This window comes from Heterodontus francisci, chromosome 1, assembly GCF_036365525.1.
Source record: "Heterodontus francisci isolate sHetFra1 chromosome 1, sHetFra1.hap1, whole genome shotgun sequence".
NCBI classification, from domain to species: Eukaryota; Metazoa; Chordata; class Chondrichthyes; order Heterodontiformes; family Heterodontidae; genus Heterodontus; species Heterodontus francisci.
The window spans coordinates 64,263,373-65,416,805 of NC_090371.1; the positions used below are offsets into that span (position 1 = coordinate 64,263,373).

The 1,153,433-nt window shown below is 45.3% G+C and overlaps 4 protein-coding genes across 9 annotated transcripts; 2 read left to right on the top strand and 2 right to left on the bottom strand.

Moving 5' to 3' along the window:
* Nucleotides 1–72,496: 72,496 nt before the first annotated feature.
* LOC137378647 (ciliary neurotrophic factor receptor subunit alpha-like) lies at nt 72,497–651,410 on the bottom strand. Of its 3 annotated transcripts, XM_068049135.1 has the most exons (10): nt 651,329–651,407; nt 602,712–602,803; nt 512,380–512,458; nt 484,226–484,465; nt 390,713–390,830; nt 361,269–361,435; nt 329,039–329,202; nt 97,338–97,521; nt 91,160–91,280; nt 72,497–74,942 (listed from the first exon to the last, which is right to left on the bottom strand). In XM_068049135.1, coding segments are annotated over exons 3-10 (1,074 nt in total). In that variant the 5' UTR covers nt 602,712–602,803; nt 651,329–651,407; the 3' UTR covers nt 72,497–74,941. The 3 variants fall into 3 exon arrangements, with proteins under 3 accessions (XP_067905236.1, XP_067905160.1, XP_067905075.1); XM_068049059.1 differs by lacking the exon at nt 602,712–602,803 and having other exon boundaries at nt 651,329–651,410; XM_068048974.1 differs by lacking the exons at nt 602,712–602,803; nt 651,329–651,407 and adding an exon at nt 650,425–650,557.
* A 337,967-nt stretch (nt 651,411–989,377) lies between these two features.
* On the bottom strand, nt 989,378–1,083,020 carry galt (galactose-1-phosphate uridylyltransferase). Of its 3 annotated transcripts, XM_068031355.1 has the most exons (12): nt 1,078,304–1,078,562; nt 1,075,169–1,075,449; nt 1,068,254–1,068,423; nt 1,065,343–1,065,418; nt 1,058,106–1,058,154; nt 1,052,504–1,052,633; nt 1,038,642–1,038,698; nt 1,022,193–1,022,315; nt 1,006,267–1,006,399; nt 998,777–998,860; nt 991,358–991,512; nt 989,378–989,563 (listed from the first exon to the last, which is right to left on the bottom strand). In XM_068031355.1, exons 2-12 carry the CDS (start codon nt 1,075,239–1,075,241, stop codon nt 989,498–989,500), a joined length of 1,116 nt encoding a protein of 371 aa, XP_067887456.1. In that variant the 5' UTR covers nt 1,075,242–1,075,449; nt 1,078,304–1,078,562; the 3' UTR covers nt 989,378–989,497. The 3 variants fall into 3 exon arrangements, with proteins under 3 accessions (XP_067887456.1, XP_067887474.1, XP_067887467.1); XM_068031373.1 differs by lacking the exons at nt 1,075,169–1,075,449; nt 1,078,304–1,078,562 and adding an exon at nt 1,082,552–1,083,020; XM_068031366.1 differs by lacking the exon at nt 1,075,169–1,075,449.
* On the top strand, nt 1,082,792–1,106,767 carry sigmar1 (sigma non-opioid intracellular receptor 1). Its single transcript, XM_068031386.1, has 4 exons — nt 1,082,792–1,083,146; nt 1,092,714–1,092,914; nt 1,099,286–1,099,378; nt 1,102,737–1,106,767. Exons 1-4 carry the CDS (start codon nt 1,083,011–1,083,013, stop codon nt 1,102,964–1,102,966), a joined length of 660 nt encoding a protein of 219 aa, XP_067887487.1. The 5' UTR covers nt 1,082,792–1,083,010; the 3' UTR covers nt 1,102,967–1,106,767.
* A 13,291-nt stretch (nt 1,106,768–1,120,058) lies between these two features.
* Nucleotides 1,120,059–1,128,458, top strand: LOC137378804 (E3 ubiquitin-protein ligase TRIM62-like). 2 transcript variants are annotated; one of them, XM_068049246.1, is made up of 6 exons: nt 1,120,059–1,120,334; nt 1,123,138–1,123,233; nt 1,125,750–1,125,983; nt 1,126,832–1,126,854; nt 1,127,180–1,127,295; nt 1,127,785–1,128,458. In XM_068049246.1, exons 1-6 carry the CDS (start codon nt 1,120,161–1,120,163, stop codon nt 1,128,330–1,128,332), a joined length of 1,191 nt encoding a protein of 396 aa, XP_067905347.1. In that variant the 5' UTR covers nt 1,120,059–1,120,160; the 3' UTR covers nt 1,128,333–1,128,458. The 2 variants fall into 2 exon arrangements, with proteins under 2 accessions (XP_067905347.1, XP_067905427.1); XM_068049326.1 differs by having other exon boundaries at nt 1,120,059–1,120,298.
* The last annotated feature ends 24,975 nt before the right edge of the window (nt 1,128,459–1,153,433 follow it).

Consider the following 1,153,433-nt stretch of genomic DNA (forward strand, 5'->3'; position numbering starts at 1 on the left):
CACTGAATCTGCCTCTGTTTGATTAGTGCCAACACACTTGCGAGCTCTGCCTTTGAGAGGACTGCTGCATTTGTGATGTACCGGGATATACCCATAATGTGCCGCAGACAGCGAAGATGGAAATTATTGAGCTTCTTTTCCTGAGAGCTGTAAGTCACCCATGTTTCACAGCCATACAGAAAGGTGCTGAGAACACAGGCCTTATAAAGCATCATCTTGGTTCTAAGGGTCAGCTTGTTGTTATTCCATGCGTGTTTCACAAGTTGGCCAAAGGTGGTAGCTGCTTTCCCTATGTGTGTATCGAGCTCTGCATCAAGGGACAGATTGTCTATCACCATGGACCCAAGGTAGCAGAATTTGCTAACCACTTCTAGTGGGGTGTTATTTAGTGTGATCAGGGGCAGAGATGCATACCAGGTGTATATTGCAATAAAATTAACACTTTGCTCTGAGTTTCACATCATCCACATATTCTTCACCCATTAATAACAAGACCTGGTTCAGAAAGGAGCAGCACAAAGTCAATCTCAAGCCTATTTCCTAGGTTTGGTTTTGTTTCTGAATCTGGCTGTACCTCAGTTAGATAGTAAGAAAAAAAAGATGAAATAGGAATGAACTAGAGATCTCTTTGGCCTCTGACTGAATGGATGCCAATTTTGTGCTCCTGCAAGACGAGCAATAAGTTGTAAAGTTACTATAAAATGAAAACCTGCCTGACCTGTTATTTTAAAAACAAAAGCACAGTTCTAGACAATATAACATAACACATTTTAATCATCATAGCATAAAGCTTTTTAGGCTTTGATTCTGTTTTTCTTGATTACATCATGTTCCAGAATATGGAGAAGATCTCATCTCTCTGTGCATTTTTATATGTTTTCTAAATTGACTTTATTATTCTTAGACATTGTATTTCCTGTAGTTCTTTCTCCAAATGCTTGCCTGTTCTGAGACTGGTAGTAATTTTTCCCAAAACATCAGCTCTCCTGAAGATGCTTGTTCTTACCGGCATAGAACATAGAACATTAAAGTCGAGTGTTGACAATGTGGGCATCACAATCTTACTCTTAGCTCAATATGTACATGCATCTATGTTTCAGCGTGGATCACTGGACAACAGACATAGAAACATAGAAAATATGAGCAGGAGTAGGCCATTCGGCCCTTCGAGCCTGCTCCGCCATTCAGAATGATCATGGCTGATCATCCAACTCAGTAGCCTGTTCCCGCTTTTACCCCATACCCTTTGATCCCTTTAGACCCAACAGCTATATCTAACTCCTTCTTGAAAACATACAATGTTTTGGCCTTTACTGCTTTCTGTGGTAGAATATTCCACAGGCTCACCACTCTCTGGGTGAAGAAATTTCTCCTCATCTCAGTCCTGAAAGGTTTACCCCATATCCTTAGACTATGACCACTGGTTCTGGACTCCTCCACGATCAGGAACATCCTTCCTGCATCTACCCTGTCAAGTCCTGTTAGAATTTTATAGGTTTTTATGAGATCCCCCCTCACTCTTCTGAACTCCAGCGAATATAATCCTAACGGACTCAATCTCTCCTCATACGTCAGTCCCACCATCCCAGGAATCAGTCTGGTAAACCTTCGCTGCACTGCCTCTATTGCAAGAACATCCTTCCTCAGATAAGGAGACCAAAACTGCGCAATATTCCGGGTGTGGCCTCACTAAGACCCTGCAAAATTGCAGCAAGACATCCCTGCTCCTGTACTCGAATCCTCTCGCTGTGAAGGCCAACATACCATTTGCCTTTTTTACCGCCTGTTGGATCTGCATGCTTACCTTCAGCGACTGGTATACGAGAACACCCAGGTTTCGCTGCATTTTCCCTCTCTCAGTTTATAGCCGTTCAGATAATAATCTGCCTTCCTGTTTTTGCTACCAAAGTGGATAACCTCACATTTATCCACATTATACTGCATCTGCCATGTATTAGCCCACTCACTCAACTTGTCCAAATCACCCTGAAGCCTCTCTGCATCCTCCTCACAACTCAGCCTCCCACCCAGTTTTGTGTCGTCTGCAAATTTGTAGATATTACATTTAGTTCCCTCATCTAAATCATGAATATATATTGTGAATAGCTGGGGTCCTAGCACCGATCCCTGCGGTATCCCACTAGTCACTGCCTGCCATTCAGAAAAAGACCCATTTATCCCTACTCTTTGTTTCCTGTCTGTCAACCAATTTTCTATCCATCGCAATGTACTACCCCCAATCCCATGCACTTTAATTTTACAGGCTAATCTCTTATGTGGGACTTTGTCGAAAGCCTTCTGAAAGTCCAAATAAACCACAGCCACTGGCTCCCCCTCAGCAACTCTACTAGTTACATCCTCAAAGAATTCTAGTAGATTTGTCAAGCATGATTTCCCTTTTCGTAAATACAAGCTGACTCTGCCCGATTCTACCACTGTTCTCTAAGTGCTCTGCTATAAAATCTTTGATAATGGACTCTAGAATTTTCCCACTACCGACATCAGGCTGACTGGTCTATAATTCCCTGCTTTCTCTCTACCTCCCATTTTAAATTGTGGGGTTACATTAGCTACCCTCCAATCTGTAGGAACTGTTCATGTGATGGACTGGGAACCTTGACTAATTTTGCCCTGCTTAAAACCTGTGTGCCGAGACAAATTAGCATTCACCTTCTGCGCCAGCTGAAATCAGGTAACTTAGCACAGACCAGTTATTGAACTTGGAACCTTGCTGGCCGGCATGGCTCAGTAAAATGCCAAACGGTGTATTGGCACATTAAGCCATCGGTAATTTCTTGGATTCTGCCTAAGGAAGGAATATGCCCCCGGTAGGTTTGCTGTAATTTTACAACATTTGAGTTCACAGCTTCATAAGTGAAAGGATCTTTCACTTCTCTGAAGCCTGACACTTTAATGCTTTCACATAAAAACGGAAGAACAAATAGTGCCAATAATTCCATCATTTTCATGAATTAAAGTAGTTTCTGTTTCATCTGTTTATTACAAATTGGGTGTACATAATAATGTTACATGCCAGGCCATGCGGTTACAGATTGTGGTTGAGTACAATTCTGCTGCGGCTGACGGCCCACAGCGCCTCATGGATACCCAGTTTTGCATTGCTAGATCTGTTCGAAATCTATCCCATTTAGCACGGTGGTAGTGCCACACAACACGAAACAGGGTATCCTCAATGTGAAGGCGGAATTTCATCTCCACAACGACTGTGTGGTGGTCACTCCTACCAGTACTGTCATGGACTGAAGCATCTGCGGCAGGCAGATTGGTGAGGACGAGGTCAAGTATGTTTTCCCCTCTTGTTCGTTCCCTCACCACCTGCCGCATACCCAGTCTAGCAGCTATGTCCTTTAGGACTCGCCAGCTCGGTCAGTAGTGGTGCTACTGAGCAACTCTTGATGATGGACACTGAAGTCCCCCACCCAGAGTACATTCAGTGCCCTTGCCACCCTCAGTGCTTCATCCAAGTGCTGTTCAACACAGAGGAGTACTGACTCATCAGCTGAGGGAGGGTGGTAGGTGGTAATCAGCAGGAGGTTTCCTTGTCCATGTTTGACCTGTTGCTGTGAGAATTCATGGGGTCAATAGTGGATGTTGAGGACCCCCAGGGCAACTCCCTCCCTACTGTATACCACTGTAATGCCACCTCTGCTGGGTCTGTCCTGCCGGTGGGACAGGACATACCCGGGGATGGTGATGGCAGAGTCTGGGACATTGTCTGTTAGGTATGATTCCGTGAGTATGACTATGTCAGGCTGTTGCTTGACTAGTCTGTGGGACAGCTCTCCCAACTTCGGTACAATCCCCCAGATGTTAGTAAGGAGGACTTTGCAGGGTCGACAGGGCTGGGTTTGCCGTTGTCATTTCCGGTGCCGAGGTCGATGCCGGGTGGTCCGTCAGGTTTCATTCCTTTTTATTGACTTTCTAGTGGTTAGATACAACTGAGTGGCTTGCTAGGCCATTTCTGAGGGCATGTAAGAGTCAACCACATTGCTGTGGGTCTGGAGTTATATGTAGGCCAGAGCAGGTAGGGACAGCAGATTTCCTTCCATAAAGGACATTAGTGAACCAGATGGATTTTTATAACAATCGACAATGGTTTCATGGCCATCATTAGACTATCTTTTAATTCCAGATTTATTAATTGAATTCAAATTCCACCTTCTGCTGTTGTGGGATTTGAACCCATGTCCCCAGAGCAATACACTGGGTCTCTGGGTTACTAGTCCAGTGACAATACCACTACGCCACCGCCTCCCCTCAGTGGCGCAGCCTACATCAGCACCTGGCTTGCCAGGACTCTAAAACGTCATCACATGCTGGAACAGGGCTGCTTGCTCCCGCAACCTTCCATCAGCACTCGCTCTCACTCTCGCCACTTCCCCCCTCGCCACTTTGCCCCACCCACCCCCTCCTCAGCCGCTCTTTGCAGGCCTCACTGCTTCACCCCTCGGCTACTCACTCCCCAACTTGCTACTTCGGTGACTCGTTCCCCGCCCCTGTCGCTTCTTTGGGCAACGCAGCAGGGAGCGAGTGGCCGAGGGGTGATGGGGCGACACGGGAGCCAGTGGCAAAGAAGAGGGAAGTGGCAAGGCCTGGAGCGAGTGGCCGTTGGGGTGGAGATTGGGGGGGAGGGGGGTTGCAGGAACGAGCGGCCGATGTGGGGAAGCAGCGAGGGCGGGTGCGGGTGGCTGATGGAAGGTGGCGTGGAGCGAGTGGCTGAGGGGGGGGGAGAAGTGTCGAGCAGACGCGTGAGGGAGGGAGCGGCGAAGGGAAGCGCGATGACTTCTATCTGAATTATAGCCCCAGAATACATTTGCACTGCTGTAATTGTGCAAGAGGATAAGCCACATGAATCTATTTCCAAAACCAAGTAGTAAGAATAAGAAGCATCATACAAAGAACGAATTGCAAGATGCCTTATAATGAGATTATTCAGTTTTGTATTAGTACAGGTAGCATAGAGGCAGCGAACGCAGCTACTGTGGGGATTTGGTTTTAAGGCTGTGTTTACTTTTTGTGACAAATTGAGCAGCACCATTTTTATTATTGGCAGCTGCCTGAGACGTTGCAGGCAGTGACGTTTCAGTGGATGAGGCTGCATTTGCACATATGCCTGTACTGCATCACCCAGTGGTTGCATTGTCAGAAAACGCAGCCTAACTTTTTATGCTTCACAGTACACAGAGCTTCTATTGCCTGCAAAGTGGGAGTGATTGCAGAGCTGGCAGGCTTTGAAAGATGGTACCAGCTCCTGATCCAATGGCAGCCAACGCCATAATCGGTATCTTGGCTCCCGATCCCGCCATGTAATTGGGGTGATCGAAACCTCCATTGTGCTAAATGGCCACCCAACGCATAACTGCTGTGGTGCGGCCGCACATGTGACCGGAGGTGGGATCATTAAATTCAGCCCAAAGAGTGATAGAAGTATGAAACTAACTTCCACGACATGTGAGATTGATAGATTTTTGTTAACCAAGGTAGAATCATAGAATGCTTACAGCACAGAAGGAGGCCATTCGGCCCATTGTGTCTGTGCCAGCTCTCTGCAAGAGCAATTTAGCTAGTCTCATTCCCCCGCCCTTATCCATAACCTGGCTTTTTTTCTATTCAGATGCTTATCTGATTCCCTTTTGAAAGCCACAATTAAATCTGAATCCACCACCCTTTCAGACAGTGCTGGCTGCATCTCTGGTATTGGCAGGGCGGTAAGGTTATGACCTCATTTGAGACTGTTACTGTCCAACTAGTGCCAGGCAAAGGCAGTGAAAATTGATCCGCTTCAGTTTCATGAGCAAACATGCAAAACAAAATTTACCAAAAATGTAAAATATTAAATAGTGGCTTACCGGAAATTTTACCAAGCAGATTCATTCATTAACATTGGCACTTTAGACATTAGCCTTTAAATTCATAGAAAATATTGCTCAATAATAGCTATCAGCCTTCATCTGGAATTTTGACCAACATGTGCAAACATCTGGCAAAGAAATTTGAGAACACAGTACTATGAAGTGAATAATCAGGAAACCTCTAATTATAATGTTTCCATTACAAATAAGCAAAGATTCATTTGGTTATTTGGGCAAGCATTTAATGCACAGAAAGTGGAAGAAATGCTTGCTATTTATTTACAAAATCTGTGGTCATTTTTAATTCCAACTGCCCTCTTTTCCTGCATTTGACAGGCCAAGTTTAAACTTCATATATAATTTACAAAACACATTTGAAATACAGGGATTTATAGAAACAGAACATTATAAATTAACTGGAAGAATCGCGAAAAAATAGTTGGTAATCACATCAATGATTTTATCATATTTGTTGATCTCCTATTATCAGTTTTAAAATAGTTAGAATATGTATTTAAAAAATTGTGTTGCCCTTGCATTATCTGTATTTTATTTACTCTCCATGTCAATTGAATTTCTTCACTTTTTTTACTGTGTCAGTCATGGCTCAGTGGTAGCACTCTCACCCCTGAGCCAGAGATAGTGGATGCAAGCCCTACTCCAGAGACTTGAGCACCTAATCTAGGCTGACATTTCAGTGCAGTACTGAGAGAGTATTGCGCTGTTGGTGATGCTGGCTGTTGGATTAGATATTAAACTCTTAGGGTTACCCTCTGAGGTAGATGGAAAAGATCTCGTGGCTTTATTTGAAGGAAGGTCTGCTTGTGCTCTGGCTACCATCATCCAACTACTAAAACAGGTGATCTGATCATTTATCTCATTGCTGTTTATGGAATCTAGCTGTGTGCAAATTGACTGCTTTAGTTCGCTACATTACAACAACGTCAATATTTCAAAACTACTTGATTGGCTGTGTAACATGGTGGGACATCCTGAGGATATGAACTGTACTATCTAAATGCAAGTCTTTTTCTTTCTAATATTTGACTTTGCTAATATTTATGCTTGTACTCAATATTTAAACCAAAAGTATGAAACAACAATAACAACAACTTGCATTTATATAGCACCTTTAACGTAATAAAATTGTCCCAAGGCATTTCAAGAATCTTATACTTTTATTTTAATTTACAACATATTTCTTTGTGCAAAATTACCTTTATGTATACTTTTTATTGTTGCTCAATTACTCCTTAACAACATTAACTTTCTTTGAAAAAGGGAGGGAAAGAAACAAGTGTTGAAGGGCAAGACAGGAGCAGTGATTAGGCAGGAATAGTAAGTGGCCAAACGTGTGCATAAACTAATACAATAGATCTGCTAATTTGTGTGGTAACACCAGAAAAATAATCATGAAAGCTGCAAGATTGTCATATAAACCCAATTAGTTCACTATCAGATCTGGCTCACATGTGACTCCAGTGCCATTCTTAAAACCACTCAGTTAGGAACACAGGAACAGGAGTAGGCCATTCAGCTTCTCAAGCCTGTCCCACCACTCAGTGATATAATGGCTGATCTGTACCCTAATTCCATCCACCCACCTTGGCTCCATATCCCTTAATACCAGTGGTTATCGATCGATCTATCAATCTATCAATCTCAGATTTAAAATTATTAATCGAGATGGCATCTACTGCTTTTTATGAAACAAATACAGCAAAATAGGCCAATGGCAGAGATAACTGATGGACCAATGGATAATGACCCAGTCATTGAACCAGGAGAAGATTGAAGCGATCGCAGCCAATTTGTCCCTGCAAAAGTCCTCCTCACCAACATCAGGGGATTGGTGCCCAAGTTGGGAGAGCTGTCCCACAGACTAATCAACCAACAGCTAACATAGTTGTAATCATAGGATCATATCTCACTTTCTGGTTAGACTGAAAAGTTAAAAATCAACTCTTTAACATTGGTTTGTAGCCCATAATGTCTCATCTCTCATTAGGTCAGACAAGGCCAAGGAAATCACTTGCTGATTTCCACCTACCATTCTTCCTTCAATGAATTAATCAGTATTGCTCCATGTTTACACTACTTGGAGGAAGAACTGAAGGAAACAAGAATACAAAATGTACTTCATTGTCCACTACCAAGAGTTCTCAATACCACCACTGGCTGAGTCCTGAAAGACATAGCTCTCAGACTGGGCCTGCATCAGGTAATGAGTAACCTACCTTTCCCTGTCCTCACCAACCTACCTACACATCTGTGACAGCATGATAAAAGTGACCAGTACACAGTTCTTGTCTTCACAGATAGGATGATTTCCATCATGTACAGTGGGGCTGACAAAGGATAGATCTAGCAGCCAAGACAGAGTATCCATGAGGATTGATAGGCTATTAGCAACAGAATTACATACCACCACAATCTGTAACCTCGATCACCTCCAATCAAGTAATTAACCCTGGTTGAATAGGAAGCATAGAATGGTATGACAGAAGCAATGCCAGGTATAACTTAGAATGACTTAGTGAAGCTACTATACAGGTTGTTTGCATGCCGAATGCCAAAAGCAGTAGGCTATAGACAGAGCTAAGAGGTCCTACAATCAACAGATTAGAGAAAAGCTGTACAGCCATAACACACCTTGTCAAGAAATTTAAGTCTTAAGAATACTGGTGGACAACCATGCAACTAATGTGAGAAGGCTTGATGAACATCCTCATTCTCAACCATAGTGGAGCCCAGCACATCAGTGCAAAAGATATAGGCATCTTCAGCCAGAAGTGCCCAGGGGATGATTATATTTGACCTCTTCTTAAAGTTCCCATCATCGTCATTGATGCACATTAATGACTTAGGATTGGGGGTATAGGGAACAATTCTCAGATGATACAAAACTTGGAAGTGTAGAAAACAGTAAGGAATATAGTAATAGACTTCAAGAGGGCATAGATAGACTGGTGGAATGGGTGGAGTGATTGCGGATGAAATTCAACGCAGACAAGTATGATACATTTTGGTAGGAAGAATGAGGAGAAACAATACTTGCTAAATGGTACAATTTTAACCTCACATGTCAAGGGGAATAAAGTTAAAAGTAAATTAAGAGTGATGGGAACACTAAAGGGTTCCTAATATTTCAGTAAGATAACATTTGAGATACATAATAATGAGTTAAGTAAAACATTTAATTTAACCTCCCTATAAAATAAAGTGATGTCAGCCCAAAGGAAGGAGCTGATTGGTGAGCAGCTGGTGAGTGTTCATGTAAGCCTTAAGTTTATTTCTCTTAATTTAGTTAACAGTTAATAGAGGCATGGCAGAGCATCTCAGTCCCATTGAATGTACATCATGCTCCATGTGGGAACTCCAGGACCAAAAGGGAGCTGTATGCATTGAGGCAGAAGGCACAGCTGAGGTATTAAATGAGATGTTCTGATGAAAAGATACAGATCTTAAAGGTTAATTCTGTTTCTCTCTCCACAGATGCTGCCAGACCTGCTGTGTATTTCCAGCACTTTCTGTTTTCATTTCAGATTTCCAGCATCCGCAGTATTTTGCTTTTATTTTAAGGCTGAGGAGATTTGATAGAGGTGTTTAAAATCATGAAAGGCTTAGAGTAAATAAAGAGAAACTGTATCCAATGGCTGAAGGGTCGATAACAAGAGGGTACAGATTTCAGATGATTGTCAAAAGAACCAGAGGTGACATGAGGAAAAACATTTCAATGCAACAACTGATTAGGATTTGAAATGTGTTGCTTGATAGCATAGTGGACACAAATTTAAAAGCCTTCTAAAGGAACTGGATCAATATTTGAAGAAGAAAAAATTGCAGTGACATAGAGAAAGAGCAGGGAAGGAGCACTAACTCTTTGAGCACTGCTCTTTGAAAGAGCTGATGCAGACTCGATGGGCTAAGTGGCCTCCTCTTGTACTGTACTATGATTATATGATCAAAGAAGCCAATATTTAACCATTTTGGTTAACCAATGTGGCATTAAGAAGCAGCTGATCAGCCTAGCCACAGTAATGCTATGGGCACTGATTACAACCTCTGAAGGCCTGTGGATCAGAACTAACTGTTCCCCACCACTTTGGTACACCAATGCAATACGGCTATGTTTTTTAAAATTGATTCGCAGAATGTATGAATCACTGGCAAGGCATTTATTGCCCTAATTACTCTAAGAAAATCCTGCTGGGCTTGGTTCTTGAGCCGTTGCATTTAGCAGTTTTATTCCAGGCCCAGATTATTAATCCTTCACCTACAAACATTGGAGTCATGTGGCTGATTGTTTTGGCTGCATGCAAGATGAATGTATAAAATGAAGCTTAATCCAGACGTCACTGTTAAACCATGTATTTAGATGTATACCCCCGAGCAATGTGTGCTGAAAAAAATAAATGGATGGAGATAATGCATGTAATCAAAAAGTAATGGAGCCCGAAACCATGGGTGGGATTGTGATCAGATTTTTGGATGCAACAGTCCCAAAGACATCAATAAAGCAATAAAGGAACACTTCAGGTTATCAATAATTGAAGACATAGGGCTAAAAATTTGATAGAGTCATTTATAACATAGAAGAAGGCCATTCAGTCCATTGAGTTCATGCCGGCTCTCCGCAAAGCAATCGAGTCAGTCCCACTCCCTCGTTCAACCCCATAGTCCTGCAAGTTTATTTCCTTCAAGTGCCCATCCAATTTCCTTTTGAAATCATTGATTGTCTCTTCTTCCTCCAGTCCCTTGGGCAGCAAGATCCATGTCATTACCACTCGCTGCGTAAAAAATTTCTTCCTCACAGTCCCCGTGTATCTCTTGTCCAAAAATTTCAATCTGTGTCCCCCATGCCCTGTACCATCAGTTAATGGGAATGGTTTTTCCTTGTCTAACTTACCTAAGCCTGTCATAATCTTGTACACCTCTATCAAATCTCCCTTTAATCTCCTTTGCTCCAGGGAGAACAACCCCAGTTTTTCCAGCCTAACCTTGTAACTAAAATCCCTCATCCCCAGAACCATTCTAGTAAATCTCCTCTGCACCCTCACAAGGACCTCACATCCTTCCTAAAGTGTGGTCACCAGAACTGGATGCAATACTCCAGTTGGGGCCGAACCAGAGCTTTATATTGGTTCAGCACAAATTCCCTGCTTTTGTACTCAATGCTTCTATTTATGAATCCCAGGATCCCATATGTTTTGCTACCGATTCTCTCAATATGTCCTGCCACCTTCAAAGTTCGATGCACATGCACCCCCGGGTCTCTCTGTTCCTGCACACACTTTAGAACTGTGCCATTAAGTCTATATTAGGGAAGGCGGTGGCATAGTGTTAATGTCACTGGACTAGTCACCCAGAGCCCCAGGCTAATGCTCTGGGGGACATGGGTTCGAATTCCACCATGGTAGATGGTGCAATTTGAATTCAGTTGATAAATCTGGAATTAAAAGCTAGTCTAGTGGTGACCATGAAACCATTGACGATTGTTGTAAAAACCCATCTGGTTCGTTAATGTCCTTTAAAGAAGGAAATCCACTGTCCTTACCTGGTCCGGCCTACATGTGGCTCTTAAATGCCCTCTGAAATGGCCTAGCAAGCCACTCTGTTGTATCAAACCACTACAAAGTCTAATACAAGGAATGAAACTGGACGGACCACCCCGCATCGACCTAGGCACTGGAAACGTCGACCCTGCAAAGTCCTCCTTACTAACATCTGGGGGCTTGTACCAAAGTTGGGAGAGCTGTCCCACGACTAATCAAGCAACAGCCTGACATAGTCATACTTATGGAATCATACCTTGCAGATAGTGTCCCAGACACCACTATCATTATCCCGGGGTATATCCTGTCCCACCAGAGGTGGTGGCACAGTGGTATACAGTTGGGAGGGAGTTGCCCTGGCACAAAGCCTGGCTCGGGTATAAAATTAAAAGCTGACCAGGGCCCAACCTGACCACAGCCAACCCGAACCTGACCTGAGCCCTAGCCCTTTAAGTTTTTTTTCACGCCCAACCCGACACGAATCTCCTTCATCTGTTTCGGCAGCAGGCTATTCCTGCTGCTGGAGTTGTGGGAAATCATATGTAAGCCTGATCCCGTGACTTTCCAGAAGCCCAATGCTGGACTTGGAATTTCGACCCGACCCGACTGAACCTGACACATGTAGGAGGGTCGTGTCAGGTTCAGGTCGGGTAGCCAGGGTTTACCCTGGCAGTCCTCAACATAGTCTCTGGACCCCATGAAATCTCATGGCATCAGGTCAAACACGAGCAAGGAAGCCTCCTGCTGATTACGATCTACCGCACCCCCTTGGCTGATGAATCAGTGCTTTTCTATGTTGATTGCCAAGTGGAAGAAGCACTAAGGGTAGCAAGGACAAAAAATGTATTCTGGGTGGGGGAACTTCAATGTCCATCACCAAGAGTGGCTCGGTGGCACCACTACTGACAGAACTGTCCCAGTCCTAAAGGACATAACTGCTAGACTGGGTCTGTGGCAGTTGGTGAGGGAACCAACAAGAGGGAAAAACCTACTTGACCTCGTCCTCACCAATCTACCTGTTGCAAATGCATCTGTCCATGGCAGTACTGGTAGGAGTGACCACCGCACAGTCCTGTGGAAAAAAAGTCCCTTCTTCATATTGAGGGTACCCACCATCATGATGTGTGGCACCACCACTGCCTGGTGAAGATACAGCACAGGACTACTTGAATGCCAAACACGGAAGCAGCATATGATAGACAGGGATAAGCGATCCCACAACTGTGTCGACGATGGCGTAGTGGTATTATCACTGGACTAGTAACTCAGAGACCCAGGGTATTTTTCTGGGGACATGGGTTCGAATCCCAGCACAGCAGAAGGTGGAATTTGAATTTAATTAATAAATCTGGAATTAAAAGCGAGTCTAATGATGGCCATGAAACCATTGTCGATTGTTGTAAAATCCCATCTGGTTCACTAATGTCCTTTAGGGAAGGAAATCTGCTGTCCTTACCTGGTCTGGCCTCCATGTGACTCCAGACCCACAGCAATGTGGTTAACTCATACATGCCCTCTGAAGTGGCCTAGCAAGCCAGTCAGTTGTACCTAACTGCTACAAAGTCAATAAAAAGGAATGAAACCGGACGGACCATCCGGCATCGACCTAGGCAACGGAAATGACAATGGCAAACCCAGCCCTGTCGACCCTGCAAAGTTCTCCTTACTAACATCTGGGGGCTTGTGCCAAAGTTGGGAGAGCTGTCCCACAGACTAGTAAAGCAACAGCCTGACATAGTCATACTCACGGAATCATACCTCACAGACAATGTCCCAGACACTGCCATCACCATCCCCGGGTATGTCCTCTCCCACCGGTGGACAGACCCACCAGAGGTGGTGGCACAGTGGTATACAGTAGGGAGGGAGTTTCCCTGGGAGTCCTCAACATCGACTCCGGACCCCATGAAGTCTCATGGCATCAGGTCAAACATGGGCAAGGTAACCTCCTACTGATTACCACCTACCGCCCTCCCTCAGCTGATGACTCAGTACTCCTCCATGTTGAACACCACTTGGAGGAAGCACTGAGGGTAGCAAGGGCACAAAATGTCCTCTGAGTGGGGGACTTCAGTGTCCATCACCAAGAGTGGCTCGGTAGCACCACTACTGACCGAGCTGGCCGAGTCCTAAAGGACATAGCTGCTAGACTGGGTCTGCGGCAGGTGGTGAGGGAACCAACACGAGGGAAAAACATACTTGACCTTATCCTCACCAATCTGCCTGCCGCAGATGCTTCTGTCCATGACAGTATTGGCAGGAGTGACCAACGCATAGTCCTTGTGGAGACGAAGTCCCGCCTTCACATTGAGGATACCCTGTTTCGTGTTGTGTGGCACTACCACCGTGCTAAATGGGAAAGATTCCAAACAGATCTAGCAATGTAAAACTGGGCATCCATGAGGCGCTGTGGGCCATCAGCAGCAGCAGAATTGTACTCAACCACAATCTGTAACCTCATGACCCGGCATATCCCCCACTCTACCATTACCATCAAGCCAGGAGACCAACCCTATTTCAGTGAAGAGTGCAGGAGGGCATGCCAGGAGCAGCACTAGGCATACCTCAAAATGAGGTGTCAACCTGGTGAAGCTACAACCCAGGACTACTTGCATGCCAAACTGCATTAGCAGCATGCGATAGAGAGAGCTAAGCAATCCCATAACCAATGGATCAGATCTAAGCTCTGCAGTCCTGCCACATGCAGCCATGAATGGTGGTGGACAATTAAACAACTAACTGGAGGAGGTGACTCCACAAATATCCCCATCCTCTACGATGGGGGAGCCCAGCACATCAGTGCGAAAAATAAGGCTGAAGCATTTGCAACAAACTTCAGCCAGTAGTGCCGAGTTGATCCATCTCGGCCTCCTCCTGAAGTCCCCAACATCACAGATGCCAGACCTCAGCCAATTCGATTCACTGCGCGTGATATTAAGAAACGACTGAAGGCACTGGATACTGCAAAAGCTATGGGCCCTGACAATATTCCGGCAATAGTACTGAAGACCTGTGCTCCAGAACTTGCCGCGCCCCTAGCCAAGCTGTTCCAGTACAGCTACCACACTGGCATCTACCTGGCAATGTGGAAAATTGCCCAGGTATGTCCTGTACACAAAAAGCAGGACAAGTCCAAACCGGCCAATTACTGCCCCATCAGCCTACTCTCAATCATCAGTAAAGTGATGGAAGGTGTCATCGACAGTGCCATCAAGCAGCACTTGCTAAGCAATAACCTGCTCAGTGACGCTCAGCTTGGGTTCCGCCAGGGCCACTCAGCTCCTGACCTCATTACAGCCTTGGTTCAAACATGGACAAAAGAGCTAAACTGAAGAGGTGAGGTGAGAGTGACTGCCCTTGACATCAAGGCAGCATTTGACCGAGTATGGCATCAAGGAGCCCTAGCAAAACTGAGGTCAATAAGAATCAGGGGGAAAACCCTCCGCTGGCCAGAGTCATACCTAGCGCAAAGAAAGATGGCTGTGGTTGTTGGAGGTCAATCATCTGAGCTCCAGGACAACACTGCAGAAGTTCCTTAGGGTAGTGGCCTAGGCCCAACCATCTTCAGCTGCTTCATCAATGACCTTCCTTCAATCATAAGGTCAGAAGTGGGGATGTTCGCTGATGATTGCACAATGTTCAGCACCATTCGTGACTCCTCAGATACTGAAGCAGTCCGTGTAGAAATGCAGCAAGACCTGGACAATATCCAGGCTTGGGCTGATAAGTGGCAAGTAACATTTGCGCCACACAAGTGCCAGGCAATGACCATCTCCAATAAGACAGAATCTAACCATCTCGCCTTGACATTCAACAGTATTACCATTGCTGAATCCCCCACTATCAACATCCTTGGGGTTACTATTGACCAGAAAACTGAACTGGAGTTGCCATATAAATAACATGGCTACAAGAGCACTTCAGAGGCTTGGAATCCTGAGGCGAGTAACTCACCTCCTGACTCCCCAAAGCCTGTCCACCATCTACAAGGCACAAGTCAGGAGTGTGATGGAATACTCTCCACTTGCCTGGAATGGTGCAGCTCCAACAACACTCAAGAAGCTCGACACCATCCAGGACAAAGCAGCCCGCTTGATTGGCACCCCATCTACAAACATTCACTCCCTTCATCACCGATGCACAGTAGCAGCAGTATATACCATCTACAAGATGCACTGCAACAATGCACCAGGGCTCCTTAGACAGCACCTTCCAAACCCACGACCTCTACCAACTAGAAGGACAAGGGCAGCAAATACAAGGGAACACCACCACCTGCAAGTTCCCCTCCAAGTCACACACCATCCTGAATTGGAACTATATCGCCGTTCCTTCACTGTTGCTGGGTCAAAATCCTGGAACTCCCTTCCTAACAGCACTGTGGGTATACCTACCCCAAATGGACTGCAGCGGTTCAAGAAGGCAGCTCATCACCACCTTCTCAAGGGCAATTAGGGATGGGCAATAAATGCTGGCCTGGCCAGTGACGCCCACATCCCATGAATGAATTAAAAAAAACCAACGGATCAGATCTAAGCTCTGCAGTCCAGCCACATCCAGTCATGAATGGTGGTGGACAATTAAACAACTGACAGGAGAAGGATCTCCACAAATATCCCCATCATCAATGATGGGGGAGCCCAGCACATCATTGCAAAAGACAAGGCTGAAGCATTTGCATCCATCTTCAGCCAGAAGTGCCGAGTGGATGATCCATCCCGGCCTCCTCCTGAGCTCCCCAGCATCACAGATGTCAGTCTTCAGCCAATCCGATTCACTCCACGTGATATCAAGAAATGACTGAAGGCACTGGATACTGCAAAGTCTCTGGGGCTTGACAACATTCTTGCATAAGTACTGAAGACTTGTGCTCTAGCCGTGCCCCTTGCCAAGCCGTTCCAGTACAGCTACAACATTGGCATCTACCCGGCAATGTGGAAAATTGCCCAGGTATGTCCTGTATGCAAAATGTAGGACAAATCCAACCTATTACCGCCCCATCATCAGCAAAATTATGGAAGGGGTCGTCGACAGTGCTATCAAGTGGCACTTGTTCAACAATGACCTGCTCACTGATGCTCAGTTTGGGTTCAGCCGAGGCCACTCAGCTCCAGACCTTATTACAGGCTTTGTCCAAATATGGACAAAAGAGCTGAACTCCAGAGGTGAGGCGACAGTGACTGCCCTTGACATGAAGGAAGCATTAAACCGAGTATGGCATCAAGGAGCCCTCGCAAAACTGGAGTCAATGGGAATCAGGGGGAAAATTCTCCTCTGGTTAGAGTCATACCTAGCACAAAGGAAGATGGTTGTGGCTGTTGGAGATCAGTCATCGTAGACCCAGGACATCACTGCAGGAATTCCTCAGGGTAATGCCCTAGGCCCAACCATCTTCAGCTGCTTCATTAATGACCTTCCCTCCATTATAAGGTCAGAAGTGGGGATGTTCGCTGATGACTGCACAATGTTCAGCACCATTCATGACTCCTCAGATACTGAAGCAGCCCATGTGCATATGCAACAAAACCTGGACAACATCCAGGCTTGGGCTGATAAGTGGCTAGCAACATTCATGCCACACAAGTACCAGGTAATGACTATCTCAAGCAAGAGAGAATCTAACCATCTCCCCTTGATGTTCAATGGCATTGCCATAGCTGAATCCCTCTCTGTCAACATCCTGGGGGATACCATTAGCCAGGAACTGAACTGGACTGGACCATCCACATAAATGCTGTAGCTACAAGAGCAGATCAGAGGCTGGAAATTCTGTGGCTGGTAACTCACCTCCTGTCTTGCCAATGACTGTCCACCATTTACAATGCACATGTCAACAGTGTGATGGAATACTCTCCACTTGCCTAGATGGGTGCAGCTCCAACAACACTCAAGAAGCTTGACACCATCCAGGACAAAGCAGCCTGCTTGATTGGCACTCCATTTACCACCTTCAACATTCACTCCCTCCACCACAGTGGCAGTACTGTGGACTAGATGTAAGATGCACTGCAGCAACTCACCAAGGTTCCTTCAACAGCACCTTCCAAACCTGTGACGTCTACCATCTCGAAGGACAAGGGCAGCAGATGCATGGGAACACCATCACCTGCAAGTTCCCCTCCAAGTCACACGCCATCCTGATTTGGAACTAGATCATCATTCCTTCACTGTCATTGAGTAAAAATTCTGGAACTCCCTTCCTAACAGCACTGTTGGTGTACCTACACCCTGAGGTCTGCAGCGGTTTAAGAAGGCCATTCACCACCACCAATTGGGCAATTAGGGATGGGCAATAAATGCTGGCCTAGCCAGCGATGCCCACATCCCATGAACGAATGAAAAAAAATTGCCTCGCTCTATCCCTTCTGCCAAAACACATCACCTCACACTTGTCTGTATTAAATTCCATCTGCAACTTGTCTGCCCATTGTGCTCGCCTATGTCCTGTTGCAGGCTCTTCATATCATCCTATCATCGGCAAATTTTGAAATTCTTCCTGTATTCCAAGATCCAAGTCATTTATATATAGCAAAAAAAGCAGTGGTCCCAGCACTGACCCTTGGGGAACACCACTGTTTACCATCCTCCAGTCTGAAAAACAACCATTTACCACGACATGCTTTTTTTGTCCTTGAGCCAATTTTTTTTATTCAATTGGACACTGTCCCTCCTATTCCATGAGCCTCAATTTTGTTAACCAGCCTTTTATTTGGTACTTTGTCAAATGCTTTCTTAAAATCCATATCGACAACATCCACCACATTCCCTTCATCAACCTTCTCTGTTACTTCACCAAAATATTCAATTAGATTAGTCAAGCATGATCTGCCTTTTACAAATCCATGCTGGCTATCCTTAATTAACTCAAACCTCTCAAGTGCCTGTTGATTTTTTTCCCTGATTATTACTTCTAAACCCTACCCACCACTGATGTTAAACTAACTGGCCTGTAGTTGCTTGGACTGTCCTTGCATCCTTTCTTGAATAGCGTGTCACATTTGCCACTCTCCAATCCTCTGGCACCTCTCCCATATCTAGCCAAGATTGGAAGATTATGGCAAGCCCTTCCATTATCTCCACCCCCATTTGCTTCAGCAACCTGGACTGCAAGCCATCTGGACAAGGTGACATACCGACCCTAAGCATAATCAGCCTTTCAAGTAGCTCCTCAGTCTCAGTTTTTAACTTATCCATTGCCTCTTTCTGCGCTTCTACCGTTATTTTGTTAGATTCCTCTTCCTTTGTAAACGCGACATGAAGTTCTGTGACATTGATCACAAGTCATGGGAGTCAGTTGCCAGTGATCACCAGAGCTGGCGGGCAGCCATAAAGACGGGGCTAAAGTGTGGTGAGTCGAAGAGACTTAGCAGTTGGCAGGAAAAAAGACAGAAGCGCATGGGGAGAGCCAACTGTGTAACAGCCCTGACAACCAATTTTATCTGTAGCACCTGTGGAAGAGTCTGTCACTCTAGAATTGGCCTTTATAGCCACTCCAGGCGCTGCTTCACAAACCACTGACCCCCTCCAGGCGCTTACCCATTGTCTCTCGAGACAAGGAGGCCAAAGAACAGTAAACACCAATACAAAGTAGTCAAGTATTCTAGCCTTTCCCTGTGCCTCTAAGCATATATTGCCCTCTTTATTGCAAATAGTTCCCACTCCACCTCTTATTCAATGCACTCCACCCCATCACTCAGCCAACAAAAATCTCTATCAATCAGAACTCATGCCCAATCTTCATGTGCTCCACCTTACCCTCATACCCTTACCACTTCTGCCAGCCGCACAACCACATCTTGCAGCTTCCACAAGCCTCCAGCTATTCAGTTATGACAGACACGTTACCCAAACACATTGCAACACACTCACTGACACTCTTTCTTCAATTGCAGGACAAGGTGTCACATAGCAGGAGGCAGCAATAAAGAACCAGGAGGGAACATGCACTGATTCATGTCTTCAGCCCCCTTGGAGGAGATCGTGCTTGGCATTATTGGTGAGACCGTCACTGAGGCTGTGGCACCCAGTGTCGCCGAAGCCATCTAGGATGAGGGTATGTTCTTGCTTTCTGCACCTTTCCAAATCTCACTTCACCCTCTTTCTGTAATCTGATATGATGTACAAGCTGCAGATGGTGTAACCAAGCACCTCTAGTTTTCCACTCACCCACAACTTCCCTCACCCCAACCATACCCTTGTGCATTTATGCTTTTAGATACCCAAGAACTTGGCCAGCCAGTAGTGTCTGAGGATGAAGGCCCAGATGAAGAGTACACCTCTAAGGAAGAAGCATCGTCACTTGATCTGACACTTGCAGTCTTCAGCTCAGATACTGACACCGTGTGTACTTTAGAGGATAGTCTTGAGTTCGGATCAACATGTAGTAAGTCATCAGGCATGAGTGGGCTGCAGCCAGGCCAAGGAAATTATAGCGCGTGTGTCAGCTCCTCAGAGGCGAGGTCATGCACGAGTTCTGCTGCAGAGGATTCAGATGAGGACTTCAATGGGACGGAGTACAGAAAAAGGCTGATGGGCATGCACACAGAAATGCTTGGTGCCTCCATGATGCATGAACCTGGTAGCCTCTCTCAGGATGGTAGCATTTGAGCTCCCACCACTGCCACTCCGCCAGTGCCGCTGCTGTTGCCTGTCCGCCAGCCAGCCCAAACTGCTGCCGCCCATTCCAAGGTGGTACAGTTTGAAGCTGGGCCCTCAAGGCCCAGAGATACTTGAGGCATCTTCCAAGACCAACTGCAGTGTCCCCTACTGAAAGTCAGTAGCCTTCTAATAGCCATGCTGCAGCCACTGGGGTAGTACTGCATAGGAACACCAGGCTGGATAAAGGTCCCTGTAAGACAGGCACTAAAGGAATGTAAAAGGGTGATTCGTTGAGTATTGTATGTTTCATTGGAAATGTTGTTGGATAAACTTGGTATGGAATGATTGCATTGTGGTATCTTTTATTTTAGAATTGTGGCCAAGAGGATGCTGTGATCGTCCATGGCAAAGGGATGATAAGGTGGAGAAGTGTTGAGCAACGGGGATCTGGAGTTCAATCAGGAGAACTGCAATCTGATGAGACACTTTCAGACAGCCTGCCCAGATCGTGAATGTACTGGCTGACTTCCCCCTCCCTCCTCCTCCTCCTTCTCCAGCTGAGTTGATCATCAAAACCTTGGTGGCAAGGGCTGTGCCCTCAGGATGTCCAGATTGTGGAGGATGCAGCAGATCACCACAAATCAGGAGACACGTTCTGGTGAGTACAGGAGGGGTCTTGCCGAGCAGTCCAGGCAGTGGAGTCATTGCTTCAGGATGTTGATGATCTGTTCCATGACGTTCCTATTTGCAGCTTGGCTCTCATTGCAGGAGCGGTGGCCATGTGTGGTCAAGTGGCAGAGGAGAGTCACTAGCCATGTATACAGTGAGTAGCCCTTGTTGTCGAGTAGCCACCTTTTGGTTTGATGTGATGACTGGAAGATGGCTGGAAATGCGGACTAGCACAGAATGAAAGCATCATGAGTGCTGTCAGGATACCAGGCATTTAGCAGCATGATGCTCAGTGCGTGGCGCTCCAACTGCACTTTGAGTAAGTGGTGCTCCTTGCGTTTTTAGTACATTTCCCCACTGAGATGCAGCACCTGCAAGACCACATGTATGTCGTCAATACCTCCCTGCACCATGGGGAAGCCCACCATCTCAGCAAAGCCATGAGACTATTCCTCCTGCTTCACTCTACTTAGTGAGAAGACAATGAATTTCCCTTTCCCAGCATGCAGGGCCTCTGTGACCTCCTGGATGCACTGTGGTCAGTGAAAGGCAACATGTTGGTGATGTCACCTGCTCCAGCCTGGAAGGATCATCTGGTGTGGAAATAGAGGGCTATGGTCACTTTGAAGGCCACTATCAATGCCACCCATACCCTGCTTTGAAGCTGCAGGCCCGAGAAGAGGAGGTTGTACAGTTCTGTAATCACCTGCTCGGTGATTCACGGCCATCGAATGCATTGCTTCTGGTTGAAGTGCAGGTAGGAGAAGTGCTCTCAGAAGATCCTAGGTGAGTAGGGCTTCCTGCTGAGAGACCTCCTTCCCCCCTGTGAGCAACTTGTCTTCCTTTCTGCCTCTGCACCGTTTCCCTGTGATGCTGCAGCCCAAGAAAGACTCCAACCATAGCCCCATGTCTGGGAGCAACTGGTGTGCTCAGATGCCTTTCAAAAGCAAGCAACTCCTTCCAAAGATCCTGTACCACTCCCTTCTGTCTTATGGAACCTCTGTCAACTCTTCCAACATCATAGCACTTCCACTAACTCTGCAGCAACAAATAAGTAGATAACAGCACCTCGTATGCAAGTTGAATGGTGATGCCTGTAAATAGCATTGGTGGGATGGCCCTTGTGCAGCTGAACTTGCAACATTCTTGCCTTGCCAGTATTTATTCATGTCTTTTATCTCCAACAGGGCTTCACACATGTAGTCAGTTGTTGGATGTTGCAAATGACAGTGCCTCCGAGGAGCTGAATCCTTCTGAGGAAGCATTGTCACAGGACTCATGCATACCATGCACCAGCTCACTAACTTGAATATGGAGCAAGCCTTCTTCTAGGCGGCTGCTGATGTCTACCATCACTCACGCGAAAGCTTGAGCCCCTTGAGACAGTCATACATGTGAAGGAAACTGAACATCTGCCTGTAGGCCCTGTTTTGTGGGTAATGTCATTGGGTTGGAGCCAATTTTCTGATGCATTGGCATTTTACTTAGCTGTAACCCCACCACCATCTGTACCCAAACCCATGTGATCCTCCATGATAACATTCCTTCCCCTAAGAATCCAGAGAAATGCTTAATGCCAACCTGTAGTTATTGCAGGAAGATGTTACTGCATCTGAACCAGTGATGGAATATCAACCATCGTATCTAAAAGTTTCTCCACATATTTGAACATCAAAGTTCACCTATTGAGGCACCTCCACCAATGTTACCAATAGGTGCAGCCCATATTCTGAGAGAGGAATCAGAAAGCAGAAGTCTCACAACTGAGAGCTGTTTCAATGGAACATGAAATAATGGGGATAAGATACCAGCAGCAGTGATACAGATACCCAAAGCAACCCAGGTGATAAAACTGGATCTAGGCAGTTTAGACAAAGCAATATAATACAAATATGGATATATGTAAAAGGGCAAATGTTTGAGTGAATAAGTTACAAAATAACTCTGTATGGGAAAATGAGATTTTCAATGAATTTAAAATGGAAGGAAAATTGGGTGGGTTCCTTTACTGGCATGCACTCTGACCAGCTCGATTTTCTGATAATTCATTGTGACTGGCCACAGATCCTGGAATACATTCCCTGAACTGTTTGAATAAATTGAATGTTGAAAAGAGTGCTGAATCAGAATACCTAACAGGAATGCAGTGACTAGATGTGTTTCAATGGTATCAGTTTATTTAAATTTCAGTAACAGAGGAAGATGCACTATATCTATCTGTATTCTCTGTGATTCATTACTTTTACCAGTCTCTGTGATTGATTAATAAATTCAGAGCCATCTCTCCTGGTGCTTTCTGGTTGAAATCTGCATTTCTATGTCATGTAGATCTTTAATTTTCTAATTTCAATGTGTGAAGAGTTCAATATTATTCATTTGTATCCACACAAAGTGAGATAAGATAATTGCTCTTGAAATTCAATCAGCACATGGAATAAAAATAGCATTAAACACTCCAATAAAATATTATCTTCATCTTTTCACACTCTGGCATAAGATTCAGGGCAAACCTTTTGGCTAAATGAACATTCTCTTTCCTATTGAAAGCTTTTCTGTGTTGCTTCATTTTATCAATATTACTTTTGACCATTACCTGTCTGTGCTTTCCTGTTCCTCCGAAGCTCCAACTATGTCAAGCTACATACTATTCCTCCTTCATTGTGCCTTCTTTCCTAAACTGAAATTAAGACCCATTGCATTATCCCTGTTGTAACTTATTCTTTCTCTGGACTACAAAACCATGAAAACTCTTCTTCTTTCTTTGCTCCTACAATATACAGGTTATCAAAGTCTGAGATTAACTTTGCCTAGCAATTACTTCTTAATTTACTTTGTCTCTTCTCCAAGCTCGATGATATCATGCACTGTCAGCCTCAATTTAATCTCAATATCCCAGTCTTATGATTAATTGCAATTTATCCTATATCTATGTTATGATAATAATTGAGTAGAGGTACTTAAATAAATTATTCTCAAATCACCCATTATTTCCACACCAATTATATACTGAAGGTTGGCATATTTTAAAATGGCTGTAATGATAGAATAATACAATGACACAGCACAGAAGGAGACCATTCACCCATCCTGCCTGTGCTGTCTCTTTTGTAGAACTATCCAATTAGACCCACTCTTTCCCCAGAGCATTGCTTTTTTTTCCCCTTTGAATATTTTTCTTTTTTGCGTGTTATTTTGAATCTGCATCCATCATGTTTCCAGGCAGCACATTCCAGATCACAACAACTGCGTAGAAATGTGCTTCCTCATGTTATCTTCAGTTTCTTTTGCCAATCATATTAAATCTGTGTCCTCTGGTTACTGCCCCTTCTGTCACTGGAAACAGTTTCTCCCTATTTGAAACTTTTCATGATTTGAACACCTCTATCAAATCTCCTCTTAACCTTAGCCAGGCCAATGAGAACAATTGCAGCTTCTCCAGTCTCTCCGCATAACTGAAGTCTCTCATCCCTGGTATCATTCTAGTAAATCTCTTTTGCACCCCATCCAAGGGCTTGATATTCTTCCTCAAGTGTGGTGCCCAGAACTGAACACAATACTCCAGCTGAGGCTTAACCAGTGTTTTATAAAGGTTTAGCATAACTTCCTTGCTATTGTATGAAACCAAATAGTGCTATCAATACTCAGCAGGTTTGGCATCATCTGTGGAGAGAGAAGCAAAGTTAATATTTCAGGTCTGTGACCTTTCATCAGACTGGCAAAGGTTAGCAAAGAATTAGGTTTTAAGCAAGTGAAGGGGAGGAGGGTGGGGGAGAGAACAAAGGGTAGGTGTTTGATAGGGTAGGAGAGATTAAATAACAAAGCTGTCCTGGGACAAAGGCAAAGCATGTGTTAATGCTTGTGGTGAAAGACAAAGCATTAGTCCAGTTAATAGTGGAATAATGAGCAGCTCTGAATACATGAAAAGCAGACACGTGGTTAAAAAATAAAATATTAAAAAAAGGCCAGTCATGCTCTGATGTTATTGAACTCAATGCTCAGTCTGCAAGGCTGTAGAGTGCCTAATCGAAAAATCAGGTGCTGCTCCTCGAGCTTGCGTTGATATTCACTGGAACACTGCAGCAGGCCAAAGACAGAAATGTTGGCATGAGAGCAGGGAGGAGTGTTGAAATGGCAAGCAGCCAGAAGCTCAGGGTCATACTTTCGGACTGAGCGGAGGTGTTCAGCAAAGCGGGGGTCACCCAATCTGCATTTGATCTCCCCAGTGTAAAGGAGACCACATTGTGAGCAGTGAATACCATATACTAAATTGAAAGAAGTACAAGTAAATTGCTGCTTCACCTGAAAGGAGTCTTTGGGGCCTTAGATAGTGAGGAGAGAGGAGGTAAAAGGGCAGGTACTACATCTCCTACAATTGCATGGGAAGGTGCTGTGGGAAGGTGACGAGGTGTCAGGGGTAATGGAGGAATGGACCAGGGTGTTCGGAGGGAACAATCCCTTTGGAATGCTGATGGGGAGGGGAGGGGAAGATGTGTTTGGTGGTGGCATCACGCTGGATATGGCGGAAATGGCGGAGGATGATCCTCTGGATGTGAAGGCTGGTGGGGTGGAAAGTGAGGACAAGGGGAACCCCGTCGGGGTTCTGGGAGGGAGGGGAAGGCATGAGGGCAGAAGTGCGGGAAATGGGCCGGACACGATTGAAGACCCTGTTAACCATAGTGGGGGGGACTCCTCGGTTGAGGAAAAAGGAGGACATATCAGAGGTGCTGTTGTAGAAAGTTGCATCATCAGAGCAGATACGTTGGAGACGGAGAAACTGGGAGAATGGAATGGAGTCCTTACAGGAGGCAGGGCATGAAGAAATGTAGTTGAGGTAGCCGTGGCAGTTGGTGGGCTTATAATGAATATTAGCAGACAGCCGATCCCCAGACATGGAGACAGAGAAGTCGAGGAAGAGAAGGGAACTGTTGGAGATAGATCATGTAAAAGTGAGAGAACAGTGGAAATTGGAAGCAAAGTTGATATAGTTTTCCAGTTCGGGGTGGGAGCAGGAAACGGCACTGATACAGTCATCAATGTACTGGAAAAATCATTGGAGGAGGGGGCCTGAGTAGGACTGGAACAAGGAATGTTCAACATATCCCACAAAAAGACAGGCATAATTGGGACCCATGCGGGTACCCATAGATAAAGGCCTGCTACCCGACCTGAACCCGACCCGACCCGATGACATGGTCTTCTGGGTCTGGCCTTCGGGCTTGGGTCAGGTCGGGCCGGGTCCAAGTTGGGCTGGGTCCAGGTCGGACACACACAGCAAGGTAAGTGTTAAAAGTTAAAAACTTACCTGAGCTGCGAATCCAAGACATCAAGCAGGGAAACTGAGTCTGTGCAGTGAATGTGTGAGCGTCATCATGCTCCCTCTGCAGCTTCTGGCAGATTGGGAGTTGGAAGGTAAGTAAAGGGAACATTGCGGTGAACATTGGGTCAGGTCGGGTGGGTCGGGTTCGGGTCAGGTCAGGCTTGGGGGAAAAATGGAGGGGGACTGGTTGGGTCTCTGTTCGAGGAAGAAGTGGAGAGCCCTCAAACCATCCTGGTAGGGGATGGAGGTGTAGAGTGATTGGATGTCCATATTGAAGAGGAGGCAGTTAGGGCCACGATACTGGAAATTGCCAAAATGACATAGGGCGTCAGAAGAATCACAGATGTAGGTGGGAAGAGACTGGACCAGTGGAGAAAAGTTAGTGTCAAGATAGGAAGAAATAAGTTCAGTGGGGCAGGAATAGGCTGAAATGATGGGTCTGCCAGGACAGTCCTGTTTGTGGATTTTAGGAAGGAGGCAGAAGCGGGCTGTTCAGCATTGCGGGACTATGAGGTTCCTTGCTATTGTACTCTATTCCTCTATTAAAAAGTCATGGATTCCACATGCTTTTTTAACAACTTTCTCAACTTGTCCTACCACCTTTAAAGATTTGTGAACATATACCCCCCAGGCCTCTCTGTTCCAGTACCCCCTTTAAAATTGTATCATTGAGTTTATATTGCCTCTTCTCATTCTTCCTACCAAAATGTATCACTTCACACTTCTCTGGTTAAATTTCATCTGCAATCTGTCTGCCCATTTTACCAGTCTGCCTATGTACTCCTCAGGTCTGTTGTTTACTCATTGTTATACTGGATTTCTGACTTCCATGTCATCTGCAAACTGAAATTATGCCCTGCATACCCAAGTCCAGGCCATTAGAATATATAAAAAAGAGCAATATACATAATTTTCTGTGTCAGAGCGGCAACGATGAATACATTGTTCTCGTAGCCGGAAAATATGTTATCAAAGTAACAATGAATAAATTATGTACATTAATTATGAACATCCTTAAGTACACTATTGTGCACAGGATACACAAGTGCCATGGCCTGCCTTCATGCTTCTAAAGCTATTTAAGTTGTTTATCTTTTCTTGTGTCTTATTATGAGCAAAGAGCGACGATTAAAGCAATTGCCATTAAAAAGGTAGGTACGTGAGTCACCCTACTGTGCAAATCAGTACATAATTTTATGACTCCACCAAGTCTGAAAAATTAGTTTCAGAAGGACTGTTGGGTTTTGGGTGTCCAAACTAATATGATGCATTTTCTCTTTGCTACTTTGCAAGATTGGTAATGCTAGCTACAATGACATGGGCAGCTGAGAATCTGAGAATCACAGTATGTATCCAATTCCTTTTTGAAAGTAATTATTGAATCTGCTTCCATCACCCTTTCAGGCAGTACATTCCAGATTATAACAACTTTCGGCTTAAACTGCTTCTTATGTCAATTACCTTAAATTTGTGGCTTTTAGTTACTGATCCTTCTACCATTGGTCCTTTGGTGCCTTTGTTTATAAAGACAAGGACCCTGAATGCTTTATAACAGCCTTCTCTATTTGCCTGTCACCTTAAATTATTTGTGTATGTACACCCCTGGCTCTTGCTGTTCCAGCAGCCTCTTTAAAATTGTACTATTTAGCGTATGCTGTCCGTCAGATGTGGCTCAGTTGGTAGCAATCTTGCCTCTGAGTCAAGAGATTGTGGGTTTAAGTCCTAATTCAGAGACTTGAGCACAAAAATTGAGGTTGGCACTCCAGTGCAGTATAGAGGGAGTGCTGTGCTGTCTTTCAGATGAAAAGTTAAAGTGCCTGCTCTCTCAGATGGATATAAAAGATCCCAGGGCACTACTTCAAAGAAGCAGGAAAGTTATCCCTGGTGTCTTGGCCAATATTTATCTTTCAATCAAAATAAAAACAAATCCGGCCATTATCATATTGCTGTCTGTGGGAGCTTGCTGTTTGCAAATTGGCTGCCACATTTCCTGCATTACAACAATGATTACACTTCAAAAATACTTTATTGGCTGTAAAGTGCTTTGGGACATCCTGAGGTTGTTAAAGGTGCTATATAAGTGCAAATATTTCTTTATATTGGCTCTCCTTGTTTTCCTACCAAAATACATCACTTCACTTATCTATGTTCAGTATTTTTTGAACACAGTCAATACTGTCCTTTGTGATGCCATATACCTGCCAGGAGCAGGCCTGTGGGAAGGTCACCAAGTGAGAGAACAGAAAAAATTGAGCCCAAGGATCGAGGCCCAGTCACTTACCTTCCGGGAGCGGAGAGCAGTCCAGGCGTGCTGCAGTTTGAAAACAAAAATTCAACAGTGACATCACAGGAAAGCTGCAAAGTGATTGGTTGGTGTAACAACTGTTAGTGCCTGGAAATAACTTAAAAAAAATCAGGGGAAAGTTCTTTTTTTAAACCTACCGTATAAGTGATAAGGTTAGTACTACTAAAGTGTGTTTTTTAAATTAGTGTAATTTATTAAGGACTTTAGATTGTAGTGGGTAGTGGGAGTAGAACAAGGCCCCGAGAGTAATTAGTATTTTTTAATTAAAGGCAGTAACTAAGTAATCTAAAGGTAAGTCATGGCAGGAGAGCTCAGCCCCGTGATATGCTCCTCCTGCGCTATGTGGGAAATCAGGGATGCTTCCAGTGTCCCTGACGACCATGTTTGCAGGAACTGTATCCATCTGCAGAATCACAGAATAATACAGTGCAGAAGAGTCTGCACCAATGCATTAAAGACACCTGATCTGGCTACCTAATCCCATTTGCCAGCACTTGGCCCATAGCCTTGAATGTTATGACGTGCCAAGTGCTCATCCAGGTACTTCTTAAAGGATGTGAGGCAACCCGCCTCTACCACCCTCCAAGGCAGTGCATACCAGACTGTCACCACCCTCTGGGTAAAAGAAGTTCTTCTTCAAATCCCCCTTAAACCTCCTGCCCCTCACCTTAAACTTGTGTTCCCTTATAACTGACTCTTCAACTAAGGGGAACAGCTGCTCCCTATCCACCCTGTCCATCCCCCTCAAAATCTTGTACACCTTGATCAGGTCACCCCTCAGTCTTCTCTGCTCCAGCGTAAACAACCCAAGCCTATCCAACCTCTCTTCATAGCTTAAATGTTTCATCCCAGGCAACATCCTGGTGAATCGCCTCTGCACCCCCTCCAATGCAATCACATCCTTCCTATAATGTGGTGACCAGAATTGCACACAGTACTCCAGCTGTGGCCTTACCAAAGTTCTGTACAACTCCAACATGACCTCCCTGCTTTTGTAATCTATGCTTCGATTGATAAAGGCAAGTGTCCCATATGCCTTTTTCACCACCCTATTAACCTGCCCTTCTGCCTTCAAAGATCTATTGACAAACATGCCAAGGTCCCTTTGTTCCTCGGAACTTCCCAGTGTCAGGCCATTCATTGAATACTTCCGTGTCATATTACTCCTTCCAAAGTATATCACTTCACACTTTTCAGCGTTAAATTCCATCTGCCACTTTTCTGCCCATTTGACCATCCCGTCTATATCTTCCTGTAACCCAAGACACTTAACCTCACTGTTAACCACTCAGCCAATCTTTGTGTCATCCGCGAACTTACTGATCCTACCCCCCACATAGTCATCTATGTCGTTTATATAAATGACAAACAATAGGGGACCCAGCACAGACCCCTGTGGTACGCCACTGGACACTGGCTTCCAGTCACTAAAACAGCCGTCTGTCATCACTCTCTGTCTCCTACAGCTGAGCCAATTTTGAATCCACCTTATCAAGTTACCCTGTATCCCATGTGCATTTGCTTTCTTGATAAGTCTCCCATGTGGGAATTTGCTGAAATCCATGTAAACTACATCAACTGCACTACCCTCATCTACACACCTGGTCACATGCTCAAAAAATTCAATCAAATTTGTTAGGCATGTCCCTCTGACAAAGCCATACTGACTATTCCTAATCAAATTTTGCCTCTCCAAGTGGAGATAGATTCTCTCCTTCAGAATTTTCTCCAATAGATTCCTTACCACTGATGTGAGACTCACTGGTCTGTAGTTTCCTGGCTTATCTCAACAACCTTTCTTAAATAGTGGGACCACATTAGCTGTTCTTCAGTCCTCTGGCGCCTCTCCCGTGGCCAGAGGGGAATTAAAAATTTGGGTCAGAGCCCCTGCAATCGCCACCCTCGCCTCCCACAGCATCCTGGGACACAAATCATTTGGACCTGGAGATTTGTCCACTTTTAAGCCTGCCAAAAGCTCCAATACCTTGTCACTCCCTATGACAATTTGCTCAAGAACCTCACAGTCTCTCTCTCTGAGTTCCATATCTGCATCCTCATTCTCTTGGGTGAAGACAGATGTGAAGTATTCGTTCAACACCCTACCAATGCTCCACAGTGAATCCACCTGCAGCTACTGGCTACCCGCATTATGGAGCTGGAGCTGCAGGTGGATTCACTGTGGAGCATCCAGAATGCTGAGGATATCATGGATGCACGTTTAGCGAGGTGGTCACACCGCAGGTAATGGTTGCACAGGCAGAAAAGGGATGGGTGACTACCAGGTGGAGTAGTAGGCACAGGCAGGTAGTGCAAGAGTCCCTTGTGGCCATCCCCTTCGCATAGTGATAGGAGATTCAATTGCAAGGGGCCGCAAACAAGACTCCAGAATGGTATGTTGCCTCCCTGGTGCTAGGGTCAAGGATGTCTTGGAACGGCTGCAGGACATTCTGAAGTGGGAGGGTGAACAGCCAGTGGTCGTGGTACATGTTAGTACCATTGACATAGGTAGAAAAGGGATGAGGTGCTGCAAAATGAATTTAAGGAGTTAGGAGCTAAATTAAAAAGCAGGACCTCAAAGGTAGTAATCTCAGGATTACTTCCTGTGCCACATGTTAGTGAGTCTAGGAACAGGAGAATAGACCAGATGAATGTGTGGCTAGACAAATGGTGCAGGAGGGAGGGATTTAGATTCCTGGGGCATCGGGACCGGTTCTGGGGAACGTGGGACCTGTACAATTGGGCGGGTTACACCCAGGCAGGACCGGACCGATGTCCTTGCGGGGGCGTTTGCTAGTGCAGTTGGGGAGGATTTAAACTAGAATGGCAGGGGAATGGGAACCTGAGCGGGGAGACTGAGGAGGAGGAAACAAGGATAGAAACAACAAACAGGAAACAAAAAGGCAAAAGTGGAAGGCATAGAAATCAAGGGCAAGAAACAAATAGGGCCATAGTGCGAAATAATGCTAAGATGACTAAGAATGTTCAAAAGACACGCCTAAAGGCATTGTGTCTCAATGCATGGAGTATTCACAATAACCGCGCAAATTAACTGCGCAAATAGATGTAAATGGATACGATGCGATTACGGAGACATGGCTGCAGGGTGAGCAAGGATGGGAACTGAACATCAAAAGGTATTCAATATTTAGGAAGGACAGGCAAAAAGTGAAAGGAGGTGGAGTAGCGTTGTTAGTAAAAGAGGAAATCAATAAAACAGTGAGGAAGGATATTAGCTCAGAGAATCCTGATGTGGAATCTGTATGGGTGGAGCTAAGAATCACCAAGGGGCAGAAAACATTGGTGGGGGTTGTATATAGACCCCCAAACAGCAGTGGTGATGTAGACGATGGCATTAAACAGGAAATTAGAGATGCATGCAATAAGGATGCAACTGTGATTATAGGTGACTTTCATCTCCATATAGATTGGGAAAACTAAATTAGCAATAATACTACTGTAGAGGAGGAATTCCTGGAGTGCGTACATGATGGTTTTTTGGACCAATATGTTGAGGAACCAACTAGAGTACAGGCCATCCGAGACTGGGTATTGTGCAATGAGAAAGGATTAGTTAACAATCTTGTTGTGCGGGGTCCCCTGGGGAAGAATGACCATAACATGATAGAATTCTTCATTAAGATGGAGAGTGAGGGAGTTGATTCCGAGACTAGGGTCCTGAATCTAAATAAAGGAAACTATGAAGGTATGAGGTGTGAGTTGGCTATGATAAATTGGGGATCATTACTTAAAGAGTTGACAGTGGATAGGCAATGGCAAGCATTTAAAGAGCACATGGATGAATTACAACAATTGTTCATTCCTGTCTGGCGCAAAAATAAAACAGGAAGTGTGGCTCAACCATGGCTTACAAAAGAATTTAGGGATAGTATTAGATCCAAGGAGGAGAAATATAAAATGGCTAGAACAAGCAGCCAACCTGAGGATTGGGAGCAGTTTAGAATTCAGCAAAGGAGGACAACGGGATTGATTAAGAAGGGGAAAACAGAGTATGAGAGTAAGCTTGCAGAGAACATAAAAACTGACTGGAAAAGCTTCTATAGATATGTGAAGAGAAAAAGATTAGTGAAGTCAAATGTGGGTCACTTACAGTCAGAAACGGGAGAATTTATAATGGGGAACAAAGAAGTGGCAGACCAATTAAATACGTACTTTGGTTCTGTCTCCACAAAGGAGGACACAAATTACCTCCCAGAAATGTTGGGGAACATAGGGTCTAGTGAGAAGGAGGAACTGTATGAAATCAGTATTAGTAGGGAAATAGTGTTAGGGAAATTGATGGGATTGAAGGCTGATAATTCCCCAAGGCTTGGTGATCTACATCCCAGAGTACTTAAGGAAGTGGCTCTAGAAATAGTAGATGCATTGGTGGTCATTTTTCAAAATTCTATAGAATGGATTGGAGGGTAACTAATATAACCCCACTATTTAAAAAAGGAGGTAGAGAGAAAACAGGGAGTTATAGACCGGTTAGCCTGACATTAGTAGTGGGGAAAATGCTAGAGTCCATTGTAAAAAATGTAATAGCAGAGCACTTGGAAAACGACGACAGAATCGGACAAAGTCAACATGGATTTACAAAAGGGAAATCATGCTTGACAAATCTACTAGAATTTTTTGAGGATGTAACTAGTAGAATAGCAAAGGGAAAAACAGTTGATGTGGTGTATTTGGACTTTGAGGAGGCTTTCGATAAGGTCCCATATAAGAGACTAGCATGCAAAATTAAAGCACATGGGATTGGGGGTAAGGTACTGACATGGATAGAGAACTGGTTGGCAGACAGGAAACAAAGAGTAAGAATAAACATGTCTTTTTCTGAGTGGCAGGCAGTGACTAGTGGGGTACAGCAGGGATCAGTGCTAGGACCAGCTATTCACAATATATATTAATGATATAGATGAGGGAATTAAATGTAATATATCCAAGTTTGCAGACGACACAACACTGGGTGGGAGTGTGAGCTGTGAGGAGGATGCAGAGAAGCTCCAGTGTGATTTGGGTAGGTTGAGTGAGTGGACAAATACATGGCAGATGTAGTATATTGTGAATAAATGTGAGGTTATCCACTTTGGTAGCAAAAACCAAAAGGCCGATTATTATCTGAATGGCGATAGATTGGAAAAGGTGGAGGCGCAGCGAGACCTGGGTGTCCTTGTGCACCAGTCGCTGAAAGTAAGCTTGCAGGTGCAGCAGGCAGTTAGAAGGCAAATGGTATGTTGGCCTTCATAGCGAGAGGATTTGAGTACAGGAGCAAGGATGCCTTATTGCAATTAAACAGGGCCTTGGTGAGACCACATCAGGAGTATTGTGTGTAGTTTTGATCTCCTTATCTGAGGAAGGATGTTCTTGCTATGGAGGGAGTGCAGCTAAGGTTCACCAGACTGATTTCTGGGATGGCGGGACTGACGTATGAAGAGAGATTGGGTCGATTAAGCTTGTATTCGCTAGAGTTTAGAGGAATGAGAGGGGATCTCATAGAAACCTACAAAATTCTAACCGGACTGGACAGACTAGATGCAGGAAGGATGTTCCTAATGTCGAGGGAGTCCAGGACCAGGGGTCACAGTCTAAGGATAAGTGGTAAGCTATTTAGGACTGAGATTTCTTCACCCAGAGAGTGGTGAACCTGTGGAATTCTCTACCACGGAAAGCAGTTGAGGCCAAATCATTAAATATATTCAAGAAAGAGTTACATCTAGTTCTTAGGGCTAATGGGATCAAGGGATATGGGGAGAAAGCGGGAACAGGTTACTGAGTTTGGATGATCAGCCATGATCGTATTAGAACAAAGAACAAGAACAAAGAAAATTACAGCACAGGAACAGGCCCTTCGGCCCTCCAAGCCTGCGCCGATCCAAATCCTCTATCTAAACCTGTCGCCTATTTTCTAAGGGTCTGTATCTCTTTACTTCCTGCCCATTCATGTATCTGTCTAGATACATCTTAAAAGACGCTATCGTGCCCACTGGCACTGGTACCACCTCCACTGGCAATGCGTTCCAGGCACCCACCACCCTCTGCGTAAAGAACTTTCCACGCATATCCCCCCTAAACTTTTCCCCTTTCACTTTGAACTCGTGTCCCCTTGTAATTGAATCCCCCACTCTGGGAAAAAGCTTCTTGCTATCCACCCTGTCTATACCTCTCATGATTTTGTACACCTCAATCAGGTCCCCCCTCAACCTCCGTCTTTCTAATGAAAATAATCCTAATCTACTCAACCTCTCTTCATAGCTAGCGCCCTCCATACCAGGCAACATCCTGGTGAACCTCCTCCGCACCCTCTCCAAAGCATCCACATCCTTTTGGTAATGTGGCGACCAGAACTGCACGCAGTATTCCAAATGTGGCCGAACCAAAGTCTTATACAACTGTAACATGACCTGCCAACTCTAGTACTCAATACCCCGTCAGATGAAGGAAAGCATGCCGTATGCCTTCTTGACCACTCTATTGACCTGCGTTGCCACCTTCAGGGAACAATGGACCTGAACATCCAAATCTCTCTGTACATCAATTTTCCCCAGGACTTTTCCATTTACTGTAAAGTTCAATCTTGAATTGGATCTTCCAAAATGCATCACCTCGCATTTGCCCTGATTGAACTCCATCTGCCATTTCTCTGCCCAACTCTCCAGTCTATCTATATTCTGCTGTATTCTCTGACAGTCCCCTTCAGTATCTGCTACTCCACCAATCTTAGTGTCGTCTGCAAACTTGCTAATCAGACCACCTATACTTTCCTCCAAATCATTTATGTATATCACAAACAACAGTGGTCCCAGCACGGATCCCTGTGGAACACCACTGGTCACACATCTCCATTTTGAGAAACTCCCTTCCACTGCTACTCTCTGTCTCCTGTTGCCCAGCCAGTTCTTTATCCATCTAGCTAGTACACCTTGGACCCCATGTGCCTTCACTTTCTCCATCAGCCTACCATGGGGAACCTTATCAAACGCCTTATTGAAGTCCATGTATACGACATCTACAGCCCTTCCCTCATCAATCAACTTTGTCACTTCCTCAAAGAATTCTATTAAGTTGGTAAGACATGACCTTCCCTGCACAAAACCATGTTGCCTATCACTGATAAGCCCATTTTCTTCCAAATGGGAATAGATCCTATCCCTCAGTATCTTCTCCAGCAGCTTCCCTGCCACTGACGTCAGGCTCACCGATCTTTAATTACCTGGATTATCCCTGCTACCCTTCTTAAACAAGGGGACAACATTAGCAATTCTCCAGTCCTCCGGGACCTCACCCGTGTTTAAGGATGTTGCAAAGCTATCTGTTAAGGCCCCAGCTATTTCCTCTCTCCCTTCCCACAGTATCCTGGGATAGATCCCATCCGGACCTGGGGACTTGTCCACCTTAATGCCTTTTAGAATACCCAAAACTTCCTCCCTCCTTATGCCGACTTGACCTAGAGTAATCAAACATCTGTCCCTAACCTCAACATCCGTCATGTCCCTCTCCTCGGTGAATACCGATGCAAAGTACTCGTTTAGAATCTCGCCCATTTTCTCTGACTCCACGCATAACTTTCCTCCTTTGTCCTTGAGTGGGCCAATCCTTTCTCTAGTTGCCCTCTTGCTCCTTATATATGAATAAAAGGCTTTGGGATTTTCCTTAACCCTGTTTGCTAAAGATATTTCATGACCCCTTTTAGCCCTCTTAATTCCTCGTTTCAGATTGCGCCTACAATCCCGATATTCTTTCAAAGCTTCGTCTTTCTTCAGCCTCGACCTTATGTATGCTTCCTTTTTCCTCTTAACTAGTCTCACAATTTCACCTGTCATCCATGGTTCCCTAATCTTGCCATTTCTACCCCTCATTTTCACAGGAACATGTCTCTCCTGCACGTTAATCAACCTCTCTTTAAAAGCCTCCCACATATCAAATGTGGATTTACCTTCAAACAGCTGCTCCCAATCTACATTCCCCAGCTCCTGCCGAATTTTGATATAGTTGGCCTTCCCCCAATTTAGCACTCTTCCTTTCGGACCACTCTCGTCTTTGCCCATGAGTATTCTAAAACTTACGGAATTGTGATCACTATTCCCAAAGTAGTCCCCTACTGAAACTTCAACCACCTGGCCGGGCTTATTCCCCAACACCAGGTCCAGTATGGCCCCTTCCCGAGTAGAACTATTTACATACTGCTCGAGAAAACCCTCCTGGATGCTCCTTACAAATTCTGCTCCATCGAGACCTCTAACACTAAGTGAATCCCAGTCAATGTTGGGAAAATTAAAATCTCCTATCACCACCACCCTGTTGCTCCTACATCTTTCCATAATCTGTTCACATATTTGTACCTCTATCGCACGCTCGCTGTTGGGAGGCCTGTAGTACAGCCCCAACATTGTTACCGCACCCTTCCTATTTCTGAGTTCTGCCCATATTGCCTCACAGCTCGAGTCCTCCATAGTGCCTTCCTTCAGCACAGCTGTGATATCCTCTTTGACCAGTAATGCAACTCCTCCACCCCTTTTACCTCCCTCTCTATCCCGCCTGAAGCATCGGTATCCTGGGATATTTAGTTGCCAATCATGCCCTTCCCTCAACCAAGTCTCAGTAATAGCAATAACATCATACTCCCAGGTACTAATCCAAGCCCTAAGTTCATCTGCCTTACCTACTACACTTCTTGCATTAAAACAAATACACCTCAGACCACCATTCCCTTTGCTTTCATCATCTGCTCCCTGCCTACTCTTTCCCTTAGTCACGCTGACTTCATTATCTAGTTCCTTACAGGCTTTAGTTACTACCTCCTTACTCTCCACTGACCTCATTTGGTTCCCATCCCCCTACCACATTAGTTTAAACCCTCCCCAACAGCGTTAGCAAAAGCACCCCCAAGGACATTGGTTCCAGTCCGGCCCAGATGTAGACCGTCCAATTTGTAATAGTCCCACCTCCCCCAGAACCGGTCCCAATGTCCCAAAAATCTGAACCCCTCCCTCCTGCACCATCTCTCAAGCCACGCATTCATCCTGAGTATTCTTTCATTTCTACTCTGACTATCACGTGGCACTGGTAGCAATCCTGAGATTACTACCTCTGAGGTCCTACTTTTTAACTTGGCTCCTAACTCCCTAAATTCTGCTTGTAGGACCTCATCCCGTTTTTTACCTACATCATTGGTGCCTATGTGCACAACAACAACTGGCTGTTCACCCTCCCCCTTCAGAATGTTCTGCAGCCGATCTGAGACATCCCTGACCCGTGCACCTGGGAGGCAACATACCATTCGGGAGTCTCGTTTTCGACCACAGAACCGCCTATCTACTCCCCTTACAATCGCATCCCCTATGACTATAGCCCTTCCACTCTTTTCCCCGCCCTTCTGAACAGCAGAGCCAGCCACGGTGCCATGAACCTGGCTACTGCTGCCTTCCCCTGGTGAGCCATCTCCCTCAACAGTATCCAAAACGGTATACCTGTTGTGGAGGGAGATGACCGCAGGGGACACCTGCGCTGCCTTCCTGCTCTTTCTCTGCCTTTTGGTCACCCATTCCCTTTCTCCTTCAGCAATCCTAATCTGCGGTGTGACCAATTCGCTAAACGTGCTATCCACTACCTCCTCAGCATCGCGGATGCTCCAAAGTGAGTCCATCCGCAGCTCCAGAGCCGTCATGCGGTCTAACAAGAGCTGCAGCTGGACACACTTCCTGCACGTGAAGGAGTCAGGGACATCAGCCATGTCCCTGAGCTCCCACATTGAGCAAGAGGAGCATGTCACGGGTCTGAGATCTCCTGCCATTTTAAATCTTAAGTTTAAACTTAGTTAAATGAAAAAGGAACGAAAAGTTTTTAACCAACTAATAAAAAAATAAAGAGAAATAGAAAAAGCCTTACCTTATCTACACACCACCGAGTCCTTTTTTTTTGGTTAGAGGAGGAGGGCGGGTGGGAGACACTACATTGAATGGTGGAGCAGGCTCAAAGGGCCGAATAGCCCTCTCCTGCTCCTATTTTTATATGTTTCTTTATTTATGTAGATGATGTGTCCTTGAGCCCATAAGATATGACATGAATCCATACGGTATCATAGGCTTGGACATGCCTCCTGAAAAGAGAAAGCAATGTTAAAGTGTTAAATCACAGTGAGCTGAACAATATAACTGGCTAAGAGTTGAAGATGTGGAACTCCTTTCCTTCCCTTCCCTAATCTTTTCTTTCCTCTACAATCTGCTGTCTTTATACTCCTGAGCTTTATGTCAACAACAGTGGTGCCCTAGCCTCGCTGCCTGAGTGTCTCAATAAAAAACGGAATTACATTGTAACAGGCACAAGATGCACCTGCTTCTGGACAACCAGTTTCTGGGTGTTTCACCGTAGCTGATGCAAGCAACGTATGGATGGCACAAACTTTGGCATAATATATACTCAGTTGTGGATTTACAAAGATTGTGAAGCCTCTCCAATACTGCGAGTCTCTTGTAACAGGGGTACCTGTTACATTATAACTTGTGGCAAAACCTCCTACTGCTTCAAAGCTGCTGTACATCTTTTTAGATTAGATTAGAGATACAGCACTGAAACAGGCCCTTCGGCCCACCGAGTCTGTGCCGAACATCAACCACCCATTTATACTAATCCTACACTAATCCCATATTCCTACCAAACATCGCCACCTGTCCCTATATTTCCCTACCACCTACCTATACTAGTGACAACTTATAATGGCCAATTTACCTACCAACCTTGGTTGGTATAGGACATAGTGGTATAGTGCTTGTTCTAGGACATGTGCATAACGTTGAATAAAAGTATAGTCAGAACTGGCATGTGATTAGTACATTGAACTTGATCTGCCTTTGGTCTAACTAAGCAAACTGCTTAAACTTAGTCTACGTAAAGGAGATAAAACACAGAACTTGGAAGAAGAATATGCAACCTGAAAATCAGAAATAAAAGCAGGATATGCTGGAAATCGACGGTGAATTATTCAGCCATTCAAATTCAACTAAATTAGTATTTTTGTGAGTTCCAATGAAAGGTTAGACCTGAAATATTGACCTGTTCTTTCATGTAGATTTACAGATTTTTTTGATTTTATTACATTACAGAAGTTCTTGCTTGTAGTGGCCAGCAGGTGGCGCACTGTATTCAGATGGAGTAGTGTTATTGCCTAGATTCATCAGCCATAAATGTTTCTCGCAAAATACAATTAATGCTCACAGATATTGGAAAGAATTAATTCTGACATCTAATTGTATGATAGTTTGAGGAACATACTAATGATACAACTGGAAATGAATGATTATTAATTTTATAATTGCAGTGACCTTTTATGCAAAACTTTCTCCTTTTTCTCCCTTCCTCACGTGAAGGTGTTGATTCACACCAGGCTGTAGAGGCACCATTCGTCCTGCGATACCTCAATTGAGTAGTCAGTCTTTGTTGCTGAGTCTCAATAAAGCTTTGGTAGGGAGCTGTCCAGTCACAGTTAAAGACAGATCCTATCCTCATCCAATGTTTGCAGCAAGAATCACTGGATAGCAATCAGGAGAAGAATCCTAACTGATTTCCTTCACCATCAGTAGTCCCCACAGTAGCCAGGGGAGATTGTTAGTAATTGTAGGATTCTAACTATTATCACCATGCCTGAGATCAGGTAATGCAGCTCAAAACTAGGAGCTGCGAATCTGCAATTTTGTGTGGTATATTTATCGACTGGACTTTCAGGTGAGTTCTACAATTACCCTTTTAAATGTAAAGTGTTAGCTACAGTTCTCTATAAAGTCACCTCTATTTGATTTTGAAAACTCTTGGATATGGAATTATTTTGAATACAATAGCCATTTAGCTTAGTGTTGTCCAATGGAACTTTCTGACTTTCTACAAGCATGTCTACAGCAACACTACTAAACCAAACACACTAATCTATGCAGAAAATGCCTTCGATACATTCACACGTTGAAGGTGTATGTCACATGTATATATTTATTTGCCAAATGTCTGCCATCATCCAGTGATTGAGGAAGTAAAGCACTAACAATGAGCAAAAAATATTTGCACACTTTACTTTTCATCTTACCATTTTTCCAGCAAATGAGCAAATGGTTTAAAGTACACACATATACACTGCGTGCATATGAGTATTAAGATCACATGACAAATGACAGTATCCATTACTCATTTTTTATTTACTAATCAAAAATGCAATTTGTCACATCTGGATTCCTAATTCATCACATGTGGCTAACATATTGAAAAACATTGGTATAATTCACATAAAAGCAAAAATGGGGTTTTCAAGCATTTAAAAATGAATAAATTTGCTCAGAAGCATTTACACCAAATGTTTTAAAAGTTCAGAGACAGGGAAATGAATTCCTTGGGCTAAAAATCGGATTGGGCTATTAATCGGGAATGGGGCTCACTGGTTCTGCTGGATGTGGACAGCATGCAAATTTGGTGCTGCAACTTCATTTCCAGGATTGCAATATAGGGCCAAGTGACTCCTGAGCTGCTGGCTGCCTCTGTGCTCAGCAGGGGACTAGACAACAGTGCATTCTTAAAGTCAGTCTGTCCCTCTTAAAAGGATGCTGCACCGAATGATGAGGTTGCTGCTGAACACTATTGCTGCAATACTAAACAAGGAAAATAGAACTCCAGGTCAGGGAGGGGGCTCCAGGGTCATAGAAGTGGTGCTGGAGGCCTTTGTGGTGGAGGTGGACAGGAGCAGAGATGCCATCGTTCCGCGGGGTGCCAAGAGGCCCTCAAGGCCAACTCTCACAAGGCAATGGGAGGTCAATTACTGGCATCTGGACCTGAGGACCTGGCAGCAGTGCCACAAGATGTTTAATCACTTCACGTGGGTGGTCAAGGTCATTGAAAGCATCATCACATGACATCTTCTACCCACCGTTCCACAAACCTCTCACGCTGCTCAATGCACTACACCCCCATCACTCCCCAGCAGCATTCCCTGGCACTCAGGACACACACCTAACATTCAAGACACTCCACCTCACCCTCACACAGTGCTGCCAGCCTCACATCCACTTGTCGCTGCCTCCGTTGGAGGGACACCACCTAAACACAGTGCAACACATTCTTGCAGGACAAGTTGGCACATAATAAGAGGGAGCAGAGCAGAGCCAGGTGACAAGGCCGCCTGCATCTCCAATGCTATACCGATGAGATGATTCTCAGCATCATGGGGCTGACTGCGACTGAGCTCGTGGTATCTGGTGTCGCCAGGAACATCAACGATGAAGGTATGTTCCTGCCTTATGTCCCTTCTCAACTCATAGCTCACCCTCATCCTGTTATCTGGCATGTTGAGCAAGCTGCAGATGGTGTGACCATGGCCTTCTTGCTTCCCAACCCACCCCACATCCATCACCCCAACCTTCCCATTCTGATTTTCTGCTTTCAGACACCCAAGAGCCTCTGCTTACCCAGCTACAGCGCACCCCAGAGGAGGAGAGAGAGCAACAGCACAAGACTGATGACGAGGCACCATCACTTGATTTGGCACTCGCAGCCATTGGCTCTGATACTGATATTGCACGTACCTTTGAGGCTAGTATAAAATTCGGGGACATTAAACCTGGGACATTAAAAACAAATGATAGGTAGAAATAGCATGAGAGATTAAGCAACTTGCAGGCACCAAAGACATACGTGGTTTCTTCAGCGCTGTCAAGGTGATCTGTGCTCCAAGACTCAAGGACCCACTCTGCTGAGAGCCAAGCATGGAGGAGAACTCAACAAGGATAGGGAGGCAGTCAGTAGTCACTGGAGGGAACATTTTGAAGAACTCCTCAAATGAAACTCTGTCCTTGACTTGAATGTTCTCAACTCCATCCCTCAACATCCCGTTCAGCTCAGTCTCGGTGCTACCCCATTCCGGAGTGAGGTCGAAAAAGCCATTCAACAACTGAAGAACAACAAGGCCTCTGGAGCAGACAGAATCCCTGCCAAAATCTTGAAACATGCCGGAGATGCACTCCTGGCACAACTGCACAACCTCATATCCCTCATCTGGGATGTGGAATGCTTGATCTTCACTGTGTGGCAAATCCAAGAAAAATGCAGGGAACAATGCCAACTGCTGTACATTGTCTAGTTCAAACTCACAAAAGCCTTTGACTCTGTCAACCACGAAGACTTGTGGAACATCCTGCTCAAATTTGGCTGCCCTCAGAAGTTTGTCACTATCCTCTGTCTACTCCAAGGTGACATGCAGGCCGTGATCCTCACCAACGGAACCACCACAGACCCTAATCTCAGTCAAGACCGGGGTCAAGCATGGCTGTGTCATCACATCAACTTTCTTCTCCATTTTCCTCACTGAAATGCTACACCTCACATCTAGCAAACTACCCTCAGGTGTGGCGATAATCTACAGAACAGAGGGAAATCTGTTCGACCTACGCGACTTCGATCCAAAACCAAAATCATTCAAATCTCAGTCATTGCACTTCAGTATGCAGATGACGCTTGCATCTGTGCTCACTCTGAAACTGAGCTTCAGATCATTGTCGACTCCTCCGAAGTATATGAAAAAATGGGTCTTTCACTAAACACTCAGAAAATGAGGGCCCTCTTCCAACCAGCTCCCACAACACAACACCTCCTCCCATCAATCAAGACCAATGGTGAGATCCTGGAAAATATGAACCATTTTCCATAACTGGGAGCCTCCTCGTTGAAGGTAGATATAGACAAGGAGTTTCATCGTTGCCTCCAATGTGCCAGCTCAACTTTCGGCCGACTGAGGAAGAGAGCGTTTGAGGATCAGGATCTCAAACCAGAGACTTAGATCATGGTTTTCTGGGCAGCAGTGATCCCTGCGCTCCTATATGCTTCGGAGACTTGGACAACATACAGTGGGCACCACAAAGCACTGGAGAAGTACCACCAGAGGTGCCTCCGCAAGATCCTCCAAAGTAATTTTGAGGTGTAGTCACTGTTGTAATGTAGGAAACACGACAACCAATTTTCACACAGCAAGATCCCACGCACAGCAATGAGATAGATAGTGACCAGATAATCTATTTTTAGTGATTTTAATTGAGTGATAAATATTGGCCAGAACACCAGGGAGAACTCCCCTTCTCTTCTTCAAAATAGTGACTGTTATGTCCACCTGAGAGGGCAGACAGAGCCACAGTTTAACATTCCATCAGAAAGACATTGCCTCTGACAGTGCAGCACTCCCTCAGTACTACACGAGGCATGTTCGCCTAGAGAGAAGTTGGAAAGAAAGGCAGTCCAACAGCCACGTCCTATTCCAAGCCACACTGCCCAGCATTGGGGTGCTAATCACCCAAAACCAGCTCCGCTGGGTGGGGCATGTCATTCGCATGTCTGACACCAGACTCCTGAAGCAGCCGTTCTACTCAGGAATTGGTTGCGGCAGGAGACTCCCAGGAGGACAGCAAAAATGTTTTGGAGATGTCTTCAAAGCATCCCTGAAAAGATGAAATATCCCTGTAGACTTGTGGGTCATGGCCGTCCTGGATGGCGAAAGCTCATTCAGGAAGGCATTTGTACACCTTGAGGGACTTCCTCGACGACATGCGGAGATAAAGTTGAGGCATCGGAGGGAGTGCACAAATCTCCAAACTACTCATCTTCCTGATCCTTCGAGCACCACCTACCCCTTATGTGGCAGAGTCTGCAGATCATGCATTATCAGCCATCTCAGAACCAACCAAACCGGTGTGCAAGAAGTCATCCTCAACCTTGGGGACTACCTTAGAGAAGAGAGCATAGAATTGGAATCAGAACATTGTGAGTCACTGGGCAAGAGTGGACTGCAGGCAGGCCAGGGGTAAAGGATTGTTCATTTGCCAGCTCACCAGGGGGTTAGGTCGCAGACCAGTCCTGCTACAGGGGACTCAGAAAAGGACCTCGGAGGGGCAACATACAGGACAACACAGATGGGGATGTTGGATGCATTGGTCAGCCTGCCAGACAGCCTCTTGCCACTGTCAAGGAGCATGGAGGGTTACATTTTTGACTTGGCAAAGGGCATCATGCAGAGCTTGCCATCTCCACAGCCTCTGCTCCATCCTCCTGTCGTGCTGCAGACCCAGAGGCACTGCAACTGCAGCACCCCTATCTGTTGCAGCCTTTGTGTGAACAAGTCATTGACTCCTCTGCCCTCCCTACCAAATTCAGGAACTCTCCACAGCACATCCAACAACACGCCGGAGTACTCCCAGACACTTTGCAGCAGCAGAAGTTCTTAAAAGTCACCTTAGATGCAAGTTTGGTGCCTGGTCCTTTAACTAACACTCATGCTGGGCCCCTCTTGCAGATGAATGCCTGATCTTTGGTGAGTGATGTACAAGTTGGTCAGAGTCTTACCTAGTACAAAGGAAGATGGTTGTGTTTGTTGGAGGACAATCATCTCAGACCCAGGACATCACTGCAGGAGTTCCTCGGGGTAGTGTCTCAGGCCCAAACATCTTCAGCTGCTTCATCAATGACCTTCACTCCATCATAAAGTCAGAAGTGGGGATGTTTGCTGATGATTGCACAATGTTCAACATATTGGTGACTCCTCAGGTATTGAAGCAGTCCATGTCCATCTGCAACAAGACCTGGACAATATCCAGGCATGGGCTGATAAGTGGCAAGTAACATTTGAGCCACACAAGTGCCAGGCAATGACCATCTCCAACAAGAGAGAATCTAACCATCTCCCCTTGACATTCAATGGCTTTATCATCGCTGAATCCTCCACTTAAACATCCTGGGATTACCACTGATCAGAACCTGAACTGGAGTAGTCATATAAATATTGTGGCGACAACAGCAAGTCAGAGGCTGCTAATCCTGCAGTGAGTCACTCCCCTCCTGCCTCGCCAATGCCTGTCCACCATCTACAAGGCAAGAGTGTGATGGAATATTCTCCACTTGCCTGGATGAGTGCAGCTCCATCAACACTCAAGAAGCTCGACACCATCCAGGACAAAGCAGCCCGTTTGATTGGCACCCCATCCACTACCTTCAACATTCACTCCCTCCACCACCGATGCACATTGGCAGCAGTGTGTACCATAGTCAAGATGCACTGCAGCAACTCACCAAGGCTCCTTCGACAGCACCTTCCAAACCAGTGACTTCTACCACCTAGAAGGACAAGGGCAGCAGACATATGGTAACACCACCACCTGCAAGTTCCCCTCCATGCCACACACCATCCTGAATTGGAACTATATTGCCGTTCCTTCACTGTCGCTGGTTCAAAATCCTGGAACTCCCTTCCTAACAGCACTGTGAGCTTATCAACACCCCAAGAACTGCAGCGGTTCAAAATGCAGCTCACCACCACCTTCTCAAGGGCAATTGAGGATGGGCAATAAATGCTGGTCTAGCCAGCGATGCCCACAAACAAATATAAAAAAAATTTGTACAATGGACTTGCATGGTCCAACTTTGGGCAATGGGCATAGTACTAGCCAGTAGGGCTGTGTGACATCAGGATAGCATAGTTCCAGCAGCTTCTGGTACACTTAGGGGTCACCTGCACAGGCGCACTTCCCAAGATGGCATGCAGTGCAGGCTGTCCCAGAAGTGGCTGGTGGTGAAGTGCACAAACCCCCCGCCCCTACACCAAGGGTATCAGCTTCTGCAGTACCACAGGAGGCAGCATTTTGGAAATGGAATTTAACCCACAACATGTTTTCTCACAGGGTGAATGATCACTACTCCATGGAAAGGTACATTTCAGTTGGGATCATACTGATCTGAACAAAATGTAATTCCATGCCAGGAGTCACATGAAATCTTTGCACCAAATAAGGACATGCTATCAAAGTGCTGTTTAACCTCTCTGATATTGATTTCCACCAGGCTTCAGGACCTCGACGTCAGGACTGGCTTAGCAATTTTCCAGAGTCAGCCTCCTATTTGACCACCTCCAGGCTCGCAGTCCAATTAAGGACAGCAGGTGGGATGTAGATGCTTCTGGCCCAATCGGAGGACTGGCAGCTCTGAAACCTCGGCAGCCCCACAGGGAGGTCAATTCCTGGATGGCTATTTGAGGCCGTGGGGGCAACCTTCCCTGCCCATGACCCCCTTTTTGGGGCATGGAGACTCCAACTCCAATGGCCCCCTGCACAGTTGCAGGGAGGCAGCCTCCATGAAGTTGGTGGCCTCCCAACCAGGTGGGCAGCTACTCCGCCGCTGCTGTCCCAGGAGAATTTGCCCTTGAGGGCCTTTAATTATTTAAATTTTCGTCCGCATCCTGTCCTGCCACTGGAAAACGTGGCCTGTGGCGAGATTGTGTTGGGGACCCATCCCGACACAGCTCCCTGCTATTTTCCCATCCTCCGGAATGCCAGCCCACCAGCCCGGGGTCAGGAAAATCCTGCCCAATAATTCAGAAAACCTGACAAGTTCTGACATCCATTCAACCTGATCACAGAATAATACAGTGCAGAAGAGGCCCTTCGGCCCATCGAGTCTGCACTGATGCATTAAAACACCTGACCTGTCTACCTAATCCCATTTTCCAGCACTTGGCCGATAACCTTGAATGTTATGACGTGCCAAGTGCTCATCCAGGTACTTTTTAAAGGTTGCGAGGCAACCTGCCTCTACCACCCTCCCAGACAGGGCATTCCAGACCATCACCACCCTCTGGGTAAAAAAATTCTTCCTCAAATCCCCCTTAAATCTCCCACCCGTCACCTTAAACTTGTGACCCCTCGTATCTGACCCTTCAACTAAGGGGAACAGCTGCTCCCTATCCACCCTGTGAGGTGATGCATTTTGGAAGATCCAATTCAAGAGTGAACTATACAGTAAATGGAAAAGTCCTGGGGAAAATTGATGTACAGAGAGATTTGGGTGTTCAGGTCCATTGTTCCCTGAAGGTGGCAACGCAGGTCAATAGAGTGGTCAAGAAGGCATACAGCATGCTTTCCTTCATCAGACGGGGTATTGAGTACAAGAGTTGGCAGGTCATGTTACAGTTGTATAAGACTTTGGTTCGGCCACATTTGGAATACTGCGTGCAGTTCTGGTCGCCACATTACCAAAAGGATGTAGATGCTTTGGAGAGGGTGCAGAGGAGGTTCACCAGGATGTTGCCTGGTATGGAGGGCGCTAGCTATGAAGAGAGGTTGAGTAGATTAGGATTATTTTCAGTAGAAAGACGGAGGTTGAGGGGGGACCTGATTGAGGTGTACAAAATCATGAGAGGTATAGACAGGGTGGATAGCAAGAAGCTTTTTCCCAGAGTGGGGTATTCAATTACTAGGGGTCACGAGTTCAAAGTGAGAGGGGAAAAGTTTAGGGGGGATATGCGTGGAAAGTTCTTTACGCAGAGGGTGGTGGGTGCCTGGAACGCGTTGCCAGCGGAGGTGGTAGACGCGGGCACGATAGCGTCTTTTAAGATGTATCTAGACAGATACATGAATGTGCAGGAAGTAAAGAGATACAGACCCTTAGAAAATAGGCAACATGTTTAGATAGAGGATCTGGATTGGCGCAGGCTTGGAGGGCCAAAGGGCCTGTTCCTGTGCTGTAATTTTCTTTGTTCTTTGTTCTTTGTCCATGCCCCTCATAATCTTGTACACCTCGATCAGGTCACCTCTCGTTCTTCTCTGCTCCAGCGAAAACAACCCAAGCCTATCCAACCTCTCGTCATCGCTGAAATGTTCCATCCCAGGCAACATCCTGGTGAATCGCCTCTGCACCCCCTCCAATGCAATCACATCCTTCCTATAATGTGGCGACCAGAATTGCACACAGTACTCCACCTGTAGCCTTACCAAAGTTCTGTACAACTCCAACATGACCTCCCTGCTTTTGTAATCTATGCCTCGATTGATAAAGGCAAGTGTCCCATATGCCTTTTTCACCACCCTATTAACCTGCCCTTCTGCCTTCAGAGATCTATGGACAAACACGCCAAGGTCCCTTTGTTCCTCGGAACTTCCCAGTGTCAGGCCATTCATTGAATACTTCCGTGTCACATTACTCCTTCCAAAGTGTATCACCTCACTTTTCAGGGTTAAATTCCATCTGCCACTTTTCTGCCCATTTGACCAACCCATCTATATCTTCTTGTAACCCAAGACACTCCACCTCACTGTTAACCACTCAGCCAATCTTTGTGTTATCTGCGAACTTACTGATCATACCCCCCACATAGTCATCTATGTCGTTTATATAAATGACAAACAATAGGGGACCCAGCACACATCCCTGTGGTATGCCACTGGACACTGGCTTCCAGTCACTAAAACAGCTGTCTGTCATCACTCTCTGTCTCCGACAGAGAAGCCAATTTTGAATCCGCCTTATCAAGTTACCTTGTGTCCCATGTGCATTTGCTTTCTTGATAAGTCTCCCATGTGGGACCTTGTCAAAGGCTTTGCTAAAATCCATGTAAACTACATCAACTGCACTACCTTCATCTACACACTTGGTCACATGCTCCAACAATTCAATCAAATTTGTTCGGCATGACCTCCCTCTGACAAAGCCATACTGACTCTTCCTAATCAAATGTTGCCTCTCCAAGTGGTGATAGATTCTCTCCTTCAGAATTTTCTCCAATAGTTTCCCTACCACTGACGTGAGACTCACTGGTCTGTAGTTCCCTGGTTTATCTCTACAACCTTTCTTAAATAGTGGGTCCACATTAGCTGTTCTCCAGTCCTCTGGCACCTCCCCCATGGCCAGAGAGGAATTAAAAATTTGGGTCAGAGCCCCTGCAATCTCCACCCTCGCCTCCCACAGCATCCTGGGACACAAATCGTCCTGACCTGGAGATTTGTCCACTTTTAAGCCTTCCAAAAGCTCCAATACCTTGTCACTCCCTATGACAATTTGCTCAAGGACGTCACAGTCTCCTCTAATTTCCATTTCTACATCCTCGTTCTCTTATGTGAAGACAGATGTGAAGTATTCATTCAACACCTTCTGGCTCCACCCACAAATTTCCCCCTTGGTCCCTAATGGGTCCTTCTCGTTCCCTGGTTGTCCTCTTCCCATTGATATACTTTCAGAATATCTTGGGATTTTCCCTACTTTTACCAGCCAGAGCTTTCTCATATCCCCTCTTTGCTCTCCTAATTGCTTTCTTAAGCTCCATCCTACACTTTCTGTACTCCACTAAAGCTTCCATTGATTTGCTCTCCTTGTATTTGCTAAAAGCCTCTCTTTTCCTTCTCATCATATCCTGAATGTTTCTGGTCATCCATGGTTCTCTGGGCTTGTTGCTCCTACCTATTACTCTAGCTGGAACATGTTGGGCCTGTACCCTCCCCATTTCCTTTTTGAATGCCCCCCACTGCTCTTCTGTAGATTTCCCAACAAGTAACCCTTTCCAGTCTCCCTTGGCCAGATCCTGCCTTATTTTACTAAAATTCGCTCTCCCCCAATCCAAAACCTTTGTTTCCAACTTGTCTATTTCTTTCTCCATAACAAGCTTAAATTGTACCATGTTATGGTCGCTATCACCAAAATGCACCCCCACCAACACATCAACCACCTGTCCGGCTTCATTCCCCAGAATTAGGTCCAGCAATGCACCCTCCCGTGTTAATCCTCTACATATTGAGCTAAAAAGTTCTCCTGTATACATTTTAAGAACTCCATTCCATTAACACGATGACTATCCCAATTAATGTTGGGAAAGTTGAAATCACCTAATATAATTACCCTATTATTTTTACACACCTCTGCAAATTGCGCACATATTTGCTCCTCAATTTCCCGCTGACTATCTGGGGGTCTATAATAAACACCTAGCAATGTGGCTGTCCCTTTTTTATTCCTAAACTCTACCCATAAAGCTTCATTTGATGCCACCTCCAAGATATCATCTCTCCTTACTGCAGTAACTGACTCCTTAACTAATATTGCAATGCCCCCTCCTCTTTTACCCCCTCCTCTGTCTCGCCTGAAGATTCTATATCCCGGGATATTGAGCTGCCAAACCTGCCCCTCCCTCAACCATGTCTCCGTGATGGCTACTATATCACAATTCCACGTGTCAATCATTGCCCTTAACTCTCCGTTTTACCTGCAATACTCCTGGCATTAAAGTAGAGGCCTTCCATCCTGGTCTTACTCCCTTGAAACTTACTTCTGCTGTATTCCCTCTGACTTGTTTGCTTTCCTGTGTTTAGCTGTGTCCCTATTCTGCGAGGAGTCTGCATCCCCTCCCCCTGCCAAATTAGTTTAAACTCCTCCCAACAGCACTAGCAAACCCACCAGCAAGGATGTTAGTCCCCCTCTGGTTCAGATGTAGACCGTCCCGCTTGTACAGGTCCCACCTTCCCCAGAAACGGTCCCAGTGGTCCAGGAATCTAAAACCCTCCCTCCTGCACCAACTCTTCAGCCACGCATTCATCTGTGCTATTCTCCAATTTCTATACTCACTAGCACGTGGCACTGGGAGTAATCCAGAGATTACAACCCGAGAGGTCCTGCTTTTTAGTCTGCTGCCTAACTCCCTGAATTCTTGATGCAAGACCTCATCCCTCTTTCTACCTATGTCATTGGTACCAACATGTACCATGACCTCTGCCTTATCACCCTCCCTCTTCAGGATGCCCTGCAGCCGTTCAGTGACAATCCGGACCCTGGCACCAGGGAGGCAACACACCATCCTGGAGTCATGTTGACGGCCACAGTAGAGCCTATCTGTTCCCCTGACTATAGAATCCCCTATTACTGTTGCTCTTCCTCTCTTTCCCCCTTCCTGTGCAGACAGGCTGCTTGCGGTGCCAGAAGCTTGGCTCTGTCCGCACTCTCTGGAGGAATCAGCCTCATCAGCCTCCAAAATGGAATACCGATTTGCAAGCGGGACCCCAGGGGGCTCCTGAACTACCTGCCTGTTTCTCTTGGACTGCCTGGTGGTCCCCCATTCCCTTCCTTCCTCAAGTCCCTTCAGCTGCGGTGTGACCACCTCACTATACATGCTATCTACAATGCTCTCAGACTCGCGGATGCTCCACAGTGTTTCCAGCCGCCGTTCCAGCTCTGAACCCCAAGCTTCCAGGAGCTGCAGCTGGACACACTTCCTGCACACATGCTGGTCCCGGGAACTGGAAATGTTCCCGGATTCCCACATGCAGCAAGAGGAGCAAGCCACGGCTTCAAGCTCTCCTGCCATGACTAAACCCTTTAAAGTTAAAACTATAGAATATTATAATTAAAAAACAATTAAGTCTTGCTAAAACAATGACTTACAATTCAATCCACTGTGAAAAATACCCACCAGGACTTGCTCACCAGTCAGCTGTGTTCTTTGGAAGCTCTCGGCTCCCCTCACTCTGAAGACAGGGAGGAAATGAAAGGAGCTCCTTGCTCCCTCCTCACCGAACTTCCTCAGTCGCCAAAATTCCACTATAACACTCTAATACAACACAAGTCAGCACTCGAATGCAAACAAAGTCAGCACTGTAAGATGGCCCACTTTTTACTGACTGACTCTTGTCCCTGAAAACTGGTTTAAGCCAATTCTCTAATTCACAAGGTGCAGCTGCAAGCAGAGCCTGAGTGAACCCTGTTTAAAGCTGGTCTAAAACTCACCTTCTCCAACCCAAACAGCAACTGTAAAATTAATCTGCTAAATAAAAGACAGATTAGACTTAAGATAAAATTAACCCTTAATTATCCTCAGTCACCAAACTTCCACTATAGCACTCTAATACAACCCAAGTAGAAATCCCAAGTCAGCACTCCAGTTTGAACAAAAAAAAATGTACATATACGAAAAGAAAGGAGTGAGGAGTCCAGTGTCTTTCTCCAAACATTCATCAGACTGATGTTTTAATATTGATCCAATCCAGATCTACCTTCTTAGAAATCAAACTCCATCAAATAGCACTTTTGGCATTTTTGGTGTCCAGCAAGTCATCAATATCCCCACCCCCCCCCACTCCCCCCACACCCCACCACCCTTCACCATTTCCCCGATAACTTACTTCAAATACAGAATAATGTTTAAAAGATTGTTGCAACAAAATCCATTGTGTTGGATTTGGAAGCATATACATTCAAGGAATAGACTCATCACAGGACTCAGAGGATCAAATTGATGCCATGAAGTATGATTGAATGTAACAGTGTTTTCTTTTTCATGTAGCTCTGCTTTAAAAAAAAAAATGTTTTGTTAAAGCATCAGTGGGCGTACTGGTTGATGAGATATTGTCCCTGATTGTGTGGGGCAGCTAAATTAACAAGTACGATTGATGTTGAAGTTCATGATTGTATCTCTACTGATGTTAATTCAATTCCGTCACAGTCAGCTTCAATAACTCATTCAAAGTACTTGCCTCTAATTTCCGTGGGCATTCACTCAATCATATGCCATAGATTTGACAGAAGTTGACAAAGCCCTGGAGAAACAGCAAAGGTCCATTTATGCCACTTCTCTAGGATTTCTACTGATATTATGATGGAACTTTGGGGACTCTCCAATGGATGGAACAAGTTAATCTTCAGGTGAACTAAAAGATCTCCTGTCGCTATTTGAAGAACAACAGGGAAGTTGTCCTAGTCAACATTTTTTGTATTCTTCATTTTGTGGGATGTGGGCATCGCTGACTCGAGCCAGCACTTATTGCCATCCCTAATTGCCCTCGAATTGAGTGGCTTGTTAGGCCATTTCAGAGCGCATTTAAGAGTCAACCACATTGCTGTGGGTTGGGAGTCACATGTAGGCTAGACCAAGTAAGGACAGTAGATTTCCTTCTCTAATGGATATTAGTGAACCAGATGGGTTTTTAACAACAATTGACAATAGTTTCATGGTCACAATTAGACTAGCTTTTAATTCCAATTTATTACTCAAATTTAATTTTCACCAGCTGCCTTGGTGGGGGTGAACTCTTGCCCCCAAAGCATTAGCCTGGGCTCTAGATTACTAATCCAGTGATGTTACCACTATGCCACTGCCTCCCCTTAGTTGGGTTGCTGCCTGTCACTACTTTACATCAATGGTTGTGCTTCAAAAGTACTTCTCTGGCTGTGAAGCACTCTGGAATGTCCTAAAGTTATGAAAAGTGTTCGGTCCAAAGAAACACTCATATTTATGGTAATATTTAACTGCTTTATTTCCAGACCCTTTAGAGCATTCCTATCAAAGAATAACAAAGTAATACAAGTAGCACAGTGGTTAGCACCATAGCTTCAGTGACCTGGGTTCAGTTCTGGGTACTGCCTGTGCAGAGTTTGCAAGTTCTCCCTGTGACCGTGTGGGTTTCTGCTGGGTGCTCCAGTTTTCTCCCACAGCCAAAGACTTGCAGGTTGTTAGGTAAATTGGCCATTGTAAATTGCCTCTAGTGTAGGTAAGTGGTAGGAAAATTGAGGGAAGGTGGAGATATGGTAGGGAATATGTGATTAATATTATTATAAATGGGTGGTTGATGGTCAGCACAAACTTGGTGGGCCAAAGGGCCTGTTTCAGTGCTGTATGACTCTATGACTAAGAGCATGCATTGAACTGTAGCACTGGGCCAGCTGTAATAGGAAAACATGATCTACCTGAAGGCTACCATCAAAATACTTACCTGAATGTGGAGCTGGGAGGTGCAGAAGTGCTCAACTCTCCAATTTTCTCCAGTTATTTTGCATTACTCAGATTCTTGACATTGGGGATCAGCCTCATGGCTCTTCTCTGCATGGTCTCCAGTGCTTTAACATCTCTCATTATTGCTGAAAATAGAGACATGTTGTCAAAGCTTTCGTCTTGCACTCATCAGGACAATCTGAAAGAATACCACAGTAAGGGAGAATAACAACTTGATAAGAGAGTGCTGATTGGTTGGCAAGTGAGCTCTGATTGGTAGAGACGTTGCCATGGAGAATGCACCAGTTTATGGTGACTGACAGTTAACTGCCAAGCTCAAATTACCCTGGAAGGGTACTATGCAGTAGCAACACGTGTGGTGTTTGTCACTAACAGGATGCTGCCGTCTAGCCAAAAAGACATCCTGCATATCACACAAAATGAGTAATGTGATATATGAATTTCAATGCCGGCGTGATGCTAGGTATATAGACCATACGTCCCAAAGACTGGCAGATCATATCAAACAACATATCCCTTCCACTGTTTGCAACGGGCCGTACCCAACCGGCCCATGCTTGCAAAACGCAAAACACAGTGTCCAACATTAGATGTGATTCCGCGATTGGGCAACATTTGCTAGATAATCATCAGTGTGCTAAGAATTATGCTGAAAACCAATTTAAGATTGTCAGTAGGGCTCACAGTGTGGCGCGTTTGCACGTACTGGAAGCTACATATATTAATACATAGGGTCCTGTTCTTTGCAGACAGAAAGAACATGTACAATCATTGTGCCTGTTTCAGCTGAACAAAATAAGTGACAGCCATTCGCTGGTTCATTCCTCAGGGCAATGCCTTGACCAATCAGAGTCAAGCTGTCTGATTTAAATTTCAATAAGCTTGTCAGTTAACTGTCAGTCACCGCAAACTGGTGCATTCTCCATGGAAACACCTCTACCAATCAGAATTCACTTGCCAACTAATCAGCACTCTCTTCTCATACAGTATAAAGTTGTTGTTTTCCCTTACATTGGTATTCTTCCAGATTGTCCTGATGAGTGCAAGATGAAAAGCTTCGAAACCATGTCTCTATTTTCAGCAATACTCAAGTTCTGTACTAATAAACGACTATCCTATTGATGGATGATCAGAACTGAATACAATATTTGCAGTTGTTCTGACTAGTCAATACGTTCTCTGACTTATTCTACAGTTTTGGCTGTATAGTTCAATAGTTTATTAACTGCGGTGATTGCTGCTCTACATTGGTTAGACATGTTCAGTGTTGAGTCTACTATGATTCCTAGGTCACATTCAGTTTCATCCTTAGCTATTTGAACACCATTCATAAAGTATGTATGTGATCTCTTTCTTTTTCTTATATGTAGCACTTTAGATTAGATTAGATTAGAGATACAGCACTGAAACAGGCCCTTCGGCCCACCGAGTCTGTGCCGACCATCAACCACCCATTTATACTAATCCTACACTCATCCCATATTCCTACCAAACATCCCCACCTGTCCCTATATTTCCCTACCACCTACCTATACTAGTGACAATTTATAATGGCCAATTTACCTATCAACCTGCAAGTCTTTTGGCTTGTGGGAGGAAACCGGAGCACCCGGAGAAAACCCACACAGACACAGGGAGAACTTGCAAACTCCACACAGGCAGTACCCAGAATCGAACCCGGGACCCTGGAGCTGTGAGGCTGTAGTGCTAACCACTGCGCCACTTTACAATTGTCATCTGCCATTGGGCTGTGCACTTACATATTTTGTCCAATTCATTTTCTAATTTCTGACCTTCCTCCTAAGCTTTGAATTTTGAATCCAGGTCATTTATGTAAATTAGAAGTAGCCATGTTCCAAGCACTGACTCCTGAGATACCCCACTCAGTACTTCCCTCTGCTTTGACATAACTCTTTCCCTCTGCTCTGAAATAACTCTTCTAATGAATGCTCATTTTTTTCTCACCCTTGAACCAGCTTCTTATCTATTCACAGGCTGTACCCGGAAACTCCACAGCTTTGAGTTTAATTAATATCCTTTTCTTGAAACGTTATCAAAAGCCTTTTGGAAGTTGAAGTACACCATGTCATTGGGCTTGTCACAGTCCACTTGGGTTGTCACTGCCTCAAAGAAGGCAAGGAGATTGGTCAATCAGGATTTTCTCCTTCTGAAGACATGCTGACTGCTGTTAACTAGGTATTGTTGTAAGATTATTCTCAAATTTACATCTGATAATTGATTCTATTATTTTACAGAGAATGAAAGTGAGACTGATAGGTCTGTAGTTGCCTGTGTCTGTTTTGTCACACTTCTTGAATAGGGGTAGCACATTGGCCTGTTTGCAATCTGCTAGTACCTCTCCAGTGTCCATTGACTCCCTCATAATGATTGTCAGTGCCACACAAATCTCCCTGCTAGACTCTCTCAGAAGTTTGGGATAAATACCATCTATCCCTGGGGATTTATTTGTTTTGAGCCCATTTAGCCTGTCTAGGATTTCAATCTCATTTATAATGAAGACAATTGATTTATCTTGTGATTTATTTGTCTGGAGAGAGCATGATATTTAAGTCTTTCAATGTGACTACTTGAAGGAAATAAACTTTCAGAATATTTATTCCTTGTACTTATCTCCAGTTTGAAGTGTGTCTTGTGTCTTTTATGGTTTTCACCACTTGTCTGACTGCCTTTTTGCTCTTGTGGTATTGAACATTTCTTTTGTTGTTATGTTTAGCCTCAGGTACTTAGCCTTTTTCTAGGTTTCTCTTTGCCCCTCCAGTTACCTTATAAATGTGCTTCAACTCTTTCTTACATTCAACCTGGAAAACCCCTTCTCCTTTCTCCCTGTATAGGATAGTTTCCCCATTTGTCGCAATTTTAATTTATTTGTGAATTCATTTAGGGCTATTTCAATATCTTCAACTCGTCTACAAACCCCTCTACACTTTCAAAACTCTACCTCTGCAATCACCTTCATCCACTTCTAAGTATGAACTGCTGTGTTCTTCCTCACTGTGCTTGACCATCTGTGACAAAAGTGCTATCTTGGCTTCTGTTTTCTGTAATTTATTTCTCTTTGCCTTCTGATGCCTTGTCAAAATCTATCTCTTCATCCATGTCCTCAGTCGCCACATCAAACTCATCCTCTAAATTATTGCTTGGTGTTGTATTTGTTGCCTAACCACTCTTTGAAGCACCTTAGAATGTTCTGGTGCATTAAGCTGTTATAGAAGGATTCCTTGGTGTGTATGTACTGTGTGGTGTCTTGTGAGATTTACAGTTCGAGAAAGTCCATTATTTGGGCTGACCTAGCTAATCTCAACTGGGGCAGCAATGCGGAGGCCTCCAGTTAGTACCAATGTCACTGGTTTAGAGAAGAAAAGAATTCACGGTATTTGCTCTAGATCAATATCCAGCACCATTCCAGTGATGTCTTTGAATCACCCATGAGAACAGGGTCAAGCTTTTCTGTGATGGCCTCAGCTGTTGAATATTGGCAATGCATTGTCTAAGCCCATATGTGAAGAATGGCTACTTGAGCAAACTATTGAGGACCATCACTAACTGTGATACTGTGCAAAAGAAAAGGCTGAAGCATTTGCATCCATTTTCAGCCAGAAATGTCGAGTGGATAATCCATCTCGGCCTCCTCCTGAGGTCCCCAGCATCATAGATGCCAGTCTTCAGCCAATCCGATTCACTCCATGTGATATCAAGAAATGGCTGAAGGCACTGGATACTGCAAAGTCTATGGATCCTGACGACATCCCAACTGTCGTACTGAAGACTTCTGTTGTAGAACTAGCCGCACCCCTAGCCAAGCTGCTCCAGTATAGCTTCAACACTGGCATTTACCTGACAATGTGCAAAATTGCCCAGGCATGTCCTATCCACAAAAAGCAGGACAAATCGAACCCGGCCAATTACCGCCGATCAGTCAACTCTCGATCACCAGCAAAGTTTTGTAAGGTGTCGTCGACAGTGCTATCAAGCTCTACTTAAACAGCAATAACCTGCTCACTGATGCTCAGTTTGTATTCCGCCAGGGCCACTCGGTTCCTGATCTCATTGAGCCTCCTTTGACAGCACCTTCTAAACCTGCAACCTCTTCCACCTGGAAGGACAAGGACAGCAGACACTTGGGAACACCACCACCTGCAAATTCCCCTCCAAGTCACACACCATCCTGACTTGGAAACATATTGCTATTCCTTCACTGTCACTGGATCAAAATTCTGGAATTCACTCCCTAACAACACTGTGGGTATACTGGCACCAGATGGACTGCAGTGGCTCAAGAAGGCAGCTCACCACTAATTTCTCAAGGGCAATTAGAGATGGGCAACAAATGCTGGCCTAGCCAGGGCCATCCACATCCCATGAAAGAATGAAAAAAACTATAGCAACATTTAAGCTGCTGCATTCAGGAGAGGAAGGGAAGAAGCTTTTAAAAATTTGATTAAAGAAAATGTTTTGGAACTTGAGTTTTAAAAAAGAGTCATGCTAAGGAACAACCACTTTTAAAAGCAATTGTCCCTTCATGTGTAGGATTTCCTCCCACTGCAATACTAATAATATGTAATTCCTTGGAGTCTGATATATAATCAATAATGAATTGGCATTCCTTGGAAAGTTTGGAAAAGTGATAGGGAAAAATCCCTTATCTACCCATCTTCACAAGTTTTCAGTCAGTTGTGTTTCCTTGAGGAAGGTGACATGTTTATCTTTCGTTTTTAGAAAGTTCAAAATATTTTTCTCTTATTTGGGTGATTCAAGCCTTTCATAACTAATTATTTTAATGGAAATAGAACACAAAAAGAAAATATGCCTGAATATATAAACAGAGACATATTCATAGGCCCACACTGCAGGGGGCACAGACCAAGATAAAAGGGTAAGGGGTTCATAAGGTTGTACTTTGTTATTTTATACCTCTGAGTTATGACTGCCAGTATAAATGAGTTATGGGAAATTTTTGGTCAAAGTGCATTTCTTTGTAGTAGTGGTAACTGGAACCCCTAACCAATGACGTATGGCTGAAGCTCCTGGGGTGAACTACACAATATGAAAAACGATGCGTTCACTTGAACTTCTCTCAATCTGGTACCTACTTCTTGACTGCTGAGATGCTGGGTTGAATTAGTGTTTTGATCATGTTGTGAGGTTCATTGTCCGACTTTCTGGGAAGAGGAAGCTTACTGGTTGAGGAGAAGTATCACAGGGGAATAGTTGAAAACAGAAATGCGCACACATTGATGAATAAGATATCCTATAACTTTTCAAAAAGTATAGATTTTTAAGCTTTAAAGTTTAGCTGAAATTGCATCTAGTCATTGTGCACTGATGTATGGGAGGGACAATGGGATGCTTAGTTTTCTAATAATGAATAATTAAGGGCTGAATTTTATAGAGCCCTCGACGTCGGGAATGTTGGCAGCAGGGAGCGGTGGGGGCATGAGTCCTGCCACCAATCCCAACGCCATGAGGGCCCGACCCGATCGCAACAGAGGTGGAGTGGCCTCATGGCAGCCCACCACCACCTCCCCCCCGCTGCTTGGTGACGGGACCACAATTTCTATATATAAATAAGTTAACCTACCTGAATTAATGAAGGTCCCATCGCCTCCTGATTTGCCGCACTGATTTTCATTTTGGCGGCTGGCACTGCCACGCCTTCAAATTTCTGTTCGGGGGAATGAGACGCGACACCTGTGGGGAGGGAGGAGGAGGTAATTTTCTCAGTGTGGGAGGGGGGAGCGTGGTTAAACTTACCTGATTGGTCGAGTGTGTGATGGGAAGGGGTAAAGTACAAAGGTTCTGAACGTGGTGGATGGCGGTGGGGGGTGGGGGGGAAGGTCATATATTCACAGTAAGTATTCCGGGGTGGGATGGGGTGGGGGGGTTGCAAAAGGGCAGGAATGATGTGTAATGCCATTGGGGAGGTGGGAGAGGGCATGGAAAGATGTTTTTAGCTGTAAAATAATGGCCCCAGCCATGCTAATGAATTGCTGCGTTTGGAATCGCGGCGGCACCACGACATGCACCCCACATATTCGGGCCGCCATTTTTATCACCTGCTGCTTATTTCGGCAGTGGGTCTATAGAATCCAGACCTAAGTGTCATATTTTCGCACACAAGTGAACAAAGGTTTCATGGAATTGGATATTTGTTAATATTATATTAATGTGTTAACTTATGACTATGCTCCTCAACCTCTCTGTATCCTTTAACATGGTCAACCAAATCATCCTTCTCCAACACCCCTTCTCTGTTGCCCAGCTCAGTGAGACTCAACTCTTTTTAGGTCTTCTCTCACCTATCCAATTGTAGCCAGTGCATATCTAGTAATTACTTCTCCTCCTCCACATACACACAGTTCGGTGTCGAATCCCCCAAGGATCTATCAATGGTCTTTTGATCCCCTCAACTACATGAGGCCCTTGGAAGCATCATCTAAACACATAGGGTCACCTTCCACCTGTACACTGATAACACCAGATCTTACTTTCCACCACCTGTCTCAAACCCCAATGCTTTATTTTCAGGCTGCTTATCCAACATCCTATAAGAATATAAGAAATAGAAGCAGGCATAGGCCATTCAGCTCTTTGAGCCTGCCATAGAGTGAGGCACGGAAGAAGGCATTTTGCCTATCAAGTCCATGCCGGCTCTCCATGGAGCTATGTAGTCAGTCCCACTCCCCAGCTCGATCCCCATTGCCCGGTAAGTCTATTTCTCTCAGGTGGGCCATCCAACTTTCTCTTGAAGTCATTGATCATCTCCACTTCCACCACACTTATAGAGTCATAGAGTCGTACAGCATAGAAACAGGCCCTTCAGCCCACCCCGTCTATGCCGACCATAATGCCTATCTATACTAATCCCACCTGCCTGCATTAATTCCATATCCCTCTATAACTTGCTCATTCAAGTAGCTGTCCAGATGCCTCTTAAATGTTGCTACTGTTCCTCCCTCCACCACCTCCTCAGGCAGCTCATTGCAGATACCCACTATTCTTTGTGTGAAAAATTTACCCCTTTGATCCCCTTTAAACCTTTTCCCTCTCACCTTAAATTTATGCCCTCTAGTTTTAGTCACCCCTACCATGGGAAACAGACTCTTGCTATCTACCCTATCTATGCCTCTCATAATTTTATGTACCTCTATCATGTCCCCTCTCAGCCTCCTTCGCTCCAGGGAAAACAGCCCCAGCCTATCCAATCTCTCTTTATAACTCAAGCCCTCCAAACCAGGCAACATCCTTGTGAATCTTTTCTGCACCCTCTCTAGCTTAATCACATCTTTCCTGTAGTGCGGTGACCAGAACTGCACACAGTACTCCAAATGCGGCCTAACCAACGTTATGTACAACTGTAACATGACATCCCAACTCTTGTACTCAATGCCTCAATCGATGAAGGCAAGCATGCCATACGCCTTCTTCACCACCCTGTCTACCTGTGTTGCCACTTTCAGGGAACTATGCATTTGCACCCCAAGGTCTCCCTGCTCAAGAACACTCCCCAGGGCCCTGCCATTCACTGTATACGTCCTGCCCTGGTTTAACTTCCCAAAATGCATCACTTCACACTTGTCTGCCTTAAATTCCATTTGGCAATCCCTTGCCCACTTTCCCAGTTGAACTATATCCTGTTACAACCTTAGACAACCTTCTTCACTGTCCACTATACCATCAATTTTGGTGTCATCTGTAAACTTACTAATCATGCCCCCTACGTTCACATCCAAGTCATTAATATATATGACAAACAACAGAGGGCCCAGCACCGATCCCTGTGGCACACCACTGGTCACCGGCCTCCACTCTGAAAAACAACCCTCCACTACCACCCTCTGCCTCATATCACCAAGCCAATTTTAGAACATAGAACATAGAACAGTACAGCACAGTACAGGCCCTTCGGCCCACGATGTTGTGCCGAACCTTTAACCTACTCTAAGATCAAACTAACTACCTTCCCTTCATTCTACTATCATCCATGTACCTATCCAAGAGTCACTTAAATGTCCCTAATGTATCTGTTTCTACTACCACCGCTGGCAGCGCATTCCACGCACCCACCACTCTCTGTGTAAAGAACCTACCTCTGATATCTCCCCGAAACCTTCCTCCAATCACCTTAAAATTATGCCCCCTGGTGATAGCCCTTTCCACCCTGGGAAAAAGTCTCTGGCTATCCACTCTATCTATGCCTCTCATCATCTTGTAACCCTCTATCAAGTCACCTCTCATCCTCTTCGCTCCAATGAGAAAAGCCCTAGCTCCCTCAATCTTTCTTCGTAGGACATGCCCTCCAGTCCAGGCAGCATCAAGTTTCACTGGGCGGCCTTTCACGTCTCCCGGACACCCGCTTGACACAGATATAATTCCCGTGGAGGTGGGCGAATGCCCTTAAGTGGCCACTTAAGGGCCTTGATTGGCCTGGGGTGGGAGGCCCGTTTCTCTACCCCCCGCCCCCCGCCGACGTAAAGTGGGGCGGAGGCGGGAGCAGGTCGGGAAAGCTTCTTGCAGGCTCCCGCTCAATTTTACTCCCCCCGCCACCATCTGGCTCACTGGGGTGACGTTAAATTCCGGCCAAGGTCTCTACAGTGAGCTTGAAGACCTCTAACAAAAACTCATCAGATATTGCCTCAAACTTTTCCACCTTATTTCTTCTGCTCTTTTCCGTCTCTATTTGCACGTGTGTATCGCGTGGACGCGTCGTGTATCAGTAGGCGTTAACCGAATTAGAGGTTAAGTTTAAGTCTAATAAAATTTCACTTTTCTTCTTTAAATCTGAGGAAACCTGTTGTGCTGATATCTTTGCCTTATAATTGGAAAGCGGTGAAAAATAATTCACCAAGGAGGAGCTAAAAACACAGTGTGTTTAAAAATAAAAAAGACCAGGTGAAGGCTGAGAAGGAACCCTAGATCTCTTTCTCACCTGGTCGTAACAGAAATTTGGGTGCTAGCATCTGGAATTTTACCCACAGACAAACGAGAGAAATTGGAAGTGGGAAGCCAAATTGTTCCCAATCAAAAAAAGAGCAAGATTTCAATCCAGGTTTTGTTGTCTGCAACTGAAGCGAGTAGCTCTCCAAGCCAGGGTGAAGTAACTTGCGATAAGTTAAAAGCACTGCTTATGGAGGAGTTGAGAAAAGTGGCTGAGCAGTGTGGGATTACTGTACGTGGCAAGGCTAGGAATACTGAACTCCTAAGAGTAGTGGCCAACCACTTTTCCCTTGAATCTGAAGAAGAGAAACAGGGATAGAAGCAGCTTCCGACAGGGTATTGTTAGCAAAGATACAATTGGAACAGAGGAAACTTGAATTTGAGGAGAGTGAGAGAGAAAAACAGGAGAGGGAGAGAGAAAGAATATTCCGGAAGGAATGCAAAGAGAGAGAGTTGAAGAGGCTTGAGTTAACTAGGGAGTGACAGAGTAACCTCAGTGAAAGCATGGCCAATATGGAGGAGCGTAATTCAGGGTTGGATACAAAATTGTTAAAACTAGCTCAACTAATTCCAAAATTCAATGAGGAGGATGTAAACTTTTTTTGTGTCCTTTGAGAAACTGGCAAGGCAGCTAAAATGACCAGCTGAGACCTGACCTCTTTTATTACAAAGCAAGCTAACCGAAAAAGCCCATGAGGCTTATTCTCTGTTGCCAGATGAGATTTCATCAAATTATGAACTGACTAAAAATGCTATCCTCAGGACATATGAATTAGTACCCGAAGCCAAAACCAAAAGTTTAAAACCCTCAAGAAACAGGCTAATCAAACTTATCTCGAGTTTGAAAGAAGTAAGCAGCTGGCTTTTGACCAGTGGTTGAGGGCTCATAAAGTACAGCTCAGCTATGAGACTCTCAGAGAAGTAATCCTGTTAGAGGAATTTAAACACTCACTCCCACACTCCATAAAGACCCATGTAGAGGAGCAGCAGGTTTAGAGAGGCCAGCAAGCGGCCATTCTGGACGGTATGTTTGCAAAAATTTATAAGTTGGTTTCCCAGGGGAGAACCTTCCCTCGTCATTCCCCACAAATCCAAAAGGGACAAAGGGTGGGGATGGTGATAGGAGCTCAAGCAGTCCTGGGAGAGAAAGGAAAGCAGGAGACACATTGTGGGGGGGGCTTCTCTAGCCAAAAAGGAAGGTGCTATAAGCAGGAATGAGACCTGGAGACCTGTGTGATTCCATTGTAATAAAGCAGGGCATTTAAAAGCAGACTGCTGGAAACTAAAGGGAAAACTGGTAGGGTTAATCAGGGCAAACCCACTCAGTAAAGAAGCAAACCTGATGGAAAGCACAGCAGAATAAGCTGTGGCTTTAACTGTAGTAAGAGTGAGACCCAGGAAGCTTACTACTGCAAGTGCAGGAAAAGTTAATAGGATTCCTGAAGGTTATCAGGGTTTTGTGTCTGAAGGAAAAGTAACCCCATATCCCTCAAGTGGGGCAAGCAAGCCCATAGTAATTCTCAGGGACACAGGGGCCACTGGATCCCTTTTAATGGGAAAACGCCTGACCTTTCCCCCAGAGACTGCAGTGAGCACCAATATGTTGGTGAATGGTTTTGGAGGGCAGTGTATGCCTGTACCTGTACACCGGGTGCACCTGGAGTGTGACCTAGTTTCGGGACCAGTGACCGTAGGGATTGTTCCTAATTTGCCTGTGGACGGGGTTGACCTGTTCTTAGGTAATGATCTGCTGGGGGTGAAGGGGGTAGCTCGCCCAGTAGTGAGAGAAAGGCCATAGGAGGTCAGAGAGACAGGGCAGTGGCAGGAGACGGTCCCCTGCAGAGTCCCTGAATGTGTAGTAGATCAGGCCATGATCAAACCAGCTCCCCCAGAGGAGACTGAATTAGCACTGCAGGCAGATGACCAAGTCTATCTGTCCGAGACTTTCTTTGGAATATTAGGAGACCCAGGGAATGAATTAAATGGATTTTCCCTAGGTGAGGTTCAGCGAGCCGACCCAGTATTGCAAGCGTTAGCACAGGCTGCCCAGTCTGAAAGTGAAGCAGAGGGAGACCTTGATTGCTACTATTTAAAGAATGGAGTACTGATGAGGAAATGGACTTCTCCTCAAAGCCCTGAGAGCAAGGAGTGGGCAGTAGTTTGCCAGTTTTAGTGCCGCAGAGGTACCAGAGAGAAATTTTAAAAAGGGCACACGAGACTACAGTGGCTGTACATGCTGGTATATGAAAAACCAAAGCTTGCATAAGACAACAGTTTGACTGGCCAAAACTCCACAAAGATGTGGTGGAGTACTGCAGGAGTTGCCACATGTGCCAGGTTGAGGGGAAACCACAACCTACAGTGAAACTTGCACCCCTAAGTCTTGTATCGGTGTTAGGAGGACCCTCCAGAAGAGGGCAGGTAAACTGTAAGGCACCCCTGCCGAGAACAAAAGGGGACAGGCAGGCACAAGGCTGGCAAAAGTTTAGAAAGAGAACAGGGAAAAAGTCAAAAAATGTTTTTTCACCCAGAGGGTGGTTGGAATCTGGAAAGCACTGCCTGAAGGGGTGGTAGAGGCAGGAACCCTCAGAACATTTAAGAAGTATTTAGATGAGCACTTGAAACGCCATAGCATACAAGGCTACATGCCAAGTGCTGGAAAATGGGATTAGAATAGTTAAGTGCTTGATGGTCGGCACAGACACGATAGGCCGAAGGGCCTGTTTCTGTGCTGTATAACTCTATTACTCTATGACTAAGAGGGCAGGTTAAAGGAAGTCCGAGAGGAATCCCGGTTGAAAACCCCTACACTACGGTCAGCCAATCCCGAAAAATGTGAAAAGTCAGACCCCATGTCCTCCTATGTAAATGCAGACAATAGAAGCACCCCACTAGAGTCACTAACAGCATTTACAGGAACCTGCAGAGACAAAGAAAGACCTCTAAGGGGTACAGAACCTGTGAGGGTGATGCCTCACCTAGTCAAGGTCCCAGTAGAGTCTGCACAAATACCTGCAGGCAGGAATGTCCTCTGGGACAAAGGGGAGATTAGCAAAGAAACCTCCCCCACAGTCAGAAAAAAGAAAACCACCCATCCCCCTAAACTCAAAAGCTTTTGCGTGACTCATCAAAGCACTAAAAGAGTGCTCAGGATAGACCCGTCCACCACTGACTCTCCTGAAAAAAAAAATAGGTTTTAGGATTTGTGAATGAATGAGAGAAATGTATGTTTTTTTTTGTAACTTATATTTTTCTCTCAACCCTTTTAATGAATGCACCTTTTGTCAAATGGCATTTCATTCCGCTGGGTGTCATGCTAGGCCCCCATCTCCCAAGAATGAGGTACATGAATTTTGACATGAACATTGATTTTAAACTGTTACTGGAGTGGAGGGGGCACAGATTTAAGGTAAGGTGCAGGAGGTTTAGAGGGGATTTGAGAAAACAAATTTTCACCCAGAGGGTGGTTGGATTCTGGAACGCACTGCCTGAAGAGGTGGTAGAGACAGGAACCTTCACACCATTTAAGAAGTATTTAGATAAATACTTGAAAGGCCATAGCATACAAGGCTACGGGCCGTGCTTGAAAATGGGATTAGAATGGTTAGGTGCTTGATGGCCAGCACAGTCATGAAGGGCCGAAGGGCCTATTTCTGTGCTGGACAACTCTATGACTCACCAAGGCCCTGTATAATTCCAGCAAGACATCCCTGCTCCTGTACTCAAATCCTCTCGCTATGAAGGCCAACATACCATTTGCCTTTTCTACCGCCTGTTGCACCTGCCTGCTTACCTTCAGCAACTGGTGTACGAGAACACCCAGGTCTTGCTACATATTCCCCTCTCTCAGTTTATAGCCTTTCAGATAATATTCGGCCTTCCTGTTTTTGCTACCAAAGTGGATAACCTCACATTTATCCGCATTACACTGCATCTGCCATGCATTAGCCCACTCACTCAACCTGTCCAAATCACCCTGAAGCCTCTCTGCATCCTCCTCACAACTCACCCTCCCACCCAGTTTTCTGTCATCTGCAAATTTCGAGATATTACATTTAGTTCCCTCATCTAGATCAATATATATAGTGAATAGCTGGGGTCCTAGCACTGATCCCTGCGGTACCCCACTAGTCACTGCCTACCATTCAGAAAATGACCCATTTATCCCTACTCTTTGTTTCCTGTCTGTCAACCAATTTTCTATCCATTGCAAATCACTACCCCCCAATCTCATGTGCTTTAATTTTACACGCTAATATCTAATGTGAGACTTTGTCGAAAGCCTTCTGAAAGTCCAAATAAATCACATCTACTGGCTCCCCCTCATCAACTCTACTCGTTACATCCTTGAAGAATTCTAGTAGATTTGTCAAGCATGATTTCCCTTTCGTAAATCCACGCTGACTCTGCCCGATTCTACCATTGTTCTCGAAGTGCTCTGCTATAAAATCTTTGATAATGGACTCTAGAGACGACCTTAGTTCTGAAGATCAAGATGTTGGATGGAACTAAGAAACCGCAACAGGCAGAAAACATTGGTCATTGGTCATTATAGGCCACCAAATAGCAGTGGCAATGTAAATCACAGTATAAATCAGGAAATTAGAGGTGCATTAACAAGGGTAATACAAGAATTATGGGGGATTTCAATCTACATATAGACTGGGTAAACTTTATTAGTACTAACGTTGTGTGGAGGACAAATTCTTGGAATGGATAGAAGATTGGCTAACTAACAGGAAACAGAGAGTAGGCATAAATGGGTCATTTTCTGGTTGGCAAGATGTAATGAGTGGTGTGCTGCAGGGATCAGTGGATCAGTGCTGGGGCCTCACCTTTTACAATTTTTATTGACTTGGATGAAGGGACCGATGGTATGGTTGTTAAATTTGCTGATAACACAAAGATAGATAGGAAAATAAGAAGACATAAGGAGGCTACAAAGGGATATAGATAGATTAAGTGAGTGGGCAAAGATCTGGCAAATGGAGTATAATGTGGGTAAATGTGAAATTGTCCATTTTGGCAAGAAGTATAAAAAAGAAGCACATTATCTACATGGTGAGAGATTGCAGAGCTCTGAGATGCAGAGGGATCTGGGTGTCCTAGTGCATGAATCGCAAAAGTTTAGAATGCAGGTACAGCACATAATTAGGAAAGCTAATAGAATGTTATTGTTTATTGCAAGGGGAATTGAATACAGAAGTAGGGAGGTTATGCTTCTGTTATACAGGGCATTGGTGAGACTACAGCTGGAGTACTCTGTACAGTATTAGTCTCCTTATTTAAGGAATGATGTAAACGTGTTGGAAGCAGTTCAGAGAAGGTTTACTGGACTAATACCTAGAACGGGAGAGTTGTCTTATGAGGAACGGTTGGACAGGCTAGGCTTGTATCCACTGGAGTTTAGAAGAGTAAGAGGCGACTTGATTGAAATATATAAAATCTTGACAGGGTGGATGTGATAAGCATGTTTCCTCTTGTGGCAGAATCTAAAACTAGGGGTCACCCATTTAAGACAGAGTTGAGGAGACATTTTTTTCCTCTCAGATGGTCATGAGTCTTTGGAACTCTCTTCCTCAAAAAGCGGTGGAAGTAGAATCTTAGAATATTTTTAAGGAAGAGGTAGTTAAATTCTTGATAAGCAAGGGGATGAAAGGTTATCGGGGGTAGGTAGGAATCTGGAGTTGAGGTTACAACCAGATCAGCTATGATCTTATTGAATGGCGGAGCAGGCTCGAGGGGCTGAGTGGCCTACTCCTGGTCCTAATTCGTATGTTCATAAGGTTAACGGACAGAAAGAAGAGAGTAGGAATAAATGGGTCATTTTCGGGTTGGCAGGCTATGACTAGTGGGGTATTGCAAGGATCAGTGCTTGGGCCCCAGCTATTAAAAATCTATATCAATGATTTGGATGTGGAGATTAAATGTATTATTGCTAAGTTTGCGGATGACACAAAACTAGGTAGAAGTGTGAATTGTGAGGAGGATGCAAAGATGCTTCAAGGGGATTTGGAGAGGCTAAGCAAGTGGGCAAAAATTTACCAAACGGAATACAATGTGGAGAAATGTGAAGTTATCCACTATGGTAGGAAAAACAGCAATACAGAGTATTTCTTAAATGGTGAGAGGCTAGGAAGTGTTGAATTTCTAAGGGACTTGGGTGTCCTTGTTCATGGAAAGCGAACATGCAGGTTCAGCAAGCAATTAAGAAAGCAAATAGTATGTTGGCCTTCATTACAAGAGGATTTGAGCAGAGGAGTAATGATGTCTTACTGGAATTATATAGAGCCTTGGTGAGACCGCACCTGGAGTATTATGTGCAGTTTTGGTCTCCTTACTTAAGGAAAGATATACTTACCATAGAGGAAATGCAACGAAGGTTCACCAAACTAAGTTCTGGAATGGTGGGATTGTCCTATGAGAAAAGATTAAATAGACTGGGCCTTTATTCTCTGGAGTTTGGAAGAATTAGAGGTGATCTCATTCAAACATACAAAATTCTGACAGGGCTCAACAGGGTTGATGCAGGAAGGGTGTTTCCCTTGACTGGGGAGTCCAAAACCAGGGGGCACAGTCTCAGAATAAGGAGTAGGACTGTGGGGCTGGTGGAGATTACAGAGATAGGGATATCCGAGGTCATGGAGGGATTTGAAAACAAGGATGAGAATTTTAAAATAAAAACATTGCTTGATCGGGAGCCAGTGTAGATCAGCAAGCATAGGGGGCGATAGAGGAAGGAGTTGGTGCGAGCTAAGAAATGGGCAGCAGAGTTTTGGATGACCTCAAGTTTATGGAGAGGAGAATGTGGGAGACCAGCCAGGAGTGCACTGGAATAGTCAAGTCCAGAGAAAATGAAGGCATCAATGAGGGTTTCAGCAGCAGATGAGCTGAGACAGGGCTGAAGTCTGGTGCTGTTATGGAGGTGGAAATAAGTGGTCTTAGTGATAGCACAAATACGAGGTCGGAAGCTTATTTCGAGGACAAATGTGGCACCAAGGTTGTAAACTAACTGGCTTAATCTCAGACTGTTGCCAGGGAGAGGGATGGAGTCTGTAGCTAGGGAACGGATTATGAAGTGGCAACTGAAAACAATGGCTTCAGTCTTTCAAATATTTAATTGGAGGAAATTCCTGCTCATCCAATACTGGATGTCAGATAAGCAGTCTGATAATTTAATAACAGTGGAAAGAGGTGTTGGTGGGGTAGAGCTAAGTCTCGTCAGCAGACATGTGAAAACTAATGCTGTGCAGATACCCAAAATTTGCCACCAGGTTAGCCAGTGCAGCCTCACCCTGAAGGGTGTGAGCAATTGCAGACTTCTGATGAAGAAACATTGTGACTTGATCTTGACAATCATGGCCCTAGCTCAGATACGGGCCCTGCGCATACGTTAGAGGGTAGTATAGATGCGGGACCAATCTGTGGTGAGTCATCGGTCACAGGTGGGCTGCAGCCATGACAGAGGACAAGGGTAGTGGGTATGCCAGAAGGCAAGGTCGCAGACAAGTTTTGCTGCAGGGGGCTGAAATGAGGACTTTGATGGGGCAGCTTACAGGAGAATGCTGATGGACATGTGCACAGAGATTCTTGGTGCATTGACAGGTCAGCCACAGAGCCTGTTGTCATGATCAAGGAGCATTAAGGAGTGCAGCTCTAACTTGGCACAGGATTCATGCAGAACTTGGAGCCGATCCTTTCCAGGGTGGAAGTGGTGGCAAATCCATGACAGCTCTTGTGGATCCAGCTGTGATGTAGCATCTGGTGGCTGATGTCTCAGCTTCCATCCCAGCACCGTAGTACCTACCGAACATTCAGCGCTGTAGTAGAGGCTCAGATTGATGTCATGAGATCCATGCTTGTTGCCATGCAAGCCCAGCTTTGTGCTATGGTACCTGAGACTGCTGCCATCATGGCTGAAGATACCAATGCTCAAAGAGGCAAGCAAGCTCTCTCAACACTTCAGTAATCTGTGCTCTATCAGATTACAAGGATTGCTAAGGCATCACCCTGGGGAAGTGACAGTGGCACTGTGGAGCACGAACCTGCTGTGCTCTCTCAGGATGACAGCATTGGTGTTCCCACCACTGCCACTCCACCAGTGCCCTTGCTTTTGCCTTTCAGCCAGCCCAGACTGCTGCTGCCCATGCTGAGGTTGTGCAGTCTGAAACTGGGTCCTCAAGGCCCAGAGCTGCTCAAGGGTGTCCTGCCAGACCATCTGCCATCTCCTCCATTGACACTCAGCAGCCTTCCACCAGGCATGTTGCAGTCACTGGAGTAGCACTGTGTAGGAGCACTAAGACAGGCAAAGGCACCCACTAGAAAGGCACAAGGGTGAATGGTTCAGTTTTCTATGTATTATCGGGAATGTTCTTGGATAAAGTTATGATGGAATTTTTTTTGTGCTGTGTTTTATTTCAGGATTTTGGCCAAGAGGATGCCTTGATGGTCTACAGCAAAGGGATGAAAAGGTGGGGAAGTGTGGAGCAACAGTGATGTGGAGATGTGATTTGGAATTATATCACCGTTCCTTCACTGTTGCTGGGTCAAAATCATGGAACTCCCTCCCTAACAGCACTGTGGGAGTACATAGACTTCAGCAGTTCAAGAAGGCAGCTCACCACCACCTTATCAAGGGCAATTAGAGATGGACAATACATGCCTTGACAGAGATTCCCAAATCGCATGAATGAATAAATAAATAAAATAAAGCTACAAATCTATCCCACCAAATAATATGGTGTAAGTTGGGACACAGTCATTTTGAGTGTCCATTAAAGGGATCCTTCACTGCAGTCAGGGAAAGTTTGAAGCAGATATGGCACTCATTTTTACTGCAGTCATTGTGGATTATGAGCCTTAAAATATTCCCTGTTAATTGCATTTGCTGCTGTAGGTGCTGTAATAAAAGCTGCTTCTGTTAGAAACTGCTGCTCAATTTCATTCCTGTTGCTTTCATACTTCCCCTTTAACATGCATCTGCAGGTCCTTCATAATCAGCCATCCTGCCAGATTTCCTGCCCCCCGCTTGGGAGCTGCCTGTAACAAGTGCATCAGACTAATGCAAACAAGGCCCAACTACAAAAATGGCTCAGACTCCAGTGGACTCTTTTGGGCAGGTGAAACAAATGCCTGCCTTATTAACATGGTATGCAAAAATATACCCACACGCCCCCATTGTATCCTAAGAGTGTGAGTGCATAAAAAATGACTAAACAATTTCATCTGTAGAGATTAATGCTAATTTGTCTTCGCCCTTTTCCTGCATATGGTATCTCGCACTGTGGTATACTTTTATCGTCATCAGCTAGCTTCCACTACTTCACTCAAGTGGTCATTATTCACATAAGCCTTGACAACACGAGTCACTGGTTAGAGAACTGAATTAGGAGGTCTAGGTATTTTTTTCACCACTATAGCTCCCAGGTGAGGTAAGACCAATTGTCATACCCAGATCCTGCACTGGTTGTGGAAAAACAAATCAACAGAGGTCAAGAGTTGAAACTGGAGTCTTGCTGTTTTAAATGGTTTAGCCGTACTTCCCCAAAAAACCATACAGAGAGCTTGTTTAATATCTCCTAAGTTAGATCAGCCATGGCTCATTGGTTTGAGGTAACATAACAATTTCTATTTAGACAGTGAAAAACAAGTGACACTACATAGGTCCAAAAAACTCAACTTTACTGTTCAAAATTGATACATGGAATACAATAGAAGCTGGATTATATTGACACTGGTAAGAAGTTTTCTCACAGAAAAATGTTAGGCACAAATATTGTGTTTTGGATTATTCACATACGATGCAGTTACTCACAAAATAAAGAGGGAGGAAGTACACACTGTAGCATCTCTTCTATAAGTTTGTTTTCCGAATTACACAAATATGTGTGATACGATGAACATGTTATCTATGACTGAGGGAGTCTAAGTGTGTTGCATCAGAACTGGTAATTTATCAGTGAATGTTACAAGAAAAGGCTACTGTAATTGGAACAATGTAGATATGAGGGTGAGTAACTTGAATTGCAATCATTGTTCTTTTTAATACAATATTTGGATGAGACTTTTTTCATCATTACACAAGGGGGTAGCTTCCACCAGGAATATATGCGTTATATTTAACCACATGCAACAGAGTACAACCATAACACAATTCATGGGAAACAAGAAGAGTTGGCTAAGCTTTAATAAATATAATGGCAATCGTCTTTGATCAGAATAAATCCCTGTTAAGAGTGATTTTCCCTTTGGTATAATAGAATTAGCCTTATCAGGACTCCACAGAATGTAGGAACTGTGGGAGATGGAGATGTACGATCCACTATGTAACACACCTGGAGAGCATGCTACAATGGATTGCACGCAGAGGTAGCCAGGCAGAATTTTGACCCACATCAACTTTAAAAAGTCTTCAGGTAGATAGTTGTGGTTTGCTTTTGAACACTTGTTACAATACAGACATGTGAAGGAATCTAATGGTTTTAATGCATGTTTGTAGATAGCCAGAGACTAAATTTAAAAATATTTCTAATCCAGTGCAAAAAACAATGGGATCCTTTAAATTAACCTCCAATGGGGTTGACTGGAGCTGAAATTGTCCTTGTTTGGATGACAACGATAAAGTTTAGCATGTATCACTGAATCTTAAAAGCAGGGAGCCTACATCTGTCACTAAGTTCTCAAGCCCTTAGAAGAATAATTGTAACAGATATTACAAAGTATTTGAAGTTACTCATGTTTGATGGACACAGTCTCAGAAAACATTGTGTACATTTTGGAATTAAACACAGCTCAAAAATTACAATAATGACATACGAAGTTGGATTTTATTCAACTGTAAAATTATAAAATATTAAATAAAAATATGGTTTGTTGGTCAACTTGATTTTGACTAGACAGAAAATGAAATTTGGCAAATGCATTATCATAGAATAATACATAAGCTTCAAATAAGTTTGGTGAATATGGTAATTGCTTCTATCTAGAAAAAGAGCCTTGGAAGTAAAACAAATTCCTATATATTCAATGAGGCATCATTGTTAGATGACCAGTTTCTAATAAGTGAGCTCTTATTTTTGTTTTTTTATTAAAAAAAGATCAAGTTTCTAATTCTTACAATACTCTAATTCTAACACAATCACTATATGTTAAATAAGTCATTTTTGCATGTTTAAGATTAATTGTTAAATTCTTTACAGAAGAAATTTGTGGACTGAGCTACTGACTTCTGTAAAACTAATTCTATACTGATTATTATTTCATAGACAGATACAGGACTCCTGATATTTTCCCTGCACAACTAAATTTAAGTTGGACCTGTGTGCTGTCAAGTTTATATAGGTGGCATTTTGGAAATTATGTGAGAAGTTAAAATGCTCCCTATATGTTTTTATTTTTTTATAAAGAAAGCTAACAAGCAATGATAATGTGAATTTTTTTTTACACAACATAACCTACTACTGTTATAACTGACAAGCATACAAATACGTTTTCCAGTAAAAAAAATCAATGCAGTCCATCACAGGCATATTAAGGTATAATGTTCATAGTGGAGCATTACAGTCCCATCATTTCATATCAGCCATAAGTACAAAACATTGTTTTAAAACAACTGTGATAAAATTACAGGCCACAATCCGTACGATCAAAAATTCACAGTACTGTTACCAACAGTATCCCGTCATCTATTAGCGTCCGCTCTCACTACACAGATGCAGGTATTTGAGGAAGCAGAGCATTGTGGTTAAAAGTTCATGGAGATCACGGTGTCTTTGGCATGATGATTTAGCTGTATGTGGTTGGTTTCTTTCACATTAATTCTTGAAAATATTTTCCTCACCAGATGCAAGATTAAATGGTATTCATTTGCCCTTCAAAAAAATATATCTGCAGGATGATGTGTCCAGTTGAGATCCATGCTTTTGCTTTCCTTCAGTTTATGTGTCTGTGTCCAGTGAATTTTCACAGGGATCTGAGCTTCACATTCCTAGAAGTTTTTTTTTAGGAATCATATTGAAAGGGAGATGCATTGGATCCACATCCACATGTGCAAAATAAAAAGCATGGATTCTCATAATTGCGTTTGCCTTTTACTCAAGGAAAGCAAAGTAATAATCTGTTGAACAAAAGGAAAAATGTTGTGAGAAATATTTTCCAAATAAAAGTAATTTTAACCTACATTTCAAAATACATTTCTACTATATGTACAGTCTGGTGAAAGGTCTCTACTCTTTTATGTAAGATATTCCTAGTAGTCATGACAAGTGACATGTTAGGCCCCCAGCTGCCAAGAATGAGGCACATTAATTTTGTCATGACCATTGGTTTTAAGCTGTTATTGGGGTGAGGGGAGGACTTGTTGAACAGATCGGCCGTGGCTGGAAAAGACATTTGCATATTTAACAGACGGTGTTTGGAAGGACAAAGCTGCCATTCCCTGACATTCAACCCATGATCGACCAGACATTGAAGATGGGGGAGCTCGCATTCTAGGTTGACTGCTAAGATGGCCAAATGCACAAACGGACATGGTCAAACCAGCTAGTCACATGACTAACCTGCTGGGCAACCTGAGTTTTTGAATTTGTACAAACAGTTTGGGCAGAAAGCTGTTTGCTCCTGGACTGAGAAGATCTCTCTCCTGTTTGCTCCCATCTCTTTCTCACAAACCTCTGAATCCACTGAAGACACATGAATCCCAAGAGAGAAAAGTCTCCTGCAGTGAACAAGGTTTAAGAAGAATACTGGGCCCCAATGGAAAGCAAGATCGACCTACAATCAAGGACTTTACAGTGAGCTTGAAGAACAGTAACAACAACTCTTCAAATATTACCTCAAACCTTTCCACTTTATTTTTCTTCTGCTCTTTTCTGTCTCTATTTACATCAGTGTATTGCGTATGAATGCTGGCGTGGGGTGTGCGTGTATCCCGCAGGCGTTAACCGAATTAGAGTTTAAGTTTAATAAATTTAAACTTTTCTTTTTTAAAGCTAAGAAAGCCTGTTTGTGCTGGTTTATTTGCCTTATAATTGGAAAACGGTAAACAAGGATTCACCAAGGGGAAGCTAAAAACATGGTGTGTTTAAAATTAAAACCCTGTTACAGTACGACCAGGTGAAGACTGAAAGGGAGCCCAAGACCTCTTTCTCACCTGGTCATTGAAGCAAGCATTATTCTTCAATAATAAGGGCATGCAAACTATGTTTGATAAGACATTAATAATTCATTGACAGTAAAGAGAACACTATAGGAAGTTGCTGCATATATTTATTTCATCCATAATTTATAAGCAGCAAAGCTGAGAGTTAATTATATAGGTTCACTTTACGAGTGGGCTGACACTATATTTAACAAATTTTCTGTACATTATTCTACTTAGCAACACGTTTCCTTTTTAGTGTACCTGGCTGAGTCTGAAAACTGATTCATTTTCCTATTTACTTTATCATGAAACAAAAATCAAAAAAAGCCCAGTTCCAGTCAAACAACAACAATTTTCTCTTTCTTATCCTGACTGACCTGTTATGCATTTCCATATTTTTAAACATAATTGTAAAGGTTTGTTGTCATCTTTTTGTGCGAAGAGTACTGGATATTCATAGATCATAAGAGAGACAGTGAGAGATTGTGAGATTGATCAATTGTTTAGAACAATATACTTTTTGGTGGCATTGATTCAATAACAAATTCACTGCTGCGTGTTTTTCAACTTCCTGCTGCTGAGATTTTCACCTCTGGTGTCTCACAGAAAGTAGTTCTGGGTGGGTCTTTATCTCACATACATGGCATACATTACATGCAAGAGATAACAATTGTTTATCATAAAGTTTTATTTTCACAACACTTATTTTCATTACCAATTGTTTATTCTTTCATTTTTTCTTTTGCCTTTTTGGTTCATCTCATGAGAGGATGAGAAGGCAATCAATGCCCTAGGTTTTGAAAATCCTGCTCAGTAACCTTTGCTGCATGCTCTTCTCCAAAAAGCATGACCACTATCTTTAAGTCATTTTTTGCCTTTTACGTTTAACCGTGGAGAACATTTTATTTATTATGGAAAACTTGGACACCAGTACTTGAAATGAGAAATGATGAGTACAGTCACTGCAGGCTATCCCCATCTATTTGCCATCAAGTTAACAAACTATTCAATTTCTGCAGTTAGGTTATACAAGATAAATTCTCTTGGGTTGGCAAGTTCTTGCCTATATGGGTGTGCAGCCAATGGGTCTAATATTGTAGAGCTATAATGGAAATAAAAATCATAAGAGTTGTAAAATGGAATGCTGATTCTTGATTACTCAATTTACACGATCAGACAAAATCAAAATCTATCCCATTATATTTGCAGAGAGACCTAACTTCTAAAACTTTCTTACAGAATGGCACATATTCTTCAAAATTACTTCACTTTATTGAAGAGATGCAAATGTCCATTTACTTCCCTTTTATGTCCCTGAACCATTCCCTGCCCAATGAACAGTCAGGTAGCCTGCTTCCAGCTTTTGACCAATATTATTCTGTGCACAACTAAAGCATCCTAACTTGATGCACCCTAAGCAATTATCCTTCACTTTTTTTCTTCCAGCCATTAACGTGCTTCTATGTTGACAAACCTGAGGTCAGGAGCTTAATGAGTGACTATCTCACTCTGACTCGAACTCATTCTTTCCCAGGATCTCAAATTATGAGATTTCTCAGTCTTTCTCTGACTATTGAACACTTTTGAAATCCTATCACTACTTATTGATTTACCCATTTTTTCCTACTCTTTTTCAAGCTGAGGGCCCTGCTCTTTCACATAGGTTTCTCAATTAAACTGAACTGTGGCTAGGAACTGTGGTCAGAAGCCCACTTCCTACATCCCACCATGCCACCATGCTGTCTTTGGTTTTCATTAATGCTGTTAGAATACAGACACTTACACATTGCTCAATAATCATGGGAATTACTAAAATCCTATCAACCACAGAGTGCTTTCCTGCATGTCAGACTATGGCAGAGCATCAAATTAAGAGGAAGCACAAACTGTTCTTCCTGCTATCCATCATGAATTAGCTTGAGGTTTGCAAAACATTCCTTTCACTGCTGACAGTTTTGAGCAATTGAAGAAGTAGCAAAGACTTTCATCCACCTTTACTGTGATATATGCAGCTCTACTAGGGTCTAGAAGTGAAAAAGGCAGAGCTCAAGGACTGCTTTAAATTCTTAATTGATAATTTGTACATTGGCTGTTTGTTGTGATTTTTTAGTGAAACTCTTCTATAATCCTAGAAAGTAATATTCAACGAAAGAAAATACTAATTCTGAGCTAACACGCAGACAAATGATCAATATGTATTTTAGTGCACAAATGAAAAACTATTAAGCAAAGGATACTTGCAAATATCTAATAAAATATGCCTAAGATATGGAATATCAATTCTTCCTTATAATTTGTATAGCCTTTCTTATCATGAGAAGATTTTCTCTGTTAGCTATTTGTTGTGACATTGTAATCTTGAGTATAAAAGAAAGAAATTTCACTACAAACAGCAAACATTGGAAGCTCTTCCTCCATTTTAAGCCCCTGCAGTAATACTTATAGCAAGTGCTGTTTTATTTTACCCAGAATCTTCCTTTTAATCTTGGTGGTGGTGCAGTGCCCTCCACATAGAGCAAGACTTGTGAGCAAGTGGAAACAAGATCAGGATGCATTGTGCCAGCAGTGCACTGGCTCAGAAACCTGACCTCAAGCCTACTGAATACCTCTGGGATGAATTAAAAACAAAGCTGAGGAAAAAAGCAGCTCCAGCATGAAATAAGATCTTTTTGTCCAGGGTTTTCAGAGGGAGTGGGCTAAGATGGAAATACATAGGAAACCGTGTTTCTCCATGAGATATAGAAAGCGGACAGTCATCAAAAGCATCTGATACCCATGGATATATAGGTCTTTGTATACTTACACAAACTATAAATTTTCTGCACTTTGTTAGTAGTCAAAGACTTACTGTAGTAGTTTAAGATATTTGGCTAGACATTGTAAGCTACATAAAAGAGATATTTCATGTTTAACCCTTCAAGTGCTGAAAGCCCTTTGCACCACTTGAAAGAAGCAAAACGTAAATATTCTGTGTTTGCACTCCCTGTGCAGAGAATTGCATGCCAGAAGTTCATATTGGAAAAATAGTCAGGGAGGATAACACACCTATTACACAGCCCGTCAATTTTTCATCCATTGTATGTACTAAATGTACTAAAATGCTGTGGGTGCACCTGGCCACATTACCTCCATTTCCACAATTCTGATACGTGCTTCTGAGTGAATGATGGAAAATTATCCCTTAGATTCTTTTGGTCACCATTTTATGTCCCTTTTCTATCCTCAAGCGACTGACTCTCGATAGGTGATGGCTTCAATGTTGCTGATAGCCTTTAATTGCCTCATCCAAATACACATTCATCATATAGGAACATAGGAAACATAGGAGCAGGAGTAGGCCAGTCAGCCCGTTGTGCCTGCTCCGCCATTCAAAATAATCATGGTTGATCATCTACCTCAACGCCACTTTCCCACACTAACCCCATATCCCTTGATGTCATTGTATCCAGATATCTATTGATTTTTGTCTTGAACATGCTCAATGATTGAGCTTCCACAGCCCTCTGGGGTAGAGAATACCAAAGATTCACCACCTTCTGAATGAAGAAATTCCTCCTCAACTCAGTGTTTAATGGCCTCCCCTTTTTCTGAGACTATATCCCCTGGTTCTAGTCACCAGCCAGAGGAAACATCCTATCTACATCCACCCTGTCACGGCCTGTAAAAATGTTGTAAGCGTCAATGAGATCACCTCCCATTCTTCAAAACTCTAGAGAATACAGGCCCAGTTTCCTCAATCTCTCCTCATAAATCCCACCATCCCAGGAATTAGTCTGGTGAACCTCTGTTGCACTCCCTCTATGGCAAGTATATCCTTCCTTAGATGAGGAGATCAAAGCTGTACACAATACTTCAGGTGCGGTCTCACCAAAACTATATACAATTGCAGCAAACCTTCTTTACTCCTGTACTCAAAACCCCTTGCAACGAAGGCCAACATACCATTTTCCTTCCTAATTGCTTGCTGAACCTGCATGCTAGCTTTTAGTGACTCATGAACAAGGACACCAGATCCCTTTGGACATCAACTCTTCTGTAAGATTATTAGGTTACTAATAGTTACTAACCAGCCTACTAATTGTTAAAATCCAGCTATCAACTAACAACTAACTTATTATCATAAACTAACATTTAGCTTTATTCTAACCCTTCTTTGTAGTATAGTAAAGTGGAAAAACCTAGGAAATAGGGCACAGTATGAACAGGATGTCAAGACAGAGGAATTCTGGGAAATTATGTCAAGTTTTAAAATGTTTACTTGCAGCAAAAGGATGAGACCTTGAGAGCAGATTGTGAAAACAGCTTCTGCATAGATTTGTCTCATAGTGAGAAAGGCAACCTCAAAATGTAAAAGCATTGACATAAAGTAGTCAACACAAAGTGTAACTACTTGCGCAAATCCAAAAGGGTGGCAACCATCACAAAACTATACTTGGTTGGTTAAGAAAGGCATCCTTTAATACAAGACTAATCACTGATAGGGAGAGGGGAAGGTTAACTGGAAAGCTGCCAGGATAAAAGGAGTCCTGTCTTTGACACTGTATGGCAGAGAATTTTGGACAAGAGACAAGAGAGAGAGAAAGAGAGAGACCGACCGAAAAACTTGAAGACAAAAAGCTACAAGAGAAAGAGTCGTGCGTTCTGCCGTCCAGTCTCTAATATGGGCAGTATCTATGTTAGACACTTTCCAATCTCTCACCATTTAAGAAATACTCTGCATTTCTGTTTTTCCTACCAAAGTGGATAATATCACATTTTTCCACATTATATTCTATCTGCCATGTTCTTGCTAATTCAGTTAGTCTGTCTAAATCCCCTTGGAGCATCTTTGCATCCTCCTCACAACTCACACTCCCATCTAGTTTTGTCTCATCAGCAAACTTGGAAATATTACATTTGGTCCCCACATCCAAATCATTGATATAGATTGTGAATAGCCTTGTGAGGCGCCCCTTGATCTGGATGAGGAATAGGAGGAGACCACGAAGCTAGGTAGAGAAGCACGAGTTGCTGCAGGAAAGAGGGGCAGAAGGGCCCTCATCCAGATGGCCACCCTTGTGTACGGCTGTAGCAAGCTGTGCACAGACCCTCAGTACATAAACACCAAGGACCGGATTTTTAAAGCCCACTGATGTGGGTGCAAGCATGGTTTAAAGATCATGTTTTGGAAGTCAGCACTGGGACTCGTTGTCTCCTAAACGTGATGCCATTTTTAAAGGGAGGGAGGGAATGGGTTGGGCATATGCCTAAAATTAAGTGCCTGTTGAGTTCATTGAAGAGCTCATTATCAGGCTTGTCAGCGGCAGTTTTTAATTTTCAAAGGTTGGGAAGGGGGGAACACAGCAGGGTGTTCAATTCGTGAACACAATGGGGGGGCCATGAGGACTCTGGGAAGGGCACAAGGTAAAGCTCAGCTGCTTCAAAAGTGCGACAGAGTATTTATTGCTGGAGCTGTAAGACTTGTTTTTCTCAGTGGGGAGTGGCAGGAAACCGGAGAGGGACATGAGGCCACTGACATCACAGCGGCACCTTGGGTTGGCAGAGAAAGGCCTGGTGAATGTACAAAGCCCAGCTAAGGGAGTTCAGATGGGAACAGACTACTCTGACATTGGACAGAACAGCCAGGATGAACTTCAGCAGATGCAACCTCCTGAATAGCAGGACACCAGAGGAGCACAATGAGGGGGCTGCAAGGGAGGAAGGCACTACACACGACATCAGGTGCACAGCCGAAGAATCAGCTACCTGCAAATGACAGAGCGCCAGTGTTTGCGCCTATCCAGGCAGATGGTCTCGGACCTGCATGCTCTGATCCAAATGACCTGAGCCTTGTAGATCCCTGACAGTCCCCTTATCTGCAGAATGAAGGTCTCTGTCACCCTAAACTTCGAGGCAACCCGGTCTTTCCAGGCATCAGTTGTGGACGTAGGTGTCATCTCGCAATCGGCAGCTCATCAGGCAGGTCCCAGATGCCATTTTCAGGAGGACAGTAACTACACCTACTTTGATGCAGATGGGTCTGCACAGGCACAAAGGGTTTCACCTCCATCACTGGATTCCTCCAGTGCAGGGCATCATCGCTTGTGTGCATGTGACCATCAAGGCACCAAGCAACTGGCCAGTGAGATCCATCAACAGGAAGGGCTTCCAACCCCTTAAAATTCAACTGGTCTGTGACCACAACAAGAGCTTCCTCTATGTGTGAACTCACTTTCTTGGCAGCTGCCATGACTTCTTCATCCTCCGCCAGTCCAGGCTGCCTCAGTACTTTACTCCATCCCTCAAAATGCGTTTCATACTATTTCATACTATTTCATGGGAGCTCTGTAGGGTTATCATAGAATCAAATAATCATAGAACAATACAGCACAGAAGGCAGCCATTCGACCCACCGGGCCAGTGCTGACTCTCTGAAAGAGCTACCAATTATCACATACTCTTTCCCCATAGCCTTTTCCTTTTCTAGTATTTATCCAATTTCTCTTTGAAAGTTACTGCTGAAGCTGCCTGAATGCAACGGATTCCAGATCATTCCTATTTAATCCTGTTAGGGGAACTGAGAGGTCATATTTATAAACTGGGCTAGAATAGTACTAAGTTAGATGCTGAGAGGTTTTTCTGTACTGTAGGGTTGCAGAGGCCTGGAACAAATTGTCAGCTCAAGTGTTGAGTGAGATTTCTCTGTGACAGTTCAAAAAATGAACTGGATAGTTCTGTGCTGTAACTAATGTTACTGTGTAGAGAACTGTTTGTGCCCCATATCCATGGTGATCTCCCGGAACTTGTTTTTGCTCACCTTGGCGAGTGTAGAGGAATTGCCCAGAATTTTGATCTCTGAATTGGCCTACAGTTTTAACAGTGCCTTTTTGCATCATGACTGTTCGGGACAAGCGCGATACACCAGCCTGTATTTTGCCGTCTGTTCATAAGCTCATCAATCCATGCGGGTGCACTCTGATGTAAGGACTGTCCTTCACCCACCTTGTTTTACATGGCAATGGCAGGCATTTATGTCACTAGTGTTGCAGCTAGGACACTTGCCATTAGAACCAGGCCACAAAACTATAAGGAAGCTTTCAGGCCAGGGAGTGTCAGGAACTTCTCAGGAAACAAAACAAAACTGACACCAATGCTCTAATATATAAGGGAGTGGCATTTAAATAGAACCATAGAACCATAGAAAAATTACGGCACAGAGGAGGCCATTCAGCCCATCATGTCTGCGCCGGCTGAAAAAACTAGCCGCCCAATCTAATCCCACCTTCCAGCACCTGGTCTGTAGCCTTGCAGGTTACAGCACTTCAAGTGCAGGTCCAGGTACCTTTTAAATGAGTTGAGGGTTTCTGCCTCCACCATTGAACCAGGCAGCGAATTCCAGACACCCACCATGCTCTGGGTGAAAAAGTTTTTCCTCATGTCCTCCTCTAATCCTTCTACCAATCACCTTATATCTGTGCCCCCTGGTAATTGACCTCTCCGCTAGGTGAAACAGGTCCTTCCTGTCTACTCTGTCTCGGCCCCTCATAATTTTGTACACCTCAATTAAGTCACCTCTCAGACTCCTCCGTTCTAAGGAAAACAACCCTAGCCAATCCATTCTTTCCTTATAGCTGTAGACTCCAGAATGATATCAATGGTTTGGTTGAGTGGGCGGAAAAGTGGCAAATGGAATTCAATCCAGAGAAGTGTGAGGTAATGCATTTGGGGAGAGCAAACAAAGCAAGGGAATACACAGCACAGGGAAAGCACTGCCAACATTCTTGTAAATCTCCTCTGTACTCTCTCCAGAGCAATTTTGTCCTTCCTGTAATGTGGTGACCAGAACTGTACGCAATATCCCAGCTGTGACCTAACCAGCGTTGTATCCAGTTCCAGCATCACAGCCCTGCTTTTGTATTCTGTACCTCAGCCAATAAAGGAAAGCATTCCATATGCCTTCATCACCACTCTATCTTCCTGTTCTGCCACCTTCAGGGACCTGTGGACATGCACTCCAAGGTCTCTCACTTCTTTTATCCCTCTCAATATCTTCCTGTTTACTGTGCATTCCCTTGCTTTGTTTGCTCTCCCCAAATGCATTACCTCACACTTCTCTGGATTGAATTCCATTTGCCACTTTTCCGCCCACTCAACCAAACCATTGATATCATTCTGGAGTCTACAGCTATCCTCTTCACTATCAACTACACCGCCAATTTTTGTGTCATCTGCAAATTTCCCAATCATGCCTCCCCACAGTTACTTCCAAACAGCAAGGGACCCAACACTGAGCCCTGTGGAACGCCACTGGATACTGCTTTCCATCTGCAAAAACATTTGTCGATATTACCTTTTGTTTCTTGTCATTGAGCCAATTTTGGATCCAACCTAGCGCATTCCTCTGTATCATTTTTCATACCAGTCTGCCATGTGGGACCTCGTCAAATGCCTTACTAAAGTCCATGCAGACCACAACCATTGCGCTACCCTCATCAATCCTCCTTGTTACTTCCTCAAAAAACTCAATCAAGTTAGTAAGACATGACCTTCCCTTAGCAAATCCATGCTGACTATCCCTGAATAATCCTAAGTGGCAGTTTATCCTGTCCCTCAGAATTAATTCTAACAATTTACCCACCCAAGGTCAAACTGACCGGCCTATAGTTATTTGACCTATACCTTGCACCCTTTTTAAACAATGGTATAACGTTTGCAGACCTCCAATCCTCTGGCATCTCACCTGTATCTAGTGAGGATTTGAAGATGATCCTCAGCGCATCCGCTATTTCCTCCCTGGCTTCTTTTAACAACCTGGGATGCAATCCATCTGGCCCTGGTGATTTATCCACTTTCAAGTATGTCAGACCCTCACGTACTTCCTCTTTCATTATGCTTATTGTATGTACTATTTCACACTCCTCCTCTTTTACTACAATGTCTGCATCATCCCTCTCCTTTGTGAAGACAGAGACAAAATACCTGCCCACATCTTCTGCATCCATGCATAAGTTCCCTTGTACATCTTTGATAGGCCCTACCCTTTCCTTAGTTAACCACTTGTTCTTAATGCACTGATAAAAATCTTTAGGTTTTCCTTGATTTTACCTGCCAATAATTTTTCATGTCCTCACTTTGCTTTCCTAATTTCTTTTTTTACTTCACCCCTGCACTTTCTATACTCCTCTAGGCTTTCTAAAGTATTAAGTTTTTGTGATCGTCATAAGCTTTCTTTTTCTGCTTTAACTTACCCTGTGTGCTTCTAGATAACCGGGCGTTCGAGATTTGGCCATATCACCCTTTATCTTTGTGGGGACATGCCTACACTGTGTCTGTAGAATCTCTCTTTTGAATGCCTCCCACTGGTTTGCCACTGATTTTCCTTCAAGTAGCTATATCCAGTCCACTTTCTCCAGATCACCTCTCAGTTTCTTAAAATTTGCCTTCCCCCAATTTAGAACTTTTACTCCTGTTTTATCTTTGTCCTTTTCCATGATTATGGTAAAACTAACTGTATTATGGTCACTACCTCCAAAATGGTCACCCACTGCTACTTCATCCACTTGCCAGCTTCATTACAGAAAACTAAATCTAGAATTGCACCACTTCTTGTTGGGCTTATTACATGCTGGCTAAAAAGGTTCTCTTGACTGCAGTTCAAGAATTTTGTGCCCTTTGTGTCCTTCACACTATTTGTATCCCAGTTGATATTAGGGCAGTTGAAATCCCCAACTATTATTGCCCTATTGTTTTTGCACTCAGAAATTTGCCTACATATTTGTTCTTCTATCTCCCTCTCACTATTTGGGGGTCTATAGTGCACTCCTGGTAGTGTGGCTGCCCCTTTTTTATTTCTGAGCTCAACCCATATGGCCTCATTTGATGATTCATTTAGCATATCATCCCTCCTCACAGCTGTTATTGATTTCTTAACCAATAGTGCTACACCTCCTCCTTTTTTATCCCCCTCTCTATGCCACCTGAAAATTCTATATCCAGGGATGTTCAGCTGACATTCTTGCCCCTCTTTAAGCCAAGTTTCCGTTATAGCAATGATATCGTGTTGCCATATCGTATTGTCTATCTGTGCTCTCAGCTCAGCGGCTTTATTTACTATACTCCTTGCATTTAAATAAATACATACTCAAATAAATAACTAAATAAATAAAATTTAAATAAGTAAATGATTAATTGTAAGAAAAATATGGCTCCTCTTTGGAGGGTGTAAGCCACAATCCTGGCCTAAATCACTGGTGGGACCTACTTCTGCCCTTTGGTAGACCATTATGTCGTAGGGTTCCGAAGAAGAGTCACTGACCCGAAACGTTAACTCTGCTTCTCTTTTCACAGATGCTGCCAGACCTGCTGAGTGGTTCCAGCATTTCTTGTTTTTATTTCAGATTTCCAGCATCTGCAGTATTTTGCTTTTATATCATAGTTGTACTCCTGCCATTGAAATGCTGGAGCTCCTGATGCAGAGAGTCCAAAATCCAGGCCTCCATCCATCCTCCCACCTTCTGCTTCAATGGGTTTGGGAGAAATGGCTCCGCCCTAATTGGGCATCCAGGTTAGGGTCCGGCATAACTGAGTCTCAGACTTTTTAAGATATATTTCTTCTTGAGATGTGGGTGATGTTTGCAAGGCTGCATTTCTTGCTCATTCCTAATTGCCCTGAAAAGGTGGTGATGGGTTATCTTTGTGAGCTGCCGCAGTCTTTTTGGGGATGATGCTCTCCTAATGTCATTGGGTAGAGAATTTCAAGATACTGATTCAATGATGATGAAATGTATGTCTGACTCAGGATGGTGGCCCTTGCAGTGCACGAGGGGTTCTTTGACTCCATAGGGTAAATTGATCCCAAGAGTTAACTCAGAATAAATGACTGGAATGTACTTTTGACAATGGGCCATTGTAACATTTTCTGCTATTGAGTCCTCTCCAAACAGATCTCACCATCTGCCCCAGCTGTGTTTTGCACAGTACACATAAAAAATACTTCACTGGAATGTAGTCAGCTGCAGTATGGCATAGCAACATTGTCAACAACTGCTTGCATAACCATTTTCTCACAAGTATAACATACAGTTTCCAGTGATGCTTTTAATCCACTGGGCGTTTTCACAGTGTTGTACTGAGACGTCGGCACAAAAATAATCCCTTTGAGTACTAAAAGGAATTCGTGGCTTTCAGCACACAAACATATATGCATTTTCCATCATGTCAAATTTGTGAAGATAACTTTCTGAACATTTTTATGTCGAATATTTAAAGAATTTTGTTGAACAAAGTTAGAGCAACGTAATATTCAAGTGGTGATTTAGCTACATCATTACCACAACCTCTGCCTAGAATGAATTGGAATGTCCCAATCAACAATTACCACAAATAACCTTGTTAAATTTTACTTTAGCAACCTGTTTCCCTGCTTTTTATTTTCATTCTCTCTAGCTCCTCTAGTGGTCCACTGTCCAGCTGCTTTACTATCTCGCTCTCCAGTTTCTTTAATAACCCTTTTTTCAGCTTCTTTAATGTGTCACCACTCCCTCTCACTGCTTGCCATCAGATTGAAATTGTCTGGTTCCCTTGCTTTCTCCATGATGCTCACCATTGTCTCTTAATGCAATAGCTATAAGGCTGTGTGAAGTAGAGGGAAAAGAAAATTGCTGTGCAGGCAAAACAGAGAAAGAAAAATAAGAAAGGTAAGAGAAAACTAGGTGAAAGAGAAAAATGAGGCAAGTAAGAAATAAAAATGGATAGACAAAAATGGCAGACAACAGAAATTACAGTACAGGAGACCATTCAGCCCATTGTCTCTGCGCTAGCTTTTTGCTATGGAAATCCAAAAATAAACCCACTATCCTACTATCTCCCAGTAGCCCTGTATCTTCCTCTGTTTCAGAAGAGAGAGAGATAAAAACAGAAGTGGAAGAGGAGAAAATTTGAGCTAAGCAGAAGTGGAGGAAGACAGGGAGACTCTTATCAATTTAACACTATCAGTATTCTTAGTTATAGGGGCATAAGAGCCTGAGAATTTCTTGGTTGGACCTGGTCCAACAAAAGTTTGAGAACCACTAAATGAAATGTTTTGACTCAAATTAATTGCCAAGAATGATATGTGGCTTGAGTGAGCCTTGTGTGAAAGCATGCAGATGAACACGGTTTACATGTGTGCTTACTATAATTTTAACATGGTCTACAGTGAGCAGTTATATCATTGGACCAATTATGACACTGGCATCTACCTGACAATTTGGAAAATTGCTTAGGCATATTCTATCCACAAGAAACAGGTTAAACCTGACCCAGTGAATCACTGCGCTATCAGCTTCCTCTCAATTATCAGTAAAATGATGGAAGTAGTGCTGTCAAGCAGCTCGTACTCACCAATAATCTATTCACCAATGCTCTGTTCAAGTTCTGCCAGAACCACTTAGCTCATCACAGCGTTGATCCAGACATGAACTGAATGCTGGAGGAAAGGTCAGAATAGCTGCCTTTGATATCAAGGGATTTTGACAGAGTATGTTACCAAGGAGCCCGAGCTAAACCGGTGCCAATGGATGTCAAGAGGAAACTGTCCATTAGGTGGGAGTCATATCTAACACAAAGCATGGTGTTGTGGGTATCAGAAGTCAATCATCACAGGGCCAGGCAATATTCCAAGAGAAGGGCTCTTCACTTATGATTCGATAATGTTCAGTTCCAATTACAACTCCTCCAAAATAAAGCCATCCGAAAGAAGGGCCTGAACAAGTTGCAGGCAGAGGCTGCTAAGTGACAAGTAACATTTGTGCCATATAGGTAAAATGCAAAGACCATTTCCAACAAAAATGACCCAGCTAGCTCCCCGACCTTTACCACATTACCATAGCCAAGTCTCCATCAATGTCCTATGCATCTCATTAAATATAGGTTTAAATGGATCAGCCAGATCAACAATGTGGCTAGGATTAGAGACTGGTTACAATGCAGTAAATGGCTCACTCCTGATCCAACTGCAACAACACTCAAGATGCTTGAAGCTCTCCAGATCAAAGCAGTACAGTTGATTGTCATCCCTGCCACTAGACTGAATGTCCACCCAATCTACCACCAGAATATTGTGGCCACAGTATGTAGTATCTGCAATGTAGCAATTCACAAATCTTACTTCAACGGCATCTGCCAGCCCTGGCTATCATCAAGGAGATCAATAGCAGTGATATTGTGGGAACACCATTACCTCCAAGTCACACACAAGCCCGATTTGTACATAAATCACCATTCCTTCACTGTCGTTTGATCAATATCCTGGAATTCCAAACCTAACACCAGTGTATGAACACCAGAAGCACAGTGTCTACAAAAGTTCAGGGAGCAGGCTGACCATGACTTTATCAAGGCAACTGGGGATGGGCAACAAATGAGGCCTTGCCAGTATTACCCACAAACCAAACAAAAAATAAATACATTTCATGGGTTTAATAGTTATTTGATATAGGGTCTATTTATACTGTAAGAGAAACAAACAGCATTTCAGCGTTTCTAGCATTTTTTTAAAAGTACGTTGTTAGGATGGATTATGTTGAGCAAGAGTGGTAGCTGGTACATCCAGTGATTTGATTAAGCATCTGCATTTATGGGTAACCTCAACATTCATGGTATTCAACAAGTGGTTTTCAATGCATTGTGGCAATCATAAACCTACAGAGTCCTACAGTGTTTAAAAACCGATGTCTTGGTCATAGCACAATGGTTCACCACCACCTTCTCAAGGACAATTAGGGACGGGCAATAAATGCTTGCCTTGCCAGTGTTGCACACATCCCGTGAATGAATAATTAAAAAAACAAATCACTATTACTTGCTTCAATAACAGCTGTTTCTACAGCAGCTGGAGCAATAAAAAATAACTACAAATTCAGAAGCTGGCAGGCCCAAAGGCACATAGGTGCAATTTTCTACTGTGGCACTCTGCAGGTACTTTTCATTAATTAGCCTGTATAGTGTGGTAAGGTGCTCAGCCTGACTGTGGCAATTTACCTCTGCCTTTAAAAGTGACGTTTGCATTGACAGTGGGAGTGACCCTGCCTCTGGATACATGTCCAGAAACCTTGGGCTGGATTTTCCATTTGGTGTCAGGACCCAAACGTTGGGATCAAATGCGGGCCCTGACTCCACACTGTGTTGGGAATAGTCACCTGACACAATTTTTGGTGAGCTAACCAATTAGTGGCCAGAAGGTGCGCTCGCAGTCAGTTAAGGATGGCGGGAAGGCTCTCGAGGCTGGAGAGCCAATAGGAGACCCTCCAGTGATGACACACTGGGAGCCCCACCATCAGAGGTGGGAGCTGACAATGCCTGCACAGAGAGAGAGAGAGAGAGGTGTCCTCTGAAGATCAGGTAAAAAAAATGATTTAAAAATGACCACAGCTGCCAGGCTGTGATCATGGAAGGGCAACTCCTCAACTGGATGGCCAGCAGCTGCTGCTGTGGCCCAACGGCCATGGTGGGTGCGGAGGAGAGAGTCTTTAACTGGATGAAGTGCTGCCACCACCCACCATAATATCCCACGGAGGCTGCCTCCTCTCACTGGCCATGTTGTGGCCACAGTGTGGGGCCCCCCTGCCGACTGGAAAATTCCAATCGGTGCAGGAGAGCCGCTTAATTACCTCAATTGCAGGTGAGAAGTCATTCCATCCTTGACCTGGCATTCTCAAAAATGGGGCGGGATCATGCCAGCAAACTGGCATGCCAGCCGGCGGTGCGCAATTCCAGGCCAGCCCACCTCCAGATCTGCTCCCATTGGCAATCGAAAATCCTGCCCCATATTTACTTTAGTAACCTGCTGCTGAATCAGCTCTGCTGTAGGCAGCACTTCAATAAAGTAAGGGCCAAATCATTGAAATTAGTACTCCTGGTGCAGACCTTTGTATGACAGGGATATATAATGAGAACTGAGGCACAGATGTTGGCATTCTGGATTTGCGGCCATCTGGATATTCTGTCCATTCTAAGTAATGGATGAAAAATGCTGGCTGCCCTGAAATGTAAGCTTTATGTCAGAGGCACTATTAAATTTACCCCTAAATGCAACAATAGTTGTACTAGTTTCATAAATCGCAACCCAACTCGCAATCATGACATTTGCTCAAAAGGTTAAAAAATGGCTTCACTATAGAGTCATTTCCCATATAAAAATATAATTCAGAAAATAAAGGAATGTTGCATCTTACCAGATAAATAAAATGATGATCATGCCAATGAAAAGTGTCATCGATGATTCCACTCTCAGAGAACTGTTATTTTGTCGGTTGGCACTAACGCTTGGAGTTGTACTGGTTAAAGGTTCTGAAACTGTTACAGCAAGAAAAGAATTGTTAAATTGATGGTATTCATTTTATAGTATCCTAATATTTAATAGTTGTAAGCTTGGCTCTGTTGGTATTGCATCTCAGTCAAAAGTTCATGAGGTTCAAGTCCCATTCCAGGGTTAGGCCATATAAATTTAGGCTGACAGCAGAAAAAGTGCTGCACCACAGGAGGTGTCTTACTTTACATGTGGCCCTGTCTGCCTTTCTTGTGATTTAAGCAAATACTAAAAATCCCATGGCACCGTTTAAAGGAAAGCAGAGAGTTTTCTTCGTGTTCCAATCAACATTTCTCTTTCAACCAATACCAGCAATAATAGATTAAATGGCGATTTATTTTGGGGATTTTGTGGTGCATGAAATGGTTACTACTATAGCTTACATAACACTCATTACATTTTTAAGTATTTCACTGTAGGTGAAAAACTTTAGGATGTTCCTGAGATGTAATAAGATACTACATAAATGCAAGTCTTCCTTTTTGCTTTTGACATGGAGGTTTGCTTGACAGAGGTCGGCGACAGAGAAAAATCTATGACATTATAGGACCGATTCTGCTCCTGTCCAGTGAGGCTCCATACTGGAAACGAATCTTGAAAATTACCCTTTACAATTTTATCAAACTTTACGTTTGATTTGGTTTGTTGCCTTTCTCTTTAGATATGTAATTGTTTTTGCTGAATTTAATAATTATGCAGATGATGCCAAGCAGGCTCAAGAGGCCGAATGGCCTGCTTCTGCTCCTAATTTGTATGTTCGTATGAAGGATCTTGACGTTGGCATTTGGCATTCAAGCACAGGTGAGATGTCAGATAAAGCTCCCTCTACACTGTCTCATCGATGTGTTGGACTCTCAGTAACTGAAAAACACACAGCTCTGTAGCAACATTTTACCATTTCCCACAATGGTCAGCCCTATGACCTTTGTGAATGAGACAGTCTGATTTTGATGAATTATGACTTGTTTTGTGCTATGGAGCCACATTCATCAAGGAAATGCCATTAAGCTGTCTGAACTTTCTTTTCACTTCTAAGAGGGCATTGTCATGACAGTTCTTGGAACTGGTAGGAATGATCTTCCCTGATAGTAGGCCGAGGACCCTGGACTGGCCACTGGGGAATAGGTGGTGCTCCAGTAGCTGTGATATCTGGTAGAGTGTGACTACAGCAGTACAATTTTCATTTTTAAACAAATCTGAATTGTACACACAATAGGAGGCAATGGGGTGGGGGAGGGAGGATTTTAACTCCTGTGTCCCCCGGGGAGCTGCAGTGGTGGTTCAGTCCATTTTAATGGCTGGGCCTCAGTCACACTCTGGCAACCAGCTGCTCGCCTGAAACAGACATCCGGAGGCATCTTGCCAGGTTGCGGCCAATGAAGATTGAGCAGCCCAGAGACCACCAGGCCAGCAGCTGAGTAAATCACTGAGACTGGGAGGATTTTGCAGGGTGGAAGGGCGGGGGATGCTCAATGCTGTAAACTTTCTTTGTGAGGTTCGGAATAGCACCAGGGTAGGTGGTGGCGTTGTGGTATTATCACTGGACTAGTAACCCAGAGACCCAGGGTATTTCTCTGGGGACATGGGTTCGAATCCCACCACGGCAGAAGGTGGAATTTGAATTTAATTAATAAATCTGGAATTAAAAGCTAGTCTAATGATGGCCATGAAACCATTGTCGATTGTTGTAAAAACCCATCTGGTTCACTAATGTCCTTTAGGGAAGGAAATCTGCTGTCCTTGCCTGGTCTGGCCAACATGTGACTCCAGACCCACAGCAATGTGGTTAACTCTTACATGCCCTCTGAAATGGCCTAGCAAGCCACTCAGTTGTACCTAACCGCTACAAAGTCAATAAAAAGGAATGAAACCGGACGGACCACCCGGCATCGACCTCGGCACCGGAAACGACAACAGCAAACACAGCCCTGTCGACCCTGAAAAGTCCTCCTTACTAACATCTGGGGGCTTGTGCCAAAGTTGGGAGAGCTGTCCCACAGACTAGTTAAGCAACAGCCTGACATAGTCATACTCAAGGAATCATACCTCACAGACAATGTCCCAGACACTGTCATCACCATCCTCGGGTATGTCCTGTCCCACACGCAGGACAGACCCACCAGAGGTGGTGGCACAGTGGTCTACAGTAGGGAGGGGGTTGCCCTGGGAGTCCTCAACATCGACTCCGGACCCCATGAAGTCTCAGGGCATCAGGTCAAACATGGGCAAGGTAACCTCCTACTGATTACCACCTACCGCCCTCCATCAGCTGATGACTCAGTACTCCTCCATGTTGAACACCACTTGGAGGAAGCACTGAGGGTGGAAAGGGCACAAAATGCCCTCTGGGTGGGGGACTTCAATGTCCATCACCAAGAGTGGCTCGGTAGCACCACTACTGACCGAGCTGGCCGAGTCCTAAAGGATATAGCTGCTAGACTGGGTCTGCGGCAGGTGGTGGGGAAACCAACACGAGGGAAAAACATACTTGACCTCATCCTCACCAATCTGCCTGCCGCAGATGCTTCTGTCCATGACAGTATTGGTAGGTGACCATTGCACAGTCCTTGTGGAGACGAAGCCCGCCTTCACAGTGAGGATACCGTCCATCGTGTTGGATGGCACTATCACCATGCTAAATGGGATAGATTTCGAACAGATCTAGCAATGCAAAACTGGGCATCCATGAGGCGCTGTGGGCTATCAGCAGCAGCAGAATTGTACTCAACCACAATCTGTAACCTCATGGCCCAGCATATCCCCCACTCTACCATTACCATCAAGCCAGGAGACCAACCCTGGGTTCAATGAAGAGTGCAGGAGGGCATGCCAGGAGCAGCACCAGGCATACCTCAAAATGAGGTGTCAACCTGGTGAAGCTACAACCCAGGATTACTTGCATGCCAAACTGCGTAAGCAGCATGTGATTGACAGAGCTAAGCGATCCCATAACCAACGGTTCAGATCTAAGCTCTGCAGTCCTGCCACATCCAGCCGTGAATGGTGGTGGACAATTAAACAACTAACTGGAGGAGGTGGCTCCACAAATATCCCCATCCTCAATGATGGGGGAGCCCAGCACATCAGTGCGAAAGATAAGGCAGAAGCATTTGCAACAATCTTCAGCCAGAAGTGCCGAGTTGATGATCCATCTCGGCCTCCTCCTGAAGTCCCCAACATCACAGATGCCAGACTTCAGCCAATTCGATTCACTCCGCGTGATATCAAGAAATGACTGAAGGCACTGGATACTGCAAAAGCTATGGGCCCTGACAATATTCCGGCAATAGTACTGAAGACCTGTGCTCCAGAACTTGCCGCGCCCCTAGCCAATCTGTTCCAGTACAGCTACAACACTGGCATCTACCCTGCAATGTGGAAAATGGCACAGGTCTGTCCTGTACACAAAAAGCAGGACAAGTCCAACCCCGCCAAGTACCGCCCCATCAGCCTACTCTCAATCATCAGTAAAGTGTTGGAAGGTGTCATCAACAGTGCCATCAAGCGGCACTTGCTGAGCAATAACCTGCTCAGTGACGCTCTGTTTGGGTTCCGCCAGGGCCACTCAGCTCCTGACCTCATTACAGCCTTGGTTCAAAAATGGACAAAAGAGCTGAACTCAAGAGGTGAGGTGAGAGTGATTGCCCTTGACATCAAGGCAGCATTTGACCGAGTATGGCATCAAGGAGCCCTCGCAAAACTGAGGTCAATGGGAATCAGGGGGAAAACCCTCCGCTGGTTGGAGTCATACCTAGCGCAAAGGAAGATGGCTGTGGTTGTTGGAGGTCAATTATCTGAGCTCCAGGGCTTCACTGCAGGAGTTCCTCAGGGTAGTATCCTCGGCCCAACCATCTTCAGCTGCTTCATCAATGACCTTCCTTCAATCATAAGGTCAGAAGTGGGGATGTTCGCTGATGATTGCACGATGTTCAGCACCATTTGTGACTCCTCAGATACTGAAGCAGTCCATGTAGAAATGCAGCAAGACCTGGACAATATCCAGGCTTGGGCTGATAAGTGGCAAGTAACATTCGCGCCACACAAGTGCCAGGCAATGACCATCTCCAACAAGAGAGAATCTAACCATCTCCCCTTGCCATTCAATGGCATTACTATTGCCGAATCCCCCACTATCAACATTCTAGGGGCTACCATTGACCAGAAACTGAACTGGAGTAGCCATATAAATACCGTGGCTACAAGAGCAGGTCAGAGGCTAGGAATCCTGAGGCGAGTAACTCACCTCCTGACTCCCCAAAGCCTGTCCACCATCTACGAGGCACAAGTCAGGAGTGTGATGGAATACTCTCCACTTGCCTGGATGGGTGCAGCTCCAACAATACTCAAGAAGCTCGACACCATCCAGGACAAAGCAGCCTGCTTGATTGGCACCCCATCTACAAACATTCACTCCCACCACCACCGATGCACAGTGGCAGCAGTGTGTCCCATCAACAAGATGCACTGCAGCAATGCACCAAGGCTCCTTCGACAGCACCTTCCAAACCCGCGACCTCTACCAACTAGAAGGACAAGGGCAGCAAATACATGGGAACACCACCACCTGCAAGTTCCCCTCCAAGTCACACACCATCCTGACTTTGAACTATATCGCCGTTCCTTCACTGTCGCTGGGTCAAAAGCCTGGAACTCTCTTCCGAACAGCACTGTTGGTGTACCTACCCCACATGGACTGCAGCGGTTCAAGAAGGCAGCTCATCACCACCTTCTCAAGGGCAATTAGGGATGGGCAATAAATGCTGGCCTAGCCAGCGACGCCCACATCCCATGAATGAATAAAAAAAAACTCCCGCTCCTGGAACCACAAATATAAATTTTAAATTTACCTGACAGGTCCACGGCTGCTTGTCTGTCAGGTTTTACTGAGTCTTCAAGTGGATGCTCCGCTAAATAGGCAGCCAAAATTACATTGGGGTTCTGGTGAGACCAAATTTACACTTATTTATGTGTCTCCTGCCTGAATCAGACAGGCTGCTCATGCCCTCAAGAAAACAGTGTTGTTGCAATGGCCGCAGGGTGGGAAATGAGCAGTCAGTATACTGCTTTGGAATTTACTTCCCTTTCTGCTCAGTTTACGCTGGGCAAAAGAAGTTAAAATTCCTCCTAATAAGTGTGTCATTTTACTGCCAATCATGTCACAGTATGCTCCAGTTACAAACCCTTAATGGTGTAGAACCATCATCTGGTCCAGCACTAAAGCACATAAGTTAGGAAAATCTCTGGTTCTATTCCAAATAAGTGCCGATAGTTGGGGCAGCAGCCTGAGTACTACAATTAGCCTCCATCCTCCTCCTCTCCCCTCATGCCAGGCTAAGGAAAGAAAAATACCCAGGATTCTTTCACCTGACTGCTATTCAGTGGGAAGCATATGCATGGAGATATTGGGTGAAAACAGTATCTACTGTGATGCCTCACAGTTGAATAGCCTCGCAATGCTCACTGCCAAGGCTTACATTGAACAAAGATAGAAACATAGAAGCATAGAAAATAGGAGCTGGAGTAGGCCATTCGGCCCTTCGAGCCTGCTCCGCCATTCATTATGATCATGGCTGATCATCCAACTCAGTAACTTGCACATGGCACTGAAGGAGCCAAATCATGCAATATCAAGGATCAACACCTTCACAGGAGAAAGGGAGATAAAAAGACAGAAAATGATTTTTTAAAAACTGTTAATTTGTCATTTTAGCGAAATGATACTGTTCCCTTTGCATCTGTTAAAAAATTAGGATGTTCACCTGCTCAGTGTAAATTCAAGATCAGGTCTCAAAATAAATTATATATATTGATACACATGCATGTGCACCTGCACATTCATGTACACAATGCAGCATGTCAATGCATCCACCTACATGCACACGACTGTCAGACACCAGCACAGAAAGTAGGGAAAGAACTCTTCCCTTCTTAAAGGCACAATTTTCATGATGCTGTCAGTTGCTCCTCATGTTTTAGCTTCAATAAATTATCATACATTACGTGAGGTATAATACAGAGAACCTGACAGCTCAGTTAGGACATACCATTGCTAGTTTTTTCTTCAGGCTCATAATCTGGTTCCAATGGTGTCCATGGTGTAGCATGTACAGCCTTACTCCACTCACTCCAGGTGCCAACCTCACTGTCCTTAGCAGCAACTTGTATAATGTGCTCTTTCCCTATGTATGCATCAGTGATTGTATGAAATGGAACATCTGTTACTTCAACCTAGGAGCAACAAGAAATACGTCATCAGCCAACATTCAACAGAACATATCTTATCTTTCAACTATTTTAATTTTTTCACCCTTTTTAAATGCCATTTACCCTTACCCCTGTAATGATCCTAAATTCATTATGCGGAAATAGACACACACCAATTTGTTTCTTCATGTCAAAATGTGGCCACTACTAGCAACAGAGGAAGACCATAAATATCTCATCACTTTAATCTCTTCAACCTTAGTGGTGTCCAACACTTAAATTTTTGCTCCTTCAATTGGCTTTCTCAATGAATGATGAATACATTAAAAGATAGAGGCAACTAAGCATTTAAAGGAACTCAGCAATTCTCGTACACCACTTCAAAAATCTTCCAATAAAATTAATAAACTGTAACACAGCAGATTAAAGGTGAAAATCATTCTGACCTTGATGGCAAAAACCAAAACAGAAATTTAAAAAGTAGGAATGAGAGAGCTGGCCTTGTTTTGGACACTCGCTTAAATCCAAACTGACATAAGGCAACTGATCTCCTGGCCACATTCAAAATACTAAAATAACCATCATAATCAATAGTAACAATGGAAACCTGGCTCAACTCCAAGTTTGTCTTCAGCTTAGATATTGGAAGATGTACAATTCGGCAGGAAATCAGTATTCCCAAGCTAGCAAAGCTTGATTTTGACTTGGCTCAGCTGAACAAGAGAAATTCAGATAAGCTTGGATTTCCAGTTTAGATTTAGACTCATTCTTTGTGGATGAATCAATCTATAGAATATTTGGAAATAAAAGCAGAAAATGCTAGAAACACAGATTATGTTAGTTGGCATCTGAATAAAAATAAAAGGTATATTAAAACTTCTGTTGAAAGATCACTTTTAATCCCTGAATCTGGGTGACAGTTAGTTGAGCTGCACAATTGAGTGCCTTGAAAGGGCACTGAGAGTCTCCCACCTATGGTCGACAAGAGTCACATACATGGCAGATAAGGTAGGGGTAGCAGTTTTCTGGCCTTAAAGGATATTATTAACCAATTGAAGACAATCCTGCACCTTAGATGCTTTGTTGGTGCTTGTTCACGGATTTGAGGGGAAATTTTAATTCCCTCCGTTCAGCAGAAACAGGGTGCCAGCAAAGTTAAAATTGATGGGGTTGATATAACTGCCCCGTTGTCACTCTGCCAAAATTTTCCCTCAGGCCCTCCACTGGCAGACCAGCTGAATTAGGCAGGAGCCACATTGTCCCAAGAAATCTATTATGTACATAGGACACCAATGTAATTTTAACATGATGGATGCAGTTGATCCGCCAGTTAATCTGGATGCTGAATAAAGGAGCAAAGGGGCCGGAGATGGATATCCATTCCCTTGGGGATCTTCCAGCATTCAATTAGATCACAGATGATCCATGGATCAACTTAATTTACCCATCTTTCATCCATCTACCTTGATGCCCTTACCCAACAAAAATCTTCCAATCTTGAAAATTTCAATTGATCCAGCATTGTAACAGTGAGTTCTAGGTTGCATCATCCTTTGTGTGAAAAAGTGCTTGAGGATTTCACTCCTAAATGACCTGGCCCTAATTTTATGATTATATACTCTTGTTCTGGATTCCTCCAGAGGAAACAGTTATATACCCTATCAAGTCCTTTGAACATTTTAAACATCTTGATAAGTTCACCCCTCAACTGTCTAAACTCAAGGGAATAAAAGCCAAGTTTTTACAGCCTGGCCTCATAATATAATCCTTTAATCCCTGATATAATTCTGGTGAATCTGCACTGTACAACCTCCAAGGCCAGTATATCTTTGCTGCCACAGTCCTAAAACTTTTACTCTACTTCTGTCTCCACAGATGCTGCCAGACCTGCTGAGTATTTCCACCACTTTCTGTTTTTATATCTTTGCTGTGATTCAGTGCCTAAAATTGAACATAATACTCCAGATGGGGTCTGACTAAGGCTCTGTACAATTGAAGCATTAGTTCCTCACTTTTGAATTTCAACATCCTTGTGAAAAAGGCCAGCATTTCATTAGCCTTTCTGATTAATGCCACTGTTGCCTTGGGCTCCTGTTCCATTGACACGATCGCCGATTGCCCTCCCATCCTGGACCTACTTGTCTGCTGGCCTGGAACGTACAGCTATCTGGTGGCATATTAATAAGGTACTAGGCCTTCTGATAGTTAAAATCTACCCAAAACTCTTAATCTTTGGTATCATACCCACTATACAGCCATAACCTTGTTACATATAAAACGTTAACCCATTTGTCTCTCTTAGATGCTGATTGATCTGCCATGTTTTAAACATTTTCTGTTCTTTTTAGAATTAGAATTAGAACATTACAGCGCAGTACAGGCCCTTCGGCCCTCGATGTTGCGCCGACCTGTGAAACCATCTGACCTGCACTATTCCATTTTCATCCATATGTCTATCCAATGCCCACTTAAATGCCCTTAAAGTTGGCGAGTCTACGACTGTTGCAGGCAGGGCATTCCACGCCCCTACTACTCTCTGAGTAAAGAAACTACCTCTGACATCTGTCCTATATCTATCACCCCTCAACTTAAAGCTATGTCCCCTCGTGTTTGCCATCATCATCCGAGGAAAAAGACTCTCACTATCCACCCTATCTAACCCTCTGATTATCTTGTATGTCTCTATTAAGTCACCTTTTCTCCTCCTTCTCTCTAACGAAAACAACCTCAAGTCCCTCAGCCTTTCCTCGTAAGACCTTCCCTCCATACCAGGCAACAGCCTAGTAAATCTCCTCTGCACCCTTTCCATAGCTTCCACATCCTTCCTATAATGCGGTGACCAGAACTGCACGCAATACTCCAGGTGCGGTCTCACCAGAGTTTTGTACAGCTGCAGCATGACATCGTGGCTCCGAAACTCGATCCCCCTACTAATAAAAGCTAACACACCATATGCCTTCTTAACAGCCCTATTAACCTGGGTAGCAACCTTCAGGGATTTATGCACCTGGACACCAAGATCTCTCTGTTCATCTACACTACCAAGAATCTTCCCATTAGCCCAGTACTCTGCATTCCTGTTACTCCTTCCAAAGTGAATCACCTCGCACTTTTCTGCATTAAGCTCCATTTGCCATTTCTCAGCCCAGCTCTGCAGCCTATCTATGTCCCTCTGGACCCTACAACATCCTTCGGCACTATCCACAACTCCACCGACCTTAGTGTCATCCGCAAATTTACTAACCCACCCTTCTACACCCTCATCCAGGTCATTTATAAAAATGACAAACAGCAGTGGCCCCAAAACAGATCCTTGTGGTACACCACTAGTAACTAAACTCCAGGATGAACATTTGCCATCAACCACCACCCTCTGTCTTCTTTCAGCTAGCCAATTTCTGATCCAAAGCTCTAAATCACCTTCATCCCCATACTTCCGTATTTTCTGCAATAGCCTACCATGGGGAAGCTTATCAAACGCCTTACTGAAATCCATATACACCACATCCACTGCTTTACCCTCATCCACCTGTTTGGTCACCTTCTCGAAAAACTCAATAAGGTTTGTGAGGCACGACCTACCCGTCACAAAACCGTGCTGACTATCGCTAATGAACTTATTCTTTTCAAGATGATTATAAATCCTGTCTCTTATAACCTTTTCCAACATTTTACCCACAACCGAAGTAAGGCTCACAGGTCTATAATTACCAGGGCTGTCTCTACTCCCCTTCTTGAACAAGGGGACAACATTTGCTATCCTCCAGTCTTCCGGCACTATTCCTGTCGACAATGACGACATAAAGATCAAGGACAAAGGCTCTGCAATCTCCTCCCTAGCTTCCCAGAGAATCCTAGGATAAATCCCATCTGGCCCAGGGGACTTATCTATTTTCACACTTTCCAAAATTGATAACACCTCCTCCTTGTGAACCTCAATCCCATCTAGCCTAGTAGCCTGAATCTCAGTATTCTCCTCAACAACATTTTCTTTCTCTACTGTAAATACTGACGCAAAATATTCATTTAACACTTCCCCTACCTCCTCTGATTCCACACACAACTTCCCACTACTATCCTTGATTGGCCCTAATCTAACTCTAGTCATTCTTTTATTCCTGATATACCTATAGAAAGCCTTAGGGTTTTCCCTGATCCTATCCGCCAATGACTTCTCGTGTCCTCTCCTTGCTCTTCTTAGCTCTCCCTCTTCTTTCAGTTTTATAGAGTGGAGAAATTTGTTCATATATCACTGCTTCTAGAGGCACTATGCAGACTTACCTCGCTTCCCTGGGGCAGGAAGTGCCACAGGGAAAACAAAGTTTAGAGAAAACACGGAGTGGGTTGGGTTGATGTATAATAATTTCTTGGATGATCACATAAGGTGGTGAACTCACCCCCTCATTACAATAAAAGGGACTGAGTTTAAGTAATTTTTTTGCCATGCAAATGAATGTTTTCATGAATGCATTCTGTTACTTGTGTTGAGAAATCTCTAGGTTCCTGCTTAGTGCAGTGTATCCCAGACAGCTAACATTGTTTCATTTAAAATTAAGCATTGAAAGCCCAGATGTGGATGTATGCACAATTTAGCAAGCTGTTGTAAAAAAAAAACTAATTTGATTCACTGAAATCACGATGGATGTCGCCTAGCATAACACTCTAAAATTGGGTTCATCATAAAAATAAATTCACCATCATTGTGACAAATGGAAAATAATTTCAATTCCTAATCCACTGATGTATCCAGACAGATTAATCTTATAGTAAAATACATTCCTGACAGGATTGCTGAAATTTGTTTGCCCTAATTTGGTTTAGGTTTTAAAAAGTACAATACCTCGTCTGAGCAAAATTGGAAACAAATGCTTCAGGCCTTTTGGTGCAGTTATATGTTTAAAATATTGTACATCTTTATTTTGGTAAAATAGCAATTTCAAATATGTAAATTTTTTAATGCCGATGACTCACTGCATTAAGATATCTCACCCAATAGTTTAATCAATAAATGTATTCTCTGTTTTCATTTCCCTCAGAACCAAATCGTTACTTGTGAATGGATGGAAGCTCCTAATGGCTTAGTAAATGGACTAAGCCACACAAACTAATAAGGTCCTATTTACAATCTCTGGTTTCTGCAGAACAGTTAATCTCCGCTGCTGCAGCAATTGTTGGACGACAACTCCCTAGGTTTGGAAGAAGAAAAAGAAATCATCTAATGGTTTTGCCCTTGATCACTTTCCAGTGATTCCTTGTGTGGAAGTAAGATGAGGATCTGATAAGAATCGGCAGTGATAGCCACCGTGAATAAATAGTATTCCAAAACATTCCTGATTTTCTTCATTCTCAGGATGTGGATATTGCTGGCAAGGCTGATATTATTGCTGATCCTTAGTTGCCCTGGGAAGGTGGCTCTTCATCTTGAAATGCTGCTGTGTGCTGAATGTACTCCCACAATGCTGTGAGACGGGGAGTTTTGTTTTATTAGCTCATGGGATGTGGGCATCACTGGCTAGGTCAGAATTTATTGCCCATCCCTAATTACCCTTGAGAAGGTGGTGGTGAGCTGCCTTCTTGAACTGGTGCAGTCCTTGGGGTGTAGGTGCGCCCACAGTGCTATTAGGAAGGGAGTTCCAGGATTTTGACCCAGTGACCGTGAAGGAACGGTGATATAGTTCCAAGACAGGATTGTGTGTGACTTGGAGGGGAACTTACAGGGGGTAGTGGTGTTCCCATGCGACTGATGCCCTTGTCCTTCTAGGTGGTAGAGGTTGCAGGTTTGGAAGGTGGTGAGTTGCTGCAGTGCATCTTGTATATGGTACACACTGCTGTCACTGTGCGCCAGTGGTGAAGGGAGTGAATGTTGAAGGTGGTGGATGGGATGCCAATCAAGTGGGCTGCATTGTCTTAGATGGTGTTGAGCTTCTTGAGTGTTGTTGAGCTGCACCCATCCAGGCAAGTGGAGAGTATTCCATCACACTCCTGACTTGTGCCTTGTAGATGGTGGACAGCCATTGGGGAGACAGGAGGAGAGTTACTCGCCACAGAAATCTTAGCCTCTGACCTGCTCTTTCAGGACTTTGACCCAATGACCAAGAAGGAGCAAAGATATATGTCCAAATCAGGATAGTGTGTGGCTTGGACAGCAACTTGTGGGTGATGGTGATCCCATGCATCTGCTGCCCTTATCCATCTAAGTAATGGAGGTCGTGGGTTTTTGAAATGTTGTTGAAGAACCCTTGGCATGTTTCTGCAGTGCATCCTGTGGATAGCACAGACTGTAGCAGTATGTAGTGTGAAGGCAGTGAATGTTTAGGCTGGAGGATGAAATGCCAGTTGAACAGACTGCAATGTCCTGGATGATGTCGAGTTTATTGTAGCTGCATCCATGCAAGTGGAAAGTATTCCACCCTTACGGAACTTCTACTTTGTAGGTTATGGAGATGCTTTAAGAGTCAGCAGGTGAGCCACTCACCACAGACTATCCAGCTTCTGACCTGCTCTTGTAGCCATGACATTTATGCAGCCGGTCCAATTGAATGTTTGGTGAATAGTAACCTCTAGGATGTTGATAGTGGAGGATTCAACAATGGTTATGCCAGTGAATATCAAAAGGAGATGGTTAGGTTCTTTCTTGTTAGAAATGGTCATTGACGCTTGTGTAGCATGAATGTTACTTGCCACTTGTCAGCCTAGGTTGGATGTTGTAAGTTTGCAAAACGCAAAACACAGTGTCCAACATTAGATGTGATTTCGCTAAATAATCCTCAGAATTGTGCTAAGAACTGTGCTGACAATCAGTGTCAGATTGTCAGTGTAGCGCATTTGCGCATACTGGAAGCTACATATATTAATACACAGGGCTCTGCTCTTTGCAGAACATTGCGCCTGTTCCAGCTAAACAAGATAAGTGACAGCCATTCATTGGTTCATTCCTCAGGGCAATGCCTTGACCAATCAGAGTCAAGCTGCCTGGTTTAAATTACAAACAAGGCTTGGCAGTTAACTGTCAGTCACACGTAAACTGGTGCATTCTCCATGGGAATGCCTCTACCAATCAGAGTTCACTCGCCAACCAATCAACACTCTCTTTTCATACAGTATAAAGTCGTTGTTTTTCCTTACATTGGTATTCTTATGGATTGTTCCAATGATTGCAAGACAAAAAGCTTCGACAACATGTCTCTAGTTTCAGCAATATTGTGATGCCGTTAAACAGGTGTATTTATAAAAAAACTGGAAATATTTTGGCTTGTTTTGTATGGGGCGATAGGTTATGTTTTCACATACCTAATCTACTGAAAGCCTATGGCCCATGCCTAACACCAGAATAAGGTTAACAAATAAATAACTGTTCAGTTGTGCTTATTAAACAAGGTGGTTATTTGTTAACCTTATTCTCTTTACTGCTGTGATATTGTGCATGTGTGCATGTTGGGATAAGGCCACGTGCCTCTTGTGTCATAGGGAAGATTTTTTCATGGGAGGGGATGGTGGTGTTTGCGTACGACATGGCCAGACTAAACAAAACTACTTCAAAACTTCTATTTTTCAAATAGGAATTTTACATGAAGGTTCAAATAGAAACATAATTACTTCCACTAATCCAACAATTTAATGAAGCAAACACAACGGTTTTGTTGTGAAGAACTCTAAAGCATGAAGCTCAAACAAAGTTACATGTCCCTAGTACAGCAATAACTTTGCTACCATTCAGTGAAATATCCTGATTAAAATTTACAAGTGCAAGCCCACATAACTTTTTTTGCTGGCCTAACTAGCTAGCTCTGAACAAAGAACAAAGAACAAAGAAAATTACAGCACAGGAACAGGCCCTTCGGCCCTCCAAGCCTGCGCCAATCCAGATCCTCTATCTAAACATGTCGACTATTTTCTAAGGGTCTGTATCTCTTTGCTTCCTGCCCATTCATGTATCTGTCTAGATACATCTTAAAAGACGCTATCATGCCCGCGTCTACCACCTCCGCTGGCAACGCGTTCCAGGCACCCACCACCCTCTGCGTAAAGAACTTTCCACGCATATCCCCCCTAAACTTTTCCCCTTTCACTTTGAACTCGTGTCCCCTAGTAATTGAATCCCCCACTCTGGGAAAAAGCTTCTTGCTATCTACCCTGTCTATACCTCTCATGATTTTGTACACCTCAATCAGGTCCCCCCTCAACCTCCGTCTTTCTAATGAAAATAATCCTAATCTGCTCAACCTCTCTTCATAGCTAGCGCCCTCCATACCAGGCAACATCCTGGTGAACCTCCTCTGCACCCTCTCCAAAGCATCTACATCCTTTTGGTAATGTGGCGACCAGAACTGCACGCAGTATTCCAAATGTGGCCGAACCAAAGTCTTATACAACTGTAACATGACCTGCCAACCCTTGTACTCAATACCCCGTCCGATGAAGGAAAGCATGCCGTATGCCTTCTTGACCACTCTATTGACCTGCGTTGCCACCTTCAGGGAACAATGGACCTGAACACCCAAATCTCTCTGTACATCAATTTTCCCCAGGACTTTTCCATTTACTGTATAGTTCACTCTTGAATTGGATCTTCCAAAATGCATCACCTCGCATTTGCCCTGATTGAACTCCATCTGCCATTTCTCTGCCCAACTCTCCAATCTATTTATATTCTGCTGTATTCTCTGACAGTCCCCTTCACTATCTGCTACTCCACCAATCTTAGTGTCGTCTGCAAACTTGCTAATCAGTCCACCTATACTTTCCTCCAAATCATTTATGTATATCACAAACAACAGTGGTCCCAGCACGGATCCCTGTGGAACACCACTGGTCACACGTCTCCATTTTGAGAAACACCCTTCCACTGCTACTCTCTGTCTCCTGCTGCCCAGCCAGTTCTTTATCCATCTAGCTAGTACACCCTGGACCCCATGCGACTTCACTTTCTCCATCAGCCTACCATGGGGAACCTTATCAAACGCCTTACTGAAGTCCATGTATATGACATCTACAGCCCTTCCCTCATCAATCAACTTTGTCACTTCCTCAAAGAATTCTATTCAGTTGGCAAGACATGACCTTCCCTGCACAAAACCATGTTGCCTATCACTGATAAGCCCATTTTCTTCCAAATGGGAATAGATCCTATCCCTCAGGAAGAACATTCGTTGTTTCTGTGTTGTAATTGGAATGAGTTTCCTTTCTTTCTTCAATTTTGCTCTCTTCCCTTTATCTGATTTAGATTGGGGTGCATAGAATCAAAGAATGATGCAGTATAGAAGGATGCCATTTGCCCCATCATGTCTATGCCAGCTCTTTGGAAGAGCTATCCAATTAATCCCAGTCCCCTGCTCTTTCCCCACAGCCCTTTTTTCCACTTCAAGTATTGCCCCAACTCCATTCAGAATGTTACTATTGAATATTCTTCCACCACTCTTTCAGGCAGTGCATTCCAGATCATAACAACTTGTTGCATAAAAGAAACAATTTTCCTCATCTCTTCTCTGGTTATTTTGTCAATTAACTTAAATCTGTGTCCTCTGGTTACCAGAGGTGAGGTGAGAGTGACTGCCCTTGACATCAAGGCAGCATTTGACCGAGTATGGCATCAAGGAGCCCTCACAAAACTGAGGTCAATGGGAATCAGGGGGAAAACCCTCCGCTGGCTGGAGTCATACCTAGCGCAAAGGAAGATGGCTGCGGTTGTTGGAGGTCAATCATCTCAGCCTCAAGACATCACTGCAGGAGTTCCTCAGGGTAGTGTCCTAGGCCCAACCATCTTCAGCTGTTTCATCAATGACCTTCCTTCAATCATAAGGTCAGAAGTGGGGATGTTCGCTGATGATTGCACAATGTTCAGCACCATTCGTGACTCCTTAGATACTGAAGCAGTCCGTGTAGAAATGCAGCAGGATTTGGACAATATCCAGGATTGGGCTGATAAGTGGCAAGTAACATTTGCGCCACACAAGTGCCAGGCAATGACCATCTCCAACAAGAGAGAATCTAACCATCCCCCCTTGACATTCAATGGCATTACCATCACTGAATCCCCCACTATCAACATCCTAGGGGCTACCATTGACCAGAAACTGAACTGGAGTAGCCCTATAAATACCGTGGCTGCAAGAGAAGGTCAGAGGCTCGGAATCCTGAGGCGAGTAACTCACCTCCTGACTCCCCAAAGCCTGTCCACCATCTACAAGGCACAAGTCAGGTGTGTGATGGAATACTCCCCACTTGCCTGTATGGGTGCAGCTCCAACAACACTCAAGAAGCTCGACGCCATCCAGGACAAAGTAATTTCTAGAAGTATTAATGATTGATAGGAAGGCTGGCCATTTACAGGGGGCGCTGGTTGCCAGCTCCATCCCGTCCCACCCACTTTGCCCAGTGTTGCAAAAATTGTTGAGCATTGCTAATTGAAAATAAAAATGTTACTAATGCAGCTATGCATTCACTCACCATTCCAGAGAGATAGAGATGGACAATGGAATCTATTCTTATGTATGCAGCTGTGATATTTATTTATCTAAGGAAAAGAATGGCTTTTTCCCCCAAGATCCAATCACAAAATAATTAATTCAATGTTTGCAAAAGGTCCATTAGAATCTCATAAGGCAGTGCTGCCAGATCCAGGACCTCCAACCCTGCCTGCAGTGCTGTCTGATTGTTGTCTTTTCCCCACCCCCACATAACAGATCACAGGAATCAAGCAGCGAGCCAAACTCTGCATTCTACTCCCCTAGCTCTGTTATCGCCCAGGCTCCCAGTCCACAGTGCTCTTAAACCACAGAACATTTTCCTTCCTGCTGATAAACACCAGTAGCATAGTGATAATGTTTCTGGACTAATAATCCAAAGGCCCAGAATAACATTCTGGAGGTGAGTTCAAATCCCACCACAGCAGCTGGTGGAATTTAAATTCAATCAATTAATAAATCTGGAATAAAAAGCTAGTATCATGATGATCATGAAAATTACAGACTGTCAGAAAAACACATTTGGTTCACCATTGTCCTTCGGGGAAGGAAATCTGCCCTCCTTACCTGGTCTGGCTTGCGAGTTATTCCAGACCCACAGAAATGTGCTTGACTCTTAAATCGCTAGGCCCTCTGAAATAGCGTGGCAAGCCACTCAATTGTATCAAGCTGCTATAGAAAAGTCAAATAAGAATAAAACCGCACAGAACACCCGGCATCAACCTAGGCACAGGAAACGACAAAGGCACCACCCTGCCCAGTTGACCCTGCAAAGTCTTTCTCACTAACATGTGGGGACCTATGCCAAAATTGGGAGAGCTGTCGCACAGACTAGTCAAGAAACTGCCTGACATAGTCATAATCACAGAATCATAACTTACAGCCAGTGTCATAAACTCCTCTATCACCATCCCTGGGTCTGTCCTGTCCCACTGACAGGACAGAACCACCAGAGGTGGTGGCACATGGGTATAAAGTTGGGAGGGCATGGCCCTGGAAGTCCTCAACATTGACTCAGTCTGCATGAAGTCTCATGGCATCAGGTCAAACATGGGCAAGGAAACTTCCTGCTGATTACAACCTACCACCCTCCCTGATGGATCAATACTGCTTCATGTTGAACACTATTTGGAAGAAGCATTGAGGGTAGCTGGGGCACAGGATATACTCTGGGTGGGGGACTTCAATGTCAATGCAGTTATACAGGGCCTTGGTGAGACCGCATCTGGAATATTGTGTGCAGATTTGGTCTCCTTATCTGAGGAAGGATGTTCTTGCTATGGAGGGAGTGCAAAGAAGATTTACTAGGCTGATTCCTGGGATGGCAGGATTGACGTATGAGGAGGGATTGGGTCAACTAGGCCTATATTCACTAGAGTTTAGAAGAATGAGAGGGGATCTCATAGAAACCTATAAAATTCTGACAGGACTATACAGGCTAGATGCAGGGAGGATGTTCCCGCTGGCTGGGGAGTCCAGAACCAGGGGTCAACGTCTCAGGATATGGGGTATGCCATTTAGAACCGAGATGAGGAGAAATTTCTTCACTCAGAGGATGGTGAACCTGTGGAATTCTCTACCGCAGAAGGCAGTGGAGGTCAAGTCTTTAAATATATTCAAGAAAGAGATAGATATATTTCTTAATGCCAAAGGGATCAAGGGATATGGGGAGAAAGTGGGAACAGGGTACTGAATTTGACAATCAGCCATGATCTTTTTTGAATGGCGGAGCAGGCCCGAAGGGCCGAATAGCCTACTCCTGCTTCTATTTTCTATGTCCAAAAGTGGCTTGGTAACACTACTACTGACCGAGTCCTGAAGGACATAGCTGCTAGACTGGGCCTGCAGCAGGTGGTGAGTGAACCAACAAGAGGGAAAAACCTACTTGACCCCGCCCTCACCAATCTATCTGTCGAGGATGCATCTGCCCGTGACAGTATTGGTGGCAGTGACCACTGTACAGTCCTTGTGAAGATGAAGTACCTGCCATCGTGTTGTGTGGCACTACCACCGTGTTACATGCGATAGCTTCAAAACCGATTTAGCAGCTCAAAAGTAGGCATCTATGAGTTGCTGTCGGCCATCAGCCATAATCTGTAACCTCATTGCCCGGCATATCCCCCACTCTATCATTACCATCAAGCCATGGGATCAACACTAGTTCAATGAAGAGTGCAGGAGAGCATGCCAGGAGCAGCACCAGGCACACCAAAAATGAGGTGCTAACCTGGTAAAGCGACAAGCCAGTATTACATGCATGCTAAGCAACAGAAACAGCATGCGATAGACAGAGCTGAGCAATCCCACAACCAAAGGATCAGATCAAAGCTCTGCAGTCTTGCCATATCCTGTTGCAAATGCCGCTGGACAATTAAACAACTAACCGGATAAGGAGGCTCCACAAATATCCCCATCCTCAATGATGGGTGAGTCCAGCACATCAGTGCAAAAGACAAGGCTGAAGCATTTGCAACTATCTTCAGCTGGAAATGCCAAGTGGATGATCTATCTCGGCCTCCTCCTGAGGTCCCCTGATCACAGGTGCCAATCTTCAGCTAATTCGATTCAATCCAAGTGATCTCAAGAAATCACTGAAGGCATTGGATACTGCAAAGGCTATGGGCCCTGACAACATCCCAACTGTAATACTGAAGACTTGAGATCCAGAACTAGCTGCACACCTAGACAAGCTGTTCCAGTACAGCTACAATACTGACATTTACCCAACAATGTGGAAACCTGCCCAGGTATGTACTGTCCACAAAAAGCAGGACAAATCCAATCTGACTACTTACTGCTTCATCAGTCTTTTTTTTATTTGTTCATTCGTGGGATATGGGCATTGCTGGCTAGGCCAGCATTTATTGCCCATCCCTAATTGCCCTTGAGAAGGTGGTGGTGAGCTGCCTTCTCAAACTGCTGCAGTCCTTGGGGTGCAGGTTCACAGATAGTGCTGTTAGGATGCGAATTCCAGGATTTTGACTCAGCAACAGTGAAGGAACGGCAATATAGTTCCAAGTCAGGATGGCGTGTGGCTTGGAGGGAAGTTTGCAAGCGGTGGTGTTCCCATGCATCTGCTGCCCTTGTCCTTCTAGGCGGTAGAGGTTGCGGGTTTGGAAGGTGCTGTTGAAGGAGTCTTGGTGAGTTGCTGCAGTGCATCTTGTAGATGGTACACACACTGCTGCCACTGTGTGTCAGTGGTGCAAGGAGTGATTGTTTAAAACGGTGGATAGGGTGATGATCAAATGGGCTGCTTTGTCCTGTTTAGTGGTGTTTTGATAAAAGATAATGGGGGGAAATTCAATAAGGCCCGTTACCGGTGCAGGGATTGCGTGATAACCCTGATCCTGATGGAATTGATGTAGGCACCATGCAAACTTTGTGCTGCTTGCTCATCTCCATGACAGTGGCGTACGGCACAGTGTTAAATGTGCTACTGAGTGGCTGCACGCTCAGCAGGGGGCCAACTTCATGTGAGGCGAGCACCAATTAAAGCTATCCTGCACTATTTAAAGCCACCATGCACCTCTTAAACGGAATGTGCTTTCTGGCTGCAGCAGGTGCTGGAAATTGCTGGAAAAGTCATTTGAACCAGGAAGAAATTGGAATAATGGAGCAGCAGGTCAGAGAGAGGGCTTCTAGGTTCTCAGAAGCAGCACAATGCAGGGACTGAAAGGAGAAGAGAGGTCATCTCTGCACAGAGGCCCAGGAGGCCTTCCAGACATGCATTGTGAAAGCAATGGGAGCAGATAGCTTTGGAGATCAATGCCAGGAGTCTGACCCCGAGAACTTGGATACAGTACTGGAAAAAGGTCAATGTCTTTACGTAAGTGGTCACAGAATCACAGAATCACAGAATAATACAGTGCAGAAGAGGCCCTTCGGCCCATCGAGTCTGCACCGATGCATTAAAGACACCTGACCTGTCTACCTAATCCCATTTGCCAGCACTGGGCCCATAGTCTTGAATGTTATGACGTGCTAAGTGCTCATCCAGGTACTTTTTAAAGGATGTGAGGCAACCCGCCTCGACCACCCTCCCAGGCAGTGCATTCCAGACCGTCACCACCCTCTGGGTAAAAAAGTTCTTCCTCAAATCCCCCTTAAACCTCCTGACCTTCACCTTAAACTTGTGTCCCCTCGTAACTGACCCTTCAACTAAGGAGAACAGCTGCTCCCTATCCACCCTGTCCATGCCCCTCATAATCTTGTACACCTCGATCAGGTCACCCCTCAGTCTTCTCTGCTCCAGCGAAAACAACCCAAGCCTATCCAACCTCTCTTCATAGCTAAAATGTTCTATCCCAGGCAACATCCTGGTGAATCGTCTCTGCACCCCCTCCAATGCAATCACATCCTTCCTATAATGTGGCAACCAGAATTGCACACAGTACTCCAGCTGTGGCCTTACCAAAGTTCTGTACAACTCCAACATGACCTCCCTGCTTTTGTAATCTATGCCTCGATTGATAAAGGCAAGTATCCCATATGCCTTTTTCACCACCCTATTAACCTGCCCTTCTGCCTTCAGAGATCTATGGACAAACACGCCAAGGTCCCTTTGTTCCTCGGAACTTTCCAGTGTCAGGCCATTCACTGAATACTTCCATGTCACATTACTCCTTCCAAAGTGTATCACCTCACACCTTTCAGCGTTAAATTCCATCTGCCACTTTTCTGCCCATTTGACCATCCCGTCTATATCTTCCTGCAACCCAAGACACTCAACCTCACTGTTAACCACTCGACCAATCTTTGTGTCATCCACGAACTTACTGATCCTACCCCCCACATAGTTATCTATGTCGTTTATATAAATGACAAACAATAGGGGACCCAGCACAGATCCCTGTGGTACGCCACTGGATACTGGCTTCCAGTCACTAAAACAGCCGTCTGTCATCACTCTCTGTCTCCTACAGCTAAGCCAATTTTGAATCCACCTTATCAAGTTACCCTGTATCCCATGTGCATTTGCTTTCTTGATAAGTCTCCCATGTGGGACCTTGTCACGGGCTTTGCTGAAATCCATGTGAACTACCCTCATCTACACACCTGGTCACGTGCTCAAAAAATTCAATCAAATTTGTTAGGCATGACCTCCCTCTGACAGAGCCATGCTGACTACTCCTAATCAAATTTTGCCTCTCCAAGTGGAGATAGATTCTCTCCTTCAGAATTTTCTCCAATAGTTTCCCTACCACTGACGTGAGACTCACTGGTCTGTAGTTCCCTGGCTTATCTCTACAACATTTCCTAAATAGTGGGACCACATTAGCTGTTCTCCAGTCCTCTGGCACCTCCCCTGTGGCCAGAGAGGAATTAAAAATTTGGGTCAGAGCCCCTGCAATCTCCATCCTCGCCTCCCACAGCATCCTGGGACACAAATTGTCCGGACCTGGAGATTTGTCCACTTTTAAGCCTTCCAAAACCTCCAATACCTTGTCACTCCCCATGACAATTTGCTCAAGAACCTCACAGTCTCTCTCTCTAAGTTCCATATCTACATCCTCTTTCTCTTGGGTGAAGACAGATGTGAAGTATTCGTTCAAAACCCTACCAATGTCCTCTGGCTCCACCCACAGATTTCCCCCTAATGGGTCCTACTCTTTCCCTGGTTATCCTCTTCCCATTGATATACTTATAGAATATCTTGGGATTTTCCCTACTTTTATCAGCCAGAGCTTTCTCATATCCCCTCTTTGCTCTCCTAATTGCTTTCTTAAGCTCCATCCTACACTTTCTGTACTCCACTAATGCTTCCATTGATTTGCTCTCCTTGTATTTGCTAAAAGCCTCTCTTTTCCTTCTCATCGTACCCTGAATGTTTCTGGTCATCCATGGTTCTCTGGGCTTGTTGCTCCTACCTATTACCCTTGAGGGAACATGTTCGGCCTGTACCCTCCCCATTTCCTTATTGAATGCCCCCCACTGCTCTTCTGTAGATTTCCCGACAAGTAACTCTTTCCAGTCTACCTTGGCAAGATCCTGCCTTATTTTACTAAAATTCGCTCTCCCCCAATCCAAAGCCTTTTTTTTGCAACTTGTCTATTTCTTTCTCCATAACAAGCTTAAATTGTACCATGTTGAGGTCACTATCACCAAAATGCATCCCCCACCAATACATCAACCACCTGTCCGGCTTCATTCCCCAGAATTAGGACCAGCACTGCACCCTCCCTTGTTGGATCCTCTACATATTGAGCTAAAATGTTCTCCTGTATACATTTTAAGAACTCCACTCCATCTAAGCCCTTAACATGATGACTATCCCAATTAATGTTGGGAAAGTTGAAATCACCTAATATAATTACCCTATTATTATTTTTACACACCTCTGCAAATTGCGCACATATTTGCTCCTCAATTTCCCGCTGACTATCTGGGGGTCTATAATAAACATCTAGCAATGTGGCTGTCCCTTTTTTATTCCTAAACTCTACCCATAAAGCTTCATTTGATGCCACCTCCAAGATATCATCTCTCCTTACTGCAGTAACTGACTCCTTAACTAATATTGCAATGCCCCCTGCTCTTTTACCCCCTCCTCTGTCTCGCCTGAAGATTCTATATCCCGGGATATTGAGCTGCCAATTCTGTCTCTCCCTCAACAATGTCTCCGTGATGGCACAGTGGGAAAAGAGTAGACCTTCCACAGTATTTTCCAGAAAAAGCAAGGAGTGATATCAGAGGATAGATGATTGGTTAATGAAGTTTTAAGGGTTTTTTTTCTTCCTAAACTAGCACTGGGAAACTATAAAGTACCGTATTAAAGTTACAGCTTAGAATTCCAATCAGAGTAAGTATAACAGTAACTGAATTAATGAGTGTTAACACACATCAGATCTAGAGGCATTTTAATTAAAATGAATAGTTGTACAAATTATAAAAGAGGGAAGAGAGCTATTTTTCTGCAATCATGAATGGGCAGCTGAGACCTGTTGCTTGTAATTCCTGCAACATGTGGCAACTTCAGCACACTTCATGTGTCTTGGGCGACCACATGTGCAGGAAGTGTCTCCAGCTGCTTGTGCTCAGATTTCTGAGCTTGAGGGGTAGCTGTAGTCTCTGCGGAGCATCAGGGAGTAGGAGAGCTTCCAGGATTGTATGCTGCAGTAGGTGGAAACCCCACAGGCAATGAGACTTCAAGATGGTAGATAGGTTGCCATCTGGAAGAGCAGGAAGAGGCAGGACGTGCAGGAGGCTTCAGAGTATGTGCCACTCTCAAACCGGTACTCAGCTTTGGAGACTGCTGGGAATAATGATACCTTGACAGAGTGCGGTCCAGACCATGGCACGGGACTGCACAGGAGGGAGCAGCAAAGAGCAGCAATGTAGTCAGTATAGGAGATTCTATAGTTAGGGGGACAGACATGCATTTCTGTAACCGTCATCGTGAGCCCCACATGGTGTGTTGCCTCCCTGGTGCCGGGTAAAGGACATCATGGGAGAATGCATAATATTCGGCAAGGGGAAGGGAGTGAGCCAGAAGTTATGACACACGTCGGTACCAACGACATAGAGAGAGCAAGTATTGAGGTCCTACGGTCAGATTTTCTGGAGCGAGGGAGGAAGTTAAAGAGTAGGACCTTGAAGGTTGTAATCTCTGGTTTACTTCCGGTGTCACGCGCTAGCAAGAGTAGAAATAGGAAGTTATGAAGTTATTGTGGTGCAGAAGGGAGGGCTTCAGATTCTTGGGGCATAGGGACCAATTCTGGGGCATGAGGCACCTATTCAAAAGGAATGGGTTGCATCTCAACAGGACTGGGACCAATGCCCTCGCAGGGAGGTTTTTTATTAGTTTTTTAGTTTTAGAGATACAGCACTGAAACAGGCCCTTCGGCCCACCGAGTCTGTGCCGACCATCAACCACCCATTTATACTAATCCTACACTCATTCCATATTCCTACCACATCTCCACCTGTCCCTATATTTTCCCTACCACCTACCTATACTGGGGGCAATTTCTAATGGCTAATTGACCGAGCAACCTGCAAGTCTTTGGCATGTGGGAGGAAACCAGAGCACCCGGAGAAAACCCACACAGACACAGGGAGAACTTGCAAACTCCACACAGGCAGTACCCAGAATTGAACCCGTGTCACTGGAGCTGTGAGGCTGCGGTGCTAACCACTGCGCCACTGTGCCACCCTATTCACTAGTGTGGTTGAGGAGGGTTTAAAGTAAATTGGCAGAGGGATGGGCACTGGCATATAGAAGTAGAAAAGAGGAATAAGGTGCATAATGGGAGAGTTTTGGATAGTAATAGAGAAAGAAGTAGTACCATATTGGATAGGAGTGGACTAAGAAGGATTATGAGGAATACAAAGACAGGTTTACAATGCAATTTAACAATCTGGAGACAGAGAGAGAGAAAGAGGAGCACGGTGGGAGTGGAGGTTTAAAAAGCACGCCAAAAGCCCAGAGTCGGAGACCAGAGACGGAGCAAGAGAGAGGGGAGCACGGCAGGAGCAGCAGGGGCGGAGCAGGGAAAAATCGAAAAGTGACATCAGAGTGATGTCACAATCAACAGTGAGAGCAGGGAAACAGAGAGCCACCAGGGTGCGGACACAGGTAAGCTTTTAATTTAATTTAATTCCTTTCAAACAGAGCATCAAACATCTCAGGCAAGCAGGTAGGTGATTGGTTTGGGAAGAAGCTACCTGTTTGGGAAGTATCTGGTAAGTGATTAAGGTCCATTCTAATCCTAATGTTTAAAATAGTAAAGGAACTAGTGGTAAGCTTAATAAAATATATATATAAAAAAGGAAAATAAAATAAATAATTGCATAAAATAATTAAGTAGTTAATTAAAGCACATTAAGGCTGGCAGGAGAGGTGATGTGTCACGGCTGCAGCATGTGGGAGCTCCTGAATGCCGATGTGATTCAGGGCAAACACATCTGCAGTAAGTGTTTGCGGCTCAAAGAGCTTCGGCTCAGAGCCATTGAACTGGAGACTGAGCTGCAGATACTGCGACACATCAGGGAGGGGGAAAGTTACCTGAACATCTTGTACCAGGAGGCGATCACACCCCTTCTGATTTGGTCAGTGGTTAGGGACAGGAGAGTCTGGCTGCAGCTGAGGCAGATAAGGGGACCCAGAGGACAGGAGTGCAAGATCCTCAGCCTTTGCGATTGTTTAACAGGTTTGAGTTTCTTTCAGCTTGTTTTAATGAGAGTGGCTGCTGCAGGGGTGGGTGAGCAACCTGACCATGGCACCATGGTGCAGGAACATAGGGACACAAGAAGTAGGAGCAGGAGTAGGCCATTCAGCCCCTCAAGCCTGCCCCGCCATTCAATAAGATCATGGCTGATCTATCTCAGGCCTCAACTTCTCTTTCGGGCCTGCTCCACATAACCCTCTACTCCCCGAGATTTCAAAAATCTATCTACCTCCTCCTTAAATACAATTAGTGACCTGGCCTCCACATCTCTCTGAGGTAGAGAATTCCAGAGATTCATCACCCTCTGAGAAGAAATTCCTTCACATCTCAGTTTTAAATGTGTGCCCCCTTATTCTGTAACTATGCCCCCTAGTTTGAGATTCCCCCACCAGTGGAAACATATTCTCAACATCTACCCTGTCAAGCCCCCTTAGAATCTTATATGTTTCAATAAGATCACCTCTCATTCTTCTAAACACCAATGAATAGAGGTCTAACCTGTTTAGCTGTTCTTGATAAGACAACCCCTTCATCCCAGGAATCAGCCGAGTGAACCTTTTCAGAACTGCCCCCAATGCTAGTATATCCTTCCTTAAATACAGGGACCAAAACTGTAAGCAGTACTCCAGGTGTGGCCTCACCAACATCCTGTAACCCCATAGCAATGAAGGCCAAAATTCCATTTGCCTTACTAATTACCTGCTGCACCTGCATGTTAACTTTTTGTGTTTCCTGAACAAGAACACCCAGATCCCTCTATACTGCAGTATTTTATAGTCTTTTCCCATCTAAATAATAATCTGCCTTTTTATTCTTCCAACCAAAGTGGATTACCTCACACTTTCCCACATTGAACAACATCTGCCAAGTTCTTTCCCACTCACTTAACCTATCTATATCCCTTTGCAGATTCTTTGTGTCCTCATCACAACATGCCTTCCTACCTATTTTTGTATCGTCAGCAAATTTGGATACTCTACACTCTGTCCCTTCCTCCAAGTCATTAATAAAGATAGTAAATAGTTGAGGATCGAGGACCGATCCTTGTGGCACCCCACTAGTTACGGCTTTCCAACCTGAAAAAGACCCATCGATCCCGACTCTCTGCCTTCTGTGTGTTAACCAATCCTCAATCCATGCCAACACGTTACCCCCAATACCCTGAGCTCCTACTTTGTGTAATAACCTTTTATGTGGCACCTTATTGAATGCCTTCTGAAAATCCAAATACACTACATCTACCAGTTCCCCTTTATCCACTCTGTTTGTTATATCCTCATAGAACTCTAACAAATTTGTCAAACATCACTACCCTTTCATAAAACCATGTTAGAACAAAGAAAATTACAGCACAGGAACAGGCCCTTCGGCCCTCCAAGCCTGCGCCGATCCAGATCCTCTATTTAAACATGTCGCCTATTTTCTAAGGGTCTGTATCTCTTTGCTTCCTGCCCATTCATGTATCTGTCTAGATACATCTTAAAAGACGCTATCATGCCCGCGTCTACCACCTCCGCTGGCAACGCGTTCCAGGCACCCAACACCCTCTGCGTAAAGAACTTTCCACGCATATCCCCCCTAAACTTTTCCCCTCTCACTTTGAACTCGTGACCCCTCGTAATTGAATCTCCCACTCTGGGAAAAAGCTTCTTGCTATCCACCCTGTCTATACCTCTCATGATTTTGTACACCTCAATCAGGTCCCCCCTCAACCTCCGTCTTTCTAATGAAAATAATCCTAATCTACTCAACCTCTCTTCATAGCTAGCGCCCTCCATACCAGGCAACATCCTGGTGAACCTCCTCTGCACCCTCTCCAAAGCATCTACATCTTTTTGGTAATGTGGCGACCAGAACTGCACGCAGTATTCCAAATGTGGCCGAACCAAAGTCTTATACAACTGTAACATGACCTGCCAACCCTTGTACTCAACCCTTGTACTCAATACCCCGTCCGATGAAGGAAAGCATGCCGTATGCCTTCTTGACCACTCTATTGACCTGCGTTGCCACCTTCAGGGAACAATGGACCTGAACACCCAAATCTCTCTGCACATCAATTTTCCCCAGGACTTTTCCATTTACTGTATTGTAAATGAATTGGATCTTCCAAAATGCATCACCTCGCATTTGCCCTGATTGAACTCCATCTGCCATTTCTCTGCCCAACTCTCCAATCTATTTATATTCTGCTGTATTCTCTGACAGTCCCCTTCACTATCTGCTACTCCACCAATCTTAGTGTCGTCTGCAAACTTGCTAATCAGACCACCTATACTTTCCTCCAAATCATTTATGTATATCACAAACAACAGTGGTCCCAGCACGGATCCCTGTGGAACACCACTGGTCACACGTCTCCATTTTGAGAAACTCCCTTCCACTGCTACTCTCTGTCTCCTGTTGCCCAGCCAGTTCTTTATCCATCTAGCTAGTACACCCTGGACCCCATGCGACTTCATTTTCTCCATCGGCCTACCATGGGGAACCTTATCAAACGCCTTACTGAAGTCCATGTATATGACATCTACAACCCTTCCCTCATCAATCAACTTTGTCACTTCCTCAAAGAATTCTATTAAGTTGGTAAGACATGACCTTCCCTGCACAAAACCATGTTGCCTATCACTGATAAGCCCATTTTCTTCCAAATGGGAATAGATCCTATCCCTCAGTATCTTCTCCAGCAGCTTCCCTGCCACTGACGTCAGGCTCACCGGTCTTTAATTACCTGGATTATCCCTGCTACCCTTCTTAAACAAGGGGACAACATCAGCAATTCTCCAGTCCTCCGGGACCTCACCTGTGTTTAAGGATGCTGCAAAGATATCTGTTAAGGCCCCAGCTATTTCCTCTCTCGCTTCCCTCATTAACCTGGGATAGATCCCATCCGGACCTGGGCACTTGTCCACCTTAATGCCTTTTAGAATACCCAACACTTCCTCCCTCCTTATGCCGACTTGACCTAGAGTAATCAAACATCTGTCCCTAACCTCAACATCCGTCATGTCCCTCTCCTCGGTGAATACCGATGCAAAGTACTCGTTTAGAATCTCACCCATTTTCTCTGACTCCACGCATAACTTTCCTCCTTTGTTCTTGAGTGGGCCAATCCTTTCTCTAGTTACCCTCTTGCTCCTTATATATGAATAAAAGGCTTTAGGATTTTCCTTAACCCTGTTTGCTAAAGATATTTCATGACCCCTTTTAGCCCTCTTAATTCCTCGTTTCAGATTGGTCCTACATTCCCGATATTCTTTCAAAGCTTCGTCTTTCTTCAGCCTCCTAGACCTTATGTATGCTTCCTTTTTCCTCTTAGCTAGTCTCACAATTTCACCTGTCATCCATGGTTCCCTAATCTTGCCATTTCTATCCCTCATTTTCACAGGAACATGTCTCTCCTGCACGCTAATCAACCTCTCTTTAAAAGCCTGCCACATATCAAATGTGGATTTACCTTCAAACAGCTGCTCCCAATCTACATTCCCCAGCTTCTGCCAAATTTTGGTATAGTTGGCCTTCCCCCAATTTCGCACTCTTCCTTTGGGACCACTCTCGTCTTTGTCCATGAGTATTCTAAAACTTACGGAATTGTGATCACTATTCCCAAAGTAGTCCCCTACTGAAACTTCAACCACCTGGCCGGGCTCATTCCCCAACACCAGGTCCAGTATGGCCCCTTCCCGAGTTGGACTATTTACAGACTGCTCTGGAAAACCCTCCTGGATGCTCCTTACAAATTCTGCTCCATCTGGACCTCTAACACTAAGTGAATCCCAGTCAATGTTGGGAAAATTAAAATCTCCTATCACCACCACCCTGTTGCTCCTACATCTTTCCATAATCTGTTTACATATTTGTACCTCTATCTCACGCTCGCTGTTGGGAGGCCTGTAGTGCAACCCCAACATTGTTACCGCACCCTTCCTATTTCTGAGTTCTGCCCATATTGCCTCACTGCTCGAGTCCTCCATAGTGCCCTCCTTCAGCACAGCTGTGATATCCTCTTTGACCAGTACTGCAACTCCTCCACCCCTTTTACCTCCCTCTCTATCCCGCCGGAAGCATCGATATCCTGGGATATTTAGTTGCCAATCATGCCCTTCCCTCAACCAAGTCTCAGTAATAGCAATAACATCATACTCCCAGGTACTAATCCAGGCCCTAAGTTCATCTGCCTTACCTACTACACTTCTTGCATTCAAACAAATGCACCTCAGACCACCAGTCCCTTTGCGTTCATCATCTGCTCCCTGTCTACTCTTTTCCTTAGTCACGCTGACTTCATTATCTAGTTCCTTACAGGCTTTAGTTACTACCTCCTTACTCTCCACTGACCTCCTCATTTGGTTCCCATTCCCCTGCCACATTCGTTTAAACCCTCCCCAACAGCGTTAGCAAATGCACCCCCAAGGACATTGGTTCCAGTCCGGCCCAGGTGTAGACCGTCCAATTTGTAATAGTCCCACCTCCCCCAGAACCGGTCCCAATGTCCCAAAAATCTGAACCCCTCCCTCCTGCACCATCTCTCAAGCCACGCAATCATCCTGAGTATTCTTTCATTTCTACTCTGACTATCACGTGGCACTGGTAGCAATCCTGAGATTACTACCTCTGAGGTCCTACTTTTTAACTTGGCTCCTAACTCACTAAATTCTGCTTGTAGGACCTCATCCCGTTTTTTACCTATATCATTGGTGCCTATATTGACTCTATTTAATTACATTATATTTTTCTATATGTCCTGCTATTTCTTCCTTAATAATGGACTCTAGCATTTTCCCAATGACAGATGTTAAGCTAACTGGTCTATAGTTTCCTGCTTTCTTTCTCCCTCCTTTCTTGAATAGGGGCGTCACATTAGCAGTTTTCCAATCCGCTGGTACCCTACCGGAATCCAGTAAGTTTTGGTATATTATGACCAATGCCTCCAGTATCTCTGCAGCAACTTCTTTTAAAACCCTTGGATGCAGGCCATCAGGTCCTGGCGACTTGTCTGCCTTTTGTCCCATCAGTTTGTCCAGCACCTTTTCCCTCGTGATAGAGATTGTTCCAAGTTCCTCCCTCCCATTTACACCTTGCTCATCTATTATTGTTTGGATATTTATAGTGTCCTCCACCATGAAGACCGATGCAAAATATTGGTTTAAATTATCTGCCATTTCCCTGTTCCCTGTTATTAATTCCCCAGTCTCATCCTCTAAGGGTCCCACACTTACTTTAGCTACTCTCTTCCTTTTTATATACCCGTAAAAGCTCTCACTGTTTGTTTTTATATTTCTTGCCAATTTACTCTCATAATCAATTTTCTCTCTCTATTAGTTTTTTAGTCTCTTCGTTGCTGGTTTCTAAAAAATTCCCAATCCTCTGGCCTACCACTAGCTTTCGCCACTTTGTATGCCTTTGTTTTTGATTTGATACTCTCTTTAACTTACTTTGTTATCCACGGGCTCATCGTTTTCTTTGAGTCCTTCCTTCTGACCGGAATGAATATTTGCTGAGTGTTATGAAATATCTGCTTAAAAGTCTGCCACTGCTCATCTACTGACTTCCCCTGTAGTCTATTTTCCCAGCCCGCTTTAGACAATTCTTTCTTCATACCTCTGTAATTGCCGTTGTTTAAGTTGAAGATACTGGTTTGAGACCCGAGTTGCTCACCCTCAAACTGAATTTGAAATTCTATCATGTTATGATTGCTTCCCCCTAGAGGATTCTTAATTACGAGATCTCTTATTAATCCTCCCTCATTACACATTACCAAGTCTAAAATAGCCTGTTCCCAGGTAGGTTCTGCAACGTATTGTTCTGAGTAACAATCCCTGATGCACTCTACAAATTTGTCTTTCATGCTACCCTTGCCAATTTAATTTGTCCACTCTATATGCAGATTAAAATCAGCCATGATAATTGCAGTGCCCTTCTTACATGCCTCCATTATTTCCTGCTATACAAGTGGAGGGAGAAAAAAGGAACGTAGTGGTATTAGGGGAGATTATATTTAGGGGAATTGTTCTCTGCAGCAAACAGCGAGAGTCCAGATGGCTGTGTTGCCAGCCATGGTACGGGACATCTGCTCAGGGCTGGAGAGGAACTTACTCTGGAGGGGGAGGATCCATTGATCGTGGTCCATGTAGTTACTAACGACATAGGCAGGACAAGGAAAGAGGTTCTGCATCGTCAGTATGAGGAACTAGGCGCCAAATTAAGAAGCAGAACCTCAAAGGTAATAATCTCTGGATTATTACCTGAGCCACGTGCAAATTGGCATAGGGAAAATAAGATTAGAGAAATTAATGCATGACTCAAAGACTGGTGTGGTAGAAGTGGATTCCGGTTCGTGCGGCACTGCCACCAGTACTGGGGAAAGTGGTGGCTGTACCATTGGAATGGTCTACATCTGAATCGTGCTAGGGCTGGTGTTCTGGTTAACTGCTATCTAGGTAAGTAGAAAGGGTTTTAAACTGAATAGTGGGGGCAAGGGATCAAATTTGGGAAGATATGGTAAATCAAGGAGTAGAGACATGGCAAGAGAGAAAGGTATTAATATGGGAAATGATAAGCAAACTGTGACAGGAAGGGACAGAGCATACAAATCTAAGAGTAAATCAACAGATTAGGCTAAAGGTTACAAAAATAATAAAAGGACAAAACTAAAGGCTCTGTATCTGAATGCATGTAGCATTTGAAACAAAACAGATAAACTGAGAGCACAAATAGGAATAAATAAGTACGATCTGATAGTCATTACAGAGACATGGCTGCAGGACGACGTAGATTCAGACCTGAATATTGAAGGGTACATGACATTTAGGAAGGACAGGACGCTAGGAAAAGGTGGATGAGTAGCTCTGTTAATTAATGATGGTATTGGCATAATAGAGAGGGATGACCTAAGTTCAGGAGACCAGAATGCAGAAGCAGTTTGGGTAGAGATGAGAAATCATAAAGGCAAGAAGTCACTTGTGGGAATGGTGTACAGGCCACCTAACATTAACCACACTGTAGGATGGGGTATAAAGGAAGAAATAACGGCAGCTTGTCAGAAATGAACAGTGATAACTATGGGGAATTTTAATCCACATATAGATTGGAAAAATCAGATGGGCAGAGGTAGACTAGATGAGGAGTACATAGAATGTTTTCAGGATACTTTCTTGGAACAATAAGTTCTGGAGCCAACCAGAGAGCAGGCTATACTAGACCTGGTATTGTGCAATGAGATAGGATTAATTAATGGCCTCATAATCCGGTGCCCCTAGGTAGCAGTGATCATAATCTGATTGAATTTTACATTCAGTTTGAGGGAGAGAAGAATGGGGCCAAGACTAGTATTTTAAACTTAAATAAGGGCAATTATGAGGGCATGAAAGCAGAGCTAGCTAAAGTGAACTGGCAAATCAGGTTAAGGGATAGGTCAATAGAGATGCAGTGGCAGACATTTAAGGGGATATTTCAGAATACACAGAATAGATACATTTCAGTGAGAAAGAAAAATTCCAAGGGTAGGTCCTGCCATCTGTGGTTAACTAAAATAGTTAAAGATAGTATCAAACTTAAAGAAAAAGCTTATAATTGCGCAAAGATGGGAAGCAGGTCAGAAGATGGGACAGAATATAAAAAACAGTAAAGAAGGACTAAAAAATTGATAAGGAAGGTAAAATTAGAATAGGAGAGAAAGTGAGCTCGAAATATAAAGACAGATAGTGACAAAGTGAGCTTTGGTCCTATAGAAAGTGAGTCCGGGGAATTAATAATGGATAATAAGGAGATCGTAGATAAATTGAACAGATATTTTGCATCGGTCTTCACTATTGAGGATATAGGTCACATTCCAGTATTAGCTGTAAGTCAGGAAATGGAAGGGAGGGAGGAACTCAAGAAAATTACAATCACCAGGGAAGTGGTCCTGAACAAATTGTTGGAGCTGCGGGCTGACAAGTGCTCGGGTCCTGATGGACTTCATCCTCGGGTGTTAAAAGAAGAGGCTAGTGAGATAGTTGATACGTTAGTTTAGTTTAGTTTAGAGATAAAGCACTGAAACAGGCCCTTTGGCCCACCGAGTCTGTGCCAACCATCAACCACCCACTTACACTAACTGTCCACTAATTCCATATTCCTACCACATCCCCACCTGTCCCTGTATTTCCCTACCACCTACCTATACTCGGGGCAATTTATAATGGCCAATTAACCTATCAACCTGCAAGTCTTTGGCATGTGGGAGGAAACCGGAGCACCCGGAAACCACGCAGACACAGGGAGAACTTGCAAACTCCACACAGGCAGTACCCAGAATTGAACCCGGGTCGCTGGAGCTGTGAGGCTGCGGTGCTAACCACTGCGCCACTGTGCCGCCCTGTGCCACCCTAAATTCCCTAGATTCGGGGAAGGTTCCGTTAGATTGGAAAATAGCGAATATAACTCCTTTATTCAAAAAGGAAGGGAGACAGAAAGCAGGAAATTACAAGCCAGTTAGCTTAATATCTGTCTGACGGAAAATGTTAGAATCTATTGTTAAATACATTATAGAAGGGCATTTAGAAAAATTCAAGGTAATCAGTCAGAGTTAACATGGTTTTGTGAAAGGGAAATCATGTTTAACCAATTTCTTGGAGTTCTTTGAGGGAGCTACATGTGCTGTGGATAAAGGGGAATAGGTGAATGTATTGTACTTAGATTTTCCAGAAGGCATTTGATAAGGTGCCAAATCAAAGGTTATTACAGAAAATAAAAGTTCATGTTGTGGGGCAGGGTCGGGGGGTGGGGGGGGGGGTGGGTAACATATTGGCATGGATAGAAGATTGGCGAGTTAACAGGAAACAGAGAGTAGGCATAAATGGGTCATTTTCTGGTTGGCAAGATGTAACGAGTGGTGTGCCACAGGGATCTGTGCTGGGGCCTCAACTTTTTACAATTTATATAAATGACTTCGATGGAGGGTCCGAAGGTATGGTTGCAAAATTTGCTGATGACGCAAAGATAAGTAGGAATGTAACTTGTGAAGAGGATGTAAGGGGCTACAATGGGCTATAGATAGGTTAAGTGAGTGGGAAAAGACCCGGCAAATGGAGTATAATGTGGGAAAGTGTGAAATTGTCCACTTTGGCAGGAAGAATAAAAAAGAAGCATATTATCTAAATGGTGAGAGATTGCAGAGCTCTGAGATGCAGAGGGATCTGGGTGTCCTAGTGCATGAATTGCAAAAGTTTAGTATGCAGGTACAGCACGTAATTAGGAAAGCTAACAGAATGTTATCATTTATCGCAAGCGGAACTTAAAACAAAAGTAGGGAGGTTATGCTTCAGCTATACAGGGCATTGGCGAGACCATATCTGCAGTACTGTGTACAGCACTGGTCTCCTTATTTAAGGAAGGATGTAAATGCGTTGGAGGCAGTACAGAAAACGTTTACTAGACTAATACCTGGAATGGGTGGGCTGTCCAACAAGGAAAGATTGGACAGGCTAGGCTTGTATCCGCTGGAATTTAGAAGTGTAAGAGGCGACTTGATTGAAACATATAAGATCCTGAGGGGGCTTGGCAGGGTGGATGTGGAAAGGATATTTCCCCTTGTGGGAGAATCTCGAACTAGGGGGTCACTGTTTAAAAATAAAGGGTCACCCATTTAAGACAGAGATGAGGAGAAATGTTTTTCTCTTAGAGGGTTGTGAGTCTTTGGACTTCTCTTTCTTAAAAGGTGGAAGTAGATTCTTTGAATATTTTTAAGGCGAGGTAGATAGATTCTTGATAAGCAAGGGGGTAGAAGGTTATTGGGGGTGGGTGGAAATATGGAGTAATCAGTTCAGCCATGAACTTATTGAATGGCGAGCAGGCTCGAAGGGCCAAGTGGCCTACTCCTGCTCCTAATTCGTATGTTCATATGTATGTAAACACAAAAAGTGCGATGAATAAGTTTGGTGAGCTACAAGCACAAATAGCCATGTGGAAATATGATGTAGTGGCAATAACAGAAACATGACTTAAAAATCGTGAGGACTGGGCGCTTAATATCCTAGGATACAAAGTGTTCAGAAAAGATAGGGAAGGATGAAAGAGAGGTGGGGTGGCAGTACTGATTAGGGAAGGCATTGAGTGTTGGAAAAGGAGGATGTCCTTGAGGGGGAAAAGACAGACTCCATTTTGTTTGAGTTGAGATGTAAAAAGGGAATGATCTCACTATTGGGGGTATTCTATAGGCCTCCAAATAGTAAGAGAGAGAGATAGAGAAGCAAATTTGTAGGGAAATGACAGAGATGTGCAAGAACTATATTGAGGAATGTTAATTAACCAAATATCATTTGGGATAATGTTAGAGTAAAGGGAAAAGAGGGTGAGGAATTTCTGAAATGTGTTCAGGAGAACTTCCTTGACCAGCATGTTCTTGATTCAATTAGGAAGGAGGCATTGCTGGGAATGAGGCAGGCCAAGTGGACAAAGTGTCTGTGGGGGAACATTTGGGTAATGTACTATCTTGTCAGTATGCTATTAGTATTGAATGAGGAGACTAGACTGTGGGTCAAAGTAATAGGAGTTGCTAAGATACCTACATAAACACTGTACTGAGGTACAGACTCGTGACATCACATACTGTGTTGACGCTTAAGGTCTGTATACATAATCTACCCAGAAACTGGTTATGTGTATTATACTAAATCTCCCCCCAAGTCTCTGACTTCATTCATCAGGCCTGTAATGCTGTGCGGTTCCCATGACTCTGCCATAGCATGTTCTTTCACTTGTTTGGGTATTGAGTCTTTCAGTTCTTTTTCCTCACTTTACTGTGACTGAGTGGAAATACTGGATGACTCAGGTTCTCTGCTTTCACTGTCATCTGGGTTATCAGTTGTTGGTTGTATCACCAGCTCATCAGCTCGCTCTGGTAGCTGGTTCTCTTGATCGTTCATCAATTGTTTTTTTGGAGATGTCTGAACCAAAGATCTTCTATTTCTCCTTATCCATCCCTGATCTGTCTGGAATATGTAGGATCGAGGATATGGAGATTTCTCCATCACTTCCCCATATGGACCCTGATCTTTAATCTAAACCAGATCTCCAGGTCGTAGTTCTGTTTGTTTTTTTGCTCCGTAACGTTGAGCATGATTCTCCTTTGAGTTGACCTTTCTTACTCTTTCCTTTCCCTCACCCTTTCTCGTCCTCTGCACCAATTCATGGCTGAGTTGTGCTTGGGAGTGTGGGCCATTGTGTCCTCAGCCTCCTACCCATTAGCAACTCACATGGAGCCAGCCCATTCTGGAGTGGCATTGAGCAGTAGTTTAACAGTGATAGCTGAAAATCCTCATTCCTTTTCAGTCATATTTTCATGGGTTGAACACCTCCCTCTGCTTCTCCATTGCCCTGGGAGTACCTCGGTGAACTTGTAACATGAGCAAACCCATAAGTTTCTACTGAAAGGCCTCATTTGTGAACTGTGGACCATTATCAGAGATCACCAGGCCTGGAATGCCATGAGTGGCGAAAATCTCTTTTAGTGATTTGATTACAACTTCAGAACTCTGGCCATCTATTGGTTTGACTTCAACTCATCTAGAGTAATAATCAACAACAATGAGGTAAATCTTTCTTCTATACTCAAACAGCTCCATTCCCAGGCGCCTGGATAGAAACAAAGATGCCATCAGTGGCTCTCTCAAGTCCTGTCTGGTTGTAGTACATGGAAGACAATTGGAAACCATGTCTTCAATCTCCTTGGAAACCCCTAACCACCATATTGATTTCCTTGCTCTTGCTTTACACTTGGTGATTCTGAAGTGCTCTTGGTATATTTTCTGTAGGATGTCTAATGTTAAAGCCCTTGGAATAACTAGTCTTTTGTCGTAGTCTAGTAAGTCATCGACAATAGTAAGATGGCTTCGTTGATCATAATACTTTCTCAGGATTGAGCTATTCAGTATATATTCTGGCCAACCTCCTTGGCAAAAACTGTCTTACTGTTTTGCAGATTTCATCCTGTTTCTGTAGGTTTCTAATTTGGCGTAACCTTTGAGCAGTTGCTGGCAAATCTTCGGTTATAGTTAAAGCAAAGACTTCCACTTCCTCCACACTGCCTGTGTGGAGTTTGCAAGTTCTCCCTGTGTCTGCGTGGGTTTTCGCTGGGTGCTCCGGTTTCCTCCCACATCCAAAGACTTGCAGGTGATAGGTAAATTGGCTGTTGTAAATTGCCCCTAGTGTAGGTAGGTGATAGGGAATATGGGATTACTGTAGGGTTAGTATAAATGGGTGGTTGTTGGTCGGCACAGACTCGGTGGGCCGAAGGGCCTGTTTCAGTGCTGTATCTCTAAATAAAAATAAAAAAATAAATAAAGAATGAGACATCTCCCAGTTCAGGTAGATTGTTTGATGCTTTCAATAATGCATCAGCTGTCACCTGATGCTTCCCTGGGACATATTCAGTTGTTGTGTCATATCTCATTAGCCGTAGTCGAAATCTCTGTGGCTTGTGGTCAGTCTCAATCTTGACCTTGTGGCCCAGTAAGTAGTCTGAAAATTTTTTGCATGCCCATGTTGCTGCTAATGCTTCCTTTTCAATCATTGTGTACTGTCCAACCTGCATTGTCCATTTTTTAAAAATTTGAACAGGACTGCAGCTAATCCTGTTGACAATGCATCTGCTGCAATAATGGTCACTAGTTCTGGATCATAATGTGCCAAAACCTCTGGTGAGGTCAAGTTCTTTGATCATCTCGAAAGAATCTTTCAGGCTGTCTCCCCTGCACAAGGCATTGCTGTTCTTGAGTAGTTGTCGTAGAGGCTCGTTAATAGCTGCTAGATTTGATAGAAATTTTCCTACCTGGTTAATCATACTCATGAATTGCTGTAGCTCTGTTATATTCCTAGGCTCTGGGAAATCTTTTATTGTCTTTGTCTTCTGTGGATCTAGCGTCATTCCAGATCCATCAATTATGTGGCTAAGGAACCTCAATGTCAACTGTGAGAATATGCACTTGTCATTTAATATGAGCCCTGCCTCTTGTAAACTGTGTAATACTGCTGTTACCCTTGCATTATGTTCTTCTTGGTTTGCTCTATGAATCCGAACATCATCCATGTGGCAGATGATTCCCTCCAAGCCTTCTATGCTTGTTGACATCGTCCACTGGAATATCTTTGGTGCTGATACAATACGGAATGGCAATCTGCTGAAGCAGAATCTGCCGAAGGGTGTGATAAAGGTGGTTTACAATTTAGATTTCTCATCTAAAAGCAACTGCCAGAACCTGCTGCTTGTCTCCAACTTTGTGAATATGAAGCTTTTTCCCAATTTTGGAAGGCTGTCGTCGTCTGACGCCATAGGGTGAATCTCTCTCCCTACCGCTGCTGGAGGAGGCTGTTGGCTTTCCCTTCTTCACCCTTCTGCATCATCTGGAGGCCAATGCTGACCCTCCAACTGAGCTCTGATCGAGCCTGTGAGTGGGACTGACAGCATAGCTCCATGGAGAGCCAGAATGGACTCGATAGGCCAAATGGCCTCATCTGCACCTTAAATGACTCTATGAATCTTGTGGGCTCACAGATCACTGCTGTGCTGCAGCTGGTGCCTTTATCTCCCTCCTGCTCTGCCACATCTCCTCTTTAAAAGGGTTCCTGAAGCCTTGATGAATGAGGCCTATGATAGGTTGCCTCCCACTAAGTGCAAGGCCTTCATTGTCAGTGGTCCTCCCCCATCTTTCCCCCACTTGTCACCTCTGGTGAAGTGGGACTTGCCTGTTGGCCACCACCCCAGCATAAGACCCTGCAGTGCTGGCACTTTTTCTCCCACTCTTCAGTTGATTCCTGATGCCCTCCTTTCTTCACCTTGCCTGGTAATTGATGCTGCCTCTCCTGATGGCCTCCCTTTGTAGCCAGTAATGAGCTCCCACTTCCATGTCACCTCCGTCAACCAGCTGAGGCTCTGAAGCCCCATGATTCACAAGTACCATCAGTAAAATTGAAAACTAAGAGTAAGATCTCTGTTAATAGGCCTTTTAACCACCTTAATTGCTTGCTCACTGCATTGATATCAGCTCTCTATCCTCCATGTTCGCCACCATTGATAAAATTGGGATGGGATGTCACAACATCGGACTTCCAGTCTGATGTCTACTGTCCAGATTTTATGCACCCACCCCCAGCCATCATTCCCATCTCCAAGGGCTGAATTTTATTCAGCCCTCTGTTTCCTGTCACTCAGCCAACTGTGTATTCATGCTGCCACTTTCCCTTTTATTCCATGGGCTTCAATTTTGCTAACTACCCTATTATGTGGCACTTTATCAAACACTTTTGGAAATCCATGTACACCACATCAACTGCATTAACCTCATCAACCCTCTCAATCAAATTAGTTGAACACAATTTGCCTTTAAGAAATCCTTGCTGGGTTTTCTTAATTAATCCAAACTGACTGTTAATTTTGTCCTGGCTTATGTGTCTAAAATCTTTCTCACCACTGAGGTTAAACTGACAGGCCTGTAGTTGCTGGGTTTATCCTACACCCTTTTTTGAACAAGGGTGTAACATTTGCAACTCTCCAGTCCTCTGGCACCACCCACTTATCTGAGGATTGGAAGATTGTGGCCAGTACCTTTGCAATTTCCACCTTTAGTCCCCTGAGCATCCTTGGATGCATGCCATCCAGCCCTGGTGACTTATCAATTTTAAGCACAGCCAGCCTTTCAAATGCCTCCTATTTATCAATTTTTAGCCCATCTAGTATCTTAACTATCTCTTTCACCATGGCTTTGGTAGCATCCTCTTCCTTGGTAAGACAGATACAAAGTACCCATTTGGTACCTCAGCCATGCTATCTGCTTCCACATGTAGGTCTTGTTTTTGGTCCCGAATTGGCCCCACCCCTCCTCTTACTACCCTTTTACTACTTATATCCCTATAGATTGAAATCCTTTTTATCTCAGCTACATTTCTCCTCATACTCTCTCTTTGCCCCGCTTCCTTTTTCACTTGTGCTCTGAACTTCCTATATTCAGCCTGGTTCTCACTTGTATTAACAACCTGACATCTGTCATACAGCCTCTTTTTTTTTCATCATCCAGGGAGCTCTGGATTTGTTTGTCCTATTTTTCCCTCTCGTGGGAATGTACCTCGACTTGTACCTGAACCATCTCCACTTTAAAGGCAGTCCATTGTTCTGTTGCAGTTTTGGCTGCCAATCTTTGGTTCCAATTTACCTGGGACAGATCTGTTCTCACTCCAATGAAATTGAGCCTTCTCTAATTTAATAATTTTACTCCAGTTCACTCCTTGTCCTTTTCTATAGTTAATCTAAACCTTATGATACAACGATCACTGTTCCTACCTTTTCCCCAACTAACATTTGATCCACTTGACCCATTCATTCCCTAGAACCAGAGCCAGCTGTGCCTCTTTCCTCATTGGGTCAGAAATGTACTCCAGAAAATTCTCCTGAGCATACTTCAGATAATCTTCCCCTTCTCTTCCCTTTACATTATTGCTATCCCCGTCTATATCAGGATAATTGAAAGCCACCATGATCACTACTCTATAGTTCTTGCACCTCTTTGTAAGTTCCCTGCAACTTTGCCACTCTAAATCTTTTCCACTACTTGGTAGCCTATAGAATATACCCATTAGTGTAATGCTACCTCTACTGTTTCTTCACACTAACCAAAAAACTCCTTGACCCCTCGAGGACATTCTTTCTCTCCAGCACTGCAATATTATCCTTAATCAATACAGCCATTCCCTCCTCCTTCATTTCTTTCCCTATCTTTCCAGAACACCTTGTATCCAGGAATATTCAGCATCCAGTTTGCCCTTTTTAGAGCTATTATTACCAGAACATCATATGTGGCTTTCTGCGCCTGCAGCTCACCAACCTTATTTACCATGCTTCATGCATTTACATTCATGTTCTGTAAACCTGAATTGGATCTTATTGTATTTCCTCATTGTCTGACCCCACACATACCTTACTATGTCTTACTCTAGTGTTATCTGTCTCTCCCAATCCTTTGTGCACTTTGTTTCTCCTTTCTAATGCTGTATCCTGGTTCCCATCTCCCTGCCAAGTTTGCTTAAACCCTCTCCTACAGCATTAGCCCAGCGAGGACATTGCGCCCGGCTCTGTTGAGGTGAAACCAGTCCATCCTGTACAGGCCCCACCTCCCCTAGACTGGTTCCAATGTCCCAAGAATCTTGAGCCCTCTCTCTTGCACCATCTCTCCAGCCATGCATCCATTTTCTGTATCCTACTATTTCTACACTCACTACAGCATGGCACCGGGAGTCATCAGGAGATGACTACCTTTGAGATCTTGCTTATTAATTTCTTTCCTCTCTCCCTAAACTCTGCCTGCAGGAGTTCTTCCCTTTTTCTACCTATGTCGTTGGTACCGATATGGAACACAATCTTTGGCAGCTCATCCTCCTCCCTCAGAATGTTCTGTAGCAGCTCAGTGGCATCCTGTACCTTGGCACCAGGGAGGTAGCATTCTATCCTGGAATCCTGTCTGCAGCCGCAGAAACGCCTGTCTATTTCCTGAACTATAGAATCCCCAAAGACTATTTCTTTCCCAATCTTCCTCCTGCACCCTTGCACAGCTGAGCCGCATGTGGCTGCACACCCCAGAGGAACCATCACTCCCACCAGTATTTGGAACCAAATACTGGTTTGAGAGCAAGATGCATTCAGGAGACTCATGCACTACCTGCCTAGACTTCCTTGACTGTCTGGCAGCCACCAATTCATTCTCTGCCTGCTTACTCTTAAGCTGTGGGGTGGCCACCTCTAGAAACATGCCATCTACATAATTCTCAGCCTCGCAGATGCACCGCAGTGATGCCAGCTTCTGCTCAGGCTCCATAACCTGGGGCTCGAGTTCCTCCGGCTGAAGACACTTCTTGCACATGTAGTTGCCCAGCATAGCCAGAGCAGATTTTAATTTAACGAAAAAATGGGATCCCTTTAGTCGATCACTATTTAATTTTAACTTTGTCCACCTAGATCTGATTAATTAATTAAGCACTGATTGTAATTATATGATAAATTATACAATACACAATGTATAAAACATGATAAATTAAAGTTTATGTATTTTATCAAATTGGCTTTTTTTTTTACTTTTTACACTAATTAATTTATATAGCTTACAAAGTGTGAAGAAGGCAGTTTGGTGAGTGATGGGATTTTCAGGCTTAATCACTCTCTAAAGTCTAGTTTTTGTTTACATTTAGCAATTAAGTAAAATTACTGCTTAAGTTAAGAGGCAATTTAAGGTTCTTCCAGTTTTAAACAGGGATATACAAGCTCTCTGAGAGTAGCTGCAGCTAGTTAATGAGGTAGCTAGCTTAAACTGGTTGTTGAGGTGACTTATCATTGTTTTTCAGAGAGTATAAATTCAGGGGTTTCTGAGTGCTGCTTGAGTACACAAAGTGTGAATAAGGGAGTTTGGTGAGTTTGGGAGTTCAGTGACAAGGGGAACGATGAATTAATTTAGAAAAATAAATTTAATTTAATTAACACAATAAAGATGGCAGGACAGGTGGTGTGTCATGGCTGCAGTATGTGGGAGCTCCTGGATGCCACGGCAATCCATAGCAACCACATCTGTAATAAATGCCTGTGGCTTGAGGAGCTTTGGCTTAAAGTAGATTGGCTGGAGGCCAGGCTGCAGAGATTGCATCAGGGAGGGGAAAGTTACCTGGACATTTTGTTCCAGAAGGCAGTCACACACCTTAGGATAGGGTCATCTGATTCGGCCAGTGGTCAGGGACAGAAGGGTGTGACTGTGAGTCAGGCAGTTAAGGACATCATGAAGGTAGGAGTGGAGCAGCTTCAGCCCTTGTAATTGAGCAACAAATTTGAGGTTCTTGCAGCTTTTATGGACAAGAGTGAGGGATGGAGTGTGGATGAGCAGACTGACCATGGCATCATGGTACAGGAAGCCATTCAAGTGAAGGGAGTTAAAAGGAATGTAGTGGTCGTAGGGCCAGTATAGTAAGGAGGATAGACACTGTTCTCTGCAGCCAAGAGTGAGAGTCCAGAAGGCTGTGTTTCCTGCCCGGTGCCAGGGTTTGGGACATCTGCTTAGGGCTGGAGAGGAACTTGCAGTGGGAAGGGGAGGATCCAGTGGTTGTGATCTATGTAGGTACCAACAACATAGATAGGACTAAGAAAGAGGTTCTGTTTCAGGAGTATGAGGAGTTAGGCACCAAATTAGAAAGCAGAACTGCAAAGGTAATAATCTCTGGATTATTACCTGAGCCACGTGCAAATTGGCATAGCGTAAATAAGATTAGAGAGATGAATGCATGACTCAAGATTGGTGTGGGAGAAGTGGGTTCCAGTTCATGGGGCACTGGCACCAGTACTGGGGAAAGTGGAGGCTGTACTGTTGGGATGGACATCACCTAAATTGTGCTGGGATCAGTGTTCTAGAGAGTCATATAACTAGGGAGGTAGAGAGGGATTTAAACAAAATAGGGAAGAAGGGATCATGTCGGGGAAAATTGAGTAAATTAAAGGGAAATGACAAGGCAATAGACCAAGGTAGCAAGAAAGGTAATGGTGATCAGAATATGGCAGGAAGGGGCAGTGATTGCAAATTTAAGAGTGTGCCAGCAGATAGGGCCAGAGTTTACAAAAACAGTAAAAAAAAAATGAATTAAGGGCTCTGTATATGAATGTCCACAGCATTTGTAATAAAACAGATGAATTGTCAGCTCAAATAGAAATTCATATGTATGACCTGACAGCCATTACAGAGACATGGCTACAAGGAAACCAAAGCTGGGACCTAAATATTCAAGGGTACATGACATTCAACAAGGACAGGAAGCTGGGAAAAGGTGGCGGGGTAGCTCTGTTAATTAAAGAGGGCATTAGTACTGTAGTGAGAGATGACCCTAGTTCTAAAGATCAGGACGCTGAATCAGTTTGGGTGGAACTAAGAAACAGTAAGAGCCAGGAAACATCGGTTGGAGTTTCTTATAGGCCACCAAACAGCAGTGGTAATGTAAATCACAGTATAAATCAGGAACTTAGAGGCGCATGTAACAAGGGTAATACAGTAATCATGGGGGATTTCAATCTGCATATAGACTGGGTAAATTTTATTAGTACTAATGCTATTGATGAGGAATTCTTGGAATGTATGCAAGATGGTTTTCTAGAGCAATACATTGAGAAACCAACCAGGGAACAGGCTATTTTAGATCTAGTATTGTGCAATGAAAAAGGGTTAATTCATAATCTTGTTGTAAAGGTGCCTTTGGGAAAGAGTGACCATAATATGATAGAACTTTACATTAGGTTTGAAAGTGATGTAGTTCAATCAGAAACTAGGGTCTTAAATCTAGCAAAGGAAACTGTCATGCTAGGCCCCCACCTGCCAAGAATGAGGAACATCAATTTTGTCATGAACATTGATTTTTAACTGTTGTTGGAGTGACAAAATGACTTGTTAAACAGATTAGCTGTGGCTAAAAAAAAATTTATATACTAACAGACTTCGAAGGTGAGGAAGTGCATTCTAGGGCCTGGTAAGGAGGATACAAGGGACTGGTTAGACCAGCTGGTCACATGACTACCTGGCTGTTCCAGGCATTTTTGTTTGAACTGGCCACAGAGAGTTTGAAGGCAGAAAGTCTGTTTGTTCCTGAACTGGGAAGATCTCTTCTGTCTGCTCCCATCTCTTTCTCACAAGCCTCTGAATCCACTGAAGACACATTAACCCCAAGAGAGCAAAGTCTCCTACAGGGAACAAGGTTTAAGAAGAATACTGGGCCCTAACGAAAAGCAAGAGCTACCTACAATCAAGGACTCTACAATGAGCTCGAAGAACCGTAACAACAACTCTTCAGATATTGCCTCAAACTTTTCCACTTTATTTTTCTTCTGCTCTTTTCTGTCTCTATTTGCATGTGTGTATCACGTATGCATGCTAGCGTGGGGTGCGGCATGTATCCGTAATCGTTAACTGAATTAGAGCTTAAGTTTAAGTTTAAGAAATTTAAAATTTTCTTCTTTAAAGCTCAGAAAGCCTGTTTGTGCTGGTTTCTTTGCCTTATAATTGGAAAGCAGTGAACAAGGATTCTCCAAGGGGGAGCTAAAAACACGGTATGTTTAAAATTAAACCCTGTTACAATAAGACCAGGTGAAGGCTGAAAGGGAACCCTAGACCTCTTTCTCACCTGGTCAAACAAACACTTTGTGTCTTCCTTCACAGAGGAAAATAGTAAAAACCTCCCAGAAATAATGGAGAATCAAGGAACTAGTGTAAATTAGGAACTGCAAGATATTAATATTAGTAAAAAAAAAGTACTGGAGAAATTAATGGGACTTAAAGTAAATAAATCTCCTGGATCTGATGATCTACATCCCAGAGTGTTGGAACAGGTGGCTCTGGAGATAGTAGATGTACTGGTGGTCATCTTTCAAAATTCTGTAGATTTTGGAATGGTTCCTGCAGATTGGAAGGTGCAAATGTAACCCCACTATTTAGGAAAGGAGGGAGAGAGTAAAAAGGGAACTGCAGACCTGTTAGTTTAACATCAGTCTTATGGGAAAACGCTAGAATCTATAATGAAGGATGTGACAACAGGATACTCAGAAAACAAAAGTAGGATTGGGCAGAGTCAACATGGGTTTATGAAAGGGAAATCATGTTTAACAAACCTTTTGGAGTTTTTTGAGGATGTAACCAGCAGAATAGATAAGGGGGAACCGGTGGATGTGATATATTTAGATTTTCAGAAAGCTTTTGAAAAGGTCACACAAAAGAGGTTAGTAAACAAAATTAGAGTACATGGGATTGGGGAGAATATACTAGCATGGATTGAGAACTAGTTAACAGACAGAAAACGGAGTTAGGGTAAATGCGTCATTTTCGGATTGGCAGTCTGTGACTAGTGGGAGTACCACAAGGATCAGTGCTTGGGCCCCAGCTAGTCACAATTTATATCAATGATTTGGATGTGGAGATTAAATGTAATATTTCCAAGTTTTCAGATGACACAAAACTAGGTGGAAGCGTGAGTTGTGAGGAGGATGCAAAGATGCTTTGAGAGGATTTGGCAAATCAAAGTAAGTAGGCAAAAATTTGGCAGATGGAATACAATGTGGAGAAATGTGAGGTTAACCACTTTGGAAGGAAAAACAGAAATGCAGAGTATTTCTTAAATGTTGAGAGGCTAGGAAGTGTTGAATTTCAAAGGGACTGGGTGTCCTTGTTCATGAGTCACTGAAAGCTAACATGCAGGTATAGCAAGAAATTAAGAAAGCAAATGGTTTTGGCCTTCATTACAAGAGGATTTGAGTATAGGAGTAAAGATGTCTGACTGCAATATATAGAGCCTTGGTGAGACCAAACTTGGAGTATTGTGTGCAGTTTTGGTCTCCTTACCTAAGGAAAGATGTACTTGCCATAGAAGGAGGGCAATGAAGGTTCACCAGACTAATTCCTGGGATGGAGAGTTTGTCCTATGAGGAAAGATTAAATAGACTGGGCCTGTATTCTCTGGCGTTTCGAAGAATGAGAGGTAATCTCATTCAACCATACAAAATTCTTTCAGGGTTCGGCAGGGTTGATGCAGGAAGGATGTTTCCCCTGGCTGGGGAGTCCAGAACCTCGGGACACAGTCTCAGAATAAAAGGCAGGCCATTTAAGACTGAAATGAGGAGGAATTTATTCACTCAGAAGGTGGTGAATCTTTGGAATTCTGTACCCCAAAGGGCTGTGGAGGCTCATTTGTTGAGTATGTTCAAGACTGAGATTGATAGATTTCTGCAGATTAAAAACATCAAGAGATATGAGGATAATGGGGATAGTGCAGAAAAATGGTGTTGAAGCAGAAGATCAGCCATGATCTCATTGAATAGCAGTGCGGGCTCAAAGGGCTGAATGGCCTACTCCTGCTCCTATTTCTTGTGTTCTTGAGTTATAGGTAGATTAAGTTAAATTCTTACCTGTCAATTTACCCCAGCATGCCTCTTTATGCTGTGACGTCATTAATAGATTTTTTTTCTCCCGCCTGTGCCATTCCCTGACTCACTTCCCCTCGTGGCCTTGCTCTTTATACCACTCCTCCTCGTGGCCTCGCTCTTTATACTGCTCCCCCTTATGGCCTCACTCTTTATACCGCTCCCCCCTCACAACTTCGCTCTTTAAACTGCCCCCCTCGCAGCCTTGTCTTTATACCGCAATTTGATAGAATTTTACATTAAGTTTGAAAGTGAATTGGTTCATTCTGAAACTAGGGTCTTAAATCTGAACAAAGGAAACTATGAAGGTATGAGGGGCAAGTTAGCTATGGTGGGTTGGGAAAATATATTAAAAGATTTGACGAAAGATAGGCAATGGCTAGTATTTAAAGAAGTATTACACAGTCTACAATAAATATACATTCCTCAAAGATACAAAAACCCAACAGCAAAGGTGAATCAACCGTGCCTAACAAAAGAAGTTAAAGATTGCATTAGATCAAAGGAAGTGGCTTATAAGGTTGCCAGAAAAAGTGGCCTGAGGATTGGAAGCAATTTAGAATCCAGCAAAGGAGGACCAAGAAACTGAGAAAAAGAAAATATGAATGCAAGCTGGCGAGAAACATAAAGGTGGAGTGAAAAAGCTTCTTTGAGCATGTGAAAAGGAAAAGATTAGCAAGGACAAATGTGGATCCATTACAGGCGCAGACAGGAGAATTTGTGGTGCAGAACGGGGAAATGGCAGAGAGAGTGAACAATTACTTTGTGTCTGTCTTCGTGGAGGAAGATACAGAAAATCTTCCAGAAATACCGGGGAACCAAGGACTTGAAAAAATGAGGAACTGAAAGAAATTAGTATCAATAAAGAGGTAGTACTCGAAAAAGTAATTGGATTGACAGTTGATCAATCCCCTCGGCCAGATGAGCTACATCCCAGAGTATTGAAGGAGGTGGCTATAGAGATAGTGGATGCATTGGTGGTTATCTTTCAAAATTCTATAGATTCTGGAAGAGTTCCTGCAGACTAGAAAGTAGCAAATGTAACCCTGCTATTTAAGATGGGAGCAAGGGAGAAAATGAAGAACTACAGATCTGTTAGTTTGACTTCAGTAGTAGGGAAAATGTTAGAATCTATTATAAAGGATGAGACAACTGGACACTTGGAAAATAATGATATGTTTGGGCAGAGTCAACATGGATTTGTGAATGGGAAATCATGTTTGACAAACCGGTTGGAGTTTTTTTTGAGGATGTCACTTGTAGCATAGATAAAGGAGAACCAGTGGATGTGGTGTATTTGGCTTCTGATAAGGTCCCACGCAGGAGGTTAGTAAACAAAATTAGAGCACATGGGATTGGGGGTAATATACTTCGATAGGTTGAGAATTGGTTAACAGAGAGAAAGCACAGAGTAGGAATAAATGGGTCATTCTCAGGATGGCAGGCTGTTACTTGTGGGGTACCGCAAGGATCAGTGCTTGAGTCCCAGCTGTTCACAATCTATATCAATTACTTGGATGTTGGGACCAAATGTAATATTTCCAAATTTGCTGATGACACAAAACTAAGTGGGAACATAAATTGTGAGGAGGATGCAAAGAGCCTTCAAGGGGATTTGGACAGGCTAAGTTAATGGGCAACTAAATGGCAGATGGAATATAATGTGTGAAGTGATCCATTTTGGTCAAAAGAACAGAAAGGCAGAATATTTCTTAAATGGTGAGAGGTTGGGAAGTGTTGATATCTAAAGGGACCTGGGTGTCTTTGTTCATGAGTCATCAAAAGCTAACATGCAGGTGCAGCAAGCAATTAGGAAGACAAATGGTTTGTTGACCTTCATTGCAAGGGGATTTGAGTACAGCAGTAAAGATGTCTTGCTGCAATTGTAGAGAGTCTTGGTGAGACCGCACCTGCAGTATTGTGTACAGTTTTAGTCTCCTTATCTGAGGAAAGATATACTTGCCAGAGAGGGAGTGCAACAGAGGTTCACCAGACTAATCCCTGGGATTGCAGGATTGTCTTATGTGGAAAGATTGCAGAAACCGGGCCAATATTCTCTAGAGTTTTGAAGAATAAGAGGTGATCTCATCGAAACATAAAATTCTTACAGGGCATGACAGGGTAGATGTGAAAAGGACATTTCCTCTGGCTGGTGATTCTAGAACCAGGGGATATAGTCTCAGAATCAGGGGCAGACCATAAAAGACTGAAATGAGCAGGATGTTCTTTACTCAGAGGGTGGTGAATCTTTGGAATTCACTACCCCAGAGGGCTGTGGAAGCGCACTCATTGAGCATGTTCAAGATAGAAATCAATAGATTTCTGGATACGAATGACATCAAGGGATATGGGGATAGTCGGAAAAAATGGTGTGGCGGTAGATAATCAGCCATGATTAGATGATCAGCCATGATCTCTTAGAATGGCAGAGCAGGCTCGACAGGCTGAACAGCCTACTCCTCCTCCTATTTCCTATGTTCCTATACCACTCCCCTCCCAGCCTCGCTCCTATACTCCTCTGCTCCCCTCCCGGCCTCACACTTTAGACCCCTCTGCTCCTCTTCCCGCCTTGCTCTTTATACAGCTCTGCTCCCTTTCCGGCCTTGCTCCTTATACAGCTCTGTCCCCCTCTCGGCTTCGCACATTATACAGCTCGGCCCCCCTCCCGGCCTCACTCTTTATACCCCGCTGCTCCCCTCCTGGCCTCACTCTTTATACCCCTCTGCTCACCTCCCGGCCTCAATCTTTATACCCCTCTGCCTCACTCTTTATACCCCTCGGCAACCCTCCCGGCCTCACTCTTTATACTCCTCTGCTCCCCTCCTGGCCTCAATCTTTATACCCCTTTGCTCCCCTCCTGGCCTCATTCTTTATACCCCTTTGCTCCCCTCCCGGCCTCAATCTTTATATAGCTCTGCTCCCCGCCCTGCATCACTCTTTATACAGCTCTGCTCCCCGCCTGGGCTCACTCTTTATACCCCTCTGCTCCCCTCCTGGCCTCACTCTTTATACCCCTGTGCTCACCTCCCGGCCTCAATCTTTATACAGCTCTGCTCCCCTCCTGGCCTCACTCTTTATACAGCTCTGCTCCCCTCCTGGCCTCACTCTTTATACCCCTCTGCTCCCCTCCAGGCCTCACTCTTTATACCCCTCTGCTCCCCTCCCGGCCTCACTCTTTATACCCCTCTGCTCCCCTCCCGGCCTCACTCTTTATACCCCTCTGCTCCCCTCCCGGCCTCACTCTTTATACAGCTTTGCTCCCCTTCCGGCCTCACGCTTTATACAGCCCTGCTCCCCTCCCGGCCTCACTCTTTATACAGCTCAGGTCCCCTCCCGGCCTCAGTCCTTATACCACTCTGCTCCCCTACCGGCCTCACTCTTTATACAGCTCTGCTCCCCTCCTGGCCTCACTTTTTATACAGCTCTGCTCCCCTCCTGGCCTCACTCTTTATACAGCTCTGCTCCCCTCCCGGCCTCTCTCTTTATACAGCTCTGCTCCCCATCCGGCCTCACTCTTTATACCCCTCTGCTCCCCATCCGGCCTCACTCTTTATACAGCTCTGCTCCCCATCCGGCCTCACTCTTTATACAGCTCTGCTCCCCTCCCAGCCTCACTCTTTATACAGTTCTGCTCCCCTCCCGGCCTCGCTCTTTATATAGCTCTGCTCCCCTCCCGGCCTCTCTCTTTATACAGCTCTGCTCCCCATCCGGCCTCACTCTTTATACCCCTCTGCTCCCCATCCGGCCTCACTCTTTATACAGCTCTGCTCCCCTCCCAGCCTCACTCTTTATACAGTTCTGCTCCCCTCTCGGCATCACTCTTTATACCCCTCTGCTCCCCTCCTGGCCTCACTCTTTATGCCCCTCTGCTCCCCTCCCGGCCTCACTCTTTCTACAGCTCTGCTCCCTTCCCGGCCTCGTTCTTTATACAGCTCTGCTCCCCTCCCGGCCTTGCTCTTTTTACAGCTCTGCTCTACTTCCGGCCTTGCTCTTTATACAGCTCTGCTCCCCTTCCGGCCTAACTCTTTATACAGCTCTGCTCCCCTCCCGGCCTCACTCTTTATACAGCTCTGCTCCCCTCCCGGCCTCACTCTTTCTACAGCTCTGCTCCCCTCACGGCCTCGCTCATTATACAGCTCTGCTCCCCTTCCCAGCCTCGTTCTTTATACAGCTCTGCTCCCCTTCCGGCCTTGCTCTTTTTACAGCTCTGCTCCCCTTCCGGCCTCACTCTTTATACAGCTCTGCTCGCCATCCGGCCTCACTCTTTATACCCCTCTGCTCCCCTCCTGGCCTCACTCTTTATGCCCCTCTGCACCTCTCCCTGCCTCACTCTTTATACAGCTCTGCCCCCCTCACGGCCTCACTCTTTATACCCCTCCGCTCCCCTCCTGGCCTCACTCTTTATTCCCCTCTGCTCACCTCCCTGCCTCACTCTTTATACAGCTCTGCCCCCCTCCCGGCCTCACTCTTTATACCCCTCCGCTCCGCTCATGGCCTTACTCTTTATACTCCTTTGCTCCCCTCCTGGCCTCACTCTTTATACAGTTTTGCTCCCCTCCTGGCCTCACTCTTTATTCCCATCTGCTCCCCTCCCGGCCTCACTCTTTATACAGCTCTGCTCCTCCTGGCCTCACTCTTTATATAGCTCTGCTCCTCCTGGCCTCACTCTTTATACGGCTCTGCTCCCCTCCCGGCCTCACGCTTTATACAGTTCTGCTCCCCTCCCAGCATCACTCTTCATACAGTTCTGCTCCCCTCCTGGCCTCACTCTTTATAACCCTCTGCTCCCCTCTCGGCCTCACTCTATATACACCTCTGCTCCCCTCCTGGCCTCACTCTTTATGCCTTTCTGCTCCCTTCCTGGCCTCACTCTTTATGCCCCTCTGCTCCCCTCCCTGCCTCACTCTTTATACAGCTCCGCTCCCCTTCCGGCCTCACTCTTTATCCAGCTCTGCTCACCTCCCGGCCTCACTCTTTATACACCTCTGCTCCCCTCCCGGCCTCACTCTTTATACAGCTTTGCTCCCCTCCTGGCCTCACTCTTGATAACCCTCTGCACCCCTCTCGGCCTCACTCCATATACACTTCTGCTCCCCTCCTGGCCTCACTCTTTATGCCCCTCTGCTCCTCTCCCTGCCTCACACTTTATACAGCTCTGCCCCCCTCCCGGCCTCACTTTTTATACCCCTCTGCTCCCCTTTTGGCCTCACTCTTTATGCCGCTCTGCTCCCCTTCCGGCCTCACTCTTTATACAGCTCTGATCACCTCCCGGCCTCACTCTTTATACACCTCTGCTCCCCTCCCGGCCTCACTCTTTATACAGCTTTGCTCCCCTTCCGGCCTCACGCTTTATACAGCCCTGCTCCCCTCCCGGCCTCACTCTTTATACAGCTCAGGTCCCCTCCCGGCCTCAGTCCATATAGCACTCTGCTCCCCTTCCGGCCTCACTCTTTATACAGCTCTGCTCCCCTCCGGGGCTCACTTTTCTATACAGCTCTGCTCCCCTCCTGGCCTCACTCTTTATACCCCTCTGATCCTCTTCCTGCCTCACTCTTGAGACAGCTCTGCTCCCCTCCCGGCCTAACTTTTATGCAGCTCTGCTCCCCTCCCGGCCTCACTTTTATACAGCTCTGCTCCCCTCCCGGCCTCACTCTTTAGACAGCTCTGCTCCCCTCCTGGCCTCACTCTTGATACCCCTCTGCTCCCCTCCTGGCCTCAATCTTTATGCCCCTCTGCTCCCCTCCCTGCCTCACTCTTTATTAAGCTCTGCCCCACTCCCGGCCTCACTTTTTATACCCCTCTGCTCCCCTCCTGGCCTCACTCTTTATGCCCCTCTGCTCCCCTCCCTGCCTCACTCTTTATACAGCTCTGCCCCACTCCCGGCCTCACTCTTTATATAGCTCTGCTCCCCATCCGGCCTCACTCTTTATACAGCTCTGCTCCCCTCCCAGCTTCACTCTTTATACAGTTCTGCTCCCCTCCCGGCCTCGCTCTTTATACAGCTCTGCTCCCCTCCCGGCCTCTCTCTTTATACAGCTCTGCTCACCATCCGGCCTCACTCTTTATACCCCTCTGATCCCCATCCGGCCTTACTCTTTATACAGCTCTGCTCCCCTCCCAGCCTCACTCTTTATACAGTTCTGCTCCCCTTGCGGCCTCACTCTTTATACTCCTCTGCTCCCCTCTCGGCATCACTCTTTATACCCCTCTGCTCCACTCCTGGCCTCACTCTTTATGCCCCTCGGCTCCCCTCCCGTCCTCACTCTTTATACAGCTCTGCTCCCCTTCCCGGCCTCGTTCTTTATACAGCTCTGCTCCCCTCCCGGCCTTGCTCTTGATACAGCTCTGCTCCCCTTCCGGCCTTGCTCTTTATACAGCTCTGCTCCCCTTCCGGCCTAACTCTTACTACAGCTCTGCTCCCCTCCCGGCCTCACTCTTTATACAGCTCTGCTCCCCTCCCGGCCTCACTCTTTCTACAGCTCTGCTCCCCTCACGGCCTCGCTCATTATACAGCTCTGCTCCCCTTCCGGCCTTGCTCTTTATACAGCTCTGCTCCCCTTCCCGGCCTCGTTCTTTATACAGCTCTGCTCCCCTCCCGGCCTTGCTCTTTATACAGCTCTGCTCCCCTTCCGGCCTTGCTCTTTATACAGCTTTGCTCCCCTTCCGGCCTCACTCTTTATACAGCTCTGCTCGCCATCCGGCCTCACTCTTTATACCCCTCTGCTCCCCTCCTGGCCTCACTCTTTATGCCCCTCTGCACCTCTCCCTGCCTCACTCTTTATACAGCTCTGCCCCCCTCCCGGCCTCACTCTTTATACCCCTCCGCTCCCCTCCTGGCCTCACTCTTTATGCCCCTCTGCACCTCTCCCTGCCTCACTCTTTATACAGCTTCGCTCCCCTTCCGGCCTCACTCTTTATACAGCTCTGCTCGCCCTCCGGCCTCACTCTTTATACCCCTCTGCTCCCCTCCTGGCCTCACTCTTTATGCCCCTCTGCACCTCTTCCTGCCTCACTCTTTATACAGCTCTGCCCCACTCCCGGCCTCACTCTTTATATAGCTCTGCTCCCCATCCGGCCTCACTCTTTATACAGCTCTGCTCCCCTCCCAGCTTCACTCTTTATACAGTTCTGCTCCCCTCCCGGCCTCGCTCTTTATACAGCTCTGCTCCCCTCCCGGCCTCTCTCTTTATACAGCTCTGCTCACCATCCGGCCTCACTCTTTATACCCCTCTGATCCCCATCCGGCCTTACTCTTTATACAGCTCTGCTCCCCTCCCAGCCTCACTCTTTATACAGTTCTGCTCCCCTTGCGGCCTCACTCTTTATACTCCTCTGCTCCCCTCTCGGCATCACTCTTTATACCCCTCTGCTCCACTCCTGGCCTCACTCTTTATGCCCCTCGGCTCCCCTCCCGTCCTCACTCTTTATACAGCTCTGCTCCCCTTCCCGGCCTCGTTCTTTATACAGCTCTGCTCCCCTCCCGGCCTTGCTCTTGATACAGCTCTGCTCCCCTTCCGGCCTTGCTCTTTATACAGCTCTGCTCCCCTTCCGGCCTAACTCTTACTACAGCTCTGCTCCCCTCCCGGCCTCACTCTTTATACAGCTCTGCTCCCCTCCCGGCCTCACTCTTTCTACAGCTCTGCTCCCCTCACGGCCTCGCTCATTATACAGCTCTGCTCCCCTTCCGGCCTTGCTCTTTATACAGCTCTGCTCCCCTTCCCGGCCTCGTTCTTTATACAGCTCTGCTCCCCTCCCGGCCTTGCTCTTTATACAGCTCTGCTCCCCTTCCGGCCTTGCTCTTTATACAGCTTTGCTCCCCTTCCGGCCTCACTCTTTATACAGCTCTGCTCGCCATCCGGCCTCACTCTTTATACCCCTCTGCTCCCCTCCTGGCCTCACTCTTTATGCCCCTCTGCACCTCTCCCTGCCTCACTCTTTATACAGCTCTGCCCCCCTCCCGGCCTCACTCTTTATACCCCTCCGCTCCCCTCCTGGCCTCACTCTTTATTCCCCTCTGCTCCCCTCCCTGCCTCACTCTTTGTACAGCTCTGCCCCCCTCCCGGCCTCACTCTTTATACAGCTCTGCTCACCTCCCGACCTCACTCTTTATACCCCTCTGCTCCCCTCCCGGCATCACTCTTTACACCCCTCTGCTCCCCTTCCGGCCTCACTCTTTATACAGCTCTGCTCCCCTCCAGGCCTCACTCTTTAGACAGCTCTGCTCCCCTCCTGGCCTCACTCTTTATACCTCTTTGCACCCCTCCAGGCCTCACTCTTTATACAGCTCTTTCCCCTCCTGGCCTTACTCTTTATACCCCTTTGCTCCCCTCCCGGCCTCACTCTTAATCCTGCTCTGCTCCGCTCCTGGCCTTACTCTTTATACCCCTTTGCTCCCCTCCTGGCCTCACTCTTTATACAGTTTTGCTCCCCTCCTGGCCTCACTCTTTATTCCCATCTGCTCCCCTCCCGGCCTCACTCTTTATACAGCTCTGCTCCTCCTGGCCTCACTCTTCATACAGCTCTGCTCCTCCTGGCCTCACTCTTTATACGGCTCTGCTCCCCTCCCGGCCTCACGCTTTATACAGTTCTGCTCCCCTCCCAGCCTCACTCATCATACAGTTCTGCTCCCCTCCTGGCCTCACTCTTTATAACCCTCTGCTCCCCTCTCGGCCTCACTCTATATACACCTCTGCTCCCCTCCTGGCCTCACTCTTTATGCCCCTCTGCTCCCCTCCTGGTCTCACTCTTTATGCCCCTCTGCTCCCCTCCCTGCCTCACTCTTTATACAGCTCCGCTCCCCTTCCGGCCTCACTCTTTGTACAGCTCTGCTCACCTCCCGGCCTCACTCTTTATACACCTCTGCTCCCCTCCCGGCCTCACTCTTTATACAGCTTTGCTCCCCTCCTGGCCTCACTCTTTATAACTCTCTGCTCCCCTCTCGGCCTCACTCTATATACACCTCTGCTCCCCTCCTGGCCTAACTCTTTATGCCCCTCTGCTCCCCTCCCTGCCTCACTCTTTATACAGCTCTGCCCCCCTCCCGGCCTCACTCTTTATACCCCTCTGCTCCCCTTTTGGCCTCACTCTTTATGCCGCTCTGCTCCCCTCCCTGCCTCACTCTTTATACAGCTCCGCTCCCATTCCGGACTTGCTCTTTATACAGCTCTGCTCCCCCCCGGCCTCACTCTTTACACCCCTCTGCTCCCCTTCCGGCCTCACTCTTTATACAGCTCTGTCACCTCCCGGCCTCACTCTTTATACACCTCTGCACCTCTCCCTGCCTCACTCTTTATACAGCTCTGCCCCCCTCCCGGCCTCACTCTTTATACCCCTCCGCTCCGCTCCTGGCCTTACTCTTTATACCCCTTTGCTCCCCTCCTGGCCTCACGCTTTATACACCTCTGCTCCCCTCCGGGGCTCACTCTTTATACAGCTCTGCTCCCCTCCTGGCCTCACTCTTTATACCCCTCTGATCCTCTTCCTGCCTCACTCTTTATACAGCTCTGCTCCCCTCACGGCCTAACTTTTATGCAGCTCTGCTCCCCTCCCGGCCTCACTTTTATACAGCTCTGCTCCCCTCCCGGCCTCACTCTTTAGACAGCTCTGCTCCCCTCCTGGCCTCACTCTTTATACCCCTCTGTTCCCCTCTCGGCCTCACTCTTCATACCCCTCTGCTCCCCTCCTGGCCTCAATCTTTATGCCCCTCAGCTCCCCTCCCTGCCTCACTCTTTATTAAGCTCTGCCCCACTCCCGGCCTCACTTTTTATATCCCTCTGCTCCCCTCCTGGCCTCACTCTTTATGCCCCTCTGCTCCCCTCCCTGCCTCACTCTTTATACAGCTCTGCCCCACTCCCGGCCTCACTCTTTATTTAGCTCTGCTCCCCATCCGGCCTCACTCTTTATACAGCTCTGCTCCCCTCCCAGCTTCACTCTTTATACAGTTCTGCTCCCCTCCCGGCCTCGCTCTTTATACAGCTCTGCTCCCCTCCCGGCCTGTCTCTTTATACAGCTCTGCTCACCATCCGGCCTCACTCTTTATACCCCTCTGATCCCCATCCGGCCTCACTCTTTATACAGCTCTGCTCCCCTCCCAGCCTCACTCTTTATACAGTTCTGCTCCCCTTGCGGCCTCACTCTTTATACCCCTCTGCTCCCCTCTCGGCATCACTCTTTATACACCTCTGCTCCACTCCTGGCCTCACTCTTTATGCCCCTCTGCTCCCCTCCCGTCCTCACTCTTTCTACAGCTCTGCTCCCTTCCCGGCCTCGTTATTTATACAGCTCTGCTCCCCTCTCGGCCTTGCTCTTTATACAGCTCTGCTCCCATTCCGGCCTAACTCTTTCAACAGCTCTGCTCCCCTCCCGGCCTCACTCTTTATACAGCTCTGCTCCCCTCCCGGCCTCACTCTTTCGACAGCTCTGCTCCCCTCACGGCCTCGCTCATTATACAGCTCTGCTCCCCTTCCGGCCTTGCTCTTTATGCAGCTCTGCTCCCCTCCCGGCCTCGTTCTTTATACAGCTCTGCTCCCCTCCCGGCCTTGCTCTTTATACAGCTCTGCTCCCCTTCCGGCCTTGCTCTGTATACAGCTCTGCTCCCCTTCCGGCCTCACTCTTTATACCCCTCTGCTCCCCTCCTGGCCTCACTCTTTATACAGCTCTGCTCCCCTCCCAGCCTCACTCTTTATACAGTTCTGCTCCCCTTGCGGCCTCACTCTTTATACCCCTCTGCTCCCCTCTCGGCATCACTCTTTATACCCCTCTGCTCCACTCCTGGCCTCACTCTTTATGCCCCTCGGCTCCCCTCCCGTCCTCACTCTTTATACAGCTCTGCTCCCCTTCCCGGCCTCGTTCTTTATACAGCTCTGCTCCCCTCCCGGCCTTGCTCTTTATACAGCTCTGCTCCCCTTCCGGCCTTGCTCTTTATACAGCTCTGCTCCCCTTCCGGCCTAACTCTTACTACAGCTCTGCTCCCCTCCCGGCCTCACTCTTTATACAGCTCTGCTCCCCTCCCGGCCTCACTCTTTCTACAGCTCTGCTCCCCTCACGGCCTCGCTCATTATACAGCTCTGCTCCCCTTCCGGCCTTGCTCTTTATACAGCTCTGCTCCCCTTCCCGGCCTCGTTCTTTATACAGCTCTGCTCCCCTCCCGGCCTTGCTCTTTATACAGCTCTGCTCCCTTTCCGGCCTTGCTCTTTATACAGCTTTGCTCCCCTTCCGGCCTCACTCTTTATACAGCTCTGCTCGCCATCCGGCCTCACTCTTTATACCCCTCTGCTCCCCTCCTGGCCTCACTCTTTATGCCCCTCTGCACCTCTCCCTGCCTCACTCTTTATACAGCTCTGCCCCCCTCCCGGCCTCACTCTTTATACCCCTCCGCTCCCCTCCTGGCCTCACTCTTTATTCCCCTCTGCTCCCCTCCCTGCCTCACTCTTTGTACAGCTCTGCCCCCCTCCCGGCCTCGCTCTTTATACAGCTCTGCTCACCTCCCGACCTCACTCTTTATACCCCTCTGCTCCCCTCCCGGCATCACTCTTTACACCCCTCTGCTCCCCTTCCGGCCTCACTCTTTATACAGCTCTGCTCCCCTCCAGGCCTCACTCTTTAGACAGCTCTGCTCCCCTCCTGGCCTCACTCTTTATACCTCTTTGCACCCCTCCAGGCCTCACTCTTTATACAGCTCTTTCCCCTCCTGGCCTTACTCTTTATACCCCTTTGCTCCCCTCCCGGCCTCACTCTTAATCCTGCTCTGCTCCGCTCCTGGCCTTACTCTTTATACCCCTTTGCTCCCCTCCTGGCCTCACTCTTTATACAGTTTTGCTCCCCTCCTGGCCTCACTCTTTATTCCCATCTGCTCCCCTCCCGGCCTCACTCTTTATACAGCTCTGCTCCTCCTGGCCTCACTCTTCATACAGCTCTGCTCCTCCTGGCCTCACTCTTTATACGGCTCTGCTCCCCTCCCGGCCTCACGCTTTATACAGTTCTGCTCCCCTCCCAGCCTCACTCATCATACAGTTCTGCTCCCCTCCTGGCCTCACTCTTTATAACCCTCTGCTCCCCTCTCGGCCTCACTCTATATACACCTCTGCTCCCCTCCTGGCCTCACTCTTTATGCCCCTCTGCTCCCCTCCTGGTCTCACTCTTTATGCCCCTCTGCTCCCCTCCCTGCCTCACTCTTTATACAGCTCCGCTCCCCTTCCGGCCTCACTCTTTGTACAGCTCTGCTCACCTCCCGGCCTCACTCTTTATACACCTCTGCTCCCCTCCCGGCCTCACTCTTTATACAGCTTTGCTCCCCTCCTGGCCTCACTCTTTATAACTCTCTGCTCCCCTCTCGGCCTCACTCTATATACACCTCTGCTCCCCTCCTGGCCTAACTCTTTATGCCCCTCTGCTCCCCTCCCTGCCTCACTCTTTATACAGCTCTGCCCCCCTCCCGGCCTCACTCTTTATACCCCTCTGCTCCCCTTTTGGCCTCACTCTTTATGCCGCTCTGCTCCCCTCCCTGCCTCACTCTTTATACAGCTCCGCTCCCATTCCGGACTTGCTCTTTATACAGCTCTGCTCCCCACCGGCCTCACTCTTTACACCCCTCTGCTCCCCTTCCGGCCTCACTCTTTATACAGCTCTGTCACCTCCCGGCCTCACTCTTTATACACCTCTGCACCTCTCCCTGCCTCACTCTTTATACAGCTCTGCCCCCCTCCCGGCCTCACTCTTTATACCCCTCCGCTCCGCTCCTGGCCTTACTCTTTATACCCCTTTGCTCCCCTCCTGGCCTCACGCTTTATACAGCTCTGCTCCCCTCCGGGGCTCACTCTTTATACAGCTCTGCTCCCCTCCTGGCCTCACTCTTTATACCCCTCTGATCCTCTTCCTGCCTCACTCTTTATACAGCTCTGCTCCCCTCACGGCCTAACTTTTATGCAGCTCTGCTCCCCTCCCGGCCTCACTTTTATACAGCTCTGCTCCCCTCCCGGCCTCACTCTTTAGACAGCTCTGCTCCCCTCCTGGCCTCACTCTTTATACCCCTCTGTTCCCCTCTCGGCCTCACTCTTCATACCCCTCTGCTCCCCTCCTGGCCTCAATCTTTATGCCCCTCAGCTCCCCTCCCTGCCTCACTCTTTATTAAGCTCTGCCCCACTCCCGGCCTCACTTTTTATATCCCTCTGCTCCCCTCCTGGCCTCACTCTTTATGCCCCTCTGCTCCCCTCCCTGCCTCACTCTTTATACAGCTCTGCCCCACTCCCGGCCTCACTCTTTATTTAGCTCTGCTCCCCATCCGGCCTCACTCTTTATACAGCTGTGCTCCCCTCCCAGCTTCACTCTTTATACAGTTCTGCTCCCCTCCCGGCCTCGCTCTTTATACAGCTCTGCTCCCCTCCCGGCCTGTCTCTTTATACAGCTCTGCTCACCATCCGGCCTCACTCTTTATACCCCTCTGATCCCCATCCGGCCTCACTCTTTATACAGCTCTGCTCCCCTCCCAGCCTCACGCTTTATACAGTTCTGCTCCCCTCCCAGCCTCACTCTTCATACAGTTCTGCTCCCCTCCTGGCCTCACTCTTTATAACCCTCTGCTCCCCTCTCGGCCTCACTCTTTATGCCCCTCTGCTCCCCTCCTGGCCTCACTCTTTATGCCCCTCTGCTCCCCTCCCTGCCTCACTCTTTATGCAGCTCCGCTCCCCTTCCGGCCTCACTCTTTATACAGCTCTGCTCACCTCCCGGCCTCACTCTTTATAGACCTCTGCTCCCCTCCCGGCCTCACTCTTTATACAGCTTTGCTCACCTCCCGGCCTCACTCTTTATAGACCTCTGCTCCCCTCCCGGCCTCACTCTTTCGACAGCTCTGCTCCCCTCACGGCCTCGCTCATTATACAGCTCTGCTCCCCTTCCGGCCTTGCTCTTTATGCAGCTCTGCTCCCCTTCCCGGCCTCGTTCTTTATACAGCTCTGCTCCCCTCCCGGCCTTGCTCTTTATACAGCTCTGCTCCCCTTCCGGCCTTGCTCTTTATACAGCTCTGCTCCCCTTCCGGCCTCACTCTTTATACCCCTCTGCTCCCCTCCTGGCCTCACTCTTTATGCCTCTCTGCACCTCTCCCTGCCTCACTCTTTATACAGCTCTGCCCCCCTCCCGGCCTCACTCTTTATACCCCTCCGCTCCCCTCCTGGCCTCACTCTTTATTCCCCTCTGCTCCCCTCCCTGCCTCACTCCTTATACAGCTCTGCCCCCCTCCCGGCCTCACTCTTTATATAGCTCTGCTCACCTCCCGGCCTCACTCTTTATACCCCTCTGCTCCCCTCCCGGCATCACTCTTTGCACCCCTCTGCTCCCCTTCCGGCCTCACTCTTTATACAGCTCTGCTCCCCTCCAGGCCTCACTCTTTATACAGCTCTGCTCCCCTCCTGGCCTTACTCTTGATACCCCTTTGCTCCCCTCCCGGCCTCACTCTTAATCCTGCTCTGCTCCGCTCCTGGCCTTACTCTTTATACCCCTTTGCTCCCCTCCTGGCCTCACTCTTTATTCCCATCTGCTCCCCTCCCGGCCTCACTCTTTATACAGCTCTGCTCCTCCTGGCCTCACTCTTCATACAGCTCTGCTCCTCCTGGCCTCACTCTTTATACGGCTCTGCTCCCCTCCCGGCCTCACGCTTTATACAGTTCTGCTCCCCTCCCAGCCTCACTCTTCATACAGTTCTGCTCCCCTCCTGGCCTCACTCTTTATAACCCTCTGCTCCCCTCTCGGCCTCACTCTATATACACCTCTGCTCCCCTCCTGGCCTCACTCTTTATGCCCCTCTGCTCCCCTCCTGGCCTCACTCTTTATGCCCCTCTGCTCCCCTCCCTGCCTCACTCTTTATGCAGCTCCGCTCCCCTTCCGGCCTCACTCTTTATACAGCTCTGCTCACCTCCCGGCCTCACTCTTTATAGACCTCTGCTCCCCTCCCGGCCTCACTCTTTATACAGCTTTGCTCCCCTCCTGGCCTCACTCTTTATAACCCTCTGCTCCCCTCTCGGCCTCACTCTATATACACCTCTGCTCCCCTCCTGGCCTCACTCTTTATGCCCCTCTGCTCCCCTCCCTGCCTCACTCTTTATACAGCTCTGCCCCCCTCCCGGCCTCACTCTTTATACCCCTCTGCTCCCCGTTTGGCCTCACTCTTTATGCCCCTCTGCTCCCCTCCCTGCCTCACTCTTTATACAGCTCCGCTCCCATTCCGGACTTGCTCTTGATACAGCTCTGCTCCCCCCCGGCCTCACTCTTTACACCCCTCTGCTCCCCTTACGGCCTCACTCTTTATACAGCTCTGCTCACCTCCCGGCCTCACTCTTTATACACCTCTGCTCCCCTCCCGGCCTCACTCTTTATACAGCTTTGCTCCCCTTCCGGCCTCACGCTTTATACAGCCCTGCTCCCCTCCCGGCCTCACTCTTTATACAGCTCAGGTCCCCTCATGGCCTCAGTCCTTATAGCACTCTGCTCCCCTTCCGGCCTCACTCTTTATACAGCTCTGCTCCCCTCCGGGGCTCACTTTTTATACAGCTCTGCTCCCCTCCTGGCCTCACTCTTTATACCCCTCTGATCCTCTTCCTGCCTCACTCTTTATACAGCTCTGCTCCCCTCCCGGCCTAACTTTTATGCAGCTCTGCTCCCCTCCCGGCCTCACTTTTATACAGCTCTGCTCCCCTCCCGGCCTCACTCTTTAGACAGCTCTGCTCCCCTCCTGGCCTCACTCTTTGTACCCCTCTGCTCCCCTCTCGGCCTCACTCTTTATACCCCTCTGCTCCCCTCCTGGCCTCAATCTTTATGCCCCTCTGCTCCCCTCTCTGCCTCACTCTTTATAAAGCTCTGCCCCACTCCCGGCCTCACTTTTTATACCCCTCTGCTCCCCTCCTGGCCTCACTCTTTATGCCCCTCTGCTCCCCTCCCTGCCTCACTCTTTATACAGCTCTGCCCCACTCGCGGCCTCACTCTTTATATAGCTCTGCTCCCCATCCGGCCTCACTCTTTATACAGCTCTGCTCCCCTCCCAGCTTCACTCTTTATACAGTTCTGCTCCCCTCCCGGCCTCGCTCTTTATACAGCTCTGCTCCCCTCCCGGCCTCTCTCTTTATACAGCTCTGCTCACCATCCGGCCTCACTCTTTATACCCCTCTGATCCCCATCCGGCCTCACTCTTTATACAGCTCTGCTCCCCTCCCAGCCTCACTCTTTATCCAGTTCTGCTCCCCTTCCGGCCTCACTCTTTATACCCCTCTGCTCCCCTCTCGGCATCACTCTTTATACCCCTCTGCTCCACTCCTGGCCTCACTCTTTATGCCCCTCTGCTCCCCTCCCGTCCTCACTCTTTCTACAGCTCTGCTCCCTTCCCGGCCTCGTTATTTATACAGCTCTGCTCCCCTCTCGGCCTTGCTCTTTATACAGCTCTGCTCCCCTTCCGGCCTTGCTCTTTATACAGCTCTGCTCCCCTTCCGGCCTCACTCTTTTACAGCTCTGCTTCCCTCCCGGCCTCACACTTTATCCAGCTCTGCTCCCCTCCCGGCCTCTCTCTTTATACAGCTCTGCTCCCCATCTGGCCTCACTCTTTATACCCCTCTGCTCCCCATCCGGCCTCACTCTTTATACAGCTCTGCTCCCCTCCCAGCCTCACTCTTTATACAGTTCTGCTCCCCTCTCGGCATCACTCTTTATACCCCTCTGCTCCCCTCCTGGCCTCACTCTTTATGCCCCTCTGCTCCCCTCCCAGCCTCACTCTTTCTACAGCTCTGCTCCCTTCCCGGCCTTGTTCTTTATACAGCTCTGCTCCCCTCCCGGCCTTGCTCTTTATACAGCTCTGCTCCACTTCCGGCCTTGCTCTTTATACTACTCTGCTCCCCTTCCGGCCTCACTCTTTATACAGCTCTGCTCCCCTCCCGGCCTCACTCTTTATACAGCTCTGCTCCCCTCCCGGCCTCACTCTTTCTACAGCTCTGCTCCCCTCAAGGCCTCGCTCATTATACAGCTCTGCTCCCCTTCCGGCCTTGCTCTTTATACAGCTCTGCTCCCCTTCCCGGCCTTGCTCTTTAGACAGCTCTGCTCCCCTTCCGGCCTTGCTCTTTATACCCCTCTGCTCCCCTCCTGGCCTCACTCTTTATGCCCTCTGCACCTCTCCCTGCCTCACTCTTTATACAGCTCTGCCCCCCTCCCGGCCTCACTCTTTATACCCCTCCGCTCCCCTCCTGGCCTCACTCTTTATTCCCCTCTGCTCCCATCCCTGCCTCACTCTTTATACAGCTCTGCCCCCCCTCCCGGCCTCACTCTTTATACCCCTTTGCTCCCCTCCCGGCCTCACTCTTAATACTGCTCTGCTCCCCTCCTGGCCTCACTCTTTATACACTTTTGCTCCCCTCCTGGCCTCACTCTTTATTCCCATCTGCTCCCCTCCCGGCCTCACTCTTTATACAGCTCTGCTCCTCCTGGCCTCACTCTTTGTACAGCTCTGCTCCTCCTGGCGTCACTCTTTATACGGCTCTGCTCCCCTCCCGGCCTCACGCTTTATACAGTTCTGCTCCCCTCCCAGCCTCACTCTTCATACAGTTCTGCTCCCCTCCTGGCCTCACTCTTTATAACCCTCTGCTCCCCTCTCGGCCTCACTCTATATATACCTCTGCTCCCCTCCTGGCCTCACTCTTTATGCCCCTCTGCTCCCCTCCTGGCCTCACTCTTTATGCCCCTCTGCTCCCCTCCCTGCCTCACTCTTTATACAGCTCCGCTCCCCTTCCGGCCTCACTCTTTATACAGCTCTGCTCACCTCCTGGCCTCACTCTTTATACACCTCTGCTCCCCTCCCGGCCTCACTCTTTATACAGCTTTGCTCCCCTCCTGGCCTCACTCTTTATAACCCTCTTCTCCCCTCTCGGCCTCACTCTATATACACCTCTGCTCCCCTCCTGGCCTCACTCTTTATGCCCCTCTGCTCCCCTCCCTGCCTCACTCTTTATACAGCTCTGCTCCACCCCGGCCTCACTCTTTACACCCCTCTGCTCCCCTTCCGGCCTCACTCTTTATACAGCTCTGCTTACCTCCCGGCCTCACTCTTTATACAGCTCTGCTCCCCTCCCGGCCTCACTCTTTATACAGCTTTGCTCCCCTTCCGGCCTCACGCTTTATACAGCCCTGCTCCCCTCCCGGCCTCACTCTTTATACAGCTCAGGTCCCCTCCCGGCCTCAGTCCATATAGCACTCTGCTCCCCTTCCGGCCTCAGTCTTTATACAGCTCTGCTCCCCTCCCGGCCTCACTCTTTAGACAGCTCTGCTCCCCTCCTGGCCTCACTCTTTATACCCCTCTGCTCCCCTCTCGGCCTCACTCTTTATACCCCTCTGCTCCCCTCCCTGCCTCACTCTTTATAAAGCTCTGCCCCACTCCCGGCCTCACTTTTTATACCCCTCTGCACCCTCCTGGCCTCACTCTTTATGCCCCTCTGCTCCCCTCCCTGCCTCACTCTTTATACAGCTCTGCCCCACTCCCGGCCTCTCTCTTTATATAGCTCTGCTCCCCATCCGGCCTCGCTCTTTATACAGTTCTGCTCCCCTCCCGGCCTCGCTCTTTATACAGCTCTGCTCCCCTCCCGGCCTCTCTCTTTATACAGCTCTGCTCACCATCCGGCCTCACTCTTTATACCCCTCTGATCCCCATCCGGCCTCACTCTTTATACAGTTCTGCTCCCCTCCCAGCCTCACTCTTTATACAGTTCTGCTCCCCTTCCGGCCTCACTCTTTATACCCCTCTGCTCCCCTCTCGGCAACACTCTTTATACCCCTCTGCTCCACTCCTGGCCTCACTCTTTATGCCCCTCTGCTCCCCTCCCGTCCTCACTCTTTCTACAGCTCTGCTCCCTTCCCGGCCTCGTTATTTATACAGCTCTGCTCCCCTCTCGGCCTTGCTCTTTATACAGCTCTGCTCCCCTTCCGGCCTTGCTCTTTATACAGCTCTGCTCCCCTTCCGGCCTCACTCTTTATACAGCTCTGCTCCCCTTCCCGGCCTCGTTCTTTATACAGCTCTGCTCCCCTCCCGGCCTTGCTCTTTATACAGCTCTGCTCCCCTTCCGGCCTTGCTCTTTATACAGCTCTGCTCCCCGTCCGGCCTCACTCTTTATACAGCTCCGCTCCCCTTCCGGCCTCACTCTTTATACAGCTCTGCTCACCTCCCGGCCTCACTCTTTATACACCTCTGCTTCCCTCCCGGCCTCACTCTTTATACAGCTTTGCTCCCCTCCTGGCCTCACTCTTTATAACCCTCTGCTCCCCTCTCGGCCTCACTCTATATACACCTCTGCTCCCTTCCTGGCCTCACTCTTTATGCCCCTCTGCTCCCCTCCCTGCCTCACTCTTTACACCCCTCTGCTTCCCTTCCGGCCTCACTCTTTATACAGCTCTGCTCACCTCGCGGCCTCACTCTTTATACACCTCTGCTCCCCTCCCGGCCTCACTCTTTATACAGCTTTGCTCCCCTTCCGGCCTCACGCTTTATACAGCCCTGCTCTCCTCCCGGCCTCACTCTTTATACAGCTCAGGTCGCCTCCCGGCCTCAGTCCATATAGCACTCTGCTCCCCTTCCGGCCTCACTCTTTATACAGCTCTGCTCCCCTCCCGGCCTCACTCTTTAGACAGCTCTGCTCCCCTCCTGGCCTCACTCTTTATACCCCTCTGCTCCCCTCTCGGCCTCACTCTTTATACCCCTCTGCTCCCCTCCTGGCCTCCATCTTTATGCCCCTCTGCTCCCCTCCCTGCCTCACTCTTTATAAAGCTCTGCCCCACTCCCGGCCTCACTTTTTATACCCCTCTGCTCCCCTCCTGGCCTCACTCTTTATGCCCCTCTGCTCCCCTCCCTGCCTCACTCTTTATACAGCTCTGCCCCACTCCCGGCCTCACTCTTTATATAGCTCTGCTCCCCATCCGGCCTCACTCTTTATACAGCTCTGCTCCCCTCCCAGCTTCACTCTTTATACAGTTCTGCTCCCCTCCCGGCCTCGCTCTTTGTACAGCTCTGCTCCCCTCCCGGCCTCTCTCTTTATACAGCTCTGCTCACCATCCGGCCTCACTCTTTATACCCCTCTGATCCCCATCCGGCCTCACTCTTTATACAGCTCTGCTCCCCTCCCAGCCTCACTCTTTATACAGTTCTGCACCCCTTCCGGCCTCACTCTTTATACCCCTCTGCTCCCCTCTCGGCAACACTCTTTATACCCCTCTGCTCCACTCCTGGCCTCACTCCTTATGCCCCTCTGCTCCCCTCCCGTCCTCACTCTTTCTACAGCTCTGCTCCCTTCCCGGCCTCGTTATTTATACAGCTCTGCTCCCCTCTCGGCCTTGCTCTTTATACCCCTCTGCTCCCCTTCCGGCCTTGCTCTTTATACAGCTCTGCTCCCCTTCCGGCCTCACTCTTTATACAGCTCTGCTCCCCTCCCGGCCTCACACTTTATCCAGCTCTGCTCCCCTCCCGGCCTCTCTCTTTATACAGCTCTGCTCCCCATCCGGCCTCACTCTTTATACCCCTCTGCTCCCCATCCGGCCTCACTCTTTATACAGCTCTGCTCCCCTCCCAGCCTCACTCTTTATACAGTTCTGCTCCCCTCTCGGCATCACTCTTTATACCCCTCTGCTCCCCTCCTGGCCTCACTCTTTATGCCCCTCTGCTCCCCTCCCGGCCTCACTCTTTCTACAGCTCTGCTCCCTTCCCGGCCTCGTTCTTTATACAGCTCTGCTCCCCTCCCGGCCTTGCTCTTTGTACAGCTCTGCTCCACTTCCGGCCTTGCTCTTTATACAGCTCTGCTCCCCTTCCGGCCTAACTCTTTATACAGCTCTGCTCCCCACCCGGCCTCACTCTTTATACAGCTCTGCTCCCCTCCCGGCCTCACTCTTTCTACAGCTCTGCTCCCCTCACGGCCTCGCTCATTATACAGCTCTGCTCCCCTTCCGGCCTTGCTCTTTATACAGCTCTGCTCCCCTTCCCGGCCTCGTTCTTTATACAGCTCTGCTCCCCTCCCGGCCTTGCTCTTTATACAGCTCTGCTCCCCTTCCGGCCTTGCTCTTTATACAGCTCTGCTCCCCGTCCGGCCTCACTCTTTATACAGCTCTGCTCGCCTTCCGGCCTCACTCTTTATACCCCTCTGCTCCCCTCCTGGCCTCACTCTTTATGCCCTCTGCACCTCTCCCTGCCTCACTCTTTATACAGCTCTGACTCCCTCCCGGCCTCACTCTTTATACCCCTCCGCTCCCCTCCTGGCCTCACTCTTTATTCCCCTCTGCTCCCCTCCCTGCCTCACTCTTTATACAGCTCTGCCCCCCTCCCGGCCTCACTCTTTATACAGCTCTGCTCACCTCCCGGCCTCACTCTTTAGACAGCTCTGCTCGCCTTCCGGCCTCACTCTTTATACCCCTCTGCTCCCCTCCTGGCCTCACTCTTTATGCCCTCTGCACCTCTCCCTGCCTCACTCTTTATACAGCTCTGCCTCCCTCCCGGCCTCACTCTTTATACCCCTCCGCTCCCCTCCTGGCCTCACTCTTTATTCCCCTCTGCTCCCCTCCCTGCCTCACTCTTTATACAGCTCTGCCCCCCTCCCGGCCTCACTCTTTATACAGCTCTGCTCACCTCCCGGCCTCACTCTTTATACCCCTCTGCTCCCCTCCCGGCATCAGTCTTTACACCCCTCTGCTCCCCTTCCGGCCTCACTCTTTATACAGCTCTGCTCCCCTCCTGGCCTCACTCTTTAGACAGCTCTGCTCCCCTCCTGGCCTCACTCTTTATACCTCTTTGCACCCCTCCTGGCCACACTCTTTATACAGCTCTGCTCCCCTCCTGGCCTTACTCTTTATACCCCTTTGCTCCCCTCCCGGCCTCACTCTTAATACTGCTCTGCTCCGCTCCTGGCCTTACTCTTTATACCCCTTTGCTCCCCTCCTGGCCTCACTCTTTATTCCCATCTGCTCCCCTCCCGGCCTCACTCTTTATACAGCTCTGCTCCTCCTGGCCTCACTCTTTAAACAGCTCTGCTCCTCCTGGCCTCACTCTTTATACGGCTCTGCTCCCCTCCCGGCCTCACGCTTTATACAGTTCTGCTCCCCTCCTGGCCTCACTCTTTATAACCCTCTGCTCCCCTCTCGGCCTCACTCTATATACACCTCTGCTCCCCTCCTGGCCTCACTCTTTATGCGCCTCTGCTCCCCTCCCTGCCTCACTCTTTATACAGCTCTGCCCCCCTCCCGGCCTCACTCTTTATACCCCTCTGCTCCCCTCCTGGCCTCACTCTTTATGACCCTCTGCTCCCCTCCCTGCCTCACTCTTTATACAGCTCCGCTCCCATTCCGGACTTGCTCTTTATACAGCTCTGCTCACCTCCCGGCCTCACTCTTTATACCCCACTGCTCCCCCCCGGCCTCACTCTTTACACCCCTCTGCTCCCCTTCCGGCCTCACTCTTTATACAGCTCTGCTCACCTCCCGGCCTCACTCTTTATACACCTCTGCTCCCCTCCCGGCCTCACACTTTATACAGCTTTGCACCCCTTCCGCCCTCACGCTTTATACAGCCCTGTTCCCCTCCCGGCCTCACTCTTTATACAGCTCAGGTCCCCTCCCGGCCTCAGTCCATATAGCACTCTGCTCCCCTTCCGGCCTCACTCTTTATACAGCTCTGCTCCCCTCCGGGGCTCACTTTTTATACAGCTCTGCTCCCCTCCTGGCCTCACTCTTTATACCCCTCTGATCCTCTTCCTGCCTCACTCTTTATACAGCTCTGCTCCCCTCCCGGCCTAACTTTTATGCAGCTCTGCTCCCCTCCCGGCCTCACTTTTATACAGCTCTGCTCCCCTCCCGGCCTCACTCTTTATACCCCTCTGCTCCCCTCTCGGCCTCACTCTTTATACCCCTCTGCTCCCCTCCTGGCCTCAATCGTTATGCCCCTCTGCTCCCCTCCCTGCCTCACTCTTTATACAGCTCTGCCCCACTCCCGGCCTCACTCTTTATATAGCTCTGCTCCCCATCCGGCCTCACTCTTTATACAGCTCTGCTCCCCTCCCAGCTTCACTCTTTATACAGTTCTGCTCCCCTCCCGGCCTCGCTCTTTATGCAGCTCTGCTCCCCTCCCGGCCTCTCTCTTTATACAGCTCTGCTCACCATCCGGCCTCACTCTTTATACCCCTCTGATCCCCATCCGGCCTCACTCTTTATCCAGCTCTGCTCCCCTCCCAGCCTCACTCTTTATACAGTTCTGCTCCCCTTCCGGCCTCACTCTTTATACCCCTCTGCTCCCCTCTCGGCATCACTCTTTATACCCCTCTGCTCCACTCCTGGCCTCACTCTTTATGCCCCTCTGCTCCCCTCCCGTCCTCACTCTTTCTACAGCTCTGCTCCCTTCCCGGCCTCGTTATTTATACAGCTCTGCTCCCCTCTCAGCCTTGCTCTTTATACAGCTCTGCTCCCCTTCCGGCCTTGCTCTTTATACAGCTCTGCTCCCCTTCCGGCCTCACTCTTTATACAGCTCTGCTCCCCTCCCGGCCTCACACTTTATCCAGCTCTGCTCCCCTCCCGGCCTCAGTCTTTCTACAGCTCTGCTCCCCTCACGGCCTCGCTCTTTATACAGCTCTGCTCCCCTTCCGGCCTTGCTCTTTATACAGCTCTGCTCCCCTTCCTGGCCTCATTCTTTATACAGTTCCACTCCCCTCCCGGCCTTGCTCTTTATACAGCTCTGCTCCCCTTCCGCCCTTGCTCTTCATACAGCTCTGCTCCCCTTCCGGCCTCACTCTTTATACAGCTCTGCTCGCCTTCCGGCCTCACTCTTTATACCCCTCTGCTCCCCTCCTGGCCTCACTCTTTATGCCCCTCTGCTCCCCTCCCTGCTTCACTCTTTATACAGCTCTGCCCCCCTCCCGGCCTCACACCTTATACCCCTCCGCTCCCCTCTTGGCCTCACTCTTTATGCCCCTCTGCTCCCCTCCCAGCCTCACTCTTTATACAGCTCTGCCCCACTCCCGGCCTCACTCTTTATACAGCTCTGCTCACCTCCCGGCATAATTCTTTATACCCCTCTGCTCCCCTCCCGGCATCACTCTTTACACCCCTCTGCTCCCCTTCCGGCCTTACTCTTTATACAGCTCTGCTCCCCTCCCGGCCTCACTCTTTAAACAGTTCTGCTCCCCTCCTGGCCTCACTCTTTATACCCCTCTGCTCCCCTCTCGGCCTCACTCTTTGTACCCCTCTGCTCCCCTCCTGGCCTCACTATTTATGCCCCTCTGCTCCCCTCCCTGCCTCACTCTTTATACCCCTCTGCCCCCCTCCCGGCCTCACTTTTTATACCCCTCTGCTCCCCTCCTGGCCTCACACTTTATGCCCCTCTGCTCCCCTCCCTGCCTCACTCTTTATACAGCTCTGACCCCCTCCCGGCCTCACTCTTTATACAGCTCTGCTCACCTCCCGGCCTCACTCTTTATACCCCTCTGCTCCCCTCCCTGCCTCACTCTTTATACAGCTCTGCCCCCCTCCCGGCCTCACTCTTTATACAGCTCTGCTCCCCATCCGGCCTCACTCTTTATACAGCTCTGCTCCCCTCCCAGCCTCACTCTTTATACAGTTCTGCTCCCCTCCCGGCCTCGCTCTTTATACAGCTCTGCTCCCCTCCCGGCCTCTCTCTTTATACAGCTCTGCTCCCCATCCGGCCTCACTCTTTATACCCCTCTGCTCCCCATCCGGCCTCACTCTTTATACAGCTCTGCTCCCCTCCCAGCCTCACTCTTTATACAGTTCTGCTCCCCTTCCGGCCTCACTCTTTATACCCCTCTGCTCCCCTCCTGGCCTCACTCTTTATGCCCTTTCTGCTCCCCTCCCGGCCTCACTCTTTCTACAGCTCTGCTCCCTTCCCGGCCTCGTTCTTTATACAGCTCTGCTCCCCTCCCGGCCTTGCTCTTTATACAGCTCTGCTCCCCTTCCGGCCTTGCTCTTTATACAGCTCTGCTCCCCTTCCGGCCTAACTCTTTATACAGCTCTGCTCCCCTCCCGGCCTCACTCTTTATACAGCTCTGCTCCCCTCCCGGCCTCACTCTTTCTACAGCTCTGCTCCCCTCACGGCCTCGCTCATTATACAGCTCTGCTCCCTTTCCGGCCTTGCTCTTTATACAGCTCTGCTCCCCTTCCCGGCCTCGTTCTTTTTCAGCTCTGCTCCCCTCCCGGCCTTGCTCTTTATACAGCTCTGCTCCCCTTCCGGCCTTGCTCTTTATACAGCTCTGCTCCCCTCCTGGCCTCACTCTTTATACCCCTCTGATCCTCTTCCTGCCTCACTCTTTATACAACTCTGCTCCCCTCCCGGCCTAACTTTTATGCAGCTCTGCTCCCCTCCCGGCCTCACTTTTATACAGCTCTGCTCCCCTCCCGGCCTCACTCTTTAGACAGCTCTGCTGCCCTCCTGGCCTCACTCTTTATACCCCTCTGCTCCCCTCTCGGCATCACTCTTTATACCCCTCTGCTCCCCTCCTGGCCTCAATCTTTATGCCCCTCTGCTCCCCTCCCTGCCTCACTCTTTATAAAGCTCTGCCCCACTCCCGGCCTCACTTTTTATACCCCTCTGCTCCCCTCCTGGCCTCACTCTTTATGCCCCTCTGCTCCCCTCCCTGCCTCACTCTTTATACAGCTCTGCCCCACTCCCGGCCTCACTCTTTATACAGCTCTGTTCCCCTCCCAGCTTCACTCTTTATACAGTTCTGCTCCCCTCCCGGCCTCGCTCTTTATACAGCTCTGCTCCCCTCCCGGCCTCTCTCTTTATCCAGCTCTGCTCACCATCCGGCCTCACACTTTATACCCCTCTGATCCCCATCCGGCCTCACTCTTTATACAGCTCTGCTCCCCTCCCAGCCTCACTCTTTATACAGTTCTGCTCCCCTTCCGGCCTCACTCTTTGTACCCCTCTGCTCCCCTCTCGGTATCACTCTTTATACCCCTCTGCTCCACTCCTGGCCTCACTCTTTATGCCCCTCTGCTCCCCTCGCGTCCTCACTCTTTCTACAGCTCTGCTCCCTTCCCGGCCTCACACTTTATCCAGCTCTGCTCCCCTCCCGGCCTCAGTCTTTCTACAGCTCTGCTCCCCTCACGGCCTCGCTCTTTATACAGCTCTGCTCCCCTTCCGGCCTCACTCTTTATACCCCTCTGATCCTCTTCCTGCCTCACTCTTTATACAGCTCTGCTCCCCTCCCGGCCTAACTTTTATGCAGCTCTGCTTCCGTCCCGGCCTCACTTTTATACAGCTCTGCTCCCCTCCCGGCCTCACTCTTTAGACAGCTCTGCTCCCCTCCTGGCCTCACTCTTTATACCCCTCTGCTCCCCTCTCGGCCTCACTCTTTATACTCCTCTGCTCCCCTCCTGGCCTCAATCTTTATGCCCCTCTGCTCCCCTCCTGGCCTCACTATTTATGCCCCTCTGCTCCCCTCCCTGCCTCACTCTTTATACCCCTCTGCCCCCCTCCCGGCCTCACTCTTTCTACAGCTCTGCTCCCCTCCCGGCCTTGCTCTTTATACAGCTCTGCTCCCCTTCCGGCCTTGCTCTTTATACAGCTCTGCTCCCCTTCCGGCCTCACTCTTTATACAGCTCTGCTCGCCTTCCGGCCTCACTCTTTATACCCCTCTGCTCCCCTCCTGGCCTCACTCTTTATGCCCCTCTGCACCTCTCCCTGCCTCACTCTTTATACAGCTCTGCCCCCCTCCCGGCCTCACTCTTTATACCCCTCTGCTCCCCTCCTGTCCTCACTCTTTATGCCCCTCTGCACCTCTCCCTGCCTCACTCTTTATACAGCTCTGCCCCCCTCCCGGCCTCACTCTTTATACCCCTCCGCTTCCCTCCTGGCCTCACTCTTTATACCCCTCTGCTCCCCTCCCGGCATCACTCTTTACACCCCTCTGCTCCCCTCCTGGCCTCACTCTTTATACCTCTTTGCACCCCTCCCGGCCTCACTCTTTATACAGCTCTGCTCCCCTCCTGGCCTTACTCTTTATACCCCTTTGCTCCCCTCCCGGCCTCACTCTTAATACTGCTCTGCTCCGCTCCTGGCCTTACTCTTTATACCCCTTTGCTCCCCTCCTGGCCTCACTCTTCATACACTTTTGCTCCCCTCCTGGCCTCACACTTTATTTCCATCTGCTCCCCTCCCGGCCTCACTCTTTATACAGCTCTGCTCCTCCTGGCCTCACTCTTTATACAGCTCTGCTCCTCCTGGCCTCACTCTTTATACGGCTCTGCTCCCCTCCCGGCCTCACGCTTTATACAGTTCTGCTCCCCTCCCAGCCTCACTCTTCATACAGTTCTGCTCCCCTCCTGGCCTCACTCTTTATAACCCTCTGTTCCCCTCTCGGCCTCACTCTATATACCCCTCTGCTCCCCTCCTGGCCTCACTCTTTATGCCCCTCTGCTCCCCTCCGTGCCTCACTCTTAAGACAGCTCTGCCCCCCTCCCGGCTTCACTCTTTATACAGCTCTGCTCCCCTTCCGGCCTCACTCTTTATACAGCTGTGCTCCCCTCCCGGCCTCACACTTTAACCTGCTCTGCTCCCCTCCCGGCCTCAGTCTTTCTACAGCTCTGCTCCCCTCACTGCCTCGCTCTTTATACAGTTCCGCTCCCCTCCCGGCCTTGCTCTTTATACAGCTCTGCTCCCCTTCCGGCCTTGCTCTTCATACAGCTCTGCTCCTCTTCCGGCCTCACTCTTTATACAGCTCTGCTCGCCTTCCGGCCTCACTCTTTATACCCCTCTGCTCCCCTCCTGGCCTCACTCTTTATGCCCCTCTGCTCCCCTCCCTGCCTCACACTTTATACAGCTCTGCCCCCCTCCCGGCCTCACTCCTTATACCCCTCCGCTCCCCTCCTGGCCTCACTCTTTATACAGCTCTGCTCACCTCCCGGCATCATTCTTTATACCCCTCTGCTCCCTTCCCGGCATCACTCTTTACACCCCTCTGCTCCCCTCCTGGCCTCAATCTGTATGCCCCTCTGCTCCCCTCCTGGCCTCACTATTTATGCCCCTCTGCTCCCCTCCCGGCCTTGCTCTTTATACAGCTCTGCTCCCCTTCCGGCCTTGCTCTTTATACAGCTCTGCTCCCCTTCCGGCCTCACTCTTTATACAGCTCTGCTCGCCTTCCGGCCTCACTCTTTATACCCCTCTGCTCCCCTCCTGGCCTCACTCTTTATGCCCCACTGCACCTCTCCCTGCCTCACTCTTTATACAGCTCTGCCCCCCTCCCGGCCTCACTCTTTATACCCCTCTGCTCCCCTCCTGTCCTCACTCTTTATGCCCCTCTGCACCTCTCCCTGCCTCACTCTTTATACAGCTCTGCCCCCCTCCCGGCCTCACTCTTTATACCCCTCCGCTTCCCTCCTGGCCTCACTCTTTATACCCCTCTGCTCCCCTCCCGGCATCACTCTTTACACCCCTCTGCTCCCCTCCTGGCCTCACTCTTTATACCTCTTTGCACCCCTCCCGGCCTCACTCTTTATACAGCTCTGCTCCCCTCCTGGCCTTACTCTTTATACCCCTTTGCTCCCCTCCCGGCCTCACTCTTAATACTGCTCTGCTCCGCTCCTGGCCTTACTCTTTATACCCCTTTGCTCCCCTCCTGGCCTCACTCTTCATACAGTTTTGCTCCCCTCCTGGCCTCACACTTTATTTCCATCTGCTCCCCTCCCGGCCTCACTCTTTATACAGCTCTGCTCCTCCTGGCCTCACTCTTTATACAGCTCTGCTCCTCCTGGCCTCACTCTTTATACGGCTCTGCTCCCCTCCCGGCCTCACGCTTTATACAGTTCTGCTCCCCTCCCAGCCTCACTCTTCATACAGTTCTGCTCCCCTCCTGGCCTCACTCTTTATAACCCTCTGCTCCCCTCTCGGCCTCACTCTATATACCCCTCTGCTCCCCTCCTGGCCTCACTCTTTATGCCCCTCTGCTCCCCTCCGTGCCTCACTCTTAAGACAGCTCTGCCCCCCTCCCGGCTCTACTCTTTATACAGCTCTGCTCCCCTTCCGGCCTCACTCTTTATACAGCTGTGCTCCCCTCCCGGCCTCACACTTTAACCTGCTCTGCTCCCCTCCCGGCCTCAGTCTTTCTACAGCTCTGCTCCCCTCACTGCCTCGCTCTTTATACAGCTCTGCTCCCCTTCCGGCCTTGCTCTTTATACAGCTCTGCTCCCCTTCCCGGCCTCGTTCTTTATACAGTTCCGCTCCCCTCCCGGCCTTGCTCTTTATACAGCTCTGCTCCCCTTCCGGCCTTGCTCTTCATACAGCTCTGCTCCTCTTCCGGCCTCACTCTTTATACAGCTCTGCTCGCCTTCCGGCCTCACTCTTTATACCCCTCTGCTCCCCTCCTGGCCTCACTCTTTATGCCCCTCTGCTCCCCTCCGTGCCTCACACTTTATACAGCTCTGCCCCCCTCCCGGCCTCACTCCTTATACCCCTCCGCTCCCCTCCTGGCCTCACTCTTTATACAGCTCTGCTCACCTCCCGGCATCATTCTTTATACCCCTCTGCTCCCTTCCCGGCATCACTCTTTACACCCCTCTGCTCCCCTCCTGGCCTCAATCTTTATGCCCCTCTGCTCCCCTCCTGGCCTCACTATTTATGCCCCTCTGCTCCCCTCCCTGCCTCACTCATTATACCCCTCTGCCCCCCTCCCGGCCTCACTCTTTCTACAGCTCTGCTCCCCTCCCGGCCTTGCTCTTTATACAGCTCTGCTCCCCTTCCGGCCTTGCTCTTTATACAGCTCTGCTCCCCTTCCGGCCTCACTCTTTTATACAGCTCTGCTCGCCTTCCGGCCTCACTCTTTATACCCCTCTGCTCCCCTCCTGGCCTCACTCTTTATGCCCCACTGCACCTCTCCCTGCCTCACTCTTTATACAGCTCTGCCCCCCTCCCGGCCTCACTCTTTATACCCCTCTGCTCCCCTCCTGTCCTCACTCTTTATGCCCCTCTGCACCTCTCTCTGCCTCACTCTTTATACAGCTCTGCCCCCCTCCCGGCCTCACTCTTTATACCCCTCCGCTCCCCTCCTGGCCTCACTCTTTATACCCCTCTGCTCCCCTCCCGGCATCACTTTTTACACCCCTCTGCTCCCCTCCTGGCCTCACTCTTTATACCTCTTTGCACCCCTCCCGGCCTCACTCTTTATACAGCTCTGCTCCCCTCCTGGCCTTACTCTTTATACCCCTTTGCTCCCCTCCCGGCCTCACTCTTAATACTGCTCTGCTCCGCTCCTGGCCTTACTCTTTATACCCCTTTGCTCCCCTCCTGACCTCACTCTTCATACAGTTTTGCTCCCCTCCTGGCCTCACACTTTATTTCCATCTGCTCCCCTCCCGGCCTCACTCTTTATACAGCTCTGCTCCTCCTGGCCTCACTCTTTATACAGCTCTGCTCCTCCTGGCCTCACTCTTTATACGGCTCTGCTCCCCTCCCGGCCTCACGCTTTATACAGTTCTGCTCCCCTCCCAGCCTCACTCTTCATACAGTTCTGCTCCCCTCCTGGCCTCACTCTTTATAACCCTCTGCTCCCCTCTCGGCCTCACTCTATATACCCCTCTGCTCCCCTCCTGGCCTCACTCTTTATGCCCCTCTGCTCCCCTCCCTGCCTCACTCTTAAGACAGCTCTGCCCCCCTCCCGGCTTCACTCTTAATACAGCTCTGCTCCCCTTCCGGACTCACTCTTTATACAGCTGTGCTCCCCTCCCGGCCTCACACTTTAACCTGCTCTGCTCCCCTCCCGGCCTCAGTCTTTCTACAGCTCTGCTCCCCTCACTGCCTCGCTCTTTATACAGCTCTGCTCCCCTTCCGGCCTTGCTCTTTATACAGCTCTGCTCCCCTTCCCGGCCTCGTTCTTTATACAGTTCCGCTCCCCTCCCGGCCTTGCTCTTTATACAGCTCTGCTCCCCTTCCGGCCTTGCTCTTCATACAGCTCTGCTCCTCTTCGGGCCTCACTCTTTATACAGCTCTGCTCGCCTTCCGGCCTCACTCTTTATACCCCTCTGCTCCCCTCCTGGCCTCACTCTTTATGCCCCTCTGCTCCCCTCCCTGCCTCACACTTTATACAGCTCTGCCCCCCTCCCGGCCTCACTCCTTATACCCCTCCGCTCCCCTCCTGGCCTCACTCTTTATGCCCCTCTGCGCCCCTCCCGGCCTCACTCTTTATACAGCTCTGCTCACCTCCCGGCATCATTCTTTATACCCCTCTGCTCCCTTCCCGGCATCACTCTTTACACCCCTCTGCTCCCCTTCCTGCCACACTCTTTATACCTCTTTGCTCCCCTCCCGGCCTCACTCTTTATACCCCTCTGCTCCCCTCCTGGCCTCAATCTTTATGCCCCTCTGCTCCCCTCCCTGCCTCACTCTTTATGCCCCTCTGCTCCCCTCCTGGCCTCACTCTTTATACCCCTCTGCTCCCCTCTCGGCATCACTCTTTATACCCCTCTGCTCCCCTCCTGGCCTCAATCTTTATGCCCCTCTGCTCCCCTCCCTGCCTCACTCTTTATAAAGCTCTGCCCCACTCCCGGCCTCACTTTTTATACCCCTCTGCTCCCCTCCTGGCCTCACTCTTTATGCCCCTCTGCTCCCCTCCCTGCCTCACTCTTTATACAGCTCTGCCCCACTCCCGGCCTCACTCTTTATACAGCTCTGTTCCCCTCCCAGCTTCACTCTTTATACAGTTCTGCTCCCCTCCCGGCCTCGCTCTTTATACAGCTCTGCTCCCCTCCCGGCCTCTCTCTTTATCCAGCTCTGCTCACCATCCGGCCTCACACTTTATACCCCTCTGATCCCCATCCGGCCTCACTCTTTATACAGCTCTGCTCCCCTCCCAGCCTCACTCTTTATACAGTTCTGCTCCCCTTCCGGCCTCACTCTTTGTACCCCTCTGCTCCCCTCTCGGTATCACTCTTTATACCCCTCTGCTCCACTCCTGGCCTCACTCTTTATGCCCCTCTGCTCCCCTCGCGTCCTCACTCTTTCTACAGCTCTGCTCCCTTCCCGGCCTCACACTTTATCCAGCTCTGCTCCCCTCCCGGCCTCAGTCTTTCTACAGCTCTGCTCCCCTCACGGCCTCGCTCTTTATACAGCTCTGCTCCCCTTCCGGCCTCACTCTTTATACCCCTCTGATCCTCTTCCTGCCTCACTCTTTATACAGCTCTGCTCCCCTCCCGGCCTAACTTTTATGCAGCTCTGCTTCCGTCCCGGCCTCACTTTTATACAGCTCTGCTCCCCTCCCGGCCTCACTCTTTAGACAGCTCTGCTCCCCTCCTGGCCTCACTCTTTATACCCCTCTGCTCCCCTCTCGGCCTCACTCTTTATACTCCTCTGCTCCCCTCCTGGCCTCAATCTTTATGCCCCTCTGCTCCCCTCCTGGCCTCACTATTTATGCCCCTCTGCTCCCCTCCCTGCCTCACTCTTTATACCCCTCTGCCCCCCTCCCGGCCTCACTCTTTCTACAGCTCTGCTCCCCTCCCGGCCTTGCTCTTTATACAGCTCTGCTCCCCTTCCGGCCTTGCTCTTTATACAGCTCTGCTCCCCTTCCGGCCTCACTCTTTATACAGCTCTGCTCGCCTTCCGGCCTCACTCTTTATACCCCTCTGCTCCCCTCCTGGCCTCACTCTTTATGCCCCTCTGCACCTCTCCCTGCCTCACTCTTTATACAGCTCTGCCCCCCTCCCGGCCTCACTCTTTATACCCCTCTGCTCCCCTCCTGTCCTCACTCTTTATGCCCCTCTGCACCTCTCCCTGCCTCACTCTTTATACAGCTCTGCCCCCCTCCCGGCCTCACTCTTTATACCCCTCCGCTTCCCTCCTGGCCTCACTCTTTATACCCCTCTGCTCCCCTCCCGGCATCACTCTTTACACCCCTCTGCTCCCCTCCTGGCCTCACTCTTTATACCTCTTTGCACCCCTCCCGGCCTCACTCTTTATACAGCTCTGCTCCCCTCCTGGCCTTACTCTTTATACCCCTTTGCTCCCCTCCCGGCCTCACTCTTAATACTGCTCTGCTCCGCTCCTGGCCTTACTCTTTATACCCCTTTGCTCCCCTCCTGGCCTCACTCTTCATACACTTTTGCTCCCCTCCTGGCCTCACACTTTATTTCCATCTGCTCCCCTCCCGGCCTCACTCTTTATACAGCTCTGCTCCTCCTGGCCTCACTCTTTATACAGCTCTGCTCCTCCTGGCCTCACTCTTTATACGGCTCTGCTCCCCTCCCGGCCTCACGCTTTATACAGTTCTGCTCCCCTCCCAGCCTCACTCTTCATACAGTTCTGCTCCCCTCCTGGCCTCACTCTTTATAACCCTCTGTTCCCCTCTCGGCCTCACTCTATATACCCCTCTGCTCCCCTCCTGGCCTCACTCTTTATGCCCCTCTGCTCCCCTCCGTGCCTCACTCTTAAGACAGCTCTGCCCCCCTCCCGGCTTCACTCTTTATACAGCTCTGCTCCCCTTCCGGCCTCACTCTTTATACAGCTGTGCTCCCCTCCCGGCCTCACACTTTAACCTGCTCTGCTCCCCTCCCGGCCTCAGTCTTTCTACAGCTCTGCTCCCCTCACTGCCTCGCTCTTTATACAGTTCCGCTCCCCTCCCGGCCTTGCTCTTTATACAGCTCTGCTCCCCTTCCGGCCTTGCTCTTCATACAGCTCTGCTCCTCTTCCGGCCTCACTCTTTATACAGCTCTGCTCGCCTTCCGGCCTCACTCTTTATACCCCTCTGCTCCCCTCCTGGCCTCACTCTTTATGCCCCTCTGCTCCCCTCCCTGCCTCACACTTTATACAGCTCTGCCCCCCTCCCGGCCTCACTCCTTATACCCCTCCGCTCCCCTCCTGGCCTCACTCTTTATACAGCTCTGCTCACCTCCCGGCATCATTCTTTATACCCCTCTGCTCCCTTCCCGGCATCACTCTTTACACCCCTCTGCTCCCCTCCTGGCCTCAATCTGTATGCCCCTCTGCTCCCCTCCTGGCCTCACTATTTATGCCCCTCTGCTCCCCTCCCGGCCTTGCTCTTTATACAGCTCTGCTCCCCTTCCGGCCTTGCTCTTTATACAGCTCTGCTCCCCTTCCGGCCTCACTCTTTATACAGCTCTGCTCGCCTTCCGGCCTCACTCTTTATACCCCTCTGCTCCCCTCCTGGCCTCACTCTTTATGCCCCACTGCACCTCTCCCTGCCTCACTCTTTATACAGCTCTGCCCCCCTCCCGGCCTCACTCTTTATACCCCTCTGCTCCCCTCCTGTCCTCACTCTTTATGCCCCTCTGCACCTCTCCCTGCCTCACTCTTTATACAGCTCTGCCCCCCTCCCGGCCTCACTCTTTATACCCCTCCGCTTCCCTCCTGGCCTCACTCTTTATACCCCTCTGCTCCCCTCCCGGCATCACTCTTTACACCCCTCTGCTCCCCTCCTGGCCTCACTCTTTATACCTCTTTGCACCCCTCCCGGCCTCACTCTTTATACAGCTCTGCTCCCCTCCTGGCCTTACTCTTTATACCCCTTTGCTCCCCTCCCGGCCTCACTCTTAATACTGCTCTGCTCCGCTCCTGGCCTTACTCTTTATACCCCTTTGCTCCCCTCCTGGCCTCACTCTTCATACAGTTTTGCTCCCCTCCTGGCCTCACACTTTATTTCCATCTGCTCCCCTCCCGGCCTCACTCTTTATACAGCTCTGCTCCTCCTGGCCTCACTCTTTATACAGCTCTGCTCCTCCTGGCCTCACTCTTTATACGGCTCTGCTCCCCTCCCGGCCTCACGCTTTATACAGTTCTGCTCCCCTCCCAGCCTCACTCTTCATACAGTTCTGCTCCCCTCCTGGCCTCACTCTTTATAACCCTCTGCTCCCCTCTCGGCCTCACTCTATATACCCCTCTGCTCCCCTCCTGGCCTCACTCTTTATGCCCCTCTGCTCCCCTCCGTGCCTCACTCTTAAGACAGCTCTGCCCCCCTCCCGGCTCTACTCTTTATACAGCTCTGCTCCCCTTCCGGCCTCACTCTTTATACAGCTGTGCTCCCCTCCCGGCCTCACACTTTAACCTGCTCTGCTCCCCTCCCGGCCTCAGTCTTTCTACAGCTCTGCTCCCCTCACTGCCTCGCTCTTTATACAGCTCTGCTCCCCTTCCGGCCTTGCTCTTTATACAGCTCTGCTCCCCTTCCCGGCCTCGTTCTTTATACAGTTCCGCTCCCCTCCCGGCCTTGCTCTTTATACAGCTCTGCTCCCCTTCCGGCCTTGCTCTTCATACAGCTCTGCTCCTCTTCCGGCCTCACTCTTTATACAGCTCTGCTCGCCTTCCGGCCTCACTCTTTATACCCCTCTGCTCCCCTCCTGGCCTCACTCTTTATGCCCCTCTGCTCCCCTCCCTGCCTCACACTTTATACAGCTCTGCCCCCCTCCCGGCCTCACTCCTTATACCCCTCCGCTCCCCTCCTGGCCTCACTCTTTATACAGCTCTGCTCACCTCCCGGCATCATTCTTTATACCCCTCTGCTCCCTTCCCGGCATCACTCTTTACACCCCTCTGCTCCCCTCCTGGCCTCAATCTTTATGCCCCTCTGCTCCCCTCCTGGCCTCACTATTTATGCCCCTCTGCTCCCCTCCCTGCCTCACTCATTATACCCCTCTGCCCCCCTCCCGGCCTCACTCTTTCTACAGCTCTGCTCCCCTCCCGGCCTTGCTCTTTATACAGCTCTGCTCCCCTTCCGGCCTTGCTCTTTATACAGCTCTGCTCCCCTTCCGGCCTCACTCTTTTATACAGCTCTGCTCGCCTTCCGGCCTCACTCTTTATACCCCTCTGCTCCCCTCCTGGCCTCACTCTTTATGCCCCACTGCACCTCTCCCTGCCTCACTCTTTATACAGCTCTGCCCCCCTCCCGGCCTCACTCTTTATACCCCTCTGCTCCCCTCCTGTCCTCACTCTTTATGCCCCTCTGCACCTCTCTCTGCCTCACTCTTTATACAGCTCTGCCCCCCTCCCGGCCTCACTCTTTATACCCCTCCGCTCCCCTCCTGGCCTCACTCTTTATACCCCTCTGCTCCCCTCCCGGCGTCACTTTTTACACCCCTCTGCTCCCCTCCTGGCCTCACTCTTTATACCTCTTTGCACCCCTCCCGGCCTCACTCTTTATACAGCTCTGCTCCCCTCCTGGCCTTACTCTTTATACCCCTTTGCTCCCCTCCCGGCCTCACTCTTAATACTGCTCTGCTCCGCTCCTGGCCTTACTCTTTATACCCCTTTGCTCCCCTCCTGACCTCACTCTTCATACAGTTTTGCTCCCCTCCTGGCCTCACACTTTATTTCCATCTGCTCCCCTCCCGGCCTCACTCTTTATACAGCTCTGCTCCTCCTGGCCTCACTCTTTATACAGCTCTGCTCCTCCTGGCCTCACTCTTTATACGGCTCTGCTCCCCTCCCGGCCTCACGCTTTATACAGTTCTGCTCCCCTCCCAGCCTCACTCTTCATACAGTTCTGCTCCCCTCCTGGCCTCACTCTTTATAACCCTCTGCTCCCCTCTCGGCCTCACTCTATATACCCCTCTGCTCCCCTCCTGGCCTCACTCTTTATGCCCCTCTGCTCCCCTCCCTGCCTCACTCTTAAGACAGCTCTGCCCCCCTCCCGGCTTCACTCTTAATACAGCTCTGCTCCCCTTCCGGACTCACTCTTTATACAGCTGTGCTCCCCTCCCGGCCTCACACTTTAACCTGCTCTGCTCCCCTCCCGGCCTCAGTCTTTCTACAGCTCTGCTCCCCTCACTGCCTCGCTCTTTATACAGCTCTGCTCCCCTTCCGGCCTTGCTCTTTATACAGCTCTGCTCCCCTTCCCGGCCTCGTTCTTTATACAGTTCCGCTCCCCTCCCGGCCTTGCTCTTTATACAGCTCTGCTCCCCTTCCGGCCTTGCTCTTCATACAGCTCTGCTCCTCTTCGGGCCTCACTCTTTATACAGCTCTGCTCGCCTTCCGGCCTCACTCTTTATACCCCTCTGCTCCCCTCCTGGCCTCACTCTTTATGCCCCTCTGCTCCCCTCCCTGCCTCACACTTTATACAGCTCTGCCCCCCTCCCGGCCTCACTCCTTATACCCCTCCGCTCCCCTCCTGGCCTCACTCTTTATGCCCCTCTGCGCCCCTCCCGGCCTCACTCTTTATACAGCTCTGCTCACCTCCCGGCATCATTCTTTATACCCCTCTGCTCCCTTCCCGGCATCACTCTTTACACCCCTCTGCTCCCCTTCCTGCCACACTCTTTATACCTCTTTGCTCCCCTCCCGGCCTCACTCTTTATACCCCTCTGCTCCCCTCCTGGCCTCAATCTTTATGCCCCTCTGCTCCCCTCCCTGCCTCACTCTTTATGCCCCTCTGCTCCCCTCCCTGCCTCACTCTTTATACAGCTCTGCCCCACTCCCGGCCTCACTCTTTATATAGTTCTGCTCCCCATCCGGCCTCACTCTTTATCCAGCTCTGCTCTCCTCCCAGCTTCACTCTTTATACAGTTCTGCTCCCCTCCCGGCCTCGCTCTTTATACAGCTCTGCTCCCCTCCCGGCCTCTCTCTTTATACAGCTCTGCTCACAATCCGGCCTCACTCTTTATACCCCTCTGATCCCCATCCGGCCTCACTCTTTATACAGCTCTGCTCCCCTCCCAGCCTCACTCTTTATACAGTTCTGCTCCCCTTCCGGCCTCACTCTTTATACCCCTCTGCTCCCCTCTCGGCATCACTCTTTATACCCCTCTGCTCCACTCCTGGCCTCACTCTTTATGCCCCTCTGCTCCCCTCCCGTCCTCACTCTTTCTACAGCTCTGCTCCCTTCCCGGCCTCGTTATTTATACAGCTCTGCTCCCCTCTCGGCCTTGCTCTTTATACAGCTCTGCTCCCCTTCCGGCCTTGCTCTTTATACAGCTCTGCTCCCCTTCCGGCCTCACTCTTTATACAGCTCTGCTCCCCTCCCGGCCTCACACTTTATCCAGCTCTGCTCCCCTCCCGGCCTCAGTCTTTCTACAGCTCTGCTCCCCTCACGGCCTCGCTCTTTATACAGCTCTGCTCTCCTTCCGGCCTTGCTCTTTATACAGCTCTGCTCCCCTTCCTGGCCTCGTTCTTGATACAGTTCCACTCCCCTCCCGGCCTTGCTCTTTATACAGCTCTGCTCCCCTTCCACCCTTGCTCTTCATACAGCTCTGCTCCCCTTCCGGCCTCACTCTTTATACAGCTCTGCTCGCCTTCCGGCCTCACTCTTTATACCCCTCTGCTCCCCTCCTGGCCTCACTCTTTATGCCCCTCTGCTCCCCTCCCTGCTTCACTCTTTATACAGCTCTGCCCCCCTCCCGGCCTCACTCCTTATACCCCTCCGCTCCCCTCCTGGCCTCACTCTTTATGCCCCTCTGCTCCCCTCCCAGCCTCACTCTTTATACAGCTCTGCCCCCCTCCCGGCCTCACTCTTTATACAGCTCTGCTCAACTCCCGGCATCATTCTTTATACCCCTCTGCTCCCCTCCCGGCATCACTCTTTACACCCCTCTGCTCCCCTTCCGGCCTCACTCTTTATACAGCTCTGCTCCCCTCCCGGCCTCACTCTTTAAACAGTTCTGCTCCCCTCCTGGCCTCACTCTTTATACCCCTCTGCTCCCCTCTCGGCCTCACTCTTTATACCCCTCTGCTCCCCTCCTGGCCTCACTATTTATGCCCCTCTGCTCCCCTCCCTGCCTCACTCTTTATACCCCTCTGCCCCCCTCCCGGCCTCACTTTTTATACCCCTCTGCTCCCCTCCTGGCCTCACTCTTTATGCCCCTCTGCTCCCCTCCCTGCCTCACTCTTTATACAGCTCTGCCCCCCTCCCGGCCTCACTCTTTATACAGCTCTGCTCCCCATCCGGCCTCACTCTTTATACAGCTCTGCTCCCCTCCCAGCCTCACTCTTTATACAGTTCTGCTCCCCTCCCGGCCTCGCTCTTTATACAGCTCTGCTCCCCTCCCGGCCTCTCTCTTTATACAGCTCTGCTCCCCATCCGGCCTCACTCTTTATACCCCTCTGCTCCCCATCCGGCCTCACTCTTTATACAGCTCTGCTCCCCTCCCAGCCTCACTCTTTATACAGTTCTGCTCCCCTTCCGGCCTCACTCTTTATACCCCTCTGCTCCCCTCCTGGCCTCACTCTTTATGCCCCTCTGCTACCCTCCCGGCCTCACTCTTTCTACAGCTCTGCTCCCTTCCCGGCCTCGTTCTTTATCCAGCTCTGCTCCACTCCCGGCCTTGCTCTTTATACAGCTCTGCTCCCCTTCCGGCCTTGCTCTTTACACAGCTCTGCTCCCCTTCCGGCCTAACTCTTTGTACAGCTCTGCTCCCCACCCGGCCTCACTCTTTATACAGCTCTGTTCCCCTCCCGGCCTCACTCCTACTACAGCTCTGCTCCCCTCACGGCCTCGCTCATTATACAGCTCTGCTCCCCTTCCGGCCTTGCTCTTTATACAGCTCTGCTCCCCTGCCCGGCCTCGTTCTTTATACAGCTCTGCTCCCCTCCCGGCATTGCTCTTTATACAGCTCTGCTCCCCTTCCGGCCTTGCTCTTTATACAGCTCTGCTCCCCTCCTGGCCTCACTCTTTATACCCCTCTGATCCTCTTCCTGCCTCACTCTTTATACAGCTCTGCTCCCCTCCCGGCCTAACTTTTATGCAGCTCTGCTCCCCTCCCCGCCTCACTTTTATACAGATCTGCTCCCCTCCCGGCCTCACTCTTTAGACAGCTCTGCTCCCCTCCTGGCCTCACTCTTTATACCCCTCTGCTCCCCTCTCGGCCTCACTCTTTATACCCCTCTGCTCCCCTCCTGGCCTCAATCTTTATGCCCCTCTGCTCCCCTCCCTGCCTCACTCTTTATAAAGCTCTGCCCCACTCCCGGCCTCACTTTTTATACCCCTCTGCTCCCCTCCTGGCCTCACTCTTTATGCCCCTCTGCTCCCCTCCCTGCCTCACTCTTTATACAGCTCTGCCCCACTCCCGGCCTCACTCTTTATATAGCTCTGCTCCCCATCCGGCCTCACTCTTTATACAGCTCTGTTCCCCTCCCAGCTTCACTCTTTATACAGTTCTGCTCCCCTCCCGGCCTTGCTCTTTATACAGCTCTGCTCCCCTTCCGGCCTTGCTCTTCATACAGCTCTGCTCCTCTTCCGGCCTCACTCTTTATACAGCTCTGCTCGCCTTCCGGCCTCACTCTTTATACCCCTCTGCTCCCCTCCTGGCCTCACTCTTTATGCCCCTCTGCTCCCCTTCCTGCCTCACACTTTATACAGCTCTGCCCCCCTCCCGGCCTCACTCCTTATACCCCTCCGCTCCCCTCCTGGCCTCACTCTTTATGCCCCTCTGCCCCCCTCCCGGCCTCACTCTTTATACAGCTCTGCTCCCCTCCCGGCCTCACTCTTTAGACAGCTCTGCTCAACTCCCGGCATCATTCTTTATACCCCTCTGCTCCCCTCCCGGCATCACTCTTTACACCCCTCTGCTCCCCTTCCGGCCTCACTCTTGATACAGCTCTGCTCCCCTCCCGGCCTCACTCTTTAAACAGTTCTGCTCCCCTCCTGGCCTCACTCTTTATACCCCTCTGCTCCCCTCTCGGCCTCACTCTTTATACCCCTCTGCTCCCCTCCTGGCCTCACTATTTATGCCCCTCTGCTCCCCTCCCTGCCTCACTCTTTATACCCCTCTGCCCCCCTCCCGGCCTCACTTTTTATACCCCTCTGCTCACCTCCTGGCCTCACTCTTTATGCCCCTCTGCTCCCCTCCCTGCCTCACTCTTGAGACAGCTCTGCCCCCCTCCCGGCCTCACTCTTTATACAGCTCTGCTCCCCATCCGGCCTCACTGTTTATACAGCTCTGCTCCCCTCCCAGCCTCACTCTTTATACAGTTCTGCTCCCCTCCCGGCCTCGCTCTTTATACAGCTCTGCTCCCCTCCCGGCCTCTCTCTTTATACAGCTCTGCTCCCCATCCGGCCTCACTCTTTATACCCCTCTGCTCCCCATCCGGCCTCACTCTTTATACAGCTCTGCTCCCCTCCCAGCCTCACTCTTTATACAGTTCTGCTCCCCTTCCGGCCTCACTCTTTATACCCCTCTGCTCCCCTCCTGGCCTCACTCTTTATGCCCCTCTGCTCCCCTCCCGGCCTCACTCTTTCTACAGCTCTGCTCCCTTCCCGGCCTCGTTCTTTATCCAGCTCTGCTCCACTCCCGGCCTTGCTCTTTGTACAGCTCTGCTCCCCTTCCGGCCTTGCTCTTGACACAGCTCTGCTCCCCTTCCGGCCTAACTCTTTGGACAGCTCTGCTCCCCTCCCGGCCTCACTCTTTATACAGCTCTGCTCCCCTCCCGGCCTCACTCTTTCTACAGCTCTGCTCCCCTCACGGCCTCGCTCATTATACAGCTCTGCTCCCCTTCCAGCCTTGCTCTTTATACAGCTCTGCTCCCCTGCCCGGCCTCGTTCTTTATACAGCTCTGCTCCCCTCCCAGCATTGCTCTTTATACAGCTCTGCTCCCCTTCCGGCCTTGCTCTTTATACAGCTCTGCTCCCCTCCTGGCCTCACTCTTTATACCCCTCTGATCCTCTTCCTGCCTCACTCTTTATACAGCTCTGCTCCCCTCCCGGCCTAACTTTTATGCAGCTCTGCTCCCCTCCCGGCCTCACTTTTATACAGCTCTGCTCCCCTCCCGGCCTCACTCTTTAGACAGCTCTGCTCCCCTCCTGGCCTCACTCTTTATACCCCTCTGCTCCCCTCTCGGCCTCACTCTTTATACCCCTCTGCTCCCCTCCTGGCCTCAATCTTTATGCCCCTCTGCTCCCCTCCCTGCCTCACTCTTTATAAAGCTCTGCCCCACTCCCGGCCTCACTTTTTATACCCCTCTGCTCCCCTCCTGGCCTCACTCTTTATGCCCCTCTGCTCCCCTCCCTGCCTCACTCTTTATACAGCTCTGCCCCACTCCCGGCCTCACTCTTTATATAGCTCTGCTCCCCATCCGGCCTCACTCTTTATACAGCTCTGTTCCCCTCCCAGCTTCACTCTTTATACAGTTCTGCTCCCCTTCCGGCCTCGCTCTTTATACAGCTCTGCTCCCCTTCCCGGCCTCGTTCTTTATACAGTTCCGCTCCCCTCCCGGCCTTGCTCTTTATACAGCTCTGCTCCCCTTCCGGCCTTGCTCTTCATACAGCTCTGCTCCTCTTCCGGCCTCACTCTTTATACAGCTCTGCTCGCCTTCCGGCCTCACTCTTTATACCCCTCTGCTCCCCTCCTGGCCTCACTCTTTATGCCCCTCTGCTCCCCTCCCTGCCTCACACTTTATACAGCTCTGCCCCCCTCCCGGCCTCACTCCTTATACCCCTCCGCTCCCCTCCTGGCCTCACTCTTTATGCCCCTCTGCCCCCCTCCCGGCCTCACTCTTTATACAGCTCTGCTCACCTCCCGGCATCATTTTTTATACCCCTCTGCTCCCTTCCCGGCATCACTCTTTACACCCCTCTGCTCCCCTTCCTGCCACACTCTTCATACCTCTTTGCTCCCCTCCCGGCCTCACTCTTTATACCCCTCTGCTCCCCTCCTGGCCTCAATCTTTATGCCCCTCTGCTCCCCTCCCTGCCTCACTCTTTATGGCCCTCTGCTCCCCTCCCTGCCTCACTCTTTATACCGCTCTGCCCCACTCCCGGCCTCACTCTTCATATAGCTCTGCTCCCCATCCGGCCTCAATCTTTATCCAGCTCTGCTCCCCTCCCAGCTTCACTCTTTATACAGTTCTGCTCCCCTCCCGGCCTCGCTCTTTATACAGCTCTGCTCCCCTCCCGGCCTCTCTCTTTATACAGCTCTGCTCACCATCCGGCCTCACTCTTTATACAGCTCTGCTCCCCTCCCAGCCTCACTCTTTATACAGTTCTGCTCCCCTTCCGGCCTCACTCTTTATACCCCTCTGCTCCCCTCTCGGCATCACTCTTTATACCCCTCTGCTCCACTCCTGGCCTCACTCTTTATGCCCCTCTGCTCCCCTCCCGTCCTCACTCTTTCTACAGCTCTGCTCCCTTCCCGGCCTCGTTATTTATACAGCTCTGCTCCCCTCTCGGCCTTGCTCTTTATACAGCTCTGCTCCCCTTCCGGCCTTGCTCTTTATACAGCTCTGCTCCCCTTCCGGCCTCACTCTTTATACAGCTCTGCTCCCCTCCCGGCCTCACACTTTATCCAGCTCTGCTCCCCTCCCGGCCTCAGTCTTTCTACAGCTCTGCTCCCCTTCCGGCCTTGCTCTTTATACAGCTCTGCTCCCCTTCCCGGCCTCGTTCTTTATACAGTTCCGCTCCCCTCCCGGCCTTGCTCTTCATACAGCTCTGCTCCCCTTCCGGCCTTGCTCTTCATACAGCTCTGCTCCTCTTCCAGCCTCACTCTTTATACAGCTCTGCTCGCCTTCCGGCCTCACTCTTTATACCCCTCTGCTCCCCTCCTGGCCTCACTCTTTATGCCCCTCTTCTCCCCTCCCTGCCTCACACTTTATACAGCTCTGCCCCCCTCTCGGCCTCACTCCTTATACCCCTCCGCTCCCCTCCTGGCCTCACTCTTTATGCCCCTCTGCCCCCCTCCCGGCCTCACTCTTTATACAGCTCTGCTCACCTCCCGGCATCATTCTTTATACCCCTCTGCTCCCTTCCCGGCATCACTCTTTACACCCCTCTGCTCCCCTTCCTGCCACACTCTTTTTCCAGCTCTGCTCCCCTCCTGGCATCACTCTTTATTCCCCTCGGCTCCCCTCCCGGCCTCACTCTTTATACAGCTCTGCTCCTCCTGGCCTCACTCTTTATACAGCTCTGCTCCCCTCCTGGCCTTACTCTTTATACCTCTTTGCTCCCCTCCCGGCCTCACTCTTGATACAGCTCTGCCCCCTACTGGCCTTACTCTTTCTACCCCTTTGCTCCCCTCCCGGCCTCACTCTTTGTACAGTTCTGCTCCCCTCCTGGCCTCACTCTTTATTCCCCTCGGCTCCCCTCCCGGCCTCACTCTTTATACAGCTCTGCTCCTCCTGGCCTCACTCTTTATACAGCTCTGCTCCTCCTGGCCTCACTCTTTATACGGCTCTGCTCCCCTCCCGGCCTCACGCTTTATACAGTTCTGCTCCCCTCCTGGCCTCACTCTTTATAACCCTCTGCTCCCCTCTCGGCCTCACTCTATATACCCCTCTGCTCCCCTCCTGGCCTCACTCTTTAGCCCCTCTGCTCCCCTCCCTGCGTCACTCTTTATACAGCTCTGCCCCCCTCCCGGCCTCACTCTTTATGCCCCTCTGCTCCCCTCCCTGCCTCACTCTTTATACAGCTCTGTTCCCCTCCTGGCCTTACTCTTTATACCCCTTTGCTCCACATCCGGCCTCACTCTTAATACAGCTCTGCTCCGCTCCCGGCCTCTCTCTGAATACAGCTCTGCTCCCCATCCGGCCTCACTCTTTATACAGCTGGGCTCCCCTTCTGGCCTCACTCTTTATACAGCTCTGCTCCCCTCCCAGCCTCACTCTTTATACCGCTCTGCTCCCCTCCTGGCCTCACTCTTCATGCCCCACTGCTCCCCTCCCGGCCTCACTCTTTATACAGCTCTGTTCCCCTCCCGGCCTCACTCTTTCTACAGCTCTGCTCCCTTCCCGGCCTCGATCTTTATACAGCTCTGCTCCCCTCCCGGCCTCACTCTTTATACAGCTCTGCACCCCTTCCGGCCTCACTCTTTATACAGCTCTGCTCCCCTCCCGGCCTCACTCTTTATGCAGCTCTGCTCCCCTCCCGGCCTCACTCTTTCTACAGCTCTGCTCCCCTCCCGGCCTCGCTCTTTACACAGCTATGCTCCCCATCCGGCCTTGCTCTTTATACAGCTCTTCTCCCCTCCCGGCCTCACTCTTTATACAGCTCTGCTCCCCTTCCGGCCTTGCTCTTTATACAGCTCTGCTCCCCTCCTGGCCTCCATCTTTGCCCCTCAGCTCCCCTCCTGGCCTGACTCTTTATACCCCTCTGCTCCCCTTCCGGCCTTGCTCTTTATACCCCTCTGCTCCCCTCCTTGCGTCAATCTTTGCCCCTCAGCTCCCCTCCTGGCGTCACTCTTTATACGCCTCTGCTCTCCTCCCGGCCTCACTCTTTACACCCCTCTGCTCCCTTCCCGGCCTTACTCTTTATACCTCTTTTCTGCCCTCCCGGCCTCACTCTTTATACAGCTCTGCTCCCCTCCTGGCCTTACTCTTTATACCCCTTTGCTCCACATCCGGCCTCACTCTTAATACTGCTCTGCTCACCTCCCGGCCTCACTCTTTATACCCCACTGCTCCCCTCCCGGCCTCACTCTTTACACCCCTCTGCTCCCCTTCCGGCCTCACTCTTTATACAGCTCTGCTCCCCATCCGGCCTCACTCTTTATACAGCTGGGCTCCCCATCCGGCCTCACTCTTTATACAGCTCTGCTCCCCTCCCAGCCTCACTCTTTATACAGCTCTGCTCCCCTCCCGGCCTCTCTCTGAATACAGCTCTGCTCCCCATCCGGCCTCACTCTTTATACAGCTGGGCTCCCCATCCGGCCTCACTCTTTATACAGCTCTGCTCCCCTCCCAGCCTCACTCTTTATACCCCTCTGCTCCCCTCCTGGCCTCACTCTTAATGCCCCTCTGCTCCCCTCCCGGCCTCACTCTTTATACAGCTCTGTTCCCCTCCCGGCCTCACTCTTTCTACAGCTCTGCTCCCTTCCCGGCCTCGTTCTTTATACAGCTCTGCTCCCCTCCCGGCCTCACACTTTATACAGCTCTGCAACCCTTCCGGCCTCACTCTTTATACAGCTCTGCTCCCCTCCCGGCTTCACTCTTTATACAGCTCTGCTCCCCTCCTGCACTTACTCTTTATACCCCTTTGCTCCACATCCGGCCTCACTGTTAATACTGCTCTGCTCCCCTCCTGGCCTTACTCTTTATACCCCTTTGCTCCCCTCCTGGCCTCACTCTTTATACAGTTCTGCTCCCCTCCTGGCCTCACTCTTTATTCCCCTCTGCTCCCCTCCCGGCCTCACTCTTTATACAGCTATGCTCCTCCTGGCCTCACTCTTTATACAGCTCTGCTCCCCTCCCTGCCTCACTCTTTATACAGCTCTGCCCCCCTCCCGGCCTCTCTCTTTATACCCCTCCGCTTCCCTCCTGGCCTCACTCTTTATGCCCCACTGCGCCCCTCCCTGCCTCACTCTTCATACATCTCTGCTCCCATTCCAGCCTTGCTCTTTTACAGCTCTGCCCCCCTCCCGGCCTCACTCTTTATACCCCTCCGCTCCCCTCCTGGCCTCACTCTTTATGCCCCACTGCGCCCCTCTCTGCCTCACTCTTTATACAGCTCTGCTCCCATTCCAGCCTTGCTCTTTTACAGCTCTGCTCACCTCCCGGCCTCACTCTTTATACCCCTCTGCTCCCCTCCCTGCCTCACTCTTTATGCAGCACTGCTCCCCATTCGGCCTCAATCTTTATTCAGATCTGCTCCCATTCCAGCCTTGCTCTTTATACAGCTCTGCATACCTCCCGGCCTCACTCTTTATAGCCCTCTGCTCCCCTCCCGGCCTCACTCTTTACACCCCTCTGCTCCCCTTCAGGCCTCACACTTTATGCAGCTCTGCTCCACTCCCGGCCTCACTCTGTATACAGCTCTGCTCCCCATCCGGCCTCACTCTTTCTACAGCTGGGCTCCCCATCCGGCCTCACTCTTTCTACAGCACTGCTCCCCTCCCAGCCTCACTCTTTATACAGTTCTGCTCCCCTTCCGGCCTTGCTCTTTATACCCCTCTGCTCCCCTTCCGGCCTTGCTCTTTATGCCCCTCAGCGCCCCTCCCGGCCTCGATCTTTATAAAGCTCTGTTCCCCTCTCGGCCTCACTCTTTCTACAGCTCTGCTCCCCTCCCGGCCTTGCTCTTTATACCCCTCTGCTTCCCTTCCGGCCTTGCTCTTTATACAGCTCTGCTCCCCTCCCGGCCTCACTCTTTATACAGCTCTGCTCCCCTCCCGGCCTCACTCTTTATACAGCTCTGCTCCCCTCCCGGCCTCACTCTTTTTTCCCCTCTGCTCCCCTTCCGGCCTTGCTCTTTCTACAGCTCTGATCCCCTCCCGGCCTCACTCTTTATACAGCTCTGCTCCCCTTCCGGCCTCACTTTTCATACAGCTCTGCTCCCCTTCCGGCCTCACTCTTTATACAGCTCTGCTCCCCTTCCGGCCTCACTCTTTATACAGCTCTGCTCCCCTTCCGGCCTCACTCTTTATACAGCTCTGCTCCCCTCCCGGCCTCACTCTTTATACAGCTCTGCTCCCCTTCCGGCCTTGCTCTTTATACAGCTCTGCTCCCCTTCCGGCCTCACTCTTTATACAGCTCTGCTCCCCTCCTGGCCTCACACTTTACACCGCTCTGCACCCCTCCGGCCTTGCTCTTTATACAGCTCTGCTCCTCTCCCGGCCTCACACTTTATACAGCTCTGCTCCCCTCCTGGCCTCACACTTTCTACAGCTCTGCTCCCCTCCCTGCCTCACTATTTATACCCCTGTGCCCCCCTCCGGCCTTGCTCTTTATACAGCCCTGCTCCCCTCCCGGCCTCACTCTTTCTACAGCTCTGCTCCCCTTCCGGCCTCACTCTTTCTACAGCTCTGGTCCCCTCTCGGCCTCACTCTTTATAACCCTCTGCTCCCCTCCTGGCCTCAATCTTTCTGCCCCTCAGCTCCCCTCCCGGCCTCACTCTTTATACAGTTCTGCTCCCCTTCCGGCCTCACTCTTTATACCCCTCTGCTACCCTCTCGGCCTCACACTTTACACCCCTCTGCTCCCCATCCGGCCTCACTCTTTCTTCAGCTCTGCTCCCCTCCCGGCCTCACTCTTGAAACAGCTCTTCTCCCCTCCCGGCCTCACTCTTTATAACCCTCTGTCCCCATCCGGCCTCACTCTTTATACAGCTCTGCTCCCCTCCCGGCCTCACTCTTTATACCCCTCTGCACACTTCCTGGCCTCACTCTTTAAACCCCTCTGCTCCCCTCCAGGCCTTACTCTTTACACCCCTCTGCTCCCCTTCCGGCCTCACTCTTTATACAGCTCTGCTCCCCTCCCGGCCTCACTCTTCAGACAGCTCTGTTCCCCATCCGGCCTCACTCTTTACACAGCTCTGCTCCCTTCCCGGCCTCACTCTTTATACAGCTGTGCTCCCCTTCCGGCCTCACTCCTTGTACAGCTCTGCTTCCCTCCCGGTCTCACTCTTTATACAGCTCTGGTCCCCTCACGGCCTCAGTCCTTATACCACTCTGCTCCCCTTCCGGCCTCACTCTTTATACTGCTCTGCCCCCCTCCTGGCCTCACTCTTTATACTCCTCTGATCCGCTTCTGGCCTCACTCTTTATCCAGCTCTGCTCCCCTCCCGACCTCACTTTTATACAGCTCTGCTCCCCTCCTGGCCTCACTCTTTATACCTCTTTGCACCCCTCCCGGCCTCACTCTTTATACAGATCTGCTCCCCTCCTGGCCTTACTCTTTATACCCCTTTGCTCCCCTCCCGGCCTCACTCTTAATACTGCTCTGCTCCGCTCCTGGCCTTACTCTTTATACCCCTTTGCTCCCCTCCTGGCCTCACTCTTCATACAGTTTTGCTCCCCTCCTGGCCTCACACTTTATTTCCATCTGCTCCCCTCCCGGCCTCACTCTTTATACAGCTCAGCTCCTCCTGGCCTCACTCTTTATACGGCTCTGCTCCCCTCCCGGCCTCACGCTTTATACAGTTCTGCTCCCCTCCCAGCCTCACTCTTCATACAGTTCTGCTCCCCTCCTGGCCTCACTCTTTATAACCCTCTGCTCCCCTCTCGGCCTCACTCTATATACCCCTCTGCTCCCCTCCTGGCCTCACTCTTTATGCCCCTCTGCTCCCCTCCCTGCCTCACTCTTGAGACAGCTCTGCCCCCCTCCCGGCTTCACTCTTTATACAGCTCTGCTCCCCTTCCGGCCTCACTCTTTATACAGCTCTGCTCCCCTCCCGGCCTCACACTTTATCCTGCTCTGCTCCCCTCCCGGCCTCAGTCTTTCTACAGCTCTGCTCCCCTCACTGCCTCGCTCTTTATACAGCTCTGCTCCCCTTCCGGCCTTGCTCTTTATACAGCTCTGCTCCCCTTCCCGGCCTCGTTCTTTATACAGTTCCGCTCCCCTCCCGGCCTTGCTCTTCATACAGCTCTGCTCCCCTTCCGGCCTTGCTCTTCATACAGCTCTGCTCCTCTTCCGGCCTCACTCTTTATACAGCTCTGCTCGCCTTCCGGCCTCACTCTTTATACCCCTCTGCTCCCCTCCTGGCCTCACTCTTTATGCCCCTCTTCTCCCCTCCCTGCCTCACACTTTATACAGCTCTGCCCCCCTCTCGGCCTCACTCCTTATACCCCTCCGCTCCCCTCCTGGCCTCACTCTTTATGCCCCTCTGCCCCCCTCCCGGCCTCACTCTTTATACAGCTCTGCTCACCTCCCGGCATCATTCTTTATACCCCTCTGCTCCCTTCCCGGCATCACTCTTTACACCCCTCTGCTCCCCTTCCTGCCACACTCTTTTTCCAGCTCTGCTCCCCTCCCGGCCTCACTCTTTATACAGTTCTGCTCCCCTCCTGGCATCACTCTTTATTCCCCTCGGCTCCCCTCCCGGCCTCACTCTTTATACAGCTCTGCTCCTCCTGGCCTCACTCTTTATACAGCTCTGCTCCCCTCCTGGCCTTACTCTTTATACCTCTTTGCTCCCCTCCCGGCCTCACTCTTTGTACAGCTCTGCCCCCTCCTGGCCTTACTCCTTCTACCCCTTTGCTCCCCTCCCGGCCTCACTCTTTGTACAGTTCTGCTCCCCTCCTGGCCTCACTCTTTATTCCCCTCGGCTCCCCTCCCGGCCTCACTCTTTATACAGCTCTGCTCCTCCTGGCCTCACTCTTTATACAGCTCTGCTCCTCCTGGCCTCACTCTTTATACGGCTCTGCTCCCCTCCCGGCCTCACGCTTTATACAGTTCTGCTCCCCTCCTGGCCTCACTCTTTATAACCCTCTGCTCCCCTCTCGGCCTCACTCTATATACCCCTCTGCTCCCCTCCTGGCCTCACTCTTTAGCCCCTCTGCTCCCCTCCCTGCGTCACTCTTTATACAGCTCTGCCCCCCTCCCGGCCTCACTCTTTATGCCCCTCTGCTCCCCTCCCTGCCTCACTCTTTATACAGCTCTGTTCCCCTCCTGGCCTTACTCTTTATACCCCTTTGCTCCACATCCGGCCTCACTCTTAATACAGCTCTGCTCCCCTCCCGGCCTATCTCTGAATACAGCTCTGCTCCCCATCCGGCCTCACTCTTTATACAGCTGGGCTCCCCTTCTGGCCTCACTCTTTATACAGCTCTGCTCCCCTCCCAGCCTCACTCTTTATACAGCTCTGTTCCCCTCCCGGCCTCACTCTTTCTACAGCTCTGCTCCCTTCCCGGCCTCGATCTTTATACAGCTCTGCTCCCCTCCCGGCCTCACTCTTTATACAGCTCTGCACCCCTTCCGGCCTCACTCTTTATACAGCTCTGCTCCTCTCCCGGCCTCACTCTTTATGCAGCTCTGCTCCCCTCCCGGCCTCACTCTTTCTACAGCTCTGCTCCCCTCCCGGCCTCGCTCTTTACACAGCTATGCTCCCCATCCGGCCTTGCTCTTTATACAGCTCTTCTCCCCTCCCGGCCTCACTCTTTATACAGCTCTGCTCCCCTTCCGGCCTTGCTCTTTATACAGCTCTGCTCCCCTCCTGGCCTCCATCTTTGCCCCTCAGCTCCCCTCCTGGCCTGACTCTTTATACCCCTCTGCTCCCCTTCTGGCCTTGCTCTTTATACCCCTCTGCTCCCCTCCTTGCCTCAATCTTTGCCCCTCAGCTCCCCTCCTGGCGTCACTCTTTATATGCCTCTGCTCTCCTCCCGGCCTCACTCTTTACACCCCTCTGCTCCCTTCCCGGCCTTACTCTTTATACCTCTTTTCTGCCCTCCCGGCCTCACTCTTTATACAGCTCTGCTCCCCTCCTGGCCTTACTCTTTATACCCCTTTGCTCCACATCCGGCCTCACTCTTAATACTGCTCTGCTCACCTCCCGGCCTCACTCTTTATACCCCACTGCTCCCATCCCGGCCTCACTCTTTACACCCCTCTGCTCCCCTTCCGGCCTCACTCTTTATACAGCTCTGCTCCCCATTCGGCCTCACTCTTTATACAGCTGGGCTCCCCATCCGGCCTCACTCTTTATACAGCTCTGCTCCCCTCCCAGCCTCACTCTTTATACAGCTCTGCTCCCCTCCCGGCCTCTCTCTGAATACAGCTCTGCTCCCCATCCGGCCTCACTCTTTATACAGCTGGGCTCCCCATCCGGCCTCACTCTTTATACAGCTCTGCTCCCCTCCCAGCCTCACTCTTTATACCCCTCTGCTCCCCTCCTGGCCTCACTCTTAATGCCCCTCTGCTCCCCTCCCGGCCTCACTCTTTATACAGCTCTGTTCCCCTCCCGGCCTCACTCTTTCTACAGCTCTGCTCCCTTCCCGGCCTCGTTCTTTATACAGCTCTGCTCCCCTCCCGGCCTCACACTTTATACAGCTCTGCACCCCTTCCGGCCTCACTCTTTATACAGCTCTGCTCCCCTCCCGGCTTCACTCTTTATACAGCTCTGCTCCCCTCCTGCACTTACTCTTTATACCCCTTTGCTCCACATCCGGCCTCACTGTTAATACTGCTCTGCTCCCCTCCTGGCCTTACTCTTTATACCCCTTTGCTCCCCTCCTGGCCTCACTCTTTATACAGTTCTGCTCCCCTCCTGGCCTCACTCTTTATACAGCTCTGCCCCCCTCCCGGCCTCTCTCTTTATACCCCTCCGCTCCCCTCCTGGCCTCACTCTTTATGCCCCACTGCGCCCCTCCCTGCCTCACTCTTTATACATCTCTGCTCCCATTCCAGCCTTGCTCTTTTACAGCTCTGCCCCCCTCCCGGCCTCACTCTTTATACCCCTCCGCTCCCCTCCTGGCCTCACTCTTTATGCCCCACTGCGCCCCTCCCTGCCTCACTCTTTATACAGCTCTGCTCCCATTCCAGCCTTGCTCTTTTACAGCTCTGCTCACCTCCCGGCCTCACTCTTTATACCCCTCTGCTCCCCTCCCTGCCTCACTCTTTATGCAGCACTGCTCCCCATTCGGCCTCAATCTTTATTCAGATCTGCTCCCATTCCAGCCTTGCTCTTTATACAGCTCTGCATACCTCCCGGCCTCACTCTTTATAGCCCTCTGCTCCCCTCCCGGCCTCACTCTTTACACCCCTCTGCTCCCCTTCAGGCCTCACACTTTATGCAGCTCTGCTCCATTCCCGGCCTCACTCTGTATACAGCTCTGCTCCCCATCCGGCCTCACTCTTTCTACAGCTGGGCTCCCCATCCGGCCTCACTCCTTCTACAGCACTGCTCCCCCCCCCAGCCTCACTCTTTATACAGTTCTGCTCCCCTTCCGGCCTTGCTCTTTATACCCCTCTGCTCCCCTTCCGGCCTTGCTCTTTATGCCCCTCAGCGCCCCTCCCGGCCTCGATCTTTATAAAGCTCTGTTCCCCTCTCGGCCTCACTCTTTCTACAGCTCTGCTCCCCTCCCGGCCTTGCTCTTTATACCCCTCTGCTTCCCTTCCGGCCTTGCTCTTTATACAGCTCTGCTCCCCTCCCGGCCTCACTCTTTATACAGCTCTGCTCCCCTTCCGGCCTCACTCTTTATACAGCTCTGCTCCCCTCCCGGCCTCACTCTTTTTTCCCCTCTGCTCCCCTTCCGGCCTTGCTCTTTCTACAGCTCTGATCCCCTCCCGGCCTCACTCTTTATACAGCTATGCTCCTCCTGGCCTCACTCTTTATACAGCTCTGCTCCCCTCCCTGCCTCACTCTTTATACAGCTCTGCCCCCCTCCCGGCCTCTCTCTTTATACCCCTCCGCTTCCCTCCTGGCCTCACTCTTTATGCCCCACTGCGCCCCTCCCTGCCTCACTCTTCATACATCTCTGCTCCCATTCCAGCCTTGCTCTTTTACAGCTCTGCCCCCCTCCCGGCCTCACTCTTTATACCCCTCCGCTCCCCTCCTGGCCTCACTCTTTATGCCCCACTGCGCCCCTCTCTGCCTCACTCTTTATACAGCTCTGCTCCCATTCCAGCCTTGCTCTTTTACAGCTCTGCTCACCTCCCGGCCTCACTCTTTATACCCCTCTGCTCCCCTCCCTGCCTCACTCTTTATGCAGCACTGCTCCCCATTCGGCCTCAATCTTTATTCAGATCTGCTCCCATTCCAGCCTTGCTCTTCATACAGCTCTGCATACCTCCCGGCCTCACTCTTTATAGCCCTCTGCTCCCCTCCCGGCCTCACTCTTTACACCCCTCTGCTCCCCTTCAGGCCTCACACTTTATGCAGCTCTGCTCCACTCCCGGCCTCACTCTGTATACAGCTCTGCTCCCCATCCGGCCTCACTCTTTCTACAGCTGGGCTCCCCATCCGGCCTCACTCTTTCTACAGCACTGCTCCCCTCCCAGCCTCACTCTTTATACAGTTCTGCTCCCCTTCCGGCCTTGCTCTTTATACCCCTCTGCTCCCCTTCCGGCCTTGCTCTTTATGCCCCTCAGCGCCCCTCCCGGCCTCGATCTTTATAAAGCTCTGTTCCCCTCTCGGCCTCACTCTTTCTACAGCTCTGCTCCCCTCCCGGCCTTGCTCTTTATACCCCTCTGCTTCCCTTCCGGCCTTGCTCTTTATACAGCTCTGCTCCCCTCCCGGCCTCACTCTTTATACAGCTCTGCTCCCCTCCCGGCCTCACTCTTTATACAGCTCTGCTCCCCTCCCGGCCTCACTCTTTTTTCCCCTCTGCTCCCCTTCCGGCCTTGCTCTTTCTACAGCTCTGATCCCCTCCCGGCCTCACTCTTTATACAGCTCTGCTCCCCTTCCGGCCTCACTTTTTATACAGCTCTGCTCCCCTTCCGGCCTCACTCTTTATACAGCTCTGCTCCCCTTCCGGCCTCACTCTTTATACAGCTCTGCTCCCCTTCCGGCCTCACTCTTTATACAGCTCTGCTCCCCTCCCGGCCTCACTCTTTATACAGCTCTGCTCCCCTTCCGGCCTTGCTCTTTATACAGCTCTGCTCCCCTTCCGGCCTCACTCTTTATACAGCTCTGCTCCCCTCCTGGCCTCACACTTTACACCGCTCTGCACCCCTCCGGCCTTGCTCTTTATACAGCTCTGCTCCTCTCCCGGCCTCACACTTTATACAGCTCTGCTCCCCTCCTGGCCTCACACTTTCTACAGCTCTGCTCCCCTCCCTGCCTCACTATTTATACCCCTGTGCCCCCCTCCGGCCTTGCTCTTTATACAGCCCTGCTCCCCTCCCGGCCTCACTCTTTCTACAGCTCTGCTCCCCTTCCGGCCTCACTCTTTCTACAGCTCTGGTCCCCTCTCGGCCTCACTCTTTATAACCCTCTGCTCCCCTCCTGGCCTCAATCTTTCTGCCCCTCAGCTCCCCTCCCGGCCTCACTCTTTATACAGTTCTGCTCCCCTTCCGGCCTCACTCTTTATACCCCTCTGCTACCCTCTCGGCCTCACACTTTACACCCCTCTGCTCCCCATCCGGCCTCACTCTTTCTTCAGCTCTGCTCCCCTCCCGGCCTCACTCTTGAAACAGCTCTTCTCCCCTCCCGGCCTCACTCTTTATAACCCTCTGTCCCCATCCGGCCTCACTCTTTATACAGCTCTGCTCCCCTCCCGGCCTCACTCTTTATACCCCTCTGCACACTTCCTGGCCTCACTCTTTAAACCCCTCTGCTCCCCTCCAGGCCTTACTCTTTACACCCCTCTGCTCCCCTTCCGGCCTCACTCTTTATACAGCTCTGCTCCCCTCCCGGCCTCACTCTTCAGACAGCTCTGTTCCCCATCCGGCCTCACTCTTTACACAGCTCTGCTCCCTTCCCGGCCTCACTCTTTATACAGCTGTGCTCCCCTTCCGGCCTCACTCCTTGTACAGCTCTGCTTCCCTCCCGGTCTCACTCTTTATACAGCTCTGGTCCCCTCACGGCCTCAGTCCTTATACCACTCTGCTCCCCTTCCGGCCTCACTCTTTATACTGCTCTGCCCCCCTCCTGGCCTCACTCTTTATACTCCTCTGATCCGCTTCTGGCCTCACTCTTTATCCAGCTCTGCTCCCCTCCCGACCTCACTTTTATACAGCTCTGCTCCCCTCCTGGCCTCACTCTTTATACCTCTTTGCACCCCTCCCGGCCTCACTCTTTATACAGATCTGCTCCCCTCCTGGCCTTACTCTTTATACCCCTTTGCTCCCCTCCCGGCCTCACTCTTAATACTGCTCTGCTCCGCTCCTGGCCTTACTCTTTATACCCCTTTGCTCCCCTCCTGGCCTCACTCTTCATACAGTTTTGCTCCCCTCCTGGCCTCACACTTTATTTCCATCTGCTCCCCTCCCGGCCTCACTCTTTATACAGCTCAGCTCCTCCTGGCCTCACTCTTTATACGGCTCTGCTCCCCTCCCGGCCTCACGCTTTATACAGTTCTGCTCCCCTCCCAGCCTCACTCTTCATACAGTTCTGCTCCCCTCCTGGCCTCACTCTTTATAACCCTCTGCTCCCCTCTCGGCCTCACTCTATATACCCCTCTGCTCCCCTCCTGGCCTCACTCTTTATGCCCCTCTGCTCCCCTCCCTGCCTCACTCTTGAGACAGCTCTGCCCCCCTCCCGGCTTCACTCTTTATACAGCTCTGCTCCCCTTCCGGCCTCACTCTTTATACAGCTCTGCTCCCCTCCCGGCCTCACACTTTATCCTGCTCTGCTCCCCTCCCGGCCTCAGTCTTTCTACAGCTCTGCTCCCCTCACTGCCTCGCTCTTTATACAGCTCTGCTCCCCTTCCGGCCTTGCTCTTTATACAGCTCTGCTCCCCTTCCCGGCCTCGTTCTTTATACAGTTCCGCTCCCCTCCCGGCCTTGCTCTTCATACAGCTCTGCTCCCCTTCCGGCCTTGCTCTTCATACAGCTCTGCTCCTCTTCCGGCCTCACTCTTTATACAGCTCTGCTCGCCTTCCGGCCTCACTCTTTATACCCCTCTGCTCCCCTCCTGGCCTCACTCTTTATGCCCCTCTTCTCTCCTCCCTGCCTCACACTTTATACAGCTCTGCCCCCCTCTCGGCCTCACTCCTTATACCCCTCCGCTCCCCTCCTGGCCTCACTCTTTATGCCCCTCTGCCCCCCTCCCGGCCTCACTCTTTATACAGCTCTGCTCACCTCCCGGCATCATTCTTTATACCCCTCTGCTCCCTTCCCGGCATCACTCTTTACACCCCTCTGCTCCCCTTCCTGCCACACTCTTTTTCCAGCTCTGCTCCCCTCCCGGCCTCACTCTTTATACAGTTCTGCTCCCCTCCTGGCATCACTCTTTATTCCCCTCGGCTCCCCTCCCGGCCTCACTCTTTATACAGCTCTGCTCCTCCTGGCCTCACTCTTTATACAGCTCTGCTCCCCTCCTGGCCTTACTCTTTATACCTCTTTGCTCCCCTCCCGGCCTCACTCTTTGTACAGCTCTGCCCCCTCCTGGCCTTACTCCTTCTACCCCTTTGCTCCCCTCCCGGCCTCACTCTTTGTACAGTTCTGCTCCCCTCCTGGCCTCACTCTTTATTCCCCTCGGCTCCCCTCCCGGCCTCACTCTTTATACAGCTCTGCTCCTCCTGGCCTCACTCTTTATACAGCTCTGCTCCTCCTGGCCTCACTCTTTATACGGCTCTGCTCCCCTCCCGGCCTCACGCTTTATACAGTTCTGCTCCCCTCCTGGCCTCACTCTTTATAACCCTCTGCTCCCCTCTCGGCCTCACTCTATATACCCCTCTGCTCCCCTCCTGGCCTCACTCTTTAGCCCCTCTGCTCCCCTCCCTGCGTCACTCTTTATACAGCTCTGCCCCCCTCCCGGCCTCACTCTTTATGCCCCTCTGCTCCCCTCCCTGCCTCACTCTTTATACAGCTCTGTTCCCCTCCTGGCCTTACTCTTTATACCCCTTTGCTCCACATCCGGCCTCACTCTTAATACAGCTCTGCTCCCCTCCCGGCCTATCTCTGAATACAGCTCTGCTCCCCATCCGGCCTCACACTTTATACAGCTGGGCTCCCCTTCTGGCCTCACTCTTTATACAGCTCTGCTCCCCTCCCAGCCTCACTCTTTATACAGCTCTGTTCCCCTCCCGGCCTCACTCTTTCTACAGCTCTGCTCCCTTCCCGGCCTCGATCTTTATACAGCTCTGCTCCCCTCCCGGCCTCACTCTTTATACAGCTCTGCACCCCTTCCGGCCTCACTCTTTATACAGCTCTGCTCCTCTCCCGGCCTCACTCTTTATGCAGCTCTGCTCCCCTCCCGGCCTCACTCTTTCTACAGCTCTGCTCCCCTCCCGGCCTCGCTCTTTACACAGCTATGCTCCCCATCCGGCCTTGCTCTTTATACAGCTCTTCTCCCCTCCCGGCCTCACTCTTTATACAGCTCTGCTCCCCTTCCGGCCTTGCTCTTTATACAGCTCTGCTCCCCTCCTGGCCTCCATCTTTGCCCCTCAGCTCCCCTCCTGGCCTGACTCTTTATACCCCTCTGCTCCCCTTCTGGCCTTGCTCTTTATACCCCTCTGCTCCCCTCCTTGCCTCAATCTTTGCCCCTCAGCTCCCCTCCTGGCGTCACTCTTTATACGCCTCTGCTCTCCTCCCGGCCTCACTCTTTACACCCCTCTGCTCCCTTCCCGGCCTTACTCTTTATACCTCTTTTCTGCCCTCCCGGCCTCACTCTTTATACAGCTCTGCTCCCCTCCTGGCCTTACTCTTTATACCCCTTTGCTCCACATCCGGCCTCACTCTTAATACTGCTCTGCTCACCTCCCGGCCTCACTCTTTATACCCCACTGCTCCCATCCCGGCCTCACTCTTTACACCCCTCTGCTCCCCTTCCGGCCTCACTCTTTATACAGCTCTGCTCCCCATTCGGCCTCACTCTTTATACAGCTGGGCTCCCCATCCGGCCTCACTCTTTATACAGCTCTGCTCCCCTCCCAGCCTCACTCTTTATACAGCTCTGCTCCCCTCCCGGCCTCTCTCTGAATACAGCTCTGCTCCCCATCCGGCCTCACTCTTTATACAGCTGGGCTCCCCATCCGGCCTCACTCTTTATACAGCTCTGCTCCCCTCCCAGCCTCACTCTTTATACCCCTCTGCTCCCCTCCTGGCCTCACTCTTAATGCCCCTCTGCTCCCCTCCCGGCCTCACTCTTTATACAGCTCTGTTCCCCTCCCGGCCTCACTCTTTCTACAGCTCTGCTCCCTTCCCGGCCTCGTTCTTTATACAGCTCTGCTCCCCTCCCGGCCTCACACTTTATACAGCTCTGCACCCCTTCCGGCCTCACTCTTTATACAGCTCTGCTCCCCTCCCGGCTTCACTCTTTATACAGCTCTGCTCCCCTCCTGCACTTACTCTTTATACCCCTTTGCTCCACATCCGGCCTCACTGTTAATACTGCTCTGCTCCCCTCCTGGCCTTACTCTTTATACCCCTTTGCTCCCCTCCTGGCCTCACTCTTTATACAGTTCTGCTCCCCTCCTGGCCTCACTCTTTATTCCCCTCTGCTTCCCTCCCGGCCTCACTCTTTATACAGCTATGCTCCTCCTGGCCTCACTCTTTATACAGCTCTGCTCCCCTCCCTGCCTCACTCTTTATACAGCTCTGCCCCCCTCCCGGCCTCTCTCTTTATACCCCTCCGCTCCCCTCCTGGCCTCACTCTTTATGCCCCACTGCGCCCCTCCCTGCCTCACTCTTTATACATCTCTGCTCCCATTCCAGCCTTGCTCTTTTACAGCTCTGCCCCCCTCCCGGCCTCACTCTTTATACCCCTCCGCTCCCCTCCTGGCCTCACTCTTTATGCCCCACTGCGCCCCTCCCTGCCTCACTCTTTATACAGCTCTGCTCCCATTCCAGCCTTGCTCTTTTACAGCTCTGCTCACCTCCCGGCCTCACTCTTTATACCCCTCTGCTCCCCTCCCTGCCTCACTCTTTCTACAGCACTGCTCCCCATTCGGCCTCAATCTTTATTCAGATCTGCTCCCATTCCAGCCTTGCTCTTTATACAGCTCTGCATACCTCCCGGCCTCACTCTTTATAGCCCTCTGCTCCCCTCCCGGCCTCACTCTTTACACCCCTCTGCTCCCCTTCAGGCCTCACACTTTATGCAGCTCTGCTCCATTCCCGGCCTCACTCTGTATACAGCTCTGCTCCCCATCCGGCCTCACTCTTTCTACAGCTGGGCTCCCCATCCGGCCTCACTCCTTCTACAGCACTGCTCCCCCCCCAGCCTCACTCTTTATACAGTTCTGCTCCCCTTCCGGCCTTGCTCTTTATACCCCTCTGCTCCCCTTCCGGCCTTGCTCTTTATGCCCCTCAGCGCCCCTCCCGGCCTCGATCTTTATAAAGCTCTGTTCCCCTCTCGGCCTCACTCTTTCTACAGCTCTGCTCCCCTCCCGGCCTTGCTCTTTATACCCCTCTGCTTCCCTTCCGGCCTTGCTCTTTATACAGCTCTGCTCCCCTCCCGGCCTCACTCTTTATACAGCTCTGCTCCCCTTCCGGCCTCACTCTTTATACAGCTCTGCTCCCCTCCCGGCCTCACTCTTTTTTCCCCTCTGCTCCCCTTCCGGCCTTGCTCTTTCTACAGCTCTGATCCCCTCCCGGCCTCACTCTTTATACAGCTCTGCTCCCCTTCCGGCCTCACTTTTCATACAGCTCTGCTCCCCTTCCGGCCTCACTCTTTATACAGCTCTGCTCCCCTTCCGGCCTCACTCTTTATACAGCTCTGATCCCCTTCCGGCCTCACTCTTTATACAGCTCTGCTCCCCTCCCGGCCTCACTTTTTATACAGCTCTGCTCCCCTCCCGGCCTCACTCTTTATACAGCTCTGCTCCCCTTCCGGCCTTGCTCTTTATACAGCTCTGCTCCCCTTCCGGCCTCACTCTTTATACAGCTCTGCTCCCCTCCTGGCCTCACACTTTACACCGCTCTGCACCCCTCCGGCCTTGCTCTTTATACAGCTCTGCTCCTCTCCCGGCCTCACACTTTATACAGCTCTGCTCCCCTCCTGGCCTCACACTTTCTACAGCTCTGCTCCCCTCCCTGCCTCACTATTTATACCCCTCTGCCCCCCTCCGGCCTTGCTCTTTATACAGCCCTGCTCCCCTCCCGGCCTCACTCTTTCTACAGCTCTGCTCCCCTTCCGGCCTCACTCTTTCTACAGCTCTGGTCCCCTCTCGGCCTCACTCTTTATAACCCTCTGCTCCCCTCCTGGCCTCAATCTTTCTGCCCCTCAGCTCCCCTCCCGGCCTCACTCTTTATACAGTTCTGCTCCCCTTCCGGCCTCACTCTTTATACCCCTCTGCTACCCTCTCGGCCTCACACTTTACACCCCTCTGCTCCCCATCCGGCCTCACTCTTTCTTCAGCTCTGCTCCCCTCCCGGCCTCACTCTTGAAACAGCTCTTCTCCCCTCCCGGCCTCACTCTTTATAACCCTCTGTCCCCATCCGGCCTCACTCTTTATACAGCTCTGCTCCCCTCCCGGCCTCACTCTTTATAACCCTCTGCACACTTCCTGGCCTCACTCTTTAAACCCCTCTGCTCCCCTCCAGGCCTTACTCTTTACACCCCTCTGCTCCCCTTCCGGCCTCACTCTTTATACAGCTCTGCTCCCCTCCCGGCCTCACTCTTCATACAGCTCTGTTCCCCATCCGGCCTCACTCTTTACACAGCTCTGCTCCCTTCCCGGCCTCACTCTTTATACAGCTGAGCTCCCCTTCCGGCCTCACTCCTTGTACAGCTCTGCTTCCCTCCCGGTCTCACTCTTTATACAGCTCTGGTCCCCTCACGGCCTCAGTCCTTATACCACTCTGCTCCCCTTCCGGCCTCACTCTTTATACTGCTCTGCCCCCCTCCTGGCCTCACTCTTTATACTCCTCTGATCCGCTTCTGGCCTCACTCTTTATCCAGCTCTGCTCCCCTCCCGACCTCACTTTTATACAGCTCTGCTCCCCTCCTGGCCTCACTGTTTATACAGCTCTGCGCCCCATCCGGCCTCACTCTTTATACAGCTCTGCTCCCCATCCGACCTCACTCTTTATACAGCTCTGCTCCCCTCCCGGCCTCACTCTTTATACAGCTCTGCTCCCCATCCGGCCTCACTCTTTATACAGCTCTGCTCCCCTCCCGGCCTCTCTCTTTATACAGCACTGCTCCCCATCCGGCCTCAATCTTTATGCAGCTCTGCTCCCCTCCCGGCCTTGCTCTTTATACCCCTCTGCTTCCCTTCCGGCCTTGCTCTTTATACAGCTCTGCTCCCCTCCCGGCCTCACTCTTTATACAGCTCTGCTCCCCTTCCGGCCTCACTCTTTATACAGCTCTGCTCCCCTCCCGGCCTCACTCTTTTTTCCCCTCTGCTCCCCTTCCGGCCTTGCTCTTTCTACAGCTCTGATCCCCTCCCGGCCTCACTCTTTATACAGCTCTGCTCCCCTTCCGGCCTCACTTTTCATACAGCTCTGCTCCCCTTCCGGCCTCACTCTTTATACAGCTCTGCTCCCCTTCCGGCCTCACTCTTTATACAGCTCTGATCCCCTTCCGGCCTCACTCTTTATACAGCTCTGCTCCCCTCCCGGCCTCACTTTTTATACAGCTCTGCTCCCCTCCCGGCCTCACTCTTTATACAGCTCTGCTCCCCTTCCGGCCTTGCTCTTTATACAGCTCTGCTCCCCTTCCGGCCTCACTCTTTATACAGCTCTGCTCCCCTCCTGGCCTCACACTTTACACCGCTCTGCACCCCTCCGGCCTTGCTCTTTATACAGCTCTGCTCCTCTCCCGGCCTCACACTTTATACAGCTCTGCTCCCCTCCTGGCCTCACACTTTCTACAGCTCTGCTCCCCTCCCTGCCTCACTATTTATACCCCTCTGCCCCCCTCCGGCCTTGCTCTTTATACAGCCCTGCTCCCCTCCCGGCCTCACTCTTTCTACAGCTCTGCTCCCCTTCCGGCCTCACTCTTTCTACAGCTCTGGTCCCCTCTCGGCCTCACTCTTTATAACCCTCTGCTCCCCTCCTGGCCTCAATCTTTCTGCCCCTCAGCTCCCCTCCCGGCCTCACTCTTTATACAGTTCTGCTCCCCTTCCGGCCTCACTCTTTATACCCCTCTGCTACCCTCTCGGCCTCACACTTTACACCCCTCTGCTCCCCATCCGGCCTCACTCTTTCTTCAGCTCTGCTCCCCTCCCGGCCTCACTCTTGAAACAGCTCTTCTCCCCTCCCGGCCTCACTCTTTATAACCCTCTGTCCCCATCCGGCCTCACTCTTTATACAGCTCTGCTCCCCTCCCGGCCTCACTCTTTATAACCCTCTGCACACTTCCTGGCCTCACTCTTTAAACCCCTCTGCTCCCCTCCAGGCCTTACTCTTTACACCCCTCTGCTCCCCTTCCGGCCTCACTCTTTATACAGCTCTGCTCCCCTCCCGGCCTCACTCTTCATACAGCTCTGTTCCCCATCCGGCCTCACTCTTTACACAGCTCTGCTCCCTTCCCGGCCTCACTCTTTATACAGCTGAGCTCCCCTTCCGGCCTCACTCCTTGTACAGCTCTGCTTCCCTCCCGGTCTCACTCTTTATACAGCTCTGGTCCCCTCACGGCCTCAGTCCTTATACCACTCTGCTCCCCTTCCGGCCTCACTCTTTATACTGCTCTGCCCCCCTCCTGGCCTCACTCTTTATACTCCTCTGATCCGCTTCTGGCCTCACTCTTTATCCAGCTCTGCTCCCCTCCCGACCTCACTTTTATACAGCTCTGCTCCCCTCCTGGCCTCACTGTTTATACAGCTCTGCGCCCCATCCGGCCTCACTCTTTATACAGCTCTGCTCCCCATCCGACCTCACTCTTTATACAGCTCTGCTCCCCTCCCGGCCTCACTCTTTATACAGCTCTGCTCCCCATCCGGCCTCACTCTTTATACAGCTCTGCTCCCCTCCCGGCCTCTCTCTTTATACAGCACTGCTCCCCATCCGGCCTCAATCTTTATGCAGCTCTGCTCCCCTCCCGGCCTCTCTCTTTATAGTGCTCTACTCCCCATCCGGCCTCAGACTTTACACAGCTATGCTCCGCTCTCAGCCTCACTCTTTATACAGTTCTGCTCCCCTTCCGGCATCACGCTTTATACCCCTCTGCACCCCTCTCGGCCTCACTCTTTATACCCCTCTGCTCCCCTCTCGGCCTCACTCTTTATACCCCTCTGCACCCCTGCCGGCCTCACACTTTCTGCAGCTCTGCTCCCCTTCCGGCCTTGCTCTTTATACAGCTCTGCTCCCCTCCCGGCCTCACTCTTTATACCCCTCTGCTCCCCTCCTGGCCTCACTCTTTCACCCCCTCTGCTGCCCTCCCGGTCTCACTCTTTACACCCCTCTGCTCCTCTTCCGGCCTCACTCTTTATACAACTCTGCTCCCCTTCCGGCCTCACTCTTTCTGCAGCTCTGCTCCCCTCCCGGCCTCACTCTTTATACAGCTCTGCTCCCCTCCCGGCCTCACTCTTTATACAGAAATGCTCCCCATCCGGCCTCACTCTTCATACGGCTCTGCTCCCCTCCCGGCCTCACTCTTTATACAGCTCTGCTCCCCATCCGGCCTCAATCATTATACAGCTCTGCTCCCCTCCCGGCGTCACTCTTTATACAGCTCTGCTCCCCTCCCGGCCTCACTCTTTATACCCCTCTGATCCCCTTCCGGCCTCACTCTTTATACAGCTCTGCTCCCCTCCTGGCCTCATACTTTATACCGCTCAGCTCCCCTCCCGGCCTCACTCTTTATACCCCTCTGCTCCCCTCCGGCCTTGCTCTTTATACAGCTATGCTCCCCTCCCGGCCTCACTCTTTCTATAGCTCTGCTCCCCTCCCGGCCTCACACTTTATACAGCTCTGCTCCCCTCCCGGCCTCACTCTTTATACCCCTCTGCTCCCCTCCGGCCTTGCTCTTTATACAGCTCTGCTCCTCTCCCGGCCTCGCTCTTTATACAGCTCTGCTCCCCTCCCGGCCTCACACTTTATACAGCTCTGCTCCCCTCCTGGCCTCACTCTTTATGCCCCTCTGCTCCCCTCCCTGCCTCACTCTTTATACAGCTCTGCCCCACTCCCGGCCTCACACTTTCTACAGCTCTGCTCCCCTTCTGGCCTTGCTCATTTTACAGCTCTGCTCCCCTCCCGGCCTCACTCTTAATACGGCTCTGCTCCCCTTCCGGCCTTGCTCTTTATACAGCTCTGCTCCCCTCCCGGCCTCACTCTTTATACCCCTCTGCTCCCCTCCTGGCCTCACTCTTTCTCCCCCTGTGCTGCCCTCCCGGCCTCACACTTTACACAGCTCTGCTCCGCTCCCAGCCTCACTCTTTATACAGTTCTGCTCCACTTCCGGCATCACGCTTTATACCCCTATGCACCCCTCCCGGCCTCACACTTTCTACAGCTCTGCTCCCCTTCTGGCCTTGCTCTTTTTACAGCTCTGCTCCCCTCCCGGCCTCACTCTTAATACGGCTCTGCTCCCCTTCCGGCCTTGCTCTTTATACAGCTCTGCTCCCCTCCCGACCTCACTCTTTATACCCTTCTGCTCCCCTCCTGGCCTCACTCTTTCTCCCCCTCTGCTGCCCTCCCGGCCTCACTCTTTACACCCCTCTGCTCCCCTCCCGGCCTCACTCTTTATACAGCTCTGCTCCCCTCCCGGCCTCACTCTTTCTGCTGCTCTGCTCCCCTCCCGGCCTCACTGTTTATAGAGCTCTGCTCCCCTCCCGGCCTCACTCTTGAGACAGAAATGCTCCCCATCCGGCCTCACTCTTTATACGGCTCTGCTCCCCTCCCGGCCTCACTCTTTATACAGCTCTGCTCCCCATCTGGCCTCAATCATTATACAGCTCTGCTCCCCTCCCGACCTCACTCTTTATACAGCTCTGCTCCCCTCCCGGCCTCACTCTTTATACCCCTCTGCTCCCCTTCCGGCCTCACTCTTTATACCCCTCTGCTCCCCTCCCGGCCTCACTCTTTATACCCCTCTGCTCCCCTCCGGCCTTGCTCTTTATACAGCTATGCTCCCCTCCCGGCCTCACTCTTTCTACAGCTCTGCTCCCCTCCGGCCTCACACTTTATACAGCTCTGCTCCCCTCCCGGCCTCACTCTTTATACCCTCTGCTCCCCTCCGGCCTTGCTCTTTATACAGCTCTGCTCCTCTCCCCGCCTCGCTCTTTATACAGCTCTGCTCCCCTCCCTGCCTCACTCTTTATACAGCTCTGCCCCCCTCCCGGCCTTGCTCTTTGTACAGCACTGCTCCCCATCCGGCCTCAATCTTTATACAGCTCTGCTCCCCTCCGGCCTCACTCTTTATGCAGCACTGCTCCCCATACGGCCTCAATCTTTATACAGCTCTGCTCCCCTCCCAGCCTCTCTCTTTCTACAGCTCTGCTCCCCATCCGGCCTCACTCTTTGCACAGCTGTGCTCCCCATCCGGCCTCACACTTTATAAAGCTCTGCTCCGCTCCCAGCCTCACTCTTTATACAGTTCTGCTCCCCTTCCGGCATCACACTTTACACCCCTCTGCTCCCCTTCCGGCCTCACTCTTTATACAGCAATGCTCCCCATCCGGCCTCAATCTTTATACAGCTCTGCTCCCCTCCCGGCCTCTCTCTTTATACAGCTCTGCTCCCCATCCGGCCTCACTCTTTTTACAGCTCTGCTCCCCTCCTGGCCTTGCTCTTTATACAGCTCTGCTCACCTCCCGGCCTCACTCGTTCTACAGCTCTGCTCCCCTCCCGGCCTCACTCGTTCTACAGCTCTGTTCCCCAACCGGCCTCACTCTTTGTACAGCTCTGCTCCCCTCCCGGCCTCACTCTTTATACAGCTCTGCTCCCCTTCCGGCCTCACTCCTTATACCCCTCTGCTCCCGTTCCAGCCACACTCTTTATACAGCTCTGCTCGCCATCCGGCCTCACTATTTCTACAGCTCTGTTCCCCTCCCGGACTCACTCTTTAGACAGCTCTGCTCCCCTCCCGGCCTCACTCTTTATACAGCTGTGCTCCCCTCCTTGCCTCGCTCTTAATACAGCTCTGCTCCCCTCCCGGCCTCACTCTTTATACAGCTCTGCTCCCCTCCCGGCCTCACTCTTTATACAGCTCTGCTCCCCTCCCGGCCTCACTCTTTCTGCAGCTCTGCTCCCCTCCCGGCCTCACTCTTTATACAGCTCTGCTCCCCTCCCGGCCTCACTCTTTATACAGCTCTGCTCCCCTCCCGGCCTCACTCTTTATACCCCTCTTACCCCCTTCCGGCCTCACTATTTATACAGCTCTGCTCCCCTCACGGCCTCACTCTTTTTGCAGCTCTGCTCCCCTCCCGGCCTCACACTTTATACAGCTCTGCTCCCCTCCTGGCCTCACTCTTTATGCCCCTCTGCTCCCCTCCCTGCCTCACTCTTTATACAGCTCTGCCCCCCTCCCGGCCTTGCTCTTTATACAGCTCTGCTCCCCTCCCGGCCTCACTCTTTACACCCCTCTGCTCCCCTTCCGGCCTAACTCTTTATACAGCTCTGCTCCCCTCCCGGCCTCTCTCATTATACAGCTCTGCTCCCCATCCGGCCTGAGTCTTTATACAGCTCTGCTCCCCTTCCGGCCTTGCTCTCTATACAGCTCTGCTCCCCTCCCGGCCTCACTCATAATACAGCTCTGCTCGCCTTCCGGCCTTGCTCTTTATACAGCTCTGCTCCCCTCCCGGCCTCATTCTTTTTACAGCTCTGCTCCCCTCCCGGCCTCACTCTTTATACAGCTCTGCTCCCCATCCGGCCTCACTCTTTATACAGCTCTGCTCCCCTCCCGGCCTCACTCTTTATGCAGCTCTGCTCCCCTCCCGACCTCACTCTTTATACCCCTCTGCTCCCCTCCTGGCCTCACTCTTTCTCCCCCTCTGCTGCCCTCCCGGCCTCACTCTTTACACCCCTCTGCTCCCCTCCCGGCCTCACTCTTTATACAGCTCTGCTCCCCTCCCGGCCTCACTCTTTCTGCTGCTCTGCTCCCCTCCCGGCCTCACTGTTTATAGAGCTCTGCTCCCCTCCCGGCCTCACTCTTGAGACAGAAATGCTCCCCATCCGGCCTCACTCTTTATACGGCTCTGCTCCCCTCCCGGCCTCACTCTTTATACAGCTCTGCTCCCCATCTGGCCTCAATCATTATACAGCTCTGCTCCCCTCCCGACCTCACTCTTTATACAGCTCTGCTCCCCTCCCGGCCTCACTCTTTATACCCCTCTGCTCCCCTTCCGGCCTCACTCTTTATACCCCTCTGCTCCCCTCCCGGCCTCACTCTTTATACCCCTCTGCTCCCCTCCGGCCTTGCTCTTTATACAGCTATGCTCCCCTCCCGGCCTCACTCTTTATACAGCTCTGCCCCCCTCCCGGCCTTGCTCTTTGTACAGCACTGCTCCCCATCCGGCCTCAATCTTTATACAGCTCTGCTCCCCTCCCGGCCTCACTCTTTATACCCTCTGCTCCCCTCCGGCCTTGCTCTTTATACAGCTCTGCTCCTCTCCCCGCCTCGCTCTTTATACAGCTCTGCTCCCCTCCCTGCCTCACTCTTTATACAGCTCTGCCCCCCTCCCGGCCTTGCTCTTTGTACAGCACTGCTCCCCATCCGGCCTCAATCTTTATACAGCTCTGCTCCCCTCCCTGCCTCACTCTTTATACAGCTCTGCCCCCCTCCCGGCCTTGCTCTTTGTACAGCACTGCTCCCCATACGGCCTCAATCTTTATACAGCTCTGCTCCCCTCCCAGCCTCTCTCTTTCTACAGCTCTGCTCCCCATCCGGCCTCACACTTTATAAAGCTCTGCTCCGCTCCCAGCCTCACTCTTTATACAGTTCTGCTCCCCTTCCGGCATCACACTTTACACCCCTCTGCTCCCCTTCCGGCCTCACTCTTTATACAGCAATGCTCCCCATCCGGCCTCAATCTTTATACAGCTCTGCTCCCCTCCCGGCCTCTCTCTTTATACAGCTCTGCTCCCCATCCGGCCTCACTCTTTTTACAGCTCTGCTCCCCTCCTGGCCTTGCTCTTTATACAGCTCTGCTCACCTCCCGGCCTCACTCGTTCTACAGCTCTGCTCCCCTCCCGGCCTCACTCGTTCTACAGCTCTGTTCCCCAACCGGCCTCACTCTTTGTACAGCTCTGCTCCCCTCCCGGCCTCACTCTTTATACAGCTCTGCTCCCCTCCCGGCCTCACTCCTTATACCCCTCTGCTCCCGTTCCAGCCACACTCTTTATACAGCTCTGCTCGCCATCCGGCCTCACTATTTCTACAGCTCTGTTCCCCTCCCGGACTCACTCTTTAGACAGCTCTGCTCCCCTCCCGGCCTCACTCTTTATACAGCTGTGCTCCCCTCCTTGCCTCGCTCTTAATACAGCTCTGCTCCCCTCCCGGCCTCACTCTTTATACAGCTCTGCTCCCCTCCCGGCCTCACTCTTTATACAGCTCTGCTCCCCTCCCGGCCTCACTCTTTCTGCAGCTCTGCTCCCCTCCCGGCCTCACTCTTTATACAGCTCTGCTCCCCTCCCGGCCTCACTCTTTATACAGCTCTGCTCCCCTCCCGGCCTCACTCTTTATACCCCTCTTACCCCCTTCCGGCCTCACTATTTATACAGCTCTGCTCCCCTCACGGCCTCACTCTTTTTGCAGCTCTGCTCCCCTCCCGGCCTCACACTTTATACAGCTCTGCTCCCCTCCTGGCCTCACTCTTTATGCCCCTCTGCTCCCCTCCCTGCCTCACTCTTTATACAGCTCTGCCCCCCTCCCGGCCTTGCTCTTTATACAGCTCTGCTCCCCTCCCGGCCTCACTCTTTACACCCCTCTGCTCCCCTTCCGGCCTAACTCTTTATACAGCTCTGCTCCCCTCCCGGCCTCTCTCATTATACAGCTCTGCTCCCCATCCGGCCTGAGTCTTTATACAGCTCTGCTCCCCTTCCGGCCTTGCTCTTTATACAGCTCTGCTCCCCTCCCGGCCTCACTCATAATACAGCTCTGCTCGCCTTCCGGCCTTGCTCTTTATACAGCTCTGCTCCCCTCCCGGCCTCACTCTTTTTACAGCTCTGCTCCCCTCCCGGCCTCACTCTTTATACAGCTCTGCTCCCCATCCGGCCTCACTCTTTATACAGCTCTGCTCCCCTCCCGGCCTCACTCTTTATGCAGCTCTGCTCCCCTCCTGGCCTCACTCTTTATACAGCTCTGCTCCCCTCCCGGCCTCACTTTTTATACAGATATGCTCCCCATCCGGCCTCACTCTTTATACAGCTCTGCTCCCCTCCCGGCCTCACTCTTTATACAGCTCTGCTCCCCTCCCGGCCTCACTCTTGATACAGCTCTGCTCGCCTCCCGGCCGCTCTCTTTATACAGCTCTGCTCCCCTCCCGCCTCACACTTTATAAAGCTCTGTTCCCCTCCCGGTCTCGCTCTTTATAAAGCTCTGCTCCTTTCCCGGCCTCAGTCTTTATACAGCTCTGCTCCTTTCCCGTCCTCACTCTTTATAAAGCTCTACTCCCCTCCCGGCCTCACTCTTTATACCGCTCTGCTCCCCTCCCGGCCTCACTCTTTATAAAGCTCTACTCCTTTCCTGGCCTCACTCTTTATGCAGCTCTGCTCCATTCCCGGCCTCACTCTTTATAAAGCTCAACTCCCCTCCCGGCCTCACTTTTTATACAGCTCTGCCCCCCTCCCGGCCTAACTCTTTATACAGCTCTGCTCCCCTCCCGGCCTCACTCTTTACACCCCTCTGCTCCCCTTCCGGCCTAACTCTTTATACAGCTCTGCTCCCCTCCTGGCCTCACTCTTTATACAGCTCTGCTCCCCTCCCGGCCTCTCTCATTATCCAGCTCTGCTCCCCATCCAGCCTGACTCTTTATACAGCTCTGCTCCCCTTCCGGCCTTGCTCTTTATACAGCTCTGCTCCCCACCCGGCCTCACTCTTTATACAGCTCTGCTCCCCTCCCGGCCTCTCTCTTTATACAGCACTGCTCCCCATCCGGCCTCAATCTTTCTCCAGCTCTGCTCCCCTCCCGGCCTCTCTCTTTACACAGCACTGCTCCACATCCGGCCTCAATCTTTATACAGCTCTGCTCCCCTCCCGGCCTCTCTCTTTATACAGCTCTGCTCCCCATCCGGTCTCACACTTTACACAGCTCTGCTCCGCTCCCAGCCTCACTCTTTATACAGTTCAGCTCCACTTCCGGCATCACGCTTTATACCCCTCTGCTCCCCTCTCGGCCTCACTCTTTATACCCCTCTGCTCCCCTCTCGGCCTCACTCTTTATACCCCTCTGCTCCCCTCCCGGCCTCACACTTTCTACAGCTCTGCTCCCCATCCGGCCTAGCTCTTTTTACAGCTCTGCTCCCCTCCCGGCCTCACTCTTAATACGGCTCAGCTCCCATTCCGGCCTTGCTCTTTATACAGCTCTGCTCCCCTCCCGGCCTCACTCTTTATACCCCTCTGCTCCCCTCCTGGCCTCACTCTTTCTCCCCCTCTGCTGCCCTCCCGGCCTCACTCTTTACAGCCCTCTGCTCCCCTTCCGGCCTCACTCTTCATACAGCTCTGTTCCCCATCCGGCCTCACTCTTTATACAGCTCTGCTCCCCATCCGGCCTCACTCTTTATACTGCTCTGCTCCCCTCCCGACCTCACTCTTTATACCCCTCTGCTTCCCTCCTGGCCTCACACTTTATACCGCTCTGCTCCTCTCCCGGCCTCACTCTTTATACCCCTCTGCTCCCCTCCGGCCTAGCTCCTTATACAGCTCTGCTCCCCTCTCGGCCTCACTCTTTATACCCCTCTGCTCCCCTTCCGGCCTCACTCTTTATTCCCCTCTGCTCCCCTCCGGCCTCACTCTTCATACAGCTCTGCTCCGCTCCCGGCCTCACTCTTTCTACAGCTCTGCTCCCATCCCGGCCTTGCTCTTGATACAGCTCTGCTCCCCTTCTGGCCTAGCTCTTTATACCGCTCTGCTCCCCTCCCGGCCTCACACTTAATACCGCTCTGCTCCCCTTCTGGCCTTGCTCTTTATACAGCTCTGCTCCCCTTCCGGCCTTGCACTTTATACAGCTCTGCTCCCCTCCCGGCCTCACTCTTGATACAGCTCTGCTCCCCTCCCGGCCTCACTCTTTATACAGCTCTGCTCCCCTTCCGGACTTGCTCTTTATACCCCTCTGCTCCCCTCCTGGCCTCACTCTTTCCACAGCTCTGCTCCCCTCCCGGCCTCGCTCTTTGTACCCCTCTGCTCCCATTCCGGCCATGCTCTTGAAACAGCTCTGCTCCCCTCCCGGCCTCGCTCTTTATACAGCTCTGCTCCCTTCCCGGCCTCACTCTTTATACAGCTCTGCTCCCCTTCCGGCCTTGCTCTTTATACAGCTCTGCTCCCCTCCCGGCCTCACTCTTTATACAGCACTGCTCCTCTCCCGGCCTCTCTCTTCATACCGCTCTGCTCCCCTCCCGGCCTCACTCTTCATAAAGCTCTGTTCCCCTCCCGGCCTCACTCTTTCTACAGCTCTGCTCCCCTCCCGGCCTCTCTCTTCATACCGCTCTGTTCCCCTCCTGGCCTCACTCTTTATACAGCTCTGCTCCCCTCCCGGCCTCACTCTTTATACAGCTCTGCTCAACTCCCGGCCTCACTCTTTATACGGCTCAGCTCCCCTCCCCGCCTCACTCTTTATACAGCTCTGCTCCCCTCCCGGCCTCACTCTTTATACAGCTCTGCTCACCTCCCGGCCTCATTCTTTATACGGCTCAGCTCCTCTCCTGGCCTCACTCTTTATACAGCTCTGCTCCCCTCCCGGCCTCACTCTTTATACCGCTCTGCTCCCCATCCGGCCTCACTCTTTATACAGCTCTGTTCCTCTCCTGGCCTCACTCTTTATACCGCTCTGCTCCCCTCCCCGCCTCACCCTTTATACCCCTCTGCTCCCCTCCGGCATTGCTCTTTATACAGCTCAGCTCCTCTCGCGGCCTCACTCTTTATACAGCTCTGCTCCCCTCCCGGCCTCACTCTTTATGCAGCTCTGCTCCCCTCAAGGCCTCACTCTTTATACAGCTCTGCTCCCCTCCTGGCCTCACACTTTATACCGCTCTGCTCCCCTCCAGGCCTCACTCTTTATACAGCTCTGCTCCCCTCCTGGCCTCACTCTTTATACAGCTCTGCTCCCCTCCCGGCCTCACTCTTTATGCAGCTCTGCTCCCCTCCAGGCCTCACTCTTTATACAGCTCTGCTCCCCTCCCGGACTCACTCTTTCTACATCTCTGCCCCTCTCCCGGCCTCGCTCTTTATACAGCTCTGCTCCCCATCCGGCCTCACTCTTTATACCCCTCTGCTCCCCTCTCGGCCTCACTCTTTATACCCCTCTGCTCCTCTCCTGGCCTCACTCTTTATGCCCCTCTGCTCCGCTCCCGGCCTCAATCTTTATACAGCTCTGTTCCTCTCCCGGCCTCTCTCTTTATACAGCTCTGCTCCCCTCCCGGCCTTGCTCTTTATACAGCTCTGCTCACCTCCCGGCCTCACTCTTTATACAGCTCTGCTCCCCTTCCGGCCCCACTCTTTCTACAGCTCTGCTCCCCTTCCGGCCTTGCTCCTTATACAGCTATGCTCCCCTCCTGGCCTCACACTTTATACCCCTCTGCTCCCCTCTCGGCCTCACGCTTTACACCCCTCTGCTCCCCTTCCGGCCTCACTCTTTATACAGCTCTGCTCCCCTCCCGGCCTCACTCTTTATACCCTTCTGCTCCCCTTCCGGCCTCACTCTTTATTCCCCTCTGCTCCCCTCCGGCCTCACTCTTCATACATCTCTGCTCCGCTCCCGGCCTCACTCTTTCTACAGCTCTGCTCCCACCCCGGCCTTGCTCTTGATACAGCTCTGCTCCCCTTCTGGCCTTGCTCTTTATACCGCTCTGCTCCCCTCCCGGCCTCACACTTAATACCGCTCTGCTCCCCTTCCGGCCTTGCTCTTTATACAGCTCTGCTCCCCTTCCGGCCTTGCACTTTACACAGCTCTGCTCCCCTCCCGGCCTCACTCTTGATACAGCTCTGCTCCCCTCCCGGCCTCACTCTTTATACAGCTCTGCTCCCCTTCCGGACTTGCTCTTTATACCCCTCTGCTCCCCTCCTGGCCTCACTCTTTCCACAGCTCTGCTCCCCTCCCGGCCTCGCTCTTTGTACCCCTCTGCTCCCCTTCCGGCCATGCTCTTGAAACAGCTCTGCTCCCCTCCCGGCCTCGCTCTTTATACAGCTCTGCTCCCTTCCCGGCCTCACTCTTTATACAGCTCTGCTCCCCTTCCGGCCTTGCTCTTTATTCAGCTCTGCTCCCCTCCCGGCCTCACTCTTGATACAGCTCTGCTCCCCTCCCGGCCTCACTCTTTATACAGCTCTGCTCCCCTTCCGGACTTGCTCTTTATACCCCTCTGCTCCCCTCCTGGCCTCACTCTTTCCAGAGCTCTGCTCCCCTCCCGGCCTCGCTCTTTGTACCCCTCTGCTCCCCTTCCGGCCATGCTCTTTATACAGCTCTGCTCCCCTCCCGGCCTCGCTCTTTATACAGCTCTGCTCCCCTCCCGGCCTCACTCTTTATACAGCTCTGCTCCCCTTCCGGCCTCACTCTTTATACAGCTCTGCTCCCCTCCGGGCCTCACTCTTTATACAGCTCTGCTCCCCTCCCGGCTTCACTCTTGATACAGCTCTGCTCCCCTACCGGCCTCACTCTTTATACAGCTCTGCTCCCCTTCCGGCCTCACTCTTTATACAGCTCTGGTCCCCTCTCGGCCTCACTCTTTATAAGCCTCTGCTCCCCTCTCGGCCTCACTCTTTATAAGCCTCTGCTCCCCTCTCGGCCTCAATCTTTATGCCCCTCAGCTCCCCTCCTGGCCTCTCTCTTTATACCCATCTGCTCCCCTCCCGGCCTCACTCTTTATAAACCTCTGCCCCCGTCCCGGCCTCGCTCTTTATATCCCTCTGCTCCCCTCTCGGCCCCACTCTTTACACCCCTCTGCTCCCCTTCCGGCCTCACTCTTTATACAGCTCTGCTCCCCTCCCGGCCTCACTCTTCATTCAGCTCTGCACCCCATCCGGCCTCACACTTTATACCCTTCTGCTCCCCTTCCGGCCTTGCTCTTGATACAGCTCTGCTCCCCTCCCGGCCTCACTCTTCATACAGCTCTGCACCCCATCCGGCCTCACTCTTTATACTCCTCTGCTCCCCTCCCGGTCTCACTCTTCATACAGTTCAGCTCCCCTCCTGGCCACACTCTTTATACAGCTCTGCTCCCCTCCCGGCCTCACTCTTTCTCCCCCTCTGCTCCCCTCTCGGCCTCACTCTTTACACCCCTCTGCTCGCCTTCCGGCCTTGCTCTTTATACAGCTCTGCTCCCCTCCCGGCCTCACTCTTTATACAGCTCTGCTCCCCTCCTGGCCTCACTCTTTCTCTCCCTTTGCTCCCCTCCCGGCCTCACTCTTTACACCCCTCTGCTCCCCTTCCGGCCTCACTCTTTATACAGCTCTGCTCCCCTCCCGGCCTCACTCTTCATACAGCTCTGTTCCCCATCCGGCCTCACTCTTCATACAGCTCTGATCCCCATCCGGCCTAACTCTTTATACAGCTCTGCACCCCTCCCGGCCTCACTCTTTATACCCCTCTGCTCCCCTCCTGGCCTCACACTTCATACCGCTCTGCTCCCCTCCCGGCCACACTCTTTATATCCCTCTGCTCCCCTCCGGACTAGCTCCTTATACAGCTCTGCTCCCCTCCCGGCCTCACACTTGATACCCATCTGCACAGCTCTGCTCCCCTCCCGGCCTCACTCCTTCTACAGCTCTGCTCCCCTCCCGGCCTCGCTCTTTATCCAGCTCTGCTCCCCTTCCGGCCTTGCTCTTTACACAGCTCTGCTCCTCTCCCGGCCTCACTCTTTACATAGCTCTGCTCCCCTCCCGGCCTCACACTTTAAACCCCTCTGCTCCCCTTCCGGCCTTGCTCTTTATCCAGCTCTGCTCCCCTTCCAGCCTCGCTCTTTTTACAGCTCTGCTCCCCTCCCGGCCTCACTCTTTATACAGCTCTGCTCCCCTCCCGGCCTCACTCTTAATACAGCTCTGCTCCCCTTCCGGCCTTGCTCTTTATTCAGCTCTGCTCCCCTCCCGGCCTCACTCTTTTTACAGCTCTGCTCCCCTCCCGGCCTCACTTTTTATACAGCTCTGCTCCCCATCCGGCCTCACTCTTTATACAGCTCTGCTCCCCTCCCGGCCTCACTCTTTATGCAGCTCTGCTCCCCTCCCAGCCTCACTCTTTATACAGCTCTGCTCCCCTCCCGGCCTCACTTTTTATACAGATATGCTCCCCATCCGGCCTCACTCTTTGTACAGCTCTGCTCCCCTCCCGGCCTCACTCTTTATACAGCTCTGCTCCCCTCCCGGCCTCACTTTTTATACAGCTCTGCTCTCCTCCCGGCCTCAATCTTTATACAGCTCTGCTCCCCTCCCGGCCTCACTCTTTATACAGCTCTGCGCCCCTCCCGCATCACTCTTTATAAAGCTCTGTTCCCCTCCCGGCCTCGCTCTTTATAAAGCTCTGCTCCTTTCCCGGCCTCAGTCTTTATACAGCTCTGCTCCTTTCCCGGCCTCACTCTTTATAAAGCTCTGCTCCCCTCCCGGCCTCACTCTTTATACCGCTCTGTCCCCTCCCGGCCTCACTCTTTATGGAGCTCTGCTCCTTTCCTGGCCTCACTCTTTATACAGCTCTGCTCCTTTCCCGGCCTCACTCTTTATAAAGCTCTGCTCCCCTCCCGGCCTCACTCTTTATCCAGCTCTGCTCCTCTCCCGGCCTCACTCTTTATACAGCTCTGCTCCCCTCCCGGCCTCGCCCTTTATAAAGCTCTGTTCCCCTCCCGGCCTCGCTCTTTATACAGCTCGGCTCCCCTCCCGGCCTCTCTCTTTATACAGCTCTGCTCCCCATCCGGCCTCACTCTTTATACAGCTCTGCCCCCCTCCCGGCCTCACACTTTCTACAGCTCTGCTCCCCTTCTGGCCTTGCTCTTTTTGCAGCTCTGCTCCCCTCCCGGCCTCACTCTTAATACGGCTCTGCTTCCCTTCCGGCCTTGCTCTTTATACAGCTCTGCTCCCCTCCCGGCCTCACTCTTTATACCCCTCTGCTCCCCTCCTGGCCTCACTCTTTCTCCCCCTGTGCTGCCCTCCCGGCCTCACAATTTACACAGCTCTCCTCCGCTCCCAGCCTCACTCTTTATACAGTTCTGCTCCCCTTCCGGCATCACGCTTTATACCCCTCTGCTCCCCTCTCGGCCTCACTCTTTATACCCCTATGCACCCCTCCCGGCCTCACACTTTCTACAGCTCTGCTCCCCTTCTGGCCTTGCTCTTTTTACAGCTCTGCTCCCCTCCCGGCCTCACTCTTAATACGGCTCTGCTCCCCTTCCGGCCTTGCTCTTTATACAGCTCTGCTCCCCTCTCCGCCTCACTCTTTATACCCCTCTGCTCCCCTCCTGGCCTCACTCTTTCTCCCCCTCTGCTGCCCTCCCGGCCTCACTCTTTACACCCCTCTGCTCCCCTCCCGGCCTCACTCTTTATACAGCTCTGCTCCCCTCCCGGCCTCACTCTTTCTGCAGCTCTGCTCCCCTCCCGGCCTCACTCTTTATAGAGCTCTGCTCCCCTCCTGGCCTCACTCTTTATACAGAAGTGCTCCCCATCCGGCCTCACTCTTTATACGGCTCTGCTCCCCTCCCGGCCTCACTCTTTATACAGCTCTGCTCCCCATCCGGCCTCAATCATTATACAGCTCTGCTCCCCTCCCGGCCTCACTCTTTATACAGCTCTGCTCCCCTCCCGGCCTCACTCTTTATACCCCTCTGCTCCCCTTCCGGCCTCACTCTTTATACAGCTCTGCTCCCCTCCTGGCCTCATACTTTATACTGCTCAGCTCCCCTCCCGGCCTCACTCTTTATACCCCTCTGCTCCCCTCCGGCCTTGCTCTTTATTCAGCTCTGCTCCCCTCCCGGCCTCACTCTTTTTACAGCTCTGCTCCCCTCCCGGCCTCACTCTTTATACAGCTCTGCTCCCCTCCCGGCCTCACTCTTTATGCAGCTCTGCTCCCGTCCCAGCCTCACTCTTTATACAGCTCTGCTCCCCTCCCGGCCTCACTTTTTATACAGATATGCTCCCCATCCGGCCTCACTCTTTGTACAGCTCTGCTCCTTTCCCGGCCTCACTCTTTATAAAGCTCTGCTCCCCTCCCGGCCTCACTCTTTATACAGCTCTGCTCCCCTCCCACCTCACTCTTTATAAAGCTCTGTTCCCCTCCCGTCCTCGCTCTTTATACAGCTCTGCTCCCCTCCCGGCCTCACTCTTTATGCAGCTCTGCTCCCGTCCTAGCCTCACTCTTTATACAGCTCTGCTCCCCTCCCGGCCTCACTTTTTATACAGATATGCTCCCCTTCCGGCCTCACTCTTTGTACAGCTCTGCTCCCCTCCCGGCCTCACTCTTTATACAGCTCTGCTCCCCTCCCGGCCTCACTTTTTATACAGCTCTGCTCCCCTCCCGGCCTCAATCTTTATACAGCTCTGCTCCCCTCCCGGCCTCAATCTTTATACAGCTCTGCTCCCCTCCCGGCCTCACTCTTTATACAGCTCTGCGCCCCTCCCGCATCACTCTTTATAAAGCACTGTTCCCCTCCCGGCCTCGCTCTTTATAAAGCTCTGCTACTTTCCCGGCCTCAGTCTTTATACAGCTCTGATCCTTTCCCGGCCTCACTCTTTATAAAGCTCTGCTCCCCTCCCGGCCTCACTCTTTATACCGCTCTGTCCCCTGCCGGCCTCACTCTTTATGGAGCTCTGCTCCTTTCCTGGCCTCACTCTTTATACAGCTCTGCTCCTTTCCCGATCTCACTCTTTATAAAGCTCTGCTCCCCTCCCGGCCTCACTCTTTATACAGCTCTGCTCCCCTCCCACCTCACTCTTTATAAAGCTCTGTTCCCCTCCCGGCCTCGCTCTTTATAAAGCTCTGTTCCCCTCCCGGCCTCGCTCTTTATAAAGCTCTGTTCCCCTCCCGGCCTCGCTCTTTATACAGCTCGGCTCCCCTCCCGGCCTCTCTCTTTACACAGCTCTGCTCCCCATCCGGCCTCACTCTTTATACAGCTCTGCCCCCCTCCCGGCCTTACACTTTCTACAGCTCTGCTCCCCTTCTGGCCTTGCTCTTTTTACAGCTCTGCTCCCCTCCCGGCCTCACTCTTAATACGGCTCTGCTTCCCTTCCGGCCTTGCTCTTTATACAGCTCTGCTCCCCTCCCGGCCTCACTCTTTATACCCCTCTGCTCCCCTCCTGGCCTCACTCTTTCTCCCCCTGTGCTGCCCTCCCGGCCTCACACTTTACACAGCTCTGCTCCGCTCCTAGCCTCACTCTTTATACAGTTCTGCTCCCCTTCCGGCATCACGCTTTATACCCCTCTGCTCCCCTCTCGGCCTCACTCTTTATACCCCTCTGCTCCCCTCTCGGCCTCACTCTTTATACCCCTCTGCTCCCCTCCTGGCCTCACTCTTTCTCCCCCTCTGCTGCCCTCCCGGCCTCACTCTTTACACCCCTCTGCTCCCCTCCCGGCCTCACTCTTTATACAGCTCTGCTCCCCTCCCGGCCTCACTCTTTCTGCAGCTCTGCTCCCCTCCCGGCCTCACTCTTTATAGAGCTCTGCTCCCCTCCTGGCCTCACTCTTTATACAGAAATGCTCCCCATCCGGCCTCACTCTTTATACGGCTCTGCTCCCCTCCCGGCCTCACTCTTTATACAGCTCTGCTCCCCATCCGGCCTCAATCATTATACAGCTCTGCTCCCCTCCCGGCCTCACTCTTTATACAGCTCTGCTCCCCTCCCGGCCTCACTCTTTATACCCCTCTGCTCCCCTGCCGGCCTCACTCTTTAAACAGCTCTGCTCCCCTCCTGGCCTCATACTTTATACTGCTCAGCTCCCCTCCCGGCCTCACTCTTTATACCCCTCTGCTCCCCTCCGGCCTTGCTCTTTAGACAGCTATGCTCCCCTCCCGGCCTCACTCTTTCTACAGCTCTGCTCCCCTCCCGGCCTCACACTTTATACAGCTCTGCTCCCCTCCCGGCCTCACTCTTTATACCCCTCTGCTCCCCTCCGGCCTTGCTCTTTATACAGCTCTGCTCCTCTCCCGGCCTCGCTCTTTATACACCTCTGCTCCCATCCCGGCCTCACACTTTATACAGCTCTGCTCCACTCCTGGCCTCACTCTTTATGCCCCTCTGCTCCCCTCCCTGCCTCACTCTTTATACAGCTCTGCCCCCCTCCCGGCCTTGCTCTTTGTACAGCACTGCTCCCCATCCGGCCTCAATCTTTATACAGCTCTGCGCCCCTCCCGGCCTCACTGTTTATACAGCACTGCTCCCCATACGGCCTCAATCTTTATACAGCTCTGCTCCCCTCCCGGCCTCTCTCTTTCTACAGCTCTGCTCCCCATCCGGCGTCACTCTTTGCACAGCTGTGCTCCCCATCCGGCCTCACTCTTTATAAAGCTCTGCTCCGCTCCCAGCCTCAATCTTTATACAGTTCTGCTCCCCTTCCGGCATCACTCTTTACACCCCTCTGCTCCCTTTCCGGCCTCACTCTTTATACAGCACTGCTGCCCATCCGGCCTCAATCTTTATACAGCTCTGCTCCCCTCCCGGCCTCTCTCTTTATACAGCTCTGCTCCCCATCCGGCCTCACTCTTTATACAGCTGTGCTCCCCATCCGGCCTCACTCTTTATACAGCTCTGCTCCGCTCCCAGCCTCACTCTTTATACAGTTCTGCTCCCCTTCCGGCATCACTCTTTATACCCCTCTGCTCCTCTCCTGGCCTCACTCTTTATGCCCCTCTGCTCCCCTCCCGGCCTCAATCTTTATACAGCTCTGCTCCCCTTCCGGCCTTGCTCTTTTTACAGCTCTGCTCACCTCCCGGCCTCACTCGTTCTCCAGCTCTGCTCCCCTCCCGGCCTCAGTCGTTCTACAGCTCTGCTCCCCTCCCGGCCTCACTCTTTATACAGCTCTGCTCCCCTTCCGGCTTTACTCTTTATACAGCTCTGATCCACTCTCGGCCTCACTCTGTATAACCCTCTGCTCCCCTCCTGGCCTCAATCTTTATGCCCCTCAGCTCCCCTCCCGGCCTCACTCTTTATGAAGCTCCGCTCCCCTCCTGGCCTCACTCTTTATACAGCTCTGGTCCCCTCTCGGCCTCACTCTTTATACCCCTCTGCTCCTCACCTGGCCTCAACCTTTATGCCCCTCTGCTCCCCTCCCGGCCTCAATCTTTATACAGCTCTGCTCCCCTTCCGGCCTTGCTCTTTTTACAGCTCTGCTCCCCTCCTGGCCTTGCCCTTTATACAGCTCTGCTCACCTCCCGGCCTCACTCGTTCTACAGCTCTGCTCCCCTCCCGGCCTCACTCGTTCTACAGCTCTGTTCCCCAACCGGCCTCACTCTTTGTACTGCTCTGCTCCCCTCCCGGCCTCACTCTTTATACAGCTCTGCTCCCCTCCCGGCCTCACTCCTTATAACCCTGTGCTCCCCTTCCGGCCACACTCTTTATACAGCTCTGCTCCCCATCCGGCCTCACTCTTTATACAGCTCTGCACCCCTCCTTGCCTCACTCTTAATACATCTCTGCTCCCCTTCCGGCCTTGCTCTTTATACAGCTCTGCTCCCCTCCCGGCCTCACTCTTTATACAGCTCTGCTCCGCTCCTTGCCTCACTCTTAATACATCACTGCTCCCCTTCCGGCCTTGCTCTTTATACAGCTCTGCTCCCCTCCCGGCCTCACTCTTTATACAGCTCTGCTCCCCTCCCGGCCTCACTCATTATACAGCTCTGCTCCCCTCCCGGCCTCACTCTTTATACCCCTCTTACCCCCTCCCGGCCTGACACTTTATACAGCTCTGCTCCTCTCCTGGCCTCACTCTTTATGCCCCTCTGCTCCCCTCCCTGCCTCACTCTTTATACAGCTCTGCCCCCCTCCCGGCCTTGCTCTTTATACAGCTCTGCTCCCCTCCCGGCCTCACTCTTTACACCCCTCTGCTCCCCTTCCGGCCTAACTCTTTATACAGCTCTGCTCCCCTCCTGGCCTCAACCTTATACAGCTCTGCTCCCCTCCCGGCCTCTCTCATTATACAGCTCTGCTCCCCATCTGGCCTGACTCTTTATACAGCTCTGTTCCCCTTCCGGCCTTGCTCTTTATACAGCTCTGCTCCCCTCTCAGCCTCACTCTTTATACAGCTCTGCTCCCCTCCCGGCCTCTCTCTTTTTACAGCACTGCTCCCCATCCAGCCTCAATCTTTCTACAGCTCTGCTGCCCTCCCGGCCTCTCTCTTTATACAGCACTGCTCCCCATCCGGCCTCAATCTTTATACAGCTCTTCTCCCCTCCCGGCCTCTCTCTTCATGCAGCTCTGCTCCCCATCCGGTCTCACACTTTACACAGCTCTGCTCCGCTCCCAGCCTCACTCTTTATACAGCACTGCTCCCCATCCGGCCTCAATCTTTATACAGCTCTTCTCCCCTCCCGGCCTCTCTCTTCATGCAGCTCTGCTCCCCATCCGGTCTCACACTTTACACAGCTCCGCTCCGCTCCCAGCCTCACTCTTTATACAGTTCTGCTCCACTTCCGGCATCACTCTTTATACCCCTCTGCTCCCCTCTCGGCCTCACTCTTTATACCCATCTGCTCCCCTCCCGGCCTCACACTTTCTGCAGCTCTGCTCCCCTCCCGGCCTTGCTCTTTTTACAGCTCTGCTCCCCTCCCGGCCTCACTCTTAATACCCCTCTGCTCCCCTCCTGGCCTCACTCTTTCTTCCCCTCTGCTGCCCTCCCGTCCTCACTCTTTACACCCCTCTGCTCCCCTTCCGGCCTCACTCTTTATACAGCATTGCTCCCCTCCCGGCCTCACTCTTCATACAGCTCTGTTCCCCATCCGGCCTCACTCTTTATACAGCTCTGCACCCCATCCGGCCTCACTCTTTATACCGCTCTACTCCCCTCCCGGCCTCACTCTTTATACCCCTCTGCTTCCCTCCTGGCCTCACACTTTATACCGCTCTGCTCCCCTCCCGGCCTCACTCTTTATACCCCTCTGCTCCCCTCCGGCCTAGCTTCTTATACAGCTCTGCTCCCCTCTCGGCCTCACTCTTTATACCCCTCTGCTTCCCTCCGGCCTAGCCCCTTATACAGCTCTGCTCCCCTACCGCCCTCACTCTTTCTACAGCTCTGCTCCCCTCCCGGCCTCACACTTTATACAGCTCTGCTCCCCTCCCGGCCTCGCTCTTTATCCAGCTCTGCTCCCCTTCCGGCCTTGCTCTTTACACAGCTCTGCTCCCCTCCCGGCCTCACACTTCATACCCCTCTGCTCCCCTTCCGGCCTTGCTCTTTATACAGCTCCGCTCCCCTTCCGGCCTCGCTCTTTTTACAGCTCTGCTCCCCTCCCGGCCTCACTCTTTATACAGCTCTGCTGCCCTCCCGGCCTCACTCATAATACAGCTCTGCTCCCCTTCCGGCCTTGCTCTTTATACAGCTCTGCTCCCCTCCTGGCCTCACTCTTTATACAGCTCTGCCCCCCTCCTTGCCTCACTCTTAATACATCTCTGCTCCTCTTCCGGCCTTGCTCTTTATACAGCTCTGCTCCCCTCCCGGCCTCACTCTTTATACAGCTCTGCTCCCCTCCCGGCCTCACTCTTTATACAGCTCTGCTCCCCTCCCGGCCTCACTCTTTATACCCGTCTTACCCCCTTCCGGCCTCACTCTTTATACAGCTCTGCTCCCCTCCGGCCTTGCTCTTTATACAGCTCTGCTCCTCTCCCGGCCTCACTATTTATATAGCTCTGCTCCCCTCACGGCCTCACTCTTTTTGCAGCTCTGCTCCCCTCCCGGCCTCACACTTTATACAGCTCTGCTCCTCTCCTGGCCTCACTCTTTATGCCCCTCTGCTCCCCTCCCTGCCTCACTCTTTATACAGCTCTGCCCCCCTCCCGGCCTTGCTCTTTATACAGCTCTGCTCCCCTCCCGGCCTCACTCTTTACACCCCTCTGCTCCCCTTCCGGCCTAACTCTTTATACAGCTCTGCTCCCCTCCTGGCCTCAACCTTATACAGCTCTGCTCCCCTCCCGGCCTCTCTCATTATACAGCTCTGCTCCCCATCCGGCCTGACTCTTTATACAGCACTGCTCCCCTTCCGGCCTTGCTCTTTATACAGCTCTGCTCCCCTTCCGGCCTCACTCTTTATACAGCTCTGCTCCCCTCCCGGCCTCTCTCTTTTTACAGCACTGCTCCCCATCCGGCCTCAATCTTTCTACAGCTCTGCTCCCCTCCCGGCCTCTCTCTTTATACAGCACTGCTCCCCATCCGGCCTCAATCTTTATACAGCTCTGCTCCCCTCCCGGCCTCTCTCTTCATACAGCTCTGCTCCCCATCCGGTCTCACACTTTACACAGCTCTGCTCCGCTCCCAGCCTCACTCTTTATACAGTTCTGCTCCACTTCCGGCATCACGCTTTATACCCCTCTGCTCCCCTCTCGGCCTCACTCTTTATACCCCTCTGCTCGCCTCTCGGCCTCACTCTTTATACCCCTCTGCTCCCCTCCCGGCCTCACACTTTCTACAGCTCTGCTCCCCTTCCGGCCTTGCTCTTTTTACAGCTCTGCTCCCCTCCCGGCCTCACTCTTAATACGGCTCAGCTCCCCTTCCGGCCTTGCTCTTTATACAGCTCTGCTCCCCTCCCGGCCTCACTCTTTATACCCCTCTGCTCCCCTCCTGGCCTCACTCTTTCTTCCCCTCTGCTGCCCTCCCGTCCTCACTCATTACACCCCTCTGCTCCCCTTCCGGCCTCACTCTTTATACAGCATTGCTCCCCTCCCGGCCTCACTCTTCATACAGCTCTGTTCCCCATCCGGCCTCACTCTTTATACAGCTCTGCTCCCCATCGGGCCTCACTCTTTATACCGCTCTACTCCCCTCCCGGCCTCACTCTTTATACCCCTCTGCTTCCCTCCTGGCCTCACACTTTATACCGCTCTGCTCCCCTCCCGGCCTCACTCTTTATACCCCTCTGCTCCCCTCCGGCCTAGCTCCTGATACAGCTGTGCTCCCCTCTCGGCCTCACTCTTAATACCGCTCTGCTTCCCTCCGGCCTAGCTCCTTCTCCAGCTCTGCTCCCCTCCCGGCCTCACTCTTTCTACAGCTCTGCTTCCCTCCCGGCCTCACTCTTTATACAGCTCTGCCCCCCTCCCGGCCTTGCTCTTTATACAGCTCTGCTCCCCTCCCGGCCTCACTTTTTACACCCCTCTGCTCCCCTTCCGGCCTAACTCTTTATACAGCTCTGCTCCCCTCCTGGCCTCAACCTTATACAGCTCTGCTCCCCTCCCGGCCTCTCTCATTATACAGCTCTGCTCCCCATCCGGCCTGACTCTTTATACAGCACTGCTCCCCTTCCGGCCTTGCTCTTTATACAGCTCTGCTCCCCTCCCGGCCTCACTCTTTATACAGCTCTGCTCCCCTCCCGGCCTCTCTCTTTTTACAGCACTGCTCCCCATCCGGCCTCAATCTTTCTACAGCTCTGCTCCCCTCCCGGCCTCTCTCTTTATACAGCACTGCTCCCCATCCGGCCTCAATCTTTATACAGCTCTGCTCCCCTCCCGGCCTCTCTCTTCATACAGCTCTGCTCCCCATCCGGTCTCACACTTTACACAGCTCTGCTCCGCTCCCAGCCTCACTCTTTATACAGTTCTGCTCCACTTCCGGCATCACGCTTTATACCCCTCTGCTCCCCTCTCGGCCTCACTCTTTATACCCCTCTGCTCGCCTCTCGGCCTCACTCTTTATACCCCTCTGCTCCCCTCCCGGCCTCACACTTTCTACAGCTCTGCTCCCCTTCCGGCCTTGCTCTTTTTACAGCTCTGCTCCCCTCCCGGCCTCACTCTTAATACGGCTCAGCTCCCCTTCCGGCCTTGCTCTTTATACAGCTCTGCTCCCCTCCCGGCTTCACTCTTTATACCCCTCTGCTCCCCTCCTGGCCTCACTCTTTCTTCCCCTCTGCTGCCCTCCCGTCCTCACTCATTACACCCCTCTGCTCCCCTTCCGGCCTCACTCTTTATACAGCATTGCTCCCCTCCCGGCCTCACTCTTCATACAGCTCTGTTCCCCATCCGGCCTCACTCTTTATACAGCTCTGCTCCCCATCGGGCCTCACTCTTTATACCGCTCTACTCCCCTCTCGGCCTCACTCTTAATACCGCTCTGCTTCCCTCCGGCCTAGCTCCTTCTCCAGCTCTGCTCCCCTCCCGGCCTCACTCTTTCTACAGCTCTGCTTCCCTCCCGGCCTCACACTTTATACCGCTCTGCTCCCCTCCCGGCCTCGCTCTTTATCCAGCTCTGCTCCCCTTCCGGCCTTGCTCTTTACACAGCTCTGCTCCCCTCCCGGCCTCACACTTCATACCCCTCTGCTCCCCTTCCGGCCTTGCTCTTTATACAGCTCCGCTCCCCTTCCGGCCTCGCTCTTTTTACAGCTCTGCTCCCCTCCCGGCCTCACTCTTTATACAGCATTGCTCCCCTCCCGGCCTCACTCTTCATACAGCTCTGTTCCCCATCCGGCCTCACTCTTTATACAGCTCTGCTCCCCATCGGGCCTCACTCTTTATACCGCTCTACTCCCCTCCCGGCCTCACTCTTTATACCCCTCTGCTCCCCTCCGGCCTAGCTCCTGATACAGCTGTGCTCCCCTCTCGGCCTCACTCTTAATACCGCTCTGCTTCCCTCCGGCCTAGCTCCTTCTCCGGCTCTGCTCCCCTCCCGGCCTCACTCTTTCTACAGCTCTGCTTCCCTCCCGGCCTCACACTTTATACCGCTCTGCTCCCCTCCCGGCCTCGCTCTTTATCCAGCTCTGCTCCCCTTCCGGCCTTGCTCTTTACACAGCTCTGCTCCCCTCCCGGCCTCACACTTCATACCCCTCTGCTCCCCTTCCGGCCTTGCTCTTTATACAGCTCCGCTCCCCTTCCGGCCTCGCTCTTTTTACAGCTCTGCTCCCCTCCCGGCCTCACTCTTTATACAGCTCTGCTCCCCTCCCGGCCTCACTCATAATACAGCTCTGCTCCCCTTCCGGCCTTGCTCTTTATACAACTCTGCTCCCCTCCCGGCCTCACTCTTTTTACAGCTCTGCTCCCCTCCCGGCCTCACTCTTTATGCAGCTCTGCTCCCCATCCGGCCTCACTCTTTATACAGCTCTGCTCCCCTCCCGGCCTCACTCTTCATGCAGCTCTGCTCCCCTCCTGGCCTCACTCTTTATACAGCTCTGCTCCCCTCCCGGCCTCACTTTTTATACAGATATGCTCCCCATCCGGCCTCACTCTATATACAGCTCTGCTCCCCTCCCGGCCTCACTCTTTATACAGCTCTGCTCCACTCCCGGCCTCACTCTTGATACAGCTCTGCTCGCCTCCCGGCCGCACTCTTTATACAGCTCTGCTCCCCTCCCGCCTCACACTTTATAAAGCTCTGTTCCCCTCCCAGTCTCGATCTTTATAAAGCTCTGCTCCTTTCCCGGCCTCAGTCTTTATACAGCCCTGCTCCTTTCCCGTCCTCACTCTTTACAAAGCTCTGCTCCCCTCCCGGCCTCACTCTTTATACCGCTCTGCTCCCCACCCTGCCTCACTCTTTATAAAGCTCTGCTCCTTTCCTGGCCTCACTCTTTATACAGCTCTGCTCCATTCCCGGCCTCACTCTTTATAAAGCTCTGCTCCCCTCCCGGCCTCACTTTTTATACAGCTCTGCTCCCCTCCGGCCTCACTCTTTATACAGCTCTGCTCCCCTCACGGCCTCACTCTTTTCTCCAGCTCTGCTCCCCTCCCGCCTCACTCTTTATAAAGCTCTGCTCCCCTCCCGGCCTCTCTCTTTTTACAGCACTGCTCCCCATCCGGCCTCAATCTTTCTACAGCTCTGCTCCCCTCCCGGCCTCACTTTTTATACAGCTCTGCTCCCCTCCCGGCCTCACTCTTTATACAGCTCTGCTCCCCTCCCGGCCTCACTCTTTATACCCCTCTTACCCCCTTCCGGCCTCACTCTTTATACATCTCTGCTCCCCTCCGGCCTTGCTCTTTACACAGCTCTGCTCCTCTCCTGGCCTCACTATTTATACAGCTCTGCTCCCCTCACGGCCTCACTCTTTTTGCAGCTCTGCTCTCCTCCCGGCCTCACACTTTATACAGCTCTGCTCCTCTCCTGGCCTCACTCTTTATGCCCCTCTGCTCCCCTCCCTGCCTCACTCTTTATACAGCTCTGCCCCCCTCCCGGCCTTGCTCTTTATACAGCTCTGCTCCCCTCCCGGCCTCACTCTTTACACCCCTCTGCTCCCCTTCTGGCCTAACTCTTTATACAGCTCTGCTCCCCTCCTGGCCTCAACCTTATGCAGCTCTGCTCCCCTCCCGGCCTCTCTCATTATACAGCTCTACTCCCCTTCCGGCCTTGCTCTTTATACAGCTCTGCTCCCCTCTCGGCCTCACTCTTTATACAGCTCTGCTCCCCTCCCGGCCTCTCTCTTTTTACAGCACTGCTCCCCATCCGGCCTCAATCTTTCTACAGCTCTGCTCCCCTCCCGGCCTCTCTCTTTATACAGCACTGCTCCCCATCCGGCCTCAATTTTTATACAGCTCTTCTCCCCTCCCGGCCTCTCTCTTCATGCAGCTCTGCTCCCCATCCGGTCTCACACTTTACACAGCTCTGCTCCGCTCCCAGCCTCACTCTTTATACAGTTCTGCTCCACTTCCGGCATCACGCTTTATACCCCTCTGCTCCCCTCTCGGCCTCACTCTTTATACCCCTCTGCTCCCCTCTCGGCCTCACTCTTTATACCCATCTGCTCCCCTCCCGGCCTCACACTTTCTGCAGCTCTGCTCCCCTTCCGGCCTTGCTCTTTTTACAGCTCTGCTCCCCTCCCGGCCTCACTCTTAATACCCCTCTGCTCCCCTCCTGGCCTCACCCTTTCTTCCCCTCTGCTGCCCTCCCGTCCTCACTCTTTACACCCCTCTGCTCCCCTTCCGGCCTCACTCTTTATACAGCATTGCTCCCCTCCCGGCCTCACTCTTCATACAGCTCTGTTCCCCATCCGGCCTCACTCTTTATACAGCTCTGCACCCCATCCGGCCTCACTCTTTATACCCCTCTGCTCCCCTCCGGCCTAGCTCCTGATACAGCTCTGCTCCCCTCTCGGCCTCACTCTTAATACCCCTCTGCTTCCCTCCGGCCTAGCTCCTTCTCCAGCTCTGCTCCCCTCCCGGCCTCACTCTTTCTACAGCTCTGCTCCCCTCCCGGCCTCACACTTTATACCGCTCTGCTCCCCTCCCGGCCTCGCTCTTTATCCAGCTCTGCTCCCCTTCCGGCCTTGCTCTTTACACAGCTCTGCTCCCCTCCCGGCCTCACACTTCATACCCCTCTGCTCCCCTTCCGGCCTTGCTCTTTATACAGCTCCGCTCCCCTTCCGGCCTCGCTCTTTTTACAGCTCTGCTCCCCTCCCGGCCTCACTCTTTATACAGCTCTGCTCCCCTCCCGGCCTCTCTCTTTTTACAGCACTGCTCCCCATCCGGCCTCAATCTTTCTACAGCTCTGCTCCCCTCCCGGCCTCTCTCTTTATACAGCACTGCTCCCCATCCGGCCTCAATCTTTATACAGCTCTGCTCCCCTGCCGGCCTCTCTCTTCATACAGCTCTGCTCCCCATCCGGTCTCACACTTTACACAGCTCTGCTCCGCTCCCAGCCTCACTCTTTATACAGTTCTGCTCCCCTTCCGGCCTAACTCTTTATACAGCTCTGCTCCCCTCCTGGCCTCAACCTTATACAGCTCTGCTCCCCTCCCGGCCTCTCTCATTCTACAGCTCTGCTCCCCATCCGGCCTGACTCTTTATACAGCACTGCTCCCCTTCCGGCCTTGCTCTTTATACAGCTCTGCTCCCCTCCCGGCCTCACTCTTTATACAGCTCTGCTCCCCTCCCGGCCTCTCTCTTTTTACAGCACTGCTCCCCATCCGGCCTCAATCTTTCTACAGCTCTGCTCCCCTCCCGGCCTCTCTCTTTATACAGCACTGCTCCCCATCCGGCCTCAATCTTTATACAGCTCTGCTCCCCTCCCGGCCTCTCTCTTCATACAGCTCTGCTCCCCATCCGGTCTCACACTTTACACAGCTCTGCTCCGCTCCCAGCCTCACTCTTTATACAGTTCTGCTCCACTTCCGGCATCACGCTTTATACCCCTCTGCTCCCCTCTCAGCCTCACTCTTTATACCCCTCTGCTCGCCTCTCGGCCTCACTCTTTATACCCCTCTGCTCCCCTCCCGGCCTCACACTTTCTACAGCTCTGCTCCCCTTCCGGCCTTGCTCTTTTTACAGCTCTGCTCCCCTCCCGGCCTCAGTCTTAATACGGCTCAGCTCCCCTTCCGGCCTTGCTCTTTATACAGCTCTGCTCCCCTCCCGGCCTCACTGTTTATACCCCTCTGCTCCCCTCCTGGCCTCACTCTTTCTTCCCCTCTGCTGCCCTCCCGTCCTCACTCATTACACCCCTCTGCTCCCCTTCCGGCCTCACTCTTTATACAGCATTGCTCCCCTCCTGGCCTCACTCTTCATACAGCTCTGTTCCCCATCCGGCCTCACTCTTTATACAGCTCTGCTCCCCATCCGGCCTCACTCTTTATACCGCTCTACTCCCCTCCCGGCCTCACTCTTTATACCCCTCTGCTTCCCTCCTGGCCTCACACTTTATACCGCTCTGCTCCCCTCCCGGCCTCACTCTTTATACCCCTCTGCTCCCCTCCGGCCTAGCTCCTGATACAGCTCTGCTCCCCTCTCGGCCTCACTCTTTATACCCCTCTGCTTCCCTCCGGCCTAGCTCCTTCTCCAGCTCTGCTCCCCTCCCGGCCTCACTCTTTCTACAGCTCTGCTTCCCTCCCGGCCTCACACTTTATACCGCTCTGCTCCCCTCCCGGCCTCGCTCTTTATCCAGCTCTGCTCCCCTTCCGGCCTTGCTCTTTACACAGCTCTGCTCCCCTCCCGGCCTCACACTTCATACCCCTCTGCTCCCCTTCCGGCCTTGCTCTTTATACAGCTCCGCTCCCCTTCCGGCCTCGCTCTTTTTACAGCTCTGCTCCCCTCCCGGCCTCACTCTTTATACAGCTCTGCTCCCCTCCCGGCCTCTCTCTTTTTACAGCACTGCTCCCCATCCGGCCTCAATCTTTCTACAGCTCTGCTCCCCTCCCGGCCTCTCTCTTTATACAGCACTGCTCCCCATCCGGCCTCAATCTTTATACAGCTCTGCTCCCCTCCCGGCCTCTCTCTTCATACAGCTCTGCTCCCCATCCGGTCTCACACTTTACACAGCTCTGCTCCGCTCCCAGCCTCACTCTTTATACAGTTCTGCTCCCCTTCCGGCCTAACTCTTTATACAGCTCTGCTCCCCTCCTGGCCTCAACCTTATACAGCTCTGCTCCCCTCCCGGCCTCTCTCATTCTACAGCTCTGCTCCCCATCCGGCCTGACTCTTTATACAGCACTGCTCCCCTTCCGGCCTTGCTCTTTATACAGCTCTGCTCCCCTCCCGGCCTCACTCTTTATACAGCTCTGCTCCCCTCCCGGCCTCTCTCTTTTTACAGCACTGCTCCCCATCCGGCCTCAATCTTTCTACAGCTCTGCTCCCCTCCCGGCCTCTCTCTTTATACAGCACTGCTCCCCATCCGGCCTCAATCTTTATACAGCTCTGCTCCCCTCCCGGCCTCTCTCTTCATACAGCTCTGCTCCCCATCCGGTCTCACACTTTACACAGCTCTGCTCCGCTCCCAGCCTCACTCTTTATACAGTTCTGCTCCACTTCCGGCATCACGCTTTATACCCCTCTGCTCCCCTCTCGGCCTCACTCTTTATACCCCTCTGCTCGCCTCTCGGCCTCACTCTTTATACCCCTCTGCTCCCCTCCCGGCCTCACACTTTCTACAGCTCTGCTCCCCTTCCGGCCTTGCTCTTTTTACAGCTCTGCTCCCCTCCCGGCCTCTCTCTTAATACGGCTCAGCTCCCCTTCCGGCCTTGCTCTTTATACAGCTCTGCTCCCCTCCCGGCCTCACTCTTTATACCCCTCTGCTCCCCTCCTGGCCTCACTCTTTCTTCCCCTCTGCTGCCCTCCCGTCCTCACTCTTTACACCCCTCTGCTCCCCTTCCGGCCTCACTCTTTATACAGCATTGCTCCCCTCCCGGCCTCACTCTTCATACAGCTCTGTTCCCCATCCGGCCTCACTCTTTATACAGCTCTGCTCCCCATCGGGCCTCACTCTTTATACCGCTCTACTCCCCTCCCGGCCTCACTCTTTATACCCCTCTGCTTCCCTCCTGGCCTCACACTTTATACCGCTCTGCTCCCCTCCCGGCCTCACTCTTTATACCCCTCTGCTCCCCTCCGGCCCAGCTCCTGATACAGCTCTGCTCCCCTCTCGGCCTCACTCTTAATACCCCTCTGCTTCCCTCCGGCCTAGCTCCTTCTCCAGCTCTGCTCCCCTCCCGGCCTCACTCTTTCTACAGCTCTGCTCCCCTCCCGGCCTCACACTTTATACCGCTCTGCTCCCCTCCCGGCCTCGCTCTTTATCCAGCTCTGCTCCCCTTCCGGCCTTGCTCTTTACACAGCTCTGCTCCCCTCCTGGCCTCACACTTCATACCCCTCTGCTCCCCTTCCGGCCTTGCTCTTTATACAGCTCCGCTCCCCTTCAGGCCTCGCTATTTTTACAGCTCTGCTCCGCTCCCAGCCTCACTCTTTATACAGTTCTGCTCCCCTTCCGGCCTAACTCTTTATACAGCTCTGCTCCCCTCCTGGCCTCAACCTTATACAGCTCTGCTCCCCTCCCGGCCTCTCTCATTCTACAGCTCTGCTCCCCATCCGGCCTGACTCTTTTTACAGCACTGCTCCCCTTCCGGCCTTGCTCTTTATACAGCTCTGCTCCCCTCCCGGCCTCACTCTTTATACAGCTCTGCTCCCCTCCCGGCCTCTCTCTTTTTACAGCACTGCTCCCCATCCGGCCTCAATCTTTCTACAGCTCTGCTCCCCTCCCGGCCTCTCTCTTTATACAGCACTGCTCCCCATCCGGCCTCAATCTTTATACAGCTCTGCTCCCCTCCCGGCCTCTCTCTTCATACAGCTCTGCTCCCCATCCGGTCTCACACTTTACACAGCTCTGCTCCGCTCCCAGCCTCACTCTTTATACAGTTCTGCTCCACTTCCGGCATCACGCTTTATACCCCTCTGCTCCCCTCTCGGCCTCACTCTTTATACCCCTCTGCTCGCCTCTCGGCCTCACTCTTTATACCCCTCTGCTTCCCTCCGGCCTAGCTCCTTCTCCAGCTCTGCTCCCCTCCCGGCCTCACTCTTTCTACAGCTCTGCTCCCCTCCCGGCCTCACACTTTATACCGCTCTGCTCCCCTCCCGGCCTCGCTCTTTATCCAGCTCTGCTCCCCTTCCGGCCTTGCTCTTTACACAGCTCTGCTCCCCTCCCGGCCTCACACTTCATACCCCTCTGCTCCCCTTCCGGCCTTGCTCTTTATACAGCTCCGCTCCCCTTCAGGCCTCGCTATTTTTACAGCTCTGCTCCCCTCCCGGCCTCACTCTTTATACAGCTCTGCTCCCCTCCCGGCCTCTCTCTTTTTACAGCACTGCTCCCCATCCGGCCTCAATCTTTCTACAGCTCTGCTCCCCTCCCGGCCTCTCTCTTTATACAGCACTGCTCCCCATCCGGCCTCAATCTTTATACAGCTCTGCTCCCCTGCCGGCCTCTCTCTTCATACAGCTCTGCTCCCCATCCGGTCTCACACTTTACACAGCTCTGCTCCGCTCCCAGCCTCACTCTTTATACAGTTCTGCTCCACTTCCGGCATCACGCTTTATACCCCTCTGCTCCCCTCTCGGCCTCACTCTTTATACCCCTCTGCTCGCCTCTCGGCCTCACTCTTTATACCCCTCTGCTCCCCTCCCGGCCTCACACTTTCTACAGCTCTGCTCCCCTTCCGGCCTTGCTCTTTTTACAGCTCTGCTCCCCTCCCGGCCTCACTCTTAATACGGCTCAGCTCCCCTTCCGGCCTTGCTCTTTATACAGCTCTGCTCCCCTCCCGGCCTCACTGTTTATACCCCTCTGCTCCCCTCCTGGCCTCACTCTTTCTTCCCCTCTGCTGCCCTCCCGTCCTCACTCATTACACCCCTCTGCTCCCCTTCCGGCCTCACTCTTTATACAGCATTGCTCCCCTCCTGGCCTCACTCTTCATACAGCTCTGTTCCCCATCCGGCCTCACTCTTTATACAGCTCTGCTCCCCATCCGGCCTCACTCTTTATACCGCTCTACTCCCCTCCCGGCCTCACTCTTTATACCCCTCTGCTTCCCTCCTGGCCTCACACTTTATACCGCTCTGCTCCCCTCCCGGCCTCACTCTTTATACCCCTCTGCTCCCCTCCGGCCTAGCTCCTGATACAGCTCTGCTCCCCTCTCGGCCTCACTCTTTATACCCCTCTGCTTCCCTCCGGCCTAGCTCCTTCTCCAGCTCTGCTCCCCTCCCGGCCTCACTCTTTATACAGCTCTGCTCCCCTCCCGGCCTCACACTTTATACCGCACTGCTCCCCTCCCGGCCTCGCTCTTTATCCAGCTCTGCTCCCCTTCCGGCCTTGCTCTTTACACAGCTCTGCTCCCCTCCCGGCCTCACACTTCATACCCCTCTGCTCCCCTTCCGGCCTTGCTCTTTATACAGCTCCGCTCCCCTTCCGGCCTCGCTCTTTTTACAGCTCTGCTCCCCTCCCGGCCTCACTCTTTATACAGCTCTGCTCCCCTCCCGGCCTCACTCATAATACAGCTCTGCTCCCCTTCCGGCCTTGCTCTTTATACAACTCTGCTCCCCTCCCGGCCTCACTCTTTTTACAGCTCTGCTCCCCTCCCGGCCTAACTCTTTATGCAGCTCTGCTCCCCATCCGGCCTCACTCTTTATACAGCTCTGCTCCCCTCCCGGCCTCACTCTTCATGCAGCTCTGCTCCCCTCCTGGCCTCACTCTTTATACAGCTCTGCTCCCCTCCCGGCCTCACTTTTTATACAGATATGCTCCCCATCCGGCCTCACTCTTGATACAGCTCTGCTCGCCTCCCGGCCGCACTCTTTATACAGCTCTGCTCCCCTCCCGCCTCACACTTTATAAAGCTCTGTTCCCCTCCCAGTCTCGATCTTTATAAAGCTCTGCTCCTTTCCCGGCCTCAGTCTTTATACAGCCCTGCTCCTTTCCCGTCCTCACTCTTTACAAAGCTCTGCTCCCCTCCCGGCCTCACTCTTTATACCGCTCTGCTCCCCACCCTGCCTCACTCTTTATAAAGCTCTGCTCCTTTCCTGGCCTCACTCTTTATAAAGCTCTGCTCCCCTCCCGGCCTCACTTTTTATACAGCTCTGCTCCCCTCCGGCCTCACTCTTTATACAGCTCTGCTCCCCTCACGGCCTCACTCTTTTCTCCAGCTCTGCTCCCTCCCGCCTCACTCTTTATAAAGCTCTGCTCCCCTCCCGGCCTCTCTCTTTTTACAGCACTGCTCCCCATCCGGCCTCAATCTTTCTACAGCTCTGCTCCCCTCCCGGCCTCACTTTTTATACAGCTCTGCTCCCCTCCCGGCCTCACTCTTTATACAGCTCTGCTCCCCTCCCGGCCTCACTCTTTATACCCCTCTTACCCCCTTCCGGCCTCACTCTTTATACAGCTCTGCTCCCCTCCGGCCTTGCTCTTTACACAGCTCTGCTCCTCTCCCGGCCTCACTATTTATACAGCTCTGCTCCCCTCACGGCCTCACTCTTTTTGCAGCTCTGCTCCCCTCCCGGCCTCACACTTTATACAGCTCTGCTCCTCTCCTGGCCTCACTCTTTATGCCCCTCTGCTCCCCTCCCTGCCTCACTCTTTATACAGCTCTGCCCCCCTCCTGGCCTTGCTCTTTATACAGCTCTGCTCCCCTCCCGGCCTCACTCTTTACACCCCTCTGCTCCCCTTCTGGCCTAACTCTTTATACAGCTCTGCTCCCCTCCTGGCCTCAACCTTATGCAGCTCTGCTCCCCTCCCGGCCTCTCTCATTATACAGCTCTGCTCCCCATCCGGCCTGACTCTTTATACAGCTCTACTCCCCTTCCGGCCTTGCTCTTTATACAGCTCTGCTCCCCTCTCGGCCTCACTCTTTATACAGCTCTGCTCCCCTCCCGGCCTCTCTCTTTTTACAGCACTGCTCCCCATCCGGCCTCAATCTTTCTACAGCTCTGCTCCCCTCCCGGCCTCTCTCTTTATACAGCACTGCTCCCCATCCGGCCTCAATTTTTATACAGCTCTTTTCCCCTCCCGGCCTCTCTCTTCATGCAGCTCTGCTCCCCATCCGGTCTCACACTTTACACAGCTCTGCTCCGCTCCCAGCCTCACTCTTTATACAGTTCTGCTCCACTTCCGGCATCACGCTTTATACCCCTCTGCTCCCCTCTCGGCCTCACTCTTTATACCCCTCTGCTCCCCTCTCGGCCTCACTCTTTATACCCATCTGCTCCCCTCCCGGCCTCACACATTCTGCAGCTCTGCTCCCCTTCCGGCCTTGCTCTTTTTACAGCTCTGCTCCCCTCCCGGCCTCACTCTTAATACCCCTCTGCTCCCCTCCTGGCCTCACTCTTTCTTCCCCTCTGCTGCCCTCCCGTCCTCACTCTTTACACCCCTCTGCTCCCCTTCCGGCCTCACTCTTTATACAGCATTGCTCCCCTCCCGGCCTCACTCTTCATACAGCTCTGTTCCCCATCCGGCCTCACTCTTTATACAGCTCTGCTCCCCATCCGGCCTCACTCTTTATACCGCTCTACTCCCCTCCCGGCCTCACTCTTTATACCCCTCTGCTTCCCTCCTGGCCTCACACTTTATACCGCTCTGCTCCCCTCCCGGCCTCACTCTTTATACCCCTCTGCTCCCCTCCGGCCTAGCTCCTTATACAGCTCTGCTCCCCTCTCGGCCTCACTCTTTATACCCCTCTGCTTCCCTCCGGCCTAGCTCCTTCTCCAGCTCTGCTCCCCTACCGCCCTCACTCTTTCTACAGCTCTGCTCCCCTCCCGGCCTCACACTTTATACCGCTCTGCTCCCCTCCCGGCCTCGCTCTTTATCCAGCTCTGCTCCCCTTCCGGCCTTGCTCTTGACACAGCTCTGCTCCCCTCCCGGCCTCACACTTCATACCCCTCTGCTCCCCTTCCGGCCTTGCTCTTTATACAGCTCCGCTCCCCTTCCGGCCTCCCTCTTTTTACAGCTCTGCTCCCCTCCCGGCCTCACTCTTTATACAGCTCTGCTGCCCTCCCGGCCTCACTCATAATACAGCTCTGCTCCCCTTCCGGCCTTGCTCTTTATACAGCTCTGCTCCCCTCCTGGCCTCACTCTTTATACAGCTCTGCTCCCCTCCTTGCCTCACTCTTAATACATCTCTGCTCCCCTTCCGGCCTTGCTCTTTATACAGCTCTGCTCCCCTCCCGGCCTCACTCTTTATACAGCTCTGCTCCCCTCCCGGCCTCACTCTTTATACCCGTCTTACCCCCTTCCGGCCTCACTCTTTATACATCTCTGCTCCCCTCCGGCCTTGCTCTTTATACAGCTCTGCTCCTCTCCCGGCCTCACTATTTATATAGCTCTGCTCCCCTCACGGCCTCACTCTTTTTGCAGCTCTGCTCCCCTCCCGGCCTCACACTTTATACAGCTGTGCTCCTCTCCCGGCCTCACTCATAATACAGCTGTGCTCCCCTTCCGGCCTTGCTCTTTATACAGCTCTGCTCCCCTCCCGGCCTCACTTTTTATACAGCTCTGCTCCCCTCCGGCCTCACTCTTTATACAGCTCTGCTCCCCTCACGGCCTCACTCTTTTCTCCAGCTCTGCTACCCTCCCGCCTCACTCTTTATAAAGCTCTGCTCCTCTCCCGGCCTCTCTCTTTTTACAGCACTGCTCCCCATCCGGCCTCAATCTTTCTACAGCTCTGCTCCCCTCCCGGCCTCACTTTTTATACAGCTCTGCTCCCCTCCCGGCCTCACGCTTTATACAGCTCTGCTCCCCTCCCGGCCTCACTCTTTATACCCCTCTTACCCACTTCCGGCCTCACTCTTTATACAGCTCTGCTCCCCTCCCGGCCTCACTCTTTATACAGCTCTGCTCCCTTCCCGGCCTCACTCTTTATACAGATACGCTCCCCATCCGGCCTCACTCTTTATACAGCTCTGCTCCCCTCCCGGCCTCTCTCTTTATACAGCTGTGCTCCCCATCCGGCCTCACTCTTTATACAGCTCTGCTCCCCTTTTGGCCTCACTCTTTATGCAGCTCTGCTCCCCTTCCGGCCTCACTCTTTATACAGCTCTGCCCCCCTCCCGGCCTCACTCTTTATACCCCTCGTCTCCCCTTTCGGCCTCACTCTTTATACAGCTCTGCTCCCCTTCCGGCCTCACTCTTTATACCCCTCTGCTCCCCTTTCGGCCTCAGTCTATACACAGCTCTGCTCCCCTTCCGGCCTTGCTCTTTATACAGCTCTGCTCCTTTCCCGGCCTCACTCTTTATGAAGCTCTGCTCCTTTCCCGGCCTCACTCTTTATAAAGCTCTGCTCCCCTCCCGGCCTCACTCTTTATACAGCTCTGCTCCCCTCCCGCCTCACTCTTTATAAAGCTCTGTTCCCCTCCCGGTCTCGCTCTTTATAAAGCTCTGTTCCCCTCCCGGCCTCTCTCTTGAAACAGCTCTGCTCCCCTCCTGCCCTCACTCTTTATACAGCTCTGCTCCTCTCCCGGCCTCACTCTTTATACAGCTCTGCTCCTCTCCCCGCCTCACTCTTTATACAGCTCTGCTCCTCTCCCGGCCTCACTCTTTATACAGCTCTGCTCCTCTCCTGGCCTCACTCTTCATACAGCTCTGCTCCTCTCCCGGCCTCACTCTTTATACAGCTCTGCTCCTCTGCCCGCCTCACTCTTTATACAGCTCTGCTCCTCTCCCGGCCTCACTCTTTATACAGCTCTGCTCCTCTCCCCGCCTCACTCTTTATACAGCTCTGCTCCCATCCCGGCCTCACTCTTTATACAGATATGCTCCCCATCCGGCCTCACTCTTTATACAGCTCTGCTCCCTTCCCGGCCTCACTCTTTATACAGATACGCTCCCCATCCGGCCTCACTCTTTATACAGCTCTGCTCCCCTCCCGGCCTCACTCTTTATACAGCTCTGCTCCTCTCCCGGCCTCACTCTTTCTACAGCTCTGCTCCCCTCCCGGCCTCAGTCTTTCTGCAGCTCTGCTCCCCTCACGGCCTCTCTCTTCATACCGCTCTGCTCCCCTCCAGCCTCACTCTTTCTACAGCTCTGCTCCCCTCCCGGCCTCGCTCTTTCTAGAGCTCTGCTCCCCTCCCGGCCTCGCTCTTTCTAGAGCTCTGCTCCTCTCCCGGCCTCGCTCTTTCTAGAGCTCTGCTCCTCTCCCGGCCTCACTGTTTATACAGCTCTGCTCCTTTCCCTGCCTCACTCTTTCTACAGCTCTGCTCCTTTCCCGGCCTCACTTTTTCTACAGCTCTGCTCCCCTCCTGTCCTCAGTCTTTATACAGCTCTACTCCTTTCCCGGCCTCACTCTTTATACAGCTGTGCTCCTTTCCCGGCCTCACTCTTTATACAGCTCTGCTCCCCTCCGGCCTTGCTCTTTATACAGCTCTGCTCCTCTTCGGGCCTCACTCTTTATACAGCTCTGCTCCCCTCCCGGCCTCACTCTTTATACAGCTCTGCTCCCCTCCGCCATGCTCTTTTCCAGCTCTGCTCCTCTCCCGGCCTCACTCTTTATACAGCTCTGCTCCCCTCCTGGCCTCACACTTTATACAGCTCTGCTCCTCTCCCTGCCTCACTCTTTATACAGCTCTGCTCCCCTCCCGGCCTCACACTTTATACAGCTCTGCTCCCCTCCCAGCCTCGCTCTTTATACAGCTCTGCTCCCCTCCCAGCCTTACTCTTTATACAGCTGTTCTCCTCCCGGCCTCACTCTTTATACCCCTTTGCTTCCCTCCCGGCCTTGCTCTTTATACAGCTCTGCTCCCCTCCCGGCCTCACTCTTTATACAGCTCTGCTCCCCACCTGGCCTCACTCTTTATACCCCTCTGCTCCCCTCCCGGCCTCACTCTTTATACAGCTCTGCTCCCCTCCTGGCCTTGCTCTTTATACAGCTCTGCTCCCCACCTGGCCTCACTCTTTATACCCCTCTGCTCCCCTCCCGGCCTCACTCTTTATACCCCTCTGCTCCCCTCCCGGCCTCACTCTTTATACAGCTCTGCTCCCCTCCTGGCCTCACTCTTTATACAGCTCTGCTCCCCACCCGGCCTCACTCTTTATACCCCACTGCTCCCCTCCAGGCCTCACTCTTTATACAGCTCTGCTCCCCTCCTGGCCTTGCTCTTTATGCAGCTCTACTCCTTTCCCGGCCTCACTCTTTATACAGCTGTGCTCCTTCCCCGGCCTCACTCTTTATACAGCTCTGCTCCCCTCCGGCCTTGCTCTTTATACAGCTCTGCTCCTCTTCGGGCCTCACTCTTTATACAGCTCTGCTCCCCTCCCGGCCTCACTCTTTATACAGCTCTGCTCCCCTCCGCCATGCTCTTTTCCAGCTCTGCTCCTCTCCCGACCTCACTCTTTATACCCCACTGCTCCCCTCCAGGCCTCACTCTTTATACAGCTCTGCTCCCCTCCTGGCCTTGCTCTTTATGCAGCTCTGCTCCTCCTGGCCTCACTCTTTATACCCCTCTGCTCCCCTCCTGGCCTCACTCTTTATACCCCTCTGCTCCCCTCCCGGCCTCACTCTTTATAACCCTCTGCTCCCCTCCCGGCCTCACTCTTTATGCAGCTCTGCTCCCCTAGCGGCCTCACTCTTTATACAGCTCTGCTCCCCATCCGGCCTCACTCTTTTTACAGCTCTGTTCCCCTCCTGGCCTCACACTTTATACCGCTCTGCTCCCCTCCCCGCCTCACTCTTTATACCCCTCTGCTCCCCTCCGGCATTGCTCTTTATACAGCTCTGCTCCTCTCCCGGCCTCTCTCTTTATACAGCTGTGTTCCCCATCCGGCCTCACTCTTTATACAGCTCTGCTCTCCTTCCGGCCTCACTCTTTATACAGCTCTGCTCCCATCCCGGCTTCACTCTTTATACCCCTCTGCTCCCCTCCTGGCCTCACTCTTTATACAGCTCTGCTCCTCTCCCGGCCTCACTCTTTATACAGCTCTGCTCCTCTCCCGGCTTCACTCTTTATACAGCTCTGCTCCTCTCCCCGCCTCACTCTTTATACAGCTCTGCTCCTCTCCCCGCCACACTCTTTATACAGCTCTGCTCCTCACCCGGCCTCACTCTTTATACAGCTCTGCTCTTCTCTCCGCCTCACTCTTTATACAGCTCTGCTCCTCTCCCGGCCTCACTCTTTATACTGCTCTAGTCCTCTCCCCGCCTCACTCTTTATAGAGCTCTGCTCCTCTCCCGGCCTCACTCTTTATACAGCTCTGCTCCTCTCCCCGCCTCACTCTTTATACAGCTCTGCTCCCATCCCGGCCTCACTCTTTATACAGATATGCTCCCCATCCGGCCTCACTCTTCATACAGCTCTGCTCCCCTTCCGGCCTCACTCTTTATACAGATATGCTCCCCATCCAGCCTCACTCTTTCTACAGCTCTGCTCCCCTCCCGGCCTCGCTCTTTCTAGAGCTCTGCTCCCCTCCCGGCCTCGCTCTTTCTAGAGCTCTGCTCCTCTCCCGGCCTCGCTCTTTCTAGAGCTCTGCTCCTCTCCCGGCCTCACTCTTTATACAGCTCTGCTCCTCTCCCGGCCTCACTGTTTATACAGCTCTGCTCCTTTCCCTGCCTCACTCTTTCTACAGCTCTGCTCCTTTCCCGGCCTCACTTTTTCTACAGCTCTGCTCCCCTCCTGTCCTCAGTCTTTATACAGCTCTACTCCTTTCCCGGCCTCACTCTTTATACAGCTCTGCTCCCCTCCGGCCTTGCTCTTTATACAGCTCTGCTCCTCTTCGGGCCTCACTCTTTATACAGCTCTGCTCCCCTCCCGGCCTCACTCTTTATACAGCTCTGCTCCCCTCCGCCATGCTCTTTTCCAGCTCTGCTCCTCTCCCGACCTCACTCTTTATACAGCTCTGCTCCCCTCCTGGCCTCACACTTTATACAGCTCTGCTCCTCTCCCTGCCTCACTCTTTATACAGCTCTGCTCCCCTCCCGGCCTCACACTTTATACAGCTCTGCTCCCCTCCCAGCCTCGCTCTTTATACAGCTCTGCTCCCCTCCCAGCCTTACTCTTTATACAGCTGTTCTCCTCCCGGCCTCACTCTTTATACCCCTTTGCTTCCCTCCCGGCCTTGCTCTTTATACAGCTCTGCTCCCCTCCCGGCCTCACTCTTTATACAGCTCTGCTCCCCACCTGGCCTCACTCTTTATACCCCTCTGCTCCCCTCCCGGCCTCACTCTTTATACAGCTCTGCTCCCCTCCTGGCCTTGCTCTTTATACAGCTCTGCTCCTCCTGGCCTCACTCTTTATACAGCTCTGCTCCCCACCCGGCCTCACTCTTTATACCCCACTGCTCCCCTCCAGGCCTCACTCTTTATACAGCTCTGCTCCCCTCCTGGCCTTGCTCTTTATGCAGCTCTGCTCCTCCTGGCCTCACTCTTTATACCCCTCTGCTCCCCTCCTGGCCTCACTCTTTATACCCCTCTGCTCCCCTCCCGGCCTCACTCTTTATAACCCTCTGCTCCCCTCCCGGCCTCACTCTTTATGCAGCTCTGCTCCCCTAGCGGCCTCACTCTTTATACAGCTCTGCTCCCCATCCGGCCTCACTCTTTTTACAGCTCTGTTCCCCTCCTGGCCTCACACTTTATACCGCTCTGCTCCCCTCCCCGCCTCACTCTTTATACCCCTCTGCTCCCCTCCGGCATTGCTCTTTATACAGCTCTGCTCCTCTCCCGGCCTCTCTCTTTATACAGCTGTGTTCCCCATCCGGCCTCACTCTTTATACAGCTCTGCTCTCCTTCCGGCCTCACTCTTTATACAGCTCTGCTCCCATCCCGGCTTCACTCTTTATACCCCTCTGCTCCCCTCCTGGCCTCACTCTTTATACAGCTCTGCTCCTCTCCCGGCCTCACTCTTTATACAGCTCTGCTCCTCTCCCGGCTTCACTCTTTATACAGCTCTGCTCCTCTCCCCGCCTCACTCTTTATACAGCTCTGCTCCTCTCCCCGCCACACTCTTTATACAGCTCTGCTCCTCTCCCGGCCTCACTCTTTATACAGCTCTGCTCTTCTCTCCGCCTCACTCTTTATACAGCTCTGCTCCTCTCCCGGCCTCACTCTTTATACTGCTCTAGTCCTCTCCCCGCCTCACTCTTTATAGAGCTCTGCTCCTCTCCCGGCCTCACTCTTTATACAGCTCTGCTCCTCTCCCCGCCTCACTCTTTATACAGCTCTGCTCCCATCCCGGCCTCACTCTTTATACAGATATGCTCCCCATTCGGCCTCACTCTTCATACAGCTCTGCTCCCCTTCCGGCCTCACTCTTTATACAGATATGCTCCCCATCCGGCCTCACTCTTTATACAGCTCTGCTCCCCTCCCGGCCTCACGCTTTATACAGCTCTGCTCCTCTCCCGGCCTCTCTCTTCATACAGCTCTGCTCCCCTCCTGGCCTAACTCTTTATACAGCTCTGCTCCCCGCCCGGCCTCACTCTTTATACAGCTCTGATCCGCTCCCGGCCTCACGCTTTATACGGCTCAGCTCCCCTCCCGGCCTCACTCTTTATAGAGCTCTGCTCCCCTCCCGGCCTCACTCTTTATAACCCTCTGCTCCCCTCCCGGCCTCACTCTTTATGCAGCTCTGCTCCCCTCCCGGCCTCACTCTTTATACAGCTCTGCTCCCCATCCGGCCTCACTCTTTATACAGCTCTGTTCCCCTCCTGGCCTCACACTTTATACCGCTCTGCTCCCCTCCCCGCCTCACTCTTTCGACCCCTCTGCTCCCCTCCGGCATTGCTCTTTATACAGCTCTGCTCCTCTCGCGGCCTCACTCTTTATACAGGTCTGCTCCCCTCCCGGCCTCACTCTTTATGCAGCTCTGCTCCCCTCCAGGCCTCACTCTTTATACAGCTCTGCTCCTTTCCCGGCCTCACTCTTAATACAGCTCTGCTCCTTTCCCGGCCTCACTCTTTGTCCAGCTCTGCTCCCCTCCGGCCTTGCTCTTTATACAGCTCTGCTCCTCTTCGGGCCTCACTCTTTATACAGCTCTGCTCCCGTCCGCCATGCTCTTTTCCAGCTCTGCTCCTCTCCCGGCCTCACTCTTTATACAGCTCTGCTCCCCTCCTGGCCTCACACTTTATACAGCTCTGCTCCTCTCCCTGCCTCACTCTTTATACAGCTCTGCTCCCCTCCCGGCCTCACACTTTATACAGCTCTGCTCCCCTCCCAGCCTCGCTCTTTATACAGCTCTGCTCCACTCCCAGCCTTACTCTTTATACAGCTGTTCTCCTCCCGGCCTCACTCTTTATACCCCTTTGCTTCCCTCCCGGCCTTGCTCTTTATACAGCTCTGCTCCCCTCCCGGCCTCACTCTTTATACAGCTCTGCTCCTCTCCCCGCCTCACTCTTTATACAGCTCTGCTCCTCTCCCCGCCACACTCTTTATACAGCTCTGCTCCTCACCCGGCCTCACTCTTTATACAGCTCTGCTCTTCTCTCCGCCTCACTCTTTATACAGCTCTGCTCCTCTCCCGGCCTCACTCTTTATACTGCTCTAGTCCTCTCCCCGCCTCACTCTTTATAGAGCTCTGCTCCTCTCCCGGCCTCACTCTTTATACAGCTCTGCTCCTCTCCCCGCCTCACTCTTTATACAGCTCTGCTCCCATCCCGGCCTCACTCTTTATACAGATATGCTCCCCATCCGGCCTCACTCTTCATACAGCTCTGCTCCCCTTCCGGCCTCACTCTTTATACAGATATGCTCCCCATCCAGCCTCACTCTTTCTACAGCTCTGCTCCCCTCCCGGCCTCGCTCTTTCTAGAGCTCTGCTCCCCTCCCGGCCTCGCTCTTTCTAGAGCTCTGCTCCTCTCCCGGCCTCGCTCTTTCTAGAGCTCTGCTCCTCTCCCGGCCTCACTCTTTATACAGCTCTGCTCCTCTCCCGGCCTCACTGTTTATACAGCTCTGCTCCTTTCCCTGCCTCACTCTTTCTACAGCTCTGCTCCTTTCCCGGCCTCACTTTTTCTACAGCTCTGCTCCCCTCCTGTCCTCAGTCTTTATACAGCTCTACTCCTTTCCCGGCCTCACTCTTTATACAGCTCTGCTCCCCTCCGGCCTTGCTCTTTATACAGCTCTGCTCCTCTTCGGGCCTCACTCTTTATACAGCTCTGCTCCCCTCCCGGCCTCACTCTTTATACAGCTCTGCTCCCCTCCGCCATGCTCTTTTCCAGCTCTGCTCCTCTCCCGACCTCACTCTTTATACAGCTCTGCTCCCCTCCTGGCCTCACACTTTATACAGCTCTGCTCCTCTCCCTGCCTCACTCTTTATACAGCTCTGCTCCCCTCCCGGCCTCACACTTTATACAGCTCTGCTCCCCTCCCAGCCTCGCTCTTTATACAGCTCTGCTCCCCTCCCAGCCTTACTCTTTATACAGCTGTTCTCCTCCCGGCCTCACTCTTTATACCCCTTTGCTTCCCTCCCGGCCTTGCTCTTTATACAGCTCTGCTCCCCTCCCGGCCTCACTCTTTATACAGCTCTGCTCCCCACCTGGCCTCACTCTTTATACCCCTCTGCTCCCCTCCCGGCCTCACTCTTTATACAGCTCTGCTCCCCTCCTGGCCTTGCTCTTTATACAGCTCTGCTCCTCCTGGCCTCACTCTTTATACAGCTCTGCTCCCCACCCGGCCTCACTCTTTATACCCCACTGCTCCCCTCCAGGCCTCACTCTTTATACAGCTCTGCTCCCCTCCTGGCCTTGCTCTTTATGCAGCTCTGCTCCTCCTGGCCTCACTCTTTATACCCCTCTGCTCCCCTCCTGGCCTCACTCTTTATACCCCTCTGCTCCCCTCCCGGCCTCACTCTTTATAACCCTCTGCTCCCCTCCCGGCCTCACTCTTTATGCAGCTCTGCTCCCCTAGCGGCCTCACTCTTTATACAGCTCTGCTCCCCATCCGGCCTCACTCTTTTTACAGCTCTGTTCCCCTCCTGGCCTCACACTTTATACCGCTCTGCTCCCCTCCCCGCCTCACTCTTTATACCCCTCTGCTCCCCTCCGGCATTGCTCTTTATACAGCTCTGCTCCTCTCCCGGCCTCTCTCTTTATACAGCTGTGTTCCCCATCCGGCCTCACTCTTTATACAGCTCTGCTCTCCTTCCGGCCTCACTCTTTATACAGCTCTGCTCCCATCCCGGCTTCACTCTTTATACCCCTCTGCTCCCCTCCTGGCCTCACTCTTTATACAGCTCTGCTCCTCTCCCGGCCTCACTCTTTATACAGCTCTGCTCCTCTCCCGGCTTCACTCTTTATACAGCTCTGCTCCTCTCCCCGCCTCACTCTTTATACAGCTCTGCTCCTCTCCCCGCCACACTCTTTATACAGCTCTGCTCCTCTCCCGGCCTCACTCTTTATACAGCTCTGCTCTTCTCTCCGCCTCACTCTTTATACAGCTCTGCTCCTCTCCCGGCCTCACTCTTTATACTGCTCTAGTCCTCTCCCCGCCTCACTCTTTATAGAGCTCTGCTCCTCTCCCGGCCTCACTCTTTATACAGCTCTGCTCCTCTCCCCGCCTCACTCTTTATACAGCTCTGCTCCCATCCCGGCCTCACTCTTTATACAGATATGCTCCCCATTCGGCCTCACTCTTCATACAGCTCTGCTCCCCTTCCGGCCTCACTCTTTATACAGATATGCTCCCCATCCGGCCTCACTCTTTATACAGCTCTGCTCCCCTCCCGGCCTCACGCTTTATACAGCTCTGCTCCTCTCCCGGCCTCTCTCTTCATACAGCTCTGCTCCCCTCCTGGCCTCACTCTTTATACAGCTCTGCTCCCCGCCCGGCCTCACTCTTTATACAGCTCTGATCCGCTCCCGGCCTCACGCTTTATACGGCTCAGCTCCCCTCCCGGCCTCACTCTTTATAGAGCTCTGCTCCCCTCCCGGCCTCACTCTTTATAACCCTCTGCTCCCCTCCCGGCCTCACTCTTTATGCAGCTCTGCTCCCCTCCCGGCCTCACTCTTTATACAGCTCTGCTCCCCATCCGGCCTCACTCTTTATACAGCTCTGTTCCCCTCCTGGCCTCACACTTTATACCGCTCTGCTCCCCTCCCCGCCTCACTCTTTCGACCCCTCTGCTCCCCTCCGGCATTGCTCTTTATACAGCTCTGCTCCTCTCGCGGCCTCACTCTTTATACAGGTCTGCTCCCCTCCCGGCCTCACTCTTTATGCAGCTCTGCTCCCCTCCAGGCCTCACTCTTTATACAGCTCTGCTCCTTTCCCGGCCTCACTCTTAATACAGCTCTGCTCCTTTCCCGGCCTCACTCTTTGTCCAGCTCTGCTCCCCTCCGGCCTTGCTCTTTATACAGCTCTGCTCCTCTTCGGGCCTCACTCTTTATACAGCTCTGCTCCCGTCCGCCATGCTCTTTTCCAGCTCTGCTCCTCTCCCGGCCTCACTCTTTATACAGCTCTGCTCCCCTCCTGGCCTCACACTTTATACAGCTCTGCTCCTCTCCCTGCCTCACTCTTTATACAGCTCTGCTCCCCTCCCGGCCTCACACTTTATACAGCTCTGCTCCCCTCCCAGCCTCGCTCTTTATACAGCTCTGCTCCACTCCCAGCCTTACTCTTGATACAGCTGTTCTCCTCCCGGCCTCACTCTTTATACCCCTTTGCTTCCCTCCCGGCCTTGCTCTTTATACAGCTCTGCTCCCCTCCCGGCCTCACTCTTTATACAGCTCTGCTCCCCACCTGGCCTCACTCTTTATACCCCTCTGCTCCCCTCCCGGCCTCACTCTTTATACAGCTCTGCTCCCCTCCTGGCCTTGCTCTTTATACAGCTCTGCTCCTCCTGGCCTCACTCTTTATACAGCTCTGCTCCCCACCCGGCCTCACTCTTTATACCCCACTGCTCCCCTCCAGGCCTCACTCTTTATACAGCTCTGCTCCCCTCCTGGCCTTGCTCTTTATGCAGCTCTGCTCCTCCTGGCCTCACTCTTTATACCCCTCTGCTCCCCTCCTGGCCTCACTCTTTATACCCCTCTGCTCCCCTCCCGGCCTCACTCTTTATAACCCTCTGCTCCCCTCCCGGCCTCACTCTTTATGCAGCTCTGCTCCCCTAGCGGCCTCACTCTTTATACAGCTCTGCTCCCCATCCGGCCTCACTCTTTTTACAGCTCTGTTCCCCTCCTGGCCTCACACTTTATACCGCTCTGCTCCCCTCCCCGCCTCACTCTTTATACCCCTCTGCTCCCCTCCGGCATTGCTCTTTATACAGCTCTGCTCCTCTCCCGGCCTCTCTCTTTATACAGCTGTGTTCCCCATCCGGCCTCACTCTTTATACAGCTCTGCTCTCCTTCCGGCCTCACTCTTTATACAGCTCTGCTCCCATCCCGGCTTCACTCTTTATACCCCTCTGCTCCCCTCCTGGCCTCACTCTTTATACAGCTCTGCTCCTCTCCCGGCCTCACTCTTTATACAGCTCTGCTCCTCTCCCGGCTTCACTCTTTATACAGCTCTGCTCCTCTCCCCGCCACACTCTTTATACAGCTCTGCTCCTCTCCCGGCCTCACTCTTTATACAGCTCTGCTCCTCTCTCCGCCTCACTCTTTATACAGCTCTGCTCCTCTCCCGGCCTCACTCTTTATACTGCTCTAGTCCTCTCCCCGCCTCACTCTTTATCGAGCTCTGCTCCTCTCCCGGCCTCACTCTTTATACAGCTCTGCTCCTCTCCCCGCCTCACTCTTTATACAGCTCTGCTCCCATCCCGGCCTCACTCTTTATACAGATATGCTCCCCATCTGGCCTCACTCTTCATACAGCTCTGCTCCCCTCCCGGCCTCACTCTTTATACAGATATGCTCCCCATCCGGCCTCACTCTTTCTACAGCTCTGCTCCCCTCCCGGCCTCACGCTTTATACAGCTCTGCTCCTCTCCCGGCCTCTCTCTTCATACCGCTCTGCTCCCCTCCTGGCCTCACTCTTTATACAGCTCTGCTCCGCTCCCGGCCTCAGTCTTTATACAGCTCTGCTCCTTTCCCGGCCTCACTCTTTATAAAGCTCTGCTCCCCTCCAGGCCTCACTCTTTATACCGCTCTGTCCCCTCCCGGCCTCACTCTTTATGGAGCTCTGCTCCTTTCCTGGCCTCACTCTTTATACAGCTCTGCTCCTTTCCCGGCCTCACTCTTTAAACAGCTCTGCTCCTTTCCCAGCCTCACTCTTTATAAAGCTCTGCTCCCCTCCAGGCCTCACTCTTTATACAGCTCTGCTCCTCTCCCGGCCTCACACTTTATACAGCTCTGCTCCCCTCCCGCCTCACTCTTTATAAAGCTCTGTTCCCCTCCCGGCCTCGCTCTTTATAAAGCTCTGTTCCCCTCCCGGCCTCGCTCTTTATACAGCTCTGCTCCCCTCCCGGCCTCACTCTTTATACAGCTCTGCTCCCCTCCCGGCCTCACTCTTTATACAGCTCTGCGCCCCTCCCGCCTCACTCTTTATAAAGCTCTGTTCCCCTCCCGGCCTCGCTCTTTATAAAGCTCTGCTCCTTTCCCGGCCTCAGTCTTTATACAGCTCTGCTCCTTTCCCGGCCTCACTCTTTATAAAGCTCTGCTCCCCTCCAGGCCTCACTCTTTATACCGCTCTGTCCCCTCCCGGCCTCACTCTTTATGGAGCTCTGATCCTTTCCTGGCCTCACTCTTTATACAGCTCTGCTCCTTTCCCGGCCTCACTCTTTAAACAGCTCTGCTCCTTTCCCAGCCTCACTCTTTATAAAGCTCTGCTCCCCTCCAGGCCTCACTCTTTATACAGCTCTGCTCCTCTCCCGGCCTCACACTTTATACAGCTCTGCTCCCCTCCCGCCTCACTCTTTATAAAGCTCTGTTCCCCTCCCGGCCTCGCTCTTTATAAAGCTCTGTTCCCCTCCCGGCCTCGCTCTTTATACAGCTCGGCTCCCCTCCTGGCCTCTCTCTTTATACAGCTCTGCTCCCCAATGGCCTCACTCTTTATACAGCTCTGCTCCCCTTTTGGCCTCACTCTTTATGCAGCTCTGCTCCCCTTCCGGCCTCACTCTTTATACAGCTCTGCCCCCCTCCCGGCCTCACTCTTTATACCCCTCGTCTCCCCTTTCGGCCTCACTCTTTATACAGCTCTGCTCCCCTTCCGGCCTCACTCTTTATACCCCTCTGCTCCCCTTTCGGCCTCAGTCTATACACAGCTCTGCTCCCCTTCCGGCCTTGCTCTTTATACAGCTCTGCTCCTTTCCCGGCCTCACTCTTTATACAGCTCTGCTCCTTTCCCGGCCTCACTCTTTATAAAGCTCTGCTCCCCTCCCGGCCTCACTCTTTATACAGCTCTGCTCCCCTCCCGCCTCACTCTTTATAAAGCTCTGTTCCCCTCCCGGCCTCGCTCTTTATAAAGCTCTGTTCCCCTCCCGGCCTCTCTCTTGAAACAGCTCTTCTCCCCTCCTGCCCTCACTCTTTATACAGCTCTGCTCCTCTCCCAGCCTCACTCTTTATACAGCTCTGCTCCTCTCCCCGCCTCACTCTTTATACAGCTCTGCTCCTCTCCCGGCCTCACTCTTTATACAGCTCTGCTCCTCTCCTGGCCTCACTCTTCATACAGCTCTGCTCCTCTCCCGGCCTCACTCTTTATACAGCTCTGCTCCTCTCCCCGCCTCACTCTTTATACAGCTCTGCTCCTCTCCCGGCCTCACTCTTTATACAGCTCTGCTCCTCTCCCCGCCTCGCTCTTTATACAGCTCTGCTCCCATCCCGGCCTCACTCTTTTACAGATATGCTCCCAATCCGGCCTCACTCTTTATACAGCTCTGCTCCCTTCCCGGCCTCACTCTTTATACAGATATGCTCCCCATCCGGCCTCACTCTTTATACAGCTCTGCTCCCCTCCCGGCCTCTCTCTTTATACAGCTGTGCTCCCCATCCGGCCTCACTCTTTATACAGCTCTGCTCCCCTTTTGGCCTCACTCTTTATGCAGCTCTGCTCCCCTTCCGGCCTCACTCTTTATACAGCTCTGCCCCCCTCCCGGCCTCACTCTTTATACCCCTCGTCTCCCCTTTCGGCCTCACTCTTTATACAGCTCTGCTCCCCTTCCGGCCTCACTCTTTATACCCCTCTGCTCCCCTTTCGGCCTCAGTCTATACACAGCTCTGCTCCCCTTCCGGCCTTGCTCTTTATACAGCTCTGCTCCTTTCCCGGCCTCACTCTTTATAAAGCTCTGCTCCTTTCCCGGCCTCACTCTTTATAAAGCTCTGCTCCCCTCCCGGCCTCACTCTTTATACAGCTCTGCTCCCCTCCCGCCTCACTCTTTATAAAGCTCTGTTCCCCTCCCGGCCTCGCTCTTTATAAAGCTCTGTTCCCCTCCCGGCCTCTCTCTTGAAACAGCTCTGCTCCCCTCCTGCCCTCACTCTTTATACAGCTCTGCTCCTCTCCCGGCCTCACTCTTTATACAGCTCTGCTCCTCTCCCCGCCTCACTCTTTATACAGCTCTGCTCCTCTCCCGGCCTCACTCTTTATACAGCTCTGCTCCTCTCCTGGCCTCACTCTTCATACAGCTCTGCTCCTCTCCCGGCCTCACTCTTTATACAGCTCTGCTCCTCTCCCCGCCTCACTCTTTATACAGCTCTGCTCCTCTCCCGGCCTCACTCTTTATACAGCTCTGCTCCTCTCCCCGCCTCACTCTTTATACAGCTCTGCTCCCATCCCGGCCTCACTCTTTATACAGATATGCTCCCCATCCGGCCTCACTCTTTATACAGCTCTGCTCCCTTCCCGGCCTCACTCTTTATACAGATACGCTCCCCATCCGGCCTCACTCTTTATACAGCTCTGCTCCCCTCCCGGCCTCACTCTTTATACAGCTCTGCTCCTCTCCCGGCCTCACTGTTTCTACAGCTCTGCTCCCCTCCCGGCCTCAGTCTTTCTGCAGCTCTGCTCCCCTCTCGGCCTCTCTCTTCATACCGCTCTGCTCCCCTCCAGCCTCACTCTTTCTACAGCTCTGCTCCCCTCCCGGCCTCGCTCTTTCTAGAGCTCTGCTCCCCTCCCGGCCTCGCTCTTTCTAGAGCTCTGCTCCTCTCCCGGCCTCGCTCTTTCTAGAGCTCTGCTCCTCTCCCGGCCTCACTCTTTATACAGCTCTGCTCCTCTCCCGGCCTCACTGTTTATACAGCTCTGCTCCTTTCCCTGCCTCACTCTTTCTACAGCTCTGCTCCTTTCCCGGCCTCACTTTTTCTACAGCTCTGCTCCCCTCCTGTCCTCAGTCTTTATACAGCTCTACTCCTTTCCCGGCCTCACTCTTTATACAGCTGTGCTCCTTTCCCGGCCTCACTCTTTATACAGCTCTGCTCCCCTCCGGCCTTGCTCTTTATACAGCTCTGCTCCTCTTCGGGCCTCACTCTTTATACAGCTCTGCTCCCCTCCCGGCCTCACTCTTTATACAGCTCTGCTCCCCTCCGCCATGCTCTTTTCCAGCTCTGCTCCTCTCCCGGCCTCACTCTTTATACAGCTCTGCTCCCCTCCTGGCCTCACACTTTATACAGCTCTGCTCCTCTCCCTGCCTCACTCTTTATACAGCTCTGATCCCCTCCCGGCCTCACACTTTATACAGCTCTGCTCCCCTCCCAGCCTCGCTCTTTATACAGCTCTGCTCCCCTCCCAGCCTTACTCTTTATACAGCTGTTCTCCTCCCGGCCTCACTCTTTATACCCCTTTGCTTCCCTCCCGGCCTTGCTCTTTATACAGCTCTGCTCCCCTCCCGGCCTCACTCTTTATACAGCTCTGCTCCCCACCTGGCCTCACTCTTTATACCCCTCTGCTCCCCTCCCGGCCTCACTCTTTATACAGCTCTGCTCCCCTCCTGGCCTTGCTCTTTATACAGCTCTGCTCCTCCTGGCCTCACTCTTTATACAGCTCTGCTCCCCACCCGGCCTCACTCTTTATACCCCACTGCTCCCCTCCAGGCCTCACTCTTTATACAGCTCTGCTCCCCTCCTGGCCTTGCTCTTTATGCAGCTCTGCTCCTCCTGGCCTCACTCTTTATACCCCTCTGCTCCCCTCCTGGCCTCACTCTTTATACCCCTCTGCTCCCCTCCCGGCCTCACTCTTTATAACCCTCTGCTCCCCTCCCGGCCTCACTCTTTATGCAGCTCTGCTCCCATAGCGGCCTCACTCTTTATACAGCTCTGCTCCCCATCCGGCCTCACTCTTTTTACAGCTCTGTTCCCCTCCTGGCCTCACACTTTATACCGCTCTGCTCCCCTCCCCGCCTCACTCTTTATACCCCTCTGCTCCCCTCCGGCATTGCTCTTTATACAGCTCTGCTCCTCTCCCGGCCTCTCTCTTTATACAGCTGTGTTCCCCATCCGGCCTCACTCTTTATACAGCTCTGCTCTCCTTCCGGCCTCACTCTTTATACAGCTCTGCTCCCATCCCGGCTTCACTCTTTATACCCCTCTGCTCCCCTCCTGGCCTCACTCTTTATACAGCTCTGCTCCTCTCCCGGCCTCACTCTTTATACAGCTCTGCTCCTCTCCCGGCTTCACTCTTTATACAGCTCTGCTCCTCTCCCCGCCTCACTCTTTATACAGCTCTGCTCCTCTCCCCGCCACACTCTTTATACAGCTCTGCTCCTCTCCCGGCCTCACTCTTTATACAGCTCTGCTCTTCTCTCCGCCTCACTCTTTATACAGCTCTGCTCCTCTCCCGGCCTCACTCTTTATACTGCTCTAGTCCTCTCCCCGCCTCACTCTTTATAGAGCTCTGCTCCTCTCCCGGCCTCACTCTTTATACAGCTCTGCTCCTCTCCCCGCCTCACTCTTTATACAGCTCTGCTCCCATCCCGGCCTCACTCTTTATACAGATATGCTCCCCATCCGGCCTCACTCTTCATACAGCTCTGCTCCCCTTCCGGCCTCACTCTTTATACAGATATGCTCCCCATCCGGCCTCACGCTTTATACAGCTCTGCTCCTCTCCCGGCCTCTCTCTTCATACCGCTCTGCTCCCCTCCTGGCCTCACTCTTTATACAGCTCTGCTCCCCGCCCGGCCTCACTCTTTATACGGCTCTGCTCCGCTCCCGGCCTCACGCTTTATACGGCTCAGCTCCCCTCCCGGCCTCACTCTTTATAGAGCTCTGCTCCCCTCCCGGCCTCACTCTTTATAACCCTCTGCTCCCCTCCCGGCCTCACTCTTTATGCAGCTCTGCTCCCCTCCCGGCCTCACTCTTTATACAGCTCTGCTCCCCATCCGGCCTCACTCTTTATACAGCTCTGTTCCCCTCCTGGCCTCACACTTTATACCGCTCTGCTCCCCTCCCCGCCTCACTCTTTCGACCTCTCTGCTCCCCTCCGGCATTGCTCTTTATACAGCTCTGCTCCTCTCGCGGCCTCACTCTTTATACAGGTCTGCTCCCCTCCCGGCCTCACTCTTTATGCAGCTCTGCTCCCCTCCAGGCCTCACTCTTTATACAGCTCTGCTCCTTTCCCGGCCTCACTCTTAATACAGCTCTGCTCCTTTCCCGGCCTCACTCTTTGTCCAGCTCTGCTCCCCTCCGGCCTTGCTCTTTATACAGCTCTGCTCCTCTTCGGGCCTCACTCTTTATACAGCTCTGCTCCCCTCCCGGCCTCACTCTTTATACAGCTCTGCTCCCCTCCGCCATGCTCTTTTCCAGCTCTGCTCCTCTCCCGGCCTCACTCTTTATACAGCTCTGCTCCCCTCCTGGCCTCACACTTTATACAGCTCTGCTCCTCTCCCTGCCTCACTCTTTATACAGCTCTGCTCCCCTCCCGGCCTCACACTTTATACAGCTCTGCTCCCCTCCCAGCCTCGCTCTTTATACAGCTCTGCTCCGCTCCCAGCCTTACTCGTTATACAGCTGTTCTCCTCCCGGCCTCACTCTTTATACCCCTCTGCTCCCCTCCTGGCCTCACTCTTTATACCCCTCTGCTCCCCTCCCGGCCTCACTCTTTATAACCCTCTGCTCCCCTCCCGGCCTCACTCTTTATGCAGCTCTGCTCCCCTAGCGGCCTCACTCTTTATACAGCTCTGCTCCCCATCCGGCCTCACTCTTTTTACAGCTCTGTTCCCCCCCTGGCCTCACACTTTATACCGCTCTGCTCCCCTCCCCGCCTCACTCTTTATACCCCTCTGCTCCCCTCCGGCATTGCTCTTTATACAGCTCTGCTCCTCTCCCGGCCTCTCTCTTTATACAGCTGTGTTCCCCATCCGGCCTCACTCTTTATACAGCTCTGCTCTCCTTCCGGCCTCACTCTTTATACAGCTCTGCTCCCATCCCGGCTTCACTCTTTATACAGCTCTGCTCCTCTCCCGGCCTCACTCTTTATACAGCTCTGCTCCTCTCCCGGCTTCACTCTTTATACAGCTCTGCTCCTCTCCCCGCCTCACTCTTTATACAGCTCTGCTCCTCTCCCCGCCACACTCTTTATACAGCTCTGCTCCTCTCCCGGCCTCACTCTTTATACAGCTCTGCTCCTCTCTCCGCCTCACTCTTTATACAGCTCTGCTCCTCTCCCGGCCTCACTCTTTATACTGCTCTAGTCCTCTCCCCGCCTCACTCTTTATAGAGCTCTGCTCCTCTCCCGGCCTCACTCTTTATACAGCTCTGCTCCTCTCCCCGCCTCACTCTTTATACAGCTCTGCTCCCATCCCGGCCTCACTCTTTATACAGATATGCTCCCCATCCGGCCTCACTCTTCATACAGCTCTGCTCCCCTCCCGGCCTCACTCTTTATACAGATATGCTCCCCATCCGGCCTCACTCTTTATACAGCTCTGCTCCCCTCCCGGCCTCATGCTTTATACAGCTCTGCTCCTCTCCCGGCCTCTCTCTTCATACCGCTCTGCTCCCCTCCTGGCCTCACTCTTTATACAGCTCTGCTCCCCGCCCGGCCTCACTCTTTATACAGCTCTGCTCCGCTCTCGGCCTCATGCTTTATACGGCTCAGCTCCCCTCCCGGCCTCACTCTTTATAGAGCTCTGCTCCCCTCCCGGCCTCACTCTTTATAACCCTCTGCTCCCCTCCCGGCCTCACTCTTTATGCAGCTCTGCTCCCCTCCCGGCCTCACTCTTTATACAGCTCTGCTCCCCATCCGGCCTCACTCTTTATACAGCTCTGTTCCCCTCCTGGCCTCACACTTTATACCGCTCTGCTCCCCTCCCCGCCTCACTCTTTCAACCCCTCTGCTCCCCTCCGGCATTGCTCTTTATACAGCTCTGCTCCTCTCGCGGCCTCACTCTTTATACAGGTCTGCTCCCCTCCCGGCCTCACTCTTTATGCAGCTCTGCTCCCCTCCAGGCCTCACTCTTTATACAGCTCTGCTCCGCTCCTGGCCTCACACTTTATACCGCTCTGCTCCCCTCCCGGCCTCACAGTTTGTACAGCTCTGTTCCCCTCCCGGCCTCACTCTTTATACAGCTCTGCTCCCCTCCCGGCCTTGCTCTTTATACAGCTCTGCTCACCTCCCGCCCTCACTCTTTATACAGCTCTGCTCCCCTCCCGGCCTCACTCTTGCTACAGCTCTGCTCCCCTCCCGGCCTCACTCTTTCTACAGCTCTGCCCCCCTCCCGGCCTCGCTCTTTATACAGCTCTGCTCCCCATCCGGCCTCACTCTTTATACAGCTCTGCTCCCCTCCCGGCCTTGCTCTTTATACAGCTCTGCTCACCTCCCGCCCTCACTCTTTATACAGCTCTGCTCCCCTCCCGGCCCCACTCTTTCTACAGCTCTGCTCCCCTTCCGGCCTTGCTCCTTATACAGCTATGCTCCCCTCCTGGCCTCACACTTTATACCCCTCTGCTCCCCTCTCGGCCTCACGCTTTACACCCCTCTGCTCCCCTTCCGGCCTCACTCTTTATACAGCTCTGCTCCCCTCCCGGCCCCACTCTTTCTACAGCTCTGCTCCCCTTCCGGCCTTGCTCCTTATACAGCTATGCTCCCCTCCTGGCCTCACACTTTATACCCCTCTGCTCCCCTCTCGGCCTCACGCTTTACACCCCTCTGCTCCCCTTCCGGCCTCACTCTTTATACAGCTCTGCTCCCCTCCCGGCCTCACTCTTTATACCCCTCTGCTCCCCTCCGGCCTTGCTCCTTATACAGCTCTGCTCCTCTCCCGGCCTCACTCTTTATACAGCTCTGCTCCGCTCCCGGCCTCACTCTTTCTCCATCTCTGCTCCCCTCCCGGCCTTGCTCCTTATACAGCTCTGCTCCCCTTCCGCCCTTGCTCTTTATACCGCTCTGCTCCCCTTCCGGCCTCACACTTAATAACGCTCTGCTCCCCTTCCGGCCTTGCTCGTTATGCAGCTCTGCTCCCCTTCCGGCCTTGCTCTTTATACAGCTCTGCTCCCCTCCCGGCCTCACTCTTGATACAGCTCTGCTCCCCTCCCGGCCTCACTCTTTATACAGATATGCTCCCCATCCGGCCTCACTCTTTATACAGCTCTGCTCCCCTCCCGGCCTCACGCTTTATACAGCTCTGCTCCTCTCCCGGCCTCTCTCTTCATACCGCTCTGCTCCCCTCCTGGCCTCACTCTTTATACAGCTCTGCTCCCCGCCCGGCCTCACTCTTTATACAGCTCTGCTCCGCTCCCGGCCTCACGCTTTATACGGCTCAGCTCCCCTCCCGGCCTCACTCTTTATAGAGCTCTGCTCCCCTCCCGGCCTCACTCTTTATAACCCTCTGCTCCCCTCCCGGCCTCACTCTTTATGCAGCTCTGCTCCCCTCCCGGCCTCACTCATTATACAGCTCTGCTCCCCATCCGGCCTCACTCTTTATACAGCTCTGTTCCCCTCCTGGCCTCACACTTTATACCGCTCTGCTCCCCTCCCCGCCTCACTCTTTCTACCCCTCTGCTCCCCTCCGGCATTGCTCTTTATACAGCTCTGCTCCTCTCGCGGCCTCACTCTTTATACAGGTCTGCTCCCCTCCCGGCCTCACTCTTTATGCAGCTCTGCTCCCCTCCAGGCCTCACTCTTTATACAGCTCTGCTCCGCTCCTGGCCTCACACTTTATACCGCTCTGCTCCCCTCCCGGCCTCACAGTTTGTACAGCTCTGTTCCCCTCCCGGCCTCACTCTTTATACAGCTCTGCTCCTCTCCCGGCCTTGCTCTTTATACAGCTCTGCTCACCTCCCGCCCTCACTCTTTATACAGCTCTGCTCCCCTCCCGGCCCCACTCTTTCTACAGCTCTGCTCCCCTCCCGGCCTCACTCTTTCTACAGCTCTGCCCCCCTCCCGGCCTCGCTCTTTATACAGCTCTGCTCCCCATCCGGCCTCACTCTTTATACAGCTCTGCTCCCCTCCCGGCCTTGCTCTTTATACAGCTCTGCTCACCTCCCGCCCTCACTCTTTATACAGCTCTGCTCCCCTCCCGGCCCCACTCTTTCTACAGCTCTGCTCCCCTTCCGGCCTTGCTCCTTATACAGCTATGCTCCCCTCCTGGCCTCACACTTTATACCCCTCTGCTCCCCTCTCGGCCTCACGCTTTACACCCCTCTGCTCCCCTTCCGGCCTCACTCTTTATACAGCTCTGCTCCCCTCCCGGCCTCACTCTTTATACCTCTCTGCTCCCCTTCCGGCCTCACTCTTTATACCCCTCTGCTCCCCTCCGGCCTTGCTCCTTATACAGCTCTGCTCCCCTCCCGGCCTCACTCTTTATACAGATATGCTCCCCATCCGGCCTCACTCTTTATACAGCTCTGCTCCCCTCCCGGCCTCACGCTTTATACAGCTCTGCTCCTCTCCCGGCCTCTCTCTTCATACCGCTCTGCTCCCCTCCTGGCCTCACTCTTTATACAGCTCTGCTCCCCGCCCGGCCTCACTCTTTATACAGCTCTGCTCCGCTCCCGGCCTCACGCTTTATACGGCTCAGCTCCCCTCCCGGCCTCACTCTTTATAGAGCTCTGCTCCCCTCCCGGCCTCACTCTTTATAACCCTCTGCTCCCCTCCCGGCCTCACTCTTTATGCAGCTCTGCTCCCCTCCCGGCCTCACTCATTATACAGCTCTGCTCCCCATCCGGCCTCACTCTTTATACAGCTCTGTTCCCCTCCTGGCCTCACACTTTATACCGCTCTGCTCCCCTCCCCGCCTCACTCTTTCTACCCCTCTGCTCCCCTCCGGCATTGCTCTTTATACAGCTCTGCTCCTCTCGCGGCCTCACTCTTTATACAGGTCTGCTCCCCTCCCGGCCTCACTCTTTATGCAGCTCTGCTCCCCTCCAGGCCTCACTCTTTATACAGCTCTGCTCCGCTCCTGGCCTCACACTTTATACCGCTCTGCTCCCCTCCCGGCCTCACAGTTTGTACAGCTCTGTTCCCCTCCCGGCCTCACTCTTTATACAGCTCTGCTCCTCTCCCGGCCTTGCTCTTTATACAGCTCTGCTCACCTCCCGCCCTCACTCTTTATACAGCTCTGCTCCCCTCCCGGCCCCACTCTTTCTACAGCTCTGCTCCCCTCCCGGCCTCACTCTTTCTACAGCTCTGCCCCCCTCCCGGCCTCGCTCTTTATACAGCTCTGCTCCCCATCCGGCCTCACTCTTTATACAGCTCTGCTCCCCTCCCGGCCTTGCTCTTTATACAGCTCTGCTCACCTCCCGCCCTCACTCTTTATACAGCTCTGCTCCCCTCCCGGCCCCACTCTTTCTTCAGCTCTGCTCCCCTTCCGGCCTTGCTCCTTATACAGCTATGCTCCCCTCCTGGCCTCACACTTTATACCCCTCTGCTCCCCTCTCGGCCTCACGCTTTACACCCCTCTGCTCCCCTTCCGGCCTCACTCTTTATACAGCTCTGCTCCCCTCCCGGCCTCACTCTTTATACCTCTCTGCTCCCCTTCCGGCCTCACTCTTTATACCCCTCTGCTCCCCTCCGGCCTTGCTCCTTATACAGCTCTGCTCCTCTCCCGGCCTCACTCTTTATACAGCTCTGCTCCGCTCCCGGCCTCACTCTTTCTCCATCTCTGCTCCCCTCCCGGCCTTGCTCCTTATACAGCTCTGCTCCCCTTCCGCCCTTGCTCTTGATACAGCTCTGCTCCCCTTCCGGCCTTGCTCTTTATACCGCTCTGCTCCCCTCCCGGCCTCACACTTAATAACGCTCTGCTCCCCTTCCGGCCTTGCTCGTTATGCAGCTCTGCTCCCCTTCCGGCCTTGCTCTTTATACAGCTCTGCTCCCCTCCCGGCCTCACTCTTGATACAGCTCTGCTCCCCTCCCGGCCTCACTCTTTATACAGCTTTGCTCCCCTTCCGGAGTTGCTCTTTATACCCCTCTGCTCCCCTCCTGGCCTCAGTCTTTCCACAGCTCTGCTCCCCTCCTGGCCTCAGTCTTTCCACAGCTCTGCTCCCCTCCCGGCCTCGCTCTTTGTACCCCTCTGCTCCCCTTCCGGCCTTGCTCTTTATACAGCTCTGCTCCCCTCCCGGCCTCGCTCTTTATACAGCTCTGCTCCCCTCCCGGCCTCGCTCTTTATACAGCTCTGCTCCCCTTCCAGCCTCACTCTTTATACCCCTCTGCTCCCCTCCGGGCCTCACTCTTTATCCAGCTCTGCTCCCCTCCCGGCCTCGCTCTTGATACAGCTCTGCTCCCTTCCCGGCCTCACTCTTTATACAGCTCTGCTCCCCTTCCGGCCTGACTCTTTATACAGCTCTGGTCCCCTCTCGGCCTCACTCTTTATAAGCCTCTGCTCCCCTCTCGGCCTCAATCTTTATGCCCCTCAGCTCCCCTCTTGGCCTCTCTCTTTATACCCCTCTGCTCCCCTCCCAGCCTCACTCTTTACACCCCTCTGCTCCCCTTCCGGCCTCACTCTTTATACAGCTCTGCTCCCCTCCCGGCCTCACTCTTCATTCAGCTCTGCACCCCATCCGGCCTCACTCTTTAAACCCTTCTGCTCCCCTTCCGGTCATGCTCTTGATACAGCTCTGCCCCCATCCCGGCCTCGCTCTTTATATCCCTCTGCTCCCCTCTCGGCCCCACTCTTTACACCCCTCTGCTCCCCTTCCGGCCTCACTCTTTATACAGCTCTGCTCCCCTCCCGGCCTCACTCTTCATTCAGCTCTGCACCCCATCCGGCCTCACTCTTTAAACCCTTCTGCTCCCCTTCCGGTCTTGCTCTTGATACAGCTCTGCTCCCCTCCCGGCCTCACTCTTCATACAGCTCTGCACCCCATCCGGCCTCACTCTTTATACCCCTCTGCTCCCCTCCCGGCCTCACTCTTCATACAGCTCAGCTCCCCTCCTGGCCTCACTCTTTATACAGCTCTGCTCCCCTCCCGGCCTCACTCTTTCTCCCCCTCTGCTCCCCTCTCGGCCTCACTCTTTACACCCCTCTGCTCGCCTTCCGGCCTTGCTCTTTCTGCAGCTCTGCTCCCCTCCCGGCCTCACTCTTTATACAGCTCTGCTCCCCTCCCGGCCTCACTCTTTATACCCCTCTGCTCCCCTCCTGGCCTCACTCTTTCTCTCCCTCTGCTCCCCTCCCGGCCTCACTCTTTACACCCCTCTGCTCCCCTTCCGGCCTCACTCTTTATACAGCTCTGCTCCCCTCCCGGCCTCACTCTTCATACAGCTCTGTTCCCCATCCGGCCTCACTCTTCATACAGCTCTGCTCCCCATTCGGCCTAACTCTTTATACATCTCTGCACCCCTCCCGGCCTCACTCTTTAAACCCCTCTGCTCCCCTCCTGGCCTCACACTTCATACCGCTCTGCTCCCCTCCCGGCCTCACTCTTTATATCCCTCTGCTCCCCTCCGGACTAGCTCCTTATGCAGCTCTGCTCCCCTCCCGGCCTCACTCTTTATACCCCTCTGCTACCCTCCGGCCTAGCTCCTTGTACAGCTCTGCTCCCCTCCCGGCCTCACTCTTTCTACAGCTCTGCTCCCCTCCCGGCCTCACACTTTAAACCCCTCTGCTCCCCTCCCGGCCTCGCTCTTTATCCAGCTCTGCTCCCCTTCCGGCCTTGCTCTTTACACAGCTCTGCTCCTCTCCCGGCCTCACTCTTAATACAGCTCTGCTCCCCTTCCGGCCTTGCTCTTAATACAGCTCTGCTCCCCTTCCGGCCTTGCTCTATATTCAGCTCTGCTCCCCTCCCGGCCTCACTCTTTTTACAGCTCTGCTCCCCTCCCGGCCTCACTCATTAAACAGCTCTGCTCCCCATCCGGCCTCACTCTTTAAACAGCTCTGCTCCCCTCCCGGCCTCACTCTTAATACAGCTCTGCTCCCCTTCCGGCCTTGCTCTATATTCAGCTCTGCTCCCCTCCCGGCCTCACTCTTTTTACAGCTCTGCTCCCCTCCCGGCCTCACTCATTAAACAGCTCTGCTCCCCATCCGGCCTCACTCTTTATACAGCTCTGCTCCCCTCCCGGCCTCACTCTTTATGCAGTTCTGCTCCCCTCCCGGCCTTACTCTTTATACAGCTCTGCTCCCCTCCCGGCCTCACTTTTTATACAGATATGCTCCCCATCCGGCCTCACTCTTTATACAGCTCTGCTCCCCTCCCGGCCTCACTCTTTATACAGCTCTGCTCCCCTCACGGCCTCGCTCTTTATACAGCTCTGCTCCCCTCCCTGCCTCACTCTTTATACAGCTCTGCGCCCCTCCCGCCTCACTCTTTATAAAGCTCTGTTCCCCTCCCGGCCTCGCTCTTTATATAGCTCTGCTCCTTTCCCGGCCTCAGTCTTTATGCAGCTCTGCTCCTTTCCCGGCCTCACTCTTTATAAAGCTCTGCTCCCCTCCCGGCCTCACTCTTTATACCGCTCTGTCCCCTCCCGGCCTCACTCTTTATACAGCTCTGGTCCCCTCCCGGCCTCACTCTTAAAACCCTTCTGCTCCCCTTCCGGCCTTGCTCTTGATACAGCTCTGCTCCCCTCCCGGCCTCACTCTTCATACAGCTCTGCACCCCATCCGGCCTCACTCTTTATACCCCTCTGCTCCCCTCCCGGCCTCACTCTTCATACAGCTCAGCTCCCCTCCTGGCCTCACTCTTTATACAGCTCTGCACCCCTCCCGGCCTCACTCTTTCTCCCCCTCTGCTCCCCTCTCGGCCTCACTCTTTACACCCCTCTGCTCGCCTTCCGGCCTTGCTCTTTATACAGCTCTGCTCCCCTCCCGGCCTCACTCTTTGTACAGCTCTGCTCCCCTCCCGGCCTCACTCTTTATACCCCTCTGCTCCCCTCCTGGCCTCACTCTTTCTCTCCCTCTGCTCCCCTCCCGGCCTCACTCTTTACACCCCTCTGCTCCCCTTCCGGCCTCACTCTTTATACAGCTCTGATCCCTTCCCGGCCTCACTCTTCATACAGCTCTGTTCCCCATCCGGCCTCACTCTTCATACAGCTCTGCTCCCCATCCGGCCTAACTCTTTATACATCTCTGCACCCCTCCCGGCCTCACTCTTTATACCCCTCTGCTCCCCTCCTGGCCTCACACTTCATACCGCTCTGCTCCCCTCCCGGCCTCACTCTTTATATCCCTCTGCTCCCCTCCGGACTAGCTCCTTATACAGCTCTGCTCCCCTCCCGGCCTCACTCTTTATACCCCTCTGCTCCCCTCCGGCCTAGCTCCTTATACAGCTCTGCTCCCCTCCCGGCCTCACTCTTTCTACAGCTCTGCTCCCCTCCCGGCCTCACACTTTATACCGCTCTGCTCCCCTCCCGGCCTCGCTCTTTATCCAGCTCTGCTGCCCTTCCGGCCTTGCTCTTTACACAACTCTGCTCCTCTCCCGGCCTCACTCTTTATATAGCTCTGCTCCCCTCCCGGCCTCACACTTTAAACCCCTCTGCTCCCCTTCCGGCCTTGCTCTTTATCCAGCTCTGCTCCCCTTCCGGCCTCGCTCTTTTTACAGCTCTGCTCCCCTCCCGGCCTCACTCTTGAAACAGCTCTGCTCCCCTCCCGGCCTCACTCTTAATACAGCTCTGCTCCCCTTCCGGCCTTGCTCTTTATTCAGCTCTGCTCCCCTCCCGGCCTCACTCTTTTTACAGCTCTGCACCCCTCCCAGCCTCACTCTTTAAACAGCTCTGCTCCCCATCCGGCCTCACTCTTTATACAGCTCTGCTCCCCTCCCGGCCTCACTCTTTATGCAGCTCTGCTCCCCTCCCGGCCTCACTCTTTATACAGCTCTGCTCCCCTCCCGGCCTCACTTTTTATACAGATATGCTCCCCATCCGGCCTCACTCTTTATACAGCTCTGCTCCCCTCCCGGCCTCACTCTTTATACAGCTCTGCTCCCCTCACGGCCTCACTCTTTATACAGCTCTGCTCCCCTCCCGCCCTCACTCTTTATACAGCTCTGCGCCCCTCCCGCCTCACTCTTTATAAAGCTCTGTTCCCCTCCCGGCCTCGCTCTTTATAAAGCTCTGCTCCTTTCCCGGCCTCAGTCTTTATGCCGCTCTGCTCCTTTCCCGGCCTCACTCTTTATAAAGCTCTGCTCCCCTCCCGGCCTCACTCTTTATACCGCTCTGTCCCCTCCCGGCCTCGCTCTTTATGGAGCTCTGCTCCTTTCCTGGCCTCACTCTTTATACAGCTCTGCTCCTTTCCCGGCCTCACTCTTTATAAAGCTCTGCTCCCCTCCCGGCCTCACTCTTTATACAGCTCTGCTCCTGTCCCGGCCTCACTCTTTATACAGCTCTGCTCCCCTCCCGCCTCACTCTTTATAAAGCTCTGCTCCCCTCCCGGCCTCACTCTTTATACAGCTCTGCTCCCCTCCCGCCTCACTCTTTATAAAGCTCTGTTCCCCTCCCGGCCTCGCTCTTTATAACGCTCTGTTCCCCTCCTGGCCTCTCTCTTTATACAGCTCTGCTCCCCATCCGGCCTCACTCTTTATACAGCTCTGCACCCCATCCGGCCTCACTCTTTTATACAGGTCTGCTCCCCTCCCGGCCTCTCTCTTTATACAGCTGTGCTCCCCATCCGGCCACACTCTTTACACAGCTCTGCTCCCCTTTCGGCCTCACTCTTTATACAGCTCTGCTCCCCTTCCGGCCTCACTCTTTATACAGCTCTGCCCCCCTCCCGGCCTCACTCTTGATACCCCTCTGCTCCCCTTTCGGCCTCACTCTTTATACAGCTCTGCTCCCCATCCGGCCTCACTCTTTTTCCCCCTCTGCTCCCCTTTCGGCCTCACTCTATACACAGCTCTGCTCCCCTTCCGGCCTTGCTCTTTATACAGCTCTGCTCCCCTTCCGGCCTCACTCTTTATACAGCTCTGCTCCCCTTCCGGCCTCACTCTTGAAACAGCTCTGCTCCCCTCCTGCCCTCACTCTTTATACAGCTCTGCTCCTCTCCCGGCCTCACTCTTTATACAGCTCTGCTCCTCTCTCCGCCTCACTCTTTATCCAGCTCTGCTCCTCTCCCGGCCTCACTCTTTATACAGCTCTGCTCCTCTCCCGGCCTCACTCTTTATACAGCTCTGCTCCTCTCCCCGCCTCACTCTTTATACAGCTCTGCTCCTCTCCCGGCCTCACTCTTTATACAGCTCTGCTCCTCTCCCGGCCTCACTCTTTACACAGCTCTGCTCCTCTCTCCGCCTCACTCTTTATACAGCTCTGCTCCTCTCCCGGCCTCACTCTTTATACAGCTCTGCTCCTCTCCCGGCCTCACTCTTTATACAGCTCTGCTCCTCTCCCCGCCTCAGTCTTTATACAGCTGTACTCCTTTCCCGGCCTCACTCTTTATACAGCTGTGCTCCTTTCCCGGCGTCACTCTTTATACAGCTCTGCTCCTTTCCCGGCCTCACTCTTTATACAGCTCTGCTCCTTTCCCGGCCTCACTCTTTATACAGCTCTGCTCCTTTCCCGGCCTCACTCAATACAGCTCTGCTCCTTTCCCGGCCTCACTCTTTATACAGCTCTGCTCCCCTCCGGCCTTGCTCTTTATACAGCTCTGCTCCTCTTCGGGCCTCACTCTTTATACAGCTCTGCTCCCCTCCCGGCCTCACTCTTTATACAGCTCTGCTCCCCTCCGGCCATGATCTTTTCCAGCTCTGCTCCTCTCCCAGCCTCACTCTTTATACAGCTCTGCTCCCCTCCTGGCCTCACACTTTATGCAGCTCTGCTCCTCTCCCTGCCTCACTCTTTATACAGCTCTGCTCCCCTCCCGGCCTCACACTTTATACAGCTCTACTCCCCTCCCAGCCTTACTCTTTATACAGCTGTGCTCCTCCCGGCCTCACTCTTTATACCCCTTTGCTTCCCTCCCGGCCTTGCTCTTTATACAGCTCTGCTCCCCTCCCGGCCTCACTCTTTATACAGCTCTGCTCCCCACCTGGCCTCACTCTTTCTCCCCCTCTGCTCCCCTCCCGGCCTCACTCTTTATACAGCTCTGCTCCCCTCCTGGCCTTGCTCTTTATACAGCTCTGCTCCTCCTGGCCTCACTCTTTATACAGCTCTGCTCCCCACCCGGCCTCACTCTTTGTACCCCTCTGCTCCCCTCCCGGCCTCACTCTTTATACAGCTCTGCTCCCCTCCTGGCCTTGCTCTTTATGCAGCTCTGCTCCTCCTGGCCTCACTCTTTATACCCTTCTGCTCCCCTCCCGGCCTCACTTTTCATACAGATATGCTCCCCATCCGGCCTCACTCTTAAAACAGCTCTGCTCCCCTCCCGGCCTCTCTCTTTGTACAGCTCTGCTCCCCTCACGGCCTCACTCTTAATACAGCTCTGCTCCCCTCCCGCCCTCACTCTTTATACAGCTCTGCGCCCCTCCCGCCTCACTCTTTATAAAGCTCTGTTCCCCTCCCGGCCTCGCTCTTTATAAAGCTCTGCTCCTTTCCCGGCCTCAGTCTTTATGCCGCTCTGCTCCTTTCCCGGCCTCACTCTTTATAAAGCTCTGCTCCCCTCCCGGCCTCACTCTTTATACCGCTCTGTCCCCTCCCGGCCTCGCTCTTTATGGAGCTCTGCTCCTTTCCTGGCCTCACTCTTTATACAGCTCTGCTCCTTTCCCGGCCTCACTCTTTAAACAGCTCTGCTCCTTTCCCGGCCTCACTCTTTATAAAGCTCTGCTCCCCTCCCGGCCTCACTCTTTATACAGCTCTGCTCCTGTCCCGGCCTCACTCTTTATAAAGCTCTGTTCCCCTCCCGGCCTCGCTCTTTAAAGAGCTCTGTTCCCCTCCCGGCCTCGCTCTTTATACAGCTCGGCTCCCCTCCTGACCTCTCTCTTTATACAGCTCTGCTCCCCAATGGCCTCACTCTTTATACAGCTCTGCTCCGCTCCCGGCCTCACTCTTTCTCCATCTCTGCTCCCCTCCCGGCCTTGCTCCTTATACAGCTCTGCTCCCCTTCCGCCCTTGCTCTTGATACAGCTCTGCTCCCCTTCCGGCCTTGCTCTTTATACCGCTCTGCTCCCCTCCCGGCCTCACACTTAATAACGCTCTGCTCCCCTTCCGGCCTTGCTCGTTATGCAGCTCTGCTCCCCTTCCGGCCTTGCTCTTTATACAGCTCTGCTCCCCTCCCGGCCTCACTCTTGATACAGCTCTGCTCCCCTCCCGGCCTGACTCTTTATACAGCTTTGCTCCCCTTCCGGAGTTGCTCTTTATACCCCTCTGCTCCCCTCCTGGCCTCAGTCTTTCCACAGCTCTGCTCCCCTCCTGGCCTCAGTCTTTCCACAGCTCTGCTCCCCTCCCGGCCTCGCTCTTTGTACCCCTCTGCTCCCCTTCCGGCCTTGCTCTTTATACAGCTCTGCTCCCCTCCCGGCCTCGCTCTTTATACAGCTCTGCTCCCCTCCCGGCCTCGCTCTTTATACAGCTCTGCTCCCCTTCCGGCCTCACTCTTTATACCCCTCTGCTCCCCTCCGGGCCTCACTCTTTATCCAGCTCTGCTCCCCTCCCGGCCTCGCTCTTGATACAGCTCTGCTCCCTTCCCGGCCTCACTCTTTATACAGCTCTGCTCCCCTTCCGGCCTGACTCTTTATACAGCTCTGGTCCCCTCTCGGCCTCACTCTTTATAAGCCTCTGCTCCCCTCTTGGCCTCAATCTTTATGCCCCTCAGCTCCCCTCCTGGCCTCTCTCTTTATACCCCTCTGCTCCCCTCCCAGCCTCACTCTTTATAAAGCTCTGCCCCCATCCCGGCCTCGCTCTTTATATCCCTCTGCTCCCCTCTTGGCCCCACTCTTTACACCCCTCTGCTCCCCTTCCGGCCTCACTCTTTATACAGCTCTGCTCCCCTCCCGGCCTCACTCTTCATTCAGCTCTGCACCCCATCCGGCCTCACTCTTTAAACCCTTCTGCTCCCCTTCCGGTCTTTATCTTGATACAGCTCTGCTCCCCTCCCGGCCTCACTCTTCATACAGCTCTGCACCCCATCCGGCCTCACTCTTTATACCCCTCTGCTCCCCTCCCGGCCTCACTCTTCATACAGCTCAGCTCCCCTCCTGGCCTCACTCTTTATACAGCTCTGCTCCCCTCCCGGCCTCACTCTTTCTCCCCCTCTGCTCCCCTCTCGGCCTCACTCTTTACACCCCTCTGCTCGCCTTCCGGCCTTGCTCTTTCTGCAGCTCTGCTCCCCTCCCGGCCTCACTCTTTATACAGCTCTGCTCCCCTCCCGGCCTCACTCTTTATACCCCTCTGCTCCCCTCCTGGCCTCACTCTTTCTCTCCCTCTGCTCCCCTCCCGGCCTCACTCTTTACACCCCTCTGCTCCCCTTCCGGCCTCACTCTTTATACAGCTCTGCTCCCCTCCCGGCCTCACTCTTCATACAGCTCTGTTCCCCATCCGGCCTCACTCTTCATACAGCTCTGCTCCCCATTCGGCCTAACTCTTTATACATCTCTGCACCCCTCCCGGCCTCACTCTTTAAACCCCTCTGCTCCCCTCCTGGCCTCACACTTCATACCGCTCTGCTCCCCTCCCGGCCTCACTCTTTATATCCCTCTGCTCCCCTCCGGACTAGCTCCTTATGCAGCTCTGCTCCCCTCCCGGCCTCACTCTTTATACCCCTCTGCTACCCTCCGGCCTAGCTCCTTGTACAGCTCTGCTCCCCTCCCGGCCTCACTCTTTCTACAGCTCTGCTCCCCTCCCGGCCTCACACTTTAAACCCCTCTGCTCCCCTCCCGGCCTCGCTCTTTATCCAGCTCTGCTCCCCTTCCGGCCTTGCTCTTTACACAGCTCTGCTCCTCTCCCGGCCTCGCTCTTTAAACAGCTCTGCTCCCCTCCCGGCCTCACTCTTAATACAGCTCTGCTCCCCTTCCGGCCTTGCTCTATATTCAGCTCTGCTCCCCTCCCGGCCTCACTCTTTTTACAGCTCTGCTCCCCTCCCGGCCTCACTCATTAAACAGCTCTGCTCCCCATCCGGCCTCACTCTTTATACAGCTCTGCTCCCCTCCCGGCCTCACTCTTTATGCAGTTCTGCTCCCCTCCCGGCCTTACTCTTTATACAGCTCTGCTCCCCTCCCGGCCTCACTTTTTATACAGATATGCTCCCCATCCGGCCTCACTCTTTATACAGCTCTGCTCCCCTCCCGGCCTCACTCTTTATACAGCTCTGCTCCCCTCACGGCCTCGCTCTTTATACAGCTCTGCTCCCCTCCCTGCCTCACTCTTTATACAGCTCTGCGCCCCTCCCGCCTCACTCTTTATAAAGCTCTGTTCCCCTCCCGGCCTCGCTCTTTATATAGCTCTGCTCCTTTCCCGGCCTCAGTCTTTATGCAGCTCTGCTCCTTTCCCGGCCTCACTCTTTATAAAGCTCTGCTCCCCTCCCGGCCTCACTCTTTATACCGCTCTGTCCCCTCCCGGCCTCACTCTTTATACAGCTCTGGTCCCCTCCCGGCCTCACTCTTAAAACCCTTCTGCTCCCCTTCCGGCCTTGCTCTTGATACAGCTCTGCTCCCCTCCCAGCCTCACTCTTCATACAGCTCTGCACCCCATCCGGCCTCACTCTTTATACCCCTCTGCTCCCCTCCCGGCCTCACTCTTCATACAGCTCAGCTCCCCTCCTGGCCTCACTCTTTATACAGCTCTGCACCCCTCCCGGCCTCACTCTTTCTCCCCCTCTGCTCCCCTCTCGGCCTCACTCTTTACACCCCTCTGCTCGCCTTCCGGCCTTGCTCTTTATACAGCTCTGCTCCCCTCCCGGCCTCACTCTTTGTACAGCTCTGCTCCCCTCCCGGCCTCACTCTTTATACCCCTCTGCTCCCCTCCTGGCCTCACTCTTTCTCTCCCTCTGCTCCCCTCCCGGCCTCACTCTTTACACCCCTCTGCTCCCCTTCCGGCCTCACTCTTTATACAGCTCTGATCCCTTCCCGGCCTCACTCTTCAGACAGCTCTGTTCCCCATCCGGCCTCACTCTTCATACAGCTCTGCTCCCCATCCGGCCTAACTCTTTATACATCTCTGCACCCCTCCCGGCCTCACTCTTTATACCCCTCTGCTCCCCTCCTGGCCTCACACTTCATACCGCTCTGCTCCCCTCCCGGCCTCACTCTTTATATCCCTCTGCTCCCCTCCGGACTAGCTCCTTATACAGCTCTGCTCCCCTCCCGGCCTCACTCTTTATACCCCTCTGCTCCCCTCCGGCCTAGCTCCTTATACAGCTCTGCTCCCCTCCCGGCCTCACTCTTTCTACAGCTCTGCTCCCCTCCCGGCCTCACACTTTATACCGCTCTGCTCCCCTCCCGGCCTCGCTCTTTATCCAGCTCTGCTGCCCTTCCGGCCTTGCTCTTTACACAGCTCTGCTCCTCTCCCGGCCTCACTCTTTATATAGCTCTGCTCCCCTCCCGGCCTCACACTTTAAACCCCTCTGCTCCCCTTCCGGCCTTGCTCTTTATCCAGCTCTGCTCCCCTCCCGGCCTCACACTTTAAACCCCTCTGCTCCCCTCCCGGCCTCGCTCTTTATCCAGCTCTGCTCCCCTTCCGGCCTTGCTCTTTACACAGCTCTGCTCCTCTCCCGGCCTCGCTCTTTAAACAGCTCTGCTCCCCTCCCGGCCTCACTCTTAATACAGCTCTGCTCCCCTTCCGGCCTTGCTCTATATTCAGCTCTGCTCCCCTCCCGGCCTCACTCTTTTTACAGCTCTGCTCCCCTCCCGGCCTCACTCATTAAACAGCTCTGCTCCCCATCCGGCCTCACTCTTTATACAGCTCTGCTCCCCTCCCGGCCTCACTCTTTATGCAGTTCTGCTCCCCTCCCGGCCTTACTCTTTATACAGCTCTGCTCCCCTCCCGGCCTCACTTTTTATACAGATATGCTCCCCATCCGGCCTCACTCTTTATACAGCTCTGCTCCCCTCCCGGCCTCACTCTTTATACAGCTCTGCTCCCCTCACGGCCTCGCTCTTTATACAGCTCTGCTCCCCTCCCTGCCTCACTCTTTATACAGCTCTGCGCCCCTCCCGCCTCACTCTTTATAAAGCTCTGTTCCCCTCCCGGCCTCGCTCTTTATATAGCTCTGCTCCTTTCCCGGCCTCAGTCTTTATGCAGCTCTGCTCCTTTCCCGGCCTCACTCTTTATAAAGCTCTGCTCCCCTCCCGGCCTCACTCTTTATACCGCTCTGTCCCCTCCCGGCCTCACTCTTTATACAGCTCTGGTCCCCTCCCGGCCTCACTCTTAAAACCCTTCTGCTCCCCTTCCGGCCTTGCTCTTGATACAGCTCTGCTCCCCTCCCGGCCTCACTCTTCATACAGCTCTGCACCCCATCCGGCCTCACTCTTTATACCCCTCTGCTCCCCTCCCGGCCTCGCTCTTTATACAGCTCTGCTCCCCTCCCGGCCTCGCTCTTTATACAGCTCTGCTCCCCTTCCGGCCTCACTCTTTATACCCCTCTGCTCCCCTCCGGGCCTCACTCTTTATCCAGCTCTGCTCCCCTCCCGGCCTCGCTCTTGATACAGCTCTGCTCCCTTCCCGGCCTCACTCTTTATACAGCTCTGCTCCCCTTCCGGCCTGACTCTTTATACAGCTCTGGTCCCCTCTCGGCCTCACTCTTTATAAGCCTCTGCTCCCCTCTTGGCCTCAATCTTTATGCCCCTCAGCTCCCCTCCTGGCCTCTCTCTTTATACCCCTCTGCTCCCCTCCCAGCCTCACTCTTTATAAAGCTCTGCCCCCATCCCGGCCTCGCTCTTTATATCCCTCTGCTCCCCTCTTGGCCCCACTCTTTACACCCCTCTGCTCCCCTTCCGGCCTCACTCTTTATACAGCTCTGCTCCCCTCCCGGCCTCACTCTTCATTCAGCTCTGCACCCCATCCGGCCTCACTCTTTAAACCCTTCTGCTCCCCTTCCGGTCTTTATCTTGATACAGCTCTGCTCCCCTCCCGGCCTCACTCTTCATACAGCTCTGCACCCCATCCGGCCTCACTCTTTATACCCCTCTGCTCCCCTCCCGGCCTCACTCTTCATACAGCTCAGCTCCCCTCCTGGCCTCACTCTTTATACAGCTCTGCTCCCCTCCCGGCCTCACTCTTTCTCCCCCTCTGCTCCCCTCTCGGCCTCACTCTTTACACCCCTCTGCTCGCCTTCCGGCCTTGCTCTTTCTGCAGCTCTGCTCCCCTCCCGGCCTCACTCTTTATACAGCTCTGCTCCCCTCCCGGCCTCACTCTTTATACCCCTCTGCTCCCCTCCTGGCCTCACTCTTTCTCTCCCTCTGCTCCCCTCCCGGCCTCACTCTTTACACCCCTCTGCTCCCCTTCCGGCCTCACTCTTTATACAGCTCTGCTCCCCTCCCGGCCTCACTCTTCATACAGCTCTGTTCCCCATCCGGCCTCACTCTTCATACAGCTCTGCTCCCCATTCGGCCTAACTCTTTATACATCTCTGCACCCCTCCCGGCCTCACTCTTTAAACCCCTCTGCTCCCCTCCTGGCCTCACACTTCATACCGCTCTGCTCCCCTCCCGGCCTCACTCTTTATATCCCTCTGCTCCCCTCCGGACTAGCTCCTTATGCAGCTCTGCTCCCCTCCCGGCCTCACTCTTTATACCCCTCTGCTACCCTCCGGCCTAGCTCCTTGTACAGCTCTGCTCCCCTCCCGGCCTCACTCTTTCTACAGCTCTGCTCCCCTCCCGGCCTCACACTTTAAACCCCTCTGCTCCCCTCCCGGCCTCGCTCTTTATCCAGCTCTGCTCCCCTTCCGGCCTTGCTCTTTACACAGCTCTGCTCCTCTCCCGGCCTCGCTCTTTAAACAGCTCTGCTCCCCTCCCGGCCTCACTCTTAATACAGCTCTGCTCCCCTTCCGGCCTTGCTCTATATTCAGCTCTGCTCCCCTCCCGGCCTCACTCTTTTTACAGCTCTGCTCCCCTCCCGGCCTCACTCATTAAACAGCTCTGCTCCCCATCCGGCCTCACTCTTTATACAGCTCTGCTCCCCTCCCGGCCTCACTCTTTATGCAGTTCTGCTCCCCTCCCGGCCTTACTCTTTATACAGCTCTGCTCCCCTCCCGGCCTCACTTTTTATACAGATATGCTCCCCATCCGGCCTCACTCTTTATACAGCTCTGCTCCCCTCCCGGCCTCACTCTTTATACAGCTCTGCTCCCCTCACGGCCTCGCTCTTTATACAGCTCTGCTCCCCTCCCTGCCTCACTCTTTATACAGCTCTGCGCCCCTCCCGCCTCACTCTTTATAAAGCTCTGTTCCCCTCCCGGCCTCGCTCTTTATATAGCTCTGCTCCTTTCCCGGCCTCAGTCTTTATGCAGCTCTGCTCCTTTCCCGGCCTCACTCTTTATAAAGCTCTGCTCCCCTCCCGGCCTCACTCTTTATACCGCTCTGTCCCCTCCCGGCCTCACTCTTTATACAGCTCTGGTCCCCTCCCGGCCTCACTCTTAAAACCCTTCTGCTCCCCTTCCGGCCTTGCTCTTGATACAGCTCTGCTCCCCTCCCAGCCTCACTCTTCATACAGCTCTGCACCCCATCCGGCCTCACTCTTTATACCCCTCTGCTCCCCTCCCGGCCTCACTCTTCATACAGCTCAGCTCCCCTCCTGGCCTCACTCTTTATACAGCTCTGCACCCCTCCCGGCCTCACTCTTTCTCCCCCTCTGCTCCCCTCTCGGCCTCACTCTTTACACCCCTCTGCTCGCCTTCCGGCCTTGCTCTTTATACAGCTCTGCTCCCCTCCCGGCCTCACTCTTTGTACAGCTCTGCTCCCCTCCCGGCCTCACTCTTTATACCCCTCTGCTCCCCTCCTGGCCTCACTCTTTCTCTCCCTCTGCTCCCCTCCCGGCCTCACTCTTTACACCCCTCTGCTCCCCTTCCGGCCTCACTCTTTATACAGCTCTGATCCCTTCCCGGCCTCACTCTTCAGACAGCTCTGTTCCCCATCCGGCCTCACTCTTCATACAGCTCTGCTCCCCATCCGGCCTAACTCTTTATACATCTCTGCACCCCTCCCGGCCTCACTCTTTATACCCCTCTGCTCCCCTCCTGGCCTCACACTTCATACCGCTCTGCTCCCCTCCCGGCCTCACTCTTTATATCCCTCTGCTCCCCTCCGGACTAGCTCCTTATACAGCTCTGCTCCCCTCCCGGCCTCACTCTTTATACCCCTCTGCTCCCCTCCGGCCTAGCTCCTTATACAGCTCTGCTCCCCTCCCGGCCTCACTCTTTCTACAGCTCTGCTCCCCTCCCGGCCTCACACTTTATACCGCTCTGCTCCCCTCCCGGCCTCGCTCTTTATCCAGCTCTGCTGCCCTTCCGGCCTTGCTCTTTACACAGCTCTGCTCCTCTCCCGGCCTCACTCTTTATATAGCTCTGCTCCCCTCCCGGCCTCACACTTTAAACCCCTCTGCTCCCCTTCCGGCCTTGCTCTTTATCCAGCTCTGCTCCCCTCCCGGCCTCACACTTTAAACCCCTCTGCTCCCCTCCCGGCCTCGCTCTTTATCCAGCTCTGCTCCCCTTCCGGCCTTGCTCTTTACACAGCTCTGCTCCTCTCCCGGCCTCGCTCTTTAAACAGCTCTGCTCCCCTCCCGGCCTCACTCTTAATACAGCTCTGCTCCCCTTCCGGCCTTGCTCTATATTCAGCTCTGCTCCCCTCCCGGCCTCACTCTTTTTACAGCTCTGCTCCCCTCCCGGCCTCACTCATTAAACAGCTCTGCTCCCCATCCGGCCTCACTCTTTATACAGCTCTGCTCCCCTCCCGGCCTCACTCTTTATGCAGTTCTGCTCCCCTCCCGGCCTTACTCTTTATACAGCTCTGCTCCCCTCCCGGCCTCACTTTTTATACAGATATGCTCCCCATCCGGCCTCACTCTTTATACAGCTCTGCTCCCCTCCCGGCCTCACTCTTTATACAGCTCTGCTCCCCTCACGGCCTCGCTCTTTATACAGCTCTGCTCCCCTCCCTGCCTCACTCTTTATACAGCTCTGCGCCCCTCCCGCCTCACTCTTTATAAAGCTCTGTTCCCCTCCCGGCCTCGCTCTTTATATAGCTCTGCTCCTTTCCCGGCCTCAGTCTTTATGCAGCTCTGCTCCTTTCCCGGCCTCACTCTTTATAAAGCTCTGCTCCCCTCCCGGCCTCACTCTTTATACCGCTCTGTCCCCTCCCGGCCTCACTCTTTATACAGCTCTGGTCCCCTCCCGGCCTCACTCTTAAAACCCTTCTGCTCCCCTTCCGGCCTTGCTCTTGATACAGCTCTGCTCCCCTCCCGGCCTCACTCTTCATACAGCTCTGCACCCCATCCGGCCTCACTCTTTATACCCCTCTGCTCCCCTCCCGGCCTCACTCTTCATACAGCTCAGCTCCCCTCCTGGCCTCACTCTTTATACAGCTCTGCACCCCTCCCGGCCTCACTCTTTCTCCCCCTCTGCTCCCCTCTCGGCCTCACTCTACACCCCTCTGCTCGCCTTCCGGCCTTGCTCTTTATACAGCTCTGCTCCCCTCCCGGCCTCACTCTTTGTACAGCTCTGCTCCCCTCCCGGCCTCACTCTTTATACCCCTCTGCTCCCCTCCTGGCCTCACTCTTTCTCTCCCTCTGCTCCCCTCCCGGCCTCACTCTTTACACCCCTCTGCTCCCCTTCCGGCCTCACTCTTTATACAGCTCTGATCCCTTCCCGGCCTCACTCTTCATACAGCTCTGTTCCCCATCCGGCCTCACTCTTCATACAGCTCTGCTCCCCATCCGGCCTAACTCTTTATACATCTCTGCACCCCTCCCGGCCTCACTCTTTATACCCCTCTGCTCCCCTCCTGGCCTCACACTTCATACCGCTCTGCTCCCCTCCCGGCCTCACTCTTTATATCCCTCTGCTCCCCTCCGGACTAGCTCCTTATACAGCTCTGCTCCCCTCCCGGCCTCACTCTTTATACCCCTCTGCTCCCCTCCGGCCTAGCTCCTTATACAGCTCTGCTCCCCTCCCGGCCTCACTCTTTCTACAGCTCTGCTCCCCTCCCGGCCTCACACTTTATACCGCTCTGCTCCCCTCCCGGCCTCGCTCTTTATCCAGCTCTGCTGCCCTTCCGGCCTTGCTCTTTACACAGCTCTGCTCCTCTCCCGGCCTCACTCTTTATATAGCTCTGCTCCCCTCCCGGCCTCACACTTTAAACCCCTCTGCTCCCCTTCCGGCCTTGCTCTTTATCCAGCTCTGCTCCCCTTCCGGCCTCGCTCTTTTTACAGCTCTGCTCCCCTCCCGGCCTCACTCTTGAAACAGCTCTGCTCCCCTCCCGGCCTCACTCTTAATACAGCTCTGCTCCCCTTCCGGCCTTGCTCTTTATTCAGCTCTGCTCCCCTCCCGGCCTCACTCTTTTTACAGCTCTGCTCCCCTCCCAGCCTCACTCTTTAAACAGCTCTGCTCCCCATCCGGCCTCACTCTTTATACAGCTCTGCTCCCCTCCCGGCCTCACTCTTTATGCAGCTCTGCTCCCCTCCCGGCCTCACTCTTTATACAGCTCTGCTCCCCATCCGGCCTCACTCTTTATACAGCTCTGCTCCCCTCCCGGCCTCACTCTTTATACAGCTCTGCTCCCCTCACGGCCTCACTCTTTATACAGCTCTGCTCCCCTCCCGCCCTCACTCTTTATACAGCTCTGCGCCCCTCCCGCCTCACTCTTTATAAAGCTCTGTTCCCCTCCCGGCCTCGCTCTTTATAAAGCTCTGCTCCTTTCCCGGCCTCAGTCTTTATGCCGCTCTGCTCCTTTCCCGGCCTCACTCTTTATAAAGCTCTGCTCCCCTCCCGGCCTCACTCTTTATACCGCTCTGTCCCCTCCCGGCCTCGCTCTTTATGGAGCTCTGCTCCTTTCCTGGCCTCACTCTTTATACAGCTCTGCTCCTTTCCCGGCCTCACTCTTTAAACAGCTCTGCTCCTTTCCCGGCCTCACTCTTTATAAAGCTCTGCTCCCCTCCCGGCCTCACTCTTTATACAGCTCTGCTCCTGTCCCGGCCTCACTCTTTATACAGCTCTGCTCCCCTCCCGCCTCACTCTTTATAAAGCTCTGCTCCCCTCCCGGCCTCACTCTTTATACAGCTCTGCTCCCCTCCCGCCTCACTCTTTATAAAGCTCTGTTCCCCTCCCGGCCTCGCTCTTTATAAAGCTCTGTTCCCCTCCTGGCCTCTCTCTTTATACAGCTCTGCTCCCCATCCGGCCTCACTCTTTATACAGCTCTGCACCCCATCCGGCCTCACTCTTTATACAGGTCTGCTCCCCTCCCGGCCTCTCTCTTTATACAGCTGTGCTCCCCATCCGGCCTCACTCTTTACACAGCTCTGCTCCCCTTTCGGCCTCACTCTTTATACAGCTCTGCTCCCCTTCCGGCCTCACTCTTTATACAGCTCTGCCCCCCTCCCGGCCTCACTCTTGATACCCCTCTGCTCCCCTTTCGGCCTCACTCTTTATACAGCTCTGCTCCCCTTCCGGCCTCACTCTTTATCCCCCTCTGCTCCCCTTTCGGCCTCACTCTATACACAGCTCTGCTCCCCTTCCGGCCTTGCTCTTTATACAGCTCTGCTCCCCTTCCGGCCTCACTCTTTATACAGCTCTGCTCCCCTTCCGGCCTCACTCTTGAAACAGCTCTGCTCCCCTCCTGCCCTCACTCTTTATACAGCTCTGCTCCTCTCCCGGCCTCACTCTTTATACAGCTCTGCTCCTCTCTCCGCCTCACTCTTTATCCAGCTCTGCTCCTCTCCCGGCCTCACTCTTTATACAGCTCTGCTCCTCTCCCGGCCTCACTCTTTATACAGCTCTGCTCCTCTCCCGGCCTCACTCTTTATACAGCTCTGCTCCTCTCCCGGCCTCACTCTTTACACAGCTCTGCTCCTCTCTCCGCCTCACTCTTTATACAGCTCTGCTCCTCTCCCGGCCTCACTCTTTATACAGCTCTGCTCCTCTCCCGGCCTCACTCTTTATACAGCTCTGCTCCTCTCCCCGCCTCAGTCTTTATACAGCTCTACTCCTTTCCCGGCCTCACTCTTTATACAGCTGTGCTCCTTTCCCGGCCTCACTCTTTATACAGCTCTGCTCCTTTCCCGGCCTCACTCTTTATACAGCTCTGCTCCTTTCCCGGCCTCACTCTTTATACAGCTCTGCTCCTTTCCCGGCCTCACTCAATACAGCTCTGCTCCTTTCCCGGCCTCACTCTTTATACAGCTCTGCTCCCCTCCGGCCTTGCTCTTTATACAGCTCTGCTCCTCTTCGGGCCTCACTCTTTATACAGCTCTGCTCCCCTCCCGGCCTCACTCTTTATACAGCTCTGCTCCCCTCCGGCCATGCTCTTTTCCAGCTCTGCTCCTCTCCCAGCCTCACTCTTTATACAGCTCTGCTCCCCTCCTGGCCTCACACTTTATGCAGCTCTGCTCCTCTCCCTGCCTCACTCTTTATACAGCTCTGCTCCCCTCCCGGCCTCACACTTTATACAGCTCTACTCCCCTCCCAGCCTTACTCTTTATACAGCTGTGCTCCTCCCGGCCTCACTCTTTATACCCCTTTGCTTCCCTCCCGGCCTTGCTCTTTATACAGCTCTGCTCCCCTCCCGGCCTCACTCTTTATACAGCTCTGCTCCCCACCTGGCCTCACTCTTTCTCCCCCTCTGCTCCCCTCCCGGCCTCACTCTTTATACAGCTCTGCTCCCCTCCTGGCCTTGCTCTTTATACAGCTCTGCTCCTCCTGGCCTCACTCTTTATACAGCTCTGCTCCCCACCCGGCCTCACTCTTTGTACCCCTCTGCTCCCCTCCCGGCCTCACTCTTTATACAGCTCTGCTCCCCTCCTGGCCTTGCTCTTTATGCAGCTCTGCTCCTCCTGGCCTCACTCTTTATACCCCTCTGCTCCCCTCCCGGCCTCACTTTTCATACAGATATGCTCCCCATCCGGCCTCACTCTTAAAACAGCTCTGCTCCCCTCCCGGCCTCTCTCTTTATACAGCTCTGCTCCCCTCACGGCCTCACTCTTTATACAGCTCTGCTCCCCTCCCGCCCTCACTCTTTATACAGCTCTGCGCCCCTCCCGCCTCACTCTTTATAAAGCTCTGTTCCCCTCCCGGCCTCGCTCTTTATAAAGCTCTGCTCCTTTCCCGGCCTCAGTCTTTATGCCGCTCTGCTCCTTTCCCGGCCTCACTCTTTATAAAGCTCTGCTCCCCTCCCGGCCTCACTCTTTATACCGCTCTGTCCCCTCCCGGCCTCGCTCTTTATGGAGCTCTGCTCCTTTCCTGGCCTCACTCTTTATACAGCTCTGCTCCTTTCCCGGCCTCACTCTTTAAACAGCTCTGCTCCTTTCCCGGCCTCACTCTTTATAAAGCTCTGCTCCCCTCCCGGCCTCACTCTTTATACAGCTCTGCTCCTGTCCCGGCCTCACTCTTTATACAGCTCTGCTCCCCTCCCGCCTCACTCTTTATAAAGCTCTGTTCCCCTCCCGGCCTCGCTCTTTAAAGAGCTCTGTTCCCCTCCCGGCCTCGCTCTTTATACAGCTCGGCTCCCCTCCTGACCTCTCTCTTTATACAGCTCTGCTCCCCAATGGCCTCACTCTTTATACAGCTCTGCTCCCCATCCGGCCTCACTCTTTATACAGGTCTGCTCCCCTCCCGGCCTCTCTCTTTATACAGCTGTGCTCCCCATCCGGCCTCACTCTTTATACAGCTCTGCTCCCCTTTTGGCCTCACTCTTTATGCAGCTCTGCTCCCCTTCCGGCCTCACTCTTTATACAGCTCTACCCCCCTCCCGGCCTCACTCTTTATACCCCTCTGCTCCCCTTCCGGCCTCACTCTTTATACCCCTCTGCACCTCTTTCGGCCTCACTCTATACACAGCTCTGCTCCCCTTCCGGCCTTGCTCTTTATACAGCTCTGCTCCTTTCCCGGCCTCACTCTTTATACAGCTCTGCTCCTTTCCCGGCCTCACTCTTAATGAAGCTCTGCTCCCCTCCCGGCCTCACTCTTTATACAGCTCTGCTCCCCTCCCGCCTCACTCTTTATAAAGCTCTGTTCCCCTCCCGGCCTCGCTCTTTATAAAGCTCTGTTCCCCTCCTGGCCTCTCTCTTTATACAGCTCTGCTCCCCATCCGGCCTCACTCTTTATACAGCTCTGCACCCCATCCGGCCTCACTCTTTATACAGCTCTGCTCCCCTTCCGGCCTCACTCTTTATCCCCCTCTGCTCCCCTTTCGGCCTCACTCTATACACAGCTCTGCTCCCCTTCCGGCCTTGCACTTTATACAGCTCTGCTCCCCTTCCGGCCTCACTCTTTATACAGCTCTGCTCCCCTTCCGGCCTCACTCTTGAAACAGCTCTGCTCCCCTCCTGTCCTCACTCTTTATACAGCTCTGCTCCTCTCCCGGCCTCACTCTTTATACAGCTCTGCTCCTCTCTCCGCCTCACTCTTTTTCCAGCTCTGCTCCTCTCCCGGCCTCACTCTTTATACAGCTCTGCTCCTCTCCCGGCCTCACTCTTTATACAGCTCTGCTCCTCTCCCGGCCTCACTCTTTACACAGCTCTGCTCCTCTCTCCGCCTCACTCTTTATACAGCTCTGCTCCTCTCCCGGCCTCACTCTTTATACTGCTCTGCTCCTCTCCCCGCCTCAGTCTTTATACAGCTCTACTCCTTTCCCGGCCTCACTCTTTATACAGCTCTGCTCCTTTCCCGGCCTCACTCAATACAGCTCTGCTCCTTTCCCGGCCTCACTCTTTATACAGCTCTGCTCCCCTCCGGCCTTGCTCTTTATACAGCTCTGCTCCTCTTCGGGCCTCACTCTTTATATAGCTCTGCTCCCCTCCCGGCCTCACTCTTTATACAGCTCTGCTCCCCTCCGGCCATGCTCTTTTCCAGCTCTGCTCCTCTCCCAGCCTCACTCTTTATACAGCTCTGCTCCCCTCCTGGCCTCACACTTTATGCAGCTCTGCTCCTCTCCCTGCCTCACTCTTTATACAGCTCTGCTCCCCTCCCGGCCTCACACTTTATACAGCTCTACTCCCCTCCCAGCCTTACTCTTTATACAGCTGTGCTCCTCCCGGCCTCACTCTTTATACCCCTTTGCTTCCCTCCCGGCCTTGCTCTTTATACAGCTCTGCTCCCCTCCCGGCCTCACTCTTTATACAGCTCTGCTCCCCACCTGGCCTCACTCTTTCTCCCCCTCTGCTCCCCTCCCGGCCTCACTCTTTATACAGCTCTGCTCCCCTCCTGGCCTTGCTCTTTATACAGCTCTGCTCCTCCTGGCCTCACTCTTTATACAGCTCTGCTCCCCACCCGGCCTCACTCTTTGTACCCCGCTGCTCCCCTCCCGGCCTCACTCTTTATACAGCTCTGCTCCCCTCCTGGCCTCGCTCTTTATGCAGCTCTGCTCCTCCTGGCCTCACTCTTTATACCCCTCTGCTCCCCTCCCGGCCTCACTTTTTATACAGATATGCTCCCCATCCGGCCTCACTCTTTATACAGCTCTGCTCCCTTCCCGGCCTCACTCTTTATACAGCTCTGCTCCCCTCCCGCCCTCACTCTTTATACAGCTCTGCGCCCCTCCCGCCTCACTCTTTATAAAGCTCTGTTCCCCTCCCGGCCTCGCTCTTTATAAAGCTATGCTCCTTTCCCGGCCTCAGTCTTTATGCCGCTCTGCTCCTTTCCCGGCCTCACTCTTTATAAAGCTCTGCTCCCCTCCCGGCCTCACTCTTTATACCGCTCTGTCCCCTCCCGGCCTCGCTCTTTATGGAGCTCTGCTCCTTTCCTGGCCTCACTCTTTATACAGCTCTGCTCCTTTCCCGGCCTCACTCTTTAAACAGCTCTGCTCCTTTCCCGGCCTCACTCTTTATAAAGCTCTGCTCCCCTCCCGGCCTCACTCTTTATACAGCTCTGCTCCTGTCCCGGCCTCACTCTTTATACAGCTCTGCTCCCCTCCCGCCTCACTCTTTATAAAGCTCTGTTCCCCTCCCGGCCTCGCTCTTTAAAGAGCTCTGTTCCCCTCCCGGCCTCGCTCTTTATACAGCTCGGCTCCCCTCCTGGCCTCTCTCTTCTCCAGCTCTGCTCCCCAATGGCCTCACTCTTTATACAGCTCTGCTCCCCATCCGGCCTCACTCTTTATACAGGTCTGCTCCCCTCCCGGCCTCTCTCTTTATACAGCTGTGCTCCCCATCCGGCCTCACTCTTTATACAGCTCTGCTCCCCTTTTGGCCTCACTCTTTATGCAGCTCTGCTCCCCTTCCGGCCTCACTCTTTATACAGCTCTACCCCCCTCCCGGCCTCACTGTTTATACCCCTCTGCTCCCCTTCCGGCCTCACTCTTTATACCCCTCTGCACCCCTTTCGGCCTCACTCTATACACAGCTCTGCTCCCCTTCCGGCCTTGCTCTTTATACAGCTCTGCTCCTTTCCATGCCTCACTCTTTATACAGCTCTGCTCCTTTCCCGGCCTCACTCTTAATGAAGCTCTGCTCCCCTCCCGGCCTCACTCTTTATACAGCTCTGCTCCCCTCCCGCCTCACTCTTTATAAAGCTCTGTTCCCCTCCCGGCCTCGCTCTTTATAAAGCTCTGTTCCCCTCCTGGCCTCTCTCTTTATACAGCTCTGCTCCCCATCCGGCCTCACTCTTGATACAGCTCTGCACCCCATCCGGCCTCACTCTTTATACAGGTCTGCTCCCCTCCCGGCCTCTCTCTTTATACAGCTGTGCTCCCCATCCGGCCTCACTCTTTATACAGCTCTGCTCCCCTTTCGGCCTCACTCTTTATACAGCTCTGCTCCCCTTCCGGCCTCACTTTTTATACAGCTCTGCCCCCCTCCCGGCCTCACTCTTGATACCCCTCTGCTCCCCTTTCGGCCTCACTCTTTATACAGCTCTGCTCCCCTTCCGGCCTCACTCTTTATCCCCCTCTGCTCCCCTTTCGGCCTCACTCTATAGACAGCTCTGCTCCCCTTCCGGCCTTGCTCTTTATACAGCTCTGCTCCCCTTCCGGCCTCACTCTTTATACAGCTCTGCTCCCCTTCCGGCCTCACTCTTGAAACAGCTCTGCTCCCCTCCTGTCCTCACTCTTTATACAGCTCTGCTCCTCTCCCGGCCTCACTCTTTATACAGCTCTGCTCCTCTCTCCGCCTCACTCTTTTTCCAGCTCTGCTCCTCTCCCGGCCTCACTCTTTATACAGCTCTGCTCCTCTCCCGGCCTCACTCTTTATACAGCTCTGCTCCTCTCCCGGCCTCACTCTTTACACAGCTCTGCTCCTCTCTCCGCCTCACTCTTTATACAGCTCTGCTCCTCTCCCGGCCTCACTCTTTATACTGCTCTGCTCCTCTCCCCGCCTCAGTCTTTATACAGCTCTACTCCTTTCCCGGCCTCACTCTTTATACAGCTCTGCTCCTTTCCCGGCCTCACTCAATACAGCTCTGCTCCTTTCCCGGCCTCACTCTTTATACAGCTCTGCTCCCCTCCGGCCTTGCTCTTTATACAGCTCTGCTCCTCTTCGGGCCTCACTCTTTATATAGCTCTGCTCCCCTCCCGGCCTCACTCTTTATACAGCTCTGCTCCCCTCCGGCCATGCTCTTTTCCAGCTCTGCTCCTCTCCCAGCCTCACTCTTTATACAGCTCTGCTCCCCTCCTGGCCTCACACTTTATGCAGCTCTGCTCCTCTCCCTGCCTCACTCTTTATACAGCTCTGCTCCCCTCCCGGCCTCACACTTTATACAGCTCTACTCCCCTCCCAGCCTTACTCTTTATACAGCTGTGCTCCTCCCGGCCTCACTCTTTATACCCCTTTGCTTCCCTCCCGGCCTTGCTCTTTATACAGCTCTGCTCCCCTCCCGGCCTCACTCTTTATACAGCTCTGCTCCCCACCTGGCCTCACTCTTTCTCCCCCTCTGCTCCCCTCCCGGCCTCACTCTTTATACAGCTCTGCTCCCCTCCTGGCCTTGCTCTTTATACAGCTCTGCTCCTCCTGGCCTCACTCTTTATACAGCTCTGCTCCCCACCCGGCCTCACTCTTTGTACCCCGCTGCTCCCCTCCCGGCCTCACTCTTTATACAGCTCTGCTCCCCTCCTGGCCTCGCTCTTTATGCAGCTCTGCTCCTCCTGGCCTCACTCTTTATACCCCTCTGCTCCCCTCCCGGCCTCACTTTTTATACAGATATGCTCCCCATCCGGCCTCACTCTTTATACAGCTCTGCTCCCTTCCCGGCCTCACTCTTTATACAGCTCTGCTCCCCTCCCGCCCTCACTCTTTATACAGCTCTGCGCCCCTCCCGCCTCACTCTTTATAAAGCTCTGTTCCCCTCCCGGCCTCGCTCTTTATAAAGCTATGCTCCTTTCCCGGCCTCAGTCTTTATGCCGCTCTGCTCCTTTCCCGGCCTCACTCTTTATAAAGCTCTGCTCCCCTCCCGGCCTCACTCTTTATACCGCTCTGTCCCCTCCCGGCCTCGCTCTTTATGGAGCTCTGCTCCTTTCCTGGCCTCACTCTTTATACAGCTCTGCTCCTTTCCCGGCCTCACTCTTTAAACAGCTCTGCTCCTTTCCCGGCCTCACTCTTTATAAAGCTCTGCTCCCCTCCCGGCCTCACTCTTTATACAGCTCTGCTCCTGTCCCGGCCTCACTCTTTATACAGCTCTGCTCCCCTCCCGCCTCACTCTTTATAAAGCTCTGTTCCCCTCCCGGCCTCGCTCTTTAAAGAGCTCTGTTCCCCTCCCGGCCTCGCTCTTTATACAGCTCGGCTCCCCTCCTGGCCTCTCTCTTCTCCAGCTCTGCTCCCCAATGGCCTCACTCTTTATACAGCTCTGCTCCCCATCCGGCCTCACTCTTTATACAGGTCTGCTCCCCTCCCGGCCTCTCTCTTTATACAGCTGTGCTCCCCATCCGGCCTCACTCTTTATACAGCTCTGCTCCCCTTTTGGCCTCACTCTTTATGCAGCTCTGCTCCCCTTCCGGCCTCACTCTTTATACAGCTCTACCCCCCTCCCGGCCTCACTGTTTATACCCCTCTGCTCCCCTTCCGGCCTCACTCTTTATACCCCTCTGCACCCCTTTCGGCCTCACTCTATACACAGCTCTGCTCCCCTTCCGGCCTTGCTCTTTATACAGCTCTGCTCCTTTCCATGCCTCACTCTTTATACAGCTCTGCTCCTTTCCCGGCCTCACTCTTAATGAAGCTCTGCTCCCCTCCCGGCCTCACTCTTTATACAGCTCTGCTCCCCTCCCGCCTCACTCTTTATAAAGCTCTGTTCCCCTCCCGGCCTCGCTCTTTATAAAGCTCTGTTCCCCTCCTGGCCTCTCTCTTTATACAGCTCTGCTCCCCATCCGGCCTCACTCTTGATACAGCTCTGCACCCCATCCGGCCTCACTCTTTATACAGGTCTGCTCCCCTCCCGGCCTCTCTCTTTATACAGCTGTGCTCCCCATCCGGCCTCACTCTTTATACAGCTCTGCTCCCCTTTCGGCCTCACTCTTTATACAGCTCTGCTCCCCTTCCGGCCTCACTTTTTATACAGCTCTGCCCCCCTCCCGGCCTCACTCTTGATACCCCTCTGCTCCCCTTTCGGCCTCACTCTTTATACAGCTCTGCTCCCCTTCCGGCCTCACTCTTTATCCCCCTCTGCTCCCCTTTCGGCCTCACTCTATAGACAGCTCTGCTCCCCTTCCGGCCTTGCTCTTTATACAGCTCTGCTCCCCGTTCCGGCCTCACTCTTTATACAGCTCTGCTCCCCTTCCGGCCTCACTCTTGAAACAGCTCTGCTCCCCTCCTGCCCTCACTCTTTATACAGCTCTGCTCCTCTCCCGGCCTCACTCTTTATACAGCTCTGCTCCTCTCTCCGCCTCACTCTTTATCCAGCTCTGCTCCTCTCCCGGCCTCACTCTTTATACAGCTCTGCTCCTCTCCCGGCCTCACTCTTTATACAGCTCTGCTCCTCTCCCCGCCTCACTCTTTATACAGCTCTGCTCCTCTCCCGGCCTCACTCTTTATACAGCTCTGCTGCTCTCCCGGCCTCACTCTTTACACAGCTCTGCTCCTCTCTCCGCCTCACTCTTTATACAGCTCTGCTCCTCTCCCGGCCTCACTCTTTATACAGCTCTACTCCTTTCCCGGCCTCACTCTTTATACAGCTGTGCTCCTTTCCCGGCCTCACTCTTTATACAGCTCTGCTCCTTTCCCGGCCTCACTCTTTATACAGCTCTGCTCCTTTCCCGGCCTCACTCTTTATACAGCTCTGCTCCTTTCCCGGCCTCACTCAATACAGCTCTGCTCCTTTCCCGGCCTCACTCTTTATACAGCTCTGCTCCCCTCCGGCCTTGCTCTTTATACAGCTCTGCTCCTCTTCGGGCCTCACTCTTTATACAGCTCTGCTCCCCTCCCGGCTTCACTCTTTATACAGCTCTGCTCCCCTCCGGCCATGCTCTTTTCCAGCTCTGCTCCTCTCCCAGCCTCACTCTTTATACAGCTCTGCTCCCCTCCTGGCCTCACACTTTATACAGCTCTGCTCCCCTCCCGGCCTCACACTTTATACAGCTCTGCTCCCCTCCCAGCCTTACTCTTTATACAGCTGTGCTCCTCCCGGCCTCACTCTTTATACCCCTTTGCTTCCCTCCCGGCCTTGCTCTTTATACAGCTCTGCTCCCCTCCCGGCCTCACTCTTTATACAGCTCTGCTCCCCACCTGGCCTCACTCTTTCTCCCCCTCTGCTCCCCTCCCGGCCTCACTCTTTATACAGCTCTGCTCCCCTCCTGGCCTTGCTCTTTATACAGCTCTGCTCCCCTCCTGGCCTTGCTCTTTATACAGCTCTGCTCCTCCTGGCCTCACTCTTTATACAGCTCTGCTCCCCACCCGGCCTCACTCTTTGTACCCCTCTGCTCCCCTCCCGGCCTCACTCTTTATACAGCTCTGCTCCCCTCCTGGCCTTGCTCTTTATGCAGCTCTGCTCCTCCTGGCCTCACTCTTTATACCCCTCTGCTCCCCTCTCGGCCTCACTCTTTATATCCCTCTGCTCCCCTCCCGGCCTCGCTCTTTATACACCTCTGCTCCCCTCCCGGCCTCGCTTTTTATACAGCTGTGCTTCCCTCCTGGCCTCGCTCTTTATTTGAGTTCGCCAAATATTCAGCATGATATCTTTCCTATCATTCATGAGATACATTTTTGTTCCTAAAAGCTGTTTCTGTGATACTTTATGAAATGCATTTTGGAAATTAAGCGAAACAACATCAATTAGACTATCTCGATTCCACCACTTTGGTCACCTTCTCAAATAACTCAATTAGGTTAATGAAACAGAGCTCATATTTTCTCATAACTGCTGACCTCCAAAAGCTAATACTTAAGTCAAATTCACTGGCATATAATTTCAAGGATCTAATTTCTCCCTTTTTCTGAATAATAGGACCATATGAACCACACTCCAAACCATAGGAAACAACCTCGAACTCTGTGTTATTGAATAAATAAGAGCCAATGACTAATATGCAACCTCCCCTACTTCCCTGAGCACTCTGGGGTTAATGGCATCAGGTCTGAGGCTCTATTACTTTTAAGTGCCTTAATCCTAGCTCAAACTATTTCTGCAGTTACTTCTAATGAAGCAGTTTTAGCTCCAAACATATTCTGTAATCTTGGGGCCAAGGCAGAAGTGAAATCTGATGCCAATTATCTGTTTAAGTCGTCAGCCATATCTTTATATTTATACATAACGTGCCCTGACAAATGCCTATAAGGGAGCAATGCAGTCCTTGATGGTTCTCTTAAATTCTAGTGTAAGTAAAAAAATAAGCTTGCCATCGCACTGTAATTGTCAATTATCTTTTCTCAAATGCTATCTTAGCATTTCTAATGTTGGCTTAATTATGTTCAGATTTCTTTTGCTGCACTCTTGATAACAGAACCAGAGTGAATTACTCTTGTATTTGTTAATTTCTCTACAAACATTCCAATTTTGCTAATTAGGCTTCACTTTCCCTTGAACCTTCCCATTTTCCCAAGAGATACGTAAGGCTTCCTTGTCTTTCATTATTAATTTACAAATAATCCACTTTTCTTTCAACGCAATGTATCTCCTGCAAATATTTCCTCATAAATTCGTCTCTTCCAAAATCAGACGCTGATATTAATTTACCCCAGTAACTGAAAATTAACAATACAATAATCACTTTTGTCCAGATGCTCCCCCAAAGACAGACTGGATAACACCACTAAGTACTAAATGTAATAGACTGTCCTTTCTGGTACTCTTCCTCCCACATTGAAGAAGGAAACAATCATTAACAAAAATGGCAACAATAAACTAATTATTTTGTCGCTCCATGTGTTTAGTCGGTTTCTTCATGGAAGGATAGTTAAAATTTCCCAAAATAACATTACATTATTTTGCTGATTTTCTAATATGTTCGAAATTCCCTGCCCTGCTATATCTATTTCTCTGGAGGCCGATAACACATGACAAGATCAATCTTGGACCAGCAGTCTGTGCAGCTACCCTCTTAATTGCAGTCATGTCTTCTTTAACAAATACAGCTACAGCTCCTCCTTTGTAACCCAACCTTTCTTTACAGAATCCCATTTCAACTGCACTTTCAATCCATCCCTGTTATCTAGCCAGGTTTCAGAGGTACATATTGTATCTGCATTCTCTATGGAACCAAATGCCCGTAATCTAAGCAGTTTTTGTAATATACTTCTAGCATTCATTTAAAGACATTGCAACAAATTTTCTATAAACCTTTTGTTTGCCCTATGTAAACTAGCTTGATCCCCATAATTAAAATTCATGATATTGTTCTTACTAGTACTGGGTGTCCTACTTCCCCAGTATTAGTGGAATGGAATACAGGGAGCAATGGTATTCTGTAGCTCAGAACAATAATAATTAAATGAAAATATGTACAATATACAAATTATCGTCAGCATAAATTAGCGCTAAATAACTTCTAATATTCAATTACAGACCAGTCAGTCTTACGTCGGTGGTGGGCAAATTATTGGAGAGGATTCTGAGAGACAGGATTTATGATTATTTGGAAAAGCATAGTTTGATTAGAGATAGTCAGTGTGGCTTTGGGAGGGGCAGGTCATGCCTCACAAGCCTTATTGAATTCTTTGAGGATGTGACAAAACACATTGATGAAGGAAGAGCAGTGGATGTGGTGTATATGGACTTTAGCAAGGTGTTTAATAAGGTTCCCCGTGGTAGGCTCATTCAGAAAGTAAGGAGGCATGGGATACAGGGAAATTTGGCTGTCTGGATACAGAATTGGCTGGCCCATAGAAGACAGAGGGTGGTAGTAGATGGAAAGTATTCAGCCTGGAGCTCGGTGACCAGTGGTGTTCCGCAGGGATCTGTTCTGGGACCTCTGCTCTTTGTGATTTTTATAAATGACTTGGATGAGGAAGTGGAAGGCTGGGTTAGTAAGTTTGCCGATGACACAAAGGTTGCTGGAGTTGTGGATAGTGTGGAGGGCTGTTGTAGGTTGCAACGGACATTGACAGGATGCAGAGCTGGGCTGAGAAGTGGCAGATGGAGTTCAACCTGGAAAAGTGTGAGGTGATTCATTTTGGAAGGTCGAATTTGAATGCAGAATACAGGCTTAAAGACAGGATTCTTGGCAGTGTGGAAGAACAGAGGGATCTTGGGGTCCACGTCCATAGATCCCTCAAAGTTGCCACCCAAGTTGATAGGGTTGTTAAGAAGGCGTATGGGGTGTTGGCTTTCATTAACAGGGGGATTGAGTTTAAGAGCTGCGAGATTATGCTGCAGCTCTATAAAGCCCTGGTTAGACCACACTTGGAATATTGTGTTCAGTTCTGGTCGCCTCATTGTAGGAAGGATGTGGAAGCTTTACAGAGGGTGCAGAGGAGATTTACCAGGATGCTTCCTGGACTGGAGGGCATGTCTTATGAAGAAAGGTTGAGGGAGCTAGGTCTTTTCTCATTGGAGCGAAGAAGGATGAGAGGTGACTTGATAGAGGTGTACAAGATGATGAGAGGCATAGATAGAGTGGATAGCCAGAGACTTTTTCCCAGGGTGGAAAGGGCTATCACCAGGGGGCATAATTTTAAGGTGATTGGTGGAAGGTTTAGGGGAGATGTCAGAGGTAGATTCTTTACACAGAGAGTGGTGGGTGCGTGGAATGCACTGCCAGCGGTGGTAGTAGAAGCAGATACATTAGGGACATTTAAGCGACTCGTGGATAGGTACATGGATGATAATAGAATGAAGGGTATGTAGGTCGTTTGATCTAAGAGTAGGTTAAAGGTTCGGCACAACATAGTCGGCCGAAAGGCCTGTACTGTGCTGTTCTATGTTCTATGTTCTATGTTCTAATTTAATTTAATTTACTTTACATTAATTTATTTGAACAAACATTCCCTTCACTTCGAAAACTCAATCTTTTTAGATATAATTTTATCCAATTTTTAAATTAAATTAAATTAATTTTTCTCTATGTATAATTTAAATAATTTAAATTGTTTTTATTTTATTCATTTTTAAGCAACAATTACTTTATTTCAAACACTGCCAAAATATGGCACTGCTAAAATACATTTTTAAATACATTGTGTAATACTCTTGTAAAGCATACATTCTTTATCTTACCACGAACAAAGCCACAGGAGGTCCAAAAGAAAAGACTTGCACGTATATAGTCCCTTTCACAAACTCAGAATGTCTCAAATTGCTTCACAGCCAATGAAGTACTTTTGAATTGTAGTCACTGTTGTAATGTAGGAAAGACAGCAGCTAATTTCCACACAGCAAGGTCCCACAAATGGCAATGTAATAATGACCAAATAATTTGTTTTAACTGATGTTAATTGAGGGATAAATATTGACCATGACAACAGAAATCACTCCTCTGCTCTTCTTTGAAATTGTGCCATGAGATGTTTTACATCCACATAAGAGAGTGGACAGGACCTCAGCTGAACATCTCAATTAAAAGACAGCATCTCCAATGATGCAGTGCTCCATCAGTACTGCACTAGACTGTCACCCTTGATTTTTGTGCTCAAGACTTTGGAGTGGAATTTGAGCCCACAATGTTGGCTTTCGGAAGTAAGAACACTACCACTGAGCCACAGCTAACACCAGAAAATGAATAAATTAAAATAGTAATAGTGTTTAGATAAAGTAATCTATATTTCAGACTCTAGACATTGTGCTTTTGTATATATGCAAAATAATATTCTAAATTTGGGTGCTTCTGAGCAACACTTCTGTTCTTAAAAAAATAACATATATACGACTAACCACCAGAAGTGGAACAAAAGAGTTGCTAGTTATTATTATTTAAATACCAAAACAATGATTCACCCTCTTTATTAGCATGAGAGCATATTAGCTCAGATTGTTCATTAAGCATAATGGAGAGGCTAACAGTGCTCACTATTATTATGGAGTAAATTGAACAGGAACTTCTGGGGTCTGCATATATGCAGCAAAATGCAGAAACTGCAAGTTGCTATCCAATTTATCCTGCTCATCAATAGGGATCATAACAGCAGTACCTCACTGATAGACTCTACAGGGAAATCCATTTAAGGGTGTGAAGTTGTTGTACTTACCCACTAGTTATCCATTAAACATGCCAGAAACAGTTAGGGCTGGTGCATTTTAAACAACTTGATAAGCCTTAATTACGCTATACAACCTCTCTGACACTGAAAATGTATCTTTACAAGTGTGGAGTCTCATTCCATCAGAATTTAATGATTGCTGGAGATTTAAAAAAAAACTATTTTTTCTTTTTCTTTCGTCGCTCTCTCTTTATCCCATCTTTCTTTCCCTCTCTTTATTTTGATTTCTGTACATAATTTTATATTAAATTAGATATTTTAATTTATACTTTTATTATGACCAGATGAGGAAGGGATCTCAGGCTCGCCTTTTGCCCCTTCTCTGTTTTGACTGCAACAGGGTTTATCTTTTTAATGCAGTGATTTAACCTACCATCTCAGTGAGCACATGCTCCTGTCACTGTAATATATTTGCAAATGAAATAATCAGACAGGTTTCCTTGAGGTTAAACAAGAATTAACCTCATCACTCTAAACCAATTAAAAATTACTAAAATACGTGATGCATCCATGCTCACATTCACACGAGAGGCACACAGACATACAAATAGATTACAGAGGGAAAAACAGAGTTGAGAGGTTGAAGTAAAGTCCGTAGTAAATGGAATTTATATACTGAGTCTTAGGGTCTTTAGTTGAACTCAAAGTTCTGAAGTCCTCGCTGGGCCACGTGCACAATTTGGGCTTGCTTCTCTAGTTCCAGAAGGCAGAAGAGGTGCTTTTATCTGTGTTCTCTTTGTTGTTGACTGTGAGGATATGTAGATTTGATGTTTAGGTGCAGCTGAGGCTTCCCTGGGACTTTGCTGGGGAGAAAGAGAGAAAGGAGAGATGTTCCTTCCTTGGAGTTCAGTTACTGTTGTTTTGAGGCACAATTCACAAACTCTGAGTTACACAGGTTGTCATGTCATGTGACCACCTCTTTGTTTGAAACAGCATCTTCTGGAAGGATCTCTGAAATTCAAGGCTGTTCAGCCATACTTGGTGGGGGGGTTTAGGGGTGGGGGGCAGGGGGTTTGCTCTTTCAAAGTCCAGCTGACCAGGGATAGGAAATGAACATCCAGAGGTATTCAGTATTTAGGAAGGACAGACAAAAAGCAAAAGGCGGTGGAGTTGTATTTCTGGTTAAAGAGGAAATTAACGCAATAGTGAGGAAGGATATTAGCTCTGACAATGTGGAATCTGTATGGATAGAGCTGAGAAACACTAAGGGACAAAAAACGTGAGTGGGGGGTTGTATATAGACCCCCAAACTGCAGTGGTGATGTTGGGAATGGCATTAAACAGGAAATTAGAGACGCATGTGATAAAGGAACATCTGTAATTATGGGTGAATTTAATCTGCAGATAGATTGGGCAAATCAAATTAGTCACAATACCGTCGAGGAGGAATTCATGGAGTGTATATGAGATGGTTTTCTGGACCAATACGTTGAGGAACCAACTAGAGAACAGTCCATCCTAGACTGGATATTATGTAATGAGAGAGGAATAATTGACACTCTAGCTATGCGAGACCCCTTGGGAATGAGCGACCATAATATGATAGAATTCTTCATCAAGATGGAGAGTGACGTAGTTGATTCTGAGACTAGGGTCCGGAATCTTAATAAAGGAAACTACAAAGGTATGAGGCGCGAGTAGGCTATGATGGATTGGGAAACGTTACTGAAAGGGATGACGGTGGATAGGCAATGGCAAATATTCAAAGAGCGCATGGATGAACTGCAACAATTGTTTATCCCTGTCTGGCGCAAAAGTAAAATGGGAAAGGTGGCCAAAACATGGCTTACAAAAGAAATTAGAGATAGCATTAGATCCATGGAAGAGGCATATAAATTTGCCAGGAAGAACAACAGACATGAGGATTGGGAGCAGTTTAGAATTCAGCAAAGGAGGACCAAGGGATTGATTAAGAAGAGGAAAGTAGAGTATAAGAGCAAGCTTGTGGGGAACATAAAAACTGACTGTAAAAGTTTCTCTAGGTCTGTGAAGAGAAAAAGATTGGTGAAGACAAATGTAGGTCCCGTACAGTCAGAAACAGGGAAATTTATTACGGGGAACAAAGAAATGGCTGACCAACTAAATGCATACGTTGGTTCTGTCTTCACAAAGGAGGACACAAATATCAGACCAGAAATGTTGGGGAACACAGGGTTTAGTGAGAGAGAAGAACTGAAGGAAATCAGTATTAGTAGAGAAATGGTGTTGGGGAAATTGATGGGATTGAAGGCCGATCACTCCCCAGGGCCTGAAAATCTACATCCCAGAGTACTTAAGGAAGTAGCCCTAGTAATAGAACCTTCCGAGATTCTATAGACTCTGGAACAGTTCCTACAGATTGGAGGGTAACGAATGTAACCCCACTATTTATAAAGGGAGGTAGAGAGAAAATAGGGAATTATAGACCAGTCAGCCTGATGTCAGTTGTGGGGAAAATTCTAGAGTCCATTATCAAAGATTTTACAGCAGAGTACTTGGAGAACAGTGGTCGAATCGGGCAGAGTCAGCATGGATTTACGAAAGGGAAATCATGCTTGACAAATCTATTGGAATTCTTCAAGGATGTAACTAGTACAGTTGATGAGGGGCAGCCAGTGGATGTGGTTTATTTGAACTTTCAGAAGGCTTTCGACAAAGTCCCACATAAGAGATTAGCATGTAAAATTAGAGCGCATGGGATTGGGGGTAGTGTATTGCAATGGATAGAAAATTGGTTGGCAGACAGGAAACCAAAGAATAGGAATAAACGGGTCCTTTTCCAAATGGCAGGCAGTGACTAGTGGGGTACTGTAGGGATCGGTGCTGGGACCCCAGCTATTCACAATATATATTAATGATTTAGATGAGGGAACTGATTGTAATATCTCCAAATTTGCAGATGACACAAAACTGGGTGGGAGGTGAGTTGTGAGGAGGATGCAGAGAGGCTTCAGAGTGATTTGGACAAGTTGAGTGAGTGGGCTAATGTATGGCAGATGCAGTATAATGTGGATAAATGTGAGGTTATCCACTTTGGTAGCAAAAACAGGAAGGCAGATTATTATCTGAACGGCTATAAACTGAGAGAGGGGAATATGCAGTGAGACCTGGGTGTTCTCATACACCAGTCACTGAAGGTAAGCAGGCAGGTGCAACAGGCGGTAAAAAAGACAAATGGTATGTTGGCCTTCACAGCGAGAGTACAGGAGCAGGGATGTCTTGCTGCAGTTATACAGGGCCTTGGTGAGGCTACACCTGGAATATTGTGTCCAGTTTTGGTCTCCTTATCTGAGGAAGGATGTTCTTGCTATAGAGGGAGTGCAGCAAAGATTTACCAGACTGATTCCTGGGAAGGCGAGACTGACGTATGAGATTGAGTCAGTTAGGATTATATTCGCTGGAGTTCAGAAGAGTGAGGGGGGATCTCATAGAAACCTATAAAATTCTAACAGGACTTGACAGGGTAGCTGCAGGAAGGATGTTCCTGATGGTGGGGGAGTCCAGAACAAGGGCTCATAATCTAAGGATACGGGGTAAACCTTTCAGGACTGAGATGAGGAAAAATTACTTCACCCAGAGAGTGGTGAACCTGTGGAATTCGCTACCACAGAAAGCAGTTGAGGCCTAAACATTGTATGTTTTCAAGAAGGAGTTAGATATAGCTCTTGGGGCAAAAGGGATCAAAGGATATGGGGCGAAAGCGGGAACAGGTTATTGAGTTGGATGATCAGCCATGATCATAATGAATGACGGAGCAGGCTCGAAGGGCTGAATGGCCTGCTCCTGCTCCTATCTTCTAATCTGTAAGTCAATGGGTGTCGATGGCTTTTGATGATCAACATTGACAAAACCATTGTAAGTAATTTAATCAGAGAGCACTCCCATTGTTCTGGTTTGACTGGGTAACCTCCTCTGTCACCAGTCAGCCTTTGGCTTTTCATGGGCAAATTCGTGTGTGGCCATCTTTAACTGCTCTGTCCTGCTTTTTAAAAGTTATTTGCAATAATGTCCAGTAAAGTCTCAGGTTAAGGTCCAGATGGCAAAATTAATATTTCCACGTGGCATGTGGAGTTTCCATTACACTTTCTGGCATAGATTCTGCAGGCTGGATTTTAACCCTGAAAAGTGGATGGGTTTGTATCGTGTGTAATGTAAAAATTGAAAAAATCTCAAACCCAACCCAACCTGCCCAAACCCACCCACTTCTGGTTTTAACAAAGGCGGAATGGGTTGAGGGCAATGAACCCACTCCTTGGAGGCAGGTTTCTAATTTAAATCTTTTAATAAGGTTGCGTGCCTGAGATTTCATCTCCATTTTAAATTTAAGACTTTCAAGTGGGTTTTGCAGGCTGCAAGAAGCTCGGTAGCTAAAGGGATGTAAGGACTGATACGTGGAAGAGGTAAGCACCTTTGCAGAACTGCTTGTGGGCCAGGAGGAGCAGGAGTGCTTCATCCCAGCCTCCCAAGCTAAACTGATTTCCTCCCCATAACTGTATTACTCCCAATGATCAGTGACCACCCTCTCACACCTTCCACCATGCCCATGATCAGAACCCCCCCACCTCGCGTGATCACTAAAACCCCCAACCTGCCCATATCTGTCTCTGACTCCTCTGTCATCACCTCTCAACCCTACAACCCACTCTGTGCTCCTCCCCTCCACAATCTCCATGTAGCACCTGCTCCTGAGCTGCGACCACTCCGGCTGCAGCATTTCCCACCAAACAGGGAGCCAAGCCTGTCAATCAGGCTGGATTCCGTGCAGGGATCTTGTTTAAAAAAAACACATGCTGTGAAGTTAAATCTCCACAGTGTCGCAACCAGAACTCCATCCCACTGCTTGGAAATCCTGACCCAGTAAATATCAGGGCCTGCATGCTCAGTGAGGATTCTTCAACCTGATTCATTGAAGTGCCATGTTGCTGCTTGCTCTGCTCACACATGCCACAGATCTCCTATAGAGAGATGTGCATTGAAAATGATCTCTCCAAGCACTGTAAGTTACTCTTCCAAAGTCTGCAAAAAGTCTGTGGGCAGCTCTAAGTGAAATGAACAGCAAATGTCCTTCTTTCGCCACTCATTGTAACATGTGGACCAAGGTTTTTTAAGATGAGCAAAAAGCCATCATTCACAATAAGTTGATCCCATTTTAACAGATCATCACCTGCCATTGTGCTATATTCCTCAACTTTTTCTTTCTCCAGAAATGCATTGGACTGGACTTTGCAGTAGAAGTAACAGTGAGGCTAAGGGTGCTCATCGTTTCTAAAGCATATATTGTTCAGTGCCGTTTTTAAAGAGCTTACAGCCCTCAATGTACATTTAAAATTTAAAGGATCAACAAAGTTAAAGTTTCGGATAAAAGAATTAAATGACCTTTCCATTTTCCCACACCCACTCCTCCCACCCAAATGACATTTCAAAATATTCCTGCCTTTCCCCAACCCCCCCACCTCCGGATTTTCTTATTGAGAATTTGACCTTTCCCTTCCCCCCGCACCCCCCATCAAAGTTCGGCACCTTTGTCCTTTACCCCTTCCCATCATCCCTCCTGACCAATCCACAGCATTGTCACCCTGCTCCTCCCCCTCTCCGCCACAGTGAAATAACCTCCTCCCCCCTCCCCACAGGTTTCTCACCACGTTTCCCTGAATGGGGATTCGAAAGTGCAGCAATGTCGGCCGTCCGAATGAAGATCAGTATGGCGATTAAGGAGGCGACGGGACCTTCATTAAATCAGGTATGTAAATTAATTTGCATATTGAAATGGGGGTCCCATCACCGAGCGGTGGGACGGCTGCCACGAAGCCTTGCTGCTGCCGCTGAGGTCGGTACGGAGCCTTCTGCTGTCGGGGTTGGTGGCGGGCCTCCACCGTACTGATCTTCATTGCCCCCTGCCACCGTTCCCAATGGCAGAGGGGCTTTAAAATACAGCCCATGGAAGGGCATGAAGTTTCTGATCCTATGTGATAGATGCACACTAAACATGCCAGTAAATCTCAGGGCTTCTCCATTCAAATGTAGGTGAATTTTTAACGGCATGATAAGTCTTAATTATTGCTAAACAACCCATCTGGCACTGAAAACTAACTCTTACAAGTGTCGATTATCCTTCCTTGAGATTTAAATTATTGAGTATTGCTGAAAAGAGAGACATGTTGTTGAAGCTTTTCATCCTGCACTCTTCAGGACAATCTGCAAGAAGACCAATGTAAGGGAAAGCAACAACTTTATATTGTATGAGAAGAGAGTGCTGATTGGTTGGCAAGTGAACTCTGTTTGGTCGAGGTGTTACCATGGAGAATGCACCAGCTAATGGTGACTGACAGTTAATCAGAGTCAAGCTGGCTAGTTTAAAATTTAAACAAAGCTTGACAGTTAACTGCCAGTCCCTGGTACATTCTCTATGGCAACACCTCCACCAATCAGAGTTCATCTGCCAACCAATCAGCATTCTGTTCTCATACAGTATAAAGTTGTTGCTTTCCCTTGGATTGGTATTCTTGCAGATTGCCCTGATGAGTGCCAGACAAAAAGCTTCAACAGCATGTCTCTATTTTCAGCAATACTCAAGTTCTGTACTACCAAACGACTATTTAAATTATTGTTGGAGGCTTAAAAAAATAAGGCTTTTTTTCTTTGTCTTTTTTTATCAATCTCTCTCTCTCTCAATCCCACCTTCCTTTTCCTCTTTTATTTTGCTTTCTGTACCTGATTTGGCGTTGAAGTTAATATTCCAGCTTACACTTGTTTGTTCAGACTCTGCACTGCTCATTAACAATTCTTCCATCTGATTGGTTAAGTAGCCACTTGCTTGCCTTGTTCACACAGGTCTCAGACCCTGTTGAGGGTGCTGCATCAAAACACCTCTCCAATACAAAGTTACAGTGCAAAATCACATTAAAAAGTCTGTGGGCAGGGTTTTAAACAGCTGTATATTAAAGTTATTAATCAGCTTGTGCCATTTGTTCACTGCTAAGAGCAAAATCCAGCCCAATGAACTAGATTTTCCTAGCCCAACAGAGGTGGAACTGGGAAAATAGGGGTAGCCACATTGGGATGAGGGGTGGGCTGAAAACTGGGTTAGCTGCTCGTTCCACGGAGGTGGGCAGCCAATTAAGGCCCCACTTAGGAGCTACTTTGCACTGGCGCCAGTATTTTACTGACTTCAGAGTGACCCCCCCATCGTGTGCGGAGGCTGTCAGCTCAATCAAGGCGGCCTCTCAGGGCAAGCCAGGGGGCCATGAGAGCCAGAGGCTGCATGCTCCATGACAGGGGCCGCCGGGATGAAAGATCACAGCCCCCTCCGTGAACAGCCCTATGGAGGGTTTTCCCTTCAACCCGATGGTCTTATTGGCTTCAGGGCTCTTTACTTCATAACTTCAATGCAGGCAGCCGAGGGCACCTCCCTGTTGAGGCGCCCTTATTGGTCATAAAACATAAGAAATAGGAGAAGTAGTAAGCCATTCGGCCCCTCGAGTCTGCTCCATCATTCAATAACATCATGGTTGATCTGATTGTGGCTTTAACTCCACTTATTGCCTGTCTCCCATAACCCTTGATTCCCTTGTCAATCAAAAATCTGTCTAACTCAGCCTTAAATATATCCAATGACCCAGCCTCCACTGTTCACTGGGGAAGAGAATTCCAAACACCAATGACACTCTGAGAGATGAAATTCCTCCTCATCTCTGTCTTAAATGGGAGATCCCTTAATTTGAACTGTGCTCTCTAGTTCTAGACTTCCCCACGAGGGAAACATTCTCTCAGCATCTACTATGTCAAGCCCCCTCAGAATCTTACATGTTGAATAAGATCAGTTCTCAATCTTCTAAACTCCAATGAGTATAGGCCAAACCTGCCCAACTTTCCTCGTAAAACAAATCTCTAATCCCAGGAATCAGCCTAGTGAACCTTCTCTGAACTGCTTCCAATGCAAGTATTTCCCTCCTTAAAATGGTGACCAAAACTGCACGTAGCACTCTAGGTGCTGTCTCACCAATGCCCTGTACAGTTGCAGCAAGACTTTTCTACTTTTATACTCCACCTCCCTTGCAATAAAGGTCAACATTCCATTTGCCTTCCTAATTACTTGCTGTACCTGCATGCTAATGTGTAGTGATTCATGTACGAGGCCATCCAGATCCCTCCACACCGCAGCATTCTGCAGACTCTCTCCATTGAAGTAATGTTCTGCTTTTCTATTCTTCCTGCTGAAGTGGACCACCTCACATTTTCCCACATTGTACTCCATCTGCCAAATTTTTGCCCACTCACTTAACCTATCTATATCCCTTTGCAGACTCTTTGAATCCTCCTCACAACTTGCTTTCTATCTTTGTATTGGCAGCAAAGTTGGCTACAATACAGTCAGTCCCTTCATCCAAGCCATTGATATAGATCATAAATAGTTGAGGCCCCAGCACTGATCCCTGTGGCACTCCACGAGTTACAGCTTGCCATCCTGAAAATGACACATTTATCCTGACTTTGTTTCCTGTTAGCCATCCCTCTATCCGTGTTAATATATCACTCCCAGCATCATGAGCTCTTATCTTGTGTAGTAACCTTTTAAGTGGCACCTTATTTAATGCCTTTTGGAAATCCAAACACATTACATCTACTAGTTCCCCTTTATCCATCCTGCTTGTTAAATCCTCAAAGAACTCTAATAAATTTGTCAAACGCGATTTCCTTTTCATAAAACCATGTTGACTCTGCCTGATTGTATTGTGATTTTCTAGATGTCCTGCTACTACCTTTTTAATAATGGATTCCAGCATTTTCCTAACGACAGACATTAGGCTGACTGGCCCATATTTTCCTGCTTTCTGCTTCCACAGAGGTGTTACATTTGCAGTTTTCCAATCTGCTGGGACCTTTCCAGAATCCAGAGAATCTTGGAAGATTACAACTAATGTATCCATTATGTCTGCAGCCACTTCCTTTAAGACTCTTGGATGGAGGCCATCAAGTCCAGGGGACTGGTTAGCCTTTAGTCCCATTAGCATTCCCATTATTTTTTCTCTAGTAATAGTGATTGTTTTATGTTCCTCCCTCTCTTTTACCTCCTGATTTTCTACTATTCTTGGGATGCTTTTTGTGTCTTCTACTGTGAAGATGGATACAAAATACAAACCTCTGCCATTTCCTCATTTCCCATTATTAATTCCCCAGTCTCACCCCCCAAGGGACTAATGCTCACTTTAGCTACTCGTTTCCTTTTTATATATTTGTAGAAGCTTTTACTGCTCTGTTTTTATATTTCTTGCTAGTTTTCTCTCATACGACAATTGCTCCCACTTTATTTTTTTTAGTCATCCTTTGCTGGTTTCTAAAATTTTCCAAATATTCTGGCCTACCACCAATCTTTGCAGCATTGTACACCTTTCCTTTCAATTTCATACCATCCTTAACTTCCTTAGTAAGCCACAGATAGTGCATTCTTCTGGTAGAGTCTTTCTTCCTCAATGAAATATATTGTTGTTGAGAGTTATGAAATATCTCCTTAAATATCTGCCACTGCTTCTCTACTGTCTTACCTTTTAACCTATTTTCTCAGTCCACTTTAGCCAACTTTGTCTTCATACCCTTTTAATTGCCCACATTTAAGTTTAAGACACGAGATAAGGACCAACATTATCACCCTCAAACTGAATGTGAAATTCTATCATGTTCTGATCACTCTTGCTGAGTGGATTCTTTACTAAAAGGTCTTTAATTAATGCTGTCTCATTACACGTTAACAGGTCCAAAAAGTTGATGCCTGGTATGTTCTAGAATGTATTGCTCTAACAAACTGTCCTGAATACACCCTATGAACTCATCCTTCAGTCTACTTTTGACAATTTGATTTGTCCAATTGATATGAAAATTAAAATCACCCACAATTATTGCCATACCTTTGTTGCAAGCCCCCAACATTTCTTGATATACATTCTGTCCTACTTTGTAGTTACTGTTTGGGGACCTATAAACTATTCCCATCAGTGACTTCTTACCAATGCTGTTTCTTTTCTCCACCCAGACTGATTCTTCAGCTTGATCTTCTGAACCAAGATCATTTCTCACTATTCTACTGATCTCATCCTTTTTTAACAGACCTACCCCACCTCCTTTTCCTTTCTTCCTGTCCTTACGAAATGTCAAATATCCTTGAATATTCAGGTCCCAGCCTTGGTCACCTTGCAATCATGTCTCTGTAATGGCTATCATATCATACACATTTATTTTTATTTGCACTATCAATTCATCCATCTTGGGGTGAGCATTCAGACAAAGACCCTTTAATTTTGTCTTCTTACCATTTTGCCGACTCTCACCTTATTTGCTGGTGCACTCTTATGTTTGTATGCTCTGTCCTCTCCTGTCAAACTCTGGTTCTTATTACCCATATAATTACCCTGCACTATTTCCTTGTCCATTCTCTTTAACTTTCCACACCTCCCCTCATGTGAACCCTCCCCCTACTATTTAGTTTAAAGCCCTCTCTACCACCCTAGTTATATGATTCACCAGGACACAGATCCCATCACAGTTCAAATGAAGGCTGTCCCAATGGTACAGCTCCCTCTTTCCCCAGTGCTGGTGCCAGTGCCCCATGAATCGAAACCCACTTCTCCTATACCAATCTTTAAACCACATGTTCAACTCTAATCTTATTTACCCTATACCAATTTGCTCGTAGTAATCCAGAGATGATTCCCTCTGTGATTCTGCTTTTTAATTTAGCCCCCAGCTGCTCATACTCCCTCAGCAGAACCTCTTTCTTCATCCTACCTATGTCGTTTTCACACACATGGACCACAACAACTGGATCCTTCCCCACCCACTCCAAGTTCCTCTCCAACCCCAAGGAGTTGTCTTTAACCACGGCACCAGGCAGGCAACATAGCCTTCGGAACTCATGCTCTGGGCTGCAGAGGACCGTATCTAATCCTCTAACTATACTGTCTCCTACTATAACTACATTCCTTTATTACCTCCCCACTAGAATGCTCTCCTGCACCATGGTGCTGTGGTCAATTTGCTCATCTTCCCTGCAGTCCCTCCTCTCATGCACACAAGCTGCAAGAACATCAAAACCTGTTGGACAATTGCAAGGGCTGAGGCTTCTCCAGTGCTACCTTCTGTATCTCCATACCTGCCTCTCTTGCAGTCACACCCTCCCATCCATGAGCACTAAATCTGAAGTATCGAGCCTAAGGGTTGTGACGGCCTCCTGGAAAAAGTGTCCAGGTAACATTCCCCCTCCCTGATGTGTTGCAGTGACCGAAGCTCGGACTCCAGCTCAGCAGCTCTGAGCCAACGTTCCTCGAGCTGTGGACACTTACTGCAGATCTGGTTGCAGTGGATCACACTGGTGTCCACCAGCTCCCACATGCTACAGCTGCTACACATCACCTTACCCTGCCATCTTTACTGTGTTTTATTTAACAAATTAGATTTAGAAATATTACTCAGTAATTATCTGTGGTTATATCAATTGGTTTAACTAGTTCAGCTATAAATTTAATGCAATACTTATATCTCCCCAGTACAGTTTAAACTGGTGACCCCATTTAGAGAGAAAAAAAAACTTGAAACTCACCAACCATTCACCTGCCTGCTCACATAAATACTGCTTCTTGGGCTTGGGCAGCACAGTGGTGCAGTGGTTAGCACCACAGCCTCACAGCTCCAGCGACCTGGGTTCAATTCTGGGTACTGCCTGTGTGGAGTTTGCAAGTTCTCCCTGTGTCTGTGTGGGTTTTTGCTGGGTACTCCGGTTTCCTCCCACCACCAAAAGACTTGCAGGTTGATAGGTAAATTGGCCATTATAAATTGCTCCTGGTATAGGTAGGGGAATATAGAGACAGGTGGGGATGTGGTAGGAATGTAGGATTAGTATAAATGGGAGGTTGATGGTCGGCACAGACTCGGTGGGCCGAAGGGCCTGTTTCAGTGCTGAATCTCTAAATAAAAAATAAATAAAGCTCTCTTGTCTCGCTGCTGGTCTCCAGTTCCCTTTCTCAAACCACTGTTTTTTTGCAAGAGGTCAGAAGAACACCTCCTCCCTCACTCTACTGAATTCCTCACTTCCCAGTTTACAGGAAAATTCTGACATTAAATTGAGAAAAATAACAAGGGATTAAGTAGACAGCACATTATAAATGTGCTCCCTATAGATTTTTGTAAGCTTTTCATTTCTAGAAGTCGGATGAGGCAGGTGCCCTGTGGAGATCCTGACCATATTTCCGATCAGCCCAATCCTGTCCAACACTAAAAGAGATACTGCAGAACTAGTGATTCTTTCATTTTCATGCCTTCCGATCTCTAGGTTTCCCTGAGCTTGGTACTTCCTCCAGCCAAAGTAAAGAGTTCCTACAGATCAGTCAAGAAAGAATCACTTGGACAGTGGCTTTTCCTTGGATTTTCCTTTCCTCTTGGACCTCCATTTGGCCCGTCACTAGAATAACTTAACATATGTCAATAAAATGTCTAGCATTGATAGCAGTGAATTCGTGGCACAAACCCATTTTCAGTTACTCTGTGGCTTTCTAAGTTACAGCGACTAGAGTTGAGGCACTATCTGACCTCACAAATTTGGGAGAGTATATAATGATGGTGATTCAGTGGCATTGCCTGATATTGCTATGTCATAGCTGCAGCACAAAATATTTTGATTCTGACATGATTAGACAAGCTCTCAGGGAATTCACTGGATTTTAAAATTCTCTTTCTTGTTTTTGAAATCCCCATCCCTCCCTATCTCTGTACTCTCTTCCAGCCCTACAACCCACCAGGATATCCTCCAATTCTGCCCTCTTGAGAATCCTTCATATTAATCACTCCACCATTGGTGGCCATGTCTTCAGCTGCCTAGGCCCTAAGCTCTGGAATTCCCTCCCGAAACCTCTGTGTTTCTCTACTCTCTTTCCTCCTTTAAGACACTCCTCAAGACTTACCTTTGTGACCAGGCTTTTGGCCATCTGCCCTAATATCGTCTTATGTGGCTTGGTGTCCCGTTTTATTCAATAATGCTTTTCTGAAGCACCTCGGTGCATTTTATCATGCTAAAAGTGCTATAAAATACAGGCTGTTGTTGTTCTTGTTGGAGGAAGGCATACAGCAGAGGAAGGAAAAGAAAGTTGGAAAGAAAGTGAACAATTCCCACTGCCCTGAGCTTCCCTAACAACCAGCTGAAGAATAACGCAATCAAAATGGAGATCATTGACCCGCATATGTACCGGGAGCAGGGAGGGTGCGGGTAGCCAAAAGCAGCCAGGGTCACGGAGGTCCTGCCAAATTTAACAGTTAGACCTCATTAATATTTTTTATTTCTGTTTCCCACCCGGCAACCATACTGGCCAGCTGCCGGACAGGAAAAGCACTGCAAGCAGTCGAAGGCTGCAGCTGGGAATATTAGGGGGCGGTCCCTGGCAATTGAGAGGTGGGCAGGCTGCAGGTCAGAACTTGGAGAGGGGGGAGGGGATGGGGGAGGGGGTGGTTGTCCGTGATGGCAGAGGGTGGGGGAGGTGGGGGGGGGGGGGAGAGAGAGAGAGAGACAGACCATTGGAGATTGGGAGAGATGGTTGGCTGTCGTGGCAGAGGTTGGGGAGAGGCTGGAATTGGCAGTACAGAAGCCGAAGGCTTCCTTGAGGGGGCCAGTGTCGGGAGAGAAAGCACTATCCTCCTCCTCGTGGTGCACAAAGAGTGCTGTAAAGGGCACTTATTTTCTGGAGCCAGCAGCTCCCGCCTCTATGATGCTACTGGGTTTCCTGAGGTTTGGGAAACCCATGCAGTATCTGTTAAATTTAAACCAAGCTGATAGTTGGAGTGTTAATGAAGTGTTCCACCTCTTCAAGACAGGACATTCAAACTTGCCACAAACCGTGGTGCTGTAAAAACAGTGGAATGTGTGTATACGTTGGGTTAGGGTCATACTCCATCCTCTCCCCTAAAATCAAAGCAAAATACTGCAAATGCTGGAAATCTGAAATAAAAACAAAAAGTGCTGGAAATACTCAGCAGGTGTGGCAGCATTTGTGGAGCGAGAAGCAAAGCTAACGTTTCAGCTCAGTGACCTTTCATCAGAACTGGCAAAGGTGAAAAATGTAATAGATTTTAAGCAAATAAAGTGGGGGTGGGGCTAAAGACAACAAAAGGGAAGGTGTTGATAGGACAGAGGGTCAGAGAGAATAACTGTCAAGAAGGTCATAGGGCAAAGGCAAAGAGTGTGTTAATAGTGTGGTGAAAGACAAAGCGCTAGTGCAGAGACGGTGTTTAAAATTATTGGGATTTTTAAAAAAAATTAACATCAATATGCACCTCTCAGATTTCTACATACTTTAATACTTCAGTGTGGCACTACCACCATGTTAAGTGGGGCAGGGTAAATAAAGATCTCGCAGTCCAAAAGTGGACATCCATGAGTTGCTGTGGGGCATCAGCAGCATTAACTTGTATATAATCGCAATCTATATGCATAAGGTCTGAAAAATCCCATATGCCTTTTTTTTTACCATTTAGCCTGCAAACCAACCCTGGTGTTTAGAAGAGTGTGTCAGGAGTAACATCAGGAATACCTTGGAATGAGGTGCCAACTAATTGAAGCTACTACACAGTCTGACAAACATCAAAAGGGCCAGCAAGCTTTAGGTAGAGCCAACGTAAGGAATCCCAGCAGCCAGTTTGCACACAGCAAGTCCCAGAAACTGCAATGAGATAAATGACTGGATAATTAGGTTTCGTGATGTTGGTTAAGGGATAAATATTGGCCAGGTCACTGGAGAGTGCTGACACCTAGGGCTGGATTTTATGTTGCCTCCGCCGAATATGGCGGTGGTTGTAAAAGATGGCAGCTCGCACGCGCGGATTTTACTCCGCAGAGCCCCTGGATCTTATATGTGGCGGCTCATTAATATGGCCAGGGTGGACTACCCCCACTATCCGTCCCCTCCTGCACCCCCCCCCCCCCCGATGATGTGGAGGGGGTGGGTGAGCCGTCCCCGGCAACGGTGTCCAGCACCACTACACAGGTGCCGCCGCCATTTTTAAAGGGCTTTTTAAAGGGACCGAAGTGTTAAAATTTAATTTACACATTACAATACATCTGCACTCCCCTCACCCACACCCCCAAGGCATAATCGTATCATTAATAGCCCATCCCCCTCCCCAAAAAAACTTTGATTCAGATCGCTACCTTCCCCCTGACCTTTAATAACTTTAACCCTCAACCCCTTCCCACCATCCCCCCCACCAATCCAAAGAGTTTCACCCCGCTCCCCCACCCCCCGCACTGAGAAACTTATCTCCACCCCCCTCCTCACAGGTGTTGCGCCTTGTTTCCCCGGGCGGGGCTTCGAAGACGCGGCAGAGCTGGCTGCGGGATGAAGATTGCGGGCGGCACTTCAGGAGGCAATGGGAACGTCATTAATGCAGGTGAGTTAATTTATTTGAATATTCAAATCTGGGTCCTGTTGCCAAGCGGCGAGGGGGCTGCCACGAGGCCTCGCCACTGCCGGCAGGATCGGGACGGGCCCTGCTGGCATTGAGGTCAGTGGCGGGCCTCATCCGGGGCAATCTTCATGCCTCCTCCACCACGGATCCCGATGTCGAGGCCCCGATAAAATCCAGCTCCTAATAATCTGTCATTAAAAGGGCAGTACGGTATAAAACACAACCACTATTCCACATAATTGTTCCATTCTGCTAGATCCCATACCCTTATTACAGCAATATAAAGAATAAATAATAATAAATAAATATAAATAAAAATAACAATATAAACAATAAAAATGCCAGATCTATGCAATGGACAAGATTGGACTAAAATTGGTTAAAATGACAAACTACGTGTATCAAAAAATTCCCTGGCACAATTGAAGGAATAACAAGGAAGTTCTCACCGTGTCCTGGCCAATATTTATTCCTCAACTAACATGACTAAAAACAATTTATTTGGTCATTTTACATATTGCTGCTTGTGAAACTTTGCTATGTGCAAAGTGGCTGCTGATTCTTCCATATAACAATTGTGACTGTGAAGTGCTTTAAGGATGGGAAGGCCACTGTATAAGTGCATGTTTTTTAAAATTTCTATGATTCATTGATTAGCCTAAACAAGTTTATTAGTTTGGACAAACAGTACTTCATGCACATTTATAGTTAATTTAGAGCTCAGCTGATAAACCAAAGAGGGAGTTCAAGAAATTCAATAGGGAATTCGGAAAAAACATCTCTATGTAAAGAGTGGTGAGAATGTGGAACTCGCTACCGCAGGGAGTGGTTGAGGTGAATAGTATAGATACATTTAAGGGAAGGGAAGATAAGCATATGAGGGAGAAGGGAATAGATAGTTCTGCTGGTAGAGTTAGATGAGGAAAGACGGGTGGGGGCTCGATTGGAGCATAAATGCCAGCATGGACTGTTTGGGCTAAAGTTTGTTTCATTTGTTTGTTTCGAATCGACATTAATATGTTTGTTCTAAGCAGCTAACACTGTGGGTATCTTAAACACATATATTTTAATGTCAGGAGGCATCCCTGGATCCACCATATAATCTGATTTTGTCACTATTATTTAGAGAAGTTAGTGTAAATCTTTCCTGCTTAGCATGCCAACATCCTAATAATTAGGTGCTGAAGTTCTAAAAATTGATCTTAGCATGTTAAGGCAGGGAAGCTTAATTCTCAGTCTCAGCCAAGCTATCAGGATGAGATGCCCAGCAGGGCTTGGACTCTTCTTGCAAAGGAAAAATACCAGTGCGATTCAACACTGTGATAAAGAAAATAGATGGAGATTATAAGAGCCAAAGAGGAAATCTTCTAGCTGGGGGTGTGCCAATGGCAATATAAGAGGCGGAAGACATTAAAAGAACAGAAGTATCATAAAGCATTGAAGGAAAATATCTGAGACTTTCAGTCCTCATTAAAGGAAAGCTACGAGGCATTATCCCTTTGTCACTTTTTACTGATTTTTAAATCTTGATTTTTTTTTTGCTGTTTTGACACAAGTATTGCTATAATGCATTAAAAAGAAACAGCTTCAATATTTAGGAAAATTAGCACCAGATCAACCTGACATTTAGCTTGAAATTTCATTTAATCACAAGAACATTTTTGGAAGCGGACAACTTTGCAGTATAATTAATCAGAATAAGAAAATATGAGAGCTTCAAGATCTGTCATTATCATTTCTCCATATTTAACAGAAAAAAAATGACAATGTAGATCATGTTTCAGTTTTTTACAAAAAAATCAATTTAAGCCACACAGACAAGAAGGTCTCAGGTTTTTTCCCCGGCGTGTCCTAAGATAGCTAACATTAGCTGGGGTGATGGTGCAGGAGAGAGGGCAGATATCAGAATTAGCCTCAATGTCACTGGGTTAGGGTGGGTAAAAGATCAGCTAGCGTTTATGCGTCTCAGTGCTATTTTGTGACCTCTAATGGAAAGTGAACATGTGTTCATTTCAGATGAGCGCAGGATCCAGTTTGTTTGTGAAACCTCCTCCCCCTCATCCCGACCATAAAGCCAAAAAGCCTATAGGCTCACAAATGAAGATTGACCACTTTAATTGAGTTCCTCGAGGGCTGAGTTTCCCATGGACATCTGATAGGCAGGATTGAGCTTAACTGTGATCCTTCCACAGTTGAATAGCTTATCAACATTTATTGAGCAGGCTCACAAATGAACAATTCACTGAAATGTGACCGCCCATACAGAGTTGTTTCTCAACATGAATTAATCTCTTTACAAAAGGAGAGAGCAAAATACAACATTAAGCTAAGTGAAATAAGGAATTTAAAACATTGTAAATACAGTGGGATCCTGCTATGTAGTGTAGACTAGAATGGCAATATAACAGAGTCTACATACCAAGAACTGTCCAGAGCATTTTGATTCAGCTATCCTCTCTTTAGTAGCCCGTTTCTATACAATTGGAGTTTTTCTACAAAAGCTTTTTTTTGGTTTTAGTGCTTAAGCATTTCAGAATGTTTCCTCTATGCTTCCATAATGCAAGTGACTGAGTTCACAGTCAGTTGAGTTGTACTAAAATATTACCAGAATCACATCCGGCATTACAGCTTCTGGTGGTTTTGCACTATGCTTGCGATTCTTTTGAAAAATTGATGTGTGGGAACATATTGCTTTCATATGAGGGATCCCATACGATTTGTCAGCCTATTCTTTTGTGCCCCACAAAGCTTACAGGAACAAGTACAATCATTCTCTTTTGCAAGGTTTACAGAGCTATTTTCATGAATAGATGAATATTCCCATTTTAAATATAGATGGAACATTCTACTACTTCAGCTTTGTGGTCGTGCTTCTGCGTCAATATTTTTTAAAATACTATTTATTTGAGAACAGTATGATTTAAATCTGTTTTTTTGTTTTATACATTTCTTTAATTCTACATTATAACTTTCCTCCCTCAAAAAGTGCAGAACATCAGTCTGGCAGATGTTTTATGACGTAACAGGTGAGTGTATCTTCAAAGCTGAAAAAGATGTTCTGTGCTGAAAGGGGTAATTATGGCAATTTATAAGTTCTCCCTTTGGCTCAGTTGGTTAGTGAAATAGCCAGCATGGAACTGAGCCATTCAAACAAGGAAGGACCCAGGTTTAATTTTCCAGTCTGCATTGAATTAGCCGGTAAGAGCCAATGAGCATGCCACAATTGCTTGTCAGAATCATTGGGCTGGGGAGTGAAAGTATCAGGCAATTTTTTTTGTATCCATTCATAGGATGTGGGTGTCGCTGGCTAGGCCAGCATTTATTACCCATCTCTAATTGCCCTTGAACTGAGTGGCTTGCCAGGACATTTCAGAGGACACTTAAGAGTCAACCACATTGTTGTGGGTCTGGAGTCACAAGTAGGCCAGACCAGGTAAGGACGGCAGATTTTCTTCCCTAAAAGACATTAGTGAACCTGATGGATTTTTACAACAATCGACAATGTAGCTCGTAGATCATTACTGAGTCAAAAACAGGCATGTGTGGGGAGGCGGTGGCGTAGTAGTTTTATCACTGGACTAGTAACCCAGAGACCCAGGCTATTGATCTGGAGACATGGGTTCGAATCCCACCACAGCAGAAGGTGGAATTTGAATTTAATTAATAAAAATCTGGAATTAAAAGCTAGTCTAATGATGGCCATGAAACCATTGTCAATTGTTGTAAAAACCCATCTCGTTCACGAATGTCCTTTAGGGAAGGAAATCTGCTGTCCTTACCTGGTCTGGCCTACATGTGACTCCAGACCCACAGCAATGTGGTTAACTCTTACATGCCCTCTGAAATGGCCTAGCAAGCCACTCAGTTGTACCTAACCGCTACGAAGTCAATAAAAAGGAATGAAGTCGGACGGACCACTCGGCATCAACCTAGGCACCGGAAACGACAACATCAAACCGAGCCCTGTCGACCCTGCAAAGTCCTCCTTACTAACATCTGGGTGCTTGTGCCAAAGTTGGGAGAGCTGTCCCATAGACTAGTCAAGCAACAGCCTGACATAGTCATACTCATGGAATCAAACCTTAACGACAATGCCCCAGACACTGCAATCACTATCCCTGGGTATGTTCTGTCCCACCGGCAGGACAGACCCACAAGAGGTGGCAGGACAGTGGTCTACAGTAGGGAGGGAGTTGCCCTGGGAGTCCTCAACATCGACTCTGGACCCCATGAAGTCTCATGGCATCAGGTCAAAAATGGGCAAGGTAACCTCTTACGGATTACCACCTACCGCCCTCCCTCAGCTGATGAGCCAGTACTCAAAGAACAAAGAACAGTACAGCAAAGTAACAGGCCATTTGGCCCTCCAAGCCGGCGCCGATCTTGATGCCTGCCTAAACTAAAATCTTCTGCACTTCCGGGGACCTATCCTATTCATGTATTTGTCAAGATGCCTCTTAAACGTCGCTATCGTACCTGATTCCACCACCTCCCCCGGCAGCAAGTTTGTCCATGCCGCTCATAACTTTGTAAACCTCTATCAAGTCGCCCCTCCACCTCCGTCGTTCCAGTGAAAACAATCCGAGTTTATCCAACCTCTCCTCATAGCTAATGCCCTCCAGACCAGGAAACATCCTGGTAAACCTCTTCTGTACCCTCGCCAAAGCCTCCACGTCCTTCTGGTAGTTGAACACCACTTGGAGGAAGCACTGAGGGTGGCAAAAGCACAAAATGTACTCTGGGTGGGGGACTTCAATGTCCATCACCAAGAGTGACTCGGTAGCACTATTACTGACCAAGCTGGCCGAGTACTAAAGGACATAGCTGCTAGACTGGGTCTGCAGCAGGTGGTGGGGGAACTACCACGAGGGAAAAACATACTTGACCTTGTCCTCACCCATCTGCCTGTCACAGATGCTTCTGTCCATGACAGTATTGGTAGGAGTGACCACCGCACAGTCCTTGTGGAGACGAAGTCCCGCCTTCACATTCAGGATACCGTCCATTGTGTTGTGTGGCACTATCACTGTGCTAAATGGGATAGATTTCGAACAGATCTCGCAATGTAAAACCTGGCATCCATGAGGTGCTGTGGGCCATCAGCAGGAGCAGAATTGTACTCAACCACAATCTGTAACCTCATGGCCCAGCATATCCCCCACTCTACCATTATCATCGAGCCAATGACCAACCCTGGTTCAATGAAGAGTGCAGGAGGGCATGCCAGGAGCAGCACCAGGCATACCTCAAAATGAGGTATCAACCTGGTGAAGCTACAACCCAGGACTACTTGCATGCCAAACTGCATAAGCAGCATGCAATAGACAGAGCTAAGCAATCCCATAACCAACGGATTAGATCTAAGCTCTGCAGTCCTGCCCCATCCAGTCATTAATGGTGGTGGACAATTAAACAACTAACTGGAGGAGGTGGCTCCACAAATATCCCCATCCTCAATGATGGGGGAGCCCAGCACATCAGTGCGAAAGATAAGGCAGATGCATTTGCAACAATCTTCAGCCAGAAGTGCCGAGTTGTTGATCCATCTCGGCCCCCTCCTGAAGTCCCCAGCATTACAGATGCCAGACTTCAGCCAATTCGATTCACACCGCGTGATAACAAGAAATGACTGACGGCACTAGATACTGCAAAGGCTATGGGTCCTGACAATATTCCAGCAATAGTACAGAAGACCTGTGCTCTAGAACTTGACGCACCCCTAGCCAAGCTATTCCAGAATAGCTACAACACTGGCATCTACCCGGCAATGTGGAAAATTGCCCAGGTATGTCCTGTGCACAAAAGGCAGGACAAGTCCAACCCGGCCAATTACCGTCCCATCAGTCTACTCTCAATCATCAGTAAAGTGATGGAAGGTGTCATTAACAGTGCCATCAAGCAACGCTTGCTAAGCAATACCTGCTCAGTGATGCTCAGTTTGGGTTCCACCAGGGCCACTCAGCTCCTAATCTCATTACAGCCTTGGTTCAAAAATGGACAAAAAAGCTGAACTCAAGAGGTGAGGTGAGAGTGACTGCCCTTGACATCAAGGCAGCATTTGACCGAGTATGGCATCAAGGAGCCCTGGCAAAACTGAAAATGGGAATCAGTGGAAAACTCTCTGCTGGTTGGAGTCATACCGAGTGCAAAGAAGATGGCTGTGGTTGTTGGAGGTCAATCATCTGAGCTCCAGGACATCACTGCAGGAGTTCCTCAGGGTAGTGTTCTAGGCCCAACCATCTTCAGCTGCTTCATCAATGACCTTCCTTCTATCATAATGTCAGAAGTGGGGATGTTCGCTGATGATTGCACAATGTTCAGCACCATTTGCGACTCCTCAAATACTGATGCAGTCCGTGTAGAAATGCAGCAAGACCTGGACAATATCCAGGCTTGGGCTGATAAGTGGCAAGTAACATTCGCGCAACACAAGTGCCAGACAATGACCATCTCCAACAAGAGAGAATCTATCCATCTCCCCTTGACATTCAATGGCATTATCATCGCTGAATCCCCCACTATCAACATCTTAGGGGCTACCATTGACCAGAAACTGAACTGGAGTAGCCATATAAATACCGTGGCTACAAGAGCAGATCGGAGGCTAGGAATCCTGCGGCGAGTAACTCACCTCCTGACTCCCCAAAGCCTGTCCACCAACTACAAGGCACAAGTCAGGAGTGTGATGGAATACTCTCCACTTGCCTGGATGGGTGCAGCTCCAACAATACTCAAGAAGCTCGACACCATCCAGGACAAAGCAGCCCGCTTGATTGGCACACAATCTACAAACATTCAGTCCCTCCACCACCGACGCACAGTGGCAGCAGTGTGTACCATCTACAAGATGCACTGCAGCAATGCACCAAGGCTCCTGAGACAGCACCTTCCAAAACCGCGACCTCTTCCAACTAGAAGGACCAAAGCAGCAAATGTATGGGAATGCCACTCCCTGCAAATTCCCCTCCAAGTCACAGACCATCCTGACTTGGAACTATGTCGCCGTTCCTTCACTGTCACTGGGTCAAAATCCTGGAACTCCCTTCCTAACAGCACTGTGGTTGTACCAACCTCACATGGACTGCAGCGGTTCAAGAAGGCAGCTCACTACCACCTTCTCAAGGGCAATTAGGGATAGGCAATAAATGCTGGCATGGCCAGTGACGCCCACATCCCATGAATGAATTTTTTAAAAATTAGGCAAGAACAAGATAGGGCTCAGCTGTGATTTTCCCCTCTCTCCAGATTATGTTTCCTGTTAAGACTTGGAACTACAATTGGGAGAGATGTAAAACGGGCTGCTGACTCACTGTCACAAATTATTACTATCACACAAATCGCACAAAGTCAAGATCAACCCCTTAGAGTCTAGGCTAAAGTATTGGAGACAGTTAATATCTATAAAACTGTGCTCTATTCTGAGATCAGTAGCTACAGGTGAATGGAAGAAAGAACTAGAAAGGGCAAGAAGACGTTGCTGCAAGTTACACATTTTTGAAGGGCCTGTAACTACTTAAACTCACTGCATAATAATGTGATTATTTAAAATGGTTGTTGATATTACCTTCTAACAATTCATGGCTGCAATTAGTCAGTGTCACCACATTTTGTAAATATTTATTTCGCCTAACTTAACATTTCAATGAGATATCACGAGTTTTCCTCTGCTAAAATATTTAGCTTTTCTGATTCTGCCCTTGTATGTGTATAATATCAGTGGAACAGGTATGTGCCAAGGTTAGAAATGACAAAATTCAGGAAATACTTTTATTTGAGTTTCCTCCTTTTCTCCTAATTTTGTGCCTCTTCTATGAAGGTGTTGAGCTGCTTTAAGACATGGTTGCATGAGCTGTTAATTGTCCTCCCCTATCTTGTAAAATGGTCACATCCATTGACTTGGACAAGGGCTGGAGATTCAGGCATCACATCAAAACCTGATTTTGCCCTCAACCAACACACACACACACACACACACACACACACACACACACACACACACACACACACACACACACACACACACACACACACACACACACACACACACACACACACAGTTGAATTTAGTGCAGTCCAGAAAATGGCGTTGGAAGCGTGAGCCCGGAATTCCATATTTAGTCAGCGGCGGGAAAGCACTTGGGCGTGCTTGCCGCCTCATGCGACAGGAATGCAATTTAAATCGCTGAGCACTTACTTTTAATACATTAGCATCTAATTTACTGCAATTCAATGGGGGGCTTGGAATTAGGTGGATGACAGGAGGCCCTCACATGCTTTTGGAATCCCGGTTGTTGAAAGCTGGCGGCACCGGGTTGAGGCTTCAGTGCTGCGACGGGTAGGCAGCCATGACCAGCATTGCATAGGGGAAGAGGAAGGAGCGGAGGGCATTGTCAGCCGACAGAGCTGTTCGCTCTGCAAGGGAGGACGTGGTCTCGGGTGGGAGTGCCGGCTGAGCAAGGTGTCAGGTAGGGGTGCCAGGAGATCAGGATCTCGGGTGGGAATGCCGGTTGAGCAGATTCTCGGTTGGTCTAAAAGGGGGTTATGGTTTTGGGTGGCTGTATCAGGTGGCCAAACTGTTGGATGAGATGTTTGGGTGCCCATACTGATGGATGAGAGGGTCAGCCTTCAGCAAAGTCGGACACTGAGGGCCATCAGGGAGTCAGCTGGGTGATGTAGCAAAGGCACAGCTGCCAAGGCAGGGTCACCTCTGCACTGACAACGCTCTAGAGGCCCACTGCTCACCTGGCATGGGTCTCATAGATCCTGTCTTTTTGGAACCCTGTGGCATGATGTGGTGCATCCGATGGATGGATGGAGGGACAACAGGCAGCTGTGCCTGTCTGTGAAGTTCCATGATGCAACCAGCAGCAGCCGGCCATGCCAAGAAGGGCCCACCTGTGCCAGAGATTGTCCCGGATTCCAGTCAGCTTCTTTTAAATGTCTGAGCGGCATTGTCAGCAAAGACTATGCGGGACTTTGTCGAAAGCCTTCTGAAAGTTCAAATAAACCACACCCACTGGCTCCCCCTCATCAACTCTACTAGTTACATCCTTGAAGAATTCGAGTAGATTTGTCAAGCAAGATTTCCCTTTCCTAAATCCATGCTGACTCTGCCCGATTCTACCACTGTTCTCTAAGTGCTCTGCTATAAAATCTTTGACAATGGACTCTAGAATTTTCCCCACCACTGACGTCAGGCTAACTGGTCTGTAATTCCCTGCTTTCTCTCTACCTCCCTTTTTAAATAGTGGGGTTACATTAGCTACCCTCCAATCTGTAGGAACTGTTCCAGAGTCTATAGAATCTTGGAAGATTCACTATTTCTAGGGCCACTTCCTTAAGTACTCTGGGATGCATACCATCAGGCCCTGGGGATTTATCAGTCTTCAATTCCATCAATTTCCCCAACACCATTTCTCTACTAATACTGATTTCCTTCAGTTCCTCTCTCTCACTAAGCCCTGTGTTCCCCAACATTTCTGGTGTGATATTTGTGTCCTCCTTTGTGAAGACAGAACCAAAGTATGCATTTAGTTGGTCAGCCATTTCTTTGTTCCCCATAATAAATTCCCCTGTTTCTGACTGTAAGGGACCTACATTTGTCTTCACCAATCTTTTTCTCTTCACGTACCTATAGAAACTTTTACAGTCAGTTTTTATGTGCCCCGCAAGTTTGCTCTCGTACTCTATTTTCCCCTTCTTAATCAATCCCTTGGTCCTCCTTTGCTCAATTCTAAACTGCTCCCAATCCTCAGGTCTGTTGCTTTTTCTGGCAAATTTATATGCCTCTTCTGTGGATCTAATGCTATCTCTAATTTCCCTTGTAAGCCATGGTTTGGCTACCTTTCTCGTTTTACTTTTGCGCCAGACAGAGATAAACAATTGTTGCAGTTCATCCATGCGCTCTTTAAATGTTTGCCATTGCCTATCCACTGTCATCCCTTTAAGTAACCTTTCCCAATCCATCATAGCCAACTCGCGCCTCATACCTTCGTAGTTTCCTTTATTACGATTCAGGACCCTAGTCTCAGAATCAACTACGTCACTCTCCATCTTGATGAAGAATTCGATCATATTATGGTCGCTTATCCCCAAGGGGTCTCGCACCACTAGATTGTTAATTATTCCTCTCCCATTACACATTACCCAGTCTAGGATGGCCTGTTCTCTAGTTGGTTCCTCAGCGTATTGGTCCAGAAAACCATCCCGTATACACTCCAAGAATTCCTCCTCTACGGTATTATGACTAATTTGATTTGCCCAATCTATATGCAGATTAAAATCACCCATAATTACAGATATTCCTTTATTGCCCGCATCTTTAATTTCCTGTTTAATGCCATTCCCAACATCACTACTACAGTTTGGGGGTCTATATACAACCCACATTAATGTTTTTTGCCCATTAGTGTTTCTCAGCTCTACCCATACAGATTCCACATTGTCAGAGCTAATTTCTTTCCTCACTATTGCGTTAATTTCCTCTTCAACCAGCAATGCAACTCCACCACCTCTTGCTTTTTGTCTGTCCTTCCTAAATATGAATACCCCTGGATGTTCATTTCCCATCCCTGGTGACCTTGCAGCCATGTCTCCGTAATCCAGACTATATCATACCTGTTTACATCTATTTGCACGATTAATTCATCCACTTTATTACGAATGCCCCGCGCGTTAAGGCACAAAGCCTTAAGGCTTGTCTTTTTAACATTTCTTGTCCCTTTCCCACTATTTTTCACTGTGGCCATTTGATTCTGGCCCTTGATCTCTCAGTCTATCACTTTTCTTATTCCCCTTACTGTCTTTTGTTCTTGTCTTTGATCCCTCCTCCTCTGACTCCTTGCAAAGGTTCCCATCCCCCTGCCATTTTAGTTTAAACCCTCCCCAACCACTCTAGCAAATACTCCCCCTAGGACATCAGTCCCGGTCCAGCCCAGGTGTAACCCATCCAGTCAGGCCGAGAGGGCCATCACTGTATTCTCCCGGGTGCAAGGTCTGATAGTTTGCATGCATGTGGCCATCAAGGTTCTGATGGACCAACCAGCTGCCTTCATCAACAGGGAGAACTTTCATTCTATCAACATTCAACTGGTCTGCAACACTGAAATTGTTTCCTGCAGGTGTGTGTCGCTTCCCGGGAAGCAGCCACCATGCCTACATACTTCAACAGTCCCAGGTGCCATAGCTTTTCAGGCCCCCCGGCTTACCATCAGGGATGAATTCTCGGGGACAAGGGCTATAGACGCCTGTGAGGAACCCTCACACTGTAGTGGAGGAGAGGTACAACGCTTGCCATGACTCCACCCGAGTGACCATCAAGCAGGTTGAAGACAAGATTCTGCTGCCTTGATTGATCCGCGAGCTCTGCAGTAAGCCCCAGCAAGGGTTTCACATATCATTGTGGTCTGCTGTGCTCTGCACAATCTAGCACTGCAGAGGGGGGAGGCCTTGCATGATGAGAACATGATTGTCCTCCACCCGACAAGGAAGACCTGGAGGAAGGAGATGAGCAAGCAGCACTGGATGTTGAAGCCCTTGCATCGGAGGCCAGGCAGATTGAGCGACGGGCAAGGAAGCAAGAGACAATCTCATACTTACCTGCTTCCAAGCACCATAATGGCCACTCAGAGTAAAGCAATAAAGACTCATCTCAATGCATGCAGTCTGTTGCCTCCTTTCTATTTGTGTTCCATGCCTAGCGTCCAGTTTAACCACGTACTTATGGCCCATGGGAGAGACTATCCAATTGAGGGCTGTGCTAAAATTGACATCCACTAAGGGTGAAGTCAGCAGCTCACAATTAATGTATGATAGAAGAATCACATTTACACATTGAAGGTTAATTGCAAGAACAAAAGAATTTTAAATGATGACGCACGTCAAATTTCAAATTCCTGTAAACCCCCAAGTGTCTTTAGGTTTTCTTTATATGAGTTGAACAGTGCTTCTATGAGGTGTGACCCAAGTGCTCGCAGCTGGGCTGGAGGCAGGCTGCTGATCATGCTGCCTCTTGGCCTGTGATGACTTCGGCAGCCATCCTCCAGCTGTCTGAAGTCTGGAGGGTCCTGGCTGCCTGAGGGTTACCTGCACAGGTCATGGCTGCTGGAGCTAGACTCTGGTGGAGGGGCTGAGGAGCCGATGTCCACACTCAGAATGCCCTGATGGGAACCCCTGCTTTGGAAGTCAGCCTCTCCCCCCTCCCTTTCAAGGCTACTTGAACCTGCCTGCTCACCAGAGAAGGACGAGGAACTGAAGAAGACTCCAGGTGCCTTGTCCTTCTCTCACCTTGCCACTGCTGCATTGAGCTCATAGTCAAGGCAATGGTGTGCATTTGTGGGATCTGGCCTCCATGAGGGTCACAAACCTCTCGATGAAGGAAGACACATGGCAGCAGTCATGGCATGGATGGACTCCTTCATCGTTCACTCACAGCTGTGCATGCCCTCAGGGATCTCCGCCAGATGTTGCTTTACCCCTCTCTGCAACTTCAGCATGCCCTGTGCTGTCGACACCAGAGGCTCATCATCAGCCTGGGGCTCAGCATGGGCCTGGCCACCCACAGTCCTCTAACTGTCAGAGGCCTCGGCTATTTCAGCCTCAGCCAGCTGCTCGGGCACATTTGCGGTGCTCTCACCAGCTTGTGACGCTGTTTCTACAGCCGAGCGGAAATCCACCAAGGTGAAAGTATCTGCACTGTTGGAAGGCGCAGGAGATTCATTTGACAGTGTTTTCTCTGACTGCTGTTCCTCCTCCAAGGTTGACAGCTGTCCCCTTTCTGCTTGAGCCTTCTGTGGATGCCGCCCAGCATGAGAGAACACAAACATGTGTGGATTAGGCTGTGCAGATCTCGTCATGCTAACCATGCGTGATGTGGGTCTCCAGAATTATGCTGATGGAAAACACTCTCTTGCATGGAGACTCCAGTCTCTCCATCTGATATGCAGCGGCTACCCTGGATCCAGGCTAATTCTAGTGCTGTGAAGACAGGCCGAAGATCTGGGATGCCTCCACCAGTCAGGGCTGTCTCTCTCCTGTTATGGGCTCTCTGATCCTGCAAGTGGAAAGAGAGAGATAGTCATACTTTGCTACTGGCAGCCCTTTGTACCCTGCTGGGGTTTCCTATATAGCTCATGCTCCTGTCTGCTCACAGGGGAATTAATAGGGGTGAGCTGTGAAAGCCTGTGGCCGACATGCAGCCATGCACCTGCCAGGATGAGGTGATGCCTAACCCTGACTTCCAGCGTAATTGTCGTGCCTCCCTCTCATGTCCTGCTTCCTCCTGCATAGACACTTGCAGTCCCTAAAAAGGAGAGCGTTATGGAGCAGTCACCTTGGCAGAATGAAGGAGGTCATTGACCCTCTTGCGGCACTGGACCCATGTCTGATGGGCGACCTCCTCAGCGATCTCCATCCAGACTGGCTTGGTCAGGGAAGATTACCTCTTCTTGCCATTACTGGGAAAGAGAATCTTCGTCTTTCCCTTGCAGTCTGGAGGAGAATCCCATGGGGTCCATCTCTGGAGGGGTGGGGGGGGGGTCCAGGAATCACTTCAACACCAGTCTCAGTAGTGAAGAGCAGGCGGCAAATCTGTCCAAGGCAGAAATGCAAGCAGAGCTGGCAGGGCTTTAAATATGGCGCCAGCATATTCCAGAGTCATCCAGCACTGTATTCGGCATCTTGCATCCCACCGTGCTGCATGATTGGCTGGGCTTTGAGCCATTATGTAAAGTAGGGATCACTGCATGGGGCGGAAACCATGGCCCAGGAGCAATGTAGCACACATGTCATGATCTTGGCTAAGATCAGGAAATTTTCCTAACATTTTCTTAAAAGAAAATACACATTATAAATGGATAAGAATTGCATGTATTTTGTTTAGCTGCAAACTGCAATCCTGCAACTATTTTAAGGACTGGAGCAATTTGATAACATAAAGTGTGCTTTTTAATAGAAAAAGGTTTTGTTTCTTGAGTAAATAACATTTGTAAATATTTAGCAATTTAATTCAGAATGGCAATTCTCAAAAGCCTGTGAGTTAAACTATATCATCTGGACTACAATAGCTCCAATCGTCTAAGGGTCATTTTAAAAATGGAAAAGGCCAATGTGGAGGTTATATCAAAGAACTGCACATTTCTTTAATCTGGCTGTAGCCACATACTTACAAAGTCACATGGCTCAGATGTATTTTTTTCTCTCTCTCTTCCTGGGTCTGTTTCTTAAAGGCTTTGTGCTGCTGCCAAAAGTCACTTTGCCCAACCATCAGCAGTCAGATTAATGGGCAATCAATACCCATTGCATTGCGGAACCATTAGCATTGCAAAAATCAGTTATTCAGCTGTCTCCTGTGACAGCTATCTCATGAAAGTCTTTCCTTCCCCTTCCCCCCTTCTAGGAGACAATTTCTGCATCAAGCAGCACTCCACAAGGGATAAAAACCATGCTAATGTCATTTTGCCAAGTGTGCATTAATAATACAGTTTTGGCAGGTAGCCATTATTCCTACCAGGAGATGTATGATCGTTATCACTGCAGACTGACATCCAGATGGTCCTGAAAGAGCCCAAATCCCTTCGCAACTTGGGCAAGGTATCTGATGTCACCCAGTCCCAGACTAAAATATGTTGCCTTAATGCTCAACTGTCACATTTCCCTTTTTGTTCTTGTTCTTTAACCTTTATTTTACTCCTTTGTTCTTGTGCACATTGTCCTAGGCTTCAGTTTGAAACTGTTTCCATGGAAATCATTCACTTATCTTCCAGGATGCATTGGCTTTAAAAAAAAACTGGATAAAGCAAGGGATATGAAAACGCATCAATTTGATAGCAGATGACATTTTTGCAGTATTCTTTTAATGAAAAACATTAAATCAAAGTCATGCCTGGTGCAGTGTCTCTTGCCATTGCGTCTTGTGTTTCAGTTAATTCATTACAGAACTGATGACTAGATATAGCTCATTCATCCTGTGTGCATGATCAATTTGTTATACATGCCAAACATTTAAAAGTAGTTAGCGGTTAATAAATTGCACCTAACTATGAGGCTCATTTTGCCCTTTTTAAAGGTTTACTTAAGTAAAAATCAGTATTTCTTCATATTTAAATATTTATGCTTTTTTCTTAAAGGAGATGTGATCCCACTTATAATCTGGGCCTGCCACGTAAGCTGTTATGGCCATTTTAGGCTGCGTTCTTTTGTAAAATGCTGCTGGCTCTAAAACAATTATATGTAGACTGTTACATGTTTTTTGTCCAACCACCTCCACTCATCTTGTGAAGGAGCTTACTCTTGCTGTTAAGTGATTCTATGTGGATTGATAGCCCTCCAGTACTCCACCCATGTGGCCATTGTTTTGTGGGAGCGTAGACAGTGATGTTGGAAAAACTATTCAACAATACAGGGTGTCAACACTGAACACAATCTTCTGCTTTAGAGTACACTTCCTAATATGGATCGCTGGATAGTGACCAGGAGCTAAAACCATTGCTGATCCTTTCCCTCTTTACTTAAGGGAGCTGAATCAAATTGTAGCTCTCCAACTGCTGCTCTGACTAAGATGTGCTAACTTAGCTCAGACCACAGATCAGCTGGTCTGGTCAGTTCAATACCGCACTGGATGATACTGAACTAGCGGCTCCATAATGCAGGACTCTGTGCTCTACGGGCTGTTCCCAGGGACGCACACCAAGATAAACATCAATTGCTGCTGGAGGATCATCAACTTGGTGAAAGACGCTTTTTGGTCTGCCCAAAACTTGCCGGTCTTCCAGTACAAAGAGCTGTCCATGACTGATTGTTGCAGACTAGCACATTCCAAGGTCCAGGACTATGTGCTGAGGGATGCACTAAAGCTTGGGGCAGCCGTCGCAAAGGCTCAATGTGTAAAGGCCACTGTGTAAGGTCCTCCCGCCATAGTATACCGAGGCGCTGAAACTTGTGTAAAACCTGAAAAGATTTTTGTGCTACGTAATGCAAATGTAAATTGTATCTAAGATGGAATGGCAAGAGTTGTGAGGCACCTTACGTTCGGTATCATAGAATCATAAAAAGCTTACGGCACAGAACGAGGCCACTTGTGAAAGAAACTGATTTTTTTTGCACTTTCTGAAATGTCCATATGAATTGTTTTATAATGTACTTTCTTTTTACAAATTTTATGAATAAAGGATATTTTTGGAAAAAGAAATTACCATATTTATCCACAAAGCCATTAGAGGAACCTTTTTTTTGTTTAATCAGTCTCGGGATGTGGGCATCGCTGGCAAGGCCAGCACTTGTTGCCCATCCCTATTTACCCTTGAGAAGGTGGTGGTGAGCCACTTTCTTAAATCACGACTGTCCAAGTGGTGGAGGTACACCCACAATGCTGTTAGGGAGGGAGCTCCAGGATCTTGACGCAGCAATGAGGAAGGTAATGTATTTCAAAGTTAGAATGTCGTGGGACTTGGAAGGGAACTTGAAAGTCATGTTGTTCCCATGTGCTTGCTGCTCTTGGCTTTCTAGGTGGCGATTATAGGTTTGGAAGATGCTGCCAAACCTTGGCAAGTTGCATCTTCTAGACAGAGTCATAGGGCTGAGTTTAGTCCCGCTGGTAGGGTCCCGCTGATGGGCCAGAAAGTGGAGGGCTGACCTTGCTGTGGCAGTAAGCCGGACCTGGGGCTGCATCTTGCCAGTGACAACTACCCCTATTAAGGATGGCTGTCCGCCATCAAGAGCTGCCCGCGAATCGGAGGGCTGACAACTCAGCAGCCTCTGCAGCGCCACCAGGAGTAGTGGCTACTGCTGGGGCTGCACCTGGAGGAGGAGGACGCAGTGATGAACGGCGCTCTGAAAACCAGGTAAGTGGGGTCTGGAGGGGCAGAGCAGTCAGGTAGGCCCCATAGACGGGGCCGGAGGGTGGTTGGTGAGGACAGGTGGTGCCATTACTACAGGGATGGCCATTGCCAGTGGGAGGCCCCCTCCGTGGGCCAAAGAGTGTCCAAAAAGGAAGGTCCCCTCATGGAGCTTGCTGAGAGTCTGCCAGGGTTTGCCTGGCAGTCTTCCCACATGGCGGTGTATCAGGAGAGGCTGAAAAAGGCCCTTAAGTGGCTCAACTGGCCTCTGGGCGGAAGGGCCCTCTGCCACCTTCGCCGTCACTGGCAAGATGGTAAGGCGGCGGGAAGACGATGGAAATGTGGCACCCCCCCACGCCCCACCTTACTGCACCATTTTATGGGTCCTCCGCCAAAAAGCCTGCCCCAGAGGGCTGGCAAAATCCAGCCCATAGAGTAATTACAGAACAGAAGGAGGCTATTTGGTCCATCACGTCCATGGTGGCTCTCTGTAAAGCAATCCAGTCAGTCCAATTCCCCTGCTCTATCCCAAAAGCCCTGCACATTTATTTCCATCAAGTTTCCATCCAATTTCCTTTTGAAATCATTTATCATCTCTGCTTCCACCACCCTCGTGGGCAGTGAGTTCCAGGTCATTACCACTTGCTGCTTAAAGAAGTTCTTCCTCACAACCCCCCTGCATCTCTTGCCCAAACCCTTAGATCTGTATCCCCTAGTCCTTGTACCAGCAGCTAATGGGAACAGCTTTTCTTTGTCTAACTTATCCAAACCTATCATAATCTTGTACACTTCTATCAGATCTCCCCCTCAATCTCCTTTGCTCCAAGAAGAACAACCCCAGCTTCTCCAACCTAATCTTGTAGCTAAAATCCCCCATCCCTGGAACCATTCTGGTAAATCTCCTCTGCATCCTCTCAAGGACCATCACATCCTTCCTAAAGTGTGTTGACCAGAAGTGGATGCAATACTCTAGTTGTGGTGTAACCAGGGATTTATAGAGGTTCAGCTTCTGTACTCAATATCTCTGTTCATGAAGCCCAAGATCCCATATGCTTTACTAACCACTCTTTCAATGTGTCCTGCCACCTTCCAAGATCTTTGCACATGAATCCCCAGATCCCTCTGTTTCTCCACACTCTTTAGAACTGTGCCATTAAGTCCATATTGCATCTCCCTATTAATTCTGCCAAAATGGATCACCTCACACTTATCTATATTAAATTTCATCTGTCACTTGCCTGCCCATTCTACTTGTCCTGTTGCAGTTGATTGGTATCATCCTTACTGTCTGCCAAACTTCCAAGTTTAGTATCATCAGCAAACTTTATATATATATAAATATATATACACACACATCATAAAAACAGTGGTCCAAGCACTGAACCTTGGGGAACACTACTGTCTAACATCCTCTGGTTTGAAAAAAAAACATTTACCTCACTGTTTTCTAGACAATTTTTTATCCAAGCTGGTGCACACTGCAGCCACGTTATGCCATTGGTGGAGGGAATGAGTGTTTAAGAGGTGGATGATAATCCTTTCAAATGGACTACTATGTCTTGAATAGTGTCAAGCTCCTTGAATTTTACTGCAGCTGCACTCATCCAGACAAGTGGAGAGTATTCCCTCACACCCATAACTTGTGCCTTGCAGATGTTAGAATGGTTCTGGGGAATCAGTAGGTGAGTCATTTGTTGCAAAATATCCAGCCTTTGACTGGGTCTTGGAACCACAGTATTTATGCGTCTTGTCAGCTTTTATGTCAATTGTGATTTCCATAATGCTGATGGTAATGCCATTGAATGTCAAGGGGAAGTGGTTAGCCTCTCTCTTGGTGGAGATGATCATTGCTTGCTACTTGTGTAGTGCAAATGATACTTGCCAATTATCAGTCCAAGCCTGGACTTGCATGCGGGTATGGACTTCTTCGGAATTGCAAAATAACTGAACACTTTGCAATCATCAGTAAATGTCCCAATTCTAACCTTATGATGGAGAGAAGGTCATTGATAAAGCAACTGAAGATCGTTGGGCCTCGGGCACAATCCTGAGGAACTCCTGCAGTGATGTCCTGGGACTTAAATGATTGGCCTCCAACAATCACAACCATCTTCCTTTGTGCTAGCTATGACTCCAACCTGTGAAGAGTTTTCCCCCTGATTCCCATTGACTTCAATATCACTAGGATTTTCAGTTTCACATTCAGTCAAATGCTCCCTGATATCAAGGGCAGTCACTCTCACCTCACCACTGTAATTCAGCACTTTTGTCCAGGTTTGAAGCAGGGCTATAATGAGGTCTGGAGCCAAGTGACTCTGGCAGAACCCAAACTGAGCATCAGTGAGCAGGCCAGATAAATTGGAATCAAAGGTTGGCAGGCAAAATTGCAACTGAAAAGATAGTTCTGGCACAGACAAGGTATGTTCCCTCAAAAGTGAAAGGTTGGGCAAACAAATCCAGAGCTTCCTGCATGACAAAAGAGATAGAGATTAAGATGAAGAAGAAAAAGTGTCAGGTGGATAACACTATGGAGAGCCAGACTATATACAGATGGCTCAGAGGGAAAATGAAAAAGCAAATAAGAGAAGCAAAGAGAGAGTATGAAAAAAGACTGACTGCTGACATAAAAGGGAATTCAAAAGTCTTCTAAAGGCATATAAATAGTAAAATGATGGTAAAAGGAGGAGTGGAACTGATTAGGGACCAAAAGGGGTTTTACACATAGAAGCAGGAGGCATAGCTGAGGTATTAAATGAGTACTTTGCATCTGTCTTTACCAAGGAAAAAGATGCTGCACTGCTGGTCATTGTGAAAGAGGAGGTAATTGAAGGGTTTGAAATTGATAAGGAGGATGTACTGGATGGGCTGTCTGTACTTAAAGTGGATAAAGCACCAGGACCAGATGAGATGCATCCAAGGATACCGAGGGAAGTGATAGTGGAAATCACGGAGGCACTGGCCATAATTTTCCAGTCTTGCTGAGACTCAGGAGTGCTGCCAGAGGACTGGAGAATTGCAAATGTTACATCTTTGTTCAAAAAGGGTATAAAGATAAGCCCAGCAACTACAGGACAGTCAGTTTCACCTTGGTGGTGGGGAAGCTTGTTGAAACAATAATTTGGGACAAAATTAATAGTCACTTGGACAAATATGGATTAATTAAGGAAAGCCAGCATGGTTTTGTGAAGGGCAAATTGTGTTTAATTAACTTACTGAGTTTTTTGATGCGATAACAGAGAGGGTTGATGAAGTCCATGTGGTGTACATGGATTTCCAAAAGGCATTTGATAAAGTGCCACACAACAGACTTGTGAGCAAAGTTATAGCTCATGGAATAAAAGGAACAGTAGCAACACAGATATATACTTGGCTAAGTGACAGGAAACATAGAGTAGTGGTAATGGATGTTTTTCTGGCTGGAGGAAGGTTTGTAGTGGAGTTCAAGGGTCAGTGTTAGGACCCTTGCTCTCTCTGATATATATTAATGATTTAGACCTTGGTGTACAGGGCACAATTTCAAAATCTGCGGATGACATGAAACTTGGAAGCATTGTGAACAGTGAGGAGGATAGTGTAGAACTCCAAAAGGACATACACAGGGTGGTGGAATGGGTGGACAAGTGACAGATGAAATTTAATGCAGAGAAGTGTGAAGTGATTAATTTTGGTAGGAAGAACATGGAGAGACAATATAAAATAAAGGGTACAATTCTAAAGGGGGTGCAGGAGCAGAGGGACCTGGGGGGTATATGTGCATAAGTTATTGAAGGTAGCAGGACAGGTTGAGAGGGTGGTTAATAAAGCATACAGCATTCTAGGCTTTATTAATAGGGGCATAGAGTACAAAAATGAGGATGTTATGCTAAACTTGTATAAAAAATTGTTTCAGCCTCAGCTGGAGTATTTTGTCCAGTTCTGGAAAATGTGAAGGCATTGGAGTGTGGAAAAGATTCACAAGAATGGTTCCAGGGATGGCAAACTTCAGTTACGTGGATAGATTGGCGAAGTTGGGACTGTTTTCCTTGGAGAAGAGAAGGCTGAGAGGAGATTTGATCGAGGCATTCAAAATCATGAGAGGTCTGGACGGAGTAGACAGGGAAAAACTGTTCCCACTGGTGGAAGGATTGAGAGCAAGAGGGCACAGATGTAAGGTAATTGGCAAAAGAAGCAATGGAGACCAGGGATAGGCACCAACATGTTACACCACAGACATTTAACAAAATTATTGACTCAGCCATGGACATGGGGCAATTAATCTGTATTTAAAGTGTATAATCAATCTCATGCCATCAAAACACAGACTGATTTAAAATACATTTCTCTCTATAAATAAATTAGCTAAGTATGTAAACATCAATGGAGAGCAGCACAATTGTATTAGCTAGCTAGCAAAAAAAATAGTATGCAATGCCAATGCTAATTACTTTTGTTGACAGAATAGAGCTTATCTGGCGGGCTTTTAAAAAAAGAGTCAAAACCCTCCAGAAAACCACAAAGCTGTCCAAAGCTCGAAAACTGTTGTTCTGCTCTCTGTGCCTGTCAGCTGTGAAACTGACAGTTGTGATTTGTTTTTTAATCCCATCTGGTCAGAAAGAAGAAGCCAATGTGAAATTTCTCATCCCTGAAATTACCAGTTATGGATCTCAAAATCCGTGTATGGACATGTTGCCGACCCCTGATGGAGACACGAGGAAAGACGTTTTCACGCAGCGAGTGGTTAGGATCTGCAATATCTGCCTGAAAGTGTGGTGGAGGCAGGTTCAGTCGAGGCATTCACAAAGGAATTGGATTATTATCTGAGAAGGAAGAATGTGCAGGGCTAAGGGGAGAAGGTGGGGGAGTGGCACTGGATAAATTGCTCCTTTGGAGAGTCAGTGCAGACATGATGGGCCCAATGGCCTTCTTCTGTGCTGTAAGAATTCTGTGATTCTGTAATTGGTGAATAAGTGTCACTTGATAGCACAGTCGATGATACCTTCCATCACTTTACTGATGATCGAGAGTGGACTGATGGGGTGGTATTTGCCCGGATTGGAATTGTCCTACCCTTTTTTTGCAGACAGGATATACCTGGGCAATTTTCCATTTTGTTGGGTAGATTCCAGTGTTGTAGCTATACCAGAACAGCTTGGCTACGGGCACAGCTAATTTTGGAGCACAAGTTTTTAGCACTACAGATAGGATGTTGTCACAGCCCATAACCTTTGCTGTATTCAATACATTCAGCTGTTTCTTGATATTCTATTTTAACCACTACAGAACATCTATTTAGGCTCCATCTTTGGCCTTAAGTAAACACTTATTGGAGACAACTATTCATGACTGCACCACCATTTTTGTATAATTGTTTTCTTGTCATTTCTTTAGATCTTTGCTTCCCACTTTGCCTCCTCTAACACCAGATTCGTGGGAGAATCCACCTCTACTTCAAAGGTGGGATCATCAATCTACTGGATATTTTTATAGATATCATCAGTGTCATTTTTAAGTTTTGGCGACCCTATTACCTTGCCCCTCACTTCAGCTACTTTCCTCTCCTTCCCACAGATAACCCAGTCAGGCCAAGACTGATTTAACCCAGTCTCCAGGGTAGGCTTCAATGGAAATATCAGAAAAACTGGTTTTCAAAATTGCATCTCACTGTTGAGTTTCTAGTCATTCAACGCTGCAGCTTTCCAGCAATTGTAATGCGACTTTAAGAGAAATTTCTTCAGGGATTCAGTGTACCTTACAAAATCATACCTTCATGACTTAAATATAATCCTGTTAAGACAAATGCTTTGATCATCTATCTTAAATATCTATGTGTAACATATTAAAAATGGTATGCCAGTGTGCATAAAGATCACACTCCAGATATCACACAGCAGATATCACATTGTTACGGACAGAAAACCATTTTTTTTAAATGAGAAAGAAAACCAAGTGAGCAATATTCTATGCAATTGGAAATTCTGAAGAATCACAATTTTTTTTGATGTATCTTCCACTGTGTATGCCCCTTTATGGTAAATTCCACCTTCAAGGCCCAGAATACAAGGAAGTGTTCTCTTTTCTTTATTTCTGTAGCCAATTGTAGACTACGTGCATCCATTTTCACCCAGAGTATACCTGCAGAGTTCAGATGCAGCCCCAGAGGAAGTGCGGGGGCTTAATACTTGACGCACACAGGTATACTCACTGTGCACTCTGCATAAATTGCTCCTGGACAGCCCCAGGAGAGGAAGATCAACCATCATTAGTGACCCATATGAATAATGTCCTTGTTTACTTTAAAATCTATCTTAGGTGCACTAAAAACATTAATTTTTTATCTAAGAAAAATCATTAAATAAAACTACTGTAAATGAATCTACTGTAAAAGAAATACAATTCACAGTTTACAAGGTGCAGCTGAAATAAGAGACAAAAGCACTCACATGTTGCCAGTCATCCAGAATGACTGGCTTGTACCTCAGGAAGTACTTGAGAGGGATAGAATCTGGCTCAGGCCAGGTCAATGGATTCCTCCATTTAACTTCCAGTCTGCGAGGGGAGTCAGGAATTGTATTTACTTCAGTTATCTCTGGAGGGTCTGGCTTCACTAGAGAGAACAAAAAAATCAGTCCAATAAGAATTTGCTTTCTGCATGTGGTTCTATGATGTTTGAAGAAAGGTTCAATTCAATAGCAGTCCCTGTGAACTGCAGGAGCAATTTTACACCATAGTCAAAAATGACACAAGAGGATAATTTTCATTCTCTTTAGCTTCAACTACTTTGTTGTAATCATGGATGACATGATCCCCTCTCTGTTGCTGCTTTTAGCTCCACATAAGCTCAAAATTCTCCTCCTCTCCTACATGTTTCAAAGGGATTATTTGGTTGGGAGGTGAGTCATTATTTTCTAGACGCTTTTATATTTAGTGCTTCTGTAACTCAGAGCATGAAGGACCAATGTTCGAGTGACAGTTCGCTAGACTTACATCGCTGAAAATCAGATTTCTTTTGTGAGTTTATGACTCTGCTGTCTTAGGAACAGGAGTAGGCTATTCAACTCCTCGAGTCTGTTTACCATTCAATTAGATCATAGCTGATCTGTATCTTATCTGCATTTACCCAGCTTGGTCCCGTAACCCTTAATACCCTTGTCTAACAAAAATCTATCAATCTTGGTTTAGACAATTTCAATAGACCTAGTCTCAACAGCTTTTTGAAGGAGAGTTTCAGATTTCCACCACCGATTTGTACGAAGATAAATTAAGCCAAATGGAGATGGGCTGGACATGTTGCTCAAAGATAACAGGCGAACAAAAAGGCTAGTGGAGTGGCAGCCAAGAACAGGAAAAAGAACGGGGAGACTGAGAAGAAGATGGAGAGATAACATAATATCATACCTAGGAACCACATGAGCAAGAACAGCAAGCGATAGAAATAACGGAAAAGGCACGAGGAGGGTTACATCCTACAATGGATGAAGGCAGCCAAAATAATTGCATGAAAATGTGCTTGCTGACATCAGCCCTGAACTGCCTAGCTCGAATTTTAAGGCTATGCCCCCTTGTCAGATTAAGGGAGCTGATTTTAGTATTATGGATACATAGAAGCAGTTGATGAATATTGCTCTCCTGTCATCTAAACTAAATGAACATCAAAATAAAGGTAACTTAAATAAATAAAACCTCAGAAAAGCACCAAAGCTCATAGCACAGAACAAAAATTAGAAGAGAAGATAAAATAAATCAAGAAGATGGAGGTTTCTTTGATCTCCAGGAAGATTCTGGATTCATGCACAGTTTTAGCAGAAGACAAGGAGGCCCGAAAGAGCTTGATGTGTTCCAGCCAGATCTCTTGATGATAGTTAAACCAATGGCGTGTCAGATACTCTCACATCTGAGTCCTTGAGCTTGAGGGAGTGAAGATGGCAGAGATAACAGGTGAATAGTCAAGATAGGAGAAAGTAAAGGTTTTGCCAGCAGCAAGGGATCAAAGGCACAGGTAACCAGTGGTTGAACAAGTTAACAGCTGTAGAAGTGTTATAGTGAATAGAAGTTCCAAAAGCTAGGAATTTGGAATTTTGAAAGTGCAGTTATAAAAGTGGTTTTTTTTCTAGGGGGAGTGCATGCAGAAGGAAAAAAGTTGAAAGAGGGTAGGGAGATGTGGGGTATACAAGGAAGTGGTCAGAGTTTTCTTGACAATGATTGAGACCATCAGAGTACAGAGGCCACAAGAGATGGAAAGGTTAAAGGGGTGTCTGTGAATATGGGCAGGCGAATTTAAATGGAAGGAGTGATTCTTCAAAATACTGAGTGCGACAAATTGTGGGCTGGTAGAGGTTTAAAAATCAGAGAGATCCCTTAGAAACTAACCATTGTACTCTGAAAGGCCCATGAAATAGCCAGATTGTGCATTCGGAACCAGACTACTATTTTTTATGTCACATGACATAGCAAGGCTGAGTGTTCTCATTCACTAATGGGGAGGGTGAGCGGAACACAGTCGCTCTACTATGTGTGCATGGATGTCCTTCCTGGACAAAAGAAAAAGTGGCTGCAAGGGATGTTCAGCACCCATAGGAGCCGTAAATCCAGTACAGTAAGATCCCTCCCAGATTAATTACCTTTGATAAGGTTCCCCACGGTAGGCTATTGCAGAAAATATGGAAGTATGGGGTTGAAGGTGATTTAGAGCTTTGGATCAGAAATTGGCTAGCTGAAAGAAGACAGAGGGTGGTGGTTGATGGCAAATGTTCATCCTGGAGTTTAGTTACTAGTGGTGTACCACAAGGATCTGTTTTGGGGCCACTGCTGTTTGTCATATTTATAAATGACCTGGAAGAGGGTGTAGAAGGGTGGGTTAGTAAATTTGCGGATGACACTAAGGTCGGTGGAGTTGTGGATAGTGCCGAAGGATGTTGTAGGGTACAGAGGGACATAGATAGGCTGCAGAGCTGGGCTGAGAGATGGCAAATGGAGTTTAATGCGGAAAAGTGCGAGGTGATTCACTTTGGAACGAGTAACAGGAATGCAGAGTACTGGGCTAATGGGAAGATTCTTGGTAGTGTAGATGAACAGAGAGATCTTGGTGTCCAGGTGCATAAATCCCTGAAGGTTGCTACCCAGGTTAATAGGGCTGTTAAGAAGGCATATGGTGTGTTAGCTTTTATTAGTAGGGGGATCGAGTTTCGGAGCCACGAGGTCATGCTGCAGCTGTACAAAACTCTGGTGAGACCGCACCTGGAGTATTGCGTGCAGTTCTGGTCACCGCATTATAGGAAGGATGTGGAAGCTATGGAAAGGGTGCAGAGGAGATTTACTAGGATGTTGCGGTATGGAGGGAAGGTCTTACGGGGAAAGGCTGAGGGACTTGAGGTTGTTTTCGTTGGAGAGAAGGAGGAGGAGAGGTGACTTAATAGAGACATATAAGATAATCAGAGGGTTAGATAGGGTGGATAGTGAGAGTCTTTTTCCTCGGATGGTGATGGCAAACACGAGGGGACATAGCTTTAAGTTGAGGGGTGATAGATATAGGACATTTAAGTGGTCATTGGATAGACATATGGATGAAAATGGAATAGTGTAGGTCAGATGGTTTCACAGGTCGGCGCAACATTGAGGGCCGAAGGGCCTGTACTGCGCTGTAATGTTCTAATTCTAATTCTAACTTCTGGCAAGATGCTTGGCCGGTTCTAGGGCCCCATAAGAACACATGCCAGCTGTTTTAAAAAGTAAAAGGAAGAATTGCCAGGGTATCCCAGGAACTTATCCTGAAAACACCTGCCTGACACAGGACTATGGGCAGAAGATCTACCCAGGGCACACCCCACAGGAGTGTGGCCAGCATCAAAGAATGGGGGAGGTTTCAGGCAGAATCTGGTTCTGCTTCATTTTCCAGTCCCTCGACCGTTCATCCATTCCATTTACCCTGGGTCTGGGCCAAAGTTTCAGGCTCTATGATCTTAGTCTTTGCAACAAGTTTCTTATATAGAATGCTAACTGTTTTTCAAAGTTAAGATATACTGGGCAATTCCCTTGAAGAATGCCATTAAATAATAAGTGCCACCTGTCCATTACAAATCCAGTTGAATGTGGATTTTATAGCTATCCACATTGAGTTGTACACTTGAAGGAATAAAACACTTCTCTATCTTCAATGCCTTTTTAATTTCAGATCCTCTTCTCTGCCCCCAACGATGTTCATGCATGCAAAGAACACCTGACTACTTTAGTGTGAATTTTTCTAATTTCTACACAGCATCCTGAGTGAAACAGCCAAATGGGTACTAATTTTTGCTGAACCATGGCCAGTTTAGTTCTGTAGGTTCATAATAATTGGGATCAAGGTTGAGAATGCCCACACTTGGGGACTGTCAGTACTTTGAGTTAATACTCTGTCCTTCCATTTCTGTTGCTTAGCTTGGAAGTCCATCTTAAATTGGTAAGACTACCCTTCTTCTCTCCGCTGGCTCTAAGTTCCAGATGAAATAACTTCTGAATAGTTAGAAATGAGAAAGATACAAAGGGGAAAGATAGAAAGAACAGCGAAGGGTGACAAATCCTCAGGACCAGGTGGTTTCCATCCCAAGTTTTAAAGGAAGTAGGTGAGGACATTGTAAATGGCTGACTGTAAGCTTCCAATGTTCTCTTGATTTGGGAACCATTCCATTAGATTGGAAAATTGTGCATGCCACTCTATTATGTAAGAATAGTGAGAGAAGAAAACCAAGGAACTATAGACCAGTTAGCCTAACATAGAGTCTATAATTGAGGATAGAGTGACTGAACACTATAAGGAAGGTGGTGGTGTATTGGTATTGCCACTGGTATTGCTCTGGGGTACATGGGCTCAAATCCCACCACAGCAGAAGCTGGAATTTGAATTTAATTAATAAATCTGGAAATAAAAGCTAGTCTAATGATGGCCATGAAATCATTGTCAATTGTTATAAAATCCCATCTGGTTCACTAATGCCCTTGAGGGAAGGAAATCTGCTGTCCTTACCTACATGTGACTCCAGATCCACAGCAATGTGGTTGACTCTGAAATGGCCTAGCAAGCCACTCAATTGTATCAAACCGCTCCAAAGTCAATAAGGAATGAAACAGGACAGACCACCCAACATTGACCTAGGCACCGGAAACAACAATGGCAAACCCAGCCCTGTCGACCCTGCAAAGACTTCCTTACCAACATCTGGGGGCTTGTGCCAAAGTTGGGAGAGCTGTCCCACAGACTAGTCAAGCAGCAGCCTGACATCATCATACTAATGGAATCATATCTTACAGACAATGTCCCAGACACTGCCATCACCATCCCAGGGTATGTCCTGTCCCGTCGCACCAGCAGGACAGACCGAGCAGCGGTGGCAGCACAGTCAGGAGGCAGTTGTCCTGGGAGTCCTCAACATCGACTCCGGACCCCATGAAGTCTCATGGCATCAGGTCAAACACTGGCAAGGAAACCTCCTGCTGATTACCACCTACTGCCAGCACCCCCGCCCCCCCACCCCCCACTCTGCTGATGAAGCAGTACTCCTCCATGTTGAACATCACTTGGAGGAAGCACTGAAGGTGGCAATGGCACAGAATGTACTGTGGGTGGGGGACTTCAATGTCCATCACTAAGAGTGGCTTGGTAGCACCATTGCCGGCCGAGTCCTAAAGGACATAACTGCGCAACTGGGCCTGCGGCGGGTGGTGAGGGAACCAACAAGAGGGAAAAACATACTTGACCTCGTCCTCACCAATCTGCCTGTCGCAGATACATCTGTCCAAGTCAGTACTAGTAGGAATGACCAGCACACAGTCCTTGTGGAGACAAAGTCCTGTCTTCTCATTGTGGATATCATCCATCGTGTTGTGTGGCACTACCACTGTGTTAAATGGGATAGAGTTTGAACTGATCTAGCAATGCAAAACTGGGAAGCCATGAGGCGCTGTGGGCCATCAGCAGCAGCCGAATTGTACTCAACTACATTCCCCCACTCTACCATTACCATCAAGCCAGGAGACCAACCCTGGTTCAATGAAGAGTGCAGGAGGGCATGCCAGGAGCACCAGGCATGAGGCACCAAAACTGAGACATCAACCTGGTGAAGTTACAAAACAGGATACTTGCATGTCAAACAGCATGTGATAGACAGAGTGAAGGAATCCCACAATCAACAGATCAGATCTAAGCTCTACAGTCCTGCCACATCCATTCGTGAATGGTGGTGGACAATTAAACAACTAACTGGAGGAGGTGATACCTGTGCTGGAGCACAGAACCCTTAACTGCAGAATAGTTGGAATTAAATTGGGAAAAAACAGAGGCGTTATAAGAAGGCCGGCAAAGAAGGCAAAGGGAAAAGTTGCGGCTAAGACACATTGTTAGAATAAAGTAGAAGAGTATTTGGTAGTACACAACTTGAGTATTGCTGAAAATAGAAACATGTTTTCAAAGCTTTTTTTCTTGCACTCATCAGGACAATCTGTAAGCATCCCAATATAAGGGAAAACAACAACTTTATACTGTATGAAAAAAGAGTGCTGATTGGTTTGCAAGCAAACTCTGATTGGTAGAAGCATTGCCATGGATAATGCACCAGTGTACAATGACTGATAGTTAACTGCCAAGCTTTGTTTGAAATTTAAACCAGACAGCTTGATTCTGATTGGTCAAGGCATTGCCCTGGGGAATGAACCAGCGAATGAGTGTCACTTATTTTGTTTAGCTGAAATAGGTACAATGTGTGTACATTGAGGGAGCAGAATTCTTGAGGTGCATTCAGGAGAACTTTTTTGCTCAGTATGTAGCAAGTCCAACAAGAGAGGGTGCAGTTTTAGACTTAGTTTTGGGAAATGAAGATTAGCAGGTGGAAGGGGTGGCAGTGGGAGAGCATTTTGGTGGTAGTGATAATAATTAAGTCAGTTTTAATATAATTATGGAAAAGGACAGGGATAGAACAGGAGTTAAAGTTCTCAATTGGGTCAAGGCCGATTTTACTAAAATGAGGAGTGATTTAGCAAAAGTAGACTGGAAATAGCTACTTGAAGGTAAATCAGTGACAAAGCAGTGGGAGGCATTCAAAGGGGAGATTCAGGAGGTTCAGAGTAAATATGTTCCCACAAAGAAAAAGGGCGAGACAGCCAAATCTAGAGCCCCATGGATGTCAAGGAGCCTACAGGGTAAAATAAGGCAGAAAAGGAAAGCTTATGTCCGACACCGAGAACTCGATACTACAGAAAGCCGAGAGGAGTATAGAAAGTGGAGGGGTGAAATCAAAAAGGAAATTAGGAAAGCAAAGAGAGGGCATGAAAGCATATTGACAAGCAAAACAAAGATGTTTTATCAATACATTAAGAGTAAGAGGACAACTAAGGAGAGAGTAGGGCCCATAAAAGACCAAAAAGTTAACCGATGTGTAAGGGCGGAAGATGTCGGTATGGTTCTTAATGAATACTTAGCATCTGTCTTCACAAAAGAGGGGGCGATGCAGATTTTGTAATTAAGAAGAAGTGTGAAGTACTGGATGTGATAAAGATGAGAAAGTATTAATGGGATTAGCATCCTTGAAAATTGATAAATCACCAGGGCCAAATGAAATGTACCCTCAGTTGTTAAAAGAAGCAAGAGAGGAAGTAGCAGAGGGTCTGACCATCATTTTCCAGTCCGTACTGGATACAGAGTGTGGTGCTGGAGGAATGAAGAACTGCTACCATTGTACCTCTGTTTAAAAAGGGAGCGAAGGATAAACCGAATAATTACATGCCAGTCAGTTTAATCTCAGTAGTGGGCAAATTATTGGATCTTGTTTGACCAACTTGATCAAATTTTTTGAAGTAACAAGGGAGATTGATGAAGGTAGTGCAGTTGATGTGGTCTACATGGATTTTAGCAAGGCTTTTGACAAGGTCCCACATGACAGACTGGTTAAAAAAATAAAATCCCATGGGATCCAGGGAAATACAGCAAGGTGGATACAAAATTGGCTCAGTGGCAGGAAACAAAGGGTAATTGTTGACGGGTGTCTTAGCAACTGGAGTGCTGTTTCCAGTGGCGTTCTGCAGGGCTCAGTACTGCGTCCCCTGCTATTTGTGGTATATATTAACGATTTGGATGTAAATGTAGGGGGCAGGAAGTTTGCGGACAACACAAAGATTGGCCTTGAGGTAGATAGAGAGGAGGATAGCTGTAGACTGCAGGAAGATATTGATGGTCTGGTCAGATGGGCAGAAAAGTGGAAAATGGAATTCAACTTGGAGAAGTGTGAGGTGATGCATTTGGGGAGGTCAAACAAGGCAAAGGAATACATGATTAATGGGAAAATACTGAGAAGTGTGGAGGAAGTGAGGGACCTTGGAGTGAATGTCCACAGATCCTTGAAGGTAGCAGAACAGGTCAATAAGGTGGGTAAGAAGGCATAAGGAATCCTTTCCTTTATTAGCCGAGGTATAGAATACAAGAGCAGAGAGGTTATGCTAGAACTGTATAACTCATTGGTTACAGCACAAGTTGAGTACTGTGTGCAATTCTGGTCACCTCATTACAGAAAGGATGTAATTGCACTGGAGAGGGTACAGAGGAGATTTATGAGGATGTTGCTAGGACTGGAAAAATGCAGCTATGAGAAAAGATTGGATAGGCTGGGGTTGTTCTCCTTGGAACAGAGAAGGCTGAGGGGAGACCTGATTGAAGTGTTGAAGTGTACAAAATTTTGAGGGGCCTGGATAGAATGGAGGTGAAGGGTCTATTCACCTTAGCAGAGAGATCAGTGACGAGGGGGCATAGATTTAACGTGATTGGTAGAAAAATTAGAGGGGAGATGAGGAAAACCCTTTTCACCCAGAGGGTGGTGGGGGTCTGGAACTCACGGCCTGAAAAGGTAGTTGAGGCAGAAACCCTTAACTCATTCAAAGGGAGTCTGGATATGCACCTCAAGTGCCGTAAGCTGCAGGGCTATGGACCAAATGCTGGAAGGTGGGATTAGAATAGGTGGATCATATTTTGGCCGGCACAGACATGATGGGCCAACTAACACTGCCTTTGTCTTGAGTGGAGCACAAACACCAGCATGGACTGGTTGGGGAAAATTTAATGTTTATATGCCGTATATTCTATGTAATTCCATGTTACACAAAATCTTCAGATTTATCTAGCACTCATTTTGAATTCTGTAAGCTATTTTTCAGTTTCCAAAGAAATATTTGGACTAACTGCATACTTTTTAAATTTTGTGAACGAATTAGTTTCTTACTGAAGTACTGTTCAGAAGTTCAAAATCACATGATGAAACATATCACCTTCAATTTTATTACTAAATGTATGTTGAACCCTTCCTGTTAGGTGATCTCTTGCAGTGCATGATGTCATAATTTGGACAGATAAAGCAAGGGTCATGGCTAAGATTCAGCACAAGATAATGAGTGGAATAGTCAGTTACGAGCTGGGGTAGTAACATGAAACTAAAAACATTTATGGTATGTGTTCAAGATTTTAATATCTTGAATACTATAGTCTTACAAGGGCACCATGAATTTTGCTAATGCTGTCAAGCTCTAGAGGCCATTAATGCCCTCTTCCAAAGATTGACAGTCAGATCATGCACTTTCAATTGCCTGAAAAAGATAATCTTTGAAGGCTTTGTGACTTCATTTATTAGATCAGACAAGTTTGGTTAAAAAAAATGAGGGCTATGGTAACATCGTGGTTATGTTTCAGGATTAATAATCCAGAGGACTGGACTAAAGATCTGTAGATATGAGTTCAAATTCAGTTAATTAAAACAATCTGGAATTAAAAAGCTCGTGTAAGTAATGTTGACCAGGAAACTTTTGGATTGTTGCAAAATCCCATCTTGTTCAGTAATGTCCTTTAGAGAAGGAAATCTGCTGTCCATACCTGGTGTGGTCTCTGTGACTTCATGTTCACAGCAACGTGCTTGACTCTTAACTACCGTAGCAAATCATTCAGTTGTAAAGGGATGGGCAATAAATGCTGGCCACATCCCCAGGATGAATTTTAAAAAAGATATTGGGTGGAATCTGCTTCTGCTACAATGTAAGCTGAGGCATTGGCCATCAGATGCTGCTGAGTCCACAAGTGAGCTAATGGAATTGAGCATCACTTCCATGCTGGAAAGAATGAGCTCCATGTTCCGTGCTAACCCATCTGGTTCACTGATGCCCTTTTGGGAAGGAAATCTGCCCATCCATACTAGCTCTGGACAATATATGACTCCAGATTCACAGCAATGTGGTTGGCACTTAACTGCCCTTCGAAACAGCGTAGAAAGCCACTCAGTTGTATCAAACCACTATGAAAAAGTCTAATAAGAATAAAATTGGACGGATCACCCAGCATCGACCTAGGCGCAGGATACAACAAAGGTGCCCCAGCCCAGACGACCCTGTAAATTCCTCCTCACTAACAACTGGGGATTTGTGCCAAATTGGGAGAGTTCTCAACATTGAGTCCAGACCCTGCAAGCCTCATGGTATCAAGTCAAACATGGATCAGAAAACCTCCTGCTGATTACCATCTACCGTCCTCCCTCAGTTGATGAATCATTACTCCTCCATGTTGAACACTGCTTGGAAGAAAAACTTAAGGTAGCAAGGTCACTTAAAATACTCTGGATGGGGGACTTCAATGCCCACGATCAAGAGTGACTCAATAGTGGCACTACAGACTGAGCTGGCTGAGTCCTAAAGGACATATCTGCCATACTGGGATTATGATAGGTGGTGAGAGAACCAACATAAGGGAAAAACATACTTGGCCTTGTCCTCACAAGTCTACCATCCATATATGCATCTGTCCATGACAGAATTGGTAGGAATGACCACCAGACAGTCTTTTTGGAGATGAAGTCCCAACTTCATATTGAGGAAATACTGGATTAAATGGGATAGATTTAGAAGAGATTTAGCAGCTCAAAACTGGTTTTCCATGAGGTGCTGTGGGCCATCATCAGCAGCAGCAGATTTGTATTCCACCACAATTTGTAACCTCATGGCCTGGCATTGCCCTCACCTTACCATTACCATTAAGCCGGGGGGAACAACCCTGGTTCAATAAGAAGTGTTAGAAAGCATGCCCAAAGCACCCCCAGGAATACCTAAAAATAAGGTGCCAACCTGAAGAACCTACAATACATGACTACATGCATGCTAAACAGTGGAATCAGCATACGATAGACTGAGCTAAGCAATCCCACAAGCAATGGATCAGATCAAAGCTCTGCAGTCTTGCCACATTTAGTCATGAATAATGGTGAGCAATGAAATAACTAACTGGAGAAAGAGGCTCCATGAACATCCCCATCCTCAATGACGGCAGAGTCCAGCACAAGTACAAAAGGCATGGCAAAAGAGTTTGCCACAATCTTCAGCCAGAAGTGCTGAGTGGATGATTTATCTTGGCCTCCTCTTGAGGTCCCGGTCTTCAGTCAATTCAATTCCCTCTATGGGACATTAAAAAATGGCTGAGAAAACTTCATACAGCAAAGGTTATAGGCCTCACCAATATCTTGGCTGTAGTACTGAAGACTTGTGCTCCAGAATTAGCCGTGCCCCTAGCCAAGTTGTTTCAGTACAGCTACAACACTGGCATCTACTCGACAAAGTGAAAAAATTGCCTGGTTATGCCCTGTCCAAAAAAGCAGGACAAATACAATCCGGCCAGTTACCACCCCCTCAATCTACTCTCAATCATTAGCAATGTGATGGAAAGTGCCGTCGATACTGCTGTCAAGTGGTACTTACTCACCAATAACCTGGCCACCAATGTTCAGTTTGTGCTTCGCCAGGACCAACTGGTTTCAGCTCTCATTACAAACTTGATATAAACATGGACAAAAGAGCTGAATTGCAGAGGTGAGGTAAAAATGACTGCCCTTGACATCAAGGCAGCATTTGACCAAGTGTGACATCAAGGAGCCCAGTAAAATTGAAGTCAATAGGAATCAGGGGGAAATCTCGCCACTGGCTTGAGTCATACCTAACACAAAAGCAGATGGTTGTGGTTGTTGGTGGCCAATTATCTCAGCCTCAGGACATCTCTGCAGGAGTTCCTTAGGGTAGTATCCTAGGCCCAACCATCTTCAGCTGCTTCATCAATGACCTTTTCTCTATCATAAAGTCGGAAATAGGGATGTTCGCAGATGAGTGCACAGTGTTTAGTTTGATTCGCAACTCCCTAGATAATGAAACAGTCCATGCCCGCATGCAGCAGGACCTGGACAACATTCAGACTTGGGCTGATGAGTGGCTAGTAATATTTGCACCACACAAGTGCAGGAAAGGACCATCTCCTACAAGAGAGTGTCTAACCATCTCTCTCTGACATTCAATGGCATTATCATCACTGAATCCCCCAATATCAACAACCATTGACCAAAAACTCAGCTGGACCAGCCACATAAATACTGTGGCTACAACAGCAGCTCGGAAGCTGGGAATCATGTGGCTAGTAACTCACCTCCTGACTTCCCAAAGCTTGTCCTCTATCTACAAAGACACAAGTCAGTGCTGTGATGGAATTCTCCCCACTTGCCTGGGTGAGTGTAACTCCATTAAAACTCATGAAGCTTGACACCATCCAGGACAAAGCAGCCCACTTGATTGACACCTCATCCATCACCTTAAACATTCTCTCCCTCCACGACCAATATACTTTGGCTACAGTGTGTACCTTTTACAAGATGCACTGCAGCAAGCTATCAAGTTTTATTTGACCACACCTTCCAAACCCAGGACCTTTACTGTTAATAGTATATGAATTGTGTTTAATTTTATGAAGGTGGTGGGCATAAACTGGGGATTCACTTATGCCCAGACACAGACTGAAACTGTGGTTGTTTGGTTAGGAGGTGCATGCTTGTAATGTGTAATTCTGTAAATAAATGCTTCTAAAAGTTTGTAAAGCTTGGCTCCATGTCTATCCTTCATGAACTGGTTTTCTGGAGTATAACATGTCAGCAGAGGACAGTTCATACATATGAACATATGAATTCGGTGCAGGAGTAGGCCACTCGGCCCCATGAACCTGCTCCGCCATTCAATAAGACCTTTTTCATGGGATGTGGGCATCACTGACCAGGCCAGCATTTATTGCCCATCCCTAATTGCCCTTGAGAAGGTGTTGGTGAGCTGCCTTCTTGAACTGCTGCAGTCCATGTGGGGTAGGTACACCCACAGTGCTGTTAGGAAGGGAGTGGCTAATCTGACTGTAACCTCAACTCCACATTCTCGCCTACCCCAATAACCTTTCACCCTCTTGCTTATCAAGAATCTGTCAATATCTGCCTTAAAAATATTCAAAGACTCTGCTTCCACTGTCTTTTGAGGAAGAGAGTTCCAAAGACTCATGAGCTTCTGAGAGAAAAAAAATCTCCTCATCTCTGTCTTAAATGGGCGACCCCTTATTTTTAAATAGTGACCCCTACTTCTAAATTCTCCCACAAGGGGAAACATCCTTTCCACATCCACCCTGTCAAGCACCCTGAGCATCTTAGATGTTTCAATCAAGTCGTCTCTTACTCTCCTCAACTCCAGTGGATACAAGCCTAGCCTGTCCAACCTTTCCTCATGAGACAACCCACCCATTCCAGTTCCCTAATGGTGAAAGTTGGAAACGACGAAAACATTTTTCAGACAGTAAACTGCAATCCTGGCGGCCATTGTGGAAGATGGCAGAAAGCAAGTATAAAATGTCAGGGTATGATTACTCTCTGATGCTCTCAGACTTTGAACCATATGATCAGTGGAAAAATGAAGTGGATATGTGGACACCAGTTGTGGCCCTACCAAAGAAGAAACAAGGTATGGTCTTGGCAATGTTGCTTCTTGCAAGAAGTAAAATAAGAAGCAAAGTATTTTGTGAGTTGGATGCCTGTCAGTTGGATACTGATGAATGCTTGGACCTTCTATTAGAGTTCTTGGATGAAATCTACAAGAAAGATGATCTGTTAAATGCCTATGAGACTTGGTCACACCTTGATAGTTTTCAGAAAACAGGTGGTTATTCCGTGGAAGAATGTATCATGGACTTTAACATATGGAAAAGTAATTTTGAAAATCTTTTTAGCTCTTTTGACCACATATGCATGGAGTGTCGATCAATCAACATAAAAGCTGAGTTTCTGCAGGGCAATACTTTTCAGAGAAGTGTTTCTGAAACAGCCCAAAGAGGCAGCAGATACAGAAGGAAAACTATGCAAACTAAACAAATGTGTCTATGGCCTGGATGATGCTTTCAAGGTGTGGCATTTTTCGGTGAGATCTGTTATGTTAAAAATAGGTTGTGTTCAACTAAAAGCAGATCTGCAATGCTTTATTGGTATCATAAAGGAAACTGTCAAGCATCTTCATGATACATGTTAATCATTTTTTATGAGGTGGTACTGTAGAATTGGTGAAAGCATTATTAATAAGATTAGAGTAGAATTTAAAATTGGGAGTCAGGCTTGGGGCTGTTTAATATATTGGTTTATATATTAAGCAGAATAAGTCCTGAATAACTTTAAATCAATGATCCTATTCAGAGAGTGTGACTCCGATTTTGATTAATTATACTACTTTGTCACAAAAAGACAATATTATATCTAAAGAAGAGACAGAGCAATTAAGAAGCTTGATTGGTCAGTTGAACTGGTTGGGCATTCAGACTAGACCAGATGCTAGTTTTGTTGTATTGGAGTTAAGTGCTATGATGCAATACCCTAAAGTCGAGAATGTTTTAAGGGCAAATAAAACATAAAAACAAAATTAAATCTGGAAAAAAGCATACTTATCCTTCAGTGACCCAAAGAACATGAAATTAGTTATTTTTAGTGATCCTTCACATGCTATTCTACCTGATGGATATTCCAGTGCAGCTGGTTTCATAATATCGCTTACGGGTAAGATTAGGAAATGTCCTTTAGCTTGGGAAGCTAAGAAATAAAAAGGATTGTCAAAAGTACTTGGACAGCTGAAACACTGGCAAAATGCCGACAGCCAGGAAAATCACCCTTAATTGGGCCATCATTCATTTCAAATAGGCTACCCACCTACGTCCGGCAGGCAGCTGAGACACTGCCCTTCCTGCCGCAGGAAAATATCCCCAGCGGCGGGACAGCATTGGGAGCAGTCCCGACATGGCTCTCCAGCACTTTAGCAGCCATACTCCTCCCTCGCCTCCATTCCCGCCACCCAGGAATGGTGAAATTCTGGCCACTGGCTCTTGTGGAGGCAGTGGCTGTCGGATTCTATTTGACAAATATTTTAAGTGAAATTCTGTACAATGGGAATACTGAAAATAGTATACCCATTGAACGTTATACTGTTAATCATTCATTGTGAGATAATGTACACTTTACAAAAAGTTTGAGTAAGAAAAGATTACAGCTTGACCTTGCTGGCTTGAAACAAATACTGGAGAGAAAGGAAATCTCTAAAATTAAATGGATCAATGTAAGTAATCAACTGTCTGATTGTTTTACAAAAAGAAATGCATGTACAAAGTAATTGTTAGGGGTCCTAGAGGAGGGGTGTCTCACAAGGTAAAACTTTGTATAAACATGTAAATTTTTGATTTAATTTGTTTTGAAATTTTGGTTGTGCATATAAACTCTATTTTTTATTTAAACAGAAAAGGAAAATGTTAATAATATATTAATTGTGCTTAATTGTACATAGATGGTGGGCATTCACTGAGGATTCACTTGTGCCCCTATAAGTAGGCATAGACTGAATTGTGGTTGTTGGGATAGGAGCTGCATGCTTGTAATGTGTAACTCTGTAAATAAATGCTTATAAAAGCATGTAAAGATTGGCTCCAGTTCTACCCTTCAGCATCTGGCTTTCTGGAGTATAACATTTATTGTCTAGAAGATCAAGAGCATCAGGCACATGGGGACATGACCGCCTGCAAGTTTCACTCTAAGTCACACACCATGCTGACTTGGAAATATGTCGCCGTTCCTCCATTGTCCCTGGGTCAAAATTCTGGAACTCCCTACCTACAGCTCACGGACTGCAGGTTCAAGAAGGTGGCTCAGCACCACTTTCTCAAGGGCATTTAGGGATGAGCAATAAATGCTGGCCTTGCCAAGGACATCCACATCCCATGAACAAATACAAATAAAACTATGCGGAAAAAGATGAAATTTATCTGAGCGCCGACCTGTTTACATGTAAAGGATGTCAGTATTCAAAGAGCAGCGAGTTCTTCTGTTATTCTGGCCAATGTTTCTCTCCCAACAAACACCATCAACAAAATAACTGGTCAGTCAAATCATTTGTTGCTAGTGGGGCCTTGTGGTGCACACTTAGTTGTCACATTCACCTACAAAGCAACAGTGACTGCATCTCAGAAGTGATTGGTTGTGCTTTGAGTTGCTTAAGCACTTTATAAAGGTATGTTCATTTATTAAAAATTAGAAAATTAATGAGACAGAGAAAGGAAAAGAAAATTTGCCAGACCTGCCAAAGTTGTGGTTAAATGTATATTTTAGCTGTAAAGGGTTAATATTAAAGTAACCATATATAGCTAGTCTATTCCTAGTTTTTGAGTAGCTTTACTGCTGTGACATTAGTATTTATTTTGGGATTACAGTTCCAGTTGAAAAGAACTGATCAGGCCACGGAGGAAAACATTTCCTGGACCTGTCAGCAATCTAAAGGTTAATAAGAGGCTTTTTCCAACGGTTATTTGGTGCGGGATATCAATTTAAACAGGACAATCTCACCTAGAGCAAAAGAGACAGAGGCCCCAATATTCCTATGATCATAATCTCAATTGTTTTACCAGGATTGCAGCTAATGCTTACCCCAGCACTGACCCTGCCAGGATACCTCATTCACATGGGTGCAAAAACCACTACAGGTACATCTCTGGATCTACATGTCCACAGAAACCCACTGTTCTGGAGAGAGGAGGAGGAAGGTTGCTCTGGCCCCACAACCTCATCAATGGTTATATCAGACCACTGAATAAAAGGGTCAATTTGCAGTATTTAACAAAGTCTTCAGGGGTCTAACTGCTTGCCTGGCCTGCAACCTATCAGTGGGGTCCAAACAAATCCATTTGGAGGCTATTAGTCCACAATCACTTAGTATATCCCTCACCACTGGTATATTAACTTTTGAACTGCTTTTGGGCGTTGTGTTACATTAAAGGTGCTATAGAAATAGAAGGTGCTGTTGTTGTTGTTTAGCTTGTCCTTAACCTTACTTTTAAGCAGGCAATACAAATGATTTGAAAGAGTGAAGTTGTTTAAAAGAAACGAGTTGTGTTTCGAAGTGCAAACATCCTACAAAAAAATCTCCACTGGAATACCTTCTGAAGCAAAACCATCAATGCAGAGAAACTCTTGCTGATAAACCAAATTCTGCAACTGATATTGTCATTTACCACCAACCCTCCCAAAGATGTGTGCCTTGCTGGAATCGCATGTGCTACAAGTGCCAGAAAAAAGGGAATTTCCAACAGTATGGCAGCAACAAAATACAATCGATTCCATTCAAGCGGAGAAACAAAAATATATATTCGTGAGTAAACAGTAAAACAGAAACTCTGGATAGAAATGTTTGTTTGTTAATAATATCCCTATAGAGTACAAGATCAACATGGGAAAGATGATGACATTCATTCCAGAATCTTGGTACCTGGAAGACGTAACAACTATAGAAATCATCACCACTGTTATTGACCAAAATTCTTAGTATAGGGTGCAGGGGAAAGTTGCAGGGCAGGTTGAGAAAGAGGTTAATAAAACATACGAGATCCTGGCATTATAAATAGGGGCATAGAGTACAAGAGCATCTAATTTCATTTCAAAATCATTGATTGTCTTGTCAGGCAAGGCCCCCACCTGCCAAGACTGAGGCATACATTATTTCGCCACATGAACATTAAAACTTAAAATTGTAAGCCCCTGACTGGGAAGATATTTGCATAGTAACAGACAGTGCTGGATCAAGGGGACCCAGTCGTTGCTTCCCCAATACACAGAAGAAGTGGTCAGACCAGTTTTAGTCACATGACTGACTGACTGACGGAGTTTTTTTGAATTTGAACTTCCAACAGGAAAAGAAATCAGAATAATAATAAAAGCAAAATACTGCAGATGCTGGAAATCTGAAATAAAGACAAGAAATGCTGGAAATACTCAGCAGGTCTGGCAGCATCTGTGGAGAGAGAAGCAGAGTTAAGGTTCTGATGAAGGGTCATTGACCTGAAATGTTAACTCTGCTTCTCTCTCCACAGATGCTGCCAGACCTGCTGAGTATTTCCAGCATTTCTTGCTTATGAAAGAAATCAGAAGGCTGTTTTTCTCCTGGACGGAGAACACATCTATCCTGTCTGCTCTCATCTCGCTCTCACCAGCTTTGGAAACCATTGAATACATAGAACCCTAATAGAGAAAAGTCTCCTACTGTGAACAAGGTTTAAGAAGAATACTGGGCCCCAACAAAAAGTGAGAGCTGTCTACAATCAAGGACTCTACAGCGAGCTGGAAACACAGGAACAAGAAACACCCTTTAGAGACTGCCTCAAACCTCTCCATTTTATTTTTCTTCTGCTCTCTTCTGTCCCTATTTGCATGTGTGTATCGCATGTGCATGCTAGTGCAGGCGCGTCATATATCCATAGGCATTAACCGTGTTAGAGTTTAAGTTTAAGGTTTAATAAATTTCACTTTTCTTCTTTAAACCAAAGAAAGCCAGTTTATGCTCCTTTCTTTGCCTTATAGTTGGAACGCTGTGAACAAGGATTCACAAAGGGGGAGCTCAAAACACAGTGTGTTTAAAATTAAACCATGTTACAATAAGACCAGGTGACGATAGTAAAAGACCTCTGCACACCTTTCTCACCTGGTCGTAACAGTCTCCACTTCCAGTACCCTTGTGGGCAGTGAGTTCCAGATTATTGCCACTTGCTGCGTAAAAAAGTTTTCCCCAACATTCCCCCTGCATCTCTTGCTCAAAACCTTAAATCTGTGTCCCCTAGTCCTTGTAGTTAATGGGAACAGTTTTTCCTTGTCTAACTTATCTAAGCCTTTCATAATCTTGTAGGCTTCTATTAAATCTCCCCACAATCTCCTTTGTTCTAAGGACAACAAACCCAGATTTGCCAACCTAACCTTGTAAGTAAAATCCTCCATCCCTGGAACCATTCTGGTAAATCTCCTCTGCACCCTATCAAGGACACTCACATTCTTCCTAAAGTGTGGTGACCAGAACTAGATGCAATACTCTAGTTGGGGCCTAACCAAAGCTTTATAAAGGTCCAGCAAAACTTCCCTGCTTTTGTACTCAATCCCTCTAATTATGAAGCCCAAGATCCCATATGCTTTGCTAACTGCTCTCTCAATGTGTCCCACCACCTTCAAAGATCGATGCAAATCCACTCCCAGTCCCTCTGTTCCTGCACACTCTTTAAAACTGTGCCATTAAGTATATATTGCCTCCCCCTATTCCTTCTGCCAAAATGCATTGCCTCACACTTGTCTGTATTAAATTCCATCTGCCACTTGTCTGCCCATTCTGCTAGCCTATCTATGTCCCGTTGCAAGCAGTTCATATCATCTTCAATGTTTGCCACTCCTCCAAATTTGGTATCATCGGCAAATTTTGAAATTCTACTCTGTATTCCAAGATCCAAGTCATTTATACATAGCAAAAAAAAAGCAGTGGTCTTAGCACTGAACCTTGGGGAACACCACTGTCTACCATCCGGCAGTCTGATTGACAACCATTTACCACAATAATATAAAAGCAAAATACTGCAGATGCTGGAAATATGAAATAAAAACAAGAAATGCTGGAAATTCTCAGCAGGTCTCGCAGCATCTGTGGAGAGTTATTTCAGGTCAGTGACTCTTCATCTGAACTGGCAAAGGTTAGAAATGTAATAGGTTTTAAGCAAATAAAGCAGGGGTGGGGCAAGCGATAACAAAAGGCAAGGTGTTGATAGGACAGGGTCACAGAGAATAACTGACCAGAAGACAAACCATTAGTGCAGAGAGGGTGTTAATGGGCAGTAAAATGAACAGCCCTGGCCCAAAGTACAAACATGAATAAAACAGTGGGCAGGCACATGGTAAGAAAAATGAATGATGAAACAAACTTAAATAAAATAAAATAAGAATAAAAAATAAAAAAAAATAATAAAAAACTGAAAAAAAAGGGAGGCCTGTCATGCTCTGAAATTATCGAACTCAATGTTCAGTCGGCAGGCTGTAGTGTGCCTAATCGGTAAATGAGATGCTGTTCCTCGAGCTTGCGTTGATGTTCAATGGAACATTGCAGCAAGTCCAGGACAGATATGTGGGCATGAGAGCGGGGGGGTCTGTTGAAATGGCAAGCACCCGGAAGCTTGGGGTCATGCTTTCGGACTGAGAGCAACTCACTGTTTTCTGTCTTTAAGCCAATTTTTTTATCCAATTGGACACTGACCCTCCTATTCCTTGAGCATCAATTTTGTTAACCAGCCTTTTATATGGTACATTATCAAGCGCTTTCTTAAAATCCATATGCACAACATCCACTGCATTCTCCTCATCAACCTTCTCTGTTACTTCATCAAAAAATTAAATTAGATTAGTCAAGCCTGATCTGCCAGCTATCCTTAATTAACTCAAACCTCTCCAAATGCCTGTTGATTTTTTCCCTGATTATTGTTTCTAAAACCTTACTCACCACAGATGTTAAACTGACCAGCCTGTAATTGCTGGAACTATAAATTAATATGATTTGATAGCTATTACATAAACGTGGTTGCAGGATGACCAGGACTGAAAACTCAATGTTCAAGGATATTTGACGTTCCGGAAGAATAGGCAGAAAGGAAAAGGAGGTGGGATAGCTTTGTTATTAAAGGAAGGGATCAGTGCAGTCGTGAGTAATGATATAGATGTAATAGATCGTGATGTAGAATCAGTTTGGGTGGAAATAAGGAACAGCAAGGGAAAGAAATCACAGGTGGGAGTGGTCTATAGGCCCCCGAGGAGTTGCCTCTCTGTAGGACAAAGTATTAATCAGGAAATAATGGAAGTGTGTAAGAAGGGCACTGCAATTATCATTGGTGATTTTAATCTGCATTTAGGCTGGACAAGTCAAATTGGCAAGGGTAGCATGGAAGACAAATTTGGAGAGTGCATCAGGGATTGTTTCTTAGAACAATACATTGCAGAACCTACCCGGGAACAGGCTATTTTAGATTTGGTAATTAACAGAGCTACTCATCCGCCTTTTCCTAGCGTCCTGTCCTTCCTAAATGTCATGTACCCTTCAATATTTGGGTCTTAATCTATGTTGTCCTGCAGCCATGTCTCTGTAATGGCTATCAGATCGTACTTATTTATTCCTATTTGTACTTTCAGTTCATCTGTTTTGTTTCGAATGCTACGTGCATTCAGATACAGAGCCTTTAGTTTTGTCCTTTTAATATTTTTGTAACGCCTAGCCTTATCTGTTGATTTACTCTTAGATTTGTACGTTCTGTCCCTTCCTGTCACAGTCTGTTTATAATTTCCCAAATTAATACCTTTCTCTCTTGCCATATCTCTACTCCTTGATTTACCATATCTTCCCAAATTTGATCCCTTGCCCCCACTATGTAGTTTAAAACCCTTTCTACTTCCCTAGATAGGCAGCTCTCTAGAACACCAGCCCTAGCACGATTCAGATGTAGACCGTCCCAACAGTACAGCCACCACTTTCCCCAGTACTGGTGGCAGTGCCCCACGAACCGGAACCCACTTCTACCACACCAGTCTTTGAGTCATGCATTAATTTCTCTAATCTTATTTTCCCTATGCCAATTTACACGTGGCTCAGGTAATAATCCAGAGATTATTACCTTTGAGGTTCTGCTTCTTAATTTGGCACCTAGTTCCTCATACTGACTATGCAGAACCTCTTTCCTTGTCCTGCCTATGTTGTTGGTACCTACATGGACCACGACGACTGGTTCCTCCCCCTCCGATTGTAAGTTCCTCTCCAGCCCTGAGCAGATGTCCCGTACCATGGCACCGGGCAGGCAACACAGCCATCTGGACTCATTCTTTGCTGCAGAGAACAGTGTCAATTCCCTTAACTATACTGTCCCCTAATACCACTACATTCCTTTTTTCTCCCTCCACTTGTATCGCAGGAAATAATGGAGGCATGTAAGAAGGGCACTGCAATTATCATGGGTGATTTTAATCTGAATATATACTGGACAGATCAAATTGGCAAGGGTAGCAATGGAAGACGAATTTGTAGAGTGCATCAGGGATTGTTACTTAGAACAATACGTTGCAGAACCTACCCGGGAACAGGCTATTTTAGACTTGGTAATGTGTAATGAGATAGGATCAATAAGAGATCTCGTAGTTAAGAATCCTCTAGAGGGAAGCAATCATAACATGGTAGAATTTCTAATTCAGTTTGAGGGTGAGCAACTCAGGTCTCAACTTAAACAAGGGCAATTACAGAGGTATGAAGAGAATAATATGGGGACATTTAAGGTGAAATAATTAATCAATCATGTACTACTAACAAACTAACCTTGGAGCTGCAGAGACAGCTTATCAGAATTGACTTCATAGTTTCAGGGCTGCACAGACAGCTTATCAGTAGAAGTAGACTAACAAGCAGAAACTAACAGGACAGCTGCAGGCTGTTTAATAGTAGCCTATTGTATAGCAATCAGCCTAACAGTCCAAGGAGATAGGGGGGATGAGAAACTGCTGGAGGAGAAGGTGACAAGGCCAATCAGGCCATGACACCAAGAAACTGCAAAGTTTGTAAACCAATTGGGAACATAAAGGGGGTGTCACTGATTTGTATGAAGAACTATAAGAAAGGCTTGATTTCCCTGCTCAGGCAGGTGGAAGGTGGAGGTGGAGGTGGAGGTGGAGGTGGAGGTGGAGGTGGAGGTGGAGGTGGAGGTGGAGGTGGAGGTGGAGGTGTCTGTATGCTCGCTTTGCTGATGATGTAACCATTTCACACTGCAATAAAGTTTCTTAAAGCTACAGTCAGACTTCGTCTCACTTTGTGTAACTAATGGGATCCAACAACTTGGCGTAGTCGGCAGGATTGCTGGAGGATAAAGACTGAAGCCACAGACATCGGACCAATATCGGTGCCCTGGAGGTAAGGACTCATCTTTATATTAAAAGTCCTTGGTCATTGTCTAAATTTCGGTTCCCTGCCACGCGATCCCGAACTTGGCGGTATTTGACGGAAATACCCTTTCTTGTGCGGCTCGAGACCCCCTTTATAGACGTCTAACTTGGCGGTATTTGACGAAATACCTACTTGGCAGAAAAGCCTGATTGCTCGAGACCTACTTCCCTACCTGAATTGATAAAATGACAGACGAAGGCAACCGACAGTTACCAACTACCGTCAAAGGTGGGCTGGCCCCACTTGACGTTCCCGAAGATGAAATACTTCGGCAGTTGAAAGAATATGTAGAAAAACAGTTTAATCTGGCTAAAGCGTACACCGAAATTGGGCAAAAATATGGCACCTCCACGGGACAGTGGTCCCTAGAAGATATAAAGAGAGTCTGGGGAAAAACAACCCATTTAAAGGATAAAGAACGGACACAATGGTCTCTAGCCGTAATGGGCCAGATTCGGCAGCGCAATGAGATTATGCGACAAGCCCAATGTGATCGCGACCTAACGAGTGCAAAGGATCAATTGAAGGTGGTCTGCGAACAACTGAAAAAGGAAAAGCTTAAATCGGAACAGTTAGAAATTGAAAAGCTTGCGAAGGAAAAGCTACAGATTGAAATTAAAGAGCTTAAAAAACAACTACAAGACCAGCAGACGACCCAACCGAAGGAACCGGGACAGCTCTGCGAACCCCGCCGACCACCTCCAACTAACTTGTATCCAAGTTTGAAGTCGTTACAAACGGGAAGCAGGCCTAGCCGAGTCTTCCAGTGAAGAAAGTGACAATGATGATGGGTTGCCGTTTCCGCGACTAGCTCCCCATAAACAGAAACGCGTTAAGGTCAAGACAGAAAAGAAGACTGCGGACGGTAACAAGGTCACCACGGCCGAGCACAACACGTACTGGACACACGTCCCGGCTTCCCCTGAGAAAATCGACAAGTGGTCCACAAGACTGCCCGACCCGAAGAAAGGGGGTCTGAAAACGTGGGAGCAGCTGGAACGATTGAAGGGAATTTACGATCTCCGCCCATGGGATGGGGTACAGATTCTGACCGTAATGGTGCCCGGACGAGCGAGCCGAAAGCTAAGGAGAGAGGTCCAAATTGCTTTGGGTGAAGATGGTCAACTACCAGACACCGGATGGACTGTGATTAACAAGTGGTTGCGAGAGTTTTGTCCTGCTAAAACGGACTGGGGAAAAGTTGCAGCCTGTCAGCAGAAGAACTCCGAGGAAGTGCGGGAGTATGAAGAGAGGTTTAGGTCCACCTGGGTGGAATACTCAGGGATAGTAGACCCTGCTCCAGAGGAGCTGGACGACACCAGTTTTGGACCCTTAAAAAATGCTTTTGTTGCTGGACTAAAGCCAGAATTGTCTAAAATACTGAAGGCCACTCTACCGGATTGGGATGCAGTAAGAGTAAAATACTCAGAGTTAATTGACAGATGCGCTCAGCTGGACAGGGATATGGGAGTCAAGCTTCGAGCCATGCAGACGGATCCAGTACCGAAAGAGCCTGACAAAGAGCAAGTTAGGCGACCCGGCCCCTGTTACTACTGCGGGAAGGAAGGCCATTGGGCTAAGGCGTGTAGAGCGACAGGACGAGGCAGAGGACGCCAAGGACACAACCCGGCACCCAAACCAGCTCCCTCCCCTGATGCCAACGATCTCTTTGAGAAGTTCAAACGGTTGACGCCCCAGCAACAGAAGGAGATGTCCTCCTTAATCGATGTGACAAAAAACTAGAGGAGCCCTCCCTCGCCTTTTCGGCGCCTCTCCTAGCGCAAGTAGAAAATAGAAAAGTTGGATTGTATGTAACTGTGAGGGTGGGCGATCAAGACATTGACTTCTTATTGGATACCGCAGCCGAATTAACGTGTCTACCTCAACAATACGGAAACTCCCTACCAATGGACTGTAAGACTAAAAGAGCTTACGCAGCTGGGGGCAATGGGTTGGTAATTAAGAGGACCCAGCCCGTACGCATCGGTCTTGGTCTGCACGAATTGATAACACCGGTCTGGGTAGGTCCGGTGGACCAAGCACTCCTCGGTATGGACGTTCTCACTCAGCTGAACTCCTCGTTGCATTTCGAAGGCGGCCAAGTAACTTGGTCTATCAGAAGTTTGAAGAATGAGGAGCTGAGGGAGCACCCAATATGGGCCCAAGATAAGAACGATTGTGGGCTACTTCAGATGGAACCGGCAACGTTTACGGGATCCGCTCCTCCCTGTACTAAACAATACCCCATCAGTCAAACATCTATTGCAGGAATCCTACCCGTAATTAGACAGCTAGAGGAGCGAGGTGTGCTGGTTAAAACACACAGTACCTCAAACAGCCCTGTGTGGCCAGTACGGAAGCCAAACGGGACTTGCCGGCTTACTGTCGACTATAGAAAGGCTAACCAGTGTATTGATCAAAAGGCCCCTCTGGCAGCTGACCCCTCTATGGTATTTAATGCCCTGAAGCCGGAACACGAATGGTTCTCTGTTATCGATATGGCCAACGGATTTTGGTCGGTGTCACTGGCACCCGAGGTTCAACCGTGGTTCGCCTTTATCGTTCAACAACAACAGTACACCTGGACCCGGCTGCCGCAGGGTTTCCACAACAGCCCCATAGTATTTCATATGGCCCTACAAAACCATTTTGAGGGAGTTACCTTCCATGTACTCCACAGTCAGCCAGTACATGGACGACATCCTGTTAGCCTCAGAGACAGAAGAACAGCACGAACAAGATCTGCATACCCTGCTGGACCACCTTCATCAGAGAGGACATAAGGCCAGTATCGACAAAGCGCAGATAGCAGAAGGAGAGGTCGTGTACCTGGGACAAAAGATTTCGAAAGGAAAGAGGGAACTCACCCAGGACAGGACCGCCGCCATTCGAGCTGCGAAACAGCCCACCACTATCCAGGAGCTTAGGTCATTTTTGGGTTTGTGTAACTTCAACAGAAACTGGATCGACTCCTATACACAGCTGGCTCAACCATTAACTGACCTCTTGAAGGGAAAGTGGGCCTCTAAAGAATCAGTTACCCTAACCAAAGAACAACAAGAAGCTTTCGAAAACTTAAAGAGGGCTTTGTGCTCAGCGCCAGCCCTGGGAATCCCCAACAACGGGAAACCGTTTACCCTGTTCGTACACGAAAAAGAAGGTTACATGACTGCCATACTGACACAGCAGCACGGGGACAAACAGAGACCTATTGGATACTATTCGAAAAGACTGGACACCGTCGCCCTTGGATGGGGCAGTTGTTTAAGAGCTATGGAAGCTACATGCCAAGCGGTGATGGCTACTGCAGGTCTGGTATTAGATCAAAAGTTAACCATTAAGTGTCCGCACACCGTCCACACATTGCTATCTATGAACCGAGTATCCCAAGTGACAGCAGCTAGATGGACCCGATGGACAACCATCCTAGAGGCTCCCAATCTCCACATCACCCGGGCCAGTCTGGTAAATCCAGTGACTATGCTCCCATGGCCTGAAGAGAGGGAGGAAGAAGAACATGATTGCGTGGAGATTATGGAAGAAACAGAGGAGGTAACCCTAACGGCAGAGGAAGCATTGCTCAACCCAGATTTAATCCTTTTCACAGACGGTTCATCCTTTGTTGACAACGGTATATGGAAAGCAGGATGGGCAGTTACAACCCTACATGAAGTTGTGGAAGTGGGATGCCTGCCTTCAGGGACATCGGCCCAACAAGCCGAACTGCGAGCCCTGTTGGAAGCATGTCGAATAGCAGAGGGGAAGACAGCTAATATTTACACAGACTCACGGTATGCTTTTGGAGTCGCTCACGACTTTGGTCAGCTGTGGCGCAAAAGAGGATTTCTCACTGCTGCTGGTACACCTATTCGAAATGGGAAAGAGGTCCGAGACTTACTAGAGGCCATGCAATTGCCACAAAAGGTATCTATCTTGAAATGTAAAGCCCATACGAAAGACAACACCATGGAGGCAAAGGGGAATGCCCTAGCCGACAAGGCAGCCAATGAAGCCGCCTCGCAGGATGATCGCGCACGGACACAAATATGTAAACTGAATGCATCCCATCTGACACAAGACCTACAAGTAATGCAGAGTGAATGTTCCAAAGAGGAAAAATGGACCTGGATAGAAGCAGGGATGAAGGTATGTGACGACGGCATATGGAGGCAAAGGGACACCGAGAAACCTGTCGCACCACAGGCGCTGATGCCCTTCTTAGCCCAACAAATTCACTCCTGGGGACACCTGGCCCCGCAACAGATGACGGCACGGTTCCAGAAAAGCTGGTGGGGTCGAGGGTTTAAAAAACACGCATAGCTGGTGGCTGACCGCTGTGTGGTCTGTCAGAAAAACAATCCAGGACCCACTACAGTAATGCCTCAACTAAAAGCCCCTGCTCCAGCCGGCCCATTCCAGTGCTTACAAGTTGACTATCTCACTCTCCCACCTTGTCAGGGATACACCGGCATTTTAGTCATCGTCGAGAAATTTTCTAGATGGGCAGAGGCCGTCCCAGGTAGAAAAGCCACGGCCAATCACACCGCTAAGGTCCTGTGTAAGGACCAGATGGGGAGTACCAGTCAGCATTGACTCTGACCAAGGAACTCATTTCACAGGCGCGGTTTGTCGGGAAGTCAGTCGACTGCTAAACATTACGTGGGATTTACACTGTCCTCATCATCCCCAGTCATCAGGCCAAGTGGAATGAATGAATCAGATGCTAAAGCAGCGACTATCCAAGTATCACCAGGAAGGAATAAATTGGCCTCAGGCATTGCCGATAGTTCTGTGTAGTATCAGAGCGACCCCGAACAGAACTACAGGCTTCAGCACGTTTGAAGTAATAACAGGGAGACCCATGTCTTTACCGGAACAATTGATCTGCGTAAAGCTGATTGTCACTTGATGAGTGACGCTTTACTAGAATATTGCCAGAACTTAACAAATGCTGTCAGTTCTGCTTCCTCACAGGTATCGACAGCTTGGGGTGACCCACCAGAAGGAGGGTACGACATCGTCCCGGGAGTCTGGGTCTACGTGAAGAAAATACACAAGGAACCTTTGGGTGCCAAGTGGGAGGGACCTTTCCAAGTGCTACTGACCACCCAGTCAGCAGTTAAAGTCGAAGGAAAGAAAGCCTGGATACACGCATCTCACGTAAAACGAGCGACCCGTGATTGAACGCCGAATTGCGGATATGTTTAGAATTTGTATGATCTTCTTTGCATGTATTTTAAGTAGTTGCTCACTTTTGATGTTTTTGCTTATTAAGTGTTGTTGTAAACAAGTAACTGAAGCCCCTGCAATGCCTTTACAGAGTTCCCGCGGGCCCCTCTTGTGGCACAAGCAGGCAACGTATTGAGTGTGACCCCTCCGGGTGTTGAAGGCTGTTTGTAGACAAGTAGAGACCATTAAAGGCACCCAGGTGGGATCAAGGGAATGATTCTTAAAAGTGTTTGAAGAATCAAAGGGGGGACTGTGGGGACAGAATAATATGGGGACATTTAAGGTGAAATAATTAATCAATTATGTACTACTAACAAAATAACCTCAGAGCTGCAGAGACAGCTTATCAGTAGAAGTAGACTAACAAGCAGAAACTAACAGGACAGCTGCAGGCTGTTTAATAGTAGCCTATTGTATAGCAATCAGCCTAACAGTCCAAGGAGATAGGGGGGATGAGAAACTGCTGGAGGAGAAGGTGACAAGGCAGTACCCCAATCAGGCCATGACACCAAGAAACTGCAAAGTTTGTAAACCAATTGGGAACATAAAGGGGGTGTCACTGATTTGTATGAAGAACTATAAGAAAGGCTTGATTTCCCTACAGAAGCAGGTGTAGGTGGAAGGTGGTGGTAGAGGTGTGTGTATGCTCGCTTTGCTGATGATGTAACCATTTCGTACTGCAATAAAGTTTCTTAAAGCTACAGTCGGACTTCGTCTCACTTTGTGAAACTAATGGGATCCAACAAGCGGGTTGGGAAAATAGACAAAAGGGAAAGTCAGTAGATGAGCAGTGGCAGACTTTTAAGCAGATATTTCATAGCACTCAGCATACATTTATTCCGAAGGAAGGACTCGATGAGAACGATGAGCCATCTGTGGATAACAAAGGAAGTTAAGGACAGTATCAAATCAAAAACAAAGGCGTACAAAGCAGTGAAAGCTAGTGGTAGGCCAGAGGATTGGGAATTTTTTTAGAAACCAGCAGCAGATGACTAAAAAACTAATAAAGAGGGGGAAAATTGATTATGAGAGTAAATTGGCAAGAAATATACAAACAAGCAGTTAGAGTTTCTACAGGTATATAAAAAGGAAGAGAGTAGCTCAGGTAAGTGTGGGACCATTAGAGAATGAGACTGGGGAATTAATAACAGGGAACAGGGAAATGGCAGATAATTTAAACCAATATTTTGCATCGGTCTTCACGGTGGAGGACACTATAAACATCCTAACAATAATAGATGAACAAGGTGTAAATGGGAGGGAGGAACTTGGAACAATCTCTATCACGAGGGAAAAGGTGCTTGACAAACTGATGGGACAAAAGGCAGACAAGTCACCATGGACCTGCTGGCCTGCATCCAAGGGTTTTAAAAGAAGTGGCTGCAGAAATAGTGGAGGCATTGGTCATAATATACCAAAACTCACTGGATTCCGGTAGGGTACCAGCGGATTGGAAAACCACTAATGTGATGCCTCTATTGAAGAAAGGAGGGAGCCAGAAAGCAGGAAACTATAGACCAATTAGCTTAACATCTGTCATTGGGAAAATGCTAGAGCCCATTATTAAGGAAGAAATATCAGGACATTTAGAAAAACATAATGCAATCAAACAGAGTCAACATGGTTTTATGAAAGGGAAATCATGTTTGACAAATTTGTCAGAGTTCTTTGAGGATATAGCAAGCAGAGTGAATAAAGGAGAACCAGTAGATGTAGTGTATTTGGATTTTCAGAAGGCGTTCTATAAGGTGCCACATAAAAGGTTATTGCACAAAATAAGAGCTCAGGGTATTGGGGGTAATGTGTTGGCATGGATTGAGGATTGGCTAACACACAGAAAGTAGAGAGTCAGGATTAATAGGTCTTTTTCAGGTTGGAAAGCCGTAACTAGTAGGGTGCCACAAGGATCGGTCCTAGGCTTCAACTATTCACTATCTATATTAATGACGTGGAGGAAGGGACAGAGTGTAATGTATCCAAATTTGCTGATGATACAAAAATAGGTGGGAAGGCATGCTGTGATGAGGACACAAAGAATCTGCAAAGGGATATAGATAGGTTAAGTGAGTGGGCAAAAACTTGGCAGATGGAGTTCAATGTGGAAAAGTGTGAGGTCATCCACGTTGGCAGGAAGAATAAAAAGGCAAATTATTATTTAGATGGAGAAAGACTGCAAAATACTGCAGTACAAAGGGATCTGGGTGTTCTTGTACATGAAACACAAAATGTTAGCATGCAGGTACAGCAAGTAGTTAGCAAGCCAAATGGAATTTTGGTCTTTATTGCTAGGGGGTTAGAGTTTAAAAATAGGGAAGTCTTGTTACAACTGTACAGGGTGTTGGTGAGGCCACACCTGGAGTACTGCATACAATTTTGGTCCCCATATTTAAGGAAGGATATACTAGCATTGGAGGCAGTTCAGAAAAGGTTCACTAGGCTGATTCCTGGGAGGAAGGGGCTGTCTATCAAGAACGGCTAAACAGGTTAGGCCTTTATTCATTGGAGTTTAGAAGAATGAGAGGTGATCTTATTGAAACATATAAGATTCAGGGGGCTTGACAAGGTAGATGTTGAGAATATGTTTCCACTGGTGGGGGAATCTCGAACTAGGGGATATAGTTACAGAACAACATTTAAAACTGAGATGCAAAGGAATTTCTTCTCTCAGAGGGTGGTGAATCTCTGGAATTCTCTACCTCAGAGAGTTGTGGCGGCTAGGTCACTCAATGCATTTAAGCAGGAGGTAGATATATTTTTGAAATCTTGGGGAGTCGAGGGTTATGTGGAGCAGGCCCAAAAGAGGAGTTGAGGCCTGGGACAGATCAGCCATGATCTTATTGAATGGTGGGGCAGACTTGAGGGGCTGAATGGCCTACTGCTGCTCCTATTTCTTATGTTCTTAACTGTCCTTACACCCTTTCTTGAATAAGGATGTTATATTTGCCACTCGCCAATCCTTTGTCACCTCCCCCATATCTAAGGTAAGATTGGAAGATAATGGCAAGCCCTTCCATTATCTCTACTCTCACTTCCTTGAGCAAACAGGATGCAAGCTATCCTGACGTGGTGACGTATCTAAGCATAGCTAGCCTTTACAGTACTAGAATATTTTGAATGTCACAGTTGTAGGCATTATATGCCAAAGTGGTTGTTAACACACTGTGTGGGGGGAACCAAAACAGAACATGATTATTAATTCAAGGCAGTCCTTGAGAAACTCCAAGACAAAGGAGTAACAGTCAACTTCTCTTAGTTCAAAGTAACTGAAATCAGTGTATCTGATAATTACTGGATAATTCAATCTTTTTAGTGCAGAAATTTACGAAATAATAAGGAGTACTCTGTACACTGAATGGAAAGTATGAATTCTCAAAGGCTAATGTGCTAATCTCAGGATGTGGTACGTTCATCAGGAGTATGATTCTAGTCATAACATTGCTCAATCAATGAACATCTCTTAACTCTGCTTATTCAGATGCACAGTGAACTAGCTAAATTCACAGCATGCTTAATGCAGCAAAGCACGCAGAGATCTGCAGGGTTAAATCAATTCCATTTGAAGGGATCATATCCCTGGATTCTGGTAGAAATGCACAATCAATTTTGTGCCTTTTGGAATTGCTCATCAGCCTTTCAAATGCTTATATTCTTTATTCTTCCAAACACAAGTAGATTTAATATTCTTATGTTGGGATATTCAGGTTGTAGGACTATCCAACGTCTGGGACCCAAAGAATAGAGGGGCTGTCCTCTCAAGACATCAGGGAGTTATGGATAAGGAGCTGCATGTTCAAGTGTGGCGAGTAGATGTTCTCTTCATCCTTTTAATTCAAATTCACTTATTTTTACTCTGTGCATCTGAGATTAAATTAAGAACCCACCATACTGCAAGTAAGAGCTCTTACAATAGCCCCAGCCCTCCATCAAGGTACTTTTATGTGGTCATTTGTTGAGTTCAGATTGTGGGACAGCAGTGTATGTGTACCATCTACTCTTCTTCTGAAGTGTTGTGATCAGAACTGGATGGAATACTCCTGCTGGGGCCTAACCAGAGCTTTATAGAGGTTCAGCATAACTTCCCTGCTTTTGTACTCAATGCCTCTATTAATGAAGCCTAAGATCCCATGTGCTGATGATTATATCGTCAAGAGAAGGAAGCTGGTTTTATCATTGTAAATACAGGCAGCAAGCACATGGACACAGGTTTTGCTGTGAGCCAAACTAAACTAGTGCCAGTGTAAAAGTGCCATCACATTAACTTTAAAGCCATGCCCTGCTTTTTGAGTTGCCAAACATTACCTATAGCATTCTCATTAAATGAGATGGACGAAGAGCTGGTTCCCAATGCATTCCTTGCCGTTACAGTCACTGTGTACTTGCTTGTAGAAAACATTTCCAGAAATTTTATGTTGCACCTGTTCTTGTGGTTGGGATCCTTAACGGTCTCAATTTCCTTCTCTCCATGCCTGCAAAAACAGTTGCAATCTTGTCAGAAAAAAACAATCTTGTGCAGGACATAATCATTTTTCTAGGAGAGAAATTTCCAATAATTTCACTTTACTAGGTGTTGAAATCTAGCTGTGCAATATTCTTATGGGGGAGATGGTGGTGTAGTGGTAATGTCACTGAACTAGTAATCCAGAGGCCCAGACCAATGCCCTGGGGACATGGGTTCAAATCCCACCACGGCAGCTGGTGAATTTAAATTCAATTGCTAAATAAAGAAAAATCTGGAATTGAAAACTAGTCTCAATAATAGTACCATGAAACGATCATCGATTGTCGTAAAGGAAATCTGCTATCCTTAGCTGGTCCAGCCTACATGTGACTCCAGACCCACAGAATGTGGTTGACTCTTAACTACCCTCTGAAATGGCCTAGCAAGCCACTCAGTTGTCGATGGCAACAAATGCTGTCCTTGCCAACGATGTCCACATTCCATGAAAGAATAAAAATTATGATGCATTCGCATAGTTAATAGCATAGTACTATAACATTTCACCACATAAAACAAAATCTATTCTTCAAATGTTAGAAGAGAGTTGGAAATGCAACACTTGGTGGCTCTGTAAGTGCACTGCTCAGTGTGGTACTAAGCATTTCAGATCAATAAAGTTCTAGGTCCAAGCAGAGGAAGCTGATGTCAGCTGGAGCAGTAGAATTGGCCTGAACATCAGTTGTACTAATCTGGATTATGTATTCAAGTCCTGGACGGGGACTTGAAACCTCCACCTTTTGCCTAAGTAGCAGCATTATCAAGTGAGCCAAGCTGATAATACCGACTAATTTTCTGGCACTTTAGACTTAAGCCCAAATAATTCTTCTTCATTGTTCAGAACTTCTAGGTATGCAACAGAACAGCTGTGACAGATAGACGTTTGGTGACAACTCAAATTATCGGCAAATCAATATCAATATTTTACGCTGAACGTTCTGCACTCAGCAAAGGACTCAGTTTTATCCCCTTACGCCCCACCTCGATGAATTTCACACTCGACATGACGTTGAGCTCTTCTTCCGTCGCCTTCACCACCGGGCTCACTTCTTTGACCAGGAGTCCACCCCCCGACCAGCAGACCCATTCACCCGCCTCCAGCATTCTCCCTTCACCTGGACCCCTCCCTCTAGCCTCTTACCCACTCTTGATCTTTTCATTGAAAATTGTCGGCGAGACATTGGCCATCTCAATTTCTCTGCTCCCCTCACTCACTCCAACCTGTTTCCCTCTGAACTTGCTGCACTCCATTCGCTCAGATCTAACCCCGACATTGTGATCAAACCTGCAGACAAGGGTGGTGCTGTTGTTGTCTGGCGTACCGTCATCTATCTTGCAGAGGCTGAGCACCAACCCTCAGACACTTCTTCCTACCTCCCCCGGACCATGACCCTACCACCGAACATCAAACTACTGTCCACAGGACTGTCACTGACCTCATCGCCTCCGGAGATCTTCCCTCTACAGCTTCCAACCTCATAGTCACGCAACCCCAGAAAGCCCGCTTCTACCTCCTTCCCAAAATCCACAAACAGGACTGTCCTTGCAGGCCCATTGTTTCAGCCTGTTCCTGCCCCACTGAACTTATTTCTTCCTTTCTTGACTCTATCTTTTCTCCCCTGGTCCAGTCTCTTCCCACCTACATCCGTGACTCTTCTGACGCCATATGTCATTTTGATAATTTCCAGTTTCCTGGCCCTAACCGCCTCCTCTTCACTATGGACGTCAAATCTCTCGACACCTCCATCCCCCACCAAGACGGTTTGAGGGCCCTCCGCTTCTTCCTTGAACAGAGGCCCAACCAGTCCCCATTCACCACCACTCTCCTCCGCCCGACTGAACTTGTTCTTACATTGAACAACTTCTCCTTCAACTCCACTCACTTCTCTTCAAGTAAAAGGTGTTGCTATGGGTATCCGCATGCGTCCTAGGTATTCCTGTCTTTTTGTGGGATATGTCGAACATTCCTTGTTTCAGTCCTACTTAGGCCCCCTTTTTCTGGTACATTGATGATTGTATCGGTGCCGTTTCCTGCTCCCGCTCCAAACTGGAAAACATTATCAACTTTGCTTCTGATTTCCACCCTTCTCTCACCTTTACATGGTCCATCTCCGACACTTCCCTTCCCTTTCTCGACTTCTCTATCTCCATCTCTGGGGATAGGCTATCTACTAATATCCATTATAAGCCCACTGACTCCCACAGCTACCTCGACTACACTTCTGCACACCCTGCCTCCTGTAAGGACTCCATTCCATTCTCCCAGTTTCTCCATCTCCGACGCATCCGCTCTGTTGATGCAACCTTCCACAACAGTGCTTCTAATATGTCTTCCTTTGTCTCAACCGAGGATTCCCCTCAACTATGGTTGACAGGACCCTCAACCGTGTCTGTCCCATTTCCCGCACCTCTACCCTCACCCCTTACCCTCCCCTCTCAGAACCGCGGCAGAGTTCCCCTTGTCCTCACTTTCCACCCCACCAGCCTCCACATCCAAAGGATCATCCTCCACCATTTCTGCCACGTCCAGCGTGATGCCACTACCAAATGCATCTTCCCCTCCCTTCCCCTGTCAGCATTCCGAAGGGATCGTTCCCTCCCCGACACCCCGGTCCATTCCTCCATTACCCCCAACACCTCATCCCCTTCCCATGGAACCTTCCCATGCAATCGCAGGAGGTGCAATACCTGCCCCTTTACCTCCTCTCTTCCTCACTATCCAAGGCCTCAAACACTCCTTTGAGATGAAGCAGCGATTTACTTGTCCTTCTTTCAATGTAGTATATTGCATTCGCTGCTCACAATGCGGTCTCCTCCACATTGGGGGGACCAAACGCAGATTGGGTGACCGCTTTGCAGAATACCTTCGCTCAGTCTGAAAACATGACCCTGAGCTTCCTGTCGCTTGCCATTTCAACACACCTCCCTGCTCTCATGCCCATATCTCTGTACTGGGCTTGCTGCAGTGTTCCAGTGAACATCAACACAAGCTCGAGGAACAGTATCTCGTTTACCAAATTGGCACAGTGCAGCCTACCGGACTGAACATTGAGTTCAATAATTTCAGAGCCTGACTGGCGCCCCTTTTTTATATTTAGCTTTATTTTTTATTCCTATTTTATTTTAGTTTGTTTCATCATTCATTTTTTACCATGTGCCTGCCCACATTTTTTTACATGTTTTTGCTTTTGGCCAGGGCTGTTCATTATTCTGTCATTTAATACCCTCTCTGTACTAACACTTTGTCTTTCACCACACCATTAACACACCCTTTGTCTTTGCTCCATGACCGTCTGGTCAGTTATTCTCTCTGAACCTCTGTCCTATCAACACCTTTTGTTATCTTTTGCCCTACCCCCGCTTTATTTGCTTCAAATCTATTACATTTCTAACCTTTGCCAGTTCGGATGAAAGGTCACTGACCTGAAACATTAACTTTGCTTCTCTCTCCACAGATGCTGCCAGACCTGCTGAGTATTTCCAGCATTTTTTGTTTTGATTTCAGTATTTTAATACCTGTTTATACAAGATGGCATCTTACTGGAAGCCCATGGTTGAATTAGATAATATCCATATCATTTACATATGACTGGAAATGGCATTATACCTTTGAACCATGAATGGCAGCTGTATTTGCTTTTGTAAATGCTATTTAGATTTCCTTTGTCCTGGGAATAGCTGAAATATGTGAACAGATTTTGCCAGTGGGGCAGTGTCTCTGTGGCAGACGATTGATTAACAACTCTATTGCCAATTAGAAACATACATTGGGCTGACTTTCTTGCCTCACCAGTTCTTCTTGCATTACTGTAGTGCAGTTTATGTGACGATGGTCTTGAGGAACTTCATGGATCATGAGAAATCCCCACACATAAGAGTTAAAATGTGATTGTGAGTCTATAGTATTATTAGTGGTGTTAATAAAATGATGCATTATTCTGTTATTTATGTAACAAAGGAGGAAATGCGTGTTAAAAGTTCCGTAAAACTAGTGTAAGTTTCTGTATTATCTCTTCCTATAGCTTATCTGTTACTTCTCATAACCCCATACTGCAGTTAACAGTCTAAATCATGGTTCTATAATGTTTATTCTTCAATGATAGGAAGTTGAGGAGGTCAGAAGATGGACAATGCCACATAGAATCATAGAATAATAGAAGGTCTAATGCACAGAAAGAGGCCACTTGGCCCATCATGTCTGTGCTGGCCGAAAAACGATCCACCTATTCTAATCCCACCTTCCAGCATTTGGTCCCTGGCCCTGCAGTTTACAGCACTTAAAGTGCATATCCAGACTCCTTTTGACTGAGTTGAGGGTTTCTGCCTCAACTCCCCTTTCAAGCAGTGAGTTCCAGACCTCCACCCTCTGGGTGAAAAAGTTTTTCCTCATCTCCCCTCTAATTTTTCTACCAATCACTTTAAATCTATGCCCCCTCATCACTGACCTCTCTGCTAAGGTGAATAGATCCTTCACCTCCACTCTGTCCAGGCCCCTCAAAATTTTGTACATATCCTGGAAATAAAATACAGTAACAAAGATTTTTTGTTCAACTCTTGGGCAACCTACATGGTTGGCATCCTTCCATCTATGAAAGATGATGGACATGCAGCAAACAGTCCATTTAATTGGGGTGTCTTCTCTTGGTGCACCTTTGTTGATGGCTGTGATGGCCAATCCTTGAGAGGCAGGTTCTGCCACAAGTGCTGCACATGAAGCCAAAGCCGCCTCTGTTTGATTAGTGCCAACACACTTGGGAGCTCTCCGTTTGAGAGGACCCACACATTTGTGATTTTGTCATGCTAGGGTATACCCATAATGTGCTGCAGACAGTGAAGATGGAAATTATTGAGCTTCTTTTCCTGGTAACTGTAAGTCGCCCATGTTTCACAGCCATACAGCAAGGTGCTGAGAACACAGGCCTTATAAACCATGAGTTTGGTTCTAAGGGTCAGCTTGGTGTTATCCCATGTGCGTTTTGCAAGTCGGCCAAAGGTGGTAGCTGCTTTCCCTACGTGTGTATCGAGCTCTGCATCAAGGGACAGATTGTCTGTCACCGTGGACCCAAGGTAGCAGATTTTGCTAACCACTTCCAGTGGGGTGTTATTTAGTGTGATCAAGGGTGGAGATGCAACACCTTGTCCCATGACTAGCATTTTCTTGATACTTTTGGTCAAGATGAACAAGTTACAGGCATGGGAGAGACAATACCAGATATTATACTGTAAGGTCATATTTTGGTTGTAGGGATGGCGGGCATGCTTAAGGAATGGCCCTTACATGAATAAAACCTAAGAATATAAGAGGTCTACTTTAGGTCATGTGCAAGATCAAAAGAATTTGCAGCAAAAAACTGAACTGGTTGAAGGGAAAGAAGGATCTAGTCTATAGCAACTCATTGCTCAGCATCTTGGAGGGCAAGTCAAACTAATAGCAGTGCATCTTGAGGGGTCTTGACAGGGTGGATGTGGAAAGGATGTTTTCCTTTGTGGGAACAGTGTGTACAGGATGGGCTGAATGGCCTTCTTCTGCACTGTAACAATTCTGTGATTCTGTGATTCTGAGAATCTAGAACGAGGGGCCACTATTTAAAAATATGGGATCACCCATTTAAGACAGAGATGAGCAGAAATGTTTTCTCTCAGAGGGTCGTGAGTCTTTGGAATTCTCTTCCTCAAAAGGCACTGGAAGCAAAGTCTTTAAAAATTTTTAAGGCAGAGGTAGATAGAGGTAGATAAGCAAGGAGATGAAAGGTTATTGAGGGTCGGCGGGAATGTGGAGTCAAGGGTATAATCAGATTAGCCATGATCTTATTGAATAGCGCAGCAGGCTCGAGGGGCCAAGTGGCCTACTCCTGCTCCTAATTCGTATGTTTGTATGTATCTCTTTGCCGAAGCCTTGGAACAATGACCTGGATTTAAACAACAGGTGGAGAGAAAACAATGTATGTAGTATTGGATGAGGGCATCTAGAACATCAAGGCAGTTGGAAGCTGTCCTGCATGCGGGCATGGACTGCTTCAGTATCTGAGGAGTTTCAAATGGAACTGAACACTGTGCAATCATCAGCGAACATCCCCACTTCTGACCTTATGATGGAGGGAAGGTCATTGATGAAGCAGCTGAAGATGATTGGACCGAGGACACTACCCTGAGGAAATCCTGCAGTAATGTCCTTGGCCTGAGGTGATTGGCCTCCAACAACCGCAGCCATCTTCCTTGGTGCTTGTTATGGCTCCAAGCAGTGGAGAGTTGTTCTCCTGATTCCCATTGACTTCAATTTTGCTAGGGGTCCTTGATGCCACCCTCGGTCAAATGCTGCCTTCATGTCCAGTGCAGTAACTCTCACCTCACCTTTGGAATTCAGCTCATTTGTCCATATTTTGATCAAAGCTGTAATGAGGTCAGGAGCTAAGTGCCCCTGGTGGAATCTAAACTGAGCATCAGTGAGCAGGTTATTGCTGAGTAAGTGCTGTTTGCTTGCACTGTCAATAACACCTTCCAAGAATTTGCTGATAACTGAGAGTAGACTGATGGGGTCATAATTGTCTGGACTGGATTCATCTTGCTTTTATTGGACAGGACATACCTGGGCAACTTTCCACATTATCGGATAATTACCAGTGTTGTAGCTGTACTCTAACAGCTTGGCTAGGGCTGCGATTAGTTCTGGAGCTTCAGTACTACGGCTAGTGTTACGACCAGGTCAGAAAAGGGTCTAGGGTTCCCTCTCAGCCTTCACCTGGTCTTACTGTAGCAGAGTTTAATTTTTAAACACACCGTTTTTAGCCCCCCCCTTTGTGAATCCTTGTTCACTATCTTCCAATTATAAGGCAAAGAAACTAGCCAAACAGGTTGTCTTAGGTTTAAAAAAAAAAGGTTGAGCTTTATTAAACTTAAACTCTAATTCAGTTAACGCCTACGGATACGCGACATGCCCACGCTAGAGTGCATATGCAATACACATGCAGATGGAGACAGAAAAGAGCAGAAGAAATAAAGTGGAAAAGTTTGAGGCAATATTTGAAGATGGTTTTGGCTACTGTTCTTCGAGCTCGCTGTAGACTCCTTGATTGTAGGTAGGTCTTGCTTTTTGTTGGAGCCCAGTGTTCTTCTAAAACTTTGTTCGATATTGGAGACATTTCTCTCTTGATTTTCATGTGTCCTCCAGAGGCCGAGAAAGAGATGGGAGCAGACAGGAGAGGTCTTCTCACTCTAGGAACAAACAGTCTTTTCTCTGAGCTCAAAAAACCCTGGACCAGCCAGTTAGACATGTGACTGGCTGGTTTAACCATTCCTGGCTTTTGTGGATTGTATCATTTTAGCAGTCTCTGGAATGCTCTTCCTTACACCTTCAATGTCTGGTGATCAAAATCCATTGTGGGTTGAATGTGTCAGGGAATGGTCCTTTTGTCTCCACAAGCACTGTCTGTTACTATGCAAATGTTTTTCAGCTAAGTGTCTGGCTAAGTGTAATAGGCCTTCTCATCTTCCCAGCAAGTTTAAAATCAATGTTCATATGACAAAATTAATATGCCTCATTCTTGGCAGGTGGGGGCCTGCATGACACCTCCACACCCAGCGGAATGAAATGCGATTTGAGAAAAGCACATTTCATTAAAAAGGGTCGAGAGAGAAAATATAAGATACAGGAAAAAGCATGCGTCTCTGTCTCTCTCAGTCATTCACATTCATTCATAAATCATAAGACTTATTACAGCCTGTCTTTTCTTGGTAGCAATGTTGCTTTACACTGCCCTTTTTTGGCATCCCAATAAACATGTGGTTCTTTGGGGAGGTTTTTCTTCAGTTTTCCCATTTCCATGACTGACGAGGGTGTTTTGAGATGGTTAGGTTTAATTAGCCCTGAGTTGGAATTTTTTTTCCAGGTGAGTCAGTAGTGGGCGGATCTATCCTGAACTCTCTTTTAGTGCTTTGCTGAGTCATGCAAAGGCTTTTGACATCAGGGGATGGGTGGTGTGCTATTTTTCTGACTGTGGGGGAGGATTCTTTGCTAATCTCCCCTTTGTCCCAGAGGACAGTCCTGCTTGCAGGTATTTGTGCAGATTCTACTGCATTCTCCTGTGACACTTCAACTAGGCATCACCCTCACAGTTTCTCTGCCCCCGGGGTCTTTCTTTGTCTCTGCAGGTCCCTGTAAATGCTTTTAGCAAATCTGGTGGGGTGCTTCTAGTGTCTGCATTTACAAAGGAGGATGTGGGGTCTAACTTTTCAAATTTTTCAGGGTTGGGTCACTGGACAGTAGGGGTTTTCATCCAGGATTCCTCCCGGACTTCCTTTAACCTGCCTTCTTGTTGCTTTTTCCTCTTCCCTTTCTAACCTTTTGCCAGCCTTGTGCCTGTCTGTCCCCTTTTGTTCTCTGCAGGGGTCCCTTACAGTTCACCAGCCCTCTACTGGAGGGTCCTCTTAACACCGGTACAGGACTTAGGTGTGCAGGTTTCACTGTAGGTTGGGATTTCCTCTCAACCTGGCACATGTAGCAACTCCTGCAGTACTCCACCACATCTTTGTGGAGTTTTGGCCAGTCAAACTGCTGTCTTATGCAGGCTTTGATCTTTCATATACCAGTATGTACAGCCACTGTAGTCTCGTGGGCCCTTCTTAATATTTCTCTCCGGTACCTCTGCTAACTAGTGAACTACTGTCTACTCCTTGCCTCCTTGCTCTCAGGTCTGTGAGGAGAACTCCATTTCCTCAACAGTACCTCATTCTTTAAATAGTAACAGTCAGGGACTCCCTCTGCTTCACTTTCAGACTGTGCAGCCTGTGCTAACTATCGCAACATTGGGTCAGCTCGCTGAGCCTCAGCTAGGGAAAATCCATTTAATTCACTCCCTGGGTCTTCTAACTTCCCAAAGAAAGTCTCAGACAGACAGACCTGATGGTCATTTGCCTGCAGTGATAATGCAGTCTCATCTGGGGGAGCTGGTGTGATCATGGCCTGATTCATTACACATTCAGGGACACTGCAAGGGACCGTCTCCTGTCACTGCCTTGTCTCTCTGATCTCCTGTGGTTTTTCTTTTACTACTGGGGGCGCTACCACCTTCACCAACCCCCCTGCCCCCAGATCATTACCTAGGAGCAGGTCAACCCCGTCCACAGGCAAACTAGGGACATTCCCTACGGTCACCGGTCCCGAAACTAGGTTGCACTCCAGGTGCCCCCGGTGTACAGGTACAGGTATACGCTGCCCTCCAGTACCATTCACCACCATTCTGGTATTCACTGCACTCTCTGGGGGAAAGGTCAGGCCTTTTCCCCTGTGACCCTGAGAATTACTATGCGCTTGTTTGCCCCACTTGAGGGGTATGGGGTTACTTTCCCTTCAAACACAAAACCCTGATAGCTTTCAGGAATCCTGTAACTTTTCCTGCACTTGCAGGAGTAAACTTCCTGGGTTGCACTCTTACTGCAGTTAAAGCTACAACTTGCTCTGCTGTGCTTTCCACCAGGTTCACTTCTTCACTGAGCGGATGTGCCCTGATTATACCCCTACATGTTTTCCCTTTAGTTTCCAGCAGTCAGCCTTTAGATGATGTGCCTTATTACAATAGAAGCACACAGGTCTCCGGGTCTCATTCCTGCTCACATCACCTTGCTTTTTGTCTAGAGGAGGGCCCCCTGTTTCTCCTGCTTTTCTTTCTCTCCCAGAACTGCTTGGGCTCCTATCGCCTTCCCACCCTTTGTCCTTTTTGGATTTGTGAGGCTGACGAGGAAAGGTTCTCCCCTGGGAAACCGACTTATAAATTAAAGCAAACTCATCAGACAGAACGGCTGCTTGCAGGCCTCTCTGAACCCGCTGCTCCTCTATGTGGGTCTTTATGGACAGTGGGAGAGAGTGTTTAAATTCCTCCAACAGAATGACCTCTCTGAGAGTCTCATAGATGAACTGTACTTTAAGAGTCCTCAGCCACTGGTCAAAAAACATCTGCTTACTTCTTTCAAACTCCAGATAAGTTTGATTAGCTTTCTTCTTGAGGGTTCTAAACATTTGGCGATAGGCTTCGGGTAGTAATTCATATGCCCCGAGGATAGAATTTTTTGACAGTTCATAATTTGATGAACTCTTGTCTGGCAAAAGGAAATAAACCTCATGGGCTTTTCCGTTTAGCTTGCTTTGTAATAAAAGAGGCCAGGTCTCAGCTGGCCATTTTAGCTGCCTTGCCAGTTTCTTAAAGGACACAAAAACCCTTCCACATCTTCCTCATTGAATTTTGGGATTAGTTGAGATAGTTCTAACAATTCTGGACCCAACCCTGAATTACACTCCTCCATATTGGCCATGCTTTCTCTGGGGTTACTCTATCGCCCCCTAGTTAACACAAGCCACTTCAGCTCTCTCTCTTCACATTCTTTCTGGAAGGTTCTCTCTCTCTCCTGCCTCTCTTTGTCTTCATATTCCTTCTGGAAGGCTCTTTCTTTCTCTCTCTCCTGTCTCTCTTTCTCTTTCTCTTTCCCTGTCTTCTAATTCAAGTTTCCTCTGTTCCAATCGTATCTTTGCTAGCAATACCCTGCTGAAATCTACTTCTAACCCTGTTTCTGCTTCCTCCAATTCAAGGGAAAAATGGTAGGCCACTAGCCTTAAGAGTTCAGACTTCCTAACCTTGCCATGTACAGTGATTCCACACTGTTTAGCCATTTTCCTCAACTCCTCCATAGACAGTGCTTTTAACTTATCCCAAGTTACCTTGACCTGGCTTGGGGAGCTACTAACTTCAGTTGCAGACATGTTAGTATTCAAGCAAACACAACCACAAGAAAACCTGCATTTTGCTCTTTTTGATTGGGAACAATTTGGCTTCCCACTTCCAATTTCTCTCATTTATCTGTGGGTAAGATCCAGGATGGTAGCCCCCAAATGCCTGTTGCAACCAGGTGAGAAAGGGGTCTATAGGTTTCCCTCTCAGCCTTCACCTGGTCTTACCGTAACAGGGTTGAATTTTTAAACACACTGTTTTTTTTAGCACCCCCCCACCCCCACCCCCACCCCTTGGTGAATCCTTGTTCGCTAACTTCCAATTATAAGGCAAAGAAACTAGCCAAACAGGTTTTCTTAGGTTTAAAGAAAAAAGGTTGAACTTTATTAAACTTAAACTCTAATTCGGTTAACGCCTACGGATACGTGATGTGTCCACGCTAGCATGCATACACGATACACACATGCAGATGGAGACAGAAAACAGTAGAAGAAATAAAGTGGAAAAGTTTGAGGCAATATCTGAAGATGGCTTTGGTTACTGTTCTTTGAGCTCACTGTAGAGTCCTTGATTGTAGGTAGGTCTTGTTTTTCATTGAGGCCCAGTATTCTTCTTAAACCTTGTTCAATGTAGGAGACTTTTCTCTCTTGAACTTCATGTGTCCTCAGTGGGTCCAGAGGCTTGTGTGAAAGAGATGGGAGCAGACAGGAGAGGTCTTCTCACTCCAGGAGCAAACAGTCTTTTCTCTGAGTTCGAAAACTCTATGGTTAGTTCAAAAAACCCTGAACCACCAGTTAGTCATGTGACCAGCTGGTTTAACCAGTGCTGGCTTTTGTGGATTGTATTACCTTAGTGATCTCTGGAATTCTCTTCCTTACACCTTCAATGCCTGGTGATCAAAATCCATTGGGGTTGAATGTGCCAGGGAATTGTCCTTTTGTCTCCACAAGCACTGTCTGTTAGTATGCAAATGTTTTTCAGCTAAGTGACTGGCAGCCCTTGTAATAGGCCTTCTCTTCTTCCCAGCAAGTTTAAAAATCAATTTTCATATGACAAAATTAATATGCCTCATTCTTGGCAGTTGGGGGCCTGCATGACACTGGAATGTTGTCGGGACCATAACCTTTGCTGTATCCAGTGCCTTCAGCTGTTCCACATTTAAGGAAGGATATACTTGCCTTGTAGGTGGTACAGCGAAGGTTCACTTGATTAGTTCCTGGAATTAGAGCGTCATCCTATGATGAGAGGCTGAGTAAATTGGTTCTATATTCTCTGGCGTTTGGAAGATGAGAGGTGATCTCATTGAAACATACAAAATTCTGAAGGGGCGAGATAGGGTAGACATTGGGAGGTTGTTTTCCCTGGCTGGGGAATCTAGAACATGGGGGCATAGTCTCAGGATAAGGGGCCAATTATTTAAGACTGAGATGAGGAGAAATTCCGGGCTGAATTTTACTAGGCACCCGACGTTGGGGGTTGTGGCGGTGGGGCCCAGAAAATACCTCTGGGAGAGGCCTGCAATGGGCCTCAATGCCGGGAAGGCCCCACTCCATATTACCAGCGGCGGCAAGGCCTGTGGGCCCCCCCCACCCCCGCCCAGTTGCTCAGCGACAGGAACATCATTAAAATACGTTATTGTATTGAAATTAATGCATAAATACGTACCTCGTTGACCGGCCGTCCCTCTGCGATATTCTGGACGGTTGCTGGAACTCCCGCGCCTTTGGAACTGCGTTCGGAGATCCAAGGTGGAACACTGGTTGGGAGGGGGGAGCGAGTAGGTTTTCAGGGTGGGGGGGCGAGAAGCAGGGTAAACCATTGTGATTGGTGGAGGGGATGTGGGATGAGGTTGAATGTAAAAGGTTCCAAACTTTGGGGGAGGGAAGGTTGGGATCACGAGATAAGATTTTTTGGGGGGAGAGGGTAATTAATAAAGTGTTGTGGGGTGGTGGGAGATGGGATTGAAACTTTTAATAAATTTTTCCTTTCAATTTCATACGTCCTGTATCTTTAAACATTTAAATTAAAATGAAGGGTTGCAAGCCCTTTAAAAATGTCCTTGGTGCTGGTTCAGTGCCCGGACGCCATTGCCAAAGACGGAGTGTCCGCCCCCTCTATGTCACTGGGGGCTGGCTGTTCGCCCCGGACATGTAAATGCGCTATCTGCGGAGAAAATCCCGCGTGGTCACACTGCCATCTTTGAAGCTCACAGCCGAGATCAGCGGCGAGCTGGAAAAATTCAGCCCTTCTTCACTCAAAGGTTTGTGAATCGATAGAATTATCTACCCAGAGGTTTGCGGATGCTCCATCGTTGAATATATTTAAGGCTGAGATAGACAGATTTTTGGTCTGTCAGTGAATCAAGGGATATGGGGAGCGAGCAGGAAAAATGGAGCTGAGGCTGAAGATCAGCCATGTTCATATTGAATGATGGAGCCATATGGTCTACTCCTGCTTCTATTTCTTATGTTCTTATGTTTCTTGATAAACCGTGGAATGAATCGAATTGGCTGAAGACTTGCATCTGTGATTCAGGGGGCGTCAGGAGGTCTCCCAGCTGGAGGTGCTTAACTACACTCTGGTAGGTGTTTGGTTTTAGGCAGTTAAGCTGCAGGAGCTCTCTTCTGCACTACTAGGGAGTACTCAATTGTTACCTAGAAATGTGAACATATGCTCACATATCCAGAATCCTGCTGTTCCTAAAGCTGTTAAACTACTGTTTAATGGGTATGATATGGTTCAAGAGGCCGTTGATATATTCTACTCACCATACCTCTTATGTATCTGCTATCTGACTAGTGAGGGCTCAAACATATGCTTGCCAGTTGTTTAAAGACCAAAGACTAACCATCTAACCTGTCGGAGTGGAAAAGGGGCAGATGTAGTCTTCAAATTAGTTCCAGGATAACATGCCTGGCAATGGGACATCAGAACAGATTGACCCTCCAGATCAGATTTGGTCATCAAATACCTGAACCAGGCAAGCAGTACTTCGGGGAACTGTTGATAACTGTCAAGGAAGCCTGGCTTGTTCACAGACCAAAATGGTTAAACGCGCCATGGGGAGCTGGGATTCTTTCTACTCAGCTCCAGATATTTCTGTAAATCAATGCCCAAATGGGCAGTGCGATCCCAGCTAGAAGGTGCTTAGGAAGCTCTGGTAGATGTTTGGCTTGAGGTAGTTAAGCTGTAGTAGCTCTCTTTTGGACTACTAGGGAGTACTTGATTGTTGGCTCTTGTCGTACCAGATGTAAGTCCTCTAAATACAAAGGGAAGGACTGTGCATTTCATACAAGGCAAATAGAAATGTTCCTTTTGTGCATTTATCAGTAGTATGGTTTGAAAGATCTTATACATGATTAGGAGTTTCCATGAGTGTTAAAAGAAAATAATTAAACAATCCGATTGCAAAGCTTTTCCATTTTTATTATAAATTTCCAATGTGTAGTTTTGCCTTCTTATCCATATCTGATGTATATCATTGAAACACAAACCTATTTTTTTTAAATTGATAGACTCCTTCAGCTCTCAAAAACATGAGAAACAAAAGAAAGGCAGGAGCTACAGTTACATTTAGCTTTCTGTGGTCTCTTTTAAATGCAATATGGATATCAGTATTGCCAAAGAATGACCTTGATACAGTAATTTGCATTGAAATGCATTTAGATTCTTGGCACCAGATTGGCTTCCAATGGAAATTAACATTTTATATGTATAATTCAAACTCAGGAACCCACAGGCTAATGATCATCTAGCAGACAGCACACTCAGAATGTCTCAGCAGACAGCAGTTGTCCTACATATGGGGATACTGGGCTGCATTACTTTCCATTAGCATAGGAGCTGACAGCATCATTAAGCAGACTTACATTTGAGAAATATTAATGAAGCAAAGCCTGTGAGTGCCAGCGAGGCAGGAAGGTGAATATCACTGTGGCAAAAGAACTGCAAAAATATTAACCTTTTAGGTACCACAAATTTTCCATATACAGATGAACAAAAAAGCGTTTGACATGAACTTTCTATTTTATGGAAAGCTGCAGCTCTTTGAGACCTGCTCCCATGCAGGGTTGTGTACTTCCAAGCAACAGTACTGTAGATCATGTTCTCTGGGCAAGCTATTTATGTGCATATAGCTTAGTCAAATTAGGGGGAGGGAGCCCTATAGCAAAAATTCAGTGCAGGCTGTACCCTGAGCTGCCAGTACAGGTACACCTGTGCCAACGACCTACATAACGCAACTTTCAGCTGTTTGGAGAAACTGTGCGTATATTGTAAAAATGAAAGGAGGAGCCTCAGGGTGCATGATTAAACTATTGTCTGTTTTTGTACCTCACCCACCTGATCATTCTTTGTATATTATGCAGTGTGATTGCAGACTTCTGGTGGCATTACCCGAAGACTAATCCATTCCTCATCCAACATCCACATACATGTACTTTCCAGTAGGAATCACTGAATTGCAATCCAGACCAAATATCTTTGCTAATATTCTCCTTGCACCGGGGAACTGAGGTAAACCATACGCCCTGCCCTGTGATCCTAGTTGAGATTAGATTAGCAGAGACCAATTCTGTGACCAATAGGCTGTGTGTTTAAAAACAGCCATCAGGTGACCTGTAGTTTCAAGTTCGTTGTGTTTTAGCCCCATCCCTTCCATTACCCAAGAGTTATTCTTTATACTTTCAAAAGAACTTCTTTCCAGCATTTGTGCGGACTTATATTTCAAGAACCATCCATAAAAAAAATCAGTATTACAGATCCTGCCCTAAGATAAAACCCATCTGGTTCACTAATGTCCTTTAGGGAAGGGAATCTGCTGTGCTCACCTGGTCTGGCCTACATGTGACTCCAGACCCATAGCAATGTGGTTGACTCTTAAATGCCCTCTGAAATGGCCTAGCAAACCACTCAGTTGTATCAAACTGCTACAAAATCAATAAGGAATGAAAACGGATGGACCACCCGGCATTGACCGAGGCACTGGAGATGACAATGGCAAACCCGGCCCTGTTGACCCTACAAAGTCCACCTTACCAACATCTGGGGGCTTGTGCCAAAGTTGGGAGAGCTGTCCCACAGATTGGTCAAGCAGCAGCCTGACATAGTCATACTCACGGAATCATACTTCACAGACAATGTTTCAGACACTGCCATTACCATTCCTAGGCATGTCCTGTCCCACCGGCAAGACAGAACCAGCAGAGGTGGCGGCACAGTGGTATATAGTCGGGAGGGAGTTGCCCTGGGACTCCTCAACATCGACTCCGAACCCCATGAAGTCTCATAGCATCAGGTCAAACACGGGAAAGGAAACCTCCTGCTGATTACCACCTACCACAGCCCCCACCCCCCACCTCAGCTGATGAATCAGTTCTTCTCCATGTTGAACACCACTTGGAGGAAGCACTGAGAGTGGCAAGGGCGCTGGGTGGGGGACCTCAATGTCCATCATCAAGATTGGCTCGGTAGGACCATTACTGACTGAGCTGGCCGGGTCCTAAAGAACATAGCTGCTAGATTGGGTCTGCAGCAGGTGGTGAGGGAACCAACAAAAGGGAAAAACATACTTGACCTCATCCTCACCAATCTGCCTGTCGCAGATGTATCTGTCCCTGAAAGTATTGATAGGCGTGATCACTGTACAGTCCTTGTGGAGATGAAGTCCCGTCTTCACATTGAGGATATCCTCCGTTGTGTTGTGTGGCACTACCACCATGCTAAATGGGATAGATTTTGAACAGATCTAGCAATGCAAAACTGGGCATCCATCAGGCGCTGTGGACCATCAGCTGCAGCAGAATTGTACTCAACCACAATCTGTAACCTCATGGCCCAGCATATCCCCCACTCTACCATTACCATCAAGCCGGGGGATCAACCCTGGTTCAATTAAGAGTGCAGGAGGGTATGCCAGGAGTAGCACCAGGCATATTTCAAAATGAGGTGTCAACCTGGTGAAGCTACAACCCAGGACTACTTGCATGCCAAACTGCGTAAACAGCAGCTAAGCAATCCCACAATCAACAGATCAGATCTAAGCTCTGCAGTCCTGCCACATCCAGTCATTAATGGTGGTGGAGAATTAAACAACTGACTGGAGGAAGTGGCTCCACAAATATCCCCATCCTCAATGATGGGGGAGCCCAGCACATCAGTGCGAAAGATAAGGCTGAAGCATTTGCAACAATCTTCAGACAGAAGTGTCAAGTTGATGATCCATCTCGACCTCCTCCTGAAGTCCTAGCATCACAGATGCCAATCTTCAGCCAATCCGATTCACTCCACGTGATATCAAGAAACGACTGAAGGCACTGGATAGTGCAAAGGCTATGCGCCCTGACAACATTCCAGCAATAGCACTGAAGATCTGTGCTCCAGAACTTGACGCACCCCGAGCCAAGCTGTTCTGGTACAGCTACAACATCTACCCGGCAATGTGGAAAATTGCCCAGGTATGTCCTGTAAACAAAAAGCAGGACAAATCCAATCCGGCCAATTATAGCCCCATCAGTCTACTCTCAATCATCAGTAAACTGCTGGAAGGTGTCAGCGACAGTGCTATCAAGTGGCAGTTGCTTAGCAATAACCTGCTCATGACACTCAGTTTGGGTTCCACTAGGGCCACTCACATCCTGACCTCATTACAGCCTTGGTTCAAACAGGGACAAAAGAGCTGAACTCAAGAGGTGAGGTAAGAGTGACTGCCCTTGACACCAAAGCAGCATTTAACCGAGTATGGCATCAAAGTACCCTAGAAAAACTGGAGTCAATGGGAATCGGGGGAAAACTCTCCGCTGGTTGGAGTCATACCTGGCACAAAGGAAGATGGTTGTGGTTGTTGGAGGTTAATCATCTAGCTCCAGGACATCACTGCAGGAGTTCTTCAGGGTAGTGTTCATGTTCAGCTCTTCATCAATGACCTTCCTTCAATCATAAGGTCAGAAGTGGGGATGTTCACTGATGTTTGCATAATGTTTAGCACCATTCACAACTCCTCAGATACTGAAGCAGTCCATATAGAAATGCAGCAAGATATGGACAATATCCAGGCTTGGACTGATAAGTGGCAAGTAACATTTGTGGCACACAAGTGCCAGGCAATGACTATCTCCAACAAGAGAGTATCTAACCATCTCCCCTTGACATTCAATGCATTATGATCGCTGAATCCCCCACTATCAACATCCTGGGGGTTACCATTGACCAGAAACTGAACTGAAGTAGCCACATAAATACCATGACTACAAAAGCAGGTCAGAGGCTAGGAATCCTGTGGTGAGTAACTCACGTCCTGACTCCCCAAAGCCTGTCCACCATCTACAAGGCACAAGTCAGGTATGTGATGGAATACTCTCCACTTGCCTGGATGGGTGCAACTCCAACAACACTCAAGACGTTCGACACCATCCAGGACAAAGCGGCCCGCTTGATTGGCACCCCATCCACAAACTTTCACTCCCTCCACCACCGACGCACATTGGCAACAGTGTGTACCATCTACAAGATGCACTGCAGCAATGCACCAAGGCCCCTTAGACAGCACCTTCCAAACCTGCGACCTCTACCACCTAGAGGGACAAGGGCAGAAGATGCATGGGTACACCTGAAAGTTCCCCTCCAAGTCTCACACCATCCTGACTTGGAACTATATCGCCATTGCTTCACTGTCGCTGGGCCAAAATCCTGGAATTGCCTTCCTCACAGCACTGTGGGTGTATCTATCCCATATGGACTGCAGCGGTTCAAGAAGGCGGCTCACCACCACCTTCTCAAGGGCAAATAGGGATGGGCAATAAATGTTGTCCTTGCCAGCAACGGCACATCCCATGAATGAATAAAAAAAAAGATAATCTGTGTAATTTAAATACATTGGTGGAGTTTCTGCTCGATTCTGTAGATTTTTTTCAGCGTAATTTTCCTGAAAGTGGCCAAATTAGCAGAAAAGATTGCGGATTTATAAGCACAAATTACATTCAGTTTATATCGAGTTTCTGCGATCTTTTATGTTTAAAAAACATCGCGCTCGAAGCAAGCCCAGCTCACAAAACTGAGCACATCCCCAGATCAAATTAATCATTCTTGGGAGTTTCCACTAATCACGCCCATTTTCCAGCCTTTGAAGAGGATCTTTTGGGTACAATGCTAATAGGCCTGCTTTAAAATCTTATGAATGTAATTTGTTTTGGTCAAGTGAGAAGGGGTTGAAAGGCTTCCCTCTTTTCCCTCTCCTTGTTAGACCACATCAGGTTTAATTCTTTCTTAAAGTGGATGTTCTAGCCTGTTCAGTAGGTGTTTGAATACTTGCTTGCCATGATCATAATAAACATCAATCGAACAGGTTTTCTTGAGCTAACAAAGAAAGAGGTTAACTTTATTGCACCTAAACCGAACTAATAAAATAATTAACAACGCGCCAACATTCACACTTACACGCACACTAGAGGTTTACACACATGCAAATAGGTTACAAAGTGGGGACAGGTACATTGGTTGAGTTAGAGTTCATAAGAAAATGTATACAGTCTGTGAGGTCTGGTGATTCAGCTGGCTTCGAGCTGAATTCAGTGATCCTGAGGCTTTTAGTTTGAAGAGGTAGATAACTGGTTTGGTGAGTCTCTTGAAGATAGTGATGCAAAAGATTTCCCCCAATGGAGTTTCTGATTGTAGCCAGAGTATGCAAAGGTGGTCAGTCAACAAGCATGATTTGAACGCTTTCAAGCTGAATGGAGAGAGGGAGAGCAAAGGACTGCCCCCCACACCACCCCCCCCACCCCCAACCCACTTAGGATCTGCTCATGTCAGATTCCAGTTGCTTCTTCTCTGCTGCAGAGGAAACATCAGCTTAAAACCACAGATGGGGTGGGGCTTGTCACATGACAGTCACTCAGTCATTCAAACATAGCAGTTAGCAGTATTTCTCTGCTTGCTGAGAGAACAGATATTTCCTTTAAACTTCCTGGGTCTTGGCTCTTGCTGGGAAATGTAGACATTTTGGCTCCCTGCTCACAGTCCTTTGCAATGTAGGATATAGTGTTGCAAACTAGGTGATCATCTTAAGCTGAAAAGATGACTTTGCTGGAAGCTTGTCTTTTAAAAATTTCTTTAAAAAAAATAAATTCAGATCTCCAGTCAGTGGATTAAAGAAAATTATCATTTAACAAAACACATTGGTTTAACACCTCGCCAACACTTGAAATGAAATGTGACAACAGGAGCATTTCATTGAGGCCACAAATTAAAAAGAAACTGTACACACACACTCATCAGTCTCATTGTCATAGCCATACTCTATTTTTTTTCATCTGGAATTGTGCACGAGCACAACTGGGGAACTCCAAGTGCTTTGACTGAGATCATTCAGCTTGTGATCCAGCATACATTGAATTTCTTTGTGTATTTCTATAATATCTTCCTTTTCCAGTTTCTCTATATCAGTGAACTCAACCTTGGATTCAAAGTTGTTCATAACTTTGTGAAAATCATCCAGTGCTTTTTGCGCATGATTTCTCCTGTGCTCACCCAGCCTGGCCCACAATTCCTCATCAGTTTAGGATACTTGACTTGCCATACTTACCATTACCATCCTCCAAATCTGCCACAAAAACCTTTCTTGTGCTGAGGGCTTTTGTTTGGCTGATGAGCCTTTCTGTGTCTCCCTTCAGAATTCAAATCTTAAATTTCTCGGTCTTCATTCTGAATTTCCTCCAAAACCTGGGTCAGTTTTCTGGGACCTAGGCAATAGGGATTTTATTTCATGGGAGGGGTCTCTCCTACATCTACATGGTGTAGGGTTAGGGTTGTGCACCCTGGTTTGTCCCTGCAGATCCCTTTAAACGCTGTGAGCAGCCTTGTTAGGTCTCCTCCCTATTCTGCGTTTAAACAGGAGAGTACGGTGTCTAATTTCCCTAAGATTTCAGTGTTAGCTAACTGGATGGTAGGGGGTTCGATTTGAGACTCCTCCCGGCCTTCCTCTAACTTGTCCTCACTGTCCATTTCACCCTCCTCTTTCCTGACTGCCTGACAGACCTGTCCTTGTTTATCCCCTTCCCGGCTGTGATACCGTTTTAACATATTGATGTGGTTCAGCCTTGATGTGAGGTGTCAATTATATAATTCACCTTACTAATTCTCTTTACTACTCTGTAAGGGTCACTGAACCGTGCTTTTAACGGTTCTCCCCGTATTGGTAATAGGACTAACACAGGGTCTCCGGGCTGAAATATTCTGGCTTTGGCATGTTTATCCACCTGCCTTTTCATAGCTATCTGGGAAGTTTTTAGGTGTTCCTGAGCCACCACACAGGCTCTTGTGAGCCATTCTTGGAACATGGAGATGTAGTCTAACAGGGAAGATTTATCCCTGTGTCCCAAAAACCTCTCGTTGATTAGTTTTAGAGGACTTCTCACCTCATGTCCATAAACTAATTCAAAGGGACTAAAGTCAGTGGATTCATTAGGTGAGTCTCTGGTAGTAAACAGAATCCCAGCCCTTTGTCCCAGTCATCTTGAGACATCTTGACAAATACATGAATAGGATGGGAATAGAGGGATACGGTCCCCGGAAGTGCAGAAGGTTTTAGTTTAGATAGGCATCAAGATCGGCGCAGGCTTGGAGGGCCGAATGGTCTGTTTCTGTGCTGTACTGTTCTTTGTTCTTTGTTCATGGGGGCACTCATAGCAGTATGCCCTGATCATTGTCTTTAGGGTCTGGTTGTACTGCTTCAAAGCCCCTTGTGACTGTGGGTGGTAGGCTGAGGACTTTAGCTGGGTTATGCCCAGATTACCCACGACCTTTTGAAAAATACTGTCATAAAATTTGTGCCCTGATCCGACAGGATCTCAGCAGGCAGCCCATATCTGGTGAAGAATTGTGTTAGTCCCGCCAACACTACCTTGGCAGAGATAGTTCTTAGAGAGATAGCCTCTCGAAATCAGGTAGCCACATCCATAATGGTGAGAAGATACTGATAGCCCTATTTTGTTTTCATCAGGGGTCACACTCTGCTAAATGGTTCCCCAAAAGCCAGTATGGGGATTAGGGCTGCAGGTTTTATTGCAGGTTGAGACTTCCCCACAACCTGGCACATGTGTCGAGTCTTACAGAACTCCATCACAGCCTTGTGTAGCTGTCGCCAGTGAAAATTCTGTCTGATATGAGCTTGGGTTTTTCAGACACTGACATGTCCAGCCATTGGAATCTCATGGGCTATTCTCAATATTTACCTACGGTACCTCGGCGGCACCACTACCTGGTGAACCATTGTCCACTCTTCGTCTGCAGGTCTGTGAGGAGGTCTCCATTTCCTCATCAGCACCTCATCCTTTAAATAGTAGCACTCTGGAACTCCCTCTGTTTCAGTTTGGACAGTGCTAACTTTTTAACCCTGGGTCGGCTTGCTGAGCCTCGACCAAGGAAGACCTTTTGTCACATCTTCTGGGTCCTCTAACTTTCCAAAGAAGGTTTCAGATAACCAGACAATAGGGTCATCTGTCTTCAGTGCCAGTTCATCCTCCTCTGATGGAGCTTGTTTAGCCATGGACCTGGTCACCACACAGTCAGGAAAAATGCCAGGGACCTTTTCCAGTAACTGCTCTGTCTCCCTGATCTGTTTTGGTCTCTCTAAAACCACTGGGGAAGCTACCACCTTTGCCCCCGCCAGATCATTACCCAGAAGCAGGTCGATCCCATCCACAGGCAAATTAGGGACAATCCCCATGGTTACTGGTCCTGAAACAAGATCGCACTCCAGATGCACCTGGTATAAATCTATGGGCATATACTTTCCTCTGATACCATTTACTAGCACTGCAACATTCAATGCTGTGGGAAAGGTCATGACTTATCCCAGCAGAAGGGATTGGGTGGCCCCTGTATCCCTAAGTATGACTATGGGCTTACCCACCTCACTCAAGGGGTATGGGGTCACTTTTCCTCTGGACACAAAATCCTGATAACTCTCAGGGATTTTGTTTTAATTTTCCTGCACTCTCAGCAGTTGGTTTACTGGGTTTTACTGCCGCAGTTAAAACCCACAGCCTGTTCCACTGTGCTTTCCATCAGGGCCCCTTTTCCTGCACTGGTCTGGTATACACTGACTAAACTTATGGGTTTTCCCCATAACTTCCAGCAGTCAGCTCGAAGGTGACCTGCCTTGTTACAAAGGAAACATACAGGCTTCCAAGCATCACTCCTGTTCTCAGCACCTTCCTTTTTGGCCTGAGTGAGGCCCCCTGTGTTTCCAGCTCTCCCTTCTCGCCCATGGCTGTTCATCCTCCTATCACTCTCCCACCTTCTATCCTTTCCAGGTTTTTTGGAGGTGACTAGGAAAGGGTTTCCCTTGGGGCAAGGGCTTGTGAGTAAGTGTATAATCATCAGCCAGGATTGCTGCCTACCTGGCTCTTGGAACCATTTGTTCCTCCACATGGTTTCATATGGAAAGGGGAGGCTAGATTTTGAACCCCTCGAGGAGGATCACCTTGCTAAGGTTCCCACAGGTTTTTTTGTTCTTTCATGGATGTGGGCATCACTGGCAAGGCCAGCATTTGTTGACCATCCCTAATTGCCCTTGACAACTGAGTGGCTTGCTAGGCTATTTCAGGGGGCAGTCAAGAGCCAGCCTCATTGCTGTGGGTCTGGAGTCACATGTAGGCTAAACCAGGTAAGGATGACAGATTTCCTTCCTTAAAGGGCATTAGTGAACCAGATTGGTTTTTATAACAATCGATTATAGTTTCATGGCACCATTACCGAGACTAGCTTTCAATTCCAGATTTTAATTAATTGAATTTAAATTCCACCAGCTGCCAAGGTGGGATTTGAACCTGTGTCCCCAGGGCATTAGCAAAGGCCTCTGGATTGCTAGTCCGGTGACATTACCACTACACCACTATCTCCGCCAGAGGTGGCTCTATCTTGTGCCCTTATTCATCAGTCGCAAGCGAATTGCTTAACTCTTTCGAACTCGATGTAAGTTTGTTCTGCTGCTTTCGGAGAGTTTGGAACATTTGGTGGCACACCTCTGGTACTAGCTCGTATGCACTCAGGATAGCATTTTTAGTCAACTCATAATCTGATGAACTCTAATCAAACAACAGTGAATAAAGCTCATGAGCTTTTCCTGTTAGTTTGCTTTGCAATAACAGTGTCCAGCTGTCCATTAGCCACTTCAACTGTTTTGCAAGCTTTTCAAAACAGATGAAAAATACTTCCACATCTCCTTCATTGAATTTTGATAACAACTGGGAGAACTTTGAGTTCAGCACCCAGTCCTGAGCTCGGGGTAGTTCCCTCGCTAATGATGCCTTCACTGGGTACACTGGGTCTTCCGCTATTCAGTTCAAGCTGCCTTAACTACCTTTGGAAAGTTCTTCCTTTTCCCTTTCCTTCATTTCTTTTTCTCTTTCCTCCCTTTCTTTCTCCATTTCCTGAAAAAGTCTTCCTTGTTCTTGAAATTCTCCTCTGTTCTATCTCTATTGTTACGATCAAGGTGGGAGGAGTGCACTATCTTTTCTTTTTTTTATTCATTTGTGGGATGTGGGTGTCACTGGCTAGGCCAGCATTTATTGCCTGTCTCTAATTGCCCTTGAACTGAGTGGCTTGCTAAGCCATTTCAGAGGGCATTTTAAGAGTCAACCACATTGCTGTGGCTCTGGAGTCACATGTAGGCCAGACCAAGAAAGGAAAGCAGATTTCCTTCCTTAAAGGACATGAGTGAACCAGATGGGTTTTTACAACAAGAAACAATGGTTTCATAATCACCATTAGAGTAACTTTTTAATTCCCAGATTAATTGAATTCAAATTTCACCATCTACTGTGGTGGGATTCGAACCCATGTCCCCAGAGCAGTAGTCTTGGTCTCTGAATTACTAGTCTAGTGACATTACCACTATGCCACTGCCTCCCCATATCCCCCTCTTTGAATTTTGGTATCAAATGGGAGAACATTAAGAGCTCAGCACCCGGTTCTGAGCTAGGGATAGTTCCCTCACTAATGGTGCCTTCACTGCGTACATTGAATTCAGTTCAAGCTGCCTTAACTACCTTTCTAGTTCCGCTTCTCCACAGGTCACAACATATATTTAAATGTTTACTCACTTACTGATATGGTCAATTATAGACTCTACTTTTTATCCCAGGATTAAATACACCAAGCAGGTTTCTTTAATAAACAACACAATTATCAGTTTAGCATAAAACAAGACATGAGTTATGAAGTACATTAGAGATAGTCAGCACGGTTTTGTGACGGGTAGGTCGTGCCTCACAAACCTTATTGAGTTTTTCGAGAAGGTGACCAAACAGGTGGATGAGGGTAAAGCAGTGGATGTGGTGTATATGGATTTCAGTAAGGTGTTTGATAAGGTTCCCCACGGTAGGCTATTGCAGAAAATACGGAAGTATGGGGTTGAAGGCGATTTAGAGCTTTGGATCAGAAATTGGCTAGCTGAAAGAAGACAGAGGGTGGTGGTTGATGGCAAATGTTCATCCTGGAGTTTAGTTACTAGTGGTGTACCGCAAGGATCTGTTTTGGGGCCACTGCTGTTTGTCATTTTTATAAATGACCTGGAAGAGGGTGTAGAAGGGTGGGTTAGTAAATTTGCAGATGACACTAAGGTCGGTGGAGTTGTGGATAGTGCCGAAGGATGTTGTAGGGTACAGAGAGACATAGATAGGCTGCAGAGCTGGGCTGAGAGATGGCAAATGGAGTTTAATGCGGAAAAGTGTGAGGTGATTCACTTTGGAAGGAGTAACAGGAATGCAGAGTACTGGGCTAATGGGAAGATTCTTGGTAGTGTAGATGAACAGAGAGATCTTGGTGTCCAGGTGCATAAATCCCTGAAGGTTGCTAACCAGGTTAATAGGGCTGTTAAGAAGGCATATGGTGTGTTAGCTTTTATTAGTAGGGGGGTCGAGTTTCGGAGCCACGAGGTCATGCTGCAGCTGTACAAAACTCTGGTGAGACCGCACCTGGAGTATTGCGTGCAGTTCTGGTCACCGCATTATAGGAAGGATGTGGAAGCTATGGAAAGGGTGCAGAGGAGATTTACTAGGATGTTGCCTGGTATGGAGGGAAGGTCTTACGAGGAAAGGCTGAGGGACTTGAGGTTGTTTTCGTTGGAGAGAAGGAGGAGGAGAGGTGACTTAATAGAGACATATAAGATAATCAGAGGGTTAGATAGGGTGGATAGTGAGCGTCTTTTTCCTCGGATGGTGATGGCAAACACGAGGGGACATAGCTTCAAGTTGAGGGGTGATAGATATAGGACAGATGTGAGAGGTAGTTTCTTTACTCAGAGAGTAGTAAGGGCGTGGAACGCCCTGCCTGCAGCAGTAGTAGATTCGCCAACTTTAAGGGCATTTAAGTGGACATTGGATAGACACATGGATGAAAATGGAATAGTGTAGGTCAGATGGTTTCACAGGTCGGCGCAACATCGAGGGCCGAAGGGCCTGTACTGCGCTGTAATGTTCTAAAAAAAGCAAAGCAATAACACATAGAGTGAAACATAAAAGTTCCCTTTTACCTTAGCCCACCCCCCCCCCCCCCCACACACACACACATACACACGCACACTGATTAACTGAAAAAATAGAGATTTTCTTTTTAGAGCTCTGTTACAAAAAAAAAGACAAAAGAGAATACTTTGGCCAAATATTTGCCAATTTCTGAAGAAAAAAGGAGGGTATGGAAAGATGTCAGTTGTCCCTTTTTTGGTTTGGCATCCCAAATACGCATAGACGCTGTCACTGGGATCTTTCTAGAACAGCTTTCCAGGTGAAATGCGGCATCCAAAGTTTCTGGTAGGCCTTTCAGGAGGAATGCAGCATCAATTTCTCTATTTCTTACACTCGCTTCAAAGAGCTTCTCAAAGAGGTGGAAAAGATGGCAGGCTTTTAGGCAGAGCTGGGGTGACTGCTCTCTTGGCTGGTTTTTAAAACTCTTTTCAAAACACTCCACACCCCAACTCACTGTCCAAAGTGAAGCTAAATACAATATCTCAAGAGTCAATCCTTCTGACTCCTATAAATCTTGACCTGTCATTTCGCTGTAAACATCATCCCCAGGTCAAAAAATCCCCCTGCTGGGTATTTATCTGAAGACAGGTGACTTCCAGCAAATGTTGTTTTCAAACAAGACCTCTCAGTGTCCCTTTAATGATGCCAGTGAAAAAACATCCATGGAATCCTTTTCATTTTTCCCAAATAAAACAATATCCATAATTCTAAAGTACACGAGTTCTCAAAAAATACTTCACAAAAAATATAGAAGTACTGTCATAACACTTTCAGATTCTATGCCTGTCTCTGGTTCTTCAGTGTCAATTTTAAAATGATTGGGCAAAGCTTTAGGATTTCAGGCTTCCTAGCATTTGGATGGATAGTAATCTCTAACCGCCCAGCTACATTCCTCAACTCTTCAACAGATAGGGCTTTTAAGCTGGCCCAATTTACTTCACTCTGTTCTAGGAAGGTTCTGGCCTCAAAAGTTGACATTTTACTACTCTAGCATAAAAACCACAAGAAAATCTATATTGAAGTTTTTAAATTATGGCTAGGGATCAATTTGATTTCCTGCTTCCTATTTCCCATTTGCCTTTGGGTTTGATCACAGACATAAACCTCTAGATTTCTGTTATGGTCAAATGAGCTTTCCTCTTTTTCCTCTCCTTGTTAGACAACAAAAAGTTTAATTCTTTCTTAAAGTAGACGTACTGGCCAATTAATAGGTGTTTGATTACTTACTTGCTATGATCATAAAAAGAACCAAATGAACAGGTTTTCTTGAGTTAACAAAGAAAGAGATTAACTTTTTTGTACCAAAATCAAGCTAAGAAAATAATAAATAACTCATCAACATTCACTCTCACATGCACACTATAGGTTTACACACACACAAATAGGTTACAGAATGGGGAAAGGTAGATTGGTTGAGTTCGAGTCTATAAGGAAAGGTATACTGTCTGTCAAGTTTGGTGATTTGGTTGGTTTCTAGCTGAATTCAATGGTCCTGAGGTTTTTAGTTTGAAGAGGTAGATGACTGATTCAGTGTGTCTTGGAGATAGTGATGTGGATGATTTGCTCCAATGGGGTTTCTGATTGTAGCCAGAGTATGCAAAGTTAGTCAGTCAACAAGCAGGATTTGAAAGATTTCAAGCTGAAATGGAGAGAGGAGAGAAAGAGGGAGAGAGAGAGAGGGGGACCCCCACTTAGGGTCTGTACATGTCAGATTCCAGTTGCTTCTCTTCTGCTGCAGAGAAAACATCAGATTAAAACCACAGATGGGGAGGGGCTTGTCACATGACAGGCACTCAGTGAGTCAAACATAGCAGTTAGCAGTATTTTTTCTTCTTGCTAAAAAGGACAGGTAGTTCCCTTAAACTTCCTGGGTCCTGGTTCTTGCTGGGAAATGAGCAGACATTTCATTTCCCTTCTCACAGTCCTTGCAGTGTCGGATACAGTGTTGCAAACTAGCTGATCATCTTTAGCTGAAAGGATAACTTTGCTGGTAGCTTGTCTTTTAAAAAGACTACTTTGTCTTTAAAAAGATATATAAATTCAGATCTCCAGTCAGTGGATCAGAGAAAATTATCATTCAACAAAACACATTGGTGTAACAAATTCTTTTAATTTAATTTTAATTTACGAAAAAAAGATTGACTTCTGTACACCAATATAATAGGCAACTGGTTCTGTGAGGTTTTTTTTTTAAAGCAATCTTCAGTTACTTAAAATTGGGTTACTCTCTGGTGGTGGACTACACACTGATTAAAATGCTTATTTTCATAATTAAACCCATTTTCAACTGTATTAATTAAACTGCACCATATTAGCTGTCTTAAATATTTCAATTAATATTTTTCCAAAATTGTTACATTTTAAAACACTGCACAATTGTATTGGGTCATAGCAGATTTAGTGTTTGAGCAGAAACTTGAGGAGGAATAAAAAACTTCTCAAGACTAGTGCAATTTTGGACACAATTTGTGCCCAGACCGGCTATTGAGTCCAAAGTGGAACTCTACCTGCTTCATACTAGTCATATTAGAAAAATCATTAGGCTTTTGAAAGGGAAAAAACAGCCTAGCTGTACTCAAATTGTACTTGTTGTTTTTCATGGAATCAACCCATAAGAGATGCAAGGTTTTCTAAGAACACAAGGACACACAGAATGAGAAAAAGACTATTCAACCCATTAAGTTCACTCATTTCAAATACAAGATACAATTTCCATATGATGGACACTACCAATCCCACCGAATCTTCCAAGAGGTTCAAATAAATATTCTCAGATTCCCCAAAATATTCATCTATCCTCCTCCAGACAACATTCTCCCCACCACTGCTGCAGCACTGTGTACCCTGAGGTATTTAAACATCTCAGCCTGTACGTATACCTTCAATCCAGTTCCTAACGATATCTTTATATCAGTTCCTTTTTGAAGGAGCTAATCAACTTAGTCTAAAATTTAACAAAGTTAAGAAAAATATAACACAAGCAAACAGAGCAGCTAAGCCAGTACAGACCTTACAGAGATGTCAAATTCTGTTGGGATGTAGGTCGGGCTTGACAGTTGCCACGTGCAGTAGAATGTCTCTGGGTAAGCATTTGATCTGCATAGCACATTTGGTGCCACTGGAGGATCTGGTTTGGAAAAAAGAGTAAATGCAAAATGAATGCAACGTTTAGTTAGTATTGGCACAGATCATAAAAAAAATCTCACTTTAGAAGTTTAAAATATTCCTCCATTTATGTGAGTTCTTTGTAAATTAAGATTCAGGCATACATAATAAGGTTTTCCTAGCATATTGGTATTACTACACAGTAAAAAAAAATGAATTTAAGGAATGGAATTTAATGTCTTGCCAATGTACTTGTTTACTATTCTTAATTCATCACCTTAAATTGCTCCCATTATCATCATACCAGTGACTTATCTGATCTTTACCCTGGAACACTCTCACTGTAAAGGTGATGAAAGCTGATTCCCTAAATATAACTAAAAGTGAGTGTGACAGGTATTTGAGAATGAGGAGCTTACAGGGTTATGGACAAAAAGCGGGACTAAACAGAACAGGGGGAACTTTACTCTGGTGGCGGGGGTCTCGACATCTGGAAAAAGTGGCGCTGAGATCCCCAGGTTGCCTCTTCTCTGGAAAGCCCGCTGAATCTAATGCCAATCAAGCACTTAAGTGGACAGCAGCGGGCCTGTCACCAGAAGTCCCACCCTGTAGCACCACCATGGAGGCAGTGACTGCTGCTGGTGGAGAAACTACCAGAGGCTGAGAAGCATCACTGGGCCCAGGCCTCAGGCAGGTCAGGGAGGGAGGAGTCTCGCCGGGTCGGCAGCAAGGGTGATGGTTCTCAGCCACATGGCTAATTCTGGCTGCGGCAGGAAGAGGCCCTTAATTAGGCCTTCCCACCCCAGACTAAATTTTGGCAAAGGCTGGATGGTGGCGGCAGCCCCCCCACGGCCACCATCCCACCCGATTTCGTGCTCTTCCTGCCTCCAAATCCACCACAGGACAGAGCATATAATTCCTCCCAATATCTTTTTCAAAGAGTCAGCAGAGAGACGATGAACTAAATGGCCTCCTTCTGTGCTGTAAATATCTATGATTCTCTGATTATATATAACCTCAAAATGCATTCAAACCACATGCCAATTTGGGAAGAGAAAGAAACTTTAATTGCATACTGGGTGTTTTTCACAGTTCAAAGGGGCGATTTTATCTTACTCTGCCCAAGAGCTCAAAAGTGCCACCAGGTCACTTGCTGCCTCATTTATACTGGCACTCTGGTCACCACCATCTTGGGTAGGGTCTGAGATGGGAAGCCGGAGGGCCCAACTGGTTCAAATGGAAGGTCACTTGTAATATGCAAATCAGGGCTCTGTGAAGTACATAGGGCACTGACTGCAATTTTAAAATACAAAAGGGCCGAGTGCACACAGTGTGACACTTGTACCCGGTGTTGAGCGACCTAACCAATATTATAGCCCTAACCAGTTCATTATCAATCCCCATGCCCAGATTTATGATGAATACTGCCTTTGGTAACTTGTCATTCTGTAATTAAACCCTCTCACCCGTGGTGACAATATAGGAAGGAATAATGTCAGTAACTTGAGAAGATATTGATGAGGCATAGTGGCACTGCTATTCATTAGAGTAGTGGAATTCATGGCCAAGAACTAGGGATGAATGCAAGTTTGATCTCAGCTTCCAATGTGAGGTGTGCCAGGTAGAGACCCACCAAGCAGAAGTTATATTGTCTACCTGAATGACAGTGGGAAAAGAAAAGTAATTTTTCAGTGTGCTTGGAACTATGAAGGATTGGCAATGGTTTGACAATGGGTAATCCATTGGTCCTCTTGGCTTCTGAGTTGCCATACCAAAACGAGATGTAGATGAGAGGTCATGACAGGGTTTTTCACTGGTGCATGCAACAGCCGATGATTTCTCCTCCCATTCATTTTAATACACAGGAAAATTCAAGATTGCCAAGTGCCAAAGTGGAAACCTATATTTACAAAAGTTATATAAAATAAGATTACAGAAGAGAAACCTCTGACTATATAGGTTTAATTGTATTTATTTCTGTGGCTCATGGTAGCACTCTTGCCTCTGAATCATAAGGTTCTCAAGTCCCACTCCAGAGACTTGAGCACTAAAATCAAGAGTGTTCCTCCAATGCAATACTGAGGGAGTGCTGCACTGCTGGCGGTGCTGTCTATCAGATGAGACATTAAACCAAGGCCCCATCTGCACTAGCAGATAAAAGTAAAAGATCCCATGGCACTATTTCAAAGAAGAGCAGGGGAGTTATTCCCAGTATTTTAGCCAATACTTACCAACATCACAAAAACAGATTATCTGGTCAGTTTCACATTTCTGTTTGTGGGAGCTTGTGTGTAAATTGGCTGTCACATTTCTGATATCACAACAGTAACAACACTTCAAAAGTACTTCATTGGCTGTAAAGTGCTTTGAGATGTCCAGTAGTCGTGAAAAGCGCTATATTAATGCAAGTCTTTCTTTCTTTAATCCTTCTTTTAATTAGATTCAGTACACAATAAAATCTAATTGTTCTTAAGAGAATTAGGTTGCTCACTGAAGCCCAAGATGATTTGCCTTTTGCTGGTTTTTAGTGTCACCTAAATAGCATGAGAACTATTTCACCAATTTTCATCTAAATTAAGAACTTCTATGAGAACTTATAATGTGCGAGGGGAATAAGAAGTTCGACATTTTTGAGGCTCTCGTAGATTATTGAGTTACAGCATGAAACAGAGTGATGAGCTTTGATTTCAACACAGGGATCTCAAGAGGAGAAAATCTTGGAATGACATATTTGCAGCTTTGGATAAATGAGAGGAATGTTCAAAGTAGCACTGTCTACAGTAGAATTGATTTAAAAAATTATATATGCTCTCACTGAACAGTGCTCAGGCACATATATATGTGTGCACTGTGGGGAAAAGTCATAGAGTCATTTATGTCACAGAAGCAGGCCATTTGGCCCATCAAGTCCATGCTGGCTCTCCACAGAGCTATGCTATCAGTCCCACTCCCCGCTCGATCCCCGTAGATAGTGTAATGTAATACATTTTGCCAACATTCTGCAATAATATCAAGAGAAAACTCATAACTTCATTGAACAATTAAAGTGACAGTTTATTTTAACATGCTACTACTGTTCTTTGTTTTGCATGAGTAAAACTAATTGAATAAAAGAAAGTACCAAAAAATGAAAGCCACGCTCGGAAAGCTGCTTTTAGCTTGGATTTCATATTACAACATATGCATCTTAAAATTAAGCAAAAAAAGGTTTGAAAATTATTCTCCCAAGACTTAAAGGTTTTTATCCGAGAACAGTTAAGTGCATGACCTGACATACCATTGCATACAGAACATGTTCACTAAGCTCACTGCACCGCGGGGGGTTAATTCCCTTATAGAGCCTAACCCATTGAATCCTAACAATGATAATGAATGTGTGAATATATAAATTAAGGTACCATATTCTGAAATTTAAAAAATCTCAGCAACTATTCAGTTCCCTGCTGGAATTATTGAGCCTGATCCCACTTCGGGCTCAGACGTACGTTTTATCATTAACTAAACATCATTGTACTAAACAATGTCTTGCACAAGATTTTCAACCATTCAAGTAATGATACACAGCATTTAGAGTCCTGCACAACAGTCTTATAATACATTCTAAATTCCCAAGCCTTACTCAAACATGATTAACATTTAATTTGCTGTTAATTATTACTATGGGAAGTTTGAAGCAAAACTTGAATTTTTTCTTTGGTTTTCAACCATCTGAAGACTGAAAAGTATTTAGAAATAAATACGTGAAGAAAAATGTTTGCTTTATCCATTTTTATTCACTGTTCTCCTAAATGTGCAGGGATACAATTCCAGACACTAGCAATCCTCAAGTACCACAACTAATCCATTCTCATTGTGGATCCAATCAATTGCTCTTTGCTCCACCATTGGCGACTGTGCCTTCAGCTGTCTACATGCTAAGCTGGAATCCCTCCTTAAACTTCTTCAGTTCTATATCCTCTTTTAAGATCCACCTTATAATTTATCACTTTGACCAAACTTTTAGACATTTATCCTAATAACTCCTTCTTTGGGTCAGTGTCAATTTTTCTCTAGTTATATTCCCATGAAATGTCTTGGACCATTTACCAACCTAAAAGGTGCTATATAAATGCAGGTGACTGTTGTTTTCTGATCTCAGTGAGCGAATGGGCAGAATTTGCCAACAGGCTACAGACTCCAATGTCAGGACCAAATGGGAGTCCCGAGTCCGCACTTGTCAGGAGGGAGACTGACCAAGTAATCTTCCTGGAGGTGGCCTCCTCCGTGCTCGTCATCCTTCGGCAGGCTCCTGATGCTGCTAGCCCTCTTAGAGCCTCGGCAGCCCCACTGGGAGAGGTAGACATTGCTGAGGCAGGTTGGAGTCCATGAGGATGTCTCAACATGGAGGTGGACTTGGAGGTGAAAATTTAAATCAAAATTTCAGAGGGGCCAAGCCATTAGACCCATTGGATCAGAAGGGAAACCCCTTCAGGGGCAGCGTTTGGGCCGCTGGTGTGGCCTTTCCCACCGGTGGCTCCCTCTTTGAGGCATGGAGCCTCTGGCTCTGGTGGCTCCCCAGCTTGCCGCAAGGAAGCCGCCTCCATGAAGCTGGCAGCCCCCACACGCAGCCAAGGGTAAGTCCGCTGGTGGCAAAATGCTGTTGATGCCACAAGATCACCCCTAATTGGGGCCTCAAGTATTTAAATTGGCTGTCCACCTCCTTTCAGCGGGCAACTGATCTGTTTGCCAGACCACCCCGGGTGAAACTTCCCTAGCAGCAGGAATAAGTTAGGGAGCCATCCCAATGCGCCTCCCTTCCTTTTCTGGCATCCCCGCCTACAAGGCCGCCACCACGGGGCCCAGAAAATTCAGCCCTATGAGGGTCAGCAGGCTGTTTGAATGGAGGGAGTGCATCACAACTGAATGCAATCCTGTATTTACCGAATGTTAATACTTACACGTACAACAAGATTCTCCCCCTTGCCTGGAGAGAGACTCTGAGGCCATAAATAAAACCTCAATTACTGCTCTGACTGAGATCAACTAACTTAGCATGGTGCAGCATTTGAATCTGAACCTTTAGATTTGAATAGCTCAGTACTTGGTGTTAGTGTCTTCATCTACAGGGGGCATCAGAAGAGCAGAAAAGATTGTTTTACGCCCCACCACTTTCAATTCACCCAGATTTATGTAGTTACTATACGTATTTATATGTTAATATCAGGTCTCAGCTCCCTCATTTTTGTGGCTAATGCCACTCTGCAACTGGACTGCTTTCCTATTACAACTGAAGAAACAATAAAATGCAAGCTGCTATTTGTGAGGAAGAAATAGCAACTGGAATAAAGAGGATCAACCAATCAGCTTACTTTCATCAGAATACAAACGACAGCCCTAATACCTACCATTTATTTCCATGGTGCTGCCAATTGCCCCAGTGGAATGGAAGCCAAGCTACTCCAGGCCTAGCTGACTAGAGATATACAATTGAAATATAAAAAAAAGTGAGGGGGGGTACAAAATAATGATTCAAGGCAAAGTGACATTATACAGGCCTTGAGGGTCTTCTAAGCTAGGCTAAAAGAAAAAAAAAACTGATCTTCTGTTTTGTTGTTATGGCTGCAACTTCAAGAATAGCATCAATTGGTTAAGTTAGATTTTCATTTCTTTGCCATCAGTCTGGTTGTTAGGGGAACGCAAAAATGTTTAGTGCAAAAATTTCTATTGCACACTGATTTAAGGACACTGGTTACTAGCATTTAAACCATTTTCCGCTCTGTCTCTACAAGGAGAGAAAAAAGTCCAGTTAAAGCAGTACCTGATGAGTAAACAATGTAGTCCACAGTATAAGCAACACTGTTTTGCCCAATAATTCGTAAAGGCCTGCAGATGCATCTAAACAGCTGGAGATGCTTGTCCAATGAAGACTGAGTGAACAAAATTTGCATCAATTAAAGCAGGGATTTTAAATGAGTAGCCCTCTTGTACTGGGAATTGAGTGCTTGACCAAGAATACAGAAAATGAAAAAATGAAAAAATATAATAGTTTGAGTGGCTCATCTTTTAAAAAATGGACACTGTTAGCTCTCTTGAACTGAACATCTCAAGCATAATGTAGCAAACATTCAGCTCGCAAAAAAGTTCAGACAGCAATCTTTTCTTGCTAAAAGAAATTCTGTTCTTGAAGCATGCTGTAAAACACAGACAATACAAAGAATCGTGCTCCCTGTGAAAAAAAAATCTTTATTTAAAACAGTGACCTAGCTCCAGGTTGTGCCTGGGTGGTCCATGAATACTGTTGGACTATACTATGAAAGAACGGATTCTCTGGATTTCCCTGTTTTGTAAGTCACTAAAGAAATTCAAGCAATATTTATAGAAACTATCCCTAAATACACACTCTCCCTCCATTGCTATTGAGGTCAAGCCATTGTCATGCGTGGTGGATGTTTTGAATCGAATGTGGGAAAACTCCATTCAGATGTACAGTGAGCCTTTGCTTTTAGACCAAGGGGTTGACCTGAAAAGTAAAAAAGTTGGGCATAAAAATGGAAGTTTCCCTCAAGCCCTGGGAGTGTTAACATGTCGGCATCCAGCTGTGTCAAATGTTGCTGAAAGTTCCCTCAGACTGACATCACTTTCTTCAAAGCACAGCCTAAGAGGTATCACTTTTTATGGCCCTGTGACACAAGATTCAGGAACCATGCAAGTAACGTTCTGATCAAAAAAAAATTAAATGTTTTTCCCACAATATTCTTGCTTTAAGTTCCCAACGTGACGGTTCTCAGGCAGCTCTAGCTGTCACTTGATGTCTCTCCTGACAGTGAAAGCATAAATAGCATCAATAACATTTGTTTTCAATTTTCTCTGCACTGAAGTGAAGACAGGAACATTTTAAAAGTGCTTTTTTTAAGCTGCTGAACGCTGTCATTGCCTCGTGCAATATGTCACAGCAATATTATTCTAATAACATCTCTACTTCATGTCCTCCATGACTGAATTACTTCTGTTGTTATTCTGTTTGTGTTTTGTTGCATATTAATGATCACAGGTAACACAAAAGATACCTAAGGACTGATTATTTTGAGACTGAGGGCTCTGCACTCAAATCTATAGATTACCTTTCACCATAGGTTAAACCATCAGTTGCATTTCAAAAACAATTCCAAAGTCATGAGTACTGGTGGATTTATAGCAGTCCCTTTTACACCCACCCGATTTCCTTTTCCAGTGACTTCTTGTAATGCTTTGCACAGATGGCAGGTATATTCCCATCTTCCCACTCACTTTCGTCTGTGTATCATTCCATAAAGACATTTAGCAGCTGTTTTGTGCTGTGGCACCTGTCCATGGATTGAGATGAAATTCATTTCAGACAGGACCCTCACAACAGTAGACAGGCTGGATTTGTACCTCAGTCACAAAAATAAATGGTCAGTGTCAAACTCACTGCACTACCCAGTTCCCTTAAAATCCACATATTAACACAGCAGAATTGTTTCACAGGGAACTTTTGTTGGAATGGTAATTGGGGAGTTTCTCCAATTCAGGCATTGGCTGATTGAACATTCATTATCAGCTACAGAGATGAGGAGAATTTTTTTCTCTCAGAGGGTTGTACGACTTTGGAACTCTCTACCTCAGAAGGTGGTGGAGGTGGGGTCATTGAAAATTTTTAAGGCAGGGGTAGATAGATTCTTGTTAGGCAAGGGAATTAAAGGATATCGGAGTTACATGGGAGTGTGGAATTCGAGACACAAACAGATCAGCCATGATCTTACTGAATGGCCAAAAGACCTACTTCTGCACCTAATTTGTATGTTCGTATATAACTGACAGCTTGAAAAATACAACACATTTTAGATCTGTTACAGTAAACAATCAGCTCAATCTAACATTGATTTAAAGATTCAACAGTCTACTTTTCCAATGGCTCAATTAGTAAATGCATTGCCCAGCGTAGAACTTAACCATGCAGCTCAGGAAGGTACTCAATCTGTACTGGGTTAGCAGGTCTTAACCAGGGCAGCAAGTGGGGTTGTCACACTCAAGCAAGGACCAATTATGAACTCAAGTGAACTGGAGCAATTATGAACTGTAAAGATGAACTAAATTCCAAAAAGAGGTTGTACTTTTGCTGCAGAAAAGATGGAGTAAGAGGACAGGTGACCTCTCATGTACTGCAAATATACATTTTTTTTTAATTCATTTCATGGGATGTGGGTGTTGCTGGCCAGGCCAGCATTTATTGCCCATCCCTAAATGCCCTTGAGAAGATAGTGGTGAGCTGCCTTCTTGAACCGCTGCAGTCCATGTGGGGTAGGTACACCCACAGTGCAATTAGGAAGGGAGTTGCAGGATTTTGACCCAGAGACAGTGAAGGAACAACGATATAGTTACAAGCCAGGATGGTGTGTGGCTTGGAGGGGAGCTTGCAGGTAATGGTGTTCCCATGCATCTGCTGCCCTTGTCCTTCTAGGTGGTAGAGGTCGCTGGTTTGGAAGGTAGCCTTGATGCGTTGCTGAAGTGCATCTTGTAGATGGTACACACTGCTGCCACTGTGCGTCAGTGGTGGAGGGAGTGAATGTTTGTGGGCGGGTTGCCAATCAAATGGGCTGCTTTGTCCTGGATGGTTTCGAGCTTCTTGAGTGTTGTTAGAGTTCCACCCATCCAGGCAAGTGGAGAGTATTCCATCAGACTTCTGACTTGTGCCTTGTAGATGGTGGACAGGCTTTGGGGAGTCAGGAGGTGCATTACTCGCCACAGGATTCCTAGCCTCTGACTTGTTCTTGTAGCCACGGTATTTAAATGGCGACTCCAGTTCAGTTTCTGGTCAATGGTAACCCCTAGGATGTTGATAGTGGGGGATTCAGTATCTGTAATGCCGTTGAATGTCAAGGGGAGATGGTTAATTTCATGGCAAAGATTATATGAAACTATATGGTGGTTGACAGCTGAATGAGGAAGTAATTATCATATCAAGGACCCATCACCATGCAGAGTTTCACTGCGAAGTGGTTGGATGTATTTTTCATCTGTGCTTTCAGGTTATGTGATGTGCACCATTGAGGATGGAGATATTTGTGGAGCCACTTCCTCCAGTTAGTTGTTTAATCGTCCACCACCATTCATGACTGGATGTGGCAGGACTGCAGAGTTTAGATCTGATCCGTTGATTGTGGGATCACTTATCTCTGTCTATCGCATGCTAAAGGCCAGCTCAGGTTTGCAAATGAAAAGTGACCCGAGACCAATAGAACCACATCCAACCTGAGCCCGACCCCGCACCCTACCTGACCTGACCTCCAGAATGTTCAGTTAACCTACCTTCTGTTTTTCACTCTTTAAGCTTGTGCAGATAAGCAACAAAAACTTTAACTCGACTTGAAAGGTTGTTTAAGAAGTACATTAAGAGTGGAGCCATGTACCAGAGGTGGTGATAGAGTGTGTCCAACCGAACCTGAGCCCGAATGCCAGAACAGCGACCAGACCCCAACACCTGTCATCGGGTCCCCGTTGGGTAGCCATGCTCTATGGTATGAAAGTAGTACTGGCTTGTAGCTTCACCAGGCTGACATCTCACTTTGAGGTATGCCTGGTGCTGCTCCTGGCATGCCCTCCTGCACTTTTCAATGAACCAAGATTGATCCTCCGGCTTGACGAATGGTAGATTGGGGGATATGCCAGGCCATGAGATTACAGATTGTAGTTGAGTATAATTCTGCTGCTGCTCCATAGCACCTCATGGATACCCAGTTTTGCATTGCTAGATCTGTTTGAAATCTATCCTATTTTGTATTGCGGTAGTGCCACACAACACAATGGAGGGTATCCTCACTGTGAAGACAGGACTTTGTCTCCACAAGGACTGTGCAGTGGTCACTCCTACCAAAGACAGCTGCATCTGCAGCTAGGTGAGGATGAGGTCAAGTACATTTTTCCCTCTTCTTGGCTCGCTCACCACCTGCCACAGACCCAGTCTAGGAGCTATGTCCTTTAGGACTCAGCCAGTAGTGGTGCTACCGAGCCACTTTTGGTGATAGACATTGAAGTCTCCACCCAGAGTACATTCTGCACCTTAAGTGCTTTCTCCAAGTGGCGTTTAACATGGAGGAGTACTGACTCATCAGCTGAGGGGCAGGGTTGTAGGTAGTAATCAGCAGTAGGTTTCCTTGCCTATGTTTGACATGATGCCATGAGACTTCATGGGGTCTGGAATCAATGTTGAGGACAACTGAGTAGCTTGAGAGGCCATTTTAATAGTCAACCACATTGCTCTGGGTCTGGAGTCACGTGCAGGCCAAACCAAGTAAGCACAGCAGACCTGAAGGACATTAGTGATGGGTTTGTGTGACAATCGACAATGGTTTCAAGGCTATCATGAGATTAACTTTTAATCCAGGTTTTTATTAATTGAATTCAAATATCACCTTCTGCCATGGTGGGATTTGAACCCATGTCCTCAGGGGAATACCCTGGCTCTCTGGGTTACTAGTCCAGTGACAACACCACTACACCACTGCCTTCCCTGTAGTCACTACGGAGACCAAACCCGTCATCATATCTGGACTAGCCCCGGGGAAGGCACATTAAAATGCTAAACAGTCCACTGACTATCAAATGGCTGCTATCATTAAGAATTGGGTTGACAAAGGCCTTCGGAGACAAGGAGACTCCGGACTCAAGGCCAAGATAATAGGTGGGATATAACCCCACTTTATCAAGATAAGCCACATTCAAACCCCATTGCATAACAATGACCACACGTTCAAAGACATTGAACTGAATTTTGTTGAGTTCCAGATGTTGGGCTCCGTGGCGGAAGGTCGGAAGATCGCAATGGCAGAGGCCCGCTATGGAGCCCGACACCTGGATTGCCAGGCCCGATCTTCCTGGCAGCGGCGAGGTTCTGTGGCGGCACCCCCGCCACTTGGCGACAGGACTCAACTTAATTTATTCATGTCCTTTATTTAAATATTTAGACATAGCATTCGCTGCAATCTTACCAGCTGCCCTCGATCCTCTGTGCAATGGCCGGCACTCACATTCATTCACTTTCCTGTCCAGAGAAAGCTGGCATCACTGAGGTGGGGAAGCGGGGAGCTTAGGATTTTTAGAGTAGTTGGGGTGGGGGGGGGGGTTAACTTTGCATTTCTAGTCTGGGTGGGGGGCCGGGGTAAGGGTGACCTCTGCACTTTGTGCAGTTGGTGGGGGAGAGGTCAACAATTCCATTTAAGTGTTTTTGGTGGGGAATGGGGCTACCATTTATTTTCTGTGTACTGGGGAGGCAGATCACACATTTATGTACAGTGTAGTGGGGTGGGGGGAGTTCCGGGGTTGAACTTTATTCTCACTGTGCAGGTCTGGCAGCCCTTTAAAAATGGTGCCATTGCCTGCGCAGAAGCATCTGACACTGTTGGCGGCGTCGCAGAGCCTGCCCCAATCACATGATTGGGGGTGGACCACCCTACGCATGTTAATGAGCCGCCGCACACTAGATCATGGTGGCATGGCAGCGTGTAGCCCGCATGTACGAAATGCCACTTTTTTTGCCCGCTGCCACTCCCAGTGGCATGAGAATAAAATTCACCCCACTGTATGTACACACCAGAGGAGAGCATCTATGGTAGCCTGACCGGAACCAAGCCTGATAAGCTTTTTTCTTTAAAAAAAACTCTCTCTGAAAGACAGAGACAAAAAAAAAAACAGCCAGCCAGTCAGGAAGCTGAAAGATCCATTCTAGCCTAGAAGAAGACCCTGACTGTAATATCTTTAAACCACAGAAGCAGAGACTCCAAGGTAACCTTGAAAACTTCCCACCTGAGATATCATAACAGGATTCTCACCACCAACTTTGACTGAATCTTAACCAAAGGAGTCTGCAATATTTCAGTGAACAAAGAAAAGGAACACCAAGTCTGCACCACTGTTAAAAAATTCCTCCCGGAAAACCAAGAAGGTTTCAAAGTGAACTCTATTTACAACAATTGGACTTAAATGCACGCTATCCTCTAATCTTTATCTCTTCTTTTGTGTGTGCATGTGTGAGTGGATGAGTTTGCAAATATTTTTCAGGTTTGTTTAATAAATAATTTATCTTTCTTTTAATCCTACAAGAAAACCTGTTGTTTATCTGTTCATTTGGCCACGAAAACACTCAGGGATGAAGACAATATTTTTAAAAACACCACCTACGGTCAGTTGAGAGGCCAAAAGTTGAAGTCATCCACACCATCTCCCCACTGTCCCTAACAGGGTTTAACAACTGGCCTCAGCACCTTGGAAGTAGGCAGGTCAAAGAAAATCAATTCTGGTTGCTGCTTCTAATTGCTTTCCAGGGACATCTGGATAAAATGTGTGGCCTTGGCTACTGATTGAGGGCGAGATTGGACAGGCCCGAGTTAGTCCTTCTGCATAGGAAGGATTACTTGAACAATTCAACCTGCGTTTTATTCATTGCAACCTGCCTATTCTTTTTCTAAGACCTCTTCCTATTTCCGTCATTTTCCAAGAATTGTGAAAGGCAATGAATGTTCAGGCTGTGTGTTGTCTTAGTGAAGACCCACCAAAATTGGTTATCCAACTGCTTTAAAGTTAGGCAACTCCCTCCCAATCATTTTTATAAAATTCCGAGCATACTGGGACACACATAGCCCTCTGATGTGTCGGAAATATAATATGAACATACGAACATACGAATTAGCAGCTGGAATAGGCCACTCGGCCATTCGAGCCTGCTCCGCCACTCAATAAGTTCATGGCTGAACTGATTACTCCACATTTCCAGCTACCCCCGATAACCTTCCACCCCCTTGCTTATCAAGAATCTATCTACCTCTGCCTTAAAAATATTCAAAGACTCTGCTTCCACCACCTTTTGAGGAAGAGCATTCCAAAGACTCACGACCCTCAGAGAGAAAATTTTTTTCCTCATCTCTGTCTCAAATGGGTGACCCCTTATTTTTAAACAGTGACCCATAGCTCTAGATTCTCCCACAAGGGGAAACATCCACCCTGTCAAGACCCCTCAGGATCTTATGTGTTTCAATCAATACTGTTCATGATCTTGTTTTTGCCAAAGATGTTGTAAACTAGGGCCTTTGAACTGCCGTGCATTACTTAAGCTGCATGCTAAAATTTATAGGAAAATTGTTCAGCAAGTGCTCCACGTGCATTTTATTTCTTAGTTCCTCCTCGGCCCCATATCTAAACAGTCGTCATTTTTCACTTGGTCAATCTTGTGTTCTCTGGCATGAATTCTAGCAAATACCTCTATTTTTATTACTATTTCATGGCTCTTCTCTGCAATGATCTCCAGCTTTTCCTTTTTCTGCTTGTTTATCCATATTGTACAGCTCTTATAGGATCATAGGAAACATAGGATCAGGAGGAAGCCATTCGGTCCAACGAGCCTGCTCCGCCATTCAAACAGATCATGGCTGATCATCTACCTTTATGCCATTTTTCCCCACTATCCCCATATCCCTTGATGTCATTAGTATTCAAGAGACTGGCCAAGAGAGTGTGGGAAAATGGCGCACTGACACGGAACACAAAAGTCCGAGTGTATCAGGCCTGTGTCCTCAGTACCTTGCTCTACGGCAGCGAGGCCTGGACAACGTATGCCAGCCAAGAGCGACGTCTCAATTCATTCCATCTTCGCTGCCTTCGGAGAATACTTGGCATCAGGTGGCAGGACTATATCTCCAACACAGAAGTCCTTAAAGCGGCCAACACCCCCAGCTTATACACACTACTGAGTCAGCGGCGCTTGAGATGGCTTGGCCATGTGAGCCGCATGGAAGATGGCAGGATCCCCAAAGACACATTGTACAGCGAGCTCGCCACTGGTATCAGACCCACCGGCCGTCCATGTTTCCGCTATAAAGACATCTGCAAACGCGACATGAAATCGTGTGACATTGATCACAAGTCGTGGGAGTCAGTTGCCAGCATTCGCCAGAGCTGGCGGGCAGCCATAAAGACAGGGCTAAATTGTGGCGAGTCGAAGAGACTTAGTAGTTGGCAGGAAAAAAGACAGAGGCGCAAGGGGAGAGCCAACTGTGCAACAGCCCCGACAAACAAATTTCTCTGCAGCACCTGTGGAAGAGCCTGTCACTCCAGAATTGGCCTTTATAGCCACTCCAGGCGCTGCTTCACAAACCACTGACCACCTCCAGGCGCATATCCATTGTCTCTCGAGATAAGGAGGCCCAAAGAAGAAGAAGAAGAAGATTAGTATTCAGAAATCTATCAATTTCTATCTTGAACATGCTGAATGATAGAGCTTCCACAGCCCCCTGGGGTAGCGAATTCCACAGATTCACCACCCTCTGAGTAAAGAAATTCCTCCTCATCTCAGTCTTAAATGGCCTTCCCCTTATTCTGAGACTGTGTCCCTTTGTTCTAGACTCACCAGCCAAGGAAACATTCTATCCACATCTACCCTGTCTCGCCCTGTAAGAATTTTGTAAATTTCAATGAGATCACCTCTCATTCTTGGAAATTCTAGAGAATATAGGCCCAGTTTCCTCAATCTCTCCTCATAAGACAATCCCGCCATCCCAGAGATTAGTCTGGTGTACCTCCGTTGCACTCCCTCTATGGCAAGTATATGTATCCTTAGATAAGGTGACCTAAACTGTACACAATACTCCAGGTGCGGTTTCACCAAAACTTTATACAACTGCAGCAATACATCTTTATTCCTGTGCTCAAATCCCCCTGCAATGAAGGCCAACATACCATTTGCCTTCTTCATTGCTTGCACCTGCATGCTAGCTTTTAGGTTTCTTTGGACATCAATACTTCCTAGCCTCTCACCATTTAAAAAATACTCTGCCTTTCTGCTTTTTCCACCAAAGTGGATCACTTCACATTTATTCATATTATTTTCCATCTGCCATGCCCATTCACTTAGCCTGTCCAAAAAACCTTGAAGCCTCCTTGCATCTTCCTCACAATTTACATTCCCTCCTAGTTTTGTGTCATCCGTAAATTTGGAAATATTACAATTGGTCCCCATATCATTTATATAGATTGCAAACAGTTGAAGTCCAAGCACTGATCCTTGTAGTACCCACTAGTAACAGCCTGCCATCCTGAGAATGACCCATTTGTTCCTACTCTGTGCTTTCTGTCTGTTAACCAATTCTCAATCCATAGCAGTATATTACCTCCAATCCCATGTGCTCTAATATTGTTTACTAACCTCCTGTGTGGGACCTTATCTAAAGTCTTCTGAAAATCCAAATACACCATATCCACTGGTTCTCCTTTATCTATGCTACAAGTAACATCCTCAAAAAACTCCAACAGGTTTGTCAAGCATGATTTTCCTTTCATAAATCCATGTTGACTCTGCCCAATCATATCATTATTTTCCAAGTGTCCGGTTATCTCATCCTTTATAATAGATTCTAACATTTTCCCTACTACTGACGTCAAACTTCAGTTCTCCATTTTCTCTCTCGTTCCCTTCTTAAATAGTGGGGTTACATTTGCTACTTTCCAGTCTACAGGAACCCTTGCAGAATCTACAGAGTTTTGAAAGATAACCACCAATGCATCCATTATCTCTATAGCCTCCTTCAATACTCTGGGATGTAGCTCATCTGGTCCAGGGGATTTATCAACTTTCAATCCAATTAATTTTTCAAGTACTACCTCTTTATTGATACTATTTATTTTCAATTCCTCATTTTTACAAATCCCTTGGTTCCCTAGTATTTCTGGGAGATTTTCTGTGTCTTCCTCCATGAAGACAGACACAAATTAATTGTTTACTCTCACCGTCATTTCCTCATTCTCCACCACAAACTCTCCTGTCTCCACCTGCAATGGTACCACATTCGTCCTTGCTAATCGTTTCCTTTTCACATATCCAAAGAAGCTTTTACAGTCTGCCTTTATGTTACTTGCTAGCTTACATTCATAATCTCTTTTCCCTTTCTTAATCAGTTTTTTGGTCCTCCTTAGTTGGACTCTAAATTGCTCCCAATCCTCGGGCCTACCACTTTTTCTGGCAACTTTATAAGCCACTTCCTTTGACCTAATGCAATCTTTAACGTCTTTTGTTAGGCACAGTTGATTCACCTTTCCTGTTGGGTTTTTGTGTCTAAGAGGAATGTATATTTGTTGTAAACCATGTAATACTTCTTTAAATACTAGCCATTGCCTGTCTACCATTTAATCTTTTAATGTATTTCCCCAATCCACCATAGTCAACTTGTCCCTCATACTTTCATAGTTTCCTTTGTTCAGATTTAAGACCCTAGTTTCAGAATGAACTACATTTTTTTCAAACTTAATGTAGAATTATATCATATTGTGGTCACTATTTCTTAATGGTTCCTTTACAGCAAAATTATTAATTAGCCCTTTCTCATTGTATAATACTAAATCTAAGATAGCCTGATCCCTAGTTGGTTCTTCAACTTACTGCTCCAGAAACCCATCTTGTACACACTCCAGGAATTCATCCTCCACAGCATTAGTGCTAATTTAGATTTACCCAATCCATATGTAATCATCTTGCAGCCTGATTTGCATAGGATTTGGCCTGCTGTGAAATAATTTGCAGGTTCATCAAGTGATTGTTGAAATATACAGGTTCTAAGTCATTTGCTGATTCTAAATCTAACTGTAGCCTTATTTACAGTTCTTTTCAGCAGACCAAGATAGTAACTTTACTCTTTTGTTTCTGATTATGCAGGAATGGCCATAACCATGGCAAATTACAATGAATCACTGGGATTTTCTCCAAATTAATCATCCGAATTTTATGCTTCACTGTGTCAAATCCTTTTTTTTTTGCATATTTATGAACAGGCGCTGATGTCACTTAATTTAATACATTCTGCCAAGTCTGGTCTATACTTGTCAAGACGGAGAGGTTTACCTAACAGACAAGCGGAATGGAGCCACAAATCTATTTATTGATGTTGACATAGGCTAATGTATTATCTACTCCAGTTCTTTTGCAGGAACTTGTTTGTTAAGTAAATGAATTTGCCAGCTACATATCTTGGGGATATAGCTTTTGCTAAAGATGTAGCACTCATGAACTTTCAGATTACCATGTACTAATTCTGTTTTTCTTTCTTCCTTTTCCATTTTTTGTTTATCTGTGCCACCACAATTCTCAGGTGAAGTGAAAGCTTAGTACTCTGCTTCTTGATCTTGGCTAGTGACACTCTGAATGCATCCACAGATTGTCATAGAGATAACACTTTATTTTTAATTGTGTGAAAATGGCCCTGGAATAATTCTCCCTATGATTAAATCCTAAGATTTTGAGTATTTTTTTAGGCAGGAAAAGATCAAGTCCATCCCTTTTTGATCGAACAACTCCACCGACCTGTCTTCACATTATATCTGGCAGATCCTTCTTTCTTCAGAAAAACATCTACTTGTCTCTTGATGTCTCCTGATATGCTGTCTGCTTTGATTTTCTCCCTTTGTAGTTTATACTACAGATCAATGCTTTGTTATAAAAAGCCCAATCTGACTTCCTTTTTCACCCACATCTTTTTCATTTTTAATTCTGACATTTGAACACACAGGCCAGCTATTTTCCCAGAGCTGCTCCTGCTCCAATGCCAGAACCTCACAATCAATGTGGCAGAAATCTCATTTACATGCAAAAACATTTCCACTGCACTTTTGACAAAGTTATGGCAGCTGAGTGGGAGCAACTCAGGAAATTCCTCGCCATAGCAAGCCAGTTGCCTAGATCAACTTTGACAAACCCCTTATATTCCTTCAATTAGATGATCTCATTTCTGGAAAAAGCAATAAACTTCCTTAATGATTCCTCATAACTTGAATTCTTGACTCCTTAAGTCATCATTGTTAATCACCTCTGCATCCTTCAAAAGGATACATCCTAAAAATTAGATAGTCAAAATTGCATACAGTATTCCAGAAAGTGTCTGACTTCATAGCAAGAGTACTACCTCTTTTAATTTCTACTCTTTGATACAATATTTTCCTTTTGTAATGGTTTTCCTTCTGAGTTGGTCTCTTCTCCATTTTAATGCTAATTTATACTTTCAAAAGAACTAATTCAAGTAATTGCAGGTGTTCCTTTTCTTCCAATTATATACCTCAATGAAGAATTTACTGTAAACATTAAATCAATAGGGATAAATTTGACTTTGTGCAATAATGTAAGACAGTGAAGGCAGCCTGTTTTACATCTCCTAATTTTTATTTCCATTGACTTATTGCATTTCTTGAAGTCCGACAGTATTATAAAATAACTAGATGTACTTTAGTGATCAGACTTTAAATTATTATCCTGTACTTGACTAGAAATGTTGGTTGCAATGTAAAATATCTATCAGTAAATTTTGTTGCTATTTGTAATACTCCATCAGTTTTGCTCATGGTATTAAGATGTCTTTTCCTCAAGCAGTTTTTACTATTTCTGCAGCAGTCAATAGTCTATCACTCTGGAATCAGATATATAATGCAATGACAGTACTATCCTGTGCCACCAACCTCATTACTTGAATAAATATCAAATTGGTAAGTTGAAGAGAGGTTGAGTAGATTAGGATTATTTTCATTAGAAAGACGGAGGTTGAGGGGGGACCTGATTGAGGTGTACAAAATCATGAGAGGTATAGACAGGGTGGATAGCAAGAAGCTTTTTCCCAGAGTGGGGGATTCAATTACAAGGGGACACGAGTTCAAAGTGAAAGGGGAAAAGTTTAGGGGGGATATGCGTGGAAAGTTCTTTACGCAGAGGGTGGTGGGTGCATGGAACGCATTGCCAGCGGAGATGGTAGACGCGGGCACGATAGCGTCTTTTAAGATGTATCTAGACAGATACATGAATGGGCAGGAAGTAAAGAGATACAGACCCTTCGAAAATAGGCGACAGGTTTAGATAGAGGATTTGGGGCGGCGTAGGCTTGGAGGGCCGAAGGGCCTGTTCCTGTGCTGTAATTTTCTTTGTTCTTTGTTCTTTGTTCTTTGTCCAATGTAATCATAAGATATAATTGGAAGGTTAGTTAAGCCTCACAGCTCCAGTGACCCGGGTTCAATTCTGGGTACTGCCTGTGCGGAGTTTGCAAGTTCTCCCTGTGTCTGTGTGGGTTTTCGTCGGGTGCTCCAGTTTCCTCCCACAGCCAAAGACTTGCAGGTTGATAGGTAAATTGGCCATTATAAATTGCCCCTAGTATAGGTAGGTGGTAGGGGAATATAGGGACAGATGAGGATGTGGTAGGAATATGGGATTAGTGTAGGATTAGTATAAATGGGTGGTTAATGGTCGCCACAGACTCGGTGGGCCGAAGGGCCTGTTTCAGTGCTGTATCTCTAAATCAAAAATCAAGAGTGGACAGAAAGTGAATAGTGCAAGAAAATGATTTATTTCTTCCTCAATTGATATCCTGGTATATTTTTACTTATCTTAAAAACAATTAATTAGTACACACCTTCAACCAGAGAATATTTACTAAAATTTAGTGTGTTATATATCAAATTGTTATATACACTGACACCTCGAAGTTTGATTCTTAGCCAGTTAAAATGCATAAAATATGTTACAAGATTTCTGAGCAGGCTATTAACACAGCTCCCTGAGGGAATTGTGGAACTTAATGAGTTCAGCAAAACCAGAGCCAGGCTCTTAATTGCCCAGTGCCAACATTTACTAGCTGGTCTGTTCTGGTCTTCTATCATATCCTCTTGTACAAGTCTGGTGCTAAAACTATCAAGTGCTGCAATAAATTTGAAAATGAAAAATAGTACAGATGAAGCTTTTAGTTTTAGGAGCTGCCAACTTTTGCTAGAATTCAAAGCAAGGCATGTAAGGTTTGAATTCTATGCTACTGATGAAAATTTATTGAAAACCATAATAACATTGAATAATCAATAGTATTGTATTATAAAAAATAAGTTAGATGGAAAAATTTACTTTTAAAAACTAGTTTTTGGTGTTCAGTTTTATTCCAAAAAACAGCCCACTCAGCAGCTGACTACTGTGTTTTAGTCAGCTACAGAAATTGTGCAGTGCACTTATAGCTGTCTCCCCTGAACTACATGATTAGGTTCCAAACTGATGCACCCTACGTCAGTGCTTGTCCAATGTCCCTATCAATCCGCAACTGCTTAATATTCGGTTGCTGGTCCTTTCGGATATCTATAGTGGTTGATGTTGGCAATAAGTACATACATTGTATTATTATGACTGCAAACTTGAGTGTTAGCTGACTAAAGCTCGAACACAACAACAATGGATTAGTCATAGAGTTATACAGCACAGAAACAGGCCCTTCGGCCCATCTTGTCCACGCTGGCCATCAAGCCTATCTATTCTAATCCCATTTTCCAGCACTTGGCATGTAGCCTTGTATGCTATGGCATTTCAAGTGCTCATCTAAATACTTCTTAAATGTTGTGAGGGTTCCTGCCTCTACCACCCCTTCAAACAGTGTATTCCAGATTCCAACCACCCTCTGGGAGAAAAAGATTTTCCTCAAATCCCCTCTAAACCTCCTGCCCAATACCTTAAATCTATGCCACCTGGTTATTGATCCCTCCGCTAAGGGAAACATTTTCTTCTTTCTACCCTATCTATGCCCCTCATAATTTTGTCTACCTCAATCAGGCCCCGCCTCAGCCTTCTCAGCTCTAAGGAAAACAACCCTAGCCTATCCAGTCTCTCTTCATAGCTGAAATGCTCCAGCCCAGGCAACATCCTGGTGAATCTCCTCTGCACCCTCTCCAGTGCAATCACATCCTTCCTATAGTGTGACAACCAGAACTGTACACAGTACTCCAGCTGTGGCCTAACTAGCATTTTATACAGCTCCATCATAATCTCCCTGCTCTTATATTCTATGTCTCAGCTAATAAAGACAAGTATCCCATATGCCTTCCTAACCACCATATCTGCCTGTGCTGCTGTCTTCAGTGATCTATGGACAAGTACACCAAGGTCCCTCAACACTCTGTACGTCCTAGGGTCCTACCATTCATTGTATATTCCCTTGCCTTGTTAGTCCTCCCAAAATGCATCACCTCACACTTCTCAGGATTAAATCCCATTTGCCACTGCTCTGCCCATCTTACCAGCCTATCTATATTGTCCTGTAATCTAAGGCTTTCCTCCTCACTATTTACGACACCACCAATTTTCTTGTCATCTGCAAACTTACTGATCATACCTCCTATATTCATGTCTAAATCATTAATGTACACTACAAACAGCAAGGGTCCCAGCAGCGATCCCTGTGGTACACCACTGGCCACAGGCTTCCAATCACAAAAACAACCCTTGACCATCACCCTCTGTCTTCTGCCACTAAGCCAATTTACGATCCAATTTGCCATGTTGCCCTTGATCCCATGGGCTCTTACCTTCTTGACCAATCTCCCAAGCGGGATGTTATCAAAAGCCTTACTGAAGTCCATGTAGACTACATCAACGTGGGTTTCCTCCGGGTGCTCCGGTTTCCTCCCACATGCCAAAGACTTGCAGGTTGATAGGTAAATTGGCCATTAGAAATTGCCCCTAGTATAGGTCGGTGGTAGGGAAAATATAGGGACAGATGGGGATGTGGTAGGAATATGGGATTAGTATAAATGGGTGGTTGATGGTCGGCACAGACTCGGTGGGCCGAAGGGCCTGTTTCAGTGCTGTATCTCTAAACTAAACTGTTTTACCCTCATCTACACACCTAGTCACCTCCTCGAAAAATTCAATCAAGGTTGTCAGACAAGATCTCCCCCTGACAAAGCCATGCTGACTATCCCTGATTAATCCCTGCCTCTCCAAGTGGAGATTAATCCTGTCCCTCAGAATTTTTCCAATAGTTTCCCTACCACTGATGTTAGACTCAACGGCCTGGTTTATCCCTACTACCCTTCTTGAATAATGGTACCACATTCTCTGTCCTCCAGTCCTCTGGCACTTCTCCTGTGGCCAGACAAGATTTGAAAATTTGTGTCAGAGCCCCTGCAATCTCCTCCCTTCCCTCACATAGCAGCCTGGGATACATCTCATCTGGGCCTGGGGATTTATCCACTTTTAAGCCCACTAAAACCACTAATACCTCCTCCCTTTCAAGCTAATTTGATCAAGCATATCACAATCCCCCTCCCTGATCTCTACACCGACATCATCCTTCTCCATAGTGAACACAGATGAAAAGTAATCATTTAAAACCTCCCTATGTCCTCCGGCTCCACATACAGATGACCACTTTGGTCCTTATTGGGCCCTACTCTTTTCCTGGTTATCCTCTTGTCCTTAATATCTTTTATCTTGCCCACCAGTGTTTTTTCATGCACCATTTTCGCTCTCCTAATTACTTTTTTAAGTACCCCCCTACACTTTCTATACTCCTCTTGAGCATCCGCTGTTTTCAGCCCCCTGAATCTGCCATAAGCCTCCTTTTATTTCCTTATCCAATCCTCTATATCCCTTGACATCCAGCATTCCCTGGACTTATTGGTCCTACCCTTCACCTTTATGGCAACATGTTGGCCCCGAACTCTCACTATTTCCTTTTTGAATGACTCCCACTGGTCTGATGTAGACTTTTCTACAAGTAGCTGCTCCCAGTCCACTTTGGCCAGATCCTGTTTTATGATATTGATATTTATCATATGGATTCTGTTACTTTGGAAATATTTAAGCGAAAGCAACCCAATGAAGCAAGACTCACATTGCCGAGAGTGAAAGTGGAGTTTGCGTGCAGAGAAATCAAGGAAATCACACACACACACAGCAAGTGGGCTCACATGAGCACCAAATGTTTCCGTAAGCTTCACCGAGTGTAGTGGACATGGGCCAGAACCCCAACATCTGGAGCATTTTAAAGCAGACAAGCGATTATAACCAGGTCAGCTTTTCACCAACATCAATTCTTTATTCATAGTTAAAACCTGCCAGAGTTCAATACTGGGGATGGACGGATGCCAAAAAAACAGCTTCAAGCAGAAAGAGGTTCTTAATTATCCACCTGATGTTGTGCACCACATTTTCAGTATGCTGCAGAGACTGAAGAACAGCATTTTGAGAATAGTTCATTGATCTGAGGAACTGTTGTCAGAAAAGTTTATTGATGTGAGGAACTGGCGCCTATTCATTTTTTGGCAGAGCTGAGAGAATGTAGCACCATTATCACCTGCATCTCTTTAAAAGGGGGTATGAGGTTAATTACTTCCAGAAATCAGGGAAAAATTTCCATACTTACTTAAGCATTTTTTTAAATTTATTTCTCAATTTCCCCTCTTCCCTTTGTTTTGTTCTTTCACCCAGCTGCTCACCTCCCTGCAGTCTTCTGCAGCTGGGACTGTGGTCGAGCAGGCCAAGCTCTTCTTGTACGCGAGGGGTCTTTTGCTCAGTTTAATTATTTCAGGGTAGCAAGATTCCTTCAAGTTGGGAAGTCTAGCGGATAGCCGGGATGAGAGTGCATAGACCATGCGCATGTCTGGTGAATAAATATGCCAGTCTCAGCCACAATTCAGAGTTGGGTTGCCATCTTCTGACAATTCAAATTGAGGCAGGATAAGAGCAGGGAAGGGACTGGAATTATGGCTTCACTTCTGATATCTCTTTGCTGATTTAAAAAGTTAATTATTCAATTTGAATACATCAGAGTCTTGATGTGAGGATTTTATTAACTAAAACTAAAATGATTGTGAATGAAACAATGATGTTTCATTAACTAAAACTGGAAGTAAAACTCAGGAAAAAAACAAACAAAACAAAAAGTAGCCATGTTGCATGATTTAAATATTAAAAGTAAAATTCTAACTAAATTATAACCTGTTTAGTCCTAGCAGGAAGTGACGTTGAGCTGAGTGGCAGCAAAATTGGTCTATAATAGTAGTGTGAAATGATCTTATAGGGAAATAGCAGCCTGTTTTACACTGCAGTTACACCTGATTCAATATGAACATCTTCTGCACTACTGACATAGATCAGTTTTGTCCCCAACATGTGCACTGGGCTCAGAAGTTAGAGTGGCATAGTTTGCATTGTTGGATGGAGACTGGCTGTTTGCTGTGATGGGGCAGTCTTGTGTCTGCAGTTTGATTAATGCTAATTGTTATAAAAATTATACATTCAGCTTTATTGTGCATTTTCTTATTGTGACTTCTGTTTGAACTTATTTTTTCATAGAAATTAAATTGAATTTAATAGATTTTTTAAAAATTTGATCGCAAAACTCATAGTAATGTTACATAGAATTTATAGCACAGAAACTGGCCATTCAGCCCAACTGGTCTATGCCAGCATTTATGCTCCACACAAACTTCCTCCCACCTTACTTCATCTAATCCTATCAGCACATCTTTTTATTCTTTTCTCGCTCATGTACTTATCTAGCTTCCCTTTACATGACTGTGGAAGAAAGTTCCACATTCCCACCGCTCTCTGGGTAAGGATGTTTCTTCTAAATTCCTTATTGGATTTATTAGTGACACTCTGTGAACTAATATTGTATCATCATGGCAAAAGGCAACCATGCTGTTTGAAATTGAACATGAACTTGTAACATGAAAGTAAAGTTACATCGAAGAGAAAGTGCACATAGAAGTGCAGTAATTACAGTATTGGAATAGTACTCTCGATGTTGCAAGTTCAGATCCCACCCATTGCAAATTGTAAAATGAAGTTCAATAAATCTGGTAATATGTGGTCTAGTAGCCAGAAAAGAAATGACACAAAAGCTATCAGATTGTCGAAAGAAACCTGAGTAGCTCAACTCAGGGTCACATGCTATCCCTACCTGATCTGACTCTAGTATCACACTATAGGGTTAACTTTTAATGTAGTGAGCTCGCAATCTACTGAGCTCTAAAATCAATTGAAACAGAAAAAGACTCATCATTATCTAGGGTAACTGGGGATAAGCAGCATCACGGGACAAATTTTAAAAAAATACTGGCAAGAAAACAATCTTGTTATATTTCTAAGGTTATTTATAAGGTTTGTATTTAGTTTACTATCTTTATGTTGATCTGAAAGAAATAAAATATTCCATGGCCTGGAGTTTCTGCTTGATTGTGCGGTTTTTCTCAGAGCAATTAGCCTGACATCGGCGTAACTGGCACAAAAGATCAGGAATTTTAAGTGCAAATTACGTTCAGTATATCTCGAGTTTCCATGCTGTTTTGTGCTTGTTTAAAAAATTGCATTAGAAATAGGCACCACCCACAGACCTGGCCAGTTCTCAGGCTGAATTAATCATTGTTTGGAGTTTCCGCTAATTCCACTCATTTGCAGGCCTTCAAGGAGCGTCCAAAAATCATGTTAGATCTTTTAGGCGCAAGGATGCTAATAGGACGTCATGAAACATTTTGAATGCATTTTTCTAAAATTTACTGAAGAATTGACTACTGTACCCAATTCAAGTAGAAAATTTCTGTTTATTATTTTAAAAGTCATTTTCAAAAACAGGTAATTCACAGGTGGTGGAATGACACTGATTTAAAGGGGGGAATTTTATGGTCGCCCCCACAACTTATTGCCTGAATGAGGGACCTGGCATTGGGAAGAGGAGGGACTGCTGAGGACCACCCCTCCCCCTTGCTGCCAACCCCCTCTCCTTCCCCCGCAACACTTAAGCCGTGAGACCCCTCTCACCCCAATCTACCTAAGGCCTAGTTCCAGCGACATTCCTTGGCCTCCGGTAGGCGCAGCTATAGAAGCAACCACCACCTTTTTGGTGGCACTGCAGCTGCCGGCCTCTGATTGGTTGGCAACTCTGCAAGGGCAGGGCAAACAGTGATGGGATCCTTGATCCTGTGGAAGGCCTTCCGCTGTCCACTTAAGTGCCTGATTGGCACAGAACGCGGCAGCCCTCGGACCTTGGTTCCTCCGGACATCTAGATCCCTGATGCCAGAATAAAATTCCCCCCAAAATGTTTTTTTATTGTGATAAATCTATTCTCAGCTGTATTAATCAAACTTTACCAAGTTACCACTCAACCATATCAAGGAATACTTTTCAAAGCAAATTATTTTTTAAAATGATTAGATGTTTAAATGCTAACCAAATGCACTGGTCCGTGGCAGATTTTACATCTGATGATATGCAAATAAGTTTGTGTGGAAACTCAGGAAAAAACAGAAATCAATACAAGCAGAATTTTGGTGCAGTTTGAACCGGAATCTGTAGCTGTACTTCATAATGTATATCAATATGAAAATCATTTGCCTCACAAATTCCTGCATTGAACTAATGCAGAAATCATGCCAAAGATTTATGCCAGTTTCTGTCCGATCTCCGGCCAGAATTTATGCCGAAATTTATTCTGCAGCTTGTTTGGTTATGCTGAACCAAAAAACTAGGTAAAGTAAGTGCAAATGCAGCACCATCAATGAGGGTAATAACAAATGGGTTGCTGCCATAATACCTGATTGTCAGAGCCTCTTGCCTCTGCTGCTCCTCATCAACTTCTATTATAATACACAACAGGGTATGTGTATTGGGAAGGCCAATCCATCAGCTTTGTCCTTCTGAGCATGTGAGGGGAGGGAACAGCTGAGGGTCTGAAAATGTTCAGGTGTATTGAAACTGATTTCATTTTGATTAAATATAATGCAGGTCTCAAGAAGAAAAATTATTTTAAAGGCACAAAGAAAAGCGCTATATAATTCCAGAAAGGCTGCGTTTGCTGACAATGCAACCACTAGGTGGCACAGTACTTGCACATGCACCCTCATGCACTGAAACGTCACTGTCTGCGAGTGGCCGACTGGTGCAGGGGTGGGGCAGTTGGTGAAGCGGGGAGCGAGTGGCCGAGGGGGAAGAAGTAGCGAGGCTGGGAGTGAGTGGCTGACAGGTCAGGGGGGACAAGTGGTGAGGCCAGGAGCGAGTGGTGAGCAGATGATGCAGTATGCGAACAACGTTTTTGCGCCCATGTGCAAATTAGTCCTGGCACGCCGGGTGCTGACGTAGGCTGCGCATGCACTGCACCATACTAGCAGCAAGAGTCCGTTCTGAGCATGTGCAAAGCTGGGAGCGCTCTGATGATGTCGGCGCTGGACTGCGTTATTAGGAGTCACTTTGTTTCAGAAATTGCAGTGGGGCCAATATAACTTGACTTTGGGTGTAGATCTACTCCAGCACATTATTCATGAGAATCTAAGAAACTCACATGAGCTGGTCACTTGCATGAGGATGAAACAATGTAAATATGTGCAGAAGTTTTCGGCAGACCCATCTTGGAATGACATAAACAATTTGAGGAAATCCGTGTGGAGTGATTTTTCAGCATAAAACCAGTGTAAATTAGTTACATGCAAATTTCCTCAGAAAAATCCAGGACAAAACTGCTTTTACACGACAATTATACTGAAACTTTCCAGGAAATTCTGAGCTTTTGTTTTACATCTCTGCCTCTCTGGTTAGCCTCTTTTAAATCAGGAGAAATTTATCAATGCTTTCAGCTGGCTTTCATTAAAAGAGAAATTCACATCAGAGTAAAATAAAGAAAACCTGGAAAAGGAAATTTGAGAATGGACCTCTTTCTCACGAGTTTAATGATACCATGATTTCGGTGAGAGTTGGTTTAAATTTGAAATCTGACTAATTGACCAATGACAGAGTAGAAATCCTTCTTCTTCACCTTCATTACTCTTTTGACATTTTTAAATAATGTTTCCACAATAAGCACTGATTGTAACTATTTCAAAACTCTCACTATAAACTTTAACATTTAGTCCCACATCAGTTCCAGTTACACTGCAATTGACGCAAAGATAAACCATTGAGAGATCAGCTCTGCAGCTCATCTGAAACTTACCACAATGACTATAGTTATAATACTCACCTTGTATCACTGTAACACAGGAATGGCTTTTTAAATGTGGTGCAGTATAACTGCTGTAATTGACCAATATATCAGTCTTTCTGTCTGATCAATTTTGCCCCTTAACATTTCGGTTATTGATAGCAAGTACTCAAGGAAAATGTTTACCCATCCCAACAGAAGCTAACACCTGAGTAATCTCAAATTCATCAACCACAAGATGGACTTGTACAAGAGTCAAAATGAAAATTTCTTATGCAGTTTTCTATAAAATTTCACAACATTGAATACAAGTTTCCTGGAAAGATGCTGGATCATTTTTGCCTGACTCCTGATGTTGCAGACAAACCCCTTGAGTACCCTGCTCCAGGTACAGCAATGAAATAGTTCAGCCATGTCGAGGGGGTAAGGACAACATGGGTGATCTGGATTTCTCCCTTTCAGCAGGCTTGGAAGGTAAATTACAACACCACAAAAGTGCAAGGATTTCTGAGGTTCAAATAACTCTAGTCACTTGACAGGCAGCATTAGTTGTGACTGAAATAATGTATAACTTGTATGACTTTCTGTTATTGATTATTATGGTGAGAGAGTAACAGCAGAACATTTAGACTCCCCTTGGCTCCAGACACTTTTGCCAGTCTCCAAGCAATGGCTATACCACAAAGAGGAAATGACTGTGTGATAGATCAACTGCCGAGACAAAAATAGAAGTTACCTATGAAAGAAAAATCTTTCCTGTGTTCCAGTTTTCTAGTTACATGCAAACACTCTTTCTAATGCGAAACAAAATGTTGATTTTGGCCCTAAAGTTCTGTAAAATAACACTCTGTGCATAAATGTTTCCTGGAGAGACCAGTGGGAGTTTGGGACTTCCCATAACACTCTCTTTGTGCCATAGGGATTTGCTTCAGATGCAGGCTGTCAAGGAACTTTTCCAAAATCTGGTTTCCTTTTTTTGGCTTTCCGCCAGCAGCTGGTCAGCACCTCAGCAACAGTCCATATATAATTAAAGCACCACGCGGGAGGGTAATTTCTCGTCTCATCTAAATATGGAAACTCAAAGTTTGACGGGGAACCAATCAAAACTCACTGAACAATGACTGAGCAGGGATTAGATTTGTGTGTCCCAGTACCATTCCGCCATTCATAAAATAATTTTGTACAACTCAATTCCTATTGCACTGTACACTACACCTAACATACTGTACAACATGAATGTCACAATGTAATACCATGGCTAATTGTTGCAACCAAAGAAAATTTCCAATAAAAAAAAAGCAAGCTCTACTCCAATACTTCAGAAATCCACCTTGAAATTTTGGAGCATGCTCGTGAAAACCATAAGCTTTTGCACCAAAGTCATTCCATGGTCACACTCTGAAAAATTATTTTTTGTTACAGTATATTGATGTAAATTGCTTCAATGGCCGGAATGTTATGTTGCATGGAGGCTCCGCCCACTGGCTGAAAAGTCGGGGTGAACCCGCCTCCACTGAGGCTGGTAGCCATGGAGCTGCTGGCCAATCAGAGGGCCAGCAGCTCTTCAGTCCTAGCAGCGCCACTGGGAGTGGTGGTCACTGCTGGGACTGCACCAAATCAGATGAGGACCATGGACACTGGCATCGAAAGCTGTGTGGGGTTTCGACCCTTGTCGGGGAAAATCGGCTAGGCCCTGGCAAGGGGGTGTTGGGGTCGATTAGGAAGGCAGGGGGAGGTGCTCCATCAGTTTGTGGTATGGGGTGGGTGGGCATTCATGGGGCACAAGGTGCTCGATCAGGATTTCCCCCTCCCAGCCTGCAAGGATGGCTCAATTGACCTGGTGCAGGTGGGCCGTTTTACACCTCCCCTGCTGCTGGTAAAATGGCAGCAGGGGCAGGTAAGTGACACGAATGGCATCCCCCACGTCCCATCCAATCTTACGCATCCACCCCCCCAAGCGTGCGGTCCACTCCTGGGGGGGTTGTAAAATTCCATCATATGTTACACATCACTTATTAAGGTGCAAAATCTGAAATTTAGCCTGTTAAATTATTGCTATCGGCCACAAGTAAAGAGCAAAATGTTGTCTATTAAACTACAACAAAACTGTCAGTCTCGGTAAGAGCAAGTGGCAGAACAGTTCTACAATTGTAGCCATGCTGGAGCCTTTGAGCTGAATAAATCCGATTACATTTACAAATCGGACATGACCATTCTGCTCAGAGTCAGACACAGTTGGCAACCTTTTACCAGACATCTGTCAGAGTTGCTACCTCAGCCGCAAATATATTAAAACACTGGATTTGGCACAGGTTGCCCTAATAATACCTGAACATCCTAATGAACTGATCACCGTCTGATGGGATTTAACATTAACAATACCTCAGAAGTACTGCAGATCAAAACAAACAGAAAAATGAGCTGCAGTTTGGTCAACATCTGAAAGAGAAAGGTAGGCTGAAGTTTCAAGTGGAATCCTTCATCATCGGTATTCTTCTTAAACTTTGTTCGCTGTAGGAAACTTTTCTCTCTTGGGATTCATGTTCTTCAGTAGATTCAGAGGCTTGTGAGAAAGAGATGGGAGCAGACAGGAGAGAGATCTTCTCAGTGCAGGAGCCCAACAGTCTTTCCCAGTTCAAATTCTCTGTGGTCAGTTCAAAAGACCCTGGAACAGCCAGTTAGTCATGTGACCAGCTGGTCCAACCAGTCCTGACCCCTGTGAATTGCATCACCCTAGCAGGCCTTGGAATGTGCTTCCCCACCCCCTCACTGTCCGGGGATCAACATCCATTGTGGGTTGAATGTTTCAGGTAATGGTCCTTTGTCTACACAAGCACTGTCTGTTAGTATGCAAATGTTTTTGCCAGCCACCGCTGATCTGCTCAACAAGTCATTTTCTTGCTCAGCAACAATTCAAAATCTATATTCATATGACAAAACCAATGTGCCTCATTCTTGGCAGGTGGGGGCCGACATGACATAATACATAGGGCCCTGTTCTTTGCAGACAGAAAGAATATGTACAAACATTGCGCCTGTTTCATCTGAACAAAATAAGTGACAGCCTTCACTGGTTCATTCCTCAGGGCAATGCCTTTACCAATCAGAGTCAAGCTGACTGGTTTAAATTTAAACAAAGCTTGGCAGTTAACTGTCAGTCACCGTAAACTGGTGCATTCGCCAAGGCAACGCCTGCACCATTCAGAGTTCACTTGTCAACTAATCAGCACTCTCTTCTCATGCAGTATAAGTTGTTGTTTTCCCTACATTGGTTATTCTTGAGATTGTCCTGATGAGTGCAAGGCGAAAAACTTCGACAACTTGTCTCTATTTTTCAGCAATACTTAAGGGATTATTATTGGGCAGATATTCCATATTAATGGAAAGTTGAACAAGTTGTCATTGCAGTTGGAAGCTCTCATTTCACTGAGTAGGGTTGTCTCTTGATTGGATTTCAACTTGATATCTGGTTTTCGAGTGCCCAGTCTCGAAATTTCCAAAAATGCTGAGTGGATATCTAAACAATGTCTTTTAAAACACAACTCCAATTTTATCAGTTACTTCTGTGTGTTATGATGTGACAACATTAAGGTTATTAAGATTCTCTATGAATTTTTAACTTGCATCAAAATAATCATTAGAACCCAAACCTTGATAATACACCACACCTCACCTCTATCCTGCTCTCTGTGCAACTAAGAGCTTAAAAAAAGATGACAAATCTATTGCTAAGTAAATGCTACTTTCTGTAGCTTGCTCTAGCTGGATTTATAAAGAAAAAACTTCTACTTTTTGCTGTTTGCTCTTATTTACTGTTTTCCATACAACTAGTTGACAAAATCTTTTTATCAATTTTATGTAGAATTTCATTCATTTTTAAAAGCTGGATCGGGCAGCATTTTAGAATCACACAATATCTTAAAAACACTCAGCGGCCTACTTAAATTCTCAAAACTATGACATTAGGAAACAACCTGGGATACCTCTTGCTATGTAGCTATTGTTTAATTGAATCTACTACAGAAGGAAGCATCAGCAAAATATTGGAAAAGGTGACAAATAATCATAGTCCAAATTCAAAGCATTTCTTCAGGCTTAATTACCTTGATAACATGCCCATTTCATCCTCCAATGTCCCTCCATTCATTTTTTTAACTTGTATCCCTGACTGTTCAAACTTGCCCTCCCTGCAACCTCAAGAACCAGCTGAACTTACTCATTAAACTGCTGCTGTTACTGGCCACAGCTGGCCTGCAACACTCCCAACATCAACCCCTAGTCTGCATGCTCCCAGACTTCTGATAAATGCCTGTTCACTGTGGGACATCTTCTGTTTCCAATTCAACTCTACAACAGATCTGAGGCAAACAGAAAACAGGAAATGCCTTTCAACTCACTAGAGACAATGGGAGGAAAGTAAGTATTTCAGGTATCTCACTTCTAGATCAGTTTATCCAATTTGTAAATTTTTAAAAGCTCACTTCTAATCAATCCATTGAGATTGATGGGTGCCTAACAACCATAGCATCTATATTGATGAGTATTTTAGTGATAAAAGCAACCAGTGCTGGAAATCTAAAATAAAAGAGAATGTTGGAAATGCACAACAGGTTGCTCTGAAGAGAGGGTTTCACTTGAAGCATTTGTTTATCTTTGTTCTTCAGATGCTGACTGACCTGTTGTACATTTCCTGCTAGTTCTGTTGGTGAAAAACATTTTGATTAAAAGTATTTTAATTGATTTTGAACTGCATCAGACCAAAAGGAACAGTTACTGAACTTTAATGCATTCCTCACTCTCCATTACCCACACGAAGTTTATAAGCCAAGTAACTAGTTACCGTGGCAAAAAAAAATTATTGTGACTATGCCTCCAACTTACTGACAAGACCTATTTCAGATTCTCATATGTTTCTCTTTTCAAAGGTCTGTTAGCATTTTACAGTTCGCTCTCCACATGAGCTAATGCCTACAAGATTGGGCATTGTGCAACACAATCTTCTAAATCTTATTGTGCAAGAAAATGGCCTAAATTGTATTCCGCTAACTGTTTCCAGCTCACAGTAATAAATTGTTGTGATCTTTGTAGAACACTCAATAGTGAGACACAGGTTCACGCTACAACATGTGGAAAGTTCTTAATCTTGTTTGGGGGAGGAAAACGTAGACAACACATCAGGCATTTTCATAAAGAGATCAATGAAATACTGAAAGGTATGTCATTCAGACCGTTTATTGGCGCCTTGCCTCGGTAGAATGGTGCCTGGGAAAAGATCATTTCCCCAAATTTTCAGCTGGATAACTGCAAATAGTGGGGTAACTAGAGGAAGGGAAGTAATTAAATATGAAAAAATGGATTTAAACATGAGAAAAGTACACATCAAAAGTATTTCAAGAACACACTTCTGTTAACATTCCAGATTATAGATTTCCAAATCCACATTTAGAATGGAAATTGCCGAAGTAAATACACAACAATAATATCCTCTTGTATGTTTACATGGGTAGTTACCATTATAAGTGTGGACATGAAAAATTTTAGCAGAAATGTAGGGCTGGATTTTGTTCTCAGCCTGACGTCGGATTTCGTGGCATGGGGGCCGGACAATCGGAGTGGCAGCGGCCGCCACGGAACCCGACGCTGGGATTGCCGAGCCCGATCTACCTGGCGGCAGGGAAGCTCTGTGACGGTCCCTTTGCCGCTCTGCGATGGGACCCTAGTTTAAATATTTAAAATACCGATCAGCATAAATTTCAATGTCAGCCGCCGCAATCTTCCCATCTGTTCTCGATCTTGAGTTCGATGTGCGGTACTCACGCGCCTTCACTTTCCCGTCCATGAGAAGCTGGCGCCACCAAGGAGGGGAAGGGGTTAACTCTGCATTATTTTATGGATGAGGGGGATGGGGACAACTCTGAATTTTGCTTGCAGGGCTGGCAGCCTTTTAAAAATGCGCCAGCGCCTGCTCCTGCATCAGGTAACGCCGTTCAGAGCGTTGTCGATGCCGCTCCCGCCATATTTCACATGCAGCAAATTATTCTGAAGTGCAGTGACTGATGTTATGTTCACAACAGAACAGTAATTTTTCACACAGCAAGATCCCAAATATATCAATCAGTTAATCTGCATTTTGGTGATATTACTGAGGGAGAAACCTGGCTTAAAAAACTCACAACTAAAAAGAATAGGTGAGTAGCTAATGTAAATTCAAAAAATTAATTGAGGGAGATTTTTAAAACCTTGGAAATAACAAGCATATGGAATGCTGCTGTGAGTTCTATTTTCAACACAGTTAATGGGGGTAGGCATAGTGGTATTATCACGGGACTAGTAACCCAGAGACCCAGGGTATTTCTCTGGGGACATGGGTTCGAATCCCACCACAGCAGAAGGTGGAATTTGAATTTAATTAATAAATCTGGAATTAAAAGCTAGTCTAATGATGGCCATGAAACCATTGTCGATTGTTGTAAAAACCCATCTGGTTCACTAATGTTCACTAAAGTTTGCAGAGCTGTCCCACAGACTAGTCAAGCAACAGCCTGACATAGTCATACTCACAGAATCATACCTCACAGACAATGTCCCAGATACTGCCATCACCATCCTCGGGTATGTCCTGTCCCACAGGCAGGACAGACCCACCAGAGGTGGTGGCACAGTGGTATACAGTAGGAAGGGAGTTGCCCTGGGAGTCCTCAACATCGACTCCGGACCCCATGAAGTCTCATGGCATCAGGTGAAACATGGGCAGGGTAACCTCCTACTGATTACCACCTACTGCCCTCCCCCAGCTGATGACTCAGTACACCTCCATGTTGAACACCACTTGGAGGAAGCACTGAGGGTGGCAAAGGCACAAAATGTACTCTGGGTGGGGGTCTTCAATGTCTATCACCAAGAGTGGTTCGGTAGCACCACTACTGACTGAGCTGACACGAGGGAAAAACATACTTGACCTCGTCCTCACCAATCTGCCTGCCGCAGATGCTTCTGTCCATGACAGTATTGGTAGGAGTGACCACCGTACAGGCCTTGTGGAGACGAAGTCCCGCCTTCACATTGAGGATACCGTCCATCGTGTTGTGTGGCACTATCACCGTGCTAAATGGGATAGATTTCGAACAGATCTAGCAATGCAAAACTGGGCAGCCATGAGACGCTGTGGGCCATCAGCAGCAGCAGAATTGTACTCATCCACAATCTGTAACCTCATGGCCCGGCATATCTCCCACTCTACCATTACCATCAAGCCAGGAGACCAACCCTGGTTCAATGAAGAGTGCAGGAGGGCATGCCAGGAGCAGCACCAGGCATACTTCAAAATGAGGTGTCAACCTGGTGAAGCTACAACCCAGGACTACTTGCATGCCAAACTGCATAAGCAGCATGCGAGAGACAGAGCTAAGCGATCCCACAACCAACGGATCAGATCTAAGCTCTGCAGTCCTGCCACATCCAGCCATGAATGGTGGTGGACAATTAAACAACTAACTGGAGGAGGTGGCTCCACAAGTATCCCCATCCTCAATGATGGGGGAGCCCAGCACATCAGTGCGAAAGATAAGGCTGAAGCATTTGCAACAATCTTCAGCCAGAAGTGCCGAGTTGATGCTCCATCTCGGCCTCCTCCTGAAGTCCCCATCATCACAGATGCCATACTTCAGCCAATTCGATTCACTCCGCGTGATATCAAGAAACGACTGAAGGCACTGGATACTGCAAAAGCTATGGGCCCTGACAATATTCCGGCAATAGTACTGAAGACCTGTGCTCCAGAATTTGCCGCGCCCCTAGCCAAGCAGTTCCAGTATAGCTACAACACTGGCATCTACCCTGCAATGTGGAAAATTGCTCCCTATGTCCTGTACACAAAAAGCAGGACAAGTCCAACCCAGCCTATTACCGCCCCATCAGTCTACTCTCAATCATCAGTAAAGTGATGGAAGGGGTCATCAACAGTGCCATCAAGTGGCACTTGCTTAGCAATAACCTGCTCAGTGATGCTCAGTTTGGGTTCCGCCAGGGCCATTCAGCTCCTGACCTCATTACAGCCCTGGTTCAAACATGGACAAAAGAGCTGAACTCAAGATGTGAGGTACGAGTGACTGCCTTTGACATCAAGGCAGCATTTGACAGAGTATGGCATCAAGGAGCCCTAGCAAAACTGAGGTCAATGGGAATCAGGGGGGAAACCGTCCGCTGGCTGGAGTCATACCTAGCACAGAGGAAGATGGTTGTAGTTGTTGGAGGTCAATCATCTGAGCTTCAGGACATAACTGCAGGAGTTCCTCAGGGTAGTGTCCTAGGCCCAACCATCTTCAGCTGCTTCATCAATGACGTTCCTTCAATCATAAGGTCAGAAGTGGGGATGTTCGCTGATGATTGCACAATGTTCAGCACCATTCGTGACTCCTCAGATACTGAAGCAGTCCGTGTAGGAATGTAGCAAGACCAGGACAACATCCAGGCTTGGGCTGATAAGTGGCAAGTAACATTCGCACCACACAAGTGCCAGGCAATGACCATCTCCAACAAGAGAGAATCTAACCATCTCCCCTTGAAATTCAACGGCATTACCATCGCTGAATCCCCCACTATCAACATTCTATGGCTACCATTGACCAGAAACTGAACTGGAGTAGCCATATAAATACCGTGGCTACAAGAGCAGGTCAGAGGCTAGGAATCCTGAGGCGAGTAACTCACCTCCTGACTCCCCAAAGCCTGTCCACCATCTACAAGGCACAAGTCAGGAGTGTGATGGAATACTCTCCACTTGCCTGGATGGGTGCAGCTCCAGCAACACTCAAGAAGCTCGACACCATCCAGGACAAAGCAGCCCGCTTGATTGGCACCCCATCTACAAACATTCACTCCCTCTACCACCGACGCACAGTAACAGCAGTGTGTACCATCTACAAGATGCACTGCAGCAGTGCACCAAGGCTCCTTCGACAGTACCTCCAAACCCACGACCTCAACCAACTAGAGGGCAAGGGCAGCAAATGCATGGGAACACCACCACCTGCAAGTTCCCCTCCAAGTCACACACCATCCTGACTTGGAACTATATCGCCGTTCCTTCACTGTCACTGGGTCAAAATCCTGGAACTCCCTTCATAACAGCACTGTGGGTGTACCTACCCCAAATGGACTGCAGCGGTTCAAGAAGACAGCTCACCACCACCTTCGCAAGGGCAATTCGGGATGGGCAATAAATGCTGGCATAGCCAGTGACGCCCACATCCCATGAATGAATTAAAAAAAAATCTCGATGTTTGTCAGCTCTAGCTCAGTGGTAGCCCTCGTGCCTCTGTGTCAAACGGTTTGGGTTCAAATCACATTTCGACATAATGGGCTGGATATTAAGGAGCCCTCGACATCGGGATCCATGGTAGGGGCGGGGAGCCTGAAGATGGCCCTGGATGAGGCCCACAAAGGACCTTGACGCTGTCAGGGCTTGGCCCAATCCTCCCAGTGGCAGTGAGGCACCATGGCGGTCTCCCAGCCGTTGGGCAACGAGATCATAATTTGAATATTTAAATCAATTGAAATAATTCATTTAAATAAACTTATCTCGTTTCCCGATGTCCCGCTGTAATCTGCAGCCCAGCGGCCGGCATTCCTGCACCTTCAAATCCCCATCCAGTGAAGTGCGGTGCAACACTAGTGGGGAGGGTGGAGGAGGTAAGTTTCTCAGTGCGGGGGGAGCGGGGTGGTGGCAAGGGTTGTAGTTTAAAGTTTGTGCAATTTGGTGGGGAAGGTCAGATGGTAAAGATAGGTGTTTTGGGAGGCAGAGGCGCAAATAATTAATTTAATTGTTATTCTGGTGTGGGAGAGGGAAAAAAGAGATGTATGTATTTATTTTCAATTAATTTTTCTTTAAATATTTAAATATGCCGGCAGAGCTAACAGCCCTTTAAAAATGGCATCAGCGCCTGCGCACAGGCAGCTGATGCCATTGCCGTGGACGGACATCCTGTCCCTTCCACTCGATCGGTGGGGGTGGTGGGGGGAGCGTCAGCCTGCCCCGGCTATTTAAATGAGCTGCCACGCTTGGATTGGCAGCGGCTCTTTGTCCTGCGGCCAGCACGGACAGGCCACCACTTTTCTCGTCCGCTGCTGATTTCGACAGTGGGCTTATAAAATTCAGCCCAATATCTCGGCAGATACTCCAGTGCAGTACTGTTGGAGTGCTGTCTTTTGGATGAGCCAACAAACCTAGGCCTGTTTCCCTTTCAAATGGACAGAAAAGATCCCACTGCACTATTTCAAAGAAGAATAGTGGAGTTCTCCTTGGTGCCCTGGTTTTTGTAATCCCATTGGGAACATACCAAAAAAATGTATCTGATCCTTATCAAATTGCTGTTTGTGGGACCTTGCTGTGCACAAATTGGCTGTTGTGTGTCCGACATCACAACATTTAAAAAAAGTAATTGGCTGTAAAAGTGCTTTGGGATGTCCTAAGGATACGAAAGGTGCTATATAAATGTACAACTTTGTTTCTATGTTTGATTAATCTCATATTTTCCTGAATGGGAAACAAATAATTCCTTCTTCAATCTCAATATTATTAGTCATTCAAGTATTCCACGTTTATTGCATTACAGTTGCATTCTGAAAAGGAATGAGTTATCCTCAGTGGGATTTAACAAGTGCCTAATTAATTGTCATATGACATTAAAGAGGTGACTAATCCAGTTGCAAATATCATCATCATTGTGTCCCTGTTGTTCTTTCACAGGCAGGGGTTGTCAACACCATAACACTGCACACGTGCTGGTCCTTGTGGATACTACGGGTTAGATTCAAGTAAGCACAGATTAAGCCCATGCACACATTAGGGAGGCAATTGTGGTCAAATGAATTGTGCTACAAATGAAGAAAAAATATTCATATGGCATCTCATTTGAAAAAACTGCCAGTGTTTGCAGACCAGAATGTTTTTGAACTTTCTACACTATTTTCTGTCACACGTCATCCTCTGGCCAAAAATTCCAACATATTTGGCTGTGGTCTTCTCAATTGCCATGAATTTTCCTCAGTACTTGGCCAATGGGAGGCAATTATAAGCCAGATAAATGTCAATTGTTCTATTTCTCTGTTTCTCTTGATGAAATTATGGAACACATTGTTCTGATGTCGTACTTAATTTGTCTGATTGGCTGTGAACTAAGGGAACTCACTCAACTAAGGCAAGTTAGCCTGTCCTTGCCCTCAGATGGATGACTTTCTGGGTAAGAGCCAAATGTTTGAGCTATAGTGCTGTCCAGATTGCTAATGTTCTATTAATGTGAAATTGAACAGAGTGGAGTTATTCTCAAATGCAAGCAAAAGTAAGGAATGAATGAAAGTATAAATATATAATAACTTCTAGGAACTAGAATACGCCATTGGACCCAACAAATCTTATTTTTCATAAAGTAACCTATCTAACCCTATCTTTCATGCTCTCCAGAAATTTTCTCATCAATCTTCTGATACAGTCTGCTGGGATAGCCTTTCCTGGTAACTACTTCCACAATTCTCTTACTATTCTGTTGAAAATGTTATGTTTGACATTCATTCTTATTCTGAGGCTCCTCGTTTTTACCTTCTGCCTGTAGCATTTTAACCATTCAATCTCTGTCCTTTGCTTGTTCCCTGATCTCATCAAGGGCAATGGTGGCAACAATTCAATGCAGCAACCAGGATACAGAGAAGAGAAGATAACTGGCCAATATTCCTGCCTTTTAATCGCCATGAAGTGATCACTTCCCTGTGGGAATGATGTGTGTACTGGGTGTCAGGTGCAAGCAAGACGAGGGGTGAGCTGCGATAAACCAGATGATTGAAAAGAGTGCAGATGCTGATTGTCCAGACACTTACATGAAAAGCAAATCAGAGGACTGCTAATGCCCAAAGCAAAGTATCTTAGTATGTTAATAGACAAGGAATAAAGAAAAAAATAGATAAAACAGACTGTACAATCCAATGTACATAAAGTAAAAGCACAGTACTGAGATAAACAAATTAACACTTTTTAAAATAAATTTCTTCCTGATATAGCACCCTACTTAGAAATCCTTTGTGGATCTTCAGCATAGTAGTTATTTACATTTTTCTCTTCAATGTTCACAAAGTGACAATTTTCAGCTAGGATTCTGCAATATAATATTTGCAGACAAATCACAGCTCACGACATTTACACAGAGCTCCAAAAATTGTTGTTTACCCTGCATTAGGTTCCATCAGGTAATTATAGACCGGTGAGCCTGACGTCAGTGGTAGGGAAGCTGCTGGAGAAGATACTGAGGGATAGGATCTATTCCCATTTGGAAGAAAATGGGCTTATCAGTGATAGGCAACATGGTTTTGTGCAGGGAAGGTCATGTCTTGCCAACTTAATAGAATTCTTTGAGGAAGTGACAAAGTTGATTGATGAGGGAAGGGCTGTCGATGTCATATGCATGGACTTCAGTAAGGCGTTTGATAAGGTTCCCCATGGCAGGCTGATGGAGAAAGTGAAGGCGCATGGGGTCCAAGGTGTACTAGCTAGATGGATAAAGAACTGGCTGGGCAACAGGAGACAGAGAGTAGCAGTAGAAGGGAGTTTCTCAAAATGGAGACGTGTGACCAGTGGTGTTCCACAGGGATCCGTGCTGGGACCACTGTTGTTTGTGATATACATTAATGATTTGGAGGAAAGTATAGGTGGACTGATTAGCAAGTTTGCAGACGACACTAAGATTGGTGGAGTAGCAGATAGTGAAGGGGACTGTCAGAGAATACAGCAGAATATAGATAGATTGGAGAGTTGGGCAGAGAAATGGCAGATGGAGTTCAATCAGGGCAAATGCGAGGTGATGCATTTTGGAAGATCCAATTCAAGAGTGAACTATACAGTAAATGGAAAAGTCCTGGGGAAAATTGATGTCCAGAGAGATTTGGGTGTTCAGGTCCACTGTTCCCTGAAGGTGGCAACGCAGGTAAATAGAGTGGTCAAGAAGGCATACGGCATGCTTTCCTTCATCGGACGGGGTATTGAGTACAAGAGTTGGCAGGTCATGTTACAGTTGTATAGGACTTTGGTTCGGCCACATTTGGAATACTGCGTGCAGTTCTGGTCGCCACATTACCAAAAGGATGTGGATGCTTTGGAGAGGGTGCAGAGGAGGTTCACCAGGATGTTGCCTGGTATGGAGGGCGCTAGCTATGAAGAGAGGTTGAGTAGATTAGGATTATTTTCATTAGAAAGACGGAGGTTGAGGGGGGAGCTGATTGAGGTGTACAAAATCATGAGAGGTATAGACAGGGTGGATAGCAAGAGGCTTTTTCCCAGAGTGGGGGATTCAATTACTAGAGGACACGAGTTCAAAGTGAAAGGGGAAAAGTTTAGGGGGGATATGCGTGGAAAGTTCTTTACGCAGATGGTGGTGGGTGCCTGGAATGCGTTGCCAGCGGAGGTGGTAGATGCGGGCACGATGGCGTCTTTTAAGATGTATCTAGACAGATACATGAATGGTCAGGAAGAAAAGAGATACAGACCCTTAGAAAATAGGCGACATGTTTAGATAGAGGATCTGGATCGGCGCAGGCTTGGAGGGCCGAAGGGCTTGTTCCTGTGCTGTAATTTTCTTTGTTCTTTGTTCTTTGTTATTATGAAACAAAGAGATACAAGTGTTTTTCACACAAGATGGATAAATTTGTCTATCTCTGCACCCCTTGGTCTTTGAGGAACACCTCTAGAACTGTGTCCTAAGAAGCATGTAAACTTCCAGACAAAGTAGTTAGTGTTGATACTCAAATGATTTTGATGCAAAAATGAGCCAAAGTTCAGGGCTGGAAGATATCATTTACACTCCACTGGCCCATAGCTAGTAGCAATTTAAAAATTAGTGGCCTACTGGTCCATTACTTAGATCTTCTGAGACCAAACTGCAGCACATATTGGACATGCTGTTCTCCCTTCGTCAGATACAGGAGAAATGCCGTGAACAACAGATGCCCCTCTACATTGCTTTCATTGATCTCACCAAAGCCTTTGACCTCGTCAGCAGACGTGATCTCTTCAGACTACTAGAAAAGATTAAATGTCCACCAAAGCTACTAAGTATCATCACCTCATTCCATGACAATATGAAAGGCACAATTCAACATGGCGGCACCTCATCAGACCCCTTTCCTATCCTGAGTGGCGTGAAACAGGGCTGTGTTCTCGCACCCACACTTTTTGGGATTTTCTTCTCCCTGCTGCTTTCACATGCGTTCAAGTCTTCTGAAGAAGGAATTTTCCTCCACACAAGATCAGGGGGCAGGTTGTTCAACCTTGCCCGTCTAAGAGCGAAGTCCAAAGTACGGAAAGTCCTCATCAGGGAACTCCTCTTTGCTGACGATGCTGCTTTAACATCTCACACTGAAGAGTGCCTGCAGAGTCTCATCGACAGGTTTGCGGCTGCCTGCAATGAATTTGGCCTAACCATCAGCCTCAAGAAAACGAACATCATGGGGCAGGATGTCAGAAATGCTCCATCCATCAATATTGGCGACCACGCTCTGGAAGTGGTTCAAGAGTTCATCTACCTAGGCTCAACTATCACCAGTAACCTGCCTCTAGATGCAGAAATCAACAAGCGCATGGGAAAGGCTTCCACTGCTATGTACAGACTGGCCAAGAGAGTGTGGGAAAATGGCGCACTGACACGGAACACAAAAGTCCGAGTGTATCAAGCCTGTGTCCTCAGTACCTTGCTCTACGGCAGCGAGGCCTGGACAACGTATATCAGCCAAGAGCGACGTCTCAATTCATTCCATCTTCGCTGCCTCCGGAGAATACTTGGCATCAGGTGGCAGGACCGTATCTCCAACACAGAAGTCCTCGAGGCGGCCAACATCCCCAGCTTATACACACTACTGAGTCAGCGGCGCTTGAGATGGTTTGGCCATATGAGCCGCATGGAAGATGGCAGGATCCCCAAAGACACTGTACAACGAGCTCGCCACTGGTAGCAGACCCACCGGCCGTCCATGTCTCTGCTTCAAAGACGTCTGCAAATGCGACATGAAGTCCTGTGACATTGATCACAAGTCATGGGAGTCAGTTGCCAGCGTTCGCCAGAGCTGGCGGGTAGTCATAAAGGCGGGGCTAAAGTGTGGTGAGTCGAAGAGACTTAGCAGTTGGCAGGAAAAAATACAAAAGCGCAAGGGGAGAGCCAACTGTGTAACAGCCCCGACAAACAAATTTTTCTGCAGCACCTGTGGAAGAGTCTGTCACTCTAGAATTGGCCTTTATAGCCACTCCAGGCGCTGCTCCACACAACACTGACCACCTCCAGGCGCTTACCCATTGTCTCTCGAGATAAGGAGGCCAAAGAGAGAGTCTTGCATGTCATTCTGGTCACTTAATCATAGGAAAGATATTGTTACATTGCAAAATATTTGGCATTAACTTTTTTTTAGAAAGATTAAGAACAATGAGCTTGTTTACCTTGGGAAAAATAAATTTTGAAATGTCCTAGTTGAACATTTCGAAATTATGAAGGGAATTGACAACCATCAGCCAAGTAAATTGTTCACTTGGTTCAAGTACCAAAGTGAACAAGTTTTAAAAATAGTAAGTTAGGAGTAAGAGGGAAGTGAAATAATACCTTTTCATCCAACACTAAGAGACTTGTGGAAAAATGTAACTGTAACGACACTAAAGCAGACAGTTAGCTATATGCAAAACTATAAATTTGGGGATTGAAAGTATTCAGGGCCATTTTAAATCTATGGGTCATTGTTGTGAGTCGTAATGGAGGTTACTCTTGTGATTCCTAGTTTCCTACTCCTACCTATCATGTTCCGTGTCTCTTTCTCTTTGTCTGCTGCAGTGGTGGCAGTGTGTGAAACACTGAGCACATACCGGGCTTGTTTGGTCTAATATTCTTTCTCCATTTCTCAAAATTCTAATACTAATACTCTCGTAAGTATTGTTCAAGGCTACAGCATAATGAAAGCTTATTATGACACCATAAACCAATCAAGCTTTCATCTTGCAATTCTGCATGTTTTGCTGGAAAAGGGATGGGTTGTTACCAGTGCACGGTCGTAAGGTTTACATTTCTAAAAGGTTCTCCTATTGCATGGAAACATGCTTCCTTGTCTTCCTTATTTAGTCTGATAGGCAATCAGATTTCCATCATGCATTATGTATTTGTTCATGTCCAGGTGACAAATGACAATTCCATTGAACTTATGCACAACTTGCTTGGAAAATTTGCTTGCAAGTTAGACATGTACTTTAGTAAGGATTTTCAAAGCAGCTGTTCAAATGGAGAAAAAGCCCTGGTCGGACCTTGTGTGGGAACATGTACATGTCTAAAGCATTATATTACATTTCAACAAGAAGACAGAACTGCAAAGTATAAATCAGTTGGCTCATTGAGTGTGAGTTATTGATAGAACAATAAATCCCAATGTATGTTATGACAAGAGATGGAACAAGATCTTGAATTATAACATTGAGGCTAAAGTTCATGGAAAAAAACCTCATTTCTCATACCAAAACACTTCCAGATAATTTTAGCTATTGATTGAATTTGTTTTCCTATTACTAACTTCCATAATGACATGAAAAAATAGCAAGCTACTCTTAGATTGAGGTGCATTTAAAAACAAATCTGATCTGTCTCTTTGTTAATTACTGTATATGAACATTTATTTGTAGTTTCAAAATTTTACTTTTGTAAGGTTTCAAAAATGCTATGTTAGCATCTCCAGAACACTTTAAAAACAAAGTTTTGTTACCCTATTCGTATTGTTCTGTGCAAAAGGAAGCTATCTACAGTTACTTGTTTTACTTTAGCATACAGTATTAGAAAATGAGTTTAATAGTTGTTTATCACAGAAGAGATATGCTTATTTTTGAAAGGATGAAACAGTCAGTCCCCAACTCTTCCTCCTTCCCAGTGGTTAATCCTGGTGAACATGTTGGGTCCAATTATGGAAAGTTTTGCCTGCTTCAGGACAGCTTTGTTTCAGTAACTGAGCTGCTTCATGTTTTCCCCTGTCTAGGTCAGAGTGGTCAGTCACATTATTGTGGGTTGCTTCTTTTTTTGCTGATGCTGTTAGTCCTATTCAAAATTATATGCAACATTAACAAGGAGATTTAGATAACTGAACACCACGAGAGAAAATAAAATAACATTTCTAAGCTTCCTTGAGATATCTCCCATTGACTGCCCAGGTTACCAGCCAGACTCCCCTCACTCTCCACTCTCTGAGCAGATCTAAGGCACTGACGCGATTCACAGCACCAGACAAATTAAATCAGACAAGAGCAGTGACCATTTTTCTTTTATTATTTCAGTGTTTGGTTTATTGCTGCAAATTAAATTGTATTAAAGTGTTAAATGAAAACCTAATATAACTGCATGTATCAACAGGAAAGGCAGCCGAGTGACATGATGAGGAGAGATACAGAATTCTGATTTCCCCATCATCTACAAGAATCATTCAGTTTCTCAGTGTCATGAACTGAGATAAGGATGCCGTTATAACAGTTATCTAACTTGGCACACTGAAATCGTTATTTCAATTCACTTGTTGAGAACTAAACAGTTGTTGATAGAACAAAGAACAAAGAACAGTACAGCACAGGAACAGGCCATTCGGCCATCCAAGCCTGCGCCGATCTTGATGCCTGCCGAAACTAACACCTTCTGCACTTCCGGGGCCCATATCCCTCTATTCCCTTCCTATTCATATATTTGTCAAGATGTCTCTTAAACGTCGCTATCGTATCTGCTTCCACCACCTCCCCTGGCAGCAAGTTCCAGGCACTCACCACCCTCTGTGTAAAAAACTTGCCTCGCACATCCCCTCTAAACTTTGCCCCTCGCACCTTAAACCTATGTCCCCTAGTAACTGACTCTTCCACCCTGGGAAAAAGCTTCTGACTATCCACTCTGTCCATGTCGCTCATAACTTTGTAAACCTCTATCATGTCGCCCCTCCACCTCCGTCGTTCCAGTGAAAACAATCCGAGTTTTTCCAACTTCTCCTCATAGCTAATGCCCTCCAGACCAGGCAATATTGGTAAACTGAATACATTTAAGATGTGGACATACAGCAGAATGTTCCACATATCCTACACAGACAGAAAGACTAATGAGGAAGTGCTGGTAATAGCTGGAGAAAAAAGGAAATTAGTACATAGTACTAAAGAGAGAAAGATACAGTATTTCGATCACATCATTAGAGCAGAAGGTAGAGAGAGACAATTATTGGAAGAAAAGATCAACGGAAAAAGTAGGAGAGGCAAGCAGAGGGAAAAATGGATGACAGATATAATGGACTGGATGCAGTTGACCTATGTGGAAAGTGTAAGGGCAGCACAGGACAGACAGAGGTAGAGATCCATGATAGTCAACCTTCTGGGAAGAAGATGACGCCAACAAATGAAGGAAAGTTAATTGCCATCGCGATCCCCTTGCCCTTTTTTGAGAGCTATGGAATTTAGCCTCCCTTGTCTCCTTTCATCCTTCAGTCAAGTTCAATGAACAGTGGAGGACAGCACATCAGAAGCAGCACCATACCTAAAAATGAGATGCCAATCTGGTGAAGGCTGGGAATTCTGCGGTGAGTAACTCACCTCCTGACTACCCATCTACAAGGCACAAGTCAGGAGTGTGGTGAAATGTTCTCCACTTGCCTGGATGGGTGCAGCTCCAACAACACTCAAGAGGCTTGACACCATCCAGGACAAAGCAGCCTGCTTGATCGGCACCCTATCCACCACCTTAACCATTCACTCTCTCCACCAATGGCGCATGTGGCATCAGTGTGTACCATCTGCAAGATGCACTGCAGCAACTCGCCAAGCCTCCTTCGACAGCACCTTCCAAACCTGTGACCTCTACCAACTAGAAGGACAACGGCAGCAAATGCGTTGGAACACCACCACCTGCAATTTCCATTCCAAGTCACACACCATCCTGACTTGGAACGATATCACCATTCCTTCACTGTCGCTGAGCCAAAATCCTGGAACTCACTCCCTAACAGCACTGTGGGTGTACCTATCCCACGTGGACTGCTGTGGTTCAAGAAGGCGACTCACCACCACCTTCTTAATAAATGCTGGCCTTGCCAGCGAAGCTCACATCCCTGAAACGAATAAAAAAAAGTAACGCGCAAGCTTTTAAAACCCAAGCTTAAACAAACCAGTACACCTCAATTTTACCCAATCTTCTCTCCTACTCCTTTCAACTTCAGAAATGCTTGACACCACACATAGATTCATCATTAAAAACCTGTCCTAATGAGGAAAATGCTATGTCCAGACTGGCCAAGAGAATGTGGGAAAATGGCGCACTGACACAGAACACAAAAGTCCAAGTGTATCAAGCCTGTGTCCTCAGTACCTTGCTCTACGGCAGCAAGGCCTGGACAACATACATCAGCCAAGAGCGACATCTTCGCTGCCTCCGGAGAATCCTTGGCATCAGGTGGCAGGACCGTATCTCCAACACAGAAGTCCTCGAGGCGGCCAACATCCCCAGCATATACACCCTACTAAGCCAGCGGCGCCTGAGATGGCTTGGCCATATGAGCCGCATGGAAGATGGCAGGATCCCCAAGGACACATTGTACAGCGAGCTCATCACTGGTATCAGACCCACTGGCCATCCTTGTCTCCGCTTTAAAGACGTCTGCAAATGCGACATGAAGTCCTGTGACATTGATCACAAGTCGTGGGAGTCAGTTGCCAGCGATCGCCAGAGCTGGCGGGCAACCATAAAGGCGGGGCTAAAGTGTGGCGAGTCGAAGAGACTTAGCAGTTGGCAGGAAAAAAGACAGAAGCGCAAGGAGAAAGCCAACTGTGTAACAGCCCCGACAACCAATTTTATCTGCAGCACCTGTGGAAGAGTCTGTCACTCTAGAATTGGCCTTTATAGCCACTCCAGGCACTGCTTCACAAACCACTGACCACCTCCAGGCGCTTACCCATTGTCTCTCGAGACAAGGAGGCCAAAGAAGAAGAAGAAGAAGAATGAGGAAAATGATTATTTTACAAAATTGTTTTAAAATTACTACAATTTTAGCTTAACTGTCCATTTAAAAGCAATAATTGAAACTTGAAAATATTGGTTAAACTGGCTGTGCCATTAGGAATTTTAATTCCCAGACCCCATTTAACATCTGGCCATTTTCATTCAGCTCTTGTGTGACTTTAGAAATACTCTGTACTTTTATTTGAGTCCTCTGTAGTATTATAGGCATCCTCTTTCATACTATGCAATATTCTGCATCCCAACTTCTTAACAATCTTCTTTCCAGATGTTATGCAATGGAAAATGCATACATTTTAAAAGCAGTGGAGAGTTCAGTCATCAAAGGTTAGCATTTCCTATTGACGCGTACAGATGATAAACAATGGGCGTTGCATCTATTTTATGAATCACTTGAAGTCTGAATCATCCTATATCTGTATCATTCCATATTGTTTTAATTTGTCTGATTTTAGAAACATTAATTAAACACACTTGTATTTAAGAAATGCAGCCACCAGCTTTTAACCCCAGCCAGTTGTGACAAGGCAATTGAGATTGCTAAAATAAAAGCAAAATACTGCAGATGCTGGAAATCTGAAATAAAAACAAAAAGTGCTGGAAATACTCAGTAGATCTGGCAGCATCTGTGGAGAGAGAAGCCAAGTTAACGTTTCAGATCTGTGACCTTTCATCATCAGATGATGAAAGGTCACAGACCTGAAACGTTAACTTGACTTCTCTCTTCACAGATGCTGCCAGACCTGCTGAGTATTCCAGCACTTTTTGTTTTTATTTCAGATGAGATTGCTTTCTGATTATGAGCTCTCTCTATTGCTCAGTGGGTAAATGTAGTGCCTAGTGTCAAACTCAACCATAAAGACCAGAGTCGTAGTTTTCATCAGAGATCATATCTACACTGACAAGAAAGCAATTAATTTAAAGAAAATGTGAATAAAATGATGTAAACCTATTCCCCTACTTGTGTGTAAGATATTTTGAGGGATCGTCCCTAATGCATTACTATAAAGTTAGTGATGCTAACAAAACAATAACTGCACTTTTGTATCAGATGTACAGTAAGTTCAAGGCAGTCATACTGTTGATATATTTAATTTTTGACCCTTGAATTTCAAATTCACTTTCTATTCACATTGACACCACTAAGTGATTAACACTCATATCAATAGACTTGGTTGTATCATATGTATGTCCAATTTATTTTTCATAGCAAGATGGGATTCAACAACAGAACACATCTGCTCTATTTGCATGCAAATTGACCAAAATCACAAACAGAGCTATGTAATTTTGTCCAAAGATCTTTTCTGTGAAGGAATATTTGGACAGGCAAACAATGGCAAAAGCGCATTGCTGGCCGGTATGATCAGGCTGAGAGATCAGTCCATCACTGACCAGAAACAAAATACTGGGGTCAGAGAAAGCATCACCCATTTACTTCTGCCACTAAACAGATCCTTGCCAATGAAGGCACAACAGAAACTATCTCATCAAGAGGATTTCAGTGCCTTCAGCGGTACAGCTACTGCATTATTTGTGCCTCAACCCACAGTTTCTATTGGAGGAATAAAATGCATAGTTCTGGCGCAAGTGTAACTGATCCCTTAAGATCAATTCATATTTTCATAGCTCCAGGTATAATGCACATCCTTTATCTAATTTCCTCTAAGAACAGCAGCTGATGCTTGAAGTGTAGTCTTTTGAACACTTAAAACTACTTTTAACAGATATATTTGTTATTTGTATATCATAATGAATGTTTTGTGTTGTTTTTAAATTAGATTTGGTTACACAATGAATTAATAATTGGGTGCAGAGTCAAATACTTAAAACTGGTCATTTTTTTAATATAGTATATATTGCAATCTGTAGATATTTGGGTCGAAGCACAATGTTTAAGCTGGACTTCTTAGTAAATTAGGTTGTACTGGCTGAATTGTATCATTTTTCAAAGGTGTTTTACGAGCCTAGTTTAAAGTCTGTTTCGTGTGATAATGGAAGGTTCGGAGTACACTCCTGAATTGGATTTGGGCCAGAATGTGTATGAGAGGCACCAAGGGACAACATAAACCTTTCTAATTTATCCTTTGTCCATCTGTTATTAATATCTATATATCACATGTCTTCTTCCTTTCAAAGAAAAATGGCCAAAAATCAAGCCAGGGTGTGTCTGCTATATTTATGATGAAACACAATCGCATATACTAAATAAAAAAAAGTCAAATGTAACAAAATACATAGTTACCATTCTCAAAAAATGCAGAAGATTAATTAAGCTTCATTATAAACCGCGCAAGCTTTGATAGTTAACCATCACCTGAACCCTAACATGAGATTAAAGCTTTGAAATTGTTCTCATGAAATCTATTTTTTGAAGTTTTTTTTTGCATTTCTCTTACTTTCTTTGGCTACATGCTATTCCTGTCCTTCAGACCTCTACCCATTTTCTTTTATGCCTGGTTGCTAGTAAGTGCATCACAATGCTCTAGGGTAACTGTCCCTCTGAATTTTCCCTCTTTATTATTGGGGAAATTGTTCTGATCTCCATTTAGTGTCTCCTCATCACAACATGAAGAGCACTAACTCACTTGTTGGGGGAAACACAGGTGCAAACAAGCTCTTGTTACTCTCGTGCAGTGCATGGAAAATTGAATACACAGTGTCACTCTGTCATGCAGGTATTTATTATTACTTGAATAATATTTACTGTGAATTTCAGATGGTAGTTTACCAGTAGGAGACACTAACAGTTGAAGTTTACTGCCTGAAAGCAGAGGGACTGGCTCGGCGATTTTACTGCAGGCAGCCTCCGAATTGGCCGCCTGTGAGCTCACCATCCAATTAAGGACTGCGGGTGGGTTCCCAATGCTGCCAGTCCAATCAGAGGGCTGGCAGCTCTGAAACCTCAGCAGCCTCACTGGGAGAGGTGGGCACTACCAAGGCAGGCAGGAGACCTCAAGGGCACCTCAAAATGAAGGCACCCTTGGACAGGCATGTAAAAATTAAAATTTCGTAGTCCGAGGGCTGTATGCTTCGCTGGTTGGGGGAGAAGCTCCTCCGGGTGGGAGATTGCTGGGGCTGTGGGCCTGCCTTTTGTGTCCGTAGCCCCTTCTTTGGACCATGGAGTCTCTGGCTCCGATGGACCCCTGAGCTGCTGCAGGGAGGCCTCCTCCATGAAACTGGCAGCCTTCCCACCGGATGGGGAGGGTGCAGTTCCGCCACTGGCAAAAGGCCGGCAGCCTCGTAAAATGGCCCATAATTGGGGCCTTAATTACTACTGAGCATATACACCCTACTGAGCCAGCGGCGCTTTTGATGGCTTGGCCATGTGAATCGCATGGAAGATGGCAGGATCCCCAAGGATACGTTGTACAGCGAGCTCGTCACTGGTATCAGACCCACTGGTCATCCATGTCTCCGCTTTAAAGACGTCTGCAAATGCAACATGAAGTCCTGTGACATTGATCACAAGTCATGGGAGTCAGTTGCCAGCGATCGCCAGAGCTGGCGGGCAGCCATAAAGGCGGGGCTAAAGTGTGGCGAGTCGAAGAGACTTAGCAGTTGGCAGGAAAAAAGACAGAAGCGCAAGGGGAGAGCCAACTGCGTAACAGCCCCGACAACCAATTTTATCTGTAGCACCTGTGGAAGAGTCTGTCACTCTAGAATTGGCCTTTATAGCCATTCCAGGTGCTGCTTCACATTCCACTGACTACCTCCAGGCGCTTACCCATTGTCTCTCGAGACAAGGGGGCCAAAGAAAGAAGAATTATGCAAATCGGCTGCCCTCCTCCATGGAGTAGGCAGTCAATCTGTTTTGTAGCCCGCCTCCTACCCGCAGCAGTGACAAGGAGCTGCTCTGACGCAGCTCCCCCCTATTTTACTGGCAACCCCGCCACCCAGGTTCTCCAATCTCTCCACATAACTGAAGTTCCTCATCCCCAGACCATTCTCTTAAATCTTTCCTACACGCTCTTGGAAGTCTTCACATCGTTCTTAAAGTGTGGTGCCCAGAATTGGACAGACAACTCCAGTTGAGGCCGAACCAGCTTCCTCATAGCTTCCTTGCTTTCGTACCCTATGCCTTTATTTATAAATCTCAGGATCCTGTATACCTTTTAACTACCTTCTCAACCTATCCTGCCAACTTCAATGATTTGTGCATGTCCCCAAGTCTCTTTGTTCCTGCACCCCCTTTATTTTATATTGCCTCTCCTCATTCTTCCTACCAAAATGTATGACCAATCACTGCAGGATCATTGCTGGGAAATATTTTGAGCTGTTGGTATCAGTCGTGGTAATGACTGATGTTGAAATTTTCCAATAACGTAAGAAAGAATTTGAACTCACTTAGCACCTTAGCATTCTCAGAACATCGCAAAGCAATTGAATGGAACTTTTGACGTGCAATTATTGTAGTAATACAGCAGCCAACTTGCATACAGCAAGATCTCACAAACAAACAAAAACATAGAAACATAGAAAATAGGAGCAGGAGTAGGCCATTTGGCCCTTCGAGCCTGCTCCGCCATTCATTATGGTCATGGCTGATCATCCAACTCAGTAACCTGTTCCGGCTTTTGCCCCATACCCTTTGATCCCTTTAGACCCAAGAGCTATATCTAACTCCTTCTTGAAAACATACAATGTTTTGGCCTCAACTGCTTTCTATGGTAGCGAAATCCACAGGCTCACCACTCTCTGGGCGAAGAAATTTCTCCTCATCTCAGTCCTGAAAGGTTTACCCCGTATCCTTAGACTATGACCCCTATGTCCCCTTGTTCTGGACTCCCCCACCAAAACAAGACAAATGACTAGTTACTCTGTTTTGGTAATGTTGGTTGAGGAAGGAATGCTGATCAGGACACTGAGAGGATTCCCTGATCTTCTTTAAATAGCGTCATGGAATCTTTGATGTCCAACTGAACAGCAGAAGGGGCCTTGGATTAATGTCCTACTCAAAAAAAAGGCAACACATCTCACAATTGCAATGAAAAGACATCCTAGTCCTGAAATGTTTTGTTTTGGGAATTATATGGCTACTTTTCTGGTCTTCAGTTTCAAAGATCGCATGCATAAATAAGCCTGCTCTCCCCATGAACCAGAATGTGAGTTTATATGCATAATGCTTAGTAACACAGCAAGCTGAGAGTCAAACACAAAACTACAGAACAGGTTTATTGAGAAACAAGTAAGTAGTTATCAGTTGATGATACTGGAGCTTACAATAATCTACAAAGCTTTACCTACAGCTGTTCAATAAAGAATCAAATGATGTGACTCTTTGCTAGTTTTCTCAGTAATATCCAATCAGTGTCTGTTACTTAAGTTATAAATGGAACTGCCCACAGGAACTTTAGCTCTGTCTTGCTATCCAGAGAAGAGCCTGTGCCTCTAGCTATAAAAAGGAGGGTTTTTTGTTACTTGTATGAGATCTTAGACCACAGTTGAAGTATTGCATAACAGCTTTGGACATAGCTTGAGAGAAAAGATGTGAAAGCAGTGGAAAAGGTTCAGGGACAGTAACTAGGATCTTACCAGAGCTAAGGGATTACAGTTGTGAAGACAAGCTTGAGAAGTTAGGGTTTTTTTCACTAGAGATTAGGTTAAGGGGTGGCCTGATTGAGAGGTTCATGGGTAAAAAAATTGGAGATGGTTTCCACTGATTGACAAGTTGGCAATGACTTAAGAAATAAAAATAAAAAGGGTAGGGCTTGAACATATTTCTGCATTTTTAGAATATTTAGATTAAGGAAATTTCAGCCACAAACCATTGTTGAAGCAGGGTCCATAAATACTTTTAAAAGGTAATGAAATAGCTACTTGAAAAGGGGAAATATTACAGTTTACTACAGATAACCTGCGCAATGCAAATAACACAGGCAAGTGAGACTTTAGTGCTAAAAATTGAATTCAGATATTTTGAATTAAGGAACTTTTGAGTTAAAAGGAGCAGACTATAAAGAGCATGGGGACTGAGAAAAATAATGTGATTCTGTTGTTAGGTAGCTCCTGGAGAGAAAAATACCTGCATTCACTTGATAGTATTAACTAGACCTGATTCTGATCTTCCATGTTTTATCATTTATCATGTATCTTAATGTTTTCAAACTTGATGGCATCCTCCACTGTCAGCTCTAACTTTGACCTAGGTTGCCACTTCCTTAATTTATGATTGGATAACTTTTTAACTTATATACTTAAGTCATCCAAAGTGTTTCACAGCCAAATATTTACATTTGAAGTGTAGTTACTATTATTTAGGCATGCAAGGAAGCCAATTTGGGCATAGGAATGTCCCACAAGCAGCAAATGAGGTGAATCCATTACTGGATAGCTTAAGTCTTATGATTCCTACGTGGTTACTCCCATTGTGGGGGAGCAGCAAGCAGAAACTAAATGTTTTCACTGGGTAAAGAATGAAAATCAGAAGTAGAGAGTTACCTTGGATAACTGTTATACACCTACCAGCAGCCAATCACTGACTGGTAAAGCAAGAGCCTGTCGCAGTCAACAATGATTGGGTAGCATTGTGGAATTGTGTGATGGTAGCTGGGAGCTCAAGGTGATTACACAATTATTGGTTTTTAGTTCTGGCCTTGGACCTGGCAACAAATAAGTCATTCTTTTTTAATTAAAATCTTTGGTTACTTTGTTGGCTGAACTGATAAATTCACTGGTAAAAACCAGGGCAGAATTGGACCATAGGAAACAGGAAATGCCCAGATATAATCCCCAGCTTGTGGCCGAGTTCGATGATCTCAGCTGGGGCACTTGTAGGGATCTTGCAATTGGCCTCAGTGTCCTGGTAATATTAATGCAAGTTACTTTTGGGAGGGGGATGTAAAAAAAATTAGTCATGTTTCTCATTATTCAGTGACTCCTGCTGCAACGGAAAGATTTAGGACTGGCTCTCATGCCCCAAAGGTTGACACTCACATGAAAGAATTGCAATTTCATGAGTATTGAAGTGTGGTGAGTGTTCATACATAAGCGTGAACCAGCACGCTCATGAGTGGGAAAAACTTTAAGACCTTATTCCAGAGGATTCTTTTCAGTCTGTGGATTAATATAGACATCATTTTAATAGACGGCATTATGACAATATGAGGAAACTTTAGCCCTTTGAACTTCCTATCAAAGTATATAAATACTTTCCATCACATAACAACTCGAGGATTCAAATCTGCAATTTTAGGAATATTGACTATTATGATCTGGTTTAAAGGGAATAATGAAATCAGACAACAAATCATCAGCATAGAGGAAAAATGAATTTGACATAAAAAATTATTCCACTTTTCCATTTTTAGTTAGCTACATTGCTATATCTATATACTTGAGATGAAGGAGAGAGTGCAAATGTTACAACACTTTTCAAGAAAGGAGGTAAAGAGAAAACAGGGAACTACAGGTCAGTTAGTCTAACATCAGTCTTTGGGAAGATGCTAGAAACTATTATTAAACATATCTTCACAATGTACTTGGAAAAGCATGGTATGATTAGAACAAGTCAGCATGGTTTTACTAAAGGGAAATCCTGCTTGTCAAATTTATTAGAATTTTTTGAGGATGTAACTAGTAGGGTAGATAAAGGGGAACCAGTAGATGTAGCATTCCTGGATTTCCAAAAGGCATTCGAAAAGGTGCCATGTAAAAGATTGATAGGCAAGATAAGGGCTCATGGTGTTGGGGGTAATATATTAGCATGGATACAGGATTGGTTAACAGACAGGAAGCAGAGAGTGGGCATAAATGGGGCATTTTCAAGTTGGCAGGCAGTGAATAGTGGGGTGCCACAAGGATCAGTGCTGGAGCCTCAGCTATTTACACTCTATATTAATGACTTGGATGAAGAGACAGAGAGTAATGTATCTAAGTATGCTGATGATACAAAGCTCGGTGGAAAGGTAAGCTGCGGGGAAGACATAGAGAGGCTGCAAAGAGATATAGACAGGTTAAGTGAGTGGGTAACAATATGGCAAATGAAGTATAATGTAGGGAAGTGTGAAATAAGCAGATTATTTTTTAAAAGGTGTGAAACTGGTAAGTGCTGATGTTCAGAGAGACTTGGGTGTAATCATACAAGGAATGTACAAAGTTAACATGAAGGTGCAGCAGGCTAATAGGAAGGCAAATGGATTGTTGGCCTTTATTACAAGGGGATTGGAGCACAGGAATAAAGAAGTCTTACTAAAATTATACAGGCCATTGGTGAGACCGCAGTCTGTGTGCAGTTTTGGTCTCCACATTTAAGATAGGATATTCTTACACTGCAGGCAGTGCAGAAAAGATTTACTAAATTGGTCCCTGGGATGAGGGGTTGTCCTATGATGACAGGCTGAGTAAATTGGGCCTATATTCTCTGGAGTTTAGAAGAATGAGAGGCGATCCATTTGAGACATACAAGATTGTGAAAGGGCTTGATAGGGTAGAAACTGAAAGATTGTTTCTGCTGGTTGGGGAATCTAGAAGGTAGGGAGCTCAGTCTCAGGATAAGGGGCCGATCATTCAGGACTGAGCTAAGGAGAAATTATTACACTCAAAGGGTTGTGAATCTTGGAATTCTCTACCCCAGAGGGTTGTGGATGCTCTATCATTAAATACATTTAAGGCTGAGATAGATAGATTTTTGGTCTCGCGGGGAATCAAGGGATATGGGGAGCGGGCAGGAAGGTGGAATTGAAGCCCAAGATCAGTCAATATCAGTCGTTTGATAGGCAGAGCAGGCTTGATGGGCCATATGGTCTACTTCTGTTCCTATTTCTTGTGTTCTTGTGAGTGAGTGGTACCTCAGAGTAATTACAAGGCAGTAATCTAATTGAAGGGTTCAGACAATATCATGAACCATAAGAGCAAAGATCAAGTAGTGCATAACTGTCACCTCAACCACAAAATTAGATTAGCTCTTTGAAATCACTCCAGGATATCTTACAATTTCTGACAACTATACTGTGAATTTTCAAAACCAGGATGCTCCATGCTTTTGAGTAGCAATGGCATTAACAGTACAGGATTGATATTCTTGGCCTCATAATCAACTCCCATTTCAAAAGGAACTCCTCCCTTTGCTCCATTGGATAACTGGCTCTCAATTATTTGGCTGGACCATTTTGTTGTGCATGAACTTCACTTTACGCCTTTCCACAACTGGATGGCTGAGATTGCAAACTCACTGTATGGGAATTGAAGGATATGAACCTCAATGAGTTACATCAGATTTGTATTGCTGTTGTGTTCTCCTCAGTATTTTCCCTTCAACTTCTTAAGCTGTTTACTCATGCTAGTGTCTGGTCCAACAGATGCTGTCCTTCTTCCATTATCCTATCCATGTGGCTGTTTTCATGTGTGATCCCATAATAATAGAGCTCAGTCCTGACTTCATCTAATGTCCAACTGCACTTATTTTTCAGCAGGGTTACAGAATAGTGATCATCAATTGTAACCTTTGGTCAAAAGCACCACCCTAGTTGAGATCAATGAATTCAGTACTAAGATTGGACCAAGAGATCTTCCTGGTCAGTGTTGCTCAGCTCATAGTGCATATTTACCAACTGACCCAGTGAAGGAACTGCCATCATTCAGATGCAATAAACTGCAGAGTTCCTCTGAGGTTTGTTAAAAAAAATAAAAATCCACCACAAGATCTACTCCCAAATCATTGAAGTCCACTGTTTTGGCAATGGAAGCATGAAATTGTTGTTTTAAGATTCACACAGAAAGCCAACAGTTCAGTAACATAGCAAAAGTGAAACTGTACAGTAAACAGGCACTTCAAACTGATGCAACACTCATGATAGTACTATGGAAAGCATATTAATATTTTCCTGTTAATAGTGTATGTAAAAGTGGCCTCTCACAAACACTGGAACCCACACTACAAAGCATAGAAAACACAAGAATTAAAAATGCAAGCAATACTCGCCATTCCAATCTATCAGCAGCCCTCCCCAGCCAGTCTAATTCTGTACATCTGGCTCATGTCACTAGGCCAGCCACTATTATTTAATTTTGATTAAGATGTTTACTGTGTTTTCCATGTTTACAAGGGCATCCATTAAAGTGTGTTTGGAACTGCAAACATTAAAAATCAGACTCACATAATCCTATGAAAGCTCAGTGAGGGAGAATATTAAAAAAAAATTGGTGAACCATTTATTAATTATTCTTTTTTTCTTTGATATAATCAAAAAAAAAATAGAAATCATCCTGGCTGCCAATTTAAAACAATGTGCTTCTTTGTTAAGTATTGCCCAGTAATACACCACGGCTGAAACGCTGCCAACCATGCACTTGATTGTGAATTGGCAGGCTGTGGTCAGCACGTCCTGTTGAAATGGGCAAGGGAACAAAATCAAAACAATCGACTTGTGCTCAGATGTTTGGCGAGATCCATGCAATGCTCATTCTATTGCAGCTGACTCCAGATAAAGAAAACTGATCCCAAATGGAATTCTGATCCAGCAATAGAAATGCAGTGAACCAAATCGTTTTCCATTCACTCACAGAGACCCAGAATTCGTCCTTCAGAGGAATACAACATCGGTTATATAATTCTGCTTCTAGGAAAAAATGTTTTCTAATTACTTATGCTCTTATTCTTCCGTTTATTTACCATCTATCCATCTGCATCTGCTTTTGCACACTTGCAATCTCTCATCAAAGATTGTATTTCACCAAGAAATTATTTTCATTTCAAATTCTTGCAGCTAACTAGCCTGAGGTACAAATACTTAAAATTGCTCTTTTATACACATTCTAACCCAAACATAAAGGGGGCTAAATTCGATGGCTCCCAAAAAATGAGCACAGGGGTCGTGATGTGGGATTAACCCATGACCATTGCTTCCGACACAGGCAGCACGCCAACTTCATGTTGCCTGCTAATTAACACGATTGTAGCATGCAGCCGACACTAACTGTACTGTTGAGCAACTGTACGCCTCAGCATGGGGTCCAAAAGCACAAGAGGCTAGCACCAGCCTGCTAGCCTAGCCTGCGCTACCTAAAGCCAGCCTTAAAGATGAGGTGCATTCTGGCTGTTGCAGGTGCTGAAAGTCATTCTTTAACTGATTCTGACCTGGTAAAACACTCAATTATGGCACAACATGGGAAAGAGTGGGCTCTAAGATTGTTTGACGCTGCACTGCAGGCTTTGATCGAGGAGGTGCAAAGGAGGAGAGCTGTGCAGGGAGAGGGGTGGTGGCAGAAGGCCCTCCAGACAAACCATCAGAAGGCAGTAGGACCAGATAGCCGTAGAGGTCAATGCCAGGAACCAAGTCCTGAGCACCTGGATGCTCAATAAGTTTGATGGTCTCAAGAGTGGTCATCTTTAAATGCCATATCCCACCAAACTCCTTACAAGCCTCAAATACTGCTCAATGCATCACAGTCCCATCACTTACCAACAATCTCTATCATGCAGGACTCAAACCCAATATTCATAGCTTCACCTCCCCATCACACACAGCTGTGCTGCAAGTCTCACATCCACATCTCACAGCTTGCACACACATCCAGCTATTCGACCATGACAGCAACAGTCAACAAGATTGCACGACACTCACTGACACAGTTCTGGTTCACTAATGTCCTTTAGGGAAGGAAATCTGCCATCCTTACCTGGTCTGGCTTACATGTGACTTCAGACCCACAGCAATGTGGTTTACTCTTAAATGCCCTCTGAAATGGCCGAGCAAGCCACTCAGTTGCATCAAACTGCTACAAAGTCTAAGAAAAGGAATGAAACAGGACGGACCACCCGGCATTGACCTGGGCACAGGAAACGCCAATGGCAAACCCAGCCCTGTTCACCCTGCAAAGTCCTCTTTACGAACATCTGGGGGCTTGTGCCAAAATTGGGAGAGCTGTCCCACAGATTAGTCAAGCAATAGCCTGACATAGTCATATTCACGGAATCATACCTTACAGACAATGTCCCTGACACCACTATCACCATTCCTGGGTATGTCCTATCCCAAAGGCAGGACAGACCCACCAAAGGTGCCAAGACAGTTGCATACAGTTGGGAGGGAGTTGTCCTGGGAGTCCTCAACATTGACTCTGGACTCCATGAAGTCTCATGGTATCAGGTCAAATATGGATAAGGAAACCACCTGCTGATTACCAACTACTGCCTCCCCTCAGCTGATGCATCAGTGCTTCTCCATGTTGAACACCGATTGGAAGAAGCACTGAGGGTAGCAAGGGTACAGAATGTACTTTGGGTGGGGACCGCAATGTCCATGACCAAGAGTGGCTCGGTAGCACCAATACTGACCGAGCTGGATGAGTCCTGAAGGGCAGAGCTGCTGGGCTGTGTCTGCGGCAGGTGTGGAGGGAACCAACGAGAGGGAAAAACCTACTTGATCTCGTCCTCACCAATCTACCTGTTGCAGAAGCATCTGTACATGACAGTATTGGTAGGAGTGACCACTGTACAGTCCTTGTGGAGAAAAAGTCCTGTTGAGGATACGCACCATTGTGTTGTGTGGCACTACCACCGTGCTAAATGGGATAGATTTTGAACAGATCCAGCAACTCAAAACTGGGCATCCATGAGGCGCTGTGGCCATCAGCAACAGCAAAATTGTACTTAACCACAATCTGAAACCTCATGAACCGGCATATTCCCCACTCTGCCATTACTATCAATCCTGGAATTCCCTTACTAACAGCACTGTTTGTGTACCTACACACCAAGGACTGTAATGGCTCACCACCATCTTCTCAAGGGCAATTAGGGATGGGCAATATATGCTGGCCTAACCAGCAATACCCACATCCCATGAACGAATAAAAAAAAATGTTCCGCCTCACTTGCAGGAAAAGGTGGCACACAACTGCAGACAGCAGCAGCTAACCAGCAGGGCACAGGCACAGCTGCATGTCCTCAATCCCTTTGGAGGACATGGTGATGGCTATCATTGGGGCGGCCATTGCTGAGGCCGTGGTCAGTAGCATGGCTGAAAGGATAGAAAATACCTAATCCTCCTTCTCACATTCAACAAAGTATTGAATGCAAATAATTTGATTATATATTCTAGGTACCTCTCGTGTAATAGAAGTGTTTTTTTTTCTCTGATTAAAAACTAAAGGGGATCTGTGTGCCTTTAAGCCAGAGAGCAGTTTTTTATATTCTCTGGGAACAGAGTGTGCGAGCTACAAGCCTGTTCCCAAACAACAGAAAGAGAGAGAGGTCACATGCTGTATTATATCAGTTTGGCTGTGTGTAAAGACTGGCTAGAACCGGTTTGATCTGGAAGACCAGCGAAGCGTGCTCTCCTTGAAGGAAGGAGGGATTTGTCTCCCTCAGCAGAAAAATCTACGTTGGCCTATAGGCTGTGTTTTGCCTAAAGAGGATAAGACCCCTGGAAATAATTCTATAATTGCAGCACAGTAATCTGATCCAGAGTTGTACAGAATAGCTCAGATGGCTCTGACAGAAGTTGAGGCGAAAAGAGTTCCAAAAGGCTATTATATTGAAGATGGGGTTTTGAGGAGGAAATGGAGACCGCCTCATAGACCTGTGGACAAAGACTGTACAGTTGCTAAACAGATAGTGGTACCACCTAAATATTGCCAGGAATTATTAAGGTTAGCAGATGATGTCAGAAATGCTCCTTCCATCAATATCGGTGACTACGCTCTGGAAGTGGTTCAAGAGTTCACCTACCTAGGCTCAACTATCACCAGTAACCTGTCTCTCGATGCAGAAATCAACAGGCGCATGGGAAAGGTGTCCGCTGCTTTGTCCAGACTGGCCAAGAGGGTATGGGAAAATGGCGCACTGACACGGAACACAAACGTCCGAGTGTATCAAGCTTGTGTCCTCAGTACCTTGCTCTACGGCATCGAGGTCTGGATAACATATGTCAGCCAAGAGCGACGTCTCAACTCATTCCATCATCGCTGCCTCCGGAGAATCCTTGGCATCAGGTGGCAGGACCATATCTCCAATGTAGAAGTCCTCGAGGCAGCCAACGTCCCTAGCATATACACCCTACTGAGCCAGTGGCGCTTGAGATGGCTTGGCCATGTGAGCCGCATGGAAGATGGCAGGATCCCCAAGCTCATCACTGGTATCAGACCCACCGGCCGTCCATGTCTCCGCTTTCACGCGACATAAAGTCCTGTGACATTGACCACAAGTCGTGGAGTCAGTTGCCAGTGATCGCCAGAGCTGGCGGACAGCCATAAAGGCCGGGCTAAAGAGTGATGAGTCGAAGAGACTTAGCAGTTGGCAGGAAAAAAGACAGAAGCGCAAGGGGAGAGCCAACTGTGTAACAGCCGCGACAACCAATTTTATCTGCAGCGCCCGTGGAAGTGTCTGTCACTCTAGAATTGGCCTTTACGGCCACTGCAGGCACTTCACAAACCACTGACCACCTCTAGGTGCTTACCCATTGTCTCTCAAGTCAAGGAGGCCAAAGAGAGAGAGGGAGAGAGCAGATGACATTCCTTTTGCAGGACATAGGGGGATTCAAAAGACTAAATCACGTATAAGTCAACACTATTACTGGCTAGGCCTTACAAAGGACGTGAGGCAATTTTGTAGAATATGCCATACATGTAAAATGGTGGGAAAACCACAACCTACCATTAAACCAGCACCACTAATTTCCATACCAGTGATTGAGGAACCATTTAGCAGGGTATTGGTAAACGGTGTAGGACCCTTGCCAAAAACAAAAGCGGGATATCAGTGCGTACTTACTATCATGGATATGGCTACTCGATTTTCATCGGCCATTCCTTTGAGGAGAATTACTGCTAAAATAGTAATAGAAAAGTTAACCCAATTCTTTATGAGATATGGATTACCACTTGAAGTTGAAGTGGATCAAGGTTCTAATTTCATATCTGAGATATCCAAGAAGTCATGGGCAATTTGGATATCAGACAGTTGAAATCTTCAGCATCTCATCCACAGACACAGGGAGCTTTAGAGAGGTACCATAAAACTTTCAGAACAATGATTAGAGCATACTGTCATGAATATCCACATGGCTGGGATAAAGGCTAGACTTTCTTTTATTTGCTACCAGAGATTCAGTGAATGAGTCTATAGGTTTCAGTCCTTTCGAATTGGTTTACGGACATGAAGTAAGAGGTCCTCTAAAGCTCATCAAAGACAGATTCTTAGAACAAAGGAATGAATCTTCAATACTAGGCTATGTATCTACGTTCTGGGAATAGCTCAGGAAATCTTACGGTGTGGCTCGAGAACACCTTAAAGCATTCCAGGCCAATTTGAAAAAATGGGCAGACAAGAACGCAAAAAGACCCGCAATTTTCAACCAGGGGATGAAGTATTGGTATTGTTACCATTACAGGGTGAATCATTAAAAGAAAGGTTCAGTGGCCCATATAAAGTGATTAAAAGAATGGGCAAGGTAGATAACTTGGTTGACACCCCTGATCGCCGGAAGAAAAATCGGTTGTGTCATATCAATATGTTAAAGCAATATTATCGCAGGGAGGAGAATAAGCCAGTAGAGGTATGTCAGGTAATGGAGACTGTTAAGAAGGAAAAGGATAGTGAGGATGAGGCAGAAGGAGGCCTTGACAATTCTCAGATTGAACCTCCAACTATCTGGTTAGTGAATACAGAATGGCTAGGAAAATTGGACAACATGCTTTTGTATTTGGATGCAAAAAAACTATGAAGCCCTAACCAGGCTTTTCACATATTTAAAAGAGTCTGTAGGGATAAGCCAGGATGTACAAACTTAACCACACATGATGTGGATTTAGGAGAATTCGTTCCTTTAAAACAACATCCTTACTGCTTAAGTCCAGACAAACAGGTCCAAGTAAAAGCAGAAATCCAATACGTGCTGGAAAATAACTTAATTGAACCTAGTCAAAGCAGCTTGAGTTCACCCATAGTCTTAATGCTTAAACCTGACGCGGTCAAACCGATTTTGCATAGGCTACAGAAAAGTCAATGCAGTAACGAAGGCAGACTCCTACCCAATTCCTCGCTTAGATTGACACAAAATTTAACTTTAAGTTACATGAATCATGATGGTACAAAAAAAATCTATTAATTACCAGCAGAGTGAATGGGGGCATGAATGTGAAAATATGTTTACAGTGCTTTTTCAGTTTCTGTTTGGCATTGTAATTAAACAGATTTTAGGAATGGCGTTTTAATTTGCCAAGGGCGAAGGTGTCCTGGAAGTGTAGTTTTTCTCTGTTTAAAAACTAAAGTGGGTTTGTGTGTCTTTAAGACTGAGAGCAGTTTTTTATATTCTCTGGGTACGGAGTGTGCGAGCTACAAGCCTGTTCCTAAACAACAGCAAGAGAGAGAGGCCACATGCCGTATTGTGTAAAGACTGACTAGAACTGGTTTGATCTGGCAGACCAGCAAAGCATGCTTTCCTTGAAGGAAGGAGGGATTTGTCTCTCTCAGCAGAAAAAAATCTACATTGGCCTATTGGCTGTGTTTTGCCTAAAGAGGATAAGATCCCTGGAAATGAATCTTTGCATTGTTGGAGGTAGCAAATTCCTTTTTACTCCCATCTCTAAGAAGTCTCTGCCTCAGGAGTGACTTTCTGTTGTCTTTTGTATTTCTGGGAGTTCTGGAAATTCAGTAAATTTTCTACTGTTGGACCTCTAATTCAAAAATCTAAATAGACTTATTTATTTATTTAGAGATACAGCACTGAAACAGGCCCTTTGGCCCACCGAGTCTGTGCCAACCAACAACCACCCATTTATACTAATCCTACGTTGATCCCATAATCCCTACCACATCCCCACCTTCCCTCAATTCTCCTACCACCTACCTACACTAGGGGCAATTTACAATGGCCAATTTACCTATCAACCTGCAAGTTTTTGGCTGCGGGAGGAAACCGGAGCACCCAGCGGAAACCCACGCAGACACAGGGAGAACTTGCAAACTCCACACAGGCAGTACCCAGAACTGAATACAGGTCACTGGAGCTGTGAGGCTGCAGTACTAACCACTGCGCCACTGTGCTGCCCGCACTGCACCACTGTGCCGCCCGAGTATAACTTGTTGTTATACTCCTTATTGAAAGATCTGTGTGACGCCTATTGCAGCTGAAGTGCCATGAATGCCTATCCATTACAGACTGTTCCTCAAACTTGCCTGGAGACTTCAAGTGGCATCTGACTATTCAACTCTGGGACACCTCATCAAACCAGGACTTACAACCCAGCGATTTATCTATTCCTAAGAAACAGCCCTAATTTAAAACATCATTTTTTTAAAACTGGTTAACCGTTGGTTTTATAAATGTATGTGTGTGTGTGCATGAGAGCTAGGAGGAATAAGAAGTTATAAAGTCTTTTCAGACATAGATTTATCTCAGTACTTTTAAAGATTTAGTTTATTAATAAATATTTAACTTGTTGTTTAAAGATACCTGGTTTAGTGTGTTTTGTTCTGGTGGCTAATGAAGTGTTTAATTTGGCTAATTTCCAGTAGGTGGGAAAATTTAATAATATGCTGTGATCTGTGGAGTAATGGGACTGATTTGACAGTGCATTACTCCCACCTCGGTCGTAACACTAAAAACAATCATTTAATTCAATCAGTAGTCATTTTGCATATTTACAATTCACATCAAATGCCACACATTGCAATTGCTAATTTCCAAATAGTTTTGTAACTATAAAAATCCTCAACAGTTAAGTTTGCCTGAACCTGATGCACAGGGACAGAATCTGCAGTGCACCCCTTGCAGTTTTAAGCTGTATCTAATATTTTGTTTTCCCGTGGTCTGATTGGGTAGATTTATTTTTTTACTGCAACATAATTGGGAATAAGCAACTGACTTATGCTTGTTTTTTGTAGAATGTGATTAGGTAGAAATGTTCTCCATAATAAAACTAGTGAACAATGAAAGAATAATGGATCGTGAAACGACTCCATGGAACATCCCTGGCACTCCACACCAAACACATTTGGGGGAAATTTAATTTACAATAAAGCATTGCATGCTGGCAAGCCTCTGTCTCTCACATCATGCTAATCAGAGCACATTCATCACAAAACTTTTTTTGGTGACATGATGCAAATACAGTGCAAACAAACATTATGCTGTATTTCTAACATAACTCTCAATCCATCATTCTTTATCTAACACACTGCTAGCTATACTTTATTACAAATGTCCCTTCCCCACATCACTAGCTACTCTCTGTGTAACAGCTACTCTCTGTGTAACACAATCTCATCCTTCAGGCAGTAGTTGTGCAATATAAGTTAAGCATTTGATGTGCTTATGTATCAAATTTAGAACCGTTGTAGCTTGCTGGTGTACTTTAACCTAAATAAATTTCTACAACAGAACAAGTTATTTATTACTTACAACAGGATTAAATTATACAAAAATGAACAGGAAATTGGTGTTTTAGAATCTATAACATTAAGGCCGCTGGTAGCTTCAGGGAATTCTGTGCTCACAGGTCCAACCAATTGTTGCCTTTTAAGGTTTCAGCTGAAAATCCTCCTAACCAGATGTCAACCGTAGGTTTATGTAGCTTTTTAATGTTATTATAATTTTATATTAACACTGTTACTTCAATATACTCATTAAAATAGAGTTTTAAAAACCTTATTACCACTTTCCTGGTCTTTCCTTGCAATTCTGTTTCTTCTATTTGTACAATTTTAACTTTGGTTTTAGATTATTTCTGAGCAACAGTCCAGGCTTCAGTTGTTTTATAATTTCTGCTCCTTTTAAAAAAAAAAGAAATTCACAAATTACCCAGTGCACTTGTTGAAATTGGTTCCTGATTGCTTGAAACCACCTCCAAAAGAACTATTTTTACCAAAACGAGTACCAGAATATTGAATGATTAAAAACAAATCAAAAATTCAACTCAACCAGCTGATGTTTGGTACTCTAAATGGTTGATCTCATTGACAGCCCACTAACTAGGTGATGCCAAATATTTTAGCTCAGCAGTGGCACCATGAGTCTTTACAATTAACTGTAGTCAGTGATTTTAAAGTAAGTACCGAAATCTAGCCCCACTTTCCCCCATTGATAAAGTTAAATTATTTGACTTCACAATCCAGTACATGCTTGACATTTAATGCCCAGTTTGATCCACAAACTTTGTTTCTTTTTCAAAAAATAAAACTGTCTTGACCTCTCCTAAAGGCACTGACCATTGATGGGCTATGTTTCCATGGGCAATGGGAACCACAAGTACCTACTCTTTATGCAGAAGCCTGGATAGTGAATGTTTATAGGCTACTTGACCATGTAGTATATCTCAGCCAAAGGCTGATTCTGTCTTCACTTGACACCCAAGATTACACTTTCAGCGGAGATTGCTCGATGGTAAACAAGATCATGATTTCTGGATGATTTTTCCCTCCCTCTAATTCAGGGGCATTAAGGTTAATTGTAGTGCACTAACTGTTGCTACAACAGATTTCAACAAACTTAACACAGACCAGGAATAAAATTAACTTTCTTCTGTTAAAAGGTAGACTTCCACATTTCTGAGGTAAAGTTTTCTTGTGTGTGCACATCTGGCGCTAAAGTAAAATGGGAAAGGGAGCCAAACCATGGCTTACAAGGGAAATTAGAGATAGCATTAGATCCAAGGAAGAGGCATATAAATTTGCCAGGAAAAACAACAGACCTGAGGATTGGGAGCAGTTTAGAATTCAGCAAAGGAGGACCAAGGAATTGATTAAGAAGGGGAAAATAGAGTACCAGAGCAAGCTTGCGGGGAACATAATAAACTGACTGTAAAAGTTTCTATAGGTATGTGAAGAGAAAAAGATTGGTGAAGACAAATGTAGGTCCCTTACAGGAAGAAACAGGGAATTTATTATGGGGAATAAAGAAATGGCTGACCAATTAAATGCATACTTTGGTTCTGTCCTCACAAAGGAGGACACAAATATCATACCAGAAATGTTGGGGAACACAGGGCTTAGTGAGAGAGAGGAACTGAAGCAAATCAGTATTAGTAGAGAAATGGTGTAGGGGAAATTGATGGGACTGAAGGTCGATAAATCCCCAGGGCCTGATGGTATGCATCCCAGACTACTTAAGGAAGTGGCCCTAGAAATAGTGGGTGCATTGGTGGTCATCTTCCAAGATTCTATTGACCCTACAGATTGGAGGGTAGCTAATGTAACCCCACTATTTAAAAAGGGAGGTAGAGAGAAAGCAGGGAATTATAGACCAGTCAGTCTGACATCAGTAATGGGGAAAATTCTAGAGTCCATTGTCAAAGATTTTATAGCAGAGCACTTAGAGAACAGTGGTAGAATTGGGCAGAGTCAGTATGGATTTACGAAAGGGAAATCATGCTAAACAAATCTAATAGAATTCTTCGAGGATGTAACTAGTAGAGTTGATGGGGTGGGTGGTGGGTGCAGTGGATGTGGTTTATTTGGACTTTCAGAAGGCTTTCGACAAAGTCCCACATAACAGATTAGCATGTAAAATTAAAGCGCGTGGGATTGGGGGTAGTGTTGCGATGGATAGAAAATTGGTTGGCGGACAGGAAACAAAGAGTAGGGATAAATGGGTCTTTTTCCAAATGGCAGGCAGTGACTAGTGGGGTAGTTTAGTTTAGTTTAGAGATACAGCACTGAAACAGGCCCTTCGGCCCACCGAGACTGTGCCGACCATCAACCACCCATTTATACTAATCCTACACTAATCCCATATTCCTACCGCATCCCCACCTGTCCCTATATTTACCTACCACCTACTTATACTAGGGGCAATTTATAATGGCCAATTTACCTACCAACCTGCACAGGGATCGGTACTAGGACCCCAGCTATTCACAATATACATTAATGATTTAGATGAGGGAACTAAATGTAATATCTCCAAATTTGCAGATGACACAAAACTGGGTGGGAGGGTGAGGTGTGATGAGGATGCAGAGAAGCTTCAAGGTGATTTGGACACATTGAGTGAGTGGGCTAATGCATGGCAGATGCAGTATAATGTGGATAAATGTGAGGTTATCCACTTTGGTAGCAAAAACAGGAATGCAGATTATTATCTGAACGGCTATAAACTGAGAAAGGGGAATATGCAGTGAGACCTGGGTGTTCTCGTACACCAGTCACTGAAGGTAAGCATGCAGGTACAGCATGCAGTAACAAAGGCAAATGGTATGTTGGCCTTCATAGCGAGAGGATTCGAGTGCAGGAGCAGGGATGTCTTGCTGCAATTATACAGGGCCTTGGTGAGGCCACACCTGGAATATTGTGTGCAGTTTTGGTCTCCTTATCTGAGGAAGGATGTTCTTGCTATAGAGGGAGTGCAGCGAAGGTTTACCAGACTGATTCCTGTGATTGTGGGACTGACGTATGAGGAGAGATTGAGTCGGTTGGATTTATATTCACTGGAGTTCGGAAGAGTGAGGGGGGATCTCATAGAAACCCATAAAATTCTAACAGGACTTGACAGGGTAGATGCAGGAAAGATGTTCCCGATGGTGGGGGCGTCCAGAACTAGGGGTCATAGTCTAAGGATATGGGGTAAACCTTTCAGGACTCAATGAGGAGAAATGTCTTCACCCAGAGAGTGGTGAGCCTGTGGAATTCGCTACCACAGAAAGCAGTTGAGGCCAAACATTGTATGTTTTCAAGGAGTTAGATATAGCTCTTGGGTCTAAAGGGATCAAAGGGTATGGGGCGAAAGCAGGAACAGGCTACTGAGTTGGATGATCAGCCATGATCATAATGAATTGTTGAGCAGGCTTGATCGGCTGAATGGCCTACTCCTGCTCCTATTTTCTATATTTCTATGTTTCAATACAGTGTAAAACTGAGGAATCTAGAATTTTGTTTAGCACCAAAATGATAACTAAACCTATCCTCTTGTTTGTTTTCAAAGAAACCGTGAGTCTGAAATTATATGCTGGAGTTACACCCATTCTAGTACATGCGTAATTTGGATGGATTGGCAAATGGTGCTTCCATCCTCAAGGGATGCATGCATGCAAATGTGAGGATGAGGTAAAAATCTAGCTGTTCCAGAAATTCCACCATTTACAACCAATTAGCACCCAACTTAAACCTATAGAAAATAGGGAGGAGCTCAAGAAAATTACAGTCACCAGGGAAGTGGTACTGAGCAAATTGTTGAAGCTGTGGACTGACACATCCCCAGGTCCTGATGAACTTCATCCTAGGGTCTGAAAAGAAGTGGCTCGTGAGATAGTTGATGCGTTGGTTTTAATTTTCCAAAATTCCCTAGATGCGGGGCAGGTTCCATTAGATTGGAAAATCGCGAATGTAACTCCTTTATTCATAAAGGGAGAGAGACGTAAAGTAGGAAACTACAGGCCAGTTAGCTTAATATCTGTCATAGGGAAGATGTTAGAAGCTATTATTAAAGATGTTATAGCAAGGGCACTTAAAAAGTTTCATGGTAATCAGGCAGAGTCAACATGGTTTTGTGAAAGGGAAATCATGTTTAATTTATTGGAGTTCTTTGAGGAAGTAACATGTGCTGTGAATAAAGGGGAACCGGCGGATGTACTGTACTTAGATTTCCAGAAGGCATTATAAGGTGCCACATCAAATGTGATTGCAAAAAATAAAAGCTCATGGTGTAGGCGGTAACATATTGGCATGGATAGAAGATTGGCTAGCTAACAGGAAACAGAGAGTGGACATAAATGTGTCATTTTCTGGTTGGCAAGATATAATGAGTGGGGTGCTGCAGTGATCAGTGCTGGGACCTCAACTTTTCAGAATATATATAAATGACTTGAATGAAGGGACCGAAGATTTGGTTGCTAAATTTGCTGATGGCACAAAGATAGATAGGAAAGTAAGTTGTGAAGAAGAAATAAGGAGGCTACAAAGGGATATAGATAGGTTAAGTGAGTGGGCAAAGATCTGGCAAATGGAAATTAATGTTGGAGAATGTGAAATTGTCCATTTTGGCAGGAAGAATAAAAAATAAGCATATTATTTAAATGGTGAGAGATTGCAGAGCTCTGAGATGCAGAGAAAAAAGAACAAAGAACACAGAACAGTACAGCACAGGAACAGGCCATTCAGCCCTCCAAGCCTGCGCCGATCCTGATGCCTGTCGAAACGAAAACCTTCTGCACTTCTGGGGACTGTATCCCTCTATTCCCATCCGATTCATGTATTTGTCAAGATGCCTCTGAAACGTCTCTATGGTACCTGCTTCCACCACCTCCCCTGGCAGCGAGTTCCAGGCACTCACCACCCTCTGTGTAAAAAACTTGCCTCGCACATCCCTTCTAAACTTTGCCCCTCGCACCTTAAACCTATGTCCCCTAGTAACTGATTCTTCCACCCTGGGAAAAAGCTTCTGACTATCCACGCTGTCCATGCCGCTCATAACTTTGTAAACCTCTATCATGTTGCCCTACCACCTCCGTTGTTCCAATCCACATTTATCCAACCTCTCCTCATAGCTAATACCCTCCAGACCAGGCAACATCCTGGTAAACCTCTTCTGTACCCTCTCCAAAGCCTCCACGTCCTTCTGGTAGTGTGGCAACCAGAATTGCACACAATATTCTAAGTGTGGCCTAACTAAAGTTCTGTACAGCTGCAACATGACTTGCCAATTTTTATACTCTATGCCCGGACCGATGAAGGCAAGCAGGCCGTATCCCTTCTTGACTACCTTATCCACCTGCGTTGCCACTTTCAGTGACCTGTGAACCTGTACGCCCAGATCTCTCTGCCTGTCAATATTCCTAAGGGTTCTGCCATTTACTGTATACTTCCCACCTGTATTAGACCTTCCAAAATGCATTACATTTGTCCGGATTAAACTCCATCTGCCATTTCTCCGCCCAAGTCCCCAACCGATCTATATCCTGCTGTATCCTCTAACAATCCTCATCACTATCCGCAACTCCTCCAACCTTTGTGTCGTCCGTAAACTTACTAATCAGACCAGCTACATTTTCCTCCAAATCATTTATATATACTACAAACAGCAAAGGTCCCAACACTGATCGCTGCGGAACACCACTAGTCACAGCCCTCCATTCAGAAAAGCACCCTTCCACTGCTACCCTCTATCTTCTATGACAGAGCCAGTTCTGTATCCATCTTGCCAGCTCACCTCTGATCCCGTGTGACTTCACCTTTTGTACCAGTCTGCCATGAGGGACCTTGTCAAAGGCTTTACTGAAGTCCATACAGACAACATCCACTGCCCTTCCTTCATCAATCATCTTCGTCACTTCCTCAAAAAACTCAATCAAATTAGTGAGATACGACCTCCCCTTCACAAAACCATGCTGCCTCTCGCTAATAAGTTCATTTGTTTCTAAATGGGTGTAAATCCTGTCCCGAAGAATCCTCTCCAATAATTTCCCTACCACTGACGTAAAGCTCACCGGCCTATAATTTGCTAGATTATCCTTGCTACCCTTCTTAAACAAAGGAACAACATTGGCTATTCTCCAGTCCTCTGGGAACTCACCTGTAGCCAATGAGGATACAAAGATTTCTGTCAATGCCCCAGCAATTTCTTCCCTTGCCTCCCTCAGTATTCTGGGGAAGATTCCATCAGGCCCTGGGGACTTATCTACTTAATGCTTTACAAGACGCCCAACACCTCCTTTTTGATAACGACATGACCCAGACTATCTACACTCCCTTCCCTAGACTCATCATCCACCAAGTCCTTCTCTTTGGTGAATACTGATGCAAAGTACTCCTTTAGTACCTCGCCCATTTCCTCTGGCTCCACACATAGATTCCTTCCTCTGTCCTTGAATGGGCCAACCCTTTCCCTGGTTACCCTCTTGCTCTTTATATACGTATAAAAGCCTTGGGATTCTCCTTAATCCTGTTTGCCAATGACTTTTCATGACCCCTTTTAGCCCTCCTGACTCCTTGCTTAAGTTCCTTCCAACTGTCTTTATATTCCTCAAGGGCTTCGTCTGTTCCCAGCCTTCTAACGCTTATGAATGCTTCCTTTTTCTTTTTGACTAGGCTCACAATATCCCTCGTTATCCAAGGTTCCCGAAACTTGCCAAACTTATCCTTCTTCCTCACAGGAACATGCCGGTCCTGGATTCTAATCAACTGACGTTTGAATCTGGGATCTGGGATCTGGGTGTCCTGGTACATGAATTGCATAAGGTTAGTATGCAGATACAGCATGTAATTAGGAAAGATAAAAGAATGTTATCATTTATTGCAAGGGGAATTGAATACAAATGTAGGGAGGTTATGCTTCAGGTTTACAAGGCATTGGTGAGACCATATCTGGAGTGCTGTGTACAGTATTGGTCTCCTTATTTAAGGAAGGATGTAAATGCATTGGAAGCAGTTCAGAGAAGGTTTACTAGACCAATATCTGGAATGGGCGGGTTGTCCCATGAGGAATGGTTGGTAAGGCTAGGCTTGTATCCGCTGGAGTAAGGCAACTTGATTGAAACATATAAGATCCTGAGGGATCTTGACAGGGTGGATGTGGAAAAGATGTTTCCTCTTGTGGGAGAATCTAGAACTAGGGGTCACTGTTTAAAAATAAGGGGTCGCCCATTTAAGACAGAAATTAGGAGAAATTTTTTCTTTCAGAGGGTCATGAGTCGTTGGAATTCTCTTTCTCAAAATGTGGTGGAAGCAGAGTCTTTGAATATTTTTAAGGCAGAGGCAGATAGATTCTTGATAAGCAAAGGGAGGTTGAAATGTTATCTGGGATAGGTGGAAATGTGGAGTTATCAGTTCAGCCATGAACTAATTGAATGGTGGAGCAGGCTCAAGGGGCTGAGTGGCCTACTCCTGCTCCTAATTCGTATGCTTGTATGTATGTTTGTATGTAGGGTTAAGTCACCTGCATTATCTAATCAGGACATGGCTGAGTTTAAAGGCTGTTGACTGTCCCCAGACTCTTTCTGAAATATCAACTTTGACTGGATTGATGAGAAAAATATTTTCTCTGCTGTGCTGCTAATAAAGGATTCTGCAAACTGCCTTTCAGCAACTTCAGGCAGAGACATTTTTTTCTTCATACACTATTGTCACAAAGCCCTTACTATGAGGTTCACTCTGGTCAATCCCATGTATACCCTTATGATGGAGGCAGAACAGGCACAGAAGGAAGAGGAAATGACTGAGGCGATGCCAAAGGAGAAGACAACCAACTAGGAATTATTCTCCATCAGAATCTACAGACCATAAAGCTCCCTCAATGATGCATCAGATCTGTTGAATGAAGGCAAATGTTTCAGTAAAAGTCTGAGTGCCCATTGCAAGCTGACTTCCAAACAGAAAGAAAAATCAAATAAAATACAGTCATACCTCTGAACACTGGACTGCATATCACAAAGTGGGATTACTGTGTGTAAACATATACTTACAATATATAAAATAAAAACAAGAAATGCTGGAACCACTCAGCAGGTCTGGCAGCATCTGTGGAAAGAGAAGCAGAGTTAACGTTTCGGGTCAGTGACCCTTCATCGGAACTCTACTTACAATATATACCTTTTTTCACTACTGTTCCTAACCCTAATATCTCTGTGTTCTTCTTAAAGCCATCCTGGTTTTGTGCCAAGTTGCGACCTGAGGGCCAAAAGTGCTAATTGATACTTGACTGTGTTCAGGTATCTGTTATCCCAGGTCTAGAGGCCTCTCTATTGGGGTTGGGCTGATGTGTGTGGGGGGAATGTTCCTGGTGCCGCCATCTGTTCTAGGTAGTACTACATTGTTGAGTCCTTCATGGATATTAGCATTAAGGATGGCATTGGATTCTGCTGTGACCTTTCCATTTGCCTCAGATCCTCTGAGATGGTCCTTTGTGCCTCCATATGAGTATGATGGTCACCCAGCATTCTTTTTATAGCAGGACCCCAGAAACCTGAGTATATAAGCCCTGGAGGCAGATTTTCCTGTGAAACAATGGCTGCCAGCTAAGTTCATTGAAGTTCTAGAATTCAAGAAGGTGGCACTCACTGGCAGAGCAACATCTCTCCAAAGAGTGCATACCACATGCCTGTTGGGTCTCTAAGCACTGACTACAAACAGCCCATTCCTCCTGCTCGATAACGCCATTGAGAGGACATCCAGCTTAAACTCCTTGAAGTTGTCAGCTCTTCCTTTGGCCCTTATTGCCATCCTGCTCACTTACGTTGCCTCACTTGCCGTGCCCCTAGCCAAGTTGTTCCAGTACAGCTACAACACTAGCATCTACCCTGCAATGTGGAAAATTGCCCAGGTTTGTCCTATACACAAAAATCAGGACAAGTCCAACCCGGCCAAATACCGCCCCATCAGCCTACTCTTAATCATCAGTAAAGTGATGGAAGATGTCATCAACAGTGTAATCAAGTGGCACTAGCTTAGCAATAACCTGCTCAGTGATGCTCAGTTTGGGTTCCACCAGGGCCACTCAGCTCTGACCTCATTACAGCCTTGGTTTAAACATGGACAAAAGAGCTGATCTCAAGAGGTGAGGTGAGAGTGACTGCCCTTGACATCAAGGCAGCATTTGACCGAGTATGACATCAAGGAGCCCTAGCAAAACTGGAGTCAATGGGAATCAGGGGGAAACTCTTCGCTGGTTGGAGTCATACCTAGCACAAAGGAAGATGGTTGTGGTTGTTGGAGGTCAATCATCTGAGCTCCAGGACATCACTGCAAGAGTTCCTCAGGGTAGTGTCCTAGGCCCAACCATCTTCAGCTGCTTCATCAATGACCTTCTTTCAATCATAAGGTCAGAAGTGGGGATGTTTGCTGATGATTGCACAATGTTCAGCACCATTCGTGACTCCTCAGATACTGCAGCAGTCCATGTAGAAATGCAGAAAGACTTGGACAATATCCAGACTTGGGCTGATAAGTGGCAAGTAACATTGGCACCATGTATGTGCCAGACAATGACCATCTCCAACAAGAGAGAATCTAACCATCTCCTCTTGACATTCAATGGCATTACCATCGCTGAATCCCCCACGATCAACATCCTAGGGGCGACCATTGACCAGAAACTGAACTGGAGTAGCCATATAAATACCATGGCTACAAGAGCAGGTCAGAGGCTAGGAATCCAGCAGCGAGTAACTCACCTCCTGACTCCCCAAAGCCTGTCCACCATCTACAAGGCACAAATCAGGAGTGTGATGGAATACTCTCCAGTTGCCTGGATGGGTGCAGCTCCAACAACACTCAAGAAGCTTGACATCATCCAGGACAAAGCAGCCCGCTTGATTTGCACCCCATTCATAAACATTCACTCCCTCCACCACCGACGCACAGTGGCAGCAGTGTGTACCATCTACAAGTTGCACTGCAGCAACTCATCAAGTCTCCTTAGACAGCACCTTCCAAACCCGCGACCTCTACCAACAAGAAGGACAAGGGCAGCAAATGCATGGGAACAGCACCACCTGCAACTTCCTCTCCAAGTCACACACCATCCTGACTTGGAACTAATCACTGTTCATTCACTGGCGCTGGGTCAAAATCCTGGAATTCCCTTCCTAACAGCACTGTGGGTGTACCTACCCCACATGGACTGCAGCGGTTCAAGAAGGCAGCTCACCACCACTTTCTCAAGGGCAATTAGGGATGGGCAATAAATGCTGGCCTGGCCAACGACACCCACATCCCATGAATTAATAAAAAAAACATTCACTCAGTGCTGCCATTTCCTCCGTTGAGCAGCAACACTTTCCTTAAAGCAGCAACAGATTTTATATAGTACTGCCACACCAGGTTTCTGCTTTTCCTCCAGTTATGTTCCACCTGGACTCAATCGGATAACCATTCAGGGTCCTTTTGAGGTCTCATTCCAGCCACTGCAGAGTTTTTCACAACCCCCTTGCGCCATCCCCCATCTCCATCTTTGCACCCCCACCAACCCCCTCCAACTACCTCCCTTCCTACCACAATTTCCCCCTGCTTTCCTGAGGCACTGCAATCTGGATTTACATAGCTTGCACACCTTTCTGTGTGTTAATTATCTGAGCACATAACATATGGTGGGGTCAAGGCCAGGATATCATAACTGGCAGAATTCCTGCTCATATAACTTCTGATGGCACAACAGTGCAGCAGGAATTTCAGGGCCTGTGATTTCACAGTTCATTATGATATTTTATATGGCATGCTAAATTTTATTAAGAACATGAAAAAGACCAGTAGAATTAGATTAATCTCTTTTTTTGTTAATAATAGTCATGTTACAACTCTTTACATCAACAAAGTAATAATAAGCATTACAGAATCCATGAGGTAACAAGCAAGTCAGAAGCTACCTCTGAAAACCTATTTAAGTTGAAAACTCTCGTAAATTGTAACATTACAGATCACTTATGGTCTTCTAGACTCTCCAGTGTACAAATGGCATACAGTGTTGTTAAAAAAAAAGCACAGAATCCAACCACATCAAAGTCTTCAAGAAAGAGTCTCATAAACCTCAGCATTCGCTGTTGGGGAGAAAAGAAAGGGAATATTGTGGTTTTCAAAAACCCAGCATACTACAATTTTTATATGCGAATGTCAGGATAAGACCACTGCTGTAATGAAGAAGGTTTAGGCCATCTGGAGGATTTATATAACAAACCACAGGCAAAAATAAGGAAAATAGAGGAACACATTATGCAGCTGCGATGGAAATAGGTTGATCGGTTAAAGAATTAAAAATGGGGAACGCGTACCCAACACAGCACGTGTCTGTTTTTTTTTAACGGAGGTGGATAATAGGCATTGAGAGAGCCAACATGAAGTGATTGGACACTTAACATATTTAAACTGGGGTTCCACAGTGCACTTGAGAGCCCGATTTAAAGTTGCCTTGCCACATGGGTTTCCCAAGGGTCGGGAAGCGAGGCAGTGAAAGGGAGAGCTTTTCCAGCACTCCCTGTAAGCCAGGGAGTGCTCCACCCTGCCCTTCAAGGAAGCGTTCAGCCTTCTTCTGAGCCCTCTTGATTACTGACCTGCCCCCACCCCAACTCTCCAGATTGAAGCCTTTCCAACTGCCTCTTGATCGCGGCCTCTCTCCTCCCTTCCAATTTCTGGATACCATCCATAAGGGTCCCCGGGCTGCAGAAGCCTACTTGAGGGTTTTCTCCCGCCTGCTGACCAGGCTGTCCATTTGGCTGGCAACCAAGTGGGAAATGGAGCTAAAAAATGTTAATGGGGTCCTGTTGTTAAATTCGGCAGGGCGTCTGTATTTCTTTGGTCACTTTCAGCCTCCGCATCTCCTCCTAAATATGGGGGCTATTATTAGCTATATTTTAATATGGATCCCACAGCTATTTGAGTGGATTAATGATCTTTGGAATTATGTGTTGTTGGCTAATCACTTCTTTAATGACTGATTACAGGAAGAATTCATTGTTTCAGCAGGTCTAAATATAATAGGTACAGATCAGTCAGTCACACTGCTACACTGATACTCCATTGATGCAATGAATTTGCTCTGGTAATATCATAGAGTCATAGAGTCGTACAGCATAGAAACAAGCCCTTCGGCCCGCGTCCATGCCGACCATAATGCCTATCTATACTAATCCCACCTGCCTGCATTAATTCCATATCCCTCTATGCCTTGCTCATTCAAGTACCTGTCCAGATGCCTCTTAAGTGTCGCTACTGTTCCCGCCTCCACCACCTCCTCAGGCAGCTCATTCCAGATACCCACTATTCTTTGTGTGAAAAATTTACCCCTTTGATCCCCTTTAAACCTCCTCCCTCTCACCTTAAATCTATGCCCTCTAGTTTTAGTCACCCCTACCATGGGAAACAGTCTCTGGCGATCTACCCTATCTATGCCTCTCATAATTCTACATACCTCTATCATGTCCCCTCTCTGCCTCCTTCGCTCCAGGGAAAACAGACCCAGCCTATCCAATCTCTCTTTATAACTCAAGCCCTCCAAACCAGGCAACATCCTTGTGAATCTTTTCTGCACCCTCTCTAGCTTAATCACATCTTTCCTGTAGTGCGGCGACCAGAACTGCACACAGTACTCCAACTGCGGCCTAACCAACGTTATGTACAACTGTAACAATCTTGTACTCAATGCCTCGGCCGATGAAGGCAAGCATGCCATACGCCTTCTTCAGCACCCTGTCTACCTGTGTTGCCACTTTCAGGGAACTATGTACTTGCACCCCAAGGTCTCTCTGCTCAACAACACTCCCCAGGGCCCTGCCATTCACTGTATATGTCCTGCCCTGGTTTAACTTCCCAAACTGCATCACTTCACACTTGTCTGCATTAAATTCCATTTGCCACTCCCTTGCTCACTTTCCCAGTTGATCTCTTTCCTGTTGTAACCTTAGACAACCTTCTTCACTGTCCACTATACCACCAGTTTTGGTGTCATCTGCAGACTTACTAATCATGCCCCTTACATTCACATCCAAGTCATTAATATATATGACAAACTACAGAGGGCCCAGCACCGATCACTGCAGCACACCACTGGTCACCGGCCTCCAATCTGAAAAACAACCCTTCACTACCACCCTCTGCCTCCTATCACCAAGACAATTTTGTATCCAATTTGCTAGCTCACCCTGCATCCCATGTGTTCGAACCTTCTGGACCAGCCTACCCTGAGGGACCTTGTCAAAGGCTTTGCTAAAGTCCATGTAGACAACGTCCATTGCCCTGCCCTCATAAATCCTCTTGGTCACCTCTCGAAAAACTCAATCAAGTTTGTGAGACACGATTTCCCACACACAAAGCTCTGCTCACTATCCCTAATCAAACCATGCCTTTCCAGATGCATATAAATCCTGTCTCTCAGAATCCCTTCCAATAACTTTCCCACCACTGATGTAAGGCTCACCGGCCTGTAGTTCCCTGGCTTATCCCTGCTGCCCTTCTTAAATAAAGGCACAACATGAGCTATCCTCCAGTCTTCCGGTACCTCACCCATGGCTACAATAATCTCTGCCAGGGACCCAGCAATCTCCTCCCTTGCTTCCCATAGGATCCTAGGATACTAGGATCCTATGTCAGGCTCTGGGGATTTATCCACCTTAATGTGCTTCAATACCTCCAACACCTCCTCCTTTGTAATGTTGATATGCTCCAGGATATCGGTGTTCCCTCCCTTGAACTCACTAGCTTCCATGGTCTTCTCCATGGTAAATATGGACGAGAAATAAGACCTCGCCCATTTCCTGTGGCTCCACACATAGATTGCCACACTGATCCTTAAGGGGACCTACTCTCTCCCTAGCTACCCTTTTACTCTTAATATACTTATAGAATCTTTTAGGATTCTCCTTTATCTTATCTGCCAGGGAAATCTCATGGCCCCTTTTTGCCCTCCTAATTTCCTTCTTAAGTGTAGTCCTACATCCCCTATACTCCTCGAGGGACTCGCTCAATCCTAGCTGTCTATACCTGACATATGCCTCCTTCTTTGTCCTGACCAGACCCTCAATATCCCTCGTCAAGCAAAGTTCTCTAAACTTGCCAGCCTTGCCCTTCCATCTAACAGGAACATGCCAGCCTGAACTCTTCCTATCTCACTTTTAAAGGCCTCCCACTTGCTAGAAGTCCCTTTACCTGTAAACAGCCTCTCCCATTCAACTTTTGAGAGTTCCTGTCTCATGCCATCGAAATTAGCCTTCCCCCCAACTTAGGACTTCAACCTGAGGACCAGTCCTATCCTTTTCCATAACTATCTTGAAGCTAATAGAGTTATGGTCATTGGTCCCAAAATGCTCCCCCACTGACACATCAACCACCTGCCCATCCTCATTTCCTAAGAGGAGGTCGAGTGTAGCCCCTTCTCTAGTAGGGCCATCCACATACTGCTTCAGAAAACTATCCTGGACACACTTAACAAATTCTTCCCCATCTGATCCCTTAGCACTAAGGCAATCCCAGTCAATATTAGGGAAGTTAAAATCATCTACTATTACAACCCTATAATTCCTACACCTATCTGTGATTTCCCTACATATATGCTCCTCTACTTCCCTCTGACTATTGGGGGGGCCTATGGTATAATCCCATCAAAGTGATCACCCCTTTCTTATTTCTTGGTTCTACCCGTGTGGCCTCGCTGGACATTCCCCCTAGTATATCCTTTCTTAAGTACTGCCGTGATGTTCTTCCTAATCAATAGTGCAACTCCCCCTCCTTTATTACCTCCACCTCTGTCACGCTGGAAGGATCGGTACCCCGGAACATTGAGCTGCCAGTCCTGCCCATCCCTCAACCACGTTTCCGCAATAGCTATAACATCACAATCCCATGTACCGATCCATGCTCTGAGTTCATCTGCCTTACCTGTAAGCCTTCTTGCATTAAAGTAAATGCAGTTTAGCCTACCAGACCTTCCACGCTCCCTGTCCTGCCCCTGCCCAGCCTGCCTACTGGACTTGCTTGCTTTAACCTCTACATTTGCCTCAACTATCTCATCTGAGAGACTACTACTTTGGATCCCACCCCCCTACAAGACTAATTTAAACCCTCCCGAGCAATACGAGCAAACCTCCCCGCAAGGATATTGGTCGCCCTCCAGTTTAGATGCAAACCGTCCTTCTTGTACAGGTCAGCTCTGCACCAGAACAGATCCCAATGATCCAAGTAGCTGAAGCCCTCCCGCCTACACCAGCTCTTCAGCCACGTATTCATTTGCCTAATCCTCCTATTCCTACCCTCGCTAGCATGTGGCACAGGGAGTAATCCTGAGATTACAACCCTGGAGGTCCTGCTTTTTAACCTTCTGCCTAACTCCCTATATTCACTTTGCAGGACCTCATCTCTCTTCCTGCCTATGTCGTTAGTACCAATATGGACCATGACCTCTGGCTGCTCACCCTCCCCTTTCAGAATGTCCTGCAGCCGCTCCGAGACGTCCTTGACCCTAGCACCAGGGAGGCAACACACCATCCTGGAGTCCGATTTGTGGCCACAGAAATGCCTATCTGCACCCCTTACGACAGAATCCCCTCTCACTATAGGTCTTCCAACCCTTTTCCTCCCCTGCTGTGCAGCAGAGCCCTCGGTGGTGCCACGAACTTGGCTGTTTGAAACATTCCCATTGTATAAAGACGATGATGTACATGCTTAGAACGCTAACTTGATAGGCCACCATTTTGTTCTGGTTGCAGGCCAGCAAGGCAGGTGCAATCTGAACAGACTTTCCTCTGCCACTGGGGAAAATTCACAGCCATAATGCAAAGTTTAAGGAAGTCATATTTTAGAATTTGAATTCAGAGCACCGTGAGGCCTCACCATGACATAGGTACAAACAGGAGATCTCATCAACACATGTCCACGCAGTCCTCCCTATTTTTCCCAACCAGGGTCGGGATTCATTGCCTATGCATGGTAGACTCTTGACAGGATTCCAGGCATCAAGAGGCAGCTTGAAAAGGCAGCAGCAAGGGCAGAGAATCCTGTTGTTGAGCCAAGATTACTATTAAGGAGGTAGAGACATCTCAAAGATCAAACTAGATGTTCTACTGAAGAGCTTGGCTGAGACCGAAAATTCAGAAGGTAAATGTTGGGGACAAAATGGAAGGAGGGAAGGTCAATTCAAAGCCCCTTAACTGCATGAGGGTACCTCAGAGTTGCTACCGTCACTTGGAAGGGTCCACTGCCACCTTCACTGTGGCAGTCCAAGGAAGCAGTAATGATACAGGTGGATAGGAGGGAGAATCATTGGGAACTTGGGACCTGTGCTGCTCATTACCAATTACATGTGGCGAGCAGAAGAGGAGAAGCCTCTGAGGAGAAGGAAGGGAAATCCTGGGCAGGTAGGGAGTGGACTGTACACCTGCATTTTGTAATGGAAATCAGCTAGGATTGTGGAAGAGAATTCCCTCTGGAAGCTTTTTCAGCCAAATATTTATCAAAAACTACTTGGAAGAAGTAGTGCCATTGCCTAGCATGTCTGTGGATTCTTGCTCTTGAATTGAAGCTATGAGCTCCAATCCTTAAAGTGGCAAAGATGTTTTTTTCTTTCTTGGGATGTGGGCATCGCCCAGCATTTATTGCCTATCCCTAATCGTCCTTGAGTAGGTGGTGGTGAGCCTCCTTCTTGAAATGCTGCAATCCATGTGGTGTAGGTACATGCACAGTGTTTTTATGAAGGATATTCCAGGATTTTGACCCAGAAATAGTGAAGGAACAGCAATATATTTCCAAGTCAGGATGGTGTGTGGCTTGGAGGGGAACTTGCAGGTGATGGTGTTGCCATGCATTTGTTGCCCTTGTCCTTCTAGGTGGTACAGGTCATGGGTTTAGAAGGTGCTGTCAAAGGAATCTTGGTGAGTTGCTGCAGTGCATCTTGTAGATGGAACACACTGCTGCCATTATGCATTGGTGGTGGAGGGAGTGAATGTTGAAGTTGATGAATGGGGTGCCAATCAAGCGGGCTGCTTTGTCCTCGATGGTGGCAAGCATCTTGAGTGTTGTTGGAACTGCACTCATCCAGGCAAGTGGAGAATGTTCCATCACATTCCTGACTTGTGCCTTGCAGATAGTGGTCAAACTTTGGGTAGTCAGGACGTGAGTTACTTGCCACAGAATTCCCAGCCCCTGATCTGCTCTTGTAATCACAGTATTTATATGGCTGCTCCTATTCATTTTCTGGTCAATGGTAATCCCCAGGATGTTGATAGTGGGGGAATTCAGCGATGATAATGTCATTGAATATCAAGGAGAAATGGTTAGATTCTCTCTTGTTGGAGATGGTCATTGCCAGGCACTTGTGTGGTGTGAATGTAACTTGCCACTTAACAGCCCTGAATGTTGTCCAGGTCATGCTGCATATGGACATGGGCTGTTTCAGTATCTGAGGAGTCACGAATGGTGCTGAACATTGTGCAATCATCAGCGATCATCCCCATTTCTGACCTTATGATGGAGGGAAGGTCATAGAGTCATAGAGCACTGAAACAGGCCCTTCAGCCCACCGAGTCTGTGCCGACCAACAACCACCCATTTATACTATCCTACATTAATCCCATATTCCCTACCACATCCCCACCATTCTCCTACCACCTACCTACACTAGGGGCAATTTACAATGGCCAATTTACCTAACAACCTGCAAGTCTTTGGCTGTGGGAGGAAACCGGAGCAACCGTCGGAAACCCACGCAGTCACAGGGAGAACTTGCAAACTCCGCACAGGCAGTACCCAGAACTGAACCCGGGTCGCTGGAGCTGTGAGGCTACAGTGCTAACCACTGCGCCACAGTGCCACCCCGTTGATGAAGCAGCTGAAGGTGGTTGGGCCTAGGACACTACCCTGAGGAACTCCTGGTGTGATGTCCTGGGACTGAGATGATTGACCTCCAACAACTACAACCATCTTCCTTTGTGCTCGGTATGACTCCAAACAGCAGAGAGTTTTTTTCCCCCCGATTCCCATTGACTCCAGTTTTGCTCGGGCTCCTTGATGGCACACTCGGTCAAATGCTGTCTTGATGTCAAGAGCAGTCACTCTCACCTCACCTCTTGAGTTCAGCTCTTTTGTCCATGTTTGGACCAAGGCTGCAATGAGGTCTGGAGCTGAGTGGCCCTGGCAGAACCCAAACTGAGCATCACTGAGCATGTTATTGCTGAGTATGGGCTCTGACTGCAATATTAAAGCAACAATAAAAAAGCACCTGTCAAAAAGTTTAAAATTAACATTTCATTGATTGAAAAGAACTGACAGCAATTATGGGCTATTTTCAATCTTTCAAATTACACTGGAAATGGGAAGTCAGTGTACAGCATTCCTTTTCTGGAGCTCTGTCTTCCCCAACAAGCAGGCAGCAGTACTTCACTCCCAGTTATATCATTCTGTGTAGTATAAAAGTGATAGTCAGACGCTTGCCTTGTGTTTTTCTTCTAACCTCATTTCTTCCACTCTTCAATTTTCCTCATTATTCGCCGTCTAATCCTTTTCTCCTACATTCCCTTATCCCTTTAGTCATTTTCTTTTTTTCTGTCATTTTTGTCTGGCAGTTTCATTTTGCTTTCTCATTTTAAAACACGAGAAAAAATAATTTTATGGAATGGACACGAAGTTTACGCAGAATTCATAGCATTTGTGAACATCTCCTATTGAACTACATAGTCCTTATTAAAACAATCACTGATGGTATGAATTCTATGAAACTCCAACACAATTTCTTCATGTCAATAGAATGCATAAGCATAAGTTAAGTAAAATAGCAAAATAGATAAATAAAGTAAATGTAACACACTGCCTTTCATGATACAGTATTTAGATATACAGCACTGAAACAGGCCCTTCGAGCCACGAAGAAACAAAAATGCTAAGGCTGGAGAAGGAAATATTCAATCCATGCTCACGATACATGTTTTTCTTTGCTAAAGATATCGCCAATTGTAAAGTGAAAACACCAAGAGATACAAAGAGAAATTTTTACCAGTAATTTTATTTTATTTATTTAGAGATACAGCACTGAAACAGGCCCTTCGGCCCACCGAGTCTGTGCCGACCATCAACCACCCATTTATACTAATCCTGCACTAATCCCATATTCCTACCACATCCTCACCTGTCCCTATATTCCCCTACCACCTACCTATTAGTGGCAATTTATAATGGCCAATTTACCCATCGAACTGCAAGTCTTTTGGCTGTGGGAGGAAACCAGAGCACCCGGAGGAAACCCACACAGACACAGGGAGAACTTGCAAACTCCACACAGGCAGTACCCAGATTTGAACCCAGGTCACTGGAGCTGTGAGGCTGCAGTTCTAACCACTGCGCCACTGTGCCGCTATTATTAGCTTTGTCAGGATATACCATAATGTGCCGCAGACAACGAAGATGGAAATTATGGAAATGTGGCAGTCCTCTCAAAGGCAGAGCTTCCAAGTGTGTTGGCACTAATCAAACTTTGGGGGATTCGACACATCCACAGGATGGAAGACAGTCGCATGTCCAAGGACCTGCTGTATGGTGAGGTAGCCAGGGACAGGTGACCAGTGGGGCGCCCAAAGCTCTGTTTCAAGGATTCTTGCAAGCAGTTTTCACAGTAGAGGACTCTAGTACCATTCCAATAGTAACAGGTAATACAGAGGTTATAGAAAGGGAGGAACTTAGAACAATCATCATCACTCGGGAAAAAGTACTGGGCAAGCTATTGGGATTGAAGGCAGACATGTCCCCAGGGCCTGATGGCCTACATCCTAGGGTCTTAAAGGAAGTGGCAGTGGAGATAGCGGATCCATTGGTTATAATATTCTGAAATTTCCTGGTTGCGGGGAAGGTTCCAGTGCATTGGAAAAATGCTAATATAACGCCCTTATTCAAAAAGGGAGAGAGGCAGAAAGTAGGAAACTATAGACCAGTTAGTTTAACATCTGTCGTTGGGAAATCGTTAGAATCCATTATTAAGGAAGTAATAACAGGACATTTAGAAGGTCAAAACGCAATCTATCAGAGTCAGCATGGTTTTATGAAGGGTAAATCATGTTTGACTAATTTGCTAGAGTTCTTTGAAGATGTAACAAGTAGATAGTGGGGATCCTGTAGATGTCATATAAATGGACTTCCAGAAGGCATTTGATAAGGTGCCGCACAAAAGTTTAATACACAAGGTAAGATCACATGGGGTTAGGGGCAATTTATTAACTTGGACAGAGGATTGGCTAACCAACAGAAAACAGACAGCTGGGATAAATGTGTCCTTTTCTGGTTGGCAAGATGTAACTAGTGGGGTGCCACAGGGTTCAGTCCTCAGGCCCCAACTATTTACAATCGATTTTAATTACTTGGATGCAGGGATAGATGGTACTATAGCCAAATTTGCAGATGACACTAAAATAGGTGGGATAGTAAGTTGCAATAAAGAAATAAGAAATTTACAAATGGATATGGATAGGTTAGGTGAATAGGCCAAAATTTTGCAGATGGAGTTAAACATGGATAAGTGTGAGGTTATCCATTTTGGTCAGAAGAATAGAAAGGCAAATTATTATCTAAATGGAGAGAAACTTCAGAGTCCTTCAGTGCAGAGGGATCTGGGTGCCCTCATGCATGAATCGCAGAAAACTAGTATGCAAGTGCAGCAGGTAATAAGGTAGGCAAATGGCATTTATTGCTAAAGGAATAGAGTATAAAAGTAGGGAAGTGTTGCTGCAACTGTACAAGGCATTAGTGAGACTGCACCTGGAGTATTGCGTACAGTTTTGGTCCTGTTACTTGAGGAGGGATGTAGTTGCTTTGGAGGCAGTTCAGAGGAGGTTCACTAGGTTGATTCCAGAGATGAGGGGTTTGACTTATGAAGAAAGATTGAGCAGTTTAGGCCTTTACTCTCTAGAGTTTAGAAGAATAAGAGGAGATCTAATTGAGGTATATAAGATGATTAAGGGGATTGACAAAGTAGACGTAGAGAGGATGTTTCCTCTGGTGGGGCAATCTAGAATGAGAGGTCTTAGTTTTAGTATGAGGGGTAGCAGATTTAAAACAGAGATGAGGAGAAATTACTTCTCTCAAAGGGTCGTGAGTCTGTGGAATTCACTACCCCAGAGTGCGGTGGATGCTGGGACATTGAGTAAATTTAAGGAGGAGATAGACAGATTTTTAATTAGTAAAGGGTTGAAGGGTTATGGAGAAAAGGCAGGAAAGTGGAGTTGAGGCCGAGATGAGATCAGCCATGATCGTATTGAATGGCAGAGCAGGCTCGAGAAGCTGAATTGCCTACCCCTGCTCCTAGTTCTTATGTTCATATGACATGAAGGCCCTAAATGGCGACTATCACACCTGGGAGTCACTAGCTGGTGAAAGAGGGAAATAGTGACACATCCTGTGGACTGGTGTGCACTACCGCAATAACCAATGGCTACAGTAGCTTGGCAACAGGCACCAACACTGAAAGCAATAACTCACAGCAACACTTGGCAGCTTCATGTGCAGTACTTGTGGCAGAATCTGCCTCTCAAGGATTGGCCTTCATAGTCATCGGCAAAGGTGCACCGAAGAGAAGACACCTCACCTAGATGGATTGTTTGCTGCATGTCCATCACCTTCCATAGATGGAAGGAGGCCAACCAGCCAACCATTATTAATTCAGACAGCTGATATATTCTGTTTCCAATACTTTGTGCTGACTAGAGTTCTAGGTTATTCTAGGTTACAATAGTTTTATAATAGCACTGACTAAATCAAGAGCAAGTGTCCTACAATTTGCAAGCTTTGAAATCCTTAGCTTGGAGTCATTCTTAAATGCACCTTGACTTCTTACTTATTGTTTTCGACTTTGATTTTGTTCTGGTCTATGGCCTTTGGCTCTTCACCAAAGTTGCTCAACAAAACAAAAACCATGAGTTGGTAACAATTTGGCTTGTGTCAGGATAATGCTGGGATTAATATTTTAAAGTCAATTCCTGTTAAGTATCATCTACTTATCCAGTGTTTGCGTGCACTAAGATGAATTAATAGAAAGAATTTCCTGTTGCACAATTTCTTGTACTTTCCTAATTACAATGGAAAATTTCCCAAAATACGAACTGTTTCATACTGTTGCTACTTTTAGTTTGCTGGATTTGGTAGATTCTCAAAATAGCATAAGCCATGCTTCATGTCGAGTTTGGTTATCATTCTGAGTTGAAGATATGGTAACATGAGTAATCTACACAAAAAGATATCAATTTACTAAGAAGTCACAAATAGTCAACAGGAGTGAATACAAAAGTTCAGGTAGAAAATGGGATTCTATTTCATTTTCTATTCACTTATCAGTAACATTCATTTAAAGTCTATTTGTTTAAGTGTATTGGGTTTATGTGTAAGTGGACGTGACTGTAATTTAATTTGCTTGCTTAGGGCAATACTTGTCAAGGCTGAAACTTTGTGGATTTGAAGTAAGAATTTATCAGATACCAAAGATGGTTTAGCAAAACGAGCAGATTTATTAAGATGTCTTTTTTGTTTTGTTTCCCCACGGTGGAGAAAGGTTGGAGACGAGAAAGGCAAGAGGAATCATCTATCTGATTACAAGCTTTTTCTTGTATCCTTTTTAGGAGTGTCAGAGAAGTGTTAGAGAAGCATTGTCAGGTATGGGAGCAGTATGCAAGTTTTCAACTGAGTGAGGCTTCACAGAAGGTTAAAAGCTTTTGAGAAAAGCGTTTGCCATACGTCCTCCTGACGTATGAGGAGAGATTGAGTCAGTTAGGATTATATTTGCTGGAGTTCAGAAGAGTGAAGGGGGATCTCATAGAAACCCATAAAAGTCTAAAAGGACTTGACAGGGTAGATGCAGGAAGGATGTTCCCGATAGTGGGGGAGTCCAGAACCAGGGGTCATAGTCTAAGGATATGGGGTAAACCTTTCAGGACTTGAGATGAGGAGAAATTTCTTCACCCAGAGAGTGGTGAGCCTGTGGAATTTGCTACCACAGAAAGCAGGTGAGGCCAAAACATTGTATGTTTTCAAGAAGGAGTTAGATATAGCTCTTGGATCTAAAGGGATTGAAGGGTATGGGGCGAAAGCAGGAACAGGCTACTGAGTTGGATGATCAGCCATGATCATAATGAATGGCGGAGCAGGCTCAAAGGGGCGGATGGCCTACTCCTGCTCCTATTTTCTATGTTTCTATGTTGCTTAGGAGAAGCTTCTTGGAGACAGTTTCTACAATGGAGCAACTAAGAGAGTTCCATCCAGAGTCAGAGGAAATGATGCATCAAGATATCGATGGATGAAGAAGGATTAAAGATGGAGGTATTGACTCGATGATTAATAGGCTTGCAACAACTTAAAGGGTCAGCCATCATCAGATACATTTCTGCAGCACCCAAAGCTATGCAGGAGCTTTGGTTCCATTGTAAATATCACAGTGACTAGGCTCACCTACCTTTCAAATAAATATACAATATAGAAATATGTTATCATTCAAAATTGAATCACATTTCTGTCTTGATGTCAAAGAAAAGAACAAAGTTTGCCAGAGTGTTCAATAGAAGAATTTCGGAGATACGGAACAGAACCAATCCAATCAGCAGTGCGGTAAATCAGTAGTCCTATAGAAAGTGGGTTTGTTTCAAGCTGGTGTGATTGTCTCAAGCCAAAAGAAGGTGAAGTTCTGCAGTTAGAAAATAGCAGATATTTTACCTCTGTAACTTTCTTTGACCTTGATACAAGTTTAATATGTGTTTACATTTCTTTACTATGCCCTGCCCTCTGGAACAAGTTCCGTCAAACTTAGACATTTGCGACATCACTCCCCTTTTCAAAAAATACATAAAATCCTTTCTCTCTGTCTCTCTGTGCTTCCCACTATTATTTTCTATTAGCATTCTCCACCTGTTAAATGGAGTGCTATAGAAATGTAAGTAGTTGTAGTACATTATCTAGAGGGTTCTCCTGTGATAGATGGCATCTCTTAAGTGTCACCTAGTTCTAGTTGGTAGTATTTTACCTCTGTGTTAGAAAATTATGGCTTCAAACCTCACCCTGGGTTTTGAGCAAGTGATGTAGGCTGACATTCCAATTAAGTACTGAAGGAGTGTTGCTGTAAGAGGACAGGAAATCTTTCACAACTTATTGCCATCAAATATGATTGAATAACCACACTTTCCCTAGGAGGCCTCACTGCAGTATACTGCCCTTATATACTTTAGTATTCATACAATCCTACATTGCTGTACTCACTGTACTTTAGTTCTCTCCAAGCCATTGATCATTTCTTTTGAATAATATTAAAGTTAACCTTAATCTCTATTTTGTTTGTAGTAATCTATTCCACTTACCATTCTCATCCTCTGCGCAGAATTTCCATTCCGGGGTGGGGACCCTCAACATCGCAGTCACTGCCAGGTCTCGACCCCACACTGCATTGGCAATGCACATGCGTTGCAATTTTGTTCTGTAAAGCAGCTAATTGGCCTAGAGTTGTGTTCACCACCCAATTAGCAATGGCAGATGTGGGAAGGAAGCGGGATGTAGGCAGTGGCGAGCCTGATTTAAAGGGCGGGTGGCAGCCATTGCTGAGGTTGTTGTTCACCCAACTGTGAAGGAAGGTGCAGAGCAAAGGGCCTGGACAGCCCCCCGATTCTCCAATATCTCAATACCGCTAGAGGTGATAGCTGAGAGAAGAAATATCTTGTTCCCTTCCAGTGACAACAGAAAGCCTGCAAACTCACCAAGAGGGCATGGCTGGAGGTGGTACACAATGTCAAGAGCAGAGAACTAGGTGCCGTGCCAGAATCATTTCAATGACATTCCCATGTCTGGAAAGGTGAGTCCAAAGATAGACCCAGAAGGCATGTCTCCTGATCAGCAGTCACCAGAGTGCAAAAGAGAGGGGCATCCTGAGGATGCATAGAATTCTCCTGATCATGGAAGAGATGTGTGCTCAGCAGCCTTGATGACCCATAAGCAAAGGTCAGAACTCTGGTGCTGCTGGACAGGAGGCTGGAGTGCAGACTGCAGCAGTGTATGAAAATGAAAAGCTACGAGTAGTGTGAGGGAGCAGCATTTTCCTAACTGTGTTTTTATTCACCTTGTAGGCCAAATGGAAGTTGAATGCCAGGGAGAACAAAAGGGAACACTTGGACAGCGGAGTGCCACAGCGAGCATCGCTGACACTCTTTGAGGAACTGGCCCTTAACTTAGCCAGAGAGTCAAGCCACAGGGACGCAGGGGACGGAGATACATGGGTCTGCCGTAAACAGGCTGAAAACATCTGAACATCTCCATATTCATGGGATGCAAGGCAATGCTCCTTGTGCAATGAGCTGTCAATGCCTAAGCTGTCATTTCATTGTTTTTAGCAGCGTGAGCATCTGTGGATGTCCCATTCTCTCATCACCATCTTCACTTATGTCTCCCACAGGGCCAGCTGCAGAGGGGCAGGAGCCCATACCACAATAACAAGTTCCTAAGGGGTTAGAGGAGGTCAACACCTCGGAGGCTGCACCATCACATCTTTCCTGTGCACCCTCTACCAGTGCAGATACTCACACCTTGGTGGGTCTTTGCGCGTTCTTTGCGAGAGAGTGGCACAAGGTGAAGCACACCTTACATCACAGCAGGACACTTCTTAGGTCACTTGGGTGTTTCTGATGTTAGTAATAGGGAAATGTTTAGTGATAAAGCGTTGGAAGAGTTACTGCACTAAGACTGACTTGTGTGTTTCCAATTCATGTTGGCAAGTTGCTGGCAGAGTGATTGAGACTGCTGGTGAAGATTGTGTAAGGTGGAGAGTCTGGAGCCTTCCTACCCCTCCTTCCTCACCCCTTCGCCCCTATTGCCCAGGGGTCTGCCTCTGCTCTGGCAGATACTGCTCCTCATCGCTTGTCGCAACTACCTCGGAGAAAATTGATCCCATTTCTTTTAATGCTACACCTACATTAGCAATGGATTGTGAAATCTTCCTGAAAACCCCCCAGCCCCGGCATGAACCCGTGAGACCTGTTAGCAGAAGGACCCGTTCATCTCTCTCCACCCCCATTCCCTGCCCCCCCAACAAAAAATGCCCTTGTGAAGGGTGCAGAGATATGAAATTAATTCTTCTCACTGGTTGCCTGTGAATGAGGGCCTTCTCAGAGCCTTCCCTCTTCAATGCTGCCTCTTGCTTCTGTCCATCCATTCTAGTTCGCCTCCTACTGTGTCACCGCCTCCTCTTTCTCCCTGTCGTGGTTCTGACGGTGCATCGAACCTGCAGCTTCAAAGGAACATCCAAAACTGGCCCTATAACGAGCTGACAACAGGCTTATTAACAAGCTTAAGTGGCCATTTACATAGAATGGGTGGGTTGTCTCTTTGGCTCCCACCGCTGCCTTTTAAACTCAGAGAATGTTGGTTTCGCATCAGGTATGCCAACCTAAGGGATGGGTTTAAATGATCATCAGCCCCTTTACCCACCCTCACGAATGAATAAAAATCCCACTGCCTATGCCAGAAGCACAGACTTAGCTCTATTTGGAAATTAACTTGAGTCGTACTGTTAAATGACAGTATAAGTAAAAAGGAAGAAACCCTACAAAGGCTGGAAATCTGAAATAAGATTGAGCTGGAAATATGCAGCAAGCTTGTCAGTAGATGAAGAGAGAAAAGATAGAATAATGCTTCAGGTGCAGACCCTTCAGTTCTGACAACGGGTCTATAGCCAAAACACTAGCCTGCCTTTTCCATTTACATTTCCATCAAGGACCTGCTGTGCATTTCCAGTGCATTTTTGTTTCGTTCTTTAAATAACAACTTAGTAACCCCCAAAGCTGCTGAAAAGGGACAAGTACCACCAGATAAAGCTCTGAATCTTACATAATCTGTTTTTAACGCCTACACAAGCTGATGACATCCATTTCCATTTGAAATGAAAGTCTAACGTTTCATTTATGTTTTCAATAAAAAAAAACATTTTATCCTTTTGAATGCAAGAGAATTCTAAAATCTCCAGTAATTAGAGACATCAGGGGATTTACTTTAATAGTATATGGGCTTAAGCAAAAGTAAGTGGATTGACACGGTTTCCTTTTACTCTTGCGCTTTGCTGATGTTGTCCTACTAATAAGTGAAAGTTATGACAACACACTCAGCGGTTGCTGCTAAGGTTATTAGTGTACCATTGACAGACTTAGATTCCCCCTATAAGCCTGTTTTTAAGAATTTTCAGTCACACTATTCCAGGATTATTTATGGACACAGTAGGGTAGTTTCCTCAAAGGTGCCACATCTTGATAGATTCCATTAAAAAATAAACACTTAAAAAGCACTTACTTCCAACTTGGATTGTTATTTGATTTTTCAACCTTCCGCTGTGTTTCTCATGGCAGCTATATGTTCCGCTTTGTACTGAATCAATGTTTCTGAGGGTGAGGTTGGTGCCTTGACGAAGCCGTTCTTCATTGTGGCCTATCACATGCCCATCAAATCTCCATATCACTGAAGTATGACTGTCAGATGTCTCACACTGCAGGGTTACATTGCTGCCAATTCTTTTGTAGTATTTCCGTCCGTCTGAAATTAGAGAAAATATTTGTGATGTTACCATAGATACAGAAGTGGAGCATTTACCCACACCACTCCATTTTCGCCCTGACATTACTGACTTATACTGGGAGCTGCTTTTACTGGTTCCAACTGTTCACTGAACCCTCATCCAGGTGCCCATTTTTTATGTCTGAACCCAGGGAAGAAGTGTCGGCATGTGATATGTCCATAGGAAGCAGGAGTCACTGGTAGTAATCAAGGAGTAGGATCTCTGTCTGATTTTTGCACTCATTAGCACTGAAGCTAATTGGACCACCTCCCTCCTCCACCTTTGTCTTTACTATAATTAGCTATTTTAACTAAAACTGGACATTGAACCTGGTCTGTATGGCTTAGAATAGCAATAGCCAGTGTATATACCCATTGAACTGCATTCTCTTAATCACCAGAAATCTTATTTGTGCACTATGCAGAATGCTCCATTGAGTTATGGAATATAATTCTGATACAGTACATACAAACATACGAATTAGGAGCAGGAGTAGGCCACTCGGCCCTTCGAGCCTGCTCTGCCATTCAGTAAGTTCATGGCTGAACTGATTACTCCACATTTCCACCTACCCCCGATAACCTTCCACTCCCTTGCTTATCAAGAATCGACTGTACTGACAAAGCTGAAATTCTGTTCTTGCAAAATTGTTTCTTAGCATTCTCAAATAAATTCATTGGACTAATAAAATGGAAGCTGAAACGTGTTTGACGATCAATACTGTGAAATTCTTCGTAGATGCTTGATGGCAAGAACGAGCGGCACAGTGGCGCAGTGGTTAGCACCGCAGCCTCGCAGCTCCAGGGACCCGGGTTCGATTCCGGGTACTGCCTGTGTGGAGTTTGCAAGTTCTCCCTGTGTCTGCGTGGGTTTTCTCTGGGTGCTCCGGTTTCCTCCCACAAGCCAAAAGACTTGCAGGTTGATAGGTAAATTGGCCATTATAAATTGTCACTAGTATAGGTAGGTGGTAGGGAAATATAGGGACAGGTGGGGATGATTGGTAGGAATATGGGATTAGTGTAGGATTAGTATAAATGGGTGATTTTTTTTTTTAGATATACAGCACTGAAACAGGCCCTTTGGCCCACCGAGTCTGTGCCGACCATCAACCACCCATTTATACTAATTGGTTGATGTTCGGCACAGACTCGGTGGGCCGAAGGGCCTGTTTCAGTGCTGTATCTCTAATCTAAAAAAAAAGAATGTTTTGTTTTCTATTTAACTATTTATTTCACATTCACTCTAATTCTTTATTTTTAATTACTCGATTTATTTCACTCTCCACGTCATTCTTTCATCCATTTGCTTGTCTCTATATTTTAGTTTTTTCTCCCCCTCCCTCCTTCCTAACTAGCTCCCACACTGCAGGGTTACAATGGGATTTCATTAAGAAGTAGCTTTGAAATGTAATCTTAGACTGCAGTTGCAAATAGCAAAGCTTATTGAGTTTGGACAATCAGTGATAGAGATTAAAGGGTTACTTTCAGAATAGTACATGGAAACTAAGAGCTGCGGAGGCTATGATTGAGTCTCTTGAGTGAAAAATTGCCAGAAAAACCAGGCAGTTTGATTAAATCTTACAATGCTTACTGTCGAAGGAGGAAAGAAATGTCAAGGGCATAATTAAATGCTAGTTTCCCATGCTCCATTTTTGAATGAGCTAATTAGAAGAACAGGTGGCAATTGTGTAGCCTACCATTGTTGAGGGTTGCATTAAAAATGTGAACTGGTAAATTTAAGACTTCAGCACATAACATCTGGGTTGGAAATGTAATAAGAATATTTCGAAATAAAATAATTTTTCAATCTTTCTCTCACATTACTGTATTTCACAGCATGGATTATTACATATTTGGAATGTCTCCCAATGATTGAAGCGTGTGAAGGGAGGTGCTATTATTACAGGAGCACATCATTGAGCTAAGGTTCCACTATCTTGGGCATCTCACCCTATGGCTGTGCCAAGAACTAATACAACACAGAGTAGACCAAAAATCTAAGGATTTTTAGGAACAGATAAAGGCCATTAGGCCCATCAAGTCTGTTCCCATCATAATATATCAAAGCCACTTATCCACATGCTCACCATATCCTTGAATTTTCAGAAACAGATCTTGTTTCTTCAGCCCCATTTATAGCAGACACTTTAGTCTCCTTTGCTAATGATTTAATTATTCTTTGTGTAAAAGCTCTGCTGGAGTTCCCTTTTTATTCTTGGCATATTCTGGTATTTGTTCACAATGGCAATGAGGTCAATTAGCTTTGCCAATCCCCTTCATAACCTTGAAAATTTCATCTAGATTACCTTGAAGTCCCCATATTATCATGTTGAATGCTAGTGAAAGCCCCCATTATTTTGTAATACTGTACTGTGCATTATACAGTGTATAATGGGCGGTCGATTCGCATCCGTCAGTTTTCTGCTAGCAACCAAACTGAAAAATTTTGTCTCCAGTAAGAACTCAAAAAACTCAATATTTTTTTACAGAGCAGCAGAGCTAATTTGTGGTTAGATCCCTTACCCAGCTTCTCAATCATAGGATCTAGCATTTGATGCAGGAGCTACACAAAGACAGCCGTAAAAATGATGTTGTTTTCAAAGTTCTAAGATTGTAATGCTATAATGACACAGCATGTTGGAGCAAAAATGACCTGTTGCACTGAGTGTGCTTGCAGTCACCCCTACACACTCATTTCAGCTGTGCTGTTATGATGGATACTGGTCAGAAGCAAGGGACTTCACCACAGGCAGCAATAAAAATCAGGAGAATTACCCAAGTCACTCTTGGTTTAAAGGTAGAAGTGGGCACTCCTGAAAGGGTTACTTCAGGAACGGGGAGGTGGGAGAAGTGCTGAGTGAAATGCTTCAGGGATGGGTGTTGGGACCATTACTGTTTCTAATTCACATCAATGATTTTAACTCTCAAAACAAATGCAGATTGAACAAATTTGCAGGTGGTACCAAACTTAGGAGAGGCAGCAAAATTGGTGGAGACAGTTCAGAAACTATAGTATGAGCTAGACAAAATATGTAAGTGGGAGGAACAATGGCAGATGAAATTTAATACTGATATAAATGTAATGTATTGCAAGTAGTAAGGAAAAATGAGCAAAACACACAGTCCATGAACAGTGCTGAAAATGCCTAGGCTAGAGTTGAAAGAGACATTAGAGTCTTAGTCGATTCAACGCTCGACATCTCCAGCAGCAATCAAAACAGTCAATAAAACATTGAACAACATAGCCAAAACAGTAAAATATAAGTCAGAAGAAGACATGATCCAGCTAAATAGTGCTCAGTCAGACCATACCTTGAGCACTAGATCCAGATTTATCACTGGGACACAATGGAGATATTGAAGCATTTGAGGCAGTGCAGAGAAGATACTAGTGTTAGAGGTCTCAGATATGAAGTAAGACAGGAACAACATGGACTATCAAGCATTGAAAATAGGGTCTCTGTGAAGTGATCTTACAAGTATTACAGTTGTATTAAATAAGATAGAAAATGATATTAAAAATAACTTTAAATTAAATTGCAAGAGAGGACAGGGACCACAGGTACAAACGAGTAAAGGACAGACTTAGGTCTGATATCAGAAAACCCTTCTTCACAAAATGGAGATGAAAGGGACTACTGGAGGGAGCAGTGGAAATGATATTTTAAGACCATTCGAAGGGGCTGGGGGGAGGTAAAGTTTTTAGGATCATTTTGAATAGGTGAACTAGGGTAGACCAAATGACCTTTCTCATTAATAATTATATAGTGATCTGGTGATCTTCTAATAGTCTGTTACAAAGTGACCTCTGTTGAGATAAGATGGGAGGTCACCAATTCAATATCAGGCAGTGGGAGAACATAGGGAAGATTGATAAAAGTATTTTAAGATCCCATTAAACCAAACCTGATGCCTATTTGCCCAACTGCTGGTGCAGCAGGAATCCTTGCCCTCCCCCGGCTCCCCCCAGCTTTGCCTACATTAGCAAGAATGTGTAGGGCTAAGAATGTGCAGCCATTCAGCAGAGCCCTGAAATAACTTTGGCTAGAGTCCACTATAACAGCCCGTGCTCCACTGAGATCTATACATACCTGGTGTATATAGGTGTCCCTACAGCTAGCCCGCAGTCAGGACCCAGCATTGAATCAGCCAACAGAGTAAATATGGGATGATCTAGAATTTCAAACTGGGATTAAGTTCTGAACTCCCCAAAGTTAAGAAGTGCACGTTTTTAAAAAAATCAGGTTTTGAGTTTACTAAGGGGAAGGAGTGGATTCCCAGATGTGGAGCAAACTGCTAAAGGCTGCATCTCTCAGTTGTGGCACTACCTGACAAATCTCACAACAAAAATGAGGACAAAGTACCTGTGGGAAATTTGACAAGCTAATAATCATACACAGACCGCTGTGGAGCTAAGGAAACATCAATATGCGTGGGCCCCTTCCTGAAGGCCTAAACCATCACACCTGACCTCAACACCCAGTACAAGCCTTCTTAGCCCAGGTGATTCTTAATGGACAACCGCACTGCAACCCCCACCTCCCCTCTCCTGCACCCCCACCCCCACTCCCCACTGCCGCAACCTGTTGCCTTATATCCTTACCTCCATAAGACTTCAGGCACGATCCAAGCTGCTGCCCAAGAACTGGCTTGCCTGTACCCCCAATCCCACCCACTCCCCCTCTCTCACCCTGCACATTTTCTTTATCTCCCAATTTATGTATCTGCAAGCATTGTATAACTTAGGAAGCAGTATCTACACCTAGTCTACATTCTACCATGACTGGAGAAAGTGTACAAAGTCTTATACAACAAAATAACAACCAAGCAGAAGAAAAATGAGTCCCACACTAAATGTAAGACAATAATTAACGGGCGGCACAGTGGCGCAGTGGTTAGCACCACAGCCTCACAGCTCCAGCGACCCGGGTTCAATTCTGGGTACTGCCTGTGTGGAGTTTGCAAGTTCTCCCTGTGTCTGCATGGGTTTTCATCGGGTACTCCGGTTTCCTCCCACCACCAAAAGACTTGCAGGTTGATAGGTAAATTGGCCATTGTAAATTGCCCCTAGTATAGGCAGGTGGTAGGGGAATATAGGGACAGGTGGGGATGCGATAGGAATATGGGATTAGTGTAGGATTAGTATAAATGGGTGATTGATGGTCGGCACAGACTCGGTGGGCCGAAGGGCCTGTTTCAGTGCTGTATCTCTAAATAAATAAAATAAAATTACTGGTAAAAATTTCTCTTTGTATCTCTTGGTGTTTTCACTTTACAATTGGCGATATCTTTAGCAAAGAAAAACATGTATCAAGAGCATGGATTGAATATTTCCTTCTCCAGCCTTAGCATTTTTGTTTCTTCGTGGCTCCCAATATACAATCATACACACATTTCCTTCTTCTTTCATCTTCACTCCATTAAAATCCAAACTCACTGCATCATCTAGCTCATTCCCCACCCTCCGCCACCAAAACCTTAAAACTTCCCTCAGTCTTCCTTTACTCTTACAACTTACAGGCTTTTAAAACTCACGCTTGGGTTAAACTTATTTCTTGATTTACCTAGTCTTTTCATATTCTTTTCAACCTCGATAGCATTCTGTACGATGAATATTGGCCCTTCAACTTCTGAATAATTTCTTTTATGAAAACACAAGCATAATATTTGTTCAGCTGTCTAGAATTCATCTTATTCAAAAGTTTATGAATCATCTTTGATAAAGGAAATCATTTCAACCCCAAAGTCAGTACTGTGGTCATGTTTGCCAAATCTAAGCTTGTTTTATGTGGCATGGAATGTAACTATTGAGGTTTAAGGGCACGGTTTGTGGAATGGGTCAAAAGGTCATGACCACATTGCTTTTGGACAATGACTCACGTATCAAATACTGAATGGTTAGCAAATGTTATAACTCATACATTCTTGAGTAAGACATACAATAGTAACTACACTTGTTAACATTAATTTCAAGAACCTACATGGTTTCCAAAGAAAAACAGGCATGGAAACAAAATGTTTGACAGCTACAAGGTACAGTGCTGAGACTAGGTTTACCTAACGACAAGTGTGAAAACTCTCCCATCAATGCAGATTGTTTCCTTTGATGCTTAGACCTTCACAAATTTTCTCCACAATAATTGGGCATAGTAGTGAACTATAAATGCACAGGTCAAGCCACTGTCACTGCAATCACTTGCAAATGGTAATTTGGGCATTTAACTGGTTTGGACAAGCAAAGACTCTCAACAATCTTGTTAAAACCAGCAGGAATTTTGACAAGAGTATATTTAAAAAAAAGGAATTCTAAATTTAAAACTTCAAATTGACATTAGCACTCAATTTTCTGGTAGATTTGTGCAACCTTCATAAATGATTCATTTTATTGATATGCATTTAAAAAGTCACAAGCTCTAATAATTACTTGAAATAATGAATGCAGGCTTAAGCAAAAGTAAGACCTTTTATAACTTGCAAATCATTTATGTTGAAGCATTTTGTATCGATGAGAAGCACATGCAAAATAACTCAGTATGAATTATTCTAACCTGATCTCTGAAAAGCAGAGCTAGACTACCTTGAATAATGCTCCCAAGCCACCTTGGCTTCACATTGATCACAGGGTGTGAAGCAAACTTTTAAAGATAGCTATCTCAGAACGATTTAAACATAATTTTAATCTATATGCTCTTCCTCCTTCTTAGATCTGCACTATGTTGAAATCAAGTCAGGGTGCGTTGTCTCCAATTTAACACATTTTCCCAGGTCTTCTCAAACCGTGGAATTCCTTGGCCGGAATTTTATGGCCCCGCCACCCCCCCAACAATGAGTGGGCTGATGGCAGGGTTGCCGTAAAATTGAGTGCAAGGCAGGATGGGGCGGTGGGGGGGGGGTCCATTCCCTACCCCCTCCCATCCCCGATGCAATTTTATGTGGGGCAGCGGCGGGGAGAAATGGCCTGCCCGCCATAGGCCAATCAAGTCCCTTAAGTGGCCAATTAACTGGCACTTAAGGGCCTCCTCCCACCACCACCGCTGGTATTTTATCCGCGGCAGCCGGAAGGCAAAGGCACCAAGAATACCAGAGGTAAAACCTGGCTGCCTTCTTGCAGGCTTGGGGGTTGGGCCCTCCTGATCGGGCACCCTGTGCCCCATGGAGGGCCGCCCCCTAAGCCCCAACCACCCCTACTGCACAACACTCCCCCCACCAACTGTCCCCCCCCCCCTTGCCTCACCGGGGCCTGGCCAATTGTCCTCGGTGAGGCCCCAAAAATTTACCTTGGTTAGAGCCATCCTTCGTCTCACTTCCGTTGGCTGTGTGCAGTCCCAGCAGTTGGCCACCCCTCCCTGTGGCACTCCTGGGATAAGAACTGTCAGCCTGTTGATTGGCCGGCAGCTCCATTAGGCTGTACTTCCTGCCTCAAGGAGATGGAGTCCTTCCCAAAGCCAATTAAGGGATTGGGGAGCGAAAAATCCCAGCATGGCTCCCCAGGCCTGGCGCAGGCAGGCTTGCCCCGACTTTTCAGCTGGTGGCCCAACGTTAAATTCCAGCCCTTACCTCCTGCAGTCTTCCGTACCTCTCAAGTGGTCAGACTTTTAAAACCCGAGATTGGCACCATTTAAACTTAACTTTCTGGTTTGCCTTTTATTTCACATGCTACCTTTAGCCTCAATGGCTCCCTGGCCACAACTTCAAAGCGCCCGCGGGAGATGGCTCAGAGAGCATCTGCAGTGCAATGTCGGCAAATTCCTGCTGGTACCGGCGCCCGAGGCTGTCGCTCACCTCCCGGAGGACGCGGATGAGCTTTCCCGGCATCGATGGTGGGAACTGATGAAATGGTTTATTACCTGCACCCCCTTTCCCCCCATTCCCCTTCCCCCCCTTCCCCTTCCCCTTCCCAGCTCCACTCTCCCAGCCTCAGTTGGCAGGAAAAAAGACAGAAGCGCAAGGGGAGAGCCAACTGTGTAACAGCCCCGACAAATACATTTTTCTGCAGCACCTGTGGAAGCGTCTGTCACTCTAGAATTGGCCTTTATAGCCTCTCCAGGTGCTGCTCCACAAACCACTGATCATCTCCAGGCGCTTACCCATTGTCTCTCGAGACAAGGTGGCCAAAAAAAAAAAGAAGATGGTATACTGCACCATAGAGGTGAAATTGATCTTGAACAGTCATCAATGGAAAAGAAAATCGGGCACTTGCTGATTCGTCATTGCACATTTTGCGTCAGAGTTTCATGACTAAATTCACCACCTGTAAATCTTGGCCTTTTAGGTTTCTTATTAGTAAAATAAAACTTTATTCTTTTAATCTTGAGAAAAGAGTTATCATGTAAGGTAGATAGGTTGTAATGCCACAATAGCATTAATTTCCACTTGTTTTTGCTAGCACACTGACCAATTATTTCTGGATCAGAAGAAATAAATGAGGAAATAAAGAAGGAAGGAACTGGAGCTGGAGTCACAAGGAGAATGACAGATCTCAGCCCCAGAGTTAGAGGAGGATGATCAGAAATCAGAAATCAGAAATTGAAGCACAGTGCCAGAAGACAGCTTCAGGAAAGGAAGGACAAATCTGAGAAATCCTATGCCAAGAATCAGGATAAGAAGTATTTAGCTACATAGGTCACAGCAGAGAATCAGGAGAAACGGAAAAGAATTGAACAATGATGCTGTGAGTAATATTGAAAGATTCAAAGAGAATGGGAAAAACAGAAAGAAGAAAAATCAAGAGAAAAGATGATCATCACAGAAGTGGTTTTATTGATAGCATGAAACAGAAACTGTGGGAATAGAAAAACAGATTAAAAATACATAAGGAAAAACACAAAAGAAATTAAAGAGAAAGCGATGGATAAAACAAGATGGTGATGAAGGAGGACCTTGCACAAATTATGGAATGGGTTTAAAACAGCAAGTTTTTTGAAAAAATGTTTTTGTTTCGCATGCCATTGTAAACATGCAAGTGCTTAAATCTTGATATTTTATTCCTGATCAGTGATCTAAACAAAAAGTTGATTTTTTTTCCAACTTTTCTCTTTAGAAAACCTCACTGATTCTACAGTAAGGTTCCAAGAGTGCAAGGATCTCACGGGTACTTTACCCAAGTGACCATGTTTCGCATGTGAGCCTAGGCAGCAAGTTCTAGTAGGCTATTCGACTGTGGGGAAATCACAAATGTGTTCCTGTCCTTACCCGACATCCCCACCTTTTCAGCTGATCAGGAACAGGAGCCCTGGATGATGATTCCCTTCCCTACACTTGGGGTGCTGAAATCAATCCAAGCAGTTTTACTGTTAACTCGGCTTTAGAAAAATCAACTAATGGTACAGACTGGTGATTAAACCTGGAATCAAATTGGTTTGTATGGCTGAGTTCTGAGCCATCAAGGGAGCTGACCTCTGCCATCACCCTGCCATCTTTTCTCTGTACTATTCCTTCCTAAAACTGAGCCTGAGAGTCCTGAACACACAAACACTGGAACATGTGAATCAATTTGTCTCGTTTTGTCAGACATTTCAGGCTCAGTATAATTATCATTTTGTAACTGGCTCCAAATCCTGTTAAGACGAGACAATGCAGCACAAATAGTTATTATTGAAGCATTTGCAGCCACTGGCAATCGATTGCTGTCAATCTCCTCCTTAAATCCTTCTAAGACTGCAAACTGGTTGGTGGCATTACACAGTGATGTATTGCTTTCATGTCTGCTAGGACATATCAATAATTTGTACACATTGTTTATTACGTAATTAAATAGATTGAGGCTTGTCCTTTAGGTCACCTTGGCTAATAGCTACCTGTCTTAAGCCACCAATTTAATTTAAAAAAACAACCTGCACCCAGGATGCAGCAGTTCTTTGCTTAAGACGACATGTTAATAATGCAGATAAATGGATTAAATGGGTTCTCAATCATGAATACGCAACTACCTTTTAACACTATTTAAAACTGTCAGGGAAATGCAGGATATGTACTGCAAGTCACTGAACATCTGAGGGAAAGGTAGATTAATGTATTAATATCCATGACAATCCCACTTGAGGTATTTACCTGCCTTACTCTTCCGGCTGTTGCTGAGCATTTCTAACATTTTCTGTTTATAGTTAAGATTTACAGCATTTACAGTTTCATTTGAATTTTGGTGCAACTGGATGTAACAGATGTTCAGGTTAATTTTAAGCCCAGCCCACCCCCAATGTAACCTAGTGGTAGCTGCTGAAAAATGACATTGAGTGACCTACAGTGTCAATTATACTGGTGTTCTGGCTTGTCTTCCCCTTCCCCCAGCACCCTCTCATCAAATCGGACTTGCTGGATGGCTCAGTGTCAGAACTGCTACCACCTTACCCAACCAGGGACATGTAGCTGGGGCACCTGTGGCTTGCAGGTGGCATTTAGATGAGGCCATGAAGTCAAATTTGGCATGGGTCTCAGGCCAGTGCAAGCCAGCACACAGAATCATTGCTCTGCTGATTTTATTTCCATTTTGGGCACAAGTCGTATTTCTCAGCAAATCCTTCCCTCTTTTCATCCTCAGAATCTTTCAAAGTATTGAAAGCTCCATTCGGTTCCCCCCTTAACCTTCTCTGTTGCAGGGAATAATGCACTATTTAAGCCGTTTTCCACAACTATAACCACTCATTCCTAGTAGCAGCCTAGTGAATGTTGACAGTCCCTTTCCGTGGCTCTAAAATCCTTCCTATATAATAAGGTTATCCAGAACGGCACACAGTACCCAATTGTGACTTAACTGATGTTTTGTCCAAATTAAACATTACTTCCTTGCTTTTATATTCAATGCTCCTGCACATAAAACCAAGAATCTCATTTGATTTCATTGCCAATATTTTCCAAATGTTTTGGTAAATTCAAATAATTTAGACCATTAAAAATAACAAGTCACAGAGCTTTATATATTCCACAACACATTCTAAAAAAGAAAACTCAAAATGCAAAGATCTACTATTTATCAATTACAAATTCAAAAGAGTCTCTTTGCAGTTGGTTTTAAGGGGGAAGCCTCCTCAAGGGTACACAGTTAGACATCTGGTTCAAATTCCTTTCAGACAGCTCATCAGTCAAGATTGACAGCTCTTTAACTTTTGAGTCCAGTTGACACACAGTTTTCCTGTGAATCATTTAACCCTTCTCAAGAATTATCCCAGAATCAGATTTCATCAGTCCATTCACATAGCCAAAAGGCAAATCCTAACCGTACTGTTGACAGCTTTGGAATATTAACTTTAAATTGAAGATGAGTGCAAATCCAGCCTCACCTGATTTTGAATGATATAATAGAACTGAAGTAAAATCTAGTAAAGAACAGATGCTGGAAATTTGAAACAAAAATAGCTAAAGCAGGTCAATCGGCAGCTGTGAAGAGAATAGATTGAGATCTACAATTCAGGTTTTTTTAAAATTTGTTTTTGTGATGTGAGTGTCACTGGCAAGGCCAGCATTTATTGCCCAACCCTAATTGCTCGAGAAGATGATGGTGAGCCGCCTTCTTGAACAATAGGTATACTGACTGTGCTGTTAGGGAGGGAGTTCTAGGCTTCAGTCTCAGAGACAGTGGCCGGGATTTTACAAAGTTCCCGACATCAGGCTTCGTGGTGGGGTTGGCTAGAAGATCAATCCGGCAGCAGCCGACCACAGAGACGGACGTCAGGAGGGCCGGGCTCAATCATCCTGGCGGTGGCGAGAGCTCTGTGGCGCCACCCCCCCGCCCCCCTCCCCCACCGCTGAGCGACAGGACCCGGATTAAAATATCCAAATTAGTAGAATGCATACATTTAAATCAAATTGACTCCAATCTTACCGTCGGGCCACGATCTTCTGAGCGGCACTCATGCGCCTTCACTTTCCTGTCTGGGGAAATCAGGTGCCGTAGTGGTGGGGCAGGTGGAACTTAAGATTCTAGTTCCGGGGGTGGGGGCGCGGTGGGTGGAAACAGGGACAAATTTACATAATTAGTGTAGGGGATGGTGGGATGGGGTGACCTGTACACTTTATTTAGTTTGGGGTGAGGGGAGGTCAAGTGTGGAAGGTAAGTGCTTTGGGGCAGGTGGAGAGAGGGCAAATAATGAATATTATTGTTATTAGGGGTGGGAAAGGGGCAGCAGATTTTTAATCAGTACAGTGGGGGGTATAACTTTAAAAATTTAAATTATCTGTCAGCCTTTAAAAATAATGCCAGCGCCTGCACACAGGCAGCTGACGCCATTACCGGCTAGGTATGGCTTGGTTTGGTATGGTTTGGTGCTAGGTATGGCTTGGAGGGGAACTTGCAGGCGATGGTGTTTCCATAAGATAAGAACATAAGAAATAGGAGGAGTAGGCCATTCGGCCCCTCAAGCCTGCTCCACCATTCAATAAGATCATGTCGGATCTGATTGTGGCCTTTGTAGCCTGCCGCCCCCCCATAACCCTTAACTCCCTTGTTGATCACAAATCTGTCTAACCCAGCCTTGAATATATTCAATGATCCAGCCTCCACTGCTCTCTGGAGTAGAGAATTCCAAAGATTAAAGACCCTCAGGGATGAAATTCCTCCTCATCTCCGTCTTAAATGGGAGGCACCTTCTTTTGAAACTGTGCCCCCGGTTCTAGATTTCCTGAAGAGGGAAAACATCTTCTCAGCGTCTACCCTCAGAATCTTACATATTTCAATAAGACCTCTCATCCTTCTAAACTCCAATGAGTATATGCCCAACCTTTCCTTATAAGGCAACTTTTTATCCCAGGAATCAACTTATTGAACCTTCTCCCCACTGGACAGGGTGCCAATCAAACAGACTGCTTTGTCCTGAATGGTGTCAGCTTCTTTAGAGCTACACACATCCAGGTAAGTGGAGAGTAGTCCATCACACTCCTGACTTGTGCCCTGTGGATGATGAGGAGGCTTTGAGGAGTCAGAAGATGAGATACTCACTGCAGAACTTCCAGCCTCGACCATCTCTTATGGCCACTCTATTTTACTGGCTGGTCCAGTTCAGTTTCTGGTCTATGGTAACCCCCTATGTTGTTAGTGGGGGTTCAGCGATGGTAATGCCATTGAACATCAAGGGGAGATGGTTAGATTCTCTCTTGTTGGAGATGGTCATTACCTGACATTCGTGTGGCATGAATGTTACTTGGCACTTATCAGCCCAAGTCTGAAAGTTGTCCAGGTCTTGCTGCACGTGAGAATGGACTGCTTCAGTATCTGAGGAGTTGCGAATGGTGTTGAACACTGTACAATCATGAGTGAACATCCCCATTTCTGACCTTATGATGGAGGGAAGGTCTTTGAAGAAGCAGTTGAAGATAGTTAGGCCTAGGATGCTACCCTGAGAAATTTCTGCAGCAATATCCTGGGGCTGAGATGCTTGGCCTCCAACAACCACAACAATCTTCTTTGGTGCTAGGTATGACTCCAACCAGTGGAGAGTTTTTCCCCTGATTCCCATTGACTCCAGTTTTGCTAGGGTTCCTTGGTGCCACACTTGGTCAAATGCTGCTTTGAAGTCAAGTACAGACATTCTCACCCCACCTCTAGAACTTAGCTCTTTTTTTCATGTTTGGACCAAGGCTGTAATGAGGGCTGGAGTTGAGTGGCCCTGGTGGAACACAAACTGAGCATTAGTGAGCAGGTTATTGCTGAGTAAATGCCGCTTGATAGCACTGTCGACGACACCTTCCATCACTTTGCTGATGATTGAGAATAGACTGATGGGGCGGTAAATGGCTGGACTGGATTTGCGGACATACTTGGGCAGTTTTCCACATTGTCGAGTAGATGCCAATGTTGTAGCTGTACAGGAAGTACTGGAGCACAAGTCCACTACTGCTGGGATGTTGTCAGGGCCCACAGCCTTTGCTGTATCCAGTGCATTCAGCCATTCCTTGATATCACATGGAGTGAATTGAATTGTCTGAAGACTGGCATCTATTTTGATGGGGACCGCAGGAGAAGGCTGTGATGAATCATCCACTTGGCACTTCAAGCTGAACGTGATTACGAATGCTTCAGCCTTGTCTTTTGCACTGACATGCTGGGCACCCCAATCATTGAGGATGGGGATGTTTTTGGAGCCTCCGACTCCAGTTAATTGTTTAATTGCCAACCACCATTCACAACTGGATGTGGCAGGACTGCAGAGCTTTGATCTGATTCGTTGATTGTGGGATCATTTTTCTCTATCACATGCTGCTTCTGGTGTTTAGCATGCATGTAGTCCTGTGTTGTAGCTACACCAAGTAGGCATCACATTTTAGGTATGTCAGGCGCTGCTCCTGTTCTGAGTCTATCCCATTTTTATGGTGGTAATGCCACACAATAGAATATAGGATGTCCTCAGTGTAAAGATGGGACTTAACCTCCACAAGGACTATGCAGCGGTCACTCCTATAGATGTATCTATGACAGGTAGATGGGTGAGAATGAGGTCAAGTAAGTTTTTTCCCTCTTGTTGGTTCTCTCACCACCCGCTGAAGGCCCAGTCTGTTAGCTATGTCCTTCAGGACTTGGTAAGCTTGGTCAGTAGTGGTGCTAACGAGCCCTTCTTGGTGATGGGCATTGACGTCCCCCACACAGAGTACATTCTGTGCCATTGCTACCCTCGGTGCTTCTTCCAAGTGGTGTTCAACATAGAGGAGCATTGATTTATCAGCTGGAGGTTTCCTTGCCTGTATTTAATGTGATGCTATGACACTTCATGGAGTCCGGAGTTAATGTTGAGGACTCTCAGAGCCACTCCCTCCTGACTGTATAACACTGTGCCATCAACTCTGGTGGGTCTGTCCTGGCGTTGCGACAAGACATACTCAGGGATGATGATGGAGGAGCCTGTGATATTGACTGTAAGGTATAATTTGGTAAGTATGACTTTATCAGGATGTTTCTTGATTAGACTATGGGACAGTTCTCCCAATTTTGGCATAATCCCCAGATATTAGGAAAGAGGACTTTGCAGGGTTGACTGAGCAAGGGCGTTTACAGTGTCTAGGTTAATTCCATGCGATCTATCAGGTTTTATTCTTATTTGACTCTTTTGTTGCAATTTGATATAACTGAGTGGCTTGCTAGCCCATTTGAGAGGGCACTTAAGAGCCAAGCATATCACTGTTGGTTTGGAGTCAGACATAGGCCAGACCGGGCAAGGACAGCAGATTTCATCCCCTGAATGGCATTAGTGAACCAGATGATTTTTACAACAATCTGGTCGTTATTAATTAAACCAGCATTTTATTCCAGATTTATTAATTAATTGAATTTAAATCCCCCTAGCTGCTGTGTGGGACTTGAACTCATGACTCCGTATTATTAGTTCAGACCTCTGGATTACTGGTCCAGTAACATTACCACCATGCTACTGTCTCTCTACTATGCTACCATCCTCCCAGATCAAGAGCTCTGAAGAAAAGTTATCCTCCGGAAATGAAGACTATTTATGCTCTTCACAGATGTTATTTGACCTGCTCTGTGTTTCCAGCTTTTGCAGCTTTCCAATTAATATATTATTGTTATATATGTACACACACAGGGGGGAGCTTTATGCTCCACGTCACGTCAGGTTTGTAGATGGGGAGAGCATACAATCGGGTGGGATGGTGTCAGGGGGGACCCCACCACCTTCCCACCTCCACCCAAAATAAGTCTGGGTGGGGCCACATCCCACCGCCGCTCGTATTAGCCCAGCGGTGGGCAGGCCTGTCGCCGCACGGGGAGCACACCAAGCAAACCCATGCGGGTTGCTTGCCGGCTCTGGGGGTGGGCGGGGTCCCTTGTTAAAAAGCACTTAGTGCCTGAACGAGGGACCCAGCATCGGGAAGGTGGGGGGGGGGGGGGGGCGGGGCTGCTGAGAGCCAGCCCCCTGCCTTTGCTGCCGACCCCACTACACTCCTCTCCCCCGCGACCCCCACCCTGATAACCCCCTCCCACTGAGACTTACCTGTGGCCTAACGTGAGTGCACCACCAGCAGCAGCAACCACCTCCATGGTGGCACTGCTCAGTGAAAGAGCTGTCGGCCAATCAGAGGCCGACAGCTCTCAGCAGGCAGGACATCCACTGCTGGGGTCCTTGATCCTGGGGAAGGCCTGCTGCTGTCTACTTAAGTGCCTAATTAGCACTTGATATGGCAGGCCTTCTCCAGAGCAGGCGATGCGAGGCTCTCGCCGGCGCTTTTGCCAGTGGTCAAGATCCCCGTCGCTCGGATAAAATCCCAGCCACACACTCTTTTCCCCATCCAATTTTTTCCTCTCCATTCTAGAGTACTGAGTCTTGTTGGGATATGGTCCTACAGACACAGGCCACTCTTCAATATGTTGGCCATTCTTCATTTGTGACCCAAGACAGTGAACGTAGATAAGCATTTCTATTATAGGTAAGCAGCATCAACTGTGTTACAGTCCTCACCCCAAGTGCACATTTGGACAAATGAATTAATGGATCGCAACTGGCAATGTGAACCCTGAGTAACATTTCCCCTAACCTATCCCAATGCAACAGAGGCAAAGTCTAGGACCTGATTTAAGATCAGCACCGACAGGGAAACTAAACCTGGGACATTCCTATTCTCTATGGGTCAGTTCCACATTAAACAGTAAAATAAAAGCAAAATACTGCAGATGCTGGAAATCTGAAATTAAAAACAGAAAGTGCTGGAAATACTCAGCAATCGGGCAGCATCTGTGGAGAGAGAAGCAGAGTTAACGTTTCAGGTCTGTGATCTTTCATCAGAACTGGCAAATGTTAGAAAAGAATTAGGTTTTAAGCAAGTGAAGGGGGTGGGCGGGGGATGGTGGGGAAGAGGACAAAAGGGGAAGGTGTGTGATAGGGCAGAGGGCAGGAGAGATTAAATAACAAAGCTGTCCTGAGACAAAGACAAAGTGTGTGTTAATGCTTGTGGTGAAAGACAAAGCATTAGTCCAGAGAAAGTGTTCATATGGAATAATGAGCAGCTCTGTCTACATGAAAAACTGGCACATGGTTAAAAAATAAAATAAAATAAAAAATATATTAAAAAAAAGGCCAGTCATGCTCTGAAGTTATTGAACTCAGTGTTCAGTCTGCAAGGCTGTAGAGAGCCTAATCAAAAGATCAGGTGCTGCTCCTCGAGCTTGTGTTATTTTCACTGGAACACTGGAGCAGGCCAAAGACAGAAATGTTGGCGTGAGAGCAGGGGGAGTGTTGAAATGGCAAGCGACCGGAAGTTCAGGGTCATGCTTTCAGACTGAGCGGAGGTGTTCCGCAAAGCGGTCACCCAATCTGTGTTTGGTCTCCCCGATATAGAGGCGACCACATTGTGAGCAGTGAATACAGTATACTAAATTCAAGGAAATACAAGTGAATCGCTGCTTCACCTGAAAGAAGCATTTGGGGCCAGGGATGGTGAAGAGACAGGAGGTAAAAGGGCAGGTATTACACCTCCTGTGACTGCATGAGAAGGTGCCATGGGAAGGGGACAAGGGGTCGGGGGTGATGCAGGAATGGATCAGGGTTTCGTGGAGGGAACGATCCCTCAGGACTGGAATATGCCGAACATTCCTTGTTCTAGTCCTACTCAGGCCCCCTCCCTCACCTCTTTTTTCAGTACATTGATGACTGTATCGGGGCCACTTCCTACTCTCGTCCCGAACTGGAAATCTTCATCAACTTTGCTTCCAATTTCCACCCTTTTCTCTTAGCTTTACATGGTCTATTTCCAACACTTCCCTTCCCTTCCTTGACTTCTCTGTCTCCATCTCTGGGGATAGGCTGTCTACTAATATTCATTATAAGCCCACCGACTCCCATGGCTACCTTGACTACACTTCTTCACACCCTGTTTCCTGTAAGGACTCCATCCCATTCTCCCAGTTTCTCCATCTCTGACGCATCTGTTCTGATGATGCAACCTTCCACGACAGTGCTTCTGACATGTCTTCCTTTCTCCTCAACCGAGAATCCCACCCCACTGTGGTTGACAGGGCCCTCAACCGTGTCCAACCCATTTCCCACACTTCTGCCCTCACCCCTTCCCCTCCCTCCCAGAACCGCGACAGGGTTCTGCTTGTCCTCATCTTCCACCCCACCAGCCTCCACATCCAAAGGATCATCCTCCGCCATTTCTGCCACCTCCAGTGTGATGCCACCACCAAACACATCTTTCCTTCCCCTCCCCCGTCAGCATTCCGAAGGGATTGTTTCCTCTGTGACACCCTGGTCCACTCTTCCATCACCCCTGACACCTCGTCCCCTTCCCATGGCACCTTCCCATGCAGTCACAGGAGGTGTAATACCTACCCTTTTACTTCCTCTCTCCTCACTATCCAAGGCCCCAAACACTTCTTTCAGGTGAAGCAGCGATTTACTTGTACTTCCTTGAATTTAGTATACTGTATTCACTGCTCACAATGTGGTCGCCTCTATTCTGGGGAGACCAAATGCAGATTGGGTGACCGCTTTGCGGAACACCTCCACTCAGTCCGAAAGCATGATCCTGAGCGTCCGGTCACTCACCATTTCAACACACCACCCCACCCCACCCCCACCCCTGCTCTCATGCCAACATTTCTGTCTTTGGCCTGCTCCAGTGTTCCAGTGAACATCAATGCAAGCTCAAGGAGCAGCACCTGATCTTTTGATTTGGCACTCTACAGCCTTGCAGACTGAACATTGAGTTCAATAACTTCAGAGCATGACTGGCCTTTTTTTAATATATTTTTATATTTTTTATTTTATTTTATCTTTTAACCATGTGCCAGTTTTTCATGTGGACAGAGCTGTGCATTATTCCACTATTAACACTCTCTCTGGACTAATGCTTTGTCTTTCACCACAAGCATTAACACACTCTTTGCCTTTCTCCCAGGACAGCTTTGTTATTTAATCTCTCCTACCCTCTGCCTTATCACACACTTTCCCCTTTGTTCTCTTCCCCACCATCCCTTCTCCCCCCCACCCCTCCACCCCCTTCACTTGCTTAAAACCTAATTCTTTTTTAACTTTTGCCAGTTCTGATGAAAGATCACAGACCTGAAACGTTAACTCTGCTTCTCTCTCCACTGATGCTACCTGCTCTGCTGAGTATTTCCAGCACTTTCTGTTTTTATTCCACATTAAACAGTGTTTGCTTTAAACAACTGAGCCTTCAGGCAAGCTAGAATTTTTACTTTCTGATAAATGAGAAGTGCGACATTTCACTTTCATTCGGACTTAGCGCTGATTTTGTTTCAAGCTGTCTGAAAAGCATTCCGTTACCCTAAGTAGATGTCTAACATTTTTGTAGCCCTCTCTGTCGTAGCAGGCCATAGCTATTGTTACTTATAAACAATGTTCATATTTTCATCTGTGTGTATAGGATTCTGCAATGGTGTGTTTCATTTTGGAACTTCTAATAATGTTCGTATGGTATAACAGTAATTAATAACTGACAAGAGCTCACAGAAGCACAGTGCAGATAGACTACAAAAATTACACAATTTGTTTTACATAGGACATTTGGCACAGAAACATTTGGCCTAAACAGTCCAAGCTGGCATTTATGCTCCACTCAAGCCTCCTCCCATCTTTCCTCATCTAAATATATCATGTAACCCTATTCCTTTCTGCCTCATATGCTTGCCTAGCTTCCTCTTAAATACATCTCTACTATTTGCTTCAACCACTCCCTGTGATTCAATTCCACATTCTCACCACTCTTTGGTAAAGACGTTTCTTTTGAATTCCCTATTGGATTTCTTGGTGACTATCTTATATTGATGGCTTCTAGTTATGCTCTTGTCCACAAGTGAAAACATTCTCTCAATATCCACTCTATCAAAACATTTCATAATTTTAAAAACTTCTATTTGGTCATCCCTCAGCCTTCACTTTTCCAAGTGAAAAGAGACCCAGCTATTCATCCTTTCTTGATATGCAGACCCACGCATTTCTGGTATCATCCTCAATCTTCTCTGCACACTGCTTCTTTATCCTTTTTAAAATATGGGAACCAGATCTGCACACAGTACTGTAAGTGTAGTCTAACCAAGGTTTGATACAAGTTTAACATTACTTCTCTATTTTTCAATTTTATCCCTCTAGAAATAAAGCCTAGTGCTTGTTTTTTTTTTTAAATGGCCTTGCTAACCTGTGGCACAACTTTTAGTGATTGGTGTATTTATATTCTGAGATGCCTTTTTCCTCTACTCAACCTAGACTCGCACCTTTCAAGTATTAAGTGACCTCCCTATTCTTCCTACCAAAACGCACTACCTCACATTTATCTGTGTTGAACTTTATGTGCCAATTAGTTTTCCATTCTGCAAGTTTATTAATGCCCTCATGTTATTTGCTACAGTTCTCCTCAGTATTGACTATCCCCCCAATTTGGTGTATTTCGCAAATTTACAGATTCTGTTTTCGATTCCAAAGTCCAAATCGTTAATGTGAATTGTAAACAGCAGTGGTCCCAGCACTGATCCTTGTGGAAGACCACTTCCCACCTTCTACCACTCTGAATAACTACCCTTTACTCCCACTGTCTGCTTTCTGTCTTGAAGCCAGCTCGCAATCTATTCTGCCACTTGTCCCCTGACTCCACATTCTCTGACATAATTCATTAGTCTATTATGGGGGACCTTATCAAAGGCCTTTTGAAAGTCCAGATAACTTACATCTGCTGCATTACTATTGTCGAATCTCTCTGTTATCTCCTCAAAAATTCATTATGGCTGGTCAAGCAAGATTTTCCCTTTTGAAATCCATGCTGACTATTCATTGTTATATTTTTCTTTTCTAGATATTCTTCTATTTTCTCCTTTAGTAGGTATTCCATTATTTTCCCTACCACTAATGTTATTTCCCTGAATTTTCAAATATTTTCCAGAAGCAAAGTGTCACTGGTAGCAAAGGTAAAAATAAAACAGATTGATGCTACTGGTTGCCACTTTGTCCAGCTGTGGGCTGAGATTTCAACCCACCCATCCCAGCGATGCAGGTGTTACATTCTTGACCTTTATGGAGCTTCCCCAACATTGAGGATATCCACTTAAAGTTATAAATCTAAATGTGTATGCACTGATTTCTTCAGTATTGGTAGCAGTGCGATCAAACCACTCTATGATGGAAGTGGGGCAAATTTGGAGAATTAAAATCTTCACCATATTATGGAACTTGATATATATATACACACAATTTCTTATGGACTTTAAGGGGTGTAATAGGTAGAAGTGAGAAGCAATTGTGGTTGAAATATGAATGGAGTTCAGAGGGTTGCATGATAGAAAGTAGAAAGATGGGGAAGATATTTCATATATGTGTGTGTTATGCACAGATGATGGAAAAAGAAAGCAATACAAATATCATGAAGCAGAGTCAAATACAGAGGGTGAACATCGCTCCAGAATAAATTCTATTTTCATCACTATGTTTAGCCTAGAAGGTGTTGCAGAGTGTTCTCTATGGTATGACATGGCATGGCAAAGCTGGAGTGCTTCTAAATGCAACAAAAGTTGGCTGAAGGATAGTTTACATGGAATTGAATCAGTGGGGATGAGGTTATTAGCAAAGCACCCCAGGGATCAGTGCTGAAGCTTTTCCAGTAAGACTTGGAAGTGGGGACAGAACTAAAACTGTCCAACTTGTAGATGATACAAAACTAGGATGACTGCAGACATCAGCGAGGAGGGCTGATCAAATGCACAAAGGACTTAAAATGCCAGCCTGGGCTGGCAAGTACCAAATGGCATTTACTAAAGAGTCATGAGCTTTGGAAATATAAACTGTGGCAATATAAGTTATCTGGTATCATTATATAGGACATAACATGGGAGAGGAACGTGTGGATACTGGTGGATAAATCACGTAAGCGAGTATGTGGCTATAGTAAGAGGAATAGAGCACAAATCTCAGGAACAGATTCTGAGTTTGTACAGAGAGCTTGCCCATCTCTACCTGTAGTACTGTGTACAAAGCATTATGAGAAAGATATTTAGGCATTGAAGAAGGTTCTGTAAATGACAAAGAAATTGATAGCTGAGATTAGACACCTGAGTTATGAGTAGAGGCTAGAGAATCTGAGGATGTTTACATTGGCAAACAGAAAACTCAAGGGTGAGCTTATTGAAGTGTCCAAGATCTTAAAAATGTATAGACACGATAATGGATAATGTTGTTAAAGATTCTACAAGACAGCTGATAAACAAACTTGGAAGAGATTATGCAGAGGGTGGTGAGTGTATTGAATGGGCTTCAGAGGAAGCAAATTCAAGAAAGAGCTGGATAAGTAATTGGTGAAAAATTTGATCGAGGGGTATGAAATATTGTGAGCTGTGATATTGGACCTAAGGATCACATTAGTCTATTCTGGTCCTATACTTTTCTATGTTCTTATGCATGAAAGCTGAACTTAAAAAGATTAACAGCAGCTTGTTTAATAATGATTGGAATTGATGTGGAACAGATCAACTTTGCTATGATATTGCAAGAAACACAATTGTGAATGGATAAAATTGTGGAATATTTTATTTGTTATGTAAAAAATGCAACATACTAAACCTGTCTGTCAGCAATGTTATTAAAACACACTCCTAATTATTTAGATACCAAGACTTGAGGTGCTGCAGTTTACAGCTGCAAGCAGCTAAACATAATTTCAAAATCCCAGAAAAAAATCAAACTCAGGTCTCTCCAGACAGCGAGTAGGAGTTGAAGCCTTTTGTAATTATTTTCTACTTTTACAATGTCAAAATATTTATCTGTTTTAGATAGAGAAATAGAAAATTATTTCACAACTTATCCAGTTCCAGAATTTAAATAGACGAAATATTTAACTTCCATTTACTGAAATAATATATGATTTAAAGGTAAATTTTAGCTTCTTGACAAGTTTAAGGAATGATTTGTACTTCCCCAAATTTAGGTGTAAATACAAGGAAGGATGGGGTAAATTATTGGTCAAGCAGTAGAACTTACTGCTGCAGAAAGTGATTATTGTCTCTGCCATAGGTATTGTGCAGTCCATTGCTAAGGTAGACATGAATAGGAATTTATTTTATTAGTGGCACACAACAGCAGGACAGGATTAGATACAGCAGCGATGCACCCCCTATAATTGAATAGCTTACCTGCCATTCCAAAGTCTAAACTCACACTCAAATACTTTAGAAAGCCTAGAGGAGTCATAGAGTTAAATAGCACAGAAACAGGCCCTCCGGCCCACCGTGTCCGTGCCGACCATCAAGCCTATCGATTATAATCCAATTTTCCACCACTTGGCTAGTAGCCTTGTATGCTATGGCATTTCAAGTGCTCATCAAAATACTTCTCAAATGTCGTGAGGGTTCCTGCCTCTATCATGCCTTCAGACAGTGTGTTCCAGGTTCCAACCACCCTCTGGGTGAAAAAATTTTTCCTCAAATTCCCTCTAAACCTCCTACCCCATACCTTAAATCTATGCCCCCTGTTTATTGATCCCTCCGCTAATGGAAAACGTTTCTTCCGATCTACCCTATCTATGCCCCTTATAATTTTATATATTTCAATCAGGTCCCCCCTCATCATTCTCTGCTCTAAGGAAAACAACCATAGCCTATCCAGTCTCTCTTCATAGCTGAAATGCTCCAGCCCAGGCAACATCCTGGTGAATCTCCTCTGCACCCTCTCCAGTGCAATCACATCCTTCCTATAGTGTGACAACCAGAACTGTACACAGTACTCCAGCTCTGGCCTAACTAGCATTTTATACAGCTCCATCATAATCTCCCTGCTCTTATATTCTATGTCTCAGCTAATAAAGACAAGTATCCCATATGCCTTCCTAACCACCATATCTGCCTGTGCTGCTGTCTTCAGTGATCTATGGACAAGTACACCAAGGTCCCTCGACACTCTGTACTTCCTAGGGTCCTACCATCCATTGTATATTCCCTTGCCTTATTAGTCCTCCCAAAATGCATCACCTCACACTTCTCAGGATTAAATCCCATTTGCCACTGCTCTGCCCATCTTACCAGCCCATCTATATTGTCCTGTAATCTAAGGCTTTCCTCCTCACTATTTACGACACCACCAATTTTCTTGTCATCTGCAAACTTACTGATCATACCTCCTATATTCACGTCTAAATCATTAATGTACACTACAAACAGCAAGGGTCCCAGCACCGATCCCTGCGGTACACCACTGGTCACTGGCTTCCAATCGCAAAAACAACCCTTGACCATCACCCTCTGCCTCCTGTCACTAATCCAATTTTGCATCCAATTTGCCAAATTGCCTGGATCCCATGGGCGCTTACCTTCTTGACCAATCTCCCATGTGGGACCTTATCAAAAGCCTTACTGAAGTCCATGTAGACTACATCAACTGCTTTACCCTCATCTACAACCTAGTCATCTCCTCGAAAAATTCAATCAAATTTGTTAGACATGATCTCCCCCGACAAAGCCATGCTGACTATCCTTAATTAATCCCTGCCTCTCCAAGTGGAGATTAATCCTGTCCCTCAGAAATTTTTCCAATAGTTTCCCTACCACTCATGTTAGATTCACCGGCCTGTAATTACCTGGTTTATGCCTGCTACCCTTCTTGAATAATGGCACAACATTCTCTGTCCTCCAGTCCTCTGGCACTTCTCCTGTGGCCAGACAAGATTTGAAAATTTATGTCAGAGCCCCTGCAATCTCCTCCCTTGCCTCACATAACAGCCTGGGTTACATCTCATCTGGGCCTGGGGATTTATCCACTTTTAAGCCCATTAAAACAGCTAATACTTCCTCCCTTTCAATGCTAATTTGTTCAAGTATATCACAATCCCCCTCCCTGATCTCTACACCTACATTGTCCTTCTGCATAGTGAACACCGATGAAAAGTAATCATTTAAAACCTCACCTATGTCCTCCGGCTCCACACACAGATTGCAACTTTTGTTCCTAATGAGCCCTACTCTTTCCCTGGTTATCCTCTTGCCCTAATATACTTATAAAACGCCTTGGGATTTTCCTTTATCTTGCCCGCCAGTGTTTTTTCATGCCCCCTCTTCGCTCTCCCAATTACTTTTTTAAGTACCCCCGACACTTTCTATACTCCTCTCGGGCCTCCGCTGTTTTCAGCCCCCTGAATCTGCCATAGCCTCCTTTTTTTTCTTTATCCAATCCTCTATATCCCTTGACATCCAGGGTTCCCTGGACTTATTGGTCCTACCCTTCACCTTTACGGGAACATGTTGACTCTGCACTCTCACTATTTCCTTTTTGAATAACTCCCACTGGTCTGATGTAGACTTTCCTGCAAGTAACTGCTTCCAGTACACTTTGGCCAGATCCTGTTTTATCATATTGAAATCGGCCTTCCCCCAATTCAGTACCTTTATTTCCAGTCCATCTTTGTCCTTTTCCATAACTACCTTAAATCTTGCAGAGTTATGGTCACTATCCCTGAAATGCTCCCCCACTGACACTTCTACCACTTGTCTGGCTTCATTCCCTAAGATTAGACCCAGTACCGCACCTTCTTTTGTTGTACTTTCTACGTGCTGACTCAAAAAGCTCTCCGGGATGCACTTTAAGAATTCCACCCCCTTTAAGCCTTTTACACTAAAACTATCCCAGTTGATATTAAGTAAGTTGAAATCCCCTACTATGATTACCCTATTATTTTTACACCTCTCTGAGATTTCCCTGTATATCTGCTCCTCTATCTCTCCCTGACTGTTTGGAGGCCTGTATTACACTCCCAGCAAAGTGATTGCCCCCTTTTTGTTTTTAAGTTTTACCCTTATGATCTCATTTGAGGAACCTTCTAAGATATCATACCTCCTTACTGCAGCAATTGACTGCTTGATCAAGTATAGAAAGTGCTCCAGAAGTAAGAAAGGAAATTAGGAAAGCAAAGAGAGGACATGAAAAAATATTGGCTGGTAAAATCAAGGGTAACCCAAAGATGTTTTCCCAGTACATTAAGAGCAAGAGGATAACTAAGCAAATGGTAGGGCCTATCAGAAATGTATAAGGTAACTTGTAAGGATGCAAAAGATGTGGGCAGGGTTTTTCGTGAGTTTTTTGTCTCTCTCTTCACAAAGAAGAGGGATGATGCAGACATTGTAGTTAAAGAGCAGGAGTGTGAAATATTAGCTATGATATGCATAATGAGAGAGGAAGTACTAGAGGGTCTGATATCCTTGAAAGTGGATAAATCGCCAGGGCCAGATGGAGTATATCCCAGGTTGTTAAAGGAAGCCAGGGAGGAAATAACGGACGCTCTGAGGATCATCTTCAAATCCTCACTAGGTGCAGGCGAGGTAGCAAAGGATTGGAGGTCTGCGAACGTTGTACCATTGTTTAAAAACAGGTGTGAGGAATAGGCCAAATAATTATAGGCAGTCAGTCTGACCTCAGTGGTGGGCAAATTATTAGAAACAATTCTGAGAGATAGGATAAACTGTCACTTAGAAAGGCATGGAATAATCAGAGATAGTCAGCATGAATTTGTTAAGGGAAGATCATGTCTTACTGGATTAATAGAATTTTTTGAGGAAGTAACAAGGAGGATTGATGAGGGTAGTGCAGTGAATGTTGTCTGCATGGATTTTAGTAAGGCATTTGACGAGGTGCCACATGGCAGACTGATCAGAAAAGTAAAACCCCATGGAATACAGGGGAATGTGGTGAGTTGGATCCAAAATTGGCTCAGTGACAGGAAACAAAGGATATGGTTGACGGATGTTTCTGCAAATGTAAAGTGGTTTCCAGTGGCGTTCCACAGGGCTCAGTGTTGGGTCCCTTGCTGTTTGTGGTATATATTAATGATTTAGACATAAATGTGGGAGGCATGATTGGGAAATTTGCTGATGACACAAAAATTGGCACTGTAGTTGATAGTGAAGAGGATAGCTGTAGACTCCAGAATGATATCAATGGTTTGGTTAAGTGGGCAGAAAAGTGGCAAATGGAATTCAATCCAGAGAAGTGTAAGGTAATGCATTTGGGGAGGGCGAATAAAGTGAGGGAATACACAATAAATGGGAAGATTTTGAGAGCGGTAGAGGAAGTGAGAGACCTTGGAGTGCATGTCCACAGGTTCCTGAAGGTAGCAGGACAGGTAGATAAAGTGGTGAAGAAGGTATATAGAATACAAAAGTAGGGATGTAATACTGGAACTGTATAAAACGCTGGTTAGGCCACAGCTGGAGTATTGCATACAGTTCTGGTCACCACCTTACAGAAAGGACATAATTTTTCTGGAGAGAGTACAGAGGAGATTTACAAGAATGTTTCCAGGGCTTGAAAATTGCAGCTATGACGAAAGATGCGATAGGCTAGGGTTGTTTTCTTTAGAACAAAGGAGGCTGAGGGGTGACTTAATTGAAGTGTACAAAATTATGAGAGGCCTAGATGGAGTAAACAGGAAGGACCTGTTTCCCCTAGTGGAGAGGTCAATTACCAGGGGGCACAGATTTAAGGTGATTGGTAGAAGAATTAGAGAGGACATGAGGAAAAACATTTTTACCCAGAGGGTGGTGGGTGTCTGGAATTCACTGCCCAGATCAGTGGTGGAGGCAGAAACCCTCAACTCAGTGCTGTAACCTGCAAGGCTACGGACCAGGTGCTGGAAGGTGGGATTAGATTGGGCGGCTAGTTTTTTCAGCCAGTACAGACACGATGGGCTGAATGGCCTCTTTCTGTGCTGGAACGTTTCTATGGTTCTATGGAAAAATAGCCACTTGGACAAGGCGACAGTGTGGCTAGACCCAGCATGATCCGTGCATTCAGGAGAAAAGCAAATTGGGAAAATACTTTTTTTAAAGGAAAAAAATGGACCTTTTGAAATTGTTAGAGATCCAATTTGGGAATTTTCGATTTTTTTTTCCCTGCTTGGGGTGGAAAAGGTTAACAGAAAATGTGTGAACCAGAAGAAGGTGAAAAGAAACTCTTTGATTTCCAACTTACCCTGTCCACTGTGGCCTCGCGTGAACATCACCAGAACAGCTAGCACCACACAGTAGGCAGAAGCAACAATATTTGCCATCTGTTTAAGAAAACAATTGGACTCATTAGCATCAGTCAAAGAGACAGCTCCTGGGACTCTTAATCTACAGAGCAACACTGCAAATGTGAACGACACCCTTTCAAAAAACATGTCCTCCTCCTAAGACTTGCCTGTACTGACCCCAGGAACCAAAGCCAGACGAACAATAGCAATCTGTCATCCTACATGACTGTGGGCATGAACACTAATCTCCTCGGTTACATTTCTAATGAGAAAAATTGACAGGTAGGAGTTTAAAGTCAATTGCCTGAGGAGACAACACACCCAGTGTCCCTTTTTGGGATTAATGTAAACCCATAATTTATTTTCTCATTGTTTTTGATTGCAGGGATAATAAATTCTCTCACAATGATTTTGAAAATAAATATGCCTGAATATGGATAATTGTTGCAATCGAATATCACAATTGTTAGCAATTTTTTTTCTTTTGGACTCGTTCTATTACTAAGTCGTTTTAAATTCCAGATTGGATGAAATTCAAAGATACTGTGCCAAATAGCAGTGATTATGTCCTTTGGTGGTGATGAGGGAGAGGCTGAGAGATATCTTGCCAATCAGATAGAAATGTAGAGAGGCAGAGAAAAATGGATCAAGAGAAATAAGAGAAAAACAAATAAATAAGGGAGGAAAGAATACACAAAGAGGAAACAGAAAGAAAAAGTGCCAGAACCTTTCCACTCCAGATTTCACTGTAGCCTTGATGTGGACCCAAAACATGACAGAGAAAAGATGAGATTAGTTGCTCTCTGTATCATGGCAGCATTCGATTGAGTATGGCACCAAGGGATCCTCGCAAAATTGAAGTTAATAGTGATCAAAGGGAAAAGCTTACAATGTTGGAATCAAACTTGACATACTGTTCCCATTGTTATGACCTGGTGATAAAGGGGTCTAGGGTTCCCTCTCAGCCTTCAACTGGTCTTACTGTAACAAGGTTTAATTTTAAGCACACGGTGTTTTTAGCTCCCCCTTGGTGAATCCTTGTTCACTGCTTTCCAATTTTAAGGCAAAGAAACCAGCCAAACAGGTATTCTTAGGTTTAAAGAAGAAAAGTTGAAATTTATTAAATTTAAACTCTAATTGACGCCAAGGGATATGCGACACACCCACGCTACCATGCATACGCGATACACACATGCAGATAGAGACAGAAAATGGAAACGTTTGAGGCAATATCTGAAGATGGTTTTGGTTACTGTTCTTCGAGCTTGCTGTAGAGTCCTTGATTGTAGGTACAGCTGGCTTTTCGTTGAAGCCCAGTATTCTTCTTAAACCTTGTTTGATGTAACACACTGCGAGAAAGAGATGGGAGCAGACAGAAGAGGTCTTCTCAGTCCAGGAGCAAACAATCTTTCTGAGTTCAAATTCTCTGTGGCGAGTTCAAACAAAAAAACCTGGACTAGCCAGTTAGTCATGTGACCAGCTGGTTTAACCAGTCCTGGCTTTTGTGAACTGTATCATTTTAGCAGTCTCTGGAATGCTCTTCTTTACACCTTCAATGTCTGGTGATCAAAATTAATTGTGGGCTAAGTGGACCAGGGAATAGCCCTTTGTCTCCACAAACACTGTCTGTTAGTATGCAAATGTCCTTCCAGCCAAGCGTCAGGTGATTTTTTAACAAGTCCTTTCTTCACTCCAGCAACAGTTTAAAATCAATGTTCATATGACAAAATTAATATGCCTCATTCTTGGCAGGTGGGGGCCTGCATGACACCATTTACAAATGGTACAAGGGCTAGGGGACACAGATTGAAAGTTTTGGGCAAAAGATGTAGGGGGAATATGAGGAAGCACTTTTTTTACGCAGCAGGTGGTAATGAACTGTAAATCACTTCCCACAAGGCTGGTGGAAGCAGACCTAATCAATGACTTCAAGAGGAAGTTGGATAGCCACCTAAGATAAATAGACATACAGGGCTATGGGGATCGAGTGAGGGAGTGGGACTGACTGCATAGCTCTGTGGAAAGTCACAATGGACTCAAATGGCCTCCTTCTGTGCTGTAAATGACTCTATGACTCTAAAGGAAGATGGTTATGTTTGTTGGAGACCCATTATCACAGCCCCAGGATATCACTGCAGGAGTTCCTCAGGGAAGTGTCCACAACTCAACCTTCTTTAGCTGCTTCATTAATGCGGTCAGGAATGAACTTTTCACTTACATTGTTTCACTTCATTCACCTGATAATACCCCTGATAATGAAGCAGTCCATCCCAGTCTACAGTAGGACTTGGATAACATCCAGATTTGTGCTGACAAGTGCCAAGTTACATTCCTGCCACTTAAGTGCCAGGTAATGACCATCATGAAGAATAGAAAGCCCAGTTGCCTCCCTTTGATCTTCAGTTAACTCATCCGCACTGAGTCCCCCACTATCAACATTCTGGAGGTTATCGTTAAGCAGATGTTCAACTGGACCAGCCACCATGGCTACAAGGGTAGGGCAAAGGCACAATGAAAAGTGTCTTAATTCCTGATCCCTCAAAGTCTTGCCACCAAACATGACACGGAATATTCACAACTCACCCAGATGTCTGCAGGTGCCACAACAAGACGTTCATCACCACCCAGGACAGCACAATTCAATTGATTGGTGTTTCTGCCACTGGATTCAATATCTACCCCTTCACCACTGTCAAACTGTGACTGTAGTCTGTATGATGTTTAGGATGTGCTGCAGAAACTCAATAAAGTTACACGTTGGTACCTTCTTCCCCTGTGACCTCAACCATCAAGAAGGACAAGAACAGCAATACTGTGGGAACAACATCACCTCCAAATTCCCCTCCAAGTCCTGACTTGGGCATATATCACCACGTCTTGATTGTCACTCGGTCAGAATCCGAGAATTCCCTATCTCAGATCATTGTGAACATATCATCAGAAGTTCGATTTTTTGAAGGAATATAGGAACAGGAATAAGCCATTCAGCCTTTGAGGTTGTTCTGCACTCAGGTGAATCATGGCTGATCTGCAGCTCACCTCCATTTACGCGCCTTTTTGCCATAATCCTTGTTATGCATACCTAATAAAAATCTGTTGATGTCAGTCTTGAAAATTTTAATTGACCCAGCATCTGCAGCCTTTTGGGAAATGAATTTTTTTTTTAATTGGGCATTGCTGGCTAGGACAGCATTTATTGCCCATCCCTAATTGCCCTTGAGAAGGTGGTGGCGAGCTGCCTTCTTGAACCGCTGCAGTCCACGTGAGGTAGGGACAGCCACTGTGCTGTTAGGAAGGGAGTTCCAGGATTTTGACCCAGCGACAGTGAATGAACAGCAATATAGTTCCAAGTCAGGATGGTGTGTGGCTTGGAGGGGAACTTGCAGGTCGCGGTGATCCCATGCATTTGCTGCCCTTGTCCTTCTAGTTGGTAGAGGTCATGCATTTAGAAGGTGCTGTCTAAGGATCCTTGGCGCATTGCTGCAGTGCATCTTGTAGGTAGTACACACTGCTGCCACTGTGTTGGAGGGAGTGAATGTTTGTGGATGGGGTGCTAATCAAGCGGGCTGCTTTGTCCTGGATGGTGTCGAGCATCTTGAGTGTTGTTGGAGCTGCACCCATCCAGGGAAGTGGAAAGTATTCCATCACACTCCTGACTTGTGCCTTGTAGATGGTGGACAGGCTTTGGGGAGTCAGGAGGTGAGTTTATTGCTGCAGGATTCCTAGCATCTCACCTGCTGTTATAGCCACAGTATTTATATGGCTCCTCCAGTTCAGTTTCTGGTCAATGGTAACCCCTAGGATGTTGATAGTGGGGGATTCAGCAATCATAATGCCGTTGAATGTCAAGAGGTGATGGTTAGATTCTCTCTTGTTGGAGATGGTCATTGCCTGTGATGCATATATAACTTGCCACTTATCAGCCCAAGCCTGGATATTGTCCAGGTCTTGCTGCATTTCTACATGGACTGCTTCAGTATCTGAGGAGTCACGAATGGTGCTGAACATTGTGCAACCATCAGCGAGCATCCCCACTTCTGACCTTATGATTGAAGGAAGGTCATTGATGAAGCAGCTGAAGATGGCTGTGCCCAGGTAACTACCCTGAGAAACTCCTGCAGTGATGTCCTGCAGCTGAATTGATTGACCTCCAACAACCACAACCATCTTCCTTTGTGTTAGGTATGACTCTAACCAGAGGAAAGTTTTACCCTGATTCTCATTGATTTCAGTTTTGCTTGGACTCCTTGATGCCATACTCGGTCAAATGCTGCCTTGATGTCAAGCGCAGTAGCTCTCACCTCACCTCTTGAGCTCAGCTCTTTTGTCCACGTTTGAACCAATCACTCACATCCCAAGAAAACATAAAAATTGTTGAAAATATAAATTCAAAACAATACTGGAAATGCACATCAGATTTCTCATCATCTGATAAAGGCAGGTTAATATTTCAAGTGTAGCCCTTCAGAATCCAAAATGTTAACCTGTTATTCTCCTTCAATTTGTTGACTGACCCATTTGTTCTGTTTTTATTGCAGTTTGAGAAAGAGATGTAAACAGAGAAAATAGAGAAAGAACATGACATTGAAATGAACAAGGAGACAAAGACTAGAAAAGCTCATAAGCAGTACAGAATTACTTTATATACTGTCGAAATATGCAGAGTACTAACACTTCCACTGTACAACACAGGCTTTAATTCCAATCATAAAACTGGATGACTTGCCTGGTAAAGTTATTAGCTTGTTAAAGTCATGTTAATAAATCCAAGAATATTTCATGGAGATATTTAATTTTCCTTTTAATCCAATTGCCCTTTTTTTTTAGTTGTCACCCCTTCCAGTGCCACATGCCAAGAGAGCAAGAAGGTGACTTGTTGCCAGGCTTCTGTCAATTCCACTTGGTAACTGGGCACTGTGAAGTGAGCTTCCAATTTTCTCTCCTTCCCTTTGGAGAATTGCCTATTCTCCACTTATCACTCCCCCAGACAAAGTAGTGAGGATTCTCATGGGCAAGTTCCTATCCCACTGGCTGACAACACCCTTTTGTTGTATTTGGAGCCCTTGGATTGCCCCTTTATTCTATTCATAAAATTCACGGGGACGAAGATTTTCTCTGTTTACTATTTGAAGCATAATCTTAAATACTCGTACAAAGAACACATTGATGATTTAACCAGAATAGCCCACAGAAGAACATTTTCCCAACTACATTTTGAGGGAATGAGTAAAAATTATTTCTTCAGTAATTTTTTTAGGCTAGAAAATTTGAAGAGTTTGCATAAAGAAATATTACTTCTATGTGTGCACTCAGGGAGAAAATGAGTATTATATTAATCAATAATAGCGAACATCTGTTAACCTGCTGTTTAATTCCTCATGTAATATAAAATTCTTTCCAGAATATGAAAGTATAATTAAATGTATTTTTTTTAAAAATGTGTTCATCAAAGCAAAGAATTGGACATTTTTCATTTTGGGAATCCAGTATAAGCATTAAGAACTCCTAAATCAGTGATATGCATAGATTAGATGCGGCTCCCTCGTCTCTATCCTAGCAAGTGAGATGTTTCCCATACAAGCCATACATTTTTCAATTGTTCAAGTGATTTATAAACTTGAAAGGAACAGATTGCAGCCCTTGTGAAGACCCAGAGACAGAAACAATCATTTGTTGTGCGTCAAACTGCAAATAAATTTAGGAAATCAAAATGATAAGGAGGCAGTAAATAGATGAGATAGGTGTGCTATGATATAAGTCATGATCTGTAATGGAAAAGTGAGGTGAAGAACTCTCATCAAAACAGAACATTTGTTTCATCCGTTGCCCAGTCTGTGAAGCATTAAATTACAGCATTGAGGCTACGAGCTGCCAAAGGCAATGTTAACTGCAGCCACCTAGAGAGAAAATCACTGTTGAGAAAACATCTGCTGCCTTCTACATATGGTTTAATCTGATGCAACGGCCTTACATTAATACTGTTGCTTGTTTGGAGTTCTGGATTTCCATGAAAGCAGTTACTATTAAAAAAGCTGGGTGAAGGTAAATAGTAACTGGAGGTTAAAGAACAAAGTAGGACTCAAATGACAAGGAAAGAGGCCTCAGTAGAAAGAAAGGCTGAGATTCCAACTGTTTCGTGAATACTGCAAACCGACTTCATCTGAGTTGTCATTTTAAGAAATTGCATATTTTTCATTGTTATTTTGTTTTGTCCCAGATAGCCAGCAACGATTGATTTTTAAAAACCAGGGAAGGAGTTCATGGGGGATAAATTTGTAAAGATATACTTTGATTTTAAAAATACAAGCATGTCTTCCCAATAGGCAGGCTGGTTCTGAAACAATCTGTCTACCTGTTGTGAACAATAATGTTGCTTCATTAAGAAACCTGGATGTGTTGAGGTGGTTTAACACACTGATGCTCTTACATGCTGTCCCATTATGGAATAGGATGCAATATCCTACTTTTAGGTGCATGAGCTCAGCCAAAGTGTCATGAGGGGAAATGGTGACTGAAGGGAGATAATTTCTAATGCCTCTTTTTTTGTTGATTTTTGTTTTATTTAACATTGTAAAGGATATTACTCGAAGACCCTTTTCACTTTTGGCTCTGTGCCAGCATCTCGCAATTTCAGAAATAAAAATAGGAAATGCTGGAAATGCTCAGCATATCAGGCGGGATCTGTAGAGGGCTGTATTTTCTCAGCCTTTGGAGATGGGCTGGAAGGTGGGAGGGCTAGCAACATGGCGGAAGAGAGGAGCCAGACGCCGTCCCGCCACCATGACATATTGCCAGCTTTTGGGATCTCAGCAGCATGACCACACACCAGGCAACTAATTGAACCATTAAATTCCACATCTGCAGGCATTTTGTCTCCCCACCGCTTCATGGGGAGATAACCAGGTAAGCCCTTGCGATCTCCCAGGAGTTTCCCAGGCATAGGTGTGGGGCCCTTCTTTACGCTGCTCCAATGCCCATGGAGGAATCCCCCACCACCGGTGGCAATGGCCTTCCCCGCGGCAAAGGTGCCAGTGGTGCACCATTCCTCCCCCGAATGCCAGGGCCTGCCTGCCTGGCCCTAGCTTCCTCACCAAAACTTATGTGCTCTTCAAGCGCCTCAGCATTGAGGCGCTCTCTCCCTCTCACTGCAGCCTCAGCAATGGCCACCACTAGCAGCAGTACTGCTGAGGCTACTGAGCTGCCAACTCTCTGAATGGGCTGGTAGCTCTGGCAGGGCGGGCCACTGTCCCCAATTGGACAGTGATCCCGGTGGCAGGCTGCTGATTGGCCGCCGCCAGCAAATTGGCGTCCCAGGGTCCCACTGCCCATTGGAGCAGGGTCGGCTCCTGCTTTCAGCCCTGGCGACAGGGCTTGACTCCCCCAACAGCAAAATTCAGTACATAGCTAAAGTTTAAGGTTGATGACCAGTAAATCAGAGCATTCTGAAAGGTCATCAGCCTGAACCATAAACTGTGTGTTTCTCTCCTTTGCAATCTCCCAGGGGTTTCCCAAGCACAGGTGTGGGGCCCTTCTTTATGCCTGATCTGATGAGTATTTCCAGCATTTTCTATTTTGATTTCAGATTTGCAGCATCTGCAGTATTTTGATTTTGTACTACTTGAAGCTAGCCTGCACCTCTTAAAGGGGAGGTGCATTGTGGCTGGAGCAAACTCTGAGAGTTGTTCTACAAGTGAATCTGACTGAGAAAGGGTAAAGAATGGCTGTCAACAGGAGAGTATAGACACTAATGCTTTCAGATGCTCCTCTGGAGGTTTTGGTGAAGGATGTGGAAAGGAGGAGAGATGTTCTGCATCATCAGGGAGGCAGGAGGTCCTCTAGACACATGATGAGAAGACATTGGTAACAGATAATCATGGAGGTCAATACCAGGAGTAGAACTCCAAGGACCTGGAAGCAATGCTGGAAGAAGTTCACTGATCTCACACGAGTGGTCAAATTCAGTGAATGCATCTTCAAATTCCATATCCTACCAACTGCTTAATTCGCCACACCCCCATCACTCACCTTCCATACATCACTTCACCCTCACACACTGCTGCAAACCTCACACCCACATTTCACAGCTTGCACACGCTTCCAGCTATTTAACCATGGCAGCCAAACAGATTACACAACACTCACTGACACACTTTCCTCCCTCTTGCAGGACAAGGTGGTGCACATCTCCTTATGCTGATATTAAGAGTTGAATTGATACAGACCTTGGACCAAGCCATTTATCCACCAACTCATCTAGATATCATGCGACAGAACAGAAGTAGGCCATTCAGCCCCTCAAGCCTAATCTGTCATTCAATCAGCAGTGGCTCATTTGTACTTCAATTCCACTTACTTTGTCTTTGATCCATAACTTTTAATAACTTTAACCAAACAAAAATGTTTGAAAAAATGTTCCCTAATTTCGCTCCTCAATGACCTAGATATAACTTTATGATTGTGCCTCTTTGTTCTGATTTCCTCCACCAGAGGAAATAGTTTCTCTGTAGTTATGCCATCAAATCCTTTATCATTTTAAACATCTCAACGAGATCATCCCTAAACCTTTTAAATGCAAGGGAATACAAGCCAAGTTTATGTCCTCAAAAAGTAACCCTTTAAAACCGAGGAAATGTAAAGAGGGCAAAAATGAGATGGTTCATAAATGGACAGGGAAGAAAATAAAATCAAAGTAAGATCCTCCTCATGACCTGGTAGTTAAATGTACTACTCAGTTTGATGCAAAACCATACAGACCATGAAGATTCCATGTTCAACTCTCAGTCCATTCAGAGTCAGCTAACCTCAGCTAGACATTGGCAGGACTGATCCGAATGCTCCGGAAATAAAGGGGGGGGAAATGGAAATATTACATACGAACACACGAATTAGGAGCAGAAGTAGGCCATTCGGCCCCCGAGCCTGCTCCGCCATTCTATAAGATCATGGATGATCTGTTTTTGTTTCGAATTCCACACTCCCATTGACCCCTGATAACCTTGATTCCCTTGCCTAATAAGAATCTATCTACCTCCGCCTTAAAAATATTCAATGATCACCACCTTCTGAGGCAGAGAGTTCCAAAGGTGCACCACCCTCTGAGAGAAAGAAAATTCTCCTCATCTCAGCCCTAAAAGGACAACCACTAATTTTAAAACAATGCCCTTTAGTTCTAGATTCATTCACATGGGGAAATATTGTCTCCACATGCACCAAATATTCAGCCACAGCTCCTTCTCTTGATGGCTATTCACTTATGTATACTGGAAATCACATGTGAATGTCAGCTGAGGGTAGTTTTAGGTTCAGCCGTGTTGCCCCTGCAGCTGAATAGCATATTAATGCTCAGTGTTAAAGCTTACATATTAAAAATGGGCAACTTAAAGTGAGATACTGGGAGGTATTGGCACCTGAGGAAAGTGTATCCTGTCATGAGTAATAACAAAGCGTAATATGGGAGAAGTATTAAAAAAAATACAAGTAACGTTTCTGAAAATTGTACCCAAGTCAACTGAATGCAAAAAAATACCAGAGTGGATCACTGCTGAAACAGTGCTCAACCTCACGATAATCATCTTGCTTGGAATTTATTATTGCAATCTCATTGCACAGTTCGGGCGACTTAAGCTTTTTTTTTCATTCATGGGATGTGGGCGTCGCTGGCTAGGACAGCATTTATTGCCCATCCCTAAGTGCCCTTGAGAAGTTGGTGGTGAACTGCCTTCCTGAACCGCTGCAGTCCATGTGGGGTAGGTACATCCACAGTGCTGTCAAGAAGGGAGTTCCAGGAGTTTGACCCAGCCACAGTGAAGCTAGAGCGATATATTTCCAAGTCAGGATGGTGTGTGACTTGGAGGGGAACTTGCAGGTGGTGGTGTTCCCATGCATTTGCTGCCCTGGTCCTTCTAGTTGGTAGAGGTCGCGGGTTTGAAAGGTGCTGTCTATAAGGAGATTTTGTGTGTTGCTGCAGTACATCTTGTAGATGGTACACACTGCTATCACTGTGCATCAGTGGTGGAGGGAGTGAATGTTTATGGATGGGGTGCCAATCAATTGGGCTGCTTGTTCCTGGACGGCGTCGAGCACCTTGAGTGCTGTTGGAGCTGCACCCATCGAGGCAAGTGACAACTATTGCATCACACTCCTGACTTGTGCCTTGTAGATAGTGGACAGGCTTTGGGGAGTCAGGAGGTGAGTTTATTGCTGCAGGATTCCTAGCCTCTGACCTGCTCTTATATCCACGGTATTTATATGGCTACTTCAGTTCAGTTTCTGGTCAATAGTAACCCCTAAGATGTTGATAGTGGGGGATTCAGTGATGGTAATGCCATTGAATGTCAAGGGGAGATGGTTAGATTCTCTCTTGTTGGAGATGGTAATTGCCTGGCACTTGTGTGGCGCGAATGTGACTTGCCACTTATCAACCCAAGCCTGGATATTGTCCAGGTCTTGCTGCATTTCTACATGGACTGCTTCAGTATCTGAGGAGTCACGAATGGTAGTGAACATGGTGCAATCATCAGCGAACATCCCCAGTTCTGACCTTATAATTGAAGGATGGTCATTGATGAAGCAGCTGAAGATGGTTGGGCCGAAGGCACTACCCTGAGGAACTCTTGCAGCTGAGATGATTGACTTCCAACCACCACAACCATCTTCCTTTGCGCTAGGTATGTCTCCAACCAGCAGACAGTTTTTCCCTGATTCCCACTGACTTCAGTTTTGCTATGGCTCCTAGATGCCATACTCGGTCAAATGCTGCCTTGATGTCAAGAACAATCGCTCTCACCTCACCTCCTGAGTTCAGCTGTTTTGCCCATGTTTGAACTAAGGGTGCAATGAGGTCAGGAGTGAGTGGCCCTGGCGGAACCCAAACTGAGCATCACTGAGCAGGTTATTACTAAGCAAGTGCCGTTTGATAGCACTGTTGATGACACCTTCCATCACTTTATTGATGATTGAGAGTAGACTGATGGGGCGGTAATTGGCCGGGTTGGACTCATCCTGCTTTTTGTGTACAGGATATACCTGGGCAAATTTCCACATTGCCGGGTAGATGCCAGTGTTGTAGCTGTACTGGAACAGCTGGCTAGGTGCACAGCTAGTTCTGGAGCACTGGTCTTCAGTACTATTGCCGGAATGTTGTCAGGACCCATAGCCTTTGCAGTATCCAATGCCTTCAGTCATTTCTTGATATCATGTGGAGTGAATCGAATTGGCTGAAGTCTGGCATTGGTGATGCTGGGGACGTCAAGAGGAGGTTGGGATGGATCATCAACTCGGCACTTCTGGCTGAAGATTGTTGCAAATGCTTCAGCCTTATCTTTTCTACCGATATGCTGGGCTCCCCCATCATTGAGGATGGGGATATTTGTGGAGCCATCTCCTCCAGTTAGTTGTTGAATTGTCCACCACCATTCATGGCTGGATGTGGCAGGACTGCAGAGCTTAGATCTGATCCATTGGTTATAGGATCACTTAGCTCTGTCTATTGCATGCTGCTTATGCAGTTTGGCACACAAGTAATCCTGGGTTGTAGCTTCACCATGTTGACACCTAATTTTGAGGTATCCCTGGTGCTGCTCCTGGCATGACCTTCTGCACTCTTCACTGAACCAGGGTTTGTCTCCTGGCATAATGGTAACAGTAGAGTGGGGAATATGCCGGGCCATGATGTTACAGATTGTGGTTGAGTACAATTCTGCTGCTGATGATGGATGCCCAGTTTTGAGTTGCTAGATCTGTTCGAAATCTATCCCATTGAGCACGGTGGTAGTGCCACACAACACGATGGAGGGTATCCTCAATGTGAAGGCAGGACTTCGTCTCCACAAGGACTGTGCAGTGGTCACTCCTACCAATACTGTCATGAACAGATGCATCTGCGACAGGCAGATTGGTGAAGACGAGGTCAAGTATGTTTTGCCCTCACCAACTGCCGCATACCCAGTCTAGCAGCTATGTCCTTTAGGACTCAGCCAGCTTGATCAGTAGTGGTGCTACCGAGCCACTCTTGGTGATGGACTTTGAAGTCCCCCACCCAGAGTACATTCAGTGCCCTTGCTACCCTCAGTGCTTCCTCTAAGTGGTGATCAACATAGAGGAGTACTGATTCATCAGCTGAGGTGGGCGGGGGGGGGGGGGGGTGGGTGGGTGTGGGTGGTAGGTAGCAATCAGCAGGCGGTTTCCTTGCCCATTTTTGGCCTGATGCCATGAGACTTCATGGAGTCCAGAGTTTATGTTGAGGACTCCCAGGACAACTCCCTCCTGACTGTATATCACTGTGCCGCCACCCCTGCTGGATCTGTCCTACCGGTGGGACAGGGCATGCCCGGTGTTGGTGATTGCAATGTCTGGGACATTGTAAGGTATGATTCGGTGAGTATGACTATGTCAGGTTGTTGCTTGATTCGTCTGTAGGACAGCTCTCCCAACCTTGGCACAAGTCCCCAGATGTTAGTAAGGAGGACTTTGCAGGGTTGACGGAGCTGGGTTTGCTGTTGTCATTTCTGGTCCCCAGGTTGATGCTGGGTGTTCTGTCTGGTTTCATTCTGTTCTATTGACTTTGTAGTGGTTAGATACAACTGAGTGGCTTGCTAGGCCATTTGAGAGTCCACCACATTGCTGTGGGTCTGGCGTCACATGTAGGCCAGACCAGATAAGGACAACCGATTTCCTTCCCTAAAGGACATTCGTGTACTAGATGGGTTTTTAAAGCAATTGACAATGGTTGCATGGCCATCATTACACTAGCTTTTTTAATTCCAGATTTATTAATTTAATTCAAATTCCACCATCTGCTGTGGTGGGATTCAAACCCATGTCCCCAGAGAAATACGTTGGGTTTTTGGGTTACTAGTCCAGTGACATTACGCCATCGCTTCCCCTATAAGCTGTAGTTATGTTTATTTCAAATTGATGTTGTCTTCTTCAGAGGCATCAAAAAAAAGCCAGCTGATAAGTTTCTGAGGGACCCAATGAATGACACAAGACAGAGACTCTACAAGAATCAAGACGAAGCTGTGCTATTATTGAGTTCCCTTTTCTAAGAAAAAGACTCACCGAGCTTCCCTTAAATGCCATCAGGTATTTATATTATTTATGTAGTATTCCAAGAAAAAGAGAAAAATATGACAAAAGTGTATCTTTTCTGGTTTATAACATGCCTCCTTTGCAACTGATCATTTCCAGATGCTTAAACCTACTATAGAGCAGTAAATATAATTCTTATTAATATTCTCTAATGGAAAACACATTGAGGTTGCAGTATTGAAAAAGGCATTGTTATTCAAAGAGCCAGAGCAAAATTGGATTCCATTTTATGCACGACGGATTTGATGTAGATTGTTTTAAACCAGGTTTAATGTGACTAACACTTACAAGTGCAAGTCGATACAAATTATAGTTTTCTGTGAAAATAAATAAAGGATTGGAAAATTGTTCTCAACTGGAAAGGATTTAAATGCCAGGAGAAATAAATTTTAAAAATTAGAAAGTTAGGAAGGAAAAGGAGTCAGTCCAAATTTTTTCACCAGACGGGGTAATAGAGTCCCCTCATGCTACCTGAAATGGACAGTAAAAATGGGTCCGAGAAACAATTAGCTGCATTTGTGTAGAAAGAAGAAATTCAGAGATATGGTGAGAAAGCAGGTCGGTGGGAGATCAATCAATGAAAAAGAATAGTTTTGGTGGACCTAATGTCCTTTGCCTGTTCCTAAAAATTCTTATGTTTTATTTTTCCTCATCCTTGAACTCTTTCCCTGTCTTATTTCAACACATTATAATCCAAGCAAGGAAGTGACTAGGAAATCTGTTCACAGGATACTGACAATATTGTTCTGTAACTACTGAAGGTGTATCAGAGTGGCCAGGCTTTAATGTGGCATCTCATTTTCCCTCACTCTCTGTCAAAAAACATTTCACCCCAATCCCTGACAACCAGATCATTATCGGGAACTTAATATGTGGAGAAATGTAAACACCAACATGTCACAGAGTGTTGGAGTCCCATTGCCATGTTAGATATTTTTTAGCTCCTGAACCCTTTAGAGGGATTTGTATTATTACTCTTGAAAAAACTCCTTAGTAGAATGTCTCTATTGTATAAGTTAGCACCAGCAGCATTCATTAGAGCTGAGTTTTGATTTTTTTTGTGATAACATAAGGTTCCTCAAATATTATTTGATGACCTAACAACATTTCTTCAAAAGATTGGACCCTTGTGTCAACAACCTTTCAGTTCCCTTTGTTCAAAGTTTGTTATATCTAAAATTTTATCTAAAATGCAACTACACAAAATAATCGAGAAGGGGCAACGTAACACTACCTGCCCACCGAGGCATGACTGACACAGGGCACAACTCAAGCATCCTGGAGTCTGAATGGCCTCATTGAACCCTGGGAGTGAAATAGTGGCTGGCGAGAGTGCAGTGCCAATGCAGGGGCAAGGGCGCGGCCAGAATTTTAAGCCCCCACATTTCTCGATCTTACCAGGGACAGGAGGTAAAATCGCAGCTTTACTGACAGTGTGAGATTACCCATTTAGTTCCAAGTGGTGGGCAGTTTTTTATTGTAGAATCACACCTACTTTGAATTGTGTTCACATTGCTTAAACAAATTTAACTAAGGATCCTTCACATCAGCCAGAATGTGGACTCAAATGCATATTTCAGAATTGAAAACACAGCATCTTAGTTGAATGTACCATTTCATCTCCAACACAATACATTAAAAAGACTGATCTTCAAGTCTTCATTTGGTTTGTCAAGATAGACAGATATATAGATTTAAATCAATAAACATCTATATTTTCAGCCATACAGAAAATAAATTTAGGTGCATGCATCTGTGCATTCTTTCATTCCCAAATGGCCCCAAATTTAACATGAACGGTATTTATGCAGGACAAGTGCTAACTCCCCCTTACTCCGCAACCTTGGCAGCATGAGGTCTCCCCCATTTGATTTTAACTCCTGGCTCTCAGCTGCATGCTACCATCAGCTACCTGGCCAAAATGAGGAGAAGAAGGAGCTGGCCAGTGGGCAGGAATGGAGGTTTGAGCATAAGGAGGCCAGTGGCTGGCACAAATGTAAAATTCATAGGCAAGAAGGTAAATTGCAGGGATGTAATTTTGGGAGGGTCTAATGGAAGGGAAAGGTAGAGAAGACCAGGAGCATAGGATATCTGAACTTTTCTTGTGTGGCTCAGAGGAGCACTCCTGTTTCCCACAGGGAAAGTTTAAAAAAATGACCTCTAGTGATCTTTTCTGGTCCCCCATGTCTTCCAGCTGTCTTCATCAAGAAGGAAAGGCATAAAGGTTTCCCCACTCAGGCCATAGTTAAAATTGCAGTTGAGGCCCTATGATTTAATCAGACTCCACTCTGCATAGTTAAAAAAAGGACTGGAAACAGCTATTTGAAGGTAAACCAGTGGCAGATCAGTGGGAGGCATTCAAGGAAGAGATAGTGATGGTTCAGAGCAAGTATATCACCTTCAAGAAAAAGGGTGGAACTAACAAATCCAGAGCGCCCTGGATGCCAAGGGGCCCAAAGGAGAAAAAAAGGGAAGTTTATGACAGGTACTGAGGGCTCAATACTGCAGAAAACCTAGAGGAATATAAAAAGTATAGGGGCAAAAATGAAAAGGAAATTAGGAAAGTAAAGAGAGGGCATGAAAAAATATTGGCAAGAAAATCAAGAAACCCAATTTTTTTTTATCAATACATAAGGAGCATGAGGATAACTAAAGAAAGAGTAGGGCCTATTAGGGACCATAACGGAAACCTGTGTGTGGAGGTGGAGGATGTGGGTATGGCTTTTCATGGATATCTTATGTCTGTTTACACAAAAGAGAAGGATGATACAGACAGTGAAATCAGGGAGCTGGAGTGTGAATATTAGATGAAATGAACATAGTGAGAGAGGAAGTATTAAGGGATTTATCATCTTTGAAAGTGGATCAATCCCCAGGCCCAGATGAAATGCATCCTAGGCTGTTAAGGAAAGCAAGAGAAGAAATAGCAGAGGCTGTGACCATCATTGTCCAATCCTCTCTGGCTACAAGAGTGGTGCTAGAGGACTGGAGGACAGCTAATGTTGTACCATTGTTCAAAAATGGAGAAAGGGATAGACCGAGTAATTACAGACCAGTCAGCCTAACATCGTGGTGATAAATTATTGGAAGAAATTCTAAGGGACAGGATAAATCTTCATTTAGAAAGACACAGATTAATCAAAGACAGTCAACACAGGTTTGTTAAGTGAAGATTTTGTCTGACTAACATGTTTGTATTTTTTGAGGAGGTAACAAGGAAGGTCGATGAGGGTAGTGCTTTTGATGTAGTCTATCTGGATTTTAGCATGGCATACTGGTCACAAAAATAAAAGCCCATGGGACCGAAGACAAAGTGGCAAATTGGATTCAAAATTGGCTCGGAGGCAAGAAACAAAGGGTAACCGTCAATGGATGTTTTTGCGACTGGAAGGCTGTTTCCAGTGGGGTTCCACAAGGCTCAATACTAGGTTCCTTGCTTTTTGTGGTATATAAATAAATGGACTTGAATGTAAGGGGCAGGATTAAGAAGTTTGCAAATGATACAAAAATTGGCCATGTTTGATAATGAAGAAGAAAGCTGCAGACTGCAGGAAGATATCAATGGACTAGTCAGGTGGGCGCAACAGTGGCAAATGGAGTTCAATCCACAGAAGTTTGAGTTAATGCATTCAGGAAATGCTAACAAGGCAAGGGAATACACAATGTCTGGTAGGATACTGAGAAGTGCTGAGGAACAAACGGACTTTAGAGTGCATGTCCACAGATCCCTGAAGGTGGCTGGACAGGTAGATAAAGTGGTCAAGAGGCTTATGAGAGCATAGAAATAAGAACTGGAAGGTTATGCTGGAATTGTATAAAACACTAGATAGACCAGAGCCAGAGTACTGCGTGCAGTTCTGGTCACTACACAATAGGAAAGATGTGATTGCACTAGAGAGGGTACAGAGGAGATTTACGAGGCTGTTGTTTAGACTGGAGAATTTTACTTATGAGGAAAGATTGGATAGGCTAGAGTTGTTTTCTTTGGAACAGAGGAGGCTGAGGGGAGACCTAATAGAAGTCTATTAAATTCTGAGTGGTCTAAATAGAATGGATAAGAAAGCCCTATTCCCCTTGGTTGAGGGATCCATAACCAGGGAGCATAGATTTAGAGTAAGACGTAAGAAGTTTAGCAGGGATTCAAGGGGAAATGTTTTCACCTAGTTGGTGGTGGGGATCCAGAACTCACTGCCTTAAAGGGTGTTAGAGGCAGAAATCCTCATGCAATTTAACAAGTACTTGGATATGCACTTGAAGTGAACTTGAACTGCCTACAAGGTTACTGACCAAGAGCCAGAAAGTGGGATTAGGCTGGACGGCGACTTGTCAGTCGGTGTGGCCAAGATGGGCCAAGTGGCCTCCTTCCATGCTGTAAATTTCTATGTTTCTGTGTTTCCCACTGGCTTCAACTGGATAGGTTTAAAATTGCCCCAATATGTCAGAGAAAAAAGGTTTCCTTTTTTTTGGCATTGAGATGGTCAGGGAAGAACAGTAAGAACTGATGCTAGCATCCATATGATCTAGCTGTCACTGTGTTCAGATCTAAACAACAAGTCACACCACCTATGGTGCAATGGCACACTTCAGAAAATAGAAGAAGCCGCAGCATTAGGGCATGTTATTTTCTTTCTGAAATGTCCCTAATCAAGGTCATCAATTACATCCTATGTGACTGTGAAAGTACAGCCCTTTCTATTTCTCATGTACACGCTGTCCCTCAGTGGCATCATCCATACATATCCTGATGACACCCAGCTCAACCTCACCACCACGTCTCTCAACCCCTCTGCTGGCTCTGTGTCGGCAGACTGCATATCCGACATCCGCTCCTGGATGGGTCGAAATTTCCTCTACTAAAAATTGGGAAGAGTGAAGCCATTATCTGATCGGAGTCTCGACATAGAGTCTTAGAGTCATTAACAGCACAGAAGGAAGCCATCGGCCCATTGAGTCTATGCCAACTCTCCATGGAGTAATCCAGTCAGTCCCATTCCTCTGCTGAATCCCTGTAGTCCTGCAAGTGTAATTTCCTTCAAGTGCCCATCCAATTTCCTTTTGAAATCATTGATTGTCTCTGCTTCTGCCACCCTTGTGGGCAGTGAGGTCCAGATCATTGCCACTCGCTGAGTAAAAAAAAGTTGTTCCTCACATCCCTCCTGCATCTCCTGCCCAAAATATTAAATCTGTTTCCACTAGTCCTTGTACCAGCAACTAATGGGAACAGTTTTTCCTTTGTCTACCCTATCCAAACCTGTCATAATCTTGTACACTGTCAAGCAAAACCCCATCTGCCAAGACTGAGGCACACATTATTTCACCACACGAACATTAAAACTTTAAAAATTGCAATCTCTGACTGGTAGGATATTTGCATAGTACCAGACAATTTGGAAACAAAGGGAGCCAATCCCTGTTCCTCCAATACACAGAAGTGGTCAAACCAATTTTAGTGACATGACTGACTGGCTGTTGCAGAGCTTTTGAACTCACAACAAAGGATTAGCAGAGGAAGCTGTGTGCTCATGGAGTAAAGACCTCTCCTGGAACTGAGAACATCTCCTCTCCTGCCTGTCTGCCTGTCTCCTATCTGCTTACTTCATCTCTTCCCACAGAACTGAACCTTGTGGAAACACGTGAAACTAAAAAAGTGAAAGATTTCCTACCTGTACAAGGTTTAAGACTAATACTGGGCCCCAATGAACCGCAAGAACGTATCTTCAATCAAGGACTACAGCAAGCTCGAGAAACAGTAACAAGATATTGCCTCAAACTGTTCTACTTATCTTTTCTTCTGTTCTTTTCTATTCCTTTCTGCATGTTTATATCGCGTGTGCATGTTAGTGTGTGAGCGTTGTATATCTGTAGGTGTGAACCATATTAGAGTTTAAGTTTTAAGGTTTTAATAAATTTCCTCTTTCTGCTTTAAACCAAAGAAAACTTGTTTGCGCTCAGTTCTTTGCCTGATAATTGGAAAGATGTGAACAAGGATTCACAAAGGGGGAGCTCAAAACACAGTGTGTTTAAAATTAAACCCTGTTACAATAAGACCAGGTGAAGACAGCAAGAGACCCCGAGACACATTGCTCACCTGGTCGTAACAACACTTTTATCAAATGTCCCTGTAATCTCCTTCGCTACAAGGGGAACAATACCAGCTTCTCCAACCTGACCTTGTAGCGAAAACCCCTCATAGAATCAAAGAAAGTTTATAGCACAGAAAGAGGGCACTTGACCCATCGTGTCTGTGCCTGCTGAAAAACATTCCACTTATTCTAATCCCACCTTCCAGCATTTGGTCCGTAGCCTTGCAGATTACAGCACTTGAGGTGCATATCCAGACTTCTTTTGGATGAGTTGAGGGTTTCTGCCTCAACTACCCTTTCAGGCAGTGAGTTCCAGACCCCCCACCACCCTTTGGGTGAAAAAACGTTTCCTCATCTCCCCTCTAATACTTCTACCAATCACTTTAAATCTATGCACCCTAGTCACTGACCTTTCTGCTAAGGGGAATAGGCCCTTCACCTCCATCTATCCAGGGCCCTCAAAATGTTGTACAATTCAATCAGATCTCCCCTCAGCCTTCTCTGTTCCAAGGAGAACAATCCCAGCCTATCCAATCTTTCCTCATAGCTGCATTTTTCCAGTCCCGACAACATCCTCATAAATCTCCTCTGTACCTTCTCTAGTGCAATTACATCATTTCTGTACTGAGGTGACCAGAACTGCACACAGTATTCAAGTTGTAGCCTAACCAATGATTTACACAGTTCCAGCATAACCGCCCTGCTTTTATATTCTATACCTCAACGAAGAAAAGGAAGGATTCCATATGCCTTCTTAACCACCTTATCGACCTGTCCTGCTACCTTCAGTGATCTGTGGACATTTACTCCAAGGTCATACAGTCATAGAGTCATAGAGTTATACAGCACAGAAACAGGCCCTTCGGCCCATCGTGTCTGTGCCAGCCATCAAGCACCTAATTATTCTAATCCCATTTTCCAGCACTTGGCCAGTAGTCTTGTATGCTATGGCATTTCAAGTGCTCATCTAAATACTTCTTAAATGTTGTGAGGGTTCCTGCCTCTACCACCTCTTCAGGCAGTGCATTCCAGATTCCAACCACCCTCTGGATGAAAATTTTTTTCCTCAAATCCCCTCTAAATCTCCTGCCCCTTACCTTAGATCTATGCCCCCTGGTTATTGACCCCTCCGCTAAGGGAAAAAGTTTCTTCCTATCGAACCTGTCAATGCCCCTCATAATTTTGTATACCTCAATCATGACCCCCTCAGCCTTTTCTGCTTTAAGGAAAACAACCCTAGCCTTTTCAGTCTCCCGTCATAGCTGAAATGCTCCAGCCCAGGCAACATCCTGGTTAATCACCTCTGCACCCTCTCCAATGCAATCACATCCTTCCGATAGTGTGGTGACCAGAACTGTACACAGTACTCCAGCTGTGGCCTAACTAGCATTTTATACAGCTCCATCATAACCTCAAACTGTAGTATACTGTATTCGCTGCTCACAGTGTGGTCTCCTCTACATTGGGGAGACCAAGCGCAGACTGGGTGACCGCTTTGCGGAACATCTCCGCTCAGTCCGCAAGCAGGACCCTGAGCTTCCGGTTGCTTGCCATTTCAACACTCCCCCCTGCTCTCATGCTCACATCTCTGTCCTGGGATTGCTGCAGTGTTCCAGTGAACATCAACGCAAGCTCGAGGAACAGCATCTCATCTACCGATTAGGCACACTACAGCCTGCCGGACTGAACATTGAGTTCAATAATTTCAGAGCATGACAGCCCCCCACTTTACTTTCATTTTTAGTCATTTTTAGTTATTTTTTCTTCCTTTTTTTTGCATTCCTTTTTACATTTTTTACAATTTTTTTTGCATTTATTTCATTTCATCTTAGTTTGTTTACCCACTGTTTTTTTCAGGTTGTTTTTCTTCAGGCTTGCACTTGCTGATGTTCAATATTCAGTATATTCACACCTAATCTGTACTAATGCTTTGTCTTTCAACACACTATTAACATATTGTTTGCCTTTGCTCCGTGACCTTTTGGTCAGCTATGTGGCCTGGTCCAATCTGCACCTTCTCCTTTGCCCAACCCCCACCTCACTTGTTTATAATCTGTGACTTTTCTAATATTTGTCAGTTCCGAAGAAGGGTCACTGACCCGAAACGTTAACTCTGCTTCTCTTTCCACAGATGCTGCCAGACCTGCTGAGTGAATCCAGCATTTCTTGTTTTTGTTTCAGATTTCCAGCATCCGCAGTATTTTGCTTTTATATCCATCATAACCTCCCTGCTCTTATATTCTATGCCTCGGCTGATAAAGGCAAGTATCCCATATGTCTTCCTAACCACCTTATCTACCTGTGTTGCTGCCTTCAGTAATCTATGGACAAGTACACCATGATCCCTCTGACCCTCTGTACTTCCGAGGGTCCTACCATCTATTGGATATTCCCTTGCCATATTAGTCCTCCCAAAATGCATCACCTCACACTTCTCAGGTTAAATTCCATCTGCCACTGCTCTGCCCATCTTACCAACCCATCTATATTGTCCTGTAATCTAAGGCTTTCCTCCTCACTATTTACGACACCACCAATTTTCGTGTCATCTGCAAATTTACTTATCATACCTCCTATATTCACGGCTAAATCATTAATGTACACTACAAACAGCAAGGGTCCCAGCAGCGATCCCTGTGGTACACCACTGGCCACAGGCTTCCAATCACAAAAACAACCCTTGACCATCACCCTCTGTCTTCTGCCACTAAGCCAATTTACGATCCAATTTGCCATGTTGCCCTTGATCCCATGGGCTCTTACCTTCTTGACCAATCTCCCATGTGGGACCGTATCAAAAGCCTTACTGAAGTCCATGTAGACTACATCAACTGCTTTACCCTCATCTACACATCCAGTCACCACCTCGAAAAATTCAATCAAGTTAGTTAGACACAATCTCCCCCTGACAAAGCCATGCTGACTATCCCTGATTAATCCCTGCCTCTCCAAGTGGAGATTAATCCTGTCCCTCAGAATTTTTTCCAATATTTTCCCAACCACTGATGTTAGACTCACCGGCCTGTAATTACCTGGTTTATGCCTGCTACCCTTCTTGAATAATGGCACAACATTCGCTGTCGTCCAATCCTCTGGTACCTCTCCTGTGGCCAGACAAGATTTGAAAATTTGTGTCAGAGCCCATGCTGTCTCCTCTCTTGCCTCACATAACAGCCTGGAATACATCTCATCTGGGCCTGGGGATTTATCCACTTTTAAGCCTGCTAAAACAGCTAATACTTCCTCCCTTTTAATGCTATGTTCAAGTATATCGCAATCCCCCTCCCTGATCTCTACACTGACATCTTCCTTCTCCATAGTGAACACAGCTGCAAAGTAATCATTTAAATCCTCACCTATGTCCTCCGGCTCCACCCACTGATTGCCACTTTGGTCCCTCATGGGCCCTACTCTTTCCCTGGTTATCCTCTTGTCCTTAATATACTTATAAAATGCCTTAGGATTTTCCTTAATCTTGCCCGCCAGTGTTTTTTCATGTCCCCTCTTCGCTCTCCCAATTACTTTTTTTAGTACCCCCCAACACTTTCTATACTCCTCGAGTGCCTCCGCTGTTTTCAGCGCTCCAAATCTGCCATAAGCCTCCTTTTTTCCCCTGATCCAATCCTCTGTATCCCTTGACATCCAGGGTTCCCTGGACTTGTTGGTCCTACCCTTCACCTTAACGGGTACATGTTGGCTCTGAACCCTCACTATTTCCTCTTTGAATGACTCCCACTGGTCTGATGTAGACTTTCCTGCAAGTATCTGCTCCCAGGCCACTCTGGCCAGATCCTGTTTTATCATATTGAAAATGGCCTTCCCCCAATTCAGTACCTTTATTTCCGGCCCGTCTTTGTCCTTTTCCATAACTACCTTAAATCTTACAGAGTTATGGTCACTATCCCTGGAATGTTCCCCCATTGATACTTCTACCACTTGTCCAGTTTCATTCCCTAGGATTAGGTCCAGTACTGCCCATTCTCTTGTAGGACTTTCTACGTACTGGCTCAAAAAGCTCTCTTGTATGCATTTTAAGAATTCCACCCCCTTTAAGCCTTTTACACTAAGACTATCCCAGTTGATATTAGGTAAGTTGAGATCCCCTACTATTATTACCCCATTATTTTTACACCTCTCTGAGATTTGCCTACATATCTGCTCCTCTATCTCTCCCTGACTATTTGGAGGCCTGTAGTACACTCCCAGCCAAGTGATTGCCCCCTTTTTGTTTTTAAGTTCTACCCATATGGCCTCATTTGAAGAACCTTCTAAGATATCATTCCTCCTTACTACAGTAATTGGATCCTTGATCAACAGTGCAACGCCACCTCCTCTTTTATCCCCTCCACTGTCACGCCTGAAGATTCTATACCCTGGAATATTGAGCTACCAGTCTTGTCCCTCCCTCAACCATGTCTCTGTGACAGCAACAATATCATAATCCCATGTGCTAATCAATGCCCTCAATTCATCTGCCTTACTCGTAAGACTCCTTGCATTAAAATTGATGAAATCCAGCCTTGCAATTTTCCCTTGTGCCTTAACAGGTCTGTATTTGCTCTGCTTTGTAGACTGACTCAGTTTCTCTTCTATATTCGACTGAGCATCACCCCTTATTGTACCTCCACTCTGTATCCCCTTCCCCTGCCAAATGCTTCCTTCCTAGTTGGAATGAGAACATACTGGTCAAGGAAATTCTCCTTAACACATTTCAGAAATTCCTCCCACTCCTTACACTTTACTCTAACATTATCCCAATTGATATTTAGGCAATAAAAGTCCCCCAATATCACCACTCTATAGTTCTTGCACATCTCTGTGATTTCCCTGCAGATTGGCTCCTCCATCTCTCCCTCACAATTTGGAGGCCTATGGAATGCCCCCAGTAGTGTGATCATCCCCTTTTTGCTTCTTAACTGTAACCAAATGGATTCTGTCCTTGCCCCCTCAAGGACATCCAATCTTTCCAACACCATAAAGTCTTTGCTAATCAGTACTACCACCCCATCTGCCTTTTTTCCTTCTCTATCTTTTCTGAACACGTTGAATCCTTGCATATTAAGGGCGCCAGTCCTCACCATTTTTAAGCCACATTTCCATTATTGCCACTACATCATTTTCCCACATGGCTATTTGTGTTTGTAGCTCAACAATCTAATTCACCAGACTTTGAGGTTTTACATATATGCATTGTAAACCTATCTTTGCATTCCTTGTAGTCCTTCTTGGTTTGCTCCTATCTAATATGATACGAGAGGTGACCTGGCAAAAGTGGACTGGATGCAGTTACTTGAAGAAAAATCAGTGGCAAACCAGTGGGAGGCATTTAAAAGCGAGATACTACAGGCACAACATAGGCATGTCCCCACAAAGACAAAGGGTGGTACTGCCAAATCTAGAGCCGCCTGGTTATCTAGAAGCTTACAGAGTAAATTAAAGCAGAAAAAGAAAGCTTATGACATTCACAAAAATCTTAATACTTTTGAAAGCCTAAAGGAGTATAGAAAGTGCAGGGGTGAAGTAAAAAAGGAAATTAGAAAAGCAAAGAGAGGACATGAAAAATTATTGGCAGGTAAAATCAAGGAAAACCCAAAGATGTTTTATCAGTACATTAAAAGCAAGAGGATAACTAAGGAAAGGGTAGGGCCAATCAGAGATGTACAAGGGAAATGTGGGCTGGGTTCTTAATGAATTTTTTGTCTCTGTCTTCACAAAGGAGAGGGTCGATGTAGAATTAGTAGCTAAAGAGGAGCAGTGTGAAATATTAGATATGATAAGCATAATGAGAGAGGAAGCACGAGAGGGCCTGACATCCTTGAAAGTGGATAAATCACCAGGGCCGGATGGATTGCATCCCAGGTTGTTGAAGGAAGCTAGGGAGGAAATAACAGATGCGCTGAGGATCATCTTCAAATCCTCACTAGATACAGGAAAGGTACCAGATGATTGGAGGTCTGCAAACGTTGTACCATTGTTTAAAAAGGGCATGAGGGATAGGCCAAATAATTATAGGCTGGTCAGTCTGACCTCGGTGGTGGGTAAATTGTTAGAATCAATTCTGAGGGACAGGATAAATTGCCTCTTAGAAAGGCATGGATTAATCAGGGATAGTCAGCATGGATTTGTTAAGGGAAGGTCATGTCTTACTAACAATTGAGTTTTTTGAGGAAGTAACAAGAAGGATTGATGAAGGTAGTGCAGTGGATGTGGTCTACATGAACTTTAGTAAGGCATTTGACAAGATCTCACATGGCAGACTGGTCAGTAAAATGAAAGCCCATGGGATACAGGGGAATACAAAGAACAAGGAACAAAGAAAATTACAGCACAGGAACAGGCCCTTCGGCCCTCCAAGCCTGCGCCGATCCAGATCCTCTATCTAAACATGTCGCCTATTTTCTAAAGGTCTGTATCTCTTTGCTTCCTGCCCATTCATGTATCTGTCTAGATACATCTTAAAAGACGCTATCGTGCCCGCGTCTAACACCTCCGCTGGCAACGCATTCCAGGCACCCACCACCCTCTGCGTAAAGAACTTTCCACGCATATCCCCCCTAAACTTTTCCCCTCTTACTTTGAACTCGTGACCCCTCGTAATTGAATCCCCCACTCTGGGAAAACGCTTCTTGCTATCCACCCTGTCTATACCTCTCATGATTTTGTACACCTCAATCAGGTCCCCCCTCAACCTCTGTCTTTCTAATGAAAATAATCCTAATCTACTCAACCTCTCTTCATAGCTAGCACCCTCCATACCAGGCAACATCCTGGTGAACCTCCTCTGCACCCTCTCCAAAGCATCTACATCCTTTTGGTAATGTGGCGACCAGAACTGCACGCAGTATTCCAAATGTGGCCGAACCAATGTCTTATACAACTGTAACATGACCTGTCAACTCTTGTACTCAATACCCCGTCCGATGAAGGAAAGCATGCCGTATGCCTTCTTGACCACTCTATTTACCTGCGTTGCCACCTTCAGGGAACAATGGACCTGAACACCCAAATCTCTCTGTACATCAATTTTCCCCAGGACGTTTCCATTTACTGTATAGTTCACTCTTGAATTGGATCTTCCAAAATGCATCACTTCGCATTTGCCCTGATTGAACTCCATCTGCCATTTCTCTGCCCAACTCTCCAATCTATCTATATTCTGCTGTATTCTCTGACAGTCCCCTTCATTATCTGCTACTCCACCAATCTTAGTGTCGTCTGCAAACTTGCTAATCAGACCACCTATACTTTCCTCCAAATCATTTATGTATATCACAAACAACAGTGGTCCCAGCACGGATCCCTGTGGAACACCACTGGTCACACGTCTCCATTTTGAGAAACTCCCTTCCACTACTACTCTCTGTCTCCTGTTGCCCAGCCAGTTCTTTATCCATCTAGCTAGTACACCCTGGACCCCATGCGACTTCACTTTCTCCATCAGCCTACCATGGGGAACCTTATCAAACGCCTTACTGAAGTCCATGTATATGACATCTACAGCCCTTCCCTCATCAATCAACTTTGTCACTTCCTCAAAGAATTCTATTAAGTTGGTAAGACATGACCTTCCCTGCACAAAACCATGTTGCCTATCACTGATAAGACCATTTTCTTCCAAATGGGAATAGATCCTATCCCTCAGTATCTTCTCCAGCAGCTTCCCTACCACTGACGTCAGGCTCACCGGTCTATAATTACCTGGATTTTCCCTGCTACCCTTCTTAAACAAGGGGACAACATTAGCAATTGTCCAGTCCTCCGGGACCTCACCTGTGTTTAAGGATGCTGCAAAGATATCTGTTAAGGCCCCAGCTATTTCGCCTCTCGCTTCCCTCAGTAACCTGGGATAGATCCCATCCGGACCTGGGGACTTGTCCACCTTAATGCCTTTTAGAATACCCAACACTTCCTCCCTCCGTATGCCGACTTGACCTAGAGTAATCAAACATCTGTCCCTAACCTCAACAACCATCATGTCCCTCTCCTCAGTGAATACCGATGCAAAGTACTCATTTAAAATCTCACCCATTTTCTCTGACTCCACGCATAACTTTCCTCCTTTGTCCTTGAGTGGGCCAATCCTTGGATTTTCCTTAACCCTGTTTGCTAAAGATATTTCATGACCCCTTTTAGCCCTCTTAATTCCTCGTTTCAGGTTGGATCCAGAATTGGCTCAGGGCCAGGAAACAAAGGGTAGTAATCGACGGATGTTTTTGTGAATGGAAAGCTGTTTTCAGTGGCGTTCCACAGGGCTCAGTTTTGGGTCCCTTGCTGTTTGTGGTTTATATTAATGATTTGGACTGAAATGTGGGAGGCATGATTGGGAAATTTGCTGATGACACAAAAATTGGCCATGTAGTTGATAGTGAAGGAGATAGCCGTAGACTCCAGAACGATATTAATGGTTTGGTTGAGTAGGCAGAAAAGTGGCAAATGGAATTCAATCTGGAAAAATGTGCAGTAATGCATTTGGGGAGGGCGAATAAAGCGAGGGAATACACAATAAACCGGAGGATATTGAGAGGGGTAGAAGAAGTGAGAGGCCTTGGAGTGCGTGTCCACAGCTCCCTGAAGATGGCAGGGCAGGTAGATAAAATGATGAAGAAGGCATATGGAATGCTTTATTGGCTGAGGTATAGAATACAAAAACAGGGAAGTAATGGTGGAACTTTATAAACTGTAACTGTATAGGCCACAGCTGGAGTATTGCATACAGTTGTGATCACCACATTACAGGAAGGACATAATTGCGCTGGAGAGAGTACAGAGGAGATTTACAAGAATGTTGCCAGGGCTCGAATGTTGCAGCTATGAGGAAGGATTGGATAGGCGAGGGTTGTTTTCCTTAGAACAGAGGAGGCTGAGGTGTGACTTAATTGAGGTGTACAAGGCTATGAGGGGCCTAGAAAGAGTAGACAGGAAGGACCTGTTTCCCCTCGTGGAAAGGTCAATTACCAGGGGGCACAGATTTAAGGTGATTGGTAGAAGGATTAGACGGGATATGAGGAAAAACCTTTCCACCCAGAGGGTGTTGGATGTCTGGAATTCACTGCCAGGAATGGTGGTGGAAGCAGAAATCCTCAATTCTTTTAAAAGGTACCTGGACATGCACCTGAAGTGCTGTAACCTGCAAGGCTATGGACTATGTGCTGGAAGGTGGGATTAGATTGGACAGCTAGTTTTATTCCGGCCAGCATGGACACAATGGGCTGAAAGGCCCTCATTCTGTGCTGTAATGTTTCTATAGTTCTATGGTGCTTTATTCTCTAGTGCTATCCAACACTTTCGTTTTGTGCACCTTATTCCTCTTTTCTACTTCTATATGCTGGTGCCCATACCCCTGCCAATTTAATGTAAACCCTCCCCAGCCACACTAGTGAACCTCCCTGTGAAGACATTGGTCCTAATCCTTTTGGTGTGCAACACATCCCTTTTGAATAGGTGCTTTATGCCCCCGAACTGGTCCCAATGCCCCAAGAATCTGAAGCCCTCCATCCTGCACCATGTCTCAAGCCACATATTGATCTTCCCTGTCTTGCTATTTCTACTCTCGCTAACGTGGAGCACTGCGAGTAATCCAGAGGCTACGACCTTTGAGGTCCCTCTTTTTATCTTCCTGCCTAGCTCCTAAAATTCTGACCATAGCACCTCAATGCTTGCCTTCTCTATGTTGTTGGCATGGACGTGTGCCACAACTTCTGACTAACTGCCTTCTCCAGCAGAATATTGTGCTCTCTCTCTGTGATGTCCTTTACCCTGGCACCCAGGAGGCAACACACCATGTGGGACTCATGATGACAGTTAGAGAAACACCTGTCCCCTAACTATGGAATCTCCTATAATGACTGCATTTTTACTCTTTGCTGTTCCCTCCTGTGTAGTCCCTTGCCCATTGGTGTCATTGTCTGGACTGTTCCCTCCTTCAAGATGTTGTCACTCCCAGGAACACACCCTGAAGACTCCTGTACCTCCTGCCTCTTCCTAGTCTTCCAGATGGACACCCACATACTATCCTGAACTCTTACTGCCTGTGGGGTGACCACCTCTTGGAGCATACAATCCAGGAAACTTTCCTGCCCCCTGATGCTCCGCAGTGGCTGCAGCTGTCCCTCGAGCTCAGAAATCCTGAAGTGTCCTGAAGTTCCCATGTGGTGCCAGAATTGCAAGTAACAGCTGCCCATCCACAATCTAAAATAAAATCTATATTCCCTTTTTCAGAATCTAGTTAGTACCATATGAAAACAATTAATTTTAATTAATGCCTCTAGACCTGCTCCAGGCTGCTACTGTTATTAATTCACTTACTGTTTATTCACCTGATTGAAGTTTTTAAATCTCAGCTCCTAATTTGACAGAATGCCCTATTTTAGAGAGAGAAAAGGAAATACTCACCACCAATCACTTACCTGCTTTCCCGTGACATCATACTTTGATTTGTTTTTTCAAATGCAGTGTGTCTGCTCTGAACCCTCCCAGAGCTAGTTTAACATCCCCGCCACAAGTGTGACTGTGCTTTTGCTCTCGAGGGCAGCTCTTTTATCCACCCTCTGACTCCACTGTGCTCTTACTCTCAGTACTGCTCTTTTATACTCCCCTCCGGTTTCACTGTGCTCTCACTCGCAGTACTGCTCTTTTATCTTCCCTCCCGGTCTCACTGTGCTCTCACTCTCAGTACTGCTCTTTTATCCTCCCCGCCGGTCTCACTGTGCTCTCACTCTCAGTACTGCTCTTTTATTCTCCCCGCCAGTCTCACTGTGCTCTCACTCTCAGTACTGCTCTTTTATCCTCCCTGCCGGTCTCACTGTGCTCTCACTCTCAGTACTGTTCTTTTATCTTCCCTGCCGGTCTCACTGTGCTCTCACTCTCAGTACTGCTCTTTTATCCTCTCCACCGGTCTCACTGTGCTCTCACTCTCATTATTGCTCTTTTATCCTCCCAGTCGGTCTCACTGTGCTCTCACTCTCAGTACTGCTCTTTTATCCTCCCCCGCCAGTCTCACTGTGCTCTCACTCTCAGTACTGCTCTTTTATCCTCCCTGCCGGTCTCACTGTGCTCTCACTCTCAGTACTGCTCTTCTTTCCTCCCACGCTGGTCTCACTGTGCTCTCACTCTCAGTACTGCTCTTTTATCCTCCCGGTCGATCTCACTTTGCTCTCACTCTCAGTACTGCTCTTTTATCCTCACCACTGGTCTCACTGTGCTCTCACTCTCAGTACTGCTCTTTTATCCTCCCAGTCGGTCTCACTGTGCTCTCACTCTCAGTACTGCTCTTTTATCCTCCCCTGCCGGTCTCACTGTGCTCAAACTCTCAGTACTGCTCTTTTATCCTCCCCACCGGTCTCACTGTGCTCTCACTCTCAGTACTGCTCTTTTATCCTCCCGGTCGATCTCACTTTGCTCTCACTCTCAGTACTGCTCTTTTATCCTCACCACTGGTCTCACTGTGCTCTCACTCTCAATACTGCTCTGTTATCCTCCCAGCCAGTCTCACTGTGCTCTCACTCTCAGTACTGCTCTTTTATCCTCCCGGTCGATCTCACTTTGCTCTCACTCTCAGTACTGCTCTTTTATCCTCACCACTGGTCTCACTGTGCTCTCACTCTCAGTACTGCTCTGTTATTCTCCCAGCCAGTCTCACTGTGCTCTCACTCTCAGTACTGCTCTTTTATCCTCCCTGCCGGTCTCACTGTGCTCTCACTCTCAGTACTGCTCTTCTTTCCTCCCACGCTGGTCTCACTGTGCTCTCACTCTCAGTACTGCTCTTTTATCCTCCCGGTCGATCTCACTATGCTCTCACTCTCAGTACTGCTCTTTTATCCTCCCCACCGGTCTCACTGTGTTCTCACTCTCAGTACTGCTCTTTTATCCTCCCAGCCAGTCTCACTGTACTCTCACTCTCAGTACTGCTCTTTTATCCTCCCCACTGGTCTCACTGTGCTCTCACTCTCAGTACTGCTCTTTTATCCTCCCCACCGGTCTCACTGTGCTCTCACTCTCAGTACTGCTCTTTTATCCTCCCGGTCGATCTCACTTTGCTCTCACTCTCAGTACTGCTCTTTTATCCTCACCACTGGTCTCACTGTGCTCTCACTCTCAGTACTGCTCTGTTATCCTCCCAGCCAGTCTCACTGTGCTCTCACTCTCAGTACTGCTCTTTTATCCTCCCCTGCCGGTCTCACTGTGCTCTCACTCTCAGTACTGCTCTTCTTTCCTCCCACGCTGGTCTCACTGTGCTCTCACTCTCAGTACTGCTCTTTTATCCTCCCAGCCAGTCTCACTGTACTCTCACTCTCAGTACTGCTCTTTTATCCTCCCCACTGGTCTCACTGTGCTCTCACTCTCAGTACTGCTCTTTTATCCTCCCCACCGGTCTCACTGTGCTCTCACTCTCAGTACTGCTCTTTTATCCTCCCGGTCGATCTCACTTTGCTCTCACTCTCAGTACTGCTCTTTTATCCTCACCACTGGTCTCACTGTGCTCTCACTCTCAGTACTGCTCTGTTATCCTCCCAGCCAGTCTCACTGTGCTCTCACTCTCAGTACTGCTCTTTTATCCTCCCCTGCCGGTCTCACTGTGCTCTCACTCTCAGTACTGCTCTTCTTTCCTCCCACGCTGGTCTCACTGTGCTCTCACTCTCAGTACTGCTCTTTTATCCTCCCAGCCAGTCTCACTGTACTCTCACTCTCAGTACTGCTCTTTTATCCTCCCCACTGGTCTCACTGTGCTCTCACTCTCAGTACTGCTCTTTTATCCTCCCCACCGGTCTCACTGTGCTCTCACTCTCAGTACTGCTCTTTTATCCTCCTCACTGGTCTCACTGTGTTCTCACTCTCAGTACTGCTCTTTTATCCTCCCAGCCAGTCTCACTGTGCTCTCACTCTCAGTACTGCTCTGTTATCCTCCCAGCCAGTCTCATTGTGTTCTCACTCTCAGTACTGCTCTTTTATCCTCCCAGCCAGTCTCACTGTGCTCTCACTCTCAGTACTGCTCTTTTATCCTCCCCACCAGTCTCACTGTGCTCTCACTCTCAGTACTCATCTTTTATTCTCCCCGCCGATCTTGTATTTCATCCTATTGATGTTGAGCTGAGCTTCTGATCTCATATGGTCTCTTCCAAAAGACATTCAATTTCTACAACTTCTTTCCTGCCTCAGCTCATCTGCTGCTGAAACCTTTGGCCATACTCTTGTTACTTCCAATGTTTCCCTGGCCAGCTTCCATAAACTTGAGCTCATCCAAAACCCAGCTGCCCATATCCTAACTTGCAGCAAGTCCCATTTATCCATCACCTCTCTGCTCACTGACCTACATTGGCCTTGTGATCAAATCCCTCTGTTGCTATCTCTGTTACCTCCTCCAGTCCTGCAGTCTTCTGAGATCTCTCGTTCTTCCAACTCTAGTCTCCTGAGCATTCCCCAATGCCTTTGCTCCATAAGTGGCAGCCATGTCTTTAGCTGTCTCATCCCAAAACTCTGGAATATCTTCCATAGCTCCGCATCCCCACCTCTCTCTTCCTTTAAGATACTCCTTATACCTACCTCTTTGACCCAGCTTTAAGTCACCCTTCCTACTATCTCCTCATTGGCTCAGTGTCAGTTTATGTCAGATTATGACCCTATGAAGTTTCAAGGGCTATTTTGCTATGTTAAAAGGACAATGCAAATACAAATTGTTGTTTTTGTTTTCCTCAGCAAGTTATTTTTAGAATGTTTTGTTGCAAACCTTCATCCAAAACATTCTGGCATTTATAGTGCCAGGAAATTATGCAGGAAAGTTGCTGGCGCAAACAGTCTTGTCTGTTTTGTTTCACAGCATAAGTCCAATATTTCAATAATCTGGTAAATAACTAAATATACATACTGCGGAGGATTAAGAAGATGTGATTTTAAAGGGGTGTTGTGTACATGAAAGCAATGCTGAGCAAACCATTCTGTTTTGTTTTCAAAATGATAATGTGAATTGCAAATGACACATTTCAGCTTGATTCACGTCAGGATGTTCTGTTCTTGTAAACACTTAGGAAAATATATGCCAAAAACTTTTTAACAAAGACAGAACCCCATTATATGTGGCCACATAGAATATTAGATTGCTGAATAATGGTTATTACGTAGAAAATTGGAATGCATTTCCAAATAGTAAGGTGAGATTTCATATGAAATGGTGACAGAATACAAATCCATAAAAAGAGGTGTAAACATTAAGGTGTTTGTTAATTGTTTGCATTTGGATACATGGTTTTTTCGAAGTATTATTGTTTAGATAACTATTTTTTACTGTCTATAATGTCTGTGAATTGTTTGAACTTGTGCAATGTAGATAAAATAAAATCTAATTATTTATTGTCCCAACTTTTGTTTTAGTTGCTATTGCATAAGATTGTGGCTTTGAAGAGTCTGAATAAAATCAACTCTGCCGCAGTGTAAGATTGGCCTCTCGACAGGAAATTGTGCCAAGACTGCAGACCCAGGGGAGAGGACATACACAACTGTTTGTTTCTTAGTCTGCTCTTGCTCCTACTTCCCCTCCCAACAAGAGCTCCATCAAAAACATATCAATAATCTCTTCCCCTGGCACATGGAGTGCAGTTTATGGCTGGAGCCATGCTGCAGTCTACAAATGAATCCTATTATTTTGTCTAATAGTTCCCATCTAACTAATTAAAAATGGACCTTTTAATTTTGATTGTAAACTTCAAAAATGAAAACTAAAGCATATTTTCAGATGGTTTAGCACTGGCAATTTGAAACAGACGAATTATATTAAAAACCATTGGTTTTTCTCTGACTTATGCTTTTTGTCTCTTGTTTTTGTAGTTGCAATTTAACGTTGTGTTTTCTGCCACAACTATTATTAACTCTGTAAATCTGGAGTGTTTTAGGTGAATTTGGTTCCAACTGGGATTTGGATTTGGGGCAGATGGGGTAGATTTTAGGTTAGAATGCAATTACCCTTTTCTCATAACTGATACACCGAGCAGAAGGTTAACTAAAGGGGGATTAGCAGAAAAACATGAAGTTAAAGAGATAGATAAAATTTAAATGGGAAATGAGGAGAGAAATAAAAGTCAGATAACGGTCAAGAGAGTAATTTCCTGTGAGATATTAAAAGAAGAAAAAGCTAAGTTTAATAGATATGAGCACTGCTTGCTAGTCAATAAGCTTAAAAAAAGGGTTATGACATACACGAGGCAAGATACTGCAAGTTACAAAGATGGCCATAAATGAGGTGATTACTGAAATTGTACCTCAGTAAGTGAGTCACCAGTAAGTAAGTGAGCCAGTAAAGGCTATCACGAGACTTTAAGAACAACCGTCAAGGACCAGAGTGAGAGACTGGGGAAATTAAAAGCAGCCTTTCCACATTTCGAGATAAGGGCTGGAAGAAGTCAAGATCATGGGAATAGTGGATGGACTCAGGTTGGTAAAATTAGAAAGGGAAGGGAGCTTGTGAAGCTACCTAAGAGATTCTATTATCAAACAAATTTCAGGCAGTAACTATAAGTCATTAAGGAAACTAGAAAACTAGAAAAGAGATAGGACAGCTTGGGCTAAGAAACAGTTCATAAGTCATAAGGAGATTTGTAGCCATTGTGCACTCCTGATTACAGAGTGGATAGCCATATGTGTCATCAAGACCATACATCTCGAATGGTGAGTTCCTTACCAGGAAAGCTTAGATGGAATACTAAAGTGACAAGGGACTCACTGGTGGTAGTTTCATGTAGGGGTAAATTACATGGGAACAAATAATATATTTGCCTTCAAAAGACACATGCACAAGAATTTCTTCAAAACTCAAAGATAGAGGATGTAAAGTAATGTTCTCTGAGATAGCACCACAGCCTCACAGCTCCAGGGACCCAGGTTCGATTCTGGGTACTGCCTGTGCGGAGTTTGCAAGTTCTCCCTGTGACCGCGTGGGTTTTCGCCGGGTGCTCCGGTTTCCTCCCATTATTAATGTTCCCATGGGAACATTATCAGAACAAAAAGAACTGTACAGGAAGAACAAACTACACCTAAACCAAGAAGTTATAAAGACACTTGGAAAGAACTTTGAGACAGCTATCAAGAGCAATTGAAATTAGATGAGGCGAGGGCGGGAAAGTTTTGGGGAGAGGAGGACAGGGAGGGAACAGGATTCATACTGACACAGATTGTAAGGAAGAAGGTAGTCAACAGTTGGACATGGACACAGAAACCCAAAGAGCTCACATAAACTGGAGACCACATTAGGTAGGCACCGGCAGTCTGGAAAGGAGGTAATACTAAGTATATTCATGAATACTATAAGCATAATAAAAAAAGATGCCAGAATTGCAAGCTGTTATGACAGCGAGGGAGCAACAATGCAGAGGGAACATGAGAAACATGATTAAATAATGGAAGATGAAAGTAAATATAACATGCAAGGGTATACAGTGTTCAGCAAAGAGAGATTGAACAATAAAAGAGATAATATAGCCCTAACATCTATGGAAAGCTCCCAGCATTTACATTGTTAAATTCAGTCCTCCTATGCCAATAGCAGAATTCTAGACTCACCAAAATGTAAGTCTAAGTTTCTACTGTCAGGAAAAGGGCACTGGATTTAACAATATCAGTGCAGGGAGCCAACAGATGAATGTCAGGTTCCATGACCCAAACTGCAAAAGCACTACACTACCACCCCGCTATAACACTGTCAACTATAGCGCAGAACTCAGTATAATGTGGGTCCGTCTTCGACCCCAAACTTTTCACGTAAATTTAGCATTTCAGAATATATTTTGTGTGCCCTTTGGTTACCAACCTTCCTGCCAGTGGAAACAGTTTCTCCATACATACTCAATTAAAACTCTTCATAATTTTGAGCACCTCTATTATATCTCCCCTTAAGCTTCTCTGGTGCAAATATTCAAAGAATTTATCCAATGCTTATTATTACAAGTGTTATTTTATATTCCATGTCCTTTATTATGTCACAAGCATTAGTTTTTAAGATTTAAATTTAATGAATGCAAAATCCATATTTTCAATCATCATTTTTCTTTTTCTTTTCTATTGCTTTCTTTTATTGCAACACTGAAAGATTCCATTTATACACAAGTGCCATTCTTGCAAGTAAATGTGAGGAAGTGGTGCTTCAGTTGTACAGAGCTTAATATGCATTCAATTTGACCTACTAAACCAGAAAAGATACTTTCGTCTTGGAGGAGGTACAGCACAGATTCACCAGAATGATACCAGGGCATAAAGGCTTAAATTGTGAGGACAAATTGCATAAACCTGGGACAGAATTTTCTGGACTTGGTCCCACCATTCCTGCAGGGACTATTTGCAGGTTGGGTATTCATTTTACTAATTTGGTAGGCTTTGCCAAGGCCCTTTCCCTGGCATTATCATCCTGCCTCTAGGTGCCCCAACCAATCAGGGAGGCCAGATGAGGTGACGCATCCATTCTGTCAAAAGAAGGATTTCTAATTAAAAGGACCACAGCATGGGTTACAAAGGTCCACCAGCATTTGGATTTTTGAGGCTGCAGCAATCTCAAGAATGGACAGGAGACCTGGAAAGGCTGTTCCCCAGGTCTCTCACTCTTACCTGGAGGTCCTGCTATGGGGTCTGAGGGGCTGCAGTGAGGTGAACTCTCCCAAGGACAGAAGAGGGCAATCTCTCCAACCAAAAAGGTGTGGATGTAAGTGGTCAAGGAAGTCAGCACCAGTTGTTTGGTCCCTCCAACCTGGAGACAGTGTACAAAGAGGATCCAGGACCTCAGGAGGGCATGACAGGTGAGTGATGTGACACTTTCAGGTGCCCGCACTCTCACTTTCACAGCACTCGTCAGGACAATAGATCTTGCAGCTCCATTCATTCCTCTCTCTCCAGGCACAGCATACCCACAGCTAAGCATCTAACACTTACAATCACTCTCATCCTATTGCTCTCTCAGACCCATGCCTCACAGTCACCCTTCACAAATGTTGTCCTTCCCTCCTCTCCACATAGTCACACCTCTCTGTTTTCTCTCCTTGCAGGAAAAGAGAGCACAACTCGGTGAGGGGCAGGGACATGGTGGGGGGTGGGGCGGGGAATGTAGTGGTCCTCCAGTGAAAGGCAGCTTATCAACCACTGGCAATGTGTGCCCACCTGGTCGACTGGGAAGGAGGTCTTGTTCCAGCAGGCTGCAGATGACAGCCTGAGCCTCCTGACACATTGTGCTCAGACATGTTGGGAGAGCAGATCCTGTACCTGTACATCCTGTGTTGGAGGGTCTCGCCTCCTTCCAGCTGGATCTCGGTGTCCATCCTTTCTGCCCTGTGGAGAGGCATGCGGCTGAGGAGAAGCAGTTAGAAAAGGTGCTGCTGCTGGTGTTGCTCCTGCTGCTGCTGGTACTGTTGGCGATGGAGTTGCTTATTCTCTTGTCCTTCATCATAGATGCAAGGTGCAGCTTCATAAGCTGCCCACATGCTGTGGTGAAGTCTGGCAGCAGAGAAATGCAGCTGAAGGTGAGTGAAATGCAAGACAGATGAAGTGTCTTCCAAGCAGTGGCAATCGAAGCAGTGATAGCACACTCTGAAAGAAGAAATGCCTTAACAGCAGCCTCTCACCTGGCCATGGCTGTAGTTCTTCAGTATAACTGATCAAAACCTTCCCAAAAACCTTTTCAGTTTCACGGAAGAAGATCTTTCCACTGTGTACTCATCTCGGTGATCCTGGCGAGCTGAAGACAGGTCAGGGAACAAGTGCCCTGACTGGGAAATCCAGAACTGAGGGTTATAACAGTTCTTATTTAGCTTTTTAAGTCCCTTAATTACTTACCCAACAGATCCAAGAGGATTCCCACTCAACTTGAATTGCAGAAGAGGACGGGATGATGTTAGGATCCCGACTTGATGTCACTTTTAGGGGATTTAACTCCCCTTGCACACCCAAACCCGCTTCCCTTTACTTAGTGTTTATTCCCTTGGGTTTAGAAGCTTTAAGGGTGATGCAATTGAGGTCTTTAAAATGATAGATGATATAATAGATTCCTCTGTTGGACAAATCCACAATAAGGGGGGGGGCACATTCTTACAAGTAGAGCTAGACCACTTAGGAGTGAAAAAAGGCAGCACCTTTTCACACAAAGGATAGTGAAAATCTCTTACTGTCTCTCCCAAAAGTCTGTGGATGTTAGGTTAAGTGAAATTTTCAAGACAGAGATCGATAGATTTTTGCTTGGTACAGGTATCAAGGGAGACAGAGTAAAGATGGGTAAATGAAATTGAGATACAGATCAGCCATGATCAGACAGAATGTCAGAAAAGACTCAAGAGGCTGACTGACCTACTCCCAATCCTTTGTTCCCATTGTAGTCTCATGTCTGAAGTTGGTTTATAAGCAAAGAAGACATTTTTATAATTGTGTAACTTATTTTTTGCTCCTGAAACAAAGTGTGAGTATTAATGTAATTATAATGATATTCTTTGTATTATGTAATTTGTTCTTCTTTCCTATTCTCTTCTCTAATGCTCGAGTATAATCCAGTCTCACTCTCTAGTGCCTCACCTAATTGTACATGTGGGTGGCTAGTTAATGTTTCAGGTCGATGACCTTTCATCAGAACTATCGAAAGGTCATCAACCTAAAAACGAGCTGGATTTTGCAATCCCGCCGCCATCAGTGGCAGCAGGCATGGAAAATGGTGGCTGTCCCCCATGGGACCCGCGCCACTTTACATATTCACAGTGGTCACTGCTCCCCAATCACAAGGCAGGGCGTCATTGGCAGTGCCGAACACAACGTCACCGATGCAGAAGCACATGCTGGCACCATTTTTAAAAGGCTGCCATCCCTGAAAACATTTTAACAAAGTGCAGAATTGACCCCTCTGCCCTTCTTTATACAAATACTGCAGAGTTGACCCCACCCCGCCCCATCAGAGTGCAGAGATCACCCCTTCGCACGCCCCCCACCCCCCCTCACCACCAGTACCAATCAGAGTGCAGAGTTCACCTCTTCCCCACCTCGGTAGTACCAGCTTTTCCGGGATAGGAAAGTAAAGGTGCTGAGGATCGGGAACTGAAGGTAAGATCACTGTGTTTTAATTCATTTTAATTCATGCAAGTATATTATTTAAATATGCTAAGTCGGATCCTGTCGCAGAGTGGCGGAGGGGCCACCATGGGGCTTCCCTGCCGCCGGGAAGATCAGACCTGGCAATCCCGGTGGCGTATTCCGTGGCGGCTGCTGCAGCTTTGATATTCTAGCCCACCACCACACCACCACCACCGTCCCCCCCCAAACACACCACGTAATCTGACGTCGGGCTGGGAACAAAATCCAGCCTGTTAATTTTGTTTCTCTGTCCAGTGATGCTGCCTGACCTGCGGAATATTTTGCTTTTGTAATAACACTCCAAAGTTCTGAGAAAATCAGAGCAGTCACTGTTTGCAGCTTCTTTATATGGTCATGCACATTTTGAGTCTAGTTATTCATTAAAGAGTCAATAGCATCCAATGGAATTCAGGTAGAGTTGCAGATTCTTTTTTAAAAATGCTTTTATACCACCAATTTTTTCAATGACTCCTTGCCTGAGTTAGGATTCCATGAAATCCAAAGGCAAATACTACGGATTTGGAAATCTGAAACAAAAACAGAAAATGCTGGAAATAATTAGCAGGTCAGGCAGCGTCTGTAGCGAGAAAAACTTTTCAGGTCTGTCTGATGAAAGGTCACTGATCTGAAACATTAACTCTGCTTCTCTCTCCATAGATGCTGCCTGAACTGCTGAGTATTTCCAGCACTTTCTGCTTTTAGTCCAGTATTTTCTGTATTTGTTTAGGATTTCATGAATGCTGATTGTCCTCCAATATTTTGTTCCTGCAACCAGTGTATGCACACAAGCATTTCCTAGAGAGGTAACTGGATGCCAACCAGACATGGGAACCATGGCCAATTTCTTCCTACCTAACCCAGGGCCCAATTATTGCACCTGTCAATGTCTACTTAATAAAAGTGAAGAGGAAAAATATGCATAATTTTTGAACTAGATCCTAAAGAGTTAATGAAAGTAGTAATTTAGCTAATACAATAGTATAACGTAGTATCAATTACGGCTAATGCTTTTGTTAAGAATTCTGACTCTATCTTCCATGATATACTCCCTCCGCTGCATTATTTCCCATTGGCCTCTACCTGCTTCCTCCGACTAAACCATCCGTGGACTCTGGTTTCACTTTCACATTCCCTTTCAAGCCAGGTTTCAAGTGTATCCTATTTTAAAAGCAAACAAGGTTTATTTTCTTTTAGCAGTGCTCCGAGAGCACAGGCCTCCCAAGCTCTTCCCATCAACATCTGACAGGGCCATTAGGATTCGATTCCCACAGCCCGGACCTTTCACTGCAAATTACCCAGACAATCCATTAAACTGGAGCACGTTATTCAGCTAATGCCCTGTGCTAAATTAAAGATGGGTGCAAATATTATATCAAAGCCAACTGTGGTCTTTTTGACTTACAGTAATTTTGTGCTTTAAGCTGCAGGAAAGAAAACCAGGAAACAATGGCCACTTTGTGTGCATACACACGTGAGCGTTTGCCTATTAAGGATTATAATCAAATGTAAATGTTATTTAATTTGTAGGATGCATGTTATGTTCTTCCCTTCTTTAATTTTCTTCCTTCCTGTCCCGAATGTGCTTTCTCTTGCAGGGATAGTGTTCCACAGGCTCCAACAACACTCCAATACCAAGACTAAGACAGTGAATGATATGCGGCTGCTCAATTAGAGGTGCAGAGGCATCACAATTGAACTGAATTCTATCTTCCACTGATGTCCATTCATGAGCACTTTCAAACAGAGGTCTCTTGGATGTAAAACCCTGGCCTTTTTCCTTTTCCTACCCTTACAGTGCAGAGGCTAATTGTTGCACCTTAATGCTGCACCACTTGATATCAGTGAACTCAACAGACCCTGGCGACCAATCCAGGGAGACTTCTGGTCTGTGCACCTCAGCTACATATTGTTTTAACTAGGACGGTAGATAATTAAGTTTAGGCTGAGTCATTAAACCTACGAGGGTCATCATGTGCTTGAAAACTGTTCAGTCTGAGATGAGCTCATTATTACATTTAGTGGACAAATGTATCTTATGTCATGGTATACTCAATCTACTTTTAAAGTAACTGATGTCAGCTTATATACTGCAGTCACAGATAATATATGAACCAATGACCTCAATTTTCTGCTGTCTTAATTTGAAATAAGAATAACTTTGTATGCAGCATTTTTATTTGATTTTGATAACAACATGTCCAGGGCTGTCATCCCATAGCTGAAATCAGAGCAGAGTTGCCACAATGTTTGCAGTTTGGTTATTTACTGAGAATATCAGATGGAAAGTATCCAATGTGATGGGTGTTTTAATTTTGATCCTTTTTCAGCCCATTTGCAGAATCCCTCTTTACAAACGAACCTTTTCTCCACGTGAACCTCTTTGTGTATTCGGGTGTATTTGTGTTCACACAGCAATCAATTTAACATCACATGTCAAAACGGCATCAAGCATTGCTGTGCAGAATCTGAAATGTTTGCCTATACATTACCATTGCAGCTGGTACACAGCTAGTACATTATAGGAGCATTTGGGCATGGTAGAGCAGTGTTTTGATTAATGTATCAAAGACCTTCCCCATATTTTAGTAAGTCAAAGTCATAGGGGCGAGGAAATATCTTTTAGGTTGCTGCCTGAAAGGCACTATTCGTAGATTTTTAACTGATTTCAGGTGAAGAAAAACTCCCTTACCCATCTCCCGCAAATCAATCAAAAAAAATTCCAATGGCACAAAAGTAATTCTGTCAGTTAAAAAAAAATCCACTCAGAATTTAGTATTCGATCAATGCAATTCATCACCTTCATCAATAGGTGCAACCACTGGAAAGGGAGGGGAAAGGAATAATAATGGAGGTGTGCTGATTTTTTTTTGTTGCTTGGTCTATGTCCTCCTGTTCTCACTGTTCCAAATCCTGCACTTGTACCTAATTTTTCCCCAGATTTTTCACTTAATCTGTGCAAATGATTTCTCCCACTCAGCCTCTGTACCGCAAGTGGAAACCTCGTTTACACATGTAAATGAGTTTTCTGTCGAACCACTGCTGAAGGTACAGAGAACCTCTGAGGAAATTCAACCTCTTTAGGTTTACCATCCCACATATTTAGTGGAGAGCAGAAAATAGCTTCCACTGCAGACACCCAAAAAGAAATTTGAGGAGTAGGAATTGGACCTTACTGCATCCATTTTACAGATGTGACACAGGCACAAAAAGGGCCAATTTCAAGGATTTTGTGTTGGGTCATTTTTCAGGCATCCCCGCTGGCTGCCAAAGACAAGTGTTAATGAGGGGTCTGATCATCTTTAGCACGCCTGTGCCAAATTGAACATGGCAGAATGCTCTCTGGATGCCTTAGCACCTGTGATTGCCCCCACCACTGCCCCCCACCCGCCCCACACACCCTGTTGCTGCTTCACCCTCCTTCCCATGACTTACCTTTGGGCTGCTGTCAGCAAGGCAAGCAACCCAATTTTTATTTTTAATCATCGTTTATTACATAGCGACTACACTTCAAAAAGTATTTCATTGACTGTAAAGCACTTTAAGATGTCCTGAGGTAGTAAAAAGTGCTATATAAATGCAAGATCCTTTTTTCCTTTAGTATTGAACTAACTACTAGAAGGTGCAGAAAAGCTGCTTGGATTGGCCTTTCAAACCCCATATAGGCTGGCTTAGACTGAGAATTCCTGATGTAGGGAATAATTTCATGTTATTTGGATTTATTTTAATTAGTTATGATAAATCTTTGGAGCTATACAATAGCATATCACAATTTCATTGAAAGTGTTTCAGCATAAGTCTTGCAAGACAGAAATTTTGTAGGACTACTTAAGATATCCAATATGATTGCTGTTATGGTTCTAGTATTAACTAGTTTCAATTATTTCAAAGTTGATAGATCACATTGTAGAAATGAATCATTTCCCTTAAGGACCCTGAAAGAGTCTCCCTTGCAAGATGACATAACCTCTTTAATTGCAGAATTGTTAATTGTTGAGCTGCCATACATCAGCATAACAAGCAGAGGAATCCAGGAGTATTTGCAGCATCACTTTAACTAACACCACTTTAACTGCTCCCCCAACAGGCCATCACAGATACTTCAGCACAAGGCCACACCTGGTGGATCTGGATGGTGGCCTAGTTTTCAACTGTTAAGTGGGCTGCCACCGAGGTTAAGAGTACAGGGAAAAGCCACAGATTTTAAGCCCTAAATTCTTTTACTAAACTATTATAAACCAGTGACCAAGTTTAGTAAAATTAACATCTTTAATTTTATATACAGAGGAAAACGTACCCCAACTGACATATAATAAAAGCAGAAAATGTTGAAAATATACAGCAGGTTCATTACTAAAAAGAGAAAAGATAGGTTCCTGTTTAATGTAGATATCTTTTGTTAGGTTTAACAGCAGTCAGAATTCTATCATTTTTCTTTACAAATGTTAACAGGTTTGCTTTGTAATCCAGTTTTTTCTCTTTTGATTGAACATTTGCAGTTTGTTCTTTTGATCTCTGTTGGAACATATGTTGCCTATGGCTTTCCAAAGAAAATATCCAAAGCACTCCTTTATTTCAACAAGACCACACTATAGCATAGTTCTTGCATAATTACCTTGTACCTCCTAAAAAGAAAATGTTCTAGATGGAAGTTATATGATGCAGAAAAGTGGGATACAAGGTTATTTTACGTTACAGCAGATCAGTCAAAACTAAAGAGTGACAAAATCATTTGGCACTAAAAAATCCTGATTCATATATTGATAAAGTGCCACATAACAGGCTTGTCAGCAAATTTAGAGCTCATATAAACAGGACAGTAGCAGCATGGATATGAAATTGGCTGAGAGACAGGAACAGAGTAGTGAATAGTTGTTTTTTGGACTGGAGGAAGGTATATAGTGGGGTTCCCCAGGGGTCAGTGTTGGGATCCCTGCATTACTTGATATATATTAAAGACCCAGACTTGGGTGTATAGGGTACAATTTCAAAATCTGTGGATGACACAAAACTTGGAAGTATTGAGAACTGTGAGAAGGATAGTGATAAACTTCAAGAGGACATGGACAGGCTGGTGGAATGGATGACAAGTGGCAGATGGAATTTAATGCAGAAAAATGTAAACTGATTCATTTTAGTAGGAAGAATGAGGAGAAGCAATGTAAATTAAAGGGTACAATTCTAAAGGGGTGCAGGTGCAAAGGGACAAATCATTGGAGGTCATAGGGCAGGCTGAGAAAGTGGTTAATAAAGCATAGAGTCATAGAGAGATACAGCACTGAAACAGGCCCTTTGGCCCACCAAGTCTGTGCCGACCATCAACCACCCATTTATACTAATCCTACATTAATCCCATATTCCCTACCACATCCCCACCTTCTCTCAATTCTCCTACCACCTACCTACACTAGGGGCAATTTACAATGACCAATTTACCTATCAACCTGCAAGTCTTTGGCTGTGGGAGGAAACCAGAGCACCTGGCAGAAATCCACATGGTCACAGGGAGAACTTGCAAACTCCGCACAGGCAGTACCCAGAGCCGAACCCAGGTCGCTGGAGCTGTGAGGCTGCGGTGTTAACCACTGCGCCACATATGGGATTCTGGGCTTTATAAATAAGGGCTAGAGTACAAAAATAAGGAAGTTATGGTAAACCTGTATAAAACACTGGTTCAGCCTCAACTGGAGTATTGTGTCCCGTTCTGGGCACCACACTTTAGGAAGGATGTTAAGGCATTAGAGAGGGTGCAGAAAAGATTTGTTTCAAGGATAAGAATGGTTCCAGGAATGAAGAACTTCAGTTATGTGGATAGGTTGGAGAAGCTGTGTCTGTTCTCCTTGGAGAAGGTTAAGAGGAGATTTGATAGAGGGGTCTGGACGCAGTTGATAAGGAACACTGTTCCCATTGGCTGAAGGATCCAGAACCAGAGGACACCGATTTAAGGTGATTGACAGAAGAAGCGACAGTGACATGAAGAAAAACCTTTTTACGCAACAAGTGGTTAAGATCTGGAATACACTGCCTGAGAGTGTTGTGGAGACAGATTCAATTGAGGCCTTCAAAAGAGAATTGGATAAGTATCTGAAGAGAAAACATTTGCCAGGCTCCAGGGAAAAGGCAGGGGAGTGGAACTAGGTAAGTTGATCTTGCAGAGAGCCAGCATGGACAGGATAGGCTGAATGGCCTCCTTCTGTGTTGTCACCATTCTATGACTCTATGAACTGTGACTATCAATGAAGATATTGAGGTAATGCTTGATGGATATCCTTATTTACAATCTAATTTAAAATGTGAATTGCAAAAAGAAGCTTACGTCTGCACAAAAATTGAGGAAACGCCATGTTTCACTAAGAATTCAAAAATATATTGATTGTTATGGATGGGAAAACGTTAACTTCTGTTATTGATGATAAATAACCACAGATGGTGATTGCGTTAATTATGTTTTAGTAAATTGTGAGAATTATGACATAATCAAGTTTTCAATTATGATAATACCACAAGGTACATAGTCAAGAACACAATTTGTGTATTCTAACTAGTCAGCAGCAATTTGTTAATATTTGTCCTCTTATTTTATGGAATAATAATAGGCCCTAATTTTTATTATGACATCCAACCATCCCATTAAAACAACATGATTACCACAATCACCTTTCTAGACCATTGGGACATTCACATAGCTGGCAGTCATTGAATCAAAGTAATGAAAATTCCACAAAAGCCTGTGTTGCAATTAATCTGTGACTGCATGATGCAGAATAATAGACATGTTTTTAAAATTTATGTCCCTGCATTGTCTTTATATTTATTTGCTATCTTGGCAACAGTATGTTACAAGCAAAGTCACACAGCATTAATGTTGTTTATACTCTAAATTCATCCCTTCAAATTGCTTTCACCACCAGTGACTGACTCATAACCATCAGTATTTCCCCCTAGAGACTGAAAGTAGAAATAAGAAATGAAAATTGAATTTAAAATCTGATTTTAAAAAAAATCTCTAAGAACAATTTACTACCTGAAAGTATGAGACTCCACAGTTTCAAATTGTTTCCTTTTTGGGCTGGAGGGATCGATTGGCATTGCATTAGAGTCATAGAGAGATACAGCACTGAAACAGGCCCTTTGGCCCACTGAGTCTGTGCTGACCAACAACCACCCATTTATACTAATCCTACATTAATCCCATATTCCCTACCACATCCCCACCATTCTCCTACCACCTACCTACACTAGGGGCAATTTACAATTTACCTATCAACCTGCAAGTCTTTGACTGTGGGAGGAAACCAAAGCACCCAGCAGAAACCCAGTACCCAGAACCAAACTCGGGTTGCTAGAGCTGTGAGGCTGCAGTGCTAACCACTGCACCACTGTGCCGCCCCTAATTAATAATTATCACATTGTTAAAAGGGTACTTAGGCTCTTAATCACTGACCTTAACTTCCTGTGGTGAGTTTAATGGATAATTAATGTGCAAATCCAGCAAGTTCTTAAAAATAACAGGGAGGCTAAGGCCGAAATGCCATTTTGGCAAAGCAAATGGTGGAGTGGCATAAATCAATTAGCAAGATCTGGAGATTTGCAACTCAAGTATATCTCTTAATCCTCTGAATTTGCTTGCTGATTTGTACATTAATAACAGTGTGCATGCCATTATTGTTCCTGCAAGATCAAACCAAATGATTTAGTTCCATCTCCACCCAGTTAATATTGGGCATATTTCACAGAACAAATCGCCTCCAATTAACCAATAACCCTCCAAGAGGTGCAGCACTGGGTCTGATACCGTTTTATGTCACTGATGTAACTGTTGAGATCAACAGTGAACGTTAACCTGTACAGTGATGTTGTTGCCAATAATTTATTAGAGACCATAGGAGCAGTTGATCTTCAGTGCCAGAGGTATAAACGCCCTGCGTCTGATGTTGGTGCCCTACCTTTAACCTTCAAACTCGCAAATCAAGGATGATGGTTTTATTTTGCTTTGTATATTCATGCAACCTAATATTTATCTACTTCTAATGAGTTTAATGCATATAGGAGCTTTGCTCTCTAATACACTTGCTGTCCATGTATTTTTAGAATATTTTTTCAATTAGAAGGATTTAAACTTTAAGTTTGGTGGTATATAGTTTTAAGTTATGTGTCATCCAAGATCTAACTATAAAATAAAAAGAAACAAGTTAAGCACTTCAGACTTGCTTTACTTTCACTTACAAATAAAGCCCAAGAAACAACAGTTTTTAAAAATGTACAGTTTTAGAAAAAAAGTATCCATCAATATCTCATAATTTAGCAACAACCATTTTTGAAGCATAAAAGTGATGTGCAAAACAAAAGGGCACAAGCAAGCACCCAATAATTAAGTATCTAAAGTATATGGTGGTTTTTCGTTATTCTTTCATGGAATGTGAGCATCGCTGGCAAAACCAGCATTTGTTACCCATTTCTAATTGCCCTTGAGAAGGTAGTGGTGAGCCACCTTCTTGAACTGCTGCAGTCCATCGAGTTCATCTGTCAGGGAATGTGTCAGCGTGTTCTATTGTATGTTTAATACGTGCGACAGATGTTGGGGGTATTTATGTATTTATCTGAATACTCTATTAACATTGAATATAGAATAGACTTTAATATGACGTGACACAATGAAGAATACAGTTCTTTTACTCTTGTTTGAGAAAGTTGCTATTTGTGTTTCCTTGATGGTTTCATAATTTCTGTCCACATTATCTGCTTGCTCGGTCCCGGCACTGACTCTTACCTTTTGAGAGCGTATAGCAAGAAATCATGTGTGTCCAGCACACAATTTTTCCATCCATCCATTCATTTCAATTAATTAGATGAATTCATGGTTTACACACAAAATCTCCTGAAACATGCTCTCAGTGGATAAGGCTCTTCATCAGGAACGCAGGAACAGAAAAATTGTCCAAAAGCTTCCCCTCTTCTCTTTCTCATGTCATGTCATGTAACAAAAAGTAACACCAGAGATGCATACAACCTTCCAGGAGCAATTAAACCCTTGTCATCTTTATAAATTAATACTAATGAACCTGATACTGATTTTAATTAAGGCAGTATCCTCTTTCTTTGTTGGAGTTTATAGGTTATGTCTAATAATTATGCCAAATGTCAACATGATCCCTCAAGCAATATTACTAAAAAAAATTATCTGGCCATTATCTCATTGCTGTTTGTGGGACCTTGGCATTCGCAAAATGGCTGCTGTGTTTCTTACATTACAGCAGTGACGACACTTCGAAGAGGAGTCCTTTATTAGCTGTAAAAAGCTTTGGGATCTCCTGAGATCAAGAAATGTGCTATATAAATGCAAGTCTTTCTTTATCTATCTGATCGCCAATTGTTCAAGCACCTCATGTCTCCAACATGTCAATTAGCAGTCAATCTGCTACCATCCATTTGTTCCTCCGCCAAATGAGAATTTTATCCCCAACCTATCACTTGAAGTATTTAGAGTCATAGAGTCGTACAGCATAGAAACAGGCCCTTCAACCCACTACGTCCATGCCGACCATAATGCCTATCTATATTAATCCCACCTGCCTGCATTAATTCCATATCCCTCTATGCCTTGCTCATTCAAGTACCTGTCTAGATGCCTCTTAAATGTTGCTACTGTTCCTGCCTCCACCACCTCCTCTGACAGCTCATTCCAGATACCCACTATTCTTTGCGTGAAAAATTTACCCCTTTGATCCCCTTTAAACCTCCTCCCTCTCACCTTAAATCAGACCCAGCCTATCCAATCTCTCTTTATAACTCAAGCCCTCCAAACTAGGCAACGTCCTTGTGAATCTTTTCTGCACCCTCTCTAGCTTAATCACATCTTCCCTGTAGTGCGGCGATCAGAACTGCACACAGTACTCCAAATGCGGCCTAATCAACATTATGTACAACTGTAACATGACGTCCCAACTCTTGTACTCAATGCCTCGGCCGATGAAGCCAAGCATGCCATACGCCTTCTTCACCACCCTGTCTACTTGTGTTGCCACTTTCAGGGAACTATGTACTTGCACCCCAAGGTCTCTCTGCTCAACAACACTCCCCATGGCCCTGCCATTCACTGTATATGTCCTGCCTTGGTTTAACTTCCCAAATGCATCACTTCGCACTTGTCTGCGTTAAATTCCATTTGCCAATCCCTTGCCCACTTTCCTAGTTGATCTATATCCTGTTGTAACCTTAGACAACCTTCTTCACTGTCCACTATACCACCAATTTTGATGTAATCTGCAAACTTACTAATCATGCCCCATACATTCACATCCAAGTCATTAATATATATGACAAACAACAGAGGGCCCAGCACCGATCCCTGCGGCACACCACTGGTCACCGGCCTCCAATCTGAAAAACAACCCTCCACTACCACCCTCTGCCTCCTATCACCAAGACAATTTTGTATCCAATTTGCTAGCTCACCCTGGATCCCATGTGTTCGAACCCTCTGGACCAGCCTACCATGCAGGACCTTGTCAAAGGTCTTGCTAAAGTCCATGTAGACAACGTCCATTGCCCTGCCCTCGTCAATCCTCTTGGTCACCTCCTCGAAAAACTCAATCAAATTCGTGAGACATGATTTCCCAAGCACAAAGCCATGCTGAATATTTCTAATCAGACCATGCCTTTCCAAATGCATATAAATCCTGTCTCTCAGAATCCCATCCAATAACTTTCCCACCACTGATGTAAGGTATTTGGATCATCTTTCTCTATAATTATCCTCATAATCTTTTAGTCCCATTTCCAACCAGGTATTTGTACTGTACAGTCCCTTTTCAAGCAATTCATTAACACTTTTATTGATAAATAAGTTAATTTTGCATTCTTGCTGGGAATTTGTTCCATATCACCACTAACCAGCAGGAAAAATGCCTAATCTCTAGTCTTGCTTGAAGCTTCCTAATTTTATCCTGTTTTCCCTCATTTTGAGCTGAGAGTCCAAGTTATATAATTTGTTTACATTCACATTGTAAGCTTCTCAGCAATTTGAAGTCTTGAAACAGGTACCTTGTCAGTAACGGTTTCCCAATGAAAACAAGTTCAGTTCTCGAAGTCTCTTGTTTATAAATGAGCACCAGAATCATTCTTGTTAAAATCGTCCTTTAAGCCTCTTATACCATTAAACCAAATGGGACTTTGTCAATGATATTTACCTGCCTGCAACAGTAGTAGACTCGCCAACTTTAAGGGCATTTAAGTGGTCATTGGATAGACATATGGATGAAAATGGAATAGTGTAGGTCAGATGGTTTCACAGGTCGGCGCAACATCGAGGGCCGAAGGGCCTGTACTGCGCTGTAATGTTCTAAAAAAAAAAGACTAGTATAACTTGCTTCAACCTATAATGAAAGGTTCCTGTGATAATACCTCCCTGCAATACACCCAGTACTTGAATAAATTTGTGAGGAGCAGGTTCACATTGACTGGATACTGTCAATTAATGGTCAGAAGCACATCCAAATCCTTTTCCTGTTTCCCTTTGTTTATAAAACACTGGTTTGACCTCAACTAGAGTATTGAGTCCAATTCTGGGCACCACACTTTAGGAAGGATGTGAAGGCATTTGAGAGAGTGTGGAAAGGATTTGCAAGAATGGTTCCATGGATGCGAGACTTCAGTGATGTGGATAGACTGGCGAAGCTGGGGCTGTTCTCCTTTGAGAAGAGAAGGTTGAGAGGAGATTTGATAGAGATGCTCAAAATCATGAAGGGTCTAGATGGATTCAATAGGGAGGAACTGTTCCCATTGGCAGAAGGATTGAGAACCAAAGGACACCAATTTAAGGTGATTGGCAGAAGAACCAGAGGCACATGAGGAAAAACTTTTTTTACGCTGCGACTGATTAGGTTCTGGAATGGACTGCCTGAGAGTGTGGTAATGGCAGATTCAATTGTGTCTTTCAAAAAAGGAATTAGATAATTATCTGAAGAGAAAAAAAATTGCAGGGCTATGGGGAAAATGTGGGGGAGTGGGGCCAGCTGAGTTGCTCTTCAAGAGAGCCAACATGGACATGACAGGCAGAATAGCCTCCTTTGGTGTTGTAACCATTCTATGATTCTATAAACACTCCATTTAAATTGAATGCACTTTTTATGGACCGTTTTGCAATATACATCATTTCACATCTAAATTCTTCCTGTTTTTCTTAACCCATCTGCTTAATTGATTCAGAAATCTTTAATGCTGTCAGTCTTGCTTGCTTCTTGTCACTTATCCACACAGCTTAGTGTCAAATATTAGAAGATTACCAGCACTCTGGACCATATTATTTAGGAATACTGTAATTAGCCGGAGAACAAGAACATACATCTACTGACTTTTGCCCCAATGGAATCTTTCCCACTGATCATCGCCTTCTGTTTTCCATCACAAAAACAATTTAAATCCATCTGGATAATTTGTCTTTCGCTCTTACAGTCTAAATCTTTTCGTCTGGTTTTCCCTGCTTCTCTGTTGAAAGCAGTGGCTCATGCTGGGGTATGGTTTGGCCAGCAGCCTCACCCAGGTGACATTTCTTAAGGTATGAGCCCAGATATCAAGTGCTAGAAGATTACGAATGGGAATGGGAGTGGTGAAGGGAAGAGGGGATTACTAGTGGATGTCATGTTTTGAAATATTACTCCAAATATTCTCTTGGGTTCAGTGTCACTCTCATTAGTAGACCTCATGTCCCCTATGTTCCAGAGCGCACCTCTCTGCCCAATAGTCAAATAAACATTAGCATGATTGCAACAGAAAACCCTTACTCTATACACCATCTACTAGAATATATCACATTTCATCACATGAATTCTCCTCTCTTTGACAGCTGATCCGATACATACTCTCACCAAATTGAGATGTAGACTTTGAACTAATGGTTTTAGTTATAGAAAGTAGATCATTGAAAAGTATATATTTCAACACAGTGAAATATATATTTCTTTACATTCATCAATATATAATTCACTTTCGCTCTAAACATGAACCTTTAAACTGAAGTTGTATTACTGTGAATTAATTCTAGTCGACTCCCCGCCCCGGCTAGTCTGGAAAAGGATTTAAAATCAAACAGGGTTTCAGGTCTTGGCTGAAAGTTTCATCCACTGATCTGAGGGCTGAATGTGGCCTACCAATATAAATCTGATAGAATTCTCTTCCCCTGAGCTATCAATGACAGAGGGCTCCAGACAATCAGTGAATCTGCTCTCCTCTCAATGAGTCTGAAAAACAGATGTCAATCACCGTCACTATTCGAGGCTGAGGCCTATCTCCAATTTATTATAAGATGGTTTATAAACATATCCACAGATCCTGAAACAATGATACACTTGTGATGCTTTAATTAAAACAAATAACCATTCATCAATATCAATATCAAATGATTGCCATTGATCTGAATGTTCTGGCCATTTGACACCCCAATTTTATCAATTCCCACATATGAAGAATGCTATAATCAGTTCATCTAGAACTGAACTAATGTGTTCTATACTGAGAAATACCCTTTGTGAATCCTGCTTTAACTCCTTATAAGCTGATTCGAGCAATACAACACTAATAAAGCCAAAAATGTAGATATTTGCCACAAAGCCAAACTTGTGACTTACAAGCAGATATGTTCCAGCAGGGGTCACTAGATACTGATCAAGGAGGGAACTAACTGATTTTTTTCATCCTTATCCTAGAAGCACTGAAACCAATTGTAATGCCCTTTCCACTGCCTTAGCTGAGAGCTGCTAAGTTAGCATACACCAGGGAATGAACCAATTTTGAGGGACTCAATACTATAATACTACACCATGTAAAATATTTCCCAATAAGCCATTGGAGGAGCAACTCACATATTTTGAAATGTCCCAAATGCCTTCTGAAAACACAAGTAAATTACATGCCCTTGGTAGGTCATAGTTCAGTTACCTCCTCACAGAATTCCAGTAGATTCAAAAAGAAGTCAACATTATTTAAATATTTTTACATTGATATAAAAGTAAATGATTAACTAACGACAAACAACTTTCTTGATGGTCCAGTTCATTCAATCAATTTCTTTTTTATCCATTCATAGGATGGGGGCGTCACTGGCAAGGCCACTATTTGTTGCCCATCCCTAATTACCCTTGAGAAGGTGGTGGTGAGCTGCCTTCTAGAATTGCTGCAGTCCGTGGGATGTAGTGCACCGACAGTGCTGTTCAGTAGGGAGTTCCAGGATTTTGTCCCAGTGACAATGAAGGAATGGTGATATATTTGCAAGTCAGAATGGTGTGTAACTTGGAGGAGTGGTGGTGGTGTTCCCATGTGCCCGCTGCCAATAGAATCATAGAAATTCACAGCATGGAAGAAGGTCATTCGGCCATCATATCCACACCAGCTGACAAGCTGACAAGGTCCCATCCAGTCTAATCTCACTTTCCGGCTCTTGGTCCGTAGCCTTATAGGTTACGGCACTTCAAGTGCATATCCAAGTATTTTTTTTAGAGTTATGAGGTTTCTAGCTCTACTATCCTTTCACCCCCTGGATGAAAAAAATATCCCCTCAAATCCCCCCAAGCCTTCTACATCTTACCTTAAATCTATTCCCCCTGGTTATGGACTCCTCAACCAAGGGGATCTTTCTGTCCACTCTATCTAGACCCCTCATACTTTTATACATGTCAATTAGGTCTTCCCTCAGCCACCTCTGTTCCAAAGAAAACAACCCTAGCCTATCCAATTTTTCCTCATAACTAAAATTCTTCACACATGGCGAAAACCTTGTACATCTCCTCTGTACTCTCTCCAGTGCAATCACATCTTTCCTGTAGTGCGGTGACCAGAACTGCACGTAGTAGTCCAGTTGTGGCCTAACCAGTATTTTATACAGTTCCAGCATAACCTCCCAGCTCTTATATTCTAGGCAAGTATCCCGTATGCTTTCTTGGCTACAATACACTCAGTCCCTTCATCCAAGTCATTAAAATAGATTGTCAATAGTTGAGACCGCAACACTGATCCCTGTGACACTCCACTAGTTACAGTTTGCCTACCTGAAAATGCTCCATTTATCCCGAATCTGTTTCCTGTTGGTTAGCTAATCCTCTATCCATGCTAATATATTACCCCCAACATCATGTGCTCTTATATTGTGTCGTAACCTTTCATGTGGAACCTTATTGAAATACTTTTGGATTTCCAAAACACTAAATCTACTGGTTCCCCTTTATCCACTCTGCTTGTTACTTGCTCAAAGAACTCTAATAAATTTGTCAAACACGATTTCCCTTTCACAAAAACATGTTGATTCTGCCTGATTGTATTATGATATTTCAAATGTCCTGCTACTACATCCTTCATAATGGATTCTAGAATTTTCTCAATGACAGATGTTAGGCTAACTAGCCTATAGTTTCCTGCTTTCTGTCTCCCTCCTTTCTTGAATAGAGGTGTGATATTTACGGTTTTCCAATCCACTGGGACCTTTCCAGAATTTAGGAATTTTGGAAGAATATAACCAAAGCATTCGCTATCTCTGCATCCACTTCTTCTAAGACCCTAGGATGCAGATCTCAAGTCTAGGGGACTTGACATGCTTTAGTCCCATTAGTTTTCCTCGTACATTTTCTTTGGTGATCATGATTGTTTTGAGTTCCTCCCTCCCTTTTGCGTCTTTATTTTCTACTATTCTTGGGATGCTTTTTGTGTCTTCTTCTGCTGTGAAGACAGGTACAAAATACTTTTTCAAAGTCTCTGCCATTTCCTTGTTTCCCATTATTAATTTCCCAGTCTCATCCTCTAAGGTACCAATGCTTACTTTAGCTACTCTTTTCCTTTTTATATACTTGTAGAAGCCTTTACTGTCTGTTTTATATTTCTTGCTAGTTTACGCTCATACATTCTAATTTCTCCCTCTTTATTACTTTCTTAGCTGGTTTCTAAAATTTTCCCAATCTTTTGGCCTACCACTAATTTTCACAGCATTGTACGCCTTTTCTTTCAATTTGATACCATCCTTAACTTCCTTAGTTAGCCACGGATGGTGCATACATCTCATAGTCTTTCTTCCTCAATGGAATATATCTTTGTTGAGAGTTATGAAATATCTCCTTAAATGTCTGCCACTGCTTCTCTACCATCTTAACCTTTTAACTTATTTTCCCAGTCCACATTAGCCAACTCTGTCTTCATACTCTTGTAATTGCCTTTAAGTTTAAGACACTAGTTTCAGACCAAATTTTTCACCCTCAAACTGAATATGAAATAATATTATGATCACTCTTGCCTAGAGAATCCTTTACTATGAGGTCATTAATTAATCCTATCTCATTACACACTACCAGATCTAAAATAGCCTGTTTGTCAGGATATAGAGGTTAACGGAAAGTCTCTTCTTGCAAAATGATATGCAAGAATAAATTCTGGATGGCGAGGATCCAACAAAAAGTTCCTAAACACCAGAAAATCAGAAGCATTGTGAATTGGACGTGTTTCCCTCCACATGCAATTCACAATTCTGTCGAGTGTGGTTGCACACTGGAAGCAAAGCCATACAAATTTACCTTAGGCCTACTAGTCATTCTTTGTTCCCCTTATCTGTTGCACACACATACAATTCTAGCAAAGTCACGAGTGGAAATCTTGGCTTTTTTTGTAATTCCCTTATGAGCTTGGCAATGCTATGGTCAATCATAGTAAACCCCTATCCGTAACAATCTAGTTAAGCCACTGCAAACAATGATACAATCTGTGGATTTTCTGGTCTGTGCTGTTCAGGTAGTGAATGTTCCCATTGGCTGTTAGACAAGCTCAGTATGAAAACAAAGCAGCAGAATATAAAGCAGCACAAAAAAATTTTAAAAATCAACCTTCTTAGTAAATATATCAGAGGTTTTATAGCACTGTGTAAAATTACTGATATCATTTCAACATCAATCCTACATTACAACACCGACTAAACTTCATCCTCGGGTCTTAAAAGAGGTGACCAATGAGGTAGTAGATGTGTAGGTGTTAATGTTTCAAAATTCGCTAGATTCTGGAAAGGTTCCATCAGACTGGAAAATAGTAATATAACCTCTCTATTCAAGAAGGGGTGGGGGGTGGTGGGGAGGCAGAAAACAGATAACTATAGGCCAGTTATCTTGGCATTTGGCATGTGGAAGGTGTGAGAATTGATCATTAAGGAGGCTATAGCTGGGCACTTAGAAAACTCAAGGTAATCGGGAACAATCAGCATGGTTTTGTGAAAAGGAGATTGTGTTTAACCAATTTACTGGAGTTCTTTGAAGGAGAGCCGTGCTCTCTAACATGTGCCGTGGATAAAGGAGAGCCTGTTGACTTGGATTTCCAGAAGGCACTTGACAGGGTACCACATAAAGTGAGGGGACACTTGATTGAAGTATACAAGATCCTGAATGGTCTTGACAAGCTGGATGTGAAAAGGATGTTTCCTCTTGTGGAGGAGTCCAGAACTAGGGGGCACTGTTTTAAAGTTAGGGGTCGCCCTTTTAGAACAGAGATGAGGAGAAATTTTTTCTCTGGGGGTTTGTGCGACTTTGGAATTCTCTGCCTCAGAATGTGGTGGAGGGAGGGTCATTGAAAATTTTTAAGGTGGGGGTAGATAGATTCTTGTTAGGCAAGGGAATCAAAGGATATAGGAGTTAGATGGGAGTGTGGAATTCGAGACACAAACAAATCAGCCATGATCTTATTGAATAGCGGAGCAGGCTAGAGGGGCCGAATGGCCTATTTCTGCTCCTAATTCATATTCCCGTACGTTTGTATGTATGTAAAACACTTTGGCATTCCCTGAGGTTGTGAAAAATACCATATAAATGCTTGTCTTCTTTATCCTAATGTATAACGTTGCCAGTATCAACTATGTTCTATAATTTCAATGGCATATATCTCCTGGATCTTATTATTGATATCAGTAAAAAAAAGTTTGCAGTTAGAAAAGAATACAATGAAAGATTTATTATTGAGAAACAGTGCAGGACAACATCACCAGGTTTGAAAAAAAACAAAATAAATCATGAGGTCATGTTTCAAAAGTTTTAAAAGTAAGAGGAAGATAAAAGGAGTTCTGTGGTTGTATAGCTTATAAGTAATTGAAAAATGAGTTAGAGTGGAAATGATTCATTAGTAAGCAGAAGAATTAAAATGATAAGAATTGGAAATTTACCTCTCACTCCCTCCAGCCTCAATTACATTGTACAAATGCTGCACCTGCTCTCCATTTTATATTCTGCACAGATCAGTGCACGTCATGATCGGCCAATGGCCATTGGTTCCATACACTTACAGCTCTCTTGCTTTTCAGAATGCAATGTCTCAGCTTTGAAGTCAACTCAGCAGAAAATGTAAGGAGAAAGTCAAAAGGTTTGGAGAACAAAGACTGGGAAAGACAGAAGATGACTGATAGCAATACAGTGTTAGAGTTGTCGGAAAAAAGTGAAGAAGAGCGATTTTAACTCGAGATGAGCAAGGAGAGGGAATGCTTTAGCTGTATTTGTAAAGTTAAAATTCCTGTTATTGAGATTACTAATGGATTGAAATTTCATGTACAGAAAATGCAGTGACAAAATAGTGCTCAGTGACACAGCATATAGAAAAGCAACCTTTTCACCTCTGAGACATGGGTTTGAATCCAAAGTAGACAGATGAGATGAAGGCCTCATTCCTGATGGCTGTTAAAAGGTTGTAATTTAAATATGTTTGTGGTGTCTTTAAGTCAATTGTACAAACGTTAATCATAATTCACAACTGACACAAATAAAGATGAAAGAAACTCTGCTATTGAACTTCTGTAATCCAGTAGGAACTGCGATTTTGGCAAATATTTGACAAATTCTCAGAAGCCATCGTACTATCATTCATACATATCATGGAGGATTGGTTATTTAATCCTCCTCCTGTCACAGGCAGGTCAAGGGATAAGCATACCATATAATTATAATTTTGAGATGAATGTTATTTTGTTATTATTAGGTTTTTTGTGACTGTTTAGAATTCAATGAGAGAAACCATCCTTCATAATCTTTATTTACGTAGAGAAAGCAATTTAAAGATTGTATTTTGCTTCAATTTTTTTCTTTCCGAATTAACATCCTGTGTAGTCACAAATTAACTATTCTATAGGATTTGTCTGACAGGCCAGCAAATCCATTCTTGTATGTATTATGCTGTTGGAGCCTGTGTGAAAACCAGACTGGTGCCAAGAATAGCAGCTGAAATCAATCGTGGAGGTAGTAGAATTTTCTAATACATTTTCCTTTGTTCCATAAATTCATGCAAAGAAGTTCTTTACATTGCAGAGATATCAGATTTAAATATCTTGAAGTATGTTCATTATGTTGGCTATGCTTGAAAATATTTAATGCCTCAATTTAAATCAATTGATCAACTGAGCGTTGGAATCTGGAGGTTACATGGTTACTTGCAACTTGTAAGGATATAGCTGGAAAAATATATAAACCTCTCATCATGAATAATGACCAGACTGTTTTTGAATTGAGAAATTTAAGTGAGGGGTTAAGGCCAATAGTACGGAAGTACCACCAAGATTGTGGCTTTTAAACCTTAAAATAATGACAAGAATAATTCTTACAAAAATGAACAAATAATTTGTTGTTATCATTTATTTTGGTTTGAAATAAAGTGAATTCATTTCTCACCCCAACCCCGAAGTTATGTGGCAGCCCTAATGTTTACTAACAACAGCCCAAGCTTTAAGACTTTCCTATGCAATCAGCAATAAGATTTCTTAAGTGTAGAAATCATCTTGTACGAAATCACTACATTCTGAAAGAAAAGTCTCACTGTAATCAAGGTCACTATCCATCTGGCTTTGAACTGAACAGTTGAGATTTTGAGTAGACTATCCAGAAATTTCTAAAGTGTAAATAAGACACCAAAAATAAAAGTAAGTGTCTTCTACTTACTTCTTCGCCTTATGATGTGGAAACATTCGTTATCAAGGCTTTCAATTAGCTTCCAGGATCAGCAAAACAAACTCAGGCCATGATCATATACCACACCCCAACCCCCTGTCGAGTTTTGCCTGATCACTTTGGAAAATATAGAAAACCTTTTTTCATTACATTCTGTTTTCATGCTTAGCTCTAAAGGCACAACAGCCTCTGGAAACCCCATTCTCTAAGTTGACAGAATTCTGATGTGTTTTGTACATTACCAAAGATGTACATCAAGAGTGCAAGATACAAATGTCAAACACAATAGATTATAAGCCATAAACATTAATCCACGTAAAATATTTTGCAAATTTCGAAAAGATTCAACAGTCATGAGTTTGTGAGTGTTGAGGGTTGATGAGAATTCAGTGGAAACCGTAATAGTTACTCATAAAACATTGAAAAATTATTTTTTAAATAAATACATTTTGGTATCTATGCAGGAACGTGTAAGCTTCCATTGCCTATCACAGTTAATAAAAATTCTTGGCTGATAGTGAGATAAGGTGTAAATTCCTACAGATATGTTCCAGCTCTACAGGAAATGAAAAGGTTGGCAGTGGGTTCAAAGACCAGTTTTGTCCAGAGGATGCTAGGCTGCAACCTGAGCAAACTTTAAAGGGGGTCTTTTTGATAGAAAACATATGATCCAACCAGACTAAAGTTAATAAGTCAGTCTAATCAATTATTTCACTCTGAAAGGTCAGAAAGATACACTTGACTGCCCCTCTAAAAAACCCGAAATCATCAGGGTACATTTCACCTATAAGAAACTGTATTCATTACTCAAGATCATTTTGAAAGAATGGGTGTCATCTTCAGTAACCCTTTCAACAGTGATGGCAGAGTGGGGACTCAATTGGATGCAGGACACAGTTTGATTTCCTGTTTGTTCAATTCTATATCTGAACTGCGCTGAAAAGGGGGAGTTAGGCAGAAGTTGCAATATTTCCCCATGGGGTAGAATAAAAATTGGGCTAAGATGTCTTGCCTAGGCAGTACCTCACACCCCAATGTCTATGAAAAAAGGATCAGGAATAGCTGCAGCAGAGATGTATCTCCACAACAATGACTTGCATTAATAGAGCACCTTTAACAGAGTAAAATGTCCAAAGATGCTCCCCAAGAGCATAATCAGAAAAAAATTGACACTGAACTAAAGAAAGAGACAATAGGAAAAGTAACCAAAATCTTGCCAAAGGAGTAGGTTTTAAGAAGTGTCTTAAAGGAGGACAGAGAAGTGGAGAGGCAAATAATTTAGGGAGGGAAATCCAGAACTTAAGGCCTAGTCAAATTATAAAGGCACAGTCATTTATGGCAGGGAAAAGGAAGTGGGGGGGGATGCAAAAAGGCCTGAGTTGGAGGAACACAGAGATCTCAGAAGGTTGTAGGACAGCAGGAGGTTGCTGAGATTGGGAGGGTGAGGCCATGAAGGGAACTAAATACAAGGATGAGAATTTAAAAATTGAAGCATTGGTTGTCCAGGAGCAAATTTAGGTCAACGAGCATAGGGATGCTGGGTGAATGGGATTTGGTGTAAATTAGAACAACAACTTGCATTTATATAGTGCTCTTAATTTAGGATAATGGGCTGAATTTTATGAAGCCTCCAGTGTCAGGGGTCGTGGGGGGGTGCCCCGAAGATTCTTCCAGGAGAGCCCCACCACGACCCCTGACACCGAGAAGGCTACACCACATTTTACCAGCAGCAGCAAGGCCTCGGAGCACCCCCCCACCCCACTCCCCGCCCCGCCGCTTGGCGGCATGGCCTTCATTTAAATATTAAAATGAAGTAAAATAAATGCAAATTAACTTACTTTGTCCCGGCGGCCGTCCCACACTGATATTACAGCTGTTGGCCGCAACTTGTGCGCCTTCGAAACTCGGTTTAGAGTTCTGAGGCGTGACACTTGTGAGGAGGGGGGAAGAGTGAAAATTTCAGGGTGGGGAAGGGGGCGAGTGGGGAAAACTGCTCCGACTAGTTTTGCAGATGGTGGGAAGGGGTTGAGGGTCAAAATGTTCTGACGGTGGGGGGTTAAAGGTCGGCATTTTCCAAGGTGATTTTTGGGGGGGTAAATGTCAATATATGAAATGAGAATTCAGTGGGTGGGCGGGGTGGGGGGGCAGGAGAAGAGGGTAATCAAAGATAAATTAAAATTTTCTGCACTTTCTATCGAAATGGCACCTTTAAATATGCAAATAAAGTGAAGGTCCTGAAGCCCTTTAAAAATGGCGCCTGTGCCTGCACGGTGGCACCAGACCGTTGTTGGGGATGGACCAGCTGCCCCCTGTGCATCATCGGGGCGGTCGCCCCGCCCCCTCCATTTAAATGAGCCCCAGCGCGAAATATTGCCAGGGCTCAGTGACGGCACGCTCATAAATTTCAGCCTAATGTCTCAAGGCACTTACAGAAGTCTAAGAATTGACAAGTAGCCAAAGAAGAAGATATGAGGATGTGTGAATAAGATGTTGGTTAAATAGATAAGTTTTATGGATGGTCTTAAAATAGGAGAGAGAGGTGAATAAATTACATCAGCATTACTTTGCAAAGAGCAATAATGATAACATTAGCAATAACAAACATCCTCTTTTTGTTCATTTAAAAATAATATTTTTTCTGTTAGTTTTGTGACCAATAACCTTCAGTAAATCAAAAGTTCTGATTGGAGAACAAGTTGAAAACAGTTACTGAATGCAACAAAATGAGACATTAATGAGGCACTGTTGTTTTGAAATTAAGGGCTGAATTTTACCAACCCCTGATATTGGGGGTCGTAATGGGGGAGCCTGGAAAATGACTCTGGGAAAGGCCCACTACAGGCCTTGACTCCAGGAAGGCCCCGCCTCATATTACCGGCGGTGATGGGGGCCTCGTGGCAGCGACCCACCACCACCCCCCCGCCGCTTGGTGACGGGAGACACATTTACATATGGTAATCAATGTAAATTAATGAATTACCTGGTGCCACCGGGACATCCTGCTCCGATATTGCAGTCGGCGGCCAGCACTCCCGCACCGTCGGATCTTCAACCAGTGATGGATGGCAGAACACTGGTAAGGAGGGGGGGAGGAGGTAAGTATATCAGTGCGGGAGTGGGGAGCGGAATCAAACTTATCTGATTGGTCCAGGGGGTGATGGAAAAGGGTAAAGCTAAAAGTTTCTAACCTTTGCAGTGGGGCGGGGGAGAGGTCAGGTACACAAAGTGAGTATTTTGTGGGGGGGGAGAGGGCAAGGGATGAAATGTAAGTTTATTGAGGAGGTGGGAGAGGGGCTTAGAACATTAATTTAATAATTTGTAATAAACTTTAAAGCAATGTGCCTTTAAAACTTTAAATGAAATGTAAAGGCTTGAAGCCCTTTAAAAACGGCGCCGGACGCTGTTGCTGGGGACGGAGCGCCTGCCCCTTCCATGTCATCAGGGGGGTGCGGTCTGCCCCGGCCATGTAAATGAGCCGCCGCGTTTAATATCGCGGCGGCTCCACGGAGCAAATCCCGTGCGTACGTCCCGCCAGTTTTGAAGCTTACCACCAAGATCGGCGGCGAGCTGGTTAAATCCAGGATTTTGACCCAGAAACAGTAAAGAAACGGCAATATATTTCCAAGTTAGGATGGTGTGTGGCTTGGAGGGGAGCTTCCAGCTGGTGGTGTTCCTATTAGTTTGGATAAAGTTATTTCCACATAAAGCCCACTTGAAAATTCAGTTTACACAACATCCATATTGGCATCAGGCATATTTGTTGCAGCATAAGTTCCTGCAGTGTCACTTCAATTGTTTTTTATAAAATATTAGACACACAACCTGTAACAAATCTTTGTACGAAGAGCTGCACAATGATATCACAATCATTGCACAAGGATTTCAATGGTTCTTAAAAAGCTTAAAGCTCTTGTTGTTAGCTGAACTTTTTTGTATAGTCAGTCTCAGTAGTACCTAGCTAGATAACCCAGTACTATTTTTTTTTTAAAGTCAAGACTCCCCCAAGGGTACAGTCGGTGAATGCACTGCCCAGTGCAGACTTGACTTATACAGAACAGAAAAGTTCCAGGTTCAATTCCTGATTTGTACCCAGTAATCTCAGCAAAACCAGCATGGTAGTAGGGAGATACAATTATCCCAATCTGACTGGGCTAGTGAAGTGAAAAATCATTGATATCATGGACTAGTGGGTATGGTGGTGTTGTAGTTATAGTACTGAACTAGTAATCCAGAGACCTAGCTTAATAATTCAGATAATAGTCATTTGGTAGTACCGAACATGAGTATTGCTGAAAATAGAGACATTTTGTTGAAGCTTTTGTCCTGATGAGTGCAACAAAATGTCTCTATTTTCAGAGAACATGTTAAATAGAGAATTTTTTTATTCATTTCATGGGATGTGGGCATCACTGGCAAGGCCAGCATTTGTTGCGTATCCTTAATTGCCATTGAGAAGGTGGTGGTGAGCTGCATTCTTGAACAGTTGTAGTCCATGTGGTGTAGGTACACCCACAGTGCTTTTAGAAAGGAAGTGCCAGCATTTTGACCTGGAAACAGTGAAGGAATGTTGATATATTTCCAAGTCAGGATGGTGTGTGGCTTGGAGGGGAGCTTCCAGATGGTGGTGTTGCCACTCATCTGCTGCCCTTGTCCTTCTAGGTGGTAGAGGTCGTGTGTTTGGAAGGTGTTGTCGAAGGAGGCTTAGTGAGTTGCTGCAGTACATCTTGTATATGGTATATACTGCTGCCATTGTGCGTCGGTGATGGAGGGAATGCATGTTTAGGGTGGTGGATGGGGTGCTTTGTCCTGGATGGTGTCAAGCTTCCTGAGTGTTGTTGGAGCTGCACCCATCCAGGCAAGTGGACAGCATTCCATCATGTCAGAAATGCTCCATCCATCAATATCGGCGTCTACGCTCTGGAAGTGGTTCAAGAGTTCACCTACCTAGGCTCAACTATCACCAGTAACCTGTCTCTCGATGCAGAAATCAACAAGCGCATGGGAAAGGCATCCGCTGCTATGTCCAGACCGGCCAAGAGAATGTGGGAAAATGGCGCATTGACACGGAACACAAAAGTCCGAGTGTATCAAGCCTGTGTCCTCAGTACCTTGCTCTATGGCAGCGAGGCCTGAACAACGTATGTCAGCCAAGTCTCAATTCATTCCATCCTCGCTGCCTCCAGAGAATCCTTGGCATCAGGTGGCAGGATCGTATCTCTAACGCAGAAGTCCTCGAGGCGCCAACATCCCCAGCTTATACACACTACTGAGTCAGCGGCGCTTGAGATGGCTTGGCCATGTGAGCCACATGGAAGATGGCAGGATCCCCAAGGACACATTGTCCAGCGAGCTCGCCACTGGTATCAGACCCACCGGCGTCCAAGTCGCCGCTTTAAAGACGTCCGCAAACGCGGCACGAAGTCCTGTGACATTGATCACAAGTCGTGGGAGTCAGTTGCCAATGATCGCCAGAGCTGGCAGATAGCCATAAAGGCGGGGCTAAAGAGTGGGGAGTCGAAGAGACTTAGCTGTTGGCAGGAAAAAAAGACAGAAGATCAAGGGGAGAGCCAACTGTGTAACAGCCCCGACAACCAATTCGATCTGCAGCACCTTTGGAAGAGTCTGTCACTCTAGAATTGGCCTTTATAGCCACTCCAGGCGCTGCTTCACAAACCACTGACCACCTCCAGGCGCTTACCCATTGTCTCTCAAGACAAGGCAGCCAAAGAAGAAGATAGATGGTGGACAGAATATACCATGGCGAGTTGTAAGATGTAATAAGTTTCTTCGTAAGTGGTACTAAATGAATAATCTGTGAGTGTTAACATCATAAATTGTGACATTATGCCTGATGCCCATGCTGCTTTCTATCTCCCTCCTCCTCCCCCCACCCAAATTTTATTATCTCCTCTAGTGAAGCTGTTAACATTGGTATGGTAGTGTAGGGGTTATGTCACTTGACTAGGAATCCAGTCGACATAGACTAATGATCCAGTAGAACATGAGTTCAAAGCTCACTTTAGCAGTTTTGAAATGAAATTCGGTTTAAAAATTGAAAGGGGAAAAAAATAACTATGAAACTTTTGGATTGTTGTAAAAATCTAACTGGTTCACTAATGAACCTCCTGACCATACCTGATCTGGTCTTTATATTACTGCAGTCCCACACCAATGTGGTTGACTCTGAAATGACCTAGAAATATTTTAGAAGATGGATAATGAATTATTGATTCTGATGTGATAAGCATTTTAAGGCAACTTGTTTTTTAAATTCTTTTGTGGGATGTGGGCGTTGCTGGCAAGGCCAACATTTGTTGCCCATCCCTAATTGCCCTTGACAACTGAGAGGCTTGCCAGGCCATTTCAGAGGGCAGTTAAGAGTCAACCACATTGCTGTGCGTCTGGAGACACATGTAGGCCAGACCAGGTAAAGACTGCAGATTTCATTCCCTAAAGGACATTAGGGAGCCAGATGGGTTTTCATGACCATTGATGATAGTTTCCTGCTGCCATGAAACTGAGACTAAAGGCTGAATTTTACTGGCCTCTCGATGCCGCGTGTCAAGAAGGGCCCGCCGCATATTACCAGCGGCGGGGGGACCTCGGTGCAGAACCCCACCCTGCCACTGCCTAGTCATCAGCATATGCAAAGTAACATTAATCATATGTAAATAAACTTATCGCAGGCGGCTGCTGTCCCACACCGATATTACGGCCGCCATCCATCCATGCGTGCCTTTGGAACTCCGCACAGAGCTCCGAGGTGGGAATCTGGTGGGGAAGGGGGGAGGAATAAAATTTTCAGGGCAGGAGGGGTGGGGGAGCGGGGAAAACAAATGTTATTGGTTGTGTGAATGGTGGGAAGGGGTTAGAGGCCAAATGTTAGAAGGTTGAGGGGGAAAGTTTGGAAAGGGAATAAAGTTTTTTCTGACATTAAGTGCCACTTAAATGACCGTTGCAGGGTTGTGAAGGGCCTCCATCACAAAATGTTTTATTTCATAAAATTTTACAATGTGACAACTTTAAATATTAAAATTTTACTGAAGGGATTAAAGCCCTTTAATAATAGAGGGGACGCAGTGGCTGTCCCCCCTACGTAAGTGGGGGTGGCTGCTGCGGCCCCCTCTATTTCAATGAGCCCCCGCGCATAATATCGCAGGGGCTCGGTGGCAGCGGCTGAATGTGAGCACACCGCTGAGTTCAAATGATGCCGCCGTGGAGCACAGCACCTGAATAATATTTAGACCTAGTTTTCAATTCTAAAGTTTTTTTTATTAATTAATTGAATTTAAATTCCACAGGCTGCCATGGTGGGATTTGAACCCATGTCCCCAGGGGATTAGCCTGGGCCTGTAGATTACTAGCTCAGGTGACATTACCACTATGCCACCATCTCCCTAGTAATCAGTGCTTAATTATGCATCCCATAATCAATTATTGTTAAGGTTATAATCCATTGTTAAATTATTTTTTTCAGTTTAGATTATGAACAGAAAAGGCATTTTGATTATCCCCATTATGTAATGTGAGCTTCTTCTTGTTTTTTGTGGAGAATACACTTTCTAGGACCAATGATCAAGTATTAAATTCTCAGGGCCATTGTGGCTCCAAATAAAAGTCATTTTGCCAGGGGGTTAGGTGGCAGGTACAAACCATAAATCTCTGACTGTTACAATTTTTTGTTGTTGATATTTATTACTTTTTCAGCTGACTTTCAAAAAGCTAATGGTGCTTGAACTTTTTTGTTTATCGATGTCAATCTTTATAATGTTCAGGCTGATGTTATAACCCAGTGGAATCTATTCATCCTTAGTAGAAGCAGCTATACATAGACTTATAATATCTTACAGCACAGTAGGAGGCCATTTGGTTCATTGTCCCACAACACCACTCTTCCCCCAAATTTTCCCTTTTATATTTAGACTGGTATAACATAATGAAAACTTTGAAATTGTCCTCCAAGTGCAGACCTGTGATAATGTGCAGCAGACTGGCATATATATGGCCTGTTAGATACCCAGACATAGAGAAGCAAAATACTGCAGATGCTGGAAATCTGAAATTTAAAAAAATCTGGAAATATTCGGCAGGTCTGGCAGCATATGTGGAGAGTAAAAACTTTAAAAAGTTAACAACCGGAATTCTGCTGCCAGGGCCGAAAGCGGGTGGGGGGCAACCCCGCTTTGTGGCCAGCAGGACCCAGGGCCGCATTTTGCCAGTGGCAGCCAATTAAGCAGCTGCCACCAGGACTGCTGTCCTTTAAGACCAATGCTAACAGTGGCCATTGCTGGAGCTGCACCTGGAGGATGAGGGAGCATCGATGGCCATGTGCCCTCAAAGTCAGGTAGCTGGAGTTGAGGGAGTGAGGGCCAGTCGGGTATGCTCCATCGAGGGGAGGTGGGATGTGGCAGTCGCTGAGGACAGGTGGTGCCCTTGCCGCGGGGGTGGCCATTGTCACCGGGGGATGCCTCTGTGGACCAACGATGTCCAAGAATGGACCCCCACCCCCCAATCCCAGAGCCCACCAGAGTTTACTTGGCGGTCTCCCCACACAGCAACGGGCTTTGCCAGAACAGGAAAAATGCCCACAGAGGCAGGAAGAGGCCCTTGATTGGCCACTTAAGTAGCTCAATTGGGCTGTAGCAGGGTGGGCCATCTGCCACTTGTCTCGCCACTGGCAAAATGGCATAGCGGCAGGAAGATGTCAGGCATACCACCAAGGCCTTCCCATGCCTTTTTGCCAGACTTCTCACCACCCAGCCCTTCCCCAAAGGGGCTTGTAAAATTCAGCCCAATGTTTCAGGTCTGCCGATAGGTCATCATCAAATTTGCTAGAATTTGCTTGACGGGGCGGGGAAGGAGTAGCAACATAGCATCTGATATGCACGTTTGGAACTTGTGGGTGAGTGATGGCGGGGGCAGAGGTAGCATTTTGAACGACAAATCAGCAGATAGTGAGAAAACGTAGAACTGATTCAGGTAGATCAACTATCAGTTTTTTTTTAAAAAGATGAGAAGCAGCATTTCAATCCAACAAACCAATACATTTGTATGTCACAAGGAAGATGAGCTTTTTTGGTTTAGGGTTGGTGATTCGTTTATACTGACAATCAGATCAGTTGGAAGGTGGGACTGGAGTGTCAGAATCTATCAGATCATTTGAAGGCTGTAATAACCAATCAGTGCTACATTCTCCTGCTGTCAGTTCAGCATGAACTTGAAGCACCAAAATTTCAAGATGGGTAGATGGTTACTGAGAGTTGCAGTTAAAAGTGTACTTATTTAGTATTTGAAGAAAAACAAACTGCCAAATGCACATAGTTGTTGTTTTATGTGAAGCTTTATTCAATTGTAGATACTTTGAAATAAGGAGGGTGTTCATTAATATGATTATAATACCTGACTTTGAGTTTTTCAATCACTGCAATTAATGGAATTGCCACAGTATTGGGAATAAAGTTCAAAAAGCTGAAGGTTTTGTAATTTGCTTCATTCAAAAAGTGCCCAACAGTGGATCCTATTTGGATTCCTACTAAAGCCCCCAACATCATGGATACCAGTGTCCAGCCAATTTGGTTCACTCATTTGATACTAAGAGGAGTGCGCTTGACATAGTGTCAGGCAAGCCCCCTACCTGCCAAGACTGAGGCACACATTATTTCGCCACATGAACATTAAAACTTAAAATTGTGGCTGGGAAGAAAAGAGGGTCTATCACAAGGAATTGCCAAGCCCCTGACTGGAAAGTATTTTGCATGCTAGCAGACAGTGGATCATACAGTAACAAGGGACCCAGTCCTTGCTTCCCCAATACACAGAAGAAGTGGTCAGAACAGTTCAGTCACATTACTGGCTGGCAGTTGGTTTTTTTAATTTGAACTGGCCACAAAATTTTGAACTCAAGAAGCTGGTTGCTCCTAGAATGAGAACACCTCTCTCCTGCCTGTTCCCATCTCTTTCTCATGGAACGGAAGATCCATTGAAGGCACATGAATCCTAAGAGAGAAAAGTCTCCAATGTGAACAAGGTTTAAGAAGAATACTGGGCCCCAACAAAACGTAAGAGCTGTCTACAATCAAAGACTCTACGGCGAGCTGGAAAGACAGAAACAGTAATAAGAAACCCCCTTCAGAGACTGCCTCAACCCTCTCTACTTTATTTTTCTCCTGCTCTTTTCTGTCCCTATTTGCATGCGTGTATCGCGTGTGCATGCTAGCATGGGTGCGTCGTATATTCATAGGTGTTAACCGAATTAGAGTTTAAGTAAGTTTTAATAAATTTAACTTTTCTTCTTTAAACCTAAGAAAACCTGGTGTGCCCATTTCTTTGCTTTATAATTGGAAAGCTGTGAACAAGGATTCATCAAAGGGAGAGCTCAAAACACTGTTTAAAATTAAACCCTGTTACAATAAGACCAGGTGAAAGATAGTAAAAGACCCATAGACACCTTTCTCTCCTGGTCATAACAGTAGCAAAGATTATGACAACATCCCAGCTGTCGTGCTGTAGACCTGTGCACTCAAGCTAGTTGCTACCTTAGCAAAGCTGTTCCAATACTACCATGACACTGAGATATCTATAATAATAATACTCAGTTTTTGTCTGTCTGGACTGTTTTGATTGGTCAGTTTACTGGGCGAGTCTGTGGTGGGTTTATTTGGTGGACAGTGCCTGGCACATACGGAGGCACATGGGTCTTACGGAGAACTGGAGCGCGTGACACATATACGACTGCCATTGGTTGGTGGTGGTGGTAGCAGCCAGGTTGTGGGGGGAGTGGGGGAGGGTGGTTGGTGAAGAACAAAAATCAATGGAAGGTAAGGGGAGCCCAACAACAAAGTTATCCTGGCTGCAGAGATTGTTTCTGCGAGGGATGGGATGGGACTGATGGGAGGGAGGGATGGGGATGGCATGGGAAGGATGGACTGGCATGGAAGGGGATGGATGAGATGGTGGAATTGGTTAAGTGTGGCAAAATAGCAAAACATTTGTTTGATACAAATTATCTGAAAGCTATTCCTTGTGCTAAAAATGAAGAGTCACTAGATTTGAATGAAAACGTTTTGGAAAAGCTGTCAGGTGAATTAAAATACATTAGCATTGATTCAATAGATGAAGTCAATGCTAACAGTCTCAACCCTCCAGAGTTTCTACACAGTCTAACTCCAACAGGCATGCCACCTCACAATCTTAGACTCAAGGAAGGAGCAGTTACAATGTTGCTACAAAACTTGAATCCTAAACAAGGACATTGTCATGGAATAAATTTGGCAGCTAGCAAGCTGTTCTCTTTGATGATAGAAGCTGAGTTTATAACATTCGATGATAGAAGTTGAGTTTATAACAATTTCAAGGAAATATTGAGCACATCAGATGTAAAACAGCCTTTTCAACTCAGGAGAAAACAGTTCCCAATTAGATTTTCATATTTTATGACTATAAAGAAGTCACAAGGCTGGACTCTTGACAAAATTTGTATTTATATTCGACCACTTGTTATTTCACATGGACAGCTTTATGTAGTTTTTTCCAGAGTGTAAAGTTTAAATTCTGTTCAAGTCTTTAGTGAAATAATAACCAGAAATCCTGTATTTAAAGAAGTACTGTTGCAATAAAAATACTAATTTGACTGCAAATGTTTTGCAGATCTCTGCTAGCATCAGATAATATGGAAGATTGGCCAGGTATGTCCTATCAAAAGAACAGGATAAATCTATCCTAGCCAGTTGCCACCCTATCATCCTTGTCAATAGATAAGTGGAAGGAGTCATCAATAGTGCCATTAAGTGACACCTACTTACTAACAACCTGCTCACCAATGCTCAGTTCAGGTTTCATCAGAACCATTTGGCTCCAAACCCCGTCAGAGCCTTGGTCCAGATGTGAACATAAGAGCTGACTGTTAGAAGGACTAGAATAGCCACCTTCAACATCAAGGCATATACAAAGGGGACCTGGTAACACTGAAATCAGTGGGAGTTGAAGAGAAAACCCTCAAGAGGCAGAAGTCATACCTGACTCAAAGGAAGATGGCTGTGGCTGTTGGAGACCAATCATCAGAACTCCGGGGCATCACTGCAGATTTCCTCCAGGGAACATCTTCGGCTGCGTCAGTAATGATTTTCCTTCCAACATAAGAGGAGGAGTGGGGCTATACCCTAATGATTTCACAGTGTTCATCCCTACTTACAACTTCTCTGGTAGTAAAGCAGTCCTTGCAGGACTTAGATAACACCTAGACTTAGTCTGACAAGTGACAGATAATATTCACAGCGCATAAGTGCCAAATAATGACTTGGAGTGCTCCGTTTTCGCTTGCGACCGGCCAGCCATATGTTAATGAGGCCCAGTTCTCAAAAACAACTGGGATTCCAGTCAGGATGATTGGATGGTAAGCTGAAGTGCTTTACTAGCTAGGTGACCACTCAGGAGGAAAAGTTATCTCAGAGGTTTAAAGATTCAATTGTGTTTAATTCAAGATGCGTATTTTATGAATCTAGCTAATATTTGATTAGTTCAGTCTGATTGATCATGCCTAAATGCTAATTGTCTTGAAACAATCAATTGATCTTTCCTAACTCCATGGACAAAAACAATTTGTTAAAATGTTTTTATGAACATTTAATTTTCAAAGCTTCATTATACTGTTAGGCATTTTTGACTCCAAATGTTTGTTATCTTAATGAATTCAGTGCTCTTGATAGATAAATAAAAACTGCTGAAGATACAGCCTTAATATTCCTAAATTCCTAAAACATTCACTCCCTTCACCACCGATGCACAGTAGCAGCAGTGTGTACCATCTACAAGATGCACTGCAGCAATGCACCAAGGCTCCTTAGACAGCACCTTCCAAACCCGCGACCTCTACTAGAAGGACAAGGGCAGCAAATACATGGGAACACCACCACCTGCAAGTTCCCCTCCAAGTCACACACCATCCTGACTTGGAACTATATTGCCGTTCCTTCACTGTCACTGGGTCAAAATCCTGGAACTCCCTTCCTAACAGCACTGTGGGTCTACCTACCCCAAATGGACTGCAGCGGTTCAAGAAGGCAGCTCACCACTACCTTCTCAAGGGCAATTAGGGATGGGCAATAAATGCTGACATAGCCAGTGACGCCCACATCCCATGAATGAATTTAAAAAAAAATTGAGAATCACCGTGACTAACATGATGTTGCAATTAAACAATTGCTGAACAAACATCCAAAGATAGCTTCAGAACACAACATCTTGCCTAGTGTCTTTATCATTTCAGAAAGGACGAGCTGTTACCATTTGAATTCATCTGTCTTCCTATTAACATGACCTTTAGTTACCCTTTTTGTAATTCTCCTGTGTTTCTCCTATCACTGTAGTCTACAGCAGCTGCAGATTGCATAAATGCACTCTGGGTAATCTGAGGATCTATAAACTGTCCCCTTGAAGAACCTCGAAAAACTGAGATGTATGTATGTGTATTTTTTTTTTTAAAACCTTGCTGTTCAAGGGACATTGTTGACAGGATTACTGTCCTGTAAGATAATTTGTCAATCTGAAAAACCAAAAGAAAGCCAATCTTGTGAAAACATACATCACAAAAATTAACATTGTGGAATGTAAAACATCTGCTGCAGCAGAAGATTTCCCTAGTGTGAAAAGTAGCAGCGTTAGTGGGTGTTTGGAGTCACTGCTCCTTGAAGCAGCTGATTGAGATAATTTTCATTCCTGGATCCTGATCCTGCCATCAGGAGGAAATGTGGGTTGGGGACCCACAAAGGCCGGCACTGGGACCCAGAGGGCATTTTTCGAGGAGGGCGCCTCCAGGAGCCCTGTCCCAAGGCTGGAAGGTCAATAAGTGGCTCTCCAGCATTGAAAGATTGGCAGCCCCACCATCAGAGGTGGGAGCTGCTGATGTAGGTAAGGGAATGAGAGGGCACATCAAGATGAAGGAGCCTGCTGAAGAATATTTCAAAGATTAGAAGTAAAAAGTGGCCACAACTGCCACAACATCATTGTGGAGGAGGAGCCCCTTCACTGGAAGGCCTATGGCTGCAGTTGTGGTCCTTTGGCAATCGCGGCTGGTGGTGGGGGTGAAATTCAATGAGATATCGATGGCCCCCTAGTCTGCTGCCTGGAGGCTGCCTCAATTCATCGACTCAGCTGAGGGCCTACTTGCCATCTGGAAAATTCCAGACAGCTTCTGATAAGTGCCCTCAATGGGCAATTTAATGGGCCTAATTGGCTACCCGCCACTGGCTGGCGGGTAACTGTAAGACACCCCCGATCCAGCCCCAGTGAAAATTGCCTGGAAATGGGACTATGGCAGCACACCAGTGCGCTGGTTGGGAGTGAACTTCCCTTTAACACCATAGGACATAAATAACATTACTACAGCAAAATTGATTATTTTGAGGGCATGAATTTTATTTTCATCAAAGTAAAGGATATTAATTCTGGGTAATCATTTGATCACTTTATCATTTCATATACCCAGGACCAGCATCAAGCCGAAGTTCCCTCTGCTTTTCTTCAACAATGTACCTTCAGAAGAGCCCCACTATACTATTACTCTGTATTAATACATTATTGAGATTTCTTCCTGCACTTCCCACACCAACTACTACTTTTTGCCTTCTCTGGATGACGTTGTCAATTGGTGCCAAATTAGGGGCAGTTTTATGGTGTTGGCTCAGGCTCACTGGGAACTGGGTGACAAATGTCCAAACTCCTTTCAATTAGGAGGCTTTCATCCCAGCAACCCGTGCTAGATTGAAACCTAAAGACCAGAGGAAGTAAGACAATTATTTTCAACTCTCTGCTGACCTATCTTTCACCGTGAATGAGGTGATTAGTAATTGGAAAACAGTTAAAACAGTTTTACCCCCATTTCTGTGTGCCGCTTGATTTAGGCAGCTGCCTCAATCACCAGAAACAGTCAGGAGCTTCTTTATTCCCTATAAATCAGGGGCTTTAGGACTTCAATGCCATTTTTATCATTATTGGTGAGGTACCTACTCAGTGGTAAACTCCCTTTCTATTCATGGATGGGAATTGACCAGGTCCAGTGTAACTTAATATTCCCAGTTTTCAGCGGTCCATTTATATAATATAGAGATTTGGCAGTTTAGAACATTCAGGATTACCTGAATTGCCTTCCATGCTCTTTCTCCTTATATTAAACTCTCTGTCATTTCCTACTGATCTTTTCAGTTTCCCCATTTGAGGTGCGGCTACAGGCCCAGGCTCAGTGACTGCCTTGCCGGATGTCCTGGCCTCCAAAGCAGTAAACTGCTCATCATTACTCAAATCACTCAGGCAGCTCACTAACAATATTAAATTAAAGCCTGATCTTCAAAATGGTTGTGCCTTTTGCCAGTATTGGAGGTATTTGATCACTTCACCCACTGTCCATCCAATGAATGTCAATGATCAAAATGAGTACCAGCCTGTCAAGTAATTGTACCAACCAGTTCCCTAATATCATTTTTAAAATCTATAATTATATTTGGAGCATCACATGAAGAAATGTACTACTGTTCTGCACATTTCTTTAATTCCAGTTCACAATATTCAGCGCGAGCTCTGGACAGAATATGACTTGTCATGGCCATTTTATATTATTATAATTATATAATTTACCATAATATACAAATTATAATAGAATTTCAACACTCCAATCCATTCCTTATTAATTTCTAAACCCTTAGAAGTATCATTGTCACAATCAAAACAATAATATGGAAAGTACATTGCTGTGGAATTCATTTTTAATTCATTTGCACCTATTTTAGTTACTAAAAACCATGCGAACTTTTCCTTATCATTAGCCCATCAGTAATTTTATTCAATATCCATTTCATTTGATTATTACTTCAGCTTCTTTTTTTGTTTTTCTGTTCTTATTTAATGTTTATTTAACATCTTTTCATTTGGCTGGCTAATAAAGTCTAATAACTCATTTCTGCTGTGCAGGATCCATGGTCTTGATTTTAGAGCCCTTGCATCACTCTTGTTAGTGCCATGATTCTTACAGTAGTAGGCACATAAGGTATCTCATTCCTCTCTCTCTCCTGTCAACAGTCGTAGATTATGTTTGTCGTGTGCTCCTGTGATGAATGTGCTGAGAATGTATTTAATGCAGCAACTGAAGTGCCATGAACGTAACACTACACAAATTTTGGCCACAATGCCAACTTCAATATCACACCATGCATTCCACTTCTAGGAGGTGCTGAATGGGCACACTCTCACCGTTTACTACTAATTTACAGTTCCATGATGCACAAGATATCCAGTGATTGGTATCACTGGCAGCTTCGGCTTTGTAGCCAAATGCATGTTGCATGTGGTACAAAGCTATACCGATCAGAAATGTTCCAGACATGACCCCTGGTCTGTGTTGTATCAGTTGGTAGTCGTAAGGCATGGCTTCAGCTCTGCCAACCTAGAAAGGGGAAAAATATCAGCCAGAGTTCTTGCTCCTGACATTTTTTTAAATCCGGTCATGGGATGTGGGCGTCGCTGGCTAGCCCAGCATTTATTGCCAATCCCTAGTTGCCCTTGAGAAGGTGGTGGTGAGCTGCCTTCTTGAACCACTGCAGACTATGTGGGGTAGGTACAACAACAGTGCTGTCAGGAAGGGAGTTCCAAAATTTTGGCCAGCGACAGTGAAGGAACAGTGATATAGTTCAAAGTCAGGATGCTGTGTGGCTTGCAGGGAAACTTGCAGGTGGTGGTGTTCCCATGCATCTGCTGCCCTTGGCCTTCTAGGTGGAAGAGGTTTGGAAGGTGCTGTTGAAGGAGCCTTGGTGAGTTGCTGCAGTGCATCTTGTAGATGGTACACACTGCTGCCACTGTGCATCGGTGGTGGATGGATAGGACGTTTGTAGATGGGGCCCCAATCAAGTGGGCTGCTTTCTCCTGGATGGTGCCGAGCTTCTTGAGTGTTGTTGAAGCTGCACCCATCCAGGCTAGTGGAGGGTATTCCATCACACCCCTGACTTGTGCCTTGTAAATGGTGGACTGGCTTTGGGGAGTCAGGAGGTGAGTTACTTGCCACAGGATTCCTAGCCTCTGACCTGTTCTTGTAGTCACAGTATTTATATGGCGACTCCAGTTCAGTTTCTGGTAAATGGTAACCCCCAGGATGTTGACAGTATGGGACTCAGCTATGATAATGCCATTGAATGTAAAGGGAAGATAGTTAGATTCTCTTTTGTTGGAGATGGTCATTACCTGGCACTTGCGTGGCGTGAATGTTACTTGCCATTTATCAGCCCAAGCCTGGATATTGTCCAGGTCTTGCTGCATTTCTACACGGACTGCTTCAGTATCTGAGGAGTCGCGAATAGTGCTGAACATTGTGCAATCATCAGCGAACATCCCCACTTCTGACCTCATGACTGAACAAAGGAGGAAAGTTATGCTTGGAGTCAGAGAAAGTGGGTGAGATTTTAAACGAGTACTTTGCATCGGTATTCACCGAGGAGAGGGACATGACGGATGTTGAGGTTAGGAACAGATGTTTGATTACTCTAGGTCAAGTCGGCATAAGGAGGGAGGAAGTGTTGGGTATTCTAAAAGGCATTAAGGTGGACAAGTCCCCAGGTCCGGATGGGATCTATCCCAGGTTACTGAGGGAAGCGAGAGAGGAAATAGCTGGGGCCTTAACAGATATTTTTGCAGCATCCTTAAACACGGGTGAGGTCCCGGAGGACTGGAGAATTGCTAATGTTGTCCCCTTGTTTAAGAAGGGTAGCAGGGAAAATCTAGATAATTATAGACTGGTGAGCCTGACGTCAGTGGTAGGGAAGCTGCTGGAGAAGATACTGAGAGATAGGATCTATTCCCATTTGGAAGAAAATGGGCTTATCAGTGATAGGCAACATGGTTTTGTGCAGGGAAGGTCATGTTTTACCAACTTAATAGAATTCTTTGAGGAAGTGACAAAGTTGATTGATGAGGGAAGGGCTGTCGATGTCATATACATGGACTTCAGTAAGGCGTTTGATAAGGTTCCCCATGGTAGGCTGATGGAGAAAGTGAAGTTGCATGGGGTCCAGGGTGTACTAGCGAGATGGATAAAGAACTGGCTGGGCAACAGGAGACAGAGAGTAGTAGTGGAAGGGAGTTTCTCAAAATGGAGACGTGTGACCAGTGGTGTTCCACAGGGATCCGTGCTGGGACCACTGTTGTTTGTGATATACATAAATGATTTGGAGGAAAGTATAGGTGGTCTGGTTAGCAAGTTTGCAGACGACACTAAGATTGGTGGAGTAGCAGATAGTGAAAGGGACTGTCAGAGAATACAGCAGAATATAGATAGATTGGAGAGTTAGGCAGTGAAATGGCAGATGGAGTTCAATCAGGGCAAATGCGAGGTGATGCATTTTGGAAGATCCAATTCAAGAGTGAACTATACAGTAAATGGAAAAGTCCTGCGGAAAATTGATGTACAGAGAGATTTGGGTGTTCAGGTCCATTGTTCCCTGAAGGTGGCAACGCAGGTCAATAGAGTGGTCAAGAAGGCATACGGCATGCTTTCCTTCATCGGACGGGGTATTGAGTACAAGACTTGGCAGGTCATGTTACAGTTGTATAGGACTTTGGCTCGGCCACATTTGGAATACTGCGTGCAGTTCTGGTCGCCACATTACCAAAAGGATGTGGATGCTTTGGAGAGGGTGCAGAGGAGGTTCACCAGGATGTTGCCTGGTATGGAGGGCACTAGCTATGAAGAGAGGTTGAGTAGATTAGGATTATTTTCATTAGAAAGTCGGAGGTTGAGGGGGGACCTGATTGAGGTGTACAAAATCATGAGAGGTATAGACAGGTTGGATAGCAAGAAGCTTTTTCCCAGAGTGGGGTATTCAATTGCTAGGGGTCACGAATTCAAAGTGAGAGGGGAAAAGTTTAGGGGGGATATGCGTGGAAAGTTCTTTACGCAGAGGATGGTGGGTGCCTGGAATGCGTTGCCAGCGGAGGTGGTAGACGCGGGCACGATAGCGTCTTTTAAGATGTATCTAGACGGATACATGAATGGGCAGGAAGCAAGGAGATACAGACCCTCAGAAAATAGGCAACATGTTTAGATAGAGGATCTGGATCAGTGCAGGCTTGGAGGGCCGAAGGGCCTGTTCCTGTGCTGTAATTTTCTTTGTTCTTTGTTCTTTTTGAAGGAAGGTCATTGATGAAGAAGCTGAAGATGGTTGGGTCTAGGACACTGCTGTCCAGTTGCTGTGCTGTAAATTATACGTGAGAGGATGTAAAATGGGACAGGATCGGTTTTGTCTATGATGCCCTCCATTATCAACTATCTGCAGGTACTCTATATTTCAAGTATGTACCTTAACATTGTCAATTGGCTGAGGTACTACAGGGTGAGTGATACCCATGCAAACAGGGAGAGGAGAAAAAAAAGGGAGAGAGAAAAATTAGAGGCGAACTAATGAAAAATTTAGGCTCATTCCACAATAACCAGGGATAATGAAAAATGAACAAAATTTGCATTTATATAGATCTTATGATAGACTGAATTTTAATCACGTGCTGCGTTCCTCGGTGGCGTGCTTTCAATTCGGCGCTATCCCGACACGGAAGGGCAACCAAGGAGCCCCCGTGATATTTCGCACGGGGGCTCATTTAAATAGTGGGGGCGGAGCGGCCGCCGGCAATGGCGTCAGGCGCCACGGTGCAGGCGCCATTTTTAAAAGGCTTCAAACCCTTCAGTTACATTGTAAAATTTAAAGGTCCCGATCTCCGGGAATTAAAAATAAAATGTTTTGTCAGGTGTCAATCATGTATCCCACCCCCTCAATGGGTAAATCATACATTAATTGTCCTCTACCGACATGGTAAAATTTTATTAGTATCACAAGCTTTCCCTCCCGACATTTGTTCCCTTTGACTCTCAACCCCTTCCCACCATCCCCACAGCCAATAATAAGTGTTTTTCCGCTCCCCCACCCCTCCCACCCTGAAAATTGTATTCCTCCCCCCTCCCCACCAAGTTCTCACCTCAGAACTCCGTGCGGAGTTCCGAAGCTGCGCCAAGACCGAACGGAGGGCGTAAAATTGGCGTGGGACATCCACCTCCTGCAGGTAAGTTTATTAGCATCTCATTTATGTTCATTTGAATATGCAGAGGAAGGGCCGGCATATTACTGACGGCGGGGTTGGCGGTGGGGGGGTGCTGCACCAAGGTCACCCCGCTGCCGGCAATATGCGGCGGACCCTACCTGACGACGCTGGTCATGGCGGGCCTCACCCCACAAAGTTTTACCGGTCCCCGCACTGCGTCAGAGGGCCGGTAAAATTCCGCCCGATGTCGCAAAATTCTTCACATAAATGAATTACTTTGAAGAGCAGCAACTGTGGGCAAACAAAGCAGCCGCTTTGCAAAAGCAAGATCCCACAAATACTGAATAAATATTCAATCTTATCTTGGTGATATTGAAGGAAAAGCAACTCTGGCCAGACCACTAAAAGAACTCTGCAGTGGTGAGCACCGCAGCCTCACAGCTCCAGCGACCTGGGTTCAGTTCTGGATACTGCCTGTGCGGAGTTTGCAAGTTCTCCCTGTGACTGTGTAGGTTTCTGCCGGGTGCTCCAGTTTCCTCCCACAGCCAAAGACTTGCAGGCTGATAGGTAAATTGGCCATTGTAAATTGCCCCTAGTGTAGGTCGGTGATAGGAGAATGGTGGGGATGTGGTAGGGAATATGGGATTAATGTAGGATTAGTATAAATGGGTGGTTGTTGGTCGGCACAGACTTGGTGGGCCGAAGGGCCTGTTTCAGTGCTGTATCTCTAACTAAATAAATAAACTCCTTGTTCTTTTCTGAGAAGTACAGAAAGGGATAGAGTTTCTGTTCCTGCACAATTCGCCTGAAATTGGCCAAACCAGCGTAAAAGATTAGGGAATCAAGCCTAAGATACATCCAGCACAAATCAAGTAACAAATCAAAAGTAATCTTTTGCACTGGTTTAAAAAAAAATCAAAGGAAACATCCCCAGCAACAAAACTGGTCAAGTCCCCAGATCAAATTAATCATCATGGTGAGTTTCTGCTAATTGTGCCTGTTAGCACCCCTTTGATGAGGCTGTTAAAATTAAACATTTTTTAGGCACAAGGACACAAGAAGGCACCTTAAATATTAAATATTAAAATATATTTAATTTACTAAGAAACTGACTACTGTGCACCAATTACAACAACCTATATTTATCTAGCACCTTTAACATAATAACCAGGGAAAGGGTTGGCCCACTCAAGGACAGAGATAGGAATCTATGCGTGGAGCCAGAGGAATTGGGCGAGGTGCTAAATGAGTACTTTGCATCAGTATTCACCAAGGAGAAGGACTTGGTGGATGATGAGCCTAGGGAAGGGAGTGCAGATAGTCTCAGTCATCTCATTATCAAAATGGAGGAGGTGTTGGGTGTCTTACAAAGCATTAAGGTAGATAAGTCCCCAGGGCCTGATGGGATCTACCCGAGAATACTGAGGGAGGCAAGGGAAGAAATTGCTGGGGCCTTGACAGAAATCTTTGCATCCTCATTGGCTACAGGTGAGGTCCCAGAGGACTGGAGAATAGCCAATGTTGTTCCTTTGTTTAAGAAGGGTGGCAAGGATAATCCAGGAAATTATATGCCAGTGAGCTTTACGTCAGTGGTGGGGAAACTATTAGAGAGGATTCTTCGGGACAGGATTTACTCCCATTTGGAAACAAATGAACTTATTAGTGAGAGACAGCATGGTTTTGTGAAGGGGAGGTCGTGTCTTATTAATTTGATCGAGTTTTTTGAGGAAGTGACGAAGATGATTGATGAGGGAAGGGTGGTGGATGTTGTCTATATGGACTTCAGTAAAGCCTTTGACAAGGTCCTGCATGGCAGACTGGTGCAAAAGGTGAAGTCACACGGGATCAGAGGTGAGTTGGCAAGATGGATACAGAACTGGCTCAGTCACAGAAGACAGAGGGTAACGGTGGATGGGTGTTTTTCTGAATGGAGGGATGTGACTAGTGGTATTCCACAGGGATCAGTGCTGGGACCTTTGCTGTTTGTAGTATATATAAATGATTTGGAGGAAAATGTAGCTGGTCTGATTAGTAAGTTTGCGAACGACACAAAGATTGGTGGAGTTGCGGATAATGATGAGGATTGTCAGAAGATACAGCAGGATATAGATCGGTTGGAGACTTGGGCGGAGAAATGGCAGATGGATTTTGATCCGGACAAATGTGAGGTAATGCATTTTGGAAGGTCTAATGCATGTGGGAGGTATACAGTAAATGGCAGAACCCTTAGGAGTACTGACAGGCAGAGAGATCTGGGCGTACAGGTCCACAGGTCACTGAAAGTGGCAACGCAGGTGGATAAGGTAGTCAAGAAGGCATACGGCATGCTTGCCTTCATCGGTTGGGGCATAGAGTATAGAAATTGGCAAGTCATGTTGCAGCTGTACAGAACCATAGTTTGGCCACACTTAGAATATTGCGTGCAATTCTGGTCACCACACTACCAGAAGGACGTGGCGGCTTTGGAGATGGTACAGAGGAGGTTTACCAGGATGTTGCCTGGTCTGGAGGGCATTAGCTATGAGGAGAGGTTGGAAAAACTCGGATTGTTTTCACTGGAACGACGGAGGTGGAGGGGCGACATGATAGAGGTTTACAAAGTTATGAGCGGCATGGAGAGAGTGGATAGTCAGAAGCTTTATCCCAGGGTGGAAGAGTCAGTTACTAGGGGACATAGGTTTAAGGTGCGAGGAGCAAAGTTTAGAGGGGATGTGCGAAGCAAGTTTTTTACACAGAGGGTGGTGAGTGCCTGGAACTTGCTGCCAGGGGAGTTGGTGGAAGCAGATATGATAGCGACATTTAAGAGACATCTTGACAAATACATGAATAGGAAGGGAATGGAGGGATATGGGCCCCGGAAGTGCAGAAGGTGTTAGTTTCGGCAGGCATCAAGATCGATGCAGGCTTGGAGGGCCGAATGGCTGTACTGTTCTTTGTTTGTTCGAAAACATTCCAATGTGCTTTACAGGAACATTACAAAACAAAGTATGACACTGAGCTACAAAAGGAGATATTAGCTCAGATGACCAAAAGCTTGAGATAAGAGGTAGATTTTAAGGATTGTCTTAAAGGAGGAAAGCAAGGTGGAGAGGCGGAGAGGCGTAAGGAGGGTATTCCAGAGCTTGGGGCCTAGGCAACTGAAGGCACAGCAATCAATGGTACAGCGATTAAAATCAGGGATGCACAAGAGGCCAGAATTAGAGGAGCACAGATATCTTGGAGGGTTGTGAGGCTGGAGGAAATCACAGAGATAGGGAGGGGCGAGGCAATGGAGGGATTTGAAAACAAGGATGAGAATTTTAAAATCAAGACTTTGCTTGACCAGGAACCAATGTAGGTCAGTGAGCACAGGGGTGAAGGGGGAATGGGACTTGGTTTGAGTTAAGACACGGTTTTGGATGCCCTCAAATTTACAAAGAGTAGAATGTAGGAGACCAGCCAGGAGTGCATTTGAATAGTAAATGGTAACATTTAGATTTCAGAGTCATTTTCAATGATTTAAAATCAGGTTACTCACAGGTGGTAGATTAGACACTCTAATTAAAAGTGCTTTATTGTGATAAACCCATTTTCAGCTGTATTAATAAAGCTGTACCAGGTTACCACTCTTATCAGGAAATACACTCAGGAATACTTTTTAATGCAGGAAAACAAAATTCATTCAAAACACTGCCTGATTACATTAGTTCATGAAGGAGTTCATGTTTGTGATTATGCAAACGATTTTGAGTGGAAGCTTGAACCATTATTTTACTTCGGAAGATTGATACAATTTTGAATGCAACTTGCATCTAGATTTCCGATTGCGCCCAAAAGTGGAAACGCTTGGCCAACATCTTTAAGTCAAGGCTAATCAGTTAAATCTGTCTGTTCAGCGATTTAGGTGGTTATTAATGTTCATCTAAAACAACCTTTCAACTTTTCTACACCTTGTAGGGATAAGAATTCTGTTACATATTTTCTGCATGAGACTTACAAATACTGTGGACATGCATTTAAACGAGGTGCTGTATCAAACAGTGTATTTCATTGGGCAGGACAATAAAGTTGCTGAACTGCAACACATGGAACTGCAACGTATGTTTTTATTGGTGCTAACGTGCAGTTAAGTTCATTTAAGTTTAATATGTATTCTTTGTCCTTGACTACTTAAGAGTTTAAACAACAAATCCTGCAGTCTAAAGTACCATCTTGAATTATATCAGTTAATATAGCTCGTGAAAGTTTTCAGTTAAAAGCTCCTGTTCAAGCTTTGTCAATGGCCTAAAATGTTTATTCATAACTTGTTTAAGCTGAGAAGTACAAATCAGAAAGATTCCAAGATTTGATCCCATATTTCTGCTGAATTATATGATCTCAGCCAAAGTGGTGATAGGAGCACCACAATTGATTTTAGTGCCTTGGGTGGAGGGTCAGTGGGGTGGGCGGGGTGGTGGTGGGCGGGGTGGTGGTGGTTTGGTGGTGGGTAGCATACACATTTCCTGCTGTTGATCATTATCAAGAAACCACAGTTGCAAGTGCACATGTATGGGTGCCAGGCATGAAGCAGGATCAAACTCAGCTGTAGTGCTGCCTGTAGTTAAGAAGCCTGTTGATACTCAATGGTGAAGGCTCATACATGAATTGTGGTCTCTTGAGCAAGGCAATGAGGAGCAACTGGTGCTCTTAGAACTTATCTTCAGCCTTCTCACACAATCAGATTCAGTAAAGGCTCCAAGGCACATCACTCAAACATCATTAATGCTGACTGTTGAACAATCAATTAAAGCAATTCAAGAGAAGTAGAAAATAATCAAAAAGCTGTTGGAAAAATATTAAAAGTTTTTATTGAAGATGTTAAATATTGTTCATTTTAACTATATAATTTCTGATGAACACTCTTTAAAGTGCAGAAAAAGCATCTATTATGTCTACTTGTGCTTAATATTCAGTGGCATTTAACCAATGTTTAAATGTGAAGATATTAAGGATAAAAAAAACTCTGCTTCGAGAATTCAATACACCATAGATGTATTACAAGGAAAGAAATGTAGTACAATATGTTTATGATAATTCAGCTTAAAAAGTAGTGCAACATTACATCAGAGGTATGCTTAGATTAGTCCTTACTGCTTTACTATCATTGAAGCTGAGAATAAAAGTGTTATATTGTTGTATCGCTACTGTAGGAAAAAATCACCACAAATATCTCCTGTGAATATTATTGAAGGTACCTTTGGTTTACTATATTCCAGTGAGGTTATCAATGATCAGCACCTGTTAACCATTTCCTGTATAATATTTCTTAGACAATTAGAGACAACTGTGGGATTTTTCAAGTCTGTGTGACTTCTTAAAGGAAAGAAAAGCCAGACTGCAGGGAAATAGTGCAATACCGTGTGAACTATGCTTATCACAACAGCATGCTTTTGTCTGTCTCCATTTAGACTGAAAACGAAATCCATACAATGGGCTCTTTTACTTGCCTCGGCCTACTTCAAGGTACTTTTTAAAAAAGTGATAGACTTAAAATCATTGCAAAACTGCTATGAAAATCAAGTCTACTCCATGATATATGTAAACTTGATAGTTTGCAGCAAACAACACTGCTAAGTTTTGTTGTGTGAGCATGAATTACATTCTGCATTTATTATAAGGTAAGTGAAGTCCCGAACTGGTGTATGAAACCAAACAGTGCTTTATTACAGTTCTTATTGATTATGGTGTCAGTTGTTAACCCATTACCAGAGTGCATTAGGGGGAGAGGGATTCAGCAGCAAGATTAGCCAGTGCTCCAAACAACACTACTACATTTGATTCTGCAATGATAACATTAGATTCTGAAATGAAACTTGCATTTTCATAATTTCAGTAAGAACACTTCTACACTATTTTTAAATAGTCGTTTGGCAGTACAGAACTTGAGTATTGCTGAAAACAGAGACAGGTTGTTGAAGCTTTTCATCTTGCACTTATCAGGACAATTCGCAAGAATGCCGATATAAGGGAAAACAACAACTTTATACTGTATGAGAAGAGAGTGCTGATTGGTTGGCAAGTGAACAATGATTGTTAGAGGTGTTGCCATGCACTAGTTAATGGTGACTGACAGTTAATTGCAAACTTTGTTTAAAATTTAAACCAGGCAGTTTGACTTTGATTGGTCAAGGCATTGCCCTGAGGAATGAACAAGTGAATGGCTGTCACTTATTTTGTTTAGCTGAAACTGGCACAACATATATTAATACATAGCGCCCTGTTCTTTGCAGACAGAAAGAACATGTATACACATTGCGCCTGTTTCAGCTAAACAAAATAAGTGACATGGAACAATAATGTTTCTCCCTAGTGCTTTTTGCAATGCCACCCAGTGACTGTTACACTCCCATGTTGTTTTTTTTTGCTAATTCTGCTGTCATGTTTTTGCATTTACAGCAGTTGTTAAACTGATGACATTTGAAATTCCCTCAATTATTTTTAAAAAATCACAACTGACCTTCGCCCCAGGAATTATGGAAAGATGCTTTTTTATTAAAAACTTTATTGGTGATGCACTGTTGGGACAGAGTAAAAGAAACTTAATATAGAGATACATGAGGGAATGTCATACTGATTTGCATTGCAAGGTGGGTTCCTTAACAACACAGCAACATAAAATTAATTGAGTATGTGCAATCATCTGAAAATCTGGATGGCAACTTTCATTTCTGGCTGTGGATCTCCCCAATAGTTGGGAATGTGAGACACTTCATTGTTGACCTGTGCAGGTGAGCTGAGTTTCAGAACATCTGTTTACAAAACAATGATGGTCAATGTCAATAACAGCAACTACTTATGTTACCAACTGGCTCTGCTGCCGTTGTCCCCTCGGAGGCAAAATAGTTACACACTTGCATCACAGCATTTCTACTGAAGTCAGGGTTAAAGCTGATGACGGTTGCAATATTAGCCTGAAGCTTACATCATCTAGGAGTACTTAGTACTGTCAAAATTGTTCTATTTTCCTGCAATGGTTTCTTTCGCCTTAATGGATTTATAAAGTCACCAAAAATATAAAGGTAAAATGTAAAACTAATTTGGTGCAGATATAGGGATGAATTTAGTGAGCCCGCACGCCTGGAAATGGGCGCTATTCCCAAATGCAACATGCGTGGCCGACCCACCACTATCATGTGGCAGCCTCCCCTGCTACCCACCGCCCCCCCCCCACCCCAATCACACAGTGGGGGCAGGAGACGAGACATTCATCCTGTGATCAGATAACCCTGGAGCAGGTGCTGGCGCCATATTTAAAGGCCTGCCAGCCCTGCATTCACTCCTGCCTGAGAATGACTGCCTTCAACAGTGTTCCTTCGTGCCTCAGGAGGCAACAGAATACATGCACTAAGGTGAGTCTTAATTGGAGTCTCTGTGGTTGGACATCAGGGTCGCTGGGAGTGGGTGTTTATGAGGTTGTCTCTTGCCTCCATGGCGTGTCGATCTATCTGCCTAGCCTAGGGTGCAACATCTTCAGCATTCAGTGCTGTTTGCCCCTCTCCCTCCGCGTCTTCCACATCAGTGGAGGAGTGTTGTTCAGGCTTCTCATCTTCATGTAAGGCCTCCCCGCTCTGCAGTGCTAGATTGTGCAGAGCACAGCAGACCACCAAGGTATGCGAGATCCTCACTGGGGCATACAGCAGAGCTCCACCAGATCGATCAAGGCAGGAGAATCCCATCTTCAGTAGGCCAATGGTCTTCTCAATGGTCACTAGTGTGGATCCATGGCAAGTGTTGTACCTCTCCTCCGCTGCATTGCGAGGGTTCCTCACAGGCATAAGAAGCCAAGTCTGCATGGCTAGCCGTTGTTCCTGAGAATTCATCACTGAAGGTGGGCAGGCAGCCTGAAAAGCTGTGGCACCTGGAACTGTTGAAGTATGTAGGCCTCATAGCTGCTTCCCGGGAAGCAGGCACACACCCGCAGGAAACGCTTTGGTGGTCGCAGACCCAGTTGAACATCGACTGAAGGAAAGCCCTTCTGGTTGATGAAGACAGCTGACTGGTCCATTGGAGCCTTGATGGCCACATTCAAGCAATCTATCACACCTTGCACCTGGGGGAATCCAGCAATTGCCCTGAACGTGATGGCCTTTTCAGCCTGAATGTCAGGGACCATCGATATTGCATATAGTCACCGGCCCCCTTAAGCAGGACATTGATCACCTCCTTGATGCAGTGGTGATCTGCTGCCTGGGAAACCCCACATGGCCCCAGTGGATCCCTGAATCACAGAATTATTACAGCACAGAAGGAGGCCATTCGGCTCATTGCAGTCTTAGAATAAGGGGCAGCCATTTAGGCCTGAGATGAGGGGGAATTTCTTTACTCAATGGGTGGTGAAGTAGAAGTATGTTCTGATGAAAGGTCACAGACCTGAAACGTTCACTCTGCTTCTCTCTCCACAGATGCTGACCTGCTGAGTATTTCCAGCACTTTCTGTTTTTACTTCTAATTTCAGGACATGCGTATGTCTCTAAGTACCATCCAGTGGGGTTGGGTTGAGAGAATGGGGCAGAAAGGAAAGGGCAGCTGCATTCAAACATGGAGGGACATAAAACCAGCAGGAGTGTCACTTCATGCACCTCCAGTGACCATATTTCTGGATCCCTTTGCTTTTGGCCATAATGTTGGAAAATGATAAATCACAGAGATTTGAGGGAAGTTAGAGGGAAGAACAGAATATTTTGACAACATAAATGCTGGACATAATTGTCTTTACATTTCAAATTGTGTTGATGCAGAACAGCACAGTACACTGGTTCACTTCAGGAAACAAAATATAATGGAAGCATGCTTGGCATGAGCCTGTATCAACAAAGGAAAATAATATATTTTGTGATACCATTAGGACTTCAACAGTCAAGTGGATATGTTACATATGTTTCCTGTATTTACACACTAAATTTAACAAAGTTTCACTAAGTATTATATAATTTAGAAGAAACAATTATATAAAGGAGCTGCATGTTTCCAGTTAACATTGTTGGCAGTGGATTTGTTAACATTATTATTCCATCACTAGCAATTTGCCAAATAGAAATATTTTTAAAAATAGGGCACTAGGAGAGTTAGGCGGGAAATATGGATGGCGCCGTGGATTGCTAAATAATGTTCTTTTAAGGGCTCCATTTAGTGCGCCTGTTGAGAGCGAGAATGGTGGTGTGGGGGAGTGGGGGTGGGTGGGATGGAGAAATGTTTCGGAAACGTCTGCCCGGAAATCTGGCATCGTGACATCGGTCTGGATTTAGTGAGCGGCAGCAAAGTACCAAGGCCGAATCATCACCCCAATGCAACAGGAATGTATTTTAAATTGCTGAGCACTTACTTTTAATACATTTGCATCTAATTCATCATGATGCATTGAGCTGGGGGTGGGGGGGCAAATTAAGTGAATGGCGGGCAGCACTCACGTGCCTACAGATCCCAATGGTCAAAAGCTGACAGCACCATGTTGAGGCTTCAGTTACGTAACGGGTAGGGAGCCATGACCAGTACTTCATAGGGGAAGAGGGGGGTGTAGAGGCCATTGTCGGCCTGCAGTGTTGTGCGCTTTGCAAGGGGGGCCATGGTTCGGGTGCTCTGCAAGGGACGGGGGATTCGGGTTCTCAAGGGAGTTTGGGTTTGGGTCACTGTACCAGGTGACCAAACTGTTGGGAGAGATGTTTGGTTGTCCATACTGCCGGATGAGAGGGTCGGCTATCAGAAAGCCCTCGTGCCCACCCGATCGGGGAGTCTGCTGGGAGAAGTAGCAAAATATCCATTGCCAAAGCAGCGTTGTCTCTGCATCAACAGCACTCTGTAGGCCCACTGGTCACCTGGCATGGGTCTCTTACACTGTCTTTTTGGACCCACGTGACTTGATGCTGTGCCTCCGATGGAGGGAGGGCCGAGAGTCAGTTGCGCCTGCCCATGAAGATCTACAAGGAGAGCAGCAGCAGTAGGTGGCCATGCCAAGAAGGGCCCACCTGCACCAAAGAGTGTACCGGTCTCGAATCAGCTACCTCCAAATGTCCAAACGGCATTGTCAGCAAAGACTACGGCTCTCCATGGAAGCTGTCACTGACTTCTGTGCCATGCTGCAGGACGAATTGCGACCTATGGGATTGGGGTCACCCTATTCCAGTGGCCCTGAAGATCACAGTGGCACTCAACTTTTTCATGTCTGGTTCATTCCAAGGATCCGCCAGCGACATGTGTGGGGTTTCCCAGGCAGCAGCCCACCGCTGCATCAAGGAGGTGGCCAATACCCTGTTCAAGAGGACCAGTGCTACCAGACCGACCCTGACAGTCAGGCCAAGGGTGCCATCGGATGCACCGCCATCACTGGATTTCCTCGGGTGCAAGGTGTGATAGATTGCAAGCATGTGGCCATCAAGGCTCCCACGGACCAGCCAGTTGCCTTCATCAACAGGAAGGCTTTCATTCCATCAATGTTCAACTGGTCTGCAAAAGTGTTTCCTGCAGGTATGTGCTAGCTTCCTGGAAAGTGGTCATGATGCCGAAATACTTCGGCAATCCCAGGTGCCACAGTTTTTCAGGCCCCCCATTCACCTTCAGTGATGGATTCTAGGGAACGAGGGACCCATTGAAGACTTGGCTACTGACACCAGTGAGGAACCCTTGCAATGCAGCAAAGGAGCGGTGCAACACTTGCCATGGCTCCACCCGAGTGACCATCGAGCAGGACTATGCCCCAGTGAGGGTTTCAGGTAACATTGTGGTCTGCTGTGCTCTGCACAATCTAGCACTTTGGTGGTGAGGGGGGGGAGGGGGGGTGGCGGTGGCGGGAGGCATTGGTGGGTGGCCTTGCATGAAGAGGACATGACTGTGTGAAACTCCTCCACTGAAGAGGAGGATGCGGAAGAGGGAGATGAACAAGCAGCACTGGATGTTTAAGTCCTTGCAGTGGAGGCCAGGCAAATTGAGCAACAGGCCAAGGAAGCAAGAGACAATCTCAAACTTACCCATTTCCAGCCACCCTGATGGCCACTCAGATATAAACCAATAAAGACTCACCTGAATGCATGCAGTCTGTCACCTCCTTCCTATTTGTGTTCCATGCCTAGTGCCCATGGCAGATTTTACTCAACTGAGGGCTGGGTAATCCACTAAAGGGGAAAGGCAAAGTCAGCAGCTCACAATAAATGCATGATAGAATAATCATTTTTACACATTGAGGGGTAATTGCTTGAACCAAAGAACTTTATATGATGCAGCACATGTCAAATTTCAAACATACGTGAACCCCCAAGTGTGTCCAGGTTTTTTGTTATTTGTTCGTGGGATGTGGGCATCTGTGGCTAGGCCAGCTTTTATTGCCCATCCCTAACTTCCCTTGAGAAGGTGGTTGTGTGCTGCCTTCTTGAACTGCTGCAGTCATTGGGACGTAGGTACACCAACAGTGCTGTTAGGAAGGGAGTTCCAGGATTTTGACCCAGAAGCAGTGAAGGAATGGCGATATAGTTCCAAATCAGGATGGTGTGTGGCTTAGAGGGGAACTTGCTGGTGCTGTGTGTTACCATGGATCTGCTGACCTTGTCCTTCTAGGTGGTAGAGGTCACTGGTTTGGAAGGTGCTGTCAAAGGAGCCTTGGTAAGTTACTGCAGTGCATCCTGTAGATGATACACACTGCTTCCACTGTGCATCAGTGGTGAAGGTAGAGAATGTTGAAGGTGGTGCCAATCAAGCAGGCTGCTGTGTCCTGGTTGGTGTTGAGCCTCTTGAGAGTTGTTGGAGCTGAACCCATCCAGGCAAGTGGTGATATTCCATCACATTTCTGACTTGTGCCTTGTAGATGGTGGACAGGCATTGGGGGTGGTTTTCTTTATACAATCGAGTGCTTTTATGAGGTGTGAACCCAGCTGATCAGGCTGCCCCTTGGCCTATGATTACTTCAGTGGCTGTCATCTGGGTGCCTGAGGCCTGGAGGGCTCGGCTGCCTGAGGGTTAGCTGCACAGGTGCAGGACTCTCCTCAGACATCAAAGCTACTGGAACTGGGCTCACTGGCAGAGGGGCTGAGGAGCTTGTGTCCATACTCGGAGCACACTGAGAGGAGCCCCCAGATGTGGAGGTCAGCCTCTCCTCCTCCCTTTCAAGGCCACCTGCAATCACTAAAAAGGAGAGAGGTGTGGAGCACCCACCTTGGCAGAACGCAGAAAATGTCGTTGACCCTCTTGCAGCACTGTACCCAGTTCCTGGGGGGGATGACCTCCGGTTGCTGACCGTCTCAGCGATCTGCATCCAGGCTTGCTTGGTCAGTTGGGAGGACCTCTTCTTGCCATTGCTGGGGAAGAGGAATTCTCACCTTGTCTTTGCAGCCTGGAGGAGAATTTTGAGAGAGGCATTGCTAAACCATCCTGTGGGGTTGGGGGAGTCTAGAGTCACTACAACAAGGACCTCAGTTTTGATGAGCTAGCAGCAAATGAGTGCAAGAAAGCAATACAAGCAGGCTGGCAGGTCATAATGTATGGTTCCAGCACCTGCTCTGGAGTCATCTGACGGCGTCTCGCATTCCACCTCTGCCGCATGATTGGACAAACCCCCACGCCTCTATTATGCAAAAAGGCCATCCACCGCGTGATCACATTGGGACAGCTGCCCCCGTGACTAACGGGGGCAGCATCTATTTCCGGGTGGGCTTACTAAATTCAGCCCAACCTCTGGGACCAAAGGTTAAATCTAACACAGACTAATGCAATGAACTTCTCCTTTCTTTCTGCAGTCTGTTTCACATCAGATGTGTTTTGACGTCTTAATCCAGTTCCAAATGGGATGGGGCCAACAGCACTACACTGCCCCCAATTTGGCACTGATTGGATAGGATTGTCAATTTAATGCCAGACAGGCTTCAAGGATAAAACCAGACAGCCAGTCACCAATACCAACATTCCTCTGAGAGAAATTTCACTCGCAGCATGTAGTACAATGCTAAATGCAGTTGACTATCATAATTGTTATTACAATGAGTGTAATAACTATTATATACATATAAAATATTAATTTCTTAAATCATTCATCTAGACATCTGTGGCATGGAATTTTTTTTTTAAATAAAGCAATGTTATTCTTTGTAAATTCAAATTGTGTTACACAAAGGGAGATGGTTATACTTGTTGGAGACCAGTCATTTCAGCCCATGGACATCACTGCAGGAGTTCCTCAGGGTAGTACCCTAGGCTCAACCATCTTCAGTTGCTTCATCAATACCCTTCCCTCCATCATAAGGTGAGAAGTGGGGATGTTTTCTGATGATTGCCCAGTGTTCATCACAATTCACAACTCCTCAGATACTGAAGCAGTCTGTGCCCACATGCAGAAAGACCTGGACAACATTCAGGCTTGGGCTGATAAGTGGCAAGTAACATTCACGCCACACAAGTGCCAAGTAATGACAATCTCCAACAAGAGAGAATCTAACCATCTCCCCTTGATGTTCAATGACATTACCATCCTTGAATCCCACACTATCAACATCCTAGGCATTACCGTTAACCAGAAACTTAACTGGCCCAGCCATATAAATACTGTGGCTACAAGAGCAGGTCAGAGACTGGGAATTCTGTGGTAAGTAACTCACCTCCTGACTCCCAAAGCCTGTCCACCATCTATAAGGCACAAGTCAGGAGTGTAATGGAATACTCTCCACTTGCCTAAATGAGTGCAACTCCAGCAACACTCAAGAAGCTCCATCCAAGCAAAGTAATCCACTTGATCTGCACCCCATTAACCACGTTAAACATACATTCTCTCCACAATCAGTGCACAATGGCAGCAGTTGTACCAACTACAAGATGTACTGCAGCAATTTGCCAAGCCTCCTTCGAAAAATGGCAGCAGATGCATGGGAACACCACCACCTGCAAGTTCCCCTACAAGTCACTCACCATCCTGACTTGGAACTACATTGCCGTTCCTTCACTGTCACTGGGTCAAATTCCTGGAAGTCCCTCCCTAACAGTGTAATGTAGTGCAGTGGTGACTTCACCTTTAAGAAACTGTACCTTTAAAGAAATCAGGCCACTGATATCATCAGACATATACCAGGATGAGACACCATTTTGAGACACTCACTCAGAACATGGCTTTACAGAGGGCCGACACACACCAGAAAGGAAAAGACCTGTACCTGAATCAATGCAATGTAGATAATTAAGACAATAAATAGTGTTTGTGTGGAATTCAAATATAAAGCTACGGTTATCATTTTAAGAAAACTTAAGAGCGCAGCACAACAATACAATTTCTGGCAATGAGGGAGAAAAAGAAAAATAGATGAAGCACAGAGGATTCCAAGGTTAAGAAAGCAAACACAAAAGAGAAAAAAAGGAGAGAGGAAATCAGGACTGGATCAGAGAGAAAATGAGGACTGGAACAGAGAGAAAATCTGGGCAGGAACAGGAAGTTGAAGGTTTTGCAGGTACACAGAAATAAGGAAATTAAATATGATGCAGCCATAAATTAATTATTAAAAGGGGTGCAGTCCTGAACACACTTGGCATTTTTTTTTGAAAGAAGGGTTCACGAGAAGGAACATACAGAAGACTTGCACTGAGGATACCAGATTTTTTTTTAAAATCACCACGTATGCAGAACAATTGCCAGTCTTTCCAACCTTTACAGAGACAGACAGCAAAACAGGGTCACACTGGAGCAAATGGCTAGCAAGATTCGAACACCTAATTATGGCACTCGATATCAATATACCCCAAAGAAAGAGAGCATTACTCCTACATTATGCTGGACCAAAAGTCAACAATATCTTCTGTACACTCACAGATACCAGAACCGATGATGATTGTGATGCAGCGAAGAATGGCCCCAACAAGATATTTTCAAAAAAGGGCAAATCCTCACACTACAAATTTTATGTCTTCAGGCAAGCAAAACAGGATAAGTGTGAGACTCTTGACCACTGCATGTTGAGACTCAGAAATCTGAGCCAGAATTGCAATCTCACAGGGGTGGACAAAAAAATTATCTCCCAGATCATTATGACCTGCCAATCACTAAAACGAAGAATGCAAGCTCTTAGAGAAGGAGAATCGTTCAATTTGCAAAGGTTACTCGATATTGGCAGAACGCTGAAAGCCAGTGAAAGACAAGCCGAAGTCTTAGAAGTGACAGAGGTAAAAAAAATATGAGAATCCCCTGAGGCCAGGCCAGGATTGTCAACAGAATCTGTGAACAGCACAAAAGGAAGGTTTCATCAGAAAAACACACCAAACATAAGGACACAGAGGAAACCCAGAGAAAGGTCCGAGGTACGTCAAGGAAGACCAAGACAGAGATCACAATCATCACATTCGAACATGCAATCATTGCAGTGGTGCATATCTTCACTACAAAACTTTTCCTGCAAGAGAAAAGAAATGTAAAGCCTGCAGAATAATGGGACATTTCGGAAGCGTATGCCAATCAAAAGCTGCACAAGATATTAATAGAGTTGAATGCCAGAAGGAAGATTACATATTTGCAGCACAAGAAAAAAATTTTGTTGCTCGCAACCACGAGTACTGATGGCTGCCCATGTGTGATGAGTTCACATGCAATTTGACAATCTCTGCAGTAATTGATTCAGGAGTAATGGTCAACATAATAGATTCCCCGACATTCCACCAGTTAGAGAAAACAGAGCTTGCAACTGAACAAGCCGATATCTGAAAGCTTCTCCTATGGATCAGATACCCTTCTACCAGTCCGAGGGATCATCCAAGTTACTCTCAAATTCTCTCATGGGTCCACATGTCAGACTGAGTTCCATGTTGTTGACTCAAACAAGGGAAATCTGCTATGTTTTGAAACTGCCAGTGAATTGAAGCTCATCACGGCCAACACGTTCAGAGGACAGAACCATCTGATGAAAGAAGACTTCCTGAAAAAATACCCACAATTATTCGAACGAATTGACAAAGTGAAAAAACAGAAAAATCAAGCTCCATATGGATGAGCCAGTCCAAACCAAACAACAGAATTGGACAGACTGGAGAAGTTTTACATCATTGAAAAAAGACAGAAAGGCCAACGCCATGGATCAGCCCACTTGTTGTGCTCCCCAAACTCCAGGACAAGTATGAATTTGTGTGGGCATGAGACAGGCCAACAAAGCAATAAAATGAGAAAGGCACCCAATGCCAATGCTAGATGAGATAATTGAAGACATAAATGGGTCAACAATCCTCAATTCCCTAGACTTGACCACTAGATATCACCATATTGAGTTAGATGAATCCAGTCGATACATAACTACCTTCAGTACCCACGATGGATTAAGAAATTACAAGTATTTAATTTTCAGAGTAAACGCAGCCTCTAAAGTTTTTCAATCAGCAGTGGCAGAACTACTTATAGGCTTGAATGGAGTCAAGAATGTCTCAGATGATATTAAATTGGTTGACTTAATCGCGCAAATAGATGTTAACGGGTATGATATAGTTGGGATTACAGAGACATGGCTGCAAGGTGACGAGGGATGGGAAATAAACATCCAGGGGTATTCAGTATTTAGGAAGTACAGACAAAAAGCAAAAGGTGGTGGAGTTGCATTGCTGGTTGCAATAGTGAGGAAAAGATATTAGCTCTGACGATGTGGAATCTGTATGGGTAGAGCTGAGAAACACGAAGGAGCAAAAAATGTTAGTAGGGGTTGTATATAGACCCCCAAACTGTAGTGGTGATGTTGGGAATGGCATTAAATAGGAAATTAGAGACGCACACGATATAGGAACATCTGTAATTATGGGTTACTTTAATCTGCATATAGATTGGACAAATCAAATTAATCACAATATCATAGGGGAGGTATTCTTGGAGTGTATATGGGATGGTTTTCTGGACCAATACGTTGAGGAACCAACTAGAGAAGAGGCTATCCCAGACTGGGTATTGTGTAATGAGAGGGGAATAATTGACAATCTAGTGGTGCGAGACCCCTTGGGGATGAGCGACCATAATATGATAGGATTCTTCATCAAGATGGAGAGTGACGTAGTTGATTCTGAGATTAGGGACCTGAATCTTAATAAAGGAAACTACGAAGGTATGAGGCGCGAGTTCGCTATGACGGATTGGGAAACGTTACTTAAAGGGGTGACAGTGGATAGGCAATGGCAAACATTTAAAGAGTGCATTGATGAACTGCAACAATTATTTATCCCTGTCTGGCACAAAAGTAAAACAGGGAAGGTAGCCAAAACATGGATTACAAGGGATAGCATAACACATAGAGATAGCATTAGATCAAAGGAAGAGGCATATGATTCTGCCAGAAAGAACAACAGACCTGAGGATTGGGAGCAGTTTAGAATTCAGCAAATGAGGACCAAAGGATTGATTAAGAAGGGGAAAATAGAGTACGAGAGCAAGCTTGCGGGGAACATAAAAACTGACTGCAAAAGTTTTTATAGGTATGTGAAGAGAAAAAGATCGGTGAAGACAAATGTAGGTCCCTTACAGTCAGAAACAGGGGAATTTATAATGGGGAACAAAGAAATGGCTGACCAACTAAATGCATACTTTGGTTCTGTATTCAAAAAGGACAAAAATATCATACCAGAAATGTTGGGGAACACAGGGCTTAATGAGAGAGAGGAACTGAAGGAAATCAGTATTAGTAGAGAAATGGTGTTGGGGAAATTGATGGGATTGAAGGCCAATGAATCCCCAGGGCCTGATGGTCTGCATCCCAGAGTACTTAAGGAAGTGGCCCTAGAAATAATGGATGCATTGGTGGTCATCTTCCAAGATTCTATAGACTCTGGAACAGTTCCTACAGATTGGAGGGTAGCTAATGTAACCCCACTATTTAAAAAGGGAGGTAGAGAGAAAGCAGGGAATTATAGACTAGTCAGCCTGACGGCAGTAGTGGGGAAAATTCTAGAGTCCATTATCAAAGATTTTATAGCAGAGCACTGAGAGAACAGTGGTAGAATCGGGCAGAGTCAGCATGGATTTACGAAAGGGAAATCATGCTTGACAAATCTACTAGAATTCTTCGAGGATGTAACTGGTAGAATTGATGAGGGGGAACCAGTGGATGTGGTTTATTTAGACTTTCAGAAGGCTTTCAACAAAGTCCCACATAAGAGATTAGCGTGTAAAATTAAAGCGCATGGGATTGGGGGTAGTGTATTGCGATGTGTAGAAAATTGGTTGGCAGACAGGAAACAAAGAGTAGGGATAAATGGGTCTTTTTCCGAATGGCAGGCAGTGACTAGTGGGGTACGGCAGGGATTGGTGCTCGGACCCCAGCTATTCACAATATATATTAATGATTTAGATGAGGGAACTAAATGTAATATCTCCAAATTTGCAGATGACACAAAACTGGGTGGGCGGGTGAGTTGTGAGGAGGATGCAAAGAGGCTTCAGGGTGATTTGGACAAGTTGAGTGAGTGGGCAAATGCATGGCAGATGCAGTATAATGTGGTTAAATGTACAGTTATCCACTTTGGTAGCAAAAACAGGAAGGCAAATTATCTGAATGGCTATAAACTGAGAGAGGGGAATATGCAGCGAGACCTGGGTGTTCTCATAAACCAGTCACTGAAGGTAAGCATGCAGGTCCAACAGGTGGTAAAAAAGGCAAATGGTGTGTTTGCCTTCATAGCGAGAGGATTCGAGTAAAGGAACAGGGATATCTTGCTGCAATTATACAGGGCCTTGGTGAGGCCACACCTGGAATATTGTGTGCAGTTTTGGTCTCCTTATCTGAGTAAGGATGTTCTTGCTATAGAGGGAGTGCAGCGAAGATTTACCAGACTGATTCCTGGGATGGCGGGACTGACGTATGAGTAGAGATTGAGGCGGTTAGGATTATATTCATTGGAGTTCAGAAGAGTGAGGGGGGATCTCATAGAAATCCATAAAATTCTAACAGGACTTGACAGGGTAGATGCAGGAAGGATGTTCCCGATGGTGGGGGAGTCCAGAACCAGGGGTCATAGTCTAAGGATACGGGGTAAACCTTTCAGGACTGAGATGAGGAGAAATTTCTTCACCCAGAGAGTGGTGAGCCTGTGGAATTTACTACCACAGAAAGCAGTTGAGGCCAAACATTGTATGTTTTCAAGAAGGAGTTAGATATAGCTCTTGGGTCTAAAGGGATTAAAGGGTATGGGGCGAAAGCCAGAACAGGCTACTTAGTTGGATGATCAACCCTGACCATAATCAATGGCGGAGCAGGCCAAATGGCCTACTCCTGCTCCAATTTTCTATGTTTCTATACGGGAGAACACAAGCAGAACATGACAAACACTTACAAACAGTGTTGGATCGACCCCAATAAAGCCTGCAGTTGACATTTAAAGAAGACTTAGAGAACACTGTACAACACTACAAACAGCACTGTGGGTGCACCTGCACCACGTGGATTGCAGCAGTTCAAGAAGGCAACTCACCACTACCTTCTCAAGGGCATTAGGGCTGGGCAATAATGCCAGCGATGCTCACATTCCAAGAAGGAATATTTTTAAAATTCATTACTCCCTAGATAGATATTGCACATCTGGAAATTCTAAAATAATAACAGATATAAAACAATTCAGAAATTTACATTGTGAAGAAGTGGTCTAATTGGTCAAGAGATCATCTATTAATAAGTGTCAAAAGTCCCATTCTAAAATGGCCTTAACCTCTGTCGTGCAACTGTTGCATTTTAACTATCTATCTGGCTGTAATTCTTGTGAATGTTTTATCAGTCCTCATCCCCATTCTGGCATGAAAACACATTGTAACATTCATTTTGCCACAACGGAAATCTGTAGATTAATTTGTATTCTTATCTAAGACTCTTGATTCTGATACAGCCTTTAATTCACTCTCTGGAGTCTGTTATTTATTCCGCAATGTATACTGTTGTTTCTGTATCAGTATTTTTTAATTTAATTTTTTAATTCTTTGAGCTTAATTTTTGTCAGTTCTAGAATGACCTTCACAAATAGTATCCATACATTGGGACTCCAGTATATATTCTATTTGTGCGATATCCATTCCACTAGATTAAGTATAGTCAATATTTTTCAGCATTCAGGTAGAAAGATGATGAACCCTTAGATTGCTGGCAGATCGGAGGAAATTCCTAAGTTCCATGAATCAAACACTTTTGGTACATTTTCAGCTGATGCATTATGATGCTCAAATATTTCAAAAATAAACCAACTTAAATGTTTTTCGACCTAATATATTTCTAACCTTTTATAAATGTAATTTAATGTTTAAACCCTTTACTTACCTTCCTCCTCTTGGCTCCTGCTTCAAAATAATGGGTTTTCAATGGCTGAAAAAGCTCAGTGTGAACGATATTAAGCAGAAGCAGTAAAACAAAAGCAAAATACTGCAGATGCTGAAAATTTGAAACAAAAACAGAGAATGCTGGAAATACTCAGCAGGTCTGGCAGCATCTGTGGAGAGAGAAACAGAGTTAATGTTTCAGGTTGATGATCTTTCATCAAACCTGCCATCGTTGTTTGGCATAACGACCTGTACCTTCCAGAGGCTGGACGCCATCTCTCCGACACCCCTTCTTACCGCCTCCTAGACCATGACCCAACCACTGAACATCATTTCCAAGACTGTCACTGACCTCATCTCCTTAGAGATCATCCCCCCATGGCCTCCAATCTCAGTGCCTCAACCCCAAACTGCTTGCTCTACCTCCTTCCCAGGATCCACAAACAGGAATGCTCTGGTAGACTCATCATTTCAGCTTGTTCTTGCCCCATAGAACTGATTTCTTCCTATCTCAACTTTATTTTTTCTCCCCTTGTCCGGTCTTTTCCCTCCTACATCCACAACTCTTCCGATACCCTCCAGCACTTTAACAGTTTACAGTTTCCTCACCCTAACCACCTCCTATCACCATGTATGCTCAATCTCTTTACATCTCCCTCCCCCAACAGGATGGTCTGAGGGCTCGCCGTTTCTTCCTTGAATAGAGGCCCAACCAGTCCCCATCCACCACCACGCTCCTCTGCCTGACTGAACTTGTTCTTACATTGAACAACTTATCCTTCAACTCCACTCAGAAGGTTGTGATGAAAGGTCATTGATCTGAAGGGTTAACTCTGTTTCTCTCTCCACAGATGCTGCCAGAGCTGCTGAGTATTTCCAGAATTCTCTGTTTTTCTTTAAGTAGAAGCAGGTCCTCTATCTTTTATTTATTGTGAAAAAATTCCTATTTATCTCAGCAACTCTTTTAGACATTTTATGCTCTGTAGTTTGCAACTTATCAATGCGAACTGTGCAGTATAATTCAGCTGTGAGGTCCCAAAGCACTCTGAAGCAGGAGGTACCAGAATGCCTCCAGGAGGTTGTCTTACATAGTTTGGACTTAACAAAAGTTGAAAAAGAAGATAGCCTGTGACCTTTTTAAATTTTATTTTTAAGTATTTCGCATCTGCATGCTGTCCCTCCGTGACATCACTCAAAAGCACAGCATTAGTTTTCACATGCATGCTGATGACACCCAATTATACTTCACCACCATCCTCTCAACTCCTCCACTGTTACCACTGTACTGTTTTCAGTACTGGATGGGGAGAAATTAACTCACATTAAATATTGGAAAGACCGGAGGAATTGTTGCTCCAAACTCCATTGCTTAGTTACCGACTCCATCTCTCTCCCCGGTAACAGTCTGAGATTTAACCTGTCTGCTGGAAACTTTGGTGTCACATTTGACTGAGATGAGCTTCTGACCTCATATTCGCACCATCACTAGGACCGCCTATTTCCACCCAACTTTGCCCCATCTCAGCTCATCTGCTGCTGAAACCCTCATTCATGTCTTTGTTACCTATAGACTTGACTATTCCAGTGCACTCCTGGCTGGTCTCCCACATTCTACCCTCTGTAAACTTCAGGCCATCCAAAACTTTGCTGTCTGTGTCTGAACTCGCATCAAGTCCCGATCACCTATCGCTCCTGTGTTCGCTGACCTACATTGGCTCATGGTCAAGCAATGTCTTGATTTTAAAACGCTCGTCCTTGTTTTCAAAACTGTCCAGGGCCTCATTCCTCCCTATCTCTGTAATCTCCTCCAGTCCTACAACCGTCCAAGCGATCTGCGCTTCTCTAATTCTCTTGTGCTTCCCAATTTTAATCGCTCCACATTTGATGGCCGTTCAGTCAGTTGCCTAGGTCCCAAGTTCTGGAATACCCTCCCTACATCTCTCTGCCTTTCCACCTCACTTTCCTGTTTAAAGACACTCCTTAAAACCTACCTCTTTGATAAAGCGTTTGGTCACCTGACCTACTATGTCCTTATGTGGCTCGGTGTCATACTTTGTTTTATAATGCTCCTGTGAAGCACCTTGGGATGTTTTATTATGTTCAAGGTGCTATATAAATATAAGTAGTTGTTGTTATATCTACATTTTAACAGAAAGCCAAGGAGATTGCTTTTGTCTACCAGAAAGTAATCTGTGACCAGCACTATAACTTGTATCAAACATTCCCACCTTGCTGGTGAGTTTGCAGTGCAACCGTGGCTTTAAAATGCCTCAATCTCCTCTTGAATGATCAGACTTTCAAAATACAGAGTGTCATAAATGTTCCTTATGACAAATTTCATTTCCTGTGCAGCACCACAATTCCAGAGTGATTTCGTGATCTGAAAGAATATTGGATTTGTGAGACAGTCTGTAAAAGGAATGGAGAATTTATAGTGCAGCCCTTGCAGTTTTACAAGACAATTTTTAACAGTAAGTCATCCCCTGTACTTATTGGGAGGGTTCAGATGAAGTCCTTAAAAGCAAGAGTAAAGCTGACAAACAGGCACTATTTTCTTCTCTTTGCATCCCTCCAATTCTGAAGGCACTTAATGTTGCTGGTGTGCAATTCCACATGCACACGCAGTCCAGTCCAGGACAGCCCTCAAGCAAGTGACCATCGTTCATGTGCGAACCTCGGCAGTAACTCATATGTGTTTCACATAAGCACTGGCTATGCTTTTCTGCATCTTCTTCCTCTTCCCTGTATGCTTGCTATGTTGAAATCGAGCTCATCATTTGTCTTCTATCTTAAGCTCATTCTTTCAGGATGTCAAAATTGTGGAACTTTACCCTCCCCAGTTCTCACTTCCTTCAGCAACCTTCTTTCTTTTGGGCCTCCTTATCTCGAGAGACAATGGATACGCGCCTGGAGGTGGTCAGTGGTTTGTGAAGCAGCGCCTGGAGTGGCTATAAAGGCCAATTCTGGAGTGACAGGCTCTTCCACAGGTGCTGCAGAGAAATTTGTTTGTTGGGGCTGTTGCACAGTTGGCTCTCCCCTTGCGCCTCTGTCTTTTTTCCTGCCAACTACTAAGTCTCTTCGACTCGCCACAATTTAGCCCTGTCTTTATGGCTGCCCGCCAGCTCTGGCGAATGCTGGCAACTGACTCCCACGACTTGTGATCAATGTCACACGATTTCATGTCGCGTTTGCAGACGTCTTTATAACGGAGACATGGACGGCCGGTGGGTCTGATACCAGTGGCGAGCTCGCTGTACAATGTGTCTTTGGGGATCCTGCCATCTTCCATGCGGCTCACATGGCCAAGCCATCTCAAGCGCCGCTGACTCAGTAGTGTGTATAAGCTGGGGGTGTTGGCCGCTTCAAGGACTTCTGTGTTGGAGATATAGTCCTGCCACCTGATGCCAAGTATTCTCCAAAGGCAGCGAAGATGGAATGAATTGAGACGTCGCTCTTGGCTGGCATACGTTGTCCAGGCCTCGCTGCCGTAGAGCAAGGTACTGAGGACACAGGCCTGATACACTCGGACTTTTGTGTTCCGTGTCAGTGCGCCATTTTCCCACACTCTCTTGGCCAGTCTGGACATAGCAGTGGAAGCCTTACCCATGCGCTTGTTGATTTCTGCATCTAGAGACAGGTTACTGGTGATAGTTGAGCCTAGGTAGGTGAACTCTTGAACCACTTCCAGAGCGTGGTCGCCAATATTGATGGATGGAGCATTTCTGACATCCTGCCCCATGATGTTCGTTTTCTTGAGGCTGATGGTTAGGCCAAATTCATTGCAGGCAGACGCAAACCTGTCGATGAGACTCTGCAGGCATTCTTCAGTGTGAGATGTTAAAGCAGCATCGTCAGCAAAGAGGAGTTCTCTGATGAGGACTTTCCGTACTTTGGACTTCGCACTTAGACGGGCAAGGTTGAACAACCTGCCCCCTGATCTTGTGTGGAGGAAAATTCCTTCTTCAGAGGATTTGAACGCATGTGAACCTATTGGCTTTTAAAACGCTATCTTGTTATCACCTAATCACACTCTCTTGATTTACCTCATCTCTCTTACTTTATCAACATAGATGCTGTTCTAAAGGCCTTGATTTATGCATAAACATCTCAATTAAGAATAATAAAATTGGCCAAGTGCACCCGAAGCTTCCTGGAAATCCGGCTTTGAGTGTCATCTGCATAAAACTGGTGAACACCAATTGGGTATTCCAATGTAGCTCACTGGTTAGGGCCTTGGGAAATTTGCCCAGCTAAAGGGAAAGGGGAAAAAATCGAGCGGAGTGTAAAACGAGCCATCAATCTGCTACTGCCCGTTTTGCACAGCCTCGCAAGACAAATTTATACGGTTTTTTTTCATCCTTCAGCAACCTCTGATGGAAATTCAGATTTTGTCCAGTAAGTAGATGAGATTTCATCAGCGTGAAGGACCCATAATTCATGAATGCCACAGGCAAGAATGAGTTGTCAGCTCTTTCTCATGAATGAATTAAACCCAGTAATATACCGCGACCGGGGCAATATTCTATTTATTATACATCTGTTACTGTTTAGATGTGGGAAAAGATAATAAAAAACAACCATTTTAAGCTCTAAAAGGTAGTTGAAAGCTCAGAAAGTTTAATAAAAATCTTGTGGAGCTTTGGAATGTTTTGATAGTTGTGTGGTGCACTTGCCGATGGCACAGGAGAGCACGGTGCATAGTACAAGCACTGGGTGATATTTTGACAGGTGTGTAACAACATGTGGGCTTTCACTGTTGTGAAATCTCACTTGTAGGTTGTATTGTAAGAATAATAGATGTTTATTTGCCACAATATGGATAACTGAGGTGAGGTCTATATACATTATCTTAAACTGTTTCATAAACATTCTGCAGAAAATCTAATTTCAGAAGAGTAGAGCATCTTCCCAATTATTTTCACTCTTTGCATAAACAACTTCTTCCTAATATTGGTCGTAAGTTTATTTAAACTTATTTCTTATTTACTTCCTTCATTGACTTTGAAGTAATATTTTGGATCTAAACTGACTAAATTGCATTATTTGTAGAAAGTGGAGATTGTGTTTTTCTAATCTCTCCCGGTAACATAGAAACAAAGAAAATTAGAGCAGGAGTAGGCCGTTCGGCCCTTCGGGGCTGCTCCGCCATTCAAAAAAGATCATGGCTGATCGTTTAATTCAGTACCCTTAGTTACACTTAGTTTACATTTTGTTGCTTTCTCCTTCATCCTTTTTGAGGCATGGTTTGCATTGTTGTAACCAGAATTAACATAGTATTCCAAGTGTGGGCTGACCATTAAATTTTAAAGCTTTTTAATTGTTTCGTCACATTCGTTCATTCATTGATGTCATCTTCTTCCCAGTAGGTTGACAGCCATGGATCTCCCACCTATGTTCTGTGCTGTCCTTACACATTCTGCATAGGTCAATTGCATCCAGTCCATTATATTTGTCATTCATCTTCTTCTCTGCTTCTCTCTTCTATGTTTTCCATTGATCTTTCCGTCATATAATTGTCTGTCTACCTTCTGCTCTAATGATGTGACCCAAGTATTGTACTTTTCTCTCTTTGATGCTCTAATTTCTTCTTTTCTCCAGCCATTTCCAGCATTTCCTCTTTAGTCTTTCAGTCTGTAGAATATGTGGAGCATCCTCCGAAATGTTCACATCACGAATGCATTCAGCTTATCAATAGTCTCTTTGTTTGTTGTCCATGTCTGAGGCAAATAACATAGATGACATAATGTAACACCTCAGCATTCTTTTCCTAAGATTCAGGGTCAGTTTCTTTGATGTTAACAAGTCCTTCATTCTGATAAAGCTGGTCTTGGCTATTTCAATTCTCCTTCGGATCTCACAATCAGATCTCCCATCATCTGTGATAACCTGCCCAAGGTATGTAAACATTTTCACTTGTTCCAGGAGTTGTCCATTTACTTCAATTTTCACTTCCAGGATTAGGTCTCTACTTATCACTATTATCTTCATTTTCTTCACATTCATTCTTAATCCATGTTCTGTATTCCTTGCATTCATTCTTTGTTCACAATTTCCTGTAGTGCCTCTTCTGACTCTGCAATCAGTGCCATGTCATCTGCATATCTCAAGTTATTAATGTTCAACCAGCATTATTTCAAGGTGGTAGATGTTCTATGTCTCTGAAGATAGCTTCAGTGGACAGGTTGAACAGTTTTGGGGATATAACAGACCACTGATGCCCTCCTCTTTTGATTGGCTGACAAACTACTATTAAGTCTCATCACCGCTGTTTGATTCCAATATAGATTCTGAATAATCCTTTTATCTGTTACGACCAGGTGAGAAAGGGGTCTAGGGTTCCCTCTCAGCCTTCACCTGGTCTTACCGTAACAGGGTTTAATTTTAAACATAGTTTTTTTTCCCTTTGGTGAATCCTTGTTCACCACTTTCCAATTATAAGGCAAAGAAACTAGCCAGACAGATTTTTTGATGTTTAAAGAAAAAAGGTTGAACTTTATTAAACTTAAACTCTAATTCGGTTAACGCCTACGGATACGCAGCGTGCCCACGCTAGCATGCATACGTGATATTCACATGCAGATAGAGACAGAAAAGTGCAGAAGAAATAAGTTTGAAGCAATTAGGAAAGGTTGTCTCCTGGGAAACTGACTTATAAATTACAGCAAACTGATCAGCCAGAACGACCACTTGCCGGGCTCTCTGAACCACTGCTCATCTACATGGGTCTTTATGGAGAGTGGGAGAGAATGTTTAAATTCCTCTAACAGAATTATTTCTCTGAGATTCTCATAGCTGAGCTGTACTTTAAGAACCTTCAGCCACTGGTCAAAAGCCAGCTGCTTACTTCTTTCAAACTCCAGATGAGTTTGATTAGCTTGTTTCTTGAGGGTTCTAAACATTTGGTGATAGGCTTCGGTTACTAATTCATATGCCCCAAGGATAGCATTTTTTGTCAGTTCATAATTTGATGAACTTTCATCTGGCAACAGGAAATAAACCTCATGGGCTTTTCTGGGTTAGCTTGCTTTGTACTAAAAGAGGGCAAGTCACAGCTGGTCATTTTAGCTACCTTGCCATTTTCTCAAAGGACACAAAACATGCTTCCACATATTCCTCATTGAATTTTGGGATTAGTTGAGATAGTTTTAACAATTCTGGACCCAGTCCTGAATTATGCTCCTCCATATTGGCCATGCTTTCACTGGGGTTACTCTGTTGCCCCCTTGTTAACTCCAGCCACTTCAGCTCTCTCTTCACATGCTTTCTGGGAGGTTCTCTCTTTCTCCCTCCTGCCCCTTTGCCTTCAAGTTCCTTCTGGAAGGCTCTTTCTTTCTCTCTCTCCTGTCTCTCTCTTTCTCTTTCCCTGTCTTCTAATTCAAGTTTCCTCTGTTCCAATTGTATCTTTGTTAGCAAACCCTGTTGGAGTCCACTTCTAACCCTGTTTCTGCTTCTTCAGATTCAAGGGAAAAATGGTTGATCACTAACCTTAGGAGTTCAGACTTCCTTGTCTTGCCATGTACAGTGATCCCACACTGCTCAGCCATTTTCCTCAACTGCTCCATAGACAGTGCTTTTAACTTATCCCAAGTTACACAGGGGAGGCAGTGGCGTACTGGTATTGTCACTGGACTAGTAACCCAGAGACCCAGGTATTGCTCTGGGGACATGGGTTCGAATCCCACCACAGCAGAAGGTGGAATTTGAATTCAATTAATAAAATCTGGAATTTAAAGCTAGTCTAATGATGGCCATGAAACCATTGTCGATTGTTGTAAAAACCCATCTGGTTCACTAATGTCCTTTAGGGAAGGAAATCTGCTGTCCTTACCTGGTCTGGCCTACATGTGACTCCAGATCCACAGCAATGCGGTTGACTCTTACACGCCCTTGAAATGGCCTAGCAAGCCACTCAGTTCAAAGGCAATTAGGGATGGGCAATAAATGCTGGCCTGGCCTGTGATGCCCAGATCCCATGAAAGAATAAAAAAAAACTTCACCCTGGAGAGCTACTAGCTTCAGTTGCAGCCATGTTAGTATTCAATCACACAGAACCACAAGAAAACCTGTATTGAAATCTTGCTTTTTTTTGATTAGGAAAAATTTGGCTTCCCACTTCCAATTTATTTTGTTTGTCTGTGGGTAAAATCCAGGATGATAGTTATGACCAAGTGAGAAAAGGGTCTAGGTTTCCCTCTCAGCTTTCATCTAGTCTTACCATAACAGGGTTTAATTGTAAATTCACCATTTTTTTTTTAGCTCCCCCTTGGTGAATCCTTGTTCACTGCTTTCCAATTATTAGGCAAAGAAACTAGCCAGACAGGTTTTCTGATGTTTAAAGAAAAAAGGTTCAACATTATTAAACTTAAACTCTAATTCGGTTAATGCCTATGGATACGCGACGCGTCCACGCTAGCATGCATACGCGATACTCACATGCAGATAGAGACAAAAAAGAACAGAAGAAATAGAGTGGAAAAGTTTGAGGAAATATCTGAAGGTGGTTTTGGTTGCTGATCTTCGAGCTCGCTGTAAAGTCCTTGATTGTAGGTAGGTCTTGGTTTTCATTGAGGCCCAGTATTCTTCTTAAACGTTGTTCGATGTAGGAGACTTTTGTCTCTTGAAGTTCATGTGTCCTCAGTGAGTCTAGAGACTTGTGAGAAAGAAATGGGAGCAGACAGGAGAGGTCTTCTCACTCCAGGGGCAAACAGTCTTTGAGTTCAAAAACTCTGTGGCTAGTTCTAAAAACCCTGGACCGGCCAGTTAGTCATGTGACCAACTGGTTTAACCAGTCCTGGCTTTTGTGAAGTGTATCCCCTTAACAGTCTCTGGAATGCTCTTCCTTACACCTTCAATGTCTGGTGGTCAAAATCCATTGTGAGTTGAATGTGTCAGGGAATGGTCCTTTTGTCTGTTAGTATGCAAATATTTTCAGCTAAGTGTCAAGCAGCCCTTGTAACAGGCCTTCTCTTCTTCCCAGCAAGTTTAAAATCAATGTTCAGATGACAAAATTAATATGCCTCATTCTTGGCAGGTGGGGCCTGCATGACATATCGTTTGTCAATTTCTAGCTTAGTTAAGCATTCCATTATTTTCTGATGATAGACTCTATCAAATGCCATGTCTATCAAGCATACGTACAGAAGTTTTTGTACTTCTAGATCACTATTCTCAAGTTAAAGATGCCCTTTCTTGTTCCTGTCTTTGGTCTGAATCCTGACTGGCTGTCAACTATCTCTGCTTCTGTAGACTGGTCATTTCTTTCCAAAATGATTAAAATCATTTTCATCACATAGCTCATGAGGTTTATTATCCTGTGCTCTGACACTCTCGGGCTTTTGGTTTCTTTGGTAGCTTAATGAACACTGACTGCATAAGATCCACAGGAATGAATCCTGTTCTGTAAATGTTGTTGCAGACGTCTGTCAATATCCCAATGTTAACATCGTTCAGGGGTATCTCGTCAATTTCAGGTGCTTTCTTTGCTTTCTTCTTTTTGATCACTGCTCTGACTTCTGCCTCTATTTCTCTGGTCCTTCTCTTCCCTCTGGTGGTATCAATTTACTTCTGTCTTCATCATCGTACAGTTCACTGGTGTACTCCACCCATCATTTCTCTGCCCTTTATTTTCAAAGAGAAGCTTTACTCCTTATACAGCCATTATTTGTGGCTATTTTCTTCTTGTCTGTCAGTGCTTTAACTTTCTCATGCAATTCTCTCATATTAGGCCTTTTCTCCAGTTCTTCCATTTCCTTGCAACGGTCTTCATACCACTTCTCCTTGGCTGTCCTACATGCTTTTTTTATCTGACTTTCTATTTTGTCATATTTTTCTTTATTGTTCTTATTCTGTATCCTTTTCTCCATCACATCCAGTATTTCATCAGTCATCCACTCTTGATGTTTCCTCCTCTCTTTCTTAGAGACCATCTCAGTTACTGTGGGCTGAATTTTACAGACCCCCCGATGTCGGGTATTGTGGCAGGAGGGGCCGTAAAAATGCCTCCTGGAGTGGGCCGCCATGCACCCCAACACCAAGAGGTCCTGGCCCGATATTGCCTCCGGCAGCGAGGTCACGTGGTGGCCCACAGCCCCCCCACCCCAACCGATTGGCAACGGGACCGCCATTAACATATGTAAATAAATTTAAATCACTGAATTAATTACCTTTACGTTCCCGCCGGGGAACTGAGGCGGAACACTGGTGGGGAGGGGGAGGAGGTAAGTTTCTCAGTGCCGGCGGGTGGGGAGTGAGGTCAAACTAAGATCATTAGTGTAGGGGATGTTGGGAAGGCTTATACTGTAGAGTTTATGTACTTGGCTGGTGCGGGGGTGGGGGGTGGGGGGAGAGGTCAGGTGTTTAAGGGAAGTGTTTTGGGGGAGAGAGGGCAAGTAATTAATTACATGGATATTGGAGGGTGGGAGAGGGGCAAATTAATTGTTTTTAAAATTTTTCAAAACCTCTTTCATTAAATATTTAAATTGAATGAAAGCGCTCCAAGCCCTTTAACAATGGTGTCAGCGCATACGCACAGGCAGCTGACACTATTGCCGGGGACGGACAGCCCGCCCCCTCCACATCATTGGGGGTGGGGGTGGTGGTGGTCAACCCATCTGTTTAAATGAGCTGCTCTGCTTAATATCACTGTAGACCTACGACGTGTGGCCCGCGTGGGTGGATCACCATTATTTCCGTCTGCTGCCGACCACGGTGGTGGAAATCTAAATTTCAGCCCTGTGTATTTCATGCTCTGTTTCAACCTTGCCCAATGCCTTTCTGTTGTTTCCTCCAACTAAGATCTTGCACTGTCACTTCCTGAAGTAAAGCTTCATAGTAACTGCTGTTATGACCAAGGCGGGAGGAGTGCACTGTTTTATTCTAGTCCCACTTCTCCACAGGTCACAACATATATTTAAATTTCCCCACTTGCCAATACAGTCAATCATATACTCTATTTTTCCCCAGAATAAAACACACCAACCAGGTTTCTTTAATAAGCAACAAAATTATCAGATTATAAAGCAAGTCTTAACCAATAATGAAGTAAAATATACACACAAATTGAAATATTAAAGCCCCTTACTTTTCTTAGCCCCTCACACACACACACACAAATAAATACACACACACAAACACACTGATTAACCAGGAAAATAAAAGGTATTTTTGTTTATAGCTGTTTCAAAGAAATCAGAAAGAAAATACCACTTAGGCTGAAAAGAAGGTCTGGAAAGATGTCCTTTGTTTTGGTTTGGCATCCCAAATGTGTATAGGCAGCTGTCACTAGGATCTTCCTAGAACAGCTCTGTCCAGGCGATGTTGAAGATAAGTTTGGGTAGGTTTTCCAAGAGATGCAGCTACAGAGGCTCCAAATAGGTCTTAAAGCAGGAATGCAGCAACAAGGTTTCAGTTCCCACATATTCGATATGCAAGGTTGCTTCAAACATGCAGGGTTTCTTCAAACACAGGAGGAAATAGAAATCTGACACACTGGATGCAGGATTTGTTTTCAAGAGAGAGAGCTGAGCTGTTCTTCTTCGAGCAGGCAAAACCAACTGTCTGTTGTAACAATTTAAACTGGAACTAAAACTTTCCAGAAGTCAAGCCTCCTGCCATCTATAAACCTTGGCCTGTCACTTCTTTGTAAACATCCCCCAAGTCAAAAATAACCCCTGCTAGGTGATTAGCCACAGACAGGTGCCTTCCAATAAGACTTGTTTACTAGCCAAATCCAAGAACATTCTGATGACTTCCTTTAAAAGAAGACCCACAAAGTTCTGCAATCTCTTCAATATTCCAGATTATTCAATATCCATAATTCAAATATAAGTCCTTAACATATTTTACAAAAGAAATAGAAGCAATCTCGTAGTACTGCCACAGCATACTTCATCACATCTTCCTCTCTCAGTCTGTCTAAGTTGGCTTGATCTTTCATGGGAATCCTTTAATGTGTAGGCAATGTGATGAAAATGAAAAGTACTGCATTTACTGTTAGGTCTGTTTTTAAGCTTTTGCTAATTCAATTTTATTCATTCCACACTTGCAGCATATTTTTTCTTTTAGTGTTAAAACGTCAGTTACCATCTGCCTACCCAATTACATAACCAATCTAGTTCTTCTGCTCAACTTGTTTTGCTACATCCTTATTCATCATTTAATATCATTGGTTCATCTGACAAGTTTAAATTTGGTATTTTGCATCAGACTGACAGAATGAATGTCTTTCTTCCCTACTGGAAAAAGTGTACCATGTGATTTTGGACAGTTTTAGCCCAGTTGCTCATGAGTATCAGTTCACAACATCAAACTACCCAAAGAAGCATTGGGTTGACAATCTCACACACAGAGGCCATTCGGAGGGCTGGTATGGTAAGCAAAGTTCATGTTGGTGCAGTAGGAAATGCTCTTTTCAATTTATGATTAAGGCACATTGTCATGGCAGAGTAAAAGGGAGCTGGCTTTTCTATACCTGACTTGAGAATATTGATACTGCTATCATGGGGGTGAAAAGGTACTTTTGCTTAGAAGGAAAAATTAAGACTAGATTTGACTGATTCAAATGTAATATGCTTTTGCATTTGTTTATTTGCTTTTCTTTTCAGTGCACTGGTTCATGTCTCTCAGACTGAAGCAGTTTATGTCCACATGCAGCAATACTTGGACAATATTCAGGCTTGGTCTGATAAGTGGCAAGTAACATTCACACTACACAAGTGCCAGGCAATGACCATCTCCAACAAAAGAGAATCTAACCGTCTCCCCTTGACATTCAACACCATTACCATTGCTGAATCTCCCACCATCAACATCCTAGGGGCTACCATTGACCAGAAACTTAACTGACCAGCCATGTAAATACTGCAGCTACAAGAGCAGGTCAGAGGCTGGGAATTCTGTGGCAGTAACTCACCTCCTGACTCCCCAAACCCACTTCAAGTCACAAGTCAGGAGTGTGATGGAATACTCTCCACTTGCCTGGATGAGTGCAGCTCTCAAGAAGCTCGACACCATCCAGGACAAAGCATCCCACGTGATCGGCATCCCATCCACCACCTTAAGCATTCACTCCCTCGACTGTCGGTGCACCATGGCAACGGTGTGTAACATATACAAGATGCATTGCAGCAACTCGCCAATCCTCCTTCGACAGCACATTCAAAACCCGTGACCTCTACCACCTCCCACCATGGGAACATCACCACCTCCAAGTTCCCCTCCAAGTCACGCAACACACTGACTTGGATCTGTATTGCCATTCCTTCACAGTTTCTGGGTCAAAACTCTGCAACTCCCTTCCCAACAGCACTGTGAGTGTACCTACACCAGATGGACTGCAGCAATTCAAGAAGGTGGCTCACCACCATCTTCTCGAGGGCAATGAGGGATGGGTAACAAATGTTGGCCTGGTCAGAAGTTCACATCCATGAAGGAATAAAAAAAAGTTAGATAAAAGGCTTAGCTGGGAGTGGTTGAACACAATATCACAAAATATAGCCCGCAGACAAAATGTAAGGGCAAAATATTTAAAAAATATAGCTCTTACCTATAATTACCTATTATCAAATTAGAAGAGGTTGGACTTTAAGAGCAAAGACCAAAAATCTGAAACCAGATAATATTAATACTGCATCTTTTCCTCTTCAAATATCTCTGAAGTAGTATTTGCTATCAAAGGGCTTTAGCTTATACACCACCTGGGGTCTTCTGCTTCTGCCCAGTAAGCGCAAGCACTATGTTAAGTTTAGAACCAGCATTTTCTCTCAGATTTTCACTTAAAACGAGTTGGAACATATTACAAAATAAACAAGCAACTCAAATTTTCAATGCAAACTTTTGCTTCTTGCAATAACTCTGGGGTTGGGGACAACAGTTTGGTGGCATATTGGCAGCAGGCAGCTTAGAACTTGAGGGACTGCTATTTGTATCTGGCAGGGTTCCAGCCTCTTTTGCTTCCAGGTAGTTTTGAAGGCTGGCCATACTATACCCACCTACAAATAGCTGGATATTATAAACACCTCCTTAGATACGAGGGGTGGTGCCAGGAGGACTGAAAAATTGCAAATGCTATACCTTTGTTCAAAAAAAGGGTCAAAGGATAAACCCAGCAACTACAGGTCAGTCAGTTTAACCTCAGTGGTGAGAAAGCTTTAAGAAACAATAATCTAGATCAAAATTATCACTTGGACAAGTGTGGATTAATTAGGGAAAGCCAGTACGGGTTTGTTAAAGGCAAATCGTGTTTAACTAGTTCTGATGAAGGGTCACTGACTTGAAAAATTAACTCTGCTTCTCTCTCCACCGATGCTGCCAGACCTGCTGAGTATTTTAGAATTAGAATTAGAATTAGAACATTACAGCGCAGTACAGGCCCTTCGGCCCTCGATGTTGCACCGACCTGTGAAACCATCTGACCTACACTATTCCATTTTCATCCATATGTCTATCCAATGACCACTTAAATGCCCTTAAAGTTGGCGAGTCTACTACTGCTGCAGGCAGGGTGTTCCACGCCCCTACTACTCTCTGAGTAAAGAAACTACCTCTGACATCTGTCCTATATCTATCACCCCTCAACTTAAAGCTATGTCCCCTCGTGTTTGCCATCACCATCCGAGGAAAAAGACTCTCACTATCCACCCTATCTAACCCTCTGATTATCTTATATGTCTCTATTAAGTCACCTCTCCTCCTCCTTCTCTCCAACGAAAACAACCTCAAGTCCCTCAGCCTTTCCTCGTAAGACCTTCCCTCCATACCAGGCAACATCCTAGTAAATCTCCTCTGCACCCTTTCCATAGCTTCCACATCCTTCCTATAATGCGGTGACCAGAACTGCACGCAATACTCCAGGTGCGGTCTCACCAGAGTTTTGTACAGCTGCAGCATGACCTCGTGGCTCCGAAACTCGATCCCCCTACTAATAAAAGCTAACACACCATATGCCTTCTTAACAGCCCTATTAACCTGGGTAGCAACCTTCATGGATTTATGCACCTGGACACCAAGATCTCTCTGTTCATCTACACTACCAAGAATCTTCCCATTAGCCCAGTACTCTGCATTCCTGTTACTCCTTCCAAAGTGATCACCTCGCACTTTTCCGCATTAAACTCCATTTGCCATCTCTCAGCCCAGCTCTGCAGCCTATCTATGTCCCTCTGTACCCTACAACATCCTTCGGCACTATCCACAACTCCACCGACCTTAGTGTCATCCGCAAATTTACTAACCCACCCTTCTACACCCTCTTCCAGGTCATTTATAAAAATGACAAACAGCAGTGGCCCCAAAACAGATCCTTGCGGTACACCACTAGTAACTAAACTCCAGGATGAACATTTGCCATCAACCACCACCCTCTGTCTTCTTTCAGCTAGCCAATTTCTGATCCAAAGCTCTAAATCACCTTCAACCCCATACTTCCGTATTTTCTGCAATAGCCTACCGTGGGGAAGCTTATCAAACGCCTTACTGAAATCCATATACACCACATCCACTGCTTTACCCTCATCCACCTGTTTGGTCACCTTCTCGAAAAACTCAATAAGGTTTGTGAGGCACGACCTACCCGTCACAAAACCGTGCTGACTATCGCTAATGAACTTATTCTTTTCAAGATGATTATAAATCCTGTCTCTTATAACCTTTTCCAACATTTTACCTACAACCGAAGTAAGGCTCACAGGTCTATAATTACCAGGGCTGTCTCTACTCCCCTTCTTGAACAAGGGGACAACATTTGCTATCCTCCAGTCTTCCGGCACTATTCCTGTCGACAATGACGACATAAAGATCAAGGACAAAGGCTCTGCAATCTCCTCCCTAGCTTCCCAGAGAATCCTAGGATAAATCCCATCTGGCCCAGGGGACTTATCTATTTTCACACTTTCCAAAATTGCTAACACCTCCTCCTTGTGAACCTCAATCCCATCGAGCCTAGTAGCCTGAATCTCAGTATTCTCCTCGACAACATTTTCTTTCTCTACTGTAAATACTGACGCAAAATATTCATTTAACGCTTCCCCTATCTCCTCTGATTCCACACACAACTTCCCACTACTATCCTTGATTGGCCCTAATCTAACTAGTCATTCTTTTATTCCTGATATACCTACAGAAAGCCTTAGGGTTTTCCCTGATCCTATCCGCCAATGACTTCTCGTGTCCTCTCCTTGCTCTTCTTAGCTCTCCCTTTAGATCCTTCCTGGCTAGCTTGTAACTCTCAAGCGCCCTAACTGAGCCTTCACGTCTCATCCTAACATAAGCCTTCTTCTTCCTCTTGACAAGCGCTTCAACTTCTTTAGTAAACCACGGCTCCCTCGCTCGACAACTTCCTCCCTGCCTCACAGGTACATACTTATCAAGGACACGCAGTAGCTGCTCCTTGAATAAGCTCCACATTTCGATTGTTCCCATCCCCTGCAGTTTCCTTCCCCATCCTACGCATCCTAAATCTTGCCTAATCGCATAATTTCCTTTCCCCCAGCTATAATTTTTGCCCTGCGGTATATACCTGTCCCTGCCCATCGCTAAGGTAAACCTAACCGAATTGTGATCACTATCACCAAAGTGCTCACCTACATCTAAATCTAACACCTGGCCGGGTTCATTACCCAGTACCAAATCCAATGTGGCATCACCCCTGGTTGGCCTGTCTACATACTGTGTCAGAAAACCCTCCTGCACACACTGGACAAAAACTGACCCATCTAAAGTACTCGAACTATAGTATTTCCAGTCGATATTTGGAAAGTTAAAGTCCCCCATAACAACTACCCTGTTACTCTCGCCCCTGTCGAGAATCATCTTCGCTATCCTTTCCTCTACATCTATGGAACTATTTGGAGGTCTATAAAAGACTCCCAACAGGGTGACCTCACCTCTCCTGTTTCTAACCTCGGCCCATACTACCTCAGTAGACGAGTCCTCAAACGTCCTTTCTGTCGCTGTAATACTCTCCTTGATTAACAGTGCCACACACCCCCCCCCCCTCTTTTACCATCTTCTCTGTTCTTACTGAAACATCTAAATCCAGGAACCTGCAACATCCATTCCTGCCCCTGCTCTACCCATACCTCCGAAATGGCCACTACATCGAGATCCCAGGTACCAACCCATGCTGCAAGCTCACCCACCTTATTCCGGATGCTCCTGGCGTTGAAGTAGACACACTTTAAACCAGGTTCTTGCTTGCCAGTGCCCTCTTGCGTCCTTGTAACCTTATCCCTGACCTCACTACTCTCAACATCCTGTACACTGGCACTACAATTTAGTTTCCCATTCCCCTGCTGAATTAGTTTAAACCCCCCCGAAGAGCACTAGCAAATCTCCCCCCCAGGATATTGGTACCCCTCTGATTCAGGTGAAGACCATCCTGTTTGTAGAGGTCCCACCTACCCCAGAAAGAGCCCCAATTATGCAGCCACGTGTTCAACTCCTCTCTCTCCCTATTCCTCGCTTCGCTATCACGTGGCACGGGCAACAACCCAGAGATAACAACTCTGTTTGTTCTCGCTCTAAGCTTCCACCCTAGCTCCCTGAATTTCTGTCTTAAATCCCCATCTCTCTTCCTACCTATGTCGTTGGTGCCTATGTGGACCACGACTTGGGGCTGCTCCCCCTCCCCCTTAAGGATCTCAAAAACACGATCCGAGACATCATGAACCCTGGCACCAGGGAGGCAACAAACCAACCGTGAGTCTCTCTCGTTCCCACAGAACCTCCTATCTGTTCCCCTAACTATGGAGTCCCCAATGACTAATGCTCTGCTCCTCTTCCCCCTTCCCTTCTGAGCAACAGGGACAGACTCTGTGCCAGATACCTGTACCCCATTGCTTACCTCTGGTAAGTCGTCCCCCGCAACAGTATCCAAAACGGTATACCTGTTGTTGAGGGAAACGGCCACAGGGGATCCCTGCACTGCCTGCTGGTTCCCTCTCCTTCCCCTGATGGTAACCCATTACCTACTTCTTTTACCTGAGGTGTGACTACCTCCCCATAACTCCTCTCAATAACCCCCTCCGCCTCCCGAATGATCCGAAGTTTATCCAGCTCCAGCTCCAGTTCCCTAACGCGGTTCTCGAGGAGCTGGAGTTGGGTGCACTTCCCGCAGATGCAGTCAGCAGGGACACTCTTGGCGACACTCTTCCAGCATTTCTTGTTTTTACTAATTACTTGTTTAACTAATTTGATTGAGTGTTTTAATGAGGTAACAGAGAAGGTTGATGTGATGTATATGGACTTCTAAAAGACATTTGATAAAGTGCCACATAATAGGATTGCCAAAAAGTTGAAGCCCATGGAATAAAATGGTCAGTGGCAGCATGGATACGAAGTTGGCTGAGAGACAGGAAACAACGAGTAGTGGTGAATGGTTGTTTTTCGGACTGGAGGAACGTATACAGTGCAATTTCTCAGGGATCGGTTTTGTACCACTCTTTTTTTGATATATACTGTCATGAGCACATGCTATGTTGAATATTGATATTTTTAATCCATCGGTTGGAAAACTGAATTAAACTTTCAAAAAGAAACAGGAGACAAAAAAAAATGATAAATGACCATTGCTAGCAGATAAAATTGCCAACACAATTTGCATCTAAATACCCTACATACCAGTGTATTGAGTTGGAGACATAGGTCTGGTAAATCTCCAACCAGAACAATGGCTTGCAAATTTTGAATGAACTACCTGCCTTGCCTTTATTAACAAGACATTAAAGGCAATATTGGAACATTACCACGAGTGAGACGAGCCACTCAAAGGGTAATCCTAGAACAATGGGACCTTGAGAGATTGGAATTCTTAGACGTGATCCAATTAATTTGCAAAAGAGTGAATACACTGGGCCATATGTGACAGTCTCTCAATCTGTGTGAATGCTTGCAGTTCCTTCTCTCCAGCATGCAAGGACCTGAATTTGACCAGTGAAGGTCCCAATCAGGATCTCTCTCTCTCTCTCTAGGTGAACTTGCAAGTTTGAACCCTGCCTGCTGGCTGCAAAACATCCAAGTCTATTATTGCTGCAGACTGAGACCCCGGGAAGAAAACCATCTGCCTCACTGTCACCAAGAAAACCATGAACCAGTCGGTCACATCTACCAGCCAGGAACTTCAAGACCTCCATTGAATTACCAGACTCCACAGACTGTATACTTTCTTTTATTGTTCCTAACTCTAATCTAACCAATCTATTCTTCTTCACTCTGTAACATGTGTGTATCCCTCCCACAGCCCTGCAAGCCTGCTTGTCACAACAAAATTCATACCCGATTCCCCATTCCTCCTGAATTCTTGTGTGTGTCCCTATGCATTATGAAACATAATTACAGACATTTATCCTACCTTGTCTGTTTAATCTTCAGAAAATGAAAGAGATCCAAATTAGTAGTCATACCACATGAAGAACTAATTGCCATAATGGAAACATGGCTACAGGGTGACCAAGACGGGAAACTGAATATTCAAGGATATTTGACATTTAGGAAGGACAGGCAGAAAGGAAAAGGAGGTGGTGTTGCACTGATAATAAGGGATGGGATCAGCACATTAGTAAGGGAGGATCTCAGATCGGAAGGACAAAATGTGGAATCTGTTTGGGTGGAGCTAAGAAACAGCAAGGGGCAGCAAACATTGGTAGGAGTAGTTTATTGGCCACCAAACAGTAATGGTAGTGTGGGGCATGGTATTAATCAGGAGATTCGAAAAGCATGTAGCATGGGTAATACAGTAATCATGGGTGACTTCAATCTGCATTTAGTCTGGGTAAACCTAATGAGCACTAATGCTGTGGCGTTTCTGGAGTGTGTTAGGGATGGTTTTCTGGAGCAGTATGTTGAGGAACCAGCTAGAGAACAGGCTATTTTAGATCTAGTATTATGTAATGAGAAAGGGCTTATTAATAATATTCTTGTAAAAGAACCTTTAGGGATGAGTGACCATAATATGATAGAATTTTACATTATGTTTAAAAGTGAGGTAGTTCAATCTGAAGCCAGGGTGTTAAATTTGAACAAAGGAAATTATGAATGTATGAGGGGAAAATTGGCTGAGGTGGATTGGGAAAATACATTAAAAGGTATGACAGTACAAAGGCAATGGATAGTCTTTAAATAAATATTACATAGTTTACAGCAACTATACATTCCTTCAAGGCACAAAAACCCTAAAATAAAGACAATCGTGGATAACAAAGGAAGTTAAGTATTGTATAAGATTAAAAGAAAATGCCTATAAAGTTGTCAGAAATAGTAGTAAACCTGAAGATTGGGAGGATTTTAGAATACAGAAAAGGAGGACCAAGACACAGATAAAAAAGAGAGAATAGAATATGAATGTAAGCCAGCAAAAAATATAAAAATGGACTGTAAAAGCTTCTACAGGTACGTAAAAAGTCAACGTTTGGTTAAGACAAATTTGGGTCCATTGCAGGCAGAGTCAGGAGAATTTATAATGGGGAAGAGAGAAATGACAGAGAAGCTAAATGATTACTTTGTGTCTGTCTTCACTGAGGAAGCTACAATAAGGCAGCACAGTGGTTAGCACCGCAGCCTCACAGCTCCAGTGACCCAGGTTCGATTCTGGGTACTACCTGTACGGAGTTTGCAAGTTCTCCCTGTGACTGTGTGGGTTTTCGCTAGGTGCTCCGGTTTCCTCCTACAGCCAAAGACTTGCAGTTTGATAGGTAAATTGGCCATTATAAATTGCCCCTAGTATAGGTAGAGGAATTGTGTGGATGTGGTAGGAATAGTGGATTAATATAGGATTAGTATAAATGGGTGGTTGATGGTTGGCACAGACTCGATGGGCTGAAGGCTTTGTTTCAGTGCTGTATCTCTTTAAAAATAAAATCTCCCAGAATTAGAGATCTGGGGAATGAGGAATTGAAGGAAATTAGTACATTGCAGAGTGTTGAAAGAGGTACCTATGGAGATAATGAATGCATTGGTGATCATCTTCCAAAATTCTATAGATTCTGGAGCGGTTCCTGCAGATTGGAAGGTCGCAAATGTCGCCCCACGATTTAAGAAAGGAGGGAGAGAGAAATCAGGGAATTATAGATTGGTTAGCCTTACATCAGTCATCGGGAAAATGCTAGAATCTATTCGAAAGGCTGTGATAAATGGAAACTTGGATAACAATGATTTGATTGGGCATTGTCAACATGGATTTATGAATGGGAAATCATGCTTGACGGACATGTTGGAGTTCTTTGAAGATGTTACTAACAGAATTGATAAAGGGGAGTAGGTGGACATGGGTTTTCAGAAGGCTTTTGATAAAGTCCCCCACAGGAGGTTGGTTAGCAAAATTAAAGCACATGGGATAGGAGGTAATATACTGGCAAGGATTAAGGATTGATTAACTGCAGAAAATAGAGAGTAGGAATAAACGGATCATTCTCATGCTGGCAGGCTGTGACTAGTGGGGTACCACAGGGATCAGTGCTTGGGCCCCAGCTGTTCACAATATATATCAATGATTTGAATGTGGGGACCAAATGTAGTATTTCCAAGTTCACGGATGACACAAAACTAGGTGGGTATGTGGGACTTAGTGAGTGGGCAAGAATGTGGCAGATGGAAAATAATGCGGAAAAATGTGAGATTATCCACTTTGGTCGGAGGAATAGCTGTGCAGAGTATTTCTTTAATGGTAAGAGATTAGAAAGTGTAGATGTATAAAGGGACCTGGGTGTCCTTGTCACTACGTCATTGAAAGCTAACATGCAGGTGCAGCAAGCAATTAGGAAGGCTAATGGTATGTTAGCCTTTATCACAAGAGGATTTGAGTACAGGAGTAGTAAAGTCTTGCTTCAATTGTATAGATCCTTGGTTAGACTGCATTTGGAGTACTGTGTGCAGTCTTAGTCCCCTTACCTTAGGAAGGATATTATTGCCATAGAGGGAGTGCAACAAACATTCACCAGACTTGTTCCCAGGATGGTGAGACTGTCCTATGAAGAGAGATTGGGGAAACTGGACTTGTATTCTCTAGAGTTTCGAAGAATAAGAGGTGATCTCATTAAAACCTACAAAATACTAAAAGGAATAGACAGGGTAGATGCAGCTAAGATGTTTCCCCTGGCTGGGGAGTCTAGAACCAGGGGACACAATTTCAAAGTAAGGGGGAAGCCACTTAGGACAGAGATGAGGAGAAATTTCTTTACTTGGAGGGTTGTGAATCTTTGGAATTCTCTACTCCAGAGGGCTGTGGAAGCTCAGTCATTGAGTATGTTTAAAGCAGAGATTGACCGATTCCTAAATACCAATGACATAAGGGGATGTGAGGATAGTGTGGAAAAAAGGCATTGAAGTGGATGATCAGCCATGATCATATTGAATGGCGGGGCAGGTCCAATGGGCTGAATGGCCTACTCCCGCTCCTATGTTCCTATGTTCCGATGTATGTTCTCAACTCAGTACTTGAACTGCATAATTTGCATACCAATCAGTCATGCTGCCTTCCAGTTTGGGATTAAACCTCTTCGTGGGAGAGGGAAAGGTGAAGGGAATGGTGTCATAGGCACAGCATTTAGTCTTCATAATTAAACTATCAGATGTAGTACAGGGAATTGGCATTGCACAATCTTATATCTGAAAAAATTCTACAGCTTAGACAAATAAATAAAACTAACACTTGAATCTGAAAATTCCAGGTAATTTTTCTATCTATGTAAGAATATTTAATTGTAATTGTCATTCCCTACATTTCTGTACTAAACCAAATAGTAGACAAATGTGTAAACATCCCTCCCTCGGAAACATAAAGGGGCCAGAAAGCAATTACACTGAGATCATGTCTGCTGCTGCCCTCTAGCTCTGACCCAGCCACAAAATACAAGGTCATTGGGAGGAACCTCATTTGCATGGGTCTGGCAGGCACCCAAGTCACTACAAGTGTATAGTTTAGTTTAGTTTAGAGATACAGCACTGGGCGGCACAGTGGTGCAGTGGTTAGCACCGCAGCCTCACAGCTCCAGCGACCTGGGTTCAATTCTGGGTACTGCCTGTGTGGAGTTTGCAAGTTCTCCCTGTGTCTGCGTGGGTTTCCTCCGGGTGCTCCAGTTTCCTCCCACAGCCAAAAGACTTGCAGGTTGATAGGTAAATTGGCCATTATAAATTGCCCCTAGTATAGGTAGGTGGTAGGAGAATATAGGGACAGGTGAGGATGTGGTAGGAATATGGGATTAGTGTAGGATTAGTATAAATGGGTGGTTAATGGTCGGCACAGACTCGGTGGGACAAAGGGCCTGTTTCAGTGCTGTATTTCTAAATCTAAAAAGAAAGTCTGCGCCGACCATCAACCACCCATATATACTAATCCCATATTCCTATCACATTTCTACTAGGGGCAATTTATATTGGCCAATTTATCTATCAACCTATCTTAGCAATCTTATCTTACCTATCTGAGCAATTATCTTCCCAATGCAGCTGGAATTATGGCACCCACCATCTGTCCAGTAATGGTTGCCAAGGCCTTCCCCAGAGACCCAATTCTGTACTCTTTGGGTGAAGGGGCTGATATAACTTTTTTTCTGAATTTACCCATTGCCACTTCTCGAACTGGGATCCATTGCGGGGGCTTGCTTCCTTCTGGAGGCCGGTACATCTCATCTGATGGCATATTGGCCACTGGCTCATCTCTTTGACAAGGTTAGTCCTCTAAGTGGTGGGCAAAGGCTCTGACCCATACAAGGCGAGGTGAGGTTTCCTAACTGAGGCTAGGACATGGAGTACCTGGATCTTTTTCTGAGCCATTCGACCAGACTCCTGCTGGAGCCACAGCAGGAGTTTGGTGGGATGCCCAAGGAAATGCAACCCCAAAATAAGATTGGCCAATAATAAAGCTACAATAGACATTGCAGGGCAAATGGAGCCTGTGTAAGGAAGGCAATAGCTATACAGCATGTGGCGACTCAGGTTTCATTCTCCAATGCTTTTAGCCATGAAGGAGACCACATAATGAATTTGAATCCCAGCTCACTAGATTCTTGGCTGTATTGTTCACCTGGAAAATTGATGGCCACATATTTCACCAGCTTTCTAAAATAAAGTGGAGATTTTGATACTTACTTCCTGGTGTAAATGGGATGGCTGTGCCTGAGAAATCATGGAGAATATCTTACAAATCCATTCCTTCCATTGCTCTGGCAATTGTCATTTTGACAGCATCTTTGGCTCCTTGAATCGCACGCCCAACTAAGAGATTTAAATAATGATACTAATAGGCCCCTGATGTCATTTTGGGATTTAACTGGGAAGAATATGTGTTGTGTACCCTCCACCCAGTATCAGCTGGTCATCCATCTGAAGAGGAATCTGAAGGTAAATTCTCACTTGTCTTTCCAGGCCAGGGGCTATTTGGACCACCCGATATTGTGGGGACCCAGAGCCACCAGGCTGCCCTGAGCTGCTCATCTTCCACTGTAATCCATAAATGAGACATGGCACTCTAAATGGACCAGGCCTCCCATTGGTATTGTTGGCCAGCAAAAACTATAAAGAGGGAAAATCTACCCCAAAATGGCCAATGACACAATCATCGTGTTGCCAGTCCTGTCTGTACTAGGAAAACACATAAACTTGAACCTGGCATGCTAATGATTATACTCTCTCATTGGCAGCTCTTTCCATTTTGAGGGTTTTATTACAGGTTGGAGATTTATTTGTTACAACCATGTCAATCTTCAAATATTTGGTTTTCAATTAGGTAAATTAGGCATTATAACTGGGGAAACAGAAATAATGTTGATAAATGTCAACATCTATTGAAAAGAAAACAAAACAGCAAAAGTTGCAAATATGAAATCAAAATAGAAAAAGCTGAAACTCTACAGCTGTTCTGTAAAGAGAAATGGCAGGTGAACATTCCTGAGTCAAAACGCTAATCTTTCATTTCATTTCATTTTACCGATGCTGACAAACATGCTGTGTATTTCCAACACTTTTAATTAACGTTTGATGCTTGTTTTAAGGAATTAGGTGCAGAAAATATATTTTAATATGATTTTTTCTACATAATAAGTTAGATAGAAAAAGGGAAAGAAGGAAGAACAGAATTAACGTCATTCGAAACAAAGGTGTTCAATTGTGTAGTTCAGAGTTGATAATACAGTAATAGAAGTAACCCTGACACTTGACCGGCTTTATTATGTTTATTTCAGTGTCATAGTGTGAGTTAATTATTGGTAGGCCCAGGGAGATAACAGTGGCAAGTCTAAGCAAATGGTTATGATCCCCAGAAAGACCACCGCCAAACAAAAAAAAAAATGAATCCACCAATTGACCCCAATTTAGGAAACCAAACCTAACAGAAAAGATTTCACTTTTATACCAAAACCAACATAAATTAAACATGAAGCAACAGACAGATCACGGTCAATATATATATTACAAATTATACCTTAACTATCAGATACAACAGAGATGTGTCTCATAGTTTCACTGGGCAGTCCACCCAGCAAATATGGCAACAATTACAGTCACAACTTTTCTTCACAACTCTGAAGTTCCTCAGGTATAATTTCAGCTCCTTTCTTCAAGGATTGAGCCACTGTTCTTCCTCCGACAGCAGTTCCCTCTGTATCTGAGCTCCATGGGTGTGGTCTTCACCACAAGACACACTTCTTCGCAACCTCCTCAGCTCTGATCATGTCAGTCTTGATGGTGTGAATTCACCAATCTTTCCTTTATCTGAATCCTTCAGTGACAACCTGTGCATTGTATAGCCAGGTCCAGTTAGTCGGCTACTTTAAGTGTTATGAAGACGCCCACATTTTAAATATTTTTTGAGGACTCATGTTCAAAAGACTGTGGAAATACCTGAGCAGATGCTGGACTTGGATCTTTTTAAAAAGGGTCACTGGAAGGACACTTGGGACTTTGTTTATAAACAAACACTGGAAGTCACATGTCTTAAGCTAAATAAACAGCAGGAGCCTTGCTGACTATTAGTTGCTTACAGAGAAGTGACATGTCTAGATTTATGGTGGTCAAGAGTTGGTTTCATTTTTGGATATTGATTGGAGTTCAGTTGGGGTGTAAGCCTGCTAAGACAGAGACTACCAGCTCACCCTGTCCCACCTCTTTGAAAAACCTTCAGAATCCAGTGTGAGAACTGGAGAAACTGATGCAGCATTTCTCCAGTGAAGCTTCTGCAAGATTCTCTTGACATTTCTGAACGAACGGCTTCTGAAAAGATCCCAGTGACCACCGCATGGGTCTAGTGACACCCATCTAGGTTTACCTGGATGCCAGACCAAAGATCCATATGTCACAATCCATATCTTGTCTTTTTCTTCAAGAATTAAGAAGTACTTGGCCAAAGTAATTTTTTTGTTTTTCTGTAAAGTTGATCTCTGCAGAGAAAGCTTCTTTATTTTTTCTTTAAGCAGTGTGTGTGTGCGCGCATGTGTGTTGGGTTATTTAGAAGGGAATATATTTATACTTTCATATTTCAACCCGTGTGCTTATAAGCTTTGCATCTTTATTGAATGAGCCTTCTTTTATAATAAATTAATAATTCTGTTGTTTATTAAAGAAACCTGATTGGTGGATTTTTATTCTGAAGGTAGAATAGATAATGTATATAATTGACCTTATCGGTTACTGGGTAAAACACTTAAATATTTGTTGTGACCTGTAGAAAAGTGGAACTAGAGAAAGACAGTGCATTCCTCCAACCTCGATCGTAACATAAGTAATAGAAACAGCTCCTGGATACAGTCTTCACTTTCTTCTGCCAGCTGCTGCTTCACTCCTGCCTGACCTTCCTGATCTGGGGAGGACTCTGTCTCCGTTTATCTGGTTCTAACTAGTGTCAGTTTTCCTGGAAACCTGAAGTTGTTTTTCCAGTTTCCGTTCCCGTTTCCATTTCCATTCCAGTTTCCATTTTTGGTCCAATTTCCGTTTCAGTTCTAATTTCCCTCTCAGTTAGGGTCTAAAAAAACAAGCTTTGCAATTATGGATTCCATCATACTACTCACCTAATAGTCAAAAGTATTCTTTTTAAATGTCAGATGTCCTGTGAAAATTGCATCGCAATAATGTGCACTGAGCAAACTGCATACTTAAACTGGAATACTTCTGGTTGACATCATGACCACTTTTAAACTGTTTTCAGAGCCAGTATAAGAACTGAACATGCTCGTCGAAAAAGCAACATGTTCTCCTTAAAGTTATCTTCAAGTATTTGAAAGTTCGCTAGTAATTTTTCAGATGAGTCAAATCAGTCTCGTACTCTTGTCACACATAGTACATCAAGAGATACTGAAATCTGCTCTAACCTAGAAGCATTTAGTAACCTCTGGTTTGCAATAGTGTGAGTGCACATCAGTTGTTCATCAGACCAACAAATGCATCAATCAACCTATCATCACATGATGAACACCAGACACGGTCAATCTGAACAAAGAAATATGCAGCTCTTAACCTGAAACTACTTGTTTAATATGGTACAAATATGAAGAGCATTCTGGAAACCACAATCAGAAATGTTGTTTTTGATAGAGGTTACCGTGGTCATCCGATGTGTGGAAGTAGCCTTTCACATTTTAGTACTTGATCAACACATGGATTAAGTTACCATACCAGGAAGAGTTGTTGAGGCCAGGACACTAAACTCCTTTAAGAAACAGGAAGATGCTGTCATGAGGGGACAGTAGAGTTGGTAATTGGAAAGGAGTAGGCCAAAGGACTTTTTCCTTCTGAATCTATTCTGTAAGCCTGCAGTGCATCCATGCTATGTTTTAAGTATACCTTACGTTATTTTTTGGTAATGCCTTCTGCCTTGTGCCACATATCATACCCCTGGAGCTGACAAGTTTCCAATTCTTTATTGAAATAAATGACCAATAGAAGGTGTGAAACAACGGGATGGAAGTGATTCACCATGTGATCATTTTTCCTCTTTCCCTGTAGGGAAGAGCTGACTTCTACTGCCTTATTGGTTCCTCAGTTTTATCCCCTCTTTTCCTTAAGGTACTTCAAGGATATGATCCCACTTGCAACATCAGTCCGTCACTAGCTTGTCCAAATGGTCATTCTTCATATGTAAGCTTTAACAGTGTGCATTGGTATGATAGTATTTGATCATGAACCACTTAATCTCATCTTCACCCAATATCCAGTCATCTACATGTTCCAGCAGGAGGTTATTAAATAGCGATGGAGGCAAAAATTATGATTGATTTTTTTTCCCTTCTTGATCCAGTGGCACTGAAGCTGGTTGTTGCATCTCCATCTTTGCCCAGGCTGAAATCAACTGATTCAACACAGACCAAGGATTACAGATGGAATCTCCTGATCTGCGGTGGAGCAACACACTGGAGTCACATGACTGAAACCTCTGAAGAAAATAAGGTCTAATTTCTGCTGTTAATGAGTAAAGTCTTCAAAGAGCAATGGTCCTAGTTTTAGCGCTAGAGTTGAGATCCATTTGTTATTTTCTACTATATACCAGAATATGATATTAATGTGTATTAATAATGTACATACTATGTTTCTTTTACTATTCACTTGTTTCATGACTGTTTAATTTTTTTTTTTGAGTGAAGGCTCCAAACCAGGAGATATTTAAGTTAGCAAGTGTAACACCTCTATTTAAGAAAGGAGGGAGAAAGAAAACAGGCCAGTTAGCCTGACATCAGTCATCGGGAAAATGCTGGAAACGATTATCAAGGAAACCTTAACAATGCAGAAAATAGTATGATCAGACCGAGTCACTATGGTTTTATGAAAGGGAAATCGAGTTTGACAAATTTATTTGAGACTTTTGAGGATGTAACTAGTAGGGTAGATAAAGGGGAGCCAGTCGATGTAGTATACCTGGATTTCCAAAAGGCATTCAATAAGGTGCCATACAAAAGTTAATACCCCAGATAAGGGCTCATGGAGTTGAGGATAATATATTAGCACGGATGGAGGATTGGTTAATGGACAGGTGGTTGAAGTTTCAGTAGGGGACTACTTTGGGAATAGTGATCACAATTCCGTAAGTTTTAGAATACTGATGGACAAAGACGAGAGTGGTCCTAAAGGAAGAGTGCTAAATTGGGGGAAGGCCAACTATACCAAAATTCGGCAGGAGCTGGGGAATGTAGATTGGGAGCAGCTGTTTGAAGATAAATCCACATTTGATATGTGGGAGGCTTTTAAAGAGAGGTTGATTAGCGTGCAGGAGAGACATGTTCCTGTGAAAATGAGGGATAGAAATGGCAAGATTAGGGAACCATGGATGACAGGTGAAATTGTGAGACTAGCTAAGAGGAAAAAGGAAGCATACATAAGGTCTAGGAGGCTGAAGAAAGACGAAGCTTTGAAAGAATATTGGGAATGTAGGACCAATCTGAAACGAGGAATCAAGAGGGCTAAAAGGGGTCATGAAATATCTTTAGCAAACAGGGTTAAGGAAAATCCCAAAGCCTTTTATTCATATATAAGGAGCAAGAGGGTAACTAGAGAAAGGATTGGCCCACTCAAGGACAAAGGAGGAAAGTTATGTGTGGAGTCAGAGAAAATGGATGAGCCTCTAAACGAGTACTTTGCATCGGTATTCACCGAGGAGAGGGACATGACGGATGTTGAGGTTAGGGACAGATGTTTGATTACTCTAGGTCAAGTCGGCATAAGGAGGGAGGAAGTGTTGGGTATTCTAAAAGGCATTAAGGTGGAGAAGTCCCCAGGTCCGGATGGGATCTATCCCAGTTTACTGAGGGAAGCGAGAGAGGAAATAGCTGGGGCCTTAACAGATATCTTTGCAGCATCCTTAAACACGGGTGAGGTCCCGGAGGACTGGAGAATTGCTAATGTTGTTCCCTTGTTTAAGAAGGGTAGCAGGGAAAATCCAGGTAATTATAGACCGGTGAGCCTGACGTCAGTGGTAGGGAAGCTGCTGGAGAAGATACTGAGGGATAGGATCTATTCCCATTTGGAAGAAAATGGGCTTATCAGTGATAGGCAACATGGTTTTGTGCAGGGAAGGTCATGTCTCACCAACTTAATAGAATTCTTTGAGGAAGTGACAAAGTTGATTGATGAGGGAAGGGCTGTAGATGTCATATACATGGACTTCAGTAAGGCGTTTGATAAGGTTCCCCATGGCAGGCTGGTGGAGAAAGTGAAGTCACATGGGGTCCAGGGTGTACTAGCTAGATGGGTAAAGAACTGGCTGGGCAACAGGAGACAGAGAGTAGTAGTGGAAGGGAGTTTCTCAAAATGGAGACGTGTGACCAGTGGTGTTCTACAGGGTTCCGTGCTGGGACCACTGTTGTTTGTGATATACATAAATGATTTGGAGGAAAGTATAGGTGGTCTGATCAGCAAGTTTGCAGACGACACTAAGATTGGTGGAGTAGCAGATAGTGAAGGGGACTGTCAGAGAATACAACAGAATATAGATAGATTGGAGAGTTGGGCAGGGAAATGGCAGATGGAGTTCAATCAGGGCAAATGCGAGGTGATGCATTTTGGAAGATCCAATTCAAGAGTGAACTATACAGTAAATGGAAAAGTCCTGGGGAAAATTGATGTACAGAGAGATTTGGGTGTTCAGGTCCATTGTTCCCTGAAGGTGGCAACGCAGGTCAATAGAGTGGTCAAGAAGGCATACGGCATGCTTTCCTTCATCGGACGGGGTATTGAGTACAAGAGTTGGCAGGTCATGTTACAGTTGTATAAGACTTTGGTTCGGCCACATTTGGAATATTGCGTGCAGTTCTGGTCGCCACATTACCAAAAGGATGTGGATGCTTTGGAGAGGGTGCAGAGGAGGTTCACCAGGATGTTGCCTGGTATGGAGGGCGCTAGCTATGAAGAGAGGTTGAGTAGATTAGGATTATTTTCATTAGAAAGACGGAGGTTGAGGGGGGACCTGATTGAGGTGTACAAAATCATGAGAGGTATAGACAGGGTGGATAGCAAGAAGCTTTTTCCCCAGAGTGAGGGATTCAATTACGAGGGGTCACGAGTTCAAAGTGAGAGGGGAAAAGTTTAGGGGAGATATGCGTGGAAAGTTCTTTACGCAGAGGGTGGTGGGTGCCTGGAACGCGTTGCCAGCGGAGGTGGTAGACGCGGGCACGATAGCGTCTTTTAAGATGCATCTAGACAGATACATGAATGGGCAGGAAGCAAAGAGATACAGACCCTTAGAAAATAGGCGACAGGTTTAGATAGAGGATCTGGATCGGCGCAGGCTTGGAGGGCCGAAGGGCCTGTTCCTGTGCTGTAATTTTCTTTGTTCTTTGTAGGAAGCAGAGAGTCGGATAAACAGGGCATTTTCACGTTGACAGGCTGTAACTAATGTAGTCCTGCAAGGACCAGTGTTGGGGCCTCAGCTATTTATAATCTATATTAATGACTTGGATGAGGAAATCAAGACTAATGTATCCAAGTTTGCTGTTGATACAAAGCTAGATGAGAATGTGAGCTGTGAGGAGGCCAAAGAGAGGTTGCAAAGAGTTAAGTGAATGGGCAACAAGGTGTCAGATGGAGTATAATCTTGGGAATTGTGAGGTTATTCACTTTGATAGCAAGGATAGAAGAGCAGAATATTTTGTAAAGGCGTGAAACTTCTAAAATATAAGCAAAATACTGCAAAGGCTGGAAATCTGAAATAAAAAAAGAAAGATATGGAATTGCTCAGCAGGTCTGGCAGCATCTGTGGAGAGAGGAACAGAGTTAATGTTGCAGGTCTGTGACCTTTCATCAGAACTTCTAAATGTTGATGTTCAGGGAGACTTGAGTCTACTCGTACAAGGAACTCAGACAGTTAGCATGTAGGTACAGCAAGCAAGTAGGAAGGCAAATGGCGTGTTGGCCTTTATTGCAATGGGATTGGACTATAAGAATGAAGCAGTCTTGCTACGATTGTACATGGCTTTGGTGAGACCATGCCCAGAGTACTTTTTTTTTTATTTGCTCATGGGAAGTGGGCATCGCTGGCTAGGCCAGCATTTATTGCCCATCCCTAATTGCCCTTGAGAAGGTGGTGGTGAGCTGCCTTCTTGAACCGCTGCGGTCCTTGGGATGTAGGTACACCAACAGTGCTGTTGGGAAGGGAGTTCCAGGATTTTGACCCAGCGACGGTGAAGGATAGTCAGGATAGTGTGTGGCTTGGAGGGGAACTTGCAGGTGATGTGCAGTTTTGGTCTCCATATTTAAGAAAGGATATACTTGCATTGGAGGTGGCACAGTGAAGGTTCACTAGATGAAGAGTTGTCCTATTATGGGAGGCTGAGTAAATTGGGACTGTACTCTCTTGAGTTTAAAAGAATGAGAGGTGATCTCATTGAAACATCCAAGTTTCTGAAGCAGCTTGACAGGGTAGACACTGAGATGTTGTTGCCCCTGGCTGGAAAATCTAGATCATGAGGACACAGTCTCAGGATAAGAGGTCGATCATTTAGGACTGAGATGAGGAAAATTACATCTCTTTCTTCACTCAGAGGGTTTTGAATCTTTGGAATTCTCTACCCCAGAGGGTTGTGAATGGTCCATTGTTGATTACATTTAAGTTTGAGAGACAGATTTTTGGGATGGATTTTTATATATGATCAAGGACCAAATTGGAGATGGGCAGGTCACAATTTGGCGCTGCCAGCCTCCGTGCCAGTTCGTCGCCACAATCCCGACCCCAAGCCATTTTAAATGAGGGTGGCTTGGGGTCGGAACAGCTTTCTGGTAGCCAGCCAATTGAAGCCAGTTATTGCAAATTACAGGGCCTAGTAAGGTCCCGATCCCTCATCAATTGGAATTTCCAATTCGCAATGCAGGCAGCAACCACGTCCAGGCCAACCTGGTGGGCTCAGGGTGGGAAGTGAAGGGGAGAAGAGGATGGACCATGTGAAGGGCCTCCTCCCCGAACCGATAGCAGCCGCCGGGCGACAGCTGCATTCACTGGCCATCTCCTGGAGTTGTTGCACCTTCAGGATCATGGCCAGGTATCTGTGGCTTTTTAAAAGCATAAAAAGAAACTTACCTGGCCTTCTCTCTCTCTCTCTATCTTCGGATTGGCAGCTCCCACCTCGGCCAATGGGTTGCTGATCACTGAGTCGGAAGGCCTTTATTTGGCAAGCCTGCTTCCTGGTCTTTAATTGGCTGAGGACTTGAAAATTCCAATGGGCCTGTTTAAAGCATGCCATGTGTGGTCAGAACACAGAACCAGTCCCTATTTCTGGTTCCCAACCCTTGATTGAAAATCCAGCCCTTGGTCTCATCAGGGAAATCGAGGGATAATGGGAGTGGACGGGAAAGTGGAGCAGAGACCAAAAGTCAGCCATGTTCATATCGAATGGCAGAGCAGGCTCAAGGGACTGTATGGTCTACTCCTGCTCCTATTTCTTATGTTCAAGTTCTATTTTAGCCTCATTCTACCACTTGTAAAATGAAGAATATCTCACAGAGGCATGGGATAGAACCAATAAATGAAATAATTTCAAAAAAAGGGCCTCAGTTTGCTTTACTGCATGGATTATGAATTTTACCTTGCTGTCAGGGCACGTGAAAACATTCTTGAAGACATCGTGTGCTGGCTCCCCTCGAAGAGGATCTTGAAACATGAAAGTCAAAAGTAGCTAAAACCTAAAGATACAACCAGCATGGGCACAAATCATCATCACCCCTTTCCATGGTAGTATATTGCATCATCATAGCAAAGTCAATTGATTTTTTTTTATCATTGAGAGGTTTAGACCATGGTTGACAACTGTAGGAGAGAAAAGAAGATAAATCAAGAATAGCAGTGAAGTGATGCTAAGCATGGGTTTTAAAATTCTGTGGTTGCAAGAGGAAGAGAAGCCTGAGGAAGTAAGGACTTTGACAGTTGTGAGGTCCTGAGAAGTTAACAGTATGAGTACAATGAATTTTAGATCTAAACACAATAAAGAGGAATGTGAGCAGGGTGCCATATAATCATAAATGTGCGCAGAGTGTGGATTTTAGATTGCTGACAATAGTTTTCCTCTTGATGAACTATTTCAAGGTAATTTATCCATGCTTTTGTTACCTCTAAACTCAACTATTTCAATGCAGTCCTGGCCGGACTCTAATTTATCATCTATAAACTTGAGCTCATCCAAAACTCTGCTGCCCGTATTCTAACTCACAAGAGGTCCGGTTCACCCATTACCTTTGTGCTCATTGGCCTACATTGGCTTCTGGCCCGGCCTCACTTCTATATTAAAAGTCTCATCCTCGTTTTCAAATCCCTCCATGGCTTCACCCTTCCTATCTCTGTTAGCTCTTTCAGTCCTACGAGATCTCTGTGCTCCTCCAATACTGGCTTCTTCAGCATCCCCAATTTTAATCGCGCCACCATTGGCAGCCACGCCTTCAAATGCCTAGGTCATAAGCTCTAGAATTCCCTCCCTAAACCTTTACTTCCCCACTTTCCTCCTATAAGACGTTCCTTAAAACCTACCTCTTGACTAAGCTTTTGGTCATCTGTCCTACTATTCCCTTATGTGGCTTGGTGTCAAATTTTGTTTGATAACACAGTTGCGGAGCACCTTTGAATGTTTTACTTTGTTAAAGTATAGCTGTTATCATGGAAACTAGTCCCAAATATCTATTGATAAGGTTCTTCAACTATCCAGTAAGAGCGAAAATCAACAGTTTTCATGACCCTTCCTCATATTTTCTTTCATCTATTCTTGGTTCCTTTTTCTGTTTGCTCTTGGGATATGGGCAGCACTGGCAAAGTAATGTCTTCCGCTAATCCCTAATTGCTTTGAGAAGGCAATGTTGGGAACTTCTTTTTGAAGTTCTAATGGCTTGGTAGAAATCAGGAACTCATTGGGTGTGGAATCGTAGCCAGAGGCCAGCCATAAAATGGTCCAGAATTTTCATTTGCCAATACAACATCAGGCCACCCTTTTCTAACTTGGTTTACTGAAGCGAAGGGGGGGTCATTGTAACTTTTATTGCAGACAGTTTTACACCTCCCCATCAACGCACAGTCAATGGAAAAGAAAATCGGCCAAAGGTGCAAACAGGCTACAAATTTGCTATGGAAAGAAAATCTTGACTCCTCTGTAATGTATATATTGCTAACTCACACATCTACACAAAAGCATGGAAGTTGATTTGTTCAGACATTTGCCGAACAAAATCTATTCCATATAAACAATTTGTTTTTGTGTAAACGGACAAAACCTGAGGTAAAATTTGTGGTAGAAATTTGTTTTTATTACAGTGATAAATCTTGGGTGGCAAAGTAGTTGACCCAAAACCATATCACAAGTTCAAGACTCAGAAATTAATGTTGGTCAGACTGTGATGTCTTAAGTTGATTAAATTTCATCCTTGCTCATCACAAGATCTCTGGAGAACACCATACACTAAAACAAGGATGAGAATTTTAAAATTGAGGTGTTGCTGGATTGGGAGCTCTTTGGTACTCTACAGAACACCATACAGAAGGAACGTGATCAAGAGGCAAAGAGGGGCTGTTATTAATTGACCTGCCTCTTCTGAATTGTATGTTCTGCTGGCAGACTACAATGTGACACTAAGGCAACTGTTGCCTCACCACCCCCTCCCCTGGATGGAGGAGGTAGAAGAGGAAAGAATATTAGATAAGAAAAAAAGTAAACTGTATGATGTTTGCTCGAGAACTCTGAATTTACTGCAGGAAATGACTCCTTATCTTGGTAAAGATAAGGGGAGAGCAACTGAGCTGGACATTGTGCCTGTGCAGGTCAATCTACAAGATCTAATCAGCAGTGGGAAGAAAGAAGATTTGATTTTAACTATGTCTGACAGAGTTAGTGGGCATTACGTTACATGATACATGAGTGGAAAATAACTCAAAACTATTTTTATTATATCTGTTTAAATAAAAAAGGTGTTAATAATTTGGGTTAAAAGCAGTTATTTTCACCTTTTCTGGCCTCAGATTTCTCCTTAATTGGCTAATTAACCAACCACTTAGAGTCATCTGAAAACAGTTAAAGGATTCCATTTTAGTTGTACATCGAATTTTCTGTCTGTTATTGCAGTGTTTGAACACAATCAATCTCCCAATTCCATACTTTGATGGCTGAATGATTTAAGCACTTTACTATATCCTTTAATGATGGCTTAGCATTTGCTCTGAAGAATGTGATAATTATCTTTCTTTTGTACTTAGCCTTATATTTTTTTATCATTCTTAATCTGCAGCTTTTCAGAGCAGTTTGGTGTCTTATCAAAGTGGTCATCACTGCGGAAGAGCTAAGGATTTACCTGCTGTCTTATCCTTTGGGCTCTTGCATTTCAACTGAATGTACTCATCAATCCTGTAACTGATCAGTTTGCAACTTTGTTTCCTTGTCACTTACAATGTCTTAGTGAGATCTCCACCAATCCATTTTCATTTTTACGATTGTTTTCCGCTGCTTCTATAAGCAGAAGGGGAGTAATATATCATAAATAAAATAGTAATAGTCGATCAGTTGTGGATTCCTCACTGATTATTTGGAGACCGAACCTGCACTTTAGATATGGGAGACACTGGTAGAAGGGGGAAGAGAGGTTACAGCGTTTCTGTCTGTGGTATTCTCCATGTTGCTCTCTGTCCGTAACTGTACAAAAGCTTCACTAAACTAACCATAATACCTTTTTTGATCATGGAATTTGTACATAATTTAATGAAGTTAAGCAGAGAAATAGACTGATATCTGGTCCGAATGACATCAGCTGATTTTGTCCAGATGCATTTTCACTGTTTGAAATGTTAAGTTCCATTAAAATCAGAGTCAATTATATTCCCAGTATTTGTAACTACAATAGTTGCCCTTCATGACAGTTTAAGGTTATGTGTGTCTCTTGCAAGGGGTTCAATGAAGTTAAACCATGACTGTTTGCCTTGTCTATTTCCCCAATGTGGCAACATTCATATCATAGACCTGCATTGGCAAAGACATGGGAACTGCTTGCCCAGCCTGCCTTTTCTGGCAGGAGCCTGAAAGAAGAGAATGGGAATAATGTGAGCACAAACTTATAACTTTTAAGCAGCAATAGCCAAATCCTTCTGCTTTAATCAATGTTGAGGTGAAATTCCAATTTTCCTGATAATTTTTGCCTTGTCCTGTTCAATTTATTCACTAATCGCAAGACTCTGTTCTTACTTTTTTAAAGTTGATTTGGTATGCCAGTCAGCATAATAAGATTTAATTCAATAAAAATTATATTTGGTTAAATACAGCCTCTTTTTAAAGCCAACTGTGAGAGCCACATTTGCATACTACAGCAAGTGCCTTATTAGAATGAGAATTAATATGGTTTCTCTATTTGAGAGGGAGGCTCAAACAAAGGGTCAAGGCACACAATATGAGTGGCATTGGGTAGCAATGAAGCCATATCATTTTGTTTAAGTATCTCTGGAACACACTTACTAATAAAGAATAATTGTCGTGTTCTATAGGTTTGTTTTCTACAATAATATGCCACATAGTTTTACCAAAAAATGTATTCTTCTTCGAAGTTCATAATAGACTACAATGTGCCTTTGGAAGCTATGCCGAGCAAGTATCATGGTGAGAGGTTGCTGAGTTCACGCTTGGGCAGCATTTGCATTGTGCAAGAGACTGAAGCCACAGAAGATTAGGATTCTAGATAATTACAGCAAGAAAACGAAGACCCTCACAACATCAGATGCAGTTTTTGGACAAAAGCTTCTCCCTTTTATATTCTAACACAAGACAGAAGGTGTTGGCAACATTTTAAAAACAATTGTAACTGCAATCAATTGCAAAAAGTAAATAATATTTTGAACTGCAGTTGCAATAATTATTCATTTGTATTAAATATTTGATGGCATATTCTGTGCTGGAATCCACCTTGCAACTCGTTTTTGGAGTACTTCCACTCCAAGCTACCCTTCTTTCAACCGTGCACACAGGCTCCCTCACAGTTCTCCATTGACACATCCAGAGAAAACCTCAGCCTTTCCCACTTCTCACAACAACCTTCTTGTTAACCTTCATGTTGTGGCCAGCTGCAAAATTATTGCGCTTATAAACTTCTCAAGTAATTCACGTCACATAGAGGACAGGATTTCAGGCAAACCTTACCAGGAATCATTTGGAATCAAATTCAATATAATTTTTTTAGATAAAATATGCCAAACAATCCGAGACCCATGAAAAGCCTATACCAGCATATATGGCACAAATATTTTACAGGCAACATTTTCCTTCGGTGCACGATTAAAACTGCCTAATAGGAGCAGCTGAATAGAGGGGACACTTTTCTCATTCATAAGGTTTTTTCAGTTGTACTTGCATCATCGCATAAAAAAATTAAATATTCATTCACAGATCTCATACGCCAAGGGTCACTTTTGTTGATTCCTGATTTTAAATGAATGTTATGGTCTTTGTAAACAATATGACATTTTTCTTATAAACACCTGCCGGTGCAGATGATTGCAGTGAATTAGTGAAACAGAGTGACTCATATATCATGCCATCCCATTTTGAATTATAGCTCTCATTAAAATTATAGCACGGAATAAATTACCTGATAGACTTTTCCACAAAACAATTGAATAAATGGGTTGTCATTCCTATTAAATGATAGCACTGCAGCATCCAGGGAGGCCTCTGGCATTACTGGAAAATTAAAAGGTCAGTCCAAACAGACAGACAGTTCCTGAAGTCTCTCCATCTCAAATGCACTGAATCCCAGTTTCAACACTTAGCCTTCGGTCCACCCACTCCTGACTCTAAAAGCATCATGTTTGGAGAAATAAAGAAAACAGGATACTCTAAAGCTGTTGGCAGCTGGATTTAAAAATTCCCCTTCAGCGTGCATTTATATTTGCTCAAAGGCTATCTTCAAACTGGCTAATAGTCGTGCCCTGCTAATAAACAGTGCTGGAAGATTAGCAATTAGCAGCTAGCAGTGATAAGCTAAGCAGTCCTCTGATCTGAAGGTTTTTGGAAGTAATAGAGCACTAGCAGAGAGAAAAAAAGAGGAAAAAGCAAAAGGATTTCCGCTAAATCTAATCAATCAGGAATGCATAATAGCTTCCATGCAGAACTGCTGACACTGGGTCACCAGCTTCTGTGACCCCTAAACACAAGACCAGCACTACAAAAAAAGATGAGAGAATCCGAGCTAATTGTCTAGCAGTGCAGTGCTTTCTTCACTTTCACCCAGCATTACAGCTTCAACCACACCCGCACATTTCATGACAATCCAGTGAAACATCTTTCATCCTCATTATTTAATTTTTTTTTGTTTTTTCCACTAAACTCCCTCTGTCTTACCATCAAACATGCAGGCAAAGAAGAAAATAATACAGTATATAAATGAAAACATTTCTAAGACAACATTGTATTTTAAATATAATACACTGAGTCCATAAAAGAAAAAAATATATGCAGCACATTCAAGCTTGTTGTCATTTTTTATTACTTACTGAAAACGCTGTCACAGTAGCACCTCTCAGTAGAAGAGAAAGTGGCCAGTGTTGCCAGATTATTGCTACTTTGCCACCAGCTGCTCCGCACTGGATGCAGATTAAAGCACTTTTAAACTCCAGAGCCTCACCATGTGACCAGGCAGTCATTTGTGATGGGCAGAATAAATTATCAGGCGAGCCGTGCACCCCCTAGCCAATGTTTGGGGAAGTGTAGCTTTTATAAAAAAACAATCACTGGTGTCTGCCAAACCTCCTAGAGCTCAGCCGCCAGTCAAACACACAGAAGATAAAATATATTTTCTTCAAGTACACATATTACAAATATGTATCTGCTTTTCCAAGGTTACTGAATTTTGAAAGAAATTGAAGGACTTTTTGATAGTGGGGGGACGGGGGGAGGTTGGGGTTGGTAGTGTTGGAAGTTTAATTGATTGGGGAAGTCTTAAGTTTATTTCTTTGTGCGTGTTTATTTCTCTCTGTAACCCTCTCTGCTTGGAATGCAAGCTTAGAGCTGGTTTCTAAAGCACAGCAGCTAAACACACAGTACACATTAACAAATCAATACAAACAAAGGTCCTCGAGTCTCTGCATAAAACATGAGGCTCTTCTGTGGCTCTTTATCCTAATTGAGCTCTGATCCTGCCACCTCTTTCAGAACGCACTATCTGCTGTCTCAGCTGACAAGCGTGGGGAGATTATGTATATGCATACATATATATATTTATGTACATGCCAGAAATATGGAAATGATATCCATTTTTCTATGACTGCTTCATTTTCCTGCACAGCTGCTGCATTCATTTGCTTAAAATACTTAAGCGTGCTGTTTATTTGAACTGTCTTAAAAAGTGACATTCTTTTAAACATCTTTATTCCATAGATCTTTGACCAACTTTCCTTACAAAGTGTAGCACACATTTAACCATCAGTTGTAGAATTATAAGAAAAGCAAGCCATTAGTTTGATGTAATGTAGTCTGGCCTTCAAGACAGATTCATAAAGCAAAGTCAACTCTTGTCGATACTCTTAAGCATTACAAAGATGTTCCAGTGTCCTGAAACGGTTGACAGACCCTTTATTTTATCCTTTCTTCTTTTTCTCCACTCCCATGTTTCATTTTCTCAACTGTTTTTTTTCAAATTTAATGGAGGTCTTTCACCTAAGTTTCTCTAAAAATACAATAAAACCGGTGAGAAGTACCTGAATGGATCTACAGATAAAAACGGTTGTGAGTCATATTTCCTAGCTGCTGAAGTTGACATTTGTGGATGTTGTAAGAAGATTGCTGCTCTGTGATGTTATTACTATTATTGGAAGTTTTGACAGGGTCAGTAACATTTCATCAGGACATCTGAAAATAGCACAAGATTAGAATATTTCACTTACCCACCATTGGCCCAGTCGAATCTGATAAATGTATTGCCATTTTGCCAAGAAGTGATATGCTTGGCTGGGGATTTTTAATCTTCAGAATGAAACAGCCAATTTGCAAATCTTTATACTGCATTTAATCATTCACTCAGCAAGTCAATCTGAACAGTAATAGCAGAAAACACTTAAGAAATCGTATTTCACGCAAAAGTGATTAGACTTCTAAAAGCAAGCTTGAAGTTTGGCAGCATTTTGTGTATTTAATGTGCTGATCATTAAAGAAATTCTCCAAGCTAAATTACTAACAGGAGAACTATTAAAACTCAAGCAAGTAATTGATGCTGAGAGTAGTAATACTCTACCACTGCCAGACTTTACAATAATACATCAAGTCTCTTTCATATCATCTGCCTCTCTTTACACATGTTTGTGTTAACACAATCCTTTTTACACGTCTGCTATTTTTCTCCTTGTAATTGTATCACTAATAGAAAATCCTAATAAAAATACAAGTGCATTAAAAAAGTAGGGTTTCCTTGAGAGATTACTGTGTTGCATGCTACTGAACCATACAGAATAGGGAAGTCACAGGTAAATGACAGGTCTGCGCTGAGTTTTTTTTTATTCGTTCATGGGATGTGGATGTCGCTTGCTCGGCCAGCATTTATTGCCCATCCCTAATTGCCCTTGAGAAGGTGGGGTGAGCTGCCTTCTTGAACCGCTGCAGTCCATGTGGGGTAGTACTGTTAGGAAGGGAGTTCCAGGATTTTGACCCAGCGACAAGGAAGGAACAGCGATATAGTTGCAAGTCACGATGGTTTGTGGTTTGGAGGGGAACTTACAGGTGGTGGTGTTCCCATGCATCTGCTGCCCTTGTCCTTCGAGGTGGTAGAGGTCGCAGGTTTGGAAGGTGCTGTCGAAGGAGCCTTGGTGCGTTGCTGCAGTGCATCTTGTAGATGGTACACACTGCTGCCACTGTGCGTCAGTGGTAGAGGGAGTGAATGTTTGTGGATAGGGTGCCAAACAAGTGGGCTGCTTTGTCCTGGATGGTGTCAAGTTTCTTGAGTGTTGTTGGAGCTGCACCCATCCAGGCAACTGGAGAGTATTCCATCACACTCCTGACCTCTGCCTTGTAGATGGTGGACAGGCTTTGGGGAGTCAAGAGGTGAGTTACTCGCCACAGGATTCCTAGCCTCTGAGTTACCCAATCTTGACTGAGGCAGGGGTGGAGATGCAACAGTTGGCCTCATCATCTCTGCACTAAGGAGGGGGGAAAATATCATCCTGATTTTGATCACTACTTACTGGTCCATGTTGCAAAGTGCAAGTATGTGAATATTGAGATGAGGGTAATATTTGGTACACCTGTGATGCATCCTATGGTCAAATAGTCTCCTGACACTCTCTGGACTAATGTTTAAAGAATTGTCACATTGGCAAGATTTTTTTTAAAGTTACTGCAGGAATTTTATTCCAGCTTGAATAACTGCTCTCACAAGAGAGGGGGAAGAAAAGGGAATAAAATGAGTGGGCAAAAGGAACATTCAGGGCTATTCAAGTCCTGAGTGGCTTCAATTGTATTATGAGTTCTTGGTCTTTCCCTTGATTTCACTGAACTCCTGATGTGCTATAGTCTAGGTCTCAGTCACTCTGCTTTCAGTTTGTGGCTGTTTGTATTGCCATTGCATAACAGAGTGCATGTGAAGAATTTAGCTAATAAACTATTGGAAAATAAATTCAAGGTCTTGAACTTTTAATAATTAGCAGTAAAAGTGATCTACTTTTTCAACTTTCTCCTCTCCACTCCTGCAGACACTAAGTCTTCCAAGGGTACAGTACCAGACCTTATCCAGGTGCCCATTCTACAAAATGATAGTGGGTATCTGCAAGCTATTTGACCATCATGGGCATCACATGGCCCAACATTGTCCTTGGCCAGTGACCACATATACACACTGCAGGGGTCACTGAATGATGATCAAGAGCAGGAACCCTGTCTTGTATCCTCCTATCTCGAGCTCAAAGGCTCTTGGGCAATTTGTAGAAACCCCAAGCACTGCCTTGGCTGAAATCAGAAAGCATAGCACAGATGTGATATCAAAGCTAAGAGTTTATGGTCTGTGTGGTACAGTACCACACCAAACGAAGGTCAGCTAACACAGTCAGGATTTCAAAGCACAGATGTCTCCATCTCATTTAAAATATTACGGTTGATTTTAGCTGCTCCCACCTTTATCTGGTGTCAGCTAATTCCAGATTTCTCCATAAGAAGACATAGTAGGACTGTGGTGACCGGGTGAAACTGGCTGTCCTTATAGTCACGCAATATACTAAGAACCATGAGTACTTCCTGGAACAGATTGATCGATGTAAAGGAAGAGTCTTGCTGTGTTCTCAATTTGAAACCGTCACACTCTCACTATGGCAATATCAGATGAAAGTAGAGACTTTTCCTGTGTGTGGATAAATCCCTTACCAAATCTGCATAAAGGAACTACTCCTGGTGCTTTACAAACTTCAAATAATGTATAGGTGGCTGTTCTCAGTAAGCCGCCACAACTTCAATGTGTGCTGGTAAAACAGCATTAGTTCAGCTCTAGGCAGGTTGAACCACTGTATTATGATGAGAAAGAAGCATGAACATGTGGTTCTGATAATGCCTGACTCTCTGTTCTAGATATATACTCCATAGGGAAACAACTGGATGAGAGCCTGATTGTTTCTCAGCCAAATTGGTACAACTGGAGTGAAGAGGAAGTGGGTTGGCACTGAAATTCTCTTGGATCAGTGTTATACCTTTATCTGCTGTCAGCTGTATGTATATTTCATCAGTGACAGGCAGTATGGTCCTATCGTCTGGAAAAATGGTTCAAGCAAAAGCAATCAGGTGTAATAGAATAGAAGCATCGCAAACATACTGTGCCATACAGATCAGAAATGTCCCAGGTTCAGTTCCTAGTCTGTGTTGAATCAATTGACTTCAGCAGGAGCCACGGAACATAAGCCCATAATCCAGGCTGATGCTCCAGTGCATTACTGAAGGAGTACTGCAATGCTGGAGGTGCTGTCTTTTGAAGCAGACCTTAAACTGATGAGAGCTTAGTTGGATATAAAAGAATCCATTGCAATATTCACTAAAGAGTAGGGGAGTTCTTGGCTAATATTAATCCTTCGACCAACATCAATAAAACAGGTGATCTGGTCATGATCACAATGTTTTTTGAGGGACTTGCAGGGTACAAATTGGCAGCCACGTTTCCTACATTGCAACAGTGACTACACTTCAAAAATACTTAAATAGCTGTAAAGCACTGTGGGACATCCTGTGTTTGTGAAAAATGCTACATTCTTTTTTAAATGTATAGATGCTACATTGGCCTCAGCACCTTGAGCTGCAGAGGACAAACATGAGCTCGAGTTCTTAACCATGGTTACTATGCAGTGATCCTTTCTGGAAGTTCCAATGTGCAAACCCTGAGCGAGGATAGGATTAGGCTCAGCTAAATTATTCCCAATAGTCAAATAATCTGTCAACGTTTACAATCTAATCTCACACATGAAGGGCTGGATTTTACCAAGCCCATGAAGTCGGGCTCCGTGGAGGGCAGGGCTGGAAGATGATTGCGGCAGAGGCCCGCCACGGAGGCCGGCACCAGGAGGGCCCGGCCTGATCCTCTCGGCGGCGGCGAGGCTCCATGGCGGCCCCCCTGCTGCTGTGCGACAGGACCTGGATTTATGTATCTAAATTAATTAGATGACTAAGTTTAAATGAACTTCCCTTGAATCTTCCGGGCCCGCCGCAATCCTCGGCATGGTGGCTGGCATTCCCGCACCTTCAATTCCCCGTCTGGAGAAAGCAGGAGTGACACTGATGGGAGGGGAGAGGAGCTAAAATTTTTACTGTGGGGGGAGGCAGTGACAGGGTCAAATAAGCATCATCAGTGTAGGGGATGGTGGGAAGGGGTGAACTTTCAACTTTGTGCAGTCTGATGTGGGGAAGGTCAGAATCCAAAGGTAAGTGTTTTGCGGAGGTGGGATAAGAGCAAAAACTTACTGTATTTTTATTGGGGGTTCGGAAAGGGGAATTACAATTTTATTTTGTAAATTTGGGAGGGCTTCACTTTAAAAATTCAAATTTGCCAGCAGGGCTTTAGCAATGGCACCAACACCTGCACACAGGCAGCTGACACCATTGCTGGCGACAGACAGCCAACCCCAGCTATTTAAATGAGCCACCGCATGGGAGATCATGGCAGCTCGTCGGCGTGCATTTTTGAGCTCGCCGCCGGGAGTGACTGTGGGCTCTTAAAATCCAGCCCGAAGAATGAGTGAGATAACATGAGTAGAAACAAAGGGGAGGAAACATTGAGAAAACAAAAATTGAAGGAAAGGAGAAATGAGATGGAAAGAATAAGGAGTGACAGAAGTGTGCAAGAGAGAAATGGAGAAAATTGCTATCATCCAGCAATTGGATGTTAGAGTGTTGGGCTTAAGCAAGTCATGCTCAATGGTAGCAAGTAACAGCAATAAATGACCACTTGTAAGTACAATGCGTGTGACGTGAGGGCTCAAACTTACAAATTTGGTGCAGGCACACACACCAGTCTTTCATACAAGAATAAAAGCACTGAAAATTTACTGTCCTTGATGAAATATTGATACCAATTACACATATCCTACTTGTAACAAAGTGTGCAGTCGGTGGGTGCAATACAGATGAATTTGAAAGAATTTAGTTGACTTTCTTTGTGTGAGGTTTTCACCCATCAGGGATTGAAGAATAAGGTAGCTAAAATGCAGAGAAAGCGCTCATTCACTGAATGATTATAAGCAGGAGGTTATGGAGTGCCTTCAGATGGCAACAATGAAAAGATTTCTGGTGAGAGAACCTAGCAATTTGTAGAAAATTAATATTATATTATCTGTGCCAAAGATGAAGAGCACTGCAATAGGTTGTAACCACAGGCAAACGCAGAGAAATCGTGGTCGGCCTCCCTAGTCGTTAATTGAACCAACACTTTAGCAGCAATTCTCATTGCACATCAAGCCTTATTTTAGCCAGTATTCTGCTCTTCATGAGTTGACTCTTCCTGTACCTCATCAAGTCATTATTCTTCATTTATAACCCTAAGCAGGGAGTGCAACAGGCTATTCAGCCATCAGAGTTGACCCTTATCCTGCCCTCACTGAATGTCCACCATATATGACAGTTGAAGGTTCTGCCGCTGATGATGGAGTAGAGAATTGAAAGAGTGGAGGATGCACACTGGCACATAGGGATGGAGGTGGTGTCATAGTCCAATACTGGCCACTGTTCCCATAACAAAGGTGATGTTTTTGACTTTGACCAAAGCCATCTTAGTGCTGTGGGTGGGGCAGAAACTGAACTGAATTGGGAGTTATGGGGAAGGTGAGCTCAGGGAGCTGAATGATACTAACAGTTAGTGAGGAAAGGGAAGTAGTTGAAAAGGATGGAGGATTTGAGCATTAAGTCATTAGGGATTATTTTTTCAATCATCCTTTCTTGTTGATTGTCCAAACTACCAAAATATTTTGTTGCAGAATTTTTAAAGGAGAAACTAGCCTATTGTTCTTCACTGTACATTTTGAGTTTATTTACATGCTAAATTGCTGGCATATTCTCTTTTGATCACTATTGTGAGTAAAAAGTCAATGACCCATTATATACTTAAACCGAACTTAGTGACCAGGGGAAAACTCATGTCGGGTCCTTTGGGGAAATAGAGTTTGTAACATTGTTTGATTCTGACCACTAGAGGGAGAAGCAAAGTTTTTCCTTCATGCAATGCATTTTGGACAGAAAAATATCACAGTGGCTGCCTGTGCTATAAAATTCAGTAGCTGCGCTATAAAACTTTCCATAGAATCTTGGGACACGAAAAAATAATAAATATTTGTTTTGTTTGTAAGCCAAAATTCCATGGGATTTTTTTTATAGCGGAGGTGCAAAACACAGGGCTAGCTAGGTTGATATCATCCTTCCCAGGATGCACTGTGTGAAAAACAAGCAATGATGTCCCACCTTTCTCCCCACAGTCCTAACAGCAGACCCCCATCCCCTGCCCCCCCTTTCCTCAAACCTCACACACACAACACCAGCGCAACCTTCCCCACACCCACCCCGGAAATGAAAATGTATATTGTTACAAGCTAGAGATTCTTTCAGAGCACAGAATCAACAGAATGACATTTCAAGAAGGTACAGTTCTATTATAAAATTTGACTTATGCTCCTGAAAGTCCCATGAGGTACAAACTATGAAGGTTTCACTTCTACGTAATGATCGAAAATGGTCTTTGAAGTTGTACAATTCATTAGCTTTCTTAGCTTTGTCTTAACTTACCTTCCCCACACACACATGTATTCGATGCATCACTATCAGATGCAAATTCATACACTGGGACAAACACAGCCCTGGTAATCTGATATTGGTTGAATTCTGACTTTATTTCTGATTGCCTTAAGGATATCATAAGTCCAAGCCTTTACTCTGCTGCACTGAAAGTGGTCAAATTGGTGGTCTCTCTACAAGTTATTGCCTGATTTCTTAGAAATGGTAAAGAAATTGTAATTTTGTGTCTCTTTATTCTTTGCAACAAGCTAATACCTCAAAAATATAGATTTACAGGCTAGGATAATGACTTGATTTTCCAAATGTGGGATGAAATCAGCATTAATGCTCCAATTTACTTTGAGTTTTTTCTTCAAATGCAATTCCTATATGTCCTGAACATATCCAGTGATATGTTAAAATAATGTAAAGCAATATTCTCTTCAACCCAGATGGTCCCATCTCCCTCTGCCTCCAGGTGAAGTAGAATGTCAATAGGGTTGGATAACAAATGCTGGCCTTGCCAGTGACACCCACATCCCATGCAACAAATAAAAAAAGGTCTGGTGGGTACCACTTATACCTTGCAAAGTTTAACATTCTTTGGGTCAGATGGAGTACTGGATGAGTCAGACTGGTACTATGCACTCTCAGGGAAATCCCTTTCTCCAGGTAATCTCCAGGTCAAGAATTCTGTTGGATGAGTGTGATTTATCACACACTTACTTGGAATCACATTGTTCTGCTCAATCTCTCGGCCAAATTGAGTACGTTACACTCTCAGCTACCTTACACTCCATACTGCTGAGCAGAAGCAAAATACTTTACCCTCTACCTGGGACTGGCTTTAAATCCAGGCATGACTGACTGAATGAAACTTTCTGTTAGCTGGAACAGTCTTATGTGAAATGCATTTGTTTCGAGTCAATCCGATTCCTACCGGGGATGGACCCAGAGCAGAAAACTGCCCTGAATTCAGGACTACTTGACTACCTCACTCAGAGAGATGCTAAATGGCTATTCCTTTCCTCAGCATTAACATCCCTCACCTTGGAAATATGATGTTGTGGCTATAACAGAGACCTGGCTCAAAGAAGGACAGGACTAGGTGTTAAATATTTCTGGATACAAGGTGTTCAGGAAAGATAGGAAAGGGAAAAAAGGGGGCGAAGCAGTGGTATTGATTAAGGAGAGCATTGCAGTGCTGGAGAAAAAGGATGCCCCAGAGGGGTCGAGGACAGAATCAATTTGGCTAGAGCTAAGGAACAAAAAAGCTGCGGTCACATTGCTTGGTGTTGTCTATTGGCCACCAGCTAGTGGGAAGGACGTGGAGAAACAAATTTGCAAGGAAATTACAGAGAGATGCAAAAATTATAGGGTAGTTATAATGGGGGGACTTTAATTATCCAAACACAGATTGGGATAATAGTAGTGTAAAGGGCAGTGAGGGGCAAGAGTTCCCAGAATGTGTTCAGGAAAATTTTCTACAACAGTATGTTGCTAGTCCAACGAAAAAGGAGGCACTGCTAAACCTAGTTCTTGGGAATGAGGTAGACCAAGTGCATCAAGTATCAGTAGGAGAACATTTACGGGATAGTGATCATTGTATCATGAGGTTTAGGCTGACTCTGGAAAAGGACAAAGAGCAATCCAGTGTAAGAATAATTAACTGGGGGAAGGCTAACTTCAATGGGGTAAGAATGGAGCTGGGATGAATAAATTGGATTCAAAAGCTGGCAGGAAAACCGGTAGATGAACAATGGGCTACCTTCAAAGAAGAGATAGTTCGGGCACAGTCAAGGTATGTTTCCTCGAAGGGAAAATGTAGGGCAAACAAATCCAGAGTTCCATGATGACAAAAGATATAGAGGTTATGATAAAGAAGAAATAGTGTGCTTATGACAGATGCCAGGGAGAAAATACTATTGATAACCAAGCTGAATATAGAAGGTCCAAAGGGGAAGTGAAAAAACAAATAAGAGAAGCAAAGAGAGAGAATGAAAAGAGGCTGGCAGCTAGTATTAAAGGAAATCCCAAAGTTTTCTATAGGCATATAAATAGTAAAAGGGTGGGAAAAGGAGAAGTGGGGCCAATTAGGAACCAGAAAGGGGGTTTACACATGGAGGCAGAGGGCATAGCTGAGGTATTAAATTAATACCAAGGAATGTCTTTACCAAGGAAGAAGATGCAACCCAGACAATGTTGAAAGAGGAAGTAAGTCAGACACTAGAGGGGTTTAAAATTGATAAAGAAGTATTAGATAGGTTGTCTGTACTTAAAGTGGATAAAGCATCAAGACCAGATGAGATGCATCCAAGGTTACTGAGGGAAGTGAGGGTGGAAATCACAGAGGCACTGGCCATAATTTTTCAGTCTTCCTTAGACTCGGGGGTGGTGCCAGAAGACTGGAGAATTGCAAACGTTACACCCTTGTTCAAAAAAGGGTTTAAAGATAAACTCAGCAACTACAGTTAAACTAAGTTTAATTTCAGTGGCGGCAAAACTTCTGGAAAAAATAATGCGGGACAAAATCTATAGTCACATGAACAAATGCTCATTAATTAAGGAAAACCAGCATGGATTTCGTAAGGAAAAATCATGTTTAACTAACTTGCTGGAGTTTTTTGAGGAGGTAACAGAGAGGGTTGATGAGCTCAATGCTATTGATGTGGTGTACATGGACTTTCAAAAGGCTTTTGATACAGCGCCACACAACAGACTTGTGAGCAAACTTGTAGCTCATGGAATAAATGCGACGGTAGCAACATGGATACAAAATTGGCTGAGTGACAGGAAACAAAGAGTAGTGGTTAATGGATGTTTTTTGGGCTGGAGGAAGGTTTGTAATGGAGGTCCCCAGGGATCAGTGTTGGGACCCTTGTTTTTTCCTGATATATATTAATGGCCTAGACCATGGTGTACAGGGCACAATTTCAAAGTTTGCAGATGATCCAAAACTTGAAAGCATTGTGAACTGTGAAGAGGATAGTGTAGAACTTCAAAAGGACATAGACAAGTTGATGAAATAGGCAGACAGGTGGCAGATGTAGTTCAATACAGAGAAATGTGAAGTGATTCATTTTGGTAGGAAGAACATGATGAGAAAATATAAAATAAAGGGTACAATTCGAAAGGTGGTGCAGGAGAGAAGGGACCTTGGTGTGTATGTGCATAAGTCATTGAAGGTGGCAGGACAGGTTGAGAGAGCAGTTCATAAAGCATACAGTATCCTGGGCTTTATTAATAGGGGCATAGAGTACAACAGCAAGGAGGTTATGTTGAACTTGTATAAGACACTAGTTTGGCCTCAGCCTGTATATTGTATTCAATTCTGGGCGGCGCACTTTAAGAAAGACTTAAGGATATTGGAGAGAGTGCAGAAAAGATTCTTGAGAATGGTTCAGGGATGAGGAATTTCAGTTATGAAGATAGATTGGAGAAGTTATGATTGACTTCCTCGGAGAAGAGAGGGCTGAGAGGTGATTTGATAGAGGTATTCAAAATCATGAGGGGTCTGGAAAGAGTAGATAGAGACAAACTGTTCCCACTCATGAAAGGATCAAGAACAAGAGGGCACAAATTTAAAGTATTTGGTAAGAGAAGAAAAAATGACACAAGGAAAAACTTTTTCATGCAGTGAATGGTTAGGTCTGAAATGTTCTTTTTAAAAATTCGTTCTTGGGATGTGGGCATCGCTGGCTAGGCCAGCATTCATTGCCCATCGCTAATTTCTCTTAAACTGAGTGGCTTGCTAGCCCATTTCAGAGGGCATTTAAGAGTCAAAAACATTGCTGTGGGTCTGGAGTCTCGTGTAGGCCAGACCAGGTAAGGACAGCAGATTTCCTTCCTTAGCGGACATTAGTGAACCAGATGGATTTTTACAGCAATTGACAATGGTTTCGTGGTCACCATTGCACTAGCTTTTAAATTCCAGATTTATTAATTGAATTCAAATTTCACCATCTGCCGTGGTGGGATTCAAAGCCATGTCCCCAGAGCACTAGCTTGGGAGGTGGTGGAGTAGTGGTATTGTCACTGTACTAGTAACCCAGAGACCTAGTCATCCTTCCTAACATCTGGGGGCTTGTGCCAAAGTTGGGACAGCTGGCCCACAGCCTAGTCAGGCAACAGCCTGACATAGTTATAATCACCATCACTATCCCCGGGTATGTCCTGTCCCACTGGCAGAACATACCCAGCAGAGGTAGCGGCACAGTGGTATACAGTGGGGAAGGAGTTGCCCTGGGAGTCCTCAACATAGACTCCAGATCCCATGAAGTCTCATGGCATCAGCTCAAACATGGGCAAGGAAACCTCCTGCTGTTTACCACCTACCGCCCTCCCTCAGCTGATGAATCAGTACTCCTCCATGTTGAAAACCACTTGGAGGAAGCACTGAGGGTAGCAAGGGCGCAGAATGTACACTGGGTGGGGGACTTCAATCTCCACCACCGAGTGGCTCGGTAGCACCACTACTGACCGAGCTGGCTGAGTCATAAAGGACATAGCTGCTAGACCGGGTCAGTGGCAGGTGGTGAGGAAACCAACAAGAGGGAAAAACATACTTGGTCTCGACCCAATCTGCCTGCCGCAGATGCATCTGTCCATGACAGTACTGGTAGGAATGATCACCGCACAGTCCTTGTGGAGACGAAGTCCTGACTTCACATTGAGGATACCCTCCATCGTATTGTGTGGCACTACCACCGTGCTAAATGGGATAGAATTTGAACAGATCTAGCAATGCAGAACTGGGCATCCATGAGGTGCTGTGGGACATCAGCAGCAGCAGAATTGTACTCCACCACAATCTAACCTCACGGCCTGGCATATCCCCCACTCTATCATTGCCATCAAGCTGGGAGACCAACCCTGGTTCAATGAAGAGTGCAGGAGGGCATGCCAGGAGCAGCACCAGGCATACCTCAAAATGAAGTGTCAACCTGGTGAAGCTACAACCTAGGATTACTTGCATGCCAAACTGTGTAAGCAGCATGCAATAGACAGAGCTAAGCGATCTTATAACTGATGGATCAGATCTAAGCTCAGCAGTCCTGCCACATCCAGTTGTGAATGGTGGTGGACAATTAAACAACTCACTGGAGGAGGTAGCTCCACAAATATTCCCATCCTCAATGATGGGAGAGCCCAGCACATCAGTGCAAAAGATAAGGCTGAAGCATTTACAAACAATCTTCAGCCTGAAGTGGGGAGTTGATGATCCATCTCGGCCTCCTCCTGAAATTCCCAGCATCACAGATGCCAGTCTTCAGCCAATTCGGTTCATTCCACGTGATATCAAGAAATGACTGAAGGCACTGGATATTGCAAAGTTTATGGGCCCTGACAACATTCCAGCAATAGTACTGAAGACCTGTGCTCCAGAACTAGCTGTGCCCCTAGACAAGCTGTTCCAGTACAGCTACAACACTGGCATCTACCCTGCAATGTGGAAAATTGCCCAGGTATGTCCTGTACACAAAAAGTAGGACAAGTCCAACCCAGCCAATTACCGCCCCATCAGTCTACTCTCAATCATCAGTAAAGTGATGGAAGATGTCGCTGACAGTGCTATCAAGTGGCACTTGCTGAGCAATAACCTGCACAGTGGCGCTCTGTTTGGGTTCCACCAGGGCCACTCAGCTCCTGACCTCATTACAGCCTCGAAATTTTAACATTATTCAGGCACCTGTGTAGAGCAGATTTTCTGTTACTGTGCCTAGATATAAAGGATAACCTGGGTGCACTGCATAGAGGAGACTAAGGCAGGGAGGATAGCGCCCGCCTAATGGATCTTGTCTATGATTAATTTTACCGTCTTGTTAAAGGGTATCATTGCTTTTCAACTAAAGAACTTTGAATACCAAGGGGCAGGTGCTTGAATCTGCTGCTGGTGACAAAAGTGGAAATAAAGTGTTCCTTTCCTCAATACTACAATCATCCACATTGTGAAAATACAAATAAATTCAATAATATACATATTATAATAGTGTTGATATCACATCAATTGAGAGACTTTAGTTAGACTCAGTTCCTGACACAGCCAGGAATAACTCTCTTCAAAATCTCTGCTTCCATATTGCTATTTTGGTACTGTGATGGTACTAAATTGAAAAGTTGTTATAAAGCTGCAGCAGAACTTTTCCGTCGTGTTTTAAGAAAAATTGCAAAAACTAAATAATGGCAATTATATAATTGCATTCTGAGCATGTTGCAGTGTCCTCCTGTATTTCTTGCTCATAGAATCATAGAACTGTTACAGTGCAGAAGGAGGCCATTTGGCCCATCGTGTCCGCACTGGCTCTCTGAAAGAGCGATTCCCTCTGAAAGAGCCATGGTATTTATATGACTACTCCAGTTCAGTTTCTGGTCAATGGTAGCCCCTAGGATGTTGATCGTGGGGAATTCAGCAATCGTAATGCCATTGAATGTCAAGGGGAGATGGTTAGATTCTCTCTTGTTGGAGATGGTCATTGCCTGGCACTTGTGTGGCGCGAATGTTACTTGCCACTTATCAGCCCAAGCCTGGATATTGTCCAGGTCTTGCTGCATTTCTACACGGACTGCTTCAGTATCTGAGGAGTCGCGAATGGTGCTGAACATTGTGCAATCATCAGCGAACATCCTCACTTCTGACCTTATGATTGAAGGAAGGTCATTGATGAAGCAGCTGAAGATGGTTGGGCCTAGGACACTACCCTGAGGAACTCCTGCAGTGATGTCCTGGAGCTCAGATGATTGACCTCCAACAACCACAGCCATCTTCCTTTGCGCTAGGTATGGCTCCAACCAGCACAGGTAAATTATGTGATACGCATGGATTTTGACACTGATTTTGAACAAGAAAAGAAACAAAAGTTATAAAATTAGATTTTTAAGGGCACTTGGTTCATCATAAGCATTGTTATGAGGACAGTATTCTTGATACTGCAGCAAATATTAGTCTTTCATTCCTAGTTGAATGTAGTGTACTGACGTAGTTACCACACTCAGAAGACTGAGGTCATCAAACAAAGACTGACTCATGTCAGGTATTACTCATTGAAAGTGAGATTGCAACTGTTCCCTGTGCATAATCTACATTTTTTTTTATTCCACCATCACAGTGGCAGCTGAGTAGCTGGAGCCACAACAATGAACATAGATTCTTCATTTCTACTTTTAATTTAAAATTATTACTTTGGGATGAAATAAGACTCTGCTGGTGGTCCGCATAAAAGTAGTGCAAATGAACTGCGTAACTAATTGTGAGTTATCATTTAAGTCTCTTGTCTGTCTTCTTGAGTCTTAATGATATTCATAATAGAAAATGATTTTCTCCAAACTTAGTTGGGTTATTTGGAATCCAATTAGTTTTCCCATTGTAATTTATCCTATTTAAAAATAAATAAAACCCAAAAAGGTTTAAAATAAGGCTATTAAAAGGGAATTTGATTGCCTGTAAAAATATTTCACTGCAGAATGTAGTAGATAAATCTTGATTTATAATGAATATTTGATGTAAATAGCCTCTTCTGGTATAAATGTGCAATTCGAACCAGGAGATGAGTACTCTAAACATGGGTTTATATAAGGATTTTTATTTTAATCACACCGATCAAATGATTCCTCGAACCGGTGCTCACCCCAAATAGCTTTAACAGAATTAAACAATATTGGTAACTGGTTTAAAATCTACAAGCAAAGCTATTGGGTATAGTGATCTAACTCTGCTTTGTCTTTTTTACTGGCACTGATGAGATAAATATTGCTGCTGTGGTAATGAACAGCAGCTACCATTAGGGGTCATGATCTATTAGAAAGGATAAGTACAAATGGAACATGTTGATGCAATCACATTTTGTTTTACCACCTGTACGTTTCCAATTTTGACAAGATACTGATTGCTTCTATATATCAGTTTGAAACATACATTCCAGACTTTGACCATGTATGTACACCTACAGAACACACTAGCAGGGCTAATTCTGTTCAACAGTAGCAAATTACAATTAAAAAGCACTTTTTAGTGCCAAATAGCATAAGGCTATCGATGAAAGGAACAGACGTTGAGCAGGAAAGTGGAAGGAAGTTATAGGAAAAGATTGAAAGTGTGATTAAAGAGATAGATTTTCCGGATGCTTTTGAAAGTGAAGTGCATGAGAATAAAGAGAAGTTTAAGAAGATAATCCCAGAAACCAACAACAACTACTTGCATTTATATCACACCTTTAATGTAGTAAAATGTCCCAAGGTGCTTCACAGGATCATTATCAAATATGATTGGGCACTGGGTCACCTGGAGAGATATTATGACAATTTGGTCAGGAGGTAGGTTTTAAAGATTGTCTTAAAGGAGAAAGAGGAAGAGAGGTTTTGGGGGGGAGAAATTCCAAAGCTTAAAGCCTAGGTAGCTGAAGGCATGGCCACCAATAGTACAGCAATTGATATATAGGACATAGTGGCTGAAAGGGCAAAGGCGCGTATATGGAGTTAGGTTGTAGATCAGCCATGAATTTGTCGTGTGGCGGAACAGGATTGTGAGGCTAAATGGCCTACTCCTGTTTCTATGTTCCTAAGGCTCTGCTGATGTAATGGAGCAGAGTTGGAGGCGATATTTAGTAAACCAGAGTCAGAAGTGTGAAGTGTTAGCAGGCAGGCTTAGATGAAGAGGGTTGGGAGGAGGCCCGTGTGCAGCATATAAACACCAGCACAGAGCAGCTGGATCGAATGGTCTGTTGCTGTGCTGTAAATTCTATGTAATTTTACATGTAGCTGCTGGGAGATAAGGCAAAAGAATATCTCAGAAGCATGGTGCAGTGAGGGGAGAGACAAGGATGAGAATTTAGAAGTCAATGTGCTGGAGCCAATGGAGGCCAGTTGTTGATAGATGGGAAGAACTTTTAGAGAGATACACTACAGACTACAGAGTTCTGGATGGAGTTGAAATTTGTGCAGGATGGACCTGCGTTCGGCTGGCAAGGAGGATAATGGAGAAATCCAGTACAGTGGTAGATCATAGTATCAACAGAGACAGGGATAAGGCAGTGGCATAGCAGGTAATATACTGTTGGAAATAAGTGACTGTATGTGGAATTTGTAATTCAATTTGGGGTCAAACAGGACACAGAGGTTTCAGATCTTCTTGTTTAGTCTGAACAAACAGCTAAGGCAGGGAGATAGATGTACTGCCGAAAACAAAAGAGGTTGATTTTAACTTTCAGCAGTGGCACAAAGCAGGCGGTTGTGACTTTGTTAGGTTTCTGACAACCAGTATTGCTATGGTTGGTGGTGGAAAGGTCGGAATTTAAAGGTCAGAATGAAAGCCTATACAATTGCTTGTTTAGCTGCTTAATTTATAGGATTAGACACTTTTAATGTCTTAAATGTTTTTCCTTTTGCACTCATCCCTGAAGCCTGCTACACTGCAGCAAACAACCAATGACTGCCGTATCCATTGTCTAGCTAATCTTGCAGGGGCTCTTGGGGACACATACAGTTGCCAAAGCCAGTTTGAGGGGGGGGGGTAACTTTCTTAAAAATACATCTTTATGTTAAGGAAAAGTCAAATGATTTGCATTTATATTGCACCTTTCACGGCTCCAGGATGCCCCAAAGCCAATGAAATACTTTTTGAAGTGTGGTCACTGTTGTAATGCAGGAAATGCGGCAGCCAATTTAAGCACAGCATACTCGCACAAACAGCAATGTGAGAATAACCAGATAATCTGTTTCAAGTGTTGGTTAGGGCTAAATGTTGGCCAGGACACCAGGGAGAACTCTCCTGCTCTTCTTTGAATAGTTCCATGAGATCTTTTACATCCACCTGAGAGGGCAGACTGGGGCATGGGTTTAACATCTTGTCCAGATGACAGAATATACGACAGTATAGCGGTTCCTCTGTACTGCACTGCAGTGTCAGCCTAAATTTTGTGCTCAAGTGTCTGGAGTAGGACTTGAGCCTGAAACCTTCTGACAGAGGCACAAATGCTACAACTGAGCCACGGTTGACACCTCAGTGAAAGTGTAGCAAATGATAAGAGCTGATCATTTTGTAATACTGCCCTCTCTGTTGGGAAGATTTGAATAAAGGGAGTGGCTGATTAAGTGGAATCTCGGTGAGTGATTTCCAGTGTAAACACAACAGATAAAAACAATTGACAAAAGGGAAATGTATTCTGGGTCATTGCACCACCATATCATAGGCAGAGTGGAACCTCTGCCCACCTTCAGGTCATGGTATTGGCCCTGCCATAAATAGCATGGTCAACTAATTACAATAGAAAGAGGTATGCCTGCTGTCTAAATACAGCCTGAAATGCTTCATGTGCACTTGGGAAAGGGAAGATTCCTTGCAGGAATAAAATGCTTGGCAGAGAGATCAGAACCTGGTTCAACAGCTGGAATAAAAAAAACTTGCTGCTGTTTAAAGGGGCAAAAATGAGCCTTGGAGGAAGCAGGAAACCTGGGCAACAAAATGGCAACTAGATCAAAGAAATGAGCAACGGACTTTGCAGAGCAAGTTCAGTGTGTTCTCCAAATGAAGATATGGAGCTGAAGGAACAGGGTTTTTTGGGCTGAGGGTCCAGAGCCCCAATAGGAATATATACATTGTGGAAGAAGAAGTTTGCTATATGGCAGTAAGTGCCACCTCTTCAAGCCTCAGAAAAAATGTCAGTTAAATCCTGCAGTGTCTAAGAGATGGTGCCCCCAAACCTGTGGTCAAAGCCTTAATGATTTTACCAGAGCTTCAACTGCTCCCGATGGCCCTTCCTTGCAGTCTCTATATATGCAGAACATCATTCACTATACTCATGGTAACAGAGGAGTAAGAAGTGTAAGTGGAATCTGAAATTGGGGAGCAGAAGCTGAGCCTGCCTTCTCAGATCCCTAGATTTCTACACTAAAATGAAGGATCTGAAATCTAATGCCACTGTCAGTGGACGCAAAGCAGTGCTACCTGGAGTGGGTTGTGCCACCATGAACACCTGCACCAAAAGCCCCACTGATAAAAAGGCCTCCAGTAGATCCTGCAGACTCTGCGAGGTGCGACCCCAAAGCTCTCAAAGCCATTTTCTCCAAATGGTTGCTCAAGGCTGGAAGTAAATGCTTTGACCACAGGTTTGGGGGCACCATCTCTTAGACATTGCAGGATCTAACTGACATTAACAGGTTTGCAACCCTGCTGATCAGTGAACGCTCAGATTCAGGACCCAACAAAAGTGGCATGGCTAGAATCCACTTTAATAATGCCTCTGTTTCTCCTTATAAAAGTGTGACCTTTCTAACCAGCAGCTTCAAATACTAGATCATGTCGTAGTCAGAAATACATGACCAGACTGCCCATGCAACTGCAATGGTGATACAGGTAGCAAATTCTGGCACTTTCTTGCCAGTTCGATGCAATTTTGCACCAAAAATATCTTGAAATTTCAGGCCCTTCATTTTGTCATGGTTAACTTTGACTTTGATTTAAATTTTGAGAGATATCAAGACTTATCGGGTGAAGGTGCTAAATTGGGGGAAGGCTAATTATAACAATATTAGGCAGGAACTGAAGAATTTAGATTGGGGGCGGCTGTTTGAGGGTAAATCAACATCTGACATGTGGGAGTCTTTCAAACGTCAGCTGATTAGAGTCCAGGACCAGCATGTTCCTGTGAGAAAGAAAGACAAGTTTGGCAAGTTTTGGGAAGCTTGGATAACACGGAATATTGTGAGCCTAGTCAAAAAGAAAAAGGAAGCATTTGTAAGGGCTGGAAGGCTAGGAACAGATGAAGCACTTGAGGAGTATAAAGACAGTAGGAAGGAACTTAAGCAAGGAGTTAAGAGGGCTAAAAGGGGTCATGAAAAGTCATTGGCAAACAGGATTAAGGAAAATCCCAAGGCTTTTTATACATATATAAAGAGCAAGAGGGTAACCAGGGAAAGGGTTGGCCCACTCAAGGACAGAGATGGGAATCTATGTGTGGAGCCAGAGGAAATGGGCGAGGTGCTAAATGAGTACTTTGCATCAGTAGTCACCAAAGAGAAGGACTTGGTGGATGATGAGCCTAGGGAAGGGAGTGCAGATAGTCTCAGTCATCTCATTATCAAAAAGGAGGAGGTGTTGGGTGTCTTGCAAAGCATTAAGGTAGATAAGTCCCCAGGGCCTGATGGGATCTACCCTAGAGTACTGAGGGAGGCAAGGGAAGAAATTGCTGGGGCCTTGACAGAAATCTTTGCATCCTCATTGGCTACAGGTGAGGTCCCAGAGGACTGGAGAATAGCCAATGTTGTTCCTTTGTTGAAGAAGGGTGGCAAGGATAATCCAGGAAATGATAGGCCGGTGAGCCTTACGTCAGTGGTAGGGAAACTATTAGAGAGGATTATTCGGGACTGGATTTACTCCCGTTTGGAAACAAACAAACTTATTAGCAAGAGGCAGCATGGTTTTGTGAAGGGGAGGTCGTGTCTTACTAATTTGATTGAGTTTTTTGAGGAAGTGACGAAGATGATTGATGAAGGAAGGGCAGTGGATGTTATCTATATGGACTTCAGTAAAGCCTTTGACAAGGTCCCTCATAGCAGACTGGTACAAAAGGTGAAGTCACACGGGATCAGAGGTGAGCTGGCAAGATGGATACAGAACTGACTCGGTCATAGAAGACAGAGGGTATCAATGGATGGGTGTTTTTCTGAATGGAGGGATGTGACTAGTGGTGTTCCGCAGGGATCAGTGCTGGGACCTTTGCTGTTTGTAGTATATATAAATGATTTGGAGGAAAATGTAGCTAGTCTGATTAGTAAGTTTGCGAACGACACAAAGGTTGGTGGAGTTGTGGGTAATGATGAGAATTGTCAGAGGATACAGCAGGATATAGATCAGTTGGAGACTTGGGCGGAGAAATGGCAGATGGACTTTAATCCAGACAAATGTGAGGTAATGCATTTTGGAAGGTCTAATGCAGGTGGGAAGTATACAGTAAATGGCAGAACCCTTAGGCGTATTGACAGGCAGAGCGATCTGGGCGTACAGGTCCACAGGTCACTGAAAGTGGCAATGCAGGTGGATAAGGTAGTCAAGAAGGCATACGGCATGCTTGCCTTCATCGGTCGGGGCATAGAGTATAAAAATTGGCAAGTCATGTTGCAGCTGGACAGAACCTTAGTTAGGCCACACTTTGAATACTGCGTGCAATTCTGGTCGCCACACTACCAGAAGGACGTGGAGGCTTTGGAGAGGGTACAGAGGAGGTTTACCAGGATGTTGCCTGGTCTGGAGGGCATTAGCTATGAGGAGAGGTTGGAAAAACTCGGATTGTTTTTACTGGAACGACGGAGGTGGAGGGGCGACATGATAAAGGTTTACAAAGTTATGAGCGGCATGGACAAAGTGGTTGGTCAGAAGCTTTTTCCCAGGGTAGAAGAGTCAGTTACTAGGGGACATAGGTTTAAGGTGCGAGGGGCAAAGTTTAGAGGGGATGTGCAAGGCAAGTTTTTTACACAGAGGGTGGTGAGTGCCTGGAACTTGCTGCCAGGGGAGGTGGTGGAAGCAGATACGATAGCGACGTTTAAGAGACATCTTGACAAATACATGAATAGGAAGGGAATAGAGGGATATGGGCCCCGGAAGTGCAGAAGGTTTTAGTTTAGGCAGGCATCAAGATCAGCGCAGGCTTGGAGGGCCGAATGGCCTGTTCCTGTGCTGTACTGTTCTTTGTTTGTTTGTTGTTCTTTATCCTTGGTGGTTCATTCATGGGTCAAGAGAGTATTGCCCAACACTTAGGGATAAGTATGCCTTTGATAGGTACATGCAGTCCTTAGTAAAGGCAGTTTCCGCTCTTACTAGTGTGGTCTTCATGATCAATATTAAGGGCCAGGTAATTTGGCTATGCAGCACCTATATTTCAGGTGCTGAACAGCTGTCTAAGTCTGGAATATGGCAGACTGGAAGTGAACGCTCATTACGAACAGTAAATGCAGTGTCTACAATATTGGTATAGGCAAAACAATTGACGTCCAAGGCTTTCGTTTGAAACAGGTATTCGACTATTTGCTAATGCAAATAAGGGACCGAGTGCCTGTTTGAGGCCCCCTCTGTCATATTAATTTGTTCTGAGGCAGCCAGTTCTGACTGCATTCAGGATAACCAGGTGTACATGCAGCCTAACAAGTGGTCCTTAAAGGGACTGCTGCAGAACGCAACCCATAAGGCAAGTGTTTAAAATATACTTACCTGAATGTGGAGCTGGGAGGAACAGAATCTTCTCTCAACCCCATATTTAAACGATGGAGACCACTGTGCCTGCTTCCACCGCCACCCCCTCCCCCCACACCCCTCCCACCTATCCCTGATTCTTGCCTCTGTCCTCCCTGATTGCCACCAACCACTTCCTTCCTTCCCAACCACAGCTACCCTCCCTCCTGGCTGCAGCTGCCCTCTGGTTCGGGAGGGGAGTGGTAGCCAGCCAATCACCTAACCTTCTGATGATGGATTTGGATGATCCACAATCTTTAATCTGGAATCTGAATCCAAAATCTAAATTTGTCCAGTCACTCATCACTTTTCTCCACATATATTCATGGGATCAGTGCTGTGATTACTCGGAATGCAAACTCATTCTTTCCCAGGAGGTTAACATTATACAACTCCTATCACTCACCATCTTCTCTTCTCCCTACAGTCTAATACCTTTCAAAACTTAAGCTTAACACCACCTAACCTTTTCTTCCTGATTTGTCTCATCTTCTCCTCTATCTTTTCAACCTGCAATCTGGGGTTTGACCTTTCACTCAGTTCCAAAATTAAAAAGGCTTTTTGTTACCACCACAAAAAGCTTTACTGATCAACATAGCAATTTTGCAACTTTAAAAGACTTAATTGCTTACAATTTACATTGAATGTTTATTTTTAATTGTGTTTGCCTCACAATTAGATGTTTTCTTGTAGCATCAAGAATCAAGTTGGAACACATATCTCAGCTGGCATCTCGCATGTACTAAATATAGTCTCCTACAGCATTTATATACTTAACGTAATCAAAGTAGCAGCAATGCATAAACTCAAATTAAGTTAAAACCTAATTAAAACTTGTCACCAGTTTGCTTTCATATACTATGCATATGGTTATCTCAGTAGGGGTTAGTTTCAAAGGTTTATTTCTGGCATGAACTTTTATTATGCTTTGCTTTTTTTTTAAAAAAGCACTCTCATCAGTTAATAAGCCTCAAGCAAGACTATTGATTAAACGAGCTTTTTCCCACAGAGTAGTGGATACGTGGAACAGGCTTCTCGTGAAAGCAGCCAATGTTACATTTATTCAGGAAAGAACTGAATAAATATGTAGAGCTAAGATTTAAGGGCAGTCTTTCATTTCGGAGATAAAGGATCACATAGGCATAGGGGGAAAATGGGTGTGGAGAAACACTCACCCATAATAGAGCCCACATAATTAAAAAGCAGGCAGGCTCCTCTATAGCAAGGCGATTCTCCCTGCCTGGTTTTGCTTCACGCATTCCACCAGACCATCTTTTACTCCTAGGTGGTATAAGAGGAAAATCTGTCCTTTGCATTTGCAGTGCAGTTGTATACCCCAGTTTAAAGAGGAAACATATGAAATTTCTGCTGCCCCCAACCCAATTTGAGAGTTGGATTGAAGATTTTAAGTATAATTATGGTCTGAGATGATTAAATACTCTTTGGGACATGATGATTCCTGTGCTATGCTATTTCCCATGGAGAACGACCAGCCAGAGTAGTGCTGTGGTGATGTGGAGATGGATAATCTGGAGCTTTCCTTGATTACTTCTCGGCATCAGAGAGGAATGATACAGAATTTCTCCTTGGGAATAGAATCCATAATGTTGTGGAAGAAAAAATTTGACGGGCTGAATGACTTTTACTTGTTCATTGTTCCCTTATGTTAACAAAATTACATATTCTGTTCAAGAAAGCTTCCTTTATATAATCTCCCAGTTGCAGAAGAAAGGTTGTTGGCATTCCATTGATTCAATGTTAAATTGTCAGGCTGTCTTGTGCTTTGGATCCTTTATTAAGGCTTTCAGGGTAGAAATTGGCATATGTTATACTCATTTATCAGGCATAAAACAGGCATAATGCTGACAAATCTAGCAATGAGATGGCCCTCGCCCAATCTGAGCACACATTCAGGCTACTGTTAAATGCGTCGGCACATTTTTAAGGTGTCTCGGGTGGCCTTCTCCAACAGGCATTAGCTCCCTTGCATATGTTAATTAATTAACGACCCTTCTGGGAAATTTGATTCCAACAAGCGGAGCAGGTGGTGAGTCTGCTGTACTCAGGATTCTTCAGAAGCTTTTGTGACCCACAACAATAGGTAAGTTATTTTTATAATAATTCTTTAAGACTTTCCTGTGGTGCAAGTGCTTTCTAACTCTGTTGTCTCATGGCCTGCTCCACACCCCTTCCCTGTTCCTGGGATTTACCTTTGTGCCACCACCAGCAAGGCAAGTGACCCGACGTTGTACCATTGTCAATGTTCTCACTGTCTGCGGAGGTGTGGCTGGCACTGGCAGCAAGCGTGTTAAATGTAAATGTAGCCTGAGGTCTTCTGGTTGGACATGTGCAGCGTTGTGTCTGGACCCAAGGATAGATCTGGATGAATTTCCACCCTTTTCTGTTTTCCACTTGAGTAGCTTGCAGTTTATTAAAAGCAAGTCCCCTTAAAAATATTTCATCACCAATGTAACTAACTAAAGTCATGAACATTATTAAACTAAAATAAAATTCTTATAATGATGAGAGTTGCTTGTACTGCTAATTTTACAATAAAGAGAGATTTTCTGTCTTCAGGCACCACATTCATTGTTGTTAATTGCGCACTGATTTTCAACAAGATCACATAACTTGTTGCATTTATAGTCCAGACCCCACACAGTTGCAACAAAAAAATTATCCTTTTTTGTGGCTGTGGTAGGTAGTCTTCTATTTTTCTTTCTGTATGGAACCAGCCAGATGTGCTACAGTGGTTCCTTCCAGTCCTCTATATTCCTATGTTCCTATTTACAAGCACAAGGTTAACCTAACAATACGGAGTTGTGTTGTTTATATTTTTTATAATTCTTTTTGCAGTTAAAAATTATATTCCAACTGGCTCAGTAAATAAAACACATCCTATGGTTCTGTTAAGCTATTTCTATATGTGGCTACTGTCCACATTTCTCCTTGATGGTCAATATTTTGGGGTCTGGTCTGTGATAATTTTTATCGGCTCATGCAGACTTGGCCTCCGAGTGCAAATTTCAAGAAGAGGAAGTCCCACCTACAGTACGCAGTGGCCAGAGACACTTCAATAAGCATCAGAACTTGGGCAGGAGTATCATGAAGAGGAGAGGGAAAGGGACAACATATAGGGATAGGGTATAAGGGAGAAGCTGGGCCATGCTTTGGTAGGAAGAGAGGAAATATTACTGGTCCTCTTGGGAGGAAAGGGAAAGAACCTCGATTCGAAGATGCCGTCGACTCAAGGTCGCTCGTTTCTGCCATGGGTTTTCAGGTGACTGAACAGGCCAATTCTCGACCCATCCAGAGTGCAGGATTTGCTTCCTTTTCTTTCCTTCTCTGTCGCTGTTCTGCCTCACCATTAAGGTGTTTGGACTCAAAGCATAATGCAGCTAGATGGACAAGTTGTCGCCATTTTGAACGGTTGGTAGCAAGCTCCTCCCACTCATCAATGTCAATGCTCCCGCACTTCAAAGAGAGCTTCACAGACGAAAACAATGGTGAAATATGTGACATCCTGGAACAAAAACGAGCAGCCTTTATTGCCGGGCAGAACAACCCAAGGTCACAAGTCAAGAAGGCAGCATTTCAACAGCTCAAGGCTGCCACTCAAAGACAAATCCGGAAGATAAAGGACAAGTGGTAGGAAGAGAAAGCCCGAGAGATACAACAATATGCTGACCATCATGACATGACATCTCTAGACCAAGGCCAAATGGAGAAAATCCCCTTTGCTCACAGGATGGTGTCTCTCTTCTTAAGGATGACAATGCCATCCGTCAACGCTGGAAATAACATTTTCAACATCTCCTCAACCGTGTATCCACAGAGGCAGCTGATACTCTTCAGGCTATCCCCAGTATCCTGTGGTAGAATCCATGGATGAACCACCATCGTTGGGAGAGCTGCAACAAAAAATCAAACGGATGAAAAGCTGGTGGGCTTTTGCTCACTTCAAGACTCCATGCATCATCCTATGGATTTGGGAGGAAAAAGAGCTCCCCCACCTGACTTCAGGAATGTTACAATTGTAACTATCTTCAAGAAGGGAGATAAATCATGCTGTGGAAACTATCGAGGTATTTCCCTCTGTCCATTGCTGGGAAAATCCTGACACACATTCTCCTGAATCGCCTGAAACCTCATGTGGCTTTGTTCTGGGATTAACTCAGCATTAACTGAGGGGGCAAGCGAAAGAGAGTGCTAGCCTTAATTGGGAGGAGGGAATCAAAATGTTGGTTTGAATGAAGGGGATTTGAAGGAAAAGAGTGCCAGCTTGATCTGAGAGGGAAGAAAAATGACAGCTTCAACAGCGATGGAAGAGTTGGAGGAGAAAATGGCTTTGTGAACATAATGATGTGTGGTATAAGGTATAGTATCTCTCTAAACCAGGCCAAGAATGGTTAGAGTGCCTCTGAGAACTGAAACGGTTGGTACGGTGTAGTAATGCTTGTTGGATGCAGGAGAATAATAATTTAAGTAGGTTTTGAGGAAGTGGTGGCCTGGTTGATCTGTTGAAAACCCAAATGTTATCTTCTTTTTCCTTTCTTTAAAGAATGGGCGGCACAGTGGTGCAGTGGTTAGCACCACAGCCTCACAGATCCGGCGACCCAGGTTTGGCTCTTGGTACTGCCTGTGAGGAGTTTGCAAGTTCTCCCTGTGATCGCTTGGGTTTCCGCCGGGTGCTGCGGTTTTCTCCCACAGCCAAAGACTTGCAGGTTGATAGGTAAATTGGTCATTGTAAATTGCCCCTAGTGTCGGTAGGTGGTAGGAGAATTGAGGGAAGGTGGGGGTGTGGTAGGGAATATGGGATTAATGTAGGATTAGTATAAATGGGTGGTTGATGGTCGGCACAGACTCGGTGGGTCAAAGGGCCTTTTTCAGTGCTGTATTTCTCTATTAATTTTGATGTACTAAAAATGTTTAAAATGAACCAAAATGCACCATTTTTAGTGTAGTGATATTTTCTGTAAAGGGACCATGCCATCAGACACCCCTGGGAATATGCCACAAGTGCATGTGCTGCCTGGGGTGGGGAGGAATGAGGGGGCATTTGGAAGGAGGATGCACAATTCTAAATTTGCAAGCTGCACCTTGACTTAAACGATCCCATAATCAATCAGATGACATTCACATCCCCTAGAGCCAAGCAATTGATTTTTTAAAAATATGTAAAGCATTTTCTCCCAGCAATAGATTATTGGTTGCTACAGAGCAGAAGCAGTTGTAAAATGAAAAAATAATGACTAATTTCCACATGCTGAAAAAAAATCAAAACTCTTCATAATTTGAACACTTCTATCAAATCTCCCCTTAAACTTCTCTGCTCTAAGGAGAACAATCCCAGCTTCTCTACTCTCTCTCTATCACTGAAGCCCCTCATCCCTGGTATCATTCTGGTGAATCAAGCTAACATAGGAATGATGGATTAAATGGCGCCTTCTTCTGTTGTACGACGCTTTGATATAAAGTGTCAAAAACATTTCTAAATTTGCCATGAAAATCAATACTGTGTCTTCAATTTTTTTTCTCTTTTAGGCAGTGATAATTATGTTTTTTCTTCTCTTCAATATGATTGAAGAAATATTAGGTATATCCACAGTCTGAGTAGCTATTTTCACAGCTTAGGAAAGTTCCGGATTTTTAGTGCTGTTAGTTAGCTTTTGCCAGTTTTCTAGGTTGGTATGTATGCATTCTAATCAGTTAAATTCCAGATTTACTTTCAGATTCTCTCTGAAGTCTGTGCTGTGTTAGTTAACCTTTGCCAGGGTGTCATTAGGGGTATGTCAATTATCTACAGTTCCTTGGACTAATGAGCGAAGCTAAACTCCAAACTGTTAACCAGTGAACCCTGATGAAAGGTCATAGACCTGAAATGTTAACTCTGCTTCTCTTTCCAAAGATGCTGCCAGACCTGCTGAGTATTTCCAGCACTTTCTGTTTTTATGACCCTGATGGAAAGTGTGCATGTGTGGGCATTGAGGGTAGGCAGGATCAGGTTGGGCTATGCTCGTCTCTGGCACAATACAAACTGTATGCTGACAATCACTGTCAAAGCTTGCATGTCCAGAATGGGCACTTTATTAAGGTAAAGTAAAGCTACTGGCTCAAATGCAACTGTATCCCATCAAGAATCATTCATTTAGGGGGGAGGTGCATAGGAAGGTTAGAAAACCAGAGGGAAAAATCAGAAGTATATATATATATTGCTGTAGAAAAAGCACACCAGAGCATATCTTCTAAACCAGGGGTTGCCAACACGTCGATCGTGAGCTACTGGTAACTCGCTGTTGGTCTTTGAGTAGCTCGCATAAAGCTTTGAAAAATTGCACTTAATAAGAAAAGTTTTCTTTGAAAAAGAAAGAAAAACTGCACGTGAGCAAATGTCGACTCTATCGGTAGTATAATAAGATGTACCCCTCTGTATAATGGAGATTATTTGATGTGTCTCTGCTCTTTGACCTGTACTTGACCTGGACACTACACCTGACACGCTCCTCGTGCCATTTGTTTTGATTCCAGTTAGTTTCCACTGAGTATTGCTCCAACTACCCCGTGCTCTCCAAGCAATCATGGCAGACTTTACATCCACTGGTGTCATGGCCAACCAATCAGACACATTGGTTCTGATGACTGGTCAGAATATAAAGAATGGCAGAAAATGACTAAAAGGTTAATCAGGAGAAAGAAATGAAAGCTAGAAATGTAAAAACGGATAGCAAGAGTTTCTACAGGTATTTAAAAAGGAAAAGTGTAAGTAAAGTTGGTCCTCTAGACAGTGAGAATGGGAAACTAATAGTAGATAATAAGGAAATGGCAGATGCAATGAACAAATATTGTGCTTCTGTCTTCACTATAGATGATACAAAAAACATTCCAGCAATAGCTGTAAATCAGGAGGTGGAAGGAAGAGGTGAAGGAAGGTGAAATTACAATCACCAGGGAAGTATTACTGAGCAAACTGATGGAGCCGTGGGCTGACAGGTCCCTGGGTCCTGATGGGCTTCATCCTAGAGTCTTAGAAGAGGTGGCTAATGAGGTAGTAGATGCGTTGGTGTTAATTTTTCAAAATTCGCTAAGTTCTGGAAAGGTTCCATCAGACTGGAAAGTAGCAAATATAACCCCTCTATTCAAGAAGTGGGGGGGGGGGGGGGGCAGAAAATAGGCCAATTAGCTTGAGGTCTGTCAAGGGGAAGATATTAGAATTGATCTTTAAGGAGGTTGTAGCTGGGCACATAGAAAAAATCAAGAATAGTCAGCATGGTTTTATGAAAGGGAAATCATGTTTAACCAATTTGTTGGAGTTCTTTGAAGGAGTGACATGTGTTGTGGACAAAAGGGAGCCCGTTGATGTACTGTACTTGGATTTCCAGAAGGCTTTTGACAAGATGCCACATAAAAGGTTATTGCGCAAAGTAGGAGCTCATGGTGTAGTGAGTAACATATTGGCATGAAAATAAAAGCAAAATACTGCAGATGCTGAAAATCTGAAATAAAAACAAGAAATGCTGGAAATACTCAGCAGGTCTGGCAGCATCTGTGGAGAGAGAAGCAGACTTAATGTTTCAGGTCAGTGACCCTTCATCAATATATAACATATTAGTATGGATGGCAGAACACAAAGAGTATGCATAAATGGGTCCTTTTCTGATTGGCAGGATGTGATAAGTGGAGTCCTGTGGGAGTTTGTGCTGGGCCCTCAACTTTTTACAATTTATATCAGTGACTTAGATGAGGGGACTGATGGTATGGCAGATAAATTAGCAGATGACACAAAGATAGGTCGGAAAGTATGCTGTGAAGAGGACATAAGGCGGTTGCAGACCGATATAGATAGGTTGAGTGAACAAAGAAAGAACAAAGAAAATTACAGCACAGGAACAGGCCCTTCGGCCCTCCAAGCCTGCACCGATCCAGATCCTCTATCTAAACATGACGCCTATTTTCTAAGTGGCAAAAATCTGGCAGATGGACTATAATGTGGGAAGATGGTCACTTTGGCAGGAAGAATAAAAAAGCAGAGCATTACTTAAACAGAGAACGACTGCAGAATTCTGAGGTGCAGAGAGATCTGGGTGCTCTAGTGCATGAGTCACAAAAAGTTAGTGTGCAGGTACAGCAAGTAATAAAGAAGGCTAATGGAATGCTAACCTTTATTACAAGAGGACTTGAAAATAAAAGTGAGGATGTTATGCTTCAGTTATACAGGGCATTGGTGAGACCACATCTCGAATACTGTGTGCAGTTTTGGTCTCTTTATTTAAGGAATTATGTAAATGCGTTGGAGGCAGTTCAGAGGAGGTTTCCTAGATTGATACCTGGAATGAACGGGTTGTCTTAGGAGGAAAGGTTGGACAGACTGGGCTTGGTTTCATTGGAGTTTAGAAGAGTGAGGGGAGACTTGATTGAAGTTTATAAGATCCTGAATGGTCTTGACAGCGTGAATGTGGAGAGGATGTTTCCTCTTGTGGGTGAGTCCAGAACTAGGGGGCACTGTTTTACAATTAGGGGTCGCCCTTTTAGGACAGAGATGAGGAGAAATTTTTTCTCTCAGAGAGTTGTGCAACTTTGGAACTCTCTGCCTCAGAAGGTGGTGGAGGAGGGGTCATTGAATATTTTAAAGGTGGAAGTAGATAGATTCTTGTTAGGCAAGGAAATCAAGGGTTATCGGTGGGGTAGATGGGAGTGTGGAATTTGAGACACAAACAGATCAGCCCTCATCTTATTGAATGGTGGAGCAGGCTTGAGGGGCTGAATGGCCTACTTCTGCTCCCAATTCATATGTTCTTATCAAGGCCCAGATGAGCGTGTCCTCTGATAATGGTCTGTACCTGGAGGGAACAGCCGGACCCGGGGAAGGGAGTAGCTAACTAGCTAATCATTCACGAGGGGAAAAGGTTACCATGCAATCAAATTATAGCTGCTGAAACTTTGAACCTGACTGACTAACGAGCATCTGAATGACTCCATCAGGGTTGCCTTCTCTGGCTCCAAGTCAAATTTCACAGGACTGGTGGACAGCATGCAGTGTCAAGTATCATATTGAAATAATGTTAAGATCAGTTTTCCTTCATATTAAATATATTATAATGTAATTACAATAGCTACATATTTAGTTTGCATTTATCTATTCATATTTTTTCAGTGTATGTTTAAGTGGCTCGTGATATTTTTCATTTATCAGAAGTAGCTCTCATTATAGAAAGGTTAGCAACCCCTGTTCTGAACAAACATTTCCACTGAATAAACTATGACAGCAACAATTTCCTCTATATAGCAACCTTTGTTTATTCAACAATGACCGCACTTCAAAGGCTCTTCATTGGCTGTAAAGCACTTTGAGACCTTCTGAGGTTGTAAGTGGCACAGTATAAGTGCAAGTCTGTCTTTCTTTGTTCTGTTATGTACAAGTTTTGAGTCTCTCATACTTCAGACATCACACTTCAAAATGTTAAAATATAAAAAGAAATAACAGAGAAATAAAAAGAAATAAAAGAAATAAGGAGTGAAAGAAAGAAAAAAGAGAGTAATTTCAAGTCATGTTTTTCATGTTTAGAGCTGATTATTTACAAGCACCTGTTCATCTGAAAGTTTTCCACATCAAACACCAAACAAACTCTAACTGATGTTTCAATATGCCTATTTATAGCAATCAGACTTTACAGCCTGAAATGAACTGGTCAGGTTACAGACAATCTTAACAGAATAATACATTGTGAATTACATGCTCTAATGTCATTATACAATAAACATTATGTGATGATCATGAGCAATGCCACAGGGTATCTGCTAATACTAATTAAAACTTTCATGTATAAAGCATACTCCCATTATACACCCATTTTACTATAAGCAATGGCACAGTAGATCTCCTGGTATTGTCTGATAATTATTGCATTGCAATATATATTAAGAACGGGAAACTGTCTCCTAAGCTTTATGCAGGCAATATAGGTTAAAGTAATGATGACTACGTTATTTTGACATAAAACGATTTGGAGAGTTATGAACATTCTAGACACTTCTCCCCTGAAGGGCAGTTGGAAGTTTGGAGCTCACTGAAGGATGATAACTACTGTTATGCAAACTAAGCAAGATTAAATCTTTCTCTAGGGGACAAGCTGACTGACACAGAAAAATAGCTATTTACTAAACATACATCATATTGAGTCATTCATTGTGAGATCCCTGTGGGCCATCAATATCAGCACAGGTTTTGTAAAAGGAGGAATATCACCTGCAGTGCAATAATAAAAATAGGACTATGTATGAGTCATGATGAGTCATGGTTTAGTAGAATATCTCACCATGATCAATAAAGCATTAGTTAGTTTGTGTCAATCCAAATGAGTGTTGGTCAAGTTATGGCAATGCACTATGAGTAGTTGGAGTCAGACGTACTGTCCATATATGATTGATGCTCCCAATGACAACATCACTTAAAATACTAACATACATACGAACATACGAATTAGGAGCAGGAGTAGGCCACTCAGCCCCTCGAGCCTGCTCCACCATTCAATTAGTTCATGACTGAACTGATTATTCCACATTTCCGCCTACCCCCGATAACCATTCACCCCCTTGCTTATCAAGAATCTGTCTACCTCTGCCTTAAAAATATTCAAAGACTCTGCTTACACCACCTTTTGAGGAAGAGAATTCCAAAAACTCATGACCCTCTGAGAGAAAAAATTTCTCCTCATCTCTGTCTTAAATGGGGAACCCCTTATTTTTAAATAGTGACCCCTAGTTCTAGATTCTCCCACAAGAGGAAACATCCTTTCCACGTCCATCCTGTTAAGACCTCTCAGGATCTATACGTTTCAAAATAAAAACAGAAAGTGCTGGAAATACTCAGCAGGTCTGGCAGCATCTCCACAGATTTCTGATGAAAGGTTGCAGACCTAAAACATTAACTCTGTGCCCCTCTCGACGCTGCCAGACCAGATGAGTATTTCCAGCACTTTCAGTTTTTATTTCAGATTTTCAGCATCCGTAGTATTTTGCTTTTACATTACTTACTATTTATACTGATGTACTTTCTGCTGTGGGCATCAGTTAGCTTAGTTGGCTAGATGGTTAGAGCGTGCTGTAGAAAGGCGCCAACAGCGTGGGTTCAATCGCTATAACCCTGCCTTGCCCCATGCTTGACGAGTGGTGCCCCTCAAGCTATACATTACCAACTCTGTAATGGAAAGAGATGCATACGGTCCTTTGGGACTGTGACTAATACAACAACAACTTTCTGCTGCAGCATTAAGAAATGCTGCACACAGCAGTTGAGTTTTTTTTCTTTAGATAGAGATATTTCAAGAATTAAAGTTAGTGTTATGTATTAATTCCATGAAATCACTTTTCATCCAAATCCTGTACACCCACAATCCCCAAAGCAGCTTTACAATATTTTCCACTTAATGCACAATAATTGCCAATTTTGAATCAACCTATTATGGTGAACCCTGCCACCATTCCCACCCTTTATACTAGTGGTACTAGGACCATTTGTATTCTTCCAGACGTTTCCTCTACACCTCCATTTATGTCCTGACCGAATATGAGGTGCTTGTCCTTGTTCTGGGATTATCCCAGCTTGCACACAGCAAATGAAATGGAATTAGTGTTGTATTGTTCTTTCCTCCTCTTTCTTTAAGAAAGTCTCCCCTTGGTAGTTGCCAACCTTCATATTGGTTTGGTTAAAATTGGAAATACACTGTATGGGGAATTACAGGCATGATAACATGCTATGTTGCAACATTCCTAAGAGTACCCCTCAAACACAATTTTATTTAGAAATGTGGCCTGCAGTAAGCCCACAATAACAATGTATCTAGCGGCTTAACTGCAGAAAAAATGGGCTAGATTTTAAGAGCCCGCCACTGAGATTGGCGGCGAGCTCAAAAACTGGAAGCCGCCGTGATCATAAGCACGGCAGCTCATTTAAATAGCCAGGGTAGCCCGGCTCCCCAATCTCGTGGAGTGGGCGGGCTGTCCATCCCCAGCAATGGCGTCAGCTGCTTGTGCGCAGGTGCTGGTGCCATTTTTAAAGGGCAGCCACTCCTGCTGCCTAATTTAAATATTTAAAGACAGACCCCCCCCCAAGCTAAATAAATAAATTTCAAATTCCCCTTTCCTAATCCCCAATAACAATTACGTTAACTATTTTCCCTTCACCCACAAAACCTTTACCTTTAACATCTGACCTTTACCCCCCAAACTGCACAAAGTTTACAGTTCATCCCTTCTCAGCATTCCCTATACCCATTATGATTATTTGACCCAGTCTCCACTCCCCCCCACTGCCCACTGAAAATCTTACCTCCTCCCCGCTCCCCACCAGTGTGGCGCTGCCTTTCCCCAGACGGGGATTTGAACGGCACGGGAGCGCCAGCTGCCGCACCGAAGATCACAGCAGACCCCCAAGATCACAGGTAAGTGTATGTTAATTCATTCATTTTATTGATTTGAATATTTTAATTGTGGTCCCATCAGCCAGTGGCGGGGGCGCCACCAAGGAGCCTCGCTGCCACCAGGAGGATTGGGGCAAGTCCTCCCGGCGTCAATGTCCATAGGGGGCCTCATCCAGAATCATCTTCAGGAGCCCCCCCCACCCGTCCCCCCGCCACAGAACCTGATGCCTGGGGGCAACAAAATCCAGCCCACAATTTTCAATGCCTGGGGCTCATTGCAGAAGTCAAAAGTGGGTTTATGATGCATACCAATATCAACCAAGTTGTATTGATTTCTTTGCTACTTTAGTGCGGAAGGGGGCCATTGATCCTATTGTGCCTGTGTTGATCCTGAACTATTACTTATCAGACTATCAACAATTTCACTGATTCCCTGCGTCTTTGTTGGGGAGGAGAGGGGCCATTGTTTAATGCATATAAAATTAAAAGAAATACCAAGGATGTGCTTAATTAAAAAAACGCATACATTACTAGAAAAGTGTAGTAATGCAGTAGTTCTTGTGTTCTTGGCATGAATTTGAAGGTCTAATTAAGTGCTAACAACTCGTGGTGCTTTTCCGGGTAAGTTAACAGGTCAGCCCTTGTGAGAGCAGAGATGGATGAGAGACTTTACATGTGTGAGCATATCAACTGTGAGCTAATTTGTAAGTGTTGGTAAATAGGCATTTATAAATGACTCTGTGAATGTTTTCATTGGCAAGGAGATTAACCATGCTGTACAGTTTTATAGCCCATATTGAACAAGGCCACTAATGGAGATTTTAATAAGTGCAATGCTGAAGATATTTGAACACATCATTGTCAACTGGTAAGTGCTTTGCATGAGATTCTCCCAAATGGTTTAGTTGGTAAGTGCACTGCCTATTGTGAAACTAAGTCATGGACCTGGATTTTCATCTTCCCAGTGGTGGTCTGGCAGAATGGGGTTTCCACCTGCCCCTCTGATCATTCATGATTGGTAGCTCTTTTTTCAGTTTGAGATGTATATATTTAACTTTCACTTGTCCCAGTTGTTTTCTGAAATGTATTTTTCAGTCTGCCTTGTTTAAATTAAGCAGCTTAGCTGAAGCCAACAGGGAAGGATTGGCAAGCTATTGGGAATATATGGGCTGTTAACAGAAAACCACCATGTAAGATTAATTATCAGGCACATCTTTAGCACAAACATTTTGCACTGGAGCAGCAGCAGCAGATGAAAATGTTGTTTTTCTAACTTCAGAAAGGGATAGTTAAATCTGTAACTATTTTAAATCCACAGTGTGTCATCACTGTTGTTCACTTGTCCATTTACTGTTCATTAAATAATTTGCCAACTGAGAATCTAAGTCACATTCACAGAATTGTTTATCCTGCCATCTTCCAAAGTCAAGGACACAAGATATAACCAGTAGATGAAATCCAGCAATAATCATTTTCTGTCCAATCTCAGTTTGTTACAAAGTACCTACATATTGGCAGTACCCACCAAGTCATAGAGAGCAATATCCTTCAAGAAAGGAAACCTGCCACACTTCCGTAATGAGTTCTTTAGGTTGTCTGATGCAACATAAATGAGATGCGTGAAGTCCAGTTGATCAAAGATCTCATACAGGTTTATTAACAGCTAAACTGTTATATACAGTACAGAGCAAACTATTTACAGAACCTTACTCTGGGTGTTACAGTTGCAGAGTGACTCTGGCTTCAAGTCACATGACTATGTCCTAATACTTAGCTCATGAGCATACTAAGATCTTAAAGGTATATCACTCTTAAAGGCAACCATAAGAACATATGAAATAGGAGCAGGAGTAGGCCATTCAGCCCCTCAAGCCTGCCCTGCCATTCAATAAGATCATGGCTGATCTGTCCCAGGCCTCAACTCCTCTTTAGGGACTGTTCCGCATACCCCTCAACTCCCCGAGATTTCAAAAATCTATCTACCTCCTCCTTAAATACATTTAGTGACCGAGCCTTCACAACTCTCTGAGATAGATAATTCCTTCAGGAGCAGAGAGCAGTCGGACCTGTGTGGAAACAACCAGAACCGGGAGCAGATAAATTCAGCGCGGGGCTAGGGGCCTTCACTTACCTTCACGAATGGAGAGCAGTCAGACCTCTTCCAGCGTGCCGGAGTTTTGAAAAAAAAGAAAAAAAAAAGAAAAAAAAAGAAAAAAAAAAGCCAACAGTGACGTCACATGAAAGCTGCAAGGTGATTGGTTGGGGAGTCACTGCTGTTAGGGAATAGCTCTAACTAGCTGGGTAAGTATCTAAGGTAAGAAAGGATTACAGTTTATTTCAGATATAGTAAGTAGTGTTTTTTAGGGAGTTCTGTAGTAACGAGGAGCAAGGAAGAGTAACTGATATTATTTGACATTAAGATCTTCCAAAAGGTTAATTGAAAGGGTTAAGTCATGGCAGGAGAGCTCAAAGCCATGGTGTGCTCCTTCCATGTCGGAAGCTGGGAACAATTCCAGTGCCCGGGACCAGCATGTGTGCAGGAAGTGTCTCCAGCTGCAGCTTCTGGAAGCCCGGGTTTCGGAGCTGGAGCGGCAGCTGGGGACACTGTGTGGAGCATCCACGAGGCAGAGAGTATTGTGGATAGCACGTATAGAGAGGTGGTCACACCGCAGGCTCAGATTCTACAGGCAGGAAGGGAATGGGTGACCACCAGGCAGAGCAAGAGGCCGAGGCAGGCAGTTCAGGAATCTCCTGTGGCTGTTCCCCTGCAAAACAGATATACTGCATTGGATACTGTTGTGGGGAATGGCCTCTCAGGGGAAAGCAGCAACAGCCCAATTTGTTGCACCGCGGTTGGCTCTGCTGCACAGGGGAGGAGTAAAAAGTGTGGAAATGCAATAGTTATAGGTGATTCAATTGTAAGGGGAATAGATAGGCGTTTCTGTGGCCGCAAAAGAGACTCAAGGATGGTATGCTGCCTCCCTGGTGCTAGGGTCAAGGATGTCTCAGAGCAGTTACAGGACATTCTGAAGGGGGAGGGGTGAACAGCCAGTGGTCGTGGTACACATTGGTACAAATTACATAGGTAAAAAAAAAGGATGAGGTCCTAAAAGCAGAATATAGGGAGCTAGGAAGTAAGTTGAAAAGTAGGACCTCAAAGGTAGTGATCTCAGGATTACTACCAGTGCCATGTGCTAATCAGAGTAGAAATAGCAGGATATATCGGATGAATACGTGGCTGAAGAAATGGTGTGAGGGGAGGGTTTTTGATTACTGGGACATTGGAACCGGTTCTAGGGGAGGTGGGACCAGTACAAACTGGACGGGTTACACCTGGGCTGGACCGGGACTGATGTCCTAGGGAGAGTATTTGCTAGAGTGGTTGGGGAGGGTTTAAACTAAAATGGCAGGGGGATGGGAACCTTTGCAAGGAGTCAGAGGAGGGGGGATCAAAGACAAGAACAAAAGACAGTAAGGGGAATAAGAAAAGTGATAGACAGAGAAATCAAGGGCCAGAATCAAACAGGGCCACAGTGAAAAATAGTGGGAAGGGGACAAGTAATGTCAAAAAGACAAGCCTTAAGTCTTCGTGCCTTAATGCGTGGAGCATTTACAATAAAGTGGATGACTTAATCGCGTAAATAGATGTAAACAGGTATGATATAGTCGGGATTACGGAAACATGGCTGCAAGGTGACCAGGAATAGGAAATGAACATCCAGGGGTATTCAGTATTTAGGAAGGACAGACAAAAAGCAAAAGGCGGTGGAGTTGTATTGCTGGTTAAAGAGGAAATTAACACAATAGTGAGGAAAGATATTAGCTCTAAAGATGTGGAATCTGTATGGGTAGAGCTGAGAAACACTAAGGGGCAAAAAACATTTGTGGGGGTTGCATATAGATGCCCAAACTGTAGTGATGTTAGGAATAGCATTAAACAGGAAATTAGAGCCTTGTGCAATAAAGGAACATCTGTAATTATGGGTGACTTTAATCTGCATATAGATTGGGCAAATCAAATTAGTCACAATACCGTAGAGGAGGAATTCTTGGAGTGTATACGGGATGGTTTTCTGGACCAATACATTGAGGAACCAACTAGAGAACAGGCCATTCGAAACTGGGTATTGTGTAATGAGAGAGGAATAATTGACAATCCAGTGGTGCGAGAACCCTTGGGGATGAACGATCATAATATGATAGAATTCTTCATCAAGATGTAGAGTGACGTAGTTGATTCTGAGACTAGGGTCCTGAATCTTAGTAAAGGAAACTACAAAGGTGTGAGTTGGCTATGACTGATTGGGAAACGTTACTTAAAGGGATGATGGCGGATAGGCAATGGCAAACATTTAAAGAGCACATGGATGAACTGCAACAATTGTTTATCACTGTCTGGCACAAAAGTAAAACGGGAAAGGTAGCCAAACCATGGCTTACAAGGGAAATTCGAGATAGCATTAGATCCAAGGAAGAAGCATATAAATTTGCCAGAAAAAATAACAGACCTGAGGATTGGGAGCAGTTTAGAATTCAGCAAAGGAGGACCAAAGGATTGATTAAGAGGGGGAAGATAGAGTACGAGAGCAAGCTTGCAGGGAACATAAAAACTGACTGTAAAAGTTTCTATTGGTATGTGAAGAGAAGAAGATTGGTGAAGACAAATGTAGGTCCCTTACAGTCAGAAACAGGAGAATTTATAATGGGGAACAAAGAAATGGCTGACTAATTAAAGGCATACACAAGAAATGCTGGATTCACTCAGCAGGTCTGGCAGCATCTGTGGAAAGAGAAGCAGAGTTAACGTTTCGGGTCAGTGACCCTTCTTCGGCAGATGCTGCCAGACCTGCTGAGTGAATCCAGCATTTCTTGTTTTTGTTTCAGATTTCCAGCATCCGCAGTATTTTGCTTTTAATTAAAGGCATACTTTGGTTCTGTCTTCACAAAGGAGAACACAAATATCATACCAGAAATGTTGGGGAACACAGGGCTTAGTGAGAGAGAGGAACTGAAAGAAATCAGTACTAGTAGAGAAATGGTGTTGGGGAAATTGATGGGATTGAAGGCCAATAAATCCCCAGGGCTTGATGGTATGCATCCCAGAGTATTTAAGGAAGTGGCCCTAGAAATAGTGCATGCATTGTTGGTCAGCTTTCAAGATTCTATAGACTCTGGAACAGTTCCTACAGATTGGAGGGTAGCTAATGTAACCCCACTTTTAAAAAAAGGGAGGTAGAGAGAAAGCAGGAAATTATAGACCAGTCAGCCTGATGTCGGTAGTGGGGAAAATTCTCGAGTCCATTATCAAAGATTTTATAGCAGAGCACTTAGAGAACAGTGGTAGAATCGGGCAGAGTCAGCATGGATTTACAAAAGGGAAATCATGCTTGATTAATCAACTAGAATTCTTCGAGGATGTAACCAGTAGAGTTGATAAGGGGGAGCCAGTGGATGTGGTTTATTTGGACTTTCAGAAAGCTTTTGAAAAAGTCCCACATACGAGGTTAGCGTGTAAAATTAAAGCACATGGGAGTGGGGGTAGTGTATTGCGATGGATAGAAAATTGGTTGGCAGATAGGAAACAAAGGGTAGGGATAAATGGGTCTTTTTCCGAAAGGCAGGCAGTGACCAGTGGGGTACCGCAGGGTTCGGTGCTAGGACCCCAACTTTTCACATTATATATTAATGATTTAGATGAGGGAACCAAATGTAATATCTCCAAATTTGCAGCTGTCACAAAACTGGATGGGAGGGTGAGTTGTGAGAAGGATGCAGAGAGGCTTCAGGGTGATTTGGACAAGTTGAGTGAGTGGGCTAATGCATGGCAGATGCAGTAGAATGTGGATAAATGTGAGGTTATACACTTTGGTAGCAAAAACAGGAAGGCAGATTATTATCTGAACGGCTATAAACTGAGAGAGGGGAATATGCAGCGAGACCTGGATGTTCTCGTACACCAGTCGCTGAAGGTAAGCACGCAGGTGCAACAGGCGGTAAAAAAGGCAAATGGTATGCTGGCCTTCATAGCGAGAGGATTCGAGTGCAAGAGCAGGGATGTCTTGCTGCATTTTTACAGGGCCTTGGTGAGACCACACCTGAAATATTGTGTGCAGTTTTGTTCTCCTTATCTGAGGAAGGATGTTCTTGCCATAGAGGGAGTGCAACGAAGGTTTACCAGACTGATTCCTGGGATGGCGGGTCTGACGTATGAGTAGAGATTGAGTCCAGAAGAGTGAGGGGGGATCTCATAGAAACCTATAAAATTCGAACAGTACTTGACAGGGTAGATGCAGGAAGGATGTTCCCAATGGTGGGGGAGTCCAGAACCAGGGGTCATAGTCTAAGGATACGGGGTAAACCTTTCAGGACTGAGATGAGGAGAAATTTCTTCACCCAGAGAGTGATGAGCCTGTGGAATTCGCTACCACAGAAAGCAGTTGAGGCCAAAACATTGTATCTTTTCAAGAAGGAGTTAGATATAACTCTTGGGTCTAAAGGGATCAAAGGGTATGGGGCGAAAACGCGACCAGGTTACTGAGTTGGATGATCAGCCATGATCATAATTAATGGCGGAGCAGGCTCAAAGGCTGAATGGCCTACTCCTGCTCCTATTTTCTATGTTTCCACAGATTCACCACCCTCAGAGAGAAGAAATTCCTTCGCATCTCAGTTTTAAGTGTGTGCACCCTTATTCTGCAACTATGTCCCCTAGTTCGAGATTCCCCCACCAGTGGAAACATACGCTCAACATCTACCCTGTCGAGCCCCCTTAAAATCTTATATGTTTCAATCAGATAACCCCTCATTCTTCTAAACTCCAATGAATAAAGGCTGAACCTGTTTAGTCGTTCTTGATAAGACAACCCCTTCATCTCAGGAATCAGCCTAGTGAACCTTTTCTGAACTGCCTCCAATGCTAATCTATCCTTCCTTAAATACCGGGACCAAAATTGTACGTAGTACTCCAGGTGTGGCCTCACCAACACCCTGTACAGTTGTAACAAGACTTCCCAATTTTTAAACTCTAACCCCCGAGCAACAAATGCCAAAATTCCATTTGCCTTCCTAATTACTTGCTGCACCTGCATGCTAACTTTTTGTGTTTCATATACAAGAACAACCAGATCCCTCTGAACTGCAGTATTTTGTAGTCTTTCTCCATCTAAATAATAATTTGCCTTTTTATTCTTCCTACCAAAGTGGATGACCTCACACTTTCCCACATTGAACTCCATCTGCCAGATTTTTGCCCACTCACTTAATCTATCGATATCCCTTTGCAGATTCTTTGTGTCCTCATCACAACATGCCTTCCCACCTATTTTTGTATCGTCAGCAAATTTGGATACACTACACTCTGTCGGTTCCTCCATGTCATTGATATAGAGTCATAGAGTCCTAGAGTTATACAGCACAGAAACAGGCCCTTCAGCCCATCGTGTCTGTGCCGGCCATACAGCACCCAACTATTCTAATCCCATATTCCTGCACTTGGCCCGTAGCCCTGTATACTATGGCGATTCAAGTGCTCATCTAAATACTTCTTAAATGTTGTGAGCGTTCCTGCCTCCACCACCTCTTCAGGCAGTGCGTTCCAGATTCCAACCACCCTCTGGGTGAAAAAATGTTTCCTCAAATTTCCCCTAAACCTCCTGCCCCTTACCCTAAATCTATGCCCCCTGGTTCTTGACACCTCCACTAAGGGAAAAAGTTTCCTCCTATCTAACCTATCAATGCCCCTCATAATCTTGTACACCTCAATCATGTCCCCCCTCAGCCTTCTCTGCTCCAAGGAAAACAACCTTTGCCTTTTCAGTCTCTCTTCATAGCTGAAATGCTCCAGCCCAGGCAACAACCTGCTGAATCTCCTCTGCACCCTCTCCAGTGCCATCACATCCTTCCTATAGTGTGGTTCCCAGAACTGTACACAGTACTCCAGCTGTGGCGTAACTAGCGTTTTATATAGCTCCATCATAACCTCCCTGCTCTTATTCGATGCCTGGGCTAATAAAGGCAAGTATCCCATATGCCTTCCTAACCACCTTATCTACTTGTGCTGCTGCCTTCAGTGATCTATGGACAAGTACACCAAGGTCCCTCTGACTTTCTGTACCTCCTAGGGTCATACCATCCATTGTGTATTCCCTTGCCTTGTTAGTCCTCCCAAAATGCATTATCTCACACTTTTCAGGATTAAATTCCATTTGCCACTGCTCCGCCCATCTTACCAGCCCATTTATATCTCCCTGTAATCTAATGATTTCCTCCTCACTATTTACAACGCCACCAATTTTCGTGTCATCTGCGAGCTTACTGATCATACCTCCTATATTCATGTCTAAATCATTAATGTACATTACAAGACATAGATAGTAAATAGTTGAGGCCCTAGGACCGATCCTTGTGGCACCCCACTAGTTGCGGCTTTCCAACCTGAAAAAGACCCATTGATCCCGACTCTCTGCCTTCTGTGTGTTCACCAATCTTCAATCCATGCCAACACATTACCCCCAATACCCTGTGCTCTTATTTTGTGCAAAAACCTTTTATGTGGCACCTTATTGAAGGCCTTCTGAAAATCCAAATACACTGCATCTACTGGTTCCCTTTATCCACTCTGCTTGTTATATCCTCAAAGAACTCGAGCAAATTTGTCAAACATGATTTCCTTATCACAAAACCATGTTGACTCTGTTTGATTGCATTACGTTTTTTAAAATGTCCTGCCTTTTGATCAGCGGTAGCGGTGATAGTGCGAGCCAGGGGGTTTGGTAAGGTAAAGTTTTCCTTTATTTGTTTTTATTCTCTGTTATCAATTTAGAGCAGAGGGGATGGAAGCTAGGGCAGTTGCATGCTCCTCTTGCAGGATGTGGGAGGTAAGGGTCACCACTTGTGTCCCTGCTGACTTCACCTGTGAGAAGTGCACCCAACTCCAGCTCCTCACAGACCGCGTTAGAGAACTGGAGCTGGAGCTGGATGAACTTCGGATCATGCGGGAGGCTGAGGGGGTGATAGAGAGCAGTTATTGGGAAGTACTGACACCTAAGCCACAGGATAAAGGTAGCTGGGTGACCGTCAGGGGAGGGAAAGGGAATAGGCACACAATGCAGGAATCCCCTGTGGCCGTTCCCCTCAATAATAAGGATACCGTTTTGAATACGGTTGAGGGGGACGACCTACCAGGGGAAAGCCACAGCGGCCAGGTCTCTGGCACTGAGCCTGGCTCTGCGGCTCAGAAGGGAAGGGGGGAGAATAGGAGAGCGATAGTGATAGGAGATTCAATGGTTAGAGGAACAGACAGGAGATTCTGTGGTCACAAACGAGACTCCTGGATGGTATGTTGCCACCCGGGTGCCAGGGTCAGAGATGTCTCGGATCGAGTCCACAGGATTCTTAAGGGGGAGGGGGAGCAGTCAGAAGTCGTGGTACACATCGGTACCAATGACACAGCTAGGAAAAGGGATGAGGACCTGAAAAGTGAATATAGGGAGTTAGGTTGGAAGCTAAATGGCAGGACGAGCAGAGTAGTAATCTTAGGATTGATACAGGTGCCACGTGCTAGTGAGGCTAGAAACAGAGAGCGAGTGCAGCTGAACACGTGGCTACAGAGCTGGTGTAGGAGGGAGGGCTTCAGTTATGTGGATCATTGGGATACCTTCTGGGGAAGGTGGGACCTGTACAAGAAGGACGGGTTGCATCTGAACTGGAGGGGCACCAATATCCTGGGTGGGAGGTTTGCTAGAGCTCTTCGGGAGGGTTGAAACTAGTTTGGCAGGGGGATGGGAACCGGAGCTACGGAACAGTGGATGGGGTAACTGTTGAACAGGCAGATACAGAGTGCAGAGAATCTGTGAGGAAGGTTAGACAGTTGACAGGGCAAAGTTGGAGCCAGTGGGTTGAAGTGTGTCTATTTTAACGCAAGAAGTGTCAGGAATAGGGGTGATGAACTTAGAGCATGGATCAGTACTTGGAGCTACGATGTTGTGGCCATTATGGAGACTTGGATATCACAGGGGCAGAAATGGATGTTGGATGTTCCGGGGTTTAGATGTTTCAAAAGGAATAGGGAGGGAGGTAAAAGAGGTGGGGGACTGGCATTGCTAATCAGGGATAGTATCACAGCTGCAGAAAGGGAGGTCATCGAGGAGGGTTTGTCTACTGAGTCATTATGGGTGGAAGTCAGAAACAGGAAACGAGCAGTCACTTTACTGGGAGTTTTCTATAGACCCCCAATAGCAACAGAGACACGGAGGAACAGATTGGGAGGCAGATTTTGGAAAGGTGCAGAAGTAACAGGGTTGTTGTCATGGGTGACTTCAACTTCCCTAATATTGATTGGAACCTCCTTAGTGCAAATAGTTTGTTTAGTTTTAGTTTAGAGATACGGCACTGAAACAGGCCCTTCAGCCCAACGAGTCAGTGCCGACCATCAACCACCCATTTATATTAATTCCACTAATTCCATATTCCTACCACATCCCCACTTGTCCCTATATTTCCCTACCCCTACCAAAACTAGGGGCAATTACTAATGGCCAATTTACCTATCAACCTGCACATCTTTGGCATGTGGGAGGAAACCGGAGCACCCGGAGGAAACCCACGCAGACACAGGGAGAACTTGCAAACTCCACACAGGCAGTACCCAGAATTGAACCCGGGTCACTGGAGCAGTTTTTGTCAGGTGTGTCCAGGAAGGTTTCCTGACTCAATATGTAGATAGGCCGACTAGAGGGGAGGCGATGTTGGATTTGGTACTTGGCAACGAATCAAGCCAGGTGGCAGCTCTCTCGGTGGGAGAGCATTTCGGTGATAGTGATCACAACTCCCTGACCTTTACTATAGTCATGGAGAGGGACAGGAGCAGACGGGATGGGAATATATTATATTGGGGGAGGGGGAATTACAATGCTATTAGGCAGGAACTGGGGAGCATAAATTGGGAACAGATGTTCTCAGGGAAATGCACAACAGAAATGTGGAGGTTGTTTAGGGAGCACTTGCTGCGAGTGCTGGAAAGATTTGTCCCGATGAGGCAGGGAAGGGATGGTAGGGTGAAGGAACCTTGGATGACAAGAGATGTGGAACAGCTAGTCAAGAGGAAGAAGGAAGCTTACTTAAGGTTGAGGAAGCAAGGATCAGACAGGGCTCTGGAGAGTTACAAGGTAGCCAGGAAGGAACTGAAGAATGGACTTAGGAGAGCTAGAAGGGGACATGAAAAAGTCTTGGCGGGTAGGATTAAGGAAAATCCCAAGGCGGTCTACACTTATGTGAGGAACAAGAGGATGGCCAGAGTGAGGGTAGGGCCGATCAGGGATAGTGGAGGGAACTTGTGCCTGGAGTCGGAGGAGGTAGAGGAGGTCCTAAATGAATACTTTGCTTCAGTATTCAGTAGTGAGAGGGACCTGGTCATTTGTGAGGACAGCGTGAAACAGGCTGATATGCTCGAACAGGTTGATGTTAAGAGGGAAGACGTGCTGGAAATTTTGAAAGACATGAGGATAGATAAGTCCCCAGGGCCAGACGGGATATACCCAAGGATATTAAGAGAAGCGAGGGAAGAGATTGCCGCGCCTTTGGCGATGATCTTTGCATCCTCACTGTCCACTGGAGTAGTACCAGATGATTGGAGGGTGGCAAATGTTATTCCCTTGTTCAAGAAAGGGAATAGGGATAACCCTGGGAATTATAGACCAGTCAGTCTTACGTCGGTAGTGGGCAAATTATTGGAGAGGATTCTGAGAGACAGGATTTATGATTATTTGGAAAAGCATAGTTTGATTAGAGACAGTTAGCATGGCTTTGTGAGGGGCAGGTCATGCCTCACAAGCCTTATTGAATTCTTTGAAGATGTGACAAAACACATTGATGAAGGAAGAGCAGTGGATGTGGTGTATATGGATTTTAGCAAGGCGTTTAATAAGGTTCCCCATGGTAGGCTCATTCAGAAAGTAAGGAGGCATGGGATACAGGGAAAGTTGGCTGTCTGGATACAGAATTGGCTGGCCCATAGAAGACAGAGGGTGGTCGTAGATGGAAAGTATTCAGCCTGGAGCTCGGTGACCAGTGGTGTTCCGCAGGGACAAAAACAAGAAATGCTGGATTCACTCAGCAGGTCTGGCAGCATCTGTGGAAAGAGAAGCAGAGTTAACGTTTCGGGTCAGTGACCCTTCTTCGGATCACTTCGGGTCACTGACCCGAAACGTTAACTCTGCTTCTCTTTCCACAGATGCTGCCAGACCTGCTGAGTGAATCCAGCATTTCTTGTTTTTGTTTCAGATTTCCAGCATCCGCAGTATTTTGCTTTTATTTTAGTGTTCCGCAGGGATCTGTTCTGGGACCTCTGCTCTTTGGGATTTTTATAAATGACTTGGATGAGGAAGTGGAAGGCTGGGTTAGCAAGTTTGCCAATGACACGCAGGTTGCTGGAGTTGTGGATAGTGTGGAAGGCTGTTGTAGGTTGCAACGGGACATTGACAGGATGCAGAGCTGGGCTGAGAAGTGGCAGATGGATTTCAACCTGGAAAAGTGTGAAGTGATTCATTTTGGAAGGTCGAATTTGAATGTAGAATACAGGCTTAAAGACAGGATTCTTGGTAGTGTGGAGGAACAGAGGGATCTTGGGGTCCATGTCCATAGATTGCTCAAAGTTGCCACCCAGGTTGATAGGGTTGTTAAGAAGGCGTATGGTGTGTTGGCTTTCATTAACAGGGGGATTGAGTTTAAGAGCTGCGAGGTTATGCTGCGGCTTTATAAAGCCCTGGTTAGACCACACTTGGAATATTGTGTTCAGTTCTGGTCGCCTCATTATAGGAAGGATGTTGAAGCTTCAGAGAGGGTGCAGAGAAGATTTACCAGGATGCTGCCTGGACTGGAGGGCATGTCTTACGAAGAAAGGTTGAGGGTGCTAGGGCTTTTCTCATTGGAATAAGAAGGTTGAGAGGTGACTTGATAGAGAGGTACAAGATGATGAGAGGCATAGATAGAGTGGATAGCCAGAGACTTTTTCCCAGGGCGGAAAGGGCTATCACCAGGGGGCATAATTTTAAGGTGATTGGAGGAAGGTTTCAGGGAGATGTCAGAGGTAGGTTCTTTACACAGAGAGTGGTGGGTGCGTGGAATGCACTGCCAGCGGTGGTAGTAGAAGCAGATACATTAGGGACATTTAAGCGACTCTTGGTTAGGTACATGGATGATAGTAGAATGAAGGGTAATTAGGTAGTTTGATCTTAGAGTAGGTTAAAGGTACGGCACAACATCGTGGGCCGAAGGGCCTGTACTGTGCTGTACTGTTCTATGTTCTATGTTCTATTTCTTCCTTAATAATGGACTCCAGCATTTTCCCAATGACAGATGTTAAGCTAATTGATCTATAGTTTCCTGCTTTCTGTCTCCCTCCTTTCTTGAATAGGGGCATCACATTCGTGGTTTTCCAATCCGCCCTTTTCCCACAGGAATCCAGTGAGTTTTGGTATATTATGCACAATGCCTCCAATATCTCTGCAGCCACTTCTTTTAAAACACTTGGATGCGGGTCATCAGGTCCTGGCGACTTGTCTGCCTTTTGTCCCATCAGTTTGTCCAGCAACTTTTCCCTCATGAGAGAGATTGTTACAAGTTCCCCGTCCCATTTACTCCTTGCTCATTTATTATTGTTGGGATGTTTATAGTGTCCTCCACCGTGAAGACCGATGCAAAATATTGGTTTAAATTATCTACCGTTTCCCTGTTCCCTGTTATTAATTCCCCAGTCTCATCCTCTTAGGGTTCCACACTTACTTTTGCTACTCTCTTCCTTTCTATATACCCGTCGAAGCTCTTACTGTTTGTTTTTATATTTATTGCCAATTTACTCTCATAATCAATTTTCTCCCTCTTTATTAGTTTTTTAGTCATTCGTTGCTGGTTTCTAAAAAAATTCCCAATCCTGTGGTCTACCACTAGCTTTCGTCGCTTTGTACGCCTTTGTTTTTGATTTGATACTCTCCTTAACTTCCTTTGTTATCCACGGGTGGTTCATCGTTCTCATCGAGTCCTTCCTTCTGACTGGAATAAATGTTTGCTGAGTGTTATGAAATATCTGCTTAAAAGTCTGTCACTGCTCCTCTACTGATTTTCCCTGTAGTTTATTTTCCCAGCCCGCTTTAGACAATTCTTTCTTCATACCTCTGTAATCGCCCTTGTTTAAGTTGAAGACACTGGTTTGAGACCCGAGTTGCTCAACCTCAATTTGAAATTCTACCATGTGATGATCGACAACTGATTATACAAAAACTTCCTCAGTTAGGACTACATGTGAATCTGCTCCCACACTACATATTGACTCCTAATGCCCTCTGAAGTAGCCTAGTAAGCCACTCTGTTGTAAAAGCAGTCATTTGTTGAGAATATAGTCACTCCCAACTTTTTTAAGGCATATAAGGATGGGTAATAAAGATGGCATTGCCTACACCCTAAGAACAAATAACAAAGTGTGATATTTATAGATAGAAGTTTTATTCATTATGTCTGAAATTTGGTATGGGACCTAATGAATAAAATTAACATACTATAGTGGAGCTGGTATTGGCCACTACCACCATGCTGCCATTACCTGTCATTTTTCTTCACTGAGAAATAAAGCGTGCTACATGACTTTTACATTCAGAGCATTAACCTGCCTTCACATGCTTATGGAGATTATGCAGTTTATTTCAGCATTTTATGCATTTGATTCATTTTTCCCACTTCTGCAGTCTCCTGCATTTTTGTGAAAAGTGATGGGATTGGGCTCAGCTCGAGTGCCACCTGCAGTCAAATAAGCTGCTAACATTGACTGTTCAGACTCATACATGAAGAATGGTATCCTGGGCTAGGTACCTATGGAATCACATGCCTGCCAGAATTGGCAACTGCAGAAGAGGCAAAGAGAAAATTGCTAAGTAAAAAATAATACATTGCAAGTCAATAGGGAAGATATCAGTAGTTTCCAGTCAAGCTGATCTGTGGTGTGACTAATGTATTTACAGTGGTTTCATAGTATTACAACATCTAGCTATGAGCATCTAAACAACGTTTCAAATGAAAATGTTATATTACCCAACATCCAAAGTATTTCAGTTATTTGGAATGGTGCATTAGGAAATAGCTCTCCTCATGTGAAAAGTTCATCATCTTTCTGCTGAACTATACATTAACATGCTGGAAGTATGCCTGTTAGAGTTGTGGTTCTGCCAAACACTCTTTGTTGCAAATAACATGGACATAATAGATTTCTGCAGTAAGCGGGATTCCTGTGCTAAGCCTGACATACAATGGTCATCAAGCACATCAGCTTCAACTTACGTGCTTTCAAACTGTGAAAACTAATCAGACATTTTCCCAGCAAGAGTATTTTATGACTAGTAGCCAATTGATTTATTTCATCAGCTACTTTCAATTTAAATAAGGAACTGTACGTTCTCAGAATCTTCAGATCACTCTGAAATTCTGATGTCCCCTCTCTCTCACTCAATTATTTAATTACGTGAAAATAATGACCAAAATTACCCACTTGTTAGGCTGAGGTAAAGATTTTATTTTTACAGAAAGCCAAAAGCAAACCAGAATGTAGTTTTGGGGAATAAAACAAAAAATGCTGGAAATACGCAACAAGTCTGGCAGCATCTGTGGAGAGTTAACTTTTCAGGTCTGTCACCTTCCTGAAATGTTGGGCTGAAGTTTATAAGCCCTCTAGGGCCGGGCAAGGTGCGGGGTGGGGGTGCGTGGTACCCATAAACTTGCGAGGGAAGGTGGAGTGCCCGTCACCTTCCCAATGCCATTGAATTTAGTCCAGGGCGGAGAAGGTGTTAACACTTAATTTGGTTTATTAACTGGTTGTTAATGAAAAGAAACCATTTTTGAACTTTACCTTAGGTAACAAAGTTGCTTTTGAGAAATGTTTTGTGCATTTTTAGGGAAATCAGTCAGCCCAGAATGAGACGTAAGCCTGCTCTCCATAGACATAGGCCCCCACTAGAACCATAATGGGTGCTTGGGGTGGAATTCCTGGTGTAGGCATGGAATGACCCCTGGAGAGGTCACCAAACACTCAGTGCAATGTAATGGAGGTACGCAGAAGAAGTGCCTCCCTCAAGATCTATTTATAGGGCATTTTAAAAGGGGTGTGTAGTGTATTGTTCATTTATTGTTCATTTGATATGCAGGGGGAATTCTATGCCCTCCACCACAGCAAGTTTGGTGGCAGGGAGAGCACAAAATCGGGCAGGATGGTTGTTGGGGGGGAGTTCCCGCCACCATTATGCCTCCACCAAAATTTAGTTCAGGGCAAGATGCCTTGTGAATGGCCTTTCCATCCCACCACCAATTGAGGTCCTTAACTGGCCAATTAACCCCCAATTAAGTTCCCACCGCAGATCGCAGCCACAATTAGCCATGAGGCGGGTCGCCCTGTTGCTGCAGGGGAAGCACGGCACAAGAAACTGTGCTGGCTGCTCCCTGGCTCCAGGGACATGGGTGGGGGGGGTGTGGTCCCTCATCAAAATGCACTCGATGCCTCTGAAATGGGGAAGGGAGGGGCCTGCTGAGGGCCAACCCCCCCCACCCCCGCCCTTACTGCCAGCCCCTCTCCCCCACAACCCCCACCCCATGAGATCCCTCCCGCCCTGACCTACCTGAGCCCTGGCTCCAGCGATGCTCCTTGGCCTCTGGTACAGTCACCTCCAGAAGCATAGAGTCATAGAGTCAAAGAGTTATACAGCACAGAAATGGGCCTTCAGCCCACCGTGTCTGCACCTGCCATCAAGCCTATCTATTCTAATCCCATTTTCTAGCACTTGGTCCGTAGCCTTATAAGCTATGGCATTTCAAGCACTCATCTAAATCCTTCTTAAATGTTGTGAGGGTTCCCAGTCCTAGAACTAGTTACATCTACCTCAGTGAAAGTATTCGTCCAAAGCTTGACAAGATTTTCACTTTGTTCGGAATCCCTCAAGCAATGAGAAGTGACAATGGACTGCCATTCAACAACGATGTGGTCAGTACATTCATGAACTACATGAGCTTTACTCACCAAAAAATCACACCCTTTTAACCAAGAGCTAATGGAGAAGTTAAGGGATTCATGCATACCTTGCAAAAAGTGCAGCTACTGCTGAGAGCAAGTCATGGAAACGGGAGTTGTATTGTTTTCTTTGCAATTACAGAGTGACTCCTCACTTGATCACTGGAAAGCCTCCAGCTATGCTCAACTTGGCACATCCTATGTGCACACGTCTTCTTGAGCTATCCCGCAAAGCTAATGATTAACATGTATGCGAGCATGACTGAGGTCAGAACGATTGCATGAAAGCAAACACAGAGTGAAACATGAAATTCAGAACTACAAGGATAACACCAGAAGACAAAGTGTTTGTAAAATGTGATGGTTATGTTGGAAAGCAAACAACCCCCTTTGACATCCGGCCATTTGTTGTGGCCGACACAAAAGGATCACTGATCACTGGTTCATAAATCACCACACGAAAGGCATCATTCTGCAAAGTGTTGCAAACACCATCCGCAATCATTACATCTGATCCACTTCAGATGAAGCACAAGTTAAATGCGACAACACTTGATAGCCATGAGGGGAATTATCTTCTGTACTTTATCAATTATGTTATATACTGAAGTAATGTCCAAACAGAACAATGTAAGCAAACTATTGAAACCCTCATTTACCAAGAAGGGGAGGGATGCAGTGTATTGTTCATTTGAGGCCACCATATATGGTTGGTGTAGCACGTGCAGTATGCCACTAGAGGGAATTGATAATAAAGGTTCAGTTTGCACAATGATCCAGAAGGTTGTGCTGTAAGTTTCTTCCACAGATTTACAATAGCAGATATACAATGTGAGATCTTACAGGGTGGAAGCTTCGCAGATCCAGATTCTATCTCAAATTTAGCCCCATCCACAAGAATTGTCTCAAAAATGGTCACACCCTTTATTCCCACTGTTATCCACAAAGCATGTTTTTCTCTCAATTTAGATTAACATTTAAAACTCAAACTAAGTAGCACCTAATCATTATAGATTGAGTCATCTCATTTTCTCTCCAAGTCTTTTTAACTTTGCTGGTGACATGCTTTCACACGCTTCTCTAATTTTATTTCATACAGATGAAATTCAATGGACTTTTCTTGATAATATTCATATTTTTATGTTCATAGGAAAAAATGTTCCATGGGTGTTCTTCCTCAATAACCCTACATTTTTTTTGCATTCCCTCTTATGTCTTTATTTGGAAGGGAAATCATAGACCAAGAAAAAAAGGGCGTGCAATTCTGCTACTGGGATAGCAATGCAAAGATGAGAAGTTGGCTTATGGGCACATCTCTCCTACCATTCAAGCTAAACGAGTGCTAGTGTAAAAGTTCTTATTATAATTCTTGCAGTGATCATAATCCTGTGTTATCTACAGGAATATCCTCAATTCCTTTTGCATTCATTGTGCAGGAAAAGCAGCAAATTTAAGCATGGGGAGTAAATATTTGCCCTTAAATACCTTTTGTCTGTCCACCGAAAATCTGCCTTGAACTTTATTTGCACCTGTGAGGCAATGTCAAAATGTATGAAAATTATTTTGCTGCGTGGGCATGTAAATACGGTTTCTATGTTCAACAAAAAAGAAAATCTTGGTCCACTGATGTTCATACAGGAAAAAACTCACAAAATCTGATGGGCAGCAAATTAACTGCCTTCCCTTGGTGTCCCCGACCTTTAAGGACAGAAATCCTATTTCCAAGAGCTGTCAGCCAATCAGAGGGCCGGTAGCTCAGCAGTACCAGCAGCGCTAGCTATTGCCGGTATTATAGGAGGCTTGGGACCAGGAGCAGCACTGGAGCCCCTGACCTCAGGCAAGTGGGTTGTACTCACCAGACCAGTCCAGCAGGACCCAATGATTAGGTTGGGGGCGGGGAGAGAGTGACCATTGAGGGCAGGGGAAGCTGTTTGCAGAAGGGTGGCCTTTGTTGCCGGGGCCCTCCATGGGCCACAGAGGAGGGTGTCTTCACACCCCCAGCACACAGGGGAGGGCCCCACATGGTGGGGCTCCCACCAGCTACTACTAAAATGTAGCCATTAATTGGCCACTTAAGGGCCTCAATAGGCCTCTGGCGGGAAGGCCATCCCTACCTCAACAAAATCGAATGACGATGGGGGCTCTGCCCCCCACCTTCCCTCACTATTCTATGGCGCCCTCCACTCCCAACCCCCCAGCCCGTCTCCCAAGGGCTGGGAAAATTCAGCCCTTCTGGGTGTAAAATTCAGATCAGGAGCACGGCTGGTGATGGCACTACAGAGGCTGTAGGCCCTCAGAGTGGGACGCACTGCGCCTCCAGCCACTTATGGTGTGGCCCACGCAGCACCACAAGCAGGATAGGGCATTTGGGCAAGCATCCTCTGTGTGCGCCAGAAGCCTCTGGATGGGTGCTGTCAAGATGTCACTCAGCCCTACTGGCTGATTTGATGCTTTATTAGCAAGCATGGACATGCAGGCCCATTCAACTTATTCACTTCTCATTCATCAAAAAACATGCATTCAGCTGCAAGAGGTTCCCAGTACTCGCATTATTTAAAGGGCTAGGTGTCTAACTTGCAGGAAAAAATAATTTAGAATAACTTTACTATTGCAAAGTCTCTGGAATTATTGTGGAATGTTTTTTGGAGGTTCTGTGGTGAGTTCCTGGAATTAACAGGGAACATTGCTGATTTGGTGGCCTGTCCACACAAAGACTGCAGCAGGTATGGGGCCAGCAGTGGCAGTGCCACTGTATCTGCAACATGACAAAAAGATGGAGCAGAGGCTGCAGAGAGGGCAAGCTCTGCGCAATGCACTCTGTCAGGTTGGAGCCGGACTCCTCCATGCTCCTTTACAGTGACAGGAGACTGTCGGACAGGCCAGCTATGGCACTCAGCATCTCGGTGTGCATCCTAATTGAAGTCCTCATCTGCAGCAGTCCTGCAGTAGAACTCATCTGTGACCTCACCTTCCATGCGTTGGCACACAAACTATCCTTTTCCCCTGACCTGAGTGCAGCCCACTCATGCCCGGTGGTGCACTACAAGCTGATCCGATCTCTATACTCACCTCTTAGTTACATGCAGTGCCAGTATCTGAGCTGATGACTGTGAGAGTCAGATCAAGTGATGGGTCCTCTTCATAAGAGTTGTGTTATTGCTCTCTCTCTTCTCCTTGGGTGTGCTATGGCTGGGCAGTTCTTGGGTGTCTGGAAGCACAATATCAAAAAGGGAAGGATAGTGTGAGGGAAGTGGGGAGCAAGACGTCCATGGTCCCACCATCTGCATTATGCTTATGATGCCAGATAGCAGGATAAGGGTGAGCTGGAAGTTGAGAAGGGGCATAGGGCAGTCATCCAAAATGTTCTCAGTGGTGCCGGATGCCATGGGCTCTGCCTGCCACAGCTGAGTAACTGGAGGTATCTGGAAGCAGCAGTGATGTGTTTGAGGCTAGCATCACTGGAATGTGTATGAGGGTGAGATGGAGTATCTGGATGTTAAACATGATTCCTGAGTGCCAGGGCCTGCTAATGGATCTGTGATGGGCATGTGGTGCATTGAGCAACATGAGAGGTTGGTGGTTTGGTGCTTAGGAGACGCATTAACTGATTTGACCACCTATGTGAGGTCATTAGACTTCTTGTGGCCAGGTCCTCTGGGCCAGACTGCTTGAATTGACCTCCCAGCCACCTGCTCCCATTCCCTTCTAAGGGTGGTCCTTGAGGGACTCCTGGCCTCCCCTGGAACTGTGGCACCTCTCCTCCTGTTTACCTCTATGCGTAAGGCCTCCAGCACTGCATACATGAACCTGGGAGCCCTCTCTCTGTCCTGGTGTTCTATTTTCTTCTTCAGATATGCAGCAACAGCATTCAGCAGTAGCTTTCTGTGATCTCGTGCAGCTTCCCTTTAAGAAAGACTGATTTCCTTTAAGAGGAGCGGGCTGGCTGCACCATGTGCTATCAGCACATACTCCTCAGCCTCCTGCTAAATGCTTCGGCAGCCATCAGCATGTGCCACACTCAGACCAACGCTACAATCAGGTAAATGAGGAGGCAGCACCAAATTTGTTTGCTGCCAACCTGCACAGCAATGGCTGCGGACAGGTTGTGAATCACACTCCCCATGCCCAACAAATAGTGTCAACCAATTTCTAGCCCTGTATGTCTCAGCCAGGATTCTTTAAACTGATTGATTGAAGATACAGGCTGTGGCTTGCCCTGTTCACATAGCCCTAGATCGCCTGTGCTGAAATGGCTTTCTGATACTGTAAGTTGCTGCACAAAAGCCCACAAAAAGTCTGTGAGCATCCGCAAGTGTAGTGAACGATGAGTGCTGCTCCTTCACTGTTGACAACAAAATCCAAGTCATTATGTTGTGTGTCTGCTGGACTAGTGACCAGCACCTATGGTGGTGCACTCTAATAAAACTCATTAAAGTCTCTTGTTTTAAAAGCAGCTAACATTGAAGTTCAGGTTTCTGCCAATACCAGTGATAAAAACACACAAGATTACAGGGTCAGAATTTTAGCAATTCGCACTAAAATGACAGTACATTAGCACAAGTATAAGAACATTTCCCTCTTAACCAGCAACTCAAAGGATACCAGCTGAATTAATTTGTCTATCAGTTTTCTGCATTTTATTACATTCTTGATGCTAGATTAAGCATCACATAGAAGTGAATCATTGGTTCTTGGGTATGAAGAGGTGTAAGGGAAGGAAAAACTTACGTCACTTCAGTCACCCTCTCAAGTCATGTCTGCTGCTTGCTAACCACAGGCAGCAGAGATTGCCCAGCCATCCCTGGTTCATGGTCGGAGTAGTCTGCAGTGGGAAGAAAATAGGGCAAAATGGGAAAGGGGAAATACCTTCCAAAAATAGGAAATTAATAGAAAAGGTGTCTATTTATCTCCTGTAGAATATTTCTGGCATGTTTAACTGGCAAAAACATAGACCAAAAATAAATATCCATTGAATTTTAATTTCACATAGTTTACAGCCAGAAGTGAAATGCTTGTTGGAATAGCAATACTGGACATGAATTTAGGCATGCTGCCTGTAAATGTGACAAAATGTGTACTTTGGCAGAACAGTGTTGACTTACCAGGAGAATTAACAGTTTCTTCATTTCTTAGATAAAGTACCATTTTCAAAAACTTTTACTTAAAATAATATTATGGAACAAATATAGATAAAGATATACTCAGTACATTCATAAAGGGGTGAAAATAATTATATATAAATAATTGTTGTGCCCATTTTCCAGATGGGGAAAAAACACTAATTTCATAAAGCTATGCCTTCGACATCTAAGACCTACATCTTAGGTTTAGCTTCCTTCACAAATACTTTGATTGCTGCCTTGCACACTTTTAGCCACAGTCTACAGTAGTCTGTTCATTTCTCATTCTCTTTGTGAACGAATCACTTGACTGACAGTTATGATGCAGGTTTTACCTAATTGCTGCCCAGAGGTCTGCTCCCCCACATAGGTCTTTGTCCTTGTTCAGGTAGTGCCCAGGACAAGCAGAAATGGCAGGAGGTGGCACAGATGATAAAGATGTTTCTCACAGCAATGACACATCCCAGTAACCCTACCACCCCACTCAAATGGCTACAGCAGAGTTGGTAACTATACTGGTCCAGGCAGCTACTTCAGCGCTACTTCAGGTATGTGAGGGAATTCCAGAGCTCAGGAGTTGAAGGAATAGGTGAGCACTTAGAATGAGCACAAGGTTAGGAAGTAGAAGACACAATGCATACATTATTTTGACTAAATGGGGAGAAATACACTAAAAACAACAGCTCCATAAGGAATAGTAAAATTTCGACTGACTGATCCTAGAATGTGTCCCGACATTTCTTTTGGTAAGAGGCTAACTCAGAATGTTGCGGAGACATCAGGTAGCATGAGGACTTAGCACGTGTGGGGAGGGCAGTTATGTATGGTCAGCAAAACGCTATTAACGAAACATTTGGGCACTTCAATCCTGTCTGATGACTGTAGCAGTCTGATCATTAAGTTCACCAGGTATTTCTCTCTTGTGACTAGCCTCGGTTTTAGCTTCCTGTTGCCTTTCTTCTCCTGGCTGCTCCACTATTAGGCCCCATTGCAAGGCAAAGTTGGGATTGGCACAGCAGGCAACAACAAACTTAAACTTTTTACTGGACTATACTTTAGTCCAAGTAACAGAGGAGGAAGGTATAAAGGAGCAATCAGGGTAAATCACATTCTCTGTTCCTGTGATTTCAGACCACATAAACATTGATGGGATAGTAACCCTTTTCTACTAGTGAAAGATATTGCACTTAGGCTCAGGACACATATGGACACGTGAGTGCACTGAATTATGATGTGAACTTTTGGAAGTCCTGCCAAACAGTAAAGTGTCAGGCTCTTTCCTGGTTCTGGCTGCTTTATATAGAAAATGAAATGAACTCCATGGCCTCAACAAACAATGCATCAATTACCTGCTTGATAATTATCAAGATGTGAGAGTGATCTCCCACACTTGCCTAGAAGGAGCTTGCCATACAAAAGTTCATCACAGCTACACCAACTGACAGAACAATGTCTGCGCAGGAAACTCAGCTCCAAGTCTAGCTACAGCAGTGTGCAGAGTTTGCTCATAGTTTCCTCTGCGGATCTGTCAGTGCTGACTGGTTCATAACACAGGTTCAGATAAGAGACTATGGCCAAGAAATTTGGTTGTGCGCAAAATCTGGACAGGCAGGGGCAGGGAACTCACTGTATGCTTATGCTGATGTTGCACCAGACAGCACTTAATATATACACAGTCTGCTCATTATCATGAGTCAGGCATGCAGCCAGTGCCACACTTCACTATATTGCCTTCTCCTCATACTCACACACTCACCACTATTGCAATATTCACTTCCCACATTTCACATCTTACACACTGTATACTAGCTATTCTACCTTGACAAGCACATTCTCTAAAGGCTTCACCAGACTGTTATTAACACTTTCCCTTCTTTCTTGCAGGAGGAAGTTGTACACAGCTCCAGACAGCAAGGTGCCAGCACAGGAGGTCCAGCCACCTGCACACCCTATCCCCCTCGGAGAAAGTATGGTGGCAATGCTGGAGGAGACATCATGTAGGGTTTCTTCACACCTTATCCTCTTTTTCCCTTATTACTTCTATCTCACAGTATACACTCTCCATGACAAACTGCAGATAATTTCACCAGCCAATTCTTACTATTTGTTCTCCCTTTCCACTAAAAGCTAACCCTTGTCCTTCTCTTCCTAAGGGACTCTGAAAATATGGACATCCTTCTGCCAATGGAGGAAGTCAAAGCCAGCCATCTGGAAGATGCAATGTCACTCGATCCCACCCTAGCAAGCACCAGCGTAGACACTGGCATCATGAGTACTTTAGAGGTTAGGCTAGAGGACAAGTCTTCAAGTGGTGAATCACCAGACATAGGTGTGCAGCAGCTAAGGTAGGGGGATAGGATGCCACAGGTTCCAGCTTGCCAGAGGGCTCTGCTGCAGCGGTGCAGAGGATTCAGACACTGACTTTCAGGGCGCAGACTACTTAAGAAGGTTGATGGCCATACAGCAGTAAGTGCTAGGTGCACTGGGCAGCCTGCCAGCAAGCTTGTACACAATGTCACAGAGTCTGGAGGAGCCCAGCTTGTATAGAGCATGGAGACCCATTCTGTTGCATATGGACCGAGTGGTCAGTTCCATCACCATGACAGGGGTGCCTACAGTCAGAGAACCTCTCCTGACAACTGTTGTCGATGTCATGGAAGCTCAAAGAGCTGCCAGTTTGGCTTTGAGGGAAACTATTGACAGGGGCCACCAGCACGTAAATTCATTACTGCACTCCGACCTTGCACAGAGCCACAGGAATGCTGAAGCACAATCTATGAGAAGGTTGCCTAGAGTCACGTTTGCTCACCTCCCAGCTGTCCAGGTCAAAAATAATAGTCAGAGTAAGTGACTTTCAATTCCATTTTTCTAACCAGGAAATGTTGCATTACTTCAGCAACAAAACCCAAGCTGGTAAAAGAGGAGGTGGCATTGCATTATTGATCAATTACTGCAATAAGGACGGATGATATCTTAGAAGGTTCCTCAAATGAGGCCATATGGGTAGAATTTAAAAACAAAAAGGGGGCAGTCACTTGGCTGGGAGTGTACTACAGGCCTCCAAAAAGTCAGGAAGAGATAGAGGAGCAGATATGTAGGCAAATCTCAGAGAGGTGTAAAAATAATAGGGTAATAATAGTTGGGGATTTCAACTTCCCCAATATCAACTGGGATAGCCTTAGGACAAAAGGCTTAAAGGGGGCGTAATTCTTAAAATGCATAAGGACAGCTTTTTGAGACAGTACGTAGAAAGTCCTACAAGAGAAGGAGCAGTACTAGCCCTAATCCTAGGGAATGAAGCCGGACAAGTGGTAGAAGTGTCAGTGGGGGAGCATTTCGGGGATAGTGGCCATAACTCTGTAAGATTCAAAGTAATTATGGAAAAGGACAAAGATGGACCAGAAATAAAGGTGCTGAATTGGGGGAAGGCCGATTTCAATATGATAAAACAGGATCTGGGCAAAGTGGACTGGCAGCAGCTACTTGTAGGAAAGTCTACATCAGACCAGTGGAGTCATTCAAAGAGGAAATAGTGAGGGTTCAGGTCCAACATGTACCCGTAAAGGTGAAAGGTAGGACCAACAAGTCCAGGGAACTCTGGATGTCAAGGGATATAGAGGATTGGATAAGGAGAAAAAAAAGGAGGCTTATGGCAGATTCAGAGTGCTGAAAACAGTGGAGGCACTAGAGGAGTATAGAAAGTTTAGGGGGGTACTTAAAAAGGAATTAGGAGAGCGAAGAGGGGACATGAAAAAACACTGGCAGGCAAGATAAAGGTAAATCCTAAGGCATTTTATAAGTATATTAGGGCAAGAGGATAACCAGGGAAAGAGTAGGGCCCATTAGGGACCAAAGTGGCAATCAGTGGGTGGAGCCGGAGGACATAGGTGAGGTTTTAAGTGATTATTTTTTATCTGTGTTCACTATGGAGAAGGAAGATGTCAGTGTAGAGATCAGGGAAGGGGGTTGTGATATACTTGAACATATTAGCATTGAAAGGGAGGACGTATTGGCTGTTTTAGCAGGCTTAAAAGTGTATAAATCCCCAGGCCCAGATGAGATGTATCCCAGGCTGTTATGTGAGGCAAGGGAGGAGACAGCAGGGGCTCTGACACGAATTTTCAAATCCTTGAAAATCCACCACAGGAGAGGTGGCAGAGGACTGGAGGACAGCGAATGTTGTACCATTGTTCAAAAGGGATAAGCCAGGTAATTACAGGCCAGTGAGTCGAACACCAGTTACAGGGAAATTATTGGAAAAACGTCTGAGGGACAGGATTAATCTCCACTTGGAGAGGCAGAGATTTATCAGGGATAGTCAGCATGGCTTTGTCAGGGGGAGATCGTGTCTAACTAACTTGATTGAATTTTTCGAGGTGGTGACTAGATGTGTAGATGAGGGTAAAGCAGTTGATGTAGTCTACATGGACTTCAGTAAGGCTTTTGATAAGGTCCTGCATGGGAAATTGGTTAAGAAGGTAAGAGCCCATGGGATCAAGGGCGATTTGGCAAATTGGATCCAAAATTGTCTTAGTGGCAGGAGGCAGAGGGTGATGGTCGAGGGTTGTGTTTGCGAGTGGAAGCCTGTGACCAGTGGTGTACCACAGGGATCGGTGCTGGGACCCTTTCTGCTTGTAGTGTACATTAATGATTTAGACGTGAGTATAGGAGGTATGATCAGTAAGCTCGCAGGTGACTCGAAGATTGGTAGTGTCGTAAATAGTGAGGAGGAAATCCTTAGATTACAGGACGATATAGATTGGCTGGTAAGATGGGCGGAGCAGTGGCAAATGGAGTTTAATCCTGAGAAGAGTCAGGTGATGCATTTTGGGAGGACTAACAAGGCAAGGGAATATACAATGGATGGTAGGACCCTGGGAAGTACAGAGGGTCAGAGGGACCTTGGTGTACTTGTCAATAGATCACTGAAGGCAGCAGCACAGGTAGATAAGGTGGTTAGGAAGGCATATGAGATACTTGCCTTTATTAGCCGAGGCATAGAATAGAAGAGCAGGGAGGTTATGATGGAGCTGTATAAAATGCTAGTTAGGCCACAGCTGGCATACTGTCTGCAGTTCTGGGCACCACACTACCGGAAGGATGTGACTGCCCTGGAGAGGGTGCAGAGGAAATTTACCAGGATGTTGCCTGGGCTGGAGCAATTCCGTTGTGAAGAGAGACTGAAAAGGCAAGGTTGTTTTCCTTAGAGTAGAGAAGCCTGAGGGGGTCATAATTGAGGTATACAAAATTATGAGGGGCATTGATAGGTTAGATAGGAAGAAACTTTTTCCCTTAGCAGATGTGTCAATAACCAGGGGGCATTGATTTAACATAAGGGGCAGGAGGTTTAGAGGGGATTTGAGGGAAAAAAATTTCTCTCAGAGGGTGGTTGGAATCTGGAATGCATTGCCTGAAGAGGTGGTACAGGCGGGAACCCACACAACATTTAAGAAGTATTTAGATGAGCACTTGAAATGCCATAGCATACAAGGCTACGGGCCAAGTGCAAGAAAATGGGATTAGAATAGTTAGGTGCTTGATGGCCAGCACAGACACGATGGGCCGAATGGCCTGTTTCTGTGCTGTATAACTCTGTGACTGTATGACTCTATGATTTAGGATCACTTTGAAAATAATACATAGAAGCCTACAAAAATAAAAAAAAATGTCCATGGTATGATTAACACCCAGTGACCCAAGTCCTTCCACAGCATACTACATCCAATGAGTTCTAGTCCAGTTCCACCTTCATAAACAAGTATTTCATAATCATTAATTTTCATAATGCACCTAAATCTGTCTGTGCAAATGCAAATGCAGATTTTCATCATTACACAAAGTATAAAAACAGCTGAATTATTTGATTCACAGACAACTGAAATCACAAGAAGTTTCTTCACTAGTTTAAATCTACCCCCATGCTGCACACTAGTGACCACAATAGAGCATGATAAGTAATCATTCCATTGTTGAGCTACGTATCAAAAAAAGAAAACAAACTCTTGCAAATAACTGAACTGGCTAAGCCAGTGAACAGTTCTCCTCCATCAGGATGGTCCTGGATTAGATCTTAATCTATGCTGAGTTAGTTAATCTAAAGAACGCCAGTAATAGAGGTGCTACAAGTGGCTTCAGCACTCAACAACAACAACTTGTATTTATATAGTACCTCAATGCAGTCAAACATCCCAAGGCACTTCCCAAGGACCATTATCAAGCAAAATTTGACACCAAGCCACATAAAAAGATATGGGACAGAATGACAAGAGGGAGGTTTTAAGGAGTTTCTTAAAGGAGGATGAAGAGGTAGAGAGGTGGAGAATTTTAGGAAGGGAATTTCAGGGCTTCCGGCCTTGGTCACTGAAGGTATAGCCACCAATGGTGGAGCAATTAAAATGAGGAATGCACAAGAGGTGAGAACTGGAAGATTCTCGGAATACAGATATCTCAGAGGCTTGTAGAGCTGGAGGAGATTACAGAGATAGGGAGGTGTGACGCCATGAAGGAATTTGAGAACTAGAATAAGAATTTTTAAATTGAGGCATTGCTTAACTGGGAGCCAAAGTAAGTCAGCAAGCTCAGGGGTAATGGGTGAACCAGACTTGGTGCAAATTAGGACACAGGAAACAGGATTTTGGATGAGCTCAAATTTATGGACGGTAGAAGATGGGAGGCCGGCCAGGAGCATATTGGAACAGTCAAGTCTAGAGGTAACAAAGGCAAATTGAACACTCCTGATTGCTGTACCACAAACTGGCACAGACATGATGGGTTAAATAGTCTCCTTCTGTGCTGCATACTACTCTGTTTCTACGTTAATATCATAAATCACAGTGCACATAACTAATGGTATGAATTCATGCCCCATTAGGGACCACTTGTAGCACATTGCATTGGTGTTCCAACATAAATTGCTACCATGCCATGTTATCTGAATAGATATTTTTATCTTGCTTAAATCCAATGGGAAAGTCTGGATCCAAAACAAGTGAAGTACATCTGTTCCGATTGCTTTTGGAGCCTACACACAAGAAGAAAAATACCACCACCCTCATTCCTCATACTTTTGTCAAGATTCTAAAATCAACTTAGAGTGATCTTCAACTGCATCTAGAAATATTGACCATTCATACGCCTATTTAATTGAAAAATAAAAATGTTTTCTGCCTTTAAGCATCAATTACTTTACACGGTCTGGTTCTGACAGCTGTGTCCTGCATTACCTCTGTGGGCAGTCTGCATCTATAAGCTTCACAGCAACAGAGTGGTCCATCATGAGGCATGAGTTCATATCTGTGTTTTTGGGCACTGTGATGGATGATATTAGCATAGATCCATAGCAATCTACAGCACAGAAGGAGGCCATTTGGCCCATTGCGTAAGTGCCAACTCTTCACTACAGCAATCCAAAACTAATCCCAGGTCCTGTTCTCCTGCTCCTATGCTGTCTTCCCATATCCCGGTATCTTCCCTTGCTTCAAATAGTTATCTACCTTTCCCTTAAATGATGCAATGGTCTCTGCTTCAACTATTCTCTGTGGCAAAGAACTCTATGCTTTAACAATATTCTGTGAAAAGAAATTTCTCCTAACCTCTCTCTGTACTATCTCAATGGCAATTTAAAATTGTTGACCCCTCATCATTGATTCCTCAAGTTTCCTTATTGGCCCCAACAATGTCCTTCATAATTTTAAACCCATGTATTGAATTTCCTCATCAAATTATCTGCTCCCGTGGAAATAGACTCTGTGTCTCAAGCATCTCCTCAAAACGATGATTGATCTTGCCGGATATACTGGTGAATTTTAATTGCAGTGTCACAGTTGCATGGTGCTCAGCAGATGGCAACTATATACCTTTAGAATAAACAAAAATTGGACAGTGTATTACCTTGAACTCTCTCTCACACTTCTGTTGGCGGTCTATATATCGCAGGGCTGTCCAACATACAACCCATGGGCCAGGATCCGACCTGCCAAAGGCGTCCATCTGGCCCATAGATGTAAACTGTGCCCATATTCACAGCTAACAGATGCTGAGAGCGGGAACAGTAGTTTTCGAACTTTGGACAACTTGTGTTTTGCCAGCAAAAAAAAATCAGAACCTGCAGGGAAACCCCAAATCTATCCAAAGTTCAGAAACCATTGTTCCCACTCCCCACACCTGTCAGGACAGCTTTGGGGTTTTCTGGTGAGTTCCAATTTTTTTTAAAATGCCTGTCAGAAAACCACAAAGAGAGGGGTAGAGAGAGACAAAGAGGGAGGGGGAGAGAGGGAGGGGGAGGGAGAGAGATAGAGAGTATGGAGAGAGGGAGAGAGAGGGAAGAGAAAGAGATCAAGATCACTCCTGACGGATGGACATCTATCTGGAATACTCCGCATCGCTATGTCAAGTGTGCGGGCAAAGATTGAGTACTTATGCAAGCGAAAATAATTCCAGGTATGTCACTAAACCAGTATTCAACATAGTGACGAGAAAGTAAGTCAATAAATTAGTTTTCTCATTTAAATCTTCTACACAAAAATGCATATTTGTTGTTTTGATAGTAAAATACATTTTTAATGCCTTTATCTTTCTGAAATTTTCTCACCGGCCCCCTATGTAGGACAAAAATTGGAATGTAGCCCCCCACATGAAAAGGTTGGACACCCTGATATATTGCCTCTTGGCTTTGAACATGGGAACTGAAGTGGGCCCCTCGATCGTAGCTGGTCTGTACCTCAAGGCCATTTACCCTCCTTTGTTCCATAGTCCTTCATAGCTTTGCACAACAAGAATCTATCAATCTCAGTACAGAAAATTTCAATTGATCCAATTTCCACAGTCTTTTGAGGAAGAAAGTTTCAGTGTTGCATTACTCCATCTGTGAAAATTGTTTCTTGATCTTACTCCTGAATCTCCTAGTTCTTATTTATGATTATGCCCTTTTGTTCTGAATTCCTCCATCAGAGGAAATAGTTTCCCTATACCTGCCCTATTAAAAACCTTTATTGTTTTAAACATCTTGATTAAATCATTCCTGATATAATTTTTGTGAATCCACACCAAATCCCTTCCAAAGCTGAAATATCTTTCCATCTGTTCGATGCCCAAAATTAAACACAGTATTTCAGATGGGATCTGTATAACTGAAACATTAATTCTTCACTTTTGGATCTGAACCCTGTTGAGATAAAGACCAACATTCCATTAACCTTTTGAATACTTTTTGTAACTGTACAGTAGCTTTTAGTGATCTGTGCATATGGACACCTAAATCCCTCCGCTCCTCTACAGCTCCTAGCTCTTATCATTAAGAAAATGTTACAATTTATCTTTCTCAGATTCAAAGCAGGTGACCTCCCATTTTCCCACATTGAACTCCATCTGCCATACTTTTGCCCACTTAGTTACCCTGTCTATGCCCTTTTGCAACAGCTCTCATCCACACAATTTACTGTGCATCCTAACAGTGTAATCTGCAAACTCAGATATACACATCTCTATTCCTTCATCCAAGTCATTAATATATAACGTGAAAAGTTGATGGCACAGTACAGATTCCTGGGGAACACTTGTCATAGCTTAAAAGCAAAATACTGCGGATGCTGGAAATCTGAAATAAAAACAAGAAATGCTGGAACCACTCAGCAGGTCTGGCAGCATCTGTGGAATGAGAAGCAGAGTTAACGTTTCGGGTCAGTGATCCTTCATCGGAAGTTCTCTATCCTCTTTTTAAACAATCTATCCTCTTTTTAAACAATCTATTAGTACCCTGTTTAAACAATCAATTGTAATTAATACCTCTTGTCCTGCTCTGTGTTTATACTCTAATTACAACACTTACTGTTATACTTTTTTTTTTATTCATTCAGGGATGTGGGCGTCGCTGGCCAGGCCAGCATTTATTGCCCATCCCTAATTGCCCATGAGAAGGTGGTGGTGAGCTGCCTTCTTGAACCTCTGCAGTCCATTTGGGGTAGGTATACCCACAGTGCTGTAAGGAAGGGAGTTCCAGGATTTTGACCCAGCGACAGTGAAGGAACGGCGATATAATTCCAAGTCAGGATGGTGTGTGACTTGGAGGGGAACTTGCAGGTGGTGGTGTTCCCACGTATTTGCTGCCCTTGTCCTTCTAGTTGGTAGAGGTTGTGGGTTTGGAAGGTGCTGTCTAAGGAGCCTTGGTGCATTGCTGCAGTGCATCTTGTAGATGGTACACACTGCTGCCACTGTGCGTTGGTGGTGTAGGGAGTGAATGTTTGTAGATGGGGTGCCAATCAAGAGGGCTCCTTTGTCCTGGATGGTGTCGAGCTTCATGAGTAGTTGGAGCTGCACCCATCCAGGCAAGTGGAGAGTATTCCATCACACTCCTGACTTGTGCATTGTAAATGGTGGACAGGCTTTGGGGAGTCAGGAGGTGAGTTACTTGCCACAGGATTCCTAGCCTCTGACCTGCTCTTGTAGCCACGGTATTTATATGGCTATTCCAGTTCAGTTTCTGGTCAATGGTAACCCCTAGGATGTTGATAGTGGGGGATTCAGCGATGGTAATGCTGTTGAATGTCAAGGGGAGATGGTTGGATTCTCTCTTGTTGGAGATGGTCATTGCCTGGCACTTGTGTGGCGTGAATGTTACTTGCCACTTATCAGCCCAAGCCTGGATATTGTTCAGGTCTTGCTGAATTTCTACACGGACTGCTTCAGTATCTGAGGAGTCACGAATGGTGCTGAACATTGTGCAATCATCAGCGAACATCCCCACTTCTGACCTTATGGTTGAAGGTAGGTCATTGATGAAGCAGCTGAAGATGGTTGGGCCCAGGACACTACCCTGAGGAACTCCTGCAGTAATGTTCTGGAGCTCAGATGATTGACCTCCAACAACCACAACCATCTTCCTTTGCGCTAGGTATGACTCCAGCCAGCTGAGGGTTTTCCCCCTGATTCCCATTGACCTCAGTTTTGCTGAGTCAAGGCCAGGTGGGTCCATCCATTCTAGGATCGACTTCCTGTGTGTGTTCCAAATGTTCATGGTCGGATCCACTGACATCAAGCTGGTATTTTCCTCTGACCACTGCTTTCTACTGGCTGACTGTCACCTACAGGAAGACCAGATGGTTGGCAGGGGGATATGGAAGTTGAACATGCAATTGTTGACTCCAAAAAGCATACAGGAACTGATAAGAGTTGGAGAAATATGAAACCCCTTTTTGAGTCCCCAAAGCACTGGTGAGAAGCAATCAAAGCAAACAATCAAGAGGTTTTTCATCCTTAAAGGTGTTCAAAAAGTGAGAGAGACAGACGGAAATGTCCCAACTCCAGTAAAACATGCAGAAACTGCTCCTCCTGTAGTTGATGGGGGTCGAGGTCAAGGAGGCTCTCCAAGAGGTGAAGAGCAAGCAGGCCTCACTATGGAGGCCTCCAAGATCATCTTCCAATCTAGAATCAGGTGCAAGGTGCCCTCAGTGTTGCTGCACATGGCACAGGTCTGGCCCATACCCTGCTCCTGCACATTGGCGGTCACCCGAGTCATCTTCTGCTTTATCTAGAGATTGAAAATGACCGTGTCTGCAGGGGCAAGATATTCAAACCTCTAGATAAAGGGGGAAAATGTACCCAACAGCTTTCTCATCCTGATGGCCATCTGTGTTTGCGGCTGCATAAGCTGTGCATAGACCCTCGGTATGCAAACAGCAAGTATCAGTATTTGCTGATGTTCTATCTGTCCCTGGTGTTATGAAGGGTCAGGTTGCATCATGGACATTCGACAAAATTATTAACTCAGCCACGGACATGGGGGCAACTAATCTGTATATAAAGTGTATAATTTAATGCCATCAAAACATAGTCCGATTTAAAACAAATTTCTCCCTATAAATAAAGTAGCTAAGCATAAAAATATCAATGGAGATCAGCACAATTGTATTAGCTAGCTAGCTAGCAAAATAGTATGCAATGCCAATGCAAATTACTTTTGTTGACAGAATAGAGCTAGCCTACAACATGTCATGGGGTAGTAGATAAGAACATAAGAAATAGGAGCAGGAGTAGGCCATTCAGCCCCTCAAGCCTGCCCCGCCATTCAATAAGATCATGGCTGATCTGTCCCTGACCTCAACTTCTCTTTCGGGCCTGCTCTGCCTAACCCTCGACTCCCCGAGATTTCAAAAATCTATCTACCTCCTCCTTAAATACATTTAGTGACCTAGCATCCACAACTCTCTGAGGCAGAGAATTCCAGAGGTTCACCAACCTCTGAGAGAAGAAGTTCCTTCGCATCTCAGTTTTAAATGTACGCCCCCTTATTCTGCAATTATATCCCCTAGTTTGAGATTCCCCCACTAGTGGAAACATCTTCTCAACGTCTACCCTGTCAAGCCCCCTTAAAATCTTAAATGTTTCTATAAGATCACCTCTCATTTTTCTAAACTCCAGTGAATAAAGGCCTAACCTGTTTAGCCGTTCTTGATAAGACAGCCCCGTCATCCCAGGAATCAGCCCAGTGAACCTTTTCTGAACTGCCTGCAGATGGACCTTATTGGATGACCTCTGTGGATTCACAGAGTGCAATTTCATCCAATAAACCATGAAACTCAAGGAGAAGATTGTTATTGTAGTTATTGAGGTGAGGCAATAAAAAATCAGCAATAGGAAGACAGACTATATTTCACACTGATAGTCAATGTTTGTGTAACTTCTCCACCTGTTTGTAATATGTGTCTGAAGACAGGGCAGCCAACAAAAGTGCAGTGATCTCCATATCAGGAGAATTTTATAGGATAGAGCAGATAGCACTTCAGAAGAGTCATGTACAGAAAAAGCAGAGTGGGGCAGAAAGGGCCAGAGAGATTAACGGTAGGTAGCCAAGACTAGTTTATTCATCTTGATAGGCTGTTAAACTAGGTCCTGGATTCTAAAATACAGAAACAACAGAATCTCTCACAGACAAATGTCATTTGCTCACCAAAGCTAGTGGCAAAATTAGATAAAATTACAAATAAAGAGCGGCCTCCATTTCCTCCAATGAAGCGATTCTCTTAAATTCAATTATGTCTACGTCTCAGTCTATCACTGTCGATTCCGAATCAGCTCTGACAATATAATTATTAACAAAAAGCTTTTCTGCAAAAAGTTGAGCAGTTGTTACTGCATGTATTATTCAGTTATAAAATGTTTAGTCAGTATTTGTAAGATTGTACTCCAGATTAACCAATTTATGTCTGAGCCAAATCTCTTACCTGTGAGCAAAGGTGCACTTTTAATGGAATGTAGTTATGTGATACAGACAACTTTCAAATGATATTGGCCACTCAGGCTATCAGCCCTCAAACTGAATAGTAAATGATGCACATTGTAGTTACTGATCTTTGACATACTTGTAAAACTTGTCCTTTAATCCAATTTATAACAAGAAAAATCAGTTAATGACTTTCTAACATGGTCATTGAAACATAATGAATTCTTGCTATGTCTTCCCAACAGTTTTTAAAACTGCAAATTCAGCATTGATTTTGTTCAGGAATTGTAGACCGTTCATCATAGATGAAGGTTTATTAAAGCTATCTGTTATATTGTGTTTACTAACTATTGTATACGGGTCAGAAGCATCTGTTTTTGCCAATATCACTCAGCCCCAATACACTGTTCCCTTGTAATCATGAGGAATTTACAGTGCTGACTTCTGGAGATTCCTTGGATTTTCTTGCCCGTTTTCCCCTCAATACAAGTTCTTGAGCAATGTGATTTCAAATGGATAGCAGCAGAACTGTGACATTTATATGGAATTAAAAGTCCAGCAACCTTCAACATGTCACTAGTGTCCCGAGTGAAAGTAATGCATCCCAGAGCATAGAAATTGAGATGTTCCCTAAGTGTCCTTTTACAATAAGTTTACATAACATAAGCCTTTAAACATGTGTTTTAAAATAACCTAGCTGCAAGGGAGTGGGGTAGAGGGACGGGGGTGGGGGTGGGGGGGTCAGAGAGAGAGAGAGAGAGAGAGAGGGATGCGGGGGGTGGGGGTGTCCAACATTTTCGCATGGGGGCCACATCACAATTTTTGTCTTACATAAAGGGCCACTGAGAAAATTTCAGAAAGATAAAGGCATTAAAATTTTACCTTGCTAGTAATCAGACAACAACAAATGTGCATTTTTGTGAAGAAGCTTTAAATGAGAAGACTAATTTATTGACTTACTTTCTCGCCTCTATGTTGGATACTGATTTAGTGAGAGATTCAGCATTCATTTTTGCTTGCACAAGTAGTCAATGTCTGCCCGCATAATTGTTGTAGCGATGCGGATTATTCCGGATAGATGTTCATCTGTCAGGAGTGATCTTGATCACTCTCTTTCCCTCCTCTCTCTGTGCCTGTCTCTTTCATTCTCTCTCTCTGTCTCTCTCTCACTCCCTCCCTCCCTCTCATGTTCCCCCCCTCTCTGTATTGTTCCCTCCACTCTTTGGGCTACATTTTGTTGTTCCACCACCAGGAGCGGCAGCAGCTGCAGAAAATGGCAGCTGCCCCACACGGGGCCCACACCAGCACACCGCCGGGATTCTGCGGCGGGCGGCCACTTAACATACTGATGGCAGCCGCCCCCCAATCATGTAGCGGGGGCGGGATCGGCGATGGTGAACGGCATCACCTGATGTGTGAGAAGATGCTGGCGCCACTTTTAAAAGGCTGCCAGCCCTGCAAACAAAATTCAGAGTTGACTCCTTCCCCTCCATCAATAAACAAAATGCAGAGTTGACATCTTCTCAAATCTATAAACAAAATGCAGAGATGAACCCTTTCCCCTCCACCTCCCCCTCCCAGGGGCACTGGCACCAGGACTAGGAAAAGTGGGGGCTGTACCGCTGGGACGGTCTACACGTGAACCATGCTGGGACCAGTGTTCCAGCGAATCACATAACGAGGTAAGTAGAGAGGGTTTTAAACAAAATAGTGGGGGCAGGGGATCAAATTTGGGAAGATGTGATAAATCAAAGGGTGGGCAATGGGTAGGCAGTGGCGCAGTGGTATTATCACTGGACTAGTTACCCAGAGACCCAGGGTATTTCTCTGGGGACAGGGGTTCGAATCCCACCACAGCAGAAGGTGGAATGTGAATTTAATAAATAAATCCGGAATTAAAAAGCTAGTCTAATGATGGCCATGAAACCATTGTCGATTGTTGTAAAAACCCATCAGGTTCTCGAATGTCCTTTAGGGAAGGAAATCTGCTGTCCTTACTTGGTCTGGCCTACACGTGACTCCAGACCCACAGCAATGTGGTTAACTCTTACATGCCCTCTGAAATGGCCTAGCAAGCCACTCAGTTGTATCTAATGCTACGAAGTCAATAAAAAGGAATGAAACCGGACGGACCACCCGGCATCGACCTAGACACCGGAAACGTCAACGGCAAACCCAGCCCTGTCGACCCTGCAAAGTCCTCCTTACTAACATCTGGGGGCTTGTGCCAAAGTTGGGAGAGCTTTCCCACAGACTAGTCAAGCAACAGCCTGACTTAGTCATACTCACGGAATCATACAGACAATGTCCCAGACACTGCCATCACCATCCCCAGGTATGTCCTGTCCTACCGGCAGGACAGTCCCAGCAGAGGTGGTGGCACAGTGGTATACAGTAGGGAGGGAGTTGCCCTGGGAGTCCTCAACATCAACTCCGGACCCCATGAAGTCTCATGGCATCAGGTCAAACATGGGCAAGGTAACCTCCTACTTATTACAACCTACCGCCCTCCCTCAGCTGATGAGTCAGTACTCCTCCATGTTGAACACCACTTGGAGGAAGCACTGAGGGTGGCAAGGGCACAAAATGTACTCTGGGTGGGGGACTGCAATGTCCATCGCCAATAGTGGCTCGGTAGCACTACTACTGACCGAGCTGGCCGAGTCCGAAAGGACATGGCTGCTAGACTGGGTCTGCGGCAGGGGGTGAGGGAACCAACACGAGGGAAAAACATACTTGACCTCGTCCTCACCAATCTGCCTGCCTCAGATGATTCTGTCCATGACTGTATTGGTAGGAGTGACCACCACACAGTCCTTGTGGAGACGAAGTCCCGCCTTCACAGTGAGGATACCGTCCATCGTGTTATGTGGAACTATCACCGTGCTAAATGGGATAGGTTTCGAACAGATCTAGCAGTGCAAAACTGGGCATCCATGAGGCGCTGTGGGCCATCAGCAGCAGCAGGATTGTACTCAACCACACTCTTTAACCTCATGGCCCGGCATATCCCCCACTCTACTATTACCATCAAGCCAGGAGACCAACCCTGGTTCAATGAAGAGTGCAGGAGGGCATGCCAGGAGCAGCACCAGGCATACCTCAAAATGAGGTGTCAACCTGGTGAAGCTACAACCCAGGACTACTTGCATGCCAAACTGCGTAAGCAGCATGCGATAGACAGAGCTAAGCGATCCCATAACCAACGGATCAGATCTAAGCTCTGCAGTCCAGCCACATCCAGCCGTGAATGATGGTGGACAATTAAACAACTAACTGGAGGAGGTGGCTCCACAAATATCCCCATCCTCAATGATGGGGGGGCCCCAGCACATCAATGCGAAAGATAAGGCTGAAGCATTTGCAACAATCTTCAGCCAGACATGCCGAGTTGATGATCCATCTCGGCCTCCTCCTGAAGTTTCCAGCATCACAGATGCCAGACTTCAGCCAATTCAGTTCACTCCGTGTGATATCAAGAAACGACTGAAGGCACTGGATACTGCAAAAGCTATGGGCCCTGATAATATTCCGGCAATAGTACTGAAGACCTGTGCTCCAGAACTTGCCGCGCCCCTAGCCAAGCTGTTCCAGTACAGCTACAACACTGGCATCTACCCTGCAATGAGGAAAATTGCCCATATATGTCCTGTACACAAAAAGCAGGACAAGTCCAACCCGGCCAATTACCGCCCCATCAGCCTACTCTCAATCATCAGTAAAGTGATGGAAGGTGTCATCAACTTCCATCAAGCAACACTTGCTTAGCAATAACCTGCTCAGTGACGCTCAGTTTGGGTTCTGCCAGGGCCACTCAGCTACTGATCTCATTACAGCCTTGGTTCGAACATGGACAAAAGAGCTGAACTCAAGAGGTGAGGTGAGAGTGACTGCCCTTGACATCAATGCAGCATTTGACCAAGTATGGCATTAGGGAGCCCTAGCAAAACTGAGGTCAATGGGAATCAGGGGGAAAACCCTCCGCTGGTTGGAGTCATACCTAGCACAAAGGAAGGTGGTTGTGGTTGCTGGAGGTCAATCATCTGAGCTCCAGGACATCACTGCAGGAGTTCCTCAGGGTAGTGTCCTAGGCCCAACCATCTTCAGCTGCTTCATCAATGACCTACCATCAATCATAAGGTCAGATGTGGGGATGTTCGCTGATGATTGCACAATGTTCAACACCATTCGTGACTCCTCAGATACTGAAGCAGTCCGTGTAGAAATTCAGCAAGACCTGGAAAATATCCAGGCTTGGGCTGATAAGTGGTAAGTAACATTCGCACCACACAAGTGCCAGGCAATGACCATCTCCAACAAGAGAGAATCTAACCATCTCCCCTTGACATTCAATGGCATTACCATCGCTGAATCCCCACTATCAACATCCTCGGGGTTACCATTGACCAGAAACTGAACTGGAGTAGCCATATAAATACCGTGGCTACAAGAGCAGGTCAGAGGCTAGGAATCCTGAGGCAAGTAACTCACCTCCTGACTCCCCCAAAGCCTGTCCACCATCTACAATGCACAAGTCAGGAGTGTGATGGAATACTCTCCAGTTGCCTGGATGGGTGCAGTCACAACAACACTCAAGAAGCTCAACACCATCCAGGACAAAGCAGCCCGCTTGTTTGGCACCCCATCTACAAACATTCATTCCCTCCACCGCCGATGCACAGTGGCAGCAGCGTGTACCATCTACAAGATGCACTGCAGCAATGCACCAAGGCTCCTTAGACAGCACCTTCCAAACCTGCGACCTCTACCAACTAGAAGGACAAGGGCAGCAAATGCATGGGAACACCACCACCTGCAAGTTCCCCTCCAAGTCACACACCATCCTGACTTGGAACTATATCGCCGTTCCTTCGCTGTCGCTGGATCAAAATCCTGGAACTCCCTTCCTAACAGTACTGTGGGTATACCCAAATGGACTGCAACAGTTCAAGAAGGCAGCTCACCACCACCTTCACAAGGGCAATTAGGGATGGGCAATAAATTATGGCCTAGCCAGCGACGCCCACATCCCTAAATGAATAAAAAAAAGAGTATAGACAAGGCAAGAAAGGAAGGTTTTAATATGGAAAAATATAAACAGACCATGACAGGAAGGCTAGAGGTTACAAAAATAATAAATGTACAGAACTAAAGGCTCTGTATCTGAATGCATGTAGCATTCAAAACAAAACAGATGAACTAATAGTGCAAATAGAAATAAATAAACAGCTGTTACAGAGACATGGCATAGATTGAATATTGAAGGGTACAGGAAGTATTAGGAAGTACAGGAAGCTCGGAAAAGGTGGAGGGGTGGCAGTTTGTGTTGAGATGAGAAATGATAAAGGCAAGAACTCACTTGTGGGAGTGATGTACAGGCCCCCTAACAGTAACCACAAGGTAGGACGGGGTATAAAGGAAGAAATAATGGGTGCTTGTTAGAAAAATATGGCAATAATCATGGGGGATTTTAATCTACAGTTAGACTGGAAAAATTGGATGGGCAAAGTTAGCCAAGATGAGGAGATCATAAAATGTTTTCAGGATAGTTTCGTAGAACAGTACATTCTGCAGCCAACCAGAGAGTAGGCTGTACTAGACCTGATATTGTGCAATGAGATCGGAGTAATTTAATGACCTCATAGGTAAGGCACCCCTAGGCAGCAGCGATCATAATATGATTGAATTTTACATTCAGTTTGAGGGAAAGAAGAGTGGATCTAAGACTAGTATTTTAAACTAAAATAAGGGCAATTATGAGGGCATGAAAGCAGAGCTCGCAAAAGTGAACAGGCAAATTAGGTTAAGGGATAGGTCAATAGAGATTTAAGGCAGACATTTAAGGGCATATTTCAGAATACACAGAACAGATACATTGCAACAAGAAAGAAAAATTCCAAGGGAGGACCCACCATCCGTGATTAACTAAAAAGTTAAAGATAGGATCAAACTTAAAGAAAAAGCATATAATTGCACAAAGATGGGTGGCAGGTCAGAAGATTGGATAGAATATTTTTTTAAAATGTAAAGAATGCCTAAAAGATTAATAAGGAGGGAAAAGTTAGAGTACGAGAGAAAGCTGGCTAAAAATATAAAAACAGATAGTCAGAGTTTCTATCGATGTTAAAAAAGAAAAAGTGAGCATTGGTCCTATAGAAAGTGAGTCTGGGGAATTAATAATGGAAAATAAGGAGATGGCAGATGAATCGAACAGGAATTTTGCATTTGTCTTCACCATCCAGAACACAAATAACATTCCAGAAAAAACTGTAAATCAGGAAATGGAAGGGAGGGAGGAACTCAAGAAAATTGCAATCACCAGGGACGTAGTACTGAGCAAACTATTGGAGCTGTGGGCTGACAAGTCCCCAGGTCCAGATGGACTTCATCCTTGGGTCTTAAAAGAAGTGGCTGGTGAGATAGTTGATGTGTTGATTTTAATTTTCCAAAATTCCCTCTATTCGGGGAAGGTTCCATTAGATTGGAAAATAGTGACTGTAACTCCTTTACTGAAAAAGGAAGGGAGATAGAATGCAGGAAACTAGAAGCCAGTTAACTCAACATCTGTCATAGGGAAAATGTTAGAAGATATTATTAAAGAGGTTATAGTAGGGCATTTAGAAACATTCAAGGTAATCAGGCAGAAATCAACCTGGTTTTGTGAAAGGGTTATCATGTTTAACCAATTTATTGGAGTTCTTTGAAGAAGTAACATGTACTGTGCATATAAGGGAACTGGTGGATGTACTGTACTTCCTGCCCCACTGAACTTATTTCTTCCTATCTTGACTCTATCTTTTCTCCCCAGTCCAATCTCTTCCTACCTACATCCATGACTCTTCTGACGTCCTACATTTTGACAGTTTTCAGTTTCCTGGCCCCAACTGCCTCCTCTTCACTATGGACATCCAATCCCTCTACACCGCCATCCTCCACCAGGACAGTCTGAGGGCTCTCTGCTTCTTCTGTGAACAGAGGCACAACCAGTTCCCATCCACCACCACCCTCCTCGGCCTGGCTGAACTTGTTCTTACATTGAACAACTTCTCCTTCAACTCCATTCACTTCCTTCAAGTAAAAGGTTTTGCTATGGGTACCCACATGGGTCCCAGTTTTGCCTGTCTTTTTGTGGGATATGTCGAACATTCCTTGTTCCAGTCCTACTCAGGCCCCCTCCCCCAACTCTTTTTCCGGTACATTGATGACTGTATCGGTGCCGTTTCCTGCTTCCTCCCTGAACTGGAAAACTTCATCAACTTTGCTTCTAATTTCCACCCTTCTCTCACCTTTACATGGTCCATCTCTGACATTTCCCTTCCCTTCCTCGACTTCTCTGTCTCCATCTCTGGGGATAGGCTGTCTACATATATTCATTATAAGCCCACCGACTCCCACAGCTACTTTGACTCCACTTCTTCACACCCTGCCTCCTGTAAGGACTCCATTCCATTCTCCCAGTTTCTCCGTCTCCGACGCATCTGCTCTGATGATGTAACCTTCCACGACAGCGCTTCTGATATGTCTTCCTTTTTCCTCAACTGAGGATTCCCCTACCACTGTAGTTGTCAGGGCCCTCAACTGTGTCCGGCCCATTTCCCGTACCTCTACCCTCACCCCTTCCCTTCCCTCCCAAAACCATGACAGGGTCCCCTTGTCCTCATTCTCCACCCCACCAGCCTCCATATCCAAAGGATCACCCTCTGCCATTTCCACCACCTCCAGCATGATGCCACTACCAAACGCATCTTCCCCTCCCCTCCCCTGTCAGCATTCCGAAGAGATCATTCCCTCCGTGACACCCTGGTCCACTCCTCCATTACCCCCACCACCTCGTTCCCTTCCCACGGCACCTTCCCCTGCAATCGCAGGAGGTGTAATACCTGCCCAGTTACCTCCTCTCTCCTCACTATCCAAGGCCACAAACACTCCTTTCAGGTGAATCAGCGATTTACTTGTACTTCTTTCAATTTAGTATACTGTATTCGCTGCTCACAATGTGGTCTCATCTACAATGGGGAGACCAAACACAGATTGGGTGACTGCTTTGCAGAACACCTCCGTTCAGTCCAAAAGCATGACCCTGAGCTTCCGGTTGCTTGCCATTTCAACACCCCCCCCCCCCCCACCCCCGCCTGCTCTCATGCCCACATCTCTGTCTTGGAATTGCTGCAGTGTTCCAGTGAACATCAATGCAAGCTCAAGGAACAGCATTTCATTTACTGATTGGGCACGCTACAGCCTCAAGTTCAATAATTTCAGAGCATGACGGGCCCCCTTTTTTATTTGTAGTTATTTTTTTCTTTTTTCTTTTTTATTTGTTTATTTTATTTTGTCTCATCATTCATTATTTTTTAACCATGTGCCTTCCCACTGCTTTTTTCATGATTGTGCTTGAGGCCAGGCTGTTCTATTTTTCAGTCAATTAACACCCTCTCTGCAGTAATGCGTTGTCTTTCACCACATCATTGACATACAATTTGTCTTTGCTCCATGACCTTCTGGTCAGTCATTCTCTGTGACCTTGTCCTATCAACACGTTCTCTTTGGTTATCTTTTGCCCCACCCCCACTTTATTTGCTTAAAACCTATTACATTTCTCGCCTTTGCCAGTTCTGATGAAGGGTCACTGACCTGAAACGTTAACTCTGCTTCTCTCACCACAGATGCTGCCAGACCTGCTGAGTATTTCCAGCATTTCTTGTTTTTATTTCAGATTTCCAGCGTCTGCAGTATTTTGCTTTTATTCTAAATGTTGAGGTTCAGAGAGACTTGAGTGTACTTGTCCAAGGAACACAAAACGTTAGCATGCAGGTACAGAAGGCAATTAGTAAGGCAAGTGGCATGTTGGCCATATTGCAAGGGGATTGGAGTACACGAATAAAGAAAGAAGTTTTGCTACAATTATATAGAGCTTTGGTGAGACCACACCTGGAATACTATGTGAGGTTTTGGCTTCCATATCTAAGGAAGGATATACTTGCCTTGGAGGTGGTGCAGCGAAGGTTCACTAGATTGGTTCCTGGGATGAGAGGGTTGTCCTATGATGAGAGGCTGAGTAAATTGGGCTTACACTCTCTGGAGTTCAAACGAATGAAAGGTGATTGCATTGAAACATTCAAGATTCTGACGGGGCTGGACAGGGTAGATACTGAGAAGTTGTTTCCTCTGGCTGGGGAACGTAGAACAGCCTCAGAATAAGGGGTAGATCATTTAGGACAGAAATGAGGAGAAATTTCTTCACACAGAGGCTTGTGAATCTTTGCAACTGTCTACCCCAGAGGGTTGTGGATGCAGTATATTCAAGACTGAGATCGCTAGATTTTTGATCAATGGGTGTGGGGAGCATGCAGGAAAGTGGAGTTGAGGTAGAAGATCAGCTATGATCATATCGAATGGTGAAGCAGGCTCAAAGGATTGTATTCATGCTCCTATTTCTTATGTTCTTATTTATTTCCAAACCCTAATTGCCTTTGAGGATTTGGTGGTGGCCCTTCTCCTTGAATCACTGCAAAACCAAGCCTCACCTGCCTTTCCAAAAGGTAAATGTTGTTCTTTCTTTAATTTTGATTTTTTTTGTTTAAATTTACATTTCAAAAGCTAATAAAATAAACTGGATATGGCCCTTGGAATGCTGAGATTGTGGTATTTTTAAAAAATATTTTTTAAAGATGTATAAGTTGGCAAAAAAGTAAAGAATTCTGATAAAAACAGCTTTTAGTTCATCTTATTTACACTGAAAAATTATTGGGCTTTGCATCCTAAAAACATAGCCAAAAGTTGTCTGGTTTGCTGCTTAAGGTAGCAACATTCTCTGATGTTAACCAATATAATCTCCCCTGCTACCCAGCTTTTTAGTGCTCAGGCAAGAAAAGGGAGAACAATTCAAACTGACACTGGGATTAGTATTGGGTGCAAAAGCTATTGGCTAACACTCAACCAACACTCCCAATGCTGCCCGGGGTTCATATATGCCTTCTTCTCTATTGCTAAATTATCAGACTACTTATCTGACATCCAGTACTGGATGAGCAGAAATTTCCTCCAATTATATATTGGGAAGACTGAAGCCATTGTTTTTGGTCCCCACTCCAAACTCCATTCCCTAGCTATCCACTCCATTCCTCTCCCTGGCAACAGTCTGAGATTAAGCCAATCTGTGCGCAACCTTGGTGTCAGATTTGATCCTGAGATGAGCTTCTGACCTCATATTCATGCCATCCCTAAGACTAACTATTTCCACCTTCATAACATTACCCAACTTTGCCCCTGTCTCAGCTTATCTGCTGCTGAAACCCACATTCCTGCTTTTGTTACCTTGAAAATTGACTATTCCAATGTTGATCTCCCACATTCTACTCTCCATAAATTTTAGGTCATCCAAAATTCTGCCACTCGGGTCTTAACTCGCACCAAGTCACTTCCTCTATCATCCATGTTTCCGCTGACATTGGCTCCCAGTCAAGCAACGTCTTGATTTTAAAATTCTCATCCTTGTTTTCAAATCCCTCCATGGCCTTGTCCCTCCCTATCTCTGTAATCTCCTGTTACCCTCCATGATATCTGCGCTCCTCTAGTTCTAACCTCTTGTGTATCCCTGACTTTAATTGCTCCACCATTGTTGGCCACGCCTTCAGTTGCCTAGGCCCCAAGCTCTGGAATGCCCTCCCTATATCTCTCCACCTCTCCACATGGCTTTCCTCCTTTAAGACACTTCTTAAAACCTACCTCTGTGGCCAAGCTTTTGGTCATCTGATCTAATATGTCCTTATGTGGCTCGGTGTCATAGTTTATTTTATAATGCTCCTGTAAAGTGTCATGGGATGTTTCAATACTTCAAAGGCACTATACAAATATAAAGTGTTGCTGTTTATTAGTGATGGAGTCAAAAGAGATGTATTATTGTCCATTATGAAAGTATTATAAATTATATTTATCGACATCATAGGCTGAGGTCCATTAAAGAGTCTTATACTGACAGACAGCTCTATACTTATAGACTTATAGCTGTATAGATGGTGGCATAGTGGTAATGTCACTGAACCAGTAATCCAGAGGCCTGGGATAATGCTCTCAGGACATGGGTTTAAACCCCACCATGTCAGCTGATGGAATTTAAATTCAATTAATTAATTTTAAAAATCTGGAATTGAAATCTAATCTCAGTAATGGTGTTATGAAACTGTCATCAATTGTCATAAAAACCCATCTGGTTCACTAATGTCCTTTAGGGAAGGAAATCTGCTGTCCTTATCTGGTATGACCTGTATGACTCTATACCCTTTCTCTCCTGGTAATTTTAAATGTCTTGCACCAAGCCTTTAAACTTGCGTGTTTAAATAACCTAGCCGCTATGACCTCAAACTTTTTACCACAGACGCTGGCGTCCCTGTACAGACACTTGCCAACCCCGGTAATGATCTGGAACTTGCTACCCATGAGGGTGGTTGAAGTGAGGACAATCAATGATTTCAAAAGGTAATTGGACAGGCACCTGAATGAAATAAACTTGCAGGGCGACAGGGATCAAGTGGGGGAGTGGGGCCGACTGGATTGCTCTGCGGAAGGCCGGCACGGACTCCATGGACCAAATGACCTCCTTTTATGCCGTAAATGACTTTATGGGTGGAATTTTATATTCTCTCCCACAGTGGGTTTGGAGGAAGGGAGAGCATAAAATTGAGTGGAATAGTGGTGGGGGAGGGTTCCGCCACCATCTCGTCTTGCCAAAATTTAATCTGAGGCGGGAAGGCCTGTGAACAGCCTTCCCGTCCCACTGCCAATTGAGGCCCTTAACTGGGTAATTAACCCCCAATTAAGGGACTCTTCCTGGTCCAGCTGCAATTACCCATGCGGCAGGTGCCCTGTCACTACACGGGAAGCACGCCACAGAAAACCGTGCGGGTGGGGTGGTGTTTCTCGTTCAAAGGCACTTTGATCCCACTGAGGGCCACCCCCTTGCCCTTGCTGTCGACCCCACAACAAGAGAGAATCTAACTATCTCCCCTTGACATTCAAGGCATTACCATCGCTGAATCTCTCACTATCAACATCCTAAGGGTTACCATTGACCAGAAACTGAACTGAAGTAGCCATATAAATACCATGGTTACAACAGCAAGTCAGAGGCTAGGAATCCTGCAGCGAGTAACTCACCTCCTGACTCCCCAAAGCCTGTCCACTATCTACAAGGCACAAGTCAGGAGTGTGATGGAATACTCTCCACTTGCCTGGATGGGTGCAGCTCCAACAACACTCAAGAAGCTCGACACCATCCAGGACAAAACAGCCCGCTTGATTGACACCCCATCTACAAACATTAACTCCCTCCACCACCAACACACAGTGGAAGAAGTGTGTACCATCTACAAGATGCACTGCAGTAATGCATCAAGGCTCCTTAGACAGCACCTTCCAAACCCGCGACCTCTACCAACTAGAAGGACAAGGGCAGCAAATACGTGGGAACACCACCACCTGCAAGTTCTCCTCCAAGTCACACACCATCCTGACTTGGAACTATATTGCCATTCCTGCACTGTTGCTGGGTCAAAATCCTGGAACTCCCTTCCTAACAGCACAGTGGGTATACCTACCCCACATGGACTGCAGCGGTTCAAGAAAGCAGCTCAAGGGCAATTAAGGATGGGCAATAACTGCTGGCCTAGCCAGTGTTGCCCACATGAATGAATTTTAAAAAATTCCCCCAAAACATCCTTTCCAGTTTCCCCATACTGGGAATCAATTAAACAATAACCATTTTAAATGAATCTCCACTATCACTTTAGGTGAAAGCGCCTCGTCCCCTCCACTGTAGAGATGAGAGTTCAGCTCCCAAATATAGAAGCAAAAATCATTCCAGCACAGGTCCTGGGATTGCACAACCCATGGGAACCAGTTCAAGAACAATAAACTGTTAAATAAAAGCCATGGGAGAAAAACACAAATCTTCCAATTTAGATCACCGGTATTTCATCAGTGTCAGCATATTTGTTAATTGACGAAATTGAGCAGACGTATAATGAGAAACAGAAGTATTTGAACAGATCTTAATAGTGTTGGTATGGTGTTAGTACATTTATACAGTAATTGCTGTAGGATAGTGAATACTATAGAAATACATACAGTCGACTGCAACACTACACGATTAAAGGAAAGCACCGTTGTTAGGTGGAAGTCATTTTGTTTTAGTGGGTTTATTTTCCAGGTGTTTTCTTTCTTATCAGTGTCTGGAAAGGAATTATCAGATAGTTCAAAAGATAAAGACTTTTGCACAGGTCAGGCAATTCGAGAAATATCAATGTGATCTAGTTCCAACTTCCATCTGTTTGCAAAGGAAAATAGTTATTTAAGGTGAAATATTCCAATGGATCATCATACTTATTAATTTAGATATGCAGTTCTACAACCCTTTTGTATTTTAATGTGCTAACACTTTATGAAACTTCACAGCCACATATCAATAATGCATTTTTTTAAAAAGGAATTATTTGAAGAAATAAGTGTCCTCGTTTCTGTACAATTTTGGGATATGTTTTAGGAACTTCACTTCAGAAAGGAAATCCTGCACATTATGTAGTCTTAAAGTATAGATTATTTTTAACCAGTGTAAAACCAGATCAATTTAGAATAAATATACTTCATAGTCTCTTATTTGTAGATGATTGGGAAACCCTTTTGATACTCATTTATGTTGAGAAGGGCTCTTCAGCTTAGATTCTGTTTTCTTTGGCTCATTGTTAGTCAGCACTGAGGTTCTGTGATTCAAAGGAAATCTAAGATTAATGGGACTCTGAATCCATTGAAAGATCAGATACAAATTTACTGTAACTAATAAATCTGAAAGAGTTTTCTGAGGAAATATGAGTAACATTTCTGTCCCACGTTTTTGTGTATTGGTTGTCAATGATGTTGAATTTGTTTGGATGTGGTACGAATATATTTATTGAAGCATGTTGTCCAGATATATGAGCAGATGTTTTGTGTTTACATAGGATTACATAGGATATATGGCACAGAAACAGGTCAGTCGGCCCAGCCAGTCCATGCCAGCATTTGTGCTCCACTTGAGCTTCCTCCCATCTTTCCTCATCTAAATCTACCATTGTAACTATTCCCTTCTGCCTCATATGCTTCTCCAGCTTCCCCTTAAATGCATCTATACTATACACTGTGCATAGATCATTGAAAGTTGCAACTCAAGTGGATAGGGCTGTGAAGAAGGCATATGGGATGTTAGCGTTCATTAGCAGAGGGATTGAATTTAAGAGCCGTGAGGTGATGATGCAGCTGTACAGGACCTTGGTAAGGCCTCATTTGGAGTACTGTGTGCAGTTCTGGTCGCCTCATTTTAGGAAGGATGTGGAAGCCTTGGAGAGGGTGCAGAGGAGATTTACCAGGATGTTGCCTGGAATGGAGAATAAGTCTTACGAGGAAAGGCTGAACATTCTAGGCCTCTTCTCATTAGAAAGGAGAAGGATGAGGGGTGACATGATAGAGGTTTATAAGATGATCAGGGGAATAGATAGGGTAGACAGTCAGAAACTTTTTCCCCGGGTGGAGCAAAGCGTTACAAGGGGTCATAAATTTAAGGTGAAGGGTGGGAGATATAAGGGGGATGTCAGGGGAAGGTTCTTTACCCAGAGAGTGGTCGAGGCATGGAATGCCTTGCCCGGGGAAGTTGTTGAGTCAGAAACTTTAGGGACTTTCAAAAGGCTTTTGGATAGGTATATGGATAAAGGAGAATGATGGGGTATAGATTAAATTGTCCTTGACAGAGGACAAAGGATCGGCACAACATTGTGGGCCGAAGGGCCTGTTCTGTGCTGTATGTTCTATGTTCTATGTTCTATGTTCTATTCGCTTCAACCACTTCCTGTGGTAGTGAGTTCCACATTCTCACCATTCTTTGGGTAAGGAAGTTTCTCCTAATTCCCTATTGGATTTCTTTGTGACTATCTTATATTATAGAGTCATAGTCACAGCACTGAAACAGGTCCTTTGGCCCACTGAGTTTGTGCTGACCAACAACCACCCATTTAAACTAATCCTGCATTAATCCTATATTCCCTACCCCATAAAAAATGGCCTTCAGTTATGTTCTTCCCCACAAGTGGACACATTCTCTCATCCACTCTATCAAAACCTTTCATAATTTTAAAGACTTCGATTAAGAAAAAAGAATCACAGAATCACAGAATCACAGAATCGTTACAGTGCAGAAGGAGGCCATTTGGCCCATCGTGTCCGCACTGGCTCTCTGGAAGAGCAATTCCCTCAGTTCCATTCCCTCGCCTTCTCCCCGTAACCTTGCGCATTCTTCCTTTTCATATAACTGTCTAATTCTCTTTTGAATGCTTCAGTTGAACCTGCCTCCACCACGTTCTCAGGTAGCGCATTCCAGACCTTAACCACTTGCTGCGTGAAAAAGTTTTTCCTCATGTCACTTTTGCTCCTCTTACCAAATACTTTAAATCTGTGCCCTCTCGATCCTTTCACGAGTGGGAACAGCTTCTCCCTACCTACGCTGTCCAGAGCCGTCATGATTTTGAATATCTCTATCAAATCACCTCTCAGCCTTCATTTCTCCAAGGAAAACAGTCCTAACCTTTCCAATCTATCTTCATAACTGAGACCTAGCTTGTTCATACTTACCTGTTTTGTATACGCACGCATTTCTGGGTATCATCCCTGTAAGTCTTCTCTGAACCCTCTCCAGTGCCTCTATCTCCCTTTTATAATATGGTGACCAGAGAAAGGTTTAACAAAACTTCCCTACTTTTCACTTATATCCCTTGAGAAATAAAGCCTAGTGCTTGGGTTTGCTTTTTTATGGCCTTGCTAACCTATGATGCAACTTTTAGTGATGGGTGGATTTGGTGTTATTTTGCAAATTATTTGATATTTAAGTAGAGGTTATTGAATGATTAGTCCGCAAGCAGGACCCTGAGCTTCCGGTTGCTTGCCATTTCAACACTCCCCCCTGCTCTCATGCTCACATCTCTGTCCTGGGATTGCTGCAGTGTTCCAGTGAACATCAACGCAAGCTCGAGGAACAGCATCTCATCTACCGATTAGGCACACTACAGCCTGCCGGACTGAACATTGAGTTCAATAATTTCAGAGCATGACAGCCCCCCATGTTACTTTCATTTTTAGTTATTTTTTCTTCCTTTTTTTTACATTCTTTTTTACATTTTTTACAATCTTTTTTTTGCATTTATTTCATTTCATCTTAGTTTGTTCAGTTTGCTTACCCACTGTTTTTTTTCATGTTTGCACTTGCTGCTGTTCAATATTCAGTGTATTAACACCTAATCTGTACTAATGCTTTGGCTTTCAACGCACCATTAACATATTGTTTGCCTTTGCTCTGTGACCTTTTGGTCAGCTATGTGGCCTGGTCCAATCTAGACCTCCTTTGTTATCTCTTGCCCCACCCCCACCTCACTTGCTTATAACCTGTGACTTTTCTAATATTTGTCAGTTCCGAAGAAGGGTCACTGACCCGAAACATTAACTCTGCTTCTCTTTTCACAGATACTGCCAGACCTGCTGAGTGGTTCCAGCATTTCTTGTTTTTATTTCAGATTTCCAGCATCCGCAGTATTTTGCTTTTATATAATTGAATGATTATAGTTGGTTTTATCCTGAAAAAGAGAATGGAGGAGTAATTGAAGCAAGAGTCGAGAAGTTAACATTTTTTATCTTGAGGTACCTATTCCGGCATAGAATTTGCTATTAGGCAAACAATTTTGCACCATTTGTATGTTGGTAACTAATATTGAGTTTGTTGTTTTGGATATTACTTTTCTGTTCTGGTTTTGTTTGTAAATTGAAAAAAAAAAATTATTTTCGCTCCATAAACCTGTGCCAGGAATTAGTATAAAAGCAGAATACTGCGGATGCTGGAAATCTGAAACAAAAACAAGAAATGCTGGAATCACTCAGCAGGTCTGGCAGCATCTGTAGAAAGAAAAGCAGAGTTAACGTTTCGGGTCAGTGACCCTTCTTCGGAACCAGGAATTAGTAGACAGATTATTACAGAAAAGTGATCTGGTTGACCAAAGGAGTGAGTATCAGTGAATGATAAGGTCATGTTCTTGGCAGACCAGAAGCAATGCAATGCAAGTTCTTAGCCAGGCCCCATAGGTTCTGTTTGCTTTTGTCCTGCTGTTTAGATTTAGAGATACAGCACTGAAACAGGCCCACCAAGTCTGTGCCGACCATTAACCACCCATTTATACTAATCCTACACTAATCCCATATTCCTATGGTTGTAATACAAACTCCAACATGTTTGATACTAGACTGTGGGCTTTGAGCTGATTAAAGAACTCAGTTGCTTTATTCAGCTCTCTGTCCCTTCTTCCAATACACAACAAAATGGAATGACTATCGTAACCAAAACTGCTAACCTGTCAACCTAAATTATGCTTTACTCAGTCAGGCTTTGTTTGGGGTTATGCACACATTGTTTATCAAAAATTAAATGTAGTATTTTAGTTCCTAGTCTCTTTTATTAGAAAGAATTGATAAACCAATGGTTGGCTAACACTTTATATACGGATTAATTGCCCTCATGTCCGTGGCTGAGTCAATAATTTTGTCGAATGTCCGTGGTGCAACATGTCATTACCACTCGCTGCATAAAAAAGTTCTTCCTCATATTCTGCCTGCATCTCTTGCCCAAAACCTTCAATCTGTTTCACCTCGTCTTTGTACCATTAGTTAATGGGAACTGTTTTTCCTTGTCTAAGTTATCTAAGCCTGTCATTATCTTGTACACCTCTATCAAATCTCCTCTCAATCTCCTTTGCTCCAGGGAGAACTACCCCAGCTTTTCCAATCTAACCCCTTGTAACTAAAATCCTCCATCACTGGAACCATCCTGGTAAATATCCTGTGCACCATCCCAAGTACCCTCACATCTTTCCTAAAATGTGGTGACCAGAACTGGACACAATACTCTAGCTGTGACCAAACCAGAGCATATATTCCCTGCTTTCGTACTCAATGCCTCTATTTATGAATCCCAAGATCCCATATGCTTTATAACCACTCTCTCAATATGATCGATGCTCATGAACTCCCAGGTCCCTCTGTTCCTGCACACTCTTTAGAACTGGACCATTAAGTTAATATTGCCTTACCCTGTCCCTTCTGCCAAAATTGACCAGCTCACACTTGTCGTGTATTAAATTCCATCTGCCACCTATCTGCCCATCCTGCTAGCCTGTCTATGTCATGTTGCAGGTGGTTCATATCATCCTCACTGTTTGCCACTCCTCCAAGTTTGGTATCATCAGCACATTTTGAGATTGTACTCTGTATTCCAAGATCCAAAACATTTATATATAGCAAAAAAAGCAGTGGTCTTAGCACTGACTCTTGGGGAACACCACTGTCTACCATCTTCCAGTCTGAAAAACAACCATTTACTTGTTGTTTTCTGTCATTAAGCCAATTTTTTACCCAATTGGACACTGACCCTCCTATTCCATGAGCCTCAGTTTTGTTAATCAGCCTTTTAAGTGGAACATAAACACTTTCTTAAAATCCATATAGACAACATCCACAGCATTCCCTTCATCAACCTTCTCTGTTACCTCATTAAGAAAAATCAATTAGATTAATCAAGCATGATATGCCTTTTACAAATCTGTGCTGGCTATCCTTCATTAACTCAAACCTCTCCAACTGCCTGTTAATTTTTTTCCCTGATTATTGTTTCTAACCCTTACCCACCACTGATGTTAATCTAACTGGCCTATAGTTGCTATGACTGTCCTTATACCCTTTCTTGAATAAGGGTGTCACATTTGCCACTCTCCAATCCTTTGGCATATTCCCCTATATCGAGGGAAGAGTATGACAAGCCCTTCCACTAACTCCACCCCAAATTCCTTTAGCAACCTGGGATGCAAGTCATCCGGACCAAGTGATTTACCTACCCCAAGCGTAGCCAGCCTTTTCAGTACCTCCTCCCTCTCAATCTTTACCCTATCCATTGCCTCTACTCTCTCTGCTTCTACTCCTATTTTGTCAGATTCCTTTTCCTTAGTAAACACCGATACAAAGTACTCATTAAGTATTCTAGCCTTGCCATGTGGGTCTAAGCATATATTACCCTCTTGGTCCCGAATAGGCCGCACTCCACCTCTTACTAACCACTTACTATTTACATGCTGGTAGAAGATTTTTGGGTTCCCTTTTATGTTGACTGAAAAATTTTCATTCCCTGACCAGGAATCAAACCCAGCTACAGCAGTGAGAGCATTGCATCCTAATCACTAGACCAAAGCTAATACAGTATTTTGGACAATGTTTATAAACATTCAACAACTGTGAACTCAACCCCCTTTCTACAGGTTCGCCAGTGGGGAAACCAGTGGATGTGGTGCATTTGGATTTTCAGAAGGCTTTCGACAAGGACCCACACAGGAGGTTAGTAAGCAAAATTAGAGCACATGGGATTGGGGGTAATATACTGGCATGGATTAAGAACTGGTTAATGGCCAGAAAACAAAGAGTAGGAATAAATGTATCATTCTCAGGATAACAATTTGTGACAAGTGGGGTACCGCAGGGATCAGTGCTTGGGCCCCAGCTATTCACAATCTCTATCAATGATCTGGATGTGGGAACAAAATGTAATATTTCAAAGTTTGCTGATAGAGCCATAGAGTAATAGAGTTATACAGCACAGAAACAGGCCCTTCGGCCCATTGTTTCCATGCCGGCCATCAAGGATAACTATTCTAATCCCATTTTCCATCACTTGGCCCATAGCCTTGTATGCTATGGCATTTCAAGTGCTCATCTAAATACTTCTTAAATGTTTTGAGGGTTCCTGCCTCTGCCACCTCTGCAGGCAGTGCGTTTCAGATTCCAATCACCCTCTGGGTGAAATTTTTTTTCCTCAAATCCCCTCTAAACCTCCTGCCCCTTACCTTAAATCTATGACCCCTAGTTATTGACCCCTCCACTAAGGGAAAACGTTTCTTCCTATCTAACCTTCAATGCCCCTCATAATTTTGTATACCTCAATGATGACACAAAATTAGGTGGGAATATAAGTTGTGAAGATGATGCAAAGATGCTTCAAGGGGATTTAAACAGGCTAAGTGAGTGGGCAAGGACATGGCAGATGGAATATAATGTGGAAAAATGTGGTTATCCACTTTGGTAGGAAAAACAGAAATGCAGAGTATTTCTTAAATGGTGAGAGATTGGGAAATGTTGATGTCCAAAGGGACCTGGGTGTCCTTGTTCATATGTCACTGGAAGCTAACTTGCAGGTGCAACAAGCAATTAGGAAGGAAAATAGTATGTTGGCCTTTATTACAAGAGGATTTGATTACAGGAGTAAAGAAGTTTTTCTGCAATTGTATAGAACCTTGGTGAGACCGCACCTGGAGTATTGTGTACAGTTTTGGTCTTCTTACCTAAGGAAGGATACACTTGCCATAGAGGGAGTATAACAAAGGTTCTCCAGATTGATTCCTGGGATGGCGTCTTGTCCTTCGAGGAGAGACTGAGGACATTGAGCCTGTATTCTCTAGAGTTTAGAAGAACAAGAGGTGATCTCATTGAAGCATACAAAATTATCACAGGGATCGACAAGGTTGATGCAGGAAGGATGTTTCCCCTGGCTAGGGGCGTCTAGAACCAGTGGACGCAGTCTTAGAGTAAGACGTAGGCCATTTAGGACTGAGATGAGGATTGAATTTCTTCACTCAGAGGGTGGTGAATCTGTGGAATTCTCTACTCCAGAGGGCTCTGGAGGCTCGATCATTAAGTATGCTCAAGACAGAGATCGATAAATTTCTCGATATTAAAGATATCAAGGGATATGGGGAGAATGGCATTGAGGTAGAAGATCAGCCATGAATGGTGGAGCAGGTTCAGGGGGTCGAATGGCCTATTTCTTTCCCTATTTCCTATGTTCCTCTGTTCCTATGTCAACTTAAATCAGGTGAAATTCTGAAGTAAATGGTGGAATGTCTGGGACAGCAGCTTTGGCCCTCATTATCTTACTATTTATTTACTTGGGAGTGGACACATCTTCTTCCACCAGCCAATTCTACCAGAATATTGTGTGTATTTTAGAAGAATCATACCTGACCAACGCTGCAAATTCTGGTCCTCTATGCCAGAGCTACCCCATGTCTGCACCAAAACAAATTCGGAACTGCAGAGCCTTGATATTGAACTTATACTATGATTCTACAACTAGAGAACACAAGATTAAAATTGGAAAAGCCTCATGCAAAATTTGATTGGTTTCTCCATAGAGTAATAAATATATGTTATGGTTTCACTTAAAAGGTGATGATCAAGATATCAGTTAATCTGACTTGAAAAGTGTTGATTGTCTATCCAGTTATTAAAGGAAGTGAATGTTATAGCAATCAGTATGTCTGGACCATTGGATACTCTGCAGAATATGTAGAATACAGATGGTTTCAGTCTTGTTGAGACCGTGAGAATGTCATGGGTAGAATACAAACAATTCGGGTTGAATAATGTAATGTTAGATTGAGATCCTGCAGGTTTCACCCAATTGCTTTTAGCAGGCAGGGAACATTCCCTCTCTGTCTCATGTACAATGACAACCATCTGCACAAAACATTATTGTTCTTAAATGAAGCTTTTCTTTTCCTGGGTCTTTTACATATTATACCTGCTCTGTGGACCTTGCTTCTTCAAAAGAGTACCATATCAAAAGTAAGAAGTGTTTCTTGTACTCCTCCGCAAGATGGCCAATTCCTGTCAACTGAGTTCACTGTAATTGTCAAAGTAGGTTCACGTGATGAGGTTTTGTATGTGTTAAATATAAATAGTCTTTAAGATAAATGTAGTCTGTTCTAACATGTCCTGACACTGCGTGATCTGTTAAGCCCATGAAATAATCTTAAACCAGCTGAGTCTACATTTTAAAAACCCACAGACTGTCGTTCTCATGAAAGTAAACAGGAAACTAAGTCTTGTAAATGTTTTCATGCAAGTGGTTTGCTGAACTGCCGCTTACCCTTCAAACTTGTTGTATATTCAGAGATGCTGTTTTTCGGCAACTAATCGCATTGTTTTAATTTGGAGGGAAGAACAAACTTGGATTGTGCACATTCCGCATTCAATAGTTTTGATATTTATATGATGACTCTCTGGTTCATAATGGCAAAAGGCATCTAGCTTCATCCTAAGATTAAGTGTCCCTTTATCACTCTAACTATATTGCCTCCTCAGATTTGGGAAAAATTAGTGACAACAAATGAGAAACAAACCAACAATGGGAGAGCAGAAATGCGTACAGATCGCAGAATTGTATAACACAGAAAGAGACTATTCAGACCACTGCACTGCACTAGCTTTCTGAAAGAACTATCCACTTAGTTCCATTCTTCTGCCCTTTCCATACCCCTTTTTGTTTTTGATTTTCAAATATTTATCTGCTTCCCTTTGAAAAGCCATTATGCATTTTGCTTTAACCATTGCTTCTGGTAGGGCATTCCATGACCTACCAACCTTCTCCATGAAAAAAAATAATTTTTCAGCTTTTAATGATGATCTTAAACTCACCAACCAGTGAAAATAATTATCTTTATTTACCTTATCAAAACTCTTCACAATTTGAGCATCTCGATGAGATCTTTTCTTAGCTTTCAATGTTATAACGAAAAGCCCCAATTTCTCTCATCTCTCCTCATCAGTAAAGCTTCTCAGCTCTGATATCATCTTAGTGAATCTCTCCTGCACCTTTTCCATCATCTTGTCATTATTTCTAAAGTAGGATGCCCAAAACTGGGCACAATATTCTAACTTCTCACTGATTTGTTTCGGTTTAATATTAACTCTTTGCTTTATACTGCAAACCTGCAAACAAAACCTCGGATCCCATATACTTTTTAAGTCCTGTCCAACTTGTCCTATTACTTCTCAAGATTTGGACAAGGATTTATCCTTGGCCCCCTCCTATTTCTCATCTACATGCTCCCCCTTGGTGATATCATCTGAAAGCACAGCGTTAGTTTCACATGTAGGCTGATGACACCCAGCTCTGCCTCACCACCACCTCTCTCAACTCCTCCACTGTTGCTAGACTATCAGACTGCTTATTGAACATCCAGAATTTTCTTCCAATTAAATATTGGGAAGACTGAAGTCATTGTTTTTGCTTTCTGTTCACTAGCTACTGACTCCATCCCTCTCCCTGCAATACCTTGGAGTCACATTTGACCCCGAGATGAGCTTCCGACCTCATATTCATGCTATCACTAAGACCACCTATTTCCACCTCCATAACATCACCCAACTTTGCCCCTGTCTCAGCCCATCTGTTGCTGAAACCCTCATTCATACCTTCGTTACCTCTAGACTTGACTATTCCAATGCATTCCTGGCTGTTTCCCACATTGTACTCTCCGTAAACTTGAGGTCATCCAAAACTCTGCTGTTCGTGTCTTAACTCACACCAAGTCCCGTTCACCTATCACCCCTCTGCTCGCTGACCTACATTGGCTCCTGGTCAAGATTTTGATTTTGAAATTCTCATCCTTGTTTTCAAATCTCTCCATTGCCTCTCCCCTCCCTATGGCTGTAATTTCTTCCAGACCCACAACCCTCCGAGATATTGGCACTCCTCTAATTCTGGCCTCTTGTGCATCCCTGATTTTAATCGCTCCATAATTGGTGACCGCGGCTTCAGTTGCCTAGGCCCCAAGCTCTGGAATACCCTCCCTACACCTCTCTGCCTCTCCACCTCACTTTCCTCCTTTAAGACATTCACTTTAAGACACTCCTTAAAACCTACCTCTTTGGCTAAGATTTTTAGAATTAGAATTAGAATTAGAATATTACAGCGCAGTACAGGCCCTTCGGCCCTCGATGTTGCGCCGATCATCTGACCTACACTATTCCATTTACATCCATATGTCTATCCAATGACCACTTAAATGCCCTTAAAGTTGGCGAGTCTACTACTGTTGCAGGCAGGGCGTTCCACGCCCCTACTACTCTCTGCGTAAAGAAACTACCTCTGACATCTGTCCTATATCTTTCACCCCTCAACTTAAAGCTATGTCCCCTCGTGTTTGCCATCCTCATCCGAGGAAAAAGACTCTCACTATCCACCCTATCTAACCCTCTGATTATCTTGTATGTCTCTATTAAGTCACCTCTCCTCCTCCTTCTCTCTAACGAAAACAACCCCAAGTCCCTCAGCCTTTCCTCGTAAGACCTTCCTTCCATACCAGGCAACATCCTAGTAAATCTCCTCTGCACCCTTTCCAAAGCTTCGACATCCTTCCTATAATGCGGTGACCAGAACTGCACGCAATACTCCAGGTGCGGCCTCACCAGAGTTTTGTACAGCTGCATCATGACCCCGTGGCTCTGAAACTCGATCCCCCTACTAATAAAGGCTAACACACCATATGCCTTCTTAACAGCCCTATTAACCTGGGTAGCAACTTTCAGGGATTTATGTACCTGGATACCAAGATCTCTCTGCTCATCTACACTACCAAGAATCTTCCCATTAGCCCAGTACTCTGCATTGCTGTTACTCCTTCCAAAGTGAATCACCTCACACTTCTCCGCATTAAACTCCATTTGCCATCTCTCAGCCCAGCTCTGCAGCCTATCTATGTCCCTCTGTACCCTACAACACCCTTCGACACTATCCACAACTCCACCGACCTTCGTGTCATCCGCAAATTTACTAACCCACCCTTCTACACCCTCATCCAGGTCGTTTATAAAAATGACAAACAGCAGTGGCCCCAAAACAGAACCTTGCGGTACACCACTAGTAACTAAACTCCAGGATGAACATTTGCCATCAACCACCACCCTCTGTCTTCTTTCAGCTAGCCAATTTCTGATCCAAAGCTCTAAATCACCTTCAACCCCATACTTGCGTATTTTCTGCAATAGCCTACCGTGGGGAACCTTATCAAACGCCTTACTGAAATCCATATACACCACATCCACGGCTTTACCCTCATCCACCTGTTTGGTCACCTTCTCGAAAAACTCAATAAGGTTTGTGAGGCACGACCTACCTTTCACAAAACCGTGCTGACTATCGCAAATGAACTTATTCTTTTCAAGATGATTATAAATCCTGTCTCTTATAACCTTTTCCAACATTTTACCCACAACCGAAGTAAGGCTCACAGGTCTATAATTACCAGGGCTGTCTCTACTCCCCTTCTTGAACAAGGGGACAACATTTGCTATCCTCCAGTCCTCCGGCACTACTCCTGTCGACAATGACGACTTGAAGATCAACAACAACGGCTCTGCAATCTCCTCCCTGGCTTCCCAGAGAATCCTAGGATAAATCCCATCTGGCCCAGGGGACTTATCTATTTTCACTCTTTCCAAAATTGCTAACACCTCCTCCTTGTGAATCTCAATCCCATCTAGCCTAGTAGCCTGAATCTCAGTATTCTCCTCGGCAACATTTTCTTTCTCTACTGTAAATACTGACGACAAATATTCATTTAACGCTTCCCCTATCTCCTCTGATTCCGCACACAACTTCCCACTACTATCCTTGATTGGCCCTGTTCTAACTCTTATCATTCGTTTATTCCTGATATACCTATAGAAAGCCTTAGGGTTTTCTTTGATCCTATCCGCCAATGACTTCTCGTGTCCTCTCCTTGCTCTTCTTAGCCCTCCCTTTAGATCCTTCCTGGCTAGCTTGTAACTCTCAAGCGCCCTAACTGAGCCTTCACGTCTCATCCTAACATAAGCCGCCCTCTTCCTCTTGACAAGCGCTTCAACTTCTTGAGTAAACCACGGCTCCCTTGCTCGACAACTTCCTCCCTGCCTGACAGGTACATACTTATCAAGGACACGCATTAGCTGCTCCTTGAATAAGCTCCACATTTCGTTTGTGCCCATCCCCTGCAGTTTCCTTCCCCATCCTACACATCCTAAATCTTGCCTAATCGCGTCATAATTTCCTTTCCCCCAGCTATAATTCTTGCCCTGCGGTATATACCTGTCCCTGCCCATCGCTAAGGTAAACCTAACCGAACTGTGATCACTATCGCCAAAGTGCTCACCTACATCTAAATCGAACACCTGGCCGGGTTCATTACCCAGTACCAAATCCAATGTGGCATCGCCCCTGGTTGGCCTGTCCACATACTGTGTCAGAAAACCCTCCTGCACACACTGGACAAAAACAGACCCATCTAAAGTACTCGAACTATAGTATTTCCAGTCAATATTTGGAAAGTTAAAGTCCCCCATAACCACTACCCTGTTACTCTCGCTCCTGTCGAGAATCATCTTCGCTATCCTTTCCTCTACATCTCTGGAACTATTCGGAGGTCTATAGAAAACTCCCAACAGGGTGACCTCTCCTCTCCTGTTTCTAACCTCGGCCCATACTACCTCAGTAGACGAGTCCTCAAACGTCCTTTCTGCCGCTGTAATACTTTCCTTGATTAACAATGCCACACCCCCCCCTCTTTTACCCTCTTCTCTGTTCTTTCTGAAACATCTAAATCCCGGAACCTGCAACATCCATTCCTGCCCCTGCTCTACCCATGTCTCCGAAATGGCCACAACATCAGGATCCCAGGTACCAACCCATGCTGCAAGCTCACCCACCTTATTCCGGATGCTCCTGGCGTTGAAGTAGACACACTTTAAACCAAGTTCTTGCTTGCCAGTGCCCTCTTGCGTCCCTGTAACCTTATCCCCTACCTCACTACTCTCAACAGCCTGTACACTGGCACTGCAATTTAGGTTCCCATTCCCCTGCTGATTTAGTTTAAACCCCCCCGAAGAGCACTAACAAATCTCCCCCCCAGGATATTGGTACCCCTCTGGTTCAGGTGAAGACCATCCTGTTTGTAGAGGTCCCACCTACCCCAGAAAGAGCCCCAATTATCCAGGAAACCAAAACCCTCCCTCCTACACCATCCCTGCAGCCACGTGTTCAACTCCTCTCTCTCCCTATTCCTCTCTTCGCTAGCACGTGGCACAGGCAACAACCCAGAGATAACAACTCTGGTTGTTCTCGCTCTAAGCTTCCACCCTAGCTCCCTGAATTTCTGCCTTAAATCCCCATCTCTCTTCCTACCTATGTCGTTGGTGCCTATGTGGACCACGACTTGGGGGTTATCCCCCTCCCCCTTAAGGATCCCAAAAACACGATCGGAGACATCACGTACCCTGGCACCTGGGAGGCAACACACCAACCGTGAGTCTCTCTCGTTCCCACAGAACCTCCTATCTGTTCCCCTAACTATGGAGTCCCCAATGACTAATGCTCTGCTCCTCTTCCCTTTTCCCTTCTGAGCAACAGGGACAGACTCTGTGCCAGAGACCTGCACCCCATTGCTTACCCCTGGTAAGTCGTCCCCCCCAACAGTATCCAAAACGGTATACCTGTTGTTGAGGGAAACGGCCACAGGGGATCCCTGCACTGCCTGCTGGTTCCCTCTCCTTCCCCTGACGGTAACCCATCTACCTACTTCTTTTACCTGAGGTGTGACTGCCTCCCTATAACTCCTGTCAATAATCCCCTCCGCCTCCCGAATGATCCGAAGTTCATCCAGCTCCAGCTCCAGTTCCCTAACGCGGTCTGCGAGGAGCTGGAGTTGGGTGCACTTCCCGCAGATGCAGTCAGCAGGGACACTCTTGGCGACCCCTACCTCCCACATTCTGCAGGAGGAACATACAACTGCCTTTACCTCCATTCCCACTATTCTAGATTCCCAATAAATCTACTGAAAAACCAAACGAAAAAAAAAGTCAAAACTTGTTCGCTTAGCAATCCGACGGACTGAAGTTTTAAATAAAAAGCTTACCTTATCAACACCCTAGAGTCCTTTTTTTTTGGTTAGAGGAGGAGGGTGGGTGGGAAACACTACACGTGTAGTGTCTCGGGTACTGCCACTGCCCAAATAAATAGTTTTCCCCTACCCAGCAGTCCCCGGTCCTCCGAAACAAAAAAGGGATTAACTTGTAACTTACTGAAATTGACCGCTCAGCTGAAAGTCCGCTCCGCACCCCGTTCTATCAAGGCTGCTCCTCGCAAAAGACAAAGATTTTAAAACTGCCCAAATAAATACTTTTCCCCTACCCAGCAGTCCCCGGTCCTCCGAAACAAAAAAGGGATTAACTTGTAACTTACTGAAATTGACCGCTCAGCTGAAAGTCCGCTCCGCACCCCGTTCTATCAAGGCTGCTCCTCGCAAAAGACAAAGATTTTAAAACTGCCCAAATAAATAGTTTTCCCCTACCCAGCAGTCCCCGGTCATCTGATCTAATATGTCCTCACATGGATCGGTGTCAAACTTGGTTTTATAATGCTCCTGTGAAGCATCTTAGGATGTTTTATTGCATTAAAGGTGTGATATAAATTTAAGTTGTTGTTGATGTTATACCTCTAAATCCCTTTGGTCTTCTTTTCCTTTTAAAGCTTTATCATTTAGTAAATATATATCCTCCTTTCATTCCTCCTCCTAAAATGTATCAACTCAGATTTATCTGCATTAAACTTCACCGGCTCAGTCTATCTTCCTGAGGTTATATGCAATCCTCTTCACAATTAACCACACTCCTGGGGCTGGCCTATGGGGACGGGCTAGGAGGCGAGGTATGGGGGTGGGCGGAAAATGGCGAGGGAAGGCAGGGGTATGGAGTGCTCATTGTCCTCTCACTGCCATGCCATTTTACCAGTGGCAGGAAAGGTGGAGGATGGCCCTCCCACCCAGAGGCCAATTGAATCACATAAGTCAAAAGCAAAATACTGTGGATGCTGGAAATCTGAAACAAAAACATAAAATGCTGGAAATACTCAGCAGGCCAGGCCAGCATTTGTGGAGAGAAAAGCAGAGTTAACCTTTCAGGTCTGTGACCTTCCAATAATTTTAGATCATAACTTCTGCCCCCAATTTTTTCTTTTTAGCTGGTTCGTTTTTTTGTTCCCACCCCTTGGGCTGGATTTTGTTCTTTCCCCAGACATTAGGTTCCATGACAGGGAGGCCTGAAAATGGCTCCAGATGAGGCCAGCCACAGACCTCAATGCCGGGAGGGCCCAGCCCGGTCCACCGAGCGGCAGTGAGGCTCTGTGACGCACCCACCACCCCCCCCCAACCATTGGGTGATAGGACCACAATGTAAATATGCAAATCAATAAAATGAATTAATTTAAATACACTTACCTGCGATCTTGAGGGCCGACCGTGATCTTTGGCGCAGCGGCCGGCATTCCCGCGCCTTCAGGTCCCTGTCTGGGGAAACGTGGCACCACATTGGTAGGGAGGGGGGATGGTGGGAAAGATTGAACCTTAAACTTTGTGCAGTTTGGGGGGGAAAAGGTCAGATGTAAGAGGTAAGTGGTTTTTGGGGGGAAGGACAAATAGTTATTGTAATTGTTATAGGGGGTGGGAAAGGGGCATTAGAAATTTATTTATTTAAGTTTGGGGGTAGGACTTTAAAAATTTAAATTGGGCAGCACGGCTGGCTGCCCTTTAAAAATGGTGCCAACGCCTGTGCACAGGCAGCTGGCGCCATTGCCAGGGATGGACAGCCCACCCCCTCCAAGCGATTGCGGGGGACGGGCTGCCCTGGCTATTTAACAGAGCCGCAGTGTTTGGTGAGCTGCCATTTTTTTAGCTTAGATTGAGATCGGCAGCGGGCTCTTAAATCCAGCTACTTGTTTCTTTCTTAATCACTATACTTTGTGTTCTGCCATGAAACTCGACACCTGGGGGAGAACAAAATCCAGCCCAAGGGGTGGGAAGAAAGAAACAAACCAGCTAAATACATACAAAAAAAGAAAAAATTGGGGGCAGAAGTTATGATCTAAAATTATTGGAAGGTCACAGACCTGAAAGGTTAGCTCTGCTTTTCTGCTGCTATTCTGCCATTTACGCCTCATCTAGAAACATCTTTTGTTTCTTTACTTGTTCCATTACCACTCCCTTTGGCTTTGTACCATGAAACCGTTTGTCATTTAATCTGTCCTGCCCTCCACCCTATCATGGACCTTCCCTTTTGTTCTTCTTCCCCCTCCCCCCTTTCACTTGCTCAAAACCTATTACACTTCTAACTTTTGACAGTTCTGATGAAAGGTCACAGACCTGAAATGCTAATTCTGTTCTTCTCCCCACAGATGCTGCCAAACCTGCTGAGTATTTCCATCATTTTCTGTTTTTGAGTCACTTAAGTGGCCAATTGAAGGCCTCCCAGCCGCCGCTGGCATTTTACCAGCAGCAGGTGGGCTCGCCACCACGTGGGAAGACCACTTGATGATCCCTGGCAGCCACCTTGCCGGCTTTTGGCGGGCGGGGGTGGTTGCCCTCCTATTTGAGCACTCTGTGGCCCACGGAGGGTCCCGCGGCATAAATGGCTGCCCCCCAAGCAACCTCTCACCTCACCAAACACTTCCTCCACAGTATCCGGGGCCTAACTAGCATGGCCCCGGCATCCCCAGACCCCACCTACAGGGACGGCAGCCTGCTCCCATGGCGTCCTCTCAGGCACAGTCCCAGCAGTGGCTACCACTCCCGGAGGTGCTGTTGAGACTGCTGAGTTGCTGGCCCTCTGATTGGCTGGCAGCTCCTGGGGGTGGGAACCAATCCTTTAAAGGGATGGGACCCTACAGCAACTAATGAGTTGGTGGACGTCCAAAAAATGCAGCCGGGTGTCCCATAAGCAGCCGAGGTGGGGCTGCCTCCCTAGCTTTCAGGCTCATCGTTGGGGCCCCGGTTGCTCTGACAAAATTCCGGTCCTTCTGCAAATTTTAAAACTGTGGCCCAATACTCAGGTCTAGATGACTTATATATATTGAGAAGAGAAATTATTAAAATACTGAAGAGTTGAGAACACCACTGTTTACATCCTACTATTTTTAAAAAAATCACTAGTCTCTGTTCTCTGCTCCTTAACTAACTTCCTACCTGTGTTAATGAAAAAGGCAACATCCTAAAATGCTTTGCAACCAATGAACTTCTCTCAAAGTGTAGTCACTGTTATTATGTAGGATAACCCCTACAAATGGAAATGAAATAATAACTGGTTAATCTGTTTTGTTTGCATTGGTGGAGGGTGTGATCCCTTGATCTTCTTCAAATAGCTGCATGGGATCTTTTATATCCGTCTGAACAAGCAAGTCATATTCGGTTTTGCATTTCAGTCAAAAGACTATGCATCTGACAATACAGCACTCATTCAGGACTGCATTTATAAGTACATAAAAGGAAGAGAGTAGCTAAAGGAGATGTTGGTCCCTTAGAGGCAGAGACAGGAGAAATTATCATGGGGAATGAGGAAATGGCAGAGGCATTGAACAAATATTTTGCGTCTATCTTCACAGTAGAAGACACAAGTTCCACACCAGAAATAGGCAGTAACCTAGGGGCTAAAAATAGTGAGGAAATTAAGGATATTGATATCAACCAAGAAAAAGTATTAGAGAAACTTGAGGGACTAAAATCTGACAAGTCCCAGGACCAGATGGCCTACACCCTAGGGTTCTAAAAGAGATAGCTACAGACATAGTGGATGCACTGTCTATGATTTTCCAGAATTTCTTAGATTCAGGAATGGTCCTGTCAGATTGGAAGCTGGCAAATGTTACACTGCTTTTCAAGAAAGGAGATAATGAGAAAACAGGGACTACAGGCCAGTTAGCCGAACATCAGTCGTTGGGAAGATGCTGGAAACTATTATTAAAGAAGTCTTAACATTGCACTTGGAAAAGCATAGTATGATTAGAACAAGTCAGCATGGTTTTACTAAAGGGTGACCCTGTTTGACAAATTTATTAGAGTTTTTTTTTGAGGATGTATCTCGTAGGGTAGATAAAGGGGAACCAGTAGATATAGTATACCTGGATTTTCAAAAGGCATTCGATAAGGTGACACATGAAAGATTAATAGGAAAGATAAGGGCTGATGGTAGTGGGGGTAATATATAAGTATGGATAGAGGATTGGTTAAGGAAGCAGAGAGTGGGCATAATTGGGCCATTTTCAAGCTGGCAGGCAGTGAATAGTGGGGTGCCACAAGGATCAGTGCTGGGGCTCAGCTATTTACGCTCTAAATTAATAAAGAGACAGAGAGTAATGTATCTAAGTTTGTTGATGATACAAAGCTTGGTGGAAAGGTAAGCTGCGGGGAGGATGTAGACAGGCTGCAAAGAGTTATAGACAGGTTAAGCGAGTGGGCAACAAGATGGCAAATGGAGTATAATGAGTGAAGTGTGGAGTTGTTCACTTTGGTCGTAAAAATAGAAAAGCAGAATATTTTTAAAAGGTGTGAAACTGGTAAGTACTGAAGTTCAGAGAGATTTGGGGGTACTCGTACAAGGAATGCACAAAGTTAACATGCAGGTGCAACAGGCTATTAGAAAGGCAAATAGCATGTTGGCCTTTATAGCAAGGAGATTGAAGTACAGGAATAAAGAAGTCTTACTAAAATTGTACAGGGCTTTGGTGAAACCGGACCTGGAATACTGTGATAAAAGCAAAATACTGCAGATACTGGAAATCTGAAATAAAAACAAGAAATGCTGGAAATGAAATGAAGGGTCACTGACCTGAAACATTAACTCCGCTTCTCTCTCCACAGATGCTGCCAGACCTGCTGAGTATTTCCAGCATTTCTTGTTTTTATTCCTGGAATACTGTGTGCAGCTTTGGTCTCCACATTTAAGAAAGGATATACTTGCACTGGAGGCAGTGCAGTGAAGATTTATTAAATTGGTCCCTGGGATGAGGGGGTTGTCCTATGATGAGAGGCTGAGTAAATTGGGCCTATATTAGAGTCATAGAGTCATAGAGTCGTACAGCATAGAAACAGGCCTTTCGGCCCACCGCGTCCATGCCGACCATAATGCCTACCGATACTAATCCCACCTGCCTGCATTAATTCCATATCCCTCTATGCCTTGTTCATTCAAGTACCTGTCCAGATGCCTCTAAAATGTCGCTACTGTTCCTGCCTCCACCACCTCCTCTGGCAGCTCATTCCAGATACGCACTATTCTTTGTGTGAAAGATTTACCCCTTTGATCCCCTTTAAACCTCCTCCCTCTCATCTTAAATCTATGCCCTCTAGTTTTAGTCACCCCTACCATGGGAAACAGACTCTGGCTATCTACCCTATCCATGCCTCTCATAATTTTATATACCTCTATCATCTCCCCTCTCAGCCTCCTTCGCTCCAAGGAAAACAGACCCAGCCTATCCAATCTCACCTTACAATTCAAACCCTTCAAACCAGGCAACATCCTTGCGAATCTTTTCTGCACCCTCTCTAGCTTAATCACATCTTTCCTGTCGTGCGGCGACCAGAACTGCACACAGTACTCCAAATGTGGCCTAACCAACGTTATGTGCAACTGTAACATGACGTCCCAACTCTTGTACTCAATGCCTCGGCCGATGAAGGCAAGTATGCCATACGCCTTCTTCACCACCCTGTCTACCTGTGTTGCCACTTTCAGGGAACAATGTACTTGCACCCCAAGGTCTCTCTGCTCAACAACACTCCCCAGGGCCCTGCCATTCACTGTATATGTCCTGCTCTGGTTTAACTTCCCAAAATGCATCACTTCGCACTTGTCTGCGTTAAGTTCCATTTGCCAATCGCTTGCCCACTTTCCCAGTTTATCTATATCCTGTTGTTAACTTAGACAACCTTCTTCACTGTCCACAATACCACCAATTTTGGTGTCATCTGCAAACTTACTAATCATGCCCCCTACATTCACATCTAAGTCATTAATATATATGACAAACAACAGAGGTCTCAGCACCGATCCCTGCAGCACACCACTGGTCACCGGCCTCCAATCTGAAAAACAACCCTCCACTACCACCCTCTGCCTCCTATCACCAAGCCAATTTTGTATCCAATTGGCTAGCGCACCCTGGATCCTATGTGTTCGAAACTTCTGGACCAGCCTACCATGCGGGACCTTCTCAAAGACCTTGCTAAAGTCCATGTAGACAACGTCCATCGCCCTGCCCTCGTCAATCCTCTTGGTCACCTCCTCAAAAAACTCAATCAAATTCGTGAGACATGATTTCCCACGCACAAAGCCATGCTGACTATCCCTAATCAGCCCACGCCTTTCCAAATGCAAATAAATGCTGTCTCTCAGAATCCCTTCCAATAACTTTCCCACCACTGATGTAAGGCTCACCGGCCTGTAGTTCCCTGGCTTATCCCTGCTGCCCTTCTTAAATAAAGGCACAACATTAGCTATCCTCCAGTCTTCTGCTACCTCACCTGTGGCTAACGATGATACAAAAATGAAGAATGAGAGGCGATCTAAATGAGACATACAAGATTCTGAAAGAGCTTTATAGAGTTGTAGCTGAGAGATTGCTCTCGCTGGTCAGGGAATCTAGAACACAGGGACACAGTCTCAGGATAAGGAGCCAATCAGTCAGGACTGAGATGAGGAGAAATTACTACACTCAAAGAGTTGTGAATCTTTGGAATTCTCTACCCCAGAGGGATGTGGATGCTCCATCATTGAGTACATTTAAGGCTGGGATAGATAGATTTTTGGTCTCACAGGGAATAAAGGGATATGGGGAATGGATAGGAAAGTGGAATTAAAGCGCAAGATCAGCCATGATCGTATTGAATGGCGGAGCAGTCTCGATGGGACATATTTCTGCTCCTATTACTCGTGCTCTTGTGCATTTGTGTCAGCCTAGATTATGTTTTCCAGTTCTACAGCAGCGCATAAACTCACGGGAAGTGAAATTGGACCTTGTTGTTCGCATTTTCCACTCTTAGGTCCAACCTAGAGGGCCAACCTCCAGCAGCCATAATGATCCAAGTATCATAGAGACATCCCTGCTGGTTGTTTAAAACAAGTATTATGCCACTTGAGTATACTAATACGGAGACTAATCTGTTTTAGGACCCAGACAAGAATTTGGTTTCCATTACTTAGTCTACATGTAAGGGCTGAATTTTATGATTCCACCGCCAGGAGCAGCAGAGGGTGCGCAAAATGGCAATGGTCTCACTTCTGACGTCGGCAGGCAGTCATTTTGCGTAATGGCAGCAGACGTCCCCCCCAATCAAGTGGTGGGGCGGAAATGGAGATGCCGTTCACAGCGGCACCTGATGTTGGATCAGGTGCTGGAGTCTTGCAGCCCTGCATATACTCTTTCCATGCATTCAATTTAAGCTCATTGAAGCAACAAATCTGCTGTTAAAAAATGTACTCAGCAAGCAGCCCACCTAGACATACTGCTGACCACATCAGATGTCCGAACAAGGGTGGCCCCATAGCCCCATGCAGAGCTCCCCCATTCACAAGCCCCTTGCAGATGTCACCCCCATTCACACACAAGATCCTTGCAGAGTTCACCTCGTTTCCACACAAACCCCTTGCAGAGTTCACCCCCAGTCACACAGAAGATCTTTGCAGAGGTCACCCCCAGTCACACACAAGCCTCTTGCAGAGGTCACCCCGTTTGCACACATGCTCCTTGCAGAGTTCACCCCATTTACACACAATGCCCCTTGCAGAGGTCACCCCGCTTACACACAAGCTCCGTGCAGAGCTCCCCCATTCACAAGTAACATTCGCGCCACACAAGTGCCAGGCAATGACCATCTCCAACAAGAGAGAATCTAACCATCTCCCCTTGACATTCAACAGCAATACCATCGCTGAATCCCCCACTATCAATATCCTAGGGGTTACCATTGACGAGAAACTGAACTGGAGTAGCCATATAAATACCGTGGCTACAAAAGCAGGTCAGAGGCTAGGAATCCTGAGGCGAGTAACTCACCTCCTGACTCCCCAAAGCCTGTCCACAATCTACAAGGCACAAGTCAGGAGTGTGATGGAATACTCTCCACTTGCCTGGATGGGTGCAGCTCCAACAACACTCAAGAAGCTCGACACCATCCAGGACAAAGCAGCCCTCTTGATTGGCACCCCATCTACAAACATTCACTCCCTCCACCACCAACGCACAGTGGCAGCAGTGTGTACCATCTACAAGATGCACTGCAGCAATGCACCAAGGCTCCTTAGACAGCACCTTCCAAACCCAAGACCTCTACCAACTAGAAGGACAAGGGCAGCAAATACATGGGAACACCACCACCTGCAAGTTCCCCTCCAAGTCACACACCATCCTGACTCAGAACCATATCGCCATTCCTTCACTGTTGCTGGGTCAAAATCCTGGAACTCCCTTCCTAACAACATTGTGGGTATACCTACCCCAAACGGACTGCAGCGGTTCAAGAAGGCAGCTCACCACCACCTTCTCAAGGACAATTAGGGATGGGCAATAAATGCTGGCCTGGCCAGCGTTGCCCACATCCCATGAATGAATAAAAAAAAAGCCCCTTGCAGAGTTCACTCCCATTCACACACAAGATCCTTGCAGAGTTCACCCCCATTCACACACAAGATCCTTGCAGAGTTCACCCCATTTACACACAAGCCCCTTGCAGAGTTCACCCCCATTCACACACAAGATCCTTGCAGAGTTCACTCCCATTCACACACAAGATCCTTGCAGAGTTCACCCCCATTCACGCACAAGATCCTTACAGAGTTCACCCCGTTTACACACAAGCCCCTTGCAGAGTTCACTCCCATTCACGCACAAGATCCTTGCAGAGCTCACCCCCATTCACAGGCCCCCTTCAGACTCAGTATCGCGGCAATGGCAGCTGTAAACCCCACTTCCTCTTAAAACTCCCGTGTGGTTACCTTCCCTTTGGTGACACCGAGGGCTCTCGCCTCAGTAGTGCCAGCTTTTGAAAGTTGAGATATTGAAGGCATGTGAATGCCACACGTCAACCTTCGTTGGATTGCTGTGAATGAGATTCAATATTATTTAAAGCAGTGTTTAAAACATTTAAATGGTGTTTTGTGTCGGGGCATCAGTGCTACCGCAGTACTGCCCAGCCTCTTACAAAATCAGCAAACAGTGGTATGGCGCTGAGTTTCGTGCTGGATGGCTCCGGGGAGATTCTCTTGCTCTGCACACCAACGAATCCGCCTCCCACAAGAGAACAAAATTCAGCCCTCCTCTAACGAGTGGTCCTCAAAGGAACAATTGGAGGCGACCACCAAAAAGTTGTGTTTTTAAAGAAATACCTGAATGTGGGCCTTGGAGGAGCAAGAGTGCTCCTCTCGGCCACAAATTAAAACTCAATCACTGCTCACCCCCTCCTGATTGTCTGCCCACCTAGTCTCATCTTAGTCCCTTGGCTGATGCCCTGTTGGTCAACCTTAGTACCCTCTCGCTCCACACGACTGCCAGGGTGCTCATGGGGCTCCGATGGTGCCCACAGCTGGCCTGTACTGTATCAATGAGATCATTGAACAAATTAAATTCTCCCAAGCTCACACACTTGGAGCCAGATGGGTTTCACCCACTTCAGCCCCCACACCCCCAATCCTGCCCCAAGTTAAAATCCACACTATCTGTTTTCTAATGAGGCCTAACCTTTATTTAACTATTTTCACTTTTTGTGTATTAATAGAATTTTTAGAGAACTTGCTCAGTGGTATAAACAGTAGCAGCTTTGTATGACGGTCCAAGATTACCGAGACATGAGGGAGACATTGAAGCCCAGGAGGTGATACAGAAAAGGGCCTGTAATGTCAGAGGCTAAGTTATGAAGAATGAGTGCATGAAATTCTATATTCCTCTTGGTTTTCTTTTGATTTAATAACTTTTTCAGTCTTGAAAGGAAGTGACTGAGAATCAACTTTTTGAAAGTATAGGAGAAAGTAGCAGGATAGAAAGGGAAATGTAAAATAATACTGCAAGTGAAGCCATGACAGTGGGACAAGGGGGAATAGGTTCAAAATGGCAAAAAGCATATGTGGGACTGATGCCAGTAAATCCTTTTCACACAATGAGTGACTAACCCTTGGGTTGAACTTCAAGTGGAGCTGAAATGCAATACAAAGTAAATTAATTGTCCATTAGAGGGCAAAAACTGTCAATGATTTTTTTTTAATGTAATAAGTTAAAGATGATGGATTAACTAGTCTTATCTATGTTATAGCCCAAATAGCAATGTGGTCACTTCAGAGTAACCATTCTTTTGCTATAATTATTATAAAATTGCATTTTCTACAGTTGATTAAACACAGATGTGTTGCATTAGTGGACAATTACCAAAGCATCAATTAAAATAATTAGTAGATGCAGATTAGCCAATTTCTGCATGGAATGCCAATGAACACTAGTTTGGAAAATCCTTATAACATAAATGCTTACTTGATGGAAAATAAAACATATGGAAAATTGCAAGTTGTGGAAATGTTTTGCTTCCTGCCTACTAATCTGTGCTACAAATGTCAGCTGGGGATATATGTTCTCTCAAAATGTGCAATTAGCAACACAAATCCACTACTGATGACACAGGCTGCAATTTTCCTATTCTCACTCATTGCCTGTTCAGTGTGCTAACATGCCCGTTTGGGAGTTAATGAACTGACTGCTTAACAAGGACAATAAATAACATATTTAACAAAATAAATCATCTGAATGCACTGGACATAGGAGGGATGGACCAACATGTGGTTGAATGTACAGTCAAATAGAAAGGTTTTGAAGGGTTAGTTGTAATTAGTTGTCATCAGTGCATCCTTTTTTTTGTTAAATTATGAATATTTGTGTTTTAAAACTAAAAAAAATTCCATAGATGCTGGAATTTGTGTTTTTTTTAAAAAGAGTTCATCAGAAGGTCTTTTGGATTTAGCTTGTAAACAACAGTTACTGGAAGGCCCCTGTTTCCAGATAAATACCCAGCAAGGGGCTTTTTGACTTAGGGAAGATGCTTACAGCGAAGTGACAGGTCAAGATTTATAGGGGTCAGGAGGCTTGCCTCCTGAGATGTTTTTGGTTTCGCTTTGGACAGGCAGTTGGGGCATGGACAGTGGTTTGAAAAGTAGTGAAAGAATCAACCTGCCAAGGACAAACCCTAATTCAGTCTTTTCCAGCTCTCTGAAAAGCCTGCCAGTTTTTCCATCACTTTGAGAAGCTCTTAGAAGTGAGTGTAAGAAATAGAGAAATTGATGCTGTAACCCTCCTGCAAGGCTTGCCTGAAACCCCTGTTGCTACATTCCTCCTGGAAAGCCTGCCCAAACTGATATTCAACGTCGCCTGAAAAGAACTGTTCTAGGAAGATCCCCGTGACAGCCATCTACGCATATTTGAGACGCCAAACCAAAAACAAAGGACATCTGACATCTTTCCATATCTTCTCTTTTTTTCTTTAAGAATTAGCAAATATTTGGCCAAAGTATTTGTTTTTGTCTGTTTTATTTTGTAATAGAACTTGTTATGACCAGATGTCTAGGGGTCCCTCTCAGCCTTCACTTGGTCTTACCATAAGAGGGTTTTATTTTTTTTAACACACTGTTTTTACTTCCCCCTTGGTGAATCCTTGTTCGCCGCTTTCCATTATAAGGCAAAGAAACCAGCACAAACAAGTTTTTTTAGGTTTAATGAAGAAAAGTTTAATTTTATTAAACTTGAACTTAAACTCTAATTCGGTTGACGCCTATGGATACACGAAGCACCCACACTAGTATGCATACGCGATACACACATGCAAATAGAGACAGAAAAGAGTAGAAGAAAAATAAAGTGGAAAAGTTTGAGGCAATATCTGAAGAGCTTTTGTTATGGTTCTTCAAGCTCACTGTAGAGTCCTTGATTGTAGGTAGATCTTGCTTTTCATTGGGGCCCAGTATTCTTCTTAAACCTTATTCGCTGTAGGAGACTTTTCTCCCTTGGGGTTCATGTGTCTTCAGTGGATTCAGAGGCTTGTGAGAAAGAGATAGGAGCAGACAGGAGGGATCTTCTCAATCCAGGAGCAAACAGTCTTTCTCAGTTTAAACTCTCTGTGCCTAGTTCAAAAGACCTTGGAACAGCCAGTTAGTCATGTGACCAGCTGGTCTAACAAGTCCTGGATTGTATCACCTTAGCAGTCTCTGGAATGCTTCTCTTACACACAATACCTGGTGATCAAGGTCCATTGTGGGTTGAATGTGTCAGGGAATGGTCCTTTGTCCTTCCAAGCACTTCCTGTTAATATGCAAATGTCTTTTCCAGCCACAGCTGATCTGTTTAACAAGTTGTTTCCTCACTCCAGCAACAGTATAAAATCAATGTTCATGTCAAAATTAATGTGCCTCATTCTTGACAAGTGGGGGCCTAACATGACAAGCTCTAAAGAGAAAATCTCTTTATTTTTTGGTTAACGGTAGGAAGAACGTGGAGAGACAATATAACTTAAAGGGTCCAACTCTAAAGGAGGTGCAAAAGCAGAAAGACCTGGGGGTATATGTGCATAAGTCATTGAAGGTGACAGGACAGATTGCGAGAGCAGTTAATAAAACATACAGTATCCTGGGCTTTATTAATAGGGGGATAGCATACAAGAGCAAGGAGAATATGTTGAACTTGTATAAGGCATTAGTTCAGCCTCAGCTGGAGAATTACATTCATTTCTGGGTGTCATATTCTAGGAAAGACATGAAAGACATGTGGGCATTGGAGAGTACAGAAAAGATTCACGAGAATGGTTCCAGGGGTGAGGAATTTCAGTTATGAAGATAGATTGGAGAAGTTAGGCCTGTTTTCCCTAGAGAAGAGAAGGCTGAGAGGAGATTTGATAGAGATATTCAAAATCATGAGGGGTCTGGACAGAGTAGATAGGGAAAAACTGTTCCCACTCGTGGAAGGATCGAGAATGAGAGGGCACAGATTTTAAATGATTGGCAAAAGAAGCAAAAGCAACATGAGGAAAAACGTCTTCATGCAGCGAGTGGTTAGGATTTGGAATGCATTGCCTGAGAACATGGTGGAGGCAGGTTTAATTAAAGCATTCAAAAGGGAATTAGACTGTTATCTGAAAAGGAAGAATGTGAAGGGTTATGGAGAGAAGGCGGGGAATTGGCATTAGGTGAATTGCTCATTCGGAGAGCTGTTGCAGACACGATGGGCCAAATGGCCTCCTTCTCTGCTGTAACAACTCTGTGATTCTGTGACTTGCATTATCAGCCAAATTGCTGTTCAGGAACAGGTGAAGGATAATGTATTCAGCAGGACTAATGCCTTCAACTCCTTTATCACTGAACAGCAACAACAGCATGATTCATTCAAGGCTGTCTGCCAAGCAAGTAGTCTGACAGTACAGAAGCAAGGGTAGGGTTGGGAAAGGCAGTGGAGAGGTGAAGTTGGGATCACCAGTGAATGTGTAGAAGCTGATCCCATAGAGGGGATAATCCTAGCTAGCAGCAGCATCAAGTTAAAACACATAGGGCTGGATTTTCCCGCGGCTCTCAGGAACCCGATGGCGGGGCCAAATAGGGGTCCTGAGCCAGCAGCATGCCCAACGGCACAATCTTGTTGGAGGTGGCCTTCGAATTGGCTACCTCTGTGTTACTGTTCTATTAAGGACAGTGGCGGGCTCTCGATGCTGCCAGTCCAATCAGAAGGAGAGGTTGGCGCTGCTATTGCTGGTCGGAACCACAGAGGCGCCTCAACATGGAGGCGCCCTCTGCCTCAACATGGAGGCGTCCTCAGAGGAGTGGAGACAAATAAAAATTTTAAATCATGAGGGCTGAAGCCATTAGACCCCTCAAAGCAGAGGGGAAACCCTTCTGGGTGAATTGTCTGGGCCGCAGGTGTAGCCTTTCCTGCCCGCAACCCCATCAATGGGGCATGATGCCTTCAGCTCTCATGGCCCTCAGTCAGCCACAGGACAACCACCTCTATTGAGATTGTGGCCTTCACACACACAGCAGGTGGGTGCTGCTCCACCGCTGGCAAAATGCTGACAAGGCCCCTAATTGGAGCCTTAACAATGTTAATTGGCTGCCCACCTTTTAGAAATGGCAGCCAATCCTAATAAAACATGCCCCAGGAAAGTTCCCTGGCTTCGGGGATGCATCTGGGAGCTATCCTGACAAGGCTTCCCACTATTTTCCTGGCTCCTCCCTCCCCCAAACCGCCTCCAACCCGCCTCCAAACCACCTCCAGGAGACTGGAAAAATGCAACCCATGAGGTGCATTTGACCTTGAACCAAGTGATAGTGCCCAAATTTCCTGTTCCCCAGCATTTGCATGGTGGAGCCATTACAGTAGTGCAAACTGGACCTTCCAATTGGATGCTGCCAGCAGCACAGCAAAGTTCCGTGGCAGTGTAAAGCATTCAATGAGTGAGACCAGACCTAGAGGGTGAGACCACACCTGAAATATTGTGTACAGTTTTGGTCTTCTTACCAAATTAAGAATATATTTGCAATAGAGGGAGTGCAACGAAGGTTCACCAGACTGATTCCTGGGATGGCTGGATTGTCCGATGAGGAGAGATTGAGTTTAGAAGAATGAGAAGTGATCTCATTGAAACAGACAGAATTCTTACATGGCTCGACAGGGTAGATGCAGGAAGGATGTTTCCCCTGGCTGGGGCGTCTAGAACCAGGGGACACAGTCTCAGAATAAGAGGTAGGCCATTTAGGACTGAGATGCAGAGGAATTTCTTCACTTACAGGGTGATGAATCTTTGGAATTCTCTACCCCAGAGGGCTTTGGAGGCTCAGGCATTGAGGATGTTCAAGACAGAGATTGATAGATTTCTAGATATTAAAGACATCAAGGGATATGGGGATAGTGCGGGAAAATAGCTTTGAGGTACATCAGCCATGATCTGGCGGAGCAAGCTCGAGGGGCCGAATGGCTTACTCCTGCTTCTATTTCCTATGTTCCTATTAAAGTTGTGCTGTGAGATTGCTGCTTGTGTGCACTGTTGGAGCTTTGGATTAATTTTTGCTTTTAGGAAATAGTGATATAGATCAATGTGATAGATGATCTGTCACTTCATTTGGCCTCAACAACTGTGCTCTGACAACATCAGTTCTAGTTTTTCATCCTCTTCTAGGTAGCATAGATAATGAGCAACACTGAAGGGCAGACCCATTAGTCCCAATATAGTTGCTGGTATGAATATGGAGCAAAATAATAGACCTCCTTAAAATAACAAGAACAACTTCATTTATATAGTACCTTTTGTGTAGAAAAGTTTCCTAAGACACTTCACAGGTGCTTAAGGAAAAGAGCCAACAAAAGAGGTGGCCAAAAGCTTGGCCAGAGGTGAATTTTAAAGACGGTCTTAAAGGAAGAGACTGGTAAAGGGGCTTAGAGAGAGAATTCCAGAGTATGTTGCCGAGAGAGCAGAAGTCACAGCTGGCAATAGTGGGCTAAGAGATAACAGGTCAGAGTAAGAGGAATAGAGAGTTTCTATGGGGTGGGATGGGGTGGGGTGGTGAAGTTGTTATGCTGAAAGAGGTTACAAAGGTAGGGAAGAGCAAGACGATAATAAAAGAAAAATACTGCAGATGCTGGAAATTTGAAATAAAAACAAGAAATGCTGGAAATACTCAGCAGGTCTGGCAGCATCTGTGGAGAGAGAAGCAGAGTTAACGTTTCAGGTCAGTGACCCTTCTTCAGAACTGGCAAATTAAGACCTGAAACGTTAACTCTGCTTCTCTCTCCACTGCCAGACCTGCTGAGTATTTCCAGCATTTCTTGTTTTTATTTCAGATTTCCAGCATCCACAGTATTTTGCTTTTATTTTATTGTTTAATTCACTGCCACTACTCTTCCAGGAATGCCTACCTTGAAGAAGTTCTGCTCTTCTCTCCGACAGGATTTTCGTTTGTCTCTTTTACCTTGTTCATTTTATTTCATCTTAGTTTGTTCAGTTTGCTTACCCACTGTTTTTTTTCATGTTTGTACTTGCGGCTGTTCAATTTTCAGTCCGTTAACACCCTAACTGTACTAATGCTTTGTCTTTCAACACACCATTAACATATTGTTTGCCTATGCTCCACTACCTTCTGGTCAGCTATTCTGTGACCTTGTCCCATCTACACCTTCTCCTTTGTTATCTCTTGCCCCAACCCCATTTTACTTGCTTATAACCTTTTACATTTCTAATATTTGCCAGTTCTGAAGAAGGGTCACTGACCTGAAACGTTAACTCCGTTTCTCTCTCCACAGATGCTGCCAGACCTGCTGAGTATTTCCAGCATTTCTTGTTTTTATATAAGAGCAAGGCCAGAGATGGATTTGAACACAAAGATGAGAATTCTAAAGTTAGGAACAGGAAAAGCACAGGCAGCAATATTGGGTCATTTGGTTGGTGCTGTATTTGCTAGAGTGGTTGGGGAGGGTTTAAACTAAAATGGCAGGAGGATGGGAACCTTTATAAGGAGTCAGAGGAGAGGGGATCAAAGACAAGAACAAAAGACAGTAAGGGGAATGAGAAAAGTGATAGGCAGAAAAACCAAGGGCCAGAATCAAACAGGGTCACAGTGAAAAATAGTGGGAAGGGGACAAGTAACATTCAAAAGACAAGCCTTAAAGCTTTGTGCCTTAATGCGCGGAGCATTCATAATAAAGTGGATGAATTAATCGCGCAAATAGATGTAAACGGGTATGATAGAGTTGAGATTACGGAGACATGGCTGCAAGGTGACCAGGGATGGAAAATGAACATCCAGGGGTATTCAGTATTTAGGAAGGATAGACAAAAAGCAAAAGGCAGTGGAGTTGTATTGCTGGTTAAAGATGAAATTAACGCAATAGTGAGGAAAGATATTAGCTCTGATGATGTGGAATCTGTATGGGTAGAGCTGAGAAACACTAATGGGCAAAAATCATTAGTGGGGGTTGTATATAGACGCCCAAACTGGAGTGGCGATGTTGGGAATGGCATTAAACAGGAAATTAGAGACGCATGTGATAAAGGAACATCTGTAATTATGGGTGACTTTCATCTGCATATAGATTGGGCAAATCACATTATTTACAATACCATAGAGGAGGAATTCTTGAGAATATACGGGATGGTTTTCTGGACCAATACGTTGAGGAACCAACTAGAGAACAGGCCATCCTAGACTGGGTATTGTGTAATGAGAAAGGAATAATTGACAATCTAGTGGTGTGAGACCCCTTGGGGATGAGCGACCATAATATGATAGAATTCTTCATCAAGATGGAGAGTGACATAGTTGATTCTGAGACTAGGGTCCTGAATCTTAATAAAGGAAATTACGAAGGTATGAGGCGCGAGTTGGCTATGACAGATTGGGAAACATTACTTGAAGGGATGATGGCGGATAGGCAATGGCAAACATTTAAAGAGCGCATGGATGAACTGCAACAATTGTTTATCACTGTCTGGCACAAAAGTAAAACGGGAAAGGGAGCCAAACCATGGCTTACAAGGGAAATTAGAGATAGCATTAGATCCAAGGAAGAAGCATATAAATCTGCCAGAAAAAAACAACAGACCTGAGGATTGGGAGCAATTTAGAATTCAGCAAAGGAGGACCAAGGGATTGATTAAGAAGGGGAAAATAGAGTACGAGAGCAAGCTTGCAGGGAACATACAAACTGACTGTAAACGTTTCTATCGGTATGAGAAGAGAAGAAGATTGGTGAAGACAAATGTAGGTCCCTTACAGTCAGAAACAGGGGAATTTATTATGGGGAACAAAGAAACGGCTGACCAACTAAATGCATACTTTGGTTCTGTCTTCACAAAGGAGGACACAAATATCATACCAGAAATGTTGGGGAACACAGGGTTTAGTGAGTGGGAGGAACTGAAAGAAATCAGTATTAGTAGAGAAATGGTGTTGGGGAAATTGATGGGATTGAAGGCCGATAAATCCCCAGGGCCTGATGATATGCATCCCAGACTACTTAAGGAAGTGGCCCTAGAAATAGTTCATGCATTGGTGGTCATCTTCCAAGCTTCTATAGACTCTGGAACAGTTCCTACAGATTGCAGGGTAGCTAATGTAACCCCACTATTTCAAAAGGGAGGTAGAGGGAAAGCAGGGAATTATAGACCAGTCAACCTGACGTCGGTAGTGGGGAAAATGCTAGAGTCCATTATCAAAGATTTTATAGCAGAGCACTTAGACAACAGTGGTAGAATCGGGCAGAGTCAGCATGGATTTACGAAAGGGAAATCATGCTTGACAAATCTACGAGAATTCTTCGAGGATGTAACTAGTAGAGTTGATGAGGGGGAGCCAGTGGATGTGGTTTATTTGGACTTTCAGAAGGCTTTCGATAAAGTCCCATATAAGAGATTAGCATGTAAAATTAAAGCGCATGGGATTGGGGGTAGTGTATTGCAGTGGATAGAAAATTGATTGGCAGACAGGAAACAAAGAGTAGGGATAAATGGGTCTTTTTCTGAATGGCGGACAGTGACTAGTGGGGTACCGCAGGGAACGGTGCTAGGACCACAGCTATTCACATTATAATGATTTAGATGCGGGAACTAAATGTAACATCTCCAAATTTGCGGATGACACAAAACTGGGTGGGAGGGTGAGTTGTGAGGAGGATACAAAGAGGCTTCAGGGTGATTTGGACAAGTTGAGTGAGTGGGCTAATGCATGGCAGATGCAGTATAATGTAGATAAATGTGAGGTTATACACTTTGGTAGCAAAAACAGGAAGGCAGATTATTATCTGAACGGCTATAAACTGAGAGAGGGGAATATGCAGCGAGACCTGGATGTTCTCGTACACCAGTCGCTGAAGGTAAGCATGCAGGTCCAACAGGCGGTAAAAAAGGCAAATGGTATGTTGTCCTTCATAGCAAGAGGATTCGAGTACAGGAGCAGGGATGTCTTGCTGCATTTATACAGGACCTTGGTGAGGCCACACCTGGAATATCATATGCAGCTTTGGTCTCCTTATCTGAGGAAGGATGTTCATGCTATAGAGGGAGTGCAGCAAAGGTTTACCAGACTGATTCCTGGGATGGCAGGATTGACGTATGAGGAGAAATTGAGTCGGTTAGGATTATATTCGCTGGAGTTCAGAAGAGTGAGGAGGGGACCTCATAGAAACCTATAAAATTCTCACAGGACTTGACAGGGTAGCTGCAGGAAGGATGTTCCCGATGTTGGGGGAGTCCAGATCCAGGGGTCATAATCTAAGGATACGGGGTAAACCTTTCAGGACTGAGATGAGGAGAAATTTCTTCACCCAGTGCATGGTGAGCCTGTGGAATTCACTACCACAGAAAGCGGTTCAGGCCAAAACATTGTATGTTTTCAAGAAGGAAGTAGATATAGCTCTTGGGGCTAAAGGGCTCAAAGGGTGTGGGGAGAAAGCGGGAACAGGTTACTGAGTTGGATGATCAGCCATGATCATAATGAATGGCGGAGCAGGCTCGAAGGGCCGAATGGCCTACTCCTGCTCCTATTTTCTATGTTTCTATGTTGTAGGATGCTGTGCAATTTTCTTTTACATTGCACTTAAACTAATTGAGTGCTAAACTTGGAAAAATCTGTCCTCTTGTCTGCAGATGTCACCAAGGAGCAGCATGTAGATGAGGAAGACGAGAAGGACAAAGCTGGAGATTTCAGAGGTGAATGTGTGAGAGAGATGGAGGAGAGATATTTGACAAGGAAAGTGGGGTCAACTGTATTGAAGGCTGCAAAGAGATTGAGGAGCACAAGGAGGCATAAGACAGTAACAGAATATGCGATGTTGATTGGTTACAGCTTATAGCAGCTATGGCTCAGTTAGTAGCAATCTTGCTTTTGAGTCACTAGTTCTGGGTTAGTCCCATTCCAGGGCCTTCGCACAAAAATCAAGGTTGACACTCAAGTGCAGTACCAAGGGAGTGCTGCACTGTTGGAGATGCTGCCTTTCAGATGAGACATTGTTTTCCTTAGAGCAGAAATGGCTGAGGGGGTCCTGATTGTGGTGTACAAAATTATGAGGGACATTGATGGGATAGATAGGAAGAAACTTTTTCCCTTAGCGGAGGGGTCAATAACCAGGGGGCACAGGTTTAAGGTAAGGGACAGGAGGTTTAGAGAGAATTTGAGGAAAACTTTTTTCACCCAGAGGGTGGTTGGATTCGGAATGCACTGCCTGAAGGGGTGGTAGAGGCCGGAACCCTCACAACACTTAAGAAGTATTTAGATGAGCGCTTGAAATGCCACAGCATACAAGGCTAGGGCCAAGTGCTGGAAAATGGGATTGGAATAGATAGGTGCTTGATGGCAGGCACAGACATGATGGGCCGAAGGGCCTGTTTCTGTGCTGTATAACTCTATGATTCTATGACTCTAAACTGAGGTCCCATCTGCTGTTGGGTGGATGCAAAAGATCCCATGGCACAATATTGAAGAAGAGCAGGGGAGTTATTCCTGGTGTCCTGCCAATATTTTTTCCTCAATCAAAATCACAAAAAACAGATTATCTGGTTATTCTCACATTGCTGTTTGTTGTGCTCAAATTAGCTGCTGTGTTTCCTACACTGCAACAGTGATTGTACCTCATTGGCTGTAAAGTGCTTTGAGACATCCAGTGGTATGAAAAGCACCACATCTATGCAAGTCTTTCTTTTTCAAAGGGAAGGTAAGTTAATTGATGGTCAGGTCGGGTCGAGCACGAGAGAAAATAGAAGGCCTCAGGCCTGGTCAGACTCGGGGTCGGATTGGGTTCTGTTGGCTCGGGTCGGGTCTCATTTACAGACCCGAGCAGGCCTTTACATAGAGCTGGGCCAAGATCAGTGAAGATCAGGGAACCAGGTTCCCTGGTGACGGTGAAGGGGAAATCTAGGATGCTGGTCCCAACAGCAGTAGCCCATGAGACCAGGTGCAGGGTCCTGAGGAGTGGGTCCAAACCAATCCAGAAAAGTTTGTTGAAGCTGGCAGAGTAGTGCAGAGAAGAGTCTCCAGTCAAGAGAAGCAAGCATATAGTGGCAGATCTGAGATCATTCAGCAGCAAAGGGGCAGTATCCAGAGCAGAATGAGAACAAACTGCAGCAGTTCAGAGCCAGTTGAGCTGGAATGGAGAACCTCAGAAGCAAAGCAGAACTGTGTCCACAGATGCCATTAGAGGCAGTCCATGTAGTGAAATAGAAGTGGTCCAGTAGATGCCTTAGAGAGTGTGAAAAGGACATTAACCAGCCTGGTACCAGGAATAAGGGACTTTACTTATGTGGAAAGACCAGAGAAGCTGGGATTGTTCTCTCTAGAGTAGACAATGTTAAAGGGAGATTTAATAGAGGTGTTCAAAATTATGAGGTGTTTTGATAGAGTATCTAGGGAGAAAATGTTTCCGCTGGCAGAAGAGTCATTTACCAAAGGATACAGTTTTAAGATAGCAAAGAATTCAGAGGAAAAATAGGGAGTTTTTTAAATTTGTTCTAGGGATATGAGCATCACTGACATGGCCAGCATTTGTTGCCCATCCTTAATTGCCCATGAACTGAATGGCTGCTAGGCCAATTCAGAGGGCAGTTAAGCGTCAACCACCGTGCACATTTTTATACAGCAAGTTGTTATGATCTGTAATGCACAGCCTGAAAATATGGTGGAAGCAGATTCAATATTAACTTTGCAAAGGGAATTGATATATACTTGAAAAAGATAAATCTGAATGGCTATTGGGACAGAGCAGGGGAACAGGACTAATTGAATAGCTCTTTCACAGAGTAGGTACAGATATGAAGGGTCAAATACCCTTCTGTGTTGTATGACTCTGTGATTCTATTAGATAGTAATGTCTCAACAGAGGCAGATACACTACTGAGGAGGGGTTCCCAAAAAGAGAGGAACAGTATTTAATCACTCATAAAATGTTGTACACTGCATCTTGACTTCCAGGGAATCTGGATGCACATATGGGGATTGGTACATTTACCCAGAATGCATTGATAAACTGATTCCATCCTACGAATATGCAAGTGGTTTTGAATGCTTAGAATCTCATAACCACACATATACTAAACAACCCAAAAGTATCATATGACTTATTTATTCTGTTCCAATCCCTTCTGCCCCAAAATGTTTGAAAGAGATGGCAGACTAAATAGTACAATCAACAAACTCCTGCAAAATGCAGATACAGTGATCAAAATAATGTTTGGAATGCTTAAAGTACACTTTCGTGCCCTAGACTGATCAGGCGGTGCCCTGCAGTATGTCTCATGGTATGCCTGCCAGATATTTGTGGTGTGCTGTCTCCTGCACAGTTTGGCCTATGGAGCACTGGCATTGGTCTGGATCTTCATGAAGGAAGAATGCATGCCTTTGAAATAGAGGATGGTAGACTACAAAGCCCATTTGGGCAGATTTTGTCCTTGCACTGGCAAGGAAAGCAAACGAAAATGTTATTCAGGCATTTATTTTGCTTTACAAGGTCGTAAATACCACATAAAAACATCATGCCTGCAGTTATTCAGTGGGATTTGTTCCCAAAGAAAATGGATATCCTTTTACCAACTTATTCTCCAAGTTCCACCCTAACACTGAATTTGCAATGCAACCAAATTTGATTTTGAAAAGCAAGAAACTCAAGGAAGATAATGGGTTGTATTAGCAGAATAACAAGAGCACAAGTTAACACCGATTATTGATCAGACACCATTGTGAGTACCATATATGGTGCTGACAGTGTTGTTGACCCTGGTAGCTTCAGAGGCAAGCTACGTGTAATACTCAGTACAGCAGGAATTCAAATTATAAAGAAAGGTTAAGATGATGTTCAAGATTATAACGATTAACAAATTGTTCAGCATAGTGAAGCATTCAAATAAAAGATGACACAAGGGTGGGCAGGCAACTTGATCCACTACCAATTATTAGAAAATGTACAAGGCTGGCTGAGAGATGCCTGTCTGTTTGTGCCTCTAATTTTCCTTGCCCTTCCCCATAGTAGGGCGCTACTTGCCAACCATTTAGTGCTGAACCAAATCACTGTTACTCAGGTTAGGAATATAGTCGAATGTAGGGCATTTAAATTGAGACCCACCATTCTTGTGAGATCACTTTCAGATTCTGAACATTCACCCTGCATCTGCCACTTCTATTGGGCATGCTGCCTGCTCATGTTGGACGAGAAATGGTGTGGATTGTTTTTGCAAAGACATACCCTGATCCTAGGTCTAATGATGGTATGGCCTTCTGCAGCAGTGCTGATACCTTGGATGCATCATTTGAAGTTGTTGTCCTTTAATCCAGAATGGTCTAAGACTAGGAGAAAATATGAACCCTCTGAGGATTACATAATAAACTTGCTTAATATTTATTGAACATTTGCCTCATATGTCATTAAAGATTATCAAACACACAATGTCAGCTATTCTATGTGTTGTGCAATGTGATATTTTAGGGGTGTGTACACAGCTGAATCAGTACTCCTTTCACAGTCTCACAGCCATCAAATCCTTTAATATAAGACATGGCAATAATCTCTTGTCAATCACTTCTCCACAAACATCCAGTTTCTCTGGGTGTGGTTCCCTAAGCCTGATATTTCAACACAAGTCTCCCTGGAAAGTTCTTTCATAGTGAGACATCAGCATGTGACTGCTGAGCCACTCTATCCCAGCTTGTCTTATAGACTCTCAGGAGGCAATTTATGTGTGTGCACTAATTGGGCAAAGAGTGTCTGGCAGCCATTTGGAGGAGTGATCAATTTTCAAGGCGGCTACTCATTATAATGTAGTTGATGAGTTCCAATCATGAAATATGCTCACCAATAGGCAGCCCTCCAATCTGGAGACAGGAAATGAGGCACGTTGGTCACTTGTAAGTTGGTGCGGCTACCTACCACTTACTTTTGTTTCCACTACTGCCCTTTTGAGCACAAATGGGGTGATAGTGGTAATAAACTGACCCTTGCTTTTGGTACATTCATGGGCGGCACAGTGGCGCAGTGGTTAGCACCGCAGCCTCACAGCTCCAGCGACCCGGGTTCAATTCTGGGTACTGCCTGTGTGGAGTTTGCAAGTTCTCCCTGTGTCTGCGTGGGTTTCCTCCGGGTGCTCCGGTTTCCTCCCACATGCCAAAGACTTGCAGGTTGATAGGTAAATTGGCCATTATAAATTGCCCCTTGTATAGGTAGGTGGTAGGGAAATATAGGGACAGGTGGGGATGTGGTAGGAATATGGAATTAGTGTAGGATTAGTATAAATGGGTGGTTGATGGTCGGCACAGACTCGGTGGGCCGAAGGGCCTGTTTCAGTGCTGTATCACTCTCTAAAAAAAATAATGATAATCAACATTAAGAGAGTGTTACGACCGAGGCGGGAGGAGTGCACTGTTTATTCGAGTTCCATTTCTCCACTGGTCACAACATATATTTAAATTTTTTCCCACTTACTGATACGGTCAATCATATCTATTTTTATCCCAGAATAAAGCACACCAACCAGGTTTATATAATAAACAACAAATTATCAGATTATTATAAAACAAATGCACAGATTGAAATATTATACTTCCCTTTTTACCTTAGCCCCTCACATACACACATATACCAGCTAACTGGAAAAATAAAGGGATTTTTGTTTTTAAAGCTCAATTACAGACAAAAATAACACTTGGGCTGAATACCTGCTCATTCTTGAAGAAACAGCAGATGAGATATGTTGTGTTCCAAAACTGGCATACAGTCTGGCCTCCGAGTACATGTAGATGGGTCACTAGGATCTTTTAGAACAGTTCTTTTCATGCAGTGTTGAGAATTAATTTAGCAGGCTTTTCTTCAAAGACAGGAGATGAGAATAGTTGACACTGTGGACTTCTCAGGGTCTTTTAGAGAGGTGCTGGAAAGCTGAGCTGGGTTGTGGTCTTCCCTCCTTCCTTGGGAATTATCTTGGAAGTTCTCTTCTCTCCTTGGAAGTTCTCTTCCTTTTTCTGCAGACTTTTTAAAGAGATAGAACAGGATGGGCTGAGCTGGGTTTCTGTCCTTCAGTTTTTTTTAAAAACTTCAACTCTTTGTAAAAAGTTTATTCCCAACTCCAAACAAGTCAAAGGTGAAACTGGAAACAGAAATTCCACCTTCTGACCTGTTACATCTCTGCACACATCTTCCCCAGTTACCAGGGTTTCTGTTCTATTTTTAACTGAGTCATGTGACAACCAGTAAATGTTGTTGTCAAACAAGTCCTTTCAATATCCTCTTGATGACCCTCTTGAAAAAAAAGGTCAAACATTTCTTCAGTTTGACTATGAATCCTCAAAAATTATTTTTAACAAAAAACAGAAGCACTTTCATAACAAGAGGAAAAGAAAATTTCTCCTCTGGTGTTGTCTGTTTTCTCTATGATCTCCCTTCTAGTTTTATTAAAATAAAAGATGCACACGCATTTTCAGTTCTGAAGAAGGACCAAGGCCAAAACACTAACCTGGCTGTTCTTTCCATTGCTCCTGACTGACCACCATGTTTTTCCAGCATTTTCTATATTTATGTTCCTTTTCACAAGTTTAGCCATTCTATTTGCTTCTCTTAAATACAAATTCTATTTGCATAATGTCGTAATTTTAGTATTGCCACATGATAACTTATAAGGAACAACAACTGGGAAGATACTTAAAACTGTTAATGCAATTTGTTTTTGCTTCATTGCTTATCTTACTATCATAATGAAATTAATATGCAGGATTCAACAAAAAAAAGTAAATGCCATTCTAATGGTTGGGATTGTATAATTAAATTTAGCACCAAAATACACTTATGTCACAGACAGGATTGTGCTGTTGGATGTTTATAAATTGCTCTTTATTGTTTCAGCACAGTTCAGATCTTATCAAAATTTCAAAAAAAAAATTTCATCCAACAATTGCCAACATGGCTAGTTCCAATAAGTTTAATACCATCAGGATGGAAATTGAAAGTTCCCACATGGGGAAAAAAGAATCAGATGTTGTTCACCTCAGCTGCTTTCACACATTTCTTAGGCGAGCAATACTGGGAAAGGTTTGGAAGTAGTTTATTTGACTCTCTTCTTGGCCTTTGGCTTGTTTGTGATGTGAAGACCATTCAACCATATTTCAAATGGCAGAAGGAAAGACAAATACATTTCTAATGATATAGTTGAGCATATTATTGAATAAAAGCAAAATCGTGGTTTTCTAGAAATTAATATGTGCCATGTTCTACTCCAGAAAGCTTGTTGGTGAAGGATGATGCTGGAGCCAATCTTTACTCGTTGTTACATTTATTTTACAGAGTAAAAGAATTACCAACATATAGCTCCTTACTCAAAAACCTCCACAGTCTCAGTAAGTGTCTCCTTACATGTGCTCAAGTAAGACCCCAATTAACACCCTCCACCTGCATATAATTAAACAATTGATATGCAATTAACATGCTGCCCCTGTTGCCTTCCCTTATTTGCTTTAGCCATTCAACATTCTTTGTGTCTCATATAGATCTTTAATTTCTCTCAATACTCTTGTCATACCTCCTTTTATTTTCCGCTGTCATTTCTGTCATTTAATCATCTCAACCACCTCATCAATTTACCGCTTATACTTTTTATTTTCATGTGTATGTGTTTGTGTGCACGTGTGGGTCATTTTTCCAGCCTTTTACCCTTGCTCTGTTCCATCTTACAAACTGTTCTTCTGTAAATCATTGAATCATAGAAATTTTAAGGCACAGAAAGAGGCCACTTGGCCCATCGTGTCTGTGCCAGCCGAAAAATGATCCACCCATTCTAATCCCACCTCCCAGCATTTGGTTCGTAGCCCTGCGGCTTTCAGCACTTGAGGTGCATATCCAGACTCCTTTTGAATGATTTGAGGGTCTCTGCCTCAACTAGCCTTTTAGGCAGTGAGTTCCAGACCATCACCACCCTCTGGGTGAAAACGTTTTTCCTCATCTCTCCTCTAATTTTTTGACCAATCACGTTAAATCTAAGCCCCCTTATCACTGACCTCTTTGCTAAGGTGAATAGACCCTTCCCCTCCACTCTATCCAGGCCCCAGCCTATCCAATCTTTCCTCTTAGCTGCATTTTTCCAGTCCTGGCAACATTCTCATAAATCTCCTCTGTACCCTCTCCAGTGCAGTTACATCCTTTCTGCAATGAGGTGGCCAGAAATGCACACAGTACTCAAGTTGTGGCCTAACCAATGATTTATACAGTTCCAGCATAACCTCCCTGTTCTTGTATTCTATACCTCGACTAATAAAGGAAAGGATTCCATATGCCTTCTTAACCACCTTATCGACCTGTCCTGCTACCTTCAGGGATCTGTGGACATTCAATCCAAGGTCCCTTACTTCCTCTATACTTCTCAGTATTTTCCCATTAATTGTGTATTCCTTTGTCTTGTGTGACCTCCCCAAATGCATCACCTCACACTTCTCCAAGTTGAATTCCATTTGCCACTTTTCTGCCTATCTGACCAGACCATCAATATCTTTCTGCAGCCTACAGCTATCCTCCTCGCTATCTACCATAGGGCCAATCTTTGTGTCGTCCACAAATTCTTGATCATGCCCCCTACATTTACATCCAAATCGTTAATATACAGCACAAAAAGCAGAGGACCCAGTGCTGAGCCCTGCAGAACGCCACTGGAAACAGCCCTCTAGTCACTAAAACAACTATCACAATTACACTTTGTTTCCTGCCACTGAGCCAATTTTGTATCCACCTTGCTGCATTTCCCTGGATCCCATGGGATTTTATTTTTTTAACCAATCTTCCAGTTCTGACAAAGACCTGAAATGTTAGCTTTTTTTCTTTTCTCCACAGATACTGCCTGGCTTCCTTGATGTTTCACAGTGGAGCCACCTAACCTTTACACCTTGATGTAGTTCACCTTCTCTCTTACTCTTTTCTACCTCAGCAACGCCCAGCAATATGTGTCTTCAACTCAGATTCTTATTAAAAATAAATGCCTGCCCTCACTGGGAAAGAGGGACAACAGGGATGTGAACTTATCAAAGCTCCTTTATATTAGCTAACACAAGTTGGGCGAAATGGACTTCTCTATTGATTTTGTTCCCCTGCCTCCTGAACAAAATGGAATCCTTATTATGTAGAATTCCAAGCAAAAATTGGCAAAACCCAACAATAAAATAGTTGACTAAATATCAAACATTGTTGAGATTCAAATCCAGGCTCTTCTCAATGGAAAACATTGTGCCATTAGTACAACCACCCAACTACACAAAAAAAGAATGTTTCTTCCAGAGCAGTAGTAAGAATAGTGTCATGCTAGGCCCCCACCTACCCAGTATTGCGAGAGTTAGCACAGGCTGCCCAGTCTGAAAGTGAAGCAGAGGGTGTCCCTGATTGCTACTATTTAAAAAATGAGGTACTGATGAGGAAATGGAGTTCTCCTCACAGACCTGAGAGCAAGGAGTGGACAGTAGTTCACCAGTTAATGGTGCCACAGGGAGAAATATTAAGAAGGGCGCACGAGACTACAGTGATTGTACATGCCAGTATACGAAAGACCAAAGCCTGCACAACACAGGAATTTAACTGGCCAAAGCTCCACAAAGATGTGGTGGAGTACTGCAGGAGTTGCCACATGTGCCAGGTTGAGAAGAACCCCAACCTACAATGAAACTGCACCCTTAAGTCCTATACTCTGTTAGGAGGACCCTCCAGCGGAGGGCTGGTGAATTGTAAGGGACCCCCGCCGAGAACAAAAGGGGACAGGCAAGCACAAGGCTGGCAAAAGTTTAGAATGGGAAAGGGAAAAAGTGACCAAGAGGGCAGGTTAAAGAAAGTCCAGGAGGAATCCTGGATGAAATCCCCTACTGTCCAATCAACCAATCCCAAAAATTGTGAAAAGTTAGACCCCACATCCTCCTACGTAAATGCAGGCACTAGAAGTACCCCACCACCACCCCCCAGAGTTGCTAACGGCAACAAAGAAAGACCTCTAGGGGGCAGAGAAACCATGGGGGTGATGCCTCACTTAGTCAAAGTGCCAGAGGGGAGTGCAGTAGAGTCTGCACATATACCTGTAGGCAGGAGTGTCCTCTGAGACAAAGGGGAGATTCGCAAAGAATCCACCCCCACAGGCAGAACTAAAGAAAACCATCCATCCCCCAAAGTCAAAAGACTTTGCATGACTCAGAAAAGCACTGAAAGAGAGTTCAGGATAGATCCGCCCACTAATGACTCACTGACGAAAAAAAATCCAGTTTAGGGCTAATTAAATCGAAACAACCCGCACCCCCCCACCCGCCCCCCCCCCCCCCCACCCCCTCCACCCACCCCCTCTCACCTTTTCAGACCTCAACAGGAACAATGACCCTAAGCAACCGTGGAAATGGGCAAACGGAAGAGTAACTTTCCCAAAAAAGAATCACAATCACATGTTTATTGAGATGCCAAAAAAGGGGTGATTTTAATACATTTTAGGCTTTGTGAATGAATGAGAGAAATGCATATTTTTTTTCTGTATCTTATATTTTTCTCTCGACCCTTTAAATGAAATGCACTTTTCTCAAATCGCATTTCATTCCGCTGGGTGTGGAGGTGTCATGCTAGGCCCCCACCTGCCAAGAATGAGGCACATCAATTTTGTCATGAACATTGATTTTTAACAGTTGTTGGAGCGAGGAAATGACTTGTTAAACAGATCAGCCGTGGCTGGAAAAAAACATTTACATGCTAACAGACATCGAAGGTGAGAAGTGCATTCCAGGGCCTGCTAAGGAGGATACAATCCATAAGGGCCAGGACTAGTTAGACCAGCTGGTCACATGACTAATTAGCTGTTCTAGGGTTTTCTTTTGAACTGGCCACAGAGAGTTTGAAGGCAGAACGTCTGTTTGCTCCTTACTGAGAAGATCCCTCCTGTCTGCTCACATCTCTTTCTCACAAGCCTCTGAATCCACTGAAGCTACATGAACCCCAAGAGAGAAAAGTCTCTTCCAGCAAACAAGGTGTAAGAAGAATATTGGGCCCCAAAGAAAAGCAATATTTACCTACAATCAAGGACTCTACAGTGAGCTCGAAGAACCAGAACAAAAATTCTTCAGATATTGCCTCAAACTTTTCCACTTTATTTTTCTTCTGCTCTTTTCTGTCTGTATTTGCACAGTGGCGCAGTGGTTAGCACCGCAGCCTCACAGCTCCAGGGACCCGGGTTCGATTCTGGGTACTGCCTGTGCGGAGTTTGCAAGTTCTCCCTGTGTCCGCGTGGGTTTTCGCCGGGTGCTCCGGTTTCCTCCCACATCCAAAGACTTGCAGGTGATAGGTAAATTGGCCATTGTGAATTGCCCCTAGTGTAGGGAAGTGATAGGGAATAGGGGATTACTGTAGGGTTAGTATAAATGGGTGGTTGTTGGTCGGCACAGACTCGGTGGGCCGAAGGGCCTGTTTCAGTGCTGTATCTCTAAATAAAAATGTTTATCACGTATGCATGCTAGCGTGGGTGCACCGTGTAGGCATCAACCGAATTAGAGTTTAAGTTCAAGTTTCATAAATTTCAGCTTTTCTTCTTTAAACCTAAGAAAGCCTGTTTGTGCTGGTTTCTTTGCCTTATAATTGGAAAGCAGTGAACAAGGATTCACCAAGGGGGAGTTAAAAACACTGTGTTTTTAAAATTAAACCCTGTTACAGTAAGACCAGGTGAAGGCTGAGAGGGAACCCTAGACTTCTTTCTCACCTGGTTGTAACAATAGAGATCAATTGAAAAATATTGCAGTAGTTGAAACATAATCTTGTGGCTCCATACCCAAAGGATTAACCTTTACAATGATAAACAAGAACTTCATATGATTTGTGCAGTCAGTGCCATACCAATCATTTGTCTTTGAAGGACAAAAACGGAGTTGCTATAATATGACAATGGGAATATTTGGATAAGCTGTAAATAGAATTTTCTTAATGTGGAAATGAAGCTTTGCACGAGAGAAAAATAAACTAGCTTTTTTGACATCTGACATACTGAACAGGATGTGACTGCTTTTTCATTAGTATTAATTTTACTTATTTTCTGGTTCAATAGTTAAGTGATTAAATCTTAGTCTGCATGTGTTTTCAATGTACCAAAATAATTTGTCATTTATCCTAATGTAAAACATTCCTCTTAGCTGTAAAATGCAGAAAATTGGGTCTAGCTAACAAATTACACACTATTAGATTGGGAATAAGGCTTAAAACGTATTCCATCTGCATCACATTTTAATGATTTAAGTTTAATTTCCATACAAATTGTTTACAGCAGTTTCTACATGACTTGCTCTCGATCGGATGTCCCACCTTGTAATCCTTCAGCAAACTAACCAAGATCATTACTCATACTAGTGAGAGGGTTGGAGAGTTGCCCACCACCCAACATAGGGAGCCATATGACAAACACAAACATGATGCAAACATTAATGTTCAGTGCCATCAACCCGCCCAAAGACAAGGACATTTTTCGCAACCGATGAAATGATTGATTCATTTGGTGCAGTACCACTTCTGAGAATCTATGGAGACCAACAGAAAAGTCTGCTGCTTGAAAGCATTCCACATCACAACACTTTGTACATCTGCCGATACAGTGCATTGCTGGTGATTTTAAAGTCTTCTGCAATGTCAAATGTGGTTTCACATAAATCCACTAAAGATGCTCCCACTGAAATAGAAATAGAACTGAAAAAAATGGCAGTCACTTTCTTAGTTCCTTTCTTTTCAGTTGAAGGGTTAGTTTTCTCCTGAATTGTTTAATCTTTCCCTCTCCTAACATCTACTTGCTTGCTTTCACTTATTAAAGACATAATTTAAGCTACGTCTAGGACTTACCTGTATTGTCAAAAGTGCCCTCTTTTGGATAAGATGTTAACCGAGCTTGGCTGGATGCAAAAGATTTCATAGAACCATATAAAGAAAAGAAGGAAGTTCTCCCAGTGTTCTGGCCACAATGTTCCTTCAACCAACACCACTATAAGCATATTGTTTGGCCATTCATTCATTCATTTGCTGTTGGTAGGACCTTGCTATGTGCAAATTGGCCGCTGTATTTGCTTACATTACAACAGGAACTGCATTTTGGAAGCAATTCATTTGTTGTGAAGTGTTTTGGGAATGATTGGGTGTTATATAAATACAAGTTATTTTCCTCTCGTGTGTATTCTCTGGGACTTTTTCTCAATTTCAGGTAACAACATTATTGCTTGTTCCTCAGATTTGAACAGAAAAGGTACTAAGCGCTAGTCCCCCCTTCCTATACAAGTTCCCCCACCCAGTCAATATCTAGCTCCCCCTACCCCATACATATCCTCAGTGAAAGCTTTGGTACTCCATTTCTCTATGTGTGGTGTTATTTAAAGACATGTTTAGTATCTGACTAGAATATATAGCTGCCAGATTGGAATATGAGCCAACATGTTACCTCAGTATCTTGAATTTGCAACCAAGGCAATGTGAATTTAGCATATTCACGTAGTTGCTTCCTGGTTTTCTTCTTTCAAAGTTAAGAAATATACTACTCCACATTATAAATATCAATGCTGTTTGCTAATCTTAAATTTCTACCTCTCAATTCTAACCCACTTAATTACAGTTCCTCACAATCATAAAAAAATGATTAGGGAATATTGCTAATAGATGATAAAAAAAGACTGAACTAAAGAATTATCTGAAGAAGGGTCACTGACCCGAAACGTTAACTCTGCTTCTCTTTCCACAGATGCTGCCGGACCTGCTGAGTGATTCCAGCATTTCTTGTTTTTGTTAAAGAATTATCTGAATGGCACAAAGGAATGCAGGTTGTTTGGTGTCTGAGAGAAAGGTCTCCAAGGCACAAATAACTACCAGTGATATTGTTGCATGAATGCTTAACACACTCCTATTAAATATTTCTCTTCATTAAGTAACATTGAAAAAAACCTCCTCCTGAGATCCCCAGTGTCACACATGCTGGTCCTCAACCAATTCGATTCACTCCACGTGATATCAAGAAATAGCTGAAGGCGCTGAATAAAGCAAAGGTTCTGAGCCCTGACAACATCCCAGCAGTAGTACTGAAGACTCCAGAACAACCCACATCCTAAGCCAAGCGTTCTACAACACTGGTAGCTACCCAACATGTTGGAAAATTGCCCAGGTATGTTCTGTCCATAAAATGCAGGACAAATCCAATCCGGTCAATTACTGCCCCATCAGTCTACTCTCGGTCGTCAGTAAAGTGATGGAAGGTGTCATTGAACAGAGATATCAAGCGGCATTACTCACCAACAATCTGCTGACCAATGTTCAGTTTGGGATTTGTCAGGACCACTCAGTTCCAGACTTCATTACAACCTTCGTTCAAACATGGGCAAAAGAGCTGAATTCCAGAGGTGAGGTGAGGCAGCATTTGACTAAGTGTGGCATCAAGGAGCCCTAGAAAAATTGAAGTCAATGGGAATCAGGGGGAAATCACAGCACTGGTTGGAGTCATACCTAGGACAAAGGAAAATGGGTGCAGTTGTTGGACACTGCAGGAGTTCCAGAGTGTCGTGGGTTCAATAATCTTCAAATGTTGCATCAATGATCTTCCTTCCATCGTAAGGTTAGAAATGGGGATTTTCACTGATGATTGATAGTATCATTTGCGACTTTTTAGATACTGGAGCAGTCCGTATCCACATGCAGCAATACCTGCACAACATTCAGTCTCGGACTGATAAGTGGCAAATAATATTCACGCATACATGTGCCAGGCAATGACCATCTCCAACAAGAGAGAATCTAACCGTCTCCCCTTGACATTCAATGGTTTTACCATCACTGAAACCCTCACCATCAGCATCCATTGAACAGAACCCTAACTGACCAGCCATATAAATATTTCTTCTGGCTGGTGAGTCCAGAACCAGGGGACACAGTCTCACAATAAGGGACAGGCCATTTAAGACGGAGATGAGGAGGCATTTCTTTGCTCAGAGGGTGGTGAATCTGCGGAATTCTCTACCCCAGAGGGCTGTGGAAGCTCAATCATTGAGCATGTTCATATGAACATAGGAGCAGGAGTAGGCCATTCAGCCCATCAAGCCTGTTCCACCATTCAATATGATCATGGCTGATCATCCACTTCAATGCCTTTTTCCCACTATCCACATATTCTTTTTTTTCATCTGTATTTAGAAATCTGTCAATCTCTGCTTTAAACATACTCAATGAGTGAGCTTCCACAGCCCTCTAGGGTACAGATTCTAAAGATTCACAACCCTCTGAGTAAGAAATTTCTCCTCCTCTCTGTCCCCCTTATTGTGTGCCCTGGTTCTAGACTCCCCAACCGGGTGGAAACGTCTTAAATAAAAGCAAAATACTGCAGATGCTGGAAATCTGAAATAAAAACAAGAAATGCTGGAAATACTCAGCAGGTCTGGCAGCATCTGTGAAGAGAGAAGCAGAGTTAATGATTCTGGTCAGTGACCCTTCATCAGAACATCTTAGCTGCATCTACCCTGTCTATCCCTTTAAGTATTTTGTAGGTTTCAATGAGATCACCTCTCATTCTTCGAAACACTCGAGAATACAGACCCCGTTTCCCCAATCTCTCTTCATAGGACAGTTCTGCCATCCTGGGAACAAGCCTGGTGAACCTTCATTGCATTCCCTCTATGGCAATAATATCCTTCCTAAGGTAAGGGGACCAAAACTCCACACAGTACTCTATATGCGGTCTAACCAAGGTTCTATACAATTGAAGCAAGACTTCACTACTCCTGTACTCAAATCCTCTTGCGATAAAGGCTAACATGCCATTAGCCTTCTTAATTGCTTGCTGCACCTGCATGTCAGCTTTCAGTGACTTATTGACAAGGACACCCAGGTCCCTTTGTACATCTACACTTTCTAATCTCTTACCGTTAAAGAAATATTCTGAACATCTATTCCTCCTATCAAAGTGGATAACCTCACATTTTTCCACATTGCATTCCATCTGCCGCGTTCTTTCCCACTCACTAAGTGTTTCCAAATCCCCTTGGAGCCGCTTTGCATCTTCCTCACAACATACATTCTCACCTTGTTTTGTGTCATCCGCGAACTTGGAAATACTACATTTGGTCCCTACATCCAAATAATTGATATATATTGTGAACATCTGGGGCCCAAGCATTGATCCCTGCAGTACCCCACTAGTCACAACCTGCCAACGCGGGATTGACCCGTTTATTCCTACTCTCTGTTTTCTGCTTGTTAACCAATCCTTAATCTTTGCCAGTATATTACCTCCTGTCGCATGTGCTTTAATTTTGCTAACCAACCTACTGTGGGGGACTTCATCAAAGGCCTTTTGAAAATCCAAGTATACCACGTCCACCAACTCCCCTTCATCAAAAAACTCCAACAGGTTCATCAAACATGATTTCCCATTCATAAATCCATGTTGACTATGCCCAATCAGATCATTATTATCCAAGTCCCCATTTATCACATCCTTTCGAATAGATTCTAGCATTTCCCCAATGACTGATGTAAGGCTAACAGATCTATAATTCCCTGTTTTCTCTCTCCCTCCCTTCTTAAATCGTGGGGTGACATTTGTAACCTTCCAATCTGCAGGAACTGCTCCAGAATCTATAGAATTTTGAAAAATGATCACCAATGCATCCACTATCTCCATAGCTACCTCTTTCAACACTCTGGGATGTAGAATATCAGGTCCTACGAACTTATCAACCATCAGCCCCATTAATTTCTCCAAAACAACCTTCTTACTAATTCTAATTTCCTTCAATTTCTCATTCCCCCTAATCCCTTGGGATCTCTAATTCTGGGAGATTTCTTGTATCTTCCTCGATGAAGACAGACACAAAGTAATCATTTAGCTTCTCTGCTATTTCTCTATTCCCCATTATAAATTCTCCTGACTCTGCCTGTAATGGACCCACAGTTGTCTTAGCCAAACGTTTCCTTTAAACGTAACTGTAGAAGCTTTTACAGTCCGTTTTTATATTCTTTGCAAGCTTACATTCATATTCTATTCTCCCTTTCTTCGTTCTCCTTTTCTGTATTCTAAAATCCTCCCAATTCTCAGGTTTACACCTATTTCTGGTTACTTTATCAACCTTTTCTTTTAATCCTATACAATCCTTAACTTCCTTTGTTATCCATGGTTGACTGCCTTTACTTTTGGGGTTTTTGTGACGTGAAAGAATGTATAGTTCCTGTAAACTATGTAATAATTCTTTAAAGACTATCCATTGCCTATGTACTGTCATACCTTTTAATGTATTTTCCCAATCCACCTCAGTCAATTTGCTCCTCATACCTTTATAATTTCCTTTGTTCAAATTTAACACCCTGGCTTCAGATTGAACTTTCTCACTTACAAACATAATGTAAAATTCTATCATATAATGGTCACTCATCCCTAAAGGTTCTTTTACAAGAAGATTATTAATAAGCCCTTTCTCATTACATAAAACTAGATCTAAAATAACGTGTGCTCTAATCAGTTCCTCAACATACTGCTCTAGAAAACCATCCCTAACACACTCCAGAAACTCATCCTCCATAGCATTAGTGCTCATTAGATTTACCCAGTCGATATGCAGATTGAGGTCACCCATGATTACTGTATTACCCAAGCTACATGCTTCTCTAATCTCCTGATTAATACCATGCCCCACACTACCACTACTGTTTGGTGGCCTATAAACAACTGCTACCAATGTTTACATAAGAACATAAGAACGAGGAGCAGGAGTAGGCAATTCAGCCCTTCGAGCCTGCTCCGTCATTCAATACGATCATGGCTGATCTCATCTCAGCCTCAACTCCACATTCCTGCTCATTCTCCCTAACCCTTCAACCCATTTCTAATTTAAAATCTGTCTATCTCCTCCTTAAATTTACCCAATGTCCCGGCATCCACTGCACTCTGGGGTACTGAATTCCACAGATTCACGACCCTTTGAAAGAAGGAATTTCTCCTCATCTCTGTTTTAAATCTGCTACCCCTTATCCTAAAACTATGACCTCTCATTCTAGATTGCCCCACTAGAGGAAACATTGTCTCTATGTCTACTTTGTCAATCCCATTAATCATCTTATATACCTCAATTAGATCTCCTCTCATTCTTCTAATCTCCAGCGAATAAAGGCCTAAACTGCTCAATCTCTCTTCATAAGACAAACCCCCCATCTCTGGAATCAATCTAGTGAACCTCCTGTGAACTGCCTCCAATGTAACTACATCCTTTCTCAAGTAAGGGGACCAAAACTGTACACAATACTCCAGGTGTGGTCTCACTAATGCTTTGTACAGTTACAGCCACACTTCCCTACTTTTATACTCTATTCCTTTAGCAATAAATGCCAAAATTCCATTTGCCTTCCTTATTACCTGCTACACCTGCAAACTAGTTTTCTGCAATTCATGCACAAGGACACCTAGATCCCTCTGCACTCCAAAGAACTCTGAAGTTTCTCTCCATTTAGATAATAATTTGCCTTTCTATTCCGACCAAAATGGATAACCTCACTCTTATCCACGTTAAAATCCATCTCCCAAATTTTGGCCCATTTATCTAATCTATCCATATCTATTTGTAGATTTCTTATTTCTTTATTGCAACTTACTGTCCCACCTATTTTAGCGTCAGCTGCAAATTTGGCTATAGTACCTTCTATCCCTGCATCCAATTCATTAATATAGATTGTAAATAGTTGGGGCCTGAGGACCAAACCCTGTGGCACCCACTAGTTACATCTTGCCAACCAGAAAAAGACCCATTTATCTCGACTCTCTGTTTTCTGCTGGTTAGGCAATCCTCTATCCAAGCTAATAAATTGCCCCTAACCCCATGTGATCTTACCTTGTGTATTAACCTTTTGTGTGGCACCTTATCAAACGCCTTCTGGAAGTCCAGATATAGGACATCTACAGGATCCCCATTATCCACTTTGCTTGTTACAGCTTCGCAGAACTCTAGCAAATTAGTCAAACATGATTTACCCTTCATAAAACCATGCTGACTCTGATTGATTGCGTTTTGACTTTATAAATGTCCTGTTATTACTTCCTTAATAATGGATTCTAGCAATTTCCCAGCTAACTAGCTAACTAGTCTATAGTTTCCTACTTTATGCCTCCCTCCCTTTTTGAATAAGGGCATTTCATTAGCTTTTTTCCAATCCACTGGAACCTTTCCCGTATCCAGAGAATTTTGGAATATTATAACCAATGGATCCACTATCTCCACTGCCACTTCCTTTAAGACCCTAGGATGTAGGCCATTAGGTCCTAGGGATTTGTCTGCCTTCAATTCCAATAGTTCGCTCAGTACTTTTCTCCTACTGATGATGATTGGTCTAAGTTCCTCCCTTTCTATCACCCCTGCATTACCTGGTACTATTGGGATGGTACTAGTGTCCTCCACCATGAAAATTGAAGCAAAATACTGATTTAGTTTCCCTACCATTCCTGTGTTCCCTTCTATTAACTCCCCAGTCTCATCCTCCAAAGGACCAACATTCACTTTAGCTACTCTCTTCCCTTTTATATACTTATAGAAGCTTTTGCTATCCGTTTTTATACTTTGCGCTAGTTTTTTTTCATAATTTACCTTTTCTCTTTTTATTACTTTTTTAGTTACCCTTTGTTGATCTTTAAAAGTTTCCCAATCTTCCAGCCAGCCACTGGCCTTTGCAATATGGTATACCTTAGTTTTTGTCTTCTGTTATCCTTAACTTCCTTGCTTAGCCATGGATGTTTTTTTCCCCCTCTTAGAATCTTTCTTCCTCTCTGGAATATATTTTAGTTGGGATAAATTGAATATCTCCTTAAACATCTGCCACTGCTCGTCAACTGTCCTACCTTGTAGTCTTCCTGCCCAGTCCACTAGGGCCAAATCTGTCCTCGTGCCTATGTAATTACCTTTGTTTAACTCCAGAACGCTCATGTGGGACTCCACCTTCTCCCCCTCAAACTGAGATTGAAATTCTAGCATGCTATGATCACTTTTCCCTAGAGGATCCTTAACAATGAGATCATTAATTAATCCCACCTCATTACACAACACCAGATCTAGAATAGCCTGCTCCCTGGTTGGTTCCACAACATATTGCTCCAAAAAACAATCTCTAATACTTTCAATGAACTCTCCCTCAAGGCTCCCCTTGCCAATATGACAAATCCAGTCTATATGCATATTAAAATCACCCATGATTATTGCCGTACCTTTCTTACAAGCCCCCAGTATTTCCTGCTTTATACTGTGCCCCACTGCAGAACTACTGTTTGGAGACCTATAGATTACTCCCACCAGTGGCTTCTTTCCCTTGCTATTTCTTATTTCTACCCAGACTGATTCTACGTCTTGATCTCCAGTGCCTATATCATTTCTCACTACAGTACTGATCTCTTCCTTCACTAACAAAGCTACACCACATCCTTTTCCTTCCTGTCTATCATTCCAAAATACTGAGTACCCTTGGATATTCAATTCTCAAATCTGGTTTCCCTGCAACCACCTCTCAGTAATCACCATTAAATCATACCCATTCGTCTCTATTTGCACTATTAACTCATTTATTTTATTCCAAATGCTTCGTGCATTCAGATACAAAGCCTTTAAGTTTGTTTTTTTTATCAAATTTCCCTACTCTTGTACGATTCCATGGTGCAATATGATGTTCACACGTTCTGTCCCTTCCTTTTATTTTCTGGTAACAATCAGCCTCACCACGAACCTGCACTCCTACCTTCTTCTTTAACTTCCTATTTTTCCATGCAACTGAACACTCCCCCCCACTATTTAGATAATAGCCCTAGTTATGTGATTCGCCAGGACTCTGGTCCAGCATGATTCAGGTGGAGCCCGTCGCATCGGAACAGCTCCCTCTTTCCCCAGTACTGATGCCAATGTCCCACGAATTCGAACCCATTCCTCCCACACCAATCTTTGAGCCACTTTGCTGCGCCATGCTGTTTCGTAGATTCCACATTTTGTTCTTCCGATCTGAGATCCTCCCTTACTAATGTACTGATCCCATCCCTTATTATCAGTGCAACACCATCTCCTTTTCGCCTGTAATTCCTAAACGTTGAATAACCTTGAATATTCAGTTCCCAGTCTTGATCACCCTGTAGCCATGTTTCTGTTATGGCAATTAGATCATACCCATTTACCTCTATTTGAACTTTTAAGTCATCTACCTTGTTTTGAATGCTGCATGCATTCAGGTAGAGTGCCCTTAACCTTATTTATTTATTTAGAGATACAGCACTGAAACAGGCCTTTCGGCCCACCAAGTCTGTGACAACCAAGAACCACCCATTTATACTAACCCTACAGTCATCCCATATTCCCTACCACCTACCTACACTTGGGGCAATTTACAATGGTCAATTTACCTATCACCTGCAAGTCTTTGGCGGTGGGAGGAAACCGGAGCACCCGGCGAAAACCCACGCGGTCACAGGGAGAACTTGCAAACTTCGCACAGGCTGTACCCAGAATTGAACCCGGGTCCCTGGAGCTGTGAGGCTGTGGTGCTAACCACTGCGCCACTGTGCCGCCCTTGTCTTCTTGATATTCTGCATTCTAAGCCCAATTGATGTTCGCCTTTGTTTCACCCGCCTTCTAATGTCACTTGCTACTTTTCTACCTCCTGTTATCAGCTTTAGTTCCTTCTAATTTGAACTACCCCTCAGGTTCCCATCCCCTGACAAGCTAGTTTAAACCCTCCTCAACAGCACGAGCAAATCTCCCTGCAAGGATGTTAGTTCCTGTCCTGTTAAGGAGTAGCCCATCCATCTTGTACAGGTCCCACCTGCCCCAGAACGGGTCCCAATGCCTCATAAATCTGATGCCCTCCCTCCTACACCAATTCTCCAGCCACGTGTTCAATCAATCAATCCTCCTATTCCTATGCTCACTAGCATGTGGCACTGGGAGTAATCCTGAGATTACTGCTTTAGAGGTCCTGCTTTCTAATTTCCTTTCTAACTCCCTAAAATCTGCTTTCAGGACCTCATCCGTCTTCCTACTTATGTCATTGGTACCAATACAGATCACAACCTCTGGCTGTTCACCTTCCCCCAAAAGGATGTCCTGCAGCCGTTCCGTGACATCGTTGACCCTGGCACCAGGGAGACAACACACCATCCTGGAGTCACATCTACTGCCGCTGAAACACCTGTCTGATCCCCTGACTATCGAATCCGCTATCACTGTTGCCCTTCCACTCTTCTTCCTACCCTCCTGTGCAGCTGAGCCACCCATGGTGCCATGGACCTTGCTCTGGCTGCACTCCCCCGAGGAACCATTGCTGTCACCAGTATCCAAAATGGAAAACTGATAAGCAAGCAAGATAGTCTCAGGGGACTCCTGCACTGCCTGCCTGGTTCTCTTAGAATGCCTGTTGGTCACCCATTTCCTCTCTACCTGCATGCGCCCAATGTGCGATGTGACCACCTCCCTAAATCAGCGTAGACCTCTGACTCGTGAATGCACAACAGTGACTCCAGCCGCCGCTCGAGTTCCAAAGCCCGGAGCTCAAGCATCTGCAGCCAGTGACACTTCCTGCAGATGTGTTCTTCTCGGACACCTGGTGCGTCCAGGACTTCCCGCATACCACAGGACGTACATTCCACTTGCCCGAGCTGACCTGTCATAACGTGGCACTGGAAGTAATCCTGAGATTACTGCTTTGGAGGTCCTCCTTTTTAATTTCCTTCCTAACTCCCTAAAATCTGTTTTCAGGACCTCATCCCTCTTCCTATCTGTGTCATTGGTACCAATGTAGACCACAACCTCTGGCTGTTCACCTTCCCTCTTTTTATTACAAAGAGAAGTAAAATAACTTACCATTTACTCACCAATCAACTTCTTTCCCTGTACCGAAGAGAGAGGCAGCTACTGGAGGTTGAAAAGAGGTAGAAGAAAGAAAGGAGCCCCTCCCTAATGCAGCAAACTCCCACTTTACACTCTGTGCATTCAAATTTATTTTCTTCTTAATTTATAGTTCCCCTCCTTCCCGAACTCCCACAATTACCAAACTCCCTTCTTCACACTCTGTGCCCTCCAGCAGCACTCAATGTCCAAGACAGAAATCGATAGATTTCTGGATACTAATGACATCAAGGGATATGGGGATAGTGGGAAAAAAATGGTGTAGAGGTAGATGATCATCCATGATCTGTTTGAAGGGTGGAGCAGGCTCGACGGGCCGAATGGCCTACTCCTGCTCCTATTTCCTATGATCCAATTGTTCCTACGATCGTACTGTGACTACAAGAGCAGGTTAGAGGCTGGGAATTCTGCAGCCAAGTATCACAGTATCACAGAATTGTTACAGTGCAGAAGGAGGTCATTTGGCCCATCGTGTCCGTATTGGCTCTCTGAAAGAGCAATTCACTCAGTTCCATTCCCCCACATTCTCCCCTTAACCCTGTACAATCTTCCTTTTCATACAACAGTCTAATTCCCTTTTGAATGCTTCAATTGAACCTACCTCCACCACACTCTCAGGCATTGCATTCCAGACCTTAACCACTTGCTGCATGAAAAAGTATTTCCTCATGAAATATTTTGGTCTGAATTTTATAAGCTTTGTAGAATGTGCAGTGCATGCGTGTCTTGTGCGCCACTGAGCCCCTGCGATATTTCGCACCGGGGCTCATTTAAATGGAGAGGGCGATGACATAGAGGAGGCGTCGCTCTGTCCCCAGCAATGGCGTCTGGCGACACCGAGCAGGTGCCGGTGCCGGTGCCGGTGCCATCTTTAATGGCCTTTAAGCCCTTTAGGTGCATTTGCATTTTTTAAGTCAAAGAATGTGGGAAACTGCAGTTACACATGAATTACAATTTCAATCCCCTCACCCACATCGCCAAGGAAGAATTGATTCATTACTTGGACATTCCCCCCAAAAAAACTTTTATGCAGATCCCGACCTTTCCCCCCTGACCTTTAACAACTTTAAAACTTAATCCCCACTCCCCCCACCCCACCCTGATAATTACACTCCTCCCCTCTCCCCACCAGTGTCTCGCCTTGGATCCCCAAACGGCGAGCCGTAGATGTAGGACCTCCGGCTACCAGCCAGAATATCTGCATGGGATGGCTGCCCGGTCCAGGTAAGTTAATTAACAATTATTTGCATTAATTTTATTATGCAAATGAAGGCTCCGCCGCTATGCAGTGGGGAGGCCACACCAAGGCCTCGCCGTCGCCAGTAAAATGCGGGGTGGGCTTCTCGGCATAGAGGGGTCGAAGCAGCCGTCTGCCGGAAGAACTTTGCGGGGCCCCCGGCACAACCCCCGACATTGACGGGCTGGTAAAATCCAGCCCTTTAAATCTGTGCCCTCTCATTCTCAATCCTTTCATGAGTGGGAACAATTTCTCTCTATCTACTCTGTCCAGACCCCTCCTGATTTTGAATACCAAGGAAAACAGTCCTAAATTCTCCAATCTATCGTCATAACTGAAGTTCCTCATCCCTGGAACCATTCTCGTGAATCTTTTCTGTACCCTCTCCAATACCCTCATGTCTTTTCCGAAGTGTGGCACCCAGAACTGGATGCAATACTCCAATTGAGGCCAAACTAGAGTCTTATACAAGTTCAACCACACTTCCTTGCTCTTGTACTCTATGCCTATATTAATAAAGCCCAGGATACTGTATACTTTATGAACTACTTTCTCAAACTGCCCTGTCACCTTCAATGACTTATGCACATATACCACCGGGTCCCTCTGCTCCTGCACCCCCTTTAGAATTGTATCCTTTATTCTATATTGTCTCTCCATGTTCTTCCTACCAAAATGAATCACTTCACATTTCTCTGCATTGAACTTCATCTGCCACCTGTCTGCCTATTCCATCACATTGTCTCTGTCCTTTTGGAGTTCTATACTATCCTCACAGTTCACAATGTTTCCAAGTTTTGTGTCATCTGCAAACTTTGAAATTGTGCCCTGTATACCAAGGTCTAAGTCATTAACATATATTAGGAAAAGCAAGGGTCCTAACACTGACCCTTGGGGAACTCCACTGCAAAGCTTCCTCCAGCCTGAAAAACATCCATTTACCACGACTCTTTGTTTCCTGTCAGTCAGCCAATTTTGTATCCATGTTGTTTCCGTCCCTTTTATTCCATGAGTACTCACACCCTGATGCCCCAAAGCCTGTCCATCTTTTCAGAGGCAGAAGTCAGGATTGTGATGGAATATTTGCCTGGATGAGTGCAACTCCAAAAACACTCAAGAAGATCGACACCATCCAGGACAAAGCCACCCGATTGATCAACACTCCACCTACCAGCTGAAACCTACACTCCCTCCACGAATGGCACACAATAGCATCTGCAAGATGCACTCCGGCAACTTGCCAAAGTTCAAGGGCAGCTGATACATGGGATACATGACCAGGTGAGAAAGGTGTCTGGGGGTCCCTCTCAGACTTCATCTGTTCTTACCGTAACAGCGTTTAATTTTAAACACACTGTGTTTTTAGCTCCCCCTTGGTGAATCCTTGTTCACCACTTTCTAATTATAAGGCAAAGAAACCTGCACAAACAGGTTTTCTTAGGTTTAAAGAAGAAAGATTGAAATTTATTAAACTTAAACTTAAGCTCTAATTCAGTTGACACCTACGGATACACGACGCACCCATGCTACCTGCCCATGCGATACACACATGCGAGTAGAGACAGAAAACAGCAGAAGGAAAAAATAAAGTAAAACGTTTGAGGCAATATCTGAAGAGTTTTTGTTATGGTTCTTCAAGCTCACTGTAGAGTCCTTGATTGTAGGTAGTTCTTGCTTTTCGTTGGGGCCCAGTATTCTTCTTAAACCTTGTTCGTTGTAGGAGACTTTTCTCTCTTGGGGTTCATGTGTCTTCAGTGGATTCAGAGGCTTGTGAGAAAGAGATGGGAGCAGACAGAAGGGATCTTCTCAGTCCAGGAGCAAACAAAAACTCTCTGAGTTCAAACTGTTTGTACAATTCAGAAAAACCCAGGTTGCCAAGCAGGTTAGTCATGTGACGAACTGATATGACCACGTCTTGGATTTATCACCTTAGCAGTCTCTGGAATTCTCTTCTCACACACAATACCTGATGATCAAGGTCCATTGTGGGTTGAATGTGTCAGGGAATGGTCCTTTGTCCTTCCAAGCACTGTCTGTTAATATGCAAATGTCTTTTCCAGCCATGGCTTATCTGTTTAACAAGTCCTTTCTTCACTCCAGTAACAGTTTAAAATCAATGTTCATGACAAAATTAATGTGCCTCATTCTTGGCCAGTGGGGGCCTAGCATGACACCACCATATGCAAGTTCCCCATCAAGACAGACAACATCTTGACTTGAAACTATACCACCATTCCTTCACTGTCGCTGGGTCAAAATCCTGGAACTCCCTTCCTAACAGCACTGTGGGAGTACCTACGCAACATGGACTGCAGCAGTTCAAGAAGGCGACTCAAGGACAATTAGGGATGGGCTACAAATGGGTTACAAATGCTGGCTTAGCCAGCAACGCCCACAGCCTGTGAACGAAACATCAACAAGGGGAATGTCTATCTGTTTGCCCTTCTTTCTCAGATGCCAAATGAGAAGCTGCTTATTTGCAGCATACGTACATACGGACATACAAACATACGATATAGGAGCAGGAGTAGTCCACTCGGTCCTTCGAGCCTGCTCCACCATTCAACAAGATCATGGCTGATCTGATTGTAACCTTAACTCCACATTCCCGCTTACCCCCAACAACCTTTCACCCCTTGCTTATCAAGAATTTATCTACCTCTGCCTGAAAAATATTCAAAGACTCTGCTTCCACCGCATTTTGAGGAAGAGAGTGCCAAAGACTCACAACCCTCTGAGATAAAAAATTTCTCCTCATCTCTGTATTAAATGGGCGACCCCTTATTTTTGAACAGTGATCCCTAGTTCTGAGTCGAAGAGACTTAGTAGTTGGCAGGAAAAAAGACAGAGGCGCAAGGGGAGAGCCAACTGTGCAACAGCCCCAACAAACAAATTTCTCTGCAGCACCTGTGGAAGAGCCTGTCACTCCAGAATTGGCCTTTATAGCCACTCCAGGCGCTGCTTCACAAACCACTGACCACCTCCAGGCGCGTATCCATTGTCTCTCGAGATAAGGAGGCCCAAAGAACAGATCCCTAGTTCTAGATTCTCCCACAAGAGGGAACATCGTTTCCACATCCACCCTTTCAAGACCCCTCAGAATCTTTTCTGCTTCAATCAGGTCGCCTCTTACTCTTCTAAACTCCAGCGGATACAAGCCTTGCATGTTCAACCTTTCCTCATAAGACAACCTGCCCATTCCAGGTATTAGTCTTGTAAACCTTCTCTGAACTGCTTCCAATGCATTTACATCCTTCCTTAAATAAGAAGACCAATACTGTACACAGCACTCCGGATGTGGTCTCGCCAATGCCCTGTATAACTGAACATAGCCACCCTACTTTTGCATTCAATTCCCTCCACAATAAATGATAACATTCTGTTTGCTTTCCTAATTACATGCTGTACCTGCATACTAACCTTTTGCGATTCATGCACTAGGCCACCCAGATCCTTCTGCATCTCAGCGCCCTGCAATCTCTTACCATTTAGATAATATGCTTCTTTTTATTCTTCCTGCCAAAATGGATAATTTCACATTTTCCCACAGTATACTCCATTTGCCAATTTACCTATCTATATCCTTTTGTAACCTCCTTATGTCCTCTTCAAAACATATTTTCCGATCTAACTCTGTGTCATCAGGAAATTTAGCAACCATACCTTCGGTTCCTTCATCCAAGTCATTTATATAAATTGCAAAAAGTTGAGGCCCCAGCACTGATCCCTGTGGCACACCACTCGTTACGTCTTGCCAACCAGAAATTGACTCTTTTATGCCTACTGTCTGTTTCCTGTTAGCTAGCCAATCTTCTATCCATGCCAATATGTTACCCCCTACACCATGAGCTTTTATTTTCTGTAACAACCTTTGCTGTGGCACCTTATCAAATGCCTTCTGGAAATCTAAGTACAATACATCCACTGGTTCCCTTTTATCCACAGCACATGTTACTTCTTCAAAGAACTCCAATAAATTGGTTAAACATGATTTCCCTTTCACAAAACCATGTTGACTCTGCCTGATTACCTTGAATTTTTCTAAGTGACCTGCAATAACGTCTTTCATAATAGCTTCTAACATTTTCCCGATGACAAATGTTAAGCTAACTGGCCTGTAGTTTTCTGCTTTCTGTCTCCCTCCCTTTTTGAACAAAGGAGTTACATTTGCTATTTTCCAATATAATGGAACCTTCCCCGAAGCTAGGGAATTTTGGAAAATTAAAACCAACGCATCAACTGTCTCACTTTAAGAGCCTAGGACGAAGTCCATCGGGACCTGAGGACTTGTCAGCCCGCAGCTCCAACAATTTTCTCAGTATCACTTCCCTGGTGATTGTAATTTTCTTGAGTTCCTCCCTCCCTTCCATTTCCTGACTTACAGCTATTTCTGGGATGTCACTTGTATTCTTTATAGTGAAGACCGATGCAAAATATCTGTTCAATTCATCTACCACCTCCTTATAATCCATAATGAATTCCCCAGACTCACTTTCTATGGGACCAATGCTCACTGTTCCGGTGGGGGTCCTCTGTGGCCCAAGGAGGAGGGAAGCCCCCACCCCCCACAAGCCCGCAGGGAGGTCACCTCGTGCTACAAGGCAGTCTCCCTACATGGCGGAGGACCCCCCTGCCACTGGTAAGATCCCAGCGGCGGCAGGAAGAGGCCCTTAATTGTTCATTAATTGACTACTTAAGGGCCTCAATTGGCCTCTGGATGGGAAAGCCATTGCCCAGGAAGATCGCTTGGCAATGGGGAGGTGGCGGGCCCTCTCCCCCGCTGCCCCCACCACCACCTGTCATGATACTCTGTGCCCCCAACCCCCGCCTCTGATCCAGCCTCATGGGGCCACACAAAATCCAGTCTTTGTCTTTGAATGTGTCTGTGATGCCACAGAGTTGTCACATGTAGTGTTGTTATACAGCTCTCTTAGTTGACTCTGGTTCCATCTGAGAACGTTTTTTTATTTGTCCATGGGATGTGGGCAGCACTGGCTAGGCCAGCATTTATTGCCCATCCCTAATTGCCCTTGAGAAGGTGGTGGTGATCTGCTTTCTTAAACCGCTGCAATCCACGTGGGGTAGGTACACCCACAGTGCTGTTAGGAAGGGAGTTCCAGGATTTTGACACAGCGACAGTGAAGGAGCAGCAATATAGTTCCAAGTCAGGATGGTGTGTGGCTTGGAGGGGATCTTGCAGGTGGTGGTGCTCCCATGCATCTGCTGCCCTTGTCCTTCTAGGTGGTAGAAGTTATGGATTTGGAAGTTGCTGTCGAAGGAGTCTTGGTGAGTTGCTGCATTGCATGTTGTAGATGGTACACACTGCTGCCACTGCATGTCGGTGGTGGAGGGAGTTAATGTTTGTGGATGAGGTGTCAATCAAACAGGCTTCTTTGTCCTGGAAGGTGTCGAGCACCTTGAGTGTTGTTGGAGCTGCACCCATCCAGGCAAGTGACAAGTATTCCGTCACACTCCTGACTTGTGCTTTGTAGATGGTGGACAGGCTTTGGGGAGTCAGGAGTTGAGTTACTGACCACAGGATTCCTAGCCTCTGACCTGCTCTTGTAGCCACGGTATTTATATGGCAACTCCAGTTCAGTTTCTGGTCAATGGTAACCCCCAGGATGTTGATAGTGGGGGATTCAGTGATCGTAATGCCATTGAATGTCAAGGGGAGATAGTTATATTCTCTCTTGTTAGAGATGGTCATTGCCTAACACTTGTGTGGTGCAAATGTTACTTGCCATTTATCATCCCAAGCCTAGATATTGTCCGAGTCTTGCTGCATTTCTACATGGACTACTTCAGTATCTGAGGGATCACAAATGGTGCTGAACATTGTGCAATCATCAGTAAACATCCCCACTTCTGACTTTATGACTGAAGGGAGGTCATTGACGGAGCAGCTGAAGATGGTTGGGCCTAGGACACTACCGTGAGGCACTCCTGCAGTGATGTCCTGGAGCTGAGGTGATCGACCTCAACCACCACAACCACCCTCCTTTGTGTTAGGTATGACTCCAACCAGCAGAGAGTTTTCCCCTGGTTCCCATTGACTCCAGTTTTGTTAGGGCCCCTTGATGCCATAGTCGGTCAAATGCTACCTTGATATCAAGGATCGTCACTCTCACCTCACCTCTTGAGTTCAGCTCTTTTGTCTATTTTTGAACCAAGGCTATAATGAGGTCAGGAGCTGTGTGGCCCTGGCAGAACCTAAACTGAGCATCACTGAGCAGGTTGAAAGTTGTTTTAAGAGAGCTGCAGCTTGCAGTACTGGTAGCTGCCACAACCAGCCTTTTACTTTGTGCTGGGCCTCCAGTGGCGCTATTGAGTTCTTCCCACTCTTTTTGGCTTAGGCCCACCCATGAAGCAAAAAACCCAGGAAGACTAAAACAGTAATTGCTTCAGCTACAGTTTTTCAAAATTTTCAAAACATTGCCAAACCAATTGAAAGCTCCGATCCCCTGGAAAATTGCCTGCTGTACTCACAGAGTTTCAACACTCCCCAGGGTCTTGTCTGTGGACCTGGCTTGCCGCAGTGTTGTGCGGTTTCCTGCTAGCTGCTCTTCTGCAGGATCTTCAGCCACACTAGGAAGGTGATTAGGTGTTCTTTGTTTACTCTTAGTGTGTTCTTCAGGAAAAAAAAATCAAACATTGCCATGATGTAATATTTGGTGGTGTTCAGAAAAAATATATTTCAAACGTTTCTTTGCTGTGTGAACTATTGTAAGATTCACATGATTCTAAGTAATATCCAAAGAAAACATGGGTTTTTATTATACTTTAACTAGAACACACATATACAAAGAGTTACTGCATGAGCTACATCTAAACACATCTCACTTTATCCATCTCCACTCACAACAACCTGGTCATGTGTGACATGGCATCACTTCCTCTGATGATCTTCACTTACAGCTCTTAACATTGTCCCAGAACAATGACCATTGTTCTAATCCATACTGACTTTCTGCAATAATAATAGAAAATACTGGAAATACTCAATGGGTCAGGAAGCATCTGTGGACAGGGAGAAACAGAGTAAATGTTTCATGTCAGTGACCTTTCATCAGATGAACAGGTTCTGATGAAAGGTTACTGGCCTGAAATATTGGGCTGAATTTTATGGGCCCCCTGAGATGAGGTAGAAATCCCATAGAATTGCAATGTGAGGCAGGGGGCAGAGGGCCCGTCGCCTCCCCGTCGCAATGCAATTTTGCCATGGGCAGGGTAGGCCAATGATGGCCTTCCTGCCCAGAGGTCAACTGAGGCCCTTAAGAGGCCTATTAACAGCAGCTACTTAAGGGCCTCTTTCTGCTGCTGTTGGGATTTAACCAGCAGTGAGAGTGGGTGCAGTGGGTGATGCCGCAGCCACACAGGGAGGTCGCCCAGTAAAATCAGGCGACCTCCCTGTGGGCTTGCGGGGGGGCCCTCCTCCATGGACAATCTGTAGCACATGGAGGGCTCCCGCCAGGTAAACTTGCACATCCCTGTACCCCCATCGCCAGGGCCTTCTGGACTGGCCCCGGTGACACCGCCTCACTTACCTGCGATTGGCCGGCAGCTCTTGGAGGCTGTATCTCCATCTTTAAAGGGATGGGGGATCCCAGCACCGGGCTGTTAGTTGGCCCACTGCTGTAGACCCACACTGGGAGGCTCCTGCTGATTGAGGTGGGTATCCCCCGCCTTTTTGGCACAGAGCCGGGAGCCCACTGTGGGCACAAAATTCAGCCTGTTAACTCTGTTTCCCTCTCCACAGATGCCGCCTGGCCTGCTGAGTATTTCTAGTATTTTCTGTTTTTATTTCAGATTTCCAGTATCTGCAGTATTTTGCTTTTGTACCAGGGTTTTCTTCAACCAAGAATGACAATCACAATCAGTTTTTGAACTGTTAATATAACCTCCATTCCATCCAGCAAGAAAAAAGGGATTGTCCAGCTTTGAATATTTGATTGAGAAAATGAAAGTAAATATTGAATTTGCAGTTTGTAATACAAAGATTTAAAATTAGTAAACTTGTGTCAAAAATCCAGACTTCCAAGATTTTCATTTACAGATCTTCAAAGGGTTCAGCAGAAATCTTTGATCAGCTTATCTTTGCACTTTACATTTACTTGCACATTTTACTTAATTTATACAGCATTGGAAAAGACTACAAAACATTCTTTAAAAAATGTTTTCATTGCTTGTTTAAATATTGAGCTGTTTAAGGGGCTCATTGACTGGCTCTGCAAAGGTGCTCTGGTAATGTAGATCAGTCATGGACAACAGAAAGACTGTTGAAAAACGGGTGCAATGCATACCAGTGTCTATCTCTTTTCCTTTTAACCATATGGACATAATCAAAGTAAATCCACTTAAACCTGATAGCAAGATATATGTGCAAGTTGTGTTCAAAAGGATATTTTCCTGATTAAATGTACCAAGAGGAATGTACTAAACCTCAGGTAGGTGTACATTATCCACCAGCCTCGGAACATTCCCATGGTTTTCATCTGATTGTTTTTCTCTGTGTTCTCCCCTCCTCTCCTTAAGGTTCACATCGGCTTATATTCCAGAAGGGGTCATTGAATAGTGATAAAAAGCAGAAAGCCTAATTTTGCACCGTCATAGCCAAGGAGCACTGAAGCTGATTCTAACATCCCGAAAACCACCCTGTCTCAGATCAATAGCTTTACATAGACCAAGAATCGAGACAGAAATTTTCCTTGGCTCTAATGGCTTAATATTACACAGGAAAGTCGGGATCCTGGAACTCCCTTCCTTGCAGCGCTGTGGGTGTGCCTACCCCACATGAGCTGCAGCGATTCGGGGGGGTGGTGGGGAGCAGCTTGCCACTGCCTTCTCAAAGGTCATTAGGGATGGGTAATAAATGCTGTCCTAGCCAGCGCCGCCCACATCCCAGGAACAAATATTTTTAAAAATTATTCACTGAGTAGACAGAGCTTTTTGGTATATTTTTCTCCCCCAGTAACTCTAAATTTTATTAAAGTAGAATGGGTGAAACTGAAGGTGTGCATATTTCACTACACAGCAATAAATGGCACGCATTCAAATCAAATAACAAATCATTACTGTATTGCAGTTGTCCTTGAGACAATATTTTTCCACTCACTTAACAGAAAATTGATTACAGCAATTCAAGAATTGTCCAAACCAGCAAATACTTCTTAAAATTCACTTCATCCCCAGCCCCTGCAAAAAAAATTATTTTAATTTCTCAGCAGACATGACATAAAAGAACATCTTCCCAGAATTCCTTCAGTTTAGGCTCATTTTGTTTTTCTGGCAAAGTCAATCACCCAATTGCTGGATTTGTTAGCGCATTGAAGTAGGTGAAGCAAATTGGAGATTCCAGACTTGTTAGCACCAATTCATGGTCAGTCTTCAATGTATCAGCTGATACTTGTGACACAAGAGGCTAAAGCTTATGAGATTCCCAGCAACATGCCATTTAAACCAATAGTACCAGGAATACTGAGGAAATCCCTAAGGATTGATGAAAGGCCAATTCTGGGAAGTATTAGAAGAAAATGGCAATTCTTTGTTGATTTTCATTCAGACGAAAAATGTGCGTGTATATATATTTATATATACATATATTGAAGTCATTGTACAGTTCTGTTAATGGTACTTAAAGTAGACTACAATGGTGCAGTGAGTCCTTACATGATTATGGATATCCTGGAGACAATATTGGGTACGGTCATGATAATTTGGCAAAACTCTTGGATTTAATAGAAAATCAAAAGTTCTGCCTATGTGAAGTAATGATCTGGTAGGGGTGGGACATTCCCTTTTGTCAGGCTTTGGGAGAGGATTATTTTTAGCTTGTATTCATTCCATGCTGAGCTAGCTCTGATCCATTCCTTCTTAGCTCTCTCAAGTTTTTCTCTTCCCTCTCCTCAACCATGCTACCTTTCACCTTCCCTCTCAGGTACTTTGCCCTTCAATCCCTACCCAGGCTTGAAGCCCCCTTGAAGTAGACCACAGCTTCCTCTATGTTTCACTTGACATTAAAAGGAAAGACTTGCATTTATATAGTGCCTTTCATAGCATTCCAAAGCACTTTACAACCAATGAAGTAAGTTCTGTAGTCACTGTTGTAATGTAGAAAATGCAATAGCCAATTTACACACAGCAAATTCCCACAAAATGAGATAATGAGCAGATAATTTTTTTATTGAGTGACTAATTGCAGCCAGGACACTGAGGAGAACTCCCCTGCTCTTCTTCAAAGTAGTGCCATGGGATCTTTTACATCCACCTGAGAGAGCAGACAGGCTTAGCTTATGATCTCATCTGCAAGATAGCAGCTCCAACACTGCAGCTTACCCTTGCTACCTGCCTAGATTTTGTGCTCAAGCCTCTGGAGTGAGACTTGAACCCGCAAACTTCTACCTCAGAATCAAGAGTGCTAGCACTGAGCCAAAGCTGACAGTGAAGGGCCCATCAAGCAGAATTCCTCCCTGTGTTCACCGCTGACTCCTGGATGAAAGATCAATAATTATTAACCCTCTCCATATTTTTCTGCAGAATGTCCACTCATTATTTTATTGTGAATGATTGCACTGACAGTCTAGTTTAGACAGAAACTTGGCATATAAATGGCAACGCCATACCCTTTACTGAAGCCTTCCACCAGTACGTGTCCAAACTGGCTGTGGCAGTGTGGCAGATGGGAAGACTTCAGTGATGATTTAAGCTGTGATATATCTTGTACTAAATGCTGCCTGAGTCTCCTTTGCTCCATCCAGTGGTACTGCTCATCCTCCATGATCATGGAATACAAGAGTATGTTGTGACGGAAACCACACCTGCCAAATGGAACCATATTATTTTCGTCAGATGGGGCACTATTTGAACTTTTACTGGACATTGGACACAACTTGCTTAAAAAGACCACAGAGCTGAATGGCTAAAAACATGGTTGCACATTTGCATTTTGAGAGACAGTTGCATAGAGAGACAATGGTAGTGCTTCCTGATTCAAATCGCGAGATGGGTTTTGTCAATCGTGATGATCAAAAGACATTGAGAGCCATTGTCTGTGTAAGAGCCAGCACTCCACGTCCTCCCACCCCCACTGAGTATGACTGGAGAACTTTTGAAATCAACAAACCTCACAGACGATGAGGTTTCAAACAAAGTCAGTCACATGATTAACCTGCTGGCCAACCTGGGGACTTTTTGAATTGTACCACGCAGAAAGGGCAGACTGCAATTGAACTTCAAGAAGAAAGGACCACTCTCTCCCTCTTTCTCTCTCCAGAAAAGTTCCATGGACCCATGGAAGCAGCTTAAGCCTCAAGACAGAGGACTTCTTCAGCCTCTGGTATCAGTGAAACAAGTTTGAAAGTGTGCACTGGGCCCTAACAAGAACTGCAAGACTTAACTCCAATTAAGGACTACACATCCAAAATAAAAACAATAACTGAATTCCATTTACTACTCCAACTGGCCCCCCCCCCCTTTAATTCTTTCTCCTCCTCTGCATCTATTTGTGTGTGTGTTTATCTCGTATGCATGCTAGCATGGTTGTGTCACATATGTTTTAGTAATTTTAACTCAGATAGAGTGTTAAAGCTAATAAACTTATATCTTTCTTGTTTAAATCTAAGGAAACCCATCTGATTGGTTCATTTACAATTACAATTAGAGAGCAGTGAATAAGGACTCACTGAGGTGAAGCTAAAAATAGTGTTTTAAAAGTTAAACCCTGTTACGACCAAACCACGAAAGGGGCCAGAGGGGAACCTGAGACCCCTTCCTCACCCAGTCATAACAATGTCCAGAGGGAATGCCTTATCAACTTCTGAGAAACTCTGACCGTGGATAAGGGAAGAGGGGTGGGTTCCAAAACATGCTGGTGGCCTCACCCCATGAGAAGGACTCAGAAGCAAGTGTCGGTGTCTGTCGGCAGAATAACCAAGAAAAAGCTTTAAAACATGTTTCCCACCTATCGCAATCAGTAACTCCTCATTCTGCTGAATCAACTGATTCTTGCTTTGCCTCATATAAGTAAGTGTAACTCATCCCAAGTGCATTATTAGAGCAAATCCCAGAAATCTGAAGCTGCTACACTACTGACTCTCATGTTAACGTATACAAATATGGCCAGAGATGACTCAGCGGGCAGGCTGTGGGAAAACTGAAATGTGTGAGGAAACTTGGGCGAAATATTTCAATGACAGAAATCCTGAAAAAAATAGTAAGGAAATTACTATGTGCCATTTCTGCTTTCGTCCCAAACTGGAAAATTTCATCAACTTTCCTTCTATTTCTACCCTTTCCACACCTTCACATGATTCATCTTCAACTCTTTCCTTTCCTTCCTTGACTTCTCCGTCTCCATTTCTGGGGATAGGCTATCAACCAAAATCTGCTGTAAGCCCACTAACTCCCACAGCTTCACTGCACTTCCCCCCACCCCATTTCCTGTAAGGATTCTATTCCATTCTTCCAGTTTCTTGGTCACCATCGTATCTGTTCTGACAATGCCACTTTCCATACCAGTGCTCCCAATATGTTTTCATTTTTCCTCAACTGAGTATATCCCCCACCATGGGTGACAGGACCCGAGACCATGTCTATTCGATTTCCCATACTTCTGCCCTCATCCCTTCCCATCCCTCCCAGTGCCATGATATGGTTCACCTTGTCCTTATTTTCCACCCCACCAGCCTTTACCATTTCAGCCACCTCCTGTGTGATGTCACCACCAAACACATCTTCCTCTCCCTTCCCCTTCCAGCATTCCATAGGGACCATTCCCGTTGTGAAACCCTGCTCCACTCCTCAATCATCCCCAACACCCTCACCCCTTCCCACAGCACCTTCACATGCAAGCACAGAAGATGCAACACCTTCCCTTTTATCTCCTCCTTTCCCACCTTTCAAGGCCCCAAACACTCCTGCCAGGTGTTTGATTCAATTCCTGCCAGGTGTTGCAGCAGCTTTTTCGGAAGCAGAGATAGTGCGAGCGAGTTATCAGCTGGGAAGGTCAGTTTCAGCTTAAAGTAAATTACCTTTGGTTTCGGCGGACCAGGGGACTGCTGGGTAAGTAAAAACCTATATATTTGGGCAGTGGCTGAACCCAAGACACGACACGTGTAGTGTCTCCCACCCGCCCTCCTCCTCTAACCAAAAAAAAATGATTCTGGTGTGTTGATAAGGTAAGCTTTTTTATTTCTTTTGTATCGTGTGATTGGTTAAAAATTTACTTTCTTTTTTTACTTTCTTTTTTTGATTTATCTATTAATTGGTTATTTGAAAAAGACCATAGCAGAGAAGTATCAGAAAGTATTTAACTCATAAATTTATATAAAGTAATAAAGTAATTAACTAAGTAGAGATGGCTGGGCAGGTGATGTGCTGTAGCTGTATGATGTGGGAGCTGGCTGACCCCATTGTGAACGGCAGGGACCACATCTGCAGCAAGTGTTGGTTGCTGGAAGAACTCCGGCTCAGAGTTGATGATCTGGAATCTGAGCTTCAAACACTGCGGCACATCCGGGAGGGGGAGAGTTACCTGGACGTTTTGTTTCAGGAGGCAGTCACACCTGGTAGATTAAGTAATTCAAATTCAGTTAGTGATCAGGGACAACAGGGTGTGATTGCAAGTGAGGCAGGTAGGGGGATCCTGAGTTTAGGAGTGGAGGAGCCTCAGCCTTTGACCTTATCCAACAGCTACGAGATACTTGCTCCCTGTGTGGATGAGGAAAAGGGCTGCGGGGAGGATGAGCCAACTGACCATGGCACCATGGTGCAGAAGGCCATTCAAGAGGGGGGAGCAAAAAGACAAGTGGTAGTTATAGGGGATTCTATAATTAGGGGGATAGATAGTATCCTTTGCAAACCGGATCGGGAGTCCCGCATGGTGTGTTGCCTGCCCAGTGCCAGGGTGCAGGACATCTCTGACCAGCTTGAAAGGATATTGGAGCGGGAGGGGGAGGATCCAGTTGTTGTGGTCCACGTTGGGACTAACAACATAGGCAAGGCTAGGATGGAGGACCTGTTTGGGGATTATAAAGCACTAGGAACGAAATTAAGGAACAAGTCCTCGAGGGTCATAATCTCCAGATTAATGCCCGAGCCACGTGCAAATTGGCTTAGGGATAAGAATATTAGGGAAGTAAACACGTGGCTAAGGGAGTGATGTGGGAAAGAGGGGTTCCATTTCATGGGGCATTGGCATCAGTTTTGGAACCGGGGGGATCTGTACCGATGGGATGGTCTCCACCTGAACCGATCTGGAACCAGTGTTCTAGCGAAACGGATAAATAGGGTGGTCTCTAGGACTTTAAACTAGTGAGTCGGGGGGAAGGGAAATGGAAAAAGACAGGGAGTATGATGGTAAATAAAAAGGTAAGCAGCATGTTAATATGTGTTCAGGAGGGTTTAAGTTCAAGGCAGACTATGAAAGAAGCAGAAAGGAAGGATAACTCAGGAGTTATTATTAGAGATGTTGGAAATCATGAGGGTAAGAAAGCTAGCATAAAGGCACTTTACCTGAATGCTCGTAGCATTCGTAACAAGGTTGATGAGTTAACGGCACAAATCATCGCGAATGAATATGATTTGGTAGCCATTACGGGGACATGGTTACAGGTTGGTCACGACTGGGAGTTAAATATCCAGGGGTACCAGACTATTCGGAAGGACAGACAGGCAGGTAAGGGAGGTGGTGTAGCTCTGATATTCAGGGCGGTGCCGAGAGATGATATAGGTTCTATGGAGAATGAGGTTGAATCCATTTGGGTGGAAATTAGAAACTCTAAGAAGAAAAAGTCATTGATAGGCGTAGTCTATAGGCCACCAAATAATAACATCACATTGGGGCGGGCAATAAACAAAGAAATAACTAATGCCTGTAAAAATGGTACAGCAATTATCACGGGGGATTTTAATCTACATGTAGATTGGTCGAACCAGCTCAGTCAGGGTAGCCGTGAGGAGGAGTTCGTTGAGTGTATCCGTGATAGTTTTCTTGAACAGTATGTAATGGAACCGACGAGGGAGCAAGCTATCCTAGATCTAGTCCTGTGTAATGAGACAGGAATAATTAATGACCTCATAGTTAGGGATCCTCTTGGAAGGAGTGATCACAGTATGGTTGAATTTAGAATACAGATGGAGAGTGTGAAGATAAAATCCAATACCAGGGTCCTGCGCTTGAACAAGGGGGACTACAATAGAATGAGGGAGGACTTGGCTAAAGTAGACTGGAAACAAAGATTTTATGGTGGGACAGTTGACGAGCAGTGGAGGACTTCCAAAGCAATTTTTCAAAGTGCTCAGCAAAAGTATATTCCAGTGAAAAGGAAGGACTGGAAGAAAAGGGGTAATCTGCCATGGGTGTCTAAGGAAATAAGGGAGGCTATCAAATTGAAAGAGAAGGCATACAAAGTGGCCTAAATCAGCATGAAACTAGAAGATTGGGAAAACTTTAAAGGTCAACAGAAAGCCACAAAAAGAGCTATAAAGAAAAGTAAGATAGAACATGAGAAAAAACTAGCACAGAATATAAAGACAGATAGCAAAAGTTTCTATAAATATATAAAACGAAAAAGAGTGGCTAAAGTAAACGTTGGTCCTTTAGAGGATGAGAAGGGGAATTTAGTTATGGGATATGATGAAATGGCCGAGGCATTGAACAGGTATTTTGTATCGGTCTTCACAGTGGAGGACATTAATAACATGCCAGTAATTGACAAAGAGACGAACGTAGGTGAGGACCTGGAAACAATCATTATTACGGAAGGGGTAGTGTTGGGCAAGCTAATGGAGCTAAGGATTGATAAGTCTCCTGGCCCTGATGGAATGCATCCCAGGGTACTAAAAGAGATGGCAGGAGAAATAGCAGGTGCACTGGCGGTAATTTTCCAAAATTCGCTGGACTCTGGGGTAGTCCCAGCAGATTGGAAAACAGCAGATGTGACGCCACTGTTTAAAAAGGGAGATAGACAAAAGATGAGGAATTATAGACCGGTTAGCTTAACCTCTGTAGTGGGGAAGATGCTTGAGTCTATTATCAAGGAAGAAATAGCAGGGCATCTCGATAGAAATTGTCCCGTTGGGCAGAGGCAGCATGGGTTCATGAAGGGCAGGTCATGCTTGACAAATCTTTTGGAATTCTATGATGACATTACGAGCAAGGTGGACAATGGGGACCCAGTGGATGTGGTGTACCTAGATTTCCAAAAGGCCTTCGACAAGGTGCCGCACAAGAGGCTGCTGCATAAGATAAGAATGCATGGCGTTAGGGGTAAAGTATTAGCATGGATAGAGGATTGGTTGACTAACAGGAAGCAGAGAGTGGGGATAAATGAGTGCTATTCTGGTTGGCAATCAGTCACTAGTGGTGTGCCTCAGGGATCGGTGTTGGGACCGCAATTATTTACAATTTATATAGATGATTTGGAGTTGGGGACCACATGTAGGGTGTCAAAGTTTGCAGATGACACTAAGATGAGTGGCAGAGCAAAGTGTGCAGATGACTGTGAAACTTTGCAGAGGAACATAGATACATTGAGTGAGTGGGCAAAGGTTTGGCAGATGGAATATAATGTTAATAAATGTGAAGTCATTCATTTCGGTAGGAGTAACAGTAAAAAGGATTATTACTTGAATGGTAAAAAGTTGCAGCATGCTGCTATGCAGAGGGACCTAGGTGTCCTTGTGCATGAATCGCAGAAGGTTGGTCTGCAGGTACAGCAAGTAATTAGGAAGGCAAATGGAATTTTGTCCTTCATTGCTAAAGGGATTGAGTTTAAAAGCAGAGAGGTTATGTTGCAGCTGTATAAGGTACTGGTGAGGCCGCACCTGGAGTACTGTGTGCAGTTTTGATCTCCTTACTTGAGAAAGGATGTACTGGCACTGGAGAGGGTGCACAGGAGGTTCACTAGGTTGATTCCGGAGTTGAGGGGGTTGGCTTCTGAGGAGAGACTGAGTAGATTGGGATTATATTCATTGGAATTCAGATGAGGGGGGATCTTATAGAAACATGTAAAATTATGAAGGGAATAGATAAGATACAAGTGGAGAGTGTGTTTCCACCGGCAGGTGAAGCTAGGACAAGAGGGCATAGCCTCAAGGTTAGAGGGAGCAGATTTAGGACTGAATTAAGAAGGAACTTCTTCACCCAGAGGGTTGTTAATCTATGGAATTCCTTGCCCAGTGAAGTAGTTGACGCTTCTTCAGTAAACGTTTTTAAAGCTAAGGTACATATCTTTTTGAACAATAAAGGAATTAAGGGATACGGTGAGAGTGCGGGTAAGTGGATCTGAGGCCACGAAAAGATCAGCCATGATCTTATTGAATGGCAGAGCAGGCTCGAGGGGCCCGACGGCCTACTCCTGCTCCTAGTTCTTATGATCTTATGATTTTATGTGTACTACTTTCAAATATAGTATATTGTATTCACTGCTCGCGACGCGATCTCCTCTGCATTGGGAAGACCAAGTGCAGATTGGGGATCATTTTGCAGAATACCTCTGTTCAGTCTGCAAGCCCCGAACTTCCGGTTGTCTGTCATTTTAATTCTCTGCCCCTTCACAGTCTGATGTCTCTGCCCTTGGCCTCCCACACTGTTCCAATGAAGTTCAACGTAAGCTTGAGCAGCACCTCATTTTTGCACCTAGGCACTTTACAACCTTCCAGACTCAACACTGAGTGCAACAATTTCAGATCATAACCTCTGGCCACATTTTTTTTGACAAGAGCTGTTCGTGATTCTGCTATTTCCCATTTACACCTTCCCTGGATCCATCTTGGTTTCTTTACTTGTCCCATTACCATAGCCTTTTGCCTTGGACCATCAACCCTTTTGTCATTTGATCTATCCTGCCTTTCACCCTATCACAGACGTTCCTTTTAATTCCTTCCATACCACGCCCCTTTCTCTTCCTACGTACTTGCTTAAAACCTGTTACATCTCTAACTTTGTCCAGCTCTGACAAAAGGTCATCGACCCGAAATGTGTTTCTCTCTCCACAGATGCCGCCTGGCCTACTGAGTATTTCCATTTTCTATTTTTCTGTTTTTATTTCTGATTTCCAGCATCAGCAGTATTATTGAAGAAATTAATCTATAGATTCAGCCAAAATTGAAGCACTCCATTAATGACAGGATAATGGTATTATGGAAAGGATGCAACATAAATTTATTTTAATATCAATGTTAAAATGATATAGGGGAAATACTGGGGTGAGTGTTTACCTGATTTATGTAAGTATTCTGACCTTACATAGATCCCAGAAACACCAGTGAGATCAGGCTCTCTTCTTACTGATGGAGCTCAATTCCTACTTCGCTGTAATTACAGAGGTAGAGCGGAATTCTGGATATTTGAGGCCATTGTTCTTTAATATTACAACTATATTGTTCTTGACCAGTAGGTGTTGAAAGATATTAATAGTCAATGAGTTACAGAAGTGCATGGTAATTTCCTGTGAAGATCACTAGATTAAAGGGGGATTAAAAGGAATTATTCACAACTTGAGAGAGTAAATAGTAAAAGATTATACCGACTGGCTGATGAAGCAGAAACACAGTTGCATAAATTAAGAATTAGTGCTAGTCGAAACTAGGGAGAGGTTAAAAATTAATAGAACGTAGAATGTATTACCGCAGTGGCTATTGAAGTCAAGGCAATTCTCGTATTTAAGAAGGAATTAGATAAATAATTGAATAAGAAAAATATGAAAGATTATTGAGAAAGCGCGGGATTAAAACAGATAGCTTCAGTGGCGCAGTGGTTAGCACCGCAGCCTCACAGCTCCAGCGACCCGGGTTCAATTCTGGGTACTGCCTGTGTGGAGTTTGCAAGTTCTCCCTGTGACTGCGTGGGTTTTCTCCGGGTGCTCTGGTTTCCTCCTACAGCCAAAAGACTTGCAGGTTGGTAGGTAAATTGGCCATTGTAAATTGCCCCTAGTATAGGTAGGTGGTGCAGAAATATAGGGACAGGTGGGGATGTTGTAGGAATATGGGATTAGTGTAGGATTAGTATAAATGGGTGGTTGATGGTCGGCACAGACTCGGTGGGCCGAAGGGCCTGTTTCAGTGCTGTATCTCTAAAACTAAAAAACTAAGTGTGGAACAACAGGATAGGCATGGGTATATTGGGCTGAATGGCCTACTTTTGTGCTGAAAATTTTGTTTTCCTATGTTCCTATAAAATATTTTTGGGGTGGTACTTTATCTAATTGCTGTAAATGTCAATGGAAGCAATTTCAAAATTTTGGAAATATATTTCATAATATTAACCATAAACGTAAAAATAATTACAGTCGAATGGAGGTCAATTTCATCTCCTCCCAATCAAGTGCATCTTGGCCGGCAAATTAGCCAAAGCATTTGATTGAAACTCCTGTATTTCTGATTTCTGTTCATTTACATTTTGTGACCATATAGCAGGTATTTATAATGCACAGGATTGGGCACACAACCAAAGTGATGAAGAAATGTGTATACTGCTGTAGCTTAAAGTCATATTACTTGGTAAATAGGCTGATGAGACATCTGGCAACAGCGTGGGGGAAGCAGGATCCCCTGATTTGATAATGAAGCAATCAACATATTTCTGCAGAAGGTGCAGATGAGAAGAGACTTCACATTTCTACGACATGGCTGCCAGGTTGGCAAGGTCACTGGATGATGAACATGATAGCATTGGCACGCAGCACTGTACAGAGGATGTGGCTGCAATGCTGTAAGATGTTGTGGGCAAGGTGCTATCTTCATTCATATCCATGAATTCCTTTACCTTCTCAGTACATTCCCATGGGTATCCTTGATACTGCACTGTGCACTTGCTCTCACTTTTTTACCCAGGAGAATACTACGCAGCACAGCATGATAAGTAACAAGTAACATTTGTCCACACAAGTGCCAGGCGATGACCATCTCGAACAAGAAAGATTTTAACCATCTCCCGTTGACATTCAAAGGCATGACCATCACTGACTCCCCCACCATCCACATCCTGGGGGATACCATTGAGCAGAAACTTAATTGAACCATCCATATAAATACTGTGGCGACAAGAGCAGATCAAAGACTGGGAATTCTGCATCGAGTAACTCACCTCCTGACTCCCCAAAGCCTGTCCGCCATAAACAAGGCACAAGTCAGGAGTATGATGGAATACTCTCCACTTGCCTGGATGGGTGCAGCTCCAACAACACTCAAGATCAGCACCCCATCAACCACCTTCAACATTCACTCCCTCCACCACCGGTGCATAGTGGCAGCTGTGTATACCATATACAAGATGCACTGCAGCAACTCACCGAGCCTCCTTCCACAGCATCTTCCAAATCCATGACCTCTGCCACCTTGAAGGACAAGGTCAGCAGACACATGGGAACACCATCTGCAAGTTCCCCTCTGTAAGATTATTAGGTGAATAACCAGAATACTAATTGTTAAAATCTAGCTATTATAAACCAACAACTAACTTATTTTATAAACTAACATTTAACTCTATTAAAACCTTTCTCTGTAGTACAGTAAGGTGGGAAAAATTAGGAAATCGGGCACAGAATAGACAAGATGCCAAGGCAGAGAGATTCTGGGATTTTATGTCAAGTTTTAAAAAGCTTATTTACAGCAAAAAGGATGAGACCTTGAAGGCAGGCAGTGAGAGCAGCTTCTGTAAGAACAAAATGTGGATTTGTCTCCCAATGAGATAAGGAACCACAGAATACTAAAGCCTGAAGATACAGTAGTCAACACAAAGGGTATTACTTACGTAAATCCAAAAGAACAAAGAACAACAAAGAACAAAGAAAATTACAGCACAGGAACAGGCCCTTCGGCCCTCCAAGCCTACGCCGATCCAAATCCTCTATCTAAACCTGTCGCCTATTTTCTAAGGGTCTGTATCTCTTTACTTCCTGCCCATTCATGTATCTGTCTAGATACATCTTAAAAGACGCTATCATGCCCGCGTCTACCACCTCCGCTGGTAATGCATTCCATGCACCCACCACCCTCTGCGTAAAGAACTTTCCACGCATATCCCCCCTAAACTTTTCCCCTTTCACTTTGAACTCGTGTCCCCTTGTAATTGAATCTCCCACTCTGGGAAAAAGCTTCTTGCTATCCACCCTGTCTATACCTCTCATGATTCTGTACACCTCTATCAGGACCCCCTCAACCTCCGTCTTTCTAATGAAAATAATCCTAATCTACTCAACCTCTCTTCATAGCTAGCGCCCTCCATACCAGGCAACATCCTGGTGAATCTCCTCTGCACCCTCTCCAAAGCATCCACATCCTTTTGGCAATGTGGCGACCAGAACTGCACGCAGTATTCCAAAAGTGGCCAAACCAAAGTCCTAAACAACTGTAACATGACCTGCCAACTCTTGTACTCAATACCCCGTCCGATGAAGGAAAGCATGCCGTATGCCTTCTTGACCACTCTATTGACCTGCGTTGCCACCTTCACGGAACAATGGACCTGAACACCCAAATCTCTCTGTACATCAATTTTCCCCAGGACTTTTCCATTTACTGTATAGTTCACTCTTGAATTGGATCTTCCAAAATGCATCACCTCGCATTTGCCCTGATTGAACTCCATCTGCCATTTCTCTGCCCAACTCTCCAGTCTATCTATATTCTGCTGTATTCTCTGACAGTCCCCTTCACTATCTGCTACTCCACCAATCTTAGTGTCGTCTGCAAACTTGCTAATCAGACCACCTATACTTTCTTCCAAATCATTTATGTATATCACAAACAACAGTGGTCCCAGCACGGATCCCTGTGGAACACCACTGGTCACACGTCTCCATTTTGAGAAACTCCCTTCCACTGCTACTCTCTGTCTCCTGTTGCCCAGCCAGTTCTTTATCCATCTAGCTAGTACACCTTGGACCCCATGCGCCTTCACTTTCTCCATCAGCCTACCATGGGGAACCTTATCAAACGCCTTACTGAAGTCCATGTATATGACATCGACAGCCCTTCCCTCATCAATCAACTTTGTCACTTCCTCAAAGAATTCTATTAAGTTGGTAAGATATGACCTTCCCTGCACAAAACCATGTTGCCTATCACTGATAAGCCCATTTTCTTCCAGATGGGAATAGATCCTATCCCTCAGTATCTTCTCCAGCAGCTTCCCTACCACTGACGTCAGGCTCACCGGTCTATAATTACCTGGATTTTCCCTGCTACCCTTCTTAAGCAAGGGGACAACATTAGCAATTCTCCAGTCCTCCGGGACCTCACCCGTGTTTAAGGATGTTGCAAAGATATCTGTTAAGGCCCCAGCTATTTCCTCTCTCGCTTCCCACAGTAACCTGGGATAGATCCCATCCGGACCTGGGGACTTGTCCACCTTAATGCCTTTTAGAATACCCATCACTTCCTCCCTCCTTATGCCGACTTGACCTAGAGTAATCAAACATCTGTCCCTAACCTCAACATCCGTCATGTCCCTCTCCTCGGTGAATACCGATGCAAAGTACTCGTTTAGAATCTCACCCATTTTCTCTGACTCCACGCATAACTTTCCTCCTTTATCCTTGAGTGGGCCAATCCTTTCTCTAGTTACCCTCTTGCTCCTTATATATGAATAAAAGGCTTTGGGATTTTCCTTAACCCTGTTTGCTAAAGATATTTCATGACCCCTTTTAGCCCTCTTAATTCCTCGTTTCAGATTGCGCCTACAATCCCGATATTCTTTCAAAGCTTCGTCTTTCTTCAGCCTCCTAGACCTTATGTGTGCTTCCTTTTTCCTCTTAGCTAGTCTCACAATTTCACCTGTCATCCATGGTTCCCTAATCTTGCCATTTCTACCCCTCATTTTCACAGGAACATGTCTCTCCTGCACGCTAATCAAGCTCTCTTTAAAAGCCTCCCACATATCAAAAGTGGATTTACCTTCAAACAGCTGCTCCCAATCTACATTCCCCAGCTCCTGCCGAATTTTGGTATAGTTGGCCTTCCCCCAATTTAGCACTCTTCCTTTAGGACCACTCTCGTCTTTGTCCATGAGTATTCTAAAACTTACGGAATTGTGATCACTATTCCCAAAGTAATCCCCTACTGAAACGTCAACTACCTGGCCCGGCTTATTTCCCAACACCAGGTCCAGTATGGCCCCTTCCCGAGTTGGACTATTTACATACTGCTCTAGAAAACCCTCCTGGATGCTCCTTACAAATTCTGCTCCATCTGGACCTCTAACATTAAGTGAATCCCAGTCAATGTTGGGAAAATTAAAATCATCCTATCACCACCACCCTGTTGCTCCTACAGCTTTCCATAATCTGTTTACATATTTGTACCTCTATCTCACGCTCGCTGTTGGGAGGCCTGTAGTACAGCCCCAACATTGTTACCGCACCCTTCCTATTTCTGAGTTCTGCCCATATTGCCTCACAGCTCGAGTCCTCCATAGTGCCTTCCTTCAGCACAGCTGTGATATCCTCTTTGATCAGTAATGCAACTCCTCCACCCCTTTTACCTCCCTCTCTATCCCGCCTGAAGCATCGGTATCCTGGGATATTTCGTTGCCAATCATGCCCTTCCCTTAACCAAGTCTCAGTAATAGCAATAACATCATACTCCCAGGTACTAATCCAAGCCCTAAGTTCATCTGCCTTACCTACTACACTTCTTGCATTAAAACAAATACACCTCAGACCACCAGTCCCTTTGCTTTCATCATCTGCTCCCTGCCTATTCTTCCCTTAGTCACGCTGACTTCATTATCTTGTTCCTTACAGGCTTTAGTTACTGCATCCTTACTCTCCACTGACCTCATTTGGTTCCCATCCCCCTGCCACATTAGTTTAAACCCTCCCCAACAGCGTTAGCAAAAGCACCCCCAAGGACATTGGTTCCAGTCCGGCCCAGGTGTAGACCGTCCAATTTGTAATAGTCCCACCTCCCCCCAGAACCGATCCCAATGTCCCAAAAGTCTGAACCCCTCCCTCCTGCACCATCTCTCAAGCCACGCATTCATCCTGACTATTCTTTATTTCTACTCTGACTATCACGTGGCACTGGTAGCAATCCTGAGATTACTACCTCTGAGGTCCTACTTTTTAACTTGGCTCCTAACTCCCTAAATTCTGCTTGTAGGACCTCATCCCATTTTTTACCTATATCATTGGTTAGCAAAAGGTTAGCAACGGCCACAAAATAATCTTTGGTTGATTAAGGAAAGCATCCTTTAACATGAGGCTAAAGACGATTGGGGAAAGGGAGGCGTTAATTAGAAAGCAGCCAGCATAAAAGATGCCTTGACTTTGTCCCTATACGGCTGAGATAATTTTCAAACAAACAAGTCAAGAGAGATACAGAGAAAGACAGAAGCTTAAAGACCAAAGCTTGAAGACCAAAAGCTGCAAGAGAAGCTAGTTGTTCGCTCTACCGTCCAACTCCTGACACAGGTTGTATAATCCACATTAGACTGTGAATCAATGCCTAAGTTTGTGACTATAGTTTATCTGAAAACTTAATAAACTTGTTCTTACTTTGTCTCAACAAAGTCAATTCATAATAAGGCTTTGCTGCCAAGTCTGTTCCGGCCTAAGAAGGAGGCATAAACCTATCTTACACCTCCAAGACACACCTTTCACTCTCGCTGGGTCAAAATAATGGAACTCCCTTCCTAAGAGTACTGTGGGTGTAGTGATGACCCTTCTTCTTGAAGACACTGCCATTCTTCTGATGAAGGTGCCCACATAGTGCTGTCAGATAGGGAATTCCAGAGACTTTGACTCAGCAATGCTGAAGGAATGGTGATATTAGGATTATGTGTGACTTGGAGGGGAATTGGAGGCAATTATGTTCTCTTGCACTTGCTGCTCTTGTCCTTTTAGATGCTGTCAGCCTTGTCTCACTGGTAGCACTCTCACCTCTCAGTCAGTAGGTTGTGGGTTTGAGCTCTCCCACAAAAACCTGAGCACATAATCTAGATTGGCAATTCAGTCCAGTACTGAGGGAATGCTGCACTGTCAGAGGTGCTGTCTTTCGGATGAGGCAATAAATCAAGGCCACATCTGCCCTCTCAGGTGGATGTAAAAGATCCCATGGCACTATCCAAAAAAAGAGCAGCAGAGTTCTCTTGGTGTCCTGATCAATATATAGCTCTCAAACAACCATTAAAACTAATTATTTGATCATTTATTTAATAGGTATTTATGGGATCTTTCTGTGTATAATGGCTGTTGTGTTTCCTATATTCCAACAGTGACTACAATTCAAAAGCAATTCATTGGCCGTAAAGGACTTCCGGACGTTCTAAGTTTGTGAAAGGTGCTGCATAAATAAATGCAAGGTTTTCTTTTTGGAAGAGGCTTTGGGAGGTCAGCTTTTGAATAAATGGGTGCACAAGGATATCTCCAGCAGAGTAGTATCACCTCCTTGGACATGATAATTGATCAACTTAGTTGAATGGAAACAGCTGTTTCATTGTTGGCGTGGCCTCCGGAGATTTGAAGAGGAATATTTGTCTCAGTAAGGGAGTGGAAATGGCAGATAACTTATCACTGTTGTTTTGTCAGTTCATAGGAAAGGAAAGAAATAGGAAGTTCCAGTTTCATCAGGGGTTAGCTGATGAGGGATTGAACAACATTTCCACATGCGGCTACTTTCTTCCATTCTTTTCAATGACTAGGAGCATGGTTTTCCCACTTACTGGTCATGAATACAAAGTTTGGCAATTTCTCAACACTATTGAGAAGGTGGAATTTTGTTAGCACATAATCTGGTCAGCCCATCCAGTTAGCTGCATTGCCAAATGTGACAATATTCTTGGGCTGGATTTTATCAACACCCCAACATTGGGTTTTGTGATTGTGGGGGGGGGGGGAATGCCAAATGCCTCCAGGAGAGGGTCGCCATGCACCCCGACGCCAGGAGGACCCGACCTGATATCACCGGCAGCGGCAAGGCCTCGTGCCAAGCGCCCCCGCTTCTTGGCGATGGGACCCCAATTTGAATATTTAAATATATTAAAATTACTGATTTAATTAAGCTCATGCTGCAGCCTGATTCCCGCTGTAATCCGCGGCCCGGCAGCCGGCACTCACGCGCCTTCGGATCCCCGTCCGGGAAAACGAGGCACAACACTGGAAGGGGGGGGTGCGGGATGGGGAACGGGTGGGGGGGCGGGGTGGAACAGGGTTAAATTAATGTCATGGGTGTAGTGGATGGTGGGAAGGGTTGTAGTTGAATATTTGTGCAGTTTGCGGGGGGAGAGGTCAGATGGTAAAGGTAAGTGTTTTGAGGGGGAGAGGGCAAATAATTAAGTTAATTGTTATGGGGTGTTGGGAGAGGGGCAAAAGAGATGTATTCATTTATTTGAATTCAATTTATCTTTAAATATTTAAATTAGCTGGGAGGGCTGACAGCCCTTTAAAAATGGCGTCAGCGCCTGCGCACAGGCAGCTGACGCCATTGCCGGCAACGGACAGTCCGCCCCCTCGATGTGATTGGGAGAGGACGGCCCGCCCCGGGGATATAAATGAGCTGCCACACGAAAGATTGCAGTGGTTCTCTGGCGTGCGGCCTGCACGGGCAGGCTAGTGTTTTATCATCTCACCAGTGAGATTATAACATCCAGCCACCTGTTCTTGATTTTTGAAGTGAGGAATCTTGCATTTTTGTACTACTCTGCTCTTTTTATAAAAAGCGCCTTTAATGATTTTCTTTCTCTTCAAGTGTGGTTCCAGGTGCTTTTGGTGGCCCTGTCAAATGTTGCATAAGTTACCTATGTTGCATAATGTTGACCTCATTACAGCCTTGGTCCAAACATGGACAAAACAGCTGAACTCAAGAGGTGAGGTGAGAATGACTCCCTTTGACCAAGTGTGGTATCAAGGAACCCTAGCCAAATTGAAGTCAATGAGAATCAGAGAAAAACTGGTTGGAGTCATACCTAGCACAAAGGAAGATGGTTCTGGTTGCTGGAGGCCAATCATCTCAGCCCCAGGACATTGCTGCAGGAGTTCCTCAGGGTAGTGTCCTCAGCCCAACCATCTTCAGCTGCTTCACTTAAATGTCACTTAAATGTTGGGCTACAAGAGCAGGTCAGAGGCTGGGAATACTGCAGCAAGTAACTCACGTCCTGACTCCCTAAAGTCTGTCCACCATCTAGAAGGCACAAGTCAGGAGTGTGATGGAATGTTCTCCACTTGCCTGGATGAGTACAGCTCCAACAACACTTAGGAAGCTCGACATCATCCAGGACAAAGCAGCCTGTTTAATTGGCACCCATCCACCACCTTAAAAATTCACTCCCTCCACAGCCAATACACAATGCCAGCAGTGTGTACCATCTACAAGATGCACTGCAGCAACTCACCACATCTCCTTTGATGGCAACTTCCAAACCAGGAACCTCTTCCACCTAGAAGGACAAGGGCAGCAGATGCGTGGGAACACCACCACCCGCAAGTTCCCCTCCAACCCACACACTATCCTTTCTTGCAAATATATTGCCGTTCCTTCACAATCACTGGATCAAAATCCTGGAACTCCCTCCCTAACACCACTGTGGATGTATTCGCACCACATGGGCTGCAGCGGTTCAAGAAGGTGGCTCACCACCACCTTCTGAAGGGCAATTAGGGATGGGCAACAAATGCTGGTCTTGTCAGGTAATGCTCACAACACAACCTACAAGAGAAATAGCTTTGGAATACTATGAGTACATAATATTTTAAATGTAAAATAGATAAAATTTTCCAGTTTTTTCTAATTTTTTATTAATTTACTGATGTTTTCTATAGGCGTGCAAACTGTCAATATCTGTCATAAATGCTGATTTCTTAAAATGTACTGAATAAATACAGCTCAAAAATTAGGTTTCCATTTTCAATAGATAGATTAACTGTACAAGTTGAAAACATCAGCCAACAGGTAAGAAGAGCATTGACTTAGCCCACAGGCAAAGTACCCTGGACGGATCACAGTAAAACCTTCCTGTTCACAGCTGTAGAGTTTTAAGATATGATGAACTTCACAGCATCCTTTGCATTTACCAGTAAGTCCGATTTATTGAAGTTTGAAAGTGCAGCCTGGAGGATTCCTTTAATCATAATGCTTTGTATTGGCTTTTGTTTTTAATGAAGGCTGCACTGATGGTGAGACTTTCTCTTTAAAAGTGTCAGATTGGAATGTGTTTATTTGTAACAAACAAAAAGTGTATGTATCATTCCTGAATATGAAACACCAACAACTCGCCTTTTTAATTCGCAATTCTTGGTATTTCTTACAAATGTCTGGTGATTGATGAAAATGTTTAGTGTGCAATTATTTTTTGAACTTTTTCCCTTACAGTGCCAAACACTGAAACCAGTCACTCTGGTGGGAACTTAGCATTTACAGATTTTAAATGATAGGAATGTAGACAATACAGCTTTAACCTTTCATTTGTTACTTGCAGAGTAGGGCATGCTTTTTAATGGTATACAATTGCAATGATAATTTGTTTTTTGTTACCAAAAGTCTTCCCAAATGAACTTTCACATTCCACACCAATACATGAACATTACTGTTGGAAACACCAGAAACGCAATAACTCAAAGTGAAAGAAAAATCCCCACTGTTTCTATGCAATTTTATCCAGAGGTCGACCACTTTATGACTCGTGCCCTTTGACACCATTAAGGCAGGACTTCTGCCCTTTGACATCAACCAACACAACTACACACGTACTTAAAACAATTGCCACCATTAGGCCAGATGTGTGCTGCTGACTTCCTTTTCCTTTCTGACATGGAATTTTGCTCCAGGGAACCATAAAACAAACAGCGACTGCATTCTTTTCTGGGAAAAAGATTCAAAAAAGCAACATAGTATTTCTTCTAAATTGGAAAATGTGACCTCTGGTGTACAATAATTCCTCTAGTTGAGTATTGGAAAAACTAAAGGAGAATTCTCGCAACCCTTCAGCTAACTGGTGCCCCTGATGGCAGCATCAATAAATGTTCTATAACACAACGAAATGATTCTCTTATAGTACTCACATTCTCATGTACCTAATGCTCCTTTTCTGTATAAATGCATCCCATACTATGATGAGGAATATGTGCATTTTATTTTAAATTCAAAGGTACAAGAAGGTTGGATACTCTCCAATTTTCTCCTTTTCCCTTCTGAAGGCACAGATTAATGCTGGCATGCAGTTCATGGAGCTATTTGCTTAATGGTATCTCCCCAAGTGGCCATTCTGCATGTGAGAGCCAAAACAGTTATTGTCACAAGCTACTGAATCATTAAGCGGAGGAAAAGCACAGCCAAGCCTGATTCTATCTTCATCCAAGATCCATATGCACTTTTTCCAGCAAGGTGACAGCAATCAGAAGTGGAAAACCTGGCTGATTTCGCCCTCCCTATCCCAAGGATACTGAGGTGAATTATAGCACCCCTATCATTTTCTCAGCTGAGATTGGCTAACTCAACAAAGAATCATAGAATGATACAGCACAGAAGTAGGCCATTTGGCCCATCAAGCCTGTGCCAGTTATTTACAAAACTATCTACTTAGTCCCATTCCCCTGCCCTTTTTCCCACAGTCCTCTAAATGTTTCCCCTAAATAGTTATCCAATTCCATTTTGAAAGTAACTATTGAATCTGCCTCCATCACACTTTCAGATAGTGTATTCCAGAACATAACAACATGCAGTTTAAAAATGATTCTCCTCATCTTGCCTTTGGTTCATTTGCCAACTACCTTAAATCTGCATTTTTTTGGTTACCGACTTTTCTGCCACTATTTATTTAGTCTCTCAAAATCGTTCATGATTCTGAGTACCTCAATTAAATCTCCCTTTAACTGTCTGTGCTCTGAGGAGAACAACCCTAGCTTCTTTAGTTTCTCCATGGAACTGAAGTCCCTTATCCCTACCATCTTAACAAATCTCCTCTGCACTCTCTCTAAGGTCCTGACAACTTTCCTGAAGTGTGGTGCCCAGTATTGGACACAATACTCCAGTTGGAGCATAATCAGTGATTTAGCATAACTTCCTTACTTTTTTACTCAATGCGCCTGCTTATAAAGCCATGGATCTCATATTTTTACCTTCTCTACTTGTGCTGACTCCTGCAAAAACTGGTATACCTACATCTCCAAGTCTCTCTGTTCCTGCACCCCATTTAAAGTGGCCAGGGAGCGAACCTTCCTAATGTATACAGTTCCATTCCAAACTGGGCATTATTTTTACTAGCTGTACTAACCTGGTGAATCCTAATTACAGGTTAGAACAATAAATTTTTAAACTTTATTTCATGTTACATAAAATTTGTAAGGCAAGTATAGTCAAGCTTATAATCTGTTGAGCCAAACCACAATCTGCAATTAAAAATAACTGAATCCAAACCAAATCTTTCATTTAAATTATGATAAATGATTCATCCATTTTCTTGGTAAACATGGGCATGCTAATACACTTCATTCTTTTCAAGCAATTAAATTTAGAGCATTCTCGATCATATGCCTATGCACATGCCAAATCTTTGTTTCATGTTGACTGAAAAACTTATATGAGCTGATTTTCAATTATAGTACACTTCAGGCGGGCAGTAGGCAATAGATGGGGGCAATCAAACCACCCATCTGATTAGTGAGTGATCCAAACTATTTCCATGGTCAGGCCTCACTTGAATTGGATCAGCGTACCACTGGATGGAGTGTGCCTAACACACGCTGTGCCTGTTGGGCTCCTACACTCACTGCAGGACCCAAATTTAAATATTTAAAGAAGGCTTCTGCCTGTTGCAAGTAGACCTGGGCACTTTTATATGTGTCTTTGCACTGAACTAGAACTATAATATGTCCAACCAGAATCCAGTGACACAACTCTTGCTTTAGTACACTCAGGAATGGCAGCACTGGCCTAACTCCAGAGGTATGCTGACACTTTAATGATGATATATCTAAACTATTTCTGATTGATGTGATGTAATGTGTTAAATGATGTGGATGGGTTGCATAAACTTTGTTTGTATTTGAAGGTTGAAGGGTAATCTAATAAAGATATCGAGAATAATTATCAATTGACAGCCATGCCTAGGCCCGAAGCTCTGGAGTTCCTTCCCTAAATGCCTCTGCCTCTTGATCTCTCTCTCTCTTCCTTTAATACTCCTTAAAATGTACCTCTTTGACCAAGCTCTTGGTCACCTGTCCAAATACCTCCTTATGTGGCTTGGTGTCAAATTTTGTTTGGCAACACTCCCTTAAAGCACCTAGGGAAGCACATTTAATATGCTATATAAATGCAAGTTGTTGTTGTTGCAATTAAGGGATGTGACAGGGTTGATACAGCAAAACTATTTCCTCTGGTGAGGAATGCAGAACAATGGGGCATGTTAGAGCAGACCATTGAGAAGTGAAGTCAGGAAGAACTTTTCACACAAGGGTAGTGGAAATCTGGAAATCTCGCCCCTCCCAAAAACAGTGGATGCTTGGTCAATTGAAGCTTGCAAGAATGAGATCAGTAGATATTTGGTTAAGGGTATCAAGGGATTTAGAGCAAAGACGAGCAAATGGAGTTGAAGTCCAAATTATCCATGATCTAATCGAATAGTGGTACATGCACAAGGGGCTGAATTGCCTACAACTGTACATTGTTCCTATAACCTCAGTCCAACACAGTGTGGTAATGAAGTAAAGATTACATATGATGCCAGCAAGTCTGGATGCTGACAAGTAACAGTCACAAAATAACTGCTCCTGGCAGTGATAATGTTATTTATTTCCCATATGCCAAATATTAACCCTCCCCCCATTTGTCTCACCTCATTGATGATAGTTTCGTCTCCCTTCCTAAAGTCTACAATTCTTCAATGATTAGCATTATTGATACCTTTCATCTTTCCATCAATCTGTGCTCCCAGTAACCATCAAGTTCAATTTAATAAGGCATCTGAACTTGTTATAGTTCACTTTGTTATGCCAGATAATATACTAATTCACAGAATCATGGAATTGTTACTGTGCAGAAGGAGGCCATTTGGTCCATCGTGTCTGCACCAACTCTCTGAATGAACAATTCACCTAATGCCATTCCCCTGCCTTCTGCAACCCTGCACATTCTTCCTTTTCAGATAACAGACTAATTCCCTTTTGAAAGCCCCGATTGAACCTGCCGCCACCACACTCTCAGGCAGTGCATTCCAGACCTTAACCACTTGCTGTGTGAAAAAGCTTTTCCTCATGTTACTTTTGCTTCTTTTGCCAATCACTTTAAATCTGTGCCCTCCCCTTTTCGATCCTTTCATGAATGGGAACAGTTTTTCCCTATCCACTCTGTCCAGACTCCTCATGATTTTGAATACCTCCATCAAATCTCCTCTCAGCCTTCTCTAACTTCTCCAATCTTTCTTCATAACTGAAGTTCCTCATTCCTGAAACCATTCTCATGAATCTTTTCTGTGCTCTCTCCAATGCCTTTATCCTAAAGTGTGGCACCCAGAACAGGATGCAATAGTGTCTTATACAAGTACAACATAACTTCCTTGCTCTTGTACTCTATGCCCCTATTGATAAAGCCTAGGATACAGTATGCTTTATTAACCGCCCTCTCAACCTGTCCTGGCATCTTCAATGACGTATGCACAAATACCCCAGGTTCCTCTGCTCCTGCAACCCTTTAGTTTTTTCTATTTGTTCATGGGATGTGGGCATCACTGGCTAGGTCACCCCATCCTTAATTGCCCTTGAACTGAGTGGCCATTTCAGAGGGCATTTAAGAGCCAACAACATTGCTGTGGATCTGGAGTCATATGCAAGGCCAGACCAGGTGAGGTTTATTTTAGATTTATTAATTGAATTCAAATTTCACCATCTGCCATGGTGGGATTCAAACCCATATCCCAAAGCATTAGCTTGGGCCTCTGGTTACTAGTCTATTGACATTACCACTACACCACCGCCTCCCCATTACCCTTGTTGAGCCCTTTATGTTATATTGTCTCTCCATGTTCTTCCTACCAAAATGAATCACTTCACAATTGATTCAAGTTTTTTTGAAGGTCAAAGTGCTCCTCCTTGAAAGAGTCTGCCAAATCCTTCTGCTATTGTAAAATCATCTGGAGGTCAAAGTTAATTCAAGGCACCTTTGCACCATAGTTAACCAACTCTTCAAAACCCCTCCACTCACACTGCTAATACTAATTGCAAAGAGTTCATGGATTCCTTCATCTGTAATTATCTGCCATTATCTCCCCTTGCTCTCACCCACCCCAGCTCCTGAAATTATCATGGTCACCCATGCATTCTAGCTCCAATTTCCTGTACCAATGTGTTTATTCACTATCTGTCCCCACCCCCCCACCCCCACCATCTCCAAGCTAACTTCTTCCATGAGACCTAACTCTTGATTCCGCTATCCCTTCCCCACTCAATTTCTCACCATTCAATTATCTTTCCTGTCTTGCACACAAGGCAACATTACTAATGGCTCTTTTTGCTTGTTATTCTCTCTCTCAAACCTGCTGTCATCACCTCCATTCAAACTCTATCCAAATTTTCCAACCAGCTCTAACCTTGCTTCCCTCTTTAAGATCCTCAAGTATTTTGCAGCTCCATTCGCTATATCATTTGAATCATTTCTGTTGACGTCCACCCTGTTCACTAAACTGAGAGTGTATTAGCCAAAATTTAAAATGCCAACCTTTGTGACTGTGCCCATAGTGTATTATCCCACCAAATCTTCTTTGACCTCTTCCCAGCATTTGATATGATTGACCACGCCAACCTCCTCCAGTAAATATCCTCTATTATCCAGCTTTGTGTGACTGTGAACAGGTGGTTCCACTCCTACTTGTCCAAATACAGCCAGAACATATAAAGCAATGGATTCTCCTCTCAACCCTGCACCATCATGTCTGGAGGCCCTAAGGATCTACCCTTGGACTCTGAGTCAAAGGTTGTGAGTTGATCCCCCAATCCAGAGATTTAAACCCAAATCTAGACTGTCAATTCAGTGCAGTACTGAGGGAGTGTTGCACTGTGGGCTGTGCTGTCTTTCGGAAGGCATTCGATAGATAGACTAGCCGAATGGGCAGATGGAATTTAATACAGGCACGTGTGAGGTGATACATTTTAGCAGAAGACATAGGAAGAGGCAATATAGACTAAATGGCATTGTTCTAAAGAGTGTGCAGGAACAGAGGAACCATGGGATGCACGTGCACAGATCTTTGTAGATGACGGGAAATATAGAGAGAGTGCATGTAGAATCTTGGGCTTTATAAATACAGGCATTGAGTACAAAAACAGGGAAGGTATGCTGAACCTTTATAAAATTCTGGCTAGGCCCCAACTGGAATATTGCGTCCAGTCCTGGTCACCATACTTTAGGAGGATTGAGGGCCTTTGAGGGGGTCCAGAGGAGATTTACTACAATGGTTCCTGGGGTGGGGATTTTAGCTACAAGGGGATGGATTTTAAGAGCCTGTCGCCGATCTCAGCGGTGAGCTCAAAAAATGGCGGCCCTCATGCACAGGCCACAAGCCAAAGAGCCGCTGCAAACTCAAGTGCAGCGGCACATTTAAATAGCTAGGGCAGCCCACCCACCCCAATGTGGTGGAGGGGGCAAGCTGTCTGTCCCCAGCAATCATGTCAGCTGCCTGTGCGCAGGCGCTGGCACCACTTTTAAAGCCCTGACAGCATATTTAAATTTTGAAAGAAATATCGCCCTAAAATTAAATAAATATATTTCTTATGCCTCTTTCCCACCCCCCCGAATAATAATTACAATAACCATTTGCCCTTTCCCCGAAAACACTTACCTCTTACATCTGACCTTCCCCGCCCCCAAACTGCGCAAAGTTTAATGTTCAACTCTTCGCACCATCTCCTGCACCCATAACCTTTATTTGACTCCATTCTCCCCCCCTTGCAGGACTGATAAACTTACCTCCTTCCCCCTCCCCACATGCGTGGTGGTGCATTTCCCCAGACAGGGATCTGAAGGCGCGGGAATGCCAGCCACCGTGCCGAAGATCATGGCAGGCCTTCAAGATCGCAGGTAAGTGTATGATTATGTTTAGTTTAGAGATACAGCACTGAAACAGGCCCTTCGGCCCACCGAGTCTGTGCCGACCATCAACCACCCATTTATACTAATCCTACACTAATCCCATGTTCCTACCACATCCCCACCTGTCCCTATATTTCCCTACCACCTACCTATACTAGGGGCAATTTATAATGGCCAATTAACCTATCAACCTGCAAGTCTTTGGCATGTGGGAGGAAACCGGAGCACCCGGGGGAAACTCACGCAGACACAGGGAGAACTTGCAAACTCCACACAGGCAGTACCCAGAATTGAAACCGGGTCGCTGGAGCTGTGAGGCTGCGGTGCTAACCACTGCGCCACTGTGCCGCCCCTAACTTTGTAAGTTAGACAAAGAAAATTTGTTCCCATTAACAAATGGTACAAGGACTAGGGAACACAGATTGAAAGTTTAGAGTAAAAGATGCAGGGGGATTACGAGGAAGTACGTTTTTACGCAGTGGGTAATAATGACCTGGAACTCGCTGCCCACAAGGGTAATGGAAGCAGAGACAATCAATGACTTCAAGAGGAAGTTGGATGCCACCTGAGAGAAATAGACTTGCAGGGCTACGGGGATTGAGCTAGGGAGTGGGAGTGACTGACTGCATAGCTCCGTGCAGAGCTGGAATGGACTTGGTGGGCCGAATGGCCTTCTTCTGTGCCGTAAATGACTCTATGTCAGCCTTTTCAGGTGAACGTAAAAGATTCCATTACACTATTTTGAAGAAGAGCAGGGAAGTTCCCCTCTGTGTCCTGCCCAATATTTATCCCTCAACCAACATCATGGAAAAAAACAGAATATCCAATCTTTATCACATTACTGTTTGTAATACAGGTTGTGTTTGCAAATAGGCTTCTGCAATCCTACATTATAACAATGACTCTATTTCTAAAGTGCTTTGGCTTGAAAGGGGTCTGGGATGTACTGAGATTGTGAAAAGTGCTGTATAAATACAAGTCTTCCTTTCTTGCTTTCTTTCTCGTTTTCTGTCTATTACAAAAGTATATGACTTCCATTTGGGCAAAACTGATCAGATGGATAACCACAAGACACATCAAGGCACTATGAGGCACAAATCAGCACTGGGTACTTCAAACACCTTAGGTAAAGGTAAAATCCAGAAAACATAATCTGAAATATGTATCTCGAAAACCAAAGTAAATTGCTTAAAATATTAACAAGGAAACCATTGCCTGGGTTAGAGCGTCATGCATGTAAAAGGCTGAGACAATATAGCTATTATAAAAATAAGGTTGGCAAAAATTGAGAATACTAGGCACCAATGTTCCCTGTAAAATTTTGCTGCATGTGGAGGTTCGTCAATGCACAGTATCTTAAAGTTTTTTGCATGGCCACTCCACGCTGGTGCAATATCTGAACAGAACAAGGCTTGCATAGTATCTTCCAGGCTGTTGTGCAGCTGTGCATGCACGTAGCTTAGCAGAAACATTGCCCAGCACAGGATATTTACAAAATATATTGCCTTCAATTCATCAACAAAAAAAAACAGTAATCATTGTATTCCTACAATAACATTGCCAGGGCATATTTTCTTCACAAAATTATATTTTCCTCAAACCCTTTGTGATTTTTTATATTTGCCAGTGATATTTATGATAGTCAGGCTCCATGTTGTTTGCTTTACAAATAATTATATAATAGCAGCTCTGGCTATTACACAACAGAAGTTATGCAACTCACCTGTGATAGTTGTTTCTCCTTCACTTCCTTCAGAGAAAAATAGGGTACAAATATTATCTGATGATCATGCCTTAAAATGCCAACAACTTGTTCAAATAATCCAAAGGCAAAACACTTAGCTTTGTGTCCCCAAATAAATCCCGGTTTTACAGACATAAAGAAAGCTTTGCTCAAAAAAAGGAAATTTAACAAGTCTCATCTTGTCAACCACCTTAAAAATGTCAACAACAAATGTTCAAAGAGACTGCAACTATTGCACAAGCTTTCATCGACCATATTTAATAACTGTCAAAAAATATAATCCTAATAAAACCCCTTACAAATGCCTTAGGCCTCTTGACAAAGTCAAGGATGCATTTTTTCTCAATTGTTAAATTAAAGCAAACAAGGTGAATTAATGCCTTAGCCAGGGATTATGTCAAAAATGGGGTAAAATTGTCTTTTTGGCACAGATGTGATTAATATTTTTGCAGGCTGGAGGCCAACTGTAGGAGCACTTTAAAGAAAATGTTTGAAGTTGTAATTATTTGCACCACTTTAACAGCAATACTCATTCTAATCAATCTGCAGTAGATATTCCAAGGCTTGCCTGGGGTCCCATAATGTAGCATGTACTCATCCAGGTGGAACTGCAACTACAGATTGAGGAGGAAGGATGCAAAGGGGTCAGAATTGGGTCAGAAAATGTATGCTGCCTAGAAGGTAGAGGTATCTCTCCAGTAAAGCTGTGGAGAAACTTTTAGACAACTACAAATATTTTGAGTTAGGTACTTTGGCATACAGGGCTCCAACAGAGGTTAACCATGGTAGGAATGTTTGGGGAGCAGGATAAGATGTAGACGGTGGAGTTTTATACAAGTTATACTTTATATAGGTAGCAACTAAAGAGAGTGTCTGCAGAGTATCATAGTGATGACTCAGTTGGATTGAGTATATCAATACTGCTGTAACCCAGGGTTACCAAAATTCCAGGACTGTCCTGGAGTCCCATAGAATTAAAGATTAATCCCTGGGTACTTCTGTGAGAAACCTGGGAGGAAAACAAATCATGGAAATATTTTAAAATAATTGTGCACATTTTAAATTGTCTTTGAACAACTTGTCAGTTAGTTTTTAAAATAATGGAAACGGAAATAAAGGCTGTATAACTGAGCAGGATGGTTGGTGATTGAAGGTCATGTGATAAAACCTCCAGGAATGTGTCCAACCACAGTCAGCAACCCCTGTGTAACCGTAGTTCAGTACAGGAAGTTCCCTGACCCAATAAAACCATTACTCTCTCTCATCCTGGCCATTCCTTGGTACGGTCCTCATCTCTGCTCCCTTAAGTCCAAGGATATGGCAGACAACTGTTTTAACCATTCACAGCCAGATCTGTCTGGACCACAAAAAGCACTATGGGTCCTCCTTTCGTCTGCTAAAACTGGTCACTGTTCCAGGATCATCCTGGAATGCAAAAATCACCCCCAACTTCCTCTCTCTACTGAAAACTATCTTCTTAATCCCCTCTCCCCTGCTTCCTCCATCTTCACCTCCAACAACAGATATGAGGAGTCATGGACTTCTTTGTCACTAAAATTGAGACCATCCCATCAGCTGCCACTGCCACTTCCCTCCCTTCCTCTAGTCCACTGGATCAAAAGTCCTCTAAAGATTCCCCCTGCCCTGGCCCTGAAATTGCATCATTCTCCAGTTCTCTCCTATCTCCCCATATGCCTTCATCTTGTCCAAGAGACCCATATCCTGCTCCCTTGAACCTGGTTCCCACGAAACAGCTCACCACCCAACTTCTATTCGTAGTTCCCATTTTAGCTGATATTGTTAACAGTTCTCTCTTTCTTCTGGTACTATTCTTATTTCCTTCAAATCTGCCTTCATCACCCTTCTCCTCAAAAAAGGAAACCTTGACCCCACCATCCTTGCAAATTGCCCTATTTCCAACCTCCACTTCCTCTCCAACGACCTTGAATGGAATGTCGCGTACCAAATCCGTGCCCATGTTTCCTGGAACTCCTGTTTGAATACCTCCAATCAGTTTTCTGCTTCTGCCACAGTACTGAAGTGGCTCTTATCGAAATAACAATTGACATCCTATGTGACTGTGACAAAGATAAACTATCCCTCCTCATCCTTCTCAACCTGCCTGCACCCACAGCATGATTGACCACATCATCCTCCTCCATCACCTCTTCATCATCCAGCGGTGTGAGACTACACTCGCCTGGTTCCATTCTTATCTATTTATCACAGCCAGAGAATCACCTGCAATGACTTCTCTTTCCATTCCCACGCTGTTCCCTCTGGTGACCCCCAAGGATCTATCCTTGGCTCCTTCCTATTTATCATCTATATGCTGCCCCTTAGCGACATCATCCAAAAACACAGCTTCAGTTTTTACATGTACTCTGACGACACCTAGCTCTACGTCACCATCAACAGTCTGAGGCTTAACCAGACTGTTTGCAACCTTGGTATCACATTTCACCATGAGATGAGCTTTCAATCACATATCAGCACCATCACAAATTCACCTATTTCCACCTCTATAACAGGTGCATTATGATATAATGCAAATAAGCAAGATACTTCATACTTGTACCCTCGCAATAATATCCACTAGGAATGGCTGTGTGTCCCTAACATTCAGCATTGCTAAGGGACTAGGAGATGTGATTAAAGTGTTAAATGACAAATCATAAAATTTTCTGAAAGCAATCAACCCTATCTTCTTGACCTGGCAATACCAGCCCACTTACACAGTAACTGTGCTTCACTGCAGAATCTTTCAACGCCACCACCCACCACACCCCCCACAACCCGCACCCCACTCCCCCCCCCCCACCCCCCACTAGACAAAATACGCCTGGATGCCCACCTGGAACAATATAAATATCCCGATCCCTGGATTTGGGATGGGAGTCAGTGTCATTTCCATAGAAGTTTCATCCCAGCACAGATCCATCCCGAAAGCCCTCATGGGGAATTTTAAAGTAAGAATATGAAATGTTTTAAAAATCATTTAAAAATATAGCCAGGCTTAGTGCAAAAAAGGCTGCCTATTATTGAAGTTCAGAACCCAAAGAGAATTTGTGAAATGGCTCTATAAATTCATCATGTGAATGGAAATTACGAGACTATAAATCGCTCTTGCATAGTAATCCAGTTCATTCAGCTCACTCTTTTAGATTCTGACCTGACCTGCCTGTCCAATGCATGTGGTCTGGCTGTTTATGTGAGTAAGCTTCGTAAATGGATCAGATGATTTGACAGTAGGTAATCCTGTTCTTATTGCTGCTGTCTACCTGCATCTGGAGAAAGACTGGTACTGTAGTTTGTGAATAGATAGTCGGTAAAGGTTTGTCAGTGATTGGCGGAGTACTTGACTCTTGTGTAACACTCCCCTCACCCTCCCAACATTTGTTTTTTTAACATATTGGCAGTGAGATACAATTCATATCAAAGATATTACATAAAAGATGAAAAACTTCAAACTAAAGCTATACTTCTAACATCAGAGTGAAACAGTCAGGATCACAAATTTATTATTTTTTCATATTAATCCATTTTTTAAGGTAAGAGCTTTTTTGCTGCAAATATACTATTAGGATGCAAGGTTTGATATCACATTCTGTATGGAATGAATCCAATAATACATTTGGAACACCTTGAACTTAATTTATTTTGGGCTGAATTTAGTTGTGCACGTGGAGCTCCCAGCCCCAGGCTGCAACGGCGAGGGGAACGCCGCCTCGGCCTTTTGGAATCCCCTCAGTGCCATTCAATGGTGCTCGAGCATTTAATAACCTGGTGCCGGGATCCCCACCTCCCCAAGAACTGCTGGCCAATCAGAGGGCCGGCAGCTCAGTAGTAACGGCAGTGCCATCAGGAGCGGTGGCCACTCCTGGTACTACAGGAGGCCTGAGACTAGGCCCAGCACTGGAGCCCTGGACCAGAGGTGAGTGAGGCGGGGTCGCTGGGACCAGTCCAGTAGGCCCCAATGATGGGGAGGGAGGAAAGGGTGTGCGATGAGGGCAAGGTGGATGTTAACGGAGGGGTGGCCTTCAACACCGGGGGCCACAGATTTCCCACAGAGGAGGACACCCCCCCTACCTAAGGCCGCAGGGAGGCACCTTGTTTCACTGCGGGCAGCCTCAACGCATGGCAGAGGTGCACCCCCCCCCCCCCCCCCCCACTGCTGGTTTAATTCCTGCAGCAATGGGAAGAGGCCCTTAAGTGACTGCTGATTGGCCACTTAAGGGCCTCAATTGCCCTCTGGGCAGGAAGGCCACCTTCAGCCTTTTCCGCCCCCGTCTTAATCACATCACAATTGGAAGGTGACAGGCCCCCTGCCCCATAGCCTCATTTCTCCCCCCACCACCACCCCCAACCCCCGCCTTCTGTCTCAATCCTATGGGCGGCCTTCGCCTCCTAGCCCGTTTCCAGGGAGGGACCATTACATTTTCCCAATTGTGTGCCAGTTTAGCATACTAGTTAAATTTGTAAGCCTGTATAATATACACAGGTTAAGAACTGTATTGATAGAGCATTCTATTAAAATATTAAACTACCTTGCAATAACAACACATCAACGTCTGCTGTGGTAAGTGTATCCATTATATAACAATAAAAAAATTCAGAATTAGCGCTGTTATTTAAAATAAATGTTACACTTATGAAATAAAGAATAAAATATATTTGAGCTTGAGGCAGTAAATCAATCTCAAATTCTGCTGCTGCCCTTGCAAGAATGAAATAGTGCCTTTTGTCTTGTATCAAATGTGATATAAGGTGATCTGTATGCCACACGCTTTCATTTAATTTCATCTGGCATCCATGTGGCAGAACAACAGTAACAGGCAGAAGAGATTCTGTATGCAGTTCTACCATATTGTGATCAATCTGGCAAAATTACTGTCATATTACTGAGACTATTATCCAAGATCTTGAAATATTATTAAATTCTAGAAAAAATTTTTGCCCACTCATTTAACTAAATAGAGATAATGGTCCTGGACACTCATGATCCCACTCCACCATCACAACTGTGGCTTTGTGGGAATCAGAATCCAGTGGTGAGTCTTTAATAAAGAAATACTTTGGAATGGGATGAATATAATACCTTCTTAAGTATGAAGTGTTTTAAAATAAGCTAATATTATAGGAGTGCAAACATTCTGTGCTGGAATAAAGATGGAAGGTTCTTCAAATGTTTCTCTTCTTCCAACTTTCTGTTTTTAACCAGTTTATATTATGCCTGTTCATGACGATGTTAAAATAAACATGAATCTAATGGAAAAGTGTTAACCAGTATGCTAAAATTAGCAATCCCCGTTTTCCTGAAAATGCTAATGACACACTGGAGTATAGTTCCAGTACCTCAGTGAGGTACAATAGACCAGAAAACGAGTGTCATCAGGCTTTTTTTACCCATAACCTCAAAGCTGTCCTCTCTTAACATCCATACTTTTATGCTTTCCAGCAAGGTTCATTGATAACAGGATTACTCTTGTGTATTCCCGACTTCCTTTGTTCCCCCATTGATGATCATGCTCTTGGCCCTACACACAGGAAGTACTCCCTAAATCTCTCAGCCTCCCCACATCTCTTTCCTCCTTTAAGACATTCCTTAAAGCCTACCACTTTGACCAAGTTTCTGGTCACTTGTCCTAATGTCTCCTTCTTTGGATCAGTGTCAATTTTTATCTGATTATAATCCTGTGAAGTGCCTTGAAATGTTTCAGTCTACAAATGCAAATTGTTGTTCTTGAAAATGGATGTAAAGGATATCCAACGAGTCTGCTGTTTCAGTTAAGGGGAGATTTGATAGACTTGTTCAAAGTCATGAAGGGTTTTGATAGAGTAAATAAGGAGAACCTGTTTCCAGTGGCAGAAGGAGGACATAGATACAAGGTAATTGGCAAAAAGCAGAGGATTAATGAGGTGAAATTATTTTACATAGCAAGTTGTTCTGATTTGGAATGCACTACCTGAAAGGGTGATGGGGGCAGTTTCAATTATAACTTTGGAAAGGAAACGGGATAGATATTTGAAGAGGAAACATTTTCAGGGCAATGAAAAAGAACAAGGGAGTGGGACAAATTGGGTAGCTGTTTCAAAGAGCTGGCACAGGCATACAAAGAACAAAGAACAAAGAAAATTACAGCACAGGAACAGGCCCTTCGGCCCTCCAAGCCTGCGCCGATCCAGATCCTCTATCTAAACATGTCGCCTATTTTCTAAGGTTCTGTATCTCTTTTCTTCCTGCCCATTCATGTATCTGTCTAGATACATCTTAAAAGACGCCATCGTGCCCGCATCCACCACCTCCGCTGGCAACGCGTTCCAGGCACCCACCACCCTCTGCGTAAAGAACTTTCCACGCATATCCCCCCTGAACTTTTCCCCTTTCACTTTGAACTCGTGTCCTCTAGTAATTGAATCCCCCACTCTGGGAAAAAGCCTCTTGCTATCCACCCTGTCTATACCTCTCATGATTTTGTACACCTCAATCAGGTCCCCCCTCAACCTCCGTCTTTCTAATGAAAATAATCCTAATCTACTCAACCTCTCTTCATAGCTAGCGCCCTCCATACCAGGCAACATCCTGGTGAACCTCCTCTGCACCCTCTCCAAAGCATCCACATCCTTTTGATAATGTGGCGACCAGAACTGTACGCAGTATTCCAAATGTGGCCGAACCAAAGTCCTATACAACTGTAACATGACCTGCCAACTCTTGTACTCAATACCCCGTCCGATGAAGGAAAGCATGCCGTATGCCTTCTTGACCACTCTATTTACCTGCGTTGCCACCTTCAGGGAACAGTGGACCTGAACACCCAAATCTCTCTGGACATCAATTTTCCCCAGGACTTTTCCATTTACTGTATAGTTCACTCTTGAATTGGATCTTCCAAAATGCATCACCTCGCATTTGCCCTGATTGAACTCCATCTGCCATTTCTCTGCCCAACTCTCCAATCTATTTATATTCTGCTGTATTCTCTGACAGTCCCCTTCACTATCTGCTACTCCACCAATCTTAGTGTCGTCTGCAAACTTGCTAATCAGTCCACCTATACTTTCCTCCAAATCATTAATGTATATCACAAACAACAGTGGTCCCAGCACGGATCCCTGTGGAACACCACTGGTCACACGTCTCCATTTTGAGAAACTCCCTTCTACTGCTACTCTCTGTCTCCTGTTGCCCAGCCAGTTCTTTATCCATCTAGCTAGTACACCTTGGACCCCATGCGCCTTCACTTTCTCCATCAGCTTGCCATGGGGAACCTTATCAAACGCCTTACTGAAGTCCATGTATACGACATCGACAGCCCTTCCCTCATCAATCAACTTTGTCACTTCCTCAAAGAATTCTATTAAGTTGGTAAGACATGACCTTCCCTGCACAAAACCATGTTGCCTATCACTGATAAGCCCATTTTCTTCCAAATGGGAATAGATCCTATCCCTCAGTATCTTCTCCAGCAGCTTCCCTACCACTGACGTCAGGCTCACCAGTCTATAATTACCTGGATTATCCCTGCTACCCTTCTTAAACAAGGGGACAACATTAGCAATTCTCCAGTCCTCCGGGACCTCACCCGTGTTTAAGGATGCTGCAAAGATATCTGTTAAGGCCCCAACTATTTCCTCTCTCGCTTCCCTCAGTAACCTGGGATAGATCCCATCCGGACCTGGGGACTTGTCCACCTTAATGCCCTTTAGAATACCCAACACTTCCTCCCTCCTTATGCCGACTTGACCTAGAGTAATCAAACATCTGTTCCTAACCTCAACATCCGTCATGTCCCTCTCCTCGGTGAATACCGATGCAAAGTACTTTAGGGAAGGAAATCTGCTGTCCTTACTTGGTCTGGCCTACATGGGACTTCAGACCCACGGCAATGTGGTTGACTCTTAAATGCCCTCTGAAATGGCCTAGCAAGCCATTCAGTTTCAAGGGCAATTAGGGATGGGTAATAAATGCTGGCCTAGCCAGCGACGCTCACATCCCATGAATGAATAAAAAAAGTCTATATTCAAATAACTGCTCTATAATTCTTGCACCTCTCTGTAATTTTGTTGCAAATTTGTTCCTCTACATCCTTTCCACTAACTGGTGGCCTATAGACTACGATGAGCAACACCTTTTTTGCTCCTACATCTTGCCAAATAGATTCTGTCCTTGACCTCTCTGGGACATCCTCTCTCTCAAGCACTGTAATACTCTCCTTAATCAATACTGCCACTCCTCCCCCTTTTCTTCCTTTCCTGTCTTTCCTGAACACTTTGTATCCAGGAATATTTAACACCCAGTCCTGCCCTTCTTTAAGCCAGGTCTCTGTTATCGCCACAACATCATATTCCTACATGTCAATCCGCGCCTATTTCTATTCTCACTAGCATCTGGCACTGCGAGTAATCGAGAGATTACTACCCTCGAGGTCATATCTTTAACTTCCTCCGTAGCTCCTGAAAATCTGACCATAGGACCTCAATACTTGCCCTTGCTATGTTACTGGTACCAACGTGTACCACATCTTCTGGCTCATTCCCTTCCCCCTGCAGAATATCCTGCACCCTTTCTGTGATATCCTTTACCCTGGCACCAGGGAGACAACACACCATGTGGCCTCACGATGATGGTTACAGAAATGCCTATCTTTCCCATGACTATGGAGTCACCTAAATAACTGCATTTCTGCACTTTGCTGCTCCCTCCTGTACAGTCCTGTGCCCATTGGTGCCATGGTCTGGACTGCAGTCCTTCAGGGTATCGTCACTCCCAGCAGTCTCCAAAGCTGAGTACCGGTTTGAGAGTGGCACACACCCTGAAGACTCTTGCATTTCTTGCCTCTTCCTACTCTTCCAGATGGCCACCCACCTAATATCCTGAACTCCTGCTGCCTGTGGGATGACCACCTCCTGGAATGTACAATACAGGAAACTCGCCTGCTCCCTGATGCTCCACAGTGACTCCAGCTGCCCCTGAAGTTTGGAAATTCTGAGCTCGAGCTGAAGCAGCTGGAGCCACTTCCTACACACATGGTCACCCAAGACACATGAAGTGTCCTGAAGTTCCCACATGACACAGGTGCTGGAGAGAAATATGGGAGCAGCAGAGGAAGAAGATCATAGGAGGTAGCTTGTCACCAAGAAGTGAAGCCAAGGATGCTGTTTACCCTCCAGCAGTATACTTAGGAGATGGAAGTGAGGTATTGCTTTCAGTGATTGAATAAATCTGGCAGTAAACAACAGATCAGTCATGCACCAGGTGGGGTCCAACCTGTAGCCTTCAGTCTTAAAGGTACAGGGATGAAAATGTGCCAGGAATGGATTACGAAATACAGCTTACACTCTGGGCAAATATAGTACATTATATTTTGCAATGTGCACCTGTCTACCTTGCTGTCCAAATAGAGGGAAGAAGATGATTTTTTAAAGAACTCCTACAGCCCACTGGCCAGCTGATCAATTTTCTCTCTCCACAGATGCTGCCAGACCTGCTGAGTATTTCCAGCATTTCTTGTTTTTATTTCAGATTTCCAGCATCTGCAGTATTTTGCTTTTATTTTAGTGATCAATTTTCAAGCAGTTTTCAAAATTGGTAGCCTCAGCTCCTGCCTGAAACACATAGGACCCTTATTTAAAACAAGGTTGTAAGATACTGATGCAATATTTAGTGATACTCGATGTGGAACAGATTTACCTGCAGTCCTTAAGAGGATTGCTGCAGGCTGCTCCGAAAGTGGAGCCGAAATCTCAGTGCCACTGATCATTATGTGGCCAGCAGAAGAATTCCTGGCCCCCCAAAAATCTTACCACCTGTTGTCAACTGCAAAGTGGCATTCTCAACCCCCCCAGCCCGGGTTGACCTCCTCCTCGCTTAAGGTTTAATTTACAGATCCTGGAGGAGTTGCTGGATTTCATTGAGTTGTTGCAGTTCATCAAACAAATTTAAATGAAGCCTGACAATGAAAATGGATGAGGCCTCTCACTGGTGCCATCGGGCAGATGGTGCAATCACTTTTACCACTGCCCAGCAAATGGGCACTATAATTGAAAATTTGTCCCATTATTTTGTTCAGCGACTGACAAATTGACAATATAATAACATCATGTTGGAGAGGTCATTGTGGCTATTACTTTAAGGTTAGTAATGACCACAATATTGGAACAAAATATTATAACTGTTACAATTAAATTGAAGCTTTCAGCACCATAATGGTCATACTTTTTTTGAAAAGTATTTAGTGGTCAATTGGGGCTTTTCTGTGGTTTCTGGTGAACACATACTGCTCTTTCTGAGGCTGCTTCTGCTCCAATTATACTCTTGGGTGGTGAGTCACCAACTCTTTTGCACATTTTCAGGCCAGCATGTCACTCTTTGATTGTTTGTCTGCTCCATTGTTTAAATAACCAATTTGCCCTGTTTAAATGAATTATTGGTCCCGGAGTTTCTTTCTGTTTTGTTGTCAGTGCCTGAGTCAAATCAACATTTGTCCACATAGTTTGTTTACAATAATCACTTACGGCATTATTGATGGTGACGCCAAAAAAAAGGCCTCATCGCTCAATTGTCCCATCTGTCTGCCTGGTTGTTGTCACATTTGTAATTATGTCAAATAATTTATGAAATAAAGAATTGGCACTAAACCCTGTCTAACTGTGGGGAATGAATAATGAAAGGTTGCTCTTTACTCAGGAAGTTGTCTGCTAATTCTGACCTGCATGTAATAAAATGTAGTATTTTATTAACTCCTGCATGAGCTAGTCCAAACATCAAAATAAGCAAAAGATCCCTGGAACATTCAGTCTGAAAGGCAGCAGGGATAAATAAAATTGGGTCTGAATGATGAAGACTAAGAAAGTGCTTCCAAATACCCTGAGTTTGATTCGTTTCTATGGATCATTATCATCCATGGAGAAACTTTAAAGTGCAATCCAAATACATCAAGGATACATAAATCTGAGGATTTGATCTCACAGTCCAATAGCTAGAAAATAATTTTTCTCTTTCAGATAGGATGGTGGTGGAGGTGAGTTAAATCTCTTGAAGAAAACTGGTTGGGGGGGAAGAATTAAATGATCAAGTACAGTGAAAGCAGAGGAGCATAACAAAAGAATAGGGAGGCTTAGCAGCAGGGATGAACAGGCGATATGGGAAATGACATTTCCAGAATGCCGCCATGAATGGTAACATAGCACTGTATTATCAGTGCCCTCTTTCACCGTGAGAATCCCGAAAAGTCTCATGCCATTTCGGGAGCTCCCTGCCGAGGAGGATGGGATGGGAGGGGAAAAGCGGAACTTCCTCTGGCCCACTCTGTAGGACCCTGACTCTTTCCATGATCCTGTTTCCAGTATAACTGAGGCACCTACCTGAAGGAGGAATTTGCTACAGTCAACTGTTGGAGCTCTAAAGATTGTGAAAATACTGCTCAGTGCTTCATCTATCCATTTTTCGTGGGTATTATAATCCAATGTAAAACAGGGCAATTTATTTCAAGTAGGTCCAAATTAGCAAACAACTTCCAGAGTAAACAGCAAATTTTATTTTTCACAATCAAATATAATTAGCTGCCCTGTGATTAACTGCATTGCAAAAATAGGCATTTTGGAAATCCCCCTTCCTGAGACATCTCTTGCATCCAGCACTTTAAAAAAAACCATCAAATCCTTTCATTATTTTAAAGACCTCTATCTGATTCAGGTCACCCCTCAGCCTTCTCTTCTCTAGAGAAAAGAGCTCCAGCTATTTAGACTTTCCTGGTAAGTATATCCTCTCACTTCTACCTTTCAACCAATTTTTTATCCATTTGACTACATTGGAGAAAAAAAGAGTTAAAAAGGTAGAGAACAGCAAAATTAAAGTTTAAAAGGGATAGTTAGAATAGGAGGTCAAAAGGACTGGCAGCACACTTAAAAGTGATTAATATGTTTATTTGATATAAAGTTGTGTTTTGGTAACTGAATTGTGTTATTATTGTAATATTGGTATTATTTTCATCCTCTTAGAGCAGGAATTGAATAAAACATAACTTGTTAGTGCAGGATGAAACTTCTCTAAATCCGAAGGTAGTTTGAAAGTTACTTGGCTCAATGCCCATTTTTGTCTGATTACAGCTCTGTGAAACACCTTGGGATGCTTTTCTACATTATAGGTACATCATAAATACAAATTATTGTTGCTGTTAAAAGAAAAGATTATATACAGCTACTTAAATAATTTCAGTCTTTATGTAAATCTTCAAATTTTTGTTACATTATTATATTTTGTATTCGATCAACATATAAGCTGACCATATTTATATTACTAACTTGTCTGATCTATCACCACACAAAATTACTTGAATTTTAATGTATTTTCTCCCACTCACTCAATTTTGATCGGATTGTCAAATGCAAGCTATATTCCCAAACATCTATCCTTCTGCACACACAATCTTATGTAACGCAACTCAAAGATATGTAAATTAGAGATAATGGAGCCAAACTTCTGGGATTCCCGCTCCGCCTGACTGCCCAGATGTTATGATGCAGATTCTGTTGCAAACCTGGAGACAGGGTCAAGCAATTAGTTGGGGTGGGTTGCCAATGCTTACAAGGATGCTTCAGTGACACCCACCCCAATCTATCCTTGTACGACGGAGTGGTCCACAACCCCTCTGCCTGAGGGCCTCCAGAAATCTAGGCTAAAGAAGAAAGAAGTGTTACAAGTCTTTGGCTCAGAAGGAAGCCATTTTGCCACCTTAGAAAAGAAAGACTTTCATTTTATATTATTTTTTTCACAACCGCCAGACGTCTCAAAATGCTTTACAGCCAATGAAGTACTTTTGAAGTGTAGTCACTGTTGTAATGTAGAAAAATGCAGCAGCCAATTTGCACACAGCAAGCTCTCTCAAACAACAATATGACAATGACAAGATAATTTTTTTTGTGATATTGATTGAGGAATAAATTATTGATCTGGGATTAATTACCTTTGCCTTCCAAAGACTTGGGTTATTGGCTCAGGTCTCAGCAGAACTGATGTCAGCTCTTGTCTGTTGAAAGTTCTGTTTAAGGCTAGAGACGGCATAATCAATGGATTCCCAAGGCTTCCTAAAAACTCCTCTCGAAATCCTCCCTAACGTAACTCTAACTTTAACCCTTACTTCCCCCCCCCCCCCCCACCAACCCCCACCCAGCAAAAGAATTTCTCATAAGGATGCATATGGGATGGAATCCTGTAGCAGAACCAGGTGCCACCTGATTTTCCAGTCTCTGACAATAGATCTGTCCCACCAACACCTCAGAATTTCAAACCTAGCTGCCACAAGTGGGCACTCAACTCAAATTCATAACTGTAGAAAACAACAAACTCAAAATCAAATTTTCAAAATGAACATATTAGTGCAGGACACCAGGAAAATTTAATCTGGCGCTGCAAAATGTCTGGAACAGCTCGGAACAATTTTCAGTAGAATAGAATCATTCTGTGATTTATCTCTGAACTGAAGCTGGAAATGTTTGAAAGATTGATACAAGCTCAATTACATTTTACAACATTGTGCCCCCTTGTGTTGATTTTGTTTCAAACGCGTTATTGTTGCCAGATGTTCCAGAAAGGTGAAGCTCCATGATAAATCACACACGCCTTCACATGGAATATGGAAATGAAGATCAAGTCATTGGGAAAACATAATCATTACAAACAGCCTGCAAACATATTGAGAACAGCGTGTTGATATAAACCTTCCAGTTATGTGCGATCCTGGTTATAAGCAACTCTCTTGTCCTTCCCTGACCTATTCCGTGTCAGCAAACTCCTTGTTTTCTTCCCCCACTATTCAACAGTTCTTTCTTGCCTGAAGGAACCCTCAATTCTCTAGACGTGAGAAAGAAAACATTCAGCCATAGTTCAGCTCCACCTTGACTCCAGGACATGAAAGGAACTTACCTTTGTGCAGTCTTAAAGATCTTAAGTAGATGTGCTGTGTGGAGCAAAATTGTATGACTGAAGGCACTGCCAATCATTTGCTTCCCTCGTAGTTCAACATTCTACAATACCAGTATTTACTTTATTTTTAAATCTGCTTAAGATAGAGTCAGATAAAAGTAATGTTCCAGCCTGCACATTAACCCTACAGAGTAATAAGTTCCTTTGCACATTTCCAATCTATACACAATTTATGCTCTTGAATACTATGCACTATGTTTTTCTTTCTCTCCTTTTCTGCCCTATTCTCCTGAGGCACTGACTCTGGTTGGAGTGTGGTTTGTTCAGAAGCTTGCCTGAGTAGCCATTCTTCATGCATGAACCTAAACAGTCACTGCCAACATGCTATACAACTGTGGAGGAACCACAGCCAAGCCTGATCCTCTCCTCACCTGCACTATTCAGAAGAAGTCACTAGACAGCAATCTGAAGCTGGAACACTGGCTGATTTATCCCCTTTCTAGTCCATTCATGCTGAGGTCAATTGTAGCACATCAATTACTGTCCCACCCTACATCAGCTCAGACTAGGGATCAAAATGGGATGGGATAGCAGTGGAAAATTAGTCCAAATCTGGAGGTGAGGCTTACCACTGAGTCACTGTGTCAACCTGAAATTCCCTCTCCAGCTGGCCATCCTCTCCTCGCCTGCTGCTTGCACATGCCAGTGCAGAGTAGGGTACGGTTCCCGAGCCCATGTCCCTCCCATCCACTCCAGTTACCACTTTTTTCCAAAACCGTTATGCCGATGGTGGCAGTAGGCCTAGGGACAGTGATATTGGGGAGTTTTTCCAGGCCCTTGGAGGTGGGTTTTGAAGTGGGTGGGGGGGTGGGGGGGGGGGGGGGGGTGGAGGGGTGCTGGGGGTGTGGGGGTGGGGGGGTTGCTGATGTGCACAATTAAAGAAAAGTGCATTGATCTGGTTTGCTGATGTGTTCCCACCTCCGGCCATTTTTCCCAGGGGCGGGCTGAGTCCGATGTTGGCAACCAGTCTGGCAGCAACAGGAAAGCCAATTGAGGTTGATAAATAGGCAATTAACTGCAATCTTCCACTGACATTGCAATTTTCCCAGCATCTCCCAGGACGCACGCTGTGTCAGCACCTCAGTAATTCAGAGGAGGCAGCTGCACAGAGGGATGTTGGAGTTGTGTGAGAGTTCAACGCTTTCTGATGCTCAACAGCAAAAAATGGCAAGGTTGATGCCTTCCACTAGCAAGAGGCTTGCCATTGTGTGAGGAGCTCCCAGAGACTGATATCTCCGACAGTGCTGGGAGTGTGAAGTGATAGCCATTCCCATCAGACTGATCGTGCCTCCATTGCGTCCCTTGCACTCTTGTTGCATTCCTCTCAGCAGCACTCTCACTGCAGACACAGTGAAGTTTGCTGGCCACCCCTGAAATGGGGCTTGCTGAATCAACCTCCCACTTCCTCAGGACGCATGCCATCCCTAACAAGACGGTGATCCCAGAGGCATGTTATTAATTGGCTGCTTTCCAGAAGATTGAACTGGAAGGCACACTGCTGCGAACAGGGTAGGGACCTGAAAATGGTCCCGACGGACGGAAATTTTCTAAGTCCAGAAAATTCTGCCCTTTGTCACCGATGTCAGGCAATGGAGGGAGAAGGCTTAGTGGAGACCTCCTGTGCCTCCATATAAGTCTCAACATCGATCTGAGGAGATCTCTACCTAGACGGAGGCCATTTGGCCTATCGTGTCTGCACTCGCTCTCTCTGCGAGACCAACACAGATAATTCCATTTCCCCACCCTTTCCCCATAGCCCTGCATTTTTTCTCCTCAGATAATTATCCAATACCCTTTTGAAAGCCATGATTAATCTGCCACCACACACTCACAGGCAGTCCAGATTCCAGATTCTAACCACTCATTACGTAAAAATGTTGTTCCTCATGCCACCTTAGCTTTTGTCATTCACCTTAGATCAGTGCCCTCTGGTTTTTGACCCTTCTGCCAAAGGCAACAGTTTCTCCCTATCTACTCTGTCCAGACCCCTTAATAATGAGGCTCGTGCCTCAATCCAGCAAAAGGGGGCAGCAGTGGGCATGGTCTACCCACTGCACATCTGTTTCCACTGCTAGAGAAACTCAGCACTCACCTCTCAGATGCTTCCCTTTAAGTACCCCGGACATAGATCATTTGTAAGAGTGGGGAAAGGGAAAGAGAGAAAGATAAAAGAGAAAGGGAACAAGAAATTTGCATTAAGGATAATGGTCATAGACTGAAACTGCTGTGTTCTAGAGTTTCAGTCCTTGGGTATGACTGGCGGCCTATGCACCAGCGGAAATATTAGTCTTATCTCAGCAACTTCATCAGCAGTACAAAAATAGCATTGTGGCAATAAATAGCATTAAACATTGCATCCATATGTGAATTCATGCTTTACACATAACCAGTTTTGTGTCTGTTGTATTTGCCTTTAAGAATGATGTCCCTTTAAGATCTTAGTATGCTAATGAGCTAAGTGAAAGGATGTAGTCATATGACTCAGAGCCAGTGTCACTCTGCAACTGTAACACCCAAAGTAAGATTCTGTAAATAGTTAGCTCTGTATTGTACATAATAGTTGAGCTGTAAAAAACTGTTTGAGATCTTCAACCAACTGGACTCCATGCATCTCATTTATTTTGCATCAGACAACATAAAGAACACACTACAGTGTCCACTGTGACATCTGAAGGCTGTAAGTAGCCCCACTTAACAATGCTTTTGAATTAAAACTAAATGATCTACACACCCCAATAATCAGGCCCTCAGATAATTTTGGTTCCTTTGCTCATGGCAAAATCTCTCAATTAGAAAATTCAATTTTCAAGCTCCACTGTACTAAACTGCCAAAGGGGCCTCACCCTCCAAATGAGACATTGGACAAGCTCCACTATACTTTAATGTAACATGCTATATATGAAGTACTTTGAGTTTTAAAAATATTTTCTCTTGGGAAGTGGCCAACCTAGTTAAGATAGTATTTATTATTCAATCCTGGTTGCACTGAGGGTCTTATCCCGCACACCTCAGTCAACATTGGTTGAATTTTATGCCCCCGCCCCCAGAGAAAGGCTAGGAGGTGGGGCTGCCTATAGAATTGTGACGGGAGGTAGGGGGCGGAATGTCATTGCCTTCATGTCACACTGGAATTTGGTCGAGGGGGCGGGATAAACTGAAGACGGCCTTCCTATCCAGAGGGCAATTGAGGCCCTTAAGTGGCCTATTACTGGCTACTTAAGGGCCTGTTCCTGCCAACGCTGGGATTTAACCAGCAGCAGGGGGGTGTGGCTCCACCACACGGGGAGTTCACCCAGTAAAACAAGGTTACCTCCTTGCAGGCTTGGGAGATGCCCACCTCCGAGGGCAATCTGTGGCACGCAGAAGACCCCTTCAGGGAAATCTGCACCTATCTTAACCCCCCTCTGCCTGCACTAAATGCCCACCCTCCCCCACCCCTCACCAGGGCCTGCTGGTGTGGCTCTAGCAACTGCACCTCACTCACTTTGGGTCTGGGCTCCAGGCTGAGCCTGAGTCCAAGACCTCTTGCAGTACCGGCAGTGGCCACCACTCCCAGTGGTACTGCTGATACTACTGAACTGCTGGCCTTCTGATTGGCCAGCAGCTCTTGGACAGGGGATCCCTGTCTTTAAAGGGATTGGGTCCCAGCGCCGGGCACTTAAATGCCTGAGTGCCGTTAGATCGTGCCACAGTCGGCTCCCAAAGGCTGAGACAGGGTTCCCCTTGCCTTTTCAGCCTGATGCCGGGAGCCCTGCCAGCGTGACAAAATCCAGCCCATACTGAGGGATAAGTTTCCTGCCCTAAAGGATGTAAATAATGCAGTTGGGTTTTTATAATTATCATGGTCATTTTTCTGGTATTAGCCCACAAAGTACCAGATTGTATGCCACCTTTCTGCTCTCTCAGGTAGACTTAAAAGATCCCATGACACTATTTCGAAGAAGAGCAGGGGGGTCTCCACCTTCTTCTGGACAATATTTAACCCTTAATCAACATCACTAAAAATAGATTATCATTATCACGTTGCTGCTTGTGGGAGCTTGTGTGCAAATTAGCTGCCGTGTTTCCTACATTACAACAATGACTACGCTTCAAAAGTACTTAAATGGCTACAAAGTTCTCTTTGGGACACCTCAAGGTCATGAACGGCACTATATAAGAGCAAGTCTTTCTTTCTCTTTATTGAATTCATTTACACAACTTGCTATAGTGGAGTATGAACTCATTGCCTTCAGGTTACTAGTCCAGTAGTATAACCACATGGCTACTGTACCGATTGCGTGAACTCTGGTTAAAAAAAAAGATTCTTTTTTAAATACAAGTCCTTTCTTTTTAATGAAATATTCAAAATGTTTTTGATTCCTTTCAAAAGTCTAGTAGAACCAGCTTGGCGTTTCATTGAGTTGTCTAGTATATTCTCAAGATTGTGCAATAACATCATAATTTTAGCACTTCAATGTTTTTTCTCACAAACCGCACTTAATGTCATTGTTTTACAACCATATGTGGCTAAAGGCCACGTCTATACTCTTGCAAACTTTATTTTTGCACTCTTTACGAGTCCCTAGCCTTTCCAAATTGTTTCCAGCCCGGTCACCTGGCTTCTTGCCATCTCAATGAATCTTTCATTTGCTTGCTGCCTTGACCCTTCTCTGTGCCGTCTGTTTCACGTGCACAAAATGGGCATCTTTTTATACTTTCTCACCACCAATTCTAATCGTATGATGTTGAAGATAGTTTTCATGACCCTGACTGATTTTATGCTTATTGGGAATAATTGTTGGTTTATCATTATTTTTCGTGTTCTTTTATATTGTTACAACACAGTTGATAAAACCAAAGCATATTTAATTGAAGCATGAATAAGAAGCTGATTAAAGGACAGAAAACAGACAGTGGTGCTTAATTAATGTTGTTTTGAACTAGATAGATGTAAACATTGGGTGTTGCCACCAAGAATCGTTGAAACTACTGACTTTCTCGAAAGATATTAAGGAGCTGCACTTGGTTGTAGGGGATACAGCAATAAAAGTTTCAGACAATACATAGTTAAGGGGTGTTGCTAACTGTGAACTGTATACATCTTTAAGAGGATATAGCCAAGCTAACAGATTGCATAGACGGTTATCAGGTGAAATTTAGTGTAAGGAAATGTGAGGTGATATATTTTGGGAAGCAGAATAAGATATATATACTAAATAATAACACTTTAAAAGGAGCAAAAAACAAAAGGACTTGAGGATTTAGATACACAAATGTTTAAAAGTGGGAGGATACATGATAAAGCTGTTAAAAAAAGTTATGTGGTCCTAGTTTTTGTAAATGCAGACTTGGAATACAAAAGCAACAAGGTACTGCTAAAACTATATGAATCATTGGTTATGCTCCAGTTAGGATATTGCATATATGCCAACTATCCACTTTGTACATAACAATCATCATTTTTTTATTTATTTAGAGATACAGCACTGAAACAGGCCCTTCGGCCCATCGAGTCTGTGCCGACCAAGAAACATCCATTTATACTAACCCTACAGTAATCCCATATTCCCCACCTACACTAGGGGCAATTTACAATGGCCAATTTACCTATCACCTGCAAGTCTTTGGCAGTGGGAGGAAACCGGAGCACCCGGCGAAAACCCACGCGGTCACAGGGAGAACTTGCAATCTCCGCACAGGCAGTACCCAGAACTGAACCCGGGTCCCTGGAGCTGTGAGGCTGCAGTGCTAACCACTGCACCACTGTCCAAACATGGTGCCTCAAATCCACCTGGTTTGCACTGTTCCAGGTTGAATCATGAGCCAAAATGGCTCAGTTCTCCTGGGCATGGGCAGTGAGTTTCCCAGTAGATAAAGACAAACAGGTGGAGAGCCAGATAATCAGAGCAACTTTAACATCTCCAATTCAGCCTCATCTGTTGTTTTTTCATACCTCTAATTTGCTCTTTTTTTGTTTTCTGCATGATTAGTGTATGGGCATTTAACATATGTTTCCTTTAGGCAGAAACCTGTTTCCAGGCCAGCAGAACATTCCAAAAAAGCAATTGAACTAAACACAATGACTGAAGATTCCACGTTCTAACCCAGGACGAGCCTTTCGTTTACCTGCAGGCCACATAATCTTGCTCTACTGCCTTTGTATAAATGGTTGTGAGATCTTAAGCAGATACTCTCCTCATGCTATTTTTTTAAATATTTAAATGCTCTTTTAATATTAAAAAGTGCTCTGAAAGCAGGGTTGTCCACTGTCACTCGTCCTATTGAATGACTTGAATAGTATTGTATAGCCTGGGCTTTTCTGAAATGTGTTCCTTGTTACAGATGATATTGTGCGGTAGAAGAAAAAATATTGCAATTACGTTGTACCTTTCACATCCTAAGGATGGTCTAAAGTACCTTTCAGACAATTTACTACTTTTGAAGTGTAGCCACAGTGGTAATGTAGCTGAAAACAGCCAAAATTGGTGCACAGGCAAAAAGGAGTTAATTAAATATTTCATTTGTTTTGGCAGTGTAAGTTGATGGATTAATATCTGTCAGAACAATAAGAGATCTACCCTGCTCCTCTTTAAATAGTGCCACGGAATCCTTTACATCCACCTGAAAAGGCAAGCCAGCCATTGGTATAATGACAGCATCTCCAGCATTGCAGCACTCTATCAGCGCTGCATAGAATTGTCAACCTAGATGATCTATATAAGTCCAGGACGGGGGCTCAAACCTTCTAACATAGGAACAAGACTGCTACCAATGAGCCAAGCTTACAATAAGGACCATTATGTTGCATGAATTTTAAACCTATCAACTTGCCTTTTAATTTTATTTTGGAAATAGTGGACAGATGACAGAAAGGTAGGAGAAGTAATCTTTACCTAGATCATCAAATCCACGTGCTTTTACAGAAGCAAAATACTGCAGTTGCTGGAAATTGAAAATAAAAATGGAAAATGCTGGAAATACTCAGCAGATGCTGCCTGACCTGCTGAGTATTTCCATCTGCTTTTACGTTCCCTTTCTTGGGGTTACTTAGATCTGCGGTAGGTGAAGATAATTTTAAATTCGTATATATTGGGCTTTAAACAGAAGTGAATTGTGTTCTTTTATTTGCTTGCTGCATACATTGCAATCATCAGCATTTCATGCTAAAATGAGCATCTCTGAAGGGCTGTCAGAGTATCATCAGTCAGCATCATAAATCAATGCTTTTTAGACTGAGTTGTATTTAATTTAATTCACCTCAGAAAGTTATTTGTTCACATGCTTGGAGTTTCTCTGATATTGTTGGCGGTTATGGTGTTTCTTTGGATTGATGCGTACACATAGCAGAAGTTTTAAAGGCCCATGAGAGAAATCAGGAAGGAATAGGCTGCATTAAGCTCCCATGAGAAACATATTAGGCAGCTTGTGGCTTTACATGAGATCACAGGGCATTGTAAGGCTAAGGGGAAACACACTTACAATGCTTTCATCAGTTTTCATCAGGCTTTTTTTGATCTAATGCCCCATGCATCCTTCATGAAGAAGCTGGATGCTGTGGGAGTATTAGCCCAAATTTTGGATCTTATCCAGTTTCAATATCCATGTAAGAGGAAGTGGGAAGCTCACTCAACCTATCTCTCTTGGAAATGTCATAAAGCAGGGTTGTCCACTGTCACTCTTCCTATTGGATGGCTTCAATAGCATTGTATAGCCTGGGCTTTTCTGAAATGTGTTCCTTGTTATAGATGATATTGTGTTGATGACAGACCTACATGGGAATCTGGTGCTCTTCACTCAGTCAATTCTGGCTTCAAAAGCAAAATCCTGAAAGTGCATCAAAAAATGTCAAAAATTAAAATTTCTTGGGGGGTGGTGGGTGGAAGGAGCATGCCCCCCAGGACACTTTGGATATAACTTTTATACCACTAGTGCTCACAACCCCTTCCTGAAGTTTCTACATTCATCAGAGCAAAAAATACATTTTGAAACCTCGTATTTCATCTTCAATACAACTTGATGAAATATTGAGTACAGCTACAAAATAGTTCATGACAACTTCAGGCCCCACTGCACTCCCATTGCAACTACTTTTCTCATATGCTGTAGGTGAGGTCATTTAGTTCCAGTTTTCAAAGAAAGCAAACCAAATTGTGGCACGTGCTCCCGAATCGGTACTAAAAATCCGAAAGTACACTATAATAAAAAGCAATTTAATTTATTCAGTTGCCTTGAAAAAGTGACTTTTGTCACAGGCATTTATTCAGGAGTATTTATCATTTGTATGTTGTTTTTTGAGTTATCAACTTTTGGGAGGCTGCGTCAGCTTTTTTGTAATTGTTCTTTGGTTTTTGCAACATTTGCAACATGACTAGATAGATTTTCAATTTGCTACTCTGACCTAAAACTGGCGTTCAGAGCAGCCACCTGTTACAGAAACAAGTAAAATCAGTGTCAATGAAAATGGAGCAGATTCTGTAAAGGATAACTGATCAGCAATGCCAGTTGTATGCCCAGATTGCAAGTTGTAAATCTACCCAGTCGTGTCCAGATTTTTGAAGTATGCCAAGGTCACAAAGACAGTACAGAAGAGATTGACTAAAATGATATGAGAAACTGGAGCTCTTTTCATTAGTGCAGATGAGATCTGATAGAATTGTTTAAATTTGTGAAGGGTTTTGGTAAGATAAGTAGAGAAAAGTGATTCCTACTGGTTAATTATTTAATAACGAGAGAGCAGATATTTAAGACCATCACCAAAAGAACAGAGGGAGAGTTTAAGAAAATTACTGTTATGCCAAAGGTTGTGGGGATAAGGAATACTGTATCTAAAACAATGGTAGAAGTAGAATCCCTACTTTAAAATGTGTAGTGAATAAATATTTGAAAAAGTTCAAAAATGATATGGGGGAAGAGCAGGACAATGAGAGTAAGTGGATAGTTCTTTCAGAGTTCACATGTGCAGCGGGCTGAATGGATGCCTGTCAATTTCAAAAATGTATGAATCTAACCCAATATATGCAAGTCTTAAATGAGCCATCTAACTTTTATTCCAATTTCTGTTTCACTGAGTGCCTTTCATAATTTGGATTCCAGTTTGTTTTCCCCCCACACAGTAGCGATGTGTGGAGCCAGCAGTAAATATTTCAAATATGAAGAGACTAGAGAAGCTAGGATTGTTCTCCTTAGAGCAGAGAAGGTTAGGAGATGTAATAATTCAAAATCATGAAGGGTTTTGATAGAGTAAATAAGAAGAAACTGTTTCCACTGGCAGAAGGGTCAGTAATCAGAAGACACAGATTTAAAGTAATTATCAAAAGAGCCAGAGGTAAGATAAGTAGTTTTTTTTTATGCAGTAAGTGATTATGATCTGGAATGCACTACCTGGAAGGGTGGTGGAAGCAGCTTGAATTATAACCTTTAAAAGTGAATTGGATAAGTCCTTGAAGGGAAGAAAATTGCAGGGCTGAGGGGAAAGAGCAGGGGAAGGGGATTAATGGGGTAGCTCTTTCAAAGAGCCAACACAGGTACATTGGCCAAATGACTTATTTCTGTAAGATTCTATGTGGGCTAAATTGGATATGTCCTGAAAATGGGCACAGAGATCGCGATGCACGATTAATCTGCATCCATTGATTGAAATGAAGGCAACATGCCAATTTTCTGCTCATTATTTTTTTTTGCTGTGTGCAGCCAGCACCAACCACACTGCTCATTCACTGCATGCATAAGCAGGAGACCCAAAATTGTAATTTCCTAGCAACATTTAAAGCTAGCCTGACCTGCTTAAAAATAACCTGCATCTCACCAGAAGGCAAGGTCACACATGGGTTCTGCTACTGAGGACTCAGAAGAGCACTTTGATGTGACAGCCTGTAGAAGAACGCTGAACGATATTATTAGCAAACTGCCAAGTGCATTGGTAAGCCTGTCAGAAAGTCTGTGCTCAATGTCAAGGAGCATGGAGGGGTCCAGCAACAACCCAGTACAGGTCTTTATGCAGGGCTTGGAACCTATCCTTTCCAGCATAGAAGTGGTGACCAACCCCTTTCACACATCTGTGAACCCAACCATGATGCAGTGTCTGATGGTCAATGTCGTAACTTCCATTACACCACAAGCAGCAGCTACCCCACCTCTGAGTGCTGCCATGCAAGCTCAGACTGCTGCCATCATTGGCTGCAGGTTACAGTATTCAAAGGGGCTTACAGGGTGACCCAGCAGTCCAACAATCTGTCCTCAACAGATTACTACAATTGGTAAGGTGCAGTCCATGAACTTGCTGTCCTGTCTCAGCATACATCTGTCCACCCCTGACACTCTGCCAGTACCCTTGCTAGTGCCTGTCAGCCAGCCAGCCCAAACTTATGCCGCAAGATGGTGCAGCCAACACCCAGGCCTCCTAAGTCCAGACCTGCTCGAGGACATTCTCCAAAGCCATCCACCGGCTGCTCCAATGGAAGTCAGCAGCCTTCCACCAGCCTTGCTGCAGATATTGGGATAGAATGGTCTGCATGGTTTGGTAGCCAGGGTCATAATACCAGTGAGGCACCCAAAGCTCCGCTTCAAGGATGCTTGCAAGCGTGTCATGAAGACCCTAAGTGTCGTCTATCGCACCTGAGTGTCATGAGCTAGTGAAAGAGTCACTTGGCAGCTTCACGTGCAGCACTTGTGACAGAACCTGCCCCTCAAGAATTGGCTTTCACAGCCATGAGCAAGATGCACCAAAAGAAGACACCCCATTTAAATAGATTGTTTGCTGCGTGTCCATCATCTTTCGAAGCTGGAAGGATGCCAACCAAATGGGACAGGCAAAGGCATACAGGAAATACACAAGAGTAATTAGTTGATGTTTGAATGTGTTATGACTGAAACAGGAGGCCTGCACTGTTAATTCAGTCCCACTTTTCCACAGGTCACAACATATCAATAAATTTTCCCACTTACCGAAACAGTCAGTTAGATATTCTATTTTTCCCCAGAATAAAGCACACCAACCAGGTTTCTTTAATAAACAAAAAAATTATCCGTTTATTATAAAACCAAGTCTTAACCAATAATGAAGTAAATATATACATGAATTGAGATATTAAAGCCCTGTATTTTATCCTAGCCCTCACGCACATGCACATACATCCAGAAACCGGTTAACTGGGAAAAAAAGGGATTTTTGTTTGCAGCTGTTACAAAGAAATAGAAGGAATAAAAAAACTTAAATAAAAACAAGAAATGCTGGAACCACTCAGCAGGTCTGGCAGCATCTGTGGAAAGAGAAGCAGAGTTAACGTTTCGGGTCAGTTAACTCTGCTTCTCTTTCCACAGATGCTGCCAGACCTGCTGAGTGGTTCCAGCATTTCTTGTTTTTATTTCAGATTTCCAGCATCCGCAGTATTTTGCTTTGATAAAAAAAACGTACACTGAATATGGAAGTCTTTTGTTTTGGCGAGGTGTCCCAAAGTCGAATAGGGCTGCCATTAGGAATCTTTCCATTCGATGTTGATGAACAGTCTGTTTTGGTAGGCATTCAAAGAAATTCAACTACATCAGGCTTCACACAGGTCTTCCATCAGCTGTTCAGCAACAAAGGTGTCGGTTCTCACACATTCGATGCAAAGTCCTTTTTAAAGATGTAAATTTTCTGCAAACATTCAGGAGTTCTTCAAAATAACGGAGGCAAGAGTACAACTTCATACAGGTTTTTGCTTTTCAAGAGCAGGGACTCTTCAAAGAGAGGTAACTGTGGCCTGGATGTTCTTCTAATCTCCGACAACTCCCTTACTGCAAAAAAGAAGCTGTCTTTTAACAGTTCCAAGTGAAATCAAAAACAGATCAGCAACAATCCTGTGACAGCCATATATCGTGGTCTGTCATTTCCTTGTAAACATCTGTCTCTTCAGGTTAAAACCCCCTCTGGTGTCTACTTGAAATCACATGTTTTCCAGTTTTTGTTTACTGGTCAACCCTTTTGTTCACCTTCCTTTTAAAAAAACACCCAAAGTCCAGCCTCTTCAGTTTTAAAAAGATTCCAAGTTTTAACAAAAATATTGAAACTCTCATAACAAGTGCAATATGACATGATTGCCGTATAAATTTTATTTGGAATGTTTATGTTGTGTTGGCTTTTATTTTTACATCACGGCCAAGCAGATGCTGTGATGTGATCCATGACAGACAGAAGATGAGGGGCTGGATTTTAAGAGTCTGCTGCCGTTCTTGGCGGCGAACTCAAAAAATGGCGGCCCTCACACGTCAACGTGCCGCTGCAATGTCCCACGTGGCTGCTCATTTAAATGGCCAGGGTGGGCTGTCCATCACTGGCAATGGTGTCAGCTGCCTGTGCACAGACACTGGCGCCCTTTTTCAAGGGCAGTCAACCCTGCCAGAACATTTAAATTTTTAAAGAAGTAACCCCCCCGAAAATTAAATAAATCTATTTATAACGCCCCTTTCCCACCCACCCCCATAACAATTACATAATTATTTGTCCTTCCCCCCGCCAAAACACTTACCTTTTACATCTGACCTTCCCCCGACCCCCAAAACTGCACAAAGTTTAAAGGTGAACCCTTCCCAGCATCCCCTACACCCATTACGTTATTTGACCCCGTTACCCCACCCGCCCCCCCCCCCCCCACCCCCATTTCCACACTGAAAACCTTACCTCATCCCCGCTCGCCACTAGTGTGGCGCCGCATTTCCCTGGACGGGGATTTGAAGGCACGGGAGTGCTGGCCAGCGCGCTAAAGTTCGCGGTGGGCCCTCAAGATCGCAAGTAAGTCTATTTAAATGTATTCATTTTATTGACTTGAATATTTTAATTGAGGTCTCATCACCCAGCGGCAGGTTGGACACCACAGAGCCTCGCCACCGCCGGGAGGATTGAGGCGGGCCCTCATGATGTCAAGGTCCGTGGCCTCATCCAGAGCCATCTTCTGTCCCTCTCCCGCCACAGAACTCAATGCCTGGGGGAGAACAAGATCCAGCCTGAGCTGTGGAACTGTTGGTGAATGGGAAATTGGGGTTGCTGTTACTGGTTTCTAAACTAAATCTGGATTTAAAAAGGATATAACAGTGTATTTTCTAAATGGTGAAAAGCTAGAAAGTGTGAAGATGCAAAGAGATTTAGAGGTTGTTATGATCTGGTGAGGAGGGGTCAAAAGGCTCCCCTCTTTTCTCTCTCCTTGCTTGAGCACAACAGGTTTATTTCTTTTTGAAGTGGATATACTTGCAAATTCAGTGAGTGTTTAGCTGCTAACTTGCTGTGATCATAAAAAGAACCAAGTGGACAGGTTTTCTTGTGTTTAACAAAGAAAGAGGTTAGCTTTAATGTACTTAAACTGATCGAAGTAAAATAATAAAATACGCTTCACACACACACACATGCATACACACACATAAACGCACACACACACACACTTGAAGATCACACACAGACACAAATAGGTTACAGAGTGGGGAAGAATAGATTGATCGAATTAGAGTCCAGAGAAATAAAAGGCAAAAACGGTCTGTGGAGGTTGGTAACTCAACTGGCTTCAGGCTGAATTCAATGGTTGTGCGACTTTCCTTTGGTGGTTCTGAGGCTTCCGATTTGAAGATATGGACACTGACTCGGTGGTTCTCCCGGAGACCGCAATGCAGCTGATTTCCTTCAAGGAGTCTCTGGCTGTAGCAGGAATATGCCTTGGTGGTCAGGGTCAGCAGACAGGGTATAAAGCTTGCAAGGTGCATTGGAGAGAGAAAGAGGAAGGAAGGATCCCACTTGCGTCTTCTCTTGTCAGTGTCTAGCTGCTTGTCTGGTTGCTACAGAGAAAACACCAGCTTAAGCACAAAGATGTCATATGAACATCACCCAGTGATTCAAGCATGCTAACAATCTAGGGTTGGATTCCCAGTGTGTATTCCCTCTTGAAACTTAATCAGTCCATAGCTAGAAATTCCCTTCTCACAACCAAGTTCCCATAGTTCAAGTGATTAGGTTTGAGGGGTTTGTTTCCACCAGTTTAATATTCAGGTGGTGGCCTTTATGCTTTGCCAATGAGAACAGGATAGGTAGCTCACTCAGATTCCTTAGGTCATTGTTCTTGTTGGGTCTGTGCAGACAATCCGTCTCCGCCTCAATGCATTGGAATGTGGAGTACAGTGATGCAAATTGGAGTGGCCATCATATAGTTGCTCGTATAGAATCACCTTTTATCTATGTCTTTTTAAAATTTAATTCAGATTTCCAGCAAGTGAATTAAAAAATCATCATTCGAGATAGGCCATTTTCATGACAAGGTCCTAGTATGTAGATCATGAAAATGCCATGAACACATACAGAAAATAATCAAAAAGGCTAATGGAATATTGATATTTATATCGAGAGGACTAGAATACAAGAGGATAGAAGTTATGCTACAGGTATACAAAGCCATGGTTAGACTGCACCTGGGGTAATGTGAACAATTCTGGGCACCACACCTTGGGAAGGATATATTGGCTTTGGAGGAAGTACAGTGTAGATTTACCAGAATGATACCTGGCCTCCAAGGGTTAAATTACAAGGATCCAGTGTTGGATTCCCTGGAATTTAGAAGTTTAAGGGTTGATTTGATCAACATTTTCGTGATATTAAGGAGAGCAGATAGGGTAGATAGTGAGAAACTATTTGTGCTGGTTGGGGAGTCTACAACTACAGGGCATAGTCTAAAAATTAGAGCTAGATCTTTCAGGAGTCAAATTAGGAAGCATTGCTACACACAAAGCATGGTAGAAGTTTGGAATTTGCTTCCACAAATGACAATTGATGCTAGATCAATTGTTAGTTTTAATCTGAGATTAATATAGATTTTTGTTCATCAGAGCTTTAAGTTGAGGGGTGATAGATATAGGACAGATGTTAGAGGTAGTTTCTTTTCTCAGAGAGTAGTAGGGGCGTGGAACACCCTGCCTGCAACAGTAGTAGACTCGCCAACTTTAAGGGCATTTAAGTGGTCATTGGATAGACATATGGATGAAAATGAATAGTGTAGGTCAGATGGTTTCACAGGTCGGCGCAACATCGAGGGCCGAAGGGCCTGTACTGCGCTGTAATGTTCTAATTCTAATTCTAATTCTAAAGGTATTCAGAGATATGGGGTAAAGGTGGATATTTGGAGTTAGGTTGCAGAATAGCCATGATCTCATGAATGGCAGAACAGGTTCAAGAAATTAAATGGCCAACTCCTGTTCCCATGTTGCTAAGTTCCTATGTATTGCACTCAAATTAGTCTTCATGGATGGACTGGGCAGAATGCAGCTTCCTTTTCTCTTCCTCCTCTTCCTCCTGCTCCTCCTCATGCTTCTGCTCCTCAGCTACTCATCATATAGCTGCTGGCAAGAGCCTCATGGTGGCAAAACAGCAGACCACCACAAATCTTGACACGCTGTCTGCAAAGCAGTTCAGGGCTCCTCCAAAGTTGTCCAGGCAGCGGAAGCGTTGTTGCACACACCAATGGTCTATTTTATTACATTTCGTGTGGCAATGTGGCTTTCATTATATGCATGCTATGCACATTTGCATGGACTGTGGACTTGATTCATCAGTCATGTTGTCAGCGGATAGCCCTTGTTGTCTAGTAGCCACCTTTTGGTGCCACGGTGGCTCAAATGCAGCTAACACAGTGGACTGCTGCAGAATGAAGGCATCATGATTGCTGCCAGGAAAGCGGGCATTGACCTGATGAATTGCTGCCAGTGGTCGTACACCAGCTGGATGTTGAGGGAGTGGAATCCCTTTCCATTCTAGTATAGGGTAGAGTTGGCATGTGGAGCTCAAAAAACAATGTGCACGCAGTCAGTGACATCATAGAATCATAGAATTTTGCAGCATGGAAGGAGGCCATTCATTCCATTGTGTCCGCATCGGCCGACAAGTAGGCATCCAGCCGAGTTCCACTTTCCAGTTCTTGGTCTGTTGCCTTGTAGGTCACAGCACTTCAAGTACATATCCAAGTACTTTTTAAATGTTATGAGGGTTCCTGCCTCTACCACCCTTTCAGGCAGTGAGTTCCAGATCCCCACCACTCTCTGGGTGAAAAGGTTCCCCCTTGTCTCCCCTCTAAACCTCCTACCTCTTACCCTAAAGCTATGCCCCCTGGTTATGAACCCATCAGCCAAGGGGAATAGGACCTTCCTATCCACTCTATCTAGGCCCCTCATAATTTTATACACTTCAATTAGGTCTCCCCACAGCCTCCTCTGTTCCAAAGAAAACATCCCTGCCTATCCAATCTTTCCTCTCAACTAAAATTCTCCAGTCCAGGCAACACTTCGTAAATCTCCTCTGTACCCTCTCTGGTGAAATCACATCTTTCCTATAGACCAGAACTGCATGCAGTACTCCAGCTGTGTCCTAAACAGTGTTTTATACAGCTCCAGCATAACCTCCCAGCTCCTATATTCTATGCTTCAGCTACTAAAGGCAACTATCCCGTAAGCCTTCTTGACCACCTTATCTACCTGTCCAGCCACATTCAGGGATTTGTGGACATGCACTCCAAGCTCCCTCTGGTCCTCTGCACTTCTAAGTATCCTACTATTTATTGTGTATTCCCTTGCTTTGTTAGCTTTCCTGTTACGGGTCCAGGGGGTTCCCTCTCAGCCTTTGCTGTAACAGGGTTTAATTTTTAAAAACGCTGTATTTTAGTTCCCCCTTAGTGAATCCTTGTTCACCACTTTCCAATTGTAAGGCAAAGAAATCAATTCAGACAGGTTTTCTTAGATTTTACACAAGAAAGGTAGATGTTTATTAATCTTAAACTCTAATCTGGTTAACGACTACAAATATGTGGCGCGACCACACTAGCATGCATATGCGATAAGCACACACGCAGATAGAGACAGAAAAAGTAGAAGGAATAAATGGGAAAAGTTTGAGGCAATATCTGGTAGTTACAGTCTGTCATGCAGGCCCCCATTTGCCAAGAATGAGACACAATAAGTTCGCCACATGGACATTAAATTTCAAATTGTTGCTGGGAGAAAGAAAAAGCCTGTTACAAGGAATTGCCAGGCCCCTGGCTGGAAAGACATTTTTGCATATTAGCAGGCAATGATGGAAAAAAGCAGCTATCCCCTGCTCCCATACAATACACAGAACAGGCCTGGTCAAACCAGTCGATCACGTGATAACCCTGCTGGTTTGAACAGGGAGAAAGCTCTTGGCTCTTGGATTGAAAAGACCTCCTATCTTTCTGTCTGCTCTCATCTCTTTCTCATGGAATGGAAACCCACTGAAGACACATGAACCCCAAGAGAAAAAAGTCTCCTACAGTGAACAAAGTTTAAGAAGAATACTGGGCCCCAATAAAATGCAAGAACTACCTTCAATCAAGGGCACAACAGTGAGCTCGAAGAACCGTAATAAAAAACTCTTCAGATATTGCCTCAAACTTTTCCACTCTATTTCTTTTGTTCTTTTCTGTCTCTATTTGCATATGTGTATCGCATATGCATGCTGTCATGAGCGTGTTGTGTATCCATAGGCGTCAACCGAATTAGAGTTTAAGTTTTAATAAATTTTACCTTTCTTCTTTAAACCTAAGAAAGTCTGTTTGAGCTCATTTCTTTGCCTTATAATTGGAAAGCGGTGAACAAGGATTCACCAAGGGGGGGGCTAAAAACACAGTGTGTTTAAAAATAAAACCCTGTTACAGTAAGACCAGGCGAAGGCTGAAAGGGACCCCTAGACCTCTTTCTCACTTGGTCATAACACAGTCCTTTAAGTTCAATGTGGAGTCTTTGGTTGCTGGTAAGTCTTGCAATTCGTTGGAGCCCAGTTCCCGCTTCAACTTATTCCGATGTAGGAGTCTTTTCTCTCTTGAGGTTTATGTGTCTTCAGTGGGGCCAGTGTCTTGGGAGAAAACGCGAAAGAGAGAGAGAGAGGCTTCCCTGTTCCAGGTTCCAGTTTCAAACTGCCTTCTGCCTTTCGCTGTGGCTCAATTCAAAAAACCTCAGGTTGCCCAGCAGGTTAGTCATGTGACTAGCTGGTTTGACCACTTCTGTTTGTGGATTCTGCCATTTTAGCAGTCATCCTGGAATGTGAGCTTCCTCACCTTCAATGTCAGGTGATCACCATCCATTTTGGGTTAAGTGGACCAGAGAATAATCCTTTGTCCCTCCAAGCACTGTCTGTTAGTATGCAAATGTTTTTCCAGCCAAGTGTCTGGTGATTTTTTTTTTAACAAGTCCTTTCTTCACTCCAGCAACAGTTTAAAATCACTGTTCATATGACAAAATTAATATACCTCATTCTTGGCAGGTGGGGGTCGGCATGACACTTCCCCAAATGCATTACCTCACATTTCTCCAGATTGAACTCCATTTGTCATGATCTGTCTGCTCTACATACTTCTAGTGGCATTATTGTGTTAACGCCCTCACCAATATGGTGCCTGGCGTCATTTGCGGCAGAAGTGTGCCTACACATTGGACACTATCTTCATCCCTAAATGGCACCCATAGCGCCCAACCAACAGGCACTACCAATCCCAGTTTCGTGCCCTATGATTCTATGATGATTCGAAGAGGTGGATAAATATCTAGATAAGAATCAAAATGAAAGTCAGGGATAAGTTTATCTTAAACTGATGCAATATTCAATGGCATATGATGGTTTCTGTGCTGCTTGAAAAACGGAAATGCTATCTGTCAAAAACATCTGGCTAGGTTTGAAAAATGAACTTTCAAGTGAAGATAGATAACGTAAGTTTTATAAAACCTCTTTTGGATGGAAGGAAACTATTTCAAATCTTTGTATCAGGAGATTTGATCAAAGAGATTGCACATGGCTGGTGGAAGAATGGGCCAAATGAACTTTTCTCATTTTATAATCGCTTATGTTTTTTAAGGAAAGGTAATTCCAATTATCTCTCCAGCACAGTGCAGTACAGATTTCAATGTTATGTTGGGATTCTGGATATGCACAACTTTGGCTTGAGTACCACCCATCCTTCTTCTTCTTCTTCTTTGGCCTCCTTGTCTCAGGAGACAATGGGTAAGCGCCTGGAAGTGGTCAGTGGTTTGTGGAGCAGTGCATGGAGTGGCTATAAAGGCCAATACTAGAGTGACAGACTCTTCCACAGGTGCTGCACAAAAAATTGGTTGTCGGGGCTGTTACACAGTTGGCTCTCCCCTTGCGCTTCTGTCTTTTTTCCTGCCAGCTGCTAAGTCTCTTCGACTCGCCACACTTTAGCCCCGCCTTTATGGCTGCCCACCAGCTCTGGCGATCGCTGGCAACTGACTCCCACGACTTGTAATCAATGTCACAGGACTTCATGTCACGTTTGCAGACGTCTTTAAAGCGGAGACGTGGACGGCCGGTAGGTCTGATACCAGTGGCGAGCTCGCTGTACATTGTGTCCTTGGGGATCCTGCCATCTTCCATGCAGCTCACATGGCCAAGCCATCTCAAGCGCCACTGACTCAGTAGTGTGTATAAGCTGGGGATGTTGGCCGCCTCGAGGACTACTGTGTTGGAGATGCAGTCCTGCCACCTGATGCCAAGGATTCTCCGGAGGCAGCGAAGATGGAATGAATTGAGACATCGCTCTTGGCTGACATACGTTGTCCAGGCCTCGCTGCTGTAGAGTAAGGTACTGAGGACACAGGTTTGACACACTCGGACTTTTGTGTTCCGTGTCAGTGCGCCATTTTCCCACACTGTCTTGGCCAGTCTGGACATAACAGCGGAAGCCTTTCCCATGCGCTTGTTGATTTCTGCATCGAGAGACAGGTTACTGGTGATAGTTGAGCCTAGGTAGGTGAACTCTTGAACCACTTCCAGAGCGTGGTCGCTGATATTGATGGATGGAGCATTTCTGACATCCTGTCCCATGATGTTCATTTTCTTGAGGCTGATGGTTAGGCCAAATTCGTTGCAGGCAGCCGCAAACCTGTCGATGAGACTCTGCAGACACTCTTCAGTGTGAGATGTTAGTGCAGCATCGTCAGCAAAGAGGAGTTCCCTGATGAGGACTTTCTGTACTTTGGTCTTCGCTCTTAGGCGGGCAAGGTTGAACAACCTGCCACCTGATCTTGTGTGGAGGAAAATTCCTTCTTCTGAAGACTTGAACGCGTGTGAGAGCAGCAGGGGGAAGAAAATCCCAAACAGTGTAGGTGCGGGAACACAGCCCTGTTTCACACCACTCAGGATAGGACAGGGGTCTGATGAGGCGCTGCTATGCTGAATTGTGCCTTTCATATTGTCATGGAATGAGGTGATGATACTTAGTAGCTTTGGTGGACATCCGTACAAGAGTACTTATATTAATAGGATGCAATATAAACCAAAGACCCAGTGGAGGTCAATTCATGCAATAAATTATAATCGCATTGTAGATGAATCAGCTGGCACAGCTATACAAAATTGGTTCTAAGTTGTACATTTATAATATTCTTTCATGACTTCTCTTTGATTTCCTAATTTTCTTTTTGATTTCACCCTTCCACTTTCTATGCTCTTCTCGGCTTTCCTCAGTATTGAGTTCCCGGTGTTGGACATAAGCTTTCCTTTTCTGCCTTATCTTACCCTGTAAGCTCCTTGACATCCATGGGGTTCTAGATTTGGCCGCCTCACCCTTTTACTTTGTGGGGACATGTTTACTCTGAACCCCTTGAATCTCCCTTTTGAATGTCTCCCACTGCTCTGACACTGATTTACCTTCAAGTAGCTGTTTCCAGTCCACTTTCACTAAATCACTCCTCAGTTTAGTAAAATTGGCCTTGCCCCAATTGAGAACTCCAACTTCTGTTCTATCCTTGTCCTTTTCCATAATTATGTTAAAACTGATGGAATTATGATCACTACCACCAAAATGCTCTCCCACTGCTACTTCTTCCACCTGCCAGCTTTATTTCTTAAAACTAAGTTGAAAACTGCACCCTCTCTTTTTGGATTTGCTCCATACTGCGCAAAAAAAGTTCTTCTGAATGCACCTCAAGTATTTTCTGAATGCACCTCAAGAATTCTGCTCCGTCAATTCCTTTCACACTAAAACTATCCCAGTTAATATTGGGGTAGTTAAAATCCCCTACTATTACTGCCCTATTGTTTTTGCACTTCTCAGAGATTTGCCTACATATTTGCTCTTCTATCTCCCTCTGACTGTTTGGGGGTCTATAGTACACTCCTAGCAGTGTAATTGCACCTTTTATGTTCCTTAGCTCAAACCATATGTTCTCATTTGCTGATCCTTCTAACATGTCATCCCTCCTCACAGCATTAATTGTTTCTTTGACCAAAATTGCCAACCCCCTCCTTTTTTATCTCCCTCTCTATCGCATCTGAAAACCCTGTAACCAAAAATGTTGTTGCCATTCCTGTTCCTCCTTAACCCTTGTTTCTGTAATAGCTATGATGTCATACTGCCACGTGTCTATCTATGCCCTCAGCTCATCTGCTTTATTTGCTATATTCCTTGCATTGAAGTATATACCCTTGAGCACTGCTAAACTCCTCTTTTTATTTTCTAACCTTTGTTTCCTCTGACTTCCAGACTCATCCATTATTTTCTGCCTTCTATTTTCATTTCTGATTTTGTCCCAACTGAGTCTACCCTCAGGCCCCCATCCCCTTGCCAAACTAGTTTAAACCCTCCCCAACAGCACTAGCAAAACGTCCCAGAAGGAACTCAGTCCCGGCTCTGTTCAGGTGCAAGCCGTCCAGCCTGTACAGGCCCATCTCCCTCAGAGCCAGTGCCAATGTCCCAAGAATCTAAAACCCTCCCTCCTGCACCATCCTTCCAGCCACACATGCATCTGTCTTATCATTCTATTTCTATACTGACTTGCGCGTGGTACTGGGAGTAATCCGGAGATTACTACTTTTGAGATCCTGCTTGCTAATTTCTTACCTAGCTCAGTAAACTCTTTCTGCAGGACCACATCCCTCTTTCTACCTATGTCGTTGGTACCAATATGAACCGTGACTGCTGGCTGTTCACCCTCCCCAATCAGGATACTCTGCAGACGCTCAGCGACATCCTTGACCCTAGCACCAGGGAGGCAACACACCATCCTGGATTCACATCTGCAGCCACAGAAACTATCGAATCTCCTATTACTATCACACTTCCAGTCATCCTTGTGCCCCCCTGTGCAGCTGAGCCACCCAGGGTGCCATCGCCTTGGCTCTGGCTCCACTCCCCAGATGAACCATCACTTTCTTCAGTATTCAGAACTGAATACCTGTTGAAGAGTGAGGTGCACAGGGGTCTCCTGCACTACATTCCTGTTTCTTCTTGACTGTCTGTTGGACACCCATTCCCTCTTTTTCTTAAGCTGCAGAGTGACCACATTTAGAAACGTGCTTTCCATGAAGCTCTCATCCTCCTGGATGCTCTGCAGTGATGCCAGTTGCTACTTAAGGTCCGAAACCCAGAGCTCAAGGTGCTGCAACTGACAATACTTCCTGCACATACAGTTATCCAGGATGCGAGAAGTATTCTGGAGTCCCCACATAGCACAGGATGTGCACTCCTGAGGTTGGAGCAGCTCTGCCATTCCTCTATCTATTAGATAGTAACCTTGGTACTGCAACTAAACCCTGCTACTAATAAACCCTGCCATTACTAATACTAATAACCCTACCGATAGTAATAAAGCTTACCAATAGTAACAATAACCTTACTACTGCTATTACTAAACATTACCAAATATACCCTACTAACGCTAAAACAAGGTTGCGAACAGTCTGATTCAGCCTCAGACAGTTGTGAGAGAGAGGGATGGAGCCAGTGGCTAGGGAATGGAGTTTGCTGAGAGGACAGAAGACCATGACTTCCATCTTCCCAATATTATAATTGGAGAAAATTTCTGCTCATCCAATGTAAGTAGTCTGATAATATAGAGACAGTGGAGGGGTCAAGAAAGGTGGTGGTGAGCTAGAGCTCGGTGCCGTTAGCATATACGTGGAAACTGATGCTGTGTTTTGGGATGATGTCACAGAGAAGCAGAAAATAAATGAGAAATAAGAGGGATCAAAGGATCGATCCTTGGTGGACACCAGAAGTAATGGTGTATGAGTGGGAAGAGAAGCCATTGCAGATGATTGTCTGGCTACAGTTACAAAGATGAGTATGGAACCAGGCAAGTGTCGTACCATGCAGCTGGACAATGGCAGAGATGGCATTGGAAGAGGATGGTTTGATCAATCATGTCAAAGGCTGCTGATAGGTCAAGAATGACAGGGAGAGATAGTTTAATTTTGTCATAGTCACTTAGGATGTCATTTATAACATTGATTAGAACCCATTTGGTACTGTGGCAGGGGCAGAAACCAGATTAGAGGGATTCAAAAATGGAGTTCTGAAAAAGATGGGCACAGATTTGGGAGGCGACAACATGTTCAATGATATAAAAACAAGAAATGCTGGAATCACTCAGCAGGTCTGGCAGCATCTGTGGAAAGAGAAGCAGAGTTAACGTTTTGGGTCAGTGACCCTTCATCGAGTTCCGATGAAGGGTCACTGATCCGAAACGTTAACTTTGCTTCTCTTTCCACAGATGCTGCCAGACCTGCTGAGTGATTCCAGCATTTCTTGTTTTTATTTCAGATTTCCAGCATCCGCAGTATTTTGCTTTTATTAACATATTCAATGACTTTGGCAAGGAATGGGAGGTTGGAGATGGGACAGTAGTTTATAAGCACAGAGGGGGTCAAGGGTTTTCTTTAGGAGAAGGGTAATGATAGCAGTTTTGTAAGATACAGGGACAGTAGCTGAACAGAGAGTGTTCTCTCTGAACTGCAACTGAACTGTTTGCAATGTTGGCTAAAATGGGAGACAGGAAGGAAGTTTGGTGGTCAGCAGTTTAATGGAAATAGGGTTGAGGGAGCAGGAACTGGGTCTCATGGACCAGATGGGCTCAGGGCGGGCATGAGGGGAGATGAAAGAGAAACTCAAGAATGATGCAAGTTCAGGGCTCGGGCAGGGGGAAGTCCTGTGGGCTAGGAGAAGAGGGAAGTAGCAGAGGCAGTTGATTGGATTGTCTCAATCTTAGTGATAAAGAAGTCCATGAGTTCCTGACACTTGTTATTGGAGGTGAGGGTGTAGGGGACACAGGAGAGGGGTTTAAGAAGGCAGCTTGCAGTAGAGAAAAGCCAGGGGATACCTTTGATTCAAAGATGATACTGAACAAGTGAGCAGTTTTGGCAGATGAAAGCAGGACCCGTTAGTGCTTTATGTGGTCCAGCAAGATCTGTCTGTGAATGGCTTAACCAGTTATCCACTTAATTGGCACCTCAACCACCATCTTCATTGAACCATAGAAAGGTTACAGCACAGGAAGAGGCCATTCATTCCATCGTGTCTGCGCCGGCTGAAAAAACTAGCTGCCCAATTTAATCCCACACTCCAGAACTCGGTCCGTAGCCTTTCAGGTTACAGCACTTTAAGGTGCATGTCCAGGTACCTTTTAAATGAGTTGAGGGTTTCCACCTCCACCACCAGTCCGGACAGAGAATTCCAGATACCTACCACCCTCTGAGTGAAAAAGATTTTTTTTAATTTATTGGATGTGGGCATCACATTTATTGCCCATTCCTAATTGCCCTTGAACTGAGTAGCTTGTGAGGCCATTTAAGAGTCAACCACATTGCTGTGGATAGAAACATAGAAACATAAAAAATAGGAGCAGGAGTAGGCCATTCGGCCCTTCGGGCCTGCTCCGCCATTCAAACAAATCATGGCTGATTGTCTAATTCAGTACCCTGTTCCCACTTTCTCCTCATATCCCTTGATCCCTTTGGCATTAAGAAATATATCTATCTCCTTCTTCAATATATTTAATGACTTGGCCTCCACTGCCTTTCTGCGGTAGAAAATTCCACCCGATGAGTGAAAAACTTCTCTTCATCTTGATTCTAAATGGCATACCCCGTATCCTGAGACTGTGACCCCTGGTTCGGGACTCCCCAGCCATCGGGAACATCCTCCCTGCATCTAGACTGTCTAGTCCTGTTAGAATTTTAGGTTTCTATGAGATCCCCTCTCATTCTCTTAAACTCTAGTGAATATAAGCCTGGTCGACCCAATTTCTCCTCATACGTCAATCCCGCCATCCCAGGAATCAGCCTAGTAAATCTTCTTTGCACTCCCTCCATGGCAAGAACATCCTTCCTCAGATAAGGAGACCAAAACTGCACGCAATACTACAGATGTGGTTTCACCAAGGCCCTGTATAACTGCAGTAAGTCATCCTTGTTCCTGTACTCAAATCCTCTTGCAATGAAGGCCAACATACCATTCACCTTCCTAACTGCTTGCTGCACCTGAATGCTTGCTTTCAGTGACTGGTGTACAAGGACATCCAGGTCTTGTTGCACCTCCCCCTTTCCCAATCTATTACCGTTAAGATAATAATCTGCCTTTCTGTTTTTACAACCAAAGTGGATAACCTCATATTTATCCATGTTATACTGCATCTGCCATGCATTTGCCCACTCACCCAACTTGTCCAAATCACATTAGAGCCACTTTGCATCCTCCTCACAGCTCACATTCCCCCCTAGCTTTGTGTCGTCTGCAAACTTGGAAATGTTACATTTAGTTCCTTCATCCAAGTCATTAATATATATAGTGAATAGCTGGGGCCCAAGCACTGATCCCTGCAGTACCCCACTAGTCACTGCATGCCACCAGGAAAAAGACCCATTTATTCCTACTCTCTGTTTCCTGTCTGTCAACCAATTCTCAATCCATGCCAGTATATTACCCCCAGTCCCATGTGCTTTAATTTTGCACACTAACCTTTTATGTGGGACCTTATCAAAGCCTTCTGAAAATCCAAATACACATCACCCACTGGTTCTCCCTTATCTATTCTACTAGGTACATCCTCAAAAAACTCCAGTAGATTTGTTAAGCATGATTTCCCTTTTGTAAACCCATGCTGACTTTGTCCAATCCCGTTTATGCTTTCCAGGTGTTCTGCTTTCACATCCTTTATAATAGACTCTAGCATTTTCCCCACTACTGATGGAAGGCTCACTGGTCTGTAATTCCGTTTTCTCTCTCCTTCCTTTTTTAAATAGTAGGGTTACATTTGCCACCCTTCAATCTGTAGGAACTGCTCCAGAGTCTATAAAATTCTGGAAGATGCTCACCAATGCATGTACTATTTCCAGGGCCACTTCCTTTCGTACTCTGGGAAGTAGATTATCAGGCCCTGGGGGTTTGTCAGCCTGTCGCCCCATTAATTTCCCTGGCACTATTTTTTTTACTGATACTGATTTCTTTCAGTTCCTCCCTCTCATTAGACCCTTGGTTCCTTAACTTTTCTGGGAGGTTATTTGTGTCCTCCTTTGTGACAACAGAACCAAAGTATGTGTTTAATTGTTCTGCCATTTCTTTGTTCCCCATTATAATTTCCCTCGTTTCTGACTGTAAGGGACCTTCACTAATCTTTTTCTGTTCACATATTTATAGAAGCTTTTACAGTCAGTTTTTATGTTCCCCACAAGTTTACTCTCATACTCTATTTTCCCCTGCTTAATCAACCTCTCCTATGCTGAATTTTAAACTGCTCCCAATTCTCAGACTTGTTGCTTTTTCTGGCAATTTTATATGCCTCCTCTTTGGATCTAACACTATGCCTTTTTCTTTTGTAAGCCACAGTTGAGCCACCTTTCCGGTTTTATTTTTGCACCAGACAGGAATGAATAATTGTTGTAATTCATGCACACGTTCTTTAAATATTATCCATTGCCAATCCATCGTCAACCCTTTTAGTAAAGTTCCCCAATCTACCATAGCCAACTCGCACCTCATACCTTCATAGTTTCCTTTATTTAGATTCAGGACACTAGTTTCAGATTCAACTACTTCACTCTCCATCTTAATGAAGAATTCTATCATGCTCTGGTCGCTCCTGCCCAAAGGACCCCACACAACAAGATTGTTAATTAATCCTTTCTCATTGCACAATACCCAGTCTAGGATAGCCTGTTCTGCAGTTGGTTCCTCAATGTATTGGTCTAAAAAACCACCACGTACACACTCAAGGAAATCCTCCTCCACAGTATTATTGGTAATTTGGTTTGACCAATCTATATGTAGATTAAAGTCACCCATGATTACAGTTGTACCGTTATAGCATGCATCTCTAATTTCCTGTTTACTGCCATCCCATACATCTCCACTACTGTTTGGGGGCCTATAGACAACCCCCGCCAACGTTTTCTGCCCCTTGGTATTTCTTAGCTTCACCCATACGGGTTCCACATCATGATTTTCTGAGCCAATATCCTTCCTCACTATTGCATTGATTTCCTCCTTTACTAACAACGCTACCCCTCCTCCTTTCCCTTCTGCCTGTCCTTCCTAAATATTGAATACCCCTGGATGTTCAGTTCCCATCCTTGGTCACCCTGCAGCCATGTCTCCGTAATCGGAACTATATCATAACCGTTTATATCTATTTGCGTTGTTAATTCATCTACCTTATTGCGAATGCTCCGCACATTAAGATACAAAACCTTTAGATGTGTCTTTTCAACATTATTAGTCATCTTAGCTTTATTTTGCACTATGGTCCCATTTGTTTCTCGCCTTTGTTTTCTCTGCCTTCCACTTTTGCTTCTTACCTTTCTGTCTTTCATTTCTGTTATTGTTTCCCTCTCCTCTGTCTGCCTGCTCAGATTCCCATCCCCCTGCCCTTCTAGTTTAAACCCTCCCCAACAGCACGAGCAAACACCCCCACACCCCCCACCCCAACCCCCTCCGAGGAAATTGGTCCCGGTCCTGCCTCGATGCAACCTGTCCAGCTTGTACTGGTCCCACCTTCCCCAGAACCGATCCCAATGTCCCAGGAATCTGAATCCCTCCCCCGTACGCCATTTCTCCAGCCACACATTCATCTGATATGTCCTGCTATTTCTGCTCTCGCTAGCATGTGGCACTGGTAGTAATCCTGAGATTACTACCTTTGAGGTCCTACTTTTTAATTTACCTCCTAACTCCCTATATTCAGCTTGTAGGACCTCATCCCTGTTCATACCTATGTCGTTGGTACCGATATGAACCATGACAACTGGCTGCTCGCCCTCCCCCCTCAGAATGCCCTGCAGCCACTCAGCGACATCCTTGACCCTAACACCAGGGAGGCAACATACCATCCTGAAGTCTCTTTTGCAGTCACAGAAACTCCTGTCTGTTCCCCTTACGATTGAATCCCCTATCACTATAGCCTTGCCACTCTTCTTCTTCCCGTCCTGTGGAGCAGAGCCACCCATGTTGTCATGAACTTGGCTCTTGCTGCTTTCCCCTGAGCCATCTCCCCCAACAGTATCCAAAGCCATCTATCCGTTAGAGTGGGGGATGGCCACAGGGGACTCCTGCACTACCTGCCTTCCTCTACTCTGCCTGGTGGTCACCCATTCCCTTTCTGCTTTTGTTGCATTTGCCTGCGGTGTGATCACCTCGCTAAATGTGCTATCCACGACGATCTCAGCATCGCGGATGTTCCACAGTGAATCCACCTGCAGCTCCAGCTCCATAATGCAGGTAGCCAGTAGCTGCAGATGGATACAGTTCCTGCACACATGGTCGTCAGGGAGACTGGAAGCGTCCCTGATTTCCCACATAGCGCAGGAGGAGCATATCATGGGTGCGAGATCTCCTGCCATGACTTACCTTTAGATTACTTAGTCACTCCCTTTAATTAAAAAATACTAATTACTCTAGGGGCCTTGTTCTACTCCAAACACTACCCAGTGCAATCTAAAGTCCTTACCTTTACTTCTGAAGCTAATGGACTGCAGTAGTATAAATAGTAGAAAAAGTAGAAAAACTCACCTGAACCTATTTACCAATCAGCTGCTTCCCTGCGCCCTGCTTCCCCAGTCAGTAAAATCCCTCACATACAACTCACAGCCTCACTGTGTTCAAACAGCACTATTCTAATTCGTAATTATTAATAAATTACACTCATTAAAACAAAACCTTAGTAGTATTAACATTATCACTTACAAGGTAGCTATTTGAGGGCTTAAAAAAAGAATATTTTGCCCCCGATTTTTAAGCTATTTACAGGTAATAACAGCTGTTACTTAAATTCAATTAATAAATCTGGAATTTGAAAATAAAAGCTACTATCATGATGACCAAATTCCAGATTTATTAACTGAATTCAAATTTCACGATCTGCCATGGTGGGATTTGAACCCATGACCCCAGAGCACTAGCCTGGGCCTCTGTACTACGAGCCAAGTGACACTGCCGCTACATCACCGCCTCCTCATACCCTCTCGAATCCTACTACCAATAACTGAAATCTGTGCCCCCTGGTAACTGACCTCTCCGTTAGGGGAAAAAAGTCCTTCCTGTCTACTCTATCTAGCCCCCTCATAATTTTGTACACCACAATTAAGTCACCTCTCAGCCTCCTCTGTTCTAAGGAAAATAACGCTAACCTATCCAATCTTTCCTCATAGTTGCAACTTTCAAGCCCAGGCAACATTCCTGTAAATCTCCTCTGTACACTATCCAGAGCAATTATGTCCTTCCTGTAATGTGGTAACCAGAACTGTACGCAATACTGCAGCTGTGGCCTAACCAGCATTTTATACAGTTCCAGCATTACATCCCTGCATTTGTATTCTGTATCTCACCCAATAAAGGAAAGCATTCCATATGCCTTCTTCACCACTTTATCTATCTGTCCTGCCACCTTCAGGGACCTGTGAACATACAGTCTAAGGTCTCTCACTTCTTCTACCCCTCTAAATATCCTCCCGTTTATTGTGTATTCCCTTGCTTTGTTTGGCCTCCCCAAATGTATTACCTCACACTTCTCTGGATTGAATTCCATTTGCCACTTTTCCACCCACTCAACCAAACCATTGATATCATTCTAGAGTCTACAGTTATCCTATTCACTATCAACTACATGGCCAATTTTTGCATCATCTGCAAATTTCCCAATCATGCCTCCCACATTTAAGTCCACATCATTAATATATACCACAAACAGCAAGGGACCCAACACTGAGTCCCATGGATCGTCAATGGAAACTGCTTTCCATTCACAAAAACATCCGTCAACCACTACCCTTTGTTTCCTGTCACTGAGCCAATTTTGGATCCAACACACCACATTCCCCATGGGATTTTATTTTCTGACCAGTCTGCCATGTAGGACCTTGTCAAATGCCTTACTAAAATCCAAGTAGTCCACATCCACTGCACTACCCTGAAAATGCTCCTTGTTACCGCCTCAAAAAATTTAATTAAGTTGGTAAGACATGACCTTTCTTTAAGAAATCCATGCTGACTATCCCTGATTAATCCGTGCGTTTCTAAGTGGCAGTTTATCCTATTTCTCAGAATTGATTCAATAATTTGCTCACCACCGAGGTGCCTATAATTATTTGGTCTATCCCTTGCAACTTCTTAAACAATGGTGCAACGTTCGTAGACCTCCAATCCTCTGGTACCTTGCTGGTATCTAGTGAGGATTTGAAAATGATCCTCAGAGCATCTGCTATTTCCTCCCTGGCTTCCTTTAACAACCTGGGTTACAATCCATCCAGCTCTGGTGATGTATCTACTTTCAAGGATGTCAGACTCTCTAGTACTTCCCCTCTCATTATGCTTATATAATCTAATATTTCACACTCCTCTTTTACTACAATGCCTGCATCATCCCTCTCCTTTGTGAAGACAGAGACAAAAATCTTATTAAGATCCCTGCCCACATCTTCTGAATCTACGCATGAGTTCCCTTGTACATCTCTGATAGGCACTACCCTTTCCTTAGTTATCCTCTTGCTCTTAATGTACTGATAACATTCACTCCCTCCATCATCAACACACAGTGGCAGCAGTGTGTACCATCTGCAAAATGTACTGCAGCAACACACCAAGTCTCTTTTGACAGCACCTTCCAAACCCACAACCTCTACCCACCTAGAAGGACAAGGGCAGCAGATGCATGGGAAGACCACCACCTGAAAGTTCCCCTCCAAACCACACACCATCCTGACTTGGAACTATATCACCGTTTCATCACTATTGCTGGGTCAAAATCCTGGAACTCCCTTCTGAACAGCACTGTGGGTGTATCCACACAACATGGACTGCAACGGTTCAAGAAGGCAGCTCACCACCACCTTCTCAAGGGCATTTAGGGATGGGCAAGAAATACTGGCCTAGCCAGCGATGCCCACATCCCTTGAAAGAATAAAAACAATCCACCATATCTGTTCAAATCTGCATCCCTTGGACTTAAGGGAACGGAGGTGAAGGCTATACTGGGGGAATGTCAAGAGTAAGAGAGGGTAATGGTTTTAATGGGGACTATGGCATCAAAGGTGGAGTGAAGATGTAGTTGAGCAAATCAGTAGCTGCAAAATATTGTGGTGAACAGAGTAATTATGTGGATATTATTTTATTAGAATATATCAAATTATTATTTATTAACTGTGATTGAAATATTATACAGCATTTTTCAGCATAAGTAGCAGCAAGGCAAAGTAGTGACATTAAACCAGTTCAGGTTCAGTCACTAAATACCAGAATTTGTCAGAACTTTGGCTTGCCATTTTTATCGTAGCAGTTGCGAAGTATCCTTTCTTTTTTTCTTTTGGGCCTCCTTATCTCGAGAGACAATGGATACGCGCCTGGAGGTGGTCAGTGGTTTGTGAAGCAGCGCCTGGAGTGGCTATAAAGGCCAATTCTGGAGTGACAGGCTCTTCCACAGGTGCTGCAGAGAAATTTGTTTGTTGGGGCTGTTGCACAGTTGGCTCTCCCCTTGCGCCTCTGTCTTTTTTCCTGCCAACTACTAAGTCTCTTCGACTCGCCACAATTTAGCCCTGTCTTTATGGCTGCCCGCCAGCTCTGGCGAATGCTGGCAACTGACTCCCACGACTTGTGATCAATGTCACACGATTTCATGTCGCGTTTGCAGACGTCTTTATAACGGAGACATGGACGGCCGGTGGGTCTGATACCAGTGGCGAGCTCGCTGTACAATGTGTCTTTGGGGATCCTGCCATCTTCCATGCGGCTCACATGGCCAAGCCATCTCAAGCGCCGCTGACTCAGTAGTGTGTATAAGCTGGGGGTGTTGGCCGCTTCAAGGACTTCTGTGTTGGAGATATAGTCCTGCCACCTGATGCCAAGTATTCTCCGAAGGCAGCGAAGATGGAATGAATTGAGACGTCGCTCTTGGCTGGCATACGTTGTCCAGGCCTCGCTGCCGTAGAGCAAGGTACTGAGGACACAGGCCTGATACACTCGGACTTTTGTGTTCCGTGTCAGTGCGCCATTTTCCCACACTCTCTTGGCCAGTCTGGACATAGCAGTGGAAGCCTTACCCATGCGCTTGTTGATTTCTGCATCTAGAGACAGGTTACTGGTGATAGTTGAGCCTAGGTAGGTGAACTCTTGAACCACTTCCAGAGCGTGGTCGCCAATATTGATGGATGGAGCATTTCTGACATCCTGCCCCATGATGTTCGTTTTCTTGAGGCTGATGGTTAGGCCAAATTCATTGCAGGCAGACGCAAACCTGTCGATGAGACTCTGCAGGCATTCTTCAGTGTGAGATGTTAAATCAGCATCGTCAGCAAAGAGGAGTTCTCTGATGAGGACTTTCCAAATCATGGAAATTCACTACTGGCAGGGTACACAGATGAAAAATAAATAACAGGGCAAGTATAATCTGCCTCCAATATACAAATGTTCAAATATTTTTTCTAGGGTGATACTCTGGATTTCATGCCTGGCTCCTTTCAATGCTTGAAGCTCTGCTTATTCTTCTGAACAGTTAGCTTTATTTTGTTGCAGAAACTATTCACTTTAAGCCAGCATGTACTAAAGCCAGCATTCTCTGGCAACAATTTAGTAGGTAAGTCGACATCACAAGACTGACCTCAGCTTGGCAGCCTCACCTCTGAGGCTTGGAATGATTTAGAATGGAAAAAATACTTCTCAACAAAAAGGGGGCTTTTCTGAGGTTGAGGCAAAAAGATCTACACTGTGTTTGCCAGTAAGTGGTGTGCTGAACCTTACCGTTACCTCACACCATTTTGTTACCAAACTTAGAATGAAAGTGTACTCCTTCCTCTTGTGCTGTTAACATTGCTGAGCTGAAGAAATAAATGATGAATAATATAACATGAGTTACTTTATCTTCTTAATTTCTAGTGGTGCAGCTTTTTTGTTCAACTTGGATGTAAATGGACAAACATTAGGTTCAAATCCCCAAAATACTGTGTCAATTTTCAAAATTATTGTTCCTGAAAAGTAAAAGAATCTGACACTTCAAACAAAGTATGCAGAATTAGAACCATGTGTTGTTATCACAGGGTTTGTGGCCTACATTATCCAGGACCCTCAAGATTATAAAGTGATTACAGATTTGTTTGCAGTAGATCCAAATGGTCCTACTTTCCCCATTTTTGTTTTTCTGTTTGCAAACTTCTTTGAAAGCAATGAGAGACAAGAAAAGCAGTGTACTGCTACAATGGCTGCGATGGTAACTTGAAACTACTGTAAATATGGGTTTAGGCTTTTGGGTAATATATGAGTTTCCGAGCCATACTTGTAATGGCTTCTTTCTAGCTCGCATTCTACCTGGTAGGTAAAAGTGCAACTAAACCTGTACTGAGCCAAATGAAAATGGAGAACAATTTATAGATGTCTGTAGGGTTATGTATTTTCTCAAACCTGTAAAACTACATGGCTCCTACAAGCATCTGTAGCACAGATTTGCATCAAACTATTTTTGTTTCATTTATGTTTCGTATATTCATTAACCGTTTGGCTGTTACAGTCATCTCCCCCTTACCCTCCCCCAACATTATTGCACTGTTTGCTTTCCTTTGCTGACTGGTAAGGCCGTCCCATGCTCAAGAGATGATGTGCTCCCTGTCTCACCCATAGCAGCCAAGCTCTTTGTCAGGAATGAGTGACGATCCAAGTCAAAATCCAAGCCGATTCAAATTTGGTCGCTGCAAGTCGGCCCAGCCAAACCTGGGTTCAGAATCAAATTCTTTGTAAATGGCGTAATTTGTGTGTATAGGAGGTTGCACAGTCTGTTTTTCTTAAAGTTGGAGATCAACGTTGTGAGTTCAACAGGAATCAGGAAAGATTATCAGACCCATCCTGGCATTTCTCAGGATGTAATCCCATGGGTTATGCAGGGATTGTACTGTCTGGTACCCTCCCTGACTAAGCTTGCCAGAGTTTGTGAGGTCAGTCGAAGAGCACCTAATTAGAATGAGGCAAACAGGCATAAGTGCCACTATGGGCACATTTCCAACACCTGTTAAATGTGGCCAAAAACTGTAATACTGCCAGCCATGGGAGAGGGCAGTTGCCCAACCGCACCCTGCCTTTTCCCTGACCTTACTTATGTTCTCTTTGGTGGCCAATCTGGAAAACAGTTTAATAAAAGGTTTCCTTATTCAGGTAGTTCGGGATACTTCCCTATCCTGGACCCCATAGGAGCACCACATCCACCTCAATGCACTGGGATTACCAGTCTCCATGGATACATTGGGTCCAACAGAACCACTTGAGCAGGATTTCCCATTATCCGTACCCTGGAATCATCCGTTTTTATTTATTTTACCCAGTTTTAGAGTCGTGCAAGCAAATAGCACCAAGTTACATTGGACTATTTGTACAGATCCTGCTCAGGTAAGGGGAAGTTCCATGTACACATAAAGAAAGAAAGACTGGCAATTATATTTTGACTTTCAAGACCACCAGATGTCTCAAAGCACTTTACAGCCAATTAAGTATTTTTGAACTGTAGTTGCTGTTGTAATGTCTCAGTTGATAGTGCTTTCAGCTTAGGGTCATAAGGCTTTGGGTTCAAGTCTCACTCCGGGGCTTAAACACAAAAATCTACACTGATACTCCAGTGCAGTAACTAAAGAGTGCTGCTTGGAGGTGCTGGCTTTTGGTTGAGATGTGAAACCAAGGCCCCATCTGCCTGTTTGGGTGGATGTAAAGGATCACATGGCACTACTTCGAAGAAGAGGAGGGGAGTTATCCCACGTGTCCTGGCCAATATTTATCCCTCAATCAACATCACAAAAAACAGATTTCCTGGTCATTTTTACATTGCTGCTTGTGGGAGTTTGTTGTGTGCATATTGACTGCCGCATTTCCTATATTACAACAGTGACTATACTTCAAAAAGTACTTCATTGGCTGTAAAGCATTTTAAGACATCCAGTGGTTGTGAATCTGGGCCATGAGCAAATTGGAGTAAATAAGATTAGAGAGTTAAGTGCAAGGTTTAAGGATTGGTGTGGGAGAAATGGATTTCGATTCCTGGGGCACTGGCACCAGTACTGGGGAAAGTGGGAGCTGTACAATTGGGGCAGTCTTCACCTGAACCATGCTGGGACCAGTGTTCTGGTGAGTCATATAACTAGGGCGGTAGAGAGGGCTTTAAAATAAGTAATGGGGGTGAAGGTTCGAGTGAGTAAAGATGTGACAATTTAAAGAGAGATGACAAGGCAAGAGAGCAGGGTAGCAATAAGAATAATGATATTCAGAGCGTGGCAGGAAGGGGTAGAGCATACAAACAACAGTGCGCCAGCAGCTAAGGCTTGAAGTTGTGAAAATAATAAAAAGACAGAAGTAAAGGCACTCTATCTGAATGCACATAGCATTCACAACATCGATGAATTGATGGCACAAATAGAAGTAAACAGGTATGATCTAATTGCCATTACGGAGACATGCCTGCAAGGTGACCAAGGCTGGGAATTGAATGTTCAAGGGTATTTGATACTTATGAGGGATAAGCAAAAAGGAAAAGAAGGTGGCGTAGTGCTGTTAATAAAAGATGAGATCTGTACATTAGTGAAAGAGGATCTTAGATCAAAAGATCAAGATGTAAAATCAGTGTGGGTAGAGTTAAGAAGCACCAGGGACAACAAACATTGGTAGGAGTTGTTTCTAGGCCACCAAACAGTAGGTGTAATGTAGGGCACATTATAAATCTGGAAATTAGATGTGCAGGTAACAAGGGTAATACAGTAATCATGGGGGACTTCAATCGACATATAGGCTAGGTAAACCTAATTAGCACTAATGCTGTGGAGAGTGAATTCCTGGAATGTATACAAGATGGTTTTCTAGAACAGTATGTTGAGGAACCAACTACAGAATAAATAATTTAGATCTGGTATTGTGCATTGAGAAAGGGCTAATTAATAATCTCATTGTAATGGATCCTTTAGGGAAGAGTGACCATAATATGGTAGAATTTTGCTTTAAGTTTTAAATTGATCTAGTTCAATCCAAAACTAGGGTCTTAAATCTAAATAAAAGAAACTACGAAGGTATGAGAGGCAAGTTGGCTGTGGTAGATTGGGAAACTACATTAAAAGGTATGTCAGTAGACAGGCAATGGCTAGCACTTAAAGAATTAATACATGGTTTACAACAAATTTACATTCTTTTGAGGCACAAATACCCAGCAGGAAAAGTGATCCAACCAAGGCTAACAAGAAAAGTTAAAGATTTTATTAGATCAAAGGAAGAGGCTTATAAATTTGCCAAACAAAAAGTAGTAAGCCGGAGGATTGGGAGCACTTTAGAATTCAACAAAGGAGGATCAAGAAACTGATAAAGAAAGAGAAAATAGAATATGAAAATAAACTAGCAAGAAACATAAAAATGGACTATTTATATAAAAAGGAAAAGATTATTAAAGACAAATATGGGCTCATTACAGGCAGAGACAGGGCAATTTATAATGGGGAATAAGGAAATGGCAGAGAATCTAAACCGATACTTTTTGTGTTGGTCTTCACAGAGGAAGAGACAAAAAACATCCCAGAAATATGAAAGAACAAGGGACTAGCAGGAATTAGGAACTGAAAGAAATTAGTATTAGTAAAAAAAGTCATACTGGAGAAATTAATGGGACTGAAAGTTGATAAATCCCCTGGACTTGATGATCTCTATCCCAGAGTGTTAAAAGTGGCTGTAGAGATAGTGGCCAGGATTTTACTGAGCTCCCAACATTAGGCTCCATGGAAGGGGTGGGGAAGGGGCTGGCAGATCGTTCCGGCAGCGGCCCATCATGGAACCTGTGCCAGGAGTGCCAGGCCCGATCTTCCCGGTGGTGGCAAGGCTCCATGGTGGCCTCCCCCCCACCCCTCCTCCGTTGGGTGACGGGACCCAGATTTGCATATTTAAATGAATGAAATGAATGCATTTAAATAAAATCAATAGCAATCTTACCTTCAGGCCGCGATCTCCGAGTAGCAGCCAGCAATCACGCTCCTTTACTTTCCCATCCAAGGAAAGCAGACGCCACCATGGTGGGGAAGGTGGGTAACTTATGATTTTTAGTGCAGTGGAGAGCGGGGGAACGGGTTCTAATGCAAATTACTAGTATTGGGGAGGGTGGGAAAGGGAGAACTCTGCACTTTGATTGGTTTGGGGGGGAAGGTCAATTGTTGAAGATAAGTGTTTTGCGGGGGGTGTGGAGAGGGCAAATGTTGAATTTAATTGTTATTGGTGGGCGGAAAGGGATGATAGATTTATCGGTGGTAAATTTAAATGACCCAGCAGGGCTGGCTGCCCTTTAAAAATGGCACCAGCACCTGCGCACAGGCAGCTAACACCATTGCCGGCATTGGAGAGCTCACCCCCTCCACGTGATTGAAGGGGGAAGCCCAACCGGCTCATTATCCTGGGCTGCTGGGAGAAAGACCGCAGTGCCATGGCAGCGCACGGCCTGCACATGCGGGCTAGCATTTTTTTCACCCGCCACCGCTCCCAGCGGTCGGAGAAGAAAATTCAGTCCAGTGGATGCGTGGTGATCATCTTCCAAAGTTTTAGTTGATTCTGGAGCAGTTCCTGAAGACTCTTCAAGAATAACCCTGGATATGTGTAAAAAAAATGTTTAAAAGGTTCATTTTGCAACAGTAACACTCATACTGAAACCAAAATGAAACTGAAGTGATGTGAGACCACCCATTCCATGCACTTTCACACTACTTCTGATTAAACAATTTGCATTTGAATCGAGTGTTCAGATTATTCATTGATGCAACACAAAAAAGGTTGGTGAACAGAAACAAAGGAAACAATTTTCAACTGCCAGTTACCCACCAATGCAATGTTCAGGCGAACCTGTAATTGGGTGGGTAGTTCCAAACAGATTCAAATAGGGGTCCTGTGCCAGTTTTAGAATCCCACTTGCAATTTTCAGGTAGAAACGGGTGAGTTTGCATTGCGCACTCTTCCCACTTGTACCAGACGGTGAGTGGCTTAACCAGTTGTTAAAGAAATCACTATGGCTACTCCACAAAAGGCCTAGAAATTCTTGCGGTCAGATACTGCAGGAATTCTCCACAAAAATACAGTCTACTGGCACCCATGATCATGCCCCTTCCAAAATCGGCTGCACCACCCCCCACCCCCCCGCCCCGCATCCCTCCCCCACAGTCGTGACTTGCTACCCAGTTCATCATACAACACCCTCTCACAATTGTCAAGCTGCAGCAGTGATCCTGTGTGACAAAATTTGCAGAGTAATTAACTCCAGAGATTATACAACATTCCACTGATTTTTTTTTTTCATATGCTGGGAGCTTAAGGGTAATTCACCAATCATGTGGGAAGAGGCAATTACATGGATCGCAGGTTGAAGAATCAGGAGTACAAAGTTGGGCTTCATCTTGGTACCACATTACCATGAGGTGGACCACCCAAACAGGCAGTATCCTTTAAATCATTTTCAATGGGTGCCTCTCTTATTTATGGTTTCACCCAACAGCCAAAAACCAAATTTTGTCGGCTTCTTTTAAATTCAGTCTAAATAGGTCAACAGAAGGATATAATTGTGTAAGATGATAATCTGTCATTCAGCAATTCACAAGTGTTTTAACTTAGGACACTTAAACTAGTAGTAACTGAAAATTTTCAACTAAAGTCTTGAAGCTTCTCATTTTGCAATATATATTGCATCATGAGGTTAGGTAATTACAAACAGAATAGTTTTGTTCCTTTCATACTGATCTATTGAGATAATGCTGTAATTCTATCCCTGAAATCTGTAGCAGCACACTAAATGGACTTGGTTCCCATTTCCCTTCCTCACTATCACCTTTAGTCCATGATAAAGGTAATACACAGCGAATGGGATTTTCTGCTTTAACGAAAGAAACATTTAGATACAAACTTTTTAAAAAGCCTTCATCCAAACTCAAAACAACCCACTCTTCTAGTGCCTGTATATGTTTTTCAGATTGAGTTGCCAAAGTAGCTATTTGCTCTTCACTTTGGTTGTTGATCTCAATATTAGAAGAGTATTAGTTGTGCCATAGACTAGAGTTGAAAGTGATTGTGTGGACAGACTGGTCCAGGATCTGACAGTTCCAAATTAGTGCAGACCTGAGAAAAGAAATGATGAGGTTTACTACACTTACTGTTACTTAATTCCTGTTGCTCATTGACACTAACAAATTGTGTAAATGCTCCAGCTCACCATTTCCTCACCATTTTAGATGGTGAAAGCAGTTAATATTGATTCATTCAATACAAGTTGGATAGATTTCTTTCATCTTGAAGTACAGTAATATGAGACATCACATGTAGCATGCTTGAGAGGGAAAAGGTGACTTTTGACATGGGGTTCCCAAAGCTTTCCACCATGGAGTTTTCTCTCCTGTCATTTCTCTGTCTGTTGTAAAGTGAATGATAGAGATTGATTGATATGATTAGTCAACAACTCCTTTGTCATTGTATTATGTGATGACCAAAATGGTAGAAGGTGAACTAGATGAACTGTGGTCTTTTTCCATCCAGCAATTCCTGTGTTTTTTTAATCATAGAACCACAGTGTAAGATTATGAGGTTACTAAAAAGTTACTAACCAGAATACTAATTGTTAAAATCCAGCTATTGTAAACTAACGACTAACTTATAATCACAAACTAACATTTAGCTTTATTAGAACTCTTCTTTGTTGTAAGGTAAAGTGGAAAAACTTAGAAAATAGGGCACAGTATAAACAAGGTGTCAAGGTAGAGGGATTCTGGGACATTATGTCAAGTTTTAAAATGCTTACTTGCAGTAAAAGGGTGAGCCTTTGAGAGCAGACAGTGAATACAGCTTCTGAGACAATAAAGTGTAGATTTGTTTTGTAATGAGATATGGGACCACGAAATGTAAAAGCATTGAGATAAAGTAGTCAACACAAAGGGGTAGTATTTACACAAATCTGAAAGGTTAGCAACAGCCAAAGAATGATACTTGATTGATTAAGAAAGACATCATTTGATATAAGACTAATTAATCACTGATTGGGGAAAGGGAGGGCTAATAGGGAACAGGCCAGGTTAAAAGAAGCCTTGACTGTGTGCCTGTGCAGCAGAGAATTTTCAAGCAACTACGAGAGAGAGAGACTGACCAAAAATATGAAGACCAGAAGCTGCAAGAGAAAGAGTCGTGCGCTCTGCCATCCAGTCTCTAATGTGGGTAGTATCTGTGATATTAATCACTGCCTGAGTTTGTGACTGTGGTTCATCTGAAAACTTAATAAACATGTCCATACATTTATCTCAATAAAGTCGATTCACAACAGGTTTTGTGCTGTCAAGTCCATTCCCACCTTAGAAGGGGGCATAAACCACCCCTATCTTATCAAATCTTACAATAGGCCAGGATTTTACGTGACCTGGCAGGGAAGTGAAGGTGGGACCAGAAACGAGTGGCGCTGGTGCTCCCGCTCCAATCCCTGTTCTCAGAGCCATCTCGCGCTGGCCAGCCAACTAACAGCCAGCAGGCGGCGTGGCCAACCATTCACTGACTGGAGGCAGGGACTGAGGGTGGCTGCAGCATCAGCTGTTGCAGTCGGATGTGCCGGCGCCATCTTTAAAGAGCCGCCAGCACCGGAACGCTGCCTTAGACTTTCTTGCCCAGCAGCCTGTGACCACCTTTGCAGCAGCCTTAAAAGACATCCAGCCAATAGTTTAGATCTGCCATTGGGAAAGGGCGAAGAGGTCACCAATGTGGCTTTCTGCCGCTTCCCCATCCCTAGGTTGCCCCTGCAGGTGGCCATAAGATTGCTGCTGACTGAATCCATATGCCCACAGCTCCCTCCCTCTCAGGTTCTTCTCCTCGTTGGAGGATCCACCTCCTGAATGAACAATGCCTGTAGCACTTGGGCATTGCTGGTCTGAAGGGACACTCTTGAAGTTCAAGTTGCCTCCTCAACACTAACCGCCAACCCCCACCCCCTCTTGATTGACCCTCATGCCAAGTGCTTGATGGCACGATGGAGGTTCGACCCCCGGATTCCAGACTCCTCAACCCTCCCTCCACACTAATGCAGCAATGACCACAGCTGCTGCCAGGTTGTCGCCCCTAAATACCACTGGGACTCCAAAACCCCATGGCAACCCCCGCCCCCACCGCACCCCATCCCTCATGCACTCCTCATAAAATTTAAAAGGGCACATAAAATGCCATTCATTTGAGTCTTCAACAATCTTAACGAATTCTCAATTGCCAGTTTTGAAAAATCACAGGCCGCTCTCACTCAGCTTGCCATCTGCTGCTGGCCCAGCGAGATGATGTTAGAGGTCCATCCTGATGCCATCCCATCCAATTTTACACACCCCATCTTCCTGCAATACCCCCCCAAATGCCGTTCACTTCAGAGCTGTAAAATCCGAGCTATGTAGGATGTGTGTCAAGGTAGTGATTTGGCCTCTGAGTCAGAGGGTTGTGAGTTCAAATCCTAGTCCAGGAGCTGAGTGTAAATATCACAGCTGACACTTCAGTGCAGTACTGCCCTATCTTTCAGATGATATATTAAACCAAGGCTGTATTTGGTTTCTCAGATGGAAAGAAGTTCCCATGACATCATTTTGAAACAGAGCAGTTTCCCCTGATGTCCGAGCAAAGGCATCCCTCAATCGAGAACAGTTTATCACATTATTGTTTGTAGGAGCTTGCTGTCTGGACTCCCAGGGCCACTCCCTCCTGGCTGCATGCCACTGTGCTATGACCTCTGGTGGGCCTGTCCGGCCAGTAGAATAGGGCAGTGATGTAGGTGTCTGGGACAGTGGCTATAAGGTATTTGGTGAGTATGACTGTCAGCTTATTGCTTGACTAGTCTATAGGACACCTCTCCCAATTTTGTCACAAGTTCCCAGATGTTAGTGAGGAGGACTTTGCAGGGTGTGCCTTTGGCATTTCCAGTGCCTAGGTTGATGCCTGTTTTTTGTCTTCTTCTTTGACTTTTCTGTTGCTGTTTGTTACAACTGAGTGGCTTGCTAGGCCATTGCAGAGGGCAGTTAAGAGTCAACTACATATATGTGGGTCTGGAGTCACATGTAGGCCAGACTGAGTAAGGACAGCAGATTTCCTCTCCTGAAGGGCATTAGTGCCATTAATCCAGTAGTTTCATGATCATTATTAATGAAAACAACATTTTATTCCTGATTTATTAATTAATTGAATTTAAATTCTACCAGCTGCGATGGGGGGATTTGAACTCATGACTCTAAAGTATTAGAACAGGCTGCTAGATTATGAGTCCATGAACATTAGCACTATGCTACTGTCCCTTTAAAGCCAAGGAGCCCAGCTGCTTTTTTTAACAGCCTTCTCAACATTTTTTTTATTCATTCATGGGATGTGGGCATCGCTGGCTAGGCCAGCATTTATTGCCCATTCCTAAATGCCCTTGAGAAGGTGGTGGTGAGCTGCCTTCTTGAACTGCTGCAGTCCATGTGGGGTAGGTACACCCACAGTGCTGTTAGGGAGTTCCAGGATTTTGACCCAGCGACAGTGAAAGAACAGTGATATATTTCCAAGTCAGGATGACGTATGACCTGGAAGGGAACTTGCAGGTGGTGGTGTTCTATGCATTTGCTGCTCTTGGCCTTCGAGGTGGTAGAGGTCACAGGTTTGGAAGGTGCTGTATAAGCAGCCTTGGTGCGCTGCTGCAGTGCATCTTATAGATGGTACACACTGATGCCACTATGCATCGGGTGGTGGAGGGAGTGAATGTTTGTGGATGGGGTGCCAACCAAGCGGGCTGCTTTGTCCTGGATGGTGTCGAGCTTCTTGAGTGTTGTTGGAGCTGCATCTATCCAGGCAAGTGGAGAGTATTCCATCACACTCCTGACTTGTGCCTTGTAGAAGATGGACAGGCTTTGGGAAGTCAGGAGTTGAGTTACTCACTGCTGAATTCCTAGCCTCTGACTTGCTCTTGGAGCCACAGTATTTACACAGCTACTCCAGTTCAATTTCTGGTCAATGGTAACCCCAGGATGTTGATAATGGGGGATTCAGCATCCGTAATGCCAGTTAATGTCAAGGGGAGATGGTTAGATTCTCTCTTGTTGGAAATGGTCAGTGCCTGGCACTTGTGTGGCGCGAATGTTACTTGCCACTTATCAGCCCAAGCCTGGATATTGTCCAGGTCTTGCTGCATTTCTACACAGACTGCTTCAGTATCTGAGGAGTCGCGAATGGTGCTGAACATTGTGCAATCATCAGCGAACATCCCGACTTCTGACCTTATGATTGAAGGAAGGTCATTGATGAAGCAGCTGAAGATGGTTGGGCCTAGGACACTACCCTGAGGAACTCCTGCAGTGATGTCCTGGAGCTCAGATGATTGACCTCCAACAACCACAGCCATCTTCCTTTGCACTAGGTATGGCTCCAACCAGCAGAGTTTTCCCCCTGATTCCCATTAAGTTCAGTTTTGCTAGGGCCCCTTGATGCCATACTCAGTCAAATGCTGCCTTGATGTCAAGGGCAGTCACTCTCACCTCACCTCACCTCTTGAGTTCAGCTCTTTTGTCCATGTTTGAACCAAGGCTGTCATGAGGTCAGGAGCTGAGTGGCCCTGGCGGAACCCAAACTGAGTGTCAGTGAGCAGGTTATTGCTAAGCAAGTGCCACTTGATAGCACTGTCAATGACACCTTACATCACTTTACTGATGATATCGAGTAGACTGATGCAGTGGTAATTGGCTGGGTTGGACTTGTCCTGCTTTTTGTGTACTGGGCATACCTGGGCAATTTTCCACATTGCCGGGTTGATGTCAGTGTTGTAGCTATACTGGAACAGCTTGGCTAGGGGTGTGGCATGTTCTGGAGCACAGGTCTTCAGTACTATTGCCGGAATATTGTCAGGACCCATAGCCTTTGCAGTATCCAGTGCCTTCAGTCGTTTCTTGATATCACGCAGAGTGAATCGAATTGGCTGAAGTCTGACATCTGTGATTCTCAGGACTTCAGGAGGAGGCCGAGCTGGATCATCAACTCGGCACTTCTGGCTGAAGATTGTTGCAAATGCTTCAGCCTTATCTTTCGCACTGATGTACTGGGCTCCCCCATCATTGAGGATGGGGATATTCGTGGAGCCACCTCCTCCAGTTAGTTGTTTATTTGTCCATCACCATTCATGGCTCAATGTGGCTGGACTACAGAGCTTAGCACTGATCCCTTGGTTATGGGATCGCATAGCTCTGTCTATCGCGTGCTGCTTACACAGTTTGGCATGCAGGTATTCCTGTGTTGTAGCTTTGCCAGGTTGATACCTCATTTTGAGGTATGCCTGGTGCTGCTCCTGGCATGCCCTCCTGCACTTTTCATTGAACCAGGTTTGGTCTCCTGGCTTGATGGTAATGGTAGAGTGGGGAACATGCTGGGCCATGAGGTTACAGATTGTGGTTGAGTACAATTCTACTGCTGCTGATGGCCCACAGCGCCTCATGGATGCCCTGTTTTGTATTGCTAGATCTGTTCGGAATCTATCCCATTTAGCATGGTCTCCACAAGGACTGTGCGGTGGTCACTCCTACCAATGACCTCCTGTCATGGACAGATGCATTTGCGGCAGGCAGATTGGTGGAGACGAGGTCAAGTATGTTTTTCCCTCTTGTTGGTTCCCTCACCACCTGCCGCAGACCCAATCTAGCAGCTATGTCCTTTAGGACTCAGCCAGCTTGGTCAGTAGTAGTGCTACCGAGCCACTTTTGGTGATGAACATTGAAGTCCCCCACCCAGAGTACATTCTGCACCCTTGCCACCCTCAGTGCTTCCTCCAAGTGGTGTTCAACATGGAGGAGTACTGATTCATCAGCTGAGGGAGGGCGGTAGGTGGTAATCAGCAGGAGGTTTCCTTGCCCATGTTTGACCTGATGCCATGAGACTTCATGGGTCCGGTGTCAACGTTGAGGTCTCCCAGGGCAACTCCCTCCCGACTGTATACCACTGTGCCGCCACCTCTGCTCAATCTGTCCATCCAGTGGGACTGAACATACCCAGGGATGGTGATGGCAGTGTCTGGGACATTGTAAGGTATGATTCCATGAGTGTAACGATGTTAAGCTGTTGCTTGACTAGTCTGTGGGACAGCTTTCCCAACTTTGGCACAGGCCCCAGATGTTAGTAAGGAGGACTTTGCAGTGTCGACAGTGCTGGGTTTGCCATTGTCGTTTCCGGTGCCTAGGTCGATGCCGGGTGGTCCATCCAGTTTCATTCTTTTTTATTGACTCTGTAGCGGTTAGACACAACTGAAGGCATTTTAAGAGTCAACCACATTGCTGTGGGTCTGGAGTGCCGTATAGGCCAGACCAGGTAAGGACAGCAGATTTCCTTCCCTAAAGGACATTAGTGAACCAGATGGGTTTTTACAACAATCAACAATGGTTTCATGGCCATCATTAGACTAGCTTTGAATTCCAGATTTATTAATTGAATTCAAATTCTACCTTCTGCTGGGTTACTCATCCAGTGACAATACCGCTAAGCCACCACCTCCCCAAATCAAAAATTTGTTAATGTACACCCCCGGATCTCTCCGTTCCTGTATAATTTAGTTTATATTGCCTCTACTCATTCTTCCTACAAAAGTATATCTTGTCCTGAATGTAAACACCTCAGTGGTGTTACCTCAGCCAATTGGCGATTATTTATGTGCGATCTTGAGTGCTCGCAGGACATTTGGTTACAGGGGCATCACAGCAAAGGTCAATTCTGCAAGCCACTCACTAACTGCAATTGGTCTCTGTGTCACTAGGCTAGAGAAGGAAAACCAGCAGCCAGAGTTCATGCTCCTTTTTGCAATCCAGTAATTACTTTGTTGTTTTTATTTGTTTGTGGGATGTGGGTGTCACTGGCTAGACCAGCATTTGTTGCCCATCCCTAATTACCCTTGAACTAGCTCGGCCATTTCAGAGGGCATTTTAAGAGTTAACCACATTGCTCTGGGTCTGGAGTCACATGTCGGCCAGACCAGCAGATTTCCTTCCCTAGAGGGCATTAGTAAACCAGATGGGGCTTTTTTTTGCCACAACAATTGACAATGGTTTCATGGTCACCATTAGACTAGCATTTTAATTCCCAGATTAATTGAATTCAAATTTTACCAACTGCCATGGTGGGATTTGAACCAATATACTCATAGTCTGAATTACTGGTCCAGTGACATTATTACTACGCCACTGCCTCCCCCAATCGCCTGGAAAACTACTACTGGAAAACATACATGCATGCATATATGGGCATAGGATTAGATCATAAGAAATAGGAGCAGGAGTAGGCCATTTGGCCCCTCAAGCCTGCTCCGCTATTCGATAAGATCACAGTGGATCTGATTGTGGCCTTAACTCCACTTTCCTGTCGGCCCTCGAATAACCTTTGACTCCCTTGTAGATCAAAAATCTGCCAACTCAGCCTTGAATATATTCAATGACCTGGCCTCCACTGCTCCCTGGTGAAGAGAATTCCAGAGATTTACAACCCTCTGAGAGAAGAAATTCCTCCTCATCTCCGTCTTAAAATGGAGACACCTTATTTTGAAATTGTGCCCCCAAGTTCTGGAAGCCCCCCACCTCGAGGGGAAACATCCCCTCAGCATCGACCCTGTCAAGACCCCTCAGAATCTTATATATTTCAATAAGATCACCTCTCATTCTTCTAAACTCCAATGAGTATAGGTCTAACCTGCTTAACCTTTCCTCATAAGACTGAGGAAATTAGGTTGAGCATACTGATACAACCCATAGTCAAATAGCCCATCAACACCCAATCTTTCAACTCACAGAAGATATGTAATCACTTGGGTATGTCACCACCTCCAAAGGCCGTCTGTACCCAGCAAAAAATCAGCACCTTCTGGGTTGAGGAAGTAAATTGTCAAGACTTTATTTAATCGGTGCTCATTTTATGAACAGGTTGAATCTTCAACTATTCAACTGGAGAAATCAAACAGTTCATGCTATTAAATGATTGGTTATGGTACCCATAATCTCTGAAACCCAGAGTAAACATGGTAACAATATTGCCACTGATGTACCACATGGTTGTCTCATGGAGTAGTAATGGACACAGTTTATACTCCCTATTCTCCACATAAATGTATTTTGGTTAAGTCATCATGGGATAACAGACAGAGCTCAGATACATCCCCATGGGGAGCAATGAAAAACATGTGGTGAAGTTGTTCCAGACCATGTTTGCACACCTCCTTGTGATTAATCACAGAGCAGCTTTGCCTGAGACTCATCTCAATACTGCATCATCAAGAGAAATGGTCATCACAGCAAGTCACAAGTACAAGTGTGAAGGAGAAGGCGAAAAATAACAATAAAAAGATATTAACAAATATGATATGGAGGACAAGTCTGATTCAATATACCATCATTGAAATAGATGGAAACAGTTACTTTATTATGCTAGAGTGCGGTACTTCGAATAATTCACTTGCATTTACTGATAATATTTTTCCTTATACTTGCCACTAACTATTCAATTGTGAATTGGAATTGCAGAGGCGTACAGCCAAACACACATCACATGCTCACCATCCCCAGCCAAGTATTAAACTCCAAATATACCATCCTAATTCACTCCCATTATGTAATGATGTCGATCCAAGCAAAACATTTGCAAGCAAATGAGTTACCGTATCTGTTTACCAGGATTCAACTTTATTACTGTTTATTCTGTGGGGAATTTGGTGAGTAACATTTTGTTTTCAGCACTTTTGAGTCACCATCAGACAGCTAAAAAGTGTAACTTTTTGGTACAAGTCCTGTATCACTTTTTGTGAAGGCCATCCTTCTATTCAATGCACTGCAATTAATAGCTAAAGGAAATGTTAGTCCCTTAGAGGATTAGTCTGGGGAATTTAAATTGGGAAATAAGGAAATGGCAATGACCTTGAACAATTATTTTGTATCTTTCTTAGTGGTAGAAGACACTAAAAGCATCCCAAGAATAGTAGAATATAAAGAGCCAAAAGGGAGGGAGGAATGTGAAGCAATCACTATCACTAAAGAAAAAGTACTAGAAAAACTAATGGAACTAAAGGCGGACAAGTCCCTTGGACCTGATGGCCTGCATCCTAGGGTCTTAAAAGAAGTGGCTGCAGAGATGGTGGGGGCATTGCTTATAATCTTCCAAGATTTCCTAGATTCTGGAAAGGTCCCAGCAGATTGGAACACCACAAATGTAACACACCTATTGAAGAAAGGAGGGAGACAGAAAACAGAAAACTATAGGCCAGTTAGCCTAACATCTGTCATTGGCGGCACAGTGGTGCAGTGGTTAGCACCGCAGCCTCACAGCTCCAGGGATCTGGGTTCAATTCTGGGTACTGCCTGTGCAGAGTTTGCAAGTTCTCCCTGTGACCATGTGGGTTTTCGTCGGGTGCTCCGGTTTCCTCCCACTGCCAAAGACTTGCAGGTGATAGATAAATTGACCATTGTAAATTGCCCCGAGCGTAGGTAGGTGGTAGGGAATATGGGGTTACTGTAGGGTTAGTATAAATGGGTGGTTCTTGGTCGGCACAGACTTGGTGGGCTGAAGGGCCTGTTTCAGTGCTTTATCTATAAATAAATTGGGAAAATGCTGGAATCCATTATTAGGGATGCAGTAGCAGTATATTTGGAAAATCATAATACAATCAAGCAGAGTCAACATGGTTTTATAAAAGGGAAATTTTGTTTGACAAATTTATTAGACTTCTTTGAGGATGTAACAAGCAGGGTGGATAAAGGGGAACCAGCAGATGTAGTGTATTTGGATTTCCAAAAGGCATGCGATAAGATGCCACATAAAAGGTTACTACACAAAATAGGAGCTCATGGTGTTGGGGGTGATATATTAGCATGGATAGATGACTGGCTAACTAAGTGGTGTGTGGTCACAAATTGTCAGTTGTCCAATAGGCAACAAGTGACTATCCTGCCAGGAAGGGGAAGGAAAGGTAAGTGGGGTCTCATATTAGAAATTTTGCAAGTGTGTAATGGGGGTTGCTGTTGAAGTTTAACCAGCTGAAGCCATACAACTTGCCAGCACTGCTTTCTGCTTCCTACAGAGCTTGGATCACCCTATCCACATAGACATCCATGCAGGGTTTTCTAGAGCTAAATAAGAGGTTTATTCCCTCAGAATACAGTTGGCTGGCCAATCTTCAACAATGCCCTGTAGTAATGTGAACCTGCTGGTTCAGCTATCAGCTTTACAAATTTGCACCAGGATTTTGGCTTGGTTACAAGCTTCCATCACCAGGCATTCCATCTTGGAGTCATCTAATAAGGAAAGTGACCTCACTTACCTTTCCTTCCCCTTCCTGGGAGGATAGTCACTAGTTGCTCATTGGACAGCTGACAATTTGTGGCCACACACTACTGAACAGTGGTTCCACCAGTTGGAGCTGCAAAGATACAACAGCAGCTGCTTGGCTCTCTGCAATCCAGTCAGTGCAGAAACGAAACCCTCGAGATTAGGCCACGTATTCCAATAAACTGCCTTCACGTTATGCCATCCACAGTCTGTAATCCCAAGACTCAGAGTTTTTTCATGGCTATATGATAGACATTCACTTTCATTTGACAAGTGATTTCAAGAAGCAGCACATCCAACTGGAACAAGTACCCCATCTTTCATGCCACCATGCCATCTGAAGAAGAATATGCAGTGAAAGTTTTATGGATTATCCAAACTCATCAAGAACCTTCTATATATTCTCTGTTATAAAAGCAAAATACTGCAGATGCTGGAAATCTGAAATAAAAACAGGAAGTGCTGGAAATACTCAGCAGGTCTGACCTTTTCTAACCTTTGCCAGTCCTGATGAAAGGTCACAGACCTGAAACGTTAACTCTGCTTCTCTCTCCACAGATGCTGCAAGACCTGCTGAGTATTTCCAAGTATTTGTTTTACCAGTTTAAAGACAGAATGTATGCAGAGGGTATAAACTGAAGAACTCTGACTCCTATTTGCAAAGCATAGGTTTCTATCAAGTCCAAGAAAATTTAAGAATTGAGTATTGCTTTCATATTGGGGTGGGCCCTTGTCGCAGGTCTCCCACATTCCTGTGAAGGGTACAAAGAAAATGTTTATCGCTTTCTTGCTGATTCCTTTCTTGCCTGTAGCTGCCAACCACTGTCTCTCCATTGCACATTTTCTTACCTTTTCCTGTTTTATTGAAATTTCTATGGTCATTATCCTGCTCTAGTTTCTCTCAAACAATAATTCTGCATTATTACACACTTTTCTTTAATTCTGAATTGTTACTGTATTGAAAACAGGTCACATTGCACATCTGATGGAAGGTCGCAGACCTGAAACATTAACTCTATTTCTCTCTCCACAGATGCTGCCAGACCTGCTGAATATTTCCGGGACTTTCTATTTTTATTTCACATTTCACAGTTTCCTACCCTCTGCTAAACCCTTTTTAAAAAAAAACTAGTTATGCCCCAGCTGAGTGATTCTGGATATCACACTTTAGAAAGGATGTCAAGGTCTTGGAGAGGGTGCAGAGGAGATTTACTAAAATGGTGCGATGAGGGACTTCAGTTATGTGGAGAGACTAGAGAAGCGGGAATTGTTCTTCTTACAGCAGAGAAGGTTAATGGGAGATTTAATAGAGCTGTTCAAAATCATGAATGGCTTTGTCAGAGTAAGTCAGGAGAAACTGTTTCCAGTGGCAGTAAGATTGGTAGCCAGAGGACACAGATTTAAGTAATTGGCAAAAGAAGCGGAGGTTGTATGAGGGAAAACATTTTACAGTGTGAGTTGTTGTGATCTGGATGACACAGCCTGAAAGGGTGATGGAAGTAAATTCAATTGTAACTTTCAAAAGGGAACTGGATACTTCAAGGGATATATTTGCAGGGCAATGGGGAAAATACAGAGGAGTGGGGCTGATTGAATAGCTCTTTCAACGAGTCGGCACAGGCACAATGGGCCAAAAAGCCTCCTTCTATGTTGTATCATTCTATGATTTTATGATTCTAAATTCTAACAATTTTTTCAGAATCTCATCTATAAAATATATGACCTCTCTGATTCCTCGCTTTCTCCTACATTTATATGAAGGGTGCAATGTGTCGATCTGCATGGGCATTCGGGATACTGCTAAATCGGTGGGAGGCTTTTTTTAAGGAGTCCTGGCAGCCATCTGAAATGAGCTCCAACCTCGGTGAAATTTTACTTTAGGTAGGAGGCCCCACCCACCAGCTGAAAAGTCAGTGGCGAGCCCCCCTCCGCCAGGCCTGGGGAGCCAGGTTGGGGTTTTTCACTGCCCAGGCCTTTAATTGGTTTTGTGCAGGACTTCCACCTCTTTGAGGCAGGAAGTTCCGCCTAATGGAGTTGGTGGCCAATCAGTGGGCTGGTAGCTCATAGTCCCAGCAGCGCCACCAGAAGCAGTGGCCACTGCTGGAACTACACCCAGCCATCAGAGGCTGCCACTGTCACCCTGCATAAAATTGTAGCAGGTGCGGGAAGGTGTCAGGAGCTGCCCCCCATCCCACCCCGCAACTCCCACTCAATTTTACGCTCTCCTCTGCCACCAGCCCACTTGTTTGGGGGCCATAAAATACCGGCCCTCATTTCAATGAGACTCCTGCATCTATTTCAGATTCAAATACCTAAATTAATTTTGACTAGTTGGAACTTTAACTAACATTTCTGAGTCTTCCAGTGTTCCTTAAAGCCTTAAGACTGGGCCGCTCAAAAAAGGCCTAAAACATTCTGAAATATCCTTTTCTGTGGAGTTGAAAGGAGTAGGGATTCTCGCAGTTCCACAAAACAACTGCAGCTGCTGCCAGCCTATTTTATTCCCCATCCTGATCGCGTAACATAACCCCCAAATACACCCCTTCCTCCGCACCATAAGTCTCAAGAAGGTCTGAAATTGGTGAGGGTCACCCTCCTGACTTGGAGTGATATCACCATTCCTTCACTGTCGCTGGGTTAAAATCCGAGAACTCCCTTCCTAACAGCACTGTTGGTACACCTACACCACATGGACTGCAGCGGTTCAAGAAGGTGGCTCAACACCACCTTCTCAAGAGTAATTAGGGATGAGCAATAAATGATAGCCTTCCCAGCGATCCTCACTTCCTAAGAATGAATAAATTTTTTAAATGGCCTACTTACTGCCTGGTACAAATGGGCATTTATGTACTATGCATTTGTTCACTGGCACCCTTGTCTTTGGACTTAATCTTCTGTATTAGAATGGATGTGGAAATAAGAGAATGCTCAGTGAACGTTTGACTTTAAAAATTTTTGCTGTGCCCTTTTACAGCTTCTCTTGCTATGTTAATGCAATGCCAAGGTATTACTGGAATTTATCTAAGCCAAAATGAGGTATTGTAAGTGCTCCAATTTGCCCCAGAGAATTTGTCTAAAATGTTTTACACAATTTGCTGCTAGTGGGAGCAGTAGCACAGTGATAATGTTAGTGGGCTAGTAATTTAGAAGTCTGGATGAACTCTTTAGCAGCATAGGTTCCAATCCCACTATGACAGCTGGGGAAATTTAAATTTAGTTAATAAATCTGGAATAAAATGCTAGCCTCAGTAACGATGATCATGAAACTACCACATTGTTGTAAAAATCAATCTGGTTCACTAATACCTTCCTATCCTGGTCTGGCTGTGACTTCAGACCTACAGCAATGTGGTTGACTCCTAACTACCCTCTGAAATGGCCTAGCAAGTCATTCAGTTTTTAAAAATTCTTTCACAGGATGTAGGCATTGCCGGCTAGGCCAGCATTTATTGCTCATCCCGAAATGGCCTTGAGAAGGTGGTGGTGAGCTGCCTTCTTGAACCACTGCAGTGTAGGTACAACCACAGTGCTGTTAGGAAGGGAGTTCCAGGATTTTGACAGTGAAAGAACAGCGATTTAATTCCAAGTCTAAATGGTGTGTGGATTGGAGGGGAACTTGCAGGTAATGGTGTTCCCATCCATCTGCTGCCCTTGTTCTTCTAGTTGGTAGAGGTCGCAGGTTTAGAAGGTGCTGTTGAAGGAGCCTTGGTGAGTTTCTGCAGTGCATCTTGTAGATGATACACACTGCTGCCACTGTGCGTTGGTGGTGGAGGGAGTGAATGTTGAAGGTGGTGGATGCTACGCCAATCAAGCAGGCTGTTTTGTCCTGGATGGTGTCGAGCTTCTTGAGTGTTGTTGGAGCTGCACCATCCAGGCAAGTAGAGAGTATTCTATCACAGTCCTGACTTGTGCCTTGTAGATGGTGGACAGGCTTTGGGGAGCCAGAAGGCGAATTACTCGCTGCAGAATTCCTAGCTTCTGACCTGCTCTTGTAACCACAGTACTTATATGGCTGGTCCAGTTTAGTTTCTAGTCAATGGTAACCCCCAGGGTGTTGATAGTGGAGGATTCAACTATCGTAATGCCATGGAATGTCAAGGGGAGATGGGTGGATTCTCTCTTGTTGGAGCTGGTCATTGCCTGGCACTTATGTGGTGCAAATGTAGCTTGCCATTTATCAGCCCAAGCCAGAATGTTGTCCAGGTTTTGCTGCATATGAACACAGACTGCTTCAGTATTTGAGGAGTCGCGAATGGTTCTGAACATTGTGCAATCATCAGCGAACATCCCCACTTATGACTTTATGATGGAGGGAAGGTCATTGATGAAGCAGCTGAAGATGGTTGGGCCTAGGACACTACCCTGAGGAACTCCTGCAGTGATATCCTGGGACTGAGATGATTGACCTCCAACAACCACAACCAACTTCCTTTCTGTATGACTCCAACCAGTGGAGAACTTTCCCCTTGATTCCCCATTGAGTCCAGTTTTGCTAGGGTCCCTTGATGCCACATTCAGTCAAATGCTGCCTTGATGTCAAGGGCAGTCACTCTCACCTCACCTCTGGAATTCAGCTCCTTTGTCCATTTTGGACCAAGGCTATAATGAGGCCAGGAGCTGAGTGGCTTTGGTGGAACCCAAACTGAGAGTCAGTGAGCAGGTTATTGTTGAGTAAGTACCTGATAACACTTGATAATACTTGATAACACTGCTGATGACACCTTCCATTACTTTGCTGATAATCGAGAGTAGACTAATGGGGCAGTAATTGGCCGGATTGGATTTGGCCTGCTTTTTGTGGATAGGACATGCCTGAGCAATTTTCCACATTGCCGGGTAGATGACAGCGTTGTAGCTGTACTGGAACAGCTTGGGTAGGGGTGCAGCTAGTTCTGGAGCAGAAATTTTCAGTACTATTGCTGGGATGTTATCAGGGCCCATAGCCTTTGCCGCATCCAGTGCCTTTGGCTATTTCTTGATATCATGTGGAGTGAATCAATTTGGCTGAAGGCTGGCATCTGTGATGCTGGGGACCTCAGGGGGAGGAGATGGATCATCCACTCGGCACTTCTGGTTGAAGATGGTTGTGAATGCTTCAGCCTTGTGTCTTGCACTCATGTGCTGGATTCCCCTGTCATTGAGGATGGGGATATTTGTGGACCCTCCTCCTCTTGTTAGTTGTTTAATTACCTGAAGGTTACAGACCTGAAACGTTAACTCTGCTTCTCTCTCCACAGATGCTTCCAGACCTGCTGAGTATTTCCAACATTTTCTGTTTTTATTTCAGATTTCCAGCATCCACAATATTTTGCTTTTATTTTAGTTTAAAAGTGAGGATATTTTAAAGCTGATTGTGGCAAGAAGGTTATTGTCAGAATGGTAAAAATTGGAGTTTCCTCTAAATGTGTGTATAGCTGCAACAGTAACTCAGAATTTCTTTTGTGTTTCATAGGCTATGAATTGTAGCCACAAAATGAGCTGTGAACATAACCAGAACAAGACTGTGTGGTTGCCAGCGACACACTTAATCTCATTGTGTGGAACCACTTATAAGAATTATTGAGTACGACTGATACACATGTGCTACAATGGATATTAGTATCGACATACCTGTGCCCAGCCAATTTTCTAAAGTTTCTGAGGAGACATCCCTAACCACACCTTTCATCTTGAAAACTGTTTAATTGGAAATTTCAGTCACATTCTAAATACCAGCGGGAGTCATGTAATTTGTAGATATTGTACTGTGAGAAGCAGAATAAATTATTTGTGGTTGTCAGACATGGCTCAGTGGCAGCATTTTTGTCTCTCAGTCTGAACGTTTTGGGTTCAAGTCCCACTTCTGCACTTGAACACATAGGGCTGAATTTTACCAGCCCTTTGGGACAGGCTCGGAGGCAGAAGGGCTGGCAAAATGGTGCAGGAAGGCATTGGGGGAGGAGTGTCTAATATCCTCCTGCCACCATGCCATTTTGCCAGAGGCGGGAAAGTTGGCCGATCGGCTGCCTGTCGGGAACCCGATGGATCCACTTAAGTGGCCAGTTAACGGCTACTTCCTGCTCTGCGGGCATTTTGACTGTGTCAGGAGGGCTCGCTGCCATGTGGGGAGACTGCCAGGTAAACCCTGGCGGCCTCCCAGCGGGCTCCGGTCAGGGGTTCTTTTTTGGACACTCCATGGCCCATGGAGGGTCCCCCCATTGGCAATGGCTCCCCTGAGTCAATGGTGTCACCTGTCCTCAGTGACCCCGCCCCTCCGATCGCCAGGACCTGCCTGCCTTGCCCCGTTGTCTCCAGACCCCACTTACCGTTCCTCAAGGGTGCCCAGCCATCGATATGCCCTCATCCTGCAGGTGCAGCCCCTAGCAGTGGCCCTGCTGAGGTTGTTGAGCTGCCGGTCCTCTGATTGGGCCAGCAGTTCGTGAGGGTGGGCCACAGTCCTTAATTGTCAGTGGCCCTGGGGGCGACAACTTAATTGGCCACCACCAGCAAAATGCCACTGCAGGGACCCACCGATGGTCAAAGCAGGGTTGGCTCCCACTTTCAACCGTACTGGCAGGACTGCAGCCTCCACCGAAAGATTCCGCCCATAATTTCAGCTGATGCTCCAGTGTAGTAATGAAGGAGTGCTGCACTTTCACAGATGCTGTTTCTCAGATGAGATGTTAAATTATGTTCCTGCCTGAGCTCTCAGATGAATGTAAATAATCCTATTGCATATTTGAACATAAACAGGGGAGTTCTCCCATCTAACATATTTCTCAACCTACACGACTAAAGCAGTTTAATTGGTCATTTATCACATTATTATTTGTGGAAACCTGCTGTCTGCAATGGACTTCTATGATTTCCTATATTACAAAATGACTACGCTTCACAAGTGATTCATTGGCTGTGAAGCACTTTGGAAAGTCCTGAGGTTGTGAAAGCCACAATGGAAATGCAAGTTCCTTCTTATACAAGCTATTGATGTATTTGCATGCTACGTGTTTGGCTATTGTACACAGAGCCCAACACTAGGCAATTAGAAAAATGTACCAAGGTTTTTCTCCACAAATCAACTGGGTCTGAATTTTTCTCAGCCTGGGGACATACGATGGGCAGTGGGAAGGCTGAAATTTGGGGCACGACACAATTCCACTCAATCCCTGCTTCTTTTCTTGCTAAATGTGGAACTTTGACATGGGACAGAAGCGGGAAAAGGCACATCTTCCATCCATGTCTGGTTCAACCCCTCACCCTCATGTTGATGTTAGATGATGAGGCAGGACCAAAGGGATGATGTCACCTGCTAGACATTTCACCAGTCCTGCCCCTCTTGCACTGAATACATGATCATAGAACCATAGAATCATAGAATCATTGAATGGTTACAGCACCGAAGGAGGCCATTCAGCCTGTCGAGTCTGTGCCAGCTCTCTGCAGGGGTAACTGACCTAGTCCCACTCTCGTGCCTATTCCCGTATCCCTGAAAATTATTTCTCTTCAGATAATTATCCAGTTCTCTTTTGAAGGCCTCGATTGAATCTGCCTCCACCACACTCACAGGCAGTGCATACCAGATCCTAACCACTCACTGTGTAAAGAAGTTTTTCCCCATGTCACCGTAGCTTCGTTTGGCAATCACCTTAAATCAGTGTTCTCTGGTTCTCGAGACTTCCACCAATGGAAACAATTTCTTCCTTTTGAACATCTCTATCAAATCTCCTATTAATCTTCACTTCTCCAAAGAGAACAGCCCCAGCTTCTCCAACCTATCCATGTAACTGAAGTTCCTCATCCCTGGAACCATTCTTGTGAATCTTTTCTGTACCCTCTCTAATGCCTTAACATCCTTCCGAAAGTGTGATGTCCTGAATTGGACAAAATACTCCAGTTGAGGCTGAACTTGCATTTAATATAGGTTTATCATAACATCCTTGTTTGTGTACTCTATTGCCCCTATTTTGAAGCTAGGTTCTCATATACTTAATAACCACTTTCTCAACCTGCCCTGCAACCTTCAATGATTAACACATATACCCCAGGTCACTCTGCTCCTGCATCCCCTTTAGAATTGTACCCTTTAATTTATATTGCCTCTCCTCATTCTTCTTACCAAAATGAATCACTTCACACTTTTCTGCATTAAATTTCATCTGCCACATGTCCGCCCATTCCACCAGCCTGTCTATGTCCTCTTGAAGTTTATCATAATCCTCCTCACAGTTCACAATACTTCCAAGTTTTGTGTCATTGACAAATTTTGAAATTGTGTCTTGTACACCTAAGTCTAGGTCATTAATATATATCAGGAAAGCAGTGGTCCCAAAACTGACCCCTGGGGCACCCCACTATTTACATTCCTCCAGTCTGAAAAGCAACCATGCAGGCGTACTTCTGTTCCGTGTTGCAAGTGGGGCCCATAATACCACTTTATGGATAATAGTGTTTACCAATTGAAGAAATCATTTCTCTCAAAGTGGCTACTGCTTAGTTTATCCTTTTCTTTTTAAAAAACTGTGATCTTCAGCCAGGCAGACTTCCGAAGACCTGCCCAGGGGGCATTTTAAACGTTGTGGGAGCCTGACTCCTCCATGTAACTCACCCAACCCCAAGATATAGGATGGAGTCAGGGCCGGAGCAGACTGTTTAAGGATTACAAAGGCCCTGTTAAATATCTAATTCTGGGAAAATCATAAAGACCTGTGCTTAGAAGGAAAAGTGAATTTTAACTTTACATTCGGTTTGAGCATCTGTAGTACAAAATAAATTGTATCTTTACCACCTAATTTTTTTTCTTGGTATTCAAAATAAAATGCAGCTAACAGAGGCTGTGATACAGAATGGTGTCCAACAGGAAGCAAAGATCCTTAGCATACATGTTATAGGTTTGACTGATTTAAGACTCTTGTAATTAATGGTAATGAATGGATTTTTAGTCAAGCTGGTCTTGACACAGCCAACTGCTACCCAGAAGAGAACACTTCATAAAGTAGGAATGCTCATTCTGCCAAATAGCTGAAGTGAGTAATTAATGTAGTTCTTTGTGAGTTACACAGCCTTTTATATTGCTCTCAATTTTTATGAAAGAATAAGGATTGTGTGCAGGATTCTCCTTTGCCTAACCTATCCCCTTCCCCCCACCCCTCCCCCTTACTATTAATAAGTGGGGGAGACTTCCTCCCTAGCAAGTTTAATCTTTATTGTATTATAGTTATTATTGGTTTTTATTATCAGAATTGAAATATTAAATCATGCACCTTTTCATCCGGTTGCGGAAGGTAGGAGATAACTATTATAATAACCATTTCCTGAGCAGGGTAACGTGTAGTACATCTCTGCAGTAACTGGAATTACTGCCTTTTTCTTTCATAGAAATATTGCCTTCATTACTCCCTGATCACCCAAGAGTGTTTGTATATGGAAAAAATATGCAAACGGAATAAGGTTGTTCATAAAACTTGAACTCCACATGGTAAAGATAAAAAAATTGTCTGCGACTCCAGCTTTTATTCATTAATATTGAGCTGTTTCCAGGGAACTAAGGAAAAGGATTTGGAAATATCAGCGCAGTAAAACAAGAAATGAAGAGATGACTGAAACTTAGTTAAAAGATGGTTTTGAATATTTTTTTTAAGGCAGAAACAGAAATGCAGAGCTGGAGGAGTGTAGGGAGGAGAATAGGGTCGAAGCAGCTGAAGCTTTATCCTTGGGATGGGAACCAAATGAGGATGTCAGTGGACAGTAAGGAGGTAGTAACTAAAGCCTGTAAGGAACTAGATAATGAAGTCAGCGTGACTAAGGGAAAGAGTAGACAGGGAGCAGATGATGAACGCAAAGGGACTGGTGGTCTGAGATGCATTTGTTTTAATGCAACAAGTGTAGTAGGTAAGGCAGATGAACTTAGGGCTTGGATTAGTACCTGGGAGTATGATGTTATTGCTATTACTGAGACTTGGTTGAGGGAAGGGCATGATTGGCAACTAAATATCCCAGGATATCGATGCTTCAGGCGGGATAGACAGGGAGGTAAAAGGGGTGGAGGAGTTGCATTACTGGTCAAAGAGGATATCACAGCTGTGCTGAAGGAGGGCACTATGGAAGACTCGAGCAGTGAGGCAATATGGGCAGAACTCAGAAATAGGAAGGGTGCGGTAACAATGTTGGGGCAGTACTACAGGCCTCCCAACAGGGAGCGTGAGATAGAGGTACAAATATGTAAATAGATTATGGAAAGATGTAAGAGCAACAGGGTGGTGGTGATAGGAGATTTTAATTTTCCCAACATTGACATTAGTGTTAGACGTCTAGATGGAGCAGAATTTGTAAGGAGCATCCAGGAGGGTTTTCTAGAGCAGTTTGTAAATTGTCCAACTCGGGAAGGGGCCATACTGGACCTGGTGTTGGGGAATGAGCCCGGCCAGGTGTTTGAAGTTTCAGTAGGGGACTACTTTGGGAATAGTGATCACAATTCCGTAAGTTTTAGAATACTCATGAACAAAGACGAGAGTGGTCCTAAAGGAAGAGTGCTAAATTGGGGGAAGGCCAATTATATCAAAATTCGGCAGGAGCTGGGGAATGTAGATTGGGAGCAGCTGTTTGAAGGTAAATCCACATTTGATATGTGGGAGGCTTTTAAAGAGACGTTGATTAGCGTTCAGGAGAGACATGTTCCTGTAAAAATGAGGGATAGAAATGGCAAGATTAGGGAACCATGGATGACAGGTGAAATTGTGAGACTAGCTAAGAGGAAAAAGGAAGCATACATAAGGTCTAGGAGGCTGAAGAAAGAAGAAGCTTTGAAAGAATATCGGGAATGTAGGACCAATCTGAAACGAGGAATTAAGAGGGCTAAAAGGGGTCATGAAATATCTTTAGCAAACAGGGTTAAGGAAAATCCCAAAGCCTTTTATTCATATATAAGGAGCAAGAGGGTAACTAGAGAAAGGATTGGCCCACTTAAGGACAAAGGAGGAAAGTTATGCGTGGAGTCAGAGAAAATGGGTGAGATTCTAAACGAGTACTTTGCATCGGTATTCACCGAAGAGAGGGACATGACGGATGTTGAGGTTAGGGACAGATGTTTGATTACTCTAGGTCAAGTCGGCATAAGGAGGGAGGAAGTGTTGGGTATTCTAAAAGGCATTAAGGTGGACAAGTCCCCAGGTCCAGATGGAACAAAGGGAGGCATTGTAAATTTGGCTCTGCCATAGATATCTTCTCAGGTTTAGGGCAGTCAAATGCTCCTATAAGTGAGCTGATCATCTTACTTTATAAAAGCTGGCTCACACTGCCTTATATAATAGGATATGGCGTGTAGTGGTTAAGTAACATGACAAATAACCTAGAGAATGAGTTCACTAATTACCATGATATTTTGAGCAATTAGGTTCAATTTTAAAAATCTTGAAATAGAAAGATTGTGGAATGTTGGTCATAAGTAAGTTGCACGCAAAACTAATTTATGACCAAATCTCCTTGATCATATACTTTTATCTACATGTCTCCTCATCTGAATGCATTTTCAACCACAAGACTGGCTGTATTTACAGGTTATAAACATAAGTATCTTGCAATCGTGCTGGTTCAGAGACCCTCCTCAAAATACAAACAGATTTTCAGGCACATAGGCATCCATAGTTACTTGAAGCAGGCATAAATCCGGTGCTCCAGGAGAAATTGAAGGTGGTATCAACTTCATTGCTGCAGCAATTTTAGTCTTGATTTTAGAGCGAAAATGGCTCTTTTGCTGGCTCTCATCATGCTTGATGTTCCAATGGAGGAGGAGAAATAGGAGGAAGAGCAGGATTAGAGACAGGAGTCCCAGAAAGTGAGGCATCATCAGCAAAAAAAAAATCATTAGGTAGTACAGAACTTGAGTATTGCTGAAAATAGAGACATGTTGTTGAAACAGTACCCGGTTATTTGCAGACAGAAAAAGCATGTACACACATTACACCTGTTTCAACTGAACAAAATAAGTGACAACCATTCGCTTATTCATTCCTCAGGGCAATGCCTTGACCAATCAGAGTCAAGCTGCCTGGTTTAAATTTCAAACAAAGTTTGGCAGTTAACTATCAGTCACCATAAACTGGTGCATTCTCCATGGCAACACCTCTACCAGTCAGAGTTCACTTGCCAACCTATCAGCACTCTCTTCTCATACAGTATAAAGTCGTTGTTTTCCCTTTCATTGGTATTCTTGCGGATTGTCCTGTTGGGTTTTACTTTACTAAGAAAGACATCAGCCTATTCTATGACAACAAAAACAAGAAATGCTGGAATCACTCAGCAGGTCAGGCAGCATCTGTGGAAAGAGAAGCAGAGTTAACGTTTCGGGTCAGTGACCCTTCTTCGGAACTGACAAATATTAGAAAAGTCACAGGTTATAAGCAAGTGAGGTGGGGGTGGGGCAAGAGATAACAAAGGAGAAGGTGCAGATTGGACCAGGCCACATAGCTGACCAAAAGGTCACGGAGCAAAGGCAAACAATATGTTAATGGTGCGTTGAAAGACAAAGCATTAGTACAGATTAGGTGTGAATACACTGAATATTGAACAGCAGCAAGTGCAAATCTGAAAAAAACAGTGGGTAAGCAAACTGAACAAACTGAGATGAAATGAAATAAATGCAAAAAAAAGATTGTAAAAAATGTAAAAAAGAATGTAAAAAAAAAGGAAGAAAAAATAACTAAAAATGAAAGTAAAATGGGGGGCTGTCATGCTCTGAAATTATTGAACTCAATGTTCAGTCCGGCAGGCTGAAGTGTGCGTAATCGGTAGATGAGATGCTGTTCCTCGAGCTTGCGTTGATGTTCACTGGAACGCTGCAGCAATCCCAGGACAGAGATGTGAGCATGAGAGCAGGGGGGAGTGTTGAAATGGCAAGCAACCGGAAGCTCAGGGTCCTGCTTGCGGACTGAGCGGAGATGTTCCGCAAAGCGGTCACCCAGTCTGCGCTTGGTCTCCCCAATTTAGAGGAGACCACACTGTGAGCAGCGAATACAGTATACTACATTGAAAGAAGTACAAGTAAATCGCTGCTTCACCTGAAAGGAGTGTTTGGGGCCTGGGATAGTGAGGAGAGAGGAGGTAAATGGGCAGGTATTACACCTCCTGCGATTGCAGGGGAAGGTGCCCTGGGACGGGGACGAGGTGGTGGGGGTAATGGAGGAGTGGACCAGGGTGTCGCGGAGGGAACGATCCCTTCGGAATGCTGACAGGGGAAGGGAGGGGAAGATGCGACTGGTAGTGGCATCACGCTGGAGGTGGCGAAAATGGCGGAGGATGATCCTTTGGATATGGAGGCTGGTGGGATGAAAAGTGAGGACAAGGGGAACCCTGTCACGGTACTGGGAGGGAGGGGAAGGGGTGAGGGTAGAGGTGCGGGGAATGGGTCGGACACGGTTGAGGGCCCTGTCAACCACAGTGGGGGGAAATCCTCGGTTGAGGAAAAAGGAGGTCATATCAGAAGCAGCCTATTCTATGAATTGCTCCATGATGACTTATGGGGAACTTGTGCATGATTAGTAAAAGTGTAGTGAGGGTACGCATCTGGCAGGTAAATGATGCCCTGGTCTATAGGGCAGGGGAGTTCATTATATTTCAAATGTCTGCAGAGGATTCTTTTAAGGAATCATTGATTTGCCCAGAGTGGAATGCATGTGGAATTAAAAGCTCCTCTTCAGAACTCCCATAGATACAAGAACAGAAAGGGTTCAACACATAGGTGGTTTGTGAAGGCCGGTTACATATCTTGTACATCAACACACAAAGCATGGATGCCTGTCACAATGTTTTCATCATTCACAACTCAGTAATCGCACGCATGTTCAGAGATGGGGAGTCAGTGGAATGATGCTTACTCCTTGCTGTGGTGACTATTGATTCCTTTTCATGTCTCCCAGTTCAAAGCGGAAGAGAAATTCAATCAGTTGCATTCTTCCACCAGGCAGGTGGTTGAGTGAAATATTGAGGAGCAGAAGAGCAACTCAGGCATTTGGAAAGGTCAGGGGGTGTCGTCCAATATTCCCCAGAGTGGATAGCAAGAATAGCCCTGTGTGTTGCAGCTCAGACAACTACGCATTGGCTAAAGGTACGGAACTTGACATTCAAGGACAGGAGCCAACCAAAGGATACGATCTTACACTGTGAGAACCAGAGTCAAGGGATGCTGTGCATCCGTGGGAGGTAACAATTTGAAAGGGCAGGGCTTGGGGTGCAGGCTTTCACCCAATCAGCACCATTGTGGATTGCAAGCTGAAGCTTTATTTAATAGAGTCATAGAAAGATACAGCACTGAAACAGGCCCTCAGCCCACCGAGTCTGTGCTGACCAACAACCACCCATTTATACTAAGCCTATATTAGCTCCATATTCCTACACTAGGGGCAATTTACAATGGCCAATTTACCTAACAACCTGCAAGTCTCTGGCTGTGGGAGGAAACCAGAACACCCACTGGAAACCCATATGGTCACAGGGAGAACTTGCAAACTCCACACAGGCAGTACCCAGAACTGAACCTGGGTCGCTGGAGCTGTGCAGCTGCGGTGCGAACCACTGCGCCACTGTGCCACCTTAACTTAAAAGTTTTATTAATTACGAAATTTTTCATAACTGTAAATGCAAATTGCTAAAAATAAATGCAACATGTTTTTAAAAAAAGGTTAAACTAAATGTTGAACTTTCCATCAATGGTTAAGTAAACCCAGAGATATATATTTTAACTTCCAATAGTTTTATTGCAATGTTAAATTCTCTTGAATGACTGCTGATAAAAATATAATTTTCAATGAACAATAACAGTAGTATAGAACCACTGCCAACCTGAGTTAAGCTAATGTAAACATTGGAAATTGTTATAAAATTGGAAAACTTTGAAATATTTAAATAAATATTTAACTTCTTGAAACAATGAGGTTTTGATTAACAGCAATAACATAAAACAGTGAGGGTCACAATGTTCTAGCTAAGTAGCTTCCTTCCTTCCCAACAAAGGAGGAGAAAGAAGGTGTAGTAGAAACAGGAATTAAATTCCCCATACTCCCTCTGGGCACGCCGCTTGGGCCTGGCTCCTAGATGAGGCCTCCAGCCAACTGCCACCTTGAGCGATTTCCTAGTAAGCTTGGGACTAGATGCCTGAAGCGTGGTGTCAACATGCCAGTGTGATAAGACATGGGCATGTGGTTGCTCTATGCTGACAACCATATGCTCCTGGACCAGGGCTGCTGCTGCCAGCAACCAGGATGGGAGTCCAGAGCTGCTGACAGCTGGGGTTCCTATGGAAGGCTGCAGACCTGGCTGGTGCTGCTGCTGCATCAGCCACTCTCACAATACAGATTTGACCAGCAGTTGCACTTAGCACCCTCATGGCTGGAGCGTGGCAGCCATCAGATCCTGCTTGGCCTCAGCAATAGCCCAGAAACCATGATTCATAGCACTCTCCAGTCTGTCATTCAAAGCCTCAAGAGCAGAGACTTGAGCTTCCATTGAGGTGGAATAAGAGGTAGGCCATTTAGGACTGAGATGAGGAGGAATTTCTTCAATCAGAGGAGGGTGAATCTTTGGAATTCGCTACCCCAGAGGGCTGTGGAGGTTGGGTCATTGAGTATGTTCAAGACAGAGATTGATAGATTTCTAGATGTTAATTATATCAAGGGATATGGGGATAGTGCAGGAAAATGGCATTGAGGTAAAAGATCAGCCAAAATCTAGTTGAATGGCGGAGCAGGCTCGAGGGGCCAAATGACCTACTCCAGCTCCTATTTCCTAAGTTCCTACAGAAACACTGACTGTTTCCTCACCACCCCTTGCCACCACCACGTAATATTTATTCCAATCAAGCAACCACCTTCTCCAGCTGTTCTAGCAACTGTTACAGTGTGCAGTGTTGGTGCTGAGCATTGCAGAAAACTCAGACACCAAACTCGCTGGAAGCTCAATGTTCCTGCTAATGCATCGCAGAGTCTTCATGCTCTTCAAATGCTCCACCAGTGGGCACCTCAATTGCCTGTTCTGAAAAGAAGACTCAGAATCATGCCCTTCTTACAAAAACTTAAACTGAAGATTTGCAAAGAGACAAAAAAAGATTAAAATATGCCATTCAGAAACTGAACTTTTTTAACATTTATCAGAGAATCTGACGAACAACCCAGACTTAACGCAGACCTATTATGGATTTAATCGTTGTCCATTTATAACATACTATTTGCTTATTTGTGAGTTGCATCGCATTTAATTCAAATTGCATGTTTGTATTTCATTAACAAGCCATGAATTCTATTCAATAGAGATTATTTCGGTCTGTTCTGACAAAAATTCATTGATGTGAAACATTGGGCTGGAATTTATCCAGAACTTGGAGATGGGCTGGGAGGCAGAAGGGGGGTGGGGAACACAAAATGGCATGGGTGGCTTTAGGCAGCGTGCCCGATGTTGTCCTGCCCCCATGCCATTGTGTCCGCTGCGGGCACCATGGCAGACCAGAAGTTCACCGGGAGGCCAATTAAGCCACTTAAGGGGTACATTAAGGGACATTTAAGGGCCACATCCCACCTCCCCTGGCATTTAGCCAACATCAGATGGGAGCCCGCTATGTAGAGACATCGGCAGGTGAGACCCAGTGGCCTCTTAACAGGCTTTGGGGAGGTGGGGGGGGGGGTCCTTCCTCTAAGGGAAATCCATGGCCCATGGAGTGCACCCCAGGTGGCAACAGCCGCACCCACAGGAAGATACGCCCCTGCCCTCACCAACCACCTCTCGCCCATGCCCTCGCCGGTGCCTGCCTGACTGGCCCAGCGATCCTGACCGCACTTTCCTTGATCCTAGGGTCTCCTCCATCTGCACTGCTCTGGGCTTCCTGCAGAACTGACAGTGGCCACCACCCCCAGTGGAGCTGCTGGTGCTGCTGAGCTGCCAACTCTCCGATTGGCTGGCAGCTCTTGGAGGCGGGATTTTGTCCCTTAAATGGATGGAGTCCCTGACAGCGGGCAGTTAATTGCCTGTCCACCATTGAATTCGGCCGGTGGGGTCCAATGGAGAGCTGAGACGGGATTGCTTCTCCCCGTTTGCGGCCCGTCGTCGAGACCCTGGTCGCCGATATAAATTTCAGCCCGTTAACTCTATTTATCTTACCATAGATGCTGCCTCACCTGCTGAGTATTTCAAGCATTTTCTGTTTTTATTTCAGATTTCCAGCATCCATAGAGTTTTTGGAAGTTTCTGTTCTGCATTTAATAGCCACCATCGTGTAAGACTGTTAAAACCAGAAAGTAAGTTCCTGCTGCCTTTGCAGCATTGCATATGTGCTCATGACTTTCATCAGTCATGTGTATTTTAGACTCGATATCTTAAGGTGCTGCATTGCCAGCATTTACTGCTTTTATTTCAGATTTCGAGCATTTGCATTTTCCTTTCTTTTTATGACCTTCATGAAAACTGGTTAATATATAATATTTTTAGAAAAGTTATTCAAGTGATAAATACATTTTCGATAGATGTACATTTGGGCTATGCCATAATTTAAATCATCCCGCTTTTAATAACATGGAGGTATTTTAAAAATTGGAAAACTGTGGCAGCACTACTTTAAATATTCTAATAGTTTATTTGCACATCACTGGATGTCACACAAAAATGGGCTTTAATGTTAACTACTGGTAGCATAGTCTGCGCTCCACAGTAATGACCTGATAAACATTAATACAAAAGCAAAATACTGCAGATGCTGGAAATCTAAAATGAAAACAGAAAATGCTGGAAATATGGAAATACTCAGCAGGTCTGGCAGCATCTGTGGAGAGAGAAACAGAGTTAAAGTTTCACCTAGATGACCTTTCATCAGAACAGATAAACATTATTAGACTGGATGGTTGACCATGATTAAATAATTTATTGGCTCTGCAACTTTTCTTTAATGATCTGACTCAAAGTGTTGTCTCGGCCATATAAACTCAAATACTGTAATAATAATTTTAAATACAGGATGTGACTGGATGATAGCCATCTCTCTTTCAGTTCATGACTGTGTAAAAGTTTTAACCTTGTCACTGAGACTTCGAAGTTTTTTTAAAGAAAAGACTGTCAACAGGTATCAGAGAAAAACACAAATTAGTTCTCTTTAAGGAAAGCCAGACTAATAAGGGAAACAATACAAATTACTTAATCCCAGTCAGCTGCTTTATCATCTAAGCATTAACTTGTCGTGGATAAATTAATTTCCTCTCTCTCTATTGTATAGACATGCTCTCCACTGTAGAAAAATCACTCAGACTGGAGCCTCAGGACTTTCCGTTATGGTACAGTACCAATAATCTAATTGCTGTAAAGTTATATTTTGGCAAAGGTGGCTACATAGGATCCTGAGCTGGAGAAAAGCATTACAAATGTATGCAGCAACAGGCAACAGGAAATTGAACAACACAGTAGTTTGAAAGAAGGCATATTATATAAAAATTGTTGCCTTCAGGGTGACAGAAGCAGGGTTCTAATAAATTCAGCATTTAATGCAACCTAAGCTGGAGATCACTTATGGGGAAAAATAAAAGGGCTTTACTATTAAAACATGGCTTGTAATTCACTAAAGGGAAAGTTCAAGGTAACTCTGTTTCTAAAAGCAGCTCCATAATCCAGCATTTTATTCATATGTACTAAACAGACAATTAGGTGAAACTGATACAAAGTCTAAGAACGCTACTTTTAAGCATCTGAGTTTGCTTAACTTATATTTGCATAAAATCTTTTTAATATGTGCCAATAGATCAGATTCCATGGGATTATCAGAGCCTGCCAAACAGTATAATGAATGGGGTGGCTAGGAGGAGTGTTTGTTTTGTTTTTGACTAAAAGAAGTGCATCTGGAAGCAGACATTGGAGGTCACCCATCAAATTGTTTCCTGTTAGTGACCTAGAAAGATTAACATTTGTAACATTTTCTGTCTCACACCTCTCTGGCTGTGGGCTCGACTTCCTGCTATACCCATGTCCTGAATGCACCCATGTGTATAATAATTCTGTCAGTCCACTGGTGCAATCATTGGTTAATGACTTTGTCAGCTTCCAGGTGTTGAATGATGGAGATGTTTGTTGCATTATGAAAGTGACCTGCAGGACTTTAGTTTGATGTAGTGATAATACAGTGCAGAAAAGGTGACAAAAGAAAAGAAAGGCATAAGGGCCCTGAAAATCCTAAGGCCTGCTCTGCCAGCATATGTGCAACGGATGTGTGGTGGAACAGTGCAGGCGACTGCCACTTTTGACCCTGCCTGACTATCAAGGGTCCAGGGCAGATTACTTAATTAAAGTGGCAGTGATGAGCATCAAAGTTACCATGGGGGCATCTTGGGCTCCTGCTGGAAGAGGGGGAGGGGTGGGAAAAATCTCTTTGGACTGTCAACATCACCGGGCATTTGCCTGCCACATTTAGCCCCTTTTCTAAGGCGAGCAAAGCATAATACTGCCAGGAATTTTAGCAACGTTCAGGCCAAGATCCACAAGTGAGCCCCACTTCCACTGCCAAAATTGCCTGTACACCGGGCTCATCCAACTGCATCAGAGAGGTCAGAACATAGAACATAGAACAGTACAGCACAGTACAGGCCCTTTGGCCCACGATGTTGTGCCGAACCTTTAACTTACTCTAAGATCAAACTAACTACCTACCCTTCATTCTACTATCATCCATGTACCTATCCAAGAGTTGCTTAAATGCCCCTAATGTATCTGCTTCTACTACCACCGCTGGCAGCGCATTCCACGCACCCACCACTCTCTGTGTAAAGAACCTACCTCTGACATCTCCCCGAAACCTTCCTCCAATCACCTTAAAATTATGCCCCCTGGTGATAGCCCTTTCCGCCCTGGGAAAAAGTCTCTGGCTATCCACTCTATCTATGCCTCTCGTCATCTTGTACCCCTCTATCGTCACCTGTCATCCTTCTTCGCTCCAGAGAAAAGCCCCAGCTCCCTCAATCTTTCTTCGTAGGACATGCCCTCCAGTCCAGGCAGCATCCTGGTAAATCTCCTCTGTACCCTCTCTAAAGCTTCCACATCCTTCCTATAATGAGGCGACCAGAACTGAACACACTATTGCAAGTGTGGTCGAAACAGGGCCTTAAAGAGCTGCAGCATAACCTCGCGGCTCTTAAACTCAATCCCCCTGTTAATGAAAGCCAACACACCATACGCCTTCTTAACAACCCTATCAACTTGGGTGGCAACTTTGAGCGATCTATGGACATGGACCCCAAGATCCCTCTGTTCCTCCACACTACCAAGAATCCCGTCTTTTAGCCTGTATTCTGCATTCAAATTCGACCTTCCAAAATGAATCACTTCACACTTTTCCAGGTATGAACTCCATCTGCCACTTCTCAGCCCAGCTCTGCATCCTGTCAATGTCCCGTTGCAACCTACAACAGCCTTCCACACTATCCACAACTCCAGCAACCTTCGTGTCATTGGCAAACTTGCTAACCCAGCCTTCCACTTCCTCATCCAAGTCATTTATAAAAATCCCAAAGAGCAGAGGTCCCAGAACAGATCCCTGCGGAACACCACTGGTCACCGAGCTCCAGGCTGAATACTTTCCATCTACTACCACCCTCTGTCTTCTATGGGCCAGCCAATTCTGTATCCAGACAGCCAACTTTCCCTGTATCCCATGCCTCCTTACTTTCTGAATGAGCCTACCATGGGGAACCTTATCAAACGCCTTGCTAAAATCCATATACACCACATACACCACCTTCCTTCATCAACGTGTTTTGTCACATCTTCAAAGAATTCAATAAGGCTTGTGAGGCATGACCTGCCCTTCACAAAGCCATGCTGACTGTCTCTAATCAAACCATGCTTTTCCAAATAATCATAAATCTTGTCTCTCAGAATCCTCTCCAATAATTTGCCCACTACCGATATAAGACTGACTGGTCTATAATTCCCAGGGTTATCCCTATTCCCTTTCTTGAACAAGGGAACAACATTTGCCACCCTCCAATCATCTGGTACTACTCCAGTGGACAGTGAAGACACAAAGATCATCGCCAAAGGCGCAGCAATCTCTTCCCTCGCTTCCCGTAATATCCTTGGGTAAATTCCGTCTGGCCCCGGGGACCTATCTGTCCTCATATCATTCAAAGTTTCCAGCACATCCTCCCTCTTAACCTCAACCTGTTCGAGCATATCAGCCTGTTCCACGCTGTCCTCACAAACGACCAGGTCCCTCTCACGAGTGAATACTGAAGCAAAGTATTCATTTAGGACCTCCCCTACCTCCTCCGACTCCAGGCACAAGTTCCCTCCACTATCCGTGATCGGCCCTACCCTCACTCTGGTCATACTCTTGTTCCTCACATAAGTGTAGAACGCCTTGGGATTTTCCTTAATCCTACCCGCCAAGACTTTTTCATGTCCCCTTCTAGCTCTCCTAAGTCCATTCTTCAGTTCCTTCCTGGCTATCTTGTAACCCTCTAGAGCCCTGTCTGATCCTTGCTTCCTCAACCTTAAGTAAGCTTCCTTCTTCCTCTTGACTAGCTGTTCCACATCTCTTGTCATCCAAGGTTCCTTCACCCTACCATCCCTTCCCTGTCTCATCGGGACAAACCTATCCAGCAGTCGCAGCAAGTGCTCCCTAAACAACCTCCACATTTCTGTCATGCATTTCCCTGAGAACATCTGTTCCCAATTTATGCTCCCCAGTTCCTGCCTAATAGCATTGTAATTCCCCCTCCCCCAATTAAATATTTTCCCATCCCGTCTGCTCCTGTCCCTCTCCATGACTATAGTAAAGGTCAGGGAGTTGTGATCACTATCACCGAAATGCTCTCCCACCAATAGATCTGCCACCTGGCCTGGTTCGTTGCCAAGCACCAAGTCCAACATAGTCTCCCCTCTAGTCGGCCTATCTACATATTGAGTCAGGAAACCTTCCTGGACACACCTGACAAAAACTGCTCCATCCAAACTATTTGCACTAAGGAGGTTCCAATCAATATTAGGGAAGTTGAAGTCACCCATGACAACAACCCTGTTACTTCTGCACCTTTCCAAAATCTGCCTCCCAATCTGTTCCTCCATGTCTCTGTTGCTATTGGGGGTCTATAGAAAACTCCCAACAAAGTGACTGCTCGTTTCCTGTTTCTGACTTCCACCCATAATGACTCAGTAGACAAACCCTCCTCGACGACCTCCCTTTCTGCAGCTGTGATTAATCCCTGATTAGCAATGCCACTCCCCCACCTCTTTTACCTCCCTCCCTATTCCTTTTGAAACATCGAAATCCCGGAACATCAAACATCCATTCCTGCCCCTGTGATATCCACGTCTCCGTAATGGCCACAACATCGTAGCTCCAAGTACTGATCCATGCTCTAAGTTCATCACCCTTATTCCTGACACTTCTTGCATTAAAATAGACACACTTTAACCCATCATACTGGCTGCAACTTTGCCCTGTCAACTGTCTAACCTTCCTCACAGACTCTCTGCACTCGGTATCTGCCTGTTCAACAGCTACCCCATCTACTGATCCGTAGCTCCGGTTCCCATCCCCCTGCCAAACTAGTTTAAACCCTCCCGAAGAGCTCTAGCAAACCTCCCGCCCAGGATATTGGTGCCCCTCCAGTTCAGATGCAACCCGTCCTTCTTGTACAGGTCCCACCTTCCCCAGAAGGTATCCCAATGATCCACATATCTGAATCCCTCCCTCCTACACCAGTTCTGTAGCCACGTGTTCAGCTGCAGTCGTTCTCTGTTTCTAGCCTCACTCGCAAGTGGCACCGGTAACAATCCTGAGAATACTACTCTGCTCGTCCTGCCTTTCAGCTTCCAACCTAACTCCCTATATTCGCTTTTCAGGTCCTCATCCCTTTTCCTAGCTATGTCATTGGTACCGATATGTACCACGACCTCTGGCTGCTCCCCCTCCCCCTTAAGAATCCTGTAGACTTGGTCCGAGACATCCCTGACCCTGGCACCCGGGAGGCAACATACCATCCGGGAGTCTCGGTCGCGACCACAGAATCTCCTGTCTGTTCCTCTAACCACTGAAACTCCTATCTCTATCGCTCTCCTATTCTCCCCCCTTCCCTTCTGAGCCACTGGGCCAGACTCAGTGCCAGAGACCTGGCCAATGTGGCTTTCCCCTGGTAGGTCGTCCCCCTCAACCGTATCCAAAATGGTATACTTATTATTGAGCGGGACGGCCACAGGGGATCCCTGCACTGTGCGCCTATTCCCTATCCCTCCCCTGATGGTCACCCAGCTACCTTTATCCTGTAACTTCGGTGTCACTACTTCCCTATAACTGCTCTCTATCACCCCCTCAGCATCCTGAATGATCCGAAGTTCATCCGACTCCAGCTCCAGTTCCCTAATGCGGTCTGCGAGGAGCTGGAGTTGGGTGCACTTCTCACAGGTGAAGTCAGCAGGGACACCAGTGGTGACCCTCACCTCCCACATCCTGCAAGAGGAGCATGCAACTGCCCTAGCTTCCATCCCCTCTGCACTAAATTGACAACAGAGATTTAAAATAAAAAGGAAAACCTTACCTTACCAAACCCTCCACACAAGAGTCCTTTTTTTTTGGTTAGAAGAGGAGGATGGTCTGAGGACTGAGACAATTCTGCAGGGCCCGACGGGAAATTTGTAGCTTGGGCTGGGTTCTAGTTTTTTTCTGTCACCTTCTTCTGTCCTCACGACTGATCGAGTTACCCTGAGAATGTGGAGTAGGCCCCGCAGAAGTTTGGAACCAATGTCATGCACCCATACACACATGCACCACGGCATGGACTCGAAGGGCCGAGTGGCTTCCTTCTGTACTGTAAATGACTGTATGACTCCATGACCTGAACACACATGTGTACTCACATATATAGGTGAAAATAGTCCATAATTCAGTAATTTTTCTTTAAATCTTAAAGAGTAACTGCTGCATAAGCACGCATCAAGAAATCTTCCAAGTATTTAAAATAATGGTCAGAAAAGCATGGGCAATGCAAGCCTGAACTTCCATTGTGTGCATTCAGTGAGCGAGGATCCTCACCAGGAGCATGAAGTTGGAAAATAGACATTGCTGATTACAATCTTGTTATTGAAAACCACTTATTGCAACCAACTGATACCGTACTTAAGATGTGAATACTGATCTCTGGGGAGGCTTTTCTAATATGAACAGTACACTCCTGAGCAGGATACTTCGTCATCTGACAAACATTCATTTTCTGACTTTTAATCTTCAACCTTTCTCTGACTTACCTTTTTTTTGTTTCTCTATGTTACTAAATCACTGTCAGTTCTCCCTTGAACTTTCTTCTACTGTTCCTTCTAAGCTGAAAGTATACTATTTTCCATGTTCATTTATCTGCCTACATTTTAATTCTGTTGTAGACGTCACAGCCAAGGGCCGATAAATTTGGCCATGCAGTGCCCATTTTTCGGGCACTAATGGGGCTCCTATGCCTTCAGTATGGCGGGCAGGAAGCACGCACTCATTTCCAGCCTTTGTTTCTTTCTTCTCGAAATTACCTGGGGGCTGCAGCAGTGATAACGGCAGCCCTATCTTCACTGACCCTTCGTTCGATGGCTCTTTGCGCCATGCTGGCTTGACAAGACTGCAGTCCAAAGTTCAACACTAGTCGCACTGTGGGGAGTAGGCCCCGTGCCTGATTTCCTACCTCATGAATTTTCTGCTGCTTCGCTCATCAGCTCGTGACTTTGTTAAAACAAATGGGTGGGATATCATGGACTGGGGAGCACAAAAGTGGAAAATCCCAGCCTTCACATCACCTCTTATTCAAACTCATCTGTGGAAATTTGCTTCCTCCCACTAAAGCTTTTAAAACCTAAGCCCCTGCTCATGCATTCCTGATTTACCTGCTTTTTTTTCAGACTGTTCAAAATTGTTGGACCTTGGCCATTCACCGCACTTTGTCAGTGGAAGAAAATAGTCTTTACAAAGGTTATTGCCACCCTTTTTGGAGTGCTAAGACAGAAATTACTTCCCGAAGTAGGCAGCAACCAGCTACCCTGATAATTATATTTGTACACGCATCGAAGTTTCTGCTGTGAAAGCATTAACTGCTGCAGGGCGAGCTTTTGAAATCAGTTTTTTTGCATCCAGTGCTTTTTTGTGGGTGTTTGGGGGAGGTCAGGACGTTTCATGCTGGCTGTCTGGAATGTACCAGTAAAAGTGCTTTCCCAGAAGACAGAGGGAAACTCATTGAGTAGTCAACTTGGGGCCATTTTCACACACCTTATTGACTGTTTATATGATATAGATTCCGATCCTGTAAATTATTTAGGATTGCGATGTGCAATTAACCTGTGCTCGTTTGATGTAACTTCGTGCTGCCTGCTTATTTGAATGATTACAGCATGCAGCCAGCACTAACCACACTGTTCATCAGCTGCACGCATCAGCAGAGGGTCCAAGATCATAACTTCCAAGTACCACTTAACGCTATCCTGAACTGCTTAAAGCTAGCCTGCACCTCTTAAAGGAGAGGTGTCCATTAAAGGAAATTATGGCTGTAGCAGGTATTGGCAGTTGTGAAGGAACTGAATCTGACTTGTGAAATAGTGAAATATGCCACAACATGGGAGAGAGAGGGCTCCAAGGTTTTTGGACGCTGCACTGGAAGTCTTGGTGGAGGAGGTGGAAAGGAGGAGAGATGTCCTGTATCTACGGTGGGACAAGAGGTCCTCCGGACACAATCAAAGGCAGTGGGAGTAGATAGCCGTGGAAGTCAATGCCAGGAGTCAAGCCCCAAGGACCTGGATGCAATGCCGTATGAAATTCAATGACCTCACATGAGTGCTCAAGATCAGTGAAAACTTCTTCAAATGCAATATCTCACCAACTGCACCACACACGTCAGCCACTACTGAAATTGCCACCTTACTCACCTACCAACAATCTCTATCAATCAGGAATCATACCAAACATTCATATGATTCACTGCACCCTCACACACCTAGCACTGCTGCAAGTCTCACACCCAAATCTCACAGGTTGCACACACTGCCAGCTATTCAACCACGGCAACCACATCGGCCAAAAACTTTCTACGACACTCACTGACACACTTGCCTCTCTCTTGCAAGACAAAATGGTGCAAAATCAGAAGCAGCTGGAGATAACCAGAAAAAGATCAGGTATACCTGAATGTATGAATCCCCATGGTGTAGAAGCAGCTGGCCATTTTCAGGATGCCCATTGCTGAGGCTGTGGTCAGCAGTGGGGCTGAAACCATCGAAGAGGATGGTATCCTCACAGCTAATCCTCCTTCGTCCATCTCCCACTTAACCCTCATCCCACACTCTGTTCTGATTTACAAGCTGCAGAAAGTGTAAGCTTCTTACTTTCCCCCACTCCCCATACCACAGCTTTACCTTTGGGCCTTTTTTCCTTTCAGATATCCAAGAGGTGTAACCTGGCCAGGAAGTGGAGGAACACCAAGAAAAGAGTGATGATAAAGACACAGCACAGTCACTTGCTTTCACACTCGCAGTTCTGTTACTGATATTGCGTGTATCTTAGAGGATCGATCAGAGGTGGGACCTCTACATGGCGAGACACTGGGCATGAATGGCTACAACCTGGGCCAGGGGCAGGAATAGCCCAGCTGCTAGCTTGCCAGAGGGTGAGGTTCGACATGAGTTCTGCTGCAGAGGACTCAGAAGAGCACTTTGATGGAGCAGCCAAAAGAAGAATGATGATGGATATGCACAAGGAAATGCCTGTCAGAATGCCTGTGGTCAATGTCAAGGAGTATTGAGGAGTCCATCACCAACTTGGTACAAGTCTTTGTGAAGAGCTTGCAGCGCATTCTTTCCAGGGTGGAAGTGGTGGACAATTCCATCAGCACACTTGTGGACCCAACGGTGATGCTGCATCTAATGGCCAAAGTTGCAACTCCTGTTACAGCACAAACAGTAGTTGCCCAATGTCTAAATGCTACAGTGAAAGCTCAGACCTTTGTCATGCAAGGTTAGCTTGCTTCCATGAAATGTCAGACTACTGCCATTACGGCTGTGGATTACAATGTGCAAAGGGGCTTGCAGCTTGTCAAAGAGGTCCAGCAGTCTTTGACAGCACCTACAAACGTGCAGCATCTTAACCCCTAGAAAAACAAGAACATCAGGTGCAAGTTCCCCTCCAGATCACACACCATCCTGACGTGGAAATATATTGCCATTCTTTCACTGTCACTGGGTCAAAATCCTGGAACTCCCTACTTAACAACACTGTGGGTGTACCTTCAGCACAAAAGCTGCAGAGGTTCAAGAAGGTGGTTCACCACCACCTTCACAGGGGCAAATAGAGATGGGCAATAAATGCTGACCTAACCAGCGACACCCACATCCCATGAACAAATTTTATTTAAAAAATCTGTCCTCCAACAGATTACTAGGATTGCTGAGGCACCTCCCTGGAGAAATGCCAGTGGCTCTATGTCGTCTTTCATTAAGACAGCATTCATCCTCCCACCCCTGTCACTCTGCTATTGCCTGTCATCCCACTCCACTGGATTGCTGCCGTCTGTGCTGAGACGGTACAGTCCATTAACAGGCCTTCTAGGTATATTCAGCCCTTTGATGTCAGCCTTGGCTCAGTGTATAGCACTCTCACCTCTTAGTTAGAAGTTTGTGGGTTCAAGTCCCACTCCAGAGAGTTGAGTATAGGCTGACATTCCATGCAGTATTGAGGGATGAGACAATAAATTCCTGTCTGCTCCCTCAGGTGGAAATTGAGATCCCATGGCACCATTTCAAAGAAGAGTAGGGGAGGTATGCCTGGTGTTCTGGCCAATATTTATCCCTTAATTAATAATACTTTTTTAAAAAATGATCTGGTCATTGGCCTGAATTTTACGTTGGGTCGAAAAGTTGGGGGCGAGCCTGCCTCCCACAGGCCTGGGGAGCCACACTAGGAATTGTCGCTCCCAGGCCCTTAATTGGCCGTGGGCGGGACTTCCACCTCCTTGAGGCAGGAACTCCCGCCTAATGGAGCGGTGGCCACCGCTGGGACTTCACCCAGCCAATGGAAGCAAGAGGAAGGATGGCCCCAGACTAAGGTAAGTTTTTGGGGCCTCGCCGCGGACAATCAAACGGACCCCAGCGAGGCAAGGGGGGGTCACCTCGGAGTGGGGGGGGGGGGGTGTGCAAGTGTTGTCTGGTGGGGGCAGTTGGGCCGTGGGTGAGTCCCTCCATGGGGCACAGGTTGCCCGATCATGAGGGCCCCTCCGGCCCCCCAACGGCATTCATGGGGCCTTTGTCAGGGTAAAATACCAGCAGTGATGGGAGGAGGCCCTTAAGTGGCAGTTAATTGGCCACTTCAGGGCCTTGATGGGCCTGGGGCACGACCATTTCTCGCCGCCATCACAACTTGTAAAATTGCAGCGGGAGCGGGAAGGCATCGGAATGCCCCCCTCCACCCCCACCCACCTCCCACTCAATTTTACGGGCCATCCCACCACCAGCCTGCTCAATGGGGGGCGGGCGGGGCGTACAATTCCGGCCATTATAACATTGTTGCCTGTGTGAGCTTGCTATGTGCAAATTAGCTGCTACATTACAACAGTGACTACACTTCAACTGTATTTCATTGGCTGTGAAGCACTTTGGGACATTCTCAGGTCTTGAAAGGTGCAATATTAGCACAAGTTCTTTCTTTTTCCAAGACTATCTGCAGTCTCCTCCACTGAAAGTCAGCAGCCTTCCACCAGCCATGCTGCAGCCAGTGCGGTAGCATTGTGTTGGAGTACGAGACACATAGTAGACAGGTGTGAAGGCAATGCACAAATGCAATTAGTTGACCTTTGTATGCAGTATGGCATGATTTCATTTATAAAATTGGTTTGAAATGTTTATTTTGTGGTGGCTTTTATTTTTTTACTTTGTGGCCAAGCAGATGTTGTGATGTTCAGTAACAGAGGAAGGTAAGGTGTGGGATTGTTGTTGAATGGAGAATTGTGGTTGCAGTTACTGATCTCGCACCCTGAAGTGTTCTTCACAGACAGCCCGAGCAGAAAGAGGCTCTCCAGGTTGCCTCTTCCCCTTATCTTCCTCCTTCTCATGCTCCTGCTCCACAGCTGGTTGCCATATAGATGGCGGCAATGGCTGTGCCTTCATAATGGTGAGGTTGGGCGGCATGCAGCAAACCACCACAAATCTTGACACCTGCTTTGCTGACTGTTGCAGGGCTCCTCCAGAGCAGTCCTGCCAGTGCAGGTTTAGTTTCAGCATGTCAATGGTCTGTTCTATCACATTTCATGTCTTTCATTGTATGCACGCTGCACATGTATGCACCGGCTGCGCAATGGAGTCATCAGCCACGTCATCAGCGGATAGCCCTTGTCGCTCAGGAGCCATCCTTTAGTTTGTCATGGTTGCTCAAATGCAGTTGGCACAGGGGACTGCTTGTAGAATGAAGGCATCATGAAAGCTGCCAGAATATAGGGATTGGCCTGCATGATTCTCTGCCTATGGTCACAGACCAGCTGGACATTGAGGAAGTGGAATCCCTTTTGGTTCCAGTATAGGGCAGAGGTGACATGTGGCACCTGCAAACCAATGTACATGTAGTCAACGGCACCCAGCTCCATGGAGGAAGCCTGCAATCCTCGCGAACCTGCATGCTCCCTCTGCTTGCTTGCTCTGGCATGAGAGAATGAAATGTAGTTAGCTCTCTTTGAATATAGCTTTATAGTGACCTCCCCGATGCAACAGTGGATGGAAAACTATGAGATGTTGCAAATATCTCCAGCTCCAGCCTGGAAGGAGCCCGATGCAATAAAGTTCATTGCCATAGTCACCTTCACAGCTACTGGCAATGCAGTTTTTGCCTGCTCTGAGGGTGCAGTTGTCACTGCAGCAGATGGAAGATTTCAGTGAGGGCATCCTTACTAAAGTGCAGACGTATCTCCCATCATTGCTCGTTGAGGTTCAGGTAGGAGAATTGCTCCCTGAAAACCCTGAGTGGATATAGCCTCCTGCTGACAGCCCTTCTCCCCCTCCTCTTTCAGCAGTTTGTCTTGCTCTGCATGGCTTCTGTTCATTCTCCCAGTCATGCATGATTCCAAGGGGAATGTCTACTAGTGCATCCATGTTCTGGAAGCATCTGTTTTTTTCAGAATCCTTGAAGCCTATAAAAAGTCCTTCATCACTTACCAGAACCCCTATAGGCTTTTGCAACTTGAAACAGCTATAGAAAGCACTAACCATTTGTAGTATCATAGCAACAGCCAGAAGAAATCAACCAGCAACTAACTGTGAGTAGTTGATGATCCCTTTAAATAGTGCTGGTGGGGGCTTCTTTTTGCTGTTGAACATGTGTTCAGCTGTGTGATGTTAAGAAAGGGCCAAAGAGCACTAGCCGGAGCAATGAGCTCCAAAATGGCACTGCTGGCATCAAATCAACGTTGAACGCCGATTGACATCATGATCTGTTTGCTCTGTATACTCCCAGTGGACATTAGCTACACAAGTGCTAATTCTCTCACCAATAGTTTTGCCCCACAAATGGGCGCACGTGCCACAGATGCCATTTTGGAGCTGTGAGGGCACGTGTAATGCCCAAAAAATGGGTGCTAACAAGCCTAGTTTCTCACACTTTCTGTGTGAATGTTGGATGAGGACAGTATCAGACCCTAGGATTGTAAGAGCAAACCCTTACTCCAGTAATGCAGCTATTAGAATATGACACTTGTAACCATGTGAATGCTCCCTTCTTTTCAGCAGGAGCACTGAAATAGCACTTTACCAAGATGAGACAGCTCCCAACAATCACTCATTTTGAATATAGTTTTCACAGCGAGTTGTTTCTATGCTTCTCAGTTGTGAAAATAATAAAAACACAACTATTTTTTTCATTTGCTTTGGGGGATAGATAATGCTAGCAAAGCTACCATTTTTGTCTAACCTTAATTGCCCTGAAAAGTTGACCTTCTTGAACAGCTGCACCTCAACACTGTGGGCATATTGTGTTTCAATGGTTATTGGATTGAGCATTCTAGGATTTTTACCTAGCGATAATGAAGGAACAGTGATAAATGCTCAAGTCAGGATGATGTGTGACTTGAAGGGAAACTTAGAGGTGATGGATTTCTCATGATATTGCTACTCTCGTCTTTCTTGATGATAGAGGTCACAGGGTTGGAAGGTTCAACTGAAACAACCGACATTCTAAACTTGGACTTACTTCTCTAGTTAAACTTTTCAAACCTAAACTGGCTTAGTCCTTTGAAATTCAGACCATCTCTTGCTATGAAATCACCCTCCCTGAGAACTTTTCTCCTTCAGGTTGTGTGCATGTAATATACTAATCATTTAGCTTACCCAGAATAGCTACCTCCACAATATTGTATGAAAACAAATGTGGCAATCCTTATTGATAGTGCCATTGCCAATACATCTGGACTGGGGCTATTACTCCCTCCCATCCAAGAAACCTTGGGTGACACTCATGTGGTTTTCCCCAGTATACCTCAGTCAAGACATCTGGTGGGAGGTTTTCAAGCTTTCTCCCTTTCAAGCTGATCTTAGTGGTACAGAAATATTATAAATTAAAAAATCCTGCTCAGGCAACATAGGCCAAGCCCAATTTGCCATAATCCACCATGTTAAGTGACCTGTCTGGGCTTACAGCTGAAGAATAGTTATGGTGAGTTATTGGAGGGTTGCCAGCACATATGAAATCACAGCTCAGCAACAGTCTGTGTCCTCATGACACGAGGTGAAAAAATTGGGGGCAGAAAATACCGACACCTTAGAGCCGCCAACACCTCCCACCAGATGTCTTGACTGAGGCATACTGGGGAAACCCACATCTTACATTCTGTGCCATGAAGCCTACTGACTTTAAACACTCATATTTTACTAATTAGAACATTAATGCAATCTCGGAAAAGAGAGAGGCTCCATTGGGAATATAATCACAGAGAGAAGGTGGTAAAGGTTAACATCAAGGATATTGAAATATGTCACATTGCTGCCATTTCCGGAGAAAGTTTATACAAATAATGGCAGTGTTCACCTAATGTTGCTACATCTGCTACTTGTGCTGTAGTTCAATCGCTTTTATTGTGTAACTGGGTAGTTACTGTGCTGCCTCTTCCCCAAAGCAGTCAGCAGCAGTATTGAAACAAGCCTCAGATATAAAAAGGCAGAATCTGCTCAGTATTTATTTCAAAAAAGAAAATCTTCTCTCTATTCTCATCCTTCAGCCACCAAAGCAATGTGTTTCTTTCACTCACAAACTAGCGGAAATGTGCTCCCTGAATTTGTTCTGTGGATAGTGAAAGTTTTCTAGTAGAATTAAAGAGGGAATTGCATTATTGCACAGCCGTGTTAATTGAGGGTATCACTGCAACTGTCTAAATCCAGTGAATTTTACTCTGCATTTTTTTTTTGCTGAGCAGGATCTCCCACTTCAGGGGTTTTGTGCTGATAACTGTCCATGCACATGGCCCAGTGGTACTGAAAATATTACAGACAGCAAAAAGGTACTGTGGTTAATTATTATAACTGTAGTTTGGGGAAACAGAGCCAGTATGGCCATCTTTCACAACTCCATAGTTCAAAAATTGCTCTCCCTGTCTAACTATTAACATCTAAATGCGCATTTAGCATGGTGTGTGTGTTTTTTTAAGCATGAGCAAGCTTCTGTCCCTTTCTTGAACAAGAACAAGAACAAAGAACAGTACAGCACAGGAACAGGCCATTCGGCCCTCCAAGCCTGCGCCGATCTTGATGCCTGCCTAAACTAACACCTTCTGCACTTCCGGGGCCCATATCCCTCTATTCCCTTCCTATTCATATATTTGTCAAGATGTCTCTTAAACGTCGCTATCGTATCTGCTTCCACCACCTCCCCTGGCAGCAAGTTCCAGGCACTCACCACCCTCTGTGTAAAGAACTTGCCTCGCACATCCCCTCTAAACTTTGCCCCTCGCACGTTAAACCTATGTCCCCTAGTAACTGACTCTTACACCCTGGGAAAAAGCTTCTGACTATCCACTCTGTCCATGCCGCTCATAACTTTGTAAACCTCTATCATGTCGCCCCTCCACCTCCGTCGTTCCAGTGAAAACAATCCGAGTTTTTCCAACCTCTCCTCATAGCTAATGCCTTCCAGACCAGGCAACATCCTGGTAAACCTCCTCTGTACCCTCTCCAAAGCCTCCACGTCCTTCGGGTAGTGTGGCGACCAGAATTGCACGCAATATTCGAAGTGTGGCCTAACTAAGGTTCTTTACAGCTGCAGCATGACTTGCCAATTTTTATACTCTATGCCCCGACCGATGAAGGCAAGCATGCCGTATGCCTTCTTGACTACCTTATCCACCTGCATTGCCACTTTCAGTGACCTGTACGCCCAGATCTCTCTGCCTGTCAATACTCCTAAGGGTTCTGCCATTTACTGTATACCTCCCACCTGCATTAGACCTTCCAAAATGCATGACCTCACATTTGTCCGGATTAAACTCCATCTGCCATTTCTCCGCCCAAGTCTCCAACAGATCTATATCCTGCTGTATTCTCTGACAATCCTCATCATTATCTGCAACTCCACCAACCTTTGTGTCGTCCGCAAACTTACTAATCAGACCAGCTACATTTTCCCCCAAATCATTTATATATACTACAAACAGCAAAGGTCCCAGCACTGATCCCTGCGGAACACCACTAGTCACATCCCTCCATTCAGAAAAACACCCATCCACTGTTACCCTCTGTCTTCTGTGACTGAGCCAGTTCTGTATCCATCTTGCCAGCTCACCTCTGCTCCCGTGTGACTTCACATTTTGCACCAGTCTGCCATGCGGGACCTTGTCAAAGGCTTTACTAAAGTCCATATAGACAACATCCACCGCCCTTCCCTCATCAATCAGCTTCGTCACTTCCTCAAAAAACTCAATCAAATTAGTAAAACACGACCTCCCCTTCACAAAACCATGCTGTCGCTCACTAATAAGTTCGTTTGTTTCCAAATGGGAGTAAACCCTGTCCTGAAGAATCCTCTCTAATAGTTTCCCTACCACTGACGTAAGGCTCACCGGCCTATAATTTCCTGGATTATCCTTACCACCCTTCTTAAACAAAGGAACAACATTGGCTATTCTCCAGTCCTCTGGGACCTCACCTGTAGCCAATGAGGATGCAAAGATTTCTGTCAAGGCCCCAGCAATTTCCTCCCTTGCCTCCCTCAGTATTCTAGGGTAGATCCCATCAGGCCCTGGGGACTTATCTACCTTAATGCTTTGCAAGACACCCAACACCTCCTCCTTTTTGATAATGAGATGACTGAGACTATCTACACTCCCTTCCCTCGGCTCATCATCCACCAAGTCCTTCTCCTTGGTGAATACTGATGCAAAGTACTCATTTAGCACCTCATCCATTTCCTCTGGCTCCACGCATAGATTCCCATCTCTGTCCTTGAGTGGGCCAACCCTTTCCCTGGTTACCCTCTTGCTCTTTATATATGTATAAAAAGCCTTGGGATTTTCCTTAATCCTGTTTGCCAATGACTTTTCATGACCCCTTTTAGCCCTTCTAACTCCTTGCTTAAGTTCCTTCCTACTTTCTTTATATTCCTCAAGTGCTTCATCTGTTCCTAGCCTTCCAGCCCTTACAAATGCTTCCTTTTTCTTTTTGACGAGGCTCACAATATCCCGTGTTATCCAAGCTTCGCGAAACTTGCCAAACTTGTCTTTCTTCCTCACAGGAACATGCTGGTCCTGGATTCTAATCAGCTGACGTTTGAAAGACTCCCACATGTCAGATGTTGATTTACCCTCAAACAGCCGCCCCAATCTAAATTCTTCAGTTCCTGCCTAATATTGTTATAATTAGCCTTCCCCCAATTTAGCACCTTCACCCGAGGACTACTCTTATCCTTATCCACAAGTACCTTAAAACTTATGGAATTATGGTCACTGCTCCCAAAATGCTCTCCCACTGAAACTTAGACCACCTGGCCGGGCTCATTCCCCAATACCAGGTCCAGAATGGCCCCAACCCCATGTTGGACTATCTACATACTGTTTCAAGAAGCCCTCCTGGATGCTCCTCACAAATTCTGTCCCATCCAAGCCCCTCGCACTAAGTGAGTCCCAGTCAATATTGGGGAAGTTAAAATCACCCACCACTACAACCCTGTTACCTTTACATCTTTCCAAAATCTGTCTACATATCTGCTCCCCCACCCCTTTTACATCCCCCTCTATCCCGCCTGAAGCTTCTAAAGCCTGGAACATTTAGCTGCCAATCCTGCCCTTCCCTCAACCAAGTCTCTGTCATAGCAACAACATCATATTTCCAAGTGCTAATCCAAGCTCTGAGTTCATCTGCCTTACCTGTTATACTTCTCGCATTGAAACAAATGCACTTCAGACCACCAGTCCCGCTGTGCTCAGCAACATCTCCCTGCCTGCTCTTCCTCTTAGTCCTACTGGCCTTATTTACTATGTCCTCCTCATTTACTTCACTAGCTGTCCTACTGCTCTGGTTCCCACCCCCCTGCCACACTAGTTTAAACCCTTCGAGTGATGCTAGCAAACCTTGCAGCCAGGATATTAGTGCCCTTCCAGTTTAGATGCAACCCGTCCTTCTTGTACAGGTCCCATCTGTCCCTGAAGAGAGCCCAATGGTCCAGATATCTGAAACCCTCCCTTCTACACCAGCTGCTCAGCCACGTGTTTAGCTGCACTATTTTCCTATTCCTAGCCTCACTGGCACGTGGCACAGGGAGTAATCCAGAGATAACAACTGTAGAGGTCATGAGGGGGAACTCATGCTCCTCCTAGCTTCTCAGAAATGAAAGGATTAAAAATGTTTCCTTATATTTTTGGAGCGGCTTCTATCAATTTCTTTATGTACTGCTGGTTAGGCTACTGAAGAACTGGAATAATTGGGTGGAGCGGGCATGCTGATGATCATTTTCAACACAGATCCTACAACTGGTGTTCGGATACTGATTTGCATATACAAGTTGGTGCCGTACCGCATCTAGAAATTGCTGATGTCCCAAGTTGGCAATCAGTACACTTCCAGGGGAGGTTGGGATTGTGAAACCATGATCTGAAATTCGTCCTCTCAATGGTGATTTGACATTAAAGAATGGGGACAATAATGTTTGATTTCTCCCTCTATATGGTAAATTCAGTTATGCAGGGAGACTCGAGAAAGGGAAAATCTGTTTCAACTGGCAGGAGGGCCAATAACCAGAGGATACAGATTTAAGATAATTGGCAAAAAATCTAGGGGTGAGTAAGAATCTATTTTACACAGTGAGCTGTTATGATTTGGAGTACACTGCTTCAGAAGGTGGTAGAAGCAGATTCAAATTACTGACATTCAAAAGGGAATTGAATATATACTTGAAAAGGAGGAAGTTGCAGGGTTATGAGGAAAGAGTAGGGGAGTGGGATGAAATGGATAGCTCTTTCAATGAGCTGGCCCAGTCATAATGGGCTGAATGGCCTCCTTCTGTGCTTTATCATTCCATGATTCTGTGAAATTCAGCAATTCTGCACTCCAAATGGGCAGCCATGCTCAATCAGTGCTAAGAGTTATAGTAGTTTTGATGAGAGGTCACTGACCTGAAACATTAACTCTGCTTCTCTCTCCACAGATTCTGCCAGACCTGCTGAGTGTTTCCAGCATTTCCTGTTTTTATTATCTAAGAGCTATAGCCCTGTGTCCAGCCCATATTAGCTTGGTTTGTTGCTGGGAGCACAGCTTCAGTGAACTTACCTGTAAGTGTTCTAATTTGACCAGAACAACAGCAATAATTCAAATAATATTCCAATGAACTTTACAAGTTAATGAACCATAAGAAAGAAAGGCTAATAAATGATGGGATGACTATCAGTGGATTGAGTTCAAGGAAATAGATCAATTTACGAAAGTCAATGCATTAGCAGAAAAATCAAATCTCATCCTACATAGGAAGTTCTATCCATAAGAGTCCAAGTGAATAAAATTAATCCAGTCAGATGAAACAAGCATAAGAGATAAATTAATCTATCCTCAGACCCGAAAGCCTAGAAATTCGGCCACACTGTGCCCATTTTTGAATGTCAAATCAGCCTGCAGTGTCCATTTCTGAAACAGCTGTTAGTTACTTTTGCATATTCAAATTAAGGGCCTATCACCTGTTTGGAGTTCCCACTGCAAGATTGGTTTGACCTGAGGCAGCCAGTGCTAGCATCAGCTGCACGCAATAAAACCAGGCCTACATGTAGCCTGGAATGAACTTCCTGTTAGGCCACAACCAACAATAGAAGTTTTTAAAATATACTTACCTGAATGTGAAGACAGGAGGAATAGGAGTGCTTCACCCAACCCCATATTATACAAGCATGAACTGCTACTGCTCTAGTTACTGATACCTTCCCTTCATTTAGTAACCCACTCCACCATCACCAATCTCTCTCTGGCTACTGATCTCACTTCAGCCACCCACCGTACACCCGCCATGCCCCTGTCAGTTATCAATTTTCCTCCTCATTCCTCCCTTGTCTAACAATCTCCACCAGCTGCTGAACTTCCCCAGCCACCGACAGCCAACAAACACCCCCACCTCCTCACTCGCCCACCTTCCTCACTCAGTTGAGTGCCACTGCTAGTGTTTCTTTAACATGAGAACTCTGCACCAAACAGGACAGAGCAGTTCTGATGAAAACTCACTGACCTGAAACGTTAACTCTGCTTCTCTCTCCACAGATGCTGCAAGACCTGCTGAGTCTTTCCAGCATTTCTTGTTTTTATTTAGGACAGAGCAGTTTGACTCATCAGCACTTCTGCCACTGGATTCAATATCCACCTGCTCCACTGCTGGTAAATTGTAGTTTCAGAATGTATCAGCTATAAGATGCACTGTGGCAATTCACCAACCATCCTTCAATAACACCTCCCAGTCCAACCTCTACCACCATGAAGGACAAGAGCAGCAATATCGCTGGGACATTATCTCCTCCAGATCCAGTTCAAGTCAAACACCATCCTGACATGAACATATTGAACTGTTCCTTCATCATTGCTGGGTCAAAATCCTAGAATTCCCTACCTGGTACCATTGTGGGATCACCACAAGGACTGTAGTGGTTCAAGGTGAAGGCCCAACGTCACCACCAACTCAAGGCATCTAAGGATTGGTAATAATTTCAGCCTTGCAAGCATCGGCCACATCCTTGGAACAAATCAAAAACAAGCTCTGTGGTCCCTTTCTAATAAAGGAAATAAGCTTGTCACCTACCCACAGCATGGCAAAATATCCCTGGGACACCATCACACACTCAACATTCATGTTCACATAAGAAACACTCGTCCTCAAATTGCCTTGAGTCAGGAAAAAGTCTTGTTTTTATGAGTGTTATTCTACTTCAGGAGTATTTATAGACAGCAAGGAGAAACTGTTTCCACTGGCTGGAGGGTTGGTAACTATAGGACACAGATTTAAGATAATTGTCGAAAGAACCAAGAGGAATCTGAACATGGGAGCTCAGTTTCAGGATCGGGGACAATCATTTAGGGATGAGATGAGGAGAAATTTCTTCACTCAGAGAGTTGTGAATCTTTGGAATTCTCTGTGGATGCTCCTTTGTTGAATATATTTTAGGCTGAGATAGACAGATTTTTGGTCTCTCAGAGAATCAAGGGATATCGGAAGCGGGTGGGAACGTGGAGTTGAGGGAGAAAATCAGTAATGATCGTATTAATTAGTGGAGCACTTCGAGGGGCTGTATGGTCTCCTCCTGCTTATTTCTTATGTTCGTATGAGATGAGAAGTTTTTATTTTTACGCTGCTTGTTATGATCTGGAACACACTGCCTCAAAGGATAGTGGAAGGAGATTCAATAGTAACTTTCATAAGCAAATAGGATATATACTTAAAAAGTAAATTACGAAGCTATGGTGAAAGAGCCTAAAGTACAGGGCTATGGGGAAAGAGCAGGGGAGCGAGACTAATTGGATAGATTTTTCAAAGATAGGGCACAGACACAATGGGCTGAATGGCTTTATTCTGTGCTGTATGATTCTGTGATTTGGGCTTCAGTAAAGGACTAGATAGAACATTTTTGTGGTTAAGTATAGTTTAGGAAATTCACAAAACTATTGCTGAATTCAGCTGGGTTAAGACCCTTGCTGCAGTATTTCCAGGAAGAAAGATTAGTTACATTTTTCGTAACCTTAATGTATTGCTGTTGGCAGTCCTAAAGTGTTACAGACTTCCATAAGAACAGTTCTCCAGGAGTGCGATAACAGCTGGAAGCCTAACAATTCTTACATTTATTTTTTATCGGAAAACACATAAAACAGCAGGTTTCATATGAGAGATGACCTTTCCTTGGAATACTGTGAGTTCCTGGGGCTTGATACCAGTTTCCAGTTATAGTGTAGCCTAGGCTTGTGTTCCCTGTGAAATGTGAGCTGTCTGATCCAGTCAGGAATCACTCAGCTAGGTGATTGTAAATCTACCTGATTTGCAGCACATGGATTCAATTCACATCAGCTAGATGCAAATTGAAATAGTCACATTCATGTAAACAAAATATCTGACTCACTCATTTTTGGAACTGAATAAATCAATATGTTCCTATGTGTAACACTTTCAAAGCAAACACGACCCAGAGTTCAAAAGGTTACCCATCCAGGCATCCCCTTGTTCTTGAGTTTGCCAGTCGCAACCAGTTATCAGTGAAAATGGCTTAGAAGGGGCACCTTCTCACACTCTGTACTTCAAGCCACTATGACCAAAAAGCAGCAGGATAGAATTGATAATGAGAAGAGGGAGAAGAGAAAAAGTGAGGAAAAGTTCCAAAGATTAAAGGACATCGCAATAAAGAACTAGAATGTGAACTTCTGCCCGTTCCAGGATTGACTTCCTGTTTGTGTCCCGTGCTTTCACGGTCAGATCTACCGTCGTCAAGCCGGTGTTCTTCTCTGACTACTGCCTCTTTCTGGCCAACTGTCACTTACAGGACAACCAGCGGGTTGGCAGGGGGACATGGTAGCTGAATGTTACACTGCTAACACCAGAGAATATTGAGGAACTCAAAAGGGATTACAAAGGTTGGACAACCGTGAAACCCCTCTTTGAGCCTCCGGTGCAAAGCGATCAAGACGAATATCAAGAGGTTCTTTAGCCTCAAAGATGTTCAGAGGGCAAGAGAGAGAGAGAGGGAAATGTCCCGACTCCAAGCAGTGAGATGGGCTGCCATTCAAAAGAATGCAAAATCTGCTCCGGCTGCAGTCGATGGGGGTCGAGGTCAAGGAGGATCTCCAAGAGGTGAAGAGTCAGCAGGCCTCGCTCTTTGCCACAGAGGCCTCCAAGATCATCTTCCGGTTCAGAGTCCATTCCGTTGAGATGTGCTCACATTTCTTCTTCCAAAAGGTCCACAGAGAGCTCAGTGATCAGCAGCCTGAAGGAAGAGGATGGCTCGGTAACGTCTTCGCAGTCTGACATACTAAGGATTAGCAAATCCTTTTATGCGGGGCTGTACGACATGAAGCCCTTGGACAGCACGGCCTCCCAGTCCTTCCTGTCATCTATTATAGAGGTCTTAGATGACAGCATGCGGGAGAGTCTGGACAAACTGCTAACTCTGAACGAACTAACAAAGGCCATCAGGTCCTTCGAGATGAGTAAAACTCCCAGAAGCAACGGCTTACTGGTTGAGTTGTATTCGGATCTGTGGGACTGGATCAGCCCAGACCTGCTGGAAGTGTACAAGAGTATGCTTCTGGCCGGCAGCTTGTCAGAATCCATGAGGAAAGGCATCATCACCCTCATCTACAAGCGGAAGAGGGAGAGGGCGGAAATCAGAAATTGGAGGCCCATCTCACTGATTAATGTCCAAAGTCATTGCCAGTCGGGTCAAGTTTGCTCTGGGGTTGGTGATTCACCCTGACCAAACCTGTACTGTACCCGGCAGGAAGATCTCTGATAATCTTGCGCTACTCAGGGATACGATCGTCTATGTACAGGACAGGGGGGTGGACACCTGCCTCATCAGCTTGGACCAGGAGAAAGCTTCTGACAGGATATCGCACACATACATGATGGACATGCTTTCCAAAATGGGGTTTGGGGATGGAATCTGCAATGGATCAAACTGCTCTACACAAACATCAGTAGTGCAGTCTCAATCAATGGGTGAGAATCAGGAAGTTTCCTGATCAAATCTGGAGTCAAACAGGGCTGTCCTCTCTCCCCTGCCTTGTTTGCCTGCTGTATCGAACCTTTTTCTGAGTCCATTAGGAAGGATGCAGGCATAAGAGGAGTGACAATCCCAGGCAGTGGAGGCACTCAGGACAAAGCCTCCATGCACATGGACGATGTCGCCGTCTTCTGCTGAGATCTGCTGTCCATTCGCAGACTGATGAGCATCTGTGACCAGTTCAAACTGGCCTCAGAAGTCAAGGTAAATTGCGGCAAGAGCGAGGCCATGTTCCTTGGGAACTGGGCCGACCGATCCCTTGTCGCCTTCACTGTCAGGTCAGACTACCTGAAGGTGCTAGGGCCGGGGCGTGCACCAAAACCTGGAAGGAGCGAGTAGCCATGGTACACCATAAACTGAGCATGTGGGAGCAGCGTTCTCTCTCCATTGTGGGCAAGAACCTGGTCATCAGGTTTGAGGCAACCACGTTGTTGCTGTATGTGGTGCAGGTCTGGCCCATACCCCACTCGTGCCGTGGCGGTTACCACTTTATCTGGAGATACAAAATGCACCGGGTCTGGACAGACACGATGTTCAAACCTCTGGATAATGGCGGAAAAAACATACCCAATGTTGCCCTGATCCTGATGACCACCTTCGTGTGCGGCTGTATCAAGCTGTGCGTAGAGTCCCAGTATGCAAACACCAAGTGTCACTATGTGCTGAGGTTCTATCTGCCCCCGGTGTTACAAAGGATGGGTCTGGTCACATTGCCGCGGAACACTCCATCCAGTTGGACTCTGCTATACCACCTGTCCTTCGTGGAAAGGTTTGCGCAGAAAAACACCATCCGGCAGCGGTCTGCACAGAATGTCCTCAAGGCCCTATGGGAAAAGAAGATGGTGGATCCAGTCGGATGGTTCCCTGAGCAGGCTGGAACGTGATGGCATCCCCAGTCCTGCCTCTTTTTATTTCAGCTGGAGAGGCAGAAGACGCAATTGCTTGATATAAACCCCTGGAGCAGACCAAATGTTCCTGGCCCTTTTCTGTCCTTGCTATTACCAGCTTAATGCCGCTCCCTCCCCTGTACATCTTATTCCCTGAGAATGTTCATGGCCATCATACCAGTGTCCAAAAGCCACGTTTTTATGCTCTAATATAGGAATTTTTTTTATTCATTCGGGGGATGTGGGTATCGCTCGCCAGGCCAGCATTTATTGCCCATCCCTAATTGCCCTTGAGAAGGTGGCAGCGAGTTGCTTTCTTAAACCGCTGCAGTCCTTGGAGTGTAGGTACACCAACCCAACAGTGATGTTAGGAAGGGTGTTCCAGGATTTTGACCCAGTGACACTGAAGAACAACGATATAGTTCCAAGTCAGAATGGGGTGTGTGGCTTGGAAAGGAACTTGCAGGTGGTGGTGTTCCCATGAATCTGCTGCCCTTGTCCTTCTAGGTGGTAAAGGTCGCGGGTTTGTAAGATGCTGTCGAAGGAACCTTGGTGAGTTGCTGCAGTGCATCTTGTAGATGGTACACAGTGTTGCCACTGTGGTGGAGGGAGTGAATATTGAAGGTGGTGGGTGGGGTGCTTTGTCCTGGATAGTGTTGAGCATCTTGAGTGTTGTTGGAGCTGCACCCATCCAGGCAAGTGCAGAGTATTCCATCACACTTCTGACTTGTGCCTTGTAGATGGTGGGCAGGCACTGGAGAGTCAGGAGGTGAGTTACTCGCCACCAAATTCCCAGCCTCTAACCTGCTCTTGTAGCCACAGCATTTATGTGGCTGGTCCAGTTCAAATTCTGGTCAATGGTAACCCCCAGGATGCTGATAGTGGGGGATTCAGTGATGGTTATGCCACTGAACATCAAGGAGAGATGGTTAGATTATCTCTTGTTTGAGATGGTCGTTTCCTGCCACTTGTGAGGTGCAAATGTTACTTGCCACTTATCAGCCCAAGCCTGGATGTTGTCCAGGTCTTGCTGCATCTGGATACAGGCTGCTTCATTATCTGAGGAGTTCCGAATGGTGCTGAAAATTGTGCAATCATCAGCAAACATCCCCACTTCTGACCTTATGATGAAGGGAAGGTCATTGATGAAACAGCTGAAGATGGTTGGGCCTAGGACACTACCCTGAGGAACTCCTGCACTAATGCCTGGGACAGAGATGATTGACCTCCAACTACCAAAACCATCTTCCTTTGTGCTAGGTATGACTCCAACCAGCGGAGAGTTTTCCCCTTGATGCCCATTGGCTCCAGTTTTGCTCGGGCTCCTTGATGCCATACTCTGTCAAATGCTGCCTTGATGTCGAGGGCAGTCACTCTCACCTCACCTCTTGAGTTCAGCTCTTTTGTCCATGTTTGGGAGGTCAGGAGCTGACTGGCCCTGGTGGAACCCAAACTGAGCGTCACTGAGCAGGTTATTGCTGAGCAAGTGCCGCTTGATAGCACTGTTGACAAACCCTTCCATCACTTTGCTGATGATTGAGAGTAGACTGATGGGGCGGTAATTGGCTGGCTTAGCTTTGACCTGCTTTTTGTGTACAGGACATACCTGGGCAATTTTCCACATTGCTGGGTAGATGCCAGTGTTGTAGCTGTATTGGAACAGCTTGGGTAGGGGCACAGCTAGTTCTGGAGCACAACTATTTAGTACTACTGCCGGAATGCTGTGAGAGTCCATAGCCTTTGCAGTATCCAGTGCCTTCAGCTCTTTCTTGATATATCACATGGAATGACTCGGATTGGCTGAAAAATGGCACCTGTGCTGCTGGGGACTTCAGGAGGAGGCCGAGATGGATCATCAATTCGGCACTTCTGGGTGAAGATGGGTGCAAATGCTTCAGCCTTGTCTTTTGCACTGATGTGCTGGGCTCCCCCATCGTTGAAGCTGGGGATGTTTGTGCAGTCTCCTCCTCCTGTCAGTTTTTTAATTGTCCACCGCCATTCGTGACTGGATATGGCAGGACTGCAGAACTTAGATCGAATCCGTTGGTTGTGGGATCGCTTAGACCTGTCTATTAGATGTTGCTTCTGCTGTTTGGCATGCAAGTAATCCTGGGTTGTAGCTTCACCAGGCTGACACCTCATTTTGAGGTATGCCTGGTGCTGCTACTGGAATGCCCTCCCGCACTTTTCATTGAAATGTCAGAAAAGTAAGCTGCACATAACTGCCAAATTCCACCTCCGTAACATCATCCATCCCCACCCCTGCCTCAGCTCGTCTGTTGCTGAAACACTCATCCAAGCCTTTGTTATCTCTAAACTCGAATATTTCAATTCTCTCCTGCTGGCCTTCCACTTTCAATCCTCAGTAAACTTGAATTCATCCAAATCTTTGCTTGCACCAAATCCCATTCCATTTGTCTTAATATCTCTTTCAGTGGCTCAGTGTCAAATTTTGTTGATAACACTGCTGTTAAGGGCTTTGAGATGTTTTAGTATGTTAAAGGTGATATATAAAGGCAAGTTGTTGTTGTTGTCTTTCAATCCTTCCCTTCCCTCAATTTCTTTGTTCCTTTGGAGAGATGTGGCTGAGCTGTCAAATGTTTGGGATTCACTTCATCACCACCACAGGATTTGCCAGATCTTCTTTATGCCAGACTAAAAAGCTGCTGTAACAGCATTTCAACGCTCCGTATAAATCCAAAAAGAGAATTTAGATGCAATGCTAGCATTTCTTGCCCATGGCATTTTCCCAGATAGTATTCTTGCCTAGGAATCTATCTCTTGTGCACAAAAGGTCAAATGCAAAATTAATCATTATTTATTGGAACATACGTTTGGTCATGAGAAGGTACTTAACCTGCCCGTTGGAACATGGTAACATAAGGAACAGGAGTAGGCCATTCAGCCCCTCAAGTCTGCACCATCATTCAATTAGGTCATGGCTGATCACCATCTCAATTCCATTTGTTCCAAATCCCTTGATAGCCTTACCTAACAAAAACTTATCTGTCACAGGGTAAAAATCTACAATTGTCTGAGTATTCACAGCTTTTTTGAGGGAGAGAGGTCCATATTTCTGTCACACTTAGTGTGAAAAAAAGTGTTTCTTGCTTTTGTTGCTGAATGGCCGAGCTCTAATTTTAAGATTATGTCCCCTTGTTCTTGATTCCCCAACCAAAAGCAAATATTTTTCATTATCTACCCTATCAAATCCTTTTAACTGATCCACAGTCAGGTCACTCCTCAAATTTCTCTACATTATCTTCTATTAGCATCCCAATACAAACTCTCTGATTCTTTCAATTTTTTCAGAATGCTAGTTAATATCAATAATTTAAAAATGTGGACTAAAATCTAGTATCAGTAATGGTGACCATAAAACTATCAGATCAAAAAAGTACCATCTGGTTCACTAATGTCCTTTAGGGAAGGAAATCTGTCTTCTTACTTAACAGAAAGTGCTGGAAATACTCAGCAGGTCTGGCAGCATCTGTGGAGAGAGAAACAGAGTTAACCTTTCAGGTCTGTGACCCTTCATCAGATGAAAGGTTCTGATGAAGATTTCTTTTAACACTTGAATGACTGCTTCAGTTGTTGTTGTGTACATAAGTTTAACCTCAATCCATCCTGAAAAGTAATCTCCTACAATTAGATATGACTTTCCATCAAAGATGAATAGATCCAACACCAAACGTTCCCATGGTCTGATTGGGAATTGGGTCGAGATAAGAGGTTGTCGCTGATCCTGTTTGTGAATTGCACATACACAACAATTTGAAATCATTTCTTCTATATCCTTTGATACTCTTGGCCACCACAGGGTCACCTGAGCCCATGCTCTACACTTAGTTATGCCCATATGACCCTGGTGTATTTTCTCCAAGATATTTAGCTGGAGTGACTCTGGAATCATCAATCTCTTGTCATATGTCAGCAAATCATCCACTATGGTAAGGTGTCTTCTGTGTTTGAAGAAGATTTTCATCCTCTTACCACTAGGACTCTGTTGTGGCCAACCTTGCTTACAATACTGGCGAACATAGATGCAGTCTTCATCTTGCATCTGCGCCAGACAAATTTATTGGAGTTTATTTGAAATTGTAGGCCATTGTGATGCAGTGACCTGCAATTTCATTAATAAAGTTAACATCCTGTTAAGTAGGATAGTCGCTGTCACTCTGGACAATGCATCTGCTGTCGTCTGTTGCTTGCCCTGTACATATACTGTATCATATGTGAACTTCATTTGCCTCAACTGGAATCTCTGGAGGAGGCATCTTAGCGAGTTCCTTTTCGTCAAGTCAGGGAATTAGGGGTTTGTGGTCTGTCTCTATGGCAACCTTTAAGCCTATAATATAGCCCAAAAACTTTTCACAAGTCCAGGTGACTCCGAGAGCTTCTTTCTCTATCATGGCATATCTCGTCTCAGTGACGCACAATGCTTGCGATGCATAATAAACAAGTCTTTGAATTCCATCTGGCTGCTCTTGGAAAAGGGCTACCCCTATCCCTGTAGATGAGGCATCAGCCACAATTGTTGTTGGAAGTGAAGGGTTATAATGAGCTAAGATATCTGACGAAATCAGCATCTCCGTGATCCTTTGAAATGCTTGTTGTTGATGTGCATCCCTGCCATGCTTGAGCATTCCTTAACAGCTGTCGTAGACGCCCAGTAATGTGTTAAATTAGGTAGGAGATGGTGAATCCTGTCAGATGGTTCCCCGAGCAGACTGCCTAATTCATTTGCCAGAATGCCTCATCGCCAGAACTTTCAAACAAGCACCAAGACATAGCTTGGCTGGTGGTGAGAAGGGCCCTCCCCGTCAGATCCTTCCTGCACGCCAGGAATTTCACTGCCTCCACATGATACCCTTGAGGTGACTATGGTGGGGAAGAGACTGTCATCCACCTCCTTCTGGAATGTGCCTTTGCAAAGCAGGTCTGGAAAGAGACGCAGTGGTTATCGTCAAGGTTCACCCTGAGCAGCTCTGTAACACAGGACTCTGTGCTCTATAGGCTGTTCCCAGGGATGAACACCGAGATAAATATCAACTACTGCTGGAAGACCATCAACTCGGTAAACAACGCTCTTTGGTCTGCCTGAAACTTGCTGTTCTTCCAGTGCAGAGAGTTGTCCATGACTGAGCGTTGCAGACTAGCATCTAGGTCCAGGAGTATGTGCTGAGGTACGCACAAAAGCTTGAGGCAGCAGCCGCAAAGGCTCAATGGGGAAAGGCCACTGTGTAAGGTCCACCCACCATAGTGAACCGAGGGGCCGGAACCCATGTAAAACCCCTCGGACTGTATGCACCCAATATGTTTTTACTGTGTAATGCAAATGTACATTGCATAGAAAATGAAATGGAAAGAGTTGTGAGGCAACTCAATATTATATCGAAGGAATCTGATCGCCATTGTACTTTCCAAAATGTCAAATTTGAACTGCTTTGAACTGTTCTGTATTGTATCTTTTACAAATTTTTATGAATAAAGTAAATTTTTGGGAAAAAAATCTCCAAAAGACGCGGCAGAACGCAAAGAAGCTGGAAGAAAAAGTCCCCCAGCTCAGAAACACTGGAAGCCCAGTGTGCCCCAACCCCAAAATGCTGAACCCAGCGAGATGCCCAGCGCACCCCAGCTCCAGGAGACCGGGAGCAGTTGAAGCATCCAGCGCACCCCAGCTCCAGGAAGCCGGGGGCAGAAATGTCCTCGAGGAGGAACAGAGGGGAAAGACACCCCCAACAGAGGACAGTCTAAACCTCACTGCCTGCAAGACATCCCCGATGTCATCCCAGCGGAACATTTTCTGAAATGTCAAATTTGAACAGTTTCATAATGTATTTTTTTACAGATTTTTATGACTAAAGTATATTTTTGGGGGGAAAAAATTGCCAACTGATTGACCATGCCAAGAAACTGTTGAAGATCATGTAAGAAGTAGGAAGTGGAAATGCACTAATGGCTCTTGTCTTTTGAGGGTCTGCCATTATGCCGCTACTGCTGACAATGCGTCCGAAAAACGAATGGATGTTTTTGAAAATTCACACTTCTCATTGAGTGTTAGGCCTTTGTCCTGCTTTGAACCTTAGGTTATGTTCTCCAATGGACTCTCCATGAATTAAGATATCGTCCATAAGGCATATTACACAAAGCTCTGTAGAATATTCAATATAGTTCTCTGGAATATTTCCGGTGCTGACGTGATACCAAATGGTAGATGGTTAAAACAAAATCTTCCAAATAGAGTAATGAAGCTTATCAATAACCTTGACCTTTTATCCAATGGAACTTACCAAAACAATTATTTGCATCAAGCTTCATGAACATAGTACTTTTGGATAACTTTGCCAAGCTTTCGTCCACTGACGACATCGGATAGGCTTCTCATGCCACAGCCTTATTAAATTGGGTTAAGTCTACACAAATGCGAAGATCACTGTTAGATTTAGGAACTGGAACCATTCCCAAAGACCACTCTATAGGGTCAGTAACAGGAGAAATGACTCCCATCCTGGTTATGTCTTCTAGTTAATGTTGCACTTGCTTCATTAGTGGGCGTGGAATCTTCCTAGGCATGAAAAGACATACTGGCTTAGCATCTTTCTGCAATGTAATACTATATTCGATCTTCAATCTGCTCGGACCAGTAAACAATTTTGGGAGTTCCTCTTGGAAGTGACTCCCAGATTCTTGTTGCATGCCTTCCACTTTGCTTAGAAGATGAAGGTCGATACAAGCTCTTCTACTGAAGAGAGAGAACTCCTGATTCCTTAGAACATACAATGTTTCTAATATTTGTTATTCCTTGTACTGAAGTGTTACCTGCAGTTTCTCCTTTACCTCGAGTTCAACCCCTCCTGGGCATGTAACTGGGTTTCTATTGGTTGCAGAAAATGTGTTGATAATCATTATACTCGATCTGGTTCAAGTTTAAAATTAGTGATATGTTGACATGTATATTTGCAGAACAAAATGCCAGATTCGGATCATAGATTTCACCAAGATAGTGTTTTGGTTGCTCTTCTGAAGGAGGCTTTTTAATTTTGTTAACCACTCTATTCTTGAATGCTTTTTTTTTACTCTTGTGGGAGTATATATTTGAGTTTGGCACATTTTAGCAAAATGCCCTATTTTCTTACAGTGGAAGCACTCTGCTCTGTTTGTAGGACACTGTTCGCGCCCATGGGTACTTTAAGCGCCACATTGCCGATAGGGTTTAATGGTGTCTTTCACTCCCCACCCCCACACCCCGCCCCCAGTGTACCTTTTTTTCTGTTTCCTCTTCCACAGCCCTCTGGTTAAGGAACTGTACAGTTGCTGGAGGTTTCCTGAAGCAAGGTCTTTCTTTACCTCTCAGGATTGACCTGTTGTTCTTCCGGAACTCTGCTTGTCTCATCAGCTGAATAGTTTTGTCCAGGTTGAGGTCTTCTCTAGAGTGAAATAAATCTGATAGGGATTCCTCAGCAATACTTACTACAATGCAGTCTCTTATCAATTCTGCTTTAAGGTCTCTATATTCACACCCTCAGCAAGCCTGTATATGTCATTGATGAAAGCATCAACTGTTTCGCCTAGTTTTTAGACCCTTCTGTTGAATCTTATTCTTTCTAAAATCATATTGCTCCAGCAGAAAATAATAAAGTATTAACTTGTTCTGCTTCAGACTGACTGTCCAATTTGGAAGTAATTCTGTATATGAGAAACCTTTTTCGCCAGAGTGACCAATTTTGGGTTTGATTTGGTCCTTCCATGTGTCCAAATCTCTCTGGAATTGAGAATTTAAGCTCCATTGCTTTAATTTGTTTTACTTTCACTATTCTGTTTTCTCTCAAGTATTGGAAGTTTCCTGCACTTTTTCAGCTCTGTGCTGATACCTGTTATGGCCAACGTTTCTGCCTTTAAAATCGCACCACTAGACGAAGGCTTACTTTCCTCCTTATACTAAACTCCATTTTATAGCATTACTGCTATACTCATTTAACTCCCTTCTCATAGAGAATCAAGTGCTTTCAGCCTCATTGCTTGCTTTTTTTCCGCTCAGGATTCCACGTGTAATGGAGCCGACCTTGGATCAGCCCTCACTAAGGATTTTTCCGGTGTTGCCTGCCTAGTGCCATTAGGGACAGATTTTCTTACCCTCTTTCAGGGTTGCTCAGCAGATCCTCAAACTTTGCTTAGTTCTCCAACTCGAAGCCTGCACTCGCCAGACTGGATTTCTACTGCCGATTCCCCGACTCTCTGTGTCTGCAGCTCAAGAACTTTTCTACAGCTTCTTCAAGTCCTACAGCTTTGGTGCTTTGTTCAGATCAGCCCTCTTCAAATTCTTTCAAATTTTTCTTCTGGGTGTAGCATGGTAATGGTAAGAACCCCTGATGGTCTCAATCCCACCACTAATCACCATATTGTATGATTGTTTGGTATGCTGCTACCTTTGGTAGTCTAGTTTAGAGTGATTCTGTAATCTAGAGTAGTTATAGTATAACTATATATATTTTCACACTAGTCTGAGTGACTCCTCCAAAGCCACACTGTATCAAGCTTCAAGTCTCTCACACATGTGAGCTCTTACATCATCATGGTAGGAGGTATTCCTTACACTCTCTCAAGATTAACCATTTTTATACAACACTATCCATGGCAGTATGGTAGCAGTGACCGTCACATTATACGTGTGGCAATAGCATCCCATCTTCAAAGTGAGGACACCCTCCATTGTGTTGTGTGGCACTACCACTGTGCTAAACAGAATAGCTCCAGAGCAGATCTAGCAGCTCAAAACCAGGCATCAATGATGCACTGTGGGCCATCAGCAGCAGCAGCAGAATTTTATTCCACCGCAACCTGTAGCCACATGGACTGTCATATCCCTCACTCTACGATTACTATCAAGCCAAGGGATCAACCCTGTTTCAATGAGGAGTGTAGACGAGCACCCCACCAACAACTGACCAGAAACCTAACTGGACCAGTCACATAAATACTACAATGTAGCTACAAAAACAACTCAGAGGCTGGATATTCTGCACCGAGTAACTCACCTCCCAACTCCCCAAAGTCTTTCCATCATCAATATGGCACAAGTCAGGAGTGAGATGGAATACTCTCCACTTGCTTGGATGAGTGCAGCTTCAACAACACTCAAGATGTTTGACACCATCCAGGAAGCAACCTGCTTTATTGGCACCTCATCCACCACCTTTAAACATTCACTCCCTCCACCTCCGGCACACAGTGGCAGCAGTGTGTCCCATCTACAAGGTGGATTGCAGCAACTGGCCATGGCTTTCACAGTACCTTTCAAACCCACAAACACTACCACCTAGAAGAGCAAGGGCAGCAGATACATGGGAACACCAACACCTACATGTTCCTGTCCAAGTCACACACCATCCTGACCTGAAACTATATCACCATTCCTTCACTGTCACTGGGTCAATATCCTGGAGTTCCTTGCCTAACAGCACTGTGGGTGTACCTACACCACATGGACTGCAGTGTTTCAAGAAGGCGGCTCATCACCACATTCTCAAGGGCAATTAGGGATGGGCAATAAATGCTGACCTTGCTAGGGAGGCCTACATTCTAGGACCTGGTTACAGTTGCCGATTGCTTTACCTCAATGTTATGCCATATAGTATTAAAGAAACACAACAAACTAGCCCGTCACAGCTTAAATTCAGCAATCTACTCAGTTTGGGTTACTGGCCGATCATCACCATCTGGTTTGCATTGGGACAGGAATTCAGGAAAAGTCAGACCTATATATAATGATTGTGAGGTATGCAAAATGAATTTCATTTATAAATAAATATCGGACCTGATTTCAATTTGAGGAATCTCAGAAAAATGGCTAATGAGTAAAGGAACATAGGAACAGGATTAGGCCATTCAGCCCTTTGAGTATGTTCCAGCATTCAATTAGATGATGTCTGATCTATAGCCTAACTCATCTACCTCGTCTTCCTTCTGTAGCCCTTAATACCCTCACGTAACAAAAATCTATCAATCTCAGTTTTGAAATTTTCAATTAACCTAGCCTCAATAACTTTAGAATAGAATAAAATTTTACAGCACTGAAGGAGGCCGTTTGGCCAGTTATATTTTTGTCAGCTCTTTGAAATAACTGTCCAATTTAGTTTCACACCCTAACTTTCTCCCCATTGCCCTGAAAATTACTCCTGTTCATGTCGAATTGTCTTTTATAAGCTCCTTTTGAATCTGATTCTACCACCTTTCAGGTAGTGCATTCCAGGTCTTAGCAGCCCTCTGGGTGAAGAAATTTATCCTTGTTCACCCTCCAGTTCTTTTGTCAATTATTTTAAGTCTATGACCATTACTGACCCATTGCCAGAGGCTATAGTTTCCCTATTTGCTCCATCAAAACCCCTCTTAATTTTGAATATGTTTATTAGGTCTCCCCTTATCTTTCTCTAAAGAAAACAATCCCAGCTTCTCCAATCTCTCCACTTAACAGAAGTTCTTTAACCCTCATATTATCCTGCTAAAGCTCCAAAGCCTTGACATTAATCCTAAAGTGTAGTGCCAAGAATATACACAATACTGCAACTGAGGCCTAACCAGAGATTTGTAAATGTTTAGCATGACTTTTTGTTTTTGTGTTATATTTACAAAGTCAAGTATTCAATACACTTTCTTAACCACCTTATAAACTTGCTTGCCACCTTCAAAGATTTGTGAATATGTACCCCCAAACCCTTTGTTCTTGTACCCCTCTCAAAATAGTACAATTTACATTTGCGACAGAAACCACACCTGCCAAATGGAAATATATTAATTTTGTCAGATGGAATACTACTTAAACCTGTTTACTGGGCATTGCACAGAACTTATTTAAAAAAGACCACAGAGTTGGACAGGTGAAACATGGCTGCACATTTACAGTTGAATAGAGAGACAATGGAAGTGCTCACTGATTCAAATAACAAGATTGGTCTGGGCAATCATAATAATCAACCTTCTTTGTCTGTGTAACAGCCAGAGTTCCACACCCCACCAAGTGTGACTGGAGAACTTTGAGAATCAACAACCCTCGCAGAGGATGCTGTTTCAAACAAAGAGTTGGTCACATGACTTACCTGCTGGCCAGACTGGGAACTGTTTGAATTGTGCCTCACAGAAAGGTTTGGGACAGACTGCAATTTGAAGACAAAAGAGAAGGAAGGTCTCTCCCAGTCTCTCTCTCTCTCAAGCAAAGTCCCAGGGACCCACTGAAACAGCTTAAGCCTCAAGTCAGAGGACCTCTTCAGCCTTCTGGTACCAGAGAAACAAGATTGAAAGTGTGCACTGGGCCCCAGCTAGAACTGCAAGACCTCAACTCCAACCAAGGACTTTTTATCAAAACCAAAAGACAGTAACTGAATTCTATTTATTGCCAACCCTACTTAAACCTCCCCTTTTCATTCTTTCTTCCCCTCTGTATCTACTTGTGTGTGTGTCTATCTCGTATGCATGCTAGCATGGTGGTGCCACGTAGTTTAGTAATTTTTCACCGAGTTAGAGTGATAAGTTTAATAAACTGACATCTTTCTTTTTTAAACCTGAGAAAACCTGTCTGGTTTTTCATTTACAATTACAGTTAGAGAGCAGTAAGTAAGGACTCACTCAGGTGTTAAGCTATAAACACTGTGTCTTAAAAGTTAAACCCTGTTGCGGCCAAACCAGGGAAGGGGCAACAGGGGAGCCTGAAACCCTTCCTCACCCGGTCATAACACATTAGACTGCCTCTCCCTGTTGTTCCTCTCAAAATGCATCACTGCACATTTACTCATATTAAATTGCATCTGCCATGTGTCTGCCCATTTCATCAGTCAGCCTATATCCGCCTGAAGTCTGCTGCTATCTTCCTCATTACTTACTACTTTTCCAAGTTTTATATCATCCACAAAGTTCAAAATTGTACACACAATACCCAAGTCCAGGTCATTTTTATACAATAAGAAAAGCAATGGCCCGAATACTGGCCCCTGGGGAATCCCACTCCGTACTTCTCTCCAGTCAGAAAAACGTCCATTAACCACTGTTCTCTGCCTCCTATCCATTAGCTAATTATGTACCCAAACTACCACCATCCCTGTAATGTCATGCATTTCTATATTCTGAATAAGTCTTTATGAGGTTCTTAATCAAATGCCTTTTGAAAGTTCATATATACAATATCTACTGCACTACCACATCAACCCTCTGTGTTACTTCACTAACAAACTCAATCAGCTTAGGCAGACATGATTAACAGTCCTCTGGCACAACTTTAATATCCAAGAAGGAATGAAAGATTGTGGTCTGAGCTTCTGCTACCTCCATCCTTGCTTCACTTAGCAACCTAGGATGCTTCCTATCTGGACTGGGTGACTTGTTAACTTTGAGTGATGCCAACCTATTTAGCATCTCCTATTTTCAACTTATCCAATATCTCTATTCCCCACTCCACCACTGCAATATAAACTTAGAGTCATAGAGAGATACAGCTCTGAAACAGGCCCTTCGGCCCACCGAGTCTGTGCCGACCAACAACCACCTATTTATACTAATCCTACATTAATCTCACATTCCCTACCATATCCCCACCATTCTCCTACCACCTATCTATACTAGGGGCAATTTACAATGGCCAATTTACCTATCAACCCACAAGTCTTTGGCTGTGGGAGGAAACCGGAGCACCCGGCGGAAACCCACGCAGTCACAGGGAGAACTTGCAAACTCCCCACAGGCAGTACCCAGAACTGAACACAGGTCACTGGAGCTGTGAGGCTGCAGTGCTAACCACTGCGCCACTGTGCCGCCCATAGCTTAATTCTCTTATTTCGTTAAGACAGATGCAAAGTTCTCATTTAGTATTTCCGACATGCCCTCTGCCTCCACAAGAAGATTTATTATTTTTTGTTCTTAATCAGCCCCACAATTTCCTTAACTATCCTTTTACTTTTCATGAGTTCATAAAAGACTTTTAGGTGCCCTTTTATGTTATCTGCTCATCTTTTCTCATACTCTCTTTTTTTGTCCTTATATCCTTTTTCAATTACCCCCTGTATAGTGTTTGGACTGGAAATAACTCACAGAGACTCTACTTAATTGGCCATGTTGTGTCCCCGATTTATTCATATCTCTTCCCAACAGAGAGGGCAGTATTACAATATGATCAGCTCTTACCATATACTATACGCTGCATTCTCTGTATTCTGCCTGATTTTCAATCATATTCTTTACCTGATATTTTGTCATAAAACTCCTTTTTCTGTCTTATTTTAACCTTTATTGCCTTCGTCATGCAGGGAGCTTTAGTTATGAATACCTCACCTTTCTTCCTTATAGGAATGTGCTTTGTCTATACTAGAGCTATTTCCACCTTGAAGGTCTCCCATTTCTTGTTTACTGTTTTCCTGGTCAATCTTTTTTTCCCAGTCCACCTGTGCTAGATCCCTTTTCAAATGATGGTTATTGGCTCTCTTCCAGTTGGGTATTTGCACCATTGATTTTTTTTTGTCCCTTTCCATAACTTCTTTAAACCTAATTATATTATAATCACTATTACCCAGATGTCCTCCCACTGAAACATGCTCACTTGCCCTGCTTCATCCCCCAGTACTAGGTCCAGAATTGCTTCCTTTATCTTTGGGCTAGAAACATATTCTGAAAATTGTCCAGTGTGCATTTTAGGAATTTTTCATCTTCCTCTATTTTGCACTCTGTTTTGTTTTGGTTTTACTGTTCACTTTGCTAATTGTTCTGATCTTAATGTCAATAAAAGTCTAAGGGAAGAAAACAACGGTCAAAAACAAAGAAAACCGATAAAAGATGAGATCATTCAAAGATCAAAAATATTCCCCCACTAATTTTTTCCCCTGAAGTCATTGATTCAGTCTGAGTACAGGTCCACAGAAGCTATTCACCCTTCAGTATATCACCAAATAAACCATTCTTCACCTGGAAATTCAAATGACAATAGACTAAAGAGAGCATCACAATCACACCTAATATGGCCCACTTTAAAAAGGAGGCACTGAAGATCAATTAGGAACTAGGCTGCTGTTTATCCACTCCCTAACCCAAAGGTGCTGAACTCCATCACCACCCCAGCTAAGGTTAACTAACTAATCAAAGACTGGAGATTGAACCAAGGGACTTTCCCAGTTGGCATGGCTCAGTTCCAAATTGGCCAGTGAATTTGCCTGCTGAACCACTCGGGGAGTATGACCAAAACAAATAAAATATAAAGTAACATGGTGGGCGCTCTGGTAAATTCCTACACCCTGAATGTTACATTTGCTACTATGCTTCACAACTGAGGACTTTCTGGATCCTTTAAAACACGTTGAAAGATTTTTTTTCCCTGGAATATAGTCAAGTACAATTAATTCTGGGTATTTTTCTACTTCATCATTGGAATACTATTGTAACCCTTTGTTAAAAATTTACAGCAAATTGTTTGCTTGTGGATGTTAAATTAGTGGTGATTTTCTGTGTCCATGTTACAGGAGCAAACCTTGCCCTCCAGCAATGACTTTTCAAAGCAGAGGTGCACCATTTTTGACAAATAGTGGGAAAATCTTGGGCAGCGCATGTCTAAGGGTCTGAGGTGTGCTGTTTGGCAGGTGAGGCTTCCACCACGAGCACCAACTTGTATATTTACCCCCGAGGGTAAAGTCAGTGAATGTTTTCCAGTGCGTGAAGAATTAAACTGGCTGTTCCACTAATTTAATATTTACTGCACTCTATACAGACCTTCAGTGTTACCATGTTGGAATGTGGCCACTTACATTCAAAGAATGTGCCACTGCCAAGTTCTGATTCTTCCAAGAGTATTTAGCATTCACTTAACAGAGACGACAAGGAAGTAAAGAATTGTACATGACAGCCCCACGCTTTACATTGATTTATGTGTTTGTGAAAAAATATTCAATTTGAAAGTATAGTCCCCATCTGCTTGCTCCTTGTAAATAAATTCAGTTTTCAAATTCTGCTTGTTACTGAAATAGATTACACTCGAAATAACTTGTTTCACTAAAATAAACAGAATGTAATGAGGCTTCCTGATTGCTCTGCTGGTAAATACAGTTCACATTCAGTGTGGAACTGAACCAGACAGAGTGTGAACTTCCCAGGTTTTTAATCCCTGCTAATTTTGACAGCCAGGCCTCATTTCCATAAATTGCGTCAGACCTCTGCCCAAACCCAGTCAGACCCACTACAGTGGCTGGTGGGCAGGAGCAGGAATTCGGACAGTAGGAGACTGCTTTTGGGGACCCGCAGAAACAGTCCACAGCAGTCAAGTTAGTGGTGATTAGGGAAGGAAGAGGAAAGCCCGGGGAAAGGAGGCCCAAGGTTTCCTTGTGGGGCCCGGAAGCCACCATTGTTCCCCTGCTCAGGCTTTGGACTAAAATAGGGTCCTGATTACATCAACGGGACCCAATCTGCACATTTAAAACAGGATTCTGCTGCTTTTCTGTAAATATCATTCTAGCCTGCTTCAAAGAGCAGTTTTATATCAGGCGCCAAGGGGAAGGCAGCAGGATCACAGAGGGTAAGGCGTTGCCCTTATTTTAACTGCCCACCCAACTACCCAATTTCCACCAGGTGGGGGAAGATAAAATCAAGGCTAAAATTTCAACTTCAGTAACAGCCATTTGCAATGTGTTCCATTGTGAGTGGCTTCAAAATCAGTGGCAAGATGTGTCCTTTTGTTCCTGATCTCAGATTACCACATCAATCTCTCTGCCTATACATCAACCCCCTCCATGTCAACCTCCTCTTTCTCATCATCTTCCTGTGGGCCTACAACCCATAATCCCCTCCATATCCTATGCTTGCTTAGCCTTGGATGGCAAACTGGAGCTGCAGCAGCAGTCAATGATAATTTTGGAGACTTTGGCTGGACTAGAGAGCAGTAACCCACAACAAACAATAAAAGCATTGTATCTGCATCTCCTATAGTGTGCTCAACATTAACTCAGGTGGTGCCAACAGCCAAATCGTGTCTATGCCCTGCTGCAGTGTTGGGTTTCCAAATGGCATCATCATCTAAGAATGCAAAAGATAGCCTTAGTCTCCCAACAAGTAATGTTGTTCAACTTCTTAGGACCAGCAAATGATATGAAAAGTGTAGCGTGGTGCATAATAAAAACATCTTAGGTGCTTGTAGGATAATGGACATTAACATGCAGGATCACTTTTTTTTTTAGCCAAAATACTGTTTCTCCCACCCCGCGACCTCAACAGGAACTGGATAGATGTACAACCACCTCTAGAATAAAGACTCAAGAATTGGTCACCTCCAGCAAATGTCTGACCAAGCATGCACACGTAAACGTTACTTAAAGTAGCTGACAACTCTACATCCACATTAAACCACATTAGCACAAAGAAGTTGAACTTAGCCCAGTTTGGAGTTGGTTTTTGGATTCTATGGGCTGAATTTTATGTACAGTGCCGACCATAAAAAATGGCAGCCCACATGCACAGGCTTTACTCCACGGAGCCGCCATGATATTAAACGCGGTAGCTCATTTACATGGCCGGGGCGGCCGCACCCCCCCCCCGATGACATGGAGGATATGGGCGGTCCGTCCCTGGCAACGGCGTCAGGCGTCGATGTCATTTTTAAAGGGCTTCAAGCCCTTCCATTTCGTTTACATATTTAAAGATAAAGGCATTGTAAATTAAATTTTAAAAAATTAAATAAAAGTTTGTAGCCCCTCTCTCATCCCCCCAATAACCATACACTTAACTCCATGCCCTCTTCCCCACCCCCCAAAATTTTTACCTTGTGTACCTGATCTTCACCCCGCCCCAAAGTTCACAAACTTTTATCTTTAACCTTTCCCACCATCCCCTCCACCCAGTTTTACCCTGCTCCTCCCTCTCACACTGAAATACTTACCTGCTCACCCCTCCCCACCCAGTGTCCTGCAGCGGTTCTCCGAATTTACTCATCATAGGACAACCCTCTCATCCCAGGGACCAATAGAGTGAACCTTCGCTGTACTGCCTCCAATGCAAGTATATCCATCCTTGAATATGGAGACCAAAATTGCACACAGTGTTCTAGTTATCACCAAAGCCCTGTACAGTTGTAGCAGGACTTCTTTATTCTGAAAACCAATTCACTTGCAATAAAGGCCAACCTGCCATTTACTTTCCTAATTGCTTGCTGTACCAGCATACTAACTTTTTGTGTTCCTTGTACAAGTACACCCAAGTCTCTCTGTACATCAACATTTACAAGTTTCACCCCTTTTAAAAAATATTCTGCTTTTCAATGCTTACGGCCAAAGTGAATAACCTCTCACTTCCCCATATTATATTCCATCTGCCACCTTGTTGCCCATTCAGCTTCTTTGTGTCCTCCTCACAGCTTGCATTTCCACCTAGTTTTGTAGTGTCAGCAAACTAGATACATTACTCTCTGTCTCTTCATTTAAGTCATTAATATAGACTGTAAATAGTTGAGGCCCCAGCACTGATCCTTGCAGCATTCCACTAGTCACAGCCTGCAAACTTGAAAATGGCCCATTTATCCCTACTGTCTGCTTCCTGTCCATTAACCAATCCTCTATCCATTTTAATATATCACCCCCAACTCCATGAGCCCGTATTTTGTGTATTAACCTTTTGTGTGGCATTTTATCAAATGCCTTTTGGAAATCCAAATATACTACATCTACTGGTTCCCCTTTATCTACAAAAACTCTAATTAATTTGGCATTCTGACTTGTTCTAATCATACTATGCTTTTCTAAAAGCATTTCAAAACTTCTTTAATAATAGGTTCCAGCACTTTCCCAATGACTGATGTTAAGTTAACTGACCTGTTTTCTCTATCCCTCCTTTCTTGAATAGTGTTGTTATAATGGCTAACTTCCAATCTGCTGGGACCATTCCAGAATCTAGGGAATTTTGGAAAATCATAGCCAGTGCATCGACTATCTCTGCAGCTATCTCTTTTAGAACCCTAAGATGTAGGCCATCAGGTCCTGGGGATTTGTCAGATTTTAGTCCCTTGAGTTTCTCCAGTACTTTTTCTTTGCTGATATTAATTATCTTAATTTCCTAATTCTTATTAGCTCCCAGGTTACCCTCTATTTCTGGTGTGTAACTTGTGTTTTCTACTCTGAAGACAGACACAAAATATTTGTTCAATGTCTCTGCCATTTTCTTACTTCTCATGATAATTTCTCTTGCCTCTGCTTCTTCAGCCGCTTTATCAATGACTTTCCTTCAATCATAAGGTCAGAAGTGGGGATGTTTGCTGATGATTGCACAATGTTCAGCACCATTTGCGACTCCTCAGATACTGAAGCAGTCCATGTAGAAATGCAGCAAGACCTGGACAATATCCAGGCTTGGGCTGATAAGTGGCAAGTAACATTTGCACCACACAAGTGCCAGGCAATGACTATCTCCAACAAGAGAGAATCTAACCATCTCCCCTTGACATTCAATGGCATTACGATCGCTGAATCTGCCACCAACATCCTGGGGGTTACCATTGACTAGAAACTGAACCGGAGTAGCCATATAAATACCGTGGCTACAACAGCACGTCAGAGGCTAGGAATCCTGCATGGAGTAACTCACCTCCTGACTCCCCAAAGCCTGTCCACCATTTGCAAGGCACAAGTCAGGAGTGTGATGGAATACGCTCTACTTGCCTGGATGGAGGCAGCTCCAACAACTCTCAAAAAGCTCAACAGCATCTAGGACAAAGCAGCCCGCTTGATTGGCATCCCATCCACAACCATTCATTCCCTCTACCACCGACACACAGTGGTAGCAGTGTGTACCGTCTACAAGATGCACTGCAGCAACCCACAAAGGCTCCTTATACAGCATCTTCTGAACCTGTGACTTCTACCACCTAGAAGGACAAGGGCTGCAGATGCATGGGAATACCACCACTTGCAAGTTCCCCTCCAAACCACACACCATCCTGACTTGGAACTATATCACCATTCCTTCTCTGTCACTGGGCCAAAATCCTGGAACTCCCTTCCTAACAGCACTGTGGGTATACCTACCCAACATGAACATGCATCGATTCAAGAAGGCGGCTCGCCACCACCTTCTCAAGGGCAATTAGGAATGGGCAATAAATGCTGTCCTAGCCAGTAACGGCCACATCCCATGAACAAATAAAAAAAAATCTGACTTTCCCCCCCCCAACAACTGCACAAACGTTAAAATATAACCCTTCCAACCATCCCCTACACCCCTGATGTTAATTTGACCCAGTTCCCCCAACCCCTGCACTGAGAAACTCACCTCCTCCCACCTCCCATCAGTGTTGCGCCTCGTTTCCCCAGACGTGGATCCGAAGGCAATGTAGTGCTGGCTGTTGGGGTGAAGATTATGATGGGACATCAGGAGGTGATGGGAGAGTAGTTAATGCAGGGATTTTAATTTATTTAAATATTTAAATTGCGGTCCTGTCGCCAAGCAGCAGGAGGTGCAGTGCGGTATGCCACAAGGTCTTGCTGCCACCAGCAATACCGGGCCAGCGTCAAGCTCCATGGTGGGCCTCATCCGGGGCCATCTTCAGGCTCCCCCCTGCTATGGATCCTGACATCAAGTGTTCTATAGAATCCAGCCCTATGTGTTACAACCAGGGTGATGGTTGATGCAATGGCATCACTAGTGACCACCCATGCCTCATTAAAATCATAATTTGAATCAATAGTTCTGCCTTCGACCAACACCGCAAAACCAGATTGACTGATTATCCATTTCCTTGCCCTTTGTGGGAACTTGTGCAGAATGGCTACCACACTCTTCTACATAGCACTTCACTGCAAAGTAACTAATTTTTGAACATTTCTGAAGGATGTTATGAGATGCTACGTATGTCTTTCAAGATAATGCCCTTTTTTGTTATTATTTGTACTTCCCTTCCCCTCCCAAATGTGCTGACACATGTTCAGGTATATTTCCACATGTGTTGGCTACATTCCAGCAAAGATTCCTTTTAATGACATTTTACCTTAACATTTACCTATAGTCTTCTGTGAGCTACAGGTAAAATCAATTCAATTGATTTTTCTTAAATATATATATAAAATAGAGTCAGATACCAAAAAAAACATAAATTCATCTGAACTTTTAAAGAGCAACAACACAATGAAAGGTACTTTGCACAAACTCAAATTGGTCTGTGCGTGGGTTAACACGGATTTGCTCCAGTCTGGTCTACTGGCTACTTACCAAGAAAAATAAATTGCTGGAAGGCAAGGATTCTCCTCATATATTAATGTTAGCCACCAGGGTGCACCAATACGAAAACTGTAAAATTAACTGATTCACAGTCATATAGGCTGTTTTCAAGCATGCTCAGATGAGTAAAACTTTCCTTACCTCTGGATTCCTTTGAATTGCTGCTGTGAAAAAAGTCCATAGGAGGAATTTTTTAACTTTGCACTTTCAGTAGGGACATTGCCCTTGGCAAAGCTCATATTGGAAAGTCAGACTTACACCGCATACAATTTTATGGTCATTCATCTTCACCCAGAGAGAAGTCGAAACAAAATAAAAGCATATCTGCACTCGAGGATGGCAAACTGTTTGCACAACACAAAAAGCCAATAAAATATTGGTGGAAAATTCAAATTAATAATCTACATTTTCTGATTTGGCTGGAAGGAGGCCATTTTGAGTTTGAATATATGTGCCATGAAGTGGGACCAGTAGGGCAACATTAGTAGATTATTTAGCATTAGGATGCATTAACAGAGAGAATATGGAAACACTGTAGTTGTGGGGAACCAGGGCATGATGGGATGCATGGCAATGGTCATGGGAAAAGTTGGACAACTCAGAGTCTAATTGCCTCTATATCTGTGTAAACATGCTGTCCTTGCTTCACTTAAAAGAGATAAGGGTGCGACTGCAGGAGGGACAGGATGCCATAAACTATGGGAGATGCCAGCTTCAAGGCTGGGGAGGAGACGGCAGGGGAATGATTAGTAGGGCAATACAATCCAATTTATTGATCAAGCCACAGACTTGGAGCGTGTCGGGGATAGTGTGAACAAATGAGTAATGGTGATTGTATCCTATAAATGTGAGTTTTAAATTCTATTTCACTGAGAAGCTGTTGGGTGCTTGAACAAACCTTTATTTACTTTAATCCCGTGGACTCGAGAATGGTTATTTTCCCCACAACAGTGCCATTTAAAATGGCATAAGCATGCACAAACACAAATTGCCCCCTTCTACATGTTCAATGCTATTTTATTGATAGAGTGGAGCAGTTGACGCTGTGAAAAGTACTTGAAGTTGGGAGTAACTGAAAAATTCATTTTAATTTTTAAAAATATAGTATTGATTTAGTACAGTGTTTAGTTGCTTTGGTCATTTTTTCCTGGTGTTTTTAAAGCTAACTGTACAATTTAATTAACTTTCTAAGGCTGTGAATTAGAGAGTCTCAAGAAATTTTACATCCAGTCACTGGCAGTTCAGTGCGTCAGTCCCTGCACTTCGGTTCATGTCTAATCCTAAACAAGCTGGTGAAGGCACTTCCCTGAACAATACCATGACAAATTTCAACTGCAGGTTGTATCAGCCTCAAGTCGTCAAAATGTTGTTCCATTTCAATCTCAATTTTGAATTTACAAAAACTTGAATGATAAAAGCAACCTCATAATTTGGTGTTCTGATGAAGGATCACTGACCTGAAACGTTAACTCTGCTTCTCTCTCCACAGATGCTGCCAGACCTGTTGAGTATTTCCAGGAATCCTTGTTTTTATTTCAGATTTACAGCATCTGCAGTATTTTGCTCTAATTATACCTCATAATTTAGGTTAGTTGGGAGTTGATTATACTAGACAGGACTTTTAGAATGTATCCCCTTGTCATAGGATCAATAATTAAAAACATTTACTGTGATAACCCAGGATAGATCACCACAAAGTTTGAAAATTGTAGCACTGAAATCAAGATAAATCAAGGAGACATACTTAAGTAAAACCAAACTTGGATTTTAAAATCCTGCAGATTGTAGAAGGAAAGAAAGGCTGAGTGAAGGATGGACGAGTTCCTGGAAAAGAACGAGGTCAAGTGAGATGCAATGAATCACAATTTCAACACAGTTGCAGGAAGAGTAAAAAAAATTGTCAGCAATATACTTGGAGCTTCAAAGAAACTGGAGCAGTATTCAGAAGAGCAATGGGCTTAGCAGTATTAATAGAGTAAAGACAAAAAGGTTGACATGGAGAGTTGAGAGAAAAATTGTCTATCGGATGTCTGGGGAAGATGTCATATTGAACTATCTGGAGAGTAGTTCCTTTTATAATTATTAGTAGATCTGCAGAAGGAGCAACTTGATAAATTGAAAGATCACTCATGCAATGCTGGGATTAAATATACTATGGAAAAACAGCTTCAATTCAGGTGAATTTTTCAGGAAACACATTGCTGATATTCCGAATAGTAGAATTTTCACATCCAACATGCAACAAACACAATGTACATGATTTCTACATGAATGACATTTATTATTCGATGGCTGAGACTTAAATAATTTCTTTCAAATTTTTAAGTTATCAATATGAACATAAGAATATAGAAATAGGAGTAGAAGCATGCAGCCCATCGAACCTGCTCCGCCAATTAATAAGATCATGGCTGAACTTCTAGTTCAACTCCACTTTACCGTCCTACCCCTGTATTCCTTGATTCCTTTAGTGCCCAAAAATCTATCAATCTCAATCATGTAGTTTTTAATATTGTACCGCATACAGTAGAGCAGTTTGGTGCAGCAGTGTGCTCTGCAATGAAATGGTAGGGCAAGGATCTATACATATGATTCCCTGAGTATTAAGTTCATAATCTCAGTTAGATCGTTAAAGGCAAAATGTAAAACTGAATCAAGATGCTTCCCTGCAGGCATTGTCATGCCACATCTGTCTCGCAGTTCCTAGAAGTTAGTTGCACAGCCATTTTAATAGCAGGTCAACCACTCTCTCTGCCAATAAATGGCATGCACCACAGAGTGACTGAAGGGGTGGGGGAAAATGAAAATGTTTACATTTCTTATTTTTCCAGTTGAGAAATGGTATGTACAGTTTGATAGTATTGAAACTAACATTGTAAAAAATTTAGTTAAGAAGTGCCACTTGATAAAATTTGTCAGTTAAAATTGGCTAATTGTAAGCTAAGTTATTGGATAGCGTCTGCAATCTTTCAAAGAAGGCTTAACTAATTTCTGTTGCAAGACAATGTAGAGCGGTCCAAAACCTAGGCTCAAATGCTCAGAGATGGGGTAATGGTGTTTAAGGGCAACAGAAAATAATTACAAGAGAGGGAAATTAACTGCAGCATACAATCCAAGAAAGAAAGACACACATTCATTCAGCGTCTTTCACAACTTCAGGATGTTCTAAAGCATTTTACAGCCAATGAAGAATTTTTGAAGTGCAGTCATTATTATAATTTAGAAGTGTAGTCACTGTCGTAATGTAGAAAATGCAGCAACCAATTTGTGCACAGGAAGATCCCACAAACAATGACATGATAATCACAGAATAGTACAGTGCAGAAGAGGCCCTTCGGCCCATCGAGTCTGCACCGGTGCACCTGACCTGTCTACCTAATCCCATTTGCCAGCACTTGGCCCATAGCCTTGAATGTTATGATGTGCCACGTGCTCATCCAGGCACTTTTTAAAGGATGTGAAGCAACCCGCCTCTACCACCCTCCCAGGCAGTGCATTCCAGACCGTCACCACCCTCTGGGTAAAAAAGTTCTTCCTCAAATCCCCCTTAAACCTCCTGCCCCTCACCTTAAACTTGTGTCCCCTCATAACTGACCCTTCAACTAAGGGGAACAGCTGCTCCCTATCCACCCTGTCCATGCCCCTCATAATCTTATACACCTCGATCAGGTCACCCCTCAGCCTTCTCTGCTCCAGCGAAAACAACCCAAGCCTATCCAACCTCTTTTCTTAGCTTAAATTTCCATCCCAGGCAACATCCTGGTGAATCGCCTCTGCACCCCTCCAGTGCAATCACATCCTTTCTATAATGTGGCGACCAGAATTGCACACAGTACTCCAGCTGTGGCCTTACCAAAGTTCTATACAACTCCAACATGACCTCCCTGCTTTTGTAATCTATGCCTCCATTGATAAAGGCAAGTATCCCATTTGCCTTTTTCACCACCCTATTAACCTGCCCTTCTGCCTTCAGAGATCTATGGACAAACACGCCAAGGTCTCTTTGTTCCTCGGAACTTCCCAGTGTCAGGCCATTCATTCAATACTTCCGTGTCACATTACTCCTTCCAAAGTGTATCACCTCACACTTTTCAGGGTTAAATTCCATCTGCCACTTTTCTGCCCATTTGACCATCCTGTCCATATCTTCCTGTAACCAAGACACTCAACCTCACTGTTAACCACTCGGCCAATCTTTGTGTCATCCGCGAACCTACTGATCCAGGCCCCCCTCCCCCCCACATAGTCATCTATGTCGTTTATATAAATGACAAACAGTAGGGGACCCAGCACAGATCCCTGTGGTACGCCACTGGACACTGGCTTCCAGTCACTAAAACAGCCATCTGTCATCACTCTCTGTCTCCTATAGCTAAGCCAATTTTGAATCCACCTTATCAAGTTACCCTGTATCCCATGTGCATTTGCTTTCTTGATAAGTCTCCCATGTGGGACCTTGTCAAACGCTTTGCTGAAATCCATATAAACTACATCAACTGCACCACCCTCATTTACACACCTGGTCACATGCTCAAAAAATTCAATCAAATTTGTTAGACATGACCTCCCTCTGACAAAGCCATGCTGACTATTCCTAATCAAATTTTGCCTCTCCAAGTGGAGATGAATAATGGTTAATGGATAATGAACAGATAACTTTTTTTTGGTGATGTTTATTGAGGGATAAATATTGGCCAGGACAACACAGATAATTCCCCTCTTGTTCTTCATATAGTGCTGTGGGATCTTTTACTTCCACCAGAGACAGAAGGCAGGGCCTCAGTTTATCATCACATCAGAAAGACAGCACCTCCATTAGTACTGCACCGGAGTGTCAGTGTAGATTTTTGCACTCAAGCCTCTGGAGGGGGACTTAAACCCACAACCTTCTGACTCAAAGGCAAGTCTACTATCCTTTGTGCCACAGCCATGCCAAAACAGAATGAAAATCTTGCTTACATTATTCTACAATAGCATCCCCTCTACAATTTTATATTTTAAAAATAAAATGGAATCTATTGATTTCTATGTTCTATCTAATGTAAAATAAGGACATTTATTATCAAAATGTTAGTCCATAATTAATGTCATTTAATCTCACCATCGCGACAGTTAATCTTTAGCTGTTCTGCAGTGTACTATGGTCCAGTTACCATCAGTACCATTCGTTAACTTTTTAAAGTAATAGTTTAATGGGGTTATAGAGGAAATTACTGAAATACAAAGAAATAAAAATGGAGAAGTTAAAAGATGATACAGCAAACATTATACAAATCTCTGCTTTACATTGCTGTATTGCAGTAAAGCAGAGATTTGTATAATCTCCCAAAATATGGAAAGCCATGTGGATTACCCATACTGATACTCAATGGAACATACCAAATTGTTATTATAGTTCTGTCCCGTATCCATCAGAGTAAATATCAAAAATAAAAGTTAGCAACCTACCAGCATTGCTGCCCTAGATTGTGATACCTTCATTACTGAGTCAGAGCTAATTATATATCAACTAATTTTTGGACTAATTATCTCTAATGAACACAGATTAATGATTATGGAGTCTAATTAGACTGGAATATGAATGATTTAATTATACAGGTTGAACGTTCTACACTTGGAATTCCGGTACACTCGGGGTGGAGAGTTGGGAAGAAGAAATGTAATTAAGGAAATTGTAAATATTTGGAAATCAATGGTGTACGATTAAATATGTTAAATCTCAGATTTCCTCTGTAAGACCTGACTTACTCCCCCTCAGTTATCCTAAAGAAAGATTTCCAATTGGCTTGCTTTAAAAATCTCTGGTTAAAGACTCTTGTCTCTCAATAGTTTTATGTGGCATTTGCATCCCTTTTGGCATAGGCTGGATTGTCTCAAGCTATTTCTAAGGTAACATGTTTTTGCATTAACACGAAGCACAGTAGATGAGTATAGACATTTCCCCAGTAACTACATCAATCTCAGACTGTTTACTATTTTGTTGCTTGTAACTGAGAAAACATTAAACATAGCATCATAGAATCATACAGCACAGAGGGAGGCCATTTGGCCCATTATGCCTCTGCCAGCTCTTTGAAAGAGATAACTAATTCATCCTACTCTCGTGCTTTTTCTTAATAACCCTGCCTTTTTTTTTCCTTTTCCAGTGTATATTCAATTCCGTTTTGAAAGTTATTATTGAATCTGTTTCCACCAACATTTCAGATCATAACAACTCACATAATTAAGTTTCAAGTTGTCATCCTTACAGGTGATCTGCATTTAGGGTTTTTGAGGGAGATTGAATAATGTGACTTAGACAGCAATATTGCAAGGTCTCACTTGAAATGCTAGACTGACATAACAGTAACTGCACTTTGAATTGAGCCATTGCACACAACTAGTTTAAACTAGTTTGGGAGGGGGATGGGAACCGGACTTGTAATCCAGGGACCAGTGGGTCCACTCAGAAAGACAAAGAGTGTAGTGAGGTATTGGGGAAGGTAGCACTGTCGCAGAGGACAGATGGGCACGGAGAAGGGTTAAAGTGCGTATACTTCAACGCAAGAAGCATCAGGAATAAGGTGAGTGAATTGAAGGCGTGGATGGGCACTTGGGACTACGATGTTGTGGCCATCACTGAAACGTGGATAGGTGAGGGGGAGGAATGGTTTTTGGAGGTACCTGGTTATAGATGTTTTCATAAGATTAGGAATGGTGGTAAAAGAGGTGGGGGGGTGGCATTGTTAGTTAGAAATAGTGTAACAACTGCTGAAAGAATTTTCGAGGAGGATCTGCCGACTGAGGCACTGTGGGTTGAGGTCAGGAACAGGAAAGGAGCAGTCACCTTGATGGGAGTTTTCTATAGGCCCCCCAATAGCAGCAGGGAGGTGGAAGAGCAGATTGGGAAACAGATTTTGGAAAGGAGCAGAAGTCACAGGGTAGTAATTATGGGGGATTTCAACTTCCCAAATATTGATTGGCAACTCTTTAGATCGAATAGTTTGGATGGGGTAGTGTTTGTGCAGTATGTCCAGGAAGCTTTTCTGACTCAGTATGTAGACTGCCCGACCAGAGGGGAGGCAATATTGGATTTGGTACTAGGTAATGAACCAGGGCAAGTGATAGAGCTGTTGGTGGGCGAGCACTTTGGAGATAGTGATCACAATTCTGTAGCATTCACTGTGGTAATGGAGAGGGATAGGTATGTGCAACAGGGCAAGGTTTACAATTGGGGGAAGGGTAGATATGATGCTGTCAGGCAGGAACTGAGGAGCATAAGTTGGGAGCATATGCTGGCAGGGAAGGGCATGGTCGAAATGTGGAACTTTTTCAAGGAGCAGATAGTAGGGGCCATTGATAAGCATGTCCCTGTCAGACAGGGAAGGGATGGTCATGTGAGGGAACCGTGGTTGACAAGAGAGGTTGAGAGTCTTGTTAGGAAGAAGAAGGATGCGTATATAAAGTTGAGGAAAAAGGGCACAGGCATAGCTCTGGAGGGATACAAGATGGCCAGGAAGGATCTGAAGAAAGGGATTAGGAGAGCTAAGAGAGGGCATGAAAAATGCTTGGCGGGTAGGATAAAAGAAAACCCCAAGGCCTTTTACGCGTATGTCAGAAATATGAGGATGACTAGGGGGACCGTAGGTCCGGTCAAGGACAATAGCGGGAGACTGTGTGTTGAGCCGGAAGAGATAAGTGAGGTTTTGAATGAGTACTTCTCTTCGGTATTTACGAATGAGAAGGGGTGTATTACTGAAGAGGACGGTGTGAAACAGACTGGTAAGCTCGAGGAAGTGCTCGTTAGGAGGGAAGATGTGTTGGGGTTTTTGAATAACTTGAAGATAGACAAGTCTCCCGGGCCTGACGGGGTATATCCAAGGATGTTATGGGAAGCAAGGGATGAAATTGCAGAGCCGCTGGCAATGATCTTTTCATCTTCTCTGCTGACGGGGGTGGTACCAGGTGATTGGAGGGTGGCAAATGTTGTGCCCCTGTTCAAGAAAGGGAATAGGAACAACCCTGGGAATTACAGGCCAGTTAGTCTTACTTCGGTGGTAGGCAAGTTGATGGAAAAGGTGCTGAGGGATAGGATTTCTGAGCATCTGGAAAGACACTGCTTGATTCGGGACAGTCAGCACGGTTTTGTGAGGGGTAGGTCTTGCCTCACAAGCCTGATTGAATTCTTTGAGCAGGTGACCAAGCAAGTGGATGAGGGTAAACCAGTGGATGTGGTGTACATGGATTTTAGTAAGGCATTTGATAAGGTCCCCCATGGTAGACTTATGGAGAAAGTCAGGAGGCATGGGATAGTGGGGAATGTGGCCAGTTGGATTAAGAATTGGCTAACTGATAGAAGGCAGAGAGTGGTCTTAGATGGTAAATACTCAGCCTGGAGCCCAGTTACCAGTGGCGTGCCGCAGGGATCAGTTCTGGGTCCTCTCCTGTTTGTGATTTTTATTAACGACTTGGATGAGGAAGTCGAAGGGTGGGTCAGTAAATTTGCAGATGATACAAAGGTTGGTGGAGTTGTGGATACCGAGGAGGGCTATTGTCGTCTGCAAAGGGACTTGGATAGGTTGCAGTGCTGGGCTGAAAAGTGGCAGATGGAGTTTAACCCTGAAAAGTGTGAGGTCGTCCATTTTGGAAGGACAAACATGAATGCAAAATACTGGGTTAACGGTAGGGTTCTTGGGCATGTGGAGGAGCAGAGAGACCTTGGGGTCTATGTGCATAGATCATTGAAAGTTGCAACTCAAGTGGATAGGGCTGTGAAGAAGGCATATGGGGTGTTAGCGTTCATTAGCAGAGGGATTGAATTTAAGAGCCGTGAGGTGATGATGCAGCTGTACAGGACCTTGGTAAGGCCTCATTTGGAGTACTGTGTGCAGTTCTGGTCGCCTCATTTTAGGAAGGATGTGGAAGCCTTGGAGAGGGTGCAGAGGAGATTTACCAGGATGTTGCCTGGAATGGAGAATAAGTCTTACGAGGAAAGGCTGAACATTCTAGGCCTCTTCTCATTAGAAAGGAGAAGGATGAGGGGTGACATGATAGAGGTTTATAAGATGATCAGGGGAATAGATAGGGTAGACAGTCAGAAACTTTTTCCCCGGGTGGAGCAAAGCGTTACAAGGGGTCATAAATTTAAGGTGAAGGGTGGGAGATATAAGGGGGATGTCAGGGGAAGGTTCTTTACCCAGAGAGTGGTCGAGGCATGGAATGCCTTGCCCGGGGAAGTTGTTGAGTCAGAAACTTTAGGGACTTTCAAAAGGCTTTTGGATAGGTATATGGATAAAGGAGAATGATGGGGTATAGATTAAATTGTCCTTGACAGAGGACAAAGGATCGGCACAACATTGTGGGCCGAAGGGCCTGTTCTGTGCTGTATGTTCTATGTTCTATGTTCTAACATGCATTGAGATGTTTCTAAGAAACATAACAAGGCGTATATAAACGTGAGTCTTTTTTTCTTTTGATTTCTGTTGTAGACTCCCAATAATTTCTGTTTTTACTTCAGATTTGCAGTATTTTTCAGTTTGCTTTTTCTTTTTTTAATCTCTAGTAGTTGGCGCAATGTTGCATTTTGGTGCCAGATTTTTAAAAAGGTGGAAAAGAAACACAGGTTTGAAATCAGCTGGTCAACTGTTATTAAATATTTCTTAAGATTTTTAAAAAATCTCATGCTAAATGATAACCTCAGATTTTTAAAACTAAGTCCCTGAAATTCCGATCTGGAAGTGTCCTAAACCCAACCATCTTCAGCTGCTTCATCAATGACCTACCCTCCATCATAAGGTCAGAAGTGGGGATGTTCGCTGATGATTGTACAATGTTCAGCACCATTTGCGACTCCTCAGATAATGAAGCAGTCTGTGTCCAGACACAGCAAGACCTGGGCAACATCCAGGCTTGGGCTGATAAGTGAAAGTTGCATTGGCGCCTCACAAGTGCCGGGCAATGTCCATCTCAAACAAGAGAGAATCTAACCATCTCCTCTTGAGGTTCAAGGGAATTACCATCACTGAATGCCCCACTATCAACATCCTCGGGGTTACCATTGACATGAAACTGAACTGGAGTAGCCAAATAAATACGATGGCTACAAGAGCAGGTCAGAGGCTGGGAATTCTGCGATGAATAACTCACCTCCTGACTCCCTAAAGCCTGTCCACCATCTACAAGGCACAAGTCAGGAGTGTGATGGAATAATCTCCACTTGTCTGGATGGGTGCAGCTCCAACAACACTCAAGAAGCATGACACCACCCAGGAAAAAGCAACCCACTTGACTGGCACCCCATCAACCACCTTCAACATTCAATCCCTTCACCACCAATGCACAGTGGCAACAGTGTGTTCCATCTACAAGATGCACTGCAGCAACTCACCAAGATTCCTTCGACAGCACTTTCCAAATCCATGACCTCTACCACCTAGAAGGACAAGGGCAGTAGATGCATGGGAACACCACCATCTGCAAGTTCCCCTCCAAACCACACACCATCGTGACTTGGAACTATACTGTCACTTGGTCAAAATCCTGGAACTCCCTTCCTAACAGCACTGTGGGTGCACCTACTCCCCAAGGATTGCAGCGGTTCAACAAGTCAGCTCACCACCACCTTCTCAAGGGCAACTAGGGATGGGCAATAAATGCTGTCCTAGCCAGCGATGCTCACATCCCGTCAACAAATTAAAAAAAACACACTTCTACTGTACGTACTAAAGACAACTAGAAAATGGGGTAATAACCAGTTCCACTGGAATTTCACCTTGTTTAAATGAAATTTCAGTGGGCTAAGGTGCGTGGGGGGCATGGTTGTAACATCCTCTTGCCTCCCCTACATCAAGAGGATGTGGCTGGAGAAATTTCTGGGCTTCCTTGTGAAATTTTATTTAGTTCATTTCCTGATAGGTCCAATGGAACTTATGCTTACCCAATAGCAAATTTGGAAGCTGCAGAATTGGACTGTTTTGTATCTGCAGAGGTCTACCTCAGACCTCCTATGTTGCTCATAATGGCATAGTGCCACTCCAACTTTACAGGGCTCCGTCAGGTCAAGCACTAATACACCCTTAAATTTGTCAGCTGCTCATCCCAACTATGTCAGAAACCCTGTCCCCACAATTTGGGTTGGTGTCTACAACCAGATCCATGAGTATCCAGGTGTACTATGCCGTACTTCCACTGGCTGAGCAGGCTTCCCAGAATTGTGGGCCTTTTGAATCTGGCTGAGAAGGATTTCAACCCTAGTTAAAAGCTCACTGCAGTAGAAAACAGAAAATATTGGAAATAAACAGCAGATCAGTCAGCATCTACAAACAGAAGATCTTTTTGGGTATCTACACTTTGTTTATATTCACTGTAATATTGGTATCTTCCAGGAGACATTTTGTGAAGTGATGAAAGCTAAAGGATTGAATTTCCACAGGATTCTCCCAATTGACCACCTTAACTTGCCGAGAAGATCTGCCCAAATCCCAGAGAAATGGCATTTACGCCATTTTTTTCCAGGGTTTCTGTGGATCTTCTGCTGAAGTTAGTGGTCAATAGAGACAACCCACATGGAAATTAATGCAAAGTTCTTAAGAGATAGACTGGGCATATCTTCCCATCTCCCAAAACCTTAACAGCTGTCTTTTTGTAAATGGCATGTACAGGTATCAATTCCTGATTACTGTTGTGGTATTAGTTTAAGGAGCATATCACCAGACAGGGATGTGATATACACACCTATGTGATCTCTAGGCAGTTGTTGGAAGCAGCTCCAGAGAAAAGATGTGTTACCCTACCTTCCTAGTATTGTCGTATATAAGTTAGCATCTTCAATAAAAGAACCCACCTTTTAGATTCACCAATCTTGTTTGTGTTTGTGTTAAGCAAGAAAACACAACAATTACAAAAGGCCCCTTTACAGCCTGACTTCAGGTACTTGAATGAAACATTCAAGATCCTGAGGGGTCTTGATAGGGTGGATGTAGAAAGGATATTTCCCCTTGTGGAACTAGGGGTCACTGTTTAAAAATAAGGGGTCTCCCATTTAAGACAGAGATGAGGAGAAATTTTTTCTTTCAGACGGTTGTGATTCTATGGAATTCTCCCTCAAAAGGCAGTGGAAGCAGAGTCTTTGAATATTTTTAAGGCAGAAGTAGATAGATTCTTGATAAGCAAGGGAGTGGAAGGTTATTGGGGTGGGTGAAAATGTGGAGTAATCAGTTCAACCATGAACTTATTGAATGGTGGAGCAGGCTTGAGGGGCCAAGTGGCCTACTCCTGCTCCTAATTCATATCTTCATACTTGGAAATGACCAATTGTCAATTTCTGCCTTAGTTTTGCTTTTGGGAAAGGAAAGAACAAAGAACAAAGTACAGCACAGGAACAGCCCATTCGGCCCTCCAAGCATGCGCCGATCTTGATGCCTGCCTAAACTAAAACCTTCTGCACTTCCGGGGTCCGTATCCCCCTATTCCCATCCTATTCATGTATTTGTCAAGATGCCTCTTAAATGTCTCTATGGTACCTGGTTCCACCACCTCCCCCGGCAACAAGTTCCAGGCACTCACCACCCTCTGTGTAAAGAACTTGCCTCGCACATCCCCTCTAAACTTTGCCCCTCTCACCTTAAACCTATGTCCCCTAGTAACTGACTCTTCCACCCTGGGAAAAAGCTTCTGACTATCCACTCTGTCCATGCCACTCATAACTTTGTAAACCTCTATCATGTCGCCCCTCCACCTCCATCGTTCCAGTGAAAACAATCCGAGTTTATCCAACCTCTCCTCATAGCTAATGCCCTCCAGACCAGAAAACATCCTGGTAAACCTCTTCTGTATCCTCTCCAAAGCCTCCATGTCCTTCTGGTAGTGTGGCAACCAGAATTGCACGCAATATTCTAAGTGTGGCCTAACTAAAGTTCTGTACAGCTGCAGCATGACTTGCCTATTTTTATACTCTATGCCCCGACCGATGAAGGCAAGCATGCCGTATACCTTCTTGACTACCTTATCCACCTGCGTTGCCACTTTCAGTGACCTGTGGACCTGTACGCCCAGATCTCTCTGCCCGTCAATACTCCTAAGGGTTCTGCCATTTACTTCCCACCTGCATTAGACCTTCCAAAATGCATTACCTCACATTTGTCCAAATTACACTCCATCTGCCATTTCTCTGCCCAAGTCTCCAACTGATCTATATCCTGCTGTATCCTCTGACAATCCTCATCACTGTCCACAACTCCACCAACCTTTGTGTCGTCCGCAAACTTACTAATCAGACCAGCTACATTTTCCTCCAAATCATTTATATATACTACAAACAGCAAAGGTCCCAGCACTGATCACTGCGGAACACCACTGGTCACATTCCTCCATTCAGAAAAGCACCCTTCCACTGCTACCCTCTGTCTTCGATGATTGAGCTAGTTCTGTATCCATCTTTCCAGCTCACCTCTGATCCCATGTGACTTCACCTTCTGTATCAGTCTGCCATGAGGGACCTTGTCAAAGGCTTTACTGAAGTCCATATAGATAACATCCACTGCCCTTCCTTCATCAATCATCTTTGTCACTTGCTCAAAAAACTCAATCAAATTAGTGAGACACGACCTCCCCTTCACAAAACCATGCTGCCTCTCGCTAATAAGTCCATTTGTTTCCAAATGGGAGTAAATCTTGTCCCGAAGAATCCTCTCTAATAATTTCCCTACCACTGACGTAAGGCTCACCGGCCTATAATTTCCTGGATTATCCTTGCTACCCTTCTTAAACAAAGGAACAACATTGGCTATTCTCCAGTCCTCTGGGACCTCACCTGTAGCCAATGAGGATGCAAAGATTTCTGTCAAGGCCCCAGCAATTTCTTCCTTTGCCTCCCTCAGTATTCTGGGGTAGATCCCATCAGGCCCTGGGGACTTATCTACCTTAATGCTTTGCAAGACACCCAACACCTCCTCCTTTTTGATAATGAGATGACTGAGACTATCTACACTCCCTTCCCTAGGCTCATCATCCACCAAGTCCTTCTCCTTGGTGAATACTGACGCAAAGTACTCATTTAGTACCTCGCCCATTTCCTCTGGCTCTACACATAGATTCCCTTCTCTGTCCTTGAGTGGGCCAACCCTTTCCCTGGTTACCCTCTTGCTCTTTATATATGTATAAAAAGCCTTGGGATTTTCCTTAATCCTGTTTGCCAATGACTTCTCATAACCCCTTTTAGCCCTCCTGACTCCTTGCTTAAGTTCCTTCCTACTGTCTTTATATTCCTCAAGGGATTCGTCTGTTCCTAACCTTCCAGCCCTTACGAATGCTTCCTTTTTCTTTTTGACGAGGCTCACAATATCCCGCGTTATCCAAGGTTCCCGAAACTTGCCAAACTTATCCTTCTTCCTCACAGGAACATGCTGGTCCTGGATTCTAATCAACTGACGTTTGAAAGACTCCCACATGTCAGATGTTGATTTACCCTCAAACAGCCGCCCCAATCTAAATTCTTCAGTTCCTGCCTAATATTGTTATAATTAGCCTTCCCCCAATTTAGCACCTTCACCCGAGGACTACTCTTATCCTTATCCACAAGTACCTTAAAACTTATGGAATTATGGTCACTGTTCCCGAAATGCTCCCCTACTGAAACTTCGACCACCTGGCCGGACTCATTCCCCAATACCAGGTCCAGTACAGCCCCGTCCCTAGTTGGACTATCTACGTATTGTTTCAAGAAGCCCTCCTGGATGCTCCTTACAAATTCTGCCCCATCCAAGCCCCACGCACTAAGTGAGTCCCAGTCAATATAGGGGAAGTTAAAATCACCCACCACTAAAACCCTGTTACCTTTACATCTTTCCAAAATCTGTCTACATATCTGCTCCTCTACTTCCCGCTGGCTGTTGGGAGGCCTGTAGTAAACTCCCAGCATCGTGACTGCACCCTTCCTATTCCTGAGCTCCACCCATATTGCCTCGCTACATGACCCCTCCGAGGTGTCCTCCCGCAGTACAGCTGTGATATTCTCCTCAACCAGTAATGCAACTCCCCCACCCCTTTTACATCCCCCTCTATCCCGCCTGAAGCTTCTAAATCCTGGAACATTTAGCTGCCAATCCTGTCCTTCCCTCAACCAAGTCTCTGTAATAGCAACAACATCATAGTTCCAAGTACTAATCCAAGCTCTAAGTTCATCTGCCTTACCTGTTATACTTCTTGCATTGAAACAAATGCACTTCAGACCACCAGTCCCGCTGTTCTCCGCAACATCTCCCTGCCTGCTCGTCCTCTTAGTCTTACTGGCCTTATTTACTCGTTCCCCTTCATTTATTTCACTAGCTGTCCTACTGCTCTGGTTCCCACCCCCCTGCCACACTAGTTTAAACCCTCCCGAGTGAAGCTAGCAAACCTTGCAGCCAGGATATTTGTGCCCCTCCAGTTTAGATGCAACCCGTCCTTCTTGTACAGGTCCCATCTGTCCCTGAAGAGATCCCAATGGTCCAGATATCTGAAACCCTCCCTTCGACACCAGCTGTTCAGCCAAGTGTTTAGCTGCACTATCTTCCTATTTCTAGCCTCACTGGCACGTGGCACAGGAAGTAATCCCGAGATTACAACCCGAGAGGTCTTGTTTTTTAACTTTCTACCTAACTCCCTAAACGCCCCCTGCAGGACCTCATCACTCTTCCTGCCTATGTCGTTGGTACCGATGTGTACCACAACCTCTGGCTGTTCACCCTCCCCCTTCAGAATGCCCCCTGTCCGTTCAGAGACATCCTTGACCCTGGCACCAGGACTGGAATTATGGGTCACTTGCAGCTGTTTATTTTTTTAAAAATCCTAATACTGATGGTGAGAAGGACAGGTCTAACACATATTTGTTAAACTGCCAACCTGAACAAGAGGGAAATTCTTTAATTTGGCAGCATGTAATACTTGTGAATGGACATGCTGTTCCTGCCTCATGAACATAAATCCCATATTTTATCTTTTCATTAAAAAATCCACATAACCACACACACCACAGCTGAATGATGCCCTTTTTAAACACCCATCATTTAACTTAATGTAAAATAAGCTTTTCAAATCAGTCATATGGTAACCACAAGTAAACTTCAAGAAGCCAGTAACTGTAGAAAGTCTCCCTCGTTCGTTACTGTATTTCCATGCATTCTAGAAGCTGTCTTTCATATATTATCTGTTGCTTCCTTCACCCCAGAGGCTCCTCAGCTGAATCACACCTTGCCCCCGCAGTTTCCTGGTCACATGGGGAAAAAACTGACTCGCTAAGTGCTGCAGAAAATAAACTGATGGGAAGTGATATTTCTATTTGGAATATTCCTCCACACAAGATCAGGGGGCAGGTTGTTCAACCTTGCCCGTCTAAGAGCGAAGTCCAAAGTACGGAAAGTCCTCATCAGAGAACTCCTCTTTGCTGACGATGCTGCTTTAACATCTCACACTGAAGAATGCCTGCAGAGTCTCATCGACAGGTTTGCGTCTGCCTGCAATGAATTTGGCCTAACCATCAGCCTCAAGAAAACGAACATCATGGGGCAGGATGTCAGAAATGCTCCATCCATCAATATTGGCGACCACGCTCTGGAAGTGGTTCAAGAGTTCACCTACCTAGGCTCAACTATCACCAGTAACCTGTCTCTAGATGCAGAAATCAACAAGCGCATGGGTAAGGCTTCCACTGCTATGTTCAGACTGGCCAAGAGAGTGTGGGAAAATGGCGCACTGACACGGAACACAAAAGTCCGAGTGTATCAGGCCTGTGTCCTCAGTACCTTGCTCTACGGCAGCGAGGCCTGGACAACGTATGCCAGCCAAGAGCGACGTCTCAATTCATTCCATCTTCGCTGCCTTCGGAGAATACTTGGCATCAGGTGGCAGGACTATATCTCCAACACAGAAGTCCTTGAAGCGGCCAACATCCCCAGCTTATACACACTACTGAGTCAGCGGCGCTTGAGATGGCTTGGCCATGTGAGCCGCATGGAAGATGGCAGGATCCCCAAAGACACATTGTACAGCGAGCTCGCCACTGGTATCAGACCCACCGGCCGTCCATGTCTCCGTTATAAAGACGTCTGCAAACGCGACATGAAATCGTGTGACATTGATCACAAGTCGTGGGAGTCAGTTGCCAGCATTCGCCAGAGCTGGCGGGCAGCCATAAAGACAGGGCTAAATTGTGGCGAGTCGAAGAGACTTAGTAGTTGGCAGGAAAAAAGACAGAGGCGCAAGGGGAGAGCCAACTGTGCAACAGCCCCAACAAACAAATTTCTCTGCAGCACCTGTGGAAGAGCCTGTCACTCCAGAATTGGCCTTTATAGCCACTCCAGGCGCTGCTTCACAAACCACTGACCACCTCCAGGCGCGTATCCATTGTCTCTCGAGATAAGGAGGCCCAAAAGAATTTTTCAGCACTGAATACAGCCCACTGGAATACACACAATATGTAGCTTATTTGTAGGCTTGCATATTTAAATATTTTCTACATTACAGATATGAAAAATTGTATGGTCTTACCAATGGTCAGATTTTTTAACCACTAAAATATAGCTGCCACCACTCTCATAAGGACATAAGAACATAAGAAATAGGAACAGGAGTAGGCCATATGGGCCTGCTTCGCTATTCAATAAGATCACGGCTGATCTGATAGTAGCCTCAACTCCACCATCCTGCCTGTTCCACATAACCCTGACTCCCCTATAGTTCAAAAATCTATCTCAGCCTTGAACATAGTCAACAACTTAGCCTCCACAGTTTTCTGAGGTAGAGAATTCCAAAGATTATCAACCCTCTGAGAGAAGAAATGCCACCTCATCTCTGTGTTAAATGGGTGACACCGTATTCTGAAGCTGTGCCCCCTAGTTCTAGACTTCCCTACTTTTAGATTCCATCCCCCTTGTAATAAAGGCCAATATTCCAGTTGCCTTCCTAATTACTTGCTGTATCTGCATGCTACCTTTCTGTGTTTCATGTATGAGGACATCCAGATCCCTCTGTACGACAGTATTCTGCAGTTTCTCTACATTTAAATAATATTTTACTTTCCTATTCTTCCCACCAAAGTGGATAATCTCACATTTTTCCATATACTCCATCTGCCCACTCACTTAACCTATCTATAACCCTTTGCAGATTCTTTGCAGGGGGGGGGGGGATTTTATGCAGCCCACTGCAGCAGATATGGTGGCATATGGGGTGATATAATTAGGCAGGAGGTGTTTTTTCGGATTCTCAATGGCGGGATATTTTAGAGGAATTAATTTGACAGCAGGTTTGTGGCATTCTGGGGTTCCCCAGTGTGGTAGCGGATTGAGGCTTTGCATTCATTTAAATAACATGAATACTCAATACCTTATGCAAGGCTACAATTTAGTCCTACCTGCCAGATTAAGTGAAAGGCGAGAGATATTCCTATGCCACCTGGTTCACGAATGTTTCAACGTGGCGTGCAACAGTCAGATTTGTGCAGTTGAGTCTCAGGACTGTGCTCTTCTCTTTTTCACTCAGCCACTAAACGAATGCCACCATTGGAACAGATGTTTACCTCCAGGCTCAGCACCAGCAAGGGTGAATCATCTCAGGGATTGGCGGTGATGACATGAGCAGGGGCTGCATGGAGGAGCAGGGAGGGTAGTCGGAGAGGGAAGGGTGGGGTTGATTGGATGTATCAGGAGCAGGGCAGGGCAGGGTGGAGCATTCAGGTTTTTGAATAGTTGATGTTGATCTTGAAGATGCATTTTGTCAGCTGCATGGGTGGTGGGTGGATTAAATCAGTACAGTGTGAAGATACCTGCCTAAAAGGAGGGATAAATGCTATCGACGTTGGGGAGCTGTGAGGCAAATTGAGGGTACTGGCGAGTAGAGGGAGTGGTCACAGCCAATGGGGGCAAATGGATTCGGTAGAGGGGGATGGTCAAGACTAATGGGTGAATATTTGACAGCTTCATATGGAGGGGAACAGGACTCAGCAACAATGGTCAGTTTGATGTGAGGAGATTCAAGGGTAAGAGTCAGCATGTCAATAGTAACGGGAGTAGGAACGGGGTGAAGAATGGCATGAATAAATTGATGATTGCACTGTGCATGGTAATCGAGCAGGCTCAATGGTTACGGAGGGAAGGATAACAGTAACATTGGGTGGGTCAAAGGTCATGGGTTCAAGCTGGAAGGTGCAGGAGGATATTGGAAGATGGGGACACTTGCCCTGAATTTCACATGCACCATCTTCTCTAATGATAATGGGAACCAGGTAGACACTCACGGATTGCAAGGAGAGTGAGAGAAGGCAAATGACAGTGGGTGTGTCTTCTACCTGGCTGCAATTTGAAGTCAGATATAATTGATGTTTCAGCTCACTAGCAACAGAGGGCTGAATCGCCATGCTCTATTTATTTATTTTTCAGAAAAGCCACAGCAACATGGGTCTTACACACCCAATTTGTCTAGCACCACGGTAAGAACAAAAAAGAGAGAGACTGAGGGCTCTTTTCCCTCAACTCATGATGCCTGAGCGCCAGCAACAGGCAGAACAGGAAGGTGAGAATGGTCCAAATGATAACATCCAAGAAGGCCTTATCAAAGATGGGTACTGGCTCATCATCACATCCTCAGGACAAGGACAAATTACCTACAAATGTCAGACAGGCAATGCCAGAGAGGTCTAAGGATGTCACGTGAAATGGTCACAGAAATTTGTAGGATTCTGCAGTATGCAGGGGCAATCCCCTGCCAATTGCCCTCAAGTGGATCGTTCCAGGGATCCATGGGTGACATATGTGGCATCTCACAATCTGTGGCTCACAGATGCATCAAAGAGGTGACCAATGCCGTTTTTCAATGTGCCAGTGATCTACTCTACTTACCTGTAGACAAGGACAGCCAGGCAGAAAGGTGTGCGGCCTTCGGTGCCATTGCTGGGTTCCCTATAGTGCAATGGGTGATTCACTGTACTCTTGTGGTCATTAGAGCTCCCTGGAACCAGCCTGCTGTCTTTGTTAATCACAAAGGCTTCCATTCTTTAAAATGTACAGCTGGCTTGCGACCTACATTTTGAGGAACTTCCAGCTGCCAGTAGTTTTCGAGGAACCAGCCAAAGTGGAGAGATGCATCCTGGGTGACAAGGCTAACCCCCCGTAGTACATGACTGATGACACCAATACGTTATCCCCAAAGCGCTGCTGAAGAGAGGTACAATGTTGCTCACGCATCTACCAGAGCCATCATTGAGCACATCATTGGCATGCTGAAAATGCGATTCTTTTGCCTTGACCAGTCTGGAGAGGGTTTTCAATGCGCACCACAGAGGGTGCCACAAATAAACGTTGCCTGCACAATCTTGCAATTAGACACCACAACATTCTGCAGGCGGAGGAACAGGAGGAACACCAGTCCTCCTCAGATGAGGATGACTATGAAGAGGGTGAGGAGGAGGACAGCAATGACAATGATGTTGTCATCAATATGAGGACAATGCAGAGTCTTGCAAGGTACATGAGGGAGAACCTAATTTATGCACGTTTCAGCCAACAATAAGCCACATCATCAAGGAACTTTGGGAGGAGAAACATAACAATTCCCCACAGAAATTCCTTTTTTGCATGGGGTCTTATTCATCTCTGCAATCTTAATGAAATGTTGCTGCACTTTCATGTGATTGGCATTTGAAATCATCTATGGGCTACGATGAACGCGACGACACAGCACTGCAAGTAGTGTTAAGTTATGGCTGTAGAAAACAAAAGTAAGGCATGACAATATTGGAAAAAGTTATTAATCATCAATAGGAATACAGCAATCATTGAAGAAAGAAGGCTAAAATTCCAATGAGATATGGACACTGGGCATTTCCTGAGATGCTTTGCAAACATCATTGCGTTCCTGCCATAGGTCTCTAAAAAGCATCTTTGTATCATCTGTAACCAAGAAAACCCTTAACGAGAGTGGATCAAATTTTGCATGAAATAAAAATGTTTTAATATATTTTTGCAATCGTTACAACATGTACATCACCTGTGCCACCTTCGTGCTCAAAACTGTTTGAATTTTCCTTTTCTGCCACTATGTCTAGGTGCTACCCTAACATTAGCAGCTGAGGTGGAGGCAGTCTGCTCAATGCACTACCCCATTGCTGGGGATGACTGTGGTGGGCATCTTCTGGAGGAACAGGGCCTTGATGGCTCCATTCTACTGGGGGTATGCAGCAATGGTACTTGAGTATCCCCCATGTGCTTGCCTGCTGGAGGTAAGGGGGTCAATGTTGGGGTGGGAGGACAAGATGCTGCTTTCCCTGGGGGTGTCGTGAGAGGAAGGCCCCAGGGCAGCTGGCACATGCTCCTCCTCCATCTATGTTCACAATGACGCCTGCCTGTCTCCCTGAGGGAAAGGAGCACCTGGTGGAAGATCCAGCTTCCTCGTCCCTCTCACTCTTAGACTCTGCTGCATGGAGTCCATGGCAACAGCAATGGAGTACAGGTCAGATCGCATATGGCTCGTGTGCTCAATTAGACTCGCCACAGAGCTCTCCAAACTCTCCACTGTGGAAGCCATACGCTCTGGTGGCCATGGTGGATTGGGGAATTTTACTAAAAGGGTCGATGGTGGATAGGCAATGGATAATATTTAAAGAACGTATGCATGAATTACAACAATTATTCATTCCTGTCTGGTGCAAAAATAAAGACGGAAAGGTGGCTCAAGCGTGGCTTACAAAAGAAATTAGGGATAGTATTAGATCCAAAAAGGAGGCATATAAAATTGCCAGAGAAAGCAGCAAGTCTGAGGATTGGGAGCAGTTTAGAATTCAGCATAGGAGGACAAAGAGGTTGATTAAGCGGAGGAAAATAGAGTATGAGAGTAAACTGCGGGGAACATAAAAACTGACTGTAAAAACTTCTATAAATATGTGAAGAGAAAAAGACTAGTGAAGACAAATGTAGGTCCTTTACAGTCAGAAACGGGGGAAATTATAATGGGGAACAAAGAAATGGCAGAACAATTAAACACATACTTTGGTTCTGTCTTCACAAAGGAGGACACAAATAACCTCCCTGAAATGTTAGGGAACCAAGGGTCTAATGAGAGGGAGGAACTGAAGGAAATCAGTATTAGTAAAAAAATAGTGCCAGGGAAATTAATGGGGCGACAGGCTAACAAATCCCCAGGGCCTGATAATCTACTTCCCAGAGTACGAAAGGAAGTGGCCCTGGAAATAGTACATGCATTGGTGGTCATCTTCCAAAATTCTATAGACTCTGGAGCAGTTCCTACAGATTGAAGGGTGGCAAATGTAACTCCACTATTTAAAAAAGGAGGGAGAGAAAAACAAGGAACTACAGACCAGTGAGCCTTCCATCAGTAGTGGGGAAAATGCTAGAGTCTATTATAAAGGATGTGATAGCAGTACACCTGGAAAGCATAGGCGAGATTGGACAAAGTCAGCATGGGTTTACAAAAGGGAAATCATGCTGAACAAATCTATTGGAGTTTTTTGAGGATGTAACTAGTCGAATAGATAATGGAGAACCAGTGGATGTGGTGTATTTGGATTTTCAGAAGGCTTTTGATAAGGTCCCACATAAGAGGTTAGTGTGCAAAATTAAAGCACATGAGATTGGGGGGAATATACTGGCATGGATTGAGAATTGGTTGACAGACAGGAAACAGAGAGTAGGAATAAACGGGTCTTTTTTCGGGTGGCAGGCAGTGACTAGTGGGGTACTGTAGGGATCAGTGCTTGGACCCCAGCTATTCACAATATATATTAATGATTTAGATGAGGGAACAAAATGTAATATCTCCAAATTTGCAGATGACACAAAACTGGATGGGAGGGTGAGTTGTGAGGAGGATGCAGAGAGGCTTCAGGGTGATTTGGACAAGTTGAGTGAGTGGGCAAATGCATGGCAGATGCAGTATGATGTGGATAAATGTCCACTTATCCACTTTGGTTGTAAAAACAGAAAGGTAAATTATTACCTTAATGGTGATAGATTGGGAAAGGGGGAGGTGCAACGTGACCTGGGTGTCCTTGTACACCAGTCACTGAAAGCAAGCATTCAGGTGCAGCAAGCAGTGAGGAAGGCGAATGGCATGTTGACCTTCATTGTAAGAGGATTTGAGTACTGGAGCAAAGATGTCTTACTGCAGTTATACAGGGCCTTGGTGAGACCACATCTGGAGAACTGTGTGCAGTTTTGGTCTCCTTATCTGAGGAAGGATGTTCTTGCCATGGAGGGAGTGCAAAGAAGATTTACTGGGCTGAATCCTGGGATGGCAGGATTGATGTATGAGGAGAGATTGGGTCGACTAGGTCTATATTCACTAGACTTTAGAAGAATGAGAGGGGATCTCATAGAAACCTATAAAATTCTAACAGAACTAGACAGGCTAGATGCAGGAAGGATGTTCCTGATGGCTTGGGAGTCCAGAACTAGGGGTCACAGTCTCAGGATACGGGGTATGCCATTTAGAACCGAGATGAGGAGAAACTTCTTCACTCAGAGGGTGGTGAACCTGTGGAATTTGCTACTGCAGAAGGCAGGGAGGCCAAGTCATTAAATGTATTCAAGAAGGAGATAGATACATTTCTTAATGCCAAATGGATCAAGGGATATGGGGAGAAAGCGGGAACAGGGTACTGAATTAGACGATCAGCCATAATCTTTTTTGAATGGCAGAGCAGGCCCGAAGGGCCGAATGGCCTACTCCTGCTCCTATTTTCTATGTTTCAAATGCCTGGGACATGGCAGATGCCATGACTTGCTTGGACTCCTCCATTGCACATGCAAAGCCACACATGACCTCAAGCATCTCCCTGGTCCACTCCTCCATTACCCCCAACACCTCATCCCCTTCCCACAGCACCTTCCCATGCAATCGCAGGAGGTGTAATACCTGCACTTTTACCTCTTCTCTCCTCACCATCCAAGGCCCCAGACACTCCTTTCAGGTGAAGCAGCAATTTACTTTTACTTCTTTCAATTTAGTATACTGTATTCGCTGCTCACAATGTGGTCTCTACATTGGGGAGACCAAACACAGGTTGGGTGACCACTTTGCGGAACACCTCCATTCAGTCCAAAAACGTGGCTCCAAGCTTCTGGTCGCTTGCCATCTCAACACACCCCACTACTCTCATACCCACATCTCTGTCCTGGGCCTGCTGCAGTGTTCCAGTGAAGATCAACACAAGCTCGAGGAACAGCACCTCAACTTCCAAATAGGCACGCTACAGCCTTCTGGACTGAACACTGAGTTTAATAAATTCAGAGCATGACTGGCCCTTTTTTTAATTTTTATTTTATTTTGTTCCTTTTTTTTGTTTTTTTACCATCTGCCTGCCTACTGTTTATTTTCATGCTTGTGCTTTTGGCTAGGGCTGCTCATTATTCTGTCATTAACACTCCCTCTGCACTAATGCATTACATTATATTACATTTCTAACCTTTGCCTGTTGTGATGAAAGGTCACTGACCTGAAACATTCTCTGTCCACAGATGCTGCCAGACCTGCTGAGTATTTCCAGCACTTTGTGTTTTTATTTTCCACATGGCTTTGCTGCACATCCAGTAGAAGTCTCCTATCAACCAATAAATGATCATCATGAGTGTGGAGCTGAGCAGAGGCCTGGTTCCCAGCAGTCCTCCGATTATCAGGGGACCCGGTTGGCATATGCTTCCTCAGCTGCTGTGACGTGTCTTTGTTGTGCACACCAGATTGTAACCCAGTTTCTAATCTTAAACCCTCCATGGACCATGTGAATGTATCTGCACTGGCGGAGGTGGAAGAAGAGGCAGGTGACAGTGCACCCTCTGGGACATTGGCTTCATGTTCCTCCCCAGAGGAGGATTCTTGGGCCACATGGCATTCCCTGACTCGAGTGTGGGCACCTGCAGTGAAGACACAAACAGAGGCACTTTAAGCATTTGTTTCACATGAGTTCACACCATTTCCTTCAGTACCCATAGATAGCTGCAAAAGCAGAGATGACACTTCATCCTTAGGCCTTGTGGTTCCTACCTCGCCATTTCTGCTCGTTCTGCCTCCCACCCCTCTCTTGATCTCAGACGCCTACTCCTCAACCGTGCTCAGCAGCCTGTTGTCAGGGACCCCTCCTCCTGTTCATGCACGCTCACACTGGTTGTGGCTTCATTTATCCTGCAACAGACAGTGCAGATTTAATGATATGGCAAGTGATGCATCAACATCACTCATTCTGCATTGGCTTGCACACAACACATCCAAGCACATAAACAAAGAACAAAGAACAGTACAGCACAGGAACAGGCCACTCGGCCCTCCAAGCATGCGCCGATCTTGATGCCTGCCTAAACTAAAACCTTCTGCACTTCTGGGGATCGTAACCCTCTATTCCCATCCTATTCATGTATTTGTCAAGATGCCTCTTAAACGTCGCTATCGTACCTGCTTCCACCACCTCCCCCGGCAGCAAGTTCCAGGCACTCACCACCCTCTGTGTAAAGAACTTGCCTCGCACATCCCCTCTAAACTTTGCCCCTCGCACCTTAAACCTATGTCTCCGAGTAACTGACTCTTCCACCCTGGGAAAAAGCTTCTGATTATCTACTCTGTCCATGCCGCTCATAACTTTGTAAACCTCTATCATGTCGCCCCTCCACCTCCATCGTTCCAGTGAAAAACAATCGGAGTTTATCCAACCTCTCCTCATAGCTAATGCCCTCCAGACCAGGCAACATCCTGGTAAACCTCCTCTGTACCCTCTCCAAAGTCTTTCTGGTAGTGTGGCGACCAGAATTGCACGCAATATTCTAAGTGTGGCCTAACTAAAGTTCTGTACAGCTGCAGCATGACTTGCCAATTTTTATACTCTATGCCCCGACTGATGAAGGCAAGCATGCCATATGCCTTCTTGACTACCTTATCCACCTGCGTTGCCACTTTCAGTGACCTGTGGACCTGTATGCCCAGATCTCTCTGCCTGTCAATACTCCTAAGGGTTCTGCCATTTACTGTATACTTCCCACCTGCATTAGACCTTCCAAAATGCATTACCTCACATTTGTCCGAATTAAACTCCATCTGCCATTTCTCTGCCCAAGTCTCCAACCGATGTATATCCTGCTGTATCCTCTGACAATCCTCATCACTATCCGCAACTCCACCAACCTTTGTGTCGTCCGTAAACTTACTAATCAGACTAGCTACATTTTCCTCCAAATCATTTATATATACTACAAACAGCAAAGGTCCCAGCACTGATCCCTGCGGAACACCACTAGTCACATCCCTCCAGAAAAGCACCCTTCCACTGCTACCCTCTGTCTTCTATGACCGAGCCAGTTCTGTATCCATCTTGCCAGCTCACCTCTGATCCCGTGTGACTTCACCTTTTGCACCAGTCTGCCATGCGGGACCTTGTCAAAGGCTTTACTGAAGTCCATATAGACAACATCCACTGCCCTTCCTTCATCAATCATCTTCGTCATTTCCTCAAAAAACTCAATCAAGTTAGTGAGACACGACCTCCCCTTCACAAAACCATGCTGCCTCTTGCTAATAAGTTCGTTTGTTTCCAAATGGGAGTAAATCCTGTCCCGAAGAATCCTCTCTAATAATTTCCCTACCACTGACGTAAGGCTCACCGGCCTATAATTTCCTGGATTATCCTTGCTACCCTTCTTAAACAAAGGAACAACATTGGCTATTCTCCAGTCCCCTGGGACCTCACCTGTAGCCAATGAGGATACAAAGATTTCTGTCAAGGCCCCAGCAATTTCTTCCCTTGCCTCCCTTAGTATTCTGGGGTAGATCCCATCAGGCCCTGGGGACTTATCTACCTTAATGCTTTGCAAGACGCCCAACACCTCCTCCTTTTTGATAACGACATGACCGAGACTATCTATACTCCCTTCCCTAGACTCATCATCCACCAACAATGCCCATCTTCATCATTTAGTAAATGGCACCAAGGCTGCTCACACATTCCACTGCATTCCTTGTGTACCATCTGCCTTAAAGACATCTAGCCATGAAATAAATCAATCATAGAATTATAGAAAGTTTAAGGCACAGAAAGAGGTTACTTGGCCCATCATGTCTGTGCCGGCCGATAAACGAACCACCTATTCTAATCCCACCTTCCAGCATTTGGTCTGTAGCCCCGCAGCTTACGGCACTTGAGGTGCATATCCAGACTCCTTTTGAATGAGTTGAGGGTCTCTGCCTCAACTACCCTTTCAGGCAGTGAGTTCCAGATCATCACCACCCTCTGGGTGAAAACATTTTTCCTCATCTCCCCTCTAGTTTTTCGACCAATCACTTTAAATCTATGCACTCTCGTCATTGACCTCTCTGCTAAGGTGAATAGACCCTTCACCTCCACTCTATCCAAAATTTTGTATGTTTCAATCAGATCCCCTGTCAGCCTTCTCTGTTCCAAGGAGAACTACCCCAGCCTATCCAATCTTTCCTCATAGCTGCATTTTTCCAGTCCTGGCAACATCCTCATAAATCTCCTCTGTACCCTCTCCAGTGCAATTACATCCTTTCTGTAATGAGGTGACCAGAACTGCACACAGTACTCAAGTTGTGGCCTAACTAATGAGTTATACAGTTCCAGCATAACCTCCCTGCTCTTATATTCTGTACCTCGGTTAATAAAGGAAAGGATTCCATATGCCTTCTTAACCACCTTATCAACCTGTCCTGCTACCTTCAGGGATCTGTGGACATTCACTCCAAGGTCCCTCACTTCCTCTAACTTCTCAGTATTTTCCCATTAATCATGTATTCCTTTGTCTTGTTTAAGCTCCCCAAATGCATCACCTCACACTTCTCCAAATTGAATTCTATTTGCCACTTTTCTGCCCATCTGACCAGACCATCAATATCTCCCTGCAGCTTACAGCTTTCCTCCTTGTTATCTACCACACGACCAATCTATGTGTCGTCCTCAAACTTCTTGATCATGCCCCCTACATTTACGTCCAAATCGGTAACATATACCATGTTAGCGGGAATGAATCTAGAAGAATCACTCGACACTCAGGTCTGCTCCAATGTCAAACAGTTTATTACGCCAGCGGGGTGCAGGTCACTGGGCTGTCCAGATGCCTCTCCACCGAACAAAGGAAAATCATGCATACTTATACATTTTTCAAACAGTTACTCAGCCCATCCTGGCTGGACATGATCCAATCATAACGGTTATTGATTATATACATTACACATATTACCAATTAGATTACTCATTAGGCATCATGTGGCTATGTGATCAGCTCATGCAAGCCCCCTGATCATCTTGTGATGTTTCCCAGACCCCCTTATCAACTATCCTTGAGTCTTCACAATGAATCCTTCTACCTTTATCAAGCTTGCATTCCTGATTGTTTCGTGCAGTCTGCAGTTACACAAAGCAACTGTCTTATACACTGATATGAGGGGCCTCCTTGGTCAGACCATTCCAGGGATATGACTTAGCCAATCTTGTTCCCACAGTGCCTTGGATGAGTACTCCATTTTGTAACAATATGTGGCTATACTTTCAACTTGTATAGGAGTGTATATATATATATATATATATATATATTCACTAGGATTATATGAATCTACTTACTCAAATAACATTTAAACAGTATGATATTTACTGCAGGTGCCTCTGCGCTTGGGAATACCCTACAACACACCACAAAAAGCAGGGGACCCAGTACTGAGCCCTGCGGAACGTCACTGGAAACAGCCCTCCAGTCGCTATAACAGCCGTCAACAAATACCCTTTGTTTCCTGCCACTGAGCCAATTTTGTATCCAAGTTGCTGTACTTCCCTGGATCCCATGGGATTTTATTTTTTTAACCAGTCTGCCACATGGGAACTTGTCAAAAGCCTTGCTTAAATCCATGTAGACTACATCAATTGCACTACCCTCATCTATCTTCCTTGTTACTTCAAAAAATTTGATCAAGTTGGTCAAACAAGATGTTCCCTTAACAAATCCATGCTGACTATCCTTGATTAACCTGTGCCTTTCTAAGTGACAGTTTATCCTGTCTCTCAGAATCGATTCCAATAATTTGCCCATTACTGAGGTTAGGCTGACTGGCCTGTAATTATTAGGTCTATCCTTCGCTCCCTTTTTAAACAGAGATACAACGTGTGCAATTCTCCAATCCTCCGGCACCACACCTGTATCCAGTGAAGACTGGAAAATGATGGTCAGACCCTCTGCTATTTCCTCTCTTGCTTCTTTTAACAGCCTAGGATACATTTCATCTGGCCCTTGGTGATTTATCAACTTTCAAGGATGCTAATCCCATTAATACTTCCTCTCTCCCTATGTTTATCACATCTAATACTTCACACTCTTCCTCCTTAACTACAATATCTGCATCGCCCCCTCTTTTGTGAAGACAGACGCAAAGTATTCATTAAGAACCATACCAACAACTTCTGCTCCTACATATAGGTTAGCTTTTTGGTCTTTTATGGGTCCTACTCTCTCCTTAGTTATTCTCTTACTCTTAATGTATTGATAAAACATCTTTGGGTTCACCTTGATTTTGCTTGCCTGTATTCTTTCATGCCCTCTCTTTGCTTTCTTAATTGCTTTTTTGATTTCACCCCTGCACTTTCTATACTCCTCCCGGCTTTCTGTACTATTGAGTTTTCGGTGTCGGACATAAGGTTTCCTTTTCTGCCTTATCTTACCCTGTAGGCGCCTTGACATCATGGGGGTCTACATTTGGCCGCCTCACCCTTTTTCTTTGTGGGAACATGTTTACCCTGAACCTCTTGAATCTCCCCTTTGAATGCCTCCCACTGTTCTGACACTGATTTACCTTCAAGTAGCTGTTTCCAGTTCACTTTCACTAAATCACTCCTCAGTTTAGTAAAATTGGACTTGCCCCAATTGAGAACTCTAACCCATGTTCTATCTCTGTCTTTTTCCATAATTATGTTAAAACTGACAGAATTATGATCACTACCACCAAAATGTTCTCCCACTGCCACTCCTTCCACCTGCCCATCTTAATTTCCTAAACTGCAGCCTCTGCAGGATCACTTACCCTGGCTGATCTGAGCAAGTCATTGATTCGCTTGCAGCACTGCACCCATGTTCTAAGAGTTACCGTACAGTTCGCGACCTCCTCTGCTATCTCCATCCAGGCCGCCTTGGTGAGGCGGGAAAGTCTTCGTACTCCATCTGTCCCGCCTTTCCCTGACGGCCTGGAGGAGAACCTGCAGGAAGGCATCACTGAGGCGGGTTGTTGCCTGCTGGCTGCCATGTCATTCACGTTCGCTGTAACGAAAATAAATTATATGAAGTTGGTGGTGACTTCCACAAAATAAGGGATGCAAACACATTTTGATTTAAGCAAAAGCTTCAGTTTACGTTAGTCTGAAGATACTTACATGAAAGGAAGGCTGCTGCTCCTTGAGGCTGCAAGCACAGAATTTTTTATATCTGTGGTGATCATGGTGCTTGGGGCAGTGATAGGGGATTCCACTTTTGAAAGGTCGCCGCCGCCGCATGATCCCACTCGTTCCCTGTGCCCGTCACCGCATGGCTAATTTAAATACAAAATCGCGTGGGAAACCAGATTTGCGTTGGGAGTAGGAATGCCATGGCACTCATAAAATCCCCCATTTGCATCCTCCTCACAACTTGCTTGCCCACCTATCTTTGTATCATCAGCAAACTTGGCTACAATACTCAGTCCCTTCATCCAAGTCATTAATATAGATTGTAAAAAGTTGAGGCCCTAGCACTGATCCCTGTGGCATCCTTAGTTACAGTTTGCAATCTGAAAAAGACCCAGTTCTCCCGACTCTGTTTCCTGTTAGTTAGCCAATCCTCTATCCGTGCTAATATATTACCCCCAACATCATAAGCTGTTGTTTTATGTCATAACCTTTTATGTGGCACCTTGTCAAATTCCCTTTGGAGATCCAAGTACACTAAAATTACTGGTTCCCCTTTATCCACCCTGCTTTTTACATCCTCAAAGAACTCTAATAAATTTGTCAAAAAAATATGTCCCCCTGACACCAACAGAAAAATGTTTACAAAAGTGTCATTACTTTTTTACAATCTCTGATTAGTACAAGTCAATCTGAAAGAGCTAGGATGGGGTTTAACTGTAGTTTAACATGCAGGATACATTAAGAAATGTGAACAGGTTAATGCCAATATTGCTTATATTTTTCAATCACCAACTTCCTGAGAATGTGATCAGGAAATCCTGAAAGTGTAGGTTTTCCCATTTTAGTCTTATTTTATAGTATCTCCTTAATGGATCAAAGTTATTTACATCATTCTTCTCTCCCCTGCTGAAAGAATGGGGGTTATGCTCGCATGAGTTTCACTGAGTACTAGCAGGCTTCCTGAGTATCTCCCTAGTGGCCATTCCTCATGCTCAAATGTCAACTATGGGGGCTATTAATAACCAAAATCTGGAAGTCATGCAAGGGCTATCTTAATAGTCCCAGTGGGGAGCTATGGAGGTGAAGAATTGGGACTGTAATGTTGTAGCTCTATTTCTTAACTCAGTCCCTTCAAGTGCAACTTTCCAACTGGGAGCATGCAATCACAGATTTAACCATATAGATACCAAACTAGTCTCTAATTGGCAAACTGTAGCACAGAAAAATTGGATGTAAATACTAGCTAGACTGCCAATAACATCTTTACAAAAAGTTAACTGATATAAATTTCTTCTGGAGAGATGTGCCATGAAGGACAAACACTTGGCTTTTCCAGATAGGGCCTCTAATGTTCTTTAGAATGCTATTGCGCAACCACTAAAAATGTGTTTTTTTTAAACCCTACTCATTTGTCACATAAAAGGTGTTGCTACGGGAACCCACATGGGGTCCAACTATTTCTGTCTTTTTTGTGGAATATGTGGAACACTGTTCCAATCCTTTTCAGGCCCTGACTTAACCTCTTCTTCTATTACATTTGATGACAGTTCCTGTGCTTAATCCAATTTGAAAAATCACCTATGATTCCCATTTCCGTCTCATCTCTCATCTTTGTTCCCATTCTGAACTTTCCCTTTTCCATTTCTGGAAAGGGGCTTTCCATAATCATTTAATACAAGATCATTCCTTTCTCCCAGTTTCACAGTATCCAATCAAACCTGTTCTGACAATTCCACTTTCTCCACTTGAGCTTCTGAAATGCCCTTCTCTAAATTCAGCCAGATTGTCACTCATGTGTAGTCACTAGGGCTCTAACGTAGCGGTCTCATTTTCCACTACTATGCTCTTTTCTTCATCTTCCATTCTACAAGTCTCTACATCATCTGCACGATCGCTTCACTAAGCACATTTTGGGCTGGAGTTTGTGGAGGCGGCAGGGCTCTGGCACAAAAGGTGGGGGGGGAATCCCGCCTCGGCCTTTTTGTGCCCCCTCAGAATGATCCTCCATCATTTAGCTGCTTAAGTGGTCGTGCCCCAGGATCCTCATTCCTTTAAAGATGTGCACCCCGCCTCCAAGAGCAGGGCCAGCAGCTCAGCGATGCCACTGCTAGCAGTGGTCACTGCCAGTATTGCAGGGCCCTTAGACCCATGCCCAGTGCTGGAATCCTGGACCTCAGGTAAGAACATAAGAAAGAGGAGGAGTAAGCCATTCAGCCCCTCAAGCATGCCTCGCCATTCAATAAGATCATGGCTGATCTGCCCCAGACCTCAAACTGAGGCAGCATCACCAGGACCAGTCCAAAGGCTCCTGGTGAGAGTGGGGTGAGAGAGTGAGTGTGAAGTCCAGGGGGAGGGTGGTCCATGGTGGTGGAGGTTTTGCCAGCAGGCGTCCTCTGTGGGCTACAGATTGCCCATGAAAGAGGGACCCCCAGCCCACAGGGAGGGCGCCTCGTTTTATAAGGTGACGACCCCGCATGGCCGAGGCACTCCCTGCTGCTGGCTAGATCCCAGCGGTGACGAGAAGAGGCCCTCAAGTTGCCATTAAAGGCCATTTAAGGGCCTCAATTGGCCTCTGGACGGGAAAGCCATCGTCAGCCTACCCACCCCCAGCAAAATCACCTGGTGATGGGTTGCGACAGGCCCCTCTGCCCCCCTTCATGATTCTATGGACCCCCTCCACTCTCACCTCCGACCCCACCTCAGGGAGGCCCATAAAATTCAGCCCTTCGCCTCTGCTTTCCAGAGACTTTGCTTGGGATATCCTTATTTATTCTTCCATCACCCGGACTTTCGGTTGCCCTCGCCTCTCAAACTTCTCTCTACATTCATAACAGATGCCAAACCTGTCCCCTTCCCTTTTCCCAGACCAACATCCAAGGACCCAAGCATTTCTTCCAGTAGAGTCAACAATTTGCATGTGCATTTTCCAATCTTGTATACGGTCTTCACTGTTCATGATACAGTCCTGTTTACACCAGATCAAATGCAGATTGGATAACCACTTTGCTGAACATCTCCTTTCAGTCTGTAGAGTAATCCTGACCTTTTTGTGTTTCATCATTTCAGCTCTCCTTTCCATTTAAACTAATTTTTCTACCTTCAGTCTGCAATACTGTTCTGACAAACATCAAAACAAACTTCAGGAATGATCTCAGGTTTTTCTCTGTAATCCTTTGGTCTAAACATTGTCTCCAAAAAAATCACTGCCATTCCAAAGTATGGCATCTAACCTCAATATCAGTCTGTTGTAATGGCTGAAAAATAAGAATGCATCTTCCACATGCTTAGCTGTTTTTAAGGGGGTAATGGAGTGGGGTGCAGGGCCACAGATTCTAAACTGAGTTCCCACATCTTCAGTTGGGTTCGGTGTGTGGTGGTCAGAACATGTGTACCTCACTAACAGGGAAGGAAGTGGTGTCTACCTGGGCATTTGGGCAGGGATTAAGCCAGGATCCCCAAAGAGATGCAACATTTCTGAAAAGAAATTCAATGCAACCCCTTACCAAGGGAACTGCAGCGAGCACCATAAAGTTGTTTTGTGGGTGTGGAGGGCAGGGGCAAAAAAAGACCAGCATCTACCCTGCACGGGCACCCCTCCACTCCCCAGAATTCTAGACTACCCAGTTTGCTGGGCGTCTTAAGTGCATTCCTAGTTGCCCTGGAGAATATTCAATGACAGACAGATTAAAAACTGCACCTGATCTTGGAAAGTCCACCAGGGTCAGTTGCATGGGCGCTTAGCAGGTACATTGATCTACATATTGCAGGGGCCATAGTCTTTAGCAATTTGAAACCTCAACAATCTCACTACTCCTCTTCTACTGTATTTCACCTAAACACGTTCTGCTTCTTGCCTTTTCATCTTTCTAACTTTAAATATTTTTCCCCACAGTCTGCAAAACCCACCTCACTATCTTTCTGATGTGGTAATTCCTCTCAATTCCTGAATTTTACCAGTTGTTCTTCCTCCTTGCCTTCTTCACCATTTCAGTTCTAGAACAGGGTTTGCTTATCCTCCAGTTCTGATGAAAGGACTCCATCTTTAACCCTAGGCTGTCTTTTCTCTTTTCTGATGCTGATGGATCTGCTGCATATTTCCAGCATTTTTATTTCAAATTTCTAACATTTACATTTATTTTTAATTCAATTGCACATATAGAAATGCTCTGAAATTAACTTCCCTCTGGCAAATCATGGTAACACCCCTTTCCAAGTTTCAAATACCAGCCCCCTGATTACCAAGAAGCATGCTGGGGGGGAGCAAAAGTATTTTATGTACAGGTGCAGGGCCACACAGGACCCGTTTCTGTTCGGGGCTAAACTGTGGTTAAAGGGAGATGCGTAGCACTCAGAACAAAGTTTAATAGAAAACAGACTACATTAGTAAGGTTAGAGTGGACATGAATACTTTTTAATTGTATGTTTAATAAAAAAACAATCCTAAAAGATGTAATGCATTAATCAATATATAATGATACATGTCTGTTGCAGTTTCTTGGAATCTGTTCATTATTCTGGCTGATTCTGCTTCAGCTTGTAGTGAACGTCTGGTATATTCCGTAAGCGTTCAGCAGCCTGCAGGTTAAAGGATGATTTAGTCATGGCAAGTAATAGTTGAACTGACACAATAGATTAATTAAAGTGCAATTTAGGGACTGACAGGAGATTATGAACATAATAGAGTGCTGCAAGATCCTTCTGCTCCAGTAACATCTGTCAGGTGTAGATTTTGTCCAGATAAGAAACTTGTGAATCTAATGTTGTAACTTTTTCAAACCTATGACTGATCTACTAAGGCTTTCATCTATCCAGGTGGATGAGACGAGTACAACATAGCTCAGGATGTGTGGCAAAAGCTGGAGGACGCATGCAACACTTGTTGCATTATCACAATATCTGCTTCAACACATCCTGACTGAAGCAATGAAAATTGAGAATGGCATCCCACACAATTTTGTAATTGCTAAGCTGCCTCCTCTGATTCCACTGCCCTTCCTAGCTTGGTACCTTCTACAATTTTGATCGATTTGCAATGGTTTTGAGTCCAAGTCATTGATGAAAATTAGAAACAGGTGTGGATCCAGCACTGATTCTTGGGGTTTACCACTTTACTTTGCCCATTCTTTTTATAACTCCTATAACAAGTATTTGTAGTTTTCACCCCTTCAGTCAATTTGTTATTGACATCCAAGATTTGCCCTGACTCTCCACAGTTTCAAGTTTAACCAACAGACTTTTGTATAGAGCTTTGTCAAATGCCTTTTGGATGTCTAGATGCAATATGTTGTACGGCTTACTACTTGGAATGTCACTTTCTCAGAGAAGTGAAAGAAATAGGTTAGGTAAGATCTCCTCTTCCAAATACACATTCCTGTTTAGTCCTGACAATCAATTCCATTATTTTACATGGGATTGAAGTAAGATTAACGAATCTGTAGTTGCCCATGATTATCAGTGCCTCACGAATCTCATCCCCTATCTCTCTCAGCATTGTGAGATAAATACCACTGCTGAATTGTTTGGGCTTTGAGCCCTTTCATCTTGTCTATGACCTTCATCTAATTTATATATCAATTTTATGCGCTCTCATTTTTAAACTTTTCTTTTATTCATTTCCAGGATGTGAGCGTCATTGGCAAGGCCAGCATTTATTGCCCAGCTTAATCATCCTTGAGAAGGTGGTAGTGAGCCACCTTCTTGAACTGCTACAGTTGTATGGTGTAGGTACTCCCACTGTGCTGTTAGGTAGGGGATTCCAGGAATTTGATGAAGGGGTGACAACATATTTATAAGTCAGGATGGTGTGTGATTTGGAGGACAACCTGCAGTTGTTGGTGTTCCCATACGCCTGCTGCCCTTGCCCTTCTAGGTAGTAGAGGTTGCAGATTTAGGAGGTGATGCCGAAGGAGGCTTGGCAAGTTGCTACAGTGAATCTTGTAGATGGTACACGCTGCCACCACGTTTAATGAGGTGCCGATCAAGTGGACTGCTTTGTCCTGGATGTTGTCAAGCTTGATGAGCGTTATTGGAGCTGCACCCATCCAGGCAAGTGAGATCATTCCATCACATACTATTTTGCCTTGTAGGTGGAAGAAAAGCTTTGGGTGTCAGGAGGTAAGGGCATATTTCTCACGTCTTCCCTTGTGAATACTTGAGGAAGCAAACATTCAAAGTTTTTGCTATCTTGTGCTCATAGTGTAACAAAGCAGTTTTCACCTCTTATGGTTCTTGCATTTTCTGGCTGTTCCCTTACCATTAACAAAGAGAGAAAGCAAGCAATTCTCCTAGTGGACAGTTTTGATTGCTTCAATGTATATTCTGCGATGTAAGTATGAATGTATACAAATTAACCTTTGTGCTCATTCTCACCTGTTCAGGCGTGAGATCTCTTTGGGCCTGAGCTAGCAGCTCGTACCCCACCATGAATTTCCTGATTGTTGCAGATCGTAACAGTGGTGGGTAGTAGTGAGCATGAAGCTGCCAATGACAGTTGTCATCAAACAAGGACTGTCCTGTGGGGGCACCTGTTGAAATACAATTGTATCATTAATACAACAATGACAGGGTAGGCAGTGGCATAGTGGTGGGTAGGCGGTGGCGTAGTGGTATTATCACTGGACTAGTAACCCAGAGACCCAGGGTATTGATCTGGAGACATGGGTTCGAATCCCACCACAGCAGAAGGTGGAATTTGAATTTAATTAATAAATCTGGAATTAAAAGCTAGTCTAATGATGGCCATGAAACCATTGTCGATTGTTGTAAAAACCCATCTGGTTCACTAATGTCCTTTCGGGAAGGAAATCTGCCGTCCTTACCTGCTCTGGCCTACATGTGACTCCAGGCCCACAGCAATGTGGTTAACTCTTATATGCCCTCTGAAATGGCCTAGCAAGCCACTCAGTTGTACCTAACCACTACGAAGTCAATAAAAAGAAATGAAACCTGGCAGTCCACCCGGCATCAACCTAGGCACCGGAAACGACAACAGCAAACCCAGCCCTGTCGACCCTGCAAAGTCCTCCTTACTAACATCTGGGAGCTTGTGCCAAAGTTGGGAGAGCTGTCCCACAGACTAGTCAAGCAACAGCCTGACATAGTCATATGGAATTGTACCTTTCAGACAATGTCCCAGACACTACAGTCACTATTCCTGGGTATGTCCTGTCCCACCGGCAGGACAGACCCAGCAGAGGTGGCGGGACAGTGGTCTACAGTAGGGAGGGAATTGCACTCGGAGTCCTCAACATCGACTCCAGACCCCATGAAGTCTCATGGCATCAGGTCAAACATGGGCACAGAAACCTCCTACTGATTACCACCTACTGCCCTCCCTCAGCTGATAATTCAGTACCCCTCCATGTTGAACACCACTTGGAGGAAGCACTGAGAGTGGTAAGGGCACAAAATGTACTCTGGGTGGTGGACCTCAATGTCCATCACCAAGAGTGGCTTTGTAGCACCACTACTAACTGAGCTGGCCGAGTATTAAAGGACATAGCTGCTAGACTGGGTCTGCGGCAGGTGGTGGGGGAACCAACACAAGGGAAAAACATACTTGACCTTGTCCTCACCAATCTGCCTGCCGCAGATGCTTCTGTCCATGACTGTATTGGTAGGAGTGACCACCGCACAGTCCTTCTGGAGACCAAGTTCCACCTTCACATTGAGGATACCGTCCATCGTGTTGTGTGGCACTATCACCATGCTAAATGGGATAGATTTCAAACAGATCTAACAATGCAAAACAAGGCATCCATGAGGCGCTGTGGGCCATCAGCACCAGCAGAATTGTACTCAACCACAACCTGTAACCTCATGGCCCGGCATATCCCCCACCCTACCATTACCATCAAGCCAGGAGACCAACCCTGGTTCAATGAAGAGTGCAGAAGGGCATGCCAGGAGCAGCACCAGGCATTCCTCAAAATGAGGTGTCAACCTGGTGAAGCTACAACCCAGGACTACTTGCATGCCAAACTGCATAAGCAGCATGCGATAGACAGAGCGAAGTGATCCCATAACCAACGGATCAGATCTAAGCTCTGCAGTCCTGCCACATCCAGTCGTGAATGGTGGTAGACAATTAGACAACTAACTATAGGAGGTGGCTCCACAAATATCCCCATCCTCAATGATGGGGGAGCCCAGCAGATCAGTGCGAAAGATAAGGCTGAAGCATTTGCAACAATCTTCAGCCAGAAGTGCCGAGTTGATGCTCCATCTCGGCCCCTTCCTGAAGTCCCCAGCATTACAGATGTCAGACTTCAGCCAATTCGATTTACTCCGCGTGATATCAAGAAATGACTGAAGGCACTGGATACTGCCAAGGCTATGGGTCCTGACAATATTCCGGCAATAGTACTGAAGACCTGTGCTCCAGAACTTGCCACACCCCTAGCCAAGCTGTTCCAGTATAGCTACGACACTGGCATCTACCCTGCAATGTGGAAAATTGCCCATGTATGCCCTGTACACAAAAAGCAGAACAAGTCCAACCCGGCCAATTACTGCCCCATCAGACTACTCTCAATCATCAGTAAAGTGATGGAAGGTGTCATCAAAAGTGCCATCAAGCAGCACTTGCTTAGCAATAACCTGCTAAGTAATGCTCAGTTTGGGTTCTGACAGGGCCACTCAGCTCCTGGCCTCATTACAGCATTGGTTCCAACATGGACAAAAGAGCTGATCTCAAGAGGTGAGGTGAAAGTGACTGCCCTTGACATCAAGACAGCATTTGACTGAGTATGGCATCAAGGAGCCCTAGCAAAACTGGAGCCAATGGGAATCAGGGGGAAAACTCTCCACTGGTTGGAGTCATACCTAGCGCAAAGGAAGATGGCTGTGGTTGTTGGAGGTCAATCATCTCAGCTCCAGGACATCACCGCAGGAGTTCCTCAAGGTAGTGTCCTAGGCCCAACCATCTTCAGCTGCTTCATCAATGACCTTCCTTCAATCATAAGGGCAGAAGTGGGGATGTTTGCTGATGATTGCACAATGTTCAGCACCGTTCGTGACTCCTCAAATACTGAAGCAGTCCGTGTAGAAATGCAGCAAGACCTGGACAATATCCAGGCTTGGGCTGATAAGTGGCAAGTAACATTTGCGCCACACAAGTGCCAGGCAATGACCATCTCCAACAAGAGAGAATCTAACCATCTCCCCTTGACATTCAATGGCATTTCCATCGCTGAATCCCCCACTATCAACATCCTAGGGGCTACCATTGACCAGAAACTGAACTGGAGTAGCCATATAAATACCGTGGCTACAAGAGCAGGTCAGAGGCTAGGAATCCTGAGGCGAGTAACTCACCACCTGACTCCCCAAAGTCTGTCCACCATCTACAAGGCACAAGTCAGGAGTGTGATGGAATACTCTCCACTTGCCTGGATGGGTGCAGTTCCAACAACACTCAAGAAGCTCGACACCATCCAGAACAAAGCAGCCCACTTGATTGGCACGCCATCCATAAACACTCACTCCCTCCACCACCGACGCACAGTGGCAGCAGTGTGTACCATCTACAAGATGCACTGCAGCAACGCACCAAGGCTCCTTAGACAGCACCTTCCAAAACCACGACCTCTGCCACCTCGAAGAACAAGAGCAGCAGATGCATGGGAACATCACCACCTGCAAGTTCCCGTCCAAGTCACACACCATCCTGACTTGGAACTATATCGCCGTTCCTTCACTGTCGCTGGGTCAAAATCTTGGAACTCCCTTCCTAACAGCACTGTGGGTGTACCTACCTCAGATGGACTGCAGTGGTTCAAGAAGGCACCTCACCACCAACTTCTCAAGGGCAATTAGGGATGAGCAATAAATGCTGGCATAGCCAGTGACGCCCACATCCCATGAATGAATTTAAAAAAAAGTATATCATTGTGAGATCTAGAACAACTTGGCATTTCCACATCCCAAACCACCAAACTGTGGCCTGAGTGAGATTATCAAATTATATTATAAATTGCCCCTAGTATAGGTAGGTGGTAGGGAAATATAGGGACAGGTGGGGATGTGGTAGGAATATGGAATTAGTGTAGGATTAGTATAAATGGGTGGTTGATGGTCGGCACAGACTCGGTGGGCCGAAGGGCCTGTTTCAGTGCTGTATCTCTAAATAAATAAATAAATAAAATAAAATAACCATTTTATGCTGCGTGCCCATGCCTATTCAGAATTGTACTGAACTGCAAAAACTTATTTCATGTAGGAGCATAACAGCCACCAGACTGCTTTTTAAAGTCAGTGAGTATTGAAGTCCTCTCAGTAGTAAGATACCTTTTAAACAGCCTGCCCGCCCCAGGCGAATCAAGGCTCTTAAGTGGCCAATTATCTGCCACTTAAGGGCCTCTGCCCAGAGCCACGGGTATTTTATGTTTGGCTGGTGGGTGGCTGAGGCCTCAGAAAGCCCGCCTGATGAAACTAGACTGCCTTCTTGAGGGCTGGGGGGAGGCCCTCCTGATCAGGCACCCTGTGCCCCAAGGAGGTCCTCCCCCAAAGCCCCAACCACCCCCAACACACAACATGCACCCCGTCCCACTAACCGACCATCCTTGCCTCGTCGGGGCCCAACCAGTTGTCCTCAGCGAAGTCCTAAAAACTTACCTTTTTTGCGGGGCCGCCTTCATCTTCATCCTGAAGCTGGGTGTAGTCCCAGCAGTGGCCACCACTCCCGGTGGTGGGACTAAGAGCTGCCGGTCCGCTGATTGGCTAGCAGCTCCATTGCCTGGATTTCCTGTCTCAATGAGGTGGAAGCCCCGCCCAAGACCAATAAAGAGCCTGGGGAGCGAAAATCCAGCCTGGATCCCCAGGCCCGGCAAAGGAGGGCTTGCCACCGACTTTTAGACCAGTGGATGGGGCCAACCCCACCCCCTCCCCACCCATTGTAAATTTCTGGCCTCAGTTTGGGGTCCACCAGGGCCACTCAGCTCCTGGCCTCATTACAGCCTTGGTCCAAATATGGACAAAAGAGCTGAACGCCAGAGGTGAGGTGAGAGTGACTGCCCTTGACATCAAGGCAGCATTTGACCGAGTATGGCATGTAGGAGCCCTAGCAAAACTGGAGTCAATGGGAATCAGGGGGAAAACTCTCCGCTGGTTGCAGTCATACCTAGCACAAAGGAAGATGGTTGTCGTTGTTGGAGGTTAATCATCTCAGTCCCAAAGCATCATGGCAGGAATTCCTCAGGGGAGTGTCCTATGCCCAACCATCTTCAGCTGCTTCATCAGTGACCTTCCCTCCATTATAAGATCAGAAGTGGGGATGTTTGCTGATGACTGCACAATGTTCAGCACCATTCGCAACTCCTCAAATAATGAAGCAGTCGATTTGCAGCAGGACCTGGACAACATCCAGGCTTGGGCTGATAAGTGGCAAGTAACATTCGCACCACACAAGTGCCACGCAATGGCCATCTCAAACAAGACAGAATCTAACCATTTCGCCTTGATGTTCAACGGCATTACCATCACTGAATCCCCTACTACCAACATCCTGGGGGTTACCATTGACCAGAAACTGAAGTGGACCAGCCACATAAATGCTGTGGCTACAAGAGCAGGTCAGAGGCTGGGAATTCTGCATACAGTAACTCACCTCCTGACTCCCCAAAGCCTGTCCACCATTTACAAGGTACAAGTCAGGAGTGTGATGAAATACTTTCCACTTGCCTGGATGGGTGCAGCTCTAAAAACACTCGAGAAGCTCGACACCATCCAGGATGAAGCAGCCCGCCTCACTGGCACACCATCCACCACCTTCAACATTCACTCCCTCCACCACCGATGCATCGTGGCATCAGTGGGTACCATCTACATGAGACGCTGCAGCAACTCACCAAGTCTCCTTCATCAGCACCTTCCAAACCTGCGACCTCTGCCACTTAGAAGGTCAAGGGCAGTAGATGCAAGGGAACACCATCATCTGCAAGTTTCCCTCCAAGCCACACACTGGAACTATATCATCGCTCCTTCACTGTCGCTGGCTCAAAATCCTGGAACTCCCTTCCTAACAGCACTGTTGGTGCACTTACATCCCAAGGACTGCAGCGGTTCAAGAAGGCAGCTCACCAACACCTTCTCAAGGGCAATTAACGTTGGGCAATAAATGCTGGCCTAGCCAGCGACACCCACATCCAATGAACGAATAAAAAAAATCAAAGGAATTCACCTTTCCTGTTCTGTTTAAAAGTTATGGGTGTGGATTGGGAAGGATGAGCAACAAATGTGCATGGAACTGTTTGGGTGAGGCCTGAAGATTTGAACCGTCCAGGTTTCATTACCACCTTTAAAGACTGACTCTCATCTGAATCTGGTTGGACTAGCAAGGGGGTGCCACGAGTGGGATACTCCCAAGTCCCCTGCCAGGAACTATTCATTCGGATCCCCAGTACAATGGTAAGTCATCGGTGCAGGGAAGCCTGCAGGAGGGGAGGTCCTTCTTTTGCTGGGCCTCTTCTGGTTCTAGATCCAACTGGCAGCAGATTTCCACATTGCATGCAACACTCTGAGATTTGAGCAGTCTGGAGTTAAAATTGTGCCAGGGTCCAAATGAAGTCAGCAGACCCCAACTGTCTGTGGTGAGTATCTCACTCTCCTGCAGAAACCCAGGGGTTAAGCTGGCATTGGGCAAGAGTGGCACAAACAGGAAAGGAAATACTCTGCCCTATTTTAACCCTCTGCATAACTCATTCTCATTGGGCATGGGGGATAAAAAGTGAGGTTTTAGTACTTGTTGCAACATTACAGACAGCAAACATTAAAAAAGGATTAATCTTTCAGACAATATCACATTTGCCTCTAAAATAAAAGCAAAATACTGCAGATGCTGGAAATCTGAAATAAAAACTTAAAGTGCTGGAAATGCTCAGCAGGTCAGGCAGTGTCTGTGGAGAGAGAAGCAGAGTTAATATTTCAGTTTTTATTTTTTATTTATTTTTATTTAGAGATACAGCACTGAAACAGGCCCTTCGGCCCACCGAGTCGGTACCGACCAAGAACCACCCATTTATACTAACCCTACAGTAATCCCATATTCCCTACCACCTACCTACACTAGGGGAAATTTACAATGGCCAATTTACCTATCACCTGCAAGTCTTTGGCGGTGGGAGGAAACCGAAGCACCCGGCGAAAACCCATGTGGTCACAGGGAGAACGTGCAAACTCCGCACAGGCAGTACCCAGAATTGAACCCGGGTCCCTGGAGCTGTGAGGGTGCGATGCTAATCACTGCGCCACTGTGCCGCCGTCACAGTTCTGTGACGTTTCATCAGTTCTGATTTCTGATGGAGAATAGTACCACATTTCCTAAACTGAACTGTCAGATCTTGAACAGTACTACAGTCCCTGCCAGTCAACTCATTCCAAGAAAAAAAAACAGATGCAGTGCTAGAACTGACATCTGCATCAAGCACTCTAACTGTTTTAAAATCTTAAGTACTGACCAGAAGGCAAGTTGGAACATAAATAAATTAAGTTTTAAATGTAGTTCTACTATTTTCAATCTTTTTTTCCACCCTCTCCTCAAGCAGCAGTGTAATCCTGGATCAGGACATTAAGAGTCCCTTCTTATCCAATGAATATCAAACTTATCAATTTACTTCTCGAATATCTCACAAGATGGTCTGCCTTAGGTTAGAAAATGGACGTTTTAAACATATTTGGATCACAGATTTCAGTAGTTAATGTAGTGTTTGAGGCACCTGCTTCATTATAAATTGCAACATAATGGTAGTCTGCTCTCACACACAGTTCAGTGGAATATATCTTTAAACTTACCATGCCATCCCATAGAGTAGGGAAAAGAGACCTCAAATAGGTTGTCATATTTTGTCAAGAGTCTTTTCATTATAGAAGCAAGGCCTAAAAGACAACGTCAAATGAAATAAATTAGTTCAAATAATACAGCTGCATCAGCAACATTTTAACACGAAAAAAGAAAGTAAAAACCTGAAGGGATTGCTTATTAAACTCCCCACCCCCAAATCAAGTAGTTAGATTTGAGACATCTGATTTTGGCTGGGTATCAATTCCTTTAAATGAGTCACTGAGGACAAGGGGTTAAAAGCCTTCACATAAATTTTGCCCAGTCTAACTCTATGCAATGTTATGAGAATTATTTGGTTATCACTGTGCAGCTGTTTGAGAATGGAGTCAAGCTACACAATTCAAACACAAACAAGTGGTTTTATTTATTCAGATAAATGTATGATTGTTGAATTGAACAGAGTTCTACATGGATCTGGTTCCTGAAAAGCTTGCACCTTTTCAAAGGCTTATCAGAAGTAAAAATGGAAAATGCTGGGGGAAAAAACAACAGGTCAGTTAACATATAACCTTTGGCTATATATCCTCTTGGAGTCAGAGTCATAGAGGTATACAGCACAGAAACAGGCCTTTCAGCCCATCTTGTCCATGCTGGCCATCAAGCACCTATCTATTCTAATCCCATTTTCCAGCATTTGGCCCACAGCCTTGTATGCTATGGCATTTCAAGTGCTCATCCAGATACTTCTTAAATGTTGTGAGGGTTCCTGCCTCTACCATGCCTTCAAGCATTGTGTTCCATATTCCAACCACCCTCTGGGTGAAAACATTCTTCCTCAAATCCCCTTAAACCTCCTGCCCCTTACCTTAGATCTATGCCCCTTGGTTCTTGGCCCCTCCGCTAAGGGAAAAAGTTTCTCCCTATCTAATCGATCTATGTCCCTCATAATTTTGTATACCTCAATCATGACCCCCTCAGCCTTCTCTGTTCTAAGGAAAACAACCCTAGACTATCCAGTCTCTCTTCATAGCTGAAATGCTCCAGCCCAGGAAACATCCTGGTGAATCTCCTCTGCACCCTCTCCAGTGCAATCACATCCTTCCTATTGTGTGGTGACCAGAATGTACACAGTACTCCTCCAGCTGTGGCCTAACTAGCGTTTTATACAGCTCCATCATAACCTCCCTGAAGGCAAGTATCCCATATGCCTTCCTAACCACCTTATCTACCTGTGCTGCTGCCTTCAGTGATCTATGGACAAGTACACCAAGGTCCCTCTGACCCTCTGTATTTCCAAGGGTCCTATCATCCATTGTATATTCCCTTGCCTTGTTAGTCCTCCCAAAATGCATCACCTCACACTTCTCAGGATTAAATTCCATTTGCCACTGCGCTGGCCACCTTAACAACCCATCTATATCGCCCTGTAATCTAAGGCTTTCCTCCTCGCTATTTACGACACCACCAATTTCCATGTCATCTGCGAACTTACTGATCATACCTTCTATATTCACGTCTAAATCATTAATGTACACTACAAACAGCAAGGGTCCCAGCACCGATACCTGCGGTACGTCACTGGTCACAGGCTTCCAATTGCAAAAACAACCCTCAACCGTCACACTCTGCCTCCTGCCACTAAGCCAATTTTGGATCCAATTTGCCAAATTGCCCTGGATCCCATGGGCTCTTACCTTCTTGACCAATTTCCCAGGCAGGACCTTATCAAAAGCCTTACTGAAGTCCATGTAGACTACATCAATTGCTTTACCCTCATCTACACATCTAGTCATCTCCTCTACAAATTCAATCAAATTTGTTAGATATGATGTCCCCCTGACAAAGCCATGCTGACTATCTCTGATTAATCCCTGCCTCTCCAAGTGGAGATTTATCCTGTCCCTCAGAATTATTTCCAATAGTTTCCCTACCACTGATGTCTCATTCACTGGCCTGTAATTACCTGGTTTATCCCTGCTATCCTTCTTGAATAATAGTACCACATTCGCTGTCCTCCAGTCCTCTGGCACCTCTCCTGTGGCCAGAGAGGATTTGAAAATTTGTGTCAGAGCCCCTGCAATCTTCTCCCTTGCCTCACATAGCAGCCTGGGATATATCTCATCTGGGCCTGGGGATTTATCCACTTTTAAGCCCGCTAAAACCGCTAACACCTCCTCCCTTTCAATGCTAATTTGTTCAAGTATATCACAATCCCCCTCCCTGATCTCTACACCTACATCGTCCTTCTCCATAGTGAACACAGATGAAAAGTAATCATTTAAAACCTCACCTATGTCCTCCGGCTCCACATACAGATTGCCACTTTGGTCCCTAATGGGCCGTACTCTTTCCCTGGTTATTCTCTTGCCCTTAATATACTTATAAAACACCTTGTGATTTTCCTTTATCTTGCCCACCAGTGTTCTCTCATGCCCCCTCTTCGTTCTCCTAATTACTTTTTTAAGTTCCCCCCTACACTTTCTATACTTCTCTAGTGCCTCCACTGTTTTCAGCCCTCTGAATCTCCCATAAGCCTCCTTTTCTTTCCTTACCCAATCCTCTATATCCCTTGACATCCAGGGTTCCCTGGACTTGTTGGTCCTGCCCTTCACCTTTACGGGAACATGTTGGCCATTGTCTGTGGATCAATTGATCATCCCAAGAAAGGGAATAGGGATAACCCTGGGAATTATAGACCAGTCAGTCTTACGTCGGTAGTGGGCAAATTATTGGAGAGGATTCTGAGAGACAGGATTTATGATTATTTGGAAAAGCATAGTTTGATTAGAGACAGTCAGCGTGGCTTTGTGAGGGGCAGGTCATGCCTCACAAGCCTTATTGAATTCTTTGAAGATGTGACAAAACACATTGACGAAGGAAGAGCAGTGTATGTGGTGTATATGGATTTTAGCAAGGCGTTTGATAAGGTTCCCCATGGTAGGCTCATTCAGAAAGTAAGGAGGCATGGGATACAGGGAAAGTTGGCTGTCTGGATACAGAATTGGCTGGCCCATAGAAGACAGAGGGTGGTAGTAGAAGGAAAGTATTCAGCCTGGAGCTCGGTGACCAGTGGTGTTCCACAGGGATCTGTTCTGGGACCTCTGCTCTTTGGGATTTTTATAAATGACTTGGATGAGGAAGTGGAAGGCTGGGTTAGCAAGTTTGCCGATGACACGAAGGTTGCTGGAGTTGTGGATAGTGTGGAAGGCTGTTGTTGGTTGCAACGGGACATTGACAGGATGCAGAGCTGGGCTGAGAAGTGGCAGATGGAGTTCAATCTGGAAAAGTGTGAAGTGATTCATTTTGGAAGGTCGAATTTGAATGCAGAATACAGGCTAAAAGACAGGATTCTTGGTAGTGTGGAGGAACAGAGGGATCTTGGGGTCCATGTCCATAGATCGCTCAAAGTTGCCACCCAAGTTGATAGGGTTGTTAAGAAGGCATATGGTGTGTTGGCTTTCATTAACAGGGGGATTGAGTTTAAGAGCCGCGAGGTTATGCTGCAGCTCTATAAAGCCCTGGTTAGACCACACTTGGAATATTGTGTTCAGTTCTGGTCGCCTCATTATAGGAAGGATGTGGAAGCTTTAGAGAGGGTGCAGAGGAGATTTACCAGGATGCTGCATGGACTGGAGGGTATGTCTTACGAAGAAAGGTTGAGGGAGCTAGGGCTTTTCTCATTGGAGCGAAGAAGGATGAGAGGTGACTTGATAGAGGGGTACAAGATGATGAGAGGCATAGATAGAGTGGATAGCCAGAGACTTTTTCCCAGGGTGGAAAGGGCTATCACCAGGGGGCATAATGTTAAGGTGATTGGAGGAAGGTTTCGGGGAGATGTCCGAGGTAGGTTCTTTACACAGAGAGTGGTGGGTGCGTGGAATGCACTGCCAGCGGTGGTAGTAGAAGCAGATACATTAGGGACATTTAAGCGACTCTTGGATAGGTACATGGATGATAGTAGTATTAAGGGTACGTAGGTAGCTTGTTCCTAGAGTAGGTTAAAGGTTCGGCACAACATCGTGGGCCGAAGAGCCTGTACTGTGCTGTACTGTTCTATGTTCTATCCCATCCTGCTCCTTGCCTAAACATTTGTCTCTCCATTTTTCCAACCTAACTGAAATGCCCATTTATCTTTCATTCCTCAGTTCTCAAAGGGTAGAAATACCAAATTGTATTTATAGAGCACCTATCATATCCTCAGAATATTCCAAAGCACTCCACAGCCAATATATTACTTTTGAAGTGTAGTCACTGTTGTAGTCGGAAAATTGGACAACCAGAAGTCATGCTTCATCTATACAAAGCCGATGTTAGACCACATCTGGAGTACTGCAAGCAATGCTGGGCACTACACCATAGGAAGGATATATTGACCTTGGAAGGAGTACAGCGTAGATTTACTGGAATGACACCTAAACTCCAAGAAATTAAACAAACTGGGGTTGTATTCCCTGGAATTTAGAAGGTTGAGGGGTACAGAATGGGTAGCTTGGGAGAAACTATTTCTGCTAATTGGGGAGTCTAGGACTAGATGACATAGTCGAAAAATTAGAGCCAGACCTATCAGGAGTGAAATTAGGAAACACTTCTTCACACAAAAGGTGATAGATTTTTGGAGCTTTCTTCCATAAATGCAATTGATGTTAGATCAATTGCTAATTTTAAAACTGAGATTGATAGATTTTTGGGAACCAAAGGTATTAAGGGATGTGGGACAATGGTGGGTATATGGAGTTAGGTCGCAGATCACCTATGATCTCAATGAATCGTGGAACAGGATTAAGGAGTTAAATGGCCTATTCCTGTTCCTAACCAATGTGCACATAAAGGTTCCACAAACAGCTGGAAAGATGGTTATGGTTGTTGGAGGTCATCATCTCAGCCCCAGGACTTTGCTGCATGAGTTCCTCAGGGCAGTGTTCTTGGTCCAACTATCTTCAACTGTTTCATCAATGTCGTTCCCAGCAACAGCAGGTCATAAGTGGGATGGTTTGCTGATGATTACAGACTGTTCGGTTTCATCTGCTATTTCTCAGATAATGAAACAGTCCATGCCCACATGTAGCAACAGCTGAACAGCGTTCAGGCTTGGGCTGAAAAGTGGCAAGTAACATTCACACCACATATATGCCAGGCAATAACCATCTCCAAGAAGAGAGTCTAACTACCTCCCCTTGACATTCAATGGCATTACCATTGTTGAATCCTCCACCATTAACATCCTGGTGTCACCATTGGCCAGAAACTGGACCAGCTACATAAATACTGTGGCTACAAGAGCAGATCAGAGGATTGGCATTCTGCAGTGAGTAAATCACCTCCTGACTGCCCAAAGTCTGGCAACTATCTACAAAGCACATGTAAAATGAAAAACACTCCATTTGCCTGGATGGGTGAAACTCCAACAACAATCAAGAAGCTCAGCATCCCATCCCAACTTAATTATTTACTTCCTCCACCACTGGGATAACACGGCTGCAGTGTGTACCATCTAGGAGATGCACTGCAGCAATTTACTAAGGCTCCTTCAACAGCACCTTCCAAACTCATAACTCTACCACCTAGAAGGATAATGCAGCAGGTGCATGGGAACACCATCACCTGCTAGCTTCCCTCCAAGTCACACACCATCTGACTTGGAAATATATCGCCATCTGTTCATCGTGACAGGGTTAAAATCCTCAAATTCACCACCTGACAGCACTGTGAAAGTATCTTTACCACACAGACTGCAGCAGTTCAAGGCAGTTCACCACCATCTTCTCAAAGGCAATTGGGGATAGACAATAAATGCTGGCCCTGGCAGAGATGTCCACATCCTGTAAATGAATAAAGAAACATGACCAGATAATCTGTTTCTTTATGGTGTTGGTCGAGAAAGGAAAGTTGGTCAGGTTACCGGGAGGCTTCCTCAGCCTTTCTTCAAATAGTGTGAACACACTCATTGTACGTCATGCTTTCATTGGTACTCATGAAAGGAGGTATGCCAGGCTGATCAATAGCCAGTATACCCAGATAGTCGATATAAGGTTGTTGAATGTTTGGATTTGTAAAGGCAAGCTTAAAATAAGCTTTAGCTTAAAACTCCAAGAAACAAACCTTCTATCTAAGTAACATATTAGTTATACCAAAAACACCACTATCAGAGGATAAATTAGATTTAATTTATACATGCACACTATCTGCATTGCTAAGTAAATAATGTGCTACAAATGCCCATCATCGCTGTGCTCGCTGACCTACAATAGCTCCAAATCCAGCAATGCCTCAATTTTGAAATTTTCATCCTTGTTTTCAAATTGCTCCATGGCCTCAACCCTCCCTATCTCTGTAATCTCCTCCAGCTCTACAACCCTTTGAGATCTCTATGCTCCTGCAATTCTGGCCTATTGCACATCCACGATTTTAATCGCTCTATCATTGTTGTGTCTTCAGTTGCCTAGGCCCTAAGCTCTGGAATTTCCTCCCTAAACCTCTGGACCCCTCTACCTATTTCTCCTTCTTTAAGAAGCTCCTTAACACCTAGCTCTGTGGCCGAGCTTTTGGTCAGTTGCTCTAATATCTCTTTGTGTTTCAGTGTTAAATTTTGTTTGATCATGCTCCAGTGAAGTTTTGCTTTGTTAGAAGTGCTGTGTAAAAGCAAGAATATAGAAAGAAAGCCCCACATTTTTATAATGACCCAAGATATAAGTCATATTCTTCAGCAAACTGGTGTATTTGAAACTAAAATATTCACTCTGTTCTTGGCATGGGATTATATTTAATAACAAAATATACCTTCAGCATGACGTTTAAAAGAGGCTGCTTAGCAAACACTACTGGAAAAATTTTGTTGGCCCTTGTTTACAAGACTTATAAAATTACATAAAAGCGATGAATTGTATATGCACTATGTTTCTTTACTGCCCCCTTATTCCATTCCACAAGATCATGCTGTCCTCTTCACGAGGCTGGAGTGAACCCACAAAGTGGCTCCTCTTGAGTTGGCCCTATGCTTAGAGCTTCATTCTAAAGACTTGCCTGAAATCAGAAACGCACTCTATAGGCAATTGTTCACAAGTATACATCTGACAACTCTCATTACTGGACCAACTTTATTTTAAAAAATCCCAAATTCAGCTCGGCTTCATCAGTTAGCTGGAGAGATCCGCATCTATTAAAAAAAAAGTGTCTCTCACGGTCGTGGTATTGGGTGCACTGTGACAAGGATGAAAAGTACACAACAAATGTTTTATACTATGTAGGATTTAACTAATTTATATACTTAGGTCACCCATGCCTTTGTGCCTTAATTAGTTTCATGTATTTATTTTTCTCCCCATCGTAATACATTACAAAATGCTCCAAGCCAAGTTAAGGAGAGAATTTTGGCTGCAAGCATCACAGGAAAGGCACTAGTTATTATGATTAACTACTTTAACCTCGCTTGTCTTATGAGAAACTCTTATTTACGAGTGATGAAATGTTCTACATATACAAGCAATAAAAACAATTTTCTTACTGTCCCTTTCTTTATCAGACAAGTCTTGTAAACGAAGTATGTGTCTTCTTGGAAGAAGTAAAGTCTGAAAAGGCCACATAGCCCAGTATGGAACGACAACCAACCAATCTTCATTTTCAACCACTATACGTTCCTTCAAAACCAAAAGAACCATTAAAAAGGCATTAAGGACTGTTTACTGCACTCAAACCACATAATTACAATTCGGCATTATAGGCCCATCATAGCTTACTACTTTCACTATGAACATTAAAGAGGCAGAATTACATCCATGTGGGCATCTTTCCAATTTTCAAATTTAAAGGAGATTTAGCTTGAATAGCAATGTCATTAACCCTTACATCACCTGCATAATGTTTTGCTATGACTGGGCATAAAGCAATGAGAAGTAAACAGGATCTTGTTTTAAATAAAAGAAAAAAGCAACACGCCATTTGCTCCCGCTTGAGGTTTATCGCATTCGATGCATCACATACCAGACAAATGCAAGTAGGGTCTAGATTTCTCCTAAACAAATTTATTAAACACTGTCCATGATTTTGGCCTTCAGGCTGACCTGAATGACCCCCAAATAGAATAAACTTCAGTAATGGATTCAGGAGCTAGCAAATTTTTATGGGTAAACTTGTGGGGCTGAATTTTCGAGCTCCGCCGAGGTCGGCATGCCAATTTCCCAACCCCATTCCCAGAATCAGCCTTTTTTGCTGAGGCAGGTTTAGGGCTGGCTCAGCTACCCACCCCAACAAGAGGGTAGCCAATTAGGCTCATTAAGAGACTTGCTCAGCAGAGCTAAAGGAGGCTAACTGTGATTTGACAGTCGGCCTCCAGTTTCCCGATGCAATGGGGGGCAGTTTAATTGCGGGGAGGCACGCACCCAGCGGCAGGCCAGGGGCCAGTGCCCCAGGCAGGCCTAGAGGCCTTCCCTGCCTGCCTGGGTGTGCGTGCAGTCAAAGGCCAGCCAGTAGAGGGATAACCCACACCCCACCCCACCCAAAGAGTGGTGGCCTGGCTGCTTTTACTGTTTTTTATTTAAACATTTAAAAATGTTGGTCAGAGGGCGCCTCTATGTTGAAGTGCCCTCTTGGTTACTTGCACTCTCCTGAAGGCTGCTACTCCTCTCAAGCTGGAAGGGATTGGTCCTCCAGCTTCGACAGCCGATCCGCTATCCTTAATTGAACAAGGAATCTGTCTCCATGTCAATTAAGGGGGCACCCTGGTCAAAATCCCAAACAGTGACTGCCTCTTACACCAGCAGTGGGTTCGGGATCCGGAAACAGTCCCGACTCCTGTTTCCCGCACTTGAAGCAAAAATTCAGCCTGTGATCTTTGCTCTTCTCACAAACTCTAAACACCCCCTCACCAAAATCCTCTGTGCTATTTTAACATTGAATCTACCCCATTTATTTTAATTTCTACCTTTTACACTCAAGCCATAGCCACAATTCCTGTCCCATCAACCAAAGCCAGGCAAGACTATTACCTCCACCTTTTCTTTTTCAGTTCACTTTAAGAATTGCTGCTACAGATACAATAAAAAGAAATACCCAAATGTTTGTGAATTGGCAGCTCAATTCCACAAGACATTGATCTCTATCTTCCAAAACATTAAGAATTGGTCAGTTCATATGCTTGAAACTCAACTAATTCAAAGCAGCTGAAGTGTCCTTGCCCAAGTAGTCTTTGTATAACAAATATGGATTTTAAATTCCATAATGATTAAGACTATATACATTCAGCTTGACCCCCCCCCTTTTCAATCTACATGCTGCCCTTCGACGACATAATCTGAAAACACATCGCTAGATTCCACATGTACACTGACAACACCCAGCTCTACCTCACCACCACCTCTCTTGACCCCTCTACTGCCTCCAATTTGTCATGCTGCTTGTCCGACATCATTATTGGATGAGCAGATATTTGCTATAATTATATATTAAATATTGGGGAAGATCAAATCCACTGTCTTCAGTCCCCACCACAGCTGTTTCCTGGCCACCAACTCAACCCCCTCCCTAGCCACTATCTGAGGCTGAACCAGATGGTTCATAAACATGGCTTTCTATTTGATTGAGCTGTACTTCCCGACCTCATATCCTCTCAGTCCCCAAAACATACTTCCATCTCTGGGGGACTGCCCATCTCCGCTCATTTGCTGCTGAAGCCCTCATCCGTGCTACTGCTACCTCCAGACTCAACTATTTTAACGTTCTCCAAGCTGACTTCACATTTTCAACTCTCCGTAAACTCATCCAAAGCTCTGCTACCCATGTCCAGACCAAGTCCTGTTCACCCATCACCCCTGTGTTCACTGACATACATTGACTCCTGGTGAAGTAACACAATAAATTTAATATTCTCGTGCTTTTGTTCAAATCTCTCCCTGGCCTGGCCTTTCTCCATCTCTGTCATCTCCTCCAACCCTACAATCCTCAAGAGCTCCATGTCCCTCCAATTCTGGCAACTTGTTCATCCCTGATTTCCTTCGCCCCTCCATTGGCAGCTGTACCTTTAAATGTCTATGCTCGATGCTCTGGAATTCTCTCCCTAAACTTATTCTCATTATTCTCCTCCTTGAGGTCACTCTTTTTACAAAAGCTACCTCTTTGTCACCTGTCCTAAATCTCCTTACAAGGCTCAGTGTCAAATTCTGTCTGATGACAGTCCCTGGGGATACAAGTTGCTGTTGTGACAAAAAGTGTCTTTTTCCCTTTCTTACTCAGCCATGTATGCAGAAATAAGTGGAACATCCTGCAAATAACAGAATTGGGAAAAGCATCTGAAAATAAATAATGAATGACCTTCAACTTCGTCCTCTCTTCGTACTAGCGTTGAGAATCAAATCATTAAATTCCTCTGGGTGGTTAAAAAGTCACAAGCAGCTTAAAATAGTTTTAATTTTACAAATGAAGGGGACAGAAACATCTTGAAGCATGATCCAAGCACTATAATAAACTCTCTCAGGAAGATTTTTGCTTGCAACATGCTTCTCAAGTTGTTTACAGGTGTAAAGGTCAACACATGCCACATTAACCAAATCTGACATTCCACAAAAATTAGGGAATTCGATTCTAAGGCTACTCTAAAGTACCAAACACTATCTCAAGAGCCTGGAATCAAACCCAATCCAGGAAAGTAACATGCCCTTATCTAATAACCCTTAACTTTCCTTTTTTTATTTTGTTCTCAAATCAACAGACATCAATTTGACTCACAATTCTGCTGAAAAGTTCCTAGTGTTGGATCTGGTAGATCTCAAAAAGAGACACATATTGACAACAGAATTCACAGATTGTCTAAGCAGCAGAAAGCACCTTTTGCATTTGGCACCCAAGAGGCAGGCGATTCTTCAGTTGCTTGCTCTGGACTAGACTGAAATCTGGATCTCCAGCAGTGTTTTGCAATCTCGGTGACAGAGGCAGTTGCATCAGCTCATCAAGGCCACTTAATGCCTGGACTATTTGGTGTTAAGAGAGCTTGACATGATCATCAATTTTGGGAACCCAGCTCAATTAATAAAAATGACTATTAAAAGCATTTATTTGAATAAAACCAGTTTCTACAATGTAATATACACACATACATAAAAACTGCCTCCTAGGCATCCAGTGCAATATAGATTTTCTAATGACTGATCACAGTACATATACATGGAAGTAAAAATGGTACATAAAACTCATGACCAGAATTTTATGTTGGGCCAAAGGAGCCACCCAATGGCAGAAAATGTTGGTGGCGAGCCAGCTTCCGCCGGGCCTGGAAGACACGCCATGGTTTTACGTGGCCCTGGCCCTTAATTCGCCTCAGGTGGGACTTCCGCCCCTCTGAGGCAGGAGGTCCCGCCTCCAAGATCAGCCAGCTAATCAACGTGCCGGCAGCTCTTCAGTCCCAGCAGCACCACAGGGAGCGGTGGCCACGGCTGGGGCTGCACCCAGCCAGGACCGGCAACATGGACGAGGCCCCGGAATACAGGCAAGTGTGTGGGGCCTCGCTGGGGAAAATTGGCAGGGCCCTAGCGACGCGGGGGCTGGGGGGTCTGGGGTCACTCAAGGAAGGGAGCTGCTCCAGTGGGGATGGCTTGTGGTGTGAGAGGGACCCTCTGTCGGGCATAGGGTACCTGATCAGGAGGGTTCCCCCACAGCCCACAAGGAGGCCACCAGGTTTTAATGTATCATTTGTCCTCAGTGTCCTCGCTAAAATTGTTTAAGATATGGTGAAAAAAGCCGCCCAACAACTTTGAAGCAAGTGGTCTCTGTTACAGAGTTAGCAACACTGGAGCCAACTGTTTTCTTGTTGGAATTTTCTTTTTAAAATAATGTAACAAGATCATGTTGCTATAAATAATCATCATTAAGGCCTTAAAATAACATTTAATCAAAAAAAATATTTCAACTAGTTTTTTGTGATCATAATTATAGAAACTTAGAAAATATAGAATTAAAGAACTATATTGATCAAACATCTCTAAATTTACATCAATTATTTGAATTTATGTTTGTGTATGGGGGACGGGGTTACAGCATACTGCAAATAGGCAGACTTAGCAGAAATCTAGGCCCTTTCAGTAAACAATAGATTTTTTTCTTACAAAATCCCATTTTAAATCACTGAATTTCACTGACTATAGCAAGTCCAGAAAAAATATTAAAACATACCTGCACCCAGAATGTTATCTACCTATACCACTAAACTACAGCTATGGAGATAAAAACAAGAAATGCTGGAAATACTCAGCAGGTCTGGCAGCATCTGTGGAGAGAGAAGCAGAGTTAACGTTTCAGGTCAGTGACCCTTCATCAGAATTGGCAAATATTAGAAATGTAATAGGTTTTAAGCAAACAGCTGTGGAGATGTCACAACAAATCTTCACCACATGATGACCAGATACAAGAATAGCTAATAAAAAAATAAGTTTGCTTTGAAGGTTTATCAATTAAGCAAAATGATGGCAAGCTGAGGGAAAAACTGTCAATCGTCCTTAAAACGACAAGAAAGGAAAATAGGAAGATGCTAACAGCATGTTCTGTTTTTGCTGGTAAGAAATCTGTTGACATCATTAAAGTGGTGGAAAGAAGGCATCAGCTGTTCTATTTCAAAACACAACAATTGGTAATGGTTCCCACAGTTTAAAATACAACTCAGGAAGATAAGAGATCAAAAGTAACAGTGTGCTTACATTCATTGTCAGTATATTGGTATTTTCCAGCATCTTAGGGTCAAGCAGGTTACAAGCACTGATTTGCAATGGTGTTTGTTTCTCATCTCAATGTATATTCTTTTGTAGCTTCTGACAACTTAAGAGACCACTACACATTTCACAGAAATGGAATAAAACACAAATTCTTCTGTTCTGAAGATTAACTTAACTCTTTCCCAGTGCTTATTGCTGACACACAGAATATTTATTGACTTATGATGGCCAATGTAGGCAGCAAGCAGTCTCAAACTAGGTATAGGATGGATGCAGATACCTGTAGGACCTTTCAAATTAGCACACTCCCTTAGTTTGGTCAACATTTGAAAATGACAGCATGAAACTCTTTACACTTCCCTTCCTCAGCTACACAACTCCACCACTCACTATAGGGATGGCCTCACCATCCAAAATCATTCTTATTATGTCTCAGCCATACTACAACGAAAGATTAACTTATAGAATGAAAACAGAAAATATTGGAAATGTGCAACTCGATCAGCATCAATCACTACTTGCTCTAATACAGTTTTTTTTTTATCATGTCAAAGCATGTTAAAGAGCTTTAGACAATTAATTGCTTGTTAGAAAGCAGTGACTGTTACGAAGCCAACTGAACCTTCTGTTCACGTGACCCAACTCAAACATCTCCATCAAATGCTGAACAAACTGAAATTTGCAGTCACAGTTTTAGAATAATTTAAATGAGCCCTACAATTAAGTGATACAGAATGGAATCTGTTTCCTCCCACTAAATTGATTGGGCCAGAATTTGATGGCAAAATAATGACAAGTTTAATGTGCGCATTGTTATTCATGTGTAAATCATCTAACAATTTGTGGCGAGGAAGAGATACCTTGTGAGTTGCAAATTGCCACAAATTACTGGATGATTTTCACCATTCCATCGTTAGCTTTGCAAAAACAAGAGCTCGCTCTCAACCTACCCAGGAGTTTCAAGAAATTGCTACATTTACACATTAATTATCAATTAAACGCGCCACAGAAATTTTGGGCTGGTACTTAATTGTGTAAGGACCCTTTTAATAACAAGATTTATATTCCTGCACAAGAAACAAGAACACAAGAAATAGGAGTAGAAGTGATCCATATGGTCCATCGAGCCTGCTCCGCCATTCAAAACAATCATGGCTGATCTTAGGATTCAGCTCCACTTTCCCTCCTGCTCCCCATACCCCTTGATTCCCTAAGAGACCAAAAAACTGTCTATCCCAGTCTTAAATGTATTCAACGATGGAGCATCCACAACCCTCTGGAGTAGAGAATTCCAAAGATTCACAACCCTTTGAGTGAAGTCATTTCTCATCATCTCAGTCCTAAATGACCGGCCCCTTATCCTGAGACTGTACCCTCGTGTTTTAGATTCCCCGACCAGCGGAAATAATCTCGCAGTGTCTTCCCTATCTAGCCCCTTCAGAATCTTACATGTTTCAATGAGATCACATCTCATTCTTCTAAACTCCAGAGAATACAGGCCCAATTTACTTATCCTCTCATCCTAGGACAACCCCCTCATCTCAGGGACCAATCTAGTGAACCTCGCTGTACCGCCTCCAATGCAAGTATATCCTTTCTTAAATGTGGAAACCAAAACTGCACACAGTATTCCAGATGTGGTCTCACCAAAACCCTGTGTAATTGTAGCAATACTTCCTTATTCCTGTACTCCAATCCCTTTGCAATAAAGGCCAACATGCCATTTGCCTTCCTAATTGCTTGCTGTACCTGCATGCTAACTTTTTGTGTTCCTGGTACAAACACACCCAAGCCTCTTTGAACATCGACACTTACACGTTTCACACCTTTTAAAAAAAACTCTGCTTTTCTATTAGGACCAAAGTGCATAACTTCACACTTCCCGACATGATACCCCGTCTGCCACCTTTTTGCCCACTCACTGAACCTGTCCATATCTCTTTGCAGCTTCTATGTGTTCGCCCCACAGAATACCTTTCCACCTACCTTTGTACCACCAGCAAACTTAGATACATTACTCTAATAATAAAAGCAAAATACTGCGGATGCTGGAAATCTGAAATAAAAACAAGAAATGCTGGAACCACTCAGCAGGTCTGACAGCATCTGTGAAAAAAGAAGCAGAGTTAACGTTTCGGGTCAGTGACCCTTCTTCGGATACATTACTCCCTACTCTTCGTCTAAGTCATTAATATAGATTGTGAACAGCTGAGGCTCCAGCACTGATCCTTGTGGCACTCCACTATTTACTGCCTGCCAACTTGAAAATGCCCTATTTATGCCCACTTATTGCTTCCTGTCTGACAACCAATCAGCTATCCATGCTAATATTCTACCCCCAATTCCATGAGCCCTTATCATGCCTATTAATCTTTTGTGTGGCACCTTATCGAATGCCTTTTGGAAATCCAGGTATACTGCATCTACTGGCTCCCCATTATCTACCCTACTGGTTGCATCCCCAAAAAACTCTAATAAATTTGTCAACAGGATTTCTCTTCAGTAAAACCATGTTGACTTGTTCTAATCACACTGTGCTTTTCTAAGTGCCTTGTTAAGACTTCCTTAATAATCAATTCCAGCATTTTCCCAACAACTGATGTTAGGCTAACTGGTCTGTAGTTCCCTGTTCTCTCTCTCCCTCCTTTCTTGAAAAGTGGTGTAACTTTGCCAACTTCTAATCTAATGGGACCATTCCCAAATCTAAGGAATTTTGGAAAATAATTGCTAGTGCATCCACTAGATCTGCAGCTATCTCTTTTCGAACCCTAGGGTGTAAGCTATCAGGTCTTGGAGATTTGTCAGATTTTAGTCTCTTAAATTTCTCCAATACTTTCTCTTTGCTGATGAGAATTTCCTTAAGTTCCTCATTCATTTTAACCCTTACGTTATTTCACTTAACCTCTCTGGCCCTGAAAGAGAACAAGTAAAACTGTGAAATCTCATTCCTGCAGGTAGCAGTTTTTAATTCTTACTTTCCCTTTCTGTCTCTTTTTTCCATCTTTTTCGTAATCAAATCTTTCTTTCCCTTTCCTTATTTCTTGTATGGTATATGATTTGACTCCAAATAACCCTATTCCTTTCTCCGGCGTTCCACTGTTTCTTTCTCAATCCTTAAATCTCATTGGTTAAGGCAACAGTCTGTTGGTCCAAACCTTCACAAAGATACCAGATGCCCTGTTGCCCTCACTGCACTGTTATCAGTTCACACTTCCACATTAGTACACTGATGGTGGAGGGAATGGATGTTTAAGCCAGTGGATGTGATGCCTGTCTTGCACAATGAATTGAGGACAGCAGAGAATATTCCATCACACTGCTGACTTCTGCCATGCAAGTCATAGAGAGGCTGCAGAATACTCAGATCTGACCTGCCCTAATAGCCATGGGATTTATGGGACTGTCTTATAATATGGTTGGCCAAATCATCAATGGATTGTCCAGCGATTCCCCACAACAACCACCTCCCCCCTCCATCCCGCCTCCCACCCCCCCCCCCCCCCCCCCCCCCCACCCAACTGCTTCCCTTTAGTTTCTGATCAATGGTGACACCCAGGATGGTGATGGGATCAATGGTGACACCCAGGATGGTGATAGTGGGAGACTCTGTGATGGTAATGCCATTGAAGGAGCTGTCGCTATGCTTAGTGGTGCCTAAGCTTTATTTCTAACAATCTTCATCTAAGCTCTGGATCTAGCTAAACTATGTGGAGAGTGTGTGAACTCTATTTCAGGTGCACAAAAGCTCTGGCCAGGAATTTTCTGAAACAACGTAACTGGCAAGTAATGCACAAGGTTCCTGCGAATCTTATAAGCACACATTGAGATGTAAAATCCATCGAAATGCTTACAAAAATGCAATCCTGGAACCTCTTTAGAACATAGAACATAGAACATACAGCACAGAACAGGCCCTTCGGCCCACAATGTTGTGCCGATCCTTTGTCCTCTGTCAAGGACAATTTAATCTATACCCCATCATTCTCCTTTATCCATATACCTATCCAAAAGCCTTTTGAAAGTCCCTAAAGTTTCTGACTCAACAACTTCCCCGGGCAAGGCATTCCATGCCTCGACCACTCTCTGGGTAAAGAACCTTCCCCTGACATCCCCCTTATATCTCCCACCCTTCACCTTAAATTTATGACCCCTTGTAACGCTTTGCTCCACCCGGGGAAAAAGTTTCTGACTGTCTACCCTATCTATTCCCCTGATCATCTTATAAACCTCTATCATGTCACCCCTCATCCTTCTCCTTTCTAATGAGAAGAGGCCTAGAATGTTCAGCCTTTCCTCGTAAGACTTATTCTCCATTCCAGGCAACATCCTGGTAAATCTCCTCTGCACCCTCTCCAAGGCTTCCACATCCTTCCTAAAATGAGGCGACCAGAACTGCACACAGTACTCCAAATGAGGCCTTACCAAGGTCCTGTACAGCTGCATCATCACCTCACGGCTCTTAAATTCAATCCCTCTGCTAATGAACGCTAACACCCCATATGCCTTCTTCACAGCCCTATCCACTTGAGTTGCAACTTTCAATGATCTATGCACATAGACCCCAAGGTCTCTCTGCTCCTCCACATGCCCAAGAACCCTACCGTTAACCCAGTATTTTGCATTCATGTTTGTCCTTCCAAAATGGACGACCTCACACTTTTCAGGGTTAAACTCCATCTGCCACTTTTCAGCCCAGCACTGCAACCTATCCAAGTCCCTTTGCAGACGACAATAGCCCTCCTCGGTATCCACAACTCCACCAACCTTTGTATCATCTGCAAATTTACTGACCCACCCTTCGACTTCCTCATCCAAGTCGTTAATAAAAATCACAAACAGGAGAGGACCCAGAACTGATCCCTGCGGCACGCCACTGGTAACTGGGCTCCAGGCTGAGTATTTACCATCTAAGACCACTCTCTGCCTTCTATCAGTTAGCCAATTCTTAATCCAACTGGCCACATTCCCCACTATCCCATGCCTCCTGACTTTCTCCATAAGTCTACCATGGGGGACCTTATCAAATGCCTTACTAAAATCCATGTACACCACATCCACTGGTTTACCCTCATCCACTTGCTTGGTCACCTGCTCAAAGAATTCAATCAGGCTTGTGAGGCAAGACCTACCCCTCACAAAACCGTGCTGACTGTCCCGAATCAAGCAGTGTCTTTCCAGATGCTCAGAAATCCTATCCCTCAGCACCTTTTCCATCAACTTGCCTACCACCGAAGTAAGACTAACTGGCCTGTAATTCCCAGGGTTGTTCCTATTCCCTTTCTTGAACAGGGGCACAACATTTGCCACCCTCCAATCACCTGGTACCACCCCCGTCAGCAGAGAAGATGAAAAGATCATTGCCAGCGGCTCTGCAATTACATCCCTTGCTTCCCATAACATCCTTGGATATACCCCGTCAGGCCCGGGAGACTTGTCTATCTTCAAGTTATTCAAAAACCCCAACACATCTTCCCTCCTAACGAGCACTTCCTCGAGCTTACCAGTCTGTTTCACACCGTCCTCTTCAGTAATACACCCCTTCTCATTCGTAAATACCGAAGAGAAGTACTCATTCAAAACCTCACTTATCTCTTCCGGCTCAACACACAGTCTCCCGCTATTGTCCTTGACCGGACCTACGGTCCCCCTAGTCATCCTCATATTTCTGACATACGCGTAAAAGGCCTTGGGGTTTTCTTTTATCCTACCCGCCAAGCATTTTTCATGCCCTCTCTTAGCTCTCCTAATCCCTTTCTTCAGATCCTTCCTGGCCATCTTGTATCCCTCCAGAGCTATGCCTGTGCCCTTTTTCCTCAACTTTATATACGCATCCTTCTTCTTCCTAACAAGACTCTCAACCTCTCTTGTCAACCACGGTTCCCTCACATGACCATCCCTTCCCTGTCTGACAGGGACATGCTTATCAATGGCCCCTACTATCTGCTCCTTGAAAAAGTTCCACATTTCGACCGTGCCCTTCCCTGCCAGCATATGCTCCCAACTTATGCTCCTCAGTTCCTGCCTGACAGCATCATATCTACCCTTCCCCCAATTGTAAACCTTGCCCTGTTGCACATACCTATCCCTCTCCATTACCACAGTGAATGCTACAGAATTGTGATCACTATCTCCAAAGTGCTCGCCCACCAACAGCTCTATCACTTGCCCTGGTTCATTACCTAGTACCAAATCCAATATTGCCTCCCCTCTGGTCGGGCAATCTACATACTGAGTCAGAAAAGCTTCCTGGACATACTGCACAAACACTACCCCATCCAAACTATTCGATCTAAAGAGTTGCCAATCAATATTTGGGAAGTTGAAATCCCCCATAATTACTACCCTGTGACTTCTGCTCCTTTCCAAAATCTGTTTCCCAATCTGCTCTTCCACCTCCCTGCTGCTATTGGGGGGCCTATAGAAAACTCCCATCAAGGTGACTGCTCCTTTCCTGTTCCTGACCTCAACCCACAGTGCCTCAGTCGGCAGATCCTCCTCGAAAATTCTTTCAGCAGTTGTTACACTATTTCTAACTAACAATGCCACCCCCCCACCTCTTTTACCACCATTCCTAATCTTATGAAAACATCTATAACCAGGTACCTCCAAAAACCATTCCTCCCCCTCACCTATCCACGTTTCAGTGATGGCCACAACATCGTAGTCCCAAGTGCCCATCCACGCCTTCAATTCACTCACCTTATTCCTGATGCTTCTTGCGTTGAAGTATACGCACTTTAACCCTTCTCCGTGCCCATCTGTCCTCTGTGACAGTGCTACCTTCCCCAATACCTCACTACACTCTTGGTCTTTCTGAGTGGACCCACTGGTCCCTGGATTACAAGTCCGGTTCCCATCCCCCTCCCAAACTAGTTTAAACCCTCCCGAACAGTACTAGCAAACCTCCCTCCCAGGATATTGGTGCCCCTCTGGTTCAGATGCAGCCCGTCCTGTTTGAACAGGTCCCATCTTCCCCAGAATGCAGTCCAATTATCCAAGAACTGGAAGCCCTCCCTCCTACACCATTCCTGCAGCCACGTGTTCAGCTGTGCTCTCTCCCTATTCCTAGCCTCACTATCACGTGGCGCCGGCAACAAACCAGAGATAACAACTCTGTCCGTCCGAGCTTTCAGCTTCCAGCCTAACTCCCTAAACTCACTTCTAACATCTGTGCCACCCTTCCTTCCTACGTCGTTGGTGCCAATGTGCACCACGACCTCTGGCTGCTCCCCCTCCCCTTTAAGGATCCTGAAGACGCGATCACAAACATCACGGACCCTGGCACCAGGGAGGCAACAAACCATCCGTGCGTCTCGCCTGCGCCCACAGAACCGCCTGTCCGTACTCCTCACCATCGAGTCCCCGATGACTAGTGCTCTCCCATTCTCCCTCCTTCCCTTCTGAGCCACAGTGCAGGACCCCGTGCCAGAGGCCCGGTCACTGCAGCCTGCCCCCGATAGGCCGTCCCCCCCAACAGTATCTAAAACTGTATACTTGTTGTTGAGGGGAACGACCACAGGAGATCCCTGCACTGACCTCTTCCCACCTCTAACTGTTACCCAGCTGCCTTTGATTTGTGGAGTAACGACCTCCGTGTAGCTTCTATCTATCAACCCCTCAGCTTCCCGAATGATCCTCAGTTCATCCAGCTCCAGCTCCAATTCCCTAACACGGTCTGATAGGAGCTGGAGACGGATGCACTTCCAGCAGGTGAAGTCGGCAGGGTCACCGGAGGTTCCCCTCACCTCGAACATACTGCAGGAGGAGCAATACACTACACTGGCTGCCATTTCTTTTATTCAATTACCCCTTAGTTAAGTACAACTATAGATATTAACAAAAACAGTAAATAGCTTACCTGCTCAGTCCTTTTTGGTTAGAGGAGGAGGGTAAAAAGGGTCTTATTATTAGGTTAGAGGAGGAGGATGGGTGGGAGACACTACATGTGTAGTGGCTCGGGTTTACTCAGCTCCGCACCTTTAAGGAAAATACCTGCCCAGGAGTCCTCGCTGCCGACCAGCTTCCGGTTCCTCCGGCGCCAAAAGAAACTCAAAGACAAGGAAAACAGTAAGTAAAACAGTAAGTACTTACTTTCAAAACACAGCTCCTGATGCCTTCACTCACCCACCGAAGAGTCGCTACCTTCTCCTGCTGCTCCGCCGGGAAATGAGGCCGAGTCCACGGAGCTCCGCACCTTTAAGGAAAATACCTGCCCAGGAGTCCTCGCTGCCGACCAGCTTCCGGTTCCTCCGGCGCCAAAAGAAACTCAAAGACAAGGAAAACAGTAAGTAAAACAGTAAGTACTTACTTTCAAAAACACAGCTCCTGATGCCTTCACTCACCCACCGAAGAGTCGCTACCTTCTCCTGCTGCTCCGCCGGGAAATGAGCTTTGATTTTGATGCCATAAAAATGTATTCAAAGATACAGAAAATACATTGCAGGTCTCAGGGAGGAGAAACAAAATAATTGTTGAAAAAGAAAAATCATCTTCAAACACCAGAAATATCATTTGGGTCCTGTTGTGCCTAAGATTTTAGGTGTAAATTTACAGCCTGCTCAGAACTGGCGAAAATTTTGGATATTTGCGTACATTGCAGTTTTGCATGGGGGTGGGGCTATTGACTGAGATTTTCAGTGTAGATTTCATGGAATTGACATAAAGCATTGTGGAAATTTGAGTGTAGTATAAATCAGTCTTTTGTGCCGTACTCTCCATGGTTCCATTGTCTTAAGTTTTCAGGAAATTCCAGGCCACCCGGTCTGTGTGAATTTCAATAACTTGGTTTTGACTTAAAAAGAAAATCAGTTTCTTGAACAGATGCAGAACATAAAGTTCTTTAAACACAAACTTGTATAAATTTTATAACTGTATCCTTGTTTGTACACAAATACATGGGAGAAATCAATTTCTGAACCTAAGTGATTCCTATCTTAAGTAGAAAAAGGTATACAATCCCAAAAACTATTAACACATTAGTATTTTCTGCCTAAAATTCCATATCCTTAAATAAATTGCAACCTTGCTTAATATTTGACTTTGTTGCTGAAAAACTAGAGCTCCTTTCAACAGGAAACAAAATATCTGAAAGGCAGCCCCACTTGCTCTCAAATATGTGCCTTCAGCTTCTTGCTGTCAGAGATGCTGAACAAATTCAAGACTTTCTTCGTAAATTTTCCACACTATCTATACTAACTGAGCCACGGCCGTGAACAACATGCACCGTGTCTTAATTTATCATAACCATGTTAAGTCTTCCACAGAAAAGGATTTAAACGAGTGGATCGGATGAAGGCATTACATCCATCCCAGCTGCTTCAGCAAGAAGACCATGATCCAATTACAGAAGTAATCTGTCCATTCTAATTAGTAATTGATTTCTGATTGAGCACAGATCTGTAAGAGACCGGCACTTTGGGTACTAAATCTGGACTTCACATCAGTTAGTAACTAATTTATTGTCAAGGAAGTTAGGGTTAAATTAGTGCCAAATAATTTATCAATGTAGCAATTCTCATTTTTTAAAAAGGGACACCGTCTACTTGCACATGAATGAATGTCCTAATTATCAGAAAGTATCTAGAATCTACAGGCCCGTATCCCAGAATAAAAATCAGCATCTTTCAGAGAGGAAGAAAATAATGGAAAATAAAGAGCAGAGTCCCCTCACAGCAAGCTTTCTGTCCAAGTCATACCACTGATCATGTCGAGCTGAAAAGGGAGTTATGGCTTTCACAGAGATGATGAGGAAACAGAGGCTGGAATTTTATGCTACCCCCAATGAGTGGGATGGTGGCATAAAATGGAGTGGGAGGCTCCGGGAGGCTTTCCCGACCTGCTCCCGCCTGACCGATTACCCCTGGCGAGGCAACCAAACTTTACCTGTCTTCCCAGCTCTGAGGCATCTTCTGTGCACGCTGGGCTGCAGTCCCAGCAGTGGCCACTGCTCCCAGTGGCGCTGCTGGAACTAAGAACTGCCAGCCCGCTGATTTGCCAGCAGCTCAATGAGGTGGGACTTCCTCCCTCAAGCGGGTGGAAGTTCTGCCTCGGAACAATTAAAGCCTGCGGACCCGTAAAATACAGAACGGATCCCCAGGCGAGGCGGAAGGGGGTTCGCCACCGACTTTTACGTCGGAGGCCGGCTCCCGTCCGCCCACCATAAAATTCCGGCCAGAGTCCCACACAATCCAGGGGCAAGTTCTCTCTTGTACACTGCTCACTATCCAGTTATATAGTAAAGCTGACATAATATCCAAAAACAAGTCACCTGTATGCTGACTCAGAGCAGCTTGAGGGAAAAAAATGTATTCACATACAATGGGTAAATAAGTATTCAGGATTTTGGCAGCATAGGCAATTGGATTTTTAAAAAATAGTAGAAACAGAATGCAATACAAACAAAAGGACTGCGACAGATGATTACATCATTTCACATTTGGTCGACAAGAATACATGCAGGGAAGCAATATCTGAAATAAACCATGACGTAAGCCTACACACACTAATAGCATGGAGTAAGAACAATTTACAAGCACAGTTAAATTACTGAGCATATGCCCATTTTCCTGGGATGAAAGCTACTACTCAACTGAACTCCATCCATTCTTTCAGCCTCATTACACTATAATATCCATAGGAAATAAAGTGAAGGAAATGTGCACTTAAAGTCACATCTAACAAAAAAAAGACAAAATGCTATTCATACATAGAATCCACCAAAAAATTAAAAAAACACCTTTTTTTGAGATTCCAACTTGGCATACTCCACCAACATTGGCAGTCCATGGCTGATGTAATGGTCCCGTTGTGTCTGATTGGCTATTCTTGGCTCATTGGGAAGGTAGGTACTAGCCCACACCTAAAAGATGTAAAAATAATTCTCCTGTGAAAAACAGTCAAATATAAACCAAACAAATATGTTAGGTGGTGAAGATATCTGAAGATCAAATATAACTGACTAATTTCACCAGTGACATTTTGATCCTTCATAAAAGTACACTATTCAAAAAAGAGCTAAGCTTTTCCTATTCATGTACTAGAACAAGATTTGAGCATTTAAAAGATAAATAAGAACTGACTGGCAATTGTGGTGACATACAACTGTGCCACAACAGTGTCAGGACTCAAACTCTTGGTCATACTTGATAAATTTCCAGTCAGATCAGGAGATGAGAAAGACCAATAAATCACTTAGTCACCCTCTTGAGAAACAGCCATATTGGCAAAGAGCTGGCACCAGATTGACTGCCAGATTGACACACATTTGGCTGTGGAAAGATGCACTTTCTTTTTTTAAAAAAGAAAAGCACATTAAATGACAGGCAGAGGGGTGAATAAAACAAATCTTACAATTAGGTAGGCTGGAAAGTCTCTTTTAAGAAAAGAATTTATGTTGGAAATAAAATCCTTTATTAATTTGGTCCTTTTTGTATTTCTTTCAACATCATGTTAGATTAACTTCTGATGAATTCAGTTTCTGTTCTGTAGATTCTATCCCCGGAAACTTAACACTAACCTAAAAAGTTACATGTGGATCTGTTAAATTAAATTAGAGACTTTGAAGTAAGTAATTTCCTATGTGTGATGATATCCAGGTGCACTCGAGATCCGTGCAGACATGAAGCTATCCAGGTGCATCAAAAGCGTGCACTTACACACACACACACACGAAGGATCTGCATTTTATTTCAGAAGATAGAGTACGCACCCCCTCACATTCCTACAACGGAGTTCCCGGAGGTCTTTCACACCAGCACATGGAGGAAAATATATACATTATCACAGTGAAGAACTGTAACATTTGGGGTGGGGGGCTTTGCTAGGTTTCTTAAGAAGACTATTAGAATGGGATATATTTCTATTTGTCAGCCTGTGCAGGACAATTTCTGTTTCTTTAATGGAAGCTGGCATTTCAGACTTGTCAGAAAGCCAAGCTGGGGCCGGCCAAATCCACGAAAAAAACATGTATTACCAGCTGGGTACTACTCCATGCTCAGCTGGTCAATAGGTTTCCAGCACTGGGCAGTCCCAGATCAGCAATATACTGATCCATAGCAGTCTTTTTCTTCTTCTTTGGCCTCCTTGTCTCGAAAGACAATGGGTAAGCGCCTAGAGGTGGTCAGTGGTTTGTGAAGCAGTGCCTGGAGTGGCTATAAAGGCCAATTCTAGAGTGACAGACTCTTCCACAGGCGCTGCAGATAAAATTGGTTGTCGGGGCTGTTACACAGTTGGCTCTCTCATTGTATTTCTGTCTTTTTTTCTGCCAACTGCTAAGTCTCTTCGACTTGCCATTCTTTAGCCCGCCTTTATGGCTGTCTGCCAGCTCTGGCGACCACTGGCAACTGACTCCCATGACTTGTGATCAATGTCACAGGATTTCATGTCGCGTTTGCAGACGTCTTTAAAGCGGAGACGTGGATGGCCGGTGGGTCTGATACCAGTGATGAGCTCGCTGTACAATGCATCCTTGGGGATCCTGCCATCTTCCATGTGGCTCACATGGCCAAGCCATCTCAAGCGCTGCTGGCTCAGTAGGGTATATATGCTGGGGATGTTGGCCGCCTCAAGGACTTCTGCGTTGGAGATACGGTCCTGCCACCTGATGCCAAGGATTCTCCGGAGGCAGCGAAGATGGAATGAGTTGAGACATCGCTCTTGGCTGACGTACCTCGCTGCCGTAGAGAAAGGTACTGAGGACACAGGCTTGAAACACTCAAGACTTTTGTGTTCCGTGTCAGTGTGCCATTTTCCCACACTCTCTTGGCCAGTCTGGACATAGCAGCGGACGTCTTTCCCATGCACTTGTTGATTTCTGCATCGAGAGAATGGTTGCTGGTGATAGTTGAGCCTAGGTAGGTGAACTCTTGAATCACTTCCAGAGCATGGTTGCCGATATTGATGGATGGAGCATTTCTGACGTCCTGTCCCATGATGTTCGTTTTCTTGAGGCTGATAGTTAGGCCAAATTCGTTGCAGGCAGCCGCAATCCTGTTGACGAGTCTCTGCAGACACTCTTCTGTGTGAGATGTTAATGCAGCATCGTCAGCAAAGAGGAGTTCCCTGATGAGGACTTTCTGTACTTTGGTCTTTGCTCTAAGACGGGCACAGTTGAACAACCTGCCATCTGATCTTGTGTGGAGGAAAATTCCTTCTTCTGAAGACTTGAAAGCATGTGAGAGCAGCAGTAAGAAGATCCCAAACAGCGTAGGTGCGAGAACACAGCCCTATTTCACGCCACTCAGGATAGGAAAGGGGTCTGATGAGGCACTGCTATGCTGAATTGTGCCTTTCATTTTGTCATGGAATGAGGTGATGACACTTAGTAGCTTTGGTGGACATCCGATCTTTTCTAGTAGTCTGAAGAGACCATGTCTGCTGACGAGATTAAAGGCTTTGGTGAGATCTATGAAAGCAACGTAGAGGGGCATCTGTTGTTCCCGGCATTTCGCCTGTATCTGACGAAGGGAGAACAACATGTCAATGGTGGACCAGCAATATACTGGTCCAAAGCAGTGGCCCTACTGAAATCAATGGACGCCATAATGGTAGGTCTCTGTGTAGCAACAAAAACAAAACTGCTTTAACAAAGATTGATTACAGTCAAATGGAGATTGGAGAAATACTTTGAACAGAAAGTACTCATCTAAAATTAGATTTACAGAGATTCAGTAAATAGTTCGCAAAAATAGGTTCATTCATAGGGGAGTATTTAAAAAGTTGTTTAAAGTCTCTCTACAGAGCAGACCAACAGCCAACATAAACCTTGGTTCCGTATCTTGTTTGGACCTTTCTTGTACACATGCTGTTCCCTTGCATGTATACACAAGTAGAAAACAACCAAAAAAACAATACTAGCTCCAGGCTTAATTGTTTCCAAAAGAATTACATCCATTTCCAATGTCCTGCTAAAAGTGTCTCAACAAACATGAACCCATTTCTCTCTTCTAGAAGCTTCTTGTTTTGCTGTATATTTCCAGCTATATTTCTTTTCACTACTTTAAGGTCTTTTTGAATTGCTCTCAAATATTCATACTGTTTTTCTCATTTTCTTGCAGTTCCTTCTTCTCTTCAGTCTTTGCTTCTTCATACGGCTGCATACTTCATTTGTCCAATTTCTTCTGCATTTTAGTTGATATCCTTATTAATTTTTGTTGAATTTATTGATTTTTGTTTTTTATTTGGTCCATTCCCTTTTCTCCCTCTTTTATTCTCAGTTCAACTCGCCAAAGAATGATATAGGGCTGAATACTGTACATAAGGAAAATGACTGCTGAGATTCTCAAAATTTCAGGAAAACAATCAATACGGCCACTGGAGCACTTTGTGGAACTTAGGAACACAGCCTCCAGCTAAGAACTGGAAAAACCAAAACCATCATCTTCAGCCCTCGCTCCTGACTATATATGCTTGCCGCTGATTCCATCCCCTTCCCCATCTTTTGTCTCAGACTGAAGCAGACTGTTTGCAGCCTCAGCATCTTGTGTGACCTTGAGCTCAGTTTCTGACCCCTTATCCTCTCTATCACAATAACTCCCTGCTACTTCCATGCCCATAACATTGCCTTTCTCCACCCTGCCTCAGCCTATCCAATGCGAAAATCATCATATATGCTTTTGTCACTTAGAGATTAAAGTACTCCAACGTTCTCCTTGCTGAGTAACCACCCTCTGCATTCTCCAGACAGTTGCTTGCACCCTGATATGAGCTAAGTCTCATTTTCTTATCATCCACAACCTGGAAGACCTACACCGGTTCCCAGTCTAATCCCTCCATCAACTCGCTCCTCTCAATCTAACAACCAGCTCCAATGCAACCATCAATGCTCGAATCCTTTGACTCGAGTTTCCTATGCATCTTCCACTCACCTCACCACCACCCCCCTGGCCGCCCCCCCGATAAATATGCCTTTAGCCACATAGACCCCATGCTCTGGAACTCCCTAACTAGGCCACCCCACCACCCCACCCCCCCCCACCTCCTATTCCTCCTTCAAGAACCTCCTTAATCTCTGACCAAGTCTTCGATTACCTCTATCTAATTTTTCGTTCCTTGGCTCGAGTTCCATTTTCCCCGCATCTTTGAACTGCTGAGAGACTTGATCTATGTTCCAGGTGCTATATGAATGTATTGTAAGAGCATTATTGCCACTTTTAACCACCTCAAATTGATTCTGCATCTTTGGCCTTCTGCTACAGTATATTCTACGCTCAGAGCCCTTTATATGAAAGCATTTGTTTTTTGTATTTGCTTTTAATCCACTTGGTTCTAATGTTAAGGTTCACGTCTCCGTGTTCTGGGTTCCCTTGCCAAAGGGATGAGTCATTCTGTCATTACCTGGTCTGGCCACAGAAATGGAAGCTCACAGAAATTCCTTCTTGTATCTGTACACGGCCACGGAACATGGGAATTCCAATAGAAGTTATAGCACAGTCATTCTCAGTCACTAAAGCAGGTAGTTTTGAATTAGTCTTAGCAACAGAATCTGGTGGAGAAACAGCTCACAGGCTCCCTCTGGCGTGTGAATCAATCACTGTATATTACTCTTTAAAATATAAAAGACATTCACATTTTTAACTTTTTATTCATTTGTGGGATATGGGTATCGCTAGCAAGGCCGGCATTTATTGCCCATCCCTCGTGGCCCTTGCTAAAGTTGGTGAGCTTTCTTCCTGAACCATTGGAGTCCATGTGGTGTAGGGTCTCCAGGCAATGATGAAGGAACAGTGATATATGTCTAAGTCAGGATGGTGGGCTGAATTTTACCAGCCACTCGACATCGGGGGTCGTGGCGGGGTGGGGGAGGGTGCCAATAAAATGCTTGCGGGAGTGGCCCACCACGACCCCTGACGCCAAGAAGGCCTCACCGCATTTTACCGGCGGCAGCGAGGCCTCGGTGCGGCCAAGCGGCAGTGCCTTCTTTTACATAATTAATGAAAACAAAATGCTAATTAACTTACCTGTCCCAGGCCGATTTTACGGCCACCAGCTGCAACTCGTGCGCCTTCGGAAATACATTTGGAGTTCCAAGGCGGGACACTGGTGGGGAGGGGGAAGGACTGAAATTATCAGGGCCGGGGGTGGGGGGGTTGGAGCAGGTAAAACAATTCTTATTGGCTGTGGGGATGGTGGGAAGGGTTGAAGGGCAAATGTGAAGAGGTTGGGGGGGAAAGTTTGGGTTGGGACTGAACTAGATTTTATTCGTGTCAGCCAATAAAAAAAAACATTGTGGGGCTTGGGAAAGGGCCTCCAGCTTTTAATATTTTTTTTAATAAAATGACCAGTGTTAAACCTTTAAAAATTCAAATCTATGCTAAGGGCTTGAAGCCCTTTAAAAATGGCGCCAGCGCCTGTGAGGTGGCGCCGGACGCCATTGCCGGGGACGGAGCGGCCGCCCCCTCTACTCCATCATTTAAATGAGCCCCTGTGCGAAATATCATGGGGGCTCAGTGGCAGGGTTTCTATGTCTGAACGCCGCTGCTGCAATGTGCTGCGCGCAAATAAAATTCAGCCCGGTATGTGACTTGAAGGGGAATTTGGAGATTATTGCATTTCCATGCAATTGTTGCGTTTGTCATTCTGGGTGGTACAGTTCATGGGTTTGGGAGGTGCTGTCAAAGACTTGGCAAGTTGCTGCAGTGCAGCTGCAGATAATAGATACTGCAGCCACTGTGCACCAGTAGTGGAGGGAATGGATGTTTAAGGTATTGGATGGACTGCTCAAGGGGATTGCTTTGCCCTAATGCTGAACTTCTTGAGTGCCAAAATCAAGTGGAGAGTATACCATCACGCACCTGCCTTGTGCCTTACAGGTAGTGGGGAGACTTTAGGAAGTCAGGAGATGATCCACTCACTGTTGAATATCTAGCCTCTGACATGCTCCAGTAGCCAATGCTTTTATGGAGCTGGTCCAGTTGAATTTCTGGTCACTGGTGAATCGAAGGATGGTGGGAGAATTAGATGACGGTAACACCATTGAATGTCAAGGGGAGGTGATTAGATTCTCTTGTTGGAGACAGTTATCATTGCCTGGCAATTGTGTGGCACAAATGTCACTTACATTTTATCAGACCACGCCTGGTTGTGGTCTTATGACTAGCTGCATACAGGTATGGACTACTTCGCTACCTGAGGAATTACAAATGGAACTGAACACTGTGCAATTACCAGCAAACAGACTGTTGGAAAATACAATTCTGTTGCTGCTAATGGTCCACAGTGCCTTATGGATGCCCACCTTTGAGCTGCTAGATCTAATCTTAATCTATCCCAATTAGCACAGTGACATAGGACAAGTTGGAGCGTGCCCTCAGTGTGCAGATGGAACTTAGTCTCTTCAAGGACTGTGCAGTGGTCACTCCCACCACTCGCATAGATTGGTAAGGACAAGATCAAGTATGTTTTTCCCTCTTGGTTGGTTCACTCACCACCTGCCACAAGCCCAGTCTGGCAGCTTTATCCTTCAACATAGAGTCTGGAGTCAATGAAGTTTCCTGGCATCAGGTCAAACATACACAAGAAAACCTCCTGTTGATTACCACCTACTTCCCTTCCTCAGCTGATGAATCAGTGCTTCTCTTCTGCTCTTGATGATGAATGTTGAAGTCCTTCACCCAGAGTACATTCTGTGCCCTTGTTACTCTCAGTGCTTCCTCCAAGTGGTACTCAACATGGAGGAGGATTGATTCATCAGGTGAGGGAGGGTGGTAAGTGGTAATAAACAGGAGGTTTTCTTACAAACGTTTGACCTGGTGCCATGAGACCTATGGAGGCCTGGAGTCAATGTCGAGGACTCCCTCCTGACTGCATGGGTATGTCCTTCCAGAGATGGTGGCGAAGGAGTCTGGGATGTTGGCTGAAAGGTATGATTCTGGGAGTATGATTGTCAGGCTGATCTGTGGGACAGCTCTCCCAGCTGTAACATTTTGCAGGGTCAGCTGGGCTGGGTGTATTTTCATCGTGTCCAAATGCAATGCCGAGGTCGAAGCCGAGTGGTCGGTCCAGTTTTACTCTTCTAATCCTCTATTGTAGCAGTTTGATACAACTGAGGCGCTTGCTAGACCATTGCAGAGGGCATTCAAGAGCCAACCACATTGGTATGGGACTGGAGTCATATAGAGACCAGACCAGTCAAGGATGGCTTCCTTCCTAGAATGTATTCTGTGTTGACTTATGGTAAAATATGATTATTCAAATATGGCTCCTCTTTTAAAGTCACACTAATCAACCGGCACAGTGACGCAGTGGTTAGCACCGTAGCCTCACAGCTCCAGCAACCCGGGTTCAATAGTGGGTACTGCCTGTGTGGAGTTTGCAAGTTCTCCCTGTGTCTGCGTGGGTTTCCTCCGGGTGCTCCAGTTTCCTCCCACATGCCAAAGACTTGCTGGTTTGATAGGTTAATTGGCCATTATAAATTGCCCCTAGTACAGGTAGGTGGTAGGGAAATATAGGGACAGGTGGGGATGTGGTAGGACTATGGAATTAGTGTAGGATTAGTATAAATGGGTGGTTGATGGTCGGCACAGACTCGGTGGGCCGAAGGGCCTGTTTCAGTGCTGTATCTCTAAACTAAACTAAACCTCTGCTTCATTGATAGTCACATTAAATAGGAACAGAATTCTGTTTGTTCTCAGGATGTAGACAACACTAGCAAAGCACATTTATTGTCAAACCCTAGCTGCCCTAAGGCGATGGTGTGAGACCTTTCCCTTGAACTGCTGCAGCCCTTGTATGGATAACAATTCTACTTGACAAGCTTTATAATAAAAAGAAAGGCACAAGGCAGACTATTTTGTTCATTTATCCCTTTGAATTATTGAAACCCACTCCAGGCAACAGATTATAAATGGTTAAAATTATTTTTAAAGTGGCTTCCTACAAATACAAATAAGTAAAGTTAAATGTTTTGTTTTGTTCACTTTTAGTGAAAGTGGAAATATGTGCATGCTTTTCTCTATTTCTGTTGTAATGAAAACCCTACATGCCAAATGGGAAATATTAATTTCATCAGTTGGAACCTTGCCTGAGACTTTAACAAAAAATTATTTGTAAGAATTTCCAGTAAAAGAGTAACCTGGCAACCAAGATGGCCACTGAAATTTACATGTGAACACCAAAGGATTAGACTGGAGACAGCATGACTGATTCAACCTAGCCAGACCAATGGTGTGCTCTCTGATTAAATTACATGAAATGGCTTTATCAACACTGTCGTCAGGAGCCATCGACACCCACTGACTTTGAAAGAGCCAACCCCCACAAAGTGTGACCACACAGCTTGAGGGGTCTTTTTCTTTTGGGCCTCCTTATCTCGAGAGACAATGGATACGCGCCTGGAGGTGGTCAGTGGTTTGTGAAGCAGCGCCTGGAGTGGCTATAAAGGCCAATTCTGGAGTGACAGGCTCTTCCACAGGTGCTGCAGAGAAATTTGTTTGTCGGGGCTGTTGCACAGTTGGCTCTCCCCTTGCATCTCTGTCTTTTTTCCTGCCAACTACTAAGTCTCTTCGACTCGCCACAATTTAGCCCTGTCTTTATGGCTGCCCGCCAGCTCTGGCGAATGCTGGCAACTGACTCCCACGACTTGTGATCAATGTCACACGATTTCATGTCGCGTTTGCAGACGTCTTTATAGCGGAGACATGGACGGCCGGTGGGTCTGATACCAGTGGCGAGCTCGCTGTACAACGTGTCTTTGGGGATCCTGCCATCTTCCATGCGGCTCACATGGCTAAGCCATCTCAAGCGCCGCTGACTCAGTAGTGTGTATAAGCTGGGGGTGTTGGCCGCTTCAAGGACTTCTGTGTTGGAGATATAGTCCTGCCACCTGATGCCAAGTATTCTCCGAAGGCAGCGAAGATGGAATGAATTGAGACGTCGCTCTTGGCTGGCATACGTTGTCCAGGCCTCGCTGCCGTAGAGCAAGGTACTGAGGACACAGGCCTGATACACTCGGACTTTTGTGTTCCGTGTCAGTGCGCCATTTTCCCACACTCTCTTGGCCAGTCTGGACATAGCAGTGGAAGCCTTACCCATGCGCTTGTTGATTGCTGCATCTAGAGACAGGTTACTGGTGATAGTTGAGCCTAGGTAGGTGAACTCTTGAACCACTTCCAGAGCGTGGTCGCCAATATTGATGGATGGAGCATTTCTGACGTCCTGCCCCATGATGTTCGTTTTCTTGAGGCTGATGGTTAGGCCAAATTCATTGCAGGCAGCCGCAAAACTGTCGATGAGACTCTGCAGGCACTCTTCAGTGTGAGATGTTAAAGCAGCATCGTCAGCAAAGAGGAGTTCTCTGATGAGGACTTTCCGTACTTTGGACTTCGCTCTTAGACGGGCAAGGTTGAACAACCTGCCCCCTGATCTTGCGTGGAGGAAAATTCCTTCTTCAGAGGATTTGAACGTATGTGAAAGCAGCAGGGAGAAGAAAATCCCAAAAAGTGTGGGTGCGAGAACACAGCCCTGTTTCACACCACTCAGGATAGGAAAGGGCTCTGATGAGGAGCCACCATGTTGAATTGTGCCTTTCATATTGTCATGGAATGAGGTGATGATACTTAGTAGCTTTGGTGGACATCCGATCTTTTCTAGCAGTCTGAAGAGACCACATCTGCTGACGAGGTCAAAGGCTTTGGTGAGATCAATGAAAGCAATGTAGAGGGGCATCTGTTGTTCACATTTCTCCTGTATCTGACGAAGGGAGAACAGCGAATGGTCGATCTCTCTGCACGAAAGCCACACTGTGCCTCAGGGTAGACGCGCTCGGCCAGCTTCTGGAGCCTGTTCAGAGCGACTCGAGCAAAGACTTTCCCCACTATGCTGAGCAGGGAGATTCCACGGTAGTTGTTGCAGTCACCGCGGTCACCTTTGTTTTTATAGAGGGTGATGATATTGGCATCGCGCATGTCCTGGGGTACTGCTCCCTCGTCCCAGCACAGGCATAGCAGTTCATGTAGTGCTGAGAGTATAGCAGGCTTGGCACTCTTGATTATTTCAGGGGTAATGCTGTCCTTCCCAGGGGCTTTTCCGCTGGCTAGAGAATCAATGGCATCACTGAGTTCCGATTTGGTTGGCTGTATGTCCAGCTCATCCATGACTGGTAGAGGCTGGGCTGCATTGAGGGCAGTCTCAGTGACAGCATTCTCCCTGGAGAACAGTTCTAGGTAGTGCTCAACCCAGCGGTCCATCTGTTTGCGTTGGTCAGTGATTATGTCCCCCGATTTAGATTTGAGGGGGGCGATCTTCTTGATGGTTGGCCCAAGAGCTCTCTTCATGCCATCATACATTCCTCTGATGTTTCCGGTGTCTGAGGCCAGCTGAATATGACTGCATAGGTGTTGCCAGTAGTCGTTTGCGCAACGCCTAGCTGTTCTTTGTGCAGTACTTCTAGCTGCTTTAAGTGCTGCGGATGTTAAATCGCTGGGGGCTTTCTTGTAGTTCAACAGTGCAATGCGCTTAGCGGCTATGACAGGTTCCAGCTCTTCATTATGAGATTGAAACCAGTCTGCATTTCTCTTCGCACTTTTGCCGTAGGTGGTCAAAGCTGACTCATAGATGGCGTCTCTGATGTGGGCCCACTTGGTCTCAGCATCCCCTGTGGGAGTGTTCTGAAGGGCTGTTACAAGTGAATTTAGAAATTTTTGTAACAGCTGTGGGTGAGAAATTCTGCTCGTGTTGATGCGCGGGTGGCCCTTCTGCTTGGAATGATGCAACTTCTTTGGTCTGAGTCTAACCTTGCTGCACACCAGGGAGTGGTCGGTGTCGCAGTAAAGCCTTGAATATCAGAGAAGCTACCAGAAGGACCTCATTAAAAACACAAAGGTGTTTGGGAATGTCATGTGACTGCTGTGCAGCTCTGGAGAGACGAAGCTTTGTCACTCAGAAAGCAGAGAACAGTAACTGAGAATCCATCCACACAGCAGCTCTCTCTCTCTCCAGTAAAGATCCAGAGAAGCCCCGGCTACAACTGGTAAAGGCTCCAGCCTACAGACCACCACCACCAACAACTAGGGGACAAGGATCGAACCCTCTCTTCTGCCTTCCGGAACCTGAGAAGCAAGTCCACAACCGTGCACATGGCCCAGCGAGGACTTCAGGACTACACATTCAGCTGAGGACTCTGGGACTGAGATTCAGTATTTAAGTTCCATTTATTCCTGACTCAACTCCAACCACCCAACTCTGTTTTCCTTCTGTAATCTATTTGTGTGCGTGCATGTGTCACTCTCGTGTGAATGAGTACATGAATGCATAGCATATTTTTAGTAATTTTAACTGGTTTAGAGTGTTAAGAGTAATAAACTTATATCTTTCTTTTTTGAACTCAAGAAAACCCATCTGATTGGTTCTTTGGCAATTATATTAGAGGAACAGGAGCAAGCGCTCACTGAGGTAGTTAAGTTCAATCACCGTGTTAAAAAAGGATAAAGCCCATTGCGGTCAAACCAGAGAAGAGTGGAAAGGGGAGCCTGAGAACCCCTCCTCACCTGGCCGTAACACTGTTCATAAATTGCTTGGAAATTCTACAGTACCCCAAATAAACAATGGCTACATTTTTTTTTATCCTGTGTTATACTCTACACTTACTTTTCTCCAGTCTGTTTTTGGAATACAGCGGCTTCCTGCTTGTTCCACTGCTGCTTTTTCCATCTCTAAAGCTAATAATTCAACATTAAAGACAGGTCATTTACAGAAAATAGTAATTTCTTAAATGGAAGTTCTTTTTCCCCTTGCCAGCATGCTTGCCAAAAATGGGACCATACTGCCACCTGGTGTTTAATCTATGAACCATTGATTTATAGTGAATGAACAAGTCGAATTCTGTTTGCATTACATAGGATTCTGGGATATTTACCAGTGTTTTAGGGATCTCATTCCAGGGTTCCCAGAAAACTGTAAAATCAGCATGTGAGTAATTAATCAATGATTAGTTCATTAGACAATACAGGATTACTGAGATATTAATAGCTGGAAATTTAGAAATTCTGAAAACCTAATCTATTAGCTAGCTTTATGGTTAATCAACATAAACAAAAGCAACTTGTGTTTCTATAATATTCCTCCACTCCAGGAAATTGGTTTGAGGAAGATAAAACAGTGAGAAGTGAGCAGGAGGGAGAAAGGAAAAACAGAGAGATTAAGATAGGGTCAGATGCATGGTCACAGAGAAAGGTCAAGGTTTTTGAAAGGAGGGAAGGAGCTGATAAGGCAGTGGGAGACAAAGAGGGAGTTCCAGGAGGATTAATAGAGCAGGCACTCAGCGTGAAGCCGGGGTCAAGGAGTAACTTGGTGTTAGAACAGCTGAGTCTGCGTGTAGGCATTCTGAGTGAAACAATGGAGGGAATTGAAAGTAAATCAAGGGAATATTGAAGTAATTTGCTGGGGAAATAGGGAGTCAGGAAAACATGGAGAAGATAGGGTGATGAGAGTATGGGGTATTGAGTGGACGAGGATGTGGCCTGGAGTCTTTGGAATCTTGTGTACAAGATTATGAGGGGCATGGACAGGGTGGATAGGGAGCAGCTGTTCCCCTTAGTTGAAGGGTCAGTTACGAGGGGTCACAAGTTTAAGGTGAGGGGTGGGAGGTTTAAGGGGGATTTGAGGAAGAACTTTTTTACCCAGAGGATGGTGATGGTCTGGAATGCCCTGCCTGGGAGGGTGGTAGATGAGGGTTGCCTCACATCCTTTAAAAAGTACCTGGATGAGCACTTGGCACGTCATAACATTCAAGGCTATGGGCCAAGTGCTGGCAAATGGGATTAGGTAGACAGGTCAGGTGTTTTAATGCATTGGTGCAGACTCGATGGGCCGAAGGGCCTCTTCTGCACTGTATTATTCTGTGATTCTGTGAGTTGTTATTTGTGGAAGGTTGAGGCAGCAAAGCAGACAAGGTAAGCAATTGAGAACCTGAGGCTCAAGGTGATAAAAAGGTGTAGACAAGGGTTCTGACAACAGTGAGGAGAGGTAGGAGCAGAGTTGGGCAATGTTGCAGTTATAGATGAATGTAGGTGTGGTAGCAGAACAGTTATGAGGTCGGATACCCATCCCAGGTAACTCAATATATTGAGGTGCCGCATCTCCTGACAACCCGAGGTGGCATCTAGGGATGTTGATGGAGTTAGGACCAGACAGCCAGAGGTACTGGCAGGAGGAGCCTTGTATCTCACTTATTGCATGTGTAATTTTTAAGTCCTCTAGCATCACCCCTCTGAAGTAAGAGATGCAAAAAGGAATATGAAAATTTGCGCGCAGTATCAAAGCTCACAAGTTTTTACATGGGTCTATTTGACCCTGAGCAGAGATTCTGACACCTCCGCCCATCTGCAGCTCATCCATGCTTTTGTTTCCTTCAATTCAATTATTCCAATGTTCTCCTGGCCAGCCTCCCATCTTCCACCATTCATAAACTTCAGTTCATCTAAAACTCAGATGCCTGCATCCTAACTTGCACCAAGTCCCATTACTCATTACCCCTGTGCTCATCACCTCCCAGTCCAGCAACACCTTGATTTTAAAATGCTCATCCTGGTGTTCAAATCCCTGCATGCCTCACCCCTCCCTCTCTCCGTAACCTCCTAAAGCCCTCCAACCCTCAGAGAACTCTGTATTCCTTCATTCTGGTCTCCCCGATTTCCTTTGCCCTACCATTGGTGGCCGTGTCTTCAGCTGTCTAGGCCCTAGGCAGGCAGGTCACATTGCGCGTGCGCAGATAATCCGGCTTCCAGCGGCAGGGCGGAAGTGACGCTGCACAACTTCTGGGATGATTGAGTCGATTGTAAATGAAACTGTTTCACCAGATGATTTAATGGTGAGAGAGAAAAAAGAGAGACAGAGAGAGGGAGGGAGAGAGGGGGACGGGGGAGGGAGAGGGGGAAAGAGTGTTGTGGAGGGGGGGGGGGGGGGGGAAGACCGATGGACGGAAGGGGGATGTGGGGGGAGAGAGAGAGACGGGTGAGAGAGAGACCAGTGGGAGGCCGGGGGTAGAGAGGGCAACGGGGTTGTGGGGGTGGAGGGAGAGGGATCTGGTGGCGGGGAGAGAGAGAGAGAGAGAGAGAGAGAGAGAGAGAGAGAGAGAGAAAGGTGGGGGGGGAGGGAGAGAGAGAGGGAGGTGGGGGGGGGAGGGAGAGCGAGAGGTGGGGGGAGGGAGACAGAGCGAGAGGTGGGGGGAGGGAGACAGAGCGAGAGGTGGGGGGAGGGAGACAGAGCGAGAGGTGGGGGGAGGGAGACAGAGCGAGAGGTGGGGGGAGGGAGACAGAGCGAGAGGTGGGGGGAGGGAGACAGAGCGAGAGGTGGGGGGAGGGAGACAGAGCGAGAGGTGGGGGGAGGGAGACAGAGCGAGAGGTGGGGGAGGGAGAGAGAGCGAGAGGTGGGGGAGGGAGAGAGAGCGAGAGGTGGGGGAGGGAGAGAGAGCGAGGGAGGTGGGCAGAGAGATAAGCAAGGGGGTGGAGTAGGTGGAAATGTGGAGTAATCAGTTCAGCCATGAACTTATTGAATGGCGGAGCAGGCTCGAGGGGCCTACTCCTGCTCCAAATTCGTATGTTCGTAGATCTGGATTTTGTTCCCTAAGCCTCCTAAGTCTCTACAACTCCTATCTCTTTGGACAAGCTTTTGGTCACTTGTTCTAATAGTTCCTTACATGGCTTTGTGTCAAATTTCATCTAACACCGATGAAGCTGCTTTAAGACATTTTACAATGCTAAAGGCACTACATAAATACAAGTTATTGTTGCTACAAATATTAAGACAGAGCGATACAGCGGAATGTGCGCTCATTAGGAATAAAGAAATGGCAGACGTGTTAAATAAATACTTTATATTTCATCAGATCACAAAATTGAAGAAAACCGCAACTTGCACCACTTTATTGCTTCATTCAGCAACTTTAACAAAGGAGGAGACATCCATTCACCTAGCGCTGCTTCTTGTGTTGCTACACATATGTAAGTCAATTCCCTGGGGACAGGCAGCACTGCGGGCCATTAGCTGCGCAGCCCTCCTCATTCATAATCACTGAAGAATGCCGGTGAAAGCCCCCAGTACTGCCTGCCCTGGCGAATTGAGGCAAGTCTGTGTAGGCATTACGTGAATGAATTTCCCCCCCAATACTTATGTACCTATTTTTTCTTTAAACTATTAATTATCCCTCTAAAGGAAAAATAATTTACATCTGCTAACGACACAAAATAATGTCAACATTTTGCATCCCTTCTCAATGTCGAGCACTCCCAGGTCAGGCATTGATTAAACACAGGGTCATGTTTTCCACAGCTTCACCAATGGTCGAGTGATTAAGGATGCTGCCTGGTTAAGATCAGCAAGTCCCAATTCCAATTCTCAGGCTTTGCTGGGGCACTACAATCACCCCAGTGCCCCAAGGTGGGCAGGGATAAGAAATACCCTCTCAACTCTTGTGTTTAAGATGTATGCATGAAGAAAAGCCACTTGAAAAATATACTTTAAACCTAACCTCAGAAAAGCACCCTCCCCTGTACAGCAGGAATACTTACATTTCCAACATAGTCATCTTTGTAGCCTCTATAAGGCACACAAATTTGGCTAAATTTTACGTTATGGGCCAACAACCACTTGTAACTGAATTAAAGCTACCAAACTCATTTCAAGCAGGATTTCTCCACCTGCAAAAAGAGGGGTGAGTTTAATCCTATCAGCCTTAGCCACTGCCTCCAAGTTCCTCTTCATGGTTACACACCATCCTGACTTGGACATATATCACTGTTCATTCACTCTGTCATTTGATAAGAATCCTAGAATTCCCGACCTAACACTATTGTGGGAGCACCTCAAGGCCTGCAGTGGTTTAAGCAAGTCCATCACCACCAACTTCTCAGGGCAACTAGAGGTGGCAATAAATCTAGCCTTTCCAGTATCGCCCATACCTCTGAAACAAAAAGAAACCTAAAATGATACAGTTTTGCACACTGTAGCAGGCAGCTACTGAACTACAACACAATAAATTAGAACACTGAAGCCCACGCAAAAAAAAATCACTTACCCACTTCTAAAAGAAAAACTGGTTTCAGTCTATATTTCTTTGTACTAAAACAGAATGTTGAATATCCTTGTGGAATAGATCAGGGTTAATTCACTTCATGACCCAAATGAATGATGCATAACCTGGTCTGTCACTGTGCATCTTGCATCTATTAATTCCAGTGTGTAATAGGCTTACCTGACAGTGTGGATGAGGGTTTGAACATCCCATCATAGCACCTTTATTTTCAAAGATCTGAAATCAAAGAATGAACCAATTCTGTGAAAAACGGCGACAACAAAATCAGTTACCATTTCATTCAAGTTATATCTTCAATGAATGCAAGCATTCTTTTCAGATGGATTTTCTTTTTCAGACTTCAAATACTGGATCAAAAAAAAACTATTATAAGTCTCCTTTGGTGTTGTTAAATCCGCATGTGATGTGTCTGATGTTTCCTACAATGTTGCTTTAGCCTAAACAAAACAGTAGTTCTTCCATCCCTGTCTTAGAAAATATTTATTGAAAGTAAAGCACCACAACCAAATTGTTAAAAAATATTAAGCACCTGAATGGAAGAGAAGCTTGCCTGCAATATGTGCAATTCAATTCATCTAAAACTTAAGTTGCAAATCTTTTGTTCTTCCCTCACAAAAAGGTCTTAATCCTAGTTATTACGAGGGGATGGCAGCATCGTGGTAATGTTACTGGACTAGTAACCTGGAGGCCTGGACTCATGGTAGATTCCTCGTTGTTCGAGTATGCCCAAGATGTAAATGATTTCATCGTCTTCTGTGGGTCCTCTCGTGACTGAAGAGTCCGATGCAGGATCGGTATGGATGTCCACAGTATTGGCAATTCATACTGTCATTGTTGGTGCTTGGGGGAGCTTCTGCAGCTGCACCACCTCTGACCTTCCTCTGGGCACACTGGATATTGCAAGTATGACATAGATGGTCCTCGAAATATTCTGAGCAAGATTTCAGTGGTTGGCGTCGCGTGGGCCAGTTGGCTACAGTATTTTCCCAAGAGGGGTGGTTTGCAATGCAAAAGTTTGCAAGACTCTTTTGTTAGCGTGTCCTTATATCACTTGCACTGACCACCTTGATATCATTTTCCCTGAGACAGTTCCCTATATAAGATCTGTTGGGGATTCTGCAATCATCCATGTGGGAGACATGGCCTGCCCAGCTAAGTTGAATTTTCTGGAGGGTGGTCTCTATGCTGTTGAGCCCAGCATGGAGGGCCTAATTGTTTGTGATTTTTGTCCTGCCATTGAATGCTCATGATGGACCTGAGGTTTCTTAGGCAGAAACGTTCCAGAGTTTTGACGAGGCATCTATAGCAGACCCAGGATTCTGCACCATACAGCAGGGTGGTAAGGACAATGGCCTGGTAGAGTTTGATTTTAGTCTTCAGCTTAATGCCATGCTGCTTCCAAACACGACCATGTTGTCGGCCGTAGGCAGAACTTGCTTTTTGGATGCATGCATGGACATCTTCTTCAATAGTGGCATCCCTAGAGAGCACACTACCAAGGTATGAGAATTTTTCTACAGCCTTGAGATGGTGCCGTCAACAGTTATGTCTGGTGCTTCATAGCGTGTGTCTGGTGCTGGCTAAAACATAACCTTGGTCTTGGAGACAGTGATTTGGCCTGGACTAATGCTTTGGTAGCATGTGTTCAAATCCTATCACACCTGGTGGAATTAAAATTAAAATTAATGTATCTGGAATAAACTCCTTGTCTCATTAATAACATTAAAGTACTGGAATGTCATAAAACTCATTTGGATCACTAATGCCCTTCAGGGAAGGAATGTGCTGTCCTGACCCAGTCTGGCAAATATGCGACTCCAGACCCACAGCAATGTGGTTGACTCTTAACTGCCCTCTGAGCTGGCCATATAAGCCAATCAGTTGTAACAACAGAATCATTACAGTGCAGAAGGAGGCCATTTGGCCCATCGTGTCTGCACTGCCTCTCCGAAAAAGGAATTCCCTCAGTTCCATTCCCCTGCCTTCTCCCCATAACCCTGCACATTCTTCCTTTTCATATCACTGTCTAATTCCCTTCTGAGTGCTTCAATTGAACCTGCCTCCACCACATTGTCAGGCAGCACATTCCAGATCTTAACCACTCGCTGCATGAAAAAGTTTTCCCTCATGTCACTTTTGCTCCTCTTACCAAATACTTTAAATCTGGACCCTCTCGTTCTCGATCCTTTCACGAGTGGGAACAGTTTCTGTCCATCTACTCTGTCCAGACCCCTCATGATTTTGAATACCTCTATCAAATCACCTCTCAGCCTTCTCTTCTCCAAGGAAAACAATCCTAACTTCTCCAATCTATCTTCATAACTGAAATTCCTCATCCCTGGAACCATTCTGATGAATCTTTTCTGTACTCTCTCAATGCCCTCACATCTTTCCTAAAGTGCGGCGCCCAGAACTGGACGCAATATTCCAGCTGAGGGCAAACTAATGTCTTATACAAGTTAAACATAACTTCCTTGCTCTTGTAATCTATGCCCCATTAATAAAGCCCAGGACACCATATGCTTTATTGACTGCTCTCTCAACCTATCCTGCCATCTTCAACGACTTATGCACATATATACCCAGGTCCCTCTACGACTGCACCCCCTTCAGAATTGTACTCTTTATTCAACATTGTCTCTCCATGTTCTTCCTAACAAAATGAATCACTTCACATTTCTCTGCACTGAACTTCATCTGCCACCTGTCTGCCATTCCACCAACTTGTCTATGTCCTTCTGAAGTTCTACACAATCCTCCTCACAGTTCACAATCCTTCCAAGTTTCGTACCATCCGCAAACTGTGAAATTGTGCCCTCTACACCAAGGTCTAGGTCTAGGAAAAGCAACGGTCCCAACACTGATCCCTGGAGAACTCCACTACAAACCTTCCCCAGCCCGAAAAACATTCATTAACCACTAATCTTTGTTTCATGTCACTCAGCCAATTTTGTATCCATGCTGCTACTGTCCCTTTTATTCCATGAGCTACAAATTTGCTCACAAGTCTGTTGTGTGGCACTGTATCAAATGCCTTTTAAAAGTCCATGTACACCACATCAACAGCATTGCCTTCATCAACCCTCTCTGTTCCTCCTCAAAAAACTCCAGCAAATTAGTTAAACATGATTTTCCCTTAAGAAAACGCTACACCTGGCATCAACCTAAACACCGGAAACTAAACCACACCTGGCCAGTCGTCCCTGCAAAGTCCTCCTCACCAATGTCTGGGGACCTCTGTGAAAATTGGGAGAGCCGTCCCACAGACTAGTCAAGCAACAACTTGGCAAATTCATACTCACCAAATCATACCTTACAGCCAATGTCCCAGACTCCTCCATCACCATCCCTAGGTCCTGTCCCACCAGCAGGACAGGTCCACCAAAGGTGGTGGCACAGTGGTATTTAGTCAAGGGGGAGTGGCCCTGGTGGGGATGTTCAATGCCCATCCACATCAATGTCCATCATTAAGAGTGGCTCTGTAGCGCCATTACTGACTGAGTCCTGAAGGACATGTCAGCCAGACTGGGGCAGATGGTGAGACGACCAAAGAAGAAGTAAAAATCTACTTGGCCTTGCCCTCACCAATCTATCTGCCGAAGATATGCTTGTCCATGACAGTATTGGTAGGAGTGACCACCATGCAGTCCTTGTGGAGATGAAGTCCCAGCTTCACATTGAGGATACCCACCATCATGTTTTGTAGCACTACTACTGTGCTAAATAGGACAGACTCAATAGATCTAGCAGCTCAAAACTGGGCATCCATGAGATGCTGTGGGCCATCAGCAGCAGCAGAACTGTATTCAACCACAATCTGTACCCTCAGTGCCCAGCATATCCCTCACTCTACCATTACCATCAAGCCGGAGGACCAACCCTGGTTCAATGAGGAATGTAGGAGAGCATGCCAGGAGCAGCACCAGGCATATCTAAAAATGAGGTACCAACCTGGTGAAGCTACAACACAGGCCTACATGCATGCTGAACAGCGGAAGCAGCTTGCAATAGATAGAGCTAAGTGATCCCACAACCAACCATCAGATCAAAGCTCTGCAGTCCTGCCATATCCAGTTGTGAATGGTGGTGGACAATTAAACAACTAACAAGAGCAGGAGTCTCCCCATCCTCAATGATGGGGGAATCCCAGCACTTCAGTGCAAAAGACAAAGCTGAAGCATTTGCAGACATCTTCAGCCAGAAGTGCCAAGTGGATGATCCATCGCGGCCTCCTCTTGAGATCCCCAGCAACGCAGATACCAGTCTTCAGACAATTCAATTCACTCTGCATGATAAAGAAATAATAGAAGGCACTGGATGCAGCAATCCTAGCTGTACTACTGAAGACATGCTCCAGAATTAGCTGCGCCCTCAACAAAGGTGTTCCAGTATAGCTACAACACTGGAATCTACCCAATGAGGGGAAAAATTGCTCAGCTATGTCCTGTTCACCAGAAGAAGGCAAAGCTTATCTAACAAATTACTGCCCCATCAGTCTAGTTTCTCATCAGCAAAAAGTAATGGAAGTTGTCACCAACAGTGCTATCATGTGGCATTTACTCAGCAATAACCTGCTCACTGATGCTCAGTTTGGGTGCCACCAAGGCTACTCAGCTCCAGACCTCATTACAAACATGGACAAAAGAGCTGAACTCTATAAGAGAAGGGAAAGCGACTGCCCTGGACATCAAGGCAACATTTGACCGAGTATGGCATCAAGGAGCCCCAGCAAAATTGAAGTCAATGGGAATCGGGGGTAATGCTCCACTGGTTGGAGTTACACCTAGCACAAAGGTGTGCTAGGTCAGCCTGGGACATTACTGCAAGAGTTCCTCAGGGTAGTATCCAAGGCAGAACCATCTTCAGTGGCTTCATCAACGACCTTCCCTCCAACGCAAGATCAGGGGCTGAATTTTATCAGCGCGCCGGCCTTCCGACACTGAAGTGCCACCACTGAGCCCCCGCGATATTACGCACGGGGGCTCATTTAAACAGAGGGGACGCAACGGCCACCAGTGATGACGTACAGGGGGCAGCTGCCGTGTCCCCGGCAATGGCGTCCGGCGCTACCATGCAGGAGCCAGTGCCATTTTTAAAGGGCTTCAAGCCTTTCACTTACATTTAAATTTTTTAATTGGCAGGTTTGTAAATAAATTGCAATAAAATGTTATGCACACTTCCAATCCCCTCAATGAAGAATCCGTGTATTATCGGTCCTACCCCCCCAAAAACATTAAATTTTCCATCACAACCTTTCCCCCCCGAACTTACTTTCCTTTAACCTTCAACCCCTTTCCATCATTCCCTCACCCAATTGCACTCAGTTTTGCCGCTCCATATGGAGTTCCGAAGGTGAGTAGCGTTCGACGGCCGTAAAATCAGTGTGGGACAGCCGCCGCCAGCAGGTAAGTTCATTTGCATCTAATTTTTGTTCGTTTAAATATTTAGATGAAGGGTGCATCGAAGGCTCCCTGCCGCCGGTAATATGCAGCGGACCCTTCTCGACATCGGGGGTTGAGGCGGGTCCCCCCCCTCACAGTGTCGAGGGGCTGTTAAAAGTCAGCCCCAGAAGTGGGGATGTTCGCTGATGATTGCACAGTGTTCAGTACTATTTACAACTCCACCAAAACTGAAGCAGTCCATGTCCACACGCAGCAACACCTGGACAATATTCAGGCATGGGCTGCTAAGTAAAATTCATGCCACACAACTGCCAGGCAATGGCCATCTCCAACAAGAGAGAATTTAACCATCTCTGCTTGACATTCAAACGACATTACCATCATGGAATCCCCCATTATCATCCTGGGGGTTACCAATGACCAGAAACTTAACTGGACCAGTCACATAAATACTGTGACTACAAGGGAAAGTATTCTGCAGTTATTCTGCAGTGAATAACTCACCTCCTGACTCCCCAAAGCCTGCCCACCATCTGCAAGGCACAAGTCAGGAGTGTGATGGAGTACTCTCCACTTGCCTGGATGAGTGCAACTCCAACAACACTCAAGAAGCTCGACACCATTCAAGACAATGCAGCCTACTTGACTGACACCCCATCTACTACATTCACCCCATCTACCACCTTAAATCCCTCCCCTACCAGCACACAGTGGCAACAGTCTGTAGCATCCACAAGATACATTGCAGCAACCCACCATGCCTCCTTTGACAGCACCTTCCAAGCCAGCGACCTCTACCACATGGAAGAACATGGGCAGCTGACACACTGTATCACCATCACCTGCAAGTTCCCCTCCAAGCCACACACCATCCTGACTTGGAACTATATTGCTGTTCTTTCACTGTCACTGAGTCAAAATGTTGGAACTCCCTTCCAAACAGCTCTGTGGATGTACTTACACCACATGGACTGCAGAGGTTCAAGAAGGAAGTTCACCACCACCTGCTCAAGGACAATTAAGGATGGTTAACAAATGCTGGCCTTGCCAGCGACGCTCACATCCCAAGAATAAAAAGAAAGACTTGCATTTATATAGCACCATTCACGACCACCAGAGGTCTCGAAGTGCTTTACAGCCAATGAAGTACTTTTGAAGTGTAGTCATGGTTGTAATGCAGAAAACGCAGCAACCAATTTGCACACATCAAACTCCCACAAACAGCAATGTGATAATGATCTGTTTTTTGTGATGTTGATTGAGGGATAAATATTGGCAGGACACCAGGGATAACTCCCCTGCTCTTCTTTGAAATAGTGCCATGGGATCTTTCCCATCCAACCAAGCAAGCAGATGGGGCCTCAGTGTCAACATTGATTTTTGTGCTCAAGTCCTGGAGTGGAGCTTGAACCCTGACCTTGTGACTCAGAGATGAGAGTGCTACCAACTGAGCTGCAGCTGAAGTATTTATTTAACTTTCAACAGTGGATCTGGTCATGATGCAGGACTTGCATTTATTTTTTTCCTTCTTCCTTACTTATTTAAATAATAAGAGGATATTTGTTCTTCTATAAATCTTTCCCATTGTGAACTTCTAGTTCTTACTGAAGCTGTTAATGACATAGCACTGCCCGGGAAGGATCTCCTCCACTCCAATCTTAAGTCCTCAAAAAGCATTCACTGAAGTTGTGATTATTACCATTATCTAGGCCTTAATGACTGACTGATTCCAGCCTCAATATCTAAAGGTCAGCATCCAAAAAAAAACTTCACAGCCCTTGCCCTGCAGTCAGTGTAAACATCAGTTTCTCGCAGTAACACAAAAAGAATTCTAAATAACACTAGCCCAGATTTTTTAGTTAATATCTAAACTACATAAAAACTTTGAAAATCATTTTATTTTTCTCTGCCACTCATGCTTCATGACTGTTGATAAATTGTGTGCCTGGTCATAAAGGAAAAATAGATTTCATTAATGTAGTATCTTATTTCAATAATGTAGACATCATCAGGATGTCCCAAAGCGCTTTACAACCAATGAAATACTTTTGAAGTATAGGCTGGAATTTTACGTTGAGTGGGAGGTCCCGCACACTGGCCAAAGCTCGGGGATGAGCCTGCCGCCACCGGGCCTGGGAGCCACACTACGAATTTACGTGACCCAGGCCCTTAATTGGCTTCAGGCAGAACTTCTCCCCCCACCACCGAGACAGGAAGTCCCGCCTTCAAGAGCTGCTGGCCAATATTACTGGACAGAACATTAAACTGGAAATTATTGGAGCATGTAAAAAAGGTAATGTATTAATTGAGGGGGACTTTAATCTGCATATGGACTGTGACAAACAAATTGGCAACAGTGGTCTAGAAGATGAATTTGTAGAATGCTTTTGTGACAGTTTCTTGGAGCAATACATGGTAGAACCAACAAGGGATATTGTGTAAAGAAGCAGTGTTAACAAGCAATGTCTTAGTAAAAGATCCACTGGGAAATAGTGATCATAATACCATTGAATTTCATGTTAAGTTTGAAAGTGACACATTTCAATCACAAACAAGAATCTTAAACTAAACAAAGCCAATTACGAAGGTATGAGAGGAGAACTGGCTAAGGTTAACTGGGTACATAGACTGGAAGGTATGGCGGTAAATGAACAGTGGGAAACATTTAAAGAAACAATTTAAAGGGTTCAACAAAAGTACATTCCGTTCAAAAACAAAAACTTATCAGGAAAGACCCATCTGTGGCTCACTCAGGAAATTAAGGAGAGTATCAGACTAAAAGAAGAGGCTCATAATGTTGCAAAAAAAAAGTAGCAAGTCTGAGGATTGGGAGTGTTTTAGAAACCAGCAAAGGGCCACCAAACAGTTGATAAAAAGGGAAAAAATAGAATGAGTAAACTAGCCAGCAACATAAAAACAGATTGTAAGAGCTTTTATAATTACATAAAAAGGAAGAGAGTAGCTAAAGTAGATGTTGGTCCCTTCAAGGCAGAGACAGGAGAATTCATCATGGGGAATGAGGAAATGACAGAGGCATTGAACAAATATTTTGTCTCTGTCTTCACAGTAGACGACACAAGTTCCATACCAGAACTAGGCAGTAACCTAGGGGCTAAAAACAGTGATGAAATTAAGGATATTGCTATCAGCCGAGAAAAAGTATTGCAGAAACTTGAAGGACTAAAATCTGACAAGTCCCCAGGACCAGATGGCCTACATCTTAGGGTTTAAAAAAGATAGCTACAGAGATAGTGGATGCGCTGGCTATGATTTTCCAGAATTCCTTAGATTCAGAAATGGTCCTGTCAGATTGGAAGTTGGCAAATGTTAAGCCGCTTTTCAAGAAAGGAGGTAGAGAGAAAACAGGGAACTGCAGGCCAGTTAGCCTAACATCAGTCGTTGGGAAGATGCTGGAAGCTATTAATAAAGAAGTCTTAACTCTGCACTAGGAAAATCATTGTATGATTAGAACAAGTCAGCATGGTTGTACTAAAGGGTGATCCTGTTAGACAAATTTATTCGAGTTTTTTGAGGATGTAAGTAGTAGGGTAGATAAAGGGAAACCAGTAGATGTAGTATATCTGGATTTTCAAAGGCTTTCAATAAGGTGCCAATAAAAGATTAATAGGCAAGATAAGGGCTCATGGTGTTGAAAGTAATATATTAGCATGGATAGAGGATTGGTTAACAGACAGGAAGCAGACAGTGGGCATAAATAGGGCATTTTCAAGTTGGCAGGCAGTGAATAGTGGGGTGCTGCAAGGGTCAGTGCTGGGGCCTCAACTACTTACACTCTATATTAATGACTTGGATGAAGAGACAGAGAGTAATTTATCTAAGTTTTCTGATGATACAAAGCTCCATGGAAAGGTAAGCTGTGGGAGGATGTAGAGAGGCTGCAAAAAGATATAGACAGGTTAAGTGAGAGGGCAACAAGATGGCAAGAGTATAATATAGGGAAGTGTGAAGTTGTTCATTTTGGTCGTAAAAATAGAAAAGCAGAATATTTTTTAAAAGATGTGAAGCTGTTAAGTGTTGGTGTTCAGAAAGACTTGGGGGTACTCGTACAAGGAATGTACAAAGTTAACATGCTGGTGCAGCAGGCAATTAGGAAGGCAAATGGCATGTTGTCCTTTACTGCAAGGGGATTGGAGTACAGGAATAAAGAAGTCGTACTAAAATTGTGCAGGGCTTTGGTGAGACTGCACCTGGAATACTGTGTGCAGTTTTGGTCTCCACATTTAAGAAAGGATATACTTGCACTGGAGGCAATGCAGCAAAGATTTATTAAAATTGGTCCATGGGATGAAGGAGTTGTCCAATGATGAGAGGCTGAGTAAATTGGGCCTATATTCTCTGGAGTTTAGAAGAATGAGAGGCGATCTAATTGAGACATACAGGATTCTGAAAGGGCTTGATAGGGTAGAAGTTGAGAGATTGTTCCCACTAGTCAGGGAATCTAGAACATGGGCACACAGTCTCAGCATAAGGGGTCATCATTCAGGACTGAGATGAGGAGAAATTACTGCACTCAAAGCGGTGTGAATTTTTGGAATTCTCTACCACAGAGGGCTTTGGATGCTCCATCACTGAATACATTTAAGGCTTGGATAGATAGATTTTTGGTCTCGCAGCGAATCAAGAGATATGGGGAACAGGCAGGAAAGTGGAATTGAAGGCCAAGATCAACCATGATCGTATTGAATGGCGAAGCAGGCTCGATGAGCCATATGGTCTACTTCTGCTCCTATTTCTTGTGTCCTTGTGTTCAGCAGCTCTCAGTCCCAGCAGTGCTGCCGGGAGCAATGGCCACTACTGGGACTGCACGCAGGGAGTGGAGCAAGAGGGACGCTAGCCTCACAAAAAAGGTAAGTTTGTTGGGCCTCACTGGGGACAACTGGCCAGGCCCCGGCGAGGCAAGTAGGCGGGTGTGGAATGTATTTCAGTGGGGGGTGATTGGGCCATAGGGGACAGGGTGCCCAATCAAGAGGCCTCCCCCCAGCCCACAAAGAGGCCACCAGGTTTTAATGGGCGGCCTCCTGGGGGGCCTGAGCTGCCCGCCAGTAAAATTCCAGCAGCGGTAGAAGGCAGCCCTTAAATGGTAGTTAATTGACCACTTAAGGGCCTTAATTGGCCTGGGGTGGGCAGGCCATTTCTCGCTGCTGCCGCCACTCGTAAAATTGGAGCGGGACAGGAGGTCGTCGAGAATGGCATTCCCCCCCAACTCAATTTTACGACCCCTCCTATCTCCGACCCGCTCCTGCAGGTGGGTGTAAAATTCCAGCCATAGCCACTGTTGTAAGATGTACACAATACATAATAGGATGCAAGTTATTGTAGTGCACTCTTGGTATTGTATTTATGAGAATTACAGCTCTTGAGCTCCCACGCTAACAAACAAGATGTAAAGCTCTAACATCCAAGCTAAATTTGCAAGCCAAGCCCCATGCTCCAGAAGTGCAGGCCTATGGGGAGGAAAAGAAATTGAAAACATTTTCAGCATGAAATTGCCACATTTTTCTTTCAGTATTTTGCAATATTTTGTGTCTGTGTTATTTTCAGCTATTTACACTAACTTGACTGAAGAAGCGAAATGATAGTTGAGAACATCATAACAAAATTTGATTAGTTGCTATTGTGATACTTGCTGATTTATGAACACTTATGAAAAACAATGGAATGATCTAATTTAATTTATTCTTTCATCTGATATCGGCATCACTGGCAAGGCCAGCATCAGTTGTCCATCCCTAATTCTCCTTGACAACTGAGTGGCATGCTTTCAGAGAGTAGTTAAGAGTCAACCACATTGCTGTGGGTCTGGAGTCACATGTAGGCCAGACCAAGTAAGGATGGCAGATTTCCTTTCTTAAAGGACACTAGTGAACCAGATGGGTTTTTATGACAATGATTCAAGGCACCATTACTGAGACTAGCTTTCAATTCCAGATTTTTGATTAATTGAATTTAAATTCCACCAGATTTGAGCCCATGTCCCCAGGACATTAGCCTGGACCTCTAGATTACCAGTTCAGTGACATTACCACTACGCCGCCGTCTCCCCTTTAGATCTGATTGAAATGGGATAAAAATTGATGAATGGGAAGTAGTAAAAGGCTGACTGTACTTCAGATAAGTCACCAGGACCAGATGGGATGCATCTGAGAATACTGAGGGAAGTAAGGGTGGGAATTGCAGAAGCACTGATCATAATCTTCTAATCCTCCTTAGATATAGGGGTTGTGCAGAGGACTGGAAAATTGCAAATGTTACATCCTTGTTCAAAAAAGGCTGTAAGGATAAGCACAGCAACTACAGGCCAGTCAGTTTAAATTCTGTGGTGGGAAAGCTTTTAGAAATGATAATCTGGGACAGCAGTAACAGTCACTTGGACAAATCTGGATTAATTAATGAAAGTCAGCATGGATTTGTTAACTTGACTGAGCTTTTTGATTAGGTTAACAGAGAGTGTTGATTAGGGCAATGCGATTGATGTGGTTGCATGGACTTCCAAAAGTCGTTTGATAAAGTCCCACATAACAGGCTTGTCAGCAAAATTAAAGCCAACAGAATAAAAGGGACAGCAGCAGCATGGATACAAGATTGGCTGAATGACAGGAAACAGAGTAGTGGTGAATAGTTGCTTTTCAGACTGGAGGAAGGTATCTCGTGGGATTCCCCAGATATTAGAATTAGGACCACTGCTTTTCTTGGTTAATATTAATGATCTAGACATGGTTTTGCAGGGCACAATTTCAAAATTTGTGGATAACACAAAACTTGAAAGTATTGCCAACTGTGAGCAGGATTGAGATAGACTTCAAGAGGACATAGCCTGGCTGGTAGAATGGCTGATGTGGCAGATGAAATTTAATGTAGACTACTGTGAAGTGATTCATTCTAGGAGGAAGAACAATGAGATGCAATTAAAAAAGGGATACAATGCTAACGGGGGTACAGGAACAGAGGGACCTAGGAGTATACGTGCACAAATCATTGAAGGTGGCAGGGCAGGTTCAAAAAGCAGTTAATAACGCATATGGGATTATGGACTTTATCAATAGAGGCAGAGAGTACAAAAGCAAGGAAGTTATGATGAAATTTTATAAAACACTGGTTCAGCCTCAACTGGAGTATTGTGTTCAATTCCGGATACATACTTTACAAAGGATGTGAAGGCATTCAAAAGGGTGCAGAAAAGATTTACAAGAATGGTTCCAGGGATGAGGGACTTCAGTTACAAGGATAAATTGGAGAAGCTGGAGTTATTCTCCTTAAAGAGTAGAAGGCTGAGAGGAGATTTGATAAGGTGTTCAAAATCAAGAGGGGTCCGGACGTGGGATAGGGAGAAACTGTTCCTATTGGTGGAAGGGTTGAGGACCAGAGGACACTGATTTAAGAAGAATGACAAAAGAACCAAAGGCAATATAGAATCACAGAACTGTTACAGCACACAAGGAGGCCATTCGGCCCATTGTGTCTGTGCTGGCTCTCCGAAAGAACAATTTACCTAGTGTCACTGCCCTGCCTTCTCCTTGTAGCCCTGCACATTCTTCCTTTTCGTATATCAATACAATTCCCTCTTGAATGCCTCGATTGAATCTGCCTCCAACTCACTCTCAGGCAGTGCATTCCAGATCCTAACCACGACATGTGGAAAATCTTTTATTACGCAGTAAATGGTTAGGATCTGGAATACACTGCCTGAGTGTGTGGAGGAGGCATATTCAATTGCGCCTTTCAAAAGGGTATTGCATAATTATCTGAAGAGAAAAAAATTTGCAGGGCTACAGACAAAGAGCAGGGGAGTGGGATCAGCTGAGTTGCTCTGCAGAGAGCTGGCTAAGACGTGATGGGCCAAATGGCCTCCTTTTGTGCTGTAACCATTCTATGATATTGCAATTTTGCTGAATACTTGCTTTTATATAATATATATATGATTTTTTGCAGATTATCATTTGTCTGCTAATATACTGTAAGCCGTTATGTAAATTGGTCATGCTCCAAAATCTTAACAAAATTTTACCTATCCATACAACTTCACACAAAACTTCCTGGACGTATTTCCAAATTTCATAACCCTGATTCCCATTTGCTGAATCAAACAGGTCTGGTCCCTTTAAAAACGTATTAGTTTTTTTGTTTCACCACCCTTCCAGGTAGTCTGTTCTTTCTAACTGAAAAAAAAAACTTGCTTCCATTTGCCATTTTCTTTGCACTGTCAGATTTGACAACATCTCAATCCTACTGAAGTCGCCGTTGCCACTGCCACTGCCACCACCACATAGTGCATTTAACATAATAAATGTCACAGCCGCCTTAACAGGGCAATGGCAAACAAAATTTGACACCAAACTACATAAGGACAGGTGACCAAAGCCCTAGTCAAACATGTAGGTTGTAAGGAGTTTCTTAAAGGAGGAGAGATAGTCAGGCTTAGGAAGGGATTTCCAGAACCTGGTTGAACAAGTATTTTGCCGCGGCGAGGAAATAGCACATGAAACAGGGATTGGGAAAGCAGTTAAAATGGATACACATAGCTTTGCATGCTAGGAATACAGAAGGAATTTGGCACATCTACTCAAACTGTAAAATTTATGGCTTTCCGCCTCTGGTTACCTGCACCCATTGATATGTTGATCCTAGTTCGATCATGAGCTCCGCCCATTTGTCAATCACAGCTCTGATTTCTGGAATGGACATCAAGGGCAGGGTGATGTCGGAATGAGGATGGAAGCACATAACCTTACTGAAAGAGAATATGCAACTCAGTACAAGACACAATTATAGAACTGTACGATTCCTGTAATTTGGAGCACTTAATTACCAGCAAAAATTATTGTAATACTCAGCCTGAAACTGGTGTCGTGAAGGTGAAGTGCCACCTACGCAGTTTTTAATCTGAGCAGTTCACTTCTGAGTTGCCCAGAAATTGCTAAAATATAAGCCAAGCCTCCTTCAACAGAACCTGCCAAATCTGCGACCTCTTCCACCCAGAAGGACGAGGGCAGCAGATGCAGGAGAACACCACCCACTGCAAGCTCCCCTCCAAGCACACACCATCCTGACTTGCAACTGTACCGCCATTCCTTCACTGTCACAAGGTCAAAATCCTGGAACTCCCTCTCTAACAGCACTATGAGTGTATTTGCACCACATGGACTTCACTGATTTAAGAAGGTGGCTCACTACCACCTTCTCAAGGGCAATTAGGGATGGGCAGCAAATGCTGGCCTGCCAGCAATGCTCATATCACATGAACAAATAAAAGTGACACACAAAGGGGCAATTTTACAAACACATGATCCCGATGCAGAGATTCTCCCACCAGGAGTGAACATCAGGAAATTGAGCATGAAATCCCCACAATTTTTCAATAAATAATAAAACTAATCCAATCTTTATTTCTCTTTCTATACCTTATTTGACATTGAATTCACTATTCTAACTTGCATTTCCTGGTTCAGACTCTGCACTGTTCATTTCACAATCCTTCAATCTGATTGGTTAAGGAGATAGTTGTTTGCCCCTTTCACACAATCCCAGTTGCCATGTAAAGGGTGCCGCACCATTTCCATCTCCCTAGAGGCTAGAAACAGAGAGCGAGTGCAGCTGAACACGTGGCTACAGAGCTGGTGTAGGAGGGAGGGCTTCAGATATGTGGATCATTGGGATACCTTCTGGGGAAGGTGGGACCTGTACAAGAAGGACGGGTTGCATCTGAACTGGAGGGGCACCTATATCCTGGGCGGGAGGTTTGCTAGCGCTCTTCGGGAGGGTTTAAACTAGTTTGGCAGGGGGATGGGAACCGGAGCTACGGATCAGTGGATAGGGTAGCTGTTGAACAGGCAGGTACAGAGTGCAGAGAGTCTGTGAGCAAGGTTAGACAGTTGACAGGGCAAAGTTGCAGCCAGTATGATGGGTTGAAGTGTGTCTATTTTAATGCAAGAAGTGTCAGGAATAAGGGTGATGAACTTAAGAGCATGGATCAGTACTTGGAGCTACGATGTTGTGGCCATTACGGAGACTTGGATATCACTGGGGCAGCAATGGATGTTTGATGTTCCGGGGTTTAGATGTTTCAAAAGGAATAGGGAGGGAGGTAAAAGAGGTGGGGGAGTGGCATTGCTAATCAGGGATAGTATCACAGCTGCAGAAAGGGAGGTCGTCGAGGAGGGTTTGTCTACTGAGTCATTATGGGTGGAAGTCAGAAACAGAAAAGGAGCAGTCACTTTATTGGGAGTTTTCTATAGACCCCCCAATTGCAACAGGGACATGGAGGAACAGATTGGGAGGCAGATTTTGGAAAGGTGCAGAAGTAACAGGGTTGTTGTCATGGGTGACTTCAACTTCCCCAATATTGATTGGAACCTCCTTAGTGCAAATAGTTTGGATGGAGCAGTTTTTGTCAGGTGTGTCCAGGAAGGTTTCCTGACTCAATATAGATAGGCCGACTAGAGGGGAGACTATGTTGGATTTGGTGCTTGGCAACGAACCAGGCCAGGTGGCAGATCTCTCGGTGGGAGAGCATTTCAGTGATAATGATCACAACTCCCTGACCTTTACTTTAGTCATGGAGAGGGACAGGAGCAGACGGGATGGGAAAATATTTAATTGGGGGAGGGGAAATTACAATGCTATTAGGCAGGAACTGGGGAGCATAAATTGGGAACAGATGTTCTCAGGGAAATGCACGACAGAAATGTGGAGGTTGTTTAGGGAGCACTTGCTGCGACTGCTGGATAGGTTTGTCCCGATGAGGCAAGGAAGGGATGGTAGGGTGAAGAAACCTTGGATGACAAGAGATGTGGAACAGCTAGTCAAGAGGAAGAAGGAAGCTTACTTAAAGTTGAGGAAGCAAGGATCAGACAGGGCTCGAGAGGGTTACAAGGTAGCCAGGAAGGCACTGAAGAATGGACTTAGGAGAGCTAGAAGGGGACATGAAAATGTCTTGGCGGGTAGGATTAAGGAAAATCCCAAGGCATTCTACACTTATGTGAGGAACAAGAGGATGGCCAGAGTGAGGGTAGGGCCGATCAGGGATAGTGGAGGGAACTTGTGCCTGGAGTCGGAGGAGGTAGGGGAGGTCCTAAATGAATACTTTGCTTCGGTATTCACTAGTGAGAGGGACCTGGTCGTTTGTGAGGATAGCGTGAAACAGGCTGATATGCTCGAACAGATTGATGTTAAGAGGGAGGATGTGCTGGAAATTTTGAAAGACATGAGGACCGATAAGTCCCCGGGGCCAGACAGGATATACCCAAGGATATTACGGGAAGCGAGGGAACAGATTGCCGCGCCTTTGGCGATGATCTTTGCGTCCTCACTGTCCACTGGAGTAGTACCAGATGATTGGAGGGTGGCAAATGTTATTCCCTTGTTCAAGAAAGGGAATAGGGATAACCCTGGGAATTACAGACCAGTCAGTCTTACGTCGGTAGTGGGCAAATTATTGGAGAGGATTCTGAGAGACAGGATTTATGATTATTTGGAAAAGCATAGTTTGATTAGAGACAGTCAGCATGGCTTTGTGAGGGGCAGGTCATGCCTCACAAGCCTTATTGAATTCTTTGAACATGTGACAAAACACGTTGATGAAGGAAGAGCAGTGGATGTGGTGTATATGGATTTTAGCAAGGCGTTGGATAAGGTTCCCCATGGTAGGCTCATTCAGAAAGTAAGGAGGCATGGGATACAGGGAAAGTTGGCTGTCTGGATACAGAATTGGCTGGCCCATAGAAGACAGAGGGTGGTAGTAGAAGGAAAGTATTCAGCCTGGAGCTCGGTGACCAGTGGTGTTCCGCAGGGATCTGTTCTGGGACCTCTGCTCTTTGTGATTTTTATAAATGACTTGGATGAGGAAGTGGAAGGCTGGGTTAGCAAGTTTGCCGATGACACGAAGGTTGCTGGAGTTGTGGATAGTGTGGAAGGCTGTTGTTGGTTGCAACGGGACATTGACAGGATGCAGAGCTGGGCTGAGAAGTAGCAGATGGAGTTCAATCTGGAAAAGTGTGAAGTGATTCATTTTGGAAGGTCGAATTTGAATGCAGAATACAGGCTTAAAGACAGGATTCTTGGTAGTGTGGAGGAACAGAGGGATCTTGGGGTCCATGTCCATAGATCGCTCAAAGTTGCCACCCAAGTTGATAAGGTTGTTAAGAAAGCGTATGGTGTGTTGGCTTTCATTAACAGGGGGATTGAGTTTAAGTGCCGCGAGGTTATGCTGCAGCTCTATAAAGCCCTGGTTAGACCACACTTGGAATATTGTGTTCAGTTCTGGTCGCCTCATTTTAGGAAGGATGTGGAAGCTTTAGAAAGGGAGCAGAGGAGATTTACCAGGATGCTGCATGGACTGGAGGGCATGTCTTACGAAGAAAGGTTGAGGGAGCTAGGGCTTTTCTCATTGGAGCGAAGAAGGATGAGAGGTGACTTTATAGAGGGGTACAAGATGATGAGAGGCATAGATAGAGTGGATAGCCAGAGACTTTTTCCCAGGGTGGAAAGGGCTATCACCAGGGGGCATAATTTTAAGGTGATTGGAGGAAGGTTTCAGGGAGATGTCAGAGGTAGGTTCTTTACACAGAGAGTGGTGGGTGCGTGGAATGCACTGCCAGCGGTGGTAGTAGAAGCAGATACATTAGGGACATTTAAGCGACTCTTGGATAGGTACATGGTTGATAGTAGTATGAAGGGTATGTAGATAGTTTGAAACTAGAGTAGGTTAAAGGTTCGGCACAACATCATGGGCCGAAGGGCCTGTACTGTGCTGTACTGTTCTATGTTCTATTCCCAGAAAATTCTAGTGCAAGATCCCACAGAAATTAAATGGGCAAGGGCAACTCCAGCAAACTGCGGACTCCATACTTTGACCAGCTACAGCATGTTCTAAACTATCACTGAAAACTCTACCACACGGGCGAGAAAAAGTAGCAGAAAACCAAATCCACATTCTCCTGCTCCATGGCCCAATGACTGGTATAAAATTTTGCTCATCAGTTAATGTCTAACTTATTTCTAAACAACAGCATGTGGAAACATTGCATCAGCCTCCATGCACACTACAAAGATACCCAGATCAACCTCCTGAGGGGAGGGAACCATTTATAATTAGCTAGTGTAGCGGCCCTGAAGGAAAATTAGAGGCAGCAGAAACTAGACAGATAGGGATTCAGCACTAGAGGAAGTTTGTTATTGTCAACTGATCACTGCGTTCACAGACAAAAAGATAGGACTTCCAACATCAAAACCCCACTGCAGTAGTACAGCTATTAGGAAAGTCTGAACAGGTTGCCAGTCTCTTCTCTAGAAAAAGACTAAGAGGTAACCTGATAGAGTTCTTTAAAATTATGAAGCAGTTTGATAGAATAGGCACAAAAAAGAATTTTCCATTTGGGGGGGGGGGTGGGGTTCAAAACTAGTTGCCATAAATATAAAATAGTCATTAATAAATCCAATAAGGAATTCAGAAGAACATCTTCACTCAAATTATGGAATTCGCAACTACATCAAATGATTGAGGCCAATAGATAGCTGCATTTAAAGGGAAACTAGAGAAGTACATGAAGGAGAAAGGAATAGAAGGATGCATTGATATGGTGAGGGTGAGATAAAGTAAATAGAGTGGGAGAGAGTTTGTGTGGAACATAAATATTGGCAGAGGCTGTTGGCCAAATGGGCTGTTTTGATGCTGTAAATTCTATTTAATAGTATGAGATGAGAAGGAAATAGGAAGTAAAACGTAAATGGACACGCATTAAATTCATTTTATGAAAATATTGACTCTCATTATTGAGTGATCAAGGATGTTTTATAATTCAGTAACTGTGACTAGTTTTTCCCAAGGAACTACAGACCTTCAAAAGAGAACTAGATAATTATCTGAAGAGAAAAAATTTGCAGGGCTACATGGAAAAGGCAGGGGAGTGGGACGAGGTGAGTTGATCTTGCAGAGAGCTGGCACAGATACGATGGGCCAAATGGCCTCTATGAATTTATTACAGTCAGATTGGTTGTCAACTACATTCCATGATGTACAGAGGGAATTTTCTACAGAATGCTTTGTCAAGCAAGTTTTCTCTTCCTTCACTACATCAAAATACAATCACTTCCCTTAAAAGCAAAAAAACAGTCACTCCAAAAAAACAAATGTTGATATGAACATAGCAACCTTATATATTCACAGCACCTCCACTTTATAGATCTGCATAGAATAGATATTTACCAGACTCCTCTAGCAGCTTTTGCTTGAAACAGCGGGTGCTCACTGAGACCTAGGGATTTGAAAGAATGTACATTATTAAAGAAAAGGAGTAGGAAAGCACATTTACTCAGTATTTAGTCTATTATTATAACACCATTGTGACAAAAGTAGAGTATGTCGTACATGATTTACTTTTTGCCCTTTAGTTTAAAATACGTTCTTTTAAAAAACAAATCCCTCGAAATATACTTGAAAAGGTCAATATATTTAACTCAGGAGTCGAGGCAGCTACAGAATTATTTTATGAAATAAAAGGAGCATTCTCACTGCAAGTGTATTAATAATGCGAAACAGTTTGGTTGTTACAATATAAAGCTAGCATCATTCTTCACTGATACCAGAACTGGGCTGAATGACATTTCTCACTCTGGTTCATCTCAATGTCAGTTCTTTTTTAATTATTCGTTTTGTCACGGACCTGTAATTATTTTTCTCCTCGGATTAAAAACAGTGTGTGTGCCTTTAAAACTTTGTTAAAAACAGTGCACCTTTAAGGGAGAGAACATTCTGGAGACACAGTGTGCCACAGCTGCATTTTTTGTCACCCTGGACAACAGCAGGAGAGATAGAGGTAACATGGTAATGTTTCCACTTGGCTGTGTGTGGAACTGGCAGAAACTGGCTGAAACCAGTTAGTTCTGAGAGACTTTCCAGCGGGGCATACTGAAGAAAAGGAGTTGTTGTATTCCCTCTCAGAAAAAATTCTACAAGGAGCTAAAAGCCAAGTTAATCTCCTGAGTAAATAAGAAAAGCCTTCTTTGTCAAGAAACAATATCAGTGTATTGCTGTGTTCATCGTTCAAAGAACTGTTTAATGCTTGCTGCAGCCGAAGAGTTGAATGCCTATCTTCTGAAGGACTATTTTCATCAAATCCACATTAGAAGACCTTATCCATCAGGAACGTAAGCTACAAAAACTTACCTATTTAATTTAATTACTCTCAAGAGACAGCTCATTTTAAAAACTCCACTTTTAAAACCGGTTAACTGAGCATGTGTGTGTGAATGGGGGAGTTAGATTAAAATAAGAAGTTATAAGGTCTTTAAACATAGGCTTATCTTAATAGTGTTTAAGATTTAATTTTTTATTAAATAGTTAATTTGTTTTTGACTAAAGAGACCTGGTTTGGTCTGTTTCATTCCGGGGTTACTAGAGTGTTTAATTTGGCTGTTTTCCGACTGTGCGTGAAAGCTTAATATGCTACGAACTGTGGAGTGATGGGACTGAATTAACAGTGCGTTGCTCTTGCTGCGATCGTAACAGTTTCATGGGATGTGGGTGTCGCTGCCAAGGCCAGCATTTGATGCCCATCCCTAATTGCCCTTGAGAAGGTGGTAGAGAGCTGCCTTTGTGAACCGCTGCAGTCCATCTGGCGTGGGTACACCCACAGTGCTGTTAGGGAGGGAGTTCCAGGATCTTGATCCAGCGACAGTAAAGAAGCAGCGATATATTTCAAAGTCAGAATGGTGTGGGTCTTGGAGGGGAACTTGCAGATGATGGTGTTCCCACGCGTCTGCTGCCCTTGTTCTTCTAGGTGGAAGAGGTCACAGGTTTGTACGGTGCTGTCGAAGAAGGTGTGGTGAGTTGCTGCAGTGCATCTTGTAGATGGTACACACTGCTGCCATTGTGTGTTAGTGGTGGAGGGAGTGAATGTTTAAGCTGGTGGATGGGGTGCCGATCAAACGGGCTGCTTTGTCCTGGATGGCGTCAAGCTTCTTGAGTGTTGTTGGAACCACACTCATCCAGGCAAGTGGAGAGTATTGCATCACACTGCTGACTTGTGCCTTGGACAGGCTTTGGGGAGTCAGGAGGTGGGTTACTTGCCACAGAATTCCCAGCTTCTGACCTGCTCTTGTAGCCACACTATTTATGTAGCTGATCCAGTCAGTTTCTGGTCAATGGTAACCCCAAGATGTTGATAATGAGGGATTCAGCGATGGTAATGCCATTGAATGTCAAGGGGAATTGGTTGGATTCTCTCTTATTGGACAACATCATTGTCTGGTGCAAATGTTACTTGCCACAAGCTTGAATGTTGTCCAGGTCTTGCTGCATACGACACAGACTGCTTCAGTATCTGAGGAGTTGTGAATGTCAGTTCAGGTCTTGCCACCCAATTACATCCCATGTTTAATGCCAACATGAAGTGCTTTTATCTTGGCATCGATATTAAACTTGTAGAGCACGATACTTGTTTTTGAAAGCAAAGTTTTTAGTGTTGATGCCACATTTGCCGACAAATTTCAAATGCATAGTCGTTTGTTGGTTATGAAGTACTTTTGGATGTCCTAAGGACAAGAAAGGCACAATATATGTGCAGGTGATTTTGATTTCTTAATTCTGTTATTTGTTTGTCAGTTAACAAGACCAGGAGATTACAAGACATAAAAGCAGAAAGTGCTGGAAATATTCAGCAGGTCTAGCAGCATCTGTGGAGAGAGAAACAGAGTTAACATTTCAGAATTCTGATGAAAGGTCATAGACCTGAAATGTTAACTCGGTTTCTCTCTCCAGAGATGCTGCAAGACGTGCTGAGTATTTCCAGCACTTTCTGCTTTTATTTCAGATTTCCAGTATCTGCAATATTTTGCTTTTATTTTAGTGTACAAGACATCTCCTCAGTGAGATTATCAACAGCAAAGAGGACATACTAACTTCCAGATCATGCATGTTAAATTTCAGCTCATAGGAAGTATGAGGTTACCTGTGGAAGTGATCCTACACTGAGATGAGATGAACTATTTGTTCAGCATCCAAGTTGTAACAGCCAATTTTGTGCTAATGCAGAACTGCACAGTTATGAAAATGGAAAAACAAATCAATGATACTCATGAGTGCACTGAAGCAAAGAATTGCAAGATGATTCCTCACACTGTCTGGGCTTCACACAGTGTGTAGTGCAACTCCACTGAGCCACTTAGAACCTTTTTAAAATTTTATCTGAGAAAAAATGCTTCTACCCACTTTCCCACATTCAGAATGAGCCAACGAAAGGACCAGAAAAACATCCAAGCACGCACATTCTTTTGTCACATATCATAATATTATCACTAAGTCCCTATATTTGAAATAGAATAGGTTGAATAATTGAATGCTGAAACAGTTGCTTCAAAATATTAGACTACTGCTGAAATCAAAGCCCATTTACACTGGCAGTCAAAACACTCTCTGTAATGTTTATATCACCTTCAGTGCGACTCCTGAGTAGTTCCCTCAAGGTAGTGCATGAATAACCAAAATGACGCAGCATTAAAAATAAGAAAATCCAGAGTGAGAATAGGCTACTTGGCTCATTAAACTTGCTCCACCCAGAGTCCACATATAAGTATTTTATCATGGCTTCACACCCCATCCATCTGATGAAAACACTACTTTAGGAACACAAATTTCCTTCGCAACCTTCCCTGCAAAATAAAATTAAGCACTTTCCCTAACCATCTCCCCTCCACAACAGCTATCAAACCCAGCTTCTTTTAAAAGGTGCCATTTAATGCCAAACCAACTACCTCTTTTGGCAGTCTGTACCACATAACCTCTATTCTGTGAGGAAAAAGTTTTCCTAATCTGACCCTGGAACTGTTTTGAAACAAACAATTTTCTGATTTATCAACAGTCTACGCTTAGTTTATGTGTGGTATTTAATACAAACTGTTACGACCAGGTGAGAAAGGTGTCTAGGGTTCCCTCTCAGCCTTCACCTGGTCTTACTGTAACAGGGTTTAATTTTTAAAAACACTGTGTTTTTAACTCCCCCTTGGTGAATCCTTGTTCACTGCTTTCCAATTATAAGGCAAAGAAACCAGCACAAACAGGTTTTCATAGGTTTAAAGAAGAAAGGTTGAAATTTATTAAACTTAAACTCAAATTCGGTTAACACCTATGGATACACAACGCGACAATGCTAGCATGCATAGAGAAACACACATGCAGATACAGACAGAAAAGAGCCGAAGAAAAATAAAGTGAAAAAGTTTGAGGCAATCTCTGAAGAGGGTTTTTGTTAGGGTTCTTCGAGCTCACTGTAGAGTCCTTGATTGTAGGTAGATCTTGCTTTTCGTTGGGGCCCAGTTCGCTGTAGGAGACTTTTCTCTCTTGGGGTTCATGTGTCTTCACTGGATTTGGAGTTCCATGAGAAAGAGATGAAGAGCCAGACAGGACAGGTCTTCTTCAGTCCAGAAGCAATCTGCAGTCTCTGAGTTCAAACTGTTTGTACAATTCAGAAAAACCAGGTTGCCAAGCAGGCTAGTCACATGACCACATCTGTCTGTGGATTCCCTGGTCTTAGCTGACCCTGGAATGTCCCTTCTTACTCACAATACCTGGTGCTCAAAGTCCATTGTGGGTTAAATTGGATAAGGGAAGTAACCCCCTTGTCTCCACAAGCACTGTCTGTTAATATGCAAATGTTTTTCCAGCCAAGGGCCTGGCAATTTTTTAAACATGTCCTTTCTTCACTTTCTTCAATTAATATGCCTCATTCCTAGCAGGTGGGGGTCTACCAAGACAAAACTATTAATTCACTGTGGCATTGTTTACAGACAAAGGTTATAAATGTCAAACAAAAGTTGTCTCTCTCTTGCAGCCACTATTTCTTTACTCATCTCCTTCTTTCTGTCTTTGCTTGTCTTCCAGATCACTTTGTTTTAGTCATGCATCTCACACACATTCATTGTTTCTGTAACTCCATTTGTCTTAATTTGTTCCTACTCATTCCCTCTCCCCTGTTCTATTAACTCTCTCTCCTTTCCTGGGTCACCCACATTTTCTGTATGGCTGACATATTTTAGCTCTCTTGCTTTCTGCACGTCTTCCATTCATGCAATATGCCTCTCTCTCAGCTTTGGCTCAGTGGTAGCAATCTTGCCTATGAGTGAGAGGTGTGGAGCACCTAGGCTCATACTCCAGCGCAGTACTTCAGATGAGCCAAGGCCCCATCTGCCCTCTCAGGTGGACATAACAGATCCCATTGCACTATTACAAAGTCTGGAACTCACTACCTGAAAGCAGAGACCCTCAACACATTCAAAAGGAGTCTGGATATGCACCTCAAGTGCCGTAATCTGCAGGGCTACGGACCAAATGCTGGAAGGTGCGATCAGAATGGATGGATATTTTTTCAGCCAGCACAGACACAATGGGCCAAGTGGCCTCTTTCTGAGCCTTAAATTTTCGCCAAAAATTATTCCTCAATCAATATTGATAAACTGATTATCTGGTCATTATCACACTGCTGTTGGTAGGACCTTGCTAAATGCAATTTGGCTGCTACATTGTAGGCTTGAGGACTGCAGCCACTACTTTTTGTACTTTTTATATTTTTGCATTTTAATTCTGCCTTGCTTTGCTTTTGATTTTTTTAAAAACAAAATACCTGTATTAAGCCTGCAGTGAATTTTAAAGGTTACTTTGTAGACATTGGTTTAAAACTAAGTGTGATTTTGCTCTGATTAAGTCAAGTAATTCATCGATGATGTGATCAATGGTATATTAATAATAGTAATATTATTAATTGTGAACTTGTATTTTCCCCAATAACTCCTTCCTTTTATTTTCATGCTGGTCAAAGCAGGCTATGTTCGCAGCTGTTGTTTTGTCTAAAGTAGTGTTTTTCTCTTCTTAAAAATAATGGTTGTTTCCCATTGTTTAAACAGAAGTCAGTTCTGACAGTATTCAATGACCCTTGAACTACAAACCAGGACAATGAATAACCTTGCACATGAGGTAGTCCACTATGGTGTGAAGTCAGAAGATGAAGTTTAATTGATGGGACAGTATAACCTAATTAATGGCAGGTGAGAGACACCATCAAATGATGCGTCAACAGCCTGAACGGCCTCATAGTGCCTGTGAGAAGATTTCGATAAGGACGCATGGTTGTCAGATTCTTGGTCGTCAGACTCTTGTTTTGAGAAAGTCTGGATGGAAACCTCAGAAACCTGGAATGGAGCCAGAAATTGGACTTAAAGGGTCACAGCATCCAAAATTCAGGGCTACAGCTGCAATGAACCAGTCAACCACTGAAGACTGCAAAGAAAGGGACTTTGACGGAGTAACTGACTGGAGAGTCCACCCCCGTGCAAGGTTTTCCAGAGACTTGGTGCTGTATGTACCAAGGGGAATACTGTACCATTTTAGGAAGCTGTCATGAACAGACTAATTTGGGGTTATAGTAATGTGCCAAGCTTTTTTTTTCTTTCTATAGTCTTTTCCTTCCTTTCTTTTTAATGAAGTTATCTTTCTATCCTTTTTTATCATTAATAATTGATTAATAATTACTCAATAAAATTACTGTTTTAACACATTATTTGGTGTTGAATCACTCATTCCTGTTACATCTAGAGTATGGCTCCAACCTAAGTGAGACTCCGCTGGGGACTCACACGCCCTATAATGTTATAGCAGCAGCAACACTTCAAAAGGTGGTTAATTGGTTGTAAAGCACTTTGGGACGTCCTAAAGGTCATGAAAGATGCAATATGAATGCAATTTCTTCCTTTATTTCTCTACAGTTATCTCTCACTGCTCTCCTCTACCTCTCACCTCCTACAAAGACCTGAGGTCAGACTTAGAGCTCTGCAGAAATTATTTCATTGGTTATTATGAAGGATGGCAAGCAGTCATAATCTGAGATTGCCAGGGAGATTGATATGAGGATTTTGAAGGGAGTTTAGATATAAGACCCAATGGGTAGTGCAGGAAGAATGGAGAGAGGCCTTGACCCAATGCTAAATGGTTTTCCTGTCACTTTGAAATGGAATATTGCACTACATAACCCACCAGTACTAGTACATCAGGGAACTACTGCAATGAGCTTGACACTTGGGAATGGGATTGGGAGAAAGAGGTTAGGAAGGAAGATGAGGGCCAAGTTTGGATTCTGTAGCTGCACACATGGAATACATGGCCTGGGGCTAGTATTGTGTTCCTCAGCTACCACTGGGAAGGTGAAAACCATGGCTTGATCTAGTACTGAGAAGTCAGGGCTCGTATTTATTGCTGGGAGTGTTGGGATCCACAACAACAACATCACTAAGGATATGTGGTTATGAGAGAAAACAACTGCAGCTGATTAACAGAAAAATTCCAGATCCAAATATGAAATAACTTAAACTGTAGAAAGACTTTGGAAAACATTATTCAAATTAGTAGATGAGAACAGTTGTTCCAAATTAATTGGATAACATGGAGTTTAAAGTACCTGGGTCTGGAGCATCTGGTTGCAGGCTTGGGAAGTCATTATCAAACACGTACGTACTTTCATACTCTGGGTTCACCTTTACAATGTGAAATGAAACAAGAAATAATCCTCTGACATATCTATGACAAATATCATTCAAATCGTCAACTTTATAATGAATCTTTCTTTTAAGAGGTTAAATGCAAAACTCCTAGTCGAGCAGTCGATATAATTTAAAGGAACTGTGTGACCATGCAACATGAAATGTTGCAGTTACAGAAATTACTCTGATTTTTATTTCTGAACATGTTTGAACTTTTGAAAAAAAATCTTGCAAAATGAACTATACAAACTTATTAATCCCTCAGATTTAGCATGATAGTTATCCTGCAGGATTATACAACTATTTCAAATGTTGCATTCCAAATGTTTTCACAGTTTATAGCACAACCTCCCCATTCCATAAGACTTTTGATCCAAAATTTCGTTTCCAGTAGGAAGTGATAGATGGAGGGAGAGGATTTCTGCATCTCAACTTGTTCAATCAGAAACATTATTATGCAAGTGACATCTATAAAATTGACTATTGTCCAGACACACATTTTATTATTCACCAGAGTTGGCCAAGCTCTGTAATTAAAAAAACTCAAAGCCAGATTGTTGTAAAAACTCAAAGGTTCACGAACGTCCTTCGGACAAGGGAATCTATAATCCCTCTTCAGTCTGTCCTGCATATGATTCCAGTCCCACCTTGGTAATTGACTCTTAGTGCCAACAGGGTAACTAGGCATGAATAATAACTGCTGCCTTGCTAGCATCACCACATCCCAAGAAGAAATTCTTTCCTCCTCTCCCCAATTCTGAAAGAATAGAAAGAGATTTCCAATGGAAATAATTTAAATTTTCAATGTTCCTAACTTGGCATTTTTGAGTTCATAATTCACCTTTTCCTGGATCCTTGTCAAAGCATCAAGATCCCTTTGAAGGCAAGGTGGCTACATTTGTTCCAAATATTCCAAATGTGATCTTACGAATGAGTTATTATAAGATTCAAGCAAATCATTTTGTTCTATTATCAAAGCACCCTTGAGATGCATCCTTGTATTAGAATAGCTTTACTAAAAATAATAGCTAAGATAATAGCTGATAGCTATGCCATAACCTTCTACCTTAACTGATGGATAGACATCCGCTATGTACACCTTGATGAACTGAAATGGCATTATGTTCTGTTCTACATATTTAATTGTCTTGGCCATTAATTTGCTCCCATTTAGTTTGTCTAGATCAGTCTGAATGTTGTTGATCCCTCTACAGCTTGCTAATAGAATGATGTTATCAGGAAATTTAATTTTTTTTAATTTTTTTTAAATTTAGAGACACAGCAATGAAACAGGCCCTTCGGCCCACCAAGTCTGTGCCGACCATCAAGAGGAGGCGGTAGCATAGTGGTAATGTCACTGGACTGGTAGCCCAGAGGCCCAGGCTAATGCTCTGAGGACGTGGGTTCGAATCCCACTACAGCAGATGGTGAAATTTGAATTCAATTAATAAAAATCTGGAATTAAAAAGCTAGTCTAGTGTGACCATGAAGCCATTGTCGATTGTTGTAAAAACCCATCTGGTTCACTAATGTCCTTTAGGGAAGAAATCTGCCGTCCTTACCTGGTCTGGCCTACATGTGATTCCAGATCTACAGCAATGTACATTGACTCTTAAAATGCCCTCTGAAATGGCCACTCAGTTCAAGGGCAATTAGGGATGGGCAATAAATGCTGGCCTAGCCAGCGACGCCCACATCCCATGAACGAATTTTAAAAACCCACCCACTTATGCTAATCCTACATTAATCCCATCTTCCCACAATTCCCCTACCACCTACCTTCACTAGGGGCAATTTACAATGGCCAATTTACCTATCAACCTGCAAGTCTTTGGCTGTGGGAGGAAACCGGAGCACCCGGCGAAAACCCACGTGGTCACAGGGAGAACTTGCAAACTCCACACAGGCAGTACCCAGAACTGAACCCAGGTCACTGGAGCTGTGAGGCTGCGGTGCTAACCACTGCGCCACTGTGCCACCCATATTACTGTGCCTTGATCTGCCATTTATTAAAATTATTTGCACTTATGTATAGTGCTGCTCCTGTGATATGAACAAAACAGAATAGTCACTGTGTTTCAGTAAAGCCCAATAGTGGTTGCTTGTACTTTTTATACTTTATTCACTTGGACTAAAATACCCAGAATCCTTCTTACTTCAACTTTATTTTAAAACTTTGTATCTCAATGAGCTCGATTTTATGTTTTTGTCTAAAGGATGCCATGTAGCAGTATACCCAGCATGCTTTACCATAGCTATATTTGAGACAAAGAGAAACATCTGTCACAGAGCACCTATGACTATTCTGTGTTTCAGGCTGTCCATGGTTGCCCTTTCATTGATTTGTTATACATTGCAACTGCAACATGCCTTGTATGTTGTGGATGCTGTTGGCTAATTCAGGGATTTGCTTATCTGCCTTTTAATGGCCATTTCCTCCATTAAGGGATCCATTGCCTTCATTCAGGCATTCATCTGCCCAAAGGCATTGGCACCTTCTACAGCTGACCAATTATTTATTCACGGCCTCAATTTAACACCTGGCCTGACAACAGTAAACTCAATTGCATCAGAGGAAAATTGTACTAGCTTTCAGATTATCTGTTGCAACAACAGCCCCATGTAAACTAATTTCAAGGAGCCAGGTCTCTAGTCATAGTGACCAAGGACCTAATACAAAAATTAATCCTGCTCTACAACCAGAAACTCAATGGAGCAAATACTAAAAATATGTCTGGTACCAGGGTATGAAGTGTGAATGAAGTTTGTTAAAGACTAACACTAATTTCAACATCGTATCCCTGCAGTCCAGGACAGTCTATATGTTACCTCTCCATTTGCCCTCGTTGCTCCAGGACAGAGAGGGTTAGTTGGATCATGACGTGCAATGTTCACCTCTGTTAGTTTCTCAACCTGTCCTTTCCAAGGACGTTTCATCCGGTGAGCGGAGACCAGGATCCACTCATCACGGAGAGGGTTGTAGCGGATATGCTGGTGTTCTAGTTTCAGAAACAAATTGAAAACAATTGAGAACTAATCTCATTTATGTCTTTCTCCCTACTGACTGATTATGATCGCATTACCAGTGCTTCCAATAATTTTGTTTTTAATATTAGCTCTATATTTAGAATTTTACTGGTAGTCATCATCGAAAATTTAATCTGAATGGTATTATAGTCATTTGTTCACAAAGTTCATTCTTTAAAAAATGTTAATGATGAATTTAGCTTTCATTTGCCATATTTACATTTTCAAATTTCCACAAAAAAGTGTCATAATGGTTCTTTTACTTCTCATGCTACTTTTAAGGTCACGAGAAATAGAAATAATAAACTGTTTTTTGAATCACAAGTGTTTCTTCATCTGTTCACTTTTCAACATCAGTTCCAAGAGTTGTGACTGGTGTTGTTTTATTCCTAGAATTAATTTCAGTTTTAACCTAATCACATTTAGTTAGTTACAGACTTCATAAGAACTTTAGTCCTAATTCAGGAGGAAGAAAATCATCAGCTGTATAGGTGATTTCGTGCCAGATTTACATTTTCAAACTGGGTGAATTTGAGAACAACTTGCTAGTAGTGCATAGCATTAGTGATCTGTTGCATCTAGAATATACTATTAGAAGAGGGAAAAATCCTGTTAGTTACAACAACAACGTATTTATATAGAGCCTTTAATATCGTCCAAAGGTACTTCAGAAGAGCAATTATCGAACAAAATTTGACACCGAGACACATAAGGAGATATACCTAGGACAGGTGACCAAAAGCATAATTAAATAGATAGGTTTTAAAGAGTGTTTGAAGGAGAAGTAGAGAGGCGGAGAGGATTAGGGAGGGCAACTGAAGGCATGGCTGCCAAATGGTGCAGCGATTTAACCGACCAGAATTGAAGGAGTGCAGAGACCTTGGAAGGTTGTAAGGCTGAAGGAGGTTACAGGGATAGGGAGGGGTGAGGAAGTAAGGTTGATAGCGTTAAAAATCAAGGCTTTGCTGGACCTGTAGCCAATGTAGGTCAGCAAGCACAGGGGTGATGTGTGGTACAAGTTAGGATACAAGCAGCAGAGTTTAGTTGAGCTGAAGTTTACAGAGGGAAAGCCAGCCAGGAGAGCATTCAATTAGTCAAGTCTAGAGGTAACAAAGGCATGGAAATGTGTTTCAGCAGCAAACGAGCTGAGGTGGAGTGCAGGCGGACGATATTAGAGGTGGAAGTTGGCAGTATTACTGATGGAGAGGATATAGGGCCAGAAACAGGGTCAAACAGGTGGCCAAGGTTTCAAACAATCTGGTTCACCCTCAGACAGTGGCCAGGAGGAAGGTTGGAGTCAATAGCTAGGGAACAGAGTTTGTAGCAGGGAATGAAGACAATAGTTTTGGTCTTTTCAGTATTTTGCTGGAGGAAATTTCTGTTAATGTGGAACAAGCAGCATGACAAATCAGTGACAGTGGAGGGGGTCAAGAGAGCTGGCGGTGAGGTAGAGCTGTGTGTCATCAGCATACCTGTAGTACCTGATGTGTTTTCCGATTGTGTCACCCAGGGGCAGCATGCAGCTGAAAAACAGCAGAGGCTGAGGTTAAATTTTTGGGGAACTCCTCAGGTACCACTGCAAGAGTGGGAAGAGAAGCCATTGCAAGTGATTCTCCAGCTGTGACTGGATAGTTAGGAATAGAACAAGGCGAGTGTACTCCCATCCAGCAGGACAATAGAGGAGAGGCTTTGGAGAAGGAGACTGGTGTGGTCAACTGTGCCAAAGGCTGCAGACCAGTCAAGAAGGATAAGGAGGTATTGTTTACCGGAGTCACATTAAAAAACGTAATACTGTAGAAAGCCTTGGGGAGTATAGAAAGTGCAGGGGTAAAGTAAAAAAGGAAATTAGGAAAGCAAAGAGAGGACATGAAAAAATATTGGCAGATAAAATCAAGGAAAACCCAAAGATGTTTTATCAGCATATTAAGAGCAAAAGGATAACTAAGGAAAGGGTAGGGCCTATCAGAGATGTAAAAGATAAATTATGCATGGATGCAGAAGATGTGGCAGGGTTCTTAACGAGTACTTTATCGCTGTCTTCACAAAGGAAAGGGATGATGTAGACATTGTAGTTAAAGAGGAGGAGTGTGAAATATTAGATACGATAATCATAATGAGAGAGTAAGTCCTAGAGGGTCTGACATTCTTGAAAGTGGATAAATCATCAGGGCCGGATGGATTGTATCCCATGCTGTTAAAGGAAGCTAGGGAGGAAAAGGCGGATGTTCTGAGGATCATCTTCAAATCCTCACTAGATACAGACAAGGTACCAGAGGATTGGAGATCTGCGAACATTGTACAATTTTTTAAAATGAGTGCGAGGGAGGGACCAAATAATCATAGACCAGTCAGTCTGACCTCGGTGGTGGGGAAATTATAAGAATCAATTCTGAGAGATAGGATAAACTGTCACTTAGAAAGGCATGGATTAATCAGGGAGTTGTTATGGGAAGGTCATCACTTACTAACTTAATTGACTTTTTTGAGGAAGTAAAAAGGATTGATGAGGGTAGTACAGTGTATGTGGTATACATGGATTTTAGTAAGGCATTTGACAAGGTCCCACATGGCAAACTGGTTAGCAATGTAAAAGCCCATGGGATACAGGGAAATGTGGTGAGTTGGATCCAAAATTGGCTCAGTGACAGGAAACAAAGGGTAATGGTCGACTGATGTTTTTGCGAATGGAAGGCAGCTTCCAGAGGCATTTCACAGGGTTCAGTGTTGGGTCCTTGCTGTTTGTGGTATATATTAATGATTTGGACTTAAATGTGGGAGGCATGATGGGAAATTTTCAGATGACACAAAAATTGGCACTGTAACTGATAGTGAAGAGGATAGCCATAGACTCCAGAATGATATCAATGGTTTGATTGATTGGGTGGAGAATTGGCAAATGGAATTCAATCCGAAGAAGTGTGAGGTAATGCATTTGGAGAGGGCAAACAAAGCAAGGGAATATGCAATAAACGGGAGGATATTGAGAGGGGTAGAGGAAGTGAGACACCTTAGAGTGTGTATCCACAGGTCCCCGAAGGTGGCAGGACAAGTTGATAAAGTAATGAAGAAGGCATATGGAATGCTTTCCTTTATAGACCGAGGTATAGAATACAAAAGCAGGGATGTAATGCTGGAACTGTACAAAACACTGGTTAGGCCACAGCTGGAGTATTGCGTACAGTTCTGGTCACCACATTACAGAAAGGACATAATTGCTCTGGACAGAGTACAGAGGAGATTTACAAGAATGTTGTCAGGGCTTGAAAATTGCAGCTATGAAGAAAGATTGGATAGGCTAGGGTTGTTTTCCTTCCAACAGAGGAGGCTGAGGGGTAACTTAATTAAGGTGCGAAAAATTATGAGGGGCCTAGATAGAGTAGACAGGAAGGACTGGTTTCCCCTAGCAGAGAGGTCAAATACCAGGGGGCACAGATTTAAGGTGACTGGTAGAAGGATTAGAGGGGACATGAGGAAAAACATTTTCACCCAGAGAGTGGTGGATGTCTGGAATTCACTGCCAGGAACGGTGGTGGAAGCAGAAACCCTCAACTTATTTAAAAGTACCTGGACATGCACCTGAAGTGCTGTAACCTGCAAGGCTACAGACCAGGTGCTGGAAGGTGGGATTAGATTGGGCGACTAGTTTTTTTTTCAGCTGGCACAGACACAATAGGCTGAATGACCTCTTTCTGTGCAGTAACCTTTCTCTGGTTCTAAGAAGGCAGCTCACCACCACCTTCACAAGGGCAATTAATGCTGGCCTTGCCAGTGATGCCCACATCATATGAGTAAATAAAAAAATCTGCAGGAAGATGGGAATGGATTTGGGAGGTGACAACACATTCAAGGACTTTGGAGAGGAAAGGGATGTTGGAGATGGGGCAGTAGTTTGCAAGGGCAGTGGGGTCAAGGGTGAGTTTTTTGAGGGGGGGGGGGGTAATGATGGCAAAATTAAAAGGGAGGGGAAAAGTACCCAAGGAGAGAGAACCCCTTAACAATATCAGTTAACATGGGAGCCAGGAAAGGAAGTTTAGTGGTAGCAGTTTGGTGGGCATTAGGGGAGGTAATAGAGAAAAGAGAAACAGATCGGAGTTCAGGGCTAGGGCAGAGGAGAACCTTGGTGGAAGTTTGGCTTGGTGGGCTAGGGGAAGAGACAGAAGCAACAAAGACAGGTGGTGGAAGGTATAGCTAGGAGTGGGCGGGGGCTTCATTCAGGAGGAAGGTGTCATTATCCCTCAGCTAAGTGTCCATCAAGGCCGTGGTGTCGAAACAATTATCCACAATAAGTTCATGGATGGCAAGGGCCTTGTTCACAAGCGAATGTACATTCTGGAAGCAGGTAAGGAGCAAGGTAGTGATAGCTGATCCATTGGCAGATTCCACAATATCAGCACTGGGAGAGGTGAATGAGACAGAAAAGGGGTTGACAAGATTAGCCCTAGTGGGCGCGCTGGGCGGAAGGTTGATGAGAGAGTAGGATGTGGCAGTTGGGGTTATGGCTTAAAAGGAGGCAATGATGGGCCATTATGGGCCTTTTGGATATTGTCAAGAGGAGGAGAGAGATGTTGTGGACTTATGCAAGAGTAAAGACTAGGGCGGTGGTAGGAGAGTAGAAAGGTCGAGAAGTGATGAAGCACTGCGGTAGGAATTTGGGGGGCAAAGTACCCAAGGGAGGAATGAAAAATGACATGACAACAGGAATCAGGTGCCTAGGAGGGGTAAAAAGAATAAAGGGGGACTAGATGTGATGGGCTCAGGCCCGAAGCAACAGCCAAACGCACAAGCAAATGAACACAGGGAGACTCAAATTAAACAGGCATAGTTGCAAAGCAAGATTATACCCTGGTAATAAACAGAGAAGAGAGAGGAGACAATAGGAGGGAGTCCAAAAGTTAAAGTCAGAGGTCCCGTAGTGGGATAAAGTTGACATGGATAAAGTGGAATCAGCTTGGAGCATCGATGAATTGATGTCCAGCTTCAGACAAGGATATGGAGGGCCAGGGAGTCCAGAAGGTATTTAAAGGGTAGTTTATCAGAGGATGTGCTGCTGGTGATATTACTGTAGATCAGAAGTACCAGGAAGTGGGGTACAGAATCAAACTATAAGATCCAGAAGAAGTGACAGAGCAATGGGCTTTGGCCCAGGAGAGTGAAATTCTGATCAGGACCCCCACTGCAGCAAATAAAGCTGAAAAACCAGTAGGACTAGTAGAGCAGTCAAAAATTCAACAGTTAATAGCAGTGGTAAGGGATGGGATGGAAACTGGACAAAGTTACCTTAAAATTAGCACTGCACCCCTAGTCATATTGATCTTCCATATGAAAAGTAAATAAAAAATGTAGTGCAACTAAGGTGCCACATCTGAAAATATTGGAAAAGATATTAACTGATATAAATTAACTGGGGTATGGTGCAGACCTGAAGCCAATGGGACCCAGCGACATGTGTCAGGTTCGGGTCAGGTCGGGCCCATCTTCCGGGTCCGGCTTTTGGGCTCAGGTCGGGTCGGGCAGAGTCCGGGTTGGGCCGAGTCCAGGTCAGGTCGGGCTGGACACACACGCTAAGTGTTTTGCTGCTAAGTATTGAAATTAATAAAAACAAGAAATGCTGGAAATACTCAGCAGGTCTGGCAGCAGCTGTGGAGAGAGAAGCAGAGTTAACGTTTCAGGTCAGTGACCCTTCATCAGAACTGGCAAATATTAGAAATGTAAAAGGTTTTAAGCCAAGTAAAGCAGGGGTGGGGCAAGAGATAACAAAGAAAGTATTTGATAGGACAAGGTCACAGAGAATAACTAACCAGAAGGTCATGGAACAAAGGCAAACGGTATGTTAATGGTGTGGTGAAAAACAAAACATTAGTACAGAGAGGATGTGAATTGACTGTAAAGCACAAACATTAAAAAAAAAGTGGGTAGACACAGTAGAAACAAACTAAAAAAAACTAAACTAAAATAACCAAATAAAAAGGGAAAAACAAAAAAAACAAAAAAATAACTAAACATAAAAAGGGGGGCCCATCATGCTCTGAAATTATTGAACTCAATGTTCAGTCCAGCAGGCTGTAGCATGCCTAATCAGTAAATGAGATGCTGTTCCTCAAGCTTGCGTTGATGTTCGCTGGAACACTGCAGCAATCCCAGGACACAGATTTGAGCATGAGAGCGGTAGGGGGATGGGCGGTATTGAAATAGCCAGCAACCAGAAGCTCAGTGTCATGCTTACGGACCGATCAGAGGTGTTCCACAAAGCAGTCACCCAATCTGCGTTTGGTCTCCCCAATGTAGAGGAGACTACATTGTGAGCAGCGAATACAGTATACTAAATTGAAAGAAGTACAAGTAAATCACTGCTTCACTTGAAAAGATTGTTTGGGGCCTTGGATAGTGAGGAGAGAGGAGGTAAATGGGCAGGTATACCTTGGATAGTGAGGAGAGAGGAGGTAAATGGGCAGGTATGGTGAGTTATTCTCTGTGACCCTGTCCTATCAACACCTTCTCCTTTGTTATCCACCCCCCGCTTTACTTGCTTAAAACCTTTTACATTTCTAATATTTGCCAGTTCTGATGAAGGGTCACTGACCTGAAACGTTAACTCTGCTTCTCTCTCCACAGATGCTGCCAGACCTGCTGAGTATTTCCAGCATTTCTTGTTTTTATTTCAAATTTCCAGCATCTGCAATATTTTGCTTTTAATTTATTGAAATTTTAAAAACTTACCTGAGCTGGGAGTCCAGGACGAACCTGAGGCTGCGCAGTGAGCGAGTGACGTTACTATGACGTCATCACGCATGCGCTGCAGCTTCTTGCAGGTTCGGTGTCAGGAAGGTAAGTAAACGGATGGTCAGGTCGAGCTTGGGTCGAGTCAGGGCGGGTTCGGATCAGGTCGGGCTCGGGGCAAAATCGGAGGGACTCGGGCCGGGTCGGGCTCGGGTCCGCTGTGGTTCGGGTCGGGTTCTTTTTTCCCCCGACCTGAGCAGGCCTCTAGTGGAGTGGTCATGCTACAGAGCATGGGGGATGGAACAAGAACAGATTATTGACATTCCTGAGCCATATTGTGCAACACAATCACATACCAGTCACTTGCAAAAAAGTTTCTTGCATCACAGAGCATATTACTCATTTGATTGGGACAGGGGAAGGGATGGATCAATTTAAACATTGTGAATTTTTCTATTACACACCAGAATACAAACTTTAGTATTTTTGGCTTGTTTTCCTGCCAGGCTCCCTTTAAAAAAGTTACTCGTGAAAGAGGAGGGTGAGGGGAAAAAGAAAGAAAAAGGGTTAGTACATTTCTAACTTCGATACGAGTGCTAAGTATCCAAGCAAATGAAAGTTAATCCTTTAGCTGAGTTGCCTAACAAAACTAAGACAAATTCAATTAAATACATATACTGGGGTTGTGTGTGTGTATATATATACACATATGTATAAATGTACTGGTGAGGGAGCTGGCCAAATTGGTTAACTGGATGACTTAATGCATCTAACTGCAAGGTTTTTATATGTGTAGTGATTACCAATTCTGTAGAATATTCCTACAGCTTAGAAACTAAGGTTTGGTGGGTATAAACAATATTCATAATTAAATGAGTAATGGAGTAAATAAATACATTCGATCAATAGTTCTGTAATTCAGTATCCATGACCCACACATCAATCTTACCAGGCTTAGCAATGCTTAAAATAAAATATTATCTTCAGAAATTAAGAAACACATAATTCTTGTGAAATAGAAACATTGCCAGACTGTAATTTTGGGGAGTAAACAAAAGACACAGTGTACATCATTTTGTGATCTTACTATCTTCCAGGATTAAACATTAACAACAAAAATGTTACAAAAATACAAGGTCCATAAATTGTCAAAATAATGGGGGCCAATGGCACTCATTGTTATTTATGCGCATATAACTTCACGTGAGGGCAGATGTCTGATTCAACAGGAATATCCAAAATCTGCTGTCCCAAGACTCAGTAGACTCTGTCTACCTCACCATTGAAAAGCATGAGTTTCTGTACTTTTACAGAAGATACAAACTCGCCAGAAAAAGTTAACTCCTGACCATTTCAGTCTGAGTATTAGATTTTAGATTAGATTAGATATACAGCACTGAAACAGGCCCTTCGGCCCACCGAGTCTGTGCCGACCATCAACCACCCATTTATACTAATCCTACACTAATCCCATATTCCTACCAAACATCCCCACTTGTCCCTATATTTACCTACCACCTACCTATACTAGTGACAATTTATGATGGCCAATTTACCTACCAACCTGCAAGTCTTTTGGCTTGTGGGAGGAAACCGGAGCACCCGGAGAAAACCCACGCAGACACAGGGAGAACTTGCAAACTCCACACAGGCAGTACCTGGAATCGAACCCGGGTCCCTAGAGCTGTGAGGCTGCGGTGCTAACCACTGCGCCACTGTGCCGCCCTTTTAATGTAATCAATATTAATTATGGGCAAACAAAACAAAAAGTGCAGGAAATACTCAGCAGTTCTGGCAGCATCTGTGGAGCGAGAAGCAAAGTTAACGTTTCAGGTCTGCGTCTTTTCATCAGAAGTATTTTGCTTTTAAATTACAGGCAAACACAGGCCGGAATTTTATGGTGGGTGGACGGGAGCCGGCCTCCAACGTAAAAGTCGATGATGAACCCATTTCCACCTCGCCTGGGGAATCTGTTCCATATTTTACGGGTCCCCAGGCTTTAATTGTTCCGAGGCAGGACTTCTGCCCGCTTGAGGGAGGAAGTCCTGCCTCATTCAGCGCCACTCAGAGTGGTCCCACTGCTGGGACCGCAACCCAGCACGCTCAGAAGATGCCTGGGAGCCGGGAAGGCAGGTAACTTATGGTTGCCTCGCCGGGGGTAATCAGTTGGGCCCCAGCGAGGCAAGGGTGGTTGTTTGGGGGGGAAGGGAGGCGTTTTGGGTCTTGGCGGTGGTCAGGGTAGCGGGGGCAGCCCTCCATCGGGCACCCTGTGCCCAATAAGCAGGCCCCCCACCGAGATGATCGGAAGCCATCTGCCTTTCTTAGGCAGCTTGTCCCGGCTCCAGGACGCCCACTTGCCACATGTAAAATCTGCGTGGAGGCTAGCAAAGGCCTTTAAGTAGCCATTTAAGGGCCTTGATTCGCCTGGGACATGCTGGCCGTTTTTGGCCTTCCCCCTACGTAAAGGGGGGGCGGAGGTGGGAGCAGATCAGGAAAGTCTCCCGCTCCATTTTACGCCAGCCCTCCCCCCGCTCCACCATCCAGGTCATTGGGGTGGTATAAAATTCCGGCCATAGTTACTTGCACTGAAAATTAACTGCTAAAAACTCATTCGGGTTTTAAATGCTGTTTGGAATTTTTTAATACAAAATCATCTTTATTTAAACTTTTCCTTTCTATCTCAGTTTTTCTCTCTTTCTTAATCCAATCTTTCCCCTCTCTTTATTCCTCTTTCCATGCCTGACCTGACATTGAATTCACCCACTTTAAATTAACACTCCCTTCTCAGTCCTGGCAATGTTTATTTCACAATCCTTCAGTCTGGTTGGTTAAGGAGATCACCCAGGTCTCAGATCCCTGTTGTCAGCTCACATTTCCAGTAACTTGCCACACAAAATATTAAAAACCCAAGTGTGTAAAGAGCAAGCTTGATACCCTAATGCAGCAAATTATGATCTAACTCAGTAGAAAACAAAAAGTTCCAATTAAGTAGATTAAGCAGGATTCGACACAAGCAAAAAGCAAACCCCCGCCTCCAAAATGAATAGATTACACCAGAACTAGCTTCTCTCTGCAACATTAGCAAGGGCAGCGTCTGCTTTTCTGGTAAAATGAATAAAGCCTTGTGCAGGTTACCGCTGGGCTCGAAGAGCTGCTTGCTGGTGACCTGCCGTTCCATCCTGGATCCCGGAGTGTCAATCACTCCCTCACACACCGACTCCTCCCCTGCAGATTCTCTGGATGCCACTTTCTGCAGAGTTCAGTACCGTGTGATGTTTAAGGCATTTGTTTAATTGCTAAGAATGGCAACGATTGCGAATAAAACAATGCAAAGAAACTAATTTCCAGCGGTTGCCATAAAGAATATTTAAACCCACTTCCCAGGATGATTTTTTTTCCACCTACTGGTCAGGCCAACCATAACTAAACCCTTAAACATTAATGTTTCCGACCTCATCCATCCTTTCTTCCACTCCTCTCCATATACACAAATCAATAAAGTTGGGCAGTCAGGTGGGAAAAAAATCAATAAAGCTAAGGGAATGTTAGGCTTTAGAGGGTTAGAATATAAAGGGGAGGAAGTTTTGCTGTAGCTATACAAATTCCTGGTTAAATCACATCTGGAGTATGGTGTACAGTTCTGGGTATCATACCTTAGAAAGGATATATTGGCCTTGGAAGGATGACGTGTAGATTCACGAGAATATTTCCAGAGGCAAGGATTAGATTATGAGGGAAGATTACATAAACTAGGCTTGTATTCCCTGAAACATAGCAGGTTATGGGGTGATTTGATTGAGGTTTTCAGAATTTTGAAAGTAATTGGTAGGGTAGTGTTATGACTGAGGCAGGAGGAGTGCACGGTTTATTCTAGTTCCACTTCTCCACGGGTCACAACATATTATTAAATTTGTTCCCACTTATCGATACGGTCAATCATATACTCTATTTTTCCCAGAATAAAACACACCAACCAGGTTTCCTTAATAAACAACAAAATTATCAGTTTATTATAAAACAAGTCTTAACCAGTAATAAAGAAAAGAATAAATACACCGAACAAAATATTTAAGTTCCCTTTTTATCTGAGCCCCTCACACTCACACACACACACGCCAGTTAACTGGAAAAATAAAAGGGATTTTTGTTTTTAGAGCTCTATTACAGACAAAAAAAACACTTGGGCTGAATACTTACTCATTCTTGAAAAAACAGCAGATGAGATATGTTGTGTTCCAAAACTGGCATATAATCTGACCTCCAAGTACATGTAGAGGGGTCACTGGGATCTTTTAGCACAGTTCTTTTCAGGCGGCATTAGAATTAATTTAGCAGGCTTTTCTTCAAAGACATGAGACGAGATGAGTTGACACAGTGGACTTCTCAGGGTCTATTAGAGAGATGCTGGAAAACAGCTGGGTTGTGATCTTCTCTCCTTGGAAGTTCTCTTCTCCTTGGAAGTTCCCTTCTCTCCTTGGAAGCTCTCTCCTTCTTCTGCAGGCATTTTAAAGAGATGGAACATGCTGGGCTGAGTTGGAGTTCTGTCCTTCAGTTCTATTCTTTTAAAACTCGAACCCCTTTTAAACAGTTCATTCCAAAGTCCAAACAATTCAAAAGTCAAAGCAGAAAGTCCACATTCTGACCTCACTTCTCTGCACACATCTTCCCCAGTTACCAGGGTTTCTGTTCTATTTTTAACTTGAGTCATGTGACAACCAATAAATGTTGTTGTCAAACAAGTCCTTTCAATGTCCTCTTGATGACCCTCTTGAAAAAAAAACTGGTCCAACATTTCTTCAGTTTGACTATGAATTCTTCAAAAAAAAAGTATTTAACAAAAACAGAACTTTCATAACAGTAGATAGAAACTTCCAGCTAGCGGTAGCATCTAGGACAAGGGGACATAACCTTAAAATCAGAGCCCAGCCATTCAGGAGATAATTAGGAAACATTTCCTCGCGCAAAGGGTCATCGGCATATAATACTCTTTCCCAGAGAAAAACAGTAGATCCTAGCTCAATTAATAATTTTAAATTCAAGTTCAATAGATTTTTACTAAACACGGGTATAAAAGGCTATGGAGCCAAGGCAGGTGGATGGAATTAAGGCACGTTTCTAAGAATGTTGATTCTTTGCCTGGGTGCGTTTCCGTAATTGATGCTTGCCCTCCAATTCCACACTCAAATGCTCATTATTCATGTGTAAGTCCAGAAGCTTAGTGTTGGTAGATTATTCCACACAGGAAGCCTAAACTCACCTTATTTGACATCTACACACAGGATTTCACTAAATAGCAATCAGGAACTTGTTGATATTCCCCCTTCTCCTAATCTAGGGTGCTGAAACAAATTGTATCACCTCATCATGCTAAGGAACCTATATAAAAAAAAAGACCTGCATTTATGTAACGCTTTTCTTGACCCCAGGATGTTCCAAAGCATTTTACAGTCAATGAAGTACTTTTGAAATGTAGGTACTGTTGTAAGGTAGGAAACATTGCCAACATATACTCAACTGTACCCTTGACTACTCAGCACTGACTGGCCTTGATCAGAGATTACTGAAGTTACAGAATCACAGACACCATTTGAAACATTGAGCCTACTTTTTCTTGACAAAGCATTTTTACATAAATTCTATCGGAATCTATACATGGGGAAGTTAATCATTAAAAAAATTATTTGGGATATTAATTGCTAACATCAGTTTGGACAGGTTTATTTCACTCCAAAAATTCTTTGCAATTCTATAAATTTTACATCCACTTGAATGCATAGAAAATTTCAAAGATCAATGCAAAAAAAACTTTTCAATTCTTTCACATTTTTAAACATTGTCCTAATATATACTTTCAATAAAGTGCTGTAAGTCCCCAACATGTTCCTCCACATTCTGACACATCAGTCCAGATTCCTAAACCAACTCAGTGACAATACCATATGTACAACAAATTGCATGATTTGAACTTCTCGCAACAAATTATAAATCAAGACTCCTAAGTTAATGGAGGTGGAGTCTTATGCACATCATGCAATGAGGGCAGAGATTTACATTTCACTCACTGGGGAAGGTGACCATTTGTAACATCATAGAATCAAACAGGACAACAAAGATAGCGGCACAGCACATTGGTACTCTAACTTGCTGCACCACAGATGCAGAATACAGGTTTGTGTGTATAATTCCTTACATAAATTGGTAGATTAGAGTTGCTTTTTTCCTGCCAACTGTAAACTAACAGAATGCAGATGTGGTACTGCTATCTTTTACCAAGTACAAATCCAGAGACGAGATGTGATTAAGTTCTGATATTTGCTTCACTCATGATGAGAATTTAACAATGTATCGTGCCTTCCATGTAATCAAACACATGCCAAGGTACTTTACAGAGGGTCAAAGGGCCTTAGCGAGAAGAGACAGGGGCTTATGGAAGTTGGGGGGGGGGGGGAATCTAAGATTTTAGAAGAATTTTGGAGGTGGGAAGCAAGGTAAGGGGTTTACAAAGACCATTTGATTATGATGGAACATGACTAGCCAGCAATGATGGTAACACTACACACAATGCACAATATACCAGTCAGTGGAACAAAGAGTGTATGCTAAGGTTGTAAAGGTAGGAAGGAGTAAGACCTTAGGGAAATTGAAAACAAAAATGAGGATTTTAAATAAAAAGAGAAAATGCTGGAAATACTCAGCAGGTCTTGGCAGCATCTGTGGAGAGAGAAACAGAGTTAACGTTTCAGATCTGTGACCACAGATCAGAAACGTTAACTGTTTCTATCTCCACAGATCATTCCAGATCTCCTGAGTATATCCAGCATTTTCTGTTTTTTATTGCAGATTTCCAGCATCTGCAGTATGAGTACATCTCTTGTATGAGGATTTTAAAACTTGATTAACTAAGAATGGAGAGCCAATGGAGATTAGTGGGAGCATGGATGATGGATGCACAGGATTAGATACAGACTGCAGAGCTCTGGACAAATTCAATTTAATGCAGACTAGAGCGTGAGAGAGTTACAAGGAAAGTGCTGCAGAGAAATCAAACCATCTGATGACAAAGATACAGATGAAGATTACGTGGAAGGATGAGATAGGGATGTAAACAGGCGATGAACAATCAGACTCAACCAAAAGGAGAACCCATGATGATGGAGTGCATGTATTGTACTGCACAATGAGTTTTTCATTGTTCATGGAACAGTGTGCTTGGTGGCAATAACTGTGTTTTTAAGTTTTTCTTGCAGCTTACGAAGCATTTTTTTAAAACATCAATGCTTGTCCTAAAACGGATGGTGATTGTAGTTACCATTCTAATCTATTTTCGTTCTCCGTGACATTTCAGGGTTAAGAAATCTAGTGTTCTGATGAAAGGTCACTGACCTGAAACGTTAACTCTACTTCTCTCTCCACAGATGCTGCCAGACTTGCTGAGTATTTTCCAGCACTTTTTGTTTTTAATTTAAGAAACCTTGGGATAGATTTCAGTCGGCCTCATCACACATTGCCGACTGGCCCGCCGCCGAGAATGTCGCCGCGCTGATTGGTGCTCTCTGGGCCAGGGGCGGGACAATTGGTAAGTTCTTGGGCTCTGATAGATGGAGTGAGCTGTCGGTCAAGCAGGGGTGTTGCCAGGGAGTTGCAGTGCGGCGTTGAACGCAGGCAGTCGGACGGGTGAAGGAGAAGCTGCAGCCGGTTTAACCGAGGGCGGATCGTGGTTGCCTATGGATCGGACTTAGGCTGGCGCAGTTTCGCGTTCGCTCTAGTCTCTGTGTGTTCGCTATCTCAGTCCGGTGAGGATCCTTCCCCCACACGCCCCCGCTCAAGACTCGTCTGGCGACCATGAAGCTCGCGCTGTATATGCTCGTCCTGGTGACGCTCGCCGGGCTCGGGTTCTGGATGGTCAGCGCGTGGCTGGCTGGCAAGCAACACGTGTTCGATGGGCAAGAGCTGGCCCGGCTGGCGCGGCAGTACTCGGGTATGTTGCAAAGGTGCTGACTGATACAACCAGCAGTGTGTATTTAACCTAAATGCGCCAGCACCGTGCTGCTGCACATTCTGTGTTTGTCCAGACTGCATTTACTCCGCACCAAAAAAAGGGAACAAATCCAATTGCCGCCCAATCAGTCTACGCCTAGATTATCAGCAAAATGATGGAAGGTGTTATTAACAGTGCCATCAAATGGCACTTAGGCAGCAATAATTTGCCCTTCGATCTTCAGTTTGGGTTCTGCCTGGGCCATTCATTACAGCTTTGGCACCAAACATGTACAAATGAGCTGAATTCAGAAGTGAGAGCGGCTGTCCTAGGGTGTCAACCTTGACCTAGTTGGGAGCACTCTTGACTCTGAGGTTGTGGGGTCAAGCCCCACTATGGAGACTTCAGCACAGAAATCTCAGTTCCAGCAAAGTATTGGAGTGTTGCATCCTTGGAGATGCTGTCTTCAGCTGAGATGTTAAACTGCCAGTTGGCTGAAAAAAGATTTTGTGACACTGTTATCCCTGGGGTCCTGGCCAACATTACAGAAACATGTTATCTAATTGCTGGTTGTGGGAGATTGCTGTGTGCAAATTGGCTGCCACGTTTCCTAAATTACAGCAGTGACTACACTTCAAAAATACTTTGTTGGTTGCAAAGTGCTTCAGGATGTCTTGAGGTCATGAAAGGTGCTATAAAAATGCAAGTCCTTTTTTCTTCCTTAACTTCAAGGCAGCATTTGACTGAGTGTGGCATAAAAGAACCCTAGTAAAACATTGGAGGGGGGGGGGGGGTGGAGGGTGAGTTTCAATTGGCTGGAGTCATACCTAGCTCAAAGGAAGATGGTTGTGGTTGTTGGAGGCCAGTCATCTCAGCCCCAGGACATTGCTGCAGGAGTTCCTTAGGGTCGTGTCCTAGGCCCAACCATCCTCATCTACTTCATCAATAACCTTTCTTCCATCATAGGTCAGAAGTGGGATGTTTGCTGCTGATTGCATTGTTCAGTTCTGTTTGCAACTCTGTGCCCACATGTTGGCAGACCTGGCCAATATACAGTATACATGGGCTGATAATTAGAAAGGAACATTCACACCACATAACTGCCAGGTAATAGCCATCTCCAACAAGAGAGTCTAACCATCTTGCCTTGACATTCAACGGCATTACCATTTGTTGAGTCCCCCACTATCAATATCCTGGGGTTACCATTGACCAGAAACTTAGTTGGACCAACCACATAAATATTTTGACGACAAGAGCAGGTCAGAGGCTGGGAATTCTGTAGCAAGTAACTCACCTCCTGACTCCCCAAAGCCTGTCCACCATCTACAAGGCACAAGTCAGGAGTGTGATGGAATACTCTCCACTCGCCTGGATGGGTGCAGCTCCAACAACACAAGAAGCTCGACACCATCCAGGACATAACAGCGCACTTGATTGGCACCCCATCCACCGTGTTAAATAATAACTCTTAGCATCTAGAAGGACAAGGACAGCAGGCACATGGGAACAGCACTACCTGTATGTTCCTATCCAAGTCACACACCATCCTGGCTTGGAAATATATTGCCACTCCTTCATCGTTGCTGTGTCAAAATCCTGGAGCACCCTCCCCACTAACACTATGGGTGTATCTTCTCACAGATTGCAGCGGTTCAAGAAGGCAGCTCATCACCTTCTAGAGGGCAATTAAGAATGGGCAATAAATGTTAGCCAACGATGTCCACATGTCATGAGTCAATTTTTTTTTAAATGTAGTGTTTCGAGGGCACTTGCATGGCAGTACACCTTAAGTCTGTATTTAGGGCCAGGCATGACATTGGAGTGAAATGTGACTGGCTCCAAGTCAGGAGCTAACTTTGGATCTAAACCACAACTTTACTATTGTGATGTGAAACCGCTTTGCACTAGTTTTGCAGTGTATGTAACATTCATCCATGGCTGCCCTTTGCACTGGATTCTGATTAGTCCCTACTTCTCAATTTACACTGCAAAGTGAATTAGCTAAGAATGCGCCCCCAATTCAATATTGGTTTGCTGAAATATGGGTAGTGCTGATGTATAATAGAAATTATGTTTCTGTCAAGCCCCACTTCCCAACAAGTGTTTATATAGCAGCTTTTAAGACAAATCATCTAAGGTGCTTTTTAAAGGAGAAATCCTGGTACATCTTTACTACATTAAAGGTGGTATATAAATGCAAGTTTTGTTTTGATAAACTTTGGGTCGGACAGGTCACTAAGGTTTCATGCACCATGGTTAAGCTTGAGCCAGGAAACGTAGTCATAGAGAGATACAGCACTGAAACAGGTCCTTCGGCCCACCTAGTCTGTGCCGACAATCAACCACCCATTTATACTAATCCTACATTAATCCCATATTCCTGACCATATCCCCACCTTCCCTCAATTCTCGTACCACCTACCTACACTAGGGGCAATTTACAATGGCCAATTTACCTATCAACCTGCAAGTCTTTTTCTGTGGGAAGAACAAAGCACCCAGCGGAAACCCACGCAGTCACGGGGCGAACTTGCAAACTCCGCACAGGTAATACCCAGAACTGAACCTGGATCGCTGGAGTTGTGAGGCTGCGGTGCTAACCACTGCGCCACTGGCTTTTGCTGTGAAAATAATTTTGAAATTAACCATGCAAATCAGACAGCAACTTCTGACGAGTACACATACGCAGTTAAATGCAAAAGTCTGGAAGTTGCTGTCCGAGTTGGGCACTCTACTTGATTTGACATTGAATTCACTATTCTGACTGGCATTGCACTTCCTAGTTCAGACTCTTGCTCACTAACCAATCAGATTGAAGAATTGTTAAGGGACAGGCACAATTGCTGGTTCTGTTCATATAGGTCTCAGATGCCCTGTACAGGTACTGTTTAGATGTTTTGCCAGCAGGTTACAGTTCAAAAGCTCAAAGACTTGCACTTGCTCATCGACCTTCTCAGGAATGGCTGAGAACAAAGTCCGGCCCAATGTTCTACAATGAGGACTAGAAACATTAGTTTCAGTGTTCTAGATGTAAAGATGCAAAACTAAAACGATTCATCCCAAGTCACTTACAACGGTTAAATTGGCATCATCCTCCTTCAATGCCCCTCCCCTGTCATCCAGCTGGGTGGCACTGCCCTTGAATAGTTCATTCTTATCCATCCATTAATAGCCAGTGAATCACATGCAGTGTTTTTTCTTCCCCTCCTGCATCATTACCTCTGAAGTCCCCCAATGATCTCTCCTTGGCTCCTTCTTATTTCTCATCTACATATTGCCCGTCAGCGACATTATCCAAAAACTCAACATCAAGTTCCACATATATACTACCAATACCCAGCTCTATCTCAGCATCATCACCTCGCTTGACCTCTTGAATGACCAAAGCCATTGTCTTCTTCCCTGCCACAAACTCCTTTCCCTAGCCACCAGCTTCTCCCTGGTCACTGCCTGAGGTTCAAACAGATCATTCACAACCTTAACCCTGAGATGAGCTTCTGCTCCATCACCAAGACTGCCTATTTCCACCTCTAACATTGTTTGACTTTGCCCCTGTCTCAGCTCACCTGCTGAAACCTTCATCCATGCCTTCGTTACCTCTAGATTTGACTATTCCAACGTGCCCCTGGTCGGCCTCACATCATCTACCTCCATAAACTTGAGGACATCTAAAACTCTGCTGCCTGCGTCCTAACTCACAGCAAGTCCATCTACTGTGTGTTCAATGACCTACATTGGCTCCTGGCCTGAGAAACTTCAATTTTAAAATTCTTATCCTTTTTTTCAAATCCCTCCATGGCCTCACCCCTCCCTATCTCTGTAACCACCTCCAGCCCTACAATCCTCTGAGATCATTGCACTCCTCCAATTCTGGCCACTTCTGCATTCCTGATTTTAGTTGCTCCACTATTGACAGCTGTGCCTTCAGATGCCTGCTCCCCAAACTCTGGAATTCCCTCCTCAAGATTCTCTACCCCTCTACTTTTTAAAGACACTTTGTTGAACATATCTCTTTGACCAAGCTTTTGGTCACCTGTCCTTATTTGACTTGGTCTCAAATTTTGTTTGATTTTGCTCCTGTGCAATGCCTTGGGATGCTTTAACTAAGTTATAGGTGCTTTATAAATGCAAGTTTTTGTTAATTTCAGTTTGTTCAGCTGTGTGACCTGCTTCCTAGTAAAAGGCACTCCGACTGTGCATTCCTCAAGGACTGCACAAGAAGATTGATGATTCTCTAATGAGCCAACATTCCATTACCCTTTGCATCCACACATTTGATGCTTTGCCTTCATGTCCAACCCCTGTATTAGTTTTGCACATTTTCTGTTTTTGCATTTATTTATATTTCTTGCATTTACCATGGGACCAAAGCAAATAGTGTTTTCAGTTATAGTATGGGGTATTGGCCCGTGTTAAATCTATTTTATATCTCAAAGGGATTTCATTTATGGCTGCAGTTTCTGATTTGAGAACGAATATAACTGATTAGAAATTGAAATAATACTTTGGAATTGAACATTGTTTTTAGTGAGAATAAAATAGACAATGTACAAGTAATGTTGCATAGCAAATGGCCATTTGAGCAAACTATCAGTACGCAAATTAGTTTTAATTTTTTTCTACTGTTAACCTCCAGTCCAGTCATGATTAAATGAATTTTGTTAGTGAAAACTTTGTTTTATACTGGAAATCTGGCATCAGAGAATGTATATTGCTGCCTTATTTTCAGTCCTATTTTTCATTGTGTCTCTCTGCAAATAGAATTTTATTCAATACTATCCTTGTTTGTCAAGGATCTGAGGGACTTGATTTGGGATTGCAGTAATAAAACAACTGGGTAATGCAAACTGTGTACTTTTGAACAAAATACACACACTTAATGGTTCATATCTCTAAGGTGTGTCGAACAGTTTAAACATATAGTCAGTTGTTATATAGATTGGCTGCTCTATTGAGCTATATATGTTTAATGTTCTTTAAGTGACAGAAATCGTGCCAATTTTTTTTTTAGAGTACATAATCGCGAGCAATGCTTTTTCTGTATTTGAACAGTGGAAATAAAGGTCGTCACTGCCTTTGGTATTGCTGATGAATTGCTGACGTGTGTGCAATGTTTCACCTGCATCTAACAACCTTGTCAAAGTTTAAACTGTAATGGTGCTTTGAATAATCACATGTAACTCACCCGATGGCATAGTTGGTTAAATGCAATATCCAAAATTGAATTGACTCACCCTGACCATGGAATTGGATCTGTGAGTTAACTGATCTCTGCCTAGGCAATGGTAGGGAGTATTACAGTTTCTCTCACACCCTGGATTAGGGAAGGAGAATATGACATAGATTTTTGGTTGTAATCGCTATCTAGTGACTGCCATTGGAGGAACGTGTATGGAGGTTGCAATTAAACTTGGCCATGTCTTGTCTTGTAGTCTGTTTCCAGTAGCCCCCAATCGTATGATACTCCACATTAGGATCCTTATTAGAATAGCTGTGAAAAATACAAACCAGAATGGGAACATGACATTCAGATCATGTGGGAGCACTGTCATCACTCTGGGCTGGAATTTGTTCTCATCCCATCAGTGGGTTTGGGGGGCGGGGTAGGAGGGGGAGTGGAGAATCGGAGCAAAGTTGCCCGCCACGGAACCCAATGGCGGGAATCCCCCAGGGACGGGATAAGCCAGCGATGAGCTGAACGATAGCTTTTGCCCAGAGGCTAGATAGGGTCTATTCCCACTGCTGCTGGAATCTTGCCTGGGTAGGGGGGGGTGGTCCCTGCTTCATGGGCAATTTGTGGCCCACGGAGTACCCCCACTGGGAACAACTGGACCGAACTGGACAAGGGCAGCAGGAAGGAGGGAGACTGAGTGAGACCGGCAGAGTTTACAAGTGTGGCAGCGGTGGGAAGGAGCGAACTCCTGGACCGAACACCCACCCCGCCTCACCGGTGCCTTCTGGACTGGCCACCTACCTCTTCTTTGGGATTCCAGTGCTGGGCCTGGGTCTGAGGCCTCTGCAGTACAGGCAGTGGCCACCGCTCCTAGTGGCACTGCTGAGCTGTCAGCCCTCTGATTGGCTAGCTGCTCTTGGAGGCGGGATCCCTCATAAGGTCATAAGAACTAGGAGTAGGCAATTCGGCCCCCCGAGCCTGCTCCGCCATTCAATACGATCATGGCTGATCTCATATCTGCCTCAACTCCACTCTCCTGCCCGTTCTCCATAACCCTTCAACCCTTTACTAATTAAAAATCTGCCTATCTCCTCAAATTTACTCATTGTCCTGGCATCTACCGCGCTCTGGGGTAGTGAATTCCACAGACTCACGACCCTTTGAGAGAAGTAATTTCTCCTCATCTCTTTTAAATCTGCTACCCCTTATCCTAAAACTATGACCTCGCGTTCTAGATTGCCCCACCAGAGGAAACATCCTCTCTACGTCTACTTTGTCAATCCCCTTAATCATCTTATATACCTCAATTAGATCTCCTCTCATTCTTCTAAACTCTAGAGAGTAAAGGCCTAAACTGCTCAATCTCACTTCATAAGACAAACCCCTCATCCCTGGATTCAATCTAGTGAACCTCCTCTGAACTGCCTCCAATGCAACTCCTCAAGTAAGGTGTGGGCTCACTAATGCCTTGTACAGTTGCAGCAACACTTCCCTACTCTTGGCATTTATTGCTGAAGGAATAAAATATAAAATTCCATTTGCCTTCCTTATTACCTGCTGTACCTGCATACTAGCTTTCTGCGATTCATGCACGAGGACACCCATATCCCTCTGCACTGAAGCACTCTGAAGTTTCTCTCTATTTAGATAATTTGCCTTTCTATTCTTCTGACCAAACTGGATAACCTCACTTTTCTGAATGGAGGGATGTGACTAGTGGTGTTCCGCAGGGATCAGTGCTGGGACCTTTGCTCTTTGCAGTATATATAAATGATTTGGAGGAAAATGTAGCTGGTCTGATTAGCAAGTTTGCGGACGACACAAAGGTTGGTGGAGATGAGGATTGTCAGAGGATACAGCAGGATATAGATCGGTTGGGGACTTGGGCGGTGAAATGGCAGATGGAGTTTAATCCGGACAAATGTGAGGTAATGCATTTCGGAAGATCTAATGCAGGTGGGAAGTATATAGTAAATGGCAGAACCCTTAGGAATATTGACAGAGAGATCTGGGCGTACAGGTCCACAGGTCACAATGTGGCAACGCAGGTGGATAAGGTAGTCAAGAAGGCATACGGCATGCTTGCCTTCATCGATCGGGGCATAGAGTATAAAAATTGGCAAGTCATGCTGCAGCTGTACAGAACTTTAGTTAGGCCACACTTAGAATATTGCATGCAATTCTGGTCGCCACACTACCAGAAGGACGTGGAGGCTTTGGAGAGGGTACAGAAGAGGTTTACCAGGATGTTGCCTGGTCTGGAGGGCATTAGCTATGAGGCGAGGTTTGATAAACTCCGATTGTTTTCACTGGAACAATGGAGGTGGAGGGGTGACATGATAGAGGTTTACAAAGTTATGAGCGGCATGGACAGAGTGGATAGTCAGAAGCTTTTCCTCAGGGTGGAAGAGTCAGTTACTAGGGGTCATAGGTTTAAGGTGAGAGGGGCAAAGTTTAGAGGGGATGTGCGAGGCAAGTTCTTTACACAGAGGGTGGTGAGTGCCTGGAACTTGCTGCCGGGGGAGGTGGTGGAAGCAGGTACGATAATGACATTTTAAGAGGCATCTTGACAAATACATGAATAGAGGGATACGGTCCCTGGAAGTGCAGAAGGTTTTAGTTTAGGCAGGCATCAAGATCGGCGCAGGCTTGGAGGGCCGAATGGCCTGTTCCTGTGCTGTACTGTTCTTTGTTCTCACTCTTATCCACGTTTAACTCCATCTGCCAAATTTTGGCCCATTCACCTAACCTATCCGTATCCCTTTGTAAATTTCTTCATTGCAACTTACTATCGCACCTATTTTAGTGTCATCTGCAAATTTGGCTATAGTACCTTCTATCCCTGCATCCAAGTCATTAATATATATTATAAATAATTGGGGCCCAAGGACCGAACCCTGTGGCACCCCAGTAGTTGTATCTTGCCTACCAGAAAAGGACCCATTTATCCCGACTCTCTGTTTTCTGTTGGTTAGCCAATCCTCTATCCAAGCTAATAAATTGCTCCTAACCCCATGTGATCTTACCTTGTGTATTAACCTTTTGTGTGGCACCATATCAAATGCCTTCTGGAAGTCCAGATATGCGACATCTACCAGATCCCCATTATCCACTTTGCTTGTTACAGCTTCAAAGAACTCTAGCAAATTAGTCAAACATGATTTACCCTTCATAAAACCATGCTGACTCTGATAGATTGCGTTTTGACTTTCTAAATGTCCTGTTAATACTTCCTTAATAATGGATTCTAACAATTTCCCAATGACGGATGTTAAAGTAACTGGTCTGTAGTTTCCTACTTTCTGCCTCCCTCCCTTTTTGAATAAGGGATTTTTGAATATTAGCTTTTTTCCAATCCACTGGAACCTTTCCCGCATCCAGGGAATTTTGGAATATTATAACCAATGGATCCACGATCTCCGCTGTAACATCATTTGACACCCTAGGATGTAGGCCATCTTGCCCTGGGGACTTGCCTACCGTCAATCCCAATAGTTTGCTCAGTACCTTTTCCCTAGTGATGATTTTTCCTCTCGTCCCTGTCCCTATTAAGTCTTTAAAGGGACGGGAATCAGCCTCCTTAAACCTCGACCCCAAAAGACTGGAGGATCACTCCGGGAGGGGGACTGAAAAAATGCAGAGGCGGGGTTCACCACGTCTTTTTGGCCTGGCGCCGGAAGCCCCGCCTCCTGCACAAAATCCAACCCTTGGAGTGTAGTAGTTCAAAAAAGCAGCCCGCTATTACCATCTCTATCCATTAGTATGTTCTTGGCACCGTTGTCCACATTCTGTGAGAAGATTTTAAAAAATATATGTTCTTGGATTTGGAATACAACAGTTACAATCTTTTTATATAATGTTGTTCCAAAGCCTTTTTGTCTCAAGGTGATCCCTATTATGCCTTCTCTAAACAAGCTATCTTTAGTTTTTCAATCCAGTGATTATCTTATTATTTCACTGATCGACTGGAAACCTAGCAATTGCTACTTAACAACTGTTAACTACACCAGACCTTGAAAATATAATAGAAAGTTACAATAGCAATCCAACCATAGTCCAAGAAGGTACTTCACTGACCAATTATTGATCTGATTGGATGTGTGCCAGGAGCAGGTACTAAAAACTCAAATAATGAATAGTGTGAACATTTAGGTGGCACAAAATTTGCTGCTTATCTGCAGTGTATTACTTCACCTGCAGATATACATATTACGAGCTGTATTCACTGTTTACAGTAACATAATGTATTGTGTGCCAGTGACAAATAAACAAAACCCAATGTTACTTTGCGGAGTTAATAACTGGAAGTGATAATTGCTTTACTGAAAGACTTTTAGTGAAGGCAGTTGATATTTTGATTCATAGTAACAAAAAATGGTGCTATATTTCAGGTCTTAATCATGAGCAGGCATTCACAAAGGTTGTGGTTGAGTTGAGGAAGAAATATCCTGGTCACATACTTCCAGATGAGGACCTGCAGTGGATCTTTGTGAATGCTGGTGGCTGGATGGGCTCCATGTGCCTTTTGCATGCATCGTTAACTGAATATGTCTTGCTTTTTGGAACAGCAATGGACACTGGGGGGCACTCAGGTACAGTATAAATGTTCAGTCAGTCGCATTATATTAGGACATTTTTAATTTACAAATAAACAATTCTACAATAAGGGAAATGAATGTTCTGTTTCTAGTTGGTGCTCCCTGTTGGGAATTGTTTTTTTTATTATACAGGAAAATTAGCCTGTATTTAAAAATAGTAAAACAAACCAAAAAACCATTAAGCTACAGTAAAATAAAAGATAGAAGAGCTAAAATAGGTCTGTGAGTAAACTGGGAATACAGAAGTTACAGATATGGATGCCAAGTTCAAAATAATTACATTAGAAACTGAGTGGCTCATTTGGTTAAGATGGTGAGCAGATGAGCTACACAGAGAGGAAAGTTTTGGGTTTGTGTTTAGTTAGGTGACCTTGGCCAACATAGTTGGAGTGCTTCAATTGGCCTCGGTTCCCCTGGAGTAGGGAGAGGAAAATCAGCCTCTGTTATTCCTCCTCTTCATTGCTGTTCAGGGACACTTGGCGGAAGTACATCTATGGATGTCGCACAAAACCAGATTGAGTTTGGTTGTGATGGCCCCATAATCAAATGATATTCTGTGTCTAGACTCGCACGTGAATAATGGGCCCTTGGGCGAGATGCCAGAGGATGTCTGTAAAACCAAATTACAAAACGTGGCTGTGCATTCAGGGGACCGAATTGTCAAACAAGTGAAGTTATAGGGCAATGAAAGACAGTTTTTTTTTTCACTGGATGTGGGCATCACTGGCTAGACCAGCATTTATTGCTCATCAATTTGTTAAAATTACAGCACAAAAAGCCATTGTGCTTGTGTAGGTGTCTACTGTAATCCTTTTCTTGTCTTTTCTCTTCGTCCTTTCTTTTCAAATATGGTTATTTTCAATGAAAGAATCTCTGCTTTATTCTCCTGAAAGTATTCCATCTTCTAGAAATCCTCTCAATATCTGCATGGTCATCACTAAAAATCCTTGGAACATCTGCATTAAAGGTGCAATATAAATGTAAATTGCATTTACACCCTAGATGTTGCTGTTCTCAACACTTCACAGTTCTCTATTAAACACATCTGCATTGATCTCCTCACCTTGTAAGCTGGATGTTCTTCTGCAGTTTCTTGCGCCTACGTCCAAATTATTTATGAATGGAAGCAGTTTTCAGAACAGATCCTTGAGGCACACAACTACCCACATTCTATCAATCATCATCATCTTCAAAAATTGCCCCTACTTGTTGCTTTCCTTCCAGTATTACCCACCGGTCTAGGATCATCCTGGAGAGCAAAGGTGTCATAGAGTCGTACAGCATAGAAACATGCCCTTCAGCCCACCGCGTCCATGCTGACCATAATGCCTATCGATACTAATCCCGCCTGCCTGCATTAATTCCATATCCCTCTATGCCTTGCTCATTCAAGTACCTGTCCAGATGCCTCTTAAATGTCTCTACTGTTCCTGCCTCCACCACCTCCTCAGGCAGCTCATTCCAGATACCCACTATTCTTTGTGTGAAAATTTTACCCCTTTGATCCCTTTTAAACCTCCTCCCTCTAACCTTAAATCTATGGCCTCTAGTTATAGTCACCCCTACCATGGGAAACAGACTCTGGCTATCTACCCTATCTATGCCTCTCATAATTTTATATACCTCTATCATGTCCCCTCTCAACCTCCTTCGCTCCAGGGAAAACAGACCCAGCCTATCCAATCTCTCTTTATAACTCAAGCCTTCCAAACCAGGCAACATCCTTGTGAATCTCTTCTGCACCCTCTCTAGCTTAATTACATCTTTCCTGTAGTGCGACGACCAGAACTGCACACAGTACTCCAAATGCGGCCTAACCAACGTCATGTACAACTGTAACGTGATGTCCCAACTCTTGTACTGAATGCCTCGGCCGATTTAAGGCAAGCATGCCATACGCCTTCTTCACCACCCTATCTACCTGTGTTGCTACTTTCAGGGAATTATGTACTTGCACCCCAAGGTCGCTCTGCTCAACAAAACTCCCCAGGGCCCTGCCATTCACTGTATATGTCCTGCCCTGGTTTAACTTCCCAAAATGCATCACTTCACACTTGTCTACATTAAATTCAATTTTCCATTCCCTTGCCCACTTTCCCAGTTTATCGATATCCTGTTGTAACCTTAGACAACCTTCTTCACTGTCCACTATACCACCAATTTTGGTGTCATCTGCAAACTTACTAATCATGCCCCCTACATTCACATCCAAGCCATTAATATATATGACAAACCAAAGAGGGCCCAGCACCGATCCCTGCAGCACACCACTGGTCACTGGCCTCCAATCTGGAAAAACAACCCTCTGCCTCCTATCACCAAGACAATTTTGTATCCAATTTGCTAGCTTACCCTGGATCCCATGTGTTCAAACCTTCTGGACCAGCCTATCATGCGGGACCTTGTCAAAGGCCTTGCTGAAGTCCATGTAGACAATGTCCATCGTCCTGCCCTCGTCAATCTTCTTGGTCACCTCCTCGAAAAACTCAATCAAATTCGTGAGACATGATTTCCCAGGCACAAAGCCATGCTGACTATCCCTAATCAGACCATGCCTTTCCAGATGCATATGAATCCTGTCTCTCAGAATCCCTTCCAATAACTTTCCCACCATTCATGTAAGGCTCACCAGCCTGTAGTTCCCTGGCTTATCCCTGCTGCCCTTCTTAAATAAAGGCACTTTAGCTATCCTCCAGTCTTCCGGTACCTCACCCGTGGCTAACGATGATGTAAAAAATCTCTGCCAGGGCCCCAGCAATCTCCTCCCTTGTTTCCCATAGCATCCTAGGATACACCTGGTCAGGACCTGGGGATTTATCCACCTTAATGCGCTTCAAAACCTCCAACACCTCCTCCTTTGTAATGTTGATATGCTGCAGGATATTGCTGTTCCCTCCCTTGAACTCACTAGCTTCCATGACCTTCTCCACGGTAAATACAGACGAGAAATATTCATTTAAGACCTCGCCCATTTCCCGTGGCTCCACACATAGATTGCCACACTGATCCTTAAGGGGACCTACTCTCTCCCCAGCTACCCTTTTACTCTTGATATACTTATAGAATCTTTTAGGATTCTCCTTTATCTTATCTGCCAGGGAAATCTCATGGCCCCTTTTCGCCCTCCTAATTTCCTTAAGTGTAGTCCTACATCCCCTATACTCCTCGAGGGACTCGCTCAATCCCAGCTGTGTATACCTGACAGTTGCCTCCTCCTTTGTCCTGACCAGACCCTCCATATCCCTCGTCAACCAAGGTTTCCTAAACTTGCCAGCCTTGCCTTTCCATCTAACAGGAACATGCCGGCCCTGAACTCTTCCTATCTCGCTTTTAAAAGCCTCCCACTTGCCAGACGTCCCTTTACCTGTAAACAGCCTCTCCCATTCAGCTTTAGAGAGTTCCTGTTTGATGCCATCGAAATTAGCCTGCCCCCAATTTAGGACTTCAACCTGAGAACCAGTCCTATCCTTTTCCATAACTATCTTGAAGCTAATAGAGTTATGGTCACTGGTCCCAAAGTGCACCCCCACTGACACATCAACCACCTGCCCAGCCTCATTTCCTAAGAGGAGGTCGAGTGTAGCCCCTTCTCTAGTAGGGCCATCCACCTCTGGCTTCTTTTCTCAACTACCAATCCTCTTAAACCTCTGTCCTCTGTCACCTACTCTTACCTCCAGCAAGAAGTGCGAAGAGCTCATGGACTTCTTGGAGACTATATGCTCAGCTTCCTCTGCTCTTTACAACTCCTATTCCCTAGATTCCTCCAAACTTATCTCATTCACGAGATCTACCTTCTGCTCCGTTGGCCTCATTTCCCACTGACCATCCAACTTTCATTCCTGTCACCGCACGTTAGCTGATATTGTAAATCATTGTCTCTTCTTGGGGACTGTCCCTCTCTTTATAAATTGCCACCGCACTCCTCAGTTTAAAAAAAACACTGAGCCTCTCCATGCTAGCAAACTATGTCCCCCATCTCTAACCCCCTTCAAAGTTCATAAATATACTTTGCACTTTCGAATCCATAACCATCTCCACAACAATAATTTGCCTTTCTACAGCACCTTTAATTTTGCAGGTGAAGTACTTTGGGACTTTTTGCTAATTGGTCTGAATATACTTTACCTTCAAAGGTCTGGTTTCAGATTCAGTTTGCCCTCTGAAGCTTTGTGTAACCAGTGCGTGATATTTATTAGATTTCGCCTGAAGAGGGAAAGCATACACATGTGAATTATTAAGGAAAGGCAAAGTCTGCTAAGCCCAGAAAAACCTGTATTTTCATTGTCGTGGACTCCTGGTCTGTTACTTGAGAACAAAAGTGAAGTATTGCTTGCTGAAGCCAATTATACAGCTATCAATCCCAATTCTCTGTTTAGATTTTCATCTTCACATCTCCCCATACAAAGCTAAGATCGTAAGAAATAGGAGCAGGAGTTGGCCATTCAGTAAGATAATGCTGATCTGATTGTGACCTTAACCCTACTTTCCTGCTGGCCCCCTATAAGCCTTGACTCCTTTGTAGATCAAAAATCTTTCTAACTCAACCTTGAATATATTCAGTGACCCAGCCTCCACTGCTCTGCGGGCTCACCACCATCTTGTCAAGTGCAATTAGGGATGGGCAATAAATGCTGGCCTAGCCAGTGACACCCACATCCCATGAAAGAATAAAAAAGAGAATTCCAAAGATTAATGACAATCAGAGAAGAAAATCCTCCTCATCTCCATCTTAAAACTGTGCGCCCTAGTTCTAGATTTCCCCACAAGCGGAAACATCCTCTCAGAATCTACCCTGTCAAGCCCCCTCAGAATCTTGTATATTTCAATAAGATCACCTCTCATTCTTCTAAACTCCAATGATTAAAGGCCCAGCCTGCTCAACCTTTCCTCTAAGACAAACCCCTCATCCCAAGAATCAGTCTAGTGAACCTTCTCTAAACTGCTTCCAAGGCAGGTATGTCCCTCTTAAAGTAAGGAGACCAAAACTGTACACAGGTGTGATCTCACCAGTGCGCTATACAGCTGTAGCAATATTTCCCTACTTTTATACTTCACCCAACATTCCATTTGCCTTCCTAATCACTTGCTGTACCTGCATCCTAACTCTTTGTGATTCCTATCCAAGCAAACCCAGATCCCCCCCTCACTGCTTTCTGCAGTCTCACTCCATTTAAATAATCTGCTTTTCTATTCTTCCTGCCAAAGTGGACAACCTCATTTCCACATTATATTCTATCTGCCAAATTTTTTATTGTTGCATGTGGGCATCGCTGGCTAGGCCAGCATTTATTTCCCATCCCTAATTGCCCTTGAACTGAGTGGCTTGCTAGGCCATTTCAGAGGGCATTTTAAGAGTCAACCACATTGCTGTGGAGTTACATGTAGGCCAGACATTTGAATTAAATTAATCTGTAATTAAAAAGCTAGTGTGATTGTGACCATGAAGCCATTGTCGATTGTTGCAAAAACCCATCTGGTTCACTAAGGATGGCAGACTTCATTTCCTAAGGGACATTAGTGAACCAGATGGGTTTTTACAACAATCGATAATGGTTTCATGGTCACCGTTAGACTAGTTTTTAATTCCAGAGTTTTTTATTAATTGAATTCAAATTTCACCATCTGCCATGGTGGGATTCGAACCTATGTCCCCAGAGCATTAGTCTGGACTCTGGATTACTAGTCTAGTGACATTATCACTATACCACCACCTCCTCGCTAAACCTATCTATATCCCTTTGCAGATTCTTTGTGTCCTCCTTATAACTTGTTTTCCTACCTATCTTTGTATCATCGGCAAATTTGGTTACAATACACTCGGTCCCTTCATTCAAGTCATTAATATAGATTGTAAATAGTTGAGGCCCCAACACTGATCCCTGTGGCACTCCACTAGTTACAGTTTGCCAACCTTTTATGTGCAACCTTATTGAATGTCTTTTGGAAATCCAAATACACTACATCTGGTTCCCCTTTATCCACCCTGCTTCTTGCATCCACAAAGAATCCTAACAAATTAGTCAAACACTTAGCGCTCAATTTTCAGGGGCTATCACCTCGTTCAAGGAGAATTCTTTAATTGTAAGATGTTTACGTGTACAGTAATATTATGCAACCATAGTTCCTCTTTCTGATTAGACCAATGAATCAAATGGAAAGAAGGTATGAAGATAATCTGTAAAATTCATGATTGTTATTGTGGTGCTGAATAGTTCTCAGACAGATTTTAATTTATCTGTCTCATGCAAGATTTTTTTAACGTTTCACGTGGTCTTCATTTGAAATGGAGCTGAGACTATTGTAAAACTATAGCTTGTTGCCTGCACAGGGTAACTGCATAATCTTATTTTTGCATGACATTTTAGGTCGGTATTGGGCTGAAGTATCTGACACTATTATCTCAGGAACTTTTCAGCAGTGGAAAGAAGGGACAACTAAAAGTGAAATATTTTATCCAGGTTAGTTTGTGCACTCGTGTTTCAAGATATAGGGAAGCTCATGTCTCTCTATCACCATTCTAATTACAGGTAGTACTCTGTTGATCCTTTCCGAACTGCAGATGTATGTTTATTTTATTCATTTGTGCCCATCCCTAATTGCCCTTGAACTGAGTGGCTTGCTAGACCATTTCAGAGGGCAGTAAAGAGTCAACCACATGGCTGAGAGTCTGGAGTCACATGCAGGCCAGACCAGGTAAGGATGGCAGATTTCCTTCCTTAAAGGACATTAGTGAACCAGCTGGGTTTTTGCAACAATCGACAATGGTTTCATGGTCATAATCACACTAGCTTTTTAATTACAGATTAATTGAAATTCGCACCCATGTCCCCAGATCATTATCCTGGGCTCTGGATTACTAGTCCAGTGACGTTACCACTGCACCACCGCCTCCCCTATACCTTTTACCTATATCCAACATAAATTTTACTTTTTTTTTCATCCAGCACAGGCACAATGAATAATGGCTTTCTGTGTTGATTGTTCTGTGATTCTCTCATCTTGTGATAGCCCTGGATTCATAAAATAATACAGCACAGAAGGATGCTGTTCAGCCTGCTGTGCCTGTGCTGACTCTTTGAAAGTGCTATCCAATTAGTCCCACTCCTCTACTTTTTTTCTGTAGCCATACAACATTCATTTTTTAAGTACATATCCAGTTCCTTTTTGAAAGTTACAGTTGAATCTGCTTCCAGCACCTTTTTGAGGCAGTGCATTCCAGATCATAACAACTTGTGTTTTAAAAAGCAAAAATTCCCTTGTGGTTCTTTTGCTAATTAACTTAACCAAGACAACAACTGCTTGCAATGACATAGCACCTTTAGCATAATAAAATGTCCTAAGGTGCTTCACATGAGTGATTATCAAACAAAATTTGATCAAGCCAAATAAAGAGATATTGGGACACATACTTGGTCAAAGAGAGCGACTTTATGGCTACCAATGATGGAGCAATGAAAACTGGATGTGCGTGAGACTCGAATTGGAGGAGTGCAGGGTTGTAGGGCTCACTGAGGTTACACAGAGAGGAAATGCATAGAAATATATTCATAGATTAATGATTTCAAAAGGAAGTTGGATAGGTATTTGAGGGAAATAAACTTGCAGAGCTACGGGGATAGAGAGAGGGGAATGGGACTGACTGGATTGCTCTACAGAGAGCTGGCATGGACGCAGTGATCCAAATGGCGACCTCCTGTGCCGTTGTGACTCTGATTCTATGAGGAAGGCATGAAAGGACAGAACATTAATGATACGGATTTTAATTGCCCAGATATTGTCAGAACGCAGTAAGGAAGATTGTATTTTGTAAAGGTAATACAGGACTGTGTCTTTAGTTGGCAATAAAATAAAAGCTCTTTGCCAGTTCTGATGAAGGATCACTGACCTGAAGCGTTAACTCTGCTCTCTCCACAGATGCTGAGTATTTCCAGCATTTCTTGTTTTTATTTTTAGTTGACAAGTTGTCTTCAACACTGTCCATTACAATTAAACGTTTTAAACTTTGTGCTTTCAACACTGCACAACAGGAAGAACCAATTTCACCAGCAAATGCTCTCAGCAACACAAAACTAATCTATTTGGTAAAGGAACCTCCTGAAGTATTTTTGGAAAATTCTCTGTGTACTATGTCTCATACAGTGATGCTTCCCCCAATTCCAGTTCTGGCTTGTAAGATACTGTAACTTATTGAGCCAGCTTTATTTATTTTGGCTTATTCCAATTTTGCTGGCTGACTGATTCACCTGAAACTAGTGGATTTTAACCAAAATTGAAATAAGTATTCCAGCTTTGAGAAGGAAAATGTGGTGCTCCCCACAGGGACCAGGAAGATGAATAAGCTATGAAGCAGTCCTCTAGATTACAGAGAAACCTGACAGCAGTGGAAATGTCCATTTTCGATTTGGTGGAATTACCCACAGCTTGATCTTTTCCAGGATTTCAATTCCATGCTGCTAAGTTGTCAACTGTAAAATAATGTACAATAGTTTGAAACAGACTGGACAATCTATGCTATATAGGGTACTGTAGTACAGTTATTTTACAGGCCTAGTAATCCAAAGGCCTAGACTAATAATCAAGAGAACGCGAGTTCAAATTTCACCTGGCTGTTTAAAAATTTGAAATCTGAAAATAAAAATAGTATTACTAAAAGTGACCCTGAAGTTGTCGGATTGTCATATAAATCCAGTAAAAATTCATGAGTGTCCTTTCTAAGGAAGTAAACCGGACAGCCTTATCAGTCTGGTCTAAGTGACTCCAGTCCTGCACCCACATGGTTGACTCTTAGGAACATAAAAACAAAAGTAGGCCATTCAGCCTGTCGAGCCATTCAATTAGATCATGGCTGATCATCTACCTCAACACCACTTTCCCGCACTATCCCCATATCCCTTGATGTCATTAGTATCCAGAAATCTACTGATTTTTCCGTCTTGAACATGCTCAATGATTGAGCTTCCACAGCCCTCTGGGGTAGACAGTTCCAAAGATTCACCACCCTCTGAGTGAAGAAATTCCTCCTCATCTCAATCCTAAATGGCCTACTTGTCCCCTGGTTCTAGATTCACCAGCCAGGGGACACATCCTATCAACATCCACCCTGTCACCTATAAGAATTTTTAAAGTTTCAATGAGATCACCTCTCATTCTTCAAAAACTCTAGAGAATACAGGCCTGGTTTCCTCAATCTCTCCTCATAAGACAATCCCACCATCCCAGGGATTAACTGCCATCTCATCTGCTGCATGCAGTGGTTCACCACTGCCTTCTCAGGAGAACAAAAGATTGGTAACTAATGCCAGTGATGCCTGCAATAAATCATAAAGAAGGTGTATCTACTTAGCACCTTTCATATCCTCTAGATAACCTAAAGTGAGTCACAGCCAAACTGGAACACTAAGATCTGTTAATGTCAGCGATTAACAATTTTATACAAATTTGTTGGGAATATAGATTTAAAATTTATGGAAGTAATTTTCACTTTCACCACCTGGGCATAATATGGAAGAGTGATTGCCTGCCCCTTGTAGTCAATAGGCTGAAAACAGGCCAGTTCTACAATGGACAGGCAATCCACTCTTTGTAGCCCACAAAGACAAAAGGCTTGGACACTCCTGATTTTGGGCATGATCAATGCTGTTTATAACAGCCAATTCAAAAATCCCCTGACCTCCAGCCAATTCAAAAAATCTCTTGTCTCCTGTTTCAAAAGGAGAGACACCAGAATTCCAAGTGGCTTGAATGTACATTTTGGATACCAGTTGAACACTGCTCACAGAGTCTAAAGTGTGACTACTATTTTTTGTATTCCTGCAGGTGACACTATAGTCCATTCTATAGGTGAGGCTACATCTGTTCGCTGGAGTGCCGGGACTTGGATGGTTGAGTATGGTCGAGGCTTCATTCCATCCATGTTGGGGTTTGCATTGTCCGATACAATCTTCAGCACGCAGGATTTTCTTACTCTTTATTATACAATGTCCGTCTACGCAAGAGCACTGATTCTGGAAGCCAATACGTACCTCACTGGAGCTGGGCTTTTTTGAAGCTGGGTGGAAACCCTTTTGTAGTGTAAAAATTTTTATTGGTACCTGTTTGGCATCAGTTCATATCACCTTACAGTTGAAAATTGTGTGCATGTTCATCAATCCTGGAATCTTTACTTATTTGTTTTGTTTGCTACAATAATTTTTCAGATACTATTCCAACCTTTTCTGTACTCTAAATTGAGCATCACTTCGAGTATTATGTAAATGACAAAAGTATAGAATAATCGATATTTGACCATTTACATAATCTCACTTTTGTGGTGCCAATTTAGTTATCGATGTTTTGCTGAATCTTTTAAAATTAGTTTGGATGCTAAGTTAAGAAGTCCAGGACTATGAACATGGGTTTTTTTTAACCCGTTGTAGATGAATCTTCAGCATGTTACTTTAATCTAAACCACTAAACCTGATGGTAAAAGACTTTGAGACTCAGCCAGTCAACTAGATGTTTAATTCTGCAAATCCAAACCATTGAATCAGACAGAATTACACAAATTTATTGCCAGGTAGATTGATAATGGGGTTTAATTATTTACTCATAACAAATTGTGTGCATATTAATTGTCACAGTCACCATTTTCCAAATCTTATTTGAATACTTTGATAACTTTATAAACTGAACCAGTATGACCGCTTGAGCTGTAATAAAGTGCATAATGTGAATGTCTAAGTACAAAACAATCTCTTAATTAGTCTGTTGATTTGATGCAATAATTGAATCAGATTGGAGGACCTCTAGGCATTTCATGGGATTTCAGGATCCCAAACTGGTCAGTTGCATTTGTCACGTTGGTACTGGTAGTCAATAGCAGCCCAGATTTTCATCTAATAGTCATTTGAGCGAACCCCTTCCCTCCCCTTCTATAAATAAAAGCAAAATACTGTGGATGCTGGAAATCTGCAATAAAAACAAGAAATACTGGAAATACTCAGCAGGTCTAGCAGCATCTGTGGAGAGAGAAGCAGAGTTAATGTTTCGGGTCAGTGACCCTTCTTCAGAACCTTCCTCTTCTACTCGGGCATTCCGATCCACCCTCTGCTGGGCACTATTCCGAGACCTGGTGCAGCCTCCGAACTGCCCAATTTTTAATAGCTGGGCTGCCACTTCGCACAAGCTCCCAGCTGTTTTGGCCGCCAAACAGCATGCAAAATAGGCCTGCCAGTTAAAATTGGCCAGGCCGCCATACTACCACTGACTGCTCTCTGGGCTGTGTTCCTGTCCAGGTTTCTCTCCTGGTACCAGTAAGAAAGCTGTTCAGGTTGGCAATGGAGCTAACTCATCGCTGTTTTGTTTTTACATAGATAGAATTACCACTGGTTGTTCTCCCAGCATTTTATTCTGCCAACATCAAGAGAACAGGATGGAAAGACCATTCATTAAATTCTACATTTTACATCTGATAACATACTTAATTCAGGAAATCTGTTAGTGGTATTTTCTACCAACCAGAACAGTGGTAAATCTATTTATCACAAACCCTGTGGAAAACTTGTAATGATCATGGTCTTTTGCATGTGTATATGCAGGTTTTGCAGATGGTGTGCTTGTTTTTGCAAACTGGAATTCTTGTTTGTCTTGTGACATGTTATGTTCCCATTACAAACTGAGAACTCCTTTTGAGGGGATTCTCCAGTTCTGAAAACCTGTACACAACCTGTTTCTTAGCTTTAGAGGATCATATCAGAATTTCACACAATCACCACTAAGTTGGACTGTTTTGTTTTAGAAAGTGTAACATTGATCGTCTTGTGTTTTAACCCCAGTTTGGGGGAAAAAAGCCACTCTTTTGCATATTTGAATATAAAAATGTAAGTCAATTCAAAAGTTAGTATAAAATATTTCAATTTTTTTTAATTTAAAAAAAAACCACATTTTATATCCATAACAATTCTTTTACCACACTGATTAGTCAACATTTGATTGGGTAGGTACTTGAAATCTGCATGCAAAACAAAGCTGGCCCAAATGTGAACTTTATTTACAGAATGCTTGTATTTTGCAACAAAAAAAACTGTCATCTTGAGCAGAACTTGTCCTTTTCTCACTGAATAAGAATACGTGTGGTCTCCTTTTGTTTACCTTTTGCTTTTCAAGGCAATTCTTTCAGTCATTAGTTTAAAAAAAAAATGCCATGTACAAATATATTGTGCTACTGGAGACCATATGCCTTTTGCATATTTGTAATCTATCTAGTCAGCATATTTGGATGGAGAGTATCCATGCTGCTCATGTAGCTCCTGTAGTCCTCAAAATTCAAAACATTTGTCAAAATCTCTAACCAGTTTTTTTTCTAAAGTTAATTATGTGCCAGCAGAGGTTATTGTTCCTTATTTGTGCTATTAGTGTAATCACCACTTTTGACAGTGCAAGCAGAAGATGTGATGGCTTAAAAATCCTTCAGTAATTAAGATCTGTTTATTGGAGTCAGTGTGTTCAAATTCATCTTCATATAAACAGACAAAAACTTGTGTCTGAAATATACTGCTTTTAGTTTGGGGTTAGCTTAATATAAAACTTAATTTTACTTATGGAATCCTCAGCACTGTGCATCAACTTGGGATAAGTATGTAATTCACTTTTTTTATTGGACTTAGTGTTTTTAGAAGAATGTCATCTGTTGATCATATAGATTTGGATAAGCAGTGATTGTGATGGTATGTAAACATATTTTTCAAGCATTGACAGTTAGTTAACAAAACAGATGGCTTAAGCTGTTCATTGTAGAAAATTAACCGTACTTTCACATGAAATTTATAACTGATCTCCAAAATGTTCTGAGAAAATTGTAACTGTACACTTGACCGTCCAGCTGTTTTATTTTTTTTTTTCAATCCTGTTTTTCTGATTTGGCCAGCCTCACAAAGGCTGCTTTCCTCTATGAATTCTGCAAAGGAGTCACCACCCACAACATTTAACCTGTTTTTTTCTCCCAGCAGGTGCTGATGGGCCAGTTGTGCATTTTCTGTTTTTGTTTTACATTAATTTTAACTATTCTTCTGATCCTTTGATTTTTAAGTTGGTGTGGGATTGATACATGCAGGGGTTTCTGGGTGAGCGACCGATCTTCATACTGAGGCCCAGAGAGATTTTGTCTTCCTGTACCTCATTTACATATTCGGGGTCGGGCTCGCACTTGAACCTGGTTAGGTATCATTGCCTGACCAGCAGGCGGGACCAGAAATTCAGCCTACAGGATACGGCCACTGGGATCCACAGGAACGTTCCCAGGCAGTCGGATAAGTGGTGAAAGGGAGGGTCTAAAGGTTATACGATCGAAGGCGGGGTGGAAGCCAGAGCAAGGGACGCCCAAAGATTCCTGGGTCCTGGCTCACAGGGAAACTTCATTTTTTTTAAAAATTAAATCTTGCCTGTGCTGACCCTTGATCCAGTTGCCAGCAGATTTTGCCTGGCAGGGAAGCCATCACTGCTCCCCTGCTCAGTCCTCTGTTTAAAAAGACAGGTCAGGCCCTGATGACTTCCTCAGAGCCCAACCTACATATTTAAAGAGGACCCCACTTCCATGTTCCCACTCCATTTTAATTGGTTTCCAGCAGGTGGGGAGTTAAAATCATAGCTTTTGTGCCTTCTCTGATAGTAAACAACTCTTGTTTTTTTTTAATGGTCCGCTGTTTGGTGATGCAGCAAGGTAGTGCTGCTGCTGGAAGCAAATTCAAGAAGATGTGATGCATATAGAATAAAGCTAAGCTCCCAAAATTATGGAATACAATTATTGCACTAATGAAATATAAAACAAAATAAAGCTCTGACAAATTCTACTGTCAGTTAAATGACTTGAAGTTAAGTACTTGATTTTTTATTTTTGAGGGATGGGGCATTCCAGTGCAATCTACAGGATTTTGGATTTTCTGTATTTTTTTTTTCCTTATTTGGTGTGACAGGTAGTGGGAGATAGGTAGCTGAAATATAGAGCTGAATTTTACCTCCAGGAAGTACGTGCTGGGACTGAAAGTGGGTCCCCAGCCCACGTGGGCAGACAGTGGGCCCATGCATCGATTTTACTGGCAACAGCCAATTAAGAGGCTAATTAAGACAAGTCTGGACCACTGTCCAGTTGCGAACAGCAGTCTGCCTCTGAGCTGCCGGCAGCTCAGCAACCTCAGCAGCACCACCGATTAGAGGTGGCCACTGTTGAGGCTGCAGGGCGAAGGAGAGGGTGCCTCCGTGTTGAGGTGCTCCCAAAGGGCAGGTAAGAAATTTATTCAGTAGGCAGGGGCCAGGCTGACAGGCCCCAGTCTGTGGAGGCATGAACCCTCCTGCAGCGTCATCGGAGCTCTGGGGCTGATTCCTCTATGGGCCGTGGAGCAGCAAGAAAGGAAGGCCCACCCCGGGAAGCAGCTGTGAGGCTTCCATGGTTCCCTGGCACGACCCCCTGCCACATCACGAGACTGCCAACACAGGTAAAATCCCGGAGTCATAGTAAAATGGCTGTTAATTGGCGAATTAATTGGCCGCCCACCTGGACGGTCGAGCCACTGCCGTAAGCCTCTGGGAATATACTGTAGCAGGGGGAAGATGTTTGTCTTCACTCCTGATGCCTTCTCCTGCTATTTTACAAGTCCTCCCACCTCCCATCCAGACGGCTGGTGAAATAATCTGTCTTGATGTCTTCTGATATGGTAATGGCATTTGTTTCTCCCCTTTTTTGGAAAGATTCCTCAAATAATCAATTATTTTAGTTCCAGTCTACTGCCCTATTTGTACTTGACGAAGACTGATACATTACTGCCAGATGTGAATAACTGAGTTTTAGATGTAAGCAGTCTCACTGAACTGTGATTTTTGGAATTGCACTGCTTTGTAGTCTTACCCTTTTGAGGACTGTAGTAAAATTAGCTTGCTGTCATGCCCCCCACCCCAAAAAAAAATTATTGAAAGTATTGCACATTAAAAGTTGTTGTAAATTTTGCATTTTCATTACAATCAATGTCTAAAGGGTACAGTAAAGCAGTTCTATAGGTGGTTTATGATCGACAACAAGGGATATCCTAAATCTTTGCGATATAGTGATAATTATTTGAGGCAAAATCATTGAATTATTACAATCAATAAGAGCTTTAGAAGAATGACACTAACTCTGGGGAACTTGAGCTGTATATTTCTCCCTACTACAAGGATATGTGGAGGATGCATTTTGATGCTCTGCAGCAAACCCATATGTTACTTGGATGCCAGATTTTAGTATACAGTAATCTTCCATTTAGCATTAAATTGGTTGTCTTTGTAAGTTCTCTATTTGTGCCCCAGTTAAATCATTACAGCTTCTTTGTTGGAACTAAATTCCTTTAGCAATGTTTATTTAAGGTGGATAGTCAACCTACTAACTTGAACTTAGTGCAACCAATACAACATAATGTGAATTTAACCCATCCCCAAAAATTACATATTCTAAAGTTTGCATATGAGAAGGGTTTTTTGAACTAAAAATGTCTTAACATTAAAAATATGGGGCTGAATTTTACCAGCCCCTCGACGCCGCATGTCGCGGCAGGGGGCCCGGTAAAATTCTTCGGGGCAGAGGCCCGCCTCGACCCCCGACGTTGAGAAGGGCCCGCCTCATTTCTGGCAGCAGGGGGACCTCCGTGCAGCCCCCCACCACATGGCAGCGTGCCCTTCATCTAAATATTTAAATTAAAAATAATGATATGTAAATTAATTTACCTGTAGACAGCCATCCCATGTCGATTTTACGGCCACCGTTCGTACTGCGCATGCCTTCAGAACTCCACATGGAGTTCCAAGGCAAGAACCTGGTGGGGAGGGGGGGGGAATAAAATTTTCAGGGTGGGGGAGCGGGGAGAACACTTTTTTGATTGTGGGGATGTTGGGAAGGGGTTGAAGGGCACATGATAGAAGGTTGGAGGGGCAAGTTCAGGTAGGGAATAAAGTGAATTTTCTCAGTGAAGGCCAATTAAATGACGGTGGGGTGGGGGGGGGGGGGGGGGTTGGGGAAGGGCCTCCAAATCATTATTGTTTGTTTTTTAAAAATCGCCACTAATGTAACTTTATAAATTAAAATCTGTATTAAGGACTTGAAGCACTTTAAAAATGGCTCCTGTACAGTGGCATTGAAAGCCATGGCCGGGGATGCGGCAGCCACCCCCTCTACGTCATCGGGGCTGACTGCCCCGCCGCCTCTATTTAAATCAGCCCCCGCGCCTAATATCGTGGGGGCTGTGCGGCGGCCCTTCCCGTGTTGGAAGGTCACTGAGTTCAAAGCGCGAGCATGGCACGTGTATAAAATTCAGCCCATGACTTATTTTTTAAATTTATGTTTGTAACTCTCTGAGATGTTTGCAATATGATGTGCTTCTGCACAGTTAGTTATATAATGGTGGTATTCAAATCATTGGCTCTGACTTGAAGCTTTTAAAGTGTAGTCTGAAACTTATTTTGTAACTTTAAAAATTTATGTTGAAATGTAGGAAATATCTAGTCACTAATTACATAACATGCCACCAAGTGCTATACACAATTATTCATTAACGTCCCTTTCAAAGTGTCAAATTTTAGCATACTGTAAATCAGTTTGTCTTAAAATATATCTTAAAATTTATTGTGCTGAAAAATTGAATTCAAAATATTTATGTATTTGACTAATGTTGAAAATAAATATATAATCTGCTTTAATAAATGGTGCATTTTAATGATAATGTTCCAACTACGTAATGCTTTTATCTATGAAAACAATGGTAAATGAAGAAATGCTTGTTGACTGAAGAGTTATACTACCTCCTTAGGCTTGAGTTGGATAATTGATGCAACGATTGACAAGGAGCTTAACTGGACCAGCCCTAATAACACTGGCTAAAACGGGAAGATGTTAAGTACTCTATAATGAAAGGTTTTCAGGGGTCAGAATGTAAGCCAATCACCATTGACACTATTAGGACTATGGTGGAATACTTGAACATGCCTACTAGGGTATAATTGCAACATCACAAAGACCCATTCCAGCCAGCATAAAGTAGTGCACTTGATTGGTGCTCCTTCCACTGTACTCAATATCTACCTCTCCATACTGGTGGACTGTGGCTACAGTAGGTATGATCTGTAGGATACACTGCAGCAACTCACCAAGGGTACTTTGGCAGAGCCTTCCTCTCTGTGCCTTCTATCAGTGAGGAGCACAAGAGCAAAAATGTGGAACACGATCAGCTTCTGGACATGTATCACCATTCCCTTATTGCTGCGTCCATATCTTGGACTTTTCTACCTAATGCCATTTGGGACCCAGGGAGTGGTGAGGGTAGTAAGACACCATAACCCCAAAGACTGCAATGACAAAGAAAAGCCCACCACCAAGGACAGAGAAAGGAATCTACGTGTGGAGCCAGAGGAAATGGGCGAGGTACTAATGGAGTACTTTGCATCAGAGAAGGACTTGGTGCATGATGAGCCTAGGGAAGGGAGTGTAGATAGTCTCAGTCATCTCATTATCAAAAAGGAGGAGGTGTTGGGTGTCTTGCAAAGCATTAAGGTAGCTAAGTCCCCAGGGCCTGATGGCATCTACCCCAGAATACTAAGGGAAGAAATTGCTGGGGCCTTGACAGAAATCTTTGCATCCTCATTGGCTACAGGTGAGGTCCCAGAGGACTGGAGAATAGCCAATGTTGTTCCTTTGTTTAAGAAGGGTAGCAAGGATAATCCAGGGAATTAAAGGCCGGTGAGCCTTACATCAGTGGTAGGGAAATTAGTAGAGAGGATTCTTCGGGACAGGATTTACTCCCATTTGGAAACAAACAAACCTATTAGCGAGAGACAGTATGGTTTTGTGAAAGGGAGGTTGTGTCTCACTAATTTGATTGAGTTTTTTGAGGAAATGACGAAGATGATTGATGAAGGAAGGGCAGTGGATGTTATCTATATGGACTTCAGTAAAGCCTTTGATAAGGTCCCGCATGGCAGACTGATACAGAAGGTGAAGTCACACGGGATCAGAACTGAGCTGGCAAGATGGATACAGAACTGGTTCAGTCATAGAAGACAGAGGGTAGCAGTGGTAGGGTACTTTTCTGAATGGAGGGATGTGACTAGTGGTGTTCCGCAGGGATCACTGCTGGCACCTTTGCTGTTTGTAGTATATATAAATGATTTGGAGGAAAATGTAGCTGGTCTGATTAGTAAATTTGCGGATGACTCAAAGGTTGGTGGAGTTGCGGATAGTGATGAGAATTGTCAGAGGATACAGCAGGATGTAGATCGGTTGGAGACTTGGGCGGAGAAATGGCAGATGGAGTTTAGTTTAGTTTGGTTTAGGTTGTTCAACCTTGCCCGTCTAAGAGCGAAGTCCAAAGTACGGAAAGTCCTCATCAGAGAACTCCTCTTTGCTGACGATGCTGCTTTAACATCTCACACTGAAGAATGCCTGCAGAGTCTCATCGACAGGTTTGCGTCTGCCTGCAATGAATTTGGCCTAACCATCAGCCTCAAGAAAACGAACATCATGGGGCAGGATGTCAGAAATGCTCCATCCATCAATATTGGCGACCACGCTCTGGAAGTGGTTCAAGAGTTCACCTACCTAGGCTCAACTATCACCAGTAACCTGTCTCTAGATGCAGAAATCAACAAGCGCATGGGTAAGGCTTCCACTGCTATGTTCAGACTGGCCAAGAGAGTGTGGGAAAATGGCGCACTGACACGGAACACAAAAGTCCGAGTGTATCAGGCCTGTGTCCTCAGTACCTTGCTCTACGGCAGCGAGGCCTGGACAACGTATGCCAGCCAAGAGCGACGTCTCAATTCATTCCATCTTCGCTGCCTTCGGAGAATACTTGGCATCAGGTGGCAGGACTATATCTCCAACACAGAAGTCCTTGAAGCGGCCAACATCCCCAGCTTATACACACTACTGAGTCAGCGGCGCTTGAGATGGCTTGGCCATGTGAGCCGCATGGAAGATGGCAGGATCCCCAAAGACACATTGTACAGCGAGCTCGCCACTGGTATCAGACCCATCGGCCGTCCATGTCTCCGTTATAAAGACGTCTGCAAACGCGACATGAAATCGTGTGACATTGATCACAAGTCGTGGGAGTCAGTTGCCAGCATTCGCCAGAGCTGGCGGGCAGCCATAAAGACAGGGCTAAATTGTGGCGAGTCGAAGAGACTTAGTAGTTGGCAGGAAAAAAGACAGAGGCGCAAGGGGAGAGCCAACTGTGCAACAGCCCCAACAAACAAATTTCTCTGCAGCACCTGTGGAAGAGCCTGTCACTCCAGAATTGGCCTTTATAGCCACTCCAGGCGCTGCTTCACAAACCACTGACCACCTCCAGGCGCGTATCCATTGTCTCTCGAGATAAGGAGGCCCAAAAAAAAAAAAAAAGAGATACAGCACTGAAACAGGCCCTTCGGCCCACCAGGTCTGTGTCGACCATCAACCACCCATTTATACTAATCCTGCACTAATTCCATATTCCTACCACATCCCCACTTGTCCCTCTATTTCCCTACCACCTACCTATACTAGGGGCAATTTATAATGGCCAATTTACCTATCAACCTGCAAGTCTTTGGCATATGGGAGGAAACCTGAGCACCCAGAGGAAACCCACGCAGATACAGGGAGAACTTGCAAACTCCACATAGGCAGTACCCAGAATTTAACCTGGGTCGCTGGAGCTGTGAGGCTGCGGTGCCAACCACTGCGCCACTGTGCTGCCCAATCCAGAACAATGTGAGGTAATGCATTTTGAAAGGTCTAATGCAGGTGGGAAGTATACAGTAAATGGCAGAACCCTTCGGAGTATTGACAGGCAGAGAGATCTGGGCGTACAGGTCCACAGGTCACTGAAAGTGGCAACGCAGGTGGATAAGGTAGTCAAGAAGGCATACGGCATGCTTGCCTTCATCGGTCGGGGCATAGAGTATAAAAATTGGCAAGTCATGCTGCAGCTGTACAGAACTTTAGTTAGGCCACACTTAGAATATTGCATGCAATTCTGGTCGCCACACTAGCAGAAGGACGTGGAAGCTTTGGAGAGGGTACAGAAGAGGTTTACCAGGATGTTGCCTGGTCTGGAGGGCATTAGCTATGAGGAGAAGTTGGATAAACTCGGATTGTTTTCACTGGAACGACGGAGGTGGAGGGGCGACATGAAAGAGGTTTAAGTTATAAGCGGAATGGACATAGTAGATAGTCAGAAGCTTTTTCCCAGGGTGGAAGAGTCAGTTACTAGGGGACATAGGTTTAAGGTGAGAGGGGCAAAGTTTAGAGGGGATGTGCGAGGCAAGCTCTTTACACAGAGGGTGGTGAGTGCCTGGAATTTGCTGCCGGGGGAAGTGGTGGAAGCCAGTACAATAGCGACATTTAAGAGGCATCTTGACAAATACATGAATCGGATGGGAATAGAGGGATACGGTCCCCAGAAGTGCAGAAGGTTTTAGTTTCGGCAGGCATCAAGATCGGCGCAGGTTTGGAGGGCCGAATGGCCTGTTCCTGTGCTGTACTGTTCTTTGTTCTTTTCAAGGCAATTATGGATGGGCAAAAAAAACCTTGTCAGCATTGCCCATAGGCCTATATATCAATTTGAATATCGTTTGGGGCACTCATTTTTAATCATGTACAGTCCATTAATAGATTTTAGAGAGTTCAGTTGCTTTTTTATTCGTGGGATACGGGTGTCGCTGACAAGGCCAGCATTTATTGTCCATCCCTAATTGCGCTTGAGAAGGCAGTAGTGAGCTGCCTTCTTGAACCGTTGCAGTCCATAAGGGGTAGGTACATCCACAGTGCTGTTAGGAAGGGAGTTCCAGGACTTTGTCCCAGTGACACTGAAGGAATGGTGATATAGTTCCAAGTCAGGATGCTGTGCGGCTTGGAGAGGAACTTGCAGGTGGTGGTGTTCCCATGCATCTGCTGCCCTTGTCCTTGGTGGTAGAGGTCGCGGGTTTGGAAGGTGCTGTCGAAGGAGCCTTTGTGCATTGCTACTGTGCATCTTGTAGATGGTACACACTGCTGCCACTGTACGTCGGTGGTGAAGGGAGTGAATATTTGTAGATGGGGTGCCAATCAAGCAGGCTGCTTTGTCCTGGATGCTGTCGAGCTTCTTGAGTGTTGTTGGAGTAGTACCCATCCAGGCAAGTGGAGAGTATTCCATCGCACTCCGGACTTGTGCCTTGTAGATGGTGGGCAGGTTTTGAGGAGTCAGGAGGTGAGTTACTCGCCACAGGATTCCTAGCCTCTGACCTGCTCGTGTAGCCACAGTATTTATATGGCTACTCCAGTTCCGTTTCTGGTCAATGGTAACCCCCAGGATGTTGATAGTGGGGGTTTCAGTGATCGTAATGGCATTGAATGTCAAGGGGAGATGGTTAGATTCTCTCTTGTTAGAGATGCTCATTGCCTGGCACTTGTGTGGTGCGAATGTTACTTGCCAATTATCAGCCCAAGCCTGGAATTTGTCTCGGTCTTGCTGCATTTCTACACGGACTGCTTCAGTATCGGAGGAGTCACAAATGGTGCTGGACGTTGTGCAATCATTAACAAACATCCCCACTTCTGATTGAAGGAAGGTCATTAATGAAGCAGCTGAAGATGTTTGGGCCTAGGACACTACCCTGAAGAACTCCTGCAGTGATGTCCTGGAGCTGAGATGATTAACCTCCAACAATCACAACCATCTTCCTTTGCGCTAGGTTTGACTCCAACCAGCGGAGAGTTTTCCCCGATTCCCATTGACTCCAGTTTTGCTAGGGCTCCTTGATGCCATAATCAGTCAAATGCTGCCTTGATGTCATGAGCAGTCACTCTCACCTCACCTCTGGAGTTCAGCTCTCTTGTCCATGTTTGAACCAAGGCTGTAATGAGGTCAGGAGCTGAGTGGCCCTGGCGGAACCCAAACCCTGGGGTGCCAGAGGCAAAATACCTTAACATTCTTGGAAATTAGCATTTTGTCTTGCTTTTATTCAGTCACTCACTGTCTCAAATGATTACCACACAGCAGTTGCACACATTTCTTGCATTCTGTGCCTAGATCAATAAAAGAAAATATCCCATATGCCTTCTTAACCATCTTATCTACCGTCCTGCTTTCTTCAGGGATTTGTGGACATGACCTCTTAAGGTCCCTCTGGTCCTTTACACTTCACAGTATCCTACAATTTATTTTGTATTCCCTTGCCTTGTTTGCCCTCCCCATTACCTCACACCTGTCCAGATTGAATTCAATTTCCCACTCTTTTGCCCACCTGACCATTTAAGTCAAAACCGTTGCTTGTATACCACAAACAATGAGGGACCCAGTACTCGCCCCGAGGAACCCCACAGGAAACAGTCTTCCAGTCACAAAAACATCTGTCAAGCATTAATCTTTGCTTCCTGCCACTGAGCTAATTTTGGATCCAATTTGCCATTTTCCCTTGGATCCCATGAGTTTTTAATTTCCTGACCAGTCTGCCACGTGGGACCTTGTCAAAAGCCTTGTTAAAATCCATGTAGACGACAACAACATCATTGACTCTCGGTACCTCCTCAAAAAATTCAATCATGTTAGTCAGGCACGACCTTCCCTTAACAAATCCATGTTGACGGTCCTTGACTAATCCGTGCCTTTCTAAATGGCAATTTATACTGTCTCTCAGAACCTTTTCTAATAATTTGCCCGCCACTGAGGTTTGGCTGACCAGGGCTATTCCTTCCTCCTTTTTTAAACAGATTTAAACATTAGCTAATGGGATGTTAGCCATTATCTCAAAGAGGCTGGAATACAACTTATGTTCTTTTGGGCCTCCTTATCTCGAGAGACAATGGATACGCGCCTGGAGGTGGTCAGTGGTTTGTGAAGCAGCGCCTGGAGTGGCTATAAAGGCCAATTCTGGAGTGACAGGCTCTTCCACAGGTGCTGCAGAGAAATTTGTTTGTTGGGGCTGTTGCACAGTTGGCTCTCCCCTTGCGCCTCTGTCTTTTTTCCTGCCAACTACTAAGTCTCTTCGACTCGCCACAATTTAGCCCTGTCTTTATGGCTGCCCGCCAGCTCTGGCGAATGCTGGCAACTGACTCCCACGACTTGTGATCAATGTCACACGATTTCATGTCGCGTTTGCAGACGTCTTTATAACGGAGACATGGACGGCCGGTGGGTCTGATACCAGTGGCGAGCTCGCTGTACAATGTGTCTTTGGGGATCCTGCCATCTTCCATGCGGCTCACATGGCCAAGCCATCTCAAGCGCCGCTGACTCAGTAGTGTGTATAAGCTGGGGGTGTTGGCCGCTTCAAGGACTTCTGTGTTGGAGATATATTCCTGCCACCTGATGCCAAGTATTCTCCGAAGGCAGCGAAGATGGAATGAATTGAGACGTCGCTCTTGGCTGGCATACGTTGTCCAGGCCTCGCTGCCGTAGAGCAAGGTACTGAGGACACAGGCCTGATACACTCGGACTTTTGTGTTCCGTGTCAGTGCGCCATTTTTCCACACTCTCTTGGCCAGTCTGGACATAGCAGTGGAAGCCTTACCCATGCGCTTGTTGATTTCTGCATCTAGAGACAGGTTACTGGTGATAGTTGAGCCTAGGTAGGTGAACTCTTGAACCACTTCCAGAGCGTGGTCGCCAATATTGATGGATGGAGCATTTCTGACATCCTGCCCCATGATGTTCGTTTTCTTGAGGCTGATGGTTAGGCCAAATTCATTGCAGGCAGACGCAAACCTGTCGATGAGACTCTGCAGGCATTCTTCAGTGTGAGATGTTAAAGCAGCATCGTCAGCAAAGAGGAGTTCTCTGATGAGGACTTTCCGTACTTTGGACTTCGCTCTTAGACGGGCAAGGTTGAACAACCTGCCCCCTGATCTTGTGTGGAGGAAAATTCCTTCTTCAGAGGATTTGAACGCATGTGAAAGCAGCAGGGAGAAGAAAATCCCAAAAAGTGTGGGTGCGAGAACACAGCCCTGTTTCACACCACTCAGGATAGGAAAGGGCTCTGATGAGGAGCCACCATGTTGAATTGTGCCTTTCATATTGTCATGGAATGAGGTGATGATACTTAGTAGCTTTGGTGGACATCCGATCTTTTCTAGTAGTCTGAAGAGACCACGTCTGCTGACGAGGTCAAAGGCTTTGGTGAGATCAATGAAAGCAATGTAGAGGGGCATCTGTTGTTCACGGCATTTCTCCTGTATCTGACGAAGGGAGAACAGCATGTCAATAGTCGATCTCTCTGCACGAAAGCCACACTGTGCCTCAGGGTAGTTACAAGTGTATAAAGCTCTGGTTAGACAGCAGCTGGAGTATTACGTTCAGTTCTGGGCACCACACCTCAGGAATGGATATATGACATTGGAGGAGGCGCAACACAGATTCACCAGAGTAATATCGGGGCTAAAAGGGTTAAATTATGTGGACAGGCTGCATAGATAAGGCTTGTATTCTCTTGACTATAGAAGATTAAGGGATGATCTAATCGAAGGGTTTAAGATGATATAGGGAGTTTAACTTTAAACATAGCGCTAGGCTGTTCAGTAGTGATGACAGGAAGCATGTCTTCATACAAAATGTAATGGCAATCTGGAACTCATTATACCAAATAGCTGTTAAGGCTAAATCAATTGAAAATTTAAAACCGCGATTGATGTATGTTTGTTGGTTAACCAAGGTGGATAAATGGAGTTCAGATACAGATCAGTCATAACTGAATGGAAGAGCAGCTTTGGGGGTTGAATGGCCTAGTCCTGTTCCTATAGCACTTACTGGTTCAGAGATTGAGTCTTCAGATCTGATTGTAACCTCAACTCCACATTCCTGCCTACCCCCAATAACCTTTCACCCCCTTGCTTATCAAGAATCTATCTACTTCTGCCTTAAAAATATTCAAAGACTCTGCTTCCACTGCCTTTTGAGGAAGAGAGTTCCAAAGAAAAAATTTCTCCTCATCTCTGTCTTAAATGGGCATCCCCTCATTTTTAAACAGTGACCCCAAGTTCTAGATTCTATCAACAAGAGGAAACATCCTTTCCACATCCACCCTGTCAAGAACCCTCAGGATCTTATATGTTTCAATCAGGTTGACTCTTACTCTTCTAAACTCCAGTGGATATAAGTCTAGCCTGTCCGACCTGACTTTTGTGGGTAGGCGGGAATGTGGAGTTGAGGTTACAATCAGATCAGCCAGGATCTTGTTGAATGGCAGCGCAGGCTCAACGGGCCAAGTGGCCTACTCTTGCTCCTAATTTGTATGTTTGTATCCGCTAAGGGTATCTTCTCTCGAAGAGCGGTGAATTTATAGGACAACACCTTATATATTCCAACAGCTAGTGTACAGAGAAAGGGTTCTTTGTTGTGCTCCATAGGTCACACTATAATTTACCTAGATATTGGGCAGCAGGCTGTGCATTGCACAATGTAAGCATGTAAGGAATACTTGGGGGAGTGAATGATGTCAGTAAAGCTGCGAAAATAGTTTGACTTTTACTCCACTGTCTTGCTGCAAATTGAGCAAGATAGCAGAAATAATGGAGAAATTAGGGTGATGAGGCCTATCCGGCTTTGCAGTCAAACTTCAATTTTCTATCCCTCACACATACATGTCAGAATCTCCCAAAACTGAGAAAACCAAAACTCCCTATGAAGATATCTGAGATATTCCCTCTACATGCTCTTGTCTGTGGGGTGGCTTCTCTACCCCTTCTTTCACATAACCTGTATCTGGAAAGCTTCTTTAACCCCTTTCTCATACTTCAATAACAACAACTACTCCCAAGGTGCTTCACAGAAGTGTTTTAAAGCAAGATTTGACCGAGTCATATAAGGTGATATTAGGGCAGATGGCCAAAAGCTTTGTCAAAGAATTAGGTTTTAAGGAGCATCTTGAAGTAGGAAAGAGAAGTAAAGAGCCAGAGAGGTTTAGGGAAGGAATTCCAGAGCTTAGGGCCTTGGCAGCTGAAGGCACAGCCACCAATGGTGGAGCAATTCAAATCAGGGATGCAGAAGTGGTTGGAATTAGATGAGCGCACATATCTGAGAGAGTTGCGGGGCTGGTGGAGATTACAGAGATAGGGAGGGGCAAGGCCATGGAGGGACTTAAAAACAAGGATGATAATTTTTAAATTGAAGCGTTGCTTGACCAGGAACCAATGTAGATCAACGAGTACAGGGGTGATGGGTGAATGGGACTTGGCACGAATAAGGACCCAGGCCACAGAGTTTTGGATGACTTCAAGTTTACGAATGGCAGAATGTAGGAAACTGGCCAGGAATGCATTGGAATAGTCATGTCTACAAGGAACAAAGAGAAAGAAAAGACTAGCATTTATATAGTGCCTTTCACGATCACCAGACTTACCAAAGTGCTTTACAGCCAATGAAGTACTTTTGAAGCGCAGCCACTGTTGAGAGTGTAGGAAATGTAGAAAAGGCATGGATGAGGGTTTCAGCAGCAGATGAGCCGAAGCAGGCGGATATTTTTAGGAAGCTCATCTCGAGGTCAGATATGACACCAAGGCTGTTTCTGAGGAGGCTCCTCTAACAGCTCTCCAAATTCTTGAATCTGGGAAAGATCCCATACACTTCTTTCACAGATCTCTATGCATGAAGGGTTATCTAAATTCCCTGCGTCGCACTCCCATATTTGATGAGGCTCCCATAACCCATCTCTCAGACTCCCATATATGGAGAAGGTCCTCTAACCCTCCTGGACAAGATACAAAGAATCTGTTTCTTTCTATCTCTTCTTTCTCTCTTCCTCTACTTTTTGGATGAATACAGTCTACTGCTCTTAATTCAAAGTTGCTAAATCAATTTCCTAGCACGAAATTCTCACTTCCCTGTTATTTTGCTGTTAATGCAAATCATCGATTATTCAATATGTTTAATACATAAAATGATTTTGATTTATCAGGAGTGCACTGTCCTGGATTGTGAAATGGTTTATTCCCATTAGCAACACTGGGAGGTGAATACAGTGCCCTAACTCTTCAAACATAGTCCAGATAATTGAGGAAGACTCTCCTGCTTCAATATCATTGACTGCTGTCGCTGTCATCACATTTCCCTTATTAGGCAACGTGGCTTATGGTTGGATAACTCTGTTGTCGATCAGATCATAGACTGGGACTTTCCATAAAATGTACCGCTTCCGTATTGAGGCGTCACTTTTGTTTTATAAAAGGAGTAGACAACTTTTTTAAAAAATCTGTGTTTGGCAAAAGTCTGTAATTCGAGACGGAGCTGGAGGATGGAGGAGAAAGAAAATGCCAGTGGGGAGGTTGGGAGGTGCACTGAACACGGCAAGAAGCTGCTCTATTTCTGCAGGGTGGAGAGACTGAGAATCTGCAGCAAGTGTGCGATTACGGGCTCCCACCGAGAGCACAAGGTAGTGGCGGTAGAAGAGGCGTTAAGTGATCTAAAGGTGGGTCACTGCACACAAAGAGCTGGAGTTTATTTAGTGCCATGTACATTTTTTATTCATTCATGGGATGTGAGCATTGCGGGCAAGGCCAGCATTTATTGTTCATCCCTAATTGCCCTTGAGAAGGTGGTGGTGAGCCACCTTCTGGAACTGCTGCAGTCCATGGGGTGTAGGTACACCCACAGTGCTGTTAGGGAGGGAGTTCCAGGATTTTGATTCAGAGACTAAAAAGAAGCAGCAATATGTTTCCAAATATATTTTACATCTCTTGGAAAGGTCTGAAAATGTTTCACGTACAATGAATGAAATAAAGTTGAATGTACAGAGAAGGTGGCAGTAGCTGTCAGCCCTGCCCTAATGCTCTAAATAAATCTGTTCAAGTGATATAGCTACACCACCGTTGTAGATAATCCCTGTCGTTCAAGGAACAGGTTTTATGGTTGCAGCCATTAATGTTTCTAATATAGCTGAGACAATAAATTATTCTGAATGTGCTTTTGGAAGCTTTTTTTAATCATGAGAATCAGTAGCCAAAAAAATTGTCCTAATTCTACGCATCTTAATTTGAAGTTTGTTTTACTGACAAAATTATAGTTAAAAAAGTCCAAAAAAATGAGATAGTTCAGAGTCAGGTCTATTTTAATTTTGATTTTTTTTCCTATTGATGCACTTTGGGACGTCTGGTGCCATGAAAGTCTTTCTTTTTCAGTGTATCCCCATCTTGCTGTAGAATGCAATATGGAAAGTGGGGAGGGTTAATTACTTTGCATGCTCAGAACTGCCAACTCAGCTTGTTTTGTGCTGCAAGCTAAGGCCGCACTCAACCTTAGCACTGTTGTATAAAGTAGTTATTGGGGCAGGGAGTGTTTGTTGGGGCAGTGTAGAGGGAGCTTTACTCTGTATCTAATCCATACTGTACCTAACCTGGAAGAATTTAAATGCATCTGTGTAAGGGAAGCTTTACTCAATCTAGGTTGTGCTGTGCCTTTAATAAAAATGGAAAATGCTGAAAACAGTAAACAGGTCAGGTAGCATCTGCAAAGAGAGAAACATACGATTAACGTTTCAGGTTGATGATCTTCCATCAGATCTTAAATGTTAACCCTATGTTTCTCTCTCCACACTTGCTGTCTGGCATGCTGAGTGTTTCATTATTTTCTGTTTTTATTTCAGATATCCACATCTACAGTATTTTGCTTTTTGCCCTGGGAGTATTTGATGGGACAGTGTAGAGGTTGATTTATCTTTTTTATATAGTTTCTTGTATATGTCGCAGCAAAAATTCCAGTATGCCTGCTCCACCACCAGAAGAGTGGAAGTATGGAACTCCTTGCAACCATGGGCATTAACTCTGTCCCAAATCTCAGAAACTCAGTCATTAGCATGTGCAGGACAGGCACATTAAACCTGTAAAGTCGCAAGAAGAGCACCTGTCCTGACACAATGCAGATCCATTTGGGGCTCTTCTCAGGGCCCATGACGATGTATTTCCGTGGGACCTACAGCTCCAATGGGGAGTCTTCTGGGATTAATTACCTTACTTCTGCCCAGGGTCAGATCCTTTTTCTAGGGCCTCAGCTGGTGTGCCCCACTGAGGGCTTTTAAGAGTGGAATTGCTTGGATAGCTCAGGAACCCCCTCTGATGAACTCCCATGACTGTCAGGGGGGTAGGCGGAATATCCAACTATGGCCTCCTTCCAAATAGGGTGGAATCCAGGAGCACCTGGTTCAGCCCCATATTCTGGTCTTGTGATTGGAGATCTGCTACAGTGGCCTGGACTGGAATTTTGGGTCTGTTGTTTTTAACCTCCTTTGAGGTGTTTATCTAATGACCTGTAGTAACCTACAATGGAAAATCTAATAGTGTGTTCACTAACACACAACAATATCAAACTCAGCTAATAGTGTTTTCAGCTCGCACAATTAAGGCAGAGATCTCAGCCCCTTCAAAAAAAATCAACCTCATGCCTTTAACTTTCTCCAGAAGTCCTTCGTTTGCTGTAGGCTGTGTTTTTGAGAGCTATTTTGCAACATGTGCCCCAAAATTACACCTAACTCCCTCACTCTCTCCCGTCCGTGCAAAAAAAACATGAGACACTAGCATCCTGTCTAACAAGCTCCACTTGCCTTCTGCCTTAAACGCCACAACTTCCTCCCGCTACCTGTAACCCGCTGGATGTGGGCAATTTTGGAAAGGCTACATTCATTTCCCATTCCTGGATGTCCTGAAAAAGTTGTGGTGAACATGCTCCATGAACCATTACAGTTGTTATGGCATGGCAATAGTGCTTCCATTTTGTTAGGAAATAGTAACCCAAGATATTGATCCAATGATGCTGAAGGGATATATCAATATAGATATTGATATATCATCCTGACATAGCCGATTGTAGCACCATACCACTAGAACTAATTCAGCTTTTTGTATCCCTGCATCAAAGTGCCTGAGGACTCCGTAACTAGTCCCCTCCTAAAGTAGTACAGGTTCCATATGTGCAGGCCACCCTTAGTACCTCACCCAAAGGGTCCATTCTTCACCAGGATTGGAATCTGGCCCTCCTGCTCTGTGGTGCTCAGTACAATACCAGGGATGATCAGATTACTCGGCACAGGCTGGTGATGAAATCTCGGCCTTCTCTGCTCCTCAGGATTAGTATGACATCGGGTGAGATCTGGTAATTCAGTACAACCTAGGGATAGAACTGGATCTGTTTTTCAGCAGCTGTTTGTGGCCTGTCCCCAGTGTTTGCTGGTAATGTTCTTCCCCAACAGCATTTTCAAGCAATATTTTTGTTTTAAACAGAAATTGCTGTCTGCACGCTTGGTGGAGTTAGAGGCAGAGAGCTTGGAGCAGACGTCAAGATTGGAAGAGATTGAGCGAAACACAAAAGCAGCCCAGGTGAGTAATTCTGGAAGCACACAGGTAAATTGTCTCTCTCCTGAATATTCCAGGTACAGCTTCCATGTGTGCAGGCCACCCTTCAGTACGTCAGCCAAGTGGTCCATTCTTCACATGAACCCAGATAATGGGTAGCAGCAGGATATTTGACTGTAAGTGGGGGGGGGGCTTACAGCTGAGTTTCTCACACATTTTCCTGCAGTAATTAGGAACAGGAATGCTGGCTGACTTTTCTCCTCCTCCCCTAATACCAAGGCGCACAGACTATTATAATGTCCTACCTCATGGCCCAGCTGAGATCAGCTAAATCAGCAGAGACCAGGGATGGACCCTGGAAACTTCCTGCTATATGTGGCTCTTAGGTGGGGTATTCAGCCACTGTAACATTGTAGGGGAGAGTTTGTCACATTATTTTCACTTGGGGGAGGGGGCAGGAGATTGACTGGACCAACAACGTTGGGTCACTGAGGCAATGAGAGATCAATCCGGCTAATCAGTCTACGACCAATCAGTCCACTCTCAATCATCAGCAAAGTGATGGAAGTGAAGTCGACAGTGCTATCAAGGGGCACTTGCTCATCAATAACCTGCTCATCAATGCTCAATTTGGGTTCCGCTAGGGCCACTCAGCTCCAGACTTCAATACAGCCTTGGTCAAATCATGGACAAAACAACTGAATTCCAGAGGTGAGGTGACAGTGACTGCCCTTGACATCAAGGCAGCATTTGACCAAGTGTGACATCAGTGAGCCCTAGCAAAATTGAAGTCAATGGGAATCAGGGGGAAAACTATCTGCTGGTTGGAGCCATACCTAGCACAAATGAAGATGGTTATGATTGTTGGAGGCCAATCGTCTCAGTCTCAGGACATCACTGCAGGAGTTCCTCAAGATAGTGTCCTAGGCCCAACCATTATTTTATTTTATTTAGAGATACAGCACTGAAACAGGCCCTTCGGCCCACCGAGTCTGTGCCGACCAACAACCACCCATTTATACTAACCCTACAGTAATCCCATATTCCCGACCACCTACCTACACTAGGGGCAATTTACAATGGCCAATTTACCTATCACCTGCAAGTCTTTGGCGGTGGGAGGAAACCGGAGCACCCGGCGAAAACCCACGCAGTCACAGGGAGAACTTGCAAACTCCGCACAGGCAGTACCCAGAATCGAACCCGGGTCCCTGGAGCTGTGAGGCTGCGGTGCTAACAACTGCGCCACTGTGCCGCCCGAGGTGACAGTGACTGCCCTTGACATCAAGGCAGCATTTGACCAAGTGTGACATCAGTGAGCCCTAGCAAAATTGAAGTCAATAGGAATCAGGGGGTGCCATCTTCAGCTACTTCATCAGTGACCTTCTCTGCATCATAAGGTCAGAAATGGGGACGTTTGCTGATGATTGTATGATGTTCAGTACCATTTGCAACTCCTCAGATACTGAAGCATTCCGTGTCCATATGCAGCAAGACTTGGACAACATTCAGCCTTGGACTGATAAATGGAAAGTAACATTCCTGCCACAGGAGTGCCAGTCAATAATAATCTCCAACAAGAAAGAAACTAACCATCTTCCCTTGACAATCAACGCCATTACCATCGCTGAATCCCCACCATCAATATCCTGCGGAATAACTGGACCAGCAATATAAATACTGTGGCTACAAGAGCAGGTCAGAGGCTGGGAATTCTGTGGCGAGTAACCCACCTCCTGAATTCCCAAAACCTGTCCACAAGGCACAGGTCAGGAGTGTGATGGAATACTCTCCACTTGTCTGGATGGGTGCAGCTCCAGCAGCACTAGGGGAGGGGAAGTGGTGGCGTAGTGGTAATGTCACTGGATTAGAAATCCAGAACCCAGGCTAATGTTCTGGGGACATGGGTTTGAATCCCACCACAGCAGATGGTGAAATTTGAATTCAATTTATAAATAAAAATCTGGAATTATAAGATAGTCTAATGGTGACCATGAAACCATTGTTGATTGTTGTAAAAAACCATCTGGTTCACTAATGTCCTTTAGGGAAAGAAATCTGCTGGTCTGGCCTACATCTGATTCCAGACTAAAGGCCTACTTAGGTTGGGAAAAAGAACAAGATGCACTGCAGCAACTTATCAAGCCTCCTTTGACAGCACCTTCAAAACCCACAACCTCGACCACCTAGAAGAACAAGGGCAGCAGACGCATGGGAACACCACCACCTGAAAGTTCCCCTCCAAGCCACACACCATCCTGATTTGAAACTGTATTGCCATTCCTTCACTGTTGCTGGTTCAAAAATCCGGAACTCCTTCCTAACAGCACTCTGGGTGTACCTGCACCAGATGAACTGCAGCAGTTCAAGAAGGCAGCTCACCACCACCTTCTCCAGGGCAATTAGGGATGGGCAATAAATGCTAGCCTTACCAGCATCACTTACATTCCATGAACAAATAAAAAAAATTCCTCTGGTGTATTTGAATACTTGTTCCTCGCATCAAGCCTAAATTGTGAATTTTGCCATTCCTTATCCAGGAAGAAGCTGAGGTGCTCCAGCAGCAGGTGCGAGAAGATTTTGCTGCTTTACGGAGCTTCCTAGACTCTGAGGAGAAAGCTTTGATGGAATGGATAGCCACTGAGAAACAACACACCTTGGAGGAGCTGGGCAGGCTGAAGACGGAATGCTTGCACAGGGCTGAACGTCTGAGAATGCTGGTGGATCCCCTTAATGCAGGGCTGCAGACGACCAACTTGAGTGATGTCTTGAAGGTAACCAATTATGGGCCTGAGGGCAGATGTCTCTTTTCTTTCTGCCCCCTTTTACCCATTCACCAAAAGAAATGAAACAAAATGTTTTATGTCTTTCTCCACCTGCTGTTTTGTTTGGTATCAAACATTGCTTCTGCATTGAGTTACTCCTGGGAATGGAGAGGCACCTCTGATATTAGAATTTGGCTTGAACAGAATTATGTCCCCCATTCAAGAGATGAAATGTCAACATCTGACTCTTTGCACCAACAGAGAAAGGAGACCCTCACCCCTTTTGCCTAGGCTGAATTTGAGCCCAAATCTCGGGTGTTGTCAGAACACCATCCTCTCCAAGTCACGCAGCATTCTGACTTGGATATTAATCATCGTCCCTTCATCCTCACTGGGTTAATGACCTGAAATTTCCAATCCAATGCAATTGTGGAAGCACAAGGAATCCTGTAGTTCAAGGAGAAGGACACCATTCCCCTGCCACCCCCTGCCCGCCAAACAATTCCCCCCACCCTCGGGGAACTAGGGATTGGCAGCCTTGCCAGAATTGTCCATAAACATTTATTAAGGATAAAATATATGAAAGAAAAAGATTTGACTATCCCACTTGGTCCCCCATCGGAGTGAAGAGATTTTAATTCTCTCTGGGCTAGATTTTAGTTGCAGGCTAAATAACACTGAATGTTTCTTACACTTTTCATCAGGCAGCATCATGCTATGTTTCAGTCAGTTGCTGCTCTCGGGTGGTTAATGGGGATGGGGATGTCTGAGAAGGCTCAGTCAGGAGATGGTGCAGAGACCAGACTTATCCGATATTTCACTCCCACTTCTCTCAATTTATTTTTTTTCTGTTTCAGGTGCTGAACATTTCCTCTGATGGGTGAGATTAAAATATAACCTCTGCATTTTGTTTCATTTCAGTTTCATCTCTTTCTGTTTGTGTCTATCTCTGTCTCTTTTACCATCTGTCTTCCTGTCCATTTGTTATCTGCCTGTCCGTATGTACTTTGCTTTTCTCTCTGTGTTCCTACAGCCTTTGACTTTCCCCTCTGTGTTTCTGCCTCGGCCTATTTCAGTCTCCTCTCTATCTGTCATTCTCTCTTATACCCTCTATCTCTCTCTCTTCCTCAGTTTCTCCGCATGTGTCTCATTCAAGTTATTCCCATGTTTTATGTAGCATGAATCAACTAATTGTTTCATTGCAGACCCAGTCGCCCTTGTGAAACTGCGAATGACCCCATTGTACGTTTTCAGGCTGAGAAATTCTGTGGCCCGCTGCAATACAGAGTTTGGAAGAAGATGTTGCAAATAATTCAAACAGGTAATTAAATGATTTTTAATCCCAGTTGCTTCTGGTGAGAATTCTACCAGCCTCCTCTTCAGGCCACCCTCGCCACTCACTCTGGTAGAGTTGCAGTAGCTCAATACTGAAAAACATTCAACAAATTTTCTTCAAATAGAATCTACAGTTAGCAGTGTAACACCCATCAGCACTTCAATCCAGCACAAATGAGGCTAAATTGAAGTCAATGGAAAAGAAAGTTGGGTGGAGGACAGCTCGGGCTGCCAATGCAACATCTCCCATTTTTCACAATCTCCCCACCCACCACCAAGATGGATTTTTAACTCCATAGAGTGCATCAGAACTCCCTTCAGCACACAGTCCAACAGGGAATATAGACTTCAGTGTAGAATCCATCATTTCAAATTCCAGTTGGGAATATGGACTATGTGAAAGTGGCCTTTAAACAAGATCCTTATTTTTACTCTGATATTTGCTGACTAATTTCTATTGTGTTTTTCCCTTCAGTGCCTGAAGCTTACACCTTTGACCCTTTGACCGCTCACCCTCACCTTGAAATCTCGACGAACCGACGGGCAGTGATTCCTCGTCGTGAAGCTCTGCCAGTTGTTTACACAGATGGCCGATTCAACAGCTGCCTTTGTGTTCTTGGTGCTGAGGCGCTTTCAATGGGGAGACACTACTGGGAAGTGACCATCAACAAGAAGACCAAATGGGATCTGGGAGTTGCATACAGCTCTGTACCCCGTCATGGGGATGTCATCTACAAGCCCACCAGGGGCGTTTGGTGTTTGACATTGCGAGATGGCTGCCGCTATGAGGCTTGCGATGAAACTGACATCCAGCTCGAGGTCCAGCACAAACCTGGCCGGATTGGTATCTACGTGGACTATGAGGGTGGGGTGGTATCATTCTTAGATGCTGAGACAATGCAAATGCTTCACGTCTTTCGAGCCCATTTCACAGATCAGCTTCTGCCTCTGTACAGCCCATGCACAATGGAGGAGGAGGCCCCAGGTGACCAGCGACTCACCATTTTCAAATTAAATGTGTGATTTCACTGAGGGCAGTGTTCCCTGTTTTGTGCTGTCGAGGTTGATTACAACAGAGGGTCTTGCTACTGATTGTTAATGGATATTGGCTGATTCCACAACTGCAAACAAAATAAAGTTTTGTTTTGATGTTGTGTGTCTCTGTTTCTTTATTTGTTCCTTCTCCCCACTCTTGATACTGCAGGAATGTATAATTTCCTTTTCACCCATCTCAGTTGCTTGGAGTTGGAACCCTTTAGATTCCTAATGCTTCATCCAAGCAGTCCATTCTTCGTGTGAGCCCAGCTGGTCATTGCTGGCAGGGTGTTTAACGGTGGAAGCAGCATCTCACACAAGCTCAATTCTGTTCTTGCATGCACACTTTTCAGCAGGAGTCACTGGCTAGTGATCAGGAGATAATTTTCATTGTTTCTAACCAAGAAGGACTATGGCGATTTTTGTACCACTACCCCATGGGGATTAGGTAGCTCGACACAAACTGGGCATAGAAACTGAACTATTCCTGTTCTGTGACATGACCACAGCGGGCAGGGAAGTTACCAACAGAGTGTGTGCGGAGCCAGAGTACAACTTCTGGGCACAGACAGTGACAGTACAGTGGCTTAAGCACTGATGGAGATAAAGACTTTGGACATGGGAATAACTGTTAGGTTGCAAAGGGAGCCTGTGTGGCTGAATAATACATCAGAGTGTGAGACGAAGTGGTGTAGTGTTTTTAGTGGTCAAATGAATAGACAAATTATGGGTTTTCTCGTAGGATTAAAAGAAAGATAAATTATTAATACCTGAAAATATTCTCAACCTCACCAACGCACTTGCGCACACACACAAGAAGAGATAGTGATTAGAGGATAGCATACATTTAAGTCTGATTGTTGTAAAAAGAGTTCACTTTGAAACCTTGGTTTTCCAGGAGGAATTTTTAACAATGGTGCAGGCCTCGTTCACTGAGGTATTGCAGACTCCTCTGGTTAGGACTCAGTCAAAGTCAGTGGTGAGAATCCTGTTACAATTTCTCAGGGGGGGAGTTTTCAAGTTACCTTGCAATCTCTCTATCTGTGGTTTAAAGATGTTGCAGACAGGGTCTTGTCTGAAATGGATCTCTCAGCTTCCTGGCTGGCTTTCTGTCTCTGTCTTTCAGAGAGTTTTTTAAAAAGAAAAAACCTTATCAGGCTTGGTTTTGGTCAGGTGCTTCCCCCCCTGGTATGTTCATACAATGTCTTTAATGTGTGGCCACTGTTATGCAATGGGGTTTGAATGTGGCTTATCTTGATAAAGTGGTGTTATGTCCCACCTATTATCTTGGCTTTGAATCCAGGGTCGCCCTGTCAACCCAATTCTTGAAGTTAGGAGCCATTTAGCATTGAATGGCCTGTTTAGCATTTTAATGTGCCTTCCCCAGAGCTAGTCCCAACATGATGATGGGTTTAATCTCCAACAGTCACTATATATATTTGCAGTACGTGAGAGGTCACCTGACCTCTTACTTTCTCTTCAGCAAAAGTGTGTCCAGTTTTTGGATTTTAGTTCATCAGTTCAATTTTAAAGTTCATAATTGCTGCAGTTCACTTTAATTCATAACTGTTCCTTGCGTGAGTGCGACAAAATAGAAACTGCAACTTCCCCTCCCCAGTGCACAGAATGAGGAACTGGTTCATAAAAGGCAAACAACATTGGGCTTTGTTCACCACTGCTGGTTAAATTTGACGTCCCCATAACATGAACATGGGGGCTTTGTGAACAGACAGGGACTCTTTGCCTTGCCAATTGCATCGTCCCTCAAATGAACTGATGTTCACAGGAGTAAAATTCCATTGCTGAAATCAGCTAATTCAGCAGAGGCAGACTCTGTTTATTAACATCTGTAACTGGCTGACTAGCTTCTGTGTCAAGAATATTTCACAAGACCCATTTAAAGACAATGTGATTTACTAATGCAGCGCCAACGTAATTGATTACAAAATGCAGAGGTCACACAAAGAATAAACACATAATTCAGTCAGATGATTACAAATAATCTTTTCAAGTTGAATCTTATAGTAAGCCTATTCAGAGGGATTGGGAGCTCTGCTGGGGAAATGGTTCTGAGGAGCTGGTGACACCAGTGGTAAACGGTTGGATTTGCAATTGGAGCGGTCAGTAGTTCTGGTGAAAAATATGGACTGGCATTTGGAAGGGCCAATAGTTCTGGTGGGAGATGTTAGACTTGGTGTTTGGAGGGGCTGGTAGCTCTGATGGAGGATGGGTGGGATTGATGTTTGGAGAGACTCCTATCTCTGTGGGATGAGTGTTTGGAGGGTTGGCAGCTCTGGTGTTTGAAGGGGATGATATTTGGAGGATGTATTAACATGCACACAATACCCTGATAACATTTGATAGTTGGAACGTATTCCTGGTCCATGCTGTGTTAGATGGAAGGGAAAATCAGTCGGGGAAAATAATACTGGATCATTATCCAGTGATCTCTGTGGTAAAATGTACTTGTGTGTACAATGGCTGCTGACAGCTTTGGGATCAACTGTAATACCGTCCTTAGTCAAATACCTTGCTGATATTCACTGTTAGGCTCGCTTGGTGAACACCTACAGGACCAAACACCAGCAAAGCCCAACACATTCAGGAAAGGAGAGAAGAAAACTTGCAATGGCCTAATCCAAAAGAATGAATCAAGATACATTAAACTACAAAATGTATTTTCCATGTGCAATATTCTAAATTGCTAGTCATGGAAACTTATTTGTGTATTGAAGTTTACAGATCAATATTATAAAATGACCCACATTTAGTGGAAGTGCTCCATCTAATGGCCAAGGAGAACACTATCAAATCCTACCCATTGAATGGCTGTTTGCACAAAGCTGTTAAAAAATAAAGCGCTTGAAATTTCTTTGGACTTCTCCCACTCCGCTGCCATAACTTTAACAGAACCCTGCGTGTAAGTGAGGTTTCCACTAAACTTCCACCAAGGTTGTGGTACAGAGCAGGAGAAATTCCAAGGAAATTCCCAAGGCCTATACACAAACAGCCATAGTGTCAATTTCAGATGTTACACTATTTTCAATTCAAAAGGTGAAATGTAAAAACTATATACCATAAGGTGAATTTTTCTGATGGAACACATGATACATGGGACCCTCCTCACAGCATGCAAATGTCAGAAAATTAGTCTGAAGTTCTTTCGGACTGGGCTTAGACTAGACTCAAGGAGTCCTAAACAATATACAGCACAGAAATAGACCATTTAGGGATGGGCAACAAATGCTGGCCTTGCCAGCGATGCTTACAACCCATGAAAGAATTTTAAAAACTCAATTACCTTCTCCATCATATGCTTATCTAGCCTGCCCTTAAATATGTCTATAATATTCACCCCAATCACTCCCATTCTCACCGCTGTCTGGGATTTTTTTATTCATTCATGGGATGTGGGTGTCGCTGGCTAGGCTAGCATTTATTGCCCACCCCTAGTTTCTTTTGAATTCCCTATTTAATTTCTTAGTGATTATCTTATACTGATGGCCTCTTGTTTTGTTCTTGCCCAAAAGTGGAAACACCCTCTCTATGTCTACTCTATCAAAACCTTTCATAATTTTAGCAACCTCTATTAGGTCACCCTTAACATGAGAAAAGAGACCCATCTTGCTTATCCTTTCCTGATAGGTATAACATCGCATTGCTGGCATCCGTGAAAATCTTTTTGCACCCTCTCCTGTGCCTCTATTTCCTTTTTATAATATGGTGACCTGGCTTTGCTGCTTCTGCTTCACAAACCAGACAGCCACAGAGTTGCAGCACCTGCTGCCTGCCTATCTGCAGACGACATCTGCATCAGAGACAGCTCTTCCTATAGAGCTGAAGGTTAACATAGTATGAAGCTTTCATGCCATTTTACACTTTCAACATAGAAACAAGGCCCTCAGTCCAATGAGTCCATGTTGCCATTTACCCTCCATACAACAAAATTGTCCTAATTGCATTTCATTAATAACCTTGTAGTAGGGAAGAGTGATCATAACATGATAGAATGTTATATTGAATTTGAGAGAGCTTTAGTTCAGTCCAAAACCAGGGTCCTAAATCTGAACAAAGCAAACTATGTAGATATGTTGGCTAAGGTTGATTGGGAACCTAAATTAAAAGATATGATGGGATAGAAGCAATGACAAATATTTAAAGAAATAATTCATAATTCACAAAGAATATGCAGTCCTTTAAGGAATAAAAACTCCATTGAAAATGGAGCTAGCAATAGAAATTAAAGATAGTATTAGATTAAAGGAAGAGGCATATAATGTTGCAAAAAAAGAGTAGTAAGCCTGAGGATTGGGAACATTTTGGAATTCAGCGAAGGATGATCAAGAAATTGATAAAGAAAGGGAGAAGAGAATATGAGTATAAACTAGCAAAAGACGTAAGAACATTTGTAAAAGCTTCTGTGGATGAAAAAAGGAAGAGATTAGTGAAAATCGATGAAATTCCTTAGCGGCAGAGACAGGAGAAATTATAATGGGGAATAAGGAAATGACAGAGATTTTAAACAAAGACTTTGGGTTGAATTTTTCAGTGACGTCCATGTTCCTGCCACCAGGACCAAAAGTGTGAGGTGCTGCTGTTTTGGCGGGAGGAAAGCTGAAAAGCAGGAGTATGCAGCAGCTGGTCAATTAACTACTGGCAGGTGGAGGAAGCGACCAGTAGGGCACCAGTGGTAGCATGATGTCATTCTGCTGGGAATGCTGACACCATCTTTAAAGGGCTGCCAGCACTCTTGAATTGTTGCAGCAGCAAAGAAGGTTCAGAAGAACAGCAGCAGAAAGCAGGCTGGAGCAACAATGTCAGGGGCAAGATCCTGGATGTCCCCACAGTTTAGCGATGCCTCCCTGCAGGTTCTCCTCTAGGCTGCTCAGGCAAGGCGGGAGATCCTCTTCCCCTGGGATGGGAGGAGGAGACCTGCCCACCAGACCAAGGAAGACTGGATGGAGAGTGCAGAGGAGGTCAGCAGCTATAGGGTCGTCTCTAGAACCTGGCTGCAGTGCCGCAAGATGGTGAAGAACGTCACGTGATCACCAAGGTAGGTGCAACACAATGTAATTGCTTACATGTGGCAAGGCGCAAGGGTGAGCTAGTTAGAGAAGGGATGCCAATACAGTTCCTGGCAGTGGGGCCAAGCAGCAACATTGGATGTGGCAAGAATGGCAGCATATCAGTGAACGGCTCTGTTTCGTCTCAGGCAACTCCTGCACTGCCACTTTTGAGTGGCCCCAAGCAGAAGGCATATCTGTGGCACCAGCATGGACAGTCATGTGGCCAGTGTCATAAGTGACGCACGTGACTTTGTCGGGCGACTAACAATGGAAATCTGTGTGCTTGCAGGAAAAAACAGGCCACAATGCCCGGGAAAGGGCAAAGACTGTTAATGATATCCCGAACTTTTTAATCCTGCCCCACAGCGAGGAGGAGGTGCTGGAGCTTGGAGGACAGCATGTGGGCCACTCCATTGTGGATGGAGAGATGGGAGTGGAGAGACGAGAGAGTGAGTGGCTGAATGGATGGGTACATGAGAACCACTAGCGAACATGAGAACCACTGGTGAACATGATGCGTAGTGCTCATGTCCACCACAGGTCACGTGAAGCTCCATATTATGAATAGACTGAAGGACATGATTGAATGTGCATTATCCTCTAATTAATCTTCTCTCTCACACAAGTCAAAGAGAAGAGCAGACAACTCCAGAGACCAGGGAACAGCCATCCACCTCTGAGGAGGGGGGGTGGGCGGTGGGGGGAGCCTCAGAGGACGCACCGCCACATCATTCCCCCACACCCTCCACCAGTGCAGATATTCTCACATCAGTTGATATGCGTTCACAAGTAGATCTGGGATCACAATCTGGTGAGCACAACACTGACGTGCCTGAGCAGCTGATGGAGGCTGTGACAGCTGAGGCCACTGACACTCGGAGGACTGTGGGAGGACCCGGGGATGCTGAGCCTCCGGTTGATGACATGCCTCTGGAGTTTACAGGAAGGCGACAAGTGCCGAAACTACAGTGGGAGGTGAGGGAACATCTAGCAGAGATTCCAGAGGTTATATGCAGCCATGTGCGGACAATGGAGCACTCCATCTAGGCAATGAGTGTTACCGTATCAATGTTGTGTGCGCACATGGCTTCCTCCATCGAGAGATTGACGATCCTCATGACAGCCTGATCCAGCAGACCACACAGTGGATACCGGAGATGCCTGTGGACCTTCATGCCAAAGCCAACTCCATGAGCCTCATGCAGCAATGGCTGGGCGAGAGGGGGCCGAGGCACCTGAGAATCACTGCCAGGTCCTCAGGTGAGCAGTGAGGTACAGGTGAGCCTTGAAAAGGAGGAGAAACAGCTGCCTGATGTGTCTGGGGCTCCTCTCAGAGCTCTCCTCGTGTGGACAGCGGCTCCTCAGCCCCTCTGTCAGTGGCACCAAAGCCTCACTCAACTATAATTACACTTCTGCACTTGTCAGCAGTCTGCCTCCACCTCAGCTGATAGCACCGGGGGAGAACCACATAGCAGCACACAGAAACATGAGTGTGTTAGGGATGGTTTTCTAGAGCAGTATGTTGAGGAACCAACTAGAGAGCAGGCTATTTTAGATCTAGTATAATGTAATGAGAAAGGGCTAATTAATAATCTTCTTGTAAAAGAACCTTTAGGGATGAGTGATCATAATATGATAAAATTTTACATTATGTTTGAAAATGAGCTAGTTCAAACTGAAGCTCGGGTGTTAAAATTGAACAAAGGAAATTATGAAGGTATGAGGGGCAAATTGGCTGAGGTGGATTGGGAAAATACATAAAGAGGTATGACAGTACATTGGCAATGGATAGTCTTTAAAGAAATATTGCATAGTTTATATTACATAGTTTACAACAACTATGCATTCCTTCAAGGCACGAAAACCCCAAAAATAAAGGCAGTCACCCATGGATAACAAAGGAAGTTAAGGATTGTGTAAGATTAAAATAGTAGTAAACCTGAGAATTGGGAGGATTTTAGAATGCAGAAAATTAGGATGAAGAAACTGATAAAGAAAGGGAGAATAGAATATGAATGTAAGCTAGCAAAAAACATAAAAATGAACTGTAAAAGCTTCTATAGGTACGTAAAAAGGAAATGTTTGGCTAAGACAAATGTGGGTACATTACAGGCAGAGTAAAGAGAATTTATTATGGGAAATAGAGAAATGACAGAGAAGCTAAATGATTACTTTGTGTCTGTCTTCACTGAAGAAGATACAAGAAATCTCCCAGAATTAGAGATCCAAGGGATTAGGGAGAAAGAAATTAGTATTAGTAAGAAGATTGTATTGGAGAAATTAATGGGGCTGAGGGGTGATAAGTCCCCAGGACCTGATTCTACATCCCAGAGTGTTGAAAGAGGTAACTATGGAGAAAGTGGATGCATTGGTGATCATCTTCCAAAATTCTATCGATTCTGGAATGGTTCCTGCAGATTGGAAGGTAACAAATGTCACCCCACTATCTATGAAGGGAGGGAGAGAGAAAACAGGGAATAACAGACCTGTTAGCCTTACATCAGTCATTGGGAAAATGCTAGAATCTATTCGAAAGGATGTGATAAATGGACACTTGGATAATAATTATCTGATTGGACATAGTCAACATGAATTTATGAATGGGAAATCATGTTTGATGAACCTGTTGGAGTTTTTTGAGGATATTACTAACAGAATTGATTAAGGGGAGTTGGTGAACGTTGTATACTTGGATTTTCAGAACGCTTTTGATAAAGTCCCCCACTGGAGATTGGTTAGCAAAATTAAAGCACATGGGATAGGAGGTAATATACTGGCATGGATGAAGGATGGGTTAACAGGCTGAAAGCAGAGAGTAGGAATAAACGGGTCATTCTCGCGTTGGCAGGCTGTGACTAGTGGGCTACTGCAGGGATCAGTGCTTGGGCCCCAGCTGTTCACAATATATATCAATGATTTGTATATGGGGACCAAATGTAGTATTTCCAAGTTCGCGGATGACACAAAACTAGGTGGGAATGTGTATTGTGAGGAAGATGTAAAGCGGCTTCAAGGGAATTTGGACAGACTTAGTGAGTGGGCAAGAACATGGCAGACGGAATATAATGTGGAAAAATGTGAGGTTATCCACTTTGGTAGGAGGAATAGATGTGCAGAGTATTTCTTAAATGGTAAGAGAGTAGCAAGTATAGATGTACAAAGGGACCTGGGTGTCTTTGTCAATAAGTCACTGAAAGCTAACATGCAGGTGCAGCAAGCAATTAAGAAGGCTAATGGCATGTTAGCCTTTATTGCAAGAGGATTTGATTACAGGAGTAGTGAAGTCTTGCTTCAATTGTATGGAACCTTGGTTAGTCCGCACCTGGAGTACTGTTTGCAGTTTTGGTCCCCTTACCTTAGGAAGGATATTATTGCCACGGAGGGAGTGCAACGAAGGTTCACCAGACTTGTTCCCGGGATGGTGGGAATGTCCTATGAAGAGAGATTAGGAAAATGGCTGATCATCCACTTCAATGCCTTTTTCCCACACTATCCTCAGATCCCCTTATGTCATTTGTAATTAGAAATCGGTCAATCTCTGCTTTAAACATACTCAATGACTGAGCTTCCACAGCCCTCTGGGGTAGAGAATACTGAGTAAAGTCTGTATTCACTAGAGTTTCAAAGAATGCGAGGTGATCTAATTGAAAACTACAAGATGCTGAAAGGGATATGCAGGGTAGATGCAGCTCAGATGTTTCTCCCGGTTGGAGAGTCTAGAACCAGGGCTAAAATTTCAAAATAAGGGGGAAGCCTCTTAGGACAGAGATAAGGAGAAATCTCTTTACTCAGAATTCTCTACCCCAGAGGGCTGTGGAAGCCCAGCCATTGAGTATGTTTAAAGCAGAGATTGACAGATTTCTAAATAGAAATGACATAAGGGGATATGAGGATAGTGTGGGAAAAAGGCATTGAAGTGGATGATCAGCCATGATCTTATTGAATGGCAGGGCAGGCTCGATGGGTTGAATGGTTTACCCCTGTTTCTATGTTCCTCTGTTCCTAGAAGAAATTTAAGAAAAGCACCTAGCTGCACTCTGGGTTCACGGGTGACATTTTTTGGATTCAAAAAGCCTTGCAAATATTTGTAACACCATTAAGTTTCTGATGTAACAAGGCCTGAGTTCTCCTTTCCCCTGTTGGGGGGATATTTTGGACTTCATGAGCACCCTAGATCCATCAAAGGGTTTGATGCATGGGTGTACACCGCATGAGGGCAAGGCATTCCCCATGCCACAGGGACCAGTTAGATGAACGAGGGTTGCACAGTCTGGAAGCTGTATTGCATTGCATGGATCTGTCAGTAAGAATTATGTGAATCGTTCCTCTATTAGTGGGTCTTGAGCATCCCTTGTGCGCATAGCATAATGCCTTGCCTGTGGCTCTGCAGCATCCTGTGCCAGGTCATCATTTTCCTCCATCTCCTCATCATCAGACAAAGCATCATGCGGAAGGACATTCTCATTGTGCAATTGCTCCATCCTCTGGAGCTCCAGTTTGTGTAGGGTACCGCAAACAACAATGATACAGGAGACCATTGCTGGGGCACACTGTAAGGCTCCATAGATCTGTCTAGGCATCTGAACCACATCTTCAGAAGGCCTATGGCCTCTTCAATAGTCGCTTGAGTTGTTCCGTGGAAGGTGTGTATCTCTCCTCTGTATCAGTGCTTGGGCCCATCACAGGCATCAGTCGCCACATCTTCAGTGGTAGCCCTTGTCACCCAGTATCCATCCTTGAAGGCGCAAGGGGGATCTGAAAAGGTCTGGCACCCGGGACTGCCTTAGTATGTAGGTGACGTGGCTGCTTCCTGGTAACCATGCACACACCTGGAGGAAGCACTATAAGTGGTCACAGACCAGTTGTACATTGAGTAATTGGAAACCCTTCCTGTTGATGAAAGCTGTAGGCTGTCAGCGGGAGTCTTGATGGCCACATGCCTGCAGTCGATGACATCCTGCATCAGGGGGAATCCTGCGATGGTCCCGAATCCCATAGCACTTTCAGCCTGACTGGATCGGTGCAAAAGCACACACACTGGCTGGCCCTCTGGAACATTGCATTGGTTGCCATCTTGATGCAGTGATGAGCCACAGACTAGGAGACATATCTCCAATGGATATCTGGAACGATCCTGAGGCATAGAGTGCAGCGCCACACTGACCTTTCAGCATCACTGGCATTGGGTGGCCACCACTTCCCATCGGACTCAGCTCGTCCTCCAGCATGGCACATAGCTCTGTACAGCCTCCCTGGAGAGGCAAAGAACATAAGAAATAGGAGCAGGAGTAGACCATACTGCCTGTGGAGCCTGATCCACAATTCAATACAATCATGGCTGATCTTCGACTTCAATTCCACTTTCCCGCTTGCTCCCAATATCTTTGCATTTCCTGAGAGACCAAAAACTTGTCTATCTCAGTCTTAAATATATTCAACAATGGAGTACCCACAACTCTCGGGGATTGAGAATTCCAAAGATTCACGACCCTTGAATGAAGCAATTTCTCCTCATTTCAGTCCTAAATGATCGCCCTTATCCTGAAACTGTGCTCCCGTGTTCTAGATTCCCCAGCAAGAGGAAACAACTTCTCAGTGTCTACCCTGTCAAGCCCCTTAAGAATCTTGTGTATTTCAATGAGATCACCTCGCGTCCTACTAAACTCCAGAGAATATAGACCCAATTTACTCAGCTTTTCATCATAGGACAACTATCTTATCCCAGAGACCAATCTAGAGAACTGTCACCGTGTCGCCTCCAATGCAAGTGTATCCTTCCTTAAATATGGAGACCAAATCTAAGCACAGTACCTCACATGTGATCTCACCAAAGCCCTGTACAATTGTAGCAAGAGCTCTTTATTCTTATACTCCAATCCCCATGCAATAAAGGCCAACATGGAATTTGCCTTCCTAACTGCTAGCTGTACCTGCATGCTAACTTTCTGTGTTCCTTGTATGAATACACCCAAGTCTCTTTGAGCATCAACATTTCTAAAGTTTCACACCTTTTAAAAAATATTCTGCTTTTCTATTCTTACTACTAAAGTGAATAACCTCACACATCCCCACATTATACTCATCTGCCATGTTGTTGTCTGCTCACTTAATCTGTCTATATCTCTTTGTAGACTCCTTGTGTCCTCCTCACAGCTTGCATTGCCACCTAGCTTTGTACATTAGAAAACTTTGATACATTACTCTCAGTCGCTTTGTCTAAATCATTAATATAGATTGTACATAGCTGAGGCCCCAGCACCGATCCTTGTGGCACTTCACTAGTTACAGCCTGCCATCTTGAAGATGTGCATTTATCCCTAGTTTTTGCTTCCTGTCCGTTAACAAATCCTCTATCCATAATATATTACTGTCAACTCCATGAGCCCTTATCTTGCGTATTAACTTTTTGCATGGCACCTTATCAAATCCCTTTTGGAAAACCAAGTATACTACATCTACTGGTTCCCCTTTATCTACCGTACTAGTTACATAGTGAATGGCTGTCACTTATTCAAGATTGCCAGTAGGGCTCGCAGTGTGGTGCATTTGCATGTACTGGAAACTATATATATTAATACACAGGGCCTTGTTCTTTGCAGACAAAAAGAACATGTACAAACATTGCCCTTGTTCCAGCTAAACAAAATATGTGACAGCCATTCACTGGTTCATTCCTCAGGGCAATGCCTTGACCAATCAGAGTCAAGCTGCCTGGTTTAAATTTCAAACAAAGCTTGGCAGTTAACTGTCAGTCACCATAAACTGGTGCATTCTCCATGGCAACACCTCCACCAATCAGAATTCATTTGCCAACCAATCAGCACTCTCTTCTCTTACATTATAAAGTCGTCGTTTTCCCTTACATTGGTATTCTTCCAGATTGTCTTGATGAGTACAAGATGAAAAGCTTCAACAACATGTCTCTATTTTCAGCAATACTCAAATTTGTCAAACATGATTTCCTTTCTGTAAAACCTTATTGACTTTGTCTAATCATACTTTTTTTTATTCGTTCATGGGATGTAGGCATTGCTGGCTAGGACAGCATTTATTGTCAATCCCTGATTGCCCTTGGTGGTGGTGAGCTGCCTTCTTGAACCGCTGCAGTCCATGTGGCGTAGGTACACCCACAATGCTGTTAGGAAGGGAGTTCTAGGATTTAGACCTAGCGACAGTGAAGGAACAACGATATAGGCGGGAGGCGGGTGTAGGCGGGAGGGCTTCAGTTACTTGGATCATTGGGATCTCTTCGGGTGCAGAGGTGACTTGTACAAGAGGGACGGGTTGCATCCGAACTGGAAGGGGACCAATATCCTTGCGGGGAGGTTTGCTAGTACTATTCAGGATGGTTTAAACTAGTCTTGCAGGGGGGTGAGACCCAAAATAGTAGTCTCTCTGATGAGATAGTTGAGGCAAATGTAGAGGTTAAAGCAAGCTGGTCCAGTAGGCAGGCCGGGCAGGGGCAGGACATGGAAGGTCTGGTAGGCTAAACTTTAATGCAAGAAGCCTTACAGGAAAGGCAGATGAACTCAGAGCATGGATCGGCACATGGGATTGTGATATTATAGCTATCACGGAAACGTGGTTGAGGGATGGGCAGGACTGGCAGCTCAATGTACCGGGGTACCGATGCATCCAGCATGACAGAGGTGGAGATAAGAGAGGAGGGGGAGTTGCTCTATTGATAAGGGAGGACATCACGGCAGTACTTAGAGAGGATATCTCAGGGGGAACGTACAGCGAGGCCATAGGGGTAGAACTTAGAAATAAGAAAGGGGTGATCACTTTGATGGGATTACATGATAGGCACACCCCAATAGTCAGAGGGAATTGAAGGAGCACACACATAGGGAAATCACAGATAGGTGTAGGAATTATAGGGTTGTAATAGTAGGTGATTTTAACTTCCTTAATATTGACTGGGACTGCCTTAGTGCTAAGGGATCAGATGGGGAAGAATTTGTTAAGTGTGTCCAGGATAGTTTTCTGAAGCAGTATGTGGATAGCCCTACTAGAGAAGGGGCTACACTCGACCTCCTCTTAGGAAATGAGGCTGGGCAGGTGGTTGATGTGTCAGTGGGGAAGCACTTTGGGACCAGTGAACATAACTCTATTAGCTTCAAGATAGTTATGGAAAAGGATAGGACTGATTCTCAGGTTGAAGTCCTAAATTGGGGGCAGGCTAATTTCAATGGCATCAGACAGGAACTCTCAAAATTTGAATGGAAGAGGCTGTTTACAAGTAAAGGGACTTCTGGCAAGTGGGAAGCTTTTAGAAGTTAGATAGGAAGAGTTCAGGGCCGGCATGTTCCTGTTAGATGGAAGGGCAAGGCTGGCAAGTTGAGGGAACCTTGGTTGACGAGGGATATTGAGGGTCTGGTCAGGACAAAGAAGGAGGCATATGTCAGGTATCGGCAGCTGGGATCGAGCGAGTCCCTCGAGGAGTATAGGGGATGGAGGACTACACTTAAGAAGGAAATTAGGAGGGCGAAAAGGGACCATGAGATTTTCCTGACAGATAAGATAAAGGAGAATCCTAAAAGATTCTATAAGTATATTAAGAGTAAAAGGGCAGCAAGGGAGAGAGTAGGTCTCCTTAAGGATCAGTGTGATAATCTATGTGTGGAGCCATGGGAAATGGGCGAGGTCTTAAATGAATACTTCTCGTCTGTATTTACCATGGAGAAGGTCATGGAAGCTATTGAGTTCAAGGGAGGGAACAGCAATATCCTGCAGCATATCAACATTACAAAGGAGGAGGAGTTGGAGGTTTTGAAGCTCATTAAGGTAGATAAATCCCCAGGGCCTGATCAGGATACTATGGGAAGCAAAGGAGGAGATTACTGGGGCCCTGGCAGAAATTTTTGTATCATCGTTAGCCACGGGTGAGGTACTAGAAGACTGGAGGATAGCTAATGTTGTGCCTTTATTTAAGAAGGGCAGCAGGGATAAGCCAGGGAACTACAGGCCGGCGAGCCCTACATCAGTGGTAGGAAAGTTCTTGGAAGGGATTCTGAGAGACAGGATTTATATGCATTGGGAAAGGCAAGGTCTGATTAGGGATAGTCAGCATAGCTTTGTGCCTGGGAATTCATGTCTCACGAATTTGATTGAGTTTTTTGAGGAGGTGACCAAGAGGATTGACGAGGGCAGGGTGATGGACGTTGTCTACATGGACTTTAGAAAGGCCTTTGACAAGGTCCCGCATGGTAGGATGGTCCAGAAGGTTCAAGCACATGGGATCCAGGGTGAGCTAGCCAATTGGATACAAAATTGCCTTGGTGTTAGGTGGTAGTGGAGGGTTGTATTTCAGATTGGAGGCCGGTGACCAGTGGTGTGCCACAGGGATCGGTGCTGGGCCCTCTGTTGTTTGTCATATATATTAATGACTTGGATGTGAATGTAGGGGGCATGATTAGTAAGTTTGCAGATGACACCAAAATTGGTAGTATAGTGGACAGTGAAGAAGGTTGTCTAAGGTTACAACAGGATATAGATAAACTGGGAAAGTGAGCAAGGGATTGAAAATTGGAATTTAACGCAGACAAGTGCAAAGTGATACATTTTGGGAAGTTAAAGCAGGGCAGGACATATACAGTGAATGGCAGGGCCCTGGGGAGTGTTGTTGAGCAGAGAGACCTTGGGTTGCAAGTACAGAGTTCCCTGAAAGTTGCAACACAGGTAGACAGTGTGGTGAAGAAGGCGTATGGCATGCTTGCCTTCATCGGCTGAGGCATTGAGTACAAGAGTTGGGATGTCATGTTACAGTTGTACATAACGTTGGTTAGGCCGCATTTGGAGTATTGTGTGCAGTTCTGGTCGCCGCACTACAGGAAAGATGTGATTAAGCTAGAGAGGGTGCAGAAAAGATTCACAAGGATGTTGCCTGGTTTGGAGGGCTTGAGTTATAAAGAGAGATTGGATAGGCTGGGTCTGTTTCCCCTGGAGCAAAGGAGGCTGAGAGGGAACATGACAGAAGTATATAAAATTATGAGAGGCATAGATAGGGTAGATATCCAGAGTTTGTTTCCCATGGTAGGGGTGACTAAAACTAGAGGGCATAGATTTAAGGTGAGAGGGAGGAGGTTTAAAGGGGATCAAAGGGGTAAATATTTCACACAAAGAGTAGTGGGTATCTGGAATGAGCTGCCTGAGGAGGTGGTGGAGGCAGGAACAGTAGCAACATTTAAGAGGCATCTGGACAGGTACTTGAATGAGCAAGACATAGAGGGATATAGAATTAATGCAGGCAGGTAGGATTAGTATAGATAGGCATTATGGTCGGCATGGATGCGGTGGGCCGAAGGGCCTGTTTCTATGCGGTACGACTCTATGATATAGTTCCAAGTTAGGATGGTGTGTGGCTTGGAGGGGAACTTGCAGGCGGTGATGTTCCCATGCATCTGCTGCCCTTGTCCTTCTAGGTGATAGAGGTCACAGGTTTGAAAGGTGCTGTCTAAGGAGCCTTTGTGCGTTGCTGCAGTGCATCTTGTAGGTGGTACACACTGCTACCACTGTGCGTCAGTGGTGAACGGAGTGAATGTTTGTGGATGGGGTGCCAAACAAGCTGGCTGCTTTGCCCTGGATGGTGTCAAGCTTCTTGAGTGTTGTTGGAGCTGCACCCATCCAGGCAAGTGGAGAGTATTCCATCACACTCCTGACTTGTGCCTTGTAGATGGTGGACAGGCTTTGGGGAGTCAGGAGATGAGTTACTCGCCGCAGGATTCCTAGCCTCTGATCTGCTCTTGTAGCCATATAAATACTGTGGCTAGTTCAGTTTCTGGTCAATGATAACTCTCAGGATGTTGATAGTGGGGGATTCAGCGAAGGTAATGCCATTGAATGTCAAGGGGAGATGGTTAGATTCTCTCTTGTTGGAGATGGTCATTGCCTGGCACTTGTGTGGCGCGAATGTTAATTGCCACTTCTCAGCCCAAGCCTGGATATTGTCCAGGTCTTGCTGCATTTCTACATGGACTGCTTCAGTATCTGAGGAGTCGCAAATGGTGCTGAACATTGTGACTTCTGACCTTATGATTGAAGAAAGGAAGGTCATTGACCTTCAGTAGGGCTCACAGTGTGGCGCATTTGCGTGTATTGGTCACTTTGATTTTCTAAATGCATTGTTAAGACCTCCTTAGTAATAGATTCCAGCACTTTCCTGCTGACTGATGTTGGGCTAACTGGCCTGTTGTTCCTTCTTTTCTCTCTCCCTTCTTTCTTGAACAGTGATGTTACATTTGCTAACTTCCCATCCGCTGGGATCATTCTAAAATCTGGGAATTCTGGAAATCATTGCCAGTGCATTCACTATCCCTGCAACTATCTGTTTTAGAACACTAGGCCACTAGATTCTGGGGATTTGCCAACCTTTAGTCCCTTAAGTTTCTCCAGTACTTTTTCTCTGCTGTTATCAATTACCTTAATTTCCTCAATCTTATTAGCCCCTAGTTTACCTTCTATTTCTAATGTGTAACTTGCGTCTTCTACTGTGAAGACAGACACAAAATATTTGTTCAATGTCTGCCATTTCTTCATTTCCCATGATAATTGCTCCTGTCTCTGCCTCTAAGAGCCTAACATTTACTTTAGCTACTCTTTATATGCCTGTAAAAGTTCTCACAATCTGTTTTTATATTCCTGGCTAGTTTACACTCGTATTCTATATTTTCCCTTTTTACCAATTTTTTGGTGACCCTTTGCTGGTTTCTAAAAGACTCCCAGGTCTCAGGCTTACTACAATTCTTTGCAACATTATAAGCATTTTCCTTTAATCTAGTACTATCCTTAACTTCCTTTGTAAGCCACAGATGCATCTTTCTTGCTGAGTTTTGTTTTAATTGAATGTACTTTTGCTGAACATTTTGAATTGTTTATTTAAATGCTTCCCACTGATTATTTACCACCATATCTTTCAGTCTATTTACTCAATCAACCTTAGCCAGCTCTTGCGTCACACCTATGTAATTGGCATTGTTTAAGTTTTAAGATTCGTGTTTGGGACTAGAATATGTCACTTTCAAACTTAATATGGATTCAGTTATATTATGATCTTCAACGACACTGCTGCTCCATTATCTGTAGGTAACTGAGCTGCGGTCTGTAGACCTTCTCTGGTGGGTAAGTTCTGGTTGTATGCCCCTCTGCGCCCTTCTCCTGTGTCTCCACCTCCCCCCAACCGAGACTGGTGCTCTGGCTGCCCCTCAGGATGCTGCTGCCACACTGCATTCCTCTCTGATGCTCCTTCTCACTGGAGGAACCAAAACCTGAGTGAATGTGACCCATAGTGTGTAGATTCACTCGATGTCCAGGGCCTCCCTCCACTCCTTCTTCCACCCACACAAGTGCCAGTATCGATATGCCTCTCTGGTGGTATACCCCCACAACTCTGGCACCTTTTCCCCTTCTCCCCACTCTCTCTCCCATGCTGTTCTAACCTCCCTGCCAAGGCTCGCCAGTACTCATAATGTCTGCTGTTTGCAGCCGAAGCTGATCTCCTGCTTGCTCACTGCCTTCTTATAGCTGGCAAGGCTCTGAAGCCCCGTGGATTACGTGCAGGTCTTGTAAAATCTGAAACCCCTCGTAAAATTTTAGCTTATTGCCTCTTAAACAAGCATAATTACCTGTCCACCGCATGGAAGCATGACATTCTCCTGCCATGCCAGTCGCTCTTCACAATATCTGGATCTGGCATGAAGACATCGGGCTTCCATAACACCCTCTTCTCACTCAATATTCCGACCCCTCCCGCCTTCTAGCCCACCTCTAATGGGCTGGAAAAATTCAGTCCCTGCTATCCCATGATAGAAGACAAGAAAAAACATACCGGAAATAATGGTAAATCACTGGTCTAGTGAGAATGAGGACCTTAAAGAAATTTGTACCCATGAAGAAATTGTACTGAAGAAATTAATGGAACTAAAAGTTGACAATTTCCATAAACCTGATGGCTTGTATCCTAAGATTTCAAAAGAGATGGCAACAGAGATAGTGGATGCTTTGGTTTTGATCTTCCAGAATTCCCTAAATTCTTGAATGGTCCTCAAGGATTGGAAGATAGTAAGCGTAACCCCCCTATTCAAGAAAGGAGTGAGAGAGAAAACCTGGAACTATAGGCCAGTTAGCCCAACATCAGTAGTAGGGAAAATGCTAGAAGCTATGATTAGGGATATGGTAAGAATGCACTTAGAAAATCATAATATGATTCAGTGGAGTCAAAATGTATTTATGAAAGGGAAATCATGTTTGACAAATCTGTTAGAGTTTTTTGAGGTTGTAACTATCAGGATAGATAAGGGAGAACAAATTGATGCAGCTTATTTGAATTTTCAAAAAGCATTCGTTAGGTGTGACACAAGGGGCTGAAGTTTACTAGTCCTCTGGCATCTGGGGTCATGATGGGGGGGTCCTGGAAATTCTGCCAAGAGAGGCCCACCACGACCCCCGATGCCGAGAAGGCCACGTTGCATTTTACCGGCAGTGGCGAGGGCTTGATGCAGCACCACCACCCCCCACCCCCTGCCCTGCCACTCGGCGGTGGGCCCTTCATTTTGATATTAAAATTAAGTTAAAAACATGAAAATTAACTTACCTAGTCCCAGCGGCCGTCCCATGCCGATACTCCGGCTGCCGGCTGGAACTCTTGCGCTTTCGGAACTCCATTCGGAGTTCTGAGGAGTGACACTGGTGGGGAGTGGGGAGGAGTGAAATTATCAGGGTGGAGGGGGGGAGCGGAGAAAACACTTTGTATTGGCTGAGGGGATGGCGGGAAGGGGTTGAAGGGCAAAGGTTGCGGGGGGGTGGGGAGGCGGGGGTGTTCGGGTTGGAAATAAAGTTTACTTCGGTTCGATAGGCCCAAAAACAAATATTGGGAGTGTGGGAAAGGGCCTCCAGCTTTTATTTAATTTTTTAAAGTACAATGTCAAATAATGTGCCTTTAAAAATTCAAATTTCCGCTTGTGCGGTGGTGCCGGACGTCGTTGCCGGGGATGAAGCAGCCACCCTCTCTTTGTCATTGGGGGCAGCCATTCCACCCCCTCCATTTAAATGAGCCCCTTGGCCAAATATTGCAGTGGTTCAGCGATGGCCACTCCGCTTGGGCGGAATGCCAAGATCAGAGCCACTGCCACGATTTGCGGCGTGCCAGTAAAATTCAGGCCAAGAGGTTATAACACAAAATTAGGACTCATGCGATTGACGATAATCTATTTGTATCAATTGGGGATCGGTTCATGGACAGAAAACAGAGAATAGGAATAAATAGAATATTTTCGGTTTGACAGGCTGTAATTAGGGGGGGTACCACAAGGATCAGGTCTTGGGCCTTAGCTATTTGCAGTCTATATCAAGGACTTAGATGAGGGGACTGAGTGTAATGTATCTACGTTTTCTGGCAATACAACGTTAGGTGGGAAAGTAAGCTGTGATGAGAATGCAAAGAAGCTGCAAAGTGATATAGACAGGTCAGATGAGTGGGCAAGAACATGGCAGATGGAATATAATGTGGAGACGTGTGATTTTGGTAGGAAAATTTGAAAACCGGAATATTTTTTAAATAGTGAGAGACTAAGAAATTTTGTTGTTCAGAGGGACCTGGGTATCCTTGAATGCAAAATATGGATACTTAACATGAAAACACAGCAACCAATTAGGAAAACAAATTGTATTTTAGCCTTTATTACAAAGGGATTGGAGCATAAGAGTAAATAAGTCTTACTGAATTAAATAGAGCTTGGGTGAGACCACACCTGGAGTACCTTGTACAGTTTTGGCCTCTTTACCAAGGATATACTTGCCTTAGAAGTCAACAAAGGTTCACTAGACTTATTCCTGGAATGAGGGAATTTTTCTATGAAGAGTTATTGAGTAAACTAAGCCTATATTGCCTCGTGTTTGGAAGAATGAGAGGTGATCTCATTGAAATGTATAAAATTCTAAAGAAGCTTGACAGGGTAGATACTGCAAGGATATTTCCCCTAGTTGGAGAGTCTAGAACTAGGGGCGCAGTCACAGAATAAGAGATCAACCATTTAGGACAGAGATGAGGAGAAATTTCTTCACTCGAAGGGTTGTGAATCTACCCCAGAGGGTTGTGGATGCTCAGTTGTTGAGTATTTTCAAGGTTGAGATTGATAGATTTTTGGACTCTAAGGGAATCAAGGGATATGGGAATTGGATAGGAAAGTGAGTTGATGTTAATGATTAACCAGGTTCTTATCAAATTGTGGAACAGATTCGAGCCACCATATGGCCTACTCCTGCTCGTAATTCTTATGATTTTATGAATCCAGATGGCTTTGTGGGGGTGAAGCATTTGACCACATTACATAAGGTCATCTTCATAAGGAGTTGGAACCTGAAGGAAGGATTCCCTATGTGGGGAGTTCCTTTTCCATCAACTTCAAAGGGTTCTGGTGCACTGTCAACAAAGGTACAGGTTTCCAGGGCTTGGACCTTGGAAAAGAGATTTCCACAATAACTCCCTTACAAAGAGACCATGGGAACCAGCTAGCTTTCTGGGGAAGAATTCCATGACATCTTCCCAACCAGGCCAGCTCAGCCACATTTTCCAGTACTGTCACAATGGCAGGCACACAGGGGTTGGAATTTTATGGGCCCCCCGAAGGTGGTCAGAGACAGGCCGTACGGAGTATCACGACAGGCAACAGGGGGCCTGCCCGTCACCAAGCGATCTTCCCAGGGGCGGGATAGGCCTTCGCACCCAGAGGCTAATTGAGGCCCTTAAGTGGCCTATTAATGGCCAATTAAGGACCTCTTCCCACCACCGCTGGGATCTTAACAGCGGTGGAAGCGCCTCTGCCACGCGGGGAGGTCGCTTTATAACACTAGGCGCACTCCCCGGGGGTTTGGATGGGACCTCTGTTGGGAACAACTTCACCCCACGGGACCACCCCCCTCCCCCTGTACTGTACGACCACCCCCTCACTGCCCCTTCGCCGGTGCCATGTGGACTGGCCCCTGCGACCCCACCTCACCTACCTCTGGTCCTGGGTTGGGTTCCAGCACTGGATCTGGGACCGAGGCCTTTACAGTACCAACAGTGGCCACAGCTCATGGAAGACGGATCCCCATCTTTAAAGGGAAGGGGATCCCGGCTCCTGAATGATGTAAAAAGACTGGAGGATTGCTCTGGTGGGGGGCAGAAAAAGACCAAGGCGTGGCTCCGCACCCCCCCCCCCCCCGCCTTTTCAGTCCAGCGCCAGGAGACCCGCCACCTACACAAAGTCCAGCCCTTAATATGCCTCCAGTGACTTTGGCAGATTAATTAGGGAACCTTCCCCTGGCTGGTGTGATCACAGTGTAATTGGTAGGATCCCTTTCTGTCTTTAATCGTTCAACCCTGTCCATAACCAACCTGTTCCAGGACCTTCTCTGGAGTATGGGACATTGGCAGTAAGGTATGATTCAGTGAGTATGACTCTGTCAGACTGATGCTTGACTAGCCTATGGGACAGCTCTCCCAATTTTGGTACAAGTTCCCAGATATTAGTGTGGAGGACTTTGCAGGGTCGACAGGGCAGGTTGTGCTTTTTTTCATTCCCAGTGCCCAGGTCGATGCCAGGTGGTTGGCCCATTTTATTCTTATTTAAATTTTCTATAGAGGTTTGATACAACTGAGTGGCTTGCTAGGCCATTTCAGAGAGCAGTTAAGAATCACCCACATTGCTGAGGGTCTGGAGTGACATGTAAGCCAGATCAAGTCAGGACAGCAGATTTCCTTCCATAAAGGGCATTCGTGGACCAGATGGGTTTTTACAACACACCGGTAGTTTCATGATCATCATGATACAGCTTTTTATTCCAAATTTATTAATTAATTGACAGCAGTGTGTACCAGCCACAAGATGCACTGCAACAACTCGCCAAGGCTCCTTCGACAGCACCTTCCATACCCACGACCTCTACCACCTCGAAGGATGGGGGCAACAGTTGCATGGGAACACCACCACCTGTAAGTTCCTCTCCAAGCCACACACCATCCTGACTTGGAACTATATCGCCTTTCCTTCACTGTTGCTGGGTCAAAATCCTGGAACTCCATTCCTAACAGCACTATTGGTATACCTATCCCACATGGACTGCAGCAGTTCGAGCTCACCACCACCAAGGGCAATTCGGGTGGGCAATAAATGCTGGCCTCGCCAGCAACTCCCACATCCCATGAATGAATAAAAAATAAATAAAATAGTCCTATGTCCTTGTATTTGTTTAGCTGGCATTCTACCAGCAGATGGCATCCTTGTTCTGTTAGAAGCCTCATTATTTGGAACACTGATTTTAAAAAAGCAATTTTCACAGGACTTCCTGCAATTTTGGCAAAAGATTGACGTAAACCCTGGATAAACCATGTAACCAGGGTTTATGCTGATCGACTGCCAATGTTACAGCGGCTGATCAGAAGAACCACCACCCCTGCCATCCCCCACCCCACCCCCGCCCCCAAGGAAATTCCCAACGACAGTGTTTTGTTCTGCCAGATTGGGCAATATCCTGAATTATGAACCTCAGTTTTTCAAACCCTGTCAATTCTGATCAAAATATTTAATTTGCCATGCTAATTTCTTTTGTTTAAGAACCATACAACCATAGAAAAGTTACAGCACAGAAGGAAGCCATTCAGCCCATCGTGTCTGCGCCGGCTGACAAAACTAGCCAGCTGACAAAATCCCACCTTCCAATTAATTGCTGAAAAAATGGTGAACCTTGTACCAAGTATGACAAAAGGGGACTTTTGTAATTATTTCTCATAATTTATTGCTTATTTTTCTCCAAGATTACAAGTTTCATTGTGACATCCACTGGTCCCTGGCTGCAAGTACCAGCAGCCAAACATTTGCTAACATTCTGCTTAGGGGTTGATTCATTTTCTTTTTTTTTCCTCCAGGTAAAAGTTTCATCTTTCTTTGGTAGCTGACGAGCTGGCTATAAAATCAAGCAATCACTATGCACGCAACTAAGGGTTGGATCCTGCTTCCATCACTCAATGGGCACACTTTACTAATGCACTAATCTGTGTCATGATGAGGCCAAACCAGCAATATTTAAAGATTCAGATGAGCAACCCATATGGCTGATAAGAGAACAGCCTGTTTGTCTGTAATCTTTCCCATTTATGCCACATGCGTAAATACAACCTGAAAGTCACAGCCTTCAGAGTTCCAGACATCAATTTGTGTCATAAGCACCATTTTTTAAAAACTTTCAGCTTTTAAAAAGTAGTTGGTACAGTGTATTTTTTTAAATGAACAATTATATCTAAAGCATACATTACAAATAAAAAATAATTGTGAATTCTGAAAATCTGCATTGAATTCAGTTTATATTGTTATGGTCAAGTGAGGAGGAGTCAAAGGCTTCCCTCTTCTCCCTCTCCTTGTTTGACCACAACAGGTTTAATGCTTTCTGAAAGTGGACCTACTGGCCAATTCAGTAGGTGTTTGATTATTTACTTGTTATGATCGTAACAAGAACCAATCCGACTGGTTTTCTTGAGTTAACAAAGAAAGAGGTTAACTTTATTGTACCTAAACCGAACGAATAAAATAATAAACAATGCGCCAACTTTCACTCTCTCTCACACACACACACACACACACACACAATCTGTTACAGAGTGAGGAAAGGTAGATTGGTAGAATTAGAGTCTATAAATCAAAAGGGTATACCGTCTGTGGAGTTTGGTGATTCGTCTGGCTTTTAGCTAAATTTGGTGGTCCTGAGGCTTTTAGTTTGAAGAGGTAGATGAATGGTTTGGTGAGTCTCTTGGAGATAGCGATGCGGATGATTTCTCCAATGGGATTTCTGATTATAGCTGGAGTACGCAAAGGTGGTCAGTCAACAAGCAGGATTTTAAAGCTTTCAAGTTGGAATGGAGAAAGAGAGAGAAAGGGACCCCCACTTAGGGTCTGTTCATGTCAGAGTTCAGTTGCTTCTCCTCTGCTGCAGAGAAAAACACCAACTTAAAACCACAGATGGGGAGGGATTTGTCACATGACAGTCACTCAGTCATTCAAATATAGCAGTTAGCAGTATTTCTCTGCTTCTGAAAGAACTGGTGGTTCCTTTAAACTTCCTGGGTCTTGGTTCTTGCTGCGAAATTAGCAAACATTTCATCTCACTCCTCACAGTCCTTTGCAATGTAGGATACAGTGTAGCAAACTAGGTGATCATCTTAAGCTGCTATCAAAATCATCATTTTTAAATGTCTTTTTAAAAATGTCTTTTTTTTTAAAAGATACAAATTCTGATCTCCGGTCAGTGGATTAAAGAAAATTATCATTCAACAAAGCACATTGGTGTAACAATATAAAAATGCTGGTATCAGCAAAAGTGACCAGTGTCCTTAAAACTGTGTTTTAGGTTCATTATGTCCTTTAGGAAAGGAAACCTGCTATCCGCAGCCAATCTGGCCCATATATGACTGCAGTACCACACCAATGTGGTTGACTCTTAACTGCCTTCTGAGGTGGTCTAGCAAGCCACTCCATTGTATCAAACGTCTACCAGTGGTTCAAGAAGAAGGCCCACCACCAACTTCTCAGGGTAACTAGAGATGGACAATAAACGCTGAGTTTGGCAGGTGATTTTTTAAAAAATGATTTTAAAAAAAATCTGATTGATCTGTTGGACATTTCCAATTTAAAAAAATCTTTGTTATTTAACAGACACATCAGAGTTAGAAACACTTCAGAGATATGGGTATCCTTCTCATTCCAAGGTGCATTTCATTTTACAACAAAAAATTTCTGCAAATTCTCTGTGGATTATTAATATGCATTAACAATCTCTGGATTACTAACTGAACCATGAGCAAATTGGCATAGGGTAAATAAGATGAGAGAGTTGCAAGCATGGCACAAAGATTGGTGTGGGAGAAGTGGGTTTCAATTCATGGAGCAGTGGCACCAGTACTGGGGAAAGAGGGAGCTGTACCATTGGGATGGCCTTCACCTGAACGGCACTGGGATCAGTGTCCTGGTGAATTGTATAACTGGGGTGGTAG

Excerpts from the sequence above, each read along its gene's own strand:
- LOC137378647 (XM_068048974.1), bottom strand. The coding sequence starts at position 650,514 with ATGCCAGAGGCCTCCCTGGATGCTGCAGTGCTATCATTTAATAGGAAT. Across the intron at positions 361,436-390,712 it reads GAATTTGACATCTCTGTAAG|GCATGGAGAGAAGGAAATTG; the intron begins GTCTGTACTGGC and ends CTGTTTTTGCAG. Across the intron at positions 91,281-97,337 it reads TGAAGAAAAAACTAGCAATG|TTTCAGAACCTTTAACCAGT; the intron begins GTATGTCCTAAC and ends TTGCTGTAACAG.
- galt (XM_068031355.1), bottom strand. The coding sequence starts at position 1,075,241 with ATGCGTGATGACGTCATAGTAACGTCACTCGCTCACTGCGCAGCCTCA. Across the intron at positions 1,065,419-1,068,253 it reads CAACGAGGGCAAATGGAGAG|GTGAACCCAGAGTATGAAAG; the intron begins GTAACATATAGA and ends CACATTGTAAAG. Across the intron at positions 1,006,400-1,022,192 it reads AGTTGGAATCTCAAAAAAAG|GAACGTATAGTGGTTGAAAA; the intron begins GTGTTTTTTTAA and ends TTGGTTTTGAAG.
- sigmar1 (XM_068031386.1), top strand. The coding sequence starts at position 1,083,011 with ATGAAGCTCGCGCTGTATATGCTCGTCCTGGTGACGCTCGCCGGGCTC. Across the intron at positions 1,083,147-1,092,713 it reads GCTGGCGCGGCAGTACTCGG|GTCTTAATCATGAGCAGGCA; the intron begins GTATGTTGCAAA and ends GCTATATTTCAG. Across the intron at positions 1,099,379-1,102,736 it reads AAGTGAAATATTTTATCCAG|GTGACACTATAGTCCATTCT; the intron begins GTTAGTTTGTGC and ends GTATTCCTGCAG.
- LOC137378804 (XM_068049246.1), top strand. The coding sequence starts at position 1,120,161 with ATGGAGGAGAAAGAAAATGCCAGTGGGGAGGTTGGGAGGTGCACTGAA. Across the intron at positions 1,120,335-1,123,137 it reads AGGCGTTAAGTGATCTAAAG|AAATTGCTGTCTGCACGCTT; the intron begins GTGGGTCACTGC and ends TGTTTTAAACAG. Across the intron at positions 1,126,855-1,127,179 it reads CTGAACATTTCCTCTGATGG|ACCCAGTCGCCCTTGTGAAA; the intron begins GTGAGATTAAAA and ends GTTTCATTGCAG.